The 1,133,518-nt window shown below is 49.6% G+C and overlaps 25 protein-coding genes and 2 long non-coding RNA genes across 51 annotated transcripts in view; 11 read left to right on the forward strand and 16 right to left on the reverse strand.

Moving 5' to 3' along the window:
- The window catches only part of LOC110082426 (arylacetamide deacetylase-like 4), a 6,579-nt gene extending 2,657 nt beyond the window's left edge, over nucleotides 1–3,922 (reverse strand). Inside the window, exons 1-3 of the mRNA XM_020799951.3 lie at nucleotides 3,746–3,922; nucleotides 2,487–2,703; nucleotides 597–660 (exon numbers count right to left, since the gene is read on the reverse strand). Of these exons, the coding sequence (XP_020655610.2) occupies nucleotides 597–660; nucleotides 2,487–2,703; nucleotides 3,746–3,922 (458 nt within the window). The remainder of the gene's footprint in view (nucleotides 1–596; nucleotides 661–2,486; nucleotides 2,704–3,745) is intronic.
- A 4,693-nt stretch (nucleotides 3,923–8,615) lies between these two features.
- Nucleotides 8,616–11,871, reverse strand: LOC110082440 (arylacetamide deacetylase-like 4). The gene is made up of 3 exons (XM_078379074.1): nucleotides 11,721–11,871; nucleotides 11,160–11,253; nucleotides 8,616–9,460 (listed from the first exon to the last, which is right to left on the reverse strand). Exons 1-3 carry the CDS (start codon nucleotides 11,869–11,871, stop codon nucleotides 8,686–8,688), a joined length of 1,020 nt encoding a protein of 339 aa, XP_078235200.1. The 3' UTR covers nucleotides 8,616–8,685.
- Nucleotides 11,872–44,857: 32,986 nt separating this feature from the next.
- LOC140701645 (uncharacterized) lies at nucleotides 44,858–56,599 on the reverse strand. Of its 3 annotated transcripts, none has more exons than XR_013538004.1 (4): nucleotides 55,763–56,599; nucleotides 47,602–47,825; nucleotides 47,349–47,486; nucleotides 44,858–45,038 (listed from the first exon to the last, which is right to left on the reverse strand). It is a non-coding gene; the product is annotated as an uncharacterized LOC140701645 (long non-coding RNA). The 3 variants fall into 3 exon arrangements; XR_013538005.1 differs by lacking the exon at nucleotides 55,763–56,599 and adding an exon at nucleotides 52,009–52,115; XR_013538003.1 differs by lacking the exon at nucleotides 55,763–56,599 and having other exon boundaries at nucleotides 47,602–48,823.
- Nucleotides 56,600–56,694: 95 nt separating this feature from the next.
- ERRFI1 (ERBB receptor feedback inhibitor 1) lies at nucleotides 56,695–67,705 on the forward strand. Of its 2 annotated transcripts, none has more exons than XM_020799981.3 (4): nucleotides 56,695–56,831; nucleotides 63,879–64,074; nucleotides 64,193–64,269; nucleotides 65,026–67,705. In XM_020799981.3, exons 1-4 carry the CDS (start codon nucleotides 56,780–56,782, stop codon nucleotides 66,228–66,230), a joined length of 1,530 nt encoding a protein of 509 aa, XP_020655640.3. In that variant the 5' UTR covers nucleotides 56,695–56,779; the 3' UTR covers nucleotides 66,231–67,705. The 2 variants fall into 2 exon arrangements, with proteins under 2 accessions (XP_020655640.3, XP_072833815.2); XM_072977714.2 differs by lacking the exon at nucleotides 56,695–56,831 and adding an exon at nucleotides 56,844–56,974.
- Nucleotides 67,706–69,728: 2,023 nt separating this feature from the next.
- On the forward strand, nucleotides 69,729–74,365 carry LOC110082441 (actin-2-like). Its single transcript, XM_078379076.1, has one exon. The coding sequence runs from the start codon at nucleotides 72,537–72,539 to the stop codon at nucleotides 73,659–73,661; it is 1,125 nt and encodes a 374-aa protein (XP_078235202.1). The 5' UTR covers nucleotides 69,729–72,536; the 3' UTR covers nucleotides 73,662–74,365.
- Nucleotides 74,366–77,365: 3,000 nt separating this feature from the next.
- Nucleotides 77,366–85,461, forward strand: LOC110082442 (taste receptor type 1 member 1). The gene is made up of 5 exons (XM_072977715.2): nucleotides 77,366–78,335; nucleotides 79,298–80,083; nucleotides 81,157–81,363; nucleotides 82,706–82,826; nucleotides 82,999–85,461. Exons 1-5 carry the CDS (start codon nucleotides 78,009–78,011, stop codon nucleotides 83,937–83,939), a joined length of 2,382 nt encoding a protein of 793 aa, XP_072833816.2. The 5' UTR covers nucleotides 77,366–78,008; the 3' UTR covers nucleotides 83,940–85,461.
- A 1,218-nt stretch (nucleotides 85,462–86,679) lies between these two features.
- On the reverse strand, nucleotides 86,680–96,057 carry PARK7 (Parkinsonism associated deglycase). Of its 3 annotated transcripts, none has more exons than XM_020800024.3 (7): nucleotides 95,836–96,057; nucleotides 93,694–93,791; nucleotides 92,570–92,671; nucleotides 91,500–91,559; nucleotides 91,266–91,335; nucleotides 88,190–88,276; nucleotides 86,680–87,106 (listed from the first exon to the last, which is right to left on the reverse strand). In XM_020800024.3, the coding sequence occupies exons 2-7, from the start codon at nucleotides 93,781–93,783 to the stop codon at nucleotides 86,946–86,948; spliced, it is 570 nt and encodes a 189-aa protein (XP_020655683.1). In that variant the 5' UTR covers nucleotides 93,784–93,791; nucleotides 95,836–96,057; the 3' UTR covers nucleotides 86,680–86,945. The 3 variants fall into 3 exon arrangements, with proteins under 3 accessions (XP_020655683.1, XP_020655682.1, XP_078235206.1); XM_020800023.3 differs by having other exon boundaries at nucleotides 93,694–93,829; XM_078379080.1 differs by lacking the exon at nucleotides 95,836–96,057 and adding an exon at nucleotides 93,909–93,926.
- A 2,757-nt stretch (nucleotides 96,058–98,814) lies between these two features.
- TNFRSF9 (TNF receptor superfamily member 9) lies at nucleotides 98,815–103,223 on the forward strand. 2 transcript variants are annotated; one of them, XM_072977717.2, is made up of 7 exons: nucleotides 98,815–99,050; nucleotides 99,227–99,280; nucleotides 99,504–99,638; nucleotides 99,839–99,905; nucleotides 100,000–100,124; nucleotides 100,725–100,847; nucleotides 101,915–103,223. In XM_072977717.2, exons 1-7 carry the CDS (start codon nucleotides 98,972–98,974, stop codon nucleotides 102,037–102,039), a joined length of 708 nt encoding a protein of 235 aa, XP_072833818.2. In that variant the 5' UTR covers nucleotides 98,815–98,971; the 3' UTR covers nucleotides 102,040–103,223. The 2 variants fall into 2 exon arrangements, with proteins under 2 accessions (XP_072833818.2, XP_078235205.1); XM_078379079.1 differs by lacking the exon at nucleotides 99,504–99,638 and having other exon boundaries at nucleotides 98,816–99,050.
- Nucleotides 103,224–105,341: 2,118 nt separating this feature from the next.
- Nucleotides 105,342–122,998, reverse strand: LOC110082468 (uncharacterized). The gene is made up of 12 exons (XM_072977716.2): nucleotides 122,747–122,998; nucleotides 119,442–119,611; nucleotides 116,626–116,688; nucleotides 114,979–115,108; nucleotides 114,029–114,119; nucleotides 110,257–110,341; nucleotides 109,634–109,755; nucleotides 109,198–109,260; nucleotides 108,449–108,592; nucleotides 107,800–107,909; nucleotides 107,363–107,469; nucleotides 105,342–106,635 (listed from the first exon to the last, which is right to left on the reverse strand). Exons 2-12 carry the CDS (start codon nucleotides 119,587–119,589, stop codon nucleotides 106,481–106,483), a joined length of 1,218 nt encoding a protein of 405 aa, XP_072833817.2. The 5' UTR covers nucleotides 119,590–119,611; nucleotides 122,747–122,998; the 3' UTR covers nucleotides 105,342–106,480.
- Nucleotides 122,999–127,408: 4,410 nt separating this feature from the next.
- UTS2 (urotensin 2) lies at nucleotides 127,409–133,781 on the forward strand. 2 transcript variants are annotated; one of them, XM_020800007.3, is made up of 4 exons: nucleotides 127,409–129,877; nucleotides 131,318–131,449; nucleotides 132,501–132,559; nucleotides 133,439–133,781. In XM_020800007.3, exons 1-4 carry the CDS (start codon nucleotides 129,565–129,567, stop codon nucleotides 133,553–133,555), a joined length of 621 nt encoding a protein of 206 aa, XP_020655666.3. In that variant the 5' UTR covers nucleotides 127,409–129,564; the 3' UTR covers nucleotides 133,556–133,781. The 2 variants fall into 2 exon arrangements, with proteins under 2 accessions (XP_020655666.3, XP_020655668.3); XM_020800009.3 differs by having other exon boundaries at nucleotides 132,516–132,559.
- A 602-nt stretch (nucleotides 133,782–134,383) lies between these two features.
- PER3 (period circadian regulator 3) lies at nucleotides 134,384–160,989 on the reverse strand. Of its 6 annotated transcripts, none has more exons than XM_072977718.2 (22): nucleotides 160,852–160,987; nucleotides 155,409–155,976; nucleotides 154,151–154,290; nucleotides 153,703–153,818; nucleotides 152,116–152,317; nucleotides 151,396–151,444; nucleotides 150,220–150,362; nucleotides 149,033–149,111; nucleotides 148,270–148,376; nucleotides 147,763–147,919; nucleotides 146,266–146,371; nucleotides 145,814–145,942; nucleotides 144,633–144,747; nucleotides 144,042–144,201; nucleotides 142,807–142,913; nucleotides 142,326–142,541; nucleotides 141,457–141,741; nucleotides 140,228–140,892; nucleotides 138,677–138,857; nucleotides 138,199–138,301; nucleotides 136,983–137,133; nucleotides 134,384–136,643 (listed from the first exon to the last, which is right to left on the reverse strand). In XM_072977718.2, the coding sequence occupies exons 2-22, from the start codon at nucleotides 155,657–155,659 to the stop codon at nucleotides 136,509–136,511; spliced, it is 3,597 nt and encodes a 1,198-aa protein (XP_072833819.2). In that variant the 5' UTR covers nucleotides 155,660–155,976; nucleotides 160,852–160,987; the 3' UTR covers nucleotides 134,384–136,508. The 6 variants fall into 6 exon arrangements, 5 of the variants coding, with proteins under 5 accessions (XP_072833819.2, XP_020655624.3, XP_078235204.1 ...); XM_020799965.3 differs by having other exon boundaries at nucleotides 144,633–144,759; XM_078379078.1 differs by having other exon boundaries at nucleotides 144,633–144,759; nucleotides 160,884–160,918.
- An 835-nt stretch (nucleotides 160,990–161,824) lies between these two features.
- On the reverse strand, nucleotides 161,825–169,214 carry VAMP3 (vesicle associated membrane protein 3). The gene is made up of 5 exons (XM_072977720.2): nucleotides 169,080–169,214; nucleotides 166,172–166,253; nucleotides 164,796–164,954; nucleotides 164,373–164,424; nucleotides 161,825–163,410 (listed from the first exon to the last, which is right to left on the reverse strand). Coding segments are annotated over exons 1-5 (315 nt in total). The 5' UTR covers nucleotides 169,082–169,214; the 3' UTR covers nucleotides 161,825–163,390.
- Nucleotides 169,215–175,905: 6,691 nt separating this feature from the next.
- On the reverse strand, nucleotides 175,906–758,937 carry CAMTA1 (calmodulin binding transcription activator 1). Of its 4 annotated transcripts, XM_078379134.1 has the most exons (24): nucleotides 758,531–758,937; nucleotides 739,194–739,312; nucleotides 598,125–598,192; nucleotides 521,359–521,494; nucleotides 336,823–336,894; nucleotides 221,595–221,748; nucleotides 211,039–211,179; nucleotides 208,036–209,954; nucleotides 205,678–205,804; nucleotides 204,650–204,784; nucleotides 200,561–200,706; nucleotides 199,065–199,261; nucleotides 198,563–198,641; nucleotides 197,898–198,216; nucleotides 196,151–196,659; nucleotides 194,604–194,797; nucleotides 194,195–194,441; nucleotides 193,441–193,512; nucleotides 192,240–192,260; nucleotides 191,849–192,042; nucleotides 190,698–190,772; nucleotides 186,600–186,630; nucleotides 182,763–182,952; nucleotides 175,906–176,401 (listed from the first exon to the last, which is right to left on the reverse strand). In XM_078379134.1, exons 1-24 carry the CDS (start codon nucleotides 758,553–758,555, stop codon nucleotides 176,397–176,399), a joined length of 5,175 nt encoding a protein of 1,724 aa, XP_078235260.1. In that variant the 5' UTR covers nucleotides 758,556–758,937; the 3' UTR covers nucleotides 175,906–176,396. The 4 variants fall into 4 exon arrangements, with proteins under 4 accessions (XP_078235260.1, XP_072833823.2, XP_072833822.2 ...); XM_072977722.2 differs by lacking the exon at nucleotides 182,763–182,952 and having other exon boundaries at nucleotides 758,531–758,715; XM_072977721.2 differs by lacking the exons at nucleotides 182,763–182,952; nucleotides 186,600–186,630 and having other exon boundaries at nucleotides 758,531–758,715.
- LOC144584026 (uncharacterized) lies at nucleotides 713,783–714,338 on the reverse strand. The gene is made up of 2 exons (XR_013538018.1): nucleotides 714,206–714,338; nucleotides 713,783–713,882 (listed from the first exon to the last, which is right to left on the reverse strand). It is a non-coding gene; the product is annotated as an uncharacterized LOC144584026 (long non-coding RNA).
- Nucleotides 758,938–802,375: 43,438 nt separating the features above from the next.
- DNAJC11 (DnaJ heat shock protein family (Hsp40) member C11) lies at nucleotides 802,376–855,664 on the forward strand. Of its 2 annotated transcripts, XM_072977728.2 has the most exons (16): nucleotides 802,376–802,533; nucleotides 816,727–816,856; nucleotides 821,421–821,494; nucleotides 830,380–830,481; nucleotides 843,993–844,121; nucleotides 844,759–844,881; nucleotides 845,387–845,460; nucleotides 847,004–847,193; nucleotides 847,841–847,926; nucleotides 848,224–848,340; nucleotides 849,571–849,726; nucleotides 850,318–850,387; nucleotides 851,234–851,291; nucleotides 852,169–852,311; nucleotides 852,921–853,050; nucleotides 853,968–855,664. In XM_072977728.2, the coding sequence occupies exons 1-16, from the start codon at nucleotides 802,459–802,461 to the stop codon at nucleotides 853,991–853,993; spliced, it is 1,683 nt and encodes a 560-aa protein (XP_072833829.1). In that variant the 5' UTR covers nucleotides 802,376–802,458; the 3' UTR covers nucleotides 853,994–855,664. The 2 variants fall into 2 exon arrangements, with proteins under 2 accessions (XP_072833829.1, XP_078235262.1); XM_078379136.1 differs by lacking the exons at nucleotides 802,376–802,533; nucleotides 816,727–816,856 and adding an exon at nucleotides 816,973–820,787.
- Nucleotides 855,665–858,598: 2,934 nt separating this feature from the next.
- Nucleotides 858,599–863,967, reverse strand: PHF13 (PHD finger protein 13). The gene is made up of 4 exons (XM_072977729.2): nucleotides 863,841–863,967; nucleotides 862,552–862,659; nucleotides 861,603–862,134; nucleotides 858,599–860,394 (listed from the first exon to the last, which is right to left on the reverse strand). Exons 1-4 carry the CDS (start codon nucleotides 863,877–863,879, stop codon nucleotides 860,168–860,170), a joined length of 906 nt encoding a protein of 301 aa, XP_072833830.2. The 5' UTR covers nucleotides 863,880–863,967; the 3' UTR covers nucleotides 858,599–860,167.
- Nucleotides 863,968–865,678: 1,711 nt separating this feature from the next.
- On the forward strand, nucleotides 865,679–891,812 carry KLHL21 (kelch like family member 21). 2 transcript variants are annotated; one of them, XM_072977725.2, is made up of 4 exons: nucleotides 865,679–868,806; nucleotides 870,850–871,255; nucleotides 875,933–876,005; nucleotides 890,896–891,812. In XM_072977725.2, exons 1-4 carry the CDS (start codon nucleotides 867,168–867,170, stop codon nucleotides 891,229–891,231), a joined length of 2,454 nt encoding a protein of 817 aa, XP_072833826.2. In that variant the 5' UTR covers nucleotides 865,679–867,167; the 3' UTR covers nucleotides 891,232–891,812. The 2 variants fall into 2 exon arrangements, with proteins under 2 accessions (XP_072833826.2, XP_020655656.3); XM_020799997.3 differs by lacking the exon at nucleotides 890,896–891,812 and adding an exon at nucleotides 876,604–880,608 and having other exon boundaries at nucleotides 865,828–868,806.
- Nucleotides 882,583–893,357, reverse strand: ZBTB48 (zinc finger and BTB domain containing 48). 2 transcript variants are annotated; one of them, XM_020800026.3, is made up of 11 exons: nucleotides 893,232–893,357; nucleotides 891,810–892,601; nucleotides 889,190–889,479; nucleotides 888,511–888,622; nucleotides 887,493–887,585; nucleotides 886,369–886,455; nucleotides 885,550–885,704; nucleotides 885,282–885,418; nucleotides 884,370–884,534; nucleotides 883,639–883,727; nucleotides 882,583–882,925 (listed from the first exon to the last, which is right to left on the reverse strand). In XM_020800026.3, exons 2-11 carry the CDS (start codon nucleotides 892,485–892,487, stop codon nucleotides 882,632–882,634), a joined length of 2,100 nt encoding a protein of 699 aa, XP_020655685.3. In that variant the 5' UTR covers nucleotides 892,488–892,601; nucleotides 893,232–893,357; the 3' UTR covers nucleotides 882,583–882,631. The 2 variants fall into 2 exon arrangements, with proteins under 2 accessions (XP_020655685.3, XP_020655684.3); XM_020800025.3 differs by having other exon boundaries at nucleotides 889,190–889,476; nucleotides 893,232–893,354.
- Nucleotides 893,358–894,679: 1,322 nt separating this feature from the next.
- LOC110082447 (taste receptor type 1 member 1-like) lies at nucleotides 894,680–901,801 on the reverse strand. Its single transcript, XM_078379075.1, has 6 exons — nucleotides 901,617–901,801; nucleotides 900,764–901,131; nucleotides 899,772–900,721; nucleotides 897,958–898,167; nucleotides 897,589–897,802; nucleotides 894,680–896,876 (listed from the first exon to the last, which is right to left on the reverse strand). The coding sequence occupies exons 1-6, from the start codon at nucleotides 901,799–901,801 to the stop codon at nucleotides 895,942–895,944; spliced, it is 2,862 nt and encodes a 953-aa protein (XP_078235201.1). The 3' UTR covers nucleotides 894,680–895,941.
- A 1,194-nt stretch (nucleotides 901,802–902,995) lies between these two features.
- TAS1R1 (taste 1 receptor member 1) lies at nucleotides 902,996–909,775 on the reverse strand. Its single transcript, XM_072977726.2, has 6 exons — nucleotides 909,591–909,775; nucleotides 908,862–909,192; nucleotides 907,893–908,690; nucleotides 907,020–907,229; nucleotides 906,329–906,449; nucleotides 902,996–905,093 (listed from the first exon to the last, which is right to left on the reverse strand). Exons 1-6 carry the CDS (start codon nucleotides 909,773–909,775, stop codon nucleotides 904,159–904,161), a joined length of 2,580 nt encoding a protein of 859 aa, XP_072833827.2. The 3' UTR covers nucleotides 902,996–904,158.
- A 5,398-nt stretch (nucleotides 909,776–915,173) lies between these two features.
- NOL9 (nucleolar protein 9) lies at nucleotides 915,174–926,144 on the forward strand. Its single transcript, XM_072977727.2, has 12 exons — nucleotides 915,174–915,509; nucleotides 916,137–916,359; nucleotides 917,746–917,873; nucleotides 918,669–918,807; nucleotides 919,149–919,245; nucleotides 919,886–919,983; nucleotides 920,235–920,396; nucleotides 921,461–921,752; nucleotides 922,335–922,446; nucleotides 922,715–922,892; nucleotides 924,296–924,429; nucleotides 925,821–926,144. The coding sequence occupies exons 1-12, from the start codon at nucleotides 915,231–915,233 to the stop codon at nucleotides 925,935–925,937; spliced, it is 1,959 nt and encodes a 652-aa protein (XP_072833828.2). The 5' UTR covers nucleotides 915,174–915,230; the 3' UTR covers nucleotides 925,938–926,144.
- A 653-nt stretch (nucleotides 926,145–926,797) lies between these two features.
- On the forward strand, nucleotides 926,798–1,009,554 carry PLEKHG5 (pleckstrin homology and RhoGEF domain containing G5). Of its 6 annotated transcripts, XM_020799982.3 has the most exons (22): nucleotides 926,798–929,944; nucleotides 954,301–954,377; nucleotides 979,340–979,469; nucleotides 980,288–980,390; nucleotides 981,354–981,414; nucleotides 982,083–982,174; nucleotides 983,293–983,429; nucleotides 984,628–984,791; nucleotides 992,976–993,164; nucleotides 993,895–994,068; nucleotides 994,688–994,783; nucleotides 995,477–995,527; nucleotides 996,800–996,949; nucleotides 997,909–998,019; nucleotides 999,471–999,620; nucleotides 1,000,469–1,000,606; nucleotides 1,001,698–1,001,817; nucleotides 1,002,856–1,002,988; nucleotides 1,003,603–1,003,718; nucleotides 1,004,240–1,004,451; nucleotides 1,005,389–1,006,294; nucleotides 1,007,038–1,009,554. In XM_020799982.3, exons 1-22 carry the CDS (start codon nucleotides 929,875–929,877, stop codon nucleotides 1,007,045–1,007,047), a joined length of 3,390 nt encoding a protein of 1,129 aa, XP_020655641.3. In that variant the 5' UTR covers nucleotides 926,798–929,874; the 3' UTR covers nucleotides 1,007,048–1,009,554. The 6 variants fall into 6 exon arrangements, with proteins under 6 accessions (XP_020655641.3, XP_072833831.2, XP_020655642.3 ...); XM_072977730.2 differs by lacking the exons at nucleotides 926,798–929,944; nucleotides 954,301–954,377 and adding an exon at nucleotides 956,518–957,449; XM_020799983.3 differs by lacking the exons at nucleotides 926,798–929,944; nucleotides 954,301–954,377 and adding an exon at nucleotides 963,890–964,211.
- Nucleotides 1,009,555–1,010,162: 608 nt separating this feature from the next.
- LOC144584027 (uncharacterized) lies at nucleotides 1,010,163–1,019,722 on the forward strand. Of its 2 annotated transcripts, XM_078379138.1 has the most exons (4): nucleotides 1,010,163–1,010,294; nucleotides 1,016,110–1,016,206; nucleotides 1,019,014–1,019,142; nucleotides 1,019,660–1,019,722. In XM_078379138.1, exons 1-4 carry the CDS (start codon nucleotides 1,010,262–1,010,264, stop codon nucleotides 1,019,713–1,019,715), a joined length of 315 nt encoding a protein of 104 aa, XP_078235264.1. In that variant the 5' UTR covers nucleotides 1,010,163–1,010,261; the 3' UTR covers nucleotides 1,019,716–1,019,722. The 2 variants fall into 2 exon arrangements, with proteins under 2 accessions (XP_078235264.1, XP_078235263.1); XM_078379137.1 differs by having other exon boundaries at nucleotides 1,019,014–1,019,722.
- Nucleotides 1,019,723–1,019,847: 125 nt separating this feature from the next.
- Nucleotides 1,019,848–1,027,350, forward strand: TNFRSF25 (TNF receptor superfamily member 25). Its single transcript, XM_072977732.2, has 6 exons — nucleotides 1,019,848–1,020,018; nucleotides 1,020,657–1,020,738; nucleotides 1,021,696–1,021,746; nucleotides 1,022,309–1,022,373; nucleotides 1,023,064–1,023,201; nucleotides 1,023,597–1,027,350. The coding sequence occupies exons 1-6, from the start codon at nucleotides 1,019,865–1,019,867 to the stop codon at nucleotides 1,023,941–1,023,943; spliced, it is 837 nt and encodes a 278-aa protein (XP_072833833.2). The 5' UTR covers nucleotides 1,019,848–1,019,864; the 3' UTR covers nucleotides 1,023,944–1,027,350.
- Nucleotides 1,027,351–1,027,973: 623 nt separating this feature from the next.
- Nucleotides 1,027,974–1,121,492, reverse strand: LOC110082452 (espin). The gene is given in 17 exon segments (XM_072977737.2): nucleotides 1,027,974–1,030,012; nucleotides 1,031,152–1,031,163; nucleotides 1,032,189–1,032,268; nucleotides 1,045,455–1,045,733; nucleotides 1,049,575–1,049,720; nucleotides 1,059,885–1,060,077; nucleotides 1,060,994–1,061,149; nucleotides 1,076,777–1,077,048; nucleotides 1,079,612–1,079,864; nucleotides 1,083,709–1,083,804; nucleotides 1,083,806–1,083,841; nucleotides 1,084,693–1,084,710; nucleotides 1,084,712–1,084,801; nucleotides 1,084,803–1,084,877; nucleotides 1,086,093–1,086,279; nucleotides 1,114,771–1,114,964; nucleotides 1,120,846–1,121,492. Coding segments are annotated over 17 exon segments (2,532 nt in total). The 5' UTR covers nucleotides 1,121,143–1,121,492; the 3' UTR covers nucleotides 1,027,974–1,029,864.
- LOC140701648 (espin-like protein) lies at nucleotides 1,040,128–1,043,718 on the reverse strand. The gene has a single exon (XM_072977736.2). The coding sequence runs from the start codon at nucleotides 1,043,236–1,043,238 to the stop codon at nucleotides 1,041,544–1,041,546; it is 1,695 nt and encodes a 564-aa protein (XP_072833837.2). The 5' UTR covers nucleotides 1,043,239–1,043,718; the 3' UTR covers nucleotides 1,040,128–1,041,543.
- Nucleotides 1,121,493–1,127,585: 6,093 nt separating the features above from the next.
- LOC110082453 (claudin-16-like) overlaps nucleotides 1,127,586–1,133,518 on the reverse strand; it is a 7,394-nt gene continuing 1,461 nt past the window's right edge. The window contains exons 2-5 of the mRNA XM_020800003.3: nucleotides 1,133,248–1,133,374; nucleotides 1,131,007–1,131,168; nucleotides 1,129,279–1,129,343; nucleotides 1,127,586–1,127,780 (exon numbers count right to left, since the gene is read on the reverse strand). Coding sequence (XP_020655662.3) covers nucleotides 1,127,586–1,127,780; nucleotides 1,129,279–1,129,343; nucleotides 1,131,007–1,131,168; nucleotides 1,133,248–1,133,374 — 549 coding nt within the window. The remainder of the gene's footprint in view (nucleotides 1,127,781–1,129,278; nucleotides 1,129,344–1,131,006; nucleotides 1,131,169–1,133,247; nucleotides 1,133,375–1,133,518) is intronic.

A 1,133,518-nucleotide genomic window follows, 5' to 3' on the forward strand; every position in this document is an offset into this window, starting at 1 on the left:
TACCCAGAATGTATCAATATTGGATTAAATCCAAAGGTGGACGGAAAATGGGTGGAAGAAACATCATCAGTTTAAGATACGAGGATGATGCCATCTTACCGGCAGAAAGAAGCAATGACTTGAAACTATTTCAGATGCAAGTGAAGAAAAGAAAGTACAAAAGCAGGAGTATAGTTGAAAGTGAAGAAAGCAAAAATCATAACTCAAAAAAACTCAAGAAATTTAACTTTGACAAGCAAGAGATTGAAATGGTTGTATAGATTTTGTATAGATCGGTTCCACGATCGATCTGAATGGAGACTGTAGCCAAGAAGTCACAAGACTAAGATTTGGGAAGCCAGCTAAGAAGAAACGAGAGGAGACCATCCATCCAGTGTAAGGATGTGATACTGGAGAACGAGGCCAAGATCATCAATGTGTTGGGTATTTCCAGTATGAATGTGGACGCTGAACAGCGAAGAAAGCTGACATAAAAGCTATTGATTTGAAACATAGTGGTGGAGGAGAGAGCTTCTCAGATACCCTGGACAGCTAGAAAAATGAGCAAGAGGAACCTAGACGTTCTTTCTGAATACCTCTGGAAGGAGACCACTTACCCAACATTCACCACTACAGAATCACTTCTTCGAGCAATGTAGCGGCACAGTCTTTCATATGCTTCTGAAAAACACACAATTCCCCCACCCACCCACCCAATTGTGATTAATGGGATATTTCATAACTCTTTTTGAAGAGACGGCACTCGGTTGGAGATGTTTACCCTTCACAGAAATCACTGTGTACCCAAAGGGATCCAGCAATGGGACACTGTGAATTTTCTTGTCTTTAATATCAAAAGCTGCAAGTGGGTGAGAAGAAGCGTTGGCCTGAAACTAAGTCAACTCCAACCTGCAGGACTTTGTTTTCAAATTATAGAATCGTAGATGAATGGAGTTGGAAGGGGCCTATGAGGCCATCAAGTCTAATTCCCTGTTCAATGAAGGAATCCCAATCAAGGTGACTTTTAAAAGTGCATCTAACGTTCTCTCTAACATTTCCAGCATTGGAGCACTCACCACTGTCTAAGGTCATCGGTTCCATTGTCATACTGCTGGAACAGTAAGGAAGTTTTTCCTGATATTCAACCGGAATCTGGCTTCCTGTTGCTTGAGCCCATTATTATGTGTCCTACACTCTGGGATGACTGAAGACAGATCCTGCCCCTCCTCTGTATCATTCTTTTAATTGTTCAAGTCACTTTTTACCTCTTTCTGAAAGCCTATTCAGAAACAGGGAGACCAAAACTAGGATCTGGAATTTGGATTCGTAATTTGGAATTACCACCTTTTGGATTCAAGAATTTTAAAAATTTGGAATGTCCAGATATCTGGAACTCTGTTACAGTCAATGGGAATATATATAGTCACACTCTACCCAAAGAAGAATATGTGATTCTGCTATAGCAGAACACAGACTCTCCCAATGAAAACCACACATGCACACACAGCGAGACACCAAATATATTAATTTATCTGTCTCTATAGAATAAAATCTTATTCCTGTCCCTGATGTACCCCAAATTAGTCTAAATCTAATAAAATATTTCCCTGTTCATTGATAATATAGTAATCTAGGAATGTAAATATTATGTAAATCCTAAATCTTATTCCTAATTATTAGTCCTAATTCCTAAGTAAACAATATACAATGACATGTAGAGGACTCAGAAAAGGACACTGAGAAAACTGCTGCAATGCAGGCTTGCACCAGAGTTCTCATCCCAGCTCCCTTCCCTTGGGAAACGCACGGCAACCCCAATAAGAAGACATTGCATTCTCTGCCCTCACGATCTTTAAATGCCACTTCTCAAGAAATCACCAGGTTGCCTGAGAAATAGGTTTCACTTTTACTTCTTCCTCTAGTTAGCAGAAACCTAGCCTTTGGCTCTTTAACCTATACAAGTAGATAGCACTCTGAATATTAGGAATTATTATTACAGATATTCAGAACGATCATCTCCTGATTCAGATATATTTGGAACTCTCTGGAAGCAGCATTATTCGGTGAATTCCAAATATTTTTGAATCGGAATGTGCACCCTGATTCAGACGTTCTTTTACAGTGTGCAGATCACACACCTCTAATTTTTAAAGGATTTCTATGAAGTTAGAATCAGCAATGTAGGCTATCATCTTGCAAAGGATCCCCAGTTGTGACATTCGTTTGCATATAAAGGGTGCTTAAAGCATGCTGTGACTTTCACCGTCTCGCCATCAAATGTGGTGACCCTTTTCAGGGTTTTTCTAGACAGACAACACTCAGATAGACAACAACCATTACCCTTCTTCTAGAGGTGCCCTGGGGCCATACAGCTTGCCCACAGCTCCACAGGCTGGCTCTTCTCCCAACCTCTGACTCTCCAGCCAGATACCTAAATCCACTTACTAAAAACTACCATTGCGAATACTTCTGCATCCATATAATGAAATGTATTCTGTTGAACTTACCGATGGTGCCTATAATTCCAATTCCTCCATGAGTATACACCAGACCTCTCCTGTTTCCAACTGGTGTTGTTGTGGGCCAATACACCCTCACAGGAACCTCATCAAAAGTCAAGTCTTTGATGATCAGCTTTGAGGTCTTCTTTGGTGGTATTCCTTTAAAAATAGCCCTCCAGATTTTATACCGATGGCAAATGCCAAGTTTCTCTAAGAGCACTGCCTAATTAAAGAAAGACATTGAGAAGAAATCAGCACAGAATACAATTGTTAATATCAGCCTTAAATCCTCCTATAGCTGAAGGGGGGAAAAATCCAGAGAGATCTGTTACCTAGAGGCCAAACGATTTATAAACCACTACTCATATGAATGTGTGGGTTTGTTTGTTTTTTCGAATTGTGTTTGAATTGTAAAACAGCTGCTTCGAAAATATTGTTATAGATCTAACTTTTTGCTTCAAGTAAGAACATAACTGTGTTTTTAGTTGTGCCCGTTTTTAAGCGTCTGTGAGCTATTTTGGGTCCTTGCATGAAATGAAAGGTGGCATCGAAGATGGTTGTCCAGGAAATATCCAGATGATCAAGTGGTGGTGGTGATGGGGAAGCCAGATTTGATGTAGAATGGGCGGCTGGTTCATCATTCAGCGATCAGTGCATCACCAGAATGATGTACGTGTAAACAACATATATATCGTTGTCGTCGTCTTAAAACTGCAAAGCTGTCAAGGAGGCACAGGGGGAACTGAACTCTCAACCTCTTCCTACGCAGCCAGATACCTCAACCACAGAGTTATCCAGCGGTTCTCACCGAGCTATCTAGCAGTTGAACAATCCCCCATTTCCAATTTTTTAGTCATGGACAAGATCTCTCAACTGTGGAATTCATGATGCATCAACTCAGCAGATGGGACGGGAGAAATCCAGGTGGAATTCAAGAAGCAACCATTTCACGTTTTCTGAACGTTTTCTTCATTTTGAAGACCTTTTTTATATAAAAAAGACTATCACAAGAGCTGTTAAAAGACTGAAAAAAATAGATGGGGGGGGGAAGTGGCTCACAATGAAAATGGGAGCAGAGAAGAAAACATTTTGCGTCACAACTTTGCCTGAAGATTTAGAGATTTATCTCAGTGGAATTAATTCTACAAGACGTCGGTTGTGAGTATCACTCATGATCTCTTATTTTTACAAAAGCTTCTGTGCAACTTTGCTTTGTTGCACACAAAAATCTACACACAAATCAGATAAACATGAGGAGAACTTACCACTCCAAAAGCCATATTGAGGATAAAATTGAACAGGCGCAGTTTTTTTCCTCGCGGAATACCTGGCGGGATATGTGTCCTTTTCATATCATAATAAATGTCATATCCTAAAATCGCCGCGAGGATGGCAATGCTTGCATATGATGCCAACGTCCACAGAATCGAAAGAAATTCCATTGTCGTCTTCTAACAGGATTGCTCGTATCCTCTCATCTCAGCGATGACTTCTAATGCTTTTTTTTCCAACTCCATATCTTAGTATGTAGTTATCTAGCCATCTGACACCCATATAATTAGGACTTGAGCAATCGCCTAAATACATTCCAAATTATACGTTGCCTTCCCATTTGAATGATGTGTCATTTGACAAGCAAGATGAATTCTTAGAGGATAATTATGTCCCTTCCCACCCTTGTGACTAGACAGGATTATAAAGATTTGCAAATCAGTACTTCCAAATTTAAGGTCAGTAGATTTTTTTCCCCCACTACCATCCTAAATCTTAAGAGTAAGACTAGATTAAAGAGTAGACATTTGGTCAAGATGGGCAGGGTAGAAATCTAATAAAATGAATAAAATCAAATTAAAAAGACAGTTAATCATATACTTTTGTTTACAAAGAAGGGTTCACTCTAAGTGTGAGCTGGTTCATGTTAAGCCTCTGTGGGAGGAGATTTCCGATCTCCTCCTCCTTGCAACCAGATAGTCCATCTGCATTGTGCAGCCACACCCAGGAGAATATATGTATTTTGTGTTTTTGGAGCAACAAAAACGAGAGAGACCTGTAACATCTTTGAAGCTGTCAAGTTTTATGTTGTATAAGCTTTTGGTTGCATGGAGGGCAGCCTCAATAGATGAGCGTTTGGACAATGTTGAGGAGGGCAGAAGGTGCAACGTATCCAAGACTGGGCTTACCAGTGGTTGGGCAGTGGGCTCTCAAGGGTTGCTGAGAGTCCCTATAGGTCAGTGGTTCTCAAACTTGGGTTCCCAGAGGTTCTTGGACTGCAGCTCCCAGAAATCTTGGCCAGCACAGCAAGTGGTGAAGGCTTCCGAAGAATATCTGGGGACCCAAGTTTAAGAACCACTGACATAGATCAGTGGTCCTCAATGTTGGGCCTCCAGATGTTATTGAACTACAACTCCCAGAAGCCTTCGCCGCCACCTCTGCTGGCCAGGATTTCTGGGAGTTGAAGTCCAAGAACATCTGGAGGCCCAAGGTTGGGGACCACTGCTATAGATGACAGATAAGCATAAGAGCATGTGATACCATTGTTGGACCATTTAAAAAATCAACAAAATGGCAAGCTTTTCATGGACGAACCCCACTTCATCAGGCTGAGCACAACCTTTTAATGAGTAGTGCATGAAAATTTTAGTTTGGAGTCCAAAAAGTGACGGGACATGTCTGTGAGAAGTAACTCCAAGCCACCTGTGAATGTGGTCTCAACCATCTTTACAGCATGGATTTGAATTTTTACACCCTACTCTTAAGACCAAGAGGCTGCCAATTAGCCATGTAATTGCCCCCACACATACTGTACATGGACACACACAAACATTGGCTGGTTGAACCATGATGTTTCCTTTTGGTTGCGTGGGTGGGGAAGAAAATAACACGAAAATCTAATAGTGGTTGTTGACAGTCATTCATACTCAGTGTTGGGTCACAAGTACATTCAGGCATCCATCAGCAGACTAACTAGTGGAGAGAAAAGGTCTCGGTTTAAGTCCTGTAAAATGGAAGCGTACGACCCACTGCTAGATGGGTTTAGAATGTACGGTATTTAAGTTCTCAAAGAATTTCTTTAATATATTTAAGTCTCAGGAGTCTTTCTTTAAGGTCTTCTTGTTATATCGTTTGAATGCCATGTCATAGACATATTATTTATCAATGTTAAAAGAACATATTCCACACTCCATTTTGGTTTTTTCAATTTTATTCCAAGAAAAAAAAGGCTTGGGGGGGGGAAATGGGGGGAAAATAGTGTAGTAACACATCCAAATCTGCATTCATGAACTGCTGTATATTTATAATTCAGTTCTTTAAAAAAATTCTGATTCAATAAGCCGGGGAATCCCCCGATATTGCTACACAATACCATGCTTGCGTTGCCATCAGGAAAAAGGATGCCAAGCTTTACATAGCAAAGGGCAGCCTGACAACACCCATGGCAGCAGACAAGATGGTCTACAGGATCCCCTCTTGTGCTCACCACAGTTCACAAAGTGACATCACACAAGGGAAAATCTGAGAAGCTGTTTTCCTCAATTAACTATTTTTCACCCAAACATAAAGCAAAGCTGTTTTTCAACAAGTGTTAATGGTAATGAGTAGTAGAGAGTATCCTGTGATCGTTCTTGTCTGTGTGTCCCTAATCCTTCTGGGAACAGATGAAAGGGCAGCTTTTTAAATTGGAGACAGATTTTATTTAAGGCCTCCACCCCTGCTGAGTGAGGGATTTTCTGCATGCACATTTATGGCCTCCCTGATCCCTCTCTCAAACCACCTATCTTCTCAGTCCAAAATGAGAAAGATCACTGTTAATGACCGTCAAGGCCACATGACAATGGGTGGAGAAGGACTGCAGAAGTGGAATTATCCCTCACCCCCCAGTCCTTTGTCCTTCTAACAAGCCTATTCAGACCATGGGGAATTGAAACCAACATGGAGGATATATCAGGGATCTCCCACCGACTCTCCTCAGACTGAAGAAGAGCTACTTGGATGAGTAGTGAAACATTTCACCCTAACAAGAAAGAAGTCCGGTTGTCAGGACTTGACTTCCAGATAAGGGTTTAGGGATGATATGAATAAGAACTTTGCAAGAAATGAGATACATTCAGAGGAGACAAATTTAAAAATACAGGCAATGGAGCAACTGGCAAAAGACAACGCTGCGAAGCTATATTGGCATAAAGTGAAATTTACAGATATTCAGAAACAACTAATCAAAGTACTGTACAGGTTAAAGAGAGGAAATCAAAGGTAAGGATCAGAGGAATTTCTGAATCAACTGACTCGACAGAAAAAGTTAGCGGAAGATATTCTAAACTGGATTTTTAAAAAGGCTCTGGACCTGGACTGCAACACATGGCCAGAATTCATTGAATAGGCCCTTAAAAAGGAGTCAGAGTGTTCTCAAGGAACATATTGCTGGCATATTTAAGAATTGACCTGAGGGCATGTAATTGTTACTGTTAAGCCAGATCCCTTGCTCATTGCGTAACAGCAGTCATGCCAGTAATAAGAGACCTTCTGTATCTTTTCCTCCTCCATAGTCTTCTAGACTCATGAATAGTGATGGGGATATTCGTCAACAAATATGAATATCACCATCCCAGCTGGACCTAATGAGGGTCTGGCCCCTGGGACCGACTCATCCACTCGCATCTCGCAGCACCTCAAAGGCCCCACTCCTCCCATCAATGGCTCCAGGAGGTCAGCCGTCTTCCTGCTAGACTCATCCTCCTGCCCCCTACCTGGAGTGGCCATCTGAGCAGGGAGACAGATGAGCTCCTGGCACCATTGGCTGGAGGAGTGGGATCTTTGTGGCACCAGGATGCACAACCCGACGGGTCAGTCCCATGGGCCAAACTCTCGTTAGATATTCGTATCCCCATCTCTACCCACGAGCACCTAACCAGTCGCATGAATGGAGCATGATTAAGAGCCAGCAAACTCTGCTCCCCCTGCCTTGAACAAGACTAATGGCTGCTTTCTGGTTTCCCCCACTACTCTCTCTCTCTCCCATAAAAGCACATCCCTCTGCCAGCAAACAAAGACCCAAGTTAACCGCTTCTCCTCCGGTACGTAAAAGAGAGCTGGCAGCAACCGGTGCCAATATCAGAATAAAACTAAGACAGGAGGGGATGATTATGATGGTATATCAGGTGTAGGAGGAAGAGATACAAAAAGTGAAGTTGTAACAAGGGTCCTCCTCGAAATTCGGCTGGAGACTCAGCATCCACATCTCTTGACACACGACTCCTCCTGCAACTTCAAGTTCCATAGTAAGTGTGCCCTTAGTTGCCTCTGGCAAGGCTTCGAGTGTAATGGACTTCTCAAGGTTTGAAACCTTGTCCACTTCAAGTGCTGAAAAGGATCGTGGCGTTGTAGGAGGGAAAAAACTGCTCTGAAAATCACACCGCTTTCAAAAGTGCAGCGTGAGTTTGTCGCTTTACAAAACAACCCGCTGCTTTTCAAAACAACACACTGCGTTCCTGCTTGTCTGGGAACAAAGTTAATGATAAGACAGCACAGCAGAAGTATCTCATTCAACGTGTGCCTGTTTTTGAGAGAAAGCATCAACCACGATGTAATGCAAACAATTAAAAACATGAGGGTGGAAGTCCAGATTTAAAAAGGTCTATTGTGCCCTAATGGACAGCGCATATATTGTACGAAATGCATGTTATACAATAGTGCCATCTACTGATGTCAACATGAAACACTTTGAAGCTCAGTTTCTCAGCACCGAACTCCACCATCTGAATTGGGCCCTACAGGCAAAGGGCTATTCCAGGAATGAAATCGCAAGAGCCATCAAACCAGTTCTGACTGCTGTCCTTTGAAGATGTCGGCCCCAGAGACTGGCGAAACATTAGGAAGAAAAACCTTACCAACACGGCCAAACAGCCTGGAAAACCCACAACAACCAACGAAAGCAATTATACAATTTCCCAATCATCCTGTCACACATCCAACTGTGTGATTGGAAGCAGACCCCAGACCTCCATCTATGGTGGAGAATTGATGAAACAGCTCCTTCCGCTTGCCTGATTTCCCTGATCCGATTGATAAACCAATAGAATCCCGGCCAAAGTTTCAGAAAAAAAAATATTTTTTAGATTTCCAAAGACTTCACACCATTAAAACCAGAGGCATAGCCCCTGAAGGAAGCTCAGAGCTAGCCCTACAGAGAAAAAGAGATGATTCTGTTTCAGAGACGTTCCAAGAAACGTATGGCGTGTTGAAAGTCGCTCCGCGTTTTTTGAAATTCAAACATATACCTATCTATAGGAAAGAGTATTCCATGGAACCCGGTCTCATCGTGAACCCATGTCACAGGTACGCCGTTATCCTCCAGCCGTTTCTTGTACAGCAATCCATCATCCCTGAGAACATCATACTCACAGGTAAATATGAATGCCTCAGGAAGCTGGCGGATGACATCATCTTCTCCTAAAAGTGGGGAAATCATTGGGTCAAAAACTAATTTGCACATTGTGTACAGTTTTTCCGAAAATGGAGCAGGGGCCACAGCCACGTAGTCCCTAACTTTAAACTCTTCTGGAATGTTTTCGGCGCTGATCCATTTTTTGTAGCGTACCCTTAGTTCCTCAGGAACATGTGCGTTCCTCATAACGTCGCTTACATCTTTAATTTTTTCATTAAGATACCTCAAGCCGAGTTCGACAGCGTTCTTCTTGGACATAACAGGGACGGAACAGTTTTGCTGATAGGAAGGCAGGCATAAGTCCACTCCTTGGAGAAATGGGTAAAACAGGAGCTGGGACCGAAGCCGAGGGAGATCCTTTCTAGTCACCAGAATCTGACAAACGGCTGAAGTAATTGCGCCACCACTGCTGTCCCCAGCAACGGAAACACGGTTGGGGTCCACTCCGTATTCCTTGGCGTTCTTCAGAAAGTGCACAGTCGCTGCGATGCAGTCTTGGTACTGGGCTGGGAAGGGATGCTCAGGAGCTTGCCTGTATCTGAAAGAATGGCGAAGAACGAGATGAATGCATGGTTAAGAATATTGGGCCAAACGATCCACCATGGCTTCAAGTCTATCACCATTTATGCATAGGGTTTTTTTTACCAAAAGGCTGGCTGGCTGGCTGAGTGGTTTAGGTCTCTGGCTATAGAGCCAGAGGATGGGAATTTGATTCCCCCACTGTATGCCTCCTGGGAGAAGAGCCAGCCTGGGTGGCCTTGGGCCAGCTGCACAGCAGTCCCAGGGATCCCTCCCCAGAAGAAGGGAAGGGGAAATCTGAGTCTTCTCTCCCTGGAAACCCCTGCAAAGGGTTGCCATGAGTCAGAATTGACTTGATAGCACACAGTTACTATTACTGTATTTTACCATAATCAATCCTACCTAGTTATGCTCCTGTACTCTTTCTTTATATTCCTCTAGCAGTTTGTGTGTGTGTGTGTGTGTGTGTGTGTGTGTGTGAATCCTCTCCAACTTTTAACTCAGACCTTGTAGAAAATATCCACAGTGCTAAATTTATTTGTGGGACAGTTTTCAGAACCTTGGATAGTTCCTTGAAAATTTTGAGTAAGATGAAGAGAAAATCCCCACCTGCCCTGTGATATAGCAATGTGTCCCTTACTGCCTGTATTTTTTTCCTTCAATGCCTTTCCTTCCCTACTTAGAGTATAACAGACCAAGAATATTCCTTTCCCTTATCTCTCAAGGATGACAGGAAAGGACCACCACCCCAAAAAAACCACCTTTAGAAGGAAATGCCAAGGACACAGATATGCTTCTAATTCTTAGTTTACAAATCTGTCACCAGGCATTCTTTCCTTGATGTTTCTTTGAGGGGGGGGAAATAGGGGGCAATAAAACAACTCATGATTTCTGAACATTCTCAGTACCGAAGTCTTGGCTGTTTATGCATGACTCAACCCATCTCCTGGAAAGAGAGAGGAAAAGAGAGACCACAGAGGTGGCGGCATTTGCCTTAAACAAATATGCCGGTGCAAATAAGGTCCCACAGCGTCTATTGTGGAAGTAAATCAAAACCCTCCCCATTTGGGGGAGGGAGGCTTAAGTTGGTCAGAGTCCCCGAAGAATTTCCAGGAATCTCCCTTTCAGAAACTTCCTATGGGGGGGAATCAGAAGCCTAATGAACATCTTAGGAGTCCCCTCCCACTGATGGAAACCTAATCATGGGTTTCTGCTTTAGACACGCTCCAGTGCTGGAGGCATACAAGAGAAAATTGGAAAGCCATCTGTCACATCTGCTTTGATTCGGTTTTCTGCATTGAGCAAGGGGTTGGACTCGATGGCCTTAGAGGCCCCTTCCAATTTCATTATTCTGTGAAGACAGGTTTAGGCTGAATATCAGGGAAAAGTTCTTAACTGTTAGAGTAGTACAACAATGGAACAATGGAACAATGGAACCCATGGCCTCGGGAAGTGGTGAGCGCTCCAACTCTGAAGGCATTGAAAGACAGCCAATCTGTGAGATCTACAGTACTTTGTATTTGCATCCCTCCATTAAGCAGGGGGTTGGACTTGATGACCTTATAGACCCCTTTCCAACTCCATTATTCTATGGCTCTGTGATTACATGAGGTTAAATGAAGAGCTACATGGGGAAAGCAGTTCACTGCATTCCAAAACTGAACATCACCTCTGTATCAAAGTAAGGGATTCCATTTTCTCAGCACAAATACACTTACCTGACACAGACAATCACGGTGTCACTTTTACGAGCAAGGTAGCGACAGGTCCTTTCATAGGCTTCTGGAAAACACAAGTGTTTGGGTTTGGAATCTATTGGAAGGGGACCAGAACTTATTCTTAATAGATGCCATGATCCCTTTCCAAACAGAACTTTCAGGATTGTTGGAGGTTTACCTTTGGAATTGCAAGCAATTATAGGATGAGGTGAAAGCTGTGTTAAACACATCAGGCACAGCTTGATTAGTTAAAGATGCTGATACGATCTTCTAAAAGTGGTCCACCCCCCAAATGACTAACTGCAATCCCATGACACCAGGGGAGAAAAGACACAGCCAGCCTAGACATGCAACAATGGGCTCAAATTGCAGGAAATTTTCTCAAATGTTCATCATCTTCCAATGTGATCTGAAGATGCTTCACTTATAGCAAAAGCACACTTGTGCTTTTCCGCACTTAGAAGGCTCTCTAACGAACATTTCTGGAAACGTTGTGTTAAACAGAATTCTAAGCTAAAAGCAAAGCTGCAGAAATTTCTGGGCTCCTTCTAAACAACTTACGAATGCTCCCAAGCATGTAAGCTCCTCCATAAAAGTACACCAGTCCTCTTCTGCTCCCATCAGACTTCGTCTTGGGCCAGTACACCCTCACCGGCACGTCATCAAAAAGCAGATCTTTAACCGTCAGCTTTGATGTCCTCCTTGGTGGCATTCCTTTTAAGACGATTCTCCAGATTTTGTATCTCTGACAAATGCTCAGCTTTTCCAGAAGTTTGCTCTGTTTTAAGAGACAAGAATTTAGTGCCATGTCACTGTAGCCTTTAGATCCTCTGCTTGAAGCAAAATATTCTGAAGACATCCCTCTGCTGGTCTACAGAGGAGATGCACAGAGGCTGATGAATGCTACCCACGTCCTGGAGATCAACAATATGCAGCAATAGTTTCCACTCAACTTCTGGGAGATGATAGCTGAAAAGGGACTTTTGACCTAAAGTGGTTTGAATTTCCCTGAGCAGAAACTGTAGAAAAGCAGAGCATCTAACAAGGAAGGCAGATAGTTTTTCTGTCAGTTCTATGTCCTGTCACATTTACAACTGCACAACCAGAGGAAGACGCAAGAATACCCACTACAGAATCACATAAACACCAGGATTTGCGCCTCGGCCGTAATCCTGAAGTTTTGGGTGATTTTCTTCTTGTTGTTGTTGTGGGTACAGCAAAATCTTTCCTGTAACCTCTAACACTCTCACGTAGAGATAGGCACGAATCAGGAAAATCATGATTTGTGATCTGTCACAATCAGCAAATCACGAATTAAGAATTTACTATTTTTCCTGACGAATTGACAAATCAACTTGTCAATTCATTTTTTTTACTTTAAAACCCTATTAAATGCCTCCCCCCAGCACTGAAAGACACCATGTTCACAGGGAAGCTTCAACTGACTCTCTTCTACAAATCCTGCAAGTTTGGTGAAGTTTGTGTTTTTTATGTCCAAGTAATACACTGACAAGGAGGCTCCCCTCAGGAAAGTGCCCTTCAGCAGCTGGCTTAGGAAAACCCCAAACTTCACCAAAATTGGACAGATTGGAGAGGAGGGACAGAGGAAACTTCCCTGAAATTTTGGTATTTCTAGGTGCCTGGGAGGCTGTTTTGTCACCAAACAAATCAACAAATCAAAAATGGCAAAAAAATCATCGATTTGCATTTGTCAAGAGCATTGATTTGTACAAATACGAATTGATGAAATTAGTGATTTTCTAAAACAAATTTGGTGATCTGTTTTTTAATTTGTGCTCGTCTCTGCTCTCACATTTATGATAGAATTGCACCCTAATCCGGGTTTTCCAAAAAATCCAGCTGTGAATTACCCTATTTTCCCTGAACCCTGCTTTCTTTTTAATACATTGCCAGATAGGATCTGGAAGAGTAGTAGGATGATGTGATGGGAGACCACAAAACATTTTTCTAGGCTTTTTGGAAAGTATTTGGAACATTTATGCAGGAGCACAGGCTGAAAGCTGGCTCCTGCATGGGATTCTTGCTTGTGGAAAGCCCTTAGGTTAAGGCAGATAGAAGTAGACAGGAACCTCAAAACATAAGGGAAGAGAGGAACTGCAATTTTTTCCTTCTTTATTTGTATCAGAGTGATGCACAATTTAAAATTATGGACATGTATGAAATATTTGTAAAATTAAAAGCAAATGAAAATGTTAAAATTAGACTATTTTTGAACAGAAGCAGGCTATCTTGGCCATTTGCTAAAACTTCTTTCATACATGTGCCTGCATGCACAGAAGTGCTGTCTGGATTGAATTCCTCCACAGTCACAGAACATTCATCCTGTATCCAAGTAGCACAATTTTACTTGATTATTCTTTTGACTTTGCTTCAAAGTCTATTATCAGCCTTCTAGATGGTCCAGCTTGAGTCTTGTCTTGGTGGGAGACACTCTTCAACATTCCTCCACCCAACAAGGTGTGTTCTTTTTTTTTAATCCACAGGTATGCCCTAGCCTCTTCTGGTTCTATATTTAGAACTTGAAATACGTGTAGAAAAAAATTCCTTCATTTTTGCCATTGTCCAGGGAATGGATGGTTCTGGTGCTGCATTACCTTATTTTATTCATTACCTGCTCACCTCTCTTGACGTACTTCTAGACAGGTAATGTCAGCTGAATAACATTTTCAATGTCAGTCGATTTCAGCCAGCCAATAATAATCTTGCATGATCCATTGAGGTAAAGGTAGAGGTTCCCCTTGACATTTAGTCCAGTCATGTCCAACTCTGGGGCGCGGTGCTCATCCCCGTCTCCAAGCCATAGAGCTAGCGTTTTTGTCCGAAGACAATCTTCCGTGGTCACGTGGCCAGTGCGACTAGACATGGAATGCTGTTACCTTCCCCCCAAGGTGGTACCTATTTATCTACTCGCATTTTTACGAATGGCTACATTGGCAGGAGCTGGGACAAGTGACGGGAGCTCCCTCTGTCCTGTGGATTTGATCTTACGACTGCTGGTCTTCTGACCTTGCAGCACAGAGGCTTCTGTGGTTTAACCCACAGCGCCACCCACCTCCCCCTATTGTTATAGAATTGGTTGGCATGTGCTGATTTATACAAAACTAGCAAATTCTGTTGTGGAATAGCACAGGGACAGAGCTGTTAAGGAATTTTTGAAAGCAATCTTCACTTTCTCCTGAATATTTACATGCATTTTTTCAATCTGTGAAAATCTGTAGAACGTTTTATGAGCACTCCTCCTAATAAAGGTGTGCTTGTATTCAGTTTCAGCTAATATGTATGTAACATGTAATTTTTTTCAGCAGGCACTCCTCAAGTGGCATATTTAATATATATATTTGATCTATTTTATTGTTAAAGTATGTGTTTTGTAATGTCCTTTCCCTGAACATAAACTTTCCTGGATCCTTTTGAAAATCAGAGAGCTGTTGCAAAAATCAGGCAAATACATTTGCAGGATGGCCCTGTTTCACTTCAAGTCTTGGTTCGGAAGTGCAAAACCACTAAAAACCGATTGAACTATAAATCGAATTCATCCCACCTCCCTCATACAGCCCATCACAAACTCATTTTTGCAAAAATGTGGACTCTCTCTCTCTCTCCTCGCCACACTCTTAGGAAGGCTCAATTCATTTGGCTCTTGGAAGAAAAAGTCAAAAGTCAAAGGAACTTACCACGGTATCGACTAAAAAGACAAAGAAGCCAGCTCTTTGTATCTCTAAAGAATATTTGCTTCCTCTTGAAGCCTTCCTCCTTCTAATCATATTGTAAATTACCCAGGGAAGCCGAAAACATAGAAAGGAAGCGCTCGTATATATGAGCATCCATAGGATTGGTCTGAGTTCCATGGCCTCAGCTAAGGAGAAGACGACTGGAGTCGCAATGCCTTGCGGATGTGGCGCTTCTGACTTAAAGACAGGTGTCAATAACTTCTGCCTGTCAATTATGATCAAAACAAGGTCAGCCTCCCACAGGTATTGGGACGAAAAGGAGGCCAGGTCATAAACAAAAGATTGGGTACATGGAACTGCTGTGCTTCCCAATGGATCACCTGACTTTGGTATTGACAGTCCAAAGGAGGATGTGTTTCTCTGTAAGAACAGGATTGAGATGGTCCCGAGGGGGCTCCAGTCACTTGATGTGGTGTATGGAGTTCAAATATCTCCCGAGGCGAATAGCTCCCCCATATGAAGTGACCAGAAGTTGGTTCTGAATTGCAAACTCTTTGGAGAAACGGTGTTTAGAGGTCCTACCTCGCAGGTGCCACCTCTCATGCAGGGATAGGGGGGCTGGCACAATGGTTTGAAGGTGAGCTGATGTTGAAATGTTCAGAGAACGCACTCACAGGGAATGAGATCTGGGCCATGGCATTATGTGGAGATCACGGGTCCAAGTCTATGTGACTGGGACATAAAAGGAAATGATCCAGAGCAGAGAGTGCTTCTTGCCTCTGTCCAGACTGTAGATACAGTGGTACCTCGCAAGACAACGACCCCGCTAAACGACAAATCCGCATAACGATGACTTTTTGCGATCACTATAACAGTCATTCCAATGGGGGTTTTCACTGGATGTTGATTAGGTCTGTGCTTTGCGAACCGTTTGTTTGCAAGACGACGTTTTTTCCCGCTGATCGTCGGCTTCGCAAAATGGCTGCCCTGTGTTTTCCGGACCCATGCTTCGCAGGGCAGCCATTTTTACAGCTGATCGGCGCTTGCAAAATGGCTTCCCTATGGGCGATCTTCGCTGGACGACGAGGTATTTTCACCATTGGAACGCATTAAACCAGGTTTCAATGCATTCCAATGGGAAAAGGGTTTTCGCATGACGATTTCGCTAAACAGCGATTTCAATGGAACTGATTATTGTCGTCATGTGGGGCACCACTGTATTCTGTTGGTGACGGGCCTATAAGGCAAAACCCAGTGAAACATGACAAGACGAAAACGTGTGGCGCCTTAAAGACTATCTATTATACTTGAGCTTTCGTGGACAAGTCCACTTCATCAGACATATGGAAACAAAATGAAATAATGGATGAAATACAGTATCAGCTTCACAAGCAGAACATTCTAATATTCATTGGCTGTAGGAGTCTTGGGTGTGTGGTGCATCTCACAAGCAGTAATTGTTGGCCCACATTTGGTGACAAGTAGATCATTGCTTCTAAGTATTAATTCTGGCCCCTAAGTGGGTCAATTCTTGGGTGAGAGAAATCTGACTGTTGTTAAGAGCCCATTGTTCATTAGATACACCAGGATCAAGATAAGCATCCTTGACCTCCATTAGATTTCATTGGCCTATCCTACACGTTGTTCTGGGCTGTTTTGCGCGCTATTGATTTTCTCCCTTGAATGAGCACTGACAAGCATTTCCTGGGATGTTTTGATGCTTTGTTGCGTTGATGCCTTCTAGTATGATTGGACGGGTGAATTTTGTTGGTTTGTCCTACTCGGGAGTCACTGTTCATTGCATCATTATGCAATGACGATTGCATATTGATTGCCCGGAAGTGGTGTCTTTCCTTGGAAATGTTTTGTGATTTGCCGCATCAGTCTAATGTAGTCACAGGTGTGTCATGAATTGGGTTGGTTTATCCCACCGGTTCTTAACCTTGAGTTACTCAGGAGTTTTGGACTGCAACTCCCAGAAGCCCTCACCACCAGCTGTGCTGACTGGGGTTTCTGGGTGTTGCAGTTCAAAAGCATCCAAGTAACAAAAGTTAAGAACCACTGGTTTATCCTACACAAAAGTTGCCATTTCTGGGCCATTGTGTTCTATTCTGGCTCGTTTGGAGGGCATGAAAGAGTAGCATTCTCTGGATCTGATGTCTAAAACACTGTATCATTCTGATATTCATCAATACATCCCACTAGTTCTGGAATCAATATTTATTCAGAAGTGCCCATTCTGTCCTGTTTCCTTCAGCTTTTACCTGCTCCCCTTTTCTTTTTCTCTTTGTCTAGATTCCCTGGCCAGCAAAATGTGGCCCATTTCTTCCTGTACTAATCCAGTGCGGAAGGTTGGAGCACAGACTTTCCCCACAGGGGAACAATGCATTTCTGACACAATGACAGGGTTCTGCATGCAATGTCAAGTTTTCTCACTGCAGCTAGCAGGGAAATCTGTAGTGGGATAAAAGCTCAGTATTCAGACTAAATGAGGAGGAGGAGGAGGAATTTTTCGCTCCATAAGACGCACCTTTCCATAAGACGCACCAATATTTTAGGAGAAGAAAACAGGAAAATATAATCTGTTTTCTTGGCTCCATAAGACGCACAGACTTCCCACCCTCCTGTTTTGTGGGAAAAAAGTGCGTCTTATGGTGCGAAAAATACGGTAACTTTTTCATGATGGATTTAATAGTCATCATTACTGTCAGCTGGAAGGTGCTGCAACAAGATACAGGTCAAATTAACAAAGCCCCATTTCCCAGCTCTTTCCTGTCCATTACCCAAGAACATGAGAAAAAGTGAGGTATAAATTTTCCCCACATGTACTCCTTGCCACCCAAGTTCAGCTCTAGGAGTACAGCATGGCAATGCGGACAATAGAGAGAAGGGAGAGCACAGAACTTTCTGCATGATGAGAGCATACGGATGCGGGAGCCAACGTAGCCTGCATCCGCCCATATGTCAAACCATGCCGAACATGAATGTGAAAGACTGGAGATTAGATCTGAAAATTGCTTCAGCGGGACTTAAAAAGAAAAAAAAACAGTGCTTTTTTTTAGTTCTTATATCTAGTGTAGTCGTGTAGTAATAAATTAAGATGAGGGGTTTTTTTTTTGCCTTCTCTCCATGTCTCGGAGCATTACACAATTTAAAATTATGGATATGTATGAAATATAGGTAATATTAAAACAAATCAAAAAGGTGTTTTTGACGAGAAACGGGCTACGTTCTTCCATAGCATTGTTTCTTTGCTAAATCTTCTTTTGTACACATGCCTGGGCATAAATTGCATGTACAACTGAAACTCAGTGAGCACACTGAAAATATAGGAGAAATGTCTGACGAGTAGATGAGTGAAAAGAACATTTCAGAAGAATTTAAGGGCAGAGGTTATGTTCCCAGTGGGTGCCAAGATTCCTATGAAAAAGGGGGAAAGCCTTCTAAAATCATGTTTTTCCCAATTTTGGCAGACAATACTGTTATCAGCAAGCTCCATGAAACTTTCATATTAACCTGCTAGTACAGTTTTGTCAGAGATGATGAAACTTGACAAGTAACGACAATGATGTTCCAGTGATGTGGTGCCATGATAATGATGGATTCCACGGAATAAAATTCCTAGTTGATTGTAGACCACTGGATTTTCCAAGCACATGTTTCAGTTTCAACCATATAGTACACATCCTAGAAGGTTTATAAAAATACATAATCCCTTTGTTTAGTCAACTAGTCTCCCACCCTCATGAAACGAAAAAAACCCTCAATGTTTTGAGCCTGTGGCAAAATGTGAAGTCTTTTGCTATGTCAACAAGGGCTGAGCATCTTTGGCCGGTCCAAAGTCTAGATTTTTTTGCTCTCATTGCCTTCTAAAGGCCACACAGTCAGCAAAAACCTCACCGGAAATGAACTAGAAGAGGCTAGAAGTCCTTCTTCAGTTTTGAAATGCAGTGTGGGGGTTATGACACCTAATTGCCCTCTTAAGAATTTACCTTAATTGGCGAATAACATATAATTCAAAATGAAAAAACAGTGTATAATTTGGAACATAGTTAAGCTATTGCTTAAGTCATAATTATATGGGTGGCAAAGAAGCTTAGTACTACGTACTGAGTTATGGAACTGGGGGGGGAAGCATTAGAAGTCATCAGTCGGGTGAGAAGATCCATCTAGTTCTCTTACAAGAAGACAATGGCATTTATTTCAGTTCTATGGATGCTGGCGTTATTGTTCCCACCATGATTTTAAGGGTATGAATTTTATAGCAATATTAAAAGGACACATATACCACCCAGATATTTCACAAGAAGCTAAAAATGTGACTGTTCAGTTCCGTTGTCAATACTGGATTAATACTGATAAGTTCTCCTTATGTTAAAGTGCTGGTTTCTCTTGATTTTGTGCATCATAAGGCAACATTGCATGGAAGCTTTCCAAAAATAAGTGACACGGATTGATATTCGAAGGTGAGGTTTTGCGGAGTTAGTTCCACTGATTAAAAAAATCTTCAAACTTTTGGACAAAGATAAAGTTGTGTTGCAAAATATAGAAAATGTTCAGGAAACGTGAAATGGCTGCTTCCGCCCAAGTGTCCCCCAGCACATTTACTACGATGAACAAATTCTGCCGTTGAGAACGCCTGTCCTTGACCAAAATTTTTGAAGTGGGGAATTGCTGAACTGCTGGATAGCTCGGCGGTTTATAGTATCTGCCTGCAAAATCAAAGGTTGGGAATTCAGTTCCCTGCTTGACGGAGGCTGGCCTTGATGATCCTTAAGGTCCTTTCCAGCTCTGTCCTTCTAAGACCATTGTTATTCTATATTTTGTTTAGTGCATTGGGGGGCAATCACATCATGTAAGGACTGAAGGCAGCTCACAAATGCTTAAACCCAGGCACAACTAAAAACACAGTTAAGCTCTCACATGAAACAAGAAATTAGATTTATCATAACATTTTTTTAATCTGCTAATTATAAAACAAGCCATGCATAATTCAAAAAACACATGCATACTGGTTGATAAATTGTTTGGCCTTTAGATACCAGATCTCTTAAAAGTTTTTCCTTCAGCTGTAGGAGGATTTAAGGCTGACATGAAGAGGATGTAAGAGTTGCCTTCTCTAATCAATTCTTCTCAGTACCTTTCTATAAACAGCCAGAGAAATCCAGCATTCTCCATTGGCATAAAATCTGGAGATATGCTTTTAAAAGAATACCATTAAGGAAGACCTCAAAACTGATCATCAAAGATTTGATTTTTGATTAAGTTCCGATGGAGAGGCCTGGTGTTTACTCATGGAGGAACTGGGATCGCAGGCAGCATCGGTAAGTCATGCAGAACGGAACATTTCATTATATTGGCGAAGAAGTATTCGGAATGGTAGCTGACAGTATCTGGCATATCCCTAACAAATGGCCATCTCAAATGGCCCTTAGTTGCAGGGCAGTGCCAGATTTATATTGGGTATATCTTGCACGTGATATCTGGAAAAACCAGGATTCAGAACATGCCTATCGCTCCCTGATGGGAGGTGGAGACATCAAACATAGGGCAACGCACAACGGCCGGATACCCGTGAGCCCTGCTGAATGTGACTATGATGGAGGACAGCCGCACAGCTCACAACATTCAGGTGGCTCTGAAGGAGATGCTGCAGCAGTTGGAGTCGAGCTACCGAAAGGCAAATTCTGTTTTGTTACAGACAAGGGAGTCAATATGCTAATATTGTGATGTCTGTGAAGACTTCACTGTGAAGTTCACTAGTGCTTTCTTTCGGGGGGTGCGCAGGGACTGTGCAGCTTCCAAAGGAAGTTCAGCCTTGATTTTATCTAGGACCCCTTGCTCGTTTGTCTAGCTGTCCAGGGTATCTGAGAAGCGCTCCTCCACCACTGTGTTTCAGATCAATAGCTTTCGTCACTGTTCAGCATTCCCATCCATACATATTAATCGGACACAATTGTATTGATGAGCTTGGCCTCGGTGTCACATCCTTACAGGATGTGACACCAGGAAGAGAAAGCCCCCCCTCTCCTCCCCGGCCCCGATGGGACTCCAGCGCCCCCCCTCCCGTCTTAGCTGACTTCCCAAATCTGTCTTGCGACTTCTTGGCTAGTCTCCATTCGGCCAGATCATGGAACCCACATGTACAAAATCTATAGAACCATTTCAAACCCTTGCTTGTCAAAATTAAATGTCTGGAGTTCTTTTGGAGTTATGAATTTTGCCTTCTTCACTTTCAACTGTACTCCTGCTTTTGTACTTTCTTTTTTCACTTGCATCACAAATTGTTTCAAGTCATTGCTTTTTTCTGCCAGTAAGATAGCATCATCCTCGCATCTTAAAGCGATCGTATTTCTTCCACCAATTCTAGAGAACTGGATTAGACCCTGAAATTGTGGTTTGCAAGGGTGCTGTGCAACGTCTGTTACAGCCACATAAACGGATGCTTCTTAAATAGGAAGAGAGTCCCTTAGATAAGTCCCTTCTAGCCCTCCACCTCAGAGGGCCTCTGGAAGCAAATGAGTTACCATGGTAACTATCCAGGAAAAGGCATCTGGAGGAATGTGTCTATAGACATCCGAGGGACAGAGCGTTCAAGGAAGAGGCGGGGCGGAGGACTATGGTAGGCTAGAGCGCCGCCAGAGCAATTTCCAGGAAGAGACAGGTGTCGAAAGCCCAGCACACAAATCGTCGTGCCTAGAGCGCCACCCACGAGGCTCTCTAGGAAGACTCTCCCTTCCAAGGCCCTGCCGGAAGAAGCGTCGTCGCCCTCTGCTGGCTGTCTTCGCCCAGGAGGACCCAAGGCCAGCCAGAGCCTTCGGTGGTTGGAGGAGGGCCAGGCGGGAGCTCCGGGAAGGGGGGGGGGCTCACGTGCATTTCCTGCATCCCGTTCGTTGCATTATTTGCAATCATTGCATTATTTGCAATCATTGCAAATTTGCAAGCAGTTGCATTATTTGCACCATTGCATTGTTTGCTTGCACTCCCTGGGGGGCTGTGCCTCTCCGGACTTCCGTCCAGCCCCCTTTGCCTGGGGGTCTTCCCGTCGCCCCCTTCCCAGGAAGAGAAAGCCCCCCCTTCTCCTCCCCGGCCCCGATGGGACTCCGGCGCCCCCCCCCTCCCGTCTGTCTCCAGGTCCCGGGGGTTCCCCTGCTCGCGCGGCTCGGCCTCTTTCTACCGGCAGGAGGCGCTGCAGCCTCAACCCATCTTGAGGGCTCGCCTGCTCTGAAGGGCCCTTCCCTCAGCCATCTTCTCTTGTGATCATCATCATCCTCCCAGAACAGGGAGCTGGAAATGACCCTAGAGGTCATCTAGTCCACCCCGCTCAAGGAGGCCCCCATGGAGGACTCGAACTCCCAACCTCGGGCTCCACAGCCAGATGCCTAAGCCACGGAGCTGTCCAGCTTTTCCTGGAGCCCCTTCTGCCCTCCCCTTTGGGCCACAGTCCTGATGCTTTCCAGCCAAGCTCCTTGGGTGCTGTGTTCCCCCAGCCTCCTGCCAGCTTGACTTGGGGCCTCGGAGGCGTGCTGGGTCCCTCGAAGAAAGCTGTCCAGGAAGGGAAAAGGGGAGGTGGCTCAGAGTCATCGGAAGAGCCGCACCGCTGAGGACGAGGGGTTGCCGGCGGAGGGCGCTTTCCTGTCCAGCCGCAGCACCCTCCGCCTGGGATAGGCAGACCAGAGACTCGCCAAGAGGCTGATCTCTTTCTGATAGGGGATTCGGAGGCCGGAGGCTGAAGTGCGTTGAAACGGGCAAGGCGGTCCCTCTCTCTCTCTCTCTCTCTCTCCCCCGTCCTATGAGGGGGGTGTGAGGCAGGGCCTTCTCAGTGATGGGACCGTCACTTTATTTATTTATTTATTTATTTATTTATTTATTTATTTATTCATTCAACTTATCTGCCGCCCACTCTACCCAGAAGCTCTCCGGCAGTTTTCAAGGATGGGAGAGGATGCTCTGAAAGGTCAGCTCGGTTTAGACATCTTTGCTCCTCCTCGGCCAGAGAGGAGACGTCTTCAGAGTAGGCGGAGCGGCTCTAAATGACCGGTTGCCTCCATGCTGGTTTCTTGAGTTCCTTCGGCCTCTTTTAAGTTGTGGCTCTTTCTGCCCTTCCCTTTCTATTTCCTGTATGCTTTTGCCATGAATGATTAGCAGTAACAATCTGTCATTTTCCACGGGGAAAGGCCAGCGAAGGGATCCAAACGGGGACGACGTTTTTGTGTGTCCTGCAGATTCCGTCACTCGGAGGTTGGGGAGTCGTTCATTTTCGACTCTTGGCCGCGGTCTTCCGCGTTTCCTGTGCCGTCCTGGCGTCCCTGGAGAGCCGCCAGGTGGCTCCTGCGCGGCAGGTTGTTTTATGGGCGAAAGTGTGGGGGTCCCGGCCTTCCCAGCGTTGCAGAGAGGGTGGGAACCAGAATGTTCCCAACATTATCTAGCCTTTGGGAAGAATCCAGACAGGACGGGTGCTACAAATCCCTCACTCTGTGCCTTCATGGCCGTTGTGGATTAGCACACCCATTGTTCAGGGAAGTGACACTCCGCTCGGTGTGTTCCCCCCCTTTCTCTCCTCTCAAAGGAGCCTTTTGGGGGGGGGGGTGAATGGCTTTGCATACCTGATGTTCTCCCATTTCATGGTGCCTCCTCCATCTGGATGAGATGCTCCATATTCATTAACACACACACACCCTTTGTGCTTCCCCCGCTACGGAACGGTTTGTGTGACAAGGTATTTATTTCTCCCAGCGTTTACAGCTTCATTTCAGCCCTGGCAGCCCTCCCCGCTCGGAGACAAGCTCTTCATTATATCCTTCCTGCTTGGACTGGGAATTATGGCTCTGTTTCTTAGAAACCCTCCTTTTCAGGATCTCCATAATCCTTTTCTCCCAAGGAAGCCTGCGCTCCAGCCGAGTGAAAGTCCCATTTACCGCACTGACACTGAATCTCTTCGTTCATTCATCCGTTTTATTTATATCCCCACCTTTCTCCCGCCGAGGGGCCCATAGCAGCTTTCTTGTGCTGTGTTGTGTTGTGTGTATGGGGGGGTGGCATCCTGGGCTTTTTTCTCCAGCCCAAAAGAGGCCTTGGATGGCGGTCTTCATTTTAGGAGAATGTGAACGAATGTCGCCTGAAGAATCCTCTTTTTTGGGGGGGCGGGGGACGACAGCATATGGCAGGAGGGCCTCTCCCCAAGCGCAGCTGGGCCAACTTTGGAGTCGGTCACGCAGGGCAGGCGAAATCAAGTGGTTCTCCCCACCTCGCTGTTTTCTGAGAGGTCTTCATCTGCTTTCTGCAGAAGCAACCCCCCCAAAAAAACCAGGATACCTTGGATTCTGTGAGGTTCCAACCCTCTTTTTGCAGACGCACCAAACGTGCCTTGTGGGCTACATGGGCATGACAGACAGAAGGACCTGGTGGGTCCACACATTGCTTTGAGGGCAGTTTCCTGTTTAAGGCAGGCCCCCTCCTGATCCCTACCATTGATGGGGTGAAATTGTTGTTGTGTTGTGTCCGACTCTTCGTGACCCCATGGACCAGAGCATGCCAGGCCCTCCTATCTTCCACTGCCTTCCGGAGTTTGATCAAATTCATGTCGGTCGCTTCAATGATACTGTCCAACCATCTCATCCTCTGTCGTCCCCGTCTCCTCTTGCCTTCACTCGTGAAATCATTGAATGATGTTAAAAGAAGCTCAGAAGATTGTGTGGGGCACTTTTTAAATTATTTTTTTTCCCGTCCAAAGCCTACTGTCTTTTTATGGCGCTATAAGTGCAAGGCCCGGCATGAAACGACAATGGGATTCTGGGCTGGTACTGTGTTGTTGTTTTTAAGGTGCTCGGCCAGAGCATCCTCCGTGTGGGTCCATCGTCTTTGGCATCCCTTGCAAGTCTAAGGACTGGTGGCTGAGCAGCTCAGTCGGAAGGGTTGTCCGGCAGAGGAGGGAGCAGTGGGGGGGATTTGAGTCCCGACTATGCCCCTGCCTGCCCCAGGACAAGAGCCTACCTGGCGTGTGAACCCTTGGGTGGGCTGCATGATGGCCCCAAAGCACTTACCTGCAGAGAAAGGGAAGGGAAAGCTACTTCTGAGTGCTTTAAAGCTTCATGGGGAGAAGGGGAGAAGGTTCGGTCCCTTTCATGTTCCTTCAACGGGCATTGTTCAGGTTGCTGAAGAGAAGCCTGGGGTTCTCCCCTTTGCCACCGTAGACTCTCGGCAACATCCGTGAAGGCAGTTAGACAGTGTTCCGGCCAAGAGCTTCCAATGAGTTTTGTGGCTGTGTGGAGAATTTGAACCCAGCTCCGTGTGGGTTATATCTCACCGAGCAACTCCATAGTCCTACCTATTGGACACGGAGCAACCGGTAAGCGGGGAAAACCAGCAGCATGGGCTTTGGTGTCACTTATGTTTTGAAATGGATGGTTGCCATTTTCCCGCTCAGAATGGGTTTTGGTGTCGCTTATGTTTCTTAGTATGTTTTTTAATGATGACGGGGGAGCTCTTGACAGCCAACACCCACCCTCCTTGGAGGCCATCCTATAGGCTCATCCTCTGCCCCTGTGTGCCCCAAAGCCCACTTCCTTTTTTTCTTCCCCCCCTCTTTCCCCCCTCCGATCCCCAGACTGTTAGGGCAGTGAGAAGGCGTGATGCTCCCGGGTTGCTTTCCCACTTCGAAGACTTCCTTTGGCTTCAAACTCTCCAGATGCTTTCCTGGTGCTTGCCTGGTCATTAATTGGGGGGGGGGGGGGGCTCTGCATCCAACTCCAGACAAGAATGGGGGAGGCCTCTTGTAATCCTCTTTCCCTCCCCCTCCTCTATGTTGGGGCTCTTTGGTCGCTCACGCCAACCAGAACTGGTTGACATGCCGTTGTGAAGCTCTTGTGGCACAGCAGCCCCTGTGGACAGCAGCCTCCATGGGTCCTGGAAGAACCACATCCATGATTCTTACATTTCGTCAAGGACGAGGGGCGCCGTGGCCTGGGCAGCTGGATTGGCTGGCGTGTCTGCTCGCACACACTCATTTCCCACCATGTAGTTCAATGTCCGTGGTGCTGTGGAAAGCCGTCAGTAAAGCTAAGCCAGCTGCAACCCTGATGGGGCACTGGGGAACATGGTTTTTTTTTTTTCAGGGTCTTCTGGATGCCAGAGGATCCATGCCGGCAAGGTGCTGGATTTCCCTACCACTCTCCTGCTTCTGTATAAGAATCGTGGAGTTGGAAGGAGCCTCTAAGGCCATTGGCACCGACCCAGTCAAAAGCCAGGTGGTTTTGTGTTTTGAACCCACAGACCTCCTCCTTCTGGGGCTGGCAAGCTTCGGGTGCCGTTTGCAAACCCCCGTCTTCCTTCCCAAACAGGCCTGGGGAGACCAAGGCCTCTCGGGTTGCTGAGTCAGGCGGTGACAAGGCGCAGCGCCTGCCCCGGATCGCTGCCGGGATCCCCCGACAGGATAAGACGCACCGGAGACGGACTTAATTGCAGTGCTGAGGAAGCTGCTCTCCGGCAGCAGCCAGCCAGAAAAACCTGCACGGCTGCTGTCTCTCTTTCCTGGGCTTAATTGGAGCCTCTTCCTGAGGCTGAGAGACCGGCACGCCATGGGTGGGTGGGGTGGGGGGGCACAGCCGCCACTCCCTGCCCTGGAGGAGTTGGGGCAGCCCACGGGCAGAGCAAGGGGCTGTGGAATGCCCCACCCTTCAGGAGGTGGGGGTGGGGGTGGAAGCAGTGGGAGAAGAAGGAAGACACCGAGTTCTGCCACCAAGTTCTGCCCGAGGCGAGCTTTCAGGCTGATGACAGACACCCCCCTCCCGCAGGATGCAGGCCCTGGAAATGTCCAATTCACTAAAAACTGCACCGTTTCCCACAAAGCTTCTGGCCCAGGCAAAATGAAGACCCAAGGGAAATACGACAGCCTGCCATCTTCCTTCCTGGGGCTCGGTGTGTTTGTTTGGTTCCTACCATGGGGAAGTTGAGGAAGGCCATGGAGTCAACCCATTAAGCCCTAAATAAGAGCCTTAAATGGCGCCCAAGGAACGGCAGGAATGGTTTTAAATGCCCAGGAGTCTGACTGGTCTCCTCCCGGTTGGCCTTTAGGATGTTTGGAAAGTAGATCATAAGGGGGGTGGGATCCAGCGTTGAAATCCACCTTCCTGCAGAGGCTGCCCTTGATCTCTTGGGCGGATGATTTCCTGCCAGTCATGTGACAACCCGTGGAGTCTTGCCCAAGCTCTTGAGATCCTCCTGACCTCAAGGAGCCAAGGTTGTGGAGCAAAGAAAGGCTTCTTTGCCCCTCACAGGGCGCCGGGTGTTTCTTGTGGGATGATGCTGCTGCCCGAGAGAAGATGGCCGTTGCCTAGACCGCCCTCTCTCCACAGGACCCCAAAACCGACCCCCCCAGGGTGAGCGTCCCTGTTCTGAAAGAGGGGCATGGGTGCCTTTCGGATCTGTGGTGCGTCAAAAAGCCAGGCATGGATCGATTTTCCTCGGTGGTGACACTCAAACAGGTGGAAGGCTGGAAATTATTGATCCCAGCCTCTCTCGGGCGCTTGTTTTGGCCCACTCCCAGACTCAGGTCCGAAGGACACTGCGTCATTTCTCCCCTACTCGAATTCGGAGAAGAAGAAATGAGAGGGACAGAACAGACAGAATGTTCTGCCCTCAGCCTTGAGGGGAAAGAGCCAGCTCAGGGTGGTGGGCCTTGGAAGGTGGGGGGATCGTTCCTGGCGCCTGGCCCCTGCCAGGTAAAGTAAACAGAGGTGTTTGTTGAGTGCTGGGTGAAGGGCCAGGCGAGTGGGCTCATCTTTTGGAAAACAGGTGGACCAACCAGGTCCCAACCTCCAGGCAAGGTCCGGCGGGGCTTCTGAGCCCAAGGACAAGGCAGGAGAAGATTCCGGAAGGTTTATCAGCACCAAAACCAGGGTCGTGTTTGAGAAACGGGAGGAATGGGCTGCATCCACAGAGGGGTGGCCGCCCAGACCTTCTTCCAGAGCAGAGATGACGACCTAGCTAAGCTTCTCTTGTCAGGAAAAGCAGCAAGAACCAGGTGGCATTTGCAAGGGTGCTCGGTTTCCCGGGCCTTTGTCATCCTCTCCAACTTTTCCAGCCAGAAGAGCCCCTCCGACCGCCTTCTCCTCCTTGTGCCTCTGACTCTCAAATAAAGACCCTTTCCGGGCTCTGCGCATCCAGGCAGAGCTCTTTGGAACCTGCACTTATTTTGCCCCTCTGACATGGGGAGTTTTGGGGGTCTTTCCAGTTCTAAAATCTCCAGTGCATCTTCACATCTGCAGGCCACCTCTCCCCATTCGGAGCCTGCTCAAGTGTCCAGATCATCAGGAGAGGGCTTCCTCCCTGCCCCTTTGGTGGCAACACTGGAAAAGGCCTTCTCTGTCGCTGCTCCCAGACTTTGTAACTCCCTCCCACTGGAGGCCCGGCTGTCCCCATCTTTGCTGTCCTTCCACAAGCAGACTAAGACCTTTCTCTTCAGGCAAGCTTTCCCTGAATAAATGGCTGCTGAGTCGGGGTTTTTAATGGATTGTTCTGCCTTACTGCTTTTGACGTTTTTCGTGTTGCTTTTGTTTACTGTTTTTATTGTGGTATTGGTTTGATCTCTTTATACACTAGAGCCCCTTGTCCGGAAGATCAGTATCCACTGATTCACTTATCCATAGTCTGAACATATTGAAAATATTAAGAATATGAAATGAAAAATCTTAGAAATACATACTTTTAAAGATGAAGTTACCAGAACTGGCCACTAGAGGCCACCGGAGACCATGCTATGTATAGCGTTCCCAAGACAATGACATTTTCATTGTGTCATTACCAGAACTGGCCACTAGAGGCAGCCAGCGACCATATACTATGTGTATTGTTGGCTATTATAATAGAATTCGCTATAATCCACATTTTTCAGCATCCACACGGAAGCTTGGGATTGTTCTCCTCAGGATACCGAGGGTCTTCTGTATTTGTATACTCACCTTGTTAGTCTTAAATTCTGTCTTTTAATGATGTAAGACAACTTGGGTCCTTTGAAAGGAGAAAGATGGGGTAAAATATTTCAAATAAAATAATAAATGTAATCATGCAAAGCCCCACAAACATCTTTCTATTCTTCTCTCTCAAACTCTTTTCACTAGGAAGCTCCCAAGTCTTTGGACTTCGGAGCTGCTCCCTTTTCCCCTTCTCATAAACATATATCGCACAACAAAAAAGGTATTTCTGGGGAGGGAAAGATTCCTAGCTGCTTGTAGTCCTTCCTTCCTGCACAGGAGTTATGGCGGCCCATCAGATGAACGATGCTTACACAGCCGGCGGAAAAGAAAAGATAAAATGCAATTTCATACAGTATTTGTGCAAGCACTAAATTGGAGCGAATTTTGAAAATTGTTCGAAAACATTATGGGGGAAGGCGAATAACCCCGGTGGCTGAAGGACTGTTTAAATAAAAAAGTCTTGATCGTTGGTTGAAGGAGCCGAAGATTCTAAGAAACAATGGGGGATCCTACCTCTGACGTTGACCTTGTCGGCTGCATTGTGGCTGAAACCCAGTCGTAAAAGCCACAACCAGCGTTAGCCCATTGATTCAGTGGGGATCTCATGAGCCCACTGCTCTCCCTGTTCTATTGGTTCAACAGGCCTCATCTAGTTGTGACTGTGTTTCAGCCTATTTTCTAATAAACACCACGTTGACTTCCTTCCAAGGAAATGCATACAGGACTGCGGGCAAGAAAACGAAACATAGGAAGGCGAGGAAAGCCTCAACTTGTGGGAACAGAGGGAGACCGGTTGACTCAGAGGCAAAGCCTACGGATTGGCCTTGTATAAATAGGAAGTGCTTCGTGTTCAGGTGCCACTTGGAGGTGCCCTCATTTGCCCCTGCCAGGCTCTCCCTGAAATGTCCCTCTTCTTTCTTGATGATCTTTGTTTGTTTTGAGCCGGTGGGTTAAAAACCTAAGCCTTCTGGGGAGAGAAAGGAGGCATGGGGGGGGCCTTTTGTTTACCTGCCCCCACCCCTTCCCGGCGCGTCTCCACGAGAGAGGGTCCGTGGCACCAGTAGGCATTCAGCCTTCAGCGTCCTCTCCGGCATCTAGAGTGGATGTGGTGCCAGGAGTTGTGGGGTTGTGGGTTTTTTGTTGTTGTTGTTGTTGTTTTGTTTTGTTTTTGTCCCTGGTACCCTCCAGCACCTGGCACCCACTTTGTGCTGAGCTACGAACGGCCTTCATCTTCACAGGTTACATAATCAGCAAGATGATTGAACTATCACAGGGTTGAGTCATAACACCCAGTTCATGTTGGCGTTCAAAGGCCTCTTCCCGATTTTGGCGGGGGGGGGGCTGATGTTTTACGTTCTTCTTCTTAGTTTTCTTGCCCTTTATGGCTGTGGAAGGCGGTGGTGTTTGTTTGTTTGTTTGTTTTCTGCCAGTTTTTGTCCCATGTTTTGGTCGGGTTGATCAACTGAGCGAGGACTTCCAGAGACGCAATGCGACAGACGGACAGATAGACAGACAGACCAAGTGGAAGCTGGCAGGCGAGACTGAAGCACCCCATGAACTTCGGACTCAGTGGGAGCCAACACAGCTGGCAGGATTTTGATACCCAACTTTTCTGTGGGAAGTGGAAAAATAGGTATGAGTCTGGTACACAGAGAGAGAGAGAGAGAGAGAGAGAGAGAGAGAGAGAGAGAGAGAGAGAGAGAGTACCAGGAATAAAGACCTCTTGTTCGGTGGAATGCATGGGATGGGATCTTGGTCCCTCCCTGTGGCGCATGGCGCATCTTCCACATTGGCGCTGTGCCGTCCACAGTCCTTAGGAGCTCCCTACCCCCTGGCAGATGGGTGCCCCAACCCAGATCCCCCACAGTTCCCCTCAGAAGCTGACAACAGCCCCCCTGTGGCTTTGGCCCCCTTCGCGGTGGAGGTGAACCCCCTCTCAGTGCCCGTCCCGTTGTCGGCCACATCCGTCGTAGAGGCCGACGGGGCTCGCCGCCCGCCCGAGGCCCATTTCTCTGGCGCTCGGTTTTTTGTTTAGTCTGCGTTGGCTTCGCTGCTGGAGCACAACATGTTTCAGGACAGTTCAGTGTAAATAAACGTGGGATTATTAAATAAGCACGAGGCCCTTGCCAAACGGGCCATCGCCGAGGCCAACGGGGCGCGCGGAGGCGTGAGCAAATATATGCGATGTGTGCAAAAAAACAAACACCACGAGCGCCAGGCGGGAAGCGAGATCAGCGCAGAGGCATGGAAACCTGGCCGAAGGAATACCAAGTGGCCCTCCATCTCTGAGGAAACTCTGGCCAGACTCTGTGTACGTGTCACATCTTTCCGCTTATTCATACTCCCCCCCGCACCCTCTCCACAACCACACTGGTGGGCAGTGGATTGCTGTCTTTCTTTCCCCTGTAACTTGAAAGGGTGAAGGAAAAGTCCGTCTTTGAAAAGTGCTCTCCTCTCTCCCCTTGGCCTTCTTTTCTCAAGGCTAAACACGGCCAGTTCTTTCAGTTTTATCTCCTAGGGCTTGGTTTCCAGCCCCCCCTGATCGTCCTTGATCGACCCTCCTCTGAACTTGTTCCAATCTGTCAGCATCCTTCTTGAAGTGGGGTGTCCAGAACTGGACCCAGTACGCTAGATGAGGTCTAACCAGTGCTGAATAGAGGGGGACGAGTACCTTGTGGGATCTGGAGACTAGACTTCTGTTCATGCAGCCAAAGATCACATTGGCCTTTTTTGCAGCCACATCACACAGTTGGCTCATATTCAGCTTGTGTTCTATGATGGTGACGTCTATCTCAAACTCTTCTGTGCCCGGTGCCATCCAGGGTGGCAGAAGAGACAGGAAACAGGTGCCCGGTTAAGACTTGCTTCAGGGCAAGCTTTGGCTTCTCCTGAGAGCAGCTGGCACAGGGTCAACAAGGCCTTGAGAATCCTCCAGAGACTCCCAAGTTGGGATGGGGGGGAGAGAGAAAAAACAAGATGACACCAAATGGCAGAGGGAACACCAAAGCCATATAGTCTGCCTCCCTGGCAGTGGAGGGACAGTATTGCCATTGTCACAACACACACAAAACATAGCTTTTATTTCTCTCACACATAAAGGGAGGGTTATGGGCCATGAAAGCTGATGTGACAATACATTTCACAGTTTTGTTAAGCCTGCACACTGAATCCTTTGTGCGCTTTTGATGTCACAGAATAACACGGCCGCTGTGCCACCCCTTGGAAAGAAGCAAGGAGGTTTTTCAACCGTTCGCCTCTCGCGATCGCAGGCATCCGTTTCGAGAGGGTGCCTTACCCCTGATGGGCAAGGGAAGCAAACGACACAACGTTTCTCCCTCTTAGAACAGACACGGAAGTGAATGTTTTTCTTATACGTGAAATCCTCTCTCACTTCAGACGCCAACCATCTCTTAAGACTTCCCTTTACTCTCTCTGCTCTGCGGAACCGTTTGGATTCAACTCTTCTGTAAAGGTTGAGAAGACACTGCGGGGCTTCCGAAAATGTTTTGAGACAAAATAGGCCCTGTTTTATGCTTTTTTTAAAAAAAAATCTGTATAAACATCCTTGCCAAGTCTACAGATAGAGTAGGAACAGGGCCATCACAGGTATGACGATCTTAAGAAGGATGGAACTGCTTCCAAACTCTATTCCTGTATTATGGGATAGGAGTGAACGGAAGCAAAAAAAAAAAGGGAACTGAAACAATCCACACCCATCCTGCAATTTTGTCTTAAGTGGCTCTTCCTGCTTCCACTTTAATAAAATGGCACGCAATTGTCCGGTGATACAGATCAAGAGCACTTGCCAGCACATGGTTTAGCGTGAATTACGAGTGTCCTGCGCAGACTCAGGACACACCGGGAGTTGTGGTACCTAATGGGTATGTGAGGAACAAATGTTATTGCAGGAGGCAGCTTCTGTCCTGTGACGTCACTCCTTCGCCAGGTCAGGATGGCTGAGGTCTGAATTCAGTTGTAAAGGATTTGTAAAGGATTTGCGCTCTCTCTCTCTCTCTCTCTCTCTGTGTGTGTGTGTGTGTGTGTGTGTGTGTGTGTGTGTCAGTTGTGTGAACCCAGGAATAAGTAGAGCCAAAGGACGGATCAAATATACTAGGCACGTTTTAATTTGATCTTTTATTACCCAATCATAAAGTCTCAGAAGTGTTTCACACATTTTAACACCGGGGAAAGTTTTCTGCAGGACTCTTCCAGGAAAAAAAAATCGCCTTGCAAATCCCGAGGAATTTCTCTACCCGGAAAGGGATAGGTTGGGGAGCCCCACCGTGACCTTTACCTCTGGCTGCAAAATGTCTCCGGGCAGCTCTGCTAACATGAGCACGTTAACAGGATTCGCCCCTGTTTGCAAAGACGAAGAAGCAACGGCCTTTCCTCTCTCATCCAGCCTGCATCCCTCCTCAAACCTACAGAGCTGGTTTGTTCACAGTGGGACGCGAGGCAGTGGGTTGAACTGCCGGCGTGCTTTGCAGAATCAGGGCCCCGCAGGCTTGCTCCTCTTGCTGCTTAACTCCGGCTCTCCTCCTGGTGGCAATGCATGGCTGCTTTTTAATCAGCGAGGGAAGCCACGGAGGTGGAGGTGCAGATCGGAGGCAGGCAATGGGATGCAGGCGTGGATAGCAAGGAAGTCAACCCCTTTCTCCTCCTCCTCCTCCTCGCCCATCTTTATTTGCTTGCCCTGACCTGCCACCAACTTAGCAGATACCCTTACAGCCCTATCGACTCTGCCGCTGGCCTCTACTGCAACACTCTCTTCATGGGGCCGCCCTCGGTGTCGATGTGGGGACCACAGTGAGTCCAGAACTGGTGACAGGGGTGAGCAAATTTGTGCATCTCACCTGCCCAGTTACCTGTTGTGTCCCAGATCCAGGTTCAAGGTCTTGACAGTTACATACAAAGCGCTCCACGGTTTGGGACCACGGTCCTTGTCGGAGTGTCTGACCCCCCAGGGTCATCATCTGCCCAGCCCACCAGATCATCCCAGACCAGGTTCCTCCGGGTGGTCCCCCCGAGGGAGGCCAGAAGGTCTTCTACAAGAGCAGGGCCTTTTCTAGAGTGGCCCCAATCTTATGGGATCAGCTTCTGGAGATGCTATGCTTGGCTCCCTCACTTGGATCAAGAAGAAAGCTTAAGAGGTTTCTATTTAGGGTTGATATTTTGTTCCTCTCTGACTCTGCTGCTTTTGCAAATTGATCTGGTACCCATCAGAGTTTTTTTTTTATACTGTGCATGTTTTGAGTCGTGTGTTTAGATTTCTGCCTTTGGTATCGGTGGCTTAAACCTCCCAGAATCATGCTTTTGCACTCACAGGGTCGTACATAAACGAAGTAAATAAATAAACACGTTGTCCTCTTTTTTCAGATTCCTGGTGTGGTGGCTCAGAGTCCCCTGGAGCACGCTCGAAAGAGGGCGGTGGGTGCAAGGGCATTGAGCAACGATGCAGGAAATGCTTGTGGGATCAGGATGGTCTGGTTTGCATTACTTGCCGTTTGACTGCATGACGGAAAAGTTTGTGTGAATCAGCCCAGCGTTTCCCCATCAAATCTGGAGGGTTTTTTCCCCCTCTGCCGTGGAAGCTTCTACTTTTGGGGGAATGGAATGCCTTCACATTGGCTCTGATGGTGTGACCCCTGGAGCTGATGTAGTACAGGGTCTTCTAGCCATAGAGTCATCCCCAGTAGCTCCAGCAACAGCAGCGGGGGGGGGGGGGGCAGGCCAGCCGGGAAAGAGGCTCCCTTTGAATCTTCCCCTCCTCACAACCTGGGGGTGCCTGGGCCCTGCTTTCTTCAATCCCTTCTCACTCCATTTGGCTTTCTTTTTCATTTTAATCTAGTACAGAGGGCAGATGACCCAAAGGGGATCGGGGGAAGAAGGGAAGGACGTTTTAAGGCAGCTCTGCTCCAACTGGGCCTCCTGCCAACCCGGAGAGCCAGAGAAGAGCTGAGCCACCTTAAAAGGCTAGAAGAAGACTGAAGTGAAAACCCCCTCCTGTCCCTCTGCCATTTCCTTGCTTAACCCCATCTCCTTTGGTCACCTCCCTGATCTAGTGCTAGGATCTAGAACCTTTAGTGATGATGGTGGTGGTGGTGGTGGTGGTGATGATGATGATTGATGATTGATGATGATGACAACAACTTTTGAACTGCAGAGCTGGAAGGGACTCTCTGGATTATTTGAGTCTAGCCCCTCTCAAGGAGGCCCGGGGGGGGGGGGGTTTGAACTCCACAGCCAGAGACCTAAAGCACTGAGCTATCCAGCAGTTACGAAGGAAGAAAAAGAGGAGGAACAGGGAGCCCCAGGCACCAGGGGTGTGGAGGAGAGACTTAACAAGGTGCAAACAAGGCTGATTTCCTCCCCTCTCTCTGTTGACCTAGCAGTTCGAAAGCATGCAAATGCAAGTAGATAAACAGGGACCACCTCGGTGGGAAGGTAACAGCGTTCCGTGTCTAAGTCGCACTGGCCATGTGACCACGGAAGATTGTCTTCGGACAAAATGCTGGCTCTACGGCTTGGAAACGGGGATGAGCACCACCCCCTAGAGTCGAACACGACTAGACAAAAATTGTCAAGGGGAACCTTTACCTTTACCTCTGCTGACTCCTGTGTGTGGTGGGCAGGGGTGAATTAACTGGGAAACCCACCTTCCTGGAGGGTGTTTCACAACAGATCCAGTCACATTTTTTCCCACTGTGGAGTCACACCTTGACAGAGAAGGAATGGAGAGGAATCACAAAGGACGGAGCAAGCAGAACTCAAGCCCCCCCCCTTTCCTCCAGGCCCCCCAAGGGAGCAAGGTTCTGGGTTCAGAAGACGTCCACACTGGTTCTGGGAGGAGGCAAGGGGACGGGATGGATTAGGATGAAGGCCGCCCGTCCAGAAAACCCCTCGGACCTTTTGAGCCGCTGGCAAGCCGAACCTCCCCGTGACCTGTTTGCTCACCTTGGGCAAAGATTAGCTGCGAGCTGATGACAGATCTCGGAATATTTGTTCAAGAGAAAATTTGGAAACAAACACACACACTCCAGCCCGCGCTGACACGTTCTCTCCCCGTGTTTCGAAGGGCTCCTGTTCCAGCCCATGACATCACCCGCCCGCCTTCCGCAGGGCTCCGACTGATGCAATCCCAAAGCATAGGGCAGGCGGTGTTTGCTCAGGGAGGCGTGACGAACCACCACCACCACCTCCCTGGGGGGGTGGGGGTGCTCAGGAGCCAAAGCCAGCTAGGTGAGGCCCTGGCCAAGAGCTGCTGCTCCTCCTCCTCCTGCCTTCCGCTTGAGCAAGGCTGGTCTCTGTGCCCGGGAGGAGGCAGGCCAAGCGCCTTGGGCAAACCCAAGCTGCCAGGGCCAATCTTGGCATTCCAGTAGGCTTCTCCTTGATCTCACGGGCAACCTTTGAGACAGGAAGCAACTCAGGCGGGGTCACAAAACGGGGTTCATAAATACATGCGTGCGGGGTTGGGGGGTGGGTGGGAGCAACTGCGACGGCGAAAGCAGGGAGACAACCCCGCCAGCTTTCGGAATAACTACAGGGTCGTCGAGGAGCATCTTTTGCAGAGGTGTTAGAGCTCTATGAAGCAGGACAGGAATGAGGCCGTCAATGCTTCCGGAAGGTAGTGGAAGAGGGAGGCCTTGGTGGTGAAGGGTGGCTTTCTCTGGCCATCCTCTACCCCTTCCCCTGGTGAAAATGGACCAGGCACACACACACCCCGCGCGCGTGCCTCCTGCTTGCCCGAGGACTTCCCCCCCCCTTCCCAGAACACAGCTTAGCCCATCCGACCTCCAAGGCAACCTCAAAGGTCCTGGAAAGGGCCTGGGCAACCCGCAGACAAGCCAGCCTTTGGTTTCACTCCCGGCAGGATGTGGCTACCCTTGCACAAGAGTCGAGGGCTCTTGAATATCTGGCTAGTTGCACTGGCTCAGATTCAGAGGTATTTCCTAATCGGGTGCCCATCTCTTCTCCTCTCTCTCTCTCTCTCCCAATCTCAGCTGAGGTTGCAGGAGGCAGCCGAACCGACCGGTTGATTGAGTTTGTGTTAACTCTTTCGGGTGCTGTCCTGTGTTCTCTTTCTTTGAATGGAAAGGATGGCTACACGTTTATCTATGAAAGACACTCATTGTGGGGTCCAGCCTCTTTTTGCAGAGAGCCTGCACACACACACACACACACACACACACACACACACACACCATGTCTCAGCATGTACGCTCTGCAGGCCAATCCTCATTCTCGCAATTCTGTTGCAAAGGGGTCATGTTTGCAAAGAATTCGGGCACAGCATTCGTCGTTCGCGCTGGACAATGCTAGTGTTAAGCAGCTTCAGAGCGTTGCTTACTCCAGTGCTACTGTTTCGCTCCGTTTGAATGCCTGGCGCGCAGACGGGTGCAAAAGGGAGCCATGCTAGGACTGCTGCCCGCTGGTCTCCAAAGAGCAGTTCATCCACTAGACGCAGTGGTCCTCAACTTTGGGCCTCCAGATGTTCTCGGACTTCAACTCCCAGAAATCCTGGTGGTGGTGAAGGCTTCTGGGAGTTGTAGTCCAAGAACATCTGGAGGCTCAAGGTTGGGGACCACTGCACTAGAGGGTACCACAAAAGCAGTTAGATCAGCACTGCCATCCTGAAGAGGGATGGGGTGAGGGCCACCCAGTGGAAGCCTTGGGCCAGCCTTGGGACATCTTCAACGGGGAGCCTGGAATTCTTCCGAGTCCAGCACGAGGAGCCGAAGGGAACGGGTCTCCCTCAAGGTCTTTCCCGGAGGGCCTTCTGGGTCGCCTTCCTCAAGCCATCCAAAGAGCCTCTGGGGACCCCACCTGGCGTCTTCCTGACTGCAGAGTTGGGAATGAGCTACTGAGGATGTGGCGTTTGTCCGCCTTATGAGCGAGGTTCCTCTACAGAACCCCAATTGTTTTTAATGAGCCGTTAATTAGGCGTCGCGTCTTGGCTGGATTAGCCTGTGGGATGGCAGGTACACGGGACGGATCTTCGCTGGAGATTTTTATCCTACAAAATAGGTCCGAATAATTGCTTCCTGAGGAAAAGCCAAGTGGAGGTTTTAACCTATAAAGCCCTAAATGGCTTGGGTACAAGCTCTCTAAAAGATCGTATCTCCCTCTGTCAGCCAGCCTAGACATTAGGGACATCCGGGGAGGCCTTTCTCTCAGTCCCACAATCTTCCCGGGTGCATTTGGTGGAGACACGGGAGAGGGCCTTCTCGGTGGCTGCTCCCAGACTCTGGAACTCCCTCCCACTGGAGGCCAGCCGGGCCTCCTCTTTGCTGTCCTTCCACCAGCAGAAAAAAGACCTTTGTCTTCAGGCAGGCTTTTCTTTAATGACTGATTCTCTGAGAGGGGTTTTTAAATGGATTGTTGTGCTCAGTTGTTCTAAAGGTGTTTTAGTACTGATTTTCTTTACCATTTTCAATATAAAACTTGTTTAATTCTTTTTAAATAGTTGTATATTGTTTTTGCGCTGTTAAATATTGTCTTCTTAATGATGTAAAAGTTGCCCTGGGTCCTTTTTAAAGAGAAAGGTGGGATAAAAATATTTGAAATGAATAAATCAAGCCACACAGCAGGACCCATGGTGGATGGGTAGGGAGAACATAAGTAGGTGCCCACAAATCCACATGATCCCCCAGGGAGCTCAGCGTTCTTCTAGCCCTACTGCTCTTCCCTGGTGAGAACATTTCTTGTACCTTCCCAAGGCCATGAAAACTGACTTTCTGGATACGATGGGTCAGCACCGCCTCCTCTACTTTTCCCTGGAAAAGACCCTAATGTTAGGAAAGTGTGAAGGCAAGAGGAGAAGGGGACGACAGAGGAGGAGATGGTTGGACAGGGTCATCGAAGCGACCAAAATGACTTTGACCCAACTCTGGGAGACAGTGGAAGACAGGAGGGCCTGGCGTGCTCTGGTCCATGAGGTCACGAAGAGTCGGACATGACTTAGCGACTAAACAATAACAACCTTTACCACAGTTTATTCACTCCTCTGTTGTCCTTTGGAGGAGACACAAAACCCGTCCCCTCTGAGACAGTCTTGTGAAATTTCTTCAAGGCCCTTTTGGAGCCTTCTCCTTTTAGAACTGTTCTCTCCCTCTGCAGCTCAAAAGTGCCTTGTTCAAAGGGAGGAGCCATAAAAGGGTCCAGTCGGTCATTTGTTCGTTCCTTTATCCCACCCAACTAGTGGCAGAGCCACTTGATGGCAAACAAACCATCCACAACAAAAAACACACTGATCACCATAATCACCCAATCTCCTGAAAAGGACAAACGCTGATCCCACAGCAATAAATACTCAACTCCCAAACAAACTGCACCAGAGCACAGAGTGCTACTCCTGTCCTCAGAAGATGTCGGCCACAGGAAGAACAACCTTCTGAACACGGCCAAAGAGCCCAAAAAACCCACAACAACCATCCTGACATAATCCACCACTGTATTGTGTGGGACTCACCCACTCAACCTCTTTATGACAGTTTAGTGATAAAATGAAGGGAAGACCCACATTTTTTTGGCCAGGGGGATTTTGCACATTCTGGAAAGGATTTTATTTCACTTTAAGCATCTGAACTGAAGTGGGTATATTATGAATATAATATCTGGACCTGTCTTGTCAACGGCCTCAAGAAAGAGTAATCAGCCCACACACTGATTCGTGCCTATCGGTCTTATGCATGCGCCGATGTGAAGGAGACCGGTTGCGAATCGGGCCAGAGGTATTAAAACCTCTGCCACAAACACCACCCTCTCCTCGTGCCCACAGGGACGCCCACAAACGCTGGCCTGCCCTGGATCTTTTCCTTGGTGTCTGTGGTGGCAACCAGGCCTGTGGGCCTGACTCTGCTCCTCACCTGGGGTGTCCGTTCACCACTCGAGGTGGCCCAGACCTCCCCCACGGGAAATTTCTCTAGCCAGCTAGCTCTACTTGGCAGGAGGGTTCAGGGGGAGGGGATCCGCCCCCCGCCCGACGCATGGCCGGGGTGGGTGGGGTGAGAGGTTGGCCAAACAGCCTTGTTTCCTCGACAATTCAAACCTGGCCCCAACAGTAGTTTTCACTGAGAGTCAACCGCAGACTTGTGAAATAGGACAGGGCCGCAAATATTATCTCCGCCCAAGACGTTCCTCAACAATTTATTTTTAAGTCCCTGAATGCCACTAAGATCACTGATGCAAGAGTTCTTACTGGCGCTTCCCAGGCCTCCCCACACACAGTTTTTTTTTGAGGGGGGGAGAGGCATTTTAATTTTTTTAACTTTAAAAAAAATTCCAGCTTCCTCCATTCAAAAATTGGAGAGGGATGGTCCTCCGAATCCAGGCCCCTCCATGCCAGCCCTTGTTGGGGGGCATTTCAGAAACCCATCAGAGGTTGGTCCCCAGATGAGACGGGAAGCCTGGATGCTCTGGGGGGGGGCGTCTGATCGGGACGGGCCAGGGCGGATTCTGGGGAGCAAACCCCCCCCCCGGTGGTGCTGGGGAGGGGGAAAGGGATGGGAGAGAGCGAGCGCGCACCCTCGGGGCTGGACACGGGAGCGAGCCTTGGGTAAGGCCCGCCAGATGGCCTGGAGAGCCACCTGGGTCGCTCCCACCTGGGGAGCATCCACCTGCCCGCTCCACCCCTCCCACCCCCTTCCTTCCTTTCCCACCCCGTCAACCGCGTTCCTCTCCTATCCGCGGTCCCTGGACGCGCCCCGTCCATCCATCCATCTAGCTACCGACTCCGGCGTCCCCGCGGACGTGCGCGCAGGGAGGCGATCTGGGGGGTTGGGTGGGTGAGAGGGGGGCTGGCGGGGAGGGGCTCGTCGTCGTGTCCCCCCCCGGACCCCCAGCCTCTCATCGCCCCCACGAGCGCCCCCCTCCCGTGCGCGCCCGGCCTCCGCTTCCGCCTCCGCGGAGAGGCGCCGGGCCAAGAGCCGGCGGGGGGCGGGGACGGGCTTGGGCAGCGGCCGGGACTCCTCCGCCTGTACCCGGCGGAGCTTCCTTCCAGCCCCCGCCTTCCGCGGGCGGCGGTGACGAGCGCCTGGGCGGGGGCGGTCCCGTCCCACGCTTCTGGCAGCCCGTAGCGGCCCGCGGGCTGCTCCGGGTCCGCGGGAGGGCGGGGTGGTGGTGGCTGTGGCTGCGAGGGGCCGCGCGGGGTCGGGCTTTCCGCCCCCGGTCCCCTCCCCGGCCCCGATCCAGCAGGAGCGGGGCACCCGTTTGGGGGGGGGGAAGAGGGAGGGCTGCCTTCTGGCCCTCTCTGCCTTTTGCGCGGACGAGCGAGCCTTCCTGATCCTCGTGGGGGGCAACCGTCTCCACAGCCCCCCATCCCCGGGGGGGGACGGTGACGCTGCTTCTTTGGGATCACAAGCCCCAGAATCCACAACCTGCAGGACATCTCCCTCGGGCAGCCCTCCTGTCTTCCTTTGGGGAGGCGCCCTCGGGAGCCCCAGAGAGGAGTGTCCGCAGGGAGCGCTAGGAAGACCGGGGTGGGTTGGATCGGGAGAGGGTCGAGGGTCGAGGGTCGTCCGGAGTGGTCTTGCGCTCTTCCGCGGGTTGTCGCATCGGAGGAGCAGCCGCTGGGCCTCCTGACTCATCATCATCCAGAGGAAATTCCAGTCTTTCTGCACTGATGGATCAGAGGCCGGGTCTTAACCCTTCCTTGCCCTCGGTGGTGGGTCTTTGCTCCCGGGGGGGGGGTGCAGCTCCAGAGGGAGGGCGTCCTCCAGGGAGGCGAAAGGAGGCGGCCTCGGGCGTTGGACTCCTCTTTGTCCTCTTAGCGGGTTGTCAACAAAAAGATCACCGAAGAGGAGGAGGAGAAACGAAGCAAGGAGACCAAGAGAGGACATTGAAGGGCTGTTGTGCAAGGCACACAGGGGCCTGGAGGGAGGAGGGGGGAAGTGGGGCCCGTTGGCCCTACTTTGGAAAACCAGGCCAGCTTTGCCAGGAACCACCCTGAAGCTATCTGGGGCAGGGTCTCAATTCCGCAGGGAAGCACATGCCAGCTTTTGTGCCCTATATGACTATGGATCGGTGGTTCGACAACAACAGTCTTAAAACTGCAGATCTGGAAGGGATCCTGTAAACCATCCAGTCCAGCCCCTCTCAAGGAGGCACCAGTGGGGGGGATCGAACTCCCAACCTCTGGCTCCACAGCCAGAGACCTAAGCCACCGAATTAGGAGGCTGAGCAGCAGCAGCTGAGGCTCATTGTGCCCCCGCTCTCTTGGTGGATTCAGCGAGCGAGATATTTGGGGCCCAATCCGGCCAAAGCCAAGCCTTATCAAGCTTCTGGCAGGAGAAGTTGGGATCCACGCAGAGTCTTTCTTTCAAAGTCCAATGGAAACGGTGTGATTTTGGTGAGAAGCTCACCCCTGCAGGTAGAGAAGGGCGTCCTCTCCTAGGTGGAATCACGGCAGAAAAAGGATTTGGGTCATAGCTTCTCCGTTGCCGTGAAATCAATGAAAAATTATATGGAAGACCAGAGGATTGTTCTCCATACGCAAATGCACACTCACACACCCCGCAGGCTGTTATGTTGCAGGCTTTGTACTTGCAGCCTACCCATCTTTTAAAGCCACAATGTTTTGCTGTCAGACAGAACAAAGAAAGTCTCCCGACCAGGAAGAAAGGGCAGAAGGAAACCCTGGCAGAAACCAACAATGGAACAGCTGTCTGGGTGAGAAGAGGGCCCCCCCCCCAGAGCGAGTCATTTCCTCCACCTTCTCTCCCTTGAGTAAACAAACTGCTTTCCCATTTCGAGCAGGGCCTGGTGACTCAGGAGGCTGTCAGGAAGGGCCTGTGTCAGAAGGGGAAATGCTTCTTCTGGAATCCCCAGAGAGGGCGAGGGGGACCCTACCGAGAGGGCCCCCCCCCGGGCAGGCTCTGCAAGATGGTCTGCCACTCCAGCACCCTGCCGGATAGCTGGCTGTCCCTTGTCTGCCGGTGTCCTGCAGAGGACACCCCACAATAAGCCTCCCGTGGGCCTAGAAGGGCATCCACACCTTGAGATGTGCTGAAGCGAAAGCGGAGATGTTCTGTATCACTTTAAGAGCATCACAATGGCTAGGATGGGTATCTTCCGCAACCGCAACCTTGAGGTCATGCTCCCTTTTCCAACGGCGCTGGGCCCTTCCCATGGAGGATGCCTTCCTAAGGAAGCTGGTTCTCTGCCCATGGGATCCTTCCGTTGGCTAAGCCAACGGAGGAAGGAGGCTGGCCTCTGGGTGGCTCCTTTCTCCTCCTCCTCTTTCATAGCAGGCTCTTCAAGAGTGACTCATTTGGGTGCCTCCTTTCCTCACTCCAAAGGAAGGCCACAGCCAGCCCGGCAGGGATGGGGCTGAGCAAAGCGGGGCCCAGGAGGTGTGCCTTGCTAATTATAGCCATGTTTGTTTTAGAGTAAGAAGCAGAGGGATGATTTCCACCAAGATTCCCTGCCCGCTTTTGGGATGAGTCACTTCCAGGCAGCTTACGTTTGGCCCAGAAAGATCCATGTCAGGGTTGAGGCGAGGCACATCCCCATGTGTGTGTGTGTGTTTGTGTGTGTGTGTGTCACGATGGGTTGTTTCACCTCCTGAGTCAACGAGGCACAGAGAGGAGGCGAAGGCAGCCGGCCGAGGGTCGGCGCAAGGAAGAACGAAGGACCACAAGAAATCCAAGGCAAAGCCTTCGGTTCTTCCCATCTTCCTGAATCTTGCAGGCTGGCTGCATTTCCGCTTAGCTTCCTCGGCATGTAGGTGGGTCTCTGAACCCAAAGCAGGGATGGACGCCACACGGCCAGGAGACACACAGAGGCAGAGGGAGGTCCCACAGTTGCTGAGGAAAGCAGGGTTTGCTCTCTTCTTTTTGGGATGAACGGCACACTTTTGAAGGCCACCCCCTCTGTGTGGACTCCAGGCCGAGGCAAGCCAGTGGGGAGCAGGATCTTCATCAGGGCCTGAGAAGTCACCAGCGAGGTGATGCCAGGTTGCCCTGCCCGGGCATCACGGACTGAGCAAAACTGCAGGGCCATTTTTGAGAAGGATGCCAGTGGGCAAAAATTATCAAGCTGCACCTGGGGGGGGGGGAACCCACACCAGAATGTTCCCGAGGGCCTCCAGAGCTGCATTGCACAGGACGGGCTTCCTCGGGAGCCAGGCTGAGAGGAAGCACCTTGAAGACAGGTCTCGGCAGTGGCGAGAAAACCTCACCTGATTTGCCAGCCAGTGGTTTGCAACCCTGGAGCGCAGTGGGAGGTCTCGGCAGTCACCGGAACCGCCTCCGTAATCGCTCTTCCCTGCCAGCTGCCACCCCCCCCCCAGCCCTGGTGATGCCATTCCTTGGCAAGTCACCCGACTCAGGCAAGACTCATCAAAAAAATAAAATTGCTGCCAGCGAGCGAGCGAGCGTGGCTTCGCTTAATTGCTTTAGGAAGCAGGCGTGGGTTCTGAGCTAAACAGGACTCGGTTTCTTAATTCCCCTTCGGTCCCTGCAGCGATTTGGGGTGTGTTTGGCCGCCCTTTCCTCCTAACTACCCGTTGGTTCAGAGGAAATAGCCGGCCCTCCTCCAGTGAAACATTTTTGCTCCCTTTCTAGCACAAGGTCACCCCTAGAAGAGGTCAAGGAGACCTGGAAGAGGTGGTGGACGGCGTCCACCAGGGTAGCTGAGAAGAGTGAGAGAGATGGAAGGAGGGAGAGGGGTCAGATCCTGGTTTCTGGCCCCCCTTTTGCCTGCATCTAATTGAAAAGGGCTGTTTATAAAACACCGCCACTGTGTGCACACCTCTTGTCTCCCCATGTCTTCCCCGCCCTCTTCAACCAGCCTTCTTGCTTCCTGTCTCCTGTCCTGACAAATCTAACATGCAATCCCCTTGGAATGGAAGCTAGGATATTTTTTCCCCCCACGGAGTCTTAGCGAAAATAAAACCATCGTAGAAATAAACACACACAGAGGCAAAAGCCGAGTTGGCATGGCAGCACCTGGAAATCTCCCAGGTTGATTTCAGGGCAAACTTTCCCCGGCTCCTGCAGGCCAGGAGAGTAGAGGCGAAAGAAAACATAGGAGTCTTTAAAGAGCCACCCTTTACTTATTTATTTTTTAAAACCAAGTTATGATCCTCCTCTGGAATGTTATGCTGCTACAGCTGCTTCAGTGACTTTACCAGCAGCACTGAATCAGTTCAACTGTTAGACAGGTAAACGAGAGCTGGCGATGATGTGTTTGCGGTGACTAATTTCTCATGGGTGGGCCTGCAGAAAAACACAGATTTGGCACAGTAGGGGGTTTTTTGTTTTAGAAACAGTCAGCCGGTTTTGCAGATTGAATGGTGAACGTTTTTTAGCTGTCTTTTGCAAGCCTCAAAAAGGCTCCAGCCCAAGGTCTGGGACTTATGCAAAAGGTGGAGATTTGCCGAGTGCTTATCTAATGGTTTTGTTAAATGCCAGGTGACTAATAAGTCACTCAAGATCCTTCAGGGGTTTTATATGCAGTGGTGCCTCGCTAGACGATGATAATCCTGAAATCGCTGTTTAGCGAAATCATTGTCTAGCGAAAAGCATTTTCCCCATTGGAATGCATTGAAACCTGTTTAATGCGTTCCAGTGGGGAAGAATTGTTGTTGTCTAGCGAAGATTGGCCATAGGAAAGCCGCTTTGCAAACCATCGATCAGCTATTTAAATCGCTGTCTTGCGGAGCTTAGGTCCTGAAAACACCTGTTTTGCGAGCGAGGAGGGAGCTGTCAAAATCGTCGTCTAGCGAAAATCAGTTTGCGAAGCAGGGACCAAACATTGTCCAGCGAAATTCCCCCATAGGAATCACGGTTTTGTGAATTGCTGTAGCGATCGCAAAAAGGCAATGTCTAGCAAAAAAACTGTCATGCAGGGTAAATGTCTAGCGAGGCACCACTCTCTCTCTCTCTCTCTCTCTCTCTCTCTCTCTCTCTCTCTCTCTCTGTGTGTGTGTGTGTGTGAGAGAGAGAGAGAATGCAAGGTTGAATCCCTGACATTTGGTTTCTGAAAACTTTACAACCATAGAAGCTCAGAATACTGCAAAACAAAACAGCTACAGAGGGAGAGAAGGTCTGCATTATTCGTTCTCCGGCCCAACGTTTGTGTTCTTGAATTGTTGTGGGGTTTTTTCTACAGTGTGTCAGAGGAAGAGGAAGAGGAGATGCCAGCCGGACAGAACTCCGGGCGATCGCTCTGTGTACCTTTCCTGGCTGCTGATGCAGCTACTTTTCCCTTGCTCCCCACGCCCTGCAAATCAGCACGTAAACCCTGTCCTTGCTGGGGCCGGGAATCGCCTCGTCCACAAGAGGGTGGCTAGCCCAGGACTTTGTCCCTTGCGTGTAACAGCAGGGCGGGAGGCGAGGGCCTCATCCTGGCCCCCGAACCAGAGGGAACCACCGGGAAGAGGAGAATGTCTGGAAGCAGCCCCCGCAGAGAGAAAACATTTCTTCAGGGCAATTGGGTTCTTCTGGGCTTGCTTTGGTAGTTTTGACCCGCCGTGAGGTTGAGGGTTTGCTATTGATGCTTTTATTTAGTATTCTGCTCTGGGGACCTTGTGGCTCCATGTGGCGCCCATGCAAACATTTGCGCAGTCCGGGAAATGCAGGCAATGAAATGCCCAGCTGGGTGGATTATACTGGCAGGGCAGAAAACACCAACCACCCCTCCGGCGGGAGGATTTTGGCCGAATGGCCAGCTCTCTGGCGTGTAAGACAGGGAAGGGGGGGGCGATGCAAAGCATCAGAGAGGTCTTTGATCCGTTTTCAGGATGAAAAAGGCTTCTTCCACCCCTGCGAAGAGCAGAATGTGCTTGAAAATGAACCACCCAAAACACAGCACAGTGTTCGGGGGGGGGGGGCAGTGCAATGATCAGCACATGCTCAGAATCTCCCTCCCCTGGTGGAGGAGGGTGCAGAGCAGGGGCGCCTGCCCAAGGACCTTGCAGATTCCTGCAGCTGGACCAGAGGGAGGGCCTCCCTTTGGCCTCTTCCAGCTGGGATTCCCTGGAGGTTTTTGGCACCAGGAATGTGGCTTGACTGGTTCTTTTCCTCCGTGAACTTCCGGTGGGTGGGTGGAATAAAAGACGCTTTGGGCCTGAAGCCCACCTGCCAAGCCTCCAGGTCCTACCCCACCTTTGACCCCACCCCTGCCATGATGGGGGGGGGCTTCTTTACCTCCGAAGAGGAGATGATGTTCCTGGACCCTGGCCGTTCAGAGTTGACCGGGGGGGGGCAAATCCTGTTTGCTGTCCCCTCTCCTTCCCTCCACTGCCACCACCCAAAAATACCAAGCAGGGGGCCGGATTCTGCCTGTCTCCAACACTGCCTCAAGGATTCTTTGCTCTAGTGGCAGTGAGTCACCGGATGCAGCCCAAGCATCTCCTGGAACAGCTGTTGGCCAGATGTTGCGGGCACACCAGGGCACCGTCCTCCCTCCCTCTGGAGCGCAGAACAGCTGCCTTGGCTTTGGCTGCCCCAGGACTTTGGCCTCTAGCCCAGCCACCCGTCACTTCCCCAGGCTCAGTGGGTCTCTCCCTCCACCCCCACCCCCACCCGTGTCTGCTCCCACGTGGGTGCCCCGACCCCGACTTCTCCTTGCCCGGCTTTATCTTCCACGGCTTCCCTGCAGAATCAGATCTCTGTGCAGGATTCAGGTCGCTTCCAGGAGAGAGCCACGCTGGACGTTGGGGGCTTCAGTTTTAAGAAAAATCCAGAGCGAACATGACAAAATCCTCATTTTAAAAAAGCATAGGTCTTTGAGATGAGATTTTGAATTTCTTTGGTTCTATTATTAAAGACTTCTCACCTAGTTTGGCCCTCATTCCCGCCGTGTCATCACTGGCCATCCTGCTCCTTCCTTCCACATCCTTTTGATGCTCAGGCTTACTCAAAGAAGCTCGAGCGAGTTCGTGGAGTCAGGGCAGCCGGAGGCTTCTGGGTGCTTTGGCTTCCCCTCCCCCCAGCTCGGCTGGGAGATAATGCTTAGGAAAACCAGAGATGTTCTTAGGGAAGGCTGCCGAAAGGAAATCCCTGCAGTCAAAAGAACAGAAAACCCTTGATGGATGACAGAAGAGTGATTTAAAATTGCAAAGGACAGGAGGGAAGCAAAAGTAAGGGGAGACAGAAATAGGGTCAGGATCTTGAATGCCGTTTTTCAGCAATTTGCAAAGAGAACGATCACAACACCCAGTGCCAAGAAACTGAGGATAACGACAAAGGGGGGGGGGGGAGGAACCAGAGATCTCTTCCAGAAGTTCCAAGAAGTGCCAAAGCAGGACTGTCGTTGAACCCTAAGAAGACAAAAATCAGTGTTACAGAAGAAGTACACATGTTTAGCGCTGACAATGAAGAAATTAATACTGTATAGATTAGCTTTACTGGGAAAGAAACAACACAGCAACATGCTTAATCACCTTTTATGGGTTGTTACGTGAATTTCCTGGCAATTTTCCTGCTCTGGCGCACTCACCCCTGCATGATGTGGGATGTGGCTGGTCATATGACTGATTTCATGATCAGTGCGTGCCTGGTCATGCGAATGACAGAAGCATGTACAGAAGGATGGCATCATGTCAGCAAAGACGATTCCAATCGCTATCTCCAATGTGATTCAAAACAAGCCGCTGCTCATCCTGAGGGTCCCGAAGCGTCTTTTGATGGTGGTCCTGCAGCTCCAGCCGCAGGAGAGGCTAGTTTTCCTGGAAGAACCACTGCCCTGGCCATCCAGATGAATGACAGCCTTCTCGTTTCATGAATGGAGGGGGGGGGGACCTGTTTGTCTCCTGAACGAGAGCCAAAGCTGAGATTTGCATCTTCTGCCTTTGTTTCTCCCTCTGTGACCTCTTAAGGAGGAGGAAAGAAAGCCAATGGCCGGCAGCAGGAGGCCAAAAGGCTTCCCCAGTGAAGAAGAGAAAGCACTGATAAGATCTGTTTTCGAAACCCACCCTAGATTGTTCCTAATTGTTCAGCAATTAAATATATCCAAATAATACGTACATATGACATCTTTTACTTTTGTTCATTGACGAGATTATCTCGAAATGCTCGCCCCCACGATATTTTACAAGTGATGTTCAGTAGCTCAGAACAATAAAACTGATACTAACCTAAGGACATAAATTAAAATAGTGTAGAAAAGAGGTAGAAAGCTTTCCAAGACAAAGGCTGGGATCCTCCATACTAGGGCAGTCCCAGTTAGGATATATAATGGTGGAAGTTGGATAGTAATGAAAGCTGACGGGGGAAACTTGACTTATATGAAATGTAGTGTCGGAGGAGAGCTTTATATGGACCACCTGAGAGACAATGAAGTGGGTTCTAGATCAAATTAAGCTTGAAATCTCACTAGAAACTAAATTATCAAATTATTGGAAACCTTTCTGCTTTCTTGGAGCATAGAAAAACTTGAGCAATCCCAGTCAAACAGACAAAAGGATTTAGCTTCCAAGTAAAAAAAGTATTTTAAAATTTTTTGTTTTAAAATCTTACTTCGAAACTAAACCTGGAAAGTTTTTTTGAGCCAGTTCAGTCTGTTTGAATGGGATTGCTCAACATTTTCTATTAAACTATCCTTTAATAACTACATTATTAAACTCACTAGAGGCTAAATTATTACATTATTGAAGCTGTTATACTTTGGGCACATCAAAAGAAGAGAAGAATCGCTGCAAAAGACAATACCCGGTTTCCCCGAAAATAAGAAAGGGTCTTATATTAATTTTTGCTCCAAAAAACGCATTAGGGCTTATTTTCAGGAGATGTTTTATTTTTAACATGTACAACCATCTACACTTATTCAAATGCAGTCATGTCATCATCTTCTGGTGGCTGCACAAGAGTGGAGGGCAGGGTTTCATTTAACCGTGGCTTACTTTTGGGGTAGGGCTTCTGTGACGAGCATCCTGAAAAATCCTACTAGGGCTTATTTTCAGGTTAGGTCTTATTTTAGGGGGAACGGGGTAGTGCCGGGAAAAGCTGAAGGCAGCAGGAAAAGAGGAAGACCAAATATAAGATGGATTTACTCGATAAAAGAAGCCACATCCACGAGAGTTTGCAAGAGCTGGTCAAGGCTAGAAGTTACACGATGGCACAAAACAGCTGCCAAGAGCATAAGCTATACAAGATACCCACGGGAGAATAGATTCATATGCAGGAAATTCCGTATTTTTCGCACCATAAGACACACTTTTTCCCCACAAAACAGGGGGGTGGGAAGTCTGTGCATCTTATGGAGCGAAGAAAACAGATTATATTTTCCTGTTTTCTTCTCCTAAAAAATTGGTGCGTCTTATGGAAAGGTGCGTCTTATGGAGCGAAAAATACGATACATGCAAAAGGGCCTGGGAAGAAGATTTGGGGGCAAAATGGGGAGCTGCCTCTGGACCCCGGGAGGCTGCCTGTGGCCTAGCCCCGTGCCTGCCCTTTTCCTCACCCAGCACCTCCCACCTGGCAGGAACACCGACTCCACCTGAGAATGTGGGGAAACAGGTGGGGTCTCTCATTTGTTCCCTGGCCTTTTGCTCTTGCAGTTGAGCAATGGCATCTGTGAGTCCCTCCCTCGGCAGACGGCTGGGGTCAGATGAGGGTATTTGGTTGCTTGGCTGGGGAAAAGATGGTATTTCGAGACTAGATCTTCTAGTCTGTCTCCGCACCCCCACCCCAGCCTCCTGTCTTGCCATTGCCACATATAGATTGGCAGATGAGCCCATCTTGCAAGAAGCACAGCGACTCCCTAATCCTCATGGGGGACCTGTTGGAAGAGGCGCCCAGACGGGAAAGGCACCATTCAGCTTGGCTAGGGGAGCTTTCGCCATCCAAGAACCGAACGTTTTGAAGAGGGAGGGAGGGAAGCAAGGAAGCAAAAACAGGAAGGAAGGAAGGAAGGAAGGAAGGAAGGAAGGAAGGAAGGAAGGAAGGAAGGAAGGAAGGAAGGAAGGAAGGAAGGAAGGAAGGAAGGAAGGAAGGAAGGAAGGAAGGAAAAGAGAGAAAGAGGAAGGAAGGAAGGAAGGAAGGAAGGAAGGAAGGAAGGAAGGAAGGAAGGAAGGAAGGAAGGAAGGAAGGAAGGAAGGAAGGAAGGAAGGAAAGAAAAGAGAGAAAGGGGAAGGAAGGAAGGAAGGAAGGAAGGAAGGAAGGAAGGAAGGAAGGAAGGAAGGAAGGAAGGAAGGAAGGAAGGAAGGAAGGAAGGAAGGAAGGAAGGAAGGAAGGAAAAGAGAGAAAGAGGAAGGAAGGAAGGAAGGAAGGAAGGAAGGAAGGAAGGAAGGAAGGAAGGAAAGAAAAGAGAGAAAGGGGAAGGAAGGAAGGAAGGAAGGAAGGAAGGAAGGAAGGAAGGAAGGAAGGAAGGAAGGAAGGAAGGAAGGAAGGAAGGAAGGAAGGAAAAGAGAGAAAGGGGAAGGAAGGAAGGAAGGAAGGAAGGAAGGAAGGAAGGAAGGAAGGAAGGAAGGAAGGAAGGAAGGAAAAGAGAGAAAGGGGAAGGAAGGAAGGAAGGAAGGAAGGAAGGAAGGAAGGAAGGAAGGAAGGAAGGAAGGAAGGAAGGAAGGAAGGAAAAGAGAGAAAGGGGAAGGAAGGAAGGAAGGAAGGAAGGAAGGAAGGAAGGAAGGAAGGAAGGAAGGAAGGAAGGAAGGAAGGAAGGAAGGAAAAGAGAGAAAGGGGAAGGAAGGAAGGAAGGAAGGAAGGAAGGAAGGAAGGAAGGAAGGAAGGAAGGAAGGAAGGAAGGAAGGAAGGAAGGAAGGAAGGAAGGAAAGAAAAGAGAGAAAGGGGAAGGAAGGAAGGAAGGAAGGAAGGAAGGAAGGAAGGAAGGAAGGAAGGAAGGAAGGAAGGAAGGAAGGAAGGAAGGAAGGAAGGAAGGAAGGAAGGAAGGAAGGAAGGAAAAGAGAGAAAGGGGAAGGAAGGAAGGAAGGAAGGAAGGAAGGAAGGAAGGAAGGAAGGAAGGAAGGAAGGAAGGAAGGAAGGAAGGAAGGAAGGAAGGAAGGAAGGGAGGGAGGGAGGGAGGGAGGGAGGGAAAGGAAAGATGTCCATATAACTGTTCCATTGCAGATTGTTTTGCAGTTTCTTCCACACAGAAAGATTCAGAAACAAGAAGAGGTACTTTCAAAATAAACTGTTAAAATGGTTAAATGGGGCTCTGCTTCCTGTCCTTGCCCTCGGTTTTTTCCCCGAGGAAGTGATTAACCTGGTCAAGTATTCATAACATGTGGGAAAAGACGCCAAGACATACCGCTGAGTCCAGCTGACTTCTTCCTTTCGGCCTTCTTCCTGGATTTTCCACCCTGCGGTGTGGTTTTCCTCGTTGGCCTCCTTGTAGTGCCGGCGTCGTCAGCAGCTCCCTCCTGCCCGCCTGCCCACCCACCCCCAGCTTTCCCCCCTCCAGGCCTCTTGGGGGGGGTCACTTCGTCATCAAGAGGCCTGGCCATCAGGCAGCCTGCCCACTGACAGGAGAAGCAGCACCACCAAAGCTAGGCTGCAGGACAACAGAGTTCAGGGTATGGCAGGACTCCTCGACACCAGTTCAAGGGAGATTGCAGCCCGGGGAATCAGGCTGCGTGGTGTGGGGAGGCCCTTTCTCTACCCCCAGGACATGCCTGCTGAGCACCAGAGCCTCCACCAGAGACCGTGGATGGCTTCCTGCTTAGCACCGCTGCTTGGGATCAGAAGGCTGAGACCTCCAAGCTCACCTCATCCATGAAAAGAACATATATTTTTAAAATGAACTCCTTTCTCCTTTCATTGCTCTAAAGTGGGTTTGCTGGACAACACCGTGGTTTAAGTTTCTGGCTGCAGAGTCAGAGGTTGGCAGCTCAATTCCCCACTGGGCCTCCTGGACAGGGGCTGGACTTGATGATCTAGAAGACCCCTTCCATCTCACGCTATGGGTGGGTGCTCAGCCTTCCATTCCTTGCAAAAACCGTCCCCTGGCACCTTTTATCAATGCCTCCCATTCTCCTTATTAACCAGAAAATACAGGGAAATGTGCTCTAGCTCCTCCTAGTGATCCGTTTTGATACTGCGCAGAAGGGGACACAATATTCAGCTCAGACAATAGCCAAGGAACTTTTGTTTCTAGAAGGGTTTTGACCACTAACAGAGTGGTACAAAGTGAGGCAACTCTCAGGAATTGTAGAGTCGCTAAGCAAAGATGCTTTTTGAATGAGCTGGGAGGACTAAGGCACGCCTGCTTTAGGACCTTGGGGATAGCTTTTAATTCTGGCGGTGACCGCATTAAGCCAACCAGGAAGAATTCCTGCTCCTGCGCTCAGTAGAAGATTTAAGGTCTTGTGCTCTGAAGCACGTTTGTTTACAACGCTCGGCAGGCATTTACAACAAAGGGTTGGGAGGGGAAGAGGAGGCGGCTGACCAAGGAGAGGAGCGTATTTTGCAGGAAAGCAACATGGGTTTCCCTTGCTGTCCCCATATTCAGGAAATACCTTGCTTCCTAAGAGTGAGCCCAAAGTAATGGAGTCTTTTGTTAATGAACCACCGGGAGTGATGGCCTTTTTGATGCCAGAGGCAGTGTAGAAACCAACCAAATTGATACTATCTGGACCTGTTCCTTCACCTGGATGGAGGTTTGGGGCCAAAGGGTCGCCCAGAGGAATTCTTGCCACCATCACCCAATCAGTGGGTGTGTTTGGGAGAGACCAGGAAGGTGAAGGTGCCATTCAATGATGCCCTGCAGTTTAGGCTTTGAGGTCTCAGAGTAGACGGAGAGCTAAACGCCCTTGCCCTCCAGCCAGCTTGCTATGCCCATGGCCGGGGGGGGGGAGAGAGACCGTCCAGCGCCCTCCCTCCCACCCCCGATCCCCGCTGCCCCCCTCCAGCGGTGCGCAAAGCCGGGAAGAGGCCGGCGCAAGCTTTGCTCCCCTCTCCCTCCCCGACGGAAGCGGGAGATAGATGCCTCATGTGTGAGCCAGAGGCAACATCACTGGGCGGCTCGTACAGCGTGTGCTGAAACCGGAGGGGGGAGGCTTCCCTTCTCCCGGACTTCTGACTCATCCTCCGCCCCACAACTTTGCTTCTGGCCGCCAGCCACGGTTGGCAACGGGCTTCAGAAGGCAGAGCCGGCGCACGTAGGGTTGGGCGCCCGCCCTGCCAAGAGGCAGAGCGGCGGCTGCGGCTGTCTAGGTTAAGGAGGCCATGCAGGTACACCTGGGGCAGGGGGTTCTACCCCGATCTCCCCCCCCCCAAGCTACCCTACACCGCTGGGGCTAACCCTGCATAGGAGCAGCGCCTCCGCGCACGGAGGATACGCCTGGAGAAGACGCGAAAGGCCGGCCGGCCGTCAGCTCTTTTTTGGGAGGGCTCGTGAGGCACGGGAGGGTCGGAGGGGAGGGGGTGGCCCCATGGATTTCAGGTCAAGGGTGCCCCAGGGCTGCCCAGACGAGGGGGCTCGGCGTGGGCTTCCTCCTCGCTTTCCCTCCCTCTCCCCACCTGGGTTGATTGATCTCCCCGCCGGCTGGAAATTGGGCCCGGTTTTTACCCGCTTATTGTTTTATTTTATTTTATTTTTAAAAAAGCTTTCAATGTGCTTCATATAAGAAGGAGAGAGTTTATGCCCCCTCCAAACCATGCTGGCTCCCCGGTCACTTCCCTGGAGTAACACTCCCCCATTTGGAGAAACTTCAGTTCCCATCGTCTTCCAGCCAGATGGGGGATGATGAGCCTTGTAGTGGAACAACGCGGGAGGGGGGTGGCTACGGGGACAGCCCAGGGGTTCAGAATCAAGCATCTCCCCTTGGTTATGATTGAGCCTTTTGTGCCCCCCCACACCCCACCCCGCGCGCCTCGCCAACTAGCCTGGAGCGAACCTTCACCCCCCAACCCTAATCTCCAGTGGGAACGACCGGGTGTCCTTCTCGATGAGCCCCACGGAACGAGAAAACGCACCGTTCCCTTCGGGGAAGAAGGCGGAGCGCCCCCTGGCGGCCACCCGAGGGCCCTGCCGCCTCCGCGGTCTCTTCAACCGCGGGCGGAAGCCACTCCGGAGCGCAAAATCCGCGCGGGGATGCCTGGATCTCTCCACGCGCGCAACCCAACAAGGCGCAAAGTGGGTTTTCTTTGGGGCCTCCAGCGAGACCATAAATGCGGGTGTGTGTGTGTTTGTAAGTAAAAGGCAGCAGGAAAAGGACAGGAAGACAAATGTCTTATGCCCATAAGAGGTTTATTTGTTTTACTGTATTTTATTTAAAATATTCTCACCTCGCCTTTCCGCTGACATCCTTAAAAGGCAACATTCAAAGCTAAAAACAATGAGTGTTACAGAAATCTGGGTAACTGATGCCTCGCTAGTGCATTACGAACCCTTGATCTCTATCAAGGCCCTCGGAGTGGTTCCCAAGCCTATGGACAGCCAATTTCTGTGGCCTCCCCCTGGAGTCCCCCTGCCTCATTCCTGGGACAGACTAACGGGGTGGCTGGTCAGGGAAAGACGCCCCTGCTTCCAGCTGCTCTCCCCTTGCGCCAGATCTCTCCGGTAACCTTTCTATCCCAGAGTGGAGGCCCTCAAGGCTCCACTGGCCAACTGGGGAGGGACAGCCAAGCTGAATGGTGGTGCTGAGCCTACAAGGAAGGGAGCAGGTGGGGGCTCAGGGCCTGATGAGCCACCCACCGCCCTCCCTGACCCAGGGGTGCCAGCAAGGGGAGAGTACGGAGGGACACAGGTCTTCAGCCATGGCTGTGCCCCCTCCAGATGCTGCTGTTGTGGCATGCAATTCCCATCAGACACAGCCTGGCCAGTGGGGTGGAGGATAGTATGATACCGTGGTGGTAAAGCTTGCCCTTCCTGCGGCCCTCCTGCTCTCAGGAAGCAGCCTTCAGCCAGCCGGTTCTTGGTTCTCTCCCCAAAAAGCCTCTGGCTTGGGTGGGTGGGTCTGGGCTAAATCAGGAAGGCTGGAAATATGCTGGCCCAGGAATCTGTGGGTGCTCTGACCAGCCCCATCAGCTTGCCTGCCAGCAGGGGCATGGGGCAGGCTCACCTGGTGTCTGGGGGTCCTTGGTCTTTGCAGTGGGAGAGGAAGCCCCTCGCATCGGTTCCCTTGACGCCTTGTGCTTGGCAAGGAGGAGGAGAGGGGGGACTTCCCACCTGCAGGGTAATGGCTACCTTATACCCTGGATGACGGGGGGGGGAGACTCCCTAGGCAGGACATTGCATGGGTGTGGGTGTGGGTAGGCGGGGGAGTGTCATTGTGAGAGCCAAACTTAGGCCACCCCTGGATCCTTTCTACGTCCCCTGGGGTGGGATCCTGTTGCAGAAACGGAACAGTCTAAGGGTCTTCTGCCCCCGCCTCAAGGCTCGCCCTCCCCCCTTCCTGCACTGGTGGCAAGAGACGTCGCACAGTTGTGCAGGGGAGGGGACTCGGGGAGCTTCCAGGCCTTTTACAGTCCCCCTTATTTATTTATTTATTTGTTTGTTTGTTTGTTTGTAATACTTTTATCCCGCTATTCTCCTTAAAAAGGACCCAAGGCGGAGGGAAGCGCGGCCAGGTTTTGCTCGGGGGGGGGCAGCAGGTGCGCGTTTCGAAGCGCGGAAGGCGCAAGCCGGCCAAACGGAGAGGGGGCTGGCGGTGCCTTGGGGGGGGCGCGAGGATGGGGCTCCTGACATTCTCCCCCACCCCTCCACTCCTTTGCCTTGAAAGGCTGCCTGCAGGCGGCTACTCCACCGGAGCAGCTCCCAGGCAGAGATCCTGCCCGATGGAGAGGGCATGGTGCCCCCCCGGAAGGAAGGCGTGGGAAGGGAGCGATGCCCCCCCTTGGCCTTATGCCCCACGTGGGTGGGGGACTTGGCGAGGCCACCCGTGACGCCCCCATCCCGGCGACCTTGCCCCTTTAAGATAAGCGAGCGCGGAGAAGGAGGCGGGACCCGGGGGAGGAGGAGGGATCCGCCCAGAGGGCCCGCCCTCCGACCCCCCCACCCTTATAAAAGGAGACGGCGGCCGGCGCTCTCCAGGATTCTGCCGCGGAGGAGTTGGGGGAGTCGGAGGTGGGGATGGCGCATGCGCGTTGAGCGCTGGGAGGGACATGCCGAGTGCCGGCTCTGCCCTTTGGGTAAGGACAGGCGGACCCGCGGACGGGGAAAGGGGAGGGCAAGGGAGGCGGCCAGCATCGGAGAGACTGGGGGCCGACTCTGCGTGTTCGAGGCCGGATGGGGGGAGATAGGGAGGGAGGCGCCGCATCTCCGTGCAGAGGAGGTACGTGAATACTCGGATGCGGGACACGTAAGGGCGGGGATCGGGGCCGGGGGCACCTCGGTCCAGGTGGAGTCCCGGGTCCTCCTTTCCCCAGCGTTCTCCCCCCCCCCTCCCCGCTCCGGTGCCCGGATCGATCTCTGCTGGGCGTCGCGGTACCGTCGGTGGGCGAGGAGCGCCCTTGCTCGGCTCCACGGCGGCGGTGGCAGGAGCCGGTCGGCTCGGCGGCTGGAAGGCGGCGGCGGTGGTGAATCAGGGCTTAGTCATCGTGAGAATCCTGGGAGGGCGGGAGGGACGGACCGACGGAGGGCGGGCGGGCGGCGCGTCGGCAGCAGCAGGCAGACGGTACACCTGCTGCACAGGTAGGGCAGGACCGGTTGCCAGGTGACGGCGGCCCGGGAAAGGCGAAGGCAGGGAGAGAGGGAGGGAGGGAGATAGGCAGGTGGGGGAGCACCGATCGCCCGTCCGCCCCTCCTCCTCCGGGTTCCCGGTATCCCGGCTCCCTAGCCAGGAAAGTCCCCCAGGGACGGTGAGACCCTTCCTGGCCGCGGTTCGCGTCGGGCTCTCGGGTGGGCCAGGGAGAAAGGAAAGGGGTCGCAGGCGTGCCCACCCCGACGACAACCCCGCTGCTGACGGGGGGGGGATGGAGATTCATTTTGTGTGGGTGCGTTTGCGCGTGTGTTGCTGGAGGGGCTCAGCCTTCCTAGGCCAAAGCACAGGTGTCCCATTCTTCCTTTGCTGCCTCAGAGAAGCACCTCTGCTAAGGTGTGTTTGTGTGTCAAGGTGAGAAGATCCCTCTAGAGTTGAAACAGAGACCCACTTCCTCAGCTGGTGGTCCCTCTCCTTGGTGTAGCTCACAGGATGGCCTCTGTCGGGGGAAAAGTGAGCCCTGGGGGTAGGGGGTACGCCCACCCACCCCTTCTCTGGGAGGAAGCAGTCTTCCGGGGGGGGGGAGAGTGCTGGCCTGTTGGGAATGGCCATGCAGGTGGAACCTCCTCCAAGCCTGTCCTTCAGGTGTGGTAGGAGGACCAGCTTGTGTGTCAGTTCTTTTGGTTTATCTTTGGTGTGTTTGTGTGTGTTTGTGTGTAGCTGAACGTGGCCTCTGACTTTCCTGGTGCTCTTGAGTGTCTGATCAGGGCTTGCGTTGGGGTCCAGCCACATGGAGACTCTTACCCAATACGTAGTGGCCGGAGGGCTTCAATGAAAGGCCTGAGGCTGGATCTCCCTGGGCCAGGTTAGGGGAGCTGAAGTTGGTGGAGGGAGCAGGAGAGCTGAAGGGGGGGGCTTCCTCTCTCTCTCTCACACACACCCCAAATCTGGAGATCAAGTGAAGAACACAGGATCGAACGCCCAGCATAGGCACTTCTCCCAGGACTGGCCTTGCCCCCTTCTTCCAAATCCCTGCTCGAGAAGAAAATGGTCTTGGATTGAGACTTGACTCCTCAGCGCTGGGCTGTGAGTGTTCGTGTGTGTGTGAATCTTGGCTTCCTTCCTTTCTTTTGCTCTGCTTGCACTTTTCCGTGGGAAAGCGCAACGTGTGTTGCGCCCAGTAGGTGAAAGAGGCCCGTCTCTGCTGCCCTGTCCAGCCACTGGCCGGAGGGAGGGCCAGAGAAGCCCTTGGCAGACGCAGGAGGGGCCAGACCAGGGCAAGGCCGCTCCAGGAGCCACACACTCAGAGTCTCTGGTCATCTTGGCTGCTGGGGGGGTGACCACGTGGCCGCAGCAACTTTGGCAAAGGGGGATGGTCTCCTAGTGGGCCCTGCCTGTGGGTCTGTCTCTTGCAGACTCCTTCTTGCAGGTCCAACAGTGTTGGGTTTTCCACCGACTCTTTGTCTACTCCTTCCTTGTGGCTTGGATTGATGCTTGTAGATTATTTTTCTTGAGGAGCCCTGGGGTCAGCTCTGAAAAGCACAGAGCCATTAATCAATTCCTTCCTTCCTTCCTTCCTTCCTTCCTTCCTTCCTTCCTTACTTCCTTACTTCCTTACTTCCTTACTTCCTTCCTTCCTTCCAATTTCTTAGCACCATGTGTTTGCCTGGGGAAAATCACCGGTCCTGGGTGCTGTGACTTTTGGTATTTGCTGTGGTCACTAGAAAAGGTTGAAGGGGAGATGATGCCTACTCCACAACAGGTTTCCACCAAGCAGAATGAATTGTGCCTCCCCAACCCTATTCTTCTGGCTTCTGCATAGCTCCATGGTTGAGGCATTTGCCTGCGGAGCCCGAGGTTGAGAGTTTGATTTCCCTCAGGGAGCCTCCTTGACAGGGGCTGCACTTTCTGATCCATGGATCCCCTTCCAGATTTATAGTTCTGAAGTTCCTTTCCCCCCCCCCACATGCTTGCCAGCTCAAGGGGGCTGAACGGCCCGGATCCCTGCAAACTGACACTGAAATTCCCCTTGGTGTGAGAATCCTCTCGGCCTTCGCCGGTGCTCATTTCTGCCTCTGCCTTTCTTCTGGGTCACACGCCTGGCTGTGCCCTATTTTACCTGCTTCTTTGCCTCTGTGCCTCTGTATACGTGCTGCTTCTTTGTGCCAGCCCCTAGCAATTCCTCCTGCAAAATTCAAAGCCCGGTGCTGTCCATGCACCCGGTTTGCTCCGCAGGTGGGGAGCAGGGCCCCATTTGCAACCTCCTGGGGCTACAGTGTGCCAGCAGCTTTCTAGTGCCACCATCCCCATGCCTGGCCCATGTGCACGTCTTGGGAGGGACATCTGTGCCTGGCCACCCTCCATTGCACAGTGGCAGAAGGATGTTAAGAGGGAGAGGGAAGAGCCTGGCATGGCCATTTAATCTTTGTGGGGACCCTCCTGAGTGCCCCTGGATATGGCAGCTCATGATCTGTCCCATGTGGAGGAAACCATGGGCCGGCAGCGGTCCACGGGGGTGCACGGTTGGATGGTCTCCTTGACCCACCCTGCTGGCGGTTGGCTGCACAGCGGTGCCACGGGCTTAGAGGCCAGCCTGTGCCTGCCGTGGAACGTCACACGTCCACCTCTTTGCTTCTGGGCTGACTCTCGGTGCTGCTCCTCTTGAAAGCCCAACTGGCCAACAAGCGCTGTTTATTCCCTGCGTTTTTGATGTGGACGTTTGCGGAGAAAGAGTCCAAAGAGCTTACGGTTGACAAACCTGTGGAGGAAACCACAGGACATGGAAAGAGAGCAGGATGCCTTCCAGCCGCCTGGGATATGTTGTCTTTGAACCAGGACTGGCTTCCCTTGGTTCTGTCTAGACTGGAGGAGTCCCTCTTCCTGTCGGACGAGGCCACGGGAGGATTGGGCCCGGGGAGATCACAGGAGAGGAGAAGAGAAGAGGACAGGGGAGGAAAAGGGTCAGCCTCGGTGCAGGCAGGAGACATCCGTGGCAGGAGACCCGCTTTAGGGCTTTGTGAGCTTGGTTTTGAGGTGTGCGGCTTGCTTGAGATTATGGCGCCACATGCTTTCTCGGTGCCTGCGGGGGAAACCCACAATGCAGCTCCTATGGTCTCGCAGATGGACATGTGGGTGGAAGGCAGGCAGGTGGCTTGGTAGAAAATTGAAGGAGGACCCTCCTAGATTCTAGCAGGGGAAATTACCCAGCGCTAATTGCCGGGTTTATGCATTTCCTGGCCCCTCTGCCTGTGAAGACTAAGGAAGCCACTTAAAGTTACATAACCGGCCGCCTCTCGAGGGATCATCAACACTTCCCTTGTGAGGCTTCCAGGCTTTGCCTTGGGGGGGGGGCAGCGCCGGTTCGGGAGGGGTTTGGATGTTGTCCCTTGCTGGGTCGACAGAGGCCTGGCGTTGTTTTTGGAGAGCATTCAAGGTGGGCAGGACTGGGCGCCAAATAAAATAAGCCGTACCCGCAGCTCCGTCCTCCCTACCCAGCTTGAGGAGGAGGAGGAGGAGGAAATGACGTCAGGCGCTTGCCAAACAGGGAAGAGCCGCAGCCGAAGGGCCTCTGAGGATGGCTGGCAGCGAGGTGCCCCCCCCTCCTTCTCTCCCTCCCTCCCTCCTCCTCTTGAGATGGGAGGCAAAAAGAAGGTCGCAGAGGGAGAGAAAAGCAGCGGCTTCCATGTGGAAGATGCTGCCAGGATCAGCGATCCAGAAACCTAGAAAGTGAAGCGGACACTGGTCGTTCGAAACTGGGGGATTGCTCTGGACGCAGGATGATTTTTTTCTGCCGGTCTCGGCCTGATCTGTGTGTGGAGACGCCGCCACCACCCCTCCTCAGCCTCCTACGGCAAATCTCCCCTCTCTTCCGTGTCGCAGGGAGACAACCACACACACACACACACACACACACACACACACACACACACACACACACACACACACACACACAGACACACAGACACAGACACAGACACAGACACAGACACACACACAGAGAGAGTTCTGCTTTGCTTTGCTTTCCTTAGACCCGAGTCTCTCTCTCAGGTCTAAATCCTCTTGGATGCATCAATCCCGATTCTGTTTTGGAGCATCCTAAGGAAATCCCACTGTCGTGTATCGCCAGTTTTGCTTTTGGCTATCGTTTTTGTTCTGCAAAGTCTCTAGGGTTTTAAGACTGAACCCATAAACCAGCCAGAGTCATGCTTTGCCCTAATGGGGCTGTATATCAACCCAAGAAAGAAATAATACTTCGCAAGGAGGGACCCGAAGGCAGGCAAGCCCCCCACCCCCTGTGGCTGGCCTGCTTCTCTTTTTAAAAGGCACCTCAAAGCTTCCACCCGCACCCCATGTCTGTGATGCCAGATGTGGCCCTGCTTGTGAGCTGGAGCACATCTGATCAGGGAGGGAGGTTAGCACAGGTGTGTGTGTGTGTAAGAGAGAGAGAGCTTTTTGAGCAGAGCTTGGAGAGGCTAGTGGGGCGGGAGGGGGAGAGCATCTTTTTCCATGCACCTCAGATCCTTTGCTGGATCAGGCCTGCTGTGATTTGAACCATTCATTCATTCATTCATTCATTCATTCATTCATTCATTCATTCATTCATTCATTCATTCATTCATTCATTTCTCCTTGAAAAAGACCCGAAGTGAACAATGAAATACTAAATTTAAATGGTGCGGTGTTTGCTCAGAAGCTGGACAACGCTCACGAGCATGCCCGAGTATTGCGATCTCTGCCTCTTATGCATTTGCTCCATGTGACCTGCTCTTTGTTTCGAACTCTCCTCCTGAGGTTGGATGTATTTAACCCCCCCTTTCAGAGATAGCTAGAGAGCCCATGCCAGCGGGAGGGGGTCCCTCTGCCTCCCTCCCTGTGTTTTCTAGGGACCTGAATGGGGTCATCAGAGGAGGCCTGTGGGAGCCGGGACAGTCTTCTTCATAATCATCATCTTAAAATTTCATAGCTGGAAAGTGGACCAACCCTATGAATTCAGCCCCTGTCAAGGAGGGCCAGTGGGGAGGGGGGAATCGAACTCCCAACTTCTGGCTCCACAGCCAGAGGCTCCCACCATGGAGCTGGTGGGCTCAGACTTGAACAGTAGCGCCTCTCTGCCCAGGGAGGTCACGATCCAGCAACCCAGCAGCAGATGCTCGTTCCTGGCTCCATCCTGAGTCTGCTCCAGCTTTCCCCACCACCACCACCACCACCCCGCTGTTCTAGGCTGCCACCACCGCCCCCTACTACCGGCATCCATCCTGCAGGATGTGTGAAAGAGAAAGCAGGCCGGGGGGGGGGGTGGCGTGAGGTGGGGGGGAAGTTGCATTTCCCTCCTTGGCTGCTTTTTCACTTTCCCAGGAGAAAATCCGGGAGCTGTGTGGGAGAGCCTTGTGCCGCTCATTGTGCGGCTTTGAATGGGAAAGATCCTTATAATTCTGGCCGGGGACGGAAATGGAGAAGAGGGAGTGGGTGGAGGCGGGGGGGGGAGAGAGAAGTCTCAAACGAGGGCCCTGAAAGTGGGGGGGGGGGGGGAAAGAGCCACACCTTTGCTTGCTTGTGCATATGAAGATGATGGCGATGGTCTCTGGTCTCCTGTCTTCTTTCCAAATCCTCCCTCCGCACCCCCAGATCTCCTTCGTTCCTACCTTTGCCAGTTTCAGCTGCATGGGTGGGTGAGGATATTGGACCATATGGGGCAGAGGTTCTGCCCTGGTGGGTGCGCACCAGGGGAAGGGCAGAGCAGAGCCAGCCGCTGGCTCTTCTGGACCGAACATCCCCCCCCCCGAGTTCCTAATCTTCCCATGGTTGGGGGGGAGAAGCTTCTCCCTCGGGCTGCTGGGCTCCTTCCCTTCCTCTTGACTTTGTTTGGCTCCCCTGTGCTTGTGTGGCATGATAGAAGCTGGTGAACTGCAGAGGCTTCTGGGTGATGTGCCTTATCTCTCTTCCCCCCCCCCCCCATGCTTAGAGGAAGAGAACTTTCTCTTCCAGGAAAGCTCTTTATATCGGCTTCTGTTTATATACCAAGCAAGCACACCGTAACCTTCTCCCACCGCCAAGCTTGTCCCCAGACACACACACACACACCAGAACCCTGTCCAGCTCATTCCCGTGCTCACCATGATCATCTAGATGATCTAGTGGCTCCCTTTCTATATAGAGCAAGAGGGATGTAAATCATCCGGGTTTTATTCCAAAGGAACGGCACACATCCAAGCCAATGGCAGGACCAAAGGGGCTAAAAGACCTCCCCTCACAAGCCCGGTTTTTATCATCGTCCTCTTAAAACTGCAGAGCTGGAAGGGGACCCCGTGGGGTCATCCAGTCCAGCCCCTGTCAAGGAGGCTCCGTAGGGGAATCGAACGCCCAAATGGCTGTGCAGGCAGAGGCCTCAACCCCTGAGTTAAGTTATCTAGCTGTCCCGTGCTAGCCTATTCTTTCGTCTGAGAGCGCCGCCACATGGCACCTGTGCCAGCCCTCCCTTCTTCGTGCCTCCCTCCCTCCCTTCGGTGGCCCTCACCTCCTGCTTTTCCCTCCCCTCCAGGAAGCCACAGCAGCCGGGTGCCTGGCGCGGTGAGAGGGCGGCGCGACGGCGATCCGGGCAAGGGCGCCATGTCTACGGCAAGCATCGCATCCCAAGATATGAGGATCCCCCTGGAGGGGGCCTTCCTCCCCCACCGGCAGGGCCTCGAGGGGCTGCCGAGCTGCTGGAACAGCCACAGCGACCGCCGGCTGGAAAAGTGAGTGTGGCCGTGGAAGAGGGGGCTCCGTTCGTCCGAGGCTCCCGCTCCCCCTGGCAGCGCTTGCTGGCCATTCCGCTGACCACCACCACCCGGCTCTTCTCTTTCTCTCCCTCAGGACGTTCTTCGAGGTGGATCCTGTGACAATGGCTTACGGGCTCAACGCATCAGCCGAGCAGCCCTCAGGACCCACGGGTAGGTATTACGTGCGGAGACAGAGACCTGTGCCACTGGTGACTGGTGCGTGCTTTGACGTGGGGCCAGAGCCCCCTTTCCCCATTGGTTTTTTTTTTTTTTTTGGCTCGTGGGGTGCGTGCTTGGTGCTGTGACGTGGAGGGGGAGCAGAGCAATCTCCCGATTCTCCCTTTCTCTCAAGCCCCCCTTTTAGGCCCTATAGAACAAGGAAGCGGATGCCCCTTAATAATAACAGAATAATAACAACAAATGCAGAAGGGCTGAGCTGGGAGAGGGACCCTAGGGATCATCTAGTCCAGCCCCTCTCAAGGAGGCGCCACCCGGGAATCAAACTCCCAGCCTGCTCACGAGGGCTCCGAAATGTTTTGTGGCTGGATGGCTCTGCCGCTCCCCTGCTGAGGCTGCGGAGGTCTGGCTGCAGAGTTCAGGGCTTTGCGCCGCATCTCGTCCCTCCGCGCCAGCAGCGGGCAGCCCTTCCCTGGACCTCTGGGGCACCTCTTTGTCCCGGGGGGGGCAGGAGAGGGGGTGGAGTCTTCAGTTTCCCCCAGCGAACCGGTCTCCTCAGCCAGCACTGTCTTGGGCGAGACAAAAGTCGTACGCACACCATGGGGATCACGGCGTCAGCTGCTCTGGGAAGGGCTCAGGACTGCTCTGCAGCTTTGCAGTCCGTGGGAATTTCCCCCAGAACCCGTTTTTATTTTGCTTTTGTCAAGATCCCGTGTCGTGCCATTCTTATTCCTCTTTCTCTTCTTGCAGCTCATGTTTTGTGTCCCGGCTCTGAAAAAGGTCCCAGCCGCCCCGAGCACAGCCAGCCCGTCCTGCCTCTGAAGCCCGGCGGCCCAAGGAAGGAGCCAGGATCCGACCCGGAGGAGGGGGCCCTCCTGCCGGGCTTCGGCAGACTTTCTCTGGGCCCGAGCAGCGTTTCCGACAGGACCCCTCCCCACACGCCGGTCAAGAAGGGCGGGCCCGCGGGCTTCCTTTTCCCTCCCGGGCCATCGGGGGACCGGAGCGTCCGGCCTCTGCCCCCTCTCCCCGTCGCCCCGAAGGACTTTCTGCGGGACGAAATGGACCGGGAGGTGGAGTTCTTGACCAGTTCGGACACCGACCCTCTGCTCGCGGACAGTAGCCTGGCTTTCCAGCCCTCCGCGCAGGGCAGGCGAAGCTTCCGGGGCTGCGGGCAGATCAACTATGCGTATGCAGACACCCCTGGCGCGCCGACCCTGGAGGAGCCCCCCTCCGGCTGCCCCCAGCCGAGCTCTTGCCCACCCCCTCCGCCACCCCCTCCACCCCCTCAGCTCCACCGGAGACTGAGGCGCTCCCATTCGGGGCCCGCCGGCTCCTTCCATAAGCCCGTGGTCCGGGTGAGCAGCCACCTCCGGCAGGCCTCGCCCTGTTCGGATGATGACAAACCCGAAGTCCCGCCTCGGGTCCCGATTCCTCCCCGGGCGCTCAAGCCAGACTATCGGAGGTGGTCTGCCGAGGTTGCCTCCAGTGCTTACAGCGACGAAGATAAGCCCCCCAAAGTACCCCCGAGGGAGCCCCTCTCCCGGAGCAGCTCTCGCACCCCGAGCCCCAAAAGCTTGCCCTCGTACCTCAAAGGCATCATGCCTCCGACGCAGAGCTTTGCCCCGGATCCCAAGTACGTCAGCAACAAAGCCCTCCAGAGGCAGCACAGCGAGGGGTCCGCCCACCGCATCCCCTGCATCCTCCCCATCATCGAGAACGGCCGCAAGGTCAGCTCCACGCATTACTACCTGTTGCCTGAAAGACCCCCCTACCTGGACAGGTACGAGAAGTTCTTCCAAGAAGCGGAAGAGGCTGCAGCCGTGCCGGAGGGGCCGCTCCTGTGGGATGAGAGAGACGACAACGTGGAGGAGGTGGTGGCGGCCGCTGCCGCCGTCACAGACGCTCTGGCTGCTCCCGTGAAGCGCAAACACTTCTCCTGCGTGGTTTCTCCATAGGGGCAGAAGGGCACCGATGGCAGAGAAGCCGGAAGGCGGAGGGTGTTTTTGGAAGGAGAGTTAGGAGCCCCTTCTCCCACTAGGCAGGGGAGAACGGCGGCCTCCGGGGATCTTTCTCGGTGGGTTGGAAGAAACCTCGGAGAAAGACCGGAGCAGGGCCGGCTGCTGTTGGCCAGTCAGTCCCTGCGCTAGAGTAATATATGGATAGTTAAATATATTGTAGACATTCACCTAAGTAGCAGAAGGGATGGCGGTCTCGCTAACGGAGCAGACAGCCTGAGCTCGAAGGCCGAGGAGAACGTGCTGCTCAGTATTCTGGATGATGGTTATCTGAGGACTTTTCTGCCCACTGAAGCGCAGGCGGCTTCTCCCTGTCCGGCAAGCCTGCCCTTCTGCCCGTGTCGTGAATGGCCAGCAAGGCGCCTCCTTTGGTTGGGTTTGAATGGCTGGCTTTATGTGTGGAGTGGAGAGTCCACCTCTTCTGCAAGGACTCCTCCCCTCCCAACAGCCGGAGGAGGCAGAAAGGCGGGACGTGACGTCGGCCGGCCGGCCTCGGAGTTGGAGTCACGAATGCCCGTCGGTGCCCGCTTGCCATCCGGGTGGGATCTGTAAAAAGCTACCCCCGTTTTTTTTTCCAAGTGGGACAGGACGGGAGAGACTCTTACGTGGGTGACGTGTAGCCCCCGCCGCTGGAAGCACAACACGATCTTTTGAAAAAGGAGACCGAGTCCTGGTCTGCCAGGAGGGCGTGCGTGCGTTTGTACATAGCAACTTGGCCCAAGCGGGTCTTGGGCCGCATCCTGTCTAGTGTTCTTCAGGGAGGAAGAGGAGATGGTGGCTGCGGTTCGGGGGCAAAGTCCCCATTTCCACTTGGAGGTGGTGTTCCAGATGTCAGCTGCAAGGGTGCCTGTGAATTCAGTGGGTGGGTGGGAGGGTGGGTGAGGACTAGAAAAGGTGCTGCATTTTATCCGACTTGTTACACACACACACACACACACACACACACACACACACACACACACACACACACACACACACACACACACACACACACACACACACACACACACACACACACACACACACACACACACACACACACACACACACACACACACATATTCCACTGCTGTGAGCCCAAGGCCAAAGGTGTGTCATGCGACAACGGTCTCTCTTTCTCTCTCATATTCTCTCTCTCTCTCTGTGTTTGTGATTTTGTGACAGCCACAAACATGAATGTTTACAGTTTTAGAAACTGCTGAATAGAAGCTACAACCCCCCCCTCCCAAAAAAAACTCACATGGTTGTGGGACAAACTAAATGAAGGCAAGGCGCATGTGGGGACCCGTCATGCTCCGAGGGTGCTACATCCGGTGTACAGTATTGTGGAAGAATTAAGTTGCCGTTTCACTTTGTATTTTGGATATTGCCATGTCTTGCGTTCAATAAAGTTACAATATACTTATTTATGATAATTTGGCGGTCTCTTGCATTTCTGGCCTGCTTGGGCTTTATTGGTCCATGGAGGGGGGGGTGAATTGGAGAAATTCTGGGTTGCCGGGAAGGGAGACGGGGTAGAAATCCTCATTTGGGCCATAGCAGAACTGAGACAGGCTGAACACATTTTAAAAACCCGAAATTTCTTCACCCAGCCAGGGGGTTCAAGAAGCAGAAAGGAAGCAGGGAGGTCACTAAGGAGGGGATGAAAGCTGCCTTCTTCCCAGGGAGGGAGGGGTGTGTCCCCCCCCCAATTCTTCTGCCTTGAGTATTTGACACCCAGCATGGTGGCTCCCTTATGCCTCCTGCCCAATCTCTAGTGGAGCCATCCTGTTTATGATGAAAACTGGCTTAGGTCTCTGGCTGCAAAACCAGAGGTTGGCCGTTGGATTCTCCCACGGGGCCTCCTTGAGAAAGGCTGGACATCCGTATGGTGTCCCTTCTAGATCTGCAGTTCTAGGGTTATTCTTAAAAGGGGTGTGTGTGTGTGTGCGGAAGAAATGAGCTTCCCTGTTCACGTCTGTTTGGGTAAAATCCAGCCTTCCTGTCCAGGCAGGAACCAGGGTGTTCCGTTTTCACGGAGTGTCTTGAGAACCACGTTGGAAGGCCCTCTCTTTTTCATTTCTCTTGGCAGTGAGGAAATGCAGCTAGAGAGAGAGAGATGCCAAGCAGCCGGGCAGACACTAGATCTGGAGATTGGGTCGGGAGATTGGAACTGGTAACTCAAAGACTGTTTCTCCCTTCATGAGCCAGCTCGGGTGTGAAGGTCATCGGGAGGGGCCTTTTTCTCAGTCCCATCACCTTCTCAGGTGCGTTTGATGGGGACCCAGGAGAGGGCCTTCTCTGTGGCTGCTCCCAGACTTTGGAACTCCCTCCCACTGGAGACCAGCCTGGCCCCATCTTCGCTGTCCTTCCACAAGCAGGCCAAGACCTTCCTCTTCAGGCCAGCTTTCCCTCCATGACTGGCTACCCACATATGATTTTAAAACGGATTGTTATGCATTACTGCTCTGACTGGGTTTTTAGCACTACTTGCCTCAGAGTGGCATTTGTTCTTTGTTAAAATTTGTATTAAAATGTTAAATATTTCTATACTTAATGTTTCTAGCTTTAATATCATTTTTTTAAAATGATGCAAGCTGCCTCTTTATACTCATTGTTTTTAGCTTTAAAGGTCTTTCAAGGACGTACGCCGCCCGGGGGGTCTCTTTTAAGGAGAAAGGCGGGGTGAACATATTTTAAACAAATAATAAATGAAGAAGTCAAGGGTGCCCGATAATTGCATGAGTCTTAAGGGTGCCACTCGTCTCCGCTACGAACACAGAAGTGTTTCAGCTCCAGCCGTGAGAAATTAGGGGCTGGAGAAGGGGCTGCTGATGGTGGGTCAGGCAGAAAAGGGAGGAAGAGGAGGGAGATGAAGATGAAAAGGAAGCCCCCATCGATGCTGCTCCTCACTTCTACTTCCCTGCTGGTTCTTCAGGACCAGGAGCATCCAGAGGATGCTGAGGAAGATGTAGTAGGCATCCTTCAGTCTCGAGAAACTATGGTAACATGCTCTGTACAGAGGTCTTGGAACAGCGTCTAGTGTGGCAGAGAAGGCCAATTCGAGAGTGACTATCTCTTCCACACTGAAGACAAATCCAGTCTGTCCCCTGTCCAGCTCCCTGGTTTTGCTGGTTTCAGGACTGCCTCTTTGCCTCGGCCTGCTGAACAAGGGTCTCTTCAAATTGGAGAGACCGTGATGCACTGCCTGCCTCCAGGCTGAACGGTCAGATGTCAGGGTTTGCCATCTGTTGAGGTCCATTTCTAAAACCTTCAGATCCCGCTTGCAGATCTCCTTGTATCGCAGCTGTGGTCTCCCTGTCCTGTGGGGAAGAAGCAGGGAGAGAAAAAGAGGGACCTCGCCTGCCCCAGAAGAGCCTTTGGGTCTGACTTCTGGGGATTTAGCACCTCGTGCAAAGGTTTGGAAGGCTGATCCGACAGGGAAGGGAGGGAGGGAGGGAGGGAGGAAGACCCCGTGGCATCATCTAAAGAAGAAGGAGGGGGAGACGAGGAGGGGGAAAAAAACAAGCAAGGCAAACTGTGCCTTTATTCCACTTCAATGCCAGAAAGGCAAGCTTTCCAGCTGCCCCCAGGGGGGTCTCGCTTAAGACAGAAGGCAGGGCAGAAAATCCTGCTTTTCGTGTCAGCCTCTCCCGGGCATCGCCAGAGGCAGAGTTTCACCTTTTCACCTGAGAGGCGGTGGGGAAGGATCGGGGCCCTTCTCTTTCCCTTTCCCTCTTCCCCGAGGAAGCATCCTGCGGAGGAGTCTGATGATGGCGAGACTTTTGCTGCTGAGCCCCTCCGGCATGGGGTGGGGGTGGGGCTGAGAGGCACAGTTCTGCTTGGGGGGCAGGTAGGTCCTGTGGGATTGGGACCGGGGGGGGGGACATGCCTGGTGGCCTGATCAGCCCTTCTTAAAAAAACCCACATGCAGCTTCTCCTTCCCAAAGTGGGCCATCTTTCCTGGGAGCAGAAAGGGGGGGGCGGTTAGTCAAGGGTGAGGATCAGGAAGGGATATATATATTACTCCATCTTTCTCCTTTAAAAAGGAACCCGGGTGGCTGACATCATTGAAAGACCATATTGAAAAGCTATAAACGGTTAAGTATGCAATTAAAATCCGACAAAGGTCCGCATAGTCAAAGCTATGGTTTTTCCAGTAGCGATGTATGGATGTGAGAGCTGGACCATAAAGAAGGCTGACCGTCGAAGAATTGAGGCTTTTGAATTGTGGTGCTGGAGGAGACTCTTGAGAGTCCCCTGGACTGCAAGGAGAACAAACCTATTCATCTTGCAGGAAATAAACCCTGAGTGCTCACTGGAAGGACAGATCCTGAAGCTGAGGCTGCAATACTTTGGCCATCTCATGAGAAGACAAGACTCCCTGGAAAAGACCCTGATGTTGGGAAAGAGTGAAGGCAAGAGAAGGGGACGACAGAGGAGGAGATGGTTGGACAAGGTCAACGAAGCAACCAACATGAATTTGACCAAACTCTGGGAGGCAGTGGAAAATTCACTCATGGCTTCTTGGAGAAGAATCAGTTTCTTAAAGCATATGCAATACGCTGGTGCAATGCACTTGCCTCTTTTAAACAATGCACTTGCCTCTTTTAAAGGCTTAAATAAAAAATGCTTTTTACAAGTTCTAAAGAACCGCATGGGGTTTGTCGTTCATTTCCCTTGTCCGGCTGGTTCTTCCTTTCCTGATTCTGCTCGAGAAGGAGGTGGTGAGGAGATATTATACAGCCTCATCCCTTCATTGGTGTGGTCTGGATTTCTGCAAAAAGTCTCAAGTGGATTTTAGCGATATGAAGAGTTATTAGTGCAGCCAGATATGTAGGGACCAGTTTAATTGGCTTCATCAGCTTCAGGAAGGGCAGGGGACTTTCTCTCTTGAGAACCTGCCTCAACGGGAAGGCTTTGAGTCTTAGCTAGGCCAATCTCCACCCAAGCTTCTTGCTCAGAAAGAAAGCTCCCAGCTGGCACTGGGGCAGGAACAGGAAGCTTGGGTGAAGCTAGGCCTAGCTCGGCCTCAAAGCCTTCCAGTTGAGGCCTTTCTTCCAGGTGAGCCACATTCAGGCATTTGTAAGGTAGGTAGAACTTCCAGAATGGAGTATTGTGGTATTGGTAGTCCAGGAAATCAGAAAATCCCATCCCCAGGTGCTACCCTTGTGCTAACTCTGTAAATGCAGAGCCTCTAAGCAGAACAAGTCTTATGCTAGCTCAACCAATACAGGTTTGAATCATTTTGCATATTATGAGCAGTTGCTCATTGGGTTTTATTGCTTTTGAACCTTTTTTTTCCCCTTAGGAGATCTTGAGGGAGCATGCATGGCTCTCTTCTTTTCTTCCTCCTCCCTTCCTCCTCACAACAATCCTGCAATCAGGTAGGTTGTATTGACGTCAAGAAACTGGTCAGAGGCACAGAATGGGCTTCATAGCCAGGTCAGGATCAGAACCTGGATTTTCCACATCCTGGTCCAGGACTCGGTAACCAATGCAGCCACACTGGGTCTCAAGGGTCAGAGGAGAGATTTGGTTTGTAAGTGAAAGCCAAGGGCTGTAGTCTTTTGTACCATTGGGTCCCAGCCTCAGGTCCCTGGACGTTCCTGGAATAAAACTCTCAGAAGCCTTCACCACTAGCTGTGTTGGCTTGGATTTTTTGGGAGTTGTAGTCCATGACCATCTGGTGACCCAAGGTTGGGAAGCACTTGATGTTCCTTTCTGACATCATGTTGCTTTTCTGATGTCACCTCAACGCTATCCTTCCTGGGCTGTACGATGAGGACAAGAATACAAGGTATTGCCTTGAGTTCATGGTACTCCATGAAGACTTTCTAAACTGAACCGAGTGTCAACAAAAAAATGGTTCAGCTTGACTTCCTTGCTGGGTGGTTGTAAACCAAAGTTTACTTCTTGATCTTTGCGGTTCATTTTCCATGATCATGGTGGAGAGATCCTGGTTCTCTCCTTTCCCAAGGCTCTGAATCTTCCTTCTTGAGCCTAACATAGAATGTTGGCCGATCCAAAACTCTGCCTCTCCATTCTTGATGCTTTTCAAAATCCACTCACGGCTTCTTGGAGAAGAATCGATTTCTTAAAGCATTTGCAATATGCTCGTGCATCACTAGGAAAAAGGAAGATGTCCCTTTTTGTGACTCATGGGGTTCTAGAATTTTGATAGCGAAGGATTCTTTTCTGCAAGACCAAAAAGAAAGGCGAGAAGTGGTGGGAAACCCCCATTTCCCTGATCTTTGGATTGAGAGAATGTCTTGCTCCAGAATACCAGAACTTCCAGCTGTCATTATTGACAATGGATCGGGGTTGTGCAAAGCTGGTCTGTCTGGAGAGCAAGCTCCTCGAGCCGTCGTTGCGACGGTTGTGGGCTACCCCAAATTCCAATCCATCATGTTTGGCCCGGCACAGAGGGAGTTTTATGTCGGCAAAGAAGCCCAAGTCAAGAGAGGTATCTTATCTTTCAAATATCCTGTGGAGCATGGAATAGTCACCTCCTGGGATGACATGGAGAAAATCTGGAGGTACATATACAAGCACGGGCTGAGACTGAGAGCCCAAGAGCAGCCGGTGCTATTAACGGAAGCACCCATGAATCCCATGCCCAACAGAGAAAAAATGACAGAGATCATGTTTGAGCATTTCCAGGTGCCAGCCATGTTTGTGGGGCTGCAAGCTTTAATGGCCCTCTATGCTTCTGGTCGTACCACTGGCTTAGTCTTAGATAGCGGAGATGGTGTCACGCTGACAGTGCCCATCTACAAAGGCCATTGCTTGCTTCATGCCATTTCCAGGTTGAATTTTGCAGGCCGGGATATCATAAAACATTTAGCGACACTGCTCTTAGAGACTGGCCATACCTTTTTGAGCTCTGCTGAGAAGGAGATTGTGAAGGACATCAAAGAGAACCTGTGCTATGTAGCGTTAGACCCCGAGCAAGAGAAAGACAAAAAGCTGGTCCAAACCTACACTCTCCCTGATGGAAATCCTGTCAAAATTGGGGACCAGCTCTTCAGAGCACCAGAGACCCTTTTCAGCCCAGGGGATGCTGGAGTCACAGCACCCGGGGTCCACCAGATGATCACGGACAGCATCTCTAAATGTGACGGCAGCATCCAGCAGGCCCTCTGGAAGAATGTGGTCCTGGCAGGAGGGTCGACCCTTTTCCCTGGCCTAAGGGAAAGACTTCTAAAGGAACTCCAGACTCTTGCACCCAAAGGCGTGTTGGCCAAAGTGGAGGCACCAGGAGATAGGATGTTCTCTGTTTGGATTGGTGCGTCGGTGCTCACCAGCCTGGCTTCATTTAAGAGCATGTGGGTCACCCGGCAGGAATACAAGGAGATCGGGTGCACCGTCCTGCAGAAGAAATGCTTCTGAGAAGAATAAAAGGACAACTAGAGAAACACACACAGATACACAAAAGTCAATCGGAACAGCTGGGGAGTGACTAGTAAACCTTTTCACAAAGAATCAATGTGTTGTAATTTTATCACATGGTAAGAAAGGGTCCCTTGTGTGTTCAGTTAAAGAAAGGGACCTTGTTTGGAATATTTTGACGACCCTGTAAGTTGCCTTTATATATGTTGTGGAGTGTGTGTGTGTGCTGGAATGGCTGCAACAGCACCATTGCTTTTTTGCTGGGCTGTTAAACTCTAGAGACCAGACCACCTTAAGCTTCTGTGCCCCTGGGCATTGGCGCTTTGCCAGTCAACATAAATATCCAGTGAATATAAAATAAATCAGTAATAGGTGTTTCACTGGACTCAGCCAGTGAAACACCAGGTGCAAACCAGGAGTCAAACGCAACATGAGTAGGGCCACTGAATCAATGGAACTTTTTAAGTTAAGGCAGTTGTTAATGTTTACCTGTTTCTGATTATTCCATTGTATTTTAATTAGTGTGCCCTGTAATTGTGTGTTTTTTAAAATTGTTTTACTTAGTATGCGTTTAATTCTATTCTTTTAATATTGCGAGCCACTTTGGGTCCCCTTATTGGGAGAAAGGCAGCCTATAAATAAATAAAACAAATAAACACATAAAAGAAACAAAATTAGGGAGGAGCGGACTCACCATATCCCCACGGCCGTGTAAAGATGTGCCACTGGAGACCAAGGCCAAGATCATTGATAATATGGTTTTCCTGATTTCTATGCATAGATATGAAAGTTAAACAGTGAAAAAAAAATCTGTTCATTCCAAATGAGGTGTAGCAGGTGAGCTTCATGAATACCACAGACTACCAGGAGAATATATAAGAAGGTGTTAGACCCACTGAGGCCTATCACACAGTAGACAATCACACTTCAGGTGCATTGTGAGAAGACAAGACTTCTTAGAAGAGATATTGACAATCAGCTTTTTTGACCATGTCAGACGCAATCTTAATGTGCTCCCGGGGTGGAAAGATAAGCTGGCAAGATGATGTCATTGCCCAAGGAGGGGTACCCAAATGTATTCACTATCCTCACATTCCTTAGCAAGGCTCCTTTCCTGTCCCCCACAACAATGCCTGGGAAAGACCCTAATGTTGTGAAAATGTGAAGGCAAGAGGAGAAGGGGACGTCAGAGGATGAGAGGGTTGGACAGGGTCACTGAAGCGACCAACATGACTTTGACCCAACTCCGGGAGGCAGTGGAAGACAGGAGGGGCTGGCGTGCTCTGGTCCATGGGGTCACAAAGAGTCGGACACAACTTAACAACTAAACAACAATGCAATTAAAATAATAATAATCATATGAATATTATGTTTAAAACAAATCCTTTTTCCCTGGCCTTACCCATGAGTGCCCTTGAGAGGGGACAGATAAAGCCCCCATCTCCCCCCCAAAAAAAACCCTTGAAGCTGGTCTTTCCAGCATCCTTTGGGCCCAGGAGAGAGACCAGGGGCTGGCTTTGCCTTGCGCTTTGCAACGGGTCCAAAGCATTGCGATCTGACTTGCCGCCCTCTTTCCTGCGCCGGCCCTGGAGGAAGTTTCACTAACACACAGACACCCACACAAACTCACAGGTGGGTGAGCGGAGTAGTTTTGCGAGTCAGCCACCAGGTGGAGCCATGCCACAGCGCCTGGTCATGAGAAGTCCTCCGTGGCAAGTGAATCGGGTGGAAAGCGTGGCCCAAGTTAAGACCTGCAAGCATTTCTAGAAGGATCGGGTCCTTCCGGCTGGAAAAAGGCTTGGGGTGGCCTCTTCTGCAAATGAGTCCCCTGGAAGCCTCTGAAGAGGTCTTCAGGATCAAGCGAAGATGTCTTCTGCACCCACGCCGGCGGCCACGGGCTCACCAAAGACCTCCCATGGGAGAGAGTGGAGCCTTTCTCTGGTGGCTTGGAAGCTGGTTGAAGAGCCAGAAGGGGAAAGCAGGAGTCCGAGGATAGTTCTCACCGGAGGGGTGGGAGCGGAGCAGCAGAAGGACCCTTTGGGGTCCGTATTGGGATGGGTCCTTCTAAATTTTTTCGTCATTCACCTGGAATTCAGGGGTGGGCCGTGAAGTGGCCACGTTGGCTGAGGGTGGCCAACTGGTCCAGGATGAGTAGGGCAAAAAAAGGGGGGGCTGCAAACAGCGCAAAAATCATATTTCCAACAGATATTAAAATGGCAAAATGCAGTGGTGTTTCACCCATTCTTTCTCCCCCGCTCCATATGTCTGACGAAGTGGACTTGTCCATGAAAGCTCACATTAAAATATAGTAGTTAGTCATGCCATTCCCCCCCCCCTTTGTCTTTTTTCCTTGGATTTTATACCAAAGCGAGTAAAGCCGTCGCCGGAGAGGTACCCAAGGCCACCTATCAGGAAGGCCGGCCCTTCCGTGAGGCAGAGGGAGGCGGCTGCCTCGGTCGGCAGATACCAGAGGGCAGCGGCAACCGCCACGGCTGCCACGTCAAAATGCCATAGAAGCCTAGAGATTTCAGAATGAAAAGCAGGAAGATAGGAGCTTTGCACTGGAGCGTTTTCCTGCCTTTTGGCTCTTCAGGGACTGGGGCTTCCCCCCCCCCCAGTCGGATCCTGCTTACTGTTCCTGATCCACCTCAGGCATAGCAGGGAGTCATCAGGGCGACCCACGGAGGCCCTTCCCTGGCTGGGCCTTTGGCCCTCGAGCATCCTTCCTCAACTGCTTTCGGGGGCCAGGGGCATTCAGTGGGGTAACACTGGCAACCCCCCCCCCCAAAAAAAACCCCACCCTTCAGGGGCTGCCACTGCTTCCTGCATGAAATGGTGCAGACGGTCAGGTGCATTTCCGCTTCTCCTCTCGCTGATGAAGAGGCTGGAGGTCCCGCAGGCTGAGAAACCGGCCACCCGCCTTGCCTCCTGCTGGGGATTTGAGGGTGGCTGGCCATTTGCTCAGCTTTTTCCTCCTCCTCCTCCTCCTCTCAAAGGGTGGCAGACTGCTTCTGTTCTCCTCCCTGCTCCAGCTGCCTCCAGAGCCCCCACCCTCCTGGCTGGCCATTAAGCAAAGCAGGCCGGGCAGCATGTAAAGCACCCAGAAAGCAGCCAGGCAAATGGGAATGCCACCCCCCCCCCACCCCACAGCCCCTGCAGATCCTCCAGGAGAAGCAGCACCTGAGGGATCCGGCACTGGGAGAGGACCCTTGGTGGGGCCACCCAGCCCACCAGCCCAACGGGGGGGGCTGTGTCCCGCCCCAAGGAGTCCCGCCAGACACACACACACACACACCCAGAACCATGTCAGCGGCCTGGGTGGTTGCCGCTGCTCTCCTGCTGGTCAGCCCTGGCAGGGGTGCCCACACCTCGTGCCCGTCGCTCTTCCACCTCCCCGGGGACCTCATGATCGAGGGACTCTTCCCGGTCCACAGCAACAGCACAGGGAGGAACCGGAGCATGGGGCAGCTGCCCGTCTGCCGCGGGTGAGTCAGTCCGTGGGGCACGCTCTGCCCGTCCCCCTGGGGCTTTGGGGTGAGGAGGGGTGTTGCTTTCTATGGGCATGTGCTGAAAGGGGGGGCAGTGGAGAAGCAGGGGGCCACCACTCATCAGCCCCTGCAGGGGTTCCTCTGGGACTGTCCCAGAAGAAGGGATCATGCAAAGAACACAAGATGGGGCAAGTCAGGGTGGGGGTGGGGGGGAGAATGGGGCTGCTTTTGGAACCTCCTCCCCAGAGAGGCTTGTTTGATGCAATCCTTAGGGTCATCCGGGCACCAGGCCCACCCCACATTTTAGCAACAATTTAGGTTCTCAGACCGTATTGCTCCGCTGCATGTTTTTCTGCGCTTTTGCTGTCGGATTCTTGCACTTGTGTATTGTCTGTCTCTGCCTGCCTGCCTGCCTCTATCTATCTCTCTATCTACCTTCTTTTCTAACCCATCCGTCCGTCCGTCCGTCCGTCCGTCCGTCCGTCCGTCCGTCCGTCCATCCATCTATCTATCTATCTATCTATCTATCTATCTATCTATCTATCTATCTATCTATCTATCTATCTATCTATCTATCTATCTATCTATCTATCTATCTATCTATCTATCTATCTATCTATCTATCTATCTATTCCTTCAATTCCCCCCTGGGCCCCCTTGAGAGCTTCTGGGCTCCATGATCCAAAGGGACCCTTCCAGTTCTGCCATTCCAAGATGATGATGATGATTGCATGTTCTCTTTGGGTTGTCTGTCACCATTCTCCCTCCACTCGAGGGTAAGTGGACCTGGAGGACAGTCTAAACCGGTTGACTTCCCCAAAAGGCGTGTGAGCGCCCGGAGGGGGGGGGGGCGGTTTCCATGATGGGACGCGTTTCTCAGCGTGGCTTTGTTCTCCCTTCCCACAGACTCAATTCTTGGGGCTACTCTCAGTTCCAAGCCATGAGGTTGGCCGTGGAGGAAATAAACAATTCTTCCCACCTGCTGCCCAACGTCACCTTGGGGTACCATATCTGGGACACCTGCGAAGAAAGCCTTTATCTCCAGGCGGTTCTTCAGCTGGATCCGGACGGGGAGCACAACTCTCGAGCCGGTTATTCCGACCGAGTCGTTGCCGTGGTTGGCCCCGACACCACCGACATGACGCACCTGTTGTCCAGAATCCTCACCTTCTACCAGTTCCTGCAGGTGAGTTATTTGTGTCTTGTTATTAGCGCAGCCGCGTTGGCTGAACTCCCAGAGCCCAACGTAAGACTTCCAACGGGATACGGTCTCAGAGAGAATGGGGATATATATGATCCCGCATTTCCTCTGCACTGAACAAACCAGCCCAGGAAAGCTGTCGAGCAAACCCAGCCCTGTGAATAGCCTTCCCCGTCAGTAACGCCAAAGAACAAGGTGGCACCTTCGCATGATCAAGTTCTGAGCCTCAAGTCAACGGACGTATCTCACTTGCTGAACCCTTCCTTCTCAGCCACATTTTCATTGTGTCGCCGGCCGAGGAAGCGCGCAGAGTAAAATCCACCCAACAAAACATATGAATACAGTGGACCCTTGACTTACGGAATTAATCCGTATTGGAACGGTGGCTGCAAGTCAAAAAGTCTGTAGGTCGAGTCTCCATTCACCTACAATGCATTGAAAACCGATTAATCCCGTAACTGGCCGTTTTTGTTCCATTTTTGTTCCATTTCGGGGTTTTTTCTGGTCTGTAGGTCGATTCTCTGGCTGCAAGTCGAACCTAAATTTTGCAGCCAAAGAGGTCTGTAACTCGAAAAGTCTGCAAGTCGAGCCGTCTGTAAGTCGAGGGTCCACTGTAATAGCTTCGAAAATGTCACCGTTAGGAGCCATAATTGTAGACTTTAAAATATTGTGCTTATCGAAATCGTTCTGAAAGCAGCTCTGGAGGTTCCCTCTTTGGGCTGGCAACCCACCCCCACCCCACCCTAGAAGGCCTTGCTTTCAGTCCCTGTCAGTCTCGCCACTCTGGGTGGTGGGGTGAGGAGCAGGTGTCCTCAGGGACCCGAAATAAAGGATGCTTTCTGCTCATTGAACCCAGATCTTTATAGAGGACTCCTGGGGCAAAAGCGGTCATCTTTTTAAAAATTCAAGGTCCCCTTTAACCCCCGTTGGCCTCTCTTCCCTTCCAGATCAGCTACAACGCCAAAGATCAGATCTTCACAGACAAGAGGCAGTTCCCGCTGCTCTTCCGCATGGTGCCCAATGAGAACCACCAAACACGTGGGCTCCTCTCTCTGGTCCAACAGCTGGGCTGGAAGTGGGTCTCGGCCGTGGGCCATGGCACCCAGGCCAGCCAGACGTCGCTCCAGATGCTGATCTCCGAGGCCAGGGCCCAGGGCATCTGTGTTTCTTACCAAGGGCTATTGGCCAACAGGGACTGGACCTTGGTTTCCAGGGACCAGCTGAAGAAGGTGATCGAGAACATAGAGAGGACCAAGACCAACGTCACCCTCCTGCTGGTCGACAACAGTGTCGCTCAGAGTTTCTTCCGCGTCGTCGTCGAGCTGAAGGTCACCCGGAAAATCTGGATCGCGCCCGAGACGTGGGTCTTATCTGAGGAGGTCAGCAACCTGCCGGGCATAGAGACCGTCGGCACTATCCTTGGACTGACCATCAAGCCCGTCATCCTGCCTGAATTCTTACCTTTCGTGAAGAAAACGCTGCGCTGCAACCCCTGGAATGGCCTTTCCCCTTCTGAACAGCAGGCTCTGAAGAACGTAGGGGGCTGCTACCAGTTCTGTAGCGACTGCCACTCCCTCTCCCTGGAGATCCTGGAGGACGTGCTGAACTCCCGCATCTGGCACTGGTCCTTCTACTCCTACGCCGCCATCTATGCTTTGGCCCAGGCTCTCCACCAGCTCCTGGGCTGTGACCATGAAAGCTGTCCTACAAAGGAGGTGCTCACACCTTGGCAGGTACCGCATTTTTCCATGCATAAGACTATACTTTTGTCTAAAATCTTTAGACTAAAAATTGAAGGTCGTCTTATATATGGAAGTAAACTGAGGAGAGAACAAAAACAAGCAGGGATCAAAGTGATCCTGCAGCGCTTTGATCCCTTTCCCCCTATACAGGACAGACCTCTGGTTCCAGGGCCACCAAGAACCCAGGTCTCCATTGGAAGGTTCCTCCTCCACGGGAGGGCTGGCCAGATGAAGACAGAAGATGCTGATCCATCACCCTGCCAAGTGGGATTTTGGGAATAGGGGGGCTGGCCCACACATGGTAGCCACAGTGGGCTACCAAAGAGGCCAGGGTGGCACTCCCTCCAAGCAGGGCCATCAGATAGTATCTCCACCATGTTTGTCTCTGCCCAGCCAAGCTGCCTTTTGCCCACCCCATCCCAGTAACCCCTTTCTGAAAAAAGACAGCTCTTGTCTTTTCCATCCTTGCTTTGTTGAAGGGAGCTACATTGGGCAAGAATTTGGTCTAAAAAGCAGGTCCGAAATAAAAACAACCGGATGCGCAACTTAGCTCTCTTGGCCCGACGACTCAATGTAGCCCCTTTTCTGAGATTGCTGTCTTTTTAGCATCTACAGGAGGGGAAGGCTGGTCTTTTTCAGGGGGAGTTGAGTGTTTTTTTGCTGCAGCCAGTGAAGTTTTTTTAAACATTTGGAAAGGAGTCCTCTTTTCATCCTAATTGCCTTCTGGCCTGCTCTTCCCCTTGGCAAATACCATATTTTTCCGTGTATAAGACACCCCCATGTATAAGACGTGCCCCCACTTTTCTAATCCAAAATTAAGAAATTTAATTGGGGCTTAGCAAGTGTAGGGGGAAAGGGATCAAAGCACTGCAGGATCGCTTTGATCCCTGCTTTCCCCTCCACTTGTTTTTGTTCTCTCCTCAGCTTACTTCCGTATATAAGACAACCCTCACATTTTAGTCTAAAGATTTTAGACAAAAATATAGTCTTATACACGGAAAAATACATTAACAGAGAGGGATCTCCCCCCTCCCTCCATCCCTCTCTCTCTTATTTCATTTCAGCTTTATGAGATCCTGGCCCAGGTGGACTTTTCCCTGCAGAACAACACCATCAAGTTCAGCAACCAGACCGACCTTTTCCTCGGCTATAACGTGATCACCTGGAACTGGGTGAACGGTTCCCTGGACCACAAGACCATCGGCAACTACAGTGCTCAGAGCCTGATCATCGACCAGAGTAAAATCAAGTGGCCAACTCCAGACGGCCTGGTGAGCTTTCGTGCAAGGGATTCGCTTCTGACGGAGATGGCAGATTTGGGGAAGAGCTGGTTTTGGCGTGGGGGCACCTTGAGCCACGTCCGCTTGACTTGCACGGGGGCAGGTGGTGGTGGTTTCAACTGCTGTCTGTTTGGTATTTGGGTCTCTCAATCCAAACTGGTGCCCACCCCTTCCACTGGCCTTGCTCCAAGAGCAAGCTATTTTATTTATTTGCTTGCTTATTTCTTTATTTTCATAATTTATTAGAATGAGAATTTAGAATTATAATTAATTTTCTAGAATTAATATTCTGATGCATAACTAAGCAAACAAATAATTTTAGTTGGTTGGTTGGTTGGTTGGTTGGTTGGTTGGTTGGTTGGTTGGTTGGTTGGTTGGTTGGTTCGTTCGTTCGTTCGTTCGTTCGTTCGTTCGCTTTTATATCACACCATCTGGCCGGAGGCCACGCTAGGTGGTATACAGCAAGAGCAAAACACAGTTAATCATCATAAATATACGATATAATCGCATCGTGAAATAAAGCGAACAGCAGATCAAAGCATCAGCAACAAAATTCAGAATTAATAAACACTGAAAACACAGCAGGGGGCAGCAATCAGTGTTAAATATACATAACCAGTGGTTATTAGATGAAATAGATTGCAAAGCCTGCCTGAAGAGAAGAGCTTTCAAAGATTTCTTGAGTGCTACCAAGGAAGGGGCCGGGCGAATTTTGGACAGACATTCGTGCCGACGTTGCAGGAGCTACCAAAGAAAAGGCCCGGGTTCAGAAGCTCTGGCAAAGCGTGGCCTCCGTCTTCAGGGTTTGCCCCTCTGCCTTGGTCAGTGTTTCATCATCAACCCCCCAGGGAGCAATCCTCTGGCCATTGCAGAGACGTGGGTGAGTGAAGCAGGCTGCTCTGCCTGCAGAAACTCTCCCTGCTTGGAAATCCCCACTCGAAAGAATCTTTTGGGACGTCCTTCTGGACTCGTGTGGCACTCTGGTAGGCCAGCGGGCTACGTTCCCGTGTACTAACTTATAGCAACCCTAACAGGGCTTTCAAGGTAAGTAAGCCATTCAACGAGAGGCTTGATCTACCTCAGTTCCCCAGCCAGTTTCCTTGACCGAGTGGGGATTTGAACCCTGTTCTCCAAGCTCCTAGTCGGTCACTCTATCTATTCACTACACGTAGTTAAAAGAAGCTGCTGGTGGGTCTCAGGCAGGCAGGAAGTGCCCCCTGCCGCTTGGAGCACCTCAACTAGCGGAAGGCCCAAGACAAGCCCTTTTGAGCGGCTTTCCTGGCAGCAACAACAACAACAAAACCCTCCGCTTGACTCACTGTTTCTTCCCGAGGTTCCCACATCCACTTGCGTGACGGAGTGCAAGGCGGGGCAGATCCGAAGCAAGCATACCTTGGACGAGTGCACCTGTCGTTGTGACAGCTGCCCGGAAGGAACCTACCAGAACCAAACGAGTAAGCCCCCGATCTGACCCGAGTCGTGCACCCTCGCTGGTGGGTCTGCACTGGCCGCTTGCCACTCACTCGGTCCCCCCTCCTTTTGCTCTGGGTTGTCCAAGGAGAAGCTGCCCCTTGCTGACCACCTCATCTCTCCCTGTCCTTCTCCTCCTCCTCCCCACCCCTTTAGATTCGGACTTCTGTCTGCCGTGTCCCCCCCAGATGTGGTCCCCCAAGAGGAGCAGCACCTGCTTCTACCCTGTCATCACTTTTCTCAGCATCCGCGATACCACCGTGGCCGCCTTGATCATCGTCTCCCTGGTGGACTTCTCCCTTCTGTGCGGCTGCCTGCTGGTGTTTGCCCTCCACCGGCAGACGCCCGTGGTGAGGGCCGCCGGCGGGAAGCTGGCCTTTGTGATGCTGGTCTCCCTCCTGGCGTCCTGCACCACCACTCTGCTCTTTGTGGTGGAGCCCACCCCTCTGGGCTGCTTGGTCCGGCAGCCCATCTTTGCCCTGAGCTTCACCCTCTGCATTTCCTGCCTGCTGGTCCGCTCCTGCCAGATCGTCTTCATCTTCAAGCTGGCCCGGCGGCTGCCCTGGGCTCACAAGCTCTGGCTCAAGTACCAGGGCGCGTACGCCTCGCTCGGCCTCAGCGTCCTGCTGCAAGGCGGCCTCTGCGCCCTCTGGCTCAGTTTATCCCCGCCCTCCTTGCAAGCCGACGTTGTCAGCCCTCGGGAGATCTTCCTGCGCTGCTCCGAAGGGCACGTCTCGGGCCTGGGCTCCGTGCTGGGCTTCCTGGGACTGCTGGGAGCAGCCTGCTTCGCCCTGGCCTTCTGGGGCCGGAACCTGCCCAAGAACTACAGCGAGGCGCGGCTGCTGGCCCTCAGCATGCTGGTCTTTCTGATGGGCTGGGGCTCCTTTATGCTCATCTATGCCACCACCGAGGGCAAGGGCCGGCAGATCGCCACCCTGCAGATGTTCACCGTCCAGACGAGCGTCTATGCCATCCTGTGCACTTTCTTCCTCCCCAAGTGCTACATCATCCTCTTCAAGCCCCAGCACAACACTGTGGCTCACTTCCAGACCTGCATCCAGACTTACACGGCCACCCCGCAAACCATGACGCCTTGAGCACGGCACAGGCTGTGGCTTTTTGCTTCCGGCGAGAACAACCTGGCCTGGGACTCTTAAGGCCCAAGCAGGAAACGCTCTCAACACTCACCGGGGTCTAGAAAACCCCGGTGTGAGGGTCAGAGGTGAGATCTTGCTGGAGACTCAAGAAAGGGACACGGGAAAGCAGGGGAAAGCCGGCGGGTGGGGCGTCTTGCAGCGTGGAGGCAAATCGGAAGAGGTGTGCCAAGCACACACCTGCGCACCACCGGCGCCTCACCTGGGGGCGTCAGACTTTGGTGCAGAATGCCCAAACCCCATTTGCAGAGCATTCCTCGATTTTAAGGCTGCGTCTTCTTACAACGAAGCAGCTGCCCCTCCCGCCCCTTGGCATGCCCACTTAGAGAAAGGATGATGGAGAGCAGAGGAAGATTTTTCCCCCTCAATCAAAAAGAAGCTCCACCACCAGGGATCTCCCTTCCCGAGAGCCTTGCAGCCAGGAAACCACGCCAGCTTTTGGGAACACATACGCTCCGGAGGTCCTTACGATTCAGGGTTGGTGGATCGCCTATGGCAGGCTCACCAAGCCCACCTGAAAAAGAGGCGAGTCCCACGTACGCATTACAAGCGAACCGCTTTTCCATCTCTCTCATGCTCGCTCACTCGCTCTCTGTGCCGTTTGCATGGGTGATCTGAAAAGCGGGTGAAAGGTTTGTTTTAAAGAGCCACCCAATGTGATAACGCCCATGAGGTCAAGGCTGGCATCTGGCATTCGGCGCCTTCATACTTTTGAAGCTGTCCCTCTCTTTCTCGGAGCTACGTACCTCACAGCGTCTCCTCCATTTGCATGGCCTGGACAATCAAACGAGCTCATTTGGTAATCAAAGACACTGCTTTACATGGAGGTCAAAATGCCCGCCGGCAGCCGGTCTCTGCCTGCCTGTTGTTCCCGAGCATGGGCTGAAAAGGAAGCTAGCAGCGGGTTTGAGCTTCCCTGGTCGGTTATTTACGTCTCACAAAGCCTGGCCACCGTCTTTAAGAACAGCCGCGTGTCTTTGTCTCTTCTGAACAAAATATATCCCCCCCCCTTTCGTGATGGTCTGGGTCAGAGTCGGTTTTCAAGAGAAACGTGTGTGTGCGCCGTTTCGTTTCGGGCGTTTACATGAACGCGCATTCTGTACAATTGCTGTAATTTGTTACCATGTTTTGGGGAATGAATAAAGCCAGCTGGATCGAGAAATGTACCAAGCTGGGTGTCCTCATAATTCTTGGTTTAGATTTCTCCCCATACAGATACCAGCACCTCCGTTGGCTTAGTATGAGACGGCAGGAGGTTTTAAGTACCATGATGCCACCACCATGATTACCTTGTGTAACTAAAACTGGAAACCAGTTTGTCTCCAAGCTTGCTTTAAGAAACCTGTGTCAACCTTTAGACAGGGGCAGTAAACATCCCAGTGTGATGTAGCAGTGGACAGAGTGATGGACCACGACTCGGGAGACTTGAGTTTGAATCCCCCCTCAACCACAGAAACTCATGGGGAGGGCGGAACTGGTAAAACCAGTAAAACCCTTCCACTTTGGATAAACTGGTGAATTATTACCATCGTTATTATTGTTGATGATTATGTTGCTGTTATGGAAAAACACCAGGCACAGTCAATCAAAATTATAAACACATTGACTGGCATTGTAGAACACAAGTTTTAACCAAAAAATAAGTATCTGTCAAATATCGGCGCAGTAAGTATGCTGTTTATAATATTGCTTTTTTTTTTGTAGCTCTGATGGTGTCATTTCTGAGATCTGCAACTGCTTGTAACACTGTGTGAAATGTCTTGATACTGTTTCCCAAAGCCCCAATGACGAGGGGGACCACTGAGTGATGTTTCATCCACAAGCCAAATGAAACTATTATGATTGGTGTAAAAAAAATGCAACATTAACAAGCTGCTTAAAAGGTGGGGGGGGCAGTCGTGGAGGCTCCTTTATTTATTTATATCATTTCTATGATATAAATAAATATATCTAAGCCTTCTATGATATAAATAAATATATCTAAGCCACATCAGTTTCTTCCCCATTGTTGGATGGAAGAAGAAGCCAGCCGATCCGGTCAGGACGTCCCGGGCGGAAGTCCAAAAGGCACTTTGCCCATTCCCACGGCTTCAGAGCCCTAGACCGTGGGTGGAGAGCCCTGGTCATTGCGGGAAGCCTCTCGCTTTCGAGGTACAGCGGAAGCAGCGCTTTGGGGGTGGGTCAGTACATCACTACAACTTTCCCACTACGTCTCCCTAGGTCACGATCCTCCGGGAAGCCACTCCAAGGGAGGCCAAGAAATCCTCAACTAGAATTGAGGGATCCAAAGGGTCCCTTCCAGCTCTGCTGTTCTAAGATGATGATGAAGCAGAGCCTTCTTTGCGGTGGCTCCACCGTCATGGAGCCAACTGCCTCCCTCCCTTTAAAAGATCGCTGAAAGCACTGCTTTACAAAGAGGCCTATTCTGGCGATCCTGCATTTTCTGCTCCGGCTACTCTATAGGGTTACATGCCCGTGCCGTTTCTCATTTTATATTCCCGCCGCTGGATGTTTTTGACCGTTACTGCGTTGTTTTCATTCCCATTTATGGTTTCGACTGTACGCCGTCCAGAGCAGTGCTTCTGCACTAATCGGGCAGCCTACAAATTGAATTCATTCGTAGTTTGATTGATTTTTTTTCCGGGTGCTGGATAACCGACGGTAAAGACGAGGCACGTTTGACTTGTGGTGGAGAAGCCCTCTTTTACTGAAAGCAAAAAAAAAAAAAAAAGATCCAGGAGGCACAAAAGGGAAGTGGAACAACCAGGAGGGATGTCACTGAGATTTCGGATCTCTCTGGACCGCTTTCGGGACCGGAGCTAAATTTGCTAAAGTGCTCTAAGGACGAAGCGAAGGATTCAGGGCCTCCTCCGTGTCTCTCCTCCCAGCGGCTCCCTCGACAAAGCAAAGCACGGCATCCTCGGGATTCTCTGGGCGCCACCCGGGCCCCTAATCTTTCAGCACCAGAGGCGCCTTAACCTGGGCAGCCACCTCCTTGCCCAGCAGCTCTTCCACGATGGCAAGGCCAAACTCGAAGCTGGTGCCAGGGCCTCGGCTGGTCAGAATGTGCCCATCCTTCTCCACGCGGCTCTCCGAGTACTTGTAGTGATCTGATGGAGGAGACGCGAGAGGGACGGACCGTCAGCTGGCAGGGGCAAGAAAAGGGTATTGCCCCAGCCTGCCTGGGGAACCCAGCTGCCCCCCCCTTAACAAAAGGGAGGCTGCCGTACTCAGCGGCTGAACTACAGACTGCAGAGAACGCCTGCCATTTGGGGAGGGAGGGCATCTTTAGAACTTCATTTCAAAATCCCAGAGGTAGAGGCGGTGGGTGGAAAAATCCTCCTGGGCCACTGCTGGATCTTGAGACCCTCACGGCCACCCTTCTTCCCATCGAAAGAAATACCGCATTTTTTCGTGTATAAAATGACACATTTTTCTAGAATAATTGAAGGGAAAATTGAGGGTCGTTTTATACTCGGAAGGAAGGAGGGGGCAGAGGGATCAAAGTGCTTTGATCCCTGTTTCCCCTCCATGTTTTGCAAAAAAATGCAGTGGGAAAGTGATTCCTACTTTCCCCCTACATTTTCATTGCAAAATGTTTGCAACGAAAATGTAGGGGGGAAAGCAGAAATTGCATGTCCCCCCACCCTGCATTTTCTTTGCAAAATGTAGAGGGAGGAAGCTGCTTTTTGTAATGAAAATGCAAAGAAAACATTTTTTAAAGAAAAGTGGGGGGGCGTCTTATACACAGAAAAATACGGTAAGTATTTCTCCCTGTCCAGAAGTGGCTCCAGGAAGCCCCTGGAAACGATGTCACTCTTTCAGGAAAAGACTGCACTTTGTTCCTGCAAAATTGAGATGTGGGCTCAGGGAAGAGATTTCGGGGAAGCCAAATAAGCAAGGAGACCTTCTTTGGCCAAATGGGGGCTCTGATCCTCAGAAATTGCTTGGGCCATTTCCAAAAGTGGTATCTCCCTGTGCCAGGAAAGCAAGCATCTCAGGAACTGTATCAAAAGCCAGCCCCCATTTTTAACAGCCCACATTTAGCTGTGAGCTCTGCCTTGATCCCAGGATCTTACCCTCCAGACCTAGCGTCAGGTCAGCGTGGCCCTTCTCCAAGAGCACAAGTGCGTGACATGCAGGAGCCTGGAAGGCTTCCCCCTCCCTCTAAAGGGTTCTCCTCCCCTCCTTACCTCCATTCATCATTTTGTCCTTGGCCAAGGGGTGGGTGGTCACTTTGCTTCCAAAGCCTATTCCGTGGGCCAGCAGAGCTGTGGGACCTGGGAAGAACCAGGAGGAAAGGCTGTCACAAGGGCCACAAGCCTTGCACAAGAGGGGGGAGGGGGTTAGGGTTGCAACCTATGTGTTCATGCCATTGAAGGCTCCAAGTTGCCAGAGGAGGCTTTAAAATCCTACCAACAGAAGAGACCATTTGAGCAAGTGGTCAGCGGGCTCAGCGGGCAAACATGCTCATAGCTCTTGGAGTGAATAAAACAATTCTCCAAGCCTGGACTAAGTGGGAAATGGTTTTTCAAGAGCCCACCAGTACTTACAGGTTAGGGCCCTCCTTGATGCCCACATGGCCACATCTTGGCGTAACTTTGGCTGACTTTTTTTTTAACTTGGAAAATACATGCATGTATGTATAGCATGAAGGGGGAAAGTCCTTTTTTAATTGGGTGGGGAGTAAAACTGCCGACTGCAACTTTACCTTTACTTACAAGCCCTTCTGCCCCGCGGCTCTGCACAAGCCCTAGAGACAAACGACAACTCTCTGGGGAACCCGACCCGACGAGAAGCAAAGGGAAAATAAAAAACTGGGTCAAAGAAGGGAAGGGGGTGTTGTTTCCCGGGGATTCGCTACAGCCCAGCCAGTCGCGAGACTTGCTGTCAAGTCAGACTTCAGTCGCACCCGTGACTCAACTCAGGATTTATTTTTTTTAATACCTCATTTTTTGAATGACTTAAGACGCAACTCGGAACCCACTTGCCCCTCCCTTTTTTCTGGGGAGAAAAAAAAAGATTGTTTTTAATAGAGACTCAGGACTTGAACCCAAGGACTTGCCAATAACCCTGAGCAAAACTAACCAAGCTTCTGCCAAATACAGTGGTGCCTCGCTTAACAATGTTAATTGGTTCCAAAAAAAAACCATCGACAGGTTTCAAACATTTTAAGACACTTTTAAATGAGTGATAACGGACATCGTTAAGTGAAAATCGCCCATAGAGAACATCGTTAAACGATGCAGAAAATTCCTCAAAAAAAACACCCATCGCTAAGCGAATACATCGTTAAACAAAGCAATCGCTAAGCGAGGCACCACTGTACACCTTGTTAATTTTTAAGGGACCCCCAAATCCCCCAAAGTTTAGTTTCCTCCACTAGAAGACAAGCTGCCTGTTGAATCGATGGGGGCCTTACTGACACACCCACCCTGGATAAGAGCTAGCGACAACAGATTTTCACACATACTCTGTCATTTAGACTTTTTAAAATACTACCAATATCTCTGCATTGGTAAAACCACCGAGTGTAAGAAAGGAGACGACAGAAAATCTGACCATGCTTTTTTAACACTGCACCAGCTCCTTGTTTACTTAAGAGCTGAACTTTGTGGGTTCCATCTCATACTAGGCAGAGGGTTTCTCGATATGCAGCTCAGGGGCTGGTTTCAGTCAGCCCATCAGATAGCAAAACCACACAGGCGGGGGCCATTTAGCAAAGGCCAGCCCTCTGATTGGGGAGGGCGCACACACACATACACAGAGAGAATGTCCTCTGGGGTTCCCATCTCAGCGACCGCTGGATTTCCAGTTTGGCCATGAACCCCTCGTGACTTTGGTGCTCGTGAGAGGGGGGAAATGAGAGCCGATAGTCTGGGGAAGCGCTTCTGCCTTAGAGGCTGCAGGAGCATCGTTTCCCCATGAATAAGCCAGCAGGAGATTGGGCCAAGGTCTAGGAACCACAAGAAGCCACGTGAGAACCACGGGGAGGCGGCTCGTGGGCCTCCTGGGGAAAGGAGCATTGCCGGCCTCTGCCTGTCCATGATGGCTCCCGATGCTGTGCCCCTCTTCCCCGCCCCATGGCTCACCTCCCAGCCCCCCAGCATCTATGAACTTCCAGAAACACCTGCCTCGCCTGCTGGAAATGCCAAACAGACTCCACGAGGAGTCTCAGCGCCATCCGCTGGACGAGAGGGGTGCAGGCAACATGCCACAGAAACCCTGCCCAGAGTGGGGTGCGATGATGCACAGGAGACGGCCCTCCCTCCATAGGAGGGCTAGATCCTTTCCGAAACGCCCTTCTTTCTGTCCAACTGCAATGGCCACCACCCCCCAAAAAAGGGACCCCCTGCAAAGCACAGCAAAGGGCTGGTGGCAAGAAGCAAGGGGTGGGGTGGGAGGCATCATGTCTCTCTCTCACACACACACCCCACAAAAGCCAAGCAGTCCGGTTCTTTCCTCAATGGGGAGGCTTCTCCCCTTTCCTGCTGCATTCAGGGAGAAGGACCTGGGCGTGGGAGGGCACAGGGACCAGAATAAGCACCTCACGCAGCTCCTCGGAGCTCTCCTGCCAGCCTGGGGGGGGGGAGAGCGGGAATGTTCTCAGGGTGGGGTGGGGGGCTTCACATGGGACGTCTTCCGAGCTCTGTGGAGTCTTCCTCCTGAAAGCACTCCCCACCACACTGCGCAGCCACCTCTTGAACCCGCAGCCAAGGGACTCCATCTGAGGCAGTGACATCCCCCACCCCCACCCCCCAGCCCAGCAGTCTCTTATGCCTTCTGGGCAGCCAGAGGGCTTGTAAACCGATACCTCCAGCATCGAAAGGCCAAGGGGCCCCAGAAGGTCAAGCCTGCAAGCGAGCCTGCGTGGCTGAAGCCGAAGGAGCTGAAGATGGGCGTTTTCTCCGGCCAGCCACTGGCTGACCCCTGGAGGCGGGAGCCTTTGAGTCAAGGCACGCAAACACACACACACACACACACACACACACACACACACGCGCGCGCGCGAGAAAAGGGCCTCCATCAGATAAAACGCTTTCCTGTTCTGAGAATGTTCCCCCCAAAAACCCTGCGCCAGGAAGTCAACCTCCTCGCCATGAAACCACAGCTGGCGCAAGGAAACCCAGCCTGCCCCCCACCCACCCCAGAAAGGAGCCTCCCTGCTCTGCTGAGCCCGGCCCTTCTTCAGAGCTGCCCCGCCAGCCGGTGCCCCTCCGGCTGAGTTGGCTTCCCCCACAACCCCGGCGGGAAGGTGGAGAAACCCACCTGCACAAATGGCCGCAATGAGCCCCTTCCGGCCGTCCTGGTCCTTCAAGACGTCCTTCACCCGAGGAGACTGCAAGAGGCAAAGCCGTCAGGATCACAAAAAGGACCCCGCTCCTTCCCGGGACACGGAGCATCGAGGGCTGCCCTGTTGTTTCGGAGCACCCCAAGGTCCTCCGGGACAAGGGACGTCCAAGAGGGCTGAAGGAGTCCCTCCCCCTAAAACACACGTTTTACCTCTGACAGGTTCTGAGCACCCAGGTTTCCTCCTGGCAGGACCACCACGTCATAGGGACCCTGGGAAGAGAGACGGACAAGTCACTAGAGAGAGCATCAGATTCGGAAGCGAAGGGACCGGCAAGAGGAGGAGGAGGTGGCTAGGAAAACCCACCTACTCCTTCACTGGGATTGAAGCCATCTTGCCCGGAGAAAGGCCATCTTGCAAGAACACCCTGCAGCGGCATATCTTGGACGACACGTCAGAAGGGGGCCACCTCCCAAGCTCAACTTGTCAGCCACTCTTGAGGTCTCTTGCAAACGAGAAGCTGGGCGCTCTGTGCTAGCTAAAGGCCAGCAGGAACGCTGCCAGATACATCCTCTGCCTCCCTGGGTGATATGGACTGGGTAGCACCGGCTGTACCGAAGCAAAGAGCAGGACCCCCAAGAGGGGATCAGCCAGCTACATAACCGGCAGCACACCCACTGTGTGCCAGGGGTGCCTTCCTCGCTGATGCCGTAGAGGGAATGTTCCCTTACCAGGAAAAAAAAAGGGGGGGGACCGGCCTTCCGCCCCACCTCGGGGCAGGTCAGATGAGGCCAGAGGGCTCAGCATCCAGGTAGCGGCGATCCCTCCCATTCCCTTCTCCAAACATTTACCAAGGGAATCAGAAACCTCTAGTGCAGTTTTTTAAAGAAATGCCAACGATCACTAAAATTACAAGCCATAAACTCTGCCATACCGATGGCTTGTTACCCTTGTGGCAGAATGAAAGGCCACTCAACAAACTCTCCAATTTAATTCCTGCAGGGGTGTTGCGGGCGGCACTGCACCAGCGTACTTTTGAGGCTGCTTGTGGGGTGCGATCGGCTTCCTTGTCAAGGCCCGTCGTCACTTCCTTTTATCTCTTTCCAGGCCTATAGCCCTTTCCTCTGCCGTGATTTCCACTACACACCCTGCTCCTACCTAGATTCTCTTTTCTGGACTCCTCTGGCACAATCGCAAGGGGTGGGGTTGGGGGGGGTCTTCTTACAAGCAGACCAGAACACCTCCCGGGGAAGGGAGCCGAGAGCCCCTGGGCAGGACCCACCTCCTTCTGGGCCTCCTCCAAGCTCTTGTCAGGACAGATCACGACGTCCCGGCTACACTGCACGGGGTCTTTTCCGCCCAGGCCTGCGACGGTCACAGCAATCTGCAGAGGGGGTGCAAGACAGAAGACTTTGCCCGCTAGGGTTTGGTTTTGCTTTTCTTCTTCTTTAAAAGGCTCAATCTGCCCACCAAATCTCTTTAAACCGTTAGCCCCCAACCCCCCCATCCTGAAACATAATGTGTGTGTTTTGTTTTGACACTGAACTTAAAAAGTGCTGCCGGGTGCTAATAACCACCACACTGGGTGGTGGTTGTTCGTTTGACTGTTGTTGTTCTTAAGCAGACAAGGGCGCCAGCAGGAAGCGCTGAACCTTCTGCCTCAAATGCAAAGCAGGGAGGGAGGGAGGGGAGGGTTCAGCCACGGAAATCCCTCCACCGAGCTTCGTTTTACCCCTGCGTACTGGTGGGCGGTCAGAGTCCCTGTTGAACATGGGACAGCGAAATCCACTGTTTCCACCCAGGCCGGTCCTAACTTCCCTGAATTTCAGCGGGTAGAGCTGCTCAAAGCTCCTTCAGACCAAGAGGGAGCTAAGACCACATCCTGCCCCCCGACAGCTTGTTGGGGGGAACAAGCCTTCAGGCACCCCCAGACGGCCAAGGGTTGGTGCCTGACTTCCCAGGGCACGCAAGGTGAAACTCACTCCGAAGCATCTTTCTATGGGGCTACTCTGGAGCCACGGTGCAACTTCTTCCCTAGGCTGCTCCTGGTTGTCCCCATAGCCGGACAGGGCAATGTAGGGGTCAGGCAGCTGGACAGGGACTAGGGAGATTAGGGGGGGTGTCCGAATCCCCTCTCTGGCACAAGACCAGCTGGACGGCCCTGGGTCAGTCCTCAACCTCACAGGTCCGGGCTTATGGGGAGAAATGGGGGAGGCCAGGAAGGCTGCAGACACTGCCAGCCCCTGAGGATGACAAGGTAGAAGTCAAGACTCCTTGGTACAAAGCTCGGCCCTTTCGCCGTCCGCAACGCTCAGCTGAAATAACGAGGTGCACAAATGCAAGCAGATAATGAGGTTCTCAGGAGGGGAAGAGGGAGCCGGTGGCCCTGGCAGGGCGCCTACTCACGCCCGCCCTCCTCATGACATCGGTGGGGATGACGGTCTCCATCTCCTCGGCCCCTTTGGCCAGGATCACCAACGCTCTCTTGGAAGCCATTCGGAAAGCTGCAAACAGGGAGGAGGAAGGGGTGCTGAGTGCCCTCCTGTGGTACGAGAGCAGGACGAGAAACAATTAGGGAGCGCGCACCCCCATTTTTTTTTTACACACACGCAAAGTCTGACCTCGTCCCAGTCTGGAGCTGCCACTGCAGCCGAGCCACTGGCTCTGCAGAAGCTCTCACGGGTTCAAGAGGGCTGCTCTGGCTGGATCCCTCCGCTGGCCCGTTGGCTCGGACTTGGGTGGTAAGATGATGCCCGCTGCTCTGCCCACCCTTATTCCCCCCCCCCTCCTGGGGGACTGGCAAGCAAGAGGAGAACTCAGGCACACAACGAAGGAAAAAAACACCCTTTCTCTCACCCCCCCTCCCCATGGATTGCTTCCCTGCTGCTTATCTCCATCATGGCCTATCCACCGGGGGGGGGGGGGGAGAGGTGGTCAAGAGAAGAGGCCTCTAGCCAAGGGGAGATGATGGTTGGCGGCAAGCCGAGACTCCTTTGGGCTCTGGGGTGGCCAGAGTTCACCAGAGTGTTTTCAGAAACACCAGGTAACCTTTTAATTTTTTTTCTAGGCAGAGTGACGGAATCAGAGCTTCCTGTCCCCGAGATATCTGATCATGAGCAGATCAGAGATACATCTTGCAAAGAACCTTCTCTTTAAGGCCACCGCCCTTGATGGGGGTTGACACACACACACACATACACACCCATGCACAAATTAGGGGCAATGCCGAGTCGGCACAGTCAGGCAGTTGCAGTTTCACAACCGGAGGGGGTTGATTTTTCAGGGCAGTGACACCAGGAGGACCTTGAACCACTTTGATCCAGCAAAGAAGCCGAAAGGGTTAATCCGAAAGGGGCAGCTTTACTCCCCCTTAGGGGGATCCCATGGGGACACAGCTTGGCAAGGAAATCCCCAGCCATAGGTGGGGGGCCTGCTGCCCTATAGAGGCCAATTTGAGGGCTGCTATTGAATCCATTATTGTGGTTGTTAAATCAGTTGTTGGGGTTTTTTTAAGTACTTTGTTTCCTTATGTTAGTTGTATACCGCTTGATAGAATAAACTCCCTGAGCTCTCTTAAACAAACAAACAAACAAAATATAATCTCAGAATGCCAGAGCTGGAAGGGACCACCCTGCATCAGGTCCAGCCCTGGGGGGGATTTGAACCCGTCCCCCCCACCTCTGGCTCTACAGCCAGAGACCTAAACTACAGAGCTATTATTAGGCTGCTTCAAGAGCCCATGATCCACCTTGAGTCCCTTCTCTGGGACATAAAAGTGGCCTAAAATGCAATAAAATGACATGAATTAGTAAATAAACTATGTTAAAAATAACAAACAGCAATGACTTCGGAAGCAAAAGAGATACAGTTGAGGAAAGGCAGGTGGGGGTTGTGGGTTCAAGGCTCTCTCGTTGTCAGGCGGGGTGGGGGTGGGAAATTGGGCCTGTTTCCCAGCATGGATGCAAAACCCTCTCCCCCCCCCCCCCAAGGCCAGGAAGCCCTGAATGTCAATTAAAGGGGACTCCTTCAGGGCGCGATCCTGCCTCCTCTCTTTGCCCCCTTATGGGGTGGGGGGGTGGGGGTTTCTGTTGGTGGGCAGGCAAGAAGAGGGGGGCCTGATCTCACCCCTCCCGAGGCGGAGGGGGTGCTTCTTAATAGCCAGGAGAGGAGGGAGTGAAGCCTCACAATGGAGCACCGGGGGGGGGGGTTCAGAGTCTAGGAAGGGTCCCTCCTTCCCTCCTTCCACTGCCCCTCCCTGGTGGAGGGGGAGGCAAGGAGGGGGTGGGCGACCCCCTCCCTCGCTGGGCTGCTGCCTCCCGCCCCCCCCTCCAGCGGCCTATCCCCCTGCCCTCCCCCCTTGGAGCACCAGCCCCCCCCACTAAGGGCAGCCCCCCCCACCATCAGCCCCTCTCCCTCCTTGGGGGGAGGCAGCCCAGAGGGAGGGAGGGACGGAGGGGGGGAATCCATTCCTTAGTGACCCCAATTACCCCCCTCTCCAGGAGTCGCGGGGCTGGGGGTAAGGGGGAGGCGTCCCTGGCCCGTCCTTACGTGCAGAAAGGCCCGTGACCAGCTCCGCACGCGTGTCTCCCACCGGCGCAGCCCCGCCCCCCTCCGCGAGGGAGCCCCTCCCCTTCGGGACGGCCCAACCCAAAAAAGCTCCCCCTCCCGCCGCGGAGGAATGGAACGGCCCGTTAACCCCTTCTGCGCCGGGCTGCCTCGGCCAGGAGGAACGGAGGGCAGCGAGGGAGGAAGGAGCGTGGGCGCCAGCGGAGGGCCGCGTTGACGTCACGGACAGGCTCGCTCCGCCCCCCTCTCGCCGACCCAGATAGCCGCAGAAACCACCGGGTAAGACCCCGCCCTCTCGCCCCCGCAGCCAGTGGGAGGCGACTCCGCCCTCTCCTCCTCCTCCTCCCGTCTTCAGGCTCGACGGGAGGCTCGGACTTCGGCGCGAGGGATTGTGGGAAGTGTAGTCTGAGCCCCCTCCTGGCTCAGGTCAGCTCAGGACACGCGTTGGGACGCCCGGCAGGGAGACCCCGGCCCAAAATGCCGTGGCTTGGCAGAGTGGAGTGGCACGAGAGTGGGTGCTGTTGGGTGCCATCAAACCCCTTCCCCTTAGAGTTATGGCGACCCCATCCATGAACCGCCTCCAAAAGGCTCTGCTCGGCTCTGGCAAACCCAAACCCCTGGTTTCGTTTAGGAAGTCTGTCCATCTCACACGAGTTCTTCCTCTTTCCCTGCTGCCTTCCACTTTCTGCACGTCTTTTTCCACTGAGCCTGGTTTTCTCAGCGCGGGCCTAAAGGACCACAGTCAACTTAGTCCTTTTAATTTCTACCGTGAGCTTAGGCTTGGTTCATTTCTTTATTTTAAAAAATCTTTTTTTGACCCCGGTCTTCTCCTGGAAAAAGAATCGAAGGCCGCTTAGAACAATGAAAGACAGCACCCACTTCTTTGTCTTTCTGACTGTTCACAAAGCTCTCCTCCAGCACCACATTTTCAAACAAATCAATCCCCCCCACCCCCCGTTGTCTGGATAAATCCCAGAGTAGGCGCACAGAATCCAGGTGGGTTTAGTAAGTTGGCGCCTCCATGAGTTCAATGGATTCAAATGAGCCTTCTCTAACTGCTATTTACTTTAGCGCAGTAAATCACAATCAGAGTCGGCCTGTTTGAACCCATGCCACTTACGGAGGAGATGACTCCCCAAACTCCCATTGATTCTGTGGGGCTCCTCTAGTGCCATTCGCAACGCTAAGCCACAAGATTTTCGCCAATCTGAAATAATACAGACTCCCCCCAAAGAAGCAACCTCTCCTCCTCACAGCCTTCTTAAACCCAGCGTCATCTGTTGATCTTTGGAGTGGCATAAGATGATGCTGTGTCTTTTTTTTTTTTTTTTTTTGCCAATTTCCCCCCGTACCCCTGAAAATAATTCAAATAATTTCTCAACGCAGACCTTGAAACGCGCATTATACAGTAAAACTCTGTAACAGGAAACAGGTGACGTACTCTGCCCGTTGCTGAAAATAGAAAAGAATTGATTTTCAGATACTGTGATTGAAAGGAAAGATCAAAACAACCAGACTTCTCAACCTGCTGTGAATAATCAAGGTTTCCGCTTCCTGAATAGACTTCCTATAAGGTGAACATGGCTCGTTGCTGGACAGCGTTGGCCGCTCTCTTCTCTCATGGTGCATCAGAATTCAGAAATGGGCCCTTTCCAAATAAGTCTAGAAGCCGGCCTGCACCCTGATGTGGGATGAGGAGGAGGCTCATGAGCTTGAGAATATTCCACCAACATTATTTGTGGCCGCTGTTGTATACTGTAAGAATAAATTAAATAATTATGCCTTCTAAATAGGAGGCAATGGTTATAAAATTTTTATATTATGATATAGATGTATAAACCTTACTCATGATTTCCACTTTTCAGTTCAGTCTTATGTTATATAAAGAAACTAGGCTTTCTCATTGCAGCAACTCAGATATTCCCCTCGGCTTTCACTGACCTGTTTGTAATTTCGCTGCACAAGAACAAGCGTTCCAAAGTGGTGAAAGGACAATCCAAGGAATTAGTGTTAAAAGCAGATGCTGATTCTGCCAAGAAAAAGATGAAACTGTGTCACAACTCATCTGCAAAAGTCCAAAGATTGCAGAAACAGATTACATTAGACATGATAAAGTAGCAAAATTAGTACACTGGTCTTGATACAAAAAATATAACTTGTGAGACTCCCAGAACCCGTGGGAACATCAGGCAGGGAAGGTGTCAGAAAATGAAGTCAAGATTCTGTGGGATTTCCAGATCCAAACTGATTGGCACTTTAATATAACACACCAGATATAGTAGTAACAATTTTATTGCCTTTGTTGGACTGTAAACCACCCAGAGTAGATTCGTCTAGATGGGCGGTATAAAAGCCAAATAAATAAATAAATCTCAACTCTGGAAGAAACACACTTCAGTGGTCCCCATAGTCATTGGGGCTTCGGGAACAATATCAAGAAATATTAATATCAAGAAATTTCACCCAGTACTGTACGCAGTTGCAGGTCTCAGAGAGATCACACTCCTATCAGAGCTATAAAAAACAGCCATATTAGGAACAGCTTACACACTGCACCAATATTTAACAGATATTTCAGTTTTTAGTTAAAACTTGTGCTGTATCTGTTATATACCAGTCAATGTTTTTATCATTTTGATTGTGCCTGGAGTATAATAATAATAATAATAATAATAATAATAATAATAATAATAATAATAATAATAATAATAATAATAATAATAATAAATACAGTACAGTCCCAAGATAAAAACACATCTGCATGAGAAACATTTTGGCCATTGGTCAGCTGGCTGCGGCCGGGACGGGCAGGCCTAGTGGGAAGCGGGGGCCGCGCCCTTTCGGCGGCCGAGCTCGCCCGTCGTTTCGTGTCTCCTTTCCTCGACCTGAGCGGCGCGTCGACGCCCCCAGGGAGCAGCTGCTTCCCGGCGCTTTAAAAGCCGCCCGTCCGCCCGCCCCGGGGTGAGTCACCCGCGCCTGCTGGCCCCGACCGACAGCCCCGGCGGTGCCCGAGACGCCCGCGGAGCGCGCCTCGGGGAAGAGGGACTGCCCGGCGCCGGCTTGCTGCCCAGCGGGGAGACCACCGCCGCCGCCGCTCCTCGGGACCCGACCGGAGGCGATGAGGTGCCTGCTGGCGCTTCTGCTGCCGGGGCTCCTCTGGAGCCGGGAGCTCGCCCCGAAGCCGCCCTGCGAGGAAGGTGAGGGCCGCCGGCTCGGGGAGCCCCCTTTCCCCCTCCACTCCCACCCCGCGGGAGCCTTTTTTCCTCCTGGACACGCGTCAGGCAGGGCACGTGTGAAGGCGCTCCGCCTGCCCCTGGAAGGGCTGCGCTCTTCGCCCGGGGCTCAGCGACTGCATCTTCTCTCCTCCCCGCAGGCACCTTCCGCGAAGCCCCCTGGCAGAACTGCGTCCCGTGCGATCTGTGTGATGGTAAGAGGGCGAGGGGGTTCCGGGGCCGCTTTCGTGCCGGCTGGGCGGGGAGATCGGGCGCACGGGCGCCCCGGGATTGCCCAGCCCTTGAGCCTCCCCACCGGCCTCCTGGGGGCGAGCTCTCCGGGCTGGACGGAGCCCCCCTCCTTGGGGGGCAGCCTGAAGGCTGGAAGGGGGGGGGGAGACCCTGCCGCTTCCTCCTCCTCTCCCTCCTCTTCCTTAGGCGACCACCGGGAGTACGAGCGGCGGTGCAACGGGACGGCCAACGCGCTCTGCCGGTGCCGTCCGGGCTTCCTCTGTGGCGGGAATGCGTGCGAGCGGTGCCTCTGCTCCGCGGGACAGGAGCCCACGGCGGAAGGTGCGCGGAGGACGGGGGGGGAGGGCTTCCCTTGGGCTGCCCTGCCCGTGAGTACGGGGGCGGGGGCGGAGGGGGAATGAATCCTGGGTGTCCGGGAGACCCGCAAGCATCCCACGTCCCGGTGGGCAGGACAGGGGGCTGGCGATGTCGATGCCCGGCGCCCTCCAAGTGATGCCCGCCTGTCCCTTTTGACCCCACAGGATGCCGGAGTTGCCCTAAGGGGACCTTTAACAACCAGAGTCACGCTCCGTGCCGCCCCTGGACACGGTAAGCGTATTTTTCCCCACCCTTTCTCACGATCAGAGGTTTTTGGTCTGGCCCACGGGACGATCCCTGTTGTTGAACGCACCTTCCCCGGCAGATGCCCGGAGGGCCACATCCTGACTCCAGGGACAGAAAAGACCGACGTGGTTTGCCGTCCGGGTCTGGAGGAACCTGGGACCACCGCGCCACCGGGGGTCGTCTCCACGCAGATGCGCTCCGAGGGTTCGTCCTCCCCTTTTCCCTTCGCCTCTTCCTCTCTTCCAGCAGGGAGTTCCCCTGGCAGTGGTGTTTAAGGGGAGGGGGGATCTGGGAGAGGGAGTTGATGTAAGGATGGTAGCAGGGTAGGTGCTGCCGAAGGGAGTGGTGGGGCACCTAGAGAGGAAGGAAGGGTGTAGGGGGGGTCATGGGGGGGTCAGTCAGTCCTTACAGTTTGCAGGCTGTCTTGAGCAGTCATGGAGGGAGCAAGGCGGTGGGGGGGGGAGAGAGAATGGATGGAGAGAGTCCACCGGGAGATGACCGCTCACCCGAGGGACCCATTTGATTCTCCCTGCCCCCCATGTCACTTCCCCCCCCACTTCTGCTTCCAGCATCCTCACCACAACTGCCAGTTATGATGGAGGATCTTACTCTTTGTGCGTTGCAGATTGTTGTAAAACAGCTCAAATCAAAAGCAAGAACTCAAACCCAAGGAAAAATGCCCCCACAGGTCCCTCCCATCCAGGGCAGGCAGTCTTTTCTCAGGGACCAGAAGCTGGGCCTTGCACCCCCCACCCACCCACCGCCATTTAAAGGCTGACCCTTCCCTTCCTTGCTTGCTTCCAGAGACGGACAGCCGGCTCCTGGCGGTCATTCTGGCCCTGCTGGGCGTCTTACTGCTCTGCTTGGTGTTCCTGCTGCTGTCCTGCGTTTTCTTCCGATCTTGGGCCCGAGAGACCTTCCGGAAAGGTGAGGACCCCCCCCCTTCAGACTCCCTCTTGCAGCTCCCGACTGCCCCTCAAAAGAAGGGTGGGGCACCCCTATCCTAGGAGCCACTGGAGCGCAGAATCGGGTCCCTCCCCGGCCCCTAAGCCGACTCTCCCCCACTTCAGCCTTTAAGAAGACAAGCTGTTTGCCGCTGGGTGGCGGCTGAGATGCTGACCTAAGAGGGAGACCACCTGTGTCCAGGGTCCTGATGTTCCAGGCGGGTGGAGGAAGAGACTGAGAGGGGAAGGGTGTCCCCTGGCAGGATGGGCGCCGCCTCCTCTGGAGGCCCGGAGCTCAAACCTAAAAGTCCTGGAAGAAGCATCTCAGTTGGCTTTCCTTCTTCTCCATGAGAGGAGGAAGAGAAGATGCCCCATGCAGGAGGGAGATGCCCGGGTGGGTACGAGGCAGGATAGTCATCACCCAACTTCCCTGGATTGAAATTGGCCTTTAACCACCCTCTGGATCAGGACCGGGCATGGCAGGCCCATCGGGAGGGCATGACAAGAGCGCGGCAGCTCTTCTTGCTGCTTGATCGCCTTCCACCTCCAGGAAGGCAGAAGCCCCAATCAGCCTCCCCCTCCCAGAGATCAAAGCTCTTTGCTCATCCCAACACCGCCTCCTTTGGTCTGACCGAGATCTGCTAGGAATCCAGTTCCCTGTGTTTTGGAGTTTCCCTGAGTCTTGATGGCCCCGGGTCTGATCCAGGCCATGGGGCTTCTAAACAGCCCTTCTGTTACCCCACACACAAACACCTTTGTTCTGGGGGGAAATCAAGGAAAGTTCGTCTGGATGGACAGATGAGCTGGACAGGTGTCTTGAGGATGATCTTCCCAAGTCCTCCTGACTCTCTGGAGCTCCTGCCCCATTGGAGGGAAGCCATGGGGCTCAAGACCCTTTTGTGTTGTGCTTTTGGGGCTTCCTCTTGGGGCGGAGGGGTGTTCCTGGGCAGACGAGAGAGCCTGGCCGTCAGGGCCCCAGACCTCTGCCTGCTGGCGTCAGTGCTCTCACCTCTGGCCTTCCTTTCTCCCATGTGCTCCCCCCCTCCGCAGGACCCCCGAAACAGCTGGCCCAGGAGGTGGATGACTGTGTCTACCGCTACCCCGAGGAAGAAGAGGGGGAAGGCTCCGGCACCCCTTGCCTGAAGGGAGAGCTCCTTCTTGAGAAAGGGCCTTAGCTCCCCTGCCAGTTCAGAGGAGGAAGGAAAAGGGCGGGGCGGGTGGCCAGGCTGGGGCACAAATCCCTCTGTCTTGCATTTCCTCTGATTTCAACCCCCCCCCCAACTCTCCCCAAGTCCCTTGAGAGGGTTCAGCAATGGCAGACAGGTTGTAGTTCTCCTCTATGGGGAGAGAGGCTTTATGCTAAATAAGGGGGGGGGGCTTTTCTGGCCCCAGCCCGACCTGTCCCCTTCCCACTTTATAAGTAGCTTTTTTCCCTTCTTAGAATCCTAGAATCAGAGAGTCAGAAGGGGCCTCTAAGGCCATCAACTCCAACCCCCTGCTCGATACAGGAATCCCAATCAAAGCAGATCTGGCACTTCTTGTTGTTTAGTCGTTTAGTCATGTCCAATTCTTCGTGACCCCATGGACCAGAGAAGGCCAGGCCCTCCTGTCTTCCACTGCCTCCCGAAGTTGGGTCAAAGTCATGTTGGTTGCTTCGGTGACACTGTCCAACCATCTCATCCTCTGTTGTCCCCCTTCTCCTCTTGCCTTCACAATTTCCCAACATTAGGGTCTTTTCCAGGGAGTCTTCTCTTCTCATGAGATATCTGACAGAGGGTCATTCAATTTTCTCTTGAAAGCCTGCAGCGCTGGAACGCTCACTCACCATCACCACTTGAGGTCATGACTTCTGTTGTCGTACTGCTCTAACAGTCAGGATTTTTTTTCTTTACTGTAACCTTGGGATCTGCCAGGGACCCAGTTTCTTTTAGATGAGTCTGGCCAACGAAGAGCAGGGAGACAGGGGGAAGTGGCACCTACTGCTTTGTGTCTCAGACCAACAGGGAACATCCTAGGGGACTTTTGGAGGAAAACCTGCCCTCCACCTTTGATGCAAAAGCTACCTCCTCTGGCTGTTATTTTGGGGAAGAATGCTTTATGGGTGAGAAGGGTACCCCCCCCCAGCCACCCGCCCTGGATCCTCCTATTAACTAGCCTATCTGACCAAGTCCGGCATCTTAAATGCTTAATTTTAATGTATTTTTAATACTTTGAGTTGATGCTTATTCATATTTTATTATTTCTGTTCTTTGTTATATTAAATTGTTTTTATAGGTTTATATATATATATATATATATGTTGTAAACCACCCGGAGTGGCCTCATCCAGATAGGTGGCATAGAAATAAATGAATAAATTTTTTAAAAAATAAAGGTTGGCAGAGGGGGTATCCAAATGTCTCTCTTATAGTCTTGGGTTGGTCAGGTGGATGTTGAGTCTCAGGCATTGATGCTCCTTGGGCTGCTCCCCACACTTCCTCTCTCCAAACTTCCCGCAGGCGAACAGAGGAGGAGCAGCCCAAATCCTCACCCTGGCCTCCTCAATCCAGCTTTCTTATGGCTAGTTTTACAATCGAGGACTTCCTCCCACCCATCCCCAGGCTGGCACAATTCTCCCTCTGTCCTGGAGTCCAGGCGACAGTGTTTGTAGTGCAGAAATGATTCCCAACGATCTTGGTGTTCCCCTGCCTTTACGTGAACCAGCTTGGGTGGTTAAGCTCCATGGAAATGTCTCGGGCACGCTGAGGTTGGGGGCTTACATCTCTCGGTCACACAAGGGGCCCCGGCAGCAGTGACGACTTCCTCCCAACCCACAGCCACCGCTGGCCTTTCACCTCAAGTAGGATGTGTGCGCACGGCCGCGCACCACCCCACCGCCGATGCAGCGCACCGGCAGACATGTGGGACTACAGTTCTATATTTATATCCCACCAAAGGCAGTCAGTGGAAACACTCGACAACGGAAGATTGCTTCCGTCATCATCCGCCAGCAGCACTGTGAACTTTTTCGAGATCTTATCGAGCCAAGAATCTGCCCACCAGCCATCGCAGGGACTGAAAAGGGGAGGGTTCTTGCCTCAGCTCCTCCAGGCGCTTGAGTGGACCTGGCCCTGAGATTGAGCCCACCCTCGGCAGCTGGAAAAAACAGCTGCAGGCAAGCCCTCCCTTCTGGAGGTCTTGCAACTGCTGGGGCTTGCAACTGAAGGCTGGGGCTTCCCTGATGGAGTTTGTTTATCTCCCATTGGGTCTTCCATTTTCCCTGCTGCCTTCTCCAACCCCTCCTAGCAGGACCGCCTTTCCGCGTGGTGAGAGTTGCTGGGTCTTGCCATGAGATCCAAACAACAGGTTCAAGTAAAACTGCAAAAAGGTATAACCTTACAATGCAAGGAAACATTATAGAGTACAAAGGCATAATTGATTTTAAAATGGATGGAAGTACCGTATTTTTCTGTGTATAAGACGCGCCTCTTTCCAATCCAAAACTAAGAAATAAAAGTGGGGCTTAACAAGTCTAGGGGGAAAGGGATCAAAGTGTTACAGGATCGCTTTGATCCCTCCTCTCCCCTCCACTTGTTTTTATTCTCTCCTCAGCTTACATCCATGTATAAGACGACCCTCAATTTTTAGTCTGAAGATTTTAGACAAAAGTCGTCTTATACTTGGAAAAACATGATATATCAGGAAAGAAGGACAGCGTTACCCCCTTTCTCCTCCCAAAGAGTCCTTCTTTTGTGACCCACACCATCCGGGCTGCCAAGGGCCTCAACAAAAGTCACGAGGGTGAGACCCACTTGCTCCCAGTGCCAGGAGAAGCATAACACTTGGAGCCAGTTTCTGGAGTGGCGCACAATTCTTCACTCGATTTTGAACAAATTCAGCACAAATGGATTCTCAGGATTTCTGAACCTGTCTCCCAACATCTGGGCCACTGTTGCATTTCCAGATTTATACCCAACGAGCCTCACATGTGTGAGCAGCAGCACAAGCAGGCCATGCAACCAGGCTCACAATCACACACGGCCAGCACCTCCACAGATGTTCACAGGCGGGGGAAAGGTCAAATCATACTGGTTGATACAAATCAGGGTATTTCCGACACGCTTGTGCAAGGTTATGTCAAAAAGGATGCTCAGTGCTATGAAACGTCAGCAGAGAGAGGCTTCCGTTTGAGAAGCCGGGTGAATCGGGGTGAGGCTGAAACAGAGGGGAGGCAGATGCAGAAAGACGGGTGCTTCTGCTTGTTTGCTTTGTTGAATCGCCAACAGGGATTTAGCAAAGGGGCAACATTATTCGGGGTCACCCTGTTGCAAGCCCCATCTGTGACTTGGGATTAGCCTAAGAACCTCAAAAGAGCCCTGCTGGATCAGGCTGAGGGCCCCTCTCGTCCAGCTTTTGCATCTCTCTACCTTTGACCCTTGGGCAGGTGGTTCAGGGAAGGCACCTTTCTGGCAGGTGCAGGTGAGGCCAAACAGCCCCAAAGTGGCCAGGGACCTTTATTTAAAACACATACGCACACACAGAGAGAGAAAAACACATGTAACAGCCCAGAGGGAACACAAACACGAAGGGGAGCTTGGCGAAGCTGGGCCCATCTGCCACCAGCTCCTCTCCAGGGCACAAGCATGCAGGAGACATGCATAAAAGTACAAACACAGAAACATACGCCAGAGAACTTCCTTTTGCCGTAATGCAAAGAAACCTCAAGGATTGAGCACCAGGTTTGGCTTCACCCCTCCCAGCAGCCCTCACTCCTACACCAACGTGTGTTTCTGGTCTGGCAACGCCCTAGCTGTGGTCTGGGCAGACTTCCCACCACATCTGGAGGGCCACAGGTGGCTCGGCCACCTTCCCCCTTGAGATCCGGACCGGCCTCTGGCCAGAACGAGCTTCTCCGGCTCGACACGGTGGTCCCTTCCCAGAAACCAGGAGTCCTTTCGCTTGTTCAAAGCAACCTCTCTGTTCACGGGCTTGGCTGAGCCTTTCCAGGGGCTGCCTGCTCCCTCCTCGTCGTCTCCCGCAGTTGAGGATCCCCCAGAAGAACCAAGGACTCAATGCTCCAGGACCACACACGAGCAGGCAGAAAAAGCGGCAGGCAGACAAGAGGAAATCACACCCCTTCCCCATTGGGGCCCCACGTGTCTCCCAAGAGGTGGCCCCCCACAATGACATCACTGCTGCCTTGACTTCAGATAAGCACCCGAAAGAGGCTTTTCCCCCCTATGAAGGTCCAGTGAATGCAGTTTCTCCAGGAAAAAGATCCAGGCTGGCAACTATGGCAGGACCCCGCCAGGCACTCCAATCTTGGGGGGCGGCAGCCAGAGGCCCATGCGTGAGGAGCCTCCTTGAAGGTCTGTGGGGGGCGGATGAGCAGGGGTGGAAATACGACAGAAACGTTTCCAGGTGTCCACATACGCCCGTGACCGAGGGCCACGGCCATGCCAAGTGCACTGATCCCTCTTGAAACCCAACCGGCCGCTGCCTGGCCTCCTCCCCGAGGCCCTGTGATGCAAACCCTACGCCAAAAGGTAGTGGCGTGCAGGCAAGCCCGGGGCCCCCCGAGAGACCAGGCCTCCCTGGTCGGAGTCCCTGCTGAAGGGGGCGACGCTTCTCGACCGCTCACTGTTGCTTGCACCCTTCCTTTTTGTCCCTCGGTTTTGGGTGGCCCGCCTTCTCCGGCTGTCGTTTGGTGGGGGACACGAAGGCCGGTCCTGCGAACTCATCCAGGTAGTCGAAGAAGCCGTCCACGGGAACGGGGTGGACGGGGGTGGCAGCTAAAGCGGAGGGGGAGCAAAAGGAGGGGAGGGGCTCAATGAAAGTCTGCCAGGAGCAGCCTCCGCCTTTGTCTGCCCCACCCCACCCCAGCTTCTGGTCCCCCCCACTCAGTCACCTCCAGTTCCCCCCAAGCGTGGGCTATGGCTCTGCACAGATCTCTGTCTCCCGAACGCCGTGTCTCCAGACACATGGCCGTCTAGCTGTAACAGTCAAGACAGCATTTCAGCGAACGAATCCTTGGCAGCTTGGAGGGGGGCTGGAGATGAACACCCTCTGCTGGACTTTCTGCACGCTCTGAGAAGGGGCTCTGTGCGCACGCCTTCCGACGCACACGAAGCATGAGCGAGGCCTCCTAGCAAGCTATTCAGCAAACGCCCCTGCCGGTCCTTCTGTAGGGAGAGCAAAGCTTTTTCTTTCTCCGGGCGTGCAGTGACATTCTTTCCACTCAGGCGAGAGGATGCTCTGAATCAGCCCACGCAGAACACCCTAAAAGCGGCCAGTGTGTGAGGCAGGGAGGGGGGGGGAATAAAGAGCCCCGAACCAAACCTGGGTGGATCAGTGGCCGGGCTGAGGCTACCTCGCCCCCCCCGAGAGAATCAACCCTTTCCCTCATCATACCCCCAGGCTCAGCTTGGGGGTCTTTCCATGTCTGGCTAAGCACGAATATCACCTCTGCAGTCTGTGGGGAAGGCATTGATGGCTCCCCCCCCAGGCAAAGCTCCTCACCTCGGAAGCGAGCCGCGGTCGGCAGAGCGACAGGGCGCTCAGCCCCTCCTTTGGCCTTGAAGGTCGGATCCAGCTCTTCCACAATGTTTCGGCAAAGTTGTGGCGGCCTGAGGGAGGAACTCCGGTCAACCAGCGAGCCACACGTTTTTTTTGCACAGGGAAGAAGCCACCCCCCCCTCTGGGAGAAACGTCCCAGGATGTTTCCGAGACCAACGTTCAAGGGGGGGGGGGGCGCGGATCTCTGAAGAAGCAAAGCGCCAACCCCTCTTCCCCACAAAAGCCACCCCCCTTGCTGCAAAAATAAAAAAGGCTCTTCAAATTTCACTCCCCTTCCTTAAGGCAAGGAACATGGTCCCGGGTTCAAGGCCCCACCACCCTTTGGTCAAGAGCGCAGCACAAACGGCGGAACGTCCAGGGTTTCCCGCCTGAGCACTCACTCGGTCGGCGCCGCGGGACCTCCTCTGGTGGGGGTCTCAGATCTCTCGAGGGGGTGGACTCTCCCGACTGGGGGGGCAGCTCTGCCGCCGTTCGGCCGGGGTTCCTCATCCTGACGAGAGACCAAAAGGGACGCCGTTCCAGCAAGGCAAAAATGAGCCGGCGGCGGTTCTGGTGGTGGGTGCACGGATGTGGGGCTGCTTGAAGGGCTGTGAAGAGACCCTCAGGCCCTTTGGGAGGGAGGGATCTGGTTGGGAGGGGTGGGAGATCTGGTTGGGAGGGGTGGGAGATCTGGTTGCCTCTGTTCTGTGTATTTGCAGATGCTCCTACAGCATCCACGAGCCAGGTTGCCCCAGTGAGGGTGTGCCTGAGCAATGCAGGGCCATGGAGTGGAGGTGGGTTTTTTTCCCCCTGGTCTGGCAAACATGGGCAGCTTGCCCACCCCCCAGTGGGGGGGTAAGAACCACCCCTGCCAGGAAGGGATTCCTCCTCCTTTCCTTCCTCAGATGCGCTTGCTTAGAGCGATCAAAGAGCCAGGCTTTGGGGAGGAGGCGCAACAGAAAAGGACATTTGCCCCCTCCCCTTCCCTGCCCCTTTGCAAAGCTGAGACCTCTGCGCGCACACTCCTGCCCTGGGACTGCCAAGGCTTACCTCGTGGCCATGGTGGCCGCTCCACCTGGGCGCAGTGCGTCTGCCGGGCACCTCTTCACCCCCTTCTCGCTCGTCCGCCGACTCCTGGGTTGCGCTCCTCCAGCGCGCCTTCAGCTCTTGGTCCTGCATGTATCGAGCAATTTCCTGGGGGGGAATTGAGGTGGATAGACCCATCACTCCATGGCCTCTGAGCAGTCCCAAGGGGGAACAGAGGGGCACCACCAGTGGCTGAGGGTGCCGTGCCCCAGAGAGGAAAAGAGAGCCAGCCAGGCCCCTTGCCATGCCCAGGCTAGGCTTCACCTTAGGCATTAGCCGCCTTGGACAACGATATTCTTTCAGGTGGCTCTAAAACCCCCACCTTCACACCCACCCAGCTACCTACAAATTTGGGTCCCTCCGGCTGGTGGAGGGGCAGGCAGGTGGGGGCTAGATGCTAGGGATCAAGGCTTGACCTCCTGATACAGACGCTGGGACCACATGCAAGGTGGCTTCCTCCCACGGAAAGGGGATCAGGCCCACAAGGGGGCGCTGTGGAGCACAGGCAGGTTGGGCCCAGGATGCTTTGCTAGCACCCGGCGTGCCGGTTCAGCGCTGTTGTGCTCGCAGCGCTTGGGAAAAGGAGCGTGGGAGGAATCATGACGCCAAGGGTCTCGCTCTGACCCAGTCAGGAGGAGACTTGAGAGGAAAGCAGAGCACATAGGGGGGGGCTGCCACCAGACCTTTCCCCTTCTTCTCCTCTTCTTCCTCACCTCATCCTGAGCTACCTGGGCCGCCCGATAGTCATCGTTCCTCTCCCGGTTCCTCCTGGCTCTCTGTGAGGAGGAAAGACGTCCCGGATCAGAAAAGAAATGGGGCAATGGAAGGGCCACAGAGGAACCAAGAACCACAACCCATCAGAAGGTTAGCCCTTCCTTGTGGGAGCTCATCAAGAGAATCCCACTGCCCCTTCGCAACCAGCCATCGAAACCTACGACTTTTACGGATGGTGGTGCAAGCCGGACAACCTGCTACGAGGGCGCTCAGCGGTTCCTTCTGTCCCTCAATCACAAATTTGGGACAAACAGCCATGTTTTCACATCTGGACAGGCCTGGTTTCTGACGGGCAAGCACAGCCCCATCCTTCTTGACCCTCAAGTTGCCCAAACCACTGGCTGTGGGAGATAAGGGAGAGGGGGAAACGCTCACGGTGGCGCGGGCGTGCTCCTCCTCCTGCAGCCTCCAGGCCAGCTCTTCATCCTGACGCAGCTGCTCTTGGCTCTGGAGGTTCTCCTCCTCCACCAGCCAGGCCAAGGGGCCGATCCGGTTGTCTGCGCAGAGGCACAAGGTCAAAATGTTGTGAGGAATCGTTGCGGAAGAAGCCATGGGCTCCCACCACTGGCTGATCATGCAGACACTTGAACCGCCTGCAATCTTGGGAGTGAAATCTTTCACCCCCTTCCGACTGCAAATGAGCAACGATCAACGAGAGAGCCCGCACCTCGATGGCTTGAGCCCACAGAGATCTCAGGGGCCTGCAGGGGAACAAAACCTCTCGGAGACCTTAGCTGTGAATCATCTTGCAGGCCTCTCCCAACCAGCAGATGGGAAAAATCAAGCAGGCATGGGCCAGCCACTGGCGTGTACCCTATGACGGTGACTTGGTGCCAAAGGCAGTAAAGCTTCCTGAGAACCGGGAAACCCAAGGCAAAATATCTCCGTGCGGAGATGCCTTGAATGGGACCGGCATCTTCTCCTGCCTGTACCTCCACGGCACCCCTTGTCTGTGGCCCCAGAGCCCATCAGAGAAGCCCCCTCCCGCCAGCAGCTACCTGGTCCCTCCTGTAAGCTCTGCAGTTTTTCCTCCTGCTGCTGACGGGTTGCCTTCTCTTCCTCTTGCAGACGCCGGGCAAGCTCCTGCGTGCGGGAGATAAAAACGTCCACTGAGGCCCACACAAAAACCAGCTGCCGCCACGAGCAAGCAAGGGGTAACATCGACCTTCTCCCGTGGCCTGCAGGGGCTTCCTCGGCACCCCTCTGTCACGGACGGCCTTCCCCGACTTGAACACAGACCCAGCCAAATTGTTTTGGCTTCATGATCTGGCAATTCCTCTGGTCCCATATACAAAAACAGGCAGGGGAAAAGGAAGCTTTGCTATGCTGGGCAACACCATTTATGTAGCCACTCTCAACAACCTGTGACCACACACAAAGCCAAGCAGCTGGGGTAGAATCGCAGAATGATAAAGTTGGAAGCAGCCTTTAAAGCCATCGAATCCAAACCCCTGCTCAGTGCTGGAGGACAAGTCAAAGCAGATCTGGCAGAGGGTCATCCAATTTTCTATTGAATGCCTCCACGAGCTCACCACTTCCTGAGGTCATCAATTGGGTTCCATTGTCGCGCAGCTCTAACAGTTAGGAAGTTTTTCCTGATCTTCAACCGAGAGCCGGCTTCCTCTAACTTGAGCCCATCGTTGCACGTCCTGCACGCTGGGAGGATCCAGAACAGATCCTGCCCCTCCTCTGTAGGACAGCCTTTCAAGTTTTTGAAAAGTGCTCTCTTATCTCCCCTCCACCTTCTTTTCTCAGGGCTAAACAGGCCCAGTTCTTTCCATCTTTCCTCCTAAGGGCTTGGTTTCCAGCCCCCCTGATCCTCCTTGTCGCCCTCCTCTGAATTTGTTCCAATCTGTCAGCATCCTTCTTGAAGTGGGGTGTCCAGAGCTGGACACGGGACTCAAGAAGAGGCCTAAACAGTGTTGACAGAGGGATGTTTTTTTGTTTAAAGCATTTGACCTGGAAATGTGCCATGCATTCTACCCACTGCTTGCTAAATTGATCTCTTTGCATGGGGACGGCTGACCTGGCCAGCTTCCCATCCTTTGACAATTGTGTTTTCCACTGCTTGAAATTTATCATGCATTACCTGGATTTATAGCTGTGCCTCCTGGTTCTCCCCCACTTCCTTCTTGGGGGTGCGTCCCCCCCCCCGTTCCTGGCTCCATCAGGACCGAAGGAGAGGCTTAAATTTTTTGGCCACTAGGGGGCAGCAGCTGCCAGCCATGAGAGGCCACCCCGGTGCTGAGCACCCCAGAAACTGAACCCTCTGCGGGCAGGAAGAGAGCCCCCCAAATGCACCCCTTTCCCCCCAGGAGCCACCTCAAAGAGTGAAATGGGGGGGGTTGTTCCAGGTCCCTGTTTTCCTCCCCAGGATCAAATCCAAACCAAAGCTGGCCAAGCCGAACCGTTCTTCCTACACCTCGTTTGGGAGGGGGGGAGAGTTTTGGGTCAAGATGGAGGAAAGAAACACAGAATGCAGGGGAAGACCAGCCCAGTTGGCTGGCTGGGGGTGGGGTGGGGGTCACCAAGCAGGACACAGAGCAAATCTTAGGATCCAGACTCTGCAGCGGGGGAGGGGGTGTCCTCCAAAGGAAGCACAGGAGAGGGGGCAGCCTCAGAGCCCGGCATCGGAAAAGCCGGACGTTGCCTCCAGGCGCAAGCGAAACAAAATCCCTGCTCTCTGCCCGTTCTCTCCACTCCATGGGCCTCCAGGCAAGGCAGCCTCTTCTAGTGGCTTAATTTTTGGCCAGCGACTCGTATGTGTCCGTGCACGGGGAGGGGGGCGATGCAGGGCGTAGGAACCTTCCCAAATCACTGTGGGATCCCAAAAAAGCTGGCCCACACACAGCCCAAGTGGGCCATGGGGCTGACCTTGGCAGAGTGGAGCAGTTCTCCTGCACTCCTCATTTTAAGCAGGATTGGTATGTCCGCGCAGGTCTCACGCCGCCGGCTCACCAAATCCGGGGGGAGGTGTCCCCCGAAATCCGCGTCCTGTTTGTGACTCCCTCCCCATAAGCCAAAGCCGGCCCCTGCCCCACTTGCTTTCCAGGACAACAAACTGCTACAAATTCAATGAGCCTGTGTTGCAATGGGGGGGGGGTGTCAGGAAGGCAGACGCTGGGGATGATGGTGGCTGTGATACAGGACTCCTTTCCCCCCTTCCCTTGGCGACCTCCAGGACCACTTCAGCCTCAGGTCAAGAAGGGAAGGGGGGGCTTGGCTGCAGGTGCAGCGATGTTTTATGCCACCCATCCAAGCCCAGCTGCGATCATCCTCCGATGGGCGATCTCAGGGAGCAGATGGGGAGGGGCTGCGGCGCCTCCTTGCCAGGCTTTTCCTGCCCCCCCCACCTCCCCGAACCTCCCCGTGGTCCAGAAAGAGGTTGGTGGAGAGGGAAGCACTGGCCATAGAACAAAACACCCCCATTGAAACTGCCCCCCCCCCCACGGGATGACAGAAAGGGAGCCGACTTCCCGGGAAAGCTAGGGGGTCATTCTTCCCTGGAGGAAATGCTTGGGCGACCCCTTGGCACCGAGCCAATTTATTCTCGCCCGATCTGCTGCGCACCCGCACTCGGTTCTTTCCCCTTCAACGGACTCCGCCGGCTGCCTCTGCGGATTTGCTCCGGGGAAGGCGAGGGTCGAGAGCCGCCCGCAGGCTTGATTCCCGGGCTGCGGCCGCCTCCCATCTGGTGGGACTCTGGTCTGCTCGCAAGGGATGACCCGAGGTCAGTTCCTGCATTTGGGCCATGGCCAAGCCTTGGGAGATAAGCCCGGTCAATCCCACGGAGGCCAGCCTGGTTAGGGCAAGGTTTCTGGGTCAAGAGGAACTCATCCATCCCTTGGCACTTTGTGGCAGAGGCCATGGGGGGCTGCAAAGGGGGCGGCCTCGGCTCTTGAAGGAGGGGGGCTTGGGTGAGACTGCAGACCTCCAGATCACAACCCTCAGTCCAAACAGAGGCGGCCGAGCATAGCCAGTTCTGACCAGCCCTCCTGGTTCTGGAAGCGTATGCAGGATTCTTCCCGATGGAGACCCCAACAGTTCCCTTTTGGGGAGTCTCCCCTCCAAAGACCAACCAGGCCTGGCGCTGCTTAGCTTCCCAAATCAAAGGGGATCCAGAGCAGAGGGAGGTTTTCTCATTTTCTCTGCAACCTACATCGGACGTCCTAAGCAGGTTCAAACAGTCGCCTGGCCTTTCTCACCCGATTACTCGTAAACATGTTCCAGCCCACCAGGTGGATCCGATGCATTCCAGGTGCAGATGATGACCCAGCACAACCGCCCAGATTTCGATCTCCAGAAAGCCAGCAGCTGCTCAGACCCTTGGCGCCTCCATCACACCAGCAACAGTAAATGCCCCCCCCAATCACACCAGCATTGCAAGGGACAGTGCTGTGTTTTGAGCTGGGGGGGACATTCCTGTCTCTTTCTCCCCCCCCCCCGCAGACGTTTGTGACCTCAAATGCCCTCCTGACAGCTCTGATCTCTGGCTTTTCAAGGATTAGACCAGCAGCTTCTCCAAAAGGCTCACGCTTTCTAGGCTAATCCCCCCTGGAATGGCTCCGTCTGCCCTACATAAGACAAAGTAATCCTTTTCACCCAAAAAGAGTGGCGGGGAGCCGGCGGCAGTGGGACCTGGCCTCACCGGAATTTGCTAAGACACCTCCAGGACCATCAGCTCAGCCACCCACCCACCCCAAGCCGGTCCCAACCTGCTGCGGTGCCGAGCCGGGGCAAAACCCGGGGGGGGGGGGGAAAGGAAGTTACCTGGTCTGTTTGCTTTCTCCGGTGGCCTTCTGCGCCTCTCCGCTGGGTCTCCTCCCGGATGGCGTGGGCTGTTTTGGAACCGCTCTCTTCGCTGCATGCAAGGGAAGGAGGAAAGGAGAGATCCATAAAGCAGCCTCTGGCCTTGGAAGTTGCTCCAGGGAAATGCACACACTTTGACCACAAGGAATTCACCGCATCAAATGGCGCGCTAAAGCCCAGCAACCGATAAATCCCTAGTGCGCTAAACTAAAGCCTTTTCCCCTGCCAGCCAGCCACCTCTCTCTCTCCTCTTGTTACCCTTTCCTCTCTTTTCTCCCCTCTCTGTCCCGCTCTTCTCCATCCCCTCGGCTTCCCCCTTTCCTCTCCCTGTTCCTCTGCTTCTCCCCTGCCTCAAAAGACCAAGAATTGCTGCACGGAGCTGAACTCCCAGTCAAAAGGCATTTTCATCCGAGTCTCTGGCTGAAGTTGAGCGGGTTGGTCGGCCGAGGAGGAACACAAACGGTACTGGAAATGAGTCCGTTGAATGCACATGGAGCCTCATGGTGCGGCGGTTAAACTGCAGTACTGCAGCCCCAACCCTACTCACGGACCTGGGTTCAATCCCAGCTAGCCGGCTCAAGGTTCGCTCAGACTTCCATCCTTCCGAGGTCAATAAACCTGAGTACCCAGCTTGCTGGAGGGTGTGTGTGTGTGTGTGTGTGTGTGTGTGTGTGTGTGTGTGTGTGTGAGAGAGAGAGAGAGAGAGAGAGAGAGAGAGAGAGAGAGAGAGAGAGAGAGAGAGAGAGAGAGAGAGGCCACTGCTCATGGGAGTCTGCCCCCGATGGGCCATGTTGGCTGTGGGACGATGGGAACTGTAGTCTAAGACAGAAGAGAATTGGGCCACCCACCCATCCTCCGCGTCATCGCAGCAGACACCTTTTCTCAGAAAGGAAAAGAAGGGGCTGGCTTACCTCGGCTTCTGCTTCCGGGAGACCCTGAGCCGGCTCACTTGGTCCTCCATGTCCTGGAGGGTCTTGGCGATGCGGATGTCCTTCTGGACCAGCTGGTTCCTCTGAACATTGGAGGCGTAGTGCTGCTCAACTGGGGTGGGGTGGGGTGGGGAGATGGCAGGAAGGGAGACGCATGGTAAGTGCTGAAGTCTAAAGGGCTGTGATGGCCCCCTTCACCCTGCAGATGCCCCCGTCCCACCCCAGCAGCCTCTCTTGTGGTGGGGGGGGCAGGTAGAGGCTGGGGCATGTCCCCAGGCTGGAGAGCCCTCGATACCAGAGAAGAACCCTCTTCTTCCTCCATCACCACCACCATCCCCATGGACTGAAGCCTCCAGAGGAGCTGCTTCCAAAGCTGCAGCCTCAGGAACACAAAGTGGGGCTATTCCTGGGATAAAGGGCTCAGGAAAGAAGGCTCTGAGCATTGCCTCTACAGGCCTAAGAGGGAAAGGAGTGGGTGGGTGAGTGAGTGAGTGAGTGAGTGAGTGAGTGAGTGAGTGAGTGAGTGAAGGAAGGAAGGCTTCCTTCCTTCCTTCCTTCCTTCCTTCCTTCCTTCCTTCCTTCCTTCCTTCCTTCCTTCCTTCCTTCCATCCTTCCATCCTTCCATCCTTCCTTCCTTCCTTCCTTCCTTCCTTCCTTCCTTCCTTCCTTCCTTCCTTCCTTCCTTCCTTCCTTCCTTCCTTCCTTCCTTCCTTCCTTCCTTCCTTCCTTCCTTCCTTCCTTCCTTCCTTCCTTCCTTCCTTCCCTCCCTCCCTCCCTCCATCCCTCCATCCATCCCTCCATCCATCCCTCCATCCCTCCATCCATCCATCCATCCATCCATCCATCCATCCATCCATCCATCCGCTCCTTCATTTCCTTGTTCTGAGCCCTAGGAAGCCAATGCGCCCCCCCCAAGAGGATGGGGTACCACACCAGCAGTTGATTCCTGGTGGGTCTTCTCCAGAGAGCAACAGCAAGAGCACTGCTGACGTTCTGAGGCCCCATCCTGCCCCCTCTTCTCCAGAGTGGCTGGAGGGAAGGGGGTAGGCCCTTTCTTTCAAGGTGCCAGCATCCAGGGCTTCCAACCCACCACGGCCCCCTCCCTCCTTCCCTCCACCACCCCAGACTGATGCTCATGGCCATGAATCATGGGTGGGAGGAAGGGAGGAAGGAAGGGGGGCGGGGTGCTTTGAATCCTCCCTCCCTCCCTCTTTGCGACAGGAGGAGAGCCTTGACGTCACGGAATGATTCACGAGCAAGAGTCGTGGCCAGGCAACGGTGGGCGCTGGACCAAAGAAGGGAGCAGGTTTTCCAAAGGGCTGCCAAGAGGCCGCCGCGACCTTGGGAACGTCCCTTAAAGTTTACCGTTGTCGTCACCTGCAGACATCGATCTGCTGGATGTACTGAAATGCTGGGCTCCATTTAATCAAGGAGAAACATGAAACCTGATGCGAAGCTCGCTGGCTCCCCCCCCCCACCGTCCCTTGATCATCTGAAGGGTCTTTGAAAAGAGCTGGCGGTCCCGCGGTGGTCAAAAGCTGGAGCATCAGCAGCACCCCTTTGCAGGAAAAGCCAGAGACCTGCTTCTTCCCACCCCGGCTACCCTTCACCCAGCCTCTCGGCTCTTACTCTCTTGCTCCTGCAGGCAGTAGGCGAAAGCCCCGTCTTCCAGGATGGCGAAATCTCGGCAAACTGCGGGGAGAAAAGCAAAGACAGCCGGGCCGTGAGAACATTCGCACCCGGCTCTCATCAGCACAGGAGACCAACGGGGAGGGGGGCCTCTCTCAAGCCCCCACCCACCCCGCGAGGTCACAGAAGGTGTGCCACTCGAACCACCGACCTCCAGACCTGCTGATCCAATAGGCAGAAGCAGCCTCTGCTCCGCATCTCAGGTGACTCAAAGCTTGGCTATGGCACCTGGCACTATCCTCGGAGGGCAGGAGAGAAGGCAGCAGCTCAGCAAGAACCCCTCCTTCCCAGGGAGACAGGCAGCCAGCCTGAGGCCACGGCATTTCCACGCAGGAGCACTGCCAGAAATAGGGGTGTGTGTGTACGGCGGAGACATCCCCTCGCCTGCAAGGCTGCTGCTCTCCCCCCCTCCACCTCTTCCCCTGCCTGAAAGCTGTGCAGCAGCATTCCAGGCCTCCCTGGCCAATGGGTGCAGCCCCAAAAGGCGGCTCTGAAACTCCTCCACTTGGGTGCGGCCGACACCACAAGAGTGCAAGGAACAGGGGCGGGGGGGGGCGGGGAAGGGAGAGGGAGTTAACGTGGGCCTCCTGGCTTCCAGGTGAAACTAGGGTTCATCAGGGATGCCTGTAGGGGGGAGGCATGGTGGGATCTCTTCCTCCCCCTTCCCACAACCTTAAATGCAACAGGCCACATGGCAGTGAGCAGGCCTTCTGCTTAGGAGCCATCAGGCAGCTTCTCCTCTCCTCGCTGGAAAAAAATGCCCATGGATGCCTTTGATAGCCATGGCTGACTAGTGGAGGGCAGTAGGAGGGTGGAGAGGACCTGAAGGGAGGGACTGTGCCACAGCATCCCTACTGCCGGTCCCAGGGAGCACCTCTGCCTCCAGGGGAACAATCTAGAAAGAGACTGGAATGGTCGAGAGAACATGCACATAGACACGCCAGCACTGAGCCATCATAGCTCATCACAAACAGCAGGAACACACTCTGATCTGAGGCCCAGGAAGAGGAGCCCTCCCATTATGGCCGTGACTGCCCATCTGCCCGGTGAGCCAGCTAATTCCAGGGAAGGCCTTCATTTCCTCCTGCTCCCCCTTTCCTGCAGGCGCCGGGTGGAACAGGACAGCTAGCAAAGTCTTAGCAGCAAACGTGCAGCAAAGTCTTAGCACGACAGTAACCGGGCAGTACTTCTCAAAAATGATTTCCCTTTTTGAAAATGCACCCTGTTGTCCTTAAAGGTTATGACATGGAAAGTCATAACCCTCTTGCAGGAACAGCGGTGAATCGGGATGCCTACCCCTTCTAGCCGCCCAAGTTGCACCTGGCCACATCCGTTCCACGCCGACTCACACAGCCATCAAAGCACTCGCTGCTCTGACGTCCAACCCGTGGCTTCCTTGCCTTTAGAGGAAATCGGTGGCCTCTCGAGTAATCCTGCCTTCCTTTCCCTTCCCCAGGGATTTTCTTCCACAAACAGGAAGTCAAAGCTTGTAAATGGAAGAATCCGGGCAAAGTGCGGAAAGCCGGTCCACGACACGAGAAGGTCCCAAAGAGGCACCAAGAATGTGCCACGCTTTGCCAGCCACTCAAATAGCTGGCTCATCCGGCAGATTTCTCTTTGGGGTGGTTTTTTTAAAATGATTGTTATCATGCCTAATTAGCGTGCCATCTTCAATCAGCCCTCTTTCAGCTTCTCGTGGGCACACCCAGAGAGGCAGGCAATGCTCTCTCTGATTTGATTTTTTTTTCCCAACCAGGCACCCCCATCCTCCACCAGCGACCCACCCACCCCATATGCAGCCTCTAGGGCTGAAATGGGAGGGTAACCCTCCAGAAGGCTGAGGAGCGGGCAGGGGTGGCAGGACTGCCCCTCTGGGCCAAAGCCTCAGGAGGCAAGCCACGCTGGGTGTTTTTTTCCTTCCGGAAATGGGTGTGCCCATTTACACCGGAGCAAAATCTGTCAGCTCAGCCCAGGCTAAGATGCTGCCCTGCCAGGGTCTGATTCTCTTCCTCCTCCCTGCTTATCTTCATCCCTGGAAGGTTTGTCTTTCCATGTCTGCAGAAACAGACGGGTTTCCCGTCCACCTAGAATCTTGGGTGCTGGAAACAGGCTTAAATCTGCAGTCTAGCTCATTAGCTGGCTTTGCTCCTTAAGCTTAATTCTGCAGCTCAACGTCTCCTTTGAACTGGAGAATAACACCGGAGAGAGACGGGACTTCCCTGAAGGGAAGCCTTTTTCCCCGTTGATTGAAACAGGGAACCTGTTGGGACACACCTCGGGTCTGCTCCCTTCCCGGGCGTTTTTCTCACCCTTTCTCATTTTATTTATCACCTTGCTGACATCCGGCTGGACACCAAAGCATCCCAAAGCGGGCTGCAGACAGCAAAGCAAGTCAAAACATGTTCGTAACAGGGTGGAAAGGCTCGCCCACGTCCAGGCCACACAAACTGTAGCCCCGAACCCAATCAAGCCACAGTTGCGACATCCCAAGGAGAGCCAAGAGCTGGGGGGGGGGGTCAATGAAGAGCCAGCTGGGACCCCCCTGGGAGGGCATTCTGCCAACCGGCTGGCACAGAGCAGGGCACCCTCTCAACACTAGCATCCAACAGATGTTGTTCTTTAGCTGAATCTTTCAGGCTATATTCGTAAGTGACCAGGAAAATTACAATGGCTATCTTGGGGAAAATCATCACGCTGGCCAAATTCTCTCTCTCTCTCCCTCCCCCCCCCCCAGCTTGTATTATATCACAGCCTACCTTCTTGAACTGGAGGCAAGCGGGAACGGTCGATCTGAATGCCCGTCATCGTCATCTTCAGTGCTGGGGCCGCCGCACGCCGGTCATCCATCGGTTGCGGTTGTCGATGGCGGTCAGCAGCAGTACACCCGGCCCCTCCTGAGAGCATGGCGGCCCCCCTGCAACAATACCTGGGATGAGATCAGGATGCAACATGGGAGGGTTTAGAGACATTTCCCTCACCCTGGAGGAGCTCGCTGGCTTTTGGGATCATTGCCTGGCGTGTGGGGGGGGCGGGCAGGCTGGTGGTCCAGAGGGGCAAACATGGCACTCATCTTGGGGAAGGCAGGGGGTGCCTGAGAAATGCCCCTTTGTGTTGCCCGCCAAAGGCGTTTCAGAGATGGAGGGAGGAGAAAGGGACAGGAAAAGCTGGATAGAGCTTCCAACGGAGCTTCTTTGCCAGGTAAGCTTAGCCACATGAGGGAAATCTGTTCACCTCCTTTTGCCACTTTACTCCCACCACCCAAAACAGCTTCCGGCCCATTTCAGGCGACTGGGGAGGGCAAAATCCAAAGCCTAGCCTTTCTGCGCTGCCCTGGGAGACTTCAGGGCATGCAGAGGGAATGCAAAATGTATTTCTTCTGAAGCGCAGCCAGGAAGGCCCTCCCTCCTTTCCCAAAGGCACTGTGTTGCTTATTTAATTGATACCCCACCCGATTAGAGAATTGGCATTACTGCGGGAGGTGTACAATGAGGAAAACCGCACAACCCCCCCCGCTCCATTCCCATAATAACACGACAAATCGCAAGGGCGCTACCACTGACTGAAGTGTGGTGATCTTTAGAAAACCTAAATTTCGAATGCCAGAACTAACATCATTTCAGAATAAGATGCTCTTAAAGCTGCCTTCTTGTCTTGTCTCGAGAAGGATCTTGAATTTCGGAAGGCGTGGCGCACGGCACACCTTAGCTGGTTGTTCTGCAAAGCGAGGGCTGTTGCCAAGAAGGCCTGTCACCTCCTCCGTCCCTCGCTAGCTCCCCTTGGTGGAGCCACTTTTAGCTTTGCGGACTGAGAGGCGTATGCGAGCGACACGGTGCACTGATTTTGGAGAGAGACCTTCCGACAAGTATTGAGGTCCTAGGTCCTTCGGGGTCATAACCCATACCTTAATTTGAGCACGGAAACCAAGGTAGGCAGCCTGAGACTGAGGTGACCTGAAAAAAATTTTTTTTACTGATCTCCGAGATCAGCTTGGCTGCCCCATTTTGGACCTGGTGAAGTTCCCGTACTGTTTCCAAGGGCAGCCCCTACATAGACAGCATCGCAGCAGTCTATTTCTGAAATGACCAATGTGTGTTCTAGTATTATTAAGCATTTCCTATGCACTTATGAAACACCTTTCGTTTCCAAGAGAAGTCTGTTGCCTCTGCTGGGAGAGGCAGCCTTCGGTCTGGGGAACCCACAACCCAACCCCATTGGGGACCAAGGCCTCCCCACTCAGGTCTTACTACCCAGGCAGAGATGAGGCCAAATCAGCTTCTGTTTCAGGACATGCGGCATTTGGTCTTTGAAAATGATCTGAATGGGTTTAAGGTGGAGGGTGGTGTGGCTCGGTGGATTGGAGGGGGGGGCACTTTGAATCCTCTCTGCATCTCGGAGGGGCAGCCATGATCACAGTGTGGCAGACGGTGTGTGTTATACGCCCTGCCACCACTGTGACATTTCCAGAGCACGAGGGGTGGGTGGGTTTCACACAGAAAGGACAACCATGTTTAGGGGCCCATTAAAGTGAGTCTGGGCAAATGGCTCCTCCACAATCTGCTCCACCTGGTGGGCTCCTAGGAAGCCCTGGTGCCACCCTCAGTGCCCCCTCCACCTCTTAGCTATCAAGCAGAGCATCCACCCACCCTTCTCCTGTCTGCCTGCCTGCCTCTCTCTCTCTCTCTCTCTCTCTCTGTGTGTGTGTGTGTGTGTGTGTGTGTGTGTGTGTTTGAGAGAGAGAGAGAGAGACTATGGATCAAGCCAGTGCAGAAGGGGAGGAAGGTAAGAGACACCCCCCCCCAAAAAAACCCACAGATACGCCTCTGCTCCCTTGAAAAGCAGCATGCTGCTGGAATCCTGCCTGGACCCATGGGAGGCTCCAGGAGCCCTGGGCCCTTAAACACTGCGGGCATGCAAGAGCCAAAGGCTGGCATCACAAGAAGCAAAATTCCTGCTTTCTCTCCCTCTCTCTTTGACATTTCCTTTAACGCAGCCTCCGGCAGGCAGGCAGGCAGGCGAGCGCAAGCGGCAGGCGCGCCCCCCCCCCCCGCCGACACCACCGCTGTTTCTCTGCAGATGTTGCTCGGTTCGCCTAAGCTTCCCCGGGAAGCACCCGCCGCCGGGGCTGCGCGGAGGGAGCCGCAGCTTTTCACCCAGTCAGGGCGATGGCAGCTCTGCAAAAGGGGGGGGGGGGTTCTCCTTGGTGAGGGGCTGGACGGGTGGGTGGGTGTGCGCGCGCAAGCTTTGCACCGCTGTCTTTCCAAGGGCAAACGCGCAGCAATGGGGCGGGGGGGGGGAAGGAAGCATCTCTGCCTAGCCTTCCGCCCTCCAAAGAGGCATCCCTTCGTCTTTCGCCCAGGGTCAACCTGAATACCCTTCGTCCGTCCATTCATCCGTCTCCTTTTTATTTCGCCCCCCCCCCGCCATGGGAGACCACGGACGGCTCCCCAGGTGAGAGGAGCCCGCTTCTTCCTCCTTCCCGCCCGCACCCTCTTGAATCGAGGCTCCAAAACGTCTGGACCCCCTCCCTCAATAAAGCTCTGGATGCCCCCCCCCCACAGAAGCTGGGCTCGCGAGCCCCCCCCCATCTGCAACATCCCAGGAGCGGGCCTAGAGATGAGAGGAAAGCGGGGTGGGGCGCGATGCTTTGCCAGGCAGTGTGGAGTAGGGGTTACGGTGCTGGACGGGGATCCCAACCCCCTTTGAACCCCAGTGGGTGCCCTTGGCCAGGCCGCCCCCTCCCCGACCCTTTTCCAAAGGAGAGGCGCTCATGCCCATAAGCGGAGGCTGCGGGAAAACCCCGAACGGCCGCCCCGCAGCAACCCCCCCCCCGCGCATCCCACCTCGGTGGCTCCCGGCGTCTTGGAAGAGCCCCGGGGCCGCGCCGCTCTCCCGGGGATGGAGAATGGGCTTCTTTTTCCTGGGCTCCCTGCCCCACCCGCGCCCCCCTCGCTGCTCGGCGGCTGTGTAGGGGCGTGAGCAAGTGTGCCGACCCGCAAGGCTCCCGGGTCGCGCCACCCAGACACCGGAACGCCAAGGGCAGCCCCCCCCCCGCCGCTCCTACCCGCTTCCAAGGCTTGGCCCTCCCGTCTCTCCGCTCCTTCGGCCGCCTTCGGTGGAGGAGAGCGGGCGAGGACCCCGGAGGACGGCGCGGAGACGCCTCGCCCTGCCCTGCCTCTCCGCCCGGCTCTCCTGCGGCTCCCAGGGAGGAGCGTCTCCGCCACAGGCTCCGCCCCTCCGGCCGCCTTTGGCTCGGCTCGGCTCGGCTCGGCTCGAGAGTGCTGCGCGCCTGCGGAGAGCAGCCGCCTGCCTTGCGCCCTTCGCTTCGGCGGCCCCGCCAGGGCAGCGTCTGCATTGCGCGCCCTCTCTCTCCCTTCCAAATGCCCCAAACCACGGGAGAGGGGGGGAGAGCCCAGGCTATAGGAAGGGACCCCCTCCCTAGCTTTCCTTCTCTCTCCCCCCCCCCCCGGCGCCCAGCCAGGCAGGAGGGCTCCTCGGACTTCCATGGAGGAAGGGACAGGCTGTGCGGAGCGTGGATGTAGTCATCATTACTCTTCAGGCAGAGTGCTCCGGAGCATGAGAAAAGTGCCCCGCTCATCAGGCTACACATCCTGCAGGAAACAAACCAACGCCACCAGGACAGCACCTCCACCGCACCAGGCCTTTTTTTGCATTCCTAGGGCCTGATCCTGACTAGCCTTAAAAGGAGTGAATCCGACTAGTTTATAACACACACACACACAGAGAGAGAGAGAGAGAGAGAGAGAAAAGATAGGCTTTTGCAAGGAAGTCACCTCCTTTTCCTTGAACAAGTCTGATGACATAGACTTGTCCAGGACAGCTCACATTCAAAAAAATATAAAAGTCATGTGCCACCACCTTTTTGTCTTTTTTGACTTTATATTTCGAGTTTGTTTTTACGTATAATGCTTGGAGAGCCTCTCAAGTAGGTTTCTCGTACCAGTTTGCTTGTTTGCAGGAGCATAGGGGCCCCTTTTCAGATACTCGCCCACAGCAACAAAGAGAAGCATTACTATAATCACACCAAAGACAGCGCAGGGGGCTATCCAAAAGAGATATTTCCCATAAGACTCAATAACTCAATAGGAAATCCAGGTCAAGATTGCAGGCTGAAACATCAACAAGGGAGTAAACTTAAATTCTAGAAAGTGCAGTGAAAGCTGTTGTCAAAGTACTTAGAAGAAATACACCACTGAAACTAGTGTTATTCCAAGCTACAGAGACTGAATCAATATGCCAACAAATATGGGGTGGGTGGAACTATGCCCCACAGACTGGAAATATTCAATACACATTCTAAGGAAAGGAGGTAAATGTATTTATTTTATTTATTCTTTCGATTTATACCCCGCCCCCCTAGACAGCATCTACTCGGGGTGGCTTACAAAATATTGGACCATTCCAATAAGTTTCCATGCAATCAGTGTCATGCTGAAGATTTTAGAACAAATGTGTTTACCATATATAGAGTGAAAAATATCCAGTTTTTGAGCTGTACCAAAAATTTCAGAGGAAAATCAGTTTGTTTTTCGAGATTACAGAAAAGTCATTGACTGGACAGAATGTGAAAAACTATGGGTTTTTCTGAAAGAAATGGACATGCTACCACCTCTAATTTTCCAGATTCATGACTGATATACTGTGGACTCCTGTTAAGACAAATGTGGAGAAACAGAATGGTTTTCTGGAAAAAAATGTATCAGACAAGGTCTATTTTACCTCCCCCTCTGTTCAATCTGTATGCATATCATACAGAAAGCTGGACTAGATTCAGAGGAAAATGATGGAAGAAAGTCAATGATTTGTGACACACAGATGACTCCTGGACTAGATTCAGAGGGAAATGATGGAAGAAATGTCAGTGATTTGTGACACGCAGATGACACCATCTTACTGGAAGAAAGCAGCAAGAACTTGAAATGACTTTTACAGAAAACAAAATAAGAAAGTGCCAAAGCAGGAGTACAGTTGAACATGAAGAGAAGTCAACAGTCATGACGACCACAGAAGAATGACACAACTTTATTACTGACAATGAAGAAACTGCAATACTTAAGGGATTTTGCATACCTTGGTTCAGTCATCAAACTGAGATGACGGCCAAGAAATCAGATGATGACTGAGATTAAGAAGGGGAGCAAAGATGGAGTTAGATCATCGTATGTAAGGTCTGAGACCAAGGCCAAGTTTATCACAGATATTACTGTCAAAGCTGGACAATTAACAAACAAACAAACAAAAAGCCGTATTTGAAGTGTGGTGTTGGAGAGATTCCATGGCACAAGAAGAGGGCCCTCCTAAGAAAAGACTCCACCTCCACAGGAAAACAGCAGGGAGTAAAAATAAAAAATAAAAAGGAAGAGCAGATAGGAGATGGTTTGAATCCAGAAAAGAAGCCACAGCCTTGAGTCTGTAAAACCTGAGCGAGGATGTTCCCGATAGGATTGTTTGTCTGTAGGTCAGATGGCGACAGCAGCCACGAAATTAAAAGACGCCTGCTTCTTGAGAGGAAAGCGATGAGAAACCTAGACAGCATCTTAAAAAGCAGAGACATCACCTTGCTGACAAAAGTCCGAATAGTCAAAGCGATGGTTTTTCCAGTAACCATGTATGGAAGTGAGAGCTGGACCATAAAGAAGGCTGACTGCTGAAGAACGGATGCTTTTGAATTGTGGTGCTGGGACAGATCCTGAAGCTGAGGCTCCAATACTTTGGCCATCTCATGAGAAGAGAAGACTCTTTGGAAAAGCCCCTGATGTTGGGAAAACGTGAAGGCAAGAGGAGAAGGGGATGACAAAGGGCGAGATGGTTGGACAGTGTCATCGAAGCCCCCAACATGACTTTGACCCAACCCCGGGAGGCAGTGGAAGACAGGAGGGCCTGGCGTGCTCTGGTCCATGGGGTCACAAAGAGTCAGACTAAACAACAAAAGGCCAGACCAATGATGGCAAATAAAACGACAACGTCAGGGTCAAGAGAAAAGAAGCAACGGGCGGAGGGGAAAAGAGATATAGTGAGTTAGGGGCAAATTCTGGTTCGCTCCCCTCCACGACTCCCAGAAAGGGAACCACAGGAATAAAGCCCAGATGGGTTCCTTCAAGAATCTGCATTTCCACAGGGGCCCATGGCTATGGGTCGCCTCAACCATGCCCACGTGTTTCTCGGGAACCGGGATTGGCAGGTGTGAGCGGAGTGGCCGCAGTCTGGCCTCTTCCCTGCCGGGGCTTCTCCCCCGAGTCAGTCCCCATCAGCCAAGGAATGTTCCCCAACCCGGGCTGACCTGCCAGCCTGCGCTTCTTCCTTGACACACACCTCTCTGAGCATCACGAGAAGGAAAGCGGGACCTAAAAACACCCTCCCTTGGGAAATGTTTCGCTCATGCTGGTGGTGGGCGCACAAGGGGGCCATGGCTTTTAAAGATATTCAAGGCCTTCAAGATCATTTTGGGGGGAAGGACGAGAGCCTTCCTGAGCCTGCATTTGGCGTGCAAACTGCACAGAAGACACACGGTAACATCTCCAGGGCCTGGGGGCTGAGAGAGGGTTTGCAGGATACACTTCAAAAGACTTTCTCCCTGTCCACCAGCTTTCTTCTGATCCCACCACATCTCCTGTTCTCTTTAAGGCTCCCAAGGGGTCATGGCTGCTCCGCAAACAGCTGCATGCATCTGCCTTCCTTGGGGGTCCTTCAGCACAAACCAGCTGCTCTCTTGGGGGAGATAAGAATGGGAGGCTCACTGTGGCTCAGCCTCCCCCCCCCACCTCCCACTACCTCATGTACAAAGCCCTCCCCACAGAGCTGGATGGGGTGGGACACACGGGTGTGCATGTGCGTGCGCGCCTTGCCCAGGCTCAGGCCATGCCAGACTTGCTTCACTCCATCTTGAACAGCTTTGGGTTGTTAAATTCTCCGGCTGCCCGTGCAAAAAGATAAAAAGCACGGCGGGGCCTCCGCTCGCAAGAGGAGGGCCGTGTTTGGGCAGCTGGGTCTGACCTCAGAGGACTCTCCTATACTCCAGCTGGGATGCCAAAAGAGGGAGCATTCGCACCCCCACCCCAAACCACCTTGCTTGGTTGACTCATTCCAGGCAAGAGAAACCACACACGCGGGCAGCCTTAGCAACACCTTGGTAGTGGCTGGCATTCGAAGAGCGGTGGTGGCCACGGCCGGCCAGCATAAGCCACGGCCTCCCTTCGGGACCAGCTTGCGTGTGACCCCGACTACCTGGCTTCCTAAGTGGCAACCCTCTTGGGCTTTTCACTCGCATCCTCGTTGCCACCATGAGAGAGAGTGATTGCACTGACGGGCCTGGCAGAACTCTGATGCACCTTCGACGACTCTGGGTAACCCCGGTGCTGCGGCAGGTTGGCACAGGCAGTTGTTATCATTCACAAGCGCAGGAATGGCGGTGGTGACGGCAGCAAGGTGAAGCAAGAAGGCAGGGGCCAAGAGGAGGGACGGCACAGCCCCTCGGTGACGCATAAGCCTCCGTTCGGCCAGCACATGCTCTGCCTTCATTAGCTTTCCGCAGAAGCGGTCCCCTGATGCAAAGGTGGATGCCTTTGCCATTCTTAATTGGTCGAAGGAGTAGAGTTTGCAAGGAGCTGGGAGGTCACCCCATCTCCGCAGAGCTGCCTGCGTCGTCGTTCCACGCCAGGGCAAAAACAAAAGGAGGCCAGTGAGTCACCAAGGAAGGACAGGGAGGAAAGGGGGAGAAGGCTGCAAAGCCAGGCTTGCAAAGCAGAGTTGCGTTCCATCTTGCGGCTTGCAATCCCGTGTTTAGGAAGCCATCAAAGCTCAACGTCTTTCCACGGGACTCAAGTCCTCCTTCTGACATTCCAAAATGTCCAGTAAAATCACTCATCGGAAACCCGACGACGCAAAAAAAGGGGGACCGTTATTACGTTTGGCCTCCATTCCCCGTTGCGCCAAACATGCATGAGATCCAAAGCAGCCTCTTCCTCTCAGCTGCCTGAAAAGGCACATCCCCATCACATGACCCTCCCCCCCCAGCAATGTGCTAGCAAAATAATTAAGGGTGTGAAACTTAGCTGCTAAACACCCAGTCTCTGTTCAGGCAGGTTCTGTGTGAGGTGCCTACAGAACCTGCTTGACCAGAGTCCTCTTCGCCCGGCTCCGCCACCTCCTGGCCCAAAGCCGTTTGGCCTCCTGGGCCAATTCTGTCTGGGCCCCAGCTTCCTTCTTTGTACTGAACAAATGCTTCTCTCCAATCTGCAAAAGCGAGCAGATGAGTGGCCCAATTCCACCCGTAAAGGGTCACCCAGCTCTCTTCGATATTCTCTCTGGGTATGCTTGCTTTTGTGTTTTTGAAAGGTGGGGAACAATTATCTGAGAAAAGAGAGCCAGGGCTGGGTGATGCTGGCACACCGTTTCAGCTCCTGGCAGCTTCAAGTAAAAGGATCTTCTGTTAAAAACAGAGAGGCAATGCCGGCAGAACATGCAACAAGGTGTGCATGCCAATTTCTCTCCTTCAGGAGCTGCAGGGACAGAAGAAACTGGATGTGCTCAGAACTCCACTTCTAATGTTCAAAAAAATTGAGTATTTTGGAGCATTCCATGGTACAGAGCGGGAGGATGGTACATTGAAATGGCACCTGGCTATTTTGAAGGAGAAGGCATGAAGATCTGTTTTGGTGTTGAGGGGAGCCACAGAGCCCCCCCCAAAAAACCCTAGCTTTGGGGGCACACTTTCCTAACTCCTGATTTAAAAGCTGGAAGCCATCCTTTACCAGGAGACTTTGGGTACAGGCTGCTCCAACCTGGCCCTTGTGCAAGGCAGAAGGGGCTCCAACCCAGAGGTAAACCAGGACCCAAGTGTTTGGGGGGGGCGTGCACCCCAGGGGGCCTCGGGTGGACACAGCATTGTTCGTCACAGGAATCAATTTAACTGATCCCCAGGTGAGAAGCAAGAGAACTTGCCTCTTTCCATTCCCCCCGATGTTTCAAGCTCTCGGCGGCCGCCTGTTGAGCGGATACAACTCATGGTTCGGGCGACCCTCATTTCGGCAATCAATCCTTGCCAGCTGAGCCAACGGGAAGCAACAAGGGGAGTCCTGTGGCATTTGAAAGGGCACAAAGGCCCCAGCTTTGCTGTACAATAGTGATGCTGGTTGGGCTTTGCTGCTTGTGGAGTCTGGATAGCCTTGTTGGGTACCCAGACCCCTCCAAGGGGCCCCCACTAGCACCCCTGTCTACCACACTATCCTGGGCTCCCCTTGGCATTGGCACAGAGAAATCTCTTGGGCCTCCTCCTCTGGCCCACAGGCCCAGTTTCCCTCCATCCCCTTTTTTTCTGGGGCTCTAGAAAGGAACTCCTCCAGGCCAGCGTTCAACTCAGTGGGAACACTCATTTCGTTGCCCTCCGTATCAAAGTGGCTGACGCGTTCCGCTGGCAAGACTAGATAAATAAGCTTGGAGAAGAAGCATGGCCATCATTACTTCATCTCAACTTCTCGGTTCTTCTCATGGGAGGTGGGGGGGGCGTTGCATCTTTAATCTCCTTCCACCTCTCCCTCTCTCTCTCAGCACGACAGTTTCAAACGCAACAGGACTCCTCACTCCTCTTTCCAAAGGGTCGGTGGGGGAGTGCCAACCCCGTTGCCTTGCGTCAGGCCTGCCCAGCCTCATAAATCAGCCCTTTTGATACACTGGCCATTTCCAATGACATCCAACTCTTCCTTTCATTAGCTCATGATTTATCACTGGAAGGTTCCCTCTGATTTTATGTCCAATTTATAAACTTTTTTTTTTTACTTCTTCTCCTCCACCCACCTCTGCTCGATAGCATGCTCACTTTTTGTCCATCAGGCAATGAGACAGGAAATTTATTGTCTATGAAAGATGACATCAATGCAAAAAGCGTGCTTGTGTTTCTCGTTCGCAGACAAAGACGCGCTCATTGGAGAAACTGCGCTGGGTGGGGATGATGGGCGTCATGAGGTCACATGTAGATCGACGGCATATATACCCAAGATGGGGGAACGTCGAGCGAAGCCACCCCGAGCCAGTGGGGAACTCCGCGGGAAAGCAGCCGACATCAGGGAAGAGATGATGGAGAAGCTGGGGTGGATCTGCCTTTCTCTCGTCAGCCTCTCCGCCCCACTTGGGGCATTTCCCATGGCCAGCTCCAGCGAAGCATCGCTTTGGGTCCCAGGTTAGTCTTTCCTCTTTGGTGGGTCTTCTTCCTTGGGTATGGAGAGTGCATCTTCTGGAGAGGGGAAAATGCCTCTCCCGGGGTGCCCGCTCCTTCTCTTGTGTTCTTTCCTTAGTTGCCAGGGGGTCCCTCGTTTTGGAGGCAAAAGTGCAGCTCATATGGTCTTGCATGCATGCATGCAACGGCACGCTGCTTGGCTGCTGTCAACTGAAGGCGAACATGGTCACAGAAATGGGGTGCACTGGAGGCCCCATGCAGTGCTAGCCATGGCCCAGGTCTTTCAGACCTGCCAGCCCAGTGAGCTCTCAAGGGACTGGACTCTTTGCTGGGAACTTGATGAAAAAAACACCTTCTGTGCTCCTCTTGGCACTGGCAAGCGAGCTCTGTCTTGAATAAACAGCCGCTAATAAAGGACTCTACAGGCAGACTTTAGGTCCTGAAATATCATCTATGCGGAAGAAGAGGAGCGCCAGCCACCTCCAGAGAAGGCAGGCCAAGGGGAACTGGCCATGACTCTGCATGTCACTCTCCGTGGTGGGTGAGGGCACTGGAGAGAGTGCGGACACTGCCACGGAAGAGACAAAACTTTTAGCAATTGAAGTAGGAAGCTAGGAATTGGCCCTTCTGCCAAGACTCAGACGCTTGGGCCATGGACCTCGGGATTACTGTCCGTCTGCTCTGACTGGCAGCCAGAGATGTTCTCCAGGCAGAATCATTGCTCCAGGTTTAGAGCTGTGGGAATCCCGAAGGGTCTCCCATCCAAGGATTAAATACAGTGCTTAGCTTCTCAGTCAAATGAGACCTGGCTTACTCCGGCTGGTAGCAAGGCTCGGACAACTCATCTCAGCCATAGGTCTGGTGGCAGAGCCCCGTTTCCGAAAGGGGTATGTTCTTTAACAAACAGCATCGTTTCACACCGATGGAGATCTTTCAGCCGACCCAGGCCAAGCACACGGGGCAGAGAGAGACTCTGGCCTCCGTCAGCAACCTTAAGCTTAATCCTTTTCTTTAAAAGGCAACCTTCCGAGGCAGCATCTCCCTCTCACCTACTGATGATGGGGAAGAGGGTCACTGGGCTTGGGAGCTTCCCCATGGTTTTCTCCCTTTGGATAGAAGAGACCCCATGAGGATGGGGTCAACACTGGGGTGGGCCAAAGGAGGGGGGGTCCTGCCGTTCTTAAGGACTGCCAAGTTAGGTGGGGGTGGCTGCCTCAAGAGGAAAAACAAGCCCCCCCAAAAAAAGTTGGGGGAACGAACCACACCTTTGTGGGTCTATGAGTTTCTCCCACAGAGGCCTCAAAAGAAGCACACAGTCTTATACTTGGCTACCCTGTCTCTCCCCACCCCCCCCGCCCATGCAGCCTGGGGCAGGGCTTCTCAGCTCCAGGCACCTCCGCAAAAACTCATCTCTCTCTCTCTCTCTCTCCTCTCCCTGCACAGCCATCGACGAAGATGCCGGCCTCGGTCTGGAGGCCCTAGGCAGCTGGGACAGGCAGTCCCTTCCCCAGAGCCTGACGGGGCTGCTTGAAGCAGAGACAGACAGGCAGGCAGGCATCATCCCCAACAAAGCAGGTAAGGACCAAAACAAAAACACAACCATCACTCTTGGGCTCTGTCCTGAGCCCAGATAGGTACGTTTGGGTCTCCCGGGGGGTGAAGGGCTGCTTGTTCTAAGCCTCTTGACTGTGAAGAAGATCAAAGGCCCACATCCTCTCCTGTCGCTTCCCTGCATTTCCAGGGCCTGCCCAGCCCTCGGGGGGGGGGGGGTTGTTACGATCTGCCCTTCACCCTGTTCCCCAAACTCTGATGGGTCATCAGAGATGGTCTCGAGGAAGGCTCCTCTGTCTGAGGACACATGGGACACTCCACCCCTCTGCCCAGCAGAGATAATGTTCCTGCACCCAGCGCGTGCAATAGGAGGTCTCCAGAGGGTTGGTTCTCTTTCAGCTCACCCACCTCTTTTCAGTCCTGATCTTACTGGGCACCGGCGTTGAGCCCAGGTCAGGCTGGAAAGATTGGCTGAGCGAACGGGTCCCTCTGAAAGAGGAAGTGCCAGGCCCCCTTGCACTCCAGCAGTGGGCGGGGAAGCTTCTTCACATGGAGGAGGGAACTTGGCCCGCCTGCACATGCTCTGCTCTTTCCCTAGTGTGTGTGTGTATGGGGGGGTGGCAACCAAGTCTCTTCAACTAGCCTCTGGTGGTCCATGGCTCTCTGCATGGGGTGGGGCCCACCATTAGTGCATCAGAGCCTCTCTCCAGCCACCCGAGACAAAGAACGTGCTCTGGGAACCCTTTTGTGCTTCTTGGTCAGACCCAGCTTTGTGTTGGCCCTCTCTGAAGGGGAGTTTACCGTAGACTCAAGACACTGCTCTGGCCAGACTGGCAGGACATGGAGGGGAGAGCAAGGCATCCTGCGGTCACTGGCTCTCTCCTCACATTGTCTCCCGATTCCCTGAAAAGCTACCGTTCCCCGTCCTCCCCACTTCCCTAACCTAGAAAGCAAAGCAAAAATGGCTCCCAAGTGGCCAGAGAATCCGGCTGTTTTGAGAATCTGAAAAGAAGCCAAGGTCCCAACAAGTTCATTGTTTCCAGAGAAGGAAGGGTGTTCTCTTAACTCTCACTAGTGGTTTCCTTTTCAGATCGCAGACCCAAAAGCTTCAAGGCAAGAGAAAACATCAAAGAGGTAAGGAGAAAACCAGCGGTTGGCAAAGTTCAGCTGCCTGTTTTCAGTTGCCCGGAGCTGTGGCTGCTCCCAGCTCTCACTTGTTACTTGGAGTGATCTCCTGCAGATCTTGACTCATCCAGCCATTGCATGTATTATTTTAACTCCTTTCTGCCTTGTTTATTCCTTTTCATGTTTCTTCACTTTTGTATCTTAAGGGATGGGGAAAGGAGGAGTTACATGGGGCACCAATAGGCGCTCCTTGTCCTGGCAGTAGAAGGACCTGGTGCTTTCTACCCTGAAGAATCAGGGGAGAAATGGTGGCAATCTTCAAATACGCGAAGGGTGGCCATATGTGGAAGAGGGAGCCTGGCAAACAGGTTTCTCTGCGGCTCCAGAGGGCAGATAACAAAGGGGAGGAAAACAGGTTTGGGTGAGAACGTGAGACGGGACCTCCTAGCTGTGCCACTGGGGAGAGCAGCTGTCTTTCCATCTGGGACACGGAAGCCAGCCCAGGCTGGGGGCTGCCCCCTTCATCATACAGTTGCCCTCTGGAGCACGGAGCCAGCCTTGAGAAGGGCAGAAGACCCTTGCTCTCCAACAACCCCATAGACCCTGGCCTGCCTTCTCCTGACAAATGCTCCACGGGTGGCCGCTCCACCAGAACCCTCTGCTTGCCCCATTTGGGGAGGTGGTGGCTTCCTGTCCCTCTGTCTTAGCACTTTCGTCAGGTGGGGAGGTCTTAAGCCAAGATCTGTTTTCTTTCCAGCTCACACATAGTTTTCTCCCCTTGTAAATGCCATTTCATTTCTGCTGCTCCATGAAAGGCAGCTGCTTGAGAGGTGGCTGGATTTTTCATTCCCATTGACGGTGCTTTCCTTCCTTCCTTTCCTGCTCAAGGCCCTTCTTGGTAACCTTCCACGGAAAGTCCTGCTCAACCGCTTGCTGCCGGCCAACCGAAAACCGTTCAAGAAACGCGGCAACCTCTCAGAATGCTTCTGGAAATACTGCGTATAACAAGCCAGTGGCAACAAGACCCCCGATGCTGGTTGCCATCTACCCCACCTCACCTTGCTCCTTTATTTATGAGGCCGATTCAAGAACTGTATTAGCATCTTGCATCCATAGGTTTGTAGAAACTTGAAACATGGTTCAAATAAATTCCATCTCAAAGCAGGCAAAAATACACTCTATACTCGTTGCTATCTGAGGGATTAATAAAATTTTGCTGGTTTTGCAAAGATCATGTGAGCGAAGCCGTTATTATTTGCTCAGAAGGTCTTCTTTGGGATTAAGCCATGAGCTGAGCCTGTGGAAATTCTTGCTGAAGTAAGTTTTTCCATGCAAAAGAACTGCAGTGAGCTCTTGATCATCCATTGAAGAAATGGAATCATTATTATTCAGATTTTCCAGCGAGGGTGGAAAGGTAACAAATTTGCTTAAGACTTCTCAGAATGAAGCTGAACGGTGTAGGGGGGGGGCTCCTGTGCTGTCCCCTTTTCTTTTTTATTCCAATCAAGTCACGGTGCACTTTTTCAACTACCCCCTTCCTACAAAGAGGACGGCTGGTTCATTCACTTCAAATGATCCCTGGCAGCTTAACTGGAATTGCAGAAGCCTTTCTGACGCATGTAATAAATCTTTATCTTGATGGGCCTCTGTTTTTCCATCAGAGGAATCAGCTCCAGAAGAGAAACATCCACCCTGTCTCTGTCACAACTCTTCAAGAAAAATAGTAAACAAGAACCAATTTCAAATCCAGATCAGCAGGAACAAATACTGTATAGTACAGTTCTAATCAAGAGGGAATGCCTGATGCTTTCACAAATATACATGACATCATGAAACTGTTCATACTTTTAATGCTTCTGTAACTTGACCTTGCTTGCACCTTCTCACTCAAAGAGACAGGTTCTTTTCTGATTTTTCAGGCCACCTCCCTCCAGTCACTGCCCTGCTTTGGTCTTCTGACCTATTACTGACCGACCATCACAAGTCATTAATAACCACTCAAGATGAAAGCCTAAGTAGCAGATGCACATTGTGTTTCTGAAGCAAGATAGAAAAATGTGGGTTTGAAGGGATAACGGCAGACAAGGCTGGGGGAGGAAGAACATATTTCATGGCTAGACCGTGAAGCAGGCACTCCGCTACACAACAGAAACACACATCTCTCCTTCATACACAACAGGCCACCTTTCAGAATCACAGAATACAGCGGTGCCTCACAAGACGATTGCCTCATGGGACGATTAATCTGCAAGACAATTAGTTTTTTGCGATCGATGTTGCGCTTCGCAAGACGATGGTTTCCAATGGACAATTTTCACAAGACGATTTTTCCCCACTGGAACACAATAGATTTAAATGCATTCCAATGGGGAACCGCGTTTTGCAAGACAATGTTACAAAAACAAAGGAGGCAACATGGGAGGGGCAGACCTTTCTCTCCCCCCCCCCCCCGCAATCCTTCTGGGAGCCTGTATCTGGGGGAAAGTTCTAGCTTTCTGCAAAATGGGTGCAGCCTATTTGTGCATTGGGGTTTCACTGCGGGAATGCCAAGGTGGGCCTCTCCTGCCCTATGAATACTCCCAGTTTCCTTCTTCCATTTTGCACAAGGAAGCTTATTCAAGGCCAAGAACAATCCACGTGTGAAGAAGTATCTCACAAGCCACAGTCCAGAACATGGAGAGATCAGTGAAAGGGGCACGGTGCCACTGGGCATTACACCCTCCGGCCGCTTCTGTGCGGCAGAGCAGGAAGCCAGGCACAGCCGAGACGCAGCAGCGGGATCAGCGTTTAAAAAGCACGGCAAGAATGAGCCTCCAGGATCGGGAGATTTTAGCCAAACACTTTTAATAGGGGAAGTGAACCCTACAAAGAGGGCAACTGGCACTCAGGCCTTCCTACAGAACCACTACGCCAGCGACACCCCCCTCCCAACAAGGTACCAGCAGAGCCAGATCACCCACGTGGTCCTCTTGAGGGAGGGAGGCGCCTGTCTTTCCACCAATGTCTTTCCTGATATCAGGGAAAGAGAAGGGCCCCACTCAGTCCTCACAGGGGGTTGGACACAGGCTAACTTGAAGGCTTCCAAGGAAGGCGGCTGTCCTATTTTCAACGTTAAGAGGTTCCTTTCCCCATCAATGAGATTCTTGCAGGTGTTACCTCTTTTGGCGTGTGGCCATGAACTGTTGAGAATCAATTTATGCTAAAAAGAGGACCTGCATCATCCCCACCGCAGACTTCACTTGCAGAACTGGAAAGGGACGGCGGGTGTGCGAGCAAATCCACCTTTTCCTGATGAAGAGAACTCGCTGGGACAAACTAGGTGGTGGTCAGAAAAGACACACACAAGGCATGCTGCGGAACGGACTGCCCGGGCAAGCCTTCCCTTTGTCCGGGTACACAGAGAAACTTATATTTTTTTAAAAAAAGAAAAGCAGACCTTTGTTCACAAGTGGAGATTCCCTCCCCCCAAGGTCCTGCGAGTGGCAGAGGTTGCAGGAGGGGAAGGATCTTCACCGAAAGCGAAGTTGTTGTGCATCGGGGAGCCAATCCAAAACCCTGGGGCTGGTCAACTGGGTTCCCTGGCAGACAAGGCAGCGGTGGAGTCCAGAGGCTAAGCACCGTGGCACCGTGTCCCTGGCTGTGGTTGGCAGGAAAGGAACCACGTGGGCTGCTTGGTCCTGACGTGCCCTGCAGGAAGGGTCATTTCTGCCCAAGAATCCAGACTCAGCTGGGATGGGAAGGCAAAGGCTGAGCCTAAGAAAGGTGGCCCAGGGAGTCCTCTGGGATGGATCTGGTATCATCCATGGCCCACGTTGCAGAGAGCCCATGTTGCAAACCGGGACCAGTACTAAGTGCCTCTGTTTCAGATGGGGGGGGGGAGGAAAGGGTATAGGCTTTGGGTCCAAGGCTTCATGGAGCACGAGGGAAAGACCAGTGGGGTATAAAAAAGCTCAAAGTGTTAGGACCACGCCTGGGGGGGCAGCTGCAACGGCCCACGAAGGTGGCGGTCCTCTCCATCCTCCTCAGGTGGGGTTCCGTCCTCCAGGGCTGCAGCCTCGTCGCTGGTGTTCCCACCGTCGCACGTGGTGCAGCCCTAGGAAAGGGAAGGAGGTGATCAGGGGCCACTTGCGCAGAACCACCCAAGCCACGAGCCCAGCCCAGGTGAGCATCTCGTTTGCCACAACAGCCCCACCAGGGCAGGCCGAGGGGTTGGGATGGCTCCTAAAAAGGACACCCCCCCCCCCGCCGTGGCAGCTTCCAGAAAAGACAAGTGCATTATGGCAGAAGCCTTCCTTGACCTTTCTGCCCCCCCCCCCAATGGGGCTGGAGAGGCTTCCTCGTTATAACACCCACCCCCTCCCTTGGATCAGCCCCCTCCTTCCCTGGCTTTCCCACGCCACCAGCACTCGCAGGCCTCCGGGCTCTTGCTCACCCGGGTGTTGATTTCTTGCGGGAGAGTCTGGGTGAGAATCCAGGGGTGCACTTTGGCCAGCTCCTGCTTCTGCTCTTCGGAGAACCGTGGCTGATGCTTCTCCATGGCAGCCAGCCGAGCCAGGTCCTCTCTCAGCACCTCCTCTTTCCTCCTGCGGAACACAGAAAGCGGCTCCACACCAAAGTGGCAAGCAAAGGCAGACCACCTTTCCAACCCACCATCTCCCACGGAATCGAAAGCCACAGGGCTCTGAACTTTGCAGAGGAAAGGGTCAGAGGGCCACTTCGGCATAATCCTCATCTCATCCCCCCTTCTGTTCCAACGTGGCCCTTCCCTCTATAAGGTGGGCTCCTATGTTCTGTCATGAAGGGTTAACCCACTTATAGCGACCCTAATAGGATTTTCCAGGAATGTGAGACATTTAAAGAGCAGTGTTACTAACCCCTCCCTCCCTATGAGTTTCCACGGCTAAGAGAGGACGTGGACATAAGTCTTCTGAGTCCTAATCTGTCACTCCGTCCACGAGATCATGCTGGCTCTCATAATGGAAAGGGGGGCAGGATTAGTCACACACATTTTCCTGTAAGTATGAAGCAATGGCTTTGAAGCAACGCAGAAATGTTGGGGGCTTTCCCTTGGCCTTTCTCTCTCTCTGGGCCAGGACAGATCAGCCCACTTGGCTTGTTCCCCAAGAGGAGCTGCAGGTGGCACTACGGACTAAGGCCTGCTTGTTCACCTGGAGCAGCTAAATCTGGTCTTCAATGTCGATCTATCCCCATAGTATCCATGGCCATTTTTGCTTGCTATTCACCAAGCCAGTGGGGGAAATGGGCCTCTTCAGCTGCCAGGTAGTTCTTTCCTTCCTTATTCATGCTCACAGGCCTCCCAAGTCCTCTGTCCTCCCTTCCTTGCCCATGATCAACATGGGGGTTGGGTGGGAATTATTTTGAGCCATGCATTTGGCACATGCGCAGTTCCTGCCATGTACACTTCAGCTCCCACACGCAAAGAGGACCACAGGAAGCTGCCTTGATGGCCCCAAACTTCCTCTAGGCTGGAAGTCACGGATGGAACCCCATTAAGGGTGGTCAGATCAGCCACACGTCTCCAGGGTGAGAAAAACCCTCTCCAGTTTCTCACAGGACAAGCAGAGCCACTACAGTTCAGAGAGAAGGTCTTCCCCGCTCTCTTATCATTCGAAGTCGCCAGCACCAACCTGGCTGGCCAAGACGGTCCCTTTTCCTCTTCCTGCCTTCTTCCTCTCTTGGAGACCTCAGAGGAGTCGCTGCTGGTGAAATACGTGCTGCTGTTCCTGCTCCCTGCCAGGGGAGACATGGCGGGTGAGTGGCCAGAACGCCAACGACTGGGCAGAAGGGGCTGCTGCCTGCTGGGCCCTTGCTCTTGGTGGGCTTGCTCTTTCCAAGGAAACCCACCCCAAGCTTTCTGGTTCCACGCTGGGGGCCCCTAACCCTCACCCCATCCCCTCCTTCTGGGCCCTTGAGCTATTTGCCTTGCTCACCGTCAGGCCTTGAACGGAGAAGGGACCCTGGAGGTGCACAGCACATGCGTGATTGTATGGCTGTCGCTGTGCCCCCCCTCCCAGATGTTGCTGGTCGCTGAAAAATCCCTCTTGTCCTCATGGAAGGCAAGGAGCCCACTTCAAGGAGCTCGCGCCACCTGGCTGCTGTTCCTACCTGTGCCGCAGCCCGAAGTCCCATTGGAAGCCGAGGCCAACGAAACGGACCTGGCAGATCCACTGCCCGAGGTGGCTGAGCCTGTTCCTGACTGAGAGTCCTCCAGCATCAGCAGGTCAAACAACTCACTGGAAACGGAGTGGCCGTCGTGATGGCTGCCGTCTTCTCCCTCTTCCTCCTCCTGCAGAGAAAAAGAGACAAAGCCACCCCCCAGCGAAAGCGACCATCGTTACGCTGGTGAACCGGGAACAGTTGCGCCTTTGGTAGGTAGTGCGATGCGAGGACTGGAAGTCCCAGCCATCCTCATGGCTTGCTCTTCTGAAAGTTAAACGTTCCAGGAAACCTTCTCCCCCCCCCCCCCCAAGAAGGTGCTGAGTTCCTAGAAGTCAAAGCATGCAGTCAGGTCTAGGATCGGCTCCTGCCACCAAAGACCAGCCACTAAAATACCACAGTGGCGACCTCAAATGGTTTTGGAAACAAAGTGGGCCTAGGCCTGGTGGGATCCCAGACTGAAGGCAACACGGGGCATCGCCAGCGAGGAAAGGATCCTTCCTGGGACTTGGGAGATCCGGGGACTGCTGTACAAAAGGAGAGCGGGTTTGCTGAAACCAAAATTAAGCCAACAGCTTCTAAACAGTTTCACGTTGGCTTTAATGGGTCCACTGATCTTTTGTACCACAATGGCCAGATTCTCAGGAGTGGAACTCTTTGTGTCAGGGGTGACTCTTGCACTTTGAATGGGCCACAGGGGGTGGCGGTGACAGTAAAAGCAAGTTGGCAGCCCTCATCTAGACAAGCAGACAAAGGGGCTGATCTAGACTCCACCGGCAGCTTCTGACGTCCTTAAGTAGGAGGATCTCCTTGGACTGCCCCAGTGGAGCAGAAGATGCACAAGGGAGGCGACGCCGGGGGGTCTTGGCTCCCTAGGCAACCTGTTTGGGGTTGGCCTTGACCACGACCCCTGACCCCTCAAGACATTCAGCTTCCCCAGCCGAACAGGGGTCCGGACGAGTCAGCAGGGTCTCCGTGGCTGCACAGCTGAGGGTCCCACCTGTGAATACCCAGTGGACGCTGGAAGGAGGCTCTGTCTATGCCCATGAACGGAAACCGACCCAACGCAGCACCCTGATCTTCGCTCCTCAGCTGCATCCCTGGGAGACAGAGGGAGGAGTTAGAACGGCACCTTCCCCTCAAAGAGGCTGATGGACCCACGGAAGAGGAGGAGGGGGTGTGGAAGGAGACAAGTTCAAAAGGAAAGATCCCCCCCTGAAAGCCCGGGGACGACCACGCCATCCACAGAAGGAAAGCCCTGATAGGCACAAGCCGCACGATGGGAGAAAGAGAGAAGTCAAGGTCGCCCCAGCCAGCCCACCCTCCAGAGTCCTCAAAAATAACCCCAAGGAAAAACCTCTCGCCACGTGGACAGGGCAGTGGCTCCCCACCCTCGTTCTGCCACATCTGTGGCCCTGCTGCTCAATAGCAGGCGGGGCCGACCTTTGCCAGGCTAGCCCCACCCCCACCCCCTTTGGAGTAAACGCGGCTGGAGCTTACCGGCTGGGCGTCTCCTGTGCCCGCCTTGGCCGGGGCTTTGCTGGGGGGTTCCGGCGTTTTAGGCAGCTCTTCCTGGAGGAGGTTCAACTGCAGCGGGGAGCTGCTGCGCGACTGGCTCAAAAGGGGAGGCGGCTCCTCTTTGGGCAAGACGGGTGCAGGAGGCAAGGGGACGGGCTCTGTGGCCCTCTGGGGGTCAGGGACAGACCTGACAGCAAGGGGGGCGAGGGGCCCGGTGGGGCAGGGGAAGGCAGGGGACAAGCAGGGTTGTGGCTGCCCCGGGGGAAAGGCCTGAGGAAACAGGGTGCCTCCCGGGACGGGGTGGACAAACACAGCCACAAGGTGGCCTGCAGATGGGAAAGGGAGGGCTGGGACAATGGAGGGCAGGGATGAAGGAACGGCAGGGGCTGCCCAAGGGAAGGCCTGGCTCCCTCCTGGGGAGTCCAAGGGAAAACAAGGGGCCGCCGAAGTGGGGGCAGGAAAACTTTGGCCCGAAGGGCCTGGGGGGGATCCTTCAGGGGGGAACCAGGATGGGGGTGCTGGAACAGCGCCCCGTTTCTGGCAGACGGCTTTGCTACCAAGACAGCTGCTCTTTGAAGACGCCGGGGACCTCTGGTGCCCGAATTTCCCTGGTGCGCTGCGGTTGTACCAGCTTCCTGGGAAATCTCCTAGAAACAAGATGCAAAGCCCCATCAGGCCGTGAAGCAGCAGAGAGAAGGCTGAGGAAGGTCCCTTTGACACTCCTTCGGTTTCCAAAGGCCTCTGTTTCCCTTTCACCGACATCATCCTCAGGCAGATTTAAAGCAGGAGGAACGTTCCTTCACTCTCCTCCACCCACCTGAAATAGCTCCACCAAGTTTTCACTGGCCTCCCTGTTTCATTTCGCCAGCCTTTCTACTCCTATTGATCTGGCGAGGGCCTTGCGTGCTTCCTCCCTCAGCAGAAACTCCGTTTCCAGACACACTCTGACCTCATCACTATTGTCCCTTCTTTCTGTGCAAGTGGTCTTCACTGGTGCTTACTGGTAAGCCAAGCTAGCTGTCCTGGACTGATGGCCACCTGCTCTCTGGGTGCAACGAATATCCCCCCCCCCCTCGAGTGTGCCCTGGAAGTGTTTCTTCCCTCTTTGCAGAAAAGGTCCCAGGTGGGCTGAGAAAGACCGACAGGCTGAGCGATCCGACTAAGAGCGGAGGCCCCCCCCTCAGGGGTCACCTCGGCTGGCAGGCGCCTACCTTGGTCCTGGGAAGGAGCTGGGTTGCTCCCAGCCCCTCCGTGCTCGAAGTACGAGTGGTACGGTGGCAGCAGCAGCCTCTGGTGGAACTGGTCCACATAGTTCTGCTCCTCCTTCTGTGTGTGAGCTGACAAGACCTCCTTGGTCAGCCCCACTTGCCGGGGGGGTTCCTCCAGGGTGGTGGCAAAGGTGGCAGGGGAGGTGGCGGCAGCACCACCTGGAGCGTGGGCTGGAGAGAGGTCGGTGGCCTCGCCTTGCAGGAGCACTTCTTCTAGCGCTGTGGCCTCTGCAAGAGGAAAGGAAGGGAAGGAGGCCCTCTGATGAGTCAGTGGAAGCCGGGGCTAGCTCCAGGGTAGCCCACCATTCACTGAGAAGCCAGCCTGGTTAAAAGGGATGCCTAGAACCCACAAAAAACATCCAGGCAGCTTCTGAACCAACAACAGTGTCCTGGGTGAAGGGAGGAGAGAGGAGAAGGGAGATTTCGGCACCGAATGCCCTCTCTGCCCCAGCGTATCAAGGATCTTCCTGTGCCCATGAAGGAGATCTTGCATGCATCCTCTACAGAATGCACGTGGCTGGATCCGTCTCCACAGAGCTCGGCCAAGAGGACCCCGCCACCTCAGCTGGCACCGACTGCTCCGCTTTGTCTTGCACGGCCAGGCTTAAAAAGGAAGGCTGGAGGCCGGGGCAGGCTGTGGTTCGGATGGGGAATCTCGGGTGCTCGCCCAGGCCAAAACGGCCAACTCCGCTCCAAGGCTGGGTGTTTGGACCTGGTGGGATTTGTGCAAGAAACAGGCGCTCATTGGGGACAGACCAGAAGAGGGTGCTGGGTTTGGGAAGGAGCCGTTCCCGGGCTGAGGGGGGACCCACCTGACTCCGGATGAGGGAAATGGACGAGGGTGCTGCTGTAGCTGCACTGGCTGGTCACGGACGCCATGCTCAGAGCCTTGCCCGCCAGGGCCAGGTCAGCCATCGGGGGGCGTAATGCCGTGGCCGGCACCTGCGGCGGTGGCACCTCCTCCTCTTCCGACCCACCCACTGCAGCAGGTTGGCCAGCAGTGGCAGTGGAGCCCGATCCTGAAGGTCCTGGTGGAACAAAGAGGGCCAGCCGTAATGGCAGAGACAGAGAAGAGGGCAGCGTTATCCAAAAGACGGAGGGGGTCTTCCGTCAGACAAGCCCGGCAGTCAGCCAGGACTGGGGAAAGCAACCCCCCACCCCCTGACCAGGAAAGAAAGTCACTGAAGCACCAGAGAGAGTAGGGGTGCAGGAGAGGCAGCAGCGATGAACGCCCCTGCGCAGAACAGAAGCCCTAAAGCCAAGGAGGTGCCACGTTTCAGCGATGCCTCTTACCTTCCGAGGCTGGCCCTTCTTGCTTGTCCTCGTCGGAAGAGGAAGATGCATCGGCCGAGGATTCACACTTCCTTTTGAGCGCAGGGATGTTGCAGCCCTCGAGGTATCTGCAGGAAAGCAGAAACCCTTTTGTCCATCGTCTGGCCCACACCCCAAAGTCCCCAGAGCGGTGGCTGAAAGGCAACTGAAAAACCTCACTAGGCCACTTCTGCTGGATGATGCTCGTGAGAGAGGCTTCCCGTAGGAGTAGCCTCCACGGACAACAGAGAAACTACCTTCCCCGGCTCCCTCGGGAATGGTGAGAGATCGCAGGATCCGTCAGAGAGAAAGACATTAAACCTCCTAGACTTGCATGAGGCAAGCTGTTGCCTCTCACTATGCTATCGCAGGCAGAACTGCAGAAAGGTCGTGTCACTCTGGAGTCTCTCCCAGCCTCACTGACGCACATCTAAAGAGTCAGGATCAATCCCAGTGGGAAGCCCTTTGATTCCAATTAGAAAGAGAAGAGAGAAAAATCCTGATCCGATCCACTGTCCAAACTTCCCAGCTGATTCTAGGGCTGACCCTGGCCTCTTTCTCATTTGCTCATTGCAAGTCCCGCGCCAGTAGCCGCTTGAAAGGACTTCAGAGGCTTTCCTAGCCTGCCTGTTCTTCCTGTTGCACCAGCGCATGAATGACTTCCACGTGGCTAACATTGGAAGGCTAAAATCCCATCATACCTGTTCTGAATATTCCGGAGTCTGGAAGGATTCCCTTTCACTAGCCAAGCATGAATCTGTAGCCAGCCTGGGTCTGGGTGGCAGGCTTCCCCACCACCACCATGGAGCAAGACTTTGACGACTGGCAGGTTTAATATTGCCGAGGCTTAGTTTCTGTTTACTGAGATAAAGAGGAGGGACAAGTTTCTCCCCTTGTAAGAAACCACAGAATCCTGGAACCACAGAGTTCAGAGGGGCCTCTACGGCCATCAAGTCCAACCCCCTGCTCAAGGAAGGAATCCAAATCAAAGCAGATCGGACAGAGGGCTGTCCTGTTTTCTCTTGAAAGCCTTCAGCATGGATGAAACGGATTGACGTGCCTGTGCCTTGGTTTCCCTTCAGTCTGAGTTGTGCTCTCTCCACGCTTCTACTGACTCTCAAGACATATGGAGGAAAAGGCTGTCTGAGCAAGCACGTGGGAACTCAAAGGCCAGGATGCTGGAATACCATGATGACCCTGGCCCTGCCCCTTCTTACCTGATAATGCTGTCCATGCTGTTAATCTGCTGGTAAGACAGGAGGCCATGGGGGCTCCTCCAGTCCTTGCTGGAGGCTGTGGGGAGCCCTCTGCTGCTGCTGCGGTGGTGTTGAGGGCCAGTGGCAGGGTCCGGCAACCGCAGGGCCGTGGACTCCTTACCTGCATGCCGTCAAGGGAAAGCAGTTACCTGATGATCAAGCAGCAGCCCCAAATACTCACAGTTCCAGCCTCCAGATGGCACGGTGAGACTTCCACAAGGCAATCCCGCCCTCACCTCCTTGTAGGTCTCAACTGCAAGAGCCACCCGAGACCAACCTCTGCAGGAGTCCCCGGTGCTTCTGCCCCTACTCCTCCTTCCCTGCAGCCCACGGACCACCGCATTCCCCAGTGTCTCCCCAAGGGGGGTGCAATTCCTTCCGCAGCCCCCCAGCAGCTTTAACCACTGCCTGGCTTGTAGGTGCCTGCACTCATGGCAAGACTTGTCCATGCCTAGGACCAGCCAAAGATTTGTCCTTGCAGCCCTCTAGAGGCGGGGGGGGGCATTCCCTCTCAATCCCCCACTCCCCAAAATCAGGTCTGCAAGAACCCACCTCTGGGCAGCTCTTCGCTGGGAGCTCTGCTGCTTCTGTCCGGCCTCTGGCTGTGCGATTCGATGTACAGCTGCTGGCCCATGTGCTTCAGCCGGCTGATGTCCACAAAGACCTGCTGGAGTGTCACCTGCGGAAAGAGAGAGGAGGTGTCACAGGAACAGGCAAGGCGCTGGCTCACCTGCTCTGTGAAGGGCCGGTGGCAGAGCTCCTGCCCACCCACCTGGGCTTTATGCCAGCACTGAGCTAAGTCCTGACAGGACCCCTCTCCAAAGGGATCATGGGGGATCCGAGCATGTCCTCTGAGGGTAGGAAGCTGGCCTTTGTGAAGCATCTAGAGAGGGGCCTGCACTGGGTAATACTTTGAATAAAAAGGACCTTGGAATTGTTGTAGAAGTTATAGTCTCCAAATCCTGGGACCTAGTCGTTTGGCTCGACGGGTCACAGGTGAGGCTTCATCTGGAGTCATGTGTCCAGTTCTTGACACCACACTTTTAAGAAGGGTTGCCAACAAACTGGAGCAAGTTCAGAAGAGGGCTACAAGGAGGATCAGGTGACTGGAAACCAAGCCCCAGGAGGAAAGACTGTAAGAAATGGGCATGTTTAAGCCTTGAGAAAAGAAGGCTGAGGGGAGATACGATAGCAATTTTCAAATCCTTGGAAGGCAGTCATGCAGAGGAGGGGCAGGATCTGTTCTCGATCATCCCAGAGTGCAGGACACGTCATAATGGGCTCAAGGTACAGGAAGCCAGATTTCGGTTGAATATCAGGAAAAACTTCTTAACTGTTAGAGCAGTATGACAATGGAACCAGCGATCTCAAGAGATGGTGAGTACTCCAATGCTGGAGGCATTCAAGAGAAAATTGAACAACCACAGCAGACAGATCTTTTTTGATTTGGACTCCTGCACTGAACTGGGGTTTAACTTGATGGCCTTATGGGCCCCTTCCAACTCCATGACTCTACAGATATCTATCATTTGCTTCCCTGTATCTACTGTAAATAATGGCTTCCTCTAGGCAAATTTCTGAACAGACAAAAACCTTTGGATCCATTTCTGCCGTCTTCCTCCTCCTTGCTAATTAACATAACGATGCACCCAAGGTTTTCTATCATTTCACATGGCACAGGTCTCTTGCCAGAGTGGCACTTCTGTTTTGACCAGCAGCAAGGAGAGACTTACCGGTTCCCTAGGCAGCTCCTCCACGCCATGTCCGTTGGAGTCACTGGAGGAGGCGACACTGATGTAATGTTCGTAGGAGGCATTGCTGACGAGGCTTCCGTAACCGCTAGAACCGTGGCTATGGATCGGCTGCAAAAGGTGCAGAAGATTTTCAGAGGTCAGTGGTGGGGGAAGGAAGACGGCCTTGCTGGCTGGCTGCACGGCCCTGCATCTACAAACAAGTGGGCACAGGAAGGGATGGCTACTGTTAAGAGCAGTATGACAACGGAACCAATGATCCATGGAAATGGATTCCAGGTAAAACCTAGTCATCTTCAGGGTGGTACAAGACTGCTTCTTGGTTTGCTAACCGCAAAGTAACACAGCGACCCCTCTGGAAGCAGACAGGCAAAAGCAGCTTACGATCACCTCTATTCCCAGGACGGCCAGGCTTTTCTGCACTGTCTCCCTACCTGCAGAAGCATCTTATAGATCTGTCCTTGCAGCTCCCAGACCTCTTTGTCCACTGGGCTTCTCCCTCTGCTCCTGGCTGCAAATACATCCTCGTTCAAAGGGCTCCTGGAAAGCATTCAGGGAAACAAAAGCATCACACCGGAGCCAGATTTTTTTTAAAGGTCTGCATGAAAGGATCAAAGGCAAGCACAGGTCTCTCTGAGGAAGACAATCAGCTCCACAGCTTTGAGGTGCAATTCAGAACTCTGGCTCCCCAAAGGTGTAACAGAGCAGCACAGCTTGGCGAGAGTGAAAGAGTCCTCCTCCTAAACTGGATTCTTTCGTCTGTTGTGAGGCGCTGCCGGCTCACTTCCAACTTGTGGGGGTCCCGAGTCGAGTTTCCAAAGAGTCATGCCCTCCTCCCCTCCCGGGAGTTTCCATGGCCAAGTAAGAATTTGAGCCCAAGTCTCTAAAAGTCGTAGTCCGGCGCTCTATCCACCACACCACGCTGGCTTAATTTTTCTGCAGAAGGTGTCAATCAGAGGGGAAACAGAGCTAGGGAAATGTCTAGAGTCAGAGCTTACAAATTATAGCTGAGCTAAGAAAGCTAACAGTTACCTCTTACAAGCCAGACTATCATAAGAGCAACATATTATATCAGGGAATCAGAAGAGATCTCTAATTACGTAATTCAGGGCTGTAGGGAGGTTTTAACTCACAATCTGATCTTCATGCCTCCATTTTTAATTGTCTCTCTCTCTCCCCGCCAGCTCTCCTCCCTTCCCCTCCGCCCCATGGATATTTTACTGAAGTTCCAATATAACGTATATAGACTGCTGTTCTCTGGCATCACCACAGAACTACTGTACGAGAAAGTGTGACAAATTGACAAATAAGCTCTTCACTTGGCAAGTAAGACATTCAATTTAAATTAGAAAGATGAAGAAACAAAGACTGTTTTCCTTCCCAAAGGGTTCCGTTGTATGTTAAACATTAAATTCATGAAAGCATGATGCTCAGAGAGCACAAATTTGACTTTTCAGGTGTCATTTCTAGGCTGGGTCAGAGAGCTTCCCTGCTTGGGTGTGGGCAGGTGTCAGAACAACTCTGCTAGGTGCTACTTGTTTTTAAATCAGAATTCCCAACGGACTCCATTTTCTTGGGTGTGTGCACATTTTCCTTCACAGCCTGGAGAAAGGTAATTTATTTCCTCCTCCAATAGCTTCCATGAGGAATGATCTGATTCCGTCTCGCTGCTGCAGGCAGATAATCAGCAGTCAGGCACAGAATGAACACAGCCCGTCAGTACATTAACAGCTGAAAAATGTGCATGTTTTTCCCCCACTGGATGAGAAAGACACATTCTTGAAAGGTACGCAGGTGTAGTGATTCTCCCATATTCTGTTTCAAAGGCATTCTCTTTGACTGTTAGCCAAGGGCTTAAACTTGAATTATTCCAGATTAAGCTTCCCTGAATTCAAGGTTACTTACTTCCTGGCTTTGTGATCTTAACTTACGTTCTGACTTTGTGCCGACCAATGATGAAGGCGATCTTCCGGCTCCAAGGATTGACAAAACTGGACCAGCTGGTGTCCAAAACCACATAGTCCCCGTTCTGAGTACAAAACCGGATGGGGGAGTGTTCAAAGGGAGCCTGGCCAGCAAACCGCAGGACTGCAAGAGAAGCAAAGGAGGGGGGGGGGAGATTGCTGGGATGGAGAGAAAGCATACGAAGGTCTCACTCCGCTCCATGGGAACGAACAGGGAGACCAGATGCCAAGTTCTGCCAGCCTGAGAAGTCCGCCAGAGAACTGCCACAAAGGGAGGCAGCAAGTTGGTGCAAGAACAGGCTGTGCCCAGTGGCCGTCTCCCTTCCAGCAGGTGCTGTCAGCCTCCACGGCCACTGGGCCGGTGCTCTTACCTAGGGGCCTTCCTGACCAAGCCCGCCAGAGGAGCACCGCTCGTCCGCTGAGAGCAACCCTTGAGGATGCAATCCCTCCAGTTCAGCGGCGACTCCGGCTTACCCTTGCGGTGAACCGCCACCATGAGAGGCTGGTCGTCCGGGTGAAGATACATCAAGATGGAGGTACCGATCAAGTCCTGGGGAAGGTATCCCAGCAGGGGCACCGCTCTGAAACCGAGAGAAGCGGCGGTGCATTTACACGCATTTCCTGACCAGACAGCTCTGCTGTTGTGTTACAAAAAGCCCAGTGGCCCTTGAGGTGTCGTTCAAAGGAAGAAATGAACAGGGTGGTCTTGGGACTGTGGGAGGAACTGGCCATTTGCAGTTCTCATTGAAACAGGCCAGGCGGGACCACCTGCAATTGGATGAGCCCCACAGATTAGGTGGCTACGTGGATGGACACTGACTTCATGACCCTTCCCTAGGCCACCAAATTCTTTTTCTCACTGCAGAACTGGAAGGGACCCTGTGAGATCATCGTCTCCAGCCCGTCAAGGAGGCACAAGAGAGGAATCGAACTCCCAACTTCTGGCTCTGCAGCCAGAGACATAAGCCCCTGAGATATCAAAGGGCTTGTCCTTTTCCTTCTTGATTAACTGTGAAAAGCCGAAAACTGTGTTGATAAAGGCTGGGCTTTGGGAGGCTCTGTTCTCCCCAACAAGGCTGCTCCTGTCAAAACCATCTGCCAACCTTCCTTTGAGTTCAGATTCTTCCCAGACCTCACACTCTTGGGCTACTCTCCGTACCCTACGTAACCAGGTGAATCTCCCCAAAGACATTCCTTCTCCCAATCACACCCCTCAGAGGGAGGCCAACCGCCTCACCTGTCATCTGTCTCCAGGAAGACACAGCTTGGGCTGTGCATCGTGGTGAAGATCCTTTTTTCTAGAGGAATCCGAGGAGCTAAGGAAAAAAAAGAGGAAGGGAGGGGAAAGACACAAACGGAGTAAAATCCACAGAGTCAAGATTCACTCACACTCAGCAAAGGGACTGCACTTTTCTTGCTGAAGCGAAGTCATACATTACGGAACGCTTCTTGGAACCCTTCTCTCCTGTAATCCTCCCGGGTTTGGGTCAGCGATTGGAGCAGGGAAGAGACTCCTAAGGGGACAAAATCCACCGACGGCCACCTATGCCCTGGCTTCATCATTCTTTGGTTCCTGAACACAAGGTCTGGATTATTTCTACCCTGGGGGGGGGGGGCATTCCCAACTGCTCAACTGAAAGAAAGGCCACCTTTAGAAGACAGTGTGTGTGCCCTGGGGTCCAGCTGGGTGCAATTCAGCTCCTCAAAAGTCACAATCACCCCAAACCTGGGTAGGCTTGCTGGGCAAGGAAGCTGACTTCATTTCATTGCCAGATTTCAACACAGTTCTTTGCATTAAAATCTGAGCTTCACAGACTGCAAGGTTCTTTCCCAAGTATGCCTATGAAGGGTTTTTAACTATTTAAACTGATTTGTATTTGCAACCATAAGAATCAGTTTAAGGTGTTTTAAATGGTTACACATATTTTAAATTGCTGGAGACTGCCTTTTTTCCTATTTGCGCCCTGCTCTGCGACAGAGAAAGGTGCTGTTGGGAGAGCTTTACGAAAACCACAGACCAAATAAGTGGGTGCTGGATCAAATCCTGGCCAAGTTCCCTCTAGAAGCCGAAAGGATCTAACTGAGGTTGTCATACTTTGGGCCAACGAAGAGCCAAAACCCACTGGATAAGATAATAATGCTAGAAAAAGCTGAAGGCAGCTGGACGACAGGAAGACTGAACATGAGATGACTTGACTCAATTAAAAATGTCACAATCATGATTTTGACAGACCTGAGCAAGGTTGTTAATGACACAACTTTTTGGAGATGCGTAGGGTTGTCATGATAGGACAGCACATAACGACATCCATATTCTAATTAATACATAATGGAAGAAATGTTCAGCGGAAGGTGGGTCATGGACACAACAAGCTGGGGTTCTAGCCTGCCCTCCTTTAGAGAAAGGATCTCTCCCCAACTTGCCTTCATATCCAGAGTGAATCTTTTCAGCCAGGGCCAGGCAGCAGGATTCTGGCTCGCTGTTGTTAGAGACACACACGTTGACCAAATAAGGGGTGATCCGAAAGGGGTAGTAACGCCTCTCCTGATCTTGGTTCTTGCCTCCCCTGCAACAAAACCACCAACTGGTCAGGTACAGCCCACTGTGATCTCCTTGCGGCCATAGGCAAAGACTCTGGATTCAGGTGGACTTTTGATAACCAACTGGATACTAAGGAACAGGGTCTGGGAGCTGATGAACTTTCCCGGTGCCTGTCCTTCTAATCGCTTTTTAAACATATTTCCCTGCCTTTCTCTGCACCTTCTTTACTTATATCTTGTTGTGAGCTGCCTGTAAGTCTCTCTTTTGGTGCAAAAGAAGATGCAATTATGATTTCAAATTAATAAATATCAATCTTTACCAAATATCAATTCAAATTAAGCTTGATGAATGGCGCCCCATATTTTTAAGAGGCAAAACTTCTCAGCCTCCGGCGGAGATTATTCCAGCGGCATACCATAAGCACCTGTGCTTACGGCGATCCTTGATTACCCACAGAGCTAAACGGGGGCGGGGGTATGCTGTGTCACTGCTGACCATCTCCTTAATGATCACTTCCTAAAATGTCCAGTTTGCAGTTTTTAAAGTACTTGCATTAGTCCGTGCAAGCAGAGTGGACAAAAATAAATAAATAAAAACATGGTACCAGCTGGAAGATTAACTCATATTTTAAAGTGAACCTCTGTGGATCCAGCCCATTTGCTCAAACATTAGAGAGAGACTACAGGATTAGAATATTTATACACGGCCAGCTGAGGATACAGGTAATGGACAAAGTGACAGTGGCTGAAATCCACTTCAACCAGAGAAAGTCCCATGAATCAGAGATTTGGTGAGTCAACTCATCTGCAAGTTCTTTGATTCAAGGGGCCTCCTCTAGTGAATTATGAATGGATTGCAGCCAGTGGTTCAGAAGTACACTAGTAGAATTATCAAGCTGCAAATAATCTAGTGTGCATGTAAATCTTTAAGGCTTTTTAAAAAGAATATCTCTATTATCTTTGAAAAGCACTGCCTTTAGATGCCAGCAAAGCACAAAACCCTGGTAAAGGCACCTTGCAGCAACCACAGGATACAATGAATGCCTGAGCAATACTTGCCTGAGTCTGCAGAAAAAGGATTTCACTTGTGCGCGTTCATAAACGGATGCTGTAATGGGGGGAAAAGACAGAGAGGTTTTCCTTCTCTTCTTAGCAGATCATCTCTATCTGATTCACTTTCTTGTCCCCACTCCCCTGGGGAAGGGCTCTTATCAACAAAGGCAGATAACCTGACCCCTGCCCTTCTCTCCCTAGAAGGCAAACCCACCCAAAAATTTGCCTGACAGAAAGGTAAGTGCAGCAGATACAGGATTATGTCATTTTGCAGAAACTTCCAAAGAAAGAGATTTTAAGGCCAGTCAGGCAGCTCTCTCTCAGATATGTGTCTTAGGTCAAAAGCAAGCGAGCAAATGCTCGAGCATCTGGGGTTCTCCATGCAAGTGACAAAGGAGAAAGGCTGCTGGATCTTGGAGAAGACAACGTCACAGGGCAAAGTCAACAGGATACAACACAGACCCTCACTGGGCACCGTGGAAGTGGGGAGAAACACTCCTACAGCCCTCCTCTGCCACCTGGATGATGCTTCTTCTGGGTCTCCTGCCAGCCCTGCCCAACACTTAGGTGCTGCAAAGTGGCGACTGTTTAAGCCTCCATAACTCATGAACTACAGGTGGACTAGCAGGTCAGGCTACCCTTGCACTTGGGAGGAATTCCTCCAAGTGCCTCACGCTTTATATGCGTTTTATTCGTACAGCTCCTGAAACCCAGAAGGCGTCTCACCTGTTTGAGCTTCTGTGTTCCAAAGGGGCAGGTGAGTCTGGCTGGTGCGTGTGTAGAAGATGCCCATGTCCCAAGGGGCAAGCAGCTGTGCAAAGGGGGTGGTGTCCAGGAACCTCTTCTTACAATTCAGGATACCAGCAGCCTGCTCCGAGACATGCATCGTCTGCCCAGAGAGCAAGGAAAACACCACCACGATGGTGTCCTGGAAGAAAGACGCCCGCAACACTCAACCCCCATCCTGCTAGAGCAGTGGGATCCTCCAGTCTCACCGAGGAAGATCAGCAACCTTTTACCAAGCAGGACCTCACGGCCACCTGTAAAGTCTCACCTCTGAGGGTGGGCGAATCGGACAGGTCTGGAGGGCCATTTCTCACTCTCAGGGTTGAGTGGGGTACACATATACAGCCAGAAGCCCACTTCGGGTTAGAAAAATGGATGATGTTCTGCTGTTAAACATGATGTGTGTTGCCTTGGGGCTGGGTGGGGCCGGTGGGATTTAAGATATCACAAAGGTGGTACTAATGTGTGCGTCCCTCCCTCCCCTTTTTTCAAGACAAAACTATTTCTAGAGGTAGGGGGTGGGCCTGGGAGCTGCAAACCCACACACCCCAGCCAGACATGTGCATGTGGCTTCTGCTGCATTCTGCCCATCTGTCTTGCACCAGGTTTTTTTTTAAATGAAGCATTTTATTGTGTTGTTTACTTGTTTTAAATATTGTTCTTCTTCTGAGTTTTAATACATTTGTGTCAGGCTTTTTAAATATTGTAACCATTTGTTATTGGGCTTTTAACTTTGTTTCTTTTGCATCCTTCAGGAGAAAGGCAGCCCATAAATATTTTTAAGCGAATAAAGAAAATAAATAAACAGGCTGTGAAAGTCTTGCAACCCTGTATCATTCCAAAATGAAAACACCCTAGGAAGTGATGCTGTTACCTCCCCTGGCTCCAAGCTGTCTCTTAAGAAGGGACTAGAGGTGCAGATCTAACTGTTCCTAAGAAGGTGTGAATAAGCGCAAGGGCAAGAGAAGAGTGTGTAACTCTCAGTGCCTACAAACACAATGTGTTCAGCACAACAGGTTTTGAACACCCTCTGCCAAGGGCATTGTGGAAACCAAGCTGACTTTGACTTCCTGGCACTGACAAAGAGAACCTGACGTGGGGGGAAAACAGGTGAAAGTCACAAAAAAAGCACCAGGCTGAGTCACCTGCAGCTTAGAGCCTGCCTCTTCCTACAGAAGCAGCTTAAAGAACAAAACATCTCTGATGAAGTGGGCTATAGTGCACGAAAAGAAAAAAGCTGTTTTCAGTCTTTGAAGGGACACCACCTCTTGAAAGCTAAAGTTCAATACTGCATAACATGGTTGAAATAATAATCAAAGCCTGAGGAGTGCATTCTCTGTCCCCCTCCTGCAATTGCTGAAGGCAGAAGAGAAAAGAGACCTCGCCTGGCCATTTTCATCAAAGGAGTTTCATTCTGAGAACACCTTCTATAAAATCAGAGCTGTGGACACCACCTTTTTCTCCCTGGATGGCACTTTTGAACCTGGGAAGAGGCAGAGATGCCCAGCGGCCGCCTGGGTCACTTACTGTATTCTTGGAGGCATATTCAGAGGCGACTGCTGCCAGCTCCTCAAAGTTGTACAAAGCGGTCCCCGTCCGACAGGTACCTGGTTCACTCAACGTGGGAAGAATCTGGCTGTTGTCTGATTAGAAAACAAGGGACACAAGAGAGCAACTTCAGACATAGCTCAGGCCACCCAAAGGGTCACCAAAGGATCATGCCTTCATGAAGTCACCTACCTCCTGGAGGCACATCAGTCCATAAAAGGCAAAGAGTTCAGGTATAGCACAAGGATTAACTCACCCACCAGACTTCTGACTTTGTACAATAACAATTAAGCTACATTTTAACAGAAAGTGCAATATGCCTCCAGGCTTGCACATTTAGAGCGCGGCAGACAGACAGACAAAGCCTAGGAGCCTGTTCTCAGGTGGGGGAAAGGCAGGAACCCCCCGATGCTATTCTGTTACGTACTTTGGACCTGCCAGACACATTTCAAGGCATACTGGAGGGCGCTGAGGGTGCTCGGCTTGCTGCAGCAGTCCCCTCGCTCAGCTGGAAGATAGCGTTTCATCTCCTCGATCACCATCATCATTTCCTCATTCCTTTGGTTCCTTCAATCAAGGGGAAAAAACAACACAACCCACAGGAGTGAATCCACCCCACACATGGGGATTCAGTAAGAAGAAAGCTTGGATTGCCAGCCCCGAGGAAGGAAAACTGGAGCATCACCTGTTGCCAGGTAGGGGCAGGGCATCTCAAAAGAGTACCCTCCAGGACAGACCCAAACAAGGACTCTGCTTCCCTCTTGAGACCAACTGCGTGATTGCACCTAGAAAAGACAACTAGAAGTCCCTATCAGGCAAAATCCAAAGAAAATAAACAAAAACAAAAAGATACAAAAAGGTGTGGCACCTTAAAGACTTACCATTACATTTTAATGTAATCTAAAGGTGCCACACATTTTTGTCTTTTTTTGTTTTGTTTCTTTGGATTTTGCCTGATACGGTTGCACAAATTACCACCTTTTCCAAAACTACTAGAAATTCAGAAAAAAATGGAATCAATAAGGGAAGGGCATAAAACTGGGGGGGGGGGAGGGATTCCTGTCTGATGCGCCTTTAAAAGCCTGTAAAAGGTTAGTTTAAACCGTAAATAGAAAATAACTTCATTTGAATACATTGTTTTACTTTTGAAATATAACACCATTATCCGTATCTTGTTAGCCGTAGGCTTAACTAGTCACAGAGGGCTATGTCAGTTGTGGTGAGTAACTTCCAAGTCTGGACCTCCCCTCGGGGTTCCTTCCTACAGGTGTCACCTCGTGCTCCAATAGCACCTTTGCTACAAGAGCAGCCTTAGGACAAAGGCCAGAGCATTCCCTTCTGGCCACCCAGAGGGAAAAGTCAAGACTACAAAAGGCAGAACCCAGGTTCGAACAGTCCTCCTAGCAAGCTGAAACGCTGCTCAGACGCAATTCAATGGCAAAGCTAAGTTCTTACACGGAGGCCTAAAACACAGCAATGGCTGTGCGTCTACATGACGAAGGAGACGTCGAGTGAAAACAACCCACACGCCAAGAAAGCGCGTCCAATCCTGGATGGCCCTGACAAGAGCAGAGTGTCATCAGATCACTGGAAGCAACTCAGGCTAATAGCTCCAAGGGCTCTCTGAGTTCACCCCCTAACCACGTTTGAGACTCAGTTTGAGAACGAAAATGGAAGTGACTTACCTCTGGCTGCTGCGGGATCCATTCCGGTCTCCTGACTTCCCAGCTGAGCTGTCGTCAGATTCGTGGCAATGAGGACAGCCCCTGCCACACTCCTTCTCGGTCCCACTAGAGCTGCTTCCAGTGCTTCTGTTACAAAGCATCTCCGTCTCTTCTTTGAAGGTGCCATCCCGTTCCCCAATCTCTCCTAGATGGTCCAGCAACCAAGCTTCCTTCTGGTTCGAGAATGCGTTCTGGGGCATGTCCTCATTCATAGCGGGATGAGGAAGCACTACGGCAGGGAGAATCTGATTGTCCTCCCTTGGCCCATGGTCAACCTCAGGTCCTTTTCTCCCCGGGCCAGACTGAAAGCCACATGAATCAATCACAGCCTTTCAACATCACAGTTTAGGAGACAAGAAACATGCCCGGAATGGCTACTTTTGAACAGTCACTTCATCCTTTTTGATTGAAGGAAATGTCCTCTGCTTCCAGACGCACTTGAGGACTGGGTTCCACAGAGTCTTCTTCACTGCCATCAAAAGCATGGAGCGCTTTCTCCCACCTCATCCTCTTCTCATATTACGAAAACCTAGCAAACAGGGCAGTGAAAGACAACAAGTAAATTATGATATAGGGCTAATATTTTCAACCTAGCAAACCATGGTGGTGGGCAACCTACAAGGAGATTAGGAATATCCAACCTAAATGATGGAAATACTTCATTGCGTACGATACGCACTTTGCTCATTCTGAAACTTCTCGCACTCCACTGAGATTAATCAGGAACCTTTTATTAGGTGGATTCAGGGTGAGGCCCAAGCACCAAAGTACAGACCTCAGAACCACTCCTGGGATGTCATAATGCAACAGGTTTGCACATGCAGCTACGTTTCCTTTGTCACATACCTCTGGCCACCAGATAACAACATGCAGAGATGAAAAACTGAAGCCAAATTGTTATGAAGCTGAAGCAAATCATCCTATTCTAATCAAACAAACACAGGACTATTATAATCTCAACATGCAGTTTTCTGAAGATTCACAACAATCAAAGTGCTCCTCTTCGGTGCCTTCCAGTCATAAAAGAGCCTCATCCAGAGAGAGGCAGTACAGTGAAAAACAAATTATATTACAGGAAAGAGTTCTGCGCTGACTGGATAGTTCAGTCACTTAGGAACCCAGCTGTGGAGCCAGAGTTTGGGAGTTCAATTCCCCTCTTCTATGAGAAAAGCCAGCGTGGGTAGCCTCATCCAAGACCACCCACAGAATAAGGTAACAGTAATTTATTTCAGAGTACTCTATACCTAGAAAACCCTGAAAAGGGTTGCCCTAAGTCAGAATTGCCTCAATGGCACATTTAATGGTTTTTTAAAAAAGATTATCTTTCCATACAAGAAGATATTCTGAACAGATCATCTCTCGATTATACAACATGGGGCCAACGTAAATCGTGACGAAAGTTTCCAGCCCGTAAAGAATGGTCTGAAAAGTTTTATATCTAAAACTTGCAATGGCACAGTTCCTATTAACAGCAGTTCCTCAGACACCATTCACAAACGTTTCCATTAAGAGTAAACATGCATGCCAAATCTTCCACAGGACTAACACAAACAGAACAGGTGAAAGAATTAGCAAACGTCGCAGCTAGCTACTCTGAGAGGGCTAGCACAGCTACCATGGCACAAAATGATTATCCACCCAAATACAGTACTTGCTTTTTAAAAGACCTCTGCACACCTCATGTTCTCCCCTTCTCACGATTATATAATATTTAAGGCATCTACTCATTAACTCATAACCAGAAATTCTACTTCTTGGCCTTCTGCCAGCTGCTGTTCAAACCTCAACATTGCATCAACCCAAAAAGAGGAAAACAAGGTTTCAGAGCAAGGCAGGGCAGACGACTTAAATAATGCTTGAGTACGGACTTGAGTTCCTGGACTCACAGATGATCGAATTCAGCGAAGGTTAATCAAGCCCTGCCTTTATAAGGAAACGCACAAACACCTCAGGCACCAGAACTCAGCTCCTTCTTTGTTTTTAAGCCCTGAAAGGACCAGGAAGCCTGATCATGTTTTTGAGCTGGTTTACAATCCTGGCTTGGCTGTCAACTATCGCCTACAGTTTCTAATGTGGATGTAATGATGAGAGGCAGTTCAGGGTGGGTTTCTTGCTCACCTGGAAGGGGAAAAAAGCATCTGATGGTGGATGATGGGTGCGTAGGCAGAGCCTGGCTTGTTAACCAAGAACTATAGCTTAACACAGCGGACAGTCAAACAGGATCAAAGGGACAGAAAACATGGATCACATCAGGGCCTTTTGAGAGAACAAAACAACACTGAACACACAGGGGCCTCTCTCCTGTCTCAGCCTCCACGATTTAGTTGGCAAAGTATGTCAACGAGGGATCAACTCACAGGGGCTTGGTAAGTTGGAACAATAACAACCACAAAAGCTACAGAAGGATCTTCATACAATTCAATTTTTCCAAAGGCATCCCAGAACACAAGGTGTGTGTGTGTGTGTGGGGGGGGGACACCCTATACAACATCATAGGAGTGCAGCCAAGTCAAGAAATCTCAACCTCTGGTCAGGACAGAGGGACCAAAGGTATCCTGGGGTCTGGCTCAGGCACAACAATAAACATATGTAAACATGTTGAACAAGTACCAAGTTTGTGGCAAAAGACGGAGATCTCTGTCAATCGTGAGCTCATCAAAAGATAATATGCAGACTACAACAGCACCATCTTGCCATTAAATGATGTAATTCAATTTCAGACAGAGGCATTACGGCATCCCCTCAACATCACAATTATATTTTAAGGTAGCAACAGAGATCTCCCATTTACCAACCCACATCAGTGATGTGCCCACATTAGTTTTTCATATCTTGGAATCAGAAACTCTGGAAAAAAAAACACTTTAGTGTAAGTATATACAGTATACAACTCTTTCATAATGGCCCGTTCTGGAACAAGATACAGGTTATGTCACTTGCTGAACCAACGAAAAGCCCCCTCCCAAACTGTGCACTACTTGGGTGTAGCGGTGGGAATGAACCTGGAACAGACAGTAATGTCCTATTAGCCATTTCTGGTTCCTGAAACATGGAGTAAAGGAAAGAGGCTTTTGAGGAAGTCTCAAACTATGGAAGAAAAAAAGCTCTTTTCCTCACCAATCAACAGCAAAACTTGTTGGAATTGTGAAGGGTAGACAGAACAGGTCTGACATCAGAGACTGCTGTTTTTTTCCTACAGATCTATGGTAGAACACTTTTATCTACCAATATAGCAAGATCCTGCTGTTGGCATGCACACACAAAAAAATTCCCCAAAGAAATCAGTTTGCAGTATAAAGCTGTTGAAGGTGAGCGCTGTGAAAAACTATTCTGAGCAAGGACTAGTGATTTGAGAGAGAAAAGGTAGTCTCGGGGGCTATAGAAAAGTAGAGAACAAAATGGAAAAAGAGTGAGCGGGCCTGTTTTTAGGAGGCACACATCCTCACCATTCTGTGTGGAAAAAGGATTCCCATTGAAAAGCACACCAATCCTAGAGAAGTAGATGCAGCTAAGCAGAATGCATTCCTCTTGCCTGTCAATTATCGAATCTCATTGGGGCAGCCCGCATGCAGCCTTCGAGATGGCTTGCAAATCTTGGAAAAGCAAAGCTTGGGGGACAGAAAGCAAAAGAGAAGGGAAAAGAGGGTCACCCTCTTTTCAGCACAGCATGCAGAACAAAAGATTCCAGGTGGTGGACTCTTCCCAGTGTCCACCACTCTGCCCCAAGCATTTCCCAGTATCTGGTTCAAGGAAAAAAAAAACATGATATGGAGCAAACCTTGCTTTTTGCTTTCTCTGCTCCCATTTGTCCGCCACCCCTCCGGCGCTCTGCTGCTCTGGGGTCCAGGGCTTTCCCGGGTTCAAACCAAGGTACCATCTCAAGCCAAGTGGAGGCTCTCCCTCCAAAAGCTACCGCCAGCTCAATGCCAGAGAGTCAAGAAGGAGGTAGTGGTTCAGGGCAAGCCCATTTCTTTTGCATTATCAAAAATCTACATGGGCATGGCCAAATCTAGGGACCATTATTCAAATATACCAGCCACAGTCAATGAGAATTACAAAAATATTGAGTTGTATTGTATATCAGATATAAGTTTTAACCAAAAAATTAAGTATCTGTTAAATATTGGAGCAGTGTGTACGCTGTTACTAACATTCCCATTTTTTGTAGTTCTGATGATGTGATTTCTGAGATCTGCAACTGCTTATAGTACTGTGTGAAGTTTCTTGATATTGTCCCCAAAGCCCTGATGACTATGGGGACCACTTTCATCCACAAGCAAGATGTTTCGATTGTCAGGTATCTGTACTTTTGTTAGTTTCTCCAATTTTTTATTTTCAACTCTGGCATCCTCTGGAGTTGCAACGTCAATGATCCAGACATTTCTTTGTTCTATTACTATGTCTGGTGTGTTATGTTCAAGATGTCTGTAAGTTTGGATCCAGAAATCCCACAAGATCTTGACTTCCTCATTTTCTGATATCTTCTCCCAGGGGTTCTTGGAGGCTGCCATAGTGACCAGTGCACTAACTTTGCCACTCTATCATACCTAATTTGTAATCTGTGCAATCTTTGGACAGTCACAGATGAGGTGTGACCAGTTTCATCTTTTTCTTGGCAGAGTCAACATTTGCTGTTAGCACTAATTCCTTGGATCTTTTATCATGTTCATCATGTTGGAGGGGTTGTTATTGCCCAGCAAAAATCAATCCTTTGCTTCCTTTTTTAAGGGGTCTGCAGCTTTAGCCATGCCCATGTTGAATGATGATCATGCTTTCCAATCAGGTGTTATCCATGTAGTACTCTATTTTTTCAGCTATTTGATTTATATTTCAAATGGTTGCTTTCTTATATAGAGCCTCTGCTTCTTTTGCTTTCAAAATATCCCCTATTTTCACAGCCTTAACTAATTTTTGTTTTACTTGTACTAATACAGTCATTTGGGTTACTGCTGTAGTTGCAGCTATCCACAGCCTCCAATTTTTCGTGGCAAATCTATTATTACTGTTATTATAATTATTATTACTGTTACCATTCTACTTAAAAGGACTCAATACGGCTTACAGTCATTAAAAGCCAATACTTAAAAGCCAAAAACAGTAAACATACAAAGAGGATCGTACCAGTCCCTGGGGTGGGGAGGGAGGCAGGGAGAATAGTGGGGGGGGGGAGGAAGCGATGGTTGGGGGAGAGTCCGCCCGAGGAGCAGGTGGGGGGCTTTCCTACCCCCGCTGAGAAAAGTCACTCTAATGCCCAAGGGCTGTGAGGGGGGCACAAAGAGAGGGACTACAGATCCCAGAATCCCCCACTCTTGGAGGAGCCCCCCCTCTCAGAATTCGCCCCCCGAATGAACCCGCCTCCCGGCCAACTCCCAGCCCTCGGAGCCCCTCCCGGGTCCATACTCACACGGAGACCCACCGACCGAGAACGGAACTGACCAGACATCGTCCTCCTCCGGCGCCGCCTCCGGCTTCTTCTAGCCCCTCACACTTTCACACCGCCGCGCAACGTGAGGGAAGCCCCGCCCCCGGAAGGCGATTGGCCCGAGCGGTCCATTCACGACGAGGCGATTGGCCAAGAGGGTAAACGCTTAGGGAGGGCGGGGCGGGCACGCGGCGAGGAGCGCTCGGCGCTCCCATTGGCGGGCCGCGAGCTCGCTCGCGAGAGGTCGGGTTCCTCGCCCCGTGCCGGGCTTTGGGCCACGCCCTCTCTCCCTCCCGAGTGGCTCCCCAAACAGGAACGAGACGACCCCGCCCGCTCCTTTTTCCTGCGCACGCCCAGAAGTCTGGAGACGTTTGTGCCGCGCATGCTCAGTCAAGCCACGAGAGGGGCGGTCTTTTCCCGCCTAATTTGAGGCGGGCGAGGCCTTCCTGTCAGGCCGGGGGTGTTGTTGAGGGAAAAGAGGGAGGCCTCCCTGTCACGGCCGGGCTCTGTTCCTCTTCTTCTATGGGAACCTCTCCCGACCCAGCCCTCATGGGCTGAAAATCCTTGCCTGACATTCTGCCATCCGTAAGGGTGGAAACCTCACCTGTTGAACTTCTGCCTCCATTGGAGAAGCGGGCAGAAAAAGGCGCTTGATGAGGACTAACCAGCCCTTTATCTCCCGTTCTTCCTCTCCCAAGAAGCAAGTGCACCCAAGCACCTGTGCAAATAAAAGTGGAAAGCAAACCCCTCAAATGCCTGGGGAATGAGGAATTAGCCATCTCTCTCTCTCTCTCTCTCTATATATATATATATATATATAGAGAGAGAGAGAGAGAGCTGTCAAAGAGGCATGCAATTAAACCAAAAATTATGCCCACACCAATGCCAAGTGCAGCACAGCCCACTTGCACCCCAATTACAAACAAAAAAGAAAGTAAAGAAATGCAGAGCCAGATAAGATTTCCAATCCATTTTTATTTAACAGTGAAAATACGGCTTTCCTGTGCAATTCCAGGATGTTGCATAACTGCTGCCTCCTCCCCTGTAGACAACGCTTTCATCCAGAAAAAACAGTCATTGAAGCGTGGGTGTTAGTAAAAATATCACAAGTTTTACAAAAGTGAAAACCCTGTTCCGTAGTTGGGCCAAGCTCCAAGTTTAGGCAATGAGTCACCAAAATATTATTTAAAATGTACAGTGTCTTCCGTTTCGAAAGGGAAAAGGAAAACTTAAGATTCGTTGCACTTCCTCTCTCCCAGCCCTCGAAATGAGCAACTTGCAACATGTTACAGGGTTTAAGGACCTCCTAGCAAAATTTATTCCAAAAAACCACACAGAGAAAAGGCATCTAAAATCCTAAACAAACAAAAAAATCCAGTGCTACACATTCGGCCATGGTGGTCAGCCCATTTATAGGACCTGTTCTTTGGGCCATCCTTCGTCCGCCTCCAGTTTGTGCCCCTAAGTGGTGGACGGGGACAAGGAAAACAGGAAGCCAAATGGAGGTGCAAACAAATGGAAAGTAAAAGCAACACACAAGATTGTGTGTTCCTTGGCCCACGAGGGTCTGAGATATACAAGGCACTTTCTGAAATATAGAAGAGACAATATGTGCTTTGCCACCAGGCCTTCTGTTTTTAAGCGTGCTAAAACCTCTTGCTGGTATCGATGATAATCCAAAACAGGAAAGAACAAAGCATTGTTCATTTACTTTTGATATAATCTCCATTAACAAATAACATCCTGCTGGTAATGTTGAAGGAACGACTTCCCGAAGCTTTATTTTTTGCCAGATAACTCCTAAAGCTTCAGCTAGTGCATCCAGAATTACAAAGCATTAAGAATACTTTATGGTGTTTGTTCAGGTCCATGGAATAAGGCACCAAGTAGTGGCAGTTTGTTGTGAGGAGAACAGCAACTATAATGTGGGGCTTTGTTTGTTTGTCATAAGTATTATAAAGTGTCTTGGTTATTTTAAAAGTGCTCCGTGTCTACAACTTCACCACATCACAGTTTAAAGGCAGTGTGAGAAGGAATGGTATTTGTTTAGGAAGGCCAGTTCCCCAAAATTAATATCTACTATTTGATTAAGGCAACATCTGTTCCATATGATACAATCATATGCAAGATAATTATTTCTTCCAAAGGCAGAAAATGGGAACCGGTCTCCATCCTGCTACTGTGTCGTGCAGGCGTTTGGGCAGAGATAAGATATTCTCTCTCTATTCAAAATAATATGCCCAGAAAGTTGTAGTTTTAACACACGGTAGATCATGAAATTCTGAAGGCTTAAAACGTTCATCTCTAGCTCACACAACTTTTAACCAGCTTCAATCAACTGTATAGCATTTACAAGTTCAAGCACATCATTTAAATAAAGGCACACTGTCAATAAACTACTAAAGAATGAACAGTTCGATTCAAATATTAATCAATCTGTGCACCACAGGAAAGCTTGGCAAATTAGATATAAGAGCTTCTTGTACAAACAGCTTTGAAATCAAAGGTTTCCTCCAGCTGTTCATGATGACACGCTCCAAACTATTTTAGAAAAAAAAGAAGAGAGTGGGGAAGCAAGGCTAGTTAATTAAAAAACAAAACTCAGACAAGAGACACAATAGCAGAGATCTGCAAAATTATGCATAGTTAACAGAGTAAAACAGCTCCTTTCCATTTGGAGGTTTGTTCTAATAAAATCTGATGCTGCAGGGTGTTCACATGTCAGAAGCAAGATTTCCAGGGGCTTCTATTACTCTTCTATAGAAAACCGTGGGGAAAAAGATTTGTTCTGCAAAGCTGGAGGTCATTCTAACCTGTGCCACACAGAGGACCTCCAACCCAACATCCTGTAACATTGAATGGCAGCCCCAGCTAACCTACCACCTCTTCTGTGGGTAAGGAGAGAGGTGTTCCCGGGGAACACTCCATGAACCAGACCACCCTTGTCCTTAAAGACTTGCCTCTTAGAATACCTATAAGCTCTTCCTGTTTGACACTGCTAGATGGGATACATTAATGAGTAAGATCTTGTGGAGGGCTTCGTGTTACATGCAACTCTATTGACATTAATAGATCCTAGATCCTCCATGGGTCTCAGCCATACAAGAAGACAAAAAATGTGTATCCAGAGTGCGCTTTGTGACTTTCAGTGCCCAGCTCAAACAAAGCCAGAAGATATTCCACAGCCACATCATGAATGACTTCCCAAAGATCTCAACCTCATCGTAGCCCAGATGGCAGATCAGAGGGAGGGGAACAATCCATTTCTTTTGGGCTAAACCATTGCTTTTCAGAGTCCCAAGCAGAGGAAACTCACTTGGACCAATGAGACTTTGGTAACTCAATGCTTGTGTAAAAGTCAAAGATCTGCTCTACAACTGTGGCTAAACGGCATCTAGCCTTCTGCACCCCAAAATCTCTGACTAGGACTTGAAGGAGAAAAGGGACTCCTATTGTGAGCAACACTGATGTGGCGGCTTGTCACACAGCTGCAATTCACTTACCAATGATGATGATGATGATGATCACCACCACGGCGATTAATATGGCCCACATCTGCCAAGAAAAAGACAAAAAGGAGTCAGAGCATTACAGTTACTTACAGAGGCATCTCTCAGAAGTGGCAGGATTAATCGGTTTTACAGAATGCACATGCTTTGTGAGAATTTAGGGCAAAAAAAAAAGTTAGTAACTTGGGAGTTTCCTTTTTAAAAAAAATACAATGCTAAAAAGCAGACCACCGTCCTGAAGACATGAGGCCTTAAAAATCCTCACTGTGAAAGTAACAACCTATCTGTGAGCACATATAGGATGCAGGGAACCTCAAGGGTTCGCTCACGGCCCTTCAGGGAACCCTGAGGCAAGAGTGGATTCCCAGCATTTGGCAGCTGAGATTTCGACTGGGGCAGCCCCCCAACCCTTGTTACCTTGCAGTTCTTCCACCAGTATTTCCTTTTCAGCTTTGCAGCATTTGTTTCAAACTGGGCCGCCCCGGCTTGCAAGGCATCTGCCCGGTCGTCCAGCTCGGAAAGCTTCTGATCTCTTTCTAAGACCTTGTCCACATTGACGCGCATGATATCCACCACCTGGAAAGTCAGAAATTAACACCGTCTTGACCGTGTATTTTGGGGCGGGGTGGGAGAAGCTGAGCAGAGCTTTGAACCTGGCTTTTTGCTGTTCGTCGGCTGGCATCCTGCCAAAAGGATGCCCAAGTGTGCAACCAGTTTTCTTTTCAATGTGGTACCTAGTAACAACAACACATTATTTTTCCAAAGAATGTCGCCGTTAACAGTAATGAAGCCCTTCATGGCTTGGGACCATAGTCATTGCTGGAGCATCTTTTCCCAGGGTAACCTACCCTGTTCCACCAGATTCTCTCAAGCAATGCTCCTTCAGGTGGCTACTCTGAAGGAGACCAGGAAACCAACTACACAACGCTGGGCCTTCTTTGTGGTAGCACCAATACTTTTGAACCAGCTGCCCCTGGAGCTGTGCCTGGCCCCCTCCCTCCATATTTCCAGAAGGCTTCTGAAGACATTGCTCCATAGAGAGGCCTTTCTAAGGCACCCAGGCCTCATTTTTATGCCTCTTGTGCTGCTTTATATTTGGAATTTACACCTTTTGTTTCAACTGGTCTTGTTAGCTCATGGGTTTTATATTTAATCACATTGTTTGTGCTGTTCCATTATTCTGCTATAAACCACACAATAGTGCTTCACATTAATGAGGTGGCATTCAAATCAATCAAGAATATTCACCACAGTATTCTAGGTTTAGGTGGTTAGTCTAAGATTATAATTTTAATTTCAGTATCTTTATTTCAGGAGTGGCTATTACACACCACTTTTTCCTTATTACTGTGTTTTTTTTTATTTGTTGAATTTTTAAAGAACTGTTTAATTGCTGATTTTGTTGTTGCTCATAAGATGATGCCCTGGCTGTCTGGGTACACTGAATAGCGTTCCTTCACTATGGGAGCAGTATAAGAATATAATAAATGAATAAACAGACAAACTCCGGAAATGTAAAAATACGACGGCCAATTTTCTGAGCACTAAAGAAAGAAGAGAGGACAGAAACCAGGTTTAAACATTGGCCATCATCAAGTAAAGCCCATTAAAGGTTATATGTGCTTCCTCTGAATTATTGTTTTAAGCTTGCCGGTAAAGTGTCATCGGAACAGCAGCTGGAAGGGAAACTTGGCAGGTGATGGCCGCCGTTTCTCATCCCCCCCCCCCCCCCCAAGAAAGCAGGCAGGTCCACGTCTATCAGTCTACTTGCAGGTCGAAAGGGACGTACATACCTCATCTACTTGGTGCTGAGTCTGTTGGAGACGGCGGTTGCCGCCAGGGGCGGACGCCGTCCCGGTGGGGCCGCTGGTCGACCTGCAGATAAAGGGCAAGACAGGATTATTTTATGGGGAATACTCTGTACGAGCGACAAAGAATCTTTGAGAAAAATCGTTCCGACAAGTGTGGACTGCACAAATTGCTGCAGTGACCACAGGGTAGCGTTTTTGGCTGGCCTAAATCAAATACAGTGGTGCCTCACTTAGCGATCGCTCCGTTGAGCGATGAATTCGCATAGCGAGGGGGTCCGGGCCATCGCTGGAGCGTTCGCTCAGCGATGGCCCCTATGGAGTTTTTTCGCTGTGCGACGATCGCTAAGCGATTCGCTTAGCGATTTTCGCACTACGAAGCGGGGGAAAACAGCTGATCGGCGGTTCCAAAATGGCCGCCACAACTTTTCCCGCCGCACCCTCGCTTTGCGAGGGCCCAAAAATGGCCGCCCCTATGGAGAAGCTTCGCTCAACGGTAAGTTTAGGGCCCATTGGAACGCATTAAACCAAGTTTTAATGGGTTTTTTTCTTCCGTTGAGCGATGTTTTCGCATAGTGAAGGTTAATCCGGAACGGATTAACCTCGCTATGTGAGGCACCACTGTACTGCCCCCAACTAAAGGCTAAAATTAAGGATAAATTTAAGAGTATTCTTGTCACCTTATCCCAGGAAATAAAGCATAACCAACATCCACTCAACTAACTTTTGCATCCACTCAACTAACTTTTGCACTCCACACGGCCCTGGCTTTTTAAAATATTCACACATTGTCTTCCCATTGGGTCTGTGGATTCTGCCCGTGAGGAAGCAGAATGCCACCGAATATCAGCTGTTGGGTGTCAAATGTTATGGACAGCCCCTGGCACTAACCTTCATGCCCTGTGGCTTTTGAGACACATTTAGTTAACGGTCCCATTCAAAAACCCTGGAATAATTAAAAACAGATCCATGAAAGAAAGAAAAAAGATGCTGAGGGTGGCAGTAGAAGCCAAGAGGAAGAAACAAGGTAGAAAATTAGAGCTTCAAAAGTTGTTGTTTTTTACACAAAAACTATCAGTAAAGTTTCAGCAGAAATATTTGCATCTCCAGCCATCCACCCGTTAAGAAGTTCTGTTTAAGAATGACTCGGTTCTGTTATTAAACAGGAAAGAGCAGTGACAAAATTCTTCCACACACATATTAAAGCCAAACTGCCTGATATCTAATTCCTCGACAAAAATGCAAACTAAAATGCAGCTCTTTTGCATTCACACTGCTTTACATTTGGGAATGCAAATTTCCAACCATAATAGGTGTCTTTGCGAAGAACTAAGGTGGTGGGAGACCAGCTGGAGAAACTGCATGTACTAGACAGCTGTGTGTATATTAGGTCCTTCTTTGTCATTGACTTTGGAACTCCCTCCCACAGGAAGCCAGGTTGGCCCCATCTTTGCTGTCCTTCTACAAGCAAAGACATTTTTTCCCCTCTCTTCAGACAGATTGTCCCTTAGTGACTGGCTGGAGTTTCTAAATGGATAGTGCCTCGTTGCTTTTAATTGTGTTTTTAGTATTGACTGTGTTTACCATTTTTAGTACGTATTCGTGTGATTTATTGACATACAAACATTTAAAAAAGAATCCAACACTCCATTACGATGTTTTTGGCTTGTAATGTTTTTTTAATGGCATATACTGCCGCCGTGGATCCTTTTTAAGGAGAAAGGTAGGGTAAAAATAAATAAATAAAAATACATATTGGGAGTGGAAATACCAAAGGTCTTTACAAGAGAAGAAAGGTGGATAGACAAGGGCTGAAACTGAGAGATGGGCCCTTCTCAACTTTTAGGGAAACTACATTGGAGGAAGTGGTCACTGCCTCTGCGCGCTGCTGGACTACGGCATCCAATCAACTCCAAACAACGGAAAATAAAAGTCCAAAACTGCTTTTAGCTGTTACAGTGGACTTACAGCTGTTTACACTTTGGAGGCTTAACGGTTTTCCCTTCCAGTCGCTTCTTGCTACAAACCCCAATAGCCAGTTTCCAAAGGGCAGGATCCAGCCCTCTCTGATCCTGTCCCCTCCCGGAACAGGAAAACCAGCTTGCCTCCCAATTCCTACAAAATACACCCTATATAAACAATTCTTGGGCCCACCCAGGACAACAAGCGGTTCATAAAATTTGTTTTTTGCATGTTTTATTATAGACACACACACATTCTTACCACCCATAAAGAAGTGTGATGCCCCCCCTAAGATCTTGTCCCCAAAGAAGTAGACCAAGACAGCTGGTAAACTGGGTGAGGGCTTTGAAAGCGCTCGCCCAAGGCATGTGCAGAGTGCCTTTTGGGCGACCGGAGCCTGCCTCGCGGGTGGCCAGGATGCAACCCATAGCTAGCCCCGGGCCCCTTTGCTGCCAGAATTTTAAGGGGCAGGGAGTGGCCCAAACATTTCGCCTTGGATCCGCTCCCCTTCCCGGCCATGCCGGGGTGGGGTGGGAGGAAAGCTCGGGGTGGGCAGAAGCCATTTGCACCTTCCTCCCTCCCTCCGGGGCTCAGGATCCCGCTGACCTCCGAGGATCCCACCCCACCCCACCCGCACTTGGCCAGCCCCATCCGGGAGAGGCACGGGGCGGCGCCGGGGCAGCCCCGCTCCGTCCGCGCTTGGAGCGAAAGGGCGCCCCGGGGTGGGTCTCCTCCGGAGGCGGCCTTTCCTGCCCCGGGCGCACCCCGCAGCCCTCGGACGCCGGGCCTCTGCCCGCCCGTCCGCCCGCTCCGGGGAGGGGGGGACCAACTCCAGGAAGGCCCAGCGCCGGAGAGGCGAAACCGAAAGCGCCCGAGCCCGGCGCCCCTCCAGAACCTCTCCAAAACTGCCCGGCGCCCCGCAGGAACTCACATGGTGTCGCTGGTGCTGGTGGTGCTGGTGCTGCTGCTCCCGGGACTCCTGACCGCCCCTGGCTCCGGTCCGGCGGCTGGGCTCTAGGGCGGGGCTTTGGCCGCGGGCCGGGGGGGCGGTTCCCCGGCAAGCCCCACCCCGGGGGCGGGAGGGCGAGCGAGGGAACCAGCGAGGTCTTTGCGCGCTGCGCTCCTTGCCCGAGGGCGCCGTGGAGGGCGGGCTCCCTGACCCGGAGAAGCGGCCCAGGCACACAGCCCAGGGGGTCCTCCTGCAGTCCCATACACACACGCACTCACACACACACATGCACACAGCCCAGGGGGTCCTCCTGCAGTCACACACACACACACAGATGCACACAGCCCAGGGGGTCCTCCTGCAGTCACACACACACAGAGAGATGCACACAGCCCAGGGGGTCCTCCTGCAGTCACACACACACACACACACACACACACACAGAGCCCAGGGCGTCCTCCTGCAGTCACACACACACACCCCTTCTCCCCATCAAGGCTGCAGCCGGGATCGCTGGGCACCCACCCTCCAACAGCGGGGATGCTCAGAAGCAAAGAGAGGCGATGCCTTCCTAGACCTCTCCAAAAAACACAAACCATCCCATAATATATTTCCGCTTTCGGGGATTAAGCACCAGTCCATCAGGACTGGGACCCCGATGAGGAACTTAAAAGGGGCCGCCGATTGTGGCATCTGGGTATGTTTTTGTTAGGACCGCACGGCCGGCTGCCCTTTACTCCAAAGTGGCATTTACCCAAGGGGTCTGCGCCCTTCCTGGCATTGGGGCTCCTGCTGGCCCCTGGTCCCCAGATTTCTCATCCCCTTGCCCGCTGGGGGGGAGGAAGTCATCCTCTGCACCCCTTCATCCCGAAGAGCCGGCTTCCCTCACCATCGGAGATGCCCTGGTCAGGGGGCGAAGCTGACATCTCCCCCTCCCCATATCCCCGTCCGCTTCTGCCGAAGGAGGAGGTGGAAGGGAAGCCAGGGGTAATGCTGGGCCTCCTGCGGGTTGGAGCCAAGCGATGGGCAAAAAAAAAAAAAAAGGGTCCCATTTGCTGAGAAAGGAGCAAAATTGGTGCGTGTTTCCCCCGCCCTGCCCGGGAGCCCAGAGACACCTGGAGGTAACCCCAGCTTTTGCTTGGCAGGACCCCCAAGTGGTTAAAATAGAAGCGTGGGGGGCGGATCATCTATCTATCAGATGGGGGGGAGTGCACGCTAAGGCCAAAGCCCCTATAGTCCTTGTTTTCAACTTTAAATGTTATCTCAATGATTTAAGCTGCCTTGGGGGCCTTTTTAAGGAGGAAGGCATGGCAAAAATATTTCAGATAAATAAAATAATGTATTGCCTCTGGTGCCACCTTGGCTTTAGCTCTGCCCACTTTTGGTTTTTGGCTCCACCTACCACCTGCTTTAGCCCCGCCCTCGTTTGGCCATGGCTCCACCTACCGTCGGCTCTAGCTCCCACCCACTTTTGGCTCTGGCTCCGCCTCCTGCCTTGTTTCTTCCTTGGCCAAGGTGCGGCTCACCTGAAAGGATCCTTCTCTCACCTTGCTTAGGGCCTGTTCTCCTGACCTTCTCCCGGAGACCCCCCCCCCCTCTGCTGCGGTGAGGCACCGAGCCCACCGTCCCAGTTGTGTCACCCTTCTACTCCTCTCCCACCCTCATCCCCATTGTCTTGAAAAAGACGGTTTATGTATCATTACTTAAAAAAGAAAACCAACTTTCCTTTCCCTTGAATGTCTTTCTTCTTTTGAAGCCATCTTCTCCAGGTGCTGCACTGCCATCCAGGTATTCTTTGCACGCCAGTTACCTAGCTGCTTCTTCACAAGATTATTATTCGAAAGTACCAACCACAGTCCATCAGAATAATAAAAACATTGGCTGGTATTACATGACACATACAAGCAACCAAAAGCCTAAGTCTCTATTAAATATCAACATACTGTATATATAAAACAAGTGAGATCTTTCGATTGCCAGGTCTCAGTTAGTTTCTCCAATTCTTTATTTTCAACTCTGGCATCTCCTGGAATTACAACATCAATCATCCAGACATTTCTTGGTTCTATTACTATGTCTGGTGTGTTACCCTGTTTTCCCAAAAATAAGACCTAACTTGAAAATAAGCCCTAGTATGATTTTTCAGGATGCTCGTCATACCCCAAAAATGAATAATGTGGGTCCCCACAGAATAAATGAAACCCCGCCCTTGTGCAGCAACCAGAAGAAGAGGACATGTCTGTATTTGAATCCATGTAGATGGTTGTCCATGAAAAAAATAAAATATCCTTTGAAAATAAGCCCTAATGTGTTTTTTGTAGCAAAAATTGATATAAGACCCTGTCTTATTTTCGTGGAAACACGGTATGTTCAAGATGTCTAAAAGTTTGGATCCGGAAATCCCACAAGATCTTAACTTCCTCATTTGTTGACACCTTCTCTACCTGATGTTCCCATGGGTTCTTGCAGGCTGGCAATTTATATACTGTATTTTTCTGTGTATAAGACACCCCCATTTTTCTAATCCAAAATTAAGAAATCTAAGTGGGGCTTAGCAAGTGTAGGGGAAAAGGGATCAAAGTGCTGCAGGATCACTTTGATCCTTGCTATCCCCTCCACTTGTTTTTGTTCTCTCCTTAGCTTACTTCCGTGTATAAGATTTTTAGTCTAAAGATTTTAAACAAAAGTATAGTCTCATACATGGAAAAATACGGTACAGTGGTGCCTCACTTAGCAATGTTAATCCGTGACGGAAAAAACATCGCTAAATGATTTAATCGCTAAGCGATTTAAAAAAAGCCCATAGGAACGTTTTAAAATGTGTTTAATACGTTCCTATGGGCTTAAAATTTGGCTTAAAGCAAAATTCCTCCATAGTGGTGGCCATTTTGGGTGCCTCTACAGCGAGGCAAAAGAGCAGTGGCCATTTTGTTTTTGCGGGGGCCATTTTGGAACCGCCAATCAGCTGTTTTAAAAAGTTCGCTTTGCCATGATCGCCACCCCGCGATCATCGCAAAGCGAATTTTAGCCATAGAGGACATCGCTAAGCGATCGCTCCAGCGATGGCCAAAAGTCTATCGCAAAGCGATTTCATCGCTCAACGGAGCGATCGCTAAGTGAGGCACCACTGTATATTTTTTGGCATATTATTATTAGGAACCACACTGTTAAAAGAAAACACACTTCAAATGGGGAAATTTTCTTCTTTTTAATTTACAGCAGAAAGAATATAAAGCATTCAGAAAACATTTTCCATATTTTAAGGGCAATTCAAAACGTTTTGCATGGTTCCAGCAGCTGAGTTCTTCAACAGACCCATTGATTCAGTGATGCTTTTAACATGCACAGTTACAAAAATAAAACTTACAAAAAGAGACATCTATACTAGGTTTACATGCAAGTCTCGGGGGACCCCCCTCCCCTCTGTTTGGGCACCGACTACTGTGTGGAACGGCCATGAAGCGTGCAACCATCGAGGGGGTTCATGTTATATCCTTTATTTCTCTCACACAGGTTCATTCCTTTCACACACGTGATGTCACACAAAGGAGCAATTCTGGCTTTTAGGGGAGACAGGATCCTGATCCTCGGGTTGTAGGGACCTCGCTTGTCCCAGAAGGAGGCCAACCCCCCCCCCCCCGAGGGATCTTCCTTCTGTCGGACATCATGTCCAACAACCCCGGAAAAGGCAAACAAATTAATTTGGGTACTGTTGTGGGAGAATTTGTAAACGCAATGCGCCGGAGAGCGTTGCTTGTGCCGAAAGGTGGCGGGGCCTTGCTTTTTTTTCATTGTTATTAATTTAATTTTTTTTGGCACATGTCAGACTCGGGAAAAAGCACACAGGGGGTGTTCCACTGAGATCTCTCTGGGAGCCCCCTCCAGAACAGGGAACGGTCAGCAGCCCTGCCAGCTTGAGGGGGCCCTCCAACGCCGTGGGGCTAGGTCCTGCACAGCACCATGAGGGTCCGGCTGCCCATCCATCCAGGGGCCACCGAGCCTGCGTGGGTCGGGAAAGATTTAAGGGTGGGAAGCACGCCGAGGAGGGAGAGCAGAGGCGCTCTGGGACCCCTTAGGACAAAACGGACATGCCGGCTCGTCAAAAATGGTCACTGAGGTCATTACTCTTGTTGGGGGGGGGGAAGCCACCTCAAGCCTCACCTAAGATGAAATGCTGGAATCCTTGGAGACGGAGGGGGTCAAAAGGAAAGCCACCCACACACCCACCCCTTTCTGGTTGCATGGCTGTGTTGGCCCCATGGGTCAAGGGCCTCCTTCTGTAAGGTTGCCCACGCCTGGCCCTTGGGAAGCCAACCTCACTCCGCAATCTCGCAGGTTGAGTGGGTGGGGTTGGGGGGTTCACGCAGGCGGATCGGGGCTTGGCATCGCTCCTGTTCACCGTACGGGGCCCCGGCGGGGGGGGGACGGCAGCCGTGGACGAAAGGGACAGAGACTTGAGCGCAGGAGCTTCCATGCACACACGCACACACGCACATACGGTTAGGAATCTGAATTATTATTATTATTTTTTCCCCCAGTCCTGGCAGTGAGAGGAAGTCATTAAAAAGAGAAAGAGAGCGAGCGAGCGTTAGAATGAGAGAAAAGGCACCACAAGAGCATTGACCACCACCCCTCCAGCTCCATTTATTTTTATTTTTGCCACAATCTTTTTGCGGGTTTCGAACTTCTTCTAAAGACGCCGTTTTTTTAAAAAAAAAAGCTTGCACAGAATTTGTGAGTATTTTTAGGCTTCACAACAAGCCTCTCCTCGAGAACGAGACTCAACGTTTTCTCCCTGGCCCCTGGGTTCAAAGCAAGACCAACTTCTGTTCCATAAACCATAAAGGACTAGAAAGCTCAGGCTGGTCCATGCACGGCAGGAGGAGGAGGAGGAGAGGAAGATGCAGAGGATGGACAGACGGAGGGGGTGGCCGGCTAGGGCTCGGCCACCCCAAGCAGAAGCCACCCATCCACACCTGGATCCGGCCACAGGCCCTCCCTTCTTCCTCCTCCTCCTTCTCCTGTGGCTTACCTTTCACATAATCAAAAGGACTAATTGAAAACAGATTTCTTTGGCTCCTTTCTATGTGGAAATAGCAATATACCATGACACCCCTACAAAACCTGCTTGCATCTTTTTACATTTTTTTACTTTTTAAAAATTTTTTGTGCAATTTTTTTTCCCCCTCGTACATTGTCTTGACTTCCAGCAGGAAATATGGACGTGTGAAACAGGTTTTTTTTTCTACTTTCATACTATTTCTTTTTTATTTTATTTTTTTAAAATTTTGTTTTTTTTTAGTTTATGTTCATTCTAAGTGTTCTTTATTGGAGTGAGTGTATGGTGTTAAGCTAGATACAATTTTGTATTCTTAATGATTATCTGCTTTGCAAAATAACTTAATTTTTTTTTCTTAAGCAATATTAGCATTCACTTTACTTGGCACCATTGGCAAAAAAAAAGAGGAGAAATTATATATAAAAAAACTAAACAGATAATCAAGAAGGTTAAAAGAAATTTAAATAAATTCCTGGTAGCCAAAATCAAATGTAAACATATCTCTTTTTTAAAAAGTAATGTTACTTTGCCTTTTTTTTCCTAAGTCTAAATACATTAGCTCTTTTGCTTCTGCAGTTTAGTCATGCTTTAGCAAAATGTTCTTCTAAAGAACATTTAAAATAAAGTTTCTTATAGTGAAATAAAGTTTTTGTTTCATTTTACAGACCATAAGCCACTAATGCTTTGCTTTTTCATTTCTTTTTTTTCCTTGAATTCATGCACATCTGTTTTTTTTTAAATATATACAATATGTACAAACATCCACACGCTTCTGGTTCATTCAGACAAAACTATACAAATACGCAAATTTCTCTTGCCAAGTTATTGACCCTTTGTGAATAAAATATTTAGCAATTAATCAATATATTCCCTTTCAAATATTTCTCATTTCCATTTCTACCTTCTCTCTATATACAGAAACTGCCTACATTTTATATATTATTTTTATTTTTGAGATGAAATAGCCAAAACAAGAAATTTACTGGCTGGAACACAGCACCGATAAGTGCTCCCCTTCAATGGTCGAAATGTCCAGTCAGCTTGTTTTGCACGTGACTCTTCGGTCGGTCGATCAAGAGGTTTGTACGTTTACCAAAATGCTTTACAAATCATTGTAATTAAATAAGTAAAAATCTTGCGTGAAGTAAGGCCAGAAAATAAAGTGCCAAATATGAGAAGTGCATATGGCAATTGATATACTTGAAGGCGAGAGAGAGAGAGAGAGAGAGAGAGAGAGAGGGAGAGAGGAAGGGGGGAAAAACCACGACATTGAAAAAAGGAACTTTTTGCTGGAGTTACTTGGCCAATTCTCTCTCGGACCCCCCCCTCCCCCCACATTCCACTCTCATGGAAATACCCGTTTGCCTTAAAAACACTGACAGCTCTCTGGAAAAAAAATTCCCACCGTAGATGCACCGAAAACCAGCAGGTCTAAAAAAGTTGCATTAAAGTGAGTTTGCAGGGAGCGATTCTGATGAAGAACTGAAAGACGGACGTGCAATAGACACGGAGGAGGAATGGATGCCAGCAAGGCGGAAGGCGGGCAGAGCCTTTCCGAGGAGGATCCCGACATTGCCAGGTCTTGGAGATGATTGACAGGTGCAAGAATAGCATTCTTAGATTGTGGGGGTTTTTGCTTCTGCGTCGTCTTCTTTTTTTTTTGGTATAGTATTTGCCCAGTTCCACACATTGTTTTTTTGTTTTGTTTTAATGCAGCCCTATATGAAAAGGTTAATTAATTGCTTCTCCTCTTTCTTTCTTTCTTTCTTTCTTTCTTTCTTTCTTTCTTTCTTTCTTTCTTTCTTTCTTTCTTTCTTTCTTTCTTTCTTTCTTTCTTTCTGTCTTTCTTTTTCAGAGCAACGAAGCAACTCGTGAATAATCCTTCCGGGTGTCACGTAACCCTAACCCACCCCATGATCCAACCAAAGAGTTAAGTTTCCAAGATGTCTTGCTGAACAAATTAAAAATTGTCCATGAAAGTGCAAATGTAATGAGCAAACATTACTGTTAAAATCCTGCCACCGATATTCTCGGCATTGCAGTCAGTCTTTTTTTTTTAAATTTTTTAAATAACTAAATCATTTTTTTAATTTTTTTTTTTTTGTAATTGTTGTTGCATGTTTCTGCTAAAAACAGAAAAATGAAAACAGTCTGAAAAGCAACGTCACATTGCTAAGGGATGCTGTTGCCTCCGTGGCCACCCTCTCTTGCTTCAAGTTCCTTGGCCTTTTTCAATTCTTTCACTCTGAAAAGACAGAAAGGAGAAAAAAAAGGGGTGTGAGAAACCACAGCCGCCCAACGCTTGGGTGGGTGGGGGGAAATGGTATTAAACAACCATCTTTTCATTTTGCAAAATAATAAAAAACCTAATCCAGTCCCGTTTTCCTCCGGCAATTTCAGCAACAGCTTTAAACTCCCATCAAAGTAAACTCTAAAAGGGCACAGCCACATCCTAAGTAATTTCTAATCCAATCCAAAAATCCCAGCCTTGCTACAAGGAATGGAACTTGAGATCACCACCACCATGAGAACTATTGAGCCCCGAGTCTGAGACCATCTCTCCAGGCAGACTTGGAACCCATGTCTAACATCTGGGGTTTGGGGGTTCTTGTCTCCAATTTTTCTGCACTCTCCACGAGGTGGTGCTGCTTAGCTTGAAGAAGTTAAAAAATCCTCCAAGAAAGCATGCTAGATAGAGATGGGCATGAACTGGTTGGTCTTGGTTCGTCCCAGTTCATCAAGCCAGTCCAGCCCCTCATCAGGCCCAGCTTGTGCTAGAGATGGGCATGAACCGGTTCGTCTTGGTTCGTCCCAGTTCATTAAGCCAGTCCAGCCCCTCATCAGGCCCGGCTTGTGCTAGAGATGGGCATGAACCGGTTCGTCTTGGTTCGTCCCAGTTCATCAAGCCAGTCCAGCCCCTCATCAGGCCCGGCTTGTGCTAGAGATGGGCATGAACCGGTTCGTCTTGGTTCGTCCCAGTTCATTAAGCCAGTCCAGCCCCTCATCAGGCCCAGCTTGTGCTAGAGATGGGCATGAACCGGTTCGTCTTGGTTCGTCCCAGTTCATCAAGCCAGTCCAGCCCCTCATCAGGCCCAGCTTGTGCTAGAGATGGGCATGAACTGGTTCGTCTTGGTTCGTCCCAGTTCATTAAGCCAGTCCAGCCCCTCATCAGGCCCAGCTTGTGCTAGAGATGGGCATGAACCGGTTGGTCTTGGTTCGTCCCAGTTCATCAAGCCAGTTCAGCCCCTCATCAGGCCCAGCTTGTGCTAGAGATGGGCATGAACCGGTTCGACTTGGTTCGTCCCAGTTCATCAAGCCAGTCCAGCCCCTCATCAGGCCCAGCTTGTGCTAGAGATGGGCATGAACTGGTTCGTCTTGGTTCGTCCCAGTTCATTAAGCCAGTCCAGCCCCTCATCAGGCCCAGCTTGTGCTAGAGATGGGCATGAACCGGTTCGACTTGGTTCGTCCCAGTTCATCAAGCCAGTCCAGCCCCTCATCAGGCCCAGCTTGTGCTAGAGATGGGCATGAACCGGTTCGACTTGGTTCGTCCCAGTTCATCAAGCCAGTCCAGCCCCTCATCAGGCCCGGCTTGCTTGCTTTTTCCACCTCCTTGGCTAATCTCCCAGTCATGAGCAAGAGCCCAGAGTTCTCTGCATACCTTGTTCTTTTGTCTGAGCCGGAGATCAGCCAAGAGGGTGGGGCAGAGAAAGCCCGAGCTGTTGCTGGAACTGGAAGATCAGTTGAGGAGGTGCTACTCCGTTGGGCCTGGTGAGTGGCGGATTGAGCCAGAGGAGGTGGAATAAAGTGCAACGAACTGGAATAAAGTGCAACGAACCGGTTCGTGCCCATCTCTAAAGCATGCACTTCCTTGTAATTTTCCTCCTTTCTTAGAAAAGGCCTCACTCATGTTTACAGTTGTGTAATCTTAAGACCCATGTGGCCTTTTCCTTGTTCTTTCTGCTTGGCCTTCGTTTCTTATTGCTTTGGTAGCAGATCGTTCAACCCCATGTTATTGCAGGAGCAGCCACGCAGAAACCATGACTTGACACGGAGGTGCTTAAGTGGGACAGAGAATCTGGACCCATGCAGGCATCTCTTCCCCTTCTCTTGACTGGAGGGCCAGGAAGTCTGAGGTTGCAGGTCAACAGATCAACCCGGCCTTCCACCAGACCACCACCACCACCAACACCACCCTTCTGTCGCCGTTGATTCATGCAGTTGCCCAGGGTGTGCCAGGAACTTTTCATGAGACCCAATGGGAGGCAATGTCAAGGATGAGTCAAGCAGCTGGGTTGCTGCTCTAGTTGGAAATGCAACATGCACAAGGCATTACCGAACCATCTGGCGACCCAACTGCCCATGTAGTGGAGACAAGCTGAATGAGCCAGGGCGGTCGTATGAAGGGACAATCGGGTGGACTACTCATCCTGCCACCTTCTTCTCTGCATGCAAATCGGGGGCCAGCCGTACTGTTCCACAGAGCATGGCAACATGAGCCTCGGGGAACAGCCTGCCAACTGTTCTTCTGTAGCCGCTTGACCATCACCGGCCTGTCTGTGCCACGCAACCCTCCTGTGCCCCCTTGAACTAGCATACTGCCCTCGAGCGTGACGGAGGAGGCCCTTCCCTCCTACTTGGAGCTGAAACAAGGTCTAATGCCTGGTCCAGCTGCACATAGTCCATAGAGAATCAGGTATGGCCTTACCCAGGACTTTGGGTAGCACGATGTGTCTTAGGGCAGTGGTCCTCAACCTTGGGCCTCCAGATGTTCCTGGACTTCAACTCCCAGAAATCCTAGCCAGCAGAGGTGGTGGTGAAGGCTTCTGGGAGTTGTAGTCCAAGAACATCTGGAGGCCCAAGGTTGGGCACCACTGTCTTAGGGGGACTCGCGATCCATACTGGACATGATATTGACCAGCAACACTTTGCATGACCAAGGCAAAGCTGCCTGTTCTCTTCCCTTCTCCCCTTAGAAACCTTAAAGAGTTTCTGTCTTCTACCCTGGACCAGCCAAACTCCCGAGAATCTTACCAAGCCTCTCAGGGTTAGAGGGAGCCTCCACTATCTCATGGGGGCAAAGTGGGTTCTGAAGCAGGAAAGGAGAAGTTTGTGGCAGTGGGAGGAGGAGAAATCAGTGTTTCCCCAAGGCAGAACCTACTTACGTCGCCCTTCTGTTTAGCCCTAGGCCAGCATGTACAGTAAAAGCCACTTCTGCTGGGTTGTTTTTTGTGGTTTTTTTTTTTACAGCTGGGATGCGCACCCTTGGTCAAAGCAGGAGGGTCCTTTATGGGCGCATGCCAAGCCACACCATGTCTTGGCTCAGGGAGTAGGAGAAGAAGTCACCCCATGCTTCACCGTCACCTTCAGCTTTGGCCGTATGGCAAGCATGCATGCCGATTTTTGCAACAGTTCATGTTGGAATGAAACACCGAAGCCACCCTCCCCATTAGGCACCCTTTCCTGGGTCTCTAGAACGTAACCACCAGAGCCACAGATGAGGGACATGTTTCCCTTAAATTTCAGGCTTGCTGTTTCATGCACAGCTGAAGGTGCTGAGGACCTTCCGTGGCATCCTGAGAGGGCCTTCTGAGGCTCAGGTGCAGAGAATTCTCAGGTGAGCTGTGCTGTGCCTTAAAGCACTAGTCCCCAACCTTGGGCCTCCAGATGTTCTTGGACTTCAACTCCCAGAAATCCTGGCCAGCAGAGGTGGTGGTGAGGGCTTCTGGGAGTTGTAGTCCAAGAACATCTGCGGGCCCAAGGTTGGGGACCAGTGGCTCGGCTGTCACATGCGACGGCCAAGAGGATTCTGTGGAACGGGCCGCCATAAATCCATCCATTAAGTTGCCGCCCTGTATCTCTTTAGCCCATCAGCTGAACCCTCAAATTCAGGGAACTCATTAAAAAAAAAGAAAAAGAAAAAGAAAGGAAGCCCTCACAGACCTGGAGACAAGCAAAACAAAGCTTGCTGTCTCTGTTTTGGTCAATATTTCTGCAAGACATCAGCCTTGAGGATGGGAAACCTCAAGAAACCGGTTCTTCTTTCTGTTTCTGGAACCTCTCATGGCTTTAAGATAGAAATCAGTGGCTGAAGTAGGATAGATTCAGGATTTCAAAAGAGAGAGTAAGGAAGGACCATACTTCATTCAGAAGGTCTTGGGTGACCCATTATGCTTCTCTGTCTCATTTTTACTGGTTCCTGATGACCCTAAAAGTGATACCTGCTGCATAGGTCTGGTATTGATTTTTTGCTTCTTGGGCATCATGGCGTCGCCCCAATTGAGGAGCAAGACAGTTGTCTGTTGCCTTGACTCCGATTTTTGAGGGTTCTTGAAGGCTTAACTCCGTCCAGTGCCAGAGACTCAAATGAGGAAAACTGGAACAAAAGTACTTGGAAGATTGGGGCCTTTTTGGATGCGCAGTAAGATCATGAAAGGACCTGACAGCAAACAGGGAGACGCCCAAAATAAACCCAAATGAGAGCAAATCAAACGCTTTCTCACTGTACATTCCTAAAAATCTTTCTCATTAGCCAAGGAATGAGTCCCTCTGTTGTTTATCAGGATCTCACCCAAATGTAAATGGAAGACTACTGAGTAAATACTGGTGGATCTGCCTAGTTTTCGAGGAACCCAAACAGATTCAGTCCCACAAACAGTGCCTAGACATCAGTGAAGCCATAGGAGTCAATGCGAGGGAAGAGATTACTGTACATGATTTCAACAATGCTAAGGAAATGATAGCACCCCTTTCTAAGAACTAATTCTACATACATTTTGTCTTGGTATAGCTCTTTGAAATGGTTACTCAGGTACATGTCCTGTTGGGTTAAATGGGCCATAGGTCTCCGTAAAAATGCAAAGGGGATCAACTGAATCTCATGCGTCACCCAAAGCGGTAGAAACAGAAAAGGAGGTTGTGTTAGGGATGTGGGAGGCCAGGGGAGTTTTCTGTTGAGTAGAAGGAGAAGACAAAAAATACAGAAGATGCCAAACTGGTTTGGTACTTGCTTTGATAGATGAGAGGATGTGATACAAAGATATGTGAGAACATGGTCTGGTCATCATAAAACATTCAGTCTCTATATGGCAGAAGGGAATCGCACAAAAATGTCCACACACACTCATTTTCTGAAGGATGTCCTCACTTCCCTCTGTACTCTTTCCTGCAAACTAGATAACCGTGTGTCACTTATGGGGAGGGAAATGTGTGTGGGGAGAGGGTTCCACCAGTGAAAACCAGCTTCAACAGAATGATGCTCCTCAGTCGAATTGCACAGAAGGAAAAGATTCAGTCCCAGCCAACTCTGACCTCGTTGATTATCAAAACCCACCCGCTCCCAGATGGTGCCATCTGCATTTCACACAAGAGGAGACACGCACGCTCTCTCACATACATGCACATGAGGTGACTTTACATCTAGTTTGAACCTGGCCAGCGGCTGCCTGCAAGGGCCGCATCCAGAGGCCCGTGTGTTGCCAAAATGCATTCTCCCGCTAGCGAACAAACCCTAGAAAACGGACCACGTCTTCACGAAGTGCCTTTTCCCTCTCTCGATCTTCCTCTTTCCCGTCCTCACACCCTCTAGGTCTGACCTGCAAGAGGAAAGCCTGTCCTTGGCGCCGGCTGTGTTCTAGACTCCGAGCCTCGTGCCCAGTTCGTGCGGGAAGCCGGTCAAAACTCGGCTGCCTGCAAGAAGAGGCTCTCTGTGCAAGCGAAGAGCGCTCTCCTACTCCCAAGCCTGAATTTCTCTAACATTAAAAGCTAGCTGATGCTGGAGAAGTGGATGGCAGGTGGCCACCCACGCATGACATTGTGCATGTTCTCCTACCAATGGGGGATGTCCCAATATCCTTTAAAATTGACTGCCGTGTGTGACTATTTTCATACTGGGATGGTGCAATGAGAGTGACCTCCCATAACGAGTGAGGCATTTGATCTAGGTTGTATTACTTTAGGACTGCATCCTGAGGACTAGAAGCGCTCGGCTGGGAGCTGCCTACAGATCTGCCCACGCCCGGGGGAAGAAGATCACCCTGGGGGCAGCTGGAGTCGAAGCAGCTCTACCTGAAGTGAAGACTCTTCCCTGACAAGCAGGTATGATGATAGCGGCACCTGCGTTTGGAATCACACGCTTCCATCCTCTAGCCACTCAGAAAGAAAGGTATAGCCAAATTTCACCCACCCACCCGCCGTCACCCAGAAGAGGGTTTTCCTTGCTAATTGAAAATATGGCCAGAGAGGCTGCGTTAGGGCGTGGGAGCAATGGTAGAAGCAGAAGCTCTGGGAAGCCGGGAGGGCCACAGCCTCTCCCCCATTGAATCCTGCCCCCCCCGATGATTATTCGGTGAGCAAATGAGTTCAGTCTACGGAGGAGAAGGGGTGGGAGAGGTTTCCAGAGCAGAGAATGGCTGCATGAAGGAAAAAAAAAGCACATCGCAAAGCCGCCCGGCGCCAGAACTGACGGCCGACATGCCCAGCCACCGAAACGCTGGATGAAGGAGGCAGCCAAATCGGTCGGGTCGATGCGGGAGGGTTCGGAAGAAAGAGCCAGGAGGGAGTGGATGTGGCGCGGGGTCCCCAGGCAGAGCTTGAGAAGGTCGGTTTACCTGTTGCTCTCAGAGCCATAAGGGCTCCTCGTGGGTAATTTAGGGAGGGGGGGCTCCTCCCTGTCCCCAGCGCTCTGATTCGGGCAGGAAAGCAAAAACAGAGGGAGGCCCCGCCAGAGAGACAGCCACCCTCAGTCTGTCGCCTGCACCGATTTAACCCACAGATTTGGCACTCGAAAGCGTTCCGCTCCTGAAAGAGGCAAACAGGACAAAAATTACTTGGGGGGGGGGCCCTTGGCCACGTTTGCCACCGCCGTCGCCAGGGCCACAGGGCTGCGTTCCATCTGGGCCACCGCTGGACGAGGGGCTTGGACCTCCGTTGACCTCTCCAGAGTGGACTAGCGTGACCTTGACTTTTCTTTCTCTCCCGCCCCAAAAGGAAGCCTTCGGCCCCCTCCCTGGCCTGGATCTGACCCTCAAAGGCCTTTGCGGCTGTGCCACGAAAAGCCAACCACTTCCCTTCTCCCTCTCGTGCAACCTAGTCCCCCTGAACCCTCGGCTCGCCCTTTCCTCTCCCCCCTCGGTCCTGGCCTGGCAGGATGTCTTGTGCGGCGCTGGGCGAGACCTTGCTTTTGCCCAAGACCCCTTGACTCTCCTGTCCAGCTCTCCCTTTGGGGAACGCCGGCGGCCCCTCTCCTCTGAAGAGAAGCGCCGGACCCTACCTCCCGAGGCAACTAAACAAACGGTCAAGGACACCACTTGACGGGGGGCCTGCCCTGGAAGTGCCACTAAAACAGGTTCCCCCTAAGGAGAAGGTAGGGTTTCCATTAAAATCCCAACAGTTTCATGGAGGAAGAGGAAGGTCTGAACCTTAGGATGCAAGGCCCGTAACCATGGACTCCATCCCATTTTCGACGCAAGCCGAGCTACCTGTTTTATATTCCCCCCCCCGCTCTTGTGGCCCTAATGACCAGGCAGATGGGCAGAGAAGGAACTGGCCTCCCTTCTCCCCCACCGGAAGGGGGCAGCCGTCCCCTCTGGAAAGCCCCCCCTCCAACTTGAGAGCTGGAGCTGCAAGGCATGAAGGAGGGGCTCTGCTACCCAATGGAGATCAGGCACGGTCAGTTCTAGCGCCTTCCTGCGGCCAGCCCATCACCTGCAAACCGAATGCAGTTTAAGCCTTGGTTCCGGGTGTGCTGCGACGGGCGACTGCCAGATCATGACTCTGCTTGCCTTCTCCAGGGGCCCCACTCCTGCCCAGGCTGCCTCCACCCCATGTCGGTTCCAGCAGCTGATCTCCCCTCCCCTTTAGAAGACTACCTCCCACCAGCCTTTCCGAAGAGGCGCCACACAGCTCCGCCAGGCCAGCTATGGAGCGACGGGTCATGCCCCTTGGGCCTGCCTCAGCACCCAGGAACAGGCACCGATCAGGATTTGTGGAATCGGGACGGACCCCCCCCCCCGTCTTGACACTTGGGTGTCACTTGGGTGTGCGATGCAAGGGGACAGCTGGCCAGGGTGGAGGAGGGTGCACGGGGAGCATTAAAGGGGCAGCGAGGTGTGTGTGTGAAATGCCAGGGGCTTATGGGTCTGTGATGCCCGGCAAGGGGTCAGCCAAGGAGGAGACCTGGGGCCGGAGCCCATCCCCCCTGTGAGTCCCGAGAGTTGGTCTGGGAGAAGGACTACGACGATCCAGGGCAGGGGCCTCTGAGCTGCTTCCCGACAGGAAAGGCCAAGGGCCAGGAGAGAGGGGGCGCTCGCTTCCCTGTTCCCAGGAGAGGCACCAGCTCCACCAGCTAACCCCGAGGGGGGGCGATGAGTCCCACTCAACTGGGGCACTGGTAGCGCCGGCGCAAGGGAAGGAGGACAGCGGATGGACGCCCGACACATGCCTCTACCCGCCCTCCCTGAAAGGGCCAAGCCTGGCCCTGAACGGGGGCTTGTGGGTCGCAAGGAGACGGGAAGGGAGACCAGGACACTGTTGGTCCACTTCTGCGGGACGAGGGCAGGCCAAACCGGAGGTGCGGGAGGGCAGTGACGGGGCACCGCAGGGCAGAGCGCCCAGTTCAAGAATGAGCTGCCTTTCCCCAGCAGCCGGGAGCGGATGGATATACTGATGGGAGACCCAAGCCTGCAGTATTTTATGCCCAGCTCGTTGGCCTGCTTCCCCCCCCCCCAAGGAATGCCAGCACGGCTCTGAGCGTCTCTTTGGGAGATCTGTCCTAACCCAGTGCCCCCCCCACTGGAAATGCTTGGGGTTCGGCGGGTGGGAGGGGGTTGCTTCGGCAATCTCCTGCGAGAGCCCCACCAAACGGAACAGAAGGAGACAAGACGGCTGCCCTTCTCAGGAGGCCCATTGGACTGTGGCGTGAATCCTAAGATAGGGCGCTGAGAAGCTGCCAGGTTTTGCGTGGGGAGGCTTGAGAGCTGCCCCCCCGAGCCATGGGGGGAACAAGGAAGACAGAAAAAGAAAGGGACCAACACAGGGCTTCACAGTGAAACTACTTTCTCCGTTGCTGTTGCTAGTTTCACGCAGAAGACAGAGAGAGAGAGAGAGATGGAGAGGGAGAGAGATGTCTTTGGGTCCTTTAGTCTAAGAGACATATTCCAGAAACACTCAAGACATCTGATCATTCAGAAGATCCTTGTCTTCCATCCCCTGGAATTCTGGTCTGAGCAGTCCCGGCACATGCCTAAGACCAGGGAAGTCCAAGAAGGCAGAAGCCAGGAGGATGATATAGAAGAAGGAGGGGTGTGAAGACCCAGGGCCTTTCAAGGGCCCCCTCCCCAAAAATCTCTTGCGTTTGGAGAGACAGCACATTCAGGGGCAAAGCAAGGAGGCCATTGCCCCACCCAACACACACACACACACACATACACACAAACTGGCTGTACAGTGTCTCTCCCACCCACAGCCCCCAACACGGCTTGCCCCTGCACCCCACCTCCCCAGCCCCCACAGATCTGTCCTTCCAACTTTGCTTCTTTGCACTGACTTCCAGAGGTACCCCCCCCCCCGCTGGCAAGGCGGCACTGCCCGGGGGGGCTCCAAGGGCACAGAGCAGTCCCTGTGGTGCGGAGCACGGGAGGGGGCACTTGGGGCAGGCGGGGGTCCCCCCCCACTCCGACCTCCCTCCCATCCAGGCTGTTCTGGGTGAAGCGGCACCATCCGGGGGGGGGGACACAACTGCGGGGGGGGGGGGTCCCGAGCCTTCGGCCACCCCATTCCATCCTAGCAGCTGATGCCATCTCCCTGCTCCGGAACCCACAGAGGGGCTGCCCCCCCAATCCTCATGCGCTGTGCTAAGCCGCTTGGCCACTGCTCCAGACCCCCGGGGAAGTCCTCTGGACCTTCCGGCCATCAAAGAAGGGTACGTTTGTCCAAGACTGGGCAAAGCACCGCCGCAGGGGGGGGGGCGCCCAAACCTTGCTTGCAGGCTGTGAACCTCTCGTAAGGGGTTGCAAAAGCCGACAAAGCCCGTCATGGGGGGGCATGACACGGGGAGGGCTCAGCGCTGCCCCCTAGGACAGCGGTTCCTGGGGTGGGGTGAGGGGAGTGGGTGGAAAACAGGCACAGGTTTCTGCCCCCTCCCGTTTCGTCGGCATGCCCCATGATGGATGCTCACGACCTTCCCGCCCATCATGCACCCGCTGCCACAGGGGCGAGATACCATCTGTGCCAGCAGGATTAGTAACTGCAACAAAGTTAGTCTGGCAGGGCCTTTCGATTCCCCAAGAGGGTTGAATGGATATGAAAAAAAAGACTTATGCCATTAACTCAGCTGCAGCCCCCCATGCAAGCAAGCAGAAAGCAAGAATAGATGTATATATATCTGGAGATATATATAGATATATTTTAAATGGAAGAGAAACAGTCCAGCAGGCATCTACACTCACCCTTCCGTACCGCCTATGGTCCACGAGAGGGCTTCAGATGGGCAAAAGGATAGCAAACAGCGATTAGGACACACACAGAGGGCAAGAGAGAGAACTTTTATTCAACATTGTTCCGACCAACGAGGGTTGTCTACTCTAGAGGAGAACGGGTAGGGAACAGGAGGACAGAGCACTGGTCTCCAGGATGGAGGCAAGGGGGGGGGCAATGCTTGTAGCAAGAGGCGGGAAAGGGGTAAGATGGGAAGGGTGTAGAGATGTGAAATTTCGAAAATTTTCCCATTTTTTTCCCGGGGGGAAGGGAAGAAAACGTGTGTGTGTCCCGTCCCCCCCCAGCCCGTTCAGGAAAAAATGGAAATTTTCAGAAATGTTACATCTCTAGTCAGTGCTAATGCAATTATTGTGCATTTTTCCCCGGGGGGGGAACCACCAGGGAAAAAAATGGTTCTTTTTCCGGAAAAAAAAAATGGACATTTTCAGACATTTTACGTCTCTAGTGATGGCTAGAGGTGCAGGCTTTCCACAGCTTCTGTGACCCAAAAGACCAGGAGAGGCAGGCTAGTCGCCCGCCCCCCCCACACCGCCAGGGACCAGGTGGACTACAGACCAAACCCAAGGACTTTAAACACGGGCCAAGACCCGCTAACCATTTCTGACGTTTCGCTGCTTTTCGCAGGCGCCAAGGCAGATCTGAAAGGCAGATGGGTCATTGGTGCTTCCAAAGGACACACCTCGCTTTGCGGACGAGTTGCGACATACAAACATACACATCTTGAGTCTTTCATACACTTCTGCAGACCCCCGCCATCAGCTTCGCTACAGAGAGGAAGTCAGGCGAGGTGGGAACAGCTGGGGGCCCCCCCCTCAACTTTCCCCAATAAGACGTGGTGGTCAGCGCCCCAAAAGGCAGCGGTTACCACCCCCGGCATTGATAACTGCAGCACTCCCGGGGCAGGAGGGTGGGGGGCAGCCCCCCAGGAGACCCTGTTCGCTCTACCTCCTCCATACCCTAGATCAATTGGGCCTCTGGCAGATGTGGGACTCGGGTCTACCTGCTCCATGCCTCCCACCAGGATCCTGCTAGCTCTGACAGTGAGTGAGTGTTCGGGACGTATCCAGAGCATGACACCGGATTTCCCATATTCCACGAGGAAGCCTGAACCGCTGGATCTTCAGACATCCCCACTCGCTCGGTTCAGCAGGGATGCGGGAGAGAGCCTTCTCTGGCCACTCTCGGGCTGCGGGGCTCCCTGTCAAGAGAAGCCGGGCTGACCCCTTCCAGCGGTCTTTCCACCGACAGGGGGAGACTCTTTAATTCAGTCAGGTTCGGGGTAACAGACAAGAGGGTTTCTCCCACGCCATCCTTCCTTCCCCCCCATTGCATGACCTGCATTTTGGCATTGCCATGCGCATCTGCGTAACGCACAACCTGTTTGTTCCGAAGGTACCCCGTGGCCTGGCGTGCCCTACAGCTACATGGGCTGAAGGGGCCGGGTTGCCAGGATGAAAGCCGTGTCTGGTTTCTTGGGTCTCCCTCTGGCCACATCTTCGAAGAATCACAACCGCAACGAAGGAGCCCTACGGAGCCCTGAACCCAGGGGAGATCAGAGACTCGGGACCTCGAGATGGCCCCCACTGCAAATCCTTAGTGCTTTGCCCGATTCCAGCTGAAACTCAATGGGACTTTTCCCCAAACCATCATCCCCAACTCGCTCACCTGATCCGCCCAAATGCAGTGCAATTGACTTACTCTCTGGTAAACCGTCCCCACTTTTCCCAAAGGCCCTTTCTCCAAGCCGGGGGGGGGGGAACAGGGGGCACTTTCGAATCCAAGCACCCCATGCCCGAGAGGCAGCTCCTTGGGAGGGGTGGTGATGGCTTTGCCACCTCGGCAGCCCTTCCATCGCAACACAGCCAAGGGAGCGCTGTGCCCTGAGAGTGGTCCCTGACTCCCACCCTCACCCACTGCCTTCTCTAATGCACAGCTTCCCTCCCTCCTGCTGAGTCCCTCCAGTGGTTGAGGCACCGGGAAGCTGCAGAGAGCGGGGGGGGGGGGGCCTCCTCTGCCCCTGCCATATGCTCAGAGGATCACAATGTGCCGTGCACGCAGAGAAATGTTCCTGGCCCTCCCTCTCCTCTCAATACCCCCCCATCAAGAACTGAGGCTTTATTGCTCCAAAGGGCGTCTCTCCTCCTAAAAAGATTTAGCGGAATGGGCCACTTCCCGCTTCCTGCATGAAGGAAAAAAAAATCTAGCAAACCAGGGAGATGGGTGAGATGATCCTTGAACTGCTGTCTTTCTGCATGCAGGTCAGGACTTTTTTTTCTGTCCCCAAATGTGGGGGGAGCATTCCAGAACTCGACACCTTCCCACACATTCCAAAACAGCCCGTCTTGCTCCAGACACGTATGGAAGGGCTCCCTCGTTCATCCGGGGCCTCCTCCTGCACCCTCTCCTCATCTGATAGACCAGAATATGATTGGCCATCAGCCTTTTCTCCTTTGATGGCTGGGACGGCCCGCTTGCTGTGTGCAGACCGTCTCCCCTGCGTTTGTCCCCACTGTTAGGAGTGGCTGGCACCTGGTTTGGCAGGAAGGTCCAACATTTCCCACACCCACCCTGAGTCAAAGATGCCCAAACACAGACCATGGGAAGGAGGGCTGGTTTCCCCCCCCGCTTTAAACCTGCTTCCTTTGCACCTTGGCCATAATGACAGCTGGAACGTGATCCCCAGGACCCCCCCATCCCGGTTGATTTCATTTATTTAAAATATTTTTACCCCGCCTTCCTCCCTAAAAGGGCTCAAGTCAAAGGTTAAAAATTTGGCCTCTAGGTTAAAAAGATTCCCAACTTTCCTGAGAAAGCACAGAGCCCCCATGGAAAGCAATCCGAGGATGCCCCTCGGAGGATCTGGCGCTGCTTAACGAAGGACACTCCCCGGCCATTCGTCCTGCACAGGGCCTGGAAAAATCTCTCCAGATGAAGGTCACCATGAGTCGTACCCAACATCCAAGCAGATCCTCAGGGTTGTCATCCCACCCTCTTTCCATCGCAACCCACCGAGACCACGCCAGTCCCAAGTCCACCGAGCTGGAAAAAAACGGGATCCAGGCTCTCCCTCGGAGAAGCGTTTGTAGCCTCCCCGTCTGGATCCTGCAGGACATCCCCTCCCTCCAAGCTTTCATAAGCTGAAAAAGGCTGGGGAGGGCATGTAAGGGGTGGGTGGACTGGACCCCCCCCCCAAAAAACCCCCCACAAACCTGGGGGGGTGTATTCTCAGGACCCAGGAAGTGAGGCTTCCTCAGCAAACCTGGACCTCAAGAAATGACAGGGCAGTAGAGCGAAATGAGCAGGGCAAGGGTACAGGCGCCCCCCTCTGACTCCCCCAAAATGCACCACACACACACATACCCAGAGGCTCCCCTAGCCAAGAAGGCCCGTCTCCTCCCGAGCCACCCCTCCCTCAAAGGCACAACAGAGCAGGGGACTCAGGCCTGGCCTCGGATTGATTTATTCTGTTTATTGATTTAAACTATTTGCAGTCTGACTTTTCTCCTTTAAAAAGGACCCAAGGTGGCTTGCAACAATTCAAGGACAGTCTGTAAGCTAGTAACGGTGAGTGTACCATACTAAAAGTGATCAGGGGGGATCCTGTCCCACTTCTGAACCTCACACCCCCAAATGGCAGGAGGGAGGGACAGGTGATGACCTGAAATGGGGGGCAGAAAAAAGGGGATTTTTCTCTCCTACAGTGACCCCTACTTAAAAAAAAAGAGAAAAATTTTCAGGTTTTTCAGGGTCAAGGAAACAGCGGCTGTGCTGAGCGCCTATTGGCCAGGACCCGTGACGTCACCAACACCACAGGCTCCTCTGCAGGAAATGCTCCTAAGGTGTAGCCTGTCTTACTGCTTCCTAAGAAATCACAAGGGGCTTCTTCTGCCCTAGACCCAGCACCGGTAATTCTCCAGAAACCTCTGGCCTTCGGAGACTGCTGCATGTCAAGCAGCCCGAATCCTGACGAATTTGCTGCCTTCTTTTTATGCTCCTGCCGCTTCTCTCACCCGAAGCAGAAGGCAGCCAGGAGCCCGGCAACTTCTTACCTGTGGCGGCAGCGTCGTAAAAACCGCATGATCTTGCGTGCAGCTTGGTCCTGCTTCTTGGTGAGCAGGCTGCTTCTGCGAGAGGAAGGGAAGGGAAAAAGAGAGGACAGCCGTCAGAGTGCAAGGATGAAACCCACTGTAGCCACGCAGAGGCCTCCGGAAAGCCTGTACAGGGAGGGGGGCACCCCCTCCTTCTCTCTCCTGCTGCCTGGCAGCCAGAGGGTCGCCCTAGGCGAGGGCAGCTGGTTTTCACAAGCTCCCAAAGCTTCTGCTGCTGCCAGGCTTAATCATCATCATCATCATCATCTTGGAACTGCAATGCCAGGAAGGGACCCTATGGGTCCCTGAGTCCTACCGCTGTTAAGGAGACCCAGTGGGGGAATCGAACTCCCAACTTCTGGCTCCGTGATCCAGCTTGTTCCGGGGGCCACACGGATGAATTGGATCTGTCGCGATCCACCCTTTCTGCTCCTTGATGACACAAAGTCACCTTCCCGTTCCGCTTCTCAGTCTCTGGCTGAGTCCTATTCCATTTAAATCCCCTCCTTGTTATTTGCGTACACCAATATTTTGCCTGCCTTGAGCCAGCGGCGCCCCTGAGTTCCAGTTTCCCCCCTGTCTTTCTCAGATGCAAAAGCACGTTTTATCCTACAAGACTAGAACACTGAGAAATCATAGGAGGTCGTATCTCTGCTGGTTGCCTTTCTCCAGGTGGTGATATCATGACACCCTGAGAGACGGGTGGACAGAAGGACAGACATGTAGGCGTTCTGCTCCAGGGCAAAAAACCCCTTACTTTTCTCAAACCGAGCTACTTCGGGGCAAGCTTTCATGATTTACAAATCAGCCCACGTGCCCAGAGTGGAATAGTTCAGTCACAGGTTTAGACAGAGAAAAAAAGGGCAGGGTGGATGGAGGGGTGGGTGGTTGACCAAGGTCGTGATGGGGGAAAGAGGGAGACAATGACACAACATGATAATAGCCTGGTTAAGGAGAGTAAGGATGGTCAAAATTACACAGACATCCTGCTAAAAGCCATCTGATAACTTTCGGGAAGTGTGATTAAGGGGAAACCATCATGAAACCAACCCCCTCTGGCCACTGAGGACTAGCGCCTTGCCCCGCCTGCCTGCCTTCTCCAGCCGCCCCACCTGAGTTTTTGCTGGACGAGGGCAGCCGTCCTGCGACTTTGCCTTCTCTTGCCACACTCCTTGTAGCTGCGGTAGAACTGCTGGATCAGGACGGCCGCTTTCCGGCTCTGCTGGAACTTCTTCTGCTCGTAGTAACTCCGGAATTTGCTCTGGATGAGAATGGCCGCCTGGATCATCTTCTTATAAAGTGCATACTGGGAGGGGAGATGGGGTGGTGGTGATGGTCAGGAGGTCAAGGCAGGAAAGGAGAGAGGAAAAGAGAGAGAGAGAGAGAGATTGAAAGGTCTGGGCAGTTTTCTCTGGGATAAGGGGATGGCTCCCCGAACACACAAACACACACACACACACAAAACCCGGAGGCTCCTCTCCCCCTCCCTCCCTGAGTCATTACCTTCAAGGCTATCCAAGTAAGCTTGTGGGAAGAGAAACAGAAAGCACAAGGTGAACGCTCGGCCGTCAGCCTCTTTGGTCATCAGAAGCATCCAGTGAAAGGGGGGGGGGGACACAATGCCTTTCCTGCAGGACTCTGGGAGGACCGGCTCTCAGGGACCCTCCATTTTGGGGAAACAAGCAGGCGGAGCCGGGGTGCCGCCCATGGGTTGGCACACCGGTGGCAGAAGCCAGAGAGATTCTCCCGTGAGGAGCCCTGCTCTCTAAATGGAACACATAGGAGCTGCTATGGGGAGCCTCTGGAACTCCCCCCTCCCCAAAGGTTCAGGCTGCGGGACGCTGCGGAATGGGGCTCTCCCAGCAGGCCAGAAGGACGTCTCAACACCACCATGGTTGAGAACCCCAACTTAGTTAATGCACAGACAACGTGGAAGGGGTGATAATGGTCTCTTTCCGTGCGTATACATGTGCAGCACCTTAATCTAGAATTCCTAAATTCTGGTGGGAGAGGTGCGCAGGTGGTGGGCTAGTGCCCTTGCCTCCTCCCCGAGATGGCAGAGCTAGAGGGGACCCCATAGATCATCAAGTTCAGCCCCGGTCAAGGAGGGGCCCCGTGCCAGCCTCTGACTCCGTAGCCAGAGGCCTAAACTACTGAGCTATCCAGTGGGGTGGGGTGGGGAGGCAGGCGTGCCAAATCAAAAGCTGGGGTGTGTGAGAAGCCACAGGTCCCCCCCTTTCATCATGACAGTCTTGTGCTGGAGAGGGTTCCCCATGGAGCCGGTTTACAGATCCCCAAAGCCCGCCTGGTTCTCCCGGGCGTCTGAAGCCAGGAGGAAGGCCTGGGGCTCTCTCAGCTAGACTGTTCTGGGCTGATGTTTGGAGGGGGGGGAGCACTCGAGGGAGTGGGTCCCCCCCTCACAGCTGTGCCCTCGGATCATATGTCAAAGCCCTGTTTCGCTCTGCGCCGGGGTGTGTGTGTGTGTGTGTGTGTGTGTGCCACAGCAGCAAACCTTTTCCTAGGAAAATGTGAAGAACTGGGGCTGGGAATGTCAGAGGACCCCCCACCTGGTCAGGAGGTCAAGGCAGGAAAGGAGGGAGGAAAAGAGAGAGAGAGAGAGATTTGAAAGGAGGGAGGGGCCTTGGCCACCTGGTGCCAGCTCCTCCTGGTAAAAGCTGCCCCCCCCATCCAAAAGAACACTCACCTGTTTGTATTTACGGTAGCAACGCTGAATGACGGCCGCGGCCACTTCCTGTTGCTCCCGGAGTGGGCGTCCCTGCAAAGAGGGGGCAGCGTGGCAGAGCAACGGTAGTCGCCCAAGTGGGGGCATTTGGAGAGGGGGGGAGGATGGGTTGCACAGGATGGGGATTAGGAAGGAACGACGCCAAGCGCAGCTCCCCCCCCCCCCCGGGTCAACAAAGGAAACCCAGAAGCTCAAAAAGGGGATGGCGAGTGGGCTGGGATCCGAAACAGGTGCCCGGACCGAGAGCCCTCATCAGCCAGGGTGGTGCTGCGGCACACCTCCTCCCACGCTCACCCTCAGGAGCACCATCCTGCCCCCCCCCAAAGAGAACCGGAGCTCTGAAAATGACCCAAGGGGGGGGGTGATGAATGCCGAAATTGCTAGAAGCGCCTCTCCTCTGTTTCTTAAGGGGCGGTTGGGTGGGAGGCCCACCACCTCTGTGGAGTTCGTGTGTGTGTGTGGGGGGGACACCCCACAAAGGGCCAGAGGCACATGGGACCAAAGGCATCGGTGCCTCTGTGGAGCCCTCCTTGGCACCTTCTCCGTTCTGCCCAGTTGCCCCAAGGAGGCGGTTCCCTTCCTTCTGGGCTGGGCAGATGGGCCGAGCCTTCCCCGTTTCCCCGGAGCAGGGGCAAGAAAGCCAGCCCGCCAGGGATGCTGGGGCGCCCGCCTCAGAGCCGGGCCGGCGCTCTCGTCGCCTCCTCCCGGCGCCCACCTTGTACTTCCTGAAGACGGTCTGGACCAGCTTGGCCGCCTCGTAGAGCTCCCGCTGCTCGTGGTCCGAGAGGGTCAGCTGCGCAAACTCGTTCTCGACTTTTTCGCTGGTGGAGGCGCTGAGGAACTCGGACCAGTCGGTGGCCGAGGGGAGGCTGGGCTTCTCGAAAGCCAGGTGGCCGACAGGCGAGCTGGCGGGGCTGAGGCTGCTGCTGGAAGGAGAGGTCAGGGGTCCCCCGTACTGGCTTCTGCAACCACGAGAGGGAAGGAGAAGAGGGTCACCCCTTCCGGCAGGGTCCTCCTCCATGGCTAAATCCATGCCTCCCCCCCTTTGGGCAGCAAACTGCAAAACGCTTGGGCAGCTGAAGGCACATAGACCATCCAGCCCCGGGGAGCGAGCCTCCACAGACCTGATCTGAGTGGCCGTCGGTAAATGCTCCACATCCGCGAGGTAACTGGCCAGCCAGCTCATGGAGGAGCCAAAGGGGGAGCCCTCCGTCCTCTCGGCAGGCAAGGGTGTCTCCGCCGGCACAAAGGTCTCCCCCCGTTTGATCCGCTCCGGCGTGGCTTCGATGATGTGCTCGGCCAGCGTCATCATGGTCACCTGGGAGGAGGAGGAGGAGGCGGCAGCGGGGGTGAGTGGTTATTATTTATTTTGTGTGTGTGTGTGTGTGTGTGAGAGAGAGAGAGAGAGAGAGAGAGAGAGACCCTCGATCTGTATCTCGGGGAGGAGGGAGGGGCAGTGGCCCACCACCTGCATGCTTTCTCTCCCACCAGAACAGACCCCCCCCCCAGCCACTCTGCCATGGAGGAAGGGGTGCCACAGCACAAGGCCACGGATGCTTCCCTAAAGGATGAAGCTGCATCCATGGTTTTAGGGGTCCCAGGAACGTCCCCGTGGCCAACCCACCCCAGCCCCGGCTCTAAACCGGGCAGAAAGCAAAGCTATAGCAGAAAGGCCCAACTGGGCGGCCCCAAAGCCTCCCGGTATGTCAACCACTGGAAACTGGAAGTGATTGGGTCCAAAATGTTTCTCATTTTTCTTTCCCTTCTCTCTTTTTTCTTTCCTTGAATTAAAACAACAACAACACCCCCTAGGTTTTCTACTACAAGATACAGAGGGTTTCGCCGTGCTCGGGAACAAAAATAGCCAGACCACCATGCTCCATCTCACTCACTTTGAATCATCACATTGAGTCTTGTAGACCTCAACCCTGCCCTGACCCCAAAATCAGGGGAACCCTCCGGCATCTTTGCCTGTCCACCTACTACTCCAGAATCCTTAGGAGTTTCAAAGGTGCACTGGGACATCTTCTCGAGAAGCTGGCCGGAATTCTGTTCCAATCTTTGCATCTGTTTCTTACCCAAGAATGCAGAGCTGAACGTCTTATTCTCTTAAACCACAGCAGTAACAGTTCTGATTGCGTTTATCCTGGTCTGCAGGTTTGCCACTGTTTATTCAAACTGGGGTTGACCAAGGACCTGGGAGACCGCATGGAGGTAGACCAGACCTCCAGGAGTCCTGCCACCTGGTCTACTTACTCTATCCTGGAGGTAGATGGGACCCCTAAAATACGTTCGATTAACGGTGTCTTTTCTTGGGATGCTTCCTGAACACCAAGCAAGGTGTTACTGTCATGGCGGGAAGCGGCTGGTGTTCACATAACTTGCCCTGGCTAATTGCGCCTAATTAAAGAGGGGCTGGGGCAGATCCGAATCACACAATTGGGACACGTGACCCGGGCACAGGGCCGAAGACATGTCCTGGCAGCTCCTCAACCCTTATGAAACACCAGTATGGTTCAGGTCAATCATTCCACTGGCGATTTGTGATTTTTATTACTAGCCTTTCCATCCTCAGGTGGGGTGTGTCTCCCTGGCCAAGGGTCCCTGGTTCTGAAATGTTGCCTGCCTTCTTGGGCACAAGGCGGGCCCCAGCTGCACCCCACCCACTCACCTGCAAATCATCCACGTGGTGTAAGCAGTCCTCGCTCTCCGTGCTCTCCCGGAAGGCCAGCAGCTCCGCGTCAGCGGCTTCCCGGTCCGCCATCATCAGCACTCCCATGGATTCCCCCCGTGGGTGCAGGCGCCCAACCCCCGAGTCCTTGCCCCCGAGTCCCTTCGGGCTGCCGGCCACCTGCCCCCCGGGCACGCCGACCATGTAGGCCTCCTTGGGGCTCCATTTGAGTCCGGAGCTGCCACGGTAGGCGGCCACGTCAGGGACCGGCTCCCGAGCGTAGTCCCGGCCCATCAGCCTGGTGCTGATTGTCTCCAGAAGGGAGGCCTTCGCGCCAGGACTCAGCTTCCGGGAGCTCGGGTGCTCCAAGCTCAGGGCGGTGGAGAGGAGCTTGTCCTGACGAGCCGAGAAATATTCGGGGTTCAGTTTGTGTTTTTTGGGTGCTGGGTAATCCTTGTGGGTCTCGCTGCTGTAGTAACTGGAGGGCTCCGACCGAGGCCGCCTCAATTCTGAAAGCAAAGAGAGCTCTCTTAATCAGGACTGAATGGGCTTGTTAAGAGTTGAAAAGATTGATTTTATGGGGTGCAAAACTGGTGCCCTAAAATTGAAAAGTCCTTTTAAAAAGTGCCTCAGTGAAATGCATTAAAAAGCAAAAGCAGTTCTGGGGAAAAAAAATACAGCTGGGGAAAATTGTATGCCTGACAGCCATTTGTTTACAGTACACAAAATAACTAATAAGATAAGAAGGTAGAAGCATCTCATTCATTTCGTACCAGTTTTTGGGATGGAAAAAGCAATGCTTACATTATGCAAATAGAGGAAAAAAAACAGAGTGCAATTAATTTGCCGCTTGACCTATGATGTCAATTAACAAAGAAACAATACAAAATAGATGTGGAAACCTGTGTTAAACAAATGAGAATCAGCTATTGTGGAGAAGAAGCTTTTATAAAACAGGGTAAAAGGAGAAAAAAGATGAATGTTGTTTTAAGTAGTTTGCTTCTTGATAAGGAAGTAGGGGGAAAAAGTGTTGTTCGTTTTATAAGGTTTTAGCCACATAATAAATAATTATTGCCTAATTCAAAGTGATAACAATGAGGAGTATGAACTCATATAGTACTCTGTAGTATTTATGAATGGAACGTGTAAATGTATTGAACTGTCCAAATATAATATCAGGAACTTAGAAAATGGTACTTCAAAGGTGGTGTCTACCCTAGAACCCACCTAAACTAATTAGTGCATAACTTAGACCCCAGCTACCAGGCTTCCTGAGTCAATTAACCAATTTCTTGTGCCTTCCATCTATCCAAACTGGGAAACAAGAATTACCAGTATTGGGAGACACTGGGACCCCAGATCCTCCACTTCCTGGTTCAAAGGGAACAAAAAACTGTGATCATTTCACCCAGATAGTCTCCAAGTGTGAAGTACCACAAGGAAGCCAAAGGAAAGGAGCAGATGGACATGGACATATATTAGAGATGGGCACGAACCAGTTTGCCTCAGTTCGTCAAGGCGGCAGGACAGGTGCTGCTGTTCCGTTTCTCCTGCCTCTTTTGGCTCAGCCACTCAGCAGGCCCCGCCTCCATCATCTTCAACTGACTGGGCAAGAGCTCAAGGTTCTCTGCCCCGCCCTCTTGGCTAATCTCCCAATCAGAGAAAAGTGCAGGGCAGAGAAGCCTGGCCTCTTGCCCGTGACTGGGAGATTTGCCAGGACTAACAAGCCACCATTCATGAACCCTACCTGTATTAGAATTTGAAATCACGGTGAACCCCTTCTGGGGCTCCTGCTGAGAGGCGATGATTTCTCCATGCCACTGAGCAATCCAGTTCTCACTGCCGGTCTCCTCGCGAGAAGGACAGGGGATCCGGGAGGGCTGCCGGAGCTGGGCCTGCTCTTCCCGCTGCAGCTGATCCAGGCACTCGGCCAGCTTGACATGGCCGCGGGAGCGGGCGATGGCCAGGGGCAACCGGCCGAGCGAATCGGGGATGGAGATGGCCCGCCGGTCCCACTTGTACAGCACCACGGCTGCCTCTGTGTGGCCCAACGCACATGCCCACATCTGGAAAGGAAACGGGGGTCAGGTGGGCCGGGAGCTGGGAGACAGGGGGAGGTCCCTTGCCCACAGGCTGAATGCCCACCTTGAGAAACACAGCCTTCTTGGAGGAGAGTTTAGCACGACGGCAGGATGCTGGGTAATCCCTGTGGCCACCCGTTTGCATCCATCCCCTATTTCCTCTCTGCCGCTAAAGAAACGGAGCCTCTCTTTAAAGAGGCAAACCCCACCCAGCCCTTCCACCCGGAATCACCTCCTCCCACCCCACCCCCAGTCTCTTCAGCCTCCCCGCCCCTCCCCAAGAAGGCAGGGATGGCCTTCCTTGCCAGGGTTCAGGGGCCCGGCTACCCACCAGCGGCGTGCAGGAGAAATGGTCAACGTTCAAAGGGTCGACTTCTAACTCCAGGTCGATGCTGTCGGCGTGTTTGGTGCTGGAGAAGGTGAGAGGAAAAGGGGTGTGTGCATGGGTTGGCTCCTTGTCAATAAGAGGGAAAGGGAGGGGGGAACCCTGACCTCCAGGTCATAGAAGACAGGCATCAGAAAACTCCCCCCAGGGAGAAAAGCCACAGGACCACAAAGTTGTCCAAGGGCAGTGGCTGGGAGCAGACACATCGGATGGGGATGGAAATGGCATTCTTCCCCCCCAAGGAACCTCCCTCCCCCTGTTGGCAAAGCCTCTGTGCACCAGCTGGCAAAAGTAGGAAAGGCGGTCAGCAGCGAGCAGCCCGAAGGCCCAATCTGGCCCCTGGGATGTGGCCCATCTCAGACTGGCCCTGAATCCTTAGCCACCCAAGTCCCTTGCCAAGCCTGAGCTCCCTTTCCCACAAAGCCGGAGGGCAGCCTCTGGGACTTACCGCCACTTGAGGAGCGTCTGGATGAGGGTGGCGTAGCCCTGGGCAGCGGCCAGGTGGAGGAGGGTCATGCCCCGGAAGGTCTTGGAGTGGATGAGGTGCTTCGACTTGGCCCAGCAGGCCCGGTTCATCATCTTCTCGCACACGACCACCACGCGGCTCTCAAAGCAGTTGCCGGCGGGGGCCGTCCCTGAGACACACTGCAAAGGAGGGAGAGAGTTAGGGACCTTCTGGGGAGGAAGCAGAAGCAGGGGGTGTGGACGGCAACAGCCAAGAAGGCCAAAGGGGCAGCTTCGCAGTTAGAGTGTGATAAAACCTTACCTCTTCAGAATCAAGTTCTGTGTCCACACAATCCCTTGGAAAAATGAAGCCCACCCTCTCCCACACACTGACTGATTAGTCAACAAAAGGGATTTCACATTCTCTGCTCATGGTATCCTTTGATTTGGATTCCTCCCTTGAGCAGGGGGGTGGGACTCGGTGGCCTCAGAGGCGCCTCCCAACTTCATGATTCTCTGATTCTTTGCAATTTTTATACATTTCTCTATTGGGAAATGCAGCTTTCTTTCCATTTCTGGACAGAGATGTGCACCTCCTACAAGGACAAATGCTGGGGACAAGGGTGTGGGCCTCTCCTTCATGGGGTGGGGTTCAAAGAAGAACCCGTGCCAGGAATGTTTAATCTGTGGATGTCCTGCTTCCTCAAGGGTGGACTGGATGACCTCCTCGGGTCCCTTCCGGCTCTGCAACACTATGTTGACTTGCTAGGGCTATATCGCCTTCCATTGGTCTGCCCAAACCCTGACATGGTCTACAGCTTTCCTCTTCTTTGCTACCAACAGGTTAATGAAAGAAAAAAACTTCATCTGGGCCATCCTCAGTGTTGTGAACGTAAGGCAACAGCTTCCGTTCACAACATTAACACAGGAAATGTGCCATTATAATCGGAATTCATTTTCGCCACCTTGTAAATAAAGCCTAGCAGACATACATGTAGTGCCCAGAACGGTTTACATAACATACGTTATATAATGCTCATGATGTTCTAAAAGCAGCACAAAAAAAGTTAATGATGAAACCAACGAGGCCAACTCCGCACATATCTGGAAGAACAGCTTCTCGACCCAAAGATTTAAAATATCTGGCCTCCCTTCTCCGGGAGGATGTGAAAAAGCAGGGCTGGGAAGTTCCTTTTGTAAAAAAAAAAATAAAAATAAACTTGTGATACAGAGGAGTAAGTTTTTGGTTGGCTTCGACCCTGGGGTCCGCCTAACGAAGTGGCTGAGCAGGAGGTCCGGAGAGCACCGAGTTTGCTCCAGGAACTCACTGCCACTGGATGCAGGAATAGCCTCTGGAGGATGGTTTGCTTTTTGCAGAGCCTATTTTGAGCTTGACAAGGTAGAGAGGGGGAAAGGGGCAGGTAAGACTTCTAGAGACCATGTCGGGGAGGGTGCAGGAGGTCTGAACCCTTTGCCGCAGGACGCCCCGGGAGGACACACCTGTGCTTCACTGCCTCCACTGCTGCCGCCGTTGCCCCCACCTCCTGCACCGACGCCTTGCTTGTGCTGCTGGGACCCCGTCATCTCGGCCATCCTTCGCTCCATCTGCTCCAGCCGCTCCAAGATGGACATCCTGAACTGGTTCTCTGCATCAATTGGGGGGGGGGGAGAGAGAGAGAGAAAGGGGAGAGCCGAAGGTTGAGGGGGGCCCAGTGCGAATCCTGACGCATGAAGCAGGTTGGGGACCAAATTTCCCAACTCTTGCGAAGCGCCCACAAGAGGGCGAGGAAACCTCTGTGTTTATATAAAATACTGTATAATAGTTCGTCTTTCAGGTGCCACGTGTTTTTATCCTTGGTTTGTTTCTTTGGATCTTGTCTGGTTTTTGTGTGTTTCGATTAACTCTTTGCAGGCTTCCCCGTCTCTCTCTCTATTCTGTCTGGGGCTCTTCCTGGACTTCCTCAGCCACCCCGAACAAATACCTGCAAATTGCTTTTCGGGAAAAGCTGGGTTGCAAGGAAAGAAGGGGATCCACCCACCCGCGCACGCTGCCCTTCTTGTTGAGAGTGCGCTAATCACGGGCATGAGGCGCGGAACCTAAATGGAGCCTCCACAGGCAGGTGCAGTGTACCAGAAATCCAGGACCAGTTCCCCAGCCACCCTCGTAGGATTGCCATGGCCAATCTCAAGAGAGGCCGACCCTCCCTTGCTTTTTTTGGGCTTCCTTCTCTGAAATGGGTGCCTCGCGGTCTTCCGTGGGGCCAAATACACGGTTTGGTAACCAAGCCTGAAACCCGGCCTCTGCCTTTAGCTCAGTTTTATGGGAAGATCATCTGCTTTTTTTGTTGTTTTGTTTTTTGAGGAACCCTGATTCTCCTCTTGCCTCTGCCATTTGCAACAGCTGAGGGCGAAAAAGAAAAGCAACAGTGGGTCTTCTCAGGACCTTCTCAAAGATGCCAAAGGAAGTGGATTCCCGTTGATGAGAGTTATTTTATGCAAAATTAAGCCAGCTTGCATTTGAGGTGCCACGGGCGTCTACTGCCGTGGCTACTATTGAAAGAATTTAGCAGCAACGATTATTATGGGACTCCGGCGAAGCCTGGCAGGCACCTGAAACCTTCCTGCCCCATCTCTGCCATTCCACTTTGGGGCACAGTCCAAACGACTTTGACCATGTGTGCCCAGCGTGGCTACAGGGTCGGGTTGTCTGTGGTCCCCAACCTTGGGGCTTCCAGATGTTCTTGGACTGCAACTCCCAGAAGCCTTCACCACCACCTCTGCTGGCCAGGATTTCTGGGAGTTGACGTCCAAGAACATCTGGAGGCCCAAGGCTGGGGACTCCTGGTCTAAGGGGTTAAGGAAGCATGCGGACCCAGGCCTCAAAAGAAAGGAAGGGAGAAGGAAAACGTGATTTTCTCCCCCAGAGTGGCTCTCGAAGTCTGCAGGGATCGAGTGCGAGGGGGGGAATCTTGGGTTAGATCGGGTCCAGGGGACAGCACTGGTGGCCGTGGTGGTGATCCCCCACACACAGCTAGAGGCTGACTGCTTCTTGTTGGGGAAAAGGGGAAAACACTGATCTTTGTAATATCTGGCACTGTTCTTGCATGCCCAGAAGGATGGTCCTTATACGTTGCACCAAGACCTACCTTTCCCCCTTCCATGCTTGGTGCAAGGAGCCCCCCCCCCCCGAGGGTTACCTAGAGGGCCAGTCCCTGGGCTCAGGCAGTGGTCAAGAGGTGGAGGCACACCCCCCACCCATCAACATGAGGACCCTGTGAAGGCAGGCACCCTCTTCTGGTCACGCTCTGCAAGAAGAACAGCAATGGACCCGCCAAGCAGGCAGGCTTTAGAAGCCCCCCCCCGGGTTCCTGGGGAAGCCCCCAGAGAAAAAGGCCTCCGTGGAGAGTAGAGGAGGGGTGAGGGCCAGTAAGGACTGCCCCGCCACACAGGCAGACAGACTTTGGGCTGGTGGACAAACGGGGCCCTTCCAACTTCAGGGGGCGGTGGCAAATCCGCTCCTGGCTTTATTCTGAACTTTACTGGTCCTTTCCAAGCTCCTCAACCCTCTGACTCAAACCCTGCGAGATTTCATTCATTCTCAGGGCTACGGATCACCCCCCCCTCCCGGCACTCCAACCATGCACAGGTCTGGGGGTGAAAGGGGTGCCAGGTGTACTTTGATGGAGGCGAGGGCGCAAACCCCATGCGCTCAACTGGGGATACCAGGTTCCAAAGAGTGGAGGAGAGGGAACGCACAGCCCTGGCCCTATCCCGTAACATCATCTCCCCCCCAGAATCGCCCTCCGTCCAATCTTGGGAAACGAGTTTCCCCGCAGGTTGAGGAGGCGGTGGCTGGGCGAGGATTAAGTCCCAACCGGGAAGGATCGGACCTTCCTCTTGACCCCCCCCCCGCCCCGCTGCTCCCGTGCTCCCCAAGCCAGGTACCATGCCCTGGCAACACACCCCATACGCACACCTTGCCGTTCCCACGTGCGAACCCGCCGCCGCCCTCCCGAGGAGTCCCACCGCGCCTTCGGCTTGGAAGACGCGAGACCCGGACCCGCGGACGTGTGAACTGCACCCGCTGAGGAGGGGGGGCGGAAAAAACCCCGGAGATGCCCTGTTCCTTCCTTCCTCCCGGCCGGCAGCCCCGATGGACTTACCTGGGCGCCAAGGTAAGTCCCGCCAAAGGCCGGGCGGGAGCGCGGCCGGAGCCCTCCCCGGACTTCGCGCCCTCGGGCGTCCGGCCGGCCGGCGTCGCCCCCCCTCGGCCCCTCCCCACCTCGCCCGGGCGGCCAATCCGCGGCGCGGAAAGTGACATCAGTCCGCGCAGCCAGGCAGGCGGGGCGCGGCTGTTTACACGCGCTCCGGAGTCAACCGCGCCCGTCCGGGCGCAGCAGCGGCGGCGGCGGCGGGCATCGGAGCCCCGGGAGCCCCCCCCCCAGGGTGCTGAGAGGGCGCGGAGAAGCCGCCCCGAAGGACCGCGGGAGGGCCGGTCGCTGCGCCTCGCCTGCCCCCGGGGGCCGCCTCCGGAGGGCCCCGCTCCGCCGCCGCCGCCGCCGCCGGGGCCATGGCTGCGCGCCCGGCCGAAGATCTCCAGCCAGCCCCCCGAGGAAGAGGACGAGGAGAGGGGCCGCCCGCTCCCGCAATGCAGCCGTCGGCGGAGCCGCTCCGCATTATGACAAAGCGGCGCCCGGGAAGGAGGGAGGCCGGCCGGCACAGGAGTAGACCCCCCCAGTCCCCTCCGGGAGCCCCGATCCTGCCGCTGCGCATCCCTCTGGAGAGGTGCCGGGCGCCACCCAAGCAGGGGCGTCCTCGGCTCGGCGCTCGCTGGGTCTCCCCGTCTCTCTCTCCCCCCCCACCCTACGCAGAGGGTCCCCCGAGATCCCCGCGAGGTGCCGAAGAGCGCCGGGAGAGGCACCGCCCGATGCCTCCAAGGCAGGACCCGGAGGAAGGCCAAGGAGGGCACTCTGGAGCGGGCACCCCCTCAGCCCCTCGCCAGCGCCGCCAGGAAGGGGGGGGGAAGAGGCATCCTGACCTTGCTGGCCAGCGGTGTGGACTGCACAGAGAACCACCCTAAGCCTGGCCCTGCCATGAGGTTTCTGACCCTCGAGGTGCTCCCCCCGTGGTTGTGCCGGACTGTCCCCATTGAGCAACCTCGGGCAGGCCACCTGGTGCCCCAGCAAGATGTGGGAAGGGGGAGCCACCCCACCCATGAAGGCAGCCTCCCTGCCGAGGGCTGGATGACCCTCTGGGGACCCCATCATCCTACAGGGGAGATCATCCACGAAATGGAACGCGGGGTGGGGGGGAAGGAGAGGGTCTCCCTGGTTGGGCTCTGCAAAGTCGGGGTCCAGCCGGGAAGCTAGTAGGATGCTGGGGTGATAGATCCCATTTTGCACATCCCACCTGAAAGCACCACCTTCCCCTGAAAGGGGGGGGGGCATCAGAGCAAGCCTAGACCTGAGGGCAGTGGAGACGGCTTGAGACGGGATGCTCTGGGACAGCGCTGGAAAGACCTTCCATACCCACCGACCCACCCCGGTGCCTTCTCACCCTGCGGGAGGAAATGTCTGTGGCATCTCTTACCGTCCAGGGATAACCAGTCGTGCTGGGAGGAAGGCAGGCTGGGCAAGGCTCGCGCTTTGTACTCAAAGACCACTGAATTGGAGATGATCTGGTTGTTGAAGGCCACTTGCAGGGTGACCAGCCCGGTGTCGTGGGCTGGAAAAGAGAGGCAGAGAAGACGGGCGGAGAGAGAGAGAGGCTCGCGGGGTGAGGGCATTGCTTGAGTCCATGATCCTCTTCCTCACCTGGGCCAAGGGTTGGAGCCTCTGCTCTGGCGCGGTCGGGAATCGTGGCCTCCCTCCTCCCCACCAAGGACCCCTTGGAGGAGGTGAGCCCACCCATCTGTCCCCCACCTGTTTCACCACCCCCTAAAATAACCCAGCAAAGCAGACGCGGGTAAAAGCCAACACAAGGCACAGCTCCGGGGAGCCCAGGTTTCAAGAGGAGAAAGATGGCGAGGGCGTTTCACGCCTTCTGCGCTTTGCCAGTTAGCACGGCTTCCTTTTCTGATTGGCCATCAGGAGAAGCCCATCGTCTGGAGGGAACCGTGTCTCTGGAGCCCTGGCATGGATGGGCTCAGCTCTGAAGAGGAGTGGCGGGTGAGGCTGGCCCCCTCTTTGGCAAGCAGGTCTTGACGTGTGTGTGCCCCTCGGGTGGCTACCTAAGCCAGGAAACGGCCACCTCTCCCGTCCCTAGGCCAGGCAGACACCCCGAGGATAGCTCTGAAGGCAGGGAGATCACAGCTGATACGCAGAAGGGGAAAGGCTCTTCACAAACCCCTGAGCTGCTTTGCGTTTTCCTGAAAGCTCCCCGGCTGGCATTTGATGCTGGAAGCAGAACACGGACTCTCCCTCTAACGGGGCCGGAAAGGCGCCTCTCTGGAGGCCCTCCCGTCTGACAAGTGGGTAAACGCATCAAGGATGTTCTGGCTTCTCCCGATCAGTTACATGTGCAAGGGCCTTCAACAGGTGTTGAGCACACACACACACACAAACACACGGGAGCCCCCCCTGAGAGCCCTAGCAGGTGTGTGGGGGGGAACCACTCACCTGGGCAGTAGCAGCGAAGCACCCCGGGCTGGATAAGGGAGGCCGGCACCGAGACCTGGTCAAAGAGGCAGCTGTAGTTGTTGCTGGCCTCTTGCCAGGGGCCCGTGATCAGCACCTTCACGCCCCCCTGAGGAGGAAACAGAGCATCAGTGTCCGGGACCGCCCGGGGGGGCCCTCCTCCCCATTGCTTGAGTCCTTTGTGGCCTCTTTGCTGACTTTGGCCTGCGTTCCCCCCTGCAACAAGGGGCAGGCAGGAAGGAAAGGAGATGCACAGGCCAGAGGGTCTCCCGGCAGCCCCCCCTCCTCCCTGTTCTTGACTTGAGAACCGCCTTCCAATACGGATTAAGTTCTCAAGTCAAGACCCCACTGTAAACCCATTCATTTCATATATATATATAAAAATGTGAGCTTTCCTGGACAAGTCCACTTCATCAGACAATTGTTCGTTTAACATGTATTTTTGTTTTGTTTGAAATAAGTCTGTCCATTCTTAAGGGGCCAGAACACTTTTTAAAAATTCGGTTTCCCTTGCATTTTATGTTTCTTTTGCAGGCAGAAAGAGGCTTGTGTGTATGAGTTTGTGTGGAGTTTGTGTGGGTGTGTTGGTGTCCTCTTTCTCTCTCTCTCTCTCTCTGTGTGTGTGTGTGAAGCTCCCCTGCTGCCACCCAGTGGCAGAAAGACATCTCACACAGTCCCACCACCTGGGCGCATTCTGCATTTCTGGCCAGCCTCCTTGGAAGGATCTGAGAAACAGATTCAGCTGCAGCTCCCTCCTCAGCACACACCTAGCAGAAAACTCAGGATGGGTGCCCCATGACTTCCTCTGGTTTTGTGAGGCCACCGGATCTTCTACATCTAGTTGGCATGACAGCCGTGCTCGCCGGCAGGGCTGTGCGCAATCCTGTTGGTCCCGAGGGCTACCGCTGGCATCAGTCAAGGAAGTGGGCTGTGTACAAGTGTGTGCACACAGGGACACAGACCCACGACAGCTAAGGGCATCTCAGGGAGTTGGGGAGACAGCTACACTGTTCCTGAACACCTCTGCCCTCCCTGGCAGCTAAGCAAACTGGGCCATATACAGTGGCGCCTCGCTAGACAGTTACCCTGCATGATATACTTTTCGCTAGACATTGACTTTTTGCGATCGCTATAGCAATTCGCAAAACAGTGATTTCTATGGGGGAATTTCGCTGGACAATGTTTGGTCCCTGCTTCGCAAACCGATTTTTGCTAGATGACGATTTTGGCAGCTCCCTCCGTGCTAGCAAAACGGTTTTTTCGGGATCTAAGCCTTGCAAGACAGCTATTTAAACAGCTGATGGGCGGTTCGCAAAGCGGCTTTCCTATGGCCGATCTTCGCTAGACAACGACGATTCTTCCCCATTGGAATGCATTAAACAGATTTCAGTGCATTCCAATGGGGAATTGCTTTTCGCTAGACGATGATTTTGCTGAACAGCGATTTCAGTGGAACTGATTATCATTGTCTAGCGAGGCACCACTGTAATAGGCAGAGAGAAAACCCTGGAGAAAGAGAAACCTGGCCCAGGGTTTCTTGTTCCCAAAGAAGCCATTCCTGTCCAACCCCGTTGCAAAAAAATAAAATAAAAAATACAGCTTCTCCATTGTACTGGGAAGCCGTTTCTCAGGCCAGGAGTGAGTCTCTTTTAATCCATCTGTATATCGCCTAGCCTCTGGTTCTATCTAGTGGCCAGTCTTGGCAGTACACCTTGGGACAGTGTATTCCTGCATTATTTTATTTTATTATTTTTTTTTTCAGGCGGTGGATAAGTGAAAGCGTGGGTCCTGATCTCATGGATCTGGCAGTCTTACTGTACTGGGAAGCTGCAGCCCTTGGCCAGGAAGTAATGGGAGCCCTGAGTCAAAAAAAAGTTAGGGAGCCACTGGCCTGAAGCCTTGCTTGGCAGAAGGCAGGGCTGGATCTCTAAGGTTCTTCTGCGTCTCCCTACCATTTTCTTTCCAGCCTTTTTTTTTTTTAATTTCCGAGGCCCCTTGGCTGCTTCACAGAGAGCAGCTGCACCTGGGGACATTTTTATGGGCCAAAGAGGCGGGGGGGGGTATTCTAGCTTGTTGGAAACATTTCTAGGGCAGGTAGGCAATGGCCTGGCCATCATCCTCGCTGCCTCTCGCTTAAAGACAGGAGGGCAAAGAGAGACAGAGCAGAATGGAAAAGAGTCCCACCCACCCCCAGGACACTGTGGCCCCTGTTTCCAGCCAAGGTGGGGCGCAGGGGAAGAGAAAGCCCGGGCCGGGTGGATCACAGCTGATTCTTCCCCCTCTTGACATGTTCCAAGAAAGCCACCAGGAATGGGCATCCCCTGATTTCCCGGAGCTTACCTCCGGGTACGACCACTCGGGCGAGTAGTCCGTCACCATGAAGAGGCGCCCGCTCTGCTGGAGCATGCCCAGGGTGCTCTGCGCGGCGGCCGCGGCAGCAGCGGCCGAGACCACCTCCGTGACGTGCATGTACGCCATGGTGTTGGCCCCGTTCTCGGCGCTGCTGAGGTGCAGGTTGACCTGCTGGGGGCTACAGCAGGGGATGCACATCTCCCCCTGGCTGTAGGAGGCCCGGCCGGCGTCCTCCGCCTGGGCCAGGGCGGCCCCCTCCCCGGAGACCAGCTGGTGCCCGTAAAGGGCGTTGCTCCCGCCTTCCACCGAGATGAAGTCGTTGATCAGGTCGGAGAACTGGTTGCTGAAGGAGATGTCGAAGTGGTCCAGGCTCAGCTCCATGTTGGAGGGGTTGCCGAGGCCCGGGTGGGCGATGGGGTAGAGTCCTTGAGCCATGTTCCCCTGGAGGATGGGGAGGCCGCCGCCGTTCCTCAGGCCGCCGTTGCTCTCGGGCGGCAGGTAGTGCTCCGTCCCGCAGGCGGCCTGGAGCTCCCCGGACTTCAGCAGCCCTTCGCCGCCACCGCCACCACCGCCGCCCTCTTCCGCGTGCGGCGAGGTCTCCATGGGGACCTCTCCTTCCGCCGTGGCGGCCGCCATGCTCTGGAAGTTGGCCTGGAACTGCATCAGCTGCAGCGAAGAGGTGGACTCGATCCGGGCCTCCGCGGCGCCGTTGCAGTTGGAGGCGGTCTGGGGGGAGCCCTCCGTCTTGACGGTGGGGAGCCCCAGGGGGCCGGCGAAGGAGCCGCCGCCGGCGTCGCTGCTGGCGCTCAGGTTGTTGTGAGCGGTCTGCTCCAGGGGGAGAGGCTTGCTGGCGTCCTGGAGGAAGAAGCTGGGCGAAGGGGTCTGGTGGACGTGGGGGCTCTGGACCGCCTGGCCGAAGCCGGAGGAGTAATCCTTGTTGGAGTCAATGGCGCTGAAGTCCATCTGCTCCAAGGTTGTGCTGGGGCTGAGCCCGCCGCCGGAAGGGAGAAGGCTGGAGCCGGTCGTCAGGGTGAGCGAGTTGGCCGAGGCGGAGAAGGCTTCCTTCGACAGCTGTTGCTCAAAGGAGGTGTCCTCCGTCTTGATCTCCTTGGCCAAGGCGGTGCCAAAGTTGAAGCCGCGCTCCGCCGTGGGCGACTCCCGGACGTTGGGGCCGAGGCCGTCGCCCTTGGGCCCTCCGCCGCCGTAGGTCTGGCCCTGCTTGGGGTTGTTGAGGAAGCAGTCGGGGTCGAAGTTCATGGCGGTCTCCGGGATCTTCCGGCTGCTGCTGCTGCTGTCGAGGGTGGTGGAGAGGACGAGCTCTTCGGAGACGCCGGCGGGCAACATGGCCAAGCCGTCAGTGCTGCTGGCAGTGGGGAAGGCGAACTTGTGGCCGTCCGAGCTGACGGCCAGGACCAGCCCTTGGGCCGCGGCGTCGGAGGAGAGCAGGTGCTGATTGGGACCGGCGGTGGGCGACATGGTGTAGACGGCCTCGCTGGTGACGTCCGACATGAAGACGGTGGCGCTTTGCGACAGGTTCCCCATCACGGAGGCCACGGCCATGCTGGAGACCCCCGTGACCGCCGGGCTGTCCGCCACGTCGGGGTCGCTGTTGAGGCCGCTGCTGATGGACACGGGGGAGTTCTGCGTCGTGTCCGGGACCTCCACCTGGTTGGTCGAGGAGACCTCGGTGCTGTTCTGGTGGAGCAGCACCGGCTTGGCCACCTTGCCGTTTCGCTTTTCCCGCCCGCCGGAGGGCTTCCCTTCCCTGTGTTCGTTCTTGCCCTCCGAGACGTCGTTGTTCTGCACCTCCGAGTGGGCGCCGTAGCCGCCCGACCGGGGCTCCACCTTCGGCGAGATGATGCGGTGCTTGGCACTGTTGCACTTGTGGTGCACGCTGCTCCCGGCCCCTGCGCAAGGAGGGCAAGAAGAGAGACAGGCCTGTCAGGCGGAAGGGCAACCTGGGGTGTGTGGGTTACCATGCCGGTCCTGATCCGAGGCAGGAGGTCCTATGACCGGGGGTGAGGGGGAGAGGCAAAAGCAGCTTGCTTTTTCCTGCACCCGCCTGCATGCAAAGAAGTGGAAGAAGCCGAAAGGCCTTCCAAGAGAACGTTGTTGGCGGGTGGGCGGGACCAGCTTTGGGCCTCCAGGTTTGGCGCCGAATGCCCGGTGCATTTCGTGCATCCTCGAAATGACGTGCCACAAGCCTTTGGCCAACAGCAGAGGGCTTTGTGGTCCAGGGGAGGACGAGATCCTGCCTCCTCCAGCGTAACACACATCATTTCCCTTCTGAAACCCACCTGCCCAAGTTGACTAGACCAGTGGTCCCCAACCTTGGGCCTCCAGATGTTCTTCGACTTCAACTCCCAGAAATCCCGGGCAGCAGAGGTGGTGGTGAAGGCTTCTGGGAGTTGTAGTCCAAGGACATCTGGAGGCCCAAGGTTGGGGACCAACTGCTCTTTAGGATTTTTTTTTTAAAGAGACAGCAGCTGTGGAAATAGACAGCTTCAGTCAGCCAACCTCTCCTCTTCAAGACTGGAATGTGACCCGCTGTCGGTATGTGGTCCACGAGAGCCCTTCGCATCATGCCTGGCTGGTCCTTTCAGCTAAAGGAGGTCCCGCCACCCTCTGTCACGTAGGCTCAGGGATGACCCATCCCACACAGGACAACCACGAGGATGGGGGGTGGTGGTGGCTTGAGTTTCCACGTGCCTTTCCCCCCACGGTTAACAGGCGACCCACAGGGGAGAGGAGCCTGGGCTCAGTGTCCTTGGCTGCCCCTACAAAGAAGGGGGTTCCCCCAGGCTGCTCTGAGTTCCTATCCGAACATCCCCACCTGCCCGAGGGACCCCCTCCTCCCTTTGCAGAACCAAGTGTTCTGCGGAGACCCCCCCAAACTCTGATGGGCACGGTAGGAAAGATCGCTCTCCCCTCCGCCCCATTCTGTTTTGCTGGGGGGGTGGGCGGGGCACGCTTCCTGTTTCTGCCGCTCACCCAAGTTGCCGGTGCAGAGGCAGTTGTGGGTCCGGGGTTGCGGCTTGCTCTGGTGGCTGTCCAGGATTTGCTGCACCAGCTGCTCCACCGAGAAGCCCGAGCTGCTGTTGCCGTTGCTGCAGGTCCACTTGATGCCATGAACTGCGAAGAGGGTGGAGACGGGTGGGGGTGGGAGAACCACAAGAGAAAACAAACCGAATCTACGTTAAATTAATTTTTTTAAAAAAAAATAACATCAAGGATGAAAACCATGGAAAACTATTTAAAAAAACCCACCCTCCTTGAGATAACGTACTTAAAGGCCCACCGGAACAGGATGACCATTACCTGAAAAGTTCTAACTCTGGGAAATGTTTTTTTTTGGGGGGGGTGATGGGCATGGTGGCACATCCTCTGTCCATGGATGAGAGAGGTGCAGGAGAAAGGGGCTGCCTCCCAGACCCACCCACCCCATTTTGGGGCCAGCTTGGATAATCAGCCCTGCAACCCCCCACCCCCACCCCACCCCGGCCTCTCTTGGGCTCCCCACTCCTTCATCCTCTCCACAATTCATGACACCATCTCCCGGTTTAATTGTGATTGTTCCTAAAATACTTCCCGAAACCGGAGTCAAGGGACCTCGCTCTTCCATTTCACTTTTTCAGTCCATGCAGGGGGGGTCTGGTCGGAGAGACCCAAAGTTCAAAGACTAACGCGTTGGTCACAGCACCGGCTTTCCTAGAGAGGAGGGGCCCCCCGGCAGGTGGGGCTCCGGTTTGCATGGACCTACAACCACCCTCCGTCCAGGCCCCACCTGGGGAAAGCTGGAGAAATCGGGCCAAAGCTGGGATGTTGGCAAGTCTTTGAGTCTTGAGTCCCAAGTCTGAGTCTTTGGTCCCAAGTCCCTATTAAAAACAAGCTCTAGAAAAAGAGGAGATGACGTGTGGGTCCCAAGTTGAGCTGCCGGCCCCCCTGCTTGTTCTGGCGCTCATTGTGAGGTGGGTCGCACAAGCGGTTGGCACAACAGGAAGCCTGTTGGCACTGGGGTGGTATGTGTGAGTGTTTGGAAGGGATCATGGTGGGGGGCTCTCCTTTGCACACCACGCGTGGCCTTGATCCGTAAGATCCCAGGTGGGGGACGTGGCAAGTCCTGTGAAAAAGACCTGTCCTTGATCATTCTAGGCTTCGGTCTAGATGGGTGGGGTATACATTCAATAAACAAACAAACAAAGAAACAAATAAATAAGTCTTGCTAAGTCTAGGCTCTCTGGGGAGGCTTCCCCAGGCGCCTATGCACTTTTCTGGATTCTTGTGGAAACCACTTCTGAGTCTTCTCTACCTGGAAAGGGTTGCCATAAGTCAGAAGTGACTTGATGGCATGTCATTAAATTAAACGTCTTCTTGGAGGTTTGCAATCTTCACACCACGACAGCGCTCAATCGCCTGCGGCTTTTCACTACTGCTGCAAAACTTTTGGAGAGAGACGAAGAATTTTTTTTTTCAGGGAGGAGCAGCCTCTTCCTTTGTCCCTGCTTGCTGTCCTCGCGGCCTAAAGAGGCTCAGCAGGTTTTGGATGCAGTACAGAAAAAGCCTCAGAGACCTGTTTGATCAGAGGCACAGCGCTTCTCCACTCCACGGGACCCTCCCCAAGTCTCCGGAAAAAACAGACTGCCCATATCGAGGGTTCCCAATTTTGTGTCCAGACCCGGCAAAGCGGGCAGGAGCAGAGCAACTTTTGAGGAGGCGGCTGCTGCTCCCCCTTCTGTGTAGAAGGTCATAAAATGAAGATCCACCGAAGGGCGACAGATTGCAAGGAGAGAATTCCAGGAGGCTTCATGTAAATTACCGACGGTCTTGGCCCATCCACTATGCAGATTGCCTCGCTCGCCTTGCGCCCTAACCCCCCCTTCCCCTTTCCAAAGCAAGCCTCCTCTGAGCCGGCCCGCGTTGCGAGCGCCGCATATAAAATACGATCAAGATGGCTTTTAACATGTCACGGTCGGCTTCCTGACACATAATGAATCAGCAGGAAGGAAGGAAGAAGAAGCCCACGGAGGGAAGGTTCATAAAACGACCCACCCGCCCTCCCCTCCTGAAAGTCTGGAACCCCCTCCCCCTGCTCTCCACCCCAAATGCTTGAAAAGCAGACTAGATCCCACAGGAACTATGGGGCAATGGCTTGGCAGGAAGGGGAGCCCGGCGCCAAAAGCAGATCTTCTCACACACTGGGTCTTATTGGCCAAACCCAAAGCAGGGGCAGCGGTCTGTAGCCCTTCTTTGTCTGGAAAACTGGGGGGGTACCAAGGTTCTGTACTTTGGACTACAGCCCCCAGCATCCTTGTGGCTAAGGTGGCAGGGGCATTCTGCAGTATGGGAAACCCTCCAGAAACAGCCTCAGTCCAGCCATTTCCAGCCTCTGCTTCTTCTCTTTGAAATGGGGACGGCAACACTCCTGCTCGGCCCCACGCTTGGTGCTTCAGGCTCTCCGGAAAAAAACTGGGAAAGGTGGCAATTTCTCCAGGGGAAGGTAGTGGCCCACTTGGACCGGCAGAAGACACTCCCCTTCTTTAGGTCACCATAGGTGAGCGGTGCTTCCATTTCCACCGGATGCTTTACGACGTCCCCCTCCCTCTTTTATTCCAACCGGACAACGGCCTCTTATCCAGCTGCTCAGGGGACGGTGTCCGCTCCTTGTCTCAGACTTTCCCTCTCGTCGCAGAGCTCCAGAATCCTGGAGCTATGGTGTTGGAAGGGGCCTTGGAGGCCATCCAGCTCAACCCCCTGCTCCAGGCAGGAATCCAACTCAAAGCAGATCCGACAGAGGGTTGCCCAACTTTCTCTTGGATGCCTCCAGCAACAGTTAAGATGTTTTTCATGATCTTCAGCCGAAATCTGGTTTCCTGTTGCTTGAGCCCATCATCCTGCAGGTCTGGGTTTAAGAGGGCTAGAGAGCATGTGGGCCAGAACGGAAACCTGGAGGACGGCTGCATGGCCAAGATTGGGGCGGGAGGCGAGGAGAGCAGGGTTCTCCCAATTTCTCCCCCCTCCAGAAATCTCCCGGAGACCTCTCCACCCCACCTCTCCCGTCTCCCTCTTCTGAGATAATTTCCGCCAGATCCTCGATGTGGTCCCGCCCGGACATAATTTTCCAGGCTTATGAAAAGTGTCAGAAACGATTTGGTCTTTCTTCAGATACACAGTGATTTCTCCGAGTCCAACTCCGCCAGGAGATGGGGGTGGGCTGATGAGTCAAGGGGGTGAGTTCCAGGTGGGGTGTGTGTCTCTGTGGAGAAGCAGCCATGTCCCTGGGGAGGGAGTCTGCAAAAAAAGGGGGCATCCTGCTCCTTTCTGAGGCCAATCCTTAAGCTGAAACATGTTGCCTTGAGTTCCATAGGGCATACTCACGAGGAGACTGGTAGGGCTCCCGCCTAAGAATGGGAGCATCTGAGGAAAAGTTCAGTAATAATGATAATGATAATGATAATGATAATGATGATGATGATGATGATGATGATGATGATAATAATAATAATAATAATAATAATAATAATAATGATGATGATGATGATGATGATGATGATGATGATGATGATGATGATGATGATGATGATGCAGCTAGCCTGATCTGTATCACTCAAGGGCCGAAGTCCTCAGAATCTGCATTTGAATCACCACGGATTCAGATACGCAGATGATGCTGAAGGAGGTCCACCATTGCTCGGTTCCTCTTCTTCTTGTTTGTTTTTAAGGGAATCCTCATTTTTAAACGGATCAAGGGCTGGCTAGGACAACCTGAAATGCCTGCTTTCTCGGGGAAGAGCAGTTCCTGTTTCATTCAGCTGGCACATGTGGGTGAACTGCTGGATAGCTCAGCGGCTTAAGTCTCTGACTATGGACCCCAGAGGTTGGGAGTTCGATTCCTCCCCCCCGGGCCTCCTTGACAGGGGCTGGACTGGATGATGCCATCGGGTCCCTTCCAGCTCTGCCACTCAAAGGTTTTTATTATGATTATTAAAACCAGTCTATGAGTTCAAGGCCGTTTTCACTGCAGAGAAGGTATGTTTTTTCTTTTCAGCAAGCAAACAGACATGGAACTTGGAATAAGCCGCCACATGCCCTCCACTCTGCTCGCCCTTGAAGGAAAGCCATGTGTTGGCATTCATTCTCAGTGGTGGAAAATGGAGGGAAGTGCAGGTGGCGAGCAGGAAGGGATCTGGGGTGAAAAACACACAAACACACACACATTTCTGCCTTTTTTCAAGGCCGTGGGCTTCAGTTGCCCATCTAAGCTCCAGCCAGACGCAATGGGTTGCCATGACGACATAGTGAGCTGCAAGGTGCAGGCCAACCATTACGAGAGGCCGATGGTCTGCAGGGGGCCCAGCGCACCCCATGCCACTGCATGAGGGTGCATGACCGGCAGACTGCTGGATCAAGGTGCCCGGTGACGCGGTCGATGCACTTCCGATGCCCCTGGCTGCCCAGGGCTTTTGACTTACCCACAACCTGGACATACCTTTGGATTTCTCCTCCCCTGACGAGGCAACTTTTCATGTGTCCCAACTCGGGAACGTGTGGATGGCCTGCTCAGAGGAGCCACTTATCTGAGGGGACGTGAGGAAGGGGGTGGGGGGTTCTGTCTGTGGCATTTCAGCCCCTGGTGAGCGTCTCAGAAAAGTGGGATCTTGAGGGAAACGAAAGGGAGAAGAGTCATTTGTCATGCCAATGAGCATTCTGGCCAAAGTCCAGGTTGACATCCCTGAGAGAGAAAGGCATTGAAGGGAGAGAAGTGTATCCAGGATGCGCAAAAAATATATTGGGACCTAAATCTTTGCACCTAAGCACTGAAGGAGAGTGACAGATTTTACTTTCGTGGGCTCCAGGATCACTGCAGATGGTGACAGCAGCCACACAATTAAAAGATGCCTGCTTCTTGGGAAGAAAGCGATAACAAACCTAGACAGCATCTTAAAAAGCAGAGACATCATCTTGCTGACAAAAGGTCCGCATAGTCAAAGCTATGGTCTTTCCAGTAGCGATGTACGGAAGTGAGAGCTAGACCATAAAGAAAGCTGACCGCCGAAGAATTGATGCTTTTGAATTGTGGTGCTGGAGGAGGCTCTTGAGAGTCCCCTGGACTGCAAGGAGAACAAACCTATCCGTTCTGAAGGAAATCAACCCGGACTGCTCACTGGAAGGACAGATCCTGAAGCTGAGGCTCCAATGCTTTGACCATCTCATGAGAAGAGAAGACTCCCTGGAAAAGACCCTGATGTTGGGAAAGTGTGGGGGCAAGAAGAGAAGGGGACGACAGAGGATGAGATGGCTGGACAGGGTCACTGAAGCGACCAGCATGAATTTGACCCAACTCCGGGAGGCAGTGGAAGACAGGAGGGCCTGGCGTGCTCTGGTCCATGGGGTCACAAAGAGTCGGACACGACTTAACGACTGAACAACAACTGAAGGAGAGATGGCTGACTCACAAATCCCTTGTCAAGGGAGGGTTAAGCCAATCTCTCCCTCTTCCTCCTCCTTTTTTTGGGGGAGGGGCTTTTCCTCACTGTCTGAAGACATCTTCCCCACTGGCCACACGATGGCGCTGAGCGATCAGGAAAGGACGCAACGCTCTCGCCTTTGAAACCAAAATGAAAGCTTTTGTTGTTGGGGGGGGGGGAGGGTTGCCGTTCCCCCCCTTTAAAAAAAAATTCTATAATTACCAAGATTACAGTCTTAAGAATTATGTTGGATGTTTCAGGCTTGTGCTTTGAACAATTCGGTGAAAGCAAGAACACCCGGGTTAAGAGATTACTGATGTGGAGCGGCATGTGATGCACGGAAGGGGGACCCTGGAGGCAGAGAGAAGCACTTGCCAAGCCCTTGAAGGGTGCAGAAGGTGGGGGACCATCTGCTGGAAAGTGGCTTGGCATTTGGCAGCTCCTTTGGCAGGGCAAGGGTCTTGGGGTGCTCAAGGTCTGGCTCTTCCGCAGGCTGGTCACATTATCCTTAGTCCAGGACTTGCAGTACGCCAGTGGCACCACCTTGGATGGGCCAAAGGACCATTAGGCCTAGGGCTGGGCTTATTCCAAAACTCCTGCAAGCATCGGGGTCCCCTGGTGCTTGGAGGTAGACTACCTCTTTATTTGGCTGCTCCATCTTGGCTAAGAGCCTTCTCCTCCTCCAGAGCTTCAGCCAACCGCTTTAACAGAGGACAAGATGATTGGACAGGGTCATCGAAGCGACCAACATGAATTTGACCCAACCCCGGGAGGCAGTGGAAGACCAGAGGGCCTGGCGTGCTCCGGTCCATGGGGTCACGAAGAATCGGACACAACTTAACGACTAAGCAACAAGAACACATCTCCGGCACTGATTTTATTGATTTTTGTCTCTGTTTACTCTGGTCTTGTACCCTTCCTGATCATCCGCGTTTCTAGATCTTGTCTGTCCTGATGCTTTTTTAAGACTTAATTTTTCAGTTTCCAAAATGTTTCTAAAATTAAACCACTAAGGGGGTTTAATTACTGGGTGTTGCAGGAACAAATGAAGGTCACTGTCCAACCAACCGCAGTCACACAGAGAGGATAGAAGTCATCTGAATGGCAATAGCTTTATGAAGCCTCTGTGTCTCACCCTCAACCAAAGGAAGATTTGTGTTCTCTGTCTGCTCCTTTATTTGCCTCCTCAGCCTTGTCCCATGCCTTCCACGCCTTTCCCAGTGCTGTCAAAATTTAGCCTGTAACCTCCTTGGGGCAGAGACCGTCTGCTCTTAACACTGCTGTGGTGTTGCAATCTGTTCCACACTTTGATGGAACCTTTGTCTTCTTTGATGGTGCTGTGACAGGTTTCCCTCGTTGCTAATTTTACCTCAAAAAACTGCATGCAGAATCTGACACACACACTCCAGCTTCTCCCTCCATGCCCCCCCCCCCCAGTCATCATGGCTAGGAGAGGAAAAGATGCTCTTCCTTTTCTCAGGAAAAGTTCCTTGCTTCAGCCACAGCTGAAGAGGCTATAAATCCCCCTCGAATCTGTCCCCCAGGAGGCGGCATCTGGGCCCAGTAATTAACCGGCTGGCACGAAAGTACAGCGAGGCTTCGCGAGTCTTGTCGGCCAAGAGCTCAAAGATTGAGCACTAAAGGAAGCTGCACGGATTCGAAGCTTCACCTGTGACGTCCCTCTTCCAAAGGACTGCAGGAATCAGAAAGGTAAAAAAACCCACACGCAGACACTCCAAAAGCAAGCAAGCTGCCTTATGCAACAGCTGGGGAAAGGAGGGAAGGTGGGTAAGGGGATTTAAGGAGTCAAGGAAGCCCCCTCCCCTCTATAACTAGTCAAAGGCTTCTCCTGGCAGAAGTGAGGAAACAGCCCCTTTCTGCCGGCTAATCTCTACGGGGCAGAGATACTGAGAAGCATCAGGAAATCGCTGTGAAGCCTCTAAGAGAATACGTGATTGATGTGAAAATGGGATATGAAATGAGTGTCTTCGAGATGCAGCAGCAGGCTCCGTTTTGGGATCCCCGTCGGAGGTCTTCTTGGCCAAGGGGGCAGGGGTGGGTGGGATTGTCGTGGTGTTCCCTGAGTCTGCTCCACCGAGAACTGACACTCCCCCCTTTTCCAGGACACCCACCTCTACGGAGGGGCCTCGCTAAGCAAGGTGTCTAAGCGCCCAGAATAATGGGGCAGAACCTTGCAACTCTCTCCCACACCATAAAAGAGATTTACAGCCGGGTTCGGTGTGTCACCCTCGCAGGTCTGACGCAGTGCAGATTTGCGAACCCTGCGGTTGATACCGTTCCCCTCGCTCCCCTGCTGCTCGCCAGCTTTAGGCTGAGACCTCTCGAAAAGCTCCATTGATTCACCCAAGTTATGCATGTGCATGTGGAGGGCGGCGAGGAAGTCTGGGCCTTTCCGTTGGAACTCTGCGCTCCTTGGATCTTTTCTTCCAGCGTAATCCACGTACAAATGTCCTTACATAATAAAAGAATATATATTCTTGCCCCTCCGTCTGCATTTTTTTAACCTTACTTCCAGCGATGGGATTTCCAGATGACTTGGACTCCTCCTCCCATAATTCCCCACTCTAGGAGTTCTACCTGACTTAACACATACCATATAGACACACAAATGTAGCTCGCCTGAAAGGAAGGCTTTGCGGCTGGGCTAGGCCTAGCCCCTGCCTCAGAACTAGCCGGGAACTTTCTTTTCAAACGGGAAGTCTGGGTGGAGCTAGGCCTAGCTCAGCCTCAAAGGCTTCCTGTTTAGGGATTTCTTCTTCCAGGTGAGCCACATTTCAGTGTCAGTAAAGTACTGTGGTGCACTGCTTGATGATTACCCTGTTTGACGATGAAATTGCTTGACGATGAGGTTTTTTGCTAATGATGAATCAATGGGTTTTTTCCTGTTTTACAAGGATCGGTTCCCTGCTTCGAGAACTGGTTTTTCGCATTACGATGATTAAAAACAGCTGATCGTCGGGGTTTCGAAATGGCCACCTGCTGTTTTCTGGACTTAGCGATGCAAAATGGCTTCCCCTATGGAGGATCTCCACTGGACGAGCAGGTATTTCCCCCATTGGAACGCATTGACCAGTTTCCAATGCATTTCAATGGGGGTTTTTTCCGCTTGACAATGACTTCACTTAACAGCGATTTGCCTGGAACGCATAATAGTCGTCAAGCGGGGCGCCAGTGTATGCATAAAGTCAGGCAGAATTGCTAGAATGGAGAATTATGGGATTTGTAGCCCAAGAAATACAATAATCTCATCCTTCCTTGCTGCCTGTTTCCCAGAGCCTCCCTCTTGACCATCACAAGCATAGCCCTGAGCCCCTGCACGTTTCCAATAGAAATACCAAAGAATAGCTCAGTGGTTCAGGTCTCTGGCTGCGGATTCAGAGCCTGGGAGTTCGATTCCCCTTCTGTGCCTCCTGCCCAAGGGCCAGAGTCTGTGGTCCAATGGGTCCCTTCCAGCCCTGCCCTTCAGTTCTCAGGTTATCTCACTCACCATCTTCTACCACGGTGGGCAAAGGAAAGGAAAAGGATAGGCAGGGTCTGCAAGGGGCCAAACCCAGTCTGGGGAAGGAAGGAACCACAGGGCACTCCTGGGCAAAACGCCTCCTTTGGCTACTGATGCAGGGAAGGACAGCCAAGACCATGTCATGGTAGGCACCAAATTGGGGATCGCTGTTATGGAAGCAAAGCAAAAATGGCACGGTGGGGCACACCTACCGAACCCCCTCTTTCTCTGGCTAAGCACTCACGGTCCCCATGCCTTTTGTAAGAAAGGCCGTGACTCTTCCAGGCTCTCCGCATGCCTGGTTGTCGGTCTCCTGTGCACTGAAATGGACCCGTTCGCTCACTGCACGACAAAGCCCAGCCATGAGGCTCGGAACAGGAAAGGAACGAAGGCCTTCTTTCCTCCAGCGTCCATTGATGGCCTTGCTGCAACTCTCAGAAGGCAGAAAACCGTGGGCCACAGCAGGGGCGCTCCACGTACACCCTTACTCCCCCGTTCTTTCTCTCTCTGGCTCAGTTTTGAATCCCCCCCCCCCGCAGGAGGGGACCCAGATGGTGGTTCCATGGCTTGCCAGTGGCCACCTCTTGATCCCTTGAAATCAAATAGAGCTTCGTGGCTGAAACTGAGTGTCTGTTGCGGCCAACCCGTTAAGCTTTCTCCGTCAGCAAGCACATATTGATCGAAGCGGGTTCTTGGGCTCATCTGCCCTGCCATATTCCTTCCTTCCCCAGGTATCTCTCAGGTCCCTTCCGAGGCCTACCTCTGTGCATGCTCAGGGGACCCTTCCACTTTGCATTTCCCCTTTGGCTAACCCAATCCCCATCTGGTCCATTTCATAACCCTAACCATATTTGACCTAGTCATTTTCACTGCCCTGTCCGGTCAGTTTCCCCCAGGGCTGGCTTTCCCTGCTGGCTACTCAGTTCCCAAGGATCCCTAAAAAGCTTTCAGCTCCTGCCCTCCCCAACCTCACAAGAGGAGAAGGGGAAGACCGATGGCTGCGGAGCATGCCCCACAAAAAGTGGCCCATCTACTGACTGCCCTTCCACCAGGCAGAAAGGCACATTTCGGGCACAGATTTCCCCTTAATCCTGGAACGATTTGGGGGTTAGGGAAAGCAGCGCCGTGAAATCTCATCGCCAGAAGGAAGGTGACCTAGAAGTACAGTCCATCACTAACTGAATAAATAAAAGAAATAAGGCCAGCGCTTTTACTGGGCTCAGGACAACCCCATCATGCATTTCAGGAAGACTGAAGCAAGCCACAGAGTCGGCGGCGGGGGGGGGGGGAAGAGACCTGAAGACACCCCCTTGGATGTTTTGGGGGAGACGTGTCCTTGCTACTCCCCCCCTGGTGAAAGAGGAAAGGTCAAATGATTCCCAGCGCCCCTCTTTGTCAATGTTGCAAGGTGAATCCATAAGAACGTCGCTGGTGGAAGGCGCTCAATGGGGGCTGGAGGGTGGAAGAGCGACCCCCTGGTCCTCTGTTCGAAAGCCACCCATTCGCAAGACCACTTCCCCCACACTCCCAGCCACAGGCGCCCAGCCCTCCTGGGTACTCACACATGGGCTTCAGCTGGCCGATCAGCTCCTCTTTCGTCCATTTCGCCCATTCCTTTTTGTCGGTGTTGATGGAGCATAAGATGGGCCCGCACGGCTTCCCGCAGTCCTCAATGGCAGGTACATTCAAGTAGTGGACCAGCACAATGTCCGGGTTCTACAGGAGAAAGAGAGCACACAAGACGTCATGGAACACCCCTACATGTTCCAACTGCTGTTGCGAGCGTGTGTTCGTTGTTCGAACGGACACCTCCTGCTTGTCGATAAAAACTCCAGAGGAGCCTCAGACTAACAGACAACATGAAAGGAAAGGTTTCTCTCTGGTTTGATGAACTCTTCCTGTCTTCTCCCCCTCACTATAAACTACAGTGGTGCCTCGCTTAACGATTACCTCGTTAAGCGATGAATCCGCTTTACGATGAAGTTTTTACGATCGCAAAACGATGTTCCTATGGGGAAAATTCGCTTGACGATGATCGGTTCCCTGCTTCGGGAACAGATTTTTCGCTAAATGGTGATTTTAAAACAGCTGATCGGCGGCTCTCAAAATGGCCACCCGCTGTGTTTAGGACGGATTCCTCATTTAACAGGCACCGGAAAATGGCCGCCCTATGGAGGATGTTTACTGCACGATGAGGTATTTCACCCATTGGAACGCACTGAACGGTTTTCAATGCATTTCAATGGGTTTTTTAATTTCGCTTGACGACAGTTTTGCTTAACAGCAATTTGAATGGAACGGATTATTGTCGTCAAGCGAGGCACCACTGTAGTCAGTTAGTTAAACTAAGATTAAGCAAATTTAAAATGACATCAGACAGCAGCAAAAAGAGGGGAGGGTGGGAGAGGAGGAAGGAAGACAGCAGCTCCAGTTTCTACCTGATAGTCTACTACAGCAAAAGTCACAAAAAGTGACAAAGCACCTTAAAAAAAATAACAAGTTTTATTTGGTGTAACCCTTCAGGGACCTCCGCAGAGAGATAAATAAACAGACCAACAGTTCTATGGTGGAGAAAAGCATCCATCTCTAAGCCAAGCGCTGGCAAAGACATAAACCGGTGGTGCTTCATGAAATCAGAGGGGCGGCTGGGGACAAGAGCACAAGAAATTTTAAATAAATAAAAGTCTCTGGACCATATTCACTTTCATAAACCAACTATGCACCAGGGTGGCAAAACGGAACACTGAGCAGAGAACGGTTGGTTAAGACATGCAATGGGGGAAAAAGCCCTAGTTCCTGTTCAAGTCAAGGGAGGCAGAGTTGAATTGCTGCGTGTGTTTTTGTTCAGCTGTTTCTATGAGCCTTTGAAGTTCTTTAGTTCATGGATGGCCATCTTGAGCATTCAAGAAGAGTGAAGTCTTGGTTCTGAATGCTATTGTTCTTCATGTCAGATTTGTGACCCTTTATTCTTTTGTTCCTGCCCTAAACTGATTGTCCTTTGTGAAATGGTGTGAGGGCATCCTCTGGCACGCAATCTGCCACGCTACCCACTTGTGTCGTTTCTGATGCCACCCCGCATCACCTTGGGGCCACGAGAGCCCATAGCAGCTGCGGTTGCAGTGCAAAACCAGAAGGAAGGGGACTGTAAAAATAATTCCTCGGAAAAACAAACCTGAAATTGTCAGAGGCCGGATGCATTTTTATCACTTGACTAACTCAGATTGCAGGTGGATGGCATCCTTCCTTGTTAAGGAGGAAACCAAGAGGAATACCCCCAAACTGCAAACTTTAGGCTAGAAAATTCTATTGGTCTACGAGGAGAGATGCTTTAATATCCATCAATCAAACAATGCATCAAACAGGCATTGTTCTAGTTCTGCATCCTTGTTCCACTGTGTTTGTTGCATGTCTCAAGATGTGAACAGATCTTCCAGCGGGGAGGACTGCCAGCTTCCCTGAGATTTTAGGGCTAAATCCCAAGGCACTTGTGGGGGGTCTTGGGCACTTGTGACCCCCCCCCCCCAAGGAGGGGGAGCCCTGTGAGAGTAGCCACAAAATAATATATGTGTAAGAGGGAGAGAAAAATCTGTATTCTTGGCATTATCTCCTTAAACAACCCATATATAAACCCCTTTGAGCTCAGCCATTTGGGAATGGGGAGTAGATGGGTCCTCGGGCTTTAGAGAATCTTCTCCCACAAAAATCCAGTTTATTATTATTATTATACAAGAAGCAGCAGTGTGCTGTTGATGCAGGCCGCCTGCTCACTCCCACGTGTCATGCAACATGGGGTGTTTTGCGTGGTGCCTTCACCAGCATCTGCCACCCTTACTCTGGTCTGTTTCCCCACCGCCTGTTACCAGCCACAGAAAGAAGCCTAGAATAAACCTGGCTGTAAAAGGCCTGCGAGATGCTCTCGGCTTCTGCTCAAGGCCAGGCTTTTAAATTTCATTAAGCACCCAGAGCTGAAAGGAGGAGAGGTCAGGACGGCGTAGAGAGGTAAAGTTTTTGAAGGCAATAAAACAGCAGTTGAAATAAATATTAGATTGCCTTTACTGGGAGCTGGAAAACGAACAGTTAAAAAAAACGGCACAAGAGCATTCAAAAAATTTAGGAAGTAAATGGCGGCCGATCTCCCAGCGTATTTTTCAAGGAGAGTATTTTCTTGTGTGAAGCAGGACAGAAGACGGGAGAGACAGACAGCCAAGATGCCAGGATGGTGGGACCTTCGAGAGGCCTGCATTTGGCCAAAGGATGGTGCAATCCTGAAGACAGCTCTTGCCTGGTGGGTTCATATTCTGCTTGTTTGGTGAGTTTTTGAAAAGAGCTTCCAAGGCTAATTTCGGTTGCCAAACCACGAAAAGAAAAATCAGCCTGGAACCCTCAATGCAGGAAATATACATTTCTGAGTCCTGAGAAATCTCAGGCAAAATCAAGGCAGGTTCTATGCATGGCGAGCCTGTGAGGGCGAATATTTGCCGGTGAAACGATGCAAAAAAGCGATGCCCACTGGAACTGCATAATCCAGGAGAGGGGTGAATCTCGGTTTCATCTCCAGCAGGCGGAGTGGCGTTTCAGCGCTCTGCATTATGCAAAACAGTCAACACAGTGGAAGGAAATTTCATCAGAGGAAAACTTAGGGGAATCTGCTTAGCTCGTATATTCCACACAGGTTGCAAATTTAAGTTTCCTCTGGTTCAGTGTGCGGATCGCCGGAGTGTGAGTCTGGAGGCCCCCCCCCGCCCGATGTAAATAACGGAAAGGCAGGTTGCTCCAAGCTGCAAATTCTGCCTGACTGAAAATATTCCCAGAAGAGCCAGCTGCCAGAGACTTAGCGCAGCCACTTAAGACTAGTTCCACAAACTTTCCAGCGAAGAACTTCAACTCGAGTGTTTATTGGTGTGCGTGCGGGTGGGTCTGGGCGCAGACAAATGAATAATCTGAAGAACAACATGACAACCGAACAACAACCCCCATGACAGATAGCTACAAGATTGAAAACTTGATTTCGCTCCCCGAAGTCATTTGCTCCTAAATTCACAAACTTTAATGACTGCTCTGGAATTATTTATAAAAAAATAAATAGGATAATGGTGTAATTAAAAATCTAATGTTTCATTAATGCCGCGCAAGGAGGGATTAGGAGAAGGGGCCGGGTCGGTGCGCCAGCCACGGCTGGCGGAAAGGGAGTCGCTTGGCTCCTGGTGAAAGCACCCAAACACCAAATCAGCTCCTTTGCTAACGAGGAAAATTTTACTAATGAATTGATGCTGCGAGGCAATTAATTGCTTGTCCTTCAGATGGGTTTAAGAACACATCAGGGGCCTGGATCAGGCAAAGAGTGTGAAGGGAGGCAAAAGATAACCCCGTTCGCTCATGACGGAGGCAAATGGGCAGGAGAAGCAGGCTTTCCCCTCTTCCCACCAGGCACCCCCCCGTGTCTACATGGGGGTATCGAACAGGAACCCCACAAGCATCGGGGCTGGGGGCTCACGTGATTTGTCCTCATGTCATTTTTTAAATTTATTATTATTATTTTCTAATTTATGGTAAGTTTTACTTGGGAGAGCCGTCGTGGAATCTCTCCACACGGCTCGTTGCCTGGATTGCTTCCCGTGAGCATCTCAGAATGTCAGAAGGATAAAACTGTAGAAGAGGAAGAGAATCTCCAGGGTCACTCAAGGGTCATTTAGTCCAACCCCACGGATGCAGGATATTCACCGCCACACCTTCCTGAGAGATGGCCAGCCAGCCTTTGTGTGAGAACCTCCAATGCAGGAGTGTCCCACCCCTTTCCAAGCAGCTCTAAAGGATGGTCACTCTCAGATTTAGTCAGAATCTCCCTTTTCTGTTCTTTCCGTACTTTTGGGGGGGTGGGAATAGGTCAATGAGCCTTGTGTTCTATATCCATTTACCGTATTTTTCAGTGTATAAGACTATAAGGTAAAGGTTCCCCTTGACATTTTTAGTCCAGTCATGTCCGACTCTAGGGGGCGGTGCTCATCCCCGTTTTCAAGCCGTAGAGCCAGCGCTTGTCCTGAAGACAGTTTTGGTTGCCACGTGGCCAGCGTGACTAGGGAATGCCATTTTACTTTGCCACCGAGGTGGTACCTATTTATCTACTTGCTGGGACAAAGCGACGGGAGCTCACTCCATCACATGGATTTGATCTTATGACTGCTGGTCTTCTGACCCTGCAGCACACAAAGGCTTCTGCAGTTTAGCCCGCAGCGCCACCATGTCCCTATATAAGACTATACTTTTGTCTAAAATCTTTAGACTAAAAATTGAGGGTCGTCTTATACATGGAAGTAAGACGAGGAGAGAACAAAAACAAGTGGAGGGGAAAGCAGGGATCAAAGCGATCCTGCAGCGCTTTGATCCCTTTCCCCCTACACTTGCTAAGCTCCACTTAGATTTCTTAATTTTGGATTAGAAAAGTGGGGGGGGGATCTTATACATGGGGCATCTTATACATGGAAAAGCACGGTGAATGTCTCAGATGCTTTAAACTGAGCTGTTGGTGTTATACTGTAGCAATTAAAATACAGGTGTGCTGAGGTTTTTTGTTCTGTTTCAGTTACAGTGGCTTCTGTATTGTTGTTGTTGTTGTTGTTGTTGTTGTTGTTGTTGTTGTTGTATTGGGCACTTTGGACCAGTGGAAAAGGCAGGATGCAGCTCAATGAGGGACCACCCTGAGGTTTGGCCCCAGGGATGCATCCCAGCCCGGACATCGCCCATGGCAAGAAAGGCTGCCTTCCTCTTCTGCTCTAAGATTTTCGTCACCCTCCTCGTTCTTTCTCTCTTTTGAAGGTCTTTGGAAGGGCATCGGGTGCGCCTCCCACCTCCCGTTTGGCCCATAAAGAGAGCAAATCATCCAGATGCCAGGACGAGGGGGAGAGAGAGCGCCGGGAGGCGACGGCTGAGCCCTGGCTGAAAGATCATTTTGAAAGTTCCCGACGGCAACGAGAAGTTCCTCTCATCTCTTCGATGGCTTCCTTTCGCTTTAGTATAATGGGTGTTATTAGAAATGTATCAAATTTATTGTCCTATTATTGTGAATTAATACCGCCCTGGACGCCGTTATCTGGAGGAGCCCCTGGAGAACTTCACCCCAATCAGTTTTTATGATCGTGGAATCGCAGCTGTCTCCGTTTGGGAAGCCCTTCACCCTCCGCCCCTCGTCTCAGGCAGGCCTCCCTCAATGAAGGAGGTGCGCCATTCCCAGGAGTGGCCATCCATGCACTGGTTCAGAATGAGCTCCAGCTAAAACAGAATGAGCTTCACCGCCAGACTCCTTGAGGGGTTAGACAACCCAGTGGTAGACCAAACCTCTTTCCGGGCAGAGATGCAGGCCCTTGGCTACCCAACGCCGGCCATCCCAAACGCAAGAGAAGCTTGAAATGAACCCTCTGAAAACCCACTGCTAGGTGACAGCTTTGTGGTTCCTTCCAGGGCTTCTTGGCCTGAAATAGGTGTTTTGCCAAAAAAGCAAGCAAACTTTGTCTGCTCCTGTGAATTTGGGCCCCCGATCAAGCTCTAACTTAAGGTGAAACAATATCGGACAATTTTGGTGTTTTGCTCTTGGAACAGCGAGTCATTTTTTAAAAATTAGCGCCGTCCGTCCCGAACCCCTGTTGCTGTAGCTTTTTGGCGCTGCTGAAGGAGTAACTCGTTATGCTGCTGGCTGGGCTGCTCGTTACCTTTCTGTGACTCCCCAGTACCCCCACCTTTGCCTCTTTTAAGGGGAAAAATCCCCTACAGAACGTCACAAAACTTGAAAAATTCTTGCCACGAGAAATATATTGAAAAAAGCAACTTCCAAGGGAAACCAAGAAAACTCACTCCTTGCCACTGACGTCTCCTTATCTCTACTTGGTGCGATGCTTTTGAAATGTAAAGTCATTCCATTCTTGTTACCCAGAAATAATGTTACCTGTAACTAGTTACTGGGGAAAACCCCACTTTTGTTCACTGACACAAAGCCACACAATCCACCTCACACTCGCTCTGGTGCCTCCTGGTCCCAAATGTCACACATACGCTCTCTCTGAGGGCATCTCTTCTTCCCAGAGCCTGCAAATATTACTACAACTCCCAGAAAGTTTGGAGCGGCAGATTAAAATAAAAAGGAACTTTTCCAGTTCTTCCCCATCCAGGCGGTAGCCGGCCAGTGACTGTACGTGATGGACAGATGCTTGAGATTCTCCCCATGGCTGATCATCCCCCTCGCACCCGGAAAACTATTCCCCAGGGTAAAAGATTTTGCTTATGACTTCTCCGGGATGTGCTAGATTTCTACATGCAGGGAGGGAGTTCGTTTCTCCCACACCATGGCTTTTAAGCATGTAGTTTGCTTTTCCCAAGGCTTTGTGCAAAATGATCACAAACTATGTTGGCTGAGGACTTCTGGGACTGCTAGTACAAGGAAGTCACTTTACCCACTTTTGCCTCTTAAAATCTGCAAATACTTCAATTTCTTGTACATATTTACTGAGGCATAAGCTTCACTTAACCTACATACAGTATCAGATTCAGCAGTTCAACGGGCCAGACCTTATGCCTAAGAGACATACATGTAGACTTAGTTCTTGGAAATGGATATGACCATTTCCTTAATGTTGTCTGAAACCTATTTCAACAAGTGTAATGTATTCATAACAACTGTAAGCTCAACCTCAACAACAAGTTCTGTCCCCTCTTCCTTTCCTCAGGGGCTACCTCTTAAACTCCATACCAAGTTCCTGGAAGGCTTTGGAAGGGAAATGGGATGGATGTTTCTGGAAGGCCACAGAGTCACGGACGACAACAATGAAACAGCGGAAGTGTCCCAGAAAGCCATTGGCTGAAATCTTGTTGCTTAGCATAAGTCACAACAAGAGCAGGAACATCCAAATCCACAGAGGAGCTGACCCCCCAAGTCCCTGTTGATTCAACGGGCCTACTCTAGTGTAACAGACTATCCTAAGCAACAGGATTTCAGCCACTGAGTCCAACCCCTTCCTGCCAAATCAGGAAATGCACTTAGGAGCCTGGGAATACCAGAGCTTGGGAAAGCTCCTTGTGTAGACTACATCGCCCATAATCCCCAAGTCAGCGTTCACTGCAATGGATCGGCTCCTTCCTCTGTGCTGTTTCCAGACAGTAACATTTACCTCAAAGTCATGGATTTAAAGAGCTCTGAGTCCCTCATAAGCTGTGTGCGGCTTTGCTTGTCAACTCATCACACAGAAAGGCTCGTTTCTCTTCGCTGAATAATTGGCCCGAACAGTGGCTACCCATTTTCCCTTCTATCTTCTTTCTAGAAGGGTTGCAGATGGACTTAATTCATTTAATTGCTGTGGCCCAGAGATAATTTGGCTCTGTGATTGGTTACCTACGTAAGCTCAGTAAGATCCTGGTCCTCAACATCTACCACGATACAGAAAAGGCCACGGAAAACTCTGAAGGAAAAGCAAATTGTGCTGCTTATGTATCACCCCATAGCTCTCCGGGTGCTTTACAATTTGCCGTATTTTTTCTGTGTATAAGACTATACTTTTATCTAAAATCTTTAGACTAAAAATTGAGGGTCGTCTTATACACGGAAGCAATCTGAGGAGAGAACAAAAACAAGTGGAAGGGTAAGCAGGGATCAAAGTGATCCTGCAGGGCTTTGATCCCTTTCCCCCTACACTTGCTAAGCCCCCACTTAAGGTAAAGGTAAAGATTCCCCTTGACAATTTTTTTTGCCCAGTCGTGTCCGACTCTAGGGGGCGGCGCTCATCCTGCTCTTCAAGCCATAGAGCCAGCGTTTTGTCCGAAGACAATCTTTCCGTGGTCACATGGCCAGTGTGATTTAGACACGGAACGCTGTTTACCTTCCCACCGAGGTGGTCCCTATTTATCTACTCGTATTTGCATGCTTTCGAACCGCTAGGTTGGCGGGAGCTGGGACAAGCGACGGGTGCTCATTCCGTTGCGTGGATTCGATCTTACGACTGCCGGATCTTCTGACCCTGCAGCACAGGCTTCTGCGGTTTAGCCCACAGCCCCACTTAGTTTTCTTAATTTTGGATTAGAAAAGTGGAGGGCGTCTTGTATATGGGGGGGCGTCTTATACATGGAAAATATGGCAATTATGCAGGATACACCTTGTCCCTCTTTGCCCCAGTGAGCTGGGGTACTCAGTTTACTGACCTCGGAAAGAAGGAAGTCGGAGTCCACCTCGAATTGGCTTCCTGGGATTGAACTTGGGTCTTGGTGAGCTGCAGTACTGCAGTTTAACCACTGCATCACAAGGCTTCTAAAACTCTCAATGAGTAGGAAATGGGCTACCACGTGGGAAGTGGGAAAACAAGAACAAGCCTGGACCTTGTCAGATTTAAACCTGGCCGTTCCTGCACGTAGAAAGCTAAGACCTTCCCCAGCCAACGTTTGCCTGGTGATCCCCTCGGCGCAGAAACCCGGCGCAAGAAGTGGTTAAAAATGCAAAACCCCTGCTCCTTCTGATACAGAGAAATGCAGCCGTAACAGCTGTTGGGCCCCCAGTTGCAGCTTCATCAATGCTAAGTGGTCAATAAATCAAGCCAGCCTGGCGTTACATTTCTTCGTGGGCTCTGTCATTAATCTTGTGCCAGTTCCCATGAAAAATGAAGGAGTGAGGCCGGGTGATAGCGAAGACGTATACATTATCCAGAAAGCAATAATGGCTCGCCGCTGGGCTGTGGACCTCCCAGCTCAGGGCCCTATGGAAGGCTCCCTGTCTTCGCCTCCATCCCGGGAAACTGGGGGAGTAAACCAGCCACACACACACACACACACCGGCCTGGATTCTTCATATTGGCACCAGCGAAAGGAGGGCTGGTCTCCAAGGGCATGGCCGTTGAGCAAACAATTTCCTTCCAATTCTGAAAAAGCAAGAAGAAGAACCAGAAACGGGGGGGGGGGGGGGGGGAACCAGTTCCCAGAAAGCAGGGACTTCCTCAGCAGGGGAAGGGAGAGGCGAGGATACCAAGCCCCCCCCCGCCTCCCGACCAACCAACGCCCGTGGGAGGCACTGCTGGTGGGAGTCGAGTCTTGGAAAAGTCACTTTAAACCATTAAAAACAAATAGCCTTCCCGGGATTCCCTGACCAGCATGAGGGATTCTGGGTGTCGCAGGGCAAAAAATAAATAAATAAATAAATAAATAAATAAATAAATAAATAAATAAATAAATAAATAAATAAATAAATAAATTTAAAAATCCCCAAACTTTTCTGGGTAGGGAACAGACCAAAGCCTCCCTGGGAATTCTAAAGCAGTTGTGATGGAAAGGACGGGGATGAAGGCATTGGCGCTTGCCAATCCATCCCTCACTGGGCTACAAAGGATCCAGCTATCAGTTTTGCTTGGGATTGTTGCATTTAGGAAATTAGTAAACTGTTGCATTTAGCAAACGGTTGCCTCTGGCCTGCAGCCTCCCACCCTGCCTTCCATTCCACCTGTCCTTTTGTTATGCTCTCCATCTCCTTGTGCCGCTCTTTCCCCCTCTTCATTTCCTTTATTTTTTTTAGTTCTTGAATTTTGTTACTATGAAAATGGGTATCACCCACCAAAACAGACAGGAAAACCGTACCCGTAAAGACATTGCAATAGAATGAGAGACAGACGCAGGAAGTAAAAAAAAAAAACAAGACTCAGAGAGCAAAACCTATCTGGTAAAACAGAGCTTCCTTCGTCTTGTCCCTGTTTACTCCGCAGTGGGTCCGTGTGTGAACCTCCACCTGGTCCCTCCCTTGTTCCTGGGTTTCTGACATGCCAGCGCTGGGATCTTTGTGCCCTTAGGATCAAGGGAGGGAGTGGAGCACCAGCTTTTCAACTCCTGAGCCTTCTTGTGCCACGCCGGAAAGAAAAAAAAAACCCTATCCCAAAGCTTTTCAGGCTGTGTCCTTGACTTGGTTTCTGTCTTCCCTCTGCACCCTGGTCTCAGGTTTCAGCCCCAAATTCTCAAGCGGTGGGAAGCTGCCTACCTGGCAGCTCTGCCCACAAGCTGTGCCTTGTTCTGCACCACCAGCTTTCGCTTCTCTCTCTCTCTCTCTCTGTGCGCTCATGAGCCAATCAAGTGATCTTTAGAGAAGTGCACAAACCTGGAAAATGGTGGTTTGTAGTAAGCCGCAAACCAACCAGCAAACCGAAGTGATTTGCGATTTGCGTTTTGGTTCCTGTCTGGTGGGATGGGGGCTACTTGCCGCCACCGTTGCTGTTGCCATCTTCAGAGGCAGCAGCCCCGGGTTCTAGAAGGGAGTTGGCAGGACCAGGTTGGGAAGTGATGGGGCAGGCATCCATTTTGCTGAAGCGAAACGAAGCACCAAACGGTGAAAAAAAAAAAGATTTGGCACTTCGTTACATTTCAGTGAAACGGAACCAAACCACGAAGCAGCTCAGTTCATGTTTTTGCCCGGCTCGTAGTTCGGTTTGTGCCCATCTCCAGTGATGGCAATGCCAGGGGTGAGGAACGATGGGATGGCAGTGGAGGATGGGGCCGAGGGTTGCCTCCTCTAAGCAAGTGTGGCCACCACGGCTTTCACCCTTGCTGGTGCCTGCGCTGGCCAGGAGTTCTTGGGCAGCTCTCTGCTGCCCCCTCACAGAGGTGGCCAGAGGGAGGCATTGCAGCTGCCAACTCAGCAGGGCAGGTGACTCCAGGTGACCCATCGGGATCCACCTGGGCCTATAAAAAAGGGGCTCATTTCGGCCCACCTCCTCGTAGGGAGTCCCTTTCAAACCAAGCAACCTTTGAGCTTGCGGTGTCCTTCATGTGACTCATTCTCCTCATGAGCAGCCCCGGCATGAGAAAAGGCCGGCGAGAAATGCCTCTGGCAGCAGTTTCTTGGAGATCCGTAATAAACAACGCTGGTGGTGCCATTATTAAATAAACAAATCAGTGCCACTGAGGCTGAGGGGGGGGGGCTCTGTTTTATTTTTAATTTTTTTAATTTTTTTTTTTTTTTTTTTTTTTGCTATAACCCTGTTGGCTCGGTTCACATGCAGGAAGACTGCCTGGAGTCATTTTATTCCAGGCAGAGCCAAACGCGAGAGGCCTCGGGCACATTCTGGGTGAGCTTTTCCAGCAGTGGCTTTCAGTGTTTTTTTTTAAAGAGTTGGCACAACGCCTATTTGTTTTAAGCCCTTTATAATGACCTTGGGATGGGGGGTCCTTTTCTCTCCCGTACAGAAAGAGAGCGAGAGAGAGACAGACAGACTGGCAGAGCAGCTTTAATCTTGGAAAGCCTTCTGTCCTGAGAGAGCAGCAAAATTTGGCTCGTCCCTCGCCTCCTGGCTCCGAAGCACCATCGGAGATGCCGGGCTCCTTCTGAGCCAGCTCGCCGAGGTTCATGACGAGCGTGCCAATCTCCCCCGGTTGCCGGCAAGGAAATGGGGAGCTTTCTGCTCAGGGTGATCTCTAGCCACCCTTCCTCCCCGCAAACCAGTGGCGATCTCGCGAGTGCCAGCAATTTGCTTTAAAGGGGATCCTGGCTTAATGGCACCATCTGCTTGTTTCCACTCTGCTCCCTGGGTCCCTTTTGATACGTCAGTCAGAGCAAAGGCAACTTCGACCTGGAGAGGCCGGTGGCGGTGCCGTATATGTGATGCCGGAGATGCGACAGGATGAGGCCTGGATTAGGAAAGAACCCTCTCGCCTTCTTCTTAGCTGCCTTCTCAATCCCGCCATATCATCACATCATTCTCCTTTTCAGCCCCTCCTGCCATCCCCTGATAACCCACCGGCTTCCTCTATGTAGGGTTGCCAGATACACGGGTACTAAAAGGAGGACATAGAAAGACAAAAAGGAGGACAAAGGAGGACATACTGAATGTTTCATTTGGATTATTCCAGATTAAACCCACAATCAATATAATTTGATTACAATAGCTGTCAATAAATGTCTCTTAGTGAACCGACCAAGAAACAGTTATGTTAAAAATTTAAAATAAATTCAATGGAGGCTTGTTTTTTTCAGAATACTGGGGGTGGGAGGGCAGGTGGGGGTGGGGAAAGCCGGGGGGAAGGGGGTCCTTCCACCTCTCCCCCTCCCATCCAAAATTATAACATAAAATATAGAAAAGCCTGACATTTTAAAGGTTTTTATCTTTGCCTGCCTGATGGAGGACATTCGGCTAAAAAGGAGGACATGTCCTCCTTTTGCCTGACGTCTGGCAACCCTACCTCTATGTAATAACCTATTTGTGCCAGGGCTCCTCATGCATCCACCCAGGGGTATATGTGCAAGGCGACAGCGATATCAGTGCCAACCCTTTTGCAGGACAAGGTGGCCAGCCGGTGCCCCAGCTGAAAGGCAAGCCTGCCTGCTGGGGTGGCCAGCTTGGGGAAACACCAGGCCAGGACTAGCCGAGTCTGGGAGTTTCTTCCCAACTTGGCTACAGCCACGGAAAGCATCGGAGGGCTTCCGGGACGTCCTGGAAAACCTTACTCCGGTGCTGGGCTGCCTCTCCTCCTTCCTCCAAAGGAAGACACCCCCCAGAGACGGCAACAAAGGAGACACGAAACCTTGCTTCTTCTCCCTGCGCACTAATTGAAAAGGGTCTCTCGTTAATCTCTTTGGGGCCTTCCACCCCATTTGCATGAGGAATCGCTCTGGAACAAGCGGCTTCCGGATAATGTATGCTTCCTCCGCCCATCCTTCCCAGGGTGCTGGCAGCAAGACATGTTATATGGCTTTGACTTTGGAGGAGCGTGCGCGGCCGTAAACCTCGACTTTCGGGGTGGAGGGAGCGCCCCAGAATGCCAGAAGAGGGTGGGGAGGGGAGGGGAAAGCTGCTGCTGGGGAGTCCTGGTGACATCACAGAGGCAGGGCAGCCAAAAGCGAGAAAAAGGGCTCCCTGGGGGCCAGGAGGCATCCAAGCATCCATGGAGAAATTCAGCTCCCCAGGTCAATATGGCACAGAAGAGGCAGGTTTTACCTCCCCTCTCCTTTTTTGGGGAAGCTGGCCAGGTGATAAAAGCAACCCAGCATCTACAGGGACTCCCACCCAAACATCTTTGCTTTCCATATATGTGACACATGCAGGAGTGCATTTCCAGGCTCATCAGAGGCTGCGCCAACGCTTGTACCCGCAGACACAGAGGCCTGGCCTTACCCAGGAAACGGAGCTGATTTCGTGGGGAGTAACGCCACCGCGCATCGTAAAAACCAGCCCTCTTTCTCCCCCCCCTCCTCTAGACCTGCTCAGCCTGGGATGCATCTTCTCCCTGGTGACCTCAGAAAACGACCGTACCCTCTGAAGCTACATCCAGGTGGCAACCCTGGTCGGCACGCAGCCCCTGTGAGTCCCTCTAAGGACCATCCTTCCTTGGCACCCCATCACCAGCCTGGAACGTTCCCCTTCTCAACCTTACCAGACGGCCGGGCCGGAGAACAGCCCCGGCGCACTCTTCCTAGAGCAGAATCCTGACTTAACGCTTCAAGTCGATGGAGCTCTGCTCACCCCTCTCCCGGACTCCCTCGTCTCTTAGAAATGCCAGCATCATAAAACAGGCCCCGGGTGGCTCCTTTCCTCCCTCCACCCCTGGTAACGTGAGGTTGTTGCGAGGACGGAACAATAGAGGCGAGAGAACAGGAGATATTTTAATTTCAAAGCGGCGCTGACATTCACCAAGTGCTCTCAAGGTTTAGAGATCAACAGCAGGAACCGCTGGAAGTTTGGCTTCGGAATTCCGGCGGTGCCACTTCTTCTCTGCGGCGAGCTGGCAGTTCGGCTTCCCTTCATTAACAGCATTAACCTTTACAGTTTTTTAAAAATACTTTACTAAGTGGTGAGAACAATAAAATTAGAAAAAGAACCTGACAGTTTAGAGCCGTAGACAGTCAAAGGGAAAGGCTGCATCACTTGGATGCCAATCGGTTGCCAAGGAAGAGTTTAAATGCGCCCGCTCCCAAATGCCTGCCCCTCGGGCATGTTTCTGTGCAGGAAGGGACAGGGTGGGGTTATTCAGAAGGGCCATGTGAACCAGGGACCATACTTTACAAGGCCCTGATCTCACGTCTACAAGCAGTGCTCCCTCAAGTGGCAAAAGAGGTCTGATAGTAAAATGAAGGCAGAAGGGTGATGGGTCACCGGCTTGATTGCTGAGAGGCACAGAAAAAAAAGGAGATCCAGTTGCTCCCGAGAAGATGCCTAAAGGGGCCAGGAAGACGCATTTCAAGTCTCTTTGGTTTTGAAGATTCCCAGGGAGCTCCCCCTCACCCACCCAAACGGTGTAGTAGCCAGGGTTCCCTATCCTCACAAGGCGGGCACAGCACCGCTACCTGGGAGGAATTCTGGGAGGTGAAATCCCAAAGCACAAATCTGCACAGTGACAGTCCGTGCCCGACAGAGCGGAGAGTCACAGCATCATGGCCCGAACAGATACGTTCAGCAGTTCACACACAGAGTGAAGGAGCAGGACGCTGCTCTTCCATGCAGGAGGAAAGCCTTCTGTTTCTTGCTAAGCAGCGACTCGAGAGGGAATGTAAACTAGGAGGGCAAAGCTGCTCCACTGAGATACCCCAAGTCGGTGGGTGAGGCATGGATATGATGGTGAGGGGACCCCGCAGGGCTGGCACTCTGTTCCTCTTCTGACTAGAACCTGCCGGGAACTGCACCTGCAGCCACGCTGGAAAGAGAGCCAGGCACTTATTTTTCAGGATATTTTGGTTGACATGAGGTTGTTTGGTTTCATTATTTATACAGCGGTTTTGAATGTTTTCCCCTCGTCTCTTCAGTGGTCCAGTAAAACCCAAAATTATTTTCGCAATGCTGAGGTCTATGCGCTTCTAATGTTCTGAAAAGCAAGGCCATCCGGAAAGAGCAGGAAAACAACAACCCAGAATGCAAACTTCCATTTAAATAAAAAATAATATATCAAGGTTTGAAGCTATGTATATCCCCCCCCCCAAACAAGGAAATGTCGGGCCACAGATAAACTCTGCTCATTTGGATTATGGTTACATTGGATGCACCCTTAACTTCCACCCCAAGTAAACATGGTAGGGGATACACCAGCATCTGGTCTGCATGTCGGAGAAACAGTTCTCCAGTTGACAACAGTCTCTGGTGCTGGGCAAAGAAAAGGGCCAGAGACTATCACACAGACGAGGACATCCGGTTGCTCCAGAGAATGTAATCAGATGGCAAAAAAGGGCAAATTTCTGCTTGCGCCAGAAAAGAGAGCACTTTGCTGGGAGTGATGCTTCAGACCATCCATCGCTCTAGCCTGGTTCCAAAAAGGAGTACGTAGTCCTACTGCTGGACCCAAAAGATTGGGGCCATGCTGGAGCGCTATTGCCTGCACATGGTGGGATCAACCAGAAACAGCTCACGTGGGACTCTGCCACAGGTGGTCCAAAAATGTGAGCTCCATGCCTGGGGAATCACTCCCTTACTTTTCTCTCCAGGTCCAGCGGCGGCTCCAACGAGATCCTCGGCAGGCAACGGGAAGTGCTTCAGACTCCGGGATTGAAACCCCTCAGATTGAAACTCCACCACTCTCTGATGTGGCCACTCAGCTCCTTAAGGGGCTGCCGTGCGCTGCGCAAACAGGCACCATCGCCAAGAAATGGAGCAGTAAGTGCCGAACCCAGAGCGGGCGGCAGGAATGATTAAAGTTTAACAAGGGAGCGTTTGAAGTCGGAGGAAGGCAAGGGAGGCTGAGCACAGATCAAAGGGCCCTTTAGGCAACCGGCGGCGTCCACAGAGTCCAGAGAAGAAATAGCAATCAAGGAAAAATAAACAGGGGGCTACATGGGATCTTTTACCAAGGAGAGAGAAGGGGGTCTTTCATGCTACGAGGTGGGGTGGGGGGCTGAGGTCGGCGCACAGCCCCCGTGAGCGCCACTTGGCCCCCACTGGCTTGCACACCTTAAAACAGGTTTGTTGCTTGTGTGTGTGGGGTACAGTGCCCTCTTTGAGGGTGTCCTCCTTGCCAAGGCCTGCCCAAAGATCTTGAACCGGAAGGAGCGGGGGGTCAAGGACCTTGAAGCCACCCAATGCTCCCCACTCAGCCATCGTTGCACAGCTGTCTTGTTGGCGAGAAAACGTCTCTGCTTTTGCCACCTCCGTGCATCACGTGCTGGCGGTCGCCTGTTCTGTTGCTTTGCGGGATCTGAACCAGGCCGGCCCTTCTGATGCTGCTTCCTGCCTGCTTGCCCACCCTCCAGCGAGGGGAATCCAGGTGATGCTCCTTGGGTCGTGTCACGCATAGACCCAGTGCCTCTGGCCACCGATGGGGCTGGCCAAGACGTTAGACCTCCTTCTCCGTAAACCCCTCTCCTCTACATTGAAAGCCACCAGTGCCTCGGACTGCTCAAGGCACCGCGGCCTTTGGAAAAGCTGAGCCACACCACCTTCAAGCCAAAAGGGGCTCCAGTCACCTGTGTCGTCATCGGAAGAGGATGATGGAGAGAGAGCCAGGGCGAGGGCTCCCCCACCTCCAGTCTTCAGGTGGCTGGCATGAGGTTCTCTTGTTAGATGCTTGCTGTCATCCGGATGTAAATTAGACACCAGGGGCACTGGATTAACGTTGACATTAACTTTCTTAACGGGCTTATTCACATGCAAAGCAGTAGCAAATATTCAAGTCTAGCATTTTCTTTCTCTCCTGGGGCAAAAGGGAAGGGGAGTCTGTTGGTTTTTAAATCCTCCTCTTGATGCTTGCTTCCTTCCTTCCGGAGAGGGAGATGATGGAGGGAAGGGAGATCCGGGAAGGACAAAAGGGCTGCATGCCTTTGAAGTTTATGTGTGTGTGAGTGTGGGGGGGTGTGCTTAAGGAAATGCACAAGGGGAACGAAGGGGTGCTACTGCCCTCTTCAAACACCAGAGAACTTTCAGTCAAGTCAGTCATAAGTCCTACCTACCAACACGGAACCTACCCACCCCTCCCTTTTTTCTGGGGAAAAAAAGCTTGTTTTTCATAGGGACTTGAGACTTGGGACTTGATGCCAAAGACTCTCAAGTCACCCTTCCACCAGGAAATTTGAGGATGATCTTGGGTCTCTCTCTCTCCAAGGAGAAGGAGTTGTCACTCTGGGCTTCTTGGAGACAGGCAGGACGAGATTGAAAAGAAAATTAACCGGCACATCAAGAAAGGCCTGTTTTAGAGGGGATAAAACGGTAGTGGAATCCCGCGTGGTCCAATAGGTGGCCTCGTATTTTGCTCATGCTCAGGGGCACTCTCTTCCTTCCTTCCTCCTCAAATCTTGAAGAAGAAGACCGAAGCAGAAAAGAGAGGGGACTTTCTGATGTTTCGAAGGCCTCAGACCTGCCTTTGCTCCTCTCAAAAATACAGACAAGCAAAAGCGCCCGAGAGGAAAAGGAGGAAGGAAAGAAGGGGAGGAGGAAAAAAAGGGCAGCATCTGAGAAGCATCCTCAGCCTGAGTGATTTTTGTGGTGCTTGTCACTGAACACCCATCAGAGCTGAAGCGAGACACTAAAACTGATGCAACCCATAAAGGAAGGAGAACATCTCCCTCTCTCTCTCTCTCTGATTGATGGATCTGAATGGCCCTGGCGGCTGACACTCCAATTTCACTTCAGGGCAACTTGACGTCTTCATGGATGCCTGAGCCAGCTGGGCATGGAGCAAGGGGTGCTCTCTCCTCCCTGCTGCTGTCTCAAGTCCACTGGGTGGAGGTCCTTAGCAGGAGAGCCTAAGCTACTCATGGAGGAAGAGGACCAGCACTGGTCCTTGTAGATCCACAGCCCTCAAGAATGGGTGAAACGTGTGGTTGACAAGCTGAGGGCCGCAAAAGCTGGGGCTTCCTTCTCTCCTACCACTGGCCATCCAGACTCACATCTCCTAAATAACCTTCTCGGACCACCATCTCCAGCCACCCTCCCACAAATGAGGCTGGAAGGACCATCTGACTCCTAAGGGTTGCTCGTAAGGAAATCAAGAGCACCGAAGCGCTTCGAACATCCTGAAAGCATTGTGCACATGATCAATAATATTACTTAGAATGACAGAGTGGTACTTCTGGAAGGGACGGCTTGGCACATCATATCGAATAACAGAAGGGTAGGACGGGAAAGGATACCAATGGGTTGTGGAGTCCAGCCCTTGACCAAGGCAGAAAATCCACACCCTGATGTGGGTGATGACCCAACCACTGCTTGCTTTATCCCCATTGCAGGAGAGCCCACACCCACGAGGCTGTCCACACTGCTATCTCCAACAGCTCTCTCTTCTAGCAAGTTGCCTATAATTTTTTTTCTTTATCATTGATTTAAAATATTTTTACCCCTCCTTTTTTTGCTTACATACTTAGAAGAAGATATTTGAAGCTGGAAACAATGAGATTTACAATGGTGGTTAACCTTATTAAAAGATAATACTTAAAGCTAGGAACAATGAGTATAAAGAGGCATCTTACATCATTAAAAGGCATTGTTGGATATATATAATTTTTGGTGCGGCAGAAGCCAAAAGCTGGTCTCTGGGTAGGGCTACTCTCTCTTCCCCTCAAGGCGAGGTCTTTTCTTTGCTCCCTCCAAGTGGCCCACTGAAATTGCCCGCTCTGCCCCAGAGGTCTGGTCTACTTCCATCTTTTCCTCTGGTCCTTCCATACCAGGCTACTTGGGACACACGTGAAGCCTTTCTTGGGATGCGTTCACCGTGAATGGCTGAGAAAGGGATGTGGCCTCCAAAGCTGGCATGGTGGGGTGGGGGTCAAAACCCTGATTGCCCCATCTCTGTAACAGCCCTGTGACAAAGAAAGGTATGGGTTTAAGGGTACCACCTGACATCCCAGATAACGGCTTTAAGGGCACCACCTGACGCCCCACATATATATCCTGTATCTCAAGCTCATCTCCCTTTCTGAGGAGCATCAGAAGTCCATGGGCTACAGCATGTGAAAGCAGAAGAATGTCCTTCTCTGGCTGAAATAAATTGTGTGTGTGTTTGTGTGGGTGTGACTCCTGCTAAGAAGAAAGGTTTTCCTCCCCCAAACTGGTCCAGTACAATATCGTCCTTCCTCGGCTGCATTTCTTGAAAAAAAACCCAAAGAACTGATTAGAAGTTTTAATGGTTTCCAGAAACTTTGAAGCCATAAAGCGGAGCGGCAGCCCCCCGTTTTTTTTTAAACACTGGGTGATAAAAGCCAGCCCTCCCTCCCCCCCACCCCAAATCCTAGACTTAATTTATCGCAGAACTTGTTAAGATTCCCCCTGTGCTGTTGCCGAATGAATGCACTTTTGAAGTCATTTACTTACTAATAAATTACAATGGTCTGAAATCATTAGCAACAAAGTAAATTGTTTTAATTGATCTGAACTTCGTTGTGACCCGAGAACCTCGTTTCGGGTGCAACGGCACTTTCCAAAGGACTGAAATAACAAATTAATCTCTCTCGAAGCTTGTCATTTTGAGGGTTTTTTTCCCCCCTCTCTTTTTTGGCTCAGCACAAAGGAAATAAGTGGTGCATTTTGGGCACCCTAAGGCCCCTTAGGAAGAGTTTGGTGCAGGAGGGCAGCCAAAGGGCAAGCGAGCACCCACACCCTGGCATTGAAGCACAAGGCCCTGAGGCCAGGGAGTTGGTCATGCGGCATGCGTAGGAGGACAAGCGTAGGAGGGCTGCCTTTTTGACATGCATCACTGGTGAAATACAGTAGCAAAAGCTCTTTTTCCTGACATCCTTTTTTCTAGGAACCAAAGAATCAGGAGTGGACAGGAAGTTTCTTGTTTCTGTGTGAACGGCCCATTCCATAAATATATTGAAATGTCATGGCTCCCCCAATGTAAGACGACACACAGGGACTTGCAGAGGCAGGATGAGACACGAGGGATGCCCTGAAGCTTTGCCATGGAAATATTGTGGGATTTCATAGAGTTGTTGCACTGCATAGTTACCATTCCTGCACAGAATTCGCAGGATTCGCAGTTCTGATACTGCATCTTACAAAAGTAGAAACCTTACTCCAACCAACGAACCAACGAACCAACGAAGGAAGGAAGGAAGGAAGGAAGGAGCTGATGATGGGTGGAAGGAAGGAAGGAAGGAAGGAAGGAAGGAAGGAAGGAAGGAAGGAAGGAAGGAAGGAAGGAAGGAAGGAAGGAAGGAAGGAAGGAAGGAAGGAAGGAAGGAAGGAAGGAACCAACCAACCAACCAACCAACCAACCAACCAACCAACCAACCAACCAAGCAACCAAGCAACCAAGCAACCAAGCAACCAAGCAACCAACCAACCAACCAACCAACCAACCAACCAACCAACCAACCAACCAACCAACCAACCAACCAACCAACCAACCAACCAACCAACCAACCAACCCTTCCCTTGTCACTCAGCCCTCAAACGGCACAGAACCTGAACAATTACTGTTAAACTTGAAAGCCTATAGAGTGCTTTTGAAAACTAACTTTTTAAAATGTCTGTAAAAAAACATGGCTTGTCACACCCAAAAGTAACTTTAGTTGCCCTGCGGTGGCTGCTTTTACATCCAGTTTAATGCTTCTTTAATGCCTTTTTATGTTTTAAAATGGTTTTTAGATGGCGGTTTTAATATTACTATGTTTAATTGCTTTTTAATGGTTTCATTATTTTGCTTTACATTCCTGTTTGCTTTAACTTTGTGTGAGCTGCCTCGGGTCCCTTCACTGGGAGAAAGGCAGCATAAAAATGAAATACGGACGGACGGACAGAGAGACAGACAGGAAGGAAGGAAGGAAGGAAGGAAGGAAGGAAGGAAGGAAGGAAGGAAGGAAGGAAGGAAGGAAGGAAGGAAGGAAGGAAGGAAGGAAGGAAGGAAGGAAGGAAGGAAGGAAAGTTGCAGAAGGAGTAGCCGTGTTAGTCTGTGCAAGCATTATAGGTGAAAACAAAAAAAAGTTTTAAAAAAAGGCAAAAACAGGGTGGCACCTTAAAGACTAACTTTGATATTTTTTAATGTGAGGTTTCATGGACAAGTCCACTTCATCAGATATAAGAGGAAAAACAAACTCTCTCTCTCTCTCTCTCCCACACACACACACACACACACACACACACACACTCTTACTTTGTAATGAAATATTACATTCCTCTTACTGTAACACCTGCAAGTCCTAGTTACATTACTCACAACCCCAAAAGTAACTAGTTAAGTTAACTAACTGATCTGCAGGAAATGACTTGCAAGGGTGTTCTGGCCACCACCGTGTCTGGTTTCTTCGTGTTGCTCCCACCCTCTTATTATGCTCATGGAAGTCTATGAAGCGACTCGGGTGGTGGGGCTCTGTAGAAGAAGGGCAAGAATTTGTCCCCAAAAATGGGACATGGGGGTCCTGCTCTGTTCCAAGGGGTGCACTACACTCTGAGGGAAAAAGCCTATTCTCTCTTAGACCTGGGGTACCCCCAGATAAGAGTCCAGAGCTTCCTTTACTGCCACCCCAATAGTTTTATGGAATGCATCCTTTTCTGTTATATTTCCTTGGTACAATAGAATCCCCATATCTACTGGGGATTGATTCCAAGCCCTACCACAGATACTGAAAACCACAGATAATAGCAATCTCTCTCTTGTATATGGTAAAAGGGGGGGAAAAACAGGAAAAATATTTTCACATGCCTTACCAGAACTGGTCACTAGAGGGTGCCTGATACCATACTATGTGTTCTTCATGGCACAGTCTCTGGCTCCCACTAGTGGCTGGTTCTGGTAATATATGTGAAAATAACTTTTTCTGTTTTTTCTTTTTTTTAAATATTTTTAATATTTTCAGACCATAGGTAAGCGAAGCTGTGGATACTGGTCTCACAGATACGGGTGCCCTTCTGTATATAAAAACAAACCATTCAGAAGTAAGAGACAAACTTATCTGGCTGAAGATATCATGGCATGTGTGTTAGTGGCGTGAGTGGGGGCTCTGACTGCTTTGCTGGGGTCCTGGTGTCCTCTGAGATGTTCCTCAACAAAACTCACTTCAGCTTCCCTTAGATAACCACACCACACATACTACTTCTTCCCCACCCACCTTCCCCACCCTTCCACACCTAGAAGTTTTCAACAACCCAACAATGCTAAGGTGTGAAGTCACATGAAGATCCAGGCGGCGTGTGCTGTCAGGCTGGTGAGAATGTTGCTTTGCCTGTGCTCAGTGACCTCTCTGTGTCCATTCTAAAGTCTAACAAGTAAGTAGAAGAGGCTAGTCGGATTGCTTATTTTGTATGTGGATGCTCTTTATCTGTTCTTTTGTTAGAATTATTGCATTCCTCGGCACTGGCATGTTAAGCTAAAAAGACTCCACATCTTCCGCAAAACCCTCTCTGAAAATGGAAATCTCAGCGTTAATCTGCCCTCTCTCTTTTCCCTCTGCATCCTGCCAGAGCCTGTCTAATTGGTGGTTCTGCCACCAAGATGGAAAGGCCCAAGCATGGCGTCTTTCAGGCAACTGATGTTACCTGTCTGTCATGGGTTTGGAGGGAAAGTTCCATCCTATGGGGAGTGGAAGGCGGGACATCAGGAGGAGGGGCTGTACTGTATATATATGTGATGCGTGGGTGGTGAAGAGGAGACGCTGGGAAGCAGACGAAGCAGCAGCTGGGAAGAAGGAGCTGGTGTGGGAGTCTGTGTGTCAGACAGGGTACTACTGTGTGTCAGAGTACCAACCTGATAGGTTCAGGTGTCTGTTGGTTAGCCAGAACTGATAGGTTCAGGGTCTGTGCTTCAAGTTAAGGGTTCTGTGTGAACCAAACTGTATGCATGTATGAATGAGACTAAGCCACGTTACTATATCTTATTCACCTGATTATTTTATTTTGCCTGTGTGTTGTTTTAAATAAACCTTATTCTTTTATTCGTTGAAAATCCATCCCTGGTCTGTGTGACTTCTTACAGGGAATGGTTGGTGGCAGCTTAGTTAACGTGTGGCAGATCCCAGTAGGTCTGGGTTTGTCACATTGATTGGTGTCCAGCGTGTGGGATACGACTGGTCCAGTTGTCCAGCGGTCCAGCAAAGCCTTGGCAAGTGTGCCCAGAGCAAGGGGGGTCTAGTCAGGGACAATCTGAGGCGCGTAGGTAATCTTCTAGGTGTACCTCACGGGGAGGTGCGCTAGTAGAAGAACGTGCCAACTGGGGAGACTAGATTAGAGTGCTCTGAGGCAGCCTGTTTTGGCGGGAAAAAGCTGAGGCAAAACTGTGTAGTAGCAGTGATTTAGCCTGCCTGCTGAGAGGCCTAGCAGAGGGGGGTAGGCTCTGGCTCGCAACTGTTGCAAGTTAAGTGCTGAAGAACAGCAGCAAGCTATAGAAAGCTGGTTCTGAGGCAAAAGAGAAAAAAAGTGGTCGTTTTATTTTGAGGCTTGACTTTTTAAAGCAGCCTGTTCTGAGGGGGGATTATGCCCCTGACTCGAAGCCAAGTGGCAGAAATGGGTGAAGTGAAAGACCCCCAGGTTGACCAAGGTTCTGAGGATGAATTTGGCTCAGTGCAGGGTGACAGCACAGGAGAGCAGAACCCAGAACTCAGGAAATTACTCCTAGCCCAACAGCATGAACTGAGGGTGAGGGAAATGGAGGAAAGATTAGAGAGAGAAAGGAGGCAATTTGAATTGGAATTGCAGAGAGAGAAAATGGCGTTTGAATTAAGAAAATTGGAACTGATGAACCAGAACAATAATAACAATAGGGATTCTGAGGGAGGCCAATTGTCTAAGGCTGACCTGAAGAAATTCCCTGTGTACCACAAGGGAGATTGTCCTGAGGTGTTCTTTTCCTTAGTGGAAAGAGCGTTTGTGGACTTCTCAGTGAGGGAAACTGAGAAGATGACCATCATGCGATCTTTAATCAGTGGTAGCCTGGCTGAGGTCTATGCCGAGATGCCTGAGGAACTGATGAAAGATTTTGCAGAGTTTAAAAAACTGGTGTTTGCAAGACATGGGATAAATGCGGAACAGCTGAGGCAAAGATTTAGGTCACTCACCAAAAAGCCAGAGCAGACTTTTACCCAAGTGGGGGCCCAATTGGTGAGGCTGCTTGAGAAATGGCTATCGCAGGAGGGGACAGAGACCTTTCAACAGCTTAAAGATTTGATAGCGCTGGAACAGTTCTATTCAGTCCTGCATGGGGAATTGAAATTCCAAGTGAGGGAAAGGAAACCAAAATCTGTGGCAGAAGCTGCCGAGATTGCAGATTTTATTCACCAGATAAGAAAGCCCTTGGGTGAGGGGAAATCTGTAGGTAAACCCAAAGAAACCTACAGCAAGTACTCTCAGGGACCAGGGAAAAGCCAGCAAGGGGGAGGGGCCCATGGTGAAGGGAAGCCCTCAGACATGAAACCAAGACCTCAGATTTTGGAGGGAAAACCAAGACAAGAGGAGAAAGACTCAAAATACACCAGAAAATGTTATTTCTGTCAGGGAAAGGGCCATCTAATCTCAGAGTGTGAGAAATTAAAGCAGCTAAAAGGAATTGTGCCTCAGGATTCTAGTGGGACCAAGCCAAAAGCTGTGTTCTGTGTCCAGAAAGAGCAAGGCTCATTGTCACTGAGGGAGCCTGTTGCCATGGCGACTCAATCTGGAACAGCTACATCTGCTGATCAGGCTGAGGAAAATGGTCCTCTTGTAGAAGTCAGGCGCTGCCTGCTGGTGAGGACAGATTCCCAGTTGTTTGAGACAGCAGGGGTGGACGTAGGAATACTTGGCCGTCAGTATCGGGGGCTGCGGGACACTTGTTCTCAGGTGACCCTGTGCCATCCAGATATTATTCCTAGGGAATATATAATCCCGAATGAGAGCATAAAGGTAGCAGGGATTGAGGGGCAGATAATCTCACTCCCAGTCGCGGAGGTACCTGTCAACTTTCAAGGCTGGAGGGGAGTTTGGCGGCTAGCGATTTCATCGACTCTGCCAGCAGCCGTGCTCGTGGGAAATGACCTGGCTGAACATGTGAAACGGGTGCTAGTGATTACACGTTCACAAGCCACCACGGGGACAGTTCAGGGGGGTACTGATGAGCCAGAGACGGAAGCAGAGGGGAGTTCAGAAGCTGTGGTGGAAACCTTAACCACAGACAGCAGATTTGGACAAGAGCAAAAGGCAGACGCCACTCTCCAGAAGTGTTTTGAACAGGTGACTGACGCCCAGCTAACACCTGAAACCCCAGTGAGATTTCTGGAGAAAAAGGGGATTTTATATAGAGAGACCCTGAGGAATATCTCAAAAGGGGGAGATGGGATCAGAAGTCAGCTGGTGGTACCTGAAAAGTATCGCCCCATGATCTTACAAAGGGGGCACTCTGACATGTTTGCTGCGCACTTAGGGGTGAACAAAACACAGCAGAGAATCACACAGAATTTCTACTGGCCTGACATAGGGAAGCAGATCAGGGAGTTCTGTAAACAATGTGATGTGTGTCAAAGGCAGGGGAATAGCCGCGACAGGACCAAAGCAAAGTTGTGCCCTTTGCCTGTGATTGACACTCCGTTCAAATGCATAGGGGTGGATATTGTGGGACCTTTGCCCAAGGCCACAAAGAGGGGGAACAGATTCATTCTCACAATTGTGGACCATGCCACGAGGTACCCTGAAGCCATACCCTTGACTAACATTGAAACTAACACAGTGGCAGATGCCTTGGTGGGGTATATGTCCAGGATGGGATTTGCCTCAGAAATAATCACAGATTTGGGAGCATCGTTCACATCAAAGCTCATGAAACGCTTATGGCAAATCTGTGGAATTAAGCACAAGGAAACCACTGCCTATCATCCTGAAAGTAATGGGTTAACTGAGAAGTTCAATGGGACTCTAATGCGCATGATTAGGGCTTACTTGGCAGAGAATCCAAACAATTGGGACCAGAAGCTGCAATCCCTTTTGTTTGCTTATCGATCAGTGCCACAAGCCAGCACCGGGTTCAGTCCATTTGAACTTTTATTTGGGAGAAGGGTGAAAGGGCCCCTTGATTTGATCAAACAAAATTGGGAGCAGATCACCCAGGATGACCCACAAGACGTTGTGACATACATAGACACCTTGATGAATGACCTAAAGAGAAATCTAGAGCTGGCAGCAGAAAACCTGCAAGCTCAGAAGGTCAGAAAGAAAACTTGGGATGACCAGGAAGGCAGGGAGAGGCACTTTAACCCAGGGGAGGAAGTGCTTTGGCCTAGGCTCTGCAAAGAGAACAAACTGCAGCTGGGTATCCCAGAAACAAAAGACTTGGGTCACATGGTAGGGGGAGGAGTGATAAAACCCCTAGAGGCCAAAATGGAAGCAGTTCGTGATTGGCCCAGACCCAACACCAAGAAAACAGTCAAATCATTTCTTGGGTTAGTGGGCTACTACAGAAAGTTCATCCCGAGGTTTAGCGAGATAGCGACTCCGCTGACCGATCTGACGAGGGAGAAGACTGATGACCGCATCCCGTGGACCAGCGACTGTGAGGAGGCGTTCCAGAGGTTGAAGCAGGCGCTAATCAACTATCCAGTGCTGCGGGCTCCAGACTTCGACCGGGAGTTCATCATCTACACCGATGCGTCTAACAGCGGGGTAGGAGCAGTTCTTTGCCAGGAGGATGAGAATGGTGACCAGCATCCAGTGTCCTACCTGAGTAGGAAACTCCAGAAAGGTGAGAGACATTTGGCAACCGTGGAAAAGGAGTGCCTGGCCATAGTCTACGCGATCCAGAAGGCCAAGCCTTACATCTGGGGAAGACATTTTATTCTGTGCACTGACCATTCACCACTGCAATGGTTAAAGACAATGAAAACCCACAATAGTAAACTTATGAGGTGGGCTTTAAACCTGCAAGACTATGACTTTGAAGTGAAGGTGGTCAGAGGGTCAGTGAACTGTGTTGCTGACGCCTTGTCAAGAAGACCTGAAGAATGAAGACGGCGAAAGAACATGGACTATGTATATATATTGATGACAAAAAGTTAAATGTACCTGTTTTTTGAACTTGGTTTGTATGAATAAAGGTAAATTGATGTAATGTAAATGGTAAATGTTTAACTTAGAGTGTAAGTATAAGTAAGTATGTTATTATATGACTGTTTTTGTTTGTTTTGGGGTCCAGGTTGTTTTTTGGTGAAAAGCACCTTAGCTTTCCCCCTACAAAACAACTTATAAAGAGGGGAGGTGTTACATACAGCACTGATGTTACCTGTCTGTCATGGGTTTGGAGGGAAAGTTCCATCCTATGGGGAGTGGAAGGCGGGACATCAGGAGGAGGGGCTGTACTGTATATATATGTGATGCGTGGGTGGTGAAGAGGAGACGCTGGGAAGCAGACGAAGCAGCAGCTGGGAAGAAGGAGCTGGTGTGGGAGTCTGTGTGTCAGACAGGGTACTACTGTGTGTCAGAGTACCAACCTGATAGGTTCAGGTGTCTGTTGGTTAGCCAGAACTGATAGGTTCAGGGTCTGTGCTTCAAGTTAAGGGTTCTGTGTGAACCAAACTGTATGCATGTATGAATGAGACTAAGCCACGTTACTATATCTTATTCACCTGATTATTTTATTTTGCCTGTGTGTTGTTTTAAATAAACCTTATTCTTTTATTCGTTGAAAATCCATCCCTGGTCTGTGTGACTTCTTACAGGGAATGGTTGGTGGCAGCTTAGTTAACGTGTGGCAGATCCCAGTAGGTCTGGGTTTGTCACAGTGACGACAATGGCCTTCTTAAATTCCCAGCCCTTATTCTGCTCAGCATCCTTTTACGAGCACCAGCACCAGCACCTGCTCTGCATACTGAATCGGTCCCGGTGTGGCTAGCTTTTACGGCCCAAAGCAGCAGCAGCAGAGAGAGAAGAGACGCGAGAGAGGCTGAGAAGGAGGCGCAATGGATCTGAGCGGGAATGGGGGTAGAGAGAGCCCCAGCAGCGGCGAGTTCCAGGTGGGGGCACCGGGCAATGTGCCCCCTTTTGGCCATGCCCCCTGAACTTCTTTGAAACCCGAGTCCCATTTCCAAAATGCTCGGGGGGACATGGCCGAAGGAGGAGCGTCCCCAGGATTCAAACCAACCACATTGCACATGACGTTCCTTACAAAGCTAAAAAGCTGTGTCCCTAGCATTGTCGGACACACACAAGGACACACGAGGGGAGCACCCTGAGCTGGACCAGTCGCTCTCTCAGAGACATAGTTAAGGGACACATGGTTGGCCTGCCTGAATTGGACAAGGACACACCGAGGCCAGCAGGAGGCCTCCTTCTGGTCTTGCACCACAGACTAGGAGTGCTCTGCTTGATCCAGCCGGGGGCCCATGAATGAGCCAGTCCTTTTGGGTCCTTGGACCCAGGCCCTCCATGGGGCTGCAAGAACTGGAAGCCGGGGGGGGGGGGATCAAGGACATCTCATTCAGGTATGGCCTGTGGCAGGAGGAGGAAGCTTAAGTCTCTTGTAGGTGGGCAACTCCCTGGCAGGAAAGCCATCCCACAATACTCTCCATCAGGCAGAGGTCTTCAGTGGCCTTGTAGCCCTCAAGCTCCTTCGGCAGCCAGAACCCCAACGAGCTTGATGAAGACAGAAAAGCACCGGTGACTTAGAAAGCTTCTGGTGTGAAGGGATGACAAGGATGCCGCAGCTTCAGATAACGCAGAAGCTTTAATCTTGTTCGTCACTTTAATATTGCCTTTTCAGGTAGTCAGCAGGCTCTTTTTATTCATGGTTCTTAGCTTTAAATATGGTCTTGTAATGATGTAAACTGTTGTTGTATACTCATTGTTTTCCAGTTTTAAATATTGTGTTTCATTGCTATACACTGCCTTGAGTCCTTTTCAAGGAAAAAGGTGGGGTAAACATATTTTAAATCCAACCAACTATCCATCCATCCATCCATCCATCCATCTCTCTCTCTCTGTCCGTCCGTCCATCCATCCATCCATCCATCCATCCATCCATCCATCCATCCATCCATCCATCCATCCATCCATCCATCCATCCATCCATCCATCCATCCATCCATCCATCTGGGTCTTTATACCCTGCTCTCGCTATATTGAAGCTGACAGGAGAAAGGGAGCATCACCGCTGCCCCCAGCTACACACTGAGCAGTCCACCAAAGTCCTCCCCTGGCTAGGTCAGGATGTGATCCCCTTGAGAAGACAAAACCCTCTTACAACATTTCAGGTCTGCAACTACAGGATGAGATGTGTGTGGTTTCTTTCTGTGCCCATGGTTCACTCTCTACTGGCAACATGACTCTGGTGAAGCAATGCAGAAAGCCATCTCATGCAACACATCTTCCACTGTATGCTCTCCCCACGGCCTACCTCCCCACCTCCCCAGGGGCAGCTTTTGAGAACTTCCAGATCAGTTTACCTTTTTTTTTTTTGCTTATCTGTTGTTTGTCTTCCCTTCCTTCCAAGGTGCCTTACAAAAAAAAGAGGGTAACCCAAAATTACCATCTTGAAATGCTGATTGGCCTCTGCACCTGGGGGGTTAGAACAGCCCCCCTGCACGCTGGAGTGGGGAGATGAGATCCCCCCAGCCACTTCACTCCCTGGGGCTGCGCTGGAGAAAAGAACCGAGTCAACGGATGAACTGGGGCAAAGAGGGAAAAGTTGCGGGGAGAACGCGTGGGAGGTGAAGAGGGAGCAGAAGACCCCATGGTACCCTGCCCACTCCATATTGCTTGGGCATGATTTGTATTTGGGGGGGTGGAAAAAAAGTTACTCCCTCTTTTTTTGACTGCAGCTCCGAGATTCCCATAAGCAGACATGGCTGTGGTGCTCAATGAGTTCCCATTCAAAGCATCCTGGTCTTACTGAGTGATGCTATTTCCCTGTTCTGTAGGGCTCCTCCCTTCATCAGAGGTTTCTTGGTTGCAAATTTTCAAACAAAGATTGGTGGTGGGCACCTGTTTAGGGGGTGTTTGTGTTTCCTGTACAGTGTTGCCTCACTAGACGATGATAATCCATTCCACTGAAATCACTGTTTAGCGAAATCATTATCTAGCAAAAAGCATTTTCCCCATTGAAATGCATTGAAACCTGTTTAATGCGTTCCAATGGGGAAGAATCGTCGTTGTTTAGCAAAGATCGGCCATAGGAAAGCCGCTTTGCAAACCGCCGATCAGCTGTTTAAATCGCTGTCTTGCAAAGCTTAGGTCCCGAAAACACCCGTTTTGTGAGCGCAGAGGGAGCTGTCAAAATCGTTGTCTAGCGAAAATCGGTTTGTGAAGCAGGGACCAAACACTGTCCAGCGAAATTCCCCCATAGGAATCACTGTTTTGCGAATCACTAGTGATCGCAAAAAGTCAATGCCTAGTGAAAAAACTATCATGCGGGGTAACTCTCTAGCGAGGCACCACTGTACTGAATTAGGTGGACCTTGGGTACCCCTTCCAACTTGACCGGGCTATGATTGTTTGGTGCAAGAAAGGGGGTGCACTCTCCTCTTTCTCCCCCCCCCCCCTTCCACCACCTCTGGCTTTGCTCCAGCCACACCTCCGCCGCTCTCCTGAAATAGCCCCTTTCTCTGCATCTGATAAAGGATGCTGAACGTGTCTCTTTCAGAAGCAGGGCCGGAGCCTTTCCTGATTCCAAGCAGCGTCTTCCTTGTTAGAACAGAAACACACACAGGCAGAAATGTTCCAGAGACGACACAAGTCATGCCATGCCGGCTGAATAAATTCTCTGCCTTTGACAAAAGGGAAGGTTCCTTTCACGAGGCTGCTTAGCTTTCCAAACACACACCGCCCTAATTAGATTTTGCATTTAATTTCTGGGAGCTGGTTGTGATGGGAAGACAGTACTTGCCGTAGATAAATGTATTCATTAATAGAGTCTATTATAGTGTTTCCCCATTCTGAGTCTTTCTGGTAGGAGACTGACAATTAAGCATGACCTTGGCTTTTGTTTCAAAAAAATCATTGCGCTGGATCGGTCACTGCTGGCTTAGCTGCTTTCCAGGGCTTGGAGAACTTACTCGGTTGGACTACAAATCCCAGAATCCTTGAACCCAGAGCTCAGGGGAACCACGTTAACAGACTCAGCCTCTTTCTGTTCTGGTAAGGCTGAGGACCTGCATACCAACCCCCGTGCCCCATGGACCAGGTGGAGGCGTCCATGGAAAAATGTGGAGCCCCAGGTTATAGGGGAAACCTTGCCCCCAGACCCTGGAACCCCCTCCTCCAGGTAGGAAAGGCTCCCCCAGGGCTTTCTTGGGAACCACCCAGTGGTTAAACTCCCAACACTGTGGCCAAATCAACCGGCTGAGGGAGGTGACTCCAGAAGTCCCGTTTGATGGCTTCTTGCATGCTTGCCATAGATCTCTAGAACGAAGCCTGCTTCCTCTGTTGGGGTCCCCCACATGGGGGAATGATTACACCCCAGCAAGACTTCATGGAAGAGGACCTGCCCAGGGTCCATGACTTCAGAGGGTTTTGACAGGTCCAGCCACAGAGGCTGGTGGCCTCTACCCTTCCCAGAACCACGGAACTGTGGTTGGGAGGGGCAGCCAGGGGTCATCTAGTCCTGCCCACATAGGAATCCATTGCTAAAGCACCCTTGACAGAAAACTAACCTCCCCTGAATGAGGACCTACCACCTTCCAAGGGAGTCTGTTATTCCTGAAGGAAACAAGCTCTCCTCTTTCCAGGCTAAACATATGGTAGACCCCCTTATATCTGTGCGGGATCGGTCCCAAGCCCTCCCTGTGGATGCTGAAAAATGTGGATTATAGCAAACGCTATTTTAACAACGAAATCTATACAGAGTGTGGTCTCTGGCTCCCTGCAGTGGCCAGTTCTGGTAACTTCATCTTTAGAAAGATATATTTCTAGAATTTTTTCTTCCAATATTTTTAATATCTTCAGATTGTGGAAAAGTGAATCAGTGGAGACTGATCCTGCAGATAAAGCGGTCCTGCTGTACTCAGCCCCCTCCGCCCCTCCTCATGGGTTTTCCTTCCACCAGTTCTCTCTTTGGGGGGCTTACGGGTGATGACAGTGGAGGTACAACAAGGAGAGTCAATGGGGATCCGGCTTGGGTTCTTTTGGGAAGAAAGGTGAATAGGAATGAATGAATGAATGAATGAATGAATGAATGAATGAATGAATGAATGAATGAATGAATGAATGAATGGATGGATGGATGAATGAATGAATGAATGAATGAATGAATGAATGAATGAATGAATGAATGAATGAATGGGACCATTCCCAGTGGGGAGTGAAGCCAGACAGGCACCCTCTCAGGGCAAAGGGAACAACAGCCTTGGGTGAAATGGGCTGCTTGGCCATGCTCAGAATAAGTCTGATGCCACCCCCTGACCTCCCAGCTGCTCTCCTAAGCCTTAGATTGGCATCGGTACCTGGAGGATGTTTGCCCTAAGGCCTGAGGGGGGTAGGAGAATCTGGTCCAGAACTGGCACCCTTTCCAAGACCCTTGAACTCTGCTGATCAAATCACCGGCCGCTCAACAGCATACGAAGATCATGTCTCACCCAGGAACGCTCAGGGGGTCAGGCGGGGTTTGGGGCACGTCAGCTCCTGGATGAATCCAGGTATCCCTTTTTACCTCCCCTGCCTGCGTGAACGTGGAGCCGAAGCCAAGGAAGCAGCATCAGGCCTGACGCAAGGAGGCTGTGAGGCATTCGTCACCCTGATAAGGTTTAATGTATAATTTAGGAACGGATCATCAAAATGGAAGAAAGAGAGAGGAAGTCTGGAATAATTCTGAAGGGTATTTTGGCTCAGACAGACTCACATAGACCGCACTTAATGTTCCAAGAGAAGCGTTTTGCGCCCGGAACGGGAAGTTGGAGGAGTGAGTTGATTGAGGCGAGCGGAGCGCTCGGGAAATGAGAGTTTTGACATGGCTCGCCAGCTGTGTGTGTGTGGGGGGGTTAAAGGGGCTCTTTTCAGCCCCACCAGCGGGACAGGGGCATCGCTGATGGGGTTGTGTTCCCAAATCCAACGCTGGAAAAATGTACAACTGGAGGGGTCACCGATAGTTGGCGAGACAGACTCTCCAGGCCTGATTTTGACCCAGCGAGCCACACAATAACATGCAACTGTCTCATCTTTTGCAACCACCTGAGGCACAAGAAACCAGCATGTGGCACATCGCCTCCTCCAACAAGCAACATGTCCTGGGTCTAATTTTATTATTTCTGGTAGCTGTTAGCAGGATTGGCTGCATTCTTACCATTTCCATCCATAAAAAAGGGTTTGACAAGATGCACATTTGGCTTGGTGATAGGCCAAAAATGCTCCCTAGTTCCCTCTAGTGTCCAATTTTGATATTGCACATTGAAAATAAGACAAAATACCAAGAAAGTAAAAATGAAATTTTGTCCTGTTTCATCAAACAAAACAATACTTCCTCTGCCACTTATAATGGATAAGAGAACAACTTAAAACCCTAAAAAAAGCCAAGTTTACTTTCAAAAATGCCTCAAAGAGTCTTTAAAAAGTAACTAGAAAATCTTGCTTACTATGCCAAAAGTATTTTTGTAACTCCACCTTATGTTACTTTTGCAGTGTCAGTCAGCAATCTTGTTGCTCCTGTTTAACTAATGGCAGGTAACTACATTACTTTTAATGGTTTATATCTATGCTCCACTCAGAATGCCGCTTTTTCCCTTGGGGAACCTTGGCATGTGATGATCTGTGTGAGTTAAAAAGAGAGAGAGAGAGAGAGAGAGAGAGAGAGAGAGAGAGAGAGTGATGATGGAGTGGGATGGGATGGTAGAAAACAGAGATACAAGAGAAAGCCTTTTCATGTGCCAGATCCGTGATGACTCATTTAATTACTGCTGATAAAACCCATCCCCAAGACAAAAAATATACCTTACGGATGGTACGTCATTAGAAGAGGGAATTCCTTCAGAGCTGAAAAATGGTCTGATTGTCTGAGCGAGATCTTTCCACACACCCCTGCAGTCTGCAAACATGTTTTCTGATTGGCCCTTGGGAACTAAACAGAGATTCCATGAGCCTGGCTCCTCAGGAAAGGCATCTCTGGACTGTATTCAGAAAACCCCAAGCAGACCCCAGCTTCTAAAGTCAAGTTACTTGTAACTTATAAGGTTTCTCCCCTATAAAGAAGCAGGAAGGAGAGAGGAGAACCTGTATTATTTAAAAGCGGTTCCTTTGTCAGTTTACTTCCAGATTGGAGACAATCTTTCGGCAGGCTCATTTCCAGACACTACATCTCTGAACCCCCTAAGATGTTGATAACCTCATCTTTGCTCAACCTCACAACAATCTTGGTGGTGGTGGGGACTTTCTGAACCTCCTCTGTCCAAAAAAAAGAGGCCTCTGGACCTGCAGGTGGACGGTGCATTTCTGATAGTTTTGCAAGCATCCAGAGGAAGCCCAAGGGACTGCCAGGGATGAGGGTGACTTTGAGAGCACTGGTTTGTAGCACCAGGTGGAGATAGAGAGATGGTCCTTCCCAGGGGGGGACGCACTCACCTTGCAGAGGTTCTCAAGGATGGAAAGGGGAAAGGCTGAAGGACGGAGGAAGAGGAAGGCCTCGAACAGGTTCTGAAAAAGGGGCTGGTTGTCCCAGGCGGGCCGGAGGAGCTGAGTCCCAGAGCCCCAGCTTGCATGCAGAAGGTCCCAGGTTGTTCCGAGGGTGGAGCAGGGAGGTGGAGAAGACCCCTCCAGAGAACCTCCACCGCCAGTGAGAGTGGCCACCCTGGGCTGAGCTGGGCCTGAGGTTCTGCAGCAAGGGGCCTCTTTTTTTGCCTTCCGAGGTTCCTCTCTGTGTGACCCAGCTTCTCCCTCCCATTCTCCCATCACCGAAACCCAGGGTGGGGTCCGGCGGCCACAGTCCCAAGGTCTAAAAGGGAAGCCGAACCCCAGCTGAGCCTGAACAGAGAGCATGAAGGAGGATGACAGGGGGACCGAGACGAGTTACAGATCCAGAAATTACAGGTCCTTGTGTGTGTGTGTGTGTTTGTGTGTGTGTGTGTGTGTGTGTGTGTGTGTGTGTGTGTGTATCAGGCTGTGTGTGAGAAAGAGAATGGCTTTAAATATTCATTTGAATATTGACAAGCTAATCACTCTTAAGAAAACTGAGAACGGCCCTCCCCCATCTGCATCTCATCTCGACAACCATGTCCAGATGCTAGATCCATATTTCCAGTCTAGTCTGAAGGGCAGCTGGAAAACACCCACGCCCTCCGACTTTGCCACTGTAATATTTCACAGCGAGAGCTTCTTTTACCTTTTCTTCCCCTTCCCTCTGCTTGCCCTCCTTCTATTTCCTTTCAATGTCTGGGAGTCATCGTGGCAGGAAACCTCGGCGGGTCCGAAATGCAGTGGCCAGATCGCTAACCGGTTACAGGGATCCCATTAGACCTCCCTGTTTCCAGTAGCTCCGTTGGCTGCCGATCAGCTTCCTGGTACTATTCAAAAATGCTGGTTTTAATCTATAAAGCTGCCGATGGCCTGGGCCCAAGCTATTTCGAAGACCGCATTTCCCATTATGAGCTGGCTTGGGTGTTAAGATCACCAGGAGGGGCTTTTTTCTCAGTTTCATCATCCTTACAGTTGTGTTTGGTGGGGACCCCGGAGAGGGCCTTCTCGGTGGCTGCTCCCAGACTCTGGAACTCCCTCCCACGGGAGGCCCGACTGGCCCCATCTTTGCTGTAGACAACGACCTTTCTTTTTTTAGAGAAGCCTTCTCTGATTGAATGGCTGTCTAAGAGGGTTTTTTTTTTAAAACTGTCACTTATTGCTTTGAATGTATTTTGGTGTTGCTTATGTTTCTTCATATGCTACTTGTTTTACTCATCATGGCTGCTTTAAATACTGTCTTTAGGATGGCCAAGGAACGTCTGGCCATCTCTTGGCCGTACTCTGCTTGTCCCAACCAGCGCCCAACTTTCAGAAGCTGTGGTCCAACTCTGACCTTGGCCAGCCGCTTTGGATGGAGGCATCTGCCCTCTGCAAGCTTGTCATTATTCTCGAAGGTGTCGCTGCGTCCTTTGTCCCCCCCAGCAGCACATTTAAGTCTGTCTCGGAAATGCATGTCTCTGAGAAAATGACTTCTGAAACTCAGATCAGCCACTGCAGCGGACGCCGCAGGAGGATCATAGCGGATTAACCAAGCTGCCCGATAGGGACACGCCGTCTGGGTTGCGAGGAGGGAACCGGGCTCGGAGAGTGTGTGTCTGTGCATGTGCGCATGTCCTCCCTGCATGACAGCCGAGGCCTTGACGTGTCCTGGGGGTGACCTCCGCAGCTCAGCACTCTCCCGGCTGCTTGGGGGGCGGGGGGGATGCGTGTGAAGGGAAGGAGGAGGTAGCCTAGGAAGCTCGGGGGCCTGGAGGCAAGTCAGCCGGGGACCTCGGGGAGCTAAAAATAGAACCCGTTTGAGCAGGAGTCTCTCTCCCCCCCCACTTTGAAAAAAAAATCTTTTCGGAAAAAGAAGAGCGGAGCATGCAGACTGTTCTTTCAAGAGAGCCAAACGGCCGGGCTCTGTGAATAACAAAGTGGAAATCTGCTCTGATCCACTAACCCACTTTAGGGCAGCTTTTAAACAAAAACAGGGAGGAAGTCGAGTCTGATGGGGGATGATGCTCCGGGAAGGCCGAGGTGTCCGCACCCTGGCGCCTTCCTGGGGGCAGAGCCCCTCTCTCGCACTCGGGACTTGGGGGGCTGAGTCAAACTGTACAACCATCTGTCTTTTTCAAGAGCACCATTTACCGAAACGCCCCTTCCTGTGTCCTGCCACAGCATGGTCAACGTCCCAGGAGGGGACCAAGAAACAGGAGTGGAGGCTTGGCTGACCGGAGGAGGGCAGAGTCTCAGTGGGTTGGGGAAGGTGTGACCAGAGGTGAACCCTGTGCCCCAGGCTAACCCTGGGTCCTCTCTGACAGAATGGGTGGCTCACAGAGGGGGGGCGACTAGCCAAACTCCTAAAGGGATAATAATAATCTTAGAATTGCACATCTGGAAGGGACCCTATGGATCATCTAGTCCATCCCTTGTCAAGGAGGCCCAGTGGGGGGGGAAATCAAACCCCCAACCTCTGGCTCCACAGCCAGATACTTAAACCAATGAGCTCTCCAGCAGTTGACAGAAGGGCCTGCATTGATCGGAGAAGCTGTGTTAAGGCGCCAGGATACCTTTCTCCCACGGGACATGGGAGACCCTTTGCACATTCAGCACCTGGGAGGATATACTCCATGGCTCCTGATCGAGACGACCAGGCACAGCACACACCACTCCTGTAGATGCCCCCAAGTAACACTGGCGCCTGTGAAAGGGGCCAACAGCTCACGGGAATGGAATATGATGCCCCAGAAAAGTCTACACCAGTGGTGTCCAACCGTGGGCCTCCAGATGTTCTTGGACTTCAACTCCCAGAAATCCTGGCCAGTAGAGGTGGTGGTGAAGGCTTCTGGGAGTTGTAGTCCAAGAACATCTGGGTTACCCAAGGTTGGATAGCACTGGTCTACATCTTCTTCCTCTCTGCCCGTTGCTTGTTCTTTCCATCACATCCCACCTGGACGGATCCTACGAAGAAGTGCGCTTGCTCTCCCACTTCCTTTCCTCTTTGGAAGCTAAATGGCTGTCAATGTAGCCAAGCAGCCGGCCAGCCAGCCAGCCAGCCATCATCCCACCCTCTGGGTGTTGCTCGGCTCCGCGTGCCTTTGGATCGTGCCTTCTCGCGGCACGGAGAGCGGCTGGAATCCGCGGTGAGGCTGAAGGGTGATCTGAGGATGAGCTCAGCCACTTCTGAGTTGAGTGATTATTAATTATGGACGCTTTCTGGGAGAACTGTTTGGAAGATGGTAATGAGGCCAGCGGTTTGGGCGCCAGGAGGGGCATCTGTCTGAAACCCGAGGAGGAGCTTCATGAGAGCTGATGGATGAAGCCTGTTCCCCATGCCTGCATCTGGCGGGTGCTTCACACGCAATATTCTTCCCTGGCTCCTCTTTCTGCCAGTGGAGTTGCTCTTTTTTCCTGGGCAGAAATTGGGCACCCGCTTTGGTGGACCTCTTCTCTCCCAAGGCAGACTCTCTCTCTCTCTCTCTCTCTCTCTCTCTCTCTCTCTCTCTCTCTCTCTCACACACACACACACACACACACACACACACACACACACACACACACACACTTTTCTTTTGGGGAGCACCTCAGGGCAGAGCGATCCCTGCAGTGCCTGGCACGGCCAAAGGATGCCGTACACTTCTTGCCCACCCCACAACTGAGCTCATTGCCTAAATGACTCTCAAGGGGTCTGAGACAGCATGACCATCTCTGCACCGCTGGCCGTGGTCAGGAGAGATTCCTGGAACAGAGGCTGCCTGGCTTTGTGTGATCCCGATCAACCAAGAGAAACGGGCCAGGCCAATTTGGACATTTTGATCAAGTCTGGAGAGACTGAAGTCACCGTTTCCACACCAAACCTACCGCTCTCTTCCTGGCGTCACATGGGAAAAAGCAACCCTTAGGGAGTTTCTCTCTCTCTGTCTTTCTGTGCTCCAAGGCCCTATAGAGCATCTCCTGAGTTTTTAAGGGGAAGACCTCCTCTCCTGTGTGTTTAAGGGTGGGGGTCAGAGAAGGTGGCTGAGGAGACCCCTCAAGGTCTAGGATTTGAAGGAGATTCTCTCCGAGTTTATCTAGCCTCCAAAGATGAATCCTAGCATGTCCTAACCTCTGCAGTTTTGTTGCACACTAGTGTCTTAGTTCCTTCCCTCAGCTCATCTGAAGCCAAGGGGGTTTGCCCGGCAGCTCTGCAGCCAGTCAAAGTGGCCAGTCAACCTCCCAACCCTGGGCTAGCCACTCTCGCCGGGGGCTAGCCAAAGGGATTTTGCACTTGATGGAGAGATGAAAGCAGGGATGGGGGGGGGAGGAGGTCGCTCCTCGCGTCAATTGTATGTCGGCTCTAATTGCAGCCATGAACCCTGTGGGTCATTTAGCCTCTGCCCCCCACATATGTAATGGGATTCTCATCTCACCTGGTGCAATGATTGAGAGGACTGGATGTGGGGCTTTTTGAAGGTTTATACAGAACGCTCTATAGATGCTGCTTATGACAGAGGTGCTCCTGGCTTTTCCCAGCCTGCTCTGCATCTGACTAGTCATGGACCCTGCCCTAAGAGGTTGTGAGGGGGGGGGGGGATTGGGGTGATGCCATGCTTTTCCAGGGATTTGAATTGCTGTCGCCACTGTGATGGGAATGCAGAATTTCCCCGCCTCCCTAAATGTGCACAGAAGGCAACTTTGGCTGCCTGCAAAGTTCCCGAGGAGAAAGGCGGATGGACTCGGAATTGCTAAGCAGCCCCAGGCCTTTGGAGCAAATTGAAACATTGATTTATCTATTTGCTTAGCAAGCCGCGCCAGTGGCTTCATTACTGCATCCCTGGGAGGGACCCTCCCCTCTCTCCTTGGTGTGGATATTAACTCTTTTTTGCATCCCTGGAAAATGCATGGAGACAATGAGTTGGAGACGATGCCCGGAGTGTGGAAGGACCCACCTCCAAGTTCAGGTAGGATGGGTAGGAGCAAAGCCTGACCTCAGCCAGTATCAACACGGCCGCCTTCTGCTGAGACGGATCCACGGCCCAACCTGCCCGCCAGGAGGGCTACCGACTCTGATTGGCAGCTGTTGACCTGCAGGATTTGATCAGGAGTCCATCTTAGCTTTACCTGGGGATGCCGGGCATTCTCCTGGTGGTCCCAGGGACCTGCCCAGTGGGGTTTCCAAACTCAGATGAAACTGGGGTGTGTGTGTCCAGGGTGAAGTGGTGCTAGCGGTGGTGATACCCATGCTGCCTCTTCCAAGCACCCACGTGCCTAGGACTCTGTGCCACTGCCAATCCTGAGCCCAAAGACAGCATAAGCACCACCGCCCAGCTCCATCTGAAAGAAGAAACTACAGTGGACCCTCAACTTACAGACGGCTCAATTTACAGACTTTTTGAGTTACAGACTTCTGTGGCCGCAAAATTTAGGTTCGACTTGCAGCCGGAGAATCGACCTACAGACCAGAAAAAAACCAAAACGGAACAAAAACGGAACAAAAATGGCCGGTTATGGATTAATCGGCTTTCAATGCATTGTAAGTCAATGGAGACTCGACCTACAGACTTTTCGACCTGCAGCCACCATTCCAATACGGATTATTTCCGTAAGTAGAGGGTCCACTGTACCTGCAATTCTAAGAGAAATGCAACCTTGCACAGTCCTTTTTTCACACCGGGGATGAGATGGGCGGGGCATGCTATTTGTTTCATGTTTTTGGCTACCAATCTGAGACTAATCAATTATGGAAGGTTTCCCCCCCCACACCCCTCCCCAAATACCACCCATGCCTCAGATTTGAGACTAACCTTTCCTCCCCATTGTTCCTTTTCTAAAGCCAACTCTCCTCTCTCCTCCATTTTCTACTCTCCAAAAAACGGACGTATGCAAGAGGCAGCTCTGCACCCCGTAAAGGGAGGGACCACAAGCGTGTTCAAGGAGAGCAAAAGTTGGAGCTTCCTTTAAATAAGAAGCCACGAGACCCATCAGTTGCCCTTTTCTAAAGGAAGGTGGTGGCGGGCAACCGGGCTGATCTCCCTCTGCTTTTCTCTGCATCAGAAATGGAAGAGGAAAACCGCCAGTGTCTCCAGCAGCAGGAACCAGCGAGCCGAGAAGGAAGGCTTCTTCGCCTTAGTGTGGCCGAGCCATCCTTGGCAGTTGCGTAACCCCACAAAGCTTCTCCCAGGCTTGCTTTATGTAGGGCAGTTTGTTGACGCTCATCCATGCTCACCTTCTCATCTGGATGTCAGCTCCTCCTCCCCTCCCTCCTTCCCTTCTCCTTCTCCTCCTCCTCCTCCCTCTCTCTCTCCTCCTCCTCTCCACTGGCTTTCCAAAGTTCAAGGTGATTTACATAAAAATGCAATAAAGCCACATAAAACAACAGTTATGGGTAGGAATGAGCAAAGCTCGGGGAAAACAGAACAGCACCCGGCTTCTCAAAATGGATTTCTCTGACTCTGGGCTAAAAATAGTGCTCATTTTTTTTTTGAAGGGTGACTGCCAAACGCAAAGGCGGATGGATGGAGAGGCGATGTAGATTGATAAAGAAAGAGTCATGAGGAGATAAGAGTCGCTTTGTTTTTAAGGCTGACTAAGACCACGGACTTCGCTGGATCCCTCGGTAGCCTTGACACAAGAGCAGCCTTGCTAGGGACCTTCCAACTATGCTGGTGTGGGGATACTAGGCATTGTAATCCGATACCCTTGGAAGGCAGCTGCCTGGGGGAGGCTGCCTAGAGTGGGAAGCACACATTAGCTGGAGAGGACCTCCAACCTCCAGGAGAGGGCTCCATGACACAAGAGCAAGAACTGAGAAACGGTCTACGTCTTCGTGGTAGACACCTGTGGTTTCCAGATGTTCTTGGACTGCATTTCCCAGAAATCCTTGGCTGCACAATCAATGGTGAAACTTCTGGGAGTTTTAGTCCATGAGCACCCGGGGACCGAAAGTGGAGGACCTCTGGTTTACACTAGGCAGCTACTTTGAGGAGAGCAGCGTTACAGAAATAAATCACAGGCCCCTTTCCACCCCTTGCAAGGCATGGTCTCCCGCCCGAGGTTTATCTCCAGTTGCCTTTTACACACTGCTTGTTTGATTGAACTATTTCTTTATCCTCTCTTCATTTGCACAGATCCCAAAGAGGGCCATGAAACCACCATTAAACCACGGAACGTGTCAATACAAACGCGGAACAATACAGCTTATAGACAGAGCAGCTCTCAGAGCAGCTCCTGACCAAGATGGAAGATCTGATTTTCAGGAAGTGCCTAAACCACACCAGCGCTGAATCCAGGCATCCTAATGAGGGGAGAGCCTTCCCCTTCACTGGGGCACGCCTAGAGAGAGAGAGAGAGGGACTCTGGAGATGTCCCCCAAAGACAACGTTGGTGTGGAAAGTTGGCTTAGAGACAGATCTTCAGTATAAGTTGATATATTTCAACCACATGGAATTGTGTCTGTACTGAGAAAACCCTGGTAAAGGTGCTAAGAATCTCCTGTCCTTCAAAGAAAGGAGGTACCTCCAGAGGTGGTCCTCAGCCTCCATGAGCTGCCACCTTGTGCCAGCTCAGATGGGGCTCCTGCCTGCTTTTCCCTCCCATTTCCAAGTCTTGCCAAGGAAGGTTTCTAAAGAAACCCCCTTCCAAGAGGTCCCACCAGGCAGAGGAGACCCAGGTGGCCATCTAGTCCAACCCCCTTTCGCCTATGTAGGAGACCCACACTGGTAGGTGGTCCCCACCAAGCATTTTGAAGCCAACGAGCCCTCCAGCCTTACAAGCAGCTTCGGACAGAGGTATCTTGTGGCATATTTTTGTTTAGCCTTTGAAAGACAATAAATAATGATTTTTTGCTGCATTACGCGGAGAAAAGGAACAAGATTACCAGTTGCTCCATTATTTTGCAAGAATTCACCCAGAAAAGTATTGTTTTTCTGGCAATGCCATTTTTTTCCCCGGGCTGTGATGAGGGTGAAGCTGTGTACACCCTGGCTCTGGGGGGTATCTTTCTGGGTGTATCGTTGCCCTTTCCAGACCCCCCATCCTTTCTTGGCCTCGTCTTTGCTGTCTCTTCCGTCTCTCTGATTACCAGCTGCCCGAAAGCAATCAAGTGCGCAGCCCTGGCTCTTTCTCCACCTCTGCCTGGCGCCCGATTCTGCCAATCTGGCTTTATCAGGCATGCACCAGTCCTTGCACCTGGCAGCTGGAGATGCCGTCGGGAGACTGGCAAGGGTCTTGATCCCTGACCAGCCACTGAGTCATTTCCTTTCGACAGGCCAAAAAAATGCCACCTCTCACACGCAGGGAGGAGCAGAGCAAGGTGGGCACAACGGGAGTCCCTTAAAAGCCAGCCTCCAAGGACATGGAGCAGGATGATTCAAGAGTGGATCGCTGGGGAGTCTGGCTTGCAAGAAGGCCCCCCCCAGCTAAGAATGCCAAGCGGTGGGCTTATCCCACAGAGCGTCTTTATGCCACATGGGCACAAGAGGGTGCTGTGCCTTTAGCCAAGAGGCAGTCATAGCTCTATCTATTTTTGAACGATCTCGTTGCTGTGATAGAAAACCTTGCTGAGAGGGGAGAAATGTAAAAAGGTACTTGGAACAAATCCTTGCCGGTGGCCGTTACTCTCACGATATCTTATCCCCGGAGAGAGAGGGGGGTGAACAAAACCAACGAGGGATGGTCTGGGGAGGGGGTGTCTTCCCTGAACCAATGACGGCCCTGCCCAAAAGTACGGGTTTCGATTTCTGGTGGGACCGATCTTCATTTCCTGGGGGGCACAGCTGGAAAGAGTCAAAAAAGGAGGTGCTTCCTGCTGATTTCACAGAGAACTGGATCAGGAGCCACCAGGCAGCCTTTGATGTGGACCGAGAACCTGTGAGGTGAGCTGGTTCCTGGTCTGTCTCTGCGAGATCCACCAAGCGAGGGACACTTGGTTGACACCCTTTGACCAGGCGGCTGTAGGAATGACCACACAGAGAGGTGGCCTCTGTCAAGGGGTCTCTGCTCAGGACCACCATCTGATCTTCTCAAAGGACTGTCTTGGTCCCACTACAGTCGTGCCCCGCTTAATGATTGCCTCGCTTAATGAGGAAATTGCTTTACGATGAGGTTTTTGCAATCACAATTGCGATCGCAAAACGATGGTCTAAATGGGGGAATTTCACTTAGCGATGATTGGTTCCTTGCTTCGGGAACCGATTTTCGCTTTACGACGATCAAAAACAGCTGATCGTCGGGTTTCAAAATGGCCACCGGCTGTGCTTAGGGATGGATTCCTCGCTGCACAGGCACGGAACATGGCCGCCGCTATGGAGGATCTTCGCTGGACGATGAGTTTTCAGCCCATTGGAACACATTAACCGGGTTTTAATGCGTTTCAATGGGCTTTTTTATTTCGTTTGACAATGTTTTCGCTCTACAGTGATTTCGCTGGAACGAATTAACATCGTCAAGTGAGGCACCACTGTACCTGGAAACTAAGGTTGATTTCTGCATGCCACCACCATTCTTGTGATGCTCAAGGGCACCTCCACTTCTCTGTCTGTTTTCAGCTGATCCTCCATGTTTCTTCCCTCTTTGTGCCCAAAGCCCTGGGTGCTAATCACTCACTGCTGTCCAAAGGCCATGAGTTGAGGCTCTACGGATCCTGCTACCCAAATGCCAGTGGCCTTCAGTGAGGGCAGGAGCTTTGGGAGTGAGGGACGAGCACAGCCCCTCAACCAGACTCCCAAGATGGGTTGACAGAGTCAAAGGGAAAGGTTAGTCATCTTAGCAAGGCTAAGTGAATTCTCACCAGCAGTTGGTAAGCTTGGCACACCTATGGATGCAGGATCAGTCCTCAGGACCATCAACTGAACCAGGCCTGGTGAACCAAAGTCCGGTTGCTTATAAAAGCCATTTCATGCTCGTTTTATTGGCCTCAGTCAAAACTGGACTCCCCACGTGCTTCGCTCTGCCCAGGATCATGGCCACGATGGACCAAGTGCTTCCATAAATAAGTTGTGTTGCTTTGGTGGTTGTTGTTGTTTTTTTAAACACCGGTTTAAACATACTCAGGCTCTTGACACCTCAGGGTCACCAGCATATAGCACAGAGAAGATGGTCTTTGCACCTCTGCTGAGAGTTTGGGACTGTGCAAAGGAATTCAAATGTGATAGATCACGTTAAAAGGCAGATGATTAATCAAAACAAGATGATTTCATCTGTCAGCTGCTGTCATGAGATGCTCCAACTGATTCTTCTCCTGGCTGGCATGGTGGTGGCGCTAAAGTGATGCCAGGCAAGGGTGTGTGTGTGTGTGTGTGTGTGTGTGTGTGTGTGTGTGTGTGTGTGTGTGTGTGTGTGTGTGTGTGTGTGTACAGCTTTGTTGGAAACAGGCTTTCTTGCTCACGGGATGAGAGCCGAAGGGGCAAGAAGAAAGGGGTGGCAAATCAGTCCCACCACAAGATGGCAGGATCTGACCATTGGGCAGAAAGTTCTTTCTAAAGAAGAGGCCTGGAGGACACAGGCCTGTGAGATACAGACAACGAGGGCCTCGCTTCTCCACCTTCGGATCTGTCGGAGTGGGCCACCACAATGCTAGAATGGTGAGGTCATGGCTACCTACACACGAGGAGACCCGTGGGAAGACAAGAGGCAAAGCCTGCTCCTCCTGTTCAAAGGGAACCTTTCAGAATGAAAAGGGGAGAAAACCTGGACTCATACAACCTAGAGCTGGCTTCCATGGGTGGAAGGATGCCGAAAGCCAGTGTTGGAGCATGATTGAGGATAGCCTGGATGGAGACACAGAAGGATGCCATAACTATACAATGCAGACACTTTATTGGAGAGGGAGCTGGGGACTACACCAAGTGCCTTCTGTATGCATGAAGGACCCCTTGGGGCCCCCCCCAGATGTCTCTTTCTAAATGGACCCCTTTGCACCTACACCTGGGGTCAGGTGGGCGAATCTGGGTTCATCTCATTCCTCCATGTGCTGAGTCCCCATGTGGTGCTGCTGATTAAGGCCGAACCCACCTCCATGAAAAGCCCCCTTGGTCATCGCTTGCTACATCTCAGATCAGGTGTTCCTACCTAGGATTCATTTGATACTTGAGAAAGACTCATGCTGGGCATCTGAAGGGTGCTGAAGAACAGGCGCTACCAGTGCAAGGACACCCTTCAGATGCATCCATTGGCCTGATGCCTATGCCCAGGAGACTCCACAGAAGAGACCACAGGGAGGAAGACCCACCATCCCCCCTTGTGGTGCATAGATATGACAAGCCAGCACAACTGACTGATGTATTTATGACAGTCACTGCTGGGGGATCATGAAAGGATCATGCTGTAGAAACTCTCTCTCTCTCTCTCTCTCTCTCTCTCTCTCTCTCTCTCATGTGGTGGGGAGCACAGGGTAATTACATGCAGCCAAGTCAGCAGCAGATGCAGTCCGCAGCAGTTCACAGTGTAGTAAAGTGTGAACATTCACAAAGCACTTCAGGGGTTAACACACCCATTCTAGGGTTAGTCAACTAGCGATCACCCGGTAACATGATTAAGAGAAAGAGAGAGAGAGAGAGCAGCAGCAGCTCTTTCTCTGTGGGTTGGTGCACCTGGCTGGGGAGCCAGGCTTTCCAAGCCCCACCCTGCCAGCTGAGATCATCTGCAGGGAACATGTGCAACTGAGGAGTGGGGGAGGTATGCACCCTCCATCCCATGTTGGGTGAGGTGCACAAGGGCCCCTGAGCATCCTTAGAAGGAGGGATTATCTAATTACTTCTGGGGGCCCCCCCTCCCTAGAAAAACCTGGAAGGGACACCTAAAGTTGAATTCAGCTTGGCAGCGCATAACAATGCTTACTAGGAATATGAGAGAATCCAATTATCCTGCTTCAAGACAGGAATCTAACCTCAAGATGGACTGAAAAGCCATGGCTTCAGGGCCAGAGGATGGGAGTTCAAATCCCCTCTCCGCCTCCTTGACAGGGGCTGGACTGGATAATCCGCAGGGTCTCTTGCTGTACACACACAACACACACACATTTGCTCATGAGCCGGGGCCAGCTGGACACTGGGTAGGGTTGCAGGTGCAGGCTTTACAGCTGCCACACGTAGGGGAACCAAGATTTCTCTTCCGCTGCCTTCATGTCCCTGAGACTTCGTTTCCCATCTGGAGAGTCAGAGAAGCTGAGGCATCCCCTGAGTCTTCAGGAAGCTCCCAAAGACCTCACAACCCTCCTCGCTATTGCCTGAATAAATGATGCTTTACGTGTAACAGACACAGATATGCTGATTTTATCGCCAAGCAAGATGAGACTCCGTACATTTTAAATTCCTAAAGAAGGAAAGTGGTTTTAGATTTGTAAAAGGGCAGGTAAAAAGAGAAAGTCTTGTGTTGTTTCCAAACCCTCCGCCCAAATGCCTGTCTTTGCACCTGGAATATCAGGGGTCTCCTACGGATTCCAAATATGGAAATTTCGCAACCCTAAGGGTGATTTGTCTGCTACCAGCCCCCAACTTGGATGATTCTCAGGCACTGCATGGCTTTCAAAGGTCCTCCTCCCAAACCTAGCAAGCGGGCAGGTGTTCCAACTGGAAGCACCTCCACCCTCTTGCATCAACCTGCCAATGAAGTGAGATCAGCTGAGGAGATTCTTCCCTGCTGAGAGAAGCAGACCTCTATTTTACAAATGGGGGTCAGGGGCCTTCTCTGAAGCCGCACATGCTTGCCCGCAGAGGGAACACACCTGGTACCGACATGGGATTCCATGTGGGTGCCAGGTAGTAGCAGGGAAGGGAACTTGAGAAGAGGAATTCTCTGGCTTCACCTACAGGAGCACGCCAATAGGTTCAGCACCTCGGAGAGCTCCTTCAAAGCCTCTACTGGGTTACACAGCTCCGCAATGTTATTGTCAAACGAAAACTCTCTTTCACGCAGTCACTTTCTCCCAGGGAAGAAGGAGAGAGGAGGGGGGGAGAGAGAGAGGTGGGTAGGTGTGTTGAGGCCAAACCTGCTCCTTGGCGCTGGAGACCCACCAAAGTTCAGCCGGCCTTGGCCTGCAGGTTGCTTTCCCGCACCTGCTTCTCGGTTGCAGCAAAGGAAATGCGGACGACCTGCGGCTCTGACCAAGAGGCCCAGCTTTTGCTTGCAGGAACACTGCCCAGGCTGCTGGTCCCTGGCAGGTTTGCTACCCTTCCAGCAACGCTGGTTGTGCCAAGCCTTTCTGTCACTGCATAAGACTCAGAGTGAGAAGGGCCGACGGCTTCTTTCTTCCCTGTGACAGAACCTCTGGAGGAAGTGGGCAGAGGCTGGAAGATGTGCTTGTCATAGGAACAGCCCAGGCCACAAAAGAATTCTACTTCCCTGAGGATCAAGCTGGCCACCTCCTTGTGCTTTGTGCCTGTGCCGAAAGAGGAGAAGCTGGAGGGACCTTCTCAATGCCTGCATTTGTCATGTGCCGATGAAGGATGAAAGCCACCATGAGCATTTGCATAAACACCTGGCGCTGAGCGGCTGTCAACACCATCACTCTTCCTGTCCCACATTTCATTTCTCCTGGAGGAGGAAAGCAGCATGGCCTTCTGCCTGGGCCAATGGCTCTGCCAGAGGTGATGGAAGTGAGGGAGAAAGGGAACTCCTCTTCTCTATCCCCCCTCCCAGCCCCAGCTGGCTTGGGTGAGAGAGAGAGAGAGAGAGATGGAGAGGTCTTGGAACAAACAGAGGGAGGGAAGGAGACCTCTGTGATGCCCACCTCCTTTTCTGCTGGTGGTCAAGGTGCCCAGTTTGAAAGCACAACAAGAGCCACATGGAAGAAGGGAGGGAACCAGAGAGGTTGGGGGGCAGGGGCAGAGGATAGCTCAGGGGTTGATGTCTGTGTCTGTGGGGCCAGAGGTTGGGAGTTCAGTTCCCTACTGGTGCCTCCTTGACAGATGCTGGAATCAGTGATTCACAGGGTCCCTTCCAGCACTGCCGGAAGATTAGATTAGATTAAAAGTAGGCACAACATCCTTGGAAGTGCCACTCCCTGCAAGTAATGAATAAGGGAATAATTCCTCTTTGGCCACCAGGTCGTGTCTGACGTACGGCAACCCTATGAGAGAGAGACCTCCGAAATGTCCTGTTCCCCAACAGCCCTGCTCAGGCCTTGCAAACTCAACTTTTAGGGAGTTAAACCATCTCACTTTTTTTTGGTCCTCCTCTTTTCCTGCTGCCTTCAACTTTTCCCAGCATTATTGTATTTTCCAGCAAATCTTGTCTTCTTGTTTGCTGTTCTTACGAGCTGATGAGTTGCTTTCAACTTGTGGCAACCCTAGGAAAGGATGCCCTCCGAAATGCCCTGCCCCCAGCAGCCCTGCTCAGCTCTTGTAAACTCAACCCTGTGCTTTCCTTTAGGGAGTCTGACCATCTCATGTTCAGTTTCCCTCTTTTCCTGCTGCCTTCGACCTTCCCTAGAATTCCTTTCTTTCTTTTTTTCAGAGAATCTTTTCATGATGCACCTTTAGTCCAGTTGGTCTGGGCAGCCACCAAAACTCCCTCCCACTGGAGGCCAGCCTGGCCCCATCTTGGCTGTCCTTCTGCAAGCAGGCAAAGACCTTTCTCTTCAGGCAAGCTTTCAGTGGCTGCCTGCACAACTGGCTTTTAGATGGATTGTTATGCGTGACTGCTCTGACTGAGCCTTTAGTACCACTTGTGTTTACCATCCCTCAGAATGGCGTTCGTTTGTTCCTTTCAAATATTTGCATACGTCTGGTTTTTAGCTTTAAGATCGTCTTTTAATGATGTCAGCTGCCTCTTTATACTCATTGTTCTTAGCTTTCAATATTATCTTTCAATTAGGTAAACCACCCTTGTATCCTCATTGTCTTCAGCTTTAAATATTGTCTTTCAAGGATGCGAGCCGTTATAAGGAGAAAGGCAGGATAAAAATATTTTAAATAAACAAATAAATTGGGGGTTCTCTGTGACAAGGAAGGATTTGTGAGGTTGCTTCAAAGGATGGCCTGCATCAAATGGAGGTTTTCCCACCCTTGTTCACCTTCTCTTTTCTCCTTTCAAATCCAATTAAGTTAAGACACCACAACCAAATAAGGCTGTGCTCATTAGTGGGCCTTTTATCTTAATGACTACAGGATCCACAATCACTCTCTATTTCTGATGGCATTGTTTTGTTGTCTGCCTTCATATCAGAGGACATTCATTTCAACCCCTGACAATGAGTGGGCTGGGTTGAAGCCGGCGGTTCCAAATTAAGAGTGAGAGGTAACAGGTGGGAGACTCTGCCACCAGCGTTACATCTTTAGGCGCTGGTGGGATCCCCTCACTTGGGGTGGGAGGGAGAGGAATCTGCTTGACAGGCATTTTGACAACTGGAGTAATTGGCCTGTCTCAAATATATTGCAGAATAATTCCAGTTTTTGCACTTCCCTAGATTTTGCAATGCCGTTCTTCACATTCGTTAAGATGTGAACATAAATGGATTTACTACACGAATTTGTGTTCAAAATTAGAGATGTGCGTGGCAAATGGTTTTCTATGTCTTTTGTTTCAGATTCTTTTGGGAGTGATTCTTGGTTTGTTTATTTTTTTGCATACTGTTTCTTTTGTTTTATACAAAAGGGAAATTCCTTTTTTGGGCCATTGATTTCATGTTTCCCCATTCAGGTTTTCTGGTGCTTCAAAAACACTAAAGAACTATTTTAAAAAGCAGAGGCAAGGCAACAGAGAACCAATCTATGCCAAAAGCAGGCAGCATCATGAGAAAGAAAAATCATCATTAAATCTGTGCTGATATCCACACAGCCCATTGGAGTCCAGCCCCCCCCAGTCCACACACCCCAACAGAAGCAAACAAAAAGTCTACCACCAAAACATCAAAATTATACACCTTTAACAGAATAAATACACAGTAAATTATGTGAATAGCATTTTTTTTAAAATACTGTAAATCCTAGAGGGAAAGTAAACTCCTCACACAATAGAATCCAGCAGGCAGCAGCTAATATAGTTCGGGGGGGGGGGCAAAGAGGGGGAAAATGTCCCCACAGAAATCAGGGCAGGACATGCTGGCAGAGGCAGGTGGGCTGGCTGTAGCAAAATTAATGCAAAGAAATGGGGGAGAATAATCTCCCAAAATATCAAGAAGAAAAAAGCAAAAAAGGAACTCAAGACAGAGGCACATGCAGACAGGTAGCAACCCAAGATGGAAGGCACCAGGAGCTCAACGCATAGCAATCCCACAGGAAGAACTAGGCGAGAGCACTCCTTCCTGGTTTCCAGACCATTTACAGATTCCAAATTCCCACTCTGTCCCAGACCTTGGCTGACCATTGAAAGCAGCCTTCACAACCATTGAATGAAAACATTTCTAGGGTAATTTGACATAAAAAGAACACCAAAAGGTTGTACTAAAGAGAGAACGTGAAAGAAGTACAGAACTTTTGTCTACCCCTCTTTCATAAGCATGGATCATTCATGTTTTAGAGCTTCTGATTTGGAAATTGTTGAAAGAAATTGGAAAGAAGGTCTAAGGTCATGTTTTGTGTCTTTTGAACGAACACAAAAGTCCTATCCATGGTGTACACAGTGCACAGAAATTGCCTGTTTTGGAGAAATTAGTTGCAAAAATGCATATAGATACTGAATAAAGGTATGTATATGAAGAGTAACACCTACAGTTATGTATAAATTGGGAACATTCAAAAAAATGATATCTGTAAATCTATGGGCATCTTTTCCAATAAAATAAAATCTCAGTTGCAGAAGCACAATGGAATGTACTTGCATTTTAAAAAATGAAACAAACAAACAAACAAACAAAAACCCACAGGATTTTGCAGGTTGTAACGGAGCGACAGACAGAAGTGCCAGCTTGTCTGCCTCATCATCTTTCTGGCCTTTTGCAGGCACACAGAGGCTCATCTGGGCCAACAGACACAGGTGTCAAAGCTGCCTGCCAGAGAGTTCCCCCGGCCCCCCTCTCTCTTGAGCGTGCAGAATTATGGAATGGTACAGGTGGGAAGATGTTCTAAGGTCTTCTAGGGGCCCACTTCTAGCTTCTAATCCAGGAAAGCCACCGCTCAAGCGTCCTTGACAGCAGGGCCCTGCAAACTCCATTTGAAAGCCTTCAAGGCAGGAGAGTTCAGCGACCCCCAAGGCCATTTGTTCCTCTGGAGAATAGCTCTCGCTGTCAGCAAATGCTCTCCTTCATCTTCTGCCAGCTTTCTCTCTTGTAATTTGAATTCATGGGTTTTGGTCTTACACCCTACAGCTGCAGAAAACAAAGCTGTCTCCACCATGTGACAACACTTCAGAAAATATGTGAAGGCGGTGCTCGTATCCCCTCTCTATTCTCCCATCTAAACTTCCATGGCTTCCTCAGTTATTCCCCACCCCCCCGGACTTGGTTTCCGGGCCCTTTACCACGTTTGAAACGAAAACAGAAATATTCTGAAGAACCAACGCAGCCAGAAAACTTTCTTAGAGAAAAACGAAGGCAAGGCAAAAATATGGCGGTGCCTTCAAGACGAAGAGATTCATTTCGACGCGATGCTGATCTTTGTTGTTCGAACTTCTGAACACCCTTCTCAAACTCTGGGGTCCAGATCCAGACACAGGATCCCATGGAACGCCTGGCCAAAGCAGAGCAGTGGAGGGACCCATTCTTTCCCTCAATTTGGGCACTGATCATCTTTCTTTGGATGCAACACAAGGTTGACCTGTGATGAGCTTAAGAACGGCTAATACCCTGGATCCTTTGTGCTCACCCTCCTACGTAACAGCTCAGGTATCCCACACCTTACCTGCAAGCAAGGTACCCTACAGCAGTGGCCCCCAACCTTGGGCCTCCAGATGTTCTTGGACTTCACCTCCCAGAAATCCTGGCCAGCAGAGGTGGTGGTGAAGGCTTCTGGGAGTTGTAGTCCAAGAACATCTGGAGGCCCAAGGTTGGGGACCACTGCCCTACAGGAAAAAAACTGCCTAACAGAAGAGACCAAGAAGTGGCCAAGGGCTCTTAAGCCTTGACTGTCTTCATCAAGATGCAACAGCCCATCTTCTCCTGAGCTGCCTGGATGTGCAGGGGAGAGATCAGCATCTCGGGGGCACCTTTGAGAGGTCAACTGGCCTGCTTACTCCCAAGAAACCTTTTCCTCTGGAAGCCCCCTCCCCCAAAAGGCCACCCATGCAGCATGGATGGAGTTCATGTTGTGTGGAAGGGAAGAAAATACCCCCAAATGCATTTTAATGAGCTTCCTCAGAGGTAGGAAGTCAAACATCAAGGATTGAACCGGTCCTTTGTGCCTCGGTGGGGAGCGAGTGCGATTTCCTTGCTGCTGAAAGCAAAGGGAAAAAAAACCCCAACTGATATTTGAAGAGAGGTGAGTCTTTTCTTTAAAAACGTTCCCTCCCTCCTCTTCTCCGACTCCAAAAAGGAGCTAATAGAGCCGTCTCGGTCAAACTCCCCCGACTCCCTCTGCTTGTTTCTTCCGTTCCTCTCCACACTTCAGAGAAGAAAGAAAAGAACAGGGTCTGGGGAGTCGGGAGCGCTCATCTCAACGGAGCCTCAATTTGTAACAGCTCCACCAGGAGCAGAGTCAGCCACGGAAGCAACCACTGAGCCGAGACAGCCCGGGAGTGCTGGAAAGGTGAGATAAGGGGCTACCTGCTACCCAAGAGGACGAGGGCAGGTGTCTCCAGCAGCCGACTAAGAAGAACAAGAAGGAAATCCGGAGCTGGGAGGCAAAAGGATCAGATCCCAGGGCTTTCACACCTGCAGGTACAAAAATATCTCAAACACCAGCTTGCTTCTGCTACCTGGAGCCGAGCTCTTGAGGCTTATCGGCACGCCAGTCCTTAATGAGTGAAAGGGGTGACCACCACCGCCTCACAACAAGCCCTGGGATGTAGCTGGATTGTCCTCTTTCTGTAGGGTGTCCGGTGCACTTTGAGATGAGCTGCTGGAGGACTAGCCCCCTTAACCTCTCCTCATCCCGTCCAGGGCGAAGTTCTGCAACGAGGAAGAGGAACTGGGTCCCATAAAAGCATCCCCTTACTTTTGCATTTCTGGGACCGGGAAGTCACCCAACCTCCACCGTGAGCAGTGCCTGGAGAGGAGACTCAGCTTTGAGCAATGGAGGCCACCTGGCCACCCCATTATAGCAAAAGCGGTTGCAGTTCCATTTGAATTAGTTAGATCTTTTTGGCGTATCTGCATATCTCTTGGATAGACCCACACGTTGGCGCGTGTGGGTCTATCTGAGCCCGGCCCCTCTTGGTTGCTGGCTACGTGGGCAAAAACCATACTGCCAGTTCTGTATCTGGGCTTGAAAGCCAAGAAACAGGCAAATACACAACTGGAAACCTAAAGTAGCAGATGGTAAGGAGTCTAGAATGGTCTATCAATTTTCCCAGTTGTCTACATTTAAGTGTCTAAAACACCCAAGTCCTGGAAATGGTGGTAGGGTTTTCTCCAAAATGGACCCATCATCATTATCATCAGCACCACCCGCCCTGGCTAACTTCAGCTGGCACAGCCATTCCCAGGATGGACCGTCTTGCCGATAGCTGGCACAGGATGCCTGCCATGGAAAAAAGGATCAGTTGAACCAACTTAGCTCCGCAAGAACGGCTAAATGCATTGGGATGGAGATGGATAGCATGTCTCTAAAGCCAGACGGAGCCCCTCTCCTGATGCTTCTATACATAAGGTTTAAAAAGACCCTGTATCTCCGTTGGCCCTTCGACCTGATGGTTTCACATTTGATGAGGTAGCTCCTCTAAGTAGAGCTGACAAAACTGCCCAAGAAACTTACAACAGGCCAGTTCCTCCATGAAAGCTTTCCGTCTGTTCACTGAACATCTGGTTAAGAGGAAGCTGGGGAGAGAGTCTTCTTAAAAACACATCAGGTGATGGCTAAAAAGGGAGAATTGTGCTAAAGAGGCTGTGTGTAGAAAAATGGCCTCCAGCCTTTGGCTTGAGTGACCCGGGTTTCTGCGCGTCCCTCCCTTTTCCCCGACATGTTCTCCCCAATGGACAACCTTGCACAATAGGGGAGTGAGAATAAACAGCAGCTGCAAAGGTGGATGTGGCACAGTCGTGGCCCACTGCACTTCATCGTTGCCTTGTGCAAATAAATGGGCATCACCCTTTTAGCATAACATGTATAACTCGGGGGGAAGGAAGGATGATCTGGATATGATCAATAATCTCGTCCAGGGACTCTGGCAAAACATGGTTTGCCTTGTGTCCTCTGATCCCAACAACTTTATTCCCCTTGACGCACTCAAGATCGTCATGCTGGTCTCACTTAAATCAATTTGCCACCATCGACCCAGCCGAGGCCCTTGGCCGTTCCCTGGTCTCCCTTTCTAGCCTCGGAGAGTGTCCACATCGATATTTATGACAAGGGCTGAGGGCGCTTTCTTTCCTCCGAGACAGAGATTGTTATTGATACGACCACTTTGGGCTCATAATGAGACTTTAATCAGATGGCCACCTTTAAGTGGTGTTTGGAAAAGGAGTCTCCTTCTGGGAAGCCAACCAAGCATGAAGACAGATATGACAGTCAACGGGGGTGGGGGTTAGGGTTGAGGGCAGGACCACCTCCCTGGGAGACCGTCCGCCTCTGTGTGCCAGTCCTTTGCAACTAGGAAGGAAGGGGCTCATGACAGGCAAGAGGGAGGGAGGGAGGGAGGGAGGGAGAGAGGGAGGGAGGGAGGGAGGAAGGAAGGAAGGAAGGAAGGAAAGAGCTTATGATAGATAAGAGCAGACCTGGGCAAGGTGTGGCCCTCCAGATGTTGCTGAACTGCAAATCCCAACACTCCTCACTATTGGCTGTGTGGATTGCTGGGAGTTGCAGTTCGACAGCATCTGGAGGGCTGCATTTTGCCTAGGTCTGGAAAAGAGGAGGGAGGAAGGAAGGAGCTCATGATAGATAAGAGGAAGGAAGGAAGGAAGGAAGGAAGGAAGGAAGGAAGGAAGGAAGGAAGGAAGGAAGGAAGGAAGGAAGGAAGGAAGGAAGGAAGGAAGGAAGGAAGGAAGGATAGATAAGAAGAAGGAAGGAAGGAGCTCATGATAGATAAGAGGGAGGGAGGGAGGGAGGAAGGAAGATGATGATGATGGACAGATTGAAGGAAGGAAGGAAGGAAGGAAGGAAGGAAGGAAGGAAGGAAGGAAGGAAGGAAGGAAGGAAGGAAGGAAGGAAGGAAGGAAGGAAGGAAAGGAGGAAAGAGCTGATGATTGACAGATGGAAGGAAGGAAGGAAGATGCTGATGATGGACAGATTGAAGGAAGGAAGGAAGGAAGGAAGGAAGGAAGGAAGGAAGGAAGGAAGGAAGGAAGGAAGGAAGGAAGGAAGGAAGGAAGGAAGGAAGGAAGGAAGGAAGGAAGGAAGAAAGGAAGGAAAGGAGGAAAGAGCTGATGATTGACAGATGGAAGGAAGGAAGGAAGATGCTGATGATGGACAGATTGAAGGAAGGAAGGAAGGAAGGAAGGAAGGAAGGAAGGAAGGAAGGAAGGAAGGAAGGAAGGAAGGAAGGAAGGAAGGAAGGAAGGAAGGAAGGAAGGAAGGAAGGAAGGAAGGAAGGAGCTGATGCTTGACAGATTGAAGGAAGGAAGGAAGGAAGGAAGGAAGGAAGGAAGGAAGGAAGGAAGGAAGGAAGGAAGGAAGGAAGGAAGGAAGGAAGGAAGGAAGGAAGGAAGGAAGGAAGGAAGGAAGGAGCTGATGCTTGACAGATTGAAGGAAGGAAGGAAGGAAGGAAGGAAGGAAGGAAGGAAGGAAGGAAGCAAGCAAGCAAGCAAGCAAGCAAGCAGGCAGGCAGGCAAGCAAGCAAGCAAGCAAGCAAGCAAGCAAGCAAGCAAGCAAGCAAGCAGGGACAATCCAGGTTCAGAACGAAAGGATCCCATAAGAAAGGGAAGAACAGAGGGAATGAAGAAACACAGGAGAGGCAAAAAGGAAATAAATCAAAGCCACGACAGCCCTGATGAAGCTGCCATGCAAGCGAGGGTCAAACCCTCCCCACCACCATCTAGAGGAGAGCTGATGTCGTTGCCCCTTCCAGACCCCAGGGGTCAAAGTCAGCTCAGCCGGCCGGGGCGCAAGCCAAGCCGTTCCACGGCGCCCGCTTTGTTTTTGAAAGAGAAATGACCTTCTCAGAGTTTCTGCCGAGAAGCAACTTTCTGTAACTAATCAACTAATTCATTAAACTTCCGAGTGAGGGAGAGGCAGGCAAAAGCTCATCGGATCCAGTCAATTAATTACAGCTCCGAAGTTGCATCCCATCGGTGCTGAGGCCTTAACCGTCATTCGGGTGACCTCTCTGACCGCCGGTCCGTCCCTCGGTCGGCCTTTCACCCCATGCATTATTCATCGCCAACTATCCGGTCAGTGGCCACCTGCTCCGAGGAGGCCGGGTTGGGAAGGGGAGCAAAGGGTGGGCTCCCCCTTCCAAGAAGACGTGCAGAGTCAAGCATGGGCCTGTCACGGTCTCTTTTCCAGAGTCTTCACTTAAGGGGTTCTCCCCAGAAAGTCCCCTCCCCACACGTCCAAGGCATCAGACCTGAGAGGCTACAAGGAAGCTGGCCGGCCGGCTGAGAGGCTGAAATTTATGGCTTTCCAGAGGATTGTTCCTCTAACTATCAAGGTGGAGATGAGGAGGAGCAGAGAGGCCCCTTTGCCACCGCATATCAAGTTAATGTGATGTGACGTGCTCTTCCAGAGCCATTACTGCCTTTGATGCCCGCCTCCAGATTCTGCTGCTGCTAACTGGAGGGGGCGAAGGCGAAGTTGCGCCTCCCTTTTTCCCCAAGAAAGCCATGCAGAATCCCCACCCTACCAGGACCAGAAGCTTTCCCACCCTCCGGAGAAACCCCTATTTTGACTCTCCTTGGGCGTCCTCTCGAGATGAGCGCAACTGCAATAACAAACACACAGCGCCGGATTGGGGCTGCAGGATGCTGGGCTGCCCACTGGCAGCCAGAACAACACTGGAGGGGGAGGAGGTGGCCGGACCAGGGAGGGAGGCGACGGGGGAGTAAGTTACCACTTCCTCAGGAACAAACTTTTCCCCCCTTTAGGTGAAAGTAGTGGCAACTTCAGTTCTAACAAGGAGGTACACACCTTCTTCAGCCAGATGCCCCAACACAAAACAAATGAGGCTCATTTGTGAGTCTTTACGGTCACCCTGGAGTAGAGCAAAGAGCCCAGGGCTTCACATAGGGTGGAATGGCTCTGTTGGATTTTCCTCAGGGTAAATCTGGCCTTCGCGGGGTTAGAACGTCAAAATGAAATGGAGGCCAGGCAATTAAGAGATGGGACAAGACAAGAAAGAGAGAAAACTCAGATGCTGACCTTAGTCATACAAAACCATATCGAGGATGTGTTTTCAATCCTCCCAGAGTGCTGGATGTGGAACAATGGGCTCAAACTGCAGGAAGCCAGATTCCAAGCTGAATATCAAGAAAAACTTCCTAACTGTTAGAGTAGTATGACAATGGAACCAATAAAGGTGTTGGGTGCTCCAGTGCTGGAAGCCTTTGAGAGTAAACTGGACAATCCTCTGTCAAATCTGCTTTGATGTGGATTCCTGTGTTGAGCAAGGGGTTGGATGAGATGGTCTTCAACACCCCTTCCAACACAATAATTCTATTATTCTACGATCTGGTGCCAAAGGAGGAGGAGACTAGCAACTTCACCCAATGCCACGAAGCCCAATTTTAAAGCAGCACAACATGCCTCACCTCCAGCCAAGAGTGAGGCCACAAGTTCATCCCTCCCCTTAAGGTCTCCACAAGTTGAATAAAATTTCTCGAATTCCCTTTCAAAAGAGAGACACCCACGCAAAGGCACTGGGGGGTGAGTGGGCGGGTTTGAGTGCAGAAGGACCGGCAGATGGTGGAGAAGAACGCAAACAACTTTAGTGCTCTGCATTCTCAAGTAAAACAACCATCAGCCTCATTTGGGGAGGCAACCCACCCGATTCGAGCCATTGCACGAATTACCCGAACAGCCCCCTTTTTTGCACAATGTGAGCAAATTTCAGGCAAAAGTTGGCCGTTTGTGCCCAAAAACCACAGGATCACCAATGCAGAAACTCCAGGAAATCCCATGACGTTAGAACATTGTTCTAACCCTTTCTGCTTGCATAGGAAGGCAAGACCAATGAGGGTTTACGCCCCCACCGAGATGCTGAGTGCTGGTCACCAGAAGAGCCCTGCAGAGTAGGCACATGGGTGAGGGCTTTCTACTTTGTGGCTCCCAGCATGGGAAGGCACGTAGCTGCCAAATCTAGGCTCAATTTCCCCTCCTTTCAGAGAGACGTTGCTCTTCAAACCGGCCTTCTAAACTATCCTGATTACTTCTCATCACAAGAATTTAGCAGTTCCAGTTCTTTCATTTTATCGTCTCATTTCTCTTTAATTTGGTATTAATGGATTTTAACCCCGATTTTAATTTATATATTTTTAAATGATGGGTTTTTTTTTTTAACCTTCCTTGAGCAATACTTTTAGTGGAAAAGGTGGGACAGAGGACATTTGTTTCGATAATCATAGAATGTCAATAAAAGATCAAAGGCGAAGGTGCTTGTTTCACATCACCCAGGCAAAAAAGGAAAGAGGAAGCAACCCAGGGTTGTCTGAACAGTGGAATTAAATCAGGATAAACAAGATTTCTCGTTTTCTTCCACCAGTCTGCGAGCCAATTTCGGCAGTAACATCTCCCTGTATTTGTTCCCAAAACAGCTGGCAGCAGGTGCTCGTGCAATTAATTACCAATTGTGGTGCTTTGTGCCACGGCGGTGGTTCAGGAAGCAACAGGAAAGGAGAGACACAAGAGAGGGGTCCGGACTCAAGCGGCTGGCATCTCGCTCTCACGTGCTCCCCATCCATGCAAACAGCCTGGCTCGAACCAGCTTCCTTAGGGCCATCTCTGGGATTCAAACTTTTTCTGCATCAGTGACCCATCCCAAAGTCTGAAGGAACTTGCCAACACCTCCACCACAAGCCCATCTACCCTCTGTAAGCGTGAAGAATCAATGACCCCCACCAGCCAGACAGGACCCGTTGGAAAGTGAAAGGAAGGAAGGAGCTCATGTTGGATAGAAGGAAGGAAGGAAGGAAGGAAGGAAGGAAGGAAGGAAGGAAGGAAGGAAGGAAGGAAGGAAGGAAGGAAGGAAGGAAGGAAGGAAGGAAGGAAGGAAGGAAGGAAGGAAGGAAAAAAGAGAATGTGAGAAGGAAGGAAGGAAGGAAAAGAGAATAAGAGAAGGAAGGAAAGAAAGAAAGAAAAGAGAATAAGAGAAGGAAGGAAAGAAGGAAGGAAAGAGCTCATGATGGATAGAAGGAAGGAAGGAAGGAGCTCATGATGGATAGGAGGAAGGAAGGAAGGAAAGAGAGAATGAGTGAAGGAAGGAAGGAAGGAAGGAAGGAAGGAAGGAAGGAAGGAAGGAAGGAAGGAAGGAAGGAAGGAAGGAAGGAAGGAAGGAAGGAAGGAAAAAAGAGAATGTGAGAAGGAAGGAAGGAAAAGAGAATAAGAGAAGGAAGGAAAGAAAGAAAGAAAAGAGAATAAGAGAAGGAAGGAAAGAAGGAAGGAAAGAGCTCATGATGGATAGAAGGAAGGAAGGAAGGAGCTCATGATGGATAGGAGGAAGGAAGGAAAGAGAGAATGAGTGAAGGAAGGAAGGAAGGAAGGAAGGAAGGAAGGAAGGAAGGAAGGAAGGAAGGAAGGAAGGAAGGAAGGAAGGAAGGAAGGAAGGAAGGAAAAGAGAAGAAGAGAAGGAAGGAAGGAATCCAGATCTCTTGAATGGACACAAACAGTGGAGGAAGACCCCTTCCATAAACAGTCGTTTCAGTATCCAGCAAAATAGCATTCAGATCTGCTCAAAGCCCTTCAGTTATGATTGTGCTGATGGGCGCAACCTCCCTTTGAGGTAGGCCAGTCTTATCAGCCTCATATGGTGGATATGCTTAGGGAAGGGTGTGTGTGTGTGTGTAAGCACAAAACATTGGCTCAGGTAAGTGACACCCATTGAGCCGAAGGAGACTCATCTCCACTGGGGAGGCCCTCTGGGGCTCTCCTGAAATCCAGCCAGATACTAAGGGGAATGTGTGCCTCTACTGACCAGCCTGTCTCCTCTCCTTATCGTGGGATGTGCCTTGGCCACCTGGGCTGCAAATGAAGCCAGAAATTGCTTTCCAAAAACCACCTGCAAAACAAACCTACTTCGACACTGCAGTCAGTTCCAGTAACCTATCCTGAATGCATCAGACCATGTCTGATTTTAAAAGCGAAGCAGGGTCAGTTATGGTTAGTCCTTGGACGGATGGGTGACCATCCAAGATGACCAGGTGGACGGGCTAGGAAAGAGAAACCCAGAGAGCTCTGACTTCCAGGGACAAAGAGTGTGAGATGGCACCTTCTTAGGTTCTGAAGTGCCAACGTTATAAACAATATATGGAGGTGGAGAAAATCTGTGACACACAGATGACATTCACACTCAATGGAGCACCTCTTTTACAAATGCTAAGCACACCAACACCTTACATTGTTCTATCTTCTCATCCCTCATTTTTTGGGGCAGAGGGGGCTGGCAAGATAAAAGATGGAAGAAATGTTGGCAAAATGCAGGAAAGACCCCCCCCCCCATCAGAAGAGGAGTCTGGACTCCCTGGAAGTTGTGAACAAGACAGGGTGATAGCACTACCCATATACTTCCTCTGGAACCATCTTTAAATAAGGTTTTGTCTCTTTTAGGATCAGATCCTGCCGTCTCCCCCGTTTGGATGCCAAGGGCTACAGCTACTCACATGGAGCTCCATGGGAAAAAAATATTTTTTTACAGTGATTCATTTGATTCAATTTTTTTTAAAAAAATTAAATGCAAATAAGAAAGAGGAAAAGAAATGTTCCGTTTATCATTTCTGAGAGAAAAAAATTAGTTTCCAATTATCATATCTAAAATCCATGATTCCTCCTAAATTTCTGACTAATCAGGGATATCATAAGCCTAATCATTTAAGGTAATTATCTTTAAAAAATGTAATTTGTCCTAGATTTCAAAACATAATGAGTTCCCAGGCGTCTTCAGAATGGAGAGACAGTGAAAATTACAGATGTGTGTGTAAGAAAGAACGAACTTGGGATTCTCTCTCCTGCTCGCCCTTGTCCTGGGTTCAAAACAAGATGGGTGCATTCAACGGTTCTGTCCAGGCTCTTTGTACCCATCCTGACAGGAATGCCGCTCTCTGCAACGGTGAGGTTTTCTGCCCTCCCAGCCTTCTCTCTACTCCTCGCGAACCACCCAGGGATTCCATGCCCTAGTTCTCACAGGTCGGAGACAGGGAATGCCACGGCTTCTTTCCAGCTCGTCTCACTTCCATGCGCAACTGGCAGAATCACAGGAGCGCCGGCCTCCTCGGTATGAAAAAAAAAAAAAAAAACATTCCCCACATCTAGAAGTCCAGCACTTCAGTGGGCAAGGAAAGGCTGCCAATCTTCTCCTCCCTGACCTGCTGCTCTTCTACATGCGTTTCTTTTCTTTTTAAAGAAGGGGGAAAGTTTCCTTCTGTTGAAAATGGGGAAGTACAGAAACCGGCTTGCCTTTTCCTTGGGAGGGCTTCCCCCCCAAAAAAAACGGGGCCCTCAGGCAATGCCACCACCAGCCACCTGCTCAGGGCAAAACTACTGAACCTTAGCTCTCACCTCCTTTCCCCATGGTCTGGGCTGAGAAACGTCTGCATTTCTTGTTAGCCTTCTCTGGCTTCCCATGGAATTCCTCTCTCTCTCTCTCTCTCTCTCTCTCTCTCTCTCTCTCTCTCTCTCTCTCTCTGTGTCTGTCTGTCTGTCTCTCTGTTCTGGAGAGCTGATGCTCATCCAAAGCCCACCACCCCAAGCCAGCCCTCCCACCCAGTGAGCAGCAGGAGGGCTTCACCTAACCCCACGGACTCCATCCCACCATCCCGTCTTGGGCTTTAGCTGAATGCTATTATGATGATTCTCACGTAAGAGGAAGACTAATGGGTTTCTTCCTTGAGGCAATTAAAAAGTGATTTGTCACCCGCCAAGATGTATGGCCGAGTATCGGCAGATATTACATGGCGGTGCCCCTGACGGAGGAACGGAAAAAGCAGGGGCAGCCGCCACCGCCAGAGCAGGGGGGGGGAGGCACAGGGTGGAAAGAGAGGGGGGGACGCAGGGGTGACAGGACAGCTCAGCCTCTCACTTGGACCTTTCCCCCAAACGTTGGCAAAAGGAGACCGGAGAGAATCAAGTTTTGCCCCCTCCACCCATGGGAGGACACTCAGCAATGCAGGTGAAGCCCCCCCTCTTTCTAGGGATGATGATGTCACCCCCCTCCAGACCAGGCCACGGTCCTGCTGGGAGCATCAGCTCTCCCACCTGGCAGAGCCGTCTGGCAACTGGGGTTCTACAGGAGCTGGACCACCTATGGCTACTCTGGTGACACAGCAACAGTCCAGATTTCTGGACCACCCCAAGCTTTGAGGCTGGCTCTCTGAGTGCTTTTGTTGTTGTTCAGTTGTGAAGTCGTGCCCGACTCTTCGTGACCCCATGGACCAGAGCACGCCAGGCCCTCCTGTCTCTCACTGTCTCCCAGAGTTGGGTCAAAGTCATGTCGGTCGCTTCAATGACACTGTCCAACCATCTCGTCCTCTGTCATCCCCTTCTCCTCTTGCCTTCACACTTTCCCAACATCAGGGTCTTTTCCAGGGAGTCTTCTCTTCTCATGAGATGGCCAAAATATTGGAGCCTCAGCTTCAGGATCTGTCCTTCCAGGGAGCACTCAGGGTGTATTTCCTTCAGAACGGATAGGTTTGTTCTCCTTGCAGTCCAGGGGACTCTCAAGAGATTCCTCCAGCACCACAATTCAAAAACATCAATTCTTCCATGGTCAGCCTTCTTTATGGTCCAGCTCTCACTTCCATACATTGCTACTGGAAACACCATAGCTTTGACTATGCGGACCTTTGTCGGCAAGGTGATGTCTCTGCTTAGGATGCTGTCTAGGTTTGTCATCGCTTTCCTCCCAAGAAGCAGGCATCTTTTACTTCCGTGGCTGCTGTCTCCATCTTTAGTGATCATGGAGCCCAAGAAAGTAAAATCTGTCACTGCCTCCATATCTTCCCTTTCTATGTGCCAGGAGGTGATGGGACCAGTGGCCATGATCTTTGTTTTGTGAGTGCTGCCGCCTGTCAACTCTGGATGGATTTTTCTTCTAGGCATCCTAGATTCCCATGGCTGGGTTTAATATATATCAATCTTCGATCTTTTTGTTTGGTTGTTTTCAAACAAGGGTTCCCTGCCAGCTCTCTGAAGCACCGAGGCTGGGCTCAGGCATTTCAGCTCTTAGGTCAGCATTAGGCCCGATCTTCAGAGGGCTCAGAACTTAAGAAACAACTATTGAAAGGACTGAAACCTCTGGAGGTCAGCTTTGGGGTTCAGTTCCCTGCAAGATGCGGGACCTGGATTTCCCCCCCACTCATGTTCACCCCCTTTGCTGGACATTTGGGTAGAGACACTGCTACTGTACTTTGGGGCATTTCCTGAACCTCCCCAGTCTGGAGCCAAGCGTCTCCCCCCAACTCCCCATGCGCCGCCCGCACCTTCTTCTCTGGCCGTCGGAGCAGGCGCTGGCCTTTCTCGGATCAAAAGGGGCCTCGTTAATGCACACAGTAACCTTCCCTTTCAAATTCCTTTGATCCCCTCAAGGCTCCCAGCTCATCAAACTTTAAAGGACGAGCATTATTTCTGAGCGCCGAACAATAGCAAAGTTCAAGGGGCACCTTTTTCATCTCTTTCTCTCTTTTTAAAAAAGCTGCCGCTTTAAACCCAAAACGGAGTAGTCCGCGTCTTCCAGGTTTTGCCCATTAATGGTTCACGAGGATGCTATATATATATATATATATAAAAATCAGAATGAAGGTCCTCATTCCCCATTTTTTTGGGGGGGGGAAGCGAATAACCTTCTAATGACCTTCCAAGCTCTCCTCTTCTGGCCTGCCATCTTCCACTCCTCCCTGACGATGCAAAACATCAAACCTTTTCCTTAGGTGGAGGGAACCGGTCGAGATGGCTTGATCCTTCAAAGGACATGCTGCAGGTTCTTTTTATCAACCGGTTCTGCCCAGGATGAGAAGCTCCTGGTCTGGCTTTGCAAGTCACCCCTCGAACCACGTCACCCCACGATCCAGGGTCAGACCCTTTTTCTGTATCCCCCACCTTTTTTGGGGAGACAGCTTCTCACGCCAGCGGCAAACACCTGAACCGCAGAGGAGAAAAACGTCTGCCCAGTCATGAATCGCCTACATCAGAGCGACTCGACTGGGTTCCCTATGCTTGAGGGGCCTCTACCTGTGAAGCTGACACAGTTCTGCATGCTTAGTTTTCTCCCTGGATTCTGGAGGCTCCAAGTAGCCTGACTGCATTTTCAAAGCAAAATTAAAACACCAGGACTTCTGTGGAAAGTCACTCCTAAAACGGATGAATATTTGAAGCAAAAAAAGAGAGGGTGATACTGTACTCCAGGATGTCTAACACACCATTTTACCCTTGCTTATTAATGGGTGGTTCTGGTGTGTCTCCAACTCTGCATATACCTAATCTTGATCTGATTATACGCATGGGCAGTGCACTCAAGCATCTTCAAAAGACTCTGCCCAGGAGAAAGAGAGAGAGAGAGAGAGTCTCTGTGTGTCTCTCTTTGTGCGTGAGTCTTACACAATTGTTCCTTGCCCGTTGCCTCCACCTCTGGCAAGGATACTTAGCTCAGCTCAGTGCACGGACAGGCACACAAGCCCTTGCAGGGAGACTCTCCACATTTCCTGAGAGCTTCATCAGATCTCCTTCCCTGTGGTGGACCAGAAGGTGCGAGATGCTGGTTCAAGTCCCTAACCCTAACCCTTACTTGCCCAACAAAACAGACCGAGCTGCTTTCAGCCAGCTGCTACTTCCCCGCCTGGCCAACCTCACAGGGCTGAGAGGAAGAAGAGGACGAAGGCCATGGGCATTCCCTTGAACTCAGTGGAGGAAAAACAAACACCATGGCCAAATCATCATCATCATCATCATCATCATCATCATCATCATCATCATCATCATCATCATCATCATCATCATCATCATCATCATTCCTGAAGAGAAATCTCTAAGGGCATTCCAGCCATGCCCAGGACCGTTCTGAGTTCCACAGCCCAGCCTTCTCCCCACTTCCAACGTATGGTCCTCTGTGAGGTATCCTCTTACACCCTTCCTGGTTAGAATGAGCATCCAGACAGTTTTTGCCCCCTCAAGCCCCCTTCCCATCCCTTCTGCCCCTGGTTCAAAGGAAAGGGTTTCCATCTGCTGCAGGCGGGTGCCTTGTCGTCTGTGCAATGGGTGTGTTTGTGTGTGCGTAGCGGAGGGGGGGGGCTCTTCCTTCCCTGCTCAGCTCCCCTCCCACCACCGGAGAACACAAGCAAAGCGTTGCTTTGCTGGCTTTTCCATGCACTGAATTATTGACAACTCGGGTTGCTTTGATCAATGATGTTCAAAACAAAGTTCTCCCACCCCCCAACCCCAAGCCACACATGCACAGATAAAGAGCTCGGATAGCAGGGTTTTAAAACACATGCACACACTCGGACACGAACGCCTGCCTGCAAACACCATGCCCCTCGGTCCTCTCCCCCTTGCTGGTCTTTGGGTCCCTCTTTAGATTATCCATTTCAGGCTGCTACGGCTTTTCGAAAAGGAGACACACAGACACCTTTTGCAAAACATATACACGTCAGCTTCCCAGGGATGAGTCCAGAGAGTCGGGCCTCACAGCTGAGATGCCGATGGGCGGCGGAGACCATTCAGCACATACGCTTTCACCTGGAGGGCATCTCAAGGAGAGCCACTTCATTTGGTTATTTTAAGAACGGGCTTGCCATAGGTGGGCGAAGGCACCCTACTCATCAGCTCAATGCTTGCACGCAAGTAACCCAATATGCATTCGGTGCTTCAGTTCCACTGTGCAGATGGGAATCGTCAGGAGCGCAGACGCCAGGTAAATTATAGGTGTGCAATCTAGGTTTGAATCGGGGAAAAACGGTGCACTGTGTAAATCAGCCTGCCGGATCCCAGTAACTTGAGAAACATAACCTCTTGTTTTGGGGAGGGTGGAATGTCTCTCTGGGAACCAAAAGCAGATGCACCACTGCCTTCTATTGACTGGCAAAGGGTAAGGCTACTCCCCCCCCCCCCATCGAGCCAGGCTGTCCCTGATGGGTCAAAACACCCAGCAAGGGATTTTTGAGCTTTGCGAGATTTATCACCTCCAGTAGAAAGCAAGACATAATGCAGTTTTCCTCTCTCAGGATCTCTGTAATTGGCAGAAAAATCTCTCTTTCTCTTTGAGAAGCAAACCACACACACACACACACACACAAGCACAGAAGGACGGACCATTTTTCCCCCCAAAAGATACAAACAACCCATCCAGGGCTTTGAGTTCTTCAACAAAGCAGGGCGCCCTCGTTTGGCCAAAACCGGACAATTCAGAATCTGGTGCCATTTGTAGGAATGATGACGTTTTGCACCAAATCATGGGCGACTTGTTGGTGCAAACGTCATTCAAACCGTTGGTCCTGGCAATGCAAACATCCTGCTAAGCCCATGCAGAAGGTTCTTTGTTATTCTCAAGGAAAAGACTGCTGCGGTTCCTCCTTCTTCTCTTCCTCCAGGATGACAAGCCAGGTGTCCAGTTCCTGATCCTGAGACCATACTAGAAAGGATCTCCTTAGCCAGGCAAAGCCCTCCCTCAGGCCTTGGGTGGCATCTATTTCTTGACCCTTCACCTGTCGATGCTGGGGACTGACCCGCCTGAATCCACAGCAAATGACATATTGACAGGGTCAAATTACACATTACAGAAGGCCGTGTCATGAAAGCTAAGGTGACTTGAGATACAACCAAGGACCCCTCTGATGCCTGAGAAATCAGACTTGCAAATGGAAAGCTGTGCTTACTTCCTGAAGGCCCATCACCTAACAAAGCCAGCTGATTGGCAAGAGACTCCTTGCTCCAGCAATCACATGCTTTCAGCACTTCAAGGAATTCCTTTGCCCAATGAGGGGTGATCTGTAATACACCCCTTTGCCCGGTGGGAAACAGAACCCCCTATTCCTGCACCCAGGTTCCTCTTGAGACATCACCTGACTTCTAGAAGGAGCATGCAAGTTCTCCCTATTTATTTATTTATTTATTTATTTATTTATTTATTTATTTATTTATTTATTTATTTATTTATTTATTTATATCCCGCCTATCTGGTTGGTTAAGACCACTCTTCTTTCCCCCTTCTCTTCCCTGGACTTAGTGCTCAGAAGGAGGGGGAAGAAGAAGAAGGGAAAAAATCCCTATTTGCAAGAAATATTTCTAATTCACAGGCCTGTTTTTCACCAACTATTGTTTGCCTGAACGAGAGACGTTTATTAAGATTAATGCTGAGAAAAATCAGATTCTTCTCCTCTCTGATTTCCCCGAGGTCTGCCTGGCACTTCCTTTTCTACTGATGGAATGCCAGGCCCGCAGGAAACTCACAGTTCCTCAAATAATAGATATAGTTTATAGGTAATGTAGTAGCTGAGGGGCTGTCAGGATGACAGGCAGCGGATGGTGCTGCCTCCCCCCCCTCCCATGTTAAGCCCATGTCTGCACCCCACTTCAGCTTCAATGGCCCGGGAGGAAAGGACTTCCCCCCTCTTTACACCTCCTCCTGGATCACTAATCTTGCTCGCTCACTCCGAGGGCAATGGGCTCCCATCCTATGACTTCCCCTCCATGTGTCTGGGGGGGGGGAACTGCCCTGAGATGCTGCTCCCAAGCACCGCCTGACCCCCTATTTTGATCTAACCCCTGGATGTCACGGCCTCTGTGGTGGGTCCTCTCCCTTCAAGAAGTGAGGTGGGCTTTCTGTTTTTTTTGGGGGGGGGCAGAAACGGAGAGGAACAGCCAGGGAGAGAAGGGTCACTGCTTGCCCCCCCCACCTCAGAGCCCAGGCCAATACTGAGCCTTAGATGGCTTTTGGTGTTGTAGGGAGTCAGGTATTAATAAATACCTGCACCCCCCCTCCTAGTGGGCAACCATCACAACATCTTGTGGCATGGAGTTCCAAGGTTCAACCTTTGTGCGTGAAGGAGGACTCGGTCTCGCTCGCCCTGCGTCTCCCACTCCCTCATCTTCAGCCGATGGCCCTTCTGGCCCCCCCAGTTCTCCTTTCTCTGTGCCACATGCACAGCCTCGCCCACCTCTGCCTTTGCTTGCCTTTAATCCGCCTCTCCTCCAACCGACAAAGCTCTGAGGCCCTGAACATTGCTTGAAAGGGGGGTTCCTTCCCCATCCTTTAAGCGTGCCGCGTTCCTCTTCCTGCAGCCAAACAGCGCCCACCTCAGCCAGGGAGAGACAAGGGGAACCAGAGGATAATTAGGAGAGCCCACCAGGGAGCCGCGGTAAGGAGCCCTTGAGTCTGAGAGATGCCCGGGCTGACCCCGTGCCTCGCTCGAGCATGGGAACCCCGGATACCCCCAGAGGGCTCCCCCCCACCCGCCAGTCCTGCTAGCTCGCTCGCTCTGCTTCGCCTCTCCTTTCTACACAGAGCCTCTCGTCTCTCCACAAACAAAGCGCAGACATGAAAAGCTGTGGCACCCAGCTGCGATTTGTCTCTTTTATTACATTTTGGAAGCAAGCGGCTTCCCTTACGAACCCGGCTGGCTCGGGCGCAATCAGCGGGATTCCCAACCGGTTACTTTGTTTAGGATTAAGCCCTTGCCATGCCCGAGGCCACATGTGCCTTGTTTTAAAATACTAATAATCTGAGGACGGCAGAGCGCGAAGGGACCCTCTAGATCATCTAGTCCAGCCCCTATCAAGGAGGCACCAAGGGGGAATTGAACTCCCAACTTCTGGCTCTACAGCCAGAGACCCCAACCCTCTGAGCTGTGCAGCAGTTCTTGCTTGTTTGTTTTAAGAGGGAACCATTAAAAGAGGAGGCACAGAGCTTATTTTGCAGGGACCCAGTTTGCTGCTTAGCCAGGCGGTGCTGAGCGCCACATAGCACTGATGGGGACTCATAGCACTGAACATAAAAATTATGCATATTCTTATTGTAGGTTCCACACCATGTCTTCCAGTGGGTCCAAAATGGTCCACAAGGTGGCTCTGTAGCAACCCCAAGGTCTCTGATCTCCTTCCTCCTGGTGGATTTAAACCAGATTTGAAATCAGCCCTGCTGGGGGGGGGGAACCCCTTCCAAAGGAGGATGGCCTCTTAAGCAGCCCTTCAAAAAGAGGACTGCCATCTGCAAAAGAGGACATAGGTCCAAAACACAGCTGATGGGGCTGATGGTTGAAATAGTGACAACCCCCCCCCCCCGGTCTTCTACTTTTCTCTTGAACCTCTGATTGCCATGGAGCACAGCATGACTCTACTGTTCCCAGAGAGGGAAACAGATTTAAAAAGTCATCATCTTAGCTTCCTGCACATCTCTCCCTAGCCCTGCAAAGTGCAGTCCTAGCACCCCAATGAAAAGAAACGAAACGATCACCAAAGCGAATGAGTGCTGACAGCTCGGTAGGAAGGAAGATGGCGCTCTTGACATTGGATATTGAGCACCAGAGGTTCCCATGTTTCTAGAAGAGCGTCACTCCTCAAGGCTGAAGACTCCGTTGGTCAATCCATACTGGCCACTGAAAGGTGTCTCCTGATAGGCTACTAGGATCAAGTTCTGATCTGGAAGGAACCAGAAGGCAAATCCAGATGTTCAACCCTCTTGAGCTCATGTCTCTTTCAACACCGATGTCTTCCTGCCCCAAATCTTGAAGACATCATGACTGGTCAAGATCAATAACCTGAATTTTCATCACATGAACTTTTTGCATCTCCCTTTCTAAAAATAGTCATCGTTATGCGTCGCCAAGACTATTCTGACTCATAGAATACCTTTCCACGGTTTTCCAGGGAGACAATACTCAGAAGCGGTTTGTCCTTTCCTTCCTCTAGGGGGAGCCCTGGGGCTGTGCAGCTTGCCCAAGGCCACCCAGGCTGGCTCTTCTCCCAGGAGTCTTACGAGAGGGAATTGAACTTCCAACCCCTCCAGCCATCACTCTCATGATCTATATTTACAGCACCCAACCACAGAGATTAAGAAGAAAGCAACAGTTGAAGAAGGCTACCAAGATGCTGGAGAGTCTCCAGAAGAAACCGACCAAGGTGGTAAATGGTCTGGAAACTAAGCGCTAAGAGGAAAAGTTGAGGGAGCCGGTACCTCCAGCCTCGAGCAGAGAAGGCTGAGAGGTGATAAGACAGCCATCTTCCAATATTTGAAGATGGAAAATGGAAGATGAGACAAGCTTGTTTTCTGTAGCTCCAGAGGATTGGACCTGAAATAGCTGACTCAAATGATAGTCAAGGAAAGTTCACCTAAGCATTAGGAGGAATTTATTGACAGTGTGAAAGAGTTGTTTGACAGAGGAATAGAAAGAGAGCCCACCGCCACAGAGGTTAGATGCCCACCTGTCAGGGATGGGCTTTCTGAATTCCCTGCACTGGTCTGAATTACCTTCTGGGCACCTCCCCATTCTACAATTCTCTCTCTCTCTCTCTCTCTCTCTCTCTCTCTCTTTCTCTCTCTCTCTCTCTCTCTCTCTCTCTCTCACACACACACACACACACACACACACACACACACACACACACACACACATACACACACACACACACACACACACACACATACCTATACACTGATATAGCTGCAAAGGAGGGCAGCCCAGTGCATGGCACTTTTCCTGAACCAACATCTGTCCACAGAAGGCACTGCCATTTCCTTTTTGATCAGGTATTTTTCCAGATGATGGAGTGACTCCCTTTGAACCCAATTTGGAACGCCAAAACTCAAACGGCTTGAGTTTTCTCAGGATGATGACCAGCCACCTGCCTTGAAGCCACTGGGGTGTCTACCTTGATCGTGAACAGGAAGGTGCCGTTGAGCCTCCTTGCCCTTCCTCTCTTCGGACTCCAGCCATGACGATCTACGCCCTGGTGAGATGCTAAGCAGCATCTTTGTCTTGAGAGAGGAAGAGAGAGCCCAAGAGTTTTCCGCTTCCTCCTACATTAATTGCCTTGGGCAATTAATAAGGCACCAAGGCAGGAGAGGCTTAATGTGAATCCCCGCCTCGGCTGATCCTAAATCCGGAACAATGATCAATTGCACCTAACAAGTTGCATGCGAGATTGTTAAAACTTCCAACGCACCCCAACGGATATCCTCATCCGTCCAGCCAAGCCATTTTGCCCCAGCCAGCCTTTTCATGCTGCAAGGCAGAAGGGGATGCTCTCTTGTGCCGGTTTGCTGATTATTTCCTGTGCCAATTTATGCTTGAACTTTCTCAGCATCTTGTTCATTTCCCTTCATTAAAGTCCTTTTGCTTTTAAAGATGGGAGGCTGTGGAAGTCAGGGCAAAAGTGACATGGGGAGATCCCATCCTCCCTGGAGAGGGAAAATCAGAAGAATTACCTCAGGAATCTTTCAAAGGAGAGCGAAGCTGCCTTCTCTGAAGTCCTCGCGAGGAACCTGCCAGACTCAGAATGTTTCCCCATTTTGTCAAAATTAGGCATTGCATAATTTACCCTCAGAGTCATGCTGAGGAATAAAGTCACCATCTTTTACTCCTGCCTGGCGGCACTCAAAAACTCTTTTCCTGAAATCTCCAGAGAGCTTCTCCTGTCCGTCTGTCCGTTGCCACAAACAACCCTCAACTTAGATGCATGAGGGGTTCTGACGCAAGATACGGCCATTTCTGGTGTTCCTCGATTCATCCCACCCGCGTTTTTTCTTTCCCACGGGAGAACAAAGAGACACAGCAGGAGGATGCGCAAACGGAGCAGGAGACTTAGTGGGCAAACCGCCTCTGGAGAAAGGGCTGATGGATGGCTTCCTACGCATTCACGACCTCCTCAAAAATGGCTGCCGACTTAATTACTGTTATTTGACGCCATTGTTTTCCATTCATTTTATGCATGTCTCCTTCAAATTGTTCCTAGGCTGAGCTTTGAGAATACAACATGGTTAACATTTGAAGGCAGGAGGCATTTTTTCTGCATTTCCCACGCGGTGTCTGGGTTTGACTAGGAGTCCCCCTCCAGATAGGGAAGGCTTTTTCGAGACATCCCACCTCCCCTCCCCTCTTCATCAGCCCCCACATGCTCGCTAGGGAGCTCCGGCAAGACACCGAAGGCTCTTGGCATCTGGGGGAGAATCGCCTTCTGCACACGGACAACATTCCTTCTGGAAATATACCGGGACAAACAGAAATGTGCAGTTTCCAAATCATTAGGCGAACAGGAACAAAGTCCGGCCTTCGGCTTTCACCCTTCCCAGAATGTTGCAACACAGCTTGCCAAAATAAATAAATAAACAAGAAGATAAGTAAATAAATACTAACCCCCCCCTCCAAAAAAAGAACCTTCCAGAACCAACCCTTCTCTAAGACTGTGGATCCCCCTTGTCAAGCACACCCAGCCTCTGGGTCTCAGCTGTTCTGCAAAGGGGGACTTTAGGAGCCAGAGGTTCAGAGTTCGATTCCCCTCTTGTGCTTCTTTGACAGAGGATGGAATTGGTGATCCAGAGGGTCCCTTCGGCAATTCTAAGATTCTTACCTCTCCTAGGTGTCCCAGCAGTGCAGTGGTTGAGTGGACACCAGCTGTAGCACTAGGAGAGGGGGAGAGCCAGGCCTTCCTTGCAGGGAGAGCAGGGGGGTGCCCCCTTCCCCCTTGATAAGGGAAGAGAACCCTAGAGGTTGTTAACCACCCCACCACCATCTGGAGAAGGCCACCTAAAGCGCCATCAGGTCGTATCCCCTGAAGGTAATAATGACCTTCCCCTACCCTTTTCTAACAACTCAAAGAATCTAAGGTTTCCAAGCAAAACGAATCTTCCTTAATAGTGCCAGGTTTCCAAAGTGATAACTCTAGGAAATCATTAAGCTGAGAACTCTCCTCCCGCCTGAGTTTGTTGCTGCCTGAGGCTGGACTGATAATATTGTTACCATGGTGCCAATCTGCATATGAAGGCACTGGGTTTATTTATTTATTTAGAGGGAAGGAGAGAGAGATTGAGAGAGAGAGGCAGAGGAAGGAAGGAAGGAAGGAAGGAAGGAAGGAAGGAAGGAAGGAAGGAAGGAAGGAAGGAAGGAAGGAAGGAAGGAAGGAAGGAAGGAAGGAAGGAAGGAAGGAAGGAAGGAAGGAAGAGACAGAGAGAGAGAGAGAGAGGGAAGGAAGGAAGGAAGGAAGGAAGGAAGGAAGGAAGGAAGGAAGGAAGGAAGGAAGGAAGGAAGGAAGGAAGGAAGGAAGGAAAGAAAGAAAGAAAGAAAGAAAGAAAGAAAGAAAGAAAGAAAGAAAGAAAGAAAGAAAGAAAGAAAGAAAGAAAGAAAGAAAGAAAGAAAGAAAGAAAGAAAGAAAGAAAGAAAGTTACTATTTCCTTGCATCCTTGGAAAAGCAGCAGAGAGATTCATGACAGGTTGTTTGCCCTGCATTGTGTGAGTTGTCATGGATGCTGAAAAATCTATCAATTGATCAAATATAGTGATGCTGCTCTGGAGGAAGGAGAGAAACACCCCTTGCTTTGAAGCACTGGAGTCCTGTCCTTGCGGTGCAACCAGGCAGGGAGCCCACAGGTCTGTGGAAGGAGGGAACCTGGCGTGCTCTGAGCCAAAGTATGCTACCCAAGACATCTCCTCGATCAAGTGTGGGGCATCTTGTGTCCAGAGCCTGAGGAGTCCTCGTCTTTAAGTGGTGTGAGCTCAGGTCACATCAGGTTCCCCTCGGGGCAAAGAAGAGGAAGGGAGCGAGCAGGGTCGCGCCTGCATTCAGGACAAAGGGCTTCGCCTGGGGTGAGGCACTGTGCACCCTGGGCGAGAGGCTGGGAGTGCGGGACCCTCTCCCAGCTGCATTTCACGCCCCACAGCTTCAGGGAACATCAGGGCACAGAAAGGGGCCTCAAGGGACAGGCTCCTACCTTCAGGGCAGGCTCTGCAAGGTTCAGCACCCTGGATAGCTCCTGGAAAGGGAACACAGGGTTCTGAGGCTGACTGCTCTGGGTCTCTAGGCAGCTGGCAAACCCCTTCCGTGGCAGATGGCTAGGGGTGTAAACGGCCCTTGGCTCTTCACAGGTCCTGCCTCCAACAAGTCCTGGCAAGGAGGTCTCCTGAAAGCAAGCGGACCATCCTCAGCTGCAGGCAGCCCTACGGCTGTACACGAGGAGCCCCATGTTTGAGCAGCCCCACCTCTCTGCCTCGGAAGCTGTGAAATAAGATTGATCTAGACCTACTCAAGAGGTTGCCCCCAGCCTGTCCCTCATCCCACGCCTGAGACATGTAGGAGGATATTCTAACCTAAAGGAAGTGGATTTTGGCTCCAGCAGGAGCCTCGTGTTTTCCATGGAGACCTCCACCCCCCCAAAAAAACACACATGTTTTTGGAGGATGAAAAGCAAGGCCCTTTGGGTGCACCTGTCCTGGAATAATATCTCCTAGGAGTGATGGAGGGGAGGCCAAGGACACTTTGCTGGGACTCGTGATGCTTCTTTTGCGGGTGGGGAGAACAGACAAGCTGGACCCACCAACGTTTCCTGCAAACTTTCCTGTTGGAGGCTACAACTGAAGCCAAACCCCCTGGGGGGATTTTAAGAGAAGTGAACAGGGGTTGGTGCACCAAACTGCCACAGCACACACCCCACAGCAACCCGTCGCCCCGGGCATGTGCGCACACTTGTAGGCTGCAAATGGCATTCTTTGTGCCTCCCCACAAGAGGAGAATGTTGCCAAGTTCGCATTTCTGTCCAATTTACCTTTTCACTAAGTGGTAGAAGTACAGAGTTCCCCAGAGGAGAATGGCTACGAATTCCCCAGAGTCCACCCCTTTCTCATTAACTGGCATTTAAAGACTTAATCATTCACTCTGAGAGATTTGTAGGAGAATTAAAAAACACCACTTTCAGATGTTTGAAATTACAGACCTGTGTAGGATGCATTCTTTACTGCTCACATAGCAACCAACCAAACAGATCAACAGCAAACAAACAAGCAAGCCGGAGGTTGGGAATTCTATTCCTCACTGGGCCTCCTTGAGAGGGGCCAGACTTGATGATCCAGAGGGCCCTTTCCAGCTCTATACTTTTATTATTATTATTATTATTATTATTATTATTATTATTATTATTATTATTATTATTATTATTATTATTATTATTATTATTATTATTATTATTATTATTATTATTATTATTATTATTATTATTATTATAAAACACCAGGTGCAGTCAATTAAGATTATAAAAGCATTGACTGTTAATATATAACAGATACAATTTTAAAACAAAAACCTAAGTATTTGTTAAATATCAGCACCATATGTATGCTGCTCCTAATACTGCCCTTTTTTTGTAACTCTGATGGTGTTATTTCTGAGATCTGCCACTGCTTATAATACTGTATGGTGCTGGGGATGATGATGATGATAATGATTGATTCTGATAAAGGTCAGGGTTTGAGCAGTTGCATTGCTTTACACATGACATCACTGAGGGCTTCCCAATTGGAGCCACAATTTCATACTTCAGTAGATAAATAGGGACCACCTTAATGGGAAGGTAACAGCGTTCCGTGTCTAAGTCACACTGGCCATGTGACCACGGAAGATTGTCTTTGGACAAACGCTGGCTCTATGGCTTGGAAACGGGGATGGGCACCAACCCCTAGAGTCGAACACGACTGGACAAAAATTGTCAAGGGGAACCTTTACCTTTACCTTTACCTTTAAGACATGCCCATCCTCTGCTCCATGTCTTGTTCTTCGCACGGAAGTGAGAACTCTTGCGGAGACCAGCAATTTCAAAAGCAATGTTCTGACACAGCCTTTCTTATTTTGGGGACAAGTAATTTGATTAAAAGACGCCTGCTACTTGCGAGGAAAGTGATGACAAACCTAGACAAGCATCTTAAAAAGCAGAGACCTCACCTTGCCAACAAAAGTCAGCATAGTCAAAGCTACGATTTTTCCAGTAGCGATGTATGGAAGTGAGAGCTGGACCCTAAAGAAGGCTGACCGCCGAAGAATTGATGCTTTTGAATTGTGGTGCTGGAGGAGACTCTTGAGAGTCCCCTGGACTGCAGAGAACAAACCTATCCATTTTGAAGGAAATCAAGCCTCACTGGAAGGACAGATCCTGAAGCTGAGGCTCCAAGACTTTGCCATCTCATGAGAAGAGAAGACTCCCTAGAAAAGACCCTGATGTTGGGAAAGTGTGAAGGCAAGAAGAGAAGGGGACGACAGAGGACAAGATGGCTGGCCAGGGTCATTGAAGTGACCAACATGAATTTGACCCAACTCTGGGAGGCAGTGGAAGACAGGAGGGCCTGGCGTGCCCTGGTCCATGGGGTCATGAAGAGTCGAACACGACTTAACGACTAAAGAACAGCAATAACATTTGACCACCCTTGTATTTCCGCTTCGCTCACAGGGATCAAAGCAGTATCCCTTCCTTTTCCCTTAGAATGAGCCAATCCAGGGAGGCCCACCACCTCTCTTGATTTCTGCCAAGACCTTTCTCTCGGGTGATCTTCCTAACCACAAGAATAAGCTGTAAGAGAACGATAGACATGAAATGATGGGTGTCTAATTAGCGCTTCCAAAAAACAACTAACCAAGCACCAGCCGAGCTTTCCCCCATCAATCGCTTGCTTGACAGCCCCGTCCGGGTGCCACCAAAGCTTTGGCGATGGCTGCTGTCACTCAAGTGCCTGACAGGATCGGTCCATCTTGCCACCTGAAGGGCAGCCTGAAAGAGCTGCCCACCCTCACCCATGCCACCTCAAAGCCAGGTATATTATTCGGGTTTTACTGCATTACTCAAATGAGAAAGCAGACTTGATCCACAAAGGCTTGCAGTCTGGACATTGCCCATTGGATCCCTTCCGCCGGAGAACCTCTGCATATCTTTTGAAAATAAACAAATACCGCATTTTTCTGTGTATAAGACTATACTTTTGTCTAAAATCTTTAGACTAAAAATTGAGGGTCGTCTTATACAGGGAAGCAATCTGAGGAGAGAACAAAAACAAGTGGAGGGGAAAGCAGGGATCAAAGCAATCCTGCAGCGCTTTGATCCCTTTCCCCCCTACACTTGCTAAGCCCCACTTAGATTTCTTAATTTTGGATTAGAAAAGTGGGGGGCGTCTTATACATGGGTGTGTCTTATACATGGAAAAATATGGTAAATGGCTCAGCTCCTCACTTTCCTTGCAAATTGAGGAAGGGGGCAGGGGAAGAGAAGAGAAGGCCCTGGAAGAAAGAGGAGGAGGAGGAGGGGAACCTGCCGCCCCGCCGCCACCGTGCGCTGCACTGGGAGATGATTGTGGAGAAAATTGCTTTGTCGGAGCGGGGACAGCTCTGACATCGCTTGTCAAATTCATTAGAATTGCAGAAGTCCTGGAATGGCCATGACAAGGAGGAAGTGCTCCACCGTGTCAACTGTTTAGTTGCCGTTTCCATAACGACAGGAAACATCTCTATAGCGCCTTCGCGGTGTGCTTCCCTCGCCCGCTCAGTATCAACTGCAGACACACACTGCACACACACTGGCCAGGCCTCTCTCAAATCCTGCCTGGAGATGATGATTGGATGTGATATGGAAACAATGAGATCGGTTTCCGGAGGAGGGGAGAGGGAAACACAGCCTGGACAGGCCCGGGGATGGGGGTGGGAGAGAAAAGCACAAAATAAACTCCCACTTAAGTTCCACAAGCTGAGCCCGTCACAGTCCCGTGTGCTCAGAACGATGATGGGAAAGCCAAGACGGCTCAAAGGCACCTGTGGGGTGGGAAGAGGTGGGAAAGGCAGGTGGATGGGGGTCTCCCGGAGGACTGAGGAGTGCCAGCTTGCGTTAGAAGAGAGTGGCAGACCTCATTCTGCTACACGGCAGGCTGGCCAGCTCAAAAAATTCTAGAACGAGCCAGTGGTATTTGGCTCCAATCACACATCACAGACAACAAGGCGTTGCAAGAGGAAATTCCTTAATAGCTGGAAACATCTGATTGCCACAGCACAAATATTTCACACCTCCTGAGATCTGCAGATTCAGACGTGCTTTCTTCTGCCACTCTAATGTACATCACCATCAACATGATTTTAAGCACTCTGTCGGTAGAGCCTCCATTGGGGCCAAGTCTGATTTGAAGATAAAGATCCTTAAGGAGGGAAGGGAGGGAGATGCAGGACCTGGATGTTGTGCATCATCTACGGGAAGCTATGCCCAAACAGGAGACTCCCCAGAAGAAGGTAGGCCACCCTGGATCATGGCCTCCTCCACTGAAGTGGGAGGTCTGGCCATTCTGTTTATCTATGACTAACTGATTTTGCATCTGAACATACAGATTAAGAGATGCCATTTTATGAAAATTGGCATCTTACGTTATTCTTCTTTTGGGTGATGGACATCCTCCTTCTTTTAAACAATATGCAGAGGGCCACAACAATAAGTTGGTGTAGCATTAAAACCTAGGAACGTACAGCAGGAAGGAAGGAAGGAAGGAAGGAAGGAAGGAAGGAAGGAAGGAAGGAAGGAAGGAAGGAAGGAAGGAAGGAAGGAAGGAAGGAAGGAAGGAAGGAAGGAAGGAAGGGAAGGGAGGGAGGGAGGGAGGGAGGGAGGGAGGGAGGAAGGAAGGAAGGAAGGAAGGAAGGAAGGAAGGAAGGAAGGAAGGAAGGAAGGAAGGAAGGAAGGAAGGGAGGGAGGGAGGGAGGGAGGGAGGGAAGGAAGGAAGGAAGGAAGGGAGGGAGGGAGGGAGGAAGGAAGGAAGGAAGGAAGGAAGGAAGGAAGGAAGGAAGGAAGGAAAAGAGAGAATGGGGGGACGGAAGGAAGGAAGGAAGGAAGGAAGGAAGGAAGGAAGGAAGGAAGGAAGGAAGGAAGGAAGGGAGGGAGGGAGGGAGGAAGGAAGGAAGGAAGGAAGGAAGGAAGGAAGGAAGGAAGGAAGGAAGGAAGGAAGGAAGGAAGGAAGGAAGGAAGGAAGGAAGGAAGGAAGGAAGCAAAAGAGAGAATGGGGGGACGGAAGGAAGGAAGGAAGGAAAGGTCATAGAATGATAGAATATTGAAGTTGGAAGAGGTCTATAAGGCCATCGAGTCCAACTTCCTGCTCAAAGCAGGAATCCAAATCAAGGCAAATCTGCCAGGTGGTTGTCTAAATTTCTCATGAATGCCTCCAGCCTCAAGGCACTCACCCCCTTCAGAAATCACTGGCTCCATTGTTGTACTGCTCTAACAGTTAGGAAGTTTTCCCTGATACTCAACTGAAAACTGGCTTCCTGTGGCTTCAACAAATTGCTCTGTGTCCTGCACTCTGGGATGATCAATAAAAGACCCTGCCCCTCCTCTGGAGGACTGCCTTTCAAGTATTTGAAAAGTGCTGTCCTATCTCCCTTCTGTCTTTTCTCAAGGCTAAGCAGGTCCAGTTCTTCCAGTCTTTCCTCATGGCATGGTTTCTAGTCCCCTTGTTGCCTTCCTTCCAATTTGTTCCAATTTGTCAGCGTCCCTTGTTAAAGTGCAACGTCCAGAACTGGACACAATACTCAAAGCGAAGCCTGAACAGTCCTGTATAGAGGGGGACTAGCACCTCGTGGGATTGGGAGACTCTACTTCTGTTCATGCAGCCTAAAATAGCATTGGCCTTTTTTGCAGCCACATCACATGGTTGGCTCATACTCAGCTTGTGATCTATGACGCTGCTAAGATCCTTCTCCTTCCTAGTATTGCTCCACTTCGCATGTGTGTGTGTGTGTGGGGGGGACACACCAGCGTCCAAGGGTCCATCTGGAGGCCTCCAAATGGCCCATCTCCCATACCCATCTCCCCATCCCCCCATCCATTTTAACAGGGAAATTCTAATGAGAGAAACCTTTCCGTTCAGGTGGCAAACGCCCAAGCCGACAGGCTCCCCATTTCTCTCCAGCTGGTCTCAGCGCCAACTCTGCCAGAAGGTTGCAACATGATGGCAGTTAATGAACAAAACACGTGTAATATTGAGGATGAGGGGATGCATTATAAAGGGCACCGAAGGCCGGCGTGATCGGCAGATTGAGCTCAGAGACAAAGGCAGAAAGCAACAGCTGTTTCTCTCCTAATTTAGTCCGTGAGGATCTCCTCCAGAAGAGACGTCTGTGCCTTCTAATGAAGCCTGTTCATCTTCTTTCTCAATAGCAATATCAAAAATAAAGAAAGGAGACACACACGGAGAGAGAGAGACAGAGACAGAGTCCCTAAGGAGCTGTAAAGCACCAGATTTCACCAGTCCCGCCTCCAGGTTTTCTGACATAAATCTTTCTCTCCCTTATTTTGAAACGAGAGGCAGGTGGGGAGGGAAGGCTGTCTTCCCCAATCCACCAGCATCCAACCAGGTGTCAATCAACCGACTGCCTGTAAAAGAGCACCTGTTTTCAGCAGAGGCTCCAGCACTGGTGATTTCGGAGAGATGACCACCTTCTCAGCTTGTGTTATTTTAAATCTTCCTCAGCTTAGGCCTGCCAAGCTAGAAGGGATCCTATAGATCATCTAGTCCAGCATCAGTCAAGAAGGCCTCTGTGGGGGGGAATCGAACTCCCAACCTCTGGCTCCACAGTCAGAGACCTCAACCCGTGAGCTCTCCAGAAGTTCTTGTGGACCCACCTGTAACTGAGGTCTGGCTACGGAAATTGAAACGCACAGGTGGAACCCAGCCCTCCTTCTGCCCTGACCCCCCACGTCACACTTCCCCATTTTCCGGAAAATGTCCCTCATGTCTTCTTGGGGACGTGGGAACTGTTCTGCCACTCCCTCACTCCATTTTAGGTCCAGGGTGGCTTTCCCCCCCCTTCCCAAAATTAGAGGCAACTCTGTTGTTTTTTTAATATTGAGAGATGGTGGGACTGCGGGCCATGATGCCCCACGGTGTCTGCGTGGGCACCCGTGGCCTCCAGTTTTCTGGAAATGGCCAACCTTCTCTTCCTCTCGGAGGTGCTCCTACCAAGGGGCACAAAGGGACTTGAAGCAAGATGAGGTGAGGTTGGGGCTACAAGAATCGGGGACTCCTCAAGGATGGCCCCTCCATTTGTGTCATTTCCTCCCCAGTGAGGCTCGCCTGGTGCCTGCCTTGTAGTCTTTTGTGCCTCCAATTCAAGGCTTTTTTGTTCTTCTAGAACGGCTTTTCCTGTGAGTTTTTGTTGTTGTTGTTATTGTATCAGGGAGCTTCTCTGAAAATAGGACGTGGGAACTGCCTCTTTCTCACCCCATGTGTCCTCCTGACTCTCCTCTCCTGTCTACTTTCCTGCAGAACAAAAATGGAGGCAGACAAAGGCAGCCCGGCCTCCACACACCGGCCAAGACCTGGGGAACATCTGTCTGAAAAAATGGCAAAGACTGGGTTCCGCGGTCCAGAGAATCGGGAAGGTTTCTTTTATTTTGCACGACCGATGCACACTCAAGAGGACTTGAGATTCAGGACCGGAGATGGTTGCAGGGGGGCTTTGACCCAAGAGAGGGGGGAGGTACAATGAGAGTTGCCCCCCTCACACCTCCGTAGGAGATTTCACACCAATTTTTTTTTTTTTTTGCTGCCTCTTGAAGGAACAGCAGGAAAGAGAGAAGGGCACAGGGTGAAGCCACGGTCCTGGTGGAAAACGGAGATGCATTTTGGAGGCGTGGGTGATGCGTGGGAAGAAGAGTGAGGCCTCCACAGGGAAGCAGCCTCCGCATCATTCCATGAGCTAAGATGGCCACCGCTGCTCCACGCAATGCAGGGCGCAGGTCGGCCATGGCTGTTCTTTGGGGGTGAGCCTCGAGAGGAGAGCCACAGGGCGGCAACACAAGGAAGTTGAAGCGAGAGAGATGGCAGTGATGTAGCGTGAGGAGGGCCAAAGGGCCAGTTGCCCCGGGTGGAAAATTCGTAAGGGGTGCAAAGGTCGCCCCTCCCAGTGCATTCCTGCACCACCCCATGTGCTCCCCTCCCTCTGCTGCCACTGCCAGTGTAGACCTTGAGTGGCTCTGTGGCTGCTTCGTGGTATCACCCCTGGGGCTTCTCCCGCCACACCCCTGTGCTCAGCCTTGCCCCCATGTTATGTACGGGCAGATGACCTACACCTCACCATCCTTTTCCCTGGGGTTCTGGAAACCCACTTACGCCACTGAGAGATGGTAAAAAAAAATCCTCTCTGAAGACAGTAATGCAAGACGTCTTATCCAAGAGGCAGACAGCCAAAGATGGAGAGCAAAGATTTTTTTATGGGTTCTTGCTTCTTCTCCAGCACCTGGAACAGGAGTTTATAGGGTGTTTCATGCTTGGCAGCCACCAAGGCACAAAATGGAAGCATGTCCTTTCCCTGACCGGCTATTTTTGAGTTGTGCCGTGTATGGCTTTTTGCTTCTGCCCTGGAGAAAAGAAAGCAAGATAGAGGGGAGCTGAACATCGGTTAAACACGAGGCTGAGTCATCCTTTACCTGGGGTAAAGCACAGAGGGAGCCCATCCCTGCTCCAGGATCAGGGAAACGGCAGGGTTCAGAAAGATTCCCCAGAATCGCTTGGTCTCACTCGCACATCAGATTGTTTGGTGCACCCTTACAAAGATATAAAGGAAGCACAGGAATGACTGTAGCCTGCGGAACGGTCTTCAGATGGAGCCAAAGACTCGCACAACTTTCCTATTGTTTTGCAGGTTAATTCTTGTCCCCAATCAAGCTTGAAGTGAATCAAACTTAAATTTTACCACCTAGCCTGGCAAACTTGGACCGGCCTCTTTTCTCACTTGGCGGAGCAATAAATATCAGCTAAATCTCTTTTGCTCTCTCTTTCATTCTCTCTCCTTCATGCACACCCTCTCCCTAATTATATGGCCAAAAGATTTTAATTCCCCCCTCTCCAAAAGAAGAGACGCGTTTCGTCTTCTCTGGGCTTCTGCACGCAGTGAAAGTTTTATGGCCGCGTTATAAAGCTCTGAAAAATGGGGTTTATAATAGAAACTCTGACACTGTCTTAAAAATATAGCCACGCTGTTGGGTGCAGCTGTAACACGGCCTTAATTTACAAAGCGCACTCTGGAATCTTTGGCTCTTTTGAAACTCAAAGAGATAATAAGCTAACTCCACACACACACAAAAGGAAACCAAAGCAACCCCCTAAAATGGTTGCAGGGAGAGGGGTCAGCATCAGCACTGGTGAGTGAAAAACCCTGGACCCAGTGAACAGTGAGGAAATCATGATCTACGGAAGCCATTGTGTTCCAAACAGGCCCTTGGAAGACTCATGGATGTATTTTATCCAGTATTGGGCCATTTTGCTTCCCACGGGGCTGTATTTTCAGAGCAAAGAGTTGATATGAGCTACTGGAAAATACAAGCAACGTGTGTGGGGGAGAGATGCTACATCCCTCTTATCTTCTCTCCATCCCCAGGTTGATATACTGGATGCTCCTGTAAGGAAAGCTGTTGTTGTTGATTAGTGGTTAAGTCATGTCCGACTCTTCGTGGCCCCATGGACCAGAGCACGCCAGGCCCTCCTATCTTCCACTGCTTCCCAGAGTTGGGTCAAATTCATGTTGGTAGATTTGCAGACACTGTCCAACCATCTCGTCCTCTGTCGTCCCTTCTCCTCTTGCCTTCACACTTTCCCAACATCAGGGTCTTTTCCGGGGAGTCTTCTCTTCTCCTGAGATGGCCAAAGTATTGGAGCCTCAGCTTCAGGATCTGTCCTTCCAGTGAGCACTCAGGGTTGATTTTCTTCAAAATGGAGAGGTTTGTTCTCTTTGCAGTCCAGGGGACTCTCAAGAATCTCCTCCAGCACCACAGTTCAAAAAGGAAAACTGTAGGAAGGTCTTATTGAAGTGTTGTGGAGAAAGAACAGAAGTGTGTATGTAGGAGGGAGGAATAGGGTAAAAGCAAACCAACTTTTAACCCGCTGGAGACCAAATGTGATCACTCAAGAGCCAGTCAGAGGTGCAAGCAGTTTGGGGCCTCTGCTTTCTGTCGAGAGGTATTGGAAAGGCCATCATTCAGAAAAGCAAAGCTCCTTCTTAGCCATCAAAGCCCGGGAGTCAGGCTGCTGAAGAATCAGTTTTCCTCCATTAGGTTGGCCAGGAGTTGCTTCTGGAAAATCATTAAAAGGATGCCGAGATGCTAAAACGCTAAAATTGCTCTCTGTGTTTTGTTTTGAAGTCTGAAAAGGAGGGTCACCTCAGTCTCTTGCCACCCAAACCCTTGACAGACTCAGCCACAAAGGAAGCCAAGCTTTGAGTGGCCAGCCCAGGGAACGAAGCGGTCAGTGGCCCTGGCAACAAACTGAAAGATTTCCTTTTCAAGCCAGACCCATCCAGGTGTCCTCACAGCTCATGGGAGTTGTAGTCCTGGAGTTTGGGGAAGGATGACAGATACCTTAGAGGAGCACAGCCACCTAGGCTGGGTTAGCTGGGAGTTATCCTTCCCTCTCTTTCACCATTGAGTTTCACCCAAAGTCAGGCCAGGAGGTCAAGCTAAGGAGGAAGTTGGGGACAACCAGATTCCCTCAGCGCGAGGGGCGACGTTAAGCAAACCTTTCTCTCACCCTCTTTCTTGGGGGTGTGCGCAAAAGGCCACCCCAGTCTGGAGTCCTGACTCCTTTCGAGGGGTGGCGGCGGCAGAATTTGCAGTTCTGTGTCAGCCATAAAGCGTCTTGCTTGGGTGGAGGCAAGCGGGTTCTCCCGTTGAGGCAATGACTTTCACAGAATCTACAAGAGCCATTTGGGGTCCTCAAAGAGTCCCCCATTTCCCCAATCCTCTGAGCATCCAGAAGCCTTTTGCAGTTTTCTCTGCACAATGGGAAACAACCCAGTCCGTTGCCCCGTCCTGCCTCGTTCTTGAACCCAAAGAGGCATCGCCGCCAGCGCTGTGAGCGCCTCTCCTTCCTCCCCTCCTCTCGTCTTGCCCCCTACCTGCTTGCCCCCTTTCCTAAGGACCCCCACCTTGCTTGGCCTCATCCCTGAGCATCCATCTCCTCTCTCAAAATTAGGCATTGTCAGCCCCGGGGTGTTGGTGTTGGGGTGGTGGCTTCAATTTCACAGGGAAACGTGACGGGAACTTTCCAGGGATGTGATGGAGAGTCTAGCACCTTGCGTTTCTCCAGGAAGGTTTGGAACATAATTCGCAGCCCCTGCTAAATTTGCAGCACCAAGATTCTGCTGCACCAGGAAATGTCCGTTTTCCCCTATGACAACGTTTCCCCCCCAGGCACGTAATTCCTTCAAAGCTCAGTCAGACTTCCCAATGACGCCCATGTTCACCTCCCATTGACCCATTACAAAACAAAAGCAATCCGATCAGCAACAGGCAGAGAAAGGCAATTGCCTGTTGGAATTTTTTTTAAAAAGGTGCTTTTGCCTTCTAGTGGATCTCTACTTCCCGCGTCTAGCTTTGGCCTCAAATTCTGGGCCCGAGAAAGAAACAAGTTCTCTAGGCATCGGATATGCCAGAATATAATCAAGCCTGTACCGTCCGTGTGTCTGGTTTCCCCGAGCTTCACAGAGGGCTTCAAAATGATTCTCATTGGAAAGCTGGTTTGCTAGGATTTCCCACCCCGCATCCCAATGATACAGGAAGTCAGAGCAGAGGAAGTGAAATGGCCTTCAGTGGCATCAAGTTTCAATCCTATGAAATTTCTTTTAGCCTATGATTCTGGGCAGGGGTGGGGGCCATAGGACTGAGAGACAGTGGAGCAATAGTGGTACTCAGTTAGAGCTAAGACCAGGAATAGGGGGAAGAAACTGACTACATGGTCACAGAACTCCGATGACTTCCCAGGCACTGGCCAATGCGCCCCTACTAATGTACAGGTTCTGCTGGTTCTGTCTCCTTTCTTCTTGAGAGTGGAATCATGTGTAGCCCTCAGAGAAAAGAAAGCATGTTGGAGAATATATTAACAAATGTTTTCACTTAGGAGCAGTAATGCATCCCGGCCAAAACGCACTCCCAGAAATTAAATGTGAAATCTAATTAGGATGGATTGTGTTTTGGAAAGCGAGCAGCTCTTAACAAAGCCAATGTCTCTACTGACAAGGGAGGGGGAAACGGCTGCCTGGAACATCTCGGGCGACAATGACTTACGGCCCAGAGAAGCAAAGGCAGGGATCAGGCTTTGGACGACCCTTTAGGGAGCTTGGCACGGCTAGAACAGAAAGGACAGCAGGTAGACTGCCTCTGATCATGGATGCTCCACTTAAAGCATTTCGTTTGACAGCTCTTGACAGAGAATTTGTGTAAGCCTCCAGAAACTGTCCTACCCAGGCAAAGGATGGGGCGGGAAAAGCTACTCATTGGAATTGCAATCCCAACAGGCGAAATTAAAAAAAAAAGATGCAAAGTGATGCATGGAAAATATGGAAATAAAATGCACACACTAGGAAAAATGTGGGAAAATTCTCAGGAACCTCCAGGCAGGGAAAAAAAATATAAACTCTTGCCACCTGCTAGGAAAGGATGATCAGATGGCAGTGGAGGTGAGATACAGAGGAAAACAGCCTGTCTGATACAGTACTTGGAGTTTTCCCCATTCTGAATGGCTTGCTGTCACCCAACCCTACTCAGGAACGACATGGTCTTTCCAGGAAAAAAAAAAAAAACTCTCTGCACGACCACAGAGGAACCTATCTCAGAGCAAACGATTAGGTCCTCTTTTCTTCCCCAGAGCCTCTTTGTGTCGCTCCAAAAGGCAGCCCCGGGCAGGTCGGACACGGGGACCCACTTCCAGGTCCTCAGAACCATGCGGGAAAGAAGACAGCTCTGAATAGGATGGAGTAGGGTCCTGCTCAGGAGAGGCCAGTGGGTGGTTGAGCATCCATACGCCCCCCCCACAGTCCCCACCAGGTCCTTCAAAGAAGCCCTTGAGTTCACCATGAAGGTGATGGGGGGGGGAGAGGGGAGCGCATAACCCTTTGTCCCACCCTTAATGGCCCACGGAAGCCTTTCTCCCGTCAGCCTCGGCCATTTGCCATGATGAATAAGAGCAAGCAGCTGGGTAATGACCCTGGGAGCACTAAAAAGGGGTGCTCAATAACTCTCGGACGCATAGCGAACAAAACTGCTCCGGGCCGCAGAAGGGAGCCGACCGACCGGATGGGATTCTGGAGGCAAGGAGATGGTTTTGATCCCCCGGTCCACCATCACGATGGTTTTGGCCCGCTTTCTTGATTCTTCAGCTCCTTCTGCCACCCACGAGAACAGCTCATAAATTACTGAGCATGAAACCACTGTTCCCCCCCCCCCCAACTCGTAAAGCCAATGGATGTTTGGAGTATTTCTCTTGAGCCAAAGAAATAGCTTTAAGTTCACCTGAACACATAATAGTGAGTCTTTAAGGTGCTGCATGTTTTTGCCTCCTTTGGGGGGCTCTCTCTCTCCACCCCCCCTTTGGATTTTGCCCGATGATGAGAAGAATTTCATTTTGGCTTGTTTCTAAACAGGAACAACCCTCCTTCCCCCCACCATATGCAATTTTCTTCCTCTTTGGAGGGAAAAACCTTGAAAAGTCTTTTTAAAAATAGAATGTGGGAGAAACTGAAACAGATCGATGGCCGCCCTCCGAGGTGCACAGTTTGGACTCCTTAATTCTTAGGAGCCAAGCTTTGCGTTCAAACACATCTCGGATCGCGGCTGAACTACGAACGGTCAGTCTTATTTTGCATCGTTTGTGTGTTATTTGCACAATTTGGGGAATTTTGCACAAACAAGGGTGTCGTCTTCTCTTGGCGACAGTCCCGCAAAATGCAGAGGGATCTCACCCATGATGAGATTCTAGTTGAGCCTGGCCGTCCCGCCCTTATGAGGAAGCTTCTCTCCAAAGCCCCGGGAGAAATCTGTGACATCTCTGCTCCCGTAGGACACTCAAACAACACTACGTCCTCCCCACCTTGTGGTTTTGGCAGAAGGAGTCTGACCACCCTCCAGTGAGGTTCAGTGACTTTATGAGGAGTAAATTCATTTGCTTTTGTTTGAGGATCGGCATTGGGAAATACACCATAGGTTTCATTTGCCAGCTTACGAAGCAGCTCTAAAGAATGTGTCTCTGGAGTGACAATGTTTTCTCCCTTTCCAATTGCAAAGCTGCCACCTCAGCTGTTTCTGCTGTACCTCAAGGGCTCTCACAGCTGCTCTGGAGGTCACTTTCCCTCCTACACCCTGTCAGAAACCTTAACAAACTGGGTCCCTGCTAGGAGAATGCAAAGGGGCGCTGATGAGGAGAATTCATAGAGTGGGTGCTTTTAACACCTTGCCAAAAATTCAACTCAGACCTGACCATGTGCACAGCTTCGCAACACTGACACGTCCCCCACAATTTCTGCACTGGAAAGAGAGGGAGGGGGACGCAGGACTGCTTGAAGAGTCAGACCTTGCCTCTGAAGTGGGCCTTCCATCATTTTTGGAATAAAAACACGTCGTTTCTTACGGCTGTTTTCCGATTCTGGATGGGGCCCTGCCACATGCCACTGCCCCAAAATAGCTTCGGTTTAGCATTCTAGGCAAATACGAGCGTCGGAGGGCCATAAATCAAAATTTATTGAGCATCAAACTCCTCTAAAACCTAGCAGATTTATTTCTATTTTTTTCAACAGGCTTCGCCACTTACTATCCATCAAGGTGCCTGCAATTTCTTGTCAGCGCCCCACCCCTCCACCCCGACGGCTCAGGAGGGCTTCCTCGCTGCTGTCTCTCACTGACATTCCTGCTTGAACCCACTTTGTGAGCCCCACAGCAAGTGTGAGGAACTTCTGGCCCATGGGCCCAATCCAGTCCACCCTGCTGGCTCCTGAGGGAGGGTCTCAGCGGCCGATCCTCCCCTCCTCCAATCCCTAGGCTCTCAGAGGTTCAAGTGGGCAGCCAAACAGGAAGTGCCGGGATAGGGTTCTCCTCCTGGGGATGTGCGGTGAATTCAAAACTGCAGTTGTCTATTGTGACCATCCCCAGTAGACATCCTGCCCCATGAAGAGAGTCCAAACATGTCGGGCCCTGGATTGGTACATATCAGCAACTGAGGAGCAGGTCTTTTGTAGAGGCAATGGCTCTTAATTGCCCATTCATGATCAAACCATCCTGAATTCCTCTGGCATTCACCACTCTGGCTGGAGGGAAGAGAGTGCCTTAGATAGTGGCGGGTGTTCGCTGAAAGCCTGCTATTCAGACTCTCAGCGTTCAGGACCCACAACACCATCCTGACTGTTTGCTCTGCCTGTCCGTTGCAGCCACACACACACCCCGACATTGCCGGTGGTGACTCTGTTTCCTGCTCTTGAGCCCCACCGCAGGCTCTGGGTTCAAGCCTTTGAGTCCCCCAAGACCGGCACAGGAACCGAGACCGTACCCTGGGGTGCTCGTCCCCAGGCAGAAATGGAGGGGAGAGGAAATTGCCGCTGCTTCATAAACTTGGTGAACAATCTGGGAGTTCATTTGGGGTGGAAAAGCACGTACTAAAAACTGGAAAGGCTCTGGAGGTGGAATCCGTAGAAAGATGCTTCTGCTGAGCTATGGAGTCACATCAAATTTTTATGGCATGCATTTCTGCTAAGAACCGGCGTCCTAAAACCAGTCAGAACGAGGGGAGAAGAGAATAAATCCAGCACGCGGGCTTCCGATGATGCCACCCAAGGGCAAAGAGGGCATCGTCCCCTGGCAGGTAGATGCCACGCAGGGGGGGGGTAGTGGGCAGCAGAGGTTGTGCTGTTTCCCCTACATGCACCCCACAACACCAGAAACCCTGGCCATAGACTCTTGGGGGGGCAGGGAGTGGAGGTGGAGAAACCAAGTGAGACAAAAGGAGTCATTTCCACTTTGCAGGCATTATTATGAACGGTGGGATCTTTTAGGGAGTCAATCCATTGCCTAGGTCTTCCTCTTTTCCTGTGGCCTTCCCCTTTCCCCAGCATCCAAGATCTACTGAGATAAAAACTCAGATAACTGGACTGGATTCCAGTCGGCGTACAAGAGAGGAAGCCTAGACTATAAATGGAAGAAGGTCAAGGTGCTCAGTGGATACTTTGGCCTTTCTGAACCACCTCTCCCCTTGGCATCAGGTGGGGGCACCCTCAGAGCTGGGCCTGATCTTGAGACTCTCATGGTGTAAGCGCTTGGAGAGCTGGACTAGGATTCGGGAGCCCTGTGTTCAAATCCAGCCTCAAAACACCCTGGGTGAGATACTGACTTGTGTTTTTTTTTTTCACCTGGTCTACCACACAAGGTTGGTTTTGGAAGGATTTAGTGGAGAGGGAAAGGGCCATTCACAAACTCTCTGGCTCACTGGGGTAAAGCTGGATATATGGAGAGACAGACAGACAGGTACACACATACAGTACATGGACAGTGTAGAAGAATGTCTGCATGGAGATGTATCAGAGGACCTTCCACCGAGCCCAGTTCTTGGGAAACAACACCCCCATCACCGCCTAGAAGCCTCAGCTGAAAATCCCCCCATGGGGACCCCTTTCCCCAAAAAGATAAGACATTGAAGGGCCTGCTCTGTGTTCTCACCAAGGCCCATTTTAGGTGGAAGCTGGGGAAAACTCTGGCACGTTCTTCCCTGCGAGGCCTTATGCTGGATCAATGCAGCTCCAAAACACCCCGGGGGCCACCCCTGTCTGGCCGGGAGGGGAAAGCAGAGAGCCACCCTAAGTGACCTTGAAAGATGTTGCATTCATTTTTCTTTCTGGGCTCTCTCCCCCCCCCCTTTGTGCATGATGGATTTAATGTCCAATAACACTGAAAGAATAACAGCCCTCGAAACCTGAGCTATTTGTTCGGCCGGCTGGAAAAGTCCAGAGCTGTAGGCTGCACCTCTCCGGAGATGGATGGAGAGGCTCTGGGGTGGGGTGGGGAGGCCTGGGGCTGCTGCGGGGGGGGGGGCTGCTGCTTGAGCCCGTGCTTGTTTGCAATGGTTAACCCTGAGAGAGGGGCAGGGCTGGGGGGGGAGAAACCCTTCTGGGCAATGCCACCCCAGAAGGGGCACCATGCCAGCTCCCTGCAAGAGCACAGCCCAACCGTTGCAAGGCAGATCTTGCGTCGGTTCTGCAGAATGAAGGCCTGCCATTTTTGTGGGAAATCTTGCCTGCCACCCAGAAACCTTTTTGCTGCCCCAAAGGTGTCACGGCCCCACTCCCTTCCTGGCTGATCACCCCCCCCACACCCCCCAAGCGGGCCAGCCTCTCCAACGCGGGCAGCCAGCCTTCCCTCCGGTCTCCATCACTCCTCTTGTACCAAATCTTGGGCGGTGTTTCAGCCAAGAGGGCGAGGGAAACAACCTCCTACGTCCGTGCAAGAGGCCGAACCCTGAGGTGCCACTCAGCCACGCCATCCCATAACTCCCTCCTCCTTCTCCAACTACTCTCCGGCCTTATTTCCTGCAGGAACAGCAGTTGGCTACCTGGAGCAAAGCAGGGACACACACCTCCAGAATATTAAGCGTGTTCCTTGTTTTGTTTTTTTTATGTGCCCAGCTCATTAAATTGAGAAAGATTTCCTGGATTATTATTTTCCCCTTAATTGGCGGGAAGAAGGAAGGAGACAGAAGAGAGGGAGAGAGAGACACACACACAGAAAGAGACAAACGGGACCACCAGGACCACTTCGGCTGCCAGAACAGGATCCGTGCCCGAGGGGCAAATTGGAAGCAAGGCGAGAAAGCCTCAGGTCCAGATACCAAACTCACCCTGCCTGATATGCATTTAAGGTTGGCACTGAGAAGGTGACCTCAGAGGCAAGAGGCCCTGGGTTCAAATGTCACCTTTACCATCAACTCCCTGTCTAAATAATGGAATACTTGCCCTCCCCTGCCTTATTTCTTATAATCTGACAATCCTAGAATGACAGAGCTGGACGGGACTCTTGGCATCATCCAATCCAGCTCCTGTCATACAGGCACACCGGGGAATCGAACTCCCAACCTCTGGCTTTGCAACCAGAGACCGACACCACACTGAGCGATCCGGTGGATCCTGTCATGGCTGCTCAGGGTGAGAAGCTCCCTGGAGCTTAGCCATTGGTCCTGAAGCTAGGCGCTCCACCACCTCCTCATTGCATCAGGAGGACTCACGTTGTCTTTTCTTGTCCTTCGGTCCTCACAACAGCCCTGCAAAGCAGGGCAGGCTAAGCCAACATGATGGGCCCAGGGCTAAGAGAACCCCAAGCCTTGCCCTGGGAAGCAGGGAAGAAGGGGTGTCTCAGGGAGACATGGGTAATGTAGTTCAAAGGGGAAGGAGAAAGGCATCAGGCTCATTTGGGGTTAGCAAGAGGAATTCTACCACAACTCAGCAAAGATTTCATGGAGGTGGTGGTCCCTGGGGGGGGGAGAGAGAGAGAGAGCACGAGGTGTTCAACACACCCGCCTCCCCTCCTACAACCTTTGAGGAGACCTCAGTTCCCCAATAAAGAGGCTGGCGCTGAGCTGATGAGCACCCACCAGGTGTATTTTCAAAAGGCCCAGCTAACCTGTGCCAGGGGCCTTCTGCCCCATGGCCGAACGGGCTGAAGAAAGTGGTGCCTCCTTTCCAGGAAGGGGGAGGCAATGGAAGAAGGGGCTGGGGTTCCCATGATAGCCCAACGCGAAGCCCCCTTTCCAGTCTTTGCAAAAGGGGGCCGTGGGGAGAAGACGGGAGGGGACGTCACGGGACCCTTAAAGCCTGCAAATAAAACATTTTAGATCCCACATTTTAGATTCCACAAAAAGAAGGATTCCCCCAGACAGCCCCCTGGATTTATCACCACACAAAGAGGGGGCAGGTAGGCAGTTCCGTGACTCTATGGTGCCCCTTCAAGCGGGTACCGATAAAAGAACTACCCACCCTCGTACCAGCTTTGGCAGGGGCCATCAGATGGGGCAGCATCTTCTAAAAGGCCATCATCTGCCTTGAAAAGAGAGACCTAAAGGAGGACTGGGTGGCAAGATGATATTTGGTAAGACTCTCTTTCTTTCTCTTCCCTTTCCCCACTCCCCTGGTTTCTGAAACATTCGAAATTAATTGCCCCCTTTCTTTTTGTCACCTGCCCCAGGGATTCTCGTCCAGGGGCCTTGATGCCCTCACGTGCCCCATGCAATGCCTGTATCCGTGCATGGTTCAGAAAACAGAACAGGGACAGGCGGCTCTCCAGGCTGCGGGAGATCCTGGTTGCCCTTTCTCAAAAAGCAGATCCCTTTTAATGAGAAACTCTCTATCGCAGACCAGGCCTCTTTCCAGCGTCTATTTTAAGGTGCCCCAGAGGAGGTCCGTGCCAGAATTTATTCCCGGTGCCTGTCACAGCCATGGCGGACTGGCTAATGAACTCTGCCTCCGTGTAGCCAGCTGGCAGGGGCTGCGCTGCCTTCTCTCCCTTGTTCGCGGAGTCGTCCCTGCCAAGGGGTGGGCTGGCCTGCTCAGGTGGCACTGAGCCAGGTAGCCTCCTTCCCCCCTTCCCTCCCTAGCTGCAGCCAGCATGCCCTGGTGCTTTGCTAGGCACCCCAAAGCACTGGTCAGGTGCAGAAGAAGAACGGGAGGACCAAGCCCTCAGGCAAGGCTATTCATGTGGCTTAGGGAACGGAAGGAAAGTGACCGACATTGGAAAAGCCTGGCAGGATGAGGCCACAGCCTGACTGGCTCCAACCGACCCTCCCCATGCCCACTGGAGCTGGCCACCAAGCTCAGGAGGAAGCCCGCAATGGCCCGTGCCTTCAGCCACATCCCCCTGCTCACATCATCTTTTGAGAGACACATGATGGGGAAGCAGCAGGGACCCCCTCACTGCTCAGGAGCCTTACTGTGACTGCCCCATCTTCCAGAGACTGGTCCAGCACCCCTCCCCATTTCATAGTCACCTGGGGCAACCAAGGTTATTGACTCTGAGGCCATTTGCTGGTTCCTCTCCTGGAACTCCTTTCAGCACCTTGGAGAGCTCATTCTAAGCCAAGATTCAGCCGCTCAGAGCAGCAACATTAACCCTGCTGGGCCCAGGATGATGGTCATCATCTCCTCTGGCAGGACTCAACACCATGATATTCCTGGCACCTGGGGACTGCCTGAGAAGCCTCTCTTTTCTACAGAAGTCGTAAAGTTCCAGCGGCTCCAATGAATTGTGCTCACCGTTAACATGGCCATTCCCTGAATGTTCAATGCTAAAACCTGAGACCAGAGGGCGGGCCGTTGAGACATCAAAGGGGAGGAGCCTTGTGATGTCACAGAGGCAGGGCAGGCAAGGAACGGGAGGGAAACGAAACGTACATAGAAACCGGTTTGCCACTTTGGGAGCACTGGCACCTTTGGAGAACGGCTGGAAAGGCACAGCCAGGAATTCTACCCATCACACACACATGCCATGTGGTCCAAACTACAGCAGGCACATAGCTCTTCCTAGCACCACAATACACACACAACTTGCAATGCTGACTTTCCATTCCCTGCCTTCCCCCAAGGGGCAGGATGGGCCGATGGGCCACCCGGCCACCGAGATGAAGCCTATTTATGCTTTCCCCCAACAGCGCGGGAGGAGAAGACGAGGAAAGGTTTCTGCCACCGGGGTGGATGCTCAGCGAAAAACAGGCACCGCCGGCTCTGTGCTTGCCTTTGCTTCTCCGAGAAAAACCTGATCCACCTACACATGAATTGTTTAAGAAAGTTTGTGGTAAAGGCACCATCAGGACAGAGGACTTTTAAAAAGAATTGGAGCCTCCCGTAAAAGCAGCTTAGGGGAGCAGTGGGTGGGTAGAGGAGCAGAAAAGATCAACCCATTCTTGTTTTAACAACCCCCAACAGAACGCCTGGGTCTGGCTCCACAGAAACGGCTCAATTTCATAAGTCATTTACTCGAGATCTGAGGTGGAGTCAATTTACCGTGCACAATGTCTCAAAATAGCATTAGAATTCAATTTAAGTGCCACCGAAAAAGAGGCTAATCTTTGGTGTACAAGAACATAATAATAAAAAATCACACTGCCTCTGGTTTTGATTCTGTTCCCCACTGAGCGTGTGCTGTTCTCAGGCACCGGCTCTCGCAGGGAAGATAACTCATGGAAGTCACCGGAGATCTGGGTGGGACGGAGGGAAAACCGGCTGCCGGAAGGGCAAAAGAGGGCGAGGGGTGAGCAGAGGGAAAGCAGACGCACCCGAATCATAGGAGAGAGAGAGAGTGAGTGAGAGAGAGAGAGTATAAAAAGACCTGCCACCCATGCGGGATTTGTGGGAGAGAAACAGAAACACTGAATCCACACAGCAAATCAAAAGCTGTAGCCAAGGGCAAGATTGATGTGCAAGTCTTCCACCCAATAGAGGCTACTTCATTTATCAGGAGTACCTCTGCCTGTTTTCCCTCTGTGTTCTTTCGTTTTGCTTCTCTCAGCCTCCAAGCCGAGCAAGACTCATGCCATGTCCGTTTATCGTGCGCAATGAAAAGCAGCACCCTTCGCTTTTCGGTAGTACATATGCTGTCCGGTCTGCTATAATGAAGAAGACATGGTACCCTGAGTGAGGCCAACGCCGTGGATCCAGGAAGGAAGGAAGGAAGGAAGGAAGGAAGGAAGGAAGGAAGGAAGGAAGGAAGGAAGGAAGGAAGGAAGGAAGGAAGGAAGGAAGGAAGGAAGGAAGGAAAAGAGAGTGGGAAAACGAAGGAAAGAAGGAAAAGAGAGAAAGGGGGAAGGAAGGAAGGGAGAGAGGGAGTGAGAGAGGGAGTGGGAGAGGCAGAGGCAGAGGGAAAGAAAGAAAGAAAGAAAGAAAGAAAGAAAGAAAGAAAGAAAGAAAGAAAGAAAGAAAGAAAGAAAGAAAGAAAGAAAGAAAGAAAGAAAGAAAGAAAGAAAGAAAGAAAGAAAGAAAGAAAAAGGATTTTGCTGGTTTGGAAAAGATATGAAAGAGGGAAAGGCAAATAAATGAAGGGTCAGAGAAACAGCCTACTGGGAAGGCTGCCACTAGGCACGACCACCAATCTGGTTTTCACTGGGCTCTTTAGCTGAGTGGGACAGCTGAGTTCAGCCTCCTGTTTGGTCAACAGAGAGCCTTGTTAATTTTTTTTTTAAAAAAGAAACCTCCCATCTTCATAAAAGTGCACTTCACGAAGATGCTTGTGACATCAATGGGAGCAATTCATGGGGGGGGGGGAAGGAGGGGGAAGAGGCCCGGAGACCTTTGGATTGTCACTTATCTCCACAAGAACAAAGACTACTACATCCCGGGGTATTGGTTTTGCTTGAAGCTACCCTGTGACACTCACACTCAAGAAGACGTATGCTATTGCATGGGGGAGGGGAGGGTAGGTAGGTAGGTAGGTAGGTAGGTAGGTAGGTAGGTAGGTAGGTAGGTAGGTAGGTAGGTAGGTAGGTAGGTAGGTAGGTGGGTGGGTGGGTGGGTGGGTAGACAGACAGACAGACAGACAGACAGACAGACAGACAGACAGACAGATAGATAGATAGATATAGATAGATAGATAGATAGATAGATAGATAGATAGATAGATAGATAGATAGATAGATAGATAGATAGATAGATAGATAGATAGATAGATAGATAGATAGATAGATAGATAGATAGATAGATAGATAGATAGATAGATAGATAGATAGATGCGAAGGGCACAACCGTCATAAAAAACAACACCAAATCAACAGATCTGCTTTCTCAGCCCCTCCTGCATCTCACAGATATAAGAGTGCCAACCAGGGACCCATTGCCATGTCAACTCAGGGTTCTTAGACCTGCTTTCCTCCCCTGCCCTCTCAACTGCAGAAATTGGCCAAATTGAGTGTTTCCCCCCTATTTTATGGGTCTCCAGGGATTCACCCTCTGCAGTCAACAACCTGACACCAGGGCAGGTTGGCAGAGGATGGTCCCTTCCAGTAGGGAGCCAAGTGCCTCTTGGTTTCCCTGTCACTCATCCTCATTCCCTGTTAGGTCCATGCATTGGGTTTTGACATGCCGCACACGTTTCTCTGTGTCTGTGTTTGTATTTACAGACAATCAGGGCGCTATGAAAGGAACTGAAAAATCTGCCAGCCCTCCCTCTACCCACCCCCACCCCCAAAAACGCGAGGCTAGAAATTTCATTCCTACATTGTGCCTTCACAAGGGAACTGACTCAGGAGACGGCGGTTTTGGCTGCAATTTCAGAAAGCAGAGGCAGAGGGAAAAAAAGAGAACAACATGTTGTAAACTATCCATCTGTATCTCTCTCTCTCTCTCTCTCTCTCTCTCTCTCTCTCTCTCAAAATCATGATGCTGAAGTGTTTATGGTCTTCCATGGAGCAACAGCACCTATTCCAAACACGCCATCGCATTCCCATCAGAGTTTGGGGTCAACAATAATGGACAAAATTTTTTAATGCTATCCTACCCTTCAGATAAAGGGATGTGGGTGGCACTGCGGGTTAAACTGCAGAAGCCTCTATGCTGCAAGGTCAGAAGACCAGCCGTCATAAGATTGAATCCACACGACGGAGGGAGCTCCCGTCGCTTTGTCCCAGATCCTGCCAACCTAGCAGTTCGAGAGCATGTAAAAATGTGAGTCAATAAATAGATACCACCTTGGTGGGAAGTTCACAGCATTCCGTGTCCAGTCGCGCTGGCTACGTGACCACGGGAACTGTCCAGGGACAAACGCTGGTTCTATGGCTTGGAAACAGGGATGAGCACCGCCCCCTAGAGTCGGACACGACTGGACTAAATGTCAAGGGGAACCTTTACCTTTACCCTTAAGGTGTCCAAACCAACTCAACTTAGTTAGTTAATTTCCTTCCAAACCGTCTCCCCATGCAGGGAAAATGGCTTTTCAAAAGAGAGCGGTCAGTTGCCTTCATCACTTGTATTAGTAGACTATCAGAAGCAGTATCCCCATCCACCACAGTTCCCAGGCTCCACGGTGGAGGTTCTCATTCTTTGTATCTATCCTGGTGGCGGTTTGGCCCTTCCTGATGCTCTCCCCCCCCCCCCCATGAGGCATACGTGCTGCCTTTGAACAAATGGGCAAACCTGGACAGGATCAGGAGGCATCTGTGTGATTCAGGAAGGATGATGTGGAGCAAGGAGCCCATGTTGTTTGCCTTCAAGAGCTCTTGGGCTGCCTCTTCCATCATCCTCAGCCCACAAAGTGAATGGGAAGGGGTGCTGTGAATCCCAGCTAGGCAGGGCCACATGCTAGTCCACCGGGAGGTGAAAGAAGGGTCGTCATCCTTCGCTCACCTCAAGGGGTAAGCAAGGAGCATACAAAGACAAAGGCTGTGATGACAGCCTTGCAAGTAGAAAGCTAGCATATCAGCATGTGGACCAGATTAGAATCCTTCTCCTGGAAGCGCTAGGTTAAATCATAGCCCAAGGAGAGAGGTTTATTCGGGGCTTTTTAAAAATATGGGGTAGCATTCACAAAAAAAACCCCACATGTGATCTACCGCCTGCTTTCCATTCCTCGGTCTTTCATCTGTTCCTCTGGCTCTACATGCAAGGCGGGACGTTGTTCTCCTCCTGCCACAGTGGGAAGTAACCTCTCCTGACGGTCAGCCCATCTGGATTCCCCGAAAGAGGAAAGGGTTCAAAAACGAAGCTTCGACTCAGCGAGATTCTTGTCCTCCCTTGTGTCTGAGAATGTCGGAGGAGAGAAAGGGAGCATGCATGCGGGGAAGACCAAAGGGAGCTGTCTCAGTGAGTGATGCCCGGTCTCCATCACCAGTGAGCCTTGGCAGAGGGAGCTGTCTTCCACGCCTCCCTCCTTCACCCTCGGGACATGACAGGACCAAGAGCATTTGAGAAAGAGCAGAATCAAGAGCAGGAAGGGCCCCTTAGCTCTCCTGGAGCAGCTGCTGGAGCTTTCCTCCTGGGGCCAAGAAGGGCCACTGAGAAGACCTCAAGCATTCTGGTTTGTGGCTCCGGGCAGGTCCATAAGGTGCCCTTCCATGAGATGGGACCCACCTGGTTGTTAGGGGCAGGAAGGAATGATGAAGGCCATCCCAGCCATTTGCTCTTCTAGATGCATGGGGCTCTAGAATACAACACAGGACTCTTTCATGGCACATTGAATGGGTGGGGAGACGGGAATGGTCTCGTATCCCCTACCATGTGAGAACTTGGGGCTGACGGTGGCCCTAATGAAAGCAACTGGCCGGTGGGTGAGTCAAGACAAGGGTAAGCAACTTCATCTCCTTCCACCGGACACGATGGCTCCTCGGAACTCAACACCACCAGGCGTGGAGGAGAATTCAGCCCTCTCAGACGGAGTTAAAAACCGAAACCCAAACAGGTCCAAGTTGTAGACGTCAGCCGTTGGCCAGAGGCCTGAGATCTCCCAGAAGCAGGCAACAGAGGACAACGATGAATGAACAAGATGGACACCCGCCCACCCACCTCATCCTGCTGGCAAGCCCCCCGAAGTCGGCCGCTCTGAACATGGGAAGCCAGGCAGCCCTGGATCGGTGCCCCCCTGAACTCAAGCCTGGATTCAAACTTTGCTGGACTTCACTTCTACTGGATATTCTGACACCGTTCTCCGATCTCATACCATGTCACAATGTCATCTAGTGAAAAGTTTTATTATTTTTATTTTTTATTGTTTTAATTGACCAAGATGACTGAGGAGCTGAGTCTTCTTCTAAAGCGTTGTTGAAATGAAAAGTCTCCAAATCTTTACCTACCTGGTGAATATTTTGCAAGACAGTATGTCTAGAAAATGGCATATAGAGGAAAAAATATGTCAAAATATGAGGGTTTATATATATTTTTTTTAAAAAAATGAGGGGAAATACATTTAAAACACATATCTAAGTAGTCATGTTCTTGCAGCTTTTTGAAAGATGCAACGGAGTAGGGAGTGAACTGAACAGATTTACAGGTGAAGACGTGGAAATAATGTGGATCAGCAAAAGCAGATATTTCTCCTGGTGAGTTATTACCCAATCCTTTGGAATTCAGATTTTGAATGGAGCGAAGAGAGCGTTCCCTCTCTCTTTCTCAAGGCCTGGATGTCACCTGAAGATCGGATGTTGGGGCAAAAGATCTGGGGAGGTCAAAGCTAGTTTGAGTCCCTGCTTTGTTCTCCTGGGGTCTCAGTGGTGGGGAGGAACACAGCCTTTCCTTGGGAAGTTTGCAGGATCTCAACCCACCCACTAATGTGAATTAGTGACCTGAAAAATGGCAGGATCACCTGGCAACCAACGTGGGAAGTTATGTCCAGCCCTCCTTGCTTGTGGCAAAGCTCTGCTCTGAAGGGGTAGGGAAGGTGGGGAGAGGAGGAGAGGAAGCCGGTGAGAGACAAATGAAGACAGTAAGCAAAGGGCCCGGCTCAGCCACACGGCCATCCTTGAGGAAAACTGACAGAGCATGGTGGCGGCAGGACAAAGCCTTGAGAGTCGGAAACGATTACTCAGCTGACCATCTTGGGATAATAATTCTAATTCATAATTTCCATCTCTACAGATGCAGGGCTGGATTCGGCTTCCATTGGTCCCTTCTCTTTATCTTCAGATTGTACTGCCAGGTCCTCTCAATGATGACGGACATCGGGAAGTCAGCAAGAGGAGTGGGAGTCAACAAATGACCGCTTGCTCATCTTCCTGCATGGGACAACTTTGGAATGGGCAAAGCACCAATCTCCTTTTTCGCTACCCGTATCTCCTCCTGAGCAAGGCAACTGCGTGCACGACACACCTGCCCACAAAAGCCAATGTACAACATTCAGAAGACAGGTGGGCCTGGCGTGCTGTGGTCCATGGGGTTACTAAGAGTCGGACACCACTAAACGACTAAACAACAACCACCTTCAGGTCCTACATCCACAAGGAGCCAAAGTTGTGTGCTGTGTTCCTTACTTCAAGCCACAAAAATCCTTGCAGGTTGTATAACCAGGGAGTCAGAGAATGTCTGAGTAATGCTTTGTTCTTGTCAATTTAGGCCGTCCAGATGCATCAAGGAACTCCAACAAGGAACATTCAAGATCATTGTGATTCCTTGACTCCAGAGTGCTATTATTATTATTTTTTCTCATCAAGGTCTGCAACAGTGGAAACTGTCCCTGGGCAAAACTAGTGTCCTTTCCCTTTGAAAAGCCAAGCGTGTGCATGAGCGCACACACAGCAAGCACAAAACAGCTGTCGGGTTGTCAACAGAGGTACAAGCATGCTTTCTGATGCTCCTAATATTTAGAGAAGGCTGGGGAAGCACAGCATCAGCCAGTGTGATGTTATGTCATTGGCACTTTGATGCTTGTAAATGTTTGGGAAATTGTGTAAACACACCCCAATTTGGGGGCATCTGTCCATTTTCAGGGTTAACATGGGATGGAGCAAAGAGCCTAGAGAAATTAATGGGAAGTTGGCGGCATCCACAAAGCTTCCTCCCGTTAGACCCAGCATTCACTCATCACATTTAGAAGTGGGGGAAAGAAAAAGAGAAATGAGGGGGGATGTTGAGTTGACAGCCACAGAGAAAGAGAACATGCTCTCTACCTTAGAAGTGAGCTTCCTTGCCCTTTCCTGCTGCAAAGCCATTGATTAAATCATCAAAGTCTATACTGTGGCAGCTGTGCCACTAATTTCAGAGAAGTGTAGAGAAGAGCAGGCTCCCTGCATTGCCCTTTTAAGAAGGAATAAATGAGGATCATGCCCGTTGCCCTTTTAAGCCCCCTCACTCACTCCCTTCTCAGTGGCTGTCTTATGAAACCTACAGAGGTTTTCTCCTAGCAGATGGGGGGGGGGGGGGAGGAAGAGGAAAACAGAAATAAAACAGAGTGCACTGCTCTGCAGACAGCCACTGGCGCCCTTCTGTCCCACCTGCACCACACAGTCTATGATACAGCCTGGCCATTTGTGTTCCCCCCTTTGCAGCAATTCAGACACACACACAAAGAGAACTGGAAACACATCAATATGTACTGGCACACATCTGGGCAAGGCAAGAGTGTCACCAAAAGGCACAGGATGGGTCGAGGGTTAACCTACGTGCTTGTATTTAATCATGAACCAAGATGAAGGGGCATAATGTGTGCCATTTCACTCCATCTGGAGAACAGCCAGTTCTCTTTCTCATTCTTGCTAGGAACACTGCAAAATATTCCCCCTTTCCCAAGATGTCTAGTAAGACCTGACCCACCTACCCTGAGAGGTCAGCCACCAGATAAGTGAAGGTCAGCAGCTAGGTTAGCCTGGTGACAAGGGAGGTCAGTGCTCCTGATTCATCAGAATAAACCCTCCCAGGTAGGTTTATCTGGTGGTCTCCACCAGAAAGGAAGCTTTGCATCCAAAGTCAAATAAACAACAACAGTAACAAAAAGGTACTAATCAGCAGGAGCTTCTTCAGGAAGAAGGGTGTCCCATCTAAGACACTCTTTGTCATGCATGCTCCTAAAAACCAATTGGGTTGGAATGACCCCTATGGTGATACCTGCGTACCTGGGGTCTGAGTCTTGACTTTCAACCCGAAAATAGACACCCTGGCCAGTTCTTCTTTTCCTGACACCATATTGCCCTTAATTAATTAATTAATTAATTAATTAATTAATTAATTAATCAATCAATCAATCAATCAATCAATCAATCAATCAATTAATCAATTTATTTATTTATTTATTTATTTATTTATTTATTTAATACTTTATTTATTTATTTATTTAATTATTTAATAATTTAATAATTTAATTTATACCCCGCCCATCTGGTAAATCTATACCACTCTGTTTCCCAAATGTCCACACTGCCTCCAGGTCCCCTCTATAAAATGATGTGGTTTATTGCCTTCCTCACAGATCCATGACTTGGGCGTACAAGCCCCAGCGCTCCGCGCACGCTCTCGAGACATGGATGAAGACAGAAATAGTGTGGTCTTGGCTTTTCTGGACCAGATTCACCGTCTAGAAAAGAACAGATTCAACACACCAAGAATCTATTCAAAAAGACTAAGTCTATGCACTGAGAAGCTTGTCCGTCCGGCCAAGCCACAAAAGAAACCCCGCTAATCTTGGTAACTGACTTCTAACGTTTGGGTTGGGACTGTATGGCTCAATAAGAAGCTGACGGCATACACCAAGACCCAGGTCTATAGAGCCTGTGTTCTGAGCACACTCCTGTCCTGCAGTGGGTCCTGGACCCTTTGTGCATGGCAGGAGAGGAAGCTGAACACATTCCATATGCGTTGTCTCCAACACATTTTTGGTATAACCTGGCAGGACAAAATTCCAAATAGAGTAGTCCTAGAATGACCTGGAATTTTTAGCAGGTATACATTACTGAAACAGCAACATCTACTGTACATTGGCTTGGGCATGTCGTGAGAATGGCTGATGATCGGATTCCAAAAGATCTCCTGTATGGAGAATTAGAGAAATCGCCCCAGAGGGAGACCACAGCTGCAATACAAGGAGAACTGCAAGCAGGATCTGAAGGCCTTAGGAATGGACCTGAACAGATGGGTAACCTTGACCCCTGAGCATTCAGCCTGGAGGCAGGCGGTGCGGCATGGCCTCTCCCAATTTGAAGAAATGCTTGTCCAGCAGGCCGAGGCAAAGAGGAAGTCACAAAAGCAGAAAAAACAGGGAGCTGGACAGGGGACATATTGTGTTTGTCTTCAGTGTGGAAGGGACTATCACTCTCGAATTGGCCTTCTCAGCCACACTAGACGCTGTTCCAAGTCCTCCATACAGAGCACGTGACCATCGTCTCTCGAGACTGAAGGATGCCTAATCCTAAATCAATGTGTTTGCAGTGACAGCCACTGTGTTTGGCTGCTCCTTGGTCATCTGTTGCTACCGTCAAAGGTGCCAAGCAGCGGCCTTCCCTGCATCTCTCTCTCTCACACACACTCTCTCTGTCTTTTGCTGCTGCAAATCTCATTGCTTGGAAACTAAAAGGTCCACAGCATGGTCAAACCCAGTGTTTTTATCGGCACAAACAGCCTGCAATTCACTTCCTCTCGGCCCCGGCTGCCTCGTGTCCTTGTCAAGGAAGAAAGGTATGCCCGTTCTCCCTTTGTTATGACTTTGGCTGTCACGTTATCGGGGCCCGGCCCGGCAAGCCGGCAAGATAGTTTTCAACAGACAAATAATTAACGGGATGAAATGTGAAGGGAACAAAAACCGGCAGTTCGGCTCCATTTAAGATGCGGTGAAGTCAACACTTACAGTCAAGGTGCTGATGTGAAAAGCTCTCTCTTTCTCTCTCCGTCTTGTTATGAAGCGATAATATGTACCCGGAGGCGAGGTTCACAAGAGCTTTTAACACCCTCCCATACATCAGGCAGACTTATACAGCCGGGGCCCACTTGTGAAGCATGATTTCGTGGCGGAGAGGGGAGAGGGAAGAAGGCGGCAAGGGAGCCAGCCCTCCCTCCCCAATACAGGTGTCTATTGTGTGTTTATAGATCACAACAAACTCCTGTTCGCTCTTAGAGACTTTTTAATGGCCCAGGTGCAAATGCTATTTCCCAGTGGGTAGAAATCCACAAAGCAGTACATGCCATAGAAGGGGTGAACATCAGCCTTTCGAGAAAAGGAGAAACGCAAGATCCCCTCCAATCACCACGTGCCCTGGCATGAAGGAAAGTATCTCGTGGGATGGAAATCACTAAAGCTAAACCTGCCTCCTTCCCCCAAATCTCTCTTGCCTTCGGTGGTACTGTTTGTAGCATCGAGAGTTCCTTCTTTGGGGCAAATAATAATAACCACCACCTTTGGACTGCAGAGAGGGAAGAGACCCTATGGATTGTAGGGTCCAGCCCTTGTCAATGAGGCCCAGCGGGGAACTGAACTCCCAACCTCTGGCTCTGTGGCCGGAGGTCTAAACCACTGAGCTATCCAGAAATGTCTTCAGAAATTGCCCACTTGGGCAGAATTGAGTTTTGAAGCATTGGAAGGGGTGATGGACAGATGGACAGAACGCGCCTTTGTTTCCTGTAGCGGCCAAAAATATTTAAAGACTGGCTGGAATCCTGTTGCAGAGCTCTGCGTGCACAATGGAGATGACATCGGTAACTGCAGCAGCACCACATAGATGCTGGTAAAAGGCTTGATTCGGTGGCCTGGGGTGTGTGTGCAGTACCATCATAGCATTGTCTGTGAGTCAGGTACACCCTGAAAAATGGCTTTTAATCTCTGGCAACTGGCTGCTGCAGTAATGATCCCATGGCGCTGCAATCCAGCCAGTTGTTTTAAAACCATGGTGACGACACCCCATTTACTTGTGGTAGAATGGCTTCCTCAAATGTTGCCCCGTGCCACTCTTTATTCCTTATGACCTGATGTTTCCTCACTTGGCCACCATGGAGTGACAGAATATTGACCACCACCTCGCAGAACGTGGCCCAAAGCCATGCGGAATGAACCTGGGGGTGGGGCTGTGCTTTGCCAAGAGGGGAAAGAAACCAGAAGGTAGCCCCGGTCCATCTGTTGTGCTCAAGTACCCCTGGGCGGGAGCAGTCTATCTGAGCAGGGAGAGTTTGGATTTTTACCCATAAGCGCTCTGAAAAGATTCACCGCTCCCCTACACCTGCTGGATTGGGTTGCGTGTCCATGGGGAGGCAATGGCAGAGAGGATAATAGAATCATAGACCAATGAAGTTGGAAGGGGCCTATAAGGTCATCTAGCCCAACCTTCGGATTAAAGGATTTGGTCAAGGGACATAACACCTCCATGCAACCCTTGACCAATTCAACCAGGGCTTGAGTGGATGGGTAAGCCATTCCATATCCTTCCTGAAAATGGAACTTGAATGATCTGTTTCTGCGGTTGCAGCATCAGCATCCGACAAGACTATTATCGAAACACACCGGGCCATTTACATGCAAACATAAATTACTGCTTTCGAGCAGCTCCCGGCAAAGGAGATGCGTTTGCAAGGACAAGAGAAAAATCTCACGCCACCACAGAGAGGAACAGACCAATGGAGGCTGAGCGCTTCTGGGCCCAGCTTTATCAGAGGCGTGTGAAAGAAAGCATCCTCCTCCTTCATCTGGCAACCAGACAGAGGTGAGAGTGCGAGAGGACAAGAGACAGAAGGGGAAGCAGCAACAAAAGGTCGCACAAACCGAGCCATGCCAGGCACAGGGGGTGTTTCCATGCAAGTCGCAAAGGGATGTCCAGAAACAACAGTGTCTATTCTTAGATGCTCTCACAGGGCTTCACTGGGGCAAATTTAACCCCCTATCGCGAGAGAGGGAAGCCCCGAATGGATAGAACGAATTTAATAACAATGTCCGAATAAATCAGAGAATAGCCGCTCAGAGTGGTATAGATGTATCAGATGGGCGGGATATAAATCAAATAAATAAATAAAATAAATAAATAAATAAATAAATATTCGCTCTGCCGTGTTTTCTTTCTAAGAGTCACCTATGGCTAAAGGAACGTGCCCCTGAAGCATACGGCTTGGGTGGCCCTCCTGAGATCATGCTCTTTGACTGCCCGCTTAGCAAAGTGGGTGCAAGAGGAGTGAATTTACCTAGCTGGCAAAATATGGGGCAAAATATCAACAGGCTGTTGGGGGGGGGCTGGCCAGCTGCAAACTCTCCTTGGACGTCCTGCCCCACCAGATGTTTCTGACCTTTTCCGTGGAGAGGGAACTTGGTGAGGATCAGAAAGCCAACTTGCCTTCTGGGCTGTGGGAATCCTAGCAAATGACAAGCTTGTTTTCTATTATGAGAAGCCTGACGCTGTCTAAACACAGTCCCCGGTTGTGTTTTGACACCCACACATCTGCATTCTCCCTTGTCAAACAAGTCTTGTGGCACCGTCAACTGCAAACAGATGACTTTCCGTGAGTTCTGGGAAAAGCTGGATGCAAATCGGATGCGAGGGGGAAGATGCTGCGGCACGATTGACTCAAGGGCCCTGGGTTCGAACCCCTGCTCAGCCACGAAACCTCGCAAGGGGGTGCGGAACCGCTAAAGCCACTCCTTAAATCTCTGACTTCAATTGAAAGCCATGTTCAGGTTGCTGCGAGTCGGTTCCAACTTGCCAGCATCTCGTGACTTCCTTCAACAAGCCTAGTCAAGGTCCGGGGGCCCTTCACAGAGCTGCAGGGATTGGCACCCCATGACTCCCGAGAAGAGAGAAGGACTCCCAAGGAAAGTCACACTACGCCGATGGGACCTCGCTTAACGGCGATAATCCGTTCCAGGAAAATCGCTGTTAAGCAAAAACATCGTAAAGCAAAAAAAACAAAAAACAAAAACAAAAACAAAACCAAACAAACCAAACAAAACAAAAAACAAAAAAATCCATTGAAATGCATTGAAACCCCTTCAATGCGTTCCAATGGGGTCAAAACTCACAGTCCAGCGAAGATCCTCCATAGGGCAGCCGTTTTCACTGCCTGTCTTGTGAGGAATCCGTCCCAGAAAACAGCGGGGAGCTATCTTGTTTACCCGGTGGCCATTTTGAAACTGTTTTTAAATTGTCATTTTGGGAAGAATCGGTTCCCGAAGCAGGGAACCGATCATCGCAAAGTGAAAAAACCCCATTTAGAAAAAAAACCCGTTTAGAAGATCATTGTAATGCAGTTTCGGCGTAATGCGGGGCAATCGTAAAGCAAGGCACGACTGCACAAATGCAACACTCCTCAAGGTGCCTGGTGAGGTCAAGATGACCTCACTCGGTTGGGAACCCAAGCTTCAGCAAGACTTCTTTCCATTGCTGGCCCCCTTTCACAGGGAAGGGCAGCAACAGAAGCCCCAATTTCTGCAACCGAGAAAGAAGAAGGGAGGGGAAAGGGGAAGGAGGGAGGGGGAGCCATGTCTGCTTCTGCTTTGGTCAGCGTGAGGAAGGTTCCTTTGTCTGGAGGCATCTGGAAAGCAGCAAAGGGGACAGAGAAAGTGGGCTTGGAGGAGACCTGGGCTTCGCCAGTTGCAGGCAAGGCTGGAAAGGTACCAGCCCCCTGGTTGCAGCCATCGGTGGGGCCCATTGATGTGGTATCTTGGCTCTTCATGTCACCATCCCTCAAGAGGCAGAAGGTCCTCAAGCAAGGGGACGTTTCTTAAGTCACTGCCAGAAACCTCTGGGTGCAGAACCATCTGGTCCTCCACCCCCTAAAGAGCCCTCTAGAATGTATTCCCAAAGGCTTTCACGGCCAGGATCTGATGGTTGTTGTGGGTTTTTCGGGCTCTTTGGCCATGTTCAGAACACGGCCATGAAGCCCGAAAAACCCATAACAACCATCAGCCCTCTACAAATCCGACACCAACCTCCGGGCCTCTTCTGGCACATTTGCTCTGCCTGCCTCGGGCCACCACCGCTGGTCCAATCCAGACAAAGAGAAGCCATCTCCGCTCCATCTGGTGTGAAGGGCCTCTGGAAGAGCATTATTTAACGATCCAATTCATTAGAAATAAGCCGGCGAGGGAAGCAGGCCTGACAGGGGAGAGGGGACGGGCGGCTTTGGCCTCCGAAGCTCAATGGAGGCCGCATGAGGACCAAATCCGGAGAAACATTTGCCGTCTCCATGATCGGCTGTCGCCCAAGGAAGACCAGGAAAGGCCTTAGTGGAAAGCAGCCCCTTCTTCTCTGTCCGACTCTACCAGGACTCTAGGACAGATTCTGACACCCACCTGGAGACTGGGCAAACAGCCAGAGGGATCTCTGCCACTAGCTTCTATGCCTGATGGAAGTTCTGCACTCAACAGACACCCCTGGGTTCTAGCCTCTGTCTGACACATGTGAGCTTCCTAGGCATAACCATTTATTGACTTTCTCCCTGAATTCTTCTCGGGGAACTTCAACAATCTCTCTTCCTTCCCCCACTTTAGCCTCATAAGAATCCCAGGAACGGGAGGGGGGGAACTGTCTTTCCTAGGGTCACCTCGTGAGTTTCCTGGCCCTGTGGGGAGAAGATCCCAGATCTGTTTTGTCTTGCCCCTTCATTTTGGAAACCAACCACAGGGGCTTCTGTCTGGAAGTCTTAGAGAGTTTTCCTCCTGCACTGTTCTCAATGAAGTCCCTGCCATTGTGCATTTTAAATCGCGTGCCTGTGTGTGCATAAAACTAACTAAGAAATATGATGACCTATCTTATTTATTCATTCAGAAATATTTATTCCCCGCCTTTCTCCTCAAGAGAGCCCAAAGCTGCTAAAACAACACGTTACGAAGGGAGCACTCTAGAAATTAAGGACGGATGAGCAATGGAAAGCAGCTAATTTGGAAAAAAAAGGGGGGGGGAAGAAACTCTTCCAGGAGTAAAATAAAACAAAATAATATAAATCCCCAGGCTCTGCCTGTAATGGAACTGGGCTGGGAGAGATTTTCCTGCCACATCTGCTGGGATTGGAGAAGCCCCATATGGTTCCCAACTCTGCATAGCTGGATCTTGGAGGAACTGGCATTGCTGGGAATAAATTCCTGTTGGCAACTCTTTAGGACGTCCTGGAATGGCTGACCCATTTCTGGGCTTCGAGGTGTAGATTGGACCCCTTGCACTGTAGGGTTGATATTGACAAGACTGAAAATACATGGGACTGAGAAGCATACACAGGACCTGCTTGGGCGGGGGGGGGGGGGAGAGAACCAGAATCTCTCCAGGGTGGGGAAAGCCTTTTGCCCTGTGAATGACCAAAACCAGTATGGGAAGGCAATAATCTCAAGGTATGATGCTCCTCATCCGATGGAAACGCTCTGGAGGATGGGAGGCCATTCTCCCATCTTGGTCCACGTCCTGCCTCAGAGGTGCAAGAAGCTGCAAGAGGGTTGAGAAGATCGGACCATGGGTGGGGGAATGTTATCCTCCCACCCCAGGAGTGACAGCCTGTCCAAATTCCAAAGAGGGGAGGGGTAAAAAAAAAAAGATTAAAAGGGGCAGTGTGAAACAAAGTGTGGAAGTTCAGCGTTGGGGAGGAAAGCTGTTTTGCTGAAAAGGGTCTGCGGGGTGAGGGGGAGGAGACCCCCCCATGCCTCTCTCCACTGGAGAAAGGCAGTGGTGGGTGGCGTGCCTGGCTGCCCGCCCTCGGAGAGGATTCTCATCCTGGGGCATCCACAGGCCATCCAAGGTCACAAGAGGCTTGAGAAAAACTCGGGTTTTAAAGAGCAAGAGGAACCGACAATGGGGAGACGAGGCAGGGGCTGGGGAGGGAAGGTGCGTGCCTTTCCAAAACGGTTTTCTAATTTTAAACAGGCCGCTGCCGTGACCTGTGAAGACAGCTCTGGACAGAGAGGGGAACGGTTACGGAGGAGTTTATAAATAGTCAGGCTGGCACCGGGCGTAAATAAGAAAGCGGGGGAAATGGATGCCGTGTCCTCACAGAGTGTGAACAAGATGTTGCAAACACGAGGTGGAGAGGGGCGGACAAGTGAGGTCAGGCGGCCGAAATCTCAATATAAGGGTTTGGTATTTCTTTAAAGGTAAAGGTTCCCCTTGACATTTTCAGTCCAGTTGTGTCCGACTCTAGGGAGCGGCGCTCATCCCGTTTTTCAAGCCGTAGAGCCAGCGCTTAAGACAGTTTCCATTGCCACGTGGCCAGAGTGATTAGGGAACGCCGTTTTACCTTCCCACCGAGGTGGTACCTATTTATCTACTCGCATTTGCATGCTTTCGAACTGCTAGGTTGGCGAGGAGCTGGGACAAAGCGACGGGAGCTCCCTCCGTCGCGTGGATTCGATCTTATGATTGCTGGTCTTCTGACCCTGCAGCACAGAGGCTTCTGCGGTTTAGCCCACAGTGCCACCACGTCCCTGGCTTTACACAGGTAAAAACGACAGCCAGGCCAACCATCTACAGCAGTGGTCCTCAACCTTGGGGCCTCCAGATGTTCTTGGACTTGAGCCACCAGAAATCCTGGCCAGCAGAGATAGTGGTGAAGGCTTCTGGGAGTTGTAGCCTAAGAACATTTGGAGGCCCAAGGTTGGGGACCATTGATCTACAGGTATAAGTAATAGCCTCCCCCACCCTCCCGGTCCAAAACACAAATTATTTCTGTACGTGAACTTGGAGTGGAACAGCAATGGAGGTCCTCGGGCAGCCTGAACAGCACAGAGAGAGGTGGACGTTCTTATCAGAAGGATGCTTGGCTGGGACAAATCACTCATGGAGTCCAAGACCCGAGTCCATCGTCTTTCTCCTGTCCATCCCAATCTGAATGAATCATCAAGACCCCGAGTCCTGGAGAACAGGGCTCGGAAGGGACCGTTCATCCGCGGGGAGCAAGAGCTAGAGATGAGGCTGACCAACGGCTGCAGAGTTCCACCTCAGCCACTGTTTTCTCCATTCGGGTAAGAGCGACTGCAAGTCTTAAGCCCATGTCTCGTGCTGCATCTGCAGCTGTCCATTAAGACCTGCCGTTTTGTTCCACCAGTTTATGCCCCCTCGAACCCTCTTCTCAAGGGATGCTTACGTAGCTGCCCTCTGCCCTGCTCACCTACCCTCTGGTGCTACCTGGGCCTTACCCACCTTGGAGAGCAAAACCAACAAAACCAGGGCATGAGGCTGCTGGGCCAGCAGGAGAGTCTTCTGCCCCTTGGGGCATTTCTGTGCCCACCTGTTCTTCCCCCTCCCGGCCTCTTTGCCTCAAACACACCTTTCGGGTGAAACCTGGCAGTGACTCCGAGGAGAAACCTAGAGAAGACGAAGGCAGGCTGAGGAGGGAACGAGGGAACCTGGAGGAAGCCAGCAGCACAGCAGATTTTGCCGGGAGCTTCATTCGGAGTGGGCTGTCACGCCATCCATCATCCTCCCCCAGCAGAGAATGAGAGTCAAATCATCAAGGGAACATCTGTTGGCGGCCCCAGGCGCTGGACATCCACCAAAGGTTGCTGTGGGCAATTGCTTGCTAGCTGGGGAATATGGAGGGGTTTTTTGGGGGGAAGACCCCTACCTCCCTGGAATTCAAGGCCTCCGAGCAAGGGCAGCCTTCTCCCATGGTCCCTCTTGTTAAATTACGTCCAGGCTTCTTAATCCAGGTGTGCACAGAGACTGGAACCTTAGCAACCCAAATTAAAGGCTCAGCACATTTCACCGGCTGTGACTCAGAAATCTCATCTCTTGATGCAAATGAGAGGTGAGGCATTGTTGTTTTTTCTAACCTCCTAAATTATCAGCATGTTCACTGCTGATACAAAGCAGAGTGTTGAAAGAGCCAACAGCATAGGATATACTTGTGGCCTGACCGTTCCCCACAAACCCCTCCTTCTGGTCTTGGTTCCCTCAAAAATCCTCTCCTGGAGTTTTTACGTTGCCCTCCCTGAGGCAACATTTCCCAGATGTGTGCAAACCCCGCCATCTAACCAGCTGGGGATCATGGGGTCTGTAGTCCATCCTATTGAGAAAGCAGCAAGCGGGGAAGTCTGGCTTTAAAGCAGTGGTTCCCAACCTTGGCCCTCCAGATGTTCTTAGACTACAGCTCCCAGAAGCCTTCACCCCTTACTGTGCTGGCCAGGATTTCTGGAAATTGAAGTCCAAGAACATCTGGAGGCCCAAGGTTGAGGACCACTGCTTTAAAGGACGGCATTTAACCATCTGCACCATCTAAGCTTTGCCATAGAATAGCGAAGTTGGAAGGGGCCCATAAGGGCATCTAGTCCAAACCCCCTGCTCAGTGCAGGAATACAAAGCAAAGGATATCTGTCAGGGGGTTGTCAAAGTTTACTTTTACTTTACTTTATTGAACGTATACCCTGCCCCTCTAGACAAAGACTACTCGTTTCTCCTGAATGCCTCCAGTGTTGGAGTGCTCACCGTCTCTCGAGATAATTGGTTCCATCGTCTTACTACTCTAACTGTTGGGAAGTTTTTCTTGGCATTCAATCGGAATCTGGTTTCCTGTAACTTGAGCCCATTATTATGTGTCCTGCACTCTGGGATGATCAGAAACAGATCCTGCCCCTCCTCTGTGTGACAGCCTTTCAAGTTTTTGAGAAATGTTATCGTATCACCCCTCAGTCTTCTTTTCTCAAGGCCAAACATACCCAATTCTTTCAGTCTTTGCCACGGATTTGAGTCACCTGGTTTTTCACCTTAATCTCAGCTTCCGGCGAGATCGACATTAGTCACCCCACGTCTAAACACCACAGATTATTTGGGACAGAATTGGCAGAAAACTTGAAAAATTCTTGTCACAATGTTTTTGAGTAAACCCATCCCTGCTTATCCACATGGATCTGTCCATAGAGGGAATTCAAAAGCAGCCACCTCAGCTGTCACTTCCTGGTGTCCATATCTGGAGGTGGTGATTGCTCAGTGCTTTTTACCCAACAAATCCTCAAAGGCATAATTACAACAACTACTATTATTACTACTGATTTTGTGATGCAAAAGATAAGGGGGGGGGAACCCTATATGCCACACTCTGGCATTTCCTCACAAACTGGCCTGGCCGCTCTGGAACAAGCCACTCAAATCCAATACAGATGCCTCACATGACAACAGCAACACAAAACGCCTTTCTTTTCGAGAGGATCCCAAACTGAGACACTGAAGAGACCGTACAGATTCGATGGGGTGGGAGAGTGGGGTCCTCTAAGTAGCCAAACTCAAAATTCTTGCCTCACTCATGACCCAAGAGGGAGAGGAAGAGTCCTCGCTAGTCAACAAATCAACAAAGCTGCAAACTATATCCAGGGGCGCAGAAACATTAGAAAATGAAAAGATGTCCTGAAACTCTGTGCTTTAATTACCATTGGAAACCTTGAGGGGGTGTGGAAGCTAAGCTTGGTCCAAAGAGACCATCCATCCATCCATCCATCCATCCATCCATCCATCCATCCATCCATCCATCCATCCATCCATCCATCCATCCATCCATCCATCCATCCATCCATCCATCTTCCTTCCTGATCCATCCATCCACCCACCCACCCATCCATCTTCCTTCCTGATCCATCCATCCATCCATCCATCCATCCATCCATCCATCCATCCATCCATCCATCCATCCATCCATCCATCCATCCATCCATCCATCCATCCATCCATCCATCCATCCATCCATCCATCCATCTTCCTTCCTGATCCATCCATCCATCCATCCATCCATCCATCCATCCATCCATCCATCCATCCATCCATCCATCCATCCATCCATCCATCCATCCATCCATCCATCCATCCATCACCCCTCACCTTCTTGTTCTTCTTGGCCCAAACGGCTCAGGCCCATCTCCACAGTTCTCACTTCAAAACACCGCACAGAGACACAAGGAACACAAAATGCTTCTCTCATCTGATTACTCAAAACATTGGTGCTCACAACAAGGAACTCAACAAGAATGGGAGCACACTTTTCATTCCCAACCCTCACAGGCAGGTGGAGAAGGACAACATAGATGGCAACCATAAGGAACAAAATTTCTTCCCAACCCAAGATGGGCAGGTTCCTCTCCAAATCCCGATCACCGTACTCGGCATCAAGTAGAAAAAGCCATGTTGCCTTACCTGAAGAAGCCAGTAGCACCTCCTGTGGAAAGTGGGGATGATGGAGGAGTGAACGTAGCAGCCATAGAGGCACTGTGGATGAAGAGGAAAGAGAGACATTGTTCAGCGTTAGAGTCAGAAGAGAGGCATCCAAGAGTTTGCTTTGGCAGTCTAGAGAGAGGCTCCTGTCCTTTTTCACCTGCTGACTCACAAGCCCCGTTGATGTGAAAAACCATGCAGGATCATTGCAAACAGGTTTTTTTCTGTTAAACATCAAAAAAGAAGCCTAAATCCAACTGCTAGTTCTAACTAGTTGGAATGAACTGAGTTGGTTCATTGAATTGACTGCGAAATGGTGAGTCAATACGGATGTAAATGCCACCAAATTATTGCGTCTCCTCTACCTGAGATTAGAGATGGACACCAACCAACCAACCAACCAACCAACCAACCAACCAACCAACCAACCAACCAACCAATAAAAGAACCAGGAAATTCATAAAAAATAAATTGCTGGTTTGTTGGCTCAGGTTTGCCAAAAGCGACAAACCAAAACAAACTGAACCAATGAACTTTTTAAAAGCAATTTTAGTGGTTTGTTTAGTTCATTTGCCCATATTCTCCCTCCTCGCCCCCGACAGCCCGTATTCTCTCCCCCCACCCTGACAATCAGAAGCCCATGGGAGGGACCTAGAGACAGCTGGATCGGCAGGTCAAGCAGCCAATCACGTGGCTCAAAGGGCTCTCGGGGAGTTGCTTGTTGTTATTTATAAGACTGATCCACAGGAGCCATTTTCAGGAACCCTTCTACCTCCAAACCAGGTTAGCTCAGATCTCCAGCAGCACCTTACTTCCATCCTTGGGCAACCTGCCTCTCTTCCCTCCACGCTGCTGACTGCACAACAACCTCTGTACCCTAGCTCAGACCTCCAGCATGGCATAGTCCATGGGGTTTGGGGAATGGTCATTGACCCTCCCCAGTTCACCTCCTGATGAGCAACACCCTGTGACAGGTTCCTTTGCCATGAACCACTGCGGGAATTTCACCCAAGACAGCTGCTCAAGGACCCTTTCCTGGTGGGGGACACCTGCTTTGAGGGTGTATAACTTGAACATCCGAAATCCAAACTTCACCAAACTTGGAGGGGGTGTGGAGGAGGGTGAGGGGAAGCTTCTCTGTGATTTTGGTGTCTCTGGGTAGCTGGGGGGGGCTGTTCTAGCAATAAGCAAGCAAGAAGGAGTGGGTTTTAGTTCCATCCAGTGCTGTGAGATTTGCCGTGCCAGAGCTCAGTGGAGCCAGGAAGGGGGCAACACAGCAGCTCACAAGGAAGGAGTGGGGTGGCCTATCCCCACCTCTTTCCCACAGTCCTTGATGCCTGCTGGCCAGCGGCACCTTGGTGCCTCCAGATCAAAATGGAAGAGAACTGATCTATGACTTTTGACTACCATCTGTCAGTAGCTGGTTAGAAGGATGAGGAAAAGGAAAGAGGCACTAGCAAGGCTCTTAGTCTTCAAAGCCAGAGTGAGGACCAAGGGAAAGGGTGTCACTCTTTACGGATGTTAGTGTGGCGATCCGAAGCCTTGGATGGGTTGCTTGTGTCTTTTTAACCAATCACTCGGCTCTTCGGCACTTGCCTCTCTGCATGCGTGTTTGTTTCTGTATATATGCGCATTCTTGTTTTGCAAATAGAAATGACAACAGACGTTTCTACAGGGACATTTTGGAAACCCTGGCAATTTAAAACAAACAAACAAACAAAAAACCTCCTTCTCTCTTGGTCTCGCACTGGCCATCAAACCTCTCAGGGATGTGTCAGCCATTCTGGAGCCGGGTTGCCCCAGTGTGTGTTGAGTCTGACGGTTTCCTTCTAAACCACCGCTGGTCCAAGAAGGCCACCCACAAAGGTTTAGCGCACAAACAATATCATAAAAGCAACGTCCAGACCAGTGAAAACAGCAAAACCCCCAACTGTCTTTGCAAACAAAACACACAAAAAGCAAACGCATCCTTTCCCTTGTGTAGGAAGTGTGATTCCTTCTCTCCAACTGAGGCCCAAAGGGAGCATGTGGGAAAAAAACACCCTCCACCCGCCCTGAGAATCTTCAAGTATGAACCTTGGTTGACCTTCTGCTGGTGTTGCTCTCTCTCTCTCTCTCTCTCTCTCTCTCTGTGTCTGTGTTTGTGTGTATGTGTGTATGTGCAGAACAGCCTGCTGGTCCCTGGCAGTCCTAAGCACCACCTTCCTCCCTTGCAGGCACACACACATTTTGAGCAGATCTTCCCTGGTTCTGATCCTCAGATGGATTTTCTTGAGGGGAAAACGAGAAAAGCGCAAAGTGCTGTAATTGTTTTTTAGCCCTGCCGTTTATTGTGCTTTATTGGTTATTACGAACGGCCCCTGGACGTTCTGAACCGAAGGTTTGTGTATAGGAATGTTTCCGGCACGTACGTTCCTCCCTTGGGGACCCCAGGGGGGGTCTTTGGCCTCTCATCTTCCTCCCCTAACTGGGGAAGCACTGGAGGAAAAGGCCTGTCTGTTACGTGGCCCTGGTCTCCGTGGAAGAGGGCCATGTCTTCTACCCCTTCCTGCTGGTGGCTGGTCATGCCCATGGGTCTGGGAAGAAAGGGAGGACTTGAGTCAATGTGGCCAAGGCATACAGTGCCCGGCGCTCTGAAGCAGGGGCAAGCAGGGTTGGGGGTAAAAAGTGCTCCAGTGGGCTTATCTCGTTCCGGATGGCACATGTCTTGGGGATGGCGTCAACTTTCAGTTGCCGTCTGGGGCAAAGGACAAGGCAGCACCTCTGAGCCACTCTAGGTAAGAAAGGAAACCGAGATGCCCGTTGGCACTTCCTTCAACACCTACAAAGGGGATCAGGTCCTTCACCACAGCTGGGGGCAGCAGGCTGACTTACAGGGTTCAAGAGGGGCTGAAAGGCACACACAGCTCCGTCCTCTGAATGAGAGAGGAGTGGGCAACGGATGGGTGTCTCACATTGAGCAGCAGGGTTGTGTGTGTTGCCTCCCCTGTATTTGCCCCCGAGGTCTCTTCACATTGCCCGACTGTTGGGCTGGGCTGGGCCCTGGAAACGGCACCTAGTGACCTGGTGTCTCTGGTCAGGAGACTCCACAACCCTCCACCAGCGCTGCTGTCCAGGCCCAGAGGTGGGTTTGGTAGAAAAGAGGGTGGGGGCTCATCAGGGTTCCTCCTGGTGCAAAGGCGATGGGGTTCCCTTTTGGCTTTGCAAGGGGGCGTCTCCTGCATGAAGACCCACTGAGGGTTTAGGAAGAGATGCCAGGCAGGGATGGGTCAGAGAAGTCAGCAAAATCCCATGGGAGGTGGGGATCTAAGACTCCAAGGTAAAGAACTGGGAAGGAAGGAAGGAAGGAAGGAAGGAAGGAAGGAAGGAAGGAAGGAAGGAAGGAAGGAAGGAAGGAAGGAAGGAAGGAAGGAAGGAAGGAAGGAAGGAAGGAAGGAAGGAAGGAAGGAAGGAGCTCAGGATAGATAAGAGGAAGGAAGGAAGGAAGGAAGGAAGGAGCTGATGATTGACAGATGGAAGGAAGGAAGGAAGATGCTGATGATGGACAGATTGAAGGAAGGAAGGAAGGAAGGAAGGAAGGAAGGAAGGAAGGAAGGAAGGAAGGAAGGAAGGAAGGAAGGAGAGATAGGGAGAAGGAAGGAAGGAAGGAGAGATAGGGAGAAGGAAGGAAGGAAGGAAGGAAGGAAGGAAGGAAGGAAGGAAGGAAGGAAGGAAGGAAGGAAGGAAGGAAGGAAGGAAGGAAGGAAGGAAGGAGAGATAGGGAGAAGGAAGGAAGGAAGGAAGGAAGGAAGGAAGGAAGGAAGGAAGGAAGGAAGGAAGGAAGGAAGGAAGGAAGGAAGGAAGGAAGGAAGGAAGGAAGGAAGGAAGGAAGGAGAGATAGGGAGAAGGAAGGAAAGAAAGAAGGAAGGAAGGAGAGATAGGGAGAAGGAAGGAGAGATAGGGAGAAGGAAGGAAGGAAGGAAGGAAGGAAGGAAGGAAGGAAGGAAGGAAGGAAGGAAGGAAGGAAGGAAGGAAGGAAGGAAGGAAGGAAGGAAGGAAGGAAGGATGATAAACTGATCTAAGGATTTCGAGTGATGACGCTGGAACCTTTTTTTAAAAGACTGCCTCAATCTGCAAGTTTGGCCCCCTTCAGTGAGAAAGCATTTTAAAATATCAATGCTATTAAGAGCTATATAGAGTGTAAATATTTAAAAATGAGACATTTGTGTAAATATTAGCAACACCCAGCTGCCATAAACCAGGGGAATAAGATCAAGCAGTTTTTCAGATAAAGGAGAACTCTTGCTTCCTGCTTCTTGGCCGCTTTAATAAAGACCCAAAGTCCGTCCACGGAGGAGCTGCCTTTTTCGGCCTCCTCAGAGACCAGCTTTCCATGGGTTTTCCCAAGAGGGCTGCCCATGTGCCGCCCTGGACCTGTTATATGTTGCGTGAAAAGCTTGGCTCAACCTTGAGTTTTGTGCAACCGACAGGCATTAAAAAAAAGTGATAAAAGATTTTCTGCAGGAAATGCCAGTTTTTACACCCAAGATACTGCTGCTGCCATTGATTGTGTCACTAATGAAGAAGGTACTGGTCTTTTCCCTCTTGTGCAGAAATGAAACCACATCTCATGGCAGTCAGTCGTTTCCCCAACAGTGTCAGGGCACCCTTTCCTTCCCACTGGAGTAAAACCCTTAGGTGACACAGCCTAAACCAACAGTAATAAGAAATGTAGGGAGTCTTCTTTTAACTCTGACTCGGGGTGTCTCAGATCTTCTAATTCCCTTAAGCTTTTCCCCTGATGCCTTCAGGCATGGAATTCCTTCTCTGTGGCTGTTCCTTTAGACTCTGGAACTCCCTCCCACTGGAGGCCAGCCTGGCCCCGTCTTTGCTCTCCTTCTGCAAGCAGGTACAGACCTTTCTCTCCAGGCAGGCTTTCCTTAAGTGACTGGATTCCTGAGTGGGTTTTGCTACATGGATTGCCATACTTTGCTGCTTTGAATGTGTTTTGCTGTTGCTTTCGTTTACTCTTTTTAGTATATTTGTTTCATCCTTTTATTATCATCTATTCACTGTCGTTAGCTTTACGTATTGTCTTTGCATGATGTAAGCCACCTTGGGTCCTTTCTAAGGAGAAAGGTGGCGTAAAATATACAGGGATGGCCCTCAAGCCAGTTCACTTTCTCAAGAAAGCCCATTCTCAATAGGATCGGGGCAATCGCAGTGTCCTGTGGCAGGATCAAGCCCCTTTGGGCTGTGAAAACTCTTTTGCCTTTTGGAAAAGAGAGAATCCCTCCCTCCCTCTGGTCTCGGAATATAGGCACTCAGAAGCACCGTGTTTTAATTTTTTGCATGGTTTTGCAAAACTTAGCAATGTCCGGTGCCTTGTTGTTGAATCGACTTTTACAAAAGAGAGGCATCTCTGATGGGAGCTTTGCATTATTTTTGTTGTAGGTCTGTGTATGTGTGTGTGTGTGTGTTTTGCACATCCACCTGCTCACCCACCCCACCCCGACACTTAGCTTCAGAAAAGGAAGAGAGGCCAAACACACTTAGCGTCTCACTCTTGCGCTGAAGGCAGGAACTCACAGTGAAAATCCTCAACAAGCTGCTTTGACTCCAAACAAGAGATGACAAGATTTCTTCCTGTCCCAAGTGAATCATAATCACAATCATCATCATCATCATCATCATCATCCTAAAACTGCAGAGCTGGAAGGGACCCTCTGGACTGTGGAGTCCAGCTCTTGTCAGGGAGGCATTGCAGGGGATCGAAATCCCAACCTCTGGTTCTGCAGCCAGAGACCTCAACCCCTGAGCGATCCATAGGTTAATCCCCAGCCGCATTCCTCCCTCTGCGTTTTGCACCCTGAAGATCCTACCCCACCACCGTGGGTCAAGGAACAAATGCTTGGCCTTCCAGCCCTCATTCAACCTATGGTCTTCCTTTCTGAGTCTTGAGAAAGCTTCCTTGAGCCAGGAATTCAAACCACACGACCCTCGATGCAAAGGCATCAGTTCGAGAGGTGCATAAATTCTTCAGCACCGAAAATTCCTTTGGAAGTGGAGAAAGACATCATTTTTGGGGGGAGAAAATCCTAATAAAAGCCTCCAGGGCCTTGCTTCATTAGCGGGAGAACCCACCAGAGGATTAGCGGGAGGAGAAGATGAAGCCAGTTCAGGTGAGCCATTAAAAAGGACACCCACTTATTGGGGAACGCACAAAGCAGGAAGAGAGGCTGCTTTCCCCACTCCAGATAATCACCCACGAGGGCGGCTCGAATTAAGAAGGATTTTTCAAGCCTGCCAGCTTTTTGAGATATTTTTTAACAAAAGCAAAATGCCAACACTTAATGATATTTTCAAAACAAGTCTAGTGGGGAAACAGAGACAACCCAGCCGCCCCTTGCTGATAATAAGACCATGAAAGGGGGGGGGGGGAAGAGATAATATTTTATCAAAGGAAAGTGGAGCGGGTTAATCCTACCCTGAAAGGACAGAGCAAGAAAGTGGAGTCCCTTTATTACACAGATCCAAAGAGCCCAATGTGGCCTTAGACGCTACAAGTAGAAAGGAAGGGAAATCCTTGGGTAGCCTTGAGAAAATAAGACTGAGGGGAGATAGGACAGCATTTTTCAAATACTTGAAAGGTAGGAGGGGCAGGATCTGTTCTCCATCTGTCCGAGTGCAGGATATGCAGCAATGGGTTGAAGCTACAGAAAGCCAGATTTTGGATGAATATCAGAAAAAACCCCACTTCCTAACTGTTAGAGCAGTACAACAACGGAACCAATGTAACCAACGAATGCAGGAAGTGCTGAACACTCCAACGCTAAAGGGATTCCAAAGAAAAGTAGAGAAAGGATGACACATTTGAAATACTTGTTGAGGAGGAGCAGGATCTGTTCTCGATCTGTCCAGAGTGCAGGACGTGCAAGAATGGGTTCAAGTTGCAGGAAACCAGATTTTGGTTGAATATCAGGAAAAACCTCCCAACTGTTAGAGCCGTACGACAACGGAACTCATGACCTCAAGAAGTAATGAATCCTCCAACACTGGAGGCATTTAAGAGAAACTGAGACATTCCCCTGACAGATACCCTTTGATTTGTATTCCTGCCGTGAGCAAGGGGTTGGACTCGATGGCCTTAGAGGTCCCTCCCAACTTCATTGATTCTTTCCCACTGACAACCATCCATCATGCAGCTCCTGGAACTGGTAACAGGAGTAACCTCCCCCCCCCCCATGCACTAGAAAAAGTGTGCAGGGAAAAAAAAGTACTTTCTTCAGAAACAAGCTTAGACACCTATTATGTGTTATCCCAAACTCTGAAAGGCTCGGAAAAAGATGGACAGGAGTAAAAATGCCTACCCGTTAATCAATTCATATGTGCTTCGTGGAAAAAGTGGCAGGAAAGTAAGCCTGTATTTTTTTACCTCGGAAGACAGAGTACCCGAAGCTGGGGCTTCAGAGCAGACGAGGAACTTTCCCCGGATCTGGGCCGCCCACACCTCCAGAGCCGGGGGCTCTTCCTCTCTCTGGTTCTCTCCTGTGAATTTCCTCACAATGATTTCTTCTCACTGATTGCGCGCCAGAGGGGACAGGATGATGGGCTGCGGGGGGGGGGGGTCCTGCAAGCAATATCCCCACCCCCACCTGAGCCCCCCCACTGAAGCCGAGGAGAGAAGACAAATGCCTTCATTTCCAAAACCTTCATTGGGGGGGAAGGTGAGACTAACTCGAGGCAGTGGACACGGCTTTCTTTCCCCGGGGGGGGGCGCAAGAGCGAGCCTCCCACGTCTCCCTGGCAGCCCCCAGCCTGAAAATGCGGTTCCTATTAACGGGAGATCAGAGCTGCCGATTAAAATCCCATTTGTCTCCCACGAGCAGGAAGGTGGGGAGCTCCTTGCAAAGAGCCGGTCGCTCCAGAATTAATTTTAACTAAACAGGTTCTAATCGGATTCTGCCTCTGGAGAGAGAGGAAGAGCGCCGAGCGAGGCTGGACTTTGCTTTTGGGGGGGGCGCAGAAAAAGTTTTTTGGGGAAAAGTTTTTAAGCAGAGAAACCTTTCTTCCCTCGCTTCTTCCCCAGGAGAAGCTGCTCACAGAGCCTTCTCGGAGGTAACACCGGACAGACCCCTGCCGAAACACCTGCCAACATCTGGCCATCGCTCCCCCAGGCACAGCTGGATCCACTAAGGAGTGGCCTCCATGGTTTTCCCAGTCCGTCCTCTCTGGGACGCGGCACCCCTCAAATGCGAACCAAGGCTGAGCCAAGCTGGACCAGCTTGGAGGGCACCTGAGAGAGAGAGAGAGAGAGAGAGAGCTGACCCAAGAACTTCGCCGCCCGAGGCAAAAGAGAAAGTCTCCATCTGGGACTGTGGGGTGGATAGGGCTTCCAGAAACCTGGGTTCAATTCCCCACTTAGGCAGGATGCTCACTGGATGGCCATGGGCCAGTCACAAGGTCTGAGCGAACTCCTCCACAGGGGTGTCGTGAGAACACTGTCTCGGCAGAGTTATGAAAAACGGAGACCCCCTTAAATGGAGACCCACTTTTATCAGCGGCTTCTTGCGGACCCCCAAGCGCAGGATGCTCCCTAACTTGAGTTGCCCCTTTAGGAGAAAGCGGGGGGCACCCCCCCACACACATACATGATGCCACCGCACCTTCCGGGTTGCCACTACTGGGAGAAGGAGAGAAAGCCCCATTTCGAGGAAAACAAATCTTAATAAATCCAATCGCCGGAATAAAGACGACATGAGTAAAGACGGCAATAAAAATTAAATGCATTTCCAGATAAAAAGACATAAAATTCATGTTGGAGACATAAATTTGGGGAAAAAAGGAGGGGGGGAAAAAAGGCAGGGGACTTTTTTTTTTCCTGAAGGGGCATGAGGCAGGATTTCTGAGATTAATAATATATTAAAGGCCTATAAAGCGAAATAACAGCTAAAAAATTGATAACACGTTACAATTGGATTTAAAGCAATGAGAAATTTTGACGGGGGAGGAGAGGGAGAGAGATTTAATTGACGCAAGGCTGAAAGTAGTGTTCTCAGAAAAGACTGATTACAAAAACTGAGTGTGGAAAATGGAGCAGGTTGGAGGTGGAAACGTGGAGACAGAAAGCATGATCTCCCAAGCCAGAGGGTTTAAAAATATATATATATTTATAGATGATGATGATGATGATGATGATGATGATGATGATGATGATGATGATGATGAAGAAGAAGAAGAAGAAGAAGAAGAAGAAGAAGAAGAAGAAGAAGAAGAAGAAGAAGAAGAAGAAGAAGAAGAAGAAGATGATGTATGGAAATGAGAGCTGGACCATAAAGAAAGCTGACCACCGAAGAATTGATGCTTTTGAATTGTGGTGTTGGAGGAATCTCTTGAGAGTCCCCTGGACTGCAAGGAGATAAAACATATCCATTCTGAAGGAAATCAACCCTGAGTGCTCCCTGGAAGGACAGATCCGGAAGCTGAGGCTCCAATACTTTGGCCATCTCATGAGAAGAGAAGACTCCCTGGAAAAGACCCTAATGTTGGGAAAGTGTGAAGGCAAGAGGAGAAGGGGATGACGGAGGATGAGATGGATGGACAGGGTCACCAAAGCGACCAACATGAATTTGACCCCAACTCCGGGAGGCAGTGGAAGACAGGAGGGCCTGGCGTGCTCTGGTCTATGGGGTCACGAAGAGTCGGACACGACAAAATGACTAAACAACCACATTATTATTCCAAAGATTCTGAGCCTCCCAGCCACTGAAAAAGTCTCTGTGCAGCTTCTGGAGATGAGAGCCAAGATATATCCTGGGGATGAGGGTGCAGAGATGGAAAGGGTCACCCTCTGATCCTCTTCATCTTCCCGGTGAGGAAGAAAGGGTCTGGAGAGGACACCTCCATCGGAGGCCTCTCCTGCTCACGTGAGCCATTGGAAGAATTTCGATGAAAACCAACTTCCACAAAGCCAACAGACTCTGTCTCAGGAAGCCTGGGGAGGGGCTTGAAAGGAAAGAAGCCCAAGCAGCTGAAATTTCCTGGGGGGTGGGAAAGGGACCCCTTGCTGAGCAACCCAGTGTGTGTGTGTGACTTTGGGACATGACATGATGACGACCGTGTGAAGAAACCTCCCTGTCAACCCTCTGCGCTCAAACACAGGACACATGGAAAGCCAGAGAAAGGATCTCTGGACTAAGGAAGCCGGGTCTGCTCATTTTTAGGTTCCTATCGGAGCCGAGGTCACCCTGTTGATCATCCCACTGAAGCTGTCATGTTTAGTTCCCCCTTTAAAAAAAATTGACAGCCACGTTAATACTAAATGAGTTGATTATGATCAGTTTATCACAATGAATTAATGATAGGGAAATGAAATGAGGTCTCTGTTTACTGCAGCTGCTCTTGAAAAATGGCATTTCAAGACACTCTGAACAAATTGCCAAAACCTTCTCGGGTGGCTCTGATTTCTGCCGGAGGCTTTAAGCAGAGTTTGAAAGGGAGGGTTGTCAGGAAGCACCTTAGGATGCAGGAAGCATCAAGGGCTTGTGGTGATAAATTTGCCCCTCAGTGTCAATGCCTCCCCGTGTTAAGCAGCTCCTCATGGCTCCGTTTGGCCACCCAAGAGCATATGCCACGAAGGCAGTGGCGATGGCCACTTCTCTGCCTTTCAGCATTTCCGCTCCCTCTGATAACAGCTGTTGCAGAAGGAGGAGGGTTCTTGCTCGTCTCCTCCTCCCAGATGAGGGCAAAGAAACACTCGCCCCCACCCTGTGTTTGGATTTGGGTTTGTGGCTCTCGACCAGAGAACAAGAATAAATTTGGCACAAGTGATGCAAACGGCAAGCAACGCAATGTGCGCACACACAAAAATAGCAATTTTGAAGACTTAAAGCCTCGGAGGGGGTGTTTGTATCTTTTTAAACCATCAGTCTGGCATCCGTGCTTGTTGTCTTTGTATTTCAGAGGGAAAGGGTCCTGGCTTTGCGCAGAAACCAAATGTGGGTCGTGCAGAGTTGCTGATGAGAAAGAACAGACATCCTTTCTACACTCTTGTCCGGCCAAGGAAGCTTTAATTCATGGGGTGTGTGTGTGTGTTGAAATCATTTAGTGCATATTCATAATATTTTGCCTGCTGACTCTCAGTGAAGTTTGGGTTTAAGCACTCCTGTACTTTCTCATAGCGTGCTGCATACTAGATGTTAGGTGGGCTTGCAGAAACGCCGGCGGGATGCACGTTCGTCACGATCCTAGCAAACTAGGAATCCCTGCGGGCCTTTTCCTTGCTCTGAAGGATGATTTTTTTTTTGCTCTAGAGCTCCCCAATCAGTTGGTCAAAAGGAAGATACGAAGCATATTTTGGCCAGCTCCCAAGCAATCTTTCTCAGGGGGTTTCCCATCCGCCCCCTTAATGACTCATGTGTTTTGCATAATTCTTTTTTAAAAGATGAATCAGGGGATGAACGGCGCTTACCAAATGTCAAGCTGGGAGCCTGGTTATTGGTGCTGGTGATAAGGGACCTTGGATGCCTACGGCATATGCAGAGACAGATCTACCAGGCAATCCCTGATCGTTGGCTCGGGGAGACTGGGCACGCATGGGCATGGACCCCTGGCAGCCCCTTCTCCTCTTGTGGTCTCTATGTCGCTCCGCCCGGCCTCCCCACCTTTTTCCGATTTTCTGGTCTAGCTGGCAGGCATCTGGAGCACATCATTTTTGGAAGCAGGACTCTAAGGAAGGTCGCTGTGGCTTTTCACCCCAACTCTTTAGGACCCTGGGACCCAGAAGCACAGAATCTGGAGAATATTTAGCCCAGCCCCTGCTCGTGGCACGTGGCATCCCTGAGCGATGCTTCTCCAGCCACTGCTTCCACACTTCCAGCATCTGCCTGCTTCCGGATGTCCCACATCAGTGAAACACAGAAGGAGCAAAGCAAGCCGTTGCAAGAGAACTCGACAGGCGTGTCTTTTTGCTTCTTGCACAGAGACGATCACGAACAGCACAAAAAAAGAGGCTTTCTCTCATCCAGATATTATCATCTCTCTATTCGATCTCCGAGGCAGGGCTTTTTCACCGACGGACTTTGCTAAAGGGGTGGGGTGGGGGGCGTCAGCAGGGAGGAGTGGATGACATGAAGGCCCCGGAATTGCGGAAAGCGGGAATTTGTGAATCCGAAACAGAATTCGCAAACAGCTCCTCTTGCAGAACCTTGGAGGTGATTTCTTGCCACGTCAACTGGACGTAGGGTGGCCACCGAGCAAGCCGTCAAAGAGGAAGCCGACTTCAATGTCAAATTTATGGGGAGCAAATGGAAAATTAAGGCTTCCCCCCCAGCTGAAGCAAAAGCCCCACTGTCTCATACTGAAACGAGAAGATGGGGTGCACAGTGGGCCGAGTTTGTTGCTGCTAGCGCTGCCCCCCCACTCCTTTCTACCCTTTTTCTTTTCTACCTTCCCTACTCTTTAGATCAGATGCAGATCGGGTGGCCCTTCAAACAGAGGATGGTTCTCCCTAAAGGGGTACATGAGGCCACCCTTCCTGAATATCCCAGCTGAGGGGGGTAAATTCAAAGGAGGCAGATGCGGGAAGCTTTGCCTGAACCGGGCATGGAGAGAAAGTGCAGAGAGGGAAAGGACGAGCGGCTCCCATCTTCAGGCTTAGAACTCAGATATGTGATTGCCTGGAGGCGCCGACATAAGCAGGGAGGCATGATGGAGAGGTATAAAACGATGCAAGGGATGGATCGAGTGGAGAGAGGGAAGCTCTTTTCCCTCTCATGCAAGGCCAGAACCAGGGGACCTCCACTCCAATGGAGTGCTGGGAGAACAGACCAAAGATAATATTTCTTGACCCAGCATGTTGTTAGTCTGTGGAACTCCGTGCCACAGGATGGGGTGATTGGCATCTGGCCAAGATGCCTTCAAAAGGAGATCAGACCGATTCCTGGAGGAAAACTCCATCGCAGGTGACAAACCATGATGGGGATGTACTATAATCTCCAGGCTTAAAAAAGGAAGGGACCTCCAAAGGCCAGAGGCAGGGAAAGGGGTATCGGGAGACAGGTGTCCCGTTGTCTCATGAGCTTCCAGGAGCATCTGGTGGGGTCACGGCGAGAGACAGGGAGCTGGACAAGATGGGCCCTCGGCCTGATCCAGGAGGGCGCTTCTGAGCTTCTTATGTAAGGAGACATAACTCTTCTATTACGGCAGTTCCACGGGCTGCGGATCTGGGCCCAATTCAAAGGGTTGTTTCAAAGGGTTGAAAGCCCTAAGCAGCTCCAAACTTTCTCAAGGGCCGCACCTCCCATTACGTATGAGCCTGCTTGGCTGTTAAGACCCTCAGGAGAGGCCTTTTTCTCAGTCCCATCATCCTCACAGGTGTGTTTGGTGGGGCCGCGGTGGCTGCCCCTTTAGACTCTGGAACTCCCTCCTACCGGAGGCCGGCCTGGCCCCATCCATGAGCAAATAGCTACCAAGTAGGGTTTTTAAAAAAATGGATTGTGTGATGCACGGCGGCTTGGAATGTGTCACTGATGTCGCTTTTGGTTTGCCGCTTCTTAAAGCGGCATTTGTTTGATTCTTGAACCCTTGCTGAGTTTTTTTTTGCCTGGGCTTTTTGTCTCCTGAGCACATGGCCTGGGGGTGGGGCCTAGGGGTGGGACTTCCTGATTTAAAAGAGCGTGTTCCAGGCCCTGAACCCTTTCTCCTAGGAAGCTGGGCTGAGGGCGAAGGCCAGGTCTGTTTGCATGGATGCCTTGCTGAGTTTTTTTCTTCCTGGGCTTTTTGTCTCCTGAGCACATGGCCTGGGGGTGGGGCCTAGGGGTGGGACTTCCTGATTTAAAAGAGCGTGTTCCAGGCCCCTGAACCCTTTCTCCTAGGAAGCTGGGCTGAGGGCGAAGGCCAGGTCTGTTTGCATGGATGCCTTGCTGAGTTTTTTTTTTTGCCTGGGCTTTTTGTCTCCTGAGCACATGGCCTGGGGGTGGGGCCTAGGGGTGGGACTTCCTGATTTAAAAGAGCGTGTTCCAGGTATGGTAAATAGGAAAGGCAATGAGATTTGCATAAGCCGGGGGGTCAGGAAAGTTTTTAAGGATCAGATCATACTTTTGCACTATTAAAGAGCAGGCCGGGTAGGTGGGGCTCGTCAGCCATGGAAGGCAGCCCATCTAGGAGAAGGAAAACTCCAATTTCAAACCTCCACTGCCTTGTGGCTATATCTACTCATGGAAAAGGCTTCAGGAGCTAACCTCGAGGCAAAATCCGGAGCTGGAGTCCCGAAGGCAGCATGTGTCGCTCTGCCAACTCCTGCGACATTGCTGGAACCAGTTGTATTGGCTCTTGCCTTTCCATTGGACTATTTCAGCAATGTGGAGAGGGGGGATTTGCTGCTTGGGTAACAGCCTATCCTCCATATTACCTTACCCGGGCTTCATGCTCTGGAGAGGACACTCCTCGATTCAGAGCATGTTACCATAGTCTCTCGAGACTGAAGGATGCCTATGATGAACCCTTTCTGTTTTCGGCTATCCATATCGCCTCCGTGATGTTAGCTGCCTCGGGTCCTTGTGAAGGAGGAAGGCAGGACAACAATATTTTAAATGCATAAGACACGTTAGACAAAGAGCGCAGAATTTGGCAAGCCTATGGGGTTTCTTGGGAGACGGCCCCTCTTGCCAGCCACTGCTCCCTTATTTGTCCCCCAGCAGTTGATCTGGACCAAAGGGGTCATATTGGCCCTGCTTGGCAATCTGCTGTTGACAGGGTTACTTCCTCCATCCCTTTTCTCTCTCTCTCTCTCTCTCCCCTACACTGTCTCTTTCCCGCAATCAATCCTCTGCACAGGCAGAAGTGAATCAGCTTCCAACCAGGTCTTCATATAATTAGAAAATCAATGCTTATTTGCTGGTGAGACACCTCCTGGCAAGGATCCTGCTTACCATAATTTAATATTTCAATCAGCTCGGGCTTTTTGTTGATTTCTACTTTGCAAAGTGGCCCGGCTCCTCGGCGCGGTGTGGCGGCGACGCTCGCACTCCCCGAAGAGGATTTAATTATTCTCGCCATGGATTCCACGCCCACGAGCCCACGGCGCCGAGCCTGCGCCCGCCCGCCCGTCGGGGCCGATGCCGAAAGGAGTCCGCTTCAAAGGAGGTCGGAGAGACCCCTTCGCCAGCAGAGGCGAGTCTGCACACCAAGCCGTCCAGATTTTCCAGGGAAAGGGGCGAGAGCGGTGGTTCTGGGGGGACCGGGGCCCATATTCCCCAGAGAGGGATCCTTACTGAGGTTTCGTTTCGGGGGGCTTGCAACCGCGCTCAGCCTGCATTTCCAGGAAGCGGCTTGTGCTGGATGGAGAGTGACGGGTCAAGAAGAGTCACCACCTAACAGAAGGATCATCTCCAGAAAGGACGGCCCAAGAGGAGACTGAGCAGCACAAAACTGCAATGCCGTGTTAAATGTCCAGACACAAATAGTAAGAAATAGTGGTCAACATTTAAAAAACACTACAGTGCATCTCACCCAAGTGGGAACCCTGTAGAGCACACGGCCTGCATGCCTGCGGGGGAGGCTCTCACGGTGGGTGATGGCCAACTTCAAAGTCCCAGACAAGAAGAAGAAGAAGAAGAAGAAGAAGAAGAAGAAGAAGAAGAAGAAGAAGAAGAAGAAGAAGAAGAAGAAGAAGAAGAAGAAGAAGCAGCAGCAGCAGCAGCAGCAGCAGCTTAGAATGGCAGAGCGGGAAGGGACCCTCTAGATCATCCAGTCCAGCCCCTCCCAAGAAAGCACATGAAGAATCGAACTCCCAACCCTCTGGCTCTGCAGCCGGAGACCTCAACCCCTGAGCTCTCCAGCTGTTATTTCACACGCACCCCTCTTCCTCCTCCAGGATCTTTAAACCAGACTCGGAGCGGGTCCCTCGGCCACGGGAAGACCGTCTTCCCTCAGAGAGCGCCTGATGCCACCCTGGCTGCCTCCATACACAAGACATTTCAACGCCCTTTCTTGTGAGCCTTTCGACCACATTTAACTCCTTTCTGCCCAAGGGCCGTTGAATTCCCCAGCACTGCTTTCAGGCAACTAGTAGCCCTCCTCCTGCCCTCAACAAACCCCACCCCAATACATACATATTTTCTTAATGTCCCACTTTATAAGGACCAAAACTATCCCACTCCCCATGAGAGATGGGGAAGCTCTTCTACTCTGCATCCCAGCACAGTGGGAGACCTTTTAATAATCCTGTGATCTGAAGATGATGATCCCACATGAGATGCTCTCCTCAAAGCTCCTGGTCCCTGGGTTTCTCCACTTGCCCAGCCTGCCGTCTTGAAAGGGAGAGGAAGAAAGGACAGGCAGGATGAGGAGGGTGGGTGTCAGCCTGCAAAGGCCAGACTAGAAAGCCTTCTTCTCCAAGACCACCAAAGGAGAAAGAAAAAAAAAACCCATGTTCTCAGTCAGTTCCTGGCACAGGAGACAGGGCAGCTCTCTCTCTCTCTCTCTCTCTCTCTCTCTCTCTCTCTCTCTCTCTCTGTGCATGAACTCTGGCCATTAACCACCACTCCCCTTTAGCCTGTTCGCCTCTTTCTTCTCTTCCAGGAGATGCAAAAGGCCGCAGAAATGTAGGGAACAAAGATGGCCATTTCAGCAGGGAGGTGGCCTTCGCCCCACAGCCGTGCCCTCAAAGCTGCCTTGGTTGGAAAGCTGCTCTCGGGGTGGCATGTTGTCACACGGAGGTCAGGACAGAGAAAAGCCAGCGAAAGGATGTGTGTGTCTGTGTGTGAGAGAGACACACATACACAGAGAGAGTTATCTAAAAATGCATGTTACAAGCAGCATAGGAAGAGGAGCCCTTATTCTTTGCTGTAGCCAAAACAACTAAGCGTCGTCACCAGGCGGTGGCAAGAACCACGAACGTTCCACCCTTGGCGTGGCAATTTGTGTACGGGGGTAATGCAGAAAGATTGGTGACCTCCTGCCTCCTTTTCATTAATGACTTGGACTGTGTCAAAAAAAAATTAAAGGGGCAGGATTCGTGGATACGTGGCCGACTGTAGGGCAAAAGCTGGGAGCCAGAGGACAGACGGTCAAATGGGTGGGTGTCCCTCCCTCTCTCTCAACATGGCAGCCTCAGAGGCTGGGTGGGGAAAATCCAAGGCACGGATCAGTTCTCGGTTCTCCCAGATTGCAGGACATGCAGCGATGGGCTCAAGCCACACGAAGCCAGGTTCAAGCTGAATAGCAGGGGGAAACTTCCTAGCTGTTAGAGAAGCACAACAATGGGACCCATGACCTCGAGAGGCGGTGAGCGCTCCAACGATGGAGGCATTGAAGAGAAACTTAGACAATCGCCCGGCAGATCTGCTTTGATTTGGATTCCTGCCTTGAGCAGGGGGTTGGACTGGATGGCCTTAGAGGGCCCTTCCATTATTCTGTGATTATCCTTGGTGGCCCCCCCCACTACAAATTCCTCGGAAGCTTTGCTTGGCCAAGCAGGAGTTACCCACGTGCCCGCCTGCCCTTCTTGCGAGGCAGGCTCTTCCTGGCAGCTCAGGTGCCCTGAGCTGCCGTTCCTTTTAAAAGGCATGTTATTAAGTCCGTTCTCAAAATGAATTCTTGCTTCAAACACGCAAGGAGGGGTTTCATTAGCTTGATTTTTTTTAATTGAAGAGGTGAGCGGCGTGGGGGGGGGGGGTCCACCCAAACCCCAAACAATCGCCAAACAACAACAATAAGGCAGCCCAGAGATTCTTAAGTATCGGCGGCCATGTTAATGCTACGCTGGGCTGCCAGCCAAGGCATTAAGCAAAATCGAATTCCTAAAACCAGCTTTAATCAGCAGATTTTTATGGTTAGAATTACTCTCTCCTCTAGAAAGCTTTGCCAAGGTTAATTCTGTCCTGAGCGTGCAGAATTAATGGGCTGGACACAGACGGGTGGAATTCCTCTCCCAGCGCACGGGTCCATGATTTTCTTTTAACTTCACAAAAATCCCCATGATGGAGAAAAACAACAGCACTGCAGAGCCAAGGAGAGAGAGGGGGGATGCCGAGCCAAGCACGTGGCTCCGTTGCGTCCTGTCCGCCCATCTTAGCCCAGAGCATGGCTTCTACTTGGCTCTTCATAAAGCTGGGAATGTTTTCAGGTCAGACCATGGGTGAGCTCTGGTTGTTTCCCCTGACCTCTTTCCAGAAGCCTGCCTCTCTCCATCTCCCTCACGCACCCGCCACTCTCCTGGCCTGGTGGACTCCGTGTCCCCCTACTTGCCTCTCCCATCTAGGCTCCCTGTTGTCTTTCAATCCTCTCTGGTCCTGAATCACTGGTTCCCTGCTGTCTTTCAATCCTTTCTGGTACTGGATCACCTGCTCCCTGCTGTCTTTCAATCCTCTCTGGTACTGGCTCCCTGGCTCCCTGCTGTCTTTCAATCCTCTCTGGTCCTGGATCACCTGCTCCCTGCTGTCTTTCAATCCTTTCTGGTACTGGATCACCTGCTCCCTGCTGTCTTTCAATCCTCTCTGGTACCGGATCACCGGCTCCCGGCTGTCTTTCAATCCTCTCTGGTCCTGGCTCCCTGGCTCCCTGCTGTCTTTCAATCCTCTCTGATCCTGGCTCCCTGGCTCCCTGCTGTCTTTTAATCCTCTCTGGTACTGGCTCCCTGGCTCCTTGCTGTCTTTCAATCCTCTCTGGTCCTGGATCACCGGCTCCCTGCTGATCACTCCCAAAGATCTCCAGCCCTGCCTCTATTCCCTCGCCAGAGTAGCGCCTGCAGCATGGATCCATGTCTCCTCCAACAAAGCTGTCCACCTTCCTGCACCTATTAGGCTATTTTTAAAAAATGTCGCTGCAGTTGCTTTACATATTGTCTAAACTAAGTTTTGTCCAAACTCTTCCAACATAAGGGTTGCCATGTTTTTGTGTGCCTCAGCCAAAAAAGGAACCCTTGGGTTGACAAGATCAGGAGAGCCATTCAAATCCACACCGCCAGAGGCAAAATTTCAAATCTACCATCCGTTCTTGAATAGGTTCATTTTTGGACTATACATCCCAGAATCCTCCCATTGAACACAAGGTCTTGTAGTCCAAAGAGATATGTTTCCAAGTTCTGGATAAAGAAGGAACCTTGTTTCAGTTCTGCAGAGAAATTTCAGAGGAGGGGGAGAGTTTTCTCCAGGGCCCACTTTCAGATAAATCCAGAATGAAGCTGCACGAATGACAGGCTTTGTATTGGTGACTTTTGTATGTTTCTCAGATGGGTGAAGATGAGCATCTATCAAACTCTTTTTTTGAGGAAGTGCTGTTTTTCCCCCATTGCATTGGGCAAGCTGTCACTCACCCCACCTGTGCGCACATGTGTTTGTGCACATGCCTATGTATGCGTGCGTGTGTATGTGCTAAGCCATGGCCTCATCCTACCAGGAAGAGGCACCCAGTAATCCAAACATTTACCAGGGTGCCACAGGCCACCCATTTCCTGGAAGAACCATCTTTGAAGGTGTGAAGGAGGAGGAAGAGATGGTCCGGTCTTCCTGTCCTCTCTTGTCACTTCAGCCCAGTGGTTCTGAGAGTCGATGGAGCTGGAGGGGGCTGGATCACCTCCCTGAATGATGATGCTGTGACAAACCCAGACCTACTGGGATCTGTCACACAGTTACACTAAGCTGCCACCAACCATTCCCTGTAAGAAGTCACACAGACCAGGGATGGATTTTTAAACAATAAAAAGAATAAGGTTTATTTAAATACACACAGGGAAAATAAAACAATCAGGTGAATCAGATAAAGTAACGTGGCTTAGTTTCACTCATACATTCACACAGTTTGGTTCACACAGAACCTTAACTTAAAGCACAGACCCTGAACCTATCAGTTCTGGCTAACCAACAGACACCTGAACCTATCAGGTTGGTACTCTGACACACAGTAGTACCCTGTCTGACACACAGACTCCCACAACAGCTTCTTCTTCCCAGCTGCTGCTTCGTCACAACCCAGTGTCCCTCAGCATCTCCCCCAGTGTGTGTTCCCTCACCACACAGGCATCACATATTTATACAGTACAGCCCCTCCTCCTGATGTCCCGCCTTCCACTCCCCATAGGATGGAACTTTCCCTCCAAACCCATGACAGACAGGTAACATCAGTGCTGTATGTAACACCTCCCCTCTTTATAAGTTGTTTTGTAGGGGGAAAGCTAAGGTGCTTTTCACCAAAAAACAACCTGGGTAAAATACACAACAACAGTTATACATACCATATTATACTTACTCATACTTACATTCTAAGTTAAACATTTCAATTAGGCATTTAAACATTTACCATATACATTACATCAATTTACCTTTATTCATACAAACCAAATTCAGAAAAACAGGTACATTTAACTTTTTGTCATCATTATATACACATAGTCCATATTCTTTAGCCGTCTTCATTCTTCAGGTCTTCTTGATAAGGCGTCAGCAACACAGTTCACTGACCCTCTGACCACCTTCACTTCAAAGTCATAGTCCTGTAGGTTTAAAGCCCACCTCATAAGTTTGCTATTGTGGGTTTTCATTGTCTTTAACCATTGCAATGGTGAATGGTCAGTACACAGAATAAAATGTCTTCCCCAGATGTAAGGCTTGGCCTTCTGGATCGCGTAGACTATGGCCAAACACTCCTTCTCCACGGTTGCCAAATGTCTCTCACCTTTTTGAAGTTTCCTACTCAGGTAGGACACTGGATGTTGGTCACCATTCTCATCCTCCTGGCACAGAACTGCTCCTACCCCGCTGTTAGACGCATCGGTGTAGATGATGAACTCCCGGTCGAAGTCTGGAGCACGCAGGACAGGATAGTTGATTAACGCCTCCTTCAACCTCTGGAACGCCTCCTCACAGTCGCTGGTCCACGGGATGCGGTCATCAGTCTTCTTCCTCGTCAGATCGGTCAGCGGAGCCGCAATCTCGCTAAACCTCGGGATGAACTTTCTGTAGTAGCCCACCAACCCAAGAAATGATTTGACTTTTTTCTTGGTGTTGGGTCTAGGCCAATCACGAACAGCTTCTATTTTGGCCTCCAGGGGTTTTATCACTCCTCCCCCTACCATGTGACCCAAGTATTTTATTTCTGGGCTACCCAGCTGACACTTGCTGGCCTTTACTGTTAGCCCTGCTGCACTTAACCTCTGCAGCACTAACTCCAGGTGTATCAGGTGATCTTCCCAGGTATTACTGAAGATCCCTATGTCGTCAATGTAGGCCACTGTAAAGTCACTGAGCCCTGCCAAGGTCTGGTCCATCAGCCTTTGGAATGTGGCTGGTGCATTTCTGAGACCAAAGCTCAGGACTCGAAACTCATAGAGACCAAAAGGGCTGCAAAAGGCAGTCTTTTCTTGATCCCTGGGATCAATTCTTAATTGCCAATATCCCTTTACCAGGTCCAATGATGAGATGAACTGACAACCCCCTATGGTTTCAATCAGGTTGTCTAGCCTGGGCATTGGGTAGGCATCAGGAGTGGTTACACGGTTTAATTTCCTGTAATCAACACAAAACCTAATGCTCCCATCAGGCTTGTCCACAAGGACTATCGGAGAGGACCAAGGACTAGAAGAGGGGACGATTATGTTCTCCCTCAGCATCTCGTCCAGCTCCTTCCGCACCTTGTCCCTATAGGGTCCCGTTACTCGGTATGGGGATACTGCCTGCGGGGGTGCATCCCCTGTGTGGATCCGATGCATCACTCCCTTCACTATCCCCGGCTTGTTGGAAAACACCTGTTGATATTTACTAAGCAGCATTTTTAGTTCTTGCTGCTGCTCTTGGGTGAGTGCAGGACTGATCTTTACCTCCTCTGGGTTGTATTTTACTTCCCCTCTACCCTCCCAGAAGGGCAATTCAGCTTCCTCACTCTCAGCTGCTTTTATCGCAAATAAAACCCTCTGTTCCCCTCTGTAGTAGGGTTTTAGGGCATTCACATGAACCACCCTCCTTGCTTGGTTCTCCTCCTGCTCTATTAGGTAGTTCAGGTCTGACATCTTGGAAATGACCCTATATGGTCCTGCCCATTTGAGCTGCAGTTTATTCTCTCTGCAGGGCCTAAGCCAAAGCACTTCCTCCCCTGGGTCAAAGTGCCTCTCTCTAGCTTTGTGGTCATACCATGTTTTCTGTCTGACCTTCTGAGCTTGCAGGTTTTCTGCTGCCAGCTCTAGATTTCGCTTTAGGTCATTCATCAAGGTGTCTATGTAAGTCACAACGTCTTGTGGGTCATCCTGGGTGATCTGCTCCCAATTTTGTTTGATCAAATCAAGGGGCCCTTTCACCCTTCTCCCAAATAAAAGTTCAAATGGACTAAACCCGGTGCTGGCTTGTGGCACTGATCGATAAGCAAACAAAAGGGATTGCAGCTTCTGGTCCCAATTGTTTGGATTCTCTGCCAAGTAAGCCCTAATCATGCGCATTAGAGTCCCATTGAACTTCTCAGTTAACCCATTACTTTCAGGATGATAAGCAGTGGTTTCCTTGTGCTTTATTCCACAGATTTGCCATAAGCGTTTCATGAGCTTTGATGTGAACGATGCGCCCAAATCTGTGATTATCTCTGAGGCAAATCCCATCCTGGACATATACCCCACCAAAGCATCGGCCACTGTGTTAGTTTCAATGTTAGTCAAGGGTATGGCTTCAGGATACCTTGTGGCATGGTCCACAATTGTCAGAATGAACCTGTTCCCCCTCTTTGTGGCCTTGGGCAAAGGTCCCACAATATCCACCCCTATGCATTTGAACGGAGTGTCAATCACAGGCAAAGGGCACAACTTTGCTTTGGTCCTGTCGCGGTTATTCCCCTGCCTTTGACACACATCACATTGTTTACAGAACTCCCTGATCTGCTTCCCTATGTCAGGCCAGTAGAAATTCTGTGTGATTCTCTGCTGTGTTTTGTTCACTCCTAAGTGCGCAGCAAACATGTCAGAGTGCCCCCTTTGTAAGATCATGGGGCGATACTTTTCAGGTACCACCAGCTGACTTCTGATCCCATCTCCCCCTTTTGAGATATTCCTCAGGGTTTCTCTATATAAAATCCCCTTTTTCTCCAGAAATCTCACTGGGGTTTCAGGTGTTAGCTGGGCGTCAGTCACCTGTTCAAAACACTTTTGGAGAGTGGCGTCTGCCTTTTGCTCCTGTCCAAATCTGCTGTCCGTGGTTAAGGTTTCCACCACAGCTTCTGAACTCCCCTCTGCTTCCGTCTCTGGCTCATCATTACCCCCCTGAACTGTCCCTGTGGTGGCTTGTGAGCGTGTAATCACTAGCACCCGTTTCACATGTTCAGCCAGGTCATTTCCCACGAGCACGGCTGCTGGCAGAGTCGATGAAATCGCTAGCCGCCAATCTCCCCTCCAGCCTTGAAAGTTGACAGGTACCTCTGCTACTGGCAGAGAGATTACCTGCCCCTCAATCCCTGCCACCTTCATGCTCTCATTTGGGATTATAAACTCCCTAGGAATAATATCTGGATGGCACAGGGTTACCTGGGAACAAGTGTCCCGCAGCCCCCTATACTGACGGTCAAGTATTCCTACGTCCACCCCTGCTGTCTCAAACAACTGAGAATCTGTTTTTATCAGCAAGCAGCGTTTTACCTCCACAAGAGGACCATTTTCCTCAGCCTGATCAGCAGAGGTAGCTGTTCCAGACTGAGTAGCCATGGCAACAGGCTCCCTCAGTGACACTGAGCCTTGCTCTTTCTGGACACAGAACACAGCTTTTGGTTTGGTCCCACTAGAATTCTGAGGCACCATTCCTTTTAGCTGCTTTAATTTCTCACACTCTGAGATTAGATGACCCTTTCCCTGACAGAAATAGCATTTTCTGGTGTATTTTGATTCTCTCTCATCTTGTTTTGGTTTTCCCTCCAAAATCTGAGGTCTTAGTTTCATGTCTGAGGGCTTCCCTTCACCATGGGCCCCTCCCCCTTGCTGGCTTTTCCCTGGTCCCTGAGAGTACTTGCTGTAGGTTTCTTTGGGTTTACCTACAGATTTCCCCTCACCCAAGGGCTTTCTTATTTGGGAAATAAAATCTGCAATCTCTGCGGCTGCTGCCACAGATTTCGGTTTCCTTTCCCTCACTTGGAATTTCAATTCCCCATGCAGGACTGAATAGAACTGTTCCAGCGCTATCAAATCTTTAAGCTGCTCATAGGTCTCTGTCCCTTCCTGCGATAGCCATTTCTCAAGCAGCCTCACCAATTGGGCCCCCACTTGGGTAAAAGTCTGTTCTGGCTTCTTGGTGAGGGACCTGAATCTTTGTCTCAGCTGTTCCGCATTTATCCCATGTCTTGCAAACACCAGTTTCTTAAACTCTGCAAAATCTTTCATCAGTTCCTCAGGCATCTCGGCATAAACCTCAGCCAGGCTACCACTGATTAAAGATCGCATGATGGTCATCTTCTCAGTTTCCCTCACTGAGAAGTCCACAAACGCTCTTTCCACTAAGGAAAAGAACACCTCAGGACAATCTCCCTTGTGGTACACAGGGAATTTCTTCAGGTCAGCTTTAGACAATTGGCCTCCCTCAGAATCCCTATTATTATTATTGTTCTGGTTCATCAGTTCCAGTTTTCTTAATTCAAACGCCATTCTCTCTCTCTCCAATCTTTCCTCCCTCTCCATTCTCTCTCTCTCTAATTCAAATTGCCTTTGTTTCTCTCTCTCCCTTTCCTCCCTTTCAAATTGCCTTTCCCTTTCCTTTTCCTCCACTTCAAATTGCCTCATCCTCAGTTCATGCTGATGGGCTATGAGCAATTTTCTGAGTTCTGGGTTCTGCTCTCCTGTGCTGTCACCCTGCACTGAGCCAAATTCATCCTCAGAACCTTGGTCAATCTGGGGGTCTTTCACTTCACTCATGTCTGCTATCTGGCTTCGAGTCAAGGGCATAATCCCCCCTCAGAACAGGCTGCTTTAAAAAGTCAAGCCTCAAAATAAAACGACCACTTTTTTCCTTCTTGCCTCAGAACCAGCTCTCCCTAGAGATTGCTGCTGTTCTTCAGCACTAACTTGCAACAGTATCGAGTCAGAGCCTACCCCCCTCTGCTGGGCCTCTCAGCTGGCAAGCTAGCTCACTGTTACTACGCAGTTTTGCCTCAGCTTTTTCCCGCCAAAACTAGGCTGCCTCAGAGCACCTTAATCTAAGTCTCCCCAGTTGGCACGTTCTTCTACTAGCGCACCTCCCCGTGAGGTACACCTAGAAGATTACCTACGCGCCTCAGACTGTCCCTGACTAGACCCCCCTTGCTCTGGGCACACTTGCCAAGGCTTTGCTGGACCGCTGGACAACTGGACCAGTCGTATCCCACACGCTGGACACCAATCAATGTGACAAACCCAGACCTACTGGGATCTGTCACACAGTTACACTAAGCTGCCACCAACCATTCCCTGTAAGAAGTCACACAGACCAGGGATGGATTTTTAAACAATAAAAAGAATAAGGTTTATTTAAATACACACAGGGAAAATAAAACAATCAGGTGAATCAGATAAAGTAACGTGGCTTAGTTTCACTCATACATTCACACAGTTTGGTTCACACAGAACCTTAACTTAAAGCACAGACCCTGAACCTATCAGTTCTGGCTAACCAACAGACACCTGAACCTATCAGGTTGGTACTCTGACACACAGTAGTACCCTGTCTGACACACAGACTCCCACAACAGCTTCTTCTTCCCAGCTGCTGCTTCGTCACAACCCAGTGTCCCTCAGCATCTCCCCCAGTGTGTGTTCCCTCACCACACAGGCATCACATATTTATACAGTACAGCCCCTCCTCCTGATGTCCCGCCTTCCACTCCCCATAGGATGGAACTTTCCCTCCAAACCCATGACAGACAGGTAACATCAGTGCTGTATGTAACAGATGCCTCCGTCCAGGTGGTCAAATCGGGGGAAGAGCCAAAACCCCTCACTTCCGCCAAGATCTCATGAACCATGTCTAGGCACTAATCCCACATGGGGCCTGAGGCTCTTGCAAAAAAGGCTTGGGGTGTGGTAGGGTTGGCCCCACACCTTCACTAGCTGCTACCCCTCACATGGCAGTCCACCGATGGAGATCCATGCGCAAGAGGGATTGCAATCTTGGGGGGGGGGAAGGCAGCCCTACAACCCAACATCAACTGGCGAGCATGCCGGTTTCGGTTCCTCAAGGTCAAGAGGAGTTTGAAATCCAGCCATGGTTCCCTTTGATCCCTGCGTAATCAAATTTTCCCAGGAAAAGGGGGGGGAGAAGGCATCAAAGTGTGAAAGGCACCCCCCCCACCTCACCAAACCTACCAAGTTACTGCAACTTGTTTTAAAATAACACAATAACGCTGAGGTATTTTCCTTTTAATGAGACCACCTTGAGGGATGAGAAAAGGAAAACGCAAAAGAAATCAGAAATTCAAGTGTAAGGTTGGACAAGCTTTGAAATCTACTCCCTGCTGAATTCCTCCGGTGGAGAGAAGGAGAGAAATATATATTTAAATAAAATCTCTCCCCAACCCCCCACACCCCACCCCGCTTCAAAATCCTTCTGGATTTGGTTCGGGGTTTTTTTCCCCCCATAAGCAATTCCCCAATTCCCCTAATAAGAAGCTAAATCAATCTTTAGAGAGAACAAATCACATAAAAACCCCAGCTCTAAAAAGTTTATATATGCAGATGTGGATAAATTTATGAGCTTGGTCCTGTGTGTTCCATTATGCATCTCGTTACACTCCCGGCATCTGTGGAGTTTCCAGGAGGAGGAAAGAGATGTGTGTGTGTGAGTGTGTGTGTGTGGGAGGACAGAGGTTTGGGTCTTCTTCTGACCCTCACATTCCAAAAAGTAGGTCTGGGGTTTGGGAAACACCTCCCTCCCCACAGATCCACTAAGATCTGGGTAGGTTGGCAGGCAAGGCCCTTGTATAGAGATGGGCTCCATCACTTGGGCTCAGGCCAAACGTCTGTTTCAGGTTGCCTGGAGAGCAGAGGGTGGTAGATGGGGAGTAACATATGTCTTCCTTCCTTCCTTCCTTCCTTCCTTCCTTCCTTCCTTCCTTCCTTCCTTCCTTCCTTCCTTCCTTCCTTCCTTCCTTCCTTCCTTCCTTCCTTCCTTCCTTCCTTTTTCCACTCTCTTTTCCTTCCTTCCTTCCTTCCTTCCTTCCTTCCTTCCTTCCTTCCTTCCTTCCTTCCTTCCTTCCTTCCTTCCTTCCTTCCTTCCTTCCTTCCTTCCTTCCTTCCTTCCTTCCTTCCTTCCTTCCTTCCTTCCTTCCTTCCTTCCTTCCTTCCTTCCTTTACTCAGGTATAAACAGGGCTTCTTGGCCTCACCTTGTGAACAACGATCTGGGAAAGCCACCCTAATCAGCCACCAAGGACGCCTCGTGAGGGGCCCGGCATCCATCTTCCTTCTAAGCAAACTAGTTCCCCAGGCATGGCATCACGGCCCTGGACCAAGAGCCCTCGGAGACAAAGCCCCCCCCATCACAACACTTCCAAGAATCAGAGCCAGTCCATTTGTGAGGACATTGTGTGTCCATACAATGTCCTCACAATGGACTACTCTCCTCCCACCTTGACCTCCAGTGAGCAGGAAGACAAGGAGGAGGAGACCTCGGTGATCTCTCCCTCCGTCCTGCCATCCCCGAGGAGAGGCCAGGAGCTCCAGACTCACCAGAATCAGCCCCTTGGGGACAGAGGTGACCCAAAGAGGCTGACAGGCCTCCAGGGCAGGGCTGGACCCCCTTGCTCCTCTTCTAGCTGTGGAGCCACTCTCCATGGTGCTGAAACCAAACCCCAAGTCCCCTCTTGCTCCTTTGGAGCTGGCCATGGTCCTGAACCTGCCCCATCCTTCTAGACTCCTTCCAATTCCCCAGAAGCTCTTCAGGGACAGGGTCTCTGCTTTTCCGGCAGGTGCTTCCACTCCCAACAATATCTCCCACTTTCATAGCAAGGGACATCTCCCTGACGGGTGAGTGGCTGAAAGCCCCAGCTGGCCAGGCGAGGCTGGAAAGCTTGGGGACTGCCCTCTGAAGCAGTTCCTTTCTGTATCCCAGTCTGGCTGCCGGCAAGGCTTCTGGAAGAAGGCCAGCGCTGGACTTTCTAAGTAACAAGCACCTGAGATTTGTGGGACAGCCTGCTTAGCATTACAGCCCAAAGAATCTCTTTTGCCCTGCTCAAATGCCAGGAGTCTGGAATCCCTTTTCATGCGTGGCAGCATTATCAGCATGTCTGCAGCATCCACTGACAACTGCCCCTTCTCTGAATTCTCGGGTGGCGCAATTCCCCCTTTCTCTTGTGCTTGACTTTTGCTTCCTCAGACCCAACTCCCTGCTCCCCAAACAGAGGAGAAAAGACAGCAGAACCCACCTGCCCCCTTTAAAAAAAAACTAAACACACACACACACACACACACACACACACACAAGGGCACAGCCGCCAGGCAGGATTGAAATCTTTACTCAAATAGGGTTCCCAATAAATAGCCTCTCAGCAGCCTCAAAACAAAAGAAGCTGATTAGCAACGAATTTTTCTTCTCTTAAAAAGAACAACCACCACAATCGTTCTCCGCAGCAACAGTTCAATGGCGAAATGTACTTTGCAAAGATCTGTCGACAACGAGGGGCGGGTGGGAGGGAGGAGAGGACGAGAAATTCCCTCAGCAATTAATCCAAACAGAGTGTTGGCTGTCTCACATTGAGGCGAATTCAGCAAAGGGGAGGAAAACCACACGGAGAAAAGACGCTCGCACAGACCCCGCCAAGGGGCTCCGTTTTGGAAAATTTGCTAGCTCCTTTTTCATCTTGTATTTTTCTTTTTGAGCATTAGAATAGGAGGAAGATGGCAAAGATGGCTGAAATACACCCAACAAAGGTCCTTGATGTACAGGTCTCCCCCCCCCACTTTAAGTGTCTTTTCTGGAATGGGGGAAGCGCTAATGCATCCACATGGCCACCACACCAACCACATCACACAACAGGCTGCTTTTGTACCAGCGAGCCACTCCGAACACATGCAGGGTCGGTGGATTTTGGAAGCAATGCAGGGTCAGGAATGATCAGTCCTTGGATGGGAGACCACCAGGGAAGATCAGGGATCTCCAGGAGTAGAATCCAGCCTGAAACTATGGACGGTAGGCCATGACTGCCAGTCAGAGTCCCCAATACAGAGCCTGAATATGGATCAAGAGTCTCCCTCAAAACAAGGCAGCTTCCTACATTCCACACACACGTGCCTTTTTCTTTTAAAACTTCTTCCGCCTTTCCTACAGAGATTGCAATATAAAACCCACCGTAATTTTTCCATGTATAAGACTATACTTTTTTCCTAAAATCTTTAGAATAAAAATTGAGGGTCGTCTTATACATGGAAGTAAGCTGAGGAGAGAACAAAAACAAGTGGAAGGGAAAGCAGGGATCAAAGTGATTCTGCAGGGCCCTGATACCTTTCCCCCTATACTTGCTAAGTCCCACTTAGATTTCTTACTTTTGGGTTAGAAGAGTGGGGGGTGTCTCATACATGGGGGCATCTTATACACAGAAAAAAATATGGCACTTCTCCATACAGACAGAACAAATTCATAACTCAGAAATCTGTTTTCAAGCCTATTACTGAATAGTTGACAGAAGCAAAATCTAGAACTAAAAGAAGCAATGCGTTTGATGGAAATGGTTTAGTTAGACCACAACAGAAGAAGCAAGCAAGCAAACAATGACACATCTTAAAAATACTAACAGGAAGGGTCAGCCGGGTGCCCCTCGGAAAAAAATGCCCATAGGTTGGGAAAGTAAGTTTTGAGAAACACAATCTCATTGTTGGCATAATGTGATAATGTAGCTGTCCCCCGAAAGGAACCGTGATAAGACCTACAGGTCAGTTTTGCTTGCCATCCCTCCCGCCTTTGCATTCACACATTAAAAACAACAACAACAACAACCGAAGAACTCAAGTTCATTTGATCCAGAATATGGAGACACATGTGAGATGTTGCAAATTCTAATTTAAAAAGAGAATCAAAAGTAGGCTCAGGGCTGAAAGCACAGTCATCAACGCCACCCCTGGGCTAAATCCAGCCGGGTGCTGAACCCTGGCCCTGCATCTTATTGGTTCTGTGATGGATGAAGCTGGCAGAAGACAGCCGGACGTGTTCTGAAACATGTCATGGCATGTAGGCTGCATGGGGTAAAGATTTCCTGGCCGTCTAACAGGCTTCCTGATGCCTGTAACCTAACGCGGCGGCTTTAAAATATGAGCACCCAGGCTTCAAATACAGCTCGTATTGAATTTTGCAAGTGTAATGTGGAAACCTCTGAGGCTCCCCAGGGCACATGCTGGTAATTTTGTCCCTCCTGCTTCCGTGATGCTTACATAGGCACCCTGGCGCTTTCTGGACGGGAGGGGGAAAAGAAGCCTCCACGGCAGCTAATCCATCATTTCTCTCTGCCTCCCGAACGGATGCTGGTGCCCTGGAACACGATTCCACCTACAGTGTTCAAGCCCTTGCCATCCAAATGAGACCCAAGCAGGTTGCAGACAGTGCCCGCTCACCGTGCCCTCCTGCCAGAAAGCCCACCCCAGGGGCTGTTCACCTGGCTTTCTCCCAAAAGAATCCGTCCTCCCTCAGAGGACACCCTGTCAACGTGGGCAGAGAGGGCTTTTTTTTAAACTTATGTATTAATTTTATTTATACGGTGCTTTCCTCCCAAGGTGGGTTTCAAACAACATGATTAAAAATGGAATAAGATCCATGAGGCCACCGTCAGAAATGCATTGTTGTTGTTGTTTAGTCATTAAGTCATGTCTGACTCTTCGTGACCCCTTGGACCAGAGCACGCCAGGCCCTCCTGTCTTCCACTGCCTCCCAGAGTTGGGTCAAAGTCATGTTGGTCGCTTTGGTGACCCTGTCCATCCATCTCGTCCTCCATCATCCCCTTCTCCTCTTGCCTTCACCCTTTCCCAACATCAGGGTCTGTTCCAGGGAGTCTTCTCTTCTCATGAGATGGCCAAAGGATTGGAGCCTCAGCTTTAGGATCTGTCCTTCCAGTGAGCACTCAGGATTGATTTCCTTCAGAATGAATAGGTTTGTTCTCCTTGCAGTCCAGGGGAATCTCAGAAATGCATGAGGACCTGCAAATCTGTCCTTGGGATCTCAAGCTGAGTCAAGGCCTGATCAGAGAGGGACTCCTGCTCCCTTTCTCATCAGCCTCCATTCAGCTCACAGGGACCACCAGAAAGGATGTGTGCCCCCCAACTACAAACTTTAAACTGGCAAGCCAACTTTGGGGTGGCACCAAGATTGGTGGCTAGAAGGAACGGTGACAGCGGTTTTGCCCACCGGCTGACCTTATTTCCTTACGGGTGCACGTTATCTCCTTCATCTTAAACTTAAGAACCCAACAGAATGGCCCAGGTAGCAAAACAACAGACGCAGAACTTCATGGTGGCTACTATCATTGTTGCTGTGTGTCATCACGTCACTTCTGAGTCAGGGCTGACCCTAATTTGAGGTCTGTGAGATGTTCAAGGGCTGGTTTTCCACTGCTTGCACCAGTGAATTTCCATGGCCAACTCAGGATTTGAACCCAGGTCTCCTTAGTCTTTAATTAACACTCGATCAACTACACAACATTGGCTGGTTATTACTACTGCTACCACCAACACCAGTTCAACTAATAAGTAAGGAAGGCAATAAGTACAGGCATAAATATACAAAATATATTAGCATTGCTATAAACCAAAACTGTGGACCAATGAAATGGGCAGTAAAACCAAATGGCTTAAAGTAAAAAAGGAAGACTGCAGGAGTCCATCTGAACCTGCCTTTGGTGCTAAGAGTCTCAAGGGCAGGCGGTAGGTCTTTCTCCAAAGGAAAGGAGTCACCTCTGAAAAGGCCCCGTCCAGTTGCCCCTGGCCATACGTTCCATGACAGAGGCTCCCAAAAACAAGGCCCCAGAAGTCCTCACCTTCTAAAGCCATTGGGGGGAAAACCTTTGAAGCAGAAGTCTGCACCATTTTTTTATTCCTGGCCATACTGTGCACGGCTGCCTGGAACAGAACCCCAAAAACATCTGGGAAGCCAACTTTCTCCCACCCTTGTTTTAAAGGCTCCCTTGAGTTGAATTATGAAACTCATACAGGGCCAGAAGAACTCTTCCAATGCACATGGTCTTCAGCCCTCTTGACCATCATGAGCAGTCAAATCACCTGCTGGTCTAGACCAGCTGCAGTATCAGAGTAGTCTTCAAGGGCAGCCCCATGTAAAGCACAGTACAACAGTCTAGCCTAGACATTTTCAGTATGTGTACAACAGTGACTAGACGCAGGCTTACAGTCGGTGTATGGACCACAATGGAGAAAAAGCAGTTTGTGGCACCGAGACTTTTTGGGGACTGAATTTACTCATGCCCCCAGGCAGAGTGACACCTGAATGTTTCAGGCAGGGCAGGTTGGCAACTTCAGTGGGCAGAAGGGTCAAATTTGCTCACTCAGAACACACCAGTGGCCAGTGTTCTGTGCCTCCAAAATCTGGCAGAGGAAACAGAAAGCCAACTTCTATTTGGAGGGTTAAAACAAGGTGTTTGGAGAACACGCAATCGTGTGTTAAACAAAACTTGCACGTCCGGCAGGGTTCCAGAAATGCGTGAGGCTTTGTGGTGGCTGCTGGGATGAGCAGAGTGCTTGAAGCGGACCTTTCCCTTTCTGCTGCTTTTTGCTGTTGTTTACCAGTCTGAATTGGAAATCTGCACAGCGAGCGGTCATCCGGATGCCTCCGCACGCTCGCCGAGCTTTCTCTGCTATCCCTCTGCAGCTGTTTCTAAAAGGCCTGGGAAATAGCGGGCTGGAAACAAACAACATCCGCAAACGGATGATGGTCTTCAAAAATGTCACACCTGGGGGGGGTGTTCTCTCCCACCCACCAATCACCGTTTGCACAGGAATACCTGGGGGAACTCATCACAGCAAATGAGTGCAGAAAGAAGAAGGGGGGGGGATGCCGAAAGGACCGGCCCAGCTGGAAATTGGGGAGGCCTTTGATGTCCCTGGCGGCTCTCAATTTTACAGAAGTGCCACTGGTTGTTTCAAACAGACCCGAAATCTGCACACACACAAACACACACACACGCACGTACACCCCCAAGCATCGGTTATCATGCAGCAGATGGCCGTCCCTCCAGGACTCGGAGGCGAAACCACAGACACATTCCAAAATCCATTTAAACACCAGATTACCCTCATTCCTGTCAGCACAAGGAGCTGGGAGACATCAGGAGTTCCAGCCTGCTCCATTAATCAAAATTCAGCACGGAAAGCCAATGTGGAGCTCTAAAATCCCCCCCCCATCCCACTCCTCCGACGTGGGGCCCAGGCAACACGGACGGGCAAAGAAGTCCCATCCGTCTTGGTTTCCCAGAGCCCCTGCACGGAGGGAGGGAGGGAGGGAGGGGGCGGCAGAGGAACCACTTCCAGCTCTCGAAAAGAGGAGGGGGGAAAAGGAACGCGATTTGCATAAAACGGCATCAGCTCATTTATAACGATCATCACATCGTTTAATGCGCTGGCTGCATAATTCACACGGCATCCCGGTCGAGGGAGGGAGACCGTGACCTCGTGACCCTGGTGCTGCTCGCCTTGGGTGATGCCATGAGCAACATCCAGGCCACCCAACAACCTCTTTCTTCTTTGTGGTTCTCCCCCTTCAAATCAGATCCGAGATGGTCCCCCAGCAATCCCGGCCGGTGAGGACTATCTTCCCTAAAGAAGGACGCATGAGCATCTTAGGTGGTGTCAACAGCAGCCAGGTCCACGGGGTCCTTCAAAAGCTAACCAGCCACTCTCCCCTGTTTACCCTGGTGTCTGTGGGACCCGAGGGGCGCCTGCACGTTCCAGCGCCCCAGTCAGCCCAGAATGGGCTGTCCTTCAAAAGCCCAGAGTGCATAAAGTCGCCTTCAAGTTCCCGGCCCACTTTGCTCAGCTGCCACACCGAATCCCTGACAGCTACGCGGATGGTTCTCTTTAATCAGGAGCTTAATCAGCCGGTCTGACAATCCTGCAATGTTCCCAGTCTAAACAGCCAATCATAGCCACTATCTTCCACCAGACCTCTGCTCCTAATTTTTTTTTTTTTTTTTGTGGGGAGGGAGATAGGAGCGACTTCACCGGCACCGAATGTTTCTCAGGAGAAGAGGCTCCGTCTCCGCGGCACGTTTAGAGCCGATCAGTTTTGAAAGCCACCAGAGCGCTGCCTTTCACGCTGAAGGGTTTCACATTCCCACATCTTGCAGTGGCAGAAGGAAGAATTCTCCCAGGGCCGCAGGCATGGCTTCCTTTATATTGCGCCGCCACCCTGAAAGAGCAGCGCTCCCCGTAATCAGAAAGGCAGGCTTTTTTAGAGAATGGCTAAGCTAGGCAACGTCTCCTTGAGGGCCTGTTTTTCTACATGCAGGGAAGTCTGGGCAAAGAGGAATAAGGAAAGGCAGGAGGCAACACCTCCTACGGCCCCCCCAGAAGGAGAGATGGATCACATCTTGGCCCTTGAAAGAATGAGAAGCAAAGCAAAAGCAAAGCGTGCTGCTTATATACACAGAACGTACAGTGGTTTGCAGTTTAATTATGCAGGCTACGTACTGTCCCTGCCCCTCGGGAGCTGGATGCTCAATTTACCGACCTCAGAAGGATGGAAGGTTGAGTCAACCTTGAGCCGGCTACCTGAATCCTCTGGGATCAAATGCAGGCCATGAGCAGAGTCTTCACTGCAGTGTTGCATTTCAACCATTATACCACAAAAAAAAAAAAAAAGGTTTTACTTCCCTGTTTGTTTGTTGTGATGCGCTCAAAGCCTGCACAGTCAAGGGTCTGCAAAGTGCTCGAGAAAATGTAATCATAGCAGACCCTCTTTTACTAGATCTGTAAGTACCTCCCTTTTGAGATGGTTGTTTTTTAAAAGAAAGAGGAGTCGTAAGGCGTCACAGTTTGGAACTCTCGCCTGATTTAAGCTTGTTTTTGCTCTTTCCAGAACTCCTCTCTCAATAAATAAATAAATAAATAAAAATAAAAACCTTATGCTGTCTCTGCCTTTCTGCAAAAAACCGTTAATCGCCTGTAACTGGAAAACTGATCCATGAGGATTGTACACCATCACAACGATTGTCTAGGATTTAGCAGCTGGCTTTGACAGACAGACCTTGGACCTGAAAACCAGAAATTCTGCAAACTCTTTCTGGCAAACGCGATTCCCATTCTTAGAAATCATTCATCATCTCCCTAATTTATGCCCCCCCCCACATTCCTCCCACGCAGACTTCTGGAAGCATGCTCTTCATTAGAGATGAGCATGGTTAATTGCCATTCTGACAACGGGCTGCTCTTTCGGAGGCAACATTTTTGGAAATGCTTACTTCTGCCCAGTACAAATTTTATTGCTTTGTTTGTTGTATTATTAAGAAATAAATCCATCCTTAAAAGGAGCACACATGGCTCTCCTCCTAACCACTTTATCCACAGATTAACCTGAATTCGAATCTCTGCTCAGGCACAAAGCACTCTGGGTAACCATGGTCCTGACTGCTGAGGGGGTGTGGCTGGCTCATGGTTACCCAGGGTGCTTTGCCCCTGAGCAGAGATTCGAATCCAGGTCTCCCAGCGCCCAGCCATGACTCTGCCCTGCTCTGTTTGCCTGTTGGCTCACTCATATTTGTCTTTTTTAAAAAACCCTCCGCTTATCAAGAGCACAACAGTCACCCCCAAGAGCTGGTTCTCATCTAGGAAACACTTAAACTTTTACGATGATAATTCTTCTAATAAGAATCCTTTAAATATTTACGACACAAAGGCACGTATGTTGCCCGGGCAAGGAATGATAGCTTTAATCTCGCCGCGCGTGCAGGCTGGCGTGCTCCCGGTTTCCTGGCGTGTCCTCGGTGGGGAAATGGATGCGACGGAGCTGTACTTCAAAGTCACCGTCGCTTGACTAAGGGGTCAAACCGGGCAGAGACGGGAGGGAGCCTGTCCAGGGCTCTGAGCCCTGAGAATCAACCCACCTCCCCAGAGTGAGAGAAGGTCTCTGCAGATGATGGGCAGTAGCAGACCTCCAGGTTGGTCCAACCTTCCAGAAATCCCCAGGTGCTGCCCTTCCCTCTTGGCCTGGTTAGTGGCGTCCATGGAGTCTGTTTTGCATGGAGCACACAGCATTTTTGTATGTGTTATTAATAATAATCAGTACATGCCTTGGAGTTGATTCCACCTTTACAGTGATCCGTCCCAAGGTTTCCTAGGTAGAGAATACATGGAAGTGGTTTCCCGTTCCCTTCTTCCGGGGTTGCCCTGGGACCCCCATGCAGCTTGCCCAAGGCCACCCAGGCTGGCTTTTCTCCTAGGAGGCACACCGTGGGAGAAATCGACTTTCCAACCTCTGGCTCCACAGACAGATGCATCACAGTTGAACTATCTGGGCAGTTATACAACCCATGAAACCCTCCGGCCGGCTTGGCCGTTATTCTGGAAACTGCAGTCCAAAGACGGAAGTTGTGGTGGTGGTCAAGTGTTATTAAGAAGTTACAATTCGGTATCTGAACTGATCTCATGGAACGACCCAAGTGCGTCTTCACGGGAACACGGCCAAGCGGCAGCCGGTGACAGGGAAGGCATCGGCCCACGTGGATCTGTGCATTCACCCATGCTGAGATGTTGTCTCTGTGGCTCCGGGTCATTCTGCCGTTTTCTGCTGCAGGATGGAATCGAGGAGCCCAAGGTTTGAATCCCAGGATTTCCTGCTGAATATACCAGGGTGTTTAGCGTTGTACCTTGTGCGTACGGTCTGGACTCTTTGAACTGCCCCCCCCCCCAGTGTCTCATCTCCACTCTTTCACTCTCTCCTCCTTCCTTTCCTCATCTGACCGGTCCGTGGGGTGTGGAGGAGCAGGGACAGGCCAGCAGAAAAATGCACCTAAGGGCACCTTAAGAGATTCCCCCCCACCCTCCACCGAAATGCAGGGATCGGCAAGCGCTGGCGTGATACTGGCCTCCACCCGAACAGCTGCGGTGTTGGAGCAAAGCAGAAAAAGAACACACCACAGAAGGGAGGCTAAAAAAGCCGAAAAACATTAAGCAAGTCCAACTCTCCATCCATGTGGATACCTGGATTCAGCACAAAAGTACCCAAGGAGCAAGGAAAGTTGAACCCAGTAGACAGAGTCCGGGAGCTACATTGAGGCTATAAACACTGGGATATCCTGGAGGTGGATCAAGCACAGCTGTCCAGATGTTGATGGATCATGACACCCATCAGCCTTTGCTAGAGCACAGCCCCCGGTGAGGAATCCTGGAACTGCAGTCCCATCCGCACATGGAGGGCAGCGCCTGGCCCCACCGGTGGGCAAAAGAACAGTTTTACTCCCCGCTAGGAAAGACCCACTGGAAGGAAGGGGGATGTGCTGGTCATGGAGAACCTTGTGGGTCTCCTTTGATGGGCATGAAAACCATCTTCAGAACTTGTGGCTTGAGAAGGGCAGCCCAGGGCACGTCTTTCTAAGTCCATCCTGGGTCTGAGCTCCAGGTTGTGCAGAAGGAGAAGAGGAAAGCCCACCGAGATGAGAAAAGCCAGACTTGATGCCGCCGCACACGAAAGGTGTCAACTCTTTCCCGAGCTTACAAGCGGCCATGGTTCCACCTATCGGGTTGTAGCCAGCAGCAGAGGCAGCTCCTGGCATGACCCTACCGTTTTGCATGCAAGTTCCCGCAGCCACCTATTTTGTTATTAAAATGGGGATGCTCTTCATCCTGGGCTAACTTTATATCGAGAGATGCCACATCCCTCCGCAGCCGATCGTGAAAACCTGCTCGGAGGGCGGTGGGCCAATTGGTATGCCAGAGGGGGAGAGCTGTGGCTGTCAACACTTTCTCCTTCTGCATCTCCCATCTCTTATTTATACACTGGCTCCAATTAATGAATGACAGTGGTTCTCATCACAGGAAATTTGATTAATCAATTTAAGTGCTTAATCACCACAGTCTTGGTGAGAAAGCTAGAGACAGAGGTACCTCTCCCTTTGATGATCCGGGAAGGAGAGAGGAAGGAAGGAGGAAGGGATGTACCAAAGGAAAAGGTCGGAAGGGCACCAGGGCTCCCGGATTTTCCTATCTCATGTCCCGTGGATCCCTCAGCCACAGAACAAGTCCCACCGGGCCGATCATAATCATCAGGACACGGATGCGGATTGCACAAGATTTCTACTCCACTCTGCCACTCTGAGAAGTATGCAGATGAAGGCAATGAGGAAAAAACAAATTAAGGCGTCCAATCATCAACAGAAAATGAAACAAAGTAAGAACCCCCCCCCAAGAAACCACCACACGTCTACAAAATATAATAGAAGGCATCCGCTTTCTTTCTCCAAGATCACCATCTATTGGTTGACGGGCATGTTGCCTTTGGCCGAGAGGGTTAGCATATATGGACTGGTGCTGCACCTCACCAGTGGGCCATGGAGATTGGAGTACCTAGCCTCAAGTGCTTCGCCCTGTACATGTAGGGAATACATATCCCAACATTCCCTTCCAGGCCAGCCTACGCCATCAGACTGGAGAAGGCTGGGTTCAAGTGAAAGATGGCCAAGCTCGGTGGTTTAAGGCATCTGGTTGGGAGTTTGATTCCCCGCTGGGATTCCTTGACAGGGGCTGGACTTGATGGTTCCAGCTTGGCAGTTTTCAGATTCTCAGAAGTACGAGGAGACGTCTATGCCCACAGCCGAGAAAGAGACCATCATGGCACAAGCACCAGAATGGGTAAAAGCAAGTCTCTATTCAGCCCTCTGGTCCAGGGACCGTCCTCCTTCCCGCAAGCAGCAGGAGAAGGATGCTGGCTCAACCTGATTTCAAGCAGAATTGGCCTCCGGTCACGTGGCCCTCCAACCACTCTACTTCCAGACCCAACCAGCTGGGGGAAGGGGGCAAGATGTATGTTATATGTAACACATCGTGGCAGCTGAAATCATGTCCGTATTCCTGAGGCATGAGTGTCAAAGCCTTTACACAAATCCTAATGACCGTGAAAGAGTGTGGGATCTAGGCTGCAGACTTTGGGGAGGTGTGAAATGCTCCTGCTGTGACAGTCACCCGCAATCAGCACCGAAGGAGCTCCTTCGTGTTGCAGGCGATGCCACGTGTGTTGCAAGGTTCAGTCCTTGACCTGTCATCCGCCCGAACGGCCTGTTCAGGATGGCAAAACCAGCCCAAGACGTCTACACATGCAAGACCTCTCCTATGGGTCAACCACCCTCACCTCCACCCCGAGGCCTTTAGTTTAGCCAAACACATTCTGTCTGGAGCCGAGAGCACAAGAAGGGATCAGCTGACTTGGCTCACACGCCACTGCTTTCCTTTGTGAACAAAACGGCAAGAACATTCAAAAATCGACAAAGCTGTGACTGACCGTCCAAATCTTTTGCAACCTGAAGATTCCCGGGAGAGAACTGGGTGCAAGAAAGAAGCCACCACCACCCCCTTCAACAGCTTCCCTGCAGACCGAGAACAAGGAGAGCATAGGAGTGGGGGAGCTTGGCAGTGGTGGTGGGGGCTTCTTCTGCACCCCGCCAGCTGCGTGAAAGGGAGGGAAGGCATGACAGCAGGAGAAAAAGCTCTTTCTTCCCATCCTGTTGTCTGCGGTCGGGGGTTAGAGATAAATTCTAATTAAAAAGGGGGGAAATAATCGTTAAAAGATGTAGCCACGCTGAACAATGTAATTAATCAAGCACTTTGTTAATACATATTCATATTTGTTTGTTTGCCTCACTTTTTAAAAGTCAGGAAGTTGCAAGAAGCCTCAAGGCACGCCGAGCGAGGGGCGGTTGAAGCGGGGCATTGGGCCATCCCGGCATCCCTCCCTCTTGGCATCGTCTGGAAAAACTAGAGAGGCCCCTGCCACTTTTACGTGGTGGCTTTCTTTCTCTGCCAGTCTAATGCCCATCGGCACCTGGGCAGGCGGGCAGGCTGCAGGAAAATGGCAGGCCGGGGGATGATCATAGGTTCAGAGAATCATGGAGTTGGAAGGGGCCTCTAAGGCCATTGAGTCCAACTCTATGCTCAGTGCAGGAATCCAAATCAACACAGATCTGAATGTCTCCAGCATTGGAGTTCTCACGACCTCCCAAGGTCATGGATTCCATTGCCTACTACTCTAACAGTTAAGATGTTTTTTTCCTGATATTCAGCCTAAATGTGGCTTCCTGTCACTTGAGTCCATTATTATGTGTCCTGTACTCTGGCGCTCAGATCCTGTCCCTCCTCTGAGATAGATAGATAGATAGATAGATAGATAGATAGATAGATAGATAGATAGATAGATAGATAGATAGATAGAGAGAGAGAGAGAGAGAGAGAGAGAGAGAGAGAGAGAGAGAGAGAGAGAGAGAGAGAGAGAGAGAGAGAGAGGAGGAGGAGGAGGAGGAGGAGGAGGAGGAGGAGGAGGAGGAGGAGGAGGAGGAGAAGAAGAAGAAGAAGAAGAAGAAGAAGAAGAAGAAGAAGAAGAAGAAGAAGAAGAAGAAGAAGAGGAGGAGGAGGAGGAGGAGGAGGAGGAGGAGGAGGAGCAGCGAGGGAGCAATTCTCAGAACAACCACCAGCAGAAAAACTGTGTCAGGTGACACAGCCTGGACTGGAATGGAAGAAGCAGACGGCAAGCGCTGGGCGGATCCATTCAGAAGAGCAAACCAAGATGCTACATGCTGGCAAACCATTTCTTGGAAGTGAAAAAGCGTTCAAAGGTGGGACGCATAGAGACTCACGCCCCAAGCATCCGGGGTGCTTAAAGACTGCTCTTGAACCTTCCCATGGAGAAACATAAGCTGGACTCACCTGTTTTGCATTGAGCAAGTGTCATGAAAGATCTGAAAGCTAAATCAAGGTAGGTGAAGACCCTCACAACCCACCCTAAAGATATACAGTATGCATCCATACCATGCAGTCTCCAAAAGCTCAAGAGGATTTTGGTCTACAGTCTATTCCTCGTTCACTGGAAGGACAGATCCTGAAGCTGAGGCTCCAATACTTTGGCCATCTCATGAGAAGAGAAGACTCCCTGGAAAAGACCCTGATGTTGGGAAAGTGTGAAGGCAAGAGAAGGGGACGACAGAGGAGGAGATGGTTGGGCAGCGTCATCGAAGCGACCAACATGACTTTGACCCAACTCCGGGAGGCCGTGGAAGACAGGAGGGCCTAGCGTGCTCTGGTCCATGGGGTCACAAAGAGTCGGACACGACTAAACAATTAAACAACAACAACAATTCCTCCAAAAGAGAAGAGCTAAATTAAAGGAACCCAGATTGTGAACTGATCCTGCACTGATAAAGCAGGCCCCGGATTGCAAGCAAGCCATCTCCTAAAGAAGAAAGCAATGGAGGTCGGATCTGGCAAGACCACCGTCGCAGAGTCCAGCTGACAGCTCCTGATCGGTTTCAGTAAAGACCTGACAATGCTGAGAAGCAATTAAGCTTGCAAACATCACGAGGCCATCAAAGTGTAATCACGGCAAAACTCCCGCAGCTAATCAGGAGAAAAAAACAAAATCATCCCATCCTTCAAATTAAGTCAACAGTAGCCGAGGGACTGAAGATGTTTGAAAATCCAAACAAGAGCGATGGGGGCTCGTCGTGATCACCGACTCCTTGGAAACGGAAAGGCTTCGGCTTGGAATACTTGATAGGACCAAGAGGAGACTCGAGAAGCCCAATCCCAGAGACCCACTAAATACTGTAAAGGGTGGAAGAAAGACCCATTAAATAAATCCCTTCCTTGGGTGGATTTTTAGGCTGTGTCAACATGATGTGTTTCAGGAATGGTTGATTTATTTTTTTCCCAGAACTTTTTATTTTTTTTAACATAAGGGATGATAGAAAGGAAAAAAGGAATTGGAATTGATGAGGAAGAGGGGAGACAATTACATACTTTCATCCATTCTATACCTATTCCCATATCAAGATTTTAAGTCATTCTGTTTACTCTTTTCTGCCTTCTAGATTGAGTTCTCATTTCAGTATATGCTATTCACAAGCTGCCTGTTGATTCAGTCCACTTTGTTAAATAGATCCCATCTTTCTGTTGCCTTTTGCAAGGGATAGTCCTTCATGACTTCTGATAAAATGTCCATTTCGGCTATTTCCCGTATCTTTTCAATAAGATCTTCTTATTTCGGTACCGTTGGTCTTTTCCAATTTTTAGCATATAGAATTCTGGCTGCTGTAACTATGTATATAACTATATAATCCTTTGACTTATCTATATTTTCAGGTATCATACTCAATAAAAACAATTCTGGGGTTAATGGCACCTTGCAGAGCAATATTTGTTCCAACATAACATGCACTCTTTTCCAATATTGTTTCGCTACTCCACATGACCACCACATATGATAATAGCTTCCCACTTGTGTTTCACATTTCCAACACTTATGTGATACGTCTGTATACAGTGGACCCTCTACTTAAGGAATTAATCCATATTGGAATGGTGGCTGCAAGTCGAAAAGTCTGTAAGTCGAATCTTCATTGACCTACAATGCACTGAAAACCGAATAATCCCATAACCAGTGGTATTTATTCTATTTTTATTCCATTTTGGTTTTTTTCTGGTCTGTAAGTCGATTTTCTGGCTGCAAGTCGAATCTAAATTTTGCAGCCAGAGAAGTCTGTAACTCAAAAAGTCTGTAAGTCGAGCCGTCTGTAAGTTGAGGGTCCACTGTACATCTTTGACAATTTTTCTGGGGTCATGGGCCACCTATAAAACATCTTATATATATTCTCTTTAAAGTTCACTGATCTTGTAAGCTTTATGTTATTTTGCCATATTTTCAGCCATTGATCAATATCAAAGGAATGGTTGATTTATTTATTTTTTAATTGGCCAAAACTCCTAAAGAAATCTGTTAGATTTTAAGGTGTATACCCATGTAGCCAATATAAACGGGCTGCCCTCTGGTCAAGAAAGAAGCAAAGAGCCTCGGTAGGGCTCCAGTTTCTCAAACACATTCATCCTCGTTTGGGGAAAAAATTGTGCAATTGTACACAATGCACAATTTTGCACAGAAATGGGAAATTCCACACGAAACCCAGCGCTCTTCTGGAAAGGTTCTGCATCGTTCTCTGCCAGGGGTTGTCAAAGGAGTGGATCATCCTGAGAAATTCCTGAAAACCCCTGTTTCTTGTCCTCTCCCAGAAGCCAAACCAGAATTGGCCCGTCCTCTGGTCTAATATGCGTTAAGCACCACTCACATGTTGCTTTTGTGCAAGGACAGAGAGACATTCCTCCTGCTTGCATTTATTTGCATGCCCGATGGAATCGGGGAAAAGAAGAAGCCACTGTACCACCTCCGATGGGCGGATGGGGAGGACGCTTTGGGAGGGCCCCTTCCCAAAGGGAAGCCAAAAAAGGCTTCTCGGGGGAATCCGCAGAAGCAGATGAGAGCCACCAAGCACCAAGAACAGAGTAGGGGGGTGGAGGCAGACCGCTTCGCAGCCGTTTGGCTCGGTGGCACTTCCCGCCCTGACAAGCGAGATTCGTCATGGCAGAAGCAAGAGGAATAATTAAGTCCAAGAGGAGCCAGGTAATTAGCAACTGATGAGGCAACTCGGTGATACGTCTGACAACACGTGCAACACCCTTCTCCCCGCCCAAGAGCCGAGGCCTCTGATGGACTGAAAGCTAGGTTTGCTCAACCCCCTTTTCCCAGAGACAAAAAATAATCCGGGTCCAGGCAGGGGCAGGGTTTGAGAGAGACCACAAGGAGGACAGGCACAGGGGGAGAGGGGTCGCTGGCCATGCCCACATTGCCTGTCTAGTCTTTCATCCATCTGCACCCTCCAGGAGGAGAAGGTCACCAATTCGACCCACTGGCTTATTTTAGCTGCCGCTGTTTACTTAACGTGGAAGGAAAAACAAAATGGAATTGAGGTGCTAAAATAGGGAGGGGGCTCTAACCAAAGTCTCGGATGGGGGAGAGAGAGAGATCAGACAGACCTGGAACAAACCTTTCCCACAGGTCTCACCTTCTGCCAAGGGGCCAGATTCACCACTTGAATTGGGCTGGTGCGAGCAAATTCGGTCACCCCACTTTTGGCTTGCCTTCACTGCGTCCCCCTTGGTGTCCTGGATCAGGTTCATGGTTTTGTTGCTCATGCATCAAACCCTCCATGGTTTGGGTCCATGCTACATGTTGGAGTGCCTCTCTCCCCAATATCATTGTGCCCAATCTACCAGATCCTCCCAGGCTAAGCTCTAAGGGAGGCCTGAAAGCCATCCACAAGAGGCAGGGCCTTCTTCGTGGTAGCGCCAATGTTTGTGGCACCAGCTCCCAGGGGAGCTCCGCCTGGCCCCCTCCCTGTTAACTTTCGGAAGTCAACTTAAGACGCTGCTTTTCAGGCAGGCCTTCCGAAATGACCTTGCTCAATGACACACCTCTTGCCCTGCTCTTACAGAGATAATATGCTTTTGGTGCCATTGGCTTTAAATGTTGCGCTGTTCTAACTTTTTTCATTGTTCGTTATACGTTTATTTTTATATAGATTTATTTATTTCATGATGTTGTGAACCAACCAACCAACCAACCAACCAACCAACCAACCAACCAACCAACCAACCAACCAACCAACCAACCAACCAACCAACCAACCGAATGTGTTATGTACCATCCAGTCACAACTTACAGTGGCTTTAACAAGGTTTGCTCAGTAGATGAGGTGTTGAAGGTGTACTTTTGCAACGGCCACCCCACCCCTGTGAGTATGTGCGGTGGCTAAGCTGGGATTTGAACTCAGACCTCCTGAATATTGGTCCATCACTCTAGCCACCGCACCACACTGGCTCTTTGTTCATTCAAAAATGCATTCATTCATTTCTTTAAAATACTTTTTTACTTTATCTTTCTCTTTAAAAAGGACTCAAGGCAGCATATATCATTAAAAGACAAAATATACAAATACTAAAAAAAAAACCTCAAACAAATACTACGCTAGACAACGGTAAACAAAAGCAACACCGACAACACATTCCTAGAAGTAAGGGACCAGCATCCTTTGAAAAACCCAGCTTAGGCAGCTAGACAATGCGGAATTTCTCAGAAGTCTAGGGCTTTCCCGGAATCTGATTCATTTAATACAAACCAAAAGACTTGTGCTTCCAAAAACCATCACCAGCACCACCAGTGACAACAACATGCTGTCAAGTCAAGTCTGATTTTGGATGGCCCTTTTAAAGGGTTTTCTAGCATAGAGGACTCCAAGGTGGTTTCCCATTGCCTTAGCCACTCGTAAGTAGAAGGATTGAAATAAACGTTTGCTTTGAAAGGCCAGAAATATTAATTCTGATAACCTGGCAAGGACACCACCACGTTCTAGGCCAAACACCCACCGATTCTCAGCATCAGATGCCGAAGATTAGATGTAACGGGGCGGGTTGTCAAACCGAAAGGCCCTCAGCTCCGTTTCGCCTGTCTGGGGCGCTCTTTCAGAACAGGAGAAGACAACATGATGCATCCAAAAATTTTAAGGTATTGAGATCATACGGAGGGATGGATTTGAGCACTACGCGTGTTTGTGAGTGGGTCTGGGTGTGGACATTTTTGTTTCTGTCCTCGCTTCAAACTACATTGGATCTAATCAAACAGCTCTCTTGCGCCTTCCCTATCTCAAGAAAACACAGTACAAAAGCATCCAGAAACCTTTTTCTCTTGTTTTCAGAGGCCAAGAAGGAAACCCTCTGCCAGCGCATTCACGGTTCCTGAACGGCGACAAGTTTCTATCTAATCCTGGCCTTCTCCTTCTCCTTTTTCTTCTCCCCCCCCCTTTTCTCCCTCTCTCTTTCCGCTCCCCCCCTCCCGCCGATATGATGAAAACCTTCTAGTAAAATCTTCATTAACTCCTGTCACAGCTCAGCTCCAGCATTATTTTTCCTTATATTAGGATTTCCAGCTCGGCTCGGAAGTATTTTTTTACATTTTATTTTATTGTCAGGCTAGGAGGGAAAAACACTTGTCTAATTTGCAGCATCCCCCATTATGGGCCTTTTATAACGCTTGCAAAAGGAAAATAAATATGAAATAGTTCTCCGCATCATAGCCATATTTCCGTATGACTTAATGCGCTGTGCGGTTGTCCTCTTCTTTCCCCCCCTCCTGCCCGCCCCCTCCGAGCCACAAGCTCATCCTTCTCCCACCCTTGTGACAAGAGTCAAGAAATCCTTACACCTGGGAGGGTGTCCAAGACAGCCCGGGCCCCAGATAGCATGCAGGCAGCAGAGAAGCCTGTGAACCTCATCGGAGCTTGGCATCTCGGGCAGAAACTCCCCCCTAGGAGCGCAGATGAGGGGGTGGGTCTCCCTGAGTCTTGGCTTTGTCTGTGCAGAAGGATGTTACTGGATGCACCATTTCCACCGGAAATTGGCCACACGCTTCGAATGCCAAACACGCCACTGGCACGGAATCCCTCCTATTGCATTCCACCCTAGAAAAAAACGGCTCGCTGAAGACCGGAGAGGGAGCATGCATCCTGCTGAAAGGGAGGGACCGCGGAAGACAGCGGGCCATGATTTTTAGGCCAAAAATAGGCCACTTGGGGTCCAATGAGCAAACCTTACACAGAATATTGGTCTGGCCATGCAAGGAGATCATCGACAGTGGCTGGAATTTTAACACAAATCTGTTTTAAAACCCAGTTATTCCTGTTTTTTGGTTTTGGGTGGTTTTGGTGTCTTGGACCGGTGTTCCATCACCAAATGCTGCTAGAAAACCCATCGCCTTTCAGCTGGCACATCCGTCTGGGCTGCTGCCAGGTCCCACATCTGTGAAATGTCATCCCGTGTTGACGACCCACCCATCAGAGGCTGTTGACATTTGACGGCTCTTGCACACCGCCTGCCTGTCAAACGCGATCAGATAACAACCTGGAGCGGTTGATGTGAAATTCTCCTTTTCTGTCCTTTGCCCCAAGAGAACATCTCCCTGGTGCAAAATCCATGTAGTCTCTGCACACAGCCTTGGAATTATGTTTTCAGGGCCCAAGAAAGAGGTGTCAGGACAGGAGGACTTTGAGCCCCCCCACACCTGAAACTGTGCAGAATGGTTTAGTGAAGAGCTAGAAGGGAGAGGCTGCTTTTAGGCTGCATGCCCCCACCCAGAGATAAACCTCACAGAGAGGATACAGCAGGATCCAACCCTGGTGAAAAAGCCCAGCTGGGAGGGGGAGCTGAATCCAGTAGCCCAGTGGCTACTGCCTCTTGCCTTTTGCCCCTCTCCTCACCGACTGGTCCACAAGGCCACCTCCCGGCTTGTTTCCCCCACATCCCCAGACTCTAAATCATGTTCCAAACAAGCTGAGCCTGACCTTCAAGTGTCCTTTGGACGCCTTCCCCACTCAGAATGCTATTTATACAGCTAAAAGCAAATTATTGTCTACGCCGATGTTAAATCTTCCTGTTCCAATTTAAAAGCCTCCTCGCCTTTCCCCATAGCTCACCGGCCCTGGCAGGCAGGACACAGTAAGCAAGCCTTAAAGGAGGGCTTTCTGGACAGCAGCGGCAGAAATATCAAGTTTACACTGCCCACCATCAACTCATAAATTGCTCATCCTTCCCACTTCCGACTCAACCCAACTCAGCCCAACTCAACCCAACTGGGGCAGCCTTCCTCTCTCCTGATGAGTCGAGAGAAATCCGCCAAAGTTCACCAGCGGGAGCCCACAGAGAGGCCAGCGGCGCTTCCTTGACATTCAATACATAGCGAAAAAGGTCGACATTCGGGTTTGTATTAATTTTCTATCAAAGCTGACCGAAAAGCTCATTTTCATGGGAGATAATAAATGCCTTTGGAGGGTGTGCTCCCCATAAGATATACGGCGCGGGTTCGATTCCGCCCCGTTGAAAAATGGCAAGGCTCTGGAGTCCTCGCTCTTGTCTTCTGGGCCGACCTTATCGCTAAAATCCCGTAAATTATGGCTTTGTTTCGGCAAGAGTTGTCTAGGGCAATGTAATAGTTTGCGACACAGAGACTGCTGAGCCAGGGAAAAAAAGGATTACGCTGAAAGTCAGCATGTGCTATGAATTGCAGCCATCCCAGGTGAAGCATCCCCCGTTGCAAGCAAGGAAGGAGGCCTTCCTTTTCCATCCATTCCACTATTTATTTAAAAGATTTACCATCCGCCTTTTTCTTCACTTAAAAAAAAAAAGGGAAAAGCCTCTAGCATGTTTTATGTTAAAACAATCACTTAAATGGGATGGGCCGGGGGAGGGGACCTAGGCAGTATTAAAGTGGAAGAGAGAAATCCAAGGGCCACAGAGAAGTCAGGGTCACAGAAGAGCCTCAATTACCATCATCCTCAGCTCCTGACAGCCCTTGTGGACAGAGGGACCCCCCAGGAAAAGGTGCATCAACACCTCCCTCAAGGGACGTGGTGGCGCTGCAGGTTAAACCACAGAAGCCTCTGTGCTGCAAGATCAGAAGACCAGCAGTTGTAAGATTGAATCCACAAGATGGAATGAGCTCCTGTCGCTTGTCCCGGCTCCTGCCAACCTAGTAGTTCGAAAGCATGCAAATGGGAGTTGATAAATAGGGACCACCTCAGTGGGAAGGTAACAGCATTCCGTGTCTAGTTGCGCTGGCCACGTGACCACAGAAACAGTCTTCGGACAAAACGCTGGCTCTACGGCTTGGAAAAGGGGATGAGCATCGCACCCTAGAGTCGGACACGACTGGACTAAATGTCAAGGGGAACCTTTACCTTTACCTTTACACCTCCCACAAAAGCAGGTTTCTTTTTGCTACCCGTTTGGCAGACTCGTAGGGTGAGGCTGATGTTTTGGGAGGGCTGCCTGAGCTGGATAGGAAACGGGTTATTTATGTTTCCCCTCACAAGGAAAAAAGAAGCATTTCAGAAGACGTTTTCTGTTCCTTCTCCATTGGTGGCAGTAAAATAATTTCTGCACTCTCACCTCGCATTTCAGTACTCCTTTTGCAAAAGTGTTTCCTTCACATATTGTGTGTGATTTTTTTTAAAAAAAAACCTCCTCCCTTATTTAGCAAAGCAACCCCTGGCCTGATTGATCTATTGACCCAGATTCCAGTCTCTCTCTAGGGATTGAGCCCCTTCCCCTTGAGTCCAGCGACCACCCCTGTGCTGAAAAAAAAAAAACGACAGGAGAGTGGGTGGGATTAGAGCGATGACCCTCAAGGCCATCCTAAAATGTGCAGTTTCCAGGTAGTTCTGGAGGCTAAGGTGAGAACCAGCAAGAAGACATGGACCACAAATGAGTCTTCCCTTGGAGACTAGATTCTCGCAGGTTGTCACCTTTAAGGGCTTAGAGAGCTTTCTGGGTGAATTATGGATTACCCAAAGCTGAAGACAGGCACACACGTACAAAGACACACCCATACTCCCCTCTCACCAAATTAAGCTTGTAATCTCTGCCCAAGAAAGGGTGAAAAGGGGGCAGAGGTGAGAGCTGGTCTCCAAACACTCGCTGTCTCTTATGTTTTATAATGGAGAGAGAGAGAGAGAGAGAGAGAGAGAGAGAGAGAGAGAGAGAGAGAGAGAGAGAGAGAGAGAGAGAGAGAGAACGCTCGCAGGTCGTATCAATCCAATCAATACAGTTATTTTGGTGGTAATAGCATCCCAGCCTGAAGGCCTGGTGTCGGCACTTTCCACATCGGCCCAGGCCTTTCCAGGCCTCCTCACTCAGGTGGCGGATCGATACCCCGAGATGCTGAAATGCAGCTGCCTCATCCGATTTGTCCAGGGTTGCGTTTCTGGCTGACAGGCTCGCTCTTGGGTACCTCGCTTGCGAGCCATCGAGCCGGGCCAGCCGCCCGCCCCCCCCATCAAGACCAGTTCTCTCAGAGGCGAAAGAGCGAAGAGGGCTAGCCAGAAGATGGTGGAGGTGGTTAGACAGGAAGGGGGCACTTTCCCAGGTTAAAAACAGTGTGGGGATGGCTGGGGCAGAAAAATGGCAGGCCCAGCCTTCCTCTGCTTCTGTTTCTAAAAACAGCCACTATAACCCCTTCTCATGAGAAGAGAAGACTCCCTGGGAAAGACCCTGATGTTGGGAAAGTGTGCTTCTGAATTGTGGTGCTGGAGGAGGCTCTTGAGAGTCCCCTGGACTGCAAGGAGAACAAGCCTGTCCATTCTGAAGGAAATCAACCCTGAGTGCTCACTGGAAGGACAGATCCTGAAGCTGAGGCTCCAATCCTTTGGCCATCTCATGAGAAGACTCCCTGGAAAAGACCCTGATGTTGGGAAAGTGTGAAGGCAAGAGGAGAAGGGGACGACAGAGGAGGAGATGGTTGGACAGTGTCATCGAAGTGACCAACATGAATTTGACACAACTCCGGGAGGCAGTGGAAGACAGGAGGGCCTGGCGTGCTCTGGTCCATGGGGCCACGAAGAGTTGGACACGACTTAATGACTAAACAACAACAAACATAACCCTTTCAGTACAATCCTGAGCTTCTGCAGTGGGACGTCTTTCCAGTAGGGAAAAACTGAGTGAATGTATTGGAATAAATGGAAGGAAAAGTCCCTGGTGGGTTTGAGAAACATCTCAGCTCTGATGAGAATGACCCTGGTGGTGGTGATGGTGATCATGAGGCAGATGATGAAGATTCAGAAGTCAACATGATGGTCTTTCCAACACAGACTCTCTGACGAAAAGCATTATTTTGGCTATTGCCCTGCCTGGCGGCCTCCCTCCAGCCAGAGCTTCCTGCCCTGATTGCTGAACTCCATACAAACACACTAAAATAAATGTTAAGGCCGGGCCCGCAAAAAGTGCCAAATGCTAATCACCAGCCATCCCCTTGGGCTGCCAAGCTCACTCTCCCCACCCAACTTAAACTGCTCTCTGTTTGCCCATCTGGAAGGAAGCTGCCAAGGGGTGCCCGTTTGATGCCCAAGCAAGTTTTCCATTTCTGGGAAAAGAGCAGAAAGAGGCTGGCAGCCACCCAAAGTGGGGACACGGTGGGGTCATGGGGGTGGCAGGAGACGGGGGGGGGGGAGAGAGAGAGAGCTGACTTTGACAGCCATGTGTGAGGCTGCAGCTCAAAATGCCCTCCGGCAACGTGCGCTGGTTCCGCTTTCTAAGGGGAAAGAGATATTCCCCCGTCCCTCGGAGCTGGGCGGAGGGAAGGAGTATCTGTGGAGGCAGGCCTTCGTTACCAGCAGACGTGCCAACGTGACCTTGATTGGGAAGGACAGGGCAGCACTTTGTCTCCCACCTCCGTCCTTGTGAAGCGAAACGATACGTAGGCGTGCGACGGGTGACAGAAGGCCTCTGCGCCGCTCCTTTTCAGCACAGGAGCCCCGTCCACCCTCATGGCAATCTTTCTTTGGGTTGGCACAAGGAGGCCTCCTCCGTGGCAGCCACGTGGTGGCACACAGGGTCCCGTCTCCGGCAAAGGGGCGTCCGCCACGTTCCGACAGAGGCTGATCTTTTATCATAAGGAATTCTCGCTAAGGCTTAGTGGCAATCTCCTTGCGTGTGACTTGGATCCACTGGTCTGGGGCCACGTCCTCTGGAGAGCAGGAAGCAAGGATGCGCCGCTTTCCAGGCAAGGGGCCGACTTATATCTGAAGGGGACTCTTCTATTGCAAAGCAAAAAAGCAAAGCCCGCGGCTTATATGCCACCCCATAGTGCTTAACACACTCTCTGGGTGCTTTGCAGTTTAATAATGCAGGACACACACACACACACACAGACACACACACACACACCAGCAGCAGCAGCAGCAAGCTGGCCACTCAATTTACCAACCTCAGAAGGACAGAAAGATTAGTGAACCTTGAGCCAGTTACTTGGGATTGAACCCGGGTCTTGAACAGAGTTTTGACTGCAGTACTGCAGTTTAATCACTGTGCCATGGCAATAGGAATCACTGTACTCCTATTGCCTCTTATTCTTCCCCTCTTCGAATTAAATAGACCCAGCCCTTCTCCACCATTCCCCACAGGGGCTTGGTTTCTAGACCCGTTAATGCCCTGCAGGAGGCAGATTCCAACGAGCGGATGTTCTTCTTCCACTGTGGCCCTCAGTGCGGGACAAAGGACCTCAGGCAGGCTCCGACAACTGTCTCTAAAGTTCCTGATACTTCCCACCACGTTCTTAAAGGATAAAAATAAGACCCATCCGTGTACAGGGTATGGCTCAAAATAAGAAACAAAAGAGAGAGCAAAATCGGAAAAAAAAGAGAGGAAAATTAAATGCCAAGAGAGGAATACAGCCCACATTTTTGAAGCTTCTGTTGCATTTAGACAGTTTTGGTTATTTTTTCTGGTGTTTCAAATCCTTTGGCTAAATCTAAGCAGTCCTAACTAGAAGAAAACCCCTACATCAGCAGGGCAACTGTTACTGTTGACGGAAGGAACCAGATTAATTCAATAGGTTCTACTCTAGCTGGAAGGAACTATTGGAGGCCCAGCCTCTAGTTCAAACCTCAAAGGTATGGCTGCTCCTGTGATTCTCTTTCTTTGTGTGTCTCTCAGTTTATCTCTGTGTCAAGCTGGAAGTGATTTCCAAAGGAAAAGCCATGTTAATCTGCCTCCGCATGTTGGCAAAAATTAAAAGAGGAAAGGAAGGAAGGAAGGAAGGAAGGAAGGAAGGAAGGAAGGAAGGAAGGAAGGAAGGAAGGAAGGAAGGAAGGAGCGATAGCGGGAAGGAAGGAAGGAAGGAAGGAAGGAAGGAAGGAAGGAAGGAAGGAAGGAAGGAAGGAAGGAAGGAAGGAAGGAAGGAAGGAAGGAAGGAAGGAAGGAAAAGAAGGAAAAGAGAGGGAAGGCAGGCAGGCAGGCAGGCAGACAGGCAGGCAGGCAGGCAGGCAGGCAGGCAGGCAGGCAGGCAGGCAAAAAAATTGTGACATTTCTAACAAATGTATTTCCATGTGAGATTTCAAGGGTCACTCAAAATCCTCTTCAGTGGTGTCAGAAAAACAAGACTTTGACCCCCAAAGTCTTTCAAGTGGCACAATATTTTGCTTTTCTCCATGACCACCGTTTCCCTCTCTTCCTCCTTTATTTTTACCAACCGGCTGGAAGTGATTCCCCAAATATTGGGAAACTAAACACGAACCATCACCCAGAAGAGGGAGGGGTGCCTGAAACAGCTCTCCAGACAATGACCCTGTGACCTTCCTTGGCCAAGGGCAGACGACCTGAACGCCCGGCACCCCTAGCCTGTAGAGGGCTGTCCTGTCGTCCACCCTGCCTCGGGTCTTCCAAAGCTGAAGAGCTAGAGGGGATTGAGAGAGAGCGGACGTCTCTTGCACAGTGACAAGGATGTGACTCAATTCAGGGCATGAAGGCAACACCGCAGAGTGTGGCGTGTGCACCCCCCCCCAAAAAAATTCTTCTCCTTGTAGTTGTGCTTAGCTTGAAAGAGGAACTCCCGGAGATCGTTTACACTTGTCTACTGGAGAATATGTTCTCAGCCCAAATACTGGAGCTTCTTTATGTCTGTTTTGTCTCCATGTGTAATGTTTCCCATTGGTTGTACTTTTGGACGATGAGTTTTTAGCCCATTGGAACGCATTAACCGGGTTTTAATGCGTTTCAATGGGTTTTTTATTTATGCTTTACGTCGTTTTCGCTCTACAGCAATTTCGCTGGAACGAATTAACGTCGTTAAGCGAGGCACCACTGTACGTACTTACTTATTTACTTATTATTTCAGCTTGTACAATAACAACAACAACAACAACAACTGTGGGCTGTCTATCATCCCGTTATTGGGCACACTCTCTGGGAGTTTCACAACATGTCAAATCATCATGAAAATCCACAATGCAAAATTACAGAATAGGACCCTGTCACTGTTGTTTTTTCTAAAACTGCGTTTAAATAGAAATGACAAATTTAAAAACACTTTGGGCATCTCAGGTCAATGGCTAAAAGCATAAATAAAAGGCAGCTTTGTATAATTGTTTTTATTTGTTTTCTAAAAACTGAGAGGGGTGATGCCTCATGAACCGCCGTAGGAACGCTGGGTCCAGGGAGAAGTAGCCACAACCCACAAAGCATGGCTTCAGGTGTTAGTTATATTTTTGGCCTCCTTAGGTAGCCAATAGTTGTTGACCTCAAGGGCTGTGAGGAATGGATGCTTGTTTTGTGGGAAAGACATCCCAACAAGTATACAATGAATGGGATGACATCACACTGACGTGCCACCAATCAGGCTGGGCTGTGCCATATTATGGGACGGCAAGGAGAATTTAAATGAATTGGTGAGCATGTTCTCAAGGGGTTGTGGGTGTTTGGAAATCACAAAGCAGAAAACCCAAGAGGGCATTCGAGGGCACTGTTAGAAACCTGCCGGAGAGGAAGAAACAAAATTTTGTTTCCATTCATCAAGACTCATCCACAATAACAGTACACAAAGAGAAGCATATTCAGGATCTCATAATTGGGCGCACATCTGGATCAGGACTCGGATTCTGGCCTTGATAGCCAGATGGGTAGTATGTAAATAAAATAAATCCCATGTCAGCTTATATTTGTTCGTTGCAACTTTAAAAAAAACAAACAAACAGCAGACTTTGTTTCCCATCCACAATGGCAACAGCAGGAAGAGGGTTTGGACGGGTGCCATTTATGGATGACTGTCCATGTTCTGTCTAACACCTGCCAGGGAACAAAACCATCAGAGCATGGTGCAGAAGCAGATTTTGCCGTTCACTGAGCAGCTTCAGACAACCATCAAAAATCATCACTGTCCTCCTCCTCATCATCATCATCATCTTAGAACTGCAGATCTCGAAGGGGCCCCAGGGATCATTGAGTCTGGCACCTGTCAAAGAGCCATAAAATAAGATAAAACAAACCAGCCTCCCACCTCCTTCCTAAAGGAGCAGGCGTGGGCCTCATCCAGAAGCCCTTTTTAAAAATCTGCTCCCAACGGGCAGAAGGCAGACACGGCTCGTGGGCGAGGGGATCAACTTGAAGCCGCTGTTGTTGGTTGTGTCGTTGTTAGCTGGCCTCTCCCAAACTTTTGATAGATTTCCACGTGAAACTGCAATTAACACCTTTCACAGGTCGCCCTGCAAGATTAATTCCCCGAACATAGATTAATGAAAATGCGGGCGGAAATATTTTCTCTATTAATCTCTATCAGGAGCAGATTACAGCGGCGGGTGGCCGATAAAGACGTCGCCCAAGCCCGCAAACAGCAGGCGGTGACCCCCCGGCTGTGCTGAAGGCACACAGTAACCCCTGGAAAGGAGGGTCGGCAGGATCTGTTGAGCTGACATGATCTGTTTCTAATAAACCGAAACATGGACAATATTCTTCACACATTGCAGTATAAACTACTAAGAGCAATACCAGGTCAACCGAAGAAGGCAGGAGCCGAAACCTTTTGGTTAAATGTTTCTGTTTGTTAGTCACTCTTTACAAGTGTGTGTTTCCGGATAAAGTTGGAAAGGGACTTTGCTGATGATGATGGCTATTAAGATCACTAAGGCTGAAATGCAAAGAGGAGACCCCATTAGTCCTCGGAAGGCCTGCACTAAATGGAGAGCAGCATTAGAGCAGCATGACCCGGAGAGGGGGAAGCAGGGGCCAAGGAGGATTATGTTGGGACCTTCACCTTCCGGAGTTAAAGGATGCAATACCTTCTTCTGGCCACTTGAGGTGATGGCGCCAAAGAGCAACGTGGAATGTAGCCTGGCAGCCCATCTGGGAAGCAGACATGGTGGCAAGGCTCCTTTGCTATATCCTTGCTACCCCTCAATGAACCACTTAGTAAGCAAGGGGGAAGAACAAACTCACACAGGCTGTTCTTCCATCTTCATAGAATCATAAAGAAGTTGAAAGGGGCCTATAAGGCCATCAGTTCCAACCCCCTGCTTAAGGCAGGAAAACAAATCTGGATATCTGGCAGATGGTTTTCCAATTTCCTCTTGAATGCCTCCAGTGTTGGAGCACCCACAACTCCCCAAGGTCATTGCTTCCATTGTCGTACTGCTCTAACAGTTACAATATTCAGCCTAAATCTGGGTTCCTGTAACTTGAGCCCATTGTTGCGTATCCTGCACCCTGGGATGCTTGAGAACAGATCCTGACCCTCCTCTGGATGATTGCCTTTCAAGTATTTGAAGACTGCTCTCCTATCTCCCCTCTGTCTTCTTTTCTCAAGGCTAAATAGGCCCAGTTCATTCCGTCTTTCCTCCTAGGGCTTGGTTTCCAGCCCTTATTTTCCTCTGGACTTGTTGCAATTTGTTAGCATCCTTCTTGAAGTGCAGCGTCCAGAACTGGACACAGTTCTCAAGATGAGACCTAACCGGTGCCGAACAGAGGGGGACTTTTCCCTACCAGGCAAGAAGAATGTGATCTGAGAATCAAATGGGGAGAAAACTTGGCCGCAGTGTTTTTCTACAGTTTGAGGAAAGTGAGCTGAACAGCCTTGGCCCCCAAAAAGGCAATTCTGAGACCCTCCCTCTTCCTTTTCCAGCCTGTCAGAGATGAAGTATGGCGCTCTTTCTTTAAAATGACTGAAATTACTGTCATGAGGTCACTAGCTCTGCCCTGCACGAATACTTATTGATTGCACAGACAGCTCAGAATGTGAAAGATCTCCTTTTAAGCAGGCCGGTCCCCCCCCCCCCCCGTTATCCCGATGAACAGAACAAGATAAACTCCTGGGCAAACCAATTCTACAGCGCCAGAACATCTATCACCAATTCTCAATAATAATAATAATAATAAAAAGAGAAAACGGGGGAGGGAAAGCCCAGCTGTGTGAGTTAAAAATGAAGAAGCCCAACCTGGAATAAATTTCCTTGTCGAAGAAGGATACACAACATGGAAACAAATGGGGCTCTCAAACGCATTTTGTTACTTTCTCAACTGCTCCATCTAAGTCATGTGGCATCTATGTTTGGGTGAATTTCAGGAACTGCAGCCTTCATGAGGCCCTTATTTATTGTCCTAGAAAGTTGGTCATGGAAATACAACTGAGTGTCCAGCAACCCAAGACTGGTGGGCTATACCACTGTCAGCCGGGCCCAGGTGAAGATATTTCAAAGTCTTCAGAGAGAGAGAGAGAGAGAGAGAGAGAGAAAACAACTCTTTATCAAGAATGACTGATAGGTTCTTTTTATCTTTAATTCTATTTTTTTACTACACATTTTCCTATCTACCTTCATACGATGGATCAATGGCCATACAGTCATGAGTGGAGATTTCTCAGCAGGCATTTTTCTGAGAAAAAAATGCTGAGATTTCTGTTTGTTCCTCCCTCCCCTACTTCACAGAAGTTTTCTAAGATTGTTCTCCATGTCTTCTTGTGTGTGCGCATCATCTGCTGTATCCCTGCTCCATCCCCACCCAGGGACCCGGATCTGTGCTCCGGAAGAGAGCCGAAGACGGTATAAAATGTAACAATGAAACCAATAGGGAGAAGAGAAGTTTTAGATGGATTTTTATGCATTGCTGCTTTGATTGGAGTACCACCCATGTCTTCCATTTCTCAGAGTGGCATTTGTGGTTTTTCTCCCCCTTTTAATATTTCTATATTTATTGTTCTTAGCTCTCATATTGCTTTTTAATGATGTAAGCTGCCTTTTTATACTCATTGTTCTTAGCTTTAAATATTGTCTTTTAATGATGTAAACCATCATTGTATACTCATGGTTTCAGGTTCAAATATTGTCTTTCACTGTTGTAAACTGCCTTGGGTTCTTTTCAAGGAGAATATGAATGAATGAATGAATGAATGAATGAATGAATGAATGAATGAATGAATGAATGAATGAATGAATGAATGAATGAATGAAGTTGCAACCACGGAGGGGTCCCACCTCAGGAGAAACTGGCAGGTCATCCAAATACACGCACTGCCCAAATGCCGTTGGCGGGACTTCCCCCTGATTTGCCTGACAAGACATGGTTGTCCTCAAATAATCAAAAGTTGTTCTTTAAACTCTCCTGGATTGCAAAACCAGAAACTAGGACATCGACTGACAAGCAAATTGGGTTGGCCACAAATTCCTCTGCTCTTCTTTTCATTTCTTTCCATTCATTCATTCTTTCTTCCCTTTTCTTTTTTTGTTTGGAAATTGGCCTCCCTTCCTCCGTGGCAGAGGTGTGTGTGTGTGTGTGTGTGTGTGTGTGTGGCCCATCTGCTCCAGTGTTCAAAGGATGGTGGAACCATTACAAGAGCTCTCCAAGGTTCTGAATAATAAGCCACAACCACAGAGATTCAGCACCATGGACAGCGTCTCACACGAACGATGTCTGTTTTCAAATATTTATCCATTTATTTTATTTTCTTGCTTTCTGCTCCCATTTTCTCCTAAATCTGGAACTGCAGTGGATGGTGTGATTTGGAGTTTGGAAGTTCTTATACAACTGTGCCTCCTCAGAACAGGAAATGCCCTCTGAATTACAAGATTCATTTAAAATAAACAAAGTCAAAGACCTAATAATAAACTGATGTCCTGCTGCAGAAACAGCCGCAAAAGTGTGCAAGGGTACCTTGAAGGCAACAATCTCCTGTATCTGCCTTTGGACTGCATAAGGACAGTACGGCTAGTAATGGTTAAAGGACTTCTTCCTCTTCCACCATGAATGTGTCGAACTTTTTCTGAAAGCCACCCACAATTTACCCGTCTCGTGGAAAAACATTTACTTTTAGTCACCTGGAATATCCTACCAATTCATCTCATTGGAAGGCCCTAGCTTCTAATATTACGAGACTGCATTTAAAAAGAAAAAGAATAATGCAATCACAGCATTGTAGAGGTGAAGAGGGACCTGGGGTCATTGAGTCTAACCCCCTATAGATACAGGACGTTGATTCCTTCCTACTGGGCATCACTGGGCATTTTTTTAAATTCTACCTCCTCTCTTTTTTTCTGGCACCCTTTTTAACTCTATGCATTTTTTAAAAATTTGCTTGCAAATATTTTCCAAATGGCTAAAGAGCAGAGTTTAGCTCACATGTAAAACATGCATATTTCTCTATGTGCCTCCTTCCTGACACGTGCACAGATCCTGGCCTGCAAACAGCATCTGGCCAGGCTCATCACAGAAACTTTGCTGGAACATTTTCCTCAATGCTCCCTTCTTCTGGTCTCAGCCACCTTTTCCATCTCCTACAAAAAACCCTTTAATTCATTTAGGTGACCAGGATGGTGCCTGACCCTAGATTTAAACCTGTGCACTCATAGTTCATTTGTTTCTTCAAGATGGTCTTCAGCACTCCTTAGTCTGGCGCCTCTGCACTGCATGCAGAGGGAAACGCACCAAGCCATTGTGACAAACCCAGACCTACTGGGATCTGCCACACGTTAACTAAGCTGCCACCAACCATTCCCTATAAGAAGTCACACAGACCAGGGATGGATTTTCAACAAATAAAAGAATAAGGTTTATTTAAAACAACACACAGGGAAAATAAAAAGATCAGGTGAATAAGATATAGTAACGTGGCTTAGTCTCATGCATACATGCATACAGTTTGGTTCACACAGAACACTTAACTTGAAGCACAGACCCTGAACCTATCAGTTCTGGCTAACCAACAGACACCTGAACCTATCAGGTTGGTACTCTGACACACAGTAGTACCCTGTCTGACACACAGACTCCCACACCAGCTTCTTCTTCCCAGCTGCTGCTTCTTCACATCCCAGCGTCTGCACACAGGCTTCACCTATATATACAGTACAGCCCCTCCTCCTGATGTCCCGCCTTCCACTCCCCATAGGATGGAACTTTCCCTCCAAACCCATGACAGACAGGTAACATCAGTGCTGTATGTAACACCTCCCCTCTTTATAAGTTGTTTTGTAGGGGGAAAGCTAAGGTGCTTTTTCCCAAAAAACAACCTGGATAAAACACACAACAACAGTTATACATACAATATCATACTTACTTATACTTACATTCTAAGTTAACTATATCAATTAGGCATTTAACCATTTACCATATACATTACATCAATTTACCTTTATTCATACAAACCAAATTCAAAAAACAGGTACATTTAACTTTTTGTCATCAATATATATACATAGTCCATGTTTCTTTCGCCGTCTTCAATCTTCAGGTCTTCTTGACAAGGCGTCAGCAACACAGTTCACTGACCCTCTGACCACCTTCACTTCAAAGTCATAGTCTTCCAGGTTTAAAGCCCACCTCATAAGTTTGCTATTGTGGGTTTTCATTGTCTTTAACCATTGCAGTGGTGAATGGTCAGTGCACAGAATAAAATGTCTTCCCCAGATGTAAGGCTTGGCCTTCTGGATCGCGTAGACTATGGCCAGACACTCCTTCTCCACAGTCGCCAAATGTCTCTCACCTTTCTGGAGTTTCCTACTCAGGTAGGACACTGGATGCTGGTCACCATTCTCATCCTCCTGGCAAAGAACTGCTCCTACCCCGCTGTTAGACGCATCGGTGTAGATGATGAACTCCCGGTCGAAGTCTGGAGCACGCAGCACTGGATAGTTGATGAGCGCCTGCTTCAACCTCTGGAACGCCTCCTCACAGTCGCTGGTCCACGGGATGCGGTCATCAGTCTTCTTCCTCGTCAGATCGGTCAGCGGAGCCGCAATCTCGCTAAACCTCGGGATGAACTTTCTGTAGTAGCTCACCAACCCAAGAAATGATTTGACTTTTTTCTTGGTGTTGGGTCTAGGCCAATCACGAACAGCTTCTATTTTGGCCTCCAGGGGTTTTATCACTCCTCCCCCTACCATGTGACCCAAGCACTTTACTTCTGGGCTACCCAGCTGCAGTTTGTTCCCTCTGCAAGGCCTAGGCCAAAGCACTTCCTCCCCTGGGTTTAAGTGCCTCTCCCTGCCTTCCTGGTCATCCCAAGCTTTCTTTCTGACCTTTTGAGCTTGCAGGGTCTCTGCTGCTAGCTCTAGGTTTCTCTTTAGGTCACTCCTTAAGGTGTCTATATATGTCACACCGTCCTGTGGGTCATCCTGGGTGATCTGCTCCCAATCTTGCTTGATCAAATCAAGGGGCCCTTTCACCCTTCTCCCAAATAAAAGTTCAAACGGACTGAACCCGGTACTGGCTTGTGGCACTGATCGATAAGCAAACAAAAGGGATTGCAGCTTCTGGTCCCAATTGTTTGGATTCTCTGCCAAGTAAGCCCTAATCATGCGCATTAGAGTCCCATTGAACTTCTCAGTTAACCCATTACTTTCAGGATGATAGGCAGTGGTTTCCTTGTGCTTAATTCCACAGATTTGCCATAAGCGTTTCATGAGCTTCGATGTGAACGATGCTCCCAAATCTGTGATTATTTCTGAGGCAAATCCCATCCTGGACATATACCCCACCAAGGCATCTGCCACTGTGTTAGTTTCAATGTTAGTCAAGGGTATGGCTTCAGGGTACCTCGTGGCATGGTCCACAATGGTGAGAATGAACCTGTTCCCCCTCTTTGTGGCCTTGGGCAAAGGTCCCACAATATCCACCCCTATGCATTTGAACGGAGTGTCAATCACAGGCAAAGGGCACAACTTTGCTTTGGTCCTGTCGCGGCTATTCCCCTGCCTTTGACACACATCACATTGTTTACAGAACTCCCTGATCTGCTTCCCTATGTCAGGCCAGTAAAAATTCTGTGTGATTCTCTGCTGTGTTTTGTTCACCCCTAAGTGTGCAGCAAACATGTCAGAGTGCCCCCTTTGTAAGATCATGGGGCGATACTTTTCAGGCACCACTAGCTGACTTCTGATCCCATCTCCCCCTTTTGAGGTATTCCTCAGGGTCTCTCTATATAAAATCCCCTTTTTCTCCAGAAATCTCACTGGGGTTTCAGGTGTTAGCTGGGCGTCAGTCACCTGTTCAAAACACTTTTGGAGAGTGGCGTCTGCCTTTTGCTCCTGTCCAAATCTGCTGTCTGTGGTTAAGGTTTCCACCACAGCTTCTGAACTCCCCTCTGCTTCCGTCTCTGGCTCATCATTACCCCGCTGAACTGTCCCCGTGGTGGCTTGTGAACGTGTAATCACTAGCACCCGTTTCACATGTTCAGCCAGGTCATTTCCCACGAGCACGGCTGCTGGCAGAGTCGATGAAATCGCTAGCCGCCAAACTCCCCTCCAGCCTTGAAAGTTGACAGGTACCTCCGCGACTGGCAGTGAGATCGCCTGCCCCTCAATCCCTGCCACCTTCATGCTCTCATTTGGGATTACATATTCCCTAGGAATAATATCTGGATGGCACAGGGTCACCTGGGAACAAGTGTCCCGCAGCCCCCGATACTGATGGCCAAGTATTCCTACGTCCACCCCTGCTGTTTCAAACAACTGAGAATCTGTTCTCACCAACAGGCAGCGCCTGACCTCTACAAGAGGACCATTTTCCTCAGCCTGATCAGCAGATGTAGCTGTTCCAGATTGAGTAGCCATGGCAACAGGCTCCCTCAGTGACAATGAGCCTTGCTCTTTCTGGACACAGAACACAGCTTTTGGCTTGGTTCCACTCGAATCCTGAGGCACCATTCCTTTTAGCTGCTTTAATTTCTCACACTCTGAGATTAGATGGCCCTTTCCCTGACAGAAATAACATTTTCTGGTGTATTTTGATTCTTTCTCATCTTGTTTTGGTTTTCCCTCCAAAATCTGAGGTCTTGGTTTCATGTCTGAGGGCTTCCCTTCACCATGGGCCCCTCCCCCTTGCTGGCTTTTCCCTGGTCCCTGAGAGTACTTGCTGTAGGTTTCTTTGGGTTTTCCTACAGATTTCTCCTCACCTAAGGGCTTTCTTATCTGGTAAATAAAATCTGCGATCTCGGCAGCTTCGGCCACAGATTTTGGTTTCCTTTCCCTCACCTGGAATTTCAGTTCCCCATGCAGGACTGAATAGAACTGTTCCAGCGCTATCAAGTCTTTGAGCTGCTGAAAGGTCTCTGTCCCCTCCTGAGATAGCCATTTCTCTAGCAGCCTCACCAATTGGGCCCCCACTTGGGTAAAAGTCTGTTCTGGTTTCTTTGTGAGGGACCTGAATCTTTGCCTCAGCTGTTCCGCATTTATCCCATGTCTTGCAAACACCAGTTTTTTAAACTCTGCAAAATCTCTCATCAGTCCCTCTGGCATCTCTGAATAGACTTCGGCCAGGCTACCACTGATTAAAGATCGCATGATGGTCATCTTCTCAGTTTCCCTCACTGAGAAGTCCACAAACGCTCTTTCCACTAAGGAAAAGAACACCTCAGGACAATCTCCCTTGTGGTACAGAGGGAATTTCTTCAGGTCAGCTTTAGATAATTGGCCTCCCTCAGAATCCCTATTGTTATTATTGTTCTGGTTCATCAGTTCCAATTTTCTTAATTCAAATGCCATTCTCTCTCTCTCCAATCTTTCCTCCCTCTCCATTCTCTCTCTCTCTCTCTCTAATTCAAATTGTCTTTGTTTCTCCCTTTCCTCCCTTCTTTCTCTCTCTAATCTTTCCTCCATTTCCCTCACCCTCAGTTCATGCTGTTGGGCTAGGAGTATTTTTCTGAGTTCTGGGTTCTGCTCTCCTGTGCTGTCACCCTGCACTGAGCCAAATTCATCCTCAGAACCTTGGTCTACCTGGGGGTCTTTCACTTCACCCATTTCTGCCATTTGGCTTCGAGTCAAGGGCATAATCCCCCCTCAGAACAGGCTGCTTTAAAAAGTCAAGCCTCAAAATAAAATGACCACTTTTTTTTTTCTTTTGCCTCAGAACCAGCTTTCCCTATAGATTGCTGCTGTCCTTCAGCACTCCTTGCAACTGTAGCGAGTTAGAGTCTACCCCCCTCTGCTGGGCCTCTCAGCAGGCAGGCTAGATCACTGCTACTACACAGTTTTGCCTCAGCTTTTTCCCGCCAAAACAGGCTGCCTCAGAGCACCCTAATCTAGTCTCCCCAGTTGGCACGTTCTTCTACTAGTGCACCTCCCCGTGAGGTACACCTAGAAGATTACCTACGTGCTCTCAGATTGTCCCTGACTAGACCCCCCTTGCTCTGGGCACACTTGCCAAGGCTTTGCTGGACCGCTGGACAACTGGACCAGTCGTATCCCACACGCTGGACACCAATCAATGTGACAAACCCAGACCTACTGGGATCCGCCACACGTTAACTAAGCTGCCACCAACCATTCCCTATAAGAAGTCACACAGACCAGGGATGGATTTTCAACAAATAAAAGAATAAGGTTTATTTAAAACAACACACAGGGAAAATAAAAAGATCAGGTGAATAAGATATAGTAACGTGGCTTAGTCTCATGCATACATGCATACAGTTTGGTTCACACAGAACACTTAACTTGAAGCACAGACCCTGAACCTATCAGTTCTGGCTAACCAACAGACACCTGAACCTATCAGGTTGGTACTCTGACACACAGTAGTACCCTGTCTGACACACAGACTCCCACACCAGCTTCTTCTTCCCAGCTGCTGCTTCTTCACATCCCAGCGTCTGCACACAGGCTTCACCTATATATACAGTACAGCCCCTCCTCCTGATGTCCCGCCTTCCACTCCCCATAGGATGGAACTTTCCCTCCAAACCCATGACAGACAGGTAACATCAGTGCTGTATGTAACAGCCATCTTGCGCCAATCCAAAATATTTGCAGGGGTGGCACATGCAATTCAGGTGATGAAAGGGCTTTGGTTTGCTTTGCTTTGCCTGAATGTGCACCACTTTACCCTCATTGGAAGGGAGGACAAGGGAGACGGATAAAAGGCTCAGACCACATCCTCTGCAAGAAGCACAGAAGCTCTTTACTTAACAGCCGGCCCCTCTTGCCCTTCTCCGAAAGGTGGCAAGTCATTTCAGCACAGCTTGAACACACCCCTTGGATCCATTCATACTGTTCTGCTGTAGTAACCAAGCAGGCAGCCTGATCCAACAGGGAAGCTGAGTTTGGAGCAATGCCCCCGTGTACCAATCCAGCCCAGTTCTGATTCCTCACTTTTTCTCTTCTGAGGTTCACACATGGGGCAGAAAAGAACAGGTACCTTTTGGGGGGCTCAAGCATGGTCCCTAACTCTGGCTAATCTTAAGGATTTTCCCCCCGATGCAGCCACTGATCCCATCAAGAGTCCCCACTCATCCCCATATTCTCGGTACTTTAGCCAGGTTCAAAATGAGGAGAAACCCGGGTGAGGAGTGATGACTGGAGAGAAAGAGGGAGATGTTTCTCCCCATCAAAGTCTCTGCTGTCCGCACAGGATGTCTCTTGAGTGGAACAAGCACTCCTTCTCCTTGACAAGCAAGCCAGGCAGACAGCAAGCAGGGAAGGGACAGGCTGGTGGTGGGAAAGGATGCCGGAAAACCTCTCTAGCACTCCTAATTCTTCTGAGAAACAAAGCCGTGGGTATGGTAGCAATTGGAGTTCTTCGGAATAGCCGAAAAGCAAAAACCCTCTTTGCAAGCGAGAAAACGCTTGCTGGAGCTGACAGCAAAGAGCTTGACCTCCTGCAAGAGAGATGGGGAGTCTGTGGCGTCTCCCTTGGGCACAGAGAAAAACATGAGAAGCAAGGAGGGAGAACCCCCGAGCCGCTGCAAGTATTTTGTAAAGCATGTTTAAAAGCCCATCTCGGCATTGTCTTCACCAGGCCACCCCTCTGAGGGATTTCAGAGGAAAAAAAATAAAAGGATGATGGCCAACACAAGAGAAAAGGCAGCCAAAGGGTTCTGCCATCCCCAAGTTGCATCCTGGTCCCCCCCCCACAAAATTCAAAGGAAATTGGGGTGTGTGTCCCCCCCCTCAGGCAGAACAGCTGGAAACCCCTGAGGAAAGAGTTGAGATGATGAGGAGAACCTAGGAGATGAAGTCTACACATTTTGGCCTTCTTCTCTTACAGAGATACGTCTCAAAGAAAAACACGAGCACGTTATTTTGAAAATAAGATCCATGGAGGACTGGGAATTAAGCAGAGCTTCGGCAGAAATATGTATAGATATGTATTTATGTAAAGCAATGTTCGGGCCTAATCACAGGAATGCAAGCGTTCGTCTGCGCACAGGCACACTCAGTCCAAGTAGGGTATCTAGCAAAGTATTCACGAAGGCTTTCACGGCCAGGATCTAATGGTTGTTGTGGTTTTTCTGGGCTCTTTGGCTGTGCTCCGAAGGTTGTTCTTCCTAACCCACAACAAGACACACTAATCACCCATCTCCTGGAAAGGACAAAGGCCTATCTCACAGCCATAAATACAATACTCCACTCCCAAGCAAACAACACCAGAGCACAGAGTGCTGTCCTCTGAAGATGCCAGCCACAGAGACTGGCGAAACATTAGGAAGAACAACCTTCAGAACACGGCCAAAGAGCCCGGAAAACCCACAATAACCATTACATCCCGGCTGTGAAAGCCAGTTATGATGGGTTTGGAGGCACACACCAATGCTCCCTACTGGATGAGAACCATCCTTCCACCATCACAAGCAAACTCCATCCTAATAGTGTAAGCTGCCACCTTGATTAGAGACCATTCCCAGAACCCCACCAGTTGGGTTCTCCTCCTCCTCCTCGTCCTCCTCCTTCTCCTCCAAGTTTCACATTTTAATCCTGCCCTGCTTGCGCTCTGGCCTCTTTGCTCTGCTCTGTGCTCACCCTGGAGAAGTGCAAAATTAGAGTTGACGTGGCTAGTGATTCTGCGTTTGGCCCAATACGCTGGAGATCCCAAGGATTAACCATCTTCGCTTACTGCAGCTCGACGGCACAAGGAGATGAGAATTTACAGCCACCCTTTTGTTCAGAAAAGGTTTTATTTTATGTTTATTGCTAATTAAGGCAATTAATTCAGGCTGGAGATTGGTTACCTTAAAGACAACCAATATTTCCCCCCCTGCTCATTATTTTTCTTTGTTCCAACGGCATCCTTATAAACCACTGAGCACTCCTTAGAGGAAAACACAGGCAGAAATCCCTCACTTTACTCTCCTGGTCACCTTGAAATGGCACTATCCAGGCTCCTAACATACCCAAATCAAATAAAAGGAGACACAGGGCCAAGCTGTGGGGTGTGTGCGTGTGATGCTTACATTGTCTCTAGTCAAAAAGCTGAAAACCAAGCCCTACAAGGAGTGGTCAAGATTGTTGGCTATGGTTAGCCTGGAGAAAAGAACATGGTTACGGCAGTCATACTCAAATATGTGACCGTTCATCAGGCAGAATAACAATAACAACCACACAGTAGAAAGAAGAGCCACAACACTGTCCTTTGTTGGAAATTTCCCAACAAGGATATTCAAGGAAAACTAGGGATCGGACAGATGTATGGCAGTTTCCAGCAGCCAACCGCATGGTTCTGCCTATCCTAAACATTGAACAAAATGTTGTATGGCCTCTGGTGAATTCCTGGAGAAACGTAAGAGTCGCCAGCTTTGGGTTGGATGGGCACAACTTTCAGAAACGGCATTAAGATATGTGTCGTCCACTTGGCAGGAAAGGGGGTGCTGTTGAGGGCGAAGATTTTGTTGTTTAGTCATTAAGTTGTGTCCGACTTTTCATGACCCCACGGACCAGAGCACGCCAGGCCCTCCTGTTTTCCACTGCCTCCCGGAGTTGGGTCAAATTCATGTTGGTCGCTTCGATGACACTGTCCAACCATCTCATCCTCTGTCGTCCCCTTCTCCTCTTGCCTTCACATTTTCCCAACATCAAGGTCTTTTCCAGGGAGTCTTCTCTTCTCATGAGATGGCCAAAGTATTGGAGCCTCAGCTTCAGGATCTGTCCTTCCAGGGAGCACTCAGGGTTGATTTCCTTCAAAATGGATAGGTTTGATCTCCTTGCAGTCCAGGGGACTCTCAAGAGCCTCCTCCAGCACCACAATTCAGAAGCATCAATTCTTTGGTGGTCAGCCTTCTTTATGGTCCAGCTCTCACTTCCATACATCGCTACTGGAAAAACCATAGCTTTGACTATGCAGACTTTACATTTTTTTACAAGGCTGTGGGACAAAAATCAACCGGGCTCTTTCTTCCTCTTGACTGTGTAGGAGCAGGGTCCATGGTGTCCAGCGAAGACATTGAACTTCCTGTCGCTCGTAATGAGAAGGCGATAGGCACTCTCACACAAAGCCCGGTGCTCTTGTCTGTGGGAGCATTCAAGCATCAAAGCTTTCCGTTTCAATTAACTCAGCTCCTCTTTGGGAGGCGGGCATATGACCCGCATCAAGCTAAAGCAGCAGCAGCAGAAGGAGAAGAAAGCCAGGGACGTGCTTGGCAGCTTTCCACGCCGTTGCCCGTCTTGGGTTGTCTTTCTCCTGCACCTCCTCAACCAAGGGTAGGGCCGGGTCTGGGAGCATTGGGCAGCTTTCTCTCTCCCTTGCTGGCTGCGGACGGGGTCTCTAAGTGCAAAGCAAACTAGGGGAAAGCTTGAAAACTCTCCCCACCACCACCGCCAAAGGGACACAAAAATCCTGCTTGTTACTAAAGCGGATGTTTTTGGTCCTTCTGCAACAGTCTTTCACACCACCTGCTTCTGACTGCTTCAAAAGCAGGAAAAGCCTAAGCTTAAAATTCAGTTTATTTCAGGTACACCTTTCCTTTTTCTTCTGCAGCATGCCGCTGGGGGGGGGGGGACGGACTTCAGGCGAAGCCTAAACCACGTCCGCGAGACAGAGGCGACAGAGGGCTTGGCACACGGCTGGCCAAGAGTTGAACCTCCTGCTCTGACGGATGAAGACGGCAAACAGAAAGTGTCAGAACGGGAACCGGGAGCTGTCCTTCATATCGACATGAAATAACAAAGTAGACAACGGAGCGACATAACAGGGTTATTACAGCTACAGGCTGGAGCAATGGATGTCTCCGTAAAAGTTATTTAGCAGCTCATAAAAGAGGGGATTGCAATAAATGCGACCCAAAAAATGTTAATTTAATTCACTGTGCTTTCAAGAAGAGGATGAGAGGGAGGAAGGAAATCCTGCAGTGGCTATTTAAATCTCAGCTGCCATTTTAACGAGAGGACTAATTTAGTGCTGCCCGCCAGTGCCTATTTTCAGTCTTAAGTCCTGGCCTGGGAGGTTTAAAGACTCTTGTTCTCTCTAATTCCCATGCTGCCTTTGGATGGCATCTGGTGCCACACCTTCTTCCTTCTACTCTTCCACACCAGCAACTGCATGAACGGGGTAACATTGATCATGATGTCTCTTTCCTCCATGTCCTAAAACACCTTCCCAAACTGGTTTGATCATTTGGAGGACAGGAACTTTCAGATAAATGGTCATCAGTAACGAGACCTCCCAATAGACCCTCCATGTTGTCCAGCTGTGGTTCCCCAAATTGTGTCCTGATGTTCTTGGACTACAAATCCCTGAAATCTTGGCCAACACAGCTGGTGGGGGAGGGTCATGTTGCGGGTCCAGGAACATCTGGGGACCCAAGGTGTATAAACCACTGCTGTAGGGACAAAGAAAGGATGAGCCATACTGCCTCTTAACCCCATCAAAGGACACCAGTAAGGGAGACTGAGTGGAAAAATGGTGACCAGACATGTGGGTATGGGCTGAGAGGTAAACTCTCTGCTTGGGATCTAGTCTCAAGATTAGGTGGAAGGCACGAGGGGTTCCATGCTTGGAAGAGGCTTCCAATAGCAACAAGGAAGGAGAGCTGACCCAGCAGCTGGCCGCCCAAGGAACTGATGGTTTTGGATTGTGGGTGGTGAGGAGATTTGAGGAGCCCTGACTGTAAGGAGATGGAACATATCCATTCTGAAGGGAATCAACCCTGAAAGCCTACTGGAAGGACAGATCCTGCTGAGGCTCCAATCCTTTGGCCATCCATGAGAAGAGACCCCCAGAAAAGACCCTGATGTTGGGAAATTGTGAAGGGCAGAGGAGAAGGGGGATGACAGAGGATGAGATAGTTGGACAAGGTCATCAGAAGCGACTCAACATGAATTAATTAAACCTGGAGGCAGGGACTATGGGGTCTTACATGCTTCATTCATGGGGCTACAAGAGTTGACACGACTTAATGACTAAACAACAACAACAACAAAGAGTCCAGGGTGAAAACTAGAATGGAAGGAGAGGGAAGTAGTCCATGACATCACAGAGGCAGGGCAGGCAAAGTTTGTAGGGAAACAAGCAGACACGCATGTACACTGCTATCACTTAGGAATTGGGTGAAGATGCCCTTAGTGCTAAAGTCATCTCTCATACAAAACTCTAAACATTTTCCTCCCTCCATCGTACATCACCCTGAGATCTGTCTCTCTGCCCAGGTGAGTCTCAAGAGTCCTCTCCAAACCGAAGACTAATTAACCATTGTTTCATTATGGATGTGCGACGTCACAATGGCCTGGTGCCAGAGGAAGCCATCTGGCTGAATAGGAAAATCTCTTAACTGCTCTGAGTTATACAGCAGCAGAATGGGAAGGATCGTGAAGTGGTGAGCACCCCAAGGGCTGGAGGCACGCAAGAGAAAATAGGACCACCTCACATCTGCTTTGATTCTGGATTCCTGCTCTGAGCAGGTTGGTCTGGATGACTTTCAGTCCTTCCACCCTACGAAAACGGGAAGGAACGACTGGGCTAGAAAGAACGGGTGCCAAAGTCCAGGCGCAGAATGCTCAGTGCAAACGTTTGGGCATCAAGTTTTAAAAAGAGGACCAAGATTTGGAAAATAACATGATGTCTACATTCCAGAGAGAGGCTTCTTAGAAAGTGGGAGTTGGGGAGAAGGCTGGCTGCAGCTTTTCTAGCTGCAGCCCAAAGGAATCCGTGAAGAGCAGGGCTGGGAGGGGGCAATGGAGGAATGCCACAGGAGACAGAGTCTTGTTCTCCTCCAGCCTGGTGCTGGTCCAGTCCGGCCTTCCTGTGTCCCTGCTCACTCCTGCCTCTGCAGAGAGAAGGGCTGCTTCCACGCTCCACAGCTCCCCGCTGGAGCCCCCGGGGTCTGTCTTTCAGAAGGGATGAGATTTCTGCTTCCCCTCTTTGCATGCAAGGAGACTTAGGCTTGCATGATTCCCCGAGATGTCTCTTTCTCTCTACTTCACTGTGGGTTCTGCTAGGACGGTAATGGAACATCATTATGCCCTTCCAATGAAGGAGATGTGTGTGTGTTGTGGATTGGGTACATGGGGGAGAAAGAGAGAGCTGAAATAAAATATGTGACCAAACCAGTTGTTTCCTGAGCAAACAGGAGCAACTCCAGCCCAAGAAGGAAATATTAACGCCAGGTTTCCCAGGGAAGATTATAGAGGCTATTAATAGCAAATGCACACAAGGACAGCCGAGTGTTCACCCTGGCTGCAGCACCTGGGCTGGAGGATGGGCTGGGCAGGCCTGGGCTTTGCCAGCCCTGAGCCTCTCCCCTATCCCCCCTGGAGACCCCTCCCAGCTGTGCTCTTCCTGTGCACAGCTGCAAACCAACACCATGTGAGGCAGCCCATAACCAAGAGTCGGGACACATGAGGCTGGAGTTTGAGACCTGGCAGAAATCGGTTGCCTGGGCTCCCACGTGGCTTCTTGGGCTCTTCCTTCAGCCTTTGTAACCATCAGGAGCCACACGTGACGTGCAAGAAGAGGACAGGACAACCACTTTCCTTCCTCTCAGTCTCCTTGAGGTGAATTGCTGCACAAAAAGGGCCAAGTTTGATCTCTACTAGTATTTAACTCCAGGAAGGTTGGTACATAACATGGATGAAATGTCCTCCCACAACTCAAGACCATTCAAGGACCCAACATCGAATCAATTTCTTACTAGAAGCCAGGGAGTTAAATGCATCCACACAGAGACCCACACCAATACCAACTCCACACAGATACTGGGTTTGTTACAGGGCGACTCAAATACTATGAAGCTCGCTGGATTTGGCCAAGTAGGGTCAGGAACGATCAGTCCTTGGATGGGAGACCACTAGAAAAGATCAGGGATCCCCAGGAGTAGAACCCAGCCTGAATCTATGGAGAGCAGCCGAGACTGCCAGTCAGAGTCCCCAAGGCATAGCTTGAATAGGATCAAGAGGCCCCACTGGGCAGAAGGTAGGTCCAGACCTAATAGGATCATGCCCATTAGTCCTGCTTCTGCAGACATCAAACACACAGATTCTCTGCCAATGCTAGGGGTTGAGTGGGCATCTCTCCTGCCCATCGGTCTCATCCTTTATCAACACAATTCTCAGGCCCAGGTGTGGATGAGATGAGGAGACTGGACCAGCCAGTGGCACGCCCCCTAGGTTCAGGGGAGGAAATTGTGTCCACCCACCCCCTGCCTCTCAGGAGGGGGTCCAGCGAGATCATCTGAAAGCAGGATCCAATGTTCTTCCACCTGGCCACCCTAGCAAGCTGTAGGGTGGCCCCCAGGGGGCAATTACCAGAAAAGAGACGCTGACCCTGGGGAACGATGTCTGAGGATTTTAGGGCCTCCAAACCCTGAAGGGCCTCTACAGCTTCCTCCACAGATTCAGTCCACTCAATCAATCAATCAATCAATCCATATGTCTGTTCACCAAGGCAATGAACTGGCAGGTACAGGAGAAGTGCAATCAATAAAATCATCATCAAACAACATGGTGCTGATAACATTTTAGAGTACAGTCCCCAACCTGGGAGCCACCAGATGCTCTTGGACTTCAACTCCCAGAAACTTCCTGGAGTTTGGGCAGAGTGCGGCAGAAGGCTTCTGGAGTTGTAGTCCAAGAACATCTGGAGGCCCAAGGTTGTGGACCATTGGCTCTAGAGCACTGGACAGTCCACACAGAGGGCACAGGCAGCTGCCAGCCCTCCCAGGTACAGACACCCGTAATGCTGCAGCAGCACCGCGTGGGAGCTGCTGTATTCCATTTCATCCCCGTTTCCCGATGTGATTGTGACACCCCTCTCCACATTGCACGGGGTTGTGGTGGGTGGTTTTTTTTTGCCCCCCAAGGAACAGAGGGAGCCATGTTGAGATCTGCAACCCCTCCCCTCCTGTGTGCCTCAGACGTCCTGCCCCTTTGAGGGAGCCACCAGGAGGATCCGAGCACGCTGAGCAGCCCTGGAAAGCCACACACAAGAGGGGGAGAGCTTGGCCCCTCGTGAAGAGGCTGGTGTGTCACAGAAACCAAAATGACCCTCATATTCCTTTCCAGCTGTTCAGCTCTGCATAGTTCCCACATGTCTTCGCCTTCCCTGATTTGGGGGAGTTGTTCTGCTTCCTCTGATCATGCGGGTTTCCCCTCTCTGTCCCTTTCCCCTTTCCTATATGGAGAGGGAGCACACCGTTGCTTTTTATAAAGGCACAACACGTCCCAAATAGCCATGGCCATTCCATGAGAAACCTGCACAGGCAATAAGACCTCTCTCTCTCTCTCTCTCTCTCTCCATGCACATACAAAGGCAATGTTCACAATACAAGGGAATTGGCATTTTATGTTCAGACCCTTTCTTCGTCACTGTCAGCTGGAATGCGCCTTGGTCTCCCCATCTGCCAGACACCGAGCTTTGATATATGGCGATGGCAACCCTCTCGTAGCCGTTGCAAGGCAGCGAAAGTGGCCGCTCTTTGAATGCTTCAGAACGTAGCATCAAGGCTTATTAGTCCAGGCTGTCACAGAAGGACAGAATGGAAGCCTGGATTCTGGTGCTAATAAAAATTGAGCAATACGGATTTCTCAACAGGCAGGGACCATCCTCCCTGCCCCTGGTATGGCCAAGATGGGCAAAACAAACAAACAAAGAAAGAAAAAACACAACCTCTCCTTGGATTGCTTTCGCTGCCTCTTGGCTTTGCCTCCAAAACATCAGGCAAGTTCCATCACAGCCAGCGATACGGAGAAAGGCGCCCGTCTCTTCCCCTCTTACTGCACTGCCTAATCTCTAAAGAGAAAGGCAAAGCTCCGTCTTCAAGAGAGAGACACACACACAAAGGCACAACAGAAAACGCGGCGCTCTTGATGCATTATTAAGCTGCCACAGTTCTGGAAGTGCAAAACAATTACAAGAAATTAATTTGGAGGTGGAAATAACAGAAGGCTCAATTGCTAGATTGCAGAGATCCCTCCCTCCAATCTGTCCCTTTTTTCTCCTCCAATTAAATGTATGGAGCAGCTTCCCCTAGAGAAGCAGGGGCAAATTCCAGAGGTCTCCTTGAAGTCACCTTTCCGCTAAAACTGGTGTTCTGGGGATGGAACGATGACCCCTTTTGCTTCTTGACTGGTGGACTCTCCAAATTGCATTTCTCCCCTTGTTGGTAGGAAGTCTCCTCATTTGTTTCAAATGACCCTCAACCCCTTTTCTCCTGTCTTCATGTTAGGCATACATTTCATTTCTACCAGCAACCAATTTAACTCCTTCCTTCCTTCCTTCCTTCCTTCCTTCCTTCCTTCCTTCCTTCCCTTCCTTCCTTCCTTCCTTCCTTCCTTCCTTCCTTCCTTCCTTCCTTCCTTCCTTCCTTCCTTCCTTCTTCCTTCCTTCCTTCCTTCCTTCCTTCCTTCCTTCCTTCCTTCCTTCCTTCCTTCCTTCCTTCCTTCCTTCCTTCCTTCCTTCCTTCCTTCTTCCTTCCTTCCTTCCTTCCTTCCTTCCTTCCTTCCTTCCTTCCTTCCTTCCTTCCTTCCTTCCTTCCTTCCTTCCTTCCTTCCTTCCTTCCTTCCTTCCTTCCTTCCTTCCTTCCTTCCTTCCTTCCTTCCTTCCTTCCCTTCCTTCCTTCCTTCCTTCCTTCCTTCCTTCCTTCCTTCCTTCCTTCCTTCCTTCCTTCCTTCCCTTCCTTCCTTCCTTCCTTCCTTCCTTCTAGCTGTAAACTAGCATTTGGGCATGCCTATGGGTGACACACCATCAACATAATCGTGAATATTACTATGCGGAAAAAAGAATCACATCTAGAGAGCGGCAAGAAATCATTTTGTGGCACATTTTTGTGCCTGTTTACCAGATTTCCACACCAGCATGGATTAGGTTCTCTGGCAAGATTTATCACTCGCCCCATTTTGCCATGCAGTTCTTAGACAAAAAATGTGCACAATAAAGGAAATGGCACTCAAAATGCTCAAGGGGGAAATCATTTGCTCAAAACTTTAAAAGGCGAAGCGTTTTAGGAAATTTACATGGGAAATGGCCTATTTTAGGAGAGATGCATACCAAGGGGCTTGCAAAATTTTGTGGAAACTTTTAGAAAAAAAACGTGGAACCGATTCTAAATAGAGGATGGGATAAATTCCATGTTGGGAAAACAGAGGAGTGGATGGCCTTCCTTGCACTTCATGGATCCACCCATCCCTGACCAATCCTGTGAGCAGGCAAAGTGATCCTGGGGTGATCACTGCTCTACATCAAAGGCACCATCCTCTCTGGGGAGAGGTGCATGGATGATGCCCGGGCAGCCCAGGCAAATCTCTTGCAGAATCCCAACTCCCCTTTTGCCCAAAGCTCTGGGCACGCCCTCTCCTCCTCTCCTTCAAGATCCTCGTCTTTGGTCTGCAGCCCAAAGCCTCAGAAACACATTTAGTCAGAAACAAGCTGGGTTGCCGGCCCCCGGAGGGCTTGGGGTGGCCGAGAACTCTTGCATCTCTCTGCATGGCTGGCTGAGAACACCCTATGAATGGCTGGTGCTGGAAGAGGTGACCCTTTGCTGGCTTCCCTCGATTTATTTCAACCCTACAAGTGGGCATGGCCACTGTGAAATACAAACCGCCTCACCCAGAGGCCAACTTAACTGGGCAATTCAGACCCAGCTGCCTCCCAAAGGAGGTGGAGACAAGAATATAAACAGCTAACTTGCTTCTTTCTTTTACGAGTCTGTTCCTCAATGTACAAGTCACATGTTGATTATCTTCCATTAACATACCGTGTCCTCTGCCTTTAACTTTCTTAATAAAGTTTATCTCCAAGGAAATTTGGCAGAAAAGACTCCATTTGCATATAAATAATAGACAATGTCAAAACATAAGACGGTAGGATTTGGAATTCTTCTTAACTGGATAGTAATACACAATTTGCTCCTTAAATTTCAGCGCTGCTTTCCCACCACCCACTTGCCAGCCAAGGCACAGACCAATTAATTACATGGCCAGGCTATTTACCTAAGCCAGGGCAGTTGATTAAGGGTTGCCTTGCCGCTCGGCTAACGATCACCTTCCATAATTGAGTAAGAATTCTAATTTCTTGCCTTGCAGAGCTTTGTGAATGAGAAAAATGGCAAGGGGATTGGAGAGAGGACACAGGGAAGAAAGAAAGAGAGAGAATATTATTTTAGTTTATACAAGGCAAAGCGGAACAGAGAAGGGAGGGATTTGGAGCAAAGCTGCCCTCCCAGTTCCTAAAGATGCCCCAGAGCTGAAACTGTGTTTTCCCAGAACTCTTGAAAAGTGAATCATGGGTCCTACCAAGGCCTCCCCATGGATGGATGGAAGGAGCAAAGACCCAGCAGTGAAGGCAGGAGGAAAACCACATACAGTGGTGCTTCACTAGACAGTTACCCCTCATGACAGTTTTTTCGCTAGACATTGACTTTTTGCGATCGCTATAGTGATTCGCAAAACAGTGATTCCTATGGGGGAATTTTGCTGGACCATGTTTGGTCCCTGCTTTGCGATTTTTGCTAGATGACGATTTCGACAGCTCCCTCCGTGCTCGCAAAATGGGTGTTTTTGGGACCTAAGCTTCGCAAGACAGCGATTTAAACAGCTGATTGGAGGTTCGCAAAGCGGCTTTCCTATGGCCGATCTTCGCTAGACAACGATGATTCTTCCCCATTGGAACACATTAAACAGGTTTCGATGCATTCCAATGGGGAAATGCTTTTCGCTTGACGATGATTTCGCTAAACAGTGATTTCACTGGAAGAGATTATCATCATCTAGTGAGGCACCACTGTATTTGGGGTAATGCCTGCCTTCTCAGAAAGCTAAAGGACAAGAAAGAGCAATGGTCTGCCCTCAAGGGCCTTTGATAACTGAGAAATCCCTTGGCAAAAGGCAGGGAAGACAGTGGCCAAGGGTGACCCACGAGCTGGCTGTTGTCCAGCTGCTGCCCAGGGGTGGACGATGCATCCTGCCAGGCCCCTGCTCTCTCTTATCTGGTGTCTTAGGGTCCTTTACGTCAGGTGGAGACTGGGCAGCCTTGCTGAAGGAGAAGCCTGCCTTCTGGAGGAGGAGAAGGACTGCTCCTTGGCAACCTCTCCAATAAAGGGACTGCCCCCTGCAAAAGAGGACAAGGGGACACCCTAAGACTGACAGCTGTCTGGGGCTGCTGATGGCTTGGGGGGCACTAGAGGTGTGATTTGTACATATCGCTCTTTCTCAGGCTGGGGTGGAGAATTCAAGCCCCCATTCCCGAGCAGGTGCATCTGAAAAACATGGGCATGTACGTATTGCATGATTTGTGTTGGAGGAGGGCATGGGGTTGGTAAAACTCTGCACACACACACATGTCCCACGCTGCCTCCACGCAAGAGGAACTTTGAATGAAACAATTGGGGCAGCCACATGGTGATCCAGGCTCTGTGAATCTCGGTGCCATTGCTGGGTCAGCATCATCGGCAGGGAAATGTGGTTGTGATCCACCCGGGACATGGAACGTCGTATGGATCCCAGAAACTCAAATGTCACCCTTTTGTGCCAAAAACAGGCAGAGGGGGATCAAGCTGCTGGCCCGTCCTAGCAGCCCCTTCAAAAAGCCTTGCAAAAGTTCTTCTCCCTTTCAGATTACATCAGCAGCTAAGCAACCTCCCTCAGGAGCGTTAATCTTTGAAGATCATCGTCCTCCACGATGTATTTCAAATCACAGTAATAAAAAGAAGCAAAGGGAAAAGGTTCCTGAATTGGAAAAGGTGAATTTCAATTAAGGAGCGATGGCGCATTTCACTCCAGACCACAATAAAAAGGTCCACGTGGTTGGCCAGAACCCAAATCTCTTGCGAATTTCTCTTAGAAATGGGGTGGGGGGTGTAGTTGTGTTGCTGTCACTTTAAAAAAACAAAAAAAAACAAATGCAACCTCACATATTTTCCAGGGCACAAAGAGAACAATACCATGCACAAAATGTAATGCCAAGGAGTAGATTGTGCCATATTGACATGATTAAAAAACAAACCAAAGCAAAACATAATCTAAACAGCAATGGAAAATATCATTATTTTTTTTTGCAAAGGCAACAGACCTAAATGCAACAAATCTGGGGCAGCTTTCCACATACGGACACATGCCATGAAATTAGGGTTCCCTTGTGCTCTGGAACCAGATGAGAGCCGCCGCTTTGGGGGGTCACGGGGAGAAGACAGGTAGAAGCACCCACTGGGACCTCAGCTGTTCCAGGCATGAGGCATTCATCACTCTCCTGAAATTGCTACAGCCGCCTCGGACGAAGGATGCCTTGCCTGCACTTCAGCGGATCGCGGGGTCCATCCACAGGCTCACGCCTCTCGAGGGCTGCAACACGAGCAATCAAGCTCTGTGTGCAAACAGCTCATCACAAAGTCAACGCCAACACAGCAGACTCCCCTCTCGCTTCCGACACCTTGCTTCTCTGTGGAGGTGGTTCTCTCCCTCCGATTCCAGGGCTGCGCTGGGAGATGCAAGAAGAAGAAGCCAAGCGAGGCGTGTGCCTATTGGATCCTCCCCTCCCACTGAGCTCAGAGCTAGGAGGGCAGCACCCACAAAGCGCAACCTCTGTGTGTGTCCCTAGAGGCTCCTTCTACAGGACCTTTAACGGCAGCACCAAGCGTCCACCATGCCAGATCCAAAGCCAGCTGGAGGCAGTCCAGCCCTCCGCTACAGCATGCCACTTTGTATGACCTCTTCCTCTCCTTTCAGACTATTCAGGCCAAACTAGGCATTGAAAGAAATCAATGTTTGTTAGGATTAGTCCTTTTTTTCTACACCTCCTACAACATGGTTTTCTCAGACGAGAGAGTCTGGCCAATCCAACTCAGAATACCCATATGTTTCATTTTGGGGAGGGAAAATACCAAGCCCAAAGCAAAGCAAATCCAAGATAAGGAGGTGAAGAAAAATAGGTGCTCAGGCCAACAGATGCCTTTCACCACTTGAGGGAGCACTGTTTCTAAATAGGAGCTCAGATTGTTGTTTAGTTTGACCCTGAGTCAGCTAGTACTGGAGCAACGCTCCGGCTTCCCACCCAGGCTTTGCCTTGCATCCAGCCTCACCATGCGCTGTCCATGGTCCTGAGTCCCTGCCGGTCACCCTGGCCTCTTTCCATTGATTGCCAGAAACAGTTCTCCCACCTATTCCCCGATTCTGGTTCTAGGCAAGAATTAGACAGAAGGGGAGATGCCAGGCTGTAGGTGGGGGAAATGGAAAAAAGGATGGAAGGACCACCTCTGGGAACCAGAAGGGACCTGGGAAGGCAGTAATTGGTGGGGATGGGAAATGTTTTTGGATTAAGGCTCCCAGAATCCCCCTGTGAGCCATACACTGCTGGCTCTGGGATCTGCAAAACCGAAATATTTTCTGCCTCTGGTAACTGGAGCACCTCCTCTCCCAAGAGCAACCAAGGAGATCCACGGCAGAAGGTCACACCCTGAAATGTGGGGCCTTCCTCGAGGTCACACTCCCAACAGCAACGAGACGGCCCTGCCACCTACCCCTTACGGAGCCAGTCTCTGGAGCCACCAGATCCATCCAAGCCCATGATGATAACGTTTCATACCTCTGGAAGTGAGAGGTTAATAAATCAGGACCCACGCTGATAAAAAAAAAAACCCAAGCCCCACTGTTTGGGGCATGAAGTCTCTTTAGATCTTTTCGGTTGTAGATTAGCACTTCATGAGGTGTGCCTATGGATCGTTTTCTGGAGTGGAAGGGGCACTGGGGCATCTTGAGCAGTGGAAATGGGGACATTTCTCTTTGCCTTGTGGGAGTCCGAGAGAATGCCAACGACAGCAACCACAAAGGGAGAAAAGGGGGGTGGGGGAGACTATACAATTTTACATTTGGACAGGAAAAATAAGATGCCCAAATATAAAGATGAGAGCGCTGTAGCCCCTGTGAAAGAGATCTTAGCAGAGCCCAACCATGTCAGGAATGGATCTCCTTAAAGACATCGTTCCACTAGGGGGAAAAGCCAACTGTAGTTCCCAGCATCTGCCACCTTTTCAATCTAGACTGGGTGAGAGCTAGAAAGTGCATGGGTGGGTAACTATGGGCAAGCTTCTGTCCGTAGATTTCCACTTATTCACTTATTTGAACTTAACACTCTTTAGCTGTGTACTTTGGTCCTTGCACACCAGCCTTTCCAGGTAGGACACCCAAATAACAAATATTAGCAAATAAAGCTCATGTGGCCAAGGCACTTTCTTTCAGCAATCCCAACCTTGCCCCCAAGAATCACACTGGGGGTAGAATACAGAATAGTTATTCAAAAATAAATGAGCCAACTGTGTGATGCAGCAGCAAAAGCAGCAAACACAATTGAAAAATGTTGATAACCAAAGCCTGGTGCTCAAATCAAGCCGTGCATTCCTTACTGGGAACGGGTGGCCCAGAGAACCGGGTTTCCAACTGCTGTTCCCAAGAACATGGGTCTGAGCAGCGCCTCGGTGGGGTCGTGGCTGATGGAACTGCAGGGCCCACTCTTGGTTGGCACCTACAGAAGCCTGTGTCGCACCCTCCCTCCCCCTTTTCCCCAGCTATTCCTTCTCCTGAACTCAAGACAGCTTGTGGCCACCCTGGAGAGGAGAAAGCCTGCCCACACACTGCCGACTCAGGTAGCCTCTGCCACGAGACTCCCTTATGGAGGAATCAGGCCCGTGATTTGAGCAATCCCCACAGTATGGGATCAAGGGACTGAGGATCCGGAGGGGGGGGATCTACCTTGTCCAGTAGAAAAAGAGAGAGGCGGGTAAAGAGAGGCGGGTAAACACAAAGGTGAACATCCACACACCATCAGCCCTGGATTTACCCCCCCCCCCCGGTCTGAGCTATAGAAATAAATGGAGTCACCTTTAAGGTGCCTGAAAACTCTTCTCTTCTTATTTTTGCTATACATGCGGAGATGGGCTAACAAGGCTACGTACCTCAATTGAAAGAGATCTATATCCCAGTATACTGACTGGGGGTTAACTTCCATCATTACCTGAGCTTTACCTTTTTTTTTTAATGGCCAAGTTTTCAGGACTGTTCTGCCCTGAGAAGTACCAGCATCGTATTACAGAAACCGAGAGAGAAAAAACAAGGACAGAAACCCCCAGGAAACGATCCATGACCTTAAATTATTTATCTCACATTCCTTATTAACTTTCTTAAATTCCAAAGTGCTGACCCAGCTGCTAAAATAACAACAGGAACAAATGGAATAATAAAAAGTTCTCTCTCTCTCTCAATATCTCTCCTCCTCTTTCTCCCTCCCTTCCTCACCTCCCCTATGGAGACCCCCCACAGTTTTCAAAGGGAAGACTCAGTGGGGCAATTTGGTGCTGAGAACAGAGATTTAGGCTATCTTTAATAATAATCATCCTGTGCTCTCAGGTCAGTTCTGACTTATGGTGACCCTTTTCTGGGTTTTTCAAATAAAGAATATTCAAAAGTGGTTGATACCATTCCCTTCTTCTGGGAGGAGGGAAGGATCCCTAGGATGGTGCAGCTTGCCCAAGGCCACCCAGGCTGGCTCTTCGCCCAGGAGGCCCAGTGGGGGAATTGAACTCATAGCCAGACACCTAAACCACTGAGCTATCCAGCCAGCTCTCACAACATCCCTTATTCAGTTATATCAGTTAAACAGGTCTTGAATGCTGGGACACCCACATGCATGTTAATCCACATGGCCAACCTCCTCTTGCTCCACTCAGATGTCCCACCTGTTGAGCACCATTCACTTGCTAAACCCCATCTGGGAAAATTCATTCATTCATTCATTCATTCATTCATTCATTCATTCATTCATTCATTCATTCATTCATTCATTTGTCCAGCTGTCCGTCGGTCCATCCGTCCGTCCATCTATCCACCCACCCATCCATTTATTCATTTGTCCGTCTCTCCATCCGTTCATTCATTCATTCATTGAGTCAATCAGTCAGTCAATCAGTCTGTCAGTCTGTCTGTTTCTCTGTCTGTGCAGAGGAGTCCATTGCTTAACCAGGAGGAAAATACACCCTGTATTCCCTCTAGAAGGCGTGTCTTTATTTTTGGTCTCCCATATGGTATCTGCTTAGGGATGTGGTGGCACTGCAGAAGCCTCTGTGCTGCAAGGTTGGAAGACCAGCCATCGTAAGATCGAATCCATGCGATGGAGGGAGCTCCCATCGCTTGTCCCAGCTCCTGCCAACCTAGCCGTTTGAAAGCATGTAGAAATGCGAGCCGATAAATAGGTACCACCTCTCTCAGAAGAGCACAGCGTTCCGTGTCTAGTCATGCTGGCCACGTGACCACAGAAATTGTCTTTGGACAAACTCTGGCTCTACGGCTTGGAGACGGGGATGAGCACTGCCCCCCTAGAGTCGGATATGACTGGACTAAATGTCAAGGGGAACCTTTACCTTTACCTTATGGCATCTGGGCTGTAGTTCTGGAATTTTATCAAAAACCCAACTCCCTTCAAAAGAATTTCAGAGGAGGGCCAAACTTAGAGAAGCTAGAAGCTACCACAAGTAGCTACCAAGGTTCAGCAGCCTCAGACCCCTGACAATGTTATGCTCAGCTCAACGATAAAGAGTCCTCGTTCCTCTTCCCAGTATTATTGGCCAAGGGATAGTTTTTATAGCCGGAATAGACAAGGGAGGGGTGGCCTGCAACTGGGGACAGAGAAGGCAGGACTAGTTGAGGTGGCTGGCCAGGTACAGATCCCAGGGACCTCTCTGGGTCCCAGTGGAAGCAGTGTACCTCCTCCCGGCCCCCACATTTTTTTTCCAGTAGCTATTGGGCATGGGGAGTCTTGTTCAAGGCTAAGCATCTGAGTCCAGATGGATGGTGTTGGGTGTGCCTGCGTGAGTCATGTTCTGCAGGCCTGGGCAGAGAAGCCTGTTGTCTGAGACCTGGCTAAAACAGGACACAACTCAACTGTCCATTGGAGTTCCTGGGATCTGGTTTTGTTCCTTCACCCTCATAATCTGCCCCAGGAATACCCTCTTCAAGCAGAAGGAGACACAACCACCATTACACGGTTGGCCAAAGGAGAGCCCCATATGGACTGTCTGGTTCAGGGGTGGACCCTCCATCACTGGAGAGGTTAGAAGGTCACCCATCACAGATAGGTGAGGATTTCCTGCCTCGAGGGAGGGGTGGACTCGATCACCCCTTGGGGTCGCCTCTCCCTAGTCCTTCTATGATTGCGTGTTTCTCTACATAGAAATATTTTGTACACCAAACACTTGGATTTCCCAAAGTCTTTGTCAGCCTTCCCACTCACTTCTCCTGGGTCTTCTGCACCCTCGGCCGCCTCTCTCCTTCTCTGTGGTTTCTCAGGTCTGTCAGCAACTCCTCCAGCACCTTCCCTGAACAAATAAACCGGGGTCATCTCTTGCCCAGAGCTGCTCCCGCCCAGGCAAAGAACACTTTTAATCTGTTTTTCTTTGACTTTCTTCAAATCTTGTTCCTGTTCGTTTTAATCCATTGCAAATTGCTTCAGGATCCCTGCTGGGCAGAAAGACAAAGTCTTCTTATCCAAGCTTCTCCCCAGATTTTGGGAGTTACTTTGCTTTTTTTCTCAAGCAGGACATGAGGAATTAGCAAGAAGTTGGTGCCCCGTTCCTGATTTCAGAATATGCTGTGGACAGAAGCTAATTGGGAAGTTGGTAAATCAACACTTTATGATTCAATGGGTCTACCCTTAACAACTGGATTTAGGCCAGAGTGATGGGCATGTGCCATTTGCTCCAGCTTTTCCAGTTGATCGATCCTTCCTTCCTTCCTTCCTTCCTTCCTTCCTTCCTTCCTTCCTTCCTTCCTTCCTTCCTTCCTTCCTTCCTTCCTTCCTTCCTTCCTTCCTTCCTTCCTTCCTTCCTTCCTTCCTTCCTTCCTTCCTTCCTTCCTTCCTTCCTTCCTTCCTTCCTTCCTTCCTTCCTTCCTTCCTTCCTTCCTTCCTTCCTTCCTTCCTTCCTTCCTTCCTTCCTTCCTTCCTTCCTTCCTTCCTTCCTTCCTTCCTTCCTTCCTTCCTTCCTTCCTTCCTTCCTTCCTTCCTTCCTTCCTTCCTTCCTTCCTTCCTTCCTTCCTTCCTTCCTTCCTTCCTTCCTTCCTTCCTTCCTTCCTTCCTTCCTTCCTTCCTTTCTTTCTTTCTTTCTTTTCTTTCTTTCTTTCTTTCTTTCTTTCTTTCTTTCTTTCTTTCTGCCATGCCTTGGTCCTCATGAGACCATCCCATCTTCTTCGATGTGTCCATCTACTGGGATTTCTGTGGCATGGTGTGTTGTCCTGGTGTACATTGATCCGATTTAGCATAACAACAGCCATCTCAATCTAGTTGCACATTCAGATCAGCTGACATCAGTTTCCAGGTGCTGTCTTAACAGTATGCCAAAGTCCATGCCTACATGAGCCAAACGAACATTACAAGAAAAGTCTCAATGAAACCAAGGATGCGGCTACTTTTTCCCAGGGATGAATCATGTCCTACGTCAGCCTTTGTGAATGACGGCGGGGCAGCCGGCATGGAGGCAGTGGGAATGGTAGGAGCCGAGAACCATAGACAATGGTCCCATGATTTCTCACTTTAAAGGAAATGCAGTGGCTGCCCTCTGATATCTCAAGGGCTGGCACAAGCTCTATGCATGGTGTGACCTTGGAGAGGGTGTCCCAAGGAAGATCTCCAAGGCTAGTAACCAAACCCAGGGTGAAACAACTCAGATAGTTGGGTGTGTCTGACCTGGACAGGATAAGAAGACCGAGAGGTGAAAGAAGAGCAGGAGGTCCTAACCCGGAAACCTGCTCCCACCCTGCTATGCAGCCAGAGAGAAGACCAAGCCACGGGAGATATCTTCAAGGGTCTTTGACCTAGAGGAAAGGAGGCAGAGAATGTTCCTCCTCCTCCGGGAACCCTGACTGATCGCCCAGCTTCATCCATGGATTCCAGCACCCCAGCAGGGCCGGCCGGCCTCTGCCACCTTTGCCATGCTGGACGCGCTGCCAGTGTCCTCGGGAAGGGGGCTCAAGAGCAACCAAGGTGGACTCCTGGGTAGGACCTCTGAGCATTTGGCGCAGAAAACTGGAGGCTCAGAAAAGCCCAGTCCTTTCTGTGTCTCAATTTGGGAGGCTCAGTTTGGAAACAAAAGGTCCAGGAAAGAAAATGATGGTGGTCAACTCTTTGATCAAGCATTGGTTGTAGTTCAGAAAACGGTCCTGGTGATTTGAAACCGGATAGGCGGAAGCCGGATGGAGAGAACTAGGGACTGCCACCAAGCTGGCCTCTGCTCCCTGTTCTCCTCCTTCTTTTCTGTAGAGGAAAGAACAGCCATCTTCTCCTCCTCCTGAGGAGTTCTTGATTGCCCAAGGAAACCAAGGATGTCCAAATCACGAGGGGGGGGGAGAGAGAAAGGCATCGCTCTTCCCAGCGAAATGGAGCAGTGCGGATCTGCTGCAAAACCCAGCCTTTTATCAACCGCACAAATAATGAAGATTCCACGCACCGAGGGCAGCGAAATGAGCTGCCGCGCAGCTGATGGGGTATTTGTACAACCCTGGTGAGTGATGATGCAAAATCCCACCCCATTAAAAGAAGCCACGCTCTGGCATTTGAAAGCGAAAGGCCCGGAGACCGCTAGGGCCCCCCCCCCGGTCCAGAAGGGAGACGCTTCCCATGCTTTCGTTGAAAAATAAAAATAAAAAATAAAAGCATGCAGAAATCCTGAACTGCTGGTTGTCCCTAGAGAAGGGGCTTTCTTGCCGTGGAGAAGGGGAAGTGGGAGGGGGCGTACAGCCAAGTAATAATTGTATCAGGTGCAACCCAGCTGAAGAGGTGGGAAAAAAGGGGGGGATAAAAGCGGCTTGCCATCTGGAAGAAAAAAACTTGAAGAAATACTGAGAAAGGCTGCTATCACAAATGAAGGGCTCCAGCCTTCCTTCTCAACATCCCCAAGAGCCAAAAACAGTTGAGTTGTTCCTTGGCCCACTCTCATTTCTTCAAATGTGCTCAGGGCCCAAACTGGGGGAAAATCCCAGTGCCCCTGGGCGGCCAGCATTGTTTCTGCTATGCTGTGCTTAAGGGAAACTGGGGGGGGGGTTAATCCTGGCAAGTTCTTACCCAAGAAAATAGTCCTGGGCCCAGTGCTATTCAATACTTTTTAAAATTAATGGCCTGGATCGGGAGATACAGGGAATGTGAATCAAATCTGCAAACGACACCAAATGGGGTGGAATCGCTAATACCCTGCAAGACAAGAACGAAATTCAAAATGATCTGGATAGGCTGGAGCACTGGGCTGAAAACAACAGAAGGGAATTCAACAGGGAGAAGTGCAAAGTACCGCCCCTCGGAAAAAGAAACCGAACACGCAATTACAAGATGGGGGAAGACCAGGCTCAGCAATTCTACAACGAGAAGGCTCTTGGAATTGTCGTAGATCATAAGCTGAATATGAGGCAAAGGTGTGATATGCCAATGCTATTTTAAGCTGCACGAACAGAAGTCTAGGCTCCAAATCCTGTGACGTAGCAGTTCCCTTATATTCGGTAATGGTTAGTCCTGTTCTAGAGTCCCGTTCTGAACATCACACTTCAAGAAGGACGTCAACAAATTGGATCAAGTTCAGAGGAGGGCAGCAAGGACGATCAGGAGGCTAGAAACCAAGCCCTAGGAGGAAAGGCTGAAAGAACTGGGCAGGTTTAGCCTTGAGAAAAGAAGACAGAGAGGTGACATAACACTTTTCAAATATTTGAAAGGCTGCCATACAGAGGAGGGGCAGGATCTGTTCTTGATCATCCCAGAGTGCAGGACACGTATTAATGGGCTGAAGTTACAGGAAGCCAGATTTTGGTGGAATATCAGGAAAAAGTTCCTAACTGTTAGAGCAGTATGACAACAGAACCCATATTCTCAGGAGGTAGTGAGCGCTCCAACACTGAAGAATTCAAGAGAAATTTAGACAACCACCTGACATATATCCTTTGATTTTTATTCCCACATTGAGCAGGGGGTTGGACTTGATGGCCCTTCCTACTTCATGATTCTATGTTTCTATGAGAGGAGCCCCTGGAATTAATTGATACTCAGGGTTCTTATCTACATTAACCCATTATATCAGTTTGATATTGCTTTAACAGCCACAGCATCAACTAATAAAGTCCTACAACTGTAGGTTTGATGAGAGACATAGGCTCTTCTGCTCCAATCAGGGGTGGGTTGTGTGCAAGGATGCTCAAGTGGAGGCTGACTGAGTGATTGGTTGGTTGGTTGGTTGGTTGGTTGGTTGGTTGGTTGGTTGGTTGGTCGATCTTCATGGCTACAATGCCTTTCTCCCACTGAAAGGATGCAAAGTGGCTCACAAAAGACTTAAAAAATAAATCAGCTAAAAACTCAACAAACTGTTACATTAAAAAAAAACTAAGCATGTAACAGAATCCAAACCATTAGTTGAAAAATAAACGGAACCTTTGGTTAAAACACAGACATCACCTGTGATCAAAACTCTCCCCTGCCTAATGAGTTGTTAAAAGACCTGACTCAAAAAGGATGGTCTTCTTTATCTGCGCATGGAAGGAGAAGCGGGAGGTGGGCCCACCTAGGCATTTCTTATGGGAGAAGGCCTTTCTCCACCTAGGGACAGCCACTGAGAAGGCCCTCTCTCAGGGCCCTGTCAGATGTCAAAGTGACAGGACTGAGGGAAAGGCAGCTCGGGGCATGTAGGGGTGGGAGAGTCGGAGAACCCTTAAACCTGCAGGCAGGTATGAATCCATGCTTCTTCCACCCCGTGCACCCACCGGCGTAGGAAACGAGTCAGCTCAGAGCCCTGACAGATCCCAAACGCAAACAGATGTTTCTTTTTAAAGTGGAAGCGAGCAGAATAGTTGATATTCCTGATGCAGCCTCCATCCTGCTGGCGACTCAATGCCTGTGCTTTTTTTCCCCCCACTGCATTTAATGTAAAAAGAAATGCGATCGGTTCTGATATGCGCCTATGTGTGTTTTGAAGTCATTTTTTGTTATAAGAAGCAGTAGAGAGAAATTATGGGAATAAAACCCAGGTGGCGACTTCATTATTTCCCCTAACTCTGTAATTATTTAATAACACTTGTCAATAAATAACTCGTTGCCAAACACAAAATACTTAAGGGCCCCCTTCTCTTCCCCTCAAATGCTACCTCCTCTGGAAATAGATGCGTTTATTCTACTGCTTTATATGCAATTTTTTAAACGTATATTTAAACACCCCTGGGTTCCAGCACTCCTTATTACATTTAAAGCCTTCCGAATGTAGCAGAAAAGGGTTCTGCTCAATAAAGCTTACAGCACACTGGATGTTTGATAGGTTCGCTTCTATTTTCTACCCCACAAAAAGCTTTTTCTAAATGCCATTAAAATTTAGCATACGCCATAATATCCGAGCTGCATTTATGCCACACTCAAGTCAATTGCTTCCTCAGTTTTATTTTTTTTCTCCTCCCCACCCTCCTTTAACAAAAATCTCAGCTACACGATGTCGCATAGTAGAGTAAAGTTGTGTTTCTGGTCTGACATTACTGAAACAGAGCTTCATGCGGGATTGCCCGGTGAGGGGTGGGGGCATCAGAAAGCCAGACAGACACCGAGAACACCCCTGGCGTTCTCTGTCCTCTGTTTCATCCTCTCTGCATGTTGGGAGTTACTGGGAGAACTGGGAATCGATAGCCCCATGCACATCCCTCTCCATCCTAACAGGCCACGGGCTCCCTGCATGAGGGATAAACTATGCAGGATGATACGGAGGCTGGACTTTTCATGGGCAACAAGAGTTAGTACCAATCTCAACCACTTCTTTCTCCCACCGCCCCCAACCCTCCCACCTAAGGTTGCCTGTCTTCCCTTCATGGATTTCAGATTTCTCAGGGCTGAGGCTGTGCCCGGCTGCTTCCACCGGCTGGACTCCACAACAGCAGGAGTCCAGCGTGGTTCTTATGCTTCTACCCCGGTGACCGGTCCTTGTGGGCTTCCCGTTGCCTGCCAGTCGCAGGATCTGTCATTCAACTCGGCTTCCCCCTTCGGCATTTCAAAGACACACTAGCAGTCCTTCGCAAAAGGAGTGGCGGATGTTTTCAAAACATTTCTAGGATCATGAAGTCGGGGGGGGGGGACTCTGAGGCTATCAAGTCCGGCCCCCAGTTCAATGCAGGAATCAAACTCAACGCAGATCAGAAAGAGGGCTGTCCAATTTTCTCTTCCGTGCCTTGGATAACCGAAGAAAAGGAGATGATGATAACACAGATCACAACTAGATATCGAGGATAATATGCCCAGAAAACTCCTACTGGGCATTTCCACCAGAGGGTAGCTGCACAGCTACCCAGTCTCTCAACACACACACACACACACACACACAGAGAGAGAGAGAGAGAGAGGGAGGGAGGGAGAGAGAGAGACTTCTCAACAGATACAGGAACCTTTATCAACATGCTTCTTGTTCCAGCTATAAACGTGCATTGCATGCCATAGAAAGGCTTGCGATGGTCAATAAAAAAAGAAGGGAAGGAGGGGTGCTACATACAATAAAAGGCAGCAATAGGTTTGAGGGCGCCTTGGGGCACTTCTCCGTAGCAAAGAAAGCCGAGCAGGACAGGCCTGGAACTGATGCAACAAGAGGCTGGCTCTTAAACGACCTCAAAACCATTCTTAACAACTCTCAACACCGGAGAAGGAGTCTAGCAGCAGTTATAGTAACTCAGAAAACCAAAGACTCTATTCTGCCCATTGATTTTGGACTACGAGAGAGATAAATTTTATTCCGCTGTACTTTCATAAACGCGCACTCCCCTCCTGCTTCTGTGAACAGTGTCTCCGAAACTGCAGGGAGAGTGGAATGCTTAGACCTGGTTCTTATTTTGCCTTCCAAGAAGCGGCGGGGCTGGGGGGGGGGGAGGAGGCTGTTGCATGCAAAGTTTTAAAAATGCACCACAACACAAAAAACGATACTGGGCACCCGATTTTTATAATTCGGGGCCTGTAATATTTAACCAGGAGACCCATAAACAGTTTCAACGCTTTGTGGGGCTTTCACAAAGGAAACAAATCTGCCCAGTTCCCTTTCCTAGAAAGGAGATGGGTGGGGAGGAAGGTGCCATGCCAAACACGGGTACACCAACCCAAGGAGCCCACATCCAGCTTTGTGAAGATGTAGCCAGAAAAAATAGCTAAATTTGAAGTGTCAGAAGAGGGGGGGGAAAAAACTGTGGAAACAAGTTATTTGACCCTGTTACTACCAATCACCGACATTTCCCAGAAAGCCAGATTTTCATAGGACATCTTGTGTTCCTACTTTGGCTCAAGGAGTTTTGAGGAAAGCCAAGTCAACGTCACCTACATTTTTGACGTGGTGGAGGTACAGTGTTCCAGGTGGGCCCCTAACCCTTTGGCCTTGGGGCACAGATCTTTTGGCTCAACCCAACGGATGCTCCGATGGGTCCTGGGAGAATGGCTCTGTACGATCAAGAGTCCAGAAGCACAGCCAGCGTGTTGCGGCGTTCCGCTCTCCGAATCGTTCTCTGCGTCCCGAGGGAACCGCCTGGCAGCCCAGCTCCCTCTCGCTCAGGGCCTCTGGTCTCCGCAGCACATTGGGGCCTTTCTTTTCAGAGAGAAATAATGACTCTCCGAGGAGAGGGGAGCTGGCCGTGAATGCAGATATGACAAACAATGTCACCTTGCCACGCAACGGAGGGCTTCGGCGTGGAGCTTGGGCGCTGTCCAAGTGCCGGCTTCTCTCTCATAATGGAGGTCACCTCTCTATAGAATTTGTTGACAGTTTCCAAAATGACACGGGAGAAAAGGCTCTGTCAGCGTTTAAAAAGGAAAAGATTGCCAAGGGAAGGCAGGGATGAGGGAGCCGGGAGGAGAGAGGGAGACAAAGGTTACATTTTGCATCAATTGGAAAAGGAGGGGGGCACAGCTGCGATTTGGAGGCAGGTAGTGATACAGAGAGAGGGGGGGAGGGAGGAAAGGGGCTTATCAAGAGAGGCAGCCCCTCACTCCTGTGTTGATACGGAAATAGATGACTGACTAAACCAAGACAAGCAGACCTAGCATTATCCCGGTGAATTTCCTTCCACCTTTGCGCAGTTTCGAACTGGGAGTCAAGATGATGGAGAGGATTCCCAAGGAGGGAGAATCCGTGATCTAGGGAAAACCAAGGGAGGTTCTCATAGAAGAATAAATGGCAACGACTCCGTTCTAGCTGTCATTAGGGTCTTCCAAGGTGAGGCCGCCATGGGCTGACCCAGACGTTCCCTCTTGCCTCTTGGGACCCCACCATCACATGGTGCGTCTTTCCCATGAGCACTTCCAAAAGTGGAAGATGATGGTCCAAAGCCACGCCATTCCCCTCCCTTCGCCAGCACGGATGATGGTGTGTGTGTGTGTTTTCCAATACAGTTTCAAACCGAGCATGTTTGTGCCTCGTCAGGTTAAGCAGAATAGCAAGCGGGAAGCTGAACTTTAGGTGGCCCGGCGTTTGCACAGAGAAGAAACACGGCCACATGTTTTATCTGCACAATCCCAGAATATGGAGCTTGGCCTGAGCAAGAGTCCTGCAGGACTCAAAAACTGGCCTCTTTTCTGATATTATGGTGGCCCAGTCCATTGCCACCCCTTCTTTTGGATTTCATTGTAGATTGCCATAATGTCAATATTAAGGGTCTCCCCATCTGGTCCATTTAAGCTCATTTATATAACCACCTACCATAAGTGGTGTAGAAGTCTCCCCGTCTTCTCTGAGCCCCGATCAGGAGCCTAGAGACTGGGGCTGGTCTGTCCTTTTTTGGGCCAAACAGCTTGTGTGTCCCTTCGGACCCACGCCATCCCAAGCTCTATGATGTTCCCTGTTCATTTGGGGAACCCCATTCATGCAAATGTGGGGAAACACAAAGAGTTATGACGGGTTCTTGTGGGTTTTTGGGGGCTCTTTGGCCGTGTTCTGAAGGTTGTTCTTCCTGACGTTTCGCCAGTCTCTGTGGCCGGCATCTTGAGTAGGAACTCTGTCCATGCTCTGTTGGTGTTTGTTGGATAGTATTTATAGCTGTGGGAACGGCTTTTGTCTTTTTTCAGGAGATAGGCTGATCAGCATGTTTTTGTTGTGATAAGGAGACTCCCAAGCCAACTACACCAGAGCACAGAGTGGTGTCCTCTGAAGATGCCGGCCACAGAGACTGGAGAAACGTCAGGAAGAACAACCTTCAGAACACGGCCAAAGAGCCCGAAAAAACCCACAACACCCATTAGATCCCGGCCGTGAAAGCCAGTTATGACGGGGTTGGAGGCACACACCAACACTCCCTATTGGATGAGAACCATCCTTCCACGATCACAGGCAAACTCCATCCTAAGAGTGTAATATATATATATATTTCAGCCAAATTCAGGCTGGTCAGATCTTGGGTGTGTGCGAGTCAGTTTCAACCTGTCTCTCTCACCTTCTTCTTGGGCCTGCCTACCTACCTACCTACCTACCTGCTCGCCCACTTCCCTGCCAGTCCGAATACACTTTTGATTCAAGGAAAGGAAGGGAAGGGGAGTGTGTGTTACGCCTCTCCAGCAACGAGGCAGCCTTTTTTCATCACAAAAAAAATTGGCACTTTGCTTTCTTTCTGGTTCAAGTGGCTTCGAGTACCTTTATTTGTAAATCAATAGAACTTTTTCCTTTTTCTGCAGAGGAGAGGGGGGAAAATGTATGCTCTGGCACCATTTAAGAACAACTTTCTCCCTCCCCCCCCCTTCCCAAATATATCCAATAATAACCAATGTTATTATTTTCTTCTGGAGGTTTTCAAGCTGCTCTCGTTACCTTCAGAATGAATGGCATCAAAACCAGTCTCTCTCTCTCTCTCTCTCTCTCTCAGGGAAAGGCAGTCATACAAGAAACATTTTCAGATTTGTTTCGACATTTGTTCACGGCAAATGCAGGGGATTTTATGGATGGTGGGCATCAAACACGGGGCTAGGCAGTCCCAGATGTGAGCTTATGATGTCAGCGTGCTTTAGCAGGGCCTGAAGAAGGAGCCGTTGGCATCAGGGAGTGCAGCTACACTGCCCACTGCCAGAAAGGGGCAAAGGGGAGGTCAAGAGCTTCCAGAGATCTTCACGTTGACCATCCGTTTTGACCTGAGGCTAATCCACACATTACCTTGCCTGTGAACAAACCATGGACCAGAGGCCTTCTACCTGGTTTTGAACCCCAAAGAATAGAGCTGTCTCCTCTCCCTGCATAGAAGCCGAGGTTGGGCTAACCTAAGGATGCTCTTCAGTTGTGCTCATCATGTTGTAAAAAGCAAGGATGGCGTCTGTCATTCCAAAGGCCATGCCTAAAACATCTTGATGTCAACAAAGCTGGCTGTCAGGTTGATGGCGCTGAACGAGAGACCGAACGACAAAATCCTGGCCTCCGTTGGCGACCCCAATATGTTGCTGTGGTTGTTATTAAGGTTCTACACGTAAGCGTAGTGCATGCATATGAGGTCTTTCAACCATTTAAAAGAAATGGTTGTTGCATGGAAGTTGGATTGGATTTTTTAATATTATATTGCAATGTTTTATTGTGTGGGTTGGTTTTTTTTTGCTACAGCTTGTGTGCTAAAGCGATAAAGTGATTGTGTGTATTCATTCACATGTACCTGTGCTGTTTTTTGGTCTTCCCTTCGCCCTTCAGGAAAGCGGCAACTGACTTTTTTTTAGCTCTTCGACTTACGATAGTGGGCGAGAAGGCCCTAATACAGGCACGATCACGGTTCTGTGATGAAAGGATCTGGTTAGGATGGGGTGACCCAGATCTTGGCAGCGTCCCAGCATTCCACGTGGGTCAGTCCCTATTTCTTGGCTTAAGCCACCTCACGGGGTTGTTGGCGAGAGCGACCCAGAGGGAGAAGTCACATGTGCCCCTTTGAGCCCCAAACAGGTCTGCCGGGAGAGAAACCAAGTAAACTAGGAAGCAAATGAATAGCAGCTCAATAACGGGTCCTTCCTCCCTTGGGCAATAAGGGCTAGAAACTTAACTTTTAGGAAAGACACCGCAGCACGAGGGAAACCTCTGGACTTCCGGGCGCACGCCGAAGGCCACCTTAAAGTTCTTAGGAGTTCAAGCAAAGGTCGGGAGAAGACTGAAGGCAACAGGATCCTCAGAGGGAACCAAAGAGAAATGATTTCGCCACCCTGGAAATCGGTGTTAAAGCTGAAGATCAAGGAGCCTTCCAAGTGACAGATGGCGTTCTCCGAAAGGTCACCCCTCGGCTGGCTTTCTGCAATTCATTATTTATTAACAGCCCCCCTGGCATTAACATTACATCAAATATCTGGCGGGATAGAGATGATGAGATATGATTTTATAGTTCAAGGTCTCCCATGGGTGTTGACTGGAGGGGCTGGGTGGGGGTGGAGGTGCAGACAACGTCATCGCAGTAAGAATGGGAGGTTAGGTGCTCGTTAAAACAGGTAATCATCTCTGGCCTTAAGCGAAAGGCACATATACTGCGCAGTCCCAGGAATGCCCACAGAAGGAGGGATTCCGAGGACTCTCTAGCTAAAAATGCTGGAAAGGGTGTTGCCATAAGTCAGGATTGCCTTGGAGGCACATGAGAGTCGCTGTGGCTGCTGTTGCTGTTGTTTCTGCAGCCAAGCAGGGATTTGAACCCAGGTCTTCTGAGACCTTGGTATTGCCCCCCCTTGTGTTGGTGTGTGTGTTTGCTGCATGTGTATGTGTGTGTGTGTGTGTGTGTGTACGTGTACACATGTATGTGTACGTATGTATGAAATGATGAAAACCTAGACAGCATCTTAAAAAGCAGAGACATCACCTTGCCGATAAAGATCCGCCTAGTCAAAGATATGGTTTTTCCAGTAGCAATGTATGGAAGTGAGAGCTGGACCCTAAAGAAGGCTGACTGCCGAAGAATTGATGGTTTTGGATTGTGGTGCTGGAGGAGATTCTTGAGAGTCCCTTGGACTGCAAGGAGAACAAGCCTGTCCATTCTGAAGGAAATCCACCCTGAGTGCTCACTGGAAGGACAGATCCTGAAGCTGAGGCTCCAATACTTTTGCCATCTCATGAGAAGAGAAGACTCCCTGGAAAAGACCCTGATGTTGGGAAAGTGTGAAGGCAAGAGGTGAAGGGGACGACAGAGGACGAGATGGATGGACAGGGTCACCAAAGCGACCAACATGAATTTGACCCAACTCCGGGAGGCAGTGGAAGACAGGAGGGCCTGCCGTGCTCTGGTCCATGGGGTCATGAAAAGTAGACACAACTTAACGACTAAACAACAAAATCTTTGCCCTCAACAGTACCCCCTTTCCTGCCAAGTAGGCAATGCAGATCTTAACGCCATTTCTGAAAGTTGTGCCCGGCCAACCCAAAGCAGTAGAAGACAGGAGGGCCTGGTGTGCTCTGTTTCATGGGGTCATGAAGAGTTGGACATGACTAAACAACTAAACAACAACAACATATGTATATATAGATACACACACATACACTATCCCATCGCATTAATGCCAATGCACTCTTCTGGGTGGTTGACAAGCAATTGAAAGCCAAAACAGACCACCAATGGACACTTAAACATAACACAAATAGCAATAAGGGCACATAAGCATAACAACCAATGGCATCAACGAATCTTCGTAACAAAATGAACCGGATGGGAGACGCTCAGCCAGAGTTGGATTGAAAAGCCTCCCTAAAGAGTCATGCTTGAAGCTGCCTCCTAAATGAATACAGGGAGGGAGGCCGGGCGTCATTCCTCCAGGAGCTGGTTCCATTGTCTCGGTGCCCCCACCGAGGAGGCCCTGCCTCTGGTGGATCCTTTTTGGGCCTCTTTCAGGGTGGCTATCCGAAGGAGCCTGGTGGGTCTGGTAGATGGCATTGGGGAAAGTCAGTCAAGTAATGGGGTCTATCTTACAGTAGAAAACAACACAAATTGCTTACGCTCTACATATATTTATGAACATAGAGTTATGTACCCCTTCTATCTGTCTGCCTATACAAACAAGGTAGCACATACACGTACAAAGTCACATACACCCCTTTTCCAGTGGCTGGTCCATATTTTTAGTGAGTTTACCTGACTCACACTTCCTGGTCTGGATGTTTTTGCTCACCATTGGAGCTGTGATTTAATTCTCTGCTCCTGTTAACATACCAACACACATCTAAATTGCTTATTTTAAGTGTATTTAAAAAAAAAAGTTGGGGGTAGCTTGTGAAAAACAAACACATTAAAATGATACACATTTGCCAGCTTTTCCTCTCCCAAAATGACAGATTAATGCTGAAAGAAACACAGGATGATAGACACCAGAAAGAGATGGATTGTCTGTGCCTTATCTCCAGTGTCTGTGTGTATTTTGAGCACAAACATGCACCCATAAATAAATGAATGACCACAGACAGGTTTAACGCTGTCTAGTTAAATGCATCGGCTCCCATTTTCTCAACTGCACGGTGGGGAGTTCAAGCCAAAGCTAGCAGTAAAAAAATCAGCAAATTTAAAATCACGTTGGACGGAAGGATTTGCTAGGCCTCCTTCTGCCCTCTTAGAAACAACAAGAAAAAGCAAACACAGTTGGTCCAGCTGTCCACCTGTTCATTTTTCCTTCCATCCACCCACCCACCCACCCACCCACCCATCCATCCATCCATCCATCCATCCATCCATCCATCCATCCATCCATCCATCCATCTGGTGAGAGGACTTATTCATGGAGAACACACAACAATGGGCTCAAGCTACAGGAATCCAGATTTTGGCTGAATACCAAGAAAAACGTCCTAACCGTTAGACCAGTATGACGACGGAACCCATGACCTCAGGAAAACCTCTTGACTGTTAGAGCAGCATAACGATGGAACTGATATGGCCAAGAAAAAAGCCCAGCAACCTCCACTGAGGGTTTGCCCTTTCAATGGCAAAAGTCCCTTCTGGGTTGCAACAGCCTGGGTGAAATGAGACTAAGAGAAGGGAGAGAAACCAAATTGCTCTTCCATACTATAGCTGGGATGGGGGTCCCTATTCATGGTGGCATCCGTAGGGTTAAGACATTGATGAGGAAGAGCATCCGAAAATGGACAGATGGTACCCAGAGCTTTCTCGCTCCTCGTCAGCCGGCTCTTTTTGGTTGGCACAAGGTTTGTCAAGCCGTCAACGGAAGCCTTTTCCTGACCCAGCCAGATGCATTCCCTGGGAAAGGCCGGCCCATTCTTCAGTGGCACAAGCCCATTAACCAGGGCCCCCTCTCCTCTCCTCATCCCAAAGCCTTCGGCCAACTACGGCCAGATTTACAGCCTCAGAGAAATGACCCCATTACTTGCAGCAATAAACTTCCTTCGGCAAAACGGAGGGAGGGGGAGAGAGATAACCAGCTCGGGCCCAAATCGCAAACAGAGGTGAATTACAGCAGAAATGAAAACAGAAAAAATATCACCCCAGATGCACACACACACACACACACACACACACACACACACACACACACACACACACACACACACACACACACACACACACACACACACACACACACACACACACACACACACACACACACACACACACAGAGAGAGAGAGAGAGAGAGAGAGAGAGAGAGAGAGAGAGAGAGAGAGAACTGCATGCATTGCTGTGCTCTTCATGTCGGCTTCCTCTCCAGGCCAAAAACCAAGGTAAAGCTTCCAAGCTTGAATGGAAACCAACCCTACTTTGAAAAAGTGTGTCGCACCAGTAAGAACAGATGTTTAGAAAAGAAATGAGGGAATAAAGCAAACAAGCGTAAGAAATACAACCGAAAGATTGGAAGAAAGCAAGCTACAGAACTTCCTTCCATGATTGACTTCCTGACTGTATTTTTTTTTTTTTTTTGGCTCTTCACAAGCTTCTCCAACGTTCACGGTTTCTCAACAAGAATCCTTGGGGGCCATCAAGTGAACGAGCTGCTGCTGCTGATCTCACGTTAAGGTGACCACAAGGAGGGCTCAGCAGTTTCTAGATCTTTCCAGAGCCTGCCAGCGCCGCCACCTCCAGCACGGAAGAGACCAAAAACTGATGAGGTTATTTACTGGAAACACTGGTGAGCTACTTTTATAAACAGCTGATAGCTTTCTTTTACCCGTCTGTATGCTCCATTCATCTAGCGTGCCACATTGTGCTCTCCACACCTTAACCAGCTCATGCTAAGGCTATGTTTATTCTGTTGGCCAAAGAGAAGCTAGGAAAACAGTGCATCTAAGAATACTCCGACTGATACAGAATGCACGTCAGCAGCTGCACTTTCTACCATGCCTGTAACCATACACATCCATCTGTCCACCCACAGAGAGATTTAACATCTGGGAAACTGTAAGGGAAACGAAACCCGGAAAGAGGAAAACTTCACCCACCCACCTGAGAAGAAGGTCGGCAAGGTGTCACCAAACAGTTACATAAAGGGGAGGGGGGACAGCGTGATGTGGAACAGCATGTCCCTCCAAATACGGCACAGTCGTGGTAAAACCAGAGCATTTGCAGGACTTTGCGTTAACCAACAATGAAGTGTTTTCGGCTGAGGTTGTGCCTGCATCTGTTTCTCTGGTGAAGGGCAAAGGACTGAACCCTGGGAGCTTTTAGCCTTCAAAGTAGACCTTCTACCATAGAGAGATGCTCTCCCTCTTCTTGAAGGACACATTCATGGGATTTACTGTCTACAGGGTAGATATTTAATACTTTGCTCTCAATGGGAAGGTCTCTCCTATAGGTTCAGCACCAAGGAGAGCTCCTCGAGGCTAAAGGTCTCAAAGCCCTCCACAGAGACCAGGACCACCAGCTTTTGCAGCTGCTTCTAAGAATGTAGAGCAAAGGGAGGAACGGAGAATAGCAGGGGAAAAGGGGGAAGCAAGCAGGCCTGGGATAGGAAACATCACATGCACACCCCATAAGCAAAGAGATGAATAAATAGCTATCGGCTCAGAGCTAGTAGGAACTTGGCATTTTCAAACAGGACCTGAAGGGAGATTAAGAAGGATCCCCCTGGCACCGAACTGAGCAATGAGGGAACACCCGCACATGGCGGGGGGGGGATGGCCAAGAATGCTGATTCTGGGGTGCGTGTGACCATTTAGGTCAAGGGTGGCCTTAGGCTGCTTCACATACTCCCCAGGACTGTTGGCCTCCCCCCCCTTTTTTTAAAGCAAACAGGCAAGAAAACAAACAAACAAAAGTCTTCAAACTGCAGCTTCAGGAGTGACATTCACCTTGAAAAAGATCATCTCCGACACCCATGTTCCACAATAGATTGTGTTTTTCTTTTCCAAACAAGGTGTCTACCTCTATCTCTTCTGTTTCTTTTTTTTTGCATTTTTGATGATGATGATGATGATGATGATGATGATGATGATGATGATGATGATGAAATGGCCCCCAGAGAATACCATGGGCAGCAGACTGGCTCTGGACATAGCCCCCCCTCCCCAAATGTAGCCCTGAAAAATCCTTCCCAGCTGCAACAGGCATAAAACAAGCTCCCTTACGGCAGGGGAGAGCAAATCCTCATAGATCCTTTGCAAACGTCTGGTTAAGTAACCTGTCCTCATGTTTCTGCAGCTGCATGAGGTCCTGCCTTGCCGTGGCCTAGGTTCGCAGGCAATAAAAGGCATTAGGTCAACCCATCTTTGAGCAAAGCTGCTCATCCAGACTGCCAGAATGCCCTGTAGGTGGATTGCCTGCTATCTCCTCCTTCCTGCCAGAATGCACTTAAAAGGACTGGCTCTCATTCCAGATGGGGAGGACTACCATATCAACGGGCTTTAAAAAATAAAAATAAATGATGGGTCTATCCTAGGAGCAAGCTAAATTTAGCAACGAGCCATGAGACCAAAGTAGAACTCCACGCACAGAAGCAGGCTATCTGAAAATTGGTCTAGGTATGAGTCACTGAGATGCACCAGTGTTTTAAGCTCCAGCTGCTGGTCCTTCCCAGAGGCATCTGGTTGGCATCACCATGCCATAAAAACGGGCATGATACACCCTGCCCATCGTCTTGACAACACGCCGTGGGTTTTAAGGATGAAGCCCATCTGGGATCAATTATTTGTTTGGACAGAAGACGTTACATCAGCATGACAACATATGGGCCGGAGGAAATAAAAACCCAGGCCCCTTTAATGGGCAGCCTGTTTACTCTTTTCTGCTTTTGAAATGTGGACACTAGCACAAGAAAATAAAAAACAAAGACCACCCACCCCTCCAGAAGCTCTCCTGTGTCTTATTAGAACGGAGGCAAAGGATGATGCAGAAAAGGCTGTTGCTTTTCTCCAGCCAGCCCTGCTTTGCTTTTATTTGGCTTTTAAGAACCGAAGAGTGGGGAAAACAAATGGCTGATTTAGTTCACCAGCTGCAGGGGTGAGTCTGAAGCAAAAACTGTACACTGACAGGCAGCTGCGATGAAAGACGGTCCAACTCAACTGACACTTGGAAAATGGTGCTAATTAGTCAAAAAACATCTCCCCCCCCCTCACACCATCACTATCCCAAGCAGGAGGAATGACTCATTTTGTTATAAATGATCCCCTCTCTTGTTGTCGGAGGATGATCGCTACACAGCCATGACGGGATCAATAAATATATATACATACATACAGAGAGAGAGATTGAGAGAGAGAGAGAGAAACAGTGTAAAAAGTAGTCAGGCAAAGATAAGTTTATTACTAATTATCACCCACCTGACATGCCCCAACTGCTCGTAAAATAAATGAAGTCCATTTTTAATATGTGCTGGCGTGACTTCAAGATAATAGACAAATTTGCTTCAAGGTCACAACACATTTGTCAAGGCAGGGGTTTTAACTACATGCACGGAAACCAAGAAAAGAATCTACTTCATATGCAATTTAACCCTGGACACATCAGCCAATCTGACCCCCTTTTCCTTTGATGCCTTTGTCGTTTTCAGCCACGTCTGGAAAATTAAAAGCCCCTCAAGAGCCAACTGCTGGATAGCTGAGAGGTTTAGGTCTCTGGCTGTGGAGCCAGAGGTTGGGAGTTCGATTCCCCCCCACTGGGCCTCCTTGAGAGGGGCTGGACTTGATGATCTATAGGGTCCCTTCCAACTGTGCCATTTGATGATGCTGATGCCATGCATATCCAGCCCTGGATTAAAGCTACATGCTCTGGGAGTACAGGGTGGGTCCTGAGGCATGAATCTGCCTGGTGCTCACCTGGAGTAGGCACAACAGCCTGAAGACGGATGGTTTGCCAAGTGGGCTCTTTGTCCACCAAGGAACAGGTTTCATTTAAGGTGATTGATGTAAGAGAAAAGTCAATTTCAGGGCTGCCAAGATCTTGGGTGTGACCTGTCTCACACCCAAACCCACCAACTTGCATACATACAGGGTGAAATACAGTCGCAAGGGCTGACTAGGCTGAAATGGGTCCCTTAAGCAACTGGTACCAGTGGGTTACAGTCCAGAGAACCACAAGAAAGGGGGTTCACTCTACGACCCTGTTCATGCCACCCATGGAAGGTGGGTTATTCTGATCAACACACCTCAGTCAATGAGAGAATGCACAAGGGGGAGTAAATGCATGAATGAACACAGTGTTAGGAAACATTCACACATGAGCTGTGTTGATGGAAAAAAGAAGCTACATGGAGTGTGAAGCTCATTCCACCTCAGCTACATGGTCCCTTCTCTCTCTTCAAGGCAATAACTTCCTTCTCCATGGCCCACCGTCCCCAAGCTCAGTGCTTCCAACCCAAACCATACCTGCTCTTGTCTGGTTCTGGGACTCAGTAGGGACTTTCTTGGAGAGAGGAGGCCCCAGGGACTCCCAAAGGTAGAAGGTGGGAGAAAGACACTTCCCAGGAGTCTTGGAGAGCCATAGCAATCATCAGGGTTGACTTGCTGGGCCAAGCCACTAGCAGGCTTGGGAAGGCTAAAAATGCTTCCTAGGTTTCCTCCACACATGCCTGGAGCTCTGCTAGGTGACCCAGGCTCTGCTAGTGATCACTACCACCAATGGAGCTTTAGCTTAAAAGGGGGAATGGCTTAATCATGGAGGGTGGGAGATTTTGGTTTCAAGGGGCTCCCTTTTCTTGTCCTTCATCTTCACCCACCAGCCAAACTATTACTGAAGAAATGTCAGAAGGGGTGGGAGGGAGCTGCCTCCCTACACACCCAACACACATTCCAACCTCTCCCCATTTACTCAGCCAGGAGAGCTTTTGTCTCTGATGCCCCGGGACCCGACACTTTCATGATGGTTTCAATTTTCTGCTCTTCGGTTTTCTGTTTTATAGCTGGCAGCATTAAAAGCCAGAGAGCATCCCTTTTTTTGCTCCGTCTTTTGTACATAACCTGCTCTTTCCTCCCCCATCGCCATTTCGCACTCCTCCTTCGCCAGGCCCTGATGATTTGGCAGGAATAACACACTGTTTTTACTTGCCATAAATGTCAAAACCGAGTAATATATCACTGTTGCATCGGATCCTGTAACATGTGTATCGGGGGCTGGAGGGTGGGGGTGGGGACGGAACCAGAAGCTTAACATTGCAGAGAGAATCCGGGAGATCGAAGAGGAAGAGGCTAATAAGGTCTTGGCCTTCTTAGGGAGCTGTCCAGGGTGCTGAAGCTCTTTTTGCAGGGAGAGGAAGGGTTGGGTGAGAGAGTGAAAATCTCTCCATTTCTTTTTCCATCTGCATCGTCAGTAGAAAAGGTGGGACAGAAAGAAGCATGAATTGAACTGGGTGCAAAATGGGCATCTCTGATCACACAGTTATGGGAATGATGGGGGAAAGCATGGCGCACAACTGCACAATCAGGCTTCCTGCTATTTTTGAACAGGGCATTTCACCTTGCGATGTGGGAAAAACCACTGAGCAATCCAGCAGTTCTTAGAAAAGTGACAAATTGTGAATATATGCTGAATGTAACTGGGGCAGCAGACCGGACAGGATGGTGTGGCTGTTGCTGCAGTTCCCCACTAGCCTTTTGACCTGATCAGGGCTGCTGACTTTGGGGAGGTCATTAATTCACCAGGTCGCCATAATTTGGAAGCGACTTGACGACACATAACGACAACCTGGGCTCACTGAAGCCCAACACCATTAATCAAAACCGGCCCTTGGGGTTGAAGGAAAGAGAGAAGCAGGGGTTGTGTGATTATAGGCGCCAGCAATTTCTTTCGCCCAAAAGCCTCTGAGCGGATTCAGACGACTAAACAGTGAGAGTTTGGAAGCAGAGCGACCACAACCCCCTTCCTTTAACTGGCCCTGCAGTCAGATTTGCAAGGGAGAACCGGCAGGGGATGGGAGCAGCCTTCATAGGCAAAACCAGTTGGCCAGAGTACCACTCATGATTGCAGCATCTCCTATGAATGAGGCCAGTGGCTCATTCAGCGGCAAAGAAGGCCAGGCTCCAAAGAGCTACGGCTGAGCATTGCAAGACAGCAAGGCAAAAGGGGGAGGACCCCTCTGCCAGCCTTGAAGAAGCAAACACCAGACTCCCAAGCTCTCTTGAGCCATGCTGAGTGTCAGTGTGAATGGTTTCCCCCTGCACCCCCATTCCCGTTGCCCATACAGACACTTTACAGACACAGCTTGACACTTGTAGATACATCACAAACACAGCCATACGCCTCCGTGGTCACAGGTCCTTCAGACAAGCCAGCTGCTGCCTCTCCATTCTGCAGAGGGGAAACTGAGGCTGTGAGAAAAGACACTCACATGGAGACACAAGCTGGCCTTCTCTGTGATGCCCTCCATTCAAGAGAACACGTCACAATTTCCCATGAATAAGTCCCCCCCATTCTAACTGACACACTTCTACAAGTCACAGCTACATTTATTACTCAGCTTAAAATATTCAAATTAAGCCTTCTGAATGCTAATTAACACCATCACCATTATCATGATGGTGATGCTGCTGCTTAGAAGCATCTGTTAACTGGGAACTAACACCAATTTTTTTACTTACAGTTACTCCAATGAGTTCCAAATAAGTGGCTCTCGTCCTTCCCACTTTGTCTCACAACAACCCAACGAGGTAGGGCAGGCTGAGAAGCGAATAGAAACATACCCCAAGTCCTCCAGTGGATGTCTTAGCCAAGTGGGGGGGGGTTTGAACTCTTGGGGGAAACACCCTAAACAGCACAGTGCCCTGTGTGAATAATGCCTTAAGTCACTGGAGGACCTTTCTGGAGCGCCATAAAGTCAGAGCAGAAGTACCTGTCATTCTGGCTGCATGAGGGGGGGGCTGTTTCGAGGGGCATTATACAAAGCCTTCTCATAGAAAATAATCCCGTGCAAATCTGTGTCCAGATCAATATGTGCAAGACTGCCTCTAGGGTGATAACAGTATAGCAGGACCCATGGGAGGTGGAAAGGTCTCTCTGTCTGTGGTTATGATCTGAACCACAGCTGGACACTGCTTGGATTGATCCAGGGATCCCACCTCCAGAACCTTTAACCTTGGGGAGTCACCCACAACCTCAAAGAGAAAGTGGTTGTCAGACTCCTTCATGGGAAATAAAGAAGTTCCTTCCCCTGGAGATTCCGGAGAAGGATTCTGAGCCGCGCCAACTCTTCCCCAGGAGAGGAAATTTTCTCTCGGCTCCGCTGGGAAAAAACCTGTCTTAGGCTTAGGCTGGCTTTCACATTCCCTTCCTCACTTCTTCCCACCCGAGGGATTCCGAAGCGATAATTGTTAAACCTGCAGCTCAGGTCCTTTGCTAACTGAGCTAGCAGGGCTGTTAGGCATTTGCAAATGATGACATTTGTGTCAAAATGTCAAACGGAGTCAAAAACTCGGAAACACGGCACCGTTTCTCCTCTCGCTTCCAGGGCGGCCGTGTGCCTCGCTCGGTTATTAAAAAGGAGATCACAAATAAAGATACACCAGAAACCCTTTCATATTCTCCACACATCCTGTTGAACCAGAGCAATTTCTAAGCACTCAGAGATTTGTGCTTGTGGGGAAAGAAAAAGAAAAAAAAAAGGGGAGGGAGATGTATTTTTAAGAGATCCCTCAGAAGATGTGGGTGGAGAAAACCCTTGGAGAGGATTTGCTTGGCACGAGCCACGTTTTCGAATCTACACTCACAGCTCATTCCATATCTCAATGATGTGATAAACCACTTCTACCAAAAAAGCAGAGGACAGACAGACAGACAGACAGACAGACAGTCAGTCAGTCAGTCAGTCACACACACACACACACACACACACACACACACACACACACACACACACACACACACACACACACACACACACACAGTGCCTGGGAGGAACTGTGGAAATGAAGCATTCTCCTTCCCAGAAATCACTGTGGCTGTTTCTCAACTGCATCTACAAAATTTACAAACCAGGGAAAAGGAAGAGGTATCTGGAAGTGAGAAAAAAAGGAAAAAGGAAAAGAAGGCAGTGGGGGAGAGGGGAACCCCACACATGCTCCAGAGGACAAATACATTCCAGACACGCGTGTCTTCTTACTCTGTATCAGAATGTCTTAAGATGAGCTATATGTGAAAACAAAGGAAACCAGTTCAAAGAACGCAGAACAGGTTGACCTTTTAAAACACCTAAAATGTGTAGGCTGATGTCTAGAAGGAGGTCACCTCGAGAGTAGGCCCATTGAAGAAAAGGAACTTACAGAGGAGTTGACTCACCAAATCCCCAATGATTCAAGGGTGTAGTCAAGAAGCTATGTACTACTGCATCACAATGTAGCACAGAGGTTTAAAACCATGGATACACTGGTAAGTGAGCCCTACAACCTTCTTGGGAAAATGCTTAGAGACCAAAGGCTTTGGGGAAGAGCTGAATTTGAGCGCGTCAGGCTTCCATGGGGAGGGCATTCATCATCAACATCATCTTAGAACTGCACAGCTGGAAGGGAATTTATAGATCATTGACATTTCGCATCTCTGAAAACACCAGTGCTACCTGTCGTCCCCCCCCCCAACGCACGCAACCTGCATCATCCTCCTGGTTGGTTTCACTCCACATGGACTCCTTAGTTTAGACTTTGGCTTGCAAATCACACAGGCTTCAGACTGGCCACCCTGCAGCTATTCTTTCCCATGCAGCTATTCCTTCCTATTCCACCCAAATCTGGAGTCCTGTCCGCCTGGTCTTGGACTGCAGCTGTTCCCTTCCCCACCCCATTGGCAAGGAAATGCCATCATCTCCTCATCTCTCATCTTTCTACAAGGGTTTCGCTTCTCTCCCAAAAGCCACATAGCCCCACGGCTTCTCCGCGGCGTGGCAGCTGGCGAAAACGACCACGAGAACTACCGCTTCCTGACAGAGGAGCGAGCTATGAATGATGGAGGAGGGACGCGTCCAGGGTCACCTCCCCAGATCCCTCTGTAAGCAGGCGGTAATGCAATAAGGACAATTATTATACGAATAAGCCGGGCTAATTAACCAGTAGCCATGGGATATTTTCCTTATTGAACGGCACGAAGGGCTTCGATTCTGCTGACTGGTGGAGGGGGGGGGGCGGCGGCAACGGCTGGCGTATAAATAAATGTAAAGTACACTGGTGATGATGTTAAATGATGCTTCATCTAATTATCGCTATTCTGCGGTGTCATTAACATGGGCAGGCATGGAATGCTAATGGCTTTTAAGTTGATATCACAGCTACAATTTGTTGTCTCAACCCCTCTGCGTGGAATAAAATATTCCAACTGATACAGCTGTTAAGATCCGCACAGAGAGACAACAGGGCCGCATCTTGGCAACAGAACAACCAAACGGGGGGATGAAAGGAGACCATTTTTCAAACCAGCAAATGCAAGTCCGTCCCTAAAATTCTGCACCATGAATCAGAGCCATAACTGATACTTGAAGCACAACCGAAAAGGTAACAGATTCTCCGCCTTCCCTTCTTTGCTCCCAAAACGACACATCCTGCCATTTTCAAATCTAGGATGCAAGAGGCAGCATTTCAAAACAGGGAGCCCCCCCCCAGGGTGTCCTTTACCCACCTAATGGCTGAAAACAGACCTCATGCGCTTAACTCAGGCACAACCGGTCATCTACCTGCACAAGCGTTGGACAATCAGGGGTGTAAAGTGCATTTGCTAAATTCTTAGTTCTCATCCGACCCCTCGGGAAGCTAAGTTTCAAATCCTAAGAAATTCCTCATTTCCAGGTGGAAGCAAGACAGAAGGAGATTGGTCTGTTTTTTGCTTGTCAAGGTGTCTGTAGTTTGCTAAAATCTAGCACCCTTTCCCCTCTGAGGAGCAAAGCCCATGCAGAGGGAAGGCACCCCATGGCTAGCCAGTTAAGAGACACGGATGCCCCCCTCCACCTCCCTCTGATGCCTCTACAAGGCAGAGCAGAAGGCATCCTGTTTTTTGCACAGTTTGCAAAATATCTGTGTTATTGGCATGGAATTTTGCTTAGCACGCATAACACCCATTCTTGTCGAGAGCCACAAAGCACCTCATTCTCTCGTAGAGGCAAAGTGGTGGTTCCTACTCTGCATGTGCCATGAGAGGGCCTCTGTGGGCCACACGGGGGGGGGAGGTTGGTGAGGGTGGAAGGATGGATCTGAAGGCCAGCTGTGTTTGCCTTCATCCTTTCACGACAAGGAGGAACAGCCGGGTGTGGAAGGGAAATCCAGGCACAGCCAGCTTGGAATGGGAAGCCAGGTCCGGTTCATTTCAAGCTGCTCTATCCTGGTTCCAGCAGATCGATTCAACAAAACTGACAGACAGACAAGTCCGTGTTTCTGTCCTGAAGCCGAATCATGAAAAAGAGCACGCTAACTTGCAAACTTGCTGAAGGGGTGAAAAACTTTTGCTGTGACAGTCAGACTTTTTTTTGGCACTGAAGAAATGTTTCTTCAAATAATGTGCTCTCTGTCAGGCAGAGTTTGATTTTTATCCCAGCTCTGAGAATGGAAGCAGGGATTCTCCCAGTGGTGCCCATGGTGGAAGACAGCTCTACTCAACCACACAAACTTCAGCCAGCCCTGTCATTCCAGTTTAGAAGAGAAAGGTGAAACTATTTCTGAATTCTCTATTTAAAAAAACCCTAGAAGGGGTCACCATAATTCACAATCAACTTGACAGCACATAAGGATTACCATAAGCCAACCCTGACTGGCAGCTGCTGTCGCCCCTGCTGGAAATTTGTCTCCGTGGACTAGCTTTTTGTCCAAAACACACTCATCCTTTTTTTTTTCTTGGCAAGTCTGAAGTTTCTGATGCACGTCCCCAGTTGTTTTTAAACGCTGGCAAAGATCCATGCGTGAGCGGAAAGTGGTGCAAAAAAAATGTATTACATTGTAAGAAATCCTTTTTTAAAAAAATGTCTGTCTTGGGCAAAAAAGGAGCTCAAAACGTGTGCGTTAGGAAAGGCGTACACACCATTTAAAGCAGGTTTTTTAAAAATCACAGTATATTCTTGGGGATGTAATGAAAACTGGAAAAGCTGGCAGACCTCTGGAGTGACAGAGCTCTCCCTCTTAAGTCATGCCTCCACAGACAAAGGCTGCATCCAGGTCTCCTGTTCTTGTTTCTTGAACCCGGCTCTCTGATTTGAGCTGGAGAAGGAAGCTTTGTGTGTTCGTGTGTTTCCTTTCAGCCCCACAAACCTTGACCACAGCTGGTGCCCAAAGCTGATCTGCAGGATGTCGGTTTCTCTCTGGACTGCCACGAAACGTGGGATAAGGGATGGGGGGGGAGTCGGAGCACACACCCCTTCCTCTCCCCTCTCTTCCCCTTCCGCTCGGAGCCACTTTTGCTGCAATGAGACGATTGGGGGGGGGGGAGGGAGCTGCTTCCTCGCCAGCCTGAGGTTTTGTCTCTGCCAACGTTGCTGCCTGACCTTTTGTCCTTCAACAGCTCATCAGCCAGGAATGGAGCTGAAAAATGGCTCCTAGCCTTCCCCCCCCCCATGCCGGCTTCCCAGCCAGCTCTCCCTGCAAAGCACGTATGTGCACGCACACGAACACGCACCGTCCCCTGCGTGCCTCTGATGCGGCTGTCATGACACAGCGGTCTCTCTCTCTCTCTCTCTCACACACACACACACACACACATTCCACAGACCTGCGGGGGCAAAGAGAAGCCTGTTGCGGTGCCAGCTCGGTGCACCCAAACGGACGATCCCAATTAATAGCCTTGCATCGATTTAAAGCACTCTTTAGGATCAGAGCGGCCGGAGCATACCAATTATTTCAGCAACACCTCAGGCATTGGAGATGGGGGGTAGGGATTGATCCTGCACTTCAGGAAATGTTTTACTGCTGTGGAGGGGAAGACGGCCCCATTTCTGACCAAATATTTGGGGTGGGGAAAAAATGATATCTGGGGCAAAGCACAAGACTGCCGGATGGCCAATGAGGGGAATAATTATTCCTTCTCTCTCTCTTTCCTCCCCTCCCTTTTCCACCCTTCCTCCTATTTTTGGGAAGAAGTTCACTGTCCGTGAAAACCCCGTGCGGTGGTCAAGGCACTGAACAAGGAACTGGAAGGCCCGGGTTCAAATCCCCACTCTGTCATGAAATGCAGCCGCCGATGGTCTCTCCGCTTCACCTACCTCGCAGGGCGGTTGGGAGGACCAAGAAGCAAGTGTCGTAGGATGCTCTGAAATCCTTGGAAGAACAGCAGGAGGGAACCATAACAAATTGATAGAGAACAGGACGAGTGTGGCATCCTGTAATCTGCTCTCTGGCCCCACTGCGAGGCCCCCTCCCTGCCCCCTGGTGACCATCCGCCTCCAAGCCTGAGTCCCTTTCCTCTTCCAGGGGTCCACACAATGCTGGAAGGCTGCCTCTTGGCCAACCAACCTGCCTTCTAGCCTGAGTGCTGTCCATGGTGCTGAAGATGCTGGCCCTGGCCTTTGGTTGGTCTGGTCTTCCTGCTGCTTGGGTTGGACATGTCTCCTCCTTTCTCCTCATCCTCCTTCTGCTCCTTTCCTGCTTGTCTTCTGAATGGCTCCTTCCTCATGAGTAGGCAGGCCTCTGCCAGCAGAGCTTGAGGATAGCAAAAAGGATCTTCTCCTCCAGTGCCAGCTTCCTTGACACCTCCTTTCCTCCTCTTCTACCACCTTCGTTTTGAGAGTCAGAGGCCCCAAAATGAGCAATCTACACAGGTTTGGGGATGGGTCAGAAGGATCCCAGAAAGCTGCCTTCTACCAGGTTAGTCTCTAGGAGCCCATCTAGCCCAGTCTTGTCAACTCTTGAGTGGCAGCACCCTCTCTCTCCAGGGCTTCAGGCATTCTTTCCCTGCCTTCCTTGGGAAACATATCCAGGGTCCCTTGGGATTGGTGGTGGTCTCTCATCCAAGGTCTGCTCACATCCGAGCCTGCTTATCTTCCAAGACCAGTGGAGACTGGGTGGGTTCGAGGTGGTAAAAACACTGATGTGCCTTGATTTTACTCTAAAGAGGAAAGGGGGACAGGAGACCAGAGAGACAGAAACGTTGCCTGGGAAGCCTCCAAAGACAGTGCTGCTCACTGACCCATCTGAAGATTTAGAATAATAGAACCATAAAGCTGGAAGGGACCCCAAGAGGTCATGGAATCCATCCCCTTGCCAGTTCAGGAAACCTACAGCTAAACACCCTGGATGGTTTAGCAGCCAACGGTCACGTTCCCGTCTGTCCCTTGGTTGTCTCAACAAGCAAAGGGCACAAGCTAGGTGATGAAGGTACAATGTCATTAACTCTTAACAAAACATCCTACTTCATACACTCAACCACCAACCCTCTCTCTCTCTCTCTCCTCCAAACGCCCATTTTCCAATCCTCCTCTCTCCTCCTCCTGCAGAGACTCCAGCGCTCTGATTGGTCAATGCAGATAGTTCATTAATATTCATGACCAGGGTGGACACTACACCAACCTCTGCTTCAAAATCTCCACTGCAGGAGAACCCGCCACCCTCTGAAGCCATCCATTCCATTCTCCGAGGGCTCCCCCTGTTAGCACATTCTTCTGAACGTTGAGTCAAAACATCCTTTTCTTGTCACTTGAAGCCATTTCTTCTGGTCTCCTTTTCCTGAGTGGTTCAAAACAAGCCGCCTCCATCTTCCATTTGACTTCCCCCCCCCCAAGCACTTCAACACGGCTCTCAGCCTTCTCTTCCCCAGGATTCACATGGCCAAGTTCCCCCACTCTTTCCTCAAAGGGCTTGGTTTCCAAATCGTTTCCCCTACCAGCTGTCGTCCTCCGGACACATTTTAGCTTCTTGATATTCCTCTTAAATTCTGGTGCCCAGCACTGGACATGATGCTCTTGAGACTATCAGAAAATGACATGCAACATTTACATGTACAGGGAGAGGGTGCCTGTTTTCATCGATATCTGGAGTAGACAAGGGGAGAGGGTTGAGGAAATCTTCATCTGCTCTCAACCATGGCCTCTCCGGCTGGTCTGTTCAAAGGCAGTGCTTTGACCACTGACAGCTGTCGGCTCAGCTTTGCTTTGCTGCGGAGAGGCCTCGGATCGGGTACCACCCAATTAGGCTTCCACCTTCTGTCTCCCAGGCCACAATCAAAAGCAGAAGGAACCAAAGATAAGTCTGAGAGTTTGCCTCCGTGCTCTGTCTCCACAAATCTCCGTTCCTTTCCCTCCTGTGTCTAGTTTTACAAGATTTCGGGTAGCACAGCCAGGAAGGAGGCCCCAGAGAGTGATTTGCGATCCAAGTAAACCCGGCTGTGCAAGACACTGAACTGACTGCCGCACTCCGTGGATGGTTATACGCTGCCCCTGAGCACTATGTTCTCTTTGCTCACCTTAGATCAGGGAGAAAAGGCACATATCCCTCTTCCTTCAGGGGAAATGAAGATTAGCAGCTTAGATTCTTTTACATATGGCTTTCTTCTCTTCTTATCCATCCAAATTCTAGGCAACCTTGGGAAACATTCTGGACTCTTACTGTACCTGTCCGCCTGTCCACCTTCCTTCCTTCCTTCCTTCCTTCCTTCCTTCCTTCCTTCCTTCCTTCCTTCCTTCCTTCCTTCCTTCCTTCCTTCCTTCCTTCCTTCCTTCCTTCCTTCCTTCCTTCCTTCCTTCCTTCCTTCCTTCCTTCCTTCCTTCCTTCCTTCCTGTTTGTTCTTTTTTCTCCTTTCCCTGACTTATATGTTCGTTATAGTTTTACCCCAGTTATTTTTGGGGCAGAGCACACTTGCCGTCTTCCAGGAGGCAGACCTGTTAGTTCTTTTCAGAAACAACAGAAACAAAATGCTGTTGCTCAGGTAGGTATTTTTTTTTTTGCACTTTCCCAAATTAAGCCATTTGAAACGCCTAGCCTCTTTTCTGCTTCCTCCAGTTCTGTAGCATCACTGTGACTCCAGGCTAAAGATCCCAAGCAGGGTCTCCTGATTGCCAGGGCGATAATGCATGGGTAGACAAAAGGCACAAGGTAGCAAATACAATTCGGCCTCAAATTGTCTGATTCGCTGCTCAGTTACTTAACCATTATGTGCTTCCTCTTACATTCAACTCTTAGAGACCCAGAGAAACAGAGGCATCTACAAACACAAAAGCAACACAGCACTATTGGAAAATGCAATGCGGTTTCATTTCTTGGAGAGGATAAAAAGAGGACTTTGTTCCCCTTCAAACAAACAACAAGCCAGTAAGCAAAGCTGAAATATCGGGGCAGAAAAAAACCTTTACTTCCATAAACCCGCAAATTTAAGCTTCTGTTTGTCTCCTTTCCACAGATTCCAGGACCCCTTTTACATAGTATCTGTTAAGTTCAAGAAGTCCATCTTAATTCCAAGGACAGACCCATCCACATATATTATCCATAGGGTATGCCTGTGTGTCTGTGTATGAAGCCATCATCACCCCATCATCTCACATGGCTCCGAAAGCTGCACAGGGCAAGAGCTTCAAAAATAGTTTGGGATCTTTAGCTATTGACAGGAAGCTGCTAGTTTAACTGCAATTTAACCTCCATGTTTTCTTTGATAAATGTGCCGATAGATGTTTGTTGCCTATAAATTGTTGGTCCAGGGGAAAGCGAGAGTCAATTTGCTTTAAAAGAAATTGATTAAAGGGTGCTATATTCATCATCTCTCTGGAAGACAACAGGGACTGAATAGCAATTATAGGCTCCACTGATAACTTTTGTCAAAGTTTTTTCTCCTCCCTACCGCTGCTGTTTTGCTAAAACCGACCGACCGACCGACCAACCGACCGACCGACCAACCAACCCACCGACCGATCGACTGACCGACCGACCAGCCGGCCAACCAACCAACCAACCAACCAACCAACCAACCAACCAACCAACCAACCAACCAACCAACCAACCAACCAACCAACCAACCAACCAACCAACCAACCAACCAACCAACCAACCAACCAACCAACCAACCAACCAAAACCAACCAAAACCAACCAACCAACCAACCAGCCAAATCAGTTCAGCTTGCTACACTCAGCCCATGCCTCCATCTTCTCCACCAATATGATCTGGGGTCTATTTCTTAATGACAATGTGAACCAAAATGGGGGAGGGCTGGATGTTGTGTCATGCAAGGTGGGGCAAGTTACACCCCCCCTCCCGCCGATGATCAAGCGACAAGGCACAGATCCACTCCTCTGTGGCTGTAGCCACACAACAGGGCTGTTCCACTCTGAGCCCAGTTCTTCAACTGCTGTGGTTCTTTTGTACAAAATCCTGGGATGTATGATTTATGGAGAGACATGGGATTCTCTTCTAGAGCACTCATGGCCCCTCCCCTCGCCAACAGCACAGATTTCTGAAGCCAAACTATAAATCCCAGAACTATTTAGGAGGCAACTACAGTATTTAAAATGGCATCAAACTGTCATGACCCAGCAGAGCGGATTCACTCTAAGAGTCGGGGAGCCAGAGCCCGAACTGGCCCCTAAGGAAGCTCCAGTTCTTTTGGCTTGTCTCATTCCTGCATGCAAGAAAAAGACCCCGTACTTTTTCTTCTAACTCCCGGCAAGATTTGTGGGGTTCCCCCCCCCATCTCAAGGTGAGTTTTACATTTGTGAGAGGGCGTTGCTATTTTTTTTTTTTTTTTGGCCTAAATATTGTGAACAACACAAAATAGTGCAAAGGTACAAGGGTAGCTTGTTCCTTTGTTTGATACCTTTTTATTTATTTACTTATTTATTTTAAATAATGTGTTTCGGTTGGGGGGGGTGCCTTGCACCTTTTGAAAGAGTCCAGGAGTCCTTGCCTGTGTGGGCACTCGGCTTCTCTAAAGCAAAGGATGCTAAGCTTCTGCAGGGACATTATTCGCAAACTATGGACACCCTTATGAAAAGGGAGGGGGAAACCTTGCGTTGTGTCAAGACAGGCTAAAGTGACAAGAAGGAGGAGCCTCCAGAGTGTTCTTCACATTCTAGGAGCTGCCCTGGCAAAAGGACCTGGCACTGCGCGAGGTATTAGCCAAATGTTCATGAATTTCAATTCTTCTGTTGAAATTTATGCATCATAAGCCGAGGCCATTGGGAAGCGCTCGGAAGCTTCTGGCGCAGCCAAGCCTGGAATAAAAGCCGGGCACCTGCCTGGCCTTCTGCTGTTCCGCCCAACAAAGCAGCGCAAGAGCCTAACAGACGGCCCAAAAGCACCCAAGGGTGCTGCAATCCGTAGCTGAGAAGTCCGGCCGTGCAGAGAGAGGACAAACCGGGGAGGACAGGTAACAGGCACTTTTTAAAAAGCGGGGAGGTGTCAAACTGTCCGCTGCAGGAAGGATGTTATTAGAATCCAGAAGCACATTTACCGGTAAGTGTTCCAGAAACACATTCCCCACCAATTTTCACGTCCGAGAAATCATACTGGCTCAGGCAGGCCAGGTTTGGAAAAAGGAAGCTACTGTAGGTTTTCATGTATAAGACGCCCCTCACTTTTCTAACCCGAAATTAAGAAATCTAAGTGGGGCTTAGCAAGTGTAGGGGGGAAGGGATCAAAGCGCTGCAGGATCGCTTTGATCCCTGCTTTCCCCTCCACTTGTTTTTGTTCTCTCCTCAGCTTACTTCCGTGTATAAGACGGCCCTCAATGTTTAGTCTAAAGATTTTAGACAAAAGTATAGTCTTATACACAGAAAATAGGGTAATTGACATGCCTGCTGGGACAACCAAACACTTTTCGGGGGGTGTACAATATTCTCCCTTCTAATGGTAGGCTTTCCATAAGGTACTGTCGAGCCCAAAGCTACACTATACACAGCACTTCCTCTGAAGCTGTCATTGCCACAAAATGTGCCGTGTGTCTGCAGTACAGACATTCAAGCTGTTAACGGGGGAGCGGCTGGCGCTGCAGAGTTCAGATGAAGGCTGCCCTCTGGAATAGGGTGTTGTGGCTCTGGCAGCTGAGTTGTCAGGTGGCCGGTCTGAGGAGGAGGCCAAGGCACCAAGATGAGGATGCAGCTGTCCAAGCGCCAGGATCTGCACCAACAGATGTGATGGCTCCGGAGGGACCGGGTTTGACCCAGCCACTGCCAACACCCGGATGCCCTCTCCAAGGGCTGGCGGCGCCAAGAGCTTTGGCTGCTGGCAAGCGGCCCGCAGGCGATGAGCCAGGCGCTGCCACCCTTCTCACGCAAAGTCGCATGCGCACGCGCACCCTCCTCGCTACTGAGTCAGCTCATGCAGTTGCTCCAGATGCCGAGCGATAAGAATTACTGATGCGTTGCTCTCAAAAAAGCCATTTGCTGTATGTACGGTTTGCTCCGCCTGCCCTGGAAACTCGGCTGAGCCTCATTAGCATACAAAATGGCAGCCCCCCTCTTCACACACACACACACACACACACACACACACACACACACACAGAGGCACATGCATACCCCAAAAGAAAGAAAGAAAGAAATTGTGTAGTTTTTGCACAAAAGAAAGAAAGAAAGGTACATACACAAACACACAACGACACACACACACAAAGGCACATGCATACCCCAAAAGAAAGAAAGAAAGAAATTGTGTAGTTTTTGCACAAAAGAAAGAAAGGTACATACACAAACACACGACACACACACACACACAGGCACATGCATACCCCAAAAGGAAGGAAGGAAGGAAGGAAGGAAGGAAGGAAGGAAGGAAGGAAGGAAGGAAGGAAGGAAGGAAGGAAGGAAGGAAGGAAGGAAGGAAGGAAGGAAGGAAGGAAGGAAGAGGTGCCCATTTTTTTTAATGGCATCTGTGGTTTTAATTAGTTATCTCTTGGGGACCTCAGGAGAGGAACAGAGAAAGCTCTCCCGAAGGGCAAGGGCGCTGGGGAGGGAGAGGAGCTGGCATTTGGGATTTGGGTCCATTTATACAAGAGCTGACACAGCGCATTCACTTCCTTATGCAATCAACAGAGATGCCGAACATCTTTTCTGGTGGATGCAGGGTTAAGGATGGTGTAGGGGGGGTAGCAGGGGCAGAGGGGTGGGTGGGAGTTGTTATTAAACTTCATGCAAGGATGAGCAGAGTCTTCTCGGCTCCGAGGCAAGGTGGGAAAGGAGCCGGGGGACCTCCCGAGCACATTTTACCTCTCCGGCAAGGAAGGAAGGGAGGGAACTCGGGAGGGGAGAACTCCAGAAGGTAATTACAAGGGGACGGAGGAGTGGGCTGGCTCAAACTTCCCACAGAGGATTTCTACATGCATGGTAGGGTGGCCAGCCATCCTCTTTTATGGAAAACAGTCTTCCACTGGAACAGCTGTCCAGGACTAGTTTCATTTCGAACGAAAGATCCACAAGGAGGAGGAAGATGAAAGACCCACTGCGGACAACCCGGGAAGGAATCCAGCTTGTGTTTGTGATTCTGCTGCACCAGTGTGATAAACCACATTGTCATGCTCATATTATAAAGACCCTTCCTAATATTGCATCTGTATGCAGGAATTTGCAGCCTGTATTTTATCCACCCCTTCTTTGAACCTCTTTTTTTCATCATGTCTAAGTGACCACTCTACACGTGAGTAGGCTGTAGTGCAAAAGGGCCTGAGAAGCAGCTACACGGGTCCGGCCAGCCGGCTCCCAGAGATCTCCCAAAGCTCTGCCAGGTGCCAAAGCAATGCATGGAAAGATCACGGGTCCCTGAGGGTCGCTTATGACATTTGCTCAGCCTTCAGAAGCCCTGACACTTTGCAGGCGTCTTTCTCATTCGCTTCCCCGGGAAAGTTCAGATCTGATTTACAATGACTTCTCCAGCCTTGTGTCAGGTTGTCATCTAATTGTTGAGTTAAAAATAGCGGCCGAGCCCTGACCTGAAGAAATTCTTGGAGCGGGCTTACTGGTGGAGACAGAGGGAGACGCGGCTGCCCACCCCATTCCCTCCTACTTTGGAGCATAGCCAATAAAAAGCACCTTCTCTCTCCGCTAAACAAAGGAAGATAATTTGGAGCAAAATGCAAATATGTTTTATCTCTCTGCTGAAATGACTCTTTCATGCTTAGTACAGCACACAAATGCAAGCCACCAGGAGTCAACATTATTCATTTATGGCTTTTCTCACAATGTTGAGATTCAAAAACAGTCATTTTCCTTCCTTCCTTCCTTATCCCTATGTGTCCATCCGTCCATCCTTCGTTCCTTCCTTCCTTCGTTCCTTCCTTCCTTCGTTCCTTCCTTCCTTCCTTCCTTCCTTCCTTCCTTCCTTCCTTCCTTCCTTCCTTCCTACCTACCTACCTACCTACCTACCTACCTACCTACCTACCTACCTACCTACCTACCTACCTACCTACCTAGCATGCATATACCACTTGTTTGTCCAGTAAGAGTTCCACTGTCTTAATACAAGTCATCAGTACAATAATTCTAAATTCTAATACAAGGCAGCAATTGAAACTATTGCACAGGCTACGGATGAGCCCTTTTGGAGAAGAGAATTTGTTCCCAGGTTGTGGCATTGTGACAGGCTCACCCTTCTTGCAGCTGAAAAAAAGAACGTGAACAGAGAAGGCCGTTGGCATTCTGTTTCAGACAAAACAGGCAGCAGTTGTGCCGCTGTATTTTACAGCAGTCTCTGAACTGTCTTCAAGGGCAGCCCTAAGGGCAAAGCAATGCAGTACTCTAACCCGGAGGCCACCAGAGCAAGAAAACTGAAGCTATCCAGAAGAAAGACACACAAAGGTGGTGCAAAGCTCTCCGAACCAGGTAGCCATTTGTACCTTCTGCAAGCAGGCTGAATCAAGAATGGAGGGACTGAGTGCCGATTGTGCATAAAGTACAACTCGGCCATCACTCCCACAGACATAATTATGTGCTTTCCCACCCACCTTACACTAATGTGTGAAACCTTTACCATAAAAGTTGGGGGTAACAGGAAGTAGGAACAAGCCGTGCTTGGGTGCGTAGAACAATGTTTGGGATTGTGATGTAGTCAACAGAGTGACGGCCATGACTCTAGAGGCCTGGGTTCGAATCTTCACTCGGCCATGGGAACTCACTGGCGGAGCGGAGCTGGCAAAATCACTCTTTAAACATCTCACTTACCCCTTAGGGTCACTATTACTCGGTTCTGACGTGACAGCAGAGAACTAACACTACAGATGCCACAAGCAGAAGGAGCAATTAAGCAATGGCACCCCACACCTTCCCTTCCACACTAGCTAAGCTCGGCTGAACTGCCCGTTAAATACCTCCTGGCTACCAGCAAACACCTGACCGGCGGTCGTTCCGCTGGCCTAATAAAAGGGAAGCTTCGCTCGGCACAATATGAACCAGAGGTACCCGAATAGCATCCCCTAGACAGCCCCTCTCCCTGCCTTGCATAAGTTCGGGCGGGCGGCTGGTATTAAAAATAGAACAGGCCCCTGCAATCAGCCGTGTATTTATACGGGGTGTTGTGACAAGTGTCATCTTGCATTCATCAGGAGCCTCCCCAAAGGCTCGCGCAAGTATTAAATTTCCCTCTCTCTTTTTGTTTGTTTGTTTGTTTGCTGACAAAATAGAATATGAACCAGCCGCCCAGAAAGTCTCCTGGCGGGGCTTTATAATCCCTTCCCCGAAGTCGTTCATAAAATAAATATGTGTTCTGGTGTTTATTGGAATACCTGGATGAGAAGATGCGCAGCCAGGCAGGGACGGGGGGAGACGAAGGGGGCCACCGTCTGTCGGGTGCTCAGCTCGGGGGGGGGAAGGTGCTGTGCAGGGGATGCTAGCCTGCACCCAATCTTTTATTTATTTATTTATTTATTTATTTATTTATTTATTTATTTATTTATTTATTTATTTATTTATTTATTTATTTATTTATTTATTTATTTATTTATTTATTTATTTATTTTATTTTATTTTATTTTATTTTATTTTATTTTATTTTATTTTATTTTATTTTATTTATTGGGCCAAGCGTCCAGATGGACGGCTCCTGCAGAGGCACCGAGAGGAGAACGATGGGGGAGAACAGGTTAATTTTTAAAAAGCCTCTCGCTGGAGGATCCACATCGAAACCTAATCCTCTGCAGGATTAGGCTGTTTTTTCACTCAAAAAAAGAGAGAAAAAAGTCATTTCGAGTTGTGGCTTCTGGGTTTTCGGAAGGGGAAACGGAGCCCGTGAGCCTCCAGAGAGGATTAAAATTGGAAAGGTCACCCTCAGCAGGTGAGCCACCATTAGCCCCAGATCTCGGCGCTGCTAGTCGAGGGAGGAGGGTGGGATGCTGAACTTGGTGCTAGGGGACGTTGGTCACTTATCCTTCTGTCTGGTGGTGATTTCTCCTGGTTGGCAAGATGCCTCCAGCAGCACCTCTGCTAACCAGAGCAACGCAGAGATCCCCCCCCCTGCCTGAGGTCACTCGGTCGTTCCAGAGCATCACATCGATTTAGCTAGCTAGTTTACTCGGTGGGTGGTCTGCCTTTCTTTCTGTTGCCCCGTGAAACCCAGCCCAGCATCAGCAGCATCCTTAGCATCCTCAGCGATGCCAGCCAGAGAGAAATTAAGGCAAGGGAGGTGGCTGGAAGTCCTTCCCAATGGGAAGCCATGATCGAAGTGCATCAATGGAGCACAGCTCCTTTTTTTTTGGGGGGGTGTCTTTCATCTGCCAACAGATCGATTCTGACTTAGGGTGACCCTTTTCTGAGCAGAGAATACTCAGAAGTATTCCTTTCTCGGGGGGAGGTGACGTTGGGACTGGGCAGCTTGCCCAAGGCCACCCAGGCTGGTTCTCCTGTGATGCACGGTGGGGAAATCACAAACTCTGGCCTCACAGCAAAAGACCTATCTCACTGAGCCAGCCAGCCACCTACAGCTCTTTTTAGGAGATACCAAACCTCTAAGGAAACCGGGCGCCCACAGCCAGATGTGCCAAAAGCATCCTCTTGCTTTTGGAATGGCTACAGGTGAGCATCTTTACAGCCTGGAAGTATGTGGCATCTAAACCTCTATAGCAGCCAAGCAGATCTAGGCAGGGCACGTTGGCCATCTATGGCACAAAACCCCTCTCTAATTACCATGGGCACAATCCACCAGCAGGCCCAGCCCTTGCTGAGCGGAGCCAAATTGAAACACGCCTTATTGAAATGGAGTCGTCTTTGCTAAGAGTCCCGTTGTCCTCTTGTTTTGCTTCGGGCTAGTTTGAAGGATGGATCCCTTGAGCCATGTCGGCTATGGCCATTGTAAAAAGGACCACCATGTGCCAAGAGATATTTCTGGGTCTAAAACCAACCCCAAGCATCATCCTGCCTGCCCAATCCTATCAGAGCTAGAGGAATCCTAAAAACCGGGGGGGGGGACCCTGAGCTCTATGGCAAGCGGTGGCCAAACCCCACTCTCTCTTTTCCAAGAGACCCACAGGCAGGTATGAAAAATCAGTAGGAAGGAACCGAGAAGTATGCACTGGTTTAAGTCTTAGGATATTACATCTCCTAGCAAGGACATAGGCTCCAGCAGACATAAACCCCAGCCGGGATCCAGTTAAAGGCATGGGAACAAAAGCATCTTGTCCCATGAGAGCATAAGGCAACCCCAGGGCGCAGGCCATGTGGTCAAAAGGCCAGAAGCATGGAGCGGTCGAGAAAGCGAGTGTCAGGTGGCCACAGGCCAAAGTGCGAAGCAAGTTGGATGGCACCACCCCAGTTGGCATGAAAGGAAAGGCAGAAGGTGGGCCCACATTTTAAGCCAAAGTCCTTCTGCAGTTCAGGGACATTCCAGGAGCCGGACTCTTCTAGAAGCTAATGGTTCTCCATACACACAAGCTGGCTCCTCTAAGGCCAGTTGAAACCAAGTCGTTCCCAACTGGAGAAGCATCTGTTGTTGACCACGGAGCTTCAAAGCTAGACAGAAGGCTGGTGTCTGAGCCATACATCCTGCTGCTCTCATTATAGGAGAACATGGCTAGGAGCCATAGGGAGAACTGAAGAGGTGAGAAGGGAGCAGAATCAGTCCAAAAGGGGAGGTGCTAGAAACCCCTTTACTCCATGGTTGTGTAGGCTCGAACTCCCTTCGCAACCCTTCCTGGGCCCTTGGCTTCAGCCTTTAAGGCAGAAGCACTTCCATGACTTTGCCTACATGAGCGAAGGAGGCCCATCTCCCTGCCTGCATCAGCCGACGCTCCTCAAAGCGCCTCCGACGTTCATCTCAATCAAAACCAACACGAGGAAGTACCCGTAAGTCACGTGCTGCTCTCCCGTAGCCCCAGTGGTCGAAACAACCCATTAGCTCAAATCAACCTGATTAAATAATTGCTTCATATTTTCTAGAAGTCCATACCCTTGTCTTAGGCGTGATTGAAGATGGTTTCGCCTGGAATGCAAATTCTCCCAAGAGAAAAACAAAGGCGAAAGGAAGCGGAAGGCGTGATTTAGAGAAGGATGTGAGCCAGGCCCCCCCACAAATGACATGCCCACCCCCTTCGTGAAAAACAACCTAATGGCAGGTGGCATTTCCATGGTTGCTTTTTGCGTTACCCTTTTGGCACATGCACAGAGAGAGAGAGAGAGAGAAGGAGGGGGGGTGAGGGTTCAAAAAAGCTGCCAAAAACTTGTTTGGTGCTTCTGTTTCTCAAAAGTCCTTGAAACAAAAAAAGCAGCTATTGTGGTTTTCAGCCATGTCCATGATTTGGGCAAAAATCGTCCTCGCAAATGTGAAACCTCTTGTCGAGAACACCGGCCAGTTGAGAGGAGTCTACGATCTAACTGGCACCACTGGTGGAGTCCGAGGTTTCCTCCCACCATCAGGTTCGCTTGGCATAGGGTGTCTCTCCCCGGAACCAGAAAGCTGAGCACGGTGGGGGTCATCATGAGATCCAGAAAGCCAAAGGTGACGTTTCAGCTCTCCCTCTGTCCAGGAGGGCGAGAGACAACCTAACCCTGCCTATTGCAAAATCCCCCCCCCCAGCTGAAGGAGAGCGGTTGAGACAAACTAAAGAGTTCCCTCTGGGATGTGGTGGTGCTGCGGGTTAAACCCCAGGAGCCTCTGTGCTGTGCAAGGTCAGAAGACCAGCCGTCGTAGGATCGAATCCACGCAACGGAGTGAGCTCCTGTCGCTTGTCCCAGCTCCTCCCAACCTAGCCGTTCGAAAGCATGCAAATGCAAGTAGATAAATAGGTACCACCTCGGTGGGAAGGTAATGGCATTCCCTGTCTAGTCGCGCTGGCCACATGACCACGGAAGATTGTCTTCGGACAAACGCTGGCTTGGAAACAAGGATGAGCACCGTGCCCTAGAGTCGGACACGACTGGACCAAATGTCAAGGGGAACCTTTACCTAATGAGTTCCCTAGCTTCAAAGAGATCTGGAGACTTATCTGCCCCTCTTTTTCCTGCCTGCCTCTTAAGTTGGGCATGGAGCGCACACTCATCATCCACCACAATTCCTCGTGGGGTTCGTCGGTGTGCCTAACACAGCCGTCTGGGTTGCAGCAAATAGGGTATCCTGCCTCGGAATGCCCATCTCATCCTCTCTTTGGATTTTGGTTCCTATTTTCAGCAAAAAAAAAGAGGGCTTTCTCATTTATATTTCCAGTTTTGCTCCAGCCACCTCCTCTCTGTGCCAATGGCCATGGTTGTCTCTCCTTCTGAATCCTATTGTTGCGCAGCTTCCTTCGATGGCTGGTTTTATGGATGTGGTCATTTTGTTTACTAATCCCAGCACCACCCCCCTATACATATTTTAGAGGCCTTGGAGCTTGGGAAGAGAGGGAGCCGTTTGGAGGAACCCCCTTTCCGTGGCCAGATGGGAAGGGCCTGCTCGCCTGGCGAGACACCACTCAAGCTGGGATGGGCTCTTGCCGGCTTCTCTAAGGGCTGCCACTCAAGAGGACTATAAAGCCACCCAAGCCATATAAATAAGCATCGTTGCCGGGAAGAAAGTGCTCCTATCCATTCCTTTGTGTCGTGTTATCCGAAAGGCATATGAATTCCGTCCCTCCTTTATTTATACCCATCCCCTTCCTTCAACTGTCCTTGGCATGATTCACGGCAGTGCCAAGGCCTGCTTTACTGAAGCCAGCGGTCCGTCGGTGCAGCCCGTGGGAAGTTCTGCCAAATAAAACCTGTCCGTCTAGGAGAAGACGTGAGGCCCTCTTTTGAATTGTGGCCGGCCTGCCACGAGGCTTGGTCAGCAATCCACTGCGAGCCAAATTGCAGGAGGAGCCCGGTCTCCCGCCTGGATTGTTTACACAGACTACATTTTCTTGGCACTATGGAAATATTTAACTCCAGCAGGAACAATAGCCATAACTCAGTTAGCGGGGCTGTTCTGCCAAAGGCCCTTGCCAACAGGCTCCAGATGCCTCTGTTTCCGAACACAACATTCTGTTTGTTCTACAGAAATCAGGAGCATTGCCATTTCTATACTTAATGCACTTTCTCTCTCTGGATCCTGGTTGCGTCTCTTGATCTCCTCCATTTTTCTTCCATTAGAAAAGGGGATCCGAGACGTCCTTCGTACCTGCCACTGTTTTCTTACCCAGCACTACTCAATGCTTGTGTTCTGTGCCATCAAGTTGGGACCGACTTATAGTGACCCTAATAGGGCTCTCAAGGGACGTGGTGGCGCTGCGGGTTAAACCACAGGAGCCTCTGTGCTGTGCAAGGTCAGAAGACCAGCCATTGTAAGATCGAATCCATGCAACGGAGGGAGCTCCTGTCACTTGTCCCAGCTCCTGCCAACCTAGCAGTTTGAAAGCATATAAAATGCAAGTAGATAAATAGGGACCACCTCAGTGGGAAGGTAACAGTGCTCCATGTCTAAGTCACACTGGCCATGTCACCACGGAAGATTGACTTTGGACAAACGCTGGCTTTACGGCTTCGAAACGGGGATGAGCACTGCCCCCTAGAGTCGAACACGACTGGACAAAAATTGTCAAGGGGAACCTTTACCTTTACCTTTTAATAGGGCTCTCAAAGTAAGTGTAAGGAGTAGTTCTACCAGTACCAGAGAAGACTCCCTGGGAAAGTGTGAAGGCAAGAGGAGAAGGGGATGACAGAGGACAAGATGGTTGGACAGGGTCATTGAAACGACCAACATGATTTTGACCCAACTCCAGGAGGCCGTGGAAGACAGGAGGGCCTGGCATGCTCTGGTCCATGGGGGTCATGAAGAGTTGGAGAGACTTAACGGCTAAACAACAACAACAAATACCAGTTCCACATTCCCAGTGAGTTTCCCTGGCTGAGTAGGAACTCGAACCTGGATCTCCTGAGTCCTTATCCGTCCCTCTGTCTGCTACTCCACACTGGGGACACATTGGTCACCCAGTGGCAAAAAGAGGGGAAACATATTTGTGGAAGAAATTCCATTAATGTGTCAAGAGCCTCTCCCTTGGTTTCAACTAATTAAATGCCATATGGAGTTAGAGAAATCAATTTATGCCTGGAAAGTAGTTTTTGGTCGCTCTGCATGTTCTTACGATTGGGCAGCCTCCACGCGGTCACACAGCTCACAGAGGCTTCTGGAGGCTGCACAAGGCTCGGTTTTCTCTACAAAAGCACCAAGCGATGGCATTTCTCCCCCTCCCACTGTAAAAATTGTGAACGTGTCCATGAAATATAATTGTCTTTAGGGTGCCAAGTATTTTTTTCTTTTCTTTTCTTTTCTTTTTCTTTTTCTTTTTTTAATTTTATTTCTTTGGCGCCCACGTCTAAAACTAAAATTTCCAGATATCTCCAAAAAATTCCCCAAACTTCCTAGACAGGATAAGGAGAACTTGAGGTTTTAGGGAAAAAGAGAGAGATTTGGGGGGTTGGAAAGAGAAAGTGGCAGGTTTCCCTATTTTACTTGTCTCTTTATTCGTCGAGAATCAATTGGATCCCTTCGTTCATCTCGATTCTGACATTAAAATGAGCTCCATACTTCATTTGGGAGTTTTCCTGCATAGCTGCAGAGTACAGTTGCCCTCCGCCTATATTAAGGCAGGCTTCCCATCAGCTTTACTTTACTGTTACCCCACTTCTCTGGAACCCACTTATAATATCCTGTAAGAACGACTTGCAGCTTCTTAAAGAACCCAGTAAAACACCGAACATCCCAAGGAAGACACAGAGGGTCCATCAGTTTTCTGCACACAACGCCTGCCCCGAACACACAATGCAGGTCTTCAGAAAAGAGGAACTGTCACACATCATCAAATCCACTGCTCTCAGATGAAGCTGAACCCCTGCTTTTTTAAGTCGTGGGTTTTTTTAAAATTTCAGGGAATCCTAATCACTTTTTTGTGGGGTTTTCTTTACTGGCAACTCCCTGGATGAGAACACAACTGCGCTTCTGCATCACAGCTTTAACCGTGTGCGCATGTGTTTGCTTTTCCCTTTGCATGCATGCATGCAACGCCCAGGGTGCCAAGTCCAGCTGCAGAAATGACAAGGCATTCCCACTCTGCTTAACTGACAGCCTGTAACAGGTGATGAATGGTGTTAGAAGCCAACCACATGGTTCACTTTAACTTCTATGCTGTCTTCTCTTCCTGGATTCCTTGGGAGCAGGCCACTGGCGGCGATGAGCAAGAGAAAGGAGGCTGGTGGGGCTCATAAAATCAGAGCACAGATGGGGGCTGGGGGAGCCGTGACCCTCTAGGTATTCGTAGCACAGAACTGTAGAGCTGAAAGAGATCCCAAAGGCCATCCGGTCCAACTCCGGGCAAATTCGGGAACCTGTTGCTTGTCCAACCACTTTCCTCTTTGAATGCCTCCAAGCTCTCCATCAAACTGTTCTTGTCCTCGGGAGGTCCTTCCAAATGAACACATCTCTGTTCTCACCATTTCAGATTCTTTGCTTCTGGTTCTTCCTTCTGGAGCAGGCTTGCTTCCTCTTCCCACTGTCGCCCCTTAGATATTTGAATTCCGGATTATCCTTCGATTCTTGTTCCCCATTAGCTCCAGCCTGCATGACTGGCTGGCGGTGAGCAACATGGGAAGGATCCTTGCATTCACCTCTGGAAGGATAACGGGTTGCCCATCGCTGGTGTCATCAATTACTTCTAGGGTTTCTGCCATATGAAGCGTTTCCTCTTCGCGTTCTTCTTCGTACAGTCTTTGGAGAGCGAGTCCTACAAATACCTTTGGGTGGATGTGAATAATCAAAGATCTAAGGGCATCTTCAGAGCCGGCCGATGGCTGGGACCACTGAGATCTGGGCTTTTGACAACAGCCCCATTCCTAACCTTTCCTGCCTAGCCTAGTTTTGATCCGAGGAATCTCACAGAGGTCACCAAGGCGGTGTTTACTTTTCCACCCCTCCAGAGGCCAGTGTTGGTTTCCTCCTGTCCTTGGTTCTCATTCTCTTCCTTCCTGTCTTGCAGGGTCAGGATTGTGAAATCAAAACAGTGTGCGGAGAAGCCAGAGCTTTGGGCCTGCTCCAGAAACATCCCCAGTCAACATCTCAGTGATTCTGGAATTCATCCCTCCAAAGTTCCACTTCTGTATCAGCTTTCTCTCCTTTAAAAAGGAAAATGTCATGATTTTTCTGCATTTTGATTTCCTTACCGGGAACAGCCCACTCGTGCTGGCAGTTGAAGTTAGATGAGGATCTTCTTCCTCAGTGCCCAAAAGGGTCCTTTCCAAGAGGAAAACCTTCTCTCCTCCGTACCTCTCCCATCCATGGCTGACAGAGGCACCTTCTTCTTTTGCTTTAGAAGTCATGTGGAGAAAATATGAAGCAACAGGCCTTCCTGGACCTCAGAACATCCTAATATAATGGTGGTCTTAACATTTAGTGTATCAGTCCTGTTGCCTTGCTTTTAAACCGTTTTAAGTATTATCAGTTACATTTTGTCGGTGTTTTTGTGTTTCACTTTGATTTTAGAACATCTAAGTTTATTATTTGAAACTGTTGCTGGACAATATGTTTTGCTTAATGTATCACCCATGCAGAGTGGCCTTGGCAACCAGATGGGCAGGATAGAAGCTAAGCAAGCAAGCAAGCAAGGAAGGAAGCAAGCAAGCAAGCAAGCAAGTAAGCAAGCAAGCAAGCAAGCAAGCAAGCAGGCAGGCAGGCAGGCAGGCAGGCAGGCAGGCAAGCAAGCAAGCAAGGAAGGAAGGAAGGAAGCAAGCAAGCAAGCAGGCAGGCAGGCAGGCAGGCAGGCAAGCAAGCAAGCAAGCAAGGAAGCAAGCAAGCAAGCAGGCAAGCAAGCAAGCAAGCAAACAAGCAAGCAAGTAAGCAAACAAGCAAGCAAGCAAGCAAGCAAGGAAACAAGCAAGCAAGCAAGCAAACAAGCAAGCAAAACCCAACTCTGCAGTTCAGGCGGCGCAATGCTGTGGCAAACGCCTGTGAAGGATGAGACCCTTTGCAAGTTTTTGCTATTGTGAGTTCAGAGCAGTAGAAGTAGCCCCCCCATAGAATTGTCAAAGAAGGCTTCCTCTAGCTAACAGCAAGGAATTCATCGCTCCAACACGCAGAGCGGGCACACTCTCAGCAAGCATGCAGCTCCAAACATCCTTTGCCACCCTGTCCAATGCCAGCGCCAATTCTCAAAGCCTGTGAAAGCCCCTTCTAAATACTCAGGCTCTTCTCTCTAACCCTCTGGCTGTTCTTTTGCTTCCTCCATCTACCTCGGGGCCTGTTCCCCAGCACATCGTGCGAAGCTTCCAAGCGGGGGACAACAACGGAGAAGGCAAACCAGAGGATGTGGGTGAGAACACTGGTTCGGAGGTGGCTGGCCCCTGTGGTCAAGGCCCAGTGGAAATACTTGGGGAGGAAACAGAGGACCCACCCCCGATGGGTTGGGTGCAGGCCTGCACTCCTCATCGGACATGGGGCCACTAAAAAACAACAGCCGCATGAACTTGGGAACAGTGCTCCGAGCCTTAGAGAAAGGGGTTCAGGGGCTGCAGACCCACCACGGGGCAAACCCTGGGTGGCAGCAGGCAGGGCTCCCCGGGGCAAAGATTGTTCTTGGTTGTGGTGCAAGGTAGGAACCAGACCCATGGATTCAGATTACAAGAAAGGGGGATTTCTGCCAGATGAGGAAGACTCTAACCTAAGAGTAAGAGCTACGGTAGCCGGGTGAATCAGTATAATGTTTTGGACACAGCATCCACTTAGAACCCCAACAGACCTGGGTTCAAATCTCGGCTTGGCCAGGGAAACTCATTGCCAGGTGGCAAAGTAAAACCACTTCTTAAGTATCTCACATACCTTGGGAATCCCAACAAACTGGATGCATCTCGATGGCCCACAACACTGTTCAACAGTGGAACACCAGGCAACCTGGACAATTTAAATAGTCACCACTCCATGACGGTTGAGTTGTGGATTCCGGTCCTGGTGAGGGACTGGGCTAGATGACCCCAGGATCCCCCTTGCAGCTCTACAGATTCTCTGACACAGCCAACGGACCACCCTGTCTTCCCTCTTGGCCTGTTCGAGCCCAACCAAATCCCTGCGGATGATTGCACCCGACAAACCTATTTAATCCACAGAAGGCAAGACCCAAAGCAACAGATTCATGATGTCAGACTCAGTTCAAGGGGAGGGGAGGAACTTCGAGGACTGAAAAAGATATTCTCGTGGCAACCCTGGGAAGTGCAAAAGCAAACAAATAAAGATTGGGAAACTCTAAAATGCGCACGACGCTAGAATAGCTGGTTCAGATCGTTAGAAACCTGTGTGCGTGTGGAACCCAATTACTAGAGCTTTCAAAGGAAGAAAAAAAAATCGGGATGAAAAGTGCAGGACGAGAGAAGAACGACTCTTGCCAGAAGCACCTGGAGACTGGCCTTTTTTGTGTGTGTGTGCAGCACAATACCATCGCATCGGCTCCAACATCCAAAGTCAAAGGGGTTGACCTTCGGCTGGCCAGCATTTGTTCCGGACTTTCTAGTAAAAGTATGGGTTCCACACACACACACACACACACACATCCAAATATCTAGTGTTGACAACTGCAAGAAGACCCATGGGCAAAGATCCCACGGACAGCCCTTTTGACCTTCAAATTCTCCCACTTGCCTCTCTTCCATCTGTGCCCAGGAACTTCGGATCCCCAGAGCCGGGGGAGAAGGGGTTGGCAAAGCAAGGCACCCACCACCTTTCCTTTCCACCTCTTAACCAGTTTGATGTCGACTGTGATGTATTCCATTTGCCCTCCGACGACCCCCCCCCTCTATCCCTCCTGTCCGAAAGACAGATCATCCGTCTCTCTTGAACGATATTGCTGTCGCTGATTCTGCGGAGTGCAAACTGACCTTCCAGAATAGTTGAGAACTTTTATTTTAACAGGGAAGCAAGAAGGGCTTCCAGCCTCCTATAGATATATATAGTGGCAGTACAAAATAGGATTATACATTTTTTTAAAAAAAGGGGTAGGGTTTTTTTTTTGCTTTTTACTGGGGAGGAGGGCCCTGGGGTTACGTCAGGAAACCATCAACAAAGCTGATCTAGTCCACTGTTGACCGTGGCTTCCTCGTGCTTGGCCAGAATTGTCATCCTTGTAATCGGGACCCACGGCTTTGAGTCAAAAACAACACTTGCCCCATTGTTCACCTGGCAGTTCTTTGAATGTTTTGGCTTCAGCATCTGTCATGGCATCCCTCCAGGTGCAACACTGTGGATGTAGCTCTTAATAAACCATGCACAGCTAAGGGTGAAGGCTTCTGGGAGTTTGAACCCTTCAACATCTCAAGATGGTTTCCCCATTGCCTGGTCAACTGCCTGGACCCTCTTGGGTAGGTCAGGATCCATTTCTGTGGTGGCTGACAATGAACAGCATTCCTTATTTTAAAGATAATTTCCATGCAACTGGATCAACCTATGCTGGATGTGTGCGTCCATGTACCCATGGTGTGTCCAGAGATCTTGATCCTCACACAGGCTGGTTCCTTAGATGGGCTGGGCTTCCCCCTGCCTAAGGTGACCAGATGACCTCTTTTAGGAACAGCAATCCTCCACCTCAAGGGCTCCCAGGGAACAATCCTCCTATTCAAGACACCCTCCTCTGATGGAAACCTAAATCTGATTTAAAGAGAAAAGACCATAAGGAGGAGAAGGAGGAGGAGAGAGACCCAAAGGTCTGGATATTGCCTGTCACTCATCTTCAGTAGCTCCTGGATACCAGCTTTAGGAGGAGGCACAAAACAGGTCCCCCGCTCACCATCTGCCCTACCTGGCCACCCATCTTCACCGAGATGTTCTGCCAGGCCAACACACAACCATGGCCATGGGCTCAAGGAATTCCTGAGTCCACCCAATCAAGGGATGGCAGCACCAGAGGTTTGCTACAATGCCGCCAAACCGAGCAATGATCTTCTTAATGAAGGACTGGCATCGTGAGAAATGGCTAAGACACAGCTTGCAAAAACTGCCTCCTACATGTTAGCCTGACCTTGCCACGCCCAAGAGGACAGTTGGCATCAACAAAACTGGGCCAGCTCTCCAAATTCTGGGCGAGGGTCGCATCCTGATTTATCCACAGCCCTGGGGCCAAAGGAATCAGATTCCAGACTGCCTGCATTGTCTCAGGCACAATTTTGTGGCAGCCGGCTGTCAGGATAATGAGAGGTTTTACGGTATCAGAGAATTAATATTTACAGTGAAAACGATGCAAAGTGCTGAAATAAAAAGCGCTCCAGGCAGAGGTGTTTTTAAGCAGATTGTGATCCCCTCTCTCCTTAAAAAATAAATGAAAATAAAGAACAACCTCACAATGGCTTGAAAATGCTATAGACGTACAGAAGAACGCATTATGCATACACCAAGCTCTACTGCCCTCCGGTCATTAATAACCATTTGGGTGGTTTTTTTAAAAAAAATCCAAAACCAGAACGTTATGCAATGAATTAACTGTTGTTCCTAAAAGTGTTAATTGGAAACAATGGCCAATCTCTCCTGTTTACATGTTTGTTTCCCCAAAGTACAAAAACGAGGCTGTGAAAAGAAGCAAAGAGTTCTCAAGTAAGCAGAGGTGGAACCGCAAAGCAGATGAGAAACGACAAAAATTATTGTACCTCTCCCTTCAAACTTTGCAACACACGCAAAACAACCTTTAATGGAAAGCACTGCGCATTTACAACATATGCTGATGCTGCCTGCTTTTAACGGCTCATTTTGATTTTATCCTTGGTTTTATTCCCGTTCTTATGATTGTTTTACTCGGTTTGGTGGTTGTAAGCTTAGCTTCATGGCACCTGGGGAGACTTTGCCCTAAAAGATGGCTTATAAATCTTTTAAACACCTCTTAGTCTTGGGGAGCAGGGCAGAGTTCTCCAAGAAACCCTTTATTTCTTTCAACAGAGGGGGGAAAATCTCTCTCTGGCAGATTTCCCCAAGTGGTGCTGCTGACGACGGGGCTAAAATGGCATCGGGGAACCATGAAGTTTCCAGATCTTTTGGAAGGGCAGTTCCAATCATCCTTGCTTCTTGGCTGCCGCGGTTGAAGAGTCTGAGAGCTAGACTCCAGAAGCTCTGGAGATGCCACCCACATAGTGCTCACCCTCCACCTAGAGTGATATTTGAGTCCTTATAGGGAGGTTAACAACAACAATAGTTGTTGAGGCAGAGGGGCTTGTGTGCTTCAGTGAGGTTGAGACCTATGCTGGCGGTACAGTCACTACCTGAAGGGTCTCCCAATCCTGACAGGTTTCAGCTGAGAAGCTGGACCAACGGCGTCCACCAACCACTGAATAGGATGAGAAGGAATAAACAGAGGTCTATACTGGATCTGTCATCACCCAGGTCAACAAGGACCATGTTAGATGCTATAGCCCCTGGGCGTCTGGCGACAAAAGGGCTCATCAGACCCTGTTGAGGAACCAGGACGGGCTGCTGCAAATCTCCCGGAACAACGTAAACGCAAAACTTGGACTCCCGACAAAAATCAAGGAATTATGAAATGCTACATGGTATTATAAGCAGTTGCAGATTCCAGAAACAACATCAAGAGAGCTATCAAAAACCGGAAATATCAGGAACAGCATATATATATACTACATCGATATTTGACAGATACTTAGGTTTTTAGTTAGAACTTGTATCTGTTATAGCAGTGGTCCCCAACCTTGGGCCTCCAGATGTTCTTGGACTACAACTCCCAGAAGCCTTCATCACCATCTCTGCTGGCCAAGGTTTCTGGGAGTTGAAGTCCAATAACATCTGGAGGCCCAAGGTTGGGGATCACTGCATTATAGAATGCCAGTCAATGTTTTTGGAATTTTGATTGCCTGTGCCTCGTGTTTTTAACAGCAGCAACAACAGATTCTTGATAAGACTGGACCTCCCCCCCCCCCCAAAAGGGGGACTTGCTCCTTCTCTGCACCCATTCGGTCTAGACTGAATTTGGAGCAGAGCACCTGGGGCTTGCGAGGCCACAGGACTGGAAGGGTCCCGATTCACTCACGGGACTGCCCCCACTTTGGGCGCAGCGCAGACTCCATTTGGCAAAACCTGGGACGGATCCCAGGGGGATCACGAACCTCATCGATTTCTTCAAGGACACACACACCACCCAAACCCTTACCCCTGCAGCTTCCCCCAGCATGGTTCTTCCTAAATAATAATAATAATAATAATAATAATAATAATAATAATAATAATAATAATAATAATAATAATAATAATAATAATAATAATAATAATAACGATGACGATGACGATGACGATGACGATGACGATGTCGATGACGATGACGATGACGATGACGATGACGATGACGATGATGTCCCAAGTGATTTCTAACAGCAGGGCCCACCGACCACCCCATGTTGCTGAATGGGAGCCTGGATTGTTCCCACCCAGGTCAAACCAGGGCCGCCTTGAACATCTCTGCACCGTGGCTGGTCCGTCTAAGCAGCCTAACTGGTTCTCAAAGGCGGCTGCCTCCCTCTTCCTCCAGCCTCTCCGCTTCATCGGACTTCTACGCTTCCCAAAAGCCACTCACCCGGAGGAGGGGGGGGGATCTATTGGCCTCCCTTTTGATTCTTCGTTTTCTTCCCTTTATCATCGAAAGCTTACATAGGAATCCGCCTTGCTCTGAACCCAGCTCCATATAATTGGCCCTCTTGTTCATTGCCATCCTGACCCTTGGGCGGCGGTGGGGGGGGGGGAGGAAGAGACATGTCCCTTTGTTCACGTTAAACCTCCCGAATGTTAATTCCCCAGCCTCTCTACTCGAGGAGAAAAGCGTCGCCCGTCTTTCCCCGGGGGTCAGTCCTCCGATGGCTCAGCTCTCTTTCCTCCTCTTTTCAAGCCCACCTTGTAAGGGGAGACATCTCATTCCCTTGATCGTAATTGCTCTCGTTCCTTCTACCAGTGCCATTATTTCCATTTTGCGGGAAGGACAATGGAGTCCGGGCGCACACAGTGGCTGCACCATTGATTTCTATTAAGGCATGAAAAAGCAACCATCAAGGGTGCTTCGCAGCCACGGGCCCCAAATGGGAGGAAGACGCTGACAATTTCATACTGGATTACAAAGTCTCTGATCCCAGTCCCGAGGAGCAGAGAGGGCACTCTTAAAGCTCCTCAAGCAGGTGTAAAAAATTGGCACAAAGGCTGGTGCATCCCGGCTGCTATTTGGAAAGCAATCATCTTCAACGCCTTCCTCCCTTCTCTGGTCATCTGGCTGTCAAGCGTGTCGTTTACAAAGGCTTCACACCAGAGACACCCTGCACATTGAGCCAGGCTGTGCCAGGGCGCTGTCCACTCCGGCAAGATCCTGACCTGCACTCGGTAAGGATCTTGTGCCATGGCCACGTTGCTCTTAAAGCACCAATCAGGCCATTTTCTCCAGCTCGAGAATCAACCCTAAAACCATCTCTCCCGCCCCGAAACTTTTCTCATTCATGCAAACACACCGATCACTCTTCCAGGTCTCCGTCTTATGGGAAAGTGTTGAAAACTATTTTAAAAAGTAGTTCATTACTGCCTCCGTTCCAAACCCCCAAAACATGGAGTTGAAAGTAGTAAAATATATATACTTCTAAATAGCTTTTTAAAACAGCATGGAAAAATAAATGTAGGAATCTATTGCAAGACAGATCCACCGGCTTTTCATCTCAGCCACTCACAACAACAGGAAAGGGAATCAAGCCACCACACAACCCATACCACCTTCATTCTTCCTTCAATATCTCAATGCATGATGATGATGATTTTATTTAAAATATTTTTATTCTGCCTTTCTCCTTTAAAGGGGCCCAAAGCGGCTTACATGATTAAAAGAGAGCATTTAAAGCTAACAACGGCGAGAATACAGATAAAGAAAGAATCAACCAATACCATACTATATAGAGAGATATACACACACCATATATAAATATATGGTCTGTGTGTGTGTATCTACAAATGGTTTGTTGTACCTTACTGTTGTAGACATGTTATGCTGTTGCTTATATATATATATCAACCAATACCATACTATATATAGATATATACACAAACATATATACCGTATTTTTCGCACCATAAGATGCACTTTTCCCCCCACAAAACAGGGGGGGTGGAAAGTCTGTGCGTCTTATGGAGCGAAGAAAACAGATTATATTTTCCTGTTTTCTTCTCCTAAAAAATTAGTGCGTCTTATGGAGCGAAAAATACGGTATGTGGTGTGTATATATCTATATATAGTATGGTATTAGTTGATATATATATAAGCAACAGCATAACATGTCTACAACAGTAAGGTACAACAAACCATTTGTTTGTTGTACCTAACTGTTGTTTCCATACCTTGGAGGTATGGGAAAGTCCTCGCTAAGGCATCTCGCCATGTCGAGACAGTGTAAGAATCCAGCAAGGATTCTTTACACCCCCGGTTGAGGTGGATGGCAGAATTCCCATTCGGTCCTCCCTCCCCCTGCATGCACCCGCCAGCCACTCTGCACCCCCCCACCTCAGGAGCGGCATAAAGGGCTTCCAGAAGGAGGGGAGAACACCCACCCTGGGTTACAGGGAGACGTACCAATTTCCCTAATCAGCTAGCAATTTTGCAGCACAGAGGAAGCTGCAAAAACAGTAATTAGTTCCTCAGCTGTGGGTAGCAGGTACCAATCAGGAGGAGGGGCATTCCCCGCTTCTTCTTCTTCGCCAATGGCAATAAATATTGCTTTCACCGTGGGCACAGCTGGCTTGGAAATCCGAGGGGCTCCAGGACCTCGATGGGCCCCCACGGCTCTCTGAAGGCCGCCAAGCCTCCGATAAGGGGCAGAGACTGGCACAGGATTTAGAACGAGGCGAAGAAAGCCCACGGGAAGACAGGCCTGGAGATATGAGTGGTCGTGACAGATTACCTGATCTGCTCGTGGGTTCTGTTTTAAACCTCAAGGGTCACAACAGCTCAGAAATAGCTAGAGAGGGGACAGGAAGGGGAAGACAGTAGGAATCAAGGAAAAAGACTTTCAGTGGGGAGCTGAAGGGAGGGGTGGGGGTGAGGGTGGCCACTGGCGCAGCACCAAGAAGGGGCACCAAATTGGGTGCTGGGTGGCATCAGATTGCACAGGGTCATTGAGGAATAGATGGATAGGCTCGGGCTCCCTGTTCCTTCTGCTGACCCAGTGGGATGTGCTATAGGGTGGCGGTGGTGGTAGGAAGAAGAGTCGGGGGTTGCTGACTTCTTTTCAGCCTGGAGAGAGTCAGTCTTAACTCTTGAGTCCTCCAGGTGTTCAGCCTGTTGCCTCCTTCTGGCCTGTCTTTAGCCTGAGAGGGGCCAGAACTACAGCTCCTATGGTGTACACTGGTTCAGTGGAAGGAAGGAAGGAAGAGGAAGAAGGAAGGAAGGAAGGAAGGAAGGAAGGAAGGAAGGAAGGAAGGAAGGAAGGAAGGAAAGGAAGGAAGGAAGGAAGGAAGGAAGGAAGGAAGGAAGGAAGGAAGGAAGGAAGGAAGGAAGGAAGGAAGGAAGGAAGAAGGAAGGAAGGAGGGAGGGAGGAGGAAGGAAGGAAGGAAGGAGGGAGGGAGGGAGGGAGGAGGAGGGAGGGAGGGAGGGAGGAAAAGAGAGTGAAGGAAAAGAGAAAGAGGGGAGGGAGGGAGGAAAGAAGGGAAGGAAAGGAAGGGAGGGAGGGAGGGAGGGAGGGAAGAAAGAAGGAAGGAAGGAAAAGAGATGGAAGAAAAAGAGAAAGAGGGAGGAAGGAAAAGAAAGAGGGAGGGTGGGAGGAAGGAGAGGAAGGGAAGGAAGGAAGGAAGGAAGGAAAAGAGAAGGAAGGGAGGAAGAAGGAAGGAAGGAAAGAGAGGGAAGGAAAAGAGAAAGAGGGAGGGAGGGGAGGGAGGGAGGGAGAGAGAAAGAAAGAAAGAAAGAAAGAAGAAGAAAGAAAGAAAGAAAGAAAGAAAGAAGAAGAGAAAGAAGAAAGAAAGAAGAAGAAAGAAGAAAGAAAGGAAAGAAAGAAAGAAAGAAAGAAGGAAGGAAGGAAGGGAGGGAGGGAGGGAGGAAGGAAGGAGGGTGGGAGGAAGGAAGGAAGAGATGGAGAGGAAGGAGGAGGATGGAGGAGAGGAGGAGAATCGAATGGAATGGAATTGAATGGAATAAAATCGAATGGAATCGAATGGTATCATCGAATGGAATAGAATGGAATCAAACGGAATCGAATGGTATCATCGGATGGAATCAAATGGAATAAAATGGAATGGAATGGAATCGAATGGAATGGCATCGAATGGAATAGAATGGAATCAAATCGAATGGAATCAATGGAAAGGAATCGAATGGAATCGAATGGAATCGAATGGAATCAAATGGAATCAAATCAAATCGAATGGAAAGGAATGGAATCAAATCAAATCAAATCAAATCAAATCAAATCAAATCAAATCAAATCGATTTACCGGAATCGGATGGATTTCATTGAATCATTGAATGGAATCATCATTGAATGATTTCATTGATGATTTCATTGAATGGAATCATTGAATCATTGATGATTAAATGATTATCATCGGAGAATGGATTTTTATTCATTATCAAACACCAAAAGAATGGAATCATCATCAAATGTACTCTATTAAATATTCAATTGAATGGAATCATTATCGAATGGAATCAAATGGAATGGAATCATCGAATGGAACCGAATGGAACCGAATGGATTTATTGAATGCAATCGAATGGAATCATCGAATGATTTTTATTGAATGGAATCGAATGGATTTATTGAATGGATTTATTCATCATCATTATTCATTATTCATTATCATTATCATTATCATTATCATTATCATTAGATATCATCGAATGGAATCGAATGGAATTATCGAATGGATTCATTATCGAATGCAATCGAATGGAATTATCGAATGGAATTATCGAATGGATTTATTTATTTATTGAATGGATGGACACCAATGGAATCGAATGCAATCGAATGGAATCGAATGCACGAATGGAGTGGAATCGAATGGAATCAAATGGAATCGAATGGATGGCAATCAACATCGAATGTAATGGAATCAAATGGAATCGAATGGAATCTAATGCAAGATAAAATGGAATCCAATGGAATCAAATCAAATCAAATGGAATCAAATCGAATGGAATCGAATTGATGTAATGGAATGGAATGGAATGGAATCAAATCGAATGGAATGGAATGGAATCGAATGGAATCAAATCAAATCAATGGAATCATCATTGAATGGAATCGAATGAACAATGATTAGTATTTGTGGGTAGGTGGTATACAACAAAATCCAACGGAATCATCCATTCAAATCCAATGATTACAATGGACTCCATTCAAGTGAATGGACTCATTGATGTAATGGACTCATTGAATGGAATCATCATCGGATGGCAAGTGAATGGACTCATTGAATGGAATCATTGAATGCAATGATTTTTACGTTATCATCATCATCGAATGGACTCAAATGGAATCATTGAATGAAATCATCATTGATGGATATGAAATCATCGAATGGAATCATCATCATCATCATCGAATGGATTTATTCATAATCAAATGTAATTTATTTATTTATTTATTTATTTATTTATTTATTTATTCATTATCATCATCATCATCATCATTATGCTGTCATTATCATCATCATTATCATCATTATCATTATCAAAAGAATGGAATCGATGATGACAAACGTATGTTCATTATCGAATGCAATCGAATGGTTGTCGAAATCCATCGAATGATTAAATGGATTTCATTGATGATTTCATTATCGCATGCAATGGAATCGAATGGAATCGAATGGAATCAAATCAAATGGAATGGAATGGAATGGAATCTAATGCAAGAAATCGAATGGAATGGAAAGGAATGGAATGTAATGGAATGGAATCGAATGGAATGGAATGCAATGATGTTCATTATTTAATGGATGGCATCGAATGGAATGGAATGGAATGTATCAAATGGAGTCCTTTGAATGCACCTAATACATCCCTTCACCATTAAGAAGATGACCTAGGTTTTCTTATTTTCTCTCTCCCCATCACCTTTGAAATGTCTCTATATTGTCAGACTGGAGGCCAGAAACTAACTCGCTTTAAAATCCCCAAATCAGTGACTCTAAGGGTTGTTTACAGGAAAGGGATGCAAAGCTAATAAATAAATAAACAAACAGACAGACAGACATATAGATAGACAGACAGACAACTCCACACATCTGCTGAAAGTGGGGGCTAGAAAGGCTTCTCTCGGGGGCCAGAGCAGTTGAACAGGAGGGGAGGAGCTGCAACCGGGCCCGGACAATGCTGGTGAAATGGGCTTCACCATGAACACGGCCCAGTTCCCTGTACACAGCAGGGCAGCCAGAAACATTGGGCTCCAGCAGCGTGAGAAAGAAGCAAGATCTTGCAAGCATCCTTCGCTCGCATGCAGCCTTTTTAGCAGGGGTCTTTTAAAATGTACTTTGTTGATGGCAAATAAGGAGTGCGAAACCGACAGCAAAAGCACGCCCGTAAACTCCAATCCCGACACACTGCTGAGAAATGCACATGAGGTCAGAGAAAAGTCATAATCTCCAGAACAGGTTTATCGTACTGTAAAAGACGCCGCCCTGCCAACGTGGAAGCCTTCCTTGTCGCTGAAAGAAAGGCAACCGAAGAGGGGTAACAAGAACTCACAAAGGGACAGAAGGCAGAGAGAGAGGGGAAGGAAGGAAGGAGAATTCATGCAAAAGGAGCCCCAAGAGGTGGTATTGTAAATAACAGGAGAAGTTAAGGGTTCCAATTTCAGGACGCCATGATCCTGGCGGAATTCCAGCCATGTGGTTCTGCATGGCTTCAGCCGCCCTTTGGCGTCAGCTTCCTCCAACAGCGCTCCAGCATCCTGACGGATCTTTGTTTTGAAACCCACTTCCAGAAGCAAGCTCAGGGGCTTCAGCCCATGGATGTGGGCTGAGAGCCTCCTGCAAGCGACTTCTGCTCGCTTCCTGCTCCGCCCGGCGGCAAGGGAGGCAAAGGTGGCAGGCCACAGGACATGGAGGTGGCTCCCGGGTCCAGGCAGGCGGCAGGCTCAAACCTCTGGCTTCCTGCTGGCGTTTGGGCACCTTGTCCTCACAGCCGGAGGAACCATGCTCCCCAAAACTTTGAGCATTTCTGTGAACCTCTGCATGGTCTGCACTCAGCCCTGGCATGAAAAGGGGATAACTTCCATACAGAGTTTGTTCCTGCATGCTCTGCCCCTCATTTGTGTTTGGAAAGGCATCCCGCGGTAAGCCGGCTTCAACCATCCTTTCTGATTCCGGAGCCCATGTGGCATACACAGCACAGGGCAATGCCCTCAGATAGCGTAGGGTGGGTGGGTCCTCCAGTTCAAATCCCGACTCAGGTATACCCAGCTCTCTCTTTATTTTTCAGCCTCACCCACAGTGTCGGCAAAGACAGAATAACGGGAAACCCTTCCCTGGGGTTTAGGGCGAGGGGAAACCATCGGAGTCTGGTGCCTACAGGTCCTGGTGTGGGTGGAAACGGGCAGTCCCTACGACCCGTCCCACGGGGGAGGGGGTCTCCATCAGGGGGACACGCCGTCAATCTCTCCTTGAGCGTCAGGAACGAGGCGTGCCTTTAATTTACTCCCCGGATTAAATTTTAAAACTCTGCCAAGAACCCGATGCAAAAACAAATGCCTCATCCATTAAAATGACAAATTTTTAAAGGAAACAATAAAGCTTGTTGATTAAAACAGGGGAAGTGACACATTGCCTCCGGTCAGGAGGGAGGCCAAGGCCTAATGGAGCAAAATTGCCCGCCTTCTGAGTCCACCCTGCATCGCTCGCCTCTGTCCTTTGACCGGGAGCAAGGAAGGAGGGACAGGCCCGATCACAGAAGAGTCATCAGACCCCCTGAAGCCCATGGGGCTGTACTGTCAAGCCCAAAACAGGGGAAAGTCACTGTACTGGCTGGTGGATTCTGGAACCTGCAGTCCGGGAAGCTAACTCTGTCACACTTTTGGCCACCTTCTCATGGACAAAGGCAAAAGGGGGGCGTCAAGAAAAAGATGTTCTAGGCAAGGGTATGTGTGTGAAACTTTGGCATCCCAGAGGTTTTGGACTACAACCCCCAGAATCCCCAGCCTGTATTGCCAATGACAAAGCACTGGGAGTTGTAATCCAAAACATGTTGAGTGCAAATGGCTGGACTCCCCTATATTTAGGCCTTCTCAACAAACTAAAACTAGATGCCATCCTCTTGAGATATCATCTTCATCACCATCATCGTCATCCTCTAACTGCAAAGCTGGAAGGAAACTATATGCATCATCACGTCCAGTCCATCAAAGAGGCCCAGTGGGGGAATCGAACTCCCAACCCTCTGGCTCCACAGCCAGAGACCTCAATCACGCATAACAGAACTTAAGACATTCAACTGCTGCCCTTTAACAAAAACATGTAGCAAAACTCCTTAAGGTCTGTACCCAAAAACTGCAACTGGGGTGCCCTTTTTTTTTAAAGGATCCACGAGGCATCCAGGAAATGACAGGCTTAACATCTGTCAGAAATTGCTGGAAAACCCAGTTGAAAGATAAAATGACAAAGCATGCCGGAGGCCACATTTTGCAGAAGAACGTCCAGCCTGGTTTCTACCCAGGCAAGTCCTTTCTCCTTGACTTTCAAGGATAAGCATCAGAGGCAGAAAGAGAGGATCAGGTAGGAAAAGTCGGCTTGGATTTCTGAAAGTCTTCCAACAAAGTCCCCTCCACACCTCAAGGGGGAACTGCCCAAGACCGGCAGGGTTGCAGAGATGCCTGCTCTTGCCAGCTCCTCCTTGTTTTGATTCCCGATGGATCGCTGGGGGACAGACAGGGCACTGTGTAAGTCAGTGTCAAGCGATGCGCACGGGGGCAAAGCCCCTGAAACTTCATGTATCTGCTGGTTAGGGGCTGAGTTAAAGGTGACGAGGACATAGAGAGAGAGATCTCAATGGGATTGCCAGCCCTCTGTCTCTCACTCCTTGGAGAGACATCTAGGAGGCAAGTAAGGCTGGTCGTGGCCCACGACGGAGCCGTGGCATGTGGCGGTTACCGTATCACAGCAGGATGGCATCAATCTGGTCCTACAAACCATCTTCAACACATCTGCCCTCAGCTGATTGCAGAGGGCAAGTGGGGTCTGTTCTGGTTGCCTCTTGGATGGGAAACCACAAAGGCCACATCAGGGATGATCTCCAGAGAGGGCAAGGAAAGAATCAGATGAGGTTGACTTGCAATGGGTTTCATGAACCAATGGTCTTCATATAAGGTGGCTTCTGGTCTTTGCTCCATCCCTTATTTTGTCCTCAGGGTGATCCCAACGGACTCAGTTTAGTTTTTTTTTGGCTTCTTATTTCAGTTTATGTCACACCTCAGAGGCACCAGCCTGTCCCCCGTTCCAGCTACGTCTCAAAGCTGGATGGGAAACCACAATAACCAACGGGTGGGTTGGGCAGTCCCATGCAAACATGGGGAATACACAGCAGGGGTGGGGGGAGTGCATGTGACTGGGTGGGATGGCTGTGGTGCCTCCCGTCATATCAATGGGGGGGGGGGGAGGTATATGGCCCTGGACACCTTGTCAACTCTGACTGAAGGGGGTCACAGACTAGCAACACTTCTTCACAACCACCTTATAGGGTTTGTTAAGCAACGTATTCAATGCTGATTCGGCGTAGATGTCTTCCATATTGTGCTTTGTGGCCGTGGCCAAACGAAGGGGTTGGGAATGGCTAGCCTAGAGCACTCTTTGCCCTCTAGAAATCCTGCCGGTCTAATCCTTCCGCAGCCAGCTGTGCCGTGCCTTCGGCTAGCCGCAAAACCGCCAGAATGGACCATCCGGCGATGGCTGACTTAAAGCCACAGGGCAAGGCCGTCAGAGCTGCTTCCAACTGAGGTTTTAAAAACAAGCCTCTGGACAGACAAGAGAATCTTCTTCCAGGGTGGTGAGGAACCAAGGAAAAATAAAAAAAAAGATAATGGAGTCGAAACGTCCACACAAAACCTTCAGTTTCCTGAAAGTCGCCAACCCACGTCAGAACAACGCTCCGGGACTTTCCAGCATCGATCAGAAAAATAATCTAGAATTTTGAACACAGGTTATCAATATATTATTTCCTCTGTTTTTAATTACTCCAAGACCAGACCAGCCTTAAGCCTAAACTCCAGAAGGCTTAACTTCCAGGTAAATGGACGGCACCCTCATTATGTCCGACAATGATGGAATAACACCCAACCTCTACAATCAAAACGTAAAGCCTGCAACTGAATATCGAAATTTATTGTTACTTCTTAAGGACGTCACAGGAAGGTTTTTTTACCTCCAGCGCCTCCACCCTCACCCTCGACTCTCACCTCCAACCACCAGAATTTGCTTTATTTCTTTATAGTACCGCTGCTGGGGTCCCTGCCATGTTTCTAACCTCAGATAATAAAACCCTGCTTTTGTTTATTACTGTGATGATGAGTTCTGCTTTCAGCTTTTATTTCTTTTCCTATTTTTCCAACTGGAAAGGGAAAATAAAACTATCTTCGGCACCTTAAAAGAGTTTAGAAGATTACAGCCCCATCACTAACACTGGATGTATTTATAGTTGCTGTTTGAATAACATGAAATAAAATTTCATGCATATACCGAACAGTATAATTTTTATGTGCCAAGTTATACATAATATATTTCATTTTCATGCAGCATAAACCGAGGACCGAGGCATGTCTCCTCGTAAGTAGGCCCCACTGCATTCAGACATACTTAAAAAGTATGTTTAGGATGATGCCTCTTATAACGCCAAGGCAGGAGGGAGGAAGTCTTCCAGATGCTTCAATTCTCCCCAATTAATTTTAAAAGAAAATAGGAACGAGCATCTTTCATTTCTTCCACATTTTCCTGAATCGTTCATTTCTATGGCGCGTTAAACAATTCCTGCTGTTTCATGACCTCGAAACCTCTAAATGAGAAAATGGTATTCTACACTTCGAAGGAAGCAAAGACCTAACCTTTTCCCTCTTCCTGGCACAGAGGAGCAGAAGCCACGAGGTGGCAGCAAAATTAAGATTATGCTCTCTCAGATGAATCTGTCGCTGTGCGGTTGCACATTCTACAGAGGGGGGGACCAGAATGTGCTGACTCGAGACACCACCGGCAAGGGTAACCCCAAGATGGGGAGGGAGTGAATAGACACACAAGAAGGAGACCCTCTGGTGCACTTAAGAGGAGGGTGTGCATGCATGCTCTCTCTCTCTCTCTCTCTCTCTCTCACGCACGCACGCACACACACACACACACACACACACACACACACACACACACACACACACACACACACACACACACACACACACACACACACAAGGTGATTTGGCCAAATGCCTTGCTCATGAAAACCTGCAGATCTCCACCTTTGTCTTTGATTGATTTGTTGGCTAAACTTACACCCCACCGTTTCTCCACTCAGCTCAAGGAGCATGCAGGTCCCGCACCTCCTCCAGATGCCGCCTTCCTAATAACCTTGCAGGGTATTGCAGCCGAGGGGAAGCGACTGCTCGAAGGTCAACCACTGATGTTCAGGGCTGAATGGGGATTTGAACCCTGGTCTCTCCAGGCCTGGCCCCAGCTAACAGCCTCTGATGATGCATGGTGCCCCTTCCCTCTCCTCCCTTTTTTTCCCCCACCAGCTGTGAAATCAATACATCTGTCAACTCTGAGTGAGAAAGACATTGCAGGGGGGTTCGTGCTTTGTTCATAGGGATGACCTGAGAAATCTGCAAAACCACCCGAATTGTAAGCCTCTTTGCAAACTAAGAGAGAGGGAAGAGAGGCTGTTTGGAGGCAGGAATATTTACCCTCCCCTGAAAGTTCCTGCCTGATTCAGAAGGGACCCAGAAACCAGATCCTAGGGAGAAAGAGGGGGGGGAATGGAAGGGAATGCCCTAAGGCAGTGCTTCCTAGCCTTGGGTCACCCAAGTGTTCTTAGACTTCAACTTCCAGAAACCCCAGCGAGCACAGCGGTGGAGGCTTCTGGGAAATGCAGTCCAGGAACACCTGGACTATGCGAGGTCAGCAACCACTGCATTAGGAAGTGGACCCTAGAGAGAGCATGAGCTGGTGAAGAATTCATTTCTTAAGGCGGCTCAACTCAACCAGACCCATCAAATGGGGAAATGGGAAGTTCCACAAGATTCCTACTTCTAGGTGAGAGTAAGATCAAGAAGGCTACTTTTTCTTGTCAAGAAATGTGCTGTTTGCAACAGCCGTCGCTACCCAAGGAAGAAGAAGCAAATGCCTCCAAAACAAGTGCAGAACATCTAGGTGGTCATGAAAGAATGTTTGAGACCCTCCTTCTGGTGATTCTAGTCCTTAAAAGTCCATGCAATGAAGCAGTGAAGAGCGCCATCATGGTTGCACAACTTGAGTTAACCGTACTAGTTGGTATTCATTCATTTATTCATTCGTTCATTCGTTCATTCATTCATTCATTCCATTTCACTGTTATACTGTCCATCTGGAGGAGGGCCAATCTGGATGGTTTACAACAAATGCAGTGACAATATAATTAAAACACCCATTTGACAGAACAGAAAATAAAAATAATAAGACATGAAATAAACGATACAATCAAAAGCATTAAATTGCACTGGAAGAAATAAACATTTAATATGGTGGACCTGATCAAAATCAGGCTAACTGGATTTGCAAAAATTAGGTTTGCACAAAATGCTGTCCGTACATGGAGCACAGCAAAGGGCCTTTGCTGTTTGGAAAGGGAAGAACCAAGAGAGGAAAATAGAGTTCCCAGGACAAGACATGGGAAGACTGGCATCCACACTGTGGAGTTCTTCACAAGGAAAGGCAGAACCACCCACTCCACTCCATTATCCACTTCCAAAGATGGCAGCCCTTCTGACCTTCACTCCAGTATACGTCTCCTGCCACGTTCCTACATGGCTTAATCACCAGCTTAGGACCTGATTCAGCCCCACAGTTATGACCCTATCAGTAAGTCACTACCTTTGCCCCTGCTCACTCTCCTGGCTGGATTAGGCCAGAGCAAAACCCAGAGAGCGCCAGTTTGCTGCTGGGCTAGCCTTCGGCTTCCATGGACTGAGATCTCCTAGGGAGCTCTCCGTGGTCCTGAAGCTTCGCCACCACCGTGCTAGAAAGGAAGGACACATAGCAGAGCTGAGGCGTCTTTGGCTCCTTCTCCTTTCCTAATTTTCCAGCACCCCATGGCTGCATCCAAGATTGGAGAAAGCATTGTTACAATGACTCCCTCGTTATCCCTTCCTCCCTTCTTCATTATCTAAGCTGAGAAGGAGGCAGAGATAGGAGGGCTGCTCCTTTTACTGCAAATGGGGAAAAGACATGGCATGCTCAGCCTAGAAATCTTTCCCTGTGCACCCATAGAAGCTTTGGGGCCCTCAGATAAGAGGAAGGGCAGGGACGAAGGAGGGTTCACCTTCCCGGAAAGCCAATTGCCCAGTGCTCAACACAGCCCCATGAAAACTTGCCTAGGCAAGCCAAAACTCAGCAGAGTCGCTCAATGTAGATTCCCTGGATTAGTGTCATTCCTCTCACCCTTTTAGGGTTTCTGTGTCTTTGGAGGGGGGGTAGTTAAAGTCTCAGAGAATAGCTACACTTTCCCAAGGAGCAGAGAGGGAGGGAGGGAGGGAGGGAGAGATCTCAGGCCAAATGATACTAGAGATATGACTCTGGCATATGTCAGAGCTTTAACAGCAGGGATCCCACCTCCTTCCCATTCCTAAATGGGGCCAAGGGTTTCCTGGCCCAGAACAAAAGTCTCTGTATGTGTGTCACACACTTAATAATTGTTTTAGGAGGCAGTGCAGGGAAACGCACTTTCCCATCTCTCTCTCTCCCCCCCTCGCTCACACACACATGAAGAAATGCTATTTTGCATTTTTAACTCCCATTTTGAGCCTAAATCCAGCTCCAGATACCCACTCCCTGTCCTGTGCACCTGCCTCCTTGCTTTGTTCCCTCTGCTCATCCTTCTCTGATGGGTAACAGGTTCCTCCATCCACCAAAGGCTGAAATGGACACAATCCTTCTCAGGTGACCTGTTTAGGGCATTTCTGTTCTGCGGCTTTTGCAATGCAGCCAAATGGAGGAGGCTGGTCATATTAAGAGATTTAAATAATTTCCACCCACTGGCCTTCTTAATTTTTTTTCCCCGCCCTTCTGATCCTGCAAGGAGCTGAGTGAGAAACAGGAGGTTGTTGGCTACAGAGGTGACTCAAAGGAGGGAAAAAAAAAACCTGACACCCTCTCCCTCTTTAATTCCCAACTTGGGCCAGTCCAGGGGTTGTCTGATGCCTCCACGTTTTCAAGCTGAGCCTTCATCATCCACGTGAAGGCACCCCTCCTCCTTTTCCATCATCCTGCCAGCCCTCCTCAGACCCTGAACTGTTATTTGTCAAACTTTGTCAAACAGGTCTCTCATTAGTCTACACACACACACACACACACACACACACACACACACACACACACACACACACACACACACACACACACACACACACACACACACACACACACACACACACACACACACACACAGAGAGAGATTTAAACTGCTTATTTAACATTTTTGCCACAGAGCCATTCTCCAGGAAGTGTCTGAGAGACACTTTTTCAAAAAAAATCCTGCTCTTACAAAACACTTAAATGCCCTGAAGTGACGATGAGGCTGGAACTGGAAATTAGGGTCTCTTTCTGGCTTCTAGGGAACCCCCAACCATCTGTAAAATGGCACGAACCAACGCAGTCCCTCTCCAACTGTAAGATTGTACCACCTCCCCCTCTTTCTGCTTCTGTTGCAAGTCATGTTTGAGACATAAATATATCTGAACAGCACAACCAGGAATTCTGGCGACGGATCTCTAGTCTGTCCAAGAGCCCTTTGTCCTCTAGAATCTTTCTTCTTTGGATGACAGCGAGAAACATACCTATTTGGACGCACTTTGCAGAAATAAGCAAGAATGCAATTGATCTTTGACGGGCTCCTTGTTTATGCTGATTTTACAGCATTTTTAACGGATGCTTCAATCTGCAATTTTAGAGATCCATCAATTATTCCGTGTGCCATTTGTGATTTTAGATATTTGCTGCTTGTGACGTTAACCAGGCTTCTGTGTCAATTGCTGGGCGCCCTCTGGAGCTGGTGTGCATAATATAGAAATTGAATATACAGAATAAATGAGTAAAATCCTCACAATGTGCCCACTTAACACAACTTGAAGGAAAAGAAGCAAAGGCTTAAGGCTCCCTCCATTCTCACCAAACACCCTCTAAGGTTCGCATGGCAGTAGACATTCACAAATACTCCTAATGTTCAAAGAAGAAGTGGAAGAGGGAAGAGGAAGAAGAAGAGGGAAGAAGAAGAAGAGGAAGAGGAAGAGGAAGAGGAAGAGGAAGAGGAAGAAGAAGAAGAAGAAGAAGAAGAAGAAGAAGAAGAAGAAGAAGAAGAAGAAGAAGAAGAAGAAGAAGAAGAAGAAGAAGAAGAAGAAGAAGAAGAAGAAGAAGAAGAAGAAGAAGAGAAGAAAAGAAGAAGAAGAAGAGAAGAAGAAGAAGAAGAAGAAGAAGAAGAAGAAGAAGAAGAAGAAGAAGAAGAAGAAGAAGAAGAAGAAGAAGAGAAAAGCAGAAAAAAGCCCAAACCATTTTAATGTGATCTTTCTGCCCAGCTGGTCACTGGTCATACAGAGGGCAACATGTTTCCTGATAAAGTGTACAAAAGACACAGGCAGTACTTCACCCACTCAGTGTGACATTTTTAAGAAAAAGGGCTATATGGATTATTTTCTAAATGCCAGCCCAAGCCTGCAAAGTATGAATGTATCATTCCCATAAATCATCTCGAAAAGACACAGAGAAGGGTGATTATTTGGGTTTGAGAGTTTAAGCTCAGAACCGGAACAGTCAGGGGAAGTCATGGAGCTATCCTGGTCCCTTCCGTTCTTAGAAATGTTCTGCGGAGCCAACAGCATCCCCTTCCCAAAAATGATAGGGCCAAACTCTGAGGACTGGGGTCATCCCTTGTAAGGTCTCAGAAGCAGGGCAAAGGAGGATCCGGGCGAAAATGTTTTTTCCAGATCTTGTGCTGCTACTGCCCATGCTGGTGGAACAAGAAGTCTCAGGAGTTGCAATGGGAGTGCTTCGCCCTCTGAGTTGCTCCCAAGGTTGCGATGGGACCAACACCAGCATGTCAAAAAGCTGGGCAATAGGGGACAAGCAGGTTGGAAGGTTGCTGGGTGGTGGTACATGCATTTGGGCCCCTTGGCAGTTTAGACCAGCACACATACAAACACCCTATTGCTAAGCTGCTGAACCCTGCTCCTTCTGGGAATGGGCAGAGGTGGAAGAGCCAGGCCTTAAAGCCACCTTGTACCACACAGAAAGGAAACTATATTTCCTGCAACATCAGCCTAGAGATCAATTGCCACAATCCTGAAGATTGTGGCAATTTCTTGAGCATATAGCTGGTGCTCTGGGACCCCATGAAGTTCGGTACCTTCTCATAACCATTAGGGTCAAGCTGATTCCTCTCTTCGTTATTCCATGAGCCTTTTCTGCCCCATCAACTTCACACCTCTGAATTCCAGAACACCTCCTAAAATTAACACACCACTGATGTCACCCTCCGTAAAACCAGAAGATTCATTCTCTGCAGGGTTTTAACCAAATATGCATGAGGGAGAGAGGGGTTAGAACTTACTCTGGGCATGCCAGCAGAGTAGAACCAAACAGGTTTTGCTGCCAGCATAGGACATGTACAACAGTAAGCAAGGCTGTCTAAGCACTTTGGAAACAAAAGCAGACAATCTGGAACTCCAGACTTTGGAGGAAGGAAAATCCAGAAGTGGAGAATTTAAAAAAGCAATCCTAGTTACCATTAAGACTTTTTGAAAGACTGGGTTCTGTGCCACAAGATCCAGGAGGTGAAAGCATATTCAAGATCTGGTCAACAAAGCAGCCTGAAACTATAAATGGGTTCCTACAAATAGCAGTGAGGATGAGTGGTTATTACATAAATTACAACTGATTCCTGCTATTAATGCTGCATCCCTTTATGCTTTTTTTGGGGGGGGGGTTTCAAAACAGCATCCTCTAGTCAGTGTATGTGATCTATAACAACTCATCAGGATATCTGCATTTCTTTATTTAGTTAGGTTGATTTCGTTGTACCTTGTTTTCCCAAAATGAAACAGCCCTCCAAGCTGCTAGCCGATGCCATAAAAACACAGATCACAAACCAAACCACCGTCAAGATCACCCCAACAATCCACAGACGTCAGAACATTTTTGAAAGGCCAAGTTTAAAGAAACGCATCTCCTCCACGCCACTCCCAAAGGCAGCTGAAAACAGGGCTTTAAAACTGAGGAGGGAACTGTGCTTTCTAAAAACTGGAGCAAAAGGCCCTTTAAAAAATGATGGTGCTTTTCCCATCCCAAACCTTATACCCCAAATTTTCCAGTTTTCACCCCCCGAATCATTAAGGGGAACATCTTCTGGCAGAAGAACTAAGCAAATTGGTCTAACTCTCCAAAATGTGACATTTCAGGCTGTTGTGTGTTTTTTAAAAAATGTTCATTCTTTTAAAAAGATGAATCAACTGGGGGGGGGGAAGGTATCTATTCCTCTCTCTTTTTCTCTCCCCTTCAATTTTATTTCCCTTTCTCTCATTCTTTCAGAGGGCAGAGAATCACATTTTAAATTGCCAGGCGGTGAAAAGAAGAACGGGAAACCTCACAAAAAAAGGTTTCGCCAATGAACCTTTTGCTCCCCGTTCCTCTGATCCCTGGCTACGGCACCCAACAATCCAATCTCCATATCGTTTATTCTTAAAATATTTCATTTCAGGCCCTCAATCTCCAGATCGGCGATTGGATTTCGCTCCTGTAAAATGGTTTTTTTTTTTCCCTCCCAGAGAACCGGCGCAGAGGTATATTTCATTTCAAATCCCTTCAAACCCAAAGAGTCAATATAAACGTCAGAGTGCATTTGGGCAATGCCGCTGCTTGAATTCAGCTGCTGGAATGTCAAGCCAGGCGACGCATCCTCGCTCACCACCCCCCACCTCCGGGGCCCGCATCCAGGCCTGCCTTTTTTAGATTCATTTATGGATTTGTGGCAAAGACATGGAAGAACCTTTCCTTTATGGTTCTCTGTGTGTCTTCTGCGCTCTGGTCTCTGTTTCTTGAATTCTGGCTTAATTAGAAACAAAAATCTATAATTAATTCTGGAACCGGAGCGTTCACAGTGGGATCCTGCTGCTAGCTTCTTACCTTCTTCCTCTCCTTCACCACTTTCAAGGTGTTCATTGAGAAAACGAGTAGCAAAGCAAAAGAAAAGCAGCCATATGAAGATTGTTCTCTGAGTAGCCTGTTCACTGGCAAAGCATGGGTATACGGGTACATGCAACCAAGGCCAAACTATTCACTCCACTCGTAGCAGAGAGGGTGGGACTTCAAGTGCTAGAAGACTTCTGAGGTGTGACCTTGAGGCATGGTTCCTCCCTCCCTCCCTCCCTCCCTCCCTTCATTCCTTCCTTCCATCCATCCATCCATCCATCCATCCATCCATCCATCCATCCATCCATCCATCCATCCATCCATCCATCCATCCATCCTCCCTCCCTCCCTTTCTTCCACCCACCCACCCACTCATCCATCCATCCAACCTCACTCCCTTCCTTCCATCGTCCCTCCCTCCCTCCCTCCCTCCTTCCTTCCTTCCTTCCTTTCATCCATCCATCCATCCTTCTATGCATCCATCCATTCATCCTCCCTCCCTTCCATCCATCCATCCACCAATCCATCCATCCATCCAACCTCCCTCCCTCCCTCCCCCCTCCATTCCTCCCTTCCATCCATCCCTCCCTCCTTCCTTCCTTCCTCCCTCCTTCCCTTCCTTCCTTCCTTCCTCCCTCCCTCCCTCCCCTTCCTTCCTTCCCTCCTTCCTTCCTCCCTCCCTCCTTCCCTTCCTTCCTTCCTTCCTTCCTTCCTTCCTTCCTTCCTTCCTTCCTTCCTTCCTTCCTTCCTTCCTTCCTTCCTTCCTTCCTTCCTTCCATCCTCCCTCCCTCCCTCCCTCCCTCCCTCCCTTCCTTCCTTCCTTCCTTCCTTCCTTCCTTCCTCCCTTCCTTCCTTCCTTCCTCCCTCCCTCCCTCCCTTCCTTTCCCTTCCTTCCTTCCTTCCTTCCTTCCTTCCTTCCTTCCTTCCTTCTTTCCATCATCCATCCTCCCTCCCTCCCTCCACTTGCTGGTCTCCATCACCATCTGCCAATTTATCTTCAGCATCATCTCAGCTGCTCATTCTTGTCTATGATGCCCTAGAAGAATGGTTCCCAACCTTGGATGCCCAGACATTATTGGAATGCTGCTCCCAGAATCCTTCACCACCAGCTGTGCTGGCCGAGGTGTTCTGGGAGTTGCAGTCCAAGCATCTGGGGACCCAAGGTTGGGACTCACTGCTCTAGAATCTGGGGACGGGTTCTCCAAAAGTGTCTCCCTGCTTAAATGTCCTTGGAGTTCAATGTCTGCTTTGGAGGCCAACCAAGAATGATCAGCAGAATGCAAAAGAGTGAAATCCTTTTGTTCCAGTCCCACCATTTCACCTGTGGAACTCTCTCCCACAGGACGTTACGCTGGGGGCCTTCCTTCTTTAGCTTTGATTCCACTATTATACATTGTGATTTTTTTGGGGGGGGTCAGTTTTTGAGGGATTTAAAATATTTACATTCTGCTTTTAGAAGACCTTCCTCCTTTTCCTTAATCTTCCGGATTGTTTCCCAGTGTTCCCATTGTCTCCGCATTTTGGATTGTGACTCACCTGGAGAAGGGTGGGGGCTTCTCTGAACTAAAAGGCCGCTCAGAAATGCTTTCATAAATAAATGAAATTAACAGGTTGCCAAGGGCATGAGTGAGCGACGGAAGACAAAGGATGAAAATAATGCTTGCTAAATTCCTCCTCTTGGTTGATTCAGGGCTGGCAGGACACCTTAATGAGGGGATTCTAAAGTCCCTGAAAATTCCTTCCCTCCAGGGAGACAAAGACCTCTTTCCACCCTCAACGCCTCTGTGATTTGTGCAAAATGCGTCTTTTTGTGAAGGAGCGCACAGCAAAGCATCGGCAGCAAGCATGCAAGGACTCAATGATTGCCAAGAATGGGGTCCCTTCCAGCTCTGCCGTTCTAAGAAAATGATGGTATTTCCCACCCAGCTGAAGCTCCTAAGTTGTTCCAAAGGGCCACCGGGCAGCCATCGGTCAATTCCTCCCCAAAAGACGGGGCCAATTTCTTCCCTGACATCGGTGTTGAAACAATAAGGACCGACGGCTGAGGGAGAAGCCACAGGCGTCTCCCTCGATGGCAACTGACAGCATCGTGCGTGTGCCCCCTCCCTCCGCCTGTGATCTTGTCACATTGTCAAGCACTACCTTCTTCTGTGTCCCTAAATGCAGAGTAATTCCTACAGAGAACCGACTGGCATTTGCTAGCCCAGCAGCTGTGGGAAAAAGTCCAGGGCTGGTCTAAGAGGCTCCTCAGGATATGTCCTTCATTCCACACACAGAGAAGAAGAATGGTATGTATGTGTGTGGGGGGGTGTTGTGATTTCAAGAGCTCCCTTCAATGGGTGCAGATCCTGCTTTTTTTTGTCTTCCCCTTGCACATGAGGAGGCAGGACCTCTACAATTATTGCACAAGAATGCCACAACCGGGCCTGTTGAGCCTTGAGAAAAGAAGATAGGACAGCCCTCTTCAATTCCTCGAAAGGTAGTCCTATAGAAGAAGGGCAGGATCTCCATCATCCCAGAGTGCGGGACACGTCACAATGAGCTCAAGCAACAGGAAGCCAGATTTCGGTTGAATATCAAGAAAAACTTCCTAACCGTTAGTGCAGTATGACAACGGAGGCCATGACCTCGAGAGGGGGTGAGCGCTCCAACGCTGGAGGCATTCAGAGGGGCCACCCTCTGTCTAATCTGCTTTGACTTAGATTCCTGCCTTGAGCAGGGGGTTGGACTCGATGGCCTTATAGGTCCCTTCCAACTCAATTATTCTGTGGACACAGTTTTAGCAGAAATAAAGCAGTACCACAATCCATAGTTTGCTGTAAGAGAAAGGCGCCTAACACCTGACCCAATGCAATCGAAGTGTGCACGGCGGGGGAGGCAGGGAGGAAGGCTGGTGTAAATGACTAATGAATATGTGGATTTCACTTCCAGCAATGAAAATGATGGCTGTTCAATGCCTTGTTGCTATAAAAAGGCGAAGGGGTGGGTGGGAATCAGAGAGGCGGCATGGCAGTTTCCAGGGTCTCAAAGTGGGGCTGAGAAGGAACATTGCAGAGGCAGACGTTGGATTTCTACATGGTCCCTGTGACAGATCGCTAGGCTGCAAGGAGCGTGGCTTGTGGATGTGTTCGCCTGAGCCGTTTGCACCTTCCTGAACGGGCAATAGCCCCAATTGAGTTGGACGACAATGCAAAGGCGAGGGGGAAAACATAAGTCAGAATTTATTTGATGGTGCAGGATTGTTATTAGAGAACAATGCTACCAGGATACCTTGCTTCCCTCTTTAAGTGGCCATGTTTCCACTTTCTGAAAAGACCATCCAGGGTCCTTTGAAAGTTGCAGACAAGAGATGCCTGTGATGAACCAGGAAAGACACCAGGAGGAATAAGCTGGGCCTTCCCCTGCGAACAAAAAAGGTTTTTCCTTTCCCAGGAAAAAAAAATGAGAGCTAGGTCTTTTCCCTAGATGGCTCACACATCACCGAAAAGGTTGTGCATCCCCCAAAAGAGGCATTGGTCTGGCACAGGAGGGCAAAATACGGTAGCACTTTAAAGACTAACCGTTTTATTTCTCTGCAAACTTTGGTGGATCAAAATCTACTTCTTCAGACACAAAGAAGTGCAAATGCCATCTTCTCGGCTGGAGCTTCTGCTGTTGCTACTCTTCCCCCCGAAAGGTTGTTCCAGGAACATCCGAGAGAGTCTGGCAGCACAAGCTCACAACGAGGGTCAGAGCAAGATCACAAGCTAAGGCCAAAGGCAGATGCCCAGTTCTTAGAATGATGTCCTTCCAGACACACCCATATTCCAGGACATCCCACAAATGATTTGAAAGTGGCCATCTTAGGAAAAAGGAACTACAGGACAAGACTCCGGAGAGAAACAGCTGAGATAAAATATATACACATGCTAGACACACATATCAAGAGACTTAATATAAGCCAAGGCTTCTGGGGCACTACCAGATACAAACACTACAAATATTGTACCATATTGCATCTGTCTCCCAGATATCCCCCCCTTAACAGAGCCACCTTAGAAATGTCTAAGGTAAAACAGATTCTTTATTCTTGTGGTCATCCATTGTTTCGGATAATTTACACACTTTACAATCAATTACAAAAAAAAAAGCTTGTGGGGAAAAAATTATCAACAACTTTAAGTAGTCCATTTAATTAACATTCGTGTTTACTCTATTATTGTTATTTTATCAATGTTAATTTACGACAGAGTTTCTTACATTCTTTATAGCACAAGCTTGTATGAAAGACCTGCACATCAACAAGCCTATCATCAAAATATTTAACACCCACTGAATTTATTACCAACCAACTACGGTCTGTGTATTTTGATATCTATATTTTGATGCCATGTATAAATATTTGCCATGTTATATCTCCTTCCCATATGTCTGATGAAGTGGACTTGTCCACAAAAGCTCACATTGATAAATATAAGTTAGCCTTTAAGGTGCCACCATGTTTTTGTCTTTTTTTTTTACTTTTTATTTTTATTTTGTGTCTACCTAAAGCCCATATTCCAGTGCTGCCTGCTGAAGACCTCAAGATTTGCAAACCAAGGTCGACACAATCTCTCCATTCACTGATTGCAAAACAGGAACAAGTTCATTTGCCAAATCCAGACTGAAGAAATCTCCCGTGAGAATGGACCATATTTTCCTTTGAAGGGTGCACCGCTTCTAGATATGGAATCCCCGTCTCAAAGAGTGAGGTCCTGGATCTAATACATGCACTGGGCTGCTGCCTTCTGGATAAATTTCATGCCCTTTGTTTTCTCCTACTGTGATGTTCCCTCTCTGCCTCCTAACTGAAAGGGTGGGAACGGCACTTTCAAAAGGCGTTAAGGTTTGCACATTTTAAAGCACTTGAGATAAATAAGACGTTCAGGACACACGGTGTCCTGTGCCAGCCAAACAGTTACACCAGGCATGCGAATACCAAGAACTGGTGCTGTCAGCTGGTTTTGTACCTTTTCAGCTAGAACAGTAAGGAACATTCTCTCCAGTGTGTGAAAGAATCCAGCTGAGCTTTTGCTTTTGTTCCCTCTTAATAAAATAAGTTGGGTTTTTTTTTAATTATTTGGTTTCATGTATTTCTAGAAAGCCCTTATGGACAAGAACCATCCCAAGGCAGTTTACTTAATTTGAAAAATACAACAAAATCTGACATCGTAAAACAAACAAACAAACAAAAAACACAAACAAAAGCAACTGTTTGGAAAATCAACAAACGCAAGCAATTAAAAGCCTTTCTAACCCTGTACTGATGAATCTCAGGGTGGTCAGCAAGCCCCCTTTCCAAGAATCTGAACTGGTTCAAATAGTTTTTAAAAAAATCAGTAACAACACAAAAATGATCACGGAAGCTGGCTTGGGAAGAAAGATGGTGTACAGATAGATAGATAGATAGATAGATAGATAGATAGATAGATAGATAGATAGATAGATAGATAGATAGATAGATAGATAGATAGATAGATAGATAGATAGATAGATAGATAGATAGATAGATAGATAGGTGGGTGGGTAGGTAGGTAGGTAGGTAGGTAGGTAGGTAGGTAGGTAGGTAGGTAGGTAGGTAGGTAGGTAGGTAGGTAGGTAGGTAGGTAGGTAGGTAGGTAGGTAGGTAGGTAGGTAGGTAGGTAGGTAGGTAGGTAGGTAGATATGTAGGTAGGTAGGTAGGTAGGTAGGCAGGCAGGCAGGCAGGCAGGCAGGCAGGCAGACAGACAGACAGACAGAGAGATGATTAGACAGACAGATAGATAGATAGATAGATAGAGAGAGAGAGAGAGAGAGAGAGAGAGAGGGACGGACGGACGGACAGACAGACAGACAGACAGACAGACAGACAGACAGACAGACAGACAGACAGACAGACAGACAGACGGATGACCAAACAAGCAAGCAAGCCTCCAGATGTTCTTGGACTTCAGCTCCCAGAAATCCTGGCAAGTAGAGGCGGTGGTGGGAGTTTCTGGGAGTTGTAGTCCAAGAACATCTGGAGGTCCAAGGTTGGGGACCACTGTGCTAGAGGATGTTATGACAGGATTGTTTTTACTGCTCCTATGCCCTATCTGAGACATCTTCCCTCCCTCCCTCCCACCCACTCACTCCTTGGCCCAGCTGGAAGCTCCTGCAGTAGTTACTCCCTCCCCCCCCACACAAAAAAGCCCCCTTTGATCTCTCCAGACATGAGCACCACGAGTGCGTACCCGAGATCCTTTGGGAGTCTTTGGCACAGGAGCTCACCTTCCTGGGCGAAATGAAAAATGGATCGCTTTTAGTGAATGGGATTTGAATTACCGCCCCGCCACATGTGGTTCAGCTTTATTCATGCTATTTATTAAGTGGGGGGAGGGGGAGGGGGGAAAAAAAGGTGAAGCAGTCAATTACAAAGCAATTACGAAGGCCCTTACTGCAAATCTGATACTGCACAATGAATATTACCCCTTGTAGGAAGGAGAGGGAGAGAGAAAGAACAAGAGAGAGAGAGAGAGATTTATGAAGCACTTGCCCTCAGGGGAGGTTGCCTAAGGAGGATCATGGTCTACTCTAAAGTAAGGGAGGCCAGGCTTCAATCCACTGATAGACCTTTGAGTTAAATCAGAAAAGGTTTCTGACTCGCATTTAGGATGTCACCACCTTTCGTCTGCCCCCCCCAAACCCACCCAATTATCCCCCCCCCTCTTTTCACCTTCATTTATCGGAAAAGTATTCAGCAATTATGTTCTGCTCACTCAATCCAATGCCATCTTGACTTCAGTGCCAGCTCGCAGGTTCTCCCACAGAGTTGTTGCGAGCAGCCGTTGGATGAGGAACTAAGGATTCGCCATTGCTAATCCCCTTGAGCAGTGGTCCCCAACCCTGGGCCTCCAGATGTTCTTGGACTACAACTCCCAGAAGCCTTCACCATCACCTCTGCTGGCCAGGATTTCTGGGAGTTGACGTCTAAGAACATCTGGAGCCCCAAGGTTGGGGACCACTGCCCTCGAGGAAGTGCGAGGGGGGTGTATCTGTGGGTCTTTGTGAATGCGCCATGTACTTTTATGTATCTATGACGTATTATACCCTTGCCATTCCTCTCTGGAGCTCAAGGAAATTTCTCTGGCCCACATGTTTGTTTCCACAACAGTCTTATGAGGTAGGTTTTCTTGAGAGAAGGGTCAGCCCACAGCTACCCAGGGAACTCCACTCAGTGATGTTGAACCGAGATCTCCTCAGTTTCCATCCATATAAATCCTCATCATCACCAGCAACGTCAAAAAGAGTCTTGTGATGCTCTGGAAACCGGTAAGTTCTTACTCGTTCTGTCATTTGGTACATCGAACAATACAATCATTTGGGTTTGGGAGTGTCGGAGACGAACAAGTTCCATTTGGCAAAAGCTTCTGCCAACGACAGCCCGCAGATACTTGAGAGACAGGAAACAAAACTACTGAATTAAACTGGAGCACTTTGGACAGGCCACAAATGGACTGCACACAAGCACCTTCTGAGAAGTCGTAATCCATGGTGTCATCTCCTTCCAGTTGAAGGATCAGGAACGATCCCTGAGCTTTAAGAGGGGCACGGTCAAGCCAGACTTGGCAGGTGAGGGATCGTCTGAGGTAGACGGGCTGAGATGATCCTCCATCCTTTTCGGAGCCCTCTTGGAAGCATGGACGTTGAGGCCTGGAAGAGGTGGCTGGACCAATCCCTCCTCACCATGGTGTAAAAGTGTAAGAAGCCACTCTTTTCCTGAAGCGGAGCAGATGTGACTCTGAGGGGAGGTTGCTGGGCTCGTTCTCTTGTGCGAGGATGGAGAACGACAGCGTGGTCCTCCTCACTTGCACGACAAGGGTCTCGATGCAGAATCTCACATTTATGAGAGCAGTTTTCCTGCAGATTCTAGGAGCCGCAAACCGTCAACAGCTCCTCCCCCAAGCGGGAGTGACTTTTCAAAGCCAGGATAGGTTGCTTGCATCTTTCCGCTCCATCAGCCTGCCTTTCTGCGCACATGCTTTGCTTCATAAAGGGAAAAGCCCTGGTGCAGAAATAGTTTGTGTAAAGGATGGAAACTATGGAGAGGAGAAGGGGGGGAAAAACACTTTCCTCATCTCGCTCGTGTGCTGGGAGTAAGAAATCTTGCAGAAAACAAATTTCTAAACAGCCTACCTTGAGGGTTTGTCTCCTCACTGTGAAAGAGTGGGACCCTGGTATCCGATGGGTTTCAAACTCACCCAAAAATGTGGAAAGAGCAAAAGTTATTTTCCTGATTGAGTTTAGGCATCCTTCAGTCTCGAAAGACTATGGTAATGTGCTCTGTGTGGAGGACTTGGAACAGCGTCTAGTGTGGTCTCCCTCTAGTGGCCGGTTCTGGTAAATACATGGTGAAAATACTTATTTCTGGGGATTTTTATTTAATATTTTCAGGCAGTGGATCAGTGAATCCGCTGATACTGATCTCACGGATGGGGAGAGGGTCCTATTGTATTCTTTGCTCTCCATAGCTCTCCAGCAAAAAAAGAAAGAAAAAGAAAGAAAAAGAAAAAGAAAGAAAAAGAAAAAGAAAAACCAGCAATGGTTGCTAAAATAACACAAAATTGCATCAAAGTTTTACTGATGTGGACACATCTCCTCCCCTTCACAGCACCTCCCTGCACCTTTCTCAGTACAAAAGCATCTTGGGATTTTGCCCAGTTGATCCACCATAACCAAGCTCAGGTGAAGAATGAGAAGTTCAGGTGTCCCAGACTCTCTGGCTTGGTGAAGTTCCAAAGACCAGACCCAAACCTGATGCAGAGAGGAACTTTCTGGTCCTCGGGCAATTCCTGTGAAAGCACAAGGCAGGCAAAACTGCTTTCACTCCAGAAGGAAGGAAGAAAGACCTTTGAAAGGGAGAAGAACAGAGGGAGGCTTTGGGGACGGGAGATGTTAACACAGACTCAAAAATCCTTCTTGCCCTTGATGGGAAAAGGTGTTTTGACATTTCAAGATCCCCCCACTGAAAGAACTGTCAACAAACGGTGAACGCAAAAAAGACGACAGCTCTTCTGTTTGTCTGCAACAATATTAGAAGGGCTGGGGTGTACGGGGGTGGGAGAAATGCATTAAAAACCTTTGCATTTCCTGCAAAATGCTAAGGTGTTTGCAAACCCCCAGAAAGCACACAGTTTTTGTGCAAGAAATGTCCCCGATTTTTTAAAAGTGCCACACACACACACGTGCACACACACACACACACACACACACACACACACACACACACATTATATGCAGAAACCCTTGTAATCTTGTCTAGCGCAAGGAAACATCTGCAAAATTATTTCTTTTTTTCTGTTCTCAGATGCAAGAATGAAATAAGCAAAGACCGGCGTTCTTATTTTGCGTTCACTGAAGGACACCACGGTGCCGAGGTTTCCTTCATTTAGATCAAAGCTCTGAGTGGTTACAACATTAATTAAAAGCAAGGTTTGGAGTATTCAGTCCCTTAGGTAGCTGCAAACGATCCACATTAAATTCAGCTGTCTAGATGACTGCTTTTTAAAGTTGGTTCCTAGAACAGACAGAGCGACAGACACACAAAACCAGGATAAGCTTGGAAAGGGAACAGTTGAATGGGACCTTCGGTTTCATGAATGACATCCTTTGAGAAACGTTCCAGACAATCAATACAAGGAAAGGGAAGACAGAAACAAGCCGAGAAATACTCTTCATAGCTAAGGATGCCTCAATCGATCGCTGTTTCAGACGAAGAGTCCTTGCGAATGGTGCATATGGATTTGGCCCACTGGACCTTCTCTAAGGGGAAAGACCAAGGAGAAGATCACCCCTCCAGAGGTCAGCTGAAGGAGCAAGCGAAGAAGGTCTCCTAAGAAAACTGCCACACTTCTTTGCTCCCATCATAATCTTTCCCGATCAGGAACTCCAGCTTTCTCTTAAACTGTCACTTTGGAGAAAACTGCTCAATCATACCTGGTCATAGATTCATAGAATCATGAGGTTGGAAGGGGCCAATGAGTCCATTGATTCTAACCCCCTGCTCAAGGCAGGAATCCCAAATCCAAGCAGATCTGACAAGAGGTGGTCCTATCTTCTCTTGAATGCCTCCAGCGCTGGAGGTCATGGGTTCTGTTGCTGTACTGCTCTAACAGTTGATGTTTTTTTTCCTGATATTCAACCACAATCTGGCTTCCTGTAGTTTGAGCCCATTATGATGTATCCTTCACTCTGGAATGATCAAGAACAGATCCAGCCCCTCCTCTGGAGGACACCCTTTCAAGTCTTTGAAAAGTGCTCTCCTATCTCCCTTCAGTCTTCTTTTCTCAAGGCTAAACATGCCCAGCTCTTTCAATCTTTCCTCCTAGGGCTTGGTCTCCAGCCACCTGATCATCCTGGTTGCCCTCTGAACTTGCTTCAATTTGTCAACATCCTTCTTGACATGTGGTGTCCAGAACCGGACACAATACTCAAGATGTGGCCTAACCAGTGCCAAACAGAGGGGGACTAGGACTCCATGGGATTTGGAGACATGCTTATGTTAATGCAGCCTAAAATAGCATTGGCCTTTTTTGCAGCCCCATCACACGGTTGGCTCATATTCAGCTTGTGATCTTAAATAAATAAATAAATAAATAAATAAATAAATAATTCCAAGATCTTTTCTTGCTCATAGTATTATTGAGCCAAGCATCCCTCATCTTGTAACGGATTTTTGGTCCCCCACTCCCCTGGTGAAGAACTCTGCACTCATCTCTCTGCAATTTCATCCGGTTGTTTACAGCCCTGTGCTCCAGCCTATCCAGATCATTTTGAATTTTTTCCCCATCTTCCAAGGTATTAGCCATTCCACCCAATTTTGTGTCATCTACAGATTCAACAAGCATTCCCTGCACCAGGCCCAGGGCTAAGTCTTGTGGCACCCCACTTTTTACCTCCTGCCAGTTTGAGAAGGAGCCATTGATAACGGCTTTGCGAGTACGAGTCTGTCACCAACTGTGTATCCACAGTTGTCCCTTGTTCTATTCAGCCCACAGCTAGTTAACTTGCTAATCAGGATACCATGGGGCCTTTTGTCAAAAGCTTTGCTGAAGTCAAGATATATTACTTCTGCTGCATTCCCACTGTCATTCAAGCAAGTCACCCCATTAAAAAGAAGATAAGATTAGTGTGGCAGGATTTGGTCTTGATTGTTGGCTTCAAGTTTTCTAGGTACTTGCAGAGTGGCCACTTTATCTTCCTCCTGACCCATCAGATGATCACAGATGAGGCTTCTCTGGGTGGCCACCCTGAGGGAAGCCCATAAATCATCTACAAGAGACAGGGCCTTCCAGAGTAGTGCTTTGGCACTAATGGGAGTAGAATACAAGTTAGTTAGTTGGTTGGTTGGTTGGTTGGTTGGTTGGTTAGTTGGTTGGTTGGTTGGTTGGTTGGTTGGTTGGTTGGTTGGTTGGTTGGTTGGTTAGTTAGTTAGTTAGTTAGTTAGTTAGTTAGTTAGTTAGTTAGTTAAATCAAGCAAGCAGCTTATGCCTTCCTAATGCCATCTCTGCAATTCTTTACTAGTTGTCTGTACTTTTTCCTTTGTAGCCTGTTCTTCCTTCCACTTCCTATATGTGTCCTTTTTCATTTTCAGCTCCTCTCTGAGCTTTTTGTGAAGTCACATTCACCTCTCTCTCTCTTTTTTTGCTGTCTTCTACCCTTTTTTCCCCTTGTGAGAATTGTTTGTAACCCTTTTTTAACAAAAAAAATATAATGACACCATTTTAGTTGAATTTTCTGTTTTGATTATGCTATAATTTTAAGTCATCCTCGTTCTTTCTTTTTCTTTTCTTTTTTTTTTAACGATCTTAATAATGTGCGAACAACCTTGGCTTGGCTCCAACAAAGCAGCAAAACAAAGCAGCTGGAAGGAAGCAGCTGGATTTATCGAAGGGCTTTTTGCTTTTTGTTTTTTTTCCCTCTAAAGTTGCAACTTTGGGGGTGTGTGTGATCCATTGGAGGATTCGCCAGCCTACAGCTTCTTCTTATGCGCAGGTGTAAAAATCCAACCCATTGTAAGGCGTAAGGAATGGGGATGGTGAGGAAGTGTCAAAATTAGGAGGGGAAAAGGGGAAAGCGTGGAGTTCCCCAGGACACATGCGGGCAAAGAGTTGGGTTTCTGTTCTGTCGGTCACATTAAAGAATTAACAGCATCTCTGCTGGACAAGAGACAACGTCCAATCTTTCACTGAAGGTTGGTTGATATGGATGTGAGCTAGACCACGGTGGCTGGCTCTGTGTTTAAACTGTGCAGCTGGAAATGTGAGCAAAGGGGCTTCAAGAAGCTCCTGAAGGACATACTGCACATAGATCCACAGACTCCTAGAAGTGCAAAATCGGAAAGAGTCTTCGAGAGTCACCAAGTCCAACCTCCGGACAATGTAAAGTTCAGCAGGGCACACAGTTGACCCGCGGAAGCGTCTGCTGCCAGAACCAGTTCTATGGCTGGAAGCTTAGATGGCTTTCCAAGGAGAATGGAGGAATTGATATATGATGGTGGCTAACCAAGGGCTGCTCAGCGGTAGGATGATCCACCACACTGGGGAGGGTGAGTCAAAGGGTGTCCCGGCCTCACCTGGCCTCACAGGTGGGCGGGCTGGATCCCGGGGCAGTCAGTCGCCCTGTGCGTGAACGGAGCGTAAACCTCCAGAGACTGCTCTTGTTCTGACTCAACTTCAGGGCACTTCTGGTGGCTTTTAGGACACGACCCGCCACCCTTTGCAAAGAAGGAAGTGGGAAAACGGCCCTGTATGTCCTGTTTGTTCCCAGGTGAGAGAAATTATGTTCAGGCACCGAACGTGGGGGTCCTGAAGAGAAGCAGGCCTCTCCATTAAAGCTTGCAGCCTGAGGAATGGCGTGGCTCGAAGAAAGGGGTTGTCTTTTCATTCCCCACACACAACCACCGGCCCACCCATCTGCGTTTTTCCCAGCCAGGCTTTCTCTGTGACTTGCCGCCAAAGGAACTGAAATGGTGGCTCCAGACACCCGGGGGCCCCACAAAAAGGCTTTCTAAACCATGGCCCCCATTCCCAGGACGGGCCTCCTCCTTCTCCTCCTTTAATGAGAACAACATTGGCTCAGCAGATCCATCACGGTAACGTTCCTTACCGTTACAATTCATAATTAATCTCTACAGCGATCAATAATTCAGCATTTGTTTATTGCCCTGCTGGTTGTATGCTCGAGAGACCCCTTGGTGAGGATCCAGCGGAAGAGAGGAGGGCTGGCTGGGGCTCTTGGTATCATGACACAGGGGCTGCCAAGACTCACACAAACACACACACACACAACCCCAAAATATGCAACCAGGGCTGCTCACCACCTGAGGCACCTGTCCATGGGTTCACAGGAAATATTTGTGAAGTCATGCCCTGTGGGGCACCCATGGTGTTCACACACACACACACACACACACACACACACACACACACACACACACACACACACACACACACACACACACACACACACACACACACACACACACACACACACACACACACACACACCGGGACTTTGAGATCTGGTCTACGACACAACAAAGCGAACAAAGGGGAGGGAAGGGACGTGCAAGAAAGTCGCTTTTTTCAAAAGGAACCAGTAAGAACGACGTTACCTTACTGGAGTAACAAACGACAGCTTCTAGCTATTGAAAAAAATGTACCGTCAAGGGCGTTTCAGTGACATTTCCGACTGAGATTTGTGAAGAGTTAACACCATTTTCCCAGAAGCTACAAGTATAAATTTTCCCTTCGGAAAAAAAAAAAGTAGCAAACACAGGCCGAGTAACAAAAATGCAATTAGCAATTCATTAGGTTGCCATTATTGCATTATTGTAACAATAATAACAGTGGGTGATTTGTTGAACATTATGATGCGGGATAATGTTTACGTTTAACTCTCCCGGCTCTGCGCCGAGCCCGTTGGCTCTCCCTACACACTCAACCCAAAGCCGATCTTCCTGTAACAGAGAACACAACCACTATCTCTCGAAATGGCTCGGTCAAGTCTTTCGTCTCCTCAACAACAGGGCAATGGCCTTTTCCAGCTGCCTGGGGGCACCACGGCAAGTTTTAAAAGCCGAACGTTTTGGAATCCAATCTGGGCGCCTGGATTGAGTCCACCAGGAGACAGCAGGTATCTCCATGAAGCATCTGGCAAAAATCTCATGGCTATCCACCAGAATTGGCAAAACTGGTCCAGAGGGACCATTTTCCTAAGTCCCTTTCTCTAGTAAGAGTTCAAGAACACAGGCCATTATGTGACCCACACCCACAAACTGAGTTTGGTCAGGTCCATGAATGACGGTTCTTTTGTAACGCCAATGGATCCTCATTGAACGCGTGAGGCAAAGCCACCTTGTCCAAACAGAGATGGATCACGACAATGAATTCTAGCAGGGGAATATGCATGGCCCATCCGTACTGGTCAAGTGCCCCTCAGCATGGAGGTTCCTCAAGGACCTCTGTGTTTGACCATTATTCAGAGACCTCTCTTCCTCACTCGTGTTTGGCTTCATCTCCTAGACTTCACCACAGGAAACCATGTCAGGGAATCCAAGCATTCGTTCCACAAAAGTTGTTCGTAATAATCCATACGAAACACCGCCACCCCGCAAAGAAAGAATGGCAATCAAATGGGGGAGGGATGTGGATTTCTCTCCAAGAAACCGGCTTGTTCCCGGAGGTTTCAGAGAGAGGGAGGGGGGAGGGAGAGAGAGAGAAAGACAGCCTCTCTAAATTAATAATAATAAAAAAGTGAGCCAGTAATAAACTAAATTACAGGCAACCTATCAGGAATTTCAGCAGCCGACAAGAGCCAAAGTTTTGCTAGAGGTTTTCTAAGGAAATATAATGAGTTGTATAATTTATGCTGCCAGAAACAGTCGCGAAATGTAACATAAAAGGGTAATATTTATTCGCGATGCATTAGGGAGTTTAAAAAAACAAAAAAAAAACACGAGGCTGGATATTTTCCCCGATTCTTCTGCATTCTTCTCCTTCTATTAATAATTTTCTCGCGACGTGGGAAACACAGATGGAAGATACATGGCTGCGTATTTACAACCAAGAAGAGGCATCCACTCAATATTGAATTTTAAAAACGGCTCTACAAGGGGGAGAAATCCTTAAACTTACAAGGCACAAATTATGAATAAAGCACAGACAGATATTGGTGTTGAAAAATTTATTTACAGGGTTGCGGGTATAGTTACGGCACCGTGATCAACAGAGTTTTAAAAACTCTAGCTGGGAGGGTCAGGATTTTCTGCCTTATCTTGTCCACTTTTCAAACTCAACGAAGAAAAAAGCCCATTGGATAACCTTTTGATTTGAAGGATCATATCAATTCTCCGATTCTTTCATAGACTTGTGTGGGTGCATGGGGTGGGTGCATGCACGCACGTGTGTGCGCGCACACACACACAGAGGAATTTTAGAGAAGCGATTTAATCACCTCGTTCAGGATGTATTAGGGGGGTCTCTAAGTATCTTGACATTGCAGTGCTTAACGTAACTGTATTAAAAGACATTAAAAATGCAAGGAGAGATAATTAAGCAAAATAAATTAAAGACGCTTCCTGAAATATTCTGCAAGACAAACACTTTTGGGCTGCTTAAATGTTTCCTAGCAGATGTTCGCCTCAGCTTGTTTCTTCCTTCAGCGGAACTCGGAACACAAAATGTTTAGGCGCAACCCACCACATGGTTACCTACCGTTCCCCCGGCCTTAACGTCCTCCCATAAACATTCCTGCAGCAAAAAGCATCTCCGGAGCAAGGAGGCAAACGGGTTTTGGGGAGCTTGGGGGTGGGTGGAAGACCATGTTAGGTGAAGAAGGTAGTTATCATTTTGAGCTCTTTTTTTGTCTCTCCCCCCCCCCCCACCATTGCAGAGGCAGTGATAAGCAATAGATTTCCTGAAGCCTCCATACGGGCCACGGGCCAAGAAAGCAGTACTGGTGCAATGAGAATCAAAAAAGTGGAGATGCTTATGGATAGGTCCCGAGTCTGGATTTAAAGGTCCTGTGATGTGTCTCTCTCTCTCTATGTGTGTGAACATCCAGTTCTACAGCAATAGCTCGCCTCCAGGTATCTGCCTCCAAAGCCAGTTTTCCCCCTTGATCTCAGCCACTTGCATTACTCCTCCTTCTGCACGTCATGGACTGGGGTGGATGGGAGCAGGGGGAAGAGCCGACTCCTGAGGGGGCTGAGCTGCAGGCAAGCACCCCATCCCACCCACCCCCAGGAAAATCTCAAAGCGAGGGCCCAGTGAGGTCGGACGTTCAGAGCATGCAGTCATAAACGGCATCATAGAACAGAAAGGGCCCCCACGATCCAACAGAGGAACCCCCTGTTGGGTTCCTCGGTTGGAGGAAGCCCCCATTGGGTTCCTCGGTTGGTGGAACCCCCCGTTGGGTTCCTCTGTTGGAGGAACCCCCTGTTGCGTTCCTCTGTTGGAGGAACCCCCTGTTGCGTTCCTTTGTTGGAGGAACCCCCTGTTGGGTTCCTCTGTTGGAGGAACCCTTTGTTAGTTTCCTCTTTTGGTGGAACCTCGTGTTGGGTTCCTCTGTTGGAGGAAACCCCTCTTGGGTTCCTCTGTTGCAGGAACCCCCTGTTGGGTTCCTCTGTTGGAGGAACCCCCTGTTGGGTTCCTCTGTTGGAGGAACCTCCTGTTGTGTTCCTCTGTTGGAGGAACCTCCTGTTGGGTTCCTCTGTTGGAGGAACCTCCTGTTGTGTTCCTCTGTTGGAGGGACCCCCTGTGGGGTTCCTCTGTTGGAGGGACCCCCTGTTGGGTTCCTCTGTTGGAGGGACCCCCTGTTGGGTTCCTCTGTTGGAGGGACCCCCTGTTGGGTTCCTCGGTTGGAGGAACCCTGTGTTGGGTTCCTCTGTTGAAGGAACCCCCTGTTGGGTTCCTCTGTTGGAGGAATCTCCTGTTGGGTTCCTTGGTTGGAGGAACCCCCTGTTGGGTTCCTCTGTTGGAGGAATCTCCTGTTGGGTTCCTCTGTTGGAGGAACCTCCTGTTGTGTTCCTCTGTTGGAGGAACCTCCTGTTGTGTTCCTCTGTTGGAGGAACCTCCTGTTGTGTTCCTCTGTTGGAGGAATCTCCTGTTGGGTTCCTCTGTTGGAGGAACCTCCTGTTGTGTTCCTCTGTTGGAGGAACCTCCTGTTGTGTTCCTCTGTTGGAGGAACCTCCTGTTGTGTTCCTCTGTTGGAGGAATCTCCTGTTGGGTTCCTCTGTTGGAGGAACCTCCTGTTGGGTTCCTCTGTTGGAGGAATCTCCTGTTGGGTTCCTTGGTTGGAGGAACCCCCTGTTGGGTTCCTCTGTTGGAGGAATCCCGTTGGGTTCCTCTGTTGGAGGAATCTCCTGTTGGGTTCCTTGGTTGGAGGAACCCCCTGTTGGGTTCCTCTGTTGGAGGAATCCCGTTGGGTTCCTCTGTTGGAGGAACCTCCTGTTGGGTTCCTCTGTTGGAGGAACCTCCTGTTGGGTTCCTCTGTTGGAGGAATCCCCTGTTGGGTTCCTTGGTTGGAGGAACCCCCTGTTGTGTTCCTCTGTTGGAGGAACCCCCTGTTGTATTCCTCTGTTGGAGGAACCCCCTGTTGTGTTCCTCTGCTGGAGGAACCTCCTGTTGTGTTCATCTGTTGGAGGAACCCCCTGTTGGGTTCCTCGGTTGGAGGAACCCCCTGTTGTGTTCCTCTGTTGGAGGAACCTCCTGTTGGGTTCCTTGGTTGGAGGAACCCCCTGTTGTGTTCCTCTGTTGGAGGAACCTCCTGTTGGGTTCCTCGGTTGGAGGAACCCCCGGTTGTGTTCCTCTGTTGGAGGAACCTCCTGTTGGGTTCCTCGGTTGGAGGAACCTCCTGTTGGGTTCCTTGGTTGGAGGAACCCCCTGTTGTGTTCCTCTGTTGGAGGAACCTCCTGTTGGGTTCCTCGGTTGGAGGAACCCCCGGTTGTGTTCCTCTGTTGGAGGAACCCCCTGTTGTGTTCCTCTGTTGGAGGAACCCCCTGTTGTGTTCCTCTGTTGGAGGAACCCCCTGTTGTGTTCCTCTGTTGGAGGAACCTCCTGTTGGGTTCCTTGGTTGGAGGAACCCTGTGTTGGGTTCCTCTTTTGGTGGAACCCCCTGTTGAGTTCCTCTGTTGGAGGAACCCCCTGTTGGGTTCCTCTGTTGGTGGAACCCCCTGTTGGGTTCCTCGGTTGGAGGAACCCCCTGTTGGGTTCCTCTTTTGGTGGAACCCCCTGTTGGGTTCCTCGGTTGGAGGAATCCAACAGAGCTCCCTGACGGATGGACAAACATGGCTAATTCAAAGCCTCCAGTGAAGAGGTTGAGAAGAGCCGCTTTCCCTCTGAAGTAGTCTAACGCATGCTGAGTGGATAGCTCAAAGGGGCAGAGGTTGGAAGTTCGGTTCCACACTCAGCCTCCTTGATGCCATGAACCATAGGGTTCCTGTCCAGCTCTCCCCTTCTAGGAGGATGACGACGCTTTGCACTGTCAGGACTTCTTCTCGGTGTCTAGTCGGAATCTCCTGCCTCAAATTGGGATCTATCCCTGACCCCTTCCTTCTGAATGCCAGCCAGCTTTGTTTTCCCCCTTCGCAGCCCTTCGCTTCTCTGAAGATGGCTTCTCTACACCCTTCTCAGTCTTCTTGTCTTCAGTCTTCTCGTCTTCACCTCCGAACATCTGCAGCATCTTCAAGAGCTCCCTATGGGGCTTCATTGCTCGGCTCTTCACTGACTGGATTGCCCTCCTCTGGATACGAAGCTGCTTCTCAATATCCTTCTTAAACTGTGTTGCCCAGAGCCAGACACAGGATGACAGCCGAGGCCCTTGCGCCTGCTTCTTCCAGGGGATCACCTCTACACTTGTCTCCGGCGGGTCTGGGCAACTTTGGAAAATGCAACTGGAATTCTCAGGAAAAGCAGCATTGCTCTTTTGCAATGGGGCCTTGGCCCATTTTTTCCATCTTTTAACAAAACCTCCCACCTCCTCATGCCTACAGAGATAAACCTTGGTGCGAGCAAATGTCTCAAAAGTTCTCCCATGTCAAAAAATGTGAAAAAAGGCAGAAGGAAAGACTGCAGAAGACCTTGAGCATAAAACAACACCCCTAACCAGAAGGCAACAACTACAGCCAGCCATTCCTGAAATTTATGTCTGTCTCGTAAATCATGCAAAAAGGATTCTCCTGCCCACGTTTCTTAGTGTGAAACCAAACAGGTTGTGTTTTTCTTTTAAAACACAAAAACTTGCATTGCTTTCTAGAAGTTGAAACCCAAAAACAAATGTGGATTTTTTTTTCCCCCTCCCATTCCCTGGCCTAGAGCTTTTTTTTTTCTATGCGTCTTTGTTATAATTCAGCCCATTCACAATATGTTTCCAGAAGAATTAGCTGCAAGAAGACAGACAAAGGAAGACACTCTTGGCTTCTTTGAGGATTTATTGCTCTCTCCCATCCTTCTGGGGCTGCTTAAAACCGTCAAGCATTTCCATCTGGTAGGGGAAGAATTTTCATCCTATAAACAAACAGCGGGCTTCCTTGGAGGCAAGCTCCAGCCTGCCCACTCTGCTTTTAAAAAAAGGAACCCAGCCTAACGTCCTGTCTCTGAGGAGAGATAGGGCCGGCCGTTAGGTATTTGCAGGTATACTGCACTTGGACATGGAGGCTCTATTGAGCAGCCAAAAGGAGATCTTGCGCCGCAGTCTCTCAGGGACAGGTCCCCTTAAACCTAACGATCGCTAAGAAAGGAAAGCAAAGCCATTTGAAGCGGCTTTGGTGCAAAGCTGAGAGATTTTCTCTCGAGCACCGAGAGAGGAGACAGCGGTAGAGAGACCCGAAGAGTGGAAAGTGTTTGCTTTTAATTTATGTTTCCTGCATGAATACATTAGGATCCCCTACACAGAGGAAGGGTTATTGATATTCACGTCCCCTTCCAAGGAGCAGCCCCCGGGGGGCCCCCGTTTGTGAATTAATAAGGATCCGTATCCCCCCTTCAGGAACGGTAAAGGGAGGCTCCGATTTCCCCGGCATGCCCTCTCTGACGCACGAATCGCTAAGGAGCCGTAATGACCACAGCACCGGTATATCACAGGCCGCGGCAAATATTTTCCCGAAATAAATCCCAAATAATCAATTTGTGAAGAGTCAACATTTTTTAAGCACTCCTTGTAATAAACGCCCGCCTGTCGCATCCATCACCACGATGGCGCGGGATTTACGGCCGGGCAGATGATGGCAAACAGACAGAAGCTTTTCTCCCGACTGTCATGTAAATGCTTCAAATGGGGGGGGGGGGGAAATAATATATACGGCGTCCACAGCCGATAGTGCTCTCAAAGGGACGGCGCTCTGAAAGTACACAAATGCCCTGTTCTCCATTCGAGGGAGTCCCACTTTTCTCCTCTGTACACTTTGCTCTTTTCCTCAAAACAGGCCAGGCCAGCCTTCACCTGTTGCAAACACGAGCCTAAAAATCAGGCTGCCTTGGTTTGGAAAAGTCCAGCACCCTTTGAAACGCCAGCAAAGAAGGACGCTCTCTACCTGTCCCGCGGCCCCTCAGGTCACCCACCCAGTCCACCCAAGCTGAACCGAAGGAGCTCCTTCGAAGGACACAAGAAAAGACCCTCCATTCCTCCCTCCCATATAATCCCCTCCCTCTTTTAAGACACACACACACACACACACACACACACACACACACACACACACACACACACACACACACACACACACACACACACACACCTCGTGGCCGGCAGTCCCAGAGGGTTTTTTAAATGCAGCATCATGCCTTGTTGCTTTTCAATGTGTTTTTGAATATTGATTTTTCTCTACCAGGTTAGCGTGGTACTTGTTTGATCCATAGAATCATAGAATCACTGAGATGGAAGGGGCCTATATTCTTTTTAAATATTCTCTAAGATTTTAATATTTGGAGGCTTGCTGGTTTTTAGCCTTTTTTGTGGGACATGGTGGCACTGCGGGTTAAACCGCAGAAGCCTTTGTGCTGCAAGGTCAGAAGACCAGCCATCGTAAGATCGAATCCACATGATGGAGGGCGCTCCCATTGCTTGTCCCAGCTCCTGCCAACCTAGCTGTTCAAAAGCATGTTAAAAATGTGAGTCGATAAATAGGGACCATCACAGTGGGAAGGCCACGGCGTTCCGCGTCTAGTCACGCTGGCCACATGACCATGGAAACTGTCTACAGACAAACGCTGGCTCTACGGCTTGGAGACGGGGATGAGCACCGTGCCCTAGAGTCGGACACGACTGGACTAAATGTCAAGGAGGACCTTTACCTTTACTGCCTTTTAAAAGATGCAAGCCATCTTTGGTCCTTTTTTAAGGAGAAAGACGGAGCAAAACATATTTTAAATAAATAAATAAATAAATAAATAGAAGCAGGGCCTTCTTAGTTACTGCCCCACCTCGGTAGAAAGCTCCCCATTAGTGGCTGGTTTCTGCAGAAGAGAAAACTCTCACCCATTCCATCCAGCCTTTGACATCACAGTTAACTAATACTCTCACTCCTATACTACTACCACCACCAGCAGCAGCAGCAGTAGTAATAGTAGTGGTGGCAGCAGCAGTACTTTTGACCTCAACAAGATTTGTCTGAGGTCCATGTCTGGAGACCCTAACAGCCTTCTTCTGTAAACACCGCTTTTGCTACAGCGGTCTGATGTTGCTCATGGAAATTATTTTAATAATGGCTCCAATTTCAGTTGTTTGTTCCGTGGTTCTGTTTCACCGGTTTTAATTCTTGCCTTATAGTGTTTATGTTGTGGTCTGCTTTGCAAATCAAAGGGGAGCATTTACAGAGCGCAAACTCTTAAGATACATCACATTTCCTGGAGTAAGCCCCCCAGCGGGTTGAAGGGCTAAATTCTCTCAGCCTTTCACGAGATAACTAGCCAGACAACGGATTACTGCGATCAAGCTCTTACTTCTATCCGTTTTTGGCTCCTTAATGTAGTTCCCCGTTGGACAAGGGCTCGGTGGTAGCTTCCCAAGGCGTAGCGAGAATGGAAATTTCCAAAAGATGAAGGGGATCTGGATGGTTTGTGTCAGTGGACGCCCGCATGAATCATGTCTGGTCCCTTGCAATCCACGAAAAATCAAGCAGTAAAAAATGAAGAGTAACAAAAAGATCATAAAAACAAAGCAGATGTTTGGAAACTTGGTTTATGTCTAGATTAATTCTAACCCCGCCGCCTTGTGTCGCCCCAAGATCAGCTCAGATTGTAAAGACAATCCGTAAATCATGATGGGAACAAGTTTTTTGTCCATGTAACCACAGGTGATTTCAAATTCCTTAATAGGTTTTGGATTAATAAAGTTTTATTAGTCCCCTTGCCCCCATTCAGCTTCACTTGGAATTAGCAAAGATTGATAGTGATCATTAATAATGCTTCTATTACTAAGAGGGCTTTTTTAAACAACCTAGTATTTATCTGTAGTGCAGTCCAATACACATTATTTTAAAAGGGTTTTTTAAAAAACCTAATTTCATGGGGAATAGATCCATTGATTCGAGAGGTCTTATCTTAAGTGCTGACTGACCAGATGTTTGCTGGTTCGGTGGGTCTCCTTTAATATTCAATGGATTAAGGGCAAGAAGTGAGGGTCACAGAGCAACCAAAATTTTGCAGAGTGAGCAAACAGAAATGGGAGCTGCTTTCCGTTTCCCTAAAACCTTGGCCTAGGGGTGGGTGAAGGTGCCTAGACAGGATGCTCCATTTGTGGTCCAGCATGAAGGTGACAGCAGAATCTTAAAGCTGCAGAGCTGGAAAGGACTCTGTGGATCATGGAGTCTGACTCCTCTCAAGGAGGTCTAGCAGGGAATCGAACTCCCAACTTTTGGCTCCACAGCTAGAGACCTAAACCACTGTGCTATCTCACAGAGCTGGAAATGTCTTGTGTCCCTTGCAATGGGGTGGAGGGAACGCCAGATGGGTTGAGAAATGGGCCAAACTCTTGAAATTAGGCTGAGTTAGGGTGTTGACTTGCTTACCGCACCTTCTTACTTTGGTGAGTCCTCAGGGAGGCAGGAGAAATCACCTCCTTTTGTGGTCCTCCAGAAGTTCACATGACTTTTCTGGCAGGCCACCAAGAAAAACACAAGCAGACACAACTCCCGGAGAGAGCTTCTGGCCATCCCACTAGTCCTCAAGGGCGAGGGCTAGGCTGGACGGCCCTTTTGGCCCACTTTGATTCAGTGGATCTACTTTACGGCGCCTGTAAATCGGCATCCTGGAGGGATCAGGTGTTTAGGAGTTGGGGAGATGGTCTTGAAAGGACACCGAGCACCCCTGCTCTACACAGCAGCCCCTTGGAGTGCTAAGCCGAGCCCTGTGCCCAGAGGGGGGAATGGGGGGGAAGCGGGTTTCACTCCCTCCCTGCAAGCAGCTCCTCTCCTGTTTTTGCTGAAATGCATGAAGCAGCCGGTCTGAACAACATGAACCTAATTAGTTTGCAAACGACACAGCTCACCTCCGATGGAGAGTCAAACCCATGTTAAATTAAAGCAGATCAGAGCATCCGAGGAATAGTTTTACAAGATTAGCTCCAGTCTCACAAGTCGCTTCGCCCTCCAGCAATAACCCAGGAGTACATTTTGCCAACATTGGCGAAGAAATGAGTGAGGCAAGCTTGGCTTTTTTAAATTCTCTCTCTCTCTCTCTCTCTCTCTCTCTCTCTCTCTCTGTCTCTCTCTCTCTCTGTTGCTATTCCATGTCCCAGCAGGGATTCTTTACATAATGCTGGAAAAGCCGATAGGTCACTTATTAAGAGGGGGCTGGTTCTTAAAAAGAAAAAGGAAAAGGCAGTGGTGTGCTCCCAAACGCTCTTTCCCAAATCCCAAGCTGTGTGGATAATAATATACAATGATCTTTTGTGATTTATTTTATTTTTTTCCCCCAAGAGCAATGTTCTGGAACGTATAAAGTGAACCACCCAAAACGCCCGTCATCTGGGCAAATCTGCAGCGGTGTCAAAGGATGATAGAGGCAGGAATGGATGCTTGAGATGGCAAAATTCTCAGGATGCGGACCTTTTCTCCCCATAAGACTCTCCTTTGGGTGGAAATCAACTCAGGTGAAAGGAAGGGAGAAAGCATCACCTCCTTTCACAAGACAACTAGCCAGAGTGCAGCCAACGTACGAATTCCATGCTTGTTCTAATAAATTGGGGGTGAGGGGCATACGTTCGTGGTGGTCAGGAGCAGCCGTTTAAACGGGAGAAATGCCACTGTCCTCATCAGATCCTTGGGTTTTCCTCCCTCAAAGTCCAGGAAATCAAAGAACCGCAGGGCTGGAAGTGAACTCCCCACCACCACGCGCACACAAAGGGTCCTGTGGTTCAGCCACCCTCTCTTGGGTGGTAAATGGCTCTGCCACCCAGGGGTTATGCAAGATCTAATATGCACACTTGCGCCCGTCCCTCCGGATGTTCAGGGTTGGAAACTGCAGAGGTGCCAGTGCTGCGGTTGCCGGAGGCCCCTCCAAGGCCCATCAGCATGAGCAGGGGGTGGGTGCCAGTCAGGAGCCAAAGGACTGGGCAAAGGATCTGGCCGCCGGGGAGAAGAGAAGAAGGAGGAAGCAGAAAACCGAGGGCACCTAGCAGAAGAGAGGATGAGAGGGCTCCCCAGGCTGGCCAGATAGATGCCCACGGAGCATCAGAAGATAGAAATGCCGACTTGCAGCAAAAGCCACCCAAGGTCTGGCCTCTTCTTGCTCCGGCTTCAGAGACAGATAAAGGAGGCGGTCTTCTCCTGTCTCCTGGTCCACTTTCCCTCAGACCACTCCAAGGCTGAGATGCTTCTACATCCCATGCCCCCTTCCTCGTCCTTCCTTTCATCCCAGTCAGACCTTACAACTCTCCTCTCCCCTCACAGAAGCCACACTGAATATTATACGATTTCCTGGTGCCACCGAGCATCCCACGCCACCCTCTCTGCTCAGCTCCTCAGGACCAGATGCTTCTTTCAGGGAGCATCCTCAAGTCCTCTGGAGGATGGAGTTAAAAGCTCCATAAAAACCCTGCCCAAGCGCTTATTTTTCTTGCAAAAATTAATAGCTGCATCTCCCCACCCACCTCATTTCTGTGTCCTTGGCTTCGTTTATATGTAAAAATATCACTTCCCCATGACTCTGGAACTCCCTCCCACTGGAGGCCAGCCTGGCCCCATCTTTGTTGTGCTTCCGCAAGCAGGCAAAGACCTTCCTCTTCAGGAAAACTTTTCCTCAATGACTGGTGGTCCAAGAGGGTTTTTTTTTAATGGATCGTGGGGGCTCTGTTGTAAATGTGTTTTTTTATTTTATTTACTGTTTTTAATCAATTGCTTGCTTAATTCTTTTTTTTTAAGAATCGTACACTTTCTGTTTTTAGCTTTTCGATATTGTCTTTTTAACGGCGTAAGCCGCCTTGGGTCCTTTTTAAGGAGAAAGGCGGGATAAAAAAATATTTTAAATCAATCAATCATTAACAAATAAAGGTGAGCACTAATTTTTGTAAACATGGCTCCCTCCCAAGAAAAGCTCAGTGCCTCTCTTGCCTCTCTGTTATCGCCGGCAGTCAAGGAAGCTGGCTTCCGGCTGCCCTAATGTGATTTAATTTTTGTGTAATTTGACCCCGAGGAATGGCTCCAAATTAGACAAAAGGAAATCCCAACCAAACAATTTGAGGATTTCTCAAGGTAGCGGAAGGTGCCGTCTTAGGAGAAGGTGGACCTCCTTTGGCTGAGATGCTTAAACAGAGGCTGCGGGGGGGACATCTGTCCGGGTTGGCAGATGCCCTTCATGGTGGGAGTGGACCAGAAAGCCCTTGAGATCATCCCCATTTCCGATTTCGGGTGATTTAGGTATTCCATGGACTAAGCAGCTTATCTGACAACCCGAGACCAGCCTGAACACAGAGCTCTTTTTCAGAGACCCTCCTGAAAAGTTAGGATCCCTAGTGGGGTGCTCATAATCTGTCTGGCAATGTACAGGAGGAGAGCCTTAGCTCGGGTGGGACCTCCACTCTGGAGGGGATCCCTGCCCCCAGGCCACCCCAGATTTGTGCCAACCCCGTTACAAATTTGACATCTCCTTCTGCTTTACCTTGGCTCTCGCCTTATTTTTTTTTAAATGCAAGTTGCCCTCAATGATATTGGAAAATCTTGAATTTTTAAAATTATTATTATGATTTGAATACTGCATTGGGATGTACTTTAAAAATTCTTTTTGTAAGGAGTGCCTGGAATGAATGGCACGATGCAAAGCAACCGACTGACCGCCCTTCGCCCGGGACAAGGATGGGGAGACCGTTCTCATTCACACATGTAATTCCCGGGTATTTATAGGAGGTCCTGCCCATGGAAAAGACAGCGCCATTAACCGAAGCACCCAGCTGTAAATTCAGCGCACCGTCAGTCAGGAAAGGAGCCAGAGTGACTTTCAGCTCTCAGCTTTCCTTCTATTTATTAGTTGAAATTTTTAATTATGGCAAATTGATTATGAGCACCCCACTAGGGGATCCTAACTAATTAGAAGTTCAGAGAGGATGATGGATTGGGGGCTTTTGAACAGCTGCCGTCAGGAGATTTGAATACGGTAAAGACCGAGTGAATTCTCGATGCTGAAATAGCTGGGAAAAGCGTCTATGTGTGCAGGGTCAGACACTCTTTGATGGAGCAAAGCCCATCAATGCAAGAGAGAGAGAGAGAGAGAGAGAGAGAGAGAGAGACAGCAAAAAAATGGCAGAACGGGGATCCACCCATCCATTTCCTCCTTTTCCAAACACACCCCTTTCTTCCAAGAAGTTTCAATTCAGGATTTGGCACAGAAGGAAACATACTCGACATATCGAAGGTCTCTGTCAATCTGGAAAACCACTGAGCTTGGGGTGACGGGGCTGATAGGAGCTAGGGATGTGCTAAGGAGGGAAGGATGCGGCCCCACCGCAAACCTCATCCATCACTCAGCATCGCACCCACACCTAGTTGAAGCCCCTCAGAATCCCACCTGTCTGATGTTCATACCTGTGATCCCACTTTCAGCTCATGACATTGGCTTGTCCCATGAAATTGCACTCTGGGGGCAGAAAAGCATGAGAGAGACAGCAAATCTTTGTTGCAGCGTGTCCTCTCACCTGGGAGAGGAGAGCTCCTGGTTCAGAGTCCCAGCCAGCTCTGCTTTCCACCAACACTTGAGAGTTTTCCATTTTTCTGTTCCCACTGACATTCGAGATCTGGTGGCTAGAGGATTTTTAATTTTTTGTACTTGCACATAACTCCTTTTCTCCCCAGTCCTCTTGGTCATCATGGTATGGCCTTGATAATAGGAGGTGCTGCTATCCATTCTTTGTCTGCACAGTTGATTCCCCACCTTCCCTGAATGCTAAGTTTTTGCTTTCCCCCTCCAATTTTAATTTCATTTCCTCCTCTGTCCCACCCATGCTGAGTTTCACTCCCGTGTTCATAGCTGTCCCTCTTGGTTTTGCATCATTCCCCCGGTGCCTTCACCTAAGTCAGTAACACAACTGTTGAAGAGCACCGTGCCCAAGACAAGCAGGTGCCACACCTTTCTCAAAGCCCACTCTGATGAAGGAATCTCTGCGGGGCTCAATCTGAGCAGTTGCACAAACAGCTGGGAATATACAAGGCGATACGATCTCTCAGCCTTATGCCTGTAGAGTTTCTTCCTAATGAAATTGCCAGTGGGGATTTTGTCAACTACTTCGCTGAAATCAAGATAAATTACATCCACAGCATCCCCACAATCCACTAAGCCACTAAACCAATAAAAAAAGTGAGATTAGATTAGTCTGGCAGAAATTATTCTTCAGAAATCCTGGGTTGCTTCGACCGCACGCTCTATGGTTCAAGATGCTTGCAAACGTACATCCGCAAAACTCAGACTGGCGGGTCAGCCACTTTCTATAAGCTGCTTCCTCTGCTCTGCATTCATTCTGCAGCCAAGGGGAGCTCCAAAGCCTGAGCTCAATCAAAGGCACTAAGTTTTTCCCTACCAAGTCATTGGCAAATGCATGAATCATGTTGTGTACATGAGAATACAGTTTTCTCGGAAGACAGTGGCTAAGGAGGAACGAAACCATTGACTGGTTGTTGTGGGTTATTTCGGGCTCTTTGGCCATGTTCTGAAGGTTGTTCTTCCTAACGTTTCTCCAGTCTCTGTGGCCGGCAACTTCAGAGGACAGCACTCTTTCTTTCTCTAAGCTATCCATCCCCTTCTTCCTCACTGTAGCTTCAAACATGAACTCACTCCCATCATCCCACAGCTGGTCAGCCCCAATTGTTTTGACTTTCCCTTTTTTCCAATACCCCACCTGCAAGTCTCGGCCGCTTCTCCCCCCCCCCCCTCTACATGCAAGGCTTAAAAACCTCCTCCTTCCCAGCCCACCGCACATCACACCATGATCTCTCCACCCCTGAGGAGCAACAGCCTCCTTGAGAGCCAAGGTCCACAGAAAGAGTGGAGGCGGTGGAAGAGGGAGGACCCTTCGATCCATCTCATCTCCCAGAGACATCTGGACGAAGCCTCAAGGATGGTGGTACCAAGAACATAATCTTTCCCCTGGTTTTCCATTTCACCTCTTCAAGGGCTTCCAGCTCTTCCTCTCCCATCTACAAATCTCCTTTCGTCACTTGCCTCCCTCCCGGTGTTTTGGGAGCATCCTCATGGCCTCCTGTGCCTTCATCGGAGATTCGCACCAAGTGGCCCTGCTCCTCAGCGGACATTATGGTTTCTTGGAAAACAGACCTTTCTCTCAAAAGGACAACCTCTGAAAAGCACAGGAGTGCTAAATACTGCAGGTTCCTCAACGGGCATGCACAGAAAGCATGATTTGAAGGAGACGGAGGCGTGTGTGTACCCAGCTTGCATGAGAAACCTCAGCAGGACTAAGGGCAGTTCTCTTGGTAGTCAGGGAAGACAAGCATGCATGGCCCCTTGCAATGGTTCTGAATATTCCAGAGCCCCCCCCCCAAGAGTCTGGGAGCTGGAAACGGAAGGTGAGGAATTGCTGGAGGACCTGCAGGCGAGGAGGTTGGGAATTACAGGAGATGGGAAGTTGGTAGGAAGGGTTTTGACCCCAGTGGCTCCCTGTTTGTCCATCTCAACCCCCAACCCCCATGCATTGGCATCATGCAGGAATATGCTAGAAGCACCTGGCTCTAGTGGACCAAGCTGGTGGTTCTCAACCAGTGGTACCCATACTGCGTATGAGAAGCAAGGCGGAGGGCTTTCATAACCATTGCTAAGAACCCCCTTCTCTCCTCCCTACAGGGGTGAACTGCCATGCCCGCCTGTGGCCTTTCACCAGGCTGGAAGCCACCTTAAGTGCCCCGTTGTCATTGCCTGCTAAAATGAAAACAATAGAATAAGAAAGTGCTTCTTTCTACCTGGGTGGGACTCCAAGGGTGTCTCATAAGGCGATTGGTGGGACAGAAGACCAAGGAAGGAAGGAAGGAAGGAAGGAAGGAAGGAAGGAAGGAAGGAAGGAAGGAAGGAAGGAAGGAAGGAAGGAAGGAAGGAAGGAAGGAAGGAAGGAAGGAAGGAAGGAAGGAAGGAAGGAAGGAAGGAAGGAAGGAAGGAAGGAGAGGGGGAAGGAAGGAAGGAAGGAAGGAAGGAAGGAAGGAAGGAAGGAAGGAAGGAAGGAAGGAAGGAAGGAAGGAAGGAAGGAGAGGGGGAAGGAAGGAAGGAAGGAAGGAAGGAAGGAAGGAAGGAAGGAAGGAAGGAAGGAAGGAAGGAAGGAAGGAAGGAAGGAGAGGGGGAAGGAAGGAAGGAAGGAAGGAAGGAAGGAAGAGGAAGGAAGGAAGGATGGAAGGAAGGAAGGAAGGAGGAGAGGGGGAAGGAAGGAAGGAAAGGAAGGAAGGAAGGAAGGAAGGAAGGAAGGAAGGAAGGAGAGGGGGAAGGAAGGAAGGAAGGAAGGAAGGAAGGAAGGAAGGAAGGAAGGAAGGAAGGAAGGAAGGGAAGGAAGGAAGGAGAGGGGGAAGGAAGGAAGGAAGAAGGAAGGAAGGAAGGAAGGAAGGAAGAAGGAAGGAAGGAAGGAAGGAAGGAAGGAAGGAAGGAAGGAAGGAAGGAAGGAGAGGGGGAAGGAAGGAAGGAAGGAAGGAAGGAAGGAAGGAAGGAAGGAAGGAAGGAAGGAAGGAAGGAAGGAGAGGGGGAAGGAAGGAAGGAAGGAAGGAAGGAAGGAAGGAAGGAAGGAAGGAAGGAAGGAAGGAGAGGGGGAAGGAAGGAAGGAAGGAAGGAAGGAAGGAAGGAAGGAAGGAAGGAAGAGAAGGAAGGAAGGAAGGAAGGAAGGAAGGAGAGGGGGAAGGAAGGAAGGAAGGAAGGAAGGAAGGAAGGAAGGAAGGAAGGAAGGAAGGAAGGAAGGAAGGAAGGAAGGAAGGAAGGAAGGAGGAAGGAAGGAAGGAAGGAAGGAAGGAAGGAAGGAAGGAAGGAGGAGGGGGAAGGAAGGAAGGAAGGAAGGAGGAAGGAAGGAAGGAAGGAAGGAAGGAAGGAAGGAAGGAAGGAAGGAAGGAAGGAAGGAAGGAAGGAAGGAAGGAAGGAAGGAAGGAAGGAAGGAAGGAAGGAAGGAAGGAAGGAAGGAAGGAGAGGGGGAAGGAAGGAAGGAAGGAAGGAAGGAAGGAAGGAAGGAAGGAAGGAAGGAAGGAAGGAAGGAAGGAAGGAAGGAAGGAAGGAAGGAAGGAAGGAAGGAAGGAAGGAAGGAAGGAAGGGAAGGAAGGAAGGAGCGATAGGGGGAAGGAAGGAAGGAAGGAAGGAAGGAAGGAAGGAAGGAAGGAAGAAGGAAGGAAGGAAGGAATGGAAGGAAGGAAGGAAGGAAGGAAGGAAGGAAGGAAGGAAGGAAGGAAGGAAGGAAGGAAGGAAGGAGCGATAGGGGGAAGGAAGGAAGGAAGGAAGGAAGGAAGGAAGGAAGGAAGGAAGGAAGGAAGGAAGGGAAGGAGCGATAGGGGGAAGGAAGGAAGGAAGGAGCGATAGGGGGAAGGAAGGAAGGAAGGAAGGAAGGAAGGAAGGAAGGAAGGAAGGAAGGAAAGGAAGGAAGGACGGAAGGAAGGAGGAAGGAAGGAAGAAGGAAGGAGGCTGATGATGGGTGGAAGGAAGGAAGGAAGGAAGGAAGGAAGGAAGGAAGGAAGGAAGGAAGGAAGGAAGGAAGGAAGGAAGGAAGGAAGGAAGGAAGGAAGGAAGGAAGGAAGGGAAGGAAGGAAGGAAGGAAGGAAGGAGCTGATGATGGGTGGAAGGAAGGAAGGAAGGAAGGAAGGAAGGAAGAAGGAAGAAGGAAGGAAGGAAGGAAGGAAGGAAGGAAGGAAGGAAGGAAGGAAGGAAGGAGCTAAGGAGCTGATGATGGGCGGAAGGAAGGAAGGAAGGAAGGAAGGAAGGAAGGAAGGAAGGAAGGAAGGAAGGAAGGAAGGAAGGAAGGAAGGAAGGAAGGAAGGAAGGAAGGAAGGGAAGGAAGGAAGGAAGGAAGGGAGGGAGGGAGGGAGGGAGGGAGGGAGGGAGGGAAGGAGGGATGATGGATGGAGGGGATGGAGGGATGGATAAGAGGGGGAGGCAGGAAGGAAGGAAGGAAGGAAGGAAGGAAGGAAGGAAGGAAGGAAGGAAGGAAGGAAGGAAGGAAGGAAGGAAGGAAGGAAGGAAGGAAGGAAGGAAGGAAGGAAGGAGGATGGTCAAGTCCAGTGGGAGAAACCAGGCAGGATCTCAGTGTGGACATCCAGGCAGCCTTAAATGTTAGGCAAACCAAAAACACAGAAACAGAACTTGCATTTTCTTGTGCCAATGCACGTCTGACAGAAACAACAGACCCCTTCTAACAATGCCAGGTTTGATAAGCAAGGTTTTTTGAAGGTACACAAGCCCTTCCTTCCACCACTTCACTCTCTCTCTCTCTCTCTCTCTCACACACACACACACACACACACACACACACACACACACACATGCGCGCACACACACACACACACACACACAAACCCCGCTGCAGGACACTCATGCTGGAATGGGGGGGGGAGCCCTCCATTTTCATTACAGAGTTTTAATTCTCTGGGAAAGTTATTTTCTGCTGTGCCGCAGAAGCACGGAGATTTGAACCCGCGCCGTTAGAGGCAGTTCAGCCACGCGGCGCACATGAGTGTGTGTGTGGGTGGGGAGATGATGAGTGAGAATTCAAGCATCTTCTTGCACACAGCGTTCCCACGGACCCCTCTGGAGACCATTTAATTATTAAGTACGCAGTGGGGGAAGAAATGGGTCTCTAACGGCTCGTGGTCATTATAGCTCCTTATTCTCCCACAAAGCATTTTCTCTTCTCAGCAGAGATGACAAACACACCACCGAGCATCACATCTCTAAAAATAAGCTGGCATGTATTCAAGGGCGATTATTAGTATTATTTTTTAAACTTTTACTTTCGTAGAGGTTTTTTTTTCCAAATAGGCAAAACTGGTTCAGTGGTAGCAGAAAGTTAAACTTTAAAGCAGGAAAAAAAAGTCCATCCAAACAAAGGCATTCAGCCAATTGCTAAGAAAGAAAGAAAAAAAGAAAGAAAGAAAGAAAGAAAGAAAGAAAGAAAGAAAGAAAAGGAAAGAAGAAAGAAGAAAGAAAGAAGAAAGAAAGAAAGAAAGAAAGAAAGAAAGAAGAAAGAAAGAAAGAAAGAAAGAAAGAAAGAAAGAAAGAAAGAAACCTCTGTATTTTAGAGGTTGGGTTTATATATATAAGTTTTTTTCCTACATCTGAACACACTTCTTTTTTTTAATGCCGTTGCTACTACTCTTTCCCAGTTCCAGAAACCATTTTCTACTCAAAACGTCATTTGTGAAATGCAAAATGGATCAAAATGTTTGACATTTGGATTTTTCAGAAGGCCTCCCTTCTCCCCCCGCCCCCTTCCAGTCTGCTTCTTAGGAGCAGTTAATTCAAAGTGTGAAAAACATACCCAAGTCATACGATGCCTTCTACCTGCTACCAACGCAGCTTTCAAAGTATTTCCATAAATATATGCACACAGACCGTGCCCTTCCAAACACCAAACGTCATCCTGGATGGAAGGGTGACATCCAGACTCTCTCTGCTGATGAGGACCCTCAACTACCCTTCATGACCAAACCATGGAAGAAGCTACCCTCCAATCTGCTCAGTGGTCACAACTCTCTTTTGGCACAGTAGAAAAGTCTACCTTACACATGGTGGCTCCCAGGAGCCCTACAAGCCGTAAAGGAACATTTCGACGCTCTTTCCGTCCTACGTGGAGTCCCATAGAAACGGTGACCAAATGGCCCAACGAGGCTGCCGGAAGACGAACATCGATGCCCAACTAAAGCAACCCTTCGCAAGAAACAGGACCACCACAAATGTCTTGGCAGAACATCACAGAGGAAACAAGAGAAGAAGAACTTTGGACCGTTGAACTCCCGAAATCCCACCATCAACGCGGCCACTGCATCTGCTGACAGCGAAGGTCATCCAGAAAAAGTCCCTCCCCCCTCCGAAGACTGAGGACCCGAATGTGTCAAGGCTGTGTCACACAGTGGTTAGAGCATCGCTTACCTCCACCCCCTGCACCTTCAGCTTCATGTGGTCTTCTCGGGTGGTCTTCCCGTCTTTCCGCTTTTTCCAGCAATATCCATCTTTCCTGTATTTCACTTTCTTCCTGTTGTAGAGGATCATAGAGCCATTTTGAGGCCTGGAGGAAAAGGGGGAAGAAAGGAGAGGACTCAGCAACGGTGAGAAAAATCCATCAGCCTCGCAGCAATTCCCATGTCAAGCCTGTGAAAATGAGCCATCATGGAGGTAGTATTGCAAACACAGCTTCCAAAGCATATATATATACACACACAAAACCCAACAATGACAACTCTGATCAAGGAAAACTGTTCCTGGTTGACAGTTCTTTGTGGAGAGAGGAACCACACAATGTTCAGGCCACATAATGTTCAGGCTGAATCTGCCCCTGAAGGTGGATGATGGGCCCATTTCAGGAAGGCAGCTTTCTCCAGGGGGCAGAGAAAAGTTTTCCCCACTAGCTGTGCTGCTCAGTTTATTAGGCTTTCTGTAATTAAAATAATGAAAAAGAGAAGCTTCCTGAGATCTTGGCAACTAATGCATGAAGTCTAGGATAAAAGCTGCTATTGTGGTACAACTAAGAGGGGGAACGGGATCAGGGGGCTCCATACCAGCATCCTACTGGGAGCAAAAGCCCCCGGCTGGAGGATGGCATCCCCTGTCCACCTCCCTCTCCCGGCACAAATCCTGTCACAGCAACAGACCATTGGGTGACCATAGCTGAGCCCCTTGAAGTCTCTTCTTCCCCTTGCTTGTAATTGGGGTGGGTGGGGATTTGTGTACATGGAACATTTTGACCAAAAGGGTGATGCAGGTTCTAACACACACCCGGACGCTTGCATCTGGAAGCACACGCAAGCTTCCCAGGGTATCACAACCAGGTCCATGGTGCACAAGCTTTCCTCCAAAGTCACTAACACGCCCAGCATTTTCTCTGCACAGGGGCAGAAGGGCACTTGGCCACTCAGAAATCCCCTGCTCCAGTGGTAGGGCAGGATCGAACCAAGATTTCCTCCTGGATCGGCACAGCCAGAGACTGGAAAACCTGACCAAGCTTGGGGCGCAGCTCCCATTGCACCTCTGCCCGCATGGACGGAGAAGGAATACAGGCAGTGGAGGGATGGGAGGGTTGGCAAAAAAGCCCTACAGAGAATCATTAAAATTGCCTAGAATATCATCGCGTGCCAGCTATCAACCCTGGATGACATCTTCACATCCCGCTGTCTGAGGAAGTCACACAACATTCTTAGAGACTCTTCCCATCCTGCTTACAGCTTCTTTGAACTGTTGCCATCTGGCAGAAGATACAGAACAATTAAGACTCGGACCACATGTTTTCTGAATAGTTTTTATCCCAGAGCTATAATTGCACTTAATAATGAACTTAAAGACCACCAGCAGTGAATAGTTGGACAGTGTGACTTAGCCTGTGGTGTAGATGTTTGTATTTTTAGGGGGAGATTTTTAGTGGGTGGGGAGTGTTTGGGGATTTTTTTTTAATGTGTGTGCATGCGGGTCTGGTCTCTGGGTGTCTGTGTGAATTTCGTTGTATGTGTATACTGTGTGTATACTTACAATGACAATAAATTTATTTAATTTGATTTGATTGGCAAAACCTGAGGGCCGTGTTCCCTCTGGAATTGCAAGTGGCTTCCTCTGCTTTTGGTCAGCCTCTGTCCAAAAAAAGTTTATTTATTTGTTTATTTATTTAATGTCCACAATTCCCTTTTCTCTCAAAAATGTGCTTCTTAGGGGAACAGCTCTCAATGTCCATTCGAGATACAGCTGTATTTCTTCCATCTACTCTCTCTCTCTCTCTCTCTCTCTCTCTCCAGTTGCTTCTCCATATGGCAAATTGATATAATGCAAAAAAAGGCCGGCCTTGTGCCGCATCGGGAAAGGGATGCTGAGGCGAAAAGGAGAGAACAGAATTCCCCGGGAAGAGCCCATGTATCATGTTCAGAGAGCAGCCACGGAGATGGTTGCAAAAAAATTTATAGAAGTACATTAGTCACAGTAATTTGGCTTTGGAACATGAAGAACAGAAAGAAATACAACAACATTAGCAGTGGTTGCGACAATAAACAACTTCTGGGGGCTGGGGGGGGAAGAGGAAAGCTGGAGTTGGTGGCTTTCGAGCATGTTAATCTCTAGAAGTTGTGGAAAGTGAAGCAAAGAAGCTGAGGGTGAAAGGGAGGCCACACTCCCAGAACAGAAACACACACACACACACACACACACACACACACACACACACACACACACACACACACACACACACACTTACTCCTTTTAGATCTGGGTGTTCAGAAATGACAATAGCATCTCTCTCTCTCTCTCTCTCTCTCTCTCTCTCTCTCTCTCTTTCTCTCTCTCTGGAAGCGTTCACACAGAGCAACCTTGGCCAGAAATCTCCTAAATGCTTTCACAGCATTTAGATAAACATGTTCTGCAGGTTTCCATGACTCGCTTCCAAAACCTACTTGACCTGTTTCATGCTTGCCTCAAAGGATGCGTCCTTCCATAATGAGTCATCCCGGCAGTTTACTAAACTGTGGTTGTGGGTGGGTGTGGGTGTCTCTGCCTGGGGGTGATTTTAGCTTATTTTCCAAGGAGCTTTTCAGCAGATCTGCTTATTCTTCCTGCTTCCAATCTGTGGGTTGTTGTTGTTGTTTTTCTCCTGCCTTCTGCCTAATGATTTTTTACTACTTCTTTTGTTTCCATCCTTACACTTTGACCTTATTGGCTCACACCACTCCCCAGGGCAGTAACACTTTTAAGCCTTTCATGCTGGCTTTGGGCCCTTCAAGAAATATGCCCCCAAAAACGGCAAGGTTGCACGCCCCAGCTGTCGGTAACAAAACCTCCCGAAAATCCCCCTTCTTTCCCTCCCAGTGCCTCTTCCTCCTCTGTCCACAGCTCTCTGTGGCTAGATTACCCTTTCCAACAGATGCCCCCTCTGGTTCTCCAGATTTCACCTAATCGGTCTTCCTCCCCATTTGTGCACAGAGTAGTAATGGGGGGTCATGGCCTTCCAGAGGGGTGTTTGATTTCTCTGGGACTACAGCAACTCAGCAACTGGCTAGGTGGGGCAAATCTTCCAGGACTGGGAATTTAAAAAACATCTGGGGGGGAGAAGGGGGCTCCCTTTCCCATGCTGGCCATAATGCCCCCGGTCTTTAAAATCCCGTATGTCAAGGCGGAATCTGGCTAAAACCAGAAAAATAAATAATCTGTCATTGGCTATGGGACCACCCCTGAAACCTGCCAACACAGAGGGGCCCTTTCATAATATAACTTTTGAACTGCAGAGCTGGAAGGGACCCTATGAGATCATCAAGTCCAGCCCCTCTCAAAGAGGCCCAGTGGGGGAATCAAACTCCCAACCTCTGGCTCTGGAGCCAGAACCACGGAGTTATCCAGCAGTTCATTAAGGATCATCATCATCATCATCATCATCATCATCATCATCATCATCACCAGAGCTGGAAGGGACCCTATGGGATCATCAAGTCCAACCCTTGTTAAGGAGGCCCCATTGGGGGAATCAAACTCCCAACCTCTGCAGTCAGAGACCTCAACCATGCAGCTAGCCAGCCGTTTCAATGCTTCTAATAGCAGGTCCACTCATGTTTAACCTTCACAATTCTAGATACTGGTCTCCGCAAACTCAGTGGGACCTGAAATACTAAGAGTCGTAGGAACTTTTGTGGAACCATACCATGGGTGAAAGAAGTTGTTCGTGAAAAACAGAGTGAAAAATCACAACAGAAAACACCAAATTAAGGAAGGACAATGAATAAAACAACCCCTATAATATTTCTTTTCTCCTGTTTGATTTGTGCCACTCCCATAATGCCAATGCAAGAACAGGTGATACCTTTAATCAACCATTAAGAATATAAAACAAAAAAAAAAGCAGAAAAGAAAAAAACAAAACAGCAAGCTTTCGATGATAAATCATCTTCTTCAAGGCTGTGCTCCAAGTTCTTGTGGGTTGTTCCAAACTTATATGCTGTTATTAATCTCCCAGATTCACATGGCTGATGATGTGGAGGCCAGGTTCGTTTTCTTAGATGGAGTGTGCCAGCTGTTTTCAGCTGGCCTTTTGGAATTTATGGGCCATCTCTTAAAACAAAGGACAGTCAAGCAATTTGGGGTGCCCCACGCCCCCTTTTTTCCTGCTTTTTCAAAATTCAAAGAATTTATTTTGTTTTTGGCCGGGGGAAGGAAAGAATTCCTAAGCACATGTCCTGCCTCTAACAGAGTTGAGATTAGGAATTTAGTTAAACCGCGACGTCTACGTTGGCTTGGGCATGTCGTGAGAATGGCTGATGGTCAGATTCCCAAAGATCTCCTGTATGGAGAATTAGTGCAGGGAAATCGCCCCAGAGGGAGACCATGGCTGTGATACAAGGAGATCTGCAAGCGGGATTTGAAGGCTTTAAGAATGGACCTGAACAGATGGGAAACCTTGACCTCTGAGCGTTCGATCACGGCATCTCCCAATTCGAAGAGACCCTTGTCCAGCAGGCTGAGGCAAAGAGGCCGTCCTGAAACCAGCAAAATCAGGGAGCTGGACAGGGGACAGATTAGATTTGTCTTTAGTGTGGAAGGGACGGTCACTCTCGAATTGGCCTTCTCAGCCACACTAGATGCTGTTCCAAGTCCTCCATACAGAGCACATTACCATAGTCTCTCGAGACTGAAGGATGCCTAATCTTAAACCGCCAGAAACAGTCCATTTAAGCCATAATGCTGGGACGTTTCATTTCTCTTTATTATTATTATTATTATTATTATTATTATTATTATTATTATTATTATTATTATTATTATTATTATTATTATTATTATTATTATTATTATTATTATTATTATTATTATTATTATTAAAACAAGTATTTAAAAGCTTAAGTTCCAGTGCCAAAACATGGCCATGCGATCTTCTTCCATGCAATGCAGCCTTAAAGAGAAAAAAGTCTAGAGAGGAGCAAAGAGAGAGGAGGAGATTTAGATGTAAAAACCGGAGATAAGAGCAGGAGAGACCAGGGACCCTTTCATTGCCTGCACAACCGTGGGAAACAAGCCTGTTCACACTTCCCGGAGGAAAACACAGATCAGGCATGAAAAGGGAGAAGCCCCATCTCCAGGCTCTGATCTTCCCATTGCAGGATATGCTCCCTGCACCCTTGACCGGCAGCTTTTCTTGCATTTTGTCTCTACCTCTTCTTAGACAGCTGTAGACCAGGGTCTTCTGAAGAAGCCTTAACAGAGGTTGGGCCCTTAATGAGTAATTATTAGATCCCCTGGAGGAATCGGCTCCTGGCATATTACAGGGGCTGCTTTCTGGCGAAACCTGAGGTCCACATCTTGACCTTCTCATTCTTTAAAATATTATTTTCAAAGAGAGCCGATCCCAGATAGGGACCCAACCCCCCAATTTTAAGAACAGCCCTTCAGTCCAGGCTTCCCCAGGGAAAAAAAAAAGCATTCCGTTCTTAGATAAACGAGGGTCACATTTAACCCGATATGAATTCTTCCTATGGATTTCTGTCGGCGTGGAAGATGGGGGACGGCGGTTCGGGGAGAGGAAGAAGGGGAGAGGGAAGGATGGAGGTCGGGAGAGAAAGACATGAGCTGGTTGAGAGAAAAATACGTTCTTCCGCTGTGCTTATCTCTCCCAAACACAAACAAGGCCAGGAGTAATAAATTGATGGCTAAGGCTAGCCTGGAGAGATCGAGAAGATACAAGAAGAGCTGCATGGGGTGGGGAGGGGGGGGGAAACCACATTCAGCTGCTACATTACATTCCACAAAATAATACCCCAAACCAATCACACCAAAAGATTGTGTCTCTAGATTTTTTTTCCAGTGGGGGATTTCTTCCTTTTCTCTCTTTGTCAAATTTGTATCCGTCGGTTCACGGCGTGAGGTGGGGGGGGGGGGTAGAGGAATATTTCCAAGCCTCTGGGATATTTTGCCTAAAATATTGTTGCGACTTGCGGAGAAGAACCCAAAGGAAGCTCAGCTGACGGGCTTTGAACCAGGAGGAGCTATCTAGCCCCGGCTTCTGCCTCCAGGAGAGGGTCAGGTATACTGCTCTTGAACAAAGAGGCTCCGTTGGTTGACTAGTCTTATTCTGTGATTGCTTTTCAGCAAACCTTGGCCTAATTAGATAAACAGTGATAGTAGCCGACTGCAGAAAACCTCGCATTATACATTACACAGGTATATAAAGGAAGCAAATCATTCATTTTGGCCTTCCCATGGCCTCTTACAGGAACTGGCTTACCGCCACAGCCTTGTGTTTTTCTGTGCATTCATTATTTCTTTGTTATATTCCACAAACACACACACACACACACACGCCCAGTGTGCCCCACCACCAACTGGGGATCTGAGTCCTGGATTAAGTTCCGGTCCAGCTCTCTAACCACTAAAGATCACTGCCTCCAGGTACTCCTTCCCAAAAGATATTTTCAGAAGGTGTTATTTAAAGACCGATGAAAGCCATGTGCAAAACAGACCTTGAGCCAAGCTGGGATCTTTCACCAGAACACTTTTCCCCCGCGAGTTAATTGCTGTGCCGGCTTGTGTCGGGAATTACGGATGGGCTTGGTCTGAAATGAATTCTAGAAAGTCTTCTTTCGTGACGATGTAACACAAAACTAAACACATCCGCTTGCCCTCCGTAAACCGAGCTTGATGAAGGGCGGTCAAAGGAACCATGGACAATTTAGGTTTAAGCGAGAGACGAGGAGACCAGGAGGCGACGGGAGAGCCACCTTTGCATATACAACCGGCTATTACCTGGAAGACCTGCTGATCCAGAGGGTGGGGACTGAAGCAATGGAATTCTAATTACAGAAAAGGGGATTTCAGCTAAAAATGAACTGCTGGAGTGCTCAGTGGCTTAGGCCTCTGGCTGTGGAGCCAGAGGTTGGGAGTTCGATTCCCCCCACTGGGCTTCCTTGACTGGGGGTGGACTTAATGATCCCATAGGGTCCTTTCCAGCTCTGCAGTTCCAAGGTGGTGGTGGTGGTGGTGGTGGTGGTGGTGGTGGTGGTTGTTGTTGTTGTTGTTGTTGTTGTTGTTGTTGTTATTATTATTATTATTATTATTATTATTATTATTATTATTATTATTATTATTATTATTATTATTATTATTATTATTATTATTATTATTATTATTATTGGGAAGCTAGAACTACCTGGGGGTGGAACGGAATTCATGGAAAGATTTAGTTGTCTCTTCTTTGCTGAACGAAGGTTAAGTCATGGCCATTTGGCCAATTCCTTTTGCCAACTGTGCGATGGGGGCTATAAGACCCTTGGGTGAGTTCCAGCTCTCTTGTTCTAGAAATCTATCCTGTTTCTCGATTTTCCCGGAGCTGTTTGGGTTCCTCCTCTCCCCTCCCTGGGTCATCTGTTTTCCTGAACTCAGAAGAATGGCTTCCACACTCAGGTGCCAAGGAGAAATGGTACGTATTACCGAGTCAGTGTTGCTATTGAATTATTAAATTGTTTATCATGGAATATTAAATGCTCTTTCTCCCTAACGTACAGTTAATAAAAAAGGGGGGGGAGGGATGGGTGGTGGTGGGGGAGGTAGAAGTACACTCTCCTTCTCAACCTGGCCAGAAAGGGCTCATTAATCACCTTGAAGACGGGCCAAGAAAGAGACCAGCTTTGCTTTTACAAGATCACGGCAGAGAACATTCATCAAGCCCAGATCCAAAAGGGAAGGAGGTGAATCAAGTAATTTAATTGTGTCCCTTCAGGGGCAGAGCAGAAGTGTGCGCGAGGAAGCTGGACGGTATGCAAATGATGAGCCCGTGGTGCGTTATCGGAAGGAAAAAAATTATCTCAAATTATTACCCTCCGGCCACTCCAAGGAAGTCATGTGCCGCGTGGGCCATTAGCATTAAATATGGCAGGGAGGGATAAAGAAATGTTATTCCGAGGAAGGGGTAAATTTGGCTTGGGGATGGGGCTCACCTTAGAGATACAGATACATGACTTCTCTTGCATAATCCATCATCCATAGGGGAGAGAGAAAGCAAAGAGTGATGCTTACATACCGCCCCCATGGCACTTAACACACTCTCTGGCCAATTTACAATGTAAGTATGCAGGGTATACATTGTTCCCCTCCACCCCAGTCAGCAAGCTGGATACTCAATTTATCGACCTCAGAAGGATGGAAGGCGGAGTGAACCTTGAGCCGGCTACCTGGGATTGAACCCGGGTCGTGAGCAGAGTTTTGGCTGCAGTACTGCGGTTGAACCACTGAATTCTTAGAATGTGATGGGAAGAGGCTGGAGTCCCAGCTGGCTCTCTCAGTTCAAAAGGAGGGTCCTTACTCCGTTCATCAGGAACCTAGCCAACAATGCCCACCTGGCAGAGCTGGTGGGGTGCGAAGTCCTCCAAACGTAGTCGGGAGAGTTTAGTTTCTGTTGCCAGCTGCAAATAGGTACCAAAGCAGAGGTTTCCCTATGGAAATCTCCCCACTCACAGTTCTTCAGTCAACTCCCCAACTCAAAATATGCCCTGTATCTTATGAGGAAATGGTCAAAGCACACAAGAATCCACTTCACATTATATTTTAGAAGGAAATGGTTGCAAAAACACCCAAAGTAGGCATATCAAAATTGGGCCGTGAGGAAAAGTGTACACAAAAATACCCACTCACAGCTTCTGCTGATGGTCCACCCAGTGGCATTCCCCCCCGCTCTCCTTTGGGCTTGGAATGGTGGCTGTCAGGCCTAGTGCTTCCTCCCTCAATCCCAGGGAGCCTGCTCTCCCTTCTCCTGTGCAAACCGGACGCCAATAGATGAGGAGAAGGGGCAGAAAGCGAGGGCAAAATGTCTGCTGACTGGCAGAAGGAATGAGAGGGGCATTGAGAAGGGTGGGGGGGCAGGCGAGGAGAGGCAGACCCCAAGAGGACATTCAGAGCAATTGGGAGGCGGGGAAGAGAATGGGAAGCCATAAGGAAGGACAAAAGTGTGCGAATGTGTGTGGCGAGGAGAGACGACACAAAGCTTCATGGAGCAGCGGTGCCCTGGGAACCCAGATTTCAGCCACACAGAGACACAATAAACACAAGGGGGCAAAACCCACAACAAAGGGCACCACCGACCTTCTCTCCTTGGCCAAGATTCCATGGTGTGTCTCGTGGAATCCAGATCTTCTCCGCCTGCCCCTTCACCAGGCCCGGCATCTCCTTGAGAGGATTTCTCACCTCTCCAGAGAAGGTTTCTAAAAGTGCACCGGGGGCCGCAGGGGGAAGATCCAGGGGGAATGGGTCCATGTTGTTGTTTAGTTGTTAAGTTGTGTCTGACTCTTCGTGACCCTATGGACCAGAGCACGCCAGGCCCTCCTGTCTTCCACTGCCTCCCAGAGTTGGGTCAAATTCATGTTGGTTGCTTTGGTGACCCTGTCCAACCATCTGTCGTCCCCTTCTCCTCTTGCCCTCACACTTTCCCAACATCAGGGTCTTTTCCAGGGAGTCTTCTCTTCTCATGAGATGGCCAAAGTATTGGAGCCTCAGCTTCAGGATCTGTCCTTCCAGTGAGCACTCAGGCCCATAGATAGGGCCATAGATCAGGGTAAATCTCTTATAGGGCATCCCAAAGCATCAGAGGCAACAGACAGGATTGCTCTCCAGCCCGTGGCAGGCCATAAGCTACACAGCTCATTCTGATGTCCTTTTTTTGAGGAACTGCTGCTCTCCTCTGTTCTGTTTTACCGGACCTCCTCACACAGCCAACCCCACCCATCCTCTTGTTCAGGCAACCTCAAGACTTCCTCAAGAACCCAAATACGCTCCCCGGGTCCGACCCGTTGCTGGCGCCTCCTCACTTCTAAGGTGGCCTGGGGATGTCTATGATCTCCTTAGACCTCCCGCTGCCACTCCTTCCTTTTTCGGCCCCAGAACAACGGACGGGGGAGGGGGCGGAGATAGATCTCCCTTCTTGCCCAGCTGAGCTCCTGCTGCTGGCTAGACCAGTCAGGGAGAGCAGAGAAGGGGCTTGTGAGACTGGTGTGCGGGAGAGCACAGGGAGGCAGTTGGATGGTGCTCAGATTCTTCCAATGTCCCAACCACCATGTAGCGGGAGGCCAGAACGTGCAGGACCCTGGACAGCTCCAAGTGAGCCAGGACAGGATGTGGGGCTCAACGGAGGCCGTCTACATCTCTGGGCTCACGTTCTTCCTCTGGACTCCTCTGGATGGGTGTCCTACCTCCAAGGATGGCGGGCTTCTTCATAGGAAGAAGGTGTGTTGTGCTTCTTGCCCTTGGAGTTACCGGATTCCGGGGTTGCCAGTGTGGGTCTGGTCTCACACACTTCATGGGCAGAAGTGCTGGGAGTCAGGGGATTGGGTTTAAGAACATCTGTTTCTTCAGCTTGGGCTTGGGGGGGGGTCTCCTCAGTTGCCACCCATAACCCCTAAGCCTGTGTCTCAAGCTGTGGCTTCTCACCTTGGTCAATGGCGTCCAGACGCTTTCCAAACGGAGCATGGGGCAGAGGTGGGCTTGCCGATCTCTAAAGACTGGGGATTTTTTTATTTTTTTTTGATAGGGGAAAACCCCCAAAATCAAGATGTGAAAAAAGTAGGGGCATACATGCAGTGGCGAGGGGGGGGTTCCTTTGGAATCTTTCATTCCAAACCCATCCTGTAACAGAACTGCCTTGCTGGATAAGACCGGAGGTTTGTTTAGACAGGGGGCATATTTGAAAAAAACAAAATAAAAACAAGATGTTTTCAACTACAACTCCCATTACCCTTTAGCATAGGGCATACTGTCTAAACCTTCAAGGAACGGAAGCCAAAACCACCCAGAGGACCAATGGCTTCCCTCTTCCTCATCTGGGAGATTGGTTCATAAGAGTTGCCACAATCAAGAGATGGAGCTGTCTGTGATGGCCCCATCATCAGGCCCCACTGTCAGGGGTATACTGTCCCTACACCTGGAGTCTCCATCTGCTGCGTCACCACAGCTGCATAGGACGCTCCTGTGTCTTCCTGAACCATTCCCCATCAAACAGCTTTCCCTATTGAGACAGAAGGTTTTAAGGACAAGCATTAATAACTTTGAATTTCCTCTCTTTTATAGCTCTGTGGCATTTAAAAACTGCTCACTCGTCTCTTCTGGTGCCTTATTTGGGGCCTGGGGGAAGGACAGGAAGACCAATTTCAAAGCGGAGAGCTTGTTTGTCCCAGCCGCGCCTATGAAATTTAAGATGTCTATCTCCTCATCTTCTATTTATCACCACGACTGTCAGCTGCATCAGGCACTGCAGAAAACGCACTTGTTCTATTCCTGAAATACTTAACTATATATTGCTTTCCTGTAATTTTTTTTAACCACATACATAAATAGGCCTTTACCCATGAAAGGAGATTTTGCTATGAACCAACGGGTGCCCTCAGTTGCTATCATGTCAGTGCATTGCACTTCAGAGGGAGGACACAGATGGGGGGGTCCCTCTCAGTGGGTCTGGAGCTCCCCCCAAGAATCTAACGAAGGAAGGAAGGAAGGAAGGAAGGAAGGAAGGAAGGAAGGAAGGAAGGAAGGAAGGAAGGAAGGAAGGAAGGAAGGAAGGAAGGAGCTCATGATAGATAAGAGGAAGGAAGGAAGGAAGGAAGGAAGGAAGGAAGGAAGGAAGGAAGGAAGGAAGGAAGGAAGGAAGGAAGGAAGGAAGGAAGGAAGGAAGGAAGGAAGGAAGGAGCTCATGATAGATAAGAGGAAGGAAGGAAGGAAGGAAGGAAGGAAGGAAGGAAGGAAGGAAGGAAGGAAGGAAGGAAGGAAGGAAGGAAGGAAGGAAGGAAGGAAGGAGCGAGCTCATGATAGATAAGAGGAAGGAAGGAAGGAAGGAAGGAAGGAAGGAAGGAAGGAAGGAAGGAAGGAAGGAAGGAAGGAAGGAAGGAAGGAAGGAAGGAAGGAAGGAAGGAAGGAGCGAGCTCATGATAGATAAGAGGAAGGAAGGAAGGAAGGAAGGAAGGAAGGAAGGAAGGAAGGAAGGAAGGAAGGAAGGAAGGAAGGAAGGGAAGAGGGGGAAGGAAGGAAGGAAGGAAGGAAGGAAGGAAGGAAGGAAGGAAGGAAGGAAGGAAGGAAGGAAGGACGGGGAGAGGGGGAAGGAAGGAAGGAAGGAAGGAAGGAAGGAAGGAAGGAAGGAAGGAAGGAAGGAAGGAAGGAAGGAAGGAAGGAAGGAAGGAAGGAAGGAAGGAAGGAAGGAAGGAGGGGGAGAGGGGGAAGGAAGGAAGGAAACAGGAGATGGCTCAGAAGAACACCTCAAGTTTTCATTTGTGGGTGGGTTGAAGTCTCCATGAGATCCCCCAGAGCCAATATTTCGAAAAACAAAAAAATACTCCCTCTTGAAGACCTTCTGTATTGGAAATTGGCTTTTTTTTTTTTTTTGGCCAAAAACATTTTTTGCCTTAAACGTTTAAGTGAAGTTAGGCTTCTACACAACCATCTGCCTGGTCATTTTAAAGCAGTGGTTCCCAACCCTGGGTCACCAGAGGTTCTTGGATAGCAACTCCCAGAAATCCTGGCCTGCACAGCTAGTAGTGAAGGCTTCTGGGAGTTGTAGTCCAAGAACACCTGCGGAGCCAAGGTAGGGAGCCACTGTTTTCAAGGGAGATGCCAGGGATCAACCGATAACCCCTCTGGAGGCAAAGCAGGCGCTCGGAGCTCACAGGTGAGAATGCAAACTTGCAAAAGCCTTCTCCTTGCTCAGAGCGAAATGGCACTTTCTTCCCATTTTGGGCATTTTTTTTTTAGCCCAAAAGGAAAAAAAAGTATGAAGGTTTGTTGTTGTTTTTGGGTTTGATTTCGTTTTTTCTGCAAACAGCCTTGTATTTTGTATAATTAACTTCCACTGACTGTTTTGTTTTACAAATCAAATCAGGATTTGAGGACTCTCTGCAGGTTTCTATTTTGTCTGTGCCTTTTTGCACAAAATATAAAGGTTTTGTGCAAAAACTACACCATGTCTTTCTTTCTTTCTTTCTTTCTTTCTTTCTTTCTTTCTTTCTTTCTTTCTCTCTCTCTCTCTCTCCCTCTCTCTCCCTCCCTCCCTCCCTCCCTCTTTTTCTTTCTTTCTTTCTTTCTTTCTTTCTTTCTTTCTTTCTTTCTTTCTTTCTTTCTTTCTTTCTTTCTCTCTCTCTCTCTCTCTCTCTCTCCCTCCCTCCCTTTTTCTTTCTTTCTTTCTTTCTTTCTTTCTTTCTTTCTTTCTTGCCTAATGCTGGACAGGCCCTCTCTTTCACTGAGGAGAAAAAACGTTTGGGTGTGCTCACACCCTCAGTGTATAAACAGTGGCACAGTGGTGTCTGAATCAGGCCAGTGTGAGTGGGATCACGGCCTGCCCATCAGCAAGATCCAGAAAGTTGCTGAGAGATTTCTCACGTCACTGCAACGCTCTATGCTGAATAATGAACAGTACTAATCAGGACTTGAATTAAAGGTTTTTTTTTTAATTTTTTTTTTTTTAAGTAGTCACCATTCCCTCAGCAGCATTCACCTGAGAAGGAGGAACTCGACTGCTGCAGAAAAGCCCTTTGGCTCAAGAGTGGCCTCTTGTAGCCAAGCCCATAAATTACAAGGTCTTTGGGTCTCAATGACCATGATAGCCCCCTAATCACGTTGCTGCAATATTAATAAGGCTGTTTAACGCAACCAGTTTCTTTCTAAATTGTCCCATAAAAAATTGGTAAATGTCAGGCATATAATTTAATCGGAAACTCTGTTTTACAGCCAAGGGAACTCAAGAGTCTTGCCATAAATATTGCAAAGCTAAACAGTGACTTCGGGTTTTCTAGAACAAAGGAGCAAGGTCATTCAAAACCTTGCTTTGAAGTCCCCCCCCCCTTTTTCTTCTTCTTTTCTTTTCTAAAGAAAACGTCCCTTCCCTCCATCTTCTCTTTCTCCCTCCATTGATTTTCTCCCTCCCTCTTCTGACTATTCCACCTGTCTAATTATTTCAGAAAAGGAAACTCACAATCCTTCAAACCCCATCATTATAAAAGCAGGAAATCAGCTCAGAAAGAGCAGGACCAGCAGGCCAGGTGAGCAATATAGCAGCCTCGTCGGCATGAAAAGCTGTACATGTTTCTCAAACACGCCCAGACCTGTCACTGGAAAAAAAAGAACATTTCCGTGCATCCTGCTACTGAGCCACCCCTGAGCATCCCGAGACACGTTCGGTGCGAGCCACGAAAAACGCGAAGAGTTATGTTTCAGGAATAAAAACTAAGATGAGGCAAAAAAACAGATCTGCTCCCAAAACGATGCCCAATAACTTTCCAAAGGACTCCCCAGAACTTCTGGGCCCAAGTTGTTACAGGCTCCCTTGCTTGTCTCCAACTTAGTGAGTTCAAAAAAATTTTAAAATTGGAAGCTAGAAAGAATTTTGTTTTTTGGGAGGGGGTTGGCAAAGCAAAGCAAAAAAGGACGCTGCTCATAATCCACCCCCGAGCACTGTTGGGGCAGTTTGCCATCAGTTATGCAGGCTACACATTGTCCCCCCACCAGCATACTGGGTGTTCAGTGTATCAATCTTGGAAGGATGGAAGGCTGAGTGAACCTTGAATTGGCTACCTGGGATTGAGCCTGGAGTTTTGGCTGCAGTACTGCAGTTTAACCACTGTGCCACTAAGGTGAGTCCTTTTAATAAAACACCACTGACTGTTTCCACACAAGACTGGGCATCACATCCCATTGGTTGCCTCTCTCGTCTTCCCTGCACAAGGCAGATGGGTAGGTCATTAACCTATGTACCCTCTTCCAATGTGGAAGTTCAAGGCGTGGAAGAAAAGGTGGCCGGCCAAGGGCTATGCAGGGAGGCTATGGTAAGGGGAAAGATCTGCGCCAGGGGCCAGCCTCTTGGGGAAGGTCAGGCTAAAAAGGGATGGGATGTTCAAAAATTCTCTTGTCCTCAATCAAGAGATCTCAATGCACGGAGATGCCCCACTGAAATACATATGCACTGCAGGGAGATTTTTTATTCCTGGGGGGTGGGGTGGGGAAGCAAAAAAGCAGCTCTTTTCATCATCACCATAATCATCATCCACAAAACGGCTATGCACAGAAAAATTTGTGAAATGCGTTGTTATCACCTGTAAGCATGAAATGAGCAAAGATTTGCCTGCCTGGTGTTGCTCAAGCAAGAGCCAGGGGCTGAAGCTCCTCTCGGCCAGAGCCTCCAGGGTAACCCAAGTTCGCCCTGAGCTCTCCTCAAGAGTAGTCCTCAGCACCAGACTTTTCACTGCTTTGGCCCTGCAAGTTGGTTGGGGGGGGGATATATATTCCTACACACCTCTTGAGCAGCTTCTAGGAACCACCCCCCATCCAGTTGCATCCACTGAAACGTGAATGCATCTTGAGAGGATAGCTCTGTGGTTGAGGTCTCTGGCTGCGGGGCCCGAGGTTGGGAGTTTGATTCCTCCACGGGGCCTCTTTGACAGGGGCCGGACTCCATGATCCATGAGGTCCCTTCCAATTCTGCAGTTCTATAAGATTATAATATGCGATCACGGACAGGAAAGGCTTCTAGTCATTCATTTGCTCCCTTGTTGTTCGGTCACAAAAAAATCACCTTTTCTTGTTTCACGAAGGAGAGCTGTGATATGGAATGAGATGCAAGAAGATCAACCAGAGGCAGAGAAGAGGAGGTTGTAATTCTGAGCCTTGGAAGCCGATCCTTCTGCCCTGCTGCAGCTAGGTTGATCCCGAAACATTTTCCAAATTCTGATTTGGAACAAAGAATCCACCCATCTCCTGCCCTCTCCTTCTTGAGTGACCATGATTCCCAGTTGAAGACCATCTCTCCTTGAGACCAATTTCTCCAGCAAACACGATTCACCTTCATTAAGGAGACCCAGGCTGGGTGGGCACGTAGATTACAGACTAAAGAAGGTGCAGCCTAGAGAGACAGTGAGGGGGTTACCCCAATTTTTCCCTGCTAAGAGTTGGCCAAAGTATTGGTTTTTGGTTGTGTGTCTCTTTGAGAGGGCCTTGACTCGATGATCCATAGAGTTCTTTCTACCTTTGCCGTTCTAAGGTTATTATTATTGTTATTTAAAGGTTACTCACAAAACAACCCTCTTTCCTTTTTCCCCACATCTAGAGTCACTCTATGATGATCTGATGGAGAAGGAGGAAGAAGAGGATCTTCCTTTCACTTGAAGTCTTTCAACTAATAAAATAAAGGCAATTAATTTCCTTTTCCAAGAGAGGGATGCTAATGCAGAACTGGGCAGCTGGAATCTCCACCGGAGACCCCAGCGGGGAGATAGAGGTCAGGGCCATAATGACTGGATTGACCCACACTTCTCACATCTGAAGCAGTGGGAAGAGAAGGGAGAGTGACACTGAACAGGAACTGCGTGCCCTCCTTTGATGGCAGAGGAGAAATGAGGGCTTCGCTTCCCCTGCCTTTCTCAGGGTTCGTCCCAATCCTGAGGAAAGGTGACCGAGTCACGACCTCTCTTTCTGTCGCCTGATCACTTTTACGAAACAGGCACGGGGCCCAAAATCTCACTAGAAGAGCATTTTCTTAGGCAGTGAAAGAAATGAAATTGGTATTTAAATGGAACTAAACCAACTCCTTAATTTCCACAGCTGAACGCAGAAACGGCCAGAATTAGTCTCTGGAAATTAAAGACATAATTCATGGTTTATCACGGGAGAAAGATGATGATGATGCCTTGCATCACTAATGGGCAGGGAGTGGGATAAAGGTGGTCCGAACCATGAGGGGGGGGCACAGCTGGTTCTCCCCTCCCTCATTGACGTGGTTTAAGATTTAAGGCCTAGAGGCACACAGGCCTCCTGATAGGATCTGGCAGGGCATCTTCTTCTTCTGTCCAGCCGCCGAGTGATCCACTGCGACTCCCATTTTGCAGAAGAGAAAACTAAAGCTAAGAGGGTGCAAGTCGTAAAGGGGGAATTGGTCCCACAGCCACCCAGGAGACACCGCTAAAGGGCTTCGTCTCCTCTTTACATCAGCCCACGAACGGGCGTGGTGGCAAATACCCCAGTGGAGGTCCTTCTGGGGTTCTAGAACTTGAAAGCGGTTTTTAAGAAAATAATTGGCTATGGTTAACCCTCAAAGGGCCTAAGAAAATGGTCGCCATTTTCATTACAGTCCCAGCAGCCCCACTCTGAAAAATCAAGGATGACCAATTTGCCTTGGCCCCTGAGGCGGAAAATCCCACAGAACGGGCAACGGGCAACCCGTTCGATTACATCAAGACGGCTTTTGGTGTGAAACAAGACAGGACTCTAGCTAGACAGAAGGGAGGAAGGGAACAATCTCCCTCCTGAGATCCGCGCGGCCCCCACTTTGGACACTTTTGAAAGTCAATTAAAAACATGGCTATACATTCAGGCCTTCCCTCCAGTTAATATCTGACTTTTCTGTTTATTCTCTCCTTATGTATTTTCTGTTCTATTGTTGTATTCTGTTTATTACAATATGATTTAGGTAACTGTTTGTGTTTTTTTTTGTATTATTTCACTATTTTTACTATATTGGAAGCCGCCTAGAGTGGTCTTTTAGACCAGATGGGTGGGGTATAAATCAAATAAATAAAAATAAATAAATAAATAAATAAATAAGGGCTCTCTGCTCTAATTCATCAAGCCACTTTCCCATGCGCAAAAACAGATGTGCGCGTACACACACACACACACACACACACACACACACACACACACACACACACACACACACACCATCTTCAGTGAAAAAGTGTATGTTGACACAGGGACCATAGAGGTAGCCGTTAGACTGAACATGAGGGAGGGAGACAGGGAAAAACAAATGAACAAACAAGCAATAATACAGTAGCATCTTAACCATCAACAGGTCTGTTTCAGTGTGAGCAAACTCTGTGTCTGAGAAAGCGGATTTTCATTCCCCAAAGCTCACATCGAATCACATCTGTTAGACTTTAAAGTGCTATAATATTTTGTCCTTCCTTCCTTCTCCTATTCTCTCTTTTCCTTCCTTCCCTCCTTCTGCCAACGTTTTGTCACAGCAAGACACCCCATCAAAGGAAAGGTCACCGATTACAGGATTTTTCTGTCTTGTATGAAAAGGAAAAGATCTTATCCTCTTTTATTTTGTACAGAGCAGCATTAGCCAAAAACAAAACAAAAAAAATCACTCTTCTGTTTCCATTTTGGACAAAATTTAGTATTTACGTCACTAAAGAAATGTACATTTAATTGGAACTCCAGATTCCTGCTAGGTATACTTATCATGATTACAGAAGAACTAGACACCTCCAGCGCTGAGAATGAAGAAATTGAAACAGACAGAGGTTGTCTACACCTTGGTTCACTCATCAAATCCAAGGGAGAGTGCGGCGAAAAAACCAGAAGGCTGAGACTTAGAAGGGCAGCCCTGAAGGAATTAGAAAAAGCTCCTCATGTGTAAGGAGAGAAGGCAGGGTTCTCTGGAAAAGACAGTAAGGCTAGGAAAAGTTGAAAGCAGCCGGAAAAGAGGAAGACCCAATACGAGATGGGCTGACTCCCTTAAAGGTAGCCACAAGCTTGAAGTTTGCAAGAGCTGAGCAGGTCTCTTGAGGACAGGACATTTTGGAAATGGCTCCTTCACGGGGTTGCCATAAATCAGGGGAGACTTGACAGCACATAACAACCACACTTACTATGACAAATGTACTTAGAACTACATCGCATGAAGGATTGTTGAGATATATCTCCTAGCTATGGGAGAATCTCTCGGCTTTGATTTGGCTGGGTTTTCCTCCAAGCCCTCCTGCATTTTCTCCCTCTGCCGGTTTTGACAAGTTGCAAGGTGCCGCGCAGCTTTAAACCGCATGGAAATATTTGTGCGTTTGAATGTCTTTCCCCCCCAGTATGAGCAATTATTTACACATTTAAGCTGACACACACTTCACCGTTGACTGAGGTGTGTTCGTAAGTCATCCCCCCTCACCCACTTCTGCATATTTTTAAAATCATTTCACATTTAAGAAACAGAAGCTCAGCTTCTACACGCTGGAATTCTCCAAAACGCCTCCTACGGCCTTACAAAACAGGTGTGCTGTACAAGAAAGGTGCATTTCTTGTTGCGACTGAATCTTGACATGTGTGAATTGGGTAAGTAGACCCTCTACTTAAGGAATTAATCCGTATTGGAACGGTGGCTGCAGGTCAAAAAGTCTCTAGGTTGAGTCTCCATTGACCTACAATGCATTGAAAACCGATTAATCTGTAAGCCATTTTTCTTCCATTTTTGTTCCATTTTGGGGGTTTTTTTTTGTCTGTAGGTCGATTCTCAGGCTGCAAGTCGAACCTAAATTTTCCAGCCAGAGAAGTCTGTAACTCGAAAAGCCTGTAAGTCGAGCCGTCTGTAAGTCGAGGGTCCACTGTACTTTGCTCGAGGGTTGCAGGATCCAGCCACAACCCTTCCTACGGCCCAGAGCTCAAAAGGCTTCTTCTCGGATTCAGAGGCTGGGCCATGGACTCACAAAGATGGCTTGGATCCTGCCCATTTGAGAAAGGAAGGGGGTTTGAGGTCCCTTTCAGCTGAGCCTTGCGTTTGCTGTCTTCGCCACCGAACCTCACTCCAAAATAGGGCCCTGGAAAAAACCAACCAGCAAACCTGGTTTTCTCAGGGCTGGCTCATATCTGTTTTTTAAAAAGCCATCCAAAAGGTAAGAGCAGGTCATGCAAAGGCATGTCACGCTCCCAGCAAGGGCTTCTTTCCCCCCCACCTTTTTGCTTCTCCTGTGTTTGGTTCATCAAAGCCCACATCCTCAGCTGCAATGGGGCAGGAAGATCCCTCCAGGCAATGGGGTGGGATTCTCCCTGCCTGGTTTCCCACGGAGATCCCTGGGGGGGTGTGTGTCTCCCATCGGAGGAAGGATCAGGCCCAACCCTGCTTTGCCTCTTAAACCAGAGGAGCATGGTGTGTTTCAAAGGTGCCGTGTGGCATCCCCCCCCCCCTCTTCTTCCATCGCTCCCTGCCATGTTTCCCAAACACAGCATGGACCTTGGCCAGTTCTGACCCCGGGAGCCACCTTGTACCCAGTCCACCGGGCACCTCCAAACAAAGCACCGCGCATCCAGGATGCGGCCTTCCAAGGCTTCTGCCTGCCTTCGCCCGGGTGGCATCGCCGTCCACCCCTGCCATCTGTCACTCCCGGGCCTGTCGGTTTGTGCTACAAAGTAAGCCGTTGCCTTTTAACTTTGAGCAACGGTTGGCGTTAGAGCAGTGGGTGGAAGGAAGGATGCCGGGAAAAGGGGTGGGGGTGGGAAGAGAATATCATAGTTTATGCCCAGGATCTTTGCAACAAAAGTACAAAAAATGGAAGACAACCGACTACTGCAAGGACAGAGCACAAATCCACTGAATTTGACGCCTCGGCTCTCTTCATCTTGTGCAGAAAGTTGAGTTATACCACTGACTCTCTCTCTCTCTCTCTCTTAAAGACTCTGCTCTTTTTCATTAGCACAGCCCTTGCACCAGAGCCTGCAGGGAGCTTGAGTTATGCCAGCCTACATCTTACCTGGGTTTTTGGGGCTCCGTGGATAATGAAATTAGGATTCTAGCAGCACATTCCTCTGCTGCTCGTGCGGGAAGGGCCATAAATCCTGCGTGCGCACACACGGGTATGCACACGCCAAAATGTAAATACGCCAACCCTTCCCTGAGTCACCCATATTCAAACTCATCTGCATTTCAGGTGAAAGCCTCTCTTACATCTGCAATATTTAAGGAGGGGAAAAGTTCATGCCGAAAAGTAACCGACGTGGCAATTTTTATGCCGAGCTGCAGCCGAGGCACTGACTAATCCCATCAAGGACACATTAATTGGTGGCGTCCTGGGCCTGCGTGGCTCAGCGGTGGGCCACGGAGCATAATCCTCGCCTCCTCCTTCCAGCCGGCAAGGGGGCCTCATCCACCTGAGGACGAGAGGCAGCGGAGGCCCAGTGCTGGAGGGCAAGAAAGCGATCCAAAAAGCCGAGTCTCACCTAGCCACGAGTCCATGGTTTCGCTAACACGTGAACAGACCTCAATGGAAATGGTGTCTTCCTTTCAGTGAACAGAACCCCAGATTTTAAAAAAAGAAAAAGAAAAAAAGAAAAGGTCAATTATATTAAACAAGAACTGCTGCAGAGATTAAGGCTGCACTACGCTTCATGGCGGATCATTTATCAATTAAGCTTTCGAAGCTCATCTCGCTAAACCGTTGGTTCTCAAAACTTGGCTCGCCAGAGGTTCTTGGACTGCGACTCCCAGAAATCTCGGCCAGCACAGCTGGTGGTGAAGGCTTCTGGGAGTTGTAGTCCAAGAACATCTGGGGAACCCAAGGTTGGGAACCACTGTGTCTAATGATGCTATGATGAATGAAAAATAGCGTCTTTAGCGCAGGCCATTATCGTTTCACACTCCATGGGAAAGGAAGTGAGAAGGAAGATGGAAAGCTTTCCCTCAGCTGAAGCCTCTCAAGATAAAGGCATCAAATCTCAAACCCTGGAATGGTTTGCTTGGAAGAGTACTTGAGTGTCCTCCAGATTAACCCCCCAGCGGTCTGTGCTGGGCAGCCACCGCTGAAGCTGAAGTGAGTGTAAGAGCTATCACAACCACATCAAGATCTTCGATGCATTTCTTGCCATCCCCAGTGGCCAGGCGTCACGGGCTGTGTGAGCAAAACCACGTCACTTCCACCCTGCCACCAAAAGCCTGACGGGAGGGGGCACAGAGCACGAGACAACCCCATGGGGTTGCACACAAGCAGGAGGGGGGTGGCAAATTTGGGCACACGGCCACCCGTCCGGAGACTCCCCATGGCCAGCCTGGCCCTCCCGACAAGGAGAGTGCAAAAGCGCCGGGCAGCTGGGCCTGTCCATCTCTGCAACTGAGAGGGAGGTGTTTTGTAAAGTCAATGGCTCTTGCTTGCTGATTTGAGATAAAGGCGCCCTCAAATCGTTTGCACTGCCACAGCTTGCAACCCTAGGCAATTCCTGGGAAAATCCATTTGTCCCCATCAAGGTGCTGCGTGGATTGCAGTAAAGGGAGTGAGTAAGAAAGACTAGCTTGGGAGGGGAGCAGATGAGTTCCAGGGCTTCAACCCTAAAAAAAGCCCTGGCTCGGCTACACCATTGCACCCGGGATGACCCAAGCCACAGCACCCTAGTGAACCATCCCAAGTGGCAGGGTTCTGAGTTCTGGAAATGCTCTCCAACGGGCAAACATCTGGATCTGCTCCTAATAACCTCCCTTTGGAAGCATCTGAAGAGGCAGCTCCCATGGGAGCCTATGAAGACCAAGCCAACTAAGAGTCTTGTTGCACCTAAAAGACAACTGCATTTTATTTGTTGAATTTGGTTCCTCCCTGTTGGTCTCAGGCTCCCTCTTTCTCTCCCAGACTCTGACTTTGGGTGGTTTGGGCCACCGGGGTGGCTGACAGCCGCGCTTCAGAAGAGGTATGACCGAGCCAATTGTCATCCCTGACTTAGGATAGCCATCAGATCTCAGGTTATTAACTTCTGCCTCCAGCAGAGGGCTGGAGACCTCAGGTGGACTGCTCTTGAACACAGAAGCTCCACTGAGTAACCCGTCAGACCAGCCTAAGCATCCTTGTGGACCTTCAGTCACCGGCCAGCCAAAGCTGGTGGAGGTTGGCGGTGCGATTAATCCAGCTTGGGTTTGGCAAGGGCTAGCGATTTGGGTTCTGACTCACCAGCTTCCACGGTCGCTGGCCTGTGATGATGTGGGCTACAGACCAGGAAAACTTCAGCCAAATGAAACCTGTCAGCCTTGAAATTCTTTACTAGTTTAGCTTGCTCTTGATATAAGCAACAAACTACCTCCAGAACCTTCCTTTCTTCCCGGCAGGTAGCAGAATGTGTTAGAGGTCAGTCAACTCAATTTCTCTCTCTCTCTCTCTCTCTCTCACACACACACACACACACACAGACACAGACACAGACACACACACACACACACACACACAAACATCTGCAGGGACCTTTCATTTCTGCATCCTTCGGTGGCAACGGATCTACCCTCGGCAGCAAACCTCGCACAACAGAAAAATCGTCCTCCCCGTCTTCCAGAAGCCACATACAGTAATAGTATCAGATGTTGATAATTCCATCTTTGCCACTCAATTTGAAAAATCTCCCTGAAACAATTTTTATGGGCTGCTCCATATACTGAGCAATTTGAGTCCTCTGCATAGCGATTTAAGGCCGGAGCTGGGAATATTAAAATTGCCATTAAGTAGAATGCAGACGAAATACTAAAAGTCGGCTGATGAATAATTTCAGGTTCTAATGACATGCTATAGACTTAAATCTTGGTACTAGACACGAGGAAAGACAGTTACATCAACTTTGTCCATTTAAATATAATTTTAAGGGAATGCAAAGCCGTCTCTTCATTGCGGAACAACCTTCAGCAATTTTGTCTGCCCTCATTTCTTGTGCACTCCTGTGGGGAATGCCGTTTGATTTATTGAAAATTAGTCCTTACAGCAAGTGAATGTTTTAAACTGTTTTCGTATAAATCACTCACATATCTGTTGGTGCACCTAGAAGAGAAAGGCCGGCTTGATCTATATTTTCGAATATCACTACGGGGTTTCCAAAGCAGTTTTTTCTTCTTTTTTTTCTGTTTGTTACCTGTCATTTTGAGTTATTGATTGTGGTCTCCATGGAAAGAAGCCATTATCTCAAGATCCCTGATTTCCCATCTGAGGAGGGATAAGCCCACTGGAAAATCCTCTCTTTTTAAAACGTTGCTTAGATTCTGCCTACAGTGATGCCTCACTAGACGATGATAATCCGTTCCACCGAAATCGCTGTTTAGAGAAATCATTGTCTAGCGAAAAGCATTTCCCCATTGAAATGCATTGAAATCTCTTTAATTCATTCCAATGGGGATGAATCGTAGTTGTCTAGCGAAGATTGGCCATAGGAAAGCTGCTTTGCGAACTGCCCATCAGCTGTTTAAATCACTGTCTTGCGATCCAGCTTTATTGGATTCTAAGCCAATGATGGAGAGATCGAAAGAGAGGAATCCAGGGGTTTAGAGACTCCCCCCCCCAAAAAAAAGAAGGCTGCATCCAGGAGAGAGAAGAAAGAAGGTGGGAAAGAAGACAACGTCAGAAAACAACATGCCTGCTTCATTCATCCTGGAAGGAAATGACAGCTAACATTTAATCTTTTTGGGGAAATAGTTCTGCTCAGAGCAAGGGGCACCAAAGGTCAATAAGCATACCAAAGCCTTTCCCTGCAGTGGCGGAGCGCCCGTTCTGGGCTGGCAAAGCACACCTTTTTTTTTTCTGATGCCTCCAGATCAATACCTTTAAGAAGCCTCAAGATGAAGAGCTGAATCCAATTTTCGTCCCCAGCAGAGCGGACCCATGGAAAGGAATGGGACTCGCCAGTCAACACCAGCGCCCAGTTCTACCGACTTCAATCTGTCCACTCTGATCAAAAGTGGATTTATAAATAAAGTTATCTGGAAGTACTTGAAGTCAACGGAGGCCAGAGGAGAGAATTGATAATTACAAAAAAACCACAACAACAGAAATGAGAGAGGCTGTGAATGTTTCTGCACAACGCACAATGCTGAGTCTCGGTTTGGCTTCCTCGTCATGCGGCAGGAATGGACTCCACCGACCCAAATCAAACCCCCTGGGAAAATCATATTCTATCCAATTCCTTATGCGTTGTTATGCTATGTATACTGAACAAACAGGCAGGCCCTGGCTTTCTTGGCTCATGTGTAGATTGATCGTGTGGCTGCACCGCAACATAGGCTTAGTATTCTATATACTACGAATCCCACAATGCAGCGTAATTCGAGATTATATGCAAACTCTCCCAGGCCTGAAGAAGATAGGATTTTATACCTTTGCACGTGGTTCTGCATCCTTTTGTTGTATAACGAGCGTTGCCGTTCACAACTTCTTGGTGCCAGCCTTTCTAATCAGGGGACCCCTTTCCGCTGCCTGTCTTATCCTGCTCCCACCTTCAGTTCCTAAAATCCCAAAATTTTGCCTAAAACCCCAAAGTTGAAAATAAACAATGGAGAACAGAGCTTGCAAAAACCACCCTCTTGCCAAATACAGAATGTGCCTTTTTTTTAAAATTTACTTTGGAAGGACAATGTTGGATGGTCCTCTGCAGCTTAAAACCCACGTCACGTTGCCAAATGAAAACGTTAACTCTGTACCTGGCCCTGGGTAGCTCAAGAGAAGAGTAGGTTCAGCTGGTAAATCTTTGGTAGGGTTGTGGTGGGTTACCAAGGGGTTCTGATTCATTATGGGGTTGGCAAGGCCAACCATCAAAAGGATGTGACTCGTCACATGTCTAAATTAGGCGACCAACATGAAGAAGACTCGAGGGAAAACCAGAAGACTTGATTTTCTAAGAAAGAGCTGATATTCTGGAATGAGCACAGCTCAAAATCATCCTGTTCTCTGATTCTGTCTCCTTCACCCACCGATTCACAAACTCCCAGACGAACGAAATATGTTTTGCACACAGTCATCGTATTTGAAAAAGGAGTGGATTGAGCACGCCTGAATTTGGTCTACCTCTGGCGGACATGACAGCGTCTGGATCCCACCTTTCCAAACAAGTGGGGGGGGGGAAATCTCAGCTTGTAGAGAGAAGAATTCTTGTTTCTTCAAGGTGGGAAGAAATCATAAAACATGTACCAGAGGGGGAGATAAACATGTTGGAACCAAGAGGCGTTTGCATTCAAGGATGCAGATGGCCTCTGAGGATGGGGAAACTCCTCCCCCCCCACCATTGAACATGGAACAAATATTTGCACATATTCTCGTGCTTAACGAAAAAAGTCATCTTGATACTTCAAGACAATCCATTCCAAGCACCATCAACATCAACAGCTCTTGGGGAACTTTATGGCCCCCCTCCCACAAGATGACAAAGAACAGAGCTAATTCTTACCATCCTTCGCAAACAACCTTTGCACAAAATGGCTGCCTTTTGGAAACCAGTACATTTTGTGCAAAATACAACATGCAACGTTCGTGTGAAGAAGAAATTTCTCTTCCGATAGCTTTTCGTGTCAACATCTGGTTTTGGGAGCCCGATTTGGTGGTAGAGAAACCTGCCAAAGACTCCAGAGGAGAGGTGCCATCACTGGAAGATTCTCTCTCTCTCTCTCTCTCTCTTTTTCTCTCAATATTTCCCTGGTAGACAAAAGGCGGCAGGTGTTACCAGCCGCCTTCCCTTTTCAGATTTCATTCTAGAAAGAGACATCCGCAGTTCGTTTTTAGAAAGGAATCCTCCAGACACCCACTCTTTTCAGGCGGCAGGAAACAATACCCACTGCGCTCCTAAACGGCCATAAAGGATCCTAGCTAGAAATCATTTTTTAAAAAATCGGTGACAGCCACGGCATGTGCTGTGAATGACGGGGCCCATCCATCTGCTCCCAGAGAAAAGGCCCTGAGGTTTTCGATGCCAGCAAACAAGGAAGAGCAGCAGTGGGTCATGCATGCTTTCCCCAGAAAAAAAATCTCCTGGAAAAAGGTGCAGAAATCCTCTCTGACCCAAAGGAACGGGTGCCACCCCATACTGTGTTGTCGGGTTATAGCAACCCTATGAATCCCTGACCTCCGAAAGATCCTGTCCTTAAGGGCCCTGCTCAGGTCTTGAAACTCAAAGTCGTGGTTTCTTCCCCTGAGTCACTCCATCTCACATTCAGCATTCCTGGTCTTCCTACGAAAAGCATATGCAGAGATGTCGCTATGGCTGGGAAAGATTTTGTAAGGCATAACCCTGGCTGAAATCCTGTTGCTGGCCCTGGCTAGAGAAACCACACTGAATCAACTATTTTGGGGGTCAATCGAGACTTACATAAATCCCAGTGATTCAATGGGTCTACGCTAGCTGGAACTACTAATTGGACTGGTGCCAGAGATGCTACAAAAGCTCAGTATAGTCCCCACAGAAAGATGTAGGGTGGAGAGGTTTTCATTCTTTTTTATTATTCCTGCTAACGATGATCTCCCGGCTCAAGGCAGTGTAAATTGCTCTTCTCCCCACTTAACTTTCACAACGACCCTGCCAAGTAGGACAGGCTGAGAGGGGGGATGGGCCCGAAGTCACTCACGAAGCTTCATAGCCACAGGGAGAGGATTTAAACCCAAGTGACCTGAGTTCCAGTCCATCGCTCCTACCCGGGACAACCTCTACTAGCTCCTTTGGGATGGCCAGCCACCCATCCTAATCCTTTACATTTTGTAGGAGATGCAAAGAAAAATATGTGTTACCGCAACTTTATCAATTCTGGCCTAACGTGGAGCTAACCAGAGGACCAGGGGGTTTATTACGAAGTTTAATTGATTTTGGTAAGGCATTTTAAGACAATACAGTTGCTGTTGTTCCTGAGACTCCTCACCGAACACACTTAGAAGAAAGGCAAACACAGAGGCAAATTCTAATTATTCGATACCAAAACACTCCTGATCATGCTTTGCATTTAATCACGATCACAGAAGTTTTTAACAAAGGTTACTGGCAGATAGCCAGTTTTGGACATTTCAGAGGTAGCGGTTTTAGCCTCAAACAACTTTAGTCTAGTCTGATTCATTGGAAAAAAAACAACAATAACAACACCTTGAGTTGAGTCAGGGTTGACTTGATTGATTCCATAGCCAGACCCCATATGTCATCTTCTGCACACTTTCTGGAATCATTCCCACAACAGCCAAAGACAACAGCACATGTTAAAGCCTCGTTAGTAGAGGAGGAAGAGGAGGGAAGGAGAAAACACGGTGTAACATGAGACAAATTTGGAAAAACCAAGAGACGCCGCTGAACTTATTCTGCAAGGCTCACACCCCAATGAAGGCTGTCATCCCCAAAGCCACCAGGACCTTCCGCTAACCAAGTGTCATGCCTGGCAGATGACTTGCGCTATTATAAAGTCAGTAAATATTTGAAAACGGAGTAATAACTTGTTAATTATAAATTTTAATTGAGAACCACTTCAAGAGGATATTACATTTTTTTGACAGGCGGTGAGCCCTGCCTGGCACCAACGCCGACCAAATGGATGGAGGAAATCGAGATTACACACCTCCATTTCGGGGGCCCTGAGCTTTGCGGAGGGAAGCTGGCGCGCTCGCTCTGCGGCCCTGGGGAGATGAGACGGTAGCCGGGCCCGGATGACAAGCTGCCACTCAGGCCACCCTTCAAGGCCTGGGTGAAACGGCAGCTGGCAAAGACATGCAAGGCTGTTCGCTGTCCTTCACAGCCTCGGGTACAGATAAGACACACCTTGCTTGGAGGGCAGAGAGAAGGCAAGGGACTCACATTGGCCTTTGTCTCTAAAGGAAAGGGTGAGATCACAGGCGAGCACCCAGCCTTTTTTAAAAAAACTGAATCAGGGACCCTAATGAGGGATGAGCTTTCATTTCCTGCCCTGGTGCCAGCTTTCTGCAGCAAAACGGAAGTTGGAAAGTGAACGGATGGGCAGGCGGGTCGACAGTTCCAAATGTTTCATCAGTTCTGTGTGGCTGTTACCGCTCTTATACCGAATAAGGAACTTTGTTATTCAGAAATAGCTAAAAAAAACCTTTGCTTTCTCTTTCTCTTTTCATTACATTTTCTGTAAAAGTACGGACGTTGGCCTGTGATCCATTATGCCCCCAGCTTTAGAAGTTACCTGGATCCTTTTAGTAACTACAGAAGTTGCTAAAGAGTTTCAGTTACACTGCAAAAGGAATAAAATCTTCCCTTCTTACAAGAACTGCAGGCGAGCCTAGTGGCTTAGATCTGGTAGTTCAATTCCCCCCACTGGGTTTCCTTGAGAGAGGCTGGACTGGATGATCCAGAGGGTGCCTTGCAACTTTGCAGTTCTAAGGTTATTATTTAGATCAGGAATCCTTCAGTCTCGAGAGACGATGCTCCAAATAGAGGACTTGGAACAGCGTCTCGTGTGGCTGAGGAGGCCAATTCGAGGGTGACCATCCCTTCCAGACTGAGGACAAAATACAATGTGTCCCCTGTCCAGCTCCCTGAATTTGCTGGGTTTGGGACTGCCTCCTTGCCTCGGCCTGCTGGACAAGGGTCTCTTCAAATTGGGAGAGGCTGTGATGAGCCTGCCTCCAGGCTGGATGCTCAGAGGTCAAGGTTACCCATCTGTTGAGGTCCATTCCTAAGGCCTTCAGATCCCGCTTACAGATCTCCTTGTATTGCAGCTGTGGTCTCCCTCTGGGGGCGATTTCCCTGCACTCATTCTCCATACAGGAGATCTTTTGGAATCCGACCATCAGCCATTCTTGCAACATGCCCAAACCAACGTAGATGTCACTGTTTCAGTAAAGATTATTATTACAGTCCTCATGTAGCTTCGTCCCCTCAACATCCCTAATGGAACAGGAATCGGCTGCATGAGCCGGCACCTGAACCAGGTATTCCGCCTCCTCCCTTCTTGGGAGGGGTGGGTGGGGAAGTCTTAACTACCAGCAATTAGAAACCACTCCAATTGTAACTATCATTACAAATGTATGCAAGTAATTCATTATTTGCAACTAGCTGCTTCCCAGCTCTGCCTGCTGGTAGCTTTTCCACATCCAGGTGGTGGGAAAACCTGTTCTGGAGAGGAATGGGCCCTTCTTTCTTTCCCAGGCACCCCAGAACAGCAACACCTACAGAAATACAGAGCCCCCCCCCTCCTGATTAGCAGTCCGAGCCGAGAGCTGTGCCAAACCCTCGCCAGCCCCCCCAGCACTAATGAAGAGGGCACCTCGTAGGCGCTTGTGCCGTCTCTCTTTCTCCACGCAGTCAGAAAATATTTTACGCGACATGGCAATCTAATTAAAAACAACACTGATTTACCCGAGAACTCTTCTTTGATTGTTGATTAATACTAATTATCTACGTAAATCCAGGCTGACCCAGGGCTGAGAGATGTTCAGCGCATCATGTAAATCAGACCTTGGGGGGGGGGGGACAGAAATGACTCTCCCCACCACCACCGCCTTATATTTCCAGCTATTTATAGCTGCTCAGAACTCGGCGTGAAGTTTCTCCGCCAGGGTGGGAGGCGAGATTGTGTAAATATGGTGGGTTTCTTTTGAAATGGTGTTCTAGTCCACTGCTGGAGACGGCGTGTGTGTGCACATGTCTGTGTGCATGCCTGTTCACATGCACACCTGTGCCCCAGGAGGCCTCCCTTGTGGTGGTCCTGCACTCCACAAGGAACACGGAGGTGCCCCTACATTGACACCCTCCTGGCGAGGTCAACCCTTTCTGCCAATCTGACCCCGGGTGCCCTACAGTTCAGGGTGAGCTCAGCCAGTGCCTTGACCTCTGAGCCTTGAACCAGGACGGCAGCCAGTTCCTCACCCTCTTGTGCCCTCCTGGGTCTCCACGGGCTGTCAGCCATCCCGACCAGACCTTGCACAAGAACGAGTTTAGGGAAGCAGCCAGGCCAGCCCTGATGGCAGGGAGGAACCCCCAGAGTAACTTTCCCAACTTTTCAGGTTCCGAACCTGTCTTGGGGAACGTAACTCAGTCTGGGTGTTGTCAGTGCTGAGTCCCCCTACTGCAGTGGTCCCCAACCTTGGGCCTCCAGTTGTTCTTGGACTACAACTCCCAGAAGCCACCACAACCCCTGCTGGCCAGGATTTCTGGGAGCTGAAGTCCGAGAACATCTGGAGGCCCAAGGTTGGGGACCACTGCCCTCCTGGACAACTCCCTTGCTTAGCTCACTCCTGCGTCTTCAGCAACTGCACCAAACGCTTGCTTCGCCTGGATGCACATTTATCATGCGAGTCACTAGTCCCTCCAGATCTCATCTAGAGTACTGGGTCCAGTTCTGGATACCTCACTTGAAGAAGGATGCAAGTTCAGACGAGGGCAACGAAGAGGATCAGGGGGCTGGAAACCAAGGAGGAAAGACAGAAATAACTGGGCATGTTTAGCCTTGAGAAAAGAAGATGGAGGGGAAATAGTATAGCTCTCTTCAAATACTTGAAAGGCTGTTCAAGAGGAGGGGCAGGATCTGTTCTCGATCATCCCAGAGTGCAGGACAGGTTGTAATGGGCTCAAGGTACAGGAAGCCAGATTTTGGTGGACTACCAGGAAAAACTTCTTAACTGTTAGAGCAGTACGACAGTGGAAGCAGTTACTTTGGGAGTGGGTGAGCGCTCCAACGCTGGAGCCATTCAAGAAAAACGTGGATAATCATCCAGCAGATCTGCTTCGATTTGGATTCCTGCACTGAGCAGGGGGTTGGACTCGATGGCCTTAGGGGCTCCTTCCAACTCTTATGATTCTGGGACTCTAGGACAAGAGGATCTGAGCTATGACAGCCGTGATAATGAGGAACGGGAAGCACTTTGGTATAATTATGATGTGTGTGTGTGTGTCTGTTCCCAGGGAGAGGCCCAATCCATTCTGTAAGGATGTTTGGTTCCCTTTGGCATCTCAAGCCGTGGTTGCTGCTACCAAAACTTATGCCAAGTAATATTCACTAGCTTTTATGGTGCCACGCGACTACTATATGGCTGGCTTTGGTGCCACGCGTGAGTGCCGTTGAACTCAACCCCAGGGACCAGAGACCATGCAGGGCATCTTCTATGCTTGCCTGGGCAGATCCTGCCAAAGGGTGGCCCCGAAAGAAAGCTCATTTGCAAACATGAACCACACGGGAGGTATAACTTGCCAAGAGTCCTGGATCAGGCCACTCAAACCTCTTGGTGCTTTGGAGCTTCCCGTCATCCAGTGCTGCTTTATCCCGGGCTCATCTTAACTCTGTATGATCTCCCTTCGTGGCAGGAGATTCCTCGGAAAGTGAACACAAGGTTCGCTTTCTGACGCTGGATCAGACCCAACATTGACCTAGTCGATCACTCTTTTGCCAGAGCGGTCAGCTGCTGACTGGTGGGGAGCCTGCTGGCAAGAGAGGATATCAACACCCTTCTATGTCTTGCAAAGATTGGCGCCGAAGCCTACCCATCCTGACCGGTAGCCCCAGATGGCCCTGTGCCCCGGGGATTTATCCAGTCTCCTTTTAAAGCCACCCAGTTTGACTGCCGTTATGTTTATGTTGTTCTTCTGTTTATTAGTGATGGTATACAGCAATTTGATTTTTGTATAACCATTATGTCTGATTTGTGTGTGTATGTGTGTGTGTGTGTGTGTGTGTGTGTGTGTGTGTGTGTGTGTGTGTGTGTGTGTGTGTGTGTGTGATTGTTTTATTATACTGTAAACTGCCCAGAGCGGCTTTGCAGCCAGATGAGTGGTAGAAAGGGCTGATGAATGAACGAATAATTGTGAGATCCTGTGGCAGTGAGTTCCACAGTCACACTAAGTGCAGCCACTTAAAAAAAATAAGCAAATGGAATTGTTTTATTTATCACCGAGCACTTAAATTAGTAAACAATCCCAAGGTTTGTCCGTATTTTCTCCAAACCGGGCATAATCTGATGCCCGCACGGGCCTTTCCGTGTCTCTCCTTCTTCCCTTTTGGTCTGGGCTAAGCAACTCCAAACACCCTCGCCTTTCCTCACAGGGGGGACCCTTCCATCAGCTCATTGTTGTCGGCTCCTCTCCAGCTGAACAGTATCCTTCTCTCAGGTATTCCAGATACGACCGCAGGGTGGATTTATATCAAGGCTGTAGGACGATGATGCCAGCATTTTTTATGGTATTGATAGGAAGAGAGAGGGAGAGAGATGGAGACGGAGATTAATGTTGCCTGCGGGCAGGGGGTGGGGGCTGGAGAGGCCCGTTTTCCTAGCCATGCTTGCCGAAGTCCCTGACTTAAAGAGAGTCTGATGGGGGTTGAGCTGGCGATTTTTTGCAAGCAGATACAGCGCTACAGCGCTGAATCACACACACAGAGCTTCAAGTGTGTTTCACCTCCACCTCTGCCAAACCTCCTCCCTTGGCAGTAGGGAGATGGGGAGGACCTCTTTTCCAAGGAGGGGGAGGCGTGGAACCGCTGCGAGTGCAATTACAAGAAGCAGCAGGCAGCAGAAACTAACTGTGGAGCTTGAGTTCACCTATGTCTCTCTTTTCCCTTTTAATGGAGAAGGTGACTCAGAAGGAGAGCAGCATCAGCAACAACACCATGTCCTTCCCACACGCACATGCACACTCTTTGCCAAGAGCTCTCGAGAGCCCCACATCAGGCTTCCTCGGGGGTCCCCGGCTGGTCCCCTTGCACCACAGGGAGCCCCTCTCTGTACCCACTGGCTGCCTCCCAGAGGAGCATCCAGGATGTCATCTATTTGTTTATGTGGCTTCCAAGACATCCATTAACGACGACAAGGCAATTAAAGTGGGACTCGAGACAGGGAGAACAAGCCTGAGAAGGGCTTCTCTTTGGGTGGAAACCCAGTCTATCTTTCCCATCAGATTTTATTAACACACAGCACCCCAGCAAAATGGAGCCGTCAAGCTGGACGCAAAGGTCGGCCACAGGAGCCAGGAGGCAGCCCACGTGGTTTCGAGGCCAGGAGAAGGGCAGGAATTAAGGCTATTTATCATCTGGAGCAGTGATAACCAAGAGGTAGGGGACGGACGGGGTCCTGTGAAAAATGAAACAGCCACATGGGACCCAGCAAGAGCCCCACATGGCAATAACGGGGTGGGTGGGGTGAGGGAAATCTGCCTAGCCTTCACTTCCTCCCTGACCCACGCGGGAATCCCAAAAGCAATCTGGCCTCCCAGAGAACAAGCCATGGTCCTGAAGGGTGGAGTGGCTGAGCAATCGGGGATAATTTCAAGAGGATGATGGCCCATGAAGGAAAAATCAGGTGGACATTCGGTCCTTCCGGCCTTCCGCACAACGAACCCGCTCCATAATTCCACCCCCTCTCGCCTGTAGGACTGGCGGAATGGTGGCCCACAGTGCCCAGAGAGGCTAACATTTCCACACCTTTGTGACAAAGCATGTTTTAAGCCTGGCAAGCACAACACACGTCAGATATGGAGGGTTTTTCCCCCACTTTGGGACAGTAAAAGGCCCTGGGAGCTGGCAAAAACTCTCCTTCTCTGGCTCAGATTCAGGAGCGCAACCTCAGTTGAGGATTGAGCCCGGCTCCCATTTGGCCTTTCCGAGGGATCTGAGGAATTCTTCCCGTTATTTGCCCTCAAAGCACAGATGTTTCCCACTTGCCCTTTGAATTTTGCGGAATGTGAAATCGAAGAGCCACCTCGGGCTAGGGGGAAACTCAGCTTTTGTGGACATTTCCAGATGTTCGACCTCAGTGGAACCCACAAGGTTCATCAGAAACGAGGGGAGGAACAGGTCTGAAGCGAAAGCTTGAGCTTATAAGGGGATAGAGGAGAAAATGACCCAGTCCATATTTTTGTATGAAGTTTTTTGATTTTGGAACCTGGTAAGCATAGAAGCAAAATTGGGACCTGTTGGTATACCAAAATTTGCACTTTTCACAATGTGGGCATCTGGTTTGCAACTCAGATAGACAGAGAGAGAGAGAGAGAGAGATGGATGGATGGATGGATGGATGGATGGATGGATGGATGGATGGATGGATGGATGGATGGATGGATGGATGGATGGATGGATGGATGACGGACGGACAGACGGATGGATGGATGGATGGATGGATGGATGGATGGATGGATGGATGGATGGATGGATGGATGGATGGATGGATGAAGGAAGGGCGGGCAGGTGGTCAGGCAAGCAGGTAGGTATAGATAGATACAGACAGAGGGAGAGAGAGAGAGAGAAACAGTTTTTTTTTTCAAAAGGCACACAAATACTGGTTTTAAGAGAAAGTGGCCCGTAAGGCTTGTATGAAGGGATGTTCTGTAGAAAACCACGTTGTACTAAGAAGTGAAAATCTGTGTGACAGTGCACAGATTCAGAAAAGGGTGCATGAAAATGCAGATATTTTTGAAAATGCACAAAAACCAGTATACAATCCCCCCCCCCTTGCTGCCGCATATTTTTCTCGGTTAATTTGCAATCCAACATGAATTCCGACTGGAGCAAACGTCTTGCTGGGGAAACAGAGCAATTTGGCAAAACGGAAGCAAAAATAAAAACAGTCCTGATGAACATGGACGTGGAATACCCAGGTAGTAAACGGAAGGCCACTTTTCCTAACAGCTTCTCAACTTGGCCAGCTAGCCTGTTCTTCGGTGGTCACCTTCTGCCTGTGGGGAACTGGAGCTTTAAAAAATGTGGGGCTGCCCCACATCCTCCCTGGGCAGAGGTTTCTGCATTTTTAACTTTTAACTTCACCCCACCTCCCCAGCTGCACCATGTGAGAAGAAAAACGTCAAAAGCTAAAAGCGTGCTGTAATATTCTCCATCACCACCCTGCCATTCCCGGGACAAAATGTTTGTGTCAAGCAGCCAAAAGCAATGTAAAATTAATAAAGTATGAAAGGCAAAACAATTAGTGAAAGACAACCCCTTGAAGCAATAAAGGGCCACGTTTTCCCTCGCTCCGAAAAAAAGCAAAGCGAAACCACCAGCCCCGCTCTATCTATTCAAAGGATCGCCTGGAAATTCTCGGCTTGGTCCCCCATCTGGTGCAGAGACCAGATTTTTTTTTGGGGGGGCGCAGGGGAAATGGACACAGGGAGGGTTCTCGGCCATAGCAGCGCCTGGAGACTAGCGGACAAAATCAGAGGACTCTGGTGAACACACAGCTTCTCCTCGAACCCGAAGTTCAGAACTGCTTCCAAGAAATTTGTGGCCATTGCTTTGCCAATTTCTCTTTGCCTTACCGGAGAGAGATATCGATAAATCCAACATTCACCCCCAGCTGGAGCAGAACAATGTAAATTTATGGTGCGGATCTGAGTAACACGTCTTGCTCATTTCAGTGCGGCTGTTCTAGGAGGGACTTACCCTTGAGCACGGCCCAAGATGTAACCTGTTGTTGTTGTTGTTGTTTTGAACGACAACTGCCCTTCTGGCTGGGACATTATGGAGAACAGGCATCCATATCCTTTCAATATCCCTGGGTTTGGGAAGCAGACAGACAGACAGATGTGCCGAAGCAAGGAAGGAAGGAGGGAAGGAAGGAAGGCCAGAATCATTGCTCCAGGTGGGGCCTCTACGGCCATCCAGTCCAACCCCTGCTCAAGGCAGGAATCCAAATCAAAGCAGATCTGATGGACGGTTGTCCAATTTCCTCTTGAAGGCCTCCAGCATTGGAGCGCTCACCCCCTCCTAAGCTCATGAGTTCTGTTGTCATACTGCTCTAACAGTTAAGACATTTCCCCTGATATTCAGCCTATCTCTGGCTTCCTGTCCCATCATTATGTTTCCCCGCAATGCAGGAGGGAGGGAGCTCTCTGTGCATATGTGCTTGTAGTTGTGCTTAAATTCCTATAAAGGCCTGTTCAAAGCCTTCATGGATAGTATAGTGGAGGCCTTTCTTTCTTTATTCTCTCGGGAAAATTAATTCCACATGGCAAGTGGCACATTAAAAAAAAAAGGCTTACTAAGTTAAGTGTTTAGTGGCCAAGGGTAGTCAATTGTCTGCCACCCAGTTCCTTTGCAGGGGGTGGAAAAGGGGGGCAAAAGACAGAAGGGGGGATTTACAGTCCCACAGGGGATCCCCAAGACCAATTTACAAGACAAATTGCAACTCCCGGAAATGTCTCAGAGTGGGAATATAAGACCATATTTATTTATTTCCTTTTTCCTTTGTGCAGTGGTGAGCGTGGGGACCAAGAAACCAAAACCAGCCTTCGGGGGCCTCCACACAGCAGCCCCCACGGCCGTGCACTACCCAACCCAGGGTTCAAGGAACCAGATGATCTGGCCCCCCCGCCCGCCTCCTGGCCACCCCACATGGGCCGCGCTCCCATTGCCCTCCGCCTGCTTCCAGAGAAGTCATCCTGCCGCTTTAGCAAGCCCGTCACCTCGGCTGCCGGCTGCGTTTGTCATGTGCTGAGTGAGGGAGTCACGCTCCAGAGGCACCCCTCCGCCCGCCTGGTCGCTGGCACCTTCGCTGACAGATGGAACAATATCTCTGGCTTGTTCTAAAGTTATTTCAAATCAGAAATGGCTTTATCTCCCTCCCTTGGCTCACCCTCGCACTCCACGGGCAGAAGATAAACGCCGTGCCACAATCAAAATATTCCAATATGTGCCCGGGATATTTATTCAGGGTGTCCAGCATTTTTTAAATAGTGATTTATTCCATCTACTTCCCCTGCTGAGAAGATACTGAAAATGTAACCTTCGTTGGCTGTGGGGGGGGGGGGGGAGAGAGAGAAGAAGGGGGGGGGACGCCAGCTGACAAAACTTTTGAATGCGGCATCCATCACGGCTCTGACATTTGCCGAAGCCTCGTCCTCGGAAATAAACCCTTTCAAATATTCCCTCCCCTGCATTTTTTATTCCGATGATGCCTGCCGCCACAATGCCGGCCCGATTGTACAAGTTGGCTTTTATGATAAAGATAGAAGCACCTTAATGGAATTGCCTTATCAGGCGCAAGCTGTCCAACTGTTCAAATAAGATACTGTCTACGGGAAAGCTTACCTGGAGCGCTCCGCGAGGAACGCCAGGCAAAAGAGAAGTGCCGGCGTTATTTCACCCCGACATTTAAAGCGGGCCAAGGAACATTCCCGAGGCCTCGGCGAGCCAGCCAAGGAGGGGGGGGCAGAGATGGCGGTGTTCTCAAGGGGACATTGAAGGTGGCCCGCTCTGTGACGAGGCGCGGCGTCTGCGCTCTTTTCTCCTTGGAAAATGGGGGAATCCTTCTCAAACTCCTGGCCACTGCCTGCCTTTATAAAACTCACCCGGAAGGACCAGTATTGACAAGGTAATAGCCAGACCCATCAGTGCTTTTCAGGATTTGATTTCTCTTCAATCTCTCTCCAGCCCTGCTCCCCCAATGGTATACCTAAAATTAGGGATCATGCGCCCTGCATCTCAGGACACGGGCCACATCCTGTGGAAACTTTCCAAATCAGCGGGCGTCAGGGAGCTTCGTGGCTCAGTAGGGTCTTGAACCCTGGCTTCCATAGCTCAGGTGCAATGCTTTTAACCTATACAGGAGATCGAGATGGAAACGTATGTGAGAAAGGGGAAAAGGTGAAATGTCGGTGCTGAAATGCCAAGCTTATGGCTTTCACCAACATCTGAGGTGCGGAGAGACATCCGTGTGCTATTCTTTTATGGCTCCCTCAGTGACTTCAGCACCTCCCAAACCCCAGCCTATGTTAAGGGAGCTTCTAACATTAATTTCTGTGTCAGTCTGAAATGCCTCTGCTTTTTTTGTTTTGGCTTCTGTCAGACCTGCTTTTCATTGCTATGTTTCCCACGTCTAAAACACAGCAACAAACCAAGGAATGAACAAACAAACAAGCTCGTAAACACCTGCTCCCGGTGTGATTCTGACTGTATGGATACTCATATATTATTATTTTTTTTGCACACACAGAGACCCTCCTGCATATTGATCAAGAGCTTTGATACAACGATGGCCAGAATCCTCCTGCTGTTCATGGCAGATTTGCAGACCTTGTTCCAGGACGCGTCCGGGTGATGCACCCAAGCGTACAACCGAGAGGTACCCCAGCCCCTCGCCAGTTTGCTGCAATGAGCGAAAATGCGTCGCACAAACCTTATGCGGATGCTAGTTGGATTCTGGCACATACGCCCAAAGAGATTGGGAATCTGGGTTTATGGCATGCACAGAAAAACATGGATCAGACCACAAGTGGGAAAAGGGAAAGAAGAAAAAAAAAGAAAACCACCAGCAAAAAATTTAAAAGTCTTGGAGGAAGAGCTGCAGTGCGCAGAACAATCTGGAAACAAGAACAAACAATGTGGGATTTCCAGAAACTTGCAAGTTGAGGATTTTGGAAACCTCCTTCAGCAGAAAGAGCAGCAGCGTTAAGCGCAAGGCGGGAACGCTTTCACAGTGTCCTTGCATAATAAGCAGTGCATATGGAGGGAATGAAATCGGTGATTTAACACGACCAACATTTATGGCCCCATCCTGTCTTTCTGTTTTACTTTTGTCAGTAATTTGTACGCAGGACAGGCTGGTAATTCAGCCGGCTGGTGGTTACTGCCATCTGCTATAAAGAGTTCCTTTTATTATTATTTTTAAGGCAGATACTTTGCATTGGCAGGCAAAAGAGGGAGGGGGGGCTGGCAGAGGACAGCGTCAGGAGCCAAAGCATGCACGCGCGCATATGGGGAGGGGAGGGAGGACATCATGGCAGGAGGTGCCCGCTGCCGCTGAATCATCCTCCACAGGACAGGCCTGCTTTGTTCAAACCTCATTGGCCTCCACTAGAAGTCTTGACTCCAGGAACAAAAATGGCCACGGTGGTTGAGGTCTCTGGTGGTGGAGCCAGAGTTTGGGAGTTCGATTCCCCATTTGTGCCTCCTTGACCGGGGATGGACTAGATGATCTACAGGGTCCCTTCCAACTCTGCAGTTCTAAGATGATTCTTGTTATTTCTCCTACACACACACACACACAGACACACACACACACACACACACCATTGTCAAGGCCTCCATAATTTGAGTCACCTTCTTGGTGCTCTTATGTGGAACTGTGGCGTGAGTGTGTCTGAGGGGCGAATTCCCCAAAAATACTGGTGCCAGGAGGGAAAAAAGACACCGCTCTCCTGACTAGGCAAGATGAAGCAGAAGGCCAGGCGCCCAGGCCAGCCCTCCCAGAGCCTTGGACCCCATTGCCAGTCTGAAATTGCCACCACCTCTCCTCAGGTTGCCCTGCGGTATCCTGGGAGTTGTAGTACAAATGTTAAGGCCGCGTTCGCCATCTCTAGCCGAGTCCGGAATGGACAAGTGGCATGCCATGCAATGAGTAGCCAGCTACCTTCTCACAATAGGGTTCTAGCGAAGTTCTGCTTCAAAAGACAAGTAACGGGTCGAAACAAAGCAACTTACGCCGAGGGAGGCCCGGAAGGAAAAGACAAGAAATTGGGCCTTCTCGGTGGTGACTCCTCGCCTCTGGAACAACCTACCTCCTGAGATTCGTGCGGCTCCCTTGCTGGGTACCTTTAAAAATCAACTTAAAACATGGATGTTTCGGCAGGCCTTCCCTCCAGTCAATCCCTGATGCCCTCTTTCTTCCTTCTGTTTGTCTATTTTATTATGTTTATTTTTATGTAAAATTGTTTTATATATGTTCACTGTTCTATTTTATGCTGTTAGCCACCTAGAGTGGTCTTAACCGACCAGATAGGCAGGACATAAATAAAATTAAACAAACAAACAAACAAACAAACAAATAAATAAATAAACTTCGCCGGCGTAACATTTCCCAGTTCAAAAGTTATTTTTAAAGGGCATTTGGGGTCTATTTGTAGAAACCTGCTGAAAAGACAATTTCACATTTCACGTTGGGTTGTTGGTTTTTTTTTTTTTTTTTTGCCAATCCCTCTCCCCCTCCCCTCCCCAGAAAACCCACAAACCAACGGAATAATGAAAAGTAACGAAAAAGCACAAACACAAGTAATGTGGCAAGTTGTGCATTCTTTTCCCCTCAACATCAGAACAAGTAACAGCCCTGAGTCCTCCGCTATCTCTGTAAGAGGCAACAGGAACCAATTACTTAAAAATAATAATAATAATCTTCTGAGTTCTGATTTTTTTTAATGTCACTGGAACATCACCGCCGGGGGGGGGGGAATCAGAGACTCCCCACTTGGTGGACCTGAGATCCAAGCGATACACCTCTATGCTATTAACGCCCCCCCCCCCAAAAAAAAAACAACCTAGCTGCTTCTTCACCTCCAGGCACTGAATCCGCTTGTCCCACTTCTGACAGCTGAAGGCGGACAGGCAGAGTCAGCACAAAAAAAATATATGACAAAATGATTCATGTCCCTGACTTGAGCAGATAACCTTTTTTTGGCGAGGGGGGGGGGGGAGAGGAATTAATTGATGGCATGATACTCGATCCCAGAACATCGAAGCTAGATTGGGCTGGTCGGGCGCCAACGGTGAGGAAGCCCACCGGTCGGGCTGGGGGCCCCCGGCGCTTCCATCAAAACGCAGGGCCTCCGCATCCCAAGGTTACCGCAAGAACGCTCTCCGGCTGCTTGTGCATCTCCGTACCTTTTCCACGTAGCAAAAGCTTCAGGCTTCTCAGCCGGGAAGCTACGGTCAAGAAAACGCCTGTCATGGGAAGGAGAAGTCCCCCCCCCCCATAATTTCCTTCATAAATTACATTTCCTGCTTAGAGCTGAAGGTGAGGCATTGAAAAAGAACTGCTTTTGGGGCGGGAGATACAAGCTGTCAACTCGGAAAAAGAGATGACGGGGAGGGGGGGACGAAGCCCACGGTCTCGCTTTCTTGAGCCCCAGTAGCTGGGTCCCCTCCCCAGCATCTTAGCTGGTGTGCCATGTATCCCAGACCCCCATCTATAAAAGAAGGGCCATTTAGCATGTGTCGCTCTGATTCAGCCAGCCAGGTTCCCCCTTCTTTGCCATTCTAATTTAAGGTTTCTAGCCCTCATGTTCTATATAAACCACCCAGAGTGGCCTCTGATGCCAGATGGGTGGGATAGAAATCAATCAAACAAATAAAGAAAACACCCCCCCATCTTATTAACCCTGTTAAAGGCAGCTTCTTGTAGCCATGAACTCCACCAGCCTAAAATGATATACTTAGAGCACAGATCAGAAGAAGCCTATTTGAGCTCCCACCCCTCTTCGCTTGATGCAAAGCACAGGTTCATACCGATGGAGATGTTACAGACACAGTATATGCATACAGAGGTGGGCGGAAGACACACACACACACACACACACACACACACAGAGAGAGAGAGAGAGAGAGAGAGAGAGAGAGAGAGAGAGAGCTACTCAGCTTCCCAAGGATAACCTTTCTCCCATTCAGCCAGGTGCACTTTCTCTGCTTCCAAAAGCAAAGTGTGTCGCTGATAAACCGCCCCATAGCACATAAAGCACTCTCTGGGCATTTTACAGCATAATGATGCAAATAACAGCTTTGCGCCCCCCCCCCCCCCCTGGGAGCTAGGTGCTCAATGTGCTGACCTTGGAAGGATGGGAGGCGGAGTCAGCCTTGAACTGGCGACCCGAGCCGGTTGGGATCAAACTCAAGTATTGAGCAGAGTCGTGACTGCAGCACTGCAGTTTAACCGATGCAGCATAAGGCTCCTCAACCCTGTCCTTAACTGCCTGGTGCTCCTGACCTCTCTGCCCCCCTCCCCCCAACTACTAGGCTTTTCTTTCTCCTTACCCACTCAGCTGTTCTTTCCCTCTTCCCCTCCCCATCATCCTCCCCCTCCCTAGGAATCTTTCCCTCCCTCTCCCCAACATCCAGACACTTTCCTCCCCTCCCCTCCCCTCCCCTCCCTAACTGTTCACCCTCTTTTCCCCCCTAATTTCCCACTAATTACGGGAGCTCGTTCCTCCATCCTTGCATCCACCTTCCTGCATCTCACTCCAAATGGAATCCATAACACTCGTAAGATCGAAAGCCTTTATGACGGCGAACTCTCAACCAAAGAGTATTAAGAATACTTTGGAAAGTGATTTTGCCCGTTGCCAAACAGCAATGCTGACCGAATGAGGCAGGTCTGCTGATAGGACTGAGAAATCATTCCTGTATTATTAAGTGAGCCACCAAATGCGCATCTCTCTATTAGAGAGCAGGCCGGGTAGGTGGGGCTCATCAGCCATGGGAGGCAGCCCCATCTAGGAGAAGGAAAACTCCGATTTCAAACCTCCACTGCCTTGCGGCTATATCCACTCATGGAAAAGGCTTCAGGAGTTAACCTAGAGGCAAAATCTGGAGCTGGAGTCCCGAAGGCAGTTCGTGCCGTTCTGCCAACTCCTGCGACATTGCTGGAACCAGTTGTATTGGCTCTTGTCTTTCCATTGGACCATTTCAGCAACGTGGAGAGGGGGGATCTGCTGCTTGGGTAACAACCTATCCTCCATACTACTTTACCCAGGATTCATGCTCTGGAGAGGACACTTCTCGATACAGAGCAGGTTACCATGGTCTCTCGAGACTGAAGGATGCCTATGATGGATGATGAAATACGCATGAGAGAGAAAGAGAAGGGGTGGAAAGTGAGGGGTGGGACACAACTACGATAGAGACACACAATACCTATGGAAGGAGTTCGTCTCTTCCCACCCTTGGCTGGCACTTTCCTAGGAAAAGACCCCATTCCTTGCAGTGGCTCCTGGCATGATTGCCCATACACAAGAGCAGCCCAAGATTCTTGCCTAGCCTTCGGTGGTGGCCGGGGGCTACTCCATGCCTCTATCATCCAAGCCAAGCAGGTTAGGTACTCCTTCCAAGAGGGGCAGCAGGGGGCCTAAGGAAGTTGCCCCTGTCCTGAGGTTTCTGCTTAGGGCAGCTCCACGAACTCAACATCTCAAAACCTCCTCTGCACAAAGCCAGGCTGCCTTGATGGCCAACGCAACTGGTCCAAACATCTATAGCCCCTACCCTTGGGGCCTTTTGACTTCTGCCTGTTCCATCAGAACTGGTTCCGTCGTCGGAATGGCCATCCCAACCATGGAGAGAAACGGCTTTGAACATTTCATGCAAAGATTCAACAGAATGTATGCATCTCACGGACACCGGACCGCCACCTCCTGCCACCGCAGTGGACGAAACAGCCAACGGGCAAAGGGCGAAGGGCAGTCATGCACAAACCTAAAGGATGCCCAGACAAACGAGGTGCATATGGACTCCTGAGGTCTCTGCGTAGGAGTAAATAGCCAGACGGGATCAGAGATGAGGTTAGGCTCCGGCTTTGTCTCCGGAGGACCTGTGGCCAGATAGACCCAAGGGAGACTTAAAGAAGGCAAAAGCCCTTCCACCTCCAGCGTGGTCTCTCTTTTAAGGGATGAACAGTCTTCCTTTTGAAAGCGAACCCAGGCGTGGTTCAAAGACCAAGCACCATCTGAAAGAGGGCGATCTGGGCCCCGGGAGCTGCCCATCATCCGCAAAGAGCAGCATCTGGAGAGTATCCACCACCGCAGCCACCAGTACACAAGTCACCAGGTGAAAGACAGTCTGCCTTTACTCTTGACTCACAAGGATCACAGAATCACACAATTACGGAGTTGGAAGGGGCCCATGAGGCTATCTAGTCCCACCCCCCACCCCCACCCCGCTCAAGGCAGGAATCCCAATCCAAGCAGATCTGACAGCCGGTTGTCCCATTTTCTCTTGAAGGCCTCCAGCGCTGGAATGCTCAACCCCCCCCATCCCTTGAAGTCATGGATTCCATCCATTAAGTTTTTCCTGATACTTATGAAGAAAGAAAAGAGAAATACAGGTGCCATACTGTGCCAACTTGAGTCTACTTTTTGTCCTCCTTTTTTGCTGACATGGAAGTGGGTCCTCCCCTCCCCTCCCAGGCTTCGAGGAGCTTCATGGTGCAGTGGTTAAACTGCAGGGCTGCAGTGGAGACTCTGCTCACAAACTGAGTTTGATCCCTACAGGCCCTGGGATTCGGCTCAAGGTTGACACAACCTTCCATCCTTCCAAGGTCAGTAAATTGAGTGCCCAGCTTATTACTGGGAGGGATGTGTAGCTGATTCCTGCCATGGCACAGGAGAGCCCTTGCACCCTCGCTGGCTAGTCTGGAGAGTTTTCACCGCCCTGCCATTGCTGCCGGGAGGAAGGCCAGGAAGCACCTCCTTTCCCAGCAGATCCGCACCCACCCGGGCCACACAAACACACAACCTGTTTTGTCATCCTGCTCCATAATCCGCTTCGGCAATGAGCTTGGTGCTGTCAGGACCCATTAAGGAGGCCGTCCCTGGCTTGCGCTCTGCGTGAGCGTTCAATGGATTTTCGCCCGGGAATGGGTGACGAGGGATGCCCGACCGCTTTACTCTCCGTCTCCACCAAGCAAGAGAAATTGGTTTTGAAAAGAGCTCTAATGCCTCCCTCCCAGAGTGCCCCATATTTTCCCATCAAAAAAGAAGCAGCTCATTTCCTCTACAGAAGGCTGGAGGAAGGGAACCTGTTTTGTGTCATCCCGGACAGCCTTGCCCTGTCAGAAGCATTCCGTCAGGTTACTTCTCTGCGGTGGCAGGACAAAAACACGGCCATCTCAGATCACAAGGTAAGAGACACCTACATGCATGCATGTACACGCACAAACACACACACCCACGCACAAGAAGAGCTACCTGGGCAATGCCTTGAACCCAAGGGCTGGACCTTTGCAAAGTCCAAACAGGAAGGAGATGGTGGGACACCCATGCAGACGGTCCAAGGCTGGAAAGGTGAATCCTGGTCTCTCTGGAAGGCAGGACTTTCTCTCAAGGAGACCCCTCTCTGCTTAGCAGGCCACCCAATGGCTTCTAGCCAGGCTCAAGAACTGATAACGTTCTCTCCTTCTCTGACTCCGTCACTCACGCATGTCCCTCTGGGGCTCAGCCTCTCCTGGCCCTCCAAGTTCCAAGGGTGGGCAGACCCCTGTAGCTCCTCTTTAATCCTCATGGCTCAAGCCTGTGTCCAGCAGGTCCTCATGCCTTTGCCGTCTAGAACATCACGAGAGTCCAAAGCCCCAGGTCCCATCCCGTGTAGAGCCTGGTGAGGCTGAATGTGGGCAGCTTGCTTAGGACCCGGTCCCTGAATGACCCAGGCTGGATGAGAGACACGTCATCGACAGCTGAGGTGGGGGACAGGAGGCCCTGCCAGCGTCCGCGGCTGAACGTTGCAACTCCATCACCCCTCATCCATGGCTATGCCTCTTAGGCCGGATGGGAGTTGTAGTCCTTTGGCCTTCTAGGCTGCCCAGTTCTGTGGGTCTCTTTCCTAGCAAGGAGAGCCTTCCGAGCTAAGAGCGGGAGCCACTCGGGGTATTTTTCAGGCAGTCTCCCGTCTTTTCTCCACCCCTGTGGCCAGGAGAACAGAAGTCATGCTTTCTCTGATGAAAACACCCAGCAAGAAAGGGAAAAAAAAAGCAGTCACCCCTGGAGCAGAGAAAGCCTTGCCAGCTTTTCAAGCATTTGCCAACCTTCCTTTGGAAAGTGACTGTCGTAGAGTCAAAGTGACACTTTTGCAAACAGAACAGGGGGGATTTGCCCAAAGCAAGTGGCCGGCGACCAAAGGTCATCCTGCCAAGGGAACAGCCATGATTTGGCCCCAGCAGAATTCCATCAACCTGAAACGCCTCCGCTTGGGAAGCCCAGATTCAATTCCCCCACTGGGCCTCCTTAACAGGGGCTGGAATCAATGATCTGGAAGGGTTCCTTCCGGCTAAGATTCTTCTTCTTCTCTCAAGACCAAAGCTGTGATCTGTGAGCAAACCCCATTGATCAGAGAAACGGTCGGTTTTGCCTTCAGGCCCAAAACTGGTAAGCAAAACCTTATGAATGATCAACCATGGAATCACCCAGAGATCATCTAGTCCAACCCACGGCCACAGCTAAAGCACTGCTAAGGACAATTAAAGAAACCAGAGTGGGGGATAGAGGCAGGGGGAAAAGGTGTATTGATGTGGGTTCAAGCCCTTGGAGAAAGTGGGACGTGTTTTGAATAACCTGCAAGAAAAGCAGAATAAGCTCAAAGCTAAGGGCAGCTGGAGAAGAGTTTCTTCTGGTGGACGAGAAGGGAAATCCAGGGCTCAAAAGCAGTTAGAAAGCCAAAGAAATGTCAAGCCAGAATTCTCTCTAGAAGTTTAAAAAAACTGAGCCTGTCTTCCTTTGAGCGCCTTGTGGAAGGGCAAGACTGGAAAAGACCATCAGGCTGGGAAAGGTGGAAAGAAACAGGAAAGGAGGAAGATGAAAAATGAGACGGATATGCTCCCTAAAGGAAGCCACAAATTTGAGTCTGCAAGAGCTGAGCGGGGCTGTTGAGGAGAGGAGATTTTGGAGAGGGCTCATCTATAGGGCTGCCAAAAGTCAGGAAGGACTTGAAGGTGCGTAATCCCAGCACCACAGATTCTTTCAAGCATAATGGTCCCATTTATCCTTTTTCTTAAAAAAAAAAAAATACTTTTATAACTAAGGGTTTGGGATTGCTGCCCTGACAAGGAATGAGCAGCCCGCTCTGTTCTTCCAAAACTTTTAATTTTCATCTTGCCGACGGTTCATTAGCTTTTCAGGGGACCATCTGAATCCATTGGGATGGAAAAAGAGCATCCGGTTCTTTTCCGTTCCCATATTTTAAAACGTTTATTATAATGGAGAGGCCTCCATCGCCTCCCGTTCATCTGACGCTTTGGTTGTTAAGGAATCCTAAATCTTTTTCCATCTCTCTCCTCGTTCCATCTGTGGTTTTTAGGAGCGGGGGGGGGAGGGTTTGGGGTGTGTGTGTTAAGATTCAGCCGCAAGCTTTTAAAAAGAGAAAGAGAGAGAAAAAGAGGAGGGTGGGGGGGGGGAGACAAAGCACTCTGAGCACTTCTTGAGCCACAAGAGTGTGAAGGGATCACATGAACCAATGTTTAGAAACAAATACTTAAGAGAAATGCAATTGTTCTTTTCGCAGCCTAGCTCCCACGTAAGCATCGACTTACTTATTTTCTTTCTTTCCCTTTTTCCAAAATGCCACATACAGCTTCAGGGAGTAATATGAGAAATACCAAGATGGGGTGCATTTATTAGATTCATGTAACGTGAACAGGGGTGTGGGATGGAGGCGCTGAACCGCCTCCAGTTCCTCCGATCAAGCCCCATTTCGCCCTCACACCTCTGGTTCCCTAAACCCTCCCTCTGAATAAAAAAAAAAGCCCTGGATGAGATCCAGAAAGTAAGCCCCCCACTCCCTTCTTTCACAAAGGCCTCGCCAGCGGGAAGCCAAGAATGGGTTGCTCGCATCTTCTTCCTAAATGTCCTTGAATGCATTGGCATGTCCTTGCTCTGTGGGCGGGTTTTGCTCCTCGAAGGGAAGAAGGGGCCAGTTTTCCACAGAGACACCTTGCAGAAAATGACAGAGACCTTGACTAGAGAAGAGGTAACAGCTCTCGTTTCCTCCCAAGGAGGGCTCTTGCACGGCTTGGAAACGCCTCGCCCAGGCGGCTGAAACTGACGAGACTGAAGAAGGTAGAGAGTCTTTGCAAAGAGAAGCCCACTGGTGGGCTGGGGGCCCTGGAGCGCTTGCCTTCCTCTCCTGCAGGTCTGCACATGGATGGGCTGTCTCCCCATGGGTGTAACCTCCTCCCCCCCCCCGACCTTTTCTGCCTGTCTTAAAATCAAGAAAAACCTGTCTCTCTCTCTCATTCATAAAGAGCCAGATTTTCCTTTCTGCGTTAACCGGCTTTTTTTAAAAAAAGGTCTGCCCTATTGAACATTGAGCTCCCTGTTTAAAAAACGCCCTCTGTCTTAGACTCTCTCCTCCGTTCCCCACAATAAACCCAACCTTTCAACTGGAGTCGAAGCATTAGCCTCTCAAGGCAAGGTTGGATAATAAATAGGCTGCAGGGACAGGACTGAAAGATTCCTAGCCAAGGTGGCCTTTGATGGGGCAGGAGGCGTCCAGAAATCACTCCAAATTTGGCAGCCTCTGCTCGGTCATTGAGCTACCCCTGCCAGGAAGAGAACTGAAGCAAGCCAGCCCTTCTCTCCTGTGGTGTGTCTCCCACCCCCTTGCTCTCTTTTCCTCTCACTTGGGGGGAAGGAGAAAGCCATGAGGACCATCTGGAGAGGGTCTGAGTGATAAAAGGGTCCCAGTGGTCTAATCCTGCTTTAACTGCTGTGGTGCCACCCAAAGGAACTCTGGGGTGCATAGTTTGGGGAATGTCCTTCTCTTGGGTCCATGGCAGAGGTGGGGGCCTTGGGTCCCAGAACTCCACAGCCTCGCAGTTGCACCAAAGGAAAAAGCAAAGCACAGCCTCACAGTTGCACCAAAGGAAAAAGCAAAGCACAGCCTCGCAGTTGCACCAAAGGAGAAAGCAAAGCACAGCCTTGCAAATGCAACAAAGGAAAAAGCAAAGCACAGCCTTGCAAATGCACCAAAGGAAAAAGCAAAGCACAGCCTCACAGTTGCACCAAAGGAGAAAGCAAAGCACAGCCTTGCAAATGCACCAAAGGAAAAAGCAAAGCACAGCCTCACAGTTGCACCAAAGGAGAAAGCAAAGCACAGCCTTGCAAATGCACCAAAGGAAAAAGCAAAGCACAGCCTCACAGTTGCACCAAAGGAAAAAGCAAAGCAGAGCACAGCCTTGCAGTTGCACCAAAGGAGAAAGCAAAGCACAGCCTTGCAGTTGCACCAAAGGAAAAAGCAAAGCAAAGCACAGCCTCATAGTTGCACCAAAGGAAAAAGCAAAGCACAGCCTCATAGTTCCATCGCCCCTGGTCTTATCTATTTACCCCCTTCAGGCTCATCTCTGTCCTTGGGTGGGTAACATTTAGTGAGATGGTGAAGCCTGTTTTAGCTTGCGCTACCCCCCCTCCCGGGCTTAAGAAAGCAGTTTTTCTGTTTTGGAGGGCAGCATCCAGAAGGCCAGAGTTTTCTAGAGAGGATCCTGAGCACTAGTCCAGAAAGCCACTGTCTTAGGTCGGCCCTTAGGAAAGGGCCAAATCCAGCACACCTTCACAAGAGGCCATCTTGCTTGCTGCCTCTTCCAGGAATTTTGAGCTCCGAACATTTAAATAAAGGAATTATCTCCAATGAGAGCATCCACCCATACACCCCCTAGCATCATCCACGTCCTTGCCCGCCCAGCTAAAGCACCCTGAAAATGCCAATATTTGGGCTCCCAAATCTTGGCCAGCGTGCACACACGCCCATGCACACACACACACACACACAGAGGCTGTCTTGCCTCTCACCCTTGCTTCCCCATCCCAAAACCAGGCTCTTCCTCCCCTCCCCCCCCCCGTGCTTGGCAAAGATAGTCCATGACATTCAGGTCCCACCTTGGTAACATTTGCCGGAAAGCCGGAAGGTTAATTAAAATGTGGAAATGTCACAGGAGGTCTCTGGGTGTTCATTCACAAACCCCCGTTGGCAAATCCTAAACCCATCAAACAACAGCTCTGGAGAATTAATCGGCCCAATGACTGACCATCGTTGCAGCAGCAGGGGGAGAAGAAAAGATGACCTGCTATCCTTCTTGGGGGGTGTGTGTGGGAGGGAGATTGCTTCTAAACTTTTGTGTGAAATTGGGAGAGGAAACTTCCAAAGGGATGGAATCTGCCCCCCACCCCACCCTGGTTCTCTGACGCCGGGAGAGGCAATCCTGTGTGCCCTCAACACTGCAAAAGTGTTGAGGTTCTTACAGACTGTGGAGAGGGACCTTCAGAATATGGCAGACGCCCCTCCATGGGGCACCCTGTGAAGATTTCCTACACATGCACCAAGAAGCAGCAAGCTAACAGATGCAGAAAAGGAGGGGAAAAATATTTTTAATACATGAAATCAAATAAAGCAAGCCATTTGTAAGTCCACAAGACTCTGTGGGATTCAGCACGTGCATTATAAGGCTTCCATGGATTATGGCTGTCACTTGAGATGGTTATTTCGGCTGCTGGATTACCTGCACCGAGGTTGTTCAGGCTGATTTCAATGATTAACTGGCATCCAAAGTCTCTTGGCGCCTTAAAGACTAGCAAGCACTAGTGTTGACGGAAGCTCTCGTGGAGAGCAGCTCATGCTTTTGGGTGAAATGCCTGAAGAAGTTGACCTGCAGGCCCCAAAAGCTTGTATCGTACAAAACGTGGCAGCCTTTCAGGTGCCACCGGATTCCTCGTCGATTTCCCTGCACAGATCCACATGGGGAATCAACCCCCTGATCCGCTTCCTATGATGTTTTGAGGGCTTTTTCAAAATAACGTTGGGCATTTCATGAACGCGTTGCCCTCAGGCTTCCATGGAAGCATCCTGCATGATGATTATTCTTTCCCCAGAAGGTCGGGCAAATAAATATGTTCTGTGGGCTCACTCAGCCTTAGGCTTCGCTAGGCCTTCCTGTCCTTCACACATCCGTCCTCCATCTCGCCCCCCTCTCTTTCTGGCAATGGAGGGCAATTTCCAAGTCTCATGCTTGATTCCAGAGTTTTCTTAGTGGGCTTGGGGAGAAGGAACCAGGCACACGCTTTCTTCTGGATCCACCCACTCTCTCTATTACTGGATTACTGGATGGTTGCCTTTCGGTCCAAGCATCTCTCTCTACCAACCCATGTTTTAAAATGTTCTTTTTATTACCCGATGGGCAATCTCCCTGGAGCTGCTTGCAAACAAAACCACCACCAAAAAAAGCCAACAAACTTTACCTTGGGGGGCGGGGAAATAGACCGAACAATCTCAAGCTGTTGAGGATGCCAAGAGAGTAGCTGCCTTAGAGGTATAGGCTCTTGGTTCCTCTTGCCCCAGATGGCCAGTTGTGACGGTGAGCCAAGATCCTACATGGTTTCAAGAGGGATTGGCTCCTAGCCTGCCCTCCCCTGGTGCTCTCCCATTTGAGGATGAATGAGACCCAACCTTAGCTTGCAAAATCAAACACAACTGGATACTATTGGGGGAAGAGGCAACTTATGAAAACCAGAGTTTAGAATTGAGAAACTATGAGTAACCTCATTACCTGGCACTGGTTACTTTGGCAAGTGTCTTGTTCATTATTTACACACGAGGAAGGGGTTGCAGAAGCCTCATGGAGTGCTGGCCAGGCACGTGGTCTGGTACAACCAGCAGCTCATCAGATCACTGTGGCAGCTTTGACAACCAGTGCCTTGGCACTTAACTAAATATTGAAACAGAATAATGGCCTTTGAGGGCTAATGAAGTAGAACAAAGTTGCATTTCAAACATAACATAAGGAACAGGTTACTTCATTGGCATGAGGAGCAACAGCTTCTAGATACTTTCAAAAATTAGTTTTGAAGGACCTTTATAGGGCGTTTTGATAAAAAATTAATTGCAGTTTTAACAGAAATTAACCAACAAAGAGTAGTGCAACAGTACATCAATAAGCTACATCTCCAATGGTGTAATGACAAGTAATGGCAATGAGTTGCTTTACAACATTGTAATGACTAAGAGGGTGATTGTTTCTGAAAAGGAACCCTTGAAGTTTTTAGAATTCCTTGCGTTGGAAAAAGGTTTGATGGCTCCTTCTGACTCCACAATGTTCTGATTTACAGAGTAGAAATAAAGACAGACATAAACACCTATCAAGGTTGGAGGCCTGTAGAGAGTGGGAGCCCACAATCTAGTGGATAAAGGGCAGTGGAGTCTGGTAGACACTCCAGATTCCAGCCCTAGGGTTTGGGCAAAACTTTTAATGCAGCTACTGATGGGCTGAGCTGAAGGGGATCGTTCAGCACCCTGGAGAGTTCCTTTCGAGTGAGACTGGAAACAGATGGGCTGCATTGGCACCCCTGTGAAACCAGACAAGGAGGATGCCAGGCAGATCTGCTCTGGGAGGGCCTTCCTCAGGCAGACATCTGGTAGGGGAACTGGTGACCTGGTCTCAAATACCGAAGAGGAGCTGCTGTCAGAGCGACCCACCATACCTGCTTCTCTCCAATGGAAAGTCACCTTGCGCCAATGGACTCATGAACCATCTTGGCCAATGGATAGCCAACCCAGTCCCTCTGGGCGACCTTCTTCACTGCACCCCTCCAGTTGGGAAGAGCACTGGACGCCCTCCTCGGCAGCGGTCCCACCATGCCTCCCCGGCCACCTGCCCAGCTGTTCCAGCTCCTTCCACGTCCAGATCGGTGTATATTTTTCTGGATCAGGACACGTTAAAGGGGAGGAAGGGGAAGGGGAGGGGCAGAGGGAGTGACAGCCAGACTTTCGGTGTGGTTGCTAGACTTTCAAGGTATATTTTTTAATTAGAAGAAAAAGCCCAAAGCTGCGATGCACCATCATAAAGCAGATAATTTTACAGCTGGATGGTCTCCCTCTGATGTACTTAAAAACCATTTTCAAGCGACATAAAGTTAACATACCGGTACATCTGCCTACCCACTAGATTCTACATGGAATTTTAAATTTAATTATATTAAAGCATTGTTACAGAATGCCTAGCAAGAATGCTAACCAACTGGAACCAGGAGAAAACCATTTTCCTCCATTTGCCCCCCCCTTTTTGGGGGGTGGGTGGGTGGGTGGGAGCTCCCAATCTTTCTTTTGAAATCTCTGTCTCACAGGCCTGGAGGAAAAAAAATCATTTCGACACGTGGATTTATGCTACCGTTCTATATATATTTATCGATTACCAAGCCATCTAGCTTGGGCCTGAAAAATGTTTATCCATTTGTCTGTTATTTGCTAGCAGAAGCCCTGGTCGCTCCCGTGTCTTATCGCTGCCCACAGCTCAAAAGCCTCTGCTCAGAGACCGTTACAGAAAAACAAGGCCAAACACAACACAACACAACACAACAAAGCCATTAATATAATCTCATTAGCCACACAAGGGACGAAGGATGAGATCGAGACCCAGAGTGTTGCATTATTATTTATAACTTGCCCTCCTTGGGGGGGGCAGGGGTGGGGGGGAGGCTGAAGATGAGTAAAGTGCTGAAACATTGCGAGATTAAAGAAAGAGCCACCAAAAAAATAACAATATTGCTGATAGGAACTCAAGGAATAGGCATCCAGTCACAGAAGCACCCAGCCATTGTTATTTGCAGTGAAAAGCAAACTGCTTCCAGTTTTCTTCATCTCTATCCCAAGTAAATCCGTGCCCTTTTATCTTGTCCTGGATAAAACAGGGCTGGTGTGATTTTCCTAACAGAGCTCTGCCTTGGAATTTAGCACTTCTCTGGGGTGGGTATGGAGCCTTGAGCCTTCTGGAAAGGAAGTGAAATACATTCATAAGGTCCCTCTCTTACTCAAGGCCAGGCGCATGAACACAAAGCATCTGATGTGCGGTTGGCCCTTTCACGCCTGGCATCTGCCAAGCATCCCTCTGAACAGCTGATGACATATCATCAGACAATTCGGTCTTCCTAATATGTTTTTAACCCAACGAACAAACACCCTCCTTGCCTTTAAATCAATAGCCGGCAGTCGGCTGGAGATCTCAAGCCGATACAGCCAGCGATCGAGAGTGGTCTCCATCTGTGAGATATTGGAAGGAAGACAAGAGGCAGACAATAGCCTCTGCCTATAGTTGGCAACGTCCTACAATATATCTGCGGCCGGACTGGATGGCTTCAAAGCTTCCACTGCGCACCTAGGGTGGTGTCCTCTTTGTACGGTTACTCCATTGTAACTGAGGGGAAGGTTACCGTTATTCATCAATGCATTCTCTTTATGGACAGAGCGCTGCCAATCAGCTTGGCAATTTACAGTGGGACAGAACTGAAGCACTCTTGCAAAGCAAAAAGGGCTCCCATCCACCCCTCACCCATCCACTCCCAGCATTCGCGTCAGCACCATGGACAGTGCATCCCATGTCTGGACTGCAGATGCAGGAAAGCCCTCCTTTCCATCATCCAGGACACCTTATCCCATTCTTTGTTCCCTTCGGCTTGCAAGACTTCATTGTCTGTTTTCACTTCCCATGTGTACGCTTGAACACCATTGCATCTCCTTAACCCGTGCATTAAAAAGAAAAAGCATGTTCTCCACTGACTGAAAGGTGGCTTTTTGTATTTTCCATCTGGATGAGTTATAGCGACTTACACCCTGCTTTTTGAAAAGGTGGTTTTAGATTATATTTATGTTTTATGAAACACGCTCATGCAAAATGCAAACGAGCCCTTCTTTGAAGCAAGGTGGACTCTGTCTCACAACAAACCTTACAGGGTGATGAGCGGATCCTTTCCTTGGGACGCTCCACCTTCCATTCCAAGGTCATGGTGCAGAGAAGACAAGCCAAGAGCATACCAGGACCCTGGGGAGAACCCCCCACGCAGGGCCTTTTTGGTGGCTGCTCACAGGCTGTGAAATGGGCTCCCAAGGGGCAGGGCTAGTCTCCCCCCTGTGGCCCTTCCACTCATCCCCGAAGACCTTTCAGTTTGGGCCACTGAATAGCCCTCTGCTTTCAAGATTTTTAATGAGAGATCCTCTACTTTTAGATTTTTATGTTGCTCTAGAATGCTTCCACTCCATGTCTGTTTTCACGCAATAGTTTATTTGTCTGTGTTTTAATGTTATAACGTCTCATGCTTTGAGCTTTATCTGTTTTTAATTAAGTCATTCATTTTTATTTATATGATATTACTTTGTAGGCTGTCTTCATCCCAGTGAGGGGAACTGAAGATTTCTAGGTTGGGTCCTGCAAAGGACAAACAAATATAAATGAGAGAGAGAGAGAGAGAGAGGCTGGAGTAAGAAAGGGGGAAAGGCAAAAAGCACAAGGTCCTGCCAGGTGCACAGTAATGCATGGAAGAGGGGCAAAGATCAGATGCTTCTCGTAAGTAACAGGAGTCCAACTGTTTCAACTGAGTCTCTGTGCCATAACTGTCCAAAGGGGAAAAGCCCCAAGCACCCAACTGTGCTGAGGAAACCGTCTTGGGCTCGTTAGAGGCATCAGACGAAAGACAGAATTGTGTGTACGTGTGCGTGCATGGAGGTGATACCTCCTGCTGCCCTCTGCATCTCATTTTAGAGCATAATTTGGGGTCGGAGAACCCGGTCTGGCCGCACTGAAGCAGGCCTGCTTCTAAGGGAGAGAGGGAGGCTCGGCCCTGCCTTCACACCTGACGGTTCCTCGGGGCCCGAAGGAGGCATTTACCCCCAATTAGACCAGCACGATCACCGTGATGCCAACACAAGGTCTCCAGATGGGCTCAACCTCAGCCTCTCAACTTTTGCTCTAATAAGAACGCTGAAGGTCTTGGGCTCCCAATAATGAGCAGGCACAGAAATCATTATTAGCAGTGTTTCTCTGTGTATTTTTTTAAAAATCATCAGTATTAATTGCTCTCCAGTTCATCCAACCTCAGCAAGGAGAGGACCAAACGCCAGGCTGGGGGAAACAGTACAGGTCGCAGATCACGGTGTACAAACCGGGGATGAACCAGAGAAGCTCCTTGCTCGGTGGAGCAGAGACCCTTGCTCAGGCGCTGGCTAATTAGCTGGAGAGGGTGATGCGTCAGGCGCTCAGCTTCGGTACCCCAATGGCTCAAACAGAAATAAGATGCAAGCACACACCCCTCGCTGCTTGGTGAGCCTGGCAGACATTTTGAACATGAAGTTGGGGAAGACAGGCAGAAAGGAAACGGAGGAGCTCAACAGCTTGTATGTTGAAATTGTTTGTACTTGTGCCTTTAGAATTTCCTTTCTAAGAAACCCCTGTCCAACTTGGACTCCTTTTCTTGCTAGGATTTCGTGCCATGGCACCTTACCTATCATTGTTCTAAATATATTAAAACTGGGTTTCCTACGTTCCAGCGTGCTTATGTAGCTGCACTCTGCTTTTGTTTCCTTTGGAATCAAGCTGACAATGGTTACTTTCCCCCAGAGTTCCTTCTTCTGCCACTACTTTCACCAAGTCATCCCCGTTGGTTAGAATCAAGTCCACGAAAGCATTCCTCCACTTTGTTGTATGAGAAAATAATCAGAAACACAAGTCAAACATTTCCTGGAATTTTTTGACAAAAATTTGTCTTCCAACTAATATCAGGACAATTGCAACTACATCGTCTTTGAAATTCGTGCAATTTGTTTTTCAAATGTCTCCTCCACATCTTCTTGATTGGGCGGCGGGCATGTTGTAGGCATTCTTCAGTCTCGAGAGACGATGGTAACGTGCTCTGAATAGAGGTCTTGGAACAGCGTTTGGTGTGGCTGAGAAGGCCAATTCCAGAGTTACACCATCCCTTCCACACTGAAGATAAATCCAATCTGTCCCCTGTCCAGCTCCCTGATTTGGCTGGTTTTGGGATCAACCCCCCCCCCCCCGAATGCCCCCCAGAGAGGCAGTCCTGGTCAGTCGTTAAAGGTAAAGTTTCCCCTTGACAATTTTTGTCCAGTTGTGTTCGACTCTAGGGGTCGGTGCTCATCCCCGTTTCCAAGCCATAGAGCCAGCGTTTTGTCCGAAGACAATCTTCCATGGTCACATGGCCAGTGCGACTTAGACACGGAACGCTGTTACCTTCCCACCGAAGTGGTCCCTATTTATCTACTTGCATTTGCATGCTTTTGAACCGCTAGGTTGGTGGGAGTCGCTAGGTTGGCGGGAGTAGACTACAAATACCACATTCCTTTTGTAGGTCTTTGTCCAACTTACATGAATCCAGATGAACTCAATGGGACATCCAAGCTCGTCCTGCTGGGCAGGAATATGCACAGTATATTTTTGACACACTGAGACTCCACCTCACTTTCCATTCCTTCAGTTCCTTTTGAATAATTTATATCCTCCAATTGCCGGCTGGAGAACTCAGTGACTTAGGTATCTGGCTGAGGGAGGCAAAGATTGAGAGTTCAATTCTTCACTGTGCCTTCTATGAAGAAAATTTAGCCTGTGTGGCCTTGGGCAAGCTACACAGTAGGCCCAGGGCACCTGCAGAAAAAGGGAATGGGAGACCATTTCTGAGTACTTTCTACCCAGAAAACCCTGGAAAGGGTCAGCATAAGTCAGAATTGACTTGACCACACATTATTTATTTGATTGCTGTATTCCAATCTTGGGAGTTATTCCACCAATGGTTGTTGTAGGTTTTTTTGGTCTGTTTGGGCATGTTCTGGAGGTTTTTCTTCCTAATGTCTCGCCAGTCTCTGTGGCCGGCATCTTCAGAGGACAGGAGTTAGGGGAAGCTTTTCCTAATGTTTCCTTGAAATCTCCTTCCTTATAATTGCTGGATAACTCAAAGCTTGAGTTCTCTGGCTGCAGAGCCAGAGGTTGGGAGTTTGATTCCCCCACTGGGTCTCCTTGACAAGGAGCTGGACTCCATGATCCAAAGAGTCTCTTCCAGCTCTGCCGTTCAAAGGTGGTGGTGGTGGTGGTGGCTTTGGCCCTATCTTTCATGGGACAGAGCACATTTAACTATTTGTTAAACCTCTTGTACGACTCTCATAGGACTTTACGGTATTCTTTTGACCAAGCACACCCAACTCCCTTGGTCATTCCTCATCAGGCTTGGTTCTCCAGACCTTTTAGCCTTTGGGTCATCCTCTTCTGGACATGGTCCACCTTCTCCTCCTTAAACAGTGGTGCCCAGAAACGAACCCCAGGTGAGATCAGACCAAAGTTTCCCAAGAGGTGGCTGCTTCCGGCGAGAGGTGGTGAGCACTTCAGTGCTGGAGGCATTCAAGAGGAATTTAGACAACTGCCTGGCAGATCTGCTTTGATTTGGATTCCTGCCTTGAGCAGAAAGTTGGATTCAATGGCCTTAGAGGCTCCTTCCAACTTCACGATTCTAGGATTCTATGACGCAGCGCTCCCCGAGGCAGGGGAAAGGTCCCAGGGGAAGGAGCATCAAGAAAAAATGAGAAGAAAAGAGCAGCCCTCCAATGCGTAGCTCAAAAGAAAAGGACAAGAAATGTCTGCCAGATGAAAAAGCGGGTGGGCGTCCATCCCGGCTCCCTTCATACGCCCCCCTGCTTTGCATGTTGGTTTGAGGCAATTTAAAGGTTTCCAAATGTCTGGACTCCGAACAGATTTGGCAATCTGTCCATCCCTCCCTCCTCTTGACCTCCAGCCCTCCGCGGCGCCACGGTCTTCATTTTTTTTTATCCCTTGCGCTTTAAGAAATGCTTAACCCAACAGGCGGTATTAAAAACACGAGGGGAAAATATATTCCATTTAAATGCAAAGTGGATGCGATAAGTGAAGAGGCCGAGATGAAGGGATGCACGGACGATTTCTCTCCAGGTAAGCTCAGTCGGCGAGGCGAGGGACTCATTTGGCTCCCCCCCCCGCGCACCCCCACCTTCCCATCAGCCACTTGCAAGTTGTTTGCTTATGGGCCTGGAAATTACGTTGCGGGCTTCTCTCCTTCCTGCTTAAATTGGCTTTGGAGCTCCAGCCGGGCTGAGCTGGGGAACAGGTTTCCGAACACTAGACGAGAGTTTTAAAATAGAGAGAAAGAAATGAAGAGAGAAGGAACCCCAGCCAGTGGTGTTGCTTTTCTCTGCACCACAAGTGACCCAGAATTGGAAGAGAGAATTGGTGGCCAAGGAAGGGAAAGGGCCTGATTCAACCTCCTCTCAACAGGAGGAGCCCAGAGTGCAAATAAGTACACCCCTCGCATCACCTGCACTGGCAAGGTCCCCAGGGAGGGGGCAAAAACAAAGAGGGAGAAGCATCTGGAGGAGGGCACAAAGAGGGTAGAAGAACCCCTCAAGGGAGGGAGGGTCAAGGAAGGAAGGAAGGAAGGAAGGAAGGAAGGAAGGAAGGAAGGAAGGAAGGAAGGAAGGAAGGAAGGAAGGAAGGAAGGAAGGAAGGAAGGAAGGAAGGAAGGAAGGAAGGAAGGAAGGAAGGAAGGAAGGAAGGAAGGAAGGAAGGAAGGAAGGAAGGAAGGAAGGAAGGAAGGAAGGAAGGAAGGAAGGAAGGAAGGAAGGACAAAGGCGGTGAAGCAACACCTTTTGTCATCTGGAAGGTTCTCCAAAGCAATTCTGAAGTTTCCCACTGGATCACAAGGCCCTTGTAATGAGAGAGAGAGAGAGAGAGAGAGAGAGAGATGGGTCTGGAGGAGGAAGATGAAAGCCTGGGTCAGACCGCCTCCTTCCTCCAAAATCAGATGTGACAGGACATCTTTTCTGGTCACCTTGCATTTGTAAGTAACAGGACGGAGCTTGTAACATTTATCAGGCACCTTCATCGGGGGGGGGGAGGGTTGAGGGGTGTCAAGGGGAGTCTCTTTCAGAGATGTTAATGTTTCTGCAGATAACATCAAAAAGACTCTAGAATCAATGAAGCCTCCTCTGGTCATGAAACACACGCCGTCCAATTAAACACCCTGTTTTGCCTGACTTACAAGTGCCAAACCTGGTAGTGGATCAAATGTTACATCCGTAGCTGGCTAAGTCAGTTGGAACACCTTTCACCGGCTCGACGGAAAGTACATGATGGGTCAAGCCAGGGAGCAGGGAGCGCATTCATACATGCAGGAAAATCAGAGTGTTGTGAAAGGGGCTTGGTTCTCACAGAGGGCGGAAATGTTGTGAAAGCCTTACAAAGTTGGGATTAAACAGGCCACTCTGAAGGGCGGCGGGGCCCCACCAAGTCAGGGCTTCATCTGTTGGTCCCTCTGCCCCTCATTTCTGCCTTCCTCATCCCCCAGTCATGCTGCAGCTCCACCCTTTTAACAATTTCCTACCTACCTTGCCATTCATGGCACAGGGTCTCCTTCTGCTCCTAATCCAGAAGGGCTGCCCGTGTCCTGGGTAAACCAAGGGCTCATTATACCCTAACCCTTCCTAAGCTGGAGACCATCGCCAACCAGTGCTCTGCAGGGATTAGCCTGAAGCCCTTCTCTGGCCAGGCCACCGCGGGTCCTAAGGAGAGGGTGCCATGCGTGTCTGTTTCTTTCTATGTCCATGGCTCCCCCACTAAGCTGCTGACCTGACACTCGTGCAATAGCACCTGAATGTGTTGTGTATATGGCAGATTTCTCACCCAGGGCAGATGGGCAACTCTGGAGCTCTTGGCCTCCCTCCATCTCTGGGCCCTGGACTTTTTAATTAGACTCAAGATGGACTTGGTTATGAAAGGAGGCCACCCTCCAAAGAATGACTCGTCCCGGTGGCCCTTGAAAAAGAGGACTGCCCTCCTTTGAAGAGGGCTGCTTGATGGCCGGTCCTTCCCAGTTACAAGCCAACTTGCCTGCTTGCCTTCTTCTACCCCTTCCCCTTCCGACCCCCACTCCTATCACGCACATTTTTGGCAAAGAGCATCGCCTGGTTCATGGGTCTTCTTTCATTTCAGGCACGCAACCGCAGCTCCTCGAGGGCAACCGTTGCTTTCATCCCTTGCTGATCTTGTCGAGAACACACACACACGCCCTTCCTTCCGTCAGACTTGCTGCCATCGCAAAAAAAAAAAAAAGTCCCACACGAGCACATGCACAGACACTGCAAAAAGACTTGCTGCGGTCTGCAGAACACCAAGAGTCTCTCTGCGCAGCCGCATGGGATATAAGGCCCCTTGCGGAAAACACACCAGACACAACTTGCTTAAAACGACAACCAACAGCAACCAGAAGTTCACTCTAAACATAACTCAAGATGCGGCCTGCACCAAAGGGCTGCTTCGGACACTTTTTCCTCGCACCGTGCGCCATGTTTAATAACGCTTTTCTCCTTCAGCCGATCAGAAGAAGCGAGGAGGCGACGGAGAACTGTGGCTCTGATCTTGAGCGTTCCGGTTTTCTGTGCCGGGCTTCCCAGAGAAAGAAATTGTGCAAATCAATGGGCCCCATGTGAGGGGTGCCATTTATTTGTGGGGGGGGGGGAGAAAGAGCTCCAGACTCTGCTGAGCTTTGCTGACAGGAGAGAAGGGAGACCAAGCGTACTCTCCACCTCAGGTTCCTTGCACAAAACAGAATTGGATAAATGGAAGGACATCATTAAAGGTTAATTATGAGCAACTTAAAGGTTATTTTTGCATATCTCCCCTCCTGGACAAAAGCTGGCTCTTCATTAACATGCCAGAATATAAATTAAGCTGTGAGGCATTTAAAATGCCACAAAGTCTTTAATTTTATTACCCGCTTAAATATCATGAATAAATATGAGTTTGCTGCATCCCGTCCAAAATGCTCCGGAATTTGCACCACAAACCGCCCTCCCCCCCGGCCCCGCAAAGTCACCAGGAAGGATCCTTACGGTGAATCCCAGCCAAGGCCGAATCTTTCTTTATTCCAAACACCCGGGGCGACAGGAGGAGGCAAAACATGGACTCTAGCTCCCTCGAAATGGGGCTTTTGGGAAGCGGGGGGGCAGGATTTGCTCCTGCTGTTCCCCTGAGCCTCTGGACCGGTTTGGGGCAGGATCTTGTTTGGCCACATGGCTCCAGACCTCTTAGCGCAGAACTCCCCAGAATGGGCTCCAGACTAGGAAGGCTGAAATCAGCTAAGGACCTTTCCCGTTGCTGCTGATCCTGACCCACCCACCTACCCCAGTTCTGCTTCATCTGCAGCCTTCTTGACTCTTCGTTGTCTGTGCTTTGCTCTGAGGATGTGGGGCAGATGGCAAAGGGAAGCAAAGAAGATCAATGAATATTAACAGTGGAGCCAGGTGTGCGTACCACAGACACCTGAGATGACCAGGCACTTTGCACCCTCTAGACGTGGCATTTGGCGATAAGGAAATTGCTTTTGTCAGTTGTGCTCCCTAGCAACTCACTCCATTAAGCAAAGATTGGCACTAGAGATGGGCACGAACTGGTTCGTCCCAGTTCGTCAAGGTGGCAGCACAGGTGCTGCCGTTCCCCTCCTCCACCTCCTCTGGCTCAGTCAGCCATTCATCAGGCCAGGCTCCGGGATCTTCTGCTGATCTTCCAGTGCCCGGCAAGATCTTAAGTTACTCTGCTCCTCCCTCTTGGCTGATCTCCCAATCAGAGAAAAAGGCGGGGCAGAGAAGTCTGGGCTCTTGCTTCTGATTGGGAGATTAGCCCAGGAGGTGGGAAAAGCAAGCAAGCTGGGCCTGGTGAGTGGCTGGATTGGCTGAGGAGGAGAGGAAGGGAAGCAGCAGCACCTATGCCTGGTGTCTTTATGAACTGATGAACTGGTTCATGCCCATCTCTAATTGCCACCAATGGATCCTTTCCTCCATTAAAACTACCAGCACATTTTCCTGCTCTAGAGGCCACTGTAATGAACTTTAGGGTTCTTTCCTCCTGGACTATCTCAGAACAGGCTCCCTGAAGCATTAAACAGACATTTTCCTTTTTTTCCCTGTCTAAATGCAAGTATCAAGAACAGTGACTTTAAGTTAGCATTCGTAAACACAACACCAGCTCAAGGGGATGAAGATGGGGATGCTGCCCTTTACCGCTGATTCCAGATGTGGCCATCCCACATGAGGCAGTTGTTGTACAACCCCATCCTGTCCAGTTTGCTTTAGGATCTGGGAATCCTAATCCAACTCCGAAATGGGAAGGAGGGAGAGGAAAGAGGGGAGCCATGAAAAGGGGGGTGAAGGGGCTCATCTTTTACTCCTCCTTCCTGTCGGTTCCCCAAAAAAGCAGGCAACGTTCTGCCATCAGCCTGTTTTCCTGGACATTTCCCTCCCTCCATGAAGACGGCTCAGATGCATCTCTTTTTACTTATTTATTAGGAAAGCCCAATATATTCAGGTTTCTCCTGCCCTTCCCAGCTCCCACGTTCGACCCAAGCTGTCTTGCACAGCACATTTTGGGCAGGACTGAAATACCAACATCTGTACCAATTAAGTCCCCATATTAGGCTACAAGGCTTCCCTCTCCTACGCCTAAGTTAGCAGATCGTGTCTATCTCCGTTACCAGTCAAGTATTAAATAAAACAAGCTGTTCAGGGGGAGCCCGCTCTCACCTGCCGTCTAGCTGAATAATTCATGGGGAAACAGATCTAAAATGAAATAGTCAACCACAGCGAACCAATCCTGAGTGCAACAGCACTTCTGATATTACAACACTTTCAGAACATGGCTGTAAAGTTGCTGTTCGACTTTACCAAAGGTTTGTGAACAGAAAGGGAAGGATTCTTAGTTTTAAGGGCTTTCTTCTTATCTCTAGATGTTTTATCCTCTGTTGAAAACAAAGGGCAAGGGGCAAAGTAATTTTTACAGCCAGCCCATTATTAAAAACTGGAAATCTGCTCATGTTCCGTAGAAACGATGCTGGCAGACATGCGTGGATGTCAATCCTACCTGGCAACAAAGCCCCGGTTTACCTTCTGATGGCCAATCACAAAACAAAGCAGGCTAATCTCTAAACTGTAGGAGTTGCAGAAAGCTCCTGCTGTGGCCAGAAGACCTCATTCAGTACTGGGGGGAAAAATCCTTCTCGCCGTAGCTTACTTTTACCTTCCGAGGTCGGTAAAATGAGTACCCAGCTTGCTGGGGGGGCAATGTGTAGCCTTTATAATTAAAATTGTAAACCGCCCGGAGAGTGCTTGTAGCGCTATGGGGCGGTATATAAATCCAATAAATAAATAAATAAAATAAATAAATACTTGTAATGTGTAGTTTGACTTTGTACCGCAAAGAATCAGGAAGCGATAGCTTGGTCGTTCTGCTAGAAGACATTTTTATCCTTGGTCCAGGTTGATACCAAGAGAAAAGGACGAGAGATGGACACAAATTAAAAAAAAAAATGAGCCACCAGATTCATTCAAAACTTGGTAATTCATTGATTCATATTCATACGAATCACAAATCAATGAATCAGGAATCTGAATTTTTTTGCCATTTTGGATTTGTTGATTAATTTGGCTATAAAACAGCCCCCAAGGCACCTAGACTCACCAAACTGGCAAGGATGCTTCCCATGAATCACCATTTACGAGATTTACAAGTTTGGTAAATTCTGGGTTTCAGGTGTCCAAGTTATATACCCACAAAACAGGCTCCCCCAGGAAAGTTTCCCCCAGACACCTAGAGTTGGAAGCTTCCCATGACTCTCTTATACAATCCCTCCAAGTTCGGTAAAGATTGGGCATCCTCAAACCAGCTGATAAAGGGCATTTTCCTAAGGGGGGGTGACCCACTTTGTGAATGTATCACCTGGGTGTCTGAAACCCCCACACTCATAAATATTGTTAACATGGAAGAAAATTCAAAACAGGATTTGGCCATTCAGTTAAAAAGCTGAGACTCACAGCTTATTTGGGGGGGGGGGGCACAGAGGGGCTGAACCAAGCAGCTTCTGTATTGGGTAGATATAAGAAGGCCTGGAAAACCAACCGGGAAAAAATGGGAAAAAAACAATGGTGCCTTCCCCCCTCCCCAAAGCCGTTCTATATGGCTTCAGCATTTCCAGAAATTTTACATCTCTAGTTCTACGCCTTCCTCATTTTGACAAGTGATCTGCCACTCTGCAGGCTTAGGTGGAGAACAAGAAACTGCCATTCAAGAAACATAGATCTTTGATGCATCAAATAAGCTCAGCAGTATTCTTGGTTTCCGGTCAGCTCGAACGCTCATATTTGTGTTGCGCCCTGACTAAAGCAGAAGCCAACACCCGGCTTACACCCAGAGATCTTTACATGCCGAGGTCCTCCCAATTATTACCAAACCAAAGTCCCTCCCCCCCCCCCGATCCTTCTTTCCAAAGAATCTCTGTAATGCAGTGAATTGCGATCAAGGTACAATGACCTTAACACTGTAAATTAATTAATTCAACTGCACCATTGTTTTCAGTCTTCGTTGAAAACCAACTTCGGTTAATCTCTCTTTAATGACACAGGAAATGGAAATTCCCTTAATAAAGTAAAGTTATTAATATTTATTGCCCCCCCCATTTTTACATGAGAATTGAATAATTCATCAATTAACTTTACTATGAAATATATGATGCAAAATTAACACGATGCAAAGAGGCTGGGACACCTGCAGAGCCACAGGATCAGAAGGCGCCGCGCGACGGAACAAGGAAACGTTGTCGGGGGTTTCCGGAGGGGTGGATACTCCGTTCTGGGAGCGCTATGTTTACACAGATCTCAAGGCAGAGCAGAGATCAGAAAAGCTGCTTTCTTGAACTATGGACACCCAAATTCCCCATTACCAATGAACTTGGAGGAAGATGTTAAGGATGGAGGTGAAAGCAGAGAAGCAAACCTTCGTTTATCGCATAAAAATCATAGAATAAGGAATCTGGAAGGGGTCTATAAGGCCATTGAGTCCAACCCCCTGCTCAAGGCAGGAATCCAAAACAAAAGTTATCCACCAGGTGGTCATCTAAATTTCTCTAGAGTGCTGGAGTGCTCACCACCTCCCAAGGTCATTGTCATACTGCTCTAACAGTTAGGAAGTTTTTCCTGATAGTCAACGAATGGAGTAAACCTGTTTTCTGGGAGTCCAAAGGGCCAAACTTCAAAAGGGTAGATTTAATTGACAGGAAAGAAAAGTCCAGCTAAACCTGAGAAGCAACTTCCTGATAGTAAGAGCTGAACAGTGGGGGAATCAGATGAGCTATTCTTCATTGGCGGTTTGCAGAGAGGAAGGCTTGCGCTGCAGGAAGGCGGTCCGGGAAACACTCGAGATCCTGCCCCATGCCACAGTTTTATAATTTAATGGAGCCAGGGGTCTTAGGTTTTCCAGTCTGAAACGCAGGGAAAGGATCCAGAGCAATGCTAGGCAACTGCATGAATGCTCCTAACACAGCCACTTGTGAGATCACGATGGGGCTGTGTACCACTTGCACTGCCCTTTTTGCAGGGAAACACACCATGACTTAGCAGTTGTTGAGGAGGAGAACAAACAGCTGGATCTGGAAAGCTTCGGTTTCCTTAGGAAACGGGCCTTCCCAAAATGTCATGATTTTGCAGCTCAACATTTTTCAAGAGGCAAGAGGTAGACTAGACTACCCACAGTCCTTGTCTACCGGAGGGAGAAAGTGACTCCTGTTTTTCCTAAAAGCTGGCAGAGGGAAATTAAAATGCTAAAAATAAAACCAGGAGGTAGCCAAAGTAAAACTAAATTACCACAAATAGATACTGACACCGCATGCAAATGGCTATTGATCTGCCAGAGTAAAGTGCGGCAGAACTTCAGAAATATTAATCATTGCCAAGCCTCGAGAACAACGTGCTGGTTGCCAGCTCTTCCAGGGGAAGTTTTTAAAGAGTGGGACGGCGGGGGGGGGGGAAAGGGGAGATGGAATGGCGCTCCGCGACATCTCCCAAATGCAGCCCCCAAATGGAAATCCAAGCCCTCCAGTCCCTGCAGAGGGGTTGCCCTGGAAAAAGTGAACCACAGAATCCTAGAACAAGGGGCCCATAAGGTCACTGAGTCCACCCCCTGGCTCATGAATCCAGATCAAAGCAGATCTGATGGATGCTTGTCCCATTTCCTCTTGAAGGCCTCCAGCACGGGAGTGCTCACCACTTCCCAAGGTTATGGGTTCCGTCGTCGTACTGCTCGAACCGTTAAGCTCAGAGAGGAGACTCACAAACTTGCATGCCGGGGTGCATTTCTCATGGACTGAAACCATCTAGATCATCAGGTGGTGGCATCCAAGAATATACAGTACACTCCTCCTTCCCCCACATATGGTACATTGAGGCTACCTCGGCACGACTAACCACCTCAACAAGGAATTGTAGGTCCTATCTGATTCAGAGAGCTCTTCCTACATGCCTTCAAGCTGCCCAAGAGCCAAGTGGTCCTAAGGACCCTGAGAGTCACGTGGCTAACACCAGAGGGAATGTTTTCCCTCTGCTGATAACATCAACCACACCTTTCCATTTAACCTTCTTCAGCACCACCTCTCCGGACAGCTCCCACACCTCCCTGGCAAGCCTGAACTTTGTCACCAGCCTGTGTGGGTTCTCCTCTTGCTCCCTTTGGCCTCACTCTGACTCAGTAGAGCTTCTGGAAAGCACCTCCTTTCAGGTTTCAAAGCCGGCAGCCTGCCTCGGATACCAAACCAGCTGAATGCGCTGCCAGTGAAAAGAACCTCTGCATGGAATCAATACTTTGAATACTCTTGATCGCTGCTAATCTTGCCAATGTCATTTTGGTAGTTCATTACGACTGTAATTGCCACCCTCTTTCCTCCACTTCACTCGCTCCCCATCTCTTCACAGTGTCCTCCTCAGTATCTATAAACCTTTAGCTAACTCTTTCGTTCCATGCGCCTGACGAAATAAATCTGCTCGCCTTCTTGGCCCTGACAACTGCTTTGTACTTTGGTTTTTTTTTACTGGTTTTTAACTTTTGCTTTGGTTCTGATTTCACCTGCCAAGAGAGATTTGCGCCTTGCAAGATAGCAACGCCCGTTGCCTTCTCTTTTCTCCACTCTGGAAGTCTGTGCAATTCTGACTAACAAGAAAGCAAAACTCTCACCCTCCGCATTGCTCCAAGCTCTGCCAGCTATTGTGAGGGGAGAGAGATAAAGAGAGATGGGGCACAGGAAAGTGTCCTCAGAGGGAGCTCACGAAGCAACCTTCTCCATTCAGGGAATCAGACGTCCCCTATTCATCATCTTTGCATGCTTTTCTTCTTTTGACTGGGAGAGGCAGCAGGAGCCGGCAAGCTGCCTTCTCTTGAGTCAGACCCCATGACCCATCTTGTCCTGTATTGTCAGCTCTGACTGGCAGCCATGGGTGCTTGCCAATGTCCCAAGCCACGTCTCTTTCCCTAGACCTACCTGGAGGTCCCTTTTGATCTCCCGTCTAGGCACAAGCCAGATTCAAACCTACTAACTTTCCAAAATCACGCGGGGTCGGTGTGCTTTCAGGGTAGCGACACAGTATCATGAGGCCTGCCACTGTGTTTTGTTCCACCTTGGTCTCCTTGAGTGCAAGGGGCTGCACGCTGTGACCTCAGGTGAGGCACCACTTCTCAGCCTGCACCCCATGCCTCCACCACTGATCACCCCTTGGAAGACTAAGGTTAAAAAGGAGAAAGCATCCGTTTTCGTTCTTGACACTGTCTTGCCCCATTAGACTGGGGTCAAAGAGCTAACGTTCTCATGAGCACCTCTGCTGAGAGACAGCAATCACCAAAGGTGGAATACCAAGAAGGTTAGTCTACTTTGGAGAGCCAATGTATCCCGGTGCAGAAAATTCTGACAGGTAAAGGAAGCACAAGGCCTTGCCTTAAGAAACTAGAAGAAACTGTCTGAAACTTTGTGCAGGAAGCAGAATGAGTGGGGAGATCCTTCCCTGCCCTCCAGATTCCGCAGCTAGGCTAAGTGGGACTGTGCAGGATCTCTGCGTAAGAACATAGGCTCAATAGCTTAACGATCCAAGGGGCATTTCCTCTTTTGTAGGATGCCATGTCCTGTCCTTCTTCTGCCTCCTGTCATTGAAGAAGGAGTTCTAGGTAAAGGTAAAAGTTCCCCTTGACAATTTGTCCAGTCGTGTCCGACTCTAGGGGATGGTGCTCATCTCTGTTTCCAACCCATAGAGCCAGCATTTGTCCAAAGACAGTCTTCCATGGTCGTGTGGCCAGCGCGACTAGACACAGAACGCCGTGACCTTCCCACCATGGTGGTACCTATTTGTCTACTCACATTTTACATGCTTTCAAATGGCTAGGTTGGCAGGAGACGGGACAAGCAACAGGAGCTCCCTCCGTCACATGGATTCGATCTTACGATGGCTGGTCTTTTGACCTTGCACAGCACAGAGGCTGCAGCTTCCCAAACCCAACAAACAGGGTGAAAAATTAGAGAGAATTTCTTGCACCACCCAGTGGGATCAGAGACCGGGAAATGGTTCCCCCCAACCCCGATTTTTCTAAAACTGAAAACATTTCGATCATTGCTTTCCCCTGAGAAAAGCATGGCAAGAAAGTGAGACAATGAGAAAAGCAGAACAATCTTGAAGTTCATCTTGACTTTATAAACCTGTTTAGCATCCTGTAGCGTACATCTACCCCCCCGCCCAATAAACAGACAAACCAATTTTTCTCCTCTTCAAAAACACCTCATTAGTTTCACTCAGGAACTGCAAAGTAATTCAAGTATTTCAGTCTTTCTCTGCCATTACTGTACTTGACGGCTATTCCTTGCATTTATTTTCACAAATCCACACGGCACGCTAATGACGACCAGCTCTGCTGAAGATTTTGCTGGCCGCTTTAAAAAAAAAACCAAACAGAAGCAAGCAAACAAATGTGATTACAAGAAAAACATCAAGGCGTGCGCATCACAAAGTGTACTTTGTTAATTTATCTTGATGTGGCATTTAGTTTTTAATTAGTTTTAATAATGCTCAAGTTAATATATTAGCATATTTTATAACAACAAGCTCTGGGAGAAAAAAAGGAAAGGAAGCCACACAGCTATGGCAAGCATGGAAGCGTCGTCCATCTGCATTTCAGCAGCAAACGCTCTGAAAGTCGGTGCGTTTTTATTATCTGGAGGAGAAGTCGAGATGGTTTTAAGAGTCCTGGAGGGAGCGCATGCGTCTTTGGGTAGTTGGCTGGGTGCGTCCATGTATGCCCTCAGTTTCCAGGATGAGAGCTCTCCATTTGACAGCCTCTACCATCCTTGCATGGCACGGATCAATCCCTCTTCCCGGTTATCGCTTCACAAGCATCCTCCCCCTGTTTGGTGATAAGCGGATGCGATCAGAAGCAGAAATGAAAATGGAAAAGCTGCTGTCTCACAACAGCTGCTGCGGATCAGTTCGGTATGGATGTGTTTGGCTTGGAACTGGCAGTCGGAGGTCTGGATGATCGTCACAGATCAAGACTCCAGCCTTGCTGGCTTCGACAGCAGCTCCTCCTGGCCGCATTCACCTCACCGTTTCGGGCAATCATCTGCTTTCTTTGCCCACCTTTTGGAGGCTCTTCCTGGGTTGTCCAGGCCAAGGACTGTGGGGGTCAAAGTTACTCTTTCTGGAGCCCCGTTTCCTGTAATATTCTGAGAGTACCAAGACGACAGGGGTGAAAAAAACCCCTCCCACCGTTTCAAACAAAAAGACAGCAAAAATGGATCAATCGTAACAACTGGAAAGTACTATAATGTTTGGAAAGGAACTAGCAGTTCTGTTTCATGATGTTGAGAAGATTCCTGACAGAATCATAGAATCATGGAGTTGGAAGGGGCCTCTAAAGCCATCAAGGCCGGAATCTAAATCAAAGCAGGCCTGACAGAGGGTTGTCTAAATTTGAGTGCCTCCATCATTGGATTCCGTTGCCATACTATTCTAACAGTTAGGAATTTTTTTCCTGGCATTCCTCATTGCATCACTTCCTGTTTTTAATCTCTACTTTAAAAAAAAGCTTTTAAACAGCATTGAGAAGAGAATGGCAGCTAAGTGGGGAAATTCCTGCTAGGAATCTCCGATTTTTCTGACACAACTCCCTGTGATCCTAATAGGGTTTCTGAGCTATCTTGAGATGTTCATGGACCAGTTCATGGACTTGAAAGAGCAGGGAAGCATTCCAGTCCATAGCAGGATCCATGCCATTCATTCTATAATATCAAGAGGCCTCTATGTATGAACTCAGCTCTAAACTGCAATTAGTGTGTGTATGTGTGTGTGTGTGTATTAAGTATTCCAATGCAAATTCAAACAAGTAATTTAAGGTTCTCATATAGCAATTGAGCACAAAACTCTCTCCCCTCCTTTCTCTTTCACACACACACACACACACAGAGAGAGAGAGAGAGAGAGAGAGAGAGAGAGACCCTCTTTTTCTCTCCCTCCTGGGACATTACACTTTCAAGTCTAAACACAGAGGAACAGGATATTGCAATATTAATAGAAAGACTGCTATTTGTGGGATTTGCCCGGGGCAGTCTTAACAGTCCCTCAAACTTTCAGAGGGGGGGTTAGTGCGGTGGGGAGAACATCCCTTTTTCAAGAATCAGAGGGTTTTCTCAATGCTGATGGAGGGGGGGGGCTTTTCCGCAGCCTTCGCTACAGACGGCTTGGGATCTCCTGAGAGGCTGGCTTAGCAAAACGCTCAAGAGGTTCGCCTCGTCTTTTAAGGACACTGCCCAAGTTCAATCCCTGGACTGAAAGAGGCGACAGCAAATGGAAAGAACAGGAGATTAGATCCTGCTTCCCACCACCACCAGGCAAAGGAAGCCCTAGTTGGACCCTCGAGCACGTGGCCTTGATCCACACGGGCCAGCATCATTATCAACGTCTCCATGAGGACAACCAGGTTGCCTGAAAATACAGAACGGAACTGAGGGCTGTCTTCGGGAGCTCAGCCCACTCAGGAATATGGGGGGGGGGGGAGAGACTGTTTCAGTAGATATTCACAGGTTTGGGTCTCAATAAATCCTAATCGGCAAAACTCCACAACTCTATGGAAACAAGGTCGGAAGGAATTCCGTCCCCCGCTGCCTCAATCCAAGGAGAGGAGGTGGTGCTCACCATCTGCCTGTCAATCTAAACCTCCAAAATCCAGTGTCCTCCCTGCGGTTTCCCCAAATGTTTTTGGGAACCCAAGAGGGCAGACGGGGCAACCTGATGGCACTCTTTTCCTGCTTGTGTTCACAGCAGCGGCCAGGAGTGGCCCCGGTGTTTCCTCTATGTCGTTTCCAAATGCAAAACCTTCCAAGCCAGCAGCTGTCAACACCACCTGGGGCGGCGCACAGCGCACATTACAGAGGCAGGGTGTGTGAAGAAGGGAGATCCTCCCCTCTTTTTCCCAAATCTTCAGTCTCATGGCCATCATCTGCACCAGGTGACGTTTTGTTCCTAACGTTCCGAGAAGGGTCTACAGAGACTAGACCTGTTTTCTCGACAGAGGAGATAACATGGCTGATCTCTCTTGTGTAAATCAATAAAGAACTAGTTGTTGCCAAAGAGGAACACGATTTTGGTGTCTTTGTTGGCTTTGAAATTCATCCCAATTGTCCCAACTTCAGAAACCACTGTTCACTCTACTCCCCAGGGCTCCCTCCACATGTGATTTGGTGCTCAGGATGCTTGGAGATGGCTGGACAGGGTCACCGAAGCGACCAACATGAATCTGACCCAACTCGGGGAGGCAGTGGAAGACAGGAGGGCCGGGCGTGCTCCGGTCCATGGGGGTCACGAAGAGTCGGACACGACTAAACGACTAAACAACAACAACAAATCCTTGGACATCCACAGGGGAACATAAGACGGGGCACTGTCTGAGTTTGCCCTTCAAGCCTTGGGTGCAGAAAATGGGATGAGACAGGCTGGAGAGGGCTCTCTTTGCTTGCTCCAGAAGCAACCCCAGTTGCGAAGAGCAAAGGGCCATCCAGAAGAGAGAGGAATGAAAGGGGAATCCCATCTCCCCCACGCTAAAAATATAAAGTAGGGTCTCTGTTCCTTCTCCTCCCCTCTGTCTTCTGCACACCTGTATCCCAAGAGGGTTGTGCTGTAAGCAGTATCAACAGTGGCTTCCCACCCAAGTAGGATCAGCGCGTCCGACAGGTGTGGCCAAAACTGGCCTCCGATTTTGCAACCCTCAAGCTCTTTCTATTAAATTTAGGAACCAGATTTGCTTCTGGTCAGAAAGAGAGAGGGGGAAAAATGCACCAAACAAAATTCTCCGTTCTCAAGCCACCAGATCCATTTGTTACTGAGGAAACACTGACCCATGGATCATGGGACAGGTAGTCCGATCCCTCTGCAGGGCACCCGCTTGGGGAGGGATGCTTGGAACTCTACTCTGATTGGCTGCTTCCTGGCAGGCTTACTCTGTCACTCTGTGGGTCTCTGCCCCCCTCCCATCCCGCCTGCCCCCTGGGAGGGAGACCCAAGGCTCTGCTGAGCCCCTCAGAATAGGAGGGCACTGGCTCGATCTGGTCGAGATCCACCCTGTTGGCTCCTCTGATGCTCAGCCCCAACCACAGCTTGGGCCAGATCTCAGCATCTAAACTGGGGGGGGGGGCTCTTGGGGGGGGCTCCCAAGTTCCCTATTCAGAGATGGGAACATTCAAAACAACACAAAAAGAAAAAGAAAGAAAGCAAGGGAAAGAGGAGAGAGGAAAATGTGAGAAAAGGAAAGAGAGAGGGGGTGGGAGAAAGAGAAAGTGATTCTCGAAGTCCACTTCAAGTTGAGACAAGCCGATACGGAGGCTTGTTAAACGATGTAAGGCGTTTATTTAAGAGCTGAAAATAAAAAGGTTTGAGGGTGCTAAGTGATGCGCTGACCTATTTAGAAGGCAAATCGCCACCCCTGGAAGTGTTAGGAGCTGCAATGTACAGTTTTCTTTCCTGTCTAGGGTCTTTGTTGTTGTTGTTTTTCTAAAAAGAGAGATTGTTAGAGGGCAGAGGGACGCCAGGGCAAAAAGCAAAGTGTGCTGCTTCTATAATGCCTCATAGCGCTTAAAGCACACTCTGGCCAATTTACAATTTAATTATATAAGCTACAGATTGCTTCGCCCCCACCAACAAGCTGGGACCTCGGAAGGATGGAAGGATGGGTGAACCTTGAGCCAGCTACCTGGGATTGAACCCAGGTTGTGAGCAGAGTTTTCGCTGCAGTACAGCAGTTGAACCACTGCACCACGAAGCACCCTTGAAGGGTTGCACGAGGCGTCCCCTGGGCCTTTTGTGCAGTCCATGGCAAAGGGCAGAAGAGAGGTGCAGGATCCGACAGCTTCCTACGAGTGGGAATGTTATTCTGCAGCACCCCGGCTCCGTGGAGAGTGAAAAGTGGCCAGAAAGGGAGTCGGCCATGGCTCATAAATAAAATAGAAAATAATTAAGTTTAATTTTCCACTTTGAAACTGCAGAAGTCAGCTGTGTTTGGAGAACCAGTCCCATCCTGTCCAACTCTCACTGGTACCTCCGGCAGCCTTTATCACGGCGAGATGGGAGGAACTTGTAGACGCCAGTCTGGCGAGGGCGGCCACTGGGGGTCTGCACCAGGCAAAACCAGAAGGTGGCAACCTAGAAAGGATCTGCCTTCCTTCTCCAACATCATGCAACAGATCTTCCAGCTATGGATTCTCTGCCTTGACAAGGGGTTGACTAGTCCAGTGGTCCCCAACCTTGGGCCTCCTGATGTTTTCGGACTTCAACTCCCAGAAATCCTGGCCAGCAGAGGTGGTGGTGAAGGCTTGTGGGAGTTGTAGTCCAAGAACATCTGGAGGCCCACGGTTGGGGACCATTGGACTAGATGACCCTCTGGGACCTTCCACCCCCCGGGACTCTTTGGAGCCAATATAAATGGCTGCCCGCTGTAAAGCTGTTGGCAGAAAACTCTCCATTGAGTGAACACCATCTTTCTTGCCCCCCCCCGTCATCTCAGGGGAAGGCTAACTGGGGCCACCATTCAATGTCCTGTCACCAACCGTCTTATGAAACACAACGGGCCATAAACCTATATATGGGCTATAAACCTATATAAAAAACAGTAAAGTAAATGGACCGTGAGACTGGTTTTTTTCCCTGCTGGAAGGCAGGAGGGAAGGAAATGTCCAAGACGGGGCCCTTTGCAGTTGATGCTTGCTCCATCTGCCCCCTCCCCACCTCCTCCAGCTGCATGTAAACACCAGCAGCATTAATGCCTAGGGCTGGTTGCGCTCAATAACCCATTCTTGCCTGTTGCAAGACTGTCTTTCCCCCGCAAGTTAATTACTAAGGAATCGGGTGCCAAAGCAAACGACATGGACAGTGCAGGGAGAAAAGTTCTCTTCGATTGCAAATGCAGAAGCCAGGGGACCTCAAGTTAATCTCATCCTTTCCCCCTTCCACCCACCCGCCTTCTGCAAATATCTCCACCTCAATAAAATTCAGTGCTCCTGGAAATTCAGTGTGCCTGAATAAACGAAAAAATCCAGTTACCAAGACAAAGTTTGAGAGTTAAAAACGGCATGGTTAAAAGGGAAAGGAAAACCCAGCATAATTTGGCTTCAAACTGAGATCTCTGATTCTGCTTTCTTCCCCCCCCCTTTTTTTTTTTTGTAAAATATTTGCTAAAAACTGAAGAAATAGCCAAAGAGACTTCACTCCTGCTATGCACACTCCTGGAATTCCATTCAGCCAAATCGCTGTATTAATTAGAGCTGGAATTAATTTGTTCCCTGAAACCAATTCAAAAAAAAATAAAAATAGAAGTTGGGGGAAGCTCAGCTAAACCCTAGTCTTGAATGTGTACCAAACTGTCTTCAAACATGCAATGCCTGCCCAAATATGCACTGAGTATCTGATCGCTGTATTTGGCATCAGAGAACCACCTTCAATATTTACAAATATTCCAGCGTTGGCATGCGGCAGGATTTGGGATTTGGTGCCAGCTGACAGAGGACCTGCTATGTTGTTCCATATGCGGGCAGGAACAGCCGGTATATCTGACACCTTCCAAGCGAGGGGGATCCATCTGAAGCTGGAACGCTTCGCGCCGCCTTCCCGTTGCACCCCCAGCGTGGTGCATTTCTGAATTAATGCGCAGAAGACTGAATTGGACAGTTTTCATGTTTTTGGAACAAAAGGGTTGCATCCGAGAAAAGAAAGGCTCAGAACTTCCAAATTTTCCTTAATGGTGACATTCCAACATTTCCCAAGGGTCAACAGTTTGCAAACTTTAATTCTGCCGTTGGCAGGATAACACATTCTTTTTTTGGGGGGGGAGACGGGGAGGGATGGCAATATAAAACATCCACGCTTTTTAACCTGTTGCATTTCCTTACAGCAAGAAAACACCTGCCAGGAGAGAATACCTCACTGCCGCCTATTGTAACTGTTCCCCAGAGAGAGTGAAAGTTAAATAGTTATGACAGTTGGGAGACCAGATGACAATTACGGCGTGAAATGTGGAGGGTGTGTGTCTTTCATTGGGAAACAGCTCTCTCTCGCTCTCTCTCTCTCTCGTGCTCTCGCTCTCTTTCCCAGTAAGGAGAGCTTAATGAAACAAGCCACAAAGGAAACACCTTCTATCCTCCCAGCCAGGTTTCCCTTCAATTTTGTTTTCCTTTCATGTCATCTGCACCGAATACACAGCATCCACCAGAGAGACAAACAGACGACACCCCTTCGCTCATCCCGAGCCATCGAAACCTATCCTTCTCCAACAGATATAATTAAACACTACGCAACGGAGTTCAACCTCTTTCTTCCCCCCCCCCACCCCCCCACCTGTCAAGACTGCAGATGGCCCGGTTTTAATCAATCTGATTCCATTCAATAAAATACTCATTAAAGTCAATTAATGAGACTTTGGTGTCACGAGCTATCAAGCATGTCTTGTTGGGCTGTTGGTTCCTTCCACAAAACGGCCCCCACCCCCGCCCTTCCCTTGGTGACCGGCGGATTGATTTAAGGAAGCAAGGAAAAAATCAGGAACAAGATGAATCGATGAATATGCATATATATTTGCAAGGAGAAAACTCTTCGGAAACCTTACCTGGTCTTAGGGGAGGTGGTCAGCCATTCTTCATGTTTTTCAAATGTTATTAGATATGCGGCAATTTCCTGGAAGACAGGAGAGAAAGCCAGAGATTGTTTTTAGGATCACTGAAAACTTGGTTTTTCTCCTAAACACCCTTTCTAGAGATGAAAACAGGTACTGAAGCTCCATTCACCAACTCTCAAGAACCAGGCTACATTGACAAATTCCAGTGCATCTCAATGGGTCTAAACAGAGATCAAGGCTTCTTAGCACGCTACATGTATTAACAACCTCGTTTTCTATAATATCCTGTAGGTAGGAAATAGTTATTTTATTTCTCTTGACCTACTCTTGTCCTCTGCCTTATCAATGCTTAGTAATTCTGTGATTCGTCTAGCAGACAGCTAAGCATGCCAGCCCGTCGGCTGCATTTCTGAGTGATTGACATCTCCATCATTCTCTCCCCATATTAACAATGCACGGCCGCAGTGTCTGTTGTGCCTGTACTTCACCTGGCCATGACTTCTCCACCAAGGGGATATCAAAGATGCCCCACGAGTGCCCCACACATCTGAGGAGCTGGACTCCAATCCACAAAAGCTCACACACAACCCCACAGTTGTGAAATGCCACCACGACTCACACCATTTGCAACTGACATTGGTTAACCTCCCACCATCTCTTTATTTTGTGGGTGTGTATAAAGGTAGGCACATTTGCCATGTAATCTCACCCCGATGCCCGACGAAGTGGACTTGAGCCACAAACGCTCCCATGAAACATAGGAGCCCATCTGTTAGATGCCACCACATCTTTTGTCTTCGAATCTGGAATCATGCTTTGGGCAGCTTCTCCTTCTTCCCTCTTTGTTTGCACTCCCTTCCACTTCTACCTTAAATGAATGATGGGAACTCCAGACTTGACAAAAAAGAACAAATGTGTTTTTCAATCCATACAGACGCCTGCAAACCAGGGTTCACTTTCCAGAGGCGCCCTGAGTCTGCCTGCATACTGTCCCCACTTTGCAGAAGTTTGATCCTCTTCTGAGCACTACGGTTCCCTCCTAAGGAAGCCCAGAGTTCATATTCTTGTCAAATACTTAGACCACTTTTTCTAGAGTAAGATAAAGGTTCCCCTTGACATTTAGTCCAGTCGTGTCCTACTCTAGGGTGCGTTGCTCACACCCGTCTCCAAGCCGTAGAGTCAGCGTTTGTCCATGGTCACGTGGCCAGCGCGTGGTCACGTGGCCAGTGCGACTAGACACAGAATGCCGTTACCTTTCCACCGAGGTGGTACCTATTTATCTACTCGCATTTTTTACATGCTTTCGAACAGCTAGGTTGGCAGGAGCTGGGACAAGCGAGGGGAGCTCCTTCCGTCACGTGGATTTGATCTTACGATGGCTGATCTTCTGACCCTGCAGCACAGAGGCTTCTGCAGTTTAACCCGCAGCGTCACCACGTCTAGAGTTAGGGGAGGACAAAGGAGGCCAGAGCATTTCCTGACATACTAAGTCCCAGGACTGTGCCAGATGCAGAAACAACACCTAACGTGGGATCATAAATGTGCAGGGTGGACTAGAGCTGAATCAGCAAAATGTTTTGATATATTATTCATCCAGGTCAATTGATCACGAATTACGAATTTATGATTTTTTTCCCAGCAAATCAACGAATCGCTTCACCAATTTGTCTTTGACTTTAAAACTCCTTAGAAACTTGGAGGGATTGTAGAGGAGAGTCAGAGGAAGCTTCCCTGCAACTTTGGCGCCTCTAGGTACCGTGTATGTGTGTGTGTGTGTGTGTGTGTGTGTGTGTGTGTGTGTGTGTGTGTGTGTGTGTGTGTGTGTGTGTGTGTTTATAAACAAACAAATTGACGCATCCAAAATCATTAAAAATTAATTGATTCTTATTCGTCGGGGGCATTGGTTCCTATGAATACAAATCAACAAATCAGTGATTTTTTGAACAAATTTGGAGATTCTTTATCGTGCCCATATCCATGCCTCTTGCAGGGACTGGATCTGGAGAAGAGGCTACTCTTTGCTGGACCATTTCTGGAAGCACAGGGAAGAAACCAAACCTTTGATTAGACACAGCAGTGCCACTTTGAATCCAGGGACTTAAAGCTAACAGACGGGCAGCTCTTTAAACAGCAGTTTTGTTTTGCTGTGTTATTTTGCCCCTGGACGTTTGGAACTGGGTACAGGAGGGGAGAAAGGTGCGACTAAAGAGATGTTTCCCTTGCTAACAGTGTGGCCTTTCTCTTTCGAAACCCCAGTGTAGGCTTGAGTCCTCTGCACACGTCATTTGTACGACGTAGTCAAAAAGGCAGACGACAGACATCAGTTCCATCAATGTACCGTTTCATTTCTCTGCACCAAGCAGAAAATTAATTTAAAATAAACTAGCACACAAAGTATTTTTATTGCACATTTTGCTTCCAGTGGTGGAAATATTCTATTCCATATTAAAGGTTTCATCTCCCACTAAAGCAACAGGCAGAGAGGTGGAAGATGTTAAAACTTCCACCACCCCATTAAACTTCCTCAGCCCCATCGGGGATCTCAAAACACACACACACACACATGCAATTGATCAGAAGCTTATGCTGCATCAGCAAGAGGGAGTCAAACTCAGAATGAAAAAACAACCCACACTCTCTTTTCTAAGAGTATATATCCATTTATTTAAAATATTTCTGGCTGCCTTCAAAGGGAAAAACTGCTCCTAAGGCAGAGAGGGAAATTCTCCTTGTGAACCTCATGAAAACTCTGACCCCCCCAAAGTGTGTCGTGGGCAATCAATGCCAAATGAGCTTACTCATGAGTAAAAGAAGGAGCCCAAGCCACAGCAAGTACTGAGCGGGGGAGGGAAGAGAGGTGTGGGGAGAGAGGCAAATACAGAGAAAGACAGAACGTTTGGCAGGCCTGCTGCCCCTGCTAAGCCTCTGAATCATGTTGTCATCTGGCTTCCATCATGGAAAGAGACCTCATGATTCTATACACCTTGTAATTGAACAACCTGCCAATACCTTCCTGGGCATGGGAAACGGTGGTATTTTGAAGGTTTCCTCTTTTTTTGAAACCGAGCACCAGCTTTGGGACAGAGGTGCTTAAGCCAGCAATTTGTTCCTTGGCACGGGGTTCAACTTGATGACCTTTAAGGACACATCCAGCATTACATTATAATAATTTCATGGCCTTAATTCACCTCCTGGCTAAAGGAGATGTTCGACTGCCCCATCTTAATGACGTCTCTGAAACGGGGGGTCAGGGTTGTCCTCCTCAGTGCTGTTTCTGAAAACAACTCCATCTTGGCCCCGCCCCCCAGGTGACGGCCTAACACAGGCAAGCACATTTGGCCACTGGATATGGGGAGGAAGAGAGCTGAGGAATCAGTCAAGAAGCAGCCATAAGAACTTGGGTACAGGAGCATTCCTGGCTGAGAGAACCTGACACATGAAGGTCCACCCCTCATGCCAGAGTATTCCAGGAGAGACTTCTGAGAAGATGAATTTCAACAGCCCCACATTCAGTCCCTCGAATCTGCTGTGAGATGCTTTTGAACGCAAGACGACAAAAATATGCCACTGTGTTTGCTCTAAAAGTGAGTTTTCATCAAAAAGCTTTTCTCTCCCCCCCCCCTTGTAAAGTACCAAGTCTAAATCCGGGGGGAGGGGAGGGGAAGACCCTGAACTTTTCTTACCAGCTGGGCCAAGCATCTGCTAGAACCTCAAAATGCAATTATATTATTCCCAAATGAGACACAAAAATATCTTGTTTCCAATAGTCTTAGTTTTAAGACTCGTACTTCTACTCCTCTGGGTATTTCTGCGGTGCCAGATCTCAGCGTTATGTACTTTATTAGGGCTGCGTGAATGTCATATTAATGACTTTTGAGAAACATGTTTACCCGGCAAAGAACAGCCTCTCAGAATCCACTTTGTAAACTTCAGGGCTTTCCCTTTAAAAACCAAAACGGTCAGTCAAGCTTGCAAGCAAGACCGCCCTGTGGAAATCCTACGGGGTTTGAGATGATGGCGTGCGGAGTTTCAGGAGGCAGACCAATCCCCTGGAGGCCTGGGTTCCAACTGCATCTTCGCTGTGAGTCTCACTGGCTGGCTTTGAACCAGTCATTCTCTCTCACACACATACCTCGCAGGGTTGTTGTGGAGACAGGACGGTGATTAGCAGCTACCCAACCTATCCAATGGATGGCTAAGCGTGAAGACCTTCTAGAGGGGCTGGAAACTGAATCAAAAAAAAGGGGAACCTGCCTTCTATCCATACTCTAAATGTCTTCCTTTCCTGGCCTGGACAGGACAGAGGAAGCCCTTTGGTGGATAGGGCCCCTTGTCTGGCATCTTATTCCATACAGCAGCTGTCTGGACGCCTTAGGAAAGCCTGACAGCAAAGCTTGAGGCAAGCGGTGGCTGCCCTTCCATGCTGTCAGGTTGCCCATAAGAAGTCCTTCGCCCTGGGCAGCTGGCCTTTCCTGTGGTGGCCCCATTCAGAGGCTGTTCTTCTCCTCCTCCTCTCCCTGTTGCTCCTCCCCTGCAATGACATCATCAGGAAGGGGAGGTGGGGAAACACCAGAAGGTGAGATGGGGACACCGGCCCTGGAAGGGTGAGCTTCTCCATGCAGTGGATGTATAGGCAGGCCTTCCCTTCCAGTTAATTCCTGACCTCTTTCCTTTTTTTCTCTCTCTCTTTATTTGATTTATTTTGTATTTTTCCCATCTTGCAGAATCATTTAATTAATCAATTGTTATAATTTTTTCTTGAACTTGTTATGCTTTATGTTGTAAGCCGCCTAGAGTGGTCGAAATGACTAGATAGGTGGGGTATAAATAAATAAATAAATAAATAAATAAATAAATAAACAAACAAACAAACAAACAAACAAACAAACATGTAAGTAAGTAAGTAAGTAAGTAAGTAAGTAAGTAAGTAAGTAAGTAAGTAAGTAAGTAAATAAATAAATAAATAAATAAATTCAACAGAGCCAGTCTGGAGGGAGGGCAGCCTCCTTCAAAACCCTCGGTGGGCTGCTTGGAGGGTCCCTCTGGCATCTTCCCGCAGGATCCACTGAGTCAGATGGGGTGGGGGGCGAGAGGAAGCCCCTTTTGCTCTCCCACAATCTTCTGGGCTGGATTTGGGCACCCGGTTGGCTCTCCCCTGGCGGTGCCGTACGAAGGGAGCACACGCGCGCACTCCCCTGTTCGCCAAGGGTCAGGGAGAGCCACCAGCCAGCTTGCCGTGGCACCTTCCCCGGATTTTTCTCCCTGAGCTGCCAAGCTTAGCTTGCAAAAATATGTCCTGCCCGTTTCGCTCCTTCCCTCACCGAGGAGGAGAGCTGCTCAAAGAATATAAAAACGCAGCAATGAGATACTGCTTCACGGGCAGCCGTGGTACGAGAGCCGCGCAGTCAATCAGAACAAACCTACCAAACACAGGATTTGTGTGTGTGTGTGTGTGTGTGTGTGTGTGTGTGTGTGTGTGAGAGAGAGAGAGAGAGAGAGAGAATACACACACACACACACACACACACACACACACACACACACACACTCAAGCCCACGTAAAGGGATCTCACTTCAAGAGGTTACTATAAAGGGATATTAATATTACAAGAGGGAAATTTATGATCTCTCTCTCTTTTTGGCACATTAAAAAAGGAACAGGGGCGAGAACTGAACCGGCTTAGAAAGATTAATAGGCCCAGAGGCCTCCCCTCAAACTGAGCCACAGAGCCCATGCAAAGCCCCAGATTTTTTGTGGGGGAAGGACGTAGGAGAGGGGAGGGATAGTAGCAAGCTTTGATTAACATTCAGACAATTGACGGGTTAGCCTTGTGAGGCCTTAACTCTGGTGAGGGTTTATTTTTTCTTTCTTTCTTTTTCCTTTCCTGGCTTATTTGTCAAAACAGAGCTGCTTTCTCCGCGTCAAAAGGCTCAGATTCCAAGGCATCTCTGGGCCCAGCAAACCTGCGGGCTCTTGGAATCCCTGGCCAATCCAAAACCATCAATAACACAGGGATTAAGGGGGGGTTAGAAAGAGATTTCTTCCTAAACGAAGTGCACGCTTAAGATGCTAATAAAGATATTGTTTTGTTTCTTCAGCACAGATTTTCTCATCCACCCCTACTCCCAGAAGCAACAGCGTCAGGAAGAAAGCGCCGATCAAGCAGATGCTGCTGAGGATTATGCTCCTGGACTGCAAGGAGAACCAACCTGTCCATTCTGAAGGAAATCCACCCTGAGTGCTCACTGGAAGGACAGATCCTGAAGCTGAGGTTCCAAGACTTTGGCCATCTCAGGAGAAGAGAAGACTCCCTAGAAAAGACCCTGATGTTGGGAAATTGTGAAGGCAAGAAGAGAAGGGGATGACAGAGGACGAGATGGTTGGACAGTGTCATCAAAGTGACCAACATGAATTTGACCCAGCTCCGGGAGGCAGTGGAAGACAGGAGGGCCTGGCGTGCTCTGGTCCATGGGGTCACGAAGAGTCGGACACGACTTAACAACTAAACAACAATAAAATGCTCAACCATCCATTTGAAGGGCACGTTTGGTACCTACTGGGATGTGACCAACACCCACAGAGGGGAGAGAACCGCTCAGTTGCCACCTCTCCTGCCCCCGGGTTGAGTCGGGCTCCCCCCCTGCCTTGTTTCTGATCCCCAAACCTGGCGACCAGCCACCGAGACCCACGGCCGGCCAGATCTGTCTCTTCTAGGCAGAAGGCCGTGGGGCGAGGGAGTCTAACGGTCCTGGAAGGCCCCCTTGCACTTTGGGCTGGAGGCGTTTCACAATGTTCAACCCCTGATGGGTGGAACTGACTCCCAGAGATGGGGAACATGGGTTTTCTGCACTGCTGGTCCCATAATATTCCAGACAGCTTGGTTGCCCCAGAGAGAAGGCAACCAAAAAAAAAGCAGAGAAGGTTCTTGCCTGGCCTTCTTCGGATATGACTGTTTTCTCCTTGCAGGGAGCTGAAAAGAGAACCAGTCGTGAACGCAGTCGCTGAGCATCTCACAGTGAGGACTCAGGATCCTGTCCTCAGCCCCCCCCCCCCCCAATTCCAACATGTGAAACCAACCAAGGGAGCCACAGTGGGTGGCGCATGAGAGAATCAACTGCATAAGCATTTAGAAACGCATCCGCCGGCAGAGGTAAGAAGCATTGCGCCAGGCCCACCCCAGCATCGACTGGCGGGCAGCAGAAATACCTGGCCAGTCCTCCTTTCGAACGGCTGCCCTGACCAAGCCTGGTTTCAAGACACAGACTGGCAGGCTGCTACACGGAGTAAGAGTCGGCCAGCAGGCTCCACAGCTGCCAGTGCAAGGGTCAGTCTCTTCCATCCCCCGGGGGAGATGCATGGCAATGCTGTAGAACAATAAAAATAAACCTAACTCCAAAGGACGCCTCCCTCCATGTCAGCCAGCCAGGGATGTGTACGGCCTTTCGATTGACGGGCACGCAATGAAGGAAGGCGAACCCTGCGTCCATTTCCAAGACGATTCAAGAGCACAGCAAAAGAGCTCAAGGTCATCCATAGCGCCGAGCAGCTCCTCAACAGATCCCCCCCCACCTGCCCAATCCAGCATCTGGGGGGTTAAGGAAGGTCAGGATTAAAAATACACCTTGCGGATGAAAGTGGGGGAAAGGGAGCCGAAAGCCCCAATGCCTTATAAGGAAGAAGCTGAGCTGGCGCCCCCTGGAGGAGGCTGCCCATCAGTGAAGCCCAAGACCTTTCCTGTAGCCTCTGACAGAAGAGCATCTGAGCGAGGCCGCTGGACGATGTTCCCTGGACACCAAGATGGGCCTATAATTCTCCTCAAAATAATTCAGAGGATGGTGTGTCACTTCCTTATGCCATGGTCGTTTGCATTGCTTTCTTGGCTGGATATATATTTTTTTTTCCTACAGGGAACTGGAAACACATACCGGTACCATCATGGACCTGAAGAAGGTTGACTTCTCATGCCAGGACCAAGCAGCCTGACCCTTCTCAGCTTCCAAAACCAGACGAGATGGTCTCATCTTCGCCGGCCGGATTCCCACTGTTACCTTGAAAAAGAGAGCGTAGACCTCCGAGAAGGTCTTTGTTCCCCTGTTTATAAAATAATTAAGAAAAGCAGAATGTTGCACAATGCCTCGTTTCCAGGCGTTGACACCAAGTGGGCCTCTTTCCGTCGCCTGCGATGTTTCCCCCCTCCCCATTTTGCAGAGGGGGGGGAAAGAGCACTGCATTCATCCACTCCCTGCGCACACACGAACCATCCTCCTCCTCGTTTGAGGGGAGCCAGAGAAAGATTTTTGCAGAGCCAGAGATAACAAAGATGTCATTAAAATAATAATTAAAAGACAAAAGCGGCACCACGTGAGCAGCGAGGCCTCGAAGATAATAAACCACCCTTTGGTGCGCATTAAGGCCCCCTAATGATCCACTCCGTGTGTCTTACAGGGTCAAATCAATGTCTTTACACAAAAAAGGGAAAGCAGAAAAGGAAAATCAATTAAGCCCCCGCCATTGTCCCTTCCAGGCGAGAGCGGCCCTTGTTTGCTTTTGTCTCCTATCTCCACATTTGTCACTTGCATTTTGCCCAATCTTGCAAACAAAGGCCCGGCTGTCACCCTCCAAGGTCAGCCAGCGCTGGATCTAATTCCTGCACAAAAGGACTCTGCGCGTCCCCCCCCCCAACCCGGTGCCACACGGCGGCCGCCACCGCCACCTCCGCCATGCTCAGGCTTGCTGTGAAACGGCATCGGGAAGGAGTCGAGATGGAGGACAGGTCGCTGTGGGGTTTCCTGGAAATCAGACACCCCTTGCAAGACCTCAAGGGCTGGGGGGGGAGGGGAACCCACACCTCTTACCCATCCTGCGGGGCTGCTGGGTGGGCGGCCCTTGAGGTTCCCGGGTTTCCCCAGCTCGCGGGACCACATCTGTCCCAGGGATGCTGCTGGGAGGGGCACAGGTACCAGGTGGGCACTGGCTGAAAAGCAAGGGAGGGATGGGGGAACGAGTGTGGGGGAACGTGTGCCCTTGTGCACCCCCCCAGTGATACTGAATGCAAACGTTTGTGCGCTCCCACCTGCTCCCCGAAATGTTGGATGCTCTCTCGCTCTCTCTTCCTCCAATCCTTCCACCTTTTCTTTGATGGTGTTGGGCCAATGTCAAAGTCTTCAAATCCTTGTTGCACTCCACATTACGCTGCTCCTCATGAAGGTTGCATGGGACTTCCATCTCCAGGGGCAGTTTACCTTTGAATATCAGAGGCTTGAGTGAGGCCAGTGCCTTCCCCTCCACCCCGGGGGCTTCCTAGATGTCACAGGATGGATAGAGGACAAGCAGGATGGTGAATCTCTTACTTGGCCCCTTGAGGCTCTCTCCTGCCCATCTTCTCTTCTCTCCACCTCTGTCCTCTTTCCTTTAACCCAGTTTGGACCATCAACACCTTGGAGCAAGGTGTTTCTGTCCTTTCCACCTGTTCACCCTTTCGAGGACCAGTTATGGGGTTACATCACAAGCAGCCACTTTACTAAGTTTTCCATTTGCACCTTCCTTCAGTGAAACGAAGGAAGGAAGGAAGGAAGGAAGGAAGGAAGGAAGGAAGGAAGGAAGGAAGGAAGGAAGGAAGGAAGGAAGGAAGGAAGGAAGGAAGGGAGGGAGGGAGGGAGGGAGGGAGGGAGGGAGGGAGGGAGAAAAAGGAAGGAAGAAAGGGAGGGAGGGAGGGAGGAAGGGAGGGAGGAAGGACGGGGAGAGGGGAAAGAAAGAAAGAAAGAAAGAAAGAAAGAAAGAAAGAAAGAAAGAAAGAAAGAAAGAAAGAAAGAAAGAAAGAAAGAAAGAAAGAAAGAAAGAAAGAAAGAAAGAAAGAGAGGGAGGGAGGAAGGGAGGAAGGGAGGAAGGGAGGAAGGAAGGAAGGAAGGAAGGAAGGGGACTGTTCAGGCGAACCACTTCCCAGGCTCCCCTCAAGCATTGAGCCTGCCCTGGCAAGAGCAGGACTCCACTCCCATGATCCACACCCCTCTAGGCACTGCAAAGGCCCTGGGGGGGCGCGAGGGCCAAAAGGCCTCCTTCTCCTTCTCTAGGGTGCCAGTGTTTGCCCGAGATATTTCTGGCCACGGGCAAACTCTCCTTGGCTCTTTATTTACAAGCTTTGATGGAGGCCTCTCAGAAAGCGCTCACTGGGTTCCCAGTGGGTTCCTCCTGGCTTAGAACATCAAGGCAGCCTTCCTACTTTCAATTTTGTCTTTGTTTTTTTGTCAGAGAGCTGCTGTTTTTCTCAGCCCACGTCCGGGACAAAAGGGGAGGCAGACAAACCGAAAGCTGCAGGCTGCGGGAAAGACCGCGTTTGAAAAATCAAAATCGAACCAGGGGAGTTTCTTCCGTAAGCCACCAAGCCACTTTGGCAACCCTAACCCTGTTGTCATTAAGTCACCTCTGACTTATGGCAACATAAATGAGCGTCCTCCAAGACGTTCCCTCCTCAACTCCCCTGCTCAGCTCTTGCAAACCCAAGCCTGTGGCTTCCTTTAGGAAGTCAGTCCATCTTGTATCTGGTCTTCCTCTTCTCCTGCTGCTATACACCTTTCCTGACATTACGGTATCTTCTGGAGAAACCTGCCTTCTCAGGATGTGCCCAAAGTGAGGCAGCCTCGGTTTCAGCATTCTTGCCTCCAGAGAGAGTTCAGGCTCGATTTGATCTAGGACCCACTTGTTCATCTGTCTGGCAGTCCAGGGAATCCACAAAGCTCTCCTTCAGCACCACAATTCAAATGAATCCATTCCCCCCCCCCCCGTCTGCTTTCTTCACTGTCCAGCTTTCACATCCACACGTGGTGATCAGGAATATAAAAGTGTGGATGATCTTGGTCTCCAGAGGCACCTCCTGACACTTTATGATCTTTTTTAGTTCTTTCATTCCTGCCCTTCCAAGTCTTCAGTTTCTTTCTGATTTCTTGGCTGCTGGCTCCCTTCGGGTGGACGACTGAACCAAGGTAGACAAAATCGCCAGCTTCTTCGGCTTCTTCATCCTCAATGCCGAACTTGTGTTGTTCTTCTGTCGTCAGGATTTTTGTCTTCTTAATGCTCAGCCCTCGCCCTAATCTTAGCTTCTCCCCCCCCAAAAAAAGGGTGGTGGAGGTTTGAGGAAGGGGAGTCGGGGGCCCAAGATCGAGGCAAGGAAGCTCTTCTGAAGAGAACAGGACACGAACTCTGATCCAGACAGATCCTCCACCACTCTTCTCCTCTGTGTGCAGACAAGACTCCCCATAAGAGCTGCCCGAAGGGCCGAGCGTGGCCAGGCCACAGCTTGTGATAAATTGCCCCCTTGCATCTCCCATTCCGGGACTGATGGGTCGGGACAACTGAAAGGACAGTGGCGGGGATGTGGACATGATGCCACACGCGCCCCCCCCATCTATTGCCATCACCTCCATTTCCATCAGTCTTTTATAAACCAGGAGCTCAGGTGGCCGGCGTGGCAAGCTGGCCACGGACTGTTTTGGAAGAGCCACAGTTAGTCCTCTCCCCTTTTGCCCTCGTTTCAGGCAACCCGAATGCAACCGGGGTGTGGCTTTGACACATCATCAAGCAGTTCTCCCAAGAACAAGCAGGTTGTGTGTCTGTGTCTGTGTGTGTGTCGTTGGTGGGGGGGAGGAGAGAAGTTGGCCACAGAGAGAGCAGGAAGCTCACCCAGAGGCTGCTGGGGTCTGATCCTGCCTCGAGGCTCTTCTGAGGTTCTGATCCTGAGCCAAGCACTTCCATCGCTCCATTCATATCCTGACTGTCTTTCAGCGGCGAGCGCGGCTCTTTTCCTGCTCACGGCATTCCCGCAACCACCACCCTGCAAGGTAGGCCAGACTGCTTCCGTAGCCGTGTGCTCAGGTTTCACAGCTTGATGGGGGACCATTTCCCAGGCCCCACTCCGGCCGCCACCTGCGTCCATTTCTTGCCATGTTTTAACACTTGGCGGTGGCGTTTCTGAACACCCTCCGGGCACCACCACCACCGGCCCTTTCCAATGGGTGCAGCGTTTGCTGCCTCCACCCAACAGAGACTGAGAAACATAAGAGCAACGACAGCCAGGTGGTTTTCTACGGGGCCAACCGTCACCTCTTCTCATGCCGGCATAACATAAAGCAATTAGGCAATGTATGCTGAAAAGCCTGTGGTGTTTCCTTCCCCCATCATCCCCACCCCTTCCTTTATAAAACATCCCACTTAGCAGTGTAATTTACACATTTGTCATTCTGGGTCAGGCACACTTAAGTCGGCTGGGCCATTTTGTATGTTTGTGTGCGTGTGTTTTGATTCTTCCATTTCTTCTCCTTGTTAAGATGATTAGTCTAAATGCATCAAAGAGAAACAACCACAAGCCATTAAATGATAAACAGGAGTCTTGGTTGCTATTATTAGCCCAACCTCCTCCCCCGCTTAGGGAAAACCTGGTTTTGTTGCCAAGAGGAAATCTTGCGATGGTTTTGATCTCATTCCCTTGAACGCTCGCTGGGCAACAGAGACTCAAACCAAGCATTGCCTCCAAGAGACAAATAATCCGGAAGGATTCTGGGCCAGGATGGAAGCAAAGAAACCCACTAAACGGGTCCCTTCTCCAACCTTCCTCCAAGGGAGCTGTAAGTCTTGCCTTGCACAGAGACAGATCTGGGGTTTCAGGTGGGCCCTTTGCATTTTCAAAATACACAGTTTGTTCTGTTTCGTGGCCTTTCTTGTTCCTGAATAGCCGAAAAGACATTTAGAGTGGCCTCCGATTCCCCACAGCGCAGACCGTCACTCCCCTCCATTACATCTTAAGGCAATATGCAGACAACATGGTGTTAACATCAAGCTTCCTCTGTTCCCCACAACAGTATTATCCTGTGTTTTTTCTAACGTCACATGGGAAGAAGAGATCCTTCATCTCAATAACATGCGCCATGAATTGCATGCCTCTTTGGTTGACCTGATAGCTCTATGGTGAGCTCTCCAGCGCTGGGGGCCATTCTAGAGAGAACTAGGCAGCCATTTCTGAGATAGACTGTCACTTGTATTCTTGCACTGAGCAGAGGGTTGGATGTGACGGCCTTGGGGGGGCTGCTCCAACCCTGTTATTCTATGATTTGACAGTCGCTATTATCACAACATGGATTTGGGAATTTGTCTTACGGCAAGACGACCCTCCCGGCGTTTTGGACAAACAAAGCAAAACTGGAGGCGAGACGGTCAGGAGGAGGTGAAAGCAGGTGGCCGGAGGGTCAGTTGAGATGTGCCAAGGGTCCTTTTCCCAAGGTTTCTAAACCTGAGGGTTTAAAATGAGAATCCTGCCATGGCAGCAGGAAAGTGGCAAGCTGGGGCTGGCAGAAACAGAGAGAAGCAGGCAGTGTCTGATGCCATAGTGACTAACGTGCTTCTCACACAAAAGCAGGATAATATAATTCGAGGCAATGAAAATCAATCTCTATTTGAAAGCCAGCAGAAGTCAGCCAAAGGGACACTCTTATAATGACAGTTGGCTTGCCTAAAGAACAACATGCATCTTTTCAAAGTAAAAAAAAAAACCCATTTCTCCATCCCAGCCTTCACATCTAAGAACTGCTCTGCTCCATTGCAACTGTTTACATTTCTATCCTGCTACAGATGTCGTAAGGTGGCCCCTGCCTTCTATTACTCAAAGAAAGGTTTTTAATATTGTGCCGATCATTATTATTGTTATTATTCTATTCGCGCGGTCCTGCCGATACACATACGGCACGCTTCACAGCAAAAGGCACAAAACACACTAATAGCTTTAGCCCCCCCCCCAATGAAGCTGCGGGGAGGAACCGGTGAGTGCGGATAAATAGCAGCATCTTGTTCTAATCTTTGAAGCAGGATTCTTCAGAAAAAAAGAAAGATGAATACAGGCAGGGAACGGTGTCGACAGTTCATTGCGGTTATATAATGTGGGTGTTTTGATGGCAAAACTTTCAAATCCCTGCAGGGTACACCCCCATCCTTTTTTTCATTGCGGCTTTTGCAATTGGTAGAAAATAACGCCCCTGTGCTTGCACTAAACCCGTGCATTTCGGCACTGTGCGGCCGAGAGGGACACAAACGCGCGCAGCTCTGGATGATTGCCAAAAGAGAGCCAAAGAATCCGTCCAGGGTCGTGACCTTGACTGATCCTTGCAGCTGTTGGTGCATTTGACATGTACGACACATTTCGTGTAAATGTTCAAAGGGCACTGTGGCCATGGGCACATTTTCCCCAAGATTTACAAGCGGGGGGAGCAGGGTTGGGTGGAGAGACCATCCTATCCTGGTGGCTCGTACCAAAGAGAAACATTTTGCCGTTTCTTGCTTCCTGTATGATAATAAATCAAGGCAGGATTCATGCCCGTAAGGGATGCCTCCATGACAGCGATGGGTTAGCAGGAGGTTTTCTCCTCTGCCCCTCCATAGGCCTGGTGGGGGGCTTGAAAAGCCCCCACATCAAATTTGGCTTCTTATTAATTGAAACTTTATGTGCAATAAATAGCTCTTTTCCAAAGAAGAATTGTAACCCAAACGCTGTCGCATCCACGCCGGCTTTAATGACACGCACAAGGCTACCCCTGACTCGGCTGCAATTCTCTTAATTAATTTCCCCCATTTTAATAGGAAGAAGCGTCAAATCCTTGCTGGTGCTCCTCCTCCTCTTCCTCCTCCTCCTGGGAAAGCCACGTCGGAAAGATAAATGCTGATGAAGAGAGGGGAAAATTGCTCTCTCCCAATTAATTGCTGTTTTGCCATCCAGGATCGGCACTTTGGAACAGCGGGCGACTTCTTTCCCCGCTTCCCGGCACCGAGACCAGCCCGGCTTTCTCTCTCGGCCTCACCTGAGAGGCTGCCGTCTCAAAAACGGAGGGGTCGGGAGAGGGGCTTTATTGATGGGGCCCTGAGATGCTCTGAACTGCAGGGACTTGGAAGAATTCTGGGGGGAAACCATAGGGAATCCTTCCATCCTCTCCGCGAGAGATGGAAGTCATCAATAAAACTGAGAGGTGTGGATGTCCTGCTGAGAGAGACATGAAGTATTCTGTAGAGGGAGATACCAAAGGCAGGGAACAGGAGGGAAAACAACGTGGCAGATCAAGCTAGGTGGGGGGAAACGGGCGGGGGCTAGCCTCTGAAACAGCAGAGGCAGCTGAAGCATCCTGGATAATAATGGTGGTGATGATCATCCTCATATTTGAACTGTAAAGCTGGAAGGAACCCTATGGATCACCAAGTCCAGCCCCTCTCAAGGAGACACAGGGGAGAATCGAACCCCCAGCCTCTCAAGGAGGCACAGGGGGGAATCGAACTCCCAACTTCTAGCTCCACAGCCCGAGACCTCAATGCCTGACGTCTTCAGCAGGTTAACACATATTCAGAATTCTGCTTGTTCTTGTCTATAAAGCAGTCACTTGCTGTGAAGGTGGGGTTTTCTCCCCCTTTTGAGAAAAAAGGACCAGTACCTTCCCCCCTCCCATCAAAAGCAGCATTGAGCAAAACTCTCCCTGAATTTTGTGCAGAAAAGAAAGGCCTTCATCGGCACGATGCCCATCCCTGAGGAGACAATTCGGAAGGCCCCCAAGGGAACCAGCTGTGGAGTCAGGCAGGTGGTGGCGTGACAAAGATTAGCAGGGTAGACGTCTAGGGGTGGCCCCATAGTAGCAGCACTGCAGCAGCCTATCCATCGCCATGCCATTCTGGCAGGGGAACACCTGCACTTTCTTGTTCGGCTAATGACCCCCCTCACTCCACCCTGGAGGGCCAACTTGGCTTTTGATACATGCACCAGCAGCTCAAACGCTCACCTCCAAAGGCAGAAAAGAGCTACACACGAGTCGGCCCTCAGCAATTACCACCGCCCCTTCCCCCTGTTGTGGGAAGCCACAAATAAATTAAAACTACATTTAAAATGTATTCTTTTTTTTTTTTCGCATTGAGGAAGGATACACTGACTAATGTCCTACCTAATTAGATGGAAGCGGGATTTTTATTATCAACATCTGAAACTACCACTAATTGACTCATTTAGAGGCTCCTTCTGCAGCAGGAAGAACCACCGGTGAGAAGCAGAGAGAGAGAGAGAAGAGAGAAGCAGGCAGGAAAAAGCAAAGGCTTCTACACACCTGTCTGTCTGTTGTTGGCATGCTTAAAGGCAAACCAAAGGCAACTGGACCCATGTTTTCACCCAACACACACACACACACACAAATACCTGTGCAGATTTTTGAAGCCTGTTTCGCACCCCCTTGTGGGATTCCCAGCCCACTCCATTTACAGGGACACATCCAATCAAGGGCACCAAAGAGCAAAAGCCAATTTAATGATGGAAATTCCCCTTCCCACAGGTCAGCACCAGAGGATCCCCAGCCCACGTGCCTGTAAGTCACTCGCCAGTGTTTATCTCCCTTCTGTCTTGCCAGGACACAGGAGAAGGTGGAGGAAGAAAGTTTGGGTGGGGGAGAGGCTTCCTTCTTTTCAACAAGCAACTAGGTAGAATCCTGCACTTTCTCCCTCTTCTGATTTGCAGAGGGACCCGCTTGGTCTTGGGCAACCGGACACAGCAAGAAAGGGCCACGTTCCTTATTCCAGAACGTGACAGCGTCTACAGGATCAGGCCTGCAGGATCAGGCCAAAGGGGTGGGGTGGGGACGAGGAAGGGCCTCTTTGAATGTGAGGTCTTGTTTACATCCTTTTTCTTTCGTTGTACCGCTCAATGGCTTTGATGTGATGCGAGCTTATTTAACGGTGATTCGCCATGACCCCTTGCAGTCCTGTATCCGTTTTCGTTCAGGTCCCACCCGAAGGGAAAGGCAGACAAGTAGATGAGTAAATGAAGATATAAGCCACCAAAGCCTACATCCTCTTCCTCGGCTTCACAGAGGCGGAGAACCTCATCTGGGCTTCCAAAACCTCTCCTTGGTAGGGTGAAGGTGCCGACTGAACTTCGGCACAGAGGGCCTGCCCTCTCTCTCAGCCGTACGGCTGCAGGGCAAGCTGGCAGGAAGACCCTCCAAATTCCATTACAGGTGTGGAGAGACGGATGATCTCCGGTGCCCAGGAAACAGGAATCCTAAGCAAGGACCACAAAACAGTGAATGGCCTTTATCCCAAAGAGTCCTGTTCTACTTTGAACCCTGCACCTAAATCCCACCAAGACAAACCATCGGTATCAGAGTCGTCACACTGTGGCTTCCTTCTCCCACTGCCCAACTGAGGGTTAGTCCGACGTCATGACCAGCAAGAGACCAGGAACACCCATGGGAGGCACCCCTAAGAGGGAGGGACACAATCCTGAGATATGGGGTTTTATTGGGTAGAACGAAGCGCAGAAGCCAGTCCTCCCTGCTCGTCCACTGCAATTGCCACACGGCTCCAGGGAGTGCAGGATTGTGACCCTCACTTTCATCCCCAGGACCTGCAGCCTGTGGCCCTCTTCAAATGGAGAAGCCAGAGGCCAACGTAGGGTCCTAAGAGGGATAAAGACGCCTCGTTAGGATTTGCAAGGGATTTGATTCTCCAGCCTCGCGTTTGTGCATGTGATCCTCCCGCATCTTATCATTTAGACCTTCGCCATGGCCCGGTGAGGAATATCATGCTCAGACAGAGCAATCAGCTCAAGGTGGCCCTGCTTCAAGGCTGGCAGGGAGCTGAAATCTCCATCGCTAACTGCTACACCTCACTGCCTACAGACTAACTGGTTTCCCACGACTGGGAAGCAGGATCCTGCCTGGCTCACAGGGCAGAAAAACCCCAGAGCTCCAAGACTGACAACAAAGGCTGGCTCGGCCAACCTATCCTTCCAGGCCCCTTCATCTCCGGCAACCGAAGAAGCAGAGAGAGAGGCTCACAGTGGGATCTTCCCATTAATAACAAAGTCTTATTAAGTATCTGTTAAAAGGTCTGTACCGCTAATTTAGGTGGAAAAATTGAACAGATTACTCTTACCGGTTTCAATTAAAATAACATGATGCCTTCAAACTGATACCTTAATTAGGCATTCTAAAATGACATTTAGGATCCAGAGCCCTATTAGCCATCAGAGTCATCTGACTGTGAAGCCATTTCCCATTCGGCAGGCAGCCTCTGTGGCGGCTACGGTAAGCCGTTGGCTGACCCTCTAGAAACTTGACGAGCTTCCCATCTTTCGGGGAAAGGAGTTGACAGGAACGTCTTCCTGCTGCTAAGATGCCAGAGGTAGAGAAGAGTGTTTTTTAGAAGAGGGATGATGATTATGGCAAAGATGGTGACTCATAGGATTATGTGGTGTTTATCTGTCTGCAGAATGCAGCTGCTGAGGGCCAGGTTTATCCTCCTTGATGATTATTCACTGAGAAAGGGTATAAGGGCAAAAAAAGGGGGGAAGCAGTCTGTAGCGTTTAATGTATTTAAGGAAATCCATCCATGAATACCGCTGAAGGAAATAAACTCTTGAAACAGATGGAGAAAAGCTTCTATGGATTCTTGGCACTCAGATGTTCATCGCTCTTTAACTAGCAGGAAAAAGCAGGGAGTGGCCAGAGAGGAAGCAGCAGGAACAAGACATCCCTAAGAGTATCAGTCTAGCAGTTGTACAAGACAAGAGCCACCAAAATGGCAGGTCTCCAGGACCTGGCTGAGATATCAGAAGAATTGATCTGCTCCTCTGGATTGCCGGGGTGGAGGTACAAATTTAGGATGAGTAAGTGAAAGAGGATAAAGTCTGAACATTTCTATCAGGCTTGCTCTAACAATCCTTCACAAGGCCTGCTGAAATAAATTTTTTTGAAAATACCTGGGAAACCGGACTTGTTCTACCCATAAAGTAGACTTCAGTCCTAGACATTACACCATGTTACCTATGCAATGCAACTTCATGGCACACCTTTTGTCCCAGGTCACACACATTCGCAAACAGCTGGGACGGTAGGAATGGAGCGCTGGCTTCTTTGTCTATTCCAAACAACCAGGGTGTTCCTGGCACCTGAAAGACTAACATACTTGACTGGACAGACATTTTCATGGACTCCGACCCACTTCACCAACTCCAGTTTTCTGCTACCGATTTTATTTCGCTTCCTTTCCCGCCAGCGGTTTCTGTCCATTTGCTGGCGGCAGGCATTGCTCCTTTTCACACATTTAATTCTCTGTTTGTTACCAAGCCTCCAACAGTCACTTTTGTGCCTAGGATGAGTTACATTAAGCCAGAAGGCTCAAATTAAAAAGCAATGCATAAGCACAAGAACAGGAATTGTGGGGGTGGGTGGAGGGAATGACACTTCTACAGACCAGGCAAACCCAGTTAAAAAAATGTAAGGAAAGATGGGCTTTGGACCCCCTATAGAAGGGGCAGTTATGGGTTAGGGTTAGAGCGTGGATAAGGCAGACATTCTTTCATGATTGATGCAAAGGCTTCAAGCCCAGTTCCTCAGCTAGGCACCCTCTATGATCAGACTACAACTACCAGAATCCCCTGACCGGTGAGATCAGGAGGCACTGGGGGAGAGGGGGGCATCATGGAATCACAGATTCCTTGAATGTTAGAACTTTAAATGGCTCAACACTCATCTAGTCCGATGGTGAGCAACGGCCCTGCAACCTCTCTCTAAAAATCTCCAAGGAAGGAGTTGATCACATTCCGAGCTACTGTAGTTTATTCCACTCTCAAACACCCCTTATCACCAGGAAGCTTTCTTCCTCAAATTTGGCAGGAATTTCTTTTCTAGTGAGCTGAACCCACCTCTTCCTTTGATTGGGATCCCTGCCTTGAGCAGAACGTTGCACTCGATGGCCTTAAGAGGCCCCTTCCAACTCTGTGATTCTAGGATTCTATGGTTTTGACTTAAGTCGGAATTAGCCTGTTCCTTCTGTTCATTGGCATCATTTCCTGTCCATGGGTTATCCATGAACACTGGACCATCATCGTCCAGATCTGCTTTGATTTGGACTCAATGGCCTTAGAGGCCCCTTCCAGCTCCAATTCTAGAATTCAGATCCTACCCCCAGGATTAGGAGAAAGCAAGCTTGCTCTGTTTTCCATGAGACAACCCTCCAGACGTACTACAAGCTCTTCATGTTCTTTTCCAAATGTACCCAACTCCTTCCACTGCTTCCTGTAGGACTTGCTTTCCGGGCCCTCATCCAGAAACACCTTCCAGCTGATCCATAGCCTTCTTAAACCACAGTGCCCAGAATGGGACACAATTTCCCAGGGGAGGCCTGGTCAAAGTAGAGAGGGACCCCCTTCCTTCCCTTGATCTGGGCACTAGAGGTCTGCTGATGGGTCCTAGTATTGCATTAGGTGTCGGCGGGGAGGGATTTTGGCCACCACATTTCACTTTGGACTCGTTAAAAGGTGGTCAGAGATGAGCCTGCTAGGGCCTTTCAACCTGAACATCAGCACCTCAAGAGGAACACCTTGATCTACCTTGGAGTCCACGAGACAGGCGCTCACCTCTGCAGTTGCCTTCTTTGGCTGAGGGAGGCCCAGGAAAGAGTAGTTCATTCTGGATTTGCACGCACACACACACCCTTTTCATCTACAGTAAAGTTAATTTATGTCAGAATAGCAGCCACTGGAGCAACACACTCCGAGCAGCCTGTGCATTATTAATTTAATCTTTTCTCCTGCTTCTTTTGGGTTTAAGTACCACATCATCAGCAAATTGGATTTTCACTTCTTTCCTTCACCGTCATATATTTAGATTTTAAAAAATCTAAATGGGATGAATCGGAAGATACTGGTGAGAGGACCTGCTTAAAGAAAAATTGTGTGTGTGTGTGTGGGGGGGGGAACAACCGAAAAGCCTTACACCTGCAGAGATGAGGCTCCAACCTATCCAAGCGGGCCATCTTGGGCTGGGCGGATCAACAACCAGGCTGGGTCCCAAGACTGGAAACTGAGGAGCCACCGAGTCCAACTCTGGACAAGGCTCTCCTCAGGAGGCCAGTCCTCTATGCATCTTCTCCTCGTGGCGTTGGCTCTTCTCGTGGATCGCCAAGGTTCCCCCTCTGGAAGGGGGCCTCCGCTTGAAGAGTGGGTGTCCCGTCCAACCGTGAATTCAAGACTGTCGGAAAGAGTTAGACAGGGACTTTGTCAACTGAGGAACCAACACCCTCAGATGTGTGGGTGATGTGTTTATACATCCACTCCCTCTCTGGGATGAGGCAGTGGATGCCACCAAGGGCCCATAGCACTCTGTCAGCCATTTAAAGCCTTCTGAGAGCATTGATCATCTGCTCCCCCAGAGCAGCATCTCCTGATACGATGCCCTGCGGGTGTATTGATCTCAGAGGTGGGAGAAACACACATCGCTTTCCCAGAAGACAGTTCTCAGGATCCAGTAGCTGGCATAGGCAGGGGATTCTGGGAGTTGAAGTCTACACTTGCTGGGAGGCATCTCCCAGGCAAATGAACTGCAGCCCTCCAAGGTGATCACAGCCAAAAAAACTGGGGTTCAGGCACACCTGTGGGGGCTCCACAAGGACCCCACTTTGGCGCCTAATGTTTGCCTGGCTTGGAGGTTTGCTGGGGGCCTCAGACCGACCTCTGCGGAGGCCTGGAGCACCCTTGGCAACCCACTTTTGCGAACACAAGGAAGGAGGAGAAGAGCAGGGAGACAGGAGCAATCCGTTGGTTGTTCCTATCGCTTGCAACCTGTCACTGTGAGATTGTTTGTCGACAAAAGCGCTGGAACTCTTCCCCTTCCTGGAATCCCAGGGAGCAAAACAGTAATCCTGCTTTGGTTGGGCTTTGCAATCCACCCAACCCTCCTTCTCTGACGCAAAACCGAAGCGGAACAAAGGCATGCCTGGCCTTCCCCTGGCTGGCTTTTGCAAAGCGCTGGCAGCAACCCACCCGCCTGCCCACCCCAGAGGCGGCGGAGAGAAGGCAACCACCTTTCCGCAATGCCCATCTGTCCCCGAATCACTTTCAAGAAGGAGCACAAGCGAGGGGCTGCAAATTAGTCAAATCGAGACACTGCGCCAGGGTTGTAATTATCTTTTTGTTTTTTAATTGCTAATTTCGCCATCTTAATTTACAGCTCAGCCGCATTTGGTGTTGATGTTTGAATAACAAGTTTGGAACACAAAAGAACCCTATTATACTTTCTCTCGAGCCAAGTGGGCGGGGGTGGTTTCGGGAACATGCCCTCCAGACTTTTGAGCTTTCAAGAGAAAACGGCTCAAAAGGTGTGGATTTGGCTTGGAGATGCAGGCACGTCCAGCTGCTGCAGGTTTACTCGACAGTCAGATTCAAGGGGGTTGAGGGCACCATCCTCAACAGATGGTCGGGCTGACATCAAGCCCAATGAGGCTGTGCGGAGTCCCGTCCCCTTCTTATCCACTGGCGAGAAATTACTGGGGGCCACCTTGTTCCCGGCCAAACTCTTGTGTCCGTTTGGTGGATGGGAGCTGGGACTGAGAGGGTGGGGTTCTGGCTTAACCCTACTCCTTTATAATGCTTCCGTTTTCCATCCCTTTTTGCCCCCACAAATAAGTTGTGTTGGCACAAGGGTCTCCTGCCCCTTCCAAACCCACAACAGCCAGTGTTATCTTTGGAATTGGCACCATGCTTAGGGATATAAGTACAGGAATTTTTTTGTTTGTTTTAAATCAGGCTAGGAACACGACAAGATCCCCAGCGTGCCACCAGAACACGGGGGATGAGAATTCCCTCCCTCGCCTGAAAATCTGCCATGGAGGGATGGAGGAGAACCAGCCTGTCTGTTTCTGGCATTCCCATGAAAAAACAGGGGAGTGTGTGTGTGTTGGGGATGGAAAGAAGCCGGGATCCCTCCTTTTCCCTTCTCAGATTTTACCCCTGAAGTCTCAGGGAATGAGAGGTTACTGATGGTAACCTTGCTTAAGATACCCAAAGTCACACCATGCAGTTGTGGATGAGGAACACAAGGATGCCAGAGACCTCTATGCACCCAGGCCTCCTGAAGTCCCAGGCTTCTTTAAATTATTCTGCCCATTGCCCCCACCACCACCTCCACTGCTATCTCAGCCTGAAACATTAGGGCTCCTTTGCTGATGCCACTATCAGGGTAATGGTTCCGCCCATCGATCCCAGCACCAGCACCCCTGACAGCAGGAAAGACCCCTTAAGGTTTTAGGCCATTCCCTTATTTCCTCATTGGGAGAAAGGCAAGCCTATAACTAAATAATCAGACAGGAACGAGTTCCAATCTGAGTTCACTTCCAAAAACCATGTGAGGTGGATGGTTTTCATTGAATGGCGCTGCTATTTGAGGGACCTCCATTTTGCCGAAAAGGGAGCTGACACCATGGAGTGGAGGTGACAGGAAAAAGGGGCCCTTTCCTGGCTGTTCTCCCACCGTACGTTTTCCAACCCAAGAGAGACAGACAGACAAACAGACAGACTGATGGATTGGCTTGTCCGTTGATGGACTGGGCAGTGGAAAGGATTTGAACGAGCCACAGGAATCCGGGAAAGTCAGGTTCCTGGGAGAACTGTCACCATTCGTTTCTCTGATGGTGGAAATCAACCTTAAATATCAGTGAGTTCTGTGGGTGTTCTGTGGCGTCAAGCCGGAAATGACATATAAAGACCCTGACAAGGATTTCAGGGTAAGAGAGACCTTTAAGACGTGGTTCTGCCAATCCCACTCTTGGGTTTCCATGCCTCAGTGGGGATTCGAAAACTGTTCTCTGGAGTCCTAGTCCCTCACTCTATCCACTACACCACACTGGTATCCATGATACACAGGATCCCTTCCAGCTCTGCAGCGAGTTCAAAAGCAGTTGTTGTTGTTGTTGTTGTTGTTGTTGTTGTTGTTGTTGTTGTTGTTGTTGTTGTTGTTGTTGTTGTTGTTGTTGTTGTTGTTGTTGTTGTTGTTGGACTCAGTACAGCAGAGCAGCTGGGATGCCTTTGGAGAGAGGAGGAAATCGCCTCTCCTGATTGCAGGAGCTGTCCAAGGTGCTGAAAGGCCAGACTCAGCCCCAGCCCAGATTCACTGCTCTGCCCCTCCACCGTGAGCCCCAAGCGGCCGGCCGATCCTACAAAAAGGCCTTTCTGACACCTCAAGTGGGTGATTTGGGGGACCGGAGGGGCAGGTCTTTGCCCTCGTCCCCCCCAAGCCACACACAGTCTGGAAATGGCCTTTGTGTGTCTCCTTTAAAAACTTCACCCAAAAACCACGCAACAGACTCCTGGGATTCAAAAAACATACAGACAGACAGACATCACAACTGGCTGGATAGCTCAGTGGTTTAAGTCTCTGGCTGCAGAACCAGAGGTTGAGAGTTCGATTCCCCCCTCTGTGACTCCTGGGAGAAGAGATGGTGACAAACAACCCACACAGATGCATTGTAGAAGGTCTGCCATGGGATGAGGAAAGAGGGCCGAAATGCCCTTTGGAAGCTGCATGCCACCCTTCCACACAATGCGTTCTTCAACAAAACTAGGGAGACCCACCAGCGTTTCAGTGATGCCTCTGCCGTTAAGAGACCCTCATGAACCAGACACCGGCATGCCGCTCACGGAAAACCTGTGGGCCTTTTCACCATGTCTAGGGAAGAACCATGATCCTCTCTAGTTGAGCACATGGACATGTGCATGCTTCTCACGGCACTCTGCTCCTCGCTTTGTTCTGGGCGCTGTTTCGGCCAGACGGCCAGTGCGTCCCGACGATTCCTCCATTTCCCTTTATCTATAACGAGGCATCAGCAAACCTTTCCTCCAAAGAATTGTACAAGGATCATTAAAAGGAAAATGTCCGTGTAATTGTCTCCCCCCACTGCCCCCCACTGCATATTCTTCCCTCTAATATCTCCAAAACATAATAACGCACCACATTTCTGAAGAACTGTCTTTTCAGCATGTTTTCGCATTACGCCTAATTTTGTATGAGTTTTTCAGGCCCACATAACGACACAGTTCAATGCAAAATCAGATATAAATCTAGCTTAAGAGACTCTCGGCAGGAATTCATTTAAAACTGTAAATGTTAAAAGATTCAGCCTCTGATTTATGGCGGAGAAGAATTCTTCTCTCTCTCTCTCCCCTCCCCCCACCTCCATTTCAAACAGGGAATTAAAATGCTTTGGAAAAGAAAGATGCACATTAAATCAATGCCAAACTTATGTCGCTGGTGACGGTGATGCCGGGATCCATCTAAGCTGCCAAGAAGAGGGCTTTGTTCCCTTGTGGTTCTGCCGATCTGGGCCCTCCTCCCCCAACCCTGCCCCCCCCTCCCATTTCAGAACAGCTCTGATATTTCAGCAAGAACACCTTTACCTCTGGAGCATCTGTTTGCTGCTGTACTACCAAACAACAGGACACCACATGCTCCTGAGTACTATCCACACATAACAGGAATCAGTCTACAGAGTGTGTGGTGGTGTGGGGGAGTAGAAGTAGCTTTCTATTGGGGGGAGTAGAGGTAGTTTTCTATTGGGGGGAGTAGAGGTAGTTTTCTATTGAGGGAGTAGAGGTAGTTTTCTATTGGGGAGTAGAGGTAGTTTTCTATTGGGGGAGTAGAGGTAGTTTTCTATTGGGGGAGTAGAGGTAGTTTTCTATTGGGGGAGTAGAGGTAGTTTTCTATTGAGGGAGTAGAGGTAGTTTTCTATTGGGGAGTAGAGGTAGTTTTCTATTGGGGGAGTAGAGGTAGTTTTCTATTGGGGGAGTAAAGGTAGTTTTCTATTGGGGGAGTAGAGGTAGTTTTCTATTGGGGAGTAGAGGTAGTTTTCTATTGGGGAATAGAGGTAGTTTTCTATTGGGGGAGTAGAGGTAGTTTTCTATTGGGGGAGTAGAGGTAGTTTTCTATTGTGGTAGAGGTAGTTTTCTATTGGGGGAGCAGAGGTAGTTTTCTATTGGGGAGTAGAGGTAGTTTTCTATTGGGGGAGTAGAGGTAGTTTTCTACTGAGGTGAGTAGAAGTAGTTTTCTATTGGGGGGGAGTAGAAGTAACCCTTTAAAGTCTGACATCCTTGACCATTAGTCTAGCATTATCAGCTCTAACTGGTAGCAAAGGCTCCTTGGAATTTCCACTCATCCCACTCAGCTTTTTAATTCAAACATGTGTGGTATATTCAGGATGGTTTAGTGAAGGAGAGGACTTTGGGGAGAGGATTCCCATCCTTCATTCCTTGCATCATACTCTTTTGCCAGAGGAAGGAACTGCTAGAATTAGTGGTCCCCAACCTTGGGCCTCCAGATGTTCTTGGACTACAATTCCCAGAAGACCTCACCACCATCTCTGCTGGCCAGGATTTCTGGGAGTTGAAGTCCAAGAACATCTAGAAGCCCAAGGCTGGAGACCACTGTGCTAGATGATTCTGCTGCTGCAGGTGGCCAGATGCCATGATGGGCTCCTTCCCTCAACCTCTACCTCCAGGTGAAGAACACATCTGGAAACCCAAACAGCAGGTAGAGTCAGGAGACGCAGTTCTGTTCTGTGTACACTGTGGCGGATGGCAGACAACTCCTCTCTCTCCCTTTTCTCAGCCTCATCTGAAGCCACAAACATCCATGCGCCGGCTAATGCGCGCTAATGCTCTCCCTTATTTTTAAAGCAAAGTGATAAAAAGGCAGGAAGGAGGCTCCCTGGGCGGGGTGAGACCACAAGGACTACAAAACCTTGGTGTTAACAGGTTTTTATGCTTGTTTTCAAAAGCACACTATTATACTAGGCTCTTGATAGATTTAATGAATATGGAGGGCCCATTAGCGGCCGTTCCATAAGCACATATTCAAGCAGCTTTTAAATGCGGGCTGTTTACAAGGCTAAACCTTAATGGAGCCGAAGGGGCCATTATACCAAGAGACACCGGATCCGTGCTATCTGGCCACCCACCCACAAAAAAAGAAAAGCCGAGCTCCATTCGAAAGCCGAGAAGAGTCCCGTGGCATCTTGAAGGCTGACCGTTTCATGATGGCTGAAAAGTTTGCAAAGGGGTCAGGCCAGCGGGTGTATGGTGCTAGAGCCTCTTTGGGGGGGGGGCGCAGGGTGCAATGAACCCCAGAGATGAAGAGAGTGCAAGCGGAGCACCCCAGCACTCTTCCTGGCCTCTGGGGAGAGTCAAAGACAGCTTAGGTCAGCTCAAGGACGTCAGAATTTAAAGGGTTACAAGATTCCTGGGTTCCTTTGGCAGGGATGCCCCCAGAAAACAGGATTCGCTCTAGTTCAAGCAGGAGAATGCTTCTCCTTCGTGAGAACAGTCCTCTCTTTGACAGCTGCCAGGGCACAAGAACAGCTAGTGCCGCAGGGGAGACACAGCATGGGATTAGGACTCCAAAGAGCTGGGTTGAAATAAATCTTTGCCTGGCCACGGAGACTCTCTGGAGAGGGTGGTAATGGGAAACCCCTCCTTGAACAACTCACATACCTTAACAACCTCATTTAGGGTCCCTGTAAGTCAGAAGCCACTCAACGGCACAACAAGAAGAACAGGAGGCAATTCTGCTTTGACATGCGTCCCAGATCAAGTTCGAGGTTCTGACACTCCTGTATAAAGGCCTCCATAGTTTGGGACCCCGTTGCTTGCCGGAGCCTCTTTCTGCAGTGTCATGTACCTGACCCCACCAGATCTTCCCAGGCTAGGCTCCTCTGGGTGGCCACCCCGAGGGAGGCCCGTACATCTTCTGCAAGAGGCAGGGCCTTCTCCATGGTGGCTCCCAACTTATGGCATCAGCTCCCAGAGGAGTTACGAATCAGCTCCCTCCCTGATGCCATTTAGAAGACAACTCAAATCATTCCTTTTCAGGGAGGCCTTTTTTTATATATACCGACCCTGGTTGAGGGCTTGTTTACCTCGTGTTTGGCTGTTTCTTGGGAGAAGAAATAAATTAAATTAAATTAATGGGAAGGGATCCCCTAGAAGGGCTGAATCCACCCCAGATCCAATTTAAAGATCCAGAGCCATGAATAAGGAGGGAGGGAGGGCCCTGGAAGTTGCTGATCACCCATTTTTTTGGGGGGGGGCAAACATGAACAAGAAGCAGAAGTCCTAGTGATAGGGCAGTGGGCATGCTTGTATCAGAAGTGGTAAGAGACACTCCAGCCACTATCTTCCCCGCCTGAATGAGAAGCACCCTATTCCTCTAGTTAATTGAATTTTTGAAAATTTCTTTCTGATTTAGCCCGAGGACCTATTGAACCTGGTACAAGTGATTTGCTGCAAAACCATGTTTTGTCCTCTTTTTCTGTAAGGTGTCCGTGAACACCTTCCTTCCTCGCTATCCAAAAAAAAATCTCAGAGGTGCAACAGAGACCTCCCAGCTGTTGGTGGACTACAACTCCCATCAGCCTTGGCTGGCACAGTGAGTGGAGGTGGATTTGGGGAGCTGTAGTCCAGTGACACCCAGCAGGGGATGCGGGGGGAGGATGGATTTCTCATCACTAATCGTCCTGAACTCCCAACGAAAGCAACACATCTTCCTTCTGGGAGGAGAAGAGAAAACCGTCAAGGATGAAAGCGGAGAAGTTCAAGCAAGTCACAAAGCAAGTCTCTTTTTTAAAAAAAGATGCAGCTTTCTTTGCAAAACGACCTGAAACGGGGCAATTCCCCATCAGTTCAGAAAGCGTGGCTCACAAGCAGCGAGCCTCTCAGTTCCTGGAATGGCACACCAGACACACTGGCTCTGAACATCTATTTGTGCCTGAATCAGCTCAAGTTTCTGCAAAACTCCAAGCAGGAGCAGAGATGAGATGAAACGAGAGAGAGAGAGAGAGAGAGAGAGAGAGAGAGAGAGAGAGAGAGAGAGAGAGAGAGAGAGGTCAGCACCACATGCCACCCCTTGCCATATAATGGCCTCTTTCCATGGTATTAGATCCATTTCTCCTGAAATGCAGCACATTCACATCCTCTCTCTCACACATGCACACACATGCAAAGTGCTGTGAGTTCATGAGTTCGTCCCTGGGCAAAGAAAGTGATCAGGAACGGCAACAGGCCCAATCATTAAGGTTACCTCTGCAAGGGCTAAAGGCAAACGAGGCAAGGGAAACCTAATCTCTCGCCTCTCAAGTTTCCACGTAAAGGGGCTCAGTGGCGTCTCCGGGGAGTTTGGAAACTACCCTGCCTGCATTGACGGAAATGCGAGTTTTCAGCAAGCAAAGGTTTCCCCCCTCAAAACACACCCTTCCTTCAAACTTCCATCCCTGAGCAATTGGACTTGCCAATGAAGCCCAGGTTTGCCAGCCGCTGGCCAATCGCAAACCAGAAACAAACTGGTCTACAATCAGTGGGATCAGGCCATCCTAGGCCCTTATGAAGTTGAGTGCCCAACCTTGACTGATCATCACTGCTCCTTTATGGAAATGGGTGGATGTGATGTGAACCCGGTTTTGCGGCTTCAAAAGCCCAGACGAGTTAACTTTTTGCATCTTGGGATTCAGGCTTTGCTGAAAATGTTTTTGGAAAAAAAAAAAGCAAGGAAAGAAAGAGAGAGAGAGAGAGACAGAAAACATGCTCTCTCTCCTTCTAGGTCAAGTTTGGAGAAGATGGCTAGCAAATACTGATTAATGTAGAAGGAGCCCAATTCCTCTGCAACTTATTATGCCCACAGCCGCCATGAAACTGTAAGCTCTTTTACAATTTCATGCAGGACATAAAAGTGAAAATATTTTTGGCTTGTGTAAGTAGCAGGCTATGAATATTAAAGCGCCCCCCCCTATTATTAATTCAATGGCATTCATTTTAAGCAGGCACAGAGGAAAGGAAGCAAGTGTCCCTTCCCCCCCACTTCCCCGCTTTCCACTCCAGCCCGGCTCATCCTGGCTCTTCTCTTGCTTGCCCGCTCTGCCCAGAATGGCCGAGGGCAAAAGCTCCACTGAGCCAACTTCCCCATCGCTTGAGATGATGGCTATCACAGGATTTGGTATCGAACCCATCGGTCAACCAGTCAGTACTGAAGGCTTTGTGGGAGGCCTCCGTTCTTGCTGAGCCGATTGTGGTTTTGAAGGGAGTGGAGCTGCTCCGTCCAGTCAGGAGCAAGCGACACAAAAGCAGATAGTCTGTTCCTAGAACTGGAAGCTCTGCAAGATGCAATCGGTATTCGTGGCGTGTTTAATGCTGGGGAAAAGGAGAAAGGGGCCAGTGTGTGTGTGTTTTCTGCAATGTGACCTGGCCATTTGCGGCTTTTTCTCAGGCATCAGAAGATCTGGGGACAGCTCAGACGTTAGACCAACCACGTCGGTCGGAAATCCCAGCCACAGGAGAGAGAGAGAAAAGGTGGGGGCTGCTAAACCATTCCTAAACTGTGCACAGTGTTCTCAGAGCATGGAACTCCAGAGAAATGTGGCCTTTCTCTTCCTGGCAGCAGCATCCTGAAATCGGAGACACACACTGGCTGATGGAAATGAGGCGGTGATGCTCCGCAGCCCACTCCTCTGGGGCTGAAGGAAGCACCGCGTCCACAGACCTTCTGGTGCATCGCTCCCATGGGGAGAAGTCTGTTGGCCTGGATGCCCTGAGGATGGCGCTCTGAACCCTTGATGGACATCTTCTGACCTGAGAATCACAGAACTGTGGTGCTGGAAAAGACCGCACCCACTCACCCACAGGTCATCTGGTCCAACCTCCTGCCAGTACGGGAAGCCCACTGCAAAAAATAAAAAATCCGTGCAAGACGGCCATCTACCCTTAAAAATCCTTCCATCGGTGTTGAACAGCCAGCAACCTGGAAAGAGGCTTAAAAGCCGCGAAGGGTGGAGAATATCCCTAACAGAGGGCTCCCCGCTGTCCGTTTCAACTCCTCCTAGGAAACGGAGTCTCACGTGCTTCGAGGTAACCCATTCCAGCTCTTCTCTTCAAGTTTTTTTCCCCACCTTCGTGTTTCATCGGGAACTCCCTTCTTGTAATTTGAAGCTGGGAGTCCAGATCCTTGTTTCTGGAGCTGTCAAAAAACAAGCTGTCTCTCTCTCTCCCAGCTGGCAGCTCTTCGGAAACCTGAAGACGCCTTTCCTACCGGCTCTCTGGCTCTCCTTGACCAAGGCTGACCCAGATCCTTCAGCGGTGCTCCGTAGGACTTGGACATCCAGACCTTCCGCCATTGTGATCGTGAGTGTCTTCACCACACACTGGAGTTCCAACACCGGCTGCCAATTCTCCTACGTGGATTAACTGATCAGCGCCAACCTTGTGGCTTTTTTCAGCACTGTTAGGAACAGATGGTTTCGAAGATGCATGCCAGGAAGGTGGGCCTCCTTTCCACTTCTGAAGCAAAACAAAGCAAAGAAAACCCTTCTCCACCATATTCACTCGAGAGCAGGAACAGCGGCAGCTCTCGGAACATCCAGCTACTAGATTTCCAAAAAGAGGGCACTGGCTTTATGGGCACAAGGAGGCATCGAAGGGATCCACGTGGTAAATGTGGCATTTCTGATTCTGCAGAGGAGGGTTGCCAGCTATGTGACACCGGTGTGTGGAAAGGCAGCTGGTGCTGACCCCTTGGTTTACTGCTATAACAAATGCTCACAGTTCCTCAAAAAAGACGAAAAAGGTTTTGACACCTTGAGGCCTCCCATTAAAAAAAATAATAATAATCAGCCAACTGCTGCTAGACTCTGCAGGATGCACAAGGGCGAAAATACTAGAGTGGTTTTTTTCCCAACATCAGAATAAGCAAAAAATAGATAAATAATAGGGGAGGGGTGGCTTTCATGCAAGAGACTTAAGACTTTGTGGTTTTTTTATTTTTAAAAATCTCATATTTTTTTTATTTTTTAAAAATCTCATAGATCCTGATGTGGATCTGCCTGGAAATAAGAGGATCGTCTGATGCTTCATGTCTTTGCTTCCCCCATTTCTCCCTTTACTTCTCCTGCTAAGCAAAACAGAAGGGGGGATGGAGCAAAAATACATCCGTCAATGGTTCACAAAATAAATGTAGAAGATGCTTGGACACTTTTGCGATCTAGCTGAGCCTGCCTGCCTGCTCTGTCCTACCATTGCACATGAAGGAATAAGCATTTTTCTCTTGCTCCCAGCTTCCCGCTGGCCCCTTCGATCCCCAGAAAACCTGCAAGGGAACCGTTTTCCAAAGGTTAAGCACTTGATAAACATCCCCGAGGGGATGCCCCACATGTCTTCGGGGATCGCTCTGGGATTACGGCAGGAGGGCGAGGGCCAAACTCCACATCTGTCCACCGCGCGGGGCCTCCAGCGTGGCTGGCAGAGGTGCCAGCAGCAAGCAACGTCTCCGGATGAGCTGACCCGTTCCAGTCCGGCGGGGAGTCCCAGCTCCATCCTGCCAGATTCTCCTGTCACATTTTTCACTGTCATAGCCAGGCTGGAACACCATCCATCATTTCCATTCCACCCCCAAAAGGGAAGGAGCAGCAAGAGGAAAGAAAGAAAGAAAGAAAGAAAGAAAGAAAGAAAGGAAGAAAGAAAGAAAGAAAGAAAGAAAGAAAGAAAGAAAGAAAGAAAGAAAGAAAGAAAGAAAGAAAGAAGAGAGAGAGAGAGAGAGAGAGAGAGAGAGAGAGAGAGAGAGAGAAATCCACCCCCAGCAAGCAGTAGATTCCTCTAAACGGCTCCATCTGGTCTGGACTGCATTTCTAGGGCTAGCTTGGAAGGAACAGACCCAAGAAAGGTGGAAGGGATCTCAGAAAACCCCCCTGCATGCAGGATTCCTCTGGCGGATGCATGTTCAAAGCGAGGCAGAACCCCTGGTGCTTTCCAGAAAATGCAAAGCCAAGTTGCAAAACTGCTATATCTAGGACGGAAGGGCTAATTTTCAACTCCCAGGCTCCATGCAAAGGCCTGGCCCCCCCCCCCCCAAAAAAAAAAAAAACAACTGAGCAAAAAGTGTCCCATCATGTCACATCCTAAACTGATGGTGGCTGGCAGCTCACTCTTTCGGTGGTCTTGTGTGGGATGGGTGAGATGGGGATTCAGCTGGGTCATCTTTTGTCAAGGGTACCTGAAGTGGGTGAGGACGGGGCTCTGGCGAAGGACTGGGCTCCAATAGATGCGCGCACAGACCCTATTTTATTGCAAAACCAACACTCCAGAAGGTTTCTGGAATGAAACGGGATCCTTCTGCCGACCGTTTGCTTCTCCAAGGGATCTTCTGTCTAGGGGCTGAAGCACCGGCCGGAGGCGACCAGCGGGCCTGGAGGATTGTGTGGCAGCTTGACTCTTCTCCATGCACTCTGCCTACAGCTACAGATCGAAGCTGCTCTCCTCCCAAAGGCAAAATAGGGCTTGGGAATTTATTGTTTTAAGAAGGAGGGGGGCACTCCCGACTATTCTCAGGATTTTTTTTTAAAAAGCCACAACAGTTGAACTTGTATAACATAACTGGCTTGTTTTTTATTTTAAAAGAAACTTCAGAATAGAGATCCTTTCTTCCACTAGCCCCCGCCCCCCGCACCTGTGATTTTTCGATAGTCAGCATTAAAACAATATTAAGAGTCTGGGATGTCTTAGGTTGCTTCCGTATCATTCTTTCCAAAGCCCTCCTTCACACCATCCCTTTTTTATCTACAATTCACCAAATATGAATTTTGAAGTGCTTAGTCTTTGAGGAGGAAGGGGACCGACAGAAGAACTCTTCGCCCTAATCATCTACTATTTAACCCGCTGATCCAGAACGACCGAGCTCAGGAACAGAAAGAGAGAGCTGACAGTCACCCCGAAGCACCTGCTGCAAAAGCAAATATAAACATAAAGGTCATCCTTTTGGTCCAGGACAGCAAAGCAAAACCTGGACTTTGCAGGCAGACCATATATTTATTCCAACAATTCAGCCAGGGAAAAGGCAAATGGAAAGCTAAGCCTGTACAGGAAGTTCGCTCTCCCCTTCTAAGAAGAAAGGGCATCTGCTAGAAGCTTGTAGGGGTGGTTGGCTGGGCTTATCTAGGGCCACAGAAGACCCATTGTAGATATCTGGAGGTATGTTGTGTGGACGAGGGCGGTAGCTTGCTCTCTGCTGCTCTAGAGGAAAGGGAATAAAACAATGAATCCAAATGATAAGAAATGACATTTGGACCAAACATTAGGAGGAAAAACTTTAGGGCAAGAGCTCTTCAACAGTGGTTAAGACAGACAACCGTAGAAGGTGGTGGACCTTCTGGATGGACATCTATCAAGTATGTTTCAGCTGTGGATTGCTGCGTTGGCAAGACACTGGATTAGGCTATGCTTCTGACTGTATAATTCTACCAAAATTTACTCAGTTTGGAAATTAAATATGGGATGAAGGCCACTCAGGGCATTGTTGGAACTGCACAACCTTAAGACCCACCTGGGACCTGCGAGGAGAAGCTTCCAGGACCAACCTGCTCTGAACACCCTAGCACAGTGGTCCCCAACCTTGGGCCTTCAGATGTTCTTGGACTACAACTCCCAGAAGCCTTCGCCACCATCTCTGCTGGCCAGGATTTCTGGGAGTTGAAGTCCAAGAACATCTGGAGGCCCAAGATTGGGGACCACTGCCCTAGCAGGAGAAGTAAAGGGAGAAATGGGGGAAGCAAAGACATGAAGCATCAGACGATCCTCTTATTTCCAGACAGATCCACATCTGGATCTACTATTTCCAGACGGATCCACATCTGGAAGTGGCAAGTTGGTCTACAGACCCATCAACATGGAATACAAGGAGCCATTTAGTTTGTCTGTACAGCAGGCGGGCTCTTCCACCTACTTAAGAAAAATATTTTCAATGCAAACTATGTTCCAGCAGCACGGTGTATCTTTAAAACCCCGCTACTTTCTGCTTTGTTTCTCAGTTGGGTTAAAATTAAGGATAAATTAATCACCGAGATCTTTTTAATGACTCCTGCATTCTCGAATGAGAAAGTTAAGATATGAGCATTAGTGGGAGATTTTCAGATTTAGGAAAGAACAAGTAATTACAGAATTGTGACTTGGGTTTGGGGTTTTTTCCCCCCCTCCCAAGTCATTTAGATCTGGCACAATTCTATGAAATATGTAGGAAAAAGATTAATGCAAGGTGTCCTCACTTCCATTTTTAATTTGGGGCTGGGGGAAGCAAGCAGTAGGCTGTTTTTGAATTTTTATTTTTATTTTTTGCCTGGAAAAAAAAAGCAGCAAATGGTCCTGTTGCAAAGCCACCAGCCAAAATGTAACTGGGGCAGAAAATTCGTGTTAGTGTTGTTTTGGTATTTGCGACTGTATATTGCAATTTTGATTTTGGTTTCCGCATAACCATTATGCTCAGTATTTTTTTTAAAGTGGTTTTGCTTTACTGTGCTGTAAAATCACCCAGAGTGGCTTTGTAGTCAAATGGATGGTATAGGAGTTGAATAAAATAAAATAAAATAAAATAAATGCAATAAATGCCGATTACATCACCATTTGTAGAACCTCCTCGTGGGGTAGCATGCTACCTGCAAAGTGTAGAATCACAGAACTGCAGAGGCTAGAGAAAGGTCTCAACTTTTTGAAAGAGCAGGAAATCCACTACTTAAACAAGCATGAAAAGTAACCATCTAAAAACCACCGCTTCGAAACTCCCCATGAAGGAGAAACCACCCTCCCCAAAGGTATTTCATCCCACGGCTGAACAGCTCTGATGATCAAGAAACTCCTCTTAATGTTTGGGCCAAATCACTTCTCTTATAACATGGGCCCATGACTTCGAAACCTACCCTTTGTAGCCAGATAAACCAAACAAGCTCGCTCATTTCCAGCCTTTTTCAATATTTGAAGATGGTTGGCTATCATGTCACCACCCCCGTCTCCTCTCTACAGGCCAAATACATCCTCGTAGGGCTTGGTTTCCGGATGTGTCACCCCTCCTATGGCCATGTTCCAACTTGCAAATATCCTCAAACTGTGCTGCCCAGAAGTGGACGCAGGATTCCAGGTTGGGTCCAGGTAGCAGCGGAGTAGATGCTGTTACTTCCCTTGATCTGGAGGACTTCTATTAATGTGGCTCAGTATCGCGTCGGCGTTTCTTGCTGCCGTGTCACACTGATGGCTCATGTTTACGTTGTTTGTGGTCTACAGAGACCCCTAGATCATTTCCACATGTACTAATGTCAAGCCAACAGCATCCCCATGCTGTATTTGTATATTCATATAATCTGGGTATAGCAACACTACTCATCATCCTACCTTGGACAGCTCAGCAAGAGAGCGCATCTTCCCTCCAAACCTTCGTTATTGATGGACTGACCGACTGGTTGGTGGTTGATTAACTGACTAACTTGGCAAGTGCTTCATAATTCCCAGTGTGGTGTAGTGGACAGAGTGATGGATGGGGACTCTGGAGAACAGGGTTCAAATCCCCATTCAGTCACGGGGGAAGTGGGACTGGTAAAGCCAATCTTTAAATCTCTCACCTTGAAAACCCTATTAGAGTTGCAAAAAAAAAAATCAGTTCTGACTTGACGGCATAGAACAACGACCACAACTTTATATCCGAAACCTCAAACAATTGACAGATTTGCACAATAAACGTCTTCCCTAGGTGAAGGAATACAGAGCTGAAAGGAAGGTAACTATCGTGGGCATGTTTCTTCTGAAAAGCAGGGGAAATGAATTTCCTGAATGAGCTAAATATAATGTCACCACCTATCTGAAAGAAAGCCACCTTGAATTAGTATATAATCGATATTTCATGCTGTAAAAATTAACGATGAGAGCCATGGTTGTAGGGCTGGAGTCTGGGAGTTCGATTCCCCATCATGCCTCCTAGGAAAATGGCCAGTGTAGCCTTGGGCATGATCCGTGGTGGTTCCAGAGCTCCCCACTCACCCAAGGAGGAGGGAATGGCAAACGCCTTCTGGTTACGCTCTTCCTAGAAACTCTGACCAAGGTTGCTATAAATCCAACTTGACATGATGGCATGTAACTGTTGTTCTTAACCAAGGACCAGTGGGTTTATGTTGCCATTATCTGGAGGCAAGAACAGAGAATTGATCCATTTAGTGGGTCTGTCCTCCATCCTCCTCATACATATTTGCCTGTCTCCAGGCAATGCAGTATACTCTAGCCACCAAGCATTGACTAAGAGTTTGCCCACTATTTCTCCAACTGCAAGCACACACATACACAAAAGAAGAGAGGGGGGGGGGTAAATGGACCAGAAGATACTGATGATTGCTTCAAATACTTTGAAGACACTTTTAAATGGATGCACCTGAGCCCTAGTTGAGCATTAAGCATAGCCCTTGCACACCTTCCAATAATCAGCAATAAAACACAGTACGCTACATGCAAGATACAGGGGTGAAGAAAAAACTGGTGTTAGAATGTGCAGGCATGTTCCGCCACTTGGGGGAGCCCTGCTTCTCAAAGCTGTGCCAATCGGTTTGAGCCTTTGACAAAACTCAAGGAAGGCCTTACTGGTTACGCAAGCTGTTAGGGATTCAAATAGACTGCTGGGGGAGTGGGGCAGGGTGGGGGGAATGTCTCCACGGTTAGCTATTCCTTTACTGAAGCAAAAGTCAGATGACTGCCTCTCCGAGATACAGTTGCAGTGCATAAACATTGGGTTGAATTACAAGGCCCTTTCTGGTTCATTCAGAGCTAGATATGGGCTACGTAGTCAATCCATGCTGAAAGCTTGCCCAGATCCCTGGGGTAGCATCAAGGATGATGATGCTGTTTCCTCCATACAGGGGCAACACCCAGGACAGAAAATGTTTCCCCCCCCCCAAAAAAAAGAAGCCAGACATGAGATCACAAGTTGCTCCAGCGGCCAGTCTCAAAGCAACCCGCCAGCGCCCGCCTTCCTTTGCACAATCTATGAGCATCTTTTGGAAGACGTTCCTTTGACTGCCAGTTTTCAAGCTGAGACTGCCAAGAAGACGCCAGCCGTGGGTTTCCTGCGTCAGCAGGAAAGAAGCTGGAGGGGGGACGACCCTTGGGATCCCTTTCCAACGCTGTGAGTTTGTGATCCAGTTAAGAGGTGTGTGGCTTTTTTTTAATTAAATAAATAAATAAATTCTCAGCTGCCAAGGCAGCATTATATATTAATGATTCCAGAAACTGCTCGCAAGAACATTATTACGGTTATTATTAACTAAGCCTTAACTCTTGGGGTGGGTTGCAAGAGAGCAATTTCCGTCGGCAGGCACCCAAATTCTAAAACTCTGAAAGATCTCCATTATTCTCGGCTGCAGACTCCCTGCTGAAGGAGAAGGGACTTCCAGAGAGACATTCTTTCATTAATCTGAGTTAGCCGTGTCTCATAATCTCTCTCTCTCTCTCTCTCTCTTGTCTTAATGGAGGCTGATCTTTGGCGCCTGCTGAAAGCAAACCTACGCAGCAGATCAATGTTCTGCCTGCGATCCCACAGCATGTGAGCAAAACAGCTTAGCTTAGGATGGTGGCTTCCTTCTCAGTTGGCCAAAAGAATATTTAATTTAATTTTTGAAAACTTTTCACTAAATAGTTCTTGAAGGTGAACTTCTCTTCTCTGGAAATGCCTTGTGCCTTTTTTTTTTAAAGAGTAGCTCGCCAGCAAGCACTGTCAAGGTTTAAAATTACAATAGCCACACTTTGTGACAAAACCATGCATTGTTAATCTATACGTTGCAGTAAAGGAGTCCTGGAATGGGGGGGGGGAGGACACCCTATGCTGATCACAGCTTTGTGGCCTTATGAAACGCGCACAAAGAATTGAAAATGTTTGTGTTTTAATATCTCCAGTCCCAAGAAAATTCGATTTTACGGCTATTCCTGCCCAGATTTAAAAGCCTGCTTCATCAGAAGCTGGGGAATGAACGCTTGATTTCAGCCAGCTGTGAAGACAACACGGCCAGTGTGTTGTTGTTTTTTTTAAATGCTGCAAAAGCAACAAGCTGCTGGAGGGCATCTGAGATGGTCTGCCTCCTTCCTGATACTCAGAATTTGGCACAACTTGGAAAAAAAACACAAGGGTTTTGTTTTTTTTAGATTACAACTGCCAGAATAGGAGATTTGGAAAAGGAACAAAAGGCGCATCTAACTCGGCCAGTTTTCTGTCTTCAGTTGCTGGCGTTATTTCGACAGCCAAAGGGCTCCAGTGTGTTGCAAACGAGAAGACCTGCCCTCCGGACGCTTCCAGGGAAAATAACAGCCACTGCGTTCTCCAAAGAGGAAGAGAACAGCCTTGCTTTCTTCCCATGTGACTCTCCGGCATATCCCCCCCGCACACGCCAGTAAGTTTCCAAAAGAACAGATGCAGACTGGACAGATGGCTTTTTAGGAAACTCCACTACTGAGGACTCCCATCCAAGTGAAGCATCAAAGCAGAAAAGCACACGCACACACTCAAATGCACCACCATGCGCCAGATGATCCTGCCTCATACACAGGAGGAGATTCCTCCTCATGGTAAGCCTTAAGGCATAACCGGATGTGTTAAGAATCAGCAAGCGCATTAATGCACTAAGTCAATGGACTTCCCTTATGGCGTGCAGTATAGCTGAACCCACTATAGCTGTGGTGCTGGAGGAGGCTCTTGAGAGTCCCCTGGACTGCAAGGAGAACAAACCTATCCATTCTGAAGGAAATCAACCCTGAGTGTTCACTGGAAGGACAGATCCTGAAGCTAGGCTCCAGTACTTTGGCCATCTCATGAGAAGACTCCCTGGGAAAGACCCTGATGTTGGGAAAGTGTGAAGGCAAGAGGAGAAGGGGACGACAGAGGACGAGAGGGTTGGACAGGGTCATCGAAGCAACCAACATGAATCTGACCAAACTCCGGGAGGCAGTGGAAGACAGGAGGGCCGGGCATGCTCTGGTCCATGGGGTCACGAAGAGTCGGGCACGACTAAATGACTAAACAACATAGCCGAGCCCGGTAAGAGTCATGTTGTTCAAGGTGCAAAGATGGTTAGATATTCCTGCATCTTTCTTCTTATGAAGACCCCATAAGGCAGATAAAAAGGCATTTCTCCTTTGAATAAACAGATCAAGGACATCCTTTCCGAACAGTAGCGGAGAAACTCTGCCCATCACGTTGGGTGGACGGGCCAGATGCTGAAGGGACATTACAATTTGGATATATCGGACAAGAAACAAAACAAAGCAAAAGAGAGAGAAAAGAGGACAAAAACATGGTGGCACCTTAAAGACTAACTGTGCCACCGCATGATCGGTCAGTGAGTTAGGCATATGGCTGTGGAGCCAGAGGTTGGGAGTTCGATTCCCCCCACTGGGTCTCCTGGGACTCAATGATCCAATAAGGTCTTTCTTGTATAAACTGACATTTTGAACATTTCAGTTTGGGGTACATCCTGTGAGAAAGAGCATTTAAAAGGAAAAGGGGATTTAATTCACCTATGGATGGTGTTTTGTGTGACCGTCTACAGGAGCTACCCTATGCATTCTGGAATCCGGACCTCTAAGCTGCACTCTTTGGGTGGGTGGATCCTGTTTTCCCTGCCGGTGTTAAGAAACCCTCTCCTAATGCCCAGCCTCTTCATTGGCCTCCTGGCAAGTTTTCTACAAGAAGACTCCTGTCTTGGTACATCATCCAGAGGCCAAGCTGTCCATTACAGGTGACCTCCCATTAGAGACTTAATTCCACAAGTCTTGAAGGCCGCCTCATTGTGAAGGCAGGTCAAAGGCTCCCCTCCTCCCAAGTCTGCAGATATTTTTTCCCTTTGATTTGCGACTGGCCATCAAGAGGTCGCCAAGGTCTGCCGGAATCACACCTCTGGAACAGCCATGATTTCAGCTCCCAAGAAGAAAGAGGTGTCGGTCATGGACCGTTTGGCCTTCGCTTTGCCTTGAAGACGGATGCTCTTTTCTCCCACACCTTGCTCAGCCAGTCAGTAGCCAGACATGCCCCAATTTGGGAAACCTGCTCAAACGGCAGGCTCCCCAAATGGTTCCTTACCAATTCAAAGGCCAGAGGTGCTCCATCTCTGCTCTGCGTGAAGGGACAGGACAACGCACAACCCTCCGGACAGCAGCCAAAGCCCAGCCACCTCTGGGAGGGTCCCCTCTTGCCAAAAACCTTCCCTCCAGCCCTGGAGAAGAGCTGCCCTGCAAAGCAAAAAGCTGACAGCATGCTGCTTATACACTGCCCCTTCATGCTTAAAGCCCTCTCTGAGCAATTTACAATTTAATTGGGCATTGCCCTCCCCCCCAGCAAGGTGGGTATCCAATTGACCGACCTAGGAAGGATGGAAGGCTGAGTGAACCTCGAGCCAGCTACCTGGGATTGAACCTGGTTCACGAGCAGAGTCTTGGCTGCAGTGTTGCAGTTTTAACCACTGCACCACGAAGTTCCTGGCAGAAGAACTTCTGCGTTCTTCAGCACCCACAGGAGGAGGGCTTGGAGTGTAACTTGAACCCATTGATCAGGATTGTAGCAGCAAACTAGCAAACCAGCTCACTCCATCTTCCACCTGGCAGCCCATCAGACATTTGAGGATAGCTCTCCCCCCAGCTTCCAGTCTTCTCTGCTCCAGGCTAGACTACCCATCTCCCTTACCTTCTAGACCTTTTACTATCCTGATCGTCCATCTCTGGGCCTATTCCAGCTTGCGGATGGATATCCTTCTCCAACCGTGATGCCCAGAACTTGGATGTGGTTAGACTCACACCCTTGGGTGTAAGGCTAGGTGCTTCCAATCCACCTCAAGTGCCGCTCCTAGGTTATTAGCAGCCCCCCTCCAGCTAATCCCACCAGTATAGTCTACCAGCCATTGCAGAGGACCCATGGGGAGCAGCTTGGGCTTGTGGGTTCAAAGTCCAGTAAAAGAAACCGAAGCCAGGAAAAGAGGGGGAAACAGTGATATGAAATGCTGAGGATGGGTGACGTGGGAATACAGGACCTCCAGCCCCATTTCATCACCCACCTACCTCCTTGTCCATCAGACGCACCTGGGACCCCTCTCTCTCCTCACCTGCGTGTAGACCAGCTGCACCCCACCGTTTTTTTCACCTTCCTCTTGGAAAACTCCATGAAAGGGATTCACAAACAGGTTTCATTGCCAAATCCTCCGGTAGCTCAAATGCACTACTAGCCCAACACACAAACACACGTAGGCACACACAGAGTGTTCCCTAATCCTGCCTTCCTGAAATATAAGCCTCTCTGGCTTGATTATCTGTGCCAGCCGAGAACAATGGGGGCCCTCTAGTTCTTTTGCAGCCGGCTTTTGACAGGTGGAAGATTGCGATCACGTCCCCCCTCTCCGTCCCCAAAACACTTAATCTTCTTTTCTCTCAACACCGAAGGACCCAGATCCTTTACCCTTCCCTCAACCAGTCGGGTTTCCTCCCCACCCATTTTGGTGGCTCCAGAAGTAGAAGCGGATGTATCCCCCCCCCATGAGAGGGGGAAACTGTCCCCTGCCCGCCACCGTCCAGAACGCATTGATTTCTATCCCCTCCTCTCATGCACACGGCCAGATCGAGACTGTCAAACCCTAAACCAACACAAGCATCTGCACAAACGAGGCATAACAAGTTGGCCTTCTCTGCCTCACTCCCCCCCCCAGCAAACCTCCATGACCATACAGGAAGGATGATGAGCCAGGAATGACCCTCACCTGTAATCTGGAAAGGGTGGGAGAAGGCAGCTTTCTCGATTTGCTTTCTTAATAGGGAAGCTATGTTGGAGTTTCCCTCTCGAGTAACTTGAAGACCCACAGAACTCTCCGTCCACAGAACTCTCCTGAAATGAGCAGAGAAAGGCCTGGAATCTCTTAACTGCTGGCTAGCGTTGGGGTTTGAGCTCTCTGGCTGCAGAGCCAGAGGTTGGGAGTTCGATTCCCCCATGGTGCCTCCTTGACAAGGGCTGGACTCCATCATCCATAAGGGTCCCTTGCAGCTCTGCCATTCTAACATCATCCTCAAAGGGCGCCAAAACAGGGACATCCAAGGGGTCAGCTTTTTGACACAGTCTACAGAGGGTTCACCCAAAAAGAGTCATCCTTGCACCCGGTCCCCAGCCAAAGCAGGGAACCCCCACCCAAGTCATCTCCCATAGGGCGTCACCCAACCTCTACTTAAACACCTCCAAGAAAAGCCAGTCTCTATCCACCCACTGGGGCCGTCCTTGCCCAGGGGGTGCCCAAATGGATCTAGAGACCTCTGAGGACCCATGAATGGGACTGGCCCAGGGCAAGGAGTGGGCTTGGGTCGTATCCACCCCTTCTCTTCTCCCCCAAACTTAGTTCCCTACCCACCAGCAGTAAATGGGTGGTGGTGGAGGAGAACATGACTGCGGAGGGGTGCGTGATTCTCCTCCAAGGCCCAGCTGCTGATCGAACTCTCCGTGATCTGATCCAGAAACAAAATGTTCATGGAGATACTTCCCCCTTTCTCCCCCTGTTTTCCAAACCTACATCCCACCCTCAAGTTCCTCTTTAAAATGTGATGGATAGGAGAAACTAGATGTGTTTTAAGCCAGTGGTTCTTAACCTTGGGTTACTCAGGTGTTTTTGAACTGCAACTCCCAGAAACCCCAGTCAGGACAGCTGGTGGTGAAGGCTTCTGGGAGTTGCAGTCCAAAAACACCTGAGTAACCCAAGGTTAAGAACCACTGTTTTAAACCTAAATCACTCCTGGGGAGGGACCCCAGGGAAAGCATATTGGCCTCTTTCCTTATGGAAGACATGAACCAAAGCTTCTGGCAAACCATAAACTGAAAAGGGACTCTCTCTCTCTCTCTCTCTCTCTCTCTCTCTCTGTGTGTGTGTGTGTGTGTGTGTGTGTTTGTGTGTGTGTGTGTGTGTGTGTGTGTGTGTGTGTGTGTGTGTGTGTGTGTTCGAAAGCATCTGGAGAGGACACAAACACAGGGGGAGAGGGGCATGTCTAGATTGGTCCTTCCACACTTGTAATTTCAATGCTTCACTGCAATACAACAGCCACTACGGGAATACCAACACTATGTGCACGGTTATAGACCCAGGGACGTGGTGGCGCTGCGGGCTAAACCGCAGAAGCCCGTGCTGCAGGGTCAGAAGACCAAGCAGTTGTAAGATTGAATCCACACGACGGAGTGAGCGCCCGTTGCTTGTCTCAGCTCCCGCCAACCTAGCGTTTTGAAAGTATGCAAATGCAAGTAGATCAATAGGGACCACCTCAGTGGGAAGGTAACAGCGTTCCGTGTCTAAGTCGCACTGGCCATGTGACCACGGAAGATTGTCTTTGGACAAAATGCTGGCTCTATGGCTTGGAAACGGGGATGAGCACCGCCCCCTAGAGTCGAACACAACTGGACAAAAATTGTCAAGGGGAAACTTTACCTTATAGACCCAGTTAAGTGATCTGAAAGATGCTGATCTCCAGAGAGTCCACCCAGAAATTAGTGTCACCCTTTTTTACCCAACGATGGCCAGGCTGGCGCTCCCTGCCTTGTGAAAGCACCCCATGCAGCTTTTCTGCTGGGATGGGAACCAGGAAGACAGAATGCCACAAAGCCGTTGCTTGCTGGAATTTTGGAACCCGGCCCTTTTTGACCGTGGGAGATATCAACGGCTTGTCCTTCAAACTGCTGTGCCGTTCTCTATAATCGGCTCGAACTTTTGCAAGACGGAAAAGAATGGACGGGGACATTTTCCTGCCACCACCCCTGTGCCTGGAGTAAGCAAGGGTGGGAGGGGAGATGCAAGGGAGGGAGGGAGATTTACGCCACACCGGAAGCCCCAGAGGACAGGGTAGCACATGAGTTCTCCTGAAAATATATTTATGATGAATTTGTCTTGGAACTCCCTCTCCTCTTAGCTGGCCAAGAAAAGGTATCAAGCTGATGGGCAGAAGGAGGCACCGGGGAAATTTCAGCAGCTCAGCATACGGGGAAGAAAGGCTCTCCCTCCGCCTTCACAACCCCACACTATTGATTTTGCAACCACTAGGGGGAAAAAAACTATCATGAAATTGACCTAGCAATTCCAGGAGAAACCTGTTGAGCCAAAGAGGCTCCCCCTTGACTTTGCTCTTCCCCATCGTTTTGCAGATTCTTTAAAAAGAAGACCGACTTGGAAGTAAAACCAAGGGGACCTTCGCACTGCTGATCGGGCAGCCTTAAAAAAACGGCACTCCTAACATTCAGGATTATTTTTCCCCCCATCTCACCTCCCTTTTGCTCAAAGGACAGAGAGCATCTTTTGCAAGCTCTCTTCTAAGAAAGCGTATCTGGTAATTAATTATGATAAATCAAAAGTCTTAGTGTTTACCAGGAAATGGATCACACATAACTGGCAAATAAATGACCGCCTAATTGAGCAAGTCAAATCTTATAAATATCTGGGTGTGATCTTTCTGTCCTCAGCATCTTGGAAGGCTCAATTATCCAACGCTATTGCAAATGCTCAGAGAAGTATTAAGTCACTCGTACATTTTTTTTTCTTTGCAAAAGGAGGTCAGCATATACCATCAGCCATACAGGTCTTGAATGCCAAAGTGTTAGCACATATGTTATATGGCGCACAGTGGCATAGGTACAGAAATTTTACTGCAATGGAGTCCACCCAAACAAAATATCTGAGAACTATTGGGCTCCCGAGTTGTGTGCCAAATTGTACTTTTATGATTAGAAACAGGCCAGATGTTGATATAGTCTCGGGCATGGATACTTATATTACATTTTTGGTTTAAAAAGTTCTTCGCCCCTGTGGGGTTGGCTCCCTTCGTGCTAACTGATAAGTTTCATGAAGTTTCTCATAGATGGGAAAGATCTATGGATGAGAAATTAAATAATTTTGGGCCTCTCGAGAAGCGCTATTTTGTTCATGGGCTAGGCCAAAGCAAAACAGGAATGACCCCAGCGCATCACAGACAAGGAGATGCAACACCACATCAGCATAGCTACGGTCCACCCTGGCTTTAGAGATGATGGTCAGGCATTTTTACCTGCAAGCTATCCGAATACTCCAACCCTTCCAAAATATAGAGAAGCTTTCACATGAGCAAAGTTTAATGTACTTCATTCTGTCCTGCTGGAAGGCAGATACAAGAACATTCCTTACGAAGAGCGCTTATGTCCTTGTGAGGCTAGTGGGGGGGGAGACGGTTGGCCATGCTCTGTTGTATTGTTCCTTCTACACTGGTTTCTGTGACACTTTTATTCATCCAATTTTGCAAAGCATCCCTGGAAGAGAGGATGAGTACTACACAGGTTATCTGCTGGCAGACCAGTGTCCATCAGTAATGATTAAAGGGGCCAGCTTCTATGCAACAGCACTAGTCTGCAGGTAAGAAATGATGCCTTAATCCTCTAGATCTATATATGTATGTATGCATACAGTGGTGCCTCGCTTAACGAGTGCACCGTACAACGACGAATCTGCATAGCAATCCCCTCTTCGGGATCGCTAATGCAGAGGCATACCGATCGTTCCAATGGGCAAAACTCGCATAGCGACGATCGGTAAGCGTTTCGCTTACCGATCTTCGCTTTGCGATGCCCGCGGATCAGCTGTTCGGCAGTTCTAAAATGGCCGCCGGACACCCGAAATGGCCGCGCGTAGCGTTTTCACGCCCTCCCCTCACTTACCGAGGGCGCGAAAACTGCTGCCGCTATGGAGGAAACTTCGCTGAACGGTAAGTTTAGGGCCCATTGGAACGCATTAAACGATGTTTAATGTGTTCCAATGGGTTTTTATGTTCCGTTCAGTGATGTTTTCACATAGCGAGGGTTAATCCGGAAAGGATTAACCTCGCTATGCGAGGCACCACTGTATATGAATATATATGCATTGAGGGTGGGGTTATGCTCCTAACAATTATTTATGGAATTTGTCTCCCTAAGAATCTGCCACACATAATGTATATTATAGTTGTATCCCCTTCACGTATGGCTGCCTTGTCGTGGCGAAGGGTCTTGAGTAATTCAGAGAAGCGATGGGCTATGCCAGGCAGGGCCACCCAAGACGGACAAGTCATAGTGGAGAGTTCTGACTCAACGCGATCCAGAGGGAGCAGGTAGTGGCAAACCACTCCAGTATCTTTGCCAAGAAAATTCCATGAACAGAAACAAAAGGCTAAAAGATATGACGCTGGAAGATGAGCCCCTCAGGTCGGAAGGCGTCCAACATGCTACTGAGGAAGGGCGGAGGACAAGTAGCTCCAGAGTTAATGAAGTGGTTGGGCCAAAGCCAAAAGGACGCTCAGCTGCAGACGCGCCTGGAAGTGAAAGGAAAGTCCGATGCTGCAAAGAAAAATACTACATAGGAACCTGGAATGTAAGATCTATCAACCTTGGTAAGCTGGGTGCGGTCAAACAGGAGATGGCAAGAATAAACATTAACATCCTGGGCGTCAGTGAACTAAAATGGACAGGATGGGTGAATTCAATTTAGAAGATTATCATATCTACTATTGTGGGCAAGAATCCCGTAGAAGAAATGGGGTAGCCCACATAGTCAACAAAAGAGTGGGAAAAGCTGGACTGGGATACAATCTCAAATATGAGAGAATGATTTCAATATGAATCCAAGGCAGACCTTTCAACATCACAGTAATCCATGTTTATGCACCAACCATCAATGCTGAAGAGGCTGAAATTGACCAATTCTATGAAGATTTACAACACCTTCTAGAACTGACACCAAAGAAAGATGTTCTCCTCAGGGCACTGAAATGCAAAAGTACGGAGTCAAGAGATAAAAGGAACAACAGGTAAGTTTGGCCGTGGAGTTCAAAACGAAGCAGGGCAAAGGTAATAGAGTTTTGTCAAGAGAACAGGCTGGTCATTACAAATACTTTTTTCCAACAACACAAGAGGCAACTCTACACAGGCAGAGTATCAAAACGGTCCATTTCCTGTTTCAATCATGGATTTTTGATGGCCTTCAAAACCCTGCACCTCTTTCCTTTCCTTTCTTGACAAACCACCACTCTTGGTAGTTTCCAGTAACAAAAAAGGATTTCTTGCTTCTTATTTCTCTCCACATCTGGAAAAAACATGTTTGAATGTAGCTATTCCTCTCTTCCCCCTCGGCCGGTCCATCTTGACTTATTTCTCCTTCCAGTACGAAACCCATCACCACCAAATATGGAAGCTTCTTATTCTGCTAGTAATTCTATATATTTCTCTTGGGCTTTATCCTTTAATTCTAGCTGTGCACCAGTTAGATTCCAGTACTTTGCCATTTAATATATGCAAATTATGTTAAATATTTCATCCATTAAAAAGCTTGAATTATTATTGAATCGTACCTTAAGCACTAAGGAAAGTTAATTCCTTTCTTTTCCTTCTGTCTCTTCCTCTCTCTCTTTTTTTTGCACTTATCCAGTAATGGGAAAACAGCCACCCTGAATGAATATTTTACCAGTGGCATCAGACAAGAAGGCACTTGTTCGAATCTACTCCTCGCCTCACTAATAAATCTTGGGGGTGGGGGCAGGCAACCTAACCTGTTTTGGGGGTGATGCGTGGGATTTTGGAGTGCCCCCCATAAAGTTTGCCCTAAAACTCACAGCACATGCTTCATCCCCATACAAGGAGAGTCATTTTTGTGATTTACTGGCTTGCAGCCCTGGATTGAGATGCAAGAACCCAAGACTCATGAGTTCACAGCTGATCTGCTGTTCTGTATAGGCATCCTTCAGTCTCGAGAGACTACGGTAACGTGCTCTGAATAGAGAACTTGGAACAGCGTCTAGTGTGGCTGAAAAGACCAATTCGAGAGACAATCTCTTCCACACTGAAGACAAATCCAATCTGTCCCCTGTCCAGGTCCCTGATTTTGCTGCTTTCGGGACTGCCTCTTTGCCTCGGCCTGCTGGACAAGGGTCTCTTCAAATTGGGAGAGGCTGTGATGCACCGCCTGCCTCCAGGCTGGATGCTCAGAGGCCAAGGTTTCGCATCTGTTGAGGTCCATTCCTAAGGCCTTCAGATCCCACGTGCAGATCTCCTTGTATCTCAGCTGTGGTCTCTCTCTGGAGTGATTTCCCTGCACTAATTCTCCATACAGAGATCTTTTGGAATCCAACCATCAGCCATTCTCACAACATGCCCAAGCCAATGTAGACAGCACTGTCGTACATTCTAAAAATTCCAACTCATTCTAGGACTACTCTATTTGGAACTTTGTCCTGCCAGGTGACATCAAAAATGCTTTTTTTTTTTTTTAATTTATCAGCAAGAGGCTGAGCCACCCATCGCACCCTGAGCTTCCAAGGAAAGAAAGCTGGGGTGCAGACAGGGACTTGTAAGCTGCTTTGGAGGAATTTGTGTTGCGTTTTTGTTTTTAAGCAGAGTATAAATGTAATATATACACATGCTAAAATGGAACGTTTCAACACAGCCATGGGCTTTAAAAAATTAAAATGTAATAATCCACAGTGAACTCCCAGTCAGCAAGTCCGTGGATGTGATTATAGACACAAATGCCTGTGGGGAGGGAATCATGCATTGCCAGAAATTCAGTAATTGAACCAATTCTGCATTTTGTTTCTTCTTCTCGTGACAACCACAGGCCTTGTCTGAATGCACGCTAAACTCAAACTGAAACACAGGAGCTGCAGTAAACCTGGATGACAAAGGGGACTACTTTACACCCCAAACCAAGCAGCTTTTGAGCTGCCCCATGAACCTCTGCAGCCATAAGCTTTCCTAGCTTATTGCACTTTTTTAAACAGGTGCCTCCACAAAAATTTGGACATTTCTTGCAGACCACAGCAAACATTTACTGGGGGAGGTTGTTGTGTTAGTCTGTGGCAGCAAAGACAACCAGGAAGGGTCTTGTGGCAACTTTGAGCTGTTGCTCTTGGTGTTTTGTGTCAATATCTAGTGACCCTAATAGGACTCTTAAAGTAAGTGAGAGATTTAAGGAGTGCATTTATCAGTTCCACTCCCAGTTTTCATATGGCCGAGCAGGGATTCACACCCAAGTCTTCTGAGTCCTAGTCCGTCCCTCTATCCACTACACCACACTGAGTATCCACATCTTTGAGATAAAACACACCTTATTTGATGTAAGCTTTTGCAGACTGTGCCCACAACATGTCTACCCAATAAGAGGTACTCACTGTTAGAATACCCTTGCTTGTGCAACATGGTTGCAATACCAGGATTCTGCCCCTTGGGGTCAGTATTTCCATAAGTGTCTCCAGTGCCTCCTCAGAAGCGCTTGGCCCTTTGTTCATCTCCTATGAGAAGGTAAGAGAAACCTGGCACAGCAAGGACTGAAGTATGGAACTCTTTCTGAAGGTATGTGTTGCACTATGGACATAAAAAATTGTGCTGGATAAAAGTTTGCATTGTTTAAGGCGACCTAAGTGTTTGTTTTTCAAACTGGAATTTATCCATAATTTTTTTGGGGAGGAAAGAGGCTAAAACCTACAGGCTTGCCTGTGTGCTTCGGTCTCTTTGGACAGAAACAGAGGGGGGAATAGCATTTTGGTAAAAAGGGGGACACCTCTGGAATAGAAAGTTTCCTATAAATAATGCAAGTCTCAATTTCTCCCTTGGCTTGACCGCCTCTGACATGAGGGAGACTGGAAAGGAGAATAACACTTCGAGATTCAGATATTGTCTGGGCATTAATGTACCCTATCAGGGGTGTAGGTGTGTGTGTGTGTGTGTGTGTGTGTGTGTGTGTGTGTGTGTGTGTGTGTGTGTGTGTGTGTGTGTGTGTGTGTGTGTATGTGTGTGCGTGCGTGCGTGCGTGCGTGCGTGTGTGTGCGTGTGTGTGTGTGTGTGTGTGTGAGAGAGAGAGAGAGAGAGAGAGAGAGAATGAAAGAGAGAGAGAGATGATGAGGTTCTTGGAAATGTGAAGCTTGCATCTTCTTACTCTCATACAACAACCAAGGAAAGAACTGCAGAGAATTTGACCATTTCTTCCGCAGAACTAGAACGAATCAACAAATGAATGAATGAATGAATGAATGAATGAATGAATGAAGGAAGGAAGGAAGGAAGGAAGGAAGGAAGGAAGGAAGGAAGGAAGGAAGGAAGGAAGGAAGGAAGGAAGGAAGGAAAGAAAGAAAGAAAGAAAGAAAGAAAGAAAGAAAGAAAGAAAGAAAGAAAGAAAGAAAGAAAGAAAGAAAGAAAGAAAGAAAGAAAGAAAGAAAGAAAGAAAGAAAATGAAAACTTGCTCATGAGAGGGAATGTTGGTTTCAGGGGTGTCTCAGCATGACAAGACTCAGAAAGAAGGCTATCAAGAACGAGACCAAACCTCATCCCATCCTTAGTCCTACAGCAGAGTGGGACCGCCATCCCATCCCATTGGAAACTGGCTCTATCCGGGCCGTTTCCCCCCTCCCCCAGTAGTGCCCCAGTTCATTTCTGCTCCTTTCGGGAACCAGGCCAGTGCAGACGGCACACGTGCCTGGCATTTCAGCGTGTCCTTGTTGGGATCCTTGTAAACATGCCAAGCAGCAAACGCCTCTGCCATCAATGTGACGGCTGACATCTCTCTGCATTTGCTGCTGGGTGAAGGTTATGTCAAGTGTGTTTTCACAACTGGGGAAGTGCCGCCGAGCCTTCCGAGGCACAAGAGGTGCTGGGGCAACAGAACCGTCCAAGGCCGTGCATCCACCACGCATTGATTTGCCAGGAGAGGAAGAAGGCTGGGAAGCAGAACACCTTTTCCAGGAGGAGCGAGCCACGCGTTGTACGGAAAAGCCAACAGCGAGGCCTACGACTCACCACCCTCCATCAGGGATGGGCGGGGGGGGGGGACATCTTCTCAGCTGCGTTTCGACAAGAATTTTTTCCAAAACTGCAAATCTCTCATGCATACCTTTTGCAGAGGAGTTGGGTGATGTAGAGGTCAAAATGACAACAAAAAAGGATTTCACCATGCGAGGCTGTGGTTCAGCCAGCGGCGCTGCAGGTATTTATGGCAAGTTCTGATGCATGAGAGAAGCATCTGCAAGTCCACAAGGAGCTGGGCAGCCACTCTGCATTCAAAATCCTTCCACCATACTTTTGAAATATTCTCTAGTCTAGACCTTATCTGCATGTTACTGCTCTCTACCAGTAAGACCATGTGGAAGGCAAGAATAAGACCATGCCATTCACTTTTGAAATGTCAGGAAGGTTTTGTTGCGATAGTTGAAATTGTGTTTTTAACTTTTAAACACCAAGAGTCCTGTGTAACACAAAAAGCTTGCATGATTTCAACACAAGAGCCGGGCTATGTGGTGAGCTTTTCACACTGAAGGCTTCTGTGTAACTCAGGAGGCTTGCCCATCATTTCACAGATGCTGGCTGGCCCTTTCCAACAGCTTGTTTTCCTGGTCCGTTGCCACGGGAGCAGAAAAGCAGAAACTGGCATCCATAAAATAATAAGGGAGATCAAGTTAAAAATTTTTGTATACCCACTATCATTATCACAAAAGCAAATCCATTAAGTGGCCGTTAAAGCACAGAGCAAGCAGATTTGCAGATTTTTTTTTTTAAAAAATAGCACTTTTCTCAACGCAGCCCAGAATTAGAAAACGGTAATGAAATGAAAAACACACCAACAGAAATGCAGACTCTAAACTCCGAGGTCTTTATAGTTACTGATCCATCAGTCTCCAGACCCTGTAGACGGGAGGTAAAAGGCCCTTTCTAGCTAGTAGCTCTGCCACTGGGGTGCTAGGGAATATTCATGAACATTCTAACTCTCAGAAGTGTTAACAAGTCTGTTAACATGCAAGCCCCAGGGAGCAGAGTGAGTTGTGGATGAGATGGCATAGGCTCGAAGGGGAGGAGAGCAGCCCTGCCACAGTCAGAAGAAAATTAGTGGGGAAAAGGGGAAATATTCCAAAGTGGGGGGAAATGTGTGTGTCTGTGTGTCTGTGTGTGCTCACTTCGTTAATTCTTTTTAAAAATGATGCCTGTATCCCCCATTTGCCATTATTTATACAAACAGAGCAGCGTTTTATAATGCAGTTCTTTTGAAAATTAATGTCTTTGCTTGCTATCCAAGTACAAGACTCCCCGGCTTCCATTTTTAATCTCAACATGAGCCAAACAAAAACGGCCGGGCCATTTTTAAGTCGAGAGAAGGCTCACAAGACTGTTTCCGCCCCTTTATAACCAAAGGAGAGTTTAAAAATGAAACCGGGGGATCTCTCACCCAGTCCATCGTGAAGGGTCCCGAACTCTTTTGGAATGTAATCAAAATAAGGGCAGTGCTTCCAACCGCTTCAATCATACCAACAACAGCAACAACAATAGATTTGAAACAGCAGGGGTCAAAGTCTCTCCGCGCCCCCCCCCCCCCGCACGCATCCCACTATCTGAGCAAAAACAGATTTAGTTTGCTCTTTCTGCCACTCTCATTTATTTGCTGGTTTCTTCCTTGTCGTAGGCTGAGCAAGCTTCTGAAACCTAGCTACACAGACGTAAGAGCTTGGCCTCTTAGCCTTTTCCCACAAGGCCACAGCATCCCATAATTGTACAGCTAGAAGGGACACCCAAAGCTCATCCAGTCCAACTCCCTCTGGGGAGGGGGAATGGCCACTCCCGTCTCAGACAGAGTTTACTAACAGGCACTTCCCCCAAAAACTTTGTCACTCTCTCCTTTCTTGTGATTTGAATCCACCACTTCAGGTGCTCGGAAAGAGGAGAGAGAAACCGGTGTCATCTTTTGGTGTTACACAGGACTCTTGGTGGCTGGCGAGCTTCTCATGTGGAACCAGTTGGCTACGCCATGGACAGGGCCATGCACTTTGGGCCTGATCCAGCTTCCGTGTTCCTCTTGGTTTAGCTAAGATCTTCACAACAGCTGGCAAGGAAATGGGATATTCCCCATCCAAAATATACGGCTGTCAACCGTCCATCTGGTGTGGTGAGGTTCAAGAGTGGTCGTAATTGACCGGATAGGCGGGATATTAATGAATGAATGAATGAATGAATGAATGAATGAATGAATGAATTAAAGAAAGAAAGAAAGAAAGAAAGAAAGAAAGAAAGAAAGAAAGAAAGAAAGAAAGAAAGAAAGAAAGAAAGAAAGAAAGAAAGAAAGAAAGATAGATAGATAGATAGATAGATAGATAGATAGATAGATAGATAGATAGATAGATAGATAGATAGATAGATAGATAGATAGATAGATAGATAGATAGATAGATAGATAGATAGATAGATAGATAGATAGATAGATAGATAGATAGATAGATAGATAGATAGATAGATAGATCTATGAGCTCAAAACTATGCTTTCTCCATGGAAATTCATGGAGGAGACCAATGGTAAGCCACTATTTGAATAGCCCACATGAGGTTTCCCATTCTTCAGAGTGGCATTTGTTTGTTCCTTTTTAATATTTGTGTATTTCTTGTTTTTAGCTTTAAACATTGCCTCTAATGATGTAAACTAGAGATGGGCGCAAATATAAAACCGAACTGCAAAATTCATCAAACACGGCTAATTTGTTGATTTCTATTCGTCAGAAGTGATGCCCCCGGATGAATACGAACCAATGATTTTTTTTACCAATTTTCAATTTGTTCTTTCTTCAAGCTGTAAAACATCCCCCCGGGGGGGGGGGGGCCTAGAGACACCAAAATCGCAGAGACACGTCCTCAGACTCTCCTCTACAAGTCCTGAAAGGTTGGTGGAGATTGGGTCTTGGACATCCAAGTTACATACACACACACACAAAGTGGGTCCCCCGGGAAAGTGCCCTTGAGCAGCTGGCTTACTGCTGTGCTGGAATTTCCCCCAAAGGTACATTTCAATTTGGATCTATCAGACAAGAAACAAGAACAAAAGGCAAAACCAAAAGGGAAAAAAATATTGTGGCACCTTAAAGGCTACCTGTGCTACAATATCACAGCTGAGAGGTTGAGGTCTTTGGCTGTGGAGCCAGAGGTTGGGAGTTTGATTCCCCCACTGGGTCCTCCTTGAGAGGGGCTGGACTTCGTGATCCAGAGGATCCCGTCCACTTCTGCAATCCTAAGATGATTGTAACCACAACATTCTTCCTGTACTGGGCAGTGCTTGGGGGTGGGTGGCTTCATCTTGAACAGGCAATTTAGATCTATTGTTCCAACCAAAGACCCTGGTAGAGGTGAAGAATGGCAGAATTCATTCTTTGGTTAAGATCCACCAAAGTGCCTACATTTTGACACTCTCCTTGTGAGAAGGAGACACCAAGGGGGACGAAGGGCAGCTATCCTCCAAAATTCACTACTCCAACCAAGCCAAGGCAGTCAACTTGATCTCCCAACCATGCTCTTCGTCCGCCAAAGCAATAGTGTCTCTCCAGGGGATCAGACAAAGAAATGGGGTGGCCGTCCTTTATTGATCCTTAGCCCCATGCCACAAACAGCGAGCCCACGCAGGAGGACGAGACTGCCTTGAATCTTCAACAAACAAGGCTCATTCCCTTCGTTATTTTGTCCTTCAAAAACAAACCAACAGCCCCCACTTGGAGGGGGGGAAAAAGAAGGTTCTGGCTCATTGACCCTAGTTGAGTGACTCTGTCAACATTCGGAAACATAAAGGAGAAATCAAAATGAAAACCAGGAATCGGTGGCCTGAGGACAAGGCGCCCGCCACCCCCTTTTTTCCTGCACGAAACCATTTCTGCAAATAGAGAGGTTTACAGCCTCCGTGATGAGTAATAAGAGAGCAGGATGAGTAATCAGAGAGCAGGTCTCCTTTGCCTGGCCCCCCTCCTCATAAATCCTGTCTAGGGGGCCCAAAACTTTCAATTTCCAAACGGAAATATGCAAAACAGCCTTCACGCTGTAAATCTCCCCTTTTCAGCTCTAAGGAGATAAGTCAGACCTATTAACCTTCCGTGTTATTTCCAACTTCATTATTTGAGCTGACACGGACAAGAGAGGCCCGGTGGCGGCTCGCTGGGGCAGGGAGGAGGGAAATCTCCTCCTCAAAGGAAATTATTTCTCCAGGCTGAACGTTATTCATCTAAATTCTCCCCCAGTCAAATTCTTACCCATAATAAAGACTGAACAGGTGGCAATACTTATGTCCAGTCGTATCCGTGTTTCAGGGGCAGTTTATCTTTGTGGGTGTACCTCTCTCTCTCACTCACACACACACACACACGCACACACGCACACACGACTCCCTTTCTGGAAACGCCTCCCACTCCACCCAAATAAGCTACTCTGGCGAGCACCTCTGCGGTTTAGATCTGCCAGTGGCAATGTTTTACTGCCTCCAGATCCGTGTAAAGGTGAAGACAGAGATAACAGTACTGCAAATTAAGTATTTTCAGGAAGTTACAAACTTCTGGCCAAGGCAAAGATGGGAATGTTAACCTGTCTTCCAACCATGGCCGCCACCAACTTCATGCTGGCGAGGCAGTATGGTATAGTGGTGAGAGCAGTGACTACTAGGAGATTCCCAAACTCAGGTTTCCGTTCAGCTGTGAACTCACTGAACGACCCTTGGACCCCTGACTCTCCTTCAGCCTAATAGTGGTGAAGCAGTTTGGCATAGCAGCCTGCATTTGGAATCAGGTCTCCATGAAACTGGTGGGGTGACCCAGGGCCACTCATTCTCCCTTAAGGGGATCCACCGCATAAGGCTATTGTCATGAGGATAAAGCAGGAAGGAAGAAGCCCATTCATCCTGAGTTCACTGGATAAACAATGGGAGAGAAAAAAATAATCTAAAATATATACACATGTTTAAAACCCATCTCAATGGACTCAATATGAGCCAGGGTTTCTGAAGCCCTCATAAAATGCATCTGCTGAAATTCCCAGCTATCCAACGTATACCATTGAACTATCCAACACCGGTGATTAAAGATACTCATTACCACGTTGTCCCTGCCTGCTATCTATAGCCTAGGATTAATTTAGCCACCAGTTGTTGTCACTATGTACAGAACAATGCTTCTGGGGAGGAGAACCGACTGTCAACAAAGGTTTCATACCTCATTGCCAGGTCAACAACTTGTGCGCTAGTACAATCTCTGATTTGGAGCCACGTCATCCCACTTTTTTGTCTGAGAAAGTGGACTTGATTCCCAAAAGCTCACCTTAAAATATAGCAGTCAGTCTTTCAGGTGCCACAAAGATTTCGTCTTCTTTATTTTATTTTTTTTCTTTTTGGTTAGTTTTGCCTGGTGTGCCAGCGGAGACTTACACGGTTACCTCTTCTAAAACTAAAAATAATAGGCAAGTGGATTCGGAGATGTCATCTGTACACCAGCTTAGAAGACACTGGAAGTTTAGATGGGGAAGGCCGTGTTTTTGAAGAGTTTTTTTTTTAAAAAAAAGCCTGCGTCAACCTGGAATAATCAGGGATGTTGGCAAGGCTTTGGGTCTTGAGAGAGGGGCGGCTGAGTTCTGAGTTATGTTTGAGAAGAGTCCCGTTCTTAAGTGGAGAGGAAAATATATTTTTTTATGTGGAGCCAAGAAGTGCACATGAAGCTGGACAGATCTTATTTACTCATTGCACACACACACACAAACACACACACACACCCTTCCCCAAGACACTCTGGGTTTGCATCAACAGGTGGACGCCCCCACCTGAGCATCTGATTTGTTCCAATATCTCTGGGTCACCTGTCTGTGAATCATGCCAAAGCAAAGCTCAGCTAAATATCACAAGAGATATAAACAAAATGCTAGAGAGGGGGAAAACAGCTAAATATTCTATTTTGAAGTTTTTTTTTTTTTTTAAATCAATGAACAAGTGGGCTTAAAAGATGAAAGAAGAGCAGATGAAATACTAATGCTGTAAACAAGGAAAACAAAAAACAAATAATTTACAGAGGCAGGTCACGAGCCACAGCAAGCCGCCCCATCCATGACACGTATGGGAAACATCCACCCGTCCCTTATTAAAGGTATATCCAGCCCTTCCACTAAAAAGAGAGATCAACATGAGTTAGGATCAGAAGCAGATCAAATTCCAACGTTATATCATCATACACTGTATCTTGGGGGGGGGGGGATAGATAATATAACGGATAGAACTTTAGAAAACTAGAATAGGAAAAAAAATCTTCCAATAAAGAATCTCCCAAAACTTGTATGATTGCTTCTTCTTTTTTTAAAAAAAGTCTATTCTTCTTGGCCAAGAGAAATGGAACCACCCTGGCTTCACTAGACAGGGGGGGTTCCCAAGGCCAGAAACGGTGACTAAGAACGCCCTGCTTTGGTGTCTCTCCCACCGTTCTGCCCCCTGCTTTGCCGAGGTACCCCTTTCAGGGTAGTGGGTCCAAGGGAAGGCCCCGGCTGACCCTCTTCAAATCTGCAGTGGGGCTGGCGCATCGGTCCCGCACACCCCCTAGATGTGTCTCTTCCCCTTTGGATTTCTGACGTGCTATCCCCGCCCTGAGAAAGAGAAATTCCCTGGGGAAAGGATGGCAGTGAAATCAACCAAGAGAACTGAAGGGGTGCGGGGGGCGCTGTCTCCCTATTCACACCAGGGTAAATAGGTTAAAGTTTTAGGGTCCACGCGGGACCTCACTTTATCAAGCGGCCATGCGTGAGCATCTGGACAACCCTGAGGGAAACTAATTGGCCCAAACTCAACATTTCCCTGCATGCAACCCAGACCGCGAAGTTGCCAGAGGCAGAGCGAGGAAGAGCACAGCCAGGAGGAAATCTGATCTTAGAACGGCAAGGGACCCTATGGATCATCCAGTCAAGGAGGCATGGGGTGGGGGGGAATTGAACTCCCAACCTCTGGCTCTTCAGCCAGATGCCTAAAACTCTCCAGCTGTTCTAAAACCATCCTATTAAGGCTTCAGAGCTGGAACAGACCCTATGGATCAAGGAGGCTCACTGGGGAATGGAACTCACTGATCAGCCTTGAGGAGCCAAAGCTCAAAGCCACCATGTGGAACTCCACCTGCGCTGTTGAAGGAGCACCGTAGATGTTTCCCTCCTTGAGTACAGTGGTGCCTCGCTAGACAGTTACCCCACATGACAGCTTTTTCGCTAGACATTGACTGTTTGCGATCGCTATAGCAATTCGCAAAACAGTGATTCCTATGGGGGGATTTCACTGGACAACGTTTGGTCCCTGCTTCGCAAACCGATTTTCGCTAGATGACGATTTGCTTTTCGCTAGACAATGATTTCGCTAGACAGTGATTTCAGTGGAACGGATTATCATCGTCTAGTGAGGCACCACTGTACCTGTCCTTCCCCAGCTTCAGTGTCACTGCTGTTTCACACGCAGGTGTGCATCCAGGCGGCTAAAGGGAGCGCATCCACCCCGGAGTGCTGCCCGGCCTCTAATTATAACAGATAACAAGGCAGGTAAGTGAGCTGTCCTCTCCGGTGCTGGAATGTGATTCAGGAGCATTGAAAGAGACCTCTCTCCCAGCAAAGATTCCAGCAGGAGGAGGAGGAGGAAGAAGGGGAGACGAGAGAGGTAAAAATAAAAATAAATAAAGCCTGGAGCCAGAGACAGGCTTCACTTCCTATTCCCATTTTAAATCTGCCAGCCGGACAGCAAGAGGGTATGGAAAAGCCACACGGGGATGATGTTCTCCTCCACAATGCTGCAGGGTAAGGTCCTTAGTTCAAACTTTTGCAACAGACTTATTGCTCCTTCCAAGAAAACTGGGAGAAACTGGAATTCCCCCTCTCAGGAAAGTCAGCTGATAAAACATCACCGTTCTGCTTGCAAGATGTTTTTGTTATTGTTGTTTGCTTACCCTTGATATTTTAATACGATGACAGATATTTTCATCAACTTAAATTCTATTACATTCTACATTAAAATAGGCTCTCTGGATCGACAAAACCTACATGCACATTGATTGCAAAAATGGGTCCACCGTCCTTAAGAATCGTCACAGAGTTTGACCCATGGGTTTTTTAATGTGGAGTCTGGTGGAAGGGGTCACCTTTAGTATCTTGTTTGGACAGCCGTATAAAGATTTAGATAAAACAAATCCACTGCAAAATCAGGACTATTTTGACCTGTCTCTTCTCTCCTCCTGTGTTTGCACTGACCTTGTTCATCTTCCATGTTTTCTAATAATACACCCGGCGCAAAGTAAACACAGAAGACCGCTATGGATCAGCATACAGAAACCCCACATGAACCTGGCGGGGGTGGTGGGTGGCGACAGAGACTGGGGTTGAAGACAAAGTCAAGTCAATAGCAAGGGGAGAAGCAGGGTGAACCAGGCTCATGGGACAGCTGAGGGCTGGGAAGGTCAACTTGTTCTTAAATCCATTAAGAATATGGCAGAAATGTCAAGCCGATTCCAGCACGTGCCCCTAAGGGAAATTATTCCATACACCCAAAATATTTGTAGACATTATCTCAGAAATGTTTGCAACTGCCCTGTGAGGTAGGGCCAGGAGCTTCCTGGCAAGGAAGGAGAAAGGACAGCAGCCCACAAGACCTTATTGTTCTGGTGGGTTTTGACCTCAGGTACCCAATCTGTGAACTTGTGTCTCAAAGAACAGGGAGCCAAACAGGAAGGTCCACATTACATGGAAGGAGATTCAGACTAAGTAACAGGAAGCTCCGTGGCTTAGGTCTCTGGCTGCGGAGACAGAGGTTGGGAGTTTGATTCCCCTCTTGTGCCTCCTTGACAGAGGCTGGACTGGATGATTCATAGGATCCCTTCCAGCTCTGCAGTTCAGTGGTTAAGGACATGCATAGGGTAGAGACTGCTCAACCTGGGAATGGACTCCTTTGGAAGGTGGCGGACTCTGAGGTTTTTGGAGAGAGACTGGGTGGCCCTCTGTCAGGAAGCTTTAGCTGCACTGGCACAAGGCTTGACTAGATGACCTCTGGGATCCCATCTGACCCCACAGTTCGAGGATTCTAGGCCTCCCCAGCTGACACACAATCATGCTCCAGGCTGGAGCACACCGGCGTGGAGGGCGAGGGTCTGGTCAAGCTTGTTCAGAACCATGGACAGCTCACTCCGGAGCCAGCTACAGCAACAGCAGGAGGAAGGATGAAAAGGAAAGAGAGGAAGAAACACAAAGTCCTCCTTGATCCTGTAGAAGCAGACGCGTGGGTGTCTAAGAGGCCCAGGGAAAGGGACCCAACTGCCCAGCCAGGAGACCCAAAGGCCAAACCCAGGAGCATTCGGTCTCCTGGGCTTCTCTTCCACCCCTAGGAGGTCCCTTTTCCCCTGCCACGGAAAACAGCTGCATAGAGGCAACCAAGCTCCTGCAGTTCCAGCCTGCAAAACTCTCCCTGCATTGGCTCCTTGGCCAAGGACGTCCTACGCAGAAGAGCTCTAGAGCCCCACTATGTAGTGGGGGTGTTTGGGAGGGCCTGGTTGCAGCCCCCTGACAAAGCCGATGCTCCTAAATATGGGTGCAAAGCCTCTTCCTTTCTCCCTTTGATCCCTCATCCCTTGGCCCCCACCCACGTCACCCTTTGGCCCTTTCCTGACCTTCCAAGAGACCACACATCTTTTCTTCTTCCCCAGAAAGACATTTGGGCCAGCCTGAGGGAGACAACCTCATCTTCTCCCAAAACATGAGGTCACTGTCCCGTCCTCAAGCGTAAACCATCTCAGTCGCTCAAACGGATGCCCGGAGGTTTTCCCCGGCTACCTTTGCCATTTCTTCCATCCCTTCATATGCCATGGAAAGGGTATGGGTGGACAGGCCAGCCCCCAAAACTTCCCCTTTCTACCTGTCACCGGCTAGAAATGACCCCATTCTTTCCATTCTGGTTCTCTTGCTCCCTTTTGCTGACCCAGGGCCGTCCCTACTGTCAGGCAGCAGGAGTTGGTGGCCCCGCATGGCCCATTTGGACCTCTTTTCTTTTAATACACATTGCTGTCATGGGCGGGAAGAGCCGCTTGAGTGATTTGCTGCCTCTTCGGCCAAAATCACCCAGCTGGGATCAGATCCCCTAGAAGAGCTTGAGTTGGTTGGCTCAGTCGGCATCCACTTCAGGCAACAATGAGGCCTGGGAATGCTCCATCATCTTAGTTGGATCACTTCCGGCTGGCAGGCAGGCCCAGAAGACAGGGAATCCACCCCAAGTAGCATCTTGTGTCAGGCAGGGGTTACCCAACCTTCCCCAGATGCAGCCAGGAAGGAGTTAACCTCTCCAAGAGTCCCACAGATTAAAGCCCTGCCGGCTTTCAAGCAGCTGCAGGCACAGACAGAGTAAGATCAGGAGAGACCCTATAAATCTACCGGTAGAGATAGGCCTTTTGCTCATTTGTTAGCCAGCGAGGTGTGAAAATGTTAATGAAGGAAGCCATAATCTATGAGAATCCTGCTATTAAAATGTCAGCCATGTCTGAAGGTTCCTGTTTGCAAGCGTGGCCCATAGAACATCCACACACCCCCTAGGAGGCACTCCTTGTGAGTAGAGGTGAAGGCAAGGATCAGCAGGGGGCAGCACTGAAATCATCTCCCTTCCCATTCAGTCGACAGCAATGTTATGTGGGAACCCCCTACACTGTTGTCGGGTTTTGCAACGAGAAGCCTCCCTGTGCAACTCAGCTTAGTGCACCAAGAACAGCGCAAATATAATTTAAATAATATTCCCAATGGATTTACAGACTGCATAAGCCCAGCTGACCACGAATACCAGCACAGCTGAGGATGGAAAGCAGACACCTACTCCAGGAGTCGTTGGAAAAGGCAATCTTTATACTCAAAGGGGAAGAAAAGCCTTCACAGATAACTCTATAAATCATTCATGACAGGAGAGAAACAAAAGCAAATGGTGACGGCAACAGGGTCAGAATTGTAAATGCAACTGGTGAGAAACTTGCATGTAGGCTGGGGAAAAAACACACATTATAATTGTTGCAAAGAAATAAAACAACCTAAAAAGGGGGGGGAGGTGCAAGAGATTATTTCTGTAAGAGCCAAAAAAAAAATTCAAGGGAAACTTAAGCCAAGCTTAGGAATGCTGAAAGAGCAACAGGGGAAAATACATGTGACCAAGGGGGGAAAGAAAAAGAAAAGAGAGAAGCAATTTATAGCTGTAGTCCCAAAACACATTTCTGCACACTTCTAGAAATGACATACAGAAGAGGTGCAAGGACAAGAGCTTCCTTCAAGAAGAATTTGTGAATGAAAAATCTGCCATTGTAGAAAGTGAAGTGAGAGCTGCTCTGAGAACAATCGGAAGAAGCAAATCACCAGGAACAGCCAGGACGGTCAAGTTATTTCAAGCTCCAGAGACTGAAACAGTGAAAATCCTGATGAGAACATGTATCAAATTTGGAAAACAAAACAATGGTTCATAGCCTAGAACTATTTAATACATATTTCCATTCCCTTAAAAAAGGAGATGGCAAAACTGAAGCAACTATAAGATCTCTGTACTCACTGCCCATGGAAGCCAACCAATGCTTAATTGTTTGTAGCAAAGATTTTTACTATATTAACGAGTAGGGCTGGGGATGTGGAAATCAGCACTCCTTGTTTTTTTCTTTTACCTGAGGCAAGAAACCTCTCAGGGTTTAGTAATTCCTTTCTTAGGTGTCTCACTGAGTTGGAATAGCTAGAATCAGGATAAACTGAGAAGTTAGTGAGCCTTCCTTACCATATGTTGGCCCTAAAACATGCTCGATTTCACCCAAAAAAACACCTTTGAATGTTCTCAAGTGAGGAAGAGGAGGAAGAAGGGTGGCCCACAAATGGCCCTTAAATGAGAGAAACTCTCTGGATGCTTCTTCCCTGCTGTTTGAATTGCAGAGTGAGGAGTGCGAGGGTGTGTGTTCCTTCTTTTTGGCCCAGGACTGGAGGAAGCCCTCGTAAAAACCCAGGCAGGCTCTCAAAAAATTACAGCTGCTCCCTCAGCCTTCTGATTCTTAATTTCCCTCTAATTTCAGACCGCAATGCTGATATAAAAATCCCTTAGAAGTGTTTTAGGGAGACGGTAATGGTCCCATACTAAAATAATTCAACCAACACTATAATTTTACTACCGCCATCAAAATGAAATAATGGCTGTTTACCACGTTACACCTTTCAAATGACCTTCATCAGAATACAAATTGTGGGCTCAGAAGCTGGGGAGGGTGGTGGGGGGGGGAGAGAATGGGGTAAAAGGAACTTTCTGGAGACTGCAAATTGGAGCCTCTCTCTTCAGGGCTTATTCCTCCAGTTCACGTAAGGATGGCTCTGCTCGGAAATGGGTGGGCTTCAGTTCAGAGGCTCCTCCAAACCCATCTCTTGCCCTAAAAGGACAACCTTGATGGTTCCCCCTCCCTCACAAAAGCTACAATGCAAAAAAGCAGCCATCAGAAACCACGGAAAGGTATAGGCAGGGTGGTACAATGGTTATAGAAGAGCAGAGAGGGCTTTGGAAAATCCACTTGCGAGTCCCCACTTTGACCATTCAAATGCACCACGGTCATCTTGGCCCAGCACGCTCTCTCTCTCTCTCTCTCAGACTGACCTATTTCACAGTGGAGAAAAGACCACCGTGTGTGGTCCCTTGACCTCACTAGCAAACAAGGTGAAGCAGAAATATACCCGTATTTTTTCATGTATAAGACACTCCATGTATAAGACGCACCCCACTTTTCTAATTCAAACTTAAGAAATCTAAGTGGGGCTTAGCAAGTGTAGGGGGAAAGGGATCAAAGCGCTGCAGGATCGCTTTGATCCCTGCTTTCCCTTCCACTTGTTTTTGTTCTCTCCTCAGCTTACTTCTGTGTATAAGACGACCCTCAAATTTTAGTCTAAAGATTTTAGACGAAAGTATAGTCTTATACATGGAAAAATACGGTAACTCATAAAATAAAGGCACAATCAAGTAAAGGTTTTGGATTAAAGCAATGAACGACTCCCAGACGTTCAGATGACAGAACTCCGTCCTACTGGCCAGGGTCCTAGACGCCATCTTGGTTCTCTCTGAGGCTCCAGGCCAAGTGGATCCTAGTTTGTCCTGTCTGCCTGTTGTTGTTTTGACTTATCTACTGCTCTGTAGCGCTAAAGTTGTTCCTCAGTCCAGGTCAGATGTTTGGGTGGCAACGAAGACTGCCCACCTATTCCCAACACAGTCCATCTCTGTCCAATGAAAGGTCCCCCTGCCCTTCCCACTCCCACGACCTGCAATGAGCAGGGCTGTCACTGCAAGGTTTTTGATGACTTCACCAAGGATGTGGCATCAAGAGAAGCCAGAAAAGTTCACCTCTAAGGCGCAGAGAATACTCTCCCTCACTTGCCTGGGTGTTATTACTTTCTCTACTTCCAGTTTTAGAGATTGGCGATGCCAGGATTGGGGGGGGGGCTCCCTTTAGCCCATGAGTTCCCCTAGAATCCTGGCTCCACCCCAGAAATGCACAGAAATACCCCTCGCTTCAGAGCCTAGGGACACATTTGTCTGAAGACAAGACACAACCCTGGTTGTAACTCAAGGCCTCCACCATGAGACACAAGGAAAAGAGGGCATTGCAGGAAAAAAAGGGGGGAATAACAACAATAAAACAGAATTAATTAACGCGAATCAATAATAAGCCGACTTAATTACAGAACCAGCACTTTTTAAGATCTTTCCAATGATCTGGGACCGCTGTCATTTTATCTTTTTATGGCTGTTGTTTTATTGTTCAGGGGAGGGGAGGGGGGGCTGGTTTGGTGGCGGCGTATTGCTCCTTGCCAGGCGCCTCATCAAAGGTGGGGAATAAAATCCTTTAAATTTAATTAACAATTTGTTTCCGTCTGTGCCCTGTCATTATTATTGCCATTCCCTCCACCCCACCCGTGCCTTGACACGCGGCTCATGCAGTGTCATCAATGTCACCTCAGCAGGGACCCGGAGAGTTGGTTCTTTTTTTTGGCTTGGTTGGTCAGTTTATGCTTCTCTCTCTCTCTCTCTCTCTCTCTCTCTCTCTTTCTCTCTCTCTCTCTCTTTGGGGCCCCCAGGCAACAAGCCAAACCTTGGCATGGGCAGAGGCTCCCCCGCAAAAATCCTGACCCCTGTTTGCCCTCCAGTGGCCAGAGAGCACAATCTAGCCGGAGAATCCCGCCGATGCAGAGCATCAATGCCAGCAGTGAGCCTGGCGTGACCTCTGCAAGAAGAGTGCCAGCTTCCCAGCCACGGTGGGCCCCTTTGAGGCTCCTCACCTACATCAAGAGGAAAGCCAATGCCTCTCGTGGTTTTCCAGGAGGCAATGGACACCTCTGACCGCCACTTCCATAAATGCCCACCCAGTTGGCAGCACAGTGGGCATCCGGGCTTAACCTTGCCTTCCGGCAACCCTTTTGCTCCATAACAAAAGGACCGTCTCAGCCATGAACTCAACAGCCACCGCCACCTCCGCCACCACCCCCACTCTCTCCACGGAGAGCGCTGGGGCTGAAATTAAGGATATTTTTTTGGATGGACGTTGTCGCTGGGGGAAGTGTGCCGGGGAAAAAAAGTTGAGCATCAAACTTCTGGAGAAAACTTCATCCATCCAGGACCATCCATCAGGATCCTCTTCTTCCATTCCCGCCAACTCTTGCCGAGCGGCACTTCATCCCTGGCGATTCCGCCATGACTGCCCATTAGCTGCTGACCGCTTAATGCAAAGATCTTGGGATTTATCGGTGCTCTTTTGAGCTTAACGTGCAAGTACTCTGCATATATTTAGGATGGCACAGATAATTAATAGCCGTGCAACGGTGCTCGGAGGCTGCGAGTGAGGACGGGCTGCTGCGGTGACGCTTTACCTATTTACCCCGAGGAGAGGCCGTGAGTCATCCGGGTGAGAGGCTAATCTCATGGCAGCACTTTCTGCCTAATTTTCTTCTTCTAATGACAGGTGATGCTGCTCATTTACATTCCCAATTGCCCCCAGTGGAACCATTTTCCTTTCTGGGACAGGGCCTCCCATGGAGTGGGTGGTGGAGGAGAAATACGGGTGACTGAGGATGGAGTTCTCCAGAATTGAGTCACGCACCCCTCACTTGACTGCTGGGGCTGCCAACTTCCAGGGTGTCTCAGGGAATCGCTCTGCTTCCTTGGGTCTCCGGGTGAGGAGACCCATCTAAGGACAAGCGGAGCTGGAAGGGGAGAATGTTTGATGAGTGTGTGTGTGAGGAAGGGGCCTTCAAAGACCAGGTATCTGAAGCCACTTAAATAGCACCAAGGCTGCCTTGCTCAGCATGAAGGGGTGTGTGTGTGTGTGTGTGTGTGTGTGTATTTTGTTCTGTTTCCTTCTCTCTCCGGCCCTCTCTGTGTCACCACACCTCAGGGGTTGGACCCTGACTTTGCCAGGGTGCAGCTCAATGGACGCCAGATGCATGCCTTGCCCACAGAGAAGGTCAGCACCCCAAACGCTGGTGGGGTCAGGTATCCGAGGCCAGAAAAAAAGGCGGGTTGCTTGAACCAGAGGCAGAGAGCTGGCTTGGCTTCCTTCCCTGTCTGAGAGAGGCGGAGAACACAGCCACGAAGGAAGAGCTACCCTTTCACTTCGCAGAAGTCTGGATCCGTCCCTTGCCTTGGCCTCTCGAAGGCCACCAAGACAGAGTTCCAAGCAAAAACCACTCTTGGCAGACGGGGTCCTCGCCTTGGAGAAGAACACCTCCCACCAAGGCTTTGAGGGAAGACCCCCCCCCCACAAGCTGGGAAAGTTACAGAACATCCTCCTGTCATTGCCTAGCCTGTGGGACGGTGCCCATGCCCACACATGGGGAGTGCCATGAGACCATCTCATCCTTAGGCTTCCAGTTTGCATCATTTGAGCATCGTCCTCTCACCAAGCTTGTCTGAGCATGAAATCTGGTGGCCCTTCTTTTCACCTCCATGGAGACTGCACGAGCTGTTTCTCAGACAGAAACAAACCTTTCAGAACATCGAAGCGCCAGCAGGCCGTGAAATGGTTTTCCCCGATAGACGCTTTCCCTCCCACTATAAATGGCCTGATGCCCATAGCCTCCACCCAATGACACGACCCATCCTAGCTGGAACAGTGTTTCCATCTGTACAGCCAACACAGGCTGCCTAGACCTGAGTAAACTCAAGAGTAAGGGCTGTTCCATCAGCCCCACATGAGGTCAACATACACAGGTCTCACGTTCGCACAAAGCAACACAGCCTGGTATTCCGGCCAAAGGCGCATCCTTGGTCCGGAGTGTGCCTTGTGCACATGGCCGGAGTGGAGGGCTGCCAGCAGGAAGCCGCATAGCTACTCAGACCTACACTTGGCAGCCGCTTTCCACTGGGTGGACAGTCACATCCCAGATTCACGGCCTGCTGGATGCCACTCCGTTGGGTCTCTGTGGCACAAAAGTGCATCAAGGGAAGCAACGGGCGTGACGTTCTGCATGAGCTCTGTTTTGGAGAGACACCCACCCACAAAACAACGGCCATCTTTTAAAATGGGAGCAGCCAAAAGACACACCATGAAACAGAAGGCTGAGAGGGGCCTTAGTCGAGGGGCGAGGGAAATGTACCAGAATAATGCACAAATAAACGGGCGCCTTAGAAAACTAAGTGGAAGAAGCACATGCAACATTAGGAAACAGACAGAAATGCAATGCATACAAATGTCCATGCAGGGGGAAACCCTGGAAGTTTTAGAATTCAATTTTTTTAAAAAAGAGGGCAAGGCAAAAATCCATGAGGCATTTGGAGAAGCACAATGGGATCAAGAAGGAGAGATGTCTATGATCCAACCTCGGACGGACTCTGAGCTCCCCTCCCCCAAGCCAGACTCTCACAAGGCCTCAGTCTGAACTGGATTAATTGTTTTTGTTAAAGAAAATGAGGGGTGTGTGTGTGTGTGTGTGTGTGTGTGTGTGTGTGTGTGTGTGTGTGGAGAGAGAGAGAGAGAGAGAGAGAGAATGAGACAGACAGAGGGGTAACCCTTTGTGCAACAAGGGCAGGAATCATCATCATCTTAAAACCGCAGAGCAGGAAGGGAATCTAGGGATCCTTGGGTCCAGCCCCTGCCAACGTGCTCTCTACTTCTCCGAAGTTCTTCACCTAGGAGGTGCCACACAGCGCATCCAATGTCCAGCCTCAGAGGAAGGGCAAGGATCTTGCTACTGTGGTTGCATCACACCCACATAACAGGCTTAAAACGGACCGTCCCTCACCTTCATCCCAAGCCCTAAACTCTAAACTTATGACTGGCTTTGTGTACGGATGCAGGTTCTCAGAGCCCCTTGGCTGAGAGCAGTGGCTTTGAGGGTCCTCCCAACATGAGAATGCTTGGAGAGGAGGGGGAGATGGCATGAAATCACCATGTTGCCTCGGTCCTTATAGGACACCGTTCTCTCCTTACAATGAACTCCGAATGTATCTGTTGGGTGTAGAAGGAAGCAGAGAGAGAGAGAGAGAGAGAGAGAGAGAGAGAGAGAGATGTGCCACGTAGTTTTGCTGGAAAGTGATGCTCTAAATACACACCAAACCTCTACAATGAAGGTTGCCCATCACTGCAGCTCTAACCCCCTTCATCTTCCAGAGATGTGTGTCTCAGGCATCTGAGCCAACAACTCACAAAGAAAGCCCCCAGCATCCATCGCACAAGACCAGCACTTAAGGGGCTCCCAATTCTAGCAGCAGACTATCTGTACAACATCATCAATGAAGGACAAGAGGCCTCCCAAGGAATCAGGACTCACTTCGGGGAGATTCCCTTTTTAGAGATGGCGTGCAAAAGAAGCTTCTTTCATTCCATAATGAATGACGCCTGCACGGCCTTAGAAGTTCTTTTTATATCACGACGGAAATGCATAGGGCATTCCAGACATGGAGATGGCAGATGATCTGGCCTGACAAGGGTTTCCAAAAGAGCCTCGTGGAACAGAGGGACCCTCCTGCTCATGACCATTTCAATGAAGACACTCAGACCTGCAACACCCTCCAGAAACACAGCCTCCCCCCGCAGTGAGCTTTTGATATTTCCCAGGGCCTCCTTCTGTCCAAGGAGGGCCATTCTGATTGGCTTCAACATCACGGAAGGATCATCTCAGCAGGATTTGCCCAGCACACTTCCAAATCACACCAGGGGCAAGATTGACAAACACACACACACCCCACCTCCAGAGTCAAGCTACCAAGATCAGAGGGAAGAGCCGCGGAAGTGTTCTGTGCAGCCCTGGGTGGCTGGAGAAGAAGGTCACCATGCCAAGTGCCCCCCCAATGACTTTTTCCAAAGGAATGCAGAAATGTAGGTCAGTTCCACACCGTGCCCTCCAGAGTGTCCTCTGTCTCGGGCGGAAACCTTCCTTTGGTGGTGTCTCAGGACAGAATCTATTTGGAGAGGGTGCTGATTGAAGCCCCCGCATGGGAAGGGGTACAACACAATCCATTAAGCAAAGAGCCGGTTGCGTGTTCCTGTGCCTCTGTGTGCCAACATCAGCTGAGCCGCTCAAGTACACAATGCAAGGAGAGTGCAGTGGCTTCCCACTGTCTCAGCAAGAAGGCAAACCAGAACAGGACTCAACAGAATCCAAAACCCTACGCTTGGTGTGGTTCTTAGGACTGGGGTTTTTCAGGCTGTCCTGGGGAGGGGATCTACCTCCCTGCAGGGCTGAAACCAGCACCGCCTCTTCTTGTAATGCACAAAGAATGGGCTTCCCTGCATTGAATCGGCTGATAAAATTTGCACGCACACACACCCGCCTCCCGATTTGGTTTAGCAACCTGGAGGGTGATGGGGGAGGGTGACACACACACACACACACACACTGGGGAAAAACCAGCAACGCTGGGAAAAACAGAAGGCAGCAGGAAAAGAGGAGGGCCCTCGAGGAGATGGGTGGACACCATTTAGGAACCACAGCCTTGAGAGCTCAGCCAGGCTTTTCAGGAGAAGACCTTTTGGAGGCTGATAACTCACAGAGTTGAGATACGTTGGAAGCCACTGGATGGGCCACTAAGACAACCACATAGTCAAACAGAACTACAAGCCCAGATTTTGGAAAAGGCTAACCAGTAGGACAACAAACACTCCCTTTAACAAACGGGTGTTGGAAGCAACATGGAGAAGCCATGGGGGGGGGGGTGTCCCTTTCCTATTTTGCTCAAAAGCAGCAGAGTTCCTAGACAAACCGGCCCCAGAGGGCCAAGTCAGGGAGGTGGAGGCACCTTCAGCTCTGGGCAAAGGAATACCAAATAGGCACCTACCGGCGAGTAGGAAGAGCCGAGTTGGGAGGATCTCCACAGCTAGAGCCCACGACCCCTCAGAGGGTCTAAGCCAGGCCAGGCGTCTCTGAAGCCGAACCAGGGAGGGCCCAGGCTGCGTCGTCCAGAGTCTGGGGGCCAGGCACGGCCAGCACCAGCAAAGGGCCGGCTGCCTGGTTTGGTAGCCGGCCAGCCAGCCAGCGAAGCTTAAAGGAAAGCAAGCTGCTCTTGCCTAAGCAGCAGCAATCGGCTTGTCCTGGTCCAGCTGTGCCAGTGGAGCCCCACCCAGAGCCCAGCTGAAGTCACTCGGCCATCATCCTCCCAGGAAGGCTCCCAGCTGATGCTCCCGGCAGCAGACCCTGACCTGCTCTTTCCTCCTATATATAAAATGTGTGTGTGTATGTTTGTGTGCGTATATATACTGCAAATATTTAAAAGGAACAACTAATATATATGTGCCATGATACAGATAGAGATAGAGAGAGAGAGAGAGAGAGGGAGAGAGAGAGAGAGAGAGAGACTGCAGATAGATGGACGGACGGATGGACGGATGGACAGACTGCAAATATTTCAAAGGAACAAATGAATACCACTCTGAGAGATGTGCATGTGTTTGTATATGTGCATGTGCATGTACACACTCACACACATATAATACAAATGCATATATGCATATATATTTGCATACACATACACAAACACACGTGCATGCACATGACAGTATATAAACAACCCCCCACCTTTCTCCTTAAAAAGGACCCAAGACGGCTAACATCATTGAAAGACAATCTTAAAGCTAAAACCATAAGTATGCAAATATTTGAAAGGAACAAACAAATGCCACTCTGAGGGATGGTAAACACAAGGGGTGCTAAAGACCCAGTCAGAGCAGTCATGCATAACAATCCATCTAAAAAAAATCACACTCAGGTAGCCATTCATGGAGGGAAAGCCTGCCTGAAGAGAAAGGTATTGGCCTGCTTGTGGAAGGACAGCCAGGATGGGGCTCCAGTGGGATGGAGTTCCAAAGTCTCTGGGAACAGCCACCGAGAAGGCCCTCTCTCGTGTCTCCACCAAACACACCTAGGAAGGTGGTGGGACCGAGAGAAAAGCCCCTTCTGATGATCTTAACACCCGAGCTGGCTCCTAGTGAGAGACATGGTCCTTGAGATAGCTTGGACCCAGGCCACTTAATCATGATTCGTGAATGCTGATTTCTCGTTTTCTCCCCGCCCCTTCGAGTTTTTACATCATTGGTTTTAATATTGTAACTTGCCTTGGATCCTCTTGAACAGAACAGCTGAGTACATACATCTTTCAAACAAATAAATAGATAGATATCTTCCCCGCCACTGATGTACTCCTGTGTCTTTAAACAAATGCCAGCCAGATGGCTTTGGGAACTGAACAAAAACTCCCCTTTCTGGTGATGTGATGTCAGCAGTGGCTCCCCACCGTGGGTCACCCAGGTCTTTCTGGACTACAACTCCCAGAAATCCTGGCCAGCACAGCAAGGGGTTCAAGGCTCCTGGGAGTTGCAGTCCAAGAACCTCTGGCTAACCCAAGGTTTGGAATCACCGCACTCAAGCGTACCATGACTTCCAACTCTTCAAGTCCATCAGAGCCTAAAGAATTGGCTCAGATCATTCCCCAACCCCAGCAGCCAGAAATGTTACCCAAAATAAGTCCACAAAGTGAGGACAGAAGTGGGTGGTAGGCGGACATGGCCCCTCAGCGGCTTCATCCCTGAAGATTCTGGATCTTTCCAGACCATCCTTTTCGATTCCAACGAAAATCAAGGCATTCCCATTCGCACAGACCAGGAGCCTTTCTAAAAGTCCCACGGCGTGGCCCGAGGACGTGGCTGGGGGAATCACACACGCACACACACTGACTCTCAGGAGTCACCTTCAAGAAGGTTTGTAGCAGCTGGAGGACGGGCAGAGGCGGACGGAAAAACAAACAAGTCGCCGAGTAATCAATGCAAATGATTTTAATTGACTGACAAGCCAATTGAGTTTAATATGGATCATATTTAGATTGGTAATGGAAACGATGCGTCTCATGTGCAGCCAGCATGAAGAGGGGGGAAAGAGGGGAATTTCAGAGCCATGGGCCAATCGGGGAGGGGAGGGGGTCGAAAGGGAACGGGCCGCGTTACCCCTCTTAAAGGTCTTCAGAGGTCAGAAAGGACAGCAAAAAAAAAAATTACAAAAGAAAAGCTGATCGGTGTCTCCCTGCTCCCCCACCCCACTCCATAAAAACTTTTCTCTCTCTTTGATGGTCGTGGTGTGGATTTCAGGAGGTCAGCCAGCCAGCCAGCCAACCTCTCCCCTCGTTGCTAGTTCCAAATCTCCTTCCGTATCAAATCCGTCCACCTTGATTTCACCTCCAGCTCGCTCTGTGCCCAGCCTTCGGCTTCTCTCGGTCCATCGTATCCATTTGCTCAAGGAAAATGAACAGAGAGAGAGCCCCTTGCCTTAACAGGACAAGGGAAGCCTTTGTGATAGAAGTCAAGGGTAAGAACTAAAGCTGCAGGACTCAACGCCAAGTTGGACTTAAGTGACTCTTAAGTCTCAACTCCGACTCAACTCATTTTTTTTCAATGACTGAGACTTTAAAACCACCCACCCCTCCCTTTTACTGGGGGGGGGGAGCTTGTTTTGAATAGGGATTCAGACCTGAGACTCAGGGCTCGGACACGAAGACTTGACAACATCCCTGGTAGAAGTCCATGGTTGAACTGTTGGATACGCTCATGGGTTGAGGTCTCTGGCTGCAGAGCCAGAGGTTGGAAGTTCAGCTCCCCCACCATCCCTCCTTGACAGGGGCTGGATTCGATGATCTCATAGGGTCCCCTTCCAGCTCTGTCGTTCTAAGGCGACGATGAAGAAACGTTGAGAAACCCCTCCCCCCACGAAGAGATGCCAGGGTTTCTCAAGTAACCCTCCACAAAAGATACTCCAGTGACCGTTGGCCCATGATCGCCGGTTGCTCTAGTGATTTGTTGCTTTCTTCTTGAATTTCTTTTGATGGGCTGTGTTGCTTCGTGCCATCAAGTCTCCGTCAACTGGAGAAGGGCCTTAAGAAGTGTTGACTGCCAAAAGCTCCTTCCGTGGACAGCTCTGCAGTGGCCTCAGTTTAGTCATCCTTTTGTTGTTGTTTAGTCGTGAAGTCGTGTCCAACTCTTTGTGACCCCATGGACCAGAGCACACCAGGCCCTCCTATCTTCCACTGCCTCCCAGAGCTGGGTCAAAGTCATGTCGGTCGCTTCGATGACACTGTCCAACCATCTCCTCCTCTGTCATCCCCTTCTCCTCTTGCCTTCACTCTTTCCCAACATCAAGGTCTTTTCCAGGGAGTCTTCTCTTCTCATGAGATGGCCAAAGTCTTGGAGCCTCAGCTTCAGGATCTGTCCTTCCAGTGAGCCATCCTAGCATCTACCAAGGCTTCAGGCTTGATGGACCTAGAACATACTTATTTGTTCTTCTGGGTATCCGTAAAGCTCTTCTCCTACACCATATTGTCAATGGTCCCCACCACCACCTTTCAACTTTCTTCATTATCCACCTTTCACATCCATACTTGGCAATTAGGCATTCCATAGCATCTAAGGATCTGGGACATACCTTGGTCTCTAAAGGTAGGATGTGAATCTTTTCTAGTTTCTTCCTAGCTGCCATTCCGAATGTCAATCTGCTGATTTCTTAGCTCCGTCCTGCATCTGGAACAATAACTGCACCGAGAGACAGACAGTCTTCAACAAGGTCAATTTCTTCACTGTCAACATTGAAATTATGTTATTCTTGTGCAGCCATGATTTCTGTCTTCTTAATATTCAGTGGCAATCTTGCTTTGGCACTTTCTTCTTGTCCCTTCATCAGGAGTCATTTCAAATCATTCATTTGTTCCTTCCGGTAATACCATGCTACCCGCACATCTTAAACGGTTGACATTTCTTCCACCAATTTTCACTCTCTTCCTTCGCCTGAATCTAATCCAGCTTTACACTGGGTACATTCTGCAGACCGACTGAATAGATAGGGGGATAAAACACACACTGTTCTCTGACAACTTTACCAGTGGGAAACCATCCTGTTTTTCTGCAGTCTCTCCTAGCAGTAGCTTCCTGTCCATGTGATATCATGACAATCAAACATTCTGCGCACCCGTTGCTTTCAGAATAATCAATAGCTTTTCACGATCCATGCAGTCAAAAGCTTTGTTGTAATCTATACGGCACAGACTAGTTTCCTTCTGAAATTCTTTGGTGCTTTGCACAAATACAAGCCTCTTCTGACTCCTCTTTTATGTTCCCCACTCCCCACTCTTGATGTTTGTTTTGCCATCGTGAGCCTCACTTTGCTTCCACGGAAATTAACATGACGGTCCTATCGTTATGGCAATGTTTGGCACCTCTGTTCTTTGGGACTGGAGTACATTCTAAAAATTTGTCTCTATGCACCACTCTTCATTTTCCATGTCTGATGGAAGATTACTATCAGGATTTTGATAGAGTCAGTGTCTACAGCTTGAGATAGTTCTCTTCGTATCCCTTCTACTCCCGGTGATTTATTTTTTTCAAATGTTTCAGGATAGCTGTCACTTCACTTTCTAAAACCATAGGTTTTTCAGTACATGATTCTGTCATCCATGTATCTCTTTTGTACAGTTCTTTGGCATATCATTTCCACCTTCTCTTTGTCCTGATCAGATAACATATTCCTGTTGATTTTTCATTATCCTTAATCTTGGTTTAAATTTCCCTCTAACTGCTAGGTTACAGCGCTTGCTCCTCCTTTATTTCCTATTTTGCATTCCAGTCACCCAAGGCAATCAAGACATCCTGTTCTCCTGGACCTTGGTTTACATCAAGATCTGTTTCATCACAGCTTGGAATGCAGCTCAGGCATCAGATATTCATAAATGCATTCAGACATCAGATATTCATAAAGACAAAGGTCCCGTACAACCACCTGCTCCTTGGATACATCCAGATTTCCAACATCTGGCAGGAGTGAAATGGTTGAATCTGGTCAACTAGGCAGCAGCTGCTCAGACAGATGTGGGCAAAGAACAGCTCAGAGTTGGGTGTGTTTTCAGTCCTCCAGAAGCAGGGGTGAGCCAGGACTGCCCCCTGACCCACTACGATGACTAAAAGACACAATGCCAGCCACGCGCCAACTTGGGGGGCAGGAGGAGGGAAGGAGACCAGAAGGAGAGAAACCTCCTCATGGGGTGTTCACTTGGCTAGACTATCAACCCACAGCTGGCTGCGTCCAGGCAGAGACCCACAGCCTCAGCGATGAGAACACAACCTTGAGCACCCCATCCCATTCCAGCAGCCAAGATGGACGCTTTCCTTGGGCCTTCCCCCTCACGCGAGAGGAACCTCGTACCTCCGCCGCCCCGCTTCCTCTTGCGAAATTGGCAGCATCCGTTTTGAAATCTGACAGAAAGGACTGCGCGGGGAAGACGTCAAGGTCAGGAGACCAGCGTGACGCTCCGCAATCGGCACCTCTTAAAACAGTGACAAATATGTTATTTAATTTTAATGAGCTTTTTTGCATCTCAAATCTAATTACAGCATTATCAAGTACTGCTTTGAACTGCAGGTGGCTCCTCGTTACTTGCGTGGCGGCTGCCACAAGCCGTTTTTCGTGAATACTAATAACTGCTTAATTTTACTATACTTTTTTTTTAAAAAAAAGAACAGAAACAAAGGAAGGAAGCAAGGAAGGAAGGAAGGGGGAGGGCCGCCTCCTTGTATTTTCTGAGACAACAGAAGAGGGGTTAAGTCATTCCAAGGAATGATGACTTTACACGGCCAGACGAAATGGATCCATTCAACGGCTATGGCCACACGGAGGGAATTGGGCGCATCAACAGGCTACCAACGATCAACGTTCCCTCTTCAGCTTATTGCTCTGTATTTGAATCCTGCCATTCTGATACAGGCGGAGACTGGGGTCGCCACCATTGGTTTCCTGGAGGAGTCAGATCACCTCCCAACCTGGCCTGCACCGCCTTCATCCCAGAGCCACTTACTCCCCATTTTACACAACATTGTTTCCTGGCCCTTCCGCCACTCAGGTTGGCTTGGGTTCTCTTCCTCAGGTCTACAATATCCCCTCCTCCTCATGCCCCTTAAGTTAGAGGAGGAGTGGGGAGCGGACAGGAATTGGCCTATTTCAGTACGTTATTACGGCTTGGGAAGGATCACCCACACATCTGGGTCTACTCAACTGAGACCCAACAGGCAGCCTGAAATGTTGAGCATTTTTTTAATAGCATGCAATACATTAGATGAGAGGCATCTGCCTTGCCTAGCTCAAGACTACGTGGTGTTTGCGAAAAACACGCAGAACCATAAGCTCCCTGCCTGCAGACCTCCTTTCTAGCCCTTTGGGTCCTGTTCTGTTTTTTTTGTTTCAATGGCTACCCACCATCCTCTCTCTCTCTCTCTTCCCCCCCCCCTTCATATTTTCCAAATTTGCAACCCCCCATTCTAAGCCCTTCTTGAATGTCATCTTTCATGGACAAAAAACATGTCCGAGCCACGCAGAAGCATGTCTTTGAAATAAGCCCGTTTTCCCCACGAGTATTTTACAAACCTGAGCGGCTGGACATGGACTCTCCTCCATCAAGCTGCTGATTCCAGAAGGAGGATCGTGCTTAACCCGTGGGGAGCCCAGGAATTACGGATCAAGTGAGGCAGGTCAAACCTTAGAAGGGATGAGATTCCTCTTCCTTTCTTAACCTTTGAAATGCAGAGCTGGAAGGGACCCTAGGTATAGATCATTGAGTTCAGCTCCTCTCAAAGAGGCGCAGTGGGGAATTGACCTCCCAACCTTTGGAGGTCAGAGACCTAAGCCACCCAGCTATCCAGCAGTTCACGGTAAGCGGGGGCTAACGATGGGCACTGCAGATGCCCCATGTTCCCTTCCCCCACCTCATTGGCCAATGACCCACTCACCCATTGGAACACACTCTTCTCCTTCTGCTCCTTGGGTGTTCCACCAGTCCCCGGCAGGAGCACAGGGTTGGAATTTCCTGCCTCCTTGTCTGAGTGGGTGAACAGCCAAGGAGGAAAGGCAGAGAAGCCCGGGCTCCTGCCGGAAACTGGTAGAACAGCTGAAGAGGAGGAGAGGAGTATGTGCTGGCCAGTGAGTATGGGATCCTGCCAGGGGTGTGCCACACCTGTGATGCCATGCAGATGAACCAGAAGAAACGTCCAAAACCAAGGTTTGTGCCCATCTCTAGAGGGGGCTTATGAGAGTAACACTCTTGTGGCATAAACCAGGAGAAGGCAATGAGTTGCCCCCTAGATACCGTTCCCCCTCTTTTTTAGCTGAGCTTGGCTGGGACACTAGCCCAAGGCGTTTATCTTGGGAAGACAACTGACGGGCCACTAGCCAAAATTTGTGAACTCTGTGCTGAAGGGTCACAGCCCATTTATCTGCACATTTGCAAGGTGGTGGAAGCAGCTGGCCAGCTGGCATTCTGGGATTAAGGTCGGTTTCAGAGTGTGGTTTGATGAGACCCCCGATCATCTCTGCCTTCTTCCTTTCCCTTAACCCAGTGGTCCCCAAACTTGGGCCGCCAGATGTTCTTGGACTTCAGCTCCCAGAAATCCTGGCCAGCAGAGGTGGTGGTGAAGGCTTCTGGGAGTCGTAGTCCAAGAACACCTGGAGGCCCAAGGTTGGGGACCGCTGCCTTAACCATCAGCTGGGATGAATGGGGATCATTGTGTTTATGTGGCTCTTTCATTTATTAACCTGCTTTTCACCCAAGCAAACAGAAACCTTCAAAGCTGCCTTCAGCTGAGCCGTCCCCTCGCTCCACCTCACCCAGTATCGCCAACACTGAAGGGCAGCGGTGGCTCCCCAGAATTTCAGAACTGGTTTTTTTCTGGAAGCTCTCTCCTGGTCAAGCTTGATTTGTTGCCAAAATCATATGTGATCTATTAGAGACTATCTAATTAAGAGGCGCAGATAAAAATAACACTTAGATCAAAACCTTCCATGATTATGATCCCAAATGCAATTGAACCCACTACATCATGAACAGTGATTAAACTAAACCCATTTAAAACACAGTCATTAAAAGGAGGGGGAAAAGAACGGCCCAGGGACATTACCAGTCTTTAACAAGCAGGTAGTTGCCAAACATCTCTTTTTAAGCATACGCTTAGCACGAGAGCGACTGCCTGGATGTACCCCCGCCCTAGACAAACCGAACCTTCGTGCAAAATGGAGTCAGCTGCCAAGCTTCGCCCCTTTTGCAATCTTCTTGTTTCTGGGGGGGGAGAGAAGAAAGGTGGTGGGAGAGAATTATCGTTGCTCCATAGACACCCTCTTAATTCTTCATTCCCTCAGATTTAAGTGGATTATCTCCAAAGGCAGGAGAGAACTTTTTTTGTGTTTTGTTTTGAGTTATGCTCCCATAAATCAGCCGTTCTGTCAGCAATCTTGGCGCTGGGAGGGAAAGACCAGAGCAATAGCCGGAGAGAGGCAGGGAGCTCTCTCTCTTGGCTCAAGCCGACAGCTCAGCTTGATTTCAGGTGCCATATTTTTCTGGCCCGGCAATTTACAGCCCTGAATCTTTCCCTAGGCAGTCCCAGGGACCCATTAATAATGGAGACTTAGAAAGCCAGCACCGGAACGGTGGCAGCAAAAAGCCAATACTTTTCCGAGAGTGGATGGGGAAGGGCAGCAAGCGCCGTCACACAGAGTGGCCGCTGCTCCGGGCCTGCCAAATCGAGCTCCCCACAAACTTTCAATCCCCTTCCTTTTAAAGAAGAATTATAAGTACCTCCCTTGGCTTAAACAGGGACAGGGGCTTTTAAACCCTCATCTTGCATGGTCCCTCTGTACAACCAACCTATGGTTGCGTGTTCAATGATGATCTTCTCTGCTCATCATTTTCGCATTCCTGTTCCCTCTGCATCCTCTTATTACAGGTCTGGATGTACTTTATGTATCTCTAGGTCACCCCCCCCCTCCATTAGCTAAGGCTCAAGAAGTAAATGCTCCTTTGCCTTGTCTTTGCAGGCAAAGGAAGGGAACTGCAATCTTGTTTTTCTCTGCCAGCAAGGTTGGTGAAGAATTTCCAGTGTTTTCGACAGAGTTCTCATGGTGACAAGAACATTTTGTATTCACACACACACACACACACACACTTTATGGTGCAAAACATCCCCCATCTTTTCTGCTTTGTATAAGAATGCGAAGCATGGGATGGGTTGCTCGTTTCTTACCCAACCTTCAGCCCATTCTCTGGCACCTCCCAAAGTGTGCATGATGCTTCTCCAGGGGAAAGGCTCTGGCGACATTTTAGGCAAATTGCACAGCCCTGCTCTTTTTAGGGGGTGGGGCATTAAAGTTCCCAGAGTCTCCTACGCCCAAAATTTCAGGACTAGAACATCCAGGAAGCATTCTGGGAATGGGAGTTCCAAAACAACAACAACAAAAGGACCCTTCAGAGCATCCCTTCCTGCCTTCATGCTCTTTCCAGGCTGCCAAATGCCTTTCAACCCATATTCTCAAGATGGTCACCCATTCCACTTGGCTCATGGCTACCCCTCTTTGAGACCCACACCAACTATGTTTGCACCAGACTTGATCTTGTCCAGGTTCCAACTTCTGCCTGGGGCAACCTAGAGAGGAAACCTCCCGCCTATTCCACCCATCTTGTTGACTGGCACAGGTCTGTTGGCAGCAGGGGCATCCACACAGAAAGGCCCTTGGTTGTGTGCCACCTTGCAAGACAGGGCTGGCCATGTTCAGTCTGAACCACCGTTGCCCTTAAGCAGGACACAGGACTCAGAGGCCACCTTTGCCCCCATGGGGGTGCCCACCAGAGCCACTGGACTACAAAACCCAGTGGTGTCGTATTCCAGGGACACAGAAGTGGTCTAACTGAGATATTGGGGTCCTCATAATAATTACTAAGCCCTGGTCTCGTCTGCAACACACCAGAGAAACCAAAATGAGCCAGGAAATGGGGAAATGGATTACAGAACCCCAATGAAACTTACCAGCTACCCTAACGTACAAAATCCTGTGATTACGAATTTTGCTTGGTTTATAACAAGCATTGCAGTCAAAGCCTAAGGAGTTTCCAAGCAAGCACTTCCAAAAAGAAGCGACACACCCATCATCCTCATCATCTGCTGTTCATCTAAAGGTCATTCAATGCGAGGAGGGCAGGGGGAGTAATCTGCCCCACTTGGAACCCCAGCAGGCTGGAAATGAACCGCTCAGCAAATCCCGTCAACCTCAACAAAGCCGCTTGAAAGTTGAGCGCACAAAATCTTTTCGTTCAAGAAAGACGATCCCCTCGGGGGGATAACCTGGGTGCTTTGCCGTCTCCAGTGCTTCTAACATGTTTCTGTATCCATTTGTGGAAGGAAGGAAGGAATGAACGAACGAAGGGACGGACAGACGGACGAGGAGTGCTATGAGGATAACACAGGGAAGGGGAGGTGCCATCCGCATGCCAGCTTGAATGCACAGGAGGAAAAGCAGAATATAAATGTACCAAAGCAAGAAAAAAGAACAAATAAATAACATCAGCGAAAGAAAGAGAACCCGAATCAGACCAAATACTGCATTTAGCTGAAAAAGAGGCGAGGCAGAAAACCGGCCCTGGGTTGGTGTTTGAGAAACTCCAGAAACACAGCTTTGAAACCCCCTAATCACTGCTCAAAACTTAGTACAACTAATTAAAAAAGAAACAGCTTATTTTTAATTAACATCTATACGGAGAGCCAGGAAGTCGGGGGTGGAGAGAGAGAGAGAGAGAGAGAGAGAGAGGCCTTTCCTGCATGGCTTTATCGCTCTCTCTTTCACCTTCCCGCTCGGAGATATGATTAAGCTAAGTCAGTGTATCCACTTCGGATTTGGGACTCACATAAATCCCCTTCCGGGAAATCCGTCTTCTTGCTGCCGCCATCAACAGAGAATTCGTGATTAGACGCTGATGGGACTTTCAAGCGAGATTACCCTTCTGGGGAAAGAGTCCTCGGGACCCCCATCAAGTGGGGACCCTGGTTTTGGTTTTTGTTTTTGCAAGCCACCCCACAACGAGGGACAGGAAAGATGAAGGGCCAACGTAGGGGCTTCCTTTATCCAAAGACAACAAGTTCGGTTTATGACAACGGGCAAAGTGGCTTCCCCTTTCTTTCTCTCTCCCCCCCCCTCTTGTTTCATCCCAGGGTATTTGTGGGGGTTTCTTTCCCAAAGCCCATTAAAGGCCGGTTATCTTCCACAAAACACGGCCACGCAGGTAGCTTTCCCAGAGACAAGTTCATTTAAGAGAATTTATGGCCTCGCCGTGCAGCTGTTGCCTTCCGAGTCTGTCGGAAGAGGTTGTTACACAAGCCTCGTCATAATTTAGTCATGTTTTCCGACTCACAACTGTACTGTAATTACGGTGGTTAACAGCCAACAGTAAAGAAGAAAAGTAAATACAAAGCAGGCCTAAGCCTGTGCCAACAAGCCGTGAATCAGACGGCCCGTCTCCCTCGATGGTCGAGAGCCAAGAGGGGCCAGAATCAGGGCTTTTGTCCACCCTGGCGGGGAAGGAGGAAATGCACAGCTGGAGGTGGGACAAGCCAAGGCACCTCTTAGCTGGACAGCTCCGTGGTTTCGGCATCTTGCTGCAGAGCCAAAGGTTGGGAGTTCGATTCCCCCACTGGACCCCCTTGACAGCGGCTGGACTCAATGATCCCATGATCCAGCTCTGCCATTCTACAATCCTTATTGTTATTGTTAAATGTTCTTTTAAGCAGGTTGAATGACTTTGGAGTTCAGTGCTCCTGGAGGTCAATAAGGGCACCTCTTCCAGATTATAACTGGCTTAGAACTAGAGAGCTGGAAGGGGACCTTCTGGATAATCGAGTCACACCTTTGTGAAAGAGGCCCAGTGGGGGAATCGAACTCCCAACCCTCTGGCTCCATAGCCTGATGCCTAAACTGTGTAGCTCTCCAGCAGTGCAATCTGTGCATGGGACGGAAACGTCACAACGACGACAGTACCAGCAACAACAACAACCTTTATTGACCTATCAGCCCTAACAGAGAAAGAAATTCTCGGTCATCACAAGGCCAGGCGATCCATAGGCTGTAAGTCTTGCAGCATTTGAGGCCTAATTACAATATTTTTTTTTAAAAAAATCAATAATAACAATAACAGTAAAGATTAAGGTTGTGGCACTGATGGAAGAGGAGGAATTATTTTTAAATGCCCTTCTGCTTTAAAAAGAAAAATCCTTCACGCGGGCTCAGAAGGAATAAAATCAATGTTACATGTGGAAGAGAAAATCCTACGCTTCCCATAGATTCAGCATGATAAATCCTATAGGAACACGCAACAGGCCAAGAGAAATTAAAGGCCATCAAGCTCACAAATGTTTTGGAGCCATGGATGTGCCTCTAAGCAAAGCTATCCCACAGATTTCTGGCCTCAGAAGGAGTGGCCCTCAGGGCCTTAAGGGATAGAGAAAAGCACGTGGAACGGTACACAAAATCACAGTGACATCCCATGAAAACCCTTTTTGACACCAGTGAGGTGTGATTGGCACCTTATTAACAGCCTGGCTGGACCAAAAAGTCTTCAAGGCCAGCCCCATGTACAATGCATTGCAGCAGTCCAGCAAGACTACTTGAGCAAGATTCAGCAGAAAGATGTTCATTTTTTCCCCCTCTCCAGCGCATGAAGCCGGCTTTATGCAGATCATCTCCTTCTGTCATTTTCCTCCAAAACCACCTCTCCAGTGAATTTCTGAGAAGAGGAGCTTCTGATTTTGTGATAGTGAGATTGGAGGCCGGGGGGGGGGCAGAGTAGAGGTTACAAGACACAAAATGAGCAAAGATCATGAAAAATGTTGACAACTAATTTAAAAAACAAAAAAGCACCCACCCAGCTTGGAATTATTAAACATGTTTCCAAGATGGGGATGGAGACGTAATGCAGGACTGCTCGAGAGGCTTGGAGAGGGCAGCAGGCCAGGGAAAATGGTAGCTTTGAAGTTTCTTGCAGGGCAACACAATCAGCCGATGAATAGAGCTAGTGAAAGAGAAGACAATCACAGACATTGTACAGGAAGCAGCAGCATGTAGGAGGAACATATCTAAGCAGGGAGAACTTCAGATCTCAGCAGTGTTGCCTTTAGAAGGTCTACGGCTACATTTAATCCAGCACCCAGTGGTTGCCTGGAGTTGGTTCTGGAGCGCATTGAGAGTGCAAAAATGGACAGACACAACACAAAACCTCTGCCTCGCGTGTCTGCAAGAGGATGCCTTGATTATGAGCAAACCACAGAGGAATGACGCTGCCCATCATGGGCTTGGGAGGATCACTGCTTAGGAATGAAAGCATTACAAGCAATCCAATTAGCAATAACTAGTTACTTTGGGAGCAAGAAGGGGTGGGATGCAGTTACATTCTGACAACAAACTAGAAACCAGAAGGAAATTACCTGACTGAAATAACAAACAGCAATTTTCCGTTACTTTCCAAAGTTAAAGGGTCCCCAGCCTGTTTGATGCATTCTCGCATGGCCATTCCCCTCCCCTGAAGTTGTTTAAACATGCAGACAGACACACAGACACACACACCACCCTGCTCCTCACCCAGGTCATTGATTGCCATGGGCCTCCAGTACACCCTGCCTGTTCGCCCTTGCAAATCATCTGGAAACACCTGCAGCGGGAGTATTGATAAAGCAAGGCAGCCACAGACCGGATCCAAGCCTCAGAGGGAGGTCAATGGACGGCCCTGCATAATCAATATCCCGTTGTGGTTTTCTTCGTAAAGAAAAGATGGCTTGTAAGCCACGTATTGCGGTGCGCATGGAGACTATGGTTGCCTGCCCTCCCTCATCTCTGCAGCCATGTCTGTTAGACCGCCCTCCCTTGGGCACGAGGTGGCCTGGGCTGCTTGCCAAGGTCTGGCCAGTGTTGTGTCTCAGAGAGGTGCCAAAACAGCAAAGGACCAGCGACTGTCCTTTGGCTCCATCCTGCGCACATTCCTCCCCACCTCTGTGCCATCACCTCCTCTTCCCCCCGGCTGGCTCTCTTCTGTTCAAGAAGCTTCCAGAGGGACATTCATGAGATGTCAGAAGGAGACCAAGATAGGAAGAGCTGCTATGACAGGAATGGAAAAGATCCCCCGAGAGGTGTGTTGCTGGAGATCAAGGACAAGATCACCCAGATGGTGGCATTCCCGAATACAGTGGTGCCTCGTATTACGATGTTAATTTGTTCCAGCGAAATCGCTGTAGAACGAAAACATCGTAAAGCGAAATTAAAAAGCCCATAGAAATGCATTAAAACCCGATTAATGCATTCCTATGGGCTTGAAACTCACCATCCAGCGAAGATCCTCCATATCGCAGCCATTTTCGCTGCCCGTGCAGTGAGGAATCTGTCCCAGAAAAGAGCAGGGAGCCATTTTTTTAACCCGGTGGCCATTTTGAAACCGCCAATCAGCTGTAGGAAAATCGTCGTTTTGCGAGAAGCGGTTCCCGAAGCAGGGAACCGATCATCGCAAAGCGAAATACCCCCATGGGAAACATCGTTTTGCGATCGCTTTTGCGATTGCAAAAAACTTTGTCGTAATGCGATTTCATCGTAAAACGGAGTGCTCGTCTTGCGAGGCACCACTGTACTACCTAGAGATGGGAATGCTGGACAGTGAAGGCGGCTGTCAAGGTGGTTAAAAAAACACACACATCTCCATGAAATACAGTGGTGGAGGAGAAGCCCTGTGGCTACCGTGGGGTGCCAGAAAAGCAAACCAGGGGGATCGCTGATCAGATCCACCTTGAAGCCTCTCTAGAAGCTAAAATGTCTGAACTCAGTGTGGCTGTTTAGTCACACAGACCTCTGGATAACTTTTTCTGTGGCAGATGCCTGGCTCCTGCACAGATCAGGTGTTCTTTTCATGCGCAGGCAGAGTGTTCACGACTAGTCTGAGGAGAAGAGCCGTGCTCACTCCACAGCAGCAAGCCTGAATTACTGTCCTGGAGTGCCAAAAAAAAAAAAACCCCACAACTTTTAAATTGGCAAACCTGCAGTGTCCGATGTATGCTACGAAGGCCTTGCCGGCTGGAAGACACATCAGAAGGTTTATTAGCAGAATTCGGACGGCTCTGTTTGGGCTCGCAAGGAGACAGGAATGAGTCAACCAGCGTCATCAGGAGAGCAGAGCAAAAGACAAAAGATCAATACATGGTGGGACAGTTCTAAAACCAAACACAGCTTGCGGGGGGGGAGGAATCCAGGAGAGAGATAATGATTGAAATCCTCCCACACAAGCTGTGCCAAGGGGCAGGGGAGGGATCGGCTCTGATCGGAGCAACACCCGGTTGGAAACAAGGTGAAAGAATCCAAAAGATACCAAAGATGGGAAACGTTTTTTTTGAGCTTGGTACACAACGGTTGAACAGAGCCCAGCAGGGCACCTTGGTTTCACACAGGCTGCGGACCCAGATGCTCAGGGCCACCGGGTGGGCCTGCTCGAGGGGAGAACCGTTCCCTTGGACCCGTCAGCCCTTCCTCTTTGGCTCCTTCTACTGAGCGAGGGTGACTAGCAAGAGGCAAGCTCTCCTTCCATTGATCTCATCCTCTCTTGGGAGGAGCTGTAGCTGGAGATGGTCAAACTCCTGAGGAAGGGGGTCCCAACCCCAGAAGGGCCAGATAGGGTGGGAAGAAACTCCCGGAGAAACTTAGATGCCAGTCAGAGCTGACAACAGAAGCCCAGAAGGACCAACCATCTGACATGATGTACAGCGGCTAAGGCTTCCCCATATTTTGCTCTTATCTTGATCCGAGCCAGCTGATGGGGGCTGGAGAGGAGGACACGGCGACCGTCCTGCCATGTGGAGCAAGACACCCACGTCAACCCTTTCCCACAGAGCAGCTGAGCCCTGGAGCCAGCTGGGAATAGGAGGAGAGGTGGGTCCACGCCTTAAAGCCACCAGAAGAATCCCTCTAGCTTGCCTTCTGGGATGGCTCACCTGGAGTTCTGTATCCTTCCACCAGAGACCCAGAGAAGCAAGCCATGCCCTGAAGCTTCCTTGGGTGCTCTCAGACCTCATGGCGCCATGGTGGACGGAGAGCAGGAAGCACCAGCACCACCACCCCATCAGAAGGGTGCATCTCCTGAAGGGCCAGCCCTTGGGACCCTGTGGCAGTTCTCAGAAGAAGCCACCATCAACGCATAACTCCACCTCCTTTCATAGAAGGGCAGGAGGAGTCAAATTCCCAAACTTCTTCCCCTCCGCCCCCACCAGCTGAGCGTCATCATCCACTTCATGCAGGTGGCTCTCTCAGCACCTCACACTGCTCCAAGTGCCCTCGTCCAGCCTTTCGGGGGGGGGGAGTCTAGGGCTTGCCCTTCTTCGCCCCCCCCTCTCCTCATCAAAACCACATTTCTCCTCCCAGATTTCCAGGAGGAAAACCATGGCCTTATCCCATTTTTAGATCAAGCCAGGAGGGTCCAATCAAACCAATGGAATGCCTGTAAGCATTGGCATGCCCAGTTCCCATTGAATGCAACGGAGCTTATTCTGGCTGGGACTAGCAGTTGGGGGGGGGGGAGAGAGAGAGAGAGAGAGAGAGAGAGAGAGAGAGAGAGATATCCCCTGGCAAGCTGTGACAGCCATGCAGACAGAGAGGCTCACAGGTCCTGCAACCAGAATCTCCAGGGAAAAGAAACCCCCAGCCAGAATCCCACATGGAGATGAAGGATCTCCACCTTCCATAGGGGAGCCACAGGATGGGCAGATCTAAGAGACGCAGCCTCCCCTGTGGGCCGCTTTCGCAAACTAGGGCAGACCAGCCCTTCTGCAGTGCAGCTGTGGCAACGGCAGTCCTCCATTCCTCCAGAGATCCCAGATGGCCTCCAGTGACCACCCTCCTATCCTCCCGCTGCTGGTGCCCTCGTTCGGGAAGCTAAATCTCCGGATTAAAAGTTTGGCAGGAGGAGTCCGGAAAAAAAAAAATCCTCCGCAACCTCCTGAGCACGACGACACCTCGCAGAAGCAAAGCTGGGGGGGATCAGGCCGGGCAAACAGACGGATGGGAAATGCCAACCGAGGAATTCCAAGAATCCCCAGGCAGGACCGAGAGGTGCCAGCTAAAGGCTGTGTCCTGGAAATGGAGAAAGAGAGATTCAAAGCTCCCGAGCTGATCCTGGGAGGAACTGGGGTATGAACTTGGGGGCGAAGGAACCCCAGGAGGGTTGGCCATGGAGCCACGTCCCAGTTGCAGAGGATGGAAAAATAAAAAACACAAGAGATGTGGTTTGTATGGGCAGTGGGGGGAAGAAGAGGACAAACGGCCGGTCTGTCTTCGTACAGATCTTCCAAGATAGCCTCTTTAGGTCTTTCCTAAGAGAGAACTCAGGAACCACACCAGGACCTTCACCACGCCATGCAGGGGGTCCCGGCACGGAGCCTGGCAGAGGTGCGGTGGTGCCGTTCCCCCTGCCAGATGGGTTTCCTTGCAGGGGCCGGGACCTTCCTTCGATTCGCTCCGGTGGAAAAGAAGGGAGGGGGGAGGAGAAGAGCCAAAGCAGCAGAGAAGACAGATGACACAAGCTGCAGCCATCATCAGAATCATCGGCTCGCAGGCGGCCTGAGCGCCGCTTTGCTGCGTTGGGACGCATCCCGGCGCCACAGCAACCGTGATTTTACGGTGCAGTGCTGTATTTTAATAGTCAATTGAGGCGGCGATTAAAATTCAGCTTTCCACATTAAAATCCCTACTGCGGATGTGTAGGAACACAAGACAGCGGCAACAGGGAAACTTTGCACGGCTGCGCAGACTCGCCCGCCGCCCCTCCATCCACACCGCGGCTTCCCGGGGCATCTCACGGAGTCGGAACTGCAGCATCAGGAGGCACCCAAGGGTGACCCATCCAACCCTCTGCCAGTGCAGGGAGCCCATGGCCGAAGTGGCTTTGAGAGAGAGATGCCCAGCCCAACCTCATGCTCCGGCCCTATGCTAGTCCCCTTTCCTGCTTGTGATTTCATTCTGCAGCCTTTTAACAACCATACTTTTCCTGGGAATCCGGGAATCCTGGACTTGCTCTCATTTGGAGCACACGGATGTTGTTTCCCCTTTGAGATGCCTCTTTTCCCGCCCAAGATTCCTCCACCTGCAGTCTTTCCGCAGGCTAGTGATCCCTTTGGACATTCTGTGCTTCTCCTAACCTATTGTCCCCACCCATACCACATTCTATAAGTGATGAATGTGATAACAACCAGGCGGAAAACATGGATATGTCTCTCCTGGAAAAAGGGGGCTTCTCTCTTTTTATCATGGTGGGATTTAGCTTCTTGGACAGAGAGATTGATGGCATGCAACATGAAGCCCTCTGCTCCTCCCCTCCTCCAATGACTTCCTTCTCAACTTATGCTACGCTCATCCCAGCTTCTTCATCTCCAGACCCTCCTTCCCGGACTGTGTTCCCCTTGCCCCTTCCACTCCAGGACATCACGACAGTTCAGCCGGTCATCTGTCCAGTCTTATCCCACCTTTCTGGACATCCTGGTGCAGACCTTAAGGCGTTGCGTTCCCTCACCTCTCCCTGCCAGGGGCATCTCGGCCAAGAGTTCGGGTTCAAAAAATCATCACTTTGCTTAAGAGGGTTCCTGTCTTGTCCAAGCTCCATGGAAGAAGCTGGTTTCCACCAACACACTGTTGGTGCAAATGATAACGCACATATAAACCATATCAACTGGACTTGGAGTAGACCGTTGAGTAGGCATTGCATGAAAACATAGAAGGAGAATAAGAATGAATGCAGGGGGAAGAAGGTGTACCGTTTGAAGAGACACATCAATTCTTCCATGGCAGGGTTCTTTTGACGTATCATAATGGCATTGCTTCATCTCTCTGACCTCTCAAGCTCCCGAGCCTGCCTCCCATCCTCTCTCTCAACTATTCCAGACAATTATTGCCATGATTGTCTAATATATTTGCCTGCGCAACCTCGCAACGACTGTTGGTACGACTCGAAACGCCACGCAATCATTCCCAGATAAAGAGGGATGTTTCCCGAGATAATTGGAACTGAGCGTCCGCTTTGTTTGCCTTGACAGGACTCGGGACCCTCTCCAGCACGAGCAAAGATGGAACGGGAGGCGGCATTGTTCTACATCCTAAATGGGAGGGAAGCAAAGCAATGGATGGATATTTCGGCCAGATATGGAGACGAATGCCCAAGTGAAGTCAGATAACAGAGAACCTTCCTCTCATCCGCCTGTTTGGCCGGCAGAGGGAAGGCAAACAAACAGACATCAGAAGGGAGAGATTAAGCGAGGCAAACGGTGGCTAAATAGGGTACAGAACTAGGCTGGTTTCAGTAGCTTTCTAGGGCTGGGTTTGGAGCCCTATTGACCTGACTTGCGATTAATAGGTGGCTGCTCTACCTCTCTCTGACCATTGGCAAGTATGGCACCAAAGAGCAACAGGGAGAAGCCCAGAAGCTTCTTCTTCAGGCAGAGGGACTCAGGAAAAATCCTGCCAGCGACACCCACCCGCATACACCCACCCACGCCCATGTCATCTAGCACAATAATCATTCTCTCTTGGTTGTCGGGCAGCATTCCTTCCCGGGCCTCCCTGGTGTCACCACGGATGGAAACCGGGAGCCCCCCCCCCAAATGCTGAGCTGCACCCCCTTCCCCCCCCCCCAGGGAAGGCAGGACCTCCCAGGACAGCATTTTCCGATTGAGATCCTCGACACATCCGGGGCACCCAGAGTTCTGGAATCAAAAGGTTTGGTCGCCCTGCTTTTCGAGAGAGAAAAGATGTTCTTTGGGGAGGTGGGGTTGAAGGCAAACCTTACTGATCACGAAGGGGAACGGGAAAGGCAAAGAGGGAAGTGATTTGGCTGTAGAAGAGGGACGAAGGGCCAGTCTGTTCACAGGCTGAATCCTTCCCCGGTCTCATCCCCATCATCCATCCACCAACACTAATGCCCTCCTATATATACCCTCCCCCCCCCAAAAAAAAAACCTAAGATGGGCCAAGAAGAGACTATTGCATCTTTCATTTCATCTGCCCAGGCAGTGACCCGGACAGGCGGGGAAACCTCCCAGACAGGGCATGGGATCAAGCGGTCCCTGGGCACTTTTATATCGGAGCCACCGTTCTCGTTCTATCCTGTCAAGTCACTTCCAACGTATGGAGGCCCTTTTTGAAACAGGTGGGATGTCGAAGATGAGAGTTACCGTTCTGCAGTCAAGCACGGATTTGAACCCAAGTCTTCCGAGCCCTAATCCAACAGCGTACTCAAATACACCACCCAGGTACGGCATTGTAGTGGTCTACTGCCTGTATTTACTCTCTGTTGTTTGGGGTTTGGCACAAGGGTCCCCCAGCCTCATTCCCACTCCCGGCTTTTTTCGTTTGACTCTGGAAAAATCTTCCTGGAGGAAATGGAATGAGGAACTCTGACGCCACGCCAGAAGAGCTGCACCCACTGAACACTCCGTTTTCCTCTAATTGCTAAAGAATACTCTTAATCTGGCCCCAATTTGACAGTCAAAGGGGAGAAAGATCAGAGCATGGGTTGGGTGGGCTTCTCTCAACATTGATTGGCCAAACAAGGGGGCTTGACCGGACGGACCTAGACTAGGTCTTCTCACTCCCCAAGCCCACCACATCCCCTCCACCACCAAAAGAAGAATTCCAAACTCTACCCAACGTTAAGTCTCTTCCTTACTGCAGCTTTTGCTGGCAGAAGAGATTCGGGATGGAGAGCAAACTTCCCTCCATCGTATTTATTCAGAGAAAGCATGTTGTGCACCCAAAGTAGGAAGGAAGAGAAGAAAAAGCATTTGGCAGAGAACACCAACGCCTCTGTGCATAGTGATCTGGTCGGAGGGAGGGGGGGTTCGATTTCCTTCCCTCTGCAAAAAATGTTTTATTTACCAAATCAGAGGGGGGAAAGTCGCTGGGAAGTCAAACGGATCGGGCAATTAAGAGGAGCAAACGCAGCCGCCCCAATCTGCATTTGCTCAGCTGCGCCTCGCCCGCTTGCGCTGTTTCTTCCTGTTCCCCACAAGTCAATTTGCCAAGGGAGATCACCCTCTCCTCCAGATAAGCACATTGGCTTTAAAATAAAGTGCGCGCCAACAGCTGCGGCGCCCGAGAAGAGAGCAGACAGGGACGTGGCACGGAATGATAATGAAAGGCATTTTCTTCACCCATCGTTTCCCTGCTGCAGGTGCCAGCATGATAAACCATGGCTTGCCTCTTTTCATCGGCTGGCAGATGAACTGCGGGGGTCACCGGGACCAAATTCAGATGGGCCCTGAGAGGCGGGCTTTTGCATGGGAAGGGGGATCAGGTGGGTCTCTGGCTCCCTGAGGGTGCATTTTGCAGTTGATCCAAAAGTTAAAGAAGAATGTGGCCAGGACAGCTCAACATCTCATCCCCCGAGATGCCAGGCTCAAAATCAGAGCACAGGGCACAGATGCAGTGAAAGGCTATTATGACGTCACAGAAGTGGGGCATACCAAGATTCCCCTCTTCCCTCCAGGCTTCATATCTCTGCAGCGTGTGCAACAAGAAGGCTCGTAAGTCCTGCTGCTGGTGCTCCACTCCCTGCCCTTCTCTGAACAAGGCAGGGAGTGGAGCTCATGCTGGCATGCCGAACCACCAAGAGCGGAGACCGAGGGCAGTACCAAGAAGTGCCAGGTTTGGGGAGCCATCACGCCATTTGGAGTGTGACATACATGCACACACATACACATCATCAGTGGCCTTCACACTGAGCTGGAGAGCCCTGGCACCAGGTGGCAAGAGATGAGGATGGGTGACCAGAACTTAAAGTCATCTCCTACATGCAAAAGTTCTCTTCTTTATGACATCCCTCCAGATTCTTTCAAAGAGAGGACATGATATGGCTTGGCTTAGGTCATGCCGCCAGTAAGCGTACCTTAGCCACACAGCTAGTATGGGGGATCTTCCCCCACCTCCTGATACTGTTCATTTTATTTCCCATCAGTCCCAGCTAGTCTAGCCAGGAGTGAAGGATGACACAGATTAACTCAACAGACTCCCCAGCCACAATATCTCAGTGAGTTGGCAACACTCCTGCAAGTGTTAACTGGTCCACACGTGCTCTCACATACTTGGGTTAGTTATCTGTGGCATAAACGTTTTTTTTTAAAAAAAAGATTTTTCAAGACCACCTCTGCTTAATCGCCTGCAGGGAATTCTCAGATCACCCCAGGCGAGCAGCTAAGCACAACCCTACATTTCTTTCTTCAACAATATATGCATCCAATTTCAGGGCCCCATTCCATCTGTGTGCATCTGGGGGGGAGATGAAAAACACCAAGTGGGGCAGTTCCCCCTACCCTCACAGGATTGCTCCCCATGCATCCCCTTTCAAGCCACTGTGCCGATCGATTCAGCTTTGCAGGCACACTGCTTGCCATTTCACGGCTGAACACGTGTGTTTCCTTGTGAGAAGGCCTGGCAACGGTGCATTTGATTAACGGGGTAGCACTTTATAATTAGAAATGGAAGGTTTAAAAAGCTGCCGAAACCAGCTGAGGCACTTTCACCTCGAGGATCCCGGTTTACTTTATCGCTAATAATAGTGGCGGTGTTTCCTCAAATAACTGCGCTTGCGAATACTTCAAATAGAAGCAGAGACAGCCGAAAGCTGAGCATGGAGAAAGCATTTAGGAAAGGGGCTGCTTCCTTGCTTCCCTGCCTCCCCTGTTTTCCGGCCCTAAACCTCAGAAGGTAGCATTGGGTCCCACCCGGCAACCCACAAGACCCAGAAAGGTGTCTGTTGTTGGATATGAAGTGACGTTAGAGAGAGGCCGGAGTCTGGATGCGACTCCCCCAAATAGAATTCTGCACAGAACCAATTCTGCACCTCTCTCGTGATCATCCCTGTGGGCCCTTTTGCAAAACACAATTCCCCTGGCAACGAATCTGCTCACCCTGTGACCTTTCTTGGGGATCCATGGGGCAAATAAACCCTGGCGTGGATTCTCACCTGCCCAGATGAGCCAGTATTAGAGCAGGTCGGACTGCAGAACCCCAAGTGAAACAGGGGGGGCTCCCTTTCCCTTCACCCCAATGTCGCTTAATGACCTTTTCCAAGCTACGCTTCCCGTTGGCACGAACGCTCGCTCCGAATTTGACCCAATTTTCCTTTTTCCGTGGGAGAAACGAGCAGCTGCCTCTCCTCAAAAGTACCGTGGGTGTCTCATGTGGTGCAAGATGAAAGAAACTGAGTTTTCTTATTTTTCCCCCCCTTGAGTAACACTTGCTATATATAAATGTGTGTTCCTGCTCTCTCTTAAAAAAAAAAGCACTATATTTTTTGGTGGTAAAACAGCCCCCTTCTCTGCCCGCCTTCGTTTCCTTGTTTAATTTTAATTCCAGCACTCGCTTAAATAAACTCGGGCTGGCTGTCTCACCATATGCTATCGTTGCAAGCTGTAAAAATAGTATCTGGGCAATAACTTAATTATTTCAAGCAGAAATATCCAGGGAAAATGCAAGGGGGAAACTAGGGCTGCTGGGATGTGATTACACATCCTTGGTGTAAGATTACTTAACGTTGCCTTGCCTTTCCCTCTCCACCTCCTCCAGGTCTTTCAGCCGTGGTATCTCAGATCACACAGGTACCACGTCTCCCGGTTGGAAGGGGCGGCTTATCTTAGGGGCACACCGCCCACCTTGCCTGGACGGAAGGGGAGCCAAGCCGCCTTGGGCAAAAAAAGGGGAAGGTTTGCCCAACAGCGTAAGACCCCCCCAGCCACATAGCAGAAGATGGCAGCCTTTTCTTGAGTCAAACCCCTGGATCCCAACGGGGGTCAGGAGGGGCATTTTCAAAACTATGGCTGCAATGATTTCGAGACCTTTTGGCTGACAGGTGGAGAAGGATCTGCGCGACGATCCTTGTACTAAATCCAAGGTTTCCCCTTGAGGAACAAATGTGGAGGACTCCGAAGCCCATCCTGCTTGTAGCATTTTAGCAATCCAATGAAGCTGAAGCCCAACCCAAGTCTTCCTTAGTAGCAGGAAATGGGTCATGCCTGGCCCTGAGTTAAGTGGCGCATCCACAGGGAGCAGAGGGTCAGGCGAACAGGAAGGTCTGTTTTGCTTTAAGAAAAGCGGTCCCTTTCGCCCAAAACCCCTGTCCTGCTCCCCCTTCCCGTGACTTCCCTGCTCACCCCTTTCCTGCTCTCAATTCCCACTGCCTTTGCTTCGATCTCTCCCATCACGGCTCACACTCCCCCTCCCAGCTATCGCTGACCCACGCACCCTGCAGCAGCATCCAGATCCTTTCCCCCAAGGGAGGAGCAAGAAAATGGCTACCAGTTCTACTGGGAACTGGCGCTCCCCATCTTTGCACTATCCTCACTGGACATGTTTATAGGGATGTGGTGGCGCTGCAGGTTAAGCCGCAGAAGCCTCTGTGCTGCAAGGTCAGAAAACCCACCATCGTAAGATCGAATCCACACGCCGGAGGGAGCTCCCATCGCTTGTCCCAGCTTCTGCCAACCTAGCCGTTCGAAAGCATGTAAAATGCAAGTAGATAAATAGGTCCCACCTTGGTGGGAAGGTAAAACGGCGTTCTGTGTCTAGTCACGCTGGCCATGTGACCACGGAAGATTGTCTCCGGACAAACGCTGGCTCTACAGCTTGGAAACGGGGATGAGCACCGTGCCCTGGAGTCGGACAAGACTGGACTAAATGTCAAGGGGAACCTTTACCTTACACCGGGCATTTGTTCCACAAAAGGGCAAAGAAAGAGGCCAGAGGAGAGATGGGCGGGCTTACTCCCAGCAATCCATTGCAGTCGGGACTCATGGATCTGGCTGTCTTACTCCCTCTTTGCAAAAGCCCCATTGACTCATAAACTTGCCGTCACCCCCCCCCCCCGATTCCTTCAGGAGGGTGATTTGCATACACACACACACACACACACACTTAAAGATCTACTGGGCACACAGCCTCTGCCTTGCCGTCTCTCTCTCATACGCCCTGACAGGCAGCCTCGGTGCCACACGCCAACCAGCGAGAGGTGCCCGTCGCCGAGCCCTCGCCGGCAGGCAATTAAGAGCGAATGTCAACAGAAGAGAACGCTGTGTCAGGATAATGGCCTCCTGATGCCAGGTAAGTGCCATTGTGAAGCCGGGGCATTTTTCAAACTTTAAAAACCCAGCAGGGAAAAAACACAAAGCAGCCATTTGCAACCGGGAGACACTCCATCCCTCTGTACTTTTCTCTGGTGGGGCCTCTCTGGTTGCTGCGGCTGTGGCGGCTGCCAGATTAACGATGCAAATTTTGTCATTGGGGGTGATGGATGTGAGCCGAGCCGACCAGCAACTGGGTTCGTTATTTTTTAAATGCTGCCGTTTCCCCTGCTTGAAAAGAACGGGGCCTGCCCAGCATCTTCCGGATGGGCTGGGCAGTTCTTCCTTCCATCAGGGTTTATTCCTCCAGGCTGGCTGGCACGATTTCATTCCGAGGAACAGCGTAGAGGTGTTCCCACTGCACCAGACAGAAATCCCCTCTCCTTTTCCACAAACCTCTTCCCCACGCGCACAACCCCGGCCGAAATCAAGGGAAGTGATCAACTGGATTCCCACCCGCCGTCTTTTTCATGTGTTCTGACCTTGATTAAATCTGCTTTCCTAAGAACCTTAGAAGCTGAACAATATTTGCATGGAACCAATATGTCAACACTCACCTTTTGGAGACACTCATCATCATCATCATCTTAGAAGGGCAGAGCTGGAAGGGACCCTATGCATCACGGAGTCCAACCTCTCTCAAGAAGGAACAAGCGGGGAATCGAACACCCAACCTTTGGCACTGCAGCCAGATGCCTAAACCACGGAGCTATCCAGCAGTTCTCAATGGAAGCAGGGTAGATGGTTATTTACCATTACACATGGCAAGGCAAGGCAAGGGAGGGAAAAGTCACTGCACTCATTGGGTGCGTGTATCAAATACGGTTCCAGGAGCAACAGTGTGTGGGTCCCAGTTTCCCTTCAGCTTCCACTACTGGCCACCATGGTTAAGACTAAGAGGAAGCCCAACCCAACTTGGCTATAAGGAAGCCCAACCCAACCAGCCATGCTCAGGCCTTGCAACAGACTGCCCGTCCACACAGGGCCGGTCCCACCCTGCTCGCCCTCCCCGCAGCCACCTCCTCCCCATTCAGGCCCCTTTACTCTCTCTCAGATGGGGAAGAATCCTGGAATCTGCCAGAACCCAAGAAGCAATTGACATGCGCAGATTGAAAGAAATCCCCGCAAACCCAGAAGCAACTAATCCAGTGAAACGACTCGTTAAACTTTAGTGTCAAATGTTCAAGGGGGCAGTCTTAGAAAAGCAGCCCACACATTGACTGTGGGTCTTCAAATGGCTAAAATTATGGAGATCTTTCTTTCTTTCTTTTTTTTATCTAAAGCACTGGGTGATTTCCATTTGCCTGTGAACAAAAGTTAAATGTTCCTAGACTGAACGCATAGCAAATCAGAAGAAAGGTCTCCTTCCGGTTGTCTGTTCGCTCTTGGCAATTTGCATTCCAGAAGGAAGACTGACTTTTATCTTTTCTAGGGGTGCAGCATATTCCTGGCATCTACCCTCTTCATTCGATCCCTGGATCTTTTCCTGAAAAAGATAAGAAACCTTAAAAGCTAAAGAGATCTTTGGGGCTCGAGAGCAGAAGCAGGGGAGCAGAAGAGGAACCATCCAGAGACCACCCCCCCCAAAGACATCTGCAGTGCTCACTCCTAACCCTTGACTTATGAGAAGGCCAGGGAGGAAAAAATGCCCCCTTCAAACACACCGGTGCGCCAGGAACAACCATTCCCAAAGACAAAAGAAAAATGGAAGTGGACATCTTTGCAGTTTTTATCTTTGAACTTTGAGCAGGGAGGACAGACGCCAACGCGGATCTCAGGGGCTTCCTGAGCAGACGAGAGGTGCCCAGCGTCATTCCTGGAAGTTCTCCACCAACATCGAGGCTGGGGTCTTCACAAGCTCTCCAGAGCATGGCATGGCTGCCTTCCCACCCTACGCTGCTTGGAGATCTCGTACCTTCTGGTCCCCCTTTCCTGCTTGGTCACCCCAGGATGCTTGGAGTTTATTTTCCTTCCCTAAGAACATCTCTCACCCGAAGCTTCTTTTCTACATGTATCTGGAAGAGGAGATGGCCCATTTTGGTTTCGTGTTGGTTGATTATCTCAGTGGAAGTCTCAGCTACAAACCCCCTTGTTACTGATGCCCACAGGATGTAACACGCATCCATCAACATTTGGACTACACTCCTGCATCTTCCTTGCCGATCGCTACCTGCCAACGGCAAGGCACGTGGGGGACCTCTCTGTGTAAGACTCGCCTTGCGGCTTTTGAGACATCCTTTGTGACCGACGAGGAGGTCCCAGGGAGGAACAAGGAGGTGACCTTCAACACTCCCCTACATCTCTACCAAGGTGGCTAGAGAGGTTTGGTGGCTGTCACTGGAAGCAGAATGCTGGGCTTGACCTCAGGGCAATTATCCCTACATCTCTGATGATGGAGACAATGACAGCCATTCAGATCAGACACGGAAGGGGAAAAAGGGGGGGCATTAACCCAAAGCTCTTTGAAAGCCTGCTTTGGAACAACCAGTGAATCCAATTACGCTCTCCAGAAAGACACCGACTTTACAGCTCAGCTCCTCATTGTCATTCAGAGGAAACCCATATTTTAGGAGTGTTAAGGTTCCGGGCGACACTTGCCAGGTTACATTTCCCAGCAGCTGTTATGGGATGCCTCCCTTGACCTTAAACAAAAAATAGACAGCCTGTTGGCTGAAGCAAGGACGAGGCAAATGAGGGCTCCCGGTGTGCCCCTGCTTTCATGCCCCAAAGGAAACCTCCTCCAGCAGAAGGTTGGCAGGATAGGGCTCCTTGACGGGAAGATGGGGCAGCGACACCAATGAAATGCCGTGATCTTTCGCCAGGGCTGAACAGTGAGTGAGTGGCCCACCCAACTGGCCAGCGACCCAGGTCTGGAGAGAAGCTCAGTTCTGCAACCTGGGAGAATTCCGTTCATTTGGCATCCTTGATTCTGCAACTTGGGGGGGGGGAGGGAATTGGGTTAGGGCTTCTGTGCTGGAAAAGGGACCCACAAAAGGAACGGAAGGGGACCACTGTTTTATTTGCTTGCAGACTACATAGGGCATGGTGGTTAGAAATTTCAACTGTGTGCTGGGGAAGTTCCATGCCTCCTCTGTCTGGGTTTATTGGCGATGGGGAGGGGGCCAAAGAGCCTAGAGCTACAGAGGGGCTGGGAAACTGGCTCTTCTGGCTGGGGCATGCTGAGAATTGCAGTCCAAAAAAGCAACCTTTGCTCTCTCTTGCTTTCAGGACGTGGAAAGCCAAATCACCCAAGTCGCTCCTTTGCTCAAAGCAATTTCCGCCCTTCAAAGGCAAACCAGGTCTGGAGGCAGAGGCTGTGAGATGGGATACTTTTGAACTTTTATTTTCAGCTGTACAAAGGAGAGTGTGAGATCCAAACAGTGTGAGATACAACTTGGAAAGTGTAGAAAGTGGACTAGGGGACTGCTAAATACTAGGCTGGAAGTGAGAGCTGGACCATAAAGAAGGCTGACCGCCAAAAAATGGATGCTTTTAAATTGTGGGGCTGGAGGAGGCTCTTGAGAGTCCCCTGGACTGCAAGGAGAACAAACCTATCCATTCTGAAGGAAATCAACCCTGAGTGCTCACTGGAAGGACAGATCCTGAAGCTGAGGCTCCAATCCTTTGGCCATCTCATGAGAAGAGAAGACTCCCTGGAAAATACCCTGATATTTGGAAAGTGTGAAGGCAAGAGAAAAAGGGGACGACAGAGGACGAGATGGTTGGACAGGGTCATCAAAGCTACCAACATGAATTTGACACAACTCCGGGAGGCAGTGGAAGACAGGAGGGCCTGGCATGCTCTGGTCCATGGGGTCACAAAGAGTCGGACATGACTTAACAACTGAACAATAAATACTAGGCTATTTCAGTCTTCTGGTTCATTTATAGAGCGACCCAGAGTATATCTGATGGTGGCGGAGGGAGACCGCTGTGTTCAATGGTGTGAACCCCCTGGGACGTTTGTCTAAGAGGAGGTGCCACAGTGCCAAGGCATGCCCAAGTAGGAGACTTTGGTGCAGGACAGAAGGCAGCGATAGCCTCGTTTCCTGCCCCCCTTGTTTGTTCTACAGACGGTGCCTTGTGCTCACCTCTATTGAGCCAAAACAGAAGAGCAGTCCATTCCATCCTGGGAACCAAAGGGCTGACAGCTCCTCACAGGACAGACCGGGGCGCGCGCGGAGGAGAGATGCTGGGGTGCCCACATCTCTCCTGAGTTCCCTACAGCACAACTGCTGGTTTAAGGGAGACAGGAGGGAGAAGGGAGGCCAAGGCTAGGAAGACGCCCAGTTCCTCTTTGCCTCCTCGGAAGCCCGTCTCAGAAAACGAGAGTCCGGGGGCCAAGAAAACCCGAATCCTTAGGGGGATATCGGCACGGCCAGCCGCCTCCTCTTCCTTTCACTCCATCTCCCCGTCCTTCCGAGAGGTTCAGATCCAAATCGCTCATCATTACCCATTGATCGCCGCACTCCCAGCTATTATTGGGCTTTTGCTATGTTATCCTTTGATCTGATGCCTTTTAATTAAATTGAAATTGACTGAGCCGTCTTGGCATCGACTCCGATAGTTGGGCTATTTTTAAGAAGGCCGGCCACGGCTGAATTAGTATTGCACATTCGGCTGTCAGTGGGAGCTTACGGTGAAAAACGACACAGGAGGGGGCTGCAGACGTCTCAAGCGCCAGCCTGGGTGCCCACGCCAGGTAGGAGGCGAGAGGGGGCCCACCTGGCTTTCCCTGACTGGCACTCAGGGGGGGGGGAGAGAAAGGATGCCAAGCAGCCCACCTAGATTCTCCCAGGGAGAAGCCAAGCTGTTCGAGTCCAGCACCTGGAAAAATTATCCAGACTACAACTCCCAGAAGCCCCCACTGGGGATTCTGGCATAAAGAGGAACATCCCAAGAATGACGCCACCTTCGTCTGCCCAGCTGACCGCTTCTGGTCAGTCTCTTTTAAACTCCTTGTGGGGTCGAGTGCTCTCCAAAGGGCACTGCCCTTCCTGCTAATGGACCCTAGGCCCAATCCACCAGAGGATCAGGAAATGGGCAAGAGCAGAGAGATGGGGTTTGGGCTCCAGGCTGCCCCCTCCGGAATGACCATCGGAGTCCGGCTTTGAGCTTGACCGTCGGAACGAGCCGTTCACCGGCGAAGATGTTTAGGTAACAATCCTGGATAGGGTTAGAATAGATCTCATGGGTTGCAACAGGATTGCTTCTGAGTAAGCCTGTATAAGTTTACGTTAGTCCAAATGATTCGTCTTTGGCACACATTTCTACCCGCTTCTCCACGGCTTCCTGAGGGCCTGGGTAACCGGAAACCCACAACTGGACCCAGGAGGAGTCCCTGAGATCCACTGTGACTCCAAAGGGGAAATCCACTGGCCCTCCTTTGGTGACTTAGATCCGCTGTGGGAATTCCCCAAGGCAGGGCAATGAGATGCCCTTCCACTTTCTGTCCTCCTTTGGCATCAAAGGTACACTGTTGCAGAACATGGAGGTTCCTTTAGACTCCAACAGTGGTTGTTATCGATAGACTAGAGGTTCTCCCATGAATCTGTGGTGAGCTTTCGTTACAGTTCAGATCTTTCTAAACCCATCTCAAGGTAGAAATAAACTTAAAAAGCAAACATATTTTTGGTGAGGGGGGGCAGGTTTTGGTGGGGGAACATGTCTGGTTGCCTTGCACAAATCTTGAACCTAGGGTAGATTTCCTAGACCCCCATCCATCACGGGGAAACCCCTACCTATCCACCCCACCCCAAATGTCCCCTAGACAGTTTTGGGATGAACTAAGCCAATGCGTGTGTGTGTGTGTGTGTGTGTAAGAGTGAAAAGTCTGGATTCCTGAAAACAGAAGGGAGATACAGGATCAGTCCCCTGGCCTGCGCAGGTACAGCTGATGGGGTCATGGGAGAGGGCCTTCTCTGCGGCAGCTCCCAGGTTATGGGATGCTCTCCTTCAGGAGATCAAGCTGTCCCCCTCCCTTTTATCCTTCCGCTGACAAGTGAAGACCCATCTCTTCTGGCAGGCTTTGAACAGTCGCGGTGGAATCCCTTCTGAAGAGTTAAGATCAGTTTTAACGTTTACTTGCATTTAATGATTCACTTGTATTTTAATGAGCATATAGTTTAATTGTTTTTTTTTTTTCATGTTTAACTTAGTCTGTTTTTAACTCTGTTCCTTTTTGTGTGTGAGCAGCCGGGGGGGGGGGGGTCCCTTCAATGGGAGAAAGGTGGCATAGATATATATACTTACTTATATATATATATATATATATATATATATATATATATATATATATATATATATACAGTATATATATGTAAAAGTCCCATTGAAGGGACCCCCGGCTGCCCCCCCCCCTCTCCTTTATACTTTATATATAAGTCATCCTGCCCAACTAGCAGGAACTGGGCAGGAGGATTTATGGATTTGGGGGGAGGAATGGGCATCCTCCCCCCAATCCATCCTCTGTTTAACTCCTCTGCTTAGGATACTCTCAGCACTGGGGCCGTCTGGCAGTGCCTCTCCACTCTGCTTCTTAGGCACTGCAGACCCATTTCCTCCCCCCTTGGGATGCTGGGGGAAGGAAGCCCTTCCCCTCCCCTCCCCTTAGAGACACCTCTCTTTTTGCGGTGTTACCTGTGTGTCCAAACCAGCCAAGAGGCTTCAGGTTAATTCCTGCAGCAAAGACTGCTTGCTGCTTGCTGCTTTTTTTTTTTTTGCATCAATTACAAATAGCCATGATTAAGAGCAGCCCTTAACTTAATATGGCCCGGGTGGACAACATTTGTATAGCTATTAAACAAAGGGGCTGCGGGTGGCCGAGGGTGGGGGGGGAAGAGAGAGAGAGAGACACCTGTGTTTTATGAGCCCATCCGGTTCATATTTGCTTTTGTTTTTTTTGTTTAATGAGGGAAGGAGCGTAGAAGACTGCTCAGGACTTCCTGGTTAAATTAAAAGCTTGGAGGCATCCGAATATTTATGTCATGAGCTGATGAACTGAAAGGGAACCCCCCCCAAGGATGATCGCCCCCCAAGTCCCTGATGCGTGATAGAACATTCGCCTCTTGGTCTCTCTCTCTTTAAAAAAAAAAAATAATCATCTTGTTTTACCTGCCTCCGTTTAAGCCTATCAATTAAAAATGCATAACCTCTTAATGTATAAGACAGAGATTACTGGCAAGGTTATTTCACTGCCGGCAGTAACTCCAGCCTTACCTCATTTTCTGTATCAGTGGGGTAGAACAAGTCTAAAATGGAAGAGTTTTATTTTGCTCTCTGCGCGGCACCCTACAGCGACACAACATTTTATTTAAGGTCGGGGGGGAAAGAGGGGGACGGAGGGGGTGATGGAAATGAAAAACCACTCCGTTTCGACCGTTGCATTGGGAGGGAGCAGAAAATAACCCCTTTCCCCGACCGTTGGGATGGACTGCGGACAAAATTAGCCACAAAACTGGACCACCAGAAATGGGACGTGTTTCATGGGTACCTAGAGAGTGAATTAAGCGGTTGGCTGACCTTCTGGGAGGTTTTTCAGATCACGGAAACTGGGATCTGGAGGATGCTACCACCTCCAGCTTCGTCCTCCATCAGCCCATCCACCACGAGGCCATCCGGGGCAGGGAGAGAAGGGCCCCCAATGGAGGAATCATCATAGGGCAGAGGAGGATAGGATCACGATGAGCTTCCAGCAGCGTACACCTCCTTCCCTTGATTGCATTTCATTTTGCTTAAAGCACATGTTGGCGAGGAGGCCACGGAAAGAGAGCAGCAAGGGAGAGAACTGCGAAGCTAGGCTGCAAAATCGTCATCGGCTTACCCACTTCTCTCTTTATCCCCCAAGCATTTTCCTCCTCTTTTTTTATGACAGCGTTCTGCCTCTCTCCCCACTGGAGAGAGAGAGGGCGAGAACGATGAAGAAATAAGCAGGTTTTCCACTTCAGGGTACAAACTGGCGGGGGAACCAGTGTGTTTGTGTGTGTGTGTGTGGCTGTCCTGAAAATTCCCCTGATAGAAGCCACAGGGCGACGCCTGGAGTGTGGAAATCCCGGCACGGGAAGACAATTCTCTCAATTGGACAAGCGCCTGCTGTAGGGGATGACCAGTCGCAGAACTGGAGGGACAGATGGCAGAAATACGGACCACCGTTTGCACATCGGCCCTTAATCAGACGGTGGGGATCTGCAGGATTCTGGCCAGTGAACGTCCGCAGAACTAGAGGGGCCAACCCAAGGTCATCTAGTCCAACCCCCTGCCAGCGCAAGGAATCCATAGCTAAAGCACCCTTGATGGGCAGCCACCGACTCGCCCATGCAGGAGAGTCCAACGCCTTCAGAGGGAGCCCATGGCGCCACCACCCAGCACCTCCCCATCCCAAAGGTTTACAGCCAGAAGCTAAAGACGGACGGGCAGCCCTCTCAACATCAGGCCCAGGGCCACTTTGCAACTTTTTGAAAGCATTATTGGTTCTAAAACAGCCTGAGGAGAGGCATACTCCTCTCTGTTAATACTTGTAACCCACTTTAAAAATTGTAGAAAATCAGTGGGCCCGAATGCTTTATTATTTAGTTTTAACTTCTCACTTCCAGGTACACTTCTTCATCAGTGTCTCCCCATGTGGGTTTTTTTTTTTTCTTTCAACCCAGGTCCTCCACCTTGCTGTTCTCTCAGCACCCATTTCTTGACCTTCCCGCAGCGAGCTCAGACTAACATATTCTCTTCTTCGTTCACTTAACCCTTACAACAACCCTGTGAGGTAGGCCAGAGCGAGGGGCTCAAATATGCAGTTGGGTTGTGCTCCCCCCCTCCTAATGACATATCCCCATGGATTTCATGCATGAATGGATGCATGCAGGAAGCATGGTGGAAATACAGTAGGATCCGACCCCACCCTGTATCCATGGGGGGATCGGTTCGAAACCCTCCCTCCAGATGTTGAAAAAAAGGGGATTATGGCAAATGTGATACATAGCATGCCCCTGGTGGTCAGTTCTGGTAATCACATTGTGGAAATATATTTCTCTAGCCACTGCTATACATATAGTAGGGTCTCTGGCGCCCTCTCATGGCCAGTTCTGGTAACCTTAGCTTTCGAAATGTTTATTTCTAGGATTTTTCTTTTAATATTTTCAGACCATGGATCAGTGAATTAGTGGATACTGGTCCCGCAGAGAAGGGAGTTCTGCTGTATTCACTGAGGAACAAAGGCTGACTGCAGCTTGCAGGGAAACTTATTCTGTCACTGACAGCCTGTGCAGAAAGGCCTGCCTGGGAGCAGACCTCCCCCTTCTTCTCTGGCCCCACTAGGCTTGGATCTGAGAGGTGGAAGGGGAGCAGGGTGAGGTGAAGATGTCCCATGCTCAAGAGATGTCCCTCACTAGAAAAAGAAGCTCAACAGCCACCTCTCTTTGCCAATGTGTTGACCACCTCGTTAATAAAGAGGCACAGCTAATGTCAAGGTTCTCATATATCAAAGGCAGAAGTGATTAACTTTGAAACAAGTTTAAAATTTTACATGCGATACTTTCCTTTTAAAATTAAAAAGATGTTACGGATGTTAAAATTGTGTGTGTCCCCAAAAGTAGGATTCAGCAAGATAATGGGACAGAGAGAGAAGGGTGGACTCTAGGAAATATCTTATGGAGAGGCAAGCAGGACTTTCTGATGACAAGATCAGAGGGGGGGAAGGGAACCTCGTTTAAGATTTAAATGAGCCAGCTCCAACAAAATCTTCATTTAATACAGCGACATTACCTACTTCGCAAAGTTTATGATTCAATTACTGAAGCAGATCCGTGTGTGTATGTGGACAATTTGTCATAAGCTTTGACAGGTCCTCGGTTTTAAAAATAAAACTGCTGATTGCCGTTTTCGCCTCCTTTCCCCCATCCCCTTGGCCCAGCACCCACCGTCCGGGTTGGTCTAGAACTCCCAGCACAACTGAAACGGGTGCTCTCGAAAGCAGATTAACAGAGCCTTTAAGAGAAAACCCATCTGGCCACCCCTCCTTCTAAGCCCGCTTTTCTCCTCCACCACCACCATCAAAAAATTCCCATGGACCACAGGTGCATTTTGTAACACCTCTCTCTCCTCCCTGCCTCCATTATGGCAATAAGACCTGGATTCTAATCCTAGCCATGGGAGACCACGCGGTTGGACGTGGCACCTGGAAGGAGCAAGCTTTGCCTACAGAAGGCTCTGGGTTCAAGCCCTCCCCTCCTTTTAAAAGTGGGACAGACCTCACCTGAAATTCTGCAAAGCACCTACGATCAAGTGGTAAAAACACCCAGCCTAGAGAACCGAGCCGGGGCAAGGAACAGGGCAAGCTTCAAGTTATCTTTTCCCAACAGCATCTCTTGCACAGAAGGGGAATCTGTGGTTCCTCCAGAGGTGGATGCTGCAGGGCAACATTCCCTGCCTTCTGTACCCCACCGAGGGTCCCAAGCTAAGGAAAGACCCATGTCAGGAAGCTGGCACGCGATGGCCGCTAGTCTCCACCGACGAAATCCATCTAGGTCTGGTGGACTCTTGTCAGGCGGGGCTCTATCCTTCTCCAAAGACACTGTTTGCAAAACCATTTGTCTCAAGAGGTTGACCACCACCCTAACAAGCGGAAGGTCCCCACCTTGCACCCCTCCACGAGGTTTCCGTGAGCCCACACACGTTTGGGGTCAATGGCTTGATTAAATCCGGTTGGGGAGGACCCCACAAACTTATAGCAACCCTTCCCGCTGGACACAGAGCATGAGTGGTGGGACAGGATGAGGGCCCTCAGCCCAGCCATCCCCTGCTCCTCACCCATGGAAGATGAATCAATACCCTTTGTTGTTGTTGTTTAGTCGTTAAGTCGTGTCCGACTCTTTCTGACCCCATGGACCAGAGCACGCCAGGCCTTCCTGTCTTCCATTGTCTCCCGGAAAAACTAAAAACTAAATATCCTTTAAAAGTTGATATCAGTATGATAGAAAAAATAGTTTTTAAAAAATCAAATGACCTGTGCAAAGTCCTTTCATTAACAGCCTTGCTCAGATCTTGCAGGCTGCCTTCTACTCTTCCTTGTTGTTGTTGAAAAAAAAAGGTACAGATTCCTACAGTTAAATCAAGAGCGTGTCAAAATGAAGCAGAAAGGAAGCCCACCTGTCTCCATCTGAAGTCATTTTGGCAATTTATATAGTGCTAGAAGTTTTGATTCCCTTTTCACACTTGACCTGAATGTCCACCTGGAGAACTGCAGTACGCTAACACTCAGCTCTGCTCTGTGTGCAAGTCAGCTAGAAATACACAGGTCCTCGCTCTTTTTTCTTTCAGTTTCTCACCGCAAGAAAAACGTATATGGGTCAGGGATCTCCGAGTCTTCCCGATAAAGGCTTAACTATTTTAAAAGACCATGGGGAGTGGGGTAAGGGGGGTGGGGGGGAGACGAAACCATGCAGGCCACCAAGCACTGACTCTCGCAATAATGTCTCACAGTTTTGTGTAGGTAGGCAAAACATACGTTTTCCGGATGTCTTTTCTTTTAGAGGTTTCCTGCCTTATCTGGGGCAAGCAAGAAGGGTGAGGAAAAGGACTTCGCTTTGTGATGCCATTTGAAGTCCCACTGCAGGGGAACTTGGCAGCAGCCATGTGTGATAATAAAAGCGGAGGTAAATCAGGAGGCGCAACCCAGCCTGAAATTGGGGTGTGTGGTTGGGGGGGAGAGGGACGGGGGGTGGTGGCATGGCAAATATGCAGAGCAGGAAGGTCGGTGAGAGAGTCACTGGGATGGCACAGCGCTATGTCACTGCTCCCATCATTGTCGTAAGCAGCCATGGGAAGACAGGCCGGCTCTGCCATTGCACAGAAGGATATCGCCAGAAGCGGCTGGGGGTAAATCCAGGACAGAGTCTCCCAGTGGAAAAAAAGGATCGGAAGGTCGTGGGTAAATAACAGGATAGGTGCCTAGGTGTTGTGGAGAGGGTGATAAATTAGGACTTAGCAGACCTGGGTTCAAATCCTCACTCAGCCGTCGAAATACACAGGGAAGGCGGGGAATAGTGGTATTAAAACAAAGGCAGGGCAAACCCCCCCCCCCCAGGGCTCCACCTCCATCATTTCCTCCAGTGGCACAAAGTCTGAAACTCTAGGATTTCTCTTCAGAGTCAGGGAGAACCTTAAATTTGTAACATTCATTTTCAAGTTAAGATTAAAAAATGGCCCATGAGCATCACAACCTGCATCCCTGATGTTTGGCGAGCCCTAATAAAAGGTGATTAGATTCCCTAGAAGGGTAGTCGTAGGATCGAATCCTCGTGACCGAGGGAGCTCCCGGCGCTTGTCCCGGCGCCTGACAACCTAACAGTTTGAAAGCAAGTAAAAATGTGAGTAGATAAATAGATACCACCTCGGTGGGAAGGCCACGGCGTTCCATGTCTGGTCACACTGGCCGCGTGACCATGGAAACTGTCCAGGGACAAATGCTGGCTCTACGGCTTGGAGACGGGGATGAGCACCGCGTCCTAGAGTCGGACACGACTGGACTAAATGTCAAGGGGAACCTTTACCTTCATCTAGATTCCCTAGAAGGTTAGCTTGAGGTGAGTGACTTTTTCTGCACACAGGATGCCCGGGGGGGGGGGGGAAGAGAACTTTAGGGCAAACTGTCCGGGCAGGATTAGATTCTCCACATCTGCTCTCCTCATGGGTGGGTGTTGGTTTTGGCGATGGGGGGCTACCCGCCCAAGGGCACTCATAGGGCCAACCCTTCCTCTAGAGGAGCCCGCCAACCCTAATCCAGTGTGCCGTCAACAGGATCTGCCCCAGAACTTTCTGACACTTCACTTTAGGCCGGCTGGATACCTTTACCCAAATATTCTACCCAAAGGTAAAAGTAGGAAAGTCTAAAAATTATTCATGGGTCAAGGAGGTCAACCGTTGATGACAACACTGGAGAGGCCAAGATTTCCTGTCTCTTCCTCTTGCTCCTCCATCCTCACCCCCACAAGACTGCTACGCTGCCAGAATATGTCGAGATGCACCAACAACAGCTTAGCTACTTAGCCCCTAGTTAAAATTATTCTATAAAGTGTGTAAACGCAAGCTGTCATTTCTATTGCAAACAGTTCCCCGGCATGGAATTTATTATGCGCTGCGACACTTAAAACAGCAAGTCCAGAGATAAGACGTTTCCATTCAAGGGAGAGAGAGAGAGAGAGAGGAAAAAAAAATCAGTTTTCATCTCCCTCCAACTCACCCCACTCCCTCTAATATTTTTCTTGTGGATTAAACTCGGGTTCGGCAGCAACCAGAAGCAAGCTAAACATTTCCTTTCTATTAAAACATCTACATCGGAAGATTAAAAGCCCGCTTTGCATTTTTCACAGAAAGGAAAAGTCCCGTCAGCAAGGCGGCGGGCTTGGTTTGAGTTCAACGCCAAAGAGTTCTGATGTAAAAAAAAAAAAGGCAATCGAGCTGGGAAAGGAGGGGAGGATTTATTTCAACTTCGAAGAAGATGGTGGGGTTAAAAAACAACCACACACACACACACCAATACACCTCCATATTGTTCAGTGGTTTAGTTATCTGGCTGCGGAGCCAGAGGTTGGGAATTTGATTCCCCCCAATGGGCCTTCCTTGGCAGGGGCTGGCTTCCCTGATCCAGACGGCCCCGTCCGGCTCGGCAGTTCTCAGATAAACAAAGCTTTTAATTATAGGATCTCCTCCACAAACTCTATAGTCCATCCCCGCTTTTTCCGCTAAGGCTAACAAGATTTTTATTAAGAGGCTCTTCTTGCCCACGTCCCGTCCAAGTTGAAATGTTTGGGCTCGGATCCAGGGCACAGGAGTTTTGAGATGCTGCCCTTTTTTAAAATTCACACGGGGAACTGTGTATGTAAAACTTGTCACTAGCAGCTTTACGCTTTCATGCGATCTGCAGCATAAACACCACATGTAGTAGTCAGGTCTACGCCAAAACAACAAGGACTCATGTACGGGGCTAAACCGTGTTTGTTCTCTTTTCATTAGACTTAACCGTGGTTAACGTCAAGGGGAACCAGGGTTGGATTTGAGGCTACAATGTTCCTATTAAAAAGGACAGCGGTTCAAGCTTCTAGCAAGCTAGCTAGCTTGGTAAGCATCAATCCTGGTCAAAGATGGGTACCAACGTACAGGTTAACCAGAGTTAAGATAGCAAGGGGGAAGTCTGTGCAAGGAGGGAGAGCCTGCAAAGGAAGCTATGGCCCAGATCCAGCGGTTCAGTGGAACTGGATTCTGCTGCTTCCACTGGACTCCGTGATCACTCCCCTTCCATTGCCCTCCTCCATGCCAAGCAGATTTTCAGCGTCATTGTGGGCTGGGGTGGGAGGGACAGACGGGTAATGCCACGGAAATACCACTCAGCCGGATCTTGAGCATTAAATCCGTATGGGCCACTAAAACGGCTACTCTATAGTGTAATTGGGCTTCCTACGCGAAGTTCCCCCCCTTTCTTCACTAAGAGTACCAACCACTTTTTGCAGCAGAAGCTTGGGGAACGTAATGGATGCTTTAAAAGTTTATAATTATCAAATTATTAAATATTAAAACTGTTTGTGAATAATCACAACGCAATTATTTATGCCCCCACTGCGCTTTCGCAGCGTTAAGAGGCACGGCAGAACGAGGTTCCAATAGATGTGATCTATACTTCATCCGCAGGATTTCAGATCATTTTTAAACAGAGGCTGAATAAATCTCGGGCCTAAATTATTGATTGGGCAGCAATTTATCTGTGACTTTGACACCACAGAGTTCCAGAAATGCAGGCGCGCCAATTGATCTGCACCAACGTATTGTAATAATAATACTTAGCATTTATAGAGCTGGTTTCCTCGTCAAAGACAGTTGCACACATCAATTAATGACTTTTTTAAGAGTCAGTGCTTCTATGGAAATGGTACAAACCTGAAACAATTTATTCCTCCCTCTGTTCACTGAAGTTTCTAGTTCTCATCAATACAGGATAATTTACACCAGTAATTTCCTTCAGCACCAACGCACAAGCATGCAGATCGCCCCCCCCCCTTTGCACTTAAGCCAAACTTGCCGCTTAGCAGTCAATCCTAACCAGACTAATTTCTAGCTCTCCATCGTTGGAGATTTGCTGCCAGCCTCAGTTAGAACCGCGATGACGTCTTATATACCGGGCTATCTTTAGGGCTCCACAGAAATTATGTACTCATTGTTTGTACTGATTTATCAGCAACATGAAGTTTGCAGGCTTTTTCTATAGAGGAGAAAAGGATCGTTCAGTTTCCTCTGCCAATTGTTCATTTCAAAGAAAGATTTTTTTTCTTTCTTATTTTTGGCCCCCTGAGAAATCTCACAGAAAATCTAAAGTTCCTTGGTCATTTTTTCTGGAAGAACCAGCAAGCTGTGCAGGATAATTATAGTTCCTGCATAGAAGGGCGTCTTCCCTGCACAGGATTCGCCGGAAAGGGGCAGAATCTGGCAGTTCCGTCCACCGAACAATAAGTAAATAATGAGGGTGGGGGAACAGAAGGGAAAATGAGATCAAGTCTCTCTCTCTTTTTTTAAATTGGAAGCTGGTAAACCTCGCTGCGGCACGCAGAAACCTCTGTATGCTGAGACTCGGGCTATTGAAGAAACTGCAAAATCTGCTAGCATTCAACACTTTCCTGATCTTTACATCCTGCCTTTCCTCCAGGGAGGTGAAGGAGACATTTATGGTTCTCCTTCCTGAGAGCATTTTCCCCCTAAAACTCTGTGGGGTAGGGTCAGGCAGAGAGGGAGCGGGAGAGAGGGGGGAATAATCCAGTGGGAATCGCCACCATGGCTCTCCGAAACCACAGTGGTTGCCAAAGGAAGCAGATTCAGCTCTTGAGTCGTAGACCTTTGGCTGATCTAGCCTCGCCTCATTAAATGGCCAGCAGGCAAGGCTAACCCAGGGAGGTGCACCAAGCCAACCTTAGGTAGAGATAGAGGCTGTACTTTCCCTATGCAAGGGAGGTATTTCCCTAATGAATTAAAAGTCCCTCCTTGGTACTGAGACTCCGGACAGCAAGACTAGTTGGAAGGGGGCCTCGAAGGCCATCAAGTCCAACCCCTTGCTCAAGGGAGGAACACAGATCAAAGGAGATCTGCTGGGTGATGATCTCTCTTAAAGGCCTCCAGCACTTCACCACCTTCTCAAGGTCATAGGTTCCATTGTCATACTGCTCTAACAGTTAGGAAGTTTCTCCTGATGATCGAAATCTGGCTTCCTGTCACTTGAGCCCCTTGTTGCCTATTCAAGAGTCCCTGCTGGGGGTAGTTAGACAAGTCACGGCTGGACCAAAAAAAGTGTCATGTGTTGCGTCCTTCCCTTTCAAGCTGGAGGGAGCTGCCCTCCGGAGACCCTTTGGTTGAGATTCAAACCCCCAGGCTGTGATCCCAGCTATTCATGTCCACAACCAACAGGTCCAGGTCAACCTGGAGGAGGAGTTCACTAGCCATATGGCGAGGCTCAGTTGGGCTGAGGAATCATCCCACCCACTCCCTTTGGAGGGAGGCCTGGAAAGACGATGGCAAAGCGTGGGCACATGGAGGGCAGCCATGCTTCGCAGCGTGTCTGTGAAGCCCGAACGTCCTACGTTCGGAGCACAAGTCAGTGCAGGCAACAACATTGACTCTGGCTGGCCTTAAAGGGGCAGAATTTTAAAATCCCTGCCTTGCTTCCAAAACGGTTCGACGGATATTAATTGAACATTTATTTCATGCCTTCCTTTTCCAACACTACTTCAAAAACTTAAAGTCATGACAGAAGGCATGGAAACACAGCCAAGCCAAAGTGCTCGCTTCTTCAAAAAGAGGCCATCCCATGCCTGCCCGGGGTGGGATGATGCCCAGGCTGGACAAGCAGCTTCCCAAGACCATCTGGTTTCATCACAAGATGTCCCCCAACCAATAGGAGAGAAGACCTCCTTGACTCACAACGCTTGAACTCTTGCGGTGCCACATGGTATAGGATCTCTGTTTCGGCACCTCAGTGGGCAATTGGATTCAAGGGCAAAACAATCATTTGGGGAGTTGACGTTTTAAACAACTCCCCTTCCCCAGGGTCATTGCTGGAAGAAGTGAGATTTAGGCTAAGATACGGAAGCATCATATGTGGTGCTGGAGGAGACTCTTGAGAGTCCCCCAGACTGCAAGGAGAACAAACCTATCCATTCTGAAGGAAATCAACCCCGAATGCTCACTGGAAGGACAGATCCTGAAGCTGAGGCTCCAACACTTTGGCCATCTCACGAGAAGAGAAGACTCCCTGGAAAAGACCCTGATGTTGGGAAAGTGTGAAGGCAAGAGGAGAAGGGGACGACAGAGGACGAAATGGTTGGACGGTGTCATCGAAGTGACCAACATGAATTTGACCCAACTCTGGGAGGCAGTGGAAGACAGGAGGGCCTGGCGTGCTCTGATACATGGGGTCACGAAGAGTCAGACACAACTTAACTAAACAACAACAACACGCAGGCTCTACGGCTTGGAGATGGGGATGAGCACCGCACTCTAGAGTCAGACACGACTGGACTAAATGTCAAGGGGAAACTTTACCTAACAGATCAGCACAAATGTGTTTCGAGTCACTCTTCTTAACTTTTGAAAACAATTTTGCATTATTATCTCACTGAAATGGGTCGGGGGGGGGTGCAATGCAAAGCACAAAATCCACACTCCCAACCACAGTTGTTCTAACTCTGAACCTTCTCTGCCTTCTGTGGCTCGGGAGATAAAGAACCCATCTTCTAGGAAGGGTGGCCATCAGTCGGGTTCGCTCAGTATCGTCTCCCTTTGAAAGAAGCAGCCCTTCTGCCCCTCAGACAGGAGGCTGTCATGGTGAGCGTGTTGGACAAAGACCTGGAGAACGCAGGCTCAAATCCCCACAGACTCACTTTCTCAGTTTGGTCAACCCAACGAGGACAAACTGAGGAAGAGGACAGTCTTGAGTTCACTGGGGGAAAGCAGACTAGAGACCTCGTGATAAAATGCACAGAACTTGGGGCCTCATATCCACAAATCAGACGGGCTCCAGGGCTCACACATTTCGAAGAGTATCTCTGAAGGCCTTAAGGGCTAGTAACTTGTTTTTCTAACACAAAGGGATTTGATGATGCAAGCTCTGGTAAGCAGGACCGCATTTCCAAATCTCTTTACAGATGGCCGTAATAAAACAGTTTGCCTGCGTTTCGCCTTTGGATCTGTGCTTCAGCCCAGCTGAGCATTTAGACGCCTAGCGATGGAGGAAGGGATTTATAAAACTTTCCATTTCCTCACTTTAATTCTCCGGGGGAACATATCCCAGCAAAGAAAGAAGTTGCATGGCTTTGCCAGCACAGAATACACAGCCAGCCTCGGTAAAATGAGGCATCATCCTGTCAGCCTCTGGTTACAGCTGACAAGTATGACTCAAGTGTGAAACTAGATTTAGAAATTGCCTTTCCAGTGTGGGTTCAGGTTCTCTTCCCCAACCATCCCATAGTACTTAAAAAGTCTTCATTAGGATTTTTTTTAAAAAAAGAAAGAAAAAAGAAATTCCACCACGAAGGCTATTGCCATTTTAACTCCTCATTTGATTTTTTTGTAAAAGAGTATTATGTTGCTTCTTCCCCCATCAGATAATTAGAATTGCGGGAGAAGAGGGAAATTGCTCTAATGAGCCTGGGTTTCTTTTTCTTTTTCTTTCTTTTTTTTTTGAAAAAGGTTTATTGGATTTTTGCTTGTATGCATATATCGAAAAGGCCCCCGAGATGCACAAACAATGAATGCAGGAGGAGCTGCTGTAAGGGAGCCTCCTGCAACCGCAGCTGCTGTTTGTGAGCCTCCATAAGCTGGCTCACACAGGTAAGGATGTGGTGGGGGAGAGAGACAGTGAAGGACTTAGGATGCCCCCCCAAGGAACCTGGTCAACCCCTCCCCAGCAGTTGATCTAAAACATTTTGAAACAGCATGCCACTCAAGAGCGCATGCTGGCATTGGGAGACCCCACACAAACACCACAGGGAAGGGCCTCGCCAGGTACTCTACCTGCACCATCTCTGAAAGAGAGGCACAGCCAGGGAGATCAAGGGCATGGGACAGGTTCACAGGGAGGAAACTGTTTCCAGAGGCTAAGTGCATACATACGTAATGGCACAAAGAGAGCCTGTTAAAGAGTCGGATATGTTCTCCAACTATTTTTCCCAAAGGGTAATTAATGCCTTCCTTCCTTCCCCTTCTCTTTCCCTGCCTTCCTTCCTTGTTTTCCTGCCTTTCTTACTTCCCCCTTTCCCTCCCTTCTTCCTTCCTTCCTTCTTTTCCTGCCTTTCTTGCTTCCTCCTCTTTCCCTTCCTTCCTTCCTTCCTTCCTTCCTTCCTTCCTTCCTTCCTTCCTTCCATCCATCCATCCATCCATCCATCCATCCATCCATCCATCCATCCATCCATCCATCCATCCATCCATCCATCCATCCATCCATCCATCCATCCATCCATCCATCCATCCATCCATCCATCCATACATACATACATACATACATACATCTTTTCCTGCCTTTCTTGCTTCCTCCTCTTTCCCTCCCTCCCTCCCTCCCTCCCTCCCTCCCTCCCATCCATCCATCCATCCATCCATCCATCCATCCATCCATCCATCCATCCATCCATCCATCCATCCATCCATCCATCCATCCATCCATCCATCCATCCATCCATCTTTTCCTGCCTTTCTTGCTTCCTCCTCTTTCCCTTCCTTCCACTGCCTCCACAGCATGTCAGGTGTGGCCAAAACATGGTCCGAGGAGAACAAGGGAACACTCCCCATCCAAGTCCACAAACTCTGACCAGAGGCAACTTCTCAGCCCATTGATATATGGCACAGGGGTGGAAAAGTGCAGATCTCCCAATGCTGCTGCACAGAAATTCAACCCTCATCCCCAGGCAACACAGCCAATGACAAGGAAAGTGGTACATTGTAATAACCTCTGGGAGGCCACATGTCACCCACACCTGATCAAAGGTGAAATGCCTCCTGGTTTCTTGGGAGAGCCAGGGGTAAACCAGTGGGACATCTGCCCCTTGAAGGTGATCTCTGGAGGTGGCAATCAATTCCCCACCCCTTATCCTTCTCCAGCATGACATCCCAGTGCATACAAGCAAATGTGTTTCTGATTCATTGTAGTGGAAACTGAGCAAAGTCCCCTGCCCTCAAGGACAGAAGGGTGGTTTCAGGCCCTTGAGAGAGGGTCCTAGCTAAGTCCCGAGTGCCTGTGGGAAACTTCACTTGTTCACAAGCAAGGGGGGGGGGTTAAGAGAGAGGCATCAGAGAATCCTTGCTACCCTAAATCTTGCTGGAAGCAGGGAATTAGCTGCCTGATGCTAGAAAGGATGAGTGGAATTCTGGAGCTTCTTCCCCCTTAACTCCCAGGGATCTAAAGGGATCCCTTCTTAACAAAAGATCCAAAGGACTGGGTTGACCAAGGCATGTCTTGGCTCCACTTGAGTAACCACCACCATAAAACAGTATTTCCTTCACCAGTCAAGTTCTATACAAGAACATCACTGAGAAGCTCAGCATCTGGAGTGCCGGGAGAGGGCAGCTGGTTCCTTCACTTCTGCATTGGCGTCTATGTGCCTGCTTACTTCCTCTGGCAACTCCTCGGCACTGCAACTTTCTATTCCTATTCATGCTTACATTGTTCCTTCCTAGCTCTCCTGATGTGGTCCCATTCCCTATGTAGCTGGCATGTTCAACCAAGCTTGACCAAACTTCTTTCTTTCTTTCTTCTTACGATGGGCTCTAATTCGGATGGTGTTCAGAGGGAATTGGATACATTGAGGGAGCTACTCATCATGATGGCAGCAATAGCTCTGTGGTTTAGGCATCTGTCTGCAAAGCCAGAGGTTGGGCGTTCAATTCTCCCCTTGGCGGGGGATGGAAATCCATGAGCCACTGAGTCCCTTCCAGCTCTGCAGTTCTTAATGTGATGACGATATTAATTTGCTTCTTTGGAGGCACTCTTCTTCTGAACATCGCTGCCTTTCCCAGAGGCATCCATCTGCTCCCTTTGGAACCCGGAAGCTGGTTCTGCCTACTCAGTCCTGACCCATCAGCCCTCTCTGTCTCTGATTTACTGCACACACAAAGTGATTCTCCATGTGGCACCACTCACGAGCCACTTCTTGCCTGAAGAAAGGTCTCTTCACCCAAGGCAGCAGGCAGTTTGGCCAAAATATGGACCCCCTGGCAACCACACTCACCAGCCACCCACACAGAGGCAGGCGATACAGAGGGTCCCTCCTTCCCTATGAATCCCACCCAGGGAGATTTAGCTCCAAAACGGACTTCTGCAACAATGTCTGGCCGACTTACCATATTTTTCGGTGTATTTTTCTGTGTATAAGACTATACTTTTATCTAAAATCTTTAGACTAAAAAATTGATGGTCATCTTATACATGGAAGTAAGATGAGGAGAGAACAAAAACAAGTGGAGGGGAAAGCAGGGATCAAAGCGATCCTGCAGGGCTTTGATCCCTGCTTTCCCCTCCACTTGCTAAGCCTCACTTAGATTTCTTAATTTTGGGTTAGAAAAGTGGGGGCGTCTTATACATGAGGGCATCTTATACAAGGAAAAATATAGTAGTTCTGCGAAAAGCATGAAGGGGGTGGCACCAAACGTACACCCACCCGCCTTCTGGGGCAAACCGTTGTGTTAAAAGGCAAAGGATTTCAAATACTCTGATGGGAAAGCGCAGCGTCCATGTAGCAAAGGCCAACATCCATTCCCACTTAAAAGTGGCACCAATCTCCTCCCTCTCCACACACACACCCTTATCTGTGACAAAACAGGGACCCTGGCCCAGGAGGCACACAAAGCTCTTGCAACAGGCAGGGGCTTGGCACTCCCCTACCCGTCCAACTGCTGCAAAAACATCCTAGGAAGGAAATCCAGAAGGGCCTGGGCAACCATGACTCCCCGTGGCCATCCATCATCCCATAATGGTCCTCTCACCCCTGGCTCGGAGGGAAAGAGCTCTTCATTTATGCTGCCCACCACCTATTTTAATACCATATTGGTGATGAAAATCGCTTCCTCTCCACCTCCACTCCCGTTGATACCCAAGGCAAAGGCTCAGAGCTTATTAGCCGAATGAATCTTGTTCCGATGGCATTTTAAACCCTAGAGCCGTCGCAACGAACCCGCTCCTTTCTGGGCATGCAAGAATAATTGTGCCACTAACACACACACACACGAGGCGAGCCGGGAATTCCCCAGCTCTCTCCCCAATTTTGCCACCGTCTCCTGTGGAGATCCACTCATTACGACTCCCAAACACCATCAACCCTGGTGAGCTTCTCAACGGAGAGGAAGACCTTTGCCGGAGTTCCGCAAGCAAAGACAACTGGCGGTGGGGGTGGGAAAGGCCACGAGAGGATGGCAGGCAGAAGCAAAGTGCATCAGTTGTCAACGCCATGCCACTTTCGCCCACCTTCTATGGGACCCCTTTCTCCATCTGACGCACGCGAGCCCCAGGGCCAGGCACCCCGAGGATGCTCCAGGTCAAGGAAACATGCTCCATGGTTAATTTTTTTGGCAGAGATGAACACCTGCCAAGGAGGTTGCTACTGAGCTAAGGGGCAGAGGGAGGCAAAGCCAACAACATGAGAGTTTAATTCCCCGCAATACTTTTCCGTATTCTGAACGGACCACTTCTCTAGCACTTTGAACCCTGGCTTTACAAACCTGTTTCCAGCCGACAGTGGAGGATGTGAAATGGGGAAGGGGAACAGCTGCTGCTATCCAGCCCTTGGACACCAAGAGTGACCACCCATGGAATTACTGTGTAACTAGTTAGTCCGACCTGGTGAGGCTGTAACTCAGTTACAATCAAACTTCAAGGGATGAGTAGTCTGAAAGATGACTTCTGAGGGTGCCAGTCACACCCTGTGGCCCGCAGCCCAGGCCAGAACCTTTTGTCCATGTAGCACCCCATCCCCTGCCCTAAACATCTTCCATGTTTTTATGAGCTTCATTGTCAGACTGACCTTAGCAGCGCACCTGGCCTGCAAAAGGAGCCGACAAAGTTTCCCCCAAACCAGGAATTCTAGCTCTCCTGAAGCCTCCTGTCCCCTTGTCTTCCCTTTTTTAAATCTCTTCTGTAACTTTCCAAAAGGTGAAAACTCTGGCTCTTCCAGAAAACTCTTCCGCGGCTCCCCTTATTTACTTTGTTTGCAATTACCTGAAAGGGGACAGATGGGGCTTAGAGACAATCCACTCTCTTTTACAAAAGCAAGCTTTTAATGTTGTCACACTAGCAGCTACCTAAAAGAAAAGGGGAAAATACTTTTTAAAGGTTCCAGCTCCTTCAGGGAAAAGGGAAGGAGTTCAAGGCATGGTTTTAACCAGATTCTCTTCCTAAGTAAAAAGAGAACAAAACATACGGCATTTTATTAGTCCAGGTGGATCTTTTGTTCTCTTTCCTTCTTGCTGATGTCTTAAGAAACTAGGACCCTTCTTTGGTCAGTGGTTTGCCAAGGCTGCATCAAGGGAGAGGGGAAAAACCAGCCTTAGCCACCCTGAGTCTTAAAACCCGTCACCGATTTCAAGGAAAGCGGCTTCTGCAAAAATAGCAGAGAAGATTTGAGCCCGCAAGAGACTTTCAAAGCCTCAACGTTTCTATGGAGTTTAACCAAGCATGCTTGTTTTGTGGGTGTTTTTTTGGGGGGAGGGGGAAATCACACCCAGAGAGAAAGACAAGGGTGCTGCTAAAACAGAGCCAGAACAGCAGACGTTTCTCTCGACAGCTCTTCACCCTCCCCTGCAGAAGGGCTATAAATAGCGAAGAGATTCCTTTGGAACACAGATTTCAGAAGCAAGCAGCTCCTTCCTCCTCCTCTACAAATGAAATCGCTGCTTCAAACCTCAAACATGGGCTAAGCTCATCCTTGAGGAGGTATGGCTAGTCCTTTGCTTGCCACATCATAGGGCTCTTTGAAAAATAAGAAATAAAAATGCTCCAGTCGTCAAGCCTGGGGAAGAGGCATTCCCTTTAGTTTTTAGTGAAACCATAACCTCCTCTCTCTCTCTCTCTCTCTCACACACACACACACACACACACACACACACACACACACACACAGCATCCTCTCCTTCTCACCCACCAGAGACAGAACTGTGCTTTTGCTACCTCTTTGCCCCTTGGATTTCACCTTCAGCTGTCTCCACTCCGCAGCCTCTATTCCTCCGGCAGGCCTAAGAGCCACTAAGGCTAGACTGCTGGCTTTAGGGCTCAGGAGACCCGGGTTCAAATTAGAGGTGGACAGACCTGTGGGCTCCTGGACAGCACTCTCAGAATTCCACCGAACTCCTCTCGTTCGGAGACCTACTTGGCCTAAAGACTCTCGGGGGGGGAGGGAGGGAATTTGGGCCAGTCACCCTGTCTCAGCCCGGGCTACCTCACAGGGTTTTACATTGTGGGGAAAACATGGAGGAAGGAGAAAGCCATCTACGTCACAAGGACTTCATCAGAGGAAACCCAGAAGGCAACGGTAACTAGGCAGTAACACAGCTCATGGCGCTGTACCTTCTGTTCTCGAGTCCAATTGGCTAGTTCTAACGAGAGCAGACTCCCTGCATGGGATGTCCACATGCAAGGGCAGAGGCTCCCATGATTAGGTGGCTCTAATCTAGCTGGGACCACCATGTGGATTCAGACCACGGACTGAATCGCCGAGGCCCGTCACAAGTTGGGCTGCAGTACTAACCACTCCTCACACACACACACCCCAAGGTAGTGTGAAGAAGGCTGGGGGGAGCTCCAGCCCACCAACCTCCAGAGGGCCACAAGGAGGGAACTGTCAGGACTTCCACAACATCAGTCTGAAAATGGCTTCAGGTTGCAGCTGGCCGATGGGTCCCAAGGCGTAGCTTTTGCAGATCCATTTCCAGAACAGAGAAAAGGCAGCGCCAGATTTGGACCTGGCAAGTGGCTGTGGAATAAAGCCACTGGTTCTCCCCGTCTCACTATCAACCCAGGGCTGGATCTGTTTTGTTTCTTTAATTTGATCCTAGGAACCAATGTTCGCAACCAGGGGCAAGCTAAACTCTCAGAGTTGTACTCACCTGTGAGGTTTCCATCATGACACACTCAGGACCTTGCAAAAAAAAAGGGGCAACGGGCATGGAGTGAATGAGATGAGAACTACGGTGGGATTTTGGCACCTCTCGGATCCTGCTCACGTGTCAGCAATGGTCGTTTCCAGCCTCTGATGAAACTCTATGGGGTTGGCAGGGCGGAGGATCCTCTACCGCTAATCAAGTAAACAACCACCTGCGCTCCATGATCTCCACTGCCCTGTGTGACTGTGGAGAACAACGAAAAGGCTCCACAGACAAAGGCAGAGCCAAGAGGACCCCAACCGATTTCAGTGTTCATTTCGCCGCTTCGGCCGTGTGCAGTTAAAACTTCAGTAATAAAGGTTAGGAGAATAAAATAATGAGGCACTTAAAAAATAATCTGTGCTCTACTGGGCCATGCTCGGGATAGATTTCATCAGATAAGTTGTAAAACCCGCAACAGATTCCTAGCAAAGTCACCACTCCTGCCCTAAGCTTGAAGCATTTTTGTGCTTTTTTTTTTTCCTATCAGCCCTCCGGTGAGTCACTGCTGGCTCTCGGCATGGCAGATTCTGCTGTGCACGAGGGTGTCAGCATGTCAACACCACCATTTCAGGCATCCTACGCACTTTTACTCAGAAGTGAGCTTTGCAAAAAGGAAGGGGATTTGCAGATGGGCTCTGAGCTTAACACCTTCTTGCAGTCTCCACTTTACTCCCATTCGCTCCTCCCTCTGCCAAGGAGTCTTCAAGCTTTCTTGCTTCCTTCCGTCTCTCTTTTCCTGTCTTTCTTACTTCCTCCGCTCTCTTTTCCTTCCTCCCTTCTCCCTCCCTCCCTTCCTTCCAGATATCCCATCTTACCTCCTCCCTACAGTTTGCCTCCAAATACGTGTCAAGAACAGGGCTGCTGCTAGGCCACTTTTACTTTCCTGTTAACAGATAAACATAGCTGGTGAAAGAGCTCAAGTGGGGTCCCTCTCCCCAACCAACCACCTCCGCTCTGGAACAAAGGGACTGCAGCTCTTGGTCTCTGAAATATCTGCCAATTTCTGGCCCTGGATCCCTACAGATCTGCCTTTGGGAAAGCAGGGGAGGTGTGGTGAGACGAGCTGGAAAGGGTGGATGGATATGTGCACGTGTGCATATATATGCCCACTCCATTGGCAACAAGGAACTCTCATTTCACAGGCCAGACCTGGGGCACTGCAAGCTCCCTTCTGGCCCACAGCCTCTTCTTTAGAAACACTCTCAGCCCCTCAATCTCATTCTCCAGTCAAGGGCCCTGCCCTGCCCTCTGCATTTCCTTACCAGGCATGGGGTGCAAAGTCAATGTTAATTTCCACACACACACACACCCCTTTCTTTAAAAGTAAGTTCAGAAAATCAAGCTTTCAGGAAAGGATAATTCTGACTTTTCTTAAAAGGGCAACGATAGCATCTGGGGTGCAGGCATGTGTGAATGAATGCGGGAAAACACATCCATCCGCGGGGGTGGGGTGGAGTGCCACTGCCCAGTGCAGGCATGCCACCTTCCAGCAGTGTAAGCCGGAACAGGGCCCAGGGGTGGGAAGAGGGAGGGCCAAGGTACTCCCAGAAGTGGGTTTGAGAAAACTCCCAAGTTTGCAGGCAAACCAACCAGCAAAGTGCCAGTCCCACGACTGGGCAAAAAAACCTGCACATGATGACAGTCTTTTTGTTCAAGGAACCAGGATTCAAGAAGAGACAACAGAAAAGGAACATGGACTAAGGGGTTCAGGTGTGTGTGTGTGTGGGAATACTTATGCACAACACTTTCACTTGCAAAGGAAGAGATGGGGTGAGCCAAACAAAGTACATTTTAAAACACTATTTTTTTTTTCATTGAAGATCCATTCTCGCTGTTCCTTGTTGCCTGTCTTGAAACCAGTAAAACAGGTTTTGTGTGAGAAAAAAATGGTTTCAAGAACATGCAAGCTGAAAACTTGCAGTCAATTAAAATGGAATGTTAGTTTTAAGTGCTCTAAATACATGACTAGGGAGGAAAAAAATAACATAATATATAAGAACATGCACATTGTTAAACTTCAAAAGAAAAACAATGGGGACTTCATATTTTTAAAACTGAAATGAATTTTAATACAGAAAATGAAGCTAACACTTTAAACAACATTTACAGGTAAACAGAGTACTTAATATTCAGGGAAATCAAAGAATGTTACCGTTTAAAGAAGGTGAAATGTTACAAGCTTGCACACCAAAAAAATTAAAAAATGAAAATTAAATTAAAAATGAAATGGTTACCAAGATAATGCAGGTCAAGGGATCAAAGGTGAAGGGTCACACATTATTAAAAAGAAATCCAAAATGGCGGCTGCATCAAGATCTCTGCAAAACAAAGGAGCTACAGTAAGTAAAAAACTAAATCTTAACCACAGATGCACATTTACTGCAAATGAATCTATATAACATTGCAAACAGTTATGAGACATCTTACTTAACTTACCTCTCCTTTTTTCTATTTTTAACTATCTATTTTAACTATTTTGTATAAATGTTGAAAGTGTCAATATATATATTAATTGTTTTACTCTGTGTTTTGTCAGCCGCCCAGAGTAGACTATGTCTAAATGGGCAGCATATAAGTTTAATAAATAAATAAATCAGCATTTAGAGTCACATTCAATTCAGAATTGGCATCCCCTTCTACTTAGCAACTTAATAAAAATAAAAAAAGCAGAATAGTTAACTTTCCTTGTATAACAGTAACTTCCATACTAGCTACTTTCCTTTTAATTATCATCCAGACAGACAGAAAAACTAGCATATGCTCAATTTTAACAGTTAAGTATAGCTCTAGGTCAATGGTATGGAATAGTGAAAATGTTGTTTAGATATATGCTTCCAACTGTATGATATTTTTCAATATTTGGAAAACAAAGTAAATCCAAGTTAACCCACTATACTGTACTTTTATCTCTCAGTCAGAGTTCTTTTATAAACTGTAAGTAATTACAAATGCCAAATCTTATTACAAATTAGCACTTCAGCATCAAGTTTAACTCAGAAATAAAAGGATCTTTGATCAAGATGACAACGTCTAAGGGTGTGAAGTTCTCTTACATCAAGTGAGGGATCTTTTGGGATGCAGCTGTATGACTTTTATAGGAACACCCAAGTCAATCAGTTTGACTGATAGTTTTGTTTTGCAAAAATCACAAGCTGTAAAAGGTGCTTCGTTCATTGGAACGGGTAAAGACGAAATACCTTAAGAGTTCACTCCAACTAGACTAGGACAAACAAATGCTATTTAAACGGCCTGCCTCAAATCCCACAGAAAGCACATCTTAACAAAAGTTTGCCACAATTCCGGATGGAGCCAGGAGAATGATTGAGAAATGGGTCGAAACAGGACAGTTACAAAACGGAGGAGCCTAGCGTCTGTACTAGACTTGAATGGTGGCTTCTAAACTCCATCACCTGATTCATAACATCCAACTTCCAAACCAGAGTAGAGGCAGCCCAACCCTTTTCTTGAGATTAAGCTCTATTAAAATTTCAGTTCTGGAAACAAATGCACTTTTTAAAAATGGAATTGGCTGGCTATGAGAGGAACCTTGGAGTCCTTCTGCTTCCCCTCACCCCCTCCCTGGAAAAGGAATGTAAACCTTCCAACATTTCATTTCTACTAGAATCCTCAGCTCATATGGCATCTGTCATAGGTACGCACTGCTGTGAGGTGTGTGAGCCATTTTAAACGATAGAGAAGGAATCAATATCCCATCATCATGTCAGTGTGAGGCACACAGTCTTTCAGAGGCACTGTTGTTTATACTGTTCTAATCTGGGGGAAGGATGTGTTTGTGTGTGTGTGTGTGTTTGTACATGAGCGCCGGCGTGTGTCCCTGCAAGAAACCAGACAAGTCATATATAAGCAAAGCAAAGGAAGATTTATATCAGTCAACTTCCTTTCAGATGGAGGCGGGGTGCTTAAATACATTAGACCAGGCAGCTTGAGTTGCCAAGCTTTCACTGAGAGCACAAAGCCCAGCAAAAATAAAAGGGAAAATATAAAATTTGGGGCGAACCAAACATTAAGAAGATGGCCTAAATAATCTGTAAGCAGCGGTGGTTGTCGACAGTTTTTAAAGATGCGTATGGGCTTTGCACAGCTTTTTTTGGTATTCATATTGTGCTTTTTTATCAGACGGATACAAAACAAACCTCAGAATCGCATGGACAGGGAAGTGTCCCTACTTACTTGGATCAACCATGTAGGCTAGGGTCTAACCCTTCTTTTCTACCCAATTCCGTTTGGGGGAAAAGACAACAAGCCCCAAACAGGTCTCTTTGTGTACCTGAAGACTCCTTAATGAAAATACTGCTAAAAGGTTAAGTCGGAAAAGGTACGCAAGCAACAGTGGTCCAACTACAAGAAATGGCATCCTCCGTCTGATAACCTGGGATCTCGGTCGGGTTGTCTTGATCCCATAAAGAGATCCGACAGCTCTATTAGACCAATTCTACTCTGGGAACTGGACAGGAGTATGTGCCTAAGCCCTTTCAGTTCTTCTTCAACCACAGAATCCTCCTTCAGGGAGTACGGATTCTCTCTCAGCCCTTCCAGGAGATCCCTGGTGATCTCCCACCCAAGTATTAACCAGGACTGACCTTGATTGGCTCCGAAATGCCAAGTTGGTCACAGCCAGGTTGTCGGGAGGTTTATTCCTTCCTGGAAAGCCCTTTACCTGGTAACTTAAGATTTAGGAGTTTCATGGCATTTAAGTCATTGAAGGGTTTTATTTTCCATCCCATATTTTAGCAGTCACAAGAAGAACGATTGCATGTTGTCAAAACGCTCCTATCTCCTGGCAACCCCTTTCCTAGCCGTAAAGTGCTCAGTTTCCCATTCCCTTCTTCTGGGGATGCCTTGAGACTATGCAGCTTGCTCAAGGCTACAAAGGCTGGCCCTACAGTCAAGACTGTGCTCTTCTTTTTTTGACATGTGAGTTGCCTTGAGAACTTTTTAATGGAGAAGGTGGGCTATAAATATTTACAGTGGGCCATAAAAGCTCTTTGCACTCCAAGGTCCTATAACATCCGCACTGGTCTGTTACAGATCAGATATTCCTACGTGAGCCCTTTACTGGAAGGGCAAGGAAAGGAATGGGTGGGTTTGTATTCATAAAAAATGTGTAGAAGCTCAGAAAATACATCCTTTAGATATACCGTATTTTTCACTCTATAAGACGCACCTTTTTCCCACAAAATGGGGGTGGAAAGTCTTATGGAGCGAAGAAAACAGATTATTTTTCCCTGTTTCCTTCTCCTAAAAATTTGGTGCGTCTTATGGAGAGGTGCGTCTTATGGAGCGAAAAATACGGTAAGTTACTGATTTTGAAAGTAATACTACATCGACACTACTAGAGCAGTGTCCTTTTGTGTGTGTTTTTCAATGGCTGGGGTCCTTTTTTTCTAGGTTTTAACTCTCAGTGACTTTACTTGTTTAAATGATATTTTTATGGTCTTCCTGCTCTGTTGGCTTTCAATGATTTTATGCTGCCCGGTATTCTTATTTTTATGACTCTGGTTCATGCTATGTTTATGCATTGTTCTGTGCTTATTCTGTGTCTTTTGTTTTTCTAATTTCATTTTATTTTATTTTCAAGACGTAATTGTATTTTAACTCTTTGATGCAAACTGCCTTGGAAGTGCAATTCCTTTTAAAAGGTGGCTTATAAATACTTTAAGTAAACAAAAATAAATGGCTGGTGGCAGTTTTGCATGGCTCTTTGGCATTTATACTGTGCTTTTATTAGGCTAGGGACATGGTGGCACTGTGGGTTAAGAAGCCTCTGTGCTGCAAGGCCAGAAGACCAGCCATCGTAAGATTGAACCCACATGACGGAGTGAGTGCCCGTCGCTTGTCCCAGCTCCTGCCAACCTAGCCGTTCAAAAGCATGTAAAAATGCGAGTCAATAAATAGGTACCACCACGGTGGGAAGGTAACGGCATTCCGTGTCTAATCCTGCTGGCCACGTGACCACAGAAACGGTCTTCGGACAAACACTGGCTCTATGGCTTGGGAAAAGGGATGAGCACCACGTCCTAGAGATGGACATGACCAGACTAAATGTCAAGGGGGACCTTTACCTTTATTAGGCTAGAATATAGCTCTAGGCATTCATGTTGATCAACACTGATGACAGGATAAAGCCACGAAGAATGCAAACCCCTCTGAAAGGGGGAGGGGAGAGAGAACTTCCACTAGAATTATATCATCCTCATCCTCATCTTAGAACTGCAGAGATGGAAAGGACCCTATGGATCATCCAGTCCAGCCCCTCTCAAGGAGTCATGGTGGGGGAATCAAACTCCCAACTTCTGGCTCCACAGCCAGAGGCCTAAACCACTGAGCCATCCAGCAGTTCTTCTCAAAAGAGAAGCGGCGTTCGTCTTGTGGGGAGGGATGAGTTTTCCTCGTGATCTTAAATTTCGAGCAGTTTCTCAAGTAAGCCCACAATCTTGGCAATGACGGATCTGACCAGAGGAGCATCAATATTCAATTCACTTCATGTTAAGGACACAGATCTGAAAACGGTCCCCAGTGCCATCCAACCTGTCATATACAAAGAGCTCAAAATATGTCAGAAAGAGTCATGAAAGAAAGTTGGCAGAGAAGCAGGAATTTGCTCCATCCTGGCCAAGCATTTAGCCCAGGGATCTGCAGGGTGGGAGGAGCTCCTCAACCCCTCGCTCCTGCTGCTTGGCCAGCACTCAAGACCCTAGAAATCAGCATTCAAGGAAAGGTTCTGCAGTACGTCCTGGTGGTGCTTGTTCCTTTACGCAGGTTTCGACTATTTTCTAAAGCCAATTCAAGCCGCTTTGTGCAAGAGGCAAGAATAAAAGCAGGAGATGAACTGACTCACTTATCAGATGAATCGGGAATGAGGAATATGACGTTTCCTAAGTTGCTGAAATGGCCTCTTCCATCTCGCTTTCTCTGCTTCCAAGGGGGACAATTTCAGACAGAAAACAAAAGCAACACGCAAGGCGGGGGGGCGGAGGGAATAGTGCTGCACAAGAAAAACGAGCCCATCAAAGAAAAATACTCAGCAATTGATTTCTGCAAAGAAAAGCGAAGCCTTCTAAACATATCCTAAATATAGAAGGTTGTACAAAAGCAAATTGCTTCTGCCAGGAGAGAAGTGGGGGAGAACGAACCAGAAACTCTACGTATTTGCATGCACTTGCCATGGCCAACAGCACTGGGGGGAAATCGGCTTGCAAAATAACTATAGGTGGAAAAACGAACCCCTCCCAATCATGACAGAGGCTCAATGGAAGACCCGACAGGCAAGCTGGTTCCTTATGTTATGGCACTGTCAACTCAGAACCGACTTATAGAGACTGTAATACAGCTTTTGAAGGTGAGATGCTTAAGGAGAGGTTTTACCACCCTGCACCCTCCAGGCCAAGGGTGTATTTGAACTCCTGAGTCCATCACTCTATCCACTAAAGCACACTGGGTATCCAACTGATTAAGCAGTCGTGGGTAGACACAGCTAGAAGAAACCTGAAAAGGGAAGCTACTGAAAAGAGTCAAAAGCCACACAACAGGTAACAGAAAACACAACTACTGGTGCCTCATCTGTTGGGCTTGCTAACTCTGGATGAGGACAGGCAGCCGCCTTTCAAGACAAAGAATTCTGGGATCCTATTGAAAGCAGCCGACTGTTGGTGGGTACGTTTATTCTCAAGATGGGAAACTGGCCCTTCTGTTGTGTACCGCCTTTAGACCTTGACCCGCCACTGCAGTCAGGAGGCTGGTTTGTACACGATCATCGCTCGAGTCCCAGGGAAACCTCTTGGACTGACTTTCTGAGCAGGCACGCACCAGGAGAATAACCGAAGGGACAGGAAGAGCTCTGTTATACCAAGCAAGCATCAGCGAAGCACACCCTCCTTCGGTGCCTTGCAGAGGGGTCAGCCCCGTATCTCTGCCGGAAGCTCACGGGGCATGCTAGGAGCGCAAGAAAACTGGCCTTTCCAGGGTGCTGCCTCTGAGAGGGAAGGAGATAGCCACATCCAGCCAGCTTTACCCTTCATGAATGCATTGAACGTCAAGGGAAGCAGGCTTCAAGAACAATTCCTTCTGGATCTCTTGCACCATTTTGATGGCAGGGGTACCCTCTACTCATTTGCCCACCTCACTCAGAATTTTATATATACTTTCTCCTTCCTTAGCTGAAGAGCTCTAAATGTATTAGCCTTCTTCACCAGGGAGTGAATTCAGCTCCTTGGCCATCCTGGCCACCCTTTTCTCTCTTAACCATACATTCAACTGTGCTGCGAGGGTAGACCCATCCCAAAAACTCCACTTGCTTCTGTGTACGGGTCATGGCCGCTCACCCACCGGAAGGACTGCAGCGCCTAGCTCTAAGGATCACACGAGCCAGTCTTGTGACTTTCAACTGATGAGGACCAGACAAAGCTGCTGATCTCTACCATTTGGGGAGGCTGCCTAGAAACGGAAGAGGGTTGTGTAAAAGCTTTAAAAAGAAACACACACACACACAGAGAGAGAGAGAGAGAGAGAGAGAGAGAGAGAGAGAGAGAGAGAGAGCAAACTAGAAGTTGCATCCAAGCAGCTGAACAGCTTTCCCCCAAATGACCAGATCTTTTCCAAGGTCATGCTAGGCAAAACACAAACACAGCTGCCTCTTTAAACAGCAGCAAAACACACATACACACACACCAATGGTCTGAGCCATCAGGAAACTTCCTTCTTTTTCTTTGCACAGCTGAGCCTATATTTTCGTCCCTTACCAAGACAGAATCATGAGCTCTCATTTCGAGCAGAAACAGCTTAGTTTTCTGCCTGGTCCCATTGAAGCCAAGGAGGAAGTTAAAGCACAGCAACTGGGCCACATGCTGGCATATAAAGAATTAGTTACAACAAAGTATTGCAAGAGACCCGTGATAAAATACGAAGCGTGGCGTGGAAAACATAAGGTTGTATCTTAGGCGCTGCTGGCAGAGTGGTGTTAAAAGGAAAGCACAGAAGAGACACCACCATCTACATACCTTCTCATAGATATTTGGATTCTCAACACAGATACAATCCGGTTTTGCTTCCAGAACCTCCACCACACTCCAAGACAACACAACATTGAGACAACGCTTGAGAGGAACACAAGTGTCCAATTACCCATGGCCACTGGAGGGACTACTGCATGACCAACTCAAAGGCTTAATCCCAACTTGCAACCCTTCAGGGGGTTGGGGGAGGCACGCATGCCCACTTCATGCCAAGGACCATGTTTCTTGCACAGGCTAACGACAGCTGTCATCTCTGAGTAACGGTATTACCTCTAAATGAGCTCCCCCTTCTGAGTCCAGGCCACTGGCAAGTCTAAAATTGGTCTTCGTTTTTCCCAAAATGAGCAGATCATGAGAGCTGTCACATTAGGCTAACTGGAAGATTTATTGGCCCCATCGGCTAAAAAAAAAAAAAAAAAAACCAAAACCCTGGACTTCCAAGTAGGAACTTCATCTACTTTTTGTAAACTAAGCTATGAATATTGAACTACTTTTTCCAGGGGAGTCTATTAACACCTGCCAGTCACAACTCATAAGCTCTACCATGAAAGAGCCGTGTTTCTGAGCATGCTTAATGGGTTCCTTGCTCGATGTCCTGGAGGGTGAGCGCAAGGAGCCACAGCTGCCTTCTCCAACCTCTGCCAGTGAAATTACATAGGGATGGAATCCTTCTCAGTGAGAAGATCCAAGCATCTGACTACTGACGGTGGAGATTCGTCCAACAGTCGTTTTCATCAAAACCTCCTTTGAAATATCTGTGTGTAACAATTAGGCCATGATAACACTGTTCGAGACTATCAATTCACCCAATGGCCCTTTTAAATACTTTACAGGATTGCATCATCATTCTTTTTTTTTTAAAAGATCCATTAAGATAGGCTGGATTTTGGCACTTTAGATTAGTGCCACTAACTACAGTGGCCTAGGGTGAAAGAAATAATAATAATCAAGATGGATAACCACAATCACCAAAATAAAAGGCCATTTTTTTCCTGCACAGCCCTGTGTTGTCCCCTTTCTCTGGAACCCTACCAATCAGCGGCATGGGTTTGCTCAAAAATGAACCAGAATGCTAACCTCTCAATTGAGTGAAATTACTGAGCCTGTTCACAACACTTGCTAATCTGGTAAGCACAGAGCAGGGCGGCATTAATGGCAAATTCTGCACTATGTAAATTTAACACAGCACAGGGGAATTACAATTCTGTCTCAAGGTTCTTTTAAAGACAAAATACCCAGCCAGTGAAATACAGAGCAGCCACATCCAAGCAGGATCGGTTCCGTCACAACGAAGCGGATGCAAGCAGAAGGTAATGAAAAGAGAGACTTTTGATGAAGCCAAAGACACTCATCCCCTCATCAACCCCTAAAGATACAGAACTTTAAGAAGTGAAATTTAATGTCATGGAAAGCCAGGATAAATAAGAGCACCTTCCCCCCCCCCCCAAAGCCAGGTCTGGGTGATTAAAAAACAAACTAAGATCTTAGGCTACACTGAACGTTCCTTTCAAAAGCACCTGGTTTTACAACTTGACAGGGAAGGGTTAATGCCAACAAGTTTACACAAACTCTTAAAACCACAGCAAGGGCCCCACATCTAAGAAAACAAAAGAACCAGAGGCAAAACAGATATGTTCAGAGCAAGCACTGGGTAGTCACCTCGAGCACCGTATTACTATTCCTACCCATCTAAATGGTCTCGCTCTTTCTCTAAACTCTTTTCTCTACGCTTCCTTTCTCTGATAAAATGACTTCTGCTCCTCTCTATATTCAACAGAAAATGCAGGAGTGGGCGATGCCTCTGCAGAGCTCTAAAGAAACCATGCAATCTGCTAGCTTTCGTGGGTCAAAAATGTCCACTTCTTCAGGCATGCACCAACACCTTTGAGACCGAAAGTCCGTGGCAGATGGATTCCAACAGGCATTTATCTTCGATGTCTGTGAAGAAAGAGACAGGCTGCCCTGGAGTTGTGGCTTTGAAGCTAGAGTTGAGGAAGCTGTGGATCGGACATCACACTCAAGTTCTTCAAACAAAGAAGTGCAGGTATCACACATATACTCGTTCCCACTTGGCCTTTCTCTGAACCTACAAGTTTTGGCTTGGCTGGGGATTCTGAAGATTCAGCTATTCCTGAGTAACCCCAACACATCCTTCCCACCATCATGCGCACAGCGATGGCCAACCCCCAAGTCAGGCCCTCAACTCTCCATGCTTCACCAGTATCTCTGTCTGGATTAGTTCATTCTTGTTGAGCTAGTATGTCCCAAACTGGTCTCTTCATCTTTGTTCTGCAGGTCTCCCCTTCTTAGCCCCCCCCATTCATCTGGTGCAACTGGCCAGGTGTGGGGGGAGGCAGAAAGGAGCAAGAGGAAAGCACTGCCGGCCCCCTCCCTGTCTTGTCCTTCCATCCTCAGGCAAATACCTTCCTTTTCGGGCAGGCTTTTAAGCCATAAGAGTGGGTCTAGGGCACTGGTTCTTAACCTTGGGTTACTCAGGAGTTTTGGACTGCAACTCCCAGAAGCCTTCACCACCAGCTGTCCTGACTGGGGTTTCTGGGAGTTGCAGTTCAAAAGCATCCGAGTAACAAAGGTTAAGAACCACTGGTCTAGGGAACACGACAGTTATGAAATCTAGATATTTCCAATTTTTAAAAAGTTTTTTAATTTTTTTAAAAATCTTGTTTGGCTTTATTATGGAGTTGTGTACAGTATTTTAACTTATCATTGTATGGTTTTCACTGTTGGGTCCCCCATAGGGAGAAAGGCATCATATAAATTGAAGGAACAGAGGAAGATGGTTTTCTTTTTTAAAAAGATGCAGGTTAGCCCCAACTGGCCTTAAGAAATAGCCACAAATCTTTATCATGGCAATACGGGCAATTAAAAAAAAGTACAAAAAAAGTTCTTTTTCTGATTCTCCCTTCTCCTTGGCTGTCCCAATTCAGCATCTCCTCGAATTATGTTACATCTTCCTTTAACACTTTGCAGACACTCTAGTCTAGCCATTCCTCTCCACTCCCACAGTAATAAATAAATAAATAAACAAATAAATCTCTGGTTACCTCTACTCTTCTCTCCTGCAACCCCCTCCGTGGTCTTTCAGAGCTGCTGCTGCTGCTCTCTACACTTAGTAGACCTTTTTGCTCATGACTGTGAGGGGCTCTTGGGGTGGCTCAGCCTAATATCGCATACATAATCAATAAACCTTTGGTCCATCATGCTAATGCTTCCATCCATTTTGTTTGTGTGTATTTTCTCAGAATAATTATTCCACTTCAAGATAACATTTATTAACTAGTTGACTAAAAAAATAATAATCCGGGAAAACAAAAGATAATGATATTCTTTCCTGAAATTTCTTCTCTCTAGTTCCATTTTCAAAGGAAACTGAATAAATTACAGTTTTATTGGACAGCTCAGTGGGTTAAAGCATCAAATAAGTTAACTACCACCGCCATAGTTCCAACACAGTACTGAAATTAAATCCAAGGGCAATCAACTGCAGTAACCACACATTCACCTCCAGTTCACCCTACCTGCCTGTTCCTTTTTCTTCCCCCCATGCCTTCCCTTGGGTCTATTTCTCAGCTGTAAGCCCCCTGGGTTAAAGTCCTCCCCTTTACACATCCTCTGCAAAGCAGAGCACACATCCATGCTGCTGCCAAATAAATTAAATAAATACCGCTTGGTAGCTGACAACATCCATTTTCAAGAAAACCAATTATTATAGCAAACAACTAATTATTGTGTCCAGCCAGTTCAGAAAAGATATAAATTAGGAACTGAAAATGTTATGCAGATCAACCTGCTGTGCCTGTTGAGGCAGATTTTGAGCGTAACACGGTGTCAGACCATCACTCCGACGGCCCAAGGCTACTGCTGTCCACTCAGCTGATGAGGAGTCTGCAAAAGATCCAGACCGGTCTCCCATTGCTCCTTTGTTTTGATTTCCTGTATCAAGGATGAGCTACATAAAGCCTGAAGGCCACCACTGAACAATGGCTGCCCAATTCAGTTGAAAGTCAAGAGTGAAGATGTCCTTGTCTTCTTCCCAGGGGACTGGCTGACAAATTACTCACAGCAAATCCCTCTTGACTTTTACCTGGAGGAGGCAGCCACAGAATGACAGAGATGGGGAATCCTGGCCAAGCTCAATAAGCCAATATCCTTCTTTTGATTCTGAAGCTAGGGAGCAAGAGATCTTGAACCTCAAGGTCTGGTCCCAACCTGTAGATCCATCAAAAGTATAAAAAAATGTAGTAATTAAGCAACAGTTCAAGGGCAGCCTAGCTGGGAACAACTCTTCCATGCCCATGAGCACAATTTTTAATTTAAGGTTCAGACCCAGTACAGAAACGTCTATATTCTAATCTGAGTGAGCAATTTATGTGTGCTGCTGGGGACAAAAAAAGCAACTGCTCAGTTGAAGGATTCAACACATGGCATTTACAACACGTACAAAAGAGCAAAAGATTGCTCTTAGCTGTTTTTGCACTGTAGCTGAGCTATCAAGTTATTCTCACATTTTTGGGGCGGGGGGGGAATCCCAGAACATCAGGTCAAGCTGAAACAGCTGATTTCAATATTGCAAAACATGGCAAATCCATTTGCTAAATCATTAAGTATGACAGCCTACTGCTCCCATCTTGCCATCTTCTTATCCATCTCACTTAGAATGGGGCAAGGTGGAATACACCAGCAGAGACGTGAATTTAAAGGAAAGTCTTTGCCACTCCACCTAAAAGGACAGAGCCCAGCAGCATTTCTCTTTGGCCAGTAACATTTCTGTTTTAGGAAGACTATTTCTTATTAACATCTAAAGTTAAGACTGGGTGAGAGGGGCTCAGAAACAGAAATATTGGCATAAGTGACTTCCCTTCCTCCAAGATTCCCTTCGCTGTTCCAGAATTCTTCTCCTGAATTCCTCTGAGCTTTTCTCAACATCATGGCCCGTATGTGGCTGATCACTGTATAGCTTCTTGGATGGACAGAACAATATATACAGACCGACAACAAGCAGAGAGACAAACTTGTGACTATTTAAAAATTGCATCCTCCCATTCAAGCCTATCCAGGCTTTGAGATCTTCTGGAGAGGATGATGGAGGACGAGAGAAAGAGAGGACTTTCTCTAAGGTTGCATCCAGGATCTGGAATGCCTTGCTAAGAGAGGCCAGGTTCATCCCCTCTAAGCTATCCTCCCAGTGGCAGACAACCTGTTTATTCAGCCAGGCCTTTGGAAAATAAGTGCCTCGAGCTGTAAGACTTTATTCAATACACTGACTTCCCCCCCCCCACGCACCCTCCAAAAACAAAGATAAACTATTACTAGTGTATTTGGAATATTCGGAAATACTAAAATTTTATTTCTGATATTATAATGAATTTGATCCTACTTCCATGTTTGTTAATTCTACTGTATTTTAATCTTATATTGGTTTTAAACTCCTTGAGTCTGGGCGGGAAGGTGGTATATAAATTCAACAGGCAGACACATAATGAAATTAGCGCGTGACTCCTGGACTAGAACAGCCACAGGGGGCAGAAGATCTTTGTTCCAGATCAACTTTGGATTTCTGGAACAAATAAAGAGGAAGAGGAAGGTCTTGCACTGCATCAAAATGTGTTGTCTAAACCTCTCCACGACATACTTCATTTTGGTAGTGGCGGTGTGGACGTACTATTATTTTAGGGATATTTAATATCGCACTGAAAATGTTAAACCTGAATGCTAAAGTGCTAGCATTGCTGAAATAAATAAAAATCCGGGATAGACAGTTTCCATTTTTTTATAAAGGAAAGTAAACCACGGATTAGGCAGCCAATTGGGGGGGGCAGGAGGGAGGGAACCCCGAAGCAACCCGTTCTTTCTACCCAAACATTTCTATTGTGTGCAGGACAAATTGACTAGCTGTTCAGCACACCAACGACAGGGGTCCACAGGAGGGTGTCTTTTGTGTTGCCGAAGGAAAGGCGGGCGGAAAGGCTTGCTCAGGCTGTGGATTCTTAAACACACGGCATGTCTGGGGCTTTGATGTTTCTGGGGGGGAGGAGAAGGATCCGCTACACAGAACACTCCGAGGCTTCGACTCTGAACTTCACCATAGACAGCTGTGCCTGTGATTAACAGCAGGTAACCTCCGCTTCTGTCAATTTAATGAACTCGCCGCGCCAAGCCCAGACACAAGGTAAAGAGATTTCAGGAACTTCGTCAGGAAAGAGTCCGCTCTATTGAACGTCTTCGTAAGAATAAACTGTTCTCATCTGGAATACTTTGTAAAGAAAACTAATAATAAGACCAACAGTAACAGCAGAATCAAACAAAAAACCAGAAGCACGACACAATAGGCAGAACGAGCAAATAATCCGAAGTGTTACCAAGTAGAATATTCATCTGTTCATTTCCGTGGGGCCACTTCAAACCCCACAGGAGAATACAGTGGTGCCTCGCTTAGCGATGTTAATTCGTTCCGCAAAAATTGCTGCAGAATGAAAACGTTGCTATGCGATATTAAAAAGCCCATAGAAACGCAATGAAACCCCTTCAATGCGTTCCTATGGGCTTAAAACTCACCGTTGAGCGAAGATCCTCCATGGCGCTGCCATTTACGGTGCCTCTAAAGCGAGGAATCTGTCCCTAAACACAGCGAACGACCATGTTTTTTTCCCGGTGGCTATTCTGAAACCACCGATCAGCTGTGCGAAAATGGGGGCTTTGCTATTATCGCTTCCCTGTGATCATCGCAAAATGAAAATACCCCATAAAGAACATCACAAAGCGATTGCTTTTGCGATTGCAAAAACAGTGTTGCTAAGCGATTTCATCGCTAAATGGAGCGATCACTAAGCGAGGCACCACTGTATTTGAGTCCATATTTAAGAGTTCACTGGTACACGCCACGCTAACTGCTGAATCCATGGTAGTCATGGAAGAGCAGCTCGGTTGCAAAGGCAGGATTCTGCCCTGTTAGCTAAGAGGTTGGCCTTACTGCAGTTTGACTTGTCGGAAGGCCACCGAGCCAGAAGCCGCCTGACCCAGTGGCCAATCTCATCTAAATGATCGTGGACACCATGCGGGATAGGATGAGTAGACTAGACGCAGGAAGTCCCAGAGGGAAAAAAGCAGTAAACTTTGAAGGGAAAAACATTTTGGCAGGCCTCCTTGTGACTGTTGTTTTGGGGGGAAATTAGGAAAATTGAAAAATGGATTATGAAGCATAGGAAAGTTTTTCTCGTAAAAAGCATTGAATATTTCCTACCCACCCACCCACCTCCCAATGAAAAAAGGACAACTTCTCTTCCACAGTTTCAACATTTTACCTCAGCAGAGCCTAACATCTTCCATCTAGATGGGACACATCAAGAAAACGCAGGGAAGGGCATGCCTTGTTTTAATGGAGACATTGTGCCTCCTCCTTGATTCCAGTCCCAAATTTCAGATCTTGGGTGTGAAATCTACTCCCGCTAGAATGCCGTTCCACCTTCTCTGAATGAGTTTGCCATGTCCTGTGCAATATGGTTCTTGCCAATATTGCATGGAGAGGAAGATAAGGAAGCCTCCACCATCTTCCTCAAGTCAAGACGTCCCCCAGTTAATGCACTCTTTCAGCCTGCCACTCCAACCTCCCCCCCACTGCAGAACATATGAATGAAAGTTTGTCCCTTCACCCCCCACCGTAGCCAAAGGACTAGACCCAGGGTCAATGGACTGAACCACCATCACCTTGATGCACAACGAGGGCCCTTCCGGAGGCTGACAGACCACAACATGCACAGCCCCTCATCACTGGCTTCGCTAAGCTAGGGTTGACCTAAACTGATTTAAATTTAAATTGTTTAAAAAAAATCTGATTACATCAAATCCACCCTGCATCTAACCCTTCCAAATGTCAAGCCTATAACTGTCGCAACTACAAAAAATAACAACCAGGCTAAAACACTAAGAATTTACCATTTCAACTTTGGAAGAGAAAACTATTCAAAGGAATTTTTTTCTCCATGACAGAACATCATAGCAGTGATTTAACTGGAGATGGCATTTATATATATATATACACACACAAACACACATATTCCCCCCCTCTTTCTCTTGTAAAACTGCATAAAGGAAGTGGAGGATATGAATAACTGTGAAAACGTCCCATCCTTCCATGCAGCAAAATGTTATTTCCTGCATGGGAGATTTCTGGCTGCACTTTCCCCATGGCTTCTCTCTTATTTCCAGGCATTTATCTGAACCCAACCTGGCCCACAGCTGTTCCGCCCAGTTCAAGGATGAGGAAATGGGCTCTATGGCCACCTGGCCACTTTGTGTGTGTGTGTGTGTGTGTGTGTGAGAGTGTGAGGCACAGCACTCAAGATGCAGTGACAGCTCATAACTTCCCAGCCGTTGGCTTTTATCTCTCAATAAAGACCATTTTCAACTTCAAGAACACCATCTGCAAAGCCGACCATTCTCGTCTCGCCTGATCATACAACGGTCTGTGCTATGTAACTCAAAGAAGAACCCAAACACACACACACACACACACTTGAGCTTAACGCCATTCTGAAAACAAGGCGAGTTACAGGATGAGTTGTGGTTCCAATTTGTTCTACCGCCTGAACACAGAAGGTATCGTCCCTCCAACACAGCTGTTTATACAACTTCGGCTCTCTCATTAAAACCTCCTGGAGGACTTCTGTGTAGACTCCCTCCTCTCCCCACCATCAGTAAAGGCAAGCCAGCCTTCCACGGGAGATTGGCCTTGAACGAGCTGAATCTAACCAGCCCACCTTCACAACCGATACGGAACCCCACTCTGCTTCCCCCCCCCATGGTATTGTCCCAAACATCTTCCCAACGGGTCTTTTTTTACCCTACCCTTTCTAAGCTGAAACTGGCAAAGGGGGAAATGGATGACCCTCACCAGCCGGTGCTACAAGCTGAGTGGCCCAAAGCCCTTCTCTGGCCAGGCCACCATGTTTCCAACTGGGCAAGAGAAGCCGCTCATAGTACAAGAGGTTCCTAAAGAGAGGGTGCCACGCGTATGGTTTCTTTCGACACCCATGGCTTCCCCTAAGCTACCAACACGACACTCATGCAATAAACGCTATCTATAAAGGACATTTCCAGTCTAATCTGCCTTGGTATCCCTCACGGCCTGTGCAGATGACGATAAGAACGGTCCCTGGATCTCACTTACTGGATTGCTGAGTTACCAAAGACAGTCACCAGAAATTCAACTCTCTGCCATGTATAGAAACGATAAGCTGAAGGCACCTGCATATTAAGAACTAAAACAGCTAATGACGCAAATAGTTTATTTGCAGTTCCGAAGCAACTTTTTACTTTTATAAATGAATGTATAAAATAGTTAGGCAAGTCTTTGCAAATGTCTCCTCCTGATTTTCACAGCCTCCGAATGAAACACACAGTCAACATGAGAACGAAGGCGTATTTCAAGCCGTTGGGGAAAAGAACCAGCCAACTAAACCTCCATCTCTTCCACCACCTTTTCTCTCCCCTCATTCTTTTGAGCAGCAGAACTTTCCAGTTATATTTTTTAATGGTTAAGGCAACAATGCCATAGTGATACGTGGAGAACTTTATTGATTTACAGCGATGAAATCAAAGCAGCCAAAGGACCATGTTCTAGAAGGGCTCGTTTCAAGCATGATACCCCCCACCCACCCAATGGGCAGATCTGCCACCTTAAGAAAGGCAAAAGACACAAACCAAACATGGCTCATACTTCTGTGAAATATGGTACGGGTTAGAGGGAAAAGGGGACAATCCAAGTTTGATAGAGTTTGAAACTTTTCTCCACCTGATTTGTTTATTGTAGCTCCACAATACCACAGCTACAATCCTGACATGGTACCATGCCCCACTGACTAAACATACACTTAAATCCCCGACTCAAAGCAATGAGATAGGAATGGTTAACTCTGGTTGCATCAACGACTGGTAATAGCAACACAAGTCTCATATTGTATAAATAAATTGTGCAATATACACATTTCTCCCCAAGACATCATCCGACACCTTTACACGTTCTTAAAACCACTTATTCTTGTTAAACAATAAGTTCACTTGTCACTTCCATATCAAGCTCCAAACAGAATCACTTTTGGCAGAGACCTTTAAGCAGAGTAATTTATTTTTCAAAGTTTGCTTCATTCAAAAGAATTTAACATTTCGGGCACAACCCTGGCAAACCTAAGCTCTTTTAGGTCCCAATGAGTTAAGCATGAGTTTAACTGTCCATTTCAGCCAACAGAAATCAGAAATTCTTTTTATTACTGCTACACAAATCAAGCTCCACGGCAAAAGGAAAAAATGCTGAATTTGCATTCCTTGCAGAAGCTGCTTCTACTTTGGAAAGAGCAAGTCCTCTGGTTCTGAACACCCTGATGTGGGCGATCCAAACGGTTTCATGTACAGCCAGGCTTTTGGGGTTTCTATCCTCTGCATTAAAATCATTCCTTAACATGAAGAGGCCACTGTGCAGCCGGAGCGAAGGATTTGTCTGGGGGGTGGGTGGGTTATCATCTTCCTTCTATCTTCATCAAATTAACACTTGAGACAGTAGCGCAACAAAGCTACATCTTCATTAATTCCTGACAACTGCCAACGTGTCACATACACGCAGAATTTAACTATACCGTCGAGAGAAGCAAAATGCAAGAGTCACAAACCCCTTCCACAAGGGGATTGTCGTTATTTAAAATAAAAACTGTCGTTATTTAAAATAAAAACCCAACAACAATTAAAAACTCATCCTAGTTTTTTTTCCCCCCTTTCCTATGAAGGGATCTGCACTCCACAGAACACGAGGTCTTGCTAAATGCTGATGGCAGCATAACATTTCCAAACCTGATTTTGATTCCCGTGCTCTAAAATTTAAAACAAATTAGGACGATGAAATCACAGAAAGTGGATCTAACTACCTCATTCGTGTTCCAACGGTGCCGTTCTTTTGGTAAACTGGAACATTTTGGTAGACATTCAAGCAGCTTTTTCGGTAGAAAGATTTTTACATGACTTCCGTTGCTGTTCCCGTGATCATCTGGAAGGGAAAAAGAAGTGAACATATGTTGGCATCAGAGAAACAAGATTTGACTATTTGACACCCTAGCCTTCTCCTGATGTAAGACCGACAGACTGGATCCACATGGAAAATTCAGCCTCATTGCTGGACATCCTAAAAATGGGATTCATGACTAAAAGACCTAGAGGTCCCGCTTAGAATCGTATCATCCCTCTTGGAACTCGGAGCAGAGGCCCCGCTTGGGAGCTGATGGCTGAAATCTCTCAAGGTTGGAAAAATACCAGCCAACTTGCCCATAGTTCTGCCAAGAGAACCAAGAAATCCTCATGGAAGACTCGGTTTTAGTGAATTAAGCTACAAGACTCTTAGTGAAAGCAAGTCCTCACTCATTTCACCGACACTCCCTTTGTAGGCATCATCACTCCACTCCAATGTTTCAGCAATGCACTTCGAATCCTGCTTCAGAACAGCTAGGGTAGACCATGGATCAGGAAGAGAGTACAGAATGCAACCTTGAGTTCTTCTCCTATGTAAAGTAACACCTCACCAAAATGCAGTTATTGCAGCCTAAAGCCAAGCTCCACTAGTTCTGCCACACCATCCCAACAGGGGATGGTGTGGATCCAATTAATCACATCAAATCCTGTTATGCCGTCAAACGACTGGGGGGGGAAAGTATGTTACGTTAGGTTGCACAGGATATGCCAAGTGTCAAAATATTTTCCGAAGACGTTGAAACCAAAATACATAACTACAGTCCCTCCCAATAAAACTCCCAACATGATTTCATTTAACAGCAGGCTTAATTTTGCCTCCACTTGCAGTGAGATGGATCAAGAACTTTATTTCTAGTTAAGACTTGCAGCTAATTGGATAGATGGATTCATAACTTGGTTTCTGGTTTGCATTAAACATGTTTAGAGTTCTCATCATTCCTAATGATCACTGCCCATCAATTAAATACAAATCTACTACCGATCTTATTCAAGAGTGAAAGACTTAATGCATAGGATGTACGGTACTAGAAAATTAACTGCTTGGGGGAATAAACCCACTATTACTCTACTGAATTATCATTACATCCATTCTTTAGACCTTATGTCTGATTTTAAAAAGTGAAATTGAATAACCTCCGGGTTGTTGTGTTTTATTTTGTTTTGGACTCCATGGGAATGCCACTAAATTACAGATTAACAGAAAGACGAAGGCTAAGGATGGGTTTAGCTGTCTCATACCTCTTGAAGCCACTAAAAATTGCAATGCCCCTTTGAACGGGGCCAACTCAGGGACAACCCAAAAATGCCACTTCTGTTTCTCACCACCTTGCTTTGACAAAAACAAAAAAAACCAGCTGGGAACATTCTCCCCTCTCAGAACTCCTTCCCATCTTTTTATTCTCTTACCAGCTGGGTAAACAAATACACCAATGGTAAACCCCAACAGGTTCACTGGGGAAGGATTTATCCCTAAGAGAAACGTGATGTGTGGCTGGAACTTAAGGACACTTGTTTATAATTCTTGAAGTGGCAAGGTTGTAAATCCCTGCCTCCTAAGGTCTAGTTGTGTGTGAATTTTGCAACAAAATGCAACTCTGGGATACTAAAATGCCCCATCTGACTGGTTAAGGTTAAATGGTTGGCTTGATTTTAGTTAAAAAAAACCCTCTAGAAAAGAAAATGTTCTATGAAAAAGCAGCAGACAATATTTTCATCCCCCCATCAATGCATGAGCTACAATATCTCAATGCACAAGGGGGGGCCGATATACATTCATTCATTCTACAGACAACAGTGCAATATGGACTTTCTGGGCAGTTGACAACAAACATAAATAATCTACAAAAAGGAACAACACCAATTACAAGCGTCGGCAATAAGTAATAAAGGAATCACAGGATTTACTAAAACCTAACTCGAGTAAACAAACTTAAACTACAGTTGGGCATTGAGTAATATGCATTAATAAAAGGCAGCTTTTCACCATTATAGCTTCTTAAAAACTGGGAGGGAAGTGTGGCTGGCAAGCGTCTCTGGGAAGTTTGTTGCATAAGTGTGCCCTCATCCACAGCAGTGCAGTAACTTTAGGGTAGGGGGTCCGTTCACCGACAGTTGGGTTTGTGGAAGGGGGGATGTTTCTAAATTGACGGCGATGCAGCACCTAGCATTCAAGGAGCTTTCTAAATAAATGATGAGAGTCTTAAACACAGGATTGCTCTTCCTCTCGGTCGGTAAAAGGAAAGGAAAAAGAAGTCAACCAGCAGCAAATGCCTCTATCAGGATTAACAGATCAGCTGATGTGGGCTGAGCAGGGCAGATAACACAAGTTAGAATATCACCTCTGTGTCCCAGATAGAGCCGGGTTCTGCTTTTCACAATAAGTGGGAATTCAAAGGGGATGAATTTATTTTGCAGATAAGACGAGGGGGAAAATCAAAATCGACTCCTTATCCTGTTACAAAGCAGATTATCATCAGCTGAAGTTTCCAAACTGTTTCTCCACCTGCAGTCTTTGCAGGGAACAGAATTAAGTATTTGCTACGGTCTTAAGAGTAAGACGTTTTGAAAATGTCTTCTGTCTTACAAGCAAGGGAGAACAGCCATGTCAGATAAAGAGCAGGAGGGAGGGTAGGGTCAGCGCAGACGTCGGGGAGAAGGGGCAAGCCTTGTCTTTACTGGAAAGGTCAAGGTTATAAAGGCAAAGGGCTCCCAAGTCACCTTTGCAAGAACTTGAAGACAAGAAGAATCAAGTTTATATTGGTTTTCGCCTCTAAACCAGGTTTTCTGCACCTGTCTTTGGATCAAGAGTTGCTTGGTCTCCACAGAATCACTGGGAACAAAGATGCTCCCCTCCGAAGCATTCACGTACGGGATGGTAACAAGGGGCTGTAGAGCAAGGAGAGTCCAGAATTTGCCTTATCAGCGCCATAAGGCAACATTTTAAGATAGTCTTTGAAGAAGGACAGAGTGAAAACAGAGACCAGGGCTGAACGGCTGTTGTGCAATTACTCGAAAGGTGCTACTTCTAGCACAGCACTGCCGGGAGAGAAGGATTCTCTGCAGACTTTATCGGCTGCACACCAAGCCACATGGATCAGGAGGTAACAGATGGTGCTGTCAGAGATTTCCTTAACATACAGCCATTTGCCACAAAATGTGCAACAGAATTTAAGCCAGTGACAGAGACCGTGCGTGCCAAGGGGTATTTGCATTCAGACAGCAGGAAGTCCACCACGGTACCGATACCTGTCCCTGGTGCGACAGGAAAACATTACTTTTTTTATATCCAAAGCAAAGCAAAGCAAAAATTCAATAAAACAGAGCAGCAGCAAACAAACAAAAAACACACACAAACCTAGTGGGACCTGGAAGACTAACAATGCCACTATGTTGCAGGGTTTAGTTTTGTTCTTTATTCTGATTCTGTCTTGCCTGGATATGTTGGCGGAGATTAACATGGCTACTTCTTTGGAAATTACTTTGTGTCAAAAACAGCAACAGCTTAGATTGTGTTTGTGATTATTCTAAGGGGAAAGGAAGCAATGGTTGCAACTCTGTATCCATATAGCTGGAACCCAGGCCCACTGGATACAATAGGATATATTTCTAAATACATAGTATTCTGTTCCAATCAATAGCACTTGCCTCTTCAAAAGGAAGTAATACTATAAACACGACCCTGGACTTTTCATCTTTGAGAAACAACCGGACATCAATTCAGGATGACATTCAGCAAAAGCGATTGAGCACAGAGAGAAAGAAATCCCAACCACAGAACTGAGGGGAAAGAGTCATGGAATGCTCTACTAGAACAGATCAGGAAGAAATAAGACTATTAACATGTGGGTTAGGAAAAAAAATCTTCATGCTCTGAATCAAAGCTGGGATGCAGATTGGCTCCTAACACATCTCACTGAAGCTTTGATTCCTTTTAAAAAATGCATGGATCGCTTGTGATTCGAGATTGTAAAGAAGTATTTCATTTAAAACGAGCAGTGGTGGTAACAGGCAAAATTATGGGAAGCAGCAGAGAAAGAGCAGAGAGAGAGAGAGATTCTGATTTTTCAGCCTCATCTACTGGCATGGCCATCCATACGGTTCCTAAATTGAACCAAGATCACAGTCAGGGCCTCGATTCTGACCCATGACAGGATGATGACATTTGTAAGCTTCCAAGCCTTTCCTCCCCTGCAAGAGGACAAGCCTTGCACATAAGGAGAAGCCAGAATGGTGTACCTTCCCTTGATTACTCTGAGTGGTCAAGCTCGTCCGCTCCCACCTTGAGACAGGGCACAAAAATCAGGGACAGAATCTGTGACACAAACTCAACAACCTTGTTTTGCTGTCCTCAAGAAAAGCAAGTCTGGTTGCAGGCTGGTTTAGGAACTTGGCTTGTTTGAAAGCAATACAACAGCATCTCAGATTCAGACCTCAATGCAAAGCTGCCCATTTCTGTTTGTTTCCCCTGTGTGTACCCATTGTCGGAGAACAAGCCGAAACTTCTAACATGATGTGCATTCACAGGGAAGCAGGAGATGCCAGTGAGTCTGGTGTCTGTGAAGACAGACACCAAGAACTAAACACGTACTTGTCAAAAGTTTTATATTGACATTTTTTTCTTCACATGCAAAATGGAAAGATGCCAAACCCTTGCCTGAGTTGGGTGGGATGAAAGCAGTAAACCACCAAGATCTACCCGTGTCACTCGTGCGAGCCAGGAGGTAAGGCTGAGGAGCCTAACGCCGAGGGAGGCCCGGAAGGTAAAGACAAGAAATCGGGCCTTCTCAGCGCTGGCTCCTCCTTTGGAACAACCTACCTCCTGAGATTCGCGGGGCACCCTCACTGGGTATCTTTAAAAACCAACTAAAAACATGGATGTTTCGGCAGGCCTTCCCTCCAGACAATTCCTGATGCCCTCTCCTCTCCCTCTCCTATTGCTTCCTCCCTCTCCTAAGGTTTCTTCTATTTAAATTTTTGTATACTATTTTATGCTGTTAGCCGCCTAGAGTGGTCTTAACCGACCAGATAGGCAGGATATAAATAAAATAAAATAAAATAAAATAAATAAAATGTAGGAAAGGACAAAGACCATCCTAAATGCCACTCACACCTTCTAACATGGAACAACATAATACTCAAACCCTCTATTATAGTTTAAAGTCAACATGATCCAAAAAGAACCATAATTCCTATGACATAGAAAAAAAAAAACCATTTCTACATATTTCAGTGGGAATAAATAGACTCTCTTGAAAACACTTAAGACAATGAGTTCTTGCTATGCACCTCTCCCACCGGGCTCCAAAGTCTGTACTTGAGAAACTTTCATGTAGAGCTGATCTAAAACATTTGCTCTTTGAGAGTTAAAGTCCAAATTTGGAAGGGGGGGAGAGAGAAACTCAAAACACAGAGAGAACTAACTAATGAAAGTCCATAAAGGATTCTGAATTAATTACACACTATAAAGTCTTGGTAATTTTACAGCCTCTTTCACATTCCTTGCACTCACCCTCCCAAAAGGGGGCAAGGTGGACCGTAAAATTTTAGAGCTCCCAACAGCAAATCACACACCCTCTCTCCTCTTCTCACTCCACACCTTTTTTTAAAACTGGTTCTTAAATCTTCTGAGTATCCAGAAAGGTGGAGTTGGAACAGAGGCCTTTAATTAGCAAAGTTTGAGTACATTGTTTGCTTCTGAAACTTATATCCTGCCATTTGGTTCCAAAGAACAGAGTCTCAGTTTGGTTTGGGAGGTAATACTTTAGTTACATTACTTAAACCTCACCCCTCCCTCTAGCAAGATCAACGAAGTCCTATGGAAAAGACTGCCCTTCCTCTTGGCGAAGAAAAAGGCAAGGAAAACATGCTGGCTATACAGAAATCCAGGCACGGATGCCTCCATCAATTTTAACCTAGCAATGGATGCAGGTTAAGCATAAGAGATACTTCAGGTCAGAATATCTCTGCTGATGATATTCTTAAATGCCACACAGTTGCAGACACAGCAATGAAGGTGTACGAAGGTCAAGACCCGCAACCGCATTCAACCTGCCAGCAGCTCTTCCACCACGAAAGCAAGGAATTGACGGGGTGAAGGCTTGCTACATCTGCCATTCAGTACAGTGGTGCCTAGCTTAACGAGGATAATCCATCCCAGCGAAATTGCTATAGATCGAAATCCTCATCAAGCGAAATAAAAAAGCCCACTGAAACGCATTGAAAACCCTTCAATGAGTTCCAATGGGCTGAAAACTCACCATCCAGCGAAGATCCTCCATAGGGGCAGCCATTTTCGCTGCCTGTAAAGCAAGGAATCCATCCTAGAAAACAGCGGGGGGTCATTTTGTACACCCGGCGGCCATTTTGAAACCCAACAATCAGCTGTTTTTAGATCGTCATAATGCGAAAATCGGTTCCTGAGGCAGGGAAACGATCATCGTGAAGCGGATTTTTCCCATTTAAACCATCATTTTTAACCATTTAAAAACCATTTAAACCATTAAAACCTAATCGTCAAGCAATTTCCTCGTTAAGCAAGGCAATCGTTAAGCGAGGCACTACTGTAGTTGTGATTTGCAACACAATCCGGCTGCAGTATTTGCAGGCAGTGCAGGAACACAAGACTACTGTGGTTATGACCTGAAACATCTGGATGTGTTGCCTTCCAGTTTAGCCATATCCCATATGTGCCTTCATCCCATAGGTGCAGTACAAGACATTTCAGCTTGATTTTCATCTTTGTAGAATTGACTCTGGCTTCCAATACAATCCACTGCAATCTGGCCAAACACAACCTGGATTGCGATCCACTGGAAGAACACTGACTGGGACACAAAGCACATTTTGCCTGCTCCATTAGGTGTTTACCTTGCCTTATCCTTATTATCATCATCACCATCAACAAATGTCTCATGCGTTCCATACATGAAAGCCATGGGCTGGGTGTGGCTGGTTACCTGACAGTTACTAAGATTTTCTGTTATCAAACCATGATACTACCATGTTTCCCAGAAAATAAGCCAGGGAGTCAGTGCCTACAGCAGAATCATTTCCGTACACCAGGGTCTTATACTAATTTTTGCTCCAAAAAACTCATTAGGGCTTATTTTCAGGGGATGTTTTATTTTACAGTTATGTTATCATTTTCTGGTTGCTGCACAATGGTGGAGGATGGGTTTTCACCTAACTAGGGCTTATTTTTGGAGCAGGGCTTATATTACGAGCATCCTGAAAAATCATACTAGGGCTTATTTTCAGGTTAGGTCTTATTTTTAGGGAAACAGGGTAGTTTTAAAATCTGTAGAACAAAACACCCAGTTGGTATATCACACTCCCTCGCAATCTTCACGTGAGCTGTGAAATGTAACATCATGAGAGCACACCGTTTTTAAGGCACAGGAGAGCATAGCTTTTTTATGTAGAATGGTCACTATGCCTCAGATATGTCTTATGTCTTCCTGTTTCAGAAACATCCAGCAGCACGACATACCACCCATCGTGTTCGCAGATAGCTGCAAACTAAACAGCTTCAGTTACTATCTAATTCTTGTTGATAAACTTGCATCTCTGCTACTTTCTTCAGGAGGTAGATGATCATTAAATGTTCTTTCATGAAGAAACATTCTCTTCTCTATAAAAGAGAGTCTATTTTTTCCTGGAAAAATATTGACTCCAGTCAGCATCCACCCACGGTCTGAAAGAGCACCACCATAGCACCTCTGCTTGAGTCCTGCAGCATCTGGATGTCTTGGGCTCCCAGCCTGGTCAAAAGAGAATCACGCCGTTGTACTGTTGAGGTGGGATTCTCAATACTGCTGAACTGGTCCTTTCAAGCTATGTCATCGATGCTAAGAGGAAGACCCTTGTCGGCTCAATCCTTTTGATTAGGTCAAAACAGGTAACGGCTATGATTCAGAACCAAACAATGTGTCACAAAAGATCAGGTGGGTGGATGGGGACATACTGGAATAACTGGAAACATCTCTCGCAACCCAGGCAATGGATGAGGGCAGGCCAAAGTATTTAATGAGGCTGCTTCCCTAAGACAGTAGATGACTCCTCTGGTTAATCTTGAAGCTTTCAGAACTACTTGTGAGAGAAGAAATACAGGCACCGTGCATGGGCAAGATTATCTGAATCAAGACATTTCTCCTGAAGATCTGGGACTGAACATCCTGTTATGTATTTACCAAGCATACGGTTCATCCAGGATCATAGACAAGCTCATTCCGTCAAGTTCTTGCTATATCATAATATGATGGTTGGCGCTCCCTGAGGCCATTCCTCTTCTCCCACTCTCTGGTGCAAACTGCTCAAAGGAAGCCTCTTCTCTGTTCACAGCGCCTTTATTCCAGAGAAACTGATAGGTATGTAGATTCAACAAGGAAGGTGGGGGGAATACCTCAAAGCCACGTGGCACCAAACATTGGAGTAGATCTCAAGCTGTGGCTTCTGAAGTCTTCCTTCTCTTCATGTGTGAGAGGAAAAGAGGTGAAAACCAAATGCATGGAATAAACGGTGGAAGTCAGAAGCCAGGTTGAAATCATTGAGCAAGATCAAAATACATCCAAGAATATTCTAACAAGAAGGTTTAGTTAGTGGGAATGGAGGCGGGCGGGGGGGGGGGTGATTCAAAAGCAGTGGCAGTACTAAAAATAGACAACCGACAGACTAAAAGCTCAACCTTTGTTTGGAAATTGTTGAAAGTCATTGGATCTTTTAATTTTTTTTTGCAAAAGCTGCTCCCCACCTACACACCTTTTTTTAAAAAAAAAAATCAAGCCCTGGAGTGACTGATTTTGTACCATTTTAGGCTTGCTCCTGGATATTTCATTTCTCAAAGCCAGCCATGTATTCTCTTGTGAAAGTGGGGCACTTAGCTTTAACAACAGGGATTGGAAAGATAAAGAAAAGAAGAAGCAAGAACAGCCAGACCTTCAAAAAAGTATAGAAACAGAAGAAGAAAAATTGAACACATCTTTGCTCTGGAAAATCTGCAGGTTTCATGATTCAAAAAAAATCTCCTGCATATTAAGAGGAAATAAACACTAGAAAATTTGGGGTGGGGGAATTTACAGCAGTAACTATCCAACCAAGGCAAGAGCTGGGCTATTTAGAGGTGGGAGGTTAAAAAGCAAAGAGTTCCCCCCTTGTCAAGAAAGTTTCAATTCTGCTGGCACTGGATAAGAAAGTGCTGGAGATAAATATCATTTAGGCCATATAAGGGAAAGGAAATATTTCATCTTAATATGTTTACACAATAAAAAATAGCTGGCAGATAAAGCTTTGAATGTATCTGAACATTTAACCAAAATGAGATGTGCCTAGTGTTGTCCTTGCACTAATGGGGTGGTAGATATAAATTGAACAAATTAATGAGTACATGAATAAACAAACAAACAAACAATAAATTCTTTTCCTAATCCAATATTTCAGCTCAAATATTTTCAGCGCCTGGAAAATGTCCCAAGATGTTTACACAGCAGGTAAACAGAAGATAACTGACATTTTGCATGGACTGGGCCGGGCAACATGCCTTGGCATCCGGAGAGGAGAGGTTGGCTGGCATTTGAAAGGCAGGGACTTTCAAAGAAAAGGGAAGATGGGGGAGAAATTTCTCCCCTAAGGAGGTACGACTGGCCTCCCCTCTGTCTTTCTCTAAAGTGGCACGTCCCATCAACGTTGTCATGTTCAACGTTTCTGGATCCATTAATGCTAACTGACCTCCGTTAATTTTACTGTAAAGTTTTGTTCTTCTGTTTCATATGAAGCTCTGATGTTTCTTCTAATTCTTTTTTTTTTTTACACAACATGTGCACAGTCAACACTGTGCATTGTCCCGAGTACCTTGTCTACAGCCCATGAGGTTAAAAGTCTAATTCAGATTAAAATGGAGAAGTGAAGGGGGCAGATTTTGGGCTTCTGGGATTAACAAGAAGAAAAGTCCAAAATCTACTGGCCTGAGGCATCACGTTCAAGAGCCATTCACTGGGAATGAAAGAATGTGGCATCTGTTGAATATCACAACTGGACTTACAATACTTCCACACGAAGAACAATTCCTGCTCACCCAAAGATTGGCACAATCAAAGTAAACCCCCCAAAATGGGGGTTTCGCACTGACATAGCCCTTTGCAAGTGCTTGGAATAACAGAATACACTTATGTCAATATATCCAATCCCCCTCCCTCAGCATGCACGATGGGAGCCCCAATTAAATTGCCCTTCACTGGATAAAAATTATCCACTACGGTATTTGTTTATTACGTTGTGGTGCTTTGGACATGAGCAAAGAAAGACTCTAAGATTTTGTCATTTCATTTACATAATTAAGAAGGTCTTTCATTTACATAATTAAGAGGGTCTTATTACTAGGCCACTCAGAACTGAAGATTTTGGTCCATCTACTAGAGATGATCCACCGGTCTGCTAGGAAATCAGAAGTCTATGTGCCCATTTGAAGATTTCACTATGAATGGTCATTAATAAGACATCCTACTCCCAGAACTGGCTAGGCTCCTTTTATAGCAACCTCAGTTAATGCTTCTCTTGCAACAGTGAATCCCATAAATGAATGATGCACTGCATGAACAACAGCTTCTCTGAACTATTCTGAATCAAATGCCAATCAGGTTTTGTCAGGTGGCTTCAAAATGGTTTATTTATTTATGAATATTCATTCTCTGCTCAGATCTAAAGATTTCAAAGTAGTGGATAATAAAAGATACACAAAGTTGAAATTAACTTGCAATGTTTCCTTTGTTTGCTAAACAGAGGGTGTGAAAACAGGTAAATCAATTTTATTTAAATCAGCCAATTTTTTTATTTAAACCACGATTTAAATCAATTCAATCTCAAAAAAAAAAAAATCAAACATTTCAAAACAGGTTTAACAGTTCCTCCATGACTTTGCTACAGGAAGATGAGATCTATCACACATTGGTGGAAAGCTAAATGTTGCCCAATACCCCTAAGAAGTCTGAAAACTTGCTATTTTAATGGGGAGTTTTGTTTTTAAATCATCCTCCATCCACCAAGAACTATTGGTATTCCATGAACAGCAGAATGCTCACAAGATGGGCTCCCAACCTCAGGGACAGCCAGACTTCCACCAAATCCTGAAGGTTCACCAAGTGAGCGGTGAGAGAGGAACATCAAATTCCACAGCACAGATATTTCTCTGGATGATTTGCTGTCCCTCGCCTACGGTCGGTCAATAAAACAAGAATTCAACAGTCCTTCAACAGCACCTGCAACAGCTGCGTGCTGTATTATACAAGAAAAAGAATCAAACCAGACAAATCACACAAACATACACCAAAAAAAACCCTCCAAGGCTTGAATTCCAGCACAGAAAAAGCCGTCAGACACCTGCTCGTCAAAGTAAATAAAGTAATAACAGCAAACAGTAGGTCTAACTGTGGAGTTCAAAAATCAAAGCAAACCAGAACTTCTTCTGAACCCTATCATAAAGTACCTAAGGTTCGGCAAGAGATTTCACTGAGACCAGCCCCTAATTCACTTAATTGAAGTTTAATAATTATTACCATTAATTACTAAAGAGCAAGTAACAGCCCATCTTCTCTCTTCCCTTTCACTACACAAATGAACTTCCGTTGTCAAGTGGAACGTCCAGTTTTATCAAGGAGCAGCAAAGGCCAGCGAGAAGCGAGTTCAGAAAGCCTGACATGACTCATCTAACTGAATCCTGCCCACCTGCACTTTGTATCCACCACCTATCTGGACAGCACAGCTTTCTATACTGGTTTCCCTCAACCTGTGTTTCTTCCAAATGCTCTGATTACAATTCCCATCAGCCACAACCAGCATGATGAGAGCTTTTGAAGAGCAAGTTGCAGTCCAAAATATCCCAAAGGTATCATTTTGAAACGCATGGGGGAAAAAATTGAGTCTAAGACTTTTTCTCCCCCAATTTGGGAAGTCCTATAAACGATCTCAAACTTGGGCCCCCGAATGTTCTTACACTACAAATCCCATAAGTCTCCAGCTGCTGGCTATGCTTGGGTAGGGGCCTTCAGCAGTTATAGTCAAAGAACCTCTGGCGTCCCAAGTTTAAGAACAAATGCTCAAAATCGTCCACACTTTTCCCAATTAGGCTGGAAATCTGGAAATCAAACCTCACCTGAGAACTGGGATTGGGGTTTAAGGGAGGGTGAAGGCTTCAAAGGTAACTCTGGAGCACTCCTAGGCTAAGCCCATGCTTCCCAAAATGGCTTCCTACAATGCCCATCACCCCCAAACTGCACAGCTTCCTGCAGATGTTGGAAACTGCCGTCCGATCCAACAGGAGAGCTCCAGCCTAGGGGGATACGCCTTCAATCCCCTTTGCCTCCTAGTATGTATCCGACTTCCCTGCCTTTCCACTTCTGCCTCACAGGGAATGATGGGGCCAAAATCCCCTTAAAAAGAAAGTTTGCACTATACACGTGGCGTGACATCAACCCCTTTGCAAAGCCCATCTTCTGCAGGAGAGCCAGTCCACGTACTAGTGCAAGCTGGGAGAAATGGCAAGGGCAAAGAGGAGGAATGGCTACATTTAGAATCTTTTTTTTTTAATGCCCAGATGGATAAGTACCTCATTCGTTGAAGAGGTTGCACAATATGGGCTTTAAGGAGCAGTAAGCAAAACGGGAAGAAATTGTATCGGCTGCCCAACAAAAAAACATCCCAACATTTGCAAGCCTATAAAAGATGCAGAGCACCCAGATTCTGGAGTGTCACTTGGGTGGAGGGACAGCAGGCAGATTTCAGGCTGAACACCAAGGCGACTCGTAAAAGAACACCCTGTCAAGTCACTGCATGGGTCCACAACACCATCAACGACGCACAATATATAGACAGAATTTTAGTCCTGGCGATGGTCAGCCCACTTGATTTCACACACAGTTAAGCCTAGAGATTATTAAACATTAAGTTTTATAAGTTAACTGGAACAGCATCTCCAATTACAAACCACGAGTGAAATACTCACCTTCGTACAATCATTAAAGGAGAGGAATAGCTCCCTTTATACTTCTGACAGAGGTTAAGTATCATGTGATTAAGCAGTAGATATTTCGCCATTTTTCTCCAAGAAAGAAAGGCAAGGGAGAACAGACACAAGGTCAGCTCGCTAAAATTTCAATAAATATTTACTGCAAGGGGAAGGGGTGATGGCCACGTTCTCTAGACCAATCTCAACTCTGCAAGGACAGCTTTAACGCATTTTAAAATTATGTAATAAGCCTACAAAAACACACTAATAGGTGTTAGGTAATCTATTTGAAAAAGGATCAAGGAGCTAGGAAGATGGTAACCCCACAGGGTTCTCAAGCTTGCAAACATAACAAGGCATGGCTCTTCCTCTTATTTTAGATTTTTATGGCACTTTTCAATATGCATCTCACATTTAGTGCCTCTACCATGTTGTTTGGGAAGTTCTTGGGGGGGGGGGAGAGTAAAACGTTTCAATTGACAACACATGACAGGCCTAAAACGACAGGCATTACAGAACAGGGTGGATAAAAATCAATGATTTGTTTAAACATCAAATTGATTTAAATCACAATTTAAATTTTTAAATCGTTTTTTAAAAATTTTAATCATCACAAACACTTCTTTCTCTTTTTTTTAAGAATTCAATCCATGTTTAAAATCAATTTGATTTAAATCAAATCCATGTTATAGCACAAGCAAGTGGTCCTTGCAGATTAATCACGTGAACACATTTAACAGCTGTTGAATTCCCAGGAGAACTCAAGTTCCTCAGCATTTTGCAGAAGTGAAAGACTGTGTTCAAGCGAGTAGCCCACATAGAGTCCATTCACAGGTATACAAGATGTGTACATCAAGAAGACCTTTCATGCAGGGAAAATGCTATTGAGAAGCCACCTGAAAATGTAAAGGGTAAAGCCAGCGTGTCTCACTTCAGCCAAATTACTTCGACTCACAATATAGTTACTATGAGGATACACAAGTCCTAAGACGTCACATAGGTCAAAGAACATGGAGAGGGAATGCTAATAAATTCAGGTGCTCAAGCCAGCTAAGCTGGTGAATGCAGAGAAGATTGCCAGTGTCTGACATATGACAACCCACAGGTAGCCGAATTAAGTGCAGATATAAAGAGGGAGAATTACAAACCCTGGGAAATCATTAAATGGCTTCTCATCCTACCATGTTAAAAGAAGCATGCTTTGTTTTGCCCATCGGCTATTACCAAACTCTTTCCCAAGTTGGAACCACAGAATCATAATGAAGAGGCCTATTAGGCGACTGCATCCCCACCCCCCACCCCCTGTTCAATGCAGGGATCCAAATCAAAGCAGACCCGACAGGTGCTTGTCTAATTGCCTTGTCATGGTTAAGATAAATACACACACTAGCAACACATTTCATATCACTTCAGAGCCGGTGTGTCTTTTCGCTGCCCACCCCCGCTGTCTCCGTTCACCTGTCAGACCAGCAGAAGCCCCCCAGCAGCTCACTTGGCTTATTCCATCATCACACGGAACTGGAAAACACTCACCTGGCTGTCTGACAAGCCTATGTTTTGCAGGGCCAGCCTGCAGTTTGAAACCAGCTGCTTTAAAAAGAAACATGATGACATCTTGAATTACAAGCAGCTTTCCATCTCCGCTAGCAAACCGCAAAGACGACGGTTTATGGGTAGACGCATCTGACCCAAGTTATGGGAAGGAGCGGAACGTAAGAAAAGAGAGAATAAACCCACCGAAATATGGTGCGTCTTTTTCACTCTTCAGAGACGGATTTGGAATCTTAACAGTAAACATCCCCTCTTTGTTCTAGTCAACTTCCCGTCACATCTCTACGCTTCATGTTTGAGTCCCACATTTCCCTACCCAATTCTCACTTGGTCTTAACACTTCTGAAATGGGACGCGCGAAGACGCCTCCTTCTGCGTAACTGACATTTTGACCTGTGTGGATCTGTGCCACAGCGCAAGCAGGGGAGAGCCTCTGCCTGCCAGCCGCTCCACATTTAAACAGAGAAACGAAGTGTTTAACACTTTAAAACATAGCCATACAAAATTCCTTTAAAGATCTCATTAACAGAAGATTCAACTACACTCCCTAGATGTGGACGTTTAAAGTGTTTTTTTTAAAGGGATCGGCCAATATTTCCACCTCAAGTATCTTACACAGTACATCACTACCCCCTTGTGGATATGCAATAAAAACATCATCTCTTGATTTTCAAAACTGGGTTCTCCCAAGACAACGTCCATCAATAAGTGCCAGGTCTCTCCTCTTCCGTTCATAAGTCTCACTGATTACCTATTAAGCTCCCTACCATTAATTCCAAGACAGATCCGGACTCCCATCTGTGTCATTTTACGTTTCACATGAAACTGTCTCAAACTCTTGGGGAGATGCAACAACAAAATCAGCTCCGTTGCACACCCATTATTTTACCCTTAGACAGACGCTCTCACTTTAACCCTAATTATTTTTAAGAAGAACATCACTCTGCTCCCCACTAGGCGATAATAGTTAAAAGTGAGAACAGTGCATTCCTTCACTATTTTATCATTCCCTATCGTTCACTTAAAATCCAACCAATTCTTAATCAAAGAAAAATCCAACCCATTTCCCCCCTGTGCACAAAATGCACCTTCTTGATGTGGCCTCTTGGTGCCCATAGTTCACATATTCCACACTCTCTCCACTTATTTTCACTCTCATTTTGAGACGCTGCCCATTTCTAATGTCAGGCCTTGGCCACCAACACGCACACCCCACCTGCACCAAAATGCCTCAAATGGGGGGGGGGGAAGTCCCCACCCCAGGATCCAACACCGGAGGCCTTCTTCCAGCCAGCGGATATTCCAAATATTTTGTGGGACTGAAAAAAGTTGCACCCATAGCTCCTGAGCATAATTCCACAGTTGTCAACCACAGAGCAGAGGAAGCAAAAACCACATATACAGCAAGGTACACGTGCGGTAAGATCACACGTACAGCATCTTTATGTGATGGCAATATGTAAGACATGTGGACGCAGATATTAAAAGCATTAGGACAGATCCCTTGATCTACCAGAGGAGTTTCTCAAATTAAAAAAAATTCACAGCATTTGGAAAGCATCTAAACATGACAAGGGGTTGCAGACTTTCCTTCGAAAGCATTTATTTTCAAGCAGAAGATTACAAAGCACAATGAGTCTCACCAACCCTAGATGCTCCTCCAAGCAACACACCACATGGGATCACGTGAAAAGAAGTGAATATGAGGTGGCCATTCTAACATCTCTAGCAGCTTAAGTAGAGTTAACATCCTAGCAGCCACCTGGCTCCTCCGCCTGCCAGTGGCTCTCCCAGGTTTCTTGCAGAGAAAGGCCTCTCCCATCTTTGTTGCCCAAGGTTGCCAAACAGCAGCAGGATGGGGTGGCCAGGAGCAAACCCAGGACTTTCTCAGCCTATGGCATGTACTTTATCCCCTAAGCAGGCTGGCCTCTTCTCCCTATGAAGCACTGGCGACGTTGGCTGCATAAGCCCCAACTTCTCTGCACTAACAACAACAGCAGGCCAGCCCTCATGGAACATGGGGAGCCAGACTCTGCCCTGGGAGTAAATTTAGCACTGGAGAGGATGCAGACCCTCTGCCAGCAGCTTGAGACAGACCGATGAGTACAGGTCAGCAGGATTTAGGCCACACTGTGCCCCCATCTTGAGAACGTACAGCAGAACTGAGAGGTGCCAACAGGTAAGGATTGGGTAGGCCTGAGGCCGACAAACCCTACCATCTGCTTGTCCCCTTTCAGCTGCTTTATACTATCCATCGGGGACAGCAGCAAACCCAAGAGTCTCACAGTTTAGTTTCTAGCCCACGCTTGTAATCTCTCCGCACAAAACGTGCAAAGGAAACATCAAGGGAATCCAGGATGATCTCCTAAGGAAATGGAGGCACACTGGCCACTTATGGGCCAAAGCATGTGGGATGGATAAATGCTGTTAAATATATCCTCTTCTCTGTGCAGGGAGAGTCGCTCCTCCCGAGACAACTCCACACGCCACCTTTCCTATGCCAGGCACATTCCAACCAGGCAGCACACAACGAGGCCCGAAAACGTACCAAGTGCTCAACCCAACTGCTCACAGCCGTCCTTCAACAAGGACAGCTGTCTTCCTACCTGTGCAAGCGACACGCCAACATGCCTGTGCACCCCAGCGCAAATTCCATTTGTACCCCCAGAAAGAGGAACCGCATGCCTCCTCCTTGAACAGCAGCACAGGAGAAGCACAGCACCAGCCATCCTATAATACTTCCGGCACTAGCACGAGGAAACGGCTCCCTCCTCCAGACACCCGGCCTCCAAACCACTGGGAAGGAGAATGGAAGGGCCATCTGCCTGACAGGGGAAGGGCCTCTCTTTGGCTGCCGAGGACATTATCCTGTAGGACCTCGATGGGTTTCGTTTCCTCTCATTTTATCTGTGTGCACACACAGGCCTGCCACCATAACCAAGGCATAACCAGCGGCTGACATTAACGAAGCTCTTTGCTTTTCCCACATTTAGCAACTGCATGGCTGCAGGACGGTGCTTTACATTTGTAGGTCTCGCGACCTTTGCTAGATGAAAGAGAAAAGCAGGAGATTCTCCACCCAAGAGGCTGAAAAAAGCCACATGTTCTCGCTTTCCCTTCCTCCATCATGTCTGATCACAACCGTCGCCAAGGTGTCGTTTCTTCACCCACATCACAGGGACGGGCACCCTTCCCCTCCTCCTTCTCTGCTGTAGAGCAAAAGGAAAACACACTTCAACCCTTCCGCCTGCCATCCAAACGTGGGCCTGTCCCGTCACCTTTATCCAGCCAAGCACCGCCATGTCCTTGTCTGCCATCAGCTGCAAGGCCTCCTCAAATGACAATGAAAAAACAAGCCGTCTCTCCTGCGCCCACCAGTGCCAAGCTCACCTGGGGGCCAAGGCAGACCCTAAACTAAACGGCACCCACTCCATACAGGTTTGTGGGTTTTTTTATGGACATGTAAGGAGGCAAGAGGGAGGGAGGAGGGTCGGGCGGCCTCTCCAGGGCCAGAGGGTGAAAACAGTGCCCACTGACCCTTTGGCCTGAGCTCAGAAAACATTTGTGGTCTATCCGGGTGCCAGCAAGAAGGAGAGGCGGTCAAGGCACTTCCTTGCACAGCCAAGCTGGAGCCGGCAGCCTGCGAACTGTCCTGTCCTCATGCAAGGAGGGAGCCGGGTGGGGAGGCTCGTCCCTTCGGTGTGCAAGAGGGCAGATACACAGGTGGGCCCCGGAGAGCCTTCCCTCCCTCCTTGAGGCTCCGCCTTGCCTGTCATCGTGGCCTGGCCCAGAATCATCACTAAACGACCCTGCCTTGGTGTCACTCAGCTGCTCTTCCTTCCTTGCTTGCTTTCCTTCCTGACCCCTGGCCTTGCTCACCCTTTTTCCCAGGCCTCCCCTGGCAGCTCCCCCACCCCACCCTTCCCTCCTCTTCACACCCACCCCACGTGGGCGCCTGGCTTCTTTTTCATCATCTTCTTCTTCTACCAGACTAGCGTCCGAGGGGGAGCGGGGGGGGGGGAGAGAGGGGGTCCCTTCTTTGCACGCTCACCTCGTGTGTATGCGCGCGCGCGTGTGTGTGCGTGCCCGCGCTCTCTCTCTCTCTCTCTCTCGCCCCTTCGATCGCTCGCTCGCGCGTGCGTGCAAAGAAGAGCCGGTCTCTGCACACACAGACGCACACACATATATACACACACACCCCGCGCAGGTGCGCGCGCATGCCTGGGCGAGCAAGGGGACCCTCCTTGCACACACCCCTCCGGCGCGCCTTCTTCCTCCTGACCCACCTCCACCCCCCGCCAGGGAAAGAGGAGGGGGGCTCCCCTTGTACTTAAAGGAGGGGGAAGAGTGTGTGTGTGTGTGTGTGTGTGTGTGTGTGTGTGTGGTGGGGAGGTCGATTCATGGCGGGATCCCCGGATCCCCCTCCCTTCCTCCCCCTCCTGCCCGGCGCCGCGGGTGATTCTCAACTTTGGGGCCCGGAGGAGGAAAGGCAGGGAGGGAGGCAAGGAGGGAGGGACGCGCAGGATGGAAGGGAAGAAGGAAGGAAGGCAGAGAGCGGCGGCGGCGCGCATGCGCGCTCCCGCGTGGGGTGCATGTGCCGGAGAGTCTCCCTCTCCCTCCGGCCTTGAGCCCTTTCCCCCTCCTCTCCTCTCCCTTTTCCTTTCCCTTCTCCTCCTCCTTCTCCTCCTCGCTCACCTTCCGGCTTGTTTTCGGCGGCCATTTCCCCTCCGCGCGCCTCATCCTCTTCCTCCTCCTCCTCCTCCTCCTCGCGGCCGGGACCCAGGCAGGCAGGCTCCCGCTCCTTCCGCCTCCGCCTCCCGCCGCGGATGATGGTGGTGGTGGTGCTGCTCCTCCTTCCGCCTCCTTCCTCTTCTTCCTCCTCCTCCTCCTCCCGCCGCTGCCGCCGCCGCTCCGGCTGGTGGTGCCCCCGCCCCCTCCTCCTCCTCCTGCCCCGACTTCCGGTTCCGCCCCGCCCGGCCGCCGCTCCCGCCGAGGTGCCGCCGCCAACCGCCTCTTCTTCTTCCTCCTCCTCCTCCTCCTCCACCCGGCCGCCTCTCCCTGGCTCGCTCTCTCGCGCGCGCTCGACGCCTTCGGCTTTTTCGCCTCACACGGAAGCCGGGGCTCCCGGTTGGTGGCTCGCCCGGAGTGACGTCTTCCTGGCCCAGTGTCGGCCGTCGGGAGGCGGGTGGAAGGGGGAGGTTGGGCCTGATGGGCAGCGCCCGCGGCCTATAAGCTGGCCAGCCAGGGGGTGGGTGGGAGCGGGAGAAAAGGAGGAGGGGCGGAGCGGAGGAGCTGCCCCCTCCTCGCCAACGTCCATGATGGAGGCGGGGGAAAGGAGGGAGTCAGCGAATCCGGAGCGGGGGGAGAAGTCGCCCAATGGCATCCCATCGTGGAGGGCGGGGGGGGGAAGAGTATATGTTGAGTGACAGCAAGTGCGGCCAGTGGCAAATTGGAAAAGAGAGGGGCGCAGACACAGGGCCGTGACGCAAATGGCGGGCAACGCCGCCCGGCGAATGGGCAGAAAGGCTGGGCAGCGGCGGCTTCCCAGAGGGGAGGGGCAAGGAAGAGAGAGGAGTGAGAAGGATGGTCAACGTAGAGGGTGGGCGGGGCTAGGAACCACCGCTAATTGCTATTCGCCAGGAGAATTGACAGGAAACCGCGCCCCTCCTCAGCCCCCTTCACCCCAAACGAAGGCGCCGATTGGCCGAGGCGCCAGGAGGGGGCGCGGTGGCCAATGGGAGAAGTCCTCAGCGGATCCGGCGCGCTGATTTGCCGGAGATCCTCCCGCGTTCCCGCCTCCTGCCGTTGGATGGAACCGCTTGTGGTCGCACGGGAGGATCCAACACGGCCCGGTGGGAGGATCCTTCTCCCTCATTGGCTGATCCCGCAGCGGGATCCCTGTGAGGGGGGCGGGGCTGTGGTGAAAGCCCAGCCCGTGCAATGAATTAACTTTCGGCTTTACGTTGCTTGCCTCGTTACTATTTTGAATTCAACGCCCCGTCGTTACTTTTTCCCGTTGTTCCTTGCGCGGACTGAACTCGTTCCTCGATTCGATCAATGCTTCCAACCCTCCATTGGAAGCCTCCTTGGTTCCACCACATTTTTCCCAACCGGAGATCCCGACAATGATCTCTCCCATAACAAACAGCAAATAAACGTTACTTTGCCAGATAGTTATGTCGCGACTGGGATTCCTCGCTTGCATCACCTCCTTTTTTTAAAAATCGCGGTCAGATTTTTTTTCCACCCAGACTCTTGCATGGCCACATGGCATGAGATTAATTAAAGGTGAAGGTAAAGATTCCCCTTGACAATTTGTCCAGTCGTGTTCAACTCTGGGGCACGGTGCTCATCTCCGTTTCCAAGCCATAGAGCCAGCGTTTGTCCAAAGACAATCTTCCGTGGTCACATGGCCAGTGCGACTTAGACACGGAACGCCGTGACCTTCTCACCAAGGTGGTCCCTATTTATCGACTCACATTTTTACATGCTCTGGAACGGCTAGATTGGCAGGAGCTGGGACGAGCGACGGGAGCTCCCTCCATCACGTGGATTCGATCTTACGACAGCTGGTCTTCTGACCCTGCAGCACACAAAGGCTTCTGCGGTTTAACACAGCGCCACCACGTCCCTTGTATGGGATTAGTTACATGCCTCTAAAGCCATTCCCATTCCAAGGTGTTGTTGACCACGACCAGGAAAATGCAGAGACCTGTAAAGTTCCACATCCTGTGTAAGGGATGGGTTGCTCGCAGCCACTCCTTAAAAGGAATCAAGCCGGAGGGGTTGGAGGTGGAGATCAATCATTTTCTCCCTCCCCAAGTGAACTTTCTGCATAGGTGGTTTATTTGTACTTTCAGTGGTCATTTCCTTTCTGGAGGACATGCCGGGCTCCACAGGATGATTATAACAACCGTGTGCAGGATGACCTCCTGCATAGGATTCCCTGGAATGTGCATTAAGCGGTGAATAATCCAACTGTTTCCTGTGCACGATAGCGGCCCAAAGATGAAAAATAAAATAAGGCAGGCAATGAAATTGGGATTGGGGAACCTCCCTGATGCCCAACAAAGCTTGGATTTACAGAGAATGACAGTAATGTTGCTAGGACTCCTTATTACATCTCATCCGGCAGAGGAATTATCCCTCCAACATCTTACATCTGGAACTTGGAGCTGGTTTACCTCCCACAACCTTGCAAAGGAGGCCCACGGTTCCCAACTGAGTGGTGTGCTTCAGTAAAGAATAGAATCTTGACTCCTCTGCTGCTGTTTATAACCTGACATGGAAGGAAACTCCGCCACCTCCCCCCACCACAAAAAGAGGAATACATCCCCTGGGCAACAATAGCACCTGCCCGCTGTTCCTTCTACTTCAGAAGCACCAATAGAAGGCTAGACGAACACCATTGAATGAGTGGCTGTACTGTATGACTTTGACCATGGCCTGCAAGCCGCTGCCACTAAAAAAAGGACTCTTGCTGGTGCCAAAAATAATCTCTGTTGACATAAAGACCTTGTGAAGAGCCACTGCATCACCTCTGCCAGGCACAAGATTGTGATGTACTTCTACCCAAGAAATGCATACGGACAGCCATTGATGAAACCCCAAAGTATCTGGCATGAGCCTTGCAACTGAGAGATGTCATAGACACTACGAAAGTGCTATATTCAACAAGCCTGATTTCCACATATCTTCTACTCCTGGCACAGGACAGGATGGTATGAAGGTAATAACGGTGGAGCTAAGTAATTACAGGAGTCCTCCACTTATAGGCCACCTAGTACTACCTTTTCCTTCAAAACCCAGGACAATTTTCATAAGCAGAAACTGAAAACTTCAGTTGCCACTTCAGTTGCTACAGCACAGTATCTGAGGATCACATTAGTGAAGAAGCTATACTTAAATGGGTGGAAACCTCCAAACCAGTCCTTATTCATGATGGAAACCTTCCCTTAACTTTTAGTAGCAGAAGATGACAAATGTGGCCATAACCTGGAGCGCAAAAGGGCGTGAAGCCAGTCTGTAGCCCAAATCTGAACACACAGCATCAGCCTATAATATGTCAACTCATCAATAGCAATATCAGGCCGGAGATATAATTTTTGAAAAGCCAGTTGGCAAAAGTCCAATACAACATTGGGTGGAATCATACTGTACATTTCTCCAGGCCTATGGCTCCGTTTGATGAGGCATATTGACTTCCCATACTGCAAGGATGCAGAACCAAACCACCTTCGAGGCTAAACATGGGAAACACTCACCCAAATGAATAGTGATTTTTCACTATTTAAATAGAACTCCTTAAGTGAAGCAACCATTTTGGATTTAATTGAGGGCAGCTTTGAAACTAGGAAAATTACTGGGGATAGCTTTCATTGACCCCTTCGCCACCAATGACGCTGTTCATCACCAAGGATTTCTGCAAAAATGTGATAATCTAACCAGGATTCTGAACTAATTTGAGTAATAGCAAACCCTTTCAAAGTGGCAGATTTGGGCAGTTAATTTTCACAGACAACACAGTTTTTCCCCCCAGTTAATTCCACATTTCCATCTAAACAGGGGTCTATCCTAGTGCAGTAAATTGGCTCCTATCTTATTCAACATCTACAGTGATGACCAGCCATTTCCTCAAGGCACCCAGCGTTTTATTTATGCTGACAATCTCACACTTGCTGCTCAGTCGGACAGCTTTCAGATGGTAGAGCATCTTCTAGCAGATGCATTAGAAGAACTTGGCACGTATTATGACAGAAATCAATTTAAACCCAGACCTACTGGAATATGTGGCTTCTCTCTGCTAAACAAACAGGGCACCTCAGAAACTTTAGGTTATCTAGAAAGGCATCAGACTAGATCATTCTTTCACCCCAAATACCTAGGTGTTAACTTTGGATCATATGGTGACCTGTAAGCAACACTGCAAAGCAACAAAGAAAAAGGTCTCAGCAAGGAACAACAGTCTTCAAAAGATATCAGAAATCCGTTGGGGCACACCATCGCAGACACTAACAACTACAGTCTCAGTTCTTCAGGCAAATCTGCCAGCAAAAGGCAAAGACAGCTTAAAAAGGAGAATAAGCTGTGATAATGAAAAGTAATTAAATGTATCAGCAAGTTAAAACAATCAACAAATTAGAAGGTAGCTGTCTGGTCGATACAAAATAAAATGTAAATGCAAAAATAGGCAAAACCTTTAGTCCACACATCTAAGAGTAACTTTCCTGGCAAAATCCATCTTGCCACAAACTTTTGGATTTTAAGTTTGTCACACTGGTACAAACCTGACGAAGTGGGTGTTCTGATCCATGAAAGCTTGCGTATTGTATAATGATCTCTCTTTTGTAGTGGTCTATAAGGGTATTGTCTATGTTTGCACTTATATTTTAACAAATTAAAGCAATACAGAAGTATACCAGGCTCCTCCACCATTTGAGATGTACAGCTTGCTTTATTTACCCAACCACATTCTCAGCGCTTTGTTATCTGTCCAGGGTCCTGAAATGCTCTGTAATCCCTGAATCCAGACTTATGTTTCTCTGTGTCTACTGGTGGCAAAGGTGCAACTCTATCTATCCTCTTTCTCTTTGGTTTTGGACCTGACGGCATCTCCCTCGCTGCCCGTTGATTCTTCCTCCACCTGCAAACACAAAAGCTGACCAGTTGTATGTACGGAAGAGCAAAAGCCACACTGATAGACAGAGCTTCTCTGTGTGTGTGTGTGTGTGTGTGTGTGTCTGTCTGTCTGTCTGTCTGTCTGTCTGTCTGTCTGTTTCCAGCACAGGCAGTGGGATCCACCTGAGTGAGGCCACTGGGTCGTTGCCACTCTTGCTGGATCACGTTGTGCAGCATTTATTATAATTCCTGCATGGCACAAAATCTTTCCTGGGCAAGATGCGCTGGAAAAAAGTAAAATCCACCCCATCCGTGTAAGAAACACAGCACAGAGATTCTTCATAAGCTCCGTGAACTATTTCTACCCTTTAAAAATATATCTGGAAGGGTCCCTAAAGCAGGCCAGTACAAACTACCTAGGCAGGCTTCATTTCATCCATTCAGAAGAGCAGAGGGTTCCCTTTTAAAAACTGGTTCACAAATGTGATTTCTCAGGAACTGGACATATTCGATGCCTGCCACTCAAAGAAAGACACTCCGAAGCCCTCGTGGTTAACTTCTTCCTTTGGGTCCCGTTGATGATTTATTTCTGCTTTGTTTCTGGTGATCACTTAGCAGGCTTCTAATCCTAAACAGATCTTTGCCTCTCACCCCATGACTACTAGGTTTTCCTAATAGCCTCTTGTGAGGAACTTTATCAAAGACTTCTGAGAAGCCTAATACATTTTATCTGCCACCAGGCCTTTATCCACAGCATTCGTGGCTCCCTCAAAGAATCTTATTAGATTGGAGAGTCAAAGGCTTTCTCCTCTGCCAGAGTCCCCCTTCTTTGCCCGTATCGTATCGTGCCATCTTTAATTATTTTTTGCAGCTAATTTACCTGGTTCGAAAGTCAGGCTTACTGGTCTGTAATTCCCAAGATCACCCTCAGGCTTTCCCCCACCCACCCCCCCCATACAGATAGACAAACCTCTGGCTACATTCCAGTCCTAGGACTGATTTTAATGAAAGATTAAGTTGGCACTTTTCTCTTAAGCAGGGAAGGCACTTAATTCTTAAAACCTTGCTTGAATTATGGAATAAATGCAAGTTAACCCCGGTGATCATTTACAGTTTACTGTATCATTTTGTTCTACTGCCTTCTCTTTGGCATCTGAGTCTCTAATAAGGAAGGGAGGGAGGGAGGGAGGGAGGGAGGGAGGGAAGGAAGGAAGGAAGGAAGGAAGGAAGGAAGGAAGGAAGGAAGGAAGGAAGGAAGGAAGGAAGGAAGGAAGGAAGGAAGGAAGGAAGGAAGGAAGGAAGGAAGGAAGGAAGGAAGGAAGGAAGGAAGGAAGGAAGGAAGGAAGGAAGGAAGGAAGGAAGGAAGGAGGGAGGGAGGGAGGGAGGGAGGGAGGGAGGATTATCTGCTTTTCTTACAGAGACATATAATTCAGTCCCTTTGCAACCACTTTCCTCCCTGACTCTTTTTTCTGTGGCAACTGAAATAGCTGGCTGTCAATTTGATCATGGAGCCTCTGTTGTATATCCCACCTTTTAGTCATGCTGAGGGCCAACTGTGTTAGGAAGGAGGAACTGTCTTTGTGATTTGTCCACGTGGCTCGTTCAGACCTAAGAACATAATGATGCTACTCTATTTCACTCTTGGCAGGCCTCACCTGAAATACTGTGTCCAGTTCTGGGCATCAGAATTTAAGGAGGAAATTGGCAAGCCGGATCGTGTCCAGAGGACGGTGACCAAGAGAGCAGAAGTTCTGGAAACCAGGTGCTATGAGGAACGATTGAGAGGACCGTGGATGTGTCACCTGGAGAAGAGTAAAATAGTTTTACTGTGGCATGAGATGTGACTGTTTGCTGATCAACCTGATAAAAAGGCAGTGCTTTTGCTGTAACCCTATTGCACTTGGTGCAACGTAGCATTACACCTGTGGAAGTTCACAAGGTGTTCCATGAAGGCGGTCCGTGTCTTGTGCCCAAATGCTCAACAGACTGTACAGTTCACCGTGCGACCAGTTGGGCAGGATGCCTGCAGAGCTGGTGGCAGGATTATGCCTTCCGCCTTGGCACCAATCGCTCAAGGACCTGCATAGCGTTGAATTGCACAGGGACAGTCCCAAAAGAGGATTTTTAGCTGCTTCGAGGGATGGAGGCCCTTCCACACACACACACACACACACATACAGCCTCCTCTCACAGGACTCCCACCAGCAAAGTGTGTCTGAGAAAGAGAGAAGGGAGGGAAGGTGGGGAGAGAATGAATGAGGAGTGCATGAAAAGAAGGGTGACTCCCCCTCCCCACCCATTCAGCAACCTGAAAGGAAGGTGGACGTGGACAGATGGGTTAGCTGCATGTTGCCGGAGCCACCGCGGCCAAGCAGCTGGGCCAGAAGCCAACTGACGGGGCATAGTTGGAGGATGGCCATCTCGGCCATTGCCGCCCTTGGCGTCTGTGGTCAACAGGCCTACAACATCTAATTCAACATTGGGGCAGCACCCTGGACACAGTGATCATCAGCTTCAACTTCAGTAGATCTCTTACTAGCCACAACAGGAACCCTGGTCATGAAGCCAAGCCCTGGGTCCATCTGGCCTTGCCTTGTTAATCCTGGCTGGTGGGTTTCATGGCTTCTTTCAAGGGTTTTAGGTGTTACTCTTCCCTCTTCCTCTCCGGAGGTCCTGGTGGCCTCCCACCCACATGTTAAACCAACCCCAGCCCAGTTCAGCTCCCCAAATTCAGCTGTTTTCGAAGTCAGATGACGGTGCAATACTTGCAATCCACATGAGGGAAGGACTGCCCACACTGATGAAATCACAACTCTTTGGGGTATGTGTATTTGTGTACATGTGAAAGAGAGAACACATATTTCAGGATACACGTACCTCTTGAAACGAGGTCAATTGTGCTAAACAAATAACTGAAAACACAGCTGTGAAAGGGTGCCAAAGATTATGGGTGGTGGTGAATGTGTTCATAACACGCAAAACGAGTCTCCTGGCACCGTAAAAATGACCATGTGGTCTTTGACATATGTTTTCATGGGCCTCAGCCTTCTTCTTGAGATGATTCTGTAGGACAGGCCCGGATTCCATGAAAGGTGGCGCCAAGTGAAGCTGGTTAAGTCTTTAAGGTGGCTCAAGATTTTGTTATTTTTCATTGCAAAATATATATATATATATAGCATGGCTACCAGCCGAGATACTACCATGTGGTCGTGCCAATCACAGTCTTTAAACTGTGCAGAAAACTTACAAAAGCAGATGTAACACCACTTCTTCCAGAAGCGGGGGGAAGGCATGTGTTGGGTGTGCTTAAGGCAACGCTGAAGTTATTTTTCCACCCACCCACCCACCCCCTCTGCCAAGCTGAGAATGGCGCTCAAGGGTTTTCTGCACCTAAGCCTCTGCCGTGAAGCAAAGCAATCGAAGGATCAATGCTTGAGCCTCTTCCCAGCCCCCGGATGTCAGGTAGCTTGTCCTCTAAAGAGTCCCTCTAGAAACGAAGTCAATTGCTGTGTCCTTTTAAAAATGGAAAGCGCCTGGGCAGGATGAGCCATGGATCCGCCTGGCTGCCTCCTCTTCCCCCCTCGCCATCAAAGCCCGAGACGTACCGGTACTTCTGCCTGTTCAAGCACGGCCTTTTTGCAACTGGACCACGGCTAATGCTTGCACAATGCAAATGAAGGCTGAGACGCTGGTTCCCTTTGATGTGTGTGACTAAATGCTCAAAAGGAAGATTTCTTCCCCCCCCCCCTCCAATTCTCCCCGGGAGAATGAGCTGCCTTCAGAAATGACCTGTTGGGTTTATGTGTGGGTTTTTCTTTTTTTTCCTGACGACTGAAGCAACTTCAGGAGGGAGGGGAGGGCGGGCGGCAGTCGGGAGCTGGAAAATGCCCCACATTTCCAGAAGGAGATTAAAGGAGTTTTTTTTTTCCTTCCGCTGTTTGAAGTGGCTGTCAGAGGGGTAGGCAGAGACCAACAGACAGGAGGAAATGGGATCCGGGAGCAATGCGCCCAGGTAGCAGAATGTGGTGGGCGGGAGTGACTTCTCTTTTTTTTAACTTTTTTTAAAAAATCAATATGCCTGGCAAGCAGAAATCTGGGACCAGCCCTTTGCTCTTGACCTGGTTTCCCTCCCGAAAGAGCGGAGCAGAAAAACAGGCCGAAGGGATTCCCTCTCTCTCTCTCTCCTGCCACCTCAGCTTCCAGGCACTTCCTTTGACTCCCCACTGAATTCGACTCCGTGCATCGGCATCACCAAGCAGCTGGCCACCCCGGAGGCTTTGACATTTTCAACCCACAGGAGTGCCAGACCAAGCATTCCTGACCAGCCTTCTCTCGTCTCTCCCAAGGATTTGGGACCCCCGTTGCCAGAATTCCTGATCACAGGTCCTGTCGGCTGGGGCTGAAGCGAGCTGAATTTCAAAATAAGTGGGAGGAGGGCGGCCCCAGCCTGGAGAAAGCCACATGTGGCTTTTGGACCACTAATACCAAGAACCTCTCTTCTGGGGTCTCGCTCTTTGTGGCCCAAGACAAAATGAGACTCTGAAGGAGAGTTTCTTTTCACTAAGAGCACAGGAAGCAATGCCAGTGATCCAAGAGAGTCCGGTGGAACCACCATGTGCAGGAATTCAGTATCTTAGAATTGTACATACTAGGTGCAAGGAAAGCAGCAGATGCCTTCCTCTCCAGGCTGTGATTTTTCAGAAGGATAATGGTGAGCCTCCTGTCCCGCAGTCCTGCCAGGCTGCTCTCCGAGACCTGGATATTTCTTCGCTCACAATGGTGAGTGATAAGCCCCTGCTGTTTTAAGTGGGCTGGTCTCAAAAAACATCCCCCCAGCTTGTCAAAAAAAAAAGCTGGGGGGGATAGTTTCTGCTGACACATTATGTGCAATCTACCATGCCTTCTTGAGCCTTAACGGCCGCTCGCCCTTCTGCCTCTCTGGCAAACCTTCTGCTCCATCCTGCCTTCGCAAAGTCAGAGACACAGAGGGGCATGGATCACGTAAAATTCAATTAAACCGTGATTTACGGCCGGTTCATTATAGCTCCCGCAATCTGTCTAAGTGACACCGTATGTGCCCTGAAGTCAGATCTTCAGCACCGTATCCAGGTCATCTCCTTGATATTTACTCTGTGGCAGGATCCACCGTGTGCTGCTTATCCTTGAAGCGCAGCCCGAGTCTAGATTGAAGGGCTGCTGGTGTGCCACCTTTCGCCAAGCAACCTAGGAGCCCTCGTGGAGCACGGAGTCCCATGCGGTCCAATGCCCTTTATTCCAAAGACAAGCATGTCTCCTTGGGCTGCAGACCAAGAGTCGGATTGTGCCTCCTGCAGGAAGGGAAGATGTTCTAGCATAGCCTATACTGTATGCCACGAGATGAAACCTGGTTGCAGAAATAGCATGGAACTGCAGCCATAGGCAAGACGACTGGAATTGAGTCAGTGAGTTCAGTCTAGTTGCGGTTGCTCAATAGAGAAGACCCACTGAACCTACAGGATTTATGGATGTACTGATCTGCCATTCCACCACGGACTCTATTCCAGTTGGGACCAACAACTGCATCTAGGCTTACGAATTCACCTCCCCCCCCCCATTCCAACCTCTTGACCTGCAATATCCTCCCTTCCCCGATTCCCATTGCCTTTCCACAAATCCCGTCTGATCTCCCAGAGTTTTACTTAATCTTCATTGTGACCTGAAGCCAGGTCTTAAACACACAAATGGCTTTTCTCTCCCCTCATCCCCCCCCCCACTCCCCAATATTCAGCCTATTGTACTTTGGACACATTATGAAGAGGGAACAAGGCCATGAAAAGTTGAAAGTGGCAGGAAGGGGACCTGATGTGAGGTGGAATGACTGGGTGATGAAACCATATTCCTGAGTCTGCCACACCTGATCAAGGCTGTTAAGGGCAGGGCCCTTTGGAAGTCACCAGCCCATAAGGTGGCCATCAGTCAAGAACAACCTGAGGGTTAACAATAACAGCTTGTGTTACTTGGATCTCTTCATTCCTTTCCTCTTTCTTGCCTCTGATCCTTTCCAAAGTAAGAACAAAAAGCCCTTGGGGGCCAGGAACGGGCTTTCCTCCCCATTGACTGGACTCTGTGTGATATCCTCCTTCAACAGCTTTCGGGGGCATTTTGAGGAAGCCTGGTTTTTTAGCAAGGGGTGCAACCCTCAGGCTCTCAGCTTGATTGGAATGTGGCCTCAAGCCCAAGAGAGATCGCCCACCCTGCCCTACAAGATGTCATGTACCTCAATTATACCCCGCAAAGCATATAAATCATATCTAATGAATTAAAACTCCATTAATACACAGACAGTTTTTCTGCCGGATCTCTTTCACCATCAGGGAAGGAACGTGGCGAACTGTGTTGAAATGGCTGAATGGACAGGAGATGCACCCATCTAGAAATCCAAGTTAGTGCAGCTGGGTACTCTTCTGTTCCCCCCCCACCCTGACACATCATTTAAGTTTCCTTCCTTCCTTCCTTCCTTCCTTCCTTCCTTCCTTCCTTCCTTCCTTCCTTCCTCCCTCCCTCCCTCCCTCCCTCCCTCCCTCCCTCCCATCCATCCATCCATCCATCCATCCATCCATCCATCCATCCATCCATCCATCCATCCATCCATCCATCCATCCATCCATCTATCCATCCATCCATCTATCTATCTATCTATCTATCTATCTATCTATCTATCTATCTATCTATCTATCTATCTATCTATCTATCTATCTATCTATCTATCTATCTATCTATCTATCTATCTGTCTGTCTGTCTGTCTGTCTGTCTGTCTGTCTGTCCGTCCGTCCGTCCGTCCGTCCGTCCGTCCGTCCGTCCGTCCGTCCGTCCGTCCGTCTGTCTGTCTTTTGGATTAAGAGAGGAGGGGCTTCATGATGGCTGGGAACAGAAACTTGGGAGATTTGACCCTTCGGCTCCTCTGAATGGCTTCTCGCCCCAAGTGAGGGTTCTACTCTGAGGATCCTTGAGGAGGGCTTGTCCATTCCCGAGTCCATACACAGAGTGGTTTCAACAGCTCCCCAGTGGTTTGGGTCAACTGTGGTGAAGACTCACGCCTTGAGGGCTGCCTTGAAAAGATGAGAGCCGACCAATGCAAATGTACCGGTGAACGCATCTAAAATCCAGCAAAACGTCAGCAATCACTTGGCTTTCTTCGGACCTTATGTCGGCGGCTGTACAGATGCCTCTCTGGCAGAAAATTAAGCGCTCAGAGGTGTCAAGAGCTCAAGGCGTCCTCCGATGAGTAATGAACGTGCGTGGATGTGCGCGGTGGATGCTGACAGTTGGTTCCCTGTTAAATGTCTTTCCTTGGAAAGGTTAAAATAAGAAAATGAATATTTAGAGATACCTCTCCTGCCCTGTCCCTCCCAGCACCCCAGATCTCCTTTCACTGTCATTCTGAGGCAGCAGGAGGGTAAAAGCCTGGTTAATTGGGTTAATGCCAGGCGTGTGCTTGTGAGAGAGATTTAAAAAAAAAAAGAACTTCCCCAAGCCCGTCCACGGATATTCAGCACATTTCACAGCCATGGCGAAACGTGTCAGGCATTGGCAAGATAAAAGTCAATGACAAAGCAGGCTTCTCTCCACACATAACACACACACACACCCTCTTTGTCAGCGTTGTCTGTCTGCCTTGTACAGTTTAGGGGGCTCCACCCCAGTTCCGCCCCACCACTCACCAGGCTTTCTCAGAGAGGCATCCAAACGGCTCAAGAGGTCTCTCTCCCACCGAAGGGCAAGGATCCCCTCGTGAAGGAGGAAGGAGGTTTCCCACTCCAAAACAGGGCTTTTGGAGGGGGGGGGGAGAAAGGATGTCCATGCAGGGCAAGCCATTCCAAGCCATTCAGCTCTTGGCCCAATAAATGCAGGCGTGCCCCACTTTCTGGCACCCTCTGGACATGGGATGCCCTTCACGAAAAGACTTCTCAGGCAGCACCAGAAAGGAGGCAGAAGAAGACCAAGGTGACAGTGAAGCCACGACGCGCACGGCGGACAGACCGTTGCTAGAAGAGGGAGGGCCTGAAGGGCTGGAAGAGGTCTGATCCTCAGGGCAGAAGGTTTGCGTCCCATTCCAAGTTTTCAAGTTAGTGCCCTTCCTTCTGTTCTTGGACCTCCACCTGCCTCTGAAGAACTGAATTAATGAGAATGAGCTCTTGCAACCAATAAAATGTATTAATCTCTAAGACGCCACCAGATTCGTTGCTAAGTTTCCTGCAACGGACAAGAGAGTCTTCCCTTCAGGAAGGAGAGGTGTGTGTGTGTATGTGTGTGTGTGTGTCTTTGTTGCTTTTGCAACAGGTAAGGCCTCTCCCTCCCTGAAAACATTGATTTTCCTCGTGGTATTTTGCTCCTCTGTTGTACTCTTTCCTGGCTGGGAATCTCACCCAAGATACAGTAGGTTTTACTGCTAGATAGAATAAAGGTGTGTATGTGTGTGTGTGTGTGTGTGTGTCTGTGTCTGTGTCTGTGTCTGTGTCTGTGTGTGTCTGTGTGTGTGTGTAGGTTTCCTGTTCTTCCATGGCTGACTGCCAGCCCCCCCATTTATTTTTTATAACGACAGGCAGATGGAAACAAAAAGTATTGGTCTCTCCCTGCCTGCTCTCCCACCCCACCCCACAGCCAAACTGCCCCCTCTGTGGGGATGCAGAGCTGCATTATTGATGTGTGGCAGAAGCATGCAGTTTCGTCTCTACCACGGTTGGTCCACCGGAAGGGCCTTTGCCTCATTCAGAATAGGCAGCAGCTGCAGAAGGAGAAGGCCCTGTACCCAAACCATACCATTCAGACGTCAAATGGGGGGGGGGGGAGAATCACACAAACCACAGCCATCCCATGAGGGGAAATCTGAGGACACTCCCCAGATGGGTACATTGGAAGGAAGTCTAGGCCAGTGGTTCTTAACGTGGGCGATAATGCCCCCCAGGGGGCGATTTCATTTTTCAGGGGGGCGGTAGAACGAAACGGGGCGGTGTAGGGGCGCTGGAGTGGTAGGGGGGCGCTGGAGCAAGCCAAATCTGTGAAGATGGCTGCAGCCTTTTTACAATGTGCATGAATATATATTTTCCTCCAATCTTAATTTAGTTTCAGAGTTTTCATCTTGAAATTTTTAGTTCCTGCATTGCAGTTTGCTTTTATGCCTTTTTTATATTTCTTTTTGCGTCTTAAAATTCGCTTGGAACTAAATCATTAAATGTTACTTTTGGGGGGCATTTCATTTTCTTGGAATTGAATTTTGTTTTCAGGGGTCATTGCATTTAAGTGTCTTAAATAAATAAATAAATAAATAAATAAATAAATAAATAAATAAATAAATAAATAAATAGATAGATAGATAGATAGATAGATAGATAGATAGATAGATAGATAGATAGATAGATAGATAGATAGATAGATAGATAGATAAATAGATAAATAGATAAATAGATAAATAAGATATCATCACCGCGGGGAGGGGGGCGATGATAATTTCCTCAATGGCTCAAGGGGGCATTTCTTTCAAAAAGGTTAAGAACCACTGGTCTAGGCTAGACATCTCCTCCCTGATTTCTTTTCTGTATGGATCAGGTTTGTTTCCATGTTGAAGGACGTGGCCTCTCCCCACCCCACGTGATTCAATCCAGAGAGATGCCAGTCTCCTAGGGGTGGGCGGAAGTGCCTCAGCCTGCTCTGTACCCTGATAAAAGTTCAGAGGTATAGATCAGAGCCAACCCACCGTGTATCCTGTAGGTGATCTTGCAACCTGTTCTGTCCATGGCTCTGAGGCCTTATCTGCTAAAACAACCACCACCACCGCATGTATGTGGACTATGATGGGGAGCCTAGGAAGCACCCTAACTGTGCAACCTGTCCATCCGATACCCCAATCCTCCTTCCACAATCACACATAGGCATCCAGATCTAATAATCTAACAAGATTTCAGTCAAAATTCAATAAACTAAGCTGAGTGAGAGAAGGAGGAGAAGGAAGGATATTCTGAAGACAGTCTTGGTCCTACAGCTCCGAGAAGGGTCTGGTAGAATGGCTTCAAGAGACTTTTACACTCCGTGCAATGATCCCATCCTGAGCACCTCAGACATGGGAGCTGTTCGGGCGGCCTTGGGCTTAATTAAAGGGTTTAGCTGTCTCTCATCTTCTCAGTTGGCACCAGCAGCTGGGTTTCCTGGATGACCTTCTCTTTCCCTTCCATCAATCCAAACTGAGGGTCATCTCCTTAACCCTTCTTCACCCTACACGTGCGTAATAGGGGGCAAAGGACCTGTTGTGGTGTTTCTCCACATGAAGAGCTTCTTGGTTTGGAAAAGTCGGGATTAAGATTTCAAAATCTGCAAAACCCCATCTGACCGACATGGAACTTCACCACAACGGACTTCACCAGCTCTCTCTCCAGCAGCTCGGCTGCCCAGCTGCTTCCGGTTGGCCTCCAAACCCACCGGTTCTCTCACCTTTACATCACTACCTCCTCCTTCCAGAGCTGGACCACCCAGAAGCATCCCTGGGTCTGCCAAGAGGCATTCTGATCTCAAGGAACTAAAGCTCGCCTATAAAAATCTGTTAAGGATGGCAGAAGAGAGTTTTCCCTCTTGTCAACAATAAAGCCGGCGGATGAACTTAGGCTGCTAAGACAAGGGCATCAATTATTTACAGAAAAACAATGGTGAAATATTAAATATTTCAGCCTGGGACAGAGCAAGGGTAAGGGGAGGGGGACATCCTGGTGGAGAAATAGATATGGAACGGTTGGCAAAGACAGGGAAGCACCTGGGTGGGGAATCTCGGCCGGCCATCTCTGGACCACGGGGTGGCACCGTGTTTGCCTTTCCAACCTCGGTCAGGATTTAAGCATCATTCCGAAAAAACAAGTAAGGTGTCCCTGGAGTCTTGGCCTCTATCTGGAGTCCTGGTTTTTTGTTCTGGGCACGACTGATTTTTTTTTTAATGGAATATATTGAAAAGCTAGAACATTTTTCGGCACAGGGTGGCCAAGATGGTAAAAGGCCTGTAAGTCAAGCTCTTGAAAGAAGGGCTGGAGGACTGGTCCAGTCAAGGAAAAGAGAAGGCTAACTGGTGACTCTTGAGAGTCCCCCGGACTGCAAAGAGAACAAACCTCTCCATTCTGAAGGAAATCAACCCTGAGTGCTCACTGGAAGGACAGATCCTGAAGCTGAGGCTCCCAGACTTTGGCCATCTCATGAGAAGAGAAGACTCCCTGGAAAAGACCCTAATGTTGGGAAAGTGTGAAGGCAAGAGGAGAAGGGGACGACAGAGGATGAGATGGTTGGACAGGGTCTTTGAAGCGACCAACATGAATTTGACCCCACTCTGGGAGGCAGTGGAAGACAGGAGGGCCTGGCGTGCTCTGGTCCATGGGGTCACGAAGAGTTGGACATGACTTAATGATTAAACAACAACAATAACTGGTGACAGGAGAGTCACCTTCTGATGTCTAAAGGACTATCATGTAGAAGAGGAAGCAAACTTAGTTTCTGCTCCTCCAGAGGGTAGAATTCAAACCATTGGGTTCAGATGACAAGAAAGGAGATTTTGGCTAATGTTAGGAAGAACTTTATGAAGGTAAGAGCCCCTTGATAGCAGAAGGGATTACCTTTGAAAGGGGGGGGGAAGGGCTGCTTCATTGGAGGCATCCATGCAGAGGCCACCAGCTAGAGGGATGCTTGAGCTCTGGATTCCCTGCATCGTCAGGGCATAAGATTGGATGACTCTAAGGTTCTCTTCCCACTCTACAGTTCTATGATAACTACCCCCCCCCAATCCCACAGCCAACACATAATCTTTCCCTCTACACCCTGCATCCCTCTTTTATCCATTCTGTGTTTGTTGTGAATCAGCAAAGCTGTGCCCTTTCCTTTGAAAGGCACCAAATCTTCTCACAGCCAAACCAAAAGCAACCCAAGAGGTGGAGACACAGGAGCAGAGAGATTCCAGCAAATAATTCAGTCCCAGACTTGGTGAGTGACGTGTGGCCCTCCCCAGGTCCTGGCTGTAGAGAAAACAGAGAGAGAGAGGGGCGTCCTTCTCTCTCCCACAGAATCCTGCGACTCCGTGTCATCCGAAGGAAACAGTCCATGGGAAACTCAGAATAGAAAGAAGGCATCGCAAAAATCCGTCCATGTATCCTCACTGCCAGGAGATGTCCTGCTTTGAGGAAAACATCTTGACAGACCTGTGGAGGATGAGAAGTCCAGGAAGGACCACGCTCCGCCATGAGTGTCTCTTGAACTGCCATTTTCTGTTCAGAAGGCCTCTAGAGACCCACCATTAGAGAGGAAGCTGGTCTCATCTTTGGGGCTTCCCTTTGGGGCACCTGTCTGGGCAGCTGGAGAGCGACCGGGTTAGGGGATCTGCATGTTTGGCACAAGGCCCTTTCGTGGGTCTGGAAGATCCAGAAGCCTCCAAGATAGAAGGGTTGCCTGCCCTCATTCTAAATACAGATATCACAGGGGCTCGGTCTTGTTGCAATAGCCTTTACAGTTGCACGGACATCCTGCCAGTGTTCAGCCACCACCGCTTGTGGCGGGGGGGGAGAACTGCCAGAAAAAGGCCATTGCATTTTGATCCTTTATTCCCATATTATGTTTGCCATCCAGTCTGTATGCTAACTCTATGCAAGCATTTAACTTTAAATGCAAGCCTCTTTCTTTTTTTAGAAAGGTGGCACATTAAGTTAATTTTCTAAAGGACTGGTTCTTCCTTCCTTCCGTCCCTCCGTCTGTCCATCCTCCCTCCCTCCCTCCGTCCCTTCCTTCCTTGGCTCTTTGTGAAAAGAGAATCCTAAAGTACGAAGTTCCTGGAAAGACCTTCAATGGCTGCAGAGAATTTTATTTATTTTGTTCGTTGTATTCCACAATTCCTCCAAGGGACCCAGTGTGTCCATCCGCCCTGCTAGCCATGAATAGTTGTTGCTCAGCCTTTGTCTCCTTTTCTTCAGTCCTTGGAGCTACTGACGGCTTATGGGTGGAGAAAGGGGCCCCTCCCTTGACATGCAGGGCTGGGGCACCTCTTCCGCCGGGCCATGAGCCATGACTGCAGGATGTACCCACACGCAGACCCTTAGAAGGCCTCGGGAGAAAGCTAGTGTAGAAATGCGGTAAAAAGACAGGCAAAACATCGGAAGGTGCGTGGAGGGTGGTGAGGCAGAGATATTTCAAACCTATCCAGTGTTTCAGCAGAAATGGGTACAGTAATTACTTTCTGATATCTCTGTTATTTGTAAAGTGTTTTAGAGGCCATTGCCTAGCTCCATGGTGCAATTCATCCATTTAGAATGGAAAAACAAAGAGAGGGGGAGCTTAATTTCTGCCTTGTGTTGCGAAAAGACCTTGAAAGTAAAGGCTTTTGTGGTGGAGTGCCTTGTTTATGCATCAGACACCGTGAAATACTCATCTTTTCCCCCCTTCCTCTTCTTTTTCTTCCCTTGGATCACCAGCCCTGCGGGTCTCCGTGCTCGCTCTCGTCCGTCTCTTATTTAAGATATATGTCAGCCCATTAGGAGAGGCTGCAAGATGCGAAGAGCTCTCATGACAGGTAATACGCTAACACCCATCTTTACAGCTTCCTCTTGCCCACATTACACTAAGGGCCATTACTCAGCTGTCCAGCAGCAGCAGGAGGAGGAGGAGGAAGAAGAAACACCAATTCAAACAACAAGGAGCGGGCCCCAAGCTGAGTACCCTGACAGACCCAGTTGGGTTGGGACAGGACCACGGAGTAGCCCAGGAAGGGCATCAGGTTGGGGGGAAGGGCTCTAGCCACCTGTGGAGAACTTCAGTGAGAATGTTTGCTACCTTTATTGGCGTATAAACAATGCAGTATAAACAGAACGCACCCACAATGGTGCTTTCAGATGTAATCACCAAGGAAAGCCCTGTTTAGGATTTTTTGCATTTGAGATTTGGTGCTGGAAGAGAGCTTTGTGAATGCCCAGGACGGCCAGGAAGACGACTAAGTGAGTCCTAGATCAAATCAAGCCTGAACCATCACTGGAAGCCAAAAAAATTGAGGAAATCAGGTCTGTCCTACTTTGGGCCCATCATGAGAAGGCAGGTATGAAAGCTGAACCTGTAAGTCTGCTGGACACAGCGTGTGTCCTGAACTCCAAATCCGTGTGCTGTGTGTGACCTTGGACTGGCTTGAATGGATCGCTTGGGTACTCCCTGTCTATTTGCAGCTTGCCGTTGGATTGGTTTGCCTCTGTGTCATTGCTGAACATCAGTTCAGGGTTCTCCTAAACCAATTCTTGTTACTATCTGGCAGGACTGTGTTTGTTTCCTGACCCTCCTTTTTGTGCTTGTGGGGCACTGGGGTACAGAAGATAGTAATGGGTGCATCTGGATGGATGCAGGGGCCGGTGGCAAGAATCCAGGATGCACCGCCACTGTTTTAATGAGTTCAGTACAATGGACAGCTCAGGACTCAAGGCTGCTCACAGTGAGGCTGGATATAATCCTTATAAACTCCGACAAATCAAAAAGCAAGGAGCTAAGAGCGATGGGCCAGCTGCGGTGCGGAGCCCCATGAGATCCTGAGCTACCTCCCCTCCCAAGTTGGCACTCCCCCTCTTGGGCTATAGATCTCATCGATCCCCCATGGTAAGCTCCAAAGTTGGGAGTGACAGGAAATCCATTCCGAAGGGTCGAGCCCCACTCTGTAGGCTAAGACGGCAGCTTCGCCTACATAACGTCTCTGTGTCTGGGTACGCCCAAAGCGGAGCTGTACAGCCACTGAAAAAAAATAGAAAGCAACCCCATCTGGGGTCATTTTATGCAAAATGTTTTTGGTTCTGAATGTCTTGTTGATTTATTGCCTGCTCGTGGTATGACCTGACAACCGCAAAGTAAGAAAAACAGGAAGAAATACGATAGCCTAAGAAACTTTGTGCAGAAGGACAGCACATTGAGCACAAAAGTGGGGGAGGAGGAGAGGGGCCAAAGTGCCCTCGCCAGCCCCTCAGAGACACCGTGACGCTGCCCCCACGGAAAGATACTTGTGGCTCTTTAAGCCCCTGGTGCTGCCATCACCAGGGCCGCCACCGCCAGTAAATAGACAAACGCACAGCAATCCTGGTATAAAAGGTTGCACTCGGTGGGGCTGGGGAGGAGCGGGGCAGGAATGGATGCCGTTCAGCCGGATCTATCCAGACCGCAGCAGAGACACTTCCCCGAACTAGTCAATGAAGGGATGGGTTCCCCTCCCATGATCGCAGGCTCTCCTCCCATGGAAGATTTGCAAAACAGAGGCAGGATGGCCATCGGTTGAGGATCCTCTAAGCGTGGATTCCTTGTATCATCTCCACTTGACACCTGTAACCTTGGGGTTTCTCCTTCTAATTCCAGGAGGCCGAGATGGTGTGTGGAAGTGAAGAGGGAGCCAGAAACAAAGAGGTGGCCCGCACAGTCTCTCAGGAGCACACTAATCCGTTGCAAAAGGGAGCAGGCGGAAGGTTCACTTCTAGCACATTGGTTTACTGAGGCATGAAGAAAGAGTTTAACACCACCCTGAGGCAGTGGGCAGGCGGGGTGGTGGTGGAGGGGAAAGAAAAGTTGCTTTCGCCCTCTCTCCTTATTCGTTCTCTCCCTTTGGCAGCTGAAAGTCTTGGCCGGCTCTTAGGTTTCCCTCTCCTGTTCAGGGGACAGCCTCTCATCCCGGAAAAGGCTCTTCTGCCCTCCTTCGGAATCCCAACTAAGAAGGAAATTTATTCCGATGACATATTGAGAGGGTCAGAGAGAAGGAAGGAGAATCTGGAGGAAAGTCTAAAAAGAGAAACGCCAGCTGTGGGTCTCCTTCAGCAGAATCTCAAATCAGGGTGCGAGTGGCGCCTTCCGATAAAGGGTCTAGAGAAACAAAGGAATGGTCATCGGTGATCGTCTTGGACCTTGGAAAGGTCAGCCTGTGTGGAGAACAGAAAGATCTGAAGGAGATCAGCCAGGACGATTCGAGGGCTTATCTGTTTCTGCTCTCTGCTCCTCCCAGACACTGCCCAATCAGTCCTGCACGCCTCATGGTCGTTCAGTGGTCCAATAAAGATATCACACAACCCTGACTCCAAATCAAATAAAATGCACATCTTCAGAAATAAATGTTTGGATTCCCTCCTCCATGGAAGAAACGGAACAAAACTCCAGGGCAACATGGTTCATTTCTTTTCTTTTTCTGCCTAATTAAGTGCCAAGAAATCTTCTGTGGGTCTCTGTTTTCCAGTGGCAAGAGAGAGGAAACCATGCTGTTGGTTTCTACTGTGCTGAAATGTCCAAATTCTCTCCAGATTTGGACAAAACATCTGTTTACGGGGGGGGGAGGGGTGGGAGAATTCTCTTTTGTGGTTTCAAAGGCAGGAGCTCCTTGGCCAAGCCACGCAAGACAATAAGGGGTTTCGAATTTACAATTTGAATCAATCACCTGTTGTCATTTTAAGCAAAGGATAGGTCAATTTATTAACTGAGAATACCAAACATCACAGCATCTTTACACATCATAATATTGCTGATATTGGCCACATAAGACAGACAGATTGTTTTATCAATTGCAGTGATTGTTGTAAGCTTCCTGAAGCCACAAGCCAGCCATCTTAGGCAGGAACTGACAAAGGAAGTACTAAATAAGCCCCTACTTTCTTCAAAGCCTGGAAGGTGTGTGCCCCTTTTTTTCTTTTAAATGAGACTCACCAAGTGATTCCCCATTTTTTGGCCCTGTGCTTTCTTTTATCTTTATCATTGCTCCAGCATCAAAAGTAATTTTGTGTGCTGGGTTACTCTTATCTGAAGCCAGGAAAAATGCACAGAAAGGCTCTACTTCCCTCTAGAGGCCGATTTTGATATTGCATGTTTTAAATTCCTTGCCAAAAGACAAAAGGGAAGCAGCACCAGGCTGAAGAATGGGGGAAAGGTGAATCCCTATTGTGTCCCCACACACACAAACCAGAGAGGGACTATCCCTGATTACCTGGACCCTTTTGGGTTCATAGAGTTACGTGTCCTGACATCTGTAGAGCCCTGGGCAATCTGCACAATGACCCCAAAGTGCCACCAGAAGAAGGGACGAATAGACCAGTTCTGAGTATTTTGAACTTTAAAAACCCCAAGAAGGGTTTGCAGTAGCTCGGAATCAAATTGGCAGCATTTAAGAACTATTATTGCTTATTTTCTGGGAAGTAGCTGTGTCATTCCATTTCAGGAAAACCCCCCAAAAAATAAAAACAAAGTATGGTGGCATCTTTAGAGCTAACAAATTTGTTTTGGTGTCAGCTTTTGTGACTCAGACACAGAGCCCGGAGAAATGTTTGCCTTCTCACTTCAGAGAGAGATGAGAAAGGCATAAAACCTGGAAGAAATCCTATCAAAAAGTCTCCAAAATGCTCCCTTGGAAAGTAATTCCTGAACAGAACTAAAAGCATGACTTCTTATACAAAAAGCTATCTATCTATTGTGCTACCTTTGAAAGATTAAATTATTCCCTAAAAGTAACTCATTATACTTAACTCTAGTACTGCAAGAACTGTAGAACTGTAGAGATGGAAAAGACCCTTGAGGTTCATCCAGCCCAGCCCTTTGACAAACCAAAAAAAATCCACAGCTAAAGCCTCCTTGATAGGCAGACATTTGACCTCTGCTTAAACACCTTTAGACAAGGAACCTCCACCACCTTCTAACGTCATCTGCTCCACCATAAAGCAACTCTTAATAATCTTATAATCATCATTGCATGCCGTCAAGTCCATTCTAACTTATGGCAACCTTTTCCAGGATTTTCCAAGTCCAGAAGACACAAAAGTGGTATCATCTTCTTCTGGGGCCATCCTGGGATTCTGCAGCTTACAGAATATGGATTCCGCAGCTTGCAGAATATGGATTCCGCAGCTTGCAGAATATGGATTCTGCAGTTTGCAGAATATGGATTCTGCAAGCTGCAGAATCAGGCTGGATCTCTCCCTAGGAGGCTCAGTAGGGGAACTGAACTCTCAACCTCTGGCTCTGCAAACCACTGAGCTATCCAGCCAGCAATAAAGGAGCTCTTACTATCCAGAACTTCTTCCTAATGTTTAGACAGAATCCCCTTTCCTCTAATGCAAATCCATTGCTTCGGGTCCAACCCTCAGTAGCCACAGAAAACAAGCATGTGCCATCTTCCACATGGCAGCCATTTAAATATCTGAAGATGGCTTTCCTACATCTCGCAGGCTTTTCTGTTCCAAGCTAAAAAATATCCAACTCCTCAACTGCTCCTCATAGGGCTTGGTTTTCTGATCACCGACCATCCTGGTCACTCTCCTCTGGTCACCGTCCATCTTGCCAATATCCTTCTTAAACTACTGTGCTCGGTTCTGAGCACAGGAGCGCAGGTCTGACTACTGCTTTCCTTGACTTTGGCACTGTATTTCTGTTAATGCAACCTACTATTGCATTTGCCCTTTTAGCTGCCATGTCACACTGTTGACTCAAGTAAACCTGAGACCCCAGATCCCACGCATGCATCTTACTGCCATGCCAACTGTCACCCATCCTACATTTGTGCCTCTGGGTTTTCCTGCCTAAATGCACAACGTTCTTCCCTGTTGAAAGTTTTTTTTTTCAGTCTGCATCCATCTGTTAAGGTCCCCTTGAATTCATGCTTTGTCTTCTGGAGTACAGTGGTGCCCCGCAAGACGATGTTAATCCGTTCCATTTAAATTGCTGTTTAGCGAAAACATCGTCTTGCGAAAAGCGTTTCCCCATTGGAATGCACTGAAATCCATTTAATGTGTTCCAGTGGGGAAAAAAATCATCATCATTTTGCGAAGATCGCCCATAGGGAAGCCATTTTGCGAAGCCACCGATCAGCTGTAAAAATCATCATCTTGCGAAGCATCAGTACTGGGGGAAAAACATCTTGCGGAGCACCGACTGAAACGTCGTCCAGTGAAAATCGCCCATAGGAAATACTGTTTTGCGAAGCGCAATGGCGATCGCAAAAACTCATCGTCATGCGGATTCGTCGTTTTGTGGAGTAATCATCTAGTGGGGCACCACTGTATTAGATATTCCTCCCACCTCGGTTTCAGCTGCCAATTTGCCCTCCAACTGCTGTGTCCTCTCTTCTAGCATGGCGGCCAGCTTGGCTGCCTGCGGGTGTCACTTCCTGTATCCTTAGGAAGATGAACAGGCCACAAATGCTGCAGGTCACCATGAAAGCTCCTTCAACAGCCATTGCTCACGTTCTATGAAGATGCTGAAACCCTGCTCCTGGCCTCCGTTTGCAAACTCTGCCACTGAACATACATACAGAACACCCCAGTTTACTCAACATCTTCGTAACCTCTGCCTAATGCCCTTCCGCTCATAAACTCCCAGGGACTCTGAGCACACTTACTGACCTGGGAGCTGCCAGATTCTTTCCCAAGCAAGTCAGTGAGTTGCAATTTTTGACACACGGTTCCTCCCTACCCACCCCTCATGGGCATGAGTAGAGCATACCGCTGAAATCAAAGAGCCAGAAGCCTGCAAACAAATCTCCAAACAGCTCAAACAATCCTCCTCAAGTCAATAGGTGTGTTGCCTCTTCTACCAGTTCCATGCACAATGCCCCCAATTACTCACACAGTTCAAGAGCTGTGGGGACTCTGAGTGACTTGTAATTAATTGCTTCTAGGCTCTGCTTCCAGGAGGGCTTGATTTCATCTTCTTACGAAAGGGGAACTATAAAAAAGGAAGATGGGGAGGCTCAGCCACTGACTGCATGCACTCTCCTATATCATTACAGAGGAAGTCATTCACCAAATAAAAAAAATCTCAGGGTTCCATAGGATGAAGCCATGATGCAATTAAAGTGATACCAAATCGTTACAATGGTGCAGTACAGACATATGCCATAATGACCTGGCCACTGGGCACCCTCCCTCCCTCCCTTCCTCCCTCCCTTCCTTCCTTCTCTTCCCTTCCTTCCTTCCTTCCCCCTCTCCCCCTCCTTCCTTCCTTCCTTCCTTCCTTCCTTCCTTCCTTCCTTCCTTCCTTCCTTCCTTCCTTCCTTCCTTCCTTCCTTCCTTCCTTCCTTCCTTTTCCATCCATCCATCCATTCATCAACTCCTTCCTTTCTTCCTTTGTCCTATCCATCATGAGCTCCTTCCTTCCTTCCTTCCTTCCTTCCTTCCTTCCTTCCTTCCTTCCTGCCTGCCTGCCTGCCTGCCTGCCTGCCTGCCTGCCTGCCTGCCTGCCTGCCTGCCTTTTCCATCCATCCATCCATTCAACTCCTTCCTTCCTTTTCCATCCATCCATCCATCCATCCATCCATCCATCCATCCATCCATCCATCCATCCATCCATCCATCCTTCCTTCCTTCCTTCCTTCCTTCCTTCCTTCCTTCCTTCCTTCCTTCCTTCCTTCCTTCCTTCCTTCCTTCCTTCCCTTCCTTCCCTTCCTTCCCTTCCTTCCCTTCCTTCCTTCCTTCTCCATCCATCCATCCATCCATCAACTCCTTCCTTCCTTCCTCCTATCCATCATGAGCTCCTTCCTTCCTCCCTCCCTCCCTCCCTCCCAAGGTCAGTCACTGGCCCAGCCTCCATCCTGACTCTAACCCAGGCAATGTTTCACTGAAACATCTGGACCAAAGTGCACACCGTGCATTAAATGCCTCCTTCGTTTCAAGGATGTGCATAACTCTTTTCCTTGGAGTCATGTAGATAATAGACTTGACTTTTTCCACTGTACACCCACTAAAATGCATAAAAGAAAGGTTACCTCGGTGAGCAGAAAGCAGAGAGTTTAATTAATCCCAGAGTGTGCTCTTGGTAGGGAAAGTACAAGGCAACCTGAACCCTCTGTTTACGGAACTAGATTCGCCATGGGGCCATTATCCCTGCGACAGAGACAGGGGCTTCTTCCTCTGCTCAGGGAATCTTGCCTCCCCCTCGCTGGGGTTGGCACTCCTATTAAAAGTCAGATCTGTACAGGGAATGGTGATTAACAAACACTGAGGAGGTTGTTCTTCCCTTGGCAGAAGTAATTGGTGGCGTGGCATTTGACGGCAAAATGTCTCTCTCTCTCTTTCTCTCTCTCTTTTTCTCTCTTCATTCCGAGGGCCTCTGCCGTTTTTCCTTTCTGCTCCCCCTGGCCGCAAAAGATCAGGCTAAGGCTCGGGAAGCTTCTCGGAAAAGGTGATTCCTTGCAAGGATGATTCCAAGGCCCCCCAAAATAGGTACTTGTCACTGAAGCTGGCGTTTCTAAAAGCCAAACCGAGGGTTGGGTCATACTTTGATGGGATCACCCAAAGATCAAAAGAAGGGAAGCGTTCGAGTCCTGCAAGACATTTGCTCAGTCTGGGCCTTGTCAAGGAGGAAATCAAAACAGAGAGATCCAAGAATCATCCCTGACTGGTGGCAAAGCTCTGGGATCTTTAAGGAAGGGAAAGATCCATGCTGGAGAAGTCACAGAATCCACTCTGGGAGTGGTCCAGTTTCACTTCTGGGGAGGCAGAATCAGATGTTTTCTGTCTCTGCCCGTTGTTCAGGGAATTCTCCATCGGCTTTTATCAAAGCACGGGAGTCCTACGTTGGCTGAGTGTGGAAGCACCAAGAAACAGAGCAATCCTCCCATTGGGGTGGGAGGGAAGAAACCTTGAAGAAACCACTCATAAGAGAGCACAAGGGAGCAGCACAACCCAGCCAAGGGACAATGAGGTGTTCCTCTTCCACCATATACCATATTTTCCGTGTATAAGACACCCCCATGTATAAGATGCTCCCCACTTTTCTACTCCAGACTCAAGAAATCTAAGTGGGGCTTAGCAAGTGTAGGGGGAAAGGGATCAAAGCGCCGCAGGATCGCTTTGATCCCTGCTTTCCCCTCCACTTGTTTTTGTTCTTACTTCTGTGCATAAGATGACCCTCAAGTTTTAGTCTAAAGATTTTAGACAAAAGTATAGTCTTATACATGGAAAAATACGGTAGTGTGTTCACTCACGCCAGTACTACAGAAGCAAGTAAGAGATACAGTTACGCTGCACTAGGATGGGAGTTAGCCCAGCGCTTGCCAACAAGATGCTACGACATGCCTCAATTAAGGCAGTTGATCCTAAAATCTCAGGTTCCACCCCACCCCCGGAAGGCTGGGAAGTATGGGTAATGACTGAGCTCCCTCCTAAATTTATTGTTGGGAGAGTATGTGTGTGTGCACACTCGCACATGCACGCACGCACACACGCGCGTGCACACACGCTATGCAAGGACTGAGAAATTGGAAATAGAAGGAGATGTTCCTATTTCACCACCCTGTACAAGAAAACTTGGGAGTTGGCCGGTCCAGAGTCGTAGTGGGGAAAAACACTCCGTTCTTGATGCGTCACTGCCGCCGCCGCCACTCCTGGCAAGCATGCTGGCTGTCGTTCTCACTCCTCGGCCAAGAAGCCTTCCAGAGGGCTGTATGTAAAAAGACAGTTCGTGCCGGCAGGCTTGCCGTCTGTATGAGGCACGATGGAAAAGAGAAAGGGAGAAGGAAGAGAAGGGAAGTCAAGAAGCTTTTCCAAAACCAGAGTTCTTCTCTCCCTTGGTGGCAGCCAGCCGGTACTGACTGCTGATGGAGGGGCCCCTTTCATAAGACCGGTCTCAAAAAAAAGAGAGAGAAAATAAAATAAAAGACTCGAAGAATGAAAACAAACAGGCGTATCATCCTGTCTTGGCCCAGGCGAAATCTTGCCGCCCAGGCCTCTTTAGAGAGAGCCTGGCGCTGAGAATTGGCACCCAGCCTTCCCACCATTTTTGTGCGAGAACAAGAGAAGGAAGCCAGCCAGGGCCTGATCCGGCCAGACGCGAGGGCTTTCCCACTTTGCTGAAACCAAGGGCTTGGCTGAAACCGAGGTGAAACCAAGCTCTCCATCAAGTCAAAAGCACTTTAATTTGGGAAGGATGGTTCCGTCCAGCTTGGATGTTTCCACCTCTGAGGAGGCTGCCGGGATCAGTGCTGCTCAGGGAACTGAGTGTTCCTGGCGGTGGAAAGTAGAGATGGTGGCCACGGGAAGGCCAGACACAAACGCGTGGCACTCCGTGGGCAAGAAATGGTCTTGCCACCTAACCTACCTCACTGGGCTGTTGTGAGGACAGAAGGGGAGGGAAGTGACAAAGGCACATGCTCTCGAAACAACCATCTGCATTATTCTCATCCGCTTAAGCTGTAGGTCCGTGAATAAAATGTCAGTCGCCACCTCCATGGCAGTTTTAATATTTTTGCCTAACCAAGAGATGGTGGCTTTAAAACCATTCATTTGTTGAGTGTGGACATCTCGAAAGAATGCTCTGAGAGTGATCGCCGGAGTGTAGAAGGTCTCCTTCATTTATATTTATTTTATTTATTTATTTTATTTTATATCCCGCCTATCTGGTCGGATTAGGACCACTCACCAGGAAAAGGCATCTACGTGGACACACTGATCACATTTCAACCCTGGTTTTCCTCCAGTGAGTTTATAGTTTTATGCTCATGGGGGATTTTTTCCTCCCGCTTTCTCCTCCTAGTAGTCTTTTGGTGAGATTAGGTGGGCCTAAGTTTAAAAAAATAAAATAAAGGAGGAGGAGGACTGGTTCCAGGTGAACTTCATAGCTCAGTGGAGAGAGGGATTTACATCTCCCACATCTATGTCCAGCACACGAACCGCTGCACTGGCGCTCTCCTTACTTGCTTTTTTCCCCTTTCCTTTTTCCAAAATAAAGATATTGGGCGTGGGGGGGGGAGAGAGAGAGAAAGAACAGGAGGGCTGACATTCTGTAAAAACCACGAGAGATTCACGGAGAGGAGAGGCTCGGCTCTCCCGAGCAAATGCATCAAGCCATGAATAATGTAAATTCCAATTCTCATTAAAAACAAGACACTGATTGCATTACCTACACGCAGGCAGGACACGGCAGGGTTTATCGGCTTTCTTCCCCACCGGCTCGGGGCTTTGTTGGCTCATCTGTGGCCAGCTTCGCCGGCTTTGCCTCCCTGACACAGCCTTGCATGTTCAGCCCCACACCTTGGGCTGAGTTGCTAACGTGTTCTCTCTCACACACACGCACACAAACACCTGCACGGGTGGCTCTCTTGGCCCCACGGTTCCTTCGCAAAGGAGAAATCAGGGCCAGGGAGGAGCCCCGTGGAAACTCAGAACCGGAGCGAGCCGTCTCCAACCTCCGGTCCCTGAGAGGCCAGTTTCTGGAAGCTTTGTCTTGAAACCTGTAAACGGATCCCAAATCAATGGCTTTGTGTCTGGGATTTCAGACTTGCAAAAACAAAGCCTGTATCGATCTCCTGACAGCCAATCATGAACCGAAAAAAGCCAATTTGGAAACTATGGGAAGCGTGGAAAACTGTCCATCAGATGCCCTTCATTTCTTTTCTCCTGATTTGCTGCCTGTAATCTTCCCGGCTTGGCTACGGCAAACTGCTGATCTCCAAACCCAGACTTAAACAGAGCCAGTAATGCCATTGACCCCCGTCATGGCTAGTCGGAGTCAATATGGCTGGCCTCCGTGGACCAGCGGGGACGGATGTGGAGCAGGGCAACGCCGAGGGCTGTTCCAATACGCTTTTATGTTGCCGGCGGCTAGCCAAGTGTGTCTTTCTGTTGCCTTTAGTGCCAGCAGATCTTCAGGGGAAAATATTCTGTAGCTTGAAATGCAGAGGAGTGATAAATGCATGAAAGGAAGGAAATGATGGTGTCTCGTTTTTTTGGTGACCTTTTGGCAGGCTTTGCTGATTCCACAGTTTCCAAGGCAAAATGTGTAAGCTGAGTACAGCTGAGGTTTTCTGGATCATTTCAGTTAAATAGACCAGGAAAACACACACACACACACACACACACACACACACACACACACACACACACACACAGAGAGAGAGAGAGAGAGAGAGAGAGAGAGAGAGAGAGAGAGAGAGAGTAACAGTGAAACCAGGGATGACACAGCCTGAAGTAACAATGTTTTCTCTTTTTTTGACAGGTTTTGCCTGTTTGTTTTTAACCAACTTTTACAAATGTTCGGGTTTTGGTTTATGAACTGCCTCAATTTTTCCTGCTGTTCTAGTCATGTTGCTCAGGAGATTCAGGGAGTTGGGGATGGGATTTTATTTATTTATTTATTTTTTGGACTACAAATCATACAATTTTCTCTGAGATTTATACCTCGCGGACAGACACATTAGAAACACAAATGTGGCACATTTGGAATGCTTTTAAGGCACAGCTAAGGCCTAGATCTGCTCAAGCTTCCTGCTCCCTGCTCTGCTGAAGCAGAAACAAGGTGGAGCTCGGCCTAGCTAGGCCTCAAAGCCTTTCAGTCTAGGCCTTTCCTCCAGGCGAGCCACACTTAGGTATCTGTCTGTCTGTCAGGTAGAACTCTAAGACTGGAGAATTATTTGTAGGCCCCTCCAAAACTCTGAAAATCCCATTCCTGCTGGTAGTTTATTTCTCTTAAATCTCTTTAAAGTTCCCCCTTTAGACTCAGGGATGTTTCTATCTATTCACAGTTCACGTGACAACATGGGAGCCCGTGAAATTTGCGAATGCCCTTCTTGAGGACAGGATCTGCACCACCCTTTTCTAGGTTTGCTAGCATTTTTCTTATAGTCTTCGGTCTCGTCTTGAAACTTTCCCTTATTGATCTGAGGCCATTAGCAAGGGAGGTCTTTCTCTCCATGTGGGGAAAGAAAGCGCCTGACGCATAGCCTTCTGGCCACCCGGTCTGGCTTGCAGGCATTTCTTCTCCAGAAGACCAGACTTCCACCGCTGTCCGGCTCTTAAACTCCCAGGACTCTCCTCTGCCTGGCTGCTCTAGTAAGAAACCAGAGGCAGGATTGTGGAAGGCATGAACTGAGCTTCTGTTTGAAAGGAAATCAGCAGCAGGAACGATTGAAGTGGTTTCTTTTTAACCTGCTGTCATTTGCCCCTTGCTGGCTTTCGATGCTACGGTTCCTAGGCATAGATGTTCCATCTACTCAGCGTTTATGGGCCGTTATCAGAGGTATATGGAAAGAAAGGGAGATCCTGCTGGTTTCCAAAAATCCCATTTAAATATGTAATGGGACTGTGCTTTGAGACCAACATACCACAACTAAGTGCCCTCCAGATGTTTCGGAATAATGTTCTCGTCCTTCCTGACCCATTGGCTGAGGCTGAGAAGGATGGAGATCTAAAACATTTTGGGGGTGGTGGTGGGAAAACCCTGAATCCTGCTTCAGCTGTTTGACCATAGTTGAGGAAAGCATGGACAGCGGACAAGCACCGAAAAGTCCTGAGGTGTGCTGAATGGAGAACAGGGGAGTTGCACATTCATAGGAACTAGGGAGCTGTTTTCGAATGAGTCAGATCTTTGGTCCATATAGCTCAGCATCGTCAACTCTGGTCTGTAGAGATTCAGCCTGGATTGTTTTCTAGCCTGAGCCCTCTCCTTCTTCCTAACCCTAGCTGAAAATGTCCTGGCCTTTGGGTGTGTGCACCTGTGTTTCTCATCCACATCCTAAGCAGAAATGGCCCTGCTTAGCTTCTAAAGCCAAATGGAACTGGGGGGGGGGACCTCCATCGGTTCTGAATTTTCTTTTGCCTGTGTTGTCTCTCATCTGAATGGCCCATTTTGGTGGAGTTCTACTTTGGCCCTGTTTGCTGGCATGACCATGGAGCGTACGCCTCTTCCCACACAGAGAAGAGACTATTGATTTTCTGTTAGGGTTATCAGGAGAAATGTACTATTTCTTCAGAGCCCATGACAACCCTCCAGTGTACTGGCTTTACCGAGAAAGACTGGTTATTGAAACCTTTCCCATAAAATATAATCTCTTTTTCACATCTAACCATTTGTTCAGAGTCCTGGGAATATGCCGCATTCGAGCTGTAGAAGTAAACAGTTGTCCCTGTTTTTCACAGGTTTTGCTCATATATATTTTTTTTCCTCGTTCATACCTCCACCGCCCCCCCAAAAAAAACCCCACAGTATTTTTAATTGTGTTTCTTCTCCGCTGAGCGATTGAATTTATTTCTCACATTTAAGTCTGGATTTCTGAGTTATAATTAGAATGCCTACCTCGGTTATAAATAAAGAAGCGATGTTCACATTTTAAAGGCATTTTTTAAAGGGGGGGGGAGAGACCACAAGACTTCTGTAAAGACTCCCGTTGTGATTTTACAGCATGAGTCACGCACCTTGATGGGTTGCTCTTTCTAGGATGAACTCGGAAGGTTTTCACCAGACGTGTCGACAGCTGAGAAAAGCCGGGCAAATGTCTGTTGTCTCCATCTACCTTGGGTTCTTTTTTAAGGAGAAAGGTGGGGCGGATATAGTTCAGATAAAGAAATAAACAGTCGAATGCCACCCAATTGCCCAAGCAACGCCAGGAGAACCTGGGGAAACATCTCACGTGCTCAGAAACTGCCGTTCACAAGACGTATGTTTTTGTGCTACGGATGCGAAGTTACATGATTTTTTCAGATTTTAACCAACAACAACATGTAGGATGGGCTGCAGAAAGAAGAGTTCCACTTATTTTGATTGATTTTGTCCTCTACCACTTGGCTATGGACTGTAGGAAAGACCACATTTCTCCATGCACGCTCCAAAGAGGTTAAGAGGAAGTAGGGAGATCCTTCTTTCGATCCCACCACCTCCACAGATTCATCTGGCAATGCCTTCCTCGGGACGAGAGGGTCACTTGGCCTCCTTCTTGTCTGGAGCCCAAAACATTCCTTTTAAAGCAAGGAACTGGCCTGTAAATTTGGACGTTTGATGGGATGGTGGGTGGTAACCCCTGTGTTTTAACATTTATCTCTATTTTGATGATGTTTTAATAGGTCTTAATTCTTGTTTATTCTTTTCCATGATTTATTTATTGCGTTTTTTCGGCTTGTTTTTAAATGCTATGAACTGCCTCAAATCCCTTATGCGGGGACGAAGAGGATAAATAAACAAGCAAGCAAGTCAACGTCCCCTTCGGCGTTTTCTCCTTCTCCAGAAACCAAGTGCGTACATAGAGACCCCCGTGAAAGCCATTTTTACAATCCTGCACTAGAACTAGAATTCTGAAGTTTGCATACACATTTCTGGCAAACATTAAATTACATAAAGAAATCCCAGAGGAGCCATTAGCCGGGAGTGGATGCCCTAGCACTGATTTACTTCCTAGCGTAACTCTGACAACTCCAAGAAGCTTCTAACACGGATGCCCGCTCCCCTCCCAACGGTGTTGCAAAGGACCGCTCTTTCTTCCATTAGGCTAGCGGCTCCCCTAGAAGGGGGACCACCCTCTTGCCCATGAAGTCCCGTATGCACGACCTGTACTCGTTGCCCAGAGTGGCCTGCCGGACCTTACATCCCCGGCTCAGATCCTTCCTTCCTCCTTCCCAAATGTTTGAACAACATTTTGCGTAAACCCTTCCTGGCGGCCCGAGGGACCCATTTCTTATTGGCGGTTTCATTCGGAGAAATTATCTTTATAACCAAGGCATGATTGTCCATTTGGAGACTGTGGGGAATACAAACAAGCAATTGCCCCATTTACACATCGCCCTGTCAGAGAAGGAGGGGAGGATACTGCCAAATCCCAGAGGTCCGTCTGCACGGGAATTTGTGTGGAGCCCATGTGTGGGTTATGGAAAGCAAGATGAAGCTAAACACAGGTTGGTCGTTGCATCTTGCTTAGGGGCTCCTGTTAACTAGGAGGTTGCTAAGAATCTATGTCGGGCACCAAATGACCCAGAGGAGAGCGTGTCCAGGTTTTTGCTTCCAGGACACGTCACTGGTCACTGCACTGACCCTCCCTCTTCTTAAGGCTCTTGTGTGGACTTTCCCTGAGGAGGAGGAGGAGGAAGAAGAAGGAGACAAGGATGTGACTGGCCAAGAAAGCTCATAAAACATAAGCTCAGGAGAAGATGGAAGAGAGGGGGAATGGATCGGTCGCAATGGCCGCTTGTAAAACATAGCGAGGGCAAGGAGGAGAGGGAAAGGATCACTGTCGCACCGAGCCACCGTCCCCCTGTGCCACCCCACGTTGGTGGTTTTACACGTCTTGGGGCCTCGAATGCGATGACCAAATAAGAGCAGCCAACAGTAGCTTGGCAGGAGGACCTGAAGGAAGTTGGGTAAAGCGAAAAGGAGATCAGTTGTTAGTGAAAGCAGAAGATGGGCATTTAAAACAGGCAAGAAAAGGTAGGCAGGCAGGCAGAGAGACACTTAAGCAAGCAGACAGAGAGAGAGAGAGAGAGAGAGAGAGAGAGAGAGAGAGAGAGAGAGAGAGAGAATCAGGTCTCATGAGCCAGGCTTGCTAGAACGGATGGGAATGAGAGTGTGCAACAGTTAGAGATTGGCACATCCCTCCTTCCTGGAACAAGGGAATACCGGGGTTTGTGGACTGACACACTGTCTCAAGAGAAGGCAGGAGGAAATGGATGGGTTGTTGTTGTTTTTCCCCCTCCCCGAGTGAAATGCCGGCTTTTCTCTTGGCACCGTGTGGCCTTGCCTGGCGCAAGCCCGGGGGGGGAGGAAATCCATGCAAGGCTGAGCGGAAAGGAAGGTGTGTTTGTCTCCTTATCAGCCTACCCAGCTGTGAGAGGAGCCTGCCCCCAGCCAGACCCGGGCTTGCCTGCACATTGGTCTTTCTCCCGGCTGGCTTTTTATCCGGCAAGGCAGCACAATGGCCCTCGTGCGTGTGCCTGAGCTGATCCGTTTCAGCAAGATTCCGGAGCCAAAATGCCCGAGCCAGCTGGGGTGGGAGCCACGCCAAAGAAAAGGCAGCCTTGCGGGGCACTGCCTCTGTGTTTGTGTGTGTGTGTAAGCCGGACTCCCTTGCTTCCACACCTTAAAGCAGAGAATTCTGCCATGCAAAGCCTACCGCTGACGCCAAGGGCGGCTGCTGACCTATTGACAAAAAGGAGGATCAAAGAAGACACCGCTTTGCCTAACGTTATTGGTACAGATGTTAACAATTTAAGCAACATTCCAGAGCATCTTCTCGAGCGGCAAAGCAGGACTGTCCTCTGGGCCCCAAAGAGGGCATGCAGCCATCCTATCGCTACTCTCCAGTAATCATCATCATAATTATAACTGTCAATTCCTATCCCAGCTGATGAATCAACACGGAGACATTTGGCACAGTGCCTGAATTTCAGTCCTTTTTTCCAAAGGTGTGATAATTATCACCAGCATCCCCCTCACTGTTATCATAGCAGCAGGAGGAGTAAAAACAATAACAGTCTCCCTTCTTTTTTTGGGAGGGGGGAGCACAGCAACCCAACTTTTAAGCTTCTCTCTCTCTCTTTTTTAAATCCACTCCAGTGATACACCGGACGCAGAAGAGTTTTGACAGCAGTGGACCTTAACTCCCAACCTCACCCTCATTAAGATCCATTAAAACATTAATTTTAAATCCATTGCTTGCTTGTCCTTCAGGTGCCACAAGACCCTTTGCTTTTGTTCAATAGATCAACATGGCTGACCAACCACACACACACACACACAAGGCCTACACACACACAAGTATACACAGTACATAAGCCAAATATCTTCCATTCGCTCTTTCCTGATTCTTCAGAGGTGATCACACAACCCAAGGCCACTGGAAGTCTGCTGGAATGAAGCTTCTTTGCCAACTCACTTTAAGCTTTCCACTCCCAGCTATAGGTTTATTCCCTTTTTAAATATATATATATATAAATGCTCTGTTTCCTAGAGCAACCAAGCCATGTTCTCTTTGTGTTTCTGCTATGCAGTCATGTTGTTTAATTGCATCTGAGAAAGAATGTGTATGTGTGTGCATGTATATGTGGTTCTGAGGGTAGGGAAGCACAGGGAAGTGTTTGTGCCTTCTTTCTGGGCAGGATTCCACCCTCCTGGCCCTGACCGGCAAGGGAACGGGGGGGGGGGGCTACTCTGCTTATCAGCCTTATGGGGGAGCTGGGGCATCGCCATGGCGATCCTCCAAACCACTGGACTTTCATCTCTGCCTCTTTCTTCAGCTATTCGCCAAAGATTGTCTTTCTAAAATCACAATGTGGGAAAGGAAACCACCACCTCAAATACTTATGTATTTTATCAAAGTGTTTCGATACAATGCAGAAGTCATCTCTTGGGATGGGACCGTTTGGCCAGCTTCTGAAAATGAACCATAAATGAAACTCCCCAACTTGTATCCCACAGATCCGTGCATCGTCCAAGAGATGAGTTTCTTTCTCCGAATTCCCTTGTCACCCCGATCCTCAGCCCTCGTGGGTATCTGTACTGCGTATATCTCTTACTTGAAGGTCCTGGAAGTTCCTGCAGGGCTGGGCTGGTGGGTGGAACTAGCTGTCGTCTCTCGTGCCCCTGTGCTCTGCTGTTTCTTTGGAGTGACATCTCCTTTCACCTCTGGATGGAAGGTCCATTGGAACTGGCAAGAGATGGGCCCTCCAAGGCCCTGTGCTCTCCGTTCAGGCTGCTCCAAGGACAACAGGTGCCTTGTGCTGGCCATCAACTTTTGCCCACATCATAAGCCACACCTTAACAAACCCTGCCTTAAAACATTGCACACAGGATTTCCAGTCTGTATCTTTTGTGATAGCCAGTGCGGAGAGAGAAGCCACCAAGAGTCTTATGGCACCGGAAAGATTAATACCCTTTATCGGGGGGAAAGCCTTCATGGTCCGTGGCTACCATCCACCTGAGGAACTGGGCTGCAGCCTCCGAAAGCTTATGCCGATGTCAATTTGTGAAGGTGCCTCGGTCGTCTTTGTGGCCAGAGACAGCCCCAGCTGCTCCCCTGCACGGAGAAGCGGCTTATAGAGGATATCAACCAGGGCGCGTGTTTGTAATTGAATCTTTGAATCAATTCAAGAGCCGGCTTGTAATTAAACCTTGCTGAGGCTCTCGGTCGCCTCTCCCTAAAACCCCTCTGAGCTCTATGTTTTCGCTCCTTGCTACCTAAAATAGGAGGCTTAAATCTAAGGCCTGCTGTCAGCCAATATTATTCTCCATCCAACACGGTTGAGCCTCGGAGCAGAGCCATTATCCAGGACATTCCCAACGTGGATGAACTGGAAATGTCCCTCTTCAGCAGTTTTCGGCTTGCGTGCCACCCCTCCCTCCCCATCTCCCCCCCCTTCTTAACTCAGCCTGCTTTTCCAAGCGTTCCGGAGACGGAGCAGTCAGGAAAGTGACAAAAATAGCCTTAAATCCCCATCTCGACTCAATGACAGGAGAATAATAAAAAGATTATAGGTAATTTCTCCTTATGAATTATAGAGGAGGGCTTAGATTTCACAGTGACATGGGGAGCCCACCTCGCAGCCCCCCCTCACTCTTGGCTGGGGCTCCTCTTGTTCTCCCGAGATCCCTCCGTAACCCTGGGAGGGAAGCGCGCAGGTGAAGGGAAAGGGGATTGGGTCCCCCTTCCAAACTCCCCCAAATTTCTGCTCCCCCTTTCCTCCACCGGCATAAGGCGCCTGGAAAGACGGGTGGGGGAGCAGCTAGGATAAATTGGCTTCTGTTTTGAAGATAAGCGCCGGCAATAATGGATTTCAGACCTCGCTTGGCTGCCGCAGTATAAATTGTTTTGCCCGCTCGGCTTTTGGTAGGGAGAAAAAAATCACACACGGGCACGCACGGGCATGCCGGCACAATTCGGCAAGGCTAGGGGGGCCCCTGAAATCTGCAACTGGCCTCTGGCAGAAGCTGGACCCCGCAGGTGCGTAGCAAAACACGTAGGCCCTTTCTCCTCCCCACGACTACCGGCCCTTCTTCGAGGGTGTTCAGCGCAGAGAAACAAATGAACCTTTCCCTCCCCAGAGAACAAGGCACCTAATAAATGTGGAGAACCCATCGCAGATCCTGGGCTCCTGGCAGAGATGAGTACGGCCCTTGTCCAAAGGTGGAGGGTCAGGGTTAGGATTAAAGCAAGTGCGTAGAGCCTTGGACCAGGACTCACGAAACCTGGGTTCAAATCCTGAGTCACCCACGAGGGAGCAGATGGCAATGGGGTTGATCACTCCTTTAAACATCTCACGTACCTGGACAACCCTATCGGGCTCGCCATAACTTAGAGGCCAACTTGAGCGCCTGCAATAACAACAACGCATCCGTTACTCCGGGAGGCCATTGTCACCCGCTAATGGTCTTCGGGTGACTCTTAATAGCTGCTTGAAGAGCTTCTACGTGCCATCAAGTGAAGATAGTTAATGACCTTTAATGAGCACTTCTAAGACCATCACCATGCCGGACCTTTTGCAGCGCTGTCACATTTTGCAATCCCCTCCTTCTGCTGCTGTTGTACAGACGCCTGCCTACCAAGGTCACACACACCATGCCTCTGAAGACATGGCCTCCACCGGACAAAGCTCATTAATCTATAAGGGGCTACTCTTTCTTGGCTTTGCTGCCTCCAGCAACAGACCAATGTAGCTATTCCTGATTAATATTCTACTAGGACAGAAATATCCCTTGCTCAACCCAAAGGCCAGTTCATCAAGTCAGGCTAACAGGGGCATCGGGATGAAGATTGCTCGGAGGCTGGAAAACAGCTCCCATCAGCCCCAGTTAGCATGGGTTGGGGTGAGAAATACTGGGAATTCCACGATAATGTCTGGAGATTCTGAATGTAGCTTTGGCTAACCTGAAGTCTGGGGCTACAGCTCCTATGACTATCATCATTGACAAGAATGACAAAAGTGGACAGAAGCCATAGCCAAGTATCAGAAGCCCCCCCCCCCCCGTGGTCCCAAATTCTGGAGAGTCAGAAGCTTCCCAGCCTGAATGCAAGGACCGAGGTTCCTCTCTGCACCTTGTACAGAAAGTATGGAAGAGGAGGACCTGTGCAGATCCACTTTCATGAAGTTGTGATCAAACCAGCAGGAGGCTTTTCACTCTCCAGTCCTCTGACCAACCAATTGAGGGGTAAATGTTGGTGAGATTTCCGCCACAGAAGGGGAAGGAGGAGATCCAGAGGCTCCAGAAGAACCAAACACACACACACACACACACACACAAAGGGTGGTGTCCAGTGTGGTTGCAAGCCTCCTTTCATAACCTTTTTGCTCAGACAAAAAAAGCAAAGAGTTTTGTAGCATACTAAAGAGTGTCTGGCTTTTTCTGGCATCAGCTTTCGGAGGCCACGACCCATGTCTCCTGAAGCAAGCCGATCCAGGCAAGCCGTGGTCCATGAAAATGGATGCCCAGTTGAACTCGTTGGCCTTGAAAGTGCCACAAAAGTGTGTGGTGGGACTGGAGACTAGTAGGGGCTCTGGTTTTACAGGATCAGTCCACCACCACCCCTGGGTTGAGCACAAACGTGAAAGGCTCTGAACATATACTGCATCTTGCAGCTGGACTTCAGCACTCTGGACAGCTCCTTTAAAGTCTGGGATAATAATAATAAGAACCTTAGAACTACAGAGCTGGAAGGGACCCTCTGGATCATCAAGTCCAGCCCCTCTCAGGGAGGAATCAAACTCCCAACCTCTGGCAGATGTCTAAGCCACTGAGCTTCCCAGCAGATGAAAACCCCAGAAACTGTTTCACCAGAAAGCAGAGTTGCCAGCCTTGAGGGCAGGTTGGTTTTCCTGCAATAAACCACAAGCATGGCCTTTGTGCAAGGTAGTTGCTCTTTTGAGATCCCAACGCTGGAGCTAGCAAGGGTTGGCCCCCTTGTCAGCTTGAAGGCATTGGTAGTTAGAAGTGTGCATTCATCACGACAGCGGCCGTTGTCTAGGGATAAGTTCACCCCAGAAGCAGTTTAGGTGGGGCCAACAAGACCCTAAGAATTTCTTAATGTTCCCTCTCTGTCAGTCCCTACATCCTCCTGCCAAAGTGATGGGACATTTCTTACCTGCCATGAATTATCTATCTTCAGCATGCTGACACCTTTGGACACTTTCTCCTAAATGCTTCTTCACCCTTGCCCGCTAATTTCCCGCAAATACCAGAATGTCCTTAAACCTAAGAATGGGCTCCTTTGGAAAAGTGGTTTTTCATTTCCATCGTAGCAGGATCCAAGCATGGTGGTGAAGGAACTGGTGAGATGTGGATGTATGAGAATTTGAGAACTGGTCCTTTAGAGCAGAAATCCAGACTTTGGAAACCTTACCTCCAGGCAGTGCTCATATATAACACACACACACACACACACACACACACACACACACACACACACACACACACACAAAATTATTTAATGCATTGTTAAAGCCATTTTCAATCTGACTCAGACAGCTTCTTATGTTCCTTTACCACCAGGAACACATGTGTTCTTGTCAGACTTCTGAAAGTAAGCAGGGTTATGCTTGCTCAATATTGGGATGGGAGACCCCCTGGGAAGACCAGGCACCTCCAGGTTGCTAGGAGGGAGTGGATGATGCTCTGAAGGGCCAGACTGAACTCCAGCACTCCAACAGGGTTTTCTGGAAGCATCCAGCTGTCCACCACAGGGAACAGAAGGCTGGTCTCATCTTGTACTGATCTAGAAAGCACTTATCCATGAGGAGTTCTTCCCAACCAACTTACAGATCTCAACAAATATCTATCGCCAGCAGTCTGTATGGGAAGCCATAACAGCGACGTTGATATAAATCCGGGATGCTTGTAGCACAGATACACCTTAAAACACTTTAACCGCTTTTGGAAATTTATATGATTTCCAGTGTTCAACGGGTGGTTAAGAGGTGGATTTATGCCACACTTTCTTCACTCAAGAAGCAGCGATTCAGACAGTATAAATCACAAGATCCGACGATGGATGGAAGAAGCCTCACTAGCTGGGCTGTACGTATTAATCCAGGACACACACGTGTGGTCTTGCTGTTGCGTGTGTTGCCACAAATGTTGTTGTTATGTGTTACTTACGGGGGCCCTTAGGGGCTGAGATATAGTACAACACTACTTTTAATAAGGAAAGAGTAAATATATAAATGGAGGTCCGAGAGAACAGTTAACAAGAGGGACAACGAAGATTTGTAAAAGAAATTTGGAAGAACGGAGAAAACATCCTTTTTTTTTAAAAAAAAGCCCAACTTTTGTAAAGTACTAAAAGCACATTACAGAAACGGAGAGTTGGGGAGGGAGAAATTTGGTCACAAGCTTTGTTTCTCCTTTTTCCCTGATGCATCGCTTTTATACAGAATTGACCAAAAAGACAAACTAATTGTACAGACAAATCCCATTAACAGCCAGCCCATATTCGTGATCTATCATTGACTGTATAAGCAATTGATGCACTATTAATATTAGGATCACTGTAGTTTTTAAACAAAAACTAAGGGGGGGTTCTAGATGACCTGTTTGGGCATAGCCCTCAAATATAACCAGACAACAAATATGTAAACAGACCCCAGCCCGGGGTTGTGACAAGCACTCCCAAACTTTCTTGTCCTCCACAATTTTCTGAGTCTTGCCCATGCCAAGATTCCACCTGAGACTTTTCTTTGCACCAATAGTTTCCTGTGAAAATGGGACCCCATTTTTGGTTTGCTTTTTTGCATCCTGTGCTAAGCACGGAACTGACAAATTCAGCTCATCACCCTTTTCGGCGAATCCCGTGCAGGAAGAGCACTCTCCTGTGCAGGAACTGTAACAATCCTGTTCATTTTGGTGCTTCTTCCAGGACAAACGGCCCATGGGTTTTAGGAACGCCTATGAGATTTCCTGCGATAATTCTTGAGTGGGGGGAAAAAACATCTCATACAACCAGAAATCTCAGTGGGAGGGGGAAAGAGCGAATTATGTGTGGGTTTTTCCCTCCCTCAGTTTCTCTTTGGAGTGAAAGCCTGAGAAATTCACACCTCCAGCAACAGAAACCTGCAAATCTCGGGAGTGCAATCATCATCACAGCAGCATGCTAAATCTCAGTCCAGTTGGCCCATTTCCCAACCTAAAGGATTTCCATTGCTTTGTGCTGAAGCTTCAGCTTTGCTGCTCTTGTATATTTGGATCAAAAAGCCTCCCAAGTCTGTCTGAAGATCCTTGCTGTCTCTCTGGGATTTGTATATGTGATCAAAAGGGAGAAAGGAGTGTTATCTACAAATGGAGTAGACGCTTCTGCCCAAACCTTCAAGTGATTTCCTCCAGTCAGAAATGTCTAAGCTAATACAGATTCTTTACTCTGCTCTTGTGATCATCCATTGTCTGGAATAATTTACATACTATTGCAACTGATTACAAAGAAAAGCTAAGAAGAAAAAGTTCATCAGCTACTGTAAATAGCCCGTCTAATTAACATTCATGGTACTCTACCATTGTTAATTTATGACAAAGTTCCTCACATTTTTACAGCGCAATCTTCTATGAAAGACCTGCATATCAAAGATGCACTCTACTGGCCAGTTCTGGTATTTACATCATGGAAATACATATTTCTGAGTTTTTTCCATTTAATGGTTTCAGACCATGGATAAGCAAAACAGTGGATTCTGATCTCACAGATATGGGTGGTCCTGTGGCATTCCTATTCTGTACATGCACCTCTGTGCATATATATGTACTGTATATGGAAACATATATTTGTATATGTACATATATGCCTTTTATACATGTAGCCATTTATGAATGCACATATACATACATATTTATGTGCTGACCTTCAAAATATCTACGGTTTTAGATTCCTGATCAAGAAGCCTGCAGGAGAGGCCCTTCTCATAGTATGGCCCTTAGGTTATGAAATGCAATCTCCTCTAAGTGGAGACCGGTTTATACACTGACTGCTTCTAAAAACAGAATAAAAACACATTTTAAAAAATCTGTGCCCTTTATAACTGTTGCTTTCAAATGTATTTTGCTCAGTTTTTCTAAGGTTTATGGTGGGGGCAGGTTTATAGGATTTCATGAAAGCTTTCACTGAATGTTGGCTTTACCTGTTCTTTTAAAAACTTTCCAAGCTGCCTTGACCTCTTATTTTTTTAATGCGAGTGTGGGATGCAAATCTAATAATCCAGCAGAATTCTTCCAGAGCTGTCGAGGAAGGCAGAAGCTGAAATGCCGGGCTACAATTCCTCTGTTTCTCAGCCATTCTTATAATTCTACATGTTTTCCCCAAAATAAGACCGGGTCTTAAATTAATTTTTGCTTCAAAAGAGCAGTGGGGCTTATTTTTCAGGGGATGTTTTATTTTTTCATGGACAACAATTGACATTTATTCAAATACAGTTATGTCATCTTCTGGTTGCTGCACAAGGGCGGAGGGCAGGGTTTCACTTAACTGGGGCTTATTTTTGGGGTAGGGCTTATATTTTGAGCATCCTGAAAAATCATACTAGGGCTTATTTTCAGGTTAGGTCTTATTTTCGGAGAAACAGGGTATGCACAAATATTGTCATGTCCATATTTAGGGCCCTCTCACCTCAGGGAAGGCATAGTGGGGACGCAGCAGCAGGACTATCTCACACCTTGAGTGCCTTGTGCGGCTGCTGTTGCTATTATTATTATTATTATTATTATTATTATTATTATTATTATTATTATTATTATTATTATTATTATTATTATTATTATTATTATTATTATTATTATTATTATTATTATTATTATTGCGGCTGCTGTTGCTATTATTATTATTATTATTATTATTATTATTATTATTATTATTATTATTATTATTATTATTATTATTATTATTACTCCAAGCTGCTCATGAGGCCTCGCATCAACGCCCCCTCCCCTTGTAAATGCCAAGGCAACAGGGCGATAGGCACTGCGCATGCGCACTTCCCAACCAGCCCTCTAATTCCTTCTTAAGGGTCTTTTCAATACATCGCGTCCTCTTTGGAGCTACACCTTCCGCGCACGCGTATCAGCCTCCCCGGCGAGCTCCGCCGGATCGCGTGTGCGCACGCGCCGCATTCTTCCCCTCCCTTCTTGCCGGGCTCCGGGACCCGCATCGCCTCCTTTCTTTCTCTTGAGTCGACTCCTGCGCCTTGCCGGCAGAGGGCGCTGCAGCAAACCTCCGCGCTTCCTAGAGCGGCCGCGACGACGGCGAGGGAGCCATGTGGGCTGGCGCATGCGCGCGCCAAGGTGAGGGGTCGGCAAGATGGCGGCGGCCTCCTCAGGGGATGAGGCGCCGGACAACGAGGACTACTACTCGCTGCTGAACGTGCGGCGGGAGGTGAGGCCCGGCGGTCGGGCGGAGGGAGGGAGCTCTCCCTCGAAAGCCGCCCGGGAGAACAGGCCGGCTCTGAGGGAGGCGAGGGCGAAGGAAGGAGGGAAGGAAGGGCGGACCTCGCCAGGCGCTGAGGGGGTGGGGTGGGGGAGGGGAGAAGGGCCCAGTTAGAGCAACTGAGGTCTAGATCATATGTCCTATACATGGAAAACTCCTATCTAGATCCCTAGCTCCCATATCCTATCATATGTATAATAAACTCCTATCTAGATCTATAATTCCTATATGGGTCACACTCACACACACGTGTGTGTATGAGTTTATATATGCATTTCTTCACTTTCCTTTTTCCACATGTATATACATAGTGTGTGTGTAAAACTCTGTGTCTGCTTATTGTGTATAGGTAGAAATATGTACCAACATGAATTTGAACCAACTCCGGGAGGCAGTGGAGGACAGGAGAACCTGGCGTGCTCTGGTTTATGGGGTCACGAAGAGTCGGACACGACTAAACAACAAAGACATATGTATATGTGTAAATGTGTGTACAGATGTCATAGCCTAAATCCAAAGGCTAGTCTGCAAGAGTAGATCTGTTAAGTCAGTAGCGTTTGCACAAGTGTTAGCGTGAGTCCTTGGGCACCTTGAAGACAGATGGGTTTCTCTTGACAGACGCTTTTCTGGGCTACAGAGCCTCCTTCCTCAGATGCCTTCAGTAGATGCGAGTGGGCCCAATAAGTTGTGAAGGCCCAATAAGCCTGTTTTTAAGATGCCACACAAAGCTTTCAGTGGTTTTTGCCACAACAGGTTCATACGGCTGAATGCAGGCATATTCAGCTTTCCGTTCTATTGGTGTACTCAAGGTGGGACAAGTAATTGGGTGTAGGGCACAGTAATAAGCACCCTCCTGATGGACTCTGTGAGATCATAAAACACATAAAAATCTGTGAGTTGGAATACTGGAGTAGCTGTGCCTGTTTATTTATGCAAAAAGCTGGGGGGAGAACACTGGAAATAAGTTTTGAGACTACACAGTGTAGGGTGCAGGGCATTATTTGTTCAGCTGTAGCACATAAAATTGTAGGCTTTAATAAAGACTGCTGTTAAAAAACAGTAACCTCTGATTAATCATAGGATGTTAAGTTTTTCTTGGTTGGGGAGGGTGACTAATGAAGAAGCACTAAAGTGAAAGAATAAAGGCCAAGAAATCATAAAACATGTGGAAAGCCAGTACTACTTAAGTCATACGGGGGTGGGTGGGTGAGAGAGAGAACTGGCAAGTTATTATAGCTAATCATTTAGAGTAAAAGATATGGCAGAAGAAGTTCAGGAAGCAGTATAACCAGGGAGGCTGGTTTGGATGTAGTGCAGCATAATTATCTAGAGCTGCTAGATGCAAAATCAGGATAGGCAGTATGATGTCCAGCCTTCAGCAGGAAGGGAATGAGAAAGAAAATACATGCATATTGCGTGTGTTGCATCTTGCCTAGACATTGAGCATTTATATTTATGACCTGGTTCTCAGCCAAGAATTGCTTCCAGGCCAGCTTTACAGAACTGAAGGGAGAGAGAGAGAGAAATCAATCCATCAGTCTGGTATCTTTACAAGTCGTCTTGGTCCTGTTGGTTTTTTTTGGGGGGGGGGGATGACAGTTATATAACTGATGCTCTATCCTTAGCCCACTCAGCAGAAGAAAAGTGAAGGGGGTACATTAAATAGGAAAGAGGCATTCCAGGAAGCAGCCAAAGAAAAAAAGGAGGTAGAGGTTATAGGAAGGAAAATAGAGCACACAGGAAGAAGGGAGGAGGGGGGGTGCGTGTTCTTGCAGAAGAGTCCAGATAGCACTTTGGAGTCACTACTCCCATTTGGAAGTCAGATGCCTTGACACAAGGATTAGGATGAAATCTTGTTAAATATCTGGAAATGTCATATGCTGGCAGCTAATTGTAAATGATTTTTCTCTTTTATCATGGAGACCCAGCACCTCCCTAAGCTGGGAAATGATGAAATGTAGGATTCCCAAATGTATCAGCTTATCTGTCCAGTCAACAATGTTTGTGACAAGGATGGGGGCACATATGCTGTTAAACTGCTTGCATCCTCCTCCTTCATTGGCTCAGTGGTGAGGCTGCTAAGAGTTGCAGCTCATCATGAAATGGAGTGTCAGGCATTTTGCATTCCCAATTTATGGGCTCCTCCTATTCTTGGGGTTCTATTGATAAGCATCCCAGAATGGAAAGCCTGGTTTTTATAAATTCGTTATTCATAAAATATGGTCTGCCCCTTCACCCCTGACTTCAAATGGGCACTCCCAGTGTTGGTCAGTACAGGTTTAGGATTTGTCTGCTAGAGGATATGTGGATGCAGTGAAAATGGAGCCAAAGTTTCAACTGAGAGATAATTGTGGGGAGAAAGAAACCACATGGCCACTAGTCCCAGTTGAGCTAACAGAGCAAGCTTTGCGCTCTCTCACCTAGTTGGAATGGCTGCTCGTGAGAATGGCATGGTGTAGAAAGAAATGAAAGCTGTGGAGTCATAGCTGAGTAGATGGATTTACTTATTTCTTTCCTCTTTTTCTTTGCACACATCTGAACAGAGTATCTCTGATATTCAAATATGGGCCAGTTCTGGGTGAAGGACCCATTTCATGTACAGTATCTACTTTCTATAGCCAACTTAAATGTTGGCTTCATTTGCAGATTTTCTTTCTTTAGACCACTGGTCTAACCTTTTATGAGTCCTATGCCCCTTTTATAATAGCCAAGTAATCTGCAACCCCTACGCTACGTTCCCATAAAAAAAGTAATTTTCTCAGAAAGTAGAGGCTTCCTTTCCCCCCCAAAGGGACTGTTTTTCATACAGGCACATATACAGTTGTGTTCAAAATTATTCAACCCCCACTGAAATTGAATGTTTTGGCCATTTTGACATTGATTTTGATCATTCAGTCATCTTGCTTACATTTACATGAAAGAGGCACTTGTAGGTCAGAGAAATATAACCTTAAGTTTATAATGAAATAACCACAAATGTCTTTTCTGTGCTCACATCATTATTAGTTTTTATTCAACCCCCAAGTGACATTCAATCTTAGTACTTAGTACAACATCCTTTTACAGTTATAACAGCTTTTAAACGTGAAGCATAGCTTGACACAAGTGTCTTGCAGCGATCTACGGGTATCTTCGCCCATTCTTCATGGGCAAAAGCCTCCAGTTCAGTCAAATTCTTAGGCTTGCGCACTGCAACTGCTTTCTTTAAGTCCCACCAGAGGTTCTCAATCGGATTTAAGTCTGGTGACTGCGATGGCCACTCCAAAATGTTCCAGCCTTTCCTCTGCAACCATGCTCTAGTGAACTTGGAGGTATGCTTGGGATCATTGTCCTGTTGAAAGGTCCAACGTCTCCCAAGCCTCAGGTGTGTGACGGACTGCATCACATTTTCATCCAATATCTCCTGGTACTGAAGAGAATTCATGGTACCTTGTACACGCTGAAGCTTCCCTGTACCTGCAGAAGCAAAACAGCCCCAAAGCATTATTGACCCTCCGCCATGCTTCACAGTAGGCAAGGTGTTCTTTTCGTCATATGCCTTGTTCTTCCTCCTCCAAACATAGCGTTGATCCATGGGCCCAAACAGTTCTGATTTTGTTTCATCAGTCCACAGAACACTATCCCACAACTTTTGTGGTTTGCCCACATGGCTTTTGGCATACTGCAGTCGACTCTTCTTATTCTTGGGAGACAGCAAGGGGGTGCGCCTGGGGGTTCTGGCATGGAGACCTTCATTACGCAGTGTGCGCCTTATTGTCTGAGCTGAAACTTCTATACCCACATCTGACAAATCTTTTTTCAGTTCCTCAGCAGTCACACGGGGACTTTTCACCACTCTACGCTTTAGGTAGAGCACAGCAGTCGAAGTCAGCATCTTCTTTCTTCCATGACCAGGTAGCATTTCAACAGTGCCCTTTGCCTTGAATTTGCGAATGATGCTTCCTATGGTGTCTCTTGGTATGTTTAACTTCTTTGCAATCTTCTTATAGCCATTGCCCTTCCTGTGAAGACAAATCACCTCTTCTCTTGTCTTCCTGGACCATTCTCTTGACTTCACCATGTTTGTAACCACACCAGTAAATGTCTAGAAGGAGCTGAGTATCACAGTCATTTTAAAGCTGCCTAATTGGTGCTTATTATGCTTGATTGGTGCTCGGTGACATCCACAGGTGTTTTCAATACCTGTTCTAAAACACCTGAATGAACCTCTCTTCTTCAGAGTGGTAGTCTTTAAGGGGTTGAATAATTGTGGCAATGAAGAAACCACAAAAGAAACATTTACTACTGTATTACATAAACAATTGATGTTATTTTAGTTGCATTTGGTTCTTTAAAACGTCCTTGTAGGATTTCATTCTGAATACAATTCCAAATGTACACTATAGTCCCTAAACCCCTTTACAGCATTGGGGGTTGAATAATTTTGAACACAACTGTATGCTGACTTTAACATCCCACTTCAAAAGGTCAAGGAAGAAATTATTTAACCAAGGCTACAACACATATAAGGAGACCCACAAAACACCACCACCACCCAGAAAAATACTTTGCAGCCCTCTTGGAGGTTCTGATCTCCAGGTTGGGAAACACTGCTTAGATCTTGAAGATGAAACCGAAAAACATAGTGGAGTGCATGCGTGAGTGTATAGGATTCCAATTTCATTCCCCTGCAATACAGTTAATTAAAAATAATGAGCGGGGGTCAGACAACTCTTTTTCATGGGAAAGTGTGGACAAATGTCCAGTGGAACAAGGGGTTGTAGTTGTGGAGATCTCCCTCATTGTAACTTTGAACTATAACCATATAGGATTTACTAATTTTATAAAGATAGCCAGTACTGTATAATGTCCCCAAGGAATTGTGGGAAGCGGTTTAGACATTAATAGCTGTGTGCTGCGTTATTTTGAGGGGACAGCACATTTACACTGTTACACAAGCTGTATACTCACAGCTTTACATTGTAGCCAAGTGTCATTTCTTCAGTGTTGTCACATGAAACGATATACTAAAATATTTATGAAACGTGAGGGGGCGTATTCACTTCTGTGATATACTGTATATCTTTGGTTCTGTAGACTGTCTTTAGGGCTGTCTCTACCAGCCAGTATTGAATAAAACACTTTCTTAAATCTGCCGTACGCCTCCTTACAAATTCGTAAGGGAAAAGTTCTCCACATCATCTGTGTGGTTCTGGGATCTGGGTTGGTCCTTCTGCAGATGTTCCTAAGTGCTGAAGTCCTCATCAGATGAGCACAAGAAGTTTGCTGCCCTGTGTTTTTAAAAGTGTGTTTGAACATTTGTAAACAAGCAAACCCCACAGTGACGTTTCTGCTGATTCAGCACTAGCAGCAAAATTGCAGATAAGGGAAGTACTGGACTAAGGAATAGTGATGCTGTAGTTTCCATCACGGTCATGGTAAAGATGCACTAGAAGGTTGTTTTCCCAACTCCGACTTAATGGTTCTCCTTGATGGTGTTGATACGCTACAGTGCTCGGTTGTGTGCCTGGAAGGAGAAGACATCTGTTGCTACTATGCCATTTTCAGCAATCAGTTTTGGATGCTTGCCTACATTGATATTGAACTATTTCTCAGCAGAGATGCAAGAGTCCCTTGTGTTGCAACTCTTCTTAGTCTCCAAAATGCAGGTGGGTTTTTTTGCCATTGAGTAATCACGGATAGGATTGTCCTAGAGGAATCCTGTTCAAGTAATCACATATGAGGAAAAATGGCTTCGAAGCAGAATACAGGCTTTGTTTTTGAATGAGAGATATGTGTGTTGTGTGAGGCATCATGTTAAGAAGAAAAGCTCATTCTCTCCTTTGCTTAGAAATAGAGAAGATGCCTTTTGAGGCAGGCCCTGCTGCTTTCAGTTTTTGAAATTGTTTGTAATAAATATATGCATGTGTTCTGTGCCATCGAGTCAGACCAACTTACAGCGACCCTGTTAGGATTTTCAAACTAAGTGTGGTAGTTGAGTGGTTTTAGCAGTGGCACCCCTGTCCCCATGAATTTCCATGCACAAGTGGGGATTTGAACTCAGGTCTCATGAGTCATCAGTCTATCTGTCTACTGCACCACATTGGGTTGTTGTTGTTTAGTCGTTCAGTCGTGTCCGATTCTTCATAACCCCATGGACCAGAGCACGCCATGCCCTCCTGTCTTCACTGCCTCCTGGAGTTGGGTCAAATTCATATTGGTCACTTCGATGACCCTGTCCAACCATCTCATCCTCTGTCGTCCCCTTCTCCTCCTGCCTTCACACTTTCCCAACAGCAGGGTCTTTTCTAGGGAGTCTTCTCATGAGATGGCCAAAGTCTTGGAGCCTCAGCTTCAGGATCTGTCCTTCCAGGGAGCTCTCAGGGTTGATTTCCTTCAAAATGGATAGGTTTGTTCTCCTTGAAGTCCAGGGGACTCTCAGGAGTCTCCTCCAGCACCACAATTCAAAAGCACCCATTCTTCAGCAGTCAGCCTTCTTTATGGTTCATCTCTCACTTCCATACATCTCGTATACTAAAGAAAAAAAAACTTCCTTGTTTGGAAGAAAAGCTTTTTCTCAGTCAAATGTTTAAAAAAATAAGATTAACATAACTAATTGGTAGTTGCAATCTTAGTCATTGTTCACTTAGTTTTCTAGTTTTGAAATTAGAAATATGGTGACATGCCCAGAGTCTGACTTTGGGTTTAGACACAGGACCGCTCAATTCAGCATTGTCCAAAAGTTCAACTATGTTCTCTCTCAATCCTGTCATAGTGGTATGTCTACTTATATGGATAGGTATTCACAGTTTTAAATGACACTGAAGTTTCAGCTAAGACTTAATTTATGGAGATGAAAAGAGTAGGACAGACTCTTTGACCACAGTAGAAGAGAGCGCCTTTTCTTTTTACTGATTCAGCTCATATTTTTGTTAGTGGCCACACAGATCTGGAATTTCCTCTGCAAGGAAATATAGATAACCTCATTCGTATTTGCCTAGCATCTAAAATGATGGCATTTTTTTCTTTTACTTTCAGTCCAATGTTTTGCTGGTTCCCTGTTTCTTTAATTTTATGTGTTGGTTCTTATTCATAAGATAATCTCTTGGTAAGTTTGTTTTATGTGGTTTTTATGCAGCATCAGTTGAAGAACGATCTTTATGGACAGCCCTGGACAGACAGATGAGTTATAAACGTCCCCCAAATAAAAAGACAAATAAATAAGCGGAAAAGATGTCCCTTCACAGAGTACTCTGTCTCTCTGCAAGGATTTACACACAAACCATTTTGTCAAGTTGATATTCTTTATTATTAACTTCGGTTCTATTCAAGCTGTATGAAGCGCAGAACTAGCTTTATGAAATGGGAAAGGCGGACTTGTTGGCAGAGCGATGGGGGAGGGCACCTTTCCATGATTCCCAGGTGATATTGCCAGCAGTGATGAAAATATGAAATATATGCGAGCTGAGAAATAGGACTTGTCAGTGGCCTTTCAGAATCTAAGAGCCGTATGACAGACCATTTAATTGGATAGCTCATAAATCAAGACTGAATCAAGGTGCCGTTTCTAGTGAGTCCGCCTCAGAATGCTGGCGGTAGGGAAGGAATCTCAGGCATTGGCTTCTCCCTTCCCTGAAATACTTAAAAACAAACAAACTCCGGAGGAATTAGTGGGTGAATCTGGAATATTTTTCAGCCTCATCTTAAAACGCCAGTTGTTGCATCAGCCTGGCACAGCAGGCACTAGTGTGCTGGTATCGGGCCCAAGTTCAGTAACTGTGCCTGCTGGTTTACAGCCCATGAATGGTGGGAATTAGACTTTTATAACCCTTCCTGGCCTTCAGTTTCCCCATGTGACCAGGGAATGCGCCTGCATTTCAGGCCTGAAGCTAACTCCTTATCAGAAGGAGCAGATATGGCTAGATGCCTTCAAAAAGAGAGGAGCGACAGCTGTATGATTTGTATCTTTGTGTCATGGTTAAAAGCATGTTAAAGCCTTTGAATTGTATTTCCGCCTGTCCAGGGAAGCGAGACACCTTTATTAGCCCCCCTATAGGCCTAGCACGGCAGCTGTGAAGGACCAAGCCTTCACGTCTACAATTGAGCAGAAATTTTGTTGTGGTTTAGTCATTAAGTTGTGTCGGACTCTTCGTGATCCCATGGACCAGAGCACGCCAGGCCCTCCTATCTTCCACTGCCTCCCAGAGTTTGGTCAAATTGAGCAGAAATAGGTGGTTAGCAAAATATTCTTTTTTTATGATGGGTGCAGAAGAAGGCCTTGTACATTTATGGAGATCACCCAGGAGGGAGGGTGTGTGTGTGTGTGTATGAGAGAGAGAGAGAGAGAGAGAGAGAGAGAGAGTGGGGGTACCCCTCCCAACATTCCTTCTTGTCCAGGATGGGCAGTCTCTTTTATCCCAAAGTATGAATTCCAAGGGTGGGGGAGATGGGAGGCAAAAAGAACAGCACCAACAATGCCAGCTCAGATTAAAGCTCTTCTTACTGCTGATTCCCAAGCCTTTTAGGGGAAAAAAGAAAATACAAGATGTTGGAAAGCATTCAAAATAGGGTGTGGCTGCTTCAGGTCAGATTGGGCCAGAGATTTCCACCTCTGTTTTGTAAGAAATGCCTGCTGGTGAATGCCAGGCCTCTCAGAGAGGTGGATAAGTCCTCTCCACACTTACTGTTGCTTGGTAGACCACTTTTGTTTCCCCCATTAAGAATGGATGGTAGCAGGTGGAAGGGGTGCTCTTAGCATCACTCCCAGAGGCATGACCACATTTGTTGCCTGAAGTCTCATCTTGGCCCAGATTTGCAGCCGTTTCCTTTTTTTCAAGCAGGAGCCACAGCGAACTAGGCTTGGTCTGTTTGTCGAGCAGCTCCTCTCTGGACCACCTTGTTTCTGTGGGATTTCGTTCTGTGCGATGGAGCAGAAGGACCCACTTAACAGGTGTGCCTAAGCTGAGCTGAGGGCTCCGTCATGCATGCCATGTCTTTCCAGATGTCTTGAGGATTGACAGGAAGGATATGGGTGCGTGATCCACTCCTTTTTCCCCCATCATCTTCATGAAAATGACACACCTAGTGGCCTCCTGGTGTGCCTAGTGAATTCGGCCCAGCGAGTTTGTTGCCCCTGAAGAAATCTGCATTGACTCCAGCCAAATTCCGTAGGCCTTTCTCCAATTCCTCCTTTTTATTTTCTTGCAGGACAAATTCAACAGGGGACTGGCCACTCTGAGAGTCATAGGTCACTAAAGTTTATGGGTGTGGAGGCGCCGGATGCCTGAAACCTGTCTCTAACAATTTGCTAGTCTATGGCCGTTTAAGCTGTAATGGATTTACATCTTGCAAAGATGTAACTGGATGATTGAGATATGAAATGAATGTGCTTAATCCCCTGAACAGCATCATTGCGCGTCTCTTAATTTCACCCTGGATTTGAGTAATAAGAATGTAACTTAAAATACCATTATTAGTGACTTATGTATCTCATTACAATTTGAAATGTTGTCAGTATTTTCTGCAGTGGCTGGAAAGAGGTTATCGCTCATGAAATATTGAACCAGTGACCTTAGTGATTCACTTATGATGAAAGGCCCAATCTAACGTTTTTATTGAACATGATATTTGTGAAAAATGGAACTGCTCATTTCTATTACTTAATCAATAGCACATTAAGCCATTTATCACTAATTTGATTAAAGAAGGTCATTGCCGAGCGAGAAATTCCACTCCCTTCTCATCTACTTTAATTCTAATAACCAAGAGAGTGGAAAGAGGTTGCAGAAGGTAAGAAAGGGATGCCTCCTTTGGAGAGTGATGTGTGTGTTCAGAAGCCGAGAAGCTCTGTCCAGTTCCCCTGTCACGGGACTTGAAAAAAAGTGTGAGTGAGAAACAGAAGCAATCTGGCAGTTCCAGATTGGTGTCAGAAATGACTCAGGTCCCACTGAATGTATTTGGAAGCTTCCACTTTTGACTGATTAACCCTGCTTGTGCTTGAGAAAGAGATTAATCTTGCAGGAGGACACCTCCTCTTGTTGCTTGCCTTTCTGTTTCCGAGGTAAACCCCTGGGCAACCCTTTGCTGTGATTGAAAGGAATTAATCCTCCCCAAGGAGAAACATCCTGGAATACATTCTCACACTGCCTGTGGGTTTAGAACTCAGCCATCACAGGCTTGTCTCTGCTGTCTAATCCTTCTGTTTCTTGGTGCCATGTTCACTCAGTTCCTCCTGCTTGTGTGATCCTGGAGAAAGTGGAAAAAAAAAACTTGTGATGAACTTACCCAGGTGCTGTCCCCTCCACATTGAGATTGCCACTTGGCCTCCTGGCGCAGATACAAAAGGCTAGTCAGCCTGGCGTGGCTTGAGTTTTATTCACCTTCATAATTTACCAGGAGCAGGATTACAGTGGACCCTCTACTTATGGAATTAATCTGTATTGGAATGGTGGCTGCAGGTCGAAAAGTCTGTAGGTTGAGTCTCCATTGACCTACAATGCATTGAAAACCAATTAATCCCCTAACCGGCTGTTTTTGTTCCATTTTGGTTTTTTTCTGGTCTGTACGTCGATTCTCCGGCTGCAAGTTGAACCTAAGTTTTGCGGCCAGAGAAGTCTGTAACTCAAATAGTCTGTTAAGTCGAGCCGTCTGTAAGTTGAGGGTCCACTGTATTCTAAAAATGCAAAATAAAGTGTGTTTGGGGGATGGAAATCATGGCCTACGGAAATGGTTCCATCTTTGCTGCCTGGAGGCCTCTTCTGAGTGGGACCTCTGTGTTAGACTCTCTGCCCCGAATCAGGCACATTTAGGCTGAGGGTGAGCTGCATGCAACCTCCACTGGTTTCTGTGATTCTTCCCCTGTCTGGCATATCGCCAACATTTTTGGGAGAGAGAGACAGAATGAGTCAGAAAGAAGCCTGCAGAAGTGGGAGTTTTGCCTGCCACCTCCCCAAGGCACTTGCTTCAAACCACTTCTGGTTTGGGTTTGTGGGTTGATAAGTGCTGTGGTGGGTCTGGTTGTTGCAAGATTGTCCCTCAGGCTGCCGCCGCACCCCACCCCACCCATGCCGCCTGCCCTGTAGTATCTGGTCATTGTGGCACTCCTCCTGTAAGGTCTGAGCAGTTGGGAGTTGAGTCTACAAGGCATCACCAGAGCAGTGGTATGTCTTTTGTTCTACAAGAACCTCTTCAGAGTTTGTGTTTCTGGTTACTCCCTCTGTCTTCTTATACAGCTGAAGCCAAGCCTATCTGTGTACGTCTCTCATAGATACTCATCTGCTGTTCCCTTCAGTTCTCCCTATGCCCGCCTGCGTTGGGACTGACTCTTGGAGGCTGTCCTTTGTTTTTGTTACTGTACAGAGCATTTTGGCTTCTGACTTTCCACAAGGCTCTGTTTTGTCTCCCCTGCCTTTCAACCTGTGTGTGAAACTGAACCATTTTGAGATTTCAGCGGAGGGGTGTCATCCGTATGCAGCCTTAGCTCCCAAAGAGGCAGTAAAGTTGATAAACTGAGGTTGCCTTCCATTCAAGAGTGGGTGAGGCTGAGTCAGCTAAGATGCCATCCGGAAAGGACAGAAGTGCTGTTAATTAAGAATTCTGCTCATCTGGGAGACGCCCCAGGAGAAGGGCTGCACCTTGGAGTTGTTCTTGAACCTGCTGCTTATGGTGGATGCTTTAGGGCTGATGTTGCCTTTGGTAGGTGTTGCTTTGTGGCCTTGGAGAGAGTATGAGCCATTGGTACTATTCCCTCTACGTGGGTTGGCCTTTCAGAACAACTGGGAAACTTCACTTGGTCTGAAATTTAATGGCCAGGCTACATGGCATGGCGCACAGATTCCCATCTTGTTTCAACTGGCTATTTAGCTGTTGTCAGGCTCAACCTGTCTTGCTCTTTAAATCCCTGCATGATCTTGGTCATTGTGTGTGGGGGGGAGAGAATCTACTCCTATAGAGACTTGTCAAGATCCGAGGTTTTGGTTCTTACCTATAAAGCTCTCCATATTTTGGGAGCCTGCCGCTTCTCAGAATGCCTTTCCCAAAGAACATCAGCCCGCACCACCCGATCCATGCAGGCTGTGCTTCTATGGGTTGCCAGGAAGTCATCTGCTAGAATCAGGGCCTTCTTGGTTGTGGCACCATGCCTTTGGAATGGATTCCCATGGGAGCTGTGCCTAGCCCCCTCCCACCTTGCCCTACCCTGTAGAGCAGTGGTCCCCAACCTTGGGCCTCCACATTTTCTTGGACTTCAACTCCCAGAAATCTTGGCCAGCAGAGGTGTTGGTGAAGGCTTCTGGGAGTTGTAGTCCAAGAGCATCTGGAGGCCCAAGGTTGGGGACCACTGCTGTAGAGGATGCCAGAGACTAAACTGTTTGAAGCAGAGGTGTCCTTGGTTCAATGTTTGTTTATATTTTTGCCACTGCCTTGCATTTGTTTAGGTATGCTTAGCTTTTGGATCATTACTTTGTTACTTCTTGGAATTTTGTTTGTTTGTTTTTCTTTCATGATTTGTTACCTCTGTCTGTCACAATATATTTATATTAATTGTTTTTTATATATAAACCACCCAAGTAGTGCTCAGTCTGTGAAAATGAATGAATGAATGAATGAATGAATGAATGAATGAATGAATGAATGAATGAATGAATGAATGAATGAATGAATGAGTGTTAAAACGGCCTTCCTGAAGTGCCTTCCAATTGTGCTGGACCGTGACCTCCGTCATCACACAGCTGTCTGGCTTTGGGGGCTATAGAACTGCATATTTAGAAGATAGCCCAAGGCTTGTTTTGAAGTCTAACCCCCTACCCATGCAGGAACCCTCAGCTAAAGCATCCTGGACAGATGACCGTCCAGCATCTGTTGGGAAAAAAAATCTCCCAAGTTGGAGAGCACCCGTTGAGGCAGGCTTTGCATTCTTCACTCTCTGTTTTGCCTGTTTGGTGTAAAAAAAGTGATTCAGCAGCATTGGGAGAGGGTGTGGGAAGCGGGCCTTTTGTGAGCAGCTGTTCTGCTGGAATAGCCTCAGCTCAAGAGTCCCTCACAGTAGCACGTCAAAGAATGCTTTATTCCCTGGCCCTTTTCTTAGAAAAACAGGAGAGGAGTCCTGTGTTCAAATTCTGTTGTGCCTCACCCTAGCCTCTCAGCCTGGTAAGGACATCTACAAAAGGGATTAGGGCAGCCAACCTAGTGAGACCTTATCAAGTCTGTGGTCTTGAAAATGGAGAATGGAGGATCCCCCCCCCCCCCCCCCGAGTATATAAGCCTATATTAATGTAGCAAAAGTATCTCTGTCTTGTTTTCTTTTTTTGTTTTACTTCTTCCTCTCTTTTCCTATCCTATTCCTATGTGTTTATTGATCTGCACCTTTCCATTTCCCCCAACAAATAGGGCTCAAAGCAGCTCGCAGCAAGATGAAGTCAGAAGACTAGAACAGGTTCATTTAAAAACACCTGCCTGGTCTGAGTCCCCTTTACTGCCAAACCCTTGCCTGTATACAAGTTCATTTCCTGCTCTCGGAAGGGCAACAGGCAGCAGCTGATCATTTCCACCTTTGTCTCGATTTCCAGAGCTACTGCTGCTGCTGAGAAAGCCCGACTATGCTGTGTGTAGAAAAGCAGCTTCCAAGATAGGAAGCCAAGCAGAAATTATAAGTAGCAGCAAAACCCGAAAATAGTACGATAGCAGGACAATTGTTTTTTTAGATTGTAAGCTTCTAGGGGCAGAGCCGTCTCCTCATACACTTGGTAAGCAGCATGTGCGTTGATGGTGCTGCCATTAGAATCACAAAGCGTGTTGACTGGTGGGCCTTGCGGTAGGCTGTTGTGATGATTACTAGGATTATTGTGAGAGCTTTGAATGCTTACCCTGTGCCGCACAGATTATACAGTTATTGTTATTGTTAGTTAAATTGGTGATTTCGTGTGCTATGTCTCTGTCTCTCTCTCTCTCTCTCTCCTCTTCCTACAAAGCAAAAAATAAATTTAAAAAAAGGCACCCTAAACAAACCACTCTCTAGAAAGCACAGCGTTTATTCTGCTTTCCATTCTGTAGAGGGAAATGTGCTCGAGTGTATCTGATAGGTTGCCCTTTCTGGGAAGATTGTGAAGATGATAGCAGCTTAACAGCATTGATTGTGCTATAATTGGGTTTCTTTTCTTCTCCCAGGCCTCTCAGGAAGAGCTGAAAGCTGCCTACCGCCGGCTGTGTATGTTGTACCATCCTGACAAGCACAGGGACCCGGAGCTCAAGAGGCAGGCCGAGCAGCTTTTCAACCTCCTTCATCAGGCCTATGAAGGTCAGTGGGTTCCATGGAATCAGAAGCAGGCAGGCAGGCGGCGGATGGGAGGGAGGAATATTTATTATAGATCCAAGGTGGCAAAAGTATAAGAAATTAAGATACGGCAGGAGGGAAAGCCTACCCAAAAACCAGGTTTTATTCCTGAAAACACCTTTTCACCCCTGTAAGAAGTCTGGCCACCGCATTCTGTACCATCTGAAGTTTCCGTGTCAATCTCAAAGGCAGCCCCACGTAGAGCACATTACAGTAATCTAATCTTGAGACTACGAGTGCATGGACCAAAGTGGTGAGCGCCCTCACATCAAGATAGGGGTGAAGCTGGGCAATCCGCCTAAGGTGGTAATGTGCGGAATGGACCACTGATGACACCTGGGTCTCCATGGTGAGCACCGAGTCCAGATGTGCACCCAAACTGCGAACCTCACTCTTGGTGGTAAGAGTCACCCCCCCCAAAGGAGAGAGAGTTTCCCACACCATTGATATCTGGGACACCCAACCTGAAGGACCTTCGTCTTGCCCGGATTCAGCCTGTGTCCATTCACCTGCATCCATCCAAGTAGTCATCTACCTTTCAGAGAGATGGTAGCTCCCACCCACCCCACTTATGTTTCTAACTCATCCATTCTCAATGGGCCCCGGAACATTTGAGGGGGGCCACAGACTAGGGTCCCAAACAGGCACACCGAGCTCCCAGCATGACTGGATGGCCCCAAGGCAATGGGTGGGAAATTGCCATAAGGGCTTCCCAGGGGCTGACTCTTTCTCTGGCTGCCCCTGAGGTAGCCCAAGGTGATTTAAACGCTGGTCCTGGAAGTGCGGGTTGAGAAGTAGCATGGGAGAGGAGTGTGAGGAAGTACCATGAGGAAAAGGCTGGAAGCCCAACACATTCCAGGAGCATTGGCATGTCAAGGGTCTGTACTGAATCCCACCGTCAGAAAGCACTTGGTGTCTGTAGACTTGGAAACACAAAGAAGTGTAGCTGTCAGGGTGCCTCAAGACAGATTAGGAGAGAGGGAGACGGGGAGAGATGGATCCACCATTTGTCTTAGGGAAATAAACAGAAGCCAACATAACATAGTCCTGGTTAAGTCTAGATTTATAGACTCACTGAGAGCCAGCCAGGCAAAGAGATACAGAACAGAAGGAATGCTTTGAGGCTGTGTGGGTGATGTTTTAACCTCCTGATGGGTCTTGGGTTGAAGGTGCTTCAGAATTAGACCCTGTTCCCGGCCCAAGCTCTAGGCTGGTTCATTCAAAAGTCCGGTTAGAAATTGCCAGAGTAAGGTAGCAATCCAGGAGTCACAAAGATATCTGTAGGCGCCCCACATTTCTGGTCTTAGTGTAGCCTAGAAGGGACATCTCCAGCCTTGCTTATATGAAGACACCCTCTTTCCTCTCTGTCTCGACCGCTCAAGGTGCCGGTCTTGTTCATCGGGTCTGCAGAGAGCTCTTAGTTTACAGCTGGTTTTTATACATTTCAAAGGAGGAGCAGACGTGACTTCTTGGCTCTCCTTCTTCCACCGTCCCTAGAGATCGTTCCCCTGGAACTCTGAGCCTGCCCCATCACTGGTCGAGCCTTGGTTGCAGACCCCCCTCCCCTCCTCCCTTCCATCTCAAAACCTTATGCAGAAGCCGTGACTTAAATCTGACTTGTGTGACAACTGCAGCCTGGTGAAGGGTTTTGGAGGTCTCGCAAGCATGCTTCTGGTTTTATCGAAGGAAGAATTACGTCCACAACCCCTGAGGTGCCTTTGCCTCTACTTCTCCGGGCCCTTTTGCTTTGCCTCAAAACCTTTGCCCATCCAGCCTTTCTCCGCATAAGAAGCCTATCAGGTGGGTGCCAGGGTGATGCCCACACATGTTCAAAATCCCCAGCCATGTGACGTGTTCAGAAAAGTGGTCAGAGCTAATCCTCAGTAATGGCAACCTTTCTCTTTGGTCCACTCGCCCTAGCTCTCCTTGGCCCCTTGATTGCAGGGCAGGCTCCTGAAGGCCATTCTCCATAAGTGCGGTGGCTTTCTTTTGATTGCCCTAGAACTTGACATAAGTTTTGATCTCCCAGTTTTGATGTCGGCAATCTGCCCCGAGTCCCTTTCTGAGTGACTAGAGCAGTTTCCAAAGCTGGAGGGGGCAAAATGGGGCCAGCCTATAGTGACCGCCAGATGCCTCCCCCCCCTGTGACCATTGGGGGGAAAAACTCATAGAAAATGGGGTTTCCACTCCTGGAAGCCTCTTCTGGCATTGGCGGTTTTTGCATGGGGGGGGGGAATTGCAAACTCCTCCTACAGTTCTCTCTTACTAGCAGCACAAAACCAGCGGGAGACACCCAGCCATTGCAGATTTTATTTTATTTTATTTTTCCTCTTGTTTGTTTTTACATTTCTGGAAGCGATGCAGCCTGGTGGGGGTGAAAATTTGCCCACCTCTTTTACCAGTGTTTTCTATTCCTGCTTTAAAAGTCCCAAGCTGTTATTTGGAAAGAAGGAATTTAATTAGGCTAGCAAAGACCAAACGCAAGTATGTTTGTTTATTTATTTATTTAAAAAATTACCCTCGCCTTTCTCCTTAAAAAGAACCCAAGGCAGCTTTGCCTCATTTGAAAAGACAACATTTAAAGCTATAAACAATAAGTGTACAAAAGGAGCTTATATCATAAAAAGACAAGCTATAAACAAAATGTTTACAAATATTAAGGAACAAATAAATGCCACCCGCATACCCTTCCCATCCGTTTGTTGACAATGACAATACTAGAGTCTGGTTTACAGGTCTGTAAATATCAAAGTCCGATATGTCATGCTAGTTATCCATGTGGCCCACGTCTGAAATTTCCTCACCTGGTCAATATGGACACCCAGAAACGGCAGGCACTGGGAGAAGTGGTTCTGCAGTAAAGCAAAGCCGATGTCTCTGGGCAGCCCTGGGCCCCCTGTTTTTTTGTGCTTGCTGCCCCAAACCAAAAGGGCGATCGACGAAGTTACGCAGACTAGAATTTGGCCAAGATCATTTCCAGCAACCCCCAGTCTCGATGGCATGCCATCGTGGCAGTCTCCCTGTTGTCATTGACAGCCACCTTGGTGGGCTTTTTGAAAAGTATGAGGTACAGAGGTAGTAGAAGGGGGCCACGTTCCTCCCTCTTTTCTCCCACTCCCCAGCACCAAGTAGAAGAAAGTTCATGATCCGGAAAGGAAACGAGAAGGGGAAAAAATATCCAATGCCGTCAGCACTGAAACGATCTGTAGTAGCAGCTGTAACTGCCAGTGTTTCTCATCAGGCTGGTTTTGCTTTCCATGTAGGATTGCAGTCGAGATGAGAGATTTTTTTTTCCCGCCACAGAAAAGTATGGGCTATAATTCATTTGAGACGCTGTGTGCTAAGCTTGGCGTGCAATTCTCCTATAATTAGACTTAACTAAGTATCAAGGAAGACGCTCTTCTCTAAAATAAAAAGCTTTCCCCAATCTTCTGTAAAAGCATATCTTAGATCTTGTTAATGCAAGGGCGGAGAGAGAGGGGGGTGCGGAAAAATTAGATGTTAATGGCCACCGGGAAGCTCGGGAGGAGGCTGCTTGATGAAGCCACAATGGCTGAGATAATGCCACCTCGCCAGATTTTTTAGCTCTGCTCTGCCAGCGTAGGCAGATGGGCGATGAGCATTCTCCTCCAGCTTGCAAGGAAGCCATTGCCCTTTTGATTATATCCTGTTATCTGGCCTTGGTTGGATGCCTCTTGCCTGTATCTAAATTATTGATAGTTTACAGTCTTTTCGGAGGCTTGGGGAGAAAGTTGCTGAAGCTCAAGTGAATTAGGAGCTGGCAGGATTTTTTTAAGCTCCCGTTTGTTTTTTTTTCTGGAGCAAAACTGCGGCACCAGCAAGAGCTTCGCCGTCCAGCGGTTTGGCCCAGAGGGGGGAAGCCAAAGCAAAAATGGTGAATAAATGATTCCTTATTAAATCCCAGAGATTAGCTTTAAAAATTTTTGGCTGTGGCGTTTTCTGAGCGGTCAGCATTTCTTTCCTCCCATTAGGCTTGGATGTGGGTGGAATCATTTACAGCTGTCTTAATTAGGTCTCTGGATGCATAGGAACAAGCTTTAAACAGGAGTGTTGGCGGGCAGGCGGGCGAGCGGTGGGGGAGAGACCATTAGAGACCTTGAAATGCGGGATGTTTTTGAAAAGGGAGCCCCTCAACCTTCACACTCCAAGTGGTGCAGTTTGAAACCTCGGTTCTGAAGATCCACTTGGCCTCCTCTTGTGAACAGGGGTCCCCGCCGGAGTACCCGGGAGCCTAATTAAAAATGTAAATCCAGGTTTGCGAAGGCATGCATCCGACCGATACGCTCGGCAGCCAGCCTTGATTGGCCCTGTCCTTTTGTGGAGCAGATGCACGGTGGCCTGTTTTCTGCTGCCTTCTAAAAATAGAGTTTGAACGTCCTGGTGATTGAGTGTGTGTTGGTGTATGTGTGTGCGCGCGCACGCGTGCATGTTGAGCATATGCAAATGCTTCAGCCTGAACTATCTAGGATGCTGCAGGCTCTAAGTATGTTTTGCTTTTCATTTTCAGTGCTCAGTGACCCACAAACAAGAGCCATCTATGACATATATGGGAAGAGAGGTCTTGAAATGGAAGGCTGGGAGGTAAGGAAGATGGAACCAGAGAAAGCTTCAAATGAGTTGTTTTACATCTGCCACTGTTGGCGTCGGCCAGATTATTGTGAAATCCTGCAGGTGTTTCCAAGGTCTTCTATGCCAGTGCAATCCCCGATGAACCAATTCTTCCCTGTTCTTCAAACACATATACCCCTCTGCCATTAATGGGCTGTTCTATCTGGTGGAAAAATTCCCTCCAGTCTCTCAGCTATGGCAACAAACAGATCTGACATTAACTGAGAAATAACCTTTCTCCTTCAGTCAGACATTCGAATTTCTCCAGCATAGCAACACCATGGTGGTTAAACAACAGAAAGGAAAGGGGGGAGGGGGAAAAAACCTGTCAATTTAAAGAGCTGCCTGACATAATCATGCTTTCCTTCTGCCCCTGTTTCAAAGCGATGCTTGTCTTGAACTTTTTTTTTAGCATACAGTAAGGAGTTCACCAGGAGAATACTGTATACACCCCAAAAGGCATCGTCTTAGAGTTGGTGGGATGTTAACAGCCTCTTCCGAGAGGCGATCATCCATGGTGGAATCTTGCAGACAGATTAGCTGACTATTGAGGACTGAAGGGCAAATCCGCAGAATCTTTCAAGGCTTCGCCTGGGAATGTTTGGCATCGGACCGGGGGTGTGTGCGTTTTGTGTTTGACTGCTTCCCCATTAAAAAAAATCAAAACCTGCCTGTTCCTAAAAGGGCATGTGGGGAGGGAAGCTTGCTTACCTTGTTTCCTCAGCCCAAGGGGTTATTTCTAACGTCGAATTCTTGATATCCGAAGACCCAGCGAGAATTGGTTCCCAACCGGCTCTTTGGACTGGGCACACACTTCACATAATGTTATTTGGTGTCTGTATTCACAAGCCACAGCGAAGCACAGTATGGCAGTGGGCTGACTTCAGGCTTGGTGAGGTGTTTGAATCCACCTTTGTTAACGAACCACAAGCCACAGCCCGGAGCCCTGGATGGTGGTTGACTTGTAAATTCTGTCTTGTCGAAACCACGGCTGGCGATGACGTCCAAATTGCAAACCTATCTTTTCTTCATCCCGCCCCCCCTTCCCATCTCCTCCAAGAGGCGCTGACCACGAGAACTGGGGCGAAACAGGCCAGAAAATGGGGGAAGAGACAAACCACCACTTATATTTGTAGTTTGTCTGTTTTCTCTGTTTGTTGATCAGTTTCTCCCCAGCTCCAGTGCAGCCTGTGGCCTTCTGCTGAGCCGGTATGAACACGAACTATGGTTTGTTAAGCAATGTAAGCCCAACCATCTTGCTCATTACCTGTAAAACAGAAGGCTGGCCAGTCCGTCAAAGATCAAGGTTAGTGGATCATGTGCTGTCTATACGAGCAGACAACAGGTTTCTCTCTGCAGCCTCCTTCTAAGTATCCGTGTCCTGACCTTGAGTTCTGTCACAGACAGAATGTATGTTTTTAGAGAACCACCACACTTTAACTCTTTTTTTTTACTTGAACATTCTGCCTTTTTATTCAGTCTTTGTAGCTCTTGAGATATTTATTACTTCTGAACACAGAAGTTTTGTACAGCCGCCCTAGAAGCCTTGGCTTGCAAACCACTGTTGAACTTCTAGATGGACTTTCAGCCTTGGCACCTCTCAAGTTTTCAAAAAGAAGCACAGCCTGTACCATCAATAAGAACCCTTTGTTTCTGCTTTACACTGGTTTTTTTTTTCTCCAGTCGCTTATAAATCCTCAATGGGATGGCCTCTTAAATGGGTATTCTGAATGCACACCAGGTCCAGCTAAGAAAGTCCTTAACCACTCTACCACCCCACTCCCTTTTTTTCTGTTGGCAATGGCATATTTTGGCTAAGACTTGTTGTTGCCCTTGAACATCTTCTGCAGAAAGACCTCTGTCTGTCCCCTCTCTGGTTTTAAGATGTTGGGCATTCTGTGCAAAAAAGAACACTTTTAACCCCTGCTCTCCAATGCCAGCCTCCACCCTACAGCGTCTACACCTCCTTTTTTAAAAGCTGCTCCCATCAAAGTGGCTGTATGTGGCTCTCTTCCCCCCCCCCCATTTAATTCTCACAGTAACCCCGTGAGAAGGCTAAGCTGAGAGACCTAGAACGGTGGCAGGCCTGGCATGTCCCAGGGACTTTTCACGGATACCCAAAGTCCTGGTCCAACACTCTTAACGGCTGCAACCCACTGCCTCGTCCAAAGCTGCATCCTAGGTGATCGGTGTCTTTTTCAGAACCAAGATTTTAAGAGTTTGCATTCATCATTAAAAGGCAGAAGAGACTGCTCAGGGCCTTGCCCGTCAGGAGTGTCCTTTGAGAATGGATGGTGGTGGTGTTCAGGAGGGCGCGGCGCAAGGCCTTCTTCATGGAAACAGCCTTTAATCTGAGGTGTACAAAGTGCCTCCCTAGGCGATCACTGAGATGGATTGCGGGCAATGCTCCATACAGAGAAATGAGCCCATTACTTACGAGGTGAAGCCACATTTAACGAGTGGCGCTGCTTTTATGGAGCTGCGATCTAGGAATGTTCCGTCTTTATGGAGTTGCTGGATGGATTGTTTAATAAAGATCCTGTCCCGCTTCGGTCATAGCCTTCACTCCGGGGAGGCCGCGGTCTTACTTTGAAAGCAGTTGCCAGGATTTTAAGTGCTCTTAAACTCACTTGGCCTTTGCTTCCTTCCTGCGGAGCACTTGTGCGGTAGCTGGTAAGAAGCAAAGGGTCAGGGAAGGCGTCTGCCTCCTGCCTCCCAGTGTTTCTGCTGGAAATTTCCGGTCACTTGGTCCGTGAAGCTTCCTGCTCTTGAGAGCCTGAGCTGGCTGGCACGCCTTGCTCAGGTTTCCATAGAGTTGCTAAGTCGAAACAACTTCCATAGAGTTGTTGAGTCAAAACAATCCGTCTCTGTGAAGAGAAATACAATGTGGGTTGTGGAAAGCCTTCAGTCAGTCGCTGATGAGTTAAGAAGCCATGTGAGCTTTGGCGGGGCTGGGGAGATTCAGAAGGCACCCTCTCCCAAAGTCTGGTGTTGTGACGGCCCCTGATCTTCAAAGCAGACTCTTTGGCAAGGCCCAAGTGCAGGTCGCGGCATCAGCATGAAACGAAGGGATCAGGAAAATGCTCCGCAGCCACTCCCAGCTCTGTCGGCAGAAGCCTGGCTGGTAGAGATAGGGGTATTCGTATACAAATACTAATATCCCCAACACAGCTGGAACTCATGAGGGTTTGGTCCCCAGGACTGGACCAAGCACTCACACATCTTGCCACCGCACCGGTCCCGCTTGTGTTTCCAGTGGCACTCAGAAGTGCCACTCTCTCCCTGCTCGGCTGTCCATTCCAGGCAGGGGGCAGGAGGATGCGTCTCCCTGAAAAGGCTGCCATGCGGGTAGAGAGCAAGGCTCCAAGGGCCATCGGAAGGATGAGCAGGACCGGCGCCATGGCAAGACTCGTGAGTGGACAGTCCGGTCTCAGGGGCCGGACCCTCGTGAGGTCCAGCTGCATTGGAGATATATCATGTTCGTATATGAATATCCCCATCGCTACTGGCTAGGAGTCCTCCTCGTTCAGAACTGTACCAAAACCATAAGGTTCAGCAGCCTGAAGTAGAAAGATGGGATGGGTAGGAGGGAAAAAAGGAAAGATGGTGTCTGTTGAGAAGCCAAGGTGAGCCAATGTTGCTTAAGGTGGGTGTGAAAGTGAGTGTCAAAACCAAGGAGGAGGGAGACTTTCCGGTCAGAAAGACACCCCTGTGATAGAAGAGGGAGAGGGGGATGTGGAGGAATTGAGGGACTCGATGGACCAAGAAGATTGGCATCTTTAGAGTTGGAGCAGGACAACTTGTGCCTTGCTGCAGAACACAGACCCCCGAGACCAGTGGCTCCCAACCTTGGGAGGTCACCCGGGTGTCTTGGATGGCAGCTCCGAGAAGCCTTCACCACCAGTTGTGCTGGCCGGGGTTTCCGGGAGTGGCAATCCGAGGTCGTCTGGGTTGTCCAAGACTGGAAGCCACTGCTCTAGGAAGTTGCCGTCCGTGGCCGGAGATTGGTGGAGGGCAGGGACAAGCTTAGGCAGGCCCGGAGCCTGTAGTAGGCAAGGGCTGTGCTTTCTCTCATTTAGACTCTCTTCCATTCCTTCTTGCTCTCTCCCCAGTTACCTGCCAAGGAAACGTCCGAGGGTTGTTGCCAGAGGTCTAGATTGATTTATTGCAGAAGAAAGCTTTTCAGATTAAACTGAGGTTAATTTTAGAACTCTATGTGATCATGGCTACAGATGGGAAGTTTCTGGGGGGGGGGGGGGAAGCCAGAGCAAAAGAAGAGGAGAATAGTCCTGAAGCAGCAAAACCCTAGAGGCCTTTTGGAGAGTTAAATCCAAGGTGGGGGTGATGGGGAAGGATGATGAGGAGAGGCAAGGCCAGTGCCAAGAATGGGAATGAAGGAGGAACATCATTTCAGCCATGGGGAGAAACTCAGATACGCTGCCGTCCTCCAGTCTGAGTGGGAAGGATTCTAGAGGCAGAACCCTGGAGAGGGAGAAAGTTAGAGTAGTTAATAATAATGACTGGGAAGCAGAAAATTAACAGTGTGACATAGGGAACAGAGAGTTGCTATGCCAGGATGTGAATCCCTGCTCAGCCGTAGAAGCTCACTGGGGAAATAGAACTGGTCAAACCCCTCCTTAAGTATCTCACCTCTCTGGAAAGTCCTGACAGGGTCCCTGTAAGTCAATTCTGACTTGACAGCATATAACTAACTAGGGAATTAACGAGGAATGTAAAATCAGCCCTGCATTATCAGACCTGGACTGGAGCCTTCTTTCTCTCAGTGGTCAACTGGATGCTCCAGGGAGAGGTCCACCAGCCGGGCAAGAGGCCAGAAGTCCTATGGTTCCCCATCAGCCAGCATTCACCGGGGCATGTTGGCTCTGATTCCAGGTGTGGCAGAGCCCTTCCAGTTAAAAACCATTGATGGTATTGACCTCTGGGAATTTATCGGACACCCCCTTTCCCACAGCCCTCTGAGTCTGTCGCTGTGATCGCCTCTTCCAGCAGTGGAGTTCCGCCGTTTGCACACCCTCTGTGTGAAGCCGTCCTGCTTATGGTCTGGTTGGCATCTCCCCACTATTCAACACCCCTGTTTGGGGCCCCCCAAAAGTACTTTCTCCAGAGCAGCCCTCATTTTATGCCGTTCCACTGGGCCCTTAATATTTTCTGCCTTGAATAGCCCCTGCATGCTTTGTCTCCCGAGGAGAGGTTTTATAAAGGTTTTTATAAAGGTTTTTAATGTTTCTAGCCAGTTCCTTTCCTAATGGTCCTCTGCATGGAGTTCACCTTCCGTGCCCCCAAGAACTGCTTCACACCGAGCGGATGATTTCATTGCATCATCCACCGTGACCCCCAAATTGCTTTCCTGGTCAGTCGCTCCTAATAAAAGTGTTAGTCATGTTTATAAAAAGAGCTAAATATTCATCCTAGAATGAGAAGGGCCTTATTAAGGTCTGGCCAGGGTACGTCTAGACGTTTAGATTTGTCTTTGGGACACTTCCGAGCAGAAGCATCGGAGTCCTCCTTGGTCGTTTCCACCATCACCACTTTTCCAAAGGATATTTCTGTTTGTCCCAAAAGGCCTGATTATGTTAGATGTATGAAAACCAAGCAGAGGAGAAGATTTTTACGCAGCGTTATTAATAATAACTGTGTGCTGTCAAGTCAGTTCTGGCTTATGGCAACCCTTTTCAAGATTTTCCAGGTAGAGAAGACTCAGAAATGGTTTACTGTCTGCTCTTCTTGTAGGGGGTGTGCGCTGGGACGGTGCAGCTGGCCCAAGGCCACCCAGACAGGCACGTGGTGGGGAATCAGACTTGCAACCTCTGGCTCTACAGCCAGGGACTCAAACCCCTGAGCGATCCAACTTGACACACCATTAGCCGTGGGAAAATTTATGTCATGCCATGCCCTGCTATGTTATGTTGCCCCATTAGTGGGGCAGCACTCTACTCCGAGATGTATGTTAAAACAATGAAATGACAGCATGCAAACTAAATAAAACAGCCACTCCAAACGAAAACACATCAACATTAAAAAGTTGAGAAAGCTAAGACAGGAGATGATTTGAAAGGTAGAAAACTCTCTTTTTGTGGCAAGAGAAGCATTATATTGACCTCCCCCCCCCCGCTTTCCTTGAAGAGTAATACGAATCAAGGGCCCTTGCAGTCTTCTCCCTGTTTTGTGTTTAAAATGGAAATTCAAATCCTGTTGCCTGTAAATGTTCTTAATAATACTATTAAAGGAGAAAATTCTGTTTGTGAGACTCAGGAAAGACGGCAAATATACTTTTTCACATTAACAAGGAGCTGGAAATGGGCATTTAAAAAAATGATATGGGAAGGAATTGCTGTAAAGTGTAGCTTGCTACATTTTAAACAAGATAAATAGCCATTATAGCCCATCTTACTGGCAGTGGCATAATCAGGAGTCTGGATTTATTCTCCTTTGGTCAATAAGTCTCCTGTCAAAGAGAGATTGGGTGGGGTGGGGGCAAGGCTAGAAGCCTTTGTCCTGTGAGCTTCTAACGGTGCTCAAAGCAGGCTCCCTCCCGTTGGTCGGGGAGACGGGAAGGGTGCCCCAAGAAAATCCCCGTATGCTCTTTCAAGGCTGTGGCCAATTAATTACGCTCAGGACAGAGCTTGTCTTGGTCATGTCTCCCGGGGAGGGAGGTGGGATCCTGCAGCTTCTACCTTCTATTGGTTGCCTCCCACCTTGCCCACTGTGATCTCCCTTGAAGGCACCATGCCAGGCTGCTGGTCCGTAACGGAGATGAACGTGGGTCGCTGCATCGTGAATTGGTGGGGATAACTTGACAGGACACCCCGGGACCTGTTGGAGGGGTTGAGGTCCGTAGAGATAAGGTTCAATAACTGGGGGTGGGAGGGAGAGGATTTGGTATTTGATGGGGCAGATCAATTGCGTGTCCCTGCTTGTTTTGGAGTTAGCAGGTTGGCCCTGGGCAAGTCATCTCGCAGCCCCACGTCCCTCACGGAAGGGCTCCACCCTGGGAGAAAGGTCCACAGGCAGCCATTGCCAGTGAGAAATCAACAGTGAAAAATACCTGCCTAGACTTGGAGGGCCGGCGAAGCTCTTTGGGATGCCGGCGAGGGAGGGAGCAGGTTTCTTAACCCTGTGGTTGGCCCCGTTGGATGTGTTCGGAATGCGCAACTAGCTTGATCCTCTGATGCCTAGAAATTGGGTGCATTGAGGCCCCAGGAGCTGTTTTCGCTTCCTTCTGGCACAGGAAATGTCAGAGATAAAGTAGTTTAAAGTCATTAATTCCAGCTTGCAGAGATTAAGCGGCTTGGGGTCCGCTCAGCAAATCTCACCTTTTCTGGCCTGGCCTGACTTTGCTGATTTAATCCCTTCGTTTCCATCAAGTATTTTTCGAGTTTGGTATTTTGTCCGTGCGCGTGAAAGAGACGGATTTCTTTTCCTGGACTCTTACGGTTCTGTTTCTGCTGCATCCCCTCTCCAGGGTGGAGGATGTTGCAGTTCACAGGCTTGGAGGCATCAGCAACCAAGGTCACCTTTCTGTTCCAGGGAAAAGTATTTTCTCTCTGCTAGCCCAAACCCAGAAACTTCCTTTCCTTTTTTGTGATCTGGGCTATTGCCTGAGATGAACACAGAGTGAATCACGTGTCTGCTAACCTGTTGGGTGGATTTTCATGGCATAACTAAGGATGAGCCTCAACGCCTCTACCGCAGAGCTTGCCCTTGCTGTGAAGGGAACTGGTCCCTTTGGCAAGTCTCTGCCCCCCGCATCAGGCCCATGCCCTTAAGAAAAGTTATGAAGAGTCCCAAGGCTGGATCAGACCCAAAATATATCTAAGGGGTCATTCTTTTGTAAGAGTGGCCAACGACTGACTTGTGGGCAGCCTGCCGGCAGGACAGATCAACCACCCTCTCTGCCTCATGTTCTTCAGCGGCTGTCATGCAAAGAGGCAGAATTGCCCCAGTACCGGAGCTGAAATGGAGCTATCCTGACTAGTACCCACAGATGTCCCTATTCTCCGTGGATTTTCCCAGTTTTCTTGTAAAGCCATCCAATTTGACAGTCGCCGTCACATCTTGTGGCAGTGAGTTCTACAGCATTCGAAGAAGTCCCTTCTTCTTTCTGTCCCAAGTCTCTTGTGTTAAGAGAAAGCGAGAAGGTTGTCTCCTTCTCAGACTTCCTGTGCACTATACCTAATTTTATGCATCTTCGTCTCTCTGCTTATTCCCCTTTTTTTCCTAAGCTAATGCTCTCCAGACCTTGCAGGGAAAATAATAAAGGCCCTCCTTGCTGGCCTGCAAGAGTAACGAAAAGAACATGCAAGGGAGCACTTGGAGGAACCCTCTGAAAAGTGCTGAGGATTGTCATCCATGAATCCGTGTGCAGTGGCAAATTTCAGCATACCCATGCCCTCTCTTGCTCCTCAGCATGTCATGCTTGCATTTATATCCCACCTACTGGGGAATGCAGGATGACGTACTTACTGGGGGGGGGGGGAAGAAGGGCAGGTTAAGCTCCCCACCAACTTGGGACCAGACAAGCTCATCTCTGCTTATCTTTGGCAAAATGGATCTTGGTGTTTTTTTCCTGCTGTTTCTGGTTGTTGTGTTTTTTTTCCTGCTAAAGCCTAAAGCAAGGAGCAAGAGCCTAAATTGCCACCTGCCGTGGAATCAACCAAGCTGTGTGGCTTTTGATTTCGAAGCGGGTGACCGAGGAATGGGGAAGCGAAAACTTTTTTTCGCCTGAGGGAATCAAGAAAATTAGACACCCTCGAGTCTGGCCCACCGCGTGGCTGACTGAGCGCCGGTGGCCCTTGTGGCTGATTAAACTGAGGGTGCCCCCTTTCCTTCTCCCGCAGGTGGTGGAGAGGAGGCGGACACCTGCCGAGATCCGAGAGGAGTTTGAGCGTTTGCAGAGGGAAAGAGAAGAGAGGAGACTCCAGCAGCGGACAAACCCCAAGGTAAGAATAGGAGGGAGAACTGCATTGCAGGTGAGCTTTCCTGAAAGGTCTAGGAGATGCTGTGAACAGGTGGAACTGTAGAATTGTTGAGCGGGAAAGGGAATCTAGCTCTTCGATGAAGTGAGAAATGTGCAGCTGAAGCCTCCTCGAGGCTTCCACCAGCCTCTGTGGAAAGCCTCCAAAGAAGGAGAGCCCACCACCTTCTAAGGACCATCTGTTCCAAGGTCTTCCCAATGTTTAGTTGGAATCCTCTTCTCCTTTGGATCTGCGGGTTCAGGTCCTGCTTTCTGAAATAGAGGAAGCAAGCCAATGCCACCTTTCCAGAGACCGTGGTTTGAATATCTGAAGAGGGCGGTCAGATCCTTTCTCAGTTAAACATGTTCAACTCCCCCAGAAGGCCTTGGTTTCCATGCCCTCTACCCTCCTGGTAAGACAAGAGTGTGGAGCCTCACGCCTTCGGGTTATATCTTTCCCTCTGGCCGTGGCCCCTTCCTCACACCTCCTTTGGTGGGTGGCTTTGCCAGCTTTTGTATGGGTTTCCCCTCATTCTGCGCCATCAGGTGCCTCTTCTGCGGCTTAATGCATGGCACCCAAATGCTTTAAGTTGACATCATTTGCCTTTAGGGCCGCCTGCCACTGGATGGTCATGCCGACAAGTGCTTGGGCTGGAAGAGGTCCCCCATCTTTGTCCTAGGATGTTGTGCGTTTTGATCTGACACTCACCCTTGGGGAGCCCCACGTGCCTGGGCCAGCAGCGACCCTGTACATAATTGAAAAGCCTTTGCAACAGGGTCAGGATGAAGGGTGAGGATAAGGCGGATGGGCTTTTTTAAAGCACAGCCCGTCGATGGGGCCCCTTACAGAGCTGTGGAAGCTGAAACCTGCTCCTTTCCCTGAGAAGCTTATGATCCAGAGGGAGGCCAAAGAGACCCGGAGCTGGTAGAGAGCAGGCTTTGTCTGACTTCAGACTAAAGGGAGTATGCCACGGATGTCACACCAAAGGTGGCTTTTAAGGAGGGGTTTTAGGTTGGGAAGGGGTGAAGGGGCAGGTTTTCAGGGTGAGCGGGGAACAGGACTGTATGAAGAGTGGAATGGTGGTTGTCGTGGGGGGGGTCACAAGTGGGATGTATCGGGAAAGGAGGACCAGTTTGGGGTGGGGGGAGAGCAAGGTCTCAGAGAGCTCTTCTGCGAAGCTTCCCGCTGCTCTGGGATTGGATTGCTCCTGCTGCAGTAGCAAGGCAGGCAGAGCCGTGCCAGGAGGCGTAGCAGCAGGTAAAATACCCAGCCGCGTCCCGGGAACGTTCCAGACGTCACTTAGAATTGCAAAAGAACCTCAGAAGCTCTAGGATGTTTCCGGAGGCGCAGCAAGGATCCGCCCTGGAGAAGACTTTGTCGTGCTCTTGGGGCGAATAGCCGTTATGGAGGAGGCCCGTTGCCAGCTCGAGGAGCAATAAACCAGCCACCTTCAGTTGAGAAAGCTGCGTATTTTAAAGCAGTCAAGATGTCACCGCACAAAGGGCCCTTTCCCCTACGCATCTGGGGAGTGGCCTCAAGTGTTTTTTTCTTTTCCAAACATTTATCACTTGTGCAGTGTTGCATCACAGCACGTTACCTACCCCTTACCCCCCCTCCAGGGCGCCCAGTCTCCTAACACTTTGACCAGGGCATGGATGAGGTCATGGCTTAGAAACTCCCAAGGAAAAGGGTGTCCAGGCCTCTGCTTAAGGCGCTGAAGACGTGCAGTGAGCTGCCTCTCAATGCGAGGCTGCGCCTTGCATTTCCGCCTGTGGGGCTGAGGCTCCTGTTGCCTTCCAGGGCTTGAGTGACAGCAGGGCTTGGCTGTGCGACCTTACAGGAATCGAGACTTAGAAGGTCTGGAGTTCAATGTCCCTGAAGAATCTGCTCCTCTAAACCTACACCACCACCCAGCCACCCTGGAGGCACCGGCCTTGCTTCCTTCCTGGGTAAGGGGACCATGGGTTAGGAACCCTCTGGGAACCCCAGAGGCTTCCAGGAGGAGCTGGGGAAGAGGATCGTGCAAAAGGTCTGATTCATGGCAAGGTTCCTGTCCTCTTGGAGGCTTCTACGAAGCAAGCCAGTTGCTGACAGGCAGTGTCGTAGATTTGGGTTCTCTCCCATACACGGATGAGGGCACCCCATCCACTCTCACCTCCTAGGCCAGATCCAGATGCTAATCTTGTCATTCCTGATTCCAGAACCCAAAACCCAGTCCTCCCACTCACGACTAGAAGATCCAGAGTTAGCACATCGACACACTGGGAGACCGAGAGGTTCTTGTGGAATCTGTGATGAGTGTCTCTGTTGCCCGGACCACAGGATTGGTTGGGATCCCTTGGATTTAATCTGCAGATTCTAGATCCCTGGTTCTTTCTCACTTCTTTGGGGGTCACCGTCTCTTTGGGGCACTATCCTGGTGCAAAGAGAGCCATGTGTTCCTGGTGGCCAGGCAGGGAATGCGGTGTTCTTGCCTTCTTTTGCTGTGTTTCATCAAAATCTGGAATGTATTGCTTTCTAAACTCATTCCCAGCCCTATCGCTGAGCGGGGAGCATCTTATAGCATCCTAAAAGATAATGCTTATATAAAATGCCAAATATATTACAGATATAAACATGCAGCTAAAATCACACCATGCCAACACCGATTCCCAGCAGCCTAAAAGCTTTTGCCCAAATAAAAATGTCTTTCGGAGGCACTTTTGCTTCTCTTTTTCATTATCTGCTCTCTTTTTCCTTCCCCGCTTCCTCAAAACAGCTGGCGCTTTATATCCATCACTGTCATAAGGGTTTCCGCACTTTTACGCTGCTCGCGATGTGGCAAATTTGTTACAAACTTCTCGTGCCTCATTCGATGCGCACTAAAACAGGGAGCCTGGTTCTTTCCTCTTATCAGAGGCTTAAAACGCCGCTATACAGGCTCCAGGTGGGTGGTTGCCCAAGAGGAGATTCTGCAGCGCATCCTTGTGCCCGGGCTATGGAACCACCAAGAATGCTGTGTGATCCCAAGGCTGCTTGAAGATATTTCTGTTTCATCCCATACAATGAGGGGAGGCCATCTGGAAGCTGCTGAGGATGCGGCTGGAGCAGGTGGAGGCATTTCTCCCTTCCCATGCTTGCTTTTCTTCTTACTCAGCTTACCCTGGCGGCATCTGGATGCCCTCCTCCCCACATCCACCCCCTTTGGGTGGCAGCTGCTGCCAAGGATTAGCCAATGCCTCTCTTTCTGGCCAATGTGAATGAACATTGTGACCTTGATGCTGTTTGGATGCTGGTCAAATAGCACTTTGGGGGGGGGGGATAGTCATTCATTCATTCATTCATTAAATTTATATACCATCCCATCTGGACAGTTTGCAGCAAGATAAAAACACTATTAGCCATATATTAAATAAAACAGATAAACAGCCCATAGTGGGGTGAATGCCATCCTCTCTTGTGGCTTGTGCTTGACTTCCAAAGCAAGCTTGCCAGCTGTAGTTTGTTTCCTGGTTTAGAGAGCGGATTCAAACCATTGTCGCCAGGTCAAGCATCACAACAGACTATGGTTTGATTAGGCCATAACGTAAGTAGTCGGATGTACATGAAGAGGAGTGTGTACATGGGAGCAAAGGGCTTAGTCCCAAACTTCAGTTTGACTCGGGCAGCTTGTCTAAATCCCAGCTTCCCAGCTCTCGAATCTGGATTAAAATATTTTCCTCCGGCATCTGCAGCAGAAGCGTGATAATGCAAGGCAGCCCATTTGAAGACTACAAAGGTTTATCTATCAGCATCTCTTTTCCTTCCGAACAACTGTTTGTTCCCTGCTTGGTCCCCGGGGGAGGCAAACTATCTTACAGTATGTAATTTAATTCCTTTCCCTTTTCTGCTCCAACAGTGTTATCGCTGGAAAATTAAATTAAAACTGTTAAGGGAGCAATCCACCAAACACTGCTGAGGCATGCGAACCGCCAAAATGAATGGCAGATGAGAAACCGCCGAGCCCGCTGGATGACTTCCTCAATCCGGCTGGCTGGCTGGCTGTTTTTTTTTTTTTTTTTTTTTTTTTTTTTTTTTTAGCACCTTCAGGGGGTGGGGACCCAGCCTCTCTGCCTTGTTGTTTCTTTGGAAGAGATGTGTGTTTGTGTGTGTGTGTGTGTGATCCTGAGTTGAGCTTTGTCTTGAACCCTCAGCTGATAGGACAGGGTTTGAACATCTCTTCAGGTTACATACTTCTGCTTTTTGTCTGAATTCTGCTGTTGGGGAAAGACCTAAAGCAGTTGATGGCTATATCTTAATACAGGCAAAATGTCCTACATAGCAATGGTCCCCAACCGTGGGCCTCCAGATGTTCTCGGACTACAACTCCCAGAAATCCTGGCCAGCAGAGGTGGTGATGAAGGCTTCTGGGAGTTGTAGTCCAAGAACATCTGGGTTACCCAAGGTTGGGGACCACTGCTATATAGTTTCCTGAGAAATAAGTAGGGTGGAGACCTGGAATGATCTCCTGAAGGAGCCAGGAGTTGGAGTGTGCTTACTTTTGCACAGGGCACTGGATCTGTACTTGCTCTAGATCCCGCAGAGTTGCTTCCAGCGTTTTTATGGAAAGGGACCACTCGCGACATGGGCCAGCCTGAGCAAATCCATCGGCTTCTGGGCCCTAGTCTGAAGAGCAACCCTTCCTTCCCGGTGTCTGGAGGCTGGCCATCTCCACTGCGGCAGGAGAGACAAGGGCCAGCGGAAGGGCAAAGCCTGCACAATAAAGGAAAAGCGGGTTGCAATGGTGATCCCTCTGGCCTGCCTGAACCCTCTTGTTTCGCTTACCTCGGAGGTGGGGATCTTTGGGCCTTCTGGATGATCTCTGGACTTCAGCTGCTGCCCCAGCCCCTTACCCTTGGCCATGCCTGGTCAGGATGGTTGGCGCTGTAGACCAAACACAGGGAAGGCCAAGGGTTTCCCGCTTCTGATTGGTTCCTGTATTGTGAGGTCTCTTGTTGCTGGCACGTAATCTTTCTAAATTAGGCAGGTATCTGTGGGTCAGTGAAGGTGGAAGCCTTTGCAACAGAAATTTTATCATGCTTTGCATCTTATCTGTCTCCATTACGTCCACATTTTAGTCTGTATCTTTTGCCACACCAGTCCGAACACACCTGATCTTGTCTATAATTTTGGAAGCTGAGCAAGGTTGATCACACCCTTGATCACACACAGCCATTAATCGCCCATCGAAACGACATGCTTCTAATCGTAGGTGACTGGCACGCAAAACTAGGGAGCAAAGCAGAACTGAATGTGGTTGGAAAATTTGGCTTGGGGGACAGAAATCAAGCAGGAGAATGTCTCTTAGAATGATGTGGAGCCAGAGGTTTGTTTATTACAAATACATGTTTCAAACAACCAAACAGGTGTCTGTACATGAGAACTTAACCAGATAGCCAACATAGAAATCAAATTATGTAACTGGAAGTAGGAGATGGAGAAGCTGTATTATCTCTGCCAAAACAAGACCAGGAGCAGATTGTGGTACTGATCATATGCTGTTAATATCCAGCATTAGAGTAAAACTGAAAAAGAACATAAGAAGAATCATAGTACCAAAATAAAATCTAAACATTCTTGATTAATTTACAGTAGTACCTTGGTTTACGAAATTAATACGTTCTCTGGAACGTTACGTAATGCGAAAGTTTCATAAACCGAAACAAGAATTGCCGTAGCAACGGTGGCGGCACTACAAACCTCCAGGGAAATTTCCTTTGCAAACCTATGGAAACAACACACACACATGGTAAACCAAGGCATTATTTCAAATGGATTTCTGTTCGTAAATCGAAAATTATTTATTTCTTTAACTTATATGCCGCCCACACTGCCCAAAGGTCTCTGGGCAGCTTACATTACATAAACCAAGGCGTATGTAAACCAAGGTACTACAGTATAGTCAACATAAGAAACAGATTTGCATTGTTAAACACAAATTAACTGTGAACCAGAGTGGGTTGAAACCAGAAATATTGTTAGGAAAGAATGCAAAAAGACAATTTCTATAATGAAAAGGAAATAAAAACTTAGATGGATGATGAATGAAGCACTTAAAAGGATAGGAGGGGAGAAGCAAAAGTAAAAGGTGACAAAAATAGGGTCAGAACTCTGAATGCGGTTTGTCAGTAACCATCACTTAGAGACAGAGGGAACTCTTGCAATAACCAGCACAAATAGAGAACGACAAAAGAGGAAAAACAAACTATCTTTTCCAGAACATCCAAGAAAACAAAGGGAAATTTAAGCTTAGATTAGGTAGAGAAGGTGGAAACAGTATTCTGCAGTTCCCCATTCCTCTATACAGAAGATATGAAAGGATGACAGACTCCTTGGAATAGGAATCCTATACTGAGGAACCTGCAGTGCTAGAAAGTGTACTGAAAACTGCTCTGAAAGCACTGGGAAGACATAAATCACCATGAGTAGATTGAATATCAGTAGAACTGTTTTAAGCTACAGAGACGGAATCTAACAGAATCCAAAAAGAATACTCAAACAGATATGGGGGAAAAACAATGGCCCTCAGACTGGCAACATTCGGTATATCTTCCAATCCCCAAGAAAAGAGATGCCAAGGACTACAGTAACTGTAGGATCTTTGCTTAAATTTCTCCATGCAACACAGTAATGCTCAAGGGGTTGCAATAAAGGCTTTTACTTTAGATGGAGCAAGAAATGCCTGATGTTCAAGCTGGATTCCGAAAAGGAAGAGGCATATTGTAAATATCACGTGTTTGTTGGAGTGCACCAAAGAAATTCAGAAGAAAACCAGTCTGTGCTCTTTAGATTGCATCACTGTCTGGATCAGGAGAAATTATGGATTGTTTTGAAAGAAATAGGTGTGCCTCAGCTGTTGATTGTTCCGATGCGTAACCTGTCTTGCGGAAAAGAACTTATCATTAAAACAATATGGAGAGACAGAATGGTTTCCTGTAGACAAAGATATCAAACGATTATGCATTTTATCCCTTTGTCTGTTCATTCCGTACACAGAACATATCATATTGAAAGCCAGACTAGATTTAGATGAAAGGAGTGGGCATTCATGGAAGAAATATCAGTAATATAATATATGCCGCTGAAACAGGCTGTCCTACTTTGAGCACATCTTGAAAAGGCAAGATTCTCTGGAAAAGACAATAATGTTTTAAAAGGTGGACACCAGCAGGGGTGGAAGACAAAATACAAGATGGATTGTCTTCCATTAAAGGAAGCCACAGCCTTTAGTCTACAAGAGCAGAGCAGGGCTGTTGAGGACAGGACATTTTGGAGACGGCTCATTGATAGGGTCACCATACGTCGGAGCCCGTTTGATGACACATCACAGCAACAGCAAGCAAGATTGGGCCCTGTTGGTGCCTGGATGGGAGACTGTTAAATATTACAGTAGGACCACGGTACCACAGATGATTTGTTCCAAGTCACTGCCACCCTGTGGAGGAAGTGGGGGAGAAATATTTTCACATACATTTCCAGAACTGGCCACTAGAGGTGCCACAGACCATGTTGTGAATTCTTCACTAACAAATTTCATAGTACAGTACCCCTCTAGTGTCTGATTCTGGTAATACATGTGAAAATAGTTTTCTGGATTTTTTTTTCTTTTAATATTTTTGGACTGTGGATAGGTGAATCAGTGGGTACTGATCCCGTGGATAAGGGGCTCGTACTGTATGTCATAGTCTCTTATTCCCTCGAGTGTTCAGTTTTGGTAGTACATCTTGGAATCATTTTATTTCTGGGGTGGGGGCGGTGTTATTTAGTATTTTCAGGAAGTGGATAAGTTCAACTGCAATGTTGATCCCGTGGATATCGCTGTCCTCCTGTAATTAAAAAAAGAAAGGAGATTGTTGCTTACTGGTGGTGTTCCATGGTCTGCAGTGCGCTAGGTTGCACTATGTCTCTGTGGGGCAAAGGCCAAGCCCCATATTCGTGAAATGGCAACATAGAGTTTGGCCACAGAGTCCAGTGTCACACGAGCCATGTCAGATCAGGATTGTGGATTTGCGCAGGCTGGCCTCGGAGGCTTCTCGGACTTCCTTCTCTAGTTTCCAGCTGCCTTTCCTGTGTTTGTTCTCCGCTTCTGAGGTCCTTCGGGCCCTTGTCCATGCAGCGCTTTACGCATGCATAAGGTTGTGGCCCGTGGAAACCCGGAATGTTTTGCAATGCGCAGGATAGGATCTGAGTTCGGGAGCTTTGCTTGCGTTCTTGGGGAGGTGCTTTGCGGCAAGATGGCTGTTTGGGAAAGCATGGAGGGCGAACGAACGAGTACTTCCCGCTCGGCTGCACCTCCCCTTGGTTTCCCGAGTTTGACATTTTCAGCAAGGCTGCCTTTTGCCGTGACTGTCGAGCGATAAACAGGAGAGCCGCATTTTGAGTCGGAGCCTCTGCATCCGGCGATAAAAATCAGCCATCTGGGTGTTTACAGCAGCCGCTCATTGGAATTCTATGGAAATGTCTCTCCAGGCAGCGTCCTGTGGAACGAGGTAGCACAGCTGCGATCGTTTCATACAAGAACGCCAATTATTTTAAAATTTTCCAGTGCTTTATTAGTTCCATAAAGTGCGCTCCAAATAACTAAGCATTTCTCACCAAAAATAGAGAGCCATCACCGGATGCGGGCAGCGTGGATTGAGCGTTTTTCTTGGCCTTTCTTTCTGATACTTCTTGTGCATTTCGAAGTGCCGCACTAGAACCTCGGAGGATGTCAGTGACCTGCTGTGAGAGGAATGATAATGCCGGAAAAGAAAGAAGAAGCGTCTGCGTTGCCGGCGGTAGCGCAATCGGCCTCCGAGAAGACCCGAGGCTCGGAGGCCGTCCAAAAACAGCAGGCAGCCATTGATGCCTTTGCTTGAGCCCACATCTACCCCCTCTAGAAAAAGGGGGCAGCGTCTCGAGGACAGAGACCAGTTCCTCCAGGTCGTGGCCCGCCGTGCCGTTCCAGAACAGGGCCAGCCCAACTTGTGAGGGATGGCTTTGTAAGAGACCCAGGCGGTGACCGTCGGAGCCGAGACTGCTGCACCGTCCAGACCCAGACGGACAGCTCTGACTGGCAGCTGGGTTTCTCCAAGGTTGTGTGCGGGATGCTCTTTCCTAGCGCTCTTTGCAGATCCGTTGTGATCTTGCAACCAAGTACCATCTAGATACCACCCTTGCTTCGCTTCCGACATCAGAGGAGAAGACGTGTTGTATTCAGGGCCCTGCCAGGAGGTGCCTATCAGGAGATCCATTAAGGGAGGGAAGCCAGGCTCATGTTTTTATACAGAGAGGAGGGTTTGACATTTCCAGTGGCAAAATATTTTGAAGGTTTGCCTTCCCTGGAGCGCATGGAAATCTGACACATGGAAATCTTCTTCGTCTCCGGTTTTCTGCAACTGACCCCTGCATAAACACTCCAGCGTTGGAGATTGTACGAGTCACAGATATGTTCGCGCCGAGTTGAATGGCTGGAACTTACCAGGTGTTTCCGTCTGTTTGCTTAAAGCAAGGCTGGCATCCTCAGGAAACAGAAAACTGAGTCTTCCCTCTTGCCCGCTGTATCTTTCTTCTGGGCTTCCCTGGCGTACATGGCACCTCAAGGGTATCAGTTCCGTATCTCTCATGAGCCCGTCAGGAGTCTGTGGAACTCCCTGCAGGAGCCCTTTGGCCTTGAAATCCATCCCACCACCTCCGCCTTACTGATGGTGGGAAGGTACTTGATGAGTGGTTCTGGGCACAGGTTGGGGGCTGCAGTCTAGGCCCCTCCCTTCTACTGAGCCGGACTTTTGGCCCACCCGGCCCTGGGTGGACAACTAAAACTGGCAGCTGCAACTGTCTCAATGCTTTCTAGCAGGTTTTTTTTTCCCATCCCTACCTAGAGAGGAACCCGGCTGGGCTCAGAGCATGGGCTCTGCCACCGAAGCACGGAAGCAGCCACATGGCAACTTCACACAGCGTAGCCCTGCCTAGGTTCTCTGAAGAGCGCCGTGGCATCAAGGAAGACTCGGTGGACCGAGAGTGTCCCCAGCAGAAGGGAGGCAAGAAGGCCCTGCCGTTTGGCACGGAAGGTTTCTGAGTCTCGGGGCTAGGTTGTGAACGCAGAGTCGAGGAGGTCTATGGGGGCAGCCTGAGTCTCCTCAGAGGAGCAGCCATGAGTTGCTACGATGCCCAAAGTGAGAAAAAGCAGAGCCACGTACAGTAGGAGGTTCTCCCAGGTCCAGCATCTCCAGGACTTCAGCAGCTCAAGCTCTTCTTCCTTGAACCAACGTCAGCTGACCCATGAGGTCCTCTGTGCAGAAACTGGATCAAGCAGCTCATTAATTTTCCCATCACTTCAAGCAGCCCCAACTGAAAATCTTACTCAGTTCCTGGAAGCCGAGAAATATTTAAACACAGCCGTTTTGCTGCTCCTCTGTTTTCTGGGTCTGTCAGCCCAGAAGGCCAGTGCCTTTCCCCCACCCCACCCCAGGGAAGGTGGATTTATTTCCATTTCCGGGGGCAGTTTCTTAGAAGATGGTGTGTGGTTCACCTCCACCTGACCCTAAAGATTTCATCTCACGGTCTCTGCTAGAGACGGACATTGCGTTTATCTGCTCCCCTCTCGAGTTGCCACAACTTGTCTAAGGTGACACCTCCATCTCCATTTCCAGAGCGCTGCAAATGAAAAGGGCGTTCAGATGGGCCGAGCAATATGACCTGGAAGAAAGCACTCTGAAATAAGATTGCACGGTGTAGGCAGGAAGGTGGGCCTGGGAATATGGAGAGCACGTCCAAGACTGTCACCTCGGAGCGACGGAAGATTGCACGGTGACCTTGTTCTATATCGGTGTGAAAAATAAGTTTGACCTGCCTTTCTCATATCACATTTGCCACGAGCGGAGGATTTAGTTTAGCAGAAAGAGGTGTTTTTTCCCCTGAATGTGTTTCCCAGAGGCGCCACACTGCCAGTGCTCGTTGGCTGCCTTCCATCGGCGCTGGTCTCGCTCAAGCCCTGCAGAAATGAGTTGTGTGCACCCGCATGCTAGCCTCTGTGTTTGCTGCAGCTGATGGCCTGGTCTTGCCAACAGTGGGACTCGGAGAGGCGGGCGGGCAGGCCACCTGCAGAGCTTGCAGAGCTGGCCCCTATAGGCGCCGCGTCGGAGCTTTTCTGGCTCCTTTGTCCGGGCAGGTGCTCAGCCATCCTGTCAGGTAATAAAAACACACGTGCGAAGTTGCCCTTAGATTCTGGAACGGAAAAGGCACTGGGGTGTGTGGGTGTCCCGCCAGTTTTAAGAGTTCAGATTCTACCGCCTGAACTCGCCGGACGTTGTGGCTTGCTGCCGGAAGAAGCAAGTGGAACCAGCACTGTACTGGATGTTGTCCAGAAATCTTGGGCTTTTAGGAGCAGCGGGGAGGAGGAAGCGATCATCTCTGGGTGTCTAACGCTGGTTCAATCAGTGTCGGCAGCTTCACCACCAAGCTGTGCACTTATGGTAAACCCTGGCATGGAGCCTTCCCTATCGGGGCTTTGCAAGATTCCAGCCTCAACTAAAGTTCTCTGATGTTCCGGTCGATGCCCTTCCTAATGATCCCGCTCGGGGCCCTTGTGTTGAATTCAGGGTTCTGCTTCAGTGCTGTCGCCCCAAAACGGCCCCTCCCTGGTGTGGCCTCCTCCTTCCATGACCTTGGAAAGAAGGAAGAGCACTGTTTGCCCCTGGGAGCTTATGGCTGAGAGCCGTGGGGCTGATCGCATCCTTTTCCTTGGTCCACAGCCGGCTTTGCCCGGCTGATGCTGAGCATTGGACGTGCTTTTCAGCAGCATCATGCCTTCGGGAGGGGAAACACGCAGCGTGTTAGAAATAGTCTCCTGAGATTAGGCAGCGTGTGCTCTCCCTAAAGCGAATAGTTGAAAGGACCAGTGGATTACGAATGGCAAGGCGGGGTGGGGCGAACTTCCAAAAAAGAAATTAATTGGGGAAAGGGGTTGTCCTCGGAAGGGTTCCTGTTTCATTTCTGCATGTTGTTTTTAAACTGTTGGTCCCAGCAGAGGCCTGATGGTTGCCAGAGGGTCTCAGAGCCCCTTCCCAATGGGTCAGTGCTGGGGGTGGGGGCACTTTCTGGCTCTCTGGAGGCTGAGCAGCCGCTTGCGTGGAAGGATCTAAGCAGAAGGGTGGAAAGGCCCTCGCCCGGCACTGCGCCAGTTACACAAGCCCATAGGCTGCTTTCAAAGGCAGTGTTGTGGACATGAAACACTCGTTGGAGGTCCATGCACCGCACGCTTCGTTTCTCAAAGGGAAAAAGGCACTGATGCACTGCAGAGACCTTGAGCAAATGGCCAGAAACTTTGAGGATTAAAAAAAAAAAAGAAAAGAACTTGTCTCGTTCTTGGGAGGCAAAGCATCTCATGGGCCTTGGACAGTCTGACTCTTGTCCAGACAGCCCTGAAGTGGCCAGAACGAATCTTGACGTGAGCCTCCTTCCCGTCTCCCAGCGGGTCACAATATGCAGGAATGGCATTGGTCTAGCTTCCCTCGTGTTTCATTTTCCTAACCCATAGGTCACGCCTTCCCTTTCTTGTGTAGGCCAGTCCCTGCCCCAGTTGGGAGCGTCCCTTTCCCCTACTCAGAACAGGGGATTGCGTAGGGAGCTGGAGTGTAGGGGCGCCCCTTTTGCCGTCCAGTGGCAGAAGGGGAGTGGAGGGGGATCTCCCTTGCAGGAATTATTTTTAACTGCCTGCCATCTGTCCTCCTTCCTCGCGGTGGAAGCCAGATTCCCTTCCTAGGGTGTCTTAAGAGCCCGTGAAGGGTGACCTCACCTCCCTCGCCCCTCTTTTGAGCAGGCCAGCATGTGGGGGGGAGGCTGATCTGACTGAACAGACCCTTGTGACAGGAAGCCAGGCTCAGAAAAAAAACAGCAGGCCTCCAGGTCATCTCCGACTCAATCCCAGAGGAGCTGGAGGATCGGGATTGGCGGGCCTCTGCCCCTCAGTGGGTTCCGCTGCTAGATCCCCCGAGCTCTCCAGCACCATTGGATGCAGTCAAGCTGTTCACAGGGCTTTTTGGAGCATGCAAGCTATTCAAGGAGGGTTTAGACACGTGGACTGCCCTCTGTCAGATCTGCTTGGATTTGGATTCTTGCCTTGAACAGGGGGGTTGGACTGGATGGCCTTCCAGGCCCCTTCCAACTTCATGACTCCATGACTCCACGGAAGGCGGAGTGGGAGGAAAGACCATGGGGGAGAGAAATGGCTGCGTTCTCTTAACTTGTGGCTACACCTCAGGATGGGTGATTTCCAGGGCGAATGGCAGAGTTTATAGGAAAGGTGTAAATTTTGAAGATGGGTGGAATGGAAGTTGAAGAGAGCATTGTGGCAGGGCCAAGGCGCGCTGGGGGGGGGGGGATGGAGGGGAATTTCCGGGATGGACAGGAGTGAAGTCACGGAAGAGGGCAGGAGATCGAGGATCATGGCCCAAGGCCGTTGCACCATTTCACAAGGAGAACCGCTTTTATTTCCGCAGGGGACGATTATCGTCGGCATAGACGCCACCGACCTCTTTGATCGCTACGATGAGGAGTATGAAGATGTGTCCGGGAGCACCTTCCCTCATCTCGAAATTAACAAAATGTACATCTCCCAGTCCATTGAGGTAACTACATCTCTCTCTTAAGTCTTCCGCTCTGGCCAAAAGCAGAGTCCTTGTTTGGACAGAGTTCACTGGTTCTGCCTCGCTGGGCGTCCTTCTCCAATGCCCTGCCCCATGCCGGGGGCCAGTGAGGCCCAGACCCCCCCTTTCTCCCTCATCTCTCCCTATTTGGCAAGCCATCGCTCCCATCCGACCCACTGGCTCAGCTGTGCCCTGAGCGAACCTTCAAGGACATCCCAAGGACGAGTGGAACACCTCGTTTATCAGACACGAGCAGAGAGCCCAGCCTCCAAAAGCAAACGCTGGGGGCCAACGATGAGCTGAATGTCTCCATTGTTTGTTTGACTTCCTCCCATGGATCTCTTCGAACAACGCGTCTGCCCACGAGCCACCTTGCCATGCGCAGCACAGCTTTATACACCCTCCGTTTCTTTCCATCTCTTCTGTGCATGGCCGGGAGCGCCCTGAGCCCATGGAGAAGCCGCCCACCGTCTCTGAGTCCCGGAAGCTGGGCAGGGGAAGCTTCGTGAAAAAACCAGAGGCTGGGCGGCGGGGCGGGGCGTATACTCAGAAAATCTGTGTTCCATCCATGGGCCATACTCGGGTGTGATGATGGTTGGGGGCTTGGTCTGTTTTCCAGGCCCCACTGACAGCCACAGACACGGCGATCCTGTCGGGGAACCTCTCCACGCAGAATGGAAACGGAGGCGGCTCCGTCAACTTGATTCTGAGGCGGGTGACGTCGGCCAAAGGCTGGGGAGAGGTGAGAAGGCCAACTCCTGGATCTTTGTGTCCCCCCCCCCGCTCCCTCCTTGGCCCATTCCCAGCCACCCACCTGAGTGGCTTAGCACTCTGGCCCGCTTTGCCTGATGCGCTCCCATTGCCAGGTTGCTACAAGGGGTGACACATGGGGGGGGGGGCTTCCTTCCTTCCCCCCTGGCGAGCTTGACTGAGGTGGGGAGAGGATCGGGGAATGGTGCTCGGGAGGTCACCTTGCTCAGCTCCAGCCTTGGGCCTCCCTTGCGGTCATCCTTCTCCGGCCAGTGCGGTCCCTCTCCGGCCTCCCAAGTGACCCATCTTGAAACAGGTTCTTTTCCTTTCTCAGTCACAAAACCGCCATGGCTTGTGCATGTGGGTTTCACCGCCCCGGGAGGACCGCCGCTGCATACTAGCAAGCATTTCTGGAGGGCCAGATGGGGAGGGAAGGGCTGTGGGGAGGCTGCCCCAACTGTTGCCTTCTAACGATTGTCCGCCTTCTCTCCGCACAGCTCGAGTTTGGAGCCGGCGACCTGCAGGGACCCTTGCTTGGCCTAAAAATGTTTCGGAACCTCACTCAGAGATGGTGAGAACCTGAGAAAGAGGAGCCGACGGAAAATTAATTCTCCCCGTTTTCCTACCAATGCACATACAGTATTCAATATATTGCTACTTACTAGCTGTAGGCCATAGGCTTCAAGGGGTAGGGAACGCAGTAGAACAGAAGGCTTACTTAGTGGAACAGCTGCCTTGGAAGTCTTTCTTCTCCAGGATTGACTGAGGTCTGCATAAAACCATCCTACGAGGATGGGCAATAGGGTTTCCTGCGAAAAGTTTGGATCAGCTCCTAAAGAGCGGTAAGGCCATCGGGAGCCACCCGGCCGTGTGTCTTGGCCAGACCTCGGTTGGGTTGCTGCTCCTGGCACCTCCTGGCCAGCACACTCACTCTTCCAGGTCTTTGAAGGTCAGACACTCTCCACAGTCAAGGCCACGTCAAATGATTACGTGGAGATAGCCACCCTTGCCATCCTTTGGCTGGAAAAGAGACCCGTCCTCTTGACGGCAGTCCTCACAAAGGGAAAGGTGGAAAAGCGGATGTGCTGATGGGTGAGCACCCAATCTTAGAGGGGGTCTCCCTGGAACTGACTTGCAAGTCCACCGAGACCAGTGCTTCTGACTGACCGACGTCCAGTCGGAAGTCACGACTAGAAGGAGGCCTGTTAAATCAACGGAACATACGGAAGAGGGGGTTCACCAAATCCCGCCCCCCCCGAATCAATGGGATGGACCACTTGCTATTGGATTTCAGCCGTAGAATCATTAAACTGAAGAGCTGAGAAGAGGCATGAACTTGATGCAAAACTAACCTCTGTTTCGAGTCCACTCCTTTCTGAGTTGGTCCGATCCACTGTCAGACAGCTGTCCCAGTCCAGGTGTTCTTCCTAAGGGAAAAACTTCTCTCTTTTTTTTGGGGGGGAGGCAATTTGAATCTATTTTTCAGACTGTGCGACCTGGGAGCCCAGCAGATGGGGAGGGAGGGGAGAGGGTTGGGAGTAGGAGCTGGGCTCTCCCTCTCCCCAATCCAGGCCCTCTTGGCCTCGCTGGGCCCACCTGCCCTGGGCTTTGTCTCAAGTGGACTTTGCCGCCCACCTTGAGTGGAGGGAAGAGAGGCCAGTGCTGACCACCCCCCCCCCCGAGGGCCGCATGACCCCAGGGATGGATCCGAGCCCAGGAGACTCTTGGAACAAGCAGGCCTCCATGTTCGGCAAAATTTAGACCTCCGTGTCTGGGTTGGGTTGCAAGAGCTAGCCTTCCCGAGGAGGAAGGCAGAGTAAACATATTTTAAGAAAACGCACAAACCTTCTCCCATCTTTTCTGCAGTTCTACAAGGATAGGATGGCTTTCTCTCCCCAGGCCCAGAGAGGTGCGGGAGGCACTGAAGGAAAAAGAGCTGAGGGTGTGGGTGGGTTGCTCTCTGCCCCTCTCGGGCTCCCCTGGTCTTTGGAAGTGGCGAGAGTCTTTGAGGTGCTGGCGGTGTCTGTTTGTGGTGTGGCCTTCCCTAAGCCAGAGGGAGGGGAAAGGACCCTCCCCTTCAGGCGCTCCCTTTTTTTCTCTCGCCTCCCTTGCAGTTTCATCACGACGCACGGCACACTACAGTCCTCCCCCCGCGGAATTCACCCGGGCTTTACCGCCGTCCTGGCCCGGCACCTGGACAAGAACACCATGGGGTACCTCCAGTGGCGCTGGGGCATTCAGTCCGCCATGAACACGAGCGTCGTCCGGGACACCAAGACCAGCCATTTCACGATGGCCTTTCAGGTGGGATCCCCCTGCCCCAGTTTGGGGAGGAAGGGAGGGTGATGGCCGGGTGTGGGTGGTGGTGGTGGACTGGTTCTTGCCCTAGGTGTTGGAGAGACTCAAGTCAAGGCAGCCCCCTTCGGGGAACGGGTGGCCTGTGGGTGGCTTCCTGTGTGTCGGGGGGGGTGAGGCTGAGTGGAGGCCTTCGGGGATGCCCAAAGAACAGACCCCCCCCCATTGCCTCCGCAAACCATCCCCTCCAGGTTGGAAAGAAAACAGGAAACATGTCTCCACCAAACCCCTTCGAGGGCCTGGTTGGACCTTTTGAACCAGAAGGGGGAAAAAGGCCCACTGGAGGGGCCAGCAGCCCACCTCCCTTCCCCCCCCAGACATGGTAAAAGCTGGCCCACCCCCCTCCCTTCCGAGCCATGTAAGGCAGGGACCACCCCCCAGTTCTGTAGCTCTGAATCCCAGCAAGGCTCTCTGGGTGGTGCAGAGAAGGCACGGATCCCACCTCATCCTGGATCTACCGAGACACCACTGGACGTTGTCAGAGAACAAAGAAGCCAGCCGGGGGGGCAGGTTTGGGGGGAGGGAGGAGAGGCCGAGAGAAGCTAGAGGACCCTTTGGGCGGGCTCTCCCATGTCTGTCTTGGGGTCGCCTTGCAGCTTGGAATCCCCCATTCCTTCGTGATGGTCAGCTACCAGCACAAGTTCCAGGACGAGGACCAGACGCGGGTGAAAGGATCCCTCAAGTAAGCCTCGGAAGGGGCCGCCGTGGGTGAGGCGGGCAGAGGGCTCCGGGAAGGCAGTTGTGACCAAGGGATCCCAGCTCCTTGGAGAGTTGGCCCGGGCAGGACGGGGGACCCTGGGGGGGGGGGGAGCCTGACCCAGTGGCCCTGGGACTCTTGACCCTCCTGCTGCCAGAGGGGACCCCGGAGGACCCCAGCAGACACTGGGGTGGGATTGCAGGGTGAGTTCAGGAAGGAAAAGGCCCTCGGCCTGGCTCCGGAGGGACAGCCCATCACGGCCCCCAAACCGTCTCCCTCCAGGGCTGGCCTTTTTGGGACCATTGTGGAATACGGGGCCGAGCGGAAGATCTCCCGCCACAGTGTCCTCGGAGCCACTGTCAGCGTGGGCGTCCCCCAGGGAGTGTCCCTGAAGATCAGGTGAGCAGCTCCGTCCTCCCTCCTTCCCTCTTGGTTCTGCTGGAGGCCTCGGGGCGATGATGGAAGTCCATCTCTCCCCCCCCCCCGCCGCCCGCCCAGGCGCTTGGGAGAGGCGCTCAGTCCCCAAAGCCTTCCAGCCCTTTCCCTTCTCCTGCTTGAAACACGTGAGCGGTAGCAAGAGTGAGAATACAAGGCAGGGGCCTTAGGAACTGGCCAGCTGGTCATGACTGGTGAAGCCAGTAGGGAAGCCGCTTGCCCAGACCTGCTTTGGGCCGGTTTTGCTTGGGGGAAGAGGTCTCCTGCTTCGTGGTAGTGCTGGGTAGTGGCAGAGGCCAGCTCAGAGGATGAGATTCCTGGGGCTGCTTTTTCTTTGGGGGGAGGGAGGGGGCAGCCACCCAGTATAGCTTTCCCTCTCTCGCTGTCCCTGACATCTGGATAGGAACACGCTGACGTGCAAGTTCAGGCTGTGCCAGCAGAGGGCACTGCGGCACCACGGACCTGGCCAGAGGGAGTGACGGTGATGCTCAGACTTCTGAGCTGTAGCCCTGCATGGAATCCTGGGAACTGTAGTTCTTTTTTGCAGGGGGGGACTTGGCATTCCCTGCTCATCGTAATACCTTTTGACTTGGGACCTTCTGGATCATCCAGGCCAGACCCTGTCAAGGAGGGCCAGCGGGGGGGGGGAATCAAACCCCCCACCTCTGGCTCCGCAGCCAGAGGCCTCAACCCCTGAGCCATCCAGAAGTTCCTGTGCTTCCCCCTGGGATACAGGAGAGAATCCCGCACTTCTTCCCAAACTTGAAATCCCGGGACTGCAGGGGAAGGAGTCCTGGCCATTCAGACAGGGCCAAACTGCCATGTAGCCGAGAGGCACTCTTTAGTTTCTCTCTCCCCCTCCTGCCCCCACCATCAGCACCATCCTCTTTACAAGCACATCCGTTGCCTTGGGTAACAAATGGCCCTTGAAGGATTCAGGGAATGGGTCTACGGAGGCCAGCACCAGGTTTCCCTTGGTGGATTGCAGGTTTTCCTGCTCAGTTAGATCTCCCCTGCATCTCTAGGCCTGGAGTGTCTTCTCGGGGTCTCTAACTTTCCCTCCTGTTAGGTTTTTCTGCCTTGGTGTGTTTTGCATACAGGAGAGAGAGAGTGTGTTTTCATCCACGCATCCATCCATGCCCTGACCAACAGCTTTCCCTGGTCTTCCTTTCTCTCTCCTGTGCCCTCTTCCAGGCTGAACCGAGCCAGCCAGACCTACTCCTTCCCCATCCATTTGACGGACCAGCTGCTCCCCAGCGCCATCTTCTATGCCACGGCCGGGCCCCTGGTTATCTATTTCGCCATGAACCGGCTCATCATCAGGCCCTATCTCCAGGCGCAGAAAGAGAAGTGAGTGGGCCCCACGGAGGGAAATATCGGCCGGAGCCGGGAAGAGGGGTGGGCATGAGACGAGATGTTCAGGGCAGGGATCAAGGGGTGACCCCCCCCCAAAAGGAAGCTCAATCTCCATCTGGACGTGTGGGTCACTTCTAGGGGTGAGGGTGGCGGCAGCAGCAGGCGAGATGTGTGGCCTTTTTGGAAAGGACGAGGCTCGGCTTGCCAGGTCCTTGGGGTTGAAAAAAAAAATGGAGGAGCAGGAAAAATGAAGCCCGACACTCTCTTGAGTCGTGTGCCTAGCGGGGAGGGAAAGGGCCCCTTGCCCCCTCCCACTGTGGGGCACCATCCAATGCTGGCAAGGTCTCTTGCCCCATCATCACCCCCAGGAACATGGTGGAAACTCTCCTTCCTAGGAGGTTGGGGGGGCAGTTTTTTGGTGGTCCCAGACAGGAGCTTTTCCCTGAAGCAGGCTGGGTGTGGATCACCCCCATCTCCCTGCCTGGGCCCTGCTGACTTTAACAGAACTCTCCTCCAGAAAGGGGGGGTTGCGGGAAAACCAGGGGGGGCAACTATTTAGTTGTCACCTTGTCCTTTTCCTGTCAGAGAGTTGGAGAAGCAACGAGAGGGCAGCGCCAGCGAGATTTTGCAGAAGAAGCAAGAGGCAGAAGCTGCCGTGAGTTTTGCTCTCTCCCCACGCCCTCCCTCTCTCTGTCCCCCGTCTTCCATTCCAGTGCTGCTGTGGCTTATCTTGCCATGGTGGGTGGGAACCCAGAGATCCTCCCCCCTAAGAACAGCTGATCATCCTGCGTGGGCGCTTTGAGCAGAATTGGCAGGTGACTGGACATGGGAGTCGCTCTCTGGAGTTCCACCTTCCAGCAGGAGGGAAAGGGCAGGTGTAGGGAAAAACCCCGGCAGGGTATAAGGCTGAAACTGGGTCCATCAGGCAAACAAAAGCCCCTCTCTCTCTCTCCCTCTACCTCTGTGTGTGGGTGTGGGTGTGTGGGGGGGTGGTAATACAAGCAAACCTCTTGGTTTTGTTGTTAGTCTGTGAGTTGACACACACCCCGCAAAGCTATCTTGAGCTCTCTGACGACGAGATCTTGATGTGCTTTAGCCGCCCCTGGCAATGGCAAAGGATCCTGGGAGAGGCAGTTCAGAACCCCAACCCTTTCTCTGTTTTTAGCTTAAGCCCTTAAGGAAATCTCCCTGCCATTCTAGCATGAAGGCTTTGTGCAGGTCTTTTTTGTCTTTCTCCCAAAGCCCTTCCGGCTTATCCTCGGAAAGGTATCTGTAAAGGCTGCACGAGGGGCCCTGGTTGGGATGCTTTACTGTTCCCCTCTTGCTCGTTGCAGGAGGAGGATTTTCATGGAGGCAGCCCAGGCATCATGGCCCGCATCCCGTCTCCCTTGCCAGGCCTTCCGCCTCCTCCTCCTCCTCTTTTGCTGTGGGGACCTGTTTCTTCTCCCTTGTGCCGCAGCATCTTGTGACGCTGAATCCTCTTTGCTCCCCCCTTCCGTAGGTGCGGCTGATGCAAGAATCGGTCCGGAGGATCGTTGAGGCCGAAGAAGCCAGGATGGGTAAGGCTTCCTCTTTCCTGGTTCCTCCGTGCCCGGCCGGTGGGCGAAGGAGTTGATGGCAGAGGTCTCGGGCAGTCCTTTGAGGCCGCTGACCACTCACTGGGATGAGCCTGGTGGAAGAGGAAACCCACAGGAAAGCTTGCCTGAGAGGTTCCAGATGTTTCTGATGCTGAGGCCTCGCTAAGGGGACCTCTGGCCTCTCGGAGGCACGAGTGCTTTAAAAAAATCACGATGCAGCGTCAGCCGTTGAGCCGCAAGGGGGTGCGTGTTGCTTAGAAGGGGTGGAGGTGTCGCTTAGGGGCCTGGTGGAAGACGCTTGCCAAAAACCTCAGGTTCGGTCGCTGGCCGTAACCGGAGGAAGTCTTTCCTGCCAGGCCGCATGAGCAGGGCTGAGTCAGGCAGGCCAAGGGGCTGAGCCAGGGCACAGCACTTTGCGGGGGATCCACGTTGGCTCAGAAACTCCGGGGGTGGGGTGGGGGGAGAAACGGGGGCAGCATCTGGAGGGCTGGGTTTCTCGCCCCTGAGGCTGCAGAAAAATAAGTGGAATCTTGAAGAGCGGGAGGAAGGAAGAAGCTGCTGGTTTTCAAGGGGGCAGAGGCCAGCACCCAACTCCCTGCGGTAACCATTCTCCGCCCCGATCGTGAGTGGGACGATTTGTCCAGAGCCTAATTGAATTGCTCAGCTTTTCTTTTCCCTGGAGTGGCCGTTCTGCATTTGGGAGTTGCACTCCCTGAGCAACTTCAGCCTGGACGCAGAGGATCCTGCGAGGGCCGGCGCTTCCTCGGCCCAAAGGCCCCCACCCCCTGCCGGACCCCCTCCTTGATCCCCCCAGTAGCCCTGTGGCTACACGATCCAGCCCGCCCTTCCCTCCCTGCAGGCTTGATCGTGGTGAACGCCTGGTACGGGAAGTTCGTCAACGACCAGAGCCGGAAGAACGAGAAGGTCAAGGTCATCGATGTGACGGTGCCCTTGCAGTGCCTGGTCAAGGACTCCAAGCTCATCCTCACGGAAGCGTCCAAGGTAAGGTGGGGGCCGTTTGCGAGAGGCTCCTTCGGTTTTCTGTGAGGTTGCAGGATGGTTACAGAGGGCTGCAACCTTGCAGGGCCGGGGTTTCCTCCTCCCGCAGCTTGTCATAGGGCACCGATTTATTTTTAATTAAATATTTCTCATCTGCCATGTCGCAGGAGATCTCACAGAATGGGATGGTCAGCAAAATGAATCTTACAGGGAGCAATCACAAATGCAGAACATAATTTAAAACCCTTTAAAAAATCAAGGGAAACTGGTTAATAGAAGCCAATAAAGGGAAAGATTTGGAGAACCCAGGGTCCTCCTGCTAAATGCTGAAGGCTTGAGGGGGGAAGAGCCAGATTTTAACCCCTTGAAAGGCAGGGACGGCCCCAGTCGGGCCTCCAAGGGGGAGGACGCTGCAAGGCCCAAGAGCTGGGGGGTGGGTGGGAGAAAGAGGGGACCCCTCCCGCCTGCAAGTCTTGAATCCTCAGGTGGATGTGAATGGGGAGAGGCTACATCTACATGTGTGCATGCGCATACATGTGGGAGGGCGCATGCTTTTGCTCTGGCCGCACTTTTCATTTGCCGTCTCCCCCGCCCCGTCGGTTCCCCTTCCAGGCTGGCCTGCCTGGCTTCTACGACCCCTGCGTGGGTGAGGAGAAGAGCCTCAAAGTCCTCTACCAGTTCCGCGGCGTTCTGCACCAAGTAATGGCCTCGGACAACGAGGCCCTTCGGATACCAAAGCAGTGTGAGTCAAGCCCCAGTCCGGGGGAGGGAGGGAGGGAGAGAGAGAGCTCAACCCCTCTGAGCAGGTAGCTCTTCCTTCTTTCGGCAGCCATTTCCCTCTGGCACAGGCACCCCATCTGCCCCATGTCTTCCAGAAAGGGTATTGTGAGTGCCACTAGGCGAGCCAGCAGAGCCTTTGGGGGGGGGGGGTTGTCTCCCGTGAGTACCCTATTTTTCTGTGTATAAGACACCCCCCACTTTTCTAATCCAAAATGAAATCTAAGTGGGGCTTAGCAAATGTAGGGGGAAAGGGATCAAAGCGCTGCAGAATCACTTTGATCCCTGCTTTCCCCTCCACTTGTTTTTGTTCTCTCCTCAGCTTACTTCTGTGTATAAGATGACTCTCAATTTTAGTCCAAAGTATAGTCTTATACATGGAAAAATACGGTATATCCATCCATCCACTCCCAGCTGCTGGGGAAGGCAGCTCGCTCTTGAACTGGGTGCTCTGCCCTGTGGTGCCCCATCACTGCCCTCCTGTGTCTCCGGTTTGGCCTGCCCTCGTCTGCCGGAAGTGGGTCAACAGTGTCCTGGTCTCCCTTCCCGTCTCCTTGCAACCCACAAGCCCTGTTCAGGGCCGGGCTTGGCCCTTTCAGGGAGGGCGGGTAGAGGCATGTGTCAGGCGTCCATCCGCTGTCCTCCTGCGTTTCAACTAGCCCTCTCCTTCCCTTGCGCCAACACCACCAGCGAGGTCTTCTGGAGCACTTGGGGGTCTGAGATGTAACATGGGGGGCTTGGAAGGAAGCAGGGAAGAGTACTTCAAGATGGGCTTTGGGAACACCCCTCCTTGGAGTTGCAACCTTTTCTTCAGATAAATGGTCCTCCTCATCTCTGCCTCTCTAAAGCCTGTCCTCCCTGCTCTCCCCCCCCCCCCAACAGCTCACCGGATTGACACGGACAGCTAATCCAGAGAGAGGGAGGGCGTCCAGTGTGGGGTTCCGTGCCCGGCTTGATTCACTGGAAGGGCACCCCCTTTCCCTCCTCCGGATTCGATACGTCTTCAAACCGACGGAGACACCGCTTGTTTTTATGATCTGCATCGAAGGTGGTTTTACACCAATCCTGTTGTGGGACGAAATGAGAGAAAAACGGCTTTGACAGAAGAGTTGGCCCCCGGGACGCGGCGGGTGCATGCTCTGCTGGCATTTCCTGCAGGGGAGCAGGGTTGGCTCGGTGCTTCCCCCCCCCTCTCCACCAGGAGGAAAAAAACCCCTCCCCTGGAGGTGCTCGCAGGGCAGGAAGGGAAGGCCTGGGCCAGAAGGTGTGTTCTTTCTTACTCCCGCAGAGTGGGGCTTCTTCAGCCCCAGAAGGCTGCGGCCAAAGGAGGAATGCCACTCGGCCGGCACTCTGTGATGCCACCGGTGTGCTGGTGCCCTTGAAGAATCTGCGTGCATTTTATTTCGCCCGGTCAACCCCCCTCCCCTCCTTCCCAGCCATCATCTCTCTCCGGCGGCTGCTGGATGCCCTGCCTTGACTACAAAATCTGTCTGCATCCAAGGAGCGAACGGGAGAGGCCGCAGCGGGGAAGTCAGCAGGATTAAACCCAGAGTGCCAAACCAGAAGGACTCCTCCTTCTTCTGCCCCTTTGAGGGGACAGAGAGGGGCTTTGTGTTGGTATTATTACCCTTCTTTCCCAACAAGGAGAGCAGCCACAAGAGCACTAGCCGGGCGAAAGGAAGGCCGCTTCTGAGCTGCTGTCCCTCGGCTGTCGCGGAGGGAGCTCTATGCAAAAAGAAGTCTCGGCTCAACAAGGGGCTGTGGGTTGCAGCCTCCTTGGATTTTAGGTGCAATCCCTAGGCTTTAAGGTGTGGGGCGGGGCGGGAGGGTGTCGTTTGAACCAAGGCAAACACACACCCCTCTTCTTTTATCTCAATGCTGCTGTCTTCCTTTTGGGAGATCCAGTTTGTATTACTCAATACACACACACACACACACACACACACACACTGGCATTCAGTAGTCCTCACCCTGTACAAAATATGGCAGAGGCCACCAATCTGGCCTCTCACCGGCTGCATCTCAATTCTCTCTGGAATCAAGTGCTCTTCCTCACCTTTTTGGTCAGACTGACCCTTCCTTCTCACACGGAACCAAACCGCGTCCAGGTCCTGTCCGTTTCCTTAGTTGTTTCCCGTGGACACCCCACGCCCCATTCCTTGTTCCTCATGAGGATGGCTCCCCATCTCCTTGAAAGCGGATGGAATAAGAACGGAACGGTGGGCATCAGGCGGCTAACGGTCCTCTCTCTTGAAAAGCGACAAGCCCCAGTTTTAACCAGCGGGGACCCCTTCAGGAGCCACTGTCAAGCGACCAGGCCTGTGCCAGCGGTGATGGTGGAATGGCCTGCAGGCTCCTTCCAGAAACTGACCACTTGATTCTTCCACGTTTGCACCCAGCTCAGTATGAGCCGAGCCCTCCTGCTGCTGGCCTCTTCTTTCCTCTCGCCTTGCCTGCCTTGCGATCAGGAACCTCTTGCAACATGCCTATGAGCCACGGAGGAGGAGGATGCGGTGGTGGTGCTGGGATCCCCAGGTTTCTCCTGTAACAAATAAGGACAATAAAGTGACCCACTGTCATTGAAGCGTGAATGGCATTATATATGTAAGCATCGAGCGCGCACACACCCCTCCCCTGCCAGGAGAGGACTCTCCATCACTCGTCTTCATAATGGCTGGGATGGAGTGCAAAGTGCTATACAAGGGGCCAGACCTCGGGGTTTCCCCTCCATCCAGAGCCATTCCCGCTGATCCTTCAGCCAGTGGAACTGAAGTGAAGCAATCGCCATTTTTCATTTCATTGTGATAGGCCTTCGCGGACAACTAGATGGAAAGGGAGACCCGAGGCCTTAAGCCACGGTTCCTGTTAGAAACTGGGATTTCTTTTTTACTCCGTACATGATGAAGTAAGTTCCTTGGCATTTCAGTTAAGCCTTCCCCGGGACTGTGAAGGGAAATCCAAGTGTAAAGACCCAAGAGAAGGGTTGACGTGGAAGTGCCAGCAAACAGGTTTTGATAACGGACTCTAATAAGACAGTCCTATGGCTCAGACCTTTAGGCAGTGTTGGGAAAAGCAAACCCCATTTAACCTAAACCGCACAAAATGACCGATTCCTCCTTATTTGACAGCTCATCTCCAGCAAACGCTGGTCTCCCTTCCCTGACAGACATGTAGGGTTGAGGTCATGTACTGTAAGTACTGTATTTTTTGCACCATAAGACTCACTTTTTTCCCACAAAACAGGGGGGTGGAAAGTCTGTGCGTCTTATGGAGTGAAGAAAACAGATTATATTTTCCTGTTTTCTTCTCCTAAAAAATCGGTGCGTCTTATGGAAAGGTGCGTCTTATGGAGCGAAAAATACGGTAAATAAAGAACTTTTACACCAGCTGTGCAGTTAGGAGCAGTTTAGGTCTCTGGTGACGGGGTCAGACGTTGGGCGTTGGATGTCCCGCAGTGCCTCCTACAAGTAGAACCGTCCTGTGTAACCTGCAGAGTCCCCAGAAGAAGACAGAACTGGCATGACAGCACACAGTTACTATTATACACATGGCGTGGAGCACAGTAAGATCGGCCAGCAAGAGAGATCATACTTGGCGATCTTGAGAGTGCTCCGTAGTCTTTGGTGTGAGACGGTGGGTGTGATGAACTAAGCAGGTGTGGGGTGTGTGACTGTCATTTTGGAAAAAAACATTTCCTCCCATATAGCTTCAAAGCCCTTGCAACTCTTCCACCCATTGACAGATGTGCCATCAAAGGCCATTATCTTGGCTCCTGCTGTTGGTGGCTGATCTAATTTATTTTGTACCCCAACCATGCCCCGGCTCACCCTTCCCTTGCAAGCTTGACATTTAGAAGCGGTACCAAATCTGTCTTCGGTGTTGCCTCCCGCTTCCGGGCCTTTAATGGCAAGTGAGCCGATTCTGTGACTTTCAAAGATGGGCAGATTAGAAAAGAATAAGATGATGTCCATTTCTTTGCTCATCAGCCAGGATGGCAGTGTTGGCTGGTTCCCAAAGTCCTAAGCAACTCGAAGCCAGGTTCTCCCTTGCAGACCCGGCTGGTTCTTGAAGTCGTGTAGGGGGAGATACGGACGCCTCTGGAGGGGCCACGCATTCCTGGGGTCTTCCCCCCCCCTCGGCACACTGCGGGAGAGACCGCAAGGTTTGGTCACGGCCAGAGGGTTGGAGGGACAGCAGCAAAAGGCTTCATCGGTGCGACTTCAGCCTGTGATGCCGTGGGTCAAGCGGAAACGTGTCGCCTCCTGCGACCTCCACTGCTGGGCTGCGCTTTGCTGGCGACCACCTCCCAAGTGGCCAACCTTGCAGGGCGTTTTCCCGGCTGCGCCCACGTGAGATTTTTTTGCTTTAGCCCCAAGAGCGGCGGGGAAGGGAGGGCTCCTTTTGCTTTCTCTTCAACACTTCGGGTTTCGCATCCATCCGCGCGTCCTTCCCCGCACACATTGGAGGGAAAGTGTGGCTGTCGCCAACGTCCCGGAAGTGTGAGCCGTACAGAACGCTTCGGTTTGTCTATCTCTTTGGAAGCAAGGCAGGAACCTGGGCAAAAGGTAGCCAAGGCGCGGTTGTGGAAGCAGCTTTCTTCCGGCTCCCACGCGAAGGCTGCCACGTGGAGTATGGAGCCCCCCCTTAGTTTGGCACGGCAAGGCGGGCGGCGCCCCTTTTCTTTTGTACCCGTCGCTTGGGAACCTCCGTTGTAGGGCCTTGGCTGGCACCCTCCAAATTGCCCAGCCTAATGGTCGCCGCTGCTTCTGCCCGCCTGGCTGGGAAACCCTGGACCGTGCCCACAACAAAGATGTCGGCACTAGAAGGGCTATGCGGCCTTCAACCGGAAGTGGCGGCGTTCGTTTCCCCCCCCTCCACCGGAAGTTGCGAGGGGACATTCTGTGCAAAAGCAAGGGCACCTATTTCGTGCGTTCAATTACGTTTCCCTCTCCGGTGCTCAAGTGAATTTAGCAGTGACGGTATTCAACGAAATGCAATGGAATTAGAGGGGGGGGGGGAAACTAGCAGGACAGAGCTGGGGTTGCTTTGAGGCAGGGTGGCACTCTGCACATGCTGCAGAGTCCTGTTGCCATCGCCGTTGGGCAGCCAGAGGAGCGCCTCCATCTTTGAAGGGCCAAGCTCCCCGGGGGGGGGCTTGATCCCCGGGTGAGTCCCTCAAGGTTCAAGGCAAAGGATATCCCATTTTCATCATTCATTGTGAAGGTGTTGGCATGAAGCTGGACTTGGAAAATGAAGGGATTGTGTTTTGCTTTTGATGGAGGGGTGAGGGCCATTTATTTCACACATGGTGCCCTGCGTAGGACCTCGGTGCCGTTTTCGCAGCGCGCGTGTTTCGCCTCTTTCGGTGCCTTGTTGTGGTTTCTTGCCTCTCCTCGGAAGAGCCAGGATGGTTGCTGCGCTTGTACAAGGCACACCCGCAAAGCCCTCTCCTAGGCTGCACCTCCATATATTTCTTTTTTTAAAAATCTAGATTGCAAGACAATAGCCCTCGGTTCATAAAGCAAATAATTTTAATTTAGAAAATTAAAAGTTTCCAAACTGAGACGGTACACAGATGGACACTGAGACATGCCAACCTTTATGCTGAAAACCCAGTCAGTTTGGCTTATCAGATAAGCCCACCCACCCCCCACCTGCTGTGGCAAGACAAGAGAGAACAAAAAAAACGAGAATAATAGAAATCCAGTCCTGGGGCTGGTTCCCTGAATCAGCCAGGAGGAGCCTTTTGTTCAGCTGTTTTGTCTTCCCAAAGACACAAGGAAGAAGCCACTGCCCCCCCCCACCCCCAAGATAAAAACCTGAGATCCCAGCCAAGATTGTCTGCACAGCTCCCTCCTCAGTAGCCACATAGAGGGGCTTTTTTCCTCTCCGGCCAATGGTTTCGCCAGACGGGATCCAGATTCCCTCAAACCAGAACTGAGAAACCAGCACCCAGGCGACGTGTCGAAGGATGACTTCAGAGTGTAAACAGAAAACCACAATAAAGGTAACGTGTGCCCTATCTAAGCTACGGATAAGTGATTAGAAGAGTCTCGGTAGAGTGGTGGTGGTGGGAGTTCTTTCCCCCCTTCTCCATCCTGTACCCTCTTCTGCTCAGGTCCAGCTGGTGAGGTCCTCTACGGTCTCGCCTCACCCCATCCATCAGGCACGCCTGTCCCACGGGGGCTTCGACGAGGAGATAAAAGGTGTGGCAGCTCCTTCCCGGTGGGGGACCCGGTGGCTCCCCCCACTTCCCCTTCCTCCGCGGCTGCTCCTCACCTTCCAGTCTGGCACTCGTGTGTCCTTGAAGCCACTGGCGGTGTGTCTCTCAAGAACCGGGCCTTCACTCTGAGCAGCTCTGCCCACCCTTTGGCTATTCCCCATTCCCGGGGAAAAGCTGCGGCTTTCTTCCCTCACTGCCCCCCCCCAAACGGCTTCTCCACCAGGGTCCGCAGTTGTTGTCAACAATCCGTTCCTGCTGCTTCCTAGCCTACGTCCTGCCTTGACTGGGAGGGTCTCCGATTTTGGGCACACCCCGATCGGCTCAAGCGGAGAGCTTTTTGCATCTTTCCAAGCCAGTCCACCACAGAAGGCAACCTCAGGCTTTAGAGACCAAGACCCAGAGATTGCTCGAGGGAGAGAGTATGGCTGCCCAGTCCAGGAGGGAAAAGATCTGCCTGTTGCCACCACCATCACCACCGCCAGACGGGACCTTCTCCCCCCCCCCACCCCGGTGCCTCAGAGAAACTCCTTGCCTCCCATTACCATCGGTGGGAACCGCTGGCTCCTATCCCGGACGAGATGTCCCTCCAACCCTGTCAGCCAGCTCAACTCATCCCCGCTTTCACACTCAAACCAGGGAGAAGGGAGACAGAGTGAGGATCAGAGGGGAGTCCTGTCTTTCCAGATCTCCCGAGCGCCTCCAGGCCTGAGCAACCCCCTGGGCCGAGAGGAAGAACATGTGCTCGGCAGGCGGCAGGTTTCTCCCTACCCCCCACCTGCAGCACCCTCCCTCCCCCCCTCCCCGGCTTCAAACGCCCAGTCTGTTGGCGTTACCCACGCTCAAGAGGAGGTCCCGCCCGCTAGTCCAGGAAGCGTCGGCGTGAGCCCATCCGGGACCGGCTGGAGCGCCGGATGTCGAACTTGGAGTCCCGGCACTTCTGGCAGATGTAGACCTCGGGGACGTTGGACTTGCGGATCTTGGCGCAGGAGAGGTGGATCCAGGTGTGGCACTCATTGCATTCGATCATGGGCCGCCCGGCAAAGGGCTTCATGCAGAAGCAGGTCACCAGGTCCCAGGAGTCGTCATCTGGGGAAGGGAGAGGGACCCGTCAGCTGGCACTCGAGGCCGCCCGCTGGAGAAGCCCTTCCTCTCGAGTGGCCCCTGCGGCCCGCCCACCCTTCCAACCTCCACCTGCCATCACAGGAAGGCAGGAATGAACACAGTGGGCCAGTGGTGTCCGACCTTGGCCCTCCAGATGTTCTTGGACTTCAACTCCCAGAAATCCTGGCCAGCACAGTAAGGGGTGAAGGCTTCTGGGAGCTGTAGTCTAAGAACATCTGGAGGCCCAAGGTTGGCCACCACTGCTTGGGCCCTGCTGGGGAAAAGGGGGAGGGCTGGGGTATTCCAAGAGACACACACACACACACACACCCACAGTTCACTGGACAAGAGATTCCGTGGCTGAAGTCTGGCCCTGTAATGAGCCTGTAATTGCCATGGGGTGTCCCCTGCCTCCTGTCATTGAGACACGCACATTTCTCATTTTTAAAGAAAAACTCAGCATTTTATCAAGTTTTCTGCTCCCCTCTCCCTCCAGCGCTGCTCTAGGGTTATAAGGTTAGGGTTGTTGTTTTTAAAACAAGGAGCGATCTTGGCTGGCTTCTGGTTGTGAAAACGCAGCTCCTCCTGGGCTTTAAAACAGCAAAGAGGGAGGCCATCAGGAGAAACCGTTCCCCACACCCACCCAAGAGTGCCAAGTGGGTTTCTAAGCTGTAGAGGGGGGGGTGTCAGGTTGGGGCAACCTGGGGGGGCTTAGAAATGCCCCGTCAGCCTCCTGAAATCCGGGGGGGGGGGAAGAGAGAAGTTTCCTGGACCTTAAGCAGTCCCCACCCCAACTTGAGTTCTCTTTGCAGATTCCTAACAGATCATAATTGGGGGGGGAGGTTTCTCCCCACATTCTGCAGCCTCCATGACAATAATAACTTGCAGAGCTGGAAGGCACCCTATGGGTCCGTCAAGTCCAGCCCCAGAGACATAAGCCCCTGAGATCCGGGGGGGGGGGGCTGAACCTACTACCCCAGACCTGCTCTGTGGGTCACAGAGAGTGAGGGTCGAAGATGGCCGGAGCTCCTTTTTCAAGGCGTACAGAGAAAGGGGCAGCCCCGATATCCATTTCAAATGGGGCTGGGGGTGTGTGTGACTCGGATGTGCAGCCCCCTCTGAGCATGCGCAGATGCCCAGCCAACTCACACCCCCGCCCGCCTTGCCTTTTCTCTCCCTCCTCCCTTGCGTACCTGAATCGACCATGATGTCTTCGTCATCCCAGCTGCCGTCCTCATCCCGGAAGACCACCTGCTTGCCCTGGCGGATGATGGTGCGCTTGCCCACCGTCTGGGCCGGGCCGGGCTCCGCGGGGGCGGCTTGCAGCGGGTAAGAAGCGTTGGAAGGGGTGTCGGAGTCCCAGGCGGAGCCGCGCCCAGAGGACCGGGTGTCCCCTTCGGAGGAGGGGCTGCCCGGCCTCTCCGCGCAGGACCCCTCCCTGTCCGGGACGGGGGACAGCGCCTCCCCCAGGGCCAGCTTCCTCCTCCTCCTCCTCCTCTTCTTCTTCTTCATCTTCTCCAGCAGGAAGCTGCCAGGCTCGTCCCAGGGGTAGAGGGTGGCGGCGTAGGCTTGGCCGTGCCGGAGGGGGCTGAAGCCCTTCTGGGGTTTCCCCAGCCGGGAGAGGGCCGAGGGGAGGTCCCCGAAGCAGCGGGGCTCCCCGCCATCGCTGTCAGCAGTGCCGCCTGTGCTGTTGGGGGGGCTGGGGCTGCTCCACCCGGGGGGGTCCTAAGGAGAGGACAGGAGCCTCCGTCAACCACGCCATCCACAAAAAGAGGGGAAAATACCAAATATCGGGGAGCGGGGCTGCATGGATCAGAGTTCGCCTGGCATCCCTTTGATCCCTTCTCTCTCTCTTTCTCTCTCTCTCTCTCACACACACACACACGCACACAATGCCTTGCATACTTGCTTCTAAAAGGCAAAGGGGGAAAGCAGCTGCCCCCCCCATTCCCTCCCTGCCCTCCAACAACCCACAAACGCCCCTGGCAGGCTGGCATGTCTGCCCTTCCGCGCCCGGATGCCCAGAAAGGAGGCTCTGGAATAATGGTACCCGCCTCTCCCTCCCTCCCTCCCTCTGCCAGGTCGTCCGCCCGCCCGCCTCTTTCCCAAGCCCGGTTCCCCCACCCACCCCGGCGTGGGTACCTCTTGCATGGACGGGTAGGGGATGTACCCGGCGTAGGCCAGGACGAAGGTGCAGAACTGGTTGAAGTCCTCCACCGTCCGGCATCGCTTGGTGCCCGCAGGGAAGTCCTGTGCCAGCCAGCCAGGCAAGGTGTGGGGGGGAGGAAGAGAGAAAGAGAGAGAGAGACGTGACCACTGGGGGCGCCTGTCTGGGAGGGGGGGAGAGGGAGGAGGGGCCGCCGGGCTCAGCCGGGGGAGGGAGGGGCCCTGCCGCTGCCCTGTATGCACGCAGGTGCCCCCCCACCCATCCACCTACTCACCCACCCACCCCGCAGCTTTGCTGCCGCCCCCCAGGTCCTGCTCCCTCCCACCCCAGCGGACAAAGGGGGCGATCGCGCCGTCGGGGGGGGGGAAGAGAGGGCGGCATCGAGGCAGTAGTAGAGGGAGTGTGGGGGGGCTTCAGAGAGCGTCCTTCCTGGCGGGGGTGGATGGGGTGTGTGCAACGAAGGGGGGGGCATGGCGATCACTACCTACAAGAAGTTCCGTGGGGGGGGGGGCAGCGTCTCCTGTGTGCCTGGCCCGGTGGCTTCACCCCCTGCCCCCCCTCTTTTTTTTCCTCCCGCCGTGCAGAGCAAGTGTGTGTGTGTGCGTGCGGGGGGGTGATGGCAGAGGGGGGAGGGGACATTTAGGGCTCCCTCCGGACTTTGAGGCGGGGTGGAGGGGGGGGGAACAGGACGGACAGCCTTCCTTGGGATCGGGGGGGGGGACGGCGGAGAGGGAGCTTTGGGACCACTCCCCGATCGAATAGCCCCCCCACTCCCTCCCCCAACCAAGTGGATGTGGGGGTTCCTCTCTTTTCTCCTTGTCCCCGGTTGCGGGGGGGGCGGAAGAGAGAAGCCCCCACATCCACTTGCCGGGGCGGTGGCGGCAACCGAGCCGGGGCGGGAGGGGGGGAGAAAGTGAAGAGTCTCTCTCTCTCTCTCCCCCTTCCACCGAAAGGCTTTCATGAAGGGGGGGTGCTAGGAAGGGGGCAGAGGAAGGACCGAGCCTCTGGTTTCCCACCCACCCCCGCACCCCCAGGGTCTGGTTGGGGGGGGAGGCTCCCTTTTTGCACCGATCTCTCTCCCCCCCACCCACCCATCCCAACTTATGCAGACGGAGAAAGACCCGGTGGGGCGGGGGGGTGTCCCTCTGTCTTTCTGGGGTGGCGGAGAGATCAGGAGTGGTGAGATCTGGGACGAAAGTGGGGCTCCCGGAGGGGGGCCTGGGGCTCCCCCCCGGGGTCAGGCGATGAGGGAGGGGGGGCTCACCTCGGCGGGAGGGGGCGAGGCGCAGGCGTCCGCTTCCATGGCGTTGGGGGGGGCTCGAGCCGGAGGACGACGAGCGGCGCCTCCCGGTACCGGCGGCGAGGAAGGGAGGGGGCGGGGAAGGGGAGGGGGCGGGGCGGCGGCAGAGAAAGCTCCGCCCTCCTCCTGAGCAAGGGCGGGGTCTCCTCCTGACGCCGCCAGGCGCCGGCGTGGCTCGCGGTGCCTGCCGGGAAATGTAGTCCGTCGTCACCGAGGCGAACCTCCCGCCTCTCCCTCTGTCTCGGAGCGGGCTGGGTGACGTCAGGAAGAAGGGGGCGTGGCCCAGGCCGGCACTCCTTCGGGTCTGAAGCCCAGAAAGCGGGCGGGAGGCGTTGAGGGCGCGAGCGCGCGGGGCATGCCGGTCGTCGTAGTCCGCCGCCTCAGCCAACCCCCCCCTCCCCGGTGGGCGACCGTTGGCGCTTCATTTGTGCTCGTTTATGGGGGTTTACGTTAAATAACTCCCCCCAGTAGGCCGGTTTGCGCGGTTGGGAGGGAGACCCCTTTTTTAATGGCAGCTCCCCGCCCTCCTCGCTCCTCTCGTCCTCCTCCTGCGCCCATTTTCTCAGGCGCTTCGACTGAGGCGACTCCGTCGTCCCTGAGAGGAAAAGCGTTTCCCTCCAAGCGGCCTCAACGAAGTGAGTCCTTTCAACGAATTTGCGCCTCCAGGAGCTTCTCCTGTAAAAGTTTTACTTCACGACTTTAAAAAGGAAAAACAAAAAGCCAAAAATGAAGTTCTGCCATCCCCCTTTAGCCTCTGGCGGCTCTGCTGGGAAAAGTAACTTTTCTCCCAGCCTCTGCTTTCGCCCTCTTTCCCCGCAGGTTTTTCTGGCCTTTGTCTTTTCCCTTGGGCATCACTTCTTCAAACAAATGTTATTTTATTATCATTTCTATTTGTCAGTCGATGAAAATGCAATCCTTTTAAAGACAGCCTCCTGAAAATAAGCTTTCCTTGCCATATTATTATTATTATTATTATTATTATTATTATTATTATTATTATTATTATTATTATTATTATTATTATTATTATTATTATTATTATTATTTCCTTTAACAGAGAAGTTCCTTCATGGAACAAGAACCAGCTTGATTGGGGGGAGGGGAGACAGGAAATTCATAGAAAACCAGATTTATTTTGAATTTTTTTCTTGCTTCAAAGCCCCAGCAGAGATTTTGAAAGCCCTCAAAACATAAGAACGATAAAAGTAAGATTTTGTTGAAACTCTACTGCAACATAGAGCATATTCTGGCAGAAAAAAACTCTGTCTCTCAAGCCTCCAGCCATGCCAAGGGGAGGCGATTGATTGATTTCAAATATTTGTATGTACTGTATACTGTCCCACTTGATGACAGGCAGGACTCTGGATAGTTAACCCGAAATGCCTACACTTGGCTCTGGCAAGGGTGACCTGCACAGCAGGGCTGGCGCACACCTGACAAGGCCAACTGTGTGGTGGGACCCCAAGTCTACCATGCCTCCCCTTCCCCTTGAAGCTTTGATTTGCACTGATACTAGCATCCTTTCTATGCCAGGCTAAACCTTAGGTTCTTTAAACACCCAGGTGTGTTAAAGTGTTGGGTTGTTTATTTGTATCTAGGTTTTTAATTTGCTTCCATTGTGGTGGTGGCTCTGACTAGAGATGGGCACGAACCGGTTCGTCCCATTCCTTCAGGGCGGCAGGACAGCTGCTGCCACTCCCCTTTCCCCACCTCCCCTGGTTCGATCAGCCAATCTGCAGGCCCACTCTGTCATCTTCAGCTGATCTTCCAGTGCCGGGCAAATAGCTTAGGTTTCTCTGCCCCACCCTCTTGTCTGATCTCCCAATCAGAGAAAAGGGCGGGGCAGAAAAGCCCGGGCTGTTGCTCCTGACTGGGAGATTAGCCAAGGAGGTGGGAAAAGCAAGCAAGCCGGGTCTGGTGGGCGGCTGATCTGCTGAAGAGGGGAGGGAGGGAAAGAGCAGCACCTGTGCCTGATGCCTTTACGAACTGTGATGAAACAGTTCGTGCCCATTTCTACCAGGGACATATTTTGGGTTTTATGCTTCTTGTATGTCATCCTGAGAGTTTAAGATGATTTCAAGGAGTGTTCAATAATTTTTTTTTTAAATAAAACCATAAGATGGAAGCAGGAAGCTCTATGTGGCAAAAGGCCTTCCATGCTCTCATTTGCTGCTACAACCTTTATACATACATACATAGTTAGGAAAACAAAAGAGGATGGGGTGGGGGGGAGAGAGAGAGAGACAAAACAGCATAGCACTTCAAAGCCTTAACAGTTTTCTTTTTGATGTGAGCTTTTGGGTATCAAAATCCTTTTCCTCAGACATCTGTGCATCATCTATTAATAGTGTGTGTGTGTGTGTGTGTGGGAGTACTTCTTGTTTCAGAACTCAAAAGAAAATACTGTATATGCAAATAGAATCCATAGATTAACAAACCAAAACTCATAGTGACTAAAAGAAGTATTTTATTGTGTATCATAGCAGGTTGATCATTGCTGTTGTCATTTATGCCTGTCTTTTCCCTGTGTTCTATACACAATTAAAATGATGAATTTTTATGGAAGAATAGTTGAGCAAAGAGGGAGCCTCAGGATATGGTAGACACTAGAACATATTCATTAATAGAAGTTGCAGTTTGAGAGATAGAGAAATTGGTGTCCTGTGACTACTGTGCAGTTCTTAGAAATTTTTCTGACAAATGGATTTGGGAGATTCTCCTGGGTGGTGTTTGGGGCTTTGTAAAATGTCACTTCATACACAGCCTTGGCATTTGTTATTGCCCCCCTCCCCGTACCAATATCTCAGGTTCTGGTGTTTTAAGGGTCTTCCTCAGTGTGCCATCTTCATTTTGTTTGCTAACAGTACAGTGTTTTTAAAGGGTCCATGAGGTAGGAAAGGAAAGGAGTTTTAAATTAAGTTTTAAATGTGTCAAACTGGGTTTGCATTTCTTTCTGTCATCTCCCAGGCTTTGTAGGGAAGACTTGGGCAATGGTTAATTTATTTTCCTTTTTTTAAAAAAACTGCATGTTTAAAGTGAGGATTGTTTGTTTAATTCAAAACCAGGAATAGAAAGCCAGTATGTTTGATGTAATAGCAAACCTGCAGAGCAAAGAACGTCGGTGGCATTTAACGTAGGCCAAAAGAAAAGGCGGCGGCGGTGGATGTGTGTGTTTGTTTTATCAGAAAGCCTGCAGGGGCTTGAGCTTAATTCTTGTCCCCCTCCCCCCCCCCCGGTGCCTTGGGGAGAAAGGCGGGGCGCGCCATCCAGTGGGACTCATCAAGCCTTGGGATGTCGGGGCAGCTCTGCTCCTGGTCAGCTTTTAAGGGCCCGATTCTGTGTAGGTCCTCTGCAGGCTCCCCGGAAGGCTTTTGTAGCACAGCCGGGAAAACGGGTGGACTGTGTACTCTTACGACGTTGTCCGTTCGCCGGGGCCGAGTTCCCGGAGGCACTTTTGTGTCCCTCTTTCGGGTCGGGGGAAGAAACCTCGTAAAGGCCAACCCGTTTGATCTGGTGGGCGCTTCTGGTCTTTTGTCAGCAGACGGAGCGGCGGGCCGCCCTTGGGCGAAGGGAGCTCGGTCACAGCAGCAAAAGCGTCGGTTCGGAGGAGCCACCAGCCTCTCTGTTGCTGAGTGCTGCTTCTGTTGTCTCCCTTGGGAAGCTGCTGGGAACCGCAACGGGGCCGTGCAGCTCCCTTCCGGTGCTCCCCTGGCGGACCCGCCAGCTGCCCCCCGCCTTGTCCGGGACTCCCGGAGGAGGGGGAAGGGAGGGAGGAGCGTCAGGGCCGCCTCTTCTTCCTCCTCCTCCTCGCTTGCGAGAGGGCGGCGGGCTGAGGAGGCGGAGCCGCCCAAGGGAAGGCGGAGGGCCCTCGGACGAACGAGCGGGCGTCAGTCGCCAGTCGGCGGGGCGGCAATGGAGGTCGGCGGGGAGGCGGCGCACGCGTCGGCGGTGCTGCGGGGCCTGGCGGCGCTGCGGGCCGAGCGGGCGCTGCTGGACGTGACGCTGGTGGCGGGCGGCGGAGAGTTCGGGGCGCACCGGGCGGTGCTGGCGGCCGCCTCGGGCTACTTCCGCGCCATGTTCGGCGGCGGGCTGCGGGAGGCGCGGGCGGCGCGGGTGCGGCTGCACGGCGTGGAGCCCGAGTGCCTGGCGCTGCTGCTCGACTTCGCCTACACGGGCCGGCTGGCGGCGCTGGAGACGGGCGCCTCGGAGGGGCTGGCCGAGCGGCTCCTCCGCGCCGCCGACCTGCTCCAGTTCCCGGCCGTCAAGGCGGCGTGCGGCGCGTGGCTGGCCGCCCGGCTGGAGCCGTCGGCCGCCCTGGAGCTGGAGGACTTCGGCGAGGCCTTCGCCTGCGCGCCGCTGGCCGAGGCGGCCCGCCGCTGCGTCCTGCGCCACGCCGCCGAGCCCGAGGGGGAGCTGGGTGCCCAGCTGGAGCGCGTCCCGCTGGGGCGCCTGGTCTCCTACCTGCGCGAGGACGCGCTGCGCGTGCCCAAGGAGGAGGCGGCCTTCGCCCTGGCCCTGCGGTGGGTGCGCGCCGAGCCCGCCGCCCGCGCTCCGCTCCTGCCTCAGCTCCTGGCCCACGTGCGCCTGCCCTTCGTGCGCCGCTTCGCCCTCCTGGCCCAGGTCGAGGGCGAGCCCCTGGTGGCCCGCTCCGAGCCCTGCCGGCGGCTGGTGGCCGAGGCCCGCCTCTTCCAGGACGGACGCCTGGACCGGCACGACCGCGGGCCCTGCGCCCGCCTCCGCCCGCGCCCCTCCACCGGCCTGGCCGAGATCCTGGTGGTCCTGGGCGGCTGCGATCGCGACTGCGACGAGCTGGTCACCGTCGACTGCTTCAACCCGCGCACCGGGCACTGGCGCTACCTGGCCGAGTTCCCCGAGCACCTGGGAGGGGGCTATAGCGCCGCCGCCCTCGGCAACGACATCTATGTCACCGGTGAGGAGCGGCGGGAGCAGACCACCCACCCACAAACACACCGGCCCTCCCTACACGCAGGGGTGGGCAGGCACTCACACAGAGGCCCAGCTGCTGGGTGGGACACTGGACATCGTTGGGAAAGCAAGACTGGCTGGCCCCTCTACCTCCCCATGTTCCAGGCGCCCTAAAGATGCCTGATCTGTGCAGTGAGTTCCTGACTTGGCTTGTCTTCTGCTCCCTCCTCACAGGGAGAGAGCAGTCAGCCTCCTCTAACACAGTGAGGTGGGTGCAGGTCCAGGAGAGCCCAGGCTGCTTTGATGGAAAGGGACAGGAAGGAGGATGACACAGATCCTGCACTGCTTGTCATCTGACGCATTGGCCCTTTTCCAGCACGTTATGTGGGTGTAGAAGCGTTGACGCCTTTGCAGAAGTGAGGCAAGAAGCAGGCTGGCCCAGAACAGGCACCTGACTACTCATTGGGCAGTCTCACTTCCCAGACCTCTGGACAGAATGGATTTGGGCAGAGGGATTGTCCTGTGTAACTGGAACACCCTCATAGCCAAGATATTGTTCTGTGAGACCCTCTGGCCAGCTTGGCTGTTCTCCCCTGTGGTCTGCCCTGGAATGTAAGTGCCCTGCAGCACCTTTTGGATGTATTGTGTGAGTGTGGAAATGAAGCCAGAGTAGCTACCCCCAGTGGGCTAACACTGAAGGGATACTAGCTTGGAACAGGGACTCATATAAGATCTTTTGGCTAATCTCTCTGGGTCAGCTTGACAAAACACCTTTGTGACCAAAGGCAGGCCTAAGATAAAGCAGGCCATGAAACTAGGAGTCTTTGAAGGCTTTTGGAGCAGTGAGCAAGTTTGGGAAAGGAATCTGGCCTGTGTACCAAGGCGAAGGGGTTGAGTAAGATTGCATTCCAACTCTTGTCGTCCTTGAATGGAAGGAGAGGCAGGCAAGGAAGGATTGGCACTCCCCTCTCCCTGTTCTGAGGTTTTAAGAAGAGCATATCTAGGAAGTCTCCCATTTGATGTCTTTCATGGGGATGGACAATACTGCAAGTGGGGGTGAGTGCATCTTCAACAGCCAGCAATCTTCCCCACTACAAAAATGGAGGTCTTTGTATTGCTCTATATCGGCAGACAAGTTCTAGGAGTTTTCACCTCTGTCAGAAGCAGGTCTTTTGTAAAACAAATGACTTTTAAAGGACTGCTTGTGACCAAGACTCTTCTCCGCCCCCAAGCACTAGGGATAATTCACAACAGTAAACTTGCCTTGCCCTCCTGAATCCTGTGACAGTTGCAGCTAAACCCGCAAGAGATGGGGAAGCCAAAACAGCAGAGCCATGGTCCTTGCTGACCCAAACAGCCTGGGGTGCACTCTTCTATTGCCCAACATCTTCCTTGTTTTTCCCATCATTTCTCTCTCATTGCTTTGAGTCAACAGTGTGGGGAGTTATTTTTAGATCAGGCCGGCAGGCGCCTGACCTGATGCACGACACTGCTTGAGGTCTACTGTCAGGAAACGGACAGTCCCTTCATGCGTCAGGAGAATGTTCCCTATCGAGGAGTTGGAATTAGGCAAGGATGGTCCACCCACATATTCTTTGCCTGGGAATGAAGCCTTTCTCCTGCCCCTTAAGGTGGCTTTTGCCATGATTCCATCTGGGAGCATGCAGGAGCAGGGCAGGCCTAACACTGGAGTGGGAGCAGTGATGTTTGACTTGCTGGTCAGGCAGAGGGCTGAGCTCAGACAGCGGAGGAATCTGGTAGGAATCATGTCCACGGAGAAATATACTATTCGGTGTGTGAGCAGAGCACCTTTGGCAGACTTCAGAGTCCAGTTTTTGCTCTCAGTCCTGGAAATCACAAAATTGGCACCCTTTTTTAAAAATCCAAATTCAGAAATGACTAGATAGGCCTAAAGCATGCAGAGGGCCACCATTGCATGCTTCTGCTATAAGGGGATATATGAAGAATCTGCATGCCATAAGCTACTTCCCACAGTCCCTGAGACCCTCTTAGCCATTAACTTCTGTGCTTTCCCCACCTCCCACAGGAGGCTCAGACGGCTCACGGCTCTACGACTGTGTTTGGCGCTACAACTCCAGTGTGAACGAGTGGACAGAAGTGTCCCCCATGCTGAAAGCTCGCGAGTACCACAGCTCTGTAGTCTTGGATGGGCTGTTGTACGTGGTGGCTGCCGACAGCACCGAGCGCTACGACCACACACTGGACAGTTGGGAACCCCTTCAGCCCATGATGTACCCCATGGACAACTGCTCCACCACTGCCTGCCGTGGGAAACTCTATGCCGTCGGCTCCTTGGCTGGGAAAGAATCTATGGTGATGCAGTGCTATGACCCAGAGCTGGACTTGTGGTCTCTGGTGAACTGCGGGCAGTTGCCACCTTGGTCATTTGCGCCCAAGACTGTTACGCTGAGTGGGCTGATGTATTTTGTCAGGTGAGAAGTTATTCTATAGAATTTAGAAGTGCTGGGAGTTGTTGTCTTAGACCTTTCCAGAGGGATCTCTCTGTCATTCCCTAGTTTGTTACAACAAAGAGCTCTGCGGCACCTTAAACACTAACTACAGTGGTGCCCCACTTGACGATTACCCTGTTCAACGATGAAATTGCTTCACAATGAGGTTTTTGCTATTACGATCGCAAAACGATGATTGAATGGGGAAAATCCGTTTTATGATGATCGGTTCCCTGCTCTGGGAACCAATTCTTCGCATTACGACGATCAAAAACAGCTGATCATCAGGTTTCAAAGTGGCCGCCCGCTGTTTTCCGGACCTATTTCCGGAAGACAGTGACCGAAAATGGCTTCCCCTATGGAGGATCTTCGCTGGATGATGAGGTGTTTCGCCCATTGGAACGCATTGAACCGGTTTTCAATGCATTTCAGTGGGTTTTTTTCTTTCGCTTGATGACGATATCACGTAACAGCGATTTTAACGGAACGGATTATCGTCAAGCGGGGCACCACTGTAGTTTCATTTGGCATCAGCTTCTGTGGACCTCAAGTAAAAAATGGCCTGGGTAGGGAGGCAGCAGATTGTTTTTTAGGGATCAGTAGCTTTTTTGAGTTGGTTTCCATGAGCAATGGTGTCATTTGAAACAGACTTGATAACTGGATGGACCACAAGCCACAAAAGCGAGCTTGTAGAGATGCCAGTTTGTGAGCTTTTTGTGAGCAGTCTCCATTTGACTCCTAGATGTGGCTTTTTGCTTGATACCTCCAGTGTCCTGCCAAAATAAGTGGGCACAACTTTTCCTATGTGAAGCGAGAGAAAGACTCTGAGCTTTGCAAGTGGTTTGCCAAAAGGAGGACATCAAGAGAGACATAGTCCAGATTCTTGTTATCTGAACGGAAGCCCTTCAGCCACTGTTAGGTTGAGCATGTGATCTTGCATGAGCCCAAAATAGCTCTAAGAAGTTTGTTGCTTTTCAGGTTGACATTCAGGGAGATTTCTGGTTTGAATGTGGGCTTGTTTTGTGTGCAGCTAGTCCTGTTAAACCGTTCCTGATGTATCTGTCATTTGGGTTATGGATCTGTTTGCAGGGTGGGAAGACTTCATTCTGTGTGATTCCTCCAGGAAGCACTTTGTGCTTGATAATTCTTTGAGCAGCTTCCGCCCCCTGTCCAGAGCCATCTTACAGCCCAGTATCTATGGTCCTCCCTCACCTGCCCCATAGGAAGGGCCTTCTGTGCTCATCTCTGGGGCAGCTGAAACACCAAGGATGTCTCTGAGGATCTGTCTCTCCAGATGCTGGCTGTAAGTGTCATTTGCTGTGAACATGGGGAGGGTCAATTGGAGACTCTTTGGGGATTACTGTGGGCAGAATTCTTGTCTTTGAAGGCTGCCACCTCCAAAATTGCCCTACAAATAACCCACTTGCAGCATGTGATTATTAGGTTTGTTTTTCTTAAACATCCACCCAGGAGTGAGGGAACTCAGGCAGATTCAGGAAAACACAGCGTATTATTTTTATGTACATCAGAGAAATCAAATACCCAAACATTATTGGTGTCACCCTCAGGGAAAAGCTCCAAGAGATGTACCAACATTATTATCCTTATACTATGGCAGTTAAAAAGTGGTTGCCAGGCTGCGTCACCTGATGAGTTTGAGGCTTTGGGAAGAGAATTGGGAGTTTCTTTTGTCTCAGTTCAGCTTTGCTTTTTGCCCTGCCTGGCTGATCTCACAGAGCCCTTTGCTCCCCCTTTCTCTCTGGTACTGTGCGGAGATGCTGTGGGGGATTGAATGTGGACCCTTCTGTGTACAAAGCAGACTCCCCATCACTGAAATGCAGCTTTTTTTTGACACGAAAGGAGTGAAACATCCTTGGCCTGACAACAGAAGTGACTTTACAGAGGAAACTTAGGAAGCTGCCTTCTGCTGAGAGAGAGAGTCTCCTTGATCTTTCTTGCCTGGCATCAGCAGCACTGACCTGCCGCATTGACTATTCCAGTGCTTTAGGCAGAATTCCAAGGCATTCTCTGAAGGGATCTCCCATCCGAGGACTAGTTGGGTCTGACTTTGCTTAGCTTTCAAAACCAGACAGGATCAGGTATGTGCCAGGTAGTGTGGCAGTATGTCTTCTAAGCACCAGGAAAGATCTGCTGTTCTTCAGCACTTGCCAGTGAGCAGCAAACTGGAATTTTAGAATCTTCTACTAGAATTCACTCTAAGCTATGGGTCCCCCTCGCCCCTCCTAAATTCGCAGCTGCTAGCACTGCAGAGCTGCTAGAGGCTCTGATGATTGTGCTGCAACCCTCCAGAGCTTGGCCTTGAGAAATGCTTTAAATTCCTGCACAGGCACCAGTAAAGTGTCATAGCTCCCAGGGCAGGGAGAAAGTGGCAGCAACTGCTTTAAAAGCTTCCAGCCAAGTGTCTGTTTGCTGGGTTTGTGTCCCACCCACCCCCCGGATGATCCTTGGTTTCCCTGACTTCCTGAGAGCATAGAATTTTGATCTTCAGTGTCCTTTATATAAAAAACATGCTCTTAACACATTTGTTCCATAAAGAAAGCTGATCAAACACGTCTGACAAGGATCCTAGTTGCTAACCTCGGACAGGATCTGGAAGGTTTGAGGAACCAGTCTAGTGGCAGGCTGTCATTTTAGGATTAAATCTTAGCTGCAAGTTTGGAGCAACTTTGCTGGGCTGCTTCATTGCAGGTCAGGGTCAATAATGTGACTGCCTTTGTCACCTGCTGCTCCCATCTGTCACTGTCACATTTCCTGTTTTGTGAACAGAGCAAGCAGAGACATGGGTGGAGGAAGAGCCCAGCATCTTCCAGAAAATGGAATAACCCCTTAAAATAAAGTAGACTCACTGATCAGTCATTGAACTTCCCTGTCAATAGACGAGATAAAACACAGCCAAAAGGCAACAAACTCCAGAAGCAAAGGCAGTAATATTTTAGTGGTTGGTGGACCACTAAAATATTGAAAGTAAGGAAGCAAGCTTTTGAATCCAGGAGGACTCTTCTTCAAGCTGAGCACTGCAGACATTGAGGGGGTGAGAAAGGGAAGCACACACTTTCTCCCCTTTTTTTGTTTGACACTGAAAAAAACAAGGCTTGTAGTTCTTAGAAAACTTACAGTTTAATTAGCACAAGCTTTTGTGGGCTATAGCTGTGCAGAATTTGAAGATACATAGTTCTTGGAGTTGCCTGTGGCAATGGTGGCATGCTTGGGCCCTAATGGCCACTAAATGCCGAAAGAACAGTGGGGTGTAGGCAGCTGCATTTGAATCATTTCTTTCATCAAGAGTTTGTATAACTGTACAGAAATGTACAGTCACAAAAGATTCACAGTCACTTTTAATTCTTAGTCAGCATTCTTTCAGTTAGGCATGTGGGCCATAAAAGGAAGGATAGTGAGAAATCCCACCCCCACCCCCCATCAGCTGGGAGTGTAGGTCTATTGAAGTCAAGACAGCAAAGAGTCTTGTGGTCCTTTAAAGGCTAGCAAGTGTTACTTGGCTTTCCACAAGCTTATGCCAAAAAGGCCTTGTTAAGTTTTAAGGTGCCACAAGGTTTTTTCCCTGCTTCACTTTTGGAGGTTTTGGTAGAGCAGAGAATTTCCCTGTAGCCTGCTTCCTTATGGAAGCTGTATCCAGGCTGTCTCCAAGTGATGTGAAAACCCTTTCTAGCTTCTGTTGCCATATGATTCCACCTGCTGCTTGCACCATCACCATCTAGTTTATTCTGGATTATCAGAAAGAGGCATATTCTTTTGAAAAACATCAAGTGATTTGTTTCAGTGCTGGTAGTGCCTTAAACCTTCAAGAGAGACTTGTCAGTGTCTGCATCTGCACGTTGCTAGTGATATTTTGGAGATTTGTACCCCCATGGCTGCAACAGGGCACCCCTGTGAAAAGAGAGAGAGGCCTCTACTCACTGACTTGTATTCCACATGCTTCTGTCTGCATCATCAGATTCCTAAAATTTGCTGTATATTTTAGAAAAGGAGGTGCTTGCCCTGTCTTTCTGCTCCTGATGAGGGAATTCCAAAAGATTTGGAATTGTAGCTCTTCCTAAATTAGGAATCCGAAAGACTAGATAGGAACCTGGGTGTGGATGTTTGGGTCACGCCCCAAATGTCTAGTTTTGCTACTCTCCTGTAAGACTACTAAAATATGAATAATTGGGCTTTTGTGGGAAGAGATAAGCTCTCATTTATCGAACTAATCCACAGTGCTCAGTGGGCAAGTGTAGAAAGTGCAGACAGCCACCTTTTGGTACTGAATACATATATATCATTACCTATTGTCCTCTCTTTGCCCAAGTCTTATTGGAGAGAATCTTATGTTCTAAAGTACTTGGAACAGAACCTAGAGACCTTGAGCCTACCCCTTGCACCTAGCACCATGGGACCCAGGATCTTACTGAGCAAACCAGAGGTGGGTGGATTGGGCCCCACTAGGCATGAAGCAGAGAGGCAGAGTAGTGCCAAACAGACCCTCCGTTGCTGTTCTCTGAAGATGCCGACCACAGAGACTGGCGAAACGTTAGGAAGAACAACCTTTAGAACACGGCCAAAGAGCCCGAAAAACCCAGAACAACCATTAGACCTTCCGTTGTTGTTTTTTCAGTAGCTTTTGTCTTCATTTTCCTTGTATAGAGATGACTCTGCTGAAGTGGATGTCTACAACCCGGCAAAGAATGAATGGGACAAAATCCCTTCTATGCTCCAGGTAATGTGCTAAGAATCTTTTAAAGGGGGCTAGTGATGTTTTCAGAGAATCAAAAGAGTTTTGGACAGGCTTGGGAGGGCTGGGGTCCAGTCTCCAGTAATCCCTGAAACTCGCATGGTGACCTTGAGCCACTCGCTCTGCTTCGCCCTGACTTGCTTCACAAGGTTGTTGCGTGAGACTGAAATGGGAAGGAAGAGGAGAGCCGTGTCCATTCCCTAAGATCTGAACATAACAAATAAATAAGCAAATGAAACTAGGAGATAAAAATAAAATTAGGAAGTAAAACTTCAGAAGACAGGAATAGAGGATGGAAGACAGCCAGAACTAAAAAGAATAAAAGACAGACAAGAAGGAAAGGAAGGAAAGGAAGGAAGGAAGGAAGGAAGGAAAGAAGGAAAGAAAGAAAGAAAGAAAGAAAGAAAGAAAGAAAGAAAGAAAGAAAGAAAGAAAGAAAGAAAGAAAGAAAGAAAGAAAGAAAGAAAGAAAAGTTAACAAAGCAAGTGTACAGTTCTGGATTCCAGCCAAACTAAAGTTCTGAATGTAAGCAGATTAAAAAATAAGGAGGAAATCTGTCCTTTTTCCCCTTCTTTACTTCCAGGTGCACGTTGGGGGAAGTCTATCTGCGCTTGGTGGGAAGCTTTACGTCTCTGGTGGCTATGACAATACGTTTGAGCTGTCAAGTATGGTGGAATGTTACGATCCTGAGACGCGAAAGTGGAGTGTGGCAGGGAAACTGCCAGAGCCGATCTTCTGGCACAGCAGCGTCAGCATTTTCCGACAGTTTATGCCAGAGACCCTGCAAGAGGAAGAGGAGCGCCCTTTGGATAATGCCTTCAGCTTGAACCAACAGCTCCAGAATCTCCACAATCAGAATTTGAATGAGTTGCGTTAACAGGGGAACACTTGTGCCTGAGGTTTTTAAGTCAGTGTGTTGACAGGATCCAGGATCCCTCCTTCAGGAGGCAGGCAGAGAGCTTTGAGGACTGAGGTGTGCAGAGGAGGACTCATGGTCAGAGAGGACTCCTCTTTGGTTGCAAAGGATTTCTTCGAGATCACCAGCCTTCCAACCTTCTTCCCATCTCTTGGCCAGAGAAGGGCAGCTTTTCAGGTGAATTCGCACCAAAGGAAAGCTGGGGAAGAAGGGGAAATTTGGCTTTTAGCTCATCTACCCCGGGATTTCATGTAAGAGCTGGAAACCTCTCGTCAAGAGCTTTCTTTGGGCCCCATTCTCGTGAGAACATCAGGGGGTGTCTTATTGGGTCAACTGAAGGGTGGCATAGATTAGATAAATCCATGGGCAGCCTTCTTTAAACTGAATAGAGGGTGTGTCTGCTCAGCTTTCAGGGATTGCACTCTGACCCACAAATGGCAGTGCCTCCCAGCTCGCCAACATCAGTGGGGGCTTTTTGGGTTAGGTGGGGAAAGGGGGGATAAAGACCTGACAGTAGTCTGTAAAATTATGCATGGTCCAGAGAAGGTAGGTAAAAAGAAGTTTTGCTTCTCTTGCTTCTTCACCCAATGTAGAATTAAAGAACAGAAAGTTCCCAGCCACAGAATGCAGTGATGGGTCACTGGCTACATCTGGACAGATGTAGGCTACCAGCAGACGTTCCTGGCAAACTTCATTTGCTGTTTGGAACTTAAAGACCCTTGGTTCTCAATCTGAGGAGGTGTGCCTTGGTGGGGTGTGGTCGCTGGAAAAAATAGAAGGGAAGCAGGAGACAGGAAGTTTAAAATTTTATCAGCGCAAACAGCTTTCTGTGATAGTCTATGTTCTAGTAATCAAACTCCCCTCCCCCAAAAAACCAGCTGTGTTTAATTTTAAATCATGAAGTCAAATTTTGGTACAAGAGAACTGGATGATGGTAACAGAGTTTCTGGGTGTCTCAAATGTTTTGGGAACTGCTATAGACACAACATAGGTTGCTGAAAACCAGGAACTGGGAACATTCTGCTTCTTTGCTCCTCTGCTGCTTTTGGCTGCTGATCTTGGACATGTGGGGTTGGATTCCAGATTGAGGCACTTAGTGTGGCTTGGTGGTCAGAAGCAGACTCCACTGTCATTCCCTCACCCTCACCACAGTAGAATCAGAGGGGAGACCTTGCTGGGGGTGGTGGTATTCCCCCAAAATAATGGGGAAGCAGCTGCCATCAGAAGCAGCTCCTGCAGCCAACCTGTGGCATTCTTAAGGTGCCCCATGGCTCAGTTCCTTCCTCAGCCAGTGTGCTACACTTGCATTTCTGTCCTCCCTTCCTGGTGCACAACCAGGCCTCAGAGGAGCAGTTAAAAGTGTGATCAGCAGGTTTCATTTGCCTCTGGAAAACTGAGGGGAGAGTGTGTCTCTCCAGCCCCTATTTGATCTAACAAACCAGGGACTGGGTGCAAAGACTCATGCTGCAAAAGGACACTCCAACAACTGCAGAATGGTCCCAGGAGAGTCTCCTGCTGGAGTCCAACGAGGAGAGCAGATGCTGAGAATCCCTCCCTCTTTGACTCCATCACAGTTCATTTATAATTCCCACCAGTCCTCCTGAAAGATTATACCTTAATCGTTCCCATGTTAAGAGAGCTGTTGCAAGACCTGTCATAGAAAAGGCGGGAAACAGTGGAGCATTTGTTAAAACTAGGGGATTGCCCGTTGAGGAGGAAGCCAAGGGAAAAGACAGGCTAATCAGTCAGTACCTGGATATGGAGGTCCCTGTAGCGTTTGGGAAACATTTTGGCATCCAGGCTGAATACCTTGTCATCCTCCCCGCTGGCACCTTTTAATGCCTTTCAGGGATGTGTTTTGAAGAGAATGCACATTGAGCAAGTAATAAGGAAAGAGCAGGGAAGGCCTGTGTGTTCTTGGGAAGAATGACAAGAAGAACCTAAACCTTATGCATATTCTGAACAGTCTCTGATAAGGTGGTCTGTTCTGAACATTGAGTAGAAACGGCGTAGATGCCAGTAATACTTTTGATGTGGAAGCTGCACCTCTTTTGAAGCAGTAACAGGAGAGCTCTCGATACTCATCGAAGGAAGTAGCAGCAGATCGCACATGCCAAACTACTTGGGTGCCTTTATGCTTTTGAGAAGATTAGTTACCTCCAAGTCACTGAGTGGAATTGTTCTCTGAGAACTTCCACTGTTTTGTATCATTTAGCAAAGGTCTAGTTTTAACTTATTTTTACAACTGAGCTTGACTTTTTGTATTTCACTTGAACCAGCATCTCTTAATCAAGAGAAGCTTCGTCTAATTCTTCTCTGTGGAGGGTCTCCGCTTGTTCTTATGAGGCTTGAATTGACACACACTCTGTTAAAAAATAAAAAGCAGCATTGTGTTGTGCTCTGCAACAAACCCATTGCTTCATCTGTTGTTGCTGGAGGATCACAGCATGATTGCTGGCGCCCTGCAGACCCCATCAAAATTACTGTTTCATTTAGGACACCATCCTCTCACATCCATACCCTGAGTGGCCAGCTTTGGTGAGGCATTTTTTTTAGTGAGCTAGGGAGGCTCATTTTTTTTTTAAAAAAAGGATCTCCCAGCTAAGCAGGGTCTTCATGCAAGGTAGCTTTAAGCAATGCTCAGTTTGCATCAAGGGAACAAAGGTGTTGAGGTGGTATGAGGACCCTCTGCTGCTGCCCTCAGGTTTAGGTGGGTGCTGTTGCACCAAGAGCACAGAGCCACACATGGCAGTTTCTGGTGCACAGCAAACCATCAGGAAGCTGCAGGAAAATTGGTCATTTATTTATAGGATTCTCACGCATATACTCAAGCGGCAGCAAAGTGAGAGGCAAGGAGGGAGATGCTGCTCCTGAACTCTCTTTGCACTAGTGAAGGAAGGGGATGTACCAAGAGAGAAATGAATAGACACAGTTTTGTGAGGGCTAAATCTGCATGCAAAACCAATGCACCTGGAGGATTTCCAGGAGCAGAAAGCCACTTTTGGTGGGGGAGGGGTATTTGTCACCCACACCCTCCATCATCCTTCTGAGTGACAGGAACCCTGCAGCTTCATTTTCGTCAAATGTTATGTCCAGCCGTCCCTTGTCCCCACTTCCCCAGCAATGCTGAAATCTAACCCTCTTGTGCCCACCCTCCCCATTCCTTTGAGGGAAGGATACATTAGGAAGGGGTTGCTTTCTCTTAGGTTCCAGCTGTTTACAGACATTTGAGCTGCTGCTGCTGACTTGCAACAACTTGATTTAGTATCACTTCATGTGTAAAGCTAATTTTCATCAGGGTGCATTTGATTTAAATTCAAAGATTGCATTTTTAAAAAATGATTTATATCCAAAGAAACAACAATATTTTGGATTTAAATCAATGATTTTATATGATCATTTATTTTTATCCACTCTGATTTTTGTGCTGGGTTGTACAGGATACTTTTGTCCTATTCTGTGCCAGATCTTTATCCTCTTCGAAGCTCTAGAACCAAATAACCTTGTATTTATTATTTAACTTTAGTGCAGATAGCTGTGTTTGGCCTTAAATATTTTGTTATAATGTCCTTTGAAACAAAAGTATTATCTTACATTTTGTAAAAAAAACAAAACACACACAACCCTTTTAACCTTTAAAATAATGTGTTAAATAAAGGTGTGCTTAAGGAATTTCTGTCTATTTAAATAACTGAGAATGCTTGTTAACAAGACTGTGTGAATTTGCCACAAAATTATACCATGTGCTAGTCATCCTGCAAATTCTCACATCTGTAGCACCCAGAGAGTAACAGGCTGCATTTAGCACTTCACCCAGACACCTTAGCAGTACTAATAAAAATCTGAAAAATGCAGAGCTGGAAGGGACCCTATAGGTCCTTGGGTTCAGCCTGTCAAGAAAGCACCGTCAAGCAAGCTCCCAACCTTGGCTACACAGCCAGAGACCTAAACCACTGAGTTGTTTCATGCTACCTTCTGTCTCTGCTTGCTCAGACAGCATGTAAGCTAATTTAACCTGCACAGCATTGGTACCAGCACAGGATTTGTGTGAGCAAAGTTTTTATGCTGCATCTGTGGCTTTTGGTATAGAAAAATAATGGCCATAGTTTTTGCCAATTTCACCACCCAATACTAGATGCATCAAGGATATTTAGTCCGTATTGCCAACTCCAGCTGGCATCCACTGCTCTACCTTATTTTTTCGGGGGGTGGTGGTGGTGTATTTTTTTCTTAAACTACAACATAAATATAAAATACATAAACCAAAATATAAATCAGCTATGTTCCCCACCACCATAGTCAGGACCTCTTGCAGTAATCCTCTTCTTCCTCTTTCTTTATTACTTCTTCCTTTATTGTCTTCTTCTCAGGAACTGCATTGATTCTTGATTTGGAGTTTCCCTTTTCCTCTTGTTAGTACATATTCAAGAAATATGCCCCATGTATCATAAAAATATTTTTTCATCTCTCCTTTCTTTACCTTTAAGTTACAAGTTAACTTATTTATAGGAGTGTTCCATATTTCATTATACCATTCTTACATTTGAAATTCAGACTTCGATTTCCAATTCCTAGTTATTATTAATCTGGCTGCTGTTAATAAATTGATTATCAATTCTCTAGTCATCATATTCCACGTTCTCAAATATTGACCTATCTCAGGATTAAATTTTATTTTTTTCACATATATCATTTAGTTCTTTAAAGATTAGTTTCCAAAATCTTTGTACTTTTTCACATTTCCACCACATATGAAAGTATGTACCAATTTCCTTCTCACATTTCCAACAGACATTCAGATAACTAGCATTAATTTTATTCAATGTTGTCGGTGTCAAATACCATCTTAAACCCAATGTAAAAAAAATCTTATTCTCACTGACATATATCGTAAAACCCTCATTTTCTACATCTCCCTCCATTCTTCATCATTTATTCTTTTTTCTAAGTCTTGTTCCCACACTAACTTCAATCCTTCTTTCTCAGTCTCTTCTAGAACAAGCAGGAATCTATAAATTTCACTCACTGCATGCTTTACTGAATTGGTCATCTGAATATCTTCATATAATAATAGAAATTGTTCATACTTCGTATATTCTCTACCTTTATTATACTTCTTAACCCATTCATTAGTCCATCTTTTTAACTGCATATAATTCAACCATGATGTCTTCTTATTTGGAAGGATTTGTTTCATTTGATCTTTCGATCTCATTTTATACAACCAAGTCTTTTAATCTAATCACTTTTTTTCTTTAAATAATTCTGCATAAACTTTCATATTGGCTCTGCCTTGTTTCAGACGAGATTCTCACCCAACCCTGCCTGGATATTTTACGGAATATGAGACCTTTTGACTTGTAGAGCACCACCAATCAGGGATCCCACTCTGCATTCTCTATCAAGAATGAAGGAATGCTTGGTGCATACACAGTCCGCCATCCACCACTACCCACTTCCCCCTCCACACACACATATTTTATACCATTGCTGCTGAGTCTCACTAGGAAGGAGGCAAAAGGGCTCAGAAATTTTCTCAGGCCCCAGCTGCTCCCTACCCTCCGTCTCTTCCCTCCCCCCTCCCCAACACGAAGCAGACTCCTGTGTCTTCTGTGGGGCTAGGATCACCGACAGGCCACAGAAAGGTGCAAGCCACCCAGCTTTATTAGGAAAAGGAATTTACAGGAAGAAGCTGCTACGTTTCACAGTCATCTGGGATGGTAATAATAAGCGACTGTTCAACTACGTCCGGGGAGCCAAAATTCTCATTGGCGCAGAGTCTCTGTTCAGGGAGCTCCTCACTCAGGGACCCAGAGGCCAGTGACTCCACAATAACTTCTGCAGAGCCCACTTCCTCCAGTGCATGGGGAGGCTGCAGGGCCACCACTACCGCCTTCTCATCTGCGATGATGAGATTGCGCAGCTTCCTCTGGCGGGGGTTGTAGTTCTCCACCCGGTCATGGATCTCCATGTGGCGCCTCAAGTGGGCCTTGAGTAGAAAAGAAAAAAAGGATGAACTGTTGGCACACAGCAACTCAGGGTTGTGTCCTGTTACCAGAATCTGCCTTCTGCCAAGTTACCTAGCCCAGAACTGCCCACTTGGACTGGCAGCAAGACTTTCCCCCCACAGGATTCTCTTTCCTATCCCTCTCCGGAGATCCTCAGTGGTCTCCCACCCAGGTATGAACAACTCTCAACCCTGCTTAGCATCATTAGAATAACAGTGTTTAGGGTGGTACGGCCCCAGAGGACAGTCGTACACTCCTTTGTGATGATGAAATGCCCTGGAGAGCAGTAGCATGGGACAGTGGCTGGTCTGCAGATTAAGAGGTCTCCTTTCCCACAATTCACTTACTCCACAAACTCATGGTGGGGTCTTTCAAAAAGTGGCCTTAACTCTACGTCAATATGAGAGGAATAATTACACTGTTCTGTTTCACAGATCATTGTAAAGACAGCAGTAACCACTCAAAGCACTCTAAAGAACTAGAAGCACTCGGTAACAGATCAAATTCTTAGAATAGAGGTGGGCTATAGAAAATATTTCACTGAAAAGTTGGTACAGATTCCATGGCAAAAGTGTGCCAGAAGAAGAAAAGGAGAGATGAGAAAGGCCATGTGGCATCTTTCACAACCACAATCTCAGTTTCAAGTGAGTCGGGATTGGTCAAAATGCTCATGAAAGCACATATGCACACATACCTGTCGTGTGAATTTGTAGCCGCATTCTGTGCATTCAAACTTCCTCACCCCTTTGTGCCTTCGAACATGGACACGCAGCTGCTCCACCGCTGAGAAGACAATACTGTTAGTCAGCTGCTGGCAAAGAGCGCAGGCTGACCCTGGCCTGAAGGAAATCGCTTAGCAGACAGAAAGGCTTCCTGCCAGGGAGCTCTGGGATAAGGAATGTGCAGCCTTCCAGATGTCACTGGACTGCCACTCCATTCGTCTCTATTGGTTCAGGGAGGTGGAGTGCCAAAGCTGGAAGTCAGGAAATGAGGAAGCTGCCTTCCACTGAATCCCAAACTCTTGGTCTTTCTAGCCCAGGACTGGAGACCCTCAAAGAGCTTCAGTCAAGATTCTTCTCTAGCCAATTGTCAAGATCCCAACTAGTTTCTGATGGCCTCCCATCCAGCTTTTAATCAGACCCAGCTGTGCATGGCGTCCATAAATAAAACACGGGACGACTCTGTGTGCTTGGAGTCTGAAGATGGGGTTCCAGTTCAGCCATGCTTGGAGAGCCACCTCATTCCCACTCCAATCTACTGCCACCTCCAACAATGAATAGGTCATCCTGCCAATCAGGTTCTCGTTAACTGGAGAAGGAAACGCCTGCACAGGGATCCTTCCCAACCCCACAGGAAGCAAAGGAACACTACCTCGTGTGAGAGCCCTTCTAGCCCTGCCTCTCAGATCTTCTCCCGTGTCATTACCTTTGAAGGTTTTCCCGCAGATCTGGCAGAAGTGAGGCCTCCCTTCCTGATGCCGGCTGGCAATGTGCCTCAGCAGAGGGCCTCTCTCTGTGAATCTTTGCTCACAGAACTCGCAGCTAAATGGGCGCTCGCCAGTGTGGGTCCGGTTGTGCTTGTCCAGGCTGGCTGATGAAAACAAGTACATCGGAAGGTAACTAGAGTGGTCTTTTAGGCCAGATGGGCAGGGTATAAATCAAATAAATAAATGAATGAATAAATAAAATAACTCAAAGCAGGAAGGAAGCCCTACCACCTCTCCGGCCTGTATCTTTCCCTTCACCGCTCAAGCTGCCCACAAAGCACAGAAGCAGCTGCTGCGTGGAGCCTGACTCCACAGGAAATGCTCCCAGCCACCAATTTTCAAAGAGAGACCTCAGCTGAGGAAGTTCTCTACTCAGAGAAAACCAAGAGTTCTAAGATGCCTGGAAGAGTAATAAGTTGAATTTGGCTCAGGCCTTCATGTGGATGGGAGCCCACATTTTCAAAGGCTATAGAGTCCACAAAATCTTCAGCCAAATAAAGTTCCAAGTGGCGCAAGATTCCTCCCCCAAAATTTAACTTAAATCCACGAGGTGCCATTCAGCCCCCAGGTGTTAAGAGTCACACGTTCTGCCTCCCTCCTGCCTGAACAGATCTCCTGGGGATGACAGACAAAGGAGCGCTGAGAGGGGCCGTTGAGAGCATCGCTCAGGCTCAAAATCAGGAAGCAAGTGGCTCCTCGGTCTTCCTGACACTGAGTCTGGAGGGGAGGACCTCTTCTGCAACACAGTCACTTCAATCAGCCCACGTGCTTTGCACTACCCTGTTGGTAGCAGCCCACAGAGCACTTGCGCCCCACAGGGGTAACAGCAGAGGGGGTGGTGTTGGTCCTACCTTGGGTGCGGAAGGTTTTGCCACAGAGATGACACTGGAAGGGCTTCTCTCCAGTGTGGGTCCGAAGGTGCATGTTGAGGTTTGCCTTCTGGGTGAAGGCATGCTGGCAGAACTCACACACATAGGGGCGCTCATTCCTGCAGGGATCACAGGAGGAGGAGGAAGAGGAGTCATGCTGCAGCACAGCAACCCCAATGGCTTGCTGCTAAACACAGAGCCCTTCCTCATATCTCTGCTACCATGGGGTGCAGCAGATGTCTCGGCCCACCTGTGTTTAGCTTTGATGTGCATCTGCAGTCCATTGCGACTCGAGGCCCGGTGACCACATTCTTCGCAAACAAACAGCTTCTCCCCACGGTGCTTGAATGCCTCGTGGAGGTGCAATTCGGTTCGAGACAGGAAGCACTTGGAGCATGCAGAGCACTGGCGGGAAGGGAGATGAACAGTGAGACAGAAGGGACCAACAGAGGCCATCTCTTTCCTGGCTGGCTCAGACCAGCACAGCTCAGTTCTCTCTTCAGTAACTTGAAGGAAGGACAAGAGGAATCCAACAAAGTCCAAAACCCACAGGTGGGCAGCAGCTTTGGAAAAAGTAGTGGAATATTCATGGCAGAGGCAAGCTTTCAAGTTATCCAGAACGCTTCATTCAGCTAGGTTTTTTTAAACTAGGGAGATCTGTGATTAAATGCCATACTCAAGAAAGTAAGGAAGTAAGGGTTAAGGTTTCAATCTTTGGACTGAGCTTACCTCCAGGTCACTGTGGCTTAGAATATCAAGCCACAATTCTGGATTTCCACAATAAAGAATTCTGGTGAACCTGAAAGTTTTGTGAATTTACAGTTGATTCTGATAAAGGTACTGTCAGCCTGTGGATTCCAACTTTTTCTCATTCCTGTGGACCTTGGAATAGGATGGACAGCAGCATGTGTCGTGGAGTTTGTGGCCTGTTTGTTCTTTCCCTGAAGGTGCCCGAAACCATCTCTTCCCTATCCTCCAAAATCTTAGCTCCCCCCCCCCAATCTTCAAGAAGGCCCACCCCACGGCACCGACTCTGCCCAATCCCTTCCCCAGGGCAGTCAGCTCTTACCGCATGAGGCTTTGGGGCTCCATGCAGCTTGATCAGGTGGCTCTGGAGATCCTTCTTTTGCATGAACTGCTGGACACAGGAAGAGCACTGGAAGACACAGGAATCACACAGCAGGAGTAAACAACTTTTGCAGGCAGAGGGCCACATGTTTTGCTTAGAATAGTCTTGGAGGAATGCAGAAATGTCTTACGTCCACAGAAGTTCCTTCACCCCCAAAATCCAAACTGGAAGTCCCTGAATATCCATTTCCTATTTTGTTTCTTTGAGTCCCCTTATCTACTTTAAGCTTCTAAAAACACTGTTTAGATTTTGTTTTGTTTTTCGAAGAACTCCTGGAAGCCTCAAGGAGCAAAATTCCCAGCTTCTCAAAAATGGCTTGGGAAGACACATGTCCACCCCAGCTTAGTGGATCGCCCTTTGCAAAAAAGGCAGGTGAAGCCTGCCTTATCCAGTCAGACCAGGCGCTGCTTCTAGCATCAAAAAAGAAAAAAGGAACCTGTAAATAGGTGAAGTGAATGTGGCGCTGGGCACAGCAACCTGACTCCCTCCCTCCCGCCAACAGAAATGGGGGAAAGAAGGAAGTGGAGTTGACCACTACTGGTCCAAAGAGACTTCCCAAGCAAGGATCTCATAATCTTTTGGGGGGGGTGTGGGTAAAAAATGGGCTGAGTTTCGTGAAAGCCAGATGCTCATTTTGAAACAAGTTGAAACGTCTTTCGTTACTTCACCCAGCAGTTCATTTTAACTCCTGGGTAGGAAAAAAAAGAACAACAAGAAGAAATCAACACTGTAGCTATTTTTTTAAAAAAAAATGCTAAGCGCTTGACATCCATCTTTATGTCTGTGCCTAGCATGTACTGTACATGTAGATTTCTAAATACTCATTATCACAGTAAGCCTTACAGGACTCCTGGAAGGTAAACATCTATAAAAAAAGTAATTGTGAACTAATATCCACTTTGAGAAGAGGGAGTGAGGAAGAAGGAAACGGAGTGGCTTTGTCAAAAGCCAACCATAGCGACTATGCAGCAAAGGTGACAATTGAATCCAGAACTCCTGGGCTCAGAACCGCTAGCCGTTGCATGGCTCCAGTCAATCTATTCTCAAGGGCAATCCAAGCTGACCTTATATGGCATCTCGCCCGTATGGGTCACCATGTGCAGCCGCAGCTCCATCCGCCTTTTAAACACCTCTTGACAGATGGAGCAGGTGAAAACCTGGAGGGAAGAGGAAGCAAGATCTTCATAGAGCAGAGAAGGAGAGAAAGAAAAACAGAAAGATCTCTGCACTGACCTACTGCTTCCTAGGAAACACATCTGCATATCCAAGGCAGGCATGCAGTGGCAAAGGGCTGAATCATGGGCTCCCTCCCTGCAGAAGACTCACCTGGCTCTCAAGAAGAAAGAACAAAAGCCTTTGCCTAGACCAGGACATGCTTTCTAATGCTAGCAATTCCCTGTCTCTTTCAACACAGACCTGGATTCAGAATTCCACCTCCCCTTCCTTTCCCTTGCAACTGAGTTTAGATCAACCAAGAACCTCCCACGTTTAACCACTGAACCCCCAGACCAGGACCTACAAGCTACCTGAAGTTGTGTGGTGAAAAGAGAACAAGGCCCCACTGCTCTTCTAGGGCTCAGCACCCCCCTGCCTCCCCCTGTGCAGCCCCACTGTCTGCCCCAGACCTGACCCAGATCAGACAAGTGGGGAACAACTGTTCCCTTGGCTTCTGCTCCTGTGTTTCTTGGTCCCCTGGGGCAGAAAGCTGGAACTCTAGTTTTCTCCATGCTAACCACAAATATTGTTATCGTTGTTGAACTGCTGCCCTAGTTCCTCATTTAGGTGAGAGAGGATCTGTCTTGTCCTTCCTGTACGAGGATCCATCAAGCTCCCAGCCCTGTTCTGTCAGGCTCTGTGCTGTGGCATCAATGGCTGCCTATATATAGCTCACCACTTGAAGGGCTAAGCCAATGCCTTGAGCTGAGTGTGAACCCCCTACCCTGCATCCAGACCTTTCTCCCGAGCAGCACATAGCTTGAGCTAACTGCCCAAGTCCAGACTACTGGGGCTGCTGCTTCCAGGCTGGAGTTTGCTCTCTGAATCAGCTGTAACCTCTCTCCCCGCCCCCCACTCCACACGTACCTGCTCTGAACGATTCATGCAGTTTCGAGCTTCATGCTCCAGAAGGTTTTCCTTTCGAAAGTAGCATTTCCCACACTTGGAGCACTCGAAAGGCTTCTCTCCTGTGTGCTTCCTGCAGGCAAGAGTACAAAAAAAAATTCATATGCAGTAGAAAGAGCAAATCATATAGGCCCACGAGTGGCTCCAGTCAATGGCCTAAATGCAAATATGAGTGTCAGCTAGGAAAGGGCCACTGAATCTATTGCTGAATGATAAATCAACACTTGCATAAATCCCACTAGTTCAAGGACTGTGCTACTCAGGGATTGCCCTCCCTTGCTCCAGACTGCACCCAGAAGGCCAGCAGTTTCATCTGCTTTCTGCTATCTCTACATAAGTTCTGACCAACCAGCAATTTTACTGATGAGCACCCCAGCTGGAATCTAACTTATTACCACGCACACACATTCTCTCTTCCTAGGTTTGCCTTCCTTTAATACAGGGCTGAGCTCCTTAATTTCTAGTTTGGGAGTTCCACCACCTCTCTGAGAGATTCTCTCCCTCTCTCTGAAGCACCTGCTGGAGCCTCTGGCCTCCCCCCAGAAAGCTTAGACCAAATGAAATGTGTTGGCTCTCTGTTGTTCACTGTGATCATCCCCCACTCTCCCCGCCCCTACTCACAGCCAATGCATGCACTTGCCTGTTGTGGACTTTGAGATAGTATTTGCTGAGAAACGACTTGTGGCAGGTGGGGCATTCCACCGGCTCGGTTGTGCCTCTCCGGCTGCCAAGCACCCCGGCCTCCAACAGGCTGCCATTCCCCACCATGACCTTGGAGCTGGTGGGCTTCCTGGCCAGACGAGGCTTCCTCTTGGCCCGCAGGCTCTTCTTCTTAGGGAGGTAGTCCTCATCTATTTCCTTCTTCCCCTTTCCTCCCCTGTCTTCTTCTGCAGGGGCCTCACTTAACCCCAGAGCCTCCTGTGTTTCCTGCTGCAAAGAAGACCAAGCAGGGGGCAGAAGTTACTTCTTCACATCGCCACAACATGGCCTCACTTTCCACCACAGTTAACAGAATGCCCCACGAAGGTGAGCCAGCCGATCGGTCAAAAGACACTTGACCAACAAGGCTTTTAAAAAACAAAACAAAGCCAAATGTTTCAGAATGATCATTTAGCACAATGGTTGAAAAGAGATAAACAGATACTAACTGCAGACCTCCTAATTAGCTAAGAGTATATTTAAGGGCAAATTTGAAAAGCTTATATTTTAATCAGTAAAGAACCCTGTGCAAATGGAGATGTAGGTGAACGAATTTTCAAAAGTTCAAACTGCTTGAAACTTCCAGAAGGGCAGCCATTGAAAGTCTGCAGCCTGTTGCCCCAAACAGCACAAAATCTTCTTGTAGCATCTTAAAGGTGAAGATAATTCTTCAAAGGTGTGAAAGTTTGTGTAAAACAATATGGGTTGTCTTTTAGCTGTCACAGGACTCTTCAGTGACAGAAGCAAAGGGAACATGGCACCTTTAACAAGACTGCAAGGTGTTCCAGGATGAGCCTTCGTGGATTCCCACTCCATTTTCAAGATAATTCTTCAGCATGCACATGAAGAATTGGATTGTGGTATATGGAAGCTCACAGTGAAATAAGTTAAAGCGGCCTTGACACTTTTGCCCTTTGGTTCGCTTTTGATGTTGCTGAAATAAATTTAACACAACTACCTCTTCAAAAACAAGATGTTGTGTAGTCTTTGTTGATTTTCTCTCAAAGTCTGGGGAACAGGCTGAACAGCTACACAAAAGTTGTTTAACATGAAATCAAAGAATATTCACACAGTAATGCTCAGGTAAGGGCATACTGTCAAATGCATGTATAATTTTTATCACAGATGAAGAACGCCTTCTCCAAACTGAAGGGAGGGCAGGAAAAAGCATGTATATTGGGGTTTGTGCACAGCCTGAGTTAGCAACATGAGTAGTCTCCACAGGAAGCTGTTACAGTCAACTATGCTTCTATTCAAGGCATAAAGCATTCATTTCCTACATCTGGGTGGGGATACACTTGAAATCTTAAATATTCACCTACAGATAGAGACCTAAATCGAACTGCTAATCCCAACCAGAGATCTGTTGAATCAATGGAGTTTACACAAGGATTCAGCAACCAGTTTTAAAAAATCCTCTGCTATTGGGACAAACAATTGGATTTAGGCCAAAATCTGAACCCAGATTATCTTGTGACTTATATTAAGTTCAACCTCCACCCCTGAAGGAAAGATACTTCTGTCCCAAACTAGAATTTGCCAGCCTGCCTCTCGCCATACAGGGCCACAATTTGCCTACTCTGATTTAAACTGATATCAGGGAAACAAAGAGAGATTGTAACAGCTGCAATTTGTTTTTTCTTACAGGTTGTCCCAAATGTAAATGGTTACCAAGAAAAAAAGGAACGACCTACAGAGAAGGCCTGGGTGTCACTCTATGAAAACCTGCATGCATCTAGTCAGGAATCCAACCTTCAGACTCGAGTCATCCAAACTTGTATTTACGGACAGTTATGCGGTCCTTCAGATAGACCTGAGAGCTTTGCAAAAGGCCAGAACATAAAAGCTTTGCATCTCACATCTTTCAGGTTTTTCCTCTCTCAAGCTGTACCTTATGGGACAGAATTCAGGCTCTTAATAGCTGGAGCTATAAACCCCAAATTGCTCAGGTTATCCCATACTGGTGGCATACGCAGTGGATGACCTGGGAACTATCCTCTGAAGCCATTCTAATCTGGAGAACACCACAGAACAAAAACATTCACACGGGTTGCTGCAGCTCCCAGCAGGGACCCCTGTTGCTCTCTTGCGAGTCTGGCAGCATGCAACCCCTTGGGAAGTGGATCAGGGACTGCACACCTGCAAAACTGTTACCAAAATCGGGCAGTAGGCCACTTTGTCTGCTCCTCCAGTCTCCGTTTCCAGGCCCAACTGGCAAGAGAGAGCTGATTGCCTTTCCAGGAAACCTTGGTTCACCTGACTACTGAACGGCCTTCCTTGGGCTCGGCAATTGTTTCTGCGGGACAGTAGCTGATGTGGAAAGGAGTCTGCCAGGACCCAAGCCCAAGGCTTCTAGAGGCTGGAAGTCCTACAATAAACCCAGCCGCCACCTCCCTCCCATCCAGGCCTGGAGGCGAGTCACTCCATCCTTCCCCCCAGCCCTTCCTGGGCAAACAGCCCGCTTGTCCTCCAGGCACCTATCCTCACTGCTTTAAGGCCTCTTTGTTCTGTAACAGGAATGGTTTTGCAGTCCCTAGTTAGCACATTACTCCACACGCCACCTCATTACTGGCGCCCGCCTCCTCGCTGGCTCCTCTTTTCATTGGACTTTTACATTCCGGGGGGCTCTTTACTTCACCTGCACTGCTCAGTGTGTTCGTTTGGGGAGCCCTTTTCAACCTTGCCGGAAGGAGGCAAGGGCTCCCTCTTTGTCCCTGGGCCACTTGGCTCCCCTGGACGCAGGGGCTGGGGCCAGTTTCCTCCACGGAGTCCTTTTCGCCCACAGCATCAAGGGAGGCTGACTCCCCCTCAGCATCCTTTGCTGCCTTGGCGCAAACCCCAGAGTCCTCTGGTGAAGGCTGGCCATTTTGGTCACCCCTTTCCAAGCCGCCCCATGGCTTGAACTCCTGGCACAACCGGACCGCTTCAGGGACGGAGAGCTCCTTGGCCGCCTCAAGAAGCTTCTCCCAGTTCTCAGGCGTAACCGCCAAGTGCCCCGTATAGAAGAAATCGAGAAGAAGGCCAAAGATTTCCACAAAGGTCTCGGGGAGGATAATTTTGCTGGACGCTTCGTCATACATGCTCTGGAAGAAGGAGCTGCAGCATGCCAGCACGCTCCAATGCGCCTTGAACACCAGGCTGCCCACGGCCAGGGTGGCGTCGCAGTACTGCCCCCGCGCCCGTTGCTTGTTGAGTTCCTGCAGGACACGCACGCTGTGCTGCACGAAGGAGCCGTCCATGACCTGCTGCCCGACGAGGAAAGCGATCAACCCAAGGTAGGAGAGGCGGCCGTCAGCCCTTGGGGGTGTGAATGTCCTTTGTGAGGCAATGGCCCCTTGACACCTTCCTTGCTCCTTTAAGCAAGCAAACAAACAAACAAACAGAGAAAAATAAGTAGACATGTTATTAAGAGAGAAGCAGACATTGGGCCTTTTTGGGGCTGACTGTGAAATAGCAGAAGAGGGCTTCCTACCTAACTGCATCAGGATGAGACAGACAGAACAGACACCAAGAGAATGAGGAGGGTGCAAAGGGGAGGAAGAGGAATGAACAGCCATGGTGGAAAGGCGAGGCACCCGCCAGGACAAGTTGTGACAGTGTTTGCAATGTCTAAAAAGTCACCTTCTGGTTAACAGCAGGAGCGGTGTGTCCCAGGCGATTATTAAGAGCAGCCTCAGTGGCTGGAAAAAGTTATTGGCGTCATTAACTTCAGGATCCTTGCCTCACCCTCAGCCCTTGCTCGGCTGCTGCTTAACAACCCCCTCCTCTCCCCAGTTCCCCGCAAGCAAGGGCTGGAAAGGAAATGTGGTTATTTTCGTTAATCACCGCAGGCACAGGGAAGGCAAAAGCATTCACAGGAAACAGGAGGAGGGGGGGGAACTCCCTGCTGACCCTCCCCGCTCCCTCGTCCCCCGGGCCCCCATGCACCCACCTGCCCGGCCCTATGGAGAAAGGGGAGCGTCTCCCCTTTATCGCCCTCTTACCTCCGCCCTCTCTCTTTCTCTCCCCCGACTGGCTATGGGGCGCGTGGGCGAAGCAGGAGGGGCGCCCGTAGCCCAAGCGCCGCCATCTTGGTCCGGGGAATGGCGTCGTGACGTCAGCGCGGCGAGTCGGGTCGCGCAAGAGCAGGGCGGGCCGTATGCTAATAAGTGGGTGGGGCTAAACAGGACAAACCCCCCCCCCCCCCGGTAACTGCGAGCCGTTCCCGGGAGAGGAGAGGAGGCAAAATGTAGCCTTGAGGAATAAATATTCAATAAAAGTTAAACAATCTCTCTTTGGCCACGAACTATCCAATGACGGATTTAAAAAGAATTCAGATTGTAACCTTTCCAGTGGTTTCATATATTTAATTGCAAAACATTCAGTGGTTTGGCCAGCAATCGGACCACAAAACGTGCAATTATTCCCTTAATCAACATTCGGGGCAAAACATCCAATGATATAATAATATTGGGGGCACAAAACAGGCTGTCGCTTATTTTATTTATTTATTTAACATTTTTACCCCAACTTTCTCCTTGAAAAGGATCCAAGATGGGTTTACAGACAAGGAAAGACAACATTTAAAGGTGAAAACAATGAGTATACAACGGTGGTTAACATCATTAAAAGACAATATTGAAAACTGCGAACAATATCTGAAGCAGTGTTTAAAAACAAACCCAATGACAGAAAAATGGAATGCATTAAAATCAAAAAGGCAGTTCAGAAAGCAAAGTTGTAAATACAAGAGTCAGTACTCTGTATGCCTGATAGGGGGCATTCTGGCATCATGCATGTGGAAGGAACATGGGGACACGGGTCAGGGAAGGTGTGTTTCCAGACATTTGGGGCCTAAATCAGCCCTTCCTGAGAAGGTCAGTTGACAGCAGGGGTGGCAGCTTCAGTCCCAAAACATAGGGAGACTACTGTTGCCACCATCGGCTCCTGCAAGTGCACGTATGTGCACACCTTTTGCAATGTTTCTATTTTCGGGCCTCATGGGCCAACTCTTTGAAACAGTTTAGAAAGGCTCCCCAAATTATGGGCAAATCCAGAGTCTGTAAAGTGAACACTTCTGCTGTTTTGCCTTTGTTTTGTCCCTTGAGTCATTTTCATGTTTTCAATGTCCTAGAAAGCAACCTCAGTTATTGATGGAGGGAAGTGTTTGGCAGCACATCAGGAAGATAATACAAAAGGAACTGCTCTGAATAGAAAGAGAGAAGGCCAAGGTGCTGCCCAGTTTTTAAAATGCTAATTAGTGAGACCCTAGCTTCCTCCCTCCGCTTGGCTAAGGCTGCACAACCCCCAGCGGGTGGGTGATGCTGTAACCAGGGATGGTTCTGGGAAATGGCTGAGCCACACTGCCGCTGCTGCAATAACAACCCGCCCCTGATGGCCCTAAACACACGTATTCTTTTGGATTTGAGAGAAAATAAGCACACCAATGCCAGAAGGTTGCAAAACTTTATTAAAGGAAAAGGACAACTTATCATGAAATGATTAGAGAATATAAAATAATAGCAGCAATATAATGCAAAACAGGTAGTAAAAGGTAAACAATGTTGTAAAAAAACTTAATGAAGAATAACACAAAGGCAAGAAACAGTAAAGAAAAGAAAAGATATGAGCTGAGCCACGTCTGCCTTCTAGAAGTCTCTGGAAAGAACAGTGGTTCATTCCAAGTGTACACCACCTCCTGGGTATGGCAGATCCCGAGACTACCTGAAAGAGTTTTCAGGGAGCTTTTATACCTTCCAGGCAGCTAGTACCTGCCCCCAACCAGCACCACAAGAAATTATTTCTTCATTACAAATGACAGAAAAGCAACTCACTACTGGTGCTGTGACAAGCAGTTGTCTTAATAATTTGCAAAAACGGCAGCACAGATGTCTTCAAACCACTGCACTAATGAGCAAAGTGATATCTCCTAGTTTCCCAACTCCAGATGTCCAAAATTAATGGCTTTGGCTGGTACAACAGAGATAAACACATATCCTTCCAAGACAATCATCTGCCAAGTCAAGGCAGAGATCATGAGAAAAGAATCAGAGCTGTAGAGCTAAGTCATCTTTTCACAAAAGACTCATGGGCACTAAAGGCCCGAATGATGATGGAAGCCTAAGGATACCAAATTGGATGCAGGGGAGAAGTTGCAAACTACCACTCTGCCTAGATCTCCTTGATATGACAAAGGTCTTCTGCAATGGCACTGCACTGCCATACATCTCTGAACCAAAAGGGGGAGGAGATTGTGAACAGCAAAAAGAGAGAGAGAGAGAGAGAAGAAGAAGAAGAAGAAGAAGAAGAAGAAGAAGAAGAAGAAGAAGAAGAAGAAGAAGAAGAAGAAGAAGAAGAAGAAGAAGAAGAAGAAGAAGAAGAAGAAGTTGGTAAACTAGGTGACAAGAGGACTGTCAAGGAGCATTTCTGAACTCTGAACCAGAAGGAGGAGGAGAATATAAATATCAACAAGAAGATGAAGCTGGTATACTTGGTGGTGGTGGGCTGTCAGAGAGCATTTCCCAATTTCTCCTGAAAAGAGGGAAGGGGGATTTTCTTTCCTTATCAGTCATGAAACTGTAGGAATTTTCTTCCTCAGCACCATACTGCTCCTCTACATTCCCCTTTTTACCTGGTGGATCTGGCCCAACTCCCAACCTCCACCACTCAGCCAAACAGACCCTGCCACTCCAACACAAAGCAGCCTCCTGCCAGTCAACCTGCTGCGTTGATCCGTTTGGTGTAACTCTGGATGGACATCTGGAAGTGCTCGCTGGTGTTGCGTTCAGAGTGAAAAAGGATGACGTAGACCTTGGGGACAAAGTAATTCCCAAATATACCACACAAGTTGATGAGCTGGGAGGTGACAAAAATAGCAGTTAGGTACTGGCCTGTGTAGAGCCTGCGTGTGACGAAATCAGAGACAAAGCAGGCAAAATAGATGAGGAGGCTGAAAGTGATGCATTTGGCCTCGTTGTAGCTGCTGGGAAGGTCTTTCCCCATGTAACTGATCACGAAGCAAACAATCCCCAAGAGAGTGTTGTAGAGCAACCCGCTTAGCCAGAGTGTGGTATCACCTACGCTACACTCTAGGACAGTCAAGTTGTCATAAGCATTGACGTTTTTCTGTGGAATGGGCGGTCGGATGCTCAGGTGCACCAGGGTTATCATCCCTTGCACAGCTGTGAGACTTCCTATCAAGACACTTGACCCATGATGCCTCCTCCAGGCCTCCAACAGGCCCGGGGTCTTGGTAGCCATCTTGAAGATGATGACGATCTGGAAAGATCGAGCCGCCATGCAGGAAAGGCAAATGGTAGAGCTGACATTAAACAAAGGGGACCTTAGGAGACAGCTGAGTTTGCTGGGAACCCCAAAGGAGGCGTAGAGGCTGAAGCTGGCACAGGCCAGAGAGCAGAGCATCACTACCGCCAGCCAGCCGCCAGCTGACTTCACAACCGGTGTCTGGAGGTGCCATATAAAGAGGGCCCCGGTCCCGACCATCAGCAGAAGCCCCAGGCTAATGCAGGTCAGAAGGACCAAGGAGACCCGTTCGTCCCATGCCAGGAACTCGACGGAGCGATCAAAACAGGCCTCGCTTCCGGCGGGGGACCACTGATCTTCCTTGCACTTCTGGCAAGTGGAGAAACCTGTAGGAGGTGAGAGCAGTAATCATTGGGAGCGTCCTGCCTCTTTTTTCCCCACATTATCCCCACTTTATCCTCGCAGGAATTTTCTGAGGTTGGGCCACCAGGTGGAGAGAATGGCTGACCCAACATAACCCATGGAGTATCCTGGTTCAGAGGCAACCAGATTGAGGACCACACAAACAGAAGGAGGAGCAAACAGAAAACAGATGGCACTTTAAGACCATCAAAACCAGGTTCTATTCCTAAACATCTGCTGATTGATTTGTCCAGTCACCTCTACAGCTGACCAGCAGGTTTTATTGAACCAGGACATTGGAACTTTACTAGAAGTTGGAAGCTGCTGGTAAGAGCGGTACTTTGCTCTGTGCCATCAATTGGAAAACTGGGATGAGCTGACCCACCCTGATTCCAGGACATTTTCATGTTGTTCTTTGTGCAACAACATCCTGTTTCTGGTCATGCACCACTTGCCCAGGCCTTCCTCCAAGAAGATGCACAATTTCTACCCTGATGACATTTATTGCTAGTTGTGAGACCTACACCTTATCTGAACCTGCATGCCAAAATGAGCCTAGAATGAGTCTAGTGCATCATGTCCTCTTCAAGGATAACAAAAATTGTCTCAGATTTGGAACTTCTGGACCAATGTTTTCCTTTCCTTTCCTCTCTCGTGGACAAGGCACAAAACCACGAAACACCCTCCCCTGCAAACAACTAAACACTGAGAGAGCTGGTGAAATTATCAGAGTTGAGGACAGAGAGAGAGGCATGATAAAAGCGGCAGCTTTGCCTTTCCAGCACTCACTGCTTTTGTTCAGGAAGGTCCCCGGCGAACAAGGCAGGCAGTGGAAACAGCACCGTTGGGTCCCCTGTTGTATCTTCTCCTCACCTGGACCACAGTCAAGGGAACACACTGAGACTGGAACCTGGAGAGGAAGAGGAGGAGGAGGAAGAAGAAGAAGGTCACACCATTTGGGGGAACAGCTTCTTCTGTGGCTGGAATGCCCTCTCTGTCTTGGGATCTGTTTTTCTCCACTGAGGAACAACATCTCAGCGCTCTTGGAGGAGGCTGCCTCATTACCTGGTTGTCTTTGGTGTGCCACAGCAGCTTCTCCTTGTCAATGCTCAAACCGCCTGAGTTGTCATAGGAGCCGATCACGCTGTAGTTCCAGGTCTGCCCAGCCCAGTTCCATAAGACCAATTCGTAGCCGTCCAAAATGTCCCCGTTGGTGTCAAAGCGGACCTGCCTGTGGAAGAGGCTGAAGTTCGCCTGCCTCATTTCCTTCAGGAGCTGCAGAAAAAAGAGTGAGGACAGTCTTGAGACCAAGGAAGGGCCTGGGCCAAGAGGACTTGCATGACCCCTCAAGGGACCGACTGAATCCCCCTTGGAATCATTGTCCTTTAAGGTGAGGGCCTTAATTGAAAGTGGTTTCATCCTGAATGATCACGTAAGAGCCATTAACGTTAAAAGAGACCCACTCCTCATTGGTTGATACCAAACAATCCAGTAGCCTGCATTTTTGGGCTCTCCCTTCTGGAGAGCAGTTGGCATTGCCAATTATCAGAATGTGCACCTCCATTTCCAGAATCACTTCTGCTTCACTACTCAGCACCTATTGCATGGAAAATCACAATAGCACAAAAGTATGGAAAGATCAGTCCAGTCTCCTCAAACAACACCCTCTCTTGTACAAAAACTCACTCATTACCCTAGAAGCATTTAAGGTAGAAAAAGATACATGTACTTATAGTTACCATTTGAAGTTACAGTCAGAAGAAAAAGGGGGAAAGGACTCTGCATGCTTGTTGCTTATAGTCAGACAAAGGCAAGAGGCTGTCAACAAAACAATGGAAGCAAAACCAAACAAGAAGAGGGGACAGAGGTTTGCCTCAAATGCCTGTGATGGAAAATATAACTTTTTAAAACTAAACTAGTGGCAAAGGACAGTCACATTAGACTGTAAAACACCCCTCTCACTAATAGTGCATGCAAGATTGCTGCTATCTCAACCACTCATGCACTTGGAACCATTATGCAATTTGGAACAAGGGGTGAGAGCAGCACCAATGTCATGACTCCTGAACCTTTCTATTGCAGAAGCATAAAGGTTGATAAAAGTCATGTATATCATTAGTTAATCCACAACCACGTACGGTGAAGCCTTAGCAGGAACAGCAGCGCTGCAGCGGGTGTGCATACTTTGCTACCTGCTCGGCTGCCAAAATGCTCCTCTCTTCTCCTCCCCTAGGTCTAGGTTGCTGTATCGCCTGCTTAGATGTGAAGTGGCTTCTGGTCCATTTACCAGGATTTTCTTCATGACCATTTCTATTTTTATACAGTCTAAATCCACCCAAATTCTGCAACTTTACCCTTCAACCCTATGTCATATTTATTTACTTAGGATAAATATAATGAATGTGTTTTTTCCCCCAATATGTTTTCTAACTGGATTTCTTAGTGATACCTTTGTTACACCCAGTGTGGTATAGTGGATAGAGCGATGGACTAGGACTCGAATCTCCAGTTTGCCATGGAAAATCGCTAGGGAAGTGAAACTCGTAAAACCGCCCCTTAAATATCTTACTTACCTTGAAACTCTATTAGAGTTTTGGTAGGTTGGTTCCAACTTGACAGCACATAACTTAACTAACTAGCATTTGTAGAAGCCTTGATTGAACATGAACCATATGGGACAGAACAACAAATGCTTTCAATAGATTTCAAAGTGTTTCTCAGTTAGTACAGCCATCAGTCGACAACAGAAAGCAATGCAGGGATGAACCTGTAAAGTATCTCATTAGGGGAAGGGATAGGGGTTGGGTTGATGGGGGAAGGGTATACCATGCGAGGGTTCTCCATGCCTGATTCCAAGAGAGAGGAAGAGAGGGACCAACCTGCCAAGGATAGATTGTGTCTTTGCGGCATTCCCCTGTTTGGCAGTCCAGCAGGCGATGCAGGCCATGGGCGACAGTATAAACAGCAGAGTAGACATTGAAAATTGCCCGAGAATCACGGGGTGATATCTCCAATCCACTGTGCGATGGCTCCCATTCATCTGGCCTGCAAAACTGGGTACAGAGCTGGCTGCATGCTTCCCTACAATGCTGGCAGGAGCTCCTGGCGCTGCCAATATCATTCAGCCCACCCGTGGCTTCCTTACACCAAACAAGAGCTGCTTCAAATGCCTTCATTCCCAACTGGTGGGCTTCCTTGAGTGCCACACCAATGACTGTGCCGATGTCACGGATTCCATGGATCATCGAGATATCTGAGGCCAGTGACCAGTCCTCTGTGCCCAGCCATACCTTTCCAGTCACATTCAGCCGAATCACCTCCTGGAAGAAAGATCCGATGCTCTGCCTGTTGGCATAGACAATGGTCACACTGGCACCAGCACTCACCAAATTGTGCACAATCGTGCTGAGTTCAGAACGGTTGGCATCGGGTTCGGCAGGAAGGATCCCTTGATAGGCAATGCAGATGCCCACCCTGGCACTCCTTTCATGAAGCTTCTGCAAGCCCTGTATGCCATAGTTGTTGTTGCTGGCCACCACGGCCACCCATGTCCAGTTGAAGGCTTCCAACAGGTGTATCAAGGCACAAACCTGCATATAATCAGGGGGGATGGTGCGCAGGAAGGAAGGGTAGAGGTATTTGAGGCTGAGTACTGGGCTGCTGGCTTCATAGCTGACCTGGAAGAAGGAAGGAGGAAAGAGGCACCCAAAGAGGTACAAAAGAAGTTCTAGGTCTTCACACAAGATGTTAAAAGAACCAGTACTAGTAGGGGAGTGGACAAGACAAGCCCTGGGATTCCCTTCCATCCCTAAAGTTCTACTACTCAACGCTCAAGGGAGTTTCAGCTGAAGGTTGCCCATCCTTCAGAAACCCCTGGCTGTTTGCTGGCTTACCACTGGGATACGGAAGTTGCCTAGCAGACTGGCTGTCAAGACAGCCTCATCGCTGGAATCCGGCCCAACGGCGGCCACTGCCTTAGGCAGGTACCGAGCGTAGTTGGCGTCTACTTCCACCTGCTGATGACCGATGCAGCCTTCTCGGTCCTTGGACAGCAGGCTCAGCGTGGCGTACATGTTGGTCGAGGAGGTGCAGCTGTCGTAGATTTCATATCCCAGAGTGAGGTTGGGCAGGAGGCAGCTGGAGTTGTTGATCTCCTCCACAGCGAACCGCATGGCCTGGACGAGGTGATAGCCATGGACATTTCTGTTGTCGTATGGGCTGCACAGAGGAGAAGGAGATTGAAGCCGTCAGAGGCTGCTGTTTCTAAGATTGATGCTGAGCAGGGGGTGTAGCTGCGGGCATCATGTGGTCCCTGGCCATCAGACCCCTTTGCCCACCTCCAACGCCTTTTACTTGTTCCAGTGCGTATGTTTAATCCTCACAGTTCTCAGGCAGGAAATTGCTCAGCCACGTGCATGGTGAAGACTCAACAGCACTCATTGGTGGAACAACTGAGTGGCAAGTAGGTAAAGGACTGAAGAAAGTGCTTTGTCACCCCACAGTGTCACATATTTATTCCCCGTGCTCCAGTTCCTTCCTGCATAGAGGTAAAGGGGATGCTGAAGACTCTTCTCACCCCCAGTTTATCCTTTGTTCAGAAGCTCCTTGTAGGTTGTTGTGGCCAAAATGGTGTGACAGGCCAAAGTCATCCGGCAAGTGTCATGGCTAGGTGGGGATTTGAAGCCCTGTGCCCTGAATATGTGCCAACTTACCTTCTCACTTACCTCTTACAGACATCCACCTCTGGCTTGGATTTCTGGCTTCGGATGATGTTCTTGCGGTGAATGGGAAATAGTCCTGCAATCATATAATCTCCTTCCAGGGTCAAGGGGGAGGAAAGCCCCTGACTGCTGCTGCCCCACAGAGCCCAAAGGGGCAGGTGTAGGAAGAGGAGCGAAGAAGGAGCCATCCGGGTGGTTGGAGGAGGCACTGACACAGCCACCAAGATGCCCTGTTTTTGTAGGAAAGAACAAGGAAGGGCACCCAGCAGATGGACAGCCCTGCGGTTAGCATATCTGAACCATCCGGGATCATTTCCATGAACCTTCCCACCTGGAGTTTGTTTGCTGTGGCAGAGCAAATGACATCGGTGATCTTTCAGGAGAAGAGAGGTCATAGGATGTGGGAAGAAAACTAAGCAAATGGTGGGGTTTAATTTTCTTCTCCTTTTCATCAAGGGTGCCCACATGGTTTGATCTGTGTTTCCTCTGGGCTTCCTATGGACTTTGAGAAGGAAACAATGTCTTCTCATCTTTCACAGCATTTCTTCCTTATCTCTTTCTCTCTCACTTACATCCACTCACTTGGAGACACCCTTCAAATCCACTCCTTTAGTCATGCTGCAGACTGTTCTGCGAGAACTATGCCTGCCAGAATAGCTTTGAGGAGGCATGCCTGGCTGAGATCCTGTAACATCCCAGAAGATTCAAGCATCTGTATATAGGACCTCTTCAACACCAATATGGACAAGGTGGTGTAGGATCTTTACAAAAAGTGCACAGCAGATAAAGCACATGAGTATCATGTGCCAAAAATGAAGTTTGTTGCTGTTACATGCCATCAACTTTCTTCTTACTTAGGGTGACCCTGTGAAAGAGCAATCTTCAAAATGTCCTGCCCTCAACTGCCCTGCTCAGCTCTTGAAAACTCAACCACTGAAGTTATCATATATACATTCCTCTGTTTCAACACTCTATTGGAGGAGTTGCAGAGCATTTATGGTGTTTCTGTAACAAAGTCAAGCCGTTTGGGGATACCTTTTTTACCAAATAAGAATGATTCCTGGGCAATCCATAATCAAATCTTCAGATTTAGTATTATTTTATGATGCACATCTACAATGCAAATCTTTAGTGGCTGCCAGAATAATTATTCCTAAATTCTGGAGGGATCTCTGATGGGTTTCAGTTATGATTTGGTATAGCGAAATATGGCAGATAGCATTCATTATAGGAAAAATTAACAGATAAACTTTGGACAGCAAAAGAAATAAAACATTTCTTCATTAAAGATGACAGAAGAGTAATTTATGAATTGGTACTATAACAAGAATATCAAGAACGTTCTCTTAAAAATTTGCCTGGACACACATTAAGATGAAAGGTATTAGGAAACTGTTTATTAAAACTAGCAGAGAAATCAATACATATATGCCCTACAATGCCAGGAGAGAACGCCAAATTCCAGAACATGTAGGATAGCTTTTATAGAAAATTGTACAAAATGTCATAAACAAATACAACAAGCTAGTTTCCTTGTAGTCATCTTTTCTTACTGGACGTATCTAAGCTGAAACATTTCTGTGGCATCTGGCTTGTCTGCCCAACATGAAAGATACAATTTACCTGGTACTGTACTTTCTCTGGTGGAATGTCTTTGCCCTCTTGATCCAAAGAGTGGAATGCTTGTCTCAACTGTTCTATAAGACCTTGTTAGCAATAGAGATACAAAAATGCCTGTGTGCCTTCAGCTTTGTAGATAATGGCTGTTACCCATAATACATTTGGCTTAGTAGTACTATAAGGGATAAGCATAGGGAAATTACACTGGCTGTTTTAGTACATACATTTTCTAAAGTTTTAAACATGTGGTTATACTTTAAGAGTTAAAATGAAGAAGAATCCTAATAACATATCTTACTAACTGGCAGAAATGACGACACAGATGTATTCAAAGCACTTCACTAATGAACAAAGTGATACCTCCTAGTTTCCCAAGACTGGGTATTTAAAATTAATGGCTTTGGCTGGTACAGCAGAGATAAATACATACCATTCCAAGACAATCATCTGCCAAGTCAAAGCAGAGATCAGAAGAAGAGAAGCAGAGCTGTAAAGCTAAGTCATATTCTAACAGACTCAGCCTGAGAATGGGCACTAAAGGCCTGAATGGAAGCCTAACACTAGCAACTTGGATGCAAGGGAAAAGTCATCATCCCCCACAATACCTAGACCTTCTTGACATGACAAAGCTGTTCTGCAATGGCACTGGAACGTCATGCACTCTGAACCAGAAGAAGGAGGAGAATATAAATAACAACAACAAGATGAAGCTTGTATACTTGGTAGTGGTGGGCTGTCAGAGAGCATTTCCCAATTTCTCCTGAAAAGGGGGATTTTCTTTCCTTATCAATCATGAAACTGTAGGAATTTTCTTCCTCAGCACCATACATTCCCCTTTTCACCTGGTGGATCTGGCCTAACTCCCAACCTCCACCACTCAGCCAAACAGACCCTGCCACTCCAACACGAAGCAGCCTCCTGCCACTCAGCCTGCTGCGTTGATCCGTTTGGTGTAACTCTGGATGGACATCTGGAAGTGTTCGCTAGTGTTCCGTTCAGAGTGAAAAAGGATGATGTAGACCTTGGGGACAAAGTAATTCCCAAAGATGCCGCACAGGGAGGTGAAGTGGGAGACTACATACATGGTCAAGAGTTTCTGTCCTGTGTCAATGCTGCGTGTGACAGAATAAGTCACAAGAGAGGCAAAGTAGATGAGGAGGCTGAAAGTGATGCATTTGGCCTCGTTGTAGCTGCTAGGAAGGTCTTTCCCCATGTAACTGATCACGAAGCAAGAAATCCCCAAGAGAGTGTTATAGAGCAACCCGCTTAGACAGAGTGTGGAGTCACCTACACTACACTCTAGGACAGTCACATTGTCATAGGCATCATAGTTCTTCTGCGGAACGGGCGTTCGGATGCTCAGGTGCATCAAGGTTATCACCCCCTGCACAGCTGTGAGACTTCCTATCAAGACACTTGACCCATGGTGCCTCCTCCAGGCCTCCAACAGGCCCGGGGTCTTGGTGGCCATCTTGAAGATGATGACGATCTGGAAAGATCGAGCCGCCATGCAGGAAAGGCAAATGGCAAAGCTGACGTTAAACAAAGGGGACCTTAGGAGACAGCTGAGTTTGCTGGGAACCCCAAAGGAGGCGTAGAGGCTGAAGCTGGCGCAGGCCAGAGAGCAGAGCATCACTACCGCCAGCCAGCCGCCAGCTGACTTCACAACCGGTGTCTGCAGGTGCCATATAAAGAGGGCCCCGGTCCCGACCATCAGCAGAAGCCCCAGGCTAATGCAGGTCAGAAGGACCAAGGAGACCCGTTCGTCCCATGCCAGGAACTCGACGGAGCGATCAAAACAGGCCTCGCTTCCGGCAGGGGACCACTGATCTTCCTTGCACTTCTGGCAAGTGGAGAAACCTGTGGGAGGTGAGAGCAGTAATCAGTGGGAGCAAAGGTCCTGCCTCCTTTTTCCCACATTATCCCCACTTTACCCTTGCAGGATTTTTCTGAGGTTGGGCCACCAGGTGGAGAGAATGGCTGGCCCAACATAACTCATGGAGTATCCTGGTTCAGAGGCAACCAGATTGAGGACCACAAACAGAAGGAGGAGCAAACAGAAAATGGACAGCACTCCAGGACCATTAAAACCAGGTTCTGTTCCTAAACACCTACTGATTGATTTGTCCAGTCACCTCTACAGCTGACCAGCAGGTTTTATTTAACCAGAACATTGGACCTTTACTAGAAGCTGGAAGCTGCTGGTAAGAAGAACCTTGCTCTGTGGAAGACTGGGGTGAGCTGAACCCACCCTGATCCAAGGACATTTCCATCTTGCTCTCTCTGCAACAAGATCCCGTTTCTGGTCATGCACCACTCGGCCAGTCTTTCATTCCAGAGGATGCAGGTGTGACCGCAATTCCTAACCTGAAAACCACCAGTTTCAGAATCCATAAGGGAGATTTGGGAGGGTTTACAAATCTCACTGCTTCTCAGAGCCCTTTGCCAGGGAACTAGCAAGGGCCTCTAAATGATGCAGGAGTTGCGTGCAACATCAGCCAAAGTTTAGCGAAAAGCAACTGATTTCTTGATTGGCAGAACTTCTGGAGCCTCAAGGAAAACAGGCAAAAACAACAACCTGCCCTAGACATTTGTGGTGCAGGTGCAGATGTTTTAACACACAGGAACACACCATTTTTCTTAAAGGGACTCCCTTTCCGCACACTTCATCCAAGTGAATGACCAAATCTGTCCATTCCTTAGTATGTTTTTAAACCTTAATTTAACAAAGCAGACCTTGATTGCTAGTTTTTGGACGCACAGCCCATCTGAACCTGAATTCCAAGTTGAGCCTAGAATACGTCCATGGATCTCCCAGCCAAAACATTAATACTTCCTCAAGAATAACAAAAATGTTCGCAGATTTTGAAACTCTGCACTGATTTTGTCTTCAGTCCTTATTCAACACTCTAAGCATGACTGTCATAGGAGAAGAAACCAAACCACCAACAACCCTCTCCTGCAAACAATTAGATACTGGGACAGCTGGTGAAATTATTAGAGTCAGTCGGATTTGAAGTGAGAGAATGGGGCATGATAACAGCGGCAGCTTCCTCTTAACTGGCCAGGAGGTGTGTGGCTTTTCAGGCACTCACTGCTTTTGTTCAGGAAGGTCCCCGATGAACAAGGCAGGCAGTGGAAACAGCACCGTTGGGTCCCCTGTTGTATCTTCTCCTCACCTGGACCGCAGTCAAGGGAACATACTGAGACTGGAACCTGGAGAGGAAGAGGAAGAGGAGGAAAAAGAGGAAGAGGAAGATCAAACCATGAAGGAGGTAGCTCAAAGGGACAGACTTGAGCCATTCAGGTAGAGCCCATAGAGATAAAATTCTGTGCACCCACTTTAGACAGGTGGAGAAAATTCCAGATGGATTCCAGGGAGAAATCCCATGGAGAATTTTCTCTTCTCTGGAGAGATTTTCACCTGTCTGGCCTTTCCTTGACCAGGCAGCCTTGGAGCCCCATGGCCTGTAGCAGCGGACCAAGCCAGGCTGCTTCCAAGGGAATGTAAGCACAGGCTTCCAGTTGAGGATATCCCAGAGGTGGCCCAGAACCGTTGGGAAGAAAAACAACATCTTTGGCAGCCGTGGTTAAGGCCCTCACAAAATTGCCAGTTGTTTGACTGAGACATTCAGGGCATCGTGCATTAGTGAGAGAAAGGGGGGAACACACACCATTTGGGGGAACAGCTTCTTCTGTGGCTGGAATGACTTCTCTGTCTTGGGATCTGTTTTTCTCCACTGAGGAACAACATCTCAGCGCTCTTAGGGGAGGCCGCCTCATTACCTGGTTCTCTTCGGTGTGCCACAGCAGCTTCTCCTTGTCAATGCTCAAACCGCCTGAGTTGTCGTAGGAGCCGATCACGCTGTAGTTCCAGGTCTGCCCAGCCCAGTTCCATAAGACCAATTCGTAGCCGTCCAAAATGTCCCCGTTGGTGTCAAAGCGGACCTGCCTGTGGAAGAGGCTGAAGTTCGCCTGCCTCATTTCCTTCAGGAGCTGCAGAAAAAAGAGTGAGGACAGTCTTGAGACCAAGGAAGGGCATGGGCCGAGAGAACTTGCATGACCCCTCAAGGGACCGACTGAATGCCCCTTGGAATCATTGTCCTTTAAGGCGAGATTTAGGAGACTGTAGGTGACTTAAAACTAAGCAATGGGGGGGGGGCGGAGTGTCTTTGCTTTTCTGTAAACAACCTGGGTTAGAGAACAAGATGACTGCCTTGTCATGAGGACCCCACCTACATATTAATAACCCTAAATCCACTCAGATTCTGCAATCCCATTTTTCCAACCCAACCTCTGTTATTCATGTAGCTAGAATAAACTGAATTCCTCCTCTCCCATGGCAATATCTTTTTCTAACTGAATTTCCTAAGGGTAGTATTAGGACAGGTGTCATTTAACATATCACGTACCTTAGAATCCCTGTTAGTTTTGCCTTTTGACTTGATGGCACATAACAACAAATGCATTCAATAGATTTCAAAGTATGCTCAGTTAGTAAAGTCATCAACTGACAACAGAAAGCAATGCAAGGATGAACGCAGCGCCTGTAAAGTATCTCATTAGGGGAAAGGATAAGGGTTGGGTTGATGGGGGAAGGGTATACCATGCGGGGGTTCTCTGTGCCTAATTCCAAGAGAGAGGAAGAGAGGGACCAACCTGCCAAGGATAGATTGTGTCTTTGCGGCATTCCCCTGTTTGGCAGTCCAGCAGGCGATGCAGGCCATGGGCGACAGTATAAACAGCAGAGTAGACATTGAAAATTGCCCGAGAATCACGGGGTGATATCTCCAATCCACTGTGTGATGGCTCCCATTTATCTGGCCTGCAAAACTGGGTACAGAGCTGGCTGCATGCTTCCCTACAATGCTGGCAGGAGCTCCTGGCGCTGCCAGTGTCATTCAGCCCACCCGTGGCTTCCTTACACCCGACAAGAGCTGCTTCAAATGTCTTCATTCCCCAAAGGTAGGCCTGTTTTAATGACACGCCAATGACTGTGCCGATGCCATGGATTCCATGGATCATCGAGATATCTGAGGCCAGTGACCAGTCCTCTGTGCCCAGCCATACCTTTCCAGTCACGTTCAGCCGAACCACCACTTGGAAGAAAGAGGCAGCGCTCTCTCTGTTGGCATAGACAATGGTCACACTGGCACCGGAGCTCACCAAATTGTGCACAATCTTTGCCTCCTCTAGGCTGTTGGGATTGTTGCTGGAGGGGAGGACCCCTTGATAGGCAAAGCAGACGCCTGCTTCAGCACTCATATCTTGCAGGATCTCCACAGCTTGGAGGCCATAGTGGTCGTTGCTGGCCACCACTGCCACCCACGTCCAGTTGAAGGCTTCCAGCAGGTGTATCAAGGCACAAGACTGCACATAGTTAGTGGGGACGGTGCGCAAGAAGGAGGGATACAGGCGCTTGTTGCTCAGTGCTGTGCTGGTGGCTTCATAGCTGACCTGGAAGAAGAGAAGAAAAATGACATCAAGCTCTGCTGTTCACACAGGGGAGTGGACAAGACAAGCCCTGGGATTCCCTTCCATCCCTAAAGTTCTATCACTCAACGATCAGGGGAAGTTCAGCTGAAGGTTGCCCATCCTTCAGGAACCCCTGGCTGTTTGGTGGCTTACCACTGGGATACGGATGTTGCCTAGCAGACTGGCTGTCAAGACAGCCTCATCGCTGGAATCCGGCCCAACGGCGGCCACTGCCTTAGGCAGGTACCGAGCGTAGTTGGCGTCTACTTCCACCTGCTGATGACCAATGCAGCCTTCTCGGTCCTGGGACAGCAGGCTCAGCGTGGCATACATGTTGGTCGAGGAGGTGCAACTGTCATAGATTTCATAGCCCAGAGTGAGGTTGGGCAGGAGGCAGCTGGAGTTGTTGATCTCCTCCACAGCGAACCGCATGGCCTGGACGAGGTGATAGCCATGGACATTTCTGTTGTCGTATGGGCTGCACAGAGGAGGAGATTGAAGCCGTCAGAGGCTGCTGTTTCTAACATTGATGCTGAACAGGGGGTGTAGTTGCGGGAATCATGTGGTCACTGTCCATCAGATCCCTTTGCCCACCTCCAACGCCTTTTACTTGTTTCAGTGCATATGTTTAATCCTCACAGTTCTCAGGCAGGAAATTGCTCAGCTATGTGCATGGTGAAGACTCAACAGCACTCATTGGTGGAGCAACTGAGTGGCAAGTAGGTAAAGGACTGAAGAAAGTGCTTTGTCACCCCACAGTGCCACATATTTATCCTTTATTCAGAAGCTCCTTGTAAGTCGTTGTGGCCAAAATGGTGTGACATGACCAAAGTAATCCAGTGAGTGTGCTCTGAATATGTGCCCACTTACCTTCTCACTTACCTCTTACAAACATCCACCTCTGGCTTGGATTTCTGGCTTTGGATGATGTTCTTGCGGTGAATGGGAAATAGTCCTGTGATCGTATAATCTCCTTCCAGGGTCAAGGGGGTTGAAAGCCCCTGGCTGCTGCCGCCCCACAGAGCCCAAAGGGGCAGGTGTAGGAAGAGGAGCAAAGAAGGAGCCATCCGGGTGGTTGGAGGAGGCACTGACAGAACCGCCAAAGGATTCTCCTTTTGCAAGGCTCGGTTCGGTCAGAACAGGGCGTCGGGCAGCCCTGCGCTTAGCATCTCTGAGCCACCCAGCATCATTTCCATGAACCTCCCCACCTGGAGTTTGTTTGCAAATGGCACTGAACATCTTCCGGGAGCAAAGAATACCAAGCAAATTGTGGGGTTTAATTTTCATATCCTCTTCATCAAGGGAGCCCACATAGCATGATCTTTACTTCCCCTGGGCTCCCTAAGGATTTCTGGAGGGAAATAAACCACACCTCTTCTTCTATACCTCTTTCTCTCTGTAAGGGTATCATCATGACCACGATTTCTGTATATCTTTCTTTTCACGGGTTCTGCCATTCCAGCTCTTGAGCCTGGCAGTTTCCAGAAGCATGGCATCTCTGTGTTTGCCTTTTGTTCAAGCAAAGGGGCAGCTAGGGGTTGAACTTTGTTGTATTCGCGAAACAACTTTGTTGTTTTCCAGTTCTCTCCCCCCCCCCCCCCAACCAGTCAGGCCAGGTTGACGGGGCAGATCGTCAAATGTTCTTTCAGGAGAAAACTTTGAACAGTGGACCGGGGGGGGGGGGGGTTGGTGCTCATGCAGCTCCACCAACAACAGTCCGTGACCCACCTTTCTGAGGCCAGTTCTTGGAGATAGCAGCACAATATTTATTGAATATTTATTTGTTGAATGCTTATATATCTAATCGAATCTTGATTTGTTTATTAAAATCATCCGTGTATAACCCAAACCATGCTGCTCAAACCCATGGGAGCTCAAAGGAGAAATATAATTGCATCTGGGCAATGTCACCATCCTTACTTTTTGAGCTTTACGTCCCCTTGCTTCTACAGATCTCTGTGAGAATGAATTTTTGAAGCTTCTTCATATACTGTATATATAAAAAGTCAAGAAACATATTGCCTGTTGAGAATGACATGAGGAGGTTGGCTTTAACACTCAGCCATGAATTTTGAAGCTAGTTGCCCAGATACAAGTACTACCATTGCATTAAATATTAGGTTAAAATTATATTCTGAAAAATGTATTTCACTGTGTTTTCTTTGCCCCATTAAAATGCCCTTTTATGCAGATGTGGCGGCTGGGGGAACAGCAGGTTGCTTGGCTATTATAAAAGTAGGTCAAGACAGGTTGGGAACCACAGGTTTATAGATTTCTGTATTTGCTCTTTAAAGCAGGGGAACTCCTAGAAGAGAGCTTGAGAGAAAGGAGGAAATTCTTCCACATAAAGCAAAAAGTTATGGTTAAATCTCTTATGTTTAAAAGGAAGGCCATTCAGATGAGATATTAGCGCCGTCCCCCAGCAAAAACTCTATGGACCCATGAGTGCGCTCTTACTGTGCACCCTTTAACTGCCCCCAAAGTGAACACTAAAGCCTAATCCCTCAGTGTCACTGACATGCGACATAACATCCAACATGACATAAACTGGATGAGGGTGAAGAAACTGAAACTGAATCTAGACAATATGCCCTCTGAAAACACAGCTATGCAGCCTAGGAGTACTCCTGGATTCATTTCAGAGCCTGGATGCCCAAGGTTTCAGCTGTCGCAAGGAGTGCCTTTGCACAATTAAAACTAGTACACCAGCTGCACCCATTCCTGGAGAGGTCTGATCTGGCCCTGGTGGCACATGCCTTAGTTACATCTCTGCTGGACGACTGTAACTCGCTCTACATGGAAATGTCTATGGAACGTGTTAAGAAACTTTGTTATTCAATGATTCTATGAAACTTCAGTGCGTCCAAAATGCAGCAGCCAGATTGCTAACTAGGGCTGGACACAGGGGTCGCACAAGTCCCCTGTCACAGCAGCTCCACTGGCTGCTGATCTGTTGCCAAGCAGAATCCAAAATGTTGGTTTTCATCTATAAAGCCCTAAATGGCATGGTTCCAAGCTATCTCAAAGGTTGTATCTCCCATTATGAGCCTGCTCAAGTGCTAAGACCATTAAGAGAAGCCATCCCCTTAGTCCCACCACCTTCCCAGTTGGGTTTGGTGGGGACATCAGAGAGGGCCTTCTCTGTGGCTGCTCTGAGACTCTGGAACTCCCTGCCACTGGAGGCCAAGCTGGCCCTATCTTTGCTGTCCTTCTGCAAGCAGGAAAAGACCTTTTTCTTCAAACAAGCTTTCCCTAAGTGGGGTTATTAAAATAGATTGTCGTACTTTCCTGCATTGAAGGTGTTTTGGTGTTGCTTATGTTTGTTTGGCGGTTTTTTGTATTGTATTCTTCCATCCATGTAGTATAAAATTGTCATTGTTACTAATATTAAATACTGTCCTTTAATTGTTGTAAGCTGCCATGGATCCTTTTTAAGGAAAAGGGTGGATTTTAATTGAATAAATTTAAATAAACACTGTAGTAGTAGCATGGATGAGGTGACACGATATATAGTTTCTCATAGCGTCAAATTCCTTTAAAACAGATTTCCAGTGCCATCCTACCCACGGGAACATAATCTTTACTGTTCCAGTCCAGTTAAGCCATACCAGCTACGTCCTTGTGTTATGATACCTTATAGGCATGAGAATGGTTGTATTAGAATGGACCCAGAGTCCTCCTTTGGCTGTTTGTTTCGTTTCTGGACGGTGTATAGGATGGAGAAAGAACCATGGTCCCATTAGGCAGCCATTTGGGTTTGCACTCTTCAGAACAGTGTGCGGAACATTTCGAAAGATGCAGGCCACGGATGTCATTTCATGCCAGTAGACTCGTTTTCTGTTGCACCTGACATATCAACAGACCAGTTTCTGTCTGAGTTCTCAAGAATGGCCCTTTTTGGTGGGGGAAGCCTGTTGATCACGGGGGGGGGGGGGGCGGCGGCCACCCCGTTCGATCCAGGAAACTCCCAAATCAGCGAACGGGCAGAAACAAGCAGCTTCGGCTTGCTTGCAAGTCGCTGGCAGCCGGCCAAAGAAGCAAGAACCAGCCTTTTGACATCGCTGTTTACCATCGGGTGAGACTTTTATAACTAATTGCTTATACCCCTGAAAAATTCCTATACAGTATATGGAAAAAGAAATGCTGTCCCTCAGAAACTAAAAAGCGGCAGAAGATCTGGTGAGAGGGATAGCTGATGGAAAGGAAATAACTTTAAAATATACTTTGAGAATATTACAGTTTGATGCTGTGAAGCTTGAGAAATTTTCCTGCAACCTATATTTGATAATCTGAATTTTATTTTGACTATTTGGAATCTCTTGGCGTGGAGCCCAGGAGCTGTGACCTTGACTACTTGGCTGTTATTCCCTTTTGACTTCCTCTGAGCTTGGCTGGGAAGTTAACCCTAAAGTGGACTTTTAAGGCCATCTGCCGTGGATACAATATTGCAATGGCACAACAAGGAGAATTCTGGAACGGAATAAAACTTGCACTTGAAAGAATATTGGACACCGTGAAACCTCACTATGAAGAAGCAAAATTAGCTAATCAACATCAGATGGATTGTGGTCTGCAGGCAGCAGGGAGCGGCAAGGAAGGAGATGGGAATATCTCAGATGAGGCATCCCAATTAAAACAGCAGCTTGAGGAAATTGTTCCAAGAGAGGCACCGGTCTTGGATCAGGGAGGAGTGCCAGGGAGGGACAAGGGGAAAAAGACAGCAAAATTAACCAGAAGAGCCTCGTGGCACAGTGGTTAAAACGCTGTACTGCAGCTTAAACTGTGCTCACGACCTGGGGTTCAAATCCCAGGTAGCCGGCTCAAGGTTGACTCAGCCTTCCATCCTTCCGAGGTCAGTAAAATGAGTACCCAGCTTGCTGGGGGGGGGGGCAATGTGTAGCCTGTATAATTAAAATTGTAAACCGCCCGGAGAGTGCTTGTAGCGCTATGGGGCGGTATATAAGTCCAATAAATAAATAAATAAAATAAATAAGATGCCTGGAGGACTCACTGAGGATGGACTGGGTGCATAGAGAGTTGGTGGGCATAGATCAGACCTATAAAATGGCTTCAGAGGACATGAGGGATGACAGAAAACTTGAAAACACAGTAATATTAAATGAGAAAGAAATTAGAGAGGGAATTACCTAGAAAGATGAAAAAAGGGAAAACAAGGAAGGGCCCCTTAATATTGAAAACAGGTTTATATTCACCATTTGGATTTGTAAAAGGGTATATTCTGTATATTAAAAAGGAGAATTAAATTGAAATAAGGGAGGCCTAATTAGAGTAAAGATGTAATATGGTGATTTTTTATTTTAGGTAAACTAAATTAGATATGAGGGACGTGGTGGCGCTGCGGGCTAAACCGCAGAAGCCTGTGCTGCAGGGTCAGAAGACCAAGCAGTCATAAGATCGAATCCACGTGACGGAGTGAGCGCCCGTCGCTTGTCCCAGCTCCCGCCAATCTAGCGGTTCAAAAGCACACAAATGCGAGTAGATTAATAGGGACCACATCGGTGGGAAGGTAACAGCGTTCCATGTCTAAGTCGCTCTGGCCATGTGACCACGGAAGATTGTCTTTGGACAAAACGCTGGCTTTATGGCTTGGAAATGGGGATGAGCACCGCCCCCTAGAGTCGAACACGACTGGACAAAAATTGTCAAGGGGAACCTTTACCTTTACCTTAAATTAGATATAAAGCTGTGTTATGGATCTGGAACCACCTTTAATAAAAATGTTACTAGAAGACTGTTAAAAGAACAATAATTAGAAGAATTTTATATAATATGAGAGTAATATTATGATAGTGGTCATATTGTGTACTAAAATCTGTATGTGAATGGTTTGAATGCTTGAAAGATGTTTGGAATTGGGGGGGACAACCAGGAAAACACTGAGATGTAAAAAACAAATAATTGTAAGCAAAATATGTAACACGATGTCTGATAAGCACAAAACAATGTAGATAGACCGGAAAACTAATCAAATGTTTAAAACAAGAATGGCCCTTTTGCACCATTAACGTATCCATTTACTTTTATCCCACCTGACCACTGCAGGCATTGTGCCCATGAACTCATGCGAGGCTCTCCAGAAGTGGGCTGCAATCTGGGAGAGCTAGGACTGAAACAAACCTGCTCGTTTTTTAAGGCCACAAAAGTGTGCTACACACAGCACAGGTTTCAGTGTTCAACAGTAGCAACGCCAAGCAGGCAATGAGGAATACAAACAAAACAGCAGGTCTAACCTGCAGTAATGCCAGAGTTTGAGAAAGTGGCTTTTTGGATTTCTTTGGAAAGCAAGGGGGGAAACTCGGGAGCGAGCCGCAGGGCAGTCTTCTGTCAGTTTTTCGTCACTCAGTCTATGTGGCCGGCGTGACGAGGTACGCGAAGCGCCGGCTCGGCCGCTGGTGCCGCTCTGGCCTCTTCCCGCTCTCTTCCTCGTCGCCGCGATGCTTCGGCGCTAGTCTCGCGAGAGCAGGGAGGTCTCCGCGGTCGCTGGGGCGACGAGGCGCCGCGATGGCGAAAAGCAGCCTGGCTTCCTTCAAGCGACACCAGCGGCGGCGGAAGCGGCGGCGGCTGCCGCTGCCCCGGCGACCGGGGCCCCGAGAGCCTCCGGAGGCGGTGTCGGCCGAGGGCCCCGAAGACGCCTGGCGGGACTTCGCCGCCTCTTTCGTGGCCGCCGGGCTGGTGGCGCCTCCGCCGCCCGACGAGGAGCCGGAGCCGCCGGGAGAGAGCCTGGCGGCCGCTGCCGAAGCCCACGAAGGCCGCGCGGCCCTCCTTTGTCTCCGGGGGCAGGTGAGGCGGGGCGGGGGCGGGGCCATGCAGAGGAGAGGGCGGGGCTTCCACTGGGGGCGGGTGCTCCAGGATTGCCTCCTGGAGGCACCTAACAACCCTGTGGGGTAGGACAGGCTAGAAGAAGGAGGGACATCCGACCCTGTTTCTCTTTCTGGCCAGCTCTTTCTCAGTCCCATCTTCACAACAACCCAGTGAGGCAGACCAGGCAAAGGGGGGGCTTGGGAGAATTTGAACCCAGACGTAGCCAGTGCTCCAGGCAGAGTGCCCTGCCTTTCCAGAGGACCTGTGAGAGTGAGCTCCCTGGTCTTTGGCAGCCCTGCCTGTTTGTAGAGGTCTGCTTAATGGCTGCTGGGAGAATTTGACTGCCTCTCCTGGAGGGCTTGAAGGGGAGGAAGTGGGTGGGAAGGCTCTGGGTGGGTGAAATGAGGTTACCAGGGTGGTGGAGGAGGTGCCTTTATTTATTTATTTATTCAATTTATATGCCGCCCACACTACCCAGAGGTCCTTTGAATTTCAAGTTTTCCTGTCTCTCAGGGTTGGGTGCTTTGCAAGGAAAGGTGGTGGAAGGAGCCTTTGTGCACATGTTCCGCACCCAAGCCCAGTCACGTTTCCCATTCCCTTCCACAGACCCTGACGTTCACCGGCAAGTGTTGCTTGACATGTTTGTATGGCTCCGTGGAGGTGTTGGGGTTCACCATCACTCCCGACCAGCCCCCCTACCACCTCTTTTCCCCCCATACCCACTGTGCCCTTACCATGAAAGCCATCGCCTACAAGGAGCCAGAGAAACCGGAGAAGGAGATGAAGAGGGAGGCCAGGTCCATCCTTCGAGCACACCACGTACCCCAAGGTGGGTCAGACCTTGCCATCTCTGTGGCTCCTGAGGGATCTAAGAGGAAGTCAGGATGCTTTGTGCTGTTGCCACCTTCTGGGGACTGAGTTATGCCAGGGGAAATATTTTGCAGATACAGTAGCCCGTGTGGCTACACAGGGTGCATATGCACACCCAAGCACATTTGGAGAGAGTGCGAAGCTGGCTGTCTTCCAATCTCCGGCTGGGGACGCAGTGGCTCTCCTCTGTAGCCCTGGGCTGGACCTCTGTCTGCCAGGGGTTTCTGAGATTTCCACTTCACTCTAGCCAAATCCCACCAGCTCCCAGGAGAGTTGTGGGGTTGCGGGATTATGTGACAGCTTTGGAAGGTGTGTGTTATAGGGTCCAGGAGTCTTAACTGTCAGCTGAGCTTATGTATGTATGCTTTTATTACCTGATGTTAGCCGCCTAGAGTGGTCCTGAGTTGGCTAGATAGGCGGGATATAAATAAAATAAAATAAAATAAAATAAAATAAAATAAAATAAATAAATAAATAAATAAATAAATAAATAAATAAATAATAATAATAATAATAATAATAATAATAATAATAATAATAATAATAATAATAATAATAATAATAATAATAATAATAATAATAATGGGGGAGCTGGTTTTGAGACTTCCGTAGGAAAAGTGCCCTATAGTAACAAACGGTGTGAATGCTGGTGCTGGGTAGTAGTCGGCAAGACCTGGATTTGAGAAGGTGTAGGAGCAAGATGCAGAGTCTAGCAAGTAAGCAGGGGAGAGCACCTGTCATCTTTTTGCCCAGTGAAGAGACTTGACAGGAGGGTTCTGTTTAGCAGAGCAAGTTTAAGACATCTGGGCAGGCGCAAATCTCTTCACTCTGGAAGTAACCCAAGAGGTACACATAGATGTTTTTATAAAATGCACCAGACCAAACTGGCACTGATAATGTTGGTCTTTGTGGAGGAATTAACAGGAAACAGAAGAGCAGTCTTTTCAGAAATACGGCTGTCATTGCTCCTCCACAACTGTTCGTGGAAGAAGCTTCCAGCATTCTGGAGTGGGCGCTGTAAAAGCCTCACCTCTGCCCGTCTCTCTCCAATTGTGCCATATTTCAGGACTGGAGTGGAAAGCCTCTGAAGCTAGTGAACACAAACCTCTTGTAAGAATTGCAAGGAAGACCGAATGGAACTCCTTGCCATTTAGTGGAGTGTTGGGTTCAAGTCTGAAGGTTTCCAGGAATGGAGAAGCCCCAGCTGAGACCACATAGGGTGATGCCCCTGTTAAAAGTTTCCTCTCCCCATGAAGGGCAGTGAAGGCCAAGCAAAAAGCTTGTGTGGTTGTCTCTCTTTCAGACCTGGCCTGCAACTTAACTGCTTCATCTGTTGTCTTTGCAGACGCCAGACGCAAGCTGATGAAAAAATTTGCTCCTCAATGTTCTATTGTGTTGCTGGAACATCTGGATACACCAGTGACAAGGTTCCTTCTCAGCCACCCCAGTTTCTCCCACATGTTCAGAGCAAAAGTAAGTTTGGCCACATGTGTGGTCTTTGGGGCCAATATGCAGCAAATGGAAACTGGCAGCTCTCAGATACCCTAACATAACATGTTCATTGTGTATAATGTCTGTAATAATTAGCTTATCATTTTCATGGTTTAGGTGATCTATTTCCATTGACAGACATTTCAACCACTTTTGCTAACTTTTTGGTTAAACCTTGGCAGTAAAGTTATCCCAGTATACTATTGATCAGGTCTGAGTTGGTATTATATCTCTGATCTTTTGCCTGATAGTAAACGTGGCGCTTTGTTGCAAACAAGTAGATTTGCTTTTCAGATGTTTGCAAGGAGCCCCTACACGTACCGTGTGACTCCAATCTATTCTGAAAATGAAACATTTCTGCTGACACTGGCCAAAGGCCCATCTGAGCCATTCTCCACTTCCCAGCGTGATCAGCCAGATGGCTCTGAGAAACCCAGGAGAAGGGCATGAAGGGAAGACAGACCACCTTCCAACAACATTTACTAGCCATTGTATCTGTTTACTAACCCACTGGAGGCCGGCAGAGGGTAGACATAGCCCTTTGTTGCTTCTCATCCTAAGAGGAAAGGCTCAGCTGCCCACTTGTCTCCTGTGCCACTCCTCCCTGAGCAGGGTGTTCTCCGTGAGCGCTTTATTGCAGCAGATTGCTTTGCAAAAAACAGCCGATAGTCTCACAATGGAAGTAAGCTTTCCCTCGGACCCCCTGCATTCCTTTGTGCTTCCTGCTCCCTGACTTTTACAGTTGCAGCCTTCCAGGAAATGCTTTCTCATCCCTAGAAAGAAAAGGTCCCCTGTTTCAGCCTGGAAGACGAAGCACTAGCTTCTGTCGGCGTTGGGAGGCTGGCTCTGGAGAACGGCCTGCTGGTGTCGGGAAGCATGCTTTTGGCGATTGAGGAGTTGCTCCAGGCCTGTCAAGGTGAGTGCTCAGAATCAGGAGGTGCTCCCCGGGGGTGCTGTGGCCAGAACACGAACAAATGAAGACTTTTCATGAGAGAGCTAAGTGGGGAAAGGATCCCAGCAAGGCAGCGTTATATCAACAGAGAAGGTCTCCCATCAAGGGCCTGGAGGAAGTGATGGGCCCACCTCGATTCTGGAGGTGCTGAGGTTGCATGAACAGCTCTGTAAGGTTTTCTTGTATTTCTCCAAAGGTTGTGCATAGGCACCCCACTTCATTGTGGGCCTCCTGCAAGAATCATGTTGAGATTGCACAGGTCTCAGATAGCGCAGGGGTGATCCCACCATGTGTTTGCTTTTCAGAGGAGGACGAAGGCTGCCCTGTCATCTTAGTTTGTGGCCCCAAAAGTGTGGGCAAGTCCACCTTCAACAGATACCTGATTAATCTCTTGCTGAATCGGTGAGTGAGGCCAGACCCGTGAGGGCCAAAACAATGGACCAGGCCTGCCGGGGTGGTTAGAGAGGGGAATACACCCACACCCTCCATCCTTGCCTCACCTTTCCTGAAGGTTAAGGTGTCTTGTCATCATATCTGCTGTGCAGGATGTGATTCCTCTAACCTTGGCTTGGTCTCCACGACAGGATTAGCCTCTTAACTTCCCCCTTTGTAGCTTTCCTGTTTTTTTTTTTCTGCATGTGATTAAAAACAAGGGCACGCTACACTTAGTGGAACGCCTTGAGTTTTTAGCATCAGGATATTGCTTGCTTGTGATGTTTGGAAGAATATTGCAAACCCTTTTTTTGCATTGAGAGATTTAAGTCTAATGAATTCGCTCTAAACTGTTTGGGGCGAAACCCCACAAGGAAGACTTCCATAGTCTGCCAGTAATAACCCCGGGCACATCTTCTCACCTCTTAAAAGGCATGAGAACAGGGGCGGAGGTTTGGATTGGTAATATCTTCTGCCAGAGCCGGTGTGTAGCCTTAGGTCCGGCTTTTGCTGGCAGGCCGGCGTAGCGAGAGGCAGTCCTCCTGCTCTTCATTCGGGCCTCAGGGCCATGTCTTAATACTTCTCCTTTTCTCTTTTTCAAAATTAATAGGCTTCCCTGTGTTGAGTATTTGGAATGTGACCTGGGGCAACCTGAGTTCACACCTCCTGGGTGTATTTCCCTCATTAACGTGACAGAACCACTGCTGGGTAGGTGCTTTATAAAGGGTTTGCTGAAGGGGAGGGAGGACCATTCAGTCCCCGCATGAGGGGGACCTTGTCTTGAGGGTTCTGGGTTTCCAGAAGGCTCGAGATAAACTGGAGGGAAGGACTGGATTAGTATGAAAGGAATCTGTGGAGGAAAAACAGGGAGGGAGGGCAGCCCAAACCACTGCTGAAATGCGCTCCGTACAACCCAGGCGTTGGCTTAGTTCTGTCCGGCCGGTCTTCTTCCTCGGCAGGTCCTCCATATACTCACCAGCGCAGACCGCACAAAATGATGTACTTTGGGGAAACGAGTTGTGAACAGGACACTGAGAGATACATTGACACCGTCAAAGCTGTGTTCACTGCCTATGAGAGAGATGTTCCCCTAGTGGTGAACACTATGGGATGGGTCAAAGGTGAGGACGTCCACAACTTTTGTCTCTTGTGACAGGCTCCCCTTTTCCCTCGACGCATTGGAGAGCACGGGGCACCAAACTAAGGGGGTCTTGTAGGCTCCAGAGGCTGGGGGAAGCAGAGGCTGAAAAGTAGGGAAAGAAGCCGCTTCCTTTCCATGGTGGGGGCCATGGAGAAGTGCCTTTGGGTGACAGGGAGGGAATCGGGGGGGGGGGGCTCCTGGGGCGTCCCCTGCTCTTATCTGTCCTTCTCAAGTATATTTGCATGTCCCACTTTGCAGGAGAGGCAGGTGTTTTGTTCCCCCGGGATGGTCAGAGTCAGCTGATCTGGGGGGGGCAGCATAGCTGGTCTGGGAGAGGGAGGGGGAAAGAAAGGAGCATCTCAAGATTTTGGGTTTTTTTTTCTGAGTTTCTGTGAACCTGTAGAGGATGCCCATTTGGGGCTTGGAGGCAATGGCAGAGGAAGAGTGGGGCCCTGGTCCTGGGAGAACCCCTAGCGGGTCGATCGGCTGTATCGGTATAATTCCGGGTAGATGTTTTATTTCTGTAGAATGTTTGGAGATTATTTTTGGTGAGGAAAGGCAGGTGCAAGAGATGATAGTCGGGGGACATGGCACCCTGCAGCAAAAAGGCCTGTTGTCTGAGCTATGTTGTGATTCTGTGGGAGCAGGATGTAAGATTTGGGGAACTCACTCATGGCCAGGAAATGCAAGCTTTTATTCTTTTCTACCCTTCTTTAAAGATAGGTTTCTAGTTTGCAAGGTGCATGCAAGCCCACTGGTATGCATTTAAACAATACCTCCTGAAATTATCAAAGCCAAAGATGGGGCTGAACTTCATCCCTCTTAGACAAGGGCAGTGGGGCATTTGTGCCCCACAGATGGTTTCCTCCCTGCTTCTTTCCCTGCCCCAGTTATTGCAAGGTTGAGCCTTGGCACTTGTCCTCAGTGTGGACGTTGTATTCTTGAGGATGTCCCTTTTCCCACCTAAAGCATGACGTTCTGCTCTTGCGTGGAGGTTCCTGCCCCCTTGTACCCTGTTCTCCTTTTCTCTCCCGGCACACAAAGGCACGGGGCTGCTCCTTCTGATCGACATCATCCGGCTGCTGTCGCCCAGCCACGTTGTCCAGATCAGCGCAGAAGACTTCAAGGACGTGCCTCAGCTTACGCTGGAGTACGTCTGCGGCGCTGCCGGCCTTCACACAAGACGCAAAGGTCCCAGCACGGCCAAGCGTCTGAAGAGCGAGGCGGAGGATGTGGGGCAGTGCTGGAGCCACAGAGATTTCCGCCTTCCACCTTCTGCCCACAAGCTGCTTTGTGTCCAGCCACAGTTCCCAGGAGCTGGGCTTGCGGGCAGTGTGTGAGTATCAAGTCCCAGAGCAGCTTGGATAGACCAGGGGGAGGTTTGTGCTTCTTCAGAGGTCAAAGCTATTGCCACAAGAATGTAGCCTCCCACCGCTTCTCCTAGTTTTTCTTGTAGTGTTCTGGCCCATTCACCTTGTATCCTCCCTGTAGTAACCCGGCTGCCCCTTTGGATTCTGTCTCCAGTTTCTGGGAGCTTTCTTGATTTCTCTCTTTGCCTGTCTAGGAACGTAACATTGCAGACTGGTTAGTAGGATTCGTGCCACTACTACACCTAGCAAGCTGTCTTGTTTGGGTTTTTTTTTTCTTTCTTTTTTGTATGGCCTCTGTCGTTCTATTCTAAAGGCCCTTTCTTTTCTTTGGGTGTCCTGATCCCTTTTGAACTGGTTCCCTCGATCTGCCATTCCCAAGTTCTAAGAGGCTTTTGGAGCAGGATGTGGAGGAGTAGTTGTGTCTCTGGTTTGTTCCACTGGGGTTGGGGAGAGATGGGAAGCCTCGGAAGGTTAGGGCCAGCCGTTCGGTGTCTTCCCACAGCCCTTCCCAGCCTGTCTCTGAATCCCCTTCCTTGTTGCTCCTCCAGGCGAACCCACAGCAGCACCCTGAGGGACTTGGCGGTCTTGGGGTATCTGGGCCTCTTGCAGCCTTCAGACTCAGAGTCTGTCCTTCCTCTGCATGGCTTAGTGCCCTACCAGGTAAGCCCAGCTCCTTTCCGTGAAGGCTTCTGTCTAATGACTCGTGGGATCAGACCAAATGCAGAGTCGTCTGAGGACATGCTGGGATGGCGGACTCTGAGCCAGGTGACAAACCTGCTGTGTACCACCTTAGACTTTGGTTCTGTCTGGCTCTGTGTTCTTCCCTCCAGCTGGCAGAGACTCTCCGAGACTTCAGCTAGAAATTTCCCCCAGTTGGGCACCTTAAAAAAGCACGGTTGGCTATGCTTTACGTGTGTTTATTTTCCAGGTCCCCTTTGGTGCCGTCGCCCTTAAGGTTCTCCACGTGGACGTCGCTCCTGCCCACATCTTATATGCTCTCAATGCCAGCTGGGTCGGCCTCTGCCAGGTGCAGGAGGAGCTCCCTTCTCAGGCCGAGGGGCCAGTCTTGCTGACCCAGACGCCAATCTGTGACTGCCTGGGCTTCGGTAAGCGGGTTGTATGGGAAGCCTCCTCCTCCTCACCAGAGATTGGCAAAGCATGTGGGCCCTGAAGAGGTTGATGGACGGCAACTGCCGGGACTCCCAGCCCTTGGTGAGGGCTGATGAGAATGGCTGAAGGAAAGGCTTTGCCTGCTCCAGTTCAGATCCCCTTGGAAAATCAGAGCTGTCTTCTCCATGAAGGTGTTTGGGGATGTGGACCTATTTTGTTGGGAGCCCTTCAGCATAGAAACATCTGTGGCCAGTGACTTTTTCAAACTTTGGTGGACCTGGGTCATCGGGCAAGCCCTCCTCTTGCCCCAGAGATAGGAGGCCCTTCTTTGCGATAGTGCGCTCAGTCCTGGAGGCCTCAGCCTGGCACAGGTCTGGCCTCCCTCCCCAGTGCTGAGCAAGGGCTTTCTCCCCATTGTGCCCAGCTTTGGAAGCCAAGAGAAGCCCCCGCCTTTCTCCAGGCCACCAAGAAGTTGGAAGGGTGTCAAGTTCCAGGCTGAGGAGACTCATGTATGTGGCTCCACCCTGCCGCCCCCCAGGCTTTCCTGCCAGCCAAACCCCGGGCACTGACATGGATCTCTCTCTCTGTCTCTCTCTCTCTCACACACACACACACCACACACTCCTACCTTTGGAAACTAAATGGTTGTGTACTGAACTGCTGCCACTTACAAGATTGTGAAGGAGTAGCTCAAGGGAGGGGGTGTCTGTAGCTCCCAGGTGGTTTTGACCTCTCTTCCTCACCATTGCTCACCATTACCTTCTGGACCAAAGAAGCATCAGAAAGGCTGTCGAATTTGTCACTGCATCAGGTTGGGAATGTTAGCTCAGGCTGAATTGGCCCACCTGGTCTCAGCATATCTTGGTGAAAGGAGAGAGTGGCACCACAGTGGAGCCCACGTATTCTCATCACTGCTTACATCACTGAAGAGTAGAGGGTTCCCTCTATATCTCTTGCTTATTTCCTGGAATCGGGGGAACTTTTGCTGGCCAGAGTGGACCACACTGGGTTAGATGGATAAATAGCCAGACAGGCCGCATCCTATATTCCTGTGTGCAGTAGGTTAGCTGCTCGCCTCTGGTTTGTGCAGTTTTTTTGTGGTCATGTTCCAGATACTTGCCTAGTTCTGCGCTTCCTTAGGGCCTTTTGCAAGCAAAATTGCAATAGATATAATCAGAGCAAATCCAATAGTAAAAGCAAGCAATATTCGATAAAATCAAGTTTGAAACCGAGCCTTAAAAACCTTTCTGTGTTGCTTTCCATATTAAGATGCGTCTGTTCTTTTGTCCTGAGACAAAGGTCTCCAGCTAAGTCACCAAACCTCCAGGTGCTCCTTAATTCTGTTCAGTGTCTCCACAGGACTCAGAAAGGATGCTTTGTAAATTCTCTATTTTTGCAGGAATTGTCCGAGGGGTGGACATGGACAAGAAACTGTACTACATCCTGAGTCCAGTTGCTCCAGAGTCCCTGCGACTTGTGAATTGCTTACTTGTGGGGAATATTTCCATTCCTAACTCCGTCTTCCTGAACCAAGTAAGGGCAGGTTTGGCTGGGAGGTGCTGAAATTAAAGGGAAGCCGTGAGCGGCTTTATTTTAAAACTAGCCCAGTTTCTAGCTCTTCAGAGTATGGATATTGCCAAAGCAAAAACTTAAATGATTGGCTGTCACGGGGAAGAAGAGGAGGGGCAGCAGAGCTCCTTAGCCTGCTCTAAAGTTAGTCTCAGCGGTTGCATAAAGCCCAGGTGGAGAAACTTAGACATCTGTGGACATCCCTGGGCAGAGGAGGCAGGATTGAACTGCCAGGAATAAATTACATTTACTGCGTGCACGTCAGTGCATACGCCCTGATTTTGTGGGGTGTTTCGGCTTCTGTACCCGACGATTCAAATGTTTTTGAAGTGGGCAGTGGAATTAGTTGGTTTCAGCCAGCACACAAAAGAGTCTCCAAGCATCCTTTTTCTTGGCAGGAAAGCCAAGCCCTCTGAGGAACAGTTGGGGGGGGGGGCTATGTGAAGCCTGGGAAAGAGCAGGCTCAGAAAGGGGGTATGAGGGTCGCCCCCGAGGCTGGTGAAGCTGCTCCGTAGAAGGCAGACCATGCCAGTTTCCTGCTGCTCCGGAGGGCAGGTGTATCAGACTATGAAACCCCCTGCAGGCCAGTTACAAGAAAGGAGGTTCCAAGAAAACTTAGGAAGCATTTGCTGATGGCCAGAGCTTCTTTGCCGCTAGAACGGACTCCTTTGGACGGTTACAGATGCTACTTTGTTGGAAATTTTAAAAGATAGGTTGAGCAGCCATGCACATGCGCCTATACACACATGCTATTCATCTCTGAAGGAACTGACACTGGAGCCAGACTAACAGAGAAAAGCATGAGGAGAAGGCCGTTCCTGTGCAAAAAAGCCTTCTGAACTGGAACAGTTTTAGTGGGTGGCTGGAGCGCCCATCACGTGGTTGCCAGGTGGCCATCCTGGCAGGGACTGAACTCAGAGATGAGGTGCTCTTAATGAACAGGACCACGGAACAGGGACTCCGTGAATGATTTCAGTGGGACACCACACATGAGGGTTGTGCAGTGCAGAAACACCCCAGTTGGAAGGAGGCATTGGCTGTTTCTAGTAAGTTTACTGATAGCTGGCTCTTGCACAGTGAAAAGTATGCTCTTCACAGCGAATCAGTCCTTCCTCTCTGCATACTTCTCCCGTTTTGTTTGCCACGTGTGGCACTGTGTGTAACTCTGCCCCACTCTCCTCTTAGCATTGGATGTTTTCGTGTGTTCAGACAGAGTGCACGCGCGGTTATGTTGAGAGATTCGGAATGAATGTTTTCAGTGGTGACAAATCTTTCAGGTGCATGGGAGTGTTAGGTACAGAGCAACATATAACACTGTCCTCTTTTTATTTTCCTTGTTCCCCACCCCACTTTAGGTTGGAATTGAAGGGGAGGTACCCTACGTCACGTCCGAGTATAACTTTGACATTTCAGGGGCAGGGAAGCTGAAAATGAAAAAGCATCTCAAGAGGAGAGAACATAGCCAGTCCTGAGGCTCTCGTTGAGTCTTCGTCTGCAGCAACAGGTTCAGTTCAAGTGGCTTGGGGTGTTCTCCGGGACCATCCACGGGAGAGAAGTTGCAATAACCAGAGCTGACAGTGCCATGCTCTGTGACTTCTGACTGTCATTCTGTATTTTCTTTTTTCTTTTCTTTTATGGTTTCAGAATTAAAATTTTGGAATAAACACCAAGGTCAGGTTCCTGAGGACTCTTGAGGAAGAGTTATCTGGAAGGTAGGGTGCCCGTCAAGTGTATGTGGAATGGTGCTTCATCCTCGATGTGCTCCTGGGCTTCCATGTAGGATCCGTTTCTTCTCCCGCTGTGAAGTCCACTTCAGCCCAGCTTAGAAAGAGCAGTGTGGGGCAGTGGGCTCCAGAAGCAGCGAGTCTGAGCTTGTGGCTCCAGGAATGGCTTGCCTGTAGCACCGCACAGGATTCCTTCACCGGTGGCATTCCGAATGCCCCTTTGGGGGCCTGCGGTGGTGAAGAGCGGTTGCTTGAGAACAACCAGTGGATGGTCAAGAGGGATCTTTGAGAGGGCCACTGGGTTTGCCCTGGCGGAGCTGTGCTGGTTTCCTGGGCATCGGGTCCCTTGAAGGGACCTCAGCCTCTTTTCCCCCTAAAGACTCTTCGGGGTCCTCTTGACCAAAATCGTCCTGTAGCAAGTGGACCGAAGTCTCTTTTATTTATTCTTTATTGGAGGGGGTGGGGGGAAGAGAACACAAAAGCATGACTCTGCTTGCATGAGCTCAAGCGGAATCTGTGCAGACCTGATGTCGCTCTTTCTCTTCCAAGTACCTTCCACAGACAAGCTGTCTAGTTTTTGTTTGCTTGCTTGTTTTTTTAAATCCCGATTTCCCAATCAGGGGCTCTTCTGGGAACCGTGATCACTGGGAAGGATGGCAGTTGAAGGCCCATCTGGAGGGCATGTTTTGGGGGCGGCTGTTCTGATCGGTTGTCAGGTGGGCTGCTGACAAAATGTGGCTTGCATGAATGTCACACTCAGCTTGTTTGAACTGGTGTCCCAAAATTCGAGTTGTTTTTCAAGCACTTCCAGGGGCTGTTGGGGTTACCCGCAGTGATTCTATGGGGTGGGGAGGGTCAGCCTTTTAAAGGTTCCTAGCCTGTTTCACACATCACGTCCCGTTCGATTCTGAGAGCAACATCAACCTTAGAAAGTTTGTCACTGTAGACACACATCTCCCACGGTTTCTCTCTGTTCCACACAGTTTTCATTGCATAGCTGTACTCTTAAAGCCGAGCCCTCCCACCTTGAAGTGCTAGTTTTTAACCTTGGCATAGAAGTGCCTTTAGTTGCTGTCACTGGTGTGCACAATCGGCTTTAATCGATTACTCTCCAAGGGCGATTGTGTTCTGCTCCTGGTCAGTTTCCATCTTGTCCCCATTTGGGAAATCAGAACCATGAGTGCCTTCACCTATTTCAGCCTTCCCTGCTCCTGTCAGTTTTCTCCCAGGATCCCATGTCAAAGACTGCTCTCCCCATGCTTGCAGGAAGGACCCGCCGCCTCTGCTTGTACTCCTGCCCCATAGGAGCCCCCTTCCCTTTTGTACAGGCCTGGCTTATTCCCAAATGTTCCCTAACAAATCTCCTGGCTTCACCCACCCTGCTGGCCCCATGTACGGAACGGGCAGCATTTTGGAGAAAACTGTCTTGGCTTTCACACACCTGATTCGGGCTTTGAGGATCTCACAGCTGTCGATTCCCCTCCCTGCACTGTCCACGGAGGTCTCAAACCTGGTGCAGCAGCACAACCCTTGTGCCAGGCAGGCCCTTCCGTGTGTGGCCCAGACTTCCTTTCCAAACCCCACAGTTTAGGCTCCTAATTATAGACTTTGCCACTGCCACAAATTGCCACCACTCACCCCCAAGTTATATGGTTGGTCTGAGGACCTACGGTTTGTTTGCTCACAAAAGAGGAGGTCGCTTCTGGGGGGTCATTTTTGGACTCCTCAGGGTATTCTTGCCCTCCCTGGCTGCAGAAGAACCACCATCCCAAATTTGGGACTTCCCCCAAATGGGAAGGTCACCCCTTCAGCTTCTCCAGGCCAGTGACCTTTACTTCCAGGGACGCCGGTTTTGCTGTGGACCATCAAGCGCTCATTCTACAAAGAAGACATGCATCATGACTTTTGTTGAACTGGCAAATACTTGTCATAATTTCCTGTTACGTGCTGTTAAGAATCTTCCAGCTTACGGAGATGTCAGTAGAGTTTCTGAGGTATGTGAGATGCTCAAGGAGTGGTTTTACTCTTTCCACCGCCACCCATTGATTTTTCCATGGCCAAAGGGAAGTTTGAACCCAGATTGTCTTGAGTCCCGATCTGTGCCCGTCTGTCCCCTACACCCCGTTCTGTCACATGTCATAACATTTAGAGCAAGTGTAAAAAAAATCTAGGCAGGTTGCTTGATCTCTCTAGTTTTTCTGCCTTGCTGGTTGATTATTGGTGTTATTTTAACTCCTAGTTAAACCTCTGAGCTATTCAGTAGTAAAGGGTGTGGAGCAGTTGCGTGCCCTCCCTCAGCCTGTTGGTAAATGCATAGGAGTGGAAAAATGGGCCGCTTACATTTCCTTTGCTGCTGCGCCCGAGTTGATTCGTCCCTGGGGCTCTTCTGTGCCTTCGATCAATGGAGCTGCATTGATGGCACTTCTCCTTGCTCTCACACACACCCTTACCTCCTGCTTGCCTGCAAGGAAGCTAGAAGGGGTGGGTGGGAAATTGACCTGCTTTAAAAATCTGTTTTCTCCTTTGGAGAGGCGAACGTGTCAGCGGCAGGAGATTTTGCTGAGCTAGCGACTCTTGGAGTCTGTGGCCGGTGTGCGTCAGTTGCAGTGCGGCCGCCGAAAGAGTTAAACCTTTAGCTTAATCTGCTCTTAATTCTCCCCATATGGCCACGTCTGGCAGCACAGGAAAAGCTCTGGCGGACAATCCTGCCCGAACAGTGGCTAGAATAAATATGGAGGCCATCTGTGTGGTGGGCGGGTTGGGACGGGGGGGGGTCTGAGTTTTAAATGGTAGCAAGAAATAGCTCTGTGTGCATGAGAGAGGGGAAAGCAGAAAAGGAGCAGAACCGTTGCCGGGGAGGGGGGGCAGAGGCAGGAACAAAATCAGCTTTGAGTCTGAGGTGTGGGGGAAGAGGAGCGACAAGGGGGTGTACCGTTGCTTCCCTCCTCCCGGTTTTCGGTAGCTGGTTGCTGTGGCAACCAGTCCACTGCCCCCTGTGATGCTCAGTGGACTGTGGATGAAGTTTATCTAAGGCACTTCAGCTTCACTGAGCTGATGGGTGTGCAGGCAGCCTTGCCTTAGGGAAGGAAGATCTTCCGCCCAGGAGGAAAAAGACACCGAGGCCTGGCTTGGGGCCAAGGTGGCCGAACCACAGCGGTAGCACTTCCGAAACCTCCACCTGGCGAGCCCCTCGCCACTGTCTCCGTGGCCGGGTTCGTCTCTGGGAAAAGCAGGTGGCCGCTTGCCAAGGAAGGGGAAGGCCCAGCCCTGGGAGAGACAGAGCTAATGGGAAAGCAGAAATCCAGAATGGGGCGGCAGACGAAGGCACAGCCTTAGGAAGCCGGTGCTCACAGATGCAACGCCCAGGGGAGGCTCGGCACTGGGAAGACGGGAACGTGGCAAGGGCCGAAGAGGCGCTCGCTTTTATGTCACCCGCCACATGGGGAAAACTGGAGCCGCGCAAGGCGCTGTAGATCCCAGTCTGGCGTGCCAGGGCCAGCTCTCTTCCAAAACGGAGCTTGAGATCCTCTTGCCGACCAACGGCTCGCTCTCCGCTCCCATTTGCTTGGCTTTTTTTCCTGCCTCACGGGGCTCCCTGATGGTACCCTGAGATTCTTGGCCAACAGGGCTGCTGCCTTCTTCTCTTCTCGCCTTGGGAACGTCAGCCCCCAGGAGAGGCGAGATCATGAACCCTGTTCTCCTGACAAAGTATGGGTCCCCCCCTCGCAGCTGGCTCGGGCTCCGTTTGGGAACAAGTAAGTAAAAAGGGTCGATCCAGGCAATGGTGACATGGGGGAGGGGGAGGTGGGGGGGCCTGATTGCCTTTTTCAGGCAGGCTACCCATTCCCACGTTGTGTGGAAGTGGAGTCTTACTGAGAATTTAAAAGGTTCAGAGTCAAGATCTGTTTACCTGGATAATGGATGCTAGTCTCGTGACCTGGTCGTGGGCTTCATGGAGACGATCTGGACCCCCCCCCCCAAGGAAGCAGGACATGAATCCAGCGTCTTCCAGCAGGGCTGCCACAGGTATCCTTGAACACGGTCACGTTTTTTTCTGCATAGCATTCAGATGGGGAAGAGACCAGCAAGGTGCTTGTTTCCTCATGTCCTATATGGATTGTGCCCTGAGTTCTTGGTGGATATTGAGACATTACCCACCAACAGCCCCAATTTTCAAGTCCAATTTGATGAAACGGGCAGCCCGCATTTGGAAATGTATCTCCTTGAAGAGGTGAAAGGCATCTGCTTCCCATGGCACGAGCTTTTCTAAACTCTGTCATCTGCAAATGACTTTTGTGATGGTTCACCCAAAGGTCCACACAGGCAGAATTTGCAAGGGTGATGCCAGCTCTGGCAGAATTCCATAACGGACAAAAAATGTACTATAATGTTCTGGTTTTGAGCTAAGCGTCTCATCTACTCGGACGCTTAGGAGCTTGCTAGTGCCATTGTTAGGATCCTGAAATCATAAAATCAGAAGGGGCCCTCAGAGGTCATCCAAGCGATCCCTAGCTGAAATGTTGCTGACTGTTGGCCATACAACCTTTGTGTGAACATCTCCAGAGGTGGGAGACTCCACCACATTTCAAAGTGATCCCTGCCACTATCCAGCAGCTCTTGCCATCAAGAACCTTTTCCTCATGTTTAGTGGCATTCTTTCTTGAAATCTGGATCCTGCCCTTTAGAGCAGGCAGAAAGCCAGCTTGCTCCATCACCTGTGTCGCAGCCCTTCAGGGATGTGGAGGTAGCTGGTGAGGTTACAGTGATGATGGTCATTCAGTGATATAAACGAGACCACACAAAGTCATTTTGGTAACTACATGGATAAGGATTGATGGGTGTTCTTTTCAAATACTTGTAAGGTCATCCTACAGAGGAGGGGCAGGATCTGTTCTAGTTTATCCCAGGGTGCAGGACACCTAAGAATAGGCTCAAGCTGCAGGAAGCCAGATTTAAGCTGAATAGCAGGAAAAACTTCTTAACTGTAAGAGTAGCACAACAGCGAAACCAGTGACCTTGGGAGGTGGTGAGCACTTCGATGCTGGAGGCATTCAGCAAGAAAATTAAACAATCCTCTTAAAGTTGCTTTTGACTTGGGCTCATGCAGTGAGCAGGGGGTTGGACTGGATGGCCTTATAAGCCCCTTCCAGTTATTCTTTGATTCTGTGAGATTTAGTGGATCAAGGCCTGTTGTCTCTTGGATAGGAAGGAAAATGAGTCTTATTCCCTTAATGGTAACGTCAACATTAGAGGCTGCTGGTGTAACCCAAATGAGTCATTTAGCATTTGCTGCACTCTGAGGAACTTTTCCAGTAATTCTATTCTATTCTCATACAGATGAAACCTGGGCACTGTAGGATATGTTAGGGTGAGGAAAAGAGAGAGTCCACCAGACCAAAGCTGATCCAATGAGTTTCACAACAAGCTCTTGACTCCTGGACTTGGCAATTCAAGAGGAACATTCTAGCCACACATGGCTTTTCTTAAGGAAGTAGGATAAAAACAGGCCTGTGCTCTTTGGATTCCCCCCCCCCTTCCGTTGAGGCTTCATTTGGTCTTCTGCCCTTCCTTCAGCCGAACAGGCATTTGGCTTAAGACCTCTCTTCCGTTTTGCCTTCTGCCACCGACGGACAGTCTGCTTTGCCAAAGGGCAGTGCCCTGGGCTTGAAGAACTTAAGATTTTGCAATGCGGCTTAAGGAAGGAAGAAGAAAAACAGGGAAGTGTGGTTAGTTTAATTACATGGACTTGGTTTAGTTACATTGAAGTACAGGAAGTAAAGATAGTCCTGGGGCTTTATATAAAAGCTGGGTTTTTGAGTGTGAATTGAAGACATTGGACTCTGGAGATGTTCTCCATCATGCCTGGCAGAAAAACGTGGTACCCAATGCTTCCTCCCCCCCAGCTAAACATAGGCTTGTCTGCTCCTTGCTTTGTTCCAGCTGCTGTGATACTAGCAGCTGAGCTAAAAACTGGGCACCTGCACCAACCCAAGGGGACAAGGCGGTCTGAGGAGTGGAGGATGGGATCCCTCGCACTCCGGTTCCCAAGCAGAGGGCTGCCTCCCTGAAAGCAAGCGCCTGCACGCCATGTTCGGACGGAAGTGGGAGAGACTGGTGATTTAAAACTCTGGCTACCTCTTTGGCAGGCGGCTCAGACAAAACAACAAACTGTTCTGAGCATGTGGTTTTTTTCCTCCCCTTTTAAAAGTAAGCAGCGGAGACACTGATAAATGAACCAGCTGGAAAATGGTCCCCCCCGCCCGCCCCTCGTTGTAGGGAGTTGCCGTTGGTTTCCATCCCTCTCAGGAATGAAATGGTATTTCAAACATTGCTTTTGTTAGCTCTTTTCACCTCATCCCCTCTTTCTTCTCCCAAACCCAGGAAAAGTTGGTGTTCCAAGGCAGGAAATCCAAGCGGCACTATATCCTCTCATGCTGCTGAGAGGGGGAGTCCCTTCCATGTCCCCTATTTGGGGTGCTAGGGAAAAAAAACCAACACAGCTCCTGCTTCAGATATGGCTTATCTAGGAACTCTTCTCCCCATTAACGATCCTGATCCTTCCCCCCCCTTCCCATCGCACCAGGGAGTCCCTGCTTCGAGGTCAATTTGCCAAGTTTTTGCAGGGGGAACCCAAATGATCCTTGTTGCCATTTTGCCTTGGAACTCAAAGGGCCCTCATTAGGGTGGCCACGTGTCTTCTGCTAGGGAGAACAGGATTCCGTTTGAGAAGAGGACAATCCAGAAAGTGTCCTCTGCTTGAAGGGCTTCGCCCAGTCCATGTCTAATGTGAGGATAAAGGGCCACAAGGAAAGAGAATCGGGGCCTTCTCCTCCTCCTTCCTAAGCAGTCCGTAGACACTCGGGCTCCGCAGCAGGCGTGCATGCAAAGGTCCCTTCGGGTGACGATCTCTCTCCCACCCGAGGCAGGTGAATTGAAATTCTATTTCAAGATGAACAACCCACTCTGAACCGTTCATCTGAAGCGTCGCATTCACCAATGTGATGCGCACACTGGAGTCCCTCTTCTGGGCGATGCAGAATTGGCCACAATCCTGCTGTCGTTAGCAGTCTTATGGCTGAAGGGAAGGTGGGGGCTGCCCCCTGCCCCGTGTCCCACCAAGATCCTGTGGGGTCGTCCTGGGGATGAGGCAGGCTCTGAGGAGTAACCTCACCACCACCACCAAGAGGTTTATCTGGGTGTGCAGAGGGAGGGCTGGGCAAACTCAAATTTGTGCCTAGGCACTAGACATGGGGTTCTGTGTCTCATCAGAAAATTCAGAAACATCTCTTTTTCTTGTTACTAGGCAGAAAAAAAAGACATGGAAGTAGGTGTGTGTGTGTGTGTGTGTGTGTGTGTGTGTGTGTGTGAGAGAGAGAGAGAGAGAGAGAGAGAGAGAGATGGTTCCTCCTACAAGGTGCCCCCTCCCTCTCTTCCCCTCCCGTTTCCTGTGTAGCTGGCTTTCTGTTTGTGCGCAGAAGGTGGGAAACTAGAAGCCGACTGGATGCTTCCAGTTGCCAAGGAGCCACCTGTCTTAAGAGCTGATCATTGATCACAGGGCAGGTGAATGCTGGGTTCTGTCTGGGGACAATCGGCTTTTGACTCCTGGGTGGCATATGGGAACTAGCTCACCAGGCGACTGGGCTAAAACTAGATTACCCAACTATGCTTGTGTGTCCATGAGTTCCACGTGTCAAGGCCAATATTAAAATGGCCAGATCGCTCCATGGAGCTAGAGGTTGGGAGTTCGATTCTTCGACTGGTCTGGACTCCATGATCCATAGGACCTTTCCAACCCTGCCGTTCTAAGGTGAAGATGATGATTCTCCTCTTCAAAAATTGGAGAAGGTGTGGATTTTTCATTTCTGGGCTCCCCATTCAGGTGGGATCGTGGACTATCCATTCCATTTTGGTTGTAGAAACCCTCTCTAGTTTTTTTTTCCTTCCCCATCCGGGCCTCTCAAGGAGAATATACCATTTTATGCTAATGGTTCTCCTCCTTTTTGTCCTTCGGTCCTTTTGGATGAAGTGTAAGTGGCCGTGGTGGGCCAAGAGACTTGACAGGCAGAGAAGGAGACAGGGGAGAGAGAACGCAACCCTAAGAGGAAAAGGGGAGAAGACATGAAGATGCTTTCCTTTCCCAGACGCTACAGAAATGCACTTCTAGCGGGTCTCTGGGAGAACTCCTCCCTGGCATGGGAACAGCTGGCAGGCATTTCCGGCTCCGCACCCTCTTCCCGTCTGATCAGTGCCCAAAAGAATCCAAGCCAGCTGGGAGTCGCAGCCGGCCGGCCGGCCTGCCCACACCTCTCCATCCTTCCCAACTCTTCTCAAGCCTTTTGTCTGTCCAAAAAGCCAAGCTGCTTTGGAGGAAAACACGCCGGGCTTCTTCCAATGAACTGTGACTAAGACTCGGCTTCCCAGGAAGGCTTTGCTTCCTTGCCACTGTTTGTGATGGGTAGCTACCCAGTGAAGGGCGTGGATTTTGCCTGCGTGGCTTCTGGAGATCGTGGCCTTCCACCGGAGCAGCACCCAGTATAGTTGGGGGGTGGGGGGAGGTGAGCGGAAATGAAATAAAATTAAAACATGTCCTGTGCTAGGAGATCTCAAAAGTCCATGTGGTAGACTGGCCATGATCTGGAAAGAGAACAATGTTTTAACTTCCATTTTAGGGTGCCCCCCCTTGATAAGGCCAACCAAAAAAGGCAGCCTTGAGGGACTGTTTCTTGGAGGATGTTATGAAAGTAGGCGACCGAGGCAAGAGCAGAGGATTTAATGATAATATTAAAGGAATATTTGTTTCCCTCCCCTACCCCCATCCGCCATGTCCTTTTGCTGTGGTTCTGTCTTGATATGCAATGGAAATAATAAAACGGGTCTCGTCAAAGGATATGTGGCCGTGTTCGCCTGAGATAGCCAATAGACTGAGTTGGGTAGCCATCCTAAATCCAGGAGCCGATGTGCTCTTCTCTGGACCACGCAGAGCCGCCTGCAGGCCCCACCCCAAGTTTAATGGCTCGCACCCCAAATTGATCATCAAGTTTGAAGGATTCTCCAGCTTGACTGGGGCTCCTTGATTCATTTTCTGCAGACGCCCCATCTCTGGTGTGTCTGCCTCTCGTTAGCATTAGGCATCATCAAACAGCTTCTGACTTACAGTGACCTTACAGCTTGGTGACCATCAGAAGGTCCTTTCTCTAACAGCCCTGCTCAGTTCTCGCAAACTCAAGGCTTTGATGGAGTCAATCCAACTGATGGGCTTTTGGAGAATCCAAAAACTGTAGAATTATGTTGCTTAACCTGGGCTACATCATTTGAGTCCCAAGCTTGGGACAGTTGTGCTGTGTGTGAGACTGTGTATGCGTGGGCAGTAGGGCAGAATATAAGTGTCTTAGCATTCCTTGTTCTTCCGTGCCAACGTTTAAGGGTTGGGGGCTACATGGGCATGCCAGTGAGCCACATAAAGGAGTGAACAAGAAAAAGACGGTGGGGTTCCCAAAGATTTAATGCAAGACTGGCTGATAATCTTTTATTGGACCACTAGAACTCAAGTTGCAAGCTTTCAAGGAACAACTTCCACTTCTTCAGGCTGAACACAACTCCATGAAGAAGCTCAGAAGAATCATACAGAAGAGCCCCAAAATTAGTGGTACATGTCTGTGAAAGTTAGTGTCAGTCCTTTAAGTCCTTCTGTAGCAAGGTTTTGAATTTTCACACCGCCCCTTTCTTCGAGCTTCCCTCTCTGTTCACTACTACAGGATTGGGATCAATGGGGAAGGAGCCAAGGGAGTTTTGTTATCAATAAAATGGGGAGCGGTCAGGAGGGGGCTGCAAACGCACCTAGAGTTAAACTCAATGGCATGACAAGGAAGTGGGGCTTCCTTAAGTGCCAAGAGATGTCTGTTTGTCCTAGCACAAGTTTTGGCGCCTCCTGTAGTTTGCAGATCTGCTTTGTGATTGGTCATTGGGAGGTGAACAAGGGCTTCATTTGCCCTTCTGATGGCTCAGGCCCACAACGCTGGTAGGACCAGCATGCTTGGTGTCTCCTGTGTTTACATGAGTCTCCGATGGTCTTCTCAGCTTCCCATCTGCCGTTCTTGGCCAATGGGCCGGTTGCCTTTGATCGTTCTTTGTCTGCGACTCCCTGCTCCCTTCCTGCTCCGACCTTGTCAGAATTTCCATCCTTCCAGGCCGAGGCGTCGTAAAAAACCAGGACGTCTGCCTGCAGCCGAGGGCTTTTGGTTCCAGGCTGCTGTCTGGTCTTCTCAACTGCCAAGTGGTTCCCCTTCCAGAAACTGGGAAGGGAGGAGGGTTGTGTGTTTTTTTGGTTTTGTGTTTTTTTGCAGATCTGCTCAAAGAAACGGCATGAGCTTGTTTGCTTCTCAGCGAAGCCAAGAGCAAGACAAGAAGTGCTTAATTTGCTGCCTGAGAGCTGCTGGGCCCCATCCTTCTGCTGTGTCCTGGCTGCACGGAGGAAGGGGAGGGTGCTGCGCTTGCTGGGAGTAGCCCAGAAACACAGCAAGACTCAACAGGGTCCTTGCTGGAAAAAAAATTGCCCTGCCCTCATTCTTTGGGGTAATAGATGTCCTACCGAGTGAACCTGGGCAGCAAAAGGGAGTTGCGTGGTTTCCATGCCATTGCAGTGCAAGAGGAGCTTGGCAGTTTCCCACTGGAGGAGCTTTGATTCAGTTGCACCGGTTCTCGCTGCAAGAACAGCAACATCCATGTTGAAGTGAACAGCAATGACACATCAGAGCTTGGCTGACTGTCAGTGCAGGGCCTTTCTTTGCACATGCGCATATGTTGGGAGGCAAGCCTGATTGCTCAGGCACGCGTCTCTGGAGCACTCCCCCCCCCCAAGGGTCACCTTCTGACAATGGGTGGTCTGCCCTATATAGTCTGGCCCTTTGAAGGGTGCTGACGGTGGCCCATGCCCCTACCTTCCTAACTGCTTCTCGCCTGTTTCCTGACATGTTCTCAGAGCACTGGTGAATCATCCCATTTCTGCATACTTGTTCACCGGAGCTGTTACTTCCAAGTAAGTGAACAAGCCAACAAAACAAGAAATTCTTTGAATGCTATGCACTGAAGCTCTGAGCCACATTTCTCATTAAAAGCCACCAGTCTTTTTCCTTTCCTGCCTGCTCTTCTAAAAGCCACCTCCCTCTTCCAGCAAAGCCCGAAGAGGTGACCACCTGGCCCTCCTCCAAAAGTGGCTCGACCACTGTCCCCAGCCACCTTCTGTGGTGGTTGGGGATGATGGGGACTGTGTAAAACAGCTCTGCTTTCGGTACTGCAGATATTCTCCAGAACCCTGAGCATGGTAGTGCATCAGAGCAAAAACCAGCCAGGCAAAGGCTGCTGAAACAGTGGTGCCCAGTCAGTGGTAGATGTCCCACTGCTGGACACAGAAGCCATCTAGGTGAGAGACTGGATTTTCATATTACAACATCAACACCTCTGTCTGTCTGAGTCCCAGTAGCATGTCTTGCCATTGATGCTGCTGCTGTTTTGTGTATGTTTCCCCCCCCCCCCTCATTATTAGCCCTTATCTGGAAGTCGAGTCACAACAACTGGACTTCTTTCATGTTAGGTTGAAATGTTTCACTACTCATCCAAGTAGCTTCTTCAGTCTGAGGAGAGTTGGTAGGAGATCCCTGATATAGCCTCCATGTTGATTTCCCTCCCCTCTGGTCTGAAAAGGCTTGTTAGAAGGACAAAGGACTGGGGGGTGAGGGATAATTCCACTTCTGCAGTCCTTCTCCACCCATTGTCATGGGGCCTTGACGGTCATTAACAGTGATCTTTCTTGTGTATGTGTGTGTCCCTAATCTTGGGGATGGATGAAAGGGCATCATGATAAATAGGAAACAGATTTTATCCAAGGCCTCCACCCTTGTTGAGTGAGGGACATTTTTATGCACATGTATGGCCTCCCTGATCCCTCTCTCAAACTACCTATCTTCTCAGTCCAAAATGAGAAAGATTACTGTTAATGACCATCAACGACCCATGACAATGGGTGGAGAAGGACTGCAGAAGTGGAATTATCCCTCACCCCCCAGTCCTTTGTCCTTCTAACAAGCCTATTCAGACCAGAGGGGAGGGAAACCAACATGGAGGATATATCAGGGATCTCCCACTGACTCTCCTCAGACTGAAGAGCTTCTTGGACAAGTAGTGAAACATTTCAGCCTAACAAGAAAGAAGTTCAGTTGTCAGGACTCGACTTCCAGATTACCACACCTGGATTGAGAATCTTCACAGATGATTAGCCCTTGCGCGTCACACTTTATGTAGCCTTAATACTCGCCCATGTTGTTGCCTTTTCAGTTGTTCTTAGAATTTTTCCTTTCCTTTCAACATTTCAACGACCCCAAAGCTCGCAATAATAGTGAGCATAAGGAGTGTAAACTTATGCATCTCTTTCTCAGGAAACCTGGCCTTTATGTTTCTGGCATGGGGGCTGTGGGGGAGAATTCATAATCTTTGGGAAAATGGCTGGTGGGATGAAAGAGATGATGGGCGTCTGCGAAGTCTTGGGCCAGAGTTTGCCCTGGTCAGAACGCGAGTCAAAAATGGGAGTTGAATTGCCAAGAGGTCTTCTGAATTCTCTCTTTTTTTCCCCCTGGCAACTGTGTCAGCCTACGAAAAAAGTGGCTGGCCCGAGAGGCGTCTGGGGGGGGCAGCCAGCCAGTTCCATAAAGCAGAACAGGTCCCCGGCAGAGCCCGCCAGGAAAGGGAGGCGGTTGGGTGGTGAAATGGGATGGCGGCCATTTTCTCTTTTTTTGGAGTGCCTGACAGCAGCCGAAGCGCCGGGACTGTGGGTTGGAAAGCGGGGAGGCAGCTCTTTGAGAAACGGACGGGATTTCTTCCAACTTCCACCTCCTGAAATGCTGCTGGCCCTTTCATCTTGTTGACCTTTTTTTGAGATTTAGCACCAGGGCAAGCTTCAAAGCACTAAGCCCTTCCTTGGTGTCCCTTGCAAGTCCTATAGCACGGATATTCTTCTATATACTAAAATCTCTAGATTATGAGGAGACAGGAGGATAGTTTCTGGGGAAGACAGGAGATGCTTTGTCCAAGGGGCATTGAAGAAGGAGACATTTCCATGAACGAGTGTCCATGCTTGGGGTGTAACCGACAAAAGGCATCCAAAGGAAACCATGGAGTGCATCAAGTTATCCCTTTCTTTCTACTTTCTTCATATGTGCCATCAAGCTAGTTGTGATAGAAGGTAACCCTATGAGCAAGTGACTTCAAAAAGGGTCAGCCGCTGACAGTCTGCTCAGGTCTCATGGCTTCCTTTATTGAGTCCATTCATCTCATATTCGGTCTTCCTCGTTTCCTGTTGCCTTCTCCTTTCCCCAGCGTTATTTCTTTATCATGCTGGATTCAACGATTATTATTAATTAGGTGATGCATATTTTAAAAAGTGGTAGCTATTCTGGTCCACAAGAACAGCCCCCTCCCAAAAAATACAAATATATATATATATTGCAGATGGGCAATACTTTTATGAAGACCAACTACAGTAGGATTCCACAAGAATGTGCAAGCTTTCAGATTCTCCAGGACTCCTCATCAGACTGGTTGGAGTTGCGAGAGGAAGCATGGCCATCAAGAAACTGGAATAGATGTTCTCTCGCCACAGTGAAATTCGGCCTGAAGACGGAGAGGGCAGGCTTCAAGAGTCACAGATAGATGTTCAGATGAATAACTGGGACAGCTGGCCCTGGAGAGAGAATGGCAGGCCACCAACTCCTAGGAAGGGAAGACAGGTTGCGGCCGAGAGGCTGACCTCTCGCCTTCGGCAAAGCATACAGGTTTCTGAGCTGAAGAATTAACAAACAGTCCTTATGCGCATCAAGCTGGAAACTGAGTTGTAGGAATCTGTTAAAGATTTACAGCAGGCGCAGGAAGAGTATTACCTGAACTGCTAGATAACTTAGTGGTTGAGGTCTCCGGCTGCAGAGCCAGAGGTTGGGAGTTCGAATTCCCCACCATGCCTCCTTGAGAGGGGATGGACTTGATGATCTGTAGGGTCCCTTCCAGCTCTGCCATTCAGAGGTTATCGTTGTTGTTCTTAGTGGTTGGTGCAGTCTTTCCATTGATGACAGACATCCCTCCCCCGCGTCCATCGGTAGATGGTTCTAAATCTGGCATTTTCTGAAACAAACGCGGGACAGATCAATGGCGGTTGTTGGTGGTTGCAGGGCAGCTGGTCTGTCCCATCCTGCAGGAATGGTGACCTGCTTGAAGCTTTTTCTCCTTTTTGGTTTGGAAAGAATCTTGCCGACCAGGAGGCATGGTCAAGTTATATGAAACGGCTGCATCTGGTGGGGGGAAAGTGGGGGCTGGAGGAGGGAGTCTGGGAGTTTGGCTCCATCTGTCATATTTCTAGAGCGCTCCGAGTCACGCAAGAGAAAGGAGGAGCAGGAGAACCTTTGGGCTGGAGAAAACATAGGGCTCCTCTCTCTCCCCTCCACCTCCCCTCCAGCCGGCGTGGTGGAGGCATGGACCCCCTCCATGCCCCAGAAAGTAGGCAGAGACCGTCCTTGATCCAGGGCAAAGACCAAGGAGCAATTTTCTGCCCCTGTGAGCAGGAGGAGGAAGACGAGGAAGAGCTGGAAGCAACCAGCAGCCCACTTCCAAATTTGAGCAATGGATGCTTGGAAATCTTCAAGGGCACAGAAGGGGGTTGTGACCTGTTTGGAAGTCAGCTGGCCACTTTTGAGGGCTTCCAGGGGTAGCAATTAACACACACACATCCCAAAAAAACAGGGATGGGGAGAGTTCTGGGGCAGCATTTAAAAAAGAATGGTTTGGGTGCCTTTGTGGTCTTAGAGCTGCATCCCCCCCCCCCCCCGCCGGTTTAACGTCAAATCAGGCAAAGGTCCGTGTTGCAGGGAAGCCTCCTCTCACTGTCCTTCGTGCCTGAGCAATCCGGCTTGCCCGCGAGCCCTGCTTGCCTCCCTTGCTGCAGCCCTAAGACAAGAGAAGGCCCGGGGGTTGGCTTGGGATGGGTCTACTCAGCAGTTGGTTCTGCAGATTTTCATGGGGTTCCCAGCCCTGGAAAGTTTGGTAGAGGGCTGGAACCTCAGAGGTATTGGCATTTGCCATTCTGGACTATTGTCTGGAATCCAACAAAACACCCACCCACTCAGAGCCCCCTGCCTTTTTTAAATTTTTTGCTAAAGCATGGACGTGACTCGGGCCAGTCCTGTTCCCAGCCTGCTTGCTTTTGACCTTGAATCGGATCATCTCCGTCCCCTCTGTACTTCAGAAGCATTGGGGGGGGGTAGGATGTGAGTCTCGGTGCGATTCTTGCACTGGCTGGGCCATCCCCTTGGCCTTAACTTGCCAGTGCTCTGATAGTGCAAATAGGTCGCACCCCCCCCCCCGGACTGTGCAAAGCAGGTGATGGTGAGAGACAGTGACGGTTCCGGGGTCCTCCATAGGCGCCACATCCATTGCTCAAAATTATCTACTCCTCCCTAGTGATGATCCCCTCCAGGGAACAGGTGTGTGCATTTGTGCATCTTTTCCAAACTTGATTTGGACAGAATGATGATGGAGTGCGTGTTAGGAGCGTGCAGACCACAGGTATGGATGCCTGTCTCATGCTGCTCCATCTCTCCCCTAAGCCTTGGTCTGTCTTTGGGTGGCGATATGGCCCCTGGGAGGAAGACAGCTGAGTGGGTTAAGCATCTGGCTACTGAGCCAGAAGTTGGGAGTTTGTTTCTCCCCTGGGCTTCCCGGAAAGGCCAGCCTGTGTGGCCTTGGGCCTCTTGGACAGTCCCGGGATGCCTACCCACCCACCACCCACCCCAAAGAAGGGAACGGGAAGCCATTTCTGAGTGTAGAAAACCCTGAAAAGGGTGTCGCCATAAGTCAGAGTTGACTTGACAGCGGACGATGGCTATGAGGAAGACTGGGCCTCTGGTTGAAGGCTGCCCAAGGACAATTTTTCGTTGGAAGGGGCCCGCTGTTTGAAGGACCATCCTGTCAGAACTTGGTTCAAACATCCAAAACGAGAAGAAAGAAGATGGTCAGGAGACCTTTGAAGTAGCACCACAAACGCTATAGCCTCAACAAGAACACAGCCCACCAGCTCTAAACCTTCCCTGCTCTGGTGGGACAGACCATCCATTCTGTTTATCTGTACAAGAAACTAACTAGTCCTCCTTATTGGGTGAGGCAGGCCCTTCTTTCCGGCGATGTGCACATGGCCCCGCTGATCCTGTTTCCCGACGAGGTGGCGATCTTTCACTTCCCTTGTTCTAGCTGAACGCCACTTCCCTTCCCTTTTGTGGGTCCAAACTCGACAATCGTCTTTGGCTTGCTTTCCCCAGCCAGTTGAAGTTGTTTTTTTTTTTTAAACCATCATAAATACGTCTTGCATCCTTGGCTGAGGTCTCTTTTCATAAACGAAGGAAAGCGAAATTTGTAAAATGTCTGTAGGAGTCGGAAGAAAGACCCTTTGTCTGGCTTGGTGCTCAGAAACACTGGTCAGTTTCTTCCGAGCACTTTGCTGCCATCCAAGAGAGCGTCTGTCTCGTTGCGGGGATGAATGCGCCACTTGTCTCTGCCTCCATCGCCCGAACCTGCTCCTTAAGGTGGGATCCTGGCTGGTGACACCTCAAGCCACGGATGGTACTTCGGCCAGGAAAGGTTGGGGGGACTGATGGGATTTTGCTGAGAGAGGAGCCCCCAAGAGGAGCCAGCGTGACGCTGGCGGGGCCCTGGACGCCATGTTTCTCTACTGGAAGAAAAGGGGCGCTTACGAGCTGGAGACCCTCCCCAGGGACTTCACCGAGCTGGACTACGGGACGGTGGAACGCTTCTCCTGGAGTTCGACTCTGGATATGACGCAGGATCCCAAGGAGGGTAGGTCTGGCACCCTGGCGTGCCGACGGCTTGAGAGATGAGGTCACCCCCCGAGCCTGGCGCTTTGCGTTTGCCCTCCTCACTTCCCAGAGCCAACCTCAAAATATGCAAACATGTTTCAGAGTCTAGATAATTTATTTCCACAAGGAGAAAGCGGCTTTCTTTGCTTTGCTTTTTCTTTTTGGACTGTGCCAAAGTTGTTTTATTATGGCGGCGGGGGGGGCGGGGGGGGGGAGGTTTGTATGTTGATGCAAATATATAGATATATGTTGTAGAAGGGGCGAGAATGAGACGAGCAACTGGGACAAGAATAAAAAATCAAGTCGTCTTTCCCCTTCACGGACGATGTGCAGGAAAAGTGGAGAGGAAGGAATAAGGAGCAGCAAGGAGCTTCCGGCTCTTTGGGGTGGCCGAACTTTCCCTCTCTCTTGAGACTCTTGGGTTGGGATAAGGATTGTTCAACCCCTGATGGTCCCATATTCCAGAGCACAGCCAAAATTCTAGGCTTATCAAGTTTTCTTTTGGGGATTTCCATAAAGCACTGAAGGGAGGAGGTGTTAAAAGCAAAGCCACATTCACAGTGGCCTGCAACGCACAATAGAGATCACACTGGCAGTAACAAAGACGTAGCTGGCATGTTTCATTTGAAACAAGGCATCTTTGGGGGGCAGCTGGTGCTGGCCCGTCCATCTGCGTCTTAGAAGGGTGGTTGGGTTGTTCGCTCCCAGAGATTGGAGTGTCTCCACTGTTGTAGATCATGCAGAAGAAGGAAGCAGGGTGGGCTCCACGTAAGCAAGTTTCAAGAGGGTTGGAGCTTGCTGGCCTTTCTGATAGGGTCACGAGGTTCAGGATCAGAGACAGGGCCTGAAAATCAGCAAGGCAGGAATGGCAATGGAGCCATCTACATCTTGCACCCTTGAGCCACTCAGGGTGAAAAGAGCCAGGTCCCTTTCTGAAGGGTCATGGGATCATGTGGCACAACTCCGTTTCGCTGCTTGAGCGCCGCAAAGATCTGACCAAAGCCAACCAGCTGATACTGCCATTTTACAGACGCGGGACACCGAGGCCAAACCATGGACGCTTAGCACAAAGCTCATAAAAGAAGGAAGATGGAGAGAGAGAGAAAGATGGTGTTGAAGCATCGCAAACCAACCAGACCGATAGTTCTCCTTCTTCCTTTGGCATCTCTCGAAGATTGAGAGAACAGCAGGCATGACTACCCACTCTTTTCTTTTGGTGTAGCCTTTACTTCTTAGAAGCTTTTGGGAATAATCACAACCCTCAAGAAGGCACAAAAGACTCTACCTCTCACCAAGCAGTTCAGGCGGAATGCATTGAGAAGTTTTCTTCCCCATTTCTCCTCCCAGTAAAATGGACAAGAGGCATTTTTTAAAATTTCTGTTAAAAGAGCAAGGAACCTCCAGGGCAGGAGGCCGGTCCCTCCGCTGCCATTCAGACACCCCTTTCCTTTATCCCCGAATGACTGCAGCGTTGGCACCAAAGTCCTTCCAAAGAAAAGCACAGGCGTTTCAGAGAGGGCCACCTGCCAAGGATGACCAAGGCCCAAGGCGATGGCCTGGGCTGATCTCTCCATCTTGTCAGCGATGCCAGGGTACGTGCTGGTCGAGGATTCGAGGCTGGCTGGCGGACATCCAAGCCATGACCGATGCTGTGTGGGAGGCTGTGTGCATGCCCACAGTGGGGCAGGAGAAAACCCAGGTCCTCAAGCACACCTCCTGATCCCTCCCCACGGGCTCTTTAAGGACCGTCCAAAAGGCTGGTAGTTGCATTTTTCTGTATCAGTGGTTGAAAAAGGGGCCTCAAGAAGCTGGAACATGTCCAGAAGAGATGACCAAGATGTTGAAGGAGGTGGAAAACAAGCCCAGTGAGGAAGCTCGATATGTCTAGCCAGAGAGAAGAATCATAGAATAATGAAGTTTGAAGGCGCTCATAAGGCCATCGAGTCTAACTTCCTCCTCAAGGCAGGGATCCAAGTCAAAGCAGATCTGATGGAGGGTTGTCCCGTTTTCTCTGGAAGGCCTCCAGCATTGGAGCGCTTCACCACCTCCTGAGGTCACGGCTCCATTGTTGTACTGCTTCGGCCATTTATCCTGATATTCAACTGGCTTCAGCCCATTCTTGTCCTGCACAGTGGGATGATCGAGAACAGATCCTGCCCCTCCTTTGTATGACACCCTTTCAGATATTTGAAAAGTGCTCTCTTATCATGCCTCAGTCTTCTTTCTTCAAGGTTAAACAGACCCAGTTCTTTCAGTTTTAACTCCTAGGGCTTGGTTTCCAGCCCCTGGATCCTCCTTGTTGCCCTCCTTTGAATTTGTTCTAATTTATCAGTGTCCTTCTTGAAGTGGGGTGTCCAGGCCTGGACACAGTTGGCTTTTTTCTTGGTAGCCACATCACACTGAGAGGTGACATGAGAACCATCTCTAAATATCTGAAGGGCTGTCACGTGGAAGGTGGAGCGAACTTGTTTTCTGTCACTCCGGGGTTAGGACCCGAAGCAGTGGATTCAAATTAAACGAAAAGCGATTTTGCTTAAAATATTAGGAAGAACATCTTGACCTTAAGAGCTGTTTGGCCATGGAATGGGCTGCTTTGGAGGGTGGCAGATTCTGCTCCATAGAAGGTGTTTAAACAAAGTTGGACAGCCCCGTATTAGAGATGCTTTGACCTTGGGGCGAATGCAGAGATTCGCGGATCCGGATCTATAGGGCTCGGCTTCTAACAGGAGAAGGGAGCTTCCCTCCCCCCTGCACGTGCTCAGAGGGCACCATGGTTAGCTGGCGCCATTGCAGTCCAACTCTTCTCGCCACGTCCACCACCATCATCACCCACCCAGAGCTGGATCCCAGCGCCACCCCTTGGTTTCCTCGCTCTTTGGTCCTTCCACAGCAGTTGCAAAAACTTTCCTCTTTCTCGGCTGAAAGGCGCCCTTCTTTGCTGCCATTATTATTCATAATAGGTCAACAGGAACCATAATTTCTTGTGGCGAGGCAGCCAATGGGGACGCTGTCACTAAGGGTTTGGGGCCAGAAGTGACCTTGGCGGTCACAGAGGCTGCATTGTTTGTTGGGGGGGGCTGTGGGATGGAGGGGGGGAATCATTTCAAAGCGTGGGTAGCCGGCTTCTCAGACAAGCACATTTCTGTCATCTGTCCAGCCACAGGAAGGGAGATATGAGTGCCTCCATCCAGCACGGACAGATGCAAACATTCTAGGCTGCGATGAAGGGAAGAAACGCCTGGATTGGGTGGAGACTCCTTCAAGCCTAGCCTTCCTCAAGCCATCACTGTCCAGAGGTGTGGGGTTACAACTCCCATCCTGGGAGTCATAACCCAACAGATGGGGAGGCGATTCCCCAGTTGAAGAAGACAAGTCTAGTCCAATGCCAGGACCTTGCTTCAGCCCTTACCCAACACAGGGTTGCCCACCTGGCTCTGTGTTCAGTCGTCTCTTGCCCCTCTTCATGGCAGCCTCCGTCGGCCCTCCTGACAAACAGCAGCCTCCTCCTTCTTCTAAAAACATCAAGCTTTCCCATGGCTGTGAGTTCCGCTGACTATCAGCAGGCCTTTTTTAAAAAAAAATCTTTTTTTATTATATAAATCCATCTATATTGTTGATCTCTCTCCCGCCCCCCCTGCAAGTCAGTATGACCGTATGGTTCCGAGCGAGCATTACAAAGAAGGGAAGAAGATCCACCTTTTCATCATCCTCTTAGAACTGCCAAGCTGGAAGGGACCTTACGGATCATGAGGTCCAGCCCCTTGTCAACGAGGCCCAGTGGGGGAATCGAACTCCCAACCTCTGACTTTACAGCCAGAGACCTCAACCCCTGAGCGATCCAGCAGTTTCCTACCCCATGCTTCACGTTATGGCTTCTCCACCCAACCCTTTTAAATTCCTAAACTGAAAATCCCAAACACGGCCTTGATTGCTGGAGTTCCTCTTTTCTCCATCTTCTCCCTTCAGAGACGGGGCCACCAGAGCTAGCGGTGGCTGCACTGCAGACGTATATAAATGTGGATTTCAAACAAACCACAGAGTGTGCAACAACTTTTCCACCACAGGGGCGTGGGTTGGGTTTTTCGAACTGTGGAAGGACTGGGTCCAGAGGAGAATTCTGGCTCTTGCTGGGTAAGCAAGCGAGGTGGAAGCCCCAGGATCGCTCGGTGGTCTTCCCGCCTGGCTGGGTTAGAAAGAGGTTAGAAAGAATATGAGTAGGAGAGGTAGAGAAAGATGCCTAAGTGGTAATAGTTGCTTCCCATCAGGTTCTGTAAGCTGGGAAGGATGCTGAATGCAAAGCTTAGAAAAGTTGCTCCATGGTACTACAGCTCCTGGCTCGGAAGGATTTGGGGAAACTGAGAACAGAATGAAACTTTCCTAAGCTCCAGAGGATAAAGTGCCTGGATCTTTATTTTCCTGTAGCCCAACAGGGAATATAGGAGAGTCTTGTGTCCTTGTTTGTTTAAGTTTCCAGTGCTTTGAACATAAATATTTGCTTCCTGATCTCTAAGGGGGAAAATTGAAATGTACGTAAAATTTGCTCTCTAGTTGTGATCGGATTTTAAAATAAATAAATAAATTTCCTTTTAGAGATCAGTTCTGATCCCAAAACAGATGGAGGTTGAAAAGTGAAAAACGGGGGGGGGGGGGGGAGTGTTTTCAGATGCTCATGGACTACAGCTCCCAGAAGCCCTGGCTGTGACTTGTGCTGGCTAAGGCTTCTGGGAATTGGAGTCAAAGGTAATCTGGGCTCCTAAGTGGGAGAACCACTTCATTAAAAGAACCGTGATGGGCCGTATTGGAGGACATTTGTGTTCCGTGCAAGAGGCAGGATGTTAATTTGAACTTCTTAGCGTTCTGATCCGTAGCACAAAAGGATGCTGAGCACTCACCTCGGAGTGGCTGAGCCACAGGGAGGTCCATCATTTGTGCCCCGAGAGAGAATCATGGCCAACAGGGCAGGGCGTGGGGAAGAACACCCAAAATTTGCCTGCTGCGCTGCAGTTCACTTCTAATTTCTAACACATAGCCACCCTCTTATCTATAGGGTTATTGGGGTCAAGTGAGGACACGCTTTCCCTTGGGCTTCCTTGTTGATGGTAAGCTCAGGAGGTTTTGCCAGCAGATATGGCTCATTTGAGGATGCTTTCCTCAACAAACCCGAGTGGCTGGGCTTTTGTTTCAGTGGGATCTGGAGAGGGTGATTAATTAGCCACGGAGAAGCTGCCTTTGTTGTTTGTTTGTATGTTCCTTCATTTGCAGCTGGAACTGAGTGGGAGTTATGAAGGCTACATGGTTTGCTTTAGGGTAGAGCGGCTGCTAATTTGCAATTTGGCATCGCCTTCTCTTTTATCCTCTCCCTCAGCTTCGGGGGGGGGGGGGAATTTGCAAATAGACAAATCTTGCAGGTCACAGAGACTGAGCCCTAACACTCTAGGACTTTCTCTTTCCAAGAGAGTGACCTTCTAAAAGGGAGTCTCTGGAACATCCTGCCACTTGGGAAAGAAGGAAGCATAGGTTCTATGCTGGCCAAAGGGGTAACAGCAACTCTGGGGTATGGAGGCTCAGGCCACCCACCTGTCTTAAACGTCTTCTCCTTTCAGTGGAGCTTTGAGGTGTGGATTCACCTGGATGATCACTCCCATCTCCTTACCTTGGCAGCCACCTCTTTCTTTCATCGCCTTCCTTCCCCATTTCTATACTGATGTGTGTTTTTTTGGTCTTTTATCTGGAAAGCCTTAAACCCTGTTCTCCACTGGGGACCTCATGACCAGTGGTTCTTAACCTTTTTGAAAGAAACGCCCCCTTGAGCCATTGAGGAAGTTATCATCGCCCCCCTCCCCGCGGTGATGATATCTTATTTATTTATTTATTTATTTATTTATTTATTTATTTATTTATTTATTTATTTATTTATTTATTTATTTATTCATTCATTCATTCATTCATTCATTCATTTATTTATTTATTTATTTATTTATTTATTTAAAGACACTTAAATCCAATGACCCCTGAAAACAAAATTCAATTCCAAGAAAATGAAATGCCCCCCAAGAAGTAAAATTTAATGATTTAGTTGCAAGTGAATTTTAAGACGCAAAAAGAAATATTAAAAGGGCATAAAAACAAACCGTAATGCAGGAACTAAAAATTTCAAGACGAAAACTCTGAAATTAAATTAAGATTGGAGGAAAATATATATTCATGCACATTGTAAAAAGGCTGCAGCCATCTTCACAGGTTTGGCTTGCTCCAGTGCCCCCCTACTGCCGCCTTTTGCTCCAACGCCCCCACGCCGCCCCTTTTCATTCTACCGCCCCCCTGAAAAATGAAATTGCCCCCTGGGGGGCATTATCGCCCACGTTAAGAACCACTGCTCAAGACCACCTCACTTCCTGGATGTAGGCACCCCAGCTAGGCAACCCACTCAACTTCAACCCCCATAGCCTTGCCAGAGTCTCTCTCTCTCTCTCTCTGTTCCGTGCTTGCAAATGTTCTCAGAAGGCATGGGCGAATCTATTTTTAAGTGGTGAGAACGCTGTGCAAAACAAAAGCCTTCACAATAGGATTTGGTGTCCAGATCAGTTTAACCGGGAGAGCTTAAAGCAGCTTGGAAACCCATTTTGGAGTTTATTACGAGATGGCGGAGAATTCCCGTCAGAAGTGGAGACGGACGGGTGGGTCGGGGAGAGGAGGTCAGTTCCTGGACAGCCCCACCAGAGGGTGGGCTCTCTTGCCCCACGCCAAAGCTCAAGCCAGGGTCCCCAAATCCTTCAGTATGTGGGTCTCAAAGGCCGGCTTGGTTTCAATAGGCCTCCGTCGCCATCCTCACAACTTGGCTCCAGGGGAGAAGAAGGTTCTCCTGCCTGTCCTCTCCTGCCAGGACTTCCCTCCGGGTCATCTGCTGGAAAGGGGAAGGCAAGAAGATTCAGGGCAGGCAGGGCGTAATTGACTTAGGGGCTTTGCTGCTATAAGATACTGTGAGGGGCACGGGTTTAGAGGGGCTTAAAAGAGGATTAGACAAATCCAGGAGGAGGAGGAGACGTAACTGTGTGTGTTAGCTGCTGAGAGCCAACACGGTGTAGCAGCTAAAATGCTGGGTGCACAAGGCATCAGTGGGGAGCCTCTCCTGAAACATCCCACAGACATGGAAATCCTACAGGGGTTGGCATAAGTCAGAAGTAACTGAACCGTGCATAGCACACATACATACAGACGGGCCTGATTAGCACATGGAGGGTGGACTCCCTCCGCCCACTAGGGATTTGCAGGGAAGATCTGGTGTGAAACCCTGGGAGGTCCGTAGCTGCCAGTCAGAGTTGGCCGTCTGGAGCTTGATGGACCCAGGTTCGGAGTCAGCACCAAGCGACTTTTCCTAGGCACTTCTTTCCCTTCTCGGAACCAGAGAACTGGGCAGGGCAGCGGTCATGCCACCTAGTGACCGCTCCAGAGGGCACACTATCCAGGTTGCACCTCTGGCGACAAGAACAGCACAGGGGCGAGTAACCTCCTGGGATTTGGGGGACCCCGTGGGACCCTTCGGGATGCAGATGAGTCTTCCTCTCTACCGTGTTCTTGGCTGCAGCACTCTGAGATGCAAGAGGGTGCCAGGTTGCCCTCTGTGCCATAGAGGAGGTCCAAGGGGGTGGCTGTGGCAGCCACAGCAAGGGCTTTGCACCCGCCCCTCGTGGCCCACCTGACAACTAAGAGGCCCCCATTATGGTCTGGGGCTCGTGGTTTCCACGGCCAAATGGTTGTGTTTCCCCGGGGGTGTTCCTGTGGGCAAGCTGAAGCTGGAGAGTGCCAAGCGCTGCATGACTACAGCTGTTCAGGGGCTCACCCGACACTTCCTCGGCCTCTGGTGACCCCTGAACCCTCCTCTTCCATCAGGTCTCCTTAATAGGAAAAGCTTGAGGAGGCTTTGGGCTTCTTTCTCTGTTTTGTGATGATGAGTGGAAATCTTTATTTTCTTAAGAAAACTCCAGAGTTGAGTCAGTTTTCCTGGCAGAGCTCCGCGCCCGGGGGTCAAAGGTAGTTTGCCAGCCCTGTCAGGAGGAGTGCAGCCTCTGTGGATCTTGGCTGCAGGCGCTCCCCGTTTGCAGCTAAATATAAACCGGACGATCCACCCCGTCTGCACGCTGAGCTACTCCAGAAGCCTCTCTCTCACCTGGGAAGCGCCCGGCGTCCTTTTCGCCGGCTGAAGGTGGCCAAGGACTGGCTAGTTCAACCTGGCCAGTAGCCGTCCGGTAGCTCACCCACCCATATACACAAACACACCCACCCACACCCACATACACACACACACACCGGTCCCAGCTTGAGTCCTGACCCATGATTGGTTACCCCACCTGCAAGAGGAGCTTATTCAACATTTTCACTGATAAGCTGTGATGCCGGGGAGCTGATTAGCATCCTCAGAGGGAAAGGTGCCTTTAAAAAAAAAAGGGGGGGGGGGAAAGCAGCCAACCATTTGTAGAGTTAAGAAAGCTGTGTCCTCCTGTGGAAAATGCCCTCTTATTTACAGCACGGCCCAGTCTAAGTCTGATTTAAAGACCAAGGACGACATATACCACCCCGTAGTGCTACGCATTGCCTCACCATCTTCAGTGAACTGGGTACTCAGTTTACCAACCTTGGGAGGCTGGAAGGCAAAGTCTGCAGTACTGCAGTTTAACCACTGTGCCACGGGCCTGGGTGCGTGGCCACATTTATGGTGGTCTGTGAGGCTACTTTAAAATTGTAGCATTATAAAGTTGGGAGGGAACCCAAAGGTCATTTAGTCTAGCCCTCTGTGGAGTCGAGTCCACCTTATCTCATGCACGGGGTGTTAATACTGTTTAAAGCTTCTCCTCTTCTTTTGTGGACCACACAGTGGGCCGCCCACCCATCCACACTCCTTCCACGGAACTGATTTCAGCAGCTTTGCTGGCTTGCGATCCATTACTGAGTCTGGCTCAAATGGCTGTTTTTGACCTTCAAACCCCAGCCTTGTTTGGCACCCGGCTGAGGACTTTGCTGCCTTGGCTGTCGGCAGCTGGCAACCATATGTTTGCCTTGTCTTTGAGGTTCTCCTTTCCCTCTTGGTCTGGTAGCCTCCCCCCCCCTTTTAAATTTTGCTCATCTAGCTTAATTTCTTCTATGCTTGCTGTGAAAGAACCCTTTGGTGGGACCCAATAATAAAATAGTGATAGTGTTGAAGAGCTGTTGAAGAGCTGGAAAGGGCAGAAGGTAGTTGGAAGGAGGAGGTGTGATCATGGTGCATCAGGTCTCTCCCCACAGTGCGGGTGATCCACGAAGCCGCTTGGGCGCAGTCAACTGGAAAAGACAGATCCCACTGGATTTCCTTCCATTTCCCCCTTCTTTCCTGCTGCTCTTCTTTTCATGCTGAAAGGAAGGTGTAATCAGAGGCTGTGCATTTCTTAAGGCAGCTCTGCCTTAATGGCAAAGCTGCTTCGTCCTCTGCTTCCACCCAAAGAGAACAAGCCTGGAACCAATTTCTGAAGGTAACAGTGTCGTCGCTGGCAGGGTGGCGAGCCGGGCTCCCGTGGCCATCACGTCCGTTCTTAGCACCTGCCCGTTTGGCTTCTCCGAGGGCAGTCCCCAGCCCTGACTGGCCCTTGGTTTCGGGAACAGGGCCCTTGCCAAGGCCAGGGCGTAACAGGCTCTTAAAGCCTCCTTGTTTACGACAGTTTTTCTCTGCCTAATCAGGGCTTAGGACCTGAGCCAGCCAAAACATGCTGAGTGCCAGGGATGGATCTCCAGGTTTTGGAGCCTTGATCGCCTGCCGGGGACAGGCAGGGTGGCTTGGCTCCTCCTTAGCAGCCAGCCCTCGTTTTTAGAGCTTGTGCAAATGGGCCGGGCTACGACCTCCATCATTCTTAGTCAAAAGATTGCCAGCCGTCTCCACTGCAGAGGAAGAGGTTTTGTAGTCCTCAAACCCGAGAATGGCGTGACTCGTTGACTTTTTCCTGTTCTCCGCATTAGCAGGGTGCGGCAGGCGGCGGTTGAGCTTCTGGGTTTAGTCTTCCAGAAACTTAAGCAATCGGGCAGAAGTAGAAAAATGGTTGCTTCCAGTGATAGTGCTGGAGGAAGGAAGCCTAAACTTGGTGACAGAAACCCTTAGAGCTGACGTCCATGTAGGCCAGTGACCATTTAAGAGAGGAGGCGGTGTCTAATGAAGGAGAGCAATGAGTACTCTGACTTCCAAGAAAGAGGAGGAATTAATTGACCCACATTGTACTGTATATTCCAACAAGTGGTGATGTGGGAAAGAGGGCCTAAAGATACCTGCATAGCCTTCCGTTGAATCAAATGTTTGCTCCCTATTTTAGTGCTGTATTGTTCACTCTGACTGGGAGCTCTGGCTCTCCAGGGATGTAGAAACCTTTCTCAAGACCCCCCGGGACTTCCTGGTGATCTCCTACCCAAACGCTGGCTGGGCCCAACCCTGATTATAATTTGAATCCTGATGAGCACTATGATGCCTTTCCTGGAGGAAAGGTGAGTGAAGTTGGCACATTAAAAACAACAACACCAACACTTTGTGGTTGATTCTTCTACCTAGAAGGGGCTGCAGGCTTTCCTTTCTGTCTTGTGACACAAACGTTATGATCACTTGTTGATTTTTGTTTTCGCTGCTGGGGTCGGTGGGTTTCCTGCCATCGGTGGAGCATGCAGGCCAGCCCTTGATCGTCAGAACCATAACCAGGTGTTTTGACACTCGGGGCTTCCCTGGCTCTGTTGGTGGAGCTTTGGATGCATGAGATTTGCAGATGTGGGGAGAGGATGGAAGAACAGGGAGCAACACCTGGTGCTGAGCTTGTTCGTTCGTTTATCCGTCCGTCCGTCCGTCCGTCCGTCCGTCCGTCCGTCCGTCCGTCCGTCCGTCCGTCCGTCCGTCCGTCCTTCCTTCCTTCCTTCCTTCCTTCCTTCCTTCCTTCCTTCCTTCCTTCCTTCCCTCCCTCCCTCCCTCCCGCCCGCCCGCCTGCCCGCCCGCCTGCCTGCCCGCCTGCTTGCCTGCTTGGGAAAGAGCAGCTAGAGATGGGAAGTATGTTCAGGAGAGGCAGGTTTCAGCATCCCATATTTTGCACCCTACTCTGGATCAAAGCCACCCTACACCTGGCTCTCTTTGGGCGGGCGGAAATTCAAAAGCCATGAGCCCCACACCATCCGGCTGATCGGTCTCTCCTTCTCCCTTCTTCCAGACGAACGGGCCGCAGCGGAAGAGAAGGTCGTGCAGTGCCAGAACCCAACCTGTGCCGACAAACGGAGAGCCCTCAAGGTAAGTGGGCTGCAGTGCCTCTCCTTCCATCCCCTTTCATGCTCCGGCCTGGATTTGGGGAGGGGATGTTATCCCATCATAGTCCCCGTGAAAAACCATTGTTGGATGGAAGTCATTTTCTAGGTCTCTCAGTCTGGCACCCAGTGGTCATGGGGGGGGGGCTGTATATTCCTGGGCGAAGTGAACCAAGGAGAGCAGCCACCCGCTCGTAATAATAGATTTGTGTGTGTGGCAGGCCAGTGGCACACCTGTTCTAGGGGCTGTGGTTACATCCTAGTTGTGCGTCTGTGCAAAGGCGGGTGTCGTGGGAGGTGGTTTAAAACAGAACCAAAAGATGAACCCTCAGTGATTCTAGCAAGCACAAACTTGATTTGGACTTAAGCGCTCCTGAGGGTCGGCGGCTTAGCTCTGTCAGTAGGCAGGGCGGGCAGAGTGAATGACGTTCTCTGTAACTAGTTACTCTCTGGGAGTTATGCCAATGGGACAAAGTTAGCATTTCAAAAGCACCAAAACAGCCGAATTGCTTTATTGCTGTGACATTGGTGTCTAGTGGCCTTAAAAGGCATTTGAAGAAACAGTTTTGATAGGTTGTTGTGGGTTTTTCTGGGCTCTTTGGCCGTGTTCGGAAGGTTGTTCTTTCTGACGTTTCTGGAGAAATCCTCTCATAGGAAATGTTCAAGTTTTGCGCCGTTTTCTTGTGAAGTCTAAAATCGGGCCCCTTCTCCAGAGTGATGGAAAACTAAGTAGCTGGGCAGTGAGGAATGGAATAAGTAACTTCTGCATTGCTGAAATGATTAACAGTAGTGGGTTACTTTTCAAACGTGATGACTGAGTACCGGGAACTGATTACTTCAAATAATAATAATAATTATAACCTCCCAAGCAACTGCCTGCACCTTCCAAAATGCTCGTTTATTTATCATCCACTCTCGGAGGCAAAAAGCACGACATGGCACAGAAAACCCAACCTGAAGTCGCTGAACCAGCTTGTTGCCCTCAAGCAGCCTGGCACAGAGGCAAAAGCAGTGTCACGCCTCGGTATGCCTGAGAGGGTGGCACAGCTCACGTGGGCGCTTGGAGGCACCAGCAGGCAGAGAGAAACCGTTGGCCAGCTTTGTGCACGAGGAGGCTGGTCGTGGCACAGCCGGCTGGTCCTTCCCCCCCCTTTCCCCCACCCCTGCCCCCCTTTTCCCCCCCTCCCCGCAACTGGCAGCTCTTTCTGGCCTTACCCGGGTCTCCCATTACCTCACCGCCTTTTCCTCCACCAGTGAAAAACCGCAATGACTTTACCAGACAGAGCGGCAGCATCAAAGCCGCCTCTCGGCAGCTGGAGAAATACTCCGGGGAGACCAGGAGGGCTCCTTTCCAGCAACTCTTCCCCACCCTCCTTCCCAACCAGGGATGTTTCCCTTCCTTTGCTTCCCAACAGCCTCCCCCCCCCCCCCCAAGGCTGTTCTCTCTCTGCCTTTTGTGCCCTCGCACCTCTTGAGTAGACCACAGGATGGGGGGGGGGGGAAAATCAAAGGCCCTGCTTCAAAGCCTGGCAGATTTTTTACAGAGTCTGTTTTCTGATGCAGCACGAATGCAGGAGGCTCCCAGGGAATGATTAAGGCGGCGTGGTGCACGTGAGTCAGCGGGCGAGGAGCGCCAGGCTGAGTATTGAACCCAGCCCCTTGTTCCCTTGGAGGCTGTTCTGAAACCAACATCCTGCTATGCTAAACTCAGAGGTCCCTTTTACTTACCTGGGGGTTGATCTCTGGAGCAACTAGGCCTCTAGGACTAACCCATGGGGCAGCTTTGGAACAGAGTTGAAAACTGTCTGCGAACAGCGCCTGTGGGTGTCGTCCCTCAATTCCTGAAAAAGTTGGCATTTTAAGGGTGGGTGGACGGAAGTGTTAGTTGTTTGGCGCTTTGACAAGCAGAGCGCAGCAGCTAAGCGTGGTGACCGTCGAAGAGGAATAACTGTTATGGAGACTATTCATAGACAAAAAGAAACCAACACAAATACTTTTATTGCGGCATGGCCTCCGTTTCCGGATAGTGCAGGAGAGAAGGAAAAAGGTGCCTAGGCTTATTTACAGAAGCCTCTGAGCCTGCGTGTGTGTTCAAGAAGCCATTAGGCAAAGAAGCCATGCACTACTGCGTCTCTCTAGCAAAGGAGGAAGAAGGAGGAGGAGGAGGAGGAGGAGCTGAAGAAAGAAAGTGAAGGGTAGGGTTCAGCATAGAGATGTTGAGTATCAAGAGTGAGAAAAAACATGTTGGCAATCTGTCCTCTCTCTCTCTCTCTCTCTCTCTCTCTCACACACACACACACACACACAGAGAGAGAGAGAGAGAGAGAGAGAGAGAGAGAGAGAGAGAGAGAGAGAGAGAGAGAGAGATTCACATCAAGGATTTGTAAAGTTGGAAGGACACCCAAAGGTCATCTAGACCAACCTCAGCCAAGTCAGGAAATCATCCAATACGGCCTCGTTATCTTTCCTGTGATTTTGTACTCTGTGGCTGCAGGAGGGACACGTCAGGGAATAATGAGAGGTGAATAAGTGAAATTGTGGTTCAGAAAAAGAATAAGCAGACCCTCTCTTTGAGTGGGTCTTTGAGCGACGGCGTCCGGCAAACACCCTCCTTCATCAGGCAAGGCAGGCCTCCTCGGACTCTCATCCGGCTGAGATTATTTGGCCAACCTGCGATTTTGTTCCTCGGGAATGTGTGAACGGCACAACGCCAGGCCGCTCCTTCGACCATGCTACCCCACCCCCTTCCCCGCCAAGCGGTAACCAATGTCTCTGAGTGCAAAATAGCATCACAGGATCTTTTCCTCCTCTTAACCTAATTGCTCGTTAGTGTAAAGCTGCAATGGATTTAGAGCCTCTTATTCCCTCCCCCCCACTCCTCTGTCTTCCTCAGCAGCCCGAGTTAGTGGTTCACGGTTCTCTGGCACCGACTTCTTCATTTTCCTTCGGGACCCTTATCGTGAGCAGCAAAAGTCCCTGGGAGTCTTTTTTTTTTTTCAATTTCTGCTTTTGCTAACCTGCTGCCTGGATTTCTCTCCGCATTAGTTGTGAAGTGCAGGTAAGGGATTTCATCCCCAGCCTCTTTTACCCACCTCTCTCTGTTCTTGTCCTTAACCCTTCCTGATTCTGTTGCTGAAAGATATTTTTTTTGCGTCTGGAGAGATGATTTCCAAGTGCAGCACTCGGTACTTGCTGTTTTGGTGCATTAGGGTGAAACTAGATAACTCAGAAAAAAATGTGCGGTCACCTGCTAATTGTAAAGATGGTGCCTTGTGTTGTTTGACCCCCTAGGCTGACGGTAGATAGGGTGGTTGGAAAATGGTAGAGATGATATCAAATCCATCATCGCTGACACCCACGTCCACCCACGATACTGTACAGTGTCGTTGTTTTTTTACCTCTCTGGGCAGCCAGGAAAGGCAAGAGAGAAAAAAATGTTTCTCATTCCTTGCACAACTGTGTCCCAATGCATTTTGGAAAACAGAGATCCCTTTGATAGGTGCCGCTGTCAATAGAAATCAATGTAAAACGTTTTCACCCAGAAACATACGGGGAGAAAAATGAACTGCTGATGTCTGGTTTTACTCCTTCCCACCCCACAGCCAGACTCCGAGCAAACCAACTAGAAGATGGGCGAAAAATTCAACCTTTTTTCCCTGATCCAAACATTACATTCACGGCTGCTGTCGCTATCTCCGTTTGGCTGTTTAAAAAAAGGGGGAAAGAATGTTTGCGTCGCTCTTAAAACAAACAGATATATTTCTTACGCATTGGGGAAAGATTTAGAAAACAGCGTTTTGACACTGTGTTAACAATGTTCTCCGAACTGCCCTTAATAAAGCTAGGATGTTTATGCTCACCAGCTCTTTGAATATATGGGAGAATATCATTATTTGGACCCCCATGTCACCCAACCTAACTAGGACTCCCACGCATATCAAAGAACCGGACTATGATTCATGAAAGTTCACCAGGAAAGAAACCTCCCCACCTTAAAGGTGCTCTGAGATTCTCCTTCCATCCTTCTTCTGAACCCATTTGAATCTTTGGAGAATCTTCTCCGCTAAAGCGTATGCCTTCATTTTCACCCATCTGTCCCTCTCCACCCCCAAGTCCGTAAGACCCTTTCTGCTTTTGGGAAGCCTATAAAATTAAAACTGGTGGCGATGTATAAAACACAGTATTTCATCTCCTAATTTTTCTTTAAGCGGTTGGGTTTGGGGGGTCCTCTACCCCTTTTCTGACCACCTTGCTCAGCAACCTGAAGACAGTTTTCCTGATTCAGCCTTTCTCCTGCTCCTGGCGCTCCCATCTCCTGTCATTTCCTGTGTTTCATGCCAAGATAAAAAGTTGTACTTTAAATGTGGAAAGGGAGCTACAGCCAATGAATGGGGGGGGGGGGGTTGGAGGAAAGGATGACCCCCCCCGTGCGCTTTTTACCCTGTTTGCTGCCATTATGGGATACAACATTGTGTCCTGCCTTGACTTGAGGCCACACTGTCTGGTGCAACATTTTTCACTTTGGCAACTCTAGATTTTTTGATACGGGCTGGCGTAAGGCTCCTTCATTTTGTCCGGTAGAAAGGGAGATGGCTGTCCCCCTTCACTTTTCTTTTTGGCCATAGAAGAGAGCTGCAGGGTGGGTGTCGGGAGAACACTGAAATCACCCAAGGGGCAGAGATGGCATGGAGGTGGGCATCAGCCATCATCTGCCCCAAAGCCCAAGAATTTTGCATTAGGCTCACCCAGGGGACATGGATTGGCAGGACATTGACAACCTGCAGAAATACCTCTGCCTTCGTGCAAAGCGTAATTAACAGATAGGATTCCTGGCCACAGATTGATCTCGCAGCACAGATGGCCTTCCAAAAAGAACTAATCAAATTAATTGGGGGGGGGGGAAGAGATCTAAAGATGGGACAGTCTGGGGAGGGCTCTGTTGTTGATGTTTGCCATCAAGTCGTTCCTGGTTTACACTGCGACGATGAATTCACAACCTCCAAAAAGTCTTCTGATCAACTGCTCTGCTCGGATCTTGCAAACTAAAGGCTTCCATGAATGACTTGATACACCTTGTGTTTCGCCTTCCTCTTTTCCTGCTGCAGTGGGTTCCTCATTCAGGGCCCAGACCCTTGGCTGAAGCCCAGGTGGAACCTGCAGTTGGCAGAACAGACCAGGTTGCAGGGAGGATGTTTGGACTTTTGCAACCTTGCATGCTGCATTTAGCAGGTATGGGTGGGAGGGACCTTTCTGGGCTGGGGTGGCTGTCAATCTATCCAGCACGAACCAATCGTTCCCTCCTGCCTCTGAGTTCAAAGAGAGCCTCGCCTCCCTGCTCAGTGCTTTCCCCATTTCTAGAGTCTGTTGAACTTCGTTGTTGAAAGCAGCCATGTTTGTTAGTTTACTGTCTGATCTGTTCAGCTGTAAGTAAAGGAATTGGTTTTTATTCTTCCTCTTACAAATGTCTCTGAGTGAGTTGGTGAGACTGTAAGTGCCAGTTGATTGGGGGGGGGGGAACGGGGTGGAGTACCCTGTGGAACTTGAAGCTATTCTGTTCTGTCAATCCCTGCACTTCTGTTGCACAGGTAGAGGAATTTAACCAGAAATTCAAAACTCTGCCACAGAGGACTCGTTTGAGGACTTTGAGCTGACTGACTCAATTTGGGCTTAGATGGAAGATGCTTCCAGTCCCCCAACTCTCTGTGAGGGAAATCTAGCCAACTTCCCACCCCAACTGAACTCCCTCTTCTATTTATGAATATGTGAAAAGCATTTCTATCTGAAAGTACCTTTCATAATTAATTAGTAATTTCAATGCACTGGAGTGCTTTTGAAGGAGAATTTTTTTACATCACACATTTATTTTGCTTGTGAGCAGGTGGTATTTAATAACCATAAGGGTGTGCATGCTTTTTGCTTTCAAAGTTTGTGATCTCCTGTCTATGTTTTCCTTAAAGGCAAAACTCCTTTCATTGCCATGATGATGATGGATGATGGATGACAGCTCCTGTTGCTCTTTCTGTTGTCATTATTTATGGTGATGCTCCCCATCCTTGCCTTCCAGGAAGTAATGCGGTGAAAGAAATTTCCCTGTCCTGCCTCCTATGCCTTTAAAAGAAACTAGGCATAAGAAATACCTCTGATCCTTTCCAAAAATATATATATACATTTGACATAATGTAAACTATGGAAAAGTATTAACCTTGACTTCCAAGGCTAGGAAACTTGCAGCCAATTCTGCCTAAATATGTGTGAATACGAATCCAGCAGCCCACAATGCTGTGATTCTATGCTGTGGAGGAGCTGCAGGGTTGGGGTCAGGCTAGATGACCCACAGTGTCCCTTTCATGCTGCCAAAGAAGGGCTAGGCAGCACTTCCAGAGCGCACCAGTAGATGGCAGGCTTTGCATAAAGCAATTAGGCTCCCTGGTAGGGCTCAAGGTGCAAGGAATTCTGGGAGACTCTGGCATGCCATTTCTTTCAAAACTTCCCAGCTTAAAGCAAGCACTTTTTAGCAATGCTTTCTTTTCTCATGCCAGAATGATCCCATTGCACACTACGGGGGTGGGTGGGGGGGACACCTGCTTGCTGCCCAGAACTTGGGAATCATAGGCAGTGTGGCCTAACTACTTAGTAGCATTCTGAAGTTTTCTCCGAAAAGGAACTTCGAAAAGGAATGGCTTGAGTTACTTTTGAGTCAGATGCGTGGGAGACATTCTGGCAGTCTTTTGCAGACGTTTTCCTGGAGGGTGGCTGGGCATCTTCCTCCCACCCTGCCGTGGCAGCATGGCTATTGTGCCATTCCTGAAAAGGGGGGGGTGTTATTTTTTTAAAGTATTTTCTCCCAGAAGGGGCTGGGATTTGTCTGGGTCTCCCAGGAGAAGAAAGATCTACCCGTCTCCTTGGTGGCCAAGGTGGTACCGTCACGTTCGCTTGTGTGAGTCCATTCCTGCAAACTCCTCTTCCATGTTAATTAAAAGCTTCCCGCCTTGCCAATAGGACCCCACTGGGGTCCCTTTCTGTGGATTTCGTTTGGGGCTTCACTGCCTCGTGTCTCGTGGGCTGTTGAGACAGGTTCTCGCCCGTGTTCCGCGTTTCGATCTGATGGCGCCCTACGCTTTCCGGAATTTGCCTCCCCCCCCCCAGCCGCTGGTTGGCTCCATTTAGAAGTGGCAAAACTATGTGAGGGGGCGGGAAGCCGGAGGGATGAAGAAAAAAATAAAAGGAAATGCCCATTAGATGAAAGGAAGGCTGTGTTAGAAGAAATGGCTAAGAATGCCGATGCCTCTCTGTGACAGATGGCCAGAGCCAGGTGGGAGGCGTTCTGGAGTGAGATCATTGCCTGGCCCATAAAAATAAAATAAAAAATTTAAATAGTCTTGATGCTACAAGAACTGCTGCTCAGGATGGAGATGTAGGGTGGGCAGATCCTCTGGAGGACCGTGGCATCCGTTCCCCTCCCTCCGCCTTGGTTCCAGTGGGAGTATCATCCGGGCATCTCTGCAGCTCCCTGGGCTGCCCTGATGCCTCACGGGTGGCTGGCAAGCAACCCTGCAGGAGGCCTGAACCGCCCGAGGCACAATTTCCCGATCCGCCTCCTGAAGTGGGCAGGCGGCCTCACACCACAAGAGGGCCGGCTCTGTCCACGGGTTGCAGCATCGGTCCAAAGGTTCCATCCATCCCAGCTCCTCTCCACCGTCCCTGGTGTGGTCATCCTGATTTCCCTCTCGGGCATTACATGTCGTGGCCCTTGGACCGTCTTCCATCCCTAGGATGCTGTAGGTCTTGAAAAGTCAAGTCCAGAACACTTCCATACAAAACCTATGATAACCCCTAAAATAGTTTCCCCCTTGGACTCTTAACCCCCCAGGATTCTCCAAGAATTCCCCAAGCAGATTTCTGGAAATTTCAGCTCATAAACACATGTCTTCGGACACCTACATTTCACTCGCCTGGAGCAGGGCCTACCTCCAAGGCTGAAGCCCAGACTTTGTGTCCTGTTGATGAATGTTGTTTTAAAAGAGGGGTGCTGCTGTTGTTGTTCATCCTGGGAATTGTAGTTTTGCTGCCCATGAAAGCCTCTTCCAAAGAACTGCAAGGCACAGATGGTTTTTAAAACATTAAGAACGGGAAGCAAAGGCTGGAGAAGGCCTTGCAGCTTCAGAGATAAGGCCCGGCTCCAGGTGAGTGAAACAGGTCTGTAGGTCTGCTAGGGGGGCTGAAACCAGAATACCACCCAGGGATGACTGGGAAATTCTGAAAGTTGGAGTCTGAAGAAGAGAAAACAGCACATCCATGGAGAACTGTGCAATGAATGGTTTGACCATTGCCACTTCCGACAAGAATGTCCAAGTAGACATTTGAGGCCAGGGTCCTGCTCCAAAACTTCTAAAATGCGTGAGGTTGCTCTGTATTCTCTGGGTCCATTAGCTGTTGAGGTCCATGTGCTAGTTCTGTGCTCTGTATTCATCAGAAGCAACTGAGCCTTCGCTTGGGGGCAGAGGTGAGGAACGAAAACACAGCACGTTTTAAGAGAAGCCAGAGGTTTGCAAATCAAGATGTTCCAGGACAGATAAGCCTGCGACCTTAGTGGGGAGCCAGAGGTTGGGAGTTCGATTCCCCCCACTGAGCCCTCCCATGATCCACAGGATCCCTTCCCGCTCTGCAAGTTCTAAGATGATGATTAAGATTATCCATGTTTTATAAGAGGTCCATGCCTGCATTTCACAGAAGGGGGTGGGGAAGAGTGCGGTGGTCCCTTTGTGATGGACAGAATTATTTTGGGTTGTGAGGCTGGTGGGGAAGCGAAGGGCCATCCCTGGAAATCTCTGCTAAACATGTTTCTTAAGGCTTTGAATCCGAGACTCTTTTCCTCCACCCTCTTCTGCTTCCTCCAGTACTCCTGCCGATGGGGCTATTTCAGTCATGCGCCAAGAAGGAGGTTATAATTTTGTGGTTTTTTCTTTAGTGACCCGAACGCCCTGTTCTTGGGGCCAAGGGAGGCTGCCAAAGGCTGCGCTTTGCCCATGGAAATATACAGTGGTGCCTCGCTAGACAGTTACCCCACATGACAGTTTTTTCGCTAGACATTGACTTTTTCCAATCGCTAAAGCGATTCGCAAAGCAGTGATTCCTATGGGGGAATTTCGCTGGACAATGTTTGCTCCCTGCTTCGCAGACTGATTTTCGCTAGATGACAATTTGCTTTTCACTAGACAATGATTTTGCTAGACAGCGATTTCAGTGGAATGGATTATCATCGTCTAGTGAGGCACCACTGTATTCCCCTTGGGTAAAGGGGCAGTTCAGCTCCCGGGCACCCAGGACAGGGGTCTTGGGGGCTTTCTGGCTATGAGAGTCCTTGGCTCCTCTGCTCTGTGATGTGGAGAGAGAAAGAGACGATGGTGGTGGCTGCACCTCTCGGCCACTACTGGCTGCTGTGGTGCGGCCAGAGAATGGTACGTTCCGTCCGCCGGCCTCTCCCAGGGAAGTGAGTGGTACATCCCGATGCTCCTCATTCTCCTGCTGTCGGGGTTTGAACATGGCTTTGTCTCGGTGGCGTCGCCGGACACGTCTGGGGCGTCCGTCGGCGGGCTCCTTTGCCCAAAGGAAAAGTGCACACCGCGTGCAGTGGCCTCGGGGCAGCCTGCAGCCTTTTGCCCTCTGAAGGGAAGGAGGCCAGGTTTGCAGGTGGCCTTTCCCCCCCCCAAGAGCCCCACTTTTGGAGATCGGCATGAGGCAGCGCCTGGCCGACGTCCAGACCTTTGGCGAGGGCAGGGGGGCGCCTGAAGGCCTGCTAGCCGGAGGCCACATCAAACCGGTGAGTGCCCGAACTGGGGGAGCCTTTGCACACAAGATTGGGGGGTTTGGTGGTATCCAGAATGGGGTCTGCGTTCCGACTCAGGCAGGAGTTCACATGCAGCCCATGGTGGCACCCTCTGGGTGTCCAAGGCTCAGCATTTGGTGGCGATGCGCAGCGGCTGATCTTTTCCGGTGTGGGAAACCGAGCGCGTTCGCTCTAATCCAACAGGGGAGTCTCATCACACCTTAAAATAGGGAGTCCAGCCAGTAGACACGGTTCTTCGCCGGCCCCCCATGCTGGCCCTCGTGATAGCCCTGTGAGGTAGACCAGGCAGAAAGGTAGTGGCTGGCCCGAGCTTCCCCAGAATCAGCCACAGAAACAGAGAGCTAAGCCTCCTTTTTTTGCACGGATGCTTCTGCCAGGTGTCCACGTTATGGCCAAATGAAGTCCTGCCATCCAGCATCAGGACCAGTGATTTTTGAGGCCAGGCTGCCATCAGCTTTTGCATTATGGAGATGGTTGTCCTGCAGCAGCTGCTGGTGGTCTGGTGTTTGCTAGAGCACAACCCCGGACCGGAAGCAAGGTCCGAACGCCTCGGCTGGGCCAGCTTGGGTGGCAGGCGCCGGCTCCTTCTCCCAGCCCAAGGGATTCTTCCTCCCGCCCCCAGAGAACTGGGACTTGGGCCGCTTCCAGGAGTCCGGAGTCCGTGGCTCGGCTGTGGAATTTGGGTGCTGTGATGCTGGGAGCAGCCTCTCCGGAGGCCAGGGAGAGGGTGCGAGGAAGACCTTCTGCAGTCAGAGAAGAGGATCGAGGCCACTGAGGCTTAGACCTGATAAAAACATGCTGGTCTTTAAAGCATCACAGGATTCTGGGTTGTCTGGGCTGCAAGAGAAGAGAATAACTCTCCCCCACACACACACACCCGGGGGGAAGAAGAGAGAAAACTGTCTTGTGGCACTTAAGGATGAATAGATTCTGTCAAAGGATTCCTTTGCCCTGTCGCGCTTGAGCGACGCTTCCCCCTCAGGAATGCATTTGGCAGAGGTTGGAAAGGTTTTGCAGAGAGCGGCCGGCCTCCGTGGTGCTCAGCGCCGTTTACTAATGCTCTGCTGAATTTCCCACGAGCGGGATGCCAAGAAGGGTCTGGCCCTGGCCTAGACCCCTAGAGGAGGGGTGTGTGTGTGTGTGGGTGTGGGTGTGTGTGATAGAGTGGCGGGGGGGGAATTCCTCCCACCCTAAAGGACAGAGTTCAAAGACCTGCTCTCGTTCAAACTGCAGTGGAACCAAAAAATCGTGGCATTTGGAGAACCTTTGGTGTGGGCTCTTCTTCCCTGGCCAAGATCCACAGTCAGCTTAGAGGTGCTCCTGTTGGTTTAAGCAGGAGGCTTGGCGTCCTCGGCTCACGTGCACGCACATGCCTTCCTACATGTCCATCTTGTCTCTCGGACATGCGCCCGCTGATGGAACAGAAACAACATCCCATGGGGCTGGAAACAGAGGTCGGAGGGTGCTGCCCTTTGCCCTTTCCCCAATGGACACAGCTTAGTCCTCAGTAAGAAGAGTCCTTTCCCAAAGCTTGACCTCGGGTCTCCTGCCTACCCCAGGGTTTCGAACCCAGAGCCCCTTTCCTCCCAAACCTGCACCGCCTCTGGCCTCTGCCGTGGTGCCACGTCCATTTGGTTTGGTGCTTGCTTGAGTGTGTGGCCGTGGCTGCAGGAAGAGGTTACGCACTCCTTTCTTGCAGCCGAGTCAGTTGAGGTGAAGTGGGTGCAGACCCTGAAAGCTTAATGCTGGAATGAACTGACCAGCTTGTAAGGCGCCCTGGGGCTCTTTATGGTCTCAGGGCTGAGCCCTACATGATCCTGCCCCCCTGGGAGGATAAATGCTTTGCCTGCCGAAAGAGAGGAGGGAGGGTGGCAGCCGGAGCCGTTCTCCCCTCCTGTAGCTCGCCTTGTTTTGTGATTGGTTTTTTTGTTTGGAAGCATGATCGCTCAGAGATGCCCGGTCCGGCCTCAGTTACATCTCTGGAACATCAGGGACGGGTGATTGGTTGGGGTATCATCTGACCTTCAGATCAGAGCTGTGCTTGTTCCGGTCCGGAGGCATGGCAGGAGCACGGCCGTAGAGCAGCCTCCTGTCCCCTTTTCGGAAGGACAGCCTGCCAGTCGATAGCCTTCCTTGCCGAAGGCGTCCTTCCTTCACAGGGCAGCACAGACGAAATCTGATCAAAAGGCCCAGATCCGCAAGGAGTTTGGGGGGCCCAGGTGGCACCAGCTAGGGAGCAGCGGCCGGGGAACACACAGGGCGTCCCGTCGCTGTCTTTCCTCCTCTCTTCCCGTGCCTTGCGAGTTGCTTTAGATTATGGAAACGACTTTTATTTTGAGTGCCTCCCCTTCCTTTTTCCGCAACCTGTCCTCCGGGGCCATTCTGCGACCCAGCTTGAGTTCTGCCTCCTTGCTTCCCAGCCGCAAGCCGAGAGCAGCCGCGCCGCTGGCAGCCGCTCAGCCGTGCAGAGCCCAGTTGCTCAGAGGCTGAGCCAACCAGCGCCGCCGCCGCCACCACCACCACGGCTGTCTGGTGTTTACTGCCGGCTGGCTGCCTTGAAGCCGTCTCTTTCCTTCCGCACCTCTCTCGCCTGCATCCCCGTCTAGTGGAAATGATTGATGTGGCAGCCTGGGAGGAAGGACTGGTTGTGTTCTTGTTGGGACTGGCTTCCTTTTCTCTCTCTTCCTCCCATCCACCCACCCCAAAAACAGAGAACGCTTCCTCTGCTCTTACTTGTGCCAAAGGAATAGCAGAGTTCATGGTGTGGGCCGTTAACCCAGATCCCAAAACCCATGTCGTGGTCATGAGAGCTTGATCAGACCGGCTGAAAAGGCACAAAAAGTAACTGTGCCACCTTTCCACACCTACAAGTCCCCTCTTTAGGCAGGGACAACAGGGCAGGCCAGAGAAGAATCGAGTTGGGGAATGACTTGCTCGCAAAGCCTATAAAACCACATTATCTGCCTACCCTGGACTGTCAGAAAGGCGAAAGATGTGAATCCTGGATCCGATCGAGCCTGAAAGGATCGCTGGATGCAAAAAATAAAAAAAAATTAAAAATGATGACGCTCTGGAAAAGGTGGAAGGCAGCAGGAGAAGAGGAAGACTCAATACGAGATGGACTGATTCACTAAAGGAATCCACTGGCTTAAGTCTGCAAGAGCTGAGCAGGGCAGCGGAGGACGGGACATTTTGGAGAGGGCTCATTGATAGGGCCTGCATGAGTCGCGGTGACCTGATGGCACCCAGCAGCAACCTCCGCCACATGTTGAGATGCTACATGATGAAAAACATGCAGGGGCTCGGAGGGGGCTCAGAGGGGTTTTGCCCATGGCTTGCAAGCCCTTATGAGTTACGACAGCAGCATTATTTCTTTTAACTAGATGGAAGTCCCGGACTGGCATGCATTCCTCCTCGGTAGGTACGTGGCTTTCCCGTCTATCCTCCTCACAGCCCTACGAGGTAGACATCCAGTGAGCTTGATGGCTTAGTCAGGACTGGAAAGTCTGGATCTCTGAAGCCCTGGCCTTCCCTATGGATCATCGCGTCCATCCCCTGGTAAAGAGGAACTTTAGTGAGCCTTTCCCCGCTTCTTCCAAAACCGAAGGAGGTCTACAGGCCGGTGGTGTGCGTATTTGCCTGTGCTCACACACACATACGCTGGGTAAGGCTTCCTGCGCTAATTGCTCCATTGAATACTTCTGACAGTTTAATCCCCTTTCTTTAATTGGGCAGCCATTTCGTTTTCTAGAGGGACGCTTTGTCCTCCGTCGCTAATTATGCAGCAGGAATATCGGAGCAGCGCCTGTGGTCCTCACGGAGCATCCATCGATGATGCTGCAGCGACAGGACACAATGCGCAATATGCCACCGGGCAGGGCATCGGGGCTGGCACTGCCAGGGCACACGACGCGACATGGGGAGGTCAGTGCCAGCGTTATAGGCCGGCGGTGGTGTTCAATAAGCGTATATTTGGGTTTTCTCTTTCTGGTGGATGCTCCGAGGCTGCCAGGAATACACCAGCCCAGAAGGAAGAGGATTTCCTAATGGGTGGGCGAAGAAAGAAGAACTGGCTTTCATCTTATTCATGCTGTTCAGCCTTTCCCAACTCCAGAGGGGTTGGGCTCTCCCTCCCAGGGGATTCTGGGATACGTAGTCAAGCACTTCCACTCTGGGGGGCACTGAATTGGGGAGTTTGCACAGGAGCCGCCTTTCATGTTTCAATAGAGATGGGGAATTTCTTTCTTTCTTTCTTTGTCTTTTGGACTACAAATCCCAAGATCCTGTGATTATTCTTATGGGCCATCATGTTGCTTCCAACGTACAGCAACCCTATAAACGAGGCATCTCCTAAAAAAAACCTCTCATTATCAGCTCTTATGAAATCAAGGCCATGGTTTCATTTATGGGATTGATCCATCTCACATTCAATCTTCCTCTTTCCTTCCTGCCTTCCACTTCCCCCAATGTTACTGTCCTTTTCCCCCCCCCGGGAAGTGACTATGTGACTTCTACTGAGGCAAAAAGCACGCAGGAATACCTATCCAGTAAGGAACTTTGTGCAAAGAACCTGCTAACGAATTCCCTTGTGGGTGGATACCTGGAGAATCACAATAACCTGCAATGCATTAACATCTTGGGGTATATTGCTAATCACCTCATAAGTCTCGCTTTGCGAGTAAGTGGTTGATGTCTGTGTCGTTGCTTGCAAGAACAAAACAGGTGAGGAGGTGGCTTCACAGTTAGAAGTGAAGCTGGCTTGCACAGCAAAGGACATCTAATTATCCTATCTTTCACAGCCTCTCAAGTTCCATCGTCTCATGCATTTGCTTAGCGATTGGTAACCGGGAGAAAACTCTGGGCTCTTTTTGTAGGTGGGTTTTGCAAATGCAGGAGTTTTGAAGCCACATCTCTGGAGGCTTAGTGTCTTCGTCGCATCCCCGGAGAGGCAACATTTGCTCAGCTTCCAATTGCAAAGCTGCCCGTCTTGTTTGTTTTGGGGGCCCGAGTGTCAGGCGGAGCGGAGACGCAAGCAGGGGACGAGCGGCCAGAGGCGTTGCCTCCCCGCATTCGGAAAATCACCCTGGGGGGCAGGAGGCAACACCTTCGCCCGGCGTCTCCATCTCCTGGAGGAGGTCATTCTGTGTGAGAGGGGTGTGCCTCAACTTGTCCTGTTCAGTCGAAAAAGCTCCCTGGCTGGCGGCTGGCTGAGTCACTCCCCCCCCCCGTGAACTTTAAACACACAAACACAGGTTTGGGTGCGCACGCCACTCGGCAGCTGGGCCTTTTTTGTGTGAAGTGTGCAGGCCCCCTCTTGCCAGCTCCGGTCGTGAAAAATTGGGGAAAGACCGAGGGCAGAGAGATTTCTCCCCTTTGGCTGGAAGACAGATGGTCCTGCGTCGAGGTAAGTGGCTGGAGTACCCTCCAAAAAGATTACACCTTCGTAATAGGACCACAACTCGGGTGTGTGTGTGGATCTGCGTGTATTTCGTTTGTGTGGGGTGGCGATGAAAAAAAAAAAAGATTAAACATCTTACTTCCCTCCAGGCAGGATTACAAATATTTGGGGTTTTGGAGGAGGTAGCTGTGTTTGTCTATGCAAGCATCTCCGGCAAAATCCAAAGAAATGAAATAATCGAAAAAAGACAAAAAAACGTGTGACACCTTAAGGACTATTATATTTAATGTAAGCTTTCGTGGCCGTGTCCACTTCGTCAGACATGGAGACAGAATGAAATGTTAAATGAAAGATCAGTTGACCAAATAAAACATTCTAAATGTTCATTGGCTCTTGGTACGGTGCATCTACATGGAATTTTTTTTTTAATGGCTTATGTTGTTTTAGGGTACTATTGTATTTGAGGTTGTTTTTTTTTAACTTTTCAGGACTGTTGTTATCAAAAATATATGTACTTGTTCAAAACACCTTATATTTTGCGTTTAACAACCCTTATTGCATTACAAAGCTTCTGTGTTGTGCAAAGTGTCTAAGAGGGTGTGTGTTAAAATTCAGATATAAATGGAGGCTTGTGTTTTTAAAAATCCTCCCTCCCCCCCCCCTCTTTTTTGGCTCATGCTGCTGCTGAGAAAAAAAAAACAGTTGTCATCTTTCTGCTCTCCTGTAGGAGTGCAAATATCTCCCAGTGTTGGCTGATTGTGTTTTTTTGGGGGGGGTATCTCAATATAGTGAGACCTTCTTTTCATGGAGGATGAGAAAAAATGTGGGTGTTTTTGCCCAATCCATTTTTGTGCTCTCCTGCGGAGGAATTTCCCAGGGGTGGACTGAGCTGCCGGTCCTTGAGTAAGGACAGCAAAGAGCCCGTGGCTTCTTAAAAGCTAACTCTTTTAACCGGGCAGAAGGTTTTCTGAGCTGCTGAGATGCTCCTGCCAAGGCCAGGTACGTCTCTTGTTCGATCTTTTAAGACGCAAGTCGTTTTGTCATTTTGCTGGCGTGGGCTGACCAGGCTCGCCTGCTGTTCACAAACACAACTTCACATGTGCGTGTGTCTGTGTGTACGCATCACGTGGGGAATCAGCGGCTTCGCCTCGCACACCAGAATGTGGCCGGCTGGCCCCTGTGGCCGGCTGGGGTGGAAAGACCAGTTTGGGCAGGGAGGGAGGGGGATGATCTGAACGGTTGTTTGTCCATGATATGGACGTGGCGCTTGAGAGAAGGGACAAGTACGGGCTTGCTTCTAGGCATGTGCAGAGTTCTCTCTGTGTAAATAAAGGCCTTAACCCCCCCCCCCCCAGGAAGGAAAAGGATGGTCCCAAGTAAGTAGAGTAACTGTTCCTGCAGAGAGAGGGAGCGTATGGAAGCAGTTTCGGAGTGCATGCTGTGGAACCAGGCGGCAAGGAGTCCTTGAATTTGCTTTTTGAGGATCTGAAAACACTACCACTCCAGAAGTGTGAGCCTAGGAAGGAGGTAGAGGTGCAGGGACAACCCACGCAGCCACAGAAGGATCTACCCTTTCATCCTTCCCAGTTCTAGCTGGGAGTTTTCTTTCTGAACAGGAAGGTCGGTGGGACCTGGACTAGCTAAGCCTCAGAGGCTTTCGGTTTAGGCTGCATCTCCCAGGCGAGCCACATTTAGGTGTCTGTAAGGTGCGTGCAAGTCAGGTGGAACTCCCAGGGCGAGGAATGATGGGATGTGTCATCCACAAAACCCAGACATCCCAACCCTAATCAACTGCATCGGCCCATCGATGAGCATGCAAGCCTGCACGTTGACGCCTGGGGGCATCTCTTGTGTCCCCCCGGAAGAGGTCAGGAAGGAGAAAGGGGGCACCCCATTGCATGGGGATGTCAAGAGCTGCCATGTTTCTCCTCCGACAAGCATTTGCACGAATGCCAGGAGCCATGTGGCCAGTGTTTTTGGCCTGCTGGGGTTGCTGAACCAACGCCGAGAGTTGTGTCACGTGACCGAATGAGGCTCCTTTCTTCTGACACTCTTGTTGACAACCCCACGGTGCTGAGGTTTTCCCTTGAGTCATTCAGCTTAATGTTTCCTGTGAAATGGGAAGGTGTGGTGCTCGGTAGAGGGAGACCCGTGGAGGAGCAGGGCCCAGGTTTGGGCCTGCCTGCCATCGGGGTGACACCCAAGCGCACGAGCGGTGTGTGGTTTGGCCTCATCTCTCTTGATTCCAGGGCTGGTTGTGGAACCAGGACCTGCTGGGTCAAAGCCCTGGGACTTTCTGAGTGGCAGGGGCTGTTGCACCATCGGCTACGTGTGCCCCCCACTTCCAGTTATAGCAATCGTTGGTATAATGCAAGCTTTTGAGGGTGGTTTGGTCTGGAATGGAGGGTCCAGAGCTATTGACTTTGCAAAAGACAAGGGGTTAATACGCGGTCATCCCGCAATGTGTGTTGTTAACCTCTCCTTATGAATTTGGCTAGCTGGCTCGAGGAACCCAGTGAAGATCATAGATGAAAGGAAGAGCAACTCTCAGTAAAACTAGATCATCTGTCGGCCTCCAGTAGCAGTGGCACCATCAGCCACTGTACGTGGATTTGATCCACGTGTGTCAGGCAGACGGTCTGCTCCTGATTGTTAGCTGCAGTGGTTCCCGGAAGGGCTGTTCCAGTTTGAGCAGCAGAAAGGGACCGAATCCCCATTTTGCAGGCAGAGTGGTCCGTTGGGAGGACCCTGGCCATCATCACCTCCTCTGGTCTGAAATTTCTGGAGGCTTCTGCCTGCCGGCCTTAGGAAGCGGGAGGGTGGACGCAATGACCTGACATCGGTCTCCTCAAACAGAGGGGGTAGTCTTGTTTCTAGAGGGACAGAAATCCTTCCTAGGGCACGAGGATGAGGAACTGCAGCATGGTCTCCTCCCCTGAAGAGAAGGCGGACTTTCTTTCCGTCCCGAGTGCAGCTTTTGTGTTCTGCCTGGAGAGTTTCCCCTGTACGAAAACTGTGAGTCTGGATGCCATAACGCAAGGACTTACTGTACTAAAATCCAAGGGCTGGCTCGGTAGGTCAGTGGTTGAGTTTGCTGGCTGAGGAACCAGAGGTTGAGAGTTCGATACCCCCCCTAGGGAGGAGAGCCAGCCTGGGTGGCCTTGGGCCAGCTGGGCAGTCCCAGGGCGCCCCCTGGAGGAAGGGAAGGGGAAACCACTTCTGAGTCCTCTCCACCCAGAAAACCCTGGAAAGGGTGTCTCCATAAGTCAGAACTGACTTGACGGGACAAGATTGTTGTTGTTAATAGTGTTATTGTTTCATAGAAACTGTTTCCATCTTTTGTGTTTCCTTGATCTGGGCTTCTGGGCTTTCTCTTCTCTCTCTGTCTCTCTCTGTATTTGCTTAGCTTCACAAGTGAACGCGGCACTCACTGCTTTTGCACATTCTGCTCAATTGTCAAAAAATTCAGAGGGGGAGAAAAACAGTGATTGCCTTCTCTCTTCGCATCAGAGGCAGACGATTTCGCAGTGCTTCGCCCCCCCTTGGGCAGCCTCAGTGGAGAAGAGGGAGGAATTGAGTGGGTCGGCTTCATGTCCTCAGCCAGGAGCTCTTGGGGGGGGCAGGTCCTGGGCCCTGGCATGGGGCTAGTTTTGCAAACTTCATTCTCCCGCCGGCGGTGACGCCTCGCATGGCTTGCCCTAGAGCTCAGGTGTGCTGAGCTGCAGCCTCCAGGATCGGCTTCCAGCGGGGAGGGTTTCCTGGCAAGGCGAGGAGGAAGGAAGGAAGGAAGGAGGTGGGGAAAGGCCAGCCCGAGGGAGCCAAGCGGGCAGGCAAGCAGGCGGGCAGGCAGAGACCTGCCGCCCGGCGGCTCAGCTGTCTTCCTGCCCTCCCGATCATTTGCAGCCAGCCGGGCCTCCAGCTGGCAGGAGCGGGTTTCCAGCCCTCCAGGAGCTGCCCGCCGCAGAGGGAGAGAAATGCCCCACCTGCTGAGTCAGCCTCCTGTCACGGCAGCCGAAATTCCACCCCAGGTCCCTCCAAAGCGGCCCTGAGTCACCCGGCTCAGCCCTGCTGCGCCTCGGACACCCTCTCTCCGGAGACGCTCCCTACTCTTCCCTGATGCCCAGGAGCCGAGAGGGACCTGAAGAGGCAGCTGAGGAAGGAGAGGGGGTGAGTCTGGGACTGCGGGCGGCCGGGCAAAACCCTTCCCGGCTGCCTGGGTCTGTGCTTCCTTCGAGGAGGCGCTTGGCAAGCGGAGGCCTGGTGGGATTGGCTTTCACGATGGCAATGCTGCTGTTAAAAATTCAGCAGGGTGCATTCAGCTCAGGCAGCAGCTGCCAGTCCTGTTTTCCTTCCTTACTTCTCCCTATCTCTCCTTCCTTCCTTCCTTCCTTCCTTCCTTCCTTCCTTCCTTCCTTCCTTCCTTCCTTCCTTCCTTCCTTCCTTCCTTCCTTCCTTCCTTCCTTCCTTCCTTCCTTCCTTCCTTCCTTCCTTCCACCCATCATCAGCTCCTTCCTTCCTTCCTTCCTTCCTTCCTTCCTTCCTTCCTTCCTTCCTTCCTTCCTTCCTTCCTTCCTTCCTTCCTTCCTTCCTTCCTTCCTTCCTTCCTTCCTTCCTTCCTTCCTTCCTTCCTTCCCTCCCTCCCTCCCTCCCTCCTTCCTTCCTTCCTTCCTTCCTTCCTTCCTTCCTTCCTTCCTTCCTTCCTTCCTTCCTTCCTTCCACCCATCATCAGCTCCTTCCTTCCTTCCTTCCTTCCTTCCTTCCTTCCTTCCTTCCTTCCTTCCTTCCTTCCTTCCTTCCTTCCTTCCTTCCTTCCTTCCTTCCTTCCTTCCTTCCTTCCCTCCCTCCCTCCCTCCCTCCCTCCCTCCTTCCTTCCTTCCTTCCTTCCTTCCTTCCTTCCTTCCTTCCTTCCCCTCCACCTCTTTGCTGCTCTCCTGGTGGAGGATCAGGGCCAAATCGGTCCCCTCTCCCACCCTTGGCCGAACAGACCCATCCTCTGCTGGTTTTCTACCCTCCCCACCAGATCTCTTCTGGCCTGGCTCGGCTTCTCTTTGCGTTCTGCTTCCTTTGTTTCCCACCACCACCACCCCGGTCCCTCCTCCCTGCCACCTTTGTGGCTCGGCTCCCGTCATGGAGAGTGCCACCGCTCACAGGAGGCCACCCCTATTTGCGCGCCAACGCCAGGAGGTTGCCATGCAGGTGGTTGGCCCAGGGATGGACACACACCCCCACCCCCACCGGGAGGTAGGGAAGAGAGCGCAGGGACGCCTGGCATCAAGCAGCCTCTTGCATCCACCGGGCAGACCAACTGACTGGCTAGCCGGCCAACAGACAGGGGGATAAGAAGCCAGCTTTGGGCTCCCTGAGTGCGCCAGAGGAGATGGTGGCGGGTGGGTGGGTGACTTTTTCCCACCGGCCAAACAGCATCGCAAGAGAGAAGGGATTTAAAAAATAATAACTGCAGAAGCTCATTGACAGGCCCAGAGGGAAACTAGAAATGGTTTAACTCATTGGAAGGATGGTGACCCAAGTGCTGTCATTAGCTCTGCCTGCTGCCCGGAGGTGGCTCACTGTGGACGATGGGCACCTTCCGCTCCCCAGTTTCCCTTCGCTTTTGTTTTTGACTGGCCAGGCTTTCCAGCGAGGAGCAATTTTTTCAAAGCCGGCTGTCCTTGGACAGAGGAAGGACTGGCCTCCCTAAAAGGAGCCAAGCGGCCACCCTCGGCTTTGCAGCAGCGGGTGACGGGCAAGGCCGTGTGACATGGGCAGTCTTTGCAGCCTTTTAAAAAAAGTTTTCAGGGGCGAATTAAACTGGAGAAAAATCTTACAAGCCGCTGGTTCACAGATGCCGGAGCAGAAATAAAATTGCACCATTGCGGCTCGGGGTGTGTGTGAATGTTTTGTGAGCGGCGTTGTCTGCCTGAGAGACTCCTCCGAGCGCCTCTGCCAGATGCGGCAGCCCCTTTTGACCCCGGAAGGGTGACATCATGTTGGGCAGAAAGCAGCCTGCGCCACGGGGCCAAGTCCTGGCATGTTGCAACCGGCTCGCAAATGTCAGAGCGACGTTTTTCATCCCGGCGCTGAGCTTTGTTCTTCGCAGAGGAAAGGTGCGTTCCAGGTTATGTTTGGGGGGAAACCCAGGAACCGAAACTTGGAAGCCGGCGGATGTCAAAACGGCCGCCGTGGCAGGACTCCCCGGCCCACCCCCACTGCAGCTTGGTGCCACCTCCGAAGGAGTGGACTAAAATGCCCATCATCCTGAGTCAATGAGGGGTGATGGAGGCTGTAGTCAGACCCATCCGGAAGGGCCCTCGATGGGTTGGGAAGCTGGATGTAGCCTGAAAAGGTGGGTGAAATTATGTAGCAAACATCGATTGCTGAAGAAAAGGAGGATTCTCCTGTCAAGCCTTACCTGGCCCTCCAAGGAGCATCCTTTTGCTCTCCGGAACTGGCATCATGTGAGATTTGAAGCGGACCAGACTCGGCAAAGGCCACCCAACGGCGGACCCCGCCGGGGTACATGGTTTTCTGTTCAAGATTCTGGCACACCGAGAGGCCTGGAGCCCCCCACACACACACGTTTCAGTTGGCAAAGCAAAGTTTCACGCTCCAGATAAGAGAAGGAATGCAGCATTCACCATGTCACCTTCTCAATTTCAGAGCCAAAACGGGACGTGGCTAATGGTGAATATGCTTTAATATCGGTTCCACGTCTTGTAGAAGTAACTTGGGTCAGCTGCATTGCACTGCCCCCTGCTGGACTTAGCATGTTATGAATCCTCTTGACCTGTAACCCGCCCTTTTGCAAGCAGCCAAAGGCATCTTGCATGAGACACTTCCATGCCCACGACAGTCCTTGGAGAACAGTTAGGCTCACTTGGGGCCAGCATTTGACTCAGACTCTTCCTGAGGCACATCCACCCACCCACCCATCCACCCACCCATCCATGTCATCAGCCAGATAACTAACACATCCTTGTAGCTTGTTCAGATCCTGGATGCAAAAGAAGACCGTGTTTCCTTGGTGAGAACCAATCAGAAAAGTGAGCCAGTTGCAAACCACAGCGGAGACGAATGCCTCACCTCTGCCCCATCGCACCCAGCACATCCTTGAGGACGTAAGCCCCTCTGTGAGTTATCTTGAATGGAAACTTCGACCAGATCTCTCAGGGTATGGATTGGAGTGTTTAAAGTCCTGGGTGCCGTTCCAGTGAGTCCCCCTTAATCCGGCTCAGACGCGGCCCGGATGAGCGAGATCTGTGGGTTCGAGCTGCTGCCGGTCCTGGCATGGGAGCCGGACTTTCCACTGCAGCCTCCTTTAGGCAGAGCCGAGACAACGATTCGGGTGGCAAGCAATGGGCATTGTTCTGGGCAGCCTCAAGGGCCAGAGGGCAACCGGTGGCAGCAACCACCCTTTCCCCTCCCCAGCCCAAACTGGGTTGTCTGTGCATTTAAAAATAACTCCTTGGTGCAGGGGACGCTGTCTGTCTGTCTGCAGCCCTAGCCGAGCAGGGCCCTTGGGCACAATGGGAGGAAATGTGATGACGGCCAGCGCATTGTTCTGCTGCAGACGCCGGCTTCCTCTCCTGCACATGGGGTGCCCCAGCGGTCTTGCGTGGGCTCTCCTCAGCCTCATGGTGGGGACCTCGCTCAGCACAAGTGGGGGGATCTCTCCCCGGGACCTTTGGATGGGGCACGTTAGATGCACGCAGCCTGTTTTTCTGAAGATTCGTGTGGACCTAGCAGCAGATCGGAGCATCGCATCTCGGCTTCCGGATCAACAAGGCAGCCGGGCGGTGGAAAGCCGGGGAGTGCTCCATGCAGCAAGATGAAGAGGAAGGGAACCAAGAGGCTGGATTTGACACAGAAGCGCTAAAAGGAAAGGAGCTGTTCCCCAAATAGAGCCTCTCGCCCGTCGAGTGCATAGTTTTGATGTTCAGTATTGGTTGCTCTGTCTCTACAGGGCTGGGCTGGCCTTGCCCCGTGATGCGCAAGGGCCCGCTTTACGGGGGCGGCCGATGGTGTTGCAGACCAGGCAGGTAAGCAAGAAGGGACGATAGCATCCACCGCTTAGCATGATAACGAACTCGGGCCTCGCTCTGGCGTAAGGGGACCAAGACTAGCTTCTCTCGGTGGGTTTGCCTGTTGGTTTTCATTTCCCGAGCATCCTGATGTGCAGAACGCTCGGGTTTCAGCCTGCTCCCTTGCATTCGCTTCGAGAGGGAACAGATTTGCTTAAGAGACACTACGTGGTGGTCAGCTATGCCTGTTGTAAAGGAAAATATTTGGTCTTGAATGAGGAACTAAAATCTGTTTGCTTTGCAAACGGGAGGTGTAGTAGAATTGGTCAGTTTCAATGAATCATCTTAGCTGTATGTATTTCTGGACTTTCCATGGAGGACGTGCCTGGGCGGAAGAGTTAGCACAACGTCACTGGGCCAGACATGGCCAACCCTTTGTTTGAGGGTTTACAGTTTAAGGCAACCTCCTTCTCCGTCAAAACGTGGCGATGCATTGCAACCAGCAACCCTCCCTCCTGTGCCATTTGGAAGCGTTCAGTTTCCTCATGTCCTTGCAGATAGAAATCTAGTGCTTCAGCTCCTAACCTTAGACTTTCCTGTCTTGCTAGTCTCTTCACGCAGGGAGATTTTCACACGGCAGGGAGGAGATCATTCGGAAGCATTATCCCCTGTATTATTCCAGCCTTCTTCAACTGGCCTGGTAACAGATGATGGAAGCTATCATCACTTGGGGGCAATCAGTGGCATGGGCCTGATTCTCTGGTCTTCCTCACTGCAGCCAAGTGGCATTTAGAGAAACTGAGTTTAAAACTTACCATCTAATGAAAAGTCCTCTGATTAATAGATGCCTGTTTTTCCCCCCAGTTAATTATTATTGTTATTATAAGACAACTTCAGAAACTTTTGGCACTGTAATCATAAAACATCATTCCCTCTTTACCTCTTGAATCCAAAATCACACTCTTTTAAAAGGAAGCCTAAGGGAAATTTCCTTCACTTCTTTGAACTCTATATTTTATAGGAGAATATACATCTGTTTATTGCTGGAAACTCCTGTGAAAAGATTCCTTTATTTGTGTAACAACTGTAAACATTAAGCTTGCCCCCCCCCCCAAGCGACACAGCAAAGGAAGATTCCCGTTCACAAAACTAAATATGCAACTTCGGAGGAACGGATTTATTTATATGAGCCATCACATGGGCGTTTTAGCTTTGGGGGGCATGGAAAAATACCGAGCACCAGCCAGGAGGGGAAGCCGCTTCGGCTGTCAGGCTCTCAGTGTCCATACAATGTGGGCAGAATCCCAAGACGCATGGCTCTTTTGGGGATCTGGCATCTCACAGCTGAGCAGAGGATGAGAATCTCACCGGGTGTGGAGCTGTACACGTCTGAAAACTCAGCTGTAAACTAAGGCTGCTTGGCCTCGCTTTCTTTCTCCCTTTCTGCTGGGTTTTCAGGTCGGGGGCTCAGGTCCCACGGAGGGCATGGATTCTGCCCCACGCGCAGCTGGGCAGAAGAAGCGGCTTCTATAAAGTATCACGATTCTCTCCCTCCCTGCTGTGAGAAGCTGCCGCTCTTAAATTTCTCCCCAATGGGCTTAATGCTGTGAACTGCCTCTCAGTTTGGTTTGGGTTCTCCTCCATGGGTCTCTCACCCTCCATCCCCTGATTTCTGTTTCAATCAGGTATGCCACCACGCCGAGTGCCAGCAGGCGAACCAGGGCAACCCCCTTCATCTGTGTGAGGGGTGTGACGGACGCTTCCACAGCACCATGCACTTTGACCGCCACATCCGCTTTGACCTGCCCCCGCAAGGTGAGGAGGGCCAACAACCACAGGGCAGGGAGGGGGTGTGCTTTTTCCAGCCCACCATGGACCAAATGTAATTTCAGAAAAGTTCCTCTGAGGCCGCGTTTGAGAGGTTGGTGGGGTCAAAGATGAGAGAGACCGGGCCAAAAATGACAGTATGTAAGAGCTTGAAGCCCCATGGGCTTAAGGACTAGGCAATGCATTGCTGAGGAACCCTCATTGCAACTGAAATACCCCTGGTGTTCTAGAGATGTCATTCAGGCAGCGCTCTGTTTCTGAGCATTCACACAGGAAAGCCGTCCTAAAGATGAGTCATAAAGTAAGTGAAGCTGGAGATCGCAGGCGGCAAGAAACGCTCCTGCTGTGAGAATCTGATGCTTTCAGCAGTTAAGGAATTTTCTGTTCTATTGATGGGTTTTCTACAATGTATTTTTCAGCCCTAAGCTTCAGCAGAGAAGTTCGGATGTTCAAAATCTGGAAGGAACTCATAGAAAACCTGCAAAATTGCTAAACATTAGTATTACAGAGACAGGGACCTTGCCTTCTTGGAGAACAGAGGGCCATATTTAGCCCTGTTCCACCCCGTTGTCCAGTGGCCTACCTTAACCAGCAGTTGCATTGATAGTTTGTCTTCAGGTGACCTGGATTTTCCATTCATTGTGTGGTATTCATATTAAAAGAAAGAGGACCAGACGATCCCACATTGGACGTTGGGGGCAGCTGTGTGGGATGAAGGAGGACCCATATAATTAGAGTTGGGAGCCCCAGTTTTGGCAGACCTCCCCCAAAGGCTCTGTTACGACTTGGCTGCTTCTCTTTCCCAGGTTCGATCTTAGCCCGGAATGTCTCCACCCGGTCTTGTCCTCCTCGCACCAGCCCGGCCTCGGACATGGAGGAGGAAGAGGAAGGGCTGAATGATGGGAAAGGGTGAGTACGGGAAAAGGAAGGTGGAGCAAGTGTTGTTTCAAACAGGGAAGTGCCACTCCCCTTGAAAACTTTGATTTTGCCGGTAACTAGCCTTGAGGAGCTAGTTTTCTGAATGCAGGGCGTTGTTCTCGGATGGGAGACAAGTCACACCCATAACCCCTTTCACTCAGTCAGGTCTGGTACCGTCTCTCAAGTGCCACAACACCCAGTTCTTTTCAGGGGTGACAAGATAGTCCAGGGGAGTCTGGTGGCTTGAATATTGCAGGGAGCTGTGGATAGTCTCAGGGGTTTCCTCCGGGCTTTAAGGGAAGCCTCCGAGACGCTCAGCCTATTTGAAAGATGGAATATTGCACCGGGAAGATCAGCTCTTCTAAAGTTCAGACAAAAGCTAGAGTGGATTCGCTGCAGCTAAAATATTGGCATTGCTGGCCCCCAGTGGGATAGTGCTCTTCAGATGACTGAAGGGTTGCCCCCTAGAAGATGGAGCAAGCTCATTTTTGCAACTCCAGAGGGAAACCGTGGATTGAAATTAGAAGGAAGGAGATTCTGACTAAACCTTAGGAAGAAGGTCTTGATGGCTTGACTATGGAATGAACCACCTCGGAGAGCATCAGCCTTTCCTCTGTTGGAAGTTCTTAAAAATAATTTTTTTGGGGGGACCCATTGATCAAGAGGCTGGAGCTGCCCATTTTTCTGCATCATCCGGGGTTGGACAAAATGAACCCTTCGGGATCTCTTTCAACCGTACGACGCTGCAGTTCTGGGTTGCTTGATGGAAAACCTGCAAAAGGATTTGAACCCGCTGGGAACTGCTGGGCTGGGATCCTTCTGCTTTGGGGTGGGAGGGCAAATCTTTTGTTGCCCGGTAGGACTAGGGAGAAGTGCGTATTTGCTGGAGTGGGTGGGTGGGTGAATAGCGCTTCCTTTTAAACCCTTGTGTGCCTGCTTGTTTGCCTCTTCCAGGGACAAGAAAATCTCGGCCTTGAAGCTTCCTAAGAAGAAAGCCCGGAGGAGACACACCGATGTAAGGAGCGGGGTTTTCTTACCTCCATCACGTTTCGATCCCACGGCCCTGCCAGGACTGGGACCTGGCCTCCCGAATTTCGTTGGACGAACATGACGGGTGGGGGTGGTGGTAAGGGAGAGATGGAGGTTGCCTCCATTTCGGGGTGGGGATGATGGCAGCCTCCCCAGCGGTGCTGAAACATCCCCCTAGAGAGCAGCTTGCGTGTGTTTACCACCAAGAAAGATCTATTTTGTAAGTGCTTTGTGCCATAACGCAAAGTGTTTTTGAGAGTAGTTCAGTTTTATAAGGCCGGTTAAGAGCATTATATCTGGATCATGCCAAGAAAGGGCTTCTCACCGATGGGGGCGCCCTCTTCTCTGATTGCCCACGGCGCCTTTGCACAGGCAGCGTGGAAGTGCAAGCATGTGCCGTGAGTGCCATGCGCCAGAGCCGGCCTCTCCCTTTTTGGAAAACACGTGTCCGGAGAAGGTCGTGGCCAGACATGCTCAGGACGCCATCTTTCCGGGAAAACAGAGTGGAGGTTCCTGCCACAGAGCTCCTTGTCCTTGTGCCTAGGTTCTAGTGGAACCAGTCACTCGGGCACAGGCGGACCTGGGGGACTATGGCACGGCCGTGGAGGGGGGGGCAATGCCTCCTTGCTCAGGCACCTCTCTTCCTTCCACCAGGACCCGAGCAAAGAATGCTTCACCTTGAAGTTTGACCTGAACGTGGACATTGAGACGGAGATTGTCCCGGCCATGAAGAAGAAGTCGCTGGGGTAAGAGGAGGGATGAAACTGGGGAAATGTGGGGGGTAGAAAACTTTCGGGGGGGGGGGTGTTGGACAATGAATTCCAAGATTCCAAGCCATCACCGCCAGTGAGATCCAGGTGGACGCCGAATTCCACCCAGGTACCAGAGAATGGCTGTCGAAATCCCGAATTCTCACTGCCTAGGGGGACAGCTTCTCTTCAGAAGCCGTGTTGCACACACAAAATAAAAGGTGGAATCCTTGCTTTCCTGTGCCGTGTGCCTCGGAGAGTCCGTCCCTGTACACAGGAGTGCCGTAGCTTCTGGTGCCTTATCGAGTCAGGAGCTGTAACCATATCCTTCTGCCAGGCCTGCTGCCCCTTCTAAGCCTCTCACTGTCATTTAGTTGTGCCAGTTTGAATCATAAAATCGTAGAGCTGGATCTAATGCCATGGAGTTCAACCCCCTTGCTCAGTGCAGGGATCCCAAGCAATTTATGGCTGTCTCGTTGACTCTTGAATGCCTTGAAAAATTATTCTGCCCAGAAAAGAGTACTCTGTAAAATAATGTGATGGCAATACGTGCCAGTGTAATGCATACATTTTGATTAGCAGGATGATCTCCCACCCTTGTCAGACTGTTCTCTCTGAGCTTAGCTGTGGTGCCCACAAGGTTTTGGAGGAGAAGGGAATGCAGGGTGAATTCCCAGCCACAATATGTCATTGTGAGCTCTCCTTTTTCTAACACAAAGGGTGTAGGATCTGCGAAGTCTTTCACGGCCGGGATCTAATGGTTGTTGTGGGTTTTTTGGGCTCTTTACACAGAGACCACAGAGACTGGCAAAACGTTAGGAAGAACAACCTGCAGAACACAGCCAAAGAGCCCAAAAAACCCACAACAACCAGTGTAGGATCTGTTTGGTTTTCAATGAGCAATTGAGATCCATTAGCTTTGCAAAAGACCTACTCCTGAGTACTGTGGAACTAGCTGATCTCTCCCCCGCAACTGAGTGCCTGACTTTTTGAACTGGGGTGGGAAATAAGCCAATGGAATGTGTGGGTTTGAGGCCATCTATGATAATCCAAGCACCTGTGGATGAATAAAGTCTGTTTTTCTTCCTCTGCTTCCCCCCCACCCCCAAATCCAGTGAAGTGCTGCTTCCCATCTTTGAGAGGAAAGGGATCGAACTGTCAAAAGTGGATGTTTACCTGGATCAGTCCAACACCCCTCTTTTGCTCCACTTCGAGGCATACCGCTTTGGGGGCCACTATCTCCGGGTGAAAGGTTAGCTCTTCCTTCCTTACAGTATTTGTTCGCTTGCTTAATACACCACCCTATTAGTGCCGAAAGCAGTATCCTAGGCAGTTTGAGAGCAGTTAAAACCAGGGCATTTAAACAGTAAACGCTGAATTACAGCACAAGTAGCAATAAGACAGCAGTGATTCACCCTCTGCTCTGACGGGTTAATCACGGACTCATCATTTCTTCCTTTCCCTACAGACTTTGGTCCGTGGCAGGCTGTAAATAGCAAAAAAAACCCATTGAAAAAGAAAAGAAAAGCACCACAACACTGGTGTCCCTAATAATAATAATAATAATAATAATAATAATAATAATAATAATAATAATAATAATAATAATAATAATAATAATAATAATAATAATAAAAGATTTCCAAAAAATTGTAGATTTAGATTAGAATTTTGGGGATACAGCTGATCCTATTTTGGGGATACAGCTGATCCTAAATGCTTCTGCAGAAAAACATTGGAAGGTGATTTTGCAGCTCATTTTTCTATCTGGCAGGACAGGGAAGCTGAAACCAGTCCCTTGATCGGTGGTCTTCTCCATTTACCCCTAGCCAAGCCTGGTTGGGAACTCGGGGCATCATGTTTTACAGAGGGCAGTCCCTTTTTTCCTGGCTTGGTCACTTTCCTGGCTTGGGCACATTTGAAAGGCTGTCCAGTGCAAAGGATCCTAAGAAGGAAGGATGTTTGGGGGGGGGGGGTGCTTGGGAAGCAGACTCAGCCATAAGCAGCCCACGGCTCCCCTCTGGTTGCTGCCTTCCCTACTGGACCAGGGCGCAGAGTCTGATTGGGTTTGCATAGCATAAAGCGGGTGGGGGGTGGGGGATGATTGTTCCAGCCACCCGTTTGATGCTCAGACGCACTCCGAGGTCATCTGCACCTTTGTGAGCCCAGGGGCACACTAGCCGATTCAAAACCTGCTTGGGGAGTTCCTCTTGCGAACAGGTTATTATGGTCCTGGCTACGGTGATCCCACCAAAATTATACAAATCTATTTCTTACATTGCACGTCCATGTGCGGACCAGCCTAGACAATATTACGTAGATCGGTGTCCTCTTGGCTGATGGAGGGTGTGTGTGTGTGTGTGTGTGTGTGCGTGCGTGTGTGTGTATGTAAGAGGCCACCCTGTCCTCAGAGGCTGACCCTCTCCCGGGCTCTTTCTCCCATTGTGCAGCCAAACCTGGGGATGAGCTGAAAGTGGAGCAGGCGGTGAAAGACTTCAAGTCCCAGAGTCTGCCCCTCCTGCGCCCCTCGGGCCTGAGCCCCTCCCTGTCCTGCACCCCGTCTCTGGACCGGTTGGAGCATCTTTCCTTTCGCAAGGACGGCCCTGACATTCTGGTGAGTAGAAGGAAAGGTGTTTCACGGGGTTCGAGGGAAGAGGGTTGAGAACCGGAAAAAGTGAGGGGAAAAGATTAATCCTGCCGGGTCCTGAGAGTAGAGTGGGAGGCTTAATAAAGGTGCTTTCGTGATCCAGGAACCCACGACTTGTTTCTGTGCAAAAGCATTTTACCTTGGGCTTCAGTGGACTATTAGGAGCCATTAGCTCTGCAAAAAATCCACCTTGGTTCCTTCTGGAAAATGGCTAGAATGGGTTGACTGAGATGCGTCAACGCAGCGGCTTGCTTTGGCTTTTGGGGCCAGGGTGTTCCAGGGAGGGCTGTGGAATGAGGCAGAGGTGAGACGTGGCTACGCGACAGGTTTTGTCATGGGTCTCATACCTGTCGGGGCTGTGGCATTGTCCATGTCTCAGAGGGTGTCCGAGGCCATCTCGAGGTGTGGCAGAGCTGCAAACACATGCTTCTTGTTTATCTCCATGGAGGTGACTAATGCCCTGAATTGCTGCATCATGTTTTCCTTCTGCTTCTCTCTCTCTCTCCCCCCGACATCTTGTAAGTAGCTTTAATGAACTGATTTGTCTCCATAATGAACATGGCCCTTTTGGCTTGGATGGTGGTGGTCTGAGATAAGATTCCCCCCAAAGTACCGTTTTCATGTGATGGCATCGTCTGGGCTTAACAAGGCATTTCGTATCGAGGGGTCAACACCACTCACGTGTTCTCTCTTTACACTGGCTGGGATGTCAAGATGGGGAGGGCGCTTTTGCTTAGTTGTCCAGGCCTGTGGAACTCCCTGCTGAGGGAACTTTGCTTGCCCACAACCCCTTTCCGTTGGCTTTCCCGTTTCTTTTCTGGACGACCTCAGCTTGCTCGGCAATGGAGTCGAACCAGAATGGTTCATTGATCGAAATATTATTTTCTTTCCGGTGCCTGGTTTGCATTATTTTTGCACGTGCTTTTCTGTTTGTTGTTGTTGTTTAATGTTGCATTGGAGAAAACGTGAGCCTTGTGTCACAGGAGAAGCAGGGGTCAGACCAACGATATCTATCATTTGTACCTAATTTTGAGCTCCAGTAGCCCACGGGCTGCACTTTACGACCGAACCCTTTCTGTCCGCGTTTTCTGTCTTCCACAAACTTGGCGAGGTCGTTGAAAGACAACTAACTCCTAGTGTTATGAGGAATCATGGAACAGATTTGACCACTAGTCTGGATTTTCAAAACGTGCTGGTAGAGGTTACATTTTTCCTCTTCCTTCCGCATCTCCCTAATGCCCCATGGGCTTCGTGGTGCAAGCCTGTAGCTTAAAGGAAGAAAAATCTCCCTAGGATGTAGCAAACTCTTGGTGCTTTATAAAGAAATCATAAATGGCTATGAATGTGTGTTCACGCACGTGGTAAGGAGCACTCCAGCTCCAGAATTTGATTAAAAAACAGATATTCCATGCAATGATCATGTCGGAATATGGTATAAAGCCCAACTTTGGGGCTGCTTCTCTTTTTTCTTGGGGGGGAGGCATTATGTGTTTGTCACTCTGTTTAATGTGCTCCGGGTCTTGGAGGCCATTTCATCCCTGCAGGTGGGGGGGGCATGTGGGCTGGGGTTATGATCCACAGATCAGGACAGCCTTGCAAGGGAGTGCGGGCTGATGAGGCTGGACCTGAAAACATCAGCCCGGCCTGGGATCATCATGTCTGGGGACGGACCGTAATGAGATTGAAGGGAGCGGAAAAGCCTTTAGAGACGACGTAGCTCTTGCCTTTGAAGGATTTGGGTTTTTTTGTGGGTTTTTTAAAAAAAACTTTCAGGGTAGTTTGTACATTTTGAAGGGGAAGACATAAAAGAAGAATCTCCCGTCTGCCTCCCCTTGGTGGCTGAAAAACACACACGGATCATTCCGTAGGGCCAGAGACCTGCATTCAGAGGGGCAGCCGGCCAGCCAGCCAGCCAGCTCAGCTTACTGGGAGCTGCTGGTTGGAGGCTCAGGCCAGGCTTTTGACTTGACTTTCTCTCCATTTTCCCTTCCCGCCCCCCCGGATCCTCAGCTCTTCAGTGACCCGTTTCCCAGAGCCCGAGAATGTTCCTTTATGGACTACAATGCCCAGCATCTGCCTGCATTCTGGGCTTTGTTGTCCCCCAAAGCCCCCTTGCCCACCTATGCGGTGCCCCCCTGGCACTGTGCTCTTTGGCAGGAACGGGAAGGTTCTTAGACCAAGCCCAGCGTTCGCCTGGATGAAAAGGCTGCCTCTTGGACCCTCGTTGGATCCCATTTCCTTCAGCCCCCTCCCGGCTGAGCCCATGATCAAAGTGGTGACTCGGGGGGGGGGGGGGTTGTGGTGGTGGTGTGTGTATGTGTGTGTGTGGCAGGGACAGAGGTCTGCAAAAGTTTGTAGATCTCCAGGCAACTGCTTTCTGTCTCTGCATTCCAATTTCTGGCTGGGCAGCTCTGGGATCTCCTGGATCCTTCTCGGATCTCTTAAGAGCCCAAGAATCCTAGAGTTGGGAGGGATCCCCAGGGCTCATCTAGTCCAACCCTCTGCCCAAGCAAGCAATCCACGGCGAAAGCAACTGCGGAAGGTCTCCATCCAGCCGCTCCTGAAAAACCTCTGACGTAAGAGAGCGTAACGCCTCCCTTTCCATTGCCAAGCAGCTATAAAGTCCTTCCTCGCTGCTTCCGTGGGTCCACGTCCTGCCTTCTGGAGCCACAGGAAGCAAACCGGCTCCGTCTTCCGCAGGGCAGCTTTCTGAAGGTCTTGGTTCCCCTGCGGGTTATCCCTGGAAGTGGCCACCGCTGCCCGTTTTGCTGGCAAAGCAGGAAGTGTGTCTGTGCCAGCCTCTGTGCCAGCAGGGATCAAAGGTGAGAGTCGAACCCAGATCCACCCACCCTGCCCTGGAGACAGCCCAGTAAGGGAGGCAGCATCTGTTTTCTGCCAATGACTGCTCGCTTCCTGGCAGGTTTGTGTTTTTTTTCCCAGGGATCCTTTCTGGTGTTTTCCTTCCTTTTCCGTCGGTAGCCCTTTCTCTCTCTCTGTCTTCCGATCCTCTGCTCGGTGGCTTTGGAGCTGCAAGAATTTCATCCCAGCAACCCGTGGAAGGACGTCTGGGAGAAACATCTCCTTGTGCTCCCTCGCGGCCCTCTCGCTCAAATGCCTGGGCCGAAAGCGCCCCCACGACGAGCTTTGCCGTTAGAAGCGAAGCTGATTTCAGCAGCAAAGGATGTGTGATTTGACCTCTCGCGCCTGTTGCGGCTTGGCCAAGCATCCGGCCGTCCATCCAGGAGGAAAAAGCAGGCCATGATGGTGTGTTGAGGTTGCAAACGCCGCACCTCTAAAGAATGGCACTTTCCGGCCGTCGCAGCCCGTCACCTCCTCTTTGCAAATCCGCCGGCTGCCTCTCGTCCATTTCGGCCGTCAGCCCCACGTAGTGAGGGGACGGCGTCGTTCATTGTGGTGAAGGCACTACGGCTGAGTGGCACGGTCATGTTTCGCTCCATGTACAAAACCTGGTGGGTCCCCCGTGGTGAGGAGGCCTCTCCGGTCCCCCATCCCATCCATGTCTGCCGTCGCCCTGCGGAGCCACCTCATGGAGCCCAGCAGCCACCCATCGCCCCAGGACTGGTTGCTTCCAGGATCCAGTTGTACAGTTCGCACTTGACCGATCGTGGGGGCCCCGAAGAGTCAGGTCCACGTCCCGAGGAGATAAAGGGATCTAGTCCTCAGCGATCTCACTGGATGAGTCCACAGGGCAAATCAGCCGGCCAAAATCTTCAGCTTGGAGACCACTCCGTGCAGGAAAGTCAGAGCCTGGGACAGGCGGTGAGTTGGTTTTAACTGGGCACCGAAAGGGATGACACCGACGCCGATGATCCTGAAGCAATGCAGGGGAACTGGAAGGGAGGAGAAACACTGATTTTTAAAGCATAAAATTGGGGTGCAGATGATGGCGAGAGGTCAAGACTTCCTACAAAAATCTGTATTTTATTTCCCTTTGGGTGGCTGTGTTTTGTGTTTGTCCACCTCCAGGACTCTTTGCGGTATCCTCCTCAACGTCTCTTTATTATTCGCCCAGCGGTTCCAAAGTGATGCCCCCAAAATGAATATTCTGCAGCTCTCCTTGTTCGCAATCCTGCAGCCTATCCTTCCTTCCTTCCTTCCTTCCTTCCTTCCTTCCTTCCTTCCTTCCTTCCTTCCTTCCTTCCTTCCTTCCTTCCTTCCTTCCTTCCTTCCTTCCTTCCTTCCTTCCTTCCTTCCTTCCCAAAAACAAAGAGATTTTATTTACCATAAGACTCCCACTTTACAAGATGCTGCTCATGAACATGAGACTCTTTATTGGTCTTTGCCACAACAGGCAAACACAGCTAACTGCTGGATAGCTGAAGGGTTAGGCAGTGAGTGATTGGGAGTTCGATTTCCCACTGGGCTTCCTTGACAAAGGCTCAGTTCAAGGATCCAGATGGTTCCTTCCAGGTCTGCAGTATGAAGCTTATGATTATATTATAATTAAAGACTGCCATTTTCCTGTCATGGCATCGCTGAATTTGATTTTTGTTCTTTTTTTGGGGGGGGGGGAGAATTTACCCAAACTCGGTCATTTCTTTATGTTTTTGACAAAAAAAAGTTTATTTATTTTTTGAAAATCCAAACCAAGGGAGGGGAGTGAACCTGACCAGTTTTGCCCCTCTGTCCTACCAACGGAAGTTTTAGATCGGGCCGGCACAACTAAATGTTGTGCCGGCCCGATCAGCTTTCCCCGTGGTTCCCCTGGGGGCTTGTAAACTTCCCAGTTGCAGGAGCCGTTGGTGGAGAAAGACAACAGAGCTGGTCCGTGCAAGAGCTTCTGCCTGCCTCTGCCGCTGGCCGTGGCTCGACCAGGAGGCTCATCGGATTGCCAACGGCTGTCCTCTTTTCCCCAAGCACCAGGGAGCAATTTAAACCCAATTTTGTCTTGCTCCTTTCTGATGAGAACTTGGCAAACCCACATTTTCCTTCGTAAATGGGAGTGCAAGGGCTTGTGCCAGTTTGTCTGCATTATTTTGAAATGAAAGCTGAAGCAGAGCAAAAGGGGACTGGGCGATCCATCCTCCACTGGGGCTCACCGGTGCTACTGAATTGCAAGTCCCATCCTCCTGCTCCCAGCCGGCTCCGTGCCTCCGTGAATTCAGATCTTGGTCTCAAGGAGCCACAAGGACCGCTTCACGCTGGCCTGGGTGAGGGGGTTGGGGTGAGGGAGGACGGATGGATGGATGGATGGCAGCCCCCCTTCTGCCCCACAAGGGCTGTCCCACCCCACCCCGTCGGCTGAACAATGAGCGGGGAAAGGACGGGCGGCAGCTGGCCTCCTGAGTCCCGAGGCCCATTGTGTGGCTGTCATCGGGTGCCCCTAAAGGGCAGCCAGCCTGTCACCCAGGCCAGGAGGGAATCCTAAGGGTCTGGACACTGGTCTCAGCTGTTCTGTGGGTCCAGGAGTAGGGCAAGCATTGGGGGGGAGAGACCCCTCCTCTCCAACCCCCTATTCAAGTATGAGCTGGGGAGTGCAAGGGGATGGTCTGTTCCTTCTGACTCTTCAGAGTAAACCCTTGCCAAGCTGCAGCTGCATTGGCCGGGCGCTTCTCCTGCAGCTGGAGGGCTGGGATCCTAAGGCCTCACTCCAGCTGCCTTGCGCTCTTGGAGTCAGGCCGGCAGCCCTTCCCCTCCGCCTTCCGTCTTCATTCCTGGCTTTCCGTGGGCTCAAAGAGGGTCTGCTGGCATCTTCAGGTGCGTCTTCACCTCGAGACTCGCTGGGTCCCCTTGGGGTCGGTTCAGGAGTCCTGCTGTGGGTCTTTGGCCCATCCAGGGCACCTTTCTGGGGGTCTTGCGGGTTGTGTCTGCTTCGGAATCGAATTGCCTGCCTGCTTTACCTTCAGACGGTCAGACGGGGAAACCTTTCCAAAGCTTGATTTAATTTCCTTTTAAATGCTCTGTCAAGAGTCGGGGGGCAGGCGGGTGTCCTTCTGCAGTGAGGATCTTCCCAGCCCCGCTGGCAGAGTTTTCCCGGAGCCCTCTTGGAAGCAGGGAGGTGGCTTATGATGGAGGCAGAGGCCAGGTCCTCCTCCAGGTGGCCAAAAAACAAACAAACAAAGAAACAAACAAACAAAACCCTTGTGTGGCATGCTTGTGTGTTTGTGTGTGTTTTGCCAAAGCCGCACTGCTTTCCTTGCAAAGGAGCCAGGCCCGTGCGCTTTTCTTCCTTGGCCTCCTTCCTGGGATGCTTTTACCGATGGTGAGGCTACTCCCTTCCTGCTCCGATTTCTCCGGGAACAGCACCAAAAGGGTGCCTCTGTGGCAGAGACATCAGCCCTGGCTTCGCCATCTGATTTCTTCCAGGCGGTGGCTTCACGTCCTGTATTTTTCCCAGCCAGTGGGGCGCCAGGCTCCGTCCCTTAAGGGAGTGTTTAGATGGGCCCCGTAAGCTTGGAGGCAAATATCCATATGCCTTTGGGTTTAATCTATCTCGGTGTGAAAGGATCTTACCATGAGCTAAGTAGCATCTCAGTGGTTGGCGGTTTTCAGAGAGAGCTTGGCTGTCCGTCTGACTGGGATGCCAGGGGTTGGACTAGATGACCCCTCAGGCACCCTTCGGAGTCCATATTTCCATTCCGTGACTCCACCGTCTCAAATACTGAGGCTGTGTCTTTGCTGACTTGCTGTGGTGCCCTAGCCACCACCGTATACTCGCCGAGGCATCTCACCCATCCCGCGGCGTCTTCCTCCCGAGTTCTTCGTCCCCGGCTCTACCATGGAACCGTCGTTTGGCGAAAACCTCTGTTCAAGAGAGACCTTCTGCATTGAATTCTAATTCCCTCCCCAAAACACAGAGGTGGAACTGATTCATTGGTGCAGTACAGGACACAGCCTTCATCCTGGGGGGCTGCTTTTTTGGGGGGGGCTGATTGCCCTCCAGATATTCACAGAAATAAGGTCTCCATCTGCAACTTGTTTTTACTTTCCCCTGTTCTCCTTTCCATTTCCTTGGTTGTGCAAAATAGGGCACCCACCTCTGTAATTCTGTCGATTTCACATTGAGCAAGAGAAGGAAAACCTTTAGGATTTTTTCCCCCTCCCTCTCCTTTGCTCCTTCCTTCTTGGCACTCCCTGGAAAGACTCTCCTCCTCTGTAAAGCTTTATTCCCGGTGCGGCAGAAGGAGGTGGCACATCCTAGGGATCAGAGCTTAATAATAACTTTCTGGACTACAGGTCCCAGAATCCTCCAACCAACCTGTCCAGGGGACAGGAATGCGATTTTCCAGGGCTTGTCATCTGCAGAAACCTACAAGGGATGGAAACCTCTCCCTGTCTGTAGGCAAGGGGGGTAGGCGGATTTGAGGGACAGCCGACAAATCTGCGGCTGGCGACCAGAAGGGTTGGTTTTGAGTTGGCTGTTCCGTGAAAATGCAAAAAAACAAACAAAAGGGAGGGGAGACCAAAGCAAGAGGCTTTTTTATTATCACAGAGAAATTGTTGGCGATCCACCACGTTCTTCCGTATTTCGAGAAGATTGCAAGCCCACAACTCTTTCTTATATGACTGAGTGCACTTGTTTCAAAATGTGAGGATGATGGTAGGGCAAGCCAGAAGGGAAACCAGATCGAGGCAAGTGCTAAAAGATTTGGAGGGGGTGCGGGTGGACCCGCCGGGAGCCCTAATTGTGCCCCCCAAGGCGCGTTCCATCCATGATACCCCCCCCCCCGGACTGGGCCTCTCTCTGGTAAATGCTCAGAGGAGCAAATAACACAGATCCTTGACAGCGGGAGATGCTCCGCAGTTCACAAGTAAACATATCAAGCTGGGAAGAAGCTCCACGTGCCACCAGGAGCTGGCGGGGGGGGGGGGGGGAGCCGTGGCCAGCCTCAGCCTCCAAGCAGGCTTAGAATAGCAATAGGATTAGCCAAGCGGCTTGAAGATTTGGGCTCCTCTGCCCGGCTAGGGAGCTGCCACCGCCGTTGGTCTGTGTGCTGGAAGCTGCACACCATGTTCTTCTGTGCTGTTTTGCCGCTCTCTTTCCTCCTTAAGGTACCGGGGGGGGGTCACGCTGTTGATCTTGCAAGGAGCGGGGGGGGAATAACACACACACACACACACAGAATCCATGGCTTGTTTTGTGGGACCCCCTCCTCTATTCCTCTTCTCTCTCTCTCTCTCCCCTTCCAGGCGCCTGGGCGGCAGAGGAAGAACATGAATGAGTTTCTGGGGGACGCCAACATCCCCAACCAGGACCCCTCCCAGCAGCCGCTCAACCCCTCCTGGTCCAGCAATGGGACCGACACCTGGAAGAACCGGGCGGCCAGTCGATTCAGTGGCTTCTTCGGCTCCAGCAGCAGCGCCACTCCCTGCCTGCGGGTAGGTCGGTCCCCTCCCCTCCTCTCCCCTCTGACCAGTCCTGCGCTCCTTCCACTCAGATCCCCTCAGATGGATATTTATATCTCTCTCCAATAATTCAATTACTTTTATAAAGGCTTTGTTGACAGCAGGTGGAGCTGAACAGGGCAGGAAGGGTCATAAAGCCTTCTCGGTCCAAAGTCTGTCTTCGATGCGATGTGCCGTTTTCTGGGGACGAGGAAAATGTTCTCCTCTTGATTCATCTCTCAGGAACCTAAATAGACCTTGGGACAGTCCAACGGGGGCAGAATTATTCTTAACATTTGCAAGGAAAATCAGCAGTCCTTCCAGGTCTTTGGCTACTCACGTTTCTCCAGGCCGGGGTTTCAGGGAGTGTGGTTGATCCCCTTCCCTCCTTCTGTAGGCAGAATGGAGGCGGGGACCATCTTCCTTTGGGCCTCAGGCAGCGAAATGTCTTGGGTCAGCCCTGTGGGGCACCGTGTGTGTGTGTGTTTGTGTGGGGATTCAGCAGATCTGCCACCCCATGAGGGGTTGGTGCCCACGAGCATCGCAGAGGCGGCTTGGAAAGAGCACGAAGCGAACGCTTCCCAGGGTTCGGGAGAACCTCCAAATCCAGAGGCAGTCTACCCCTGAATGCCAGCTCCTTGGGATCAGCGGCACAGGGCGGCTGTACACAGGGCAGCATCTCCCGGGGTTCTTTTCTCAGCCCCTCTATCTCTTGCTCTTCCAGGAGATGGACAAGACGGAGCAGCTGGAAAGCAAGCTGTACACCTACGCCCTCTTTGGCCTGCCCAGGTTCCCGCAGCCGCTGCGCTTCGACCAGGATTCCTGGGAGGAGGAAGAGGAGGACGACGCCAGCCTGTGCCTGGAGGAGAGCTGGCAGGAGATCGTGGAGGGCAGCGAGGTGATACACCTGGAATAGGCAGGGTCCCTGGCCCTATGTCGGCATCACCTGAGTATGGCAGAGCAGGAAGGGGGACCCCCGTGGGATCCTCCAGTCCAGCCCCTGTCAGGGAGGCCCAGTGGGGGGAATCGAATCCCCAACCGACCTCTGGCACTGCAGCCGGAGCCCTGAACCACTGGGCGATCTAGCCTGCTGCGACGAGGGCCAGCTCTGAGCCTGAGTTTCGCTCTTCACATATGCCACTTCTTGGGAATTTAACCCAGATCAAAGATGCCTCCAGAATGCATTTTGGTTCCCCTCGTTCCCAGAGCAGCAAGAAGCTACTCTGGGTCACAATAGAAACCTTAGATTTTTTTGCCATGTTTCATTGATTGATTGATTGATTGATGGCCTAACTGTGCAAGCTTTGGAGAGCGACAGATCTCTTTGTCAGGCTAAAAAAAAAAAAAGAGCAACCCAACTGAGGGTCTGTGACCCAAAGGCGAGCACAGTGCCTGCTATGTTTTGAATCCTCAAAGAGGCAGGAAGGGGAGGGAGCTGAAGTGGGAGAAGACTTACGGCTTCCCCCCCCCCAACTGTTATTCCCAACTCTGTTCCCCACTCCGCCCACACCCTCCAGGCTCTGACGCGCCGCCAGTGCCACCAGCAGGAAGCCATCTGGGAGCTGTTGCACACGGAGGCTTCCTACATCAAGAAGCTGAAAGTCATCACCGACGTAAGTATTGCCCCCCCTTGCCTCGGAGAATCGCCAGCCCCCCCCGCAAGCTTTCCTAAATTATCCTGGGATGGTTAATGGTGCGAGACCCGCACGTCACACTTCAGCATGTCTCACAGAGCGGTGGGATGCTGGGACCGGTAATCCTGCGCCTTCTTGTCTCGTTTGGGAAGCTAAGCAAGATTGAGGGGGGCAGGCGCTGAGTAGTTTGAGATTTGCCAGAGAATCCTTGGGAAAAAAACCCTGGCTTGAGTCTTTGGAGGGAGAGTCCTGACATCCAGAATCAACCGTGCGGGGCTAAATGGAAGGAGGGGGCCTGATTCTGAGCTCCCCGTGTGCCCGGGGTCCCCTCTCTCCTTCCTGAAGCAACGCCAGATCATAGCTGTGGGTCACCATCAGCTCCGCATCTTCAGTGAGGACGGCTGTGTAAGACCAAGAGGATATAGGTAGGGTTTAGTTCTAACTGAAGTTGGTAGACTCCGGTGCCCATTGTCCTTCACCGTGAGCTAGGCTGAATATGGCCAATGGGGATGACAGTCCGAAAAAACGTCATTTTGTCCCTCTTTTCCGGAACCCAGTGGGAAAACGGAGCGCATACCCACACACCACTTCCTGGCGGGGGGGGGGGCTTTCCCCTTTGCTTGGCTGAACCTGAACCCGGCACAGCCATGACCTCTTTGTTTATCTTCTCAGCTCTTCCTGTGTTGCCTCTTAAACCTACAAGACTCGGGGCTCTTGTGCGAGGTAAGGAGGCCCCCAACGGTTTCCGTTCCCGGCAATCCGCCCCGCAGGTGGGAAGGGGGGAGTGTCGAGCGACCGCCGTCGCTTTGCCAGGGTCAAGCGCTGTGTCCTTTGCGCCCACGGCTCTGTCGTGGCCTTTTCCTCGCGGCGGCATTATGTCATCTGCGCAAGCTGCTTTCCCTTACTGACTCCGAGGAGGAAATGACCCCCGTTTCATTTTCTCAGTTTTCTGACGGGAAGCAGAGCTGAGCCATTTCACTGTTTGAAGAAACAGAAATGTTTTAACCGCACCTCAAGGAGGGGTGATTTTAAGGGGGAAAGCGCTGGGAGAGTGGTGGTTAACAGCTTTTAAGAGACATGAGGGCTCATAGATTTCCCACTGCATGCAAACACTTTTTTTTAACTCTCTGGTGCATATGGGTCAAGCAGGTTGAACAGGTTTTTTATAAAACCTGGCCACCCTGTTTCACCACCAATGCAAGCACGTTAAAGGTTCACATCCCAAATAGAGCACATATTTTGGAGTTGCCGTCTGGTCCATGAAAAGACCTTGCCTGCCTCCAGCTAATAAGCGGTGCTTATGTCTATAAAGAAACACACACTCACACACACAGAGTTGTGAAATTAGAAACTTCTGTTCCTCCAGATATTCAAGGTCTCAAATCTGTTTTCTGAAACAACTCAAACCACTCGCCCCATTGGGGGGGGGGAATCTATTGTGAAAAAAATCAGAGCTGAGAAACACCCAGTGAAAGCAAAAGAGGAAATGAGAGAAGAGGCAGATAATTGAAAGTGCACCTTTGCACCATTCCTGATTAACCAGCGGAACTCCCTGCCCCAGGAGGTAGAGATATGGTAGTCATGGGCCAGCGTTCCTTCGTTTCCCAGATGAAAATACTGTTACTGCCTGGAAGAAAACCACAGAGTAGGGACCAGCCTAGTTTTCTAAAATAATAATAATAATAATAATAATTAATAACGAGAAAGCAGGAAGAAAGTTGGACTCCAGGCTGTGTGTGTTCCTTCCTTCCTTTTCTGCAAAACCCTCATCAGCTTAGCTATTTTTAAATTCAGGGACTTAACCACCCTTTAATCCCTGGGTCTGATTTCTGCCCACCCCACTGTCAGCTTGATGCCTCTTTATGGGATGCTAACCTTCTTAGAGCAGGAACCTTTAAATTTATACCAGCAGCGATTAAAAAAAAAATCACTTTTGAAAGTAGCTGCGAACCGCTTTGGGCGGAGCGGCCACTTAGTTTTTGCTTTTCCTCGCAGGTGGAAGCCGACCGCCTCTTCAGCAACATCCAGGAAATCATCCAGCTGCACCGGGCGCTCTGGCAGAGCGTCATGCTCCCCATCCTGAACAAAGCCAGGGCGAGCCGGGCCTTGCTGGACCCCACCGACTTCTCCAAGGGCTTCAAGTCGGTGTGTATGTGTGTGTGTGTGGGGCTGTTGCGGCCAGGGGCGGCGGGACACATGGAGAAATAGCCGGCCTGGGCGGGTGTCCTCTTTGGTCTCCCCAAATAGCCAGAAACCCCTTCCCGGTCATGGAGATGTCAGGCTGGCGGTGGCTTGATTTAGGATGGAGCAGAGCTGGTGGAACAGAACTAGATGTGCATCTGTCTTTCACTCTCTCTCTCACACACACACACACACTGTTTTGGACTACAATACCCAGAATCCCCAGCTGCCATGGATTCTGGGAGCTGTAGTCCGAACCAAAGGAGTGTTCCCGTGATCTGGAAAAGAGGAATGCCTTTTCTCAGTGACAGCTGGCAGCCTTAGTGGTTGGCACAGGGGCAAAAACGGGTAATGGTGTACCCAGAAATATACATACGTGCGCATTATGCCGGTCGGGAGGAGGCAGGCAGGAATACCTTACCGCCGGGGGCCACCACTGCCTTTTTCCTACGCTTTGTTTCCTTTCTCTGAGGGCAGCGTTCTGTTTTGGTACATTAAGGGGCATAATGGGTCAGCACCATGCAGGCAAGCGGGGCAAATGCAGGAAGGCAGCTGGGTGCCAGGGCTGCAAGCTGAGAAGCAGCGAGGAGTAGTACAGGGGTGTCAGGTGATGGGACGGCCTGGCTTTCACCCTGAGAATCCAGGTCCCTGCAGGCAACTGGATAGGACCTCATAGGTCCCTTAGAAGCAGTCACTTTTTCAGAGCACATAGCTGCAATACCCTTTCTGGCCACTGGCAGTGGGGGCGCTAAAGAGCAGCAGAGAACCCGTTCGCCCTTTGCTCCTCGGGTGAGCCGGCCCCTTGGCCCGGAGACCCAGCTGCCACCCTTCTTGGTCAATCGGGTTCAAAGGCCAGTGGGCTCCCTTCCCGACCTCTTCCCTTCCGCCGACCCCCTTCTGAGTCCTATCCCTTTCTCTTCTAGTTTGGCTCCCACTTCAAGCCTTACATCCGCTACTGCATGGAAGAGGAAGGGTGCATGGAATACATGCGCAATCTGCTTCGTGACAACGAACTCTTTCGCGTCTACGTCACGGTAAGGACGGCCCCGGGGGAGCGCGTGGCTTGTATCTCAGTCCCAGACGTAGCCCTGGGGGGGGGGGAGAGGCACAGCAGGAAAGAGTGGGGAACCCGCAGTGTGGTTTAGAACAGTGGTGAAAAAGGGCTGATGGTTTCCACCGAGGCGGCATGGCAGGGATGGGGAGGGGAGGGGAGCGTTGGGGTGATGATATGGTTGCCCCCCCCCTTCCCTGTGGCCTCTTGCTGAGGCCCTTTCCTGGCAAGGATCTCTTCCTTCCAACACACACACATGAATAAAAGGACAGACTCAGCATTAAGGCACCACGTCAGGCTTGAACTGAGTTTCAGCTGGGGCTGTTTCTGAGCATTTTCAAAGAACGCCCTCCCCTGCCCGCCCTCTGGAATGGACTTGTGTGGCATAGTTTTGCTGAATTGTGGGGCTCAGCCCAGAGGAGAGAAAATAGGCAGGGCAATTTGCTGTTGGTGACAATGGAGGGAGCACATGGGGGGAGGCTTTCTGCTTGGGGGTGAAAAAGCATTGCTTCCGGCCCCATGGATCATTTCCCCAAAAGATTTTGTGTTGGGTGTCAATATATAGCAACAGATCCAGCAAGGGCTTCCGTGATCCCTTAAAGGCGAAATGAATGGATCGTCAGCCTGAGTTTCCACCGAGGGTCCCCCCCCCACCTCCAGTCTGGCCTTGTAGGGGCTCAGTCCCCACCCCAGTCCCTCTTCCTTGCCCCCCCCCCACGGACCCTGCGGCGCTCGGTCTGGGTTCGTGGGGAGTGCGCCTGGTCTCGGGCACTGGCCAATACAGCCAGACGCGACAGCCTTCTCCATACTTAGGCTCCTCAGATCAACGCGGTCTAATGGGAATTCCCCTAAAATCGAAAAAGCACATCTTTGTTTCCAGGAAACTACAATGCAACCGAAATTCATCTGCCACATTCTCAAGATACCTCTCTTTAGCTTTGCCTCTACCCACGGGTAGAAAGTAACATTTCCTGGAAGGGCGCAGGCAGGCTCGTGTTAAGATCCACCAGGGTTGCCTTCCTGTGGCCCTCTGGATCTTGTGGGCACTGCTGCTTCCATCATCCCCCACCCCTTGGCTGGCTTGGCTAAGGCTGATATAGCTTTCACTGCCCAGTCCAATCTGGAAAGTGGCAAGTTGTCCTTTTCCTAGTGTCCAGTATTCACCCTGCTACCTGGGCACTACAACTCCCATCATTAGCCGCTATGGGGGGGTGTTTGATGGGACTGGTAGCCTTGCCCCTCCGGAAGGCGCCTGGTTCAAGGAGACGCCCTCGGCCTTCAAGGGCAGGTGGCCCTTTGTGGCACTCTCAGGTTGCTTGCCGAAGCCTTGTTTTTGAAGGGTGGCGATCCCCGACTGAGCCGGGCAGGCAGGCAGGTTTCTCGGTTGGGCGTCTTGCGGGGGGGCTGACCCTCCCCTCTTCCCCTGCGTTGCAGTGGGCAGAGAAGCACAAGCAGTGCAACCGGCTGAAGTTGAGCGACATGCTAGTGAAGCCCCACCAGCGCCTCACCAAGTACCCCCTGCTCCTGAAGTCGGTGCTCAAGAAGACGGAGGAGCCCCGGACCCGAGAGGCGATTGTCGCCATGGTAATTCTGGCGGGGTGCGGGTGGCAGCGGAGATAAGGGGCACTTTGGGAGGGTCGGGAACGCTTGGGGATCTGCACATTTCTAAATTCCCCGCTGCTCAAACACTGTGACCTGGAGGCTAGTCCAGACCCTACTGACAGATGCACCACGGATGCAGCCGGTCCAAGAAGAAAACTGTGTGGGCAATTTTGCTTCCCAAATCTCCTTCAGGTTTTTTTTTAAACTTTGGCGCTCTTCTGGTGCGGGAGCCTTTTTGAACGTAGGATCCCAAGAGCCGGTTTCCAAGGGTGGTCGCATGCAGTCTTTGGACCTCTGGAGTTCGCTTTTAGCAGTGCACACCTCCAGAAAGGCCAGGTTGAGAAAAGTCAGCTTCTTCAGAATTCTCAGAATGTCTACCTGGCCAGGTGGAGCCTCCACTTTTAGGAGAAGTCTATCTGAGTGTCAGCTGCTAGGAACTAAGAACAAGGGCGAAGTGTTGGCTTCCTGCCTTCTTCTCCTTCTTCTTCTTCTCCTTCTTCTTCTTCTCCTTCTCCTTCTCCTTCTCCTCCTCCTCCTCCTCCTCACCACCACCACCACCACCACCACCACCACCACCACCACCATCATCATCATCATCATCATCATCATCATCATTATTATTATTATTATTATTATTATTATTATTATTATTATTATTATTATTATTATTATTATTATTATTATTATTATTATTATTATTATTATTATTATTATTATTATTATTATTATTATTGTAGGCGGAAGGGACTTTAATTTAGACATGTCCAGCTAGACCTTCCATGGGGGAACCCTCCAGGTTTCTTCTGATGTGTTCTCCCTCCTCCTTCCAGATCAACTCCGTGGAGCGCTTCATCAACCACGTCAACTCGCGCATGCGCCAGCGGCAGGAGCAGCAGCGCCTGGCCTCCATCGTCAGCCGCATCGATGCCTACGAGGTGGTGGAAGGCAGCACGGACGAAGTTGACAAGGTGAGGGAGGGAAAGGGTTAACACGCCTCTTTCGCCCTAGTGGCAAGATGTTTTTTTTTTAAATTATTTCTGAGAAAAACCTCAGATTGCTGTTCATGCTCATTTTTCCCCCCTTCCTCTGGAAGAAAGCCCAGTTTGAACAGAATTATTGCAATTCCTGTGTAAAGCAGCAAAAGGTTACACAGATGGGGGGGGGAAGGAGGGTGAAGCGGGAGAATTTTAGAGGAAGCCAAGAAATCACACTGGTGCGGAAGGAACATCCTGATGAGGCATCTGAGCCTGAGAAGACTCAAAAGATGATCCAAAACAGGAGACTTTCTCTAGATCCCTGTCCTGAACGAACTCAGCAAGGATGGGAAACCAACAGTCTTTTAGCCTGGAAACCTCTGTGCAATTTAACCAGGGAATTCAGGCTTGAATCAGAACCTCTTGCATTTGGTCCCTGCCTTTTAAAAAAAAGGCTCTTACGGGTCTAGAAAATTTGCCATGAAAGGGTAACCCACCAGCCTGGAGAGACTCCCCAAGGGAGAGAGGTTAGCCTGCATCATTTGGGATTATTTAGTGGAGCGGAGCAAATAAGGGGAACCAAGAAAGATGTGTGTAAAAATTATCCCTGATTCCAAAAGAGACCCAGGAGACTTTTTTCCCCCTCCCTCCCTTTTTCAAAATATTTAGACCCCTTTGGGGCCACCCAAGAAAACTGAAGAGGAAGAGATTCAGAGTAGGTAGAAAGCCAGCAGAATTCTTCACCCAGGTCCCTCTCATTAAACCATGGAACTCCCTGCCACAAGATGTCACTGTGACTCTCCCCTCAGATGGCTTTAAAAGGAGATTAGATACAGTCGTGGGTGTTGAAGGCCCTCAGTGCTTACAAATCAGGATTGTTCTGTAACTCTTCCTGCAGCAGGAGGCGGAAAACATGGATGGAGAAGAGGGGAGTGGGCTTGCATGTATTCCTCTCCATTTATGGGATTCCCAGGGGCATCTAGTTGACCATTGGGAGGAACAGGATCTCAGTATCAGGAGGCTTTGGAAGGGGGGATGGTTCCCTGTGGATCCTGAACCTTTCGGTTCTGAACCCTCCTCCCCAGATCCTGAAGGAGTTTCTGCACCTGGACTTGACAGCTCCTATCCGGGGAGCCTCGGCAGAGGAGTCTCGTCAGCTTTTGCTGGAAGGGAGCCTGAAAATGAAAGAAGGGAAGGACAGCAAGGTGAGCCATGGAGCCTGGGGGCTGCGTCCGATGCTTATCTCCTGTCAGAGAGGGGGCGGAATTATTTTTCAGCACAGTCCTCTCCTGCCCTGGATGGTAATAGTGCAACAGTAAAAAACAAGGAAATACTGTACGATATACAGCTGCATCAGCAGAGAGCGACCGCCGGATGATTCCCCTCTGCTCTGCTCCCCGGGAATGTTGTGTCCAGTTCTGGGCACCACTGTTTTGAGGAGAATATTGAGGACCTAACAAGGTGTCCCAAGGAGGGTGGCCAGGGTGGGGAAAGGTCTGGAAACCAAGCTTTGTTGGGAATGGTTGAGGGAGGTGGGCATATTGAGAGCGGGAGATGAGAATTTCTTACATCAGAAGGACTGCAAGCTGAGATTTATATCTCGGGGCATAAATCCTGAGAGGCACCAAGACTTTTAATTTAATATCTATGTCCTGTCTATGCGACGCCTATGATGGTTTTATTTTTATCTCTTTTGCTTTGTCCTGTCAGATGTTTATACTGTACACCACCCAAAATAGTGCTGTGCACAAATGGGGTGGTGTAGAAATGAAATGGAAAATGGAGGGATGGATGGAGAGAGATGGATGGATGGATAGATGGATGAATCGATGGATGGATCGACAGATCGATGGATCGATGCATGACTTTACCTCCATGATACTAAACCATTTGCAACCAGGGGGTTAATTTTTTGCACAGAATTCTGAATAGGTTTCCACTCCCTCTGCTTTTTAGCAAAGGTGCCGTGTCTTTTTAAACAGCAGTGTTTGGGGTAGCCTTCAACTTCCTGAAATGATTTTTGATTGTAGATTTATTGAGTTTAATCATTCCTGTCAGCCCAGTCTGGTTGGTTTGTGTTTGATTTCAATGCTTCTGTGCTTGAATTTCTTTTTTTACTCTTTCTACGTTGGATGATGGCAAGTCGCCTCAAAGGCTACCAGGCAGCAGAACTGTGGGATATAAATGTGATAAACCATATTAACAGCAGCGATGATGACAATAATACACTTTGCCTTCCCTAGATGGACGTTTACTGCTTCCTCTTCACCGATCTCTTCCTTATCACCAAGCCCGTGAAGAAGGCTGAACGTACCAAGGTTATCCGGCAGCCTCTCCTGGTTGACAAGGTGGTGTGCCGCGCTCTGAAGGATCCCGGTGAGGCTCCTGTACCTGTGTTTGTGTGTATCTGTCCATCTGTCCGTCCGTCCGTCCGTCCGTCTGTCTGTCTGTGTGAGAACTGCTGGTTAACTAAAACTCCACCCCCCTTGTGCCAGTTTCCCATCCATTTTTGCAAAACAGCATCTTGTGAATTATTTTTTTGCTGTGGCAGCCCCAAGATTTTATGCCCTTGGGTGCAAAGGCAGCAGAATCCTGCGACTGCCCCTTTTTCATGGCAGCAAAATGTAATCAGTCTCAATGGCCAGCGTAGGAATTTGCTGCCCATTTTTTGACATCCAGCACCTGCAGATAACTGCCTTGCTCTGCCTAGTGGCTGGGCCAGTCTACCTTCTGTCAGAGAGCTTCCCCTCTGCCAAATGCTATTCTGGACAGGAAGTCCTTGTACGTGGCTCCCTACAGAGACGGTGTGCTCCTCATCCCCCATAACGTGGTTGTAAGATTTTCATCTGCTAGAATTCCATCCATGTCTTTGGATCATGAGGACTAGCAACATGCTTGGTTTGTTGGTTTGTTTTTGTAATGAAAGTGGAGGTTCAGGGAGCTGAATTCTCAGGGCTGATGCTTGGTTTCCTGCCCCTCCCTTTCCCCAGGTTCCTTCTTGCTGATCTATCTCAACGAGTTCCGGAGTGCCGTTTGTGCCTACACGTTCCAGACCAGCGGGCAGTCTCTGTGCCGGAGCTGGATCGATGCCCTCTGCAACGCCCAGGTGGGTGAAGCCCCAGGGTCCACCAGGAGAGGGACATTAGAGGGGGCGTACAGGCCATGAGTATCACTCCCCTCCTGTTCTCAGCCAGCCTCTGGCTGGCTCGCCACCTTGCCTCGCTACAATCCTGCTTTGACCCCAAAGGTCTTCTCCCTTTTGCAGGGGGTAGGAAAGTTCTTTCCTTAAAGACTACAACCCCCAGAATCCCCACCGTCTCTCTTGGGCAGAGGGGTTCTTCGGCTTGCAGCCCCCAAAATGGTTTAGAAGCTTACCTCTCACTGATCCTACCTTCCTTGCTCCCTTGGCACATCTGGGGAAGGGCCCCTCTCCCTCCCGTGGCCTCGGGGGGGGGGTCTGGCTTGCAGGTTTGTGCGTCCCTGTCCTCCCCCCCCCACGCACCCCTGGTCTGTTGCTTCGTGGTCTCTCTTGAGTCTTGGTTACCTCTTGGCTGGAATAAATCTGCTCTTGCTCACACCACTGGCTTTCTCACACACACCCCTTCCTCTCGTCTCTGGGCCCTGCAGAACAAGCTACAGCACCTGCGCCTTCAAGAACTCCAGCGTGCTCAGCAGCAGCTACACAGCCTGGAGGAGGAAGAAGAAGAGGAGGAAGAGGAGGAGGTTGAAGAAGAGGAGGAGGAGGAGGAGGAGGAAGAGGAGGGCGAGAGCGGGACCTCTGGAGGCAGTTCCCCCACGATTCTCCGCAAGAGCACCAACAGCTTGGACTCTCAGCAGTGGTAAGGAAGGAAGGAAGCAAGGAGCTGATGATGGATGGGAGGGAGGGAGGAAGGAAGGAAGGAAGGAAGGAAGGAAGGAAGGAAGGAAGGAAGGAAGGAAGGAAGGAAGGAAGGAAGGAAGGAAGGAAGGAAGGAAGGAAGGAAGGAAGGAAGGAAGGAAGGAAGGAAGGAAGGAAGGATCAGAAAGGCTGCCAAGGGAAAATGCTTGGGGTGCACTGGGGTCAACGGGGGTGGGGGGGTGGCCAGTGTCTTGTTTCCACTGTGGTGATCCTGCTGCTGCATCACAGGAACCCCGTCCCCAGAAGACCTCTGTCTCGTGATTGTGGGGGAATTCGGTGCTTGTCTAGATGTAGATTGGAGTTTGCAAGTCATTTATGCAGGAGATGTCTGTCAGCAAGCATTCATTGTGGAAACTTGGCATGGAACCTCCAGCTTCAGAGGCAGTCTACTTGAGAACATCAGCTGCCCAGGGAAAAACATCTTGACGAGTGAAAAATGCTTTGATGCTCCACAGGGGAGGCATCCATATGCCCCTGCCAGAGACAGCAGACTGGCATCTGGCCAGAGCTTAAACCATCATCCAAAAGGCAGAGTAGAACAGAAAGGTTTATGTTTCGCTCCCTTTGCTTGGTTCTGAAGGAATATCACTTAAGCACTTCTGGTTTGAGCAAACCAGATTCCTCCAAACTAGGGTGACTGCTGTTGTGTTTAAGAGTCTGAAGCACTGAATGGGTTGTTTGAGTCTTTCTTGACAGACAGCTCTGCACTTACTGTGTTTGCAAGCTTTCTCAAAGGGAAATTACACCAGAGGTGTTTTCTGCACATTATAGTAACCTGGGGTCTGGGGCAGGAAGGGGAGGGGAGGAGAGAAAGAAGGGGAAGGGGGAAAATGGGGATCCCGATTTCCTTGGTAACCTTTCCCAACCTTCCTTTGTAGCCTCTCCGACGGCTCTACCGAGACCATCTCCGTCGTGGTGGTCGACGCCAGCGAGGGGCCCCCTTCCCCCGATTTTGAGGTCGGCCCCTTCGGCTCCTCGCAGTCGGACGAGGCGTCCATCAGCACCACAGCCTCCTCAACCACCCCCACCCTGGAAGGCGGCGAGGCCCTCCCTGTCGGCACCACCGAGCCGGGGCTGAAACCCGACTCGGGGTCCTGCCGCTCGTCCTCCATTGACAGCGCCTACGGGACACTTTCGCCCACCTCCATCCAGGAGTTTGCGGAGCAGCAGCGGGGAGAGCTGCCCGCACCGCCAGCGCCAGTGGTGGTGGCTGGCATGGGGCAGGACAGGGAGGAAGGCCCGGCGGCCCCTTCCCAAAGGGCAGGCTCCCCGAAGCTGCGCCGGCAAACGCCCGTCCAGCTGCTGCCAGCCAAATCCAAGGTCTTGAAGTCCAAGTCGGAGGCCAACCTCCTGCAGCTGGCTCCGGCTTGCCTGCAGCCCATGAGCCAGAGCCAGAGCCTCTCCGAACTCGGCCCGGCCGCCTTCCTCCTGGGCGCCCCACGGACGAACGGGCCCCAGAGCTCGGGGTTCGAAAAAACAGGGCACCCCCGCGGCTCCGACCACAGCAGCAGCGGCAGCAGCAGCGGCTCGGAGCTCTCCGAGACCGAGGACCTGGCCTTGCCCGGGCGGTGTATTTCTCCAGCTTCGGTGCAAGCTGACCCAGACGGGCTGCGGACCCCGTCCCGTTGGCTCTCCGGAGAGCCGCGCCACCACCAAGGGGAAGAGCTGCCCACCCCCCAACGGACGCTTTCGGACCCTCAGGCGATCCAGCACCGCAAACTGACGCTGGCGCAGCTCTACCGGATCCGGACCACCCTACTGCTCAACTCCACACTCACAGCCTCGTGAGTGGCGCTGCGGCCTAGAGAGGGTGTGGGTGTCGGGGTGGGGTGTGGTGGGGTGCCAGAGGAGAGAAAGTGTGGTGGGCTCGGTATTGGCTTCAGTGGCTGGGGGATGGTGCTGCCCGGGTTTTGGTGAACGGCATGAATGTGACAGCTGCTCAAGAGGCCCTGCCCTTCATTTCCGCTGTGGGAAATTTCCACCGCCTTCCACATCTTGTTCCCCATCCCCGTTCCCCATCTGTAGCCTGGGGTGGTGGTGGTTTTGGTCTCTGGTGGTTTGTTTGTTTGTTTGTGTTTTTGTTTTTTAATGAAGGCAGAAATGGACCTTAAAGATGCTGCCTCCTGAGCAGCCGAGAGCATTTTAGTGTTGGAGAGACATGATTCTGGCAGACGTTCGGGTTTGAGAAGCCAGACTTTAAAGGAATCTGATGCTTATGTCCTAGAGACCCATAATTGGGCGAAAGAGGGTAATCTGCAAACTCCAGGATGTGAAAGAAGCTGTCATTGTGACATCCACAGTCAGCCTCTAGAGATTTTCCTTTTTAAAAAAAAAAAAATCATGGGTCATCTATAATGTCTCTTTCTGCCTTGCTGTGACATTCACACTTAATCAGTCCCTACGGATTTTCCTTTCTACCGATAAGCTACCTATAATGTCTGTCTCTCTACCCGAGAAACTTAACAAAACTGGGGAACGTTGCAGTTAAGTAACCAGTTTTGTCTGGTTGTCTGTCTGTCTGTTGCAGGGAGGTATGAGGCCGTCAAGAAGAACGCAAGACGAGTCACCGGTCCGCCACCTCTAGCGTCAGGGATTCCTCCTGTTTTCCAATGAACTGGCCCCAGAGACGTTCACCTGCTCGCGGGGTGGTGCTCTTCCACCAGCAGGGAGGGTGGATCAGGGCACAAGACGGACCATCTCATGAGCAGAGAACCCGCAGAGAGGACCCTGGCGGTCATGAACTTCCACGTGGGCAGGCTGGACGTGCATCGATGCGTGCAGATGTGTGTTTGCGTGTCAGATGTCTGTGTTTCTGTGGCCGCCGTGCACATCGGGGTCGGGGTGCGTGGAGGACATGAGAGTCAACAGTGCGACGGGGAGGCGAGAAAGGTCTCACATCCATCCAGCAAGGGTTCATGGAGAGGCCGAGGTTGCGTCGGCCTCCCCTTTCGGGCACTAAGCGGAAGGCTCCGAGGCTTTTTCAGGGCCCTGTGGTTGAAGAGGCGCCGTAGATTCGCCTTCCTTTGAGAAGGACCTCTGGGGGCGGAGGTGATGGGTTGGGGGGGTCCTTCCCCAAAGAGTGCACTTTTGGAATGCGGCCGCAGCATCCCGCGTCCGCCCCGCTGGACCTCGATCCGCCGGTGGTTGCGAGTCACAACAGAGCCCTCCCCTCCGATTCAGTCATAAACCAAAGGACATGTCCCGCTGGAGCCCTGCTTGTGAGGAACGGGAGTTGCGCACGGCCACCGACGCTCTCCAAGGCTCAGGTTGGTCCGTTCCCGCTTGGCCGCCTCCCTTCCTGGCTGCCCTTCCATCCTTCTTCTTGGCTGGATGCTTCAGATCATTGAAGGATGCCTTCGGAAGGAGGCCACAGCTCCACCCACAGCCTGAGGAGGTCCTTCCGCCCCCCTGACCCACTCACCCCCACCTAGAGAGGTGGGCAGTTGTAGGGGGCAACCATCCTGTGGGGTCCTGTGCTCTACACATCAGCTGGTGGAGCGAATTCAGCCTTTGCAACTGAGCTGTTTTGTGGGTGCAAACCTACCTGGCCGCCAAATTCAGGAAGATATGGGAGGGTGTCTTTTTTCCTATCTGAAGTATGCAAAACAAAACAACAACAACAAACCAAAAAAAACAGGGAGTAGGGGGGGAAATATCCAAAACAAAACCTTCAGATGTCCTATTGTGGAGTTTTTCTGAGGAGGGCATCTGGCCACGTGGTAGGGCTTACCGGTCGCTTCCAGGAGCATAAGCTGAGCCACCAAGCTGAGGACCAGGAAGAAGAGAGAGAGAGAGAGAGAGTTTTCACTTCTGGCCAGTTTGGTGTGGTCCCAAGACCCCAGGACCAGTATGGCATGGCCCCCCCATCAAGTCTGCAAAGGCTCTCTGCACTTGGAGATCTCTGTGGCTGAGGAAAGGAAGGTGGAACAAGAATGTTGGAAAGGAAAGGAGGAGGGGACGGTGTGGCTGACGGGCCAGGAATTAGGGCGACCTTGGTCTGAGGAGGGAGGGCGGAGAGCATTCTTGGCTGCCTCCCGGCCAAGAGGGACAAGGGTCAGGAAGGAGCAGAAAGGGGAGAGATGAAGGGAAAGCCAGCCTCGCTGTGGTGCCAGCCGGGCATTTGAGAAAAGAAAGCAGAGGAAGGGGAGAACGAGCCACATGGTTCATGTAACACACACACGCAGAGGGAAGTTGGGTCTTCAAGTTCAGGGTGGGTAGCTGACGATTTCTAAATGAGCTGGCACTGCCAGCCCAGACAGGTGATGTCAGTAGAGGGTTTGAAATGGAAGTCAGATGCCAGGGTGGGAAAGGAAGTGGCCCTTTTAAAATCCCGACTCCTTGGGAAGGCACCTTTCTTGCCGAGGAAGTGACCCACCTCTTTCCCAGCCAGGCGCTTGACTTTGCCCTGGTGGCAAATGGACCCCTCTCCCCACCCCACCGCCACCACTCACCAGCTTCATTCATGCGTTGGCAAGACGTGGCGTGGACTCGGGTCCCTCTCCCATTTCCCTGACCCCCCACCGCCGACCCCACAAGGGAAAAATCAGAGCCCAGGTTGTCTTTCCTACTGGTTAACAAGATGGTCAACTTCTTCCTCGTTAAATCCAAAGTATGTCCGTGGGTGTTGGTGGCTGTACAGTGGCGAACGGAGCTATAAGAAGTCTGTTGGGGGGGGGGGAGTTCGTTAATTTTGTATATTCTCTTCCCCACCCCTTCCCAGTTTGAATTCCCGGCGAAAGATTTAGCCAGCTGACCTATTTTTGTGTGGTTTTAAAGTTGCGTATTTATTAAACTGAATCCTGCCCCTTACCTTCCAAGCCCACCTCCCCATGTTTATACATATTTTCTCCTTGGAGGCTTTCCAACTCCGGTTTATTTTATACCACGTTGTGTAATGATGTCTGTGCGCCCCCACATCCTCTCTCCTTCCCTACCCCAGTATGGTCCAAGCTGCCCATTTCAGTAGCCCCTCTTAATTGCTAATATTTCTGCTCCACGCTGTCACCATAATGGATCAACCATTAAACATAGACCAGATCTCTCAGTGGGTGTTCTCTGTTTTCCCTTGGGGGGGGGGTGTCTCTGCTCGTGTGTGTGTGTGTGTGTGTGTGTGTGTGTGTGTGAGAGAGAGAGAGAGAGAGAGAGAGAGAGAATAGCCTGTTTGAAGCAACCAAGTCCGTGGGTATAAAAATCTATCAGTTTCCCTGTGGTTCTGTTTTCCATAAAGTGTGCATAGATAGATCGAAACAACTGAGCTATCCAGCAGTGCTTCACTGTAATTCTAGATGGACGGACAAACCGTGGAGGGTGAATCGGCCCTGGGGGTGCGCAGGAAGGATGGGACCGTCCTCTGCCCAGCTAACACTCAGCATCTCCTGAGTGGGGGGGTGGGCGGGAAAGCCCAAGCTTCGAAGTGTTACTCAGCCCCAGGACTCCCTGCTTGATGGGCTGCCTCGCTCTGTATGGCTGGGTTCTTCAAAACACACTTCCTTCCTTCCTCCCACCGTGGTGACTTTGCCTTAAAAGCTTCGTCGGGGTGGCTTCGCCTTCATTTCGCTGCTCTGGGTGCTGATCGCCCGGGCTGTGCCCGTCCGGTCTTCCGTTTGGGGTGGCCTGGGTACTCCAGGCTGAGCCTCTGAGCTTTCCTCAAAAAAGAGAGAGAGAGAGAGAAAGCTCCGATAATGCTTCCCCCCCCCTCCCTTGGGGGCACTTTGGAAACCTACCGCCTCTTCTCCGTCCGGGTCTTAAGTGATGGGGTGCTGGCAGCTCTTGGCTCCTGCTGTGGTAAGTTCTCCTCCATACGCCTGTGAGACTTAGAACGGGAGAAAGGCAGAACGTGGGGAGAAGCTGTGGGGGCAGGTTGTTTTACTGAAAATGGGGAATCGGATGACACCTGGCCTCTGACCCACACCTTTGGCCCCAGACAGCTGCTGAGGATGCCTGATGTGTCCCTTCTGAATGATCACAGTGGCTGTTTGCGGCTCGAGGCAGAATCCTTTCCTAGCCATAGCCCCAGCTGCGTTATTTTGGGTGCGAGTCTTCCGTCCAATTCATGAACCGGCTCCCAACCCTTGTTTAGATTCTGAAGTTAGGTGAGATCCTGTGGGATCCGATGTCGCAGCCCTCACTTCCATGTGGCTCCTTGGCATTTAAAGCCCGGGTGACAAGCTGACGTTCAACCGGTGCAGCACTTCCAACATGGAGGTCCATTTAAAGCAGAATTCTCTTCTGCACAAGGAGCAATGGTGGCGAATAACCTAGAATTAAGATTCCTCTTGCTGGCTGATCCAGAGATGGAAATGTTGCCAACCTCTGGGGACGACAGCGCCCAGATCTCATCCACCCTAGGGGAGGAGATTGTTGAAATTGTCAGATGCAAATTTTGGGGAGGGGGGAGTAGAACTGGTAAGGTCACTCCTCAAATGTCTCATTCACCTTGGACGCCCTGTTAGGGTCCCATAATAAAGAGGTCTTCCTGTTATTGCTGTTATTACTTGCCATCAAGACACCTTTGACTCATGCTGAATGAGCGCTCTCCAAAATATCCCCTCTCCAGAAGCCCTGCTCAGCAATTGCAAACTCCAGCCGGTGGCTTCCTAAAGTGAGTCAGTCCATCTTGTATTGGGTCTTCCTCTTTTCCTGCTGCCTTCATGTTTTCCCAGCATTACTGTCTTTTCTGGAGAATCCCACCTTTTCATGATGTGTCCAAAGCAGGACAGCCTCAGTTTCTGTATTTTTACCTCCAGTGATGGTTCAGGCTTGATTTGACCTACAGGTGTGCTATTGAATCTGCCAGCAGGGCCTTAACTCAGGTAGAGCAACTGAGGCTTTGCCCACAGGTACCAAAACCTGCAGGGTGCCAACATCTAGAGGAAAACGGGCTGCTGAATGTTCGACTAGGGGCAGAGAATCAGCAACACTCCTATATGGGCCTCCTAGCTCAAACGGCCCTGTCTGGATTCTCCTTCTTGGTTGTCGGAGTGCGCATGGGGAATCTCAACACCTCTCCCACATCTCTTTAAATAAATCAAGCCTTGTTAAGATGCCATCAGCCAGCGTAGGAAATGGGATCTTTACCATTCTGGGAAATATTTGACTTCTTCAAAACACACAGAGGAAAAGACACGTGTCAGAAAGATCTATGGATCCATCTGTTCTCTGAATGCCTCTGGTCTGGTGCATCCCTAATTCGTGTAGGAAGAAGGGGTTAGGTGAAAAGGAAACACACTTATCTGAGGTTACAGGGATTTCCAAGGGAGATGAGTGAATTTTGGGAACCGGGGGGGGGGGCATTATAAGGAAGGAGGGGAGAGGAGGCCCTGAGAAGACAGAGAGAGATCATAGCCAGAATAAAGATCCAGGCAGGAGAGAAACTGCTGCAAGATCATCTAGATTGATTTCATGGCTCAATGGGGACTAGGAACTTGATGCACCTGTTTCATTCTACCTCCACCTACATAGCCTGCCAACCAGGGGGAACCTTACATGAAGCTGATGGTCTGATTTCTGCAAGCAACAGTGAGAGGATAGTCTTTTTAGATGCAATAAGAGGTCTTCATGCTTATTACACCCATCACGTAATCGTGATCCATCACAGTTTCACAAACAAAGTGTGTAAGCGCATATGTGTTAGAAAGAGGCCGACCTTTATAACATTTTGACCCAGATTCCAACAGCTTTCCCAAGGCAGATGGAAAGTTAGGCACCCATCTGTTTATTTCACTTCTATTCGACTTTGTGTTAAAAAAACAACAACACACACGCTGATCCAGCTAAAGCCAATTAAAAACCAGGTGAAAACCTGCTACATAGGCCCTGTTGTGAGGGATTATGCCTTCCTGTCAGTGTATTGGGCAATGCAGAGCCACCCACCCACCCTGACAAAACCTTTGGCCGTGCACAGACCCAAACGATGTGACATAGCCGCTGCCCCCCGGGTGTCCTTGCCTCTCCTGTCCTCCTTGGGTGAGCCACGCATGGGCTAGGCTTAGATCAGATAGGCAATCTGCGCAGCATCAGCAGCTGGGGAAGCAAAAAGGTTGTAAGCGTGGGCGGAGATGTGATATTCAGGAAGAGAAAGGGAGGATGACGTTGTGGATTGATGATAATAATGTGCTGATAAACATTTCTTTGGGCGTGGGGAGGATGTGGCGGGGCAGCCTAATCAGGAGGCAGCATATGGCCTTGGGGCCTCGCTTGATGAAAAGCTGATCCTGTATCTAGAGGCAGTGCTCCCTCAAATGGCAAAAGGGGTTTCGTTGAAAAGGTACATTGATAGCCTGACTGGAATAGGTTATTGGAATGTGAACAGAGCCTTCCTTTTCCAGTTTTGTTTGTATAACAAAGGAATTTTTTTGCTGAAAGGAAAACGGTGTTAAATATTCATTCCTTTTTTTAAAAGTCCTCAGCTGGGTTGTAAGTCACATCACAGTTCCTTAGAAAAAGTTGGGTTATGCCAGGAGAATAAACAGGCTTAGGATGTTGATGTCACTCAATATGGAATAACTTTTGTGTGTATTTATTTTTCCTCTTCTTTCCTTTTGCCCAGCTGGCCGGGCGTTGTCTCATTGGCAACCCCAAGGGGCTCTTCTCCTATCCTAAGAGAAGAAGGGGCACATCTCTTTCAATGTCCTCCAATCTGATCTATTTCCCGTAAGCACTCCAATTTTGAACAGGTAGCAAGTCCACACCAGGATTTAGTCCAAATTTTAAACAGAGCGGGGGGGGGGGGGTATTTGCACATATTTCATGGAATACTAGAATCATGGAGTTAGAAGGGGCCCATAAGGCCATCAAGCCCAGCCCCTTGCTCAAGGCAGGAATCCCAATCAATGCCTATCTGACAGACCGGAGAGCTCCTATAAAGTTTGGACTAAAAGCCAAAGCGGACCAAGCACCCCCTTCCCCATAAAACTGGAATTGTCAGCTCCCTGGCCTATCCCCCAGTTTTTCCTGCTTCTGAGCCTGACATACCCGCTGTCAGCTGTGAAAACTTTCAGCAAAGATCTAAACCACAACGTGTTGTTTCAGTTCAGGATAGAATGAATAAGGGCAGTGTTAAATGAGAATTCCCCTGCTTGGGGGGTGTTTGTTTGTTTGTTTGAGCAGAGACGAAGGGGGTTTCAGAATGGCTAGATCAGTAGAGCCACCGTTTCCCTACCCCTGGCAATCTCACGGAAACTGGTACGAGTCCAGAACTGGTGTGACCCACATGGCACCAAAACATGGGGGGGGGGGGGGGGAAGAGGTCTTTGGGAACTACGAAACTCCGAATCCTCCAGGCATCATTAGACATTTTGGGTGCTCCAATGGAGAAGAAAGCAGCACCCCTCGAACTCCTAGTGGGACCGGGGAGATTAAGAGCAGCTCCACCCTTTATGCTTCGCGTGGGCTCAGAGTGCACACCGCCCAAGCGTTGCTAAAATTCTCTCCGCTGCAACCACACCGCCAGACTGACGCTTCATGGGATGTTCACTTATCTCACCGTGGGGATGTGGGCGGCTGCTTTTGCCAGCCGCCGGGTATTTCCCCTTGCGATATCAGATCGAGGAGACAGGCCCGAGCAGCTCCAGAAAGAGAAAGAGAAAAACCCAAAACTGCCACCCTTTGGAAACTGTACAGGGCGGCCGCAGGAAAACGATGCTTCCTATCTCTCCTCCGATCAGCCACTTTTTGCAAATTTGTGCCTGCCACGTCATGCCATGCTTCTGATAACTGAGACGTCCCCTGTTCCTCTCAGCTTGCAACACGAACACGGCACACGCCTGCAAAACAGGGTGGCGGCGTGGGAGGGGGGTGTATGCCATGTCCCAAGACATCAAAATTTGCAAGACCCCAAAATCTAGCCACGAGCGTTGAGCAAACTTTCCCAGCCCTGTTCATTTTCCACCCATTTCAAAGCATCACTTTCCTCTTTCTTTCAGGGCAGGCATCACATCCTCAGGTCTCTTTGTGAGTGTTTGTGTGTTTGTGTGTGTGTGTGTGAGTGTGTGTGTGTGTGTGTTTTGTGTTTGTGTTTCCTGCCCATGCTTCTGGTGGCACCGCAGCTTGCGTTGGCGGCCAAACTGGCTAATTAACGGCTTTCTGCCAGAAAAGGGGATTCTGGAAGACAAAGAGGGTTCTTCTGACCCAGAGGTTTCATCCTGAATCGGCTGGCATTCAGAGCTTTGATTGAAATGATAGGGAGCCCTGGGGTCAACACATTGCGGGTGATACCTTTATAGATCACTTAAAAAAAAAAAGTCATCATACAATCTGTGAGCTTTCGTGGATGAGTGGGAAGAACTTAACAATCCAAAAGTTCTTGGCAAGGTGGGTTTCATCAGTCTTGTCTTTCTCACCTCTAAGTCAGGAAACGTGCCGGCCGCATTAGCGCTGTTGTTTTAAAGTCACAACCGAGGCAGCTGCTGGTGTCGAGAGGCCACGTGTCTTCTTGTTGGTACCGGGTTGGGCAGCTATTCTGCTATCCCATAGAAACGAGGGGAGGCATGTGGTCAATACAAAAGACCCTTGAAGGAGTCAAGGCAATACCTTTGTAGACCGCTACCAAAAAAATCGTTAGAAAATTGGAGTGCTTTCATGCATCAGGTCCGCATGTACCAGGGCGAAGAACTTCAAAGTCCAGACCAAGAGCTGTGGAACGGCAAAGAACAGGGTGTACTCTGAGACCTGCTAGTGCCAGTTCCCTAAAAGCAGAATATTTGCAGTGTCTGGCGATTTGCAGTGTCTAGTCAGGTGTCCTAGCCTGGATAAATTAGTTTGCCAATGTAGGTAGGAAGTGGGAGATAAAAGCCATCGTCTCTGTTCAAACCACAGATGGTAGATCTGAATTTAGGGTTCCATGCTGGAGATCTGCCTTTGGCCATCCTTGGTTTGAAAATGGCTACCTTGAGGATTGCACTGGGAATTCATAGCCACCCAAAGAATGGGTTTCCACTCAGCCAGACCTCTTGGTCTAGGCAGCCCCATATTGTCAACACTGACTGACAAGAGACGGGAGTCTTTCCAAGCCTGAACTGGGGAGGCTGCAGGGGAACTGAACCCCAAAACTCCAGACACGGCCACCCAAGCTGCAATGCCTGGATAATCAACATGTAAACAGAGCCGGTCGCTTCTTCTTCATGAACTTGTTTTGTGTCATCTGCTTTTATGGTCATTGGCAATTGCTTTGGGTGCTTTAATTTTTAATTTATCCTCTTGTTTTCTATTCGGTGTGACCACCCAAAGTAGTGCCTGGGCAACTAATGGGAGCGGGATATAAACTGATGAAATAAATAAACAGGATAAGCGATCCAACACAGAAGCTGATTTGCAACCGGCAAAGCTGGGAAAGATATTAAAGGATAATCACAGCTCTTTGGCTGCTTAAGTCAGCTCCCCTTCTAATTGCAAAGCTCCCGGTTTGGTGGATTTGGGTCCTCAGGCTTACACCTACAAAGTTTTTATCTCTGAAGAGACCTTGGGCCATGTTTATTTGTTTATTTAAAACATTTATAGCCCTCCCTGTATCACAGGGCGGGTTACAGCATGGTATTCCTTCTGCTGGGCAGTGCAGGCCAGCTTGCTCTGCCCAAAGATTCTCCTTCTGTTCCCCTTGCAGGTTGTTCTGATGAGTTCCTCATATAGCTACGAGACTCGACCCAACGTGCCCATGGAAGCATCTCCAAAGACAGGAAGAATGGAGATGTGTCCACAAGGTAAAAGGGGTTAGCGTTCTCCCTGCAGGGGCCGGACCTGCTTGGTTGGACTTTGTTATCCTCGCTCTAATAATAAGGAGGGTTCGATCTCAGAGCTTGCATTCACATACAGATGTTGGGTTTCTCCACTGCTTTGACACTGACCAATTTTTGCCCTGTTTATTGATTTTTCTGCCCAGTCTCAAAACCAATGTCCCAACAGCTCTAATCTCAAAATTTAGGCGCCTTTGACTTTTTAGTTAGATATTTTGGTTAGATTTTTCTCTTGATCACCTACATTTTAGCTGGCTTCCAATGTGAAATGTTTTAAGTTCATGAGAAGCCTCTCTAGCCTGCAGAAGCCTCTCTCTGTTCATGCCTCATTTCTTCTAGAACAGCTTCATGACCTCCGCAAGTAGGAACGATCCATGGCATAAACTATCAGCGATCAAGTATATCGAGACCATCTGATATAGGTGTTCGCTGATGGTTTGGGCCACCAACATTTAACTGGTGTTTCAAACAGGCTTAAAGGACAGTTTATATCTGATTCCTATCAAAAATTATATTGGTTCTCAAACTGACCCCTGCTGTCATGGTCAGCTTGACACTCCTTCCTCGGAGCTTAAGGCCTATAAAGCCGTTGATGTCCCGTTCAAGTAACCTTGTCATCTTCTGCTGCTAACTTTCCCTTCTCGTGAGCAGTGACAGGACAGACCTTCGATATCCTCGCAGCCCATTTCCACAAAATGAGTAAATGGCCCGAAGCATCCCCAGCAGCACGCAGAGAAGTAGTAGATAAAGAGCCAGATTGGGGAACTTCAGGTGTAGGATCCTTTCTGGGTCAAATCCAGTCCTCTGGGTTTCCCCAGAGAGTCAGGCTCCCTTCCCCATCAACCTGTGTGTTTCCATAGCTTTTTCACTCCCCCCCTTAGCATTTTATGTAAAAAATTTTTTCCAAAAAATTAGATAAGGATTTCCCATCTGCAGGGCAACCCCCTTAAGACCTTTGCTAAAATCCAGACCTCGGACTGAAAGGCTTAGCAGTCTCCCAGGGTGGCTTGGCAGAGATACTGGGAACTGGACTCTCTCGGCCAGTACGTGGCCTGGAAGGTAAGCCGTGGCATCCCACGGATCAGGGCTACCAGCCATCATCAGGGACTCAGGCCCCACCCGTGTGCTGCTGGCCAGGCACTCAGAGGCTTGGAAACCAGTGGGTCCGACAGGGAAAGCATAACCCCTGAGCATCACTGAGGATCTCGAAACCTTCCACACCCAGTAGAGCAGGGATCACTAAACTGGTACAAGTTTTCTTATCTCCTGCCAAATGGGAACCAATGCATTTAAAACAATGGTTTGACCAGGTCCAGCCCCTTCCAGTCAGTTTCGATGGCCAAGCAGGGATACAAACCCACATTGAACCCTGACTCCCAATCCATCACTCCCTCCACTGTGCCATACCGGGCGTCATCCTAAACCAGAGTGGGTCCCGGGTCTAAAACTCATGAGTTCCTGAGGCCAGCCTTGAGCTTTGGACCAAACTCTCTCTAAATCTCTTATGCCAGCGCTGACACCCGCATCCGACCCAGTACGAGCCTCAAGGGGGTTGGAGAACGCCAGTCTTTGAAACAACCTTGGGTGACTCTAAGGCCTCCCCCCTCTCCAGGGTGGGGCAGAGCCTCGGAGGGGAATTTCTGGGCTCAGTGGGGGCAGGAAGGCGCATCGGTGGCATAGACTGGACCAGGTGGAGCTGTCCCGGGTGCTGAAATGGTTTTGACATCCTGTCGGAAACATGTGTATTCTTGGTGTTTTTTTAATGATAGAAACTCTTTGAAAATGGCTGCAGACGTGTGGACGGGGTGTTTCATTTTTCATCTTTCAAATATTGATTTAATACTTTTCATTGCAGCTATTCTTATATATAACTTTGTAATCCACCCTGGGAAGGATAGGGAGGTGGGATCTATCTATCTATCTATCTATCTATCTATCTATCTATCTATCTATCTATCTATCTATCTATCTATCTATCTATCTATCTATCTATCTATCTATCTATCTATCTATCTATCTATCTATCTATCTATCTATCTATCTATCTATCTATCTGTCTGTCTGTCTGTCTGTCTGTCTGTCTGTCTGTCTGTCTGTCTGTCTGTCTGTCTGTCTGTCTGTCTGTCTGTCTGTCTATCTATCTATCTATCTATCTATCTATCTATCTATCTATCTATCTATCTATCTATCTATCTATCTATCTATCTATCTATCTATCTATCTATCTATCTATCTATCTATCTATCTATCTATCTGCCTTCCTGCCTGCCTGCCTGCCTGCCTGCCTGCCTATCATACAGGGGATCCCTTCCAGCTGTGCATTATGATGATTAGGGGGAGGATTTCTACGACATCTCATCCCCCCCCCCCCGCAGCCTGTGTTTGTACTTATAAATGGGTTTGGACACATTTGGGTGAAAAACACCACTTTTACTCATAAACATGTTTAAACTTACTTGTGGGTTTAAGTATAGGTGGCAGAGAAAACGTGAAGTGTCATAGAAATCCTCCACGTAAAGTGATTACACAGAGAGAAAGAGAGATACCCATTGTGGTGGAGTGGCTGGAGTGATGGACTAGGATTCAGGAGGCCTGCATTCGAATCCCTGCTTTGCAAGCTCATTGGGGATGATGGGACTGGTGAAGTCACTCCTTAAAGTTGAGGTCTCTCATCTTGAGAGCCCTCTCTGAGTCACTATAAATCGGCACCACCGTGCAGGCAGAGAACAAATCTATCGTTTATATCAAAACATATGTTTCTGTTTGCTTTTCAGGAACACGTTTGTCGCCGAACCCGTGCCAGTCCCTCAGTGCAGGATGCGCATGCGTGGCGTGTCGAAACGGCTACTACCAGAACACCCCCAATTTAGAAGTCAGCTGTCAGCCCTGCTCCCATTGCCTCTGTGAGGATCTGGGCAGCTGTGGGGACCTGGAAGCGGGGCTGGCCGGAGGGCTGGGGCGAAGAATGGATGAAGCCTGTAGAATGCTGGTTGCCACTGGGTGGGATGGGGGAGTCCCGGGTCCCCCAAAGCACCCCTTGACGATTTTGCCTCCCTCCCTCTCTTTCTCTTCCATTGCCATACCTGGAGGAGCAATTTTCCTTTGAAGCCATTTTCAGACCCTCTCCACCCTTTAAATTTTTTTTTAACAAATCGAGCAAATCAGCAGTAGAACTCCGACCACCTCCTTCTTATCCCATTCTTCCTCCCACGAGCTCAGGGCTCTTTGGTTCTTCCACTTTCCACGTCTTTCACACAGCAACCCTGTGAGGTTGAACAGGCCAACAGAGATATAGAGGAGAGGGAGAGAGAGAGATACTGGGCAAAGCTAAGTTTCATGACTCAGTAAGGGTTGGAGCCCAGGTGTCCTGAGTTCGAATCCAGTCTTAGAACCAAGATGCTGTGCTTGTTTTTTGTATAGATTTGGGGGAAGCTCAGCCCCTAGATTTCCACTTTGACCATTCAGAGAGGTTCTGAACCCCATTTCAAAGGAAGCAGAAGGAGAGGAAGCATCCAGGCATTGCAGGCTTCTTCTTCTTCTGCCTCTTCATCCACAGCCAGAGAAGCAGAGGGCTGGCTGTAGAGCAAACGCAAGCCGTCTTATTCTTCCAGCTTACCAAGGCCAAATGGTCGTCAGGACCTGCACGGCCACCCAGGACACGGAGTGTGGCTGCAAACGCGGCTACTACAAGGCGCCTCGCCCGTTTAGCGACTCAAACAACCTATACTGCAAAAAATGCACAAACTGCTCAACTACGCACAGAGAAACACAGCGGGACTGTAAGTACACTCTTCCCTATTTTCCTCTTAGCTCCTCGATCAGTATTTCTGAAAGCCTCAAAGGTTTCTTCTGCGGCTTCTCTGCATGGGCTACAGTGCTGTGGGCCAGTTTCATTCCTTCCTCGTTGATGGGTCTTCCTAAAGCCCCCCCGGCTGAGCATCAGTTGCAATTGGAGCATCCAAAGTCAAAGCAGACTCATCTGTAATCGTGCTCCGAGGCTTAAGAGGGGCAGCTGGCTAGGCAGAATGGCACTGCTGTATCTTCTCTTGGGAACTCTCTCTCTCTCTCTCTCTCCCCCTCTGTGTAGCTTCACACAGGAAAGCACATTCAGTCTCTGTCTGTTAATAGCAGTTGAAATTAAAAAAATTAGGAGGCTGGAATCTGAGAACACTGGAAAAGGCTTCCCTTCTTCTACAAGAGCTGGTGAATTAGGAGCAGTCTACCCGAGTGTTGAAAGACTGGGAACCTGGCAGAAAGTTTGCTAGTTATTCTTATATTCTCTGCTTGCTGGTTCTCGGAAGAAGCCCAAGAGGAGGGCGGGGGGAGAAAGGAAAGTAGCCCCAATCAAGAAAGGGAGGGTTAGATGTCATGTGCATTGGCTCTGAAAAACTAAGGTGCTTCTCCTCCCTGGTTGCAGGTTCAGAAGGAGCTGATGCAGAATGTGGCGGCTGTCTGCCCACCTTCTGTGACGTTGGGGGCCACTGCCAGCCGTGTCCATGGTGAGACCTTCCGTGTCCTTCTGGATCCCCTGCCCACCCACCCACCCATAGTCACCCTCCTGCCTTCAGGTGATGTGGGAGAACAGACGGAAAACCTGTTATTTTCAAGGCCCACCTCCCACAGTTCTGTGGCTCCAACTACTAGCATGGGGGATTCTGGAAATTGTAGTTTTTTTAAAAAAAAAAAACCCTGACCATCTCTGGGTGGAAGAATTTGTCTTATCAAGAGAGCTCCAGGTAGCTTCTTCCCATGGAATATTAGGGGAGGAGCCATTTCCACCCTGGGCCTCAGGCAGCAAAATATCTTGGGTCAGCACTGCCTTTTTTGACCAGTACTGAGGCAGGGCAAAGGGTGCAAGCGGATGAGGTATCCATATGTATCATCTGACCTTCCTGGCAACTTTCTGAAGTTCCATGGTAAAATTTGGTGCTTGGGATCGGTCGTGCTTCTAACGCCTGCCACTGACTGTAAATTATAAATTTTCCAACCAGGAAATCAGAGTTGGGAAAGTAACTTTAAAGTTAGTCACTAACAGAAGCCAAAATCCTCTTCGCCTTCCTTCCTTCCTTCCTTCCTTCCTTCCTTCCTTCCTTCCTTCCTTCCTTCCTTCCTTCCTTCCTTCCTTCCTTCCTTCATCCACTCTCTTTTCCTTCCTTCCTTCACTTTTCCTTCCTTCCTTCCTTCCTTCCTTCCTTCCTTCCTTCCTTCCTTCCTTCCTTCCTTCCTTCCTTCCTTCCTTCCTTCCTTCTCATAGAGTAAATGGCCGGTCATGAAAACCATGTACTGTAAACTTGTTCCATTTGAGAAAAGTTATTGTTTACTTCCTGCCTGCCAAGCTTGCTCCATGTCTATATGGGGCAAGCTGGGCATTTTTGAAAATGAAACCTCGGCGATCCAGGTTTTCAACATCCCGACCAGTAATCCGTTTTGTTTCCCCCCCTCCTGCTTTTCCCTAGGACGACACCCCAACAAGAACAACTGACAAACCCCACCTTCCCATCAGATATGTAAGTTGCTTCGGGCTCAACCCATCGATTGTAATCTGATCATTCTCTCCTTTCTCTCTTTCCCTTTGCTCCTCCTCTCTCTCTCTTGTGGGTGAATATTCTGGGATGGATTAGTGCTGTAATCAGAAGTGAGACCTGCCTCTTTCTTTTGGGGGTGGTGTGATAAATCCACACACACATACACATACCCTGGCACACTGAACCGATGGGTGCACGACACCACTCCGGAAGTGCAGGCGAAATTTCTTTACAACCCTCAAGAAATAACTCTTTGAAAGGAGCCGAGGGGACGGTGGGAACAGGAGAGAGAGACTCCTGATTAGGAGAATATCCCCAAGTTATATGAGGCCCAGACGGTCAAAGCTTTTCCCAAAGACGTCATGGGTTGTCATTCAGTGGCGACGCTCCGAGTGTCTTCTGCAGCCCTTCCACCCCTCTTCCTAGCCTATATAAAGTTCTTTGGGTCTTGAATATTTCCCCCTTTTCGAGACGCAAGGACAATGGGGGGGGGGCTGTTCCAGCATCTGTTAAACTCAACTTTCTGTTCCTTTTTGCCTCTTAGCGTGACGCCCGGCATTGAAACCTGTGGCACAGCCTGTCAGGCCAGCACGTGGTGGCTTTCGGGAAGTAAGTAAAGGCTTTCAACTCAGTTTATCTCATGGGACAACTCGGAGTCGAAGGTGCTGAGGGGATGCTGAAGGCGTCCGCTGGAGAGGCCTGGTTTCCAGCTTCCGGCCTGTTGCTCAGCGAGTTTTCATCCTGGGGCATCCAGGAGCGCATCGGGAGGCAAGCTGTGGGATCCTCCGCTCGGCATAAAATGAGCCATGTACCTCTGGAATTCACATATTCAATGAACCACTGTAGATCCTGGTTCACGCTGAAGGTCTTAAAAGTTATGTCCAGGGCAGGGAAAACATATAAACTCTAGTTCCGCACCACCACCACCACCTTATATCCATTTGGAATTAAAACCTAGGTTCAGACGATGATACAGCTAGCATGTTATTAGATCTTGACAGCATGTTTTCCCTCCAGAGACGTATGTCCCCCAAAGCTCTGTGCCCGAGCGGTCCATCTGCAAAGGAAGCCTGTGCTCACTAGTCACTCAACAAAAGGGAGCTAAGAGGAAGAGGCACTTCTGTTAGGATCCGCAAGTGCCATTAACATGTTGAGGAGGCTACGGTTTCTCAACTAGTTTGAACCTTAGAGGCCAAAACACCTGGAAGGCCCCGGTTGCCAACTTCCTCGACATGCTCAAGAGGAACGTGGCCGTGGTGGGGATCGCTTCGCTGAGTGGCTTTCTCCTCTGTGCCTCAGTTATAGGCTCCTGTGCTGTCCTCCTCCTGCTAGTTGGCAGCTTCGTTGTCTACTGCAAGCGGAGCCGATCTGGGGGGCTCCAGCCCCCTCTGAGTGCTGAATCCTCGCTCAGCGTCTACGCAGGAAAGCCCTCTTCCGGTGAATCTCTTTTGGAACGGTAAACATAGGGTGGAAAACCACCCCCGGGTGGGCTCCTCCATCTGGAGGGCTACAACTCCTGTCTTTTCCTCACCACTGGCTGTGCAGGCTGGGGCGGATGGGAGTTGTGGTCCTCCCACGGGGTAGAAGGGGATGTCTTGACCGCCCCTGAGTTAAGGCATGCAAGTTGCGTTCTTTCCCATTCCTGACCTGGCGCTTAAGTCCACGGAAGGCCAGGGAGGAGCTTGAAAGGTTCGCCTGCCTGGATTACAGACCCCAGCATCCTCGGCCAGTCAGGCGGGCTGGGGATTCTGAGCTTTGTAGTCCAGAAGGTCTAGACTATTTTGGAGACGTCGAGTGACGCTGACTCCCCCCCTCACCCCTTCTTCTCTTAGGCACCCCTTGCCCCGAGATTGGTTTGCTGGCGGACGGAGCCCCCCTCCCCACGCCCGTCCTCCAGCAGGGTCGGAAGCTGTACGCCATCATCGACGCCGTCCCCGTACGCCGGTGGAAAGAGTTTGTGCGCGGCCTGGGCCTCCGGGACGGGGAGATTGAACTGGTGGAGCTGGAGCACTCCCAGTTCCGGGAGCAGCAGTATGAAATGTTGAAACGCTGGCGCCAGCGGAGAGGCGCTTCCCTGGACGCCGTCTTCGCCACGCTGGAGGAGATGCAACTGGGGGGCTGTGCTCAGGAACTGAGGGAACAGCTGGGGCCCAAGCGCCTCCTCCACCCTTTTCTCTGAGGTGCCCCTGGTTGGGTTTGGCCAATTCCTGTACTGGTGGTGGGTTGGACTAGATGACCTTTGAGTACCTTCCAAGCCTATGGTTCTCTAATTCTATGCAAGGGTGGGGAGGCTCCTCCACACCCTTTTCCTGCCTCTTTCTTGGGTGCTCCTACACAGGAGAGAGCCGACCGCCCCGTCTTCGAGCCGACAGCGTCTGAGGTGCCTTTCATTCCTTGGGCATTTTTCCTCGGCTTCTGGGCCCCGATCCTACCACAGACCCATTTCCATCATCCACAGAAGCCCCTCCAGCCTTCCCACTTTCAGAAACTGTCTTTGGGACCCTGAAAAGGCCCGGGCCCCAATTCTCAGGATTTGGCCTTAAAACTGTAAGGAACCAGATCCTGCTACCCCTGGGTCTCCCTATTGCCTTTTTAACAAAAACGAAAAGCAATTGGTTGATCCAATGGATTGGTTTTTAGGGCTAAGACTGAGGGGGGGGAGAGGTCTGCATTGGAAACTCAGTTCTCTGTGAGGTGGGTGTTTAACTTTTCCTAATGGGTAGGGATTTAGGCTGGGGAAGATGGGTTTGAGATGATTTTTGTGGTTTTATTGTAACCCGAGAGACTGGGAGGGGGCAGCAATACTTGATTTCCTGCAGGGATCAAGAATTCTAGCGTTAGGGCCAGTCCTATCTTGAGACAGATTGAAGTGTTTGCCTCAGGCAGCAAATGCTGAGAGGAAGCAGCAAGGTGCTAAGGAAGAGATCAACCAGCCCTGTGATGGAGGTTGATTCTCTGGTTGCTAGGGTTCAAGAGAGATCCCCACCGCCTGCCAAGCTTCGGGCACAGAACGATGCCACCTCGTTCTTTGGCATCAGGGAACGAAGTCTTCTGGGTGGGGCCCGCTTCTCCCCTCAGCGCCCTCTCTCCTTGCCAACATTTTCGCAAGAGGCCACCTCTTGAAAACCTCCCTTGGCAGGATGATGGCGAGAGGCCCCCCCCCCGGGATGTATTTCAGACCCACGTCTCAATGGATGATCGAAGCGCCAACCTCTTGCGCCTCGTGAGGTTTGCTACTTTTGAAAAAGAACAAAACAAAACACTGCTTTGCACTCAGGCATCTAGGAGAGAAATCTTTAAACGATGCCTTTTGCACACTAGATTTTTGAGGGAGACAGAAGGAGGCCGTTCTGCTTCCACCACTCTCTTGCTCTCTTTTCCCAACTGGAGGTTTTATTCTGCCATTCTGCCGTCGTAATAGCTCGCTGCAGGTGTTCTGGGAATACCTGCCCCCTTTTTCTTTGCTACGCCACACAGCAATGCCAAAGGCGTCGAAATTCTGCAGGTCCTGGATTCCCCCGACTGTGAATACACCAGGCAGTTTCTGCCTACGAACTGGGAGAACGCAACCACGATCTACCGTACAAAGACTGCTTTCGGGTGAGGTGCTCAACGAACTTGTCACACGGCTTTGCCCGGCTACGAGGGTGGCAGGACAGGCAGACTGCTCACCCCCTCTTCATCTTCCGTGACCTTTCTACCTCCCAGCCCTTCTGCAGATCTCTTCTCAGCCAAGCTGGCCTGCTGCTTTTCTTCACAGCGTTAGGTGCTTTCGGCGCTCCGTGACGGAGCCTTCCGCCACAGCAGTCTGGGATTCGTGAACATTCCGTGACTTCCAGCGCGCTCCTCTCCTGGCTGACAAAGGAGTGGCAAATCTGTTTATTTATATAATTTATAGAGAGACTCATGTGGGGTTGCTTTTCATGCACTTGGCGGGTGAGGCCTCGATCCAGGCTCAAATGCTGGGTAGGGGGTCTTCCGAGCATTCCTGCGCACAAGTTCGAGATCTCTTGCCCTTGAGTAGGGAGTACAGTCGCCTTACCTCGGCTGATGGGGGAGAAGGGGGTCTATAGTGCAACGGTGAAGCCCACGCGTGGCTTCTCACCCCACTGAGCTGGATGGGGTGATCTTAATGGTTACAAGCCATTGAGTGTAAGCCAAAAGGATGGATCTAATCCACTGAAGGGGCTGGTACCACGGAAGGCCATTTTCTATGTTCCCTATGCAGAACAAGAAGTAAATATTAATTTTACTAGAGCATTTGATGGTTTTGTCTGGCTGGCTGTTTATGTCACACACAGAGAGAGAGAGAGTTAATTCCCACATAGTGGCTCCCTCGCAGCTCAGAAAACCTTTCTGTGCATTTCCACTGGAATCGGAAGCCAAAGGAACTGGCAGGTTTTCTGCAGCTCCCGAGCCAAGAGACGGTTCGGACTAAAGAGGAGGTGGAACGGCGGCTCAACCGTGGAACAAACAGCCTTGGAAAGCAGAAGGATCTCCCCTGTTTTAAGAGGAGGTTGGGTGCCCCTTGGTCGAGGGTGGACTAGATGACCCTCGGGGGGACCCTTTTGACTCTGTAATTCCATGCTTGTAACTGTCCAGATGTTGGTGCAATGTTGTGCAATGGGAGTTGTGGTTCAGCAATGTTTGGAGGGCCATCAGTGGCTTGCTGGGCTATCTCATGTGCTCCCTTCTGGGCAAAAACTGGCCTGGGGAGGGGACACCATTTCATCTTTCCATCTCTGTGGACCATCAGGTGTAGGAAACCTTCTCCTCTGCACAAGACTCCCCCCCCCTGTTCTGCTTGTAAACCTAATCAGGCCAAAGCAGACCCCTTAAAGATGAGCCAGTTTTATTGGGCATAAATATGGGTGGGTTGATGCCTGCTATTTCAGAAGATGAACTCTACAAAAAATTAACTAAATGTAATACAGTAGAACTCCCATATCCACGAGGGATTGGTTTCAAACCCTCCCCTCAATAGATAATATCGGGGATAATAGTGAACACTATACAAAAGTATGGTAAAAGATCCAGATTAATTTTTTTTACACTGTATTACCAAAACAGGCCACTAGAGAGAGCCAGAGACCACGCTGTTTGTTTTCCGACAAGACTACATCACATGGTCTCTGGCTCCCTCTCATGGCCAGTTCTGGTAAATACACCATGAAAATATATATTTCGTTTTTTTTTCTTTTAATATTTGTAATATTTTCATACTGTGAATAAATGAAGCAGCAGATACCAATCCTGCAAATACAGGGGTCCTGCCGTGCAGTTAATAGGACACCAGAATCAATGGCAAAGATCCAAGTGAGTTTTTAATGCCAGTGTTAATAGATGTAAGTATTGGTGGCCAGTTGCTACACATTAAGAAGTTGGCTGTATGGTTTCACGGGCCATAGCTCATGCCTTTGCTAACTTCACCCCAAGATTTAGGCCAGTTGTGTTGCCCTGGCATGCACAGCGAACAGGGCTTTTCCCCTTTGCTGCAACAGAGATAACATGGCTTACACCACATCCCCCTACCCCCACTTATTCCGGCCACCAAGCTATCGCCTCATATCAGGAAATGAAAACCCAGGCTCTTTTCCTTAGTATGGCTTCTGCGCAATCCAGATGCCTTTCTGCCAGTTTTACCAGGAGCAGCTGGTATAGAAAGCTATGGCACACAGGCTGGTGCAGGGCCTTTCCAACATTTTGGCTCTTGCAGTGGTGTAAGGAAAGGGGGTCAGGCCAGCTGTTTTGAGGATCCAGCCCCCCCCCCAAGTAGCCATCAACTTGTTTTCCCCTCAAAACGTCTCTAATCCCAGCCACGGAACGGGTGGAAAGATGGCAGCCTCGGCAGAGCCCAGGATCCTCACGTTTGGGGAAGATTTTGAACATCAATAAATTAACTTAGCACAAAGGTTCCCACAGACCATCCCAAGCCTTCACCTGCCTTGTTTGGTCCGGATCTGGGCCCGTGAAGGGGCTTAGATCCCCAGGCCTAGGAACCCCCATGAGCCCAACGGCCATATTCAGCTACAGAGCTGTGTTGGGGTCCCGCATTCGTTTCAAGTGGCGGGGGGTGCCACAGGCAAAAGGGGGTAGGACTCAAAACAAACAACATTATTTGGCTTTAAACCTCTTCCTGCTAGAAAGTATGGGGTTTTTGACCTCCTGGAATGGGAAGAATAATAAGGAGAAGCAGTGACCATCCCAGATAGAGCACCATTTTTTCCAGGTTTTTATTGCTATTTTTTTTTAATAGCTGATACGATAAACATTCTAGTTCAGAAGCAACCTTGACCCCTCCCTGCTCGAGGTGCCAAGGGCAAAGAGGACAAAAATCAAATAGAAAAAAAAAAGTCTGAAAGAGCCGAGAGCGAATCACGCTGCCCTAACGAGAAAAGACACGTCAGTCCGTATGGCCGCTGAAGGAAGCCCCTCACCTCTACCCAGCCAAATTCTCGTGCCTTCTTCTGCAAAGTCCTGCCTTCTTTCTTTAAAAATGCCTCTGTGCATGTGTGTGTGTGTGTTAAAATTTTGCAAAATAATAATAATTTTTAAAAAATGTACATCTGCAAAGCGGGGTCATCTACTGTTCGTTCTACAAAGATTTTATCAAGAGAGCGGGGCCGGACGATTTTAAGGATCTAGTTTACGCATTTACGCGGCCTTTGCTGATCCGGTGCCTAAGATCTGAGACATTAAAAGCCTTGGGACGCTCAAGCTACGACTACTCAAGAGTTGGAGCTGGTAGGAAACGGATGATTCTGGATCAAGAAGGTGCAGAGACAGCTGAGAAGACGTGGGGGTTTTCTGTGGAGGGAGAGAGGGCATGGCTGATGAAACCAAGAGTTTCCGTGGATTTCCGTGGGTTTTGGACCAAACAAAAACTGAACCTTTGCAAAAAAAAAAACACCTTTTCCTTGCTCCTGAAGTTAGCCCGGAGGCAGGTGTCACGTTGCACTTCCTCCTAAAGGCTCCCAGGGAAAAGGTAGAAATGTTGCACCCCACTTCAGTAGCAAGGAAAGCAGGATTCCTTGGCTTCTAGGCTTCGTGCAAACAGAAGGGAGTTGTGGGGGTCTCTCGTTCTGCAAAAGAAAAAAAAATATCGTTCTGCAAGAATTATACGTCTTCTTTTGCTCTGCAAGGAACAGCGAGAGGGCCAGGAACCAGATGCGGTGCTGATCCTCCACACTTCTTTTAAGCAGACCGTCTGCAGAACACTCCATGCAAATCTTCATAGTCACAAGGAATGGATGCTTGATTTTTTTTTTTTAAATAGTGGTGATTCTCCAAAGGCTGAACCCTAATCCTCTGCTTCTGTGGAAGAAGTCCAGTTCTACTTAAGTTCTGGGAAACAGGCAAGCTGCACAAGCAGCAAAGGTCAAAGGGGGACACATTGTTCTGGACACGGCATGGTCGATAACCATACCATCGAGGGAACTGCTAGTTGCTAAGGTTGCCAAGTAGCTTTCTCTTTCAGCTCAGCCTCTCCGGGGAAGACCAGCTGACTCATCCTAGCAGAAGTCAACCTTCTTTGTAACAAATTGGTCGAACACTTTCATATAATGCGGACACTGTCTTCCATTAAGACACCCACCTCCCCTCTTGCCCCAATACTCTAAAGAAGGTCACACATGTGCCTTGAACCTCAGCTAGAAAACACACAAACATCTGCACAATGACATTGAGGGTTGGTGATGTCCCGAGTACTAGCCAGTCAGTGCCTACCAAAACCTGTAACTGAGCAGAATTAACATTAGGATCTCCTTTTTGTTTTCAGGGACTGCTCTAGAAGAAGAAGAAGACATTGCCTGTTCTTGGGTTTTTGTCTGTTTGGTCTGCGAAGGTGTTTCCAAACCACGTCCGCCTCACCTGATATGTTACATTGGTCTTCACCTCTAGCGAGCGGAACCCGGTCACGGGGAGGATGAATAGGAAAATAAGCGCAGAAGGGGGTGAGGAAAGGGGTGTGTGGTTTTGCTGGAAGAGGAGCCAAGCCCAGACACCAGAAGCAGCCCACCGCCTCTCGACAGGTGGTGGGGTCTAAAGGAAGGATGTTTTTCAAAGCACAGCCGAGTCGAGCCAGCCGGGGCCATCTGGGTTCTAGTGCTTGGCGATGTCTCCTTTCTTGAGGATGATCTGCCTTTGCCAGGGCGCCAGCTTAGTCTCATCGTAACCAAGAGTCCTTAGCTTTTCCGACTGCTCTTTCTCTTTCTCCTCCTCTTCCCGCCTCAGTTTCTCCTGCTCTTTTCTGCCCAATAAAAAACAAAAACCCAAGAAGCAGCATTGGTTACCACCATTCAGAGAATAAGAACGGCAGCATAAGACAGGAGACACACAGCCTGTGCAACTGTTTCTAAATACCTACCTGTGTTAGCCCATCCATTTTCCATCCTCCTCACCCCCAAACCCTTCAATCTCTCAACAAGCTGTTAAACGTTCAGGAAACATTCACCGGACCAGCCACTGTGAAGGTACCAGTGGTGACAATCAGCTGTACATACAACCCATTGCCATCTTAAGGGGTGCCAGACTTTCAGGGGGCAGAAGAAGCAAAACTGGAGATAGCTGGGATGGTGGTGGAATATACTGCCTAATTCTAAATTCCAATTACTGGGAGAGGATTTTATAAAATAATACTCTAGCCTCTTTGCTGTTTCTACCATTTTTAAAAAAAAAAACATAACTTTGTCTCTTTGGCTTTAACTAGTACTGCTCCAAGAAATTTGTTGGGATTGCATGCCACCAAGTCATCTTCGACGGATGGTGACCCCATGAATCAGAGATCTCCAGAATGTCCTCAACAACTCTGCTCAGCTCTTGTAGACTCAAGCCTGTGGCTTTCTTTAGGGACTTAGCCCATCTCCCATTGGTTCTTCCTCTTTTCCTGCTACTTTCAACTTTTCCCAGCATGATCGTCTTTTTTTAGAGAATCCTGCCTTTTCATGATGTGCCCAAAGTAGGACAATGAGAAAAACAACTAATGGCTCCCACTAGACCCACTGCGATGGCTGTCAACGGGTCTGCAGGGAGGCTTGGAAATGCCGTTTGCTCGGACCTACCGTTGAAGGCCCACAGCAACCGCACTCCCCAGGGGTAGCAGCTCATAGCCACACCTAATAATAAAGCTAGGCTAATGAGCTTTAATTCTTTAAACCCTTGTAGGGAAAATGCTTTCACAAAGGACAGAAGGAGCAACCTTCTGACTTAGCCTCACACGTTCCTTGAGAAGTCCTGGAATAGCTGCCGTAGCATCCCTCATGTTTCTGACGGAGTCGGTTGTCAGACCTGCCTGGCCCATCATTGGGCCCTCCCGGAGCCCCCGACTATGGGTTCCACCATCCCCATCAAGCAAGGCTGCGTCAGAAGGCCACGGAAGTCAAGACTCACCGTTTTTGCTCTCTGTGGAAGAGAAGAAAGGGGGGAGGGGCGATCAATCAGTCAAGAGACGACATTTTCAAGCTGATTCATGCTTCCAAATAATAATAATAATAATAATAATAATCTATGCTACATAATTTATAGTGAATCCAATCAAAACTAAATACATACTTCAAACACTCAAGATGGAAAATGCCCCTGCTGGGCCAGTCCAGCAAGCTCCCTTAAAGGAAAGGCATAGCATGGCGCCCTCAAGGGACTAGATTGTGACAAGGTGAGTCCCCCTAGCTTGGAGGGTCCCAGTTATCTTCTATATTTCCATAGAGGGAGGGAGGGAGAGAGGGAGGGAGGGAGGGAGGAGCTCATGATGGATGGATGGAAGGAAGGAACGAAGGAAGGAAAGACGGACAGAAGGAAGAAAGGAAGGAAGAAAGGAAGGAGCTCATGATGGATGGATGGATGGATGGATGGATGGATGGATGGATGGAAGGAAGGAAGGAAGGAAGGAAGGAAGGAAGGAAGGAAGGAAGGAAGGAAGGAAGGAAGGAAGGAAGGAAGGAAGGAAGGAAGGAAGGAAGGAAGGAAGGAAGGAAGGAAGGAAGGAAGGAAGGAAGGAAGGAAGGAGCTCATAATGGATAGGGGGAAGGAAGGAAGGAGCTCATGATGGATAGAAGGAAGGAAGGAAGGACGGATGGACGGACGGACAGAAGGAAGGAATGAAGGAAAGAAGGAAGGAAGGAGCTCATGATGGATAGAAGGAAGGAAGGACGGATGGACGGACGGACGGACAGAAGGAAGGAAGGAATGAAGGAAAGAAGGAAGGAAGGAAGGAAGGAGCTCATGATGGATAGAAGGAAGGAAGGACGGATGGACGGACGGACGGACAGAAGGAAGAAAGGAGCTCATGATGGATGAATGGAAGGAAGGAAGGACAGACGGAAGGACAGAAGGAAGGAAGGAAGGAAGGAAAGAAAGAAGGAAGGAAGGAGCTCATGATGGATAGGAGGAAGGAAGGAAGGATCTCTTCTCCTTCAAAGCGGGCTCACCTTTCCTCTTCCATCTTCTTGCGAAGGATGTCTCTCCGCCAGGCGGGCATGGTAGCCAGGCGAGCCTCTTCTTCTCGTTCCTGCAACACAAGACACACAACAGCGCTCAGGGCTCCCTTCCCACGTCAGCCAGAACGAGAGCCCGGAGAAGGAATCAGAGGGTGAAGCAAGGGCCCGGACAGGGCCAGCTATCCGCCGGTTTCCAGTCTAATGGAGAAAGAGGGAAGGAGAAGAAGAGGTGGAAGGAGGGGAGGCAGGATCATGTCCAGATGATCTGAAGGGTAGGAGACCCCAGGCAGCAAATAGACCCATGCAGAGATCTTGAAATGGGTGGCAGAGCACCTCCCGAGATTAATCCTCATGGATTCTAACTTCTCTCTTGAGTAGGGCACAGCGGAGTTTCTCTAAAGAAACCCTTTTCTTCCACTCCCCCCCCATGCCTTGAAGAGCTACTCAGTTCAGGACTTCTGACTTTATCAGCACACCCATGAAGCTCTTCTTTCTCCAGGGATACGGTTAAATCCCACATCCGTGCGGTGACGGATTTGAGGGTGTGGGTGCCCGGACACTCGTCTCGCTGAGAGAAAAGGTGCCTGTTCTGCTGGAAGTCCAAAAAGGCAGAGCCGAGCCACCAGCCTCTGCCTTCCTACCTTGACTTTGCCTCTTGGCCCTGTCCTAGCCCATCAGCTGCTTTAGATGTCCCAGAGGTTGGTCCCTTTGGAAGTGTAGAGGGTGGCCGTGGGCATTTGGGGGCAGGGAGAAGTCCCAAAACGAGCCAAGGGCTGGAAGGAAACAGTAAAAACCACTGCCAACCAGCGAGGAGGCAAAACGGGATGTGCCCATCCAACCCCTTTCTCGTTTAGAGGGAAAGGAGATGGACACGAACCCTTGGCGCCAAGGGTTCAAGAGGATCCCCGAACATCTTCGAAGCAGCTTACGACGAGGCACACAAAATCCCAATGAAAAAGGTAAAGGAGATCCACAGCTAGGAGAAGAGGACCCTACAGGAATTTGACAATGGGGGTGTGAGAGCGTGAACTTACATATGGGACAATTGTGACGGCGAATATCAGGGAAAACTTCCTAACTGTTAGAGCAGTACAACAACAGGGCCCCGTGACCTCAGGAAGTGGTGGAGCGCTCCAACGCTGGAGACCTTCGAGAGAAAACTGGACCACCCTCGGCCAGTTCTGGTTTTACTGGGATTCCTGGGTGGGGAAGAGGGTTGGACCCGATGATCTTGGAGGCCCCTCCCAACTCCATGACGCCATGACGGTGGTACCCACAGGGGTTAAAGTTGGCAGAGGTGCAAAGAAACGGAGCTTTGCCCTGGAAACATGATGGTTTACTGTGTTTGGAGATTGTGGGAAAATAAAAGACGGGAGACCCTGGCCCGAAGGAGGTGACCGTATATATTTTAAGACTGGAAGGCAGCAACGGGAAAAGGAGTGTTCTGGAAAAGTAAAAAAAAAGATGGGATCAACAATGCAGCATGTCTTTGCAACCCTGTTTGAAGTGAGGTTTAAGCCAGCGTCTTAACAGAGAGGGTGGGTGTCAAGAAGGTGTTCGAAGACAGAAATGGCTATATCCATTAGATGTTCCTAAAGGGAGTTTTAGGCATAAGGAAAGGTAGCAGGACAATTAGGGAAAGATCTCGGTGATTCAGGGCAGTAGAATAGAAGGGGAAAAAAGGGAATGAGGACAGCCCCAGAGATTACGGGTCACGCATCCTTAGAAATAAAAGCATGTTAGTGGCGGAGAGACAGGACTCCGGTGGAGGGCTGTCTTTGCAAAACGTGATTTCAAAGGCGTCTTACGCTTAAGTCCTAAGGACGTATCCCCAAGAAAACAAGGGTTAGGGTCCAGGGTTAGAGTTTCTGTGACACTCACACACCAACAGCGCTGAAGGTCTTTCTGTGTTCTAAGGACGGGTTGTCTATAACTTTCATTTCGGCCTTGAAAAACGAGACGTTGAAGGGAGTACCATTTTAGGGGTGGAATTTTGGAAAGCGGGCAGGAAGCTGAGCTGAGGCAGCGGGCGGCCAGATAAGGGAGGTGGCGATGGAAGTTGCCCATGGGTGGCATCAGTGCGTGCAGAGAGATGCTATGCCCCCCTCTCCTTGGGCATGGCAAAATTATTACGCAGGGAAGGGCTGCCTGACGTGATCCCTCGGGCTCAGCGAACGACACAACGCGGCCGCCTGACCACCGGGCCCGGTGGCGTCCTCAGATGACCACCTCCTTCTTGCCGAAGGCGTCCGGGCTGGCTCCGTGCCCAGAAAAACCAACCAGGGCAAGAAGCTTAGGTGGGAGAGTCCTCGAAGCACGCGGGGGGCTTAGCGCTCAGCTTCCCCCAGGGAACTTGGGCCTTGAATTCCCGAGAGGTTTAGCCTTGAGAGGATCAAGGGGGAGAAGGAGCTAAGGTCAAAGGAGGCCACAGGGCGGGTTTCCGATGCCAAGGAACGGAGCAGGGCTGTGAGTGCTGCAGGAGCCAGTGGGGCCGGCATGGGCCCATGGGGGGCAGACACCAAGTCCCATCAACCATCTTCCCCAAGATGTTCCCTATTCCAGGTGTCAACAGTCCTGGCCTTCAGGAGCCAAGGAGCTGATTTGGCTTCTATGACAAATGTTCCTTGCTGAAGTTTGAATCCGTCCCAGGAGGACTGGAGCCTCTCCTTTTAGCTTTCGGGGAAGGGAAATCAACCCAGCGGAAGAGGAGCTGGTTTGCGGGCAGCGATGCTTGTCTGCCCGTGTGGAGCCGGGAGAGAGAGCTATGCCTGAAACCCTGGAGAGGGACCACCGTTGCCTGTCGGGGGTGACAAAACCAAGCAAGAGGTACCGGGGTACAAGGCCATGCGGTTTGAGAAAGAAGAGTCGTGTTTGAATCCTGATCCAGCCACAAAGATTACCAGGAGACCTTGATTCCCCCCCTCCTCTCGTTCTCCCTGTGCTCCGAACCTATTTCGGAGAGCTAGTAAGAGACTCTAGGTTGGCATCAATTGCGCCAGCTTTGCACAGAAAAGGCTCTGCGTCTAGTTTCCCCCAGTTGGCACAATCTCAGGCTGCAGCTGGGCTTCGAAATGAAAGGCTTTGGACTACATCTGCCAGCATTCCCACTGTCCGGGGATTCTAGGAACGGCGATCCAAAAGGGGGTCATTTTTCCTAAGCCTGATGGGGAAAAGCTCCAAGGAAAACAGCTACCTGTTCAGCAGTCAAAAAGAGGGATTTTACAAGAGAATTACAGACCCCAGACTCCTCCTCCATCCACCCGCTCTGCTGGCTGGGGGATTATGGGAGTTGTTGTCCAAAATAATAATTTCCCCCAGCCTCTGGGCTATAGAGGCATGTGCCTGACCTGCAGAAGGCATCGTGCTGAATCCATAGAACTGGGCATCAAAATAAACCATACAAGCTTCGAGGGGCCCAGGGCTTAGGACTGGGGAACCATTTAAGGTGGGGTGGAGTGACAGGGTTTGGGTAGACTGGGGATACAGGACTCATCATCCCTTCCAGGGCCCCCTTCACCGCCTTCACTCCTCCCAAATGCTTCCATTCCAACCGGCCATATAATTCTGCAGATCGGAACCCAGCTCATGGAGTTGTTTTTCCTCTTCCCTCCTCATCCTTCTTCTTTTGCTGTTACGTCTCTTCAGGCAGCAGGCCTGCTGGCGGGAACAGCCTGGCGTTACTGATTGTATCTAATCCGCTTCGGAAACCCTTGTAGATGACTAGAAGGGGGTAAAATGCTTTATATAAATAATCCCTTCGATTTCCACCACCCCCTCCCCACCGGATATATCCAAAGAAGGCATTCATTTACTCCTTCCCCCAGGTTCATTTTTCCCCCCGTGTGCGCAAGATTGTTCTTCTCGTTTTTAATCGCTTTGCTGCGGATTCGAGGGGAGCCAACGCGAAGAAATTAAGATTGAACATAAAGTCCCATGCCTTCAAAAAGAATAACTGGGACAACTGTCTTGGAACTTTTATAACTCCCCAGCGATTGGAGACATTCCTGTTCTGGATCACGGGTCCATCCCACGGACACCTGATGCCAAAAGCAACACGGGAATCTTCCAGATCTCACAGGTCTCTTTGGGCCTTTTCTTGCAAAGGGCCACTGGCTAACATGATGTTATCACTGGATAGCTCTGTGGTTGCGGTCTCTGGCTGTGGAGCCAGAGGTTGGGAGTTCAATTCCCCCTCTGGGCCCTCCTTGACAGGGGCTAGACTGGATGACCCCATAGGGTCCCTTTCCAGCTCTGCCGTTCTCTCCCATCTGAGCTGCCTGGGAACGATAAGACCCCTCAAGCTGGATCCATCCTGGTGGAGAACCAGAACTGTGCCCTTCTCCCTGACTTCTCTTACGTATAGCTTCAAAACGGGCTCTGGGAATTGGTCTCGCCCCCTGTCAAAGGACATATTTTTAAATCTATTTTATAGTCTGCGTTTTTAAGAAGCCTAGGTGGGTGGTCAAATGGCAAGCCGTTGTGATAAATAAATATTACTTAAATGGCAGCAGAACTCGGCAAGGCAAGGATCAGCGTGTAGGCCAATAAGCCCACATCTGGCGGGGGGGGGAAGTAGCCAAAGTGTATTAGCCCAGCTGTTTTTCCAGGATGCAGCTGTGGGCAAAGAGAGGATGCTTTTGAAGCTGTCTTTTCTTGTCACCTGGAGGCAACCTGAGCCTCACCACAGGCGATCAGGGAAGTGGTTTTTTACAGGGCCACACACACACACACACACACACACACACACACACACACACACACACACACACACACACACACACACACACACACACACACACACACACACACACACACAAACGGGCGGTTAGAAGAACATCCAAACCATTTTGGAAAAAACAATGAGTGAAAGTTGGCAAAAATGATACTCCGTCGTATCATTTTTGTGCCATTTCGCCATGTCTCTTCCCCCCCCCCCCCCCCGGACACTGTTCCCTGACATTCTCTTTAACAACAGCATGGAAAGTTCTTTTTTAAACAAAAAACAAAAATCAAAAAATTCCCATGACTCATTTCAATGTTCATAAAGCAACCCACTGCCACCCCACCCTCTGATTCACTTTCTTTTTCTGGACAAAATGACATTTACTAGGGAGAGAACTTGAAAACGTCTTCTTGCATAGTCTCAAAAAAAAGTCTCAAAACTTCCTTTTAAAAAAGGGGGAGGTTTTGAAAGCAACTGGAAGACTTTACATATCGCACCAAGAAAAGAGAACCGTCTTCCTGCCCCTTTGCCCTACGTTTAGAAGGCAAATTGGTTACTTCCTCGTTATACCAAAAAAGGAACTAGAAGTGGACAAAACGGGGGAATCAAAGGCTCTCTGCACTGCCGGCATCCTTTTCTTGCTTTACTCTCTCTTTTTTGGAAAGAACAAGGGCAAACCACAGCTCATGGATCCTCCAGAAAAAGGCAGTCACAGATCTCACCCGAAGCAGCATGTTTAAAACCCCCCAAATATCAATTTTTCAAAACTAGACGTAGATTGCCTACCATCTTTTGTTTTCTGCATTTTCTGGCATATTGAGGGCAACATGTGGAGCCTTTCAAGGGTCCCCCATCAGAATGCGGGTTCCCAAATCAGCCCCAAATGCCCACTCCTAGGTTATAGGTAAACCCTTGATGTATAAGTGACAATGTCCGGTTGGCATCCAGCAAGTTGTGCCAACGAGACCAGACTTACAGAATGAGTGGAGAGCCAGGGTGGTGTGTGGTTGATGAGAGGGAGAGACGGCCAAGAAAACTCAGCAGGGAAGTCCTTGAACATCTCATCAACCTTGAAAAACTGAGTAAATAAGGTGGCTTTATGGGGACGTGGTGGCACTGTGGGTTAAACCGCAGAAGCCTCTGGGCTGCAAGGTCAGAAGACCCAGCCACCGTAAGATCGAATCCATGCGACGGAGGGAGCTCCCGTTGCTTGTCCCAGCTCTTGCCAACCTAGCCGTTCGAAAGCATGTAAAAATGCGAGTCAATAAATAGGGACCACCTCGGTGGGAAGGTCATGGCATTCCATGTCTAGTTGCACTGGCCACGTGACCACAGAAAATGTCTTCGGACAAACGCTGGCTCTACGGCTTGGAGACGGGGATGAGCACTGCGCCCTAGAGTCGGACACAACTGGACTAAATGTCAAGGGGAACCTTTACCTTCAAGGTGGCTTTAAGTTGGAAGAGACTTGACGGGCTAGAACGGCAACAGATGTGTGGTGACACCGTTCCACAGAGCGGCTGAGGCAATGGGGCTACTCTCTCTATGACCAGATAACCAGATTTAGGTCTGCCTTGAGCCACTGAAGCCAAAGAAGAGAACCTTCCTATCCTATCTCCCCCACCTCTTCTCCATCTGTCTTCGAATCTTAGACGCTGCAAAGTGTCTCGACTACTCAGAGAGATTCTGTACCCCACGGATCACCAAACCTGGCCCTTCCTGGCCTCGACTCTTGGGGGGAGGGGGCGAAGTGCAGGGTGTACTGTGAAAAGCAGCAGCACCCACAGCATCAGAGAAAGAGAGCATGATGTTATTTTCATCATGATTATTCCAGAAGCAACTTTTAACTTTAAGAAAAGAAGGCCAATACGAGGAACAAATTCCTGTTGGATGCCTTGCAGGCCCAATTCCAGTGGGAAAGAAGTCATTCGTGGATCGAATCCCACGTACACCAAAATAATAATAATATGTTCGGCACGAACTCACCCAATTTTTTAAACGCCCCGAATGAAAACAAATACCTCCAGTTCCTTCCACACAACAGGCAACTTTATTGCTGAAATTGTCACAAAGAAACACCTCTCCCACTAAAGGCACACACACAAAACACAACCTCTCTTCCCCCCCCACTGCGCACCCCTCAACCCCACCTTGTGAACAAAACTAGGGATCCATCGCACACTCCTACACTGGCTGGAATGAAAAAAGCCCAAATCACAAAGGGAAACAGCACACAGGGACACACACACACACACGCAGCCCTGCTTGAAATCACAGGGGGGAAGTGTGCGAACCTTCTCTCCAAGGATGCTCTGGCAGTTCTGGGCAAACCCCCCCTTTACCAAAAAATAAAATAAAAATAAAAATCTGAAAGCAACATAATGCGAAGGGGACATCTTGTGTGGGATTCAGGCAAGCCAGAGGTGCCTGGCTAGCAACCCAACATCTGTCCAATGCTGCCAGAGTACAGCTCCCATCAGCCCCAGCCAGCAAATAGTTAGGGAGGATGGAGGTTGTGATCCAGCCTCTGGTGGAGCCCATAGACCGAAGGCCCATGTTCTCAGCTCACACAAGGCTTGGCGGGCTCCGGCTGTGTCCCGCATGAATCCCGCGCTTGTCTTATGACACCGCAACACTAAGCACGGCAGGACTGGAACACAGGACACACTTACTTCTACAGATGGCTGCTGTCCTGCGACCCATAAATAAACCCAAGAAACACTCTTGCTGGTAAGTTTCTGCTCAGCTCTGTACAAACTCTACTGCTGGCTTCTGCAGGACGTGGCTGAAAACCCCTGCCAATTTCTGCAAGGGTGAGGATTATGGCCAACAAGCTTTGATGATTTAAATATATATATATATCAAAAGTCTACAAAGCCCTGTACTGTTCTGACCTGTTCATTTTACCGTTTCCATAGGACTCTGCTGCTAAATGTTTGCTGCTCAACCTTGGCTGAAATCTTCAGAAGGAAAACCACCTTGATACAGGGCTCCAAATTCAAGCCATTGCCCAATTTCCACCCCGCCCCCCCCAAATTCCCTTGATGGATTTTCTCTAGCAATGGGTGGGGTGGGGGAGAGAGAGAGAAGGAACACCCAAATGCAAAACACAACAAAGCTGAAAATGTAGGGTTGACCTTGCAGAGATTTCCCCCCCCCCCCCAGCATCAGGATAAAAGGACAGCCCAGAAACACCGAGGGTGCCACGTCAAGAAAGATTCAACCACTGGCCTGCTGTTTTTTAAGATGGAGGAGGAGGGAAAGACTGCTTGTTCCTGGCCTCAGACAGCAAAAAGCTTTGGGGCAGCCCCCTTGCTGAGCCTAACACAGCCTGGGTGTAACAGAAGGGCCAAAGGCTTTAGAGTTTTGAGTTCTAGCATGAAAAGTGGGGTGGCAAAAATCAGCAAACGGCATTGACTCCAGTTTCATGGGGCTGGGGAACCCGCTTCGGGTTTTACTCCTCACAGTACAGAGGCCATAAAAGGTGGCAAACCCAACTCTGAAAATTCTCCTTCATCCTTTAAAACCTGGGCCAAACACGGAAAGGATTCACTGACTCATGAAACTGGGTGTCATTACAATATCCGCAGATGAGATAACGCAATGTAATAAAGTATATTATCATATGATAGTATTACAAGGGCATCGGGAAGCTGAGCTTCCCCTACACATTGCTTAGGGCTAGGGATTGTGGGGTGGGCATGGGTGGGAAGACCATATCATGGGGGGGGGACTGCTTGGTAGGGGGAAGACTCCAGAGTCATCTCTAGCTTGGAGGCCAAAGAGGAGACTCAGCCTCAGGCCATAAAACAGGGGCTCCCCACTTCTGGCTCCAGCCGCTAGCAGCCCCAGCCCAAATACCCAACGGCCACGGGTTCAAGGAGTTGAAGGCCGAAGGTGTCATGGATGGCGAATAAGACTGTGAAGCTGAACCATTAGGGCAGCCTTCCCCAACAGAGCTCTCGGATTTCAACGCCCATATAATCCTTTCCCACTCCAATGTCCTCCAAAATACCAGGAAGGGCTTCACATGGGGTCAAAGGGGTGTTATAGGTCTGCAGGGCCAGGATCCAGCCCAAAGCCTCTCTAGGCTGGCGCCTTGTTCCCACAGCGGCTGAGGAGGGGTTGCAGAGAAGCCGACGCTCGTGGGGCGGTGGCGGCTTTCTGCGGTCACCCGCTCCAATGAAGTCCTAGGTATTCACAGATGCTCAAGAGCCTGGCTTTTGGTTGAGCTGTCATGGCCAGCGAGGGTCTGCAGGGCTTAGCCACCCTCTGTGTCCCTGCCCACAAAAGCCAGATTCCGGGGGGTTGCGTGTCGCCCGAAGTGGACACCGTTGCCTTCTCTCCACCGTCCACTTTGCCGGGGAAGCCTGCAGGTCGTTGCACGTCTTAGGGCTGGAAGACATCCTCCAGGGAAGCCCAGCAACCGTGTCCTCTCCTCTCCGATCCCACCACCCACTTGGGTGGGGTTTCCTCCAGAGAGATCAGCCCCAGAGCACCTCCCAGGAAGGTGGCAGGGGGTCCCGACCAGATGATGCCCAGACTGGGGTGCAGATTTGGGGGGGAGCCAGACGTCGGATGAAGGCAGCCACGCTCTCTGCACACACGCAGGAGGCGACGCTCTCAGATGTCAAACAGCTCGGCCTCCTTCTCTTTCCAGAAGGAGAAGCTCCGGTCGATGTAGCGACAAATGTCTTCGTTGCAAAAGTCTCCCAGCTCCGAAACCAGCGGAATGGAGCCCTCCTGGCTCTGGGGCTCCGGGATCGGAGCCAAATCTTCCCCGGGCACGTCGGGTTCCTGGATATCGCTCCCCATCAATGTTTGCGAAGACTCCTGGTGGGAGAGGCAGGGCAGAGAGCCGGGGGCCTCCGTGGGCAGATCGCCGTCTCCTCCTCCATCCCTGTCAGGCGGTCCCGGGCTGTCCCCAAAGAACTGCTGCTTGAGGTCCTCAAAGCCATCAGCCCAGTCTCGCTGGCCGGCCTCCACCTCCTCCATCACGGCCTTGTGGAACTGCCGGATCAGCTCCCAGCTGTGGCTGCCCAGCCGGTCGAACATCTCGTAGCAGAGCAAGTGCCGGAACCGGCGCTCGGCTCGGCTGAGGTTCATCTCCAAGAGCTGGAAGTAACCCAGCATGAAGAGGTCCAGGGTGAGGCTGTCGTAGGGCACCGGGGAGCCGCCAACGTGGGGCAGGAAGTGCTCCGGCCAGGAGAGCATGTTGGTGCGGCTCAGGCGCCGGATCTGCCGGCTGGGCACCTGGCTGATGATGCTCCGCCAGTGGGCAATCAGTTTCCCCACCACCTGCCGCTGCTTCATGAAGTACAACAGCCGGTCGTCCTCGCTGGGCTTGTTCCCCGCAGAAGGGCCGGGGAAGCCGCTGTACGCTTTGCTATCCTCCTCCGCCTCCTCCTCCTGCGCGTTGGCACAGGGGGCAGCAACCGTCCTCGGTGGAGCCCTGTGCCGCTCCGATTCCGTGAATGTCCACTTCTTCCAGTGCTCCAGGAAGAGGTAGACGATCCGCTCCTTTCGCATGTCGATGTAGTCCTGGACGCAGCTCAGCTCCGTCTGCACCGGGAGGCTCCGGGTGAGGTGGTCGGCGCTGAACAAAGCCTCTTCCGAAGGCTCCCCTCCTCCTGCGCAGGGAAGGCCCCCCTGCCTTGGGAGAAGGGCTTCGGCTTCCCCATAGAAGGGGCCCTCCCCAGGCACCCCGAAGGGCTCAATGCCGCCAAGGTAGTCTTCCTCCAAGATGGGTTGCCGGCCAAGGGGCAGCTGTGCGGTGATCAGCGGCAGAGACCGTTTCCTCTTGTACACCCGCTCTGGTGCGGCGTCCGGCTGCCGGGCCTGCAGCTGGAGCTCGTAGTTCGCCTTGAGGTTCTTCACCGACACCCCCGACTGCACGATCTCCTTCTCCGCCTCCTCCCGGGTGCAGCTGAAGGACTGGGACCGGGCGATGTTGGCCGTCGGGCCTTCCTTGCAAGGTGGCACAGCCTGGGCCCCGGCGTCGCCGGCCGGACCCGCCGGTTCCAGGGCTTCGGGCATCACCCGGTCGGCCAGGCGGGTGGCCTTGCCCCCCAGGGTGGCCAAGAGGAGGGCCATGCTCTTCAGGAGGGTGGAGATCTTGCTGCACCAGGCGGGCAGGTCCTCGGCCAGGCCCTGCGGGCGCTCGGGGCTGACCGCCCTGGCCAAGGCGGCCGAGACGGGCATCAGCTGCTGTAGCTCCCGCTCCATCTGCGCCAGCTCGCGCTCCACCTTCTGGACCTTGTGCATGACTTGGAGGTTCTGGATCTGCTTCTCCAGGTGGAGGATGTCGTCTTCCGTCATGAGCTCCCCGAAGGGCCCCAGGAGGGCATGGTGGGCGTGGGAGTAGCGCCAGCCTTCCTGGGCATAGCCACCCCCAGAACGAAGCTACAGCAGGACGAGAAAGCACAGGAGGGGGGGCAAAAGGTCGCCCTCAGGAGAGGCCTGGACGGCGTCCGTCTCTCGCCTATGCGGTGCCTTACAGGGCCCTCGTGGTGTAATGAGGAACAGAGGAGGCCGGCCGAGGGCGTTGCGCCGGGAGGAACGTAGGTGGGGGCGAGGGCTTGAGCGGAGTGGCCGGGAGGAAGTCGTCGGAAATGAACAGAAAGAAAGAGGAAGACTTACGGTTTTCTCCTCCCGCGGTGGGCCCGTGGGGGAACCGCACCAGGAAGACAACGGCCTTATTGATGCGACGGCAAAGGCCACCGGGAGCGTTCGCACATTACACCACGGAGTGAGCATGTAAGGCATTTAACCCTGCAGTATCTGGTCTTGGGGTGGGCTCACTTGCCTTTCTCTCCCCCCGCCCCCCAATCAGAGGACCGTTCCAATTGGAAGCACTGTAGGAGAAGCCGAAGCCTGGCCCATCAGGGGCCCTGCCTAGGTGCCGTCTGCCCCGGAGACCCCCTTGGCCCCGACCGCTGCCCCCCCAGCAAATACTGCAGGTTAAACACATTTCAGAGCCAGCCACACCAAAGCAAAGAGCGAAAAGAGGCATGCCGAAGCCACAGCAGACGCATGCAGGTCACTCTGCCCACCCCAAGCTCAGAGAAGAATCTCACGCAGGCTTGGAAGGAAGAAGCTGTATATGATGGGCCACCCGTTGGTCCTCTAACCCTGCCTTCTGAGCTCTCGAGGGACCATCCAGGGCCCTTTCAAGGCTGCTTTGAGCATACATAGTCCTCCCAAAGGGAATCACTGTCATGCGGTGGGTGGGTGGGTGTCAGACTCAGGAGGCCTGAGTTCAAATCCCCACTCAGCCCTGGAGGCTCATTGGGAAAGGTGCCAAAGGAAAAACATGCTCGGACCATCTCACATCACTCAAAATGTTTTAAGAGGTGTCGTGTATTGGAAGCAACCCGACAGGGTGTAACTGGATGTCGCATGAAGTTGTTAAAAAGCCCCTTTTGTTTCGATTTTATTCTGGTTTGTTGTACAGAGAAACCAACCTCCATCTAATCTGAATCCCTTCTTGATGATAGGGGTGATTCCCATGACAAAAGGATTCGAAAGGAGCTTCCGAACCAAGCACAACGAAACCAGTCGGTCCCACCAAACCCATCCAATGAAAGAGTTGACTGTTTTCCACGTTGGCCTGGCATCTCCGTGGCACCCTCTACCTTCCGCTTTGCATGGACAACCCCGGGGTCTTTCTGGATCAAGAAGGATCTAAAGCAAAAGGACCGGCGGCGAAGTCCTCGGTTCCCATCCCAAGAACGGAAATTCCAACTCAACATGGGGAAGAATTCCCGGAGGGCAAGCTTTGTTTGACAGCAGGGCACATGGCCTTGGAGATGAGGGGGGCCTCTGCTTTGTGCTTTGTGTTTCTGAACTCCACCGGCTTCCCCTTCTGAAGGAGAAAGGTGGGAGAGAAAGAAACCGAACCAAGGAACCGACGAGCGAGGCGAGGGGCATTCCTGGACTGGCTAGATCACCTCGTGGGATCACTTCCAACGCAACCATTCTAGGATTTGATCATTTCCTGCTATAAGCTGGAGGGGATAAAAGGGAGCGACGTGTCCCAACAGTCTAGCAGCTCCTCCGCCTAGCTGCTGATCAATGAGCCACAAATACCCCGGATCCTCAGGTCCAGCCCCTCTCAAGGAGGCCCAGTGGGGCATCGACCTCCCAGGGATGAAGCCACTGAGCAATCCAGCAGTTCTTTCCGTCTTTCCTCCTAGGGCCTGATTTCCAGCCCCCGATCCTCCTTATTGCCTTCCAGAGCATCTCGCCGGACTATCCCTCAGAAATTTAGGCGAAATGACAACACTCTAGATTCAGACCACAGGCAAGAGTGCTTATGGCTCTCCAGATGTTACTGGGGCAACCTCTGTGTCACTGCTCGCCACTAGCTACCAGAATCAGCCTAGCCACATCTGCAGGCCACCAGGGCCTCCTCCCCAGTTCTCCAGAGAAAGCGCCTCAAGAGGGCATCACTGCAATCTCCACCACACCACACAGGCCGTGCTTCGAGCCACAGTGCCCCCCCCATGCATGCACCGCCCCCCAACCCGCGCTACCTTGCGTCTCTGCTCCTCCTCCTCCTGGATCTTCATCTGGAGCTTCCGGACCATCACCTGGCGCTTCCACTCCGGGATGGGCCTGCCTTGCTCATCGTGGGTGGGGATCAGGCCCTCGAGGTCCACTTGGCCGGCTGGGGCTGAGGAGGCGAGGGGCGGCAAGGAGCCGTTCACAACCGGTTCAGGCGAGGTGGCAGGCCGGGGGGCAGAAGCTGCTTCGGGGGTAGAAGGAGGAGTTGGGCTCCTGGTTGGGGAGGGGGAGGATGCCGGAGTCTCCACCTGGGGGGGGGGAGAAAGAAGCAGAATCTGAGTGTTTCTAGAAGATGGAAAAAATCCTCTGCCCCCTTCTCTGGTCATTTCCACGGTTTAAAATTCAGCTGCAGGATGCAACCTTTTTAAAATAGAAGATACACAATTTCTTTCATTTTGTTAAAAAAAAACGGAAAGTTCGTGGCCTCTGTTTGGAAAGCGATTGGCCATTGAGCTAAGTAGCCTCAAGGGGCAGATGCCAGAAGGTGGCAAAGAAGGCTTTGGAGATGAAAACTCTCAGAAGCCTTCAGTGCTCGCTGGGCTGGCCAGGATTCCTGGGAGTTGTAGTCCTAGAACATCCAGGGTGCCAAGGTTGGGGGACCCTTGCTCTGTGGGAAAGAGGGCTGTGGTGTACAGTCTGCCTTGAGCCTCTGCGTTGAGCCCTCTGGAATCAAGGCAAGGATGGCGAGGGCTGCTGAGTTGCCCAAACCAAAGAGAGGTTCGACACCACACCAGCCAGCTTCTGATCACACCCCTAGCCTTTGGCCTCAGGCAGCCCAAAGTCTGGAGACGGATTTGCCTGTTGCATTACTTATGGCCAACTGTGCTTCCTTTCGTGCCCAAAGTGGGCAGGATGGGCGATGGTTGACCCTTCATTTTGGGGGCATGGAAGTTTGAATGGTTATGGGGGGGAGGCGGCCTTCGCAAGCCGCAATGGGGTTGTTCCATAACAGATCACCAGAAACGCTTTCAAAATTTAACCACTACATCTCAGATGTTGACTGAAAGGGCTGCGCTGGGTCATTTCGCCTTTTATCATTTTAACTATTATTTTGTATTGAATTATATGATAGGATTCCAAAACACCAGGCACAGTCAATCAAAATTATAACCACCTTGACTGGTCTTACATCATAGATACAAGTTTTGACCAAAAACCGAAGTTATCTGTTAAATATCGGTGCTGTTCCCAATATTGCCGTTTTTTGTAGCTCTGATGGGGTTATTTCTGAATTTTGCAACTGCTTATAGTACTGATGATGATGATGATGATGATGATGATGATGATGATGATGATGATGATGATGATGATGATGATTTAAAGACCTTTCCCATACAGTAGGTCTAAGGTTTTCATGCAATGTGGACTTAAGTCACTTCTGGAGCTCCCTCTAAGATTTGGGGTCCTGAAGCTTAATTTCAGAGTAGATTTGCCCCTGCTGGTGGGGTGTGTGTGATCCTGTCCCATTTCTAGAGTCGAAGCAAGGGTTCTGAGCTGCTCTCCAGCTACCTCTGGATGCCGAAATCCATGCCTCCCTTTGAAGTAGGGGCAACTTCCCGTCCTACTTCCTGCCACATCCAGAGCATCGCTCCGTGAACCAAACAAGGTGGGTTTCAGGGTCAAAAGCATCCGAGGACACCCCGGGCTCTTCAGAGCTGCACAAGTTTATCCGGTAACAACTGGGGGCACCCAATCAGAAGCAACCCCCCCCCCGCGCGCCTGTAGGAGAGTCCTGTGGCTCCAGTTTCATGGAGGGTGGAAGAGAAGGTGACCTTCACTCCAGATTTCAGTTTAAAAACTTTTAGGAGGTCTCCGTGGTGCTGAAACCTCCCCCCAGAATGGATTTCAGCACCTCGGAGAGCTCTCTTCAAGTCTGGGCTAAACCTAGGGCCATCTGCCATAAAACCGGAGGCCCCCACCCCAGCCACCTCCAACATCAAGCTAAAAAATAACAAGGATCAAACACTTGATATTCCTCATGACAGCAAGGATAGAGAGAGAGAGAGCAGTAGTGCAGTTACTCTTTTACTCTTTAAAACGCCACTACCCCCCCACCACCACTAACTGCATCTTATGCAGGAAAAGGAACCAATTCTGGCCAACCCGTATACAGTGGTGCCTCGCTTAACGAGCGCACTGTACAACGATGAATCTGCATAGCGATCCCCTTTTCGGGATCGCTAATGCGGAGGCATAGCATCGGTCCCTATGGCAAAAACTCACATAGTGACGATAGGTAAGCGTTTCGCTTACCGATCCTCGCTTTGCGATTCCTGCAGATCAGCAGTTTGGCGGTTCTAAAATGGCCACCGGACGCCTGAAATGGCCACGCGCAGCATTTTCGCGCCCTCCGCTCGCTTACCAAGGGCGCGAAAATGGCTGCCGCTATGGAGGAATCTTCGCTGAACTGTAAGTTTAGGGCCCATTGGAATGCATTAAACAATGTTTAATGCGTTCCAATGGGTTTTTATGTTCTGTTTAGCGATGTTTTCACATAGTGAGGGTTAATCCGGAACGGATTAACCTCGCTATGCAAGGCACCACTGTACTTTTACTGCGTTGCCTGCAGGCTCTGATTTTTAACCCATTGGAAAGCACCTTGCTGAAGTTTTGATATTCGGTGGGGGGGGATATGTGGTTTGGAGTCCCCCCCCAATAAGGAAAAGAAATGGGACATACATCAAACAAGATCCATTTTGCATACCTAGGATTCTATAAAACAGATTCTCTGCTGAAAATCCAGTGTTGACTCAACTTGATACATACCCATTTTGGTCACGAAGCGAAACAGACAGGGTTACCACCATAGGGCGACAACCCAACCTAGCAGGAAATGATTTCCTTGTCTTGCTGAATACTATGGGGAGATGCCTCAGTTTTCCTGCACATCTTGAGACCCACAAGAAATGCACAAAACCGTTCTGTTTATGGAAATAAATCCATTTCCTAAAACATTTACTTCCAAACTCTTTCCATTCAAGGTGCTCCCAGTGCTATGAAAGCCATGATAAAAAAAATAAGTGCATCATAAAATCAACGATTGAAACAACAGCTAAACAGACAGATTGCGGACCAAAACAGATCAAAAATACAAGATGGGAAAAAGGATGGGAGCCCCAGCACAGCTTTTGGCCTCTGGGCAAATGAGATTTAGGGAAAAAATGGAGTTGGGGTGGGTACACATCCCATAATTCTCCACCAGGGAATCGTAGCCTAACAAAGCCACTGTTTCAAATCAAAGTATCATGGAGTTGGAAGGGGTCTCTAAGGCCATCGAGACCGATTTCCTGCTCAAGGCAGGAATCCAGATCAAAGCAGAACTGACAGAGGGTTGTCCAAATTTCTCTTCAATGCCTCCAGCATTGGAGTGCTCACCACCTCCATTGGTTCCGTTGTCGTACTGCTCTAACAGTTAAGAAGTTTTTTCCCCCTTTCAGCCTAAATCTGGCTCCTTGTCGCTCGAGCCCATTCTTTGAACATTTGAAAAGTCCTGTGCTATTTCTCCTTCGCTTCCTTTTCTCAAGGCAAAGCATGCCCACTTAAAACCTTCCAAGAGTAGAGCTGGAAGGGACCCTTGTGGGTCATCCAGTCCAGCCCCTTCTCAAAGAGGAGCAGTGGCGGAATTGAACTCCCAAACTTCTGGCTTTGGAGCCAGACCTAAGTCCCTAACTATCCAATTCTTCCAGTCTTTCCTCCTGGGGCTTGGTTCCCATCCCCTTGGTCATCTTTGTTGCCCTCCTCTGGGCAGTCAAGCATTCTGGGGGAGTGTCTATACAAGTGAAACCAAGAGCCTTGGCTTTTGCGCCAACAACACGGTCAGGATGCTACCCATGCAAAAGGCTCCATCCGCTCCCCATCCCCACCACGATGCTGAAAGGACCACCAAGCTGATCAAGGCTGCCCCGAGGGGCTTCCCATCTGCCCCACGTCCCACTCATGTATGACAAGGCTCATCATGATCAGAAGTTAAACCCTGGCTCCCTTCCCATTGCTCCCCAACCTCCCCCCACCCAACCTTGCCACTGGGTTTTTTTTAAAACGAAGTATGTCTCGTTTGGCTGGCAGTCCCGTCAGGATCCCAGGACTTACGTTGGCGCCGGCCTGGCCGCAGCCGGAGAAGACGGTGGTGAAGCCCTTGCTCTGTGGGGTCGGCTTGAGGCTCTTCCCAGCCTTGATCTCAGCCAGAAGCTCTGCGTTGTCTCCGGTCGGGGACATCATGTTGAAGGATTTGGTGCCTGCGGTCAAAAATGGGTCATGCAGGGAGGGGGGTGGGGGTGTCAGAGTGGAGAGGAAAGTCATCAGAAAAACACACACACACACACAACCCATGTTCCAGAACACCCTCCTCACGGATGGACACACTTGGAGCAGCCTTGCCAGCCCCGTTCTCAACAGGACAGGTTGTCTGGGCATGTCAAGAGAACTTCTTGAGGAATCTCTGAGAGACCTAGTGGTCAAAGTGAGCATAAAGGAAAGAAGACTTTTTTCCTTCTTTTTCTTTGGGCAAGTCCAGAAAAAGCTTCACAATGAGCCAAGACTCAACCTTAGTGCCTTTCTCCCTTTGTGAAGCCAAACACACACACACACACACACAGAAGAAACAAGGGCAAACGGCAAGGCTGTCGGAGCAGAAGACACAAGCAACCCATCGCGTGCTTCTATGGGTTACAAATCCAGCTGACAAAGCACCCACCCTCTTCACTGGACGCATTGGCATGAAAGCCACTCCCTCGTCAAGGCAGGGAGCAAATACCTTGCTGTCCCACTGGGAAAGAGAATACATATATATATATATTACCACATCTTGTTCTCACACCTGGAAACAAGTGAAACAGGATTTACATTCTTACTGGGAATGTCAGCCACATGGGATGAGCAGACAGCTGTTTTGGCTGCCTCCTCTCTGCTTCTCCTGTTGCAAGAGCGCTTCATAATAAATGTGATGATAAAATAAAACTGGATTGAGTTTTTGGTCATTCCAGAAAAAGACCTCCTTAGAGTCGCCGGATTGACCTTTCTGGTTAATCCTCGTCCTGCTCGCCACACGCTGTATGACTTCCTTTTTTTTTTTCCAAATTCTTTCCGTTCTTTCAACTTAATCTTAAGTCACTGGTCCACATTGTTCACAACCCCTCCCAAGACCGGAGCACTTTAGAAGCAAGTGTTGTCGGGAGTGGGGACCGGGGGGAGGGGGGACTGAATGTTAATTACAAAACACTTGGCGCACAGAGAAATAATATAATGCAGGGCTTTCAGCTTAGGGGATTACGAGGAAAGCCCCCGGTGTTCCCTCCTGGCCTGGTGGCAAGCCGCCAGCCCTTGTCACAAAACACAACGGAACGGTGGGGAGCTGAAAGCGGTTGCACCGTCCATGAAAACCACGTGACTGATCTGGCCCAAACCTTTTTGGCTCACGCACGCCAACTACTCATCACACAGAGAGGGTGGGGAAAAAAAAACCCAGACACAGCAAATTGGAAGTGAGTTGATGTTAACTCTGGGGAGAGGGCGCCCCGAATGTCTGAAAGCTAAGGGGTGGTATAAAATCTAAGTTAAAACTCTAAGGCTACATCAGCCTTACATTTTCTTTCTTCCTGAGGCTAACCATCTTTGCTCAAAGAATCCCACTCCTGCCCCACCTGAGTCACGGAGCGGCAAGCACTGTCTGCTTCAAAAGTGTCAAGATCAGGTTCATGCAGAGGTGCAACAGGGACCCTTCTCGGAAAGTAACGCTGCTCGATTATGTTGTTTTACTCTGTCGGGGCTAATAGAGAGACACCGCAAAAGGGCTCGCCCTCAAATGAAACATGGACACAGATGAACAGTAACACAGAGAGAAGCCGATTCCACTTGCGGGGGGTGTGTGTGTGCGCTTTCCTGCTCACAGAAGCTTCTAATGTGATTGATTCCTCGTGGTGCAACGCATGCTCCCTGCATCACTGTCTAACAGGAGATGATTAATGAGGAGGAATGGGAAATCCACTCTGAATTCACAAATAACGAAAAATGAAGCGTGGTTCCTTCCGGAGACGAAATCTCACCAGAAAGCTCAAGCCGATCTCACCCTCCCTGGACCACGTCTGAGGTCCCTTTCACAAAATTACACCCAATGTACTAGTCCACATTGTTCCTAAGACTATTCCTGTTTCAGGAAGGAGGGGCGAAGAATTTAAGCAAGGAACGCAGAACTCTCTGCCGGGGAAGTCGTGAGTGTTGGGGGCATGGTTGATAAACCCTCGTCTCTCTCTCTCTCGAAGAGGCTGGTTTTGCAGGTGAGCGTTCAAACGGGTGACTTGTCGTTTCTCGCCCGAGATGCCACTGCCCTGCAAGCAGGCCATCCTGATAAAAAGAGGATGGCCGGGCCCGAGGAAGCTGAGGTCAAGAGCTATGCTTTCCTCCCCGGGTGCCCGCCTCCCTTGTCTGGCCCACTTCAACACGGGGGCAGGGGGGCAGGATTCATCCTCTTCTCAGAAAGCAAGGCAGAGAATCAGAAAGCAGTGTCTCTGCTTGAAACGTTGCAACCGGAGGCCAAACTCCGGGTGGGAAAGAGACCCACCAACCCCAGGAAGGCTCTTCAAGAAGCTAGGAGGAAATTCATTCTTGGCAATCATGCAGGACTCCCCTAGGATCCAAGCCGGCTGACACTGTCCGCTGAGAAAAGCCCCCCCCCCCCCCCAAAACCACCTCAATTCCCAATAAGTCAACACCTCTTCTTGGCTGAGCTTTCCACTCTCTCCCTCCATCAGGCTGAAAGCAGCCCTTTCAGATCAAACTTAAACCAAAGGGTGCCTGAATCAAACAACAACAGCAGAGCTGAAGTAGGTAACCCCGGCCCCTCGTGCCACACAGAAGCCGATCCCATTTCAGTGGGAGACGAAGCAATGGGGCCACAGTCCAGTCACCGCAGCAGCGCACAGAAAGAGCAAGCCGTCTGACCGCCCCCCCCACTGGGCCTTCCACAACCCTCATCCTCCTCACCGCTTTGCGCTCCCACAAGACCCTCCATTGATGGCCACCCTTACTGGGAGTCCCAAAGACAGCAAGACCTCCAAGGTCTCTGGGCTGTTTTGAAAAAGGAGGAGGACACTCACATGGAAAAGAGGACCCGGGGTGCAAAGCCCTGAGGAGACTCCGGACCTTCCCTGCAGGCTCTCCGGCACCACCGCCGGCCGGCTGCTCTCTGGCAACAGGAGAGGACGTTTGCCGCTCAGGTGCAAAGAGGCAGACAGGTAGCGGTTAAGAAGGGATAAAGCATGTCAGGGGCAGGTCAGGGCGGTGTGAACACCGCCTCTCTTTCCGGGGAGACCAGGAAAAAATGCCGAGCCCAGAAAGGGCGATGCCAGCGAGCCCTGACACTCGCCGTCCTGCCTCCGGAGAGAGCCTAACAGCGTGAACCCTCTCATCACCTCGTGACGCCAACACCGTAAAGGAGATGAACGTGCAAAACACGTCACCAGGGCGATGGGCAGCTGACGGCATGGCAAAGCGTCACCTATCCGTGGGAAGATACTTGCCTGGCTTGACACGTTTCAGGGTAGTTCGGAGGGCGCAGCCCCAGTGCTCCTGAGCTGCCAGCTCCGTGGGGCAGCCCTCTGGCTCCTGGCTCCACCAGCCATCGTCCTGGGCCATGCAGGTCAAAGGTCCTCCTTGGTCCCTAACAGGTCATTCCTGATGCTGGGAAGAAGGGACGGGAAGAGCGTCTGGTGCGGTCAGCCAGCCGCCCGCCCGGCCAGGGGGAAATGAGCAGATGAGTCGTCTGGGGGGGGCAGCCCTCTCCCTCGGGGCTGGAGGACAAAAGAACTGCAAGCATGAATGACCCAGGCTGGGAAAATGACATGCTATTAAGCGGCCGGCTCGAGGCCCCAAATCCTCTGGGATTCGGGGCTAATAAGCGCAACGTGTTGGACGCCGGCCAAGCTGGGAAGTGTAATAAGCTTCGGGAGCCCAAAGTAAAGTCTCGATGGAGGTTCACGTGTCCGGCTAATGCGCAACATATGAGCATAAACAAAAGGCACTCTGTGCGCCTCTCATGCGAGCCTTTGTGTGTGTGTGTGTGAGAGAGAGACAGAGAGAGAGAGGAGACCTTGCCAGTGCGGGGCATGGAGGGGGTAGCGACGCTTCGCAGAGGAACGGCGTTTGGATGCACAGGAAGCCAGCCCCTGGCAGACATGCGAAGGCAAGCAGGATCGGTGGCGCAGCAAACCTTGCCCGTCGCACCCGATCCTGGCTGTGATGGCTCTTTAAGAGGGAAATGCGCGTGAAAATCCTCAGGCGGGCTTCTGGAAATCAGAGACTGGCTAAAGGGTTCAAGTTGCAGTGAGTGAGAGAAGAGGACATAAGAAACTACAATTCAAGGATGGGGTACTTGATAGTTGGAAAACGTTATCCTGTGCCTAGACCACTTCTTTAAGCACTTAGGGGGTCTAGGGCCCAATGCCATGAGATCAGGTTTCATTTGAGGGGGAAACCCAAGTTTCTAGCCCTCAAGATCCATCGCAAAGAATTCCTGATGAAATTGTGGGTGTCAAAGAAGAGGGAGAGATGGGAGCAACATTTCTAGTGGCCACGTCTGTGAGAAACCCAGCAATGTAAATCCATCTTTTGTCCCCACGCGTCATCGGGGCAGGTGAGCCCAGGAACGGAGAATGTTGTTTGGATCAGGAGCACGCCTCTGAATGGAAAAGGTTGGTCGTCCAGCGCTGCTCCCGTAGCCAACACTTTCGATGGCGGCCCAGGAGGCCCCCGTGGCTACAGCGGTGGCTGCTGGACTTGGACGACACTCTTTCCCAGACAGATAACAGCTGTGTACCCATGGCCCATGCACCGGGGACATGGAGACTGGTTTGCCGCAATGCCCAAGCTGTACATTTTGTTGAGTGCCTTCCTGTTAAATCGCAATGAATTGCTGATTTCTCTCAGCAATTCACTGTGCTGTGGAGCCAGAGGTTGGGAGTTCAATTCCCCCCCGGGCGTCCTTGGCTGGGGTTAGACTCCATGATCCATCGGGTCCCTTCCAGCTCTGCCGTTCTGAGATGCAACCAAAATATCACCTATAAACAGGCGAGCTTTATGAAGGCGCAACATCACCTGTTACTGTTGTTATATGTGGGTTCTGTTATGCGTTTATCTATACGTATATGTATATATACCTATATATCTATAGATGATGTTTTTGTTGCATGACTTGCTTGCTTTTTAAAGCTCCCAACTGGCAGGAGGTGCAGGCCTCTTCAGAGCCCCACCCTACTGTCAATAGAACCTCCCCACTCAGAGGCAGTCTATCACCGACACTAGACAGGGCCACTTGATCTAGCGAGAAGGTTCTAATAAATACACGTGCCTCTTTCGAAACACACTCCGGTGTGCGCAGGGAGAACTCCGAAGCAGGGCTAAACGCCCACGTGAAATCAACCTGGCTTACTGGCCAGGAGGAAGAAGCAGGAGGGACTGCCTCCGGTGTGTGTGTGTTTGTACATGAAAACGGAGCCCTTCCAGGTTGCTGGCTTCTTTTCAATGGGCATGGCCCTTCAGCTTCCCCTAAATAATGCACGCTTAGCTTGGGCGTGTGTGTGACAGGTAACTACCCAACAACAAAAGGCTGAGGATTAAACTCCCATCAATATTTAAGAACCCGGAGCCTTTGCTCACGCGGAGGCAACCACGAATGTATTTAAAAGCCAGGGGACGGGCAGGGCGAGATTCGTGGCTCTGGACGGAAGCACCCGTTGCTTTTTAGTCAAGCAGTTTAGTCCGAGGGCCCCTTTTCGCTCTGCGTGAGTTGGAGACCTGCTTATTTCACGGCCCTTTCTAAACCACGCTAGCGGCTGAAGGAGCCCCCCCCCCAGAAAATCAACAGGCACCACAGTTTCACAAGACGGCAAATTCATGTCAAGAGTGGCTCCTCCTGGCCGGACAGTCAGCTCAGAACGATGAGCTTTTGGGCTCGCCGCGATGACACTGGATCACATTCGGTTACACCTGATCAGACTCGGGAGGGATCTGGAGTTCTAAAGGAGCAATGAAGCAAGTCTCAGATTTCAGAAGATGATCCATTATTTCTTTTAAGATCTTTACTAGGTTTCTAGGCCTTATGGCTGTGAAGCCGTGACCGAAGGGATGTGGAGAAGGACCAGAAGGGAGAGAGTAACATAAGAGCCTTGTTAAATCAGAGGCTGATTCCATATCAAGAACCAGTGCACCTTTAAGAGGAAAATGGGGTTTATTCTAGCAAGAGCTGGCCTTGAGCTGCCTTCAGCAAATCTGCCTGCTTTGAGTTGCGTCTGGTGAGCTTCGAGGTAGCGAGCGCTTTTTTTGCTTGCCTCACCATGTGGTCTTGAAAGATTTGTGTTCCTGCAGGGACAACACTGTAAGAGGATGAAATACGCACGTAGGTGTGGTTTGATCTGGAAATTCTCATTAGCGGTATGTGAGGCCTATCTATCTGTTTCTTCCGGTAATTCCTTGGGACTTTCTCGATAGCAGGAACAAGCACATCCTCTCCTACATCCCTCGGGCTTCCCTGTTCCCTCTCAGCTGAGCTGCACGCCTCACAAGATTTGGGGAAGAACCTGGATAGCATTGCAAGCTACCTCTGTTGCAATGCAAATTACAGAGAGTGACACTAAAGAGCCATTAACTTTGCAAAAGACCGGCTGTTCGTAGAGGTTGCTCTAACTGTCTGCATTTCTGGACTTCTTTCTTTCTTAGGGAAGGAGGGCTGATGACAGTCTTGGAAATTTGCCTCCACACCACTGGTCTCTCATCAGAGGATTGAGCTGGCACAACATTTTTGAGTGCAGAAGTGCAGAGACTGTTTGCGCTCTCTCTCTCTCTCTCTCTCTGTGTGTGTGTGTGTGTAAGAGAAGCACAGAGAGAGAGAGAGAATGTCGGTAGAGGTATTTCCACCGAAGTGCAGGACTCTGTAGTAAGGCAGCTGAACAACACACACATACAAGCCATTGAGCAATTGACAGTCAGTAATTAACAGCAATTAGCCCAACTTCCCACTGGACTTACTCGTTCCTTCTAAGCAGAGAAACTCTTCCGGGAAAGACGTTTAAGTTAATGGAGGAGGGGGAACCCCACAGCTTCCACCAACCACGAGAAAGACGGGGTGCCCAGAGATGGACTCTTGCATGCGACTGGAAGCCGAGCGAGGAGGAAAGGCCAACCCGGCTGGGTTGTGGGGAACAGAGTTCCAGAAAAGCACCTAGCGAGGTGAGGATTTCAACCTCCCTCGAACCCAGACCGCCTTTCTGTGGCAAGGGGCGTCTCGCTAAATTAAATTATAAATTAAAAACCCCGAATGCGGCTTATCCCACCCCTAATCTGCACTGGCGTTTGGAAAAGCTAGAATTGGCTTCCACCTGGCTGGGGTGGCGTCAGAGCGGGTGGACTTTGAAACCACCAGAGGCTGGTCACGGCAAGGGAAGTTGTAAAACGGGCTGCGGCAGGCGACGGAGAATCAAGGGGAAGCAAAGCGAATCACGTCTGGCTTCCTGAGGCTCCCGCTCCGGGCCTGAAAATGATTTCGTTCCCAAATTCCCTTGGATGCTAAAAAATCCCAATTATTTACCTTGGAATTTTGCTTGACTCTTCTGTTACCCGGACGCCTGGGTCTTATTGGGTTCACGCTATCTGCTCCCTCCGGTCTGCCCTTTTGCACTTCTACATGAGTCACATTTCTGACGGTGCGAGGGTTCTTCATCCCCCCCACGCTGGCCCACTAGTTGCTTCTGGGAATCCGACAGATCCAAGTCATGAGAGCAATGGGCAGCAATTGCCATGGAGGGATAGACTGCTCCTGGACATGGATGTTCCATGGGGTCATTGTGGCCAAGAGCCATAGTTGTTGTTTAGTTGTTTAGTTGTGTCTGACTCTTCGTGACCCCATGGACCAGAGTACGCCCGGCCCTCCTGTCTTCCACTGCCTCCTGGAGTTGGGTCAAAGTCATGTTGGTTGATTCAATGCCATTGTCCAACCATCTCATCCTCGGTCGTCCCCTTCTCCTCTTGTCTTCACACTTTCCCAACATTAAGGTCTTTTCCAGGGAGTCTTCTCTTCTCATGAGATGGCCAAAGTATTGAAGCGTCAGTTTCAGGATCTGTCCTTCCAGTGAGCACTCAGGGTTGATTTCCTTTAGAATGGATAGGTTTGTTCTCCTTGCAGTCCAGGGGACTCTCAAGAGCCTCCTCCAGAGCCATAGAGAATCAATCTCACAAAAGTGTGGGATCTGAAGGGTTATGGAGTCCAGCTTTCCACCCATGCAGGACTGTAGGAGTTACTGCAAAGTTTCACAACATTCAAGAGAAGCAACCTGGAAGGGCCATGTTTGGGATGGATGGTCCGTAAGAAATTTCCACCTCTTCTAGCAGCAGCGAGAGGTCTCACACCTCACCTTTCCCCACCAGTTGGATTCCACTAAGTAGATGCGAGTCTCTTGGGTCCAAAGCCAGTGGCAGGTCTTCCCAGGCGACCTACCAATAACTTATCAGCCCCTGCTCAAGAGTTTGCTTCCCACCCTCTCCTGACCCCAAACAGACGACGGCCTTTTTTTTTTCATGCTACAGCCACAAACAGGTATTTAAATCATTGCTCATATTCATGCAGCAGGCAAAAATGAAAGTTTTTTCCCCAAAAGTTCTCTCTCTACTGAATAAAAGTATGACAATGTGCACATTTCTTTTATATTTCAAGACTTTTTGGGGGAAGGAACCCACATTTTGGAAGTTTATCCGAAAGAACTTTGGCTTTTGTGCAAAAAAACCACACCAAAAAAAAAAAAATCCTCTGTGCTTTGCATCTAAGAATTTGCATGTTATGTTAAGGTTTTCGTGCAAAATAACGTTTGATGCAACATACCCAGTTTCTGCAATATATATATTGCAAATATATACATATATATGTAGTGAAGGAATATATATATTCCTTTACTAACTCTGCTGATGGCAATAAGATGTGCTGGACTTTTCACTCATGCGAGAGAAGCAAGAAACAAACCGTCTTAATCTGTTTTACTAATCAATTTAATTTGTTATTGACTTTCAGTTGGCACTGATTATGTTCTGTTCTGTCCTCTGCTATAATTCACTCATTGTTAGCTGCCAAGACTAAACACTGTGTTAGATGGGAGATAGAAAAATCAATCAATCAATCAATCAATCAATCAATCAATCAATCAATCAATCAATCAATCAATCAATCAATCAATCAATCAATCAATCAATCAATCAATCAATCAATCAATCAATCTCACAAGAGGGGCCCTTTTTCTGACTGGGTGTCTCCAAGTATTGCCACACCTTTTTTCAATGGGGGGGGGACAAGAAAATCTGTGGGCCTGAAACATTGCATGATTGATTGAGCTGCCAGGATTCCAACCACTGCATTGTCCATGTTAAAAAAAACCCAATAACCATGAACCTCATCAATACAGAAATATACATCTTCGTCGTGTGCATGTTGTGTTGTACCCTCGTTTTTACTTTCCAGATAGTCCTCCCACAAAACCCTGGGAAAGGCAGTAGAGTCTGGAGACCGAAAATCCTTAACAACAAAGCAGCTGCTGTAACAAAATGTTGCAGTGCGAAAAGCGGATCTGTGGCTGCTCCATTCCATTCAGTTCCCCCTCCCAGTGAGCTCAATATTAGAATCACAGAACTGTGAAGTTGGACATGGGATCCCCCAGGGTGATCTAGTCCACCCCGTGCAAAATGGGAAATCTACCACTCAAGCCTCCTCAAGGCTTGGCTGCTCAAAATGTTTTGAACTATCTCCAGTGAAGGAGATCTTACTGCCCTCTGAGGCAGCCATTTGCCTGGGGAGCAAGGGTCCCACCCCAACATGAAGGGCTTCCTACGTTTCCATTGTAATCTCTCTGGTTTTTGCCATTTACCGCATTTTTTCGTGTATAAGACTATACTTTTGTCTAAAATCTTTAGACTAAAAATTGAGGGTCATCTTATACACGGAAGTAAGCTGAGGAGAGAACAAAAACAAGTGGAGGGGAAAGCAGGGATCAAAGCGATTCTGCAGCGCTTTGATCCCTTTCCCCCTACACTTGCTAAACCCCACTTAGATTTCTTAATTTTGAATTAGAAAAGTGGGGGGCATCTTATATATGGGGGCGTCTTATACACAGAAAAATACGGTAAATCCAACTCGCACTCCATCCTCCGGAGGTGCAAAAAACGAGTTGGCTCCACCTGGGCCGGGAAAGCCCTTCAAACCTTGGAGCAGGGCCATGGAAACAGACCTCCATTCGAGACCAGTTCCTTAAAGCCGACCTACAACTTCCAGCATCCTCCCGGCAGGCAGGGAGGACTCGTTTCTCCGGCCGAGTCTACAGTGCAGAGAAAGGGGGACATAAAGTGGGGAGGAGAAATGGGTCTGGACTTACTTCCAGTCGACGAGGAGGAGCGCCGTTGGCTGGTCGAAGCCGGGTGGTTCTCGGCGGGCAGCAGAGGGGGTGGCGGTGGGGGGCAGGCACCCTCCGGGAGCGGAGGGGGTGGTGGAGGGGGAGGCACCTCGCCGGAAGGCTTGCTCTCTGCCGCACTCCCATTTTGCACACTCTCCTCGGACAGAAGCGAAGCCTTAGAAAAGAGGAAGGGAGAGATAAAGCCACACCAGCATCAAGAACCACCCCATGGAGGGGGTTGCACTGGAATTTGGACATCAATGGGAGACATAACCCCCTCTTCCCACAAAAGTCCACTAGAGGTGTCCTACGGTGCCTGGACACAGAAGCTTCCCCATCCCCACAAAATCCTGGACCACCTTGCAGGGCAGGCTTCAGGTTCAGAAATATATTGCTTCGTGGATTGACTTTATTCCTATCTTTCCCTTCCCCCACTATTGGCACCCCAGATGACTGGATGCAGGAAGAAGAGCAGATACAGGTACAATTATAAACACAGCACAGTAGGATCCCCGTATCTACAGGATCAGTAACCACCGATTCACTTATCCATGATCTGAAAATATTTTTTAAAAAAAAATTAAAAGAAAAATCCTAGAAATATCTATTTCTAATGATGAAATTACCAAAACTGGCCTCTAGAGGGAGACAGAGACCATGCGATTTATAGCATTTGCTCTAATCTTTTTTTTCCCAGCATCCCATGGGGGGGCTGAAACCAGCCCCCCTTGGATAGGGGGGGTCCAACTGTAAGTTGCAACGATAGGATATAATGAAAAGGGATTGTCCCATGAAACAAAAAGACTGACTCAAGAGCAGTGTATAAGTACAGCACCCTTCCTCAGCAGATCACTATCAGCCAAAAAGTCTGTGCAAAGAAAAAGGCCGGTTGGAAGGAGAACAGGTAGGGGGCTGGCCGAGTGTCTACGGGCAGGGAGTTCCGCAGGCTGGGAGCAGCCACCAAAAAAAGGCCTTCTTTTCCACATCCCCATTCCAAAGTCAGTATTTGAACAACCAGCCTGTTCAGACAGGAGAAGGACGAAAACAGGAGGGGAAGCGCGTCCCCGAGGCAGTCTTCCCTAGTGGCTCACCTCCTCGCTGTGGGCCATCTTCCGGTTGCTCCCAGCTGGTTCGCCGCCGCCCAGATGTTTGTAGTAATCGCCCGTGCTGGGCTGCTTGTTGAAGTTTCTTGACTTCCGGCTGGAGTCGACGCGCCGTAGCTCCGGGCTGTTCTCCAGAGAGGTAAGCTGAAAAACCAGCAGAGGACGGGGCTCCTTCGTTTCTGTAAGGGCTGGATCACGGACACATCCGCCCCACGAGCCCCCCCCCCCCGGGGTTCGTTCCCATCTCTAGGCCCCGGAGCTCAGAATCCCACCAAGAAGGATCCACTCCGTGTTTCAGACAAACCTAGCGAGTTCTAGGCAAAACCTGGCTCCCAGCTCCCAAGAACCCTTGGAGGGAAACAGACACATCCAATGGGTTTAAGCTCAATTTTAAATTCCTCGTCTCTCTACTATTTCTTCTACAGGTGTCCCCCATATGAGATTCTACTTCTTCTGATCCTGTGTGTGTTTGTGTGTGTGTCTCCCTCTCTGTCACAGCCATTGTGTGTGTGCGTTTCAAGATAGCAATGAAATGGATGGAGCTTCCCGGGGTGTAAGCAACCCAGAAAACATCTCACCGCAGCAAGAATTCTCTATGCCAAAAATTGGGAAAGTCCGACGATATCGAAACAAGAAGATCTTATTGAGAAGATACGGGAAATAGCGGAAATGGACATTTTATCAGAAGTCCATTTCCAAAAGGCAACAGAAAGATGGGACTTATTCTACAAAGCGGACGGAATCAACAGGCAATGTATGAAGAGCATATACTGAAACGAGAACTTAAACCTAGAAGGCAGAAAAGAGTAAATAGAGTAACGTGGAATTTTGATATGGCAATAGGTATAGAATGGATGTTAGTATGTGATTGTTTCTCCTTTTCCCCATGAACCTCAATTCCCCTTTTCCTTTTTGTCACCCCCTTGTTAAAAAATAAAAAATTATATATAAAAAAACATCTGGCAAAACCAGCACAGCTGGGCAGTTCCACTGTGCTTCTCGGCAGAGCGGCCCCAGTTGCCCTGGGAAGAGTGAGCGGCCGAAGGGTGAGGGCCCCCCGACTGGCACGTTGAATAGTGGGGTGGACTTGAACTCGTCCCTCTCGCCTTCTCTGTCTGACATGGGTCACAGGGCTGTTACTTGGGAGAAGGAGATGAGCAGGGAGGCCCTGCGGAAGAGGAAAGGGAGGTAAATAAAGAACAAACATCTGTTCTCTCTGTTTTCATAGCTGGCGGGAGTGGGTGAGCGGGCCAGCGGTGTGGCTGGGGAGTCTTCCCTCCTCTATCTGGACAATTATATGGGGACAACACAGGCTCTGGCACCAGACCTGCCATGACAGTGCTCATTAAAAAACCCTTTCCATTTAGTGGAAACCCCACCACCTCAATAATGACCCTTTGAACCTGGAAAAGAGGTGGCGTCTACTTTAAGGAACTCCCTCTTCTTTCTAGTTTCCCACCGAGCCTTGTGCTGTGTGTGGATGGAGGATCGTGGACACCCCGAAAATGGCTGTGATCAAGATGGGGGGAGCCCCCCTCGGGAGCTGGTGTTTCCCAGTGATGAACCCCCCCCCCCAACCACAAGAGGACCAAAAGCAGGGAAGCCCCGGGAATCATCACCCCGGCTTCCCTCCTGCCTGGCTCCAGAATCAGCACCGACGTCTGCTTTTGCCACCCCGCCAACACAAACAGGATTTAAGGTCAGCAAACAGAGGAAATGACCCCCAGAGCCCCAGGGATTAGCATGGACAGCTTATCCCTTTCTCAAAACACTGCAGACCCGTTCCTTCTTTGGGAGCGCCCCCTCCCTCTCGCCACTTCTTAATCCACAGAGGGGGACCTTGGGCAGGGGGGGGGGCGTCTCACACTGCAGTGCCTGGCACCCCCCTCCCTTTGGAGGCCTGGTTTTCAGAAGCACAGCTAAGGCCACCAGTGGCTTCCCTCTCCTGCTCCTACAGAAATTCTCTACAGGCTGAAGAAGGGTTCTGTGGAACTCAGAAGGTGGCCCCCTTGTTGGCATATATAACCACCACAGCAGAGGAAACAGGAGGCCCCTTGATTTTCTCAGAGCTGTCCAGTGGCCTCCAACATCTGGCACCCCTAAGAGGGTTTCTGGGATGTATCGGAGAGTCAAGAGGTGGTGGAGGCGGTGGCCCAGAAATAGAAAACCACCCTTTGAACATTTCACAGGCCTCCGAAACCCTATTAGGATTACCCGAGGTCGGAAGCAACACAAACCAAAATGGCAACCACACAGCTAAACAACCACAACTCTCTAAGGTAGGGGCTACCGGAGACGAGCAGCTAAACTTGAGAAATAGACCGAGGCCAGAAAGAGACCTTATAGACAGCCCTTGATTGGAAGAGGGAAGTTCTTGTCTCGGGAAAGCATCTGAGTGCTGCAGCTTCACACACTTTTAGGATTATGGGTTGGGGCTGGAAAGGCCTTTGAAATCTAGTTCCCAAAAGTGGGGAACGGCTTCTGTCACCTCTCCACAACACAAATGTGCCCCAGCGCTAATTCCTGGCTGTCTCTGATGTCTCTTTCTAGTGTCAGTCAAGCCACGGGTGAGATCATGGACGACACAAGGTTCAAATGGGGACTTTCCAACTGATCTCCTGCGCGGGGATGTAGGAAACCTGCCGGATTTCTCCTACCCGTGACGTGCCTTGCCACCATCAAAGAGAGCAAAGCCACGGAAGATGACACGTATAACAAAAAGAAAAACGAAAGAATTTCATTGCCTGAAAGATGGAGTAGTTGACGCGGGTGCGAAATAAATTGGGAGTCTGAGGAAGTGGAAGCAAAGAAAGTTGCACTGAGATAAATTGGACATTTTGGGTGCCCTAAATCCCTTTTTTTAAAGTGTCCTTATATGGGCTGAAAGGATCTAATGTAGCTGTGGAAGAATGTCCAGCTGGGTCATTACAAGCCCACAGACAGCCAGGCCATTTGGGGGAGCGTAGAATCAACACAGGAAGCTCACTGTATCTGGTGTTCAGATATACTCCTCCTGAAGAGGGAGTTTCCATTTTGAGCTGTCACACGAACCCGTCACCAATATGGATCGATTTCTGCCAATCATACGTTGTCACTCACCCTGGTTTACCCAGACCTCCATACAAATGCAAGATCTGCCTGCAAAAGTGGGAGGAAAGGTTCCTTGATCCTGGAAGGCAACAAGGAAGGAAGTCTGCTCTTCTTTCCCTGCACCTCCTAAGTAGGGCATGTAAGAGCAGCAATAAACCATCCCACTGGTTTTGGTGGGTAGGCTGCTTCTGAGCATGGAGGTTCCATTTCACACCACCATCAAAACCACCGGAAATGCATTTTTTGGACTACAATGACCAGAAACCCTGGCCAGCAGGGCTACTGCCCATAAAGAGTGGGGGATTTTGGGGGGTGTAGTCCAGAGGTAACTGAGTCAAGCTTTCGAATCATGATGGCTGAGGTGGGGCCTGACGGATCACACACTGTCTCCTCCCACCCCGTTCATCTCCTATAACCAGCCAACGGGACAAACAGCTCCTTCTGCAGAACCGAGACCAAATTCCACTTCTCATTATCATGGGGCAAAGCTATGACTTCTCCATTTATTGTGGAGTTTGCTCCCAGAACACAAGCCCAGCCACAAAGCAGCGCACCATGAAACATCCACCCCCATGTCACACCCACAAACACCCTACAGAGGCTAAAAACATCCACAAACTTTATAAACAGCCCGTTATGAGAGCTGAAAGAGACATGTGAGTTTGGTTTTGAGAAATCAAGCTTCAAAGGAAAAAAGAGTTTCAGACACTAAGCACAAAAAAAAAACAACAAAGTGGCAAAACTCAGGAAGTGAGAAAAACTGCTGGGCACTCAGACGCTTTTAGTAGTCAAGGAACTGCCTCCTCTAATGACATATCATCTGCAACATTTATTTTTGTCCCAACTAGAAGCAAGCAGGCAGGCGTTTACCCTGAGATGCCATGGGCACTTTTCTCACTGGGATGGATACTTAGAGCTCTGAGGAGGAGTTCGTTTATCTAGTTAATTTCCTGTGCCATGCACATTTTCAATACCACAGCCGTATATTTTTTTGCGGAGCGTGCTAAATAAAATTAATCTTCATTTTAATCAGCAGCGAATTCCTGGCTGATTTAAGAGTGGATCGGCTACTCCGGACTTGCAGTCGTTGAACAGCTAACTAAAGCAAAAGCCGCTGCCACATTCACACGCTCTATCCAAATTGTGCCGCTAAAAATCAAAGAGGTGGTGGTGAGTTTTAAAAGCGCTCGGAGAGCTAAGTATTAACTGGGAGGCGTTCAGCAGCCACCCTGGGAAAGTGGCTACAGGAACCGAGTTCAGGTTACCGGTTAATATTTAACAGGGTGGCTGAAGCAAGAGGAGCCAAGGCGAGGTGGGAGATCTCTGCTGGCTTAGTCTTTGCTAGCCCGCCGGGGTCTTTGGGCAACCTTTCCATAAGGAATTAAGTTAGGGGGATCAGACTGGGGTAAGGCAAGGATCATAAAGAGGAGGGGGAGTAGAGGGTTCTCAGTGGGTCAAGGAGGGGCTGAAGGAGGCCAGCCCCCCCCCAAGGTCCAGGGATTGGGCTGAGAGCTGGCCATTGGCCCTACCCTGAAGGGTGGGGAAGGGACCTACCTGGGAGAGAGGTAGGGGGCAGAGGTGAGAAGAGTGAAGGCAGGTGGGTGCCCCACAGCGTCCTCACCACCCCCTAAGCTTGTATGTGGTCCTCAGCTCCTGCCCGTTCCCTCTTGTCAGGGTCCGATCCAGTCCCTGGTGTGAGCAACGGAGAATGGGGAGAGACGCTGTTCTTTGTCCCTGGCTGAACAGGGTCTGGAGCCAGCCTGGGGTGGCGGGGTGGGGTGGGGTGGGGACTGTGGGTGTTTGTTGGAGAGCCACCTTTCTTAACGGGCAAAGGTTAATTCTTTCATCCCTCATTTTGCAAATCCTCGAGCAGGCTCCTTTCCCCCCCCCGGCACCCGAATCCCAATCTCTGTTTCCTTTGCCTTCCAAGCCATCCGTGGCTTTGCGCACCCCGTGTATGTGTGTGTGTGTGTGTTGTGGGGGGGCAGCACATGCCTCACGTGGAATTCCCCCCCCCCACTCAACCCTTGGCATCTCCATTCCTCATGCATGCGACTCTTCCACAATCTTTTTTGAACACTCCCCCGATACTTTCAGTCCGTCTCAGACATGCTATCATTTTGATGCCGGAGAACCTGAAGTCCTGGGAAGGGTTGTAATCCTGCTCAGGGTATCCTGCATAGAACGGCCATCTTTCCTGCACAGGATTCAGCAGAAGAATGGTTACAGTTCCTGTGCAGGACAGCATCCTTCCTGCACAGGATTCACAAAGTCCTTTTCTTTTCTTTTCTTTTCTTTTCTTTTTTTGAATGCTCATCACATCCTTAGTCCCAGGGCTTCCACCTGAAAGCTTTTCCCATGCTTTTGCGAGCCGAAGGTTCTCGTTTCCTTTTTCGCTACGGCTTCCTTCGTGCGCACCTCTGGTGCAATAAGCATAGCTGCTCAGAGAATGTGTTCGCTGTGCGCTAAGTTGCTTCACAGATAGTACGTAAACTTATTTCATCTTTGGCAAATGCCTGTTCCTGGATCGGACTTTTGCCAGAGCGACACAGAGATACAAGAGCCCATCTAATCTAAAGCACTTCCGTTTCATATCGGAAAGTGAAATGCTCCCATTGCCGTTTCTTTCTCAAATAGCAAATTTTAAATCTTGGCAGATGCTTGTCTCGGTTCACCAGGTTCCACCATATCCCTGCAGAGGCTGTTGGACACAAAATATTTGGGCATCCGCAGAAAATAAAACTAGACTCTGGCATCCTTTTTCAGATGCTGAGTTTGGCAAGCCAGCTTACAGCGGGAAAAGATAAGCACAGGAAATATACCCCCAAAGAAAATGAATTCTATTGTACACACCTCTGTGGGAGGCAGATTGCCCCTCTCTGGTTATAAACGAAGACCCCTTGAAAAACTCTGGGAAAAGACTCAAATCGACCTGGGCTACGGAAACCCCTCTTTCCAGACCACCGCATAACAGCGATATAACGCATGTAGACTCGCCATGTGGAGTGCGTTAGACTCCTCTTTGGGAAAAATCAGGCTGAAAGCCGCAGTGAATCTTGAGACTCACCATAGGCTCTTGGGGCAGTTACTCTCTCCCTCCAGCTGACCCACCTTGCAGGGTCGCTGGGAGGAGCAAGGCCAGGGAAGCTGACTTGAGCCCTGAGGAGGAAGCGCCCAGCAAACAAACCGAAGAATTTGGGATACGCAGGACTTTACTTGTGACTTTTTGCTCTGTGGGAAGTTAGGAGTAACCAAAGAAGGGGAGATTCCCCATCCTTTTTACGGCTTTCTAACCCTCCCATTATCATCAGTGAGCAACTGAACCAGCTGCGAACAGGACTTCTGGCAGAAAACCCATTTGCTCTTAAACTAGGAAGGAGGAGGGTGTATCTCATTGCCCCCCAGGAGTGAAAAGGATATACATTTTGGGGGGATGAACAGAAGAAAGACAAATATCTCCCTTCCTCCTTTAGAATCAAAGAATCATGGAGTTGGCAGGGGCCCCTTAAGGCCATCCAGTCCACCCCCTGCTCAAGGCAGGAATCCCAATCAAAGCACATCAGGCCGACAGTGGCCCAGTTTTCTCTTGAAAGCCTCCAGCATTGGCTCACAACCCTCTCTTCCTTTAGGTCCCATTTCCAGTGCCCCAGAATTTAGGAAAATGGGCATTCTTTCAAAAGTCCAGCTCTCAAAAACCTACTGCTACGATGGCCATGCGGGAACTGGACATCTTTTATGCAAACTGCACAGCGGGCAAAGCTTCGCCCACGTATACCACTCTTTGGTGCTGACATTCACCGGCAGACTGTGGCCACCGCATCCACAGAGGAGCCCCCTCCCCGGTTCCAGAAAGCTTCGGCCGATGTGCTTGCATTCACGGCAATACAAGCCCATAACTCTTGAGAATTTCTCTCCCCTTTTAAGAGACCCCCCCTCCCTCGCCCCTGCCTTTTGACACTTCAGCACCGAGCACATCCATCGCCGTGTCTTCATCAGCAGAAGCCACATCACAAATAAATATAAATACATTCTTAAGCCTCCACCCACATTTTTCCTGCAACACTAACAACGACACTGCAGTGTGGGCTGGCGTGCGCTTGCAGCCTCGGCTTTCTTGTGGGCAGTGCAAGAGAAATGCAAACAGCCCACCTGAGCACCTGGACCAGGTGAGTTTTTGAATCTGGGCACCTGTCGGCCGACACATTTGGCCAGAGCTTCAGCCCAGTTTTCACACTCGTGTCATATTAGGCAAACCTCTCTCTCTCTCTCTCTCTCTGTGTGTGTGTGTGTCCTTAAACGCCACCCAGACTTCTTGAGAGGGAACAAACCCCTCTGGATAAAACAAAAATGGATTTCTCGATGGAAATCAAGGAAATAGAGGCCCCAGGCATCTGAGCTGCTGGTTGAATGGTCTGCCAGAAATTCAGGAGAGCAGAGCCCTCCATGGCAAGCAAGCAAGAAACCCCAGCCCTGATCAGTCCTCTCTGCCCATCGAATGCAGCAAAAATAAAATAAAAATTCATATATCTCAGTCTCTCTCCCTATATATATATATCTATCTCAATCTATTTGTTAATTTCTCTCCGCTTTCGTCTTACCTGTTCCGAGAAGCACCAAACCCCAGGAAACCTTCCCCGGTTGCCTGAAACATCAGCGTCACCCGATACCTGCCCTCCCCACACCTGGGATACTCAAGCCAGCCTCTCTGGTTACAGGGGCCCTCTAATGAATTAGCTCCGCACCTATCCGCTCACAATCCACCACCCCCCCACGGCCACGTCACTTGGGCATCCGTGGCCAATCCCCGTCCTGCAGGATCTCTGGTTTTGTCCCTTCACCGAGCCGTAAGTAAAGATCAACCGGGAAGCCGGGCAGCTCTGGGGAGGCAGGGGGTGCGATGCGTCTGGCAGGTGGCGTCTGGGTGGCCGGATACCAAAGCCGGTCCCCCGCCCTGTGCAGGACTTGGAAATGAGTCGGGAAAGAGGAACCGACATTGTGAAATGTCTCGAGCCACTGCAAGAAGCCACCCGTTGTGTGACTGAGTCAGATTTTGCTTCGGTTAGGAGGGGAAACCCTACAGAGACATTGAAGGGATGTGCTTGTCAGAATACGGAGCTATCCCAGCACATCCCCTATCATCATCCCCTCACTTGTCCAACTCAAGTCATAAAAGAGGGATCGGTGAATGGGCTACGTTGTCTTTTGGACTACAAACTCCAGAATCCCCCCTGGTTGCGAGAGCTGTCACCCAGGAAAAGAACTTTCCCAAGCTCCGAGAGGGAGGAGAGAGTGGCAACGTTTGGGAGAAGCAGCAATATTCACCAATGCTAGAACGGCCCTGTCGGGGGGCCTTGGGAAAGATCCCTAAAGGTCATCTAGTCTCACCCCGGTCACTGCAAGGTTCTTCTGTGTTAGGCAGGTGGAACGCAGAAGTCTACCGAGTTCCTCCTTCCAGGGCCACTGGCAGTAGAGGCGGCCCGCCGGTGCCAGGCCAGCGCAGCCTTGGGATGGAGTAGAGGAAGGTGCTGGGCAAACTGGGCACCGGGCACAGCGCCCGGGCAGCCGCTTCCTCTTCTCTGCAGTCTCCTAGGGAGAAAGCGGGTGGCCAGCCCAGCACCGTCCGTGCAAATGCACTTTGCATCCACACAACTCAGGCCGGAGGCGTCTCTGTGTGTGTGTGTTTGTGTGGGAAGAACACACAACACCGCAGACAGCCACGGCGCTTTGTCTCCACCCAGAACCTGCCCAAAGGCCAAATCCTGCCTGCCCAGCCCAGTTAGACAACAGAGCCTCTGAGGAGACACAAAGGGCTCTCTCGCGAGCCTTCCCAGCACGGCTGTGGGATCAGGGGCCCTGGCTGCGGATCCCCCATTCCCAAAGGACAGGAAAACCAGCAAAGAGGCAAAAAAACCCCCCCACACTCTCAGATTTTGGGGATTTTTACAGCAAAGGGCCGGCCCCCTGCGGCCCCCGCCTGATGCTGCTGGCCTGCACTTCCCACCTACCCACCTGGAAGCAGAGGGCCAACATCTGGGTGCCACAAGTCTCCTCTGCCTCTGGTCTTTTAGCAGGACGCCTGTAACTCCCTTCTGTGCAAACATCACTGCCATCACTTCACCGGCCAGGCCAAAGGCTGGCTCTGTTTTTTTGTGTGGTTTTTTCCGCCTAGTATTCTGGCTCTAATTGAAGCTGATCAGAACAGAACAACTGCTCCTGAATATGGAGGTTCCATCCTTCCATTTTTATTTTGTTGCCCTTGGGGCTAACGTCCATCTGGCCTAAGGCGTGTTGCTTCCCGAAGGGGAAACTTCATACGGCACAGCGCCTTACGACTGAAAGAGTGGGTCTTTGCTCAGAGGCCCCCCACACACAGAAAAATCCTTCTGGCTCAGAGAAGGCCGAATCTGCATATACACAAATTCACATATAATCAACACCATTATTATGATGATTACCATCATCACCACCACCACACAGCCGTGGCATAGTAGCAATGTGTCCTTCACTGTGCCAAGCTGGAGACAAAAGGCCGACACGATGCTACCATTTCTACTTCGCCTGGCCTGCTGCCCTCACTAAGCCTCGGGGACAAACTTTGGACTTTTTATCCACCACTTTGGAAATATACCAGATCATTTCATGGAGAAAATAAACAACATCATTGTGCCCCCCCCTTTTTCCCCAGGGACTGTGTGCCTCACACAAGCTTGTGTCACTTGACATTTTGATCCTTCTTTTTCTCCTCTTGCGTACAGAAGTCCGGCTATTACCACCGGCTGCCGGTTTCCACACCTGTAGATGGCGCATTCTTTATTGGGAGTCAGTCTGGATTCACCGTCCTAGTGTGAACATGAAGGAAGCTGCTTCCACCCCCACCACCCCTTTTCTCTTTCCTTTCTCTCTTCGAAGGTTTCCTCTTCCGCTAATCCCTGCTGAAAGAAGTAGCATTCAATAGTTAATGAACCTCCAGCTCCTGGAGATCATGATCTGGGTTAATTCAGCCATCGCGTCCACGGATGGAGCTATTATGCTGGAAAATGATTCTGCTGAATCTCCCTTCAGTTTAATTTTCTCCACAGCAGGTGGAAACCATTTCAGTGAAGGTTCGCGGATCCTTCCTGGTCACACCTCTCACATCGGGCAAAACCGAGGCATTTTTGCGGCGATGTCAAAAACCACGCGGATCCATTTCATCAGCAATGAGGATAAAAGTAAAGGCATATTTGTGGCTTTTGATTATACGCCATCACATCGCCCCTGGCGTATGGCGACTCTATGAATGAGTGCTTTCCAGATTGTCTTTGTCTTCAGCTGCCCTGCTCAGCTCTTGCAAACACAACCTTGTGGCTTCTTTTAGGAAGCCAGTCCATCTTGTATTGGGGGTCTTCCTCTTTTCCTGCGGCCTTCAACTTTTCCCAGCGTTAATGTCTTTTCCAGCTAATCCTGCCTTTCTCGTGATGCGCCCAAAGTGAGGCAGCCTCGGCATCAACAATTTTGCCTCCGGAGAGAGAGAGAGAGTTCAGGCTTGATTTGATCCAGGACCCCCTTGTTTTGTCTTTCTGGCAGTCAAGGAAAGCTCTCCTCTAGCTAAACAAATAAGCTTTCTTCACTGTCCGGCTTCCACATATGTGATGATTGAGAATACAAGAGTGTGGATGATCTTCGTCTCCAGCGACACACCCTTAGACTGATTGATCTTTTCTGTCTCCTTCATTGCTAGCCTTCTGAGTCTCAGACCTCTGATTTTTTTTTATCTAAGAAGAATTCTTAGGGAGGACTGGACCACAAATTCCTCCCTTCAGTGATGCCAGTGTGATTTTCAGAGACCTGCTCTTCTCCCCCCCCAACCTCTAGCTAAGTGAAGAGAGTGCACAGAAAAAGGTTCTACCCCAGGGGCTTCTCTTGCTCATGATATTGTTACAAAACGCCACAGTTCAGGCGCAAGGCATAGACTACACATATTGAAGAACCCGGGTCTCCTCCCTGATGGCATCTTCAGCTGAAAGGATACCAGGAAGAGAGAGGTGGGAAAAGTGGCTCTGGGCTGGAGAGGCGACCCCAGAGAGATTATCCTACTTTTACCGATACCTGGCGTGTGATATTTTTAGGGTCCGTCTACAAGGGGAGGAATAAATTTGGTTGTCCATATCCCGGGAAGAAATCGTTCAAAGTAAAAAAAAGAAACGGGGACAGGAAAACTGATGCACGAAGAGCTAATCATTATTCAGAAAGAACAGATCTGTTTCAGAGCTATACTCCTTCAGGTGTGCAGGTTTTGAGGAACCGAGCATCAACAATTTCAACCTACATGCAGGGCAGATTCCAGGATTTGTGAGCTGCTGGCTATGTGTTTGTGTGTGCGTGTGTGTTTGTATGTGTGTGGTGTGTGTGTGTGTGTGTGTGTGTGTGTGTGTGTGTGTGTGTGTGTGTGTGTGTGTGTGTGAAGGGTCACATTGCAGGGAAACTGGAGAGTGGCTGTATTTAATTCCCGGCCACGATAACGGTGCCACCCAATCCAGTGACCAACAAAAGACCTGCCACCCCCCCCCCAGGCTGGGCTGCGATTCCTCGAGTGCCATTTGACATTTCATCTCAGAAGATGGCCCGTCCCTTCTCTATCGCTTCCCCATCATCTTCCCACATCTGGGAATGAGTCGGCCATCGCGGCTTGCCCATTTCTGGTACGAGCACCATCCTGAGAAGATAACTACGGATCTAAGCCTCCGTTTTGAAAAGTTCTACGGCTTCCTCGGGAACCGGTGGGAAGTTCGTTGGTCTTCAAATGTGAGTGCTCAGTCCCGATGCAGCCGCTGATCTCAGAGGTTCTGGCCGGGACAAGGAAGGCCTCATCCTGCACGGTGACTGACAGCTGTCCTCAATCCTGCCCCCCCCCGCTCCCTCTCCTGCAACCCAGGAACCATGACGAGACCATGAAAGGATCCAGCATGCCAAGATGAGAGCAATCAAGTGGGGGGGGGGCTATCCAGGGTGCAATCAAAGCCACTGAGTCAGCCCATTCGGCTGCATTCTTGGTACCGAACCAAAGTTGGAAAGAAAAGCCCATGCAATTAACACAATTACCGTCAGGGTCGTCACATCCAGGCTTTCAACGGGCCTGACAAGATGGCTATTGTTTCCATCTGCCTTCAAGCTCTCCAGCAAAGCCAGACCCAGATAAGGCTCGCGTACGCTCGCCCTTCCACTGCCATGGGGAATCAAAGAAAGGCATGAATGGAAGCAGGTGGAGGCTTTCCTCTGGAAAGGTCTTGCTTTGTGCCGTTCACCCAAATTGAGAGTGTTAGAGCAGTATGACGAGGGAATTCATGACCTCAGGGGGAGGTGATGAGCGTTCCAACACGGGAAGCCTTCCAGAGAAAATGGGACCACCCTCTGTCCGATCTGCTTTGACTTGGATTCCTGCATCGCACAGCGAGTTGGACTCGATGTTCGTAGAGGCCCCCTTCCGATGCTGTGATTCTAGGATTAAAAACTCAGCGCACTTTTCTGTCTCAACTCTGAATCAGCACCACTGATCTTAGAATACAGTCACAAAAATCGTTATTAAAGCAAAAAAGGTGAGCGGTCAACACCGAACCAGAAGAGCGGATCAAACACACGTTGGCAGAGGAGAAAGCCGAGGGAAAAAAACGAATCAGGCCGTCGGCTTTCAAAATGGTTATGTTTTTAGCCGAGCCACGAGCAACACAAGGGAAAAGCCAGCTCGGCCTTCCCCGTCAGGCTGTCTTGCGCTGAGGACCGACGTTGGAAATGAACTTCACCCATGGAGTGGAGTTCCCGTAACAACATGATATGGGCAAACCCTCCCGTTACCCAGCAAGATTTTGAAGGGGTGCTCATTTTCAGTTGCCTTAAAGTTTCAACTGGACCCCTTGGGCTCTTGGGGGTCATGATTTGGAAAACCCCTTCCCATAAAAACCCCCAGCTTCACCTGGAAACAACAGCACTTGACTTTGGTTCAGATTTAGCAGCTTGCCCAAGAGTTGTGTGGCCGTAAACTGCTCCAGGAAGGAAGTAGGGTGGGCTCATGGGTCAAGTTTGGGCAAAGGAAATCCTGGCTACCGTAGCCATCCGTTTCCTCAAGAGCAAGGCTCTGCCCACGTCCACTGGATAAACCACACACCGGGTTCTCTAAAGCAGTGGTCCCCCAACCTTGGGCCTCCAGATGTTCTTGGACTGCAACTCCCAGAAGCCTTCACCACCACCACCTCTGCTGGCCAGGATTTCTGGGAGTTGAAGTCCAAGAACATCTGGAGGCCCAAGTTTGGGGACCACTGCTCTAAAAGGACTGCCAACTCATATAAAGAGGTTAAAGCAGTGGTATCAACCAAGAACCCTACCTGGATGACCCCGCGGTCTGCATCAGGATGGAGCACGGCTTTGTGAATTTATTTATTCTGCTCCACAGCTCTTGGAATGCCCCAGGCAGCAGTTCCAAAAAATGTTCTGAGTTTGAGTTTACAGTAGGACCTGCACTATTTGCGGGATCAGTATCCACTGATTCACTTATCCATTGGATGAAAATACTAAATTAAAAAAAAAACCACCCAGAAATACCCACAGTATATGTATTTCCAGAGTATATATTTACCAGAACTGGTCACTAGATGGAGCTAGACACCATGCAATGTACAGTATTCTATACTTCCACATTTTTCAGTATCCACGGGAGGCTTGGAGCCAGTGTCCTACCATGGAGATACCATGGTCTTACTCTCCTCTAACATTTAATCCCCATTAAAGCTGCTGTCGCATCCAACCTTGTCTGGCAGTAACTCCTACTGAACACAAAGGGCTTACTTTTGAGTAGACGTGTATGTGTAGGTTGGTTCCTCAATCCACCCTGATTAACATTTCAGCTAATTAAAATTCCCTGTAAGCTTTCTGGGGAAGATTTTGTGATATTTCTGGAACACGTCCCTATTAATCGAAATTCTCTAGTTTCCTCCTTTAAGTCAAACAAATGGGCTAAATCAAATTCTCATTAATTCGAGGGCACCCACTTCCATCCCATCTCATGTTTCAAAGTTGATTTGCTTGTTCATTTAATATGATTTGTAGGTTCCCTTTCTCCCAGTCAGGAGACTCAAGATGGGGTTACAGTGTTAAAACAAGTAATATTTTTTTAAAAAAAACAACAACAAATTACACATTATAAGGTACCTAAACTATGAGAATAACTAAAAATATAGTGATTTAAAACACTTAAAAGCTATAAAAACAAACTTAAGGAGTGGGATTACACAGAAAAAACACACACCTGTACTTGAATTGGGTTTAGTCTGTTTGAAATCAATTTTTTTGAAAAAGGTGACCACACGACACACATGGAAACACTGGTTGTTTTGCTTAAGAAGCATGTTTTTTGGGGGGTTGGGGGGGTTGGAAGGCAAGGTATTTTACTTGTCTGCAAGTGGATTGTTTATTTTCAATCTCTTGTGAAATTGATTTATTTTCAATCGTTCTGGCCTATGTGAATGCCTCTGTCAGCATAAATTGTGTCTGTGGGTTTTGCCACTCACTGGTGTGCGAGTTCTTTCTCTTCCTCCACCTGCTCCCTCCCTGTCTCGGGGTGCATTTGTGTGCCTGTCTGTGTGCAGGCACCTGCATGTCTCTGTGTCTCTCACCTTCCTTGTCCATCCTGGTCAATGTCTCTGGTCAATTTCAGCCTGAACCTTAAATTCAGAACCTTGGAGAGCACCAGCGGAAAAACCAGAACATTGAGACTCAAACCCAGGGTGAATTTACTGCCCTCTCACAGTGACATGCCATCAGCCACTGTGCTGTCCAGGAGAAGGAGCGGCCTGGAGGTCATCTCCATGTGACCATTAAAGAAGCCAACTCTTGCATTTGATGTTGCGTGTCAAAGCCTGTGCTTTTTGCATCTCTGGTTGAAGATCTCATAACTCTGCCTTGGAGACTCTGCCCACAAGACCCATGTTCCTCAACTCTCTCAGTGTGTGAGGCTCAGATGCGGAGGTCCAGAACTCCCTCAAGACGTCCCACGTTTCTTGTGCGATGTTTATGAGAGTTGTAGCCCTGTGCATCCAGAAGGCTGTGGGTTGGGGAAAGCTGCACTGGACCATGCCTGCACTGCACTGCCGACCCTCACTGTAATGAAGCATCCCACCCACTCAGAGATCCTGCCCCACCAATGTCTACATTGGCTCAGGTATGTCATGAGAATGGGTGGCAGTCCGATTCCAAAAGATCTCCTGTATGTAGAATTAGTGCAGGGAAATTGCCTCAGAGGGAGACCGCACTGCGATACAAGGAGATCCGCAAGTGGGATCTGAAGGCTTTAGGAATGGACCTAAACAGATGGGAAATCTGAGCGTTCACGGCCTCTCCCAATTTGAAGAGATCCTTGTCCAGCAGGCTGAGGCAAAGAGGCCATCCAGAAACCAGCAAAATTGGGGAGCTGGACAGGGGACAGATTGGATTTGTCTTTAGCGTGGAAGGGATTGTCAATCTCCAATTGGCCTTCTCGGCCACTCCAGATGCTGTTCCAAGACCTCCATACAGAGCACGTGACCATCGTCCCTCGAGACTGAAGGATGCCTACCTGCCCCACTTTAAACCCTGCCTCTGTTGGGTTTTCAGCCTTTGGAAAACACCAGAATTATGGGATGGGGGTTTATCTTGGGCCGCAGGAGGCCTTACCTCTCGCTTCAACACTTCGCTCTCCACGTGACGGAGGTTGTTCTTAGCCTGGACGTAGATTTCCGCGGTGTGCTGGACTTCGGGAGGGTTTGGCGCCGGGTAGCCAGGGGGAGGAGGGGGCACTTTGGAAGTGGGGGGTGGTGGAGGGGCGGGGAAGTTGGGGGGTGGGGGAGGGGAGGCGTCACTCCCTTTCTTGCCACAGCCGGGTCCTGTATCCGGATTCAGCATGTCCATATAGGTCTGCATGTCCGTGATGGTCGTTTCAGGAATTCCTGGAGGAAATTGGGGGGGGGGGGCGGCGGCGGAGGGGGAGAGAGATGGAGGGACGAGAAAATTCTGCTTAGGCGGCAGAGAGACAGAAAGTACCAAATGAAAAAGAGAGCACCACTTCAGGTCTCGAAGCAGATTTTTAAAGGTTTGTTTTAAGCAATGATGCTTCTCGGGCCTTGTTCTAGGCGACTCCCTCGTCTGTTTTACCTTCTGAAGGCTGTTCACCCCAACCTGGAGCTTAGAAGGCTGCACCCTGATTCTCACTCCCCCCCATCTATCTCCTATTTTTTAAAAAAATTTAAAAGGCTCCCTCACACCCTCTAGTGGCTGCAGGGACCAACTTTGCCTCCTTACTGTACTTACTCCCCCTTCGCTCCTAGGTGATTTTTTTGTGGAAGAAAGGGCTGGCTTTCTCCTACACAAACACATGCAAATTTACCTCACGAATACCTTCCTGCCCAATCCACTTATTTTGGAGCAAAAATGACATCCCCCCGGGCCAAAAAAAAAAAAAAATTATCTTCTTTTTCAACTTCGCTTCCACCCCTAACAGCAGTTTTTCTTGCATGATTCTAAGACCCGGAGACCCCAAACATTTGGGTTTATGGGCTGATTTTGAAAGCACAACGCGGGAACGCTCCGGACAACAGGTGGACTAAACAAAACTCTGTCCCTTCTCTGCTCTAGGGAAGAACTTTGCAAGATGCGGTAAGCGAGGAGGAACTTAAACGATAGGTTTTGACCCAAATCCTCCTGGTGTTCACGTAAGGTTTGCCTCATTTGCTGAGGCTAATTGCGGCTTATTGAGAAGCTGCTGGGTGTCTCCCTATTACGCATTTGGGCCCATAACCGGCCATGTAACCAAGATGCACCTTGACACCTGGACAATTAGCCACAATTAGCTGCCTTAAGACCGGCTAACCTTTCACGGGATTCTGGCCCATTTGTCACAAAGAATGCGTTACTTGCAATTAATTTCCTTCCTTCCTTCCTTCCTTCCTTCCTTCCTTCCTTCCTTCCTTCCTTCCTTCCTTCCTTCCTTCCTTCCTTCCTTCCTTCCTTCCTTCCTTCCTTCCTTCCTTCCCTCTTTTCCTTCTTTTCCTTCCTTCCTCCACTCTCTTTTCCTTCCTTCCTTCCTTCCTTCCTTCCTTCCTTCCTTCCTTCCTTCCTTCCTTCCTTCCTTCCTTCCTTCCTTCCTTCCTTCCTTCCTTCCTTCCTTCCTTCCTTCACTCTTTTCCTTCTTTTCCTTCCTTCCTCCACTCTCTTTTCCTTCCTTCCTTCCTTCCTTCCTTCCTTCCTTCCTTCCTTCCTTCCTTCCTTCCTTCCTTCCTTCCTTCCTTCCTTCCTTCCTTCCTTCCTTCCTTCCTTCCTTCCCTCTTTTCCTTCTTTTCCTTCCTTCCTCCACTCTCTTTTCCTTCCTTCCTTCCTTCCTTCCTTCCTTCCTTCCTTCCTTCCTTCCTTCCTTCCTTCCTTCCTTCCTTCCTTCCTTCCTTCACTCTTTTCCTTCTTTTCCTTCCTTCCTCCACTCTCTTTTCCTTCCTTCCTTCCTTCCTTCCTTCCTTCCTTCCTTCCTTCCTTCCTTCCTTCCTTCCTTCCTTCCTTCCTTCCTTCCCTCTTTTCCTTCTTTTCCTTCCTTCCTCCACTCTCTTTTCCTTCCTTCCTTCCTTCCTTCCTTCCTTCACTCTTTTCCTTCTTTTCCTTCCTTCCTCCACTCTCTTTTCCTTCCTTCCTTCCTTCCTTCCTTCCTCCTTCCTTCCTTCCTTCCTTCCTTCCTTCCTTCCTTCCTTCCTTCCTTCCTTCCTTCCTTCCTTCCTTCCTTCCTTCCTTCCTTCCTTCCTTCCTTCCTTCAATAACTACTGCATAATCAAGTTACCATACTGTTATAAAAGGATGGTTTCACTCCTTCCCCAGCGCAGCTATTACTGCTTTCAGTCACTTTTACAGTATGTTGCAGGATGTTGTTTGTAGCAGCTTCTGGCGTTGCAATTTATTTCAGTTACATGCCATGGCTAAGTTGAAAGGTAAACCAGGAGGCCATAATCCTATTGATTTATTTAAAATATTTCTATGCCACCTCTCTCCTAAAGGATCCCAGGTGGCTTACAGTATTAAAAGAAACAAAGTTTTGACTATAGCTAGTTCGTACTAGAGCAGCCCTATTGAATCAATTGCTCAGTGGTGAGTCAGCATTCACAGAATTCCCACGAGATGCACAACAGTTAAAAAGGAAGCTACTGGCTGCTTGAAAGTACTAATAGTAACTTGAAAGTATTAACAGTAGCTACTCAAGTTATTTTTGAACAGAGACCCAAAATATTACTTTTTTGAAGCCAACAGGGAGGATCCAGAGGGGCGTTGTCCCAAAGGGCAATGTCTCAAAGACTGGCTTGTGCATACCACAAAAGTAATTAGTTACTTTTAAAATGTGTAACTAATTACTAGTAATGAATTACTTTGGGGTTTATGAGCGCCGCTAACTGCATTTTTTCAACCTGCAATCCCATGCTCTGTGAAGAGCCGACACCCCTGCCTCCCAGCAAGTACCCCAACCCGCCTGATGCTTACGGGAAGCGCCGTCCGAGGGAGGGTCTCCCCCCGCCTGATGCTTACGGGAGGCCTGGCTGTTCCGTTTCTCTCCTGTGCTGGACTGACTGGAGTTGCAGGAGTCGTAGTTGGAGAGGGTGCTGCTAGGCGAGCCCAGGTTGAAGTGGGCCTGTGGGGCAGACACGGTGGTGTTGGGTGAAGACATCCCCGAATCGGGCTGCTTGAACTCCAGGTCAGTAGACGGGTCTCGCGAGAGAACCCGGTGTTCCACGCTCTACAAGAGACAGACCAGGCATAGGGGGCAAAAGGAAACACAAACCCATCAAACCAAGGAAAAATACTGGTGGGCCAGCCCCACAACCCCTGCATTCTCCTTGTCCTTCCTCGAACCCAGGTCCCTCCAGATCTCCCACAGAAAACCGGACCTACTTCGCCGGTTGGAAGCACCTGATGACTTTTTCTTTCCTATGGCTTTTGGGGTTTTAAACCTGGATCTTAGACCCACAGATCGTTTCTAAAAGAGCACTGACTTAAAATTGTGTTGTTATTTTTTCAAATACATTTCCCAGGGAAACAGCTGTATTTTAGAGTTTGGGACTGTTGAAGTTTTTACAACTTCGCATGTTGCCTTTAGTAGGTTTGGCTGGGAGGGATATTTCTGGGCTGCGGTGACTGTCAATCACTAACAGCACCAACCAATCATTCCCTTCTGCCTCTGCATTCAAAGAGAGCCCCGCCTCTCTGCTCAGTGCTCTTTCCCTCCCTTGAGTCTGTTGGAAGCAGTCAGTTTTCGGTTGAGGTGTGTTGATAAAGGCTGTCATGTTTGTCAGTTTGCTGTCCGATCTGTCCACAACTGTAAGTAAAGAATTTTTTTTTAATTCTTTCTCTTCCAAATGTGCCTGAGTGAGTTACTGAGGCTGGGAAGTGCTGGAAAAAAAGGGGTAGACTAATTTAGGAAGCTTGTTTTTCTTTTCCTCTGCAAATCCCTGCGGTGCAGCTAGAGGTATTTAACTGAAAATTCAAAACTCTGCAACACGGACTGACTCCGGAGCCCTTGTGAGCTGAGGGGCAATAAATAAATACTTTCAACAACTAGATCAGTGCAAGGCACTAACTGGGCCTTCCTAAGTAGAGCACTGGAAGTTCCTTTCCACAGAGTCAGGCCACCGATACATATCTTCCAAGATTGATTCACTGCCGTGAGGAAGTTACATATTTGTCACCCGAAGTCCCTGGGGAACTGAAGGCAAATCGAAGGCAGGGGAGAAGAGGGTACAGTTCCACTCGGCCTCCAAGGGTCCATGTGATGTGGTTGTCAGTTGTGCGGGTGGGGTGGGCTACCACTCTCACCAGCAGCAGCCAGCAATCCAACCGATGGGGGCTGTAGATCGGATTGCCAGGTGGAAAGCCGATGGACACGGGCTGGCCGTGGGCGTCCAGAGCCCTCTGGGCTGAGTGCAGGACTTCCTCTGGCCACCAAAGCAGGTGCTTTCCCCCCTTAACCCACTGGTCGCAGGAGGAAGTGCCCCCCCTTAGGACTTGGAGAGCTGTGGATAGATTCCTGCATCATCAGGGGCTGGTCTAGATGACCCTCGGAATCCCGGCTCATGTTACCTTTTGATGCAGCAGGACAGGATGCATCCGGTGGCACTTAATCTGTGAAATGGGTCTATATGCTCAGCACACAAACAAGGTACATAAAACAAAAGAGCCGAGATGTTCAGATTTTCGTTAGCTGCAGGAAAAGAGGGCAGCTGGAGAAGGGGGCTAAGTTTAGAGCTAAAGGAAAAGGCTGGGCCTTGTGTGTGTGGTGTGTGTGTGTGTGTGTCTCTCTCTCTCTCTCTCTGTGTGTGTGTGTGTGTGTGTGTGTGTGTGTGTCAGTTTTGGCCCATGGGGCTACCAGAGAGAGAACATCCATCTCGTTTTCCATGCCCATGATATCCCCAAAGCGATAGATTTCCTTCGTCCCCTGGGGGCTGGATGAGATGACCTTTGGGAGCCCCTTCAAAATCGACATTTCTGTGGTCGCCTTCCTTTGCGCGCGTCAGCTCTGCCTGCCCACTCGGCCCAGCTGGCCCAGGAACGACACCCCCCCCAGCCCTGGTGCTTCATCCCTGCGCACCCCATAGGCGACAAGCTGCAAAACACACACACAAACACACACAAACACAGCAAGAAAGCCCAGCTTACGTTGCCCATGATCTCGGGAAAGCCGGACCAGCTGCTGGCCCGACTTTGCCGTGGCCCCGACCGGCACATCACCCCTCCCAGCACCGGGGAGAAGCCGAAGACAACAGCCCGGAGCTGATCCCCGGGGGACCAAGGACAAAAGGCAGGCAGGCCTACAGCGACAGCGAGGACAACGCCTGCCTGGGATCATTAATCCCCGCTGCCCTGGGTAACAAGCCAGCTGCCAAGCTCGCATTGGCCTTTTCTGGCTGCTGCGGAAAGAGGGGACATCTCTCCCCCCCCACCCTCTAACCCGGAGGCGACCGCTTTGCTGTCACTTTTTAGGATGGAGCTGCAGGGAGAGGACTAGAGGCTCGAAGGCTTACCTGGCGGGGGCGTGGAAAGGTGTGTGTCCTGTGCAGCTAAAAGACACACACACACACACACATAGACACACACACACACACACACACCTCCCTTAGAACATGGGATGAGGATCAGGACTCAAGGAACAGGGGTGCACAGCCCAATGGCATGTCCAAATTTACTGAGGGGACCTCGAAACTCGTCTCTCTCTCTCGCACGCTAAACACAACCTGTGGGGGGGGGGGAAAGGAGGGGCTACACACACACCCTTGAGGTTACTGGAGGGATACAAGGCAATCTCTTAATTCTCCTTCTGGCTCGTCTACTGCCCCCGCCATGTCTGGACTGCTCTCTGGGCCGTTTACGACACAATTATACAAAAAGCCACCGGCTCTCCAGGGAGCTGGGCCCTCGAGTGACCGACCCCAGAAGGATGGGAGGTGGAGCTCGGCCTTCCAGCTGGTGCCCTGAGCGCATCGGGATCAAACTCGGGTGATGAGCAGAGGCTTGGCTGCAGTCCTGCAGTTTAACCACTGTGACACAGGGCTTGCTATAAATTAAATCCAGAGAGGCAAAGGCTGCCAGTGCAACATTGGGGGGGGGGGGACTGTGGGGCTGTCCCTGTTTTGGGGTTCATGAGACCAATACAATCAGGACCAAGGACTGGTTCACACCCAATTTCCTGTGGTTTTGCAAATACTGTACACAAATTCCATTTTCTAGGCTCACTTTGGTTCTCCAAGTTTTGGTCAGCAGGTTACTGAATTAAGTGACTTTCAAGTAACCCAGGTCCCCATGTGATCAAGCTAGAATTTACTAGGTCCAGCTAGACTACTTGAAAATGTTTGTGTAACTAGTTTTTGTTTTCAAAGTAAAGTTTGGAGTTCTGGTTTCATGTTCCCCATTTTAAGAAGTGGATAACCAAACAAAGCTATCAAAAACCTATAGCCAATTCAATTTTCTTCACCCTCAGTATTTCTTTTACAGTACTGATTTTTGTCTTTTTTTATTTTCAACTGTAACCCTGCTTTGGCACTTTCCTTCTTCCATGTTCAACAGCCAGCCATTTCCAATCATGGCTGTTTTCTGCTAGTAAAATATCTTCTGTATCTCTTTAACAGATGGTATTTCAGTTAAAAAAAGGGCAGGAAACCAAGCTCTTTACTTGGCCGGGAACATATTTGCAGTGCTAGAGATGAGCTGAGGTGTTTGTCAGATTTTATGTCTATTTTATCAAAAGAACACACTCGATTTGGGGGGTTTCTGCACATGGGTGGGGAATGGGAGGGGGGTGTGCCATTTGCCCTTCTGCCTCAGGTAACTTGGAAGGGTAACTTTTACCAGACAGTAATCCCCATAATTCCCAAATCAGCACGGGATAGAATATTCTAATTTCCCCAAAACATGGTTTGTGAGCTTCTCTGAAAGTGTGTTTGACTTCAGTACAATCCCTTCACAACACCAAAACTGTCTACACACAAACTGCACCACTTTCTCTTCTGCTTGACCTGCTCTCCCCAGCTATTGTGAAAAGAAAGAAAAGGATGACCCTCTCCCGCCCTGCCGAGATGCAAGATTCGCACCATGTTCTCCACCGTACGCAGGTACTTGGCGCAGTGCACGTGCCCATTGTAGTCTGCAAGGTCGGCAGCCGTGTAGCCATCCTGGTCTCGGATGCCGGAGGTTCACGCCATTCACCACTAAGATTTGGCAACACTGCGTGGAAAGAAGAGAATAGGGGGAATGATGGCATCTCCATGAGCTTTTGGAGGCCAGGGGGTGGAGGAGAAGACAGGTAAAGGATCCAGGGCGACATTCTACTCGGTCTCCGTCTTCCTTTCCTGTAGCCCAAGGGTGGGAAGGTAGACACGGCTCTCCAATCAACTGCAACACTTATCATCCTCTCCCATCAGCTACAGAGTTACAGACGTCCGATACCTCTTTTAATGCCATGGCTCCTGGTTGAGTGAAGGGCGCCATCCATGAGACAGCATGGCTGAGGGACTCCCCATTTCAAACAAGCTAGGAATCCACTCCAGGTTTTCCTCCATGCTTTACAGGAGCTCTCCAGGGTGCTGGACCCGGTTCAGCTCCTGGGCTACCTCTAGTAAAATGTTGACTAAACCACGGGTGGATTCACAGCTCCCCTGAAATGGGAGTCACCATCCACCACTAATTCTAGTAGAGCAGTGATTCTCAAACTAGGGGTCCCGGATGTTCTTGGGCTGCAATTCTCAGAAGCTTTCACCACTTGCTGTGCTGGCCAGGATTTCTGGGAGTTGGAAGTTCAAGAAACCTCTGGAGGCCCAAGGTTGACAACCACTTTAGCACAGGATTCTGGGTCTTTCACCAAACTACAGAGCCCAGGATGCACGCCCACAGTGGTGGAAACAATTGAGCTTCCAAGAGGTTGTCATCAAACCACTAAACTGGGCCATACAACTACACTCCAGGTTTATTCCCATTTCACTGACTTTGTCTGGGTCGGCTCAGGTCTCCCACCTCCCAACGGCTCCCTGGTCATCCCGGCTCAAGGGGGCGCTAAGGGAAAAAACCCACCGACTCACCTCCAGCTCTCCGTTCTCCGGCCGCGTCGTGCAAGGGGGTCCCTCCCCAGTGGTCTGTGGTGATCTCCCCTCCGTGCAGCAGCAGCCAGCTGAGCACCTTGGCGTGGCCCCCGGCTGGCGGCGAAGTGCATGGCGGTGGCGCCGTCGTCGTCCTGCTCGGAGAGGCTGATGTCGGTGAAGCTCATCTGAGGACAGGGACGGAGGGAGAGAGAAACGGAGGGACCACTTTAGCTCTGCCCGTGTGCAGCAGAAGGCAAGCTGGAGGAAAGCCCTGGAGAAGCTGCTCTGAATTCCATGAGGAACGATGGAGCAGAAGCGTAACCACCTCACACATACATAGGAACTCTGTAGAGGGACCTGCTCCCCTAAAGGCACAACCTGAGGCCTTCGGGGGAGATTCCAGCTTTCGTTCCCTAAACTAGCCACGTTTGCTAGTCCTCATGTTTGCAAGCACATTCTTGAGAGCGCACGCAGAGTCACCAGTGCCTGGTGGAATCTCTGCCACTAGCAAAGGGCCGTAATGACCTTTCCAGGGTATTCGTTGCAGCTGCAGGCTGGACGTCCTTCCCAATCCCTGCAAAGCAGAATTCTGGGAATCAGTCCAAGGTGTGAATGGGGTGCCTCCAGTCCGTGGCCATCAGAGTCCCAGATAAGTACAGGGTCCAACAGGAGCAGAGCACCTCCGGGTGAAAAGGGCAACCAATGTGTGGGCAGCTCTCTGATATCACTTCTGGGATGCTGGGATTTTTACAACCTCGCTTGCAGCCTGGAGGAGCTGTGGCTTTTGGAGGAACTTTTTTCGGGATGACGGTGGCAGTCAATTTATCTGGCACTAACCAGTTCTTCCTTTCTGCCTCTGAATTCAAAGAGTGCCCTGCCTCTCTGCTCAGTGCTTTTTCTACTCTCTTGGAGTCTGTTGAGGGCCTTTCGCTGAAAGCAGTCATGTTTTCTCAATTTGCTGTTTAATCTGCTCAACAGTAAGTAAAGAAATTTTTTTTCTTCTTTCTCTCACGAATGTCTCAGCATGAACGACTGAGACTATAAGTGCCAGTTAATGAGAGAGAGAGAAAAAGTGATCTGCTAAGGGGATCTTGCAGCTATTCTGCTCTCTGAATCCCTGCACTTCTGCTACGTAGCTAGAGGAATTTAACCAAAATTTAAAACTCTGCGACAAAAGTTACAAAGGAAATGAAAAAAAAAATTAGACTGGGAAAACAGAAGGGAAGAATCTCTTGACATAAACTATGGTTCTCAACCCAAAAGAACTTCCCCACCTTTATTTACCCTCAGGCACAAACCCAGCCTGCAGGGGGCATAGCCATTCCTGCTCAAGCTGTCTCTTTCGGGCAGGATCCGTGCTCCCTTGGGCCCACCTTGCGCCCTGACGTTTGGATGCTCACCAGCCAAACGATGACGGTGTTGTGTCCCATCTGGGCCGCAGCGTGGAGAGGGGTCATCCCGTCATTGGCGCGTACGTGGGGATCCGCTCCGCAGTCCTTCACCAGATACTGGATGATTTCCAGGTGGCCTTCCTGGCAGGCTAAGTAAAGTGGCGTGGCACCATTCTTGGTTTGGGCAGTGACCGAACTGCAAAGAGGAGAAGGCGGAGGTGGCATTCAGACACGATCGTGAAGTCCCGAAGGTGGAGGAATTGCCCTTAGCTACTCCATGGATCCACATGTTTTTTTTTTCACTTCCAGATTTGACCATGGAAGGACCAATCATTTTAAGACAACTAAAAAAAAATCTCTCATCATCATGATCAGAAAATGACAGGTAACAAAGGAAATGTAACATGACAGCGGCCAGTGCTGAAGAGTTTGCACAAGCCGGCTGCATCGAACTAAACTCTGCAGCAAACAAAGGTGAGTTTTGCCATCTGGATCCGTATTCTACATGTGCCTGTTTTATTTCAATTCTGAATCAAAACCGAACTTGAAGCGTTTTTGGGGGTGGGTGAGTGGGATACTTCTCTCTGGTTTTGTTCTGTTTTGTTTTAATCCCCATTATTTCTTATTCTCCCAGTTCATGGAAAAGCATTCAGTTAGATCCTAAACATTCTCCCAGCCTCTGGAAATATTCAGGTGCTTTCCAAACATTGCCAGATTTGCCCTATTATGCACCAGACTAGATTTTTTTAAAAAAATCACCATCAGTTACATTTTGATCCCACCCTTTTTGCACGTATCCAGCTGGCTTGCGTTCAAGTCCATGGGGCCAGAATCCTGTGGCTACTGGCGTGAAGCTTTTGCAGAAGCCCCTGCAGTGAAGAAAGCTAACGAATGAAGGTGCATCCAGGTTGCGCATCCAGCTGCATGACCAGGCATGGGACTGAGCTGCGCTGCAGCGCATTGTCAATTAGCCACAATTAGCCAAGTCAGTCCTACAAACTGTACACAAACCTCAGTAGGATGTGTCGGAGTTTTTACAACCTCGCATGCTGCTGGTAGTTAGTTTGGCTGGGCGGGACCTTTCTGGCCTGGGGTCAATGTCATTCTATCCAGCCCTAGCCAATCATTTCTTGTCTGCCTCTGAATTCAAAGAGAGCCCCGCCTCTCTGCTGAGTGTTCCTTCTTCCCCCCCCCCGCTCAGTTCTCAAATGGTGTTCAGTCTGTTTTTTGTTTGCTGTCTGCTTTTAACGTTTGTTATTCTTTTTCCTACTAATGTCTCAGAGCCGCTGAGACCGTAAGTGGCAGTTAATGAGAAAGGGGTGAACGATCTGTGGAACTCGTCGCTATTATCTTCCGTGAGTCTCTGTACTTCGACTGCATAGCAAAGGAATTTTAACCAGAAATTCAAAACTGCAACAGGATTCTGGCCTATGAATTTTAAATAACCACCCTTTGAAACCTGCCCTTGTTAGTGAAGGGGGGGGGAGTGGATGATGCTTATTTATTTTTATTTTATTTATTTATTAGACTTTTACCCCGCCCCTCTAGACTATGTCTACTTGGGGCGGCTTACATTGATAAAAACACATCAATATAACATGCATAAAATCACAAAAAATACAATTATAACAATTAAATTCCAAACATTACCAGGATGGCATGACTTAAAAGAGAGAGAATATATATATATATATATATATATATATATATATATATATATATATATATATATATATATATATATATATATATATATATATATATATATATATATATATATATATATATATATATATATATATATATATATATATATATATATATATATATGAGAATTATTTTGAGCCTCGCCCCCTCCCCAATCTGCTATCCTGCCCATGTCTTGGTTATGGATGAGAGAACGGCTTTTCAAACAGATGAGGTCCTTACTTCCACAATTTAATTCTGAGTTCTCTTACTTGATTTTTCTGACATAGGCCCAGAAGCATATTGTGATGTTGGGACACTCATAATAACACTCCCCCCCACAAAAAAGTAGGGAGATGGGTTGACTTGTAGCATGCTTGCACCTCCTCAGGTAAGGAACGGGTCTTTTGTAAAGCTAACAACCCTGGATTGCCTTTTCAAGCCCAAGCCAACCTCTCCAATACTTTGCATGACATGACATGAGAAAGACTGGGGTGGGTTGGCTTGGGTTCGAACTGACAACCACCCATTAGATATTCCGAAGAACATATTGTTTCCGGGAAGTATCCTACCTCTGCCCCGAGAGACTATTATACGGACAGCAGCTAAGATCACAGACAGAGAGAAGCTGTTGCACGGTGCACCGCAAGCCATTTCCTGCCTCCTTGAGGCAGAGCTCTCCTGCAGGATCGTTAAGTTAATAAGCATGCTTAGAATAAGCTTCTTCCACCGGCTGTTTTTGGATGCTGCAATTTTGCAGTATTTTTAAATAAGCAGATTAGACCACAGGCCCTGTGCACACTGTAAACAGAAAAGGGCCCATGGCGGCTGTCATGAAATGTCAGAAACGAGAAAAAGGATCATAGCAAAACAGAGTCCATTTGTGGCGGGAGGTCCTACCGAACGTACGTAGCAAAGGGCCCAGGAAGGCCACGAGAGACGGTCCTTCTAAAATGGGAGGTCTGCTCAAATGGCAGGGTGGAAGGGAACCATTTATTACAGGAGAAAGATTGTCAAAAACCTCCTGTTGCTTCTAAATCTTCTTTTAGTAAAGCTTTTACCTACTGTTTTAATCTTTATATTTGAAGCATTTACAATTTGTAGCTTTTAAGACTGGTTTTAAATGATGTAAGCTGCCTTGGGTTCTTTTTTTTAAAGGCTAAAGACAGGATATCGATATTTTAGAGAAATAAATACATCAAAAAGAATCTGACTTTTCCAAACTCCAATCTGCAGTGATTCTGAGTCCGACACCCCTATTCTGACTTCAAAAACCGCACAATACAGGCAGCGTGTATTTAGACAAGGTGCTCCATCAGGTGGTGGACGGGATTGTCCTAGCACGGTGCTTTTCCTCACCTCCCTATTTTTCATTTAACATGCTTGTTTTTGTGATTGGTCACTGATCCCCAAAACAAAAGCAAATGTTTTTAATTTCATTTCAGAGTGGCAAATTATGACGTGACTAAAAACAATAGAACAATTTGGGGAGGGGGGGAAAATGGTAAAATCCAGGAAACGATCCATTAAGAAGCAGGAGCAACAGGTCCTCAGCATTCATTCCACCTTCTTTGCCAGGGAAGATTGCCAATTCTATGAATATCTCTTGAAGCAAGACAGCGGATGCTGTTCACAGCCTGAAAAACGCCTGGGTGGGCCAAGTCAGTCTTTCACTGGTGTTGTAAACCTCGAATGGCAAGTTTAATTCCTGGAATAAGAGGTGCTGGTCCTCAGGAAGGCCAGGTCCCCAGTATTGCTTTGCTAATCCGCCCCAAGGATCTGTAGCTTGCTGTTTAAATAGAGTCACCCCCAAAAGATCAGAAACCAAAGCACCCAGAGATAGGTCTGGCTCACCACCAGTCCAGCTGCGACAACAGGCCTGGGGAATCATCATCTCTTATCCTCTCCCCCTCCCGGATGCTACCAAGGGACATCTCAGAGAACAGTGGTGCCTCGCTAGACGATGATAATCTGTTCCGCTGAAATCGCGGTCTATTGAAAGCATTGTCTAGCGAAAAGCAAATCGTCGTCTAGCGAAAATCGGTTTGCGAAGCAGGGACCAAACATTGTCCAGCGAAATTCCCCCGTAGGAATCACTGTTTTGCGAAGCGCGATAGCAATCGCAAAAAGTCAATGTCTAGCGAAAATGTCTATCATGCAGGGTAACTATCTAGCAAGGCACCACTGTATATCCTTTCCACACCCCCAATCTATCCGGGGTGCTCTTCGCAAGCATTCCACGGGGTTATAATGGAAGCTTCCTGAATGAAAGGTTTTCTTGCCGAAAAACATCATCACGGCTTTTCACACCGGCCTGGGCTAAAGCTCTCGGGGAGCACCGTCCGTTTCTCAGCCCCACCCAATGCAAGGAGCTGACAGTTCTTTGCCTTGCGATCTCCGCTGCCACCTTTACTAAACCCGCCCTAAACGGCTGTTTAATTTTTTAAAAAGCAGAAGCAATAAATACGCAGCCCTGCTATCAAAACAGAGGCCGGGCCTTTCAATAATTCATCGCTGTAACTTTGAGAAAAGTAGGCTTGTGAAGAACGGGGGGGGGGGGGGAGAGAACCAGGGCTTGGCTGTTCAGGAAAACAGCACACCCTTCTGTCTGATGTCCCCCCCATCTATCTCTCTCTTTCCCCCTTTCCCCGTCTTCCTATCTCCCAAGACATTCAGAGCACAAATCATACCACCAAATGGACTTTGGTTCTAGGCTGCCTTGAGCACGTCTTTCTGGCCAGGTCTGGATACGAACTGAGGAGGGTGGCCCCAGCTCCTCTTTTAGGGAGACCTGTCCTCTAAATGGGTCCAAGTCTAATTCAGAGACCAAAGCCACGACGGATGAGAGAGATCTGGGGCAAGACGTTTGCCCCCAAGCAGCACCTTGAGGATAGGCTCACCAACAAGCACAAAGGTCATCTAGACTCTACCGTTCCCCACTGTAATCTTGTTTCAACTACAAATACTGATTTTGCATCTGGAGGTAGAGTAGGAACCTTGGATCTGCAGGGGATCGGTTCTAAGCTTTGTGGATGCTGAAACATGCGGATTATAGAGAACACTATACACAGCATGGTCTCTGACCCCCTCTAGTGGCCAGTTCTGGTACCTTCACCTTTAGAAATCTGTATTTCTAGGATTTTTCTTCTAATATTTTTAATATTTTCCCGACTGTGGATCAATGAATGAGCGGATACCGATCTCGCAAATAACAGGGTCCGGCTGTACTATATTTGTAAGTGCTTTCCCTAACACATTTTAATTCCTTATGATGAGCGATGAAATGGTCCCTGCCCTCCAGGGATATCACTAAAGCTTTTCAAGCCAAGTGAAATGCTCAATATATGGTTTATTGTTGCCATCCCTCAGTGAGGTTCCATGCCTGGGCAGGAATTTGAACCCGGATCCCTTGAGTCTGAATCAGTCACTTTATCCACTAGCTCTCTCTTTTTATTCCTGGCATTTACAAAAAGCAATTTCAGAGGTAAAGAGTCTTTTAAAAAAAAAAAAACACTTGTTATGTATCCGTAAACACTCTAATTCAGGGACATCATCGAAAGCCAAATAAAAACAGATATGTTTTTTATGACCGGGATGTATTTACTGGGAAATGTTTGTCTGCAACAATGGGTATCCAGCAAAAAAATAACTATCATGGTCACTAGCACATTTCTGTGTGAGTTTTCAGTAACAGCCACTTTCTGCTTGATGGGGGAGCCATGATGTGTTACTGTGTGTTGAGCAATTGGAGCAATGGGTCTACTCTAGTGGTTGGAACCTGTGATATCAAACAGGCAGGCCTCTGTGAGGACACAGGGGCGGGTAGGCAGGACCTGGGAGAGACATAAGCTCCTGTCTGGTTCAGATGACAGTGGAAGCAAATGAGGGGGCAGGTAAATGGATCTGGATTCGGAGAGCAGGATAGCTTCAAGTTCCTCAGAGTAGTCCACCCTTTTTTTCCTCTCATCAACGGGCACATACAGTCTCAGCCACTCACTCTGAGACATTAGTAGGAGAAAGAATAAAAGATTTGATTACTTACAATAGAACACAACCAACAGCCACCGGACAAACATGAGTGACTTTCAACAACAGATTTCAAGTAAACTCAGAAGTGAGGCAAAAAAGCACTGAGAAGAGAGGCGGGACTCCCTTTGAATTCAGAGGGAAGGAAGGAAGGATTGGTTAGTACTGGACAGACAGGCAGTCATCCCAGCCCGGAAAGGCCCCTCCTAGCCATACAAACTAAAGACAGCCTGCAAGGTTGTAAAAACTCCAACAGAAAGTTGGCCAACCAAGTAAATGGCTGTGAGGAGGGGAAGAGGTCTGTTTTTTAATAGTTTGACAAGCCTCCAATGATGCCCAGGAATCACAGTGTGGACTGTCACAGCCTCTAGATCTTGCAACGCACCCAATCTTACCAACAGTCTCTGTGACACTTTGGGGGCCTTTCCCCCAAGCCCAGCTTGGCTACTTGAGCTTTTGAAAAGCAGACTCTACCAGGAACCCTTTTTTTCCAGGCATTCCGGGGTGACTATAAAGGCTTGGGAAACTCAAAGGCTCAGGAGTCACGGTGCTGGTGCTCGCCTCCTGCCACACTCCCAACGGTATGGTGGGTCCCCATTCCATGCACCCACCAGCTCTCTCCTGGGCACAGCCAGTCCTTGGGACCGGTGAATGCCAGGAGACATCATCACCCAAGATCTAATACCAGTGAAGAAGCAGGAACTCTCCTGCCTTTGAGATCTGGATCCACCCCCTCTCTCTGTTCGCCATGTGAATGTTCTTCCCCCATCCTTATATCATTGCTAAGCCTTCATCCCATTGTTTTTAATCTGGATTCTTCTTCATTATAGGCCACCCTCCTGATCCTGCCTATATCTATAAAACCCGCTCATCCTCTCGTTCTCCCAGTTCACGCCACTGCCTTTAAGTCATCCCCGAGTGTGTCTGTACCTATAAAGTACGTGCGTCCATTGCTATCAGATTGCCTTGAAATACGAAGCCTTAAGAAAGGCCCACCACAGGCAACCTATGGAACGGACAGGGTTGGCATGTGTTCTCGTGGCTGCCGACGACACAAGTAACTTTTCCAGTCCCTGGGGAGCACACAAGCTGCTCCCTAGAGTGCACACACCAGAGATAACATCATTAAAGGATAGCTGTGGGTCGCTGTCAAGTCACACTTAAATTGGACTGGTGATTCATCTCGGATTAGACTTGTTTTTTTTTTTTTCAGTTACTCAACTCATGACTTGGAACCAACCATCACTCCCTTTTTTCGAGGGGGAGGGGAGAGCTCATTTTTAATTGAGACTTGAACTCGGGACTCGGTACCAAAGGCTTGCGAACATCCCTGCTTTTCACTCAGAAGGCAGCCCATGTCCAGTTGAACGATCGGGAGCGGGCCAGGGAGGTGCTGGACGTCGCGGCCAACGGCCCTGGGTGGGGGAAAGCCACTCTTTGCCGACAGCGGGTCTGTCCATGAGAGGAGGGCTTCGGGGGACTTAAAACACACACACATATATTAAAAAAACAGTCAATCAACCATGGCTCCAAAAACCTTGAAGGTGATAAAGAAATCCAAACAGCACAAAGAGGACTTGAACAAGGGGAGAACGCTGGGAGAGAAGGGGCCTGGAGAATCGGGTGGGAATGGAAAGGGCACATCCCGAAACCAGGCATGGCTGGCGTACTAGAGCCTCATGACACAGGGGTTCTACTGCAGGACTGCAGCCAGAACTCCGCTCTCAACCTGGGTTCAATCCCAGCTAATCAGCTCAAGTTTCACTCGGCCTTCTATCTTTCCGAGGTTGGTGTACTGAGTTGCTGAGGAGGGGGGGGGGCAAGGTGTAGCCTGCTTCGTTCGCTTGCAAACCGCCCAGAGAGTGCTTAAGCGCTGGAAGGCGGTATATAAGCAGCATGCTTTTGCTTTTTGCTTTTTACTACCTAGGGCCACCGTGGCAGGGCAGGAAGAAGGGAGGATGGGCCATTTTGTTTCCCCAGCAAGTTGTGTGGGTCGCGGGGGGCTTGAACGTGGTGGTCTCAAGTCCAACATGGTCATCAGGGTGCGCTCTGTCTCTCTCTCTCTGATATTCTTTTTCCATTGATTCATTCTTCATTGGAAGCCTGCAGGTGGCTCTTTTGTCCTGTCCCTGGGTGTGTTGCTTTATTTACTCAAACTGGCAAAGGTCTGGTTTCACCTACTGTGGGGCAGGTGGTGGGGAGGTGGGGGCCACCCCGGGTCTCGTTGTACGTAGATGTCTAAGCTGCACTCAGAGCAAAGGAGGGAGCATAGCGGAAGCACAGACCGGCCACAGAATAGTGGCGCTGGGTTTCGGAGTCTGCTTAGAGGTCTGGTCTCCCTAACCCTCAGCATCGCCTTCGGTTCGGACCCAGAGTTTTCCCCTCCCCTGTGATGAGGGAGGGAGGGAGGGAGGGAGAACATATGGATGGGCGGGCGGGCGGGCGGGCGGGCGGGCGGGCGGGCGGACGGACGGACGGACGGACGGACGGACGGACGGACGGACGGACGGACGGACGCGGACGGACGGACGGACGGACGGACGGACGGACGGACGGACGGACGGACGGACGGACGGACGGACGGACGGACGGACGGACGGACGGACGGACGGACGGACGGACGGACGGACAGACAGACAGACAGACAGACAGACAGACAGACAGACAGACAGACAGACAGACAGACAGACAGATAGATAGATAGATAGATAGATAGATAGATAGATAGATAGATAGATAGATAGATAGATAGATAGATAGATACCAGGACCACAGGGGTGGGGGTGGGTTGCTACCTGAGAAAAGCAATCTGGTGGTCCTGACCCAAGTATTGAGATCCATGTAGCTGGAGAACCAGACAAAATCTCGGGATATCCAGCAGACTAACAGATGTCCTTGCACTTAAGTTTGGGGGGGGGGGCTGGTACCTCCTCCAAGACTCCATGAGTACCATTGACAGGCATGCGAAGGGAACTTTGCTTTTGCTAGACCTCTGGAATCCGGGCTCCTTTGGCCACCCCCTGGAAAGTTTCTACCCCAAGAGATGTGACTTGGAACCAAAGCTGGGGTTTCCTCCATGGAAATGGCCCAGCCTGTGCCATTTTGGGCAGTGGTGGGCACTCGCCCCCACAGACATAAAAGCACAGCTGACCTTTCCCCCCCCCCCCCCCACCGTATGGATCACAACAGAAATCCTAGCCGTGTTATCTATGCCATTTACACAAAGGGCAAAATCCGTGCCCAGTCAAAAGAAACAATCAATGAGAAGATAATATGACATAGAAAAAAAAACCCATCAAATTAAAATGAACAATTTTAAGGGGCAATGCCTGCAAGAATCCATGGGGCAGAGTAGTTAAGGCCATAGGAGAGGAGACCTGGGTTCAAGGCCACGAATCTTCCTGGGTGACCCCTGGGCTGTTACACTTGGAGGTCGGTGGTGATGAAAAAAGTATGGAGGAAGAAAGCCACATAAGCCACCAGAGGGGAGCGATGGCACATCAATGGGGGGAAAAGACCCAGAGATGAATCTTGGATGAGAACAGAAGCTGAGAGGAAGAGGAGCTTAACTCCGGGTGCAGATCGGGATTTTAATATTTTTTTAATCTCTCTAATGAACAATAATCTCTCCGAGGCCTATTATCTGCTAATCAGGGCAATGGGGCCCCATCCTAAACCCATCACGGCCAATTTCAACCTCCTCCGCCATGGGGCAGATTAATCCCTGCATCATCTCTGCTCCTTTCCCCTCCCCCCCAATCTCATTCTCCCCCAACTTCAGCCCGTCTCTCCCCCCCCCCCGGGAAGACAGAGAGGGCTCGGGAGCATCCGGGAGGCTGAGCCCTCCAATAAATGCCATGGCCATCTGGCATCTTCCGGTCCCCAAGGGGGCCTTGCCACGGGTGGCAGATGCTGGAAGGGGGGAAGGGGAGGGGAGACATTCCTGTGTTTAGCGGAATCTCTCATCCTGTCTGGGCTGCATTCCAAAAGGGTCACCAGACCATTGGGTCAAGCCACGGAGCCAAAGCGTGGGCCATCTTTAGGCCTCACTGGGTGGCCATGGTCTCTGTCTGCGTGGCCCGGCTGCATCAGAAGAGCCCCAGGACGGTCGTGATGAAGGGTGATGGATGGTGAGACTTAGAGGATACTGGTTTGGGTCTGCAGTTCATTCCAGAGAAATGCTTTGTGGAGTCACTAGACAGACAGACAGACAGACAGACAGACAGACAGACAGACAGACAGACAGACAGACAGACAGACACACACACACACACACACACACACACACACACTGTCCCCCAGAAAGACAGACAGTTGGGTCCTAGATCAAACCCACCCTGCTGAGAATCGGAAAATGGCGAAACTGGTGTTGTCGTACGTTGGGCCCATCCTGGGAAGACAAGACAAAAGCGTGAGCAAAATGGGAAGGCAACAGGAAAAGAGGGAAAGTCCTAGCGTGAGATAGATTGGCTCCATAAAGGAAGCCATGACCTTGAGTTGGCCAGCTGTAGGACATTTGTGAGGTCATACGTTCAGAAGGTCTCCATAAGTCAGAGGTGTCTTGGTGACACATAATATAAAGTCCCCAAAGAACTATGAAACTTTGGGGGGGGGGACTTAGGGTCAGGCGTACGCGTACATGAACACACGCCTTCTCCCTCTCTTGTTCTGTCTCTCTCTCTCTCTCATTGATGCTACCAAGAGGACCCAATTGAGGAACAGACTGGTAATTTTATTTTATTTTTTTCCTACCATTTAAAACGCAGCAGCAAGGAGCCGGTTGATGGTCAGGGTGGAAAAGCTAATCAAGACAAATTCTTTGCTGTCAAGTCCCCAGAACCTGGAAATCACCTTCTCGGGGGCAGAAGCAGATGAGACAGCGTCCCAAATTAGAAGGTGACAAAACATCATCGCTCTAAAGTGTCATTCTTCAAAGCGGCTGTGCTTTGCCCAATCTGAGATGTAGGGGAAGCCTGTCATTTACTTCCCAGTAACAAATCAACAAAAGCAAGAAAAAACAAGCTAATTTGCCGCAGCAACATCACTGGAGGACAGTCCAATGTCCTTTGCTACTTAAGTCAGCTTTGTTTCTAATTACGAAGCCGCAGCCTTGTAGGTTTTGTCTTTGGGGAGGGAGAGGTTGAGAGACAGAAAGTGAGAGTGAAGTTATGACCGTATAGGGTTTCTCCGTTTTCTCACAAATCTCTGCATCACATGTAAGCCCTGTAATTCCAGTCAAAGGATGGCCGATTGGCCGGCGGAGAAGAGGACATCCGGGTCTCCGTGCGCGCCTTGCAGCCCTCTGGACAAGACTCAAGCCAGTCTCCTGGAAAGCTGCCGCTGCAGTGATAAGCTCTATCTCTGCCATTCACAGGCGCCTCTGGCAGACCAAAAGAGCCGCCAGATTTACAGCTGGGTGCCCAACCCTGGCGGGCAGAGGGAGGGCCGTAAATCAGGGCCTGGCAGGCCTGTCCTATTCTCCCAGGCCCCAGAGAGCTTTGCAGGGGCTGTCGAGGGATGGTGCAGGATCAGACGGCGATCACAGGTGGGGCACATCAGCTGGCATAACAAGACAGAGAATGGGGGGGTGGCAAGGGTGTTTCTTCTTCTTCTTCCCACAGGGGTTTTCTATACAAGTATTAAAGGAGGCAGTTGAGTCCAATTTCAGAGGTGCTGTGAATCCATGCCAGGTTTTGCTTTGTCCTTTAGAGGAGCGATCCACGGCATGGAACCTATTTGGGAGACAGGCTTTCAGCACCTCGGACAGCTCCTTGCACAGGGCAGGCCAAAACCCTACCACTTCTGAACTGGACTCCCCCACTCCTATGAACACCCGCCCTGCCCCGGCTAGCTTCACTGACCACATGAGATCACGCGTGTTCTGGTGGTTACAAAATGGATCCGTGTGCAGCCATCGTCCGGGTGGCAGTCTCTTGTTCCCCAGGGAAGTTAGCAACAGAGCGCCAGTGGCATGGGAGAGGCTTTGAGGAGGAGGCACCCCCTTTTTTTCTACTCTGTTCCAAATCCAGTTTTTACATGCAACAGTCTGTATTTGCATAACCCCAACCTGTGGTGCTACAAACTTGCCTGCATATTTGCATCCATCTCACCTAAGCCGTGATCTTTGTTTTTCTGTCTCCTATATCTGTTGTCCTCTCCCAGCTCCTGTCCTCCCAAATGCCCGCCCACCCAAAAGCCTAGAAAAGAAGCCTTCATGGCTGCTAGGATCTTAGAACTAGAGATTCGTAAAGTTGGAATGGACACCGGGAGGTCATCCAGTCCAACCCCCTGCAAACACAGGGATTCCCCCCCCCAGCACAGAATTCTGCAGCTCACACAGCATGTACCTGTTGGCAAGCTCCATTGTACTGTATATGCCTTAGCTTCCCTCCACATCTCCGAGATGGCTTGCTTACTTATTTAAGTCTCTCCATGAGATCGCCGTGAGCAAACAAAACACTTGATGACCTATAGCAGCAAGCCAGCATCACCACCACGTATCAATGAGCTTATGTGATGTTATGCAAAAGTGTGCCACCTTCTGTCCCCCTTTCTGGGATGCACATCCCCTTTCCGGTGATGATCCCGCTGGCAATGGGATAGTGGACTCAAGTACCATAGGATCCACACACGAGCACTATTTGATTCACGAGGGATTGGGCTGTGACCTCAATCCCAGTAGTAGCTGGGTGAAAGATGGATTTCCCCAGCCACAGTGAAAAGTGGCAATCAATCTCTGTCGCCATGCAAAGCATTTAAAAATGGTCTCAGCCAGGCCATTAAGACCCATTGGCTTTGCAAAAGACCTGTTCCTTGAGTCCCAGGGCAATGCCATGCCCAAAGCAGGCACAAAAGAAGGCGTCCCCGGGCGATGTGCAGGCGCAGGAGCAGATCTGGCCTTGTCCCATGTACACCCAAGGGTGGCACAGGAGACCAGCTCCCAGGAGAACCCCAGTACCCTCCAACCGCTCGGAGGGATTACAGTGGACTGGAGCAATCGTGGCAAGAAGAGGCGGTGGCTGGCCAAGCTGGATGCCGCCTCTCCCCTCGCCCCGCTGATTGGCACCGGCCAAGCTGATTAAGCATTAACAGGACAAAGCCTCCAGATTGAAGGCCGGCCGGCCCTTGGTACTGATCAGGTTTGAAAGCTGGCCGATTAGGAACCGGATTAGACAACCGAAGGCTGACGAGCCCGCCTTGGAACATCCCTCCGCCACTGCCACTCCCCCTACCTACAAACCCCACCGTGCAGAAAGACCACAACCTCAGTAGGGGTGTAACACCACTCATGGCATCACCAGGAATACACCCCCCCCAATTCATTTAATCATGAACCCATCTGGCAGTAGGCAGGTAGGTTGCCTTATCATGGGGTGTAAAATAGGGGTCAGGAGAAGTTCCGGCCATCTGGGTCTGCACAAACCACCTCTTCCATGAGCTCCTTTTCACAAAGCTTGATAGCTGGCTTTTGACCCCAGATGTCTGGCACCCAAATTCGCCATCCCTGGGAATAATGATGCTCAGCACCCTTTCATCATCATCTCTCTCTGTGTGTGTAACCTGGGAATACCACACACTGCCACCTGAGGGTGGATGCTCAAAAAAAAGTTGTTGTTTTGAAACAAACCAAAACTTCCCAGACCCTATTGTGACTCAAGGAGAGCATCCTTTCGACATTGGGGCTCCGTGGTGCTAATCCATTTCAGAAATTAGCAAGATGAGCTAGTTCAGCCAGCCCATGACATGTTTTGCAATTTCCTCAAATCAGTATCCAAAGGAATGGCACTTTGCCCTCACCGCTGTAAAATACCATTCTCTCTCTCTCTCTCTCTCTCTCACACACACACACACACACACACAGAGAGAGAGAGAGAGAGAGAGCACCTTTCCATATGGGTCTGTGCGAGGGAAGGGAAGGCCCTCCCTGTGACTAAGCATTGGGGTTGGGGGGGGGGGAACATGCAACTGGTAAGCCACATGTCACAACCCAGCATATCTCAGCACCAGAGCCATATCTGAAAAAAAAAGCCCTTGGGCTGCCGAGATTGCCCACCACTTCTCTACATCCCCAGCACTCCTCCCCTGCCGCCCAATTTTATCTCCCCCACATTTTCTTTTGGTTCAAAAATCCCCTTTGTGAACCCCAAGAGAGCAACATGGGGCCATTTTGCTATATTCTGAGCCCCCACTCTCTCCTGGAGAATCCTCATAAGCCCCATTTTTAATTTTTTTTTTGAAAAACATTTCTGGCCACTAGAGGGAGCAAGAGTGCTATTTCTGTTTTTTTTAAAAAAAACACTTTTCATTAAAACAATTTTCTAGTTCACAAAGACATATGGAAGCATCCTTTCCAACACACGACCACCTCAATATGACAAATTTTGAAGCTCATTTTTGATAAAAATTAAACGTGCCGCTTCAGGCTGCTGGCCGATCTGAAAACAGCCCTCGGCCCAGCTGAGATCGCTCCCAGCTGCTTTACAACCCAGACACTGTGCTAGCTTGATTTCCTCACTTCCCTTGTGGCTTTGGAAGGATGAACTACCTCGAGGGCCTCTACGTAGGGACCCATCTTGTTCCTCAGCTTACAGACCTTTGACACAATCTTTCAATCACAGAGGTAGGCAGAGGGGGTCCTCCAGATGAGTTGGGACTCCAGTACCCATAACCCCCCACATTTGGCTATTCTGGATAAGAGGGGAGTCACAGTCTAAAACTGGGCACATCCCCACACTCCTGAGCCGAGGAGACAGGCCCTTTGAAACATGTCATCCAACACTTCCCCTGGTTTGTGACCCTCCGAGGTGCCCATTCTGTGGGGCTTGATTATAAAATGAGAACGATGCGTATCGCTTAGAGGTTACTTGGGCAAAAGATGAGGCAGTGGCAGAGGAGAGAGATGTCGCCTCGGGCACCAGGAACCCAAATTCGTAATTCTGATTTAAAAGTCAAATCCAAAAATGTACTGCTCAGTGGTTTAGATCTCTGGCTGGAGAGCCAGGGGTCATGAGTTCGATTCCCCCACTGGGCCTCCTGCAAGTAGAGCCAGCCGATGTAGCCTTGGGAAAGCTGCATAGACCCAGGGCGCCCCTAGAGGAAGAGAAGGGTAAACCACTTCTAAGTACTCTCTCTCTCTCTTCAGGAATCAAACAGAGACTTCTTTGCAAACGTCTGATTTCTCAAACACTTGCCTGAATTATGTCTCTCCAACACTATTGTCCTTTCTTTTCCAATCATGGCTTGACTCTATGATCTGTTTTTATTTTATTTCCCCCTCCGCCCCCCCCATCCAATCAATTCTGACTTAAGGTAACCCGTTTCAGGGTTTTCCTAGATGGACCGTCCTCAGGCGCTGCTTCCCCTTCCCTTCTTCTGGGGCCACCTTGGGACTGTGCAACTGGCCCGAGGCCACCCAGGCTGGTTTTTCTGGAATGCCCAGTGGAGGACTGAACTCCCAACCCCCTGTCTCCACAGCCACAGACCTAACACACTGAGCTCTCCAGCCAGCAAGGGCTGTTTTTGACCTCAGACATTTCACCAGTTGTTCTTGTGGGACATCAGCTCAGAGCAAGAAAGGTTAAGGCAGTGGTCCCCAACCTTGGGCCTCCAGCTGATCTTGGACTACAACTCCCAGAAGCCTTCACCACCACCTCTGCTGGCCAAGATTTCTGGGAGCTGAAGTCCAAGAATATCTGGCGGCCCAAGTTTGGGGACCACTGGGTTAAGGGAAAGGAAGAAGGCAGAGATGATCAGGGGGTCTCATCAAACCACACTCTGAAACCGACCTTAATCCCAGAATGCCAGCTGGCCAGCTGTTTCCACCACCTTGCAAATGTGCAGATAAATGGGCTGTGACCCTTCAGCACAGAGTTCACAAATTTTGGTTAGTGGCCCGTCAGTTGTCTTCCCAAGATAAATGCCTTGGGCTAGTGTCCCAGCCAAGCTCAGCTAAAAAAGAGGGGGGAAATGTCCTATTACGCCTGAGAGGATTGTGTATTCCACATGAGCCTGCTTTCATCCCAGTTCCACCAGTTGCCCCAGTTTCCTTCTGATGTGGAATCTGCTTGGCTTTTCTGGGGGGGGTGGAAATGAAGGGGCAAATCCCTTCAGATGTGCTAGCCACTGGCCACATGGGCTGGCAGAGAGAGGTGCTGTTCATATCCACACATCTGGAGGGCAGGGGACAGCAAAAGGCTTGTTTTTATCATACACAGAGGAACCCCCCCTTTGTTACTACATGAAATGCTAGCGGAAAACCACAAAACCAGCAAGCATGACACTTAGGAAAACATTGCCAGTGCCGGGGCAAGCCTGCATCTCATGTCCACCCTCAGAGGAGGTTGCCAGCACGCCTAGGCAGCAAAGACTGAACACCGACTCGCACACAGGTCCATTAGATGGACTCCATATATGTCTGGGGTTTCAACTCAGGAACATTATGTTATTTCTTGATCAAAAGTCTAGAAAATGCTGGAATAGATTGGGTTCCATTAAATGAGTTCCAATAAAATCAAGGCCGAAATCCCGCATAGAAGCTTAAATGTTTAAATCGAGGCTATCCTATTTTGGACACATGAATGAGAAAACAGGATGCTCTTGAAAAGACAATAATGTTGGGAAAGGTTGAAGGCAGCAGGAAAAGAGGAAGACCCAATATGAGATGGACTGACTCCCGAAAGGAAGCCACAGGCTAGAGTTTACAAGGGCTGAGCAGAACTGTTAAGGAGAAGATCATTTGGAAACCACTCATTCACGGAGTTGCCCTGTCAGAGGCAACTTGACAGCATGTAAGTCCAATGATGCCCAACATCGTTGGAATGACAGATTCCATCATCCCCAGGCAGTACAGCCAAAGGTCAGGAATTCTGGGGAGTGAGATCCATTAACCAGCTTCTCTAGAATCAGGGACTGCCTTGTTTTCATTCATTAGTAAAATGTTCCAAGAGGGCCTTTGGCTGAAGGGCAGGGTAGAAGTGTGAGAAATAAAACAAATAGACGGAATATCCCATATATTTCAGTCTATACGACTATACTTTTGTCTAAAATCTTTAGAGTAAAAATTGAGGGTCGTCTTATACATGGAAGTAAGCTGAGGAGAAAAAAACAAGTGGAGGGCAAAGCAGGGATCAAAGCGATCCTGCAGCGCTTTGATCCCTTTCCCTCTACACTTGCTTAGCAAAAGGAAAGCAGGGATCAAAGTGCTGCAGGATCACTTTGATCCTTGCTTTCCCCTCTGCTTGCTAAGTCCCAGATCAAAGCAATCCCTGTATAAGGGGGAAAGGGATAAAAATGATTGTGCAGTCATGGAATTGATTTGATCCCTTTCCCCCTCCTTCTGCTAAGCCAGTGGTACCCAACCTTGGGCCTCCAGATGTTCTTGGACTTCAATTCCCAGAAATCCTGGCCAGCAGAGGTGGTGGTGAAGGCTTCTGGGAGTTGTAGTCCAAGAATATCTGGAGGCCGAAGGTTGGGGACTATCATACTAAGCCATGCGGGGCTTAGCACAAAGGAAGAAAGCAGGGATCAAAGCCATCCTGCAGCACTTTGATCCTTTTTACCCTGAATTTGCTAAGTCCCACTTAGATTTCTTAATTTTGGGTTCAAAAAGTGGGCGCGTCTTATACATGGAAGCATCTTATACACGGAAAAAATATGGTATAAATGCATTCTAATTGTGTGTGGAGGACAGGGATAGAATTGACCCCTGCAATTTTCCCTGCAGAAATGCACCCACAGAGAGGACAACATATATACACCTGGAGTGGCAGGTCCCGCCCCTTCGATGCCTCCGTCCAGGTCGCTGGTGGCCCCTGGGGATCCGGTTGCAAAGGGCCGGTAACCGAGCCCAGCGTCAGGCTGTCTGCGGGAGATGCTGTGAACACGAAGTCCTTACCTGGCGGTAAATAATTCATTCCCTCCCCAAGCGAAGGAGGCCAGGTGATCCCAAGGGAAAGCAAGCTGAAAGGGACAGAAGCGACTGTGACCAGGAAGGTCCCCACCCCACCCCCCGGGCGTGATCCTGGGTTAATCAAAAAACTACTTAAACCTAGGAAGCGTCTTGAGCTGTGACGGTCGGGTTCCCACACCGAAGAGAAAGCGGGGCGGGCATGAGTTTGAAAACAGTCCAGATCCTGGATCCAAGGGAACCCAGGATAAATTCACAACAAGAACTCTCCCCGAATACGACTGTGGCACCTTTGAGGGAAGCCCTTTTAACTTTATTTATTTATTTATTTAATTTATATGCCGCCCACACTACCCAAAGGTCTCTGGGCGGCTTACAGCATTTAAAATACAATAAAAATATGTACAATTAAAATACAATTAAAATATATATAAAATTGCCATCAGACCCAGAGTTAATATTATTTCAGTTAAAAGCCTTCTGGAACAGGAAGGTTTTGACCTGGCGCCGAAATGTCATCAGTGTCGGCGCCAGACGAATCTCAGTCGGGAGGGCATTCCATAGTCTGGGGGCAGCTGCCGAGAAGGCCCTTTGTCTACAAGCCATCCCTCTTACCTCCTTGAGGGATGGCTCTTTCAAAAGGGCCCCCTGGCTAGATCTTAACTGCCGGGTAGGCTCATATGGAAGGAGGCGGTCCTTCAGGTATCCAGGGCCCAACGTCCCATGGATTCGAACCCACTGCTTTCAAAAGAATTGCAGTACAGGGACATCCATAGTAAAATGAACGGGTTTGTCCGAAAGGGGCCATGATTCGGGACCGTCATGATCTTAGTAGGCAAAGACAGCAACATTTCTGAACGCTGGAGGAATTCAGCACATTGTCCCTTCACATACCATTTTTCGTGCGCTTCTTTCACTTTTACTCAAGACCAGCACTTGGCCTGACCTTTCTCCAATTTCACCACAATCATTCAATTCATCTCTCATTCTCAGAATCCTTAGCCAGAATTTCAAGAATTTTCATTTTCTTTCTCGTTCTCTCTTTCCCCCTCCCCCTTTCGGGCCGGTTTTGGATTTTAATGCAGAGAATCTGCGCAATCTCAGCCCCCAGTGTTTGTTCCTTTCCACCTGTGGCCAGATTTATTTATTTTTTTAAATTAACTTATATGCCACCCACTCTACCCAAAGGTCTCTGGGCGGCTTACAACAATTAAAATACAATAAAAAGATAAAACAATTAAAATTAAATTAAAATACAATTAAAATACAATTAAAATGGATACTCTAAAAATTGCCATCAGGACCCACCATTGATATTGTTTCAATTAAAACCCTTCTGGAACAGGAAGGTTTTGGTCTGGCACCGAAATGTCATCAGCGTAGGTGCCAGGCAAATCTCAGATTCCTTCTTTTCCAGAGAAAACACGACAAAGGTGGATAGAGAAAGAGACAGACACTGTCTCCCTTGATTCATCTGTATCCTGACTTTCCATTTAAAGCAAGCACCCACTGCCGTCACCAAAAATAAATAAAACGTTTTAAAAATCCACAATTTAAAAAAATAAATAAATCCATAGACTAAGGAGCAGACATAGAAACAAACCGGGTCATATTTTGGCATCAGATCTTTGTTTCTGAGGGTGGATGAGACATCATAAGAGTGAACGGGAGGAAAAGATACTTGATAGAAAATGTTTCCAGCGCTAGGAGATATTCGCCAAACCAAAGCGCAAGAGCAGGTCCTCAACCATCCAGATAAAAAATGGAGAAAACAAAACTCACAAACAGACCGAATCCTTGTGTTTAACTTACAAGGCAACCGTAGACACCAGTTGCTAAAAGCCACCGATCTCAACAGTGATCTTACTCCAAAGTAAGCCTGGCTAGGCCTACAGCCTCACCCTGATTCCACAAGTCTACGGGAAAATATAAAAAGTGTGATGGAGAGTGAAAGGTAACCAAATCTGTTTAACTTGTTATAAACACCGTCAGCAGAATCTTAAGAACTGCCACCCGTTCAGAAGATTCTTATGTGCATAAAGACTGTTCAACGAAAAATTCATTGTATTGTGGTGTTGTCGTCTTTTATGGGCATCCTTTTTTATTGGCCCTTAAGTCATATCATCGCACAGACCCCTCTGAGGAGGCTTGGAGGATTATATGACCTCAAGACCAGAGGAAGAGTAATGCCAGACTCGAGACATTTACACCCCATCACAACCACAGAACAATATAACCAACAAACTCTAGGAAGAATTTAAAAATATCCCTTCCCGCCCCATATAAAGATAAAATCAAGTCTTTAAAAACTAAACCAGGGGCAACTGCCACCTGGAGTTGACCCCATCCAACCCCTGGGATTTACGCAACTCAACAGTTTCCCTGCTTCCTTGGGTCTACTCTTTTTGGGACTAAGAAATGGACGCTGAATCCAAATATTTAGAACGTGGATTATCTCTGGGAGGGATATCCTCCTTTCGAAGCAGAAAATGTGTTAAGGACATTTGTATTTTGCATATTCTATTTGTCTGCCTGCATGGCAGTGTCAGTCCGTTTGCTTGACGGTGACGGGATCAGAAAGGAAGAAGGAAGCAGGGTAAAAAGAACAGGGCCAAAACTTCCTTTAAAAGGGGGTGGCAGAATATCCATACCCTGATGGTGCTTTGAAAGAAGTAACACGAGTAGAACCAGCCATTCGGTGGCACCCTGCTTTTGCTGGCGTAGATGGCACCAGTGGCCGTGTTGTGTTACCGTGTTGGTTCAACACAAGAGGCTTTCGTAAGAGGTTGATGCCATCTGTCTCCTGGGGGCTCTCTCTTCCTCTCGCCCGAGAGCCGAGCTTGCCACCCCCTGCCACCGCTCTGTGCTGCCAACCACGCGTCCCGAGGCTACCTGCTTGGTATAGATCCTAATCCACTTAGTTGACTTGTAGTTACCTGTACGGACTAATCCACGGAGAAAAAAAAAATCGGGCCAACATTTCATTGGAAAGGTGTCCTGTGTGCAACAGGGAGGCATCCGAGACCCAGATTTCTAGAGTAAAATCCCCATGACACACCTCCCCATCCATTAATGTTAGAGGAACAGCACAATCCAAACATACCCAGACTTGTTTTGATTCCGGAAGCTAAGCAGAGTCAGACCTAGTTTATCTTGGATGGGAGCCCCCCCCAGAAACCCCACACATCTCCTACTGAGTCTAGGGGGAAAAACCTTACTGGAAAGATAATAGCACTGGGCCAGATGGACTGGTATGGACAGGTTTTGATCACAGAAGGCCCCTTCAGATACCGAGTTCTTATGTGCTCTTACAAACAGACGAGGACACGGGCTCCCTGTCTGCACTTTGCTGGAACTATCCAGTGTGCTGAACCTTTCCTTCAACTGGACTTCACTCCCTTGGGTAGCTCCTGTAGAGTTCAGACCAAAACCTGGAAGGGATTTCCCACCATCAACACCACTGAGACCAGGGTTTTCTCCGCTGATACCCAAGGCCACCTTTGAATATGTGAAGGAATAGCTGTTCGCTAAGGAAGCCAAGAGCAGAAGGGGACGACAGATGGTTGGACAGGGTCATCGAAGCGACCAGCATGACTTTGACCCAACTCCAGGAGGCAGCGGGAGACCGGAGGGCCTGGCGTGCTCTGGTCCATGGGGTCACGAAGAGCCGGACACGACTTAACGACTAAACAACAAGGAAGGCACAGCAACATGGCCTTAAACCAAATCTAGACCACCTAGAATAGTACGGTTTGTGTTGACCGGCAATGGCTCTCTCTCTCTTCCAGCCCTTGTCATGGCGATCCTTTAACTGGGCCTGTTCAGGATTGAATCCAACAGCCCTGGACTTGCAAAGTTCTGCCGGTGAGCCCTCATCTAATCCAATGAAAGCCAGGTGAGTTCCACAAAAAAACAGCTGTACGGCAGCTCTTGAGAGTGGCCCCATGCTCCTGCTTCCAGATCCATGCAGAAATGCAACAGGCAACCTTCCGCCATTTGACAGCTTCACTTTTTTTTCCTTTAAGGGGCACATAAACGATTCCATCCCCTGGAATTAAGAGGATGAATAGAATGACCTACCTAGCCGAGATCAAGAAATGGAGTAGATCAGGGCACCCCAGGCTTGAGGTCTGAGATGACTCAGGGATTTGGAGTGACCCCCTTTCAACCCCTGCTCTACGTGAGAGGCGGCCACCCAGTATTAAGACTGAGCAAGCTGTGCCAGATAGGGCCCCCAGATCTGCCCTCTTTTTTTTTAGGATCTCAGCTTTCACCACGAAAAAGGAGGAGGGGGAATAATCACATTGATCGCTAGGAAGCTGTGCTGTGCCTGCAGAAATATCCTCAAATACCCTTGAAGAGACTTAAGTCACCTCAAGGACCAACAGGTTTGTTTGGGCCACTTCCTCACGTTCCCCCAAGCTACATGAAGTGGATGGCAAATTAAACTGGCTGAACTTTAAGGCCAGGGGCAGCCAGTAACTCCAGTTTCAGGAAATTGGGGGGGGGGGGTTGTTAATCCACTCCAGATTGGGGCCTGAACTTTACAAGAATGGTCCAAGATGACACGCCTGTTTGGGGGGCAGGCGTCAGCACCGCGGAGAGCTCCTATAATGGGCAAATTCACTCTGAGGGTGGATTCAGAGACCTGTGGATTCAGAGATCCCTCTCTTTCGGCACAACAGGCTCACCCATGTCCCGTTCCAGAAGTTCCCAAGACCACACTGTCCAAATAAGTCCCGAGGAAATTATTATCCTTCTTTGACTCTCTCGTTCGCTTTCTCGGACTGACCGCCACCCTTACAGAACTTTCAGACCCTTGGCGCAAGCGGCAAAACTAGAATTATGTTGTAAGCCGCCTAGAGTGGTCGAAATGACTAGATAGGCGGGGTATAAATACAATAAATAAATAAATAAATAAATAAATAAATAAATAAATAAATAAATAAATAAATAAATAGAGATAGATAGATAGATAGATAGATAGATAGATAGATAGATAGATAGATAGATAGATAGATAGATAGAGAAAGAAAGAAAGAAAGAAAGAAAGAAAGAAAGAAAGAAAGAAAGAAAGAAAGAAAGAAAGAAAGAAAGAAAGAAAGAAAGAAAGAAAGAAAGACTCCCAAACAGTTTCTGGAAGTCCAAACCAAACCAATAATAAAACTGGTGCAACATGTCCGGATTTACAAATTTCGTTCTGGGCGTGTGTAGGTGTGTGTGTGTGTCTAAAATAGATGGCAGGCCAAAAAAATAACTAAAAGAAACAGGCTTCGCTTGTTTTCAAACCGTTGAGAGCCGTATCCTGCCTCTCTTTCCCCGCCAGCCAGCGGCTGGTCCCCGATTCTCATCAGGCAGATTTGCATGAGCATTTCTTGGTGGAAAGAGTCTCCGGCTCTGCGCAGGTTTTTAATTACCACGCAGCCTCCCTGCTCTCCGTCCGGGTTATTTATAGGCCTCACCACACTCACTCATCGGGGTAAATGAGATTACAAAGCCTGTAATCTGCCCAGCGAGGCTGCACCACTCCTGGCCGACCTGCTTTCGCGGCGAGAGGTTATTTTGCATTGACCCCTTCCCCCCCCACAAACACACACACACACACCCCTTTCAGCCAAAAAACCACACCTCGCCACCGGCTCTGCTGACGCCCCTTTCGGGTCCCTGGGGCCTGGTGCCAACAGGACTCCGGGCATCTGGAGGGCCGGCTCTCAAAAGCAAGATTTGTGGGCCATGAAGGATTTGAGATCCCGTTTGTTGATGATTTAATCCAGAAGAAGCAACGCCACCAGCCTTGGGAAGGCACCGCACGTCCCAAGGCTGCCTGACTGGCTGCCGCACACAAGGACGAAGCTCAGACTTAGCTTCATCCGGGCCTTTCGGCAAAATCTCGAAGGCTGGCGTGGGCCATTCTTAACTGCACCAGAAAAGAAAAGAAAAACGTTTTCTGAAGACAGTTGTGAATAAATAGCCTCTCAGTCACCAGGTTCTGATACAGAAAAAGAAAACCGCTTCTACAGCGTGGCAGGAGCCAGCATAGATCCCTGCCCCAAAGAGCTTACAGTGCAAATGTGAAAAGGCCAAAAGGTGTATACAACATTCCTGGGTTCAAAACCCAGGTTCTATCCTGCACAACCCGTTAAGGTTAAGTCTTCTAAATTGCCTCAGGGTCTAGCTAAACAGCCTCTCTGGACAATCTTGCTGCCTATCAGCCTTGCAGCTTCCAAAAGCAGGTCTTTTGTCGATCTAATGGGTCTTGATTCCTCCCCAGTGATTTTGCTTTCGAACAGCTTGTGACAATATCCTTGGCTGAGCAGTCCTGAGCTACTGTGAGAACTGCAGCTAAATTTGGCTGAGTTCAGAGGGAAGCTGTATGGCAGCTACTGCTCCTATTGAGCAGAGTCCAAGCACTCTGGGAATGCTGATTCTTCTGTGTCTGCATTTTAGCAGACAGTATCCTCCAGCAGTGGGGTAGTGACCCTTTCAGAAGTGCAGGCACTCCGTGTGTCAACCTACCCCCTAACCAGCGTCCAAGCATGCAGGCTGCTGTTTCAGTGCAAACGAAGAAGGAGTCGGTCTTTTGTAAGGGTAATGACTCTGAATTGCTCATTTGTGACCAAATCATTCTCAGGTACTTTGTATTATACCAGGGCTTTCTTGACACAACAGACTTGATTGCTGGGAAAATCCCATTCTCCCCCAGTGACCAAACGGATTGCAACTATAGGCAGAAGCACTAGGAAAGGAAAACATACAAAGGGTATGAAAGATGTGCATTACAATCTTTTCAGGGCTGGCTCTGTGCTCACCATGCCAACAAAGAAACATACATACATGCATGCATACACACATACATTTTAAAATTATTTTTATTTAAAATATTTTTACCCCTGCCTTTCTCCTCAAAAGGACCCAAGGTGGCTTCGCACCATTAAAGGAACAATCGGCAAAAGCTACAAACAGGGGGAATGTGTTTAAAATAGACTCAAATTCAAATTTAAAATGCTCTCCGCCATGGTGGCACCTGTCCTGGGTTGCAGCAAGGAGCTGCCGGGGAGCTGTGGAAGGCCCTCTCAAAACCTCCCGCGGGTGAGACCTCAGGGTTTTGTGGAACCACATGCCGAGGGGGAAAACCCGAACTCAGAGCTGGACCCCCACCTTTCCGGAAGCCAGCCAAAAATGCCACCAAAGGCAAACCCAAGCGTTCAAGTCCTCTCAGGTTTTCCCTCCATTTAAGCAGGAGGAAAGGACTGGAAAGTTCTGACACGGATGGGACACGATCCCCAACCTCCATCTTGGGACACTGTTTTGTTGCGGACAACAGCAGCCGTCGGTCCTTCCGCCAGTGAAACCCCAGGTCCCTTGGCGGGTTGAGGAGAAATCACACCCTTCTCTGCTCCCACTAGCCTTTTGGTGAGTCCCAACCAACCTACTGCCAAAGGGTGCAAGACATACATAAAAGTTGTCTCTCTTAACCCCAGGTGCGCCATTTCATTAAGGCAGCGGCCTTTCTAAGTCCCGTTCCATCATTCCCTACCCACACTTACACGCAGGTTGGTAAGAAGGGGAAATTGTGCTACAAGGGAGACCTTCTTGCTCAGGTGTAAAGCCCTGCAGATGTTCTGCTTTCTACCTCCACAGAAGGTCCTGATGGAGAAGGAAGGCATTAGTCAATCCCCTCGGAGGAAGGCAAGCTGATCCTGACAGGGAAAGGCCGAATAGGGCTTGCAGATTTAAACTAGACTAAGGGCTGTTCATTTCAGACCTGGGGTGGTGGTCTGTCAATCTGTCTGGCACTGGCCAATTGTTCCTCCCCGCCTCTAAATTCGAAGAACGCCCCGCCTCTCTGCTCAGTCACTTTCGTCTGTTGGAAGTCAGCGGGTCTTTTGAAGTCTGCTGAAAGCAGTCACGTTTATCAGTTTGCTGTTTGAGCCATTCAGTTGTAAGTAATGCAACCTTTGTATCTGTTCTCTCACCCATCTCTCTGAGTGCGTTACTGAGACTGTAAGTGCCAGTTGATGAGATAAGGAGGGCTGGACGACTATGGCGAACTCGAAGCTATTCCGCTCTGTGAATCTCTGCACTTTTTGCTGCTCAGCTAGAGGAATTTAACCAGAGATTCAAAACTTTGCCACAGTTTCTGCAAAGATTGTTCCATCGGCAGCTTCTGGGAATGTCGGCAGAAATCTGTGGAGAGGTTACTGGTCATGCCTGCAGGCCTGACACAGGAGAGCAACAAACACCTTCTTAAATAAAGGTGCTTAGCCTCAAGACGGTTGCTCTTTCTTAAAATGTCCCCTTTTAATCTCATACTAGATAGCATATATTCATTCTGTTCTCAGAAGAGGCTGGCAGAGAGACCAAGCACTCATGCAGAGACACAACAAGCAGCAGTCTCTGAAGAGGCTAATATTTCTCTCTCTCTCTCTCTCTCTCAGCCAGGAAAGACTGATTGGAAAGAAGCCAGATGGGCACAAGTAACTCATACAGATACTCACCGGCCATCATCCCTACTCATCCCTACCCGTACGGTTGATGGCTTGAGGTTTTGAACACCCTGTGTGGTTTTGTGTGTTTGTGTGTGTGTTTTGTCAATGCATCGGTCACCCTCATGGCACACATCTTAGCCATCACTCTCTCTGAACTGTTTCCTGACCTGCTTATAAACCTGCAGGATGTAACCCCACACCAGCATGCAGACCGCCAAAACGCCTCTCAGGGTTCATCAGCGCACGCACAGAAGCCGTGGCCCGTCCGCGGTGCCCCACGCTTCCTCCCCGCACTTCCTGAGCGAGGAAAAGCGGCTCTCGGCACACGTTTGAACAGCCTTCCTTCCCAAGTGGGCGGCTAAACCCATTTACATAACCTCCGGCAGAGACAAAGGCTGCTGTGTTATCGCCCCTTCCCAAAAGCGCTATGTGCAAATCCTCAGCCGGCCGGTGAGCTATATTTCCATCAAGGTTTAAAACTGTGCTTTGTTGCCACCGTGTTGAATGACCGGCCCTTTGACTCCCTGCCATGATAAAGCTGTCACTGAAGGAGAAAGACCGGCCGGGGCTTAACAAACGAGATCAAATCTGACCGGCTGTCAAGCCACTCATCCTTCCCTTGGGATATGCATTAAATGGACTTGTATTGTCATCCCCTGGGGGAGGAGGCCGAGCCAGGTTTTGCCCAGCTGTGATCACAGAAATAAGCTAGTCAAAACTCTGACCCTGCTCGCTGTAGGAGGAGTCCAGAAAAAAGGGGCCATATTATGAAGATCGCTCCTATTGCGTACTGGAAGCCCAGCGGTGTAGGCAAACCTACACTGCAGAGGGAACTCCTTTAGTGCTGGTCATGTGTGATTGTCATAGCAGAGGTTATTCTAGCTCCCCTCCTACCACTGGCAAATTAGCCTGTTTTGTTTTTCGACTGCTCTCCCCACATCTGGTTTCTTCCCAGGGCTTCGCCAGTCCTGACTCCTCATGATGGGTTTGCACCTCTAAAGTTCTGTGATGTTTTGTTTGCCCTAGTAGGGCAAACTCTGGCTGGACCAGTAAAAAAAAAAAACCACAGGATCCTGCTTCCCCCCTGCAAGGGACCGGGAAGAAAAATTCCAGAAGCCATGAGCCAAGCAGGAAAAAAAAGCACATCCCCTCCTGCCGTCAAGCCTCCGGAACTGGTTTGCATGGGCCCACGGCCTGAAAGGTGGTGGCTTCACAATGAACAACCTTAGAGGTGCTGGTCCTGCCTGGTTTCCGTTCTTTCAAAAGCCTGGAAGTGTCACCACCTGAACTGTTAGCGTTCCTGAGCCAAGCAGCAACCCCAAAGGATCTTCGTTCATGCTCAAGATTTCCCGCAAAAACACAACCCATCAAGAAAACCAACAAGACTGCCACTATCCTAGCATTTTCCCCTCCGCTCCCCTCTGCACTCTTCTCGTCATAAGGGACTACAATTCCCATCCTCCACAGGCGCCAAACTCCTTGATCCATGGCCCTCCTATAAAAGCAGAAGCTGGAAGAAGCCAGAATTCTGGCCCTTAAGATCAGGGGGCTGTTATCGCACTGTGATTTACTGGGGGTCAGGATGCGTTTGGCTACAGCCTTCACCAAGCGGTGCCCTCTCCCTGGGCAGATCACACTACAACTCCCATCATCCCTAACCAGCAGGGGTAATGGGGATCGTAGTCCAGCACACACAAAAGGTATCCACTCAGGGGAGGCTGAACCAACTATTAGGAGAGAGGGCCAGAGGATTTCTCAAGCCCCGTTTTTCATACCACGTCTGCTTTCAGGAAGTTTTTCCATGCGTTCCATCAAGTCCCTTAATCTCAACCACTTTTTTTCTTCTTTGTTTGAAGCGCACGCCAAATCATAGCCAATTGGGTTTCTCTTACTGGGGGGTGGAAGAAACCGGCATTTCTGCACATAGTAATCTAGGATGTGGAGCAGCGGTTTAAACGTACTTGGAGTTACCTGTCCAACATCACAGCCATGCAGAGAAAAGGATCAATGACAGATGAGACACACCAGTTTCCCCATCATGGGGAAGGAGGGGTGAAGGCCTCTACGTCACACGGACCCTTTCATCTCTGTTCAAGATTTTTGCATCCCCATCAAGAGGGAAGCCACCCGCTTTAGGGTTAGATCAGAGGTTGCTTCTTGGTCCCTCGGAGAGCAGCTTCATGACAACCCACAGGGGCCGAAAGCCCATCTCAAACCCAGCATGGAAAAGTTGCCACTCGGACCACAAGCCCCATACTCCCCTACTGGCATGTTCTAGGCCCTCCTGACGCTGATGCTCAGCTGCTCCAAACTCTGGCCCCAAAAGAAAACATTGTCAAAACTAAACGAAGGGGGTCTGAGGCCGGATTCTACCCGGCCAGCCTGCCATTCTGTCAGTCATCCGGAAAACAGTGGTGGAAGTTCTCCAGAAAACCAAAAGGGGGGGGGGGCTTCTCAGCTTCATCAATTCATGAAAGGATTCACGAGGTGATGCATGTCTACGATTTTATGCCGCTATCCATGGAAGCTGAAGGTGGCAGTTGAGAACTTCCTCCCCAAACACCCCCCCTCTCTCTCTTACCTGGGGCAATGCCCGATGAGGAGTCTCAAGGAAGGGAAGTCTCCTTTGGCCGCAGCGTAGTGAACAGGGAGAGCCCCCGTGTCCGTGGCCGCCAGCGGGTCGCTGCCCCCGAAGCGCAGAAGCCAGTCGATCACCTCGTGGTGGCCAAACCGGGCGGCCAGGTGTAAGACGGTGGCACCGGAATGGTCCGTGTCCTGTCAAGACAGAAAACACGTGCGAGGAAGGTGAGCCTCTCCCCCATCTCATGCTGGACAGATTATTAATCTAATATGGATATAAATATCCATATGAATAAAATATCCATTAATAAAATAATGATATTATTTTAAGACTCCATCAATGTTGGCAAACTTGAACATATTGTTTGGTAGAACATCAGCATGGATTTAAAATTTCTGCAGGTGCTTATTTAGAAGATTTTCTTGATTTCCTAAGGAACTATTTGCCTGGTCGCCTAAGGCGAGGGGGGATCGCCTGTAGAACAAACTGACAAGGACCGCCCAGAGCACAGGATTAAACCAGCTGTTTTTTTAAAATATAAGAATGTTGTTAGTGTAAGAAGCTGGGGATGGGGTACCTATACAGCAATCCAAGGAAGCAGAATCTGCTTCAGTTTGGCAAGAATTCTCAAGTGTGAATGCAAGAACGGGTGCAGTAATGTGGCGAGACTAGGTCTAGGAAGAACCGAGTTCAAATTTCCCCAGTCTCCCATGTATAATTTTTTTCTTCAACCTTAAGCAAGTTCAGGTATACATATTTCTTGACTTGGGCAATAAGCGTGTGGCGGCTTGTAAAACGCCAGGCACACGATCTAAACCTAACACAGTATAAAAAGGAGGAGGCCAGACAGAACCGCAAAAGTCAAACCAAACCAAGCCACAAGCCAGCCATGAAACAGTTTCGACAAACAGCTCAGAAAAGCAGCGACAGGCCAGATTCCCAGGGAGTGTCTCAAGAAACTGGATGTCTCTCTGGCAGCCGCTATAACCTTACAGGGTTGTTGTCGGGAGGATTTCTTAAATAGTGTAAGTAAAGAGCAGAAATCACGACACATACCTCTGTCTTCCCCTAAAGTCAAGGCCAGATAAGAACTGCTGGATAGCTCAGGGGTTTAAGGCTGCGGGCTGCAGAGCCAGAGGTTGGGAGTTTGATTCCCCCCCCACTGACCCTCCTTGACAGGGGCTGGACTGGATGATGCATCGGGTCCCTTCCAGTTCTAAGATGATGGTGATGATATGATGGTGATCTGTTCTGCCAGCAGCTTCCTAAAGAGGAAGCAACTTGGGGTATGTGTGCACATCTGTCTCCGTCTGGCCTGTTTATATTCTGTGTCTCTGAGCTTATGCAAAAGACTTTCCTGCACAGACCGAGTAGACTCAGCCCACACCAGGGGCTCAGGCCCTTCCTAGATCAGCAGCGGATGCTCCTTGCGGCTGGCAGATGGACAGAAGGCACAGCCGCCGACAGTGTGTCTGGGCAGGGGATGCTCCCCTCTTCTCCCCGGACATAACCACACAAGTGGAGGAGGAGAGGAAGACAGGCAAGGCCCCGATCCTCTGGTACAGAGGCCAAGGGCAGCAGATTGTCCGGAAATGGGCCACTGCCCATTTTGCCTTCCATGCCATCCCTAGCCACTGGTGCTCGTTTCCAAAACGACAGATTTACTGCGGCACAAAAGGCGTGGGTGACATAGCTCATCTTCCTATGCCCATCTCTAAAGACCGGGTGGATGATTGGTTCATTTCCAACAAGGAGATGTGTGTCCCAAACAAAACTCGAGTGGGAACACATTCAGACCTTGGGGGAAAAAAAATCATCTTCCCAGGGTCCAGATGCAGTTGGAGGTGGGCGGGAGAGAGTCCAGCCGGGTGAACCTTTGAAAACAGGCATGCACAAGAATGTGCTTCCTCTCTTATCCTTCTCAGCTGTGTTTCCTCTCTCTCTCTCTCTCTCTAGAAGCAAAAAAATAATGCAATGGAGGCTGTTGTCCTTTGGGCACATCGTGAGAAGACAAAGCTCACCGGAAAAGGCAATCATGCTGGGGAATGTTGGATTCAGCAGGAAAAGAGGAAGACCGTGCGTGAGATGGATTGACTAGATAGGAAACCACAGCCTTGAGTTTGCAAAAGCTGAGCAGAGCGATCGACAAGAGGACTTTTCAGAGGTCACTCATTCACGCTGCTGTGGTTGAAGTGCCATCAAGTTGCCTCCAGCTTATGATGCCCCTACGAAGGAGGGACCTCCAAAGTGTCCTGCCCTCAATAGAACTGCTCAGCTCTTGCAAACTCAAACCTGTGGCTTCTTTGAGGGAGTCAATCCATCTCATATTGGGGTCTTCCTCTTTTCCTGCTGCCTTCCACCTTTTTCTAGCATTCCTAGGGTCAGCCTAAATGGGATTTTTAAAAAAATTTATGTATTTATTTGTCTTATTTATCGGCCACCTTTCTCCCAATGAGATTCAAGGTGGCTCCCGGTACTAAAAAGAATAGGATTAAGAACACATTAAGTGTTAAAAAATAATGAATGAATTTCTCTTTTCCTCCCACCCCCCTTTCTTTTTTTAAAGGAATGTCCTTAAAAGAGCAAGGCACAGTTAAACCTCCCCTCAGCAGGTACGGATCGCTCTACTTTATATCACACAACAAGAACTCCTTCTTTTGATTTACCCAGAATGCAATGGGGTCACCAACTAAAGTTGTTCAGGGTAAATTTATATATACATAATTTATATACAACCTATATATAGGTTGTGGACCTATATATATAGGTCCATAACACAGACCGAAGCTATGGAACTCCCCGACACAAGATGCCCTGATGGGCAGCAACTTTGGTGGCTTTAAACGGCATCTCATGGCATTTTAAATTTGATTTGCTGTGAGCTTTCAAGGACTTTCCACATCTGGAAAGCTAACATTTCCTGCCTCTGGTTGAACTAGAACTTGGACCTTGCTGCAGGGCCGTTATCCCGAATCAGCCCCTTTGTCTGCCGGGCTCTTTAGTCCTCTCTGACTGGTGAAGCTTTGGTTGGGATCCTTCAGTTAAGGGGCAAAGGATCTTTGGCCTTCCGGGGTCATTTTTAAGGCCCACCATGTCCCAGTAAGGTTCACGGTGAGGAATTAAACATCTGGAATGGTCCCTTTGGCTAAAGAAACCTTCCACATCATTTATTACACAATAATAGGTGGGGAGGAAGGATGAGTGGCGTTTATTGGTGACAACAGAACCTAGAAAGGTTCTCCAGTAAGGCTAACCTTAGCCTTGCTTGAAAGAAGCTTCGATGGGCGACAACTCACTCCTAAAAAGTTTATGAGCGATCATTTTTTATCTTTAAGTTGGTTCTATGTTTTGATCATTTATCTGGAAGATGTATATAAAGAAAACACATTCCACCAGTGTGAAAACAACCATTTTCTTTTGCTAACAGATACTCTTTTGGTGCAGACTCCCTATCTTTTTGTTTATGATGAGGTCAACTGGCCAGAAACAAAACCGGGGGGGGGGGAGAGAGAGAGAGAGAGAGATCCAGCCATTGAATTACAAAAGCAAAAGAAACCACCAGCCACACAACTCCAGGAACACAATCTAAACATGCTGGTTTTGCATTAAATCAGAATATCTACACTTCCTTAAAATCTGCTTTGTCTTGCAACTCATAAACTGCATGTTAAGGGCTGCTGAAATTTGCCCTGTATACTTCATGGGGTAGGGTACTAGGTTATTCTCTGACATAACTTTACTAATAAGGCTGCATTGTTAATAGCTTGCGTTCCCAAGCTTACTGGAGCCTAAAGTGACATCAGGGGAATGTAACTCTTTTCAGGCTTTCTTCCTTAGTCAACAGCAAAGGCAACAACCCTCAAGTTGTTAACTACAAGCTTGCTGTGAATGAATCCTTCCGTTCCCAATACCAGGAAGTCGTCAAGAATATTCCCTGTGGGTCTCCGTCCCTTTCTCCAGCTGCTGGTAAAAGTCAGTTTTAAATCCTAAACCCTATTGAAAAGGGCAGATCTTAAAAGAAGATGATTCTTAGAATGGCAGAGCTGGAAGGGACCCTGTGGGTCATCTAGTCCAGCCCCTCTCAGGGAGGCCGTGGGGGAGGGAATCGAACTCCCAACCTCTGGCTCCACAGCCTGAGCTATCCAGATGTTATGAGGCAGTTCCAAAAGAGAGGGAAATGGAACTTTTTGAAGAAAAGGGAAAGGACAATTGGAGGCCCAACAAGATCGGAAACCTAGATATAAAACAGGTTTCATGACTTTTTGAAACAAATAAATACATCCCAATTCTTCAAACCTATAGTTTATTTCGTGAGAAATCAATTCTTCGCTTCAGTATGTACAGCTGTAAGGATTAAGGAACCAGCTTGAATTCTGCAGCTGCAAAAATGTTTGGAACCATTTTTTTCACCATGATCCAGGAATAATGGATATTTTTTTCCCTCTGGGGGCAAGTGTGTGTCCAGATGTCCTGGGAAGGAGGAAGAATGCATGCCGCTTCTCTCCCTCCGATGTCTTTTTAACCTCTAGAGCAGGGGATTCCCCCCCTTGGGGTCCCCAGATGTTCTTCACAACTGCCAGAAACCCTGGCCGGCACCGCTAGTTTTAGTTCAAGAACATCTGGGGCACCCAAGCTTGGGAACCAACGGCTGAGCATTATCAAGGTGCATAAGCTGGATCTTGGGACCTACTTAGGATACGAAGATCAGGCCAGGCAGTTTCACAGTTGTGGGGGGGGGAATAACAGCCCCTTCTAGGCAGATGCAGAGCATACATCACTCCAACACAATTAGGAAAAAGCATGGAAGAATCAACCAAAGCCAGGGGCCAGGCATGCACTCAGAGATAAGCTCATACCTGCACCGTGCAACATCTGGAATAGTCAGGACCTGAGTTTTTAAAGCAACATCTGGGAACATGGGGTGTCTTCCCACCAGACCATAGGCAAGTGGGCTTTCTGAATGACTGTGTCTACATCCCGTTGCTACTCCCCACACCGTAAGATGCTGTACCCCTCCCACAGAGAAACAGCAGAGAATGCTCCAGGGAGTAAAGTTTAATACTTCACAGACTTAATATTCAGTGGCTGAAATCCTGCTGCAGAGTGAAGTGAGTCACCCCCTAGAGCAGACACGTGTGAATCCATTGCTCCATAAGCCCCAAAGGACTGCCTCATCAAATCCCCCTTGATTCAATGGGCTTACTCCAGTTGCAACTTACAAGTCTAAGCACCAGGATTTCAGCCTCTGATTGAGAAAGAGGTTCCCACCCTAAGTGAACCTTCGCAGGCGTCATCGGTCCCGCAGGGCAAAGGAAGGGACACTTTGCACGTGCTCAGTGGAACTCTAGCTCTCCTTTGCACCGGTTGCGATTCCGCAGTCATCATCTGCCTACCCCAGTGATTGAAACCTAAGAAGGGCCTCCCAGCCTAAGGGAACCTTCTTAGCCGAGAGCTGCGTTTGCTAGAGGAGGGACTGATCCGGCTCGGGGAGGCGATCATGGCATCCGTAAGCCCCCCCGCTGCCCAGTTTTCTCCCCGTCGCCCGTCTTCCCACCTCCAACTTTCTAAAATAAAGAAGCATAAGGAGGCAGCCCTATGAAAGAGTCACCCTCCGACCCTAGGGCGCGCGCAGGGTCTGACCCTACACGTGCTTAGAGGTGCCCTTGTTTGCTCAGGTCTGAAGGCCATTTTCTGGCTCCTCTCCTCTCAGGGCAGAATCTTTCCTCCTGCCAGCCCTGAGCCCTTCATTGACCTGCGAAGGATCGTCCCCGGCCGCAGACGCGGAAGGAAAGGTAGCGCCAAGCGAGAGCGAACGGCCGCTTCCCCCTGCGGTGCGCCCTGGGCGCAAAGCTCGGAAAAGCGCCAAAGGGCCCTACCGAGGTGGGGGAAACTCCTTGAAGGGACCCCCTCCCCCAATAAAATTCCATAATCCGAGGAGCTTTCCAGCCTCGCAGGCCGGGCAGCGGAGAATCGGAGGAGCCTCCAGCGCATCCTGGCGAGGGGCCGGCGGCGCAACAGTCTCCAAAGCGGCCCGGCGCACAGGGAGGGGGGTCCCTTGTCCCGCCCGCCGCTCACCTGGACTCGGCAGCCGCCCTGGGTCAGCAGCCACTGGAGGCAGGCCAGGTGGCCGGTGGCGGCGGCGTCGTGGCCCGGCGTGGCCCCGTTGCGCGCCCGCCCGTGGCCGGCCAGCCCGGCCTCCTCCACCAAGAAGCGCAGACAGTTGAGCTTGCCGGCTCGGGCGGCGTGGTGAGCCGGCGAGGCGCCCAGCGGGTCCCGCAGCGAAGCCGGCTCCAGGCGCCCCTCGGCCTGCAGCGCCTTCAGGGTGTCCACGTCGCCCTGCCGGGCGGCCTGCAAAGCCCGCTCCAGCGCCATGGCTCGCTCCGGCCGCCCGCTTGCCTTCACCACGCCGGGGGAGCCATGCCAAGCTCCCGGCCCCGTCCGGCCGTCTGTCCGGCTTCCTTGCTTCTCCGGCGGAGCCGCCTTGGTGCTGTGTGGCTGCCCGAGCAGGAGAGAAGGGACGGGACGCACGGGGGAGGAGGAACGCCTCTCCTTTGCCGCCCCCGCCTCTCCGCCGCCCGAGACTGCGAGGCTTCAGCGGCGCATCCCGGAGCCGTCGAGGAGCGCGCAAACGCCGGCGCACTTTCCTCCGGCCGCGGAGCTCTGGGTGAGGGAAGCCGAGCGCTGTGCCGCTGGACTGTCAACTTCAGCCCTCCCCTCTCCCCTCCCCTCCTTGGGGCGCCCCCTGGCGCCTCCGGCCGCCGGCTCACGGCTCCTCCCCCGTTGGCTGGAGGAGGCGCCGCCGAACCGGCCGGGCGGCGAACGAGGCCGGCTCTCCGCCTCCCTTGGAAAGGCTCGGCTCCGGCCGGCGGGCGCGCACCTCGGAGCCCCGGCAGACGCCGATCAGACAAGGAAGGAAAGAGACCCAAACTCTTACGCCAGGCGCGCTTAGGACGGACCGCTTGCCCGCCGCGTATGGGAAAATTAAACGGAGAAAAGAGAGAAAAGGTGCCACCGGAAAAGACGGGTTTGTGGAGCTCACACGGGAAAGAAGTCGGCCTTTTAAAGGGCCACCGTGTTTATGCTCTTTCATGACCCCTTTAATTTTGCCAATACTGTATGACAGAGCAGCCGAACAGGGCTGCGTCTCTGGAGCAACGCTTCAGGGTGAACTTTTCCTGAATTAGAAGTCATTTCTTCAGATACCACTGGGCCCTGGGGTGCCAGGTGGGAGAGGGGCCAAGGGCAAGGAAGGGACCAAGGGGAGGGGAGCTTACATGCCCACACCTGGCCCCAAGGTGTTTCAAAGGGGGGCCAGGGCATGATTGACTCAGGAATGGAGCGCCCAGAGTGTTTCTAAGATCACCCTCCTCCTGGTAAGGTAAACACACAGGACTTAGTGGAATGAGTTGAGCTCCAAATTGGCCCACTGCTTTTTTTCATCAACTGGCACTTACTGTCTCAATGACTCATTCAGATTCGGAAGAGAAAGATTAAAAGGTTTCATTACTTAACACCATTCAGTTGGGTTCCCTATCCCAGGTTGCAGTCCTTTTCGGTGAACCTCTGCAACAGAGGTCTTACTCTTGTCACAGACTCAGAAATCATTCAGAGAAATTTCCTGGTGAAATGCAGGCATTCTTTTCTGTTTCCTTTCCTCCCAAGGCCTGTGTTTCGAGTTTTTCAAAGGCAGCAGGCTGGGTTTATTTATTCACTGGTTAACCCTTTCCGGAAGCATATCTCAACTTACAAGACATTCTCTCACACCAAAGACAAGATGATTTACAAATTATACAAATCTTTACAAATTTGTAAAATTTACAGATCTTTACAAATTTGTACAATTCACAAATCTTTACGAATTTGTACGATTTTCAAATCTTTACAAATTTGTACAATTTGCAAATCTTTCCAAATTTGTAAATTTTACAAATCTTTACATATTTCTTACATGTAATTCACTACATTGAAATTCGGGTTTTGTGCCCTCATTTTTATCAGTTTCTACTGTGGGCCATCTTGAAAGTCTTTTGAAGCCAGATATATTTGAATATAGGCCTGACACAAATAGAGGTGGCTACTATGTTTATTTATTCACTGGTTAACCATTTCTGGAAGTATATCTCAACTTACAAGACATTCTTTCACACCAAAGACAAGATGATTTACAAATTTACAAATCTTTACAAATTTGTACAATTTACAAATCTTTCCAAATTTGTAAATTTTACAAATCTTTACACATTTCTTACATGCAATTCAACTATTTCTGGAACCATATCTCAACTTACAAGACATTCTTTCACACCAAAGACAAGATGATTTACAAATTTACACATCGTTACAAATTTGTACCATTTACAAATCTTCACAAATTTGCACAATTTATAAATCATTACAAATTTGCACAATTTACAAATCTTTACAAATTTGTACCATTTACAAATCTTTGCAAATTTGTACAATTTACAAATCTTTACAAATTTGCACAATTTACAAATCTTTACAAATTTGTAAAATTTACAAATCTTTACACATTTCTTACATGTAATTCACTACATTGAAATTCGGGTTTCGTGCCCTCTTTTTTACCAGTTTCTACTGTGGGCCATCTTGAAAGTCTTTTGAAGCCAGATATATTTGAATATGGCTACTATGTTTATTTATTCACTGGTTAACCATTTCTGGAAGCATATCAATTTACAAATATTTACAAATTTGTACAATTTACAAATCTTTACAAATTTGCACAATTTACAAATCTTTACAAAGTTGCACAATTCAGAAATCTTTGCAAATTTGTACAATTCACAAATCTTTACAAATTTGTAAAATTTACAAATTTTACACATTTGTTACATGTAATTCACTACATTGATATTCGGGTTTTGTGCCCTCTTTTTTACCAGTTTCTACTGTGGGCCATCTTGAAAGTCTTTTGAAGCCAGATATATTTGAATATGGCTACTATGTTTATTTATTCACTTGTTAACCATTTCTGGAACCATATCTCAACTTGCAAGACATTCTTTCACACCAAAGACAAGATGATATACAAATTTACAAATCTTTACAAATTTGTACCATTTACAAATCTTTGCAAATTTGTACACATTACAAATCTTTACAAATTTGCAAAATTTACAAATCTTTACAAATTTGCACAATTTACAAATCTTTGCAAATTTGTACAATTTATAAATCTTTAGAAATTTGTAAAATTTACAAATCTTTACACATTTCTTACATGTAATTCACTACATTGAAATTCGGGTTTCGTGCCCTCTTTTTTACCATTTTCTACTGTGGGCCATCTTGAAAGTCATTTGAAGCCAGATATATTTGAATATAGGCCTGACACAAATAGACATGGTTACTATGTTTATTTATTCACTGGTTAACAATTTCTGGAAGCGTATCAATTTACACATTTCCTACATGTAATTCACTACATTGAAATTCGGGTTTTGTGCCCTCATTTTTATCAGTTTCTACTGTGGGCCATCTTGAAAGTCTTTTGAAGCCAGATATATTTGAATATAGGCCTGACACAAATAGAGGTGGCTACTATGTTTATTTATTCACTGGTTAACCATTTCTGGAACCATATCTCAACTTACAAGACATTCTTTCACACCAAAGACAAGATGATTTACAAATTTACAAATCGTTACAAATTTGTACCATTTTCAAATCTTCACAAATTTGCACAATTTATAAATCATTACAAATTTGCACAATTTACAAATCTTTACAAATTTGTACCATTTACAAATCTTTGCAAATTTGTACAATTTACAAATCTTTACAAATTTGCACAATTTACAAATATTTGCAAATTTGTAAAATTTACAAATTTTTACAAATTTGCACAATTTACAAATATTTGCAAATTTGTAAAATTTACAAATTTTTACAAATTTGTAAAATTTACAAATCTTTACACATTTCCTACATGTAATTCACTACATTGAAATTCGGGTTTCGTGCCCTCATTTTTATCAGTTTCTACTGTGGGCCATCTTGAAAGTCTTTTGAAGCCAGATATATTTGAATATAGGCCTGACACAAATAGACGTGGCTACTATGTTTATTTATTCACTGGTTAACCATTTCTGGAAGCATATCAGTTTACAAATCTTTACAAATTTGTACAATTTATAAATCTTTACAAATTTGTAAAATTTACAAATCTTTACATATTTCCTACATGTAATTCACTACATTGAAATTCGGTTTTTGTGCTCTCATTTTTATCAGTTTCTAATGTGGGTCATCTTGAAAGTCTTTTGAAGCCAGATATATTTGAATATAGGCCTGACACAAGTAGAGGTGGCTACTATGTTTATTTATTCACTGGTTAACTATTTCTGGAACCATATATCAACTTACAAGACATTCTTTCACACCAAAGACAAGATGATTTACAAATTTACAAATCTTTACAAATTTGTAAAATTTACAAATCTTTACAAATTTGCACAATTTACAAATCTTTCCAAATTTGCACAATTTACAAATCTTTGCAAATTTGTAAAATTTACAGATCTTTACAAAATTTACAAATCTTTACAAATTTGTAAAATTTACAAATCTTTACACATTTCCTACATGTAATTCACTACATTGAAATTCGGATTTTGTGCCCTCATTTTTATCAGTTTCTACTGTGGGCCATCTTGAAAGTCTTTTGAAGCCAGATATATTTGAATATAGGCCTGACACAAATAGAGGTGACTACTACTGTGGGGCATCTTGAAAGTCTTTTGAAGTCAGATATATTTGAATATAGGCCTGACACAAGTAGAGGTGGCTACTATATTTATTTATTCACTGGTTAACCATTTCTGGAAGCATATCTCAACTTACAAGACATTCTTTCACACCAAAGACAAGATGATTTACAAATTTACAAATCTTTACAAATTTGTAAAATTTACAAATCTTTACAAATTTGTACAATTTACAAATCTTTACAAATTTGTACAATTTACAAATCTTTACAAATTTGTACAATTTACAAATCTTTACAAATTTGTACAATTTACAAATCTTTCCAAATTTGTACAGTTTACAAATCTTTACAAATTTGTACAGTTTACAAATCTTTACATTCAAAACTTTATAGGCGTTTATTTCTAGAGTGCCCTCCCATGAACCCATTGCATGACCAAGCCAGCAGATCTCTGCCCCGAGGAAGACACAGTTTAAAAGGTAATTGAGGAGAGACAACAGGGAAGATGGTCATAAATGGAGGCTTGGTGGTCAACATGTCTGTGGCAGAAGCTTAGCCTCAGGGAAAGGGATGTTTGGGGGTAACCAAGCTCCGTGCCAGATGTGCTTTTTGAAGATGGGAGGATGTGGCTGCACTGGCGTAGAGGCAAACTGGGGGAAGGGCACCCCTCAGGACAGTCCCCACAAAAGACAGTCCAAAAGCACAGACAGACATGCAAGAACAATTCTTTTGTAAAGTTAATGGATTTTAATGGCCCATTCGAGAGCAAGCCCCTCTCCCCCAAAAGACTTTTCATAAGAACAGGCAGGGCTCCCAAGAATATGATCAGTCCATTGACATTGCAGCCAAGTGGGGTGGAAGAGGGAAACTTATGGGACTAGCATTTTGACCCCTTGAAAGCCCTCTATTCACTTGGCAAGGCTTGGGTTCCATCCCTGCATGCGGGCTGGGGTGGGGATGAAGGGACTGCAGATCCCAAGGGCAGCCAAGAGAAAGGGATACCAGGTCCAGGTCGGCAGCTGGCACCCTTCTGTGGCTGACCAGGCTGGTGGGGCCAAACCCGCCATCATTATAGCTCACTAGGTATTCTCTAGTCTCAGCCCCTCAGCAGAAGCACAGATGTGTCACCCTCTCGACCCAAAGTCACTGAAGGGGCAACTGGATGAGCCGCATCAGCTAAACAGTCCTGGAAAGGCATGATTTGCATGTGCTACAGTTAACATGAGCAGCCTTGTGCTTAAGGGCCGGTCCTTCTGCTTGGTGTTTGGAGGCTTTCCCCAGTTACAATAGCTTCCTGAGAGTACAAGCAGTTTGCCAGTGGCACAGACCACCTTGAAGGCTGAGAAAACTTCCTAACTGTTAAAGCAGTAAGACAATGGAAACCATGACCTCGACAGGGGGGAGAGCTCCAACACTGGAGGCCTTCAAGAGACACTTAAACAACCTTCTGTCAGATCTGCTTGGATTCAGATTCTTGCATCGAGCAGGGGGTTGGACTTGATGGCCCCTTAGAGGCCCCTTCCAACTTCACAATTCTGTGAAACAGGCTGAGAAATGGAGGTCGGATGGTCATCTCTGTAAGATGCTTGAGGTGTGGATTTACTGGGTGATCCTTGAGCATCCCTTCTAACATTTCAGTTCTACACTTCTACAAGGATATCTGCAAGCGAGATGTGAAGGCCTTAGGAATGGACCTCCACAGATGGGAAACCTTGACCTCTGAGCATTCAGCTTGGAGGCAGGCGGTGCATCACAGCCTCTCCCAATTTGAAGAGGCACTTGTCCAGCAGGCTGAGGCCAAGAGGCCATCCCAAAAGCAGCACAACCAGGGAGCTGGACAGGGGACAGATTGGATTTGTCTTCAATGTGGAAGGGATTGTCACTCTTGAATTGGCCTTCTCAGCCACACCAAACGTTGTTCCAAGAGCATGTTACCATGGTCTCTTGAGACTGAAGGATGCCTACACACTTCTACAATATCCTCCAAAGCACATTAATTCTTGCAGGCTGGCATACCGGCTGTGCCAACTAAGAGGAGACCCGGCTCTGCTGCTGGAGCCCCTTCCTTGGGCTGCTCCCTCTCTCAGACGTAGGTGCAGACCATTCTGGGGCTGTCCCCCGCAGCTTCCTCGGGCGGACCCGTGCCCGGGATCTTCAGGAGCTCCGTTTCATAGTACAGTGTCACAGCTGCAAGGAAGGCCGCCAGGTTGCCCGCAATGGCCACCCAAAGGGAGTAGCCGTATTCAAAGCTGGGAAATCCAGGGATTCTCAGAGACACCTAGGGAGAGAAAGTTGGATGGGCCAGGAGCTGACAGAGGAGACCCATCAAGGTTCAAAGAAGGAGACATGGAGACAAAGGAGGTCGCCTGGCCCAGAAGCCAAGATGGAAAGTGTGGCCTGGAAGCAGTTTAGTGGAGTTGCTAAGAAAGAAGGACCAGCCAAGCGGTACGGGGGGGGGGGAACCCCGTTCTTGCTGGGGACACCCGGCTGAATCAGTAGCTGCTCTCCCATATTAGGGACTGGTTCTGGGTAAGCAGCGGGGAGCACTTATGCGGACGGGGGATTATGGGACCTGGTGTCCAAAAAAGCAACTTTGGAATTTTCCATCCAAGTTCCCATCAACACGGACTTTTTGGTGGCTGCTCCCAGATGCCGGATCTCGCTAAGCCAGCCGGCTCCCTGTTGCTTTTATGTTGCCTTCTATTCAGACAGATCTTTTCAAGTGTTTGCATTTTAATAGTACAAAGGGAGATTAATCCATCGTTATTCTTTGTGTTGTCTGGATTGCTCTTTGTTTTTTTGATCTTTGCCACCTGCTGTCCTGGGAGAAAGGTGGGCTATGAATTAGGTAAGCGATAAAAGCTTGATCAACATTTCACTCCAAAAAAAAAAAAAAAAAAAAACAATGTACAGAAGATCAAGATCTGTTGGCTCCTGTCTGGCAACACTGGATCTGAACATCATGGCAATGCAGGGCAAAGCTTCTGATCCTAAACCCCTGCGATCCGCCAGGGCAGCGGATGGGCAGGAGAGGAATGGAGCTTAGATTTCCAGACAGACAGATAGACAGATGGTGCTTTGCAACATCAGAACCGAGCCACTTTAGGGGCAATCTGCTTCATTCAGGATGCCTGTGTGCATAGATGCATGCACGTACCTCGCAACCCCGAGAGACCCATTAGTAGATAATCAATCAATCAATGAATCAATCATACTTTTGAGGCAGTCCCCAAGCAGCCACCTTCCTCTCTGTGTTTACTATGCGATCCCTCATCCTGCTCCAGTTTTATACCTCTGTTTGTTGATCCTCCCTTTCAAACTGACTTCCTCCTCAGCTTCTTTTTTCAGCTTCTCTTCCCCCAAAATCCACCACAGACCCTCCATGAATAGTAAGCCAACTGTGGTCTTCCAGATCTTGTCAGACTACAGCTCCCAGTGTTCTGCATCACCTGCTGTGTGGGGCAAGGCAGATAGGAGCTGGAATCCAGCAACAGCTGAAGGGCCAGAGGTTGCCACCCCCCCCTTGGACCCCTCCAGGCATCACAGCTTCTCCTGCACCAAGACCACCTGTGGGCCACCTCCACGGAGGCAACCGGCCGTCAGCTTCATGGCTTGGGTGATGTGAGAAGGCTGGATGCCAGGACAAGGAGTGTGTTCTTTCAAAGGCATTTGACCCTCCCAGGTAAACCTCATTGTGTCCGGTGGAACGTAAAACAGGTAAGCCAGGGAGAGGACCTGGACAAAAGGTGCACCACTGGGGTGTGCAGGGAAAGTACCTCGTACTGGTGCTGGGAGAACACGTACATGGAATATCGGATGACTCCGACACAGGACAAAAGACCTGCAAAGGAAGAAATGGCCGGGTGAATTTGAGACGTGGAGGAAGCCGCCCCTTTCACTTTCTCCCACATTTGAATCTTTAAAGCCTCGCAGGTTCTTTCTCCTGAGCATGAAGGCATTTGTATATTTTGGTGGAAGGAAGGAAGGAAGGAAGGAAGGAAGGAAGGAAGGAAGGAAGGAAGGAAGGAAGGAAGGAAGGAAGGAAGGGAGGGAGGGAGGGAGGGAGGGAGGGAGGGAGGGAGGGAGGGAGGAGCGAGCTCATGATAGATAAGAGGAAGGAAGGAAGGGAGGGAGGGAGGGAGGGAGGGAGGGAGGGGAGGGGGGGAGGGAAGGAAGGAAGGAAGGAAGGAAGGAAGGGAGGGAGGGAGGGAGGGAGGGAGGGAGGGAGGAGCGAGCTCATGATAGATAAGAGGAAGGAAGGGAGGGAGGGAGGGAGGGAGGGGGGGAGGGAAGGAAGGAAGGAAGGAAGGAAGGAAGGAAGGAAGGAAGGAAGGAAGGAAGGAAGGAAGGAAGGAAGGAAGGAAGGAAGGAAGGAAGGAAGGAAGGAAGGGAGGGAGGGAGGGAGGGAGGGAGGGAGGGAGGGAGGGAGGAGCGAGCTCATGATAGATAAGAGGAAGGAAGGAAGGAAGGGAGGGAGGGAGGGAGGGGAGGGGGGGAGGGAAGGAAGGAAGGAAGGGAGGGAGGGAGGGAGGGAGGGAGGGAGGGAGGGAGGAGCGAGCTCATGATAGATAAGAGGAAGGAAGGAAGGAAGGAAGGAAGGGAGGGAGGGAGGGAGGGGGGGAGGGGAGGAAGGAAGGAAGGAAGGAAGGAAGGAAGGAAGGAAGGAAGGAAGGAAGGAAGGAAGGAAGGAAGGAAGGGAGGGAGGGAGGGAGGGAGGGAGGGAGGGAGGAGCGAGCTCATGATAGATAAGAGGAAGGAAGGAAGGAAGGGAGGGAGGGAGGGAAGGAAGGAAGGAAGAAGGAAGGAAGGAAGGAAGGAAGGAAGGAAGGAAGGTAGGAAGGAAGGAAGGAAGGAAGGAAGGAAGGAAGGAAGGAAGGAGTTGGATGGATGTATGGAAGGAAGGAAGGGAGAAACGGAGAAACGGAGGGAGGGAGCTAGCTGTGTGTTAATGTAGGGAATATTGACAGTTTTTACCTCTGAGCCTTGTGATGAGAGATTGGCCTAGTAGTTGGGAAGAAAATAACAGTGGCAGTCGAAGTATTACATTTGGTGATGGCTTAAGAAACGTAGGCTTATGTTCAGTCCATTTATATAGGTGCATACCAGCCTAGTAAATCACACTAGGAGGGGCCCATTGAACTCATAGGGATTTGATGACTCCACTGCTCTGTATATCCCATTGATTCAAGTGGGTCTAAGCTAGTTGTGACTCCTTAAGGTAAGCACCCGGATTTCAGCCAGAGTTTCAGAAAACACAGCAGAAATTAAAACTCAGTGTATGTTGCTTTGCGCCCCCCCCCCCCGCCCTGGGACAAAAGCTGGTGGGTGGCTCCTTGTACATGCCTGCCAATGGGACATTGAGATCAAAAGGAGAGGATGCAAGAGACGTCCACCTGAGCCATCGGCCCTGATGCAGGTGCTATAGCTGTACTTCAACCCCTCACACCTCTTCCATGGAGGGTCATCTTACTTTTGAAGGGGGAGGTGGTGGAGGACATACGTACCTGCCAAGAGGTAGAAGGCCATGGAGAGGTACAGGCAGCGCCGCTTGGCCGTGGCCCCCAAAAAGCAGTCAAAATACCGGCACCCAAAGAGGAGGCAGAGAAAGGCTGCGGCGCCAGCAACGGCAGACGTGATGAGCGAGGCTCTGGTGATCACGATGGCCGCTGGAGGAAGGAAAGAAGGAAAGAAGGAGGGGAGAATAAGCAGCAGGAGAGGGTTAAGTGACCCCTTATGGGTGTCCTTGTGGGGCTGTTAAACAGGGACCTCTTGAAGCTAGAGAGGAGAAAGGCTTGTGGGACCCTTGTTGTGTCTTGTCATGTTTCTGAGGGCGGCCCTTGCGGGGTCTTAAATGCCGGTGGGAGACATTGTGACTTGTTTAAAAGGAGACATCATCACCTTTGTTTGCTGGAAGAATGGGCTGGTGGGGTGGGGGAAGGCTGGGCACCCACAGAACAGCCTTGGGTGGCACTTTGCCCACCCCAAATTAGAGCCAGGGCTGTCTGCAGCCGCTCTCTGCGACGCCCGAAAAGAGAATGGAAGGGAGGAAGAAAATTTGGGTGGGGCGGAAGGTGTGCCTCCTCGGACTCCCCGTCACCAGGAACAGCCATCCACATGCGGTTGGGTCTTGACATGCAAGCAAGCCCCCTGAAATATAGTGGTAGACTTCTCTGAATGGGGAGGCTTCATTCCTAGCTGGCACAGATTGATGTCTTCTCTTCTGGTATGTCTAAAATGCTGTATGAGCTAACAGATCTTAGCAGAGCCCATGCCAATAAAATCCTATGATTATACTGTACACTTTGTGTTTTCTTGGCTCAAGAGCTACTGGTGAGGATTTTTGCTAGAGGATGTCTTCACAGAGAGGGAATGAGTTGTCTCTTTTCAGTGTTTAGGTATCATAGAATCAGCCGACTCTGTGTTATGGAGGCCTCCTTACTTCTATGTTTCTTTATTAAGGACGTGCTTTGGGTTCAGATGACCCCCCCCCAAAAAAAACAACAACTGAAGCCTGAGTGGGTTGATTCACCCGATTTGGAGTCCAAAATAAAGCAGGTCTCCTTGTTAGCAGATCAATCTAAAACCAAGTATCCACGTGTGTTAGCCGTGTGGATAAGGAGGAATAAAAACACACGCAGAGCATCTTTGCCTAGGGTAGGAGAGAAGGAATTGATTTCCAGAAATGTAACCAAGAAGGGAATTGATCCCTTTAGGCTCCTTGGATATGATGCCAGCTTATCAGTGTAGAAGAGGATGTGACCCGCAGGTTTTATTTTACCAGCCAGCCAGTGGCACCACCAGCAGCTGGCTGAGACCAGGAGTAAACTGGGTCCCCATCTCTTTTTCCACAGGCTTGGTCTCCCCCTTCTGGGTAGTCTTAGCACTACAGGTGCCAAGAAGATCAAAAATAGACCTACCATCTCCTATGCTATTTCAGTCACCTTCGGCACGCTGTATTGCTAACCAATTCCTTCCTCTGCAGCAAAGAATGCTTAAAAAACTCACCTGAAAGTCTGCAGCACAAGTTGACTGCGGAAGGCACTGACTGGCCGGCACCAGTGACATCACTACTGTCTACCTCCCAATCCCTGCATTGGGTTTGCAACTGGTTTTTTTTTTTAATGAGTCTGCTTGGGTTTTCATGAAGGGGAAAGGATGAACCCATGAAGAGCAAAGCAGACAAACTTGCTGCTTCTGGGTGTCCAGTTTAAGGTGATTTTTCAGCAGCATGAGCCAGGGTGGAGTCAAAGCTTGACAACTCCTCAGCATTTACAGAGACAGAATTGACACTTTCAGGCAACATATAGTGACCACCATGTCACAAAATGAAGCACACGGAACTGGAATTTGTGCATTTAACCAAAACGAAGGGGGCATCTAACAGAGCAATGTCATTCACACAATTCAGTTGCAGAGGGTTGATCCTACTTCATCTCCCTGCGGGATCTTGGGGTTTGTCGTTTGAGGACGGATCTCGGTTAAGAGGGTTTACTCGGGTTCTCTAGCAGAGAATCCGAAGTCCTTCCCCAAATGACAAACCCAGGATTCTACAGGAGGAAGCCGTGGCAAGTTAAGTGGGATATGACAGGTGTGCTCCACGTTGCTCTCTTAACTGTCGAGCACATAGGGGAAGAGGTGGACCGTTCTCACATAGAGATACCCCATGGAGACCCGCCCACCCACAGCTCGCCCAGCCACCTGATGCTGGAGATCAGTCCCACCAACTGGGAAGCTGGGAATTTTACCTGGGTGTGGATTCAGGTAAGAACTGTAGACATCACAGGTCCAGATTTTGACAAATTTATCCCACACGCACTCGCCCCACAGTCCTCGGCAGCGCATGCTGAGCACCACGGAGCCTTTGCTGTTCACCTGGAAGAGAATGTCAGGTGGCTGGTCCACTTCGGAGCCTCACCCGGTGGCCATCCGAGAGAAATGGCCATTCTCAATGGTGAGTTTTGTGGGGAATGCAATATGGTTAAGAGAGCATGAAAGCACCGGCTGGTCATGATTTCA

This window comes from Pogona vitticeps, chromosome 7 (assembly GCF_051106095.1).
Source record: "Pogona vitticeps strain Pit_001003342236 chromosome 7, PviZW2.1, whole genome shotgun sequence".
Taxonomy (NCBI): Eukaryota; Metazoa; Chordata; class Lepidosauria; order Squamata; family Agamidae; genus Pogona; species Pogona vitticeps.

What these genes read in the sequence shown, in the direction of transcription:
- NOL9 (XM_072977727.2), top strand. Translation starts at nt 915,231, where the DNA reads ATGGCGAAAAGCAGCCTGGCTTCCTTCAAGCGACACCAGCGGCGGCGG. An exon ending in GTTGCTCCAGGCCTGTCAAG is followed by an intron (nt 918,808 to 919,148) that starts GTGAGTGCTCAG and finishes TTTGCTTTTCAG; the next exon opens with AGGAGGACGAAGGCTGCCCT. An exon ending in ATTAATCTCTTGCTGAATCG is followed by an intron (nt 919,246 to 919,885) that starts GTGAGTGAGGCC and finishes CAAAATTAATAG; the next exon opens with GCTTCCCTGTGTTGAGTATT.
- LOC110082468 (XM_072977716.2), bottom strand. Translation starts at nt 119,589, where the DNA reads ATGCTCTCAGGAGGGGCCGGGTGTACTGCTGCTGACCGCCATCGACAA. An exon ending in CTGCCTGCAGGAGCAAGAGA is followed by an intron (nt 115,109 to 116,625) that starts GTAAGAGCCGAG and finishes ACCCCACCCCAG; the next exon opens with TTGAGCAGCACTACGCCTCC. An exon ending in GCGGCCACCATGGCCACGAG is followed by an intron (nt 107,910 to 108,448) that starts GTAAGCCTTGGC and finishes GTCTCTCGTCAG; the next exon opens with GATGAGGAACCCCGGCCGAA.
- LOC144584027 (XM_078379137.1), top strand. Translation starts at nt 1,010,262, where the DNA reads ATGGGGTGCTGGCAGCTCTTGGCTCCTGCTGTG. An exon ending in AGCTCTTGGCTCCTGCTGTG is followed by an intron (nt 1,010,295 to 1,016,109) that starts GTAAGTTCTCCT and finishes TTCCCCTTGCAG; the next exon opens with GTTGTTCTGATGAGTTCCTC. An exon ending in AATGGAGATGTGTCCACAAG is followed by an intron (nt 1,016,207 to 1,019,013) that starts GTAAAAGGGGTT and finishes TTTGCTTTTCAG; the next exon opens with GAACACGTTTGTCGCCGAAC.
- LOC140701648 (XM_072977736.2), bottom strand. Translation starts at nt 1,043,238, where the DNA reads ATGACGGAAGACGACATCCTCCACCTGGAGAAGCAGATCCAGAACCTC.
- LOC110082440 (XM_078379074.1), bottom strand. Translation starts at nt 11,871, where the DNA reads ATGCCACCAAGGAGGACATCAAAGCTGACGGTTAAAGATCTGCTTTTT. An exon ending in TTACATGCTTGGGAGCATTC is followed by an intron (nt 11,254 to 11,720) that starts GTAAGTTGTTTA and finishes CCCTTCCAATAG; the next exon opens with ATTCCAAACCCAAACACTTG. An exon ending in ACCGTGATTGTCTGTGTCAG is followed by an intron (nt 9,461 to 11,159) that starts GTAAGTGTATTT and finishes CCATTCTTTCAG; the next exon opens with ATACAGGCAAGCTCCTGAGC.
- LOC110082447 (XM_078379075.1), bottom strand. Translation starts at nt 901,801, where the DNA reads ATGGCTCCTTCTTCGCTCCTCTTCCTACACCTGCCCCTTTGGGCTCTG. An exon ending in AAGCCAGCAAACAGCCAGGG is followed by an intron (nt 900,722 to 900,763) that starts GTTTCTGAAGGA and finishes AACTCCCTTGAG; the next exon opens with CGTTGAGTAGTAGAACTTTA. An exon ending in ACACAATCTATCCTTGGCAG is followed by an intron (nt 898,168 to 899,771) that starts GTTGGTCCCTCT and finishes TTTTTTCTGCAG; the next exon opens with CTCCTGAAGGAAATGAGGCA.
- CAMTA1 (XM_078379134.1), bottom strand. Translation starts at nt 758,555, where the DNA reads ATGGCCGCCGAAAACAAGCCGGAAG. An exon ending in TGAAGGTGCAGGGGGTGGAG is followed by an intron (nt 336,895 to 521,358) that starts GTAAGCGATGCT and finishes CTTCATCCACAG; the next exon opens with TGCCTCTATGGCTGCTACGT. An exon ending in ACCATAGGCGGTACGGAAGG is followed by an intron (nt 182,953 to 186,599) that starts GTGAGTGTAGAT and finishes TGCCTCTTTCAG; the next exon opens with GAGCGGAACGCTTTCGAGTG.
- KLHL21 (XM_072977725.2), top strand. Translation starts at nt 867,168, where the DNA reads ATGTCGGGGCAGCTCTGCTCCTGGTCAGCTTTTAAGGGCCCGATTCTG. An exon ending in GGGCTGATGTATTTTGTCAG is followed by an intron (nt 871,256 to 875,932) that starts GTGAGAAGTTAT and finishes TTCCTTGTATAG; the next exon opens with AGATGACTCTGCTGAAGTGG. An exon ending in AAATCCCTTCTATGCTCCAG is followed by an intron (nt 876,006 to 890,895) that starts GTAATGTGCTAA and finishes TTTTTCTTACAG; the next exon opens with GTTGTCCCAAATGTAAATGG.
- PER3 (XM_020799965.3), bottom strand. Translation starts at nt 155,659, where the DNA reads ATGAATGAGGACATGCCCCAGAACGCATTCTCGAACCAGAAGGAAGCT. An exon ending in TCTATAAGATGCTTCTGCAG is followed by an intron (nt 145,943 to 146,265) that starts GTAGGGAGACAG and finishes CACCTTTTGCAG; the next exon opens with CCGATCCATAGCCACGGTTC. An exon ending in CAGCGAAGAGCTGCCCAGAG is followed by an intron (nt 144,202 to 144,632) that starts GTGGGTTCTTGC and finishes GACGGCATGCAG; the next exon opens with GTAAGGAGTCCACGGCCCTG.
- PHF13 (XM_072977729.2), bottom strand. Translation starts at nt 863,879, where the DNA reads ATGGAAGCGGACGCCTGCGCCTCGCCCCCTCCCGCCGAG. An exon ending in CCTACCCGTCCATGCAAGAG is followed by an intron (nt 862,135 to 862,551) that starts GTACCCACGCCG and finishes TCCTCTCCTTAG; the next exon opens with GACCCCCCCGGGTGGAGCAG. An exon ending in AGACATCATGGTCGATTCAG is followed by an intron (nt 860,395 to 861,602) that starts GTACGCAAGGGA and finishes TCCCTTCCCCAG; the next exon opens with ATGACGACTCCTGGGACCTG.
- ERRFI1 (XM_020799981.3), top strand. Translation starts at nt 56,780, where the DNA reads ATGCGCGTTGAGCGCTGGGAGGGACATGCCGAGTGCCGGCTCTGCCCT. An exon ending in GTGCCGGCTCTGCCCTTTGG is followed by an intron (nt 56,832 to 63,878) that starts GTAAGGACAGGC and finishes CCTCCCCTCCAG; the next exon opens with GAAGCCACAGCAGCCGGGTG. An exon ending in AGCGACCGCCGGCTGGAAAA is followed by an intron (nt 64,075 to 64,192) that starts GTGAGTGTGGCC and finishes TCTCTCCCTCAG; the next exon opens with GACGTTCTTCGAGGTGGATC.
- DNAJC11 (XM_072977728.2), top strand. Translation starts at nt 802,459, where the DNA reads ATGGCGGCGGCCTCCTCAGGGGATGAGGCGCCGGACAACGAGGACTAC. An exon ending in AGCAGCGGACAAACCCCAAG is followed by an intron (nt 830,482 to 843,992) that starts GTAAGAATAGGA and finishes TTATTTCCGCAG; the next exon opens with GGGACGATTATCGTCGGCAT. An exon ending in GGAGTGTCCCTGAAGATCAG is followed by an intron (nt 848,341 to 849,570) that starts GTGAGCAGCTCC and finishes GCCCTCTTCCAG; the next exon opens with GCTGAACCGAGCCAGCCAGA.
- ZBTB48 (XM_020800026.3), bottom strand. Translation starts at nt 892,487, where the DNA reads ATGGACGGCTCCTTCGTGCAGCACAGCGTGCGTGTCCTGCAGGAACTC. An exon ending in TATCTCAAAGTCCACAACAG is followed by an intron (nt 888,623 to 889,189) that starts GCAAGTGCATGC and finishes TCTTGCCTGCAG; the next exon opens with GAAGCACACAGGAGAGAAGC. An exon ending in CGGGCGAGATGCCATATAAG is followed by an intron (nt 886,456 to 887,492) that starts GTCAGCTTGGAT and finishes TGTGTCTTCCAG; the next exon opens with TGCTCTTCCTGTGTCCAGCA.
- PARK7 (XM_020800024.3), bottom strand. Translation starts at nt 93,783, where the DNA reads ATGGCTTCCAAGAGAGCGTTGGTGATCCTGGCCAAAGGGGCCGAGGAG. An exon ending in GTGCTCAGAACCTGTCAGAG is followed by an intron (nt 91,336 to 91,499) that starts GTAAAACGTGTG and finishes TGCCTCTTGCAG; the next exon opens with TCTCCTCGGGTGAAGGACGT. An exon ending in GGACAAAATGATGAATGGAG is followed by an intron (nt 87,107 to 88,189) that starts GTAAGGAGGGGA and finishes CTCCTCCATCAG; the next exon opens with ATCACTACAAGTACTCGGAG.
- LOC110082441 (XM_078379076.1), top strand. Translation starts at nt 72,537, where the DNA reads ATGTCTTGCTCCAGAATACCAGAACTTCCAGCTGTCATTATTGACAAT.
- LOC110082442 (XM_072977715.2), top strand. Translation starts at nt 78,009, where the DNA reads ATGATGGGACGCGTTTCTCAGCGTGGCTTTGTTCTCCCTTCCCACAGA. An exon ending in AGGTGCTCACACCTTGGCAG is followed by an intron (nt 80,084 to 81,156) that starts GTACCGCATTTT and finishes ATTTCATTTCAG; the next exon opens with CTTTATGAGATCCTGGCCCA. An exon ending in GGCCAACTCCAGACGGCCTG is followed by an intron (nt 81,364 to 82,705) that starts GTGAGCTTTCGT and finishes TTTCTTCCCGAG; the next exon opens with GTTCCCACATCCACTTGCGT.
- TNFRSF25 (XM_072977732.2), top strand. Translation starts at nt 1,019,865, where the DNA reads ATGGTCGTCAGGACCTGCACGGCCACCCAGGACACGGAGTGTGGCTGC. An exon ending in CAGAGAAACACAGCGGGACT is followed by an intron (nt 1,020,019 to 1,020,656) that starts GTAAGTACACTC and finishes CCCTGGTTGCAG; the next exon opens with GTTCAGAAGGAGCTGATGCA. An exon ending in CCCACCTTCCCATCAGATAT is followed by an intron (nt 1,021,747 to 1,022,308) that starts GTAAGTTGCTTC and finishes TTTGCCTCTTAG; the next exon opens with CGTGACGCCCGGCATTGAAA.
- PLEKHG5 (XM_020799982.3), top strand. Translation starts at nt 929,875, where the DNA reads ATGAACCCTGTTCTCCTGACAAAGTATGGGTCCCCCCCTCGCAGCTGG. An exon ending in CGGGCTCCGTTTGGGAACAA is followed by an intron (nt 929,945 to 954,300) that starts GTAAGTAAAAAG and finishes CCCTTCTTCCAG; the next exon opens with ACGAACGGGCCGCAGCGGAA. An exon ending in ATGCCCTCTGCAACGCCCAG is followed by an intron (nt 1,003,719 to 1,004,239) that starts GTGGGTGAAGCC and finishes TGGGCCCTGCAG; the next exon opens with AACAAGCTACAGCACCTGCG.
- UTS2 (XM_020800007.3), top strand. Translation starts at nt 129,565, where the DNA reads ATGACATCAATGCAAAAAGCGTGCTTGTGTTTCTCGTTCGCAGACAAA. An exon ending in AGCATCGCTTTGGGTCCCAG is followed by an intron (nt 129,878 to 131,317) that starts GTTAGTCTTTCC and finishes CTCCCTGCACAG; the next exon opens with CCATCGACGAAGATGCCGGC. An exon ending in CAAGAGAAAACATCAAAGAG is followed by an intron (nt 132,560 to 133,438) that starts GTAAGGAGAAAA and finishes TTCCTGCTCAAG; the next exon opens with GCCCTTCTTGGTAACCTTCC.
- VAMP3 (XM_072977720.2), bottom strand. An exon ending in CTCAGCACCAAGTAGATGAG is followed by an intron (nt 164,955 to 166,171) that starts GTATGTACGTCC and finishes CTGACTTTCCAG; the next exon opens with GTGGTGGATATCATGCGCGT. An exon ending in CATCATCATCATCATCATTG is followed by an intron (nt 163,411 to 164,372) that starts GTAAGTGAATTG and finishes TTTCTAAAATAG; the next exon opens with TTTGGAGCGTGTCATCATGA.
- TNFRSF9 (XM_072977717.2), top strand. Translation starts at nt 98,972, where the DNA reads ATGAGGTGCCTGCTGGCGCTTCTGCTGCCGGGGCTCCTCTGGAGCCGG. An exon ending in GAAGCCGCCCTGCGAGGAAG is followed by an intron (nt 99,051 to 99,226) that starts GTGAGGGCCGCC and finishes TCCTCCCCGCAG; the next exon opens with GCACCTTCCGCGAAGCCCCC. An exon ending in ACAGGAGCCCACGGCGGAAG is followed by an intron (nt 99,639 to 99,838) that starts GTGCGCGGAGGA and finishes TTGACCCCACAG; the next exon opens with GATGCCGGAGTTGCCCTAAG.
- TAS1R1 (XM_072977726.2), bottom strand. Translation starts at nt 909,775, where the DNA reads ATGGCTCCTTCTTTGCTCCTCTTCCTACACCTGCCCCTTTGGGCTCTG. An exon ending in GCAACATCCGTATCCCAGTG is followed by an intron (nt 908,691 to 908,861) that starts GTAAGCCACCAA and finishes CTCTTCTTCCAG; the next exon opens with GTCAGCTATGAAGCCACCAG. An exon ending in GACCTTCCTGAACAAAAGCA is followed by an intron (nt 905,094 to 906,328) that starts GTGAGTGCCTGA and finishes CACCTCCCACAG; the next exon opens with GTTTCTCCACTTGCCAGAAG.